A 1,153,433-nucleotide genomic window follows, 5' to 3' on the forward strand; every position below is an offset into this window, starting at 1 on the left:
GTCTGTTTAAGAAGCCCATTAAGTAAGGTAGGCATGACCAAGAGTGTAATGTGTTTGCATCCCAAAATATAAATAAATGCAGTGGGGCAGAAAGTAGGGTACAAACAAGAGCCAATAGACATTCCCCAAGCCACTGGAAAGCGTGCCTTCCTGTGAGAAGTACTGGCAACAAAGTATCACCAACTAAAACAACAGTGTTGAAAATAAAGCAGAAAGTCAAAATAACAGGTTATCCAACCTCTTCAAGATGGAGCCTGCGTACCTAAAGAAGAGCCAGGCAGCTCAGCCAGAGCTTAAGCTTGTCGTACAAGAAACACACCAGGGTCACAGCCGTGCAAGAGTAAATCTTTGCAACAATAGTCAGTAGCCTTAGTCCTCAGCAAGTTTTATAGCATATTGTACCTAAAAAATCGGTCAGCAGTTTGAATCATGTGTTATCATTGGACTGTTCTATTCTTCACAAATGAGCATGTCCACTTATAGATATGACCACCCTGCTCCTTATGACCAATATATAAACAGCAAACTATGTTCAGTGTGTCTGCTCAATGCATTTCATTCCTACTAAAACCAAACTATGACCTTTGCTTAGTCTGCAATGATGACATTGTTTATCCCTCCTTGTTGTACTTAGACTGGTCAGAATAAAGTTCTTATGTTCCCCTGTATGGTCCTGCCGTTTAACTTCTTCTGGTTTTGAAGCCTACGTTCTCTCCTCAGCTTTGGCGTATCATCTTTTCCACACATATTGCAGACATCTAGGGCCAGATGTACGACCATTTTATTTTGCGCTTCGCAATTTGCGACTAATTGCGAGTCACAAACCTTTCAGTTTCATGTTTTTTAGGGCAGGCAGTGGTCTCTGAGTCCGCTGCCTGCTCTAAAAAAACATTTTCCAACATACAAAGGGGAAGAGGTCCCCTGGGACCCCTTTCCTTTTGCAATTAGTTTACCACCTACTTGAAGTAATGTGACACACATAATTCCACACCACATACATTCACTACATAAACATAAATGAAATACATTGTCATTTACAATGCCAAAGAGTTTTTTGTCCTTAAAAATCGAGCAAGCAGGGAAAAGCAGTAAGGAACTTTTCAAAACTGTTAAAGATGTTTCCTCCCCCTGCGCCATTAATAGCCTTTTTACCCCTACGAATGAATGGACAATTCTTATTGCACAATATTTTTATAAATAAATTACAACCATTCAAACTTTGCTTGGGGAATCCCCCCCCCCCCCGCTATGGAGGGCAATATAGGCTGGCCCCCCCCTGTCTTATACAACGCCGGAGGTACCCTCCTGCAATTCCCTCCCATCAAGTTGGCCAATTGTCTGAAGATAATGAAAGCACTGAAATCAGGCTCCCCCTCAGACCCCTGCCAGCAAACATACTGGCATCTATTGCAGAGGTGATCAACCCAGCAGTTAACCAGGTCTTAAACCTCTCTCTGTCAGACGTGTTGATGCCTGACAGCTGGAAACACAGGAAAATCCTCCCGCTTTTAAAGAAATCTTCAGCCGACTCTTGTGTAGCCAGTAATTACAGGTCAATTTCGTTGTTGCCTTTCTTCTCCAAGGTTCTGGAGAAATACGTAAACAGGATCATTTCTGATTTTGTTAAGACAAATCACGTACTGCATCCTAGCTAGTCATGGTTCAGAGCCAATTTCAGTATGGAACCAGCCATACTGGAAGTCTCAAATCTATTAAAACTGCACTTGACAGAGGAGGCAAAGCCTTATAGATATTGCAGGACCTCTCCGCGGCTTTCGATACCGCGCCACATGCTCTACTTTTGCACAGACTTCAGGGCTGTGGCATTGGTGGCACGGTCCTCCGGTGGTTTACATCTTACCTGGATAGCCACCAGCAAACAGTTTTGTCTCCCCTTTTTCGGCCCCTATCTCCCCGTTGAATGTAGGTGTTCCGCAGGGATCTATCTTAAGCCCCACTTTGTTTAATGTGTTTATGGCCCCCCTGGCACTTCTGGCAGAACAATACGGCGCTACCGTAATATCTTACGCCGATGACACGCAGTTGCTGTTCACCTGCAAAAAGGATATGGCCCTGAATGGGAGTGAGATAATTATCTGCCTGTCAAAGGTGCTCGCCTGGTTTAAACAGAACCATTTGATGTGCAACTCTGAAAAGCCAGACATTATTTTCTTTGGCCACAACCCGGTTGAAGAATGGCGCAAATGGTGGCCATAGAATATGTCTCCCCCTGCAAGTTCAGCCATTACCATTAAAAACCGTGGGGTGAAAATGTACGCGAAGTCCAAGGTCCAAGCCATGGCAGGCACATGCTTTGGCCTACTGAAAATGTTGAGGAACTTCCTCCCACTACTCCCAGTTCCCCACAGGAAGACAGCAGTCCAAGCATTGATTATATCCTGGCTCGATTATGTTAATGTTTTGTACTTAAGCCTCCCTGATTATCTTCCTGGCCGACTGCAGGTGGTGCAAAATGCTGTGGCAAGAGCCATCCTCATGGTAGGCCTCAGGACATACATGACCCCTCACTTGAAGTCCTTGCACTGGCTTCCGGTCAGCAAGAGGACACATTTTAAAGCCTTGGTACTGGCTTCTAAGGCCTTCCACAATAAAGGGGCCTCATACCTGAAGAACAGAATCCAGCGCTGTGCTCCACCTAGAATTTTGAGGTCTTCCACCCAGCAGCTTTTGACTATTCCAAGGTTATCTTGCCCCCGCCTGGGTGGTCGTTACTTTCAGGTGGTAGCCTCTCAGCTTTGGAACAGCCTGCCACCATCCTTACGTCAGGCTCAGGATCTCCTCTGCTTTAGGCGAGGTTTAAAAACCTGACTTTTCTTACAGTAGAGCAGCTGTCATGTGCGTACCTGTACTGCTCTGTCACTGGTTCTGTTTCCTAGCACCGGGACACTCCATGGAGTAGCCGTGCACTCTACAAGTGCCCAGTAACATAACATAACATTAGCTTTAACATTCACAAAAGCGAGACCCATGCTGCGATAAGTAGAAGGGAGAAATACGAGGTCTAGCAGGGTACCTGTGTTTGCATGAGGCTCAGGTACAAAGCAGAGGCATTGCAGCTCCAGAGCTCCAAGAAAGCAGCTGTGAGACCACAGTGTCCGATGCTGTTCTTCATATAACATGGTTGTACCTAGAAGGCAGCTCTGGATCCTGAAGTACAGTTTCTTTGGGAATTAAACCACTGGCCTTTTAAAAGGTTTTCAAATAATTGAACCTCACAGTCCCATCCCTTATCTTTTACTTAACTGCGGTGTGTTGGAGTTCATGGCTTTGTTTAATCTCTAGTCACTCCATTCCATATGAGGCCATTGGGTTATTTCAGCTTCCCTGCACCTTACTATCACAGCACAAGCACTCTAATGTTCCATATCATACCCCAGGCACTCCTTATTCCCAATGCTGCCGCAACCCCCTCGCTCCCCTCTTATCGAAGTGCCTCATTGGGCCACTTAGTGGATTCTAAGTGCCTTTATGCCCCATTTGGACCAGCTATTACCTCCTTCTGTGACTATTGAGTTCCAAGTTTTCTTTCTGAGTTTATTGCTGTAAATCCAATTAGACATTCAGGTTAATGTACTTTTGATTCTGCCTTTCTAGCCAACACATTTCTTTAGTTTTTCAGATATCGGGCTGGGTTGGTAGACCCCTTGTGGTTTGACAGATGATTTTCCCCTGCAGACTAAAACATTTAACCCATCTCCCTTGTCATTGTTCCGGCATTGCTTTGAATTTGTCCTTTCTTTATTTGGCTATTAAAAACAAAAAGATTAGCTATTTTAGAGCAATGTTTCCCTTCTTTGCTTTCCGGTCGAACCACTTCTGGCCGGCCAGCTGCAAAATATGTTCTGCTTGGCTAAATACGTCTAAGGCCCCATAGGCGAAACCGACTGCATTGCAAATGCTTGTTCGACTTTGTGATAGTACTTTATTTATATTTTTAACACTATTGTTTCTGTAGACAGATCTATAACATCTGGTACTACATAGAATTGTAGTGTTTTTACCACTGAAGCAAGACAACCTTAAAACTCATTATGGTGCATTTCCAGTTTTGGTACTGTGATTGAAAATGAAATGAATTAAATGTATTATTGTATTACAGAAGGAGTCTTGCCTCTGCCTGCTGCGGAAGAAGAGCCACAGAACACAGCAAAAGTGTCTGTGTGATATTTTTGAATCTTTCTTTTGTCATAGCTTCTTTGTATAAGATAAGCGTCCTTTCGGGCCATGGGAGGCCGATAGTCTTGCACAAATGATGCTTTTTGAAATAGATGATGTATTACTTTTTTAAGATTCGGATGTGGAAGATTTTGATTCTACAAGATTGTAGCTGTTTTAAGATTCAGTGATTCATGAAGGGGGACCGACCTGGAATTTGTTGCTGTTGTATAATTCATTGAGAAATGAGAACACTACCTTCAAGATCAAGTTTTTCAATGTTCCTATTTTGGCAGCACACATAGCGTGAAAATATTTAAGCATGCAGGCTTGGTCACATAGTGTGAATTCCAATATAGTTTCGACTGTAGTGTAGCAGCTATAGTTTCGGCTGCTGCAGAATAATTTGGTAGTTTAAATCATGCTCTAAGATTTATTTAAAAATGTGCCCAGTAGCGTGTATCCTCTCGACTTGTTGGCTACGCCCACCTTTTGAGTTCCTGTCTAAAGAAACATGCAATTCTGAGATTTCAGGCGAAATACAAGGCACTGAACAATCACTTGTTCAATATCAACCTAGTTTTTTTAAATCTCAGAACTCTCTCTGAAACTTTGTGCATAAATGCTTTGTTTTTGAATTGCTATACAATGTTAGTATTCTATTTTCAAACTATTCTACTCTGTTCTTCTTTAAATTTTCGTATAAAACCAACCTTCATGTTCCTGGTTTTTAATTACATATTCTTGCAAAGACTCTCTCCTTGACACTTGAACATGTCTAACCTTTTATCAATGTCTATTTCTATGATGAGACCGTGGCGTTTACTTAACTGATATACTTGTGTTTATATATTTCAGGTTCCTGAAGCTTCAAGGAAATTAAGCGGCTACAGAATTCGGAAATCTTGTCCTTTTGTGCCATGAATGAACTGGATCATCTCCCACAGGTAAGTATCTCCGTCTGCAGTAACATAGCAGGGTGAGGCAGAACTCAGACCATTCCAAAAGTGGCTACCTGTTCCATACTTAAAATTTCGGCTTTGGGAAGGAAAAACTTTACATTCTTTGGGCAGTATAAATATAATACAAAAGTGCTAATCAAAAACACGTAATATGTTTCGCCTGCACTGCGCTTGCGATGTGCTTGTGAAATCTGTTGTAGTAAATGTATCTTAAAAGGGGCTTACATCCCACCTTCCCTTCTTATGGTACTTGTGCTTTTCACTTTACTTTTCCTCGTTTCTATTGGTTGTATGCGTTCTTTTTCCTGTTCTTCTGCATGTGTTTCTGTTATCAGTTTCCCATCGGCAAAGTACTGTGTTCATCTGCTTCTGGAGAACGTATTTTTATGTTTCACAGCGCTTGTGTGCATATCAGACAGCTCTCAGCGCGGCCCCCGACTCATACGTCTCTATGATCAGCATGCATTCCAGCGCGTCAGTTTCAGTTGCCACCACCACTTGGTATTAGCAACCACAGTCCTTATATAGTGGGACTGGGTAAGCTGTGAGGTATGCACAGCGCTGGCTTCATCCACCAGTCTCCCTAGTGACTGTTCATACAACGCAATGCACTCCCCGTCATATCTGGCCGCTCCCTCAGGACTGTTCTAGGTGGGTATTTATTTCATACTCAGTAGTTACAAACACGTGTAGGTTCTCTCTTTCAGATACTTATTCCTGCAGTAACAATAACTGCACTCTTTTGTCATACTCTACCTGCTTTATTTCCCCCCATCCTGCAACCCCCTAACCAGTCGGTCTGCGCCCAACACAGGCCAGCCTTACTTTCCTTGTAGTAGCGTACGCAGCTCTACAAAAAGAAAGGAAGGGCTACCTAGCAACCATTACACACAAAGAAGGTCCCAGGGGTAAGTTTATAGACCCTACTGTTAAGCCCCCTGTATATAAGTGACACCAACCTAGAATTAACAGAGAGTCAAAAAAACAAACAGACAATGTACCCAAATAAAGTTACACAGGAAATAGTTATTAGACTATGCGAGTTCCCATCAGTCCACCAACGAGACCGCCCTTCATCATCTGGGATCTCTGGTGCATAATTTCTGTCACATTAGAGGGTAAAAAACCTGTGCTGGCAGATGACTACACCAGGCACAGGAAAAACCACAGTGATATTTACAGATGTGAAACAGAAAGGCGTATCTAGAAGGGAACTAGGTAGCAGTGCGTGAAAAAGGAAGTGTGTTGTGAAAAGAAAGAGAAGAAGCTCTAAAATTAGGTAGTGGTCGGGAAAAACAATTTAATAACCACCCTCACACTCCTAAATCAATAAAAACAGTGCAATAGTGGTTTAACAAATAGCCACTAACGATGAAAGGTCGACATGTTTCTGCCGACGTATGGAGTCTAGTGATCTCCTGCTGCTTCTTCGGGACCATTAGTGCTACTGCTAGAGAAAATAAATAACAAGAACCATATCACCTGAAAGTGTATGTATGAACATCTTCTCATCCTAAAGATAGGGGAGAAAATTATAATATAAGGGTACAAAGTCATGTATACATGTGAATTTTAACGTGCACGTTTTAGTGCCATCATTATTAAATGCTAGACATAAGCTAATATTGCCCAGCACTCAGACTAACAGGCTCAGTCACAAATCACCAGTTCAGTAAATTTGTAGATAGGGTTCACTCACCCACTTGATGAGAAGGAACCACTCCACCTCACCTGCTCGTGCCAGGTGAGGTGGAGTGGTTCCTTCTCATCAAGTGGGTGAGTGAACCCTATCTACAAATTTACTGAACTGGTGATTTGTGACTGAGCCTGTTAGTCTGAGTGCTGGGCAATATTAGCTTATGTCTAGCATTTAATAATGATGGCACTAAAACGTGCACGTTAAAATTCACATGTATACATGACTTTGTACCCTTATATTATAATTTTCTCCCCTATCTTTAGGATGAGAAGATGTTCATACATACACTTTCAGGTGATATGGTTCTTGTTATTTATTTTCTCTAGCAGTAGCACTAATGGTCCCGAAGAAGCAGCAGGAGATCACTAGACTCCATACGTCTGCAGAAACATGTCGACCTTTCATCGTTAGTGGCTATTTGTTAAACCACTATTGCACTGTTTTTATTGATTTAGGAGTGTGAGGGTGGTTATTAAATTGTTTTTCCCGACCACTACCTAATTTTAGAGCTTCTTCTCTTTCTTTTCACAACACACTTCCTTTTTCACGCACTGCTACCTAGTTCCCTTCTAGATACGCCTTTCTGTTTCACATCTGTAAATATCACTGTGGTTTTTCCTGTGCCTGGTGTAGTCATCTGCCAGCACAGGTTTTTTACCCTCTAATGTGACAGAAATTATGCACCAGAGATCCCAGATGATGAAGGGCGGTCTCGTTGGTGGACTGATGGGAACTCGCATAGTCTAATAACTATTTCCTGTGTAACTTTATTTGGGTACATTGTCTGTTTGTTTTTTTGACTCTCTGTTAATTCTAGGTTGGTGTCTACCTAGCAACCATCCTTGAGCAAGGAAAACAAGCAAATAATGGGCATAAATTGGCATTGCTGGTTTTCTGTGCATCCAATGTGGCTGCAAGATGCACATTTTATAAGCGCCCTCTAGCGTTTTTGGTCGTGGTGGCATAGGGTGTGATAATGTGGTAATCCAACATGGCAGAGTCCAGTGGTCTGTGTGTTGAACCTGAGATGGTGTTATATTATCTGTGACTGCGTTTATTTTTGCCGCTTCTTCATACCGTGTTGGCTGTGAAGCTAAAGGTGAGCCAAGGTCTTGCGAATGTCTGTTCCAAGCCGCTACCCCTTGCACTTGTATCAGAATGAATGTTTGCAGCAAGGTTTCAGGCGATCACGTATGCAATCAGACATGCAAACAGACGTGCAAGATTGATAGGGTAATCCAGTTCACATGCAGGAATGGGGAAATTCTGATTCTCCGTATGTGCAATTATGCTGCCTTCTCGTTTCCTGTCCTGCTCGCCACCACGCAAGATGGCGCGTGTACAGATGGGTGGCCAGGTTCACGTGGATGCCAGGGGTGCGGCCCTGGTTCTGGCTCCTGAGGTAGTCGGTGGCGGGTCGAGGGCGCGGCCGGGTAGCGCTGCCAACGGCTCCCTGCCGCTGCAGCCAGGAGGGTGAGGTGAGGCGGCAGGGAGGCGGGTTAGAGAGCGGGAGGAGGCCGCGGGCGGGGAGCGCTGCCGGTGGCTCCTCGCGGTGGAGCCGCAGTGATTGTGACCGCCCGGTACCTCTGGGGCGGCTGGAATGGGAGGGGTGGGGCGCGGGGCCCCGAGAAAGAATGCGCGTCCATCGGGGAGGGAGGCTGGAATCCAGGTGAGGCGCGCGGCGGGGGCGAAGGGGAGCTCCTCCGCTGCCGGCGCATTAGTTTTCTGGCCACCCCGGAAATGAAGGGGTGGCCATGATGGAGCGGGAGGGGCACAGCAAGGGGGATAGTGGCAGGAGGACCCCTGGGGGGAGGGGAGGAAAGGAGGCTGCTGGGAGGGGGCAGAGGGATTAAGGGGCAGGCTGGGTGGCAGGAGAGCCCACCCCCCCGGACCGGCTCTAAGCAGTACAGGGGGAGAGGGAGGCAGGGGGCCAGGGGAGGGAAGAGTGGAGGTGCGCGGAGAGAGGCATTTTATGGTGGCAGAGGGACCGGGGGGATGGTCGCAGGGGACCATGGTGGGCTGCAATGGGGGAGGCAAGGGGAGATGTCAGTGGGGTGTCTGGGGCAGGGGGTAGCGTGTGGAGGCAGGGGGGCGTCCCCTTTGTTGCTGGATTCAGAGAACAGTGAGAGAGAGTGGGGGGATTTGGACATTTTCGACGCTGGGGGGAGGGGGTGCGGGAGGCGCGGGGCTCCCCTGGGGGCAAGGTGCAGCTTGACTGTGAGGTGGCGGGCCCTTCGTGGAGAGGGGGGAGTTTGGGTGTTGGGGAGAGAAGGTGGGAGGGGCACAGGGGGGCGGGACTGGGAAGTTGGGGGTGCCTTGTCGGATGAAGGGTGGGCAGGGGTCAGGGGGCTGGTTTGGAGCGACGAGGAGGAGATCGGGGTGGGGCGGGGGTTCAGGTGGAATGCGAGGGGTGGGGCGGTAGGGGAACAGGGGGACAGGGGGAGGGGAGGCGTTCCGGGAGTGGAGGTGCGGCTCAGTTTGAGGGACCCAGGACACCGGACCTACCTTTTCTTTTGCAGGAGGGCGGACGTTGAGGGACTGCTGACTTGGCAGGGCTAGGGACAGCCCCGCAACGCCATGGTGAAGGGAGGACTGAGCCTCCCGGCGCGTGCTCGGCACCGGTGGGGGATCCTGTCTCAGCCGGCTCAAGAAGGCCCGTGCCTCGGGGCAACACCAAGGTGGTCAGCAGGGGCAGGCTGGGGTTGTGTGGCCGGGGAACACCCAGCAATCTGGAGGTGGTAGAGGAGGTCTGGGCCAAAGGGCTTGTACTCCGGTTAAGGTGGATCGTTTGTTAGCGGCCTTGCAGGATTACCCGAACAGGGGGGCCGCGGATCGGTTACGGACCGGGTTTTTGGAAGGATTTTATTTGGGCTATGAGGCACCTCGGCTAAGGAGATGGGCTGACAATTTGAGGTCTGCCAGGGAGCACCCGGAGGTGGTGTAGGGCAAATTGGATAAAGAAGTCAGTGAGGGCCACATGGCGGTACCCTTTGAAGACTGGGCTTTAGAGGATTTGATTGTGTCCCCCATTGGGGTGGTGCCCAAGAAGGACGCGGGGCAGTTTCGTCTCATTCAACATTTGTCATGGCCTGAAGGTGGCTCCGTAAACGATTACTAGATTAACGGGAGACCACGGTGTCTTACTCGTCGGTTGACGCTGCCATGGCCCTGGTGGTGGCTGCGGGCGCAACGGCGAAAATGGCAAAGTGCGACGTCAAGTCGTCTTTCCGGCTGCTTCCGGTCCACCCAGACGATTGGGGCATACTGGGGATCCAGTTTAACGGCCGCTGGGACATAGACAAGGCATTGCCGATGGGCTGCTCGATGTCTTGCACGCTTTTTGAGTGTTTTAGTACATTCCTGTAATGGTCTTTCAAGGAAACGAGCGGGCCACCAAGGAGTTACGCACTACCTGGATGACTTTTTCTTGGTCGGGGCCCCAGACACCATGGACTGCCAGCTGGCGCTGGACAGGTATCAGGAGATCATAGGGGACCTCGGGGTGCCATTGGCACCGGAGAAGACAGTGGGGCCAGGCACGGCTCTGTCATTCTTGGGCATAGAGCTGGACTCGGTGTCTATGGAGGCAAGGTTACCAGCGGAGAAGAAGCAGCAGATGTTGGGGCTGCTGGAGGTTATGGTGGCAAAGCAAAAAGTAACGGTTTTGGAGATACAGGTGCTGTTGGGGTACCTCAAATTTGCTTGCAGAGTGGTGCACATCGGGCGGACTTTCTGTAGGAGGTTGGGCAGGGCCTTGGCTGGGCAGAGGCCCCTGCATCACCATGTGCGGTTGTCCGCGGGCATTCGCATGGATTTGCAGATGTTGCAGTTTTTCCTGCAGCACTTTAACAAGGTCCCCATGCAGAGATGGGAGGACATGGTCTGGGATGTCCAGATTTTTTCGGACGCGGCGGGTGAGTGATGGTTTTGGTCTCTACTGGCAGGGGAAGTGGTGTGCAGAGAAGTGGCCCCCGGAGTGGGCGGGGGTGGAAGGAGCATCGCGTTCCTGGAGCTTTTCCCTCTGGTGGTGGCGGTCTCACTTTGGGGGGAGGTTTTGGCCCACAGACGTGTGACCTTTCATGTGGACAACATGGCGTGGTGCAGGTGGTGAATCACCAGTCCGCCAGGGATGAGCAGGTGCTGAAATTGCTGCGAGTGTTTGTGTTGGGTTGCCTGCGCCATGACATTGCTTTTCGCGCGGTGCATGTTCCTGGGATCAATATTGACATAGCGGATGCTTTGTCGCGTTCGCAGTGGGGGAGATTTACTGGGTTAGCCAAGGACACGGATCGGGACCCGACATGCATGCCTCCGCAGCTGTGGTACGTAGGCAACACAGGATGTTGCAGTTGGTTCTAGGATCATTGGCGGAGTCGACGAGGACAACGTATGTGTCTGCTTGGGGGGAGTTTGTGGTGTCCGGGGCGCGTTGGTGGGTTCCGGGGCAGGAGAGACAAGAAGATGTGGTACAGTTTATTTTGTCACTGATCGCCAAAGGTCTATCGCGGGTTACGATAGCGGGCAAGCTGGCAAGGATTGCCTTCATGGGCAAACTCTTGTGGGGTTAGGCACCGTCCGCGGGTGAGCTCGGGTCGAGGATGCTGTAAGGTTGGGCCCGGGAGTGTGGGCGGTCGGATTAGGTTTGGCTACCCTTGTCGTGGGCACTGTTGGGGAGGGTAGTAGGGGCCTTGCCTTTGGTTTGCAGGGATGGGAAGGAGACTTGCATGTTCGCTACCTTAATGGCGTGGATGTTTGCGGGGGCTTTTCGGGTGTCTGAGGTTGCTGGGTGCGAGAGCCGGTACGGGGCTAGGGTGGTCGGAGGTGCAGTTTCGGAGGGAAGAGGTGTGCCTTTGGTTGCGTAAGTCTAGACAGACCAGAGGAGTGTTGGCAGGTGGGTAGCATTGGGGAAGGAGGCAATGGGGACGTGTGCCCGGTACGGTGGGGAATGCAATGGCAGGCGAGTGAATTGGCAGAGGGTTTGGTATTTCGGCACGCAGATGGGCGGGGGGCGATGGGATCCCAGATATTGGCCGTGTTGCAGAAAGTGTTGGATCTGCTGGGGATGGAGAGGAGAAATTATGGCACGCACTCATTTAGCATTGGCGCAGTGTCAGAAGCGCAGAGGCGGGTGTGGGTGCGAGGGGACATTATGCGCTTGGGGTGGTGGTCATCAAATTGTTACCAGCGGAACGTGCGCAGTGAGGAAGCTCATTGAAAGCGCGGTTGTTGTTTGTGACCTATGTATTTACCCTTGTTTCTCGTTTCAGGTTCTGTGGCTGGTCCCCTCGCCCATGACATGTTGGTGTGGATAGTGGGCCACTCCTTTGTGAAGCGGGCCCAGGTGCAGGCGCAGGATAGGTATTTTGGGGAAAATTTGGGGTTTAACCCTGTCCTGTTTAAGGTTAATTGGTTTGGGAGAGGGGGTATGCGGTGGAAGGAACTGGTAGATAGGCTAAATAGTCTGTTGGTGGCGGGTCAGTGTCCTGACGTGTTGGTTTTCCACTTGGGGGAGAATGACATGGTGCAAGAAATGGGTTTGGTCTTGATGAGGGTCATGGAACGGGACTTGGAGGAACTTTGAAGGAGGTGGTCCGGGTGTACTGGAGGTTGGTAGTTTATCGTTAAGTTTGGGGAGTTGGTGAACAGGAGTGGGGAAAGGTTAAGCAGTTTGGAAGTTTACATTAGAGGGAAGTTAGTTACAGTTGCAGGAAGGCAAATAGGATTGTAGGTCTTGGGAGGGTTAGAGTTATAATGTATGTGATAAGATTGTTTATTATGTAATGTATTGGAAGTTATATATTGTATGTTGCAGGGTGGGTTTTTTTATCATGTGGGGATCGTAGGGGTGGGGGGAGGAAATGTACAGGGGATCAGGTAATTCGATGTTTAGATAGGTTTTAGTTTTGTAAGGCAAATTGCCAGTTTTAATAAAGTGTGATGTGCACCTGTTTCAATAAAGCGGCCTTTTACACACACAAATGGTTGTCGGTGCTGATTGCCCCCCTTTCCTCCCTCCCAAGGGGGGTTTGTGGGGCGGCCGAGCCTGGCGAGGTCTGCCCCCCGGGTAGATTTGGGAGGGGAAAGGGGGGCGAGCAGAGAGCGGCCATTTTGCTGCTTTGGGATGCCTGGGGAATAGCCCAAATGCAGCCCAATTTCAAACATGTAGCCCAAGGGGTACTTATTGGGCTTCAGCGTTTCCCAGCCACCATTTTAGGTACTGGTGACCTGGTGGCTGGGAGCGCTGTAGTTAGGTGTTTTCAGGCCCCGCCCACCCTCCCTGGGCTCAGGGTTTTTCGGGGGAGGTGTTTTTGCAGGAGGGTTTTTGGTCAGGGGGCTTTGTTGGAACAGGTGCATAGGGGTGAGGTTATGTAATGTTGTCGCTTGGAACAGGTACTGGCGGAGTTGTTTTTGAAGTTGGCCAAGTTTGGCTGGAGTTTGGTAGTTTATCGTTAAGTTTGGGGAGTTGGTGAACAGGAGCGGGGAAAGGTTAAGCAGTTTGGAAGTTTATATTAGAGTGTAGTTAGTTACAGTTGCAGGAAGGCAAATAGGATTGTAGGTCTTGGGAGGGTTGGAGTTATAATGTATGTGATAAGATTGTGTATTATGTAATGTATTGAAAGTTATATATTGTATGTTGCAGGGTGGGGATTTTTTATCATGTGGGGATCGTAGAGTTGGGGTGAGGAAATTTAAAGGGGGTCAGGTATTTCAATGTTTAGAGAGGTTTTAGTTTTGTAAGGCAAATTGCCAGTTTTAATGAAGTGTGATGTGAACCTGTTTCAATAAAGCAGCCTGTTACACACACAAATGGTTGTCGGTAATGCTTGCCCCCCTTTCCTCCCTCCCAAACTCTGATTCTTACTAATCACAATGTTTGGGTCAATCTCTGTAACCTTTCTGCAAAGTACTGTTCTTTAGGACCGGATTAACATATGAAACAGCTTATCTCGCAAGCATATAAAATCGTTGATGTTTTGCCCCATAGATGCAGATTACTGACACAACATTCATATTGCAAAAGGTATTTTGTGTAATGTACTATGCTTAAAGAAATCCCCACTTTTATCTGTTCACCTACATTCCCTTGTGACCCATATCAGATACTACACGTGTCTCAATATTGTTGTTTCTTCCGACTAGTCTCTTTTGTACAGTTTGTCCATATTTCAGATGCCTCTCTCTGTGCTTGTTTGGATTTCCTCCGCCCTTTACCGAATATCCCCATAGCTGCTCCCATTTCAAGCATACTTGTTTTGGGAAATGTTTTTTTTCTCTGTCCCCTGCCCTCTACCTATTCTCTCCGGTTTATAGTACCTCTGGTAACAGCACAACATATTGCCTTTCTCAATAAACAAGTGATAGCACTTTCATGTAGTTTCAGTAACTTATATTGCACAAGCTACAATTTACAACAAAAACATCTTATTATTAATCACATAGGCGAAACATTGGAGACAACCTTTACATCGCGGTCATTAGACCGTGATGCCATTACAACGCGTCATTACAACAACTGCGTTGTTACACCGCAATGCCATTACTATGCAAGTCATTACATCAACTTGCAGTAGATGGCGCTCTAACATAAGGAATAGTATAATTTACTATTCCAGCACCTTCCCTACTGTTGCGTAGCCTGGAGTTGGAATCGTAAACTATACACTCCTAATGTCTTATGGCGCCATCTTCTGCAAGTCGATGTAATGGCATGCGTAGTAATGGCATCTCGTTGTAACAACACGGTTGTTGTAATGACCTCGTTGTTACAGACCGCGAAGTAAAAGTACGCATTGTAACATGCAATATTCGCGAAACAAAATGCATTTACCAATGCTTTTTTAAAGAAGTTGTACTAGAAGTTGTAACCTAAAGGTTTAGCAAAGAGCGGTACTGTGAGCATCACTTCCATTTCTTTGTGCATTATGTCAATGGTTGAGCAAGAGAGAATAATTACGTAATTGTGGATGTGGACCTGACAACATATTTCTGGGCTTATAAATGTTACCATCTCGGTGGAGCTGGAACACTTTTCAGACTGGGGGTGTCCTGTGTTCAGTGTTACATCACTGACCTCATAGAGATTCTGAAAAAAGAATCCAAGCATCGCAGAAAGAACAAGTGTTGCACATGCAGCAAGAGAGTGGTATGGGTGTAGTTTATAGCTGGTGTTCTATTTAGGAGCACACGGTCACAAAAAGATTACTATAGCATGGTGTGGTAGCACACTGCCATTCACAGACCACACATTTTCCATTGAAATGATCACTAAATATGCACACAGTTTTACTGATAAACCCGTAAAGCAAAGCGAACAAACGATAATGTGTGAAAATAGCAGTGGCATAGCTAGCCCTATGGCAACCCGTGGCGGACCATGATTTTGCCACCACACACAGCCAGAGTGAAGAGGGGGGGTGTTCTGGCAAGATCTCTGGTTCGTATGCTGCCTGTGGTGGCTAATTGAAGTTCGGGGGTACCCGCTCCAAGAGCAGTGGGAGGCCGCCGCCCTTAAAACAGGTGCCGCCCGGGGCAGACCGCCCCCTCCCCTTTGCTATGCCACTGGGAAATAGGATTTTAGCAAATATTTGTAATTTGAGCATCACCATGTAAAGTGTCTTGAATTGTTTTGATCCTATTAAAATCTACGTGCCATCTGCAAAGAGCATAAAGCCTTATTTTATCTGCTCATATAAAAGATAACTGAATTGTTTTTTTAGAAACATTCCATACAAGTAATTGAACAAATAAGGTCTGTACCTATGAAACATAATCTGAGTCTTTCAACATTTTTCAAAAATAGAAACAGATGAAGGGCAGCAATTCCAATCATAGACATAGGGTATTATGAAGAGAAATTATAATTTAACTTAAAAGATAGAATGACAAATATTGGATTAAACAGTAATACTACCATAAAATGTGGCCTAATGATTGCAGCTGTGGTTGAAAACATGGTTGGATTAATTTGAAAGTTAAGGCATTTTTGATAAAAGAACATCCTTCTATTCAAACATTATACATATTATGCAAAATTCATAAAGATGGCAAAGATCCACTCTCCAGGCTCATAACGTCTGGAATGAACTATATTTTCTAACCATTTTTGCTTTTTTTCTCCCTCAGTAGGTTGTATATAGCTCCCCTCATTCCTGACATCAACAAAGACAAAAGCATAAGCAAAAACAAAGATGAGAGACTAATACATATCATGAAGTATTCAACTTTGTTCTTTTTTGAGCTAACCACTTAAATCTTGAAAATTGCATACCGCTAGTCCTAGTGATTGGATGTTTGCTGTTTTCCTAAATTGGTGCTGGATTTTTCTTATGTTGTGTTTTCATTTTATTACTGTTTGTAGTGCTGCATAAATGATTTACATATTGTATTGTATTGTATTGTAATTGCATTTATATAGCGCTTACTACCCCTGACGAGGCGTCAAACCGCTTTTCCGGCGAGTAGCACGCTACTCCGGGACCCATAGAGGATTAGTGTTGAATTAGTATAGTGAGACATGCAAGTACATTTTAAGTGGTGGATAGTTTAGTCAGTTACTTGGATTTGGAATGATAGCAGACGGATAGAGGAGGACAAAGGTTTGTATTTATATAGCACTAGTTGACGCACGCTATTCAGGAAGCCTACAATGGATTAGTGGTGAATTAATATGGTGAAATATGAAGTAATTTCAGTGGTGGATATTAGTCAGTTACTTGGAGTGAGGATAGTGGAGGGATAAGGGGGGAAGAAAGATTTGCATTCATATAGCACTTGTTACTCCTAATGGGTGTTGAATCGCTTTTCTGTCGAGTAGCATGCCACTCCGGAACCCATAAAGGGTTACTGTTGAAAATTAGTATAGTAAAAAAAAATATTAAGTAATTTGATCAGTGGATATGTTATTCAGGTATTTGGGTAGTATATTAGTATAGTTTAAAATGGAATTTGAGAAGTGAACATGCCAGTCTGTTAATTTCGATTGAAAAGGATAGTGGAGGGATAAAAGAGTGAACTATATATATTTTTTTTAAACATTTTTAGGTCTTAGCAATAGGAGGAGGCTTTTGGATGAGTAAAAAGGAGTTTTGGGTATTGCTAAATGAGAAAAAGGGCAGCATTTCTGGTCCTAGTCCCCACCAGTCTCGATCAGGCTCAAACAGGCAACTACCCTTGTCCTCTCCGCCCTTAACAGGCTCAAACAGCTAACTACCCTTGACCTCTCAGCCCTTAGCCTCGACGCCCAGGCTGAGACGCCCTAAGCTTGGCCTTTTTTATAGCCCTAGTAATCAGGTGACCCCTTCAGCCAATGGGAACCCGAGCCCTAACACTATTCAATCACAACACTAGCCGTAAAATCTAGAACCAATAGGAGACCAGGACCTTACTGCCAATCTTAGCCCTAGTCCAAGCAACCAATCAGTTCAAAAACCCTACATTTAATAAAGGCCGTAGTCCCAACCCAAGTCCAAGCAGCCAATGGTACAGGTAGCCCTAGTCCCTACTTCCAATAGAAAGCCTAACCCTATTCTTAGCCCCACAACTAGTCCAACAACCAATCACACCAGAAGCCCTAAATAGCTACTTCCAATTAAAAGTCTAACCCTGGCCCTAGTCCCACCCTACTCCCAACAACCAATAACATAAGTAGCTCTGGTCCCTACTTCCAATAGAAATCCTAACCCTAGCCCTAGTCCCAACCCTACAATGATTGAATCACAGACCCAGAAACCTATCAGAGCCCTCAAATACCCAACCAATGAGGACAGTAACCCTAACCCAATATAAACACCAGATACAACCACCAATCAGTGTAGACATGTACCAACCTCTAGCAGACCATATAAGGTTCCAGGGACTGCAGACAAGGTTTGCTGGCCAGGGAGTTGGAAGCTGCTTCTCCTGTTCAGAATCTCCTAGGAGACAGACAGGCTCAATCCACACTTTGGACTTCTGCAGGTAAAGGCTCCACTAACTCGAAATCTAACAATACTGTTTGAATAAAACTTTACTCCCCCTGCTGGCCAAAAAACGAAGTGCACATGCCCCAGTAAATACAGTTTAAACAGCTCACAGAAGCACCCTCCGATGTAGAATACCCCTGTTGCTGGGAGGCAGGGGAGCTGGCCTCACTGGCTTGTGAACACAAAATGGTGGCTGGGGGTGCACTGTTTTAACACACAGGTCTTAGCACAGAGCAAAGGAAAAATTTGGAGGGTAAACAGATTTGTCACTAGGGAATGAGAGGGACAACTTACAGAGGTTGGACTGCAAATCCCACAATTCAACATGTTAAATGCAAGCAATCATGGGCAGGGAAAACCACAAGTTTAAAACACAAAACAGGTGATTATGCAATCACAGGCAGGTCAAAACTGCAATTTTAAACTGTAACAACCACATGCAAAGACAGTAATCACAGAAAGGGAAAATCGTTTTTTAAACAACTTTTGTTTTGGGAAGAGAGAGCACTAGTCTGTCTCCCTACCACTTCCAGGACTCTGCTCACTGCAATCTGGGGCACAGGTAGGCTGCAATTCACAAGATGGAGGAGAATGATTTAGGGTGCAACCAGCAAGGCCTTAATGGGCCTGGGCAGCTGTGAGAGGAGGGCTCAGACTTGCCTGGTAGCTGAATAGCCAATGGTCTGCTGGCCTGGGGGTGGGGGCTGGGGAGCAGCTTCTCCTGTTCAGAATCTCCTAGGAGACAGACAGGCTCAATCCACACTTTGGACTTCTGCAGGTAAGGTTTCACTAACTCGAAATCTAACAATGCTGTTTGAATAAAACTTTACTCCCCCTGCTGGCCAAAAAAAGAAGTGCACAGGCCCTAGTAAATACAGTTTAAACAGCTCACAGAGGCACCCTCTGATGTAGAATATCCCTGTTGCTGGGGGGAGGCAGGGGGGCTGGCCTCACTGGCTTGTGAACACAAAATGGTAGCTGGGGGTGCACTGTTTTAACACACATTTGCCTTTAATATAAGCCTGCCTGCTCTGTGCCAAGCTACCAGAGGGTTAAGCACAGGCTAATTTGGGGTTTGCATGTAGCGTCACCTTGACAAAGATTGTGGTTCGTGCTTGAGTGTGGTTTCACTCCCCCAACTAGTAACCCAATTTCTTTCTCACTTTGAATTTTCTTTTTGAAAATAACAAAAGAAATTGTGAAAGTATGCCATTTTGACTGGTGCCACAGGGCTCACTTTCAATGCATTGACAAGAACCACCCTAACAGCAGTTCCTTCCAATGTAAGAGGTGTCCTCTGGGGTAGGGGGACATCTCTAAATTTGTAGCAACGGAGTCAAATACTCGAAATCAGACCCTGGGATTCCCTACCTGTAGTACTTCATTAAACATCAGAAGATTATTTAGGGTACAAGAATACGCAGCCTGCAACTGGCCCGATGTTGGATGTATGGTCCTAGACTTAGAAAAGGCTTTTGACTCTATAGAATGACCCTACCTATCTGCAATTCTAAGACACTTTGGTTTCGGGGACACCTTCATCAGAGTTGTAAGTGTACTCTATGCACAACCACTTATTAGGGTGTACACGGATAACACCACATCAGAGAGCATAGTAAACAGGGGTACCAGGCAAGGGTGCCCATTGTCCCCTTTGTTGTTTTTGCTAGCAATGGAACCGCTAGCCATACACATGCACACAAGAGGAGACCTTTGTGGCGTATTACTGGGAGAGGGTATACAAAAATCTATTGATATCTGTATCCCGCTTTCCAACAAGAGGGTGAACAATTGCCGCCCCCCTGCCCTTTGGTTTACTGAAAGTCTAAAAATTGAAAACTTGAAATGCGAAGCTTTAGAAAGATGTTGGAGGAAGAACTACGCACCTGACACTAAACTCGCATATAAAAAGGCTAAAAGTGATTACCCCTCCCTTTGTAGAGCCACTCAAGCTGAGTATGTCTCTTCTACCATCTCCAATGCTCGGAATTGTTCGAAGACTTTGTTTAAGATGATCAAAGAATTATTTGGGTCAGAAAGTCAGTCCACTCCCCTGATCCTTAATGCATCACAATGCGAGGACCTTGCCAATTTCTTCCTTAGTAAAGTTGAAAAAATATATTCTGCACTAAATGGTGATAAGCCAGTTAATACCACACAGCAAGCTCATACCCCTCCCCTTGCAGCCGGAATCACTGGCCCTGTGAACCGTAAGACTATTGAATCAATCAATAAATTAGAAACTTGGTCTCTTTTGGATATTAATTCTTTTAAACGACTCTTAGGTAGTGTTAAACCGGGCTCTCCCTGGAATCTCCTCCCCACCTCCGTGTTGGAGCAGCTTGAGCTGCCTTCACTTACTTTAATTATGGAGCTCCTGAATGCCTCTCTTCAGGAAGCATTAGTCCCGTCAGAGTGAAAGCATGCTAGGGTCCTTCCACTTTTAAAGAAGGCTAATGCTGACCCCACTCAGCTCTCCAATGTTCGGCCAATTTCATTACTTCCGGCTTTTTTCAAAACTTTGGAAAACACATCAACTTACAGTTGTCCTACTTTGTTGAAACTCAAAACTATGTTGCACTCCTCACAATCTGGCTTTGAAGCTGGTTTCTCCACCGAAACTACCCTTCTTGGAGTCACTGAAATTCTATGGTATCGTTTGGATATTGGGGACACAGTTGCCCTTATATTACTTGGCCTAAGTGCCGCTTTCGACACGGTGTCTCACACCTTGTTATTGAATGCTTTGCAATATCTGGGCATTGATGGCCCGGCACTCAAGTGGCTCATATCCTTTCGAGCTGAACGCATGCTCCAGGTTTTTTCTTCCATGGCCAGTTCTAAAACCCACTCATCTCCATATGGAGTTCCCCAGGGCTCTGTCCTTAGCCCTTTACTGTTTAATATCTATGTTAGACCTCTGGCAGCCATTGCGGAACAGGCAGGGTTGTCTCTATATTCCTACGAGGACGATACCCAAATAATGTTTTCCCTCTCTGCTGAGAGGGTGTCTGAGACTCGTCCCTCCAGACCGGTTTGAGGAAAATTGCATCTCGGATGTAAGTTTATTAACTTAAACTGAACTGAGAGAAAACTGAAGTTTTGATTTTGGGAAGATATAAACATCTTTGGAGTTTCCAACACTGGCCCTCCCAAATGGGTCTTACCACAGCCCACCCACCAAGTCCGCAATCTTGGTTTCATCATTGATGATCAGTTATCAATGAAACATTAGGTAGTGAAGGTTGCCTCTACTTGCTTCACCATTCTCAAATGGAAAAAAATCCTTTGGATGCTGCCTTGTTCCACCCAGAAAACCTTAGTCCAGGCTCTTATCACGTCTAGGTTAGACCATGGCAACATCCTGTATCTGGGTGTAAATAAAGACACAACACATAAATTACAGGTGGCACAGAATGCAGCCGTTAGTTTGCTCTGCCGGGTCTCCCGGACTGCCCCATCTCAGGCTTTCTTCAGGATCTTCATTGGCTAAGGGTAAAAAAACGCATTAAATTCAAAGCCTTGAGCTATATATATGTTTAAGATCAAAACTGGCAGTGCCCCCCAATACCTGCAATCCCTAGTTTTCCCTTACTCACCAGCACGTCCTCTTCGTTCCACCAATCAGGAGAAATGTTTTGTTTCTGTGGCCGGTCTTTTGCTTACCTTGGCCCCTCTCAGCGAAATTCTCTCCCTATGTCTCTCCTTAACGAGACAGTCTATGGGAACTTTCGCAAATGTCCGAAAACCTGGTTATTCTACCATTAATTCTCTGCTTCATCTTGTGTTCCTCTCAGGTTGGCGCAGGAAACCCTTTGGGGTAGCTGTGCGCCTTAATATAAAATTAAATAACATAACATAGCATACACGCTATTTCCCTATATGAAGAAGATCTCCTCATATATCTTAAAGAAAGACACAATATTCCAGAAACTATAGCGGGAACCTTACGACAATATGCAGAATTGTTGGGGCTGAAGGTGAATTAGAGCAAGACATGTCTGTACCCCTTTAGTGCTGAGACTCAAAACACGAACCTCTGAGTTAGCAATAAACTTGTCAGCTGGCAACCTACCATCTTCATATACTTAGGTATCCGTGTATACCACAGTCCTGCTGACATATTAGAAGGTAACCTGTTCAGAACTATTTCCCAGCCCAGTGCACAAATCAAATTTTGTAAAACACTGCAGCTCAACGTAATAGGTAGAATAATACTAATTAAAATGGTAATGTTACCTAGACTGCTGTACTATTTTGTCAATCTCCCCGTCTAGGTGCCAGCCAAAATGTCCCAAGAGTTAGAGCAAATAATTTTTTACTTTATTTGGAATACAGGCCGGTATAGAATAGCACTGTGGAAACTGTATGCCCTTACGAACAAAGGGGGACTGGCAGTTCCGAACATGGAACTTTATTCCTTAGCTTCGCAGTTGCAATGGGCAACAAAGAGGCTTTCTGGATTAAACCTAGCTGAGACAGCCACAACGCAGCCAGAATAGACATAACTCTTTCCATCCGGCATAATGAGAAGTAATGTTGGGTCTGTCGGGTACAACATTGCTTTATCGCTTATTCAAAAATTAGCATCAAGGAGAGAGAAACAATTGCTTCAATACTTGATCAATAATTGAACTCAAGAAAAAAGGGAAGAACACACCAATTTTGAATTAATCAGAAGACAATATATTGACAGCTTAATCACACTTTTTCTTTTTACATTTTTTTGTAGTATAGTAATAACACAGTAAGGCTGCCACAAGTGATGGCACTTAGATTTCACCTACAGATTTAGGCATTACTAAATGAAAAAAACTGCTTTGAGCTTCAGACACAAACTGTATCTTAAAAATGGTGCGCAGTAATTCGGTGATGAAAAGTGAAAACAATGAACGAGACCCTGTCAGATGCTTTCAGTCTAATGAATCATGTAAAACTATGCTCAATTAGTTAATTCATGGTTGTTTAATTGTGTTTAGTTTACATTTAACCTCAATATAGAATGTACATTTAATTTGGAAAATGTGTTTTGAAATTTCAAAGTAGAATATTTTGTGCTAAAGTAACACGCATTTTAAAATGTAGAAGAAAAGCTGAAAAACACAGCTCGTGATTTAGTTTGCTTTGTAAGGCTCCCTTTCTGACCTAGAGATAAGAATGGTATGTTCTTTCCTCCCATTTCTGTATGTGGCTTACTTTTTAAATCAGTAGGCAGTTGTTTAGACAAAGCTTTATTCACTTCATAATGCATTCTGAAACTGCAAAGCACACATTTTTTTTCTTCTTGATTATAATAATATGTATTTTCTGTTTTAGCATAATTAATACTTTTCTGTTGGAGAAAATGTAATTGTTTTCAGGATGTTAGGAAATGAAGTCATTTTAGCACAAGACTCAAATGTATTACAAGAACTCGCCTGATTGACGTGTCCAGTCAGCCCATGGGGTGTAGATGTGTTCTGAAGCTCCAATTGGACAAACTACAAAGAGCAAGTCACATGTGTTTTTGTTAGAAATACTGGTTGCTTGCTGAGAGGTGGGGGCTTTTCCTTATTTTTTAGCTGGACGCTTGCAGAATGACACTTTTTTTGAGTTCTGCAGAAGGGAGAAGGGGCTCATTGGGCAGCTTTTGTGGGAGAAGCAGAGAGGCAGAAAGAGATGTACAGAGTCAAGACGGAGAATCAGCTGTGAAAACAAGGGCAGATTTAGATACTAAAACCCTAAGTTTTATGTTTTGACTAACTGGCTTTTTAAAGACTTATTTGTCCTACGCATTTATTTCTCTTTATGGGAGATTATTGCCAATTATTATTTATTTATTTAGCTTTGCAAAACTCACTCTTACATTATATTTTCTTGGAACTCTTTAAGAGTTCTGACTGACATTTATGTCTCAGTATCCATTAGAAATAGGGATTTCTTCCTTTGTGGGATGCTCTGTATGCAATCTATAATATATTCTGTATTAATTCTATTTTTTCCTATTTTTCACTTCTGTGACCTGATTGATATTTGACTAATGATTAAATAGTCAGAGAACCTTACATTTGATTAGAAAATAAATTATTTTAAAACTTATCACAACTCTCATTATTGCCTTAAATATGTATTTGCATATGATTTTTTCATATTTATGCAAAGTCTCCATTGTGATAACACTGTAGCAAAGGCCCATCCCCTTAAGCGGAAAACAAGAGGTAATGATGTTTTGCATTGAGTAATTACCGCGAAGTTTCCGCTCAATCAGTTTGGTAGCAGAGGATGGTTAAACACCAATGCCAAAAGGATCAGAGTTTAGATTAATGCCTAAATAGCACTACAAAATAATTGCCCAAGTTAGATAAATGTCCATATCCTCGAAAAGTCCTGATTCCAATTCCCAGAACTTGAAGACTGGCAAAGCAATACTGGAAGGTAATGCAAAAAGGTGATTGCTGGAGTGGTGTGAGTAACAATAGGGTTGTGAATCGGTGTTAATGTGCTAGACGGTATTATTAGCAGTGTTGAAAAAATAGGAAGGTTTTGACTGATGATGAAATTTTGCTCATTTTGACTTGATTGTTTATTGATTAAATTGGTAATTTATAGGACATAATTATTGATTTTGGTTACTAATATGAAAAGTTATCGTCTTTGTTTCATGTTGTTTGGAATTACTGGTACGGAGTTACCTAAGATCCCGGGATGTTAATTTAGCCGGAATGTGGAAAAGTATTACACTGCAGAAGTAATTTGTTTGTTGTTGTACTATCTAACGCTGAAATGCTGTAGATGTTATTCTAAGGGACCTATTCTGTTGAAAGAAGATTATATGAAACAGTGAAAGCCAGCTTTCGAACCTTTGGCCAAACATCCCTGAAGGTGTACCAAGACCTCGTTTATAAAAGTCCTCTTCTGAAATTATGGCTAGTATCCCCAAAGGAGTACCAAGACCTCTTTCGCTTGATTGAAAGTAGAGTGGCGCTGGTCGGTATTTTACTGGAAGTAAAAGGAATCTCTTTGAGCAATTGAACTATCTCTTTACTAAGTGGAGCAAACAAAATAGCAGTGTTTTGTGTCATTTCTAATAAGAATTTATTTAGAAAGACTTTCTAGTACATTGCCGTATTATTTTGTGACGGGAGGGTCAGTAGTAGGAGTTAAACTGACTGAAATTGAAACCAACAGCATTGAAGAAAAGAAATTGCATTAAAATTAGGCATGGGCGCAAAATCCGTTTCGCTCGCGGATTTTGCGGATTTTCGGCAAATTTGCGATCCGCGAACTCCTGCGAATTTGCCAAAAATCCGCGAATCCGCAAGCGGAATGGATCCGGGGGGCAAAAGTTCAAGCTTGTAACTATTTTAGAACAGCGCCAGCAAGCTGCCAGCACCATTCTAAAATAGTTACTAAGTTAGCTTCAACAGGAAGCACTAATAGATAAAATGCAGGTGCTTGAGCACCTGCTTTATTTGATCTATTAGTGCTTCCTGATGAAGCTAACTTAGTAACTATTTTAGAATGGCGCTGGCAGCTTACTGGTGCCATTCTAAAATAAAACAGGAGAGGGGCAGAGGGCAGAAGGTCACAGAGTGGGGCAGAGGGCAGAAGGGCACAGCAACGAGTGGGGCAGAGGGCAGAAGGACACAACAATGAGTGGGGCAGAGGGCAGAAGGGCACAACAACGAGTGGGGCAGGGGACAGAATGGCCCAAAAACGAGTGGGGCAGAGGGCAGAAGGGCACAAAAAACGAGAGGGTGGCAGTGATGAACCAGAGGGCGCATCGCAGTCTCGCACAAAAAAAAACCCTGCGAACACGCAAAGCGCCCCGCGAACATGCAAAAATGAAAAAAACCCGCAAATTTGCACAAGTTCGCGAATTTTGTGGATCGCGAATTAGCAAATCAGCAAATTCGCGGATCGCAAATTCGCAAAATTCGCCCATGCTTAATTAAAATATTGCAGGAATGACATTGTTTAAAGGGTTTAGGAAACTGTTGGGAGGTAAAGTGAAAAATTTGATTTTAATTTGTGATGCCCCTTAAGGAACAACTGTGCATTTTATGTCTACCAATTTGGGACAAACTTCATGTATGTGGGTTCACCAATGGTGCAAGATTACTAAAAAATGAGGATGTTTTGAGATTTCCGAAATATGGTACGTTTGAATGGCAAATTATGGACAAATTAAGGGAAGTGTTGTGTGAAATAAAGACACCATCTAGAGCTACACAATTTGAAGCTTTAAGCATGTGGGGAAAAACAGCAAAAGACAAAGCAAGAGAGGATAAAAAGGAAAAAGATCAGATACAGAAGAAGGGAATTAATAATGACAAAAAGCTTCAATTAAATAGTGATGTAGGGGGATGAAATATTGGATGCATTATTAACTGAGTGACCACCACCTTATGTAGTCCCGACTAAAAATACTGATAATATTGTACCAGTAAGGACTGCAGTGGCTCCTGCTTCTGTTGAACCAAGAGGAATACAGATCGAGAGAGCTGGGTAGACATTTCAGATTGGCCCACTACCTGCTGATTCAGCACTGGCAGTGATATCTCCAGGTGTTACTGCTTCAATTGTGACTGATTCAGTAGAAATACTTCAAACTGCAGATGCACACATAGTGCCTAGACAAATTGTGACTTTCCTTAACAATATGGTGCCTACTTAAAAAGTTCAAAGAGTTGCAGAACCAGTAATAATGTCAGGGTTTATTTCAGAAACTCAGAATTCACAGTTTATTGAACAAAAACTACCCCAGACAGTCCAAGCATTGAAAGATGGGAGAAAATGGTCTTTAAAACACCAACAGAACAGGATCAAATGAATATACTTGGAGATAAGATTTTTGAAACATGCTTAGAGGAAGCAGCAGTGATTAAAAAGTTTGAGAGCATGGGGGAACAAATTAATGCAGACCCTGTAAAAGAGAGACAACTTAATGTTTCAAATTAAAAAATTGAACATGAAGAAAAAAAGGACTCTTTTAATCATGAAAGTGTGAACAAGTGTCAGGAAGATGAAGCAAATGAGACAATGGGTTCTTCTGGAATGCAATTACACATTGCAGAAATGGTGAAATATATTTTCAAATACAATGGGTTTGAGAAATTAGAGAGTGGGCAAGGGGACATGAGAAGAAAAGGAAACCACTAGACCTAGCAAGGAAACTGGATAAAAAAAGGAACCACTAGACCTTGTTGTGGAAAATAATAAAAAGGATAAGGGAGAAGTTTTTGCTTACTCATTGAAAGAAATAGAGGGAGAAGTGCATATTTATGTGTCACAGATCAAAAGTGAACTTGCCGCATTTCTGAACACATTCCCACAAGTTAATGGATTTGTTGAAATTTCAAAGGAGTTGTGTATTAATTTGAAAATTTTCTTTGACACTGCCATGCAAAGTTAATTGTGGTTTGAATCTAACGTTGTTGTGCAAGGGCCAGGTGAGGAGAAAAGGTATAAATAAAATAAATAAATAAAAATGTTTGCATGAATGCACCACCGTTTTCTGTTGTTAAGGAGAAAAATGAAGCAGTGAATACTTTGCTAAAGGACAGAGTGCCAGCAAAAGATGGTGCGGGTAGAGAAAAACATCGCCGCCATCGCGCGCCAAACCCCCGGGCCACGCCCACTTCTTGAGGCCACGCCCTCTTCACCCAAGCCTTCTTAAGTCGCGCTGAATCACAAACACGCCACAGATACCTAATCACTCCTGAGGCGGAAGCCGGGAGAGTTTGCTCGCATTTACTTTTAAAATAATCATTGCATTGTACTGCTTTTTAATCCAGTGGACACTCACCCTTGAGCACTTTCCCCCTGAAAGCTGCTGTAATTTCCTTCGCACAGCGGATCTTAGCGCTGTTGCGGGTAGGGAAAAACATCGGCGCCATCGCGCGCCAAACCCCCGGGCCACGTCCACTTCCTGAGGCCACGCCCACTTCACCCAAGCCTCCTTAAGTCGCGCTGAATCACAAGCGCGCCACAGATACATAATAACTCCTGAGGCGGAAGCCGGGAGAGCTTGCTCGCATTTACTTTTAAAATAATTATTGCATTGTACTGCTTTTTAATCCACTGGACACTCATCCTTGAGCACTTTCCCCCTGAAAGCTGCTGTAATTTCCTTCGCACAGCGGATCTTAGCGCTGTTGCGGGCAGGGAAAAACATCGCCGCCATCGCGCGCCAAATCCTCGGGCCACGCCCACTTCCTGAGGCCACGCCCACTTCACCCAAGCCTTCTTAAGTCGTGCTGAATCACAAGCACGCCACAGATTCCTAATCACTCCTGAGGCGGAAGCCGGGAGAGCTTGCTCGCATTTACTTTTAAAATAATCATTGCATTGTACTGCTTTTTAATCCACTGGACACTCACCCTTGAGCACTTTCCCCCTGAAAGCTGCTGTATTTTCCTTCCCACAGCGGATCTTAGCGCTTTTGCGGGTAGGGAAAAACATCGCCGCCATCACGCGCCAAACCCCCGGGCCACGCCCACTTCCTGAGGCCACGCCTCCCAACTCCCTATATCAATGTGCATTCCCTGGACGCGCAGCGGGCGAGCGCAGCGGGCACGCCGTCAGCGCGCCGAAGGTGCGCCAAAGGGAAGCCAGTCTGCGCCAAGCCGGGCCCAGGGCCCAAAACCCCTGGAGGGTACGCTCCAGCATTAAGGGTCTACGTGCCTGATTTGCTACTCTCCTTGCGACTCCATTTCAAGCAAAACTGTAAGATCATACCAAACGACAGGAACAATTCAATCTCGTGTCCTTCCTGCAACTTCCAACTTGATGTCTCCCAGCTCTGTCGGCCCATTTCCTCAGGCCGTAAGCCGGTACACACGTGGCTTCTTGGCAGCCTGAACTGCAGATCCCTCAGCAAACACAAAAGAAACATATATGGCCTTCTGTCCGACAACTCACTGGATGCCCTATTCCTCACAGAGACGTGGCTACACGCCAGTTCAGGCCCAGACATCGCGGAAGCCCTACCGTCAAACTATGCCATTGCCAGAAAAGACCAAACCACTGGAGTAAGGGGTGGCATAGCAGTCGTCTTTAAAAAATCGTTGCAATGTACTTTGGAACCGGTTTCCTTAAACGCCTGTGAGATGGCCCTTTTTAAACTTCAACTCCACCCGAACTTCACCTTCACGGGTCTCCTGATCTATCGACCACCTGGCCCTATTCAACCCTGGGCCACTCAACTTTTGGATTGGATCGCTTCGGTCCGGGTAAACTACAGCAATTTGTCCATTATAGGAGACCTAAATATACACTTTGACGACCCACTGAACAAACCTGGCAGAAACTTAATTCACGACCTTGCTGCCATGAATCTCAGTTTGTGGAACTCGGGAGCTACACACAAAGGAGGTCACCTTTTGGATCCAATTTTTTCCAGCATTCCCCTGTCACACTGACATTCAGCCTTGCCCCTACACTGGTCAGACCACTTCCTTATTAATTTCAGCGTGTCTGACCATATGGCTTCTAGTCCTTCCAGCAGGACAGGACAGTCCGGTAAAAGGAATTGAAAGAAACTGGACATAAATCACTTCATGTCCATCCTAGACTCTGCACCTCTGGATGAAATATTTGATACTGAGGACACAGAGATTGTAGCCACTAAGATTAACAAATGGCTTCTAGGAGCCTTAGACACCTGCCTTCTCTTGGCTCGCAAAAAATTCACAACCCACAACCCTCCAGCGTTATGGTACAACGAGGAACTGAAGGCAGCAAAATCCAAGTGTAAACGCTTGGAACGCCTTTGGAGTAAAGACTACGCCCCTGTAGCCAGCTCGACCTACAGAAACAAACTCAAGCTTTACCACAAAGCCTGCACCACGACTAGAGCCAACTACGTGGCGAAATCTATTTCTGAAGCCACAAACAAATCTAAAACTCTGTTCAATCTCGTGAAAGAGTTAGCGGGCTCAAACACATCAGCCAAACCCCTTCCATTGAATAATGTTCAAAGTGAAGAATTGGCGCAGTTCTTCACAAAGAAGATTGAGACCATCTACCAGGACATTCTAAAACAGCACCAGACACAAGCAGCGACGGATCCGGATCTCGATCCGAAGGTGGAGGCCATCTCCCCTTCGCTAAACCTGTCCTACGAGCCACTAACATCCTGGCCCGAGATAAATGTTCAGGGTCTTCAAGACATCTTAGGGAAAGTAAAATCTGGCTCTCCCATCGACCCCCTCCCGATTTCCATACTCAGACTCTTGGACACCCCACAACTCTCCGTCATCTGCCAAACTCTGAATCTATCCCTCTCCACAGCAAAGGTCCCAGCCATGTGGAAACATGCCATGGTGTCACCCCTACTCAAGAAACCATCGGCAGATCCGAAAATCTTGGCCAATTTCCGCCCAATATCCCTCCTACCCGCCTTCTCCAAAGTTTTGGAGAAACATGTCCATGAACACCTCGCCAGTTTTACGGAGGTAAATGACATACTTCACCCCTCCCAATCGGGTTTCCGCCCTGGCTTTTCGACTGAGACGACACTGCTTGGAGTGATGGAAAATCTTCGCCTTCTAGTCAACAGAGGTGATTCCGCTGCGCTGATTTTACTTGACCTCAGCGCAGCGTTCGACACCATCTCCCATAACATTCTGTTAAATTCCCTCTCCACCATGGGCATCAGGGGCAAAGCATTGGACTGGATATCATCTTTAGTGACTCTTAGGACATTTCAAATCACCTCCAGTACCGCGGCCTCAAATGTCCATCTATCCCGCTATGGTGTCCCTCAGGGCTCGGTGTTGAGCCCCCTGCTTTTTAACCTATACGTAACCCCGCTCGCCCAGATTGCCGAAGCAGCAGGTCTAAACATGTTTACCTACGCCGATGATTCACAGATCATATTTTCACTCTCCAATGGAGACCACGACTCCTCCTCCCTCCTGCAGTCAGGCCTTAGGAACATCGCCACCTGGATGAGTGAAAATATGCTCAAACTAAACGGTAACAAAACGGAGGTTTTAATACTGGGTCCAAACCAAAATCTCTGGAACCCAAGACACTGGCCATCTGAAATGGGTATCCTACCCATCCCGTCACAACAAGTACGCAACTTAGGCATTATCATTGACAACGGCCTAACTATGGAGCCCCAAGTCACTAACCTTACATCCACCTGTTTCACCATCTTGAGGTGGCTCAGGAAAATCATTTGATGGTACCTGACGACACTCAAAAGTCTGTGGTCAACGCATTAATCACCTCCCGTTTAGACTACGGAAATGTCCTCTACTTAGAGTCTTCACAGGCAGTCATGCGACGCCTTCAACTGGTGCAGAACGCCGCAGCAAGACTACTCTGCAAGTGCCACAGAAGGGAACGCATGTCCGGTCACCTTAAGGCACTCCACTGGCTACGAATTGAAAACAGGGTCAAATTCAAAACACTTAGCCTTATGCACAAAATCAAATGGGGCAATGCCCCCAGATACCTACAAGCCCTCATGCGAACCTACACGCCGGCTCACTACCTGAAATCCTCATCCCAAGGCCTTTTCTGTGTGCCCAAAGTGCGCCGAGTGAGGATGGGGGGGGGTAGATCTTTCTCCCTACTGGGCCCCAAGCTCTGGAATTCCCTCCCTCAGCACCTACGCATAGAAACCCGCTACATCCACTTCCGCAAAGCCATTAAGACCTGGCTTTTTAACCAGTAACTTGCTCCCGCCTCTCCCCAGAGTCTTTCGTTCTGCTCATGTGGTTAAATATCTCTTAGTGCCGCAAAACCCTTTTTGGGTAGCTGTCGCGCTTTAAAAGCCCAATAAATAAATAAATAAATTGGGTACAGATTAAAAGAACCACACAAAAAGCTAAAAGAATTGGTTCCTGAGTTTCGCGAAAGTGTGTGCCTAGAGTTTCAACAACACAGTGGGAGAGAATGTCCTGATGCCAGTGACATGCGATTCTTTGCGACTCAGTTTGTTATTGGATTAATGTTCTCTCATCAGATCAGTGTGCACGTACAGCAAATAAAGGTTTGTTTGAAAAGAAAGCTGATAGATGGGATTCTGAAGGGTGAAGAGAACTTTAGTGTTGGACAAGAAATTAAGCAGAAAGGGTTTGAGGAAAAACCTATGATGGTACAGACTGAATTTTCCCAGAAAAGTTTTCAGAATCAGTTGTGTGTGCAGAGAATGAAAGTGAGTTATAGTGGGTTGTTTCACAACCAGAAATAAAAGGTGCTCAAGAAAAAAATGGTGTTACACAGGCTAAAATTGAGGTGATTTGGTTTGTGCAAATTCAGGTATAGATGACACAATGCTGGAAAAGTGTCCTTTCCCATCTTTGTAACAGATTTGAGCATTGGAATCAGAAATGTAAACTTAAACCTGACGTAGTAAATGGAAATTGCAAAGTTCAAAATGTGTCAGTTCAGCCAATGCACATGTCAGTTCAGAAACAGGTACCGATGACAGATTTTTGCCAATTATCATTATTGATTTCTCTTTGTAAAACTCACTCTTACATTATATTTTCTTGGAACTCTTTAAGAGTTCTGACTGACATTTATGTCTCATTATCCACTAGAAATAGGTATTTCTTCCTTAATGGAGTGATTTGTATGCAATCTATAATATGTTCTGTATTAATTCTATTTTTCCTATTTTTCAATTCTGTAACCTGATTGATATTTGACAGAGAGGAGACAGCCAATACTGAGATGTAATTAGAATAGCGATACAACACTCGGGGCATACATCGGAGGACAACACTTCACAGGGTGGGGAGAGGGGCCAGAGATGACATGAGTACATAAGCAATCTGCACATTGGGCACCAGAGACGAGTGTTGAGTACTTATTGAACAAGGGACATTGAAGCACACGACCCAAGATATTAACGAGGATGATAAAAAAAAGAACGCCTCAACCTGTACACAGGAATGGGAGAAGTATAGAGGGATGGGGGTAACACATGCAATATACATGTTAAAGCTGAAATGTAACAGGCTTATATCGGATGTGCGGCGTTACTGAATTATATGTAAATAGTTGTTAGCAATGCATCGTTCAAGCCTTAAGTCAGGAGCTGAGCAAATTGAATGAAAATTACCAACACTGGTTGTCAAATAAGTCAGAATAATGACGTAAGTGCTGGAGATAGTGTGACATGTTCATATATGAATATTGCTGTAACCAGTGCAACATTCATTCAATGTATAATTTCACTTGCAAAATGTATGGAGCTGGATAAGCTCAGTCACATGTAATCCGGAAAGCGCAAGTCAGATAAGGACATACGTGATGTAATATATATATTATATGTAATGTAATGTACTTGTCTATATCAAAAATGCAAATAAAGAAAAGTAAGTAAAAATAAATTACAAAATTTGAAAAAAAAATTGTGATTGAAGGGGATAACACAAGATGATTATACTTTCTAGAGAAGGTATGGTAATTTTTTCATTCATGCAGAACACATATACCCTTATAGAATATAAGTTGGACTGAGTCTGTCTATGGAGGGAAGACAGAGGCCAAAACATGGCAAAGTCCACCAGCGGAGGAAATTTCCTGGGTGCTACTTTGCAGCTTACATAGTAATGGAAAGTGGGTTATAAGTAGTGATAAATGAATATCTACCACTGGTAATAAGGCCACTAACACAATATAGGGCTGGGTACAGGTCTTAGAAAATTATTCCCATGCTTATTCCTTGGTAGCGTGGCTTTGAGCAAACAGGTTAAACTTCAAAAAGAGGTATGTAAAGCATTTAAAACACCAATTCAGTAAATAATTAAGACACAACTCACAATGAAAATCCAAAACCAATTTATAACAAACTAGCAGCCCGCCCCAGCGTTGCCTGGGGCAGAAAGGGGCTGGGGGCAGTACACCCGCTCCCGTCCTACCCCCTCCCGCAACGACTCACTCGTGCCCCCCTCCCGCCCTGACTCACTCGCGCCCTCCTCCCGCCCCGACTCACTCGCGCCCCTCTCCCGCCCGACTCACTCGCGCTCCGACATTTTCATTTACTGCTGCCTCCTTCTTGCCTCCCCCTGCATCACACAGTCTCACTTTCCCTTTCCTTACCTGTGCCGCCGCTCCTCACTGCACAGCCGCTCGTCACTGTACCGCCCTCCTCCTTCATCATCACGCACGTCGGGTAGCGGCCCGCTCTAGGTCCCGGCTGGCGCTACTTTCAGGGGACTACTTTGTTTACAAACTTAATTTTTTTAATTTACTTTTTTTTTAAAAATTATATAGCCTATGTCCATCTACACAACCTGACATTTTCATAGATGTATCGGGTGTGTAGATTGGCACTGTGGTTCCCGAGTTTACCTGGCCAAAAGGTGCAAGTTCTCTCTTTATAATAGTAGTATAGATAGGCAATTTATTATCTTTAAAATGACACCAAAACAAAAATAATCCAATGTAGGAAACCGGAGATATGAATTATTAAAGCACTATATAGCACATAGAAGACTATAGCGCCTATTGGGACATCTAGTCTCACTAGACCAGGTCAAAGTCAAAGTTTCTGGCCGACTGCGATGGAGCCCTGCACGGCTACCCCTCGTGGCAGGTCCCAATCAAAGTTTTTACCTTCTGACTTAGAAACTTTTCGGGAGCTTTTCTTCCCAGGCTCCCTCCAAACTCTCAACCAGTCCGAATTCGGTGAGGGTTCACCAGCTTGCCTTGCGACGAGGAACCGAACAATCTTATTGAAGTCCTTTCTCTGGAGCTTTCCAGTGGGATGAACCAGCAATCCAGGCCAGCTCGCAGTTGAAGGTGGGGGGCTTTGATCTTGCAGTTGATTCCAGTCACCTTTTCCTCATTTAAGACTTAAGAAACTTTTACAGAACTTTTCCGTGCGGGTCCCTCGATGCTCTTCACCATACCGAATTCGAAGTTGACCTCCAGAGCTTTTCAGCGGGACAAAACTGGACGGCAGGCCGGGTCGCGGTCAAGGGTCACTGGCTTTGCTGGCCAGGTTGAGTCGGGCCAATTGTGGAGCTTTTTTCCAAAGTTGCTCAAAACTTCTCCTACCGTCTGGAACTTCTTCCTGAAGTTTCCTAAAGGGTTTCAAAGTGAAAAAAAACTTACTCCAAGGGTCTGGAATCTTTAAGCTGGTCCTTGAAAGTTTGGCACTTCAGTTCCCACAATCCACTTGGGCAAAACCCTTACGAATCCACTGGTGGTACTCCAGGCTGAGGATTCTTTGTGGTGATGTTCCAGGTGAGCTCTGTTAAATTGTAGATTGCAGGGAGTCCACTCGTTTTGTACTTTTGAAGGAAGTAAGGTCCAGTGGGCTGTAGTTCAGGTTGTGCAGCAGGCGCAATCTTCAGAGTGCAGGGCCTGGTTGGTGCCAATCAAATTCCTCAGCATGGACACTTCTTCTCTTCTAACTATCAAGCACCAGATCTGAGAGGCTCTGCCCCTCTCAGATACTTATTCCATGGTTTCTGGGTTAAGCAGGAGGGCACTCAATTTTTAAGTGCCCCAAACATCAGGGTTGAGTGTGGGTACAATTTGCATTTTAAAAGCAGTTCTGCAAGAGAAGGCTGCTTTTAAACTGATCTCCGGCTTCAGCAGTGCACACATGCAAGTGCAGAAAGGGCTCATGGCTTCTAAACTACCATGCCCTATTGTATACTGGGGACTGTCAATCCCCCTGCCCTACTATGTATCAGGGTCTTATAGGGGAGGTCATGCAACCATAGGGGTACCCTAACCCATAGTGTACCCTAGTGTATGTAGGTGTTTTCACTGTATTCTAAGTGCATAGCACTGGTCCTGGGCCTGGTTAGGCAGAGCCCAGGGTCAGTCAGAGTCAGTTACCACCAGTACCAGTAAGAAAAAAGTTGGGGTGCCCAGGGCACAGGATGACTTTGCAACTCAGTGGTTATAGGAATGTTTGCTGTTAGCTTTGGTTGTTTCGTTTGTTGTGTGTACAGAAGGCTTGGCCTTCTCGGAGGGCAGATAGGCAAGTATTAGACTGTAAAGCTAGTGAAATAATATACTCTAAAGAACCAGTGGCTACAGAATGGCATAGGATGAACAGTAAGACCACGATGAATAGTAAGATATTGAAGGATGGGCTGATTGGATCAGGTAGTGAATAGACTGAGGATGGCAGAGAAGGGTCAGCAATCTAGGAAGATCAGAGGAGAGTAGGCGGAGGGTAGAATGCCTGTTATTCACCGTAGGAGGACGACAAGGTGGTGGGGAGTTGGAATGTCCATAAGGCATATGATTTAGGTGGGAAGGAGGATGTATAAGTGTGCTCCTTAGGAAAGTTTAGTACAACAAAGTTGTCATGTGCAGTTTTGTATTTATATGTGCACAGAAAAAATCGCCCGAGCTCAACCAACCTATTGTTCCAAATGCAGTACCTTTTATCACTTCATAATGGATTTATTTAATGCGTCTTTTACAAACAACGCACCAAATCTGTTTAGCATTTACATGCTCTCAACATACATGCCGCAGTCTATCAGTTTCATTGAGTGTGAAAGATACCTTCCAGTCACAACATTTTATTCATTTGCATAGAACAGCTATATTAATTCAACTCTTTTACTTTCAGAATTGCTCAAACTATGAGAAAGAATGGATCATTGAAAAAAGTCAGCCATTTCCCCAAAATGCATTGAGATTTTTATTTTTATAAAGAAACATTTCAGCAGATTGATAAACTGAAATAGACCGTATTGAGGATAGATATTTAATTTTGATAAATTCACTATAGAAAACTACACAATTTATTTCAAATAGCATGTAAAAGGTAGCAAACATTACTATTTAACATTAAACCTTTGGTAAAGGGCACATCAAATCAGCCTGTTACGCACTATGCATGGTACTAAATTTGGAACCATTCATAAATTTGGTACAACAGGCTGGCGGGGGTGGGGGATGTTTACACTAAAGGGTTCAGGGCAGGTGGGAGAAGCTTAATAAAGACCAATGCCCTAATTTCAAGTACGACAGTACATAGGACCACCATCCATACCCACGACCGCCGCACAGCAGTGCCGCCTGCATTACTACGATTGCGGAGGTTGGATTGACATGAGAATGCCAGCACCTCCGGGATCAAGGATCGAGCCTGGCCGGCGGTCTTTGCCTGGCAGGAATATGCTGGTGGTGCCACAGACAGCACCATCGAGCCATTTTCCTGCCCTTTTCAAGGCAGTGAACCTGCCATGAAAATGGTGGCGGAGTGGCAACAAAGCGGGCCCTTACAGGAACCCCGGTTGGATTTAGACCTGGGGACTACATGCGGGGAGGCACACGCAAAGTCCTCCTGGATTTGGCCCCCTCTTCCCCCCTTCCATCCCGGTGTGGCTTGTAGGCCACACCGTGCAGGAAAGTGCAGTCAGCACTCTGAAAGCTGCGGTCATGCCCGTTAGGCTCTTTTATGAGCCTGAGAGACCGCCATTCTCAGACCGCTGCAGGACCACCTGACAGACCAGGAAAAACTCCCTGATCTGATGAGCGCTCACCCCACTGGTTCGGCAGTCCCACAGCGGATACTGCGTTACACCGTCACTGCAAGACAGCCTAACTTGCAACCAGACATTATGCCAGTAAGTCTTACTCTGGAGCACTCCTGAAAACATTCACGATTTTTTTAATGGTTTCTAACCATGATTGCATTGTACAGGGCTGTGAGAGGTCTATGATCGCAGCATAATTTTGCTTCACTGAATAAACTGAGCAAAAAAATTAGTTTAGAAGCATTTGGTGCTCAAAGCTAGTGCTGTGGATTCACAGCCCTAGAAATAAGAGCCATATGTATCATCAAACTATTTTGCATTTCCTAAATAGCGAATTTTAAGGAATCGCTATTTAGGAAATGCAACATGGTATGTATGAACATAATCGCTTTTTTTCCTTAAGCTTCCTTATTTGCGAATTCCCATTTTGCGAAATCGCAATTAAGGAATAATTTCCAATGCATTCCTATGGGCCAGGAGGCCCATAGGAATGAATGCAAATTAATTCTCAAATTGCGAATTCGCAATTTGCTAATCGCAATTTGAGAATTATTGCAAGGGTGCAGGGCTGTCTCAATGACACCCCGCTGCACCCCTGAAAAGAACATGTGTGTGCATATGGCGCACATACATGCCCTATGGGCATGTGTGTGCATCATATGCCACCTTTAAAAATGCCAATTTGGGGGGGGGCGTGGCTAGCAGCCGATCATGGCGGCAGCATAGGGGACGAGCTCCGCGGCTGAAGCGGCCTCTTCGTCGATCCGACACGAAAATCCGTCACAAATGCAAGCCCCAAAGGCAGGTACCGGATCCCAGGACCGGGCGGAGTGAGCAGCGGCAAGCAGCGAGAAAATCCGACGTTCATAGCCAGAGATACGTCGAAGCCTCCGACCGGCCTGCTAACACCTCCAGAGCCGGGACCTTCCCTGGATATTCACCCCGCCGGAAGTGCGTCCTGACCGGAGAACTTGGACCGGAAGTGCCCGTGTGGCGGTGGACTCAATAGATCGACTGCACCTTGGGGAGTCGGAGAAGGCGGCTCAAACGACTCGAGGAAGCGGTGCTTAAAGGAGGGGCCACTGGAGTCCTGAAAGTCTCAAAGGTCGTCACCCAAAGTGCCGAGAGCCTGGGCATCGACAACGGAGTGGGCACCCGCCATCTTGTGACCTGAACAGTCGCTACACACTCGGCGACCAACGGAGCACCTCGCGCCCTGCAGAAGCACGCCCGACCTGATCGTTGCTGAACCGGCCTGGCTAGGAGGACCACACCGATCCTCACATCCTGGCGCGTAGGGGCACGAGGAGCACGACACTCGGCGGCATGGCGGGGAAAGGCCCTAAGGGTGGCGTCACACAGACTCGTATAGATCGATTCACCTCCGACAAGCCCACCGGGTCCCCGGCAGGGAAGGAACAGAATGGCAAGACGGCCGACTCCCCAGGGGGGAAAAAGGCCACACTGGACGACGTCATGGTCGCATTGGCACAGCTGCAAACAACCGTTGGCGGAATCTCCACAGACGTCACCCTACTTAGAGCGGACCTCCACAAAATGTCGGAAAAGGTCAAGAGTATGGAAGTGATCACGAAATCGCTGGTGGAAGACGTCGCAGAACTCCAGCGTGAAATGGGGAAGATGGCGCAGGACAATAGAATGCTCCGGGAGAAGCTGGATGAGCAGGAGGGGCGTTCTAGGCGCAATAACATCCGTATTATAGGGGTACCGGAGACGGAAGGCGTGAAGGCGATGGATCTCTTCGTAGAGAACCTGATAACTAACGAACTAAAGCCGAAGGGACTGTCCAACTTCTTTTCGGTGGAGAGGGCCCATCGAGTCCCGGGTGGCCAACCGAAACCGGGGGCTACCCCGCGACCCATAGTGGCACGTTTGTTTAACTTCCGTGACCGGGACGCAATCCTGCAGGCAGCCAGGTCCTCTCCTCCCCTCAAGATCCAGAACGCCACAGTTGCCATCTTCCCCGACTACACCGCGGAAGTCGCCCGCCGGCGACGCACATTTTTCGATGTGAAAAAGGAACTGAGGTCCAGAGAACTGCCGTACTCAATGCTATTCCCCGCGAGACTACGGGTGGTAGCGGAGAACAAAACCTGGTTCTTCGACAGCCCGGAAAACGTGCAGGAATGGCTCGAGGGATGGAGACAGGGTCAAAACCACAGACGGACGAATCGCTCCAGGAAAGATCGAACTGAAGGCCATCGCCGGGACTCACAGGCCTCCGGAGGGGGACCGGACAACAGTGACTCGTTGGGAGCTGAAGGCGGCGGGGAAGAGGCTGAGGAACAATGACCACTTGGGACCACTTCATTTTTGCTACTGTACTGAGACTATTAAGCTGTAAAGCGCTTCCCGCCATTGGACACTGGGTGAAGGGCCTCCGGGGGTGTGAGTGAGAGACTGCCGGCTGCGGAGAGTCCCTCACCCCAACGCGCAAGTACACTGTTTTGGGGATGGGGTATGCACTCTGCTAAGTTGGGGGGGCGGGCAGTTTTGAGTCCGTACAGCAGGGGGGCAGGGAGGGGGGTGAGTTGAGTAAGTTTCTTCCACGGGACTTTTCGGTCCTGCAAGTTTATGTTCTATGCACACTTATGTATCTAGGCATGTCTTATGTAACTGAAAACTTCTGGTCCACTCGGGGCGCAGGGAGGTCTGATGGGGAGTCTCGCTATGGCTGCAACGGATAGTCCAACCACGAAAAACTCACTAATTGTAATGTCCTGGAACGTGAGGGGCCTGGGGGATAAGATTAAGCGAGGGCTGGTGTTGCAGGGGATAAGGAGACGGGGGCCGGCTCTCATTCTCCTACAGGAGACACACTTGTCGGGAGCGGCCACGAAGGCCCTAGATAGAAGAGGCTATCAAATGATAGTACATGCAGAGTTCACTTCAGGGTCCCGTGGCACCGGCATTTTCCAGAAAAAATCTTCCAAATTTATTGTCAAGTCTACTGCAACGGATGACCACGGCAGGTTCGCGGCGGTTCATGGCCAGTGGGAGGGGAGGCTTTTTAACGTAGTCTCTGTCTACATTCCACCAGCACTACACTCTGAGGCCTTGCCGGACTTGGGCAAATTCCTGCTGACACTCCCTGATGGGGAACTGCTCATAGGTGGGGACTTCAACATGACACTTTCAAACACTGAGGACCGCTTTCCCCCACGTACGCACGCAGAAGGGCCCAACAGGCTCCAGACATTCCTGACCGCGCAGGGGTTGGTGGACATATGGCGCGCTCTACACCCTACTCAGCAACATTACACATACTACTCGGCCACTCACAATAGTCTGTCCAGGATAGATTACTTTTTTACTTTGATTAATGGTCACCTTACTGTAGCGGGAGCGGACATACAACCACGGGGGGTCTCCGACCACTCACCACTCACATTGACACTCACCACTACGACCATGGCACGGCGCAGATTATTCCCGATTTTCCCTGGCTACCTCAAAGTACCTCGGATTAATAAGGACTTGAAGAGAGCAACACGGCTATATTTCGAAGAAAACCAATCTTCGGTGGACTCCCCCTCTACACTGTGGGAGGCGTATAAGACAGTGTTCAGGGGTCAGGCCATAGCTGTGATCGCAAATCACAAAAAGGAGCACAGGCAGGAGGCCCTTGGGATAGAGTTAGGCCTCGAGAGAGCCAACGCAGCCCATATGGCAAACCCCACAGACGACACGCTCCATGAACTCCAGTTTCACCAGCACCGCCTTACAGATCACATGCGCAAGGTCACGATGTCGGACATTGCGGCCACACAGCACAGGGTATATGATATTGGGGACAAGGCCAGTAAATTGCTGGCGTGGTTGGACAAGAGACAGGGGGGGGGGAAGAATATCCTACAACTTACGGACCCACAGGGCAACAACCACACCCGCCCCGACGAGATAGTAGAAGTCCTCGCCGATTATTTCGCCTCAGTTTACAACACAGAAATAGTGGTGGGGGAGGGGGAGGTCCAGACCGCTCTTGCGCACGTTCCCTTGCCAGAACTGACACCAGAGATGTCCGAGGATCTAGACGCGCCTCTTACGGTGGAGGAGATCCAGCTGGCTATAGGCGCCCTTCATCCAGGCAAGGCGATGGGCCCTAACGGGATTCCCATTGAATGGTTGAAAGTCATGGCCGAATCCTTAAGCACGCCCCTACTCAATATGTACGAGGAATCTAGAACACAGGGTACACTGCCACCAGATCAGCGGATGGCTACTATTGTGGCGATACCGAAACCAGGTAAGCCCCCCAACGAATGCTCATCGTATAGACCGATCTCCCTTTTGAACCCGGAGGCCAAAATTATTGCCAAGGTGTTGGCGAACAGAATCTTGCCGATTCTGACCCACCTGATCCACCCGGACCAATCCGGATTCATGCCACACCGCAGCACTGCCTTAAATCTCCGCAGGGTACATGGAGTGTTGGCGCGAGTTCCACTACTGCAAGAACCGGCTGCCATCCTCTCCTTGGACGCCAAGATGGCGTTCGACATGGTGGAATGGAGCTATCTTTTTGCAGTGCTCGCACGTATGGGTTTTGGCCCGGTGTTCCTTTCCTGGATACGAATGCTGTACAGGGACCCAGTGGCGCAGGTGACGGCCAATGGCCACATTTCAAGAACCTTTTCCCTAGGCAGAGGTACACGACAGGGCTGCCCGCTTTCGCCCCTACTCTTCGCATTAGTTTTAGAACCCCTGGCGGTTACGATACGCACCACCCAACTCCTGAAAGGAATACAATGGACCCCGTTATGGGAGGACAGGGTATCCCTCTATGCTGACGACATGCTGATCTATCTCACGGACCTGGAAGAGAGTCTCCCTAACCTCCTGGCTCTCTGTACAGCTCATGGGCGAATCTCGGGTTACACCATTAACTGGGCCAAATCCATCATTTTTGAACTGCGGGGACCGCTCCCGCCTCTCCCGGATTCCTGCCCACTGGAACTGGCGCATACGTCATTTAAATACCTGGGGATTCATATCACCCGGAATGAGGCGGATTTCGCACGGCTCAACCTGCAACCTCCCTTGGCCCGGCTCCGAGGGGACGTGCGCCATTGGAAGGATCTCCCCCTAACGCTCCTTGGCCGTGCAGCGCTATTTAAAATGATGGCTCTGCCACGTTTCCTATATGTGCTGGAGAACGCCCCGTACTGGGTACCGGATAGCTTCCTCCAGAAAATAACGGCGCAGATTTCGGGCCTGTTATGGGGCAACCAGCCAGCCCGCGTTTCTCACGCCAAACTAAACCGGGGATGGTACGACGGGGGTATCGCCCTCCCAAACGTGCAGCTATACTACTGGGCGGCCCAGCTCAAAATCCTTAACCAATGGATACATGCCCCGCAGGACGACCCAGCATTCAAGGCTGACAGGGCGCAACTGGGTGCGAACAGTTTACTGGCCCCACTGTACCACCGTGGAGTGGCGGCAAAACTTACTGGGCCTACGAAACATACAGTCCGCATATGGTACAAGGCGCAGGCAAAGTTGAAGTGGGATGGCATCATTACGAAACTTACGCCCCTGTGGGACGCGAAGGCGTTGGGCCATTTGCGGCGCTCTAAGGGCTTCACACAATGGGACAGCATCGGCATCTCCACGGTGGGGGACATGTGGACGAGGGAAGGAGTGATCTCCTTTGCCACTCTGCAGGAACAATACGAATTGGGGAACACAGAGCTCTACAGATACATCCAGGTCCGACACGCACTGCAGGCAGCGATCCCACCCGACACATCCCTGCCCGAATCCTCCCCTCTGGAGGATCGTCTACTTACTGATTTCATGCAAGAGGGGGCGACATCGCTGACATACCGCAAACTGATTAACAATATGCCTGATCCACTGGGGACACTGAAGGACAAATGGATGGTGGAAGTGGGTGATCTGGATGAAACTGACTGGAACACAGCCTTGGCGTCCCCACGTGAAGCAGGCATATCGTCTAAATTTCGCCTGGTGCAGCTGAAAATCCTACACAGAATCTACTACACCCGTACACTACTTCATAAACTGCACAGGGCGGATCATCCATATTGCCTTAGGGGCTGCGGGGCAGAGGGGACCTTCATTTACACTGTGTGGGAATGTCCACTGATTGTCGGTTACTGGCAACGGGTAGTGCGCACTATGGCTCAGACACTTCACACCACTCTCACTCTGGACTCACGGCTCTGCCTGCTAAACATATGGGAGCCGACTGACCTCACCTATTATGCAAGGACCTGGGTCACAGTGGGGATGGTAACAGCGAAACGGGACATAGCACAGAAGTGGGGATCGGCTGATCTCCCCACGCTGCCCCAATGGCTCCGCAACATGGACATGCTTATGTTGACTGAAAGGGCGGTGTACAAATTGAGGGGTAACCCACGTAAATGGAATGGGGTGTGGAAACCCTGGAACTCCTATAGAGGGGATATCTGCGAACCACTGGAAGAGGATGACATCGAAGGATCTGAGAGTGACGAGGAGCATTGATGGGGTGTATAACTGTATATAGGGCGTGTGCAATGGACTTGGGTGGGACCTGCCTTGGGCGGTAGTAAGGGTGGGTGTGGGAATTAGGGGGCTTTGACACAATGCACTGCTCTCTTTGCAGATGGACTGTGCCACGAGTGCCGAAAGCTACTACTTCAAGTACGTGCCGGACTAAGTGTGCTGTTTTTTCTGTTTTATGTTTGTTGTAAGAAAAAAAAGGCAAGACTCAGACGAATAGTAGCCAACAAAACACAAAATCGCAAACTGTATTTCTACGACACATATAGATCCCTATTCATCACATCGCCGATAAGGCCTGAAATGTTTTGCACTGACGTGGATGATATACGTTTGGTCACTACTGTATACTGTATTACTGCATTCACCCAGGACTTAATGTGTGATTACGCGATTGATGAAGCTGTATATACTATCTTTGTTTTGCACCAAAAATAAAAATTTAAAAAAAAAAAAAAATGCCAATTTGTGCATTTCTAGAAGAAACTGGAACTGAAAGTGGGTGGTAATTTGCGAATTCTTAAACAAAATTCTCAAGCTAAAATTGCTACATACATAGCATTTAAGGAATCGCAAATTTGCGATTCCCTAAATGCTATGGAAAAATAAGGAATCGCACAAGTTTGCAATTCCTTATTTTGGGAATGTTTAATACATTCTAAATCGTGCAAAACGGCCGTACTGCGAATTTCGGCCTTTGCGATTCAAAAACGGCTTGATACATATGGCCTTAAGGCATTGGTGATGTTGTTGCAGAGATCGAACTTTTTCACATTCACGTAACCAGGAAGTGAAACAGAAGTAGAAATGCTCCCTTCCAAGCTGCCTGAAACCAATCCAGGTTATTATTATGAATCAGTATTAGCACTGACGCCTAACAAAAGAGGAACATTTACTTATGCCCTTGCTTATTCAGAATAGAAAATATAAAGGTTTAGTGTATACAACCTCCAGATGACGCACAGCACGGACAAATGAATTACAGCGTGAAATCTCCTTAGCCTCCCCTTTTCATATGTTTGCACACTGAAAAACACAAAAGGATTTGTGGACTATACCCATCACAGAATAAACACGTTTTCATAAGTGCTGATTAAAACAAGCAGGACTTGACTGTCACAACTGAGTCCCACATTCCAGTTCTGGAGAAGAGCAGCCAGCGAGAATTCACGGAAAATAAAACATTGATAAGTAATGCGTCATCATATTCAGCGGATAACTACGGCATATTCCACAGGTAGGTGTGCTGTGTACAATTTTCTATTACTATTTCCAGTAAATGAATCAGTTCTATGGCATTTTGACATACAGAAATGATACCATGTTTAAATAATCTCCTCCGTTAGATAAAATAGGTAATGAAAGTAAATAAAAATTAATTCTACTCCAGGAGCCGTATCAATTACTGTCAGGTGTAACTCCTAATTTACAAAAGCTGAATTGTGTTTAATTACATGAGGAGGCCCTCACTCAACTCTGGCTGGATGGAAGTGGGAAGGGGAGTTCTCCTTTTCCAGATCACAAGTGGTCCAGTATTCCAGCATCCCTAATTACTACACAGTGGGAATCTGCCTCCTTTGAAACCAAAGGGACCTCCAAGCAGGAGCTGATGGCAGAGGCTCTGCCAGGCCACCAGACGACTTCTGCCATCATCAAGGGTGCAGCATGCCCATAGCTACAGAGTCATTGTTCACAGCCTCACGCAGGACTGGCATATGCCAGGCCAGCCCACTCCGCTTACGCCTACAGGGAGGAACAAAACGTTACATGTCCCAGATCTTCCCTGTAGTGATCTGCTGATCACAGGTCTCGTTGTCAGCATGCCACAGACACTCCCTCACAGCTGGTTTACACCCACAACACACCAATGCAGCACAGGTGTCACAGGATACGTGACCCTGCCAATAAAAAGGACATGGTGCACGTGCTCGACACCATTTCCGACCTCTCTCAGGGTGTATCTGTGTGGTGTGCAAGTGGGCATGGGGGCCCAGGGGCCTACAACATCACATTCCACCGGCCCGGAGGTGACATGATGGCGTCCGCACCACGTTACCCAATCATAGAGGGTCTATGACTTTTGGGGCACAGACTTTGTGGCATCAGATGCACTGCGGATGGTGACTTTCGGTGCACTGAGGCAGGGGCACCGTAACTGCTGAGCGGGTGTGCAGCCTGCGATGATTCCCGGTCCCGGTGGTCCGGTCATCTCAGGTTTTGTCTGCCCAGCTGGACCGCAGTGTAGGCTTGAGCCATCGGACGGAGGCAGCCTACCGCCACATGGCGTGGCCTCACTGGTCACATAGTTAGTGGCACCACAAGGGCTTAGCGGGTGTGCAGCCAGCCATGAAGCCCGGGTCACTGGTATGTCCTCTGCCATGGTGAAATCAAGATCCAGCACCAAATGTGAGACCTGGTGGCCAGCGGAGCGGGGATGCATGATATGGAGGGTGCCCTGTCCATGGGCCCAAGGCTTGGGGCTTGCAGCTGCACGTGGTAGGCCCTCTTTTCTATACGCAGGTTGCGGAAGATGAGCAGTGAGGCCTGGGTGCACAGGGGCGGGACAGCGATGAAGGCGTGTGCAGTTGTATGTACTCTGCCATTACTGATTCTATACTATGTTTAAGATGCGTGAGCTTGAGGGCTACAGTATATTCTGGCACGTGGTTGGAGACACACCGGTGGCGGAATAGTGACCAGTGAGGCCTGGATGCGCAAAGGCGGACAGTCACCTCTGTGCGCTGGGAGTGGATGGTGTGCAGCGGCCTGGTTACACAGGGGCAGGCAGACACCTCTGGGTGGCGGGAGTGGATGGGGGACATCAGCCAGGGTGCACAGGGGTGGGCAGACACCTCTGGCCGGTGGGAGTGGATGGGGTGCAGCAGCCTGGGTGCGCATGAATGGGACAGGGATGAAGACATGTGTAGTTGATGTACTCTGCCATTACTGATTCTATACTATGTTTCAGTTGAGTGAGTTTGAGGGTTGCAGAATGTCCTGGCACGTGGTTGGAGACACACAGGTGACGGAAAGGTGAGCTGTGAGGGTTTTGCCTGCAGTGTCGACACTCCCTCTCCCTCTTCATCTCTCTCACACTGTTCCTCTCTTTCTCTCTCTCTCTCTTCCTCTCTCTCTCACTGTTTCTCTCTCTCTTCCTCTCTCTCTCACTCTTTTGCTCTTTCGCTCTGTCTTCCTCTCTCACTCTTTCTTTCTTTCCTTCTCTCTTTCTCTCTCTCACTCTTTCTCTCTATCTCTCTCTTTCTCCTTTGATGGGCACATGACGCGCAATCTTATTTTGCTTTTTGTCTTGCAGGCTGTGATTCACAGATTGCCAACCCCCCTACACGAGCCTCCCGCCACGTGGCGATGACTTGAGTTCCACTGAGTTAGTGCCATCAGAGCTGAGCGGGTGTGCAGCCTTCGATGATGTGTGGCCTTGATACACCATCCTGGCAATCGAGACCAGATTTGAATTGTGAACTTGGCTGGACCGCGTGTACGCCACAGCAGAGGTAGTTGCTTCGGCACGTGGTGGGCCCTCTTGGACACACGCCAGTGGCAGAAGGTGAGCAGAGAGGCTTGTAGGCACAGCGACAGGCAGTCACCTCTGGGCGGTGGGAGTGGATGGTATGTAGCAGCCTGGGTGCCCAGGGGCATGCAGACACCTCTGGGCGGCGGGAGTGGATCCGGTGCAGCAGCCTGGGTGCGCAGGGGTAGGACAGCGATTTAGTTGCATGTACTCTGCCATTACTGATTCTATACTATGTTTAGGCTATCTGGTTTTAGATTTAAACTTATATTAACTGATATAACTGATATATTAACTGATATAACCCCATTGAAAGGAAATTACCCATCCTATAAAACTAAGTGTCATTCAAAGAAAGGAAAAGATGAGAGAAAGAAACATTTTTATTTCTTCCTGAAGGGGCCAATACAATATTACTTTGTTATACAGGTTAGCATCAAGAAAGACTGGGCTAACATTATTCTGCTTGAGTTTTGTTGTTTAGGGGTGTTACCAAAACATTGTCTCTTCCTCCTTCTGCTTTTTTTATTTTTGTGGTCTTTGGTCTAAAGATGCAGTGTTTAGAAGCAAGTTTTAGGTCTAATTTAGTTATTTTATAAATTGTAGAGAATCGGGAAATATCAAAATCACCAGACGTTTGGTAAAAATGGAACGCATTGTCACTTGCTACTTATAAAAAACACAGTTGTATATGGTCTTTCAAAATCAATACCTGAGCTGAACTTCTTCCCTGTAAGAGATCCTTGTCACTTGCTAGATGGTATGCTGAAAGCATCTTTACAATCTTTAGAGTTAATGCAGAATGCTATTGACTTTGTAGTCCATTGTGGTGCAGTAAAAATGTATTTGGACCTCATATACAGCAGTTCGGGTTGGCTAAAGTTTCCTATGGAAATTAACATGGAGGAAACACTTTTTTGGGACTCCCTTTTTTTCTCAGCCCCCGCTTGACGATTCACCCCCAAACTTTCAGGATAGGAGCTGATCTGGATAGACCTTTTTTTGGAGAATTTCGCAAAGATTTGTCAAACAACGCCAAAGTTATTAGCAAATCAAAAAAAAAAAATCCTATGGAAAGTAGGTTACAACTATCTAACTATAACTACCTACTGGCGACCGAAAGTAAGATATATATATATATATATATATATATATATATATATATATATATCACAAACACAGTCAGCAATACTGTGTCAGCCGACACAAGCAGGAGCACACCGCAAGTTTATGCAAAATGTATTTATTTCATAAATTGAAAACACCCCTCCAGCGTTGACAGACACGTTTCGCCGCTCTGGCTTTGTCAATGTCAATGACCTTGATAAATTTACACCATTTTAAAGTGAAAAAGTGCACGTGCACATTTGAAAAACAATGGTAAACATGAAGGAAGGCTCAGTCAATGCCAATAGCAATACTTTGAAGTCGTCCATCTTTACATGTTTCATTGAAAACACCATGTTAAAAGCACTATACACCTGGATCATGGCACATTATTGTATTTCCAAAACGAAAACATTAAAATGATAGGATTATATCAATGATGCATTCGAGAATTGAAAAAATATAAATAAAAAAACAAGTTAATAATATACATATCTTCCTCTTCGTGCCTATTAGCCTAATCCTGCCGTGATAAATAACAAGAGAAGAAATAATGAAGTCACTAATACCAGTAATATTAATAAAAAGTGGCTTATAATCTCAATGTATGTAAAGCGATATGAAACAGGTGTGAGTGCTTAGAATTATTACGCCCTAAATGGACTAAATCTGACCATGGAGCAAAATGAGGCATGAAAATTCATAAAACCACAAATGGCAAAATGTGGCAAAAACAAAAGTAAAATCAAAAGACGGGACCTGCAGTGAGCAGCGCTCATAATTTCCTACAGAAGGCAGCTAAAGCTAAACCTAAACGTTGCAGCTGCCCACTAATTGCTGGGCAGCTGAGAACAATCCCAAGGGCCTAAACGCTGCAGCTGACACTAAGTGCTGCGCAGCTGTGGAAGGCCAAGGTAGGGTCGGTGGAAGTGCGAATCACTCCTGAGTTCACCAAGAACAGGTCCCCCTAAAAGAAAAGCCTAAACGGTGCAGCTGCCCACTAATTGCTGGGCAGCTGGAACTCAGCCAAAACTGCGACATGGCTCTTGCTAGCCCTCAGGACAAAGGCTGAACAAATGTGCCCCCTGAGCCCTCGTGGGCTCTTCACACAAAATGGCCCAGCCGTTGGAGTCCTCTAGGCTCTGAAGTAATGGGGTAAGTTGGGGGCTGGAGCCCTCTAGGCTCAGAACACAACATGTGCACTCATAGAGTGCACTAGAGCTTTAAAAAAAGGAAATATGTCCCCAAAGTAAATATGTCCTAAGCCTCTCAGGGGAACTTTTAGAATAAATTAGGGCCTCGTTGGAGCCATCTGGGCTCTGCCAAATACATCAACTGGGGGAGCCCCACGAGGGCTCTAGAATGCTGTAGGCAACGTGGGGTTGGCCCGCTGCCATCCGGGGCCGCCATACACTGGGAAATGGCACAGCAATGTCCCCCGGGGTCGGAGCGGCCCTCTGCCATCGGGGCCACTCTGGGGAACTTAATAAGGGACACCGGGATCAAGACGGGTCCCTCGGGGCAAGGTACTGGGCTTTGAAGGCACTAGAAACACGGAGCCCCACTTACCGGGCTCTTGATGCTGCCGGTCTCCTCTGTGCACGGCAGCCGGCTTGTCCTTGAGGCGGCAGCCCCGCTCTTTACATGCGTTGGGGCATGCACCGGCAATGTGCCTCGGGCCCCCTCCGCCTTCCATTGCCACTCGTGGGCGCCTGTGGGGCTCTCCCTCAATCATGGGAGCCCTGCGCTGGCCGGCGTGTCACCACTACTCCGGGCGACTTCTCTTACTGCTGGTATCGCAGGCCCCGCCCACGTCTTGGCTTCTGCGGCGTGGGCCGCGGCGCTGATTTTAGCTGCAACGAGGGGTAGGCTCCTTCGAGTCAATTATAAAATGAGCTTACTGCTAAATTAAATTAGAGGAGGACATAATGCTGGGGGGGCACCTGCTTAAGGAATGCAAAAATAAGTGGGCATAATGCAGATAAAGCGCCCCAGGCGCTAAAGGTCCAGACACTCAGCCTACGAGGGAAAGACAGCGCAAAAACAGTCCTGGGGCATAGCTAGGCCAGGAAGAAGGCTCAAAGGGTTCTAGGGCAAAGCAAAGTCCCCCAATCAGCCCAGGCAAGGCAGAGGGGTCCCCCAGAAGTCCTCCAGCCATCCAGGGGCTGGGCAGAGCCCAGGGAGGATTGAAAAAAACAAGGGCCCCTTGAACAGTGGTGTAAAACAAACTTCTAGGACAGGGATAACAATGTGTGAATAGAAATTCCTAGACAGTTCACATATTGAAAACAAGTGACTTAAAATGACAGCAAAGAAAGGTAAGACCAAAATCATATTAAAACAATCACAGTTTTAATGAACATAGTTAAAAATCATATAGAATACTAGACAACAGAAACTATATCATGACAGTACAAAAATACAAAATCTTAAAATTCATTCACAGTGTTAATCCTAACACATGGACACCCTCAAAAAGAAATTTTGTACAATTATCGTAGATGTCCTGGAGCAGTGGCAAATAAACTTGACGCGCGTTTCGGCGTAGAAAAAACGCCTTCTTCAGGAGCCACATATTCAAATCTGAAACCTATGATTTAAAAAAAAAAAATTGTTACAATACATAATTAGAAAACAGTTACATAATAAGGAATTGTTACATAATAAGGAATTTATACATCTAGTTACATAATCTAAAAATACACACACTTCTTGCTGTCAAATTAATGTTATCTACATCATGTTTCCAAAGCTTATAAAGTCAAGCATTATTGGTAGACCGTGGGAGTACTCATGTGGGTGGACACAAAGGAAAAAGAACACTAGATAAACATGTCCATGCAAGAAAAAATGCATTTTTAACATTGTTAACATTTCTAGATGGTCGTTCTCTAATAGAATCGTTAGCTAAAGATAGTCTTTCAGGAGAATAATAATCACAACAATGTTGAACGCCATATGTACAATCAATGATCATCAATTGAGGATATTATTTCAATGATATACATGTCATCCATAAATTATCAACATTGCAACTCACTGTTTGTGGATGATCAATCGATTTATGTCAATGTGCGCTGATTCAGCAAATTGATAATAGTAACAACACAACGATTAAGAAGAAATGAGTCTGAAATTATATACATAACATAATGATTAATTATATGGTCTAAACACAGCCTTCAATAACACTAAAGAAGCTACTACAGTCATTTGAACATGAGGATGATTCATGAATGATAGACGGGGCGTGACAAGCACTCTGCGAAACTTATATTTGTAAGCTGTCAAACCCTGCTTTAAACTTAGCAAGACCGATCATCAACATGTATCTTAAGCCAAGCTCAAAATGTTTAAATATTACTTTTACTAAATCAACGAGCTCCATGTAGGTCTATTAATCACCATTCGCATTGATACATTCAACATGGCATTGATGAAGATATATTTAAGGCTTAAAACGGGGAGAAAAGAAATGGTACAAAGTTTCACTGAAAATCCCCATATCCTATCTCAGAAATAGTGGCAGGGAAACTGTATCTTTCTCTCTGTATAGTGACTTGCAACAAAATGTAGCAAAGAAATAGGGCCCATGCTAGATCTCTACCTGAGATAAAATGCGTTCACCATGTAGTCCGTCTTTTATAGTTGGTCGTGGAATGGAAACAAATTCATTTAGGGGTTAGACAGAGACAAAAAAAACAGAATATTTGTGTCCAAGATCGACAAATCATACTCACAATATTGACTGTGGGCCAGCTAGTGGGCCTTATTGACCCACAGATTATGCCAGAATCGAAAATATATCTACCTTAGGAATCCTAGGGATCCTAGAAAGATAGTTTCGTCTTCAAGTAGATAGCGTGTTGGCGATTAAATATTCATGGTCACAGTGGTGTTTGGTTGTCTTTATCTGAGCAGGTACGCTCTTCCTGTCGTTAAAATGCAAACCTATACAGGGCACATAAAAAACCGAGTGAATAGAGCTACTTCTCGTATGTTAACAAAAACGAGGGCACAATACATAAATGACTTACCTTCAAGTTTGGCAGGATTATTTCATTAATAGGAAATCAGGCTACAGATCACAGTGGATATTCTGAATAGTAGCGATGAATAAAAGGTCGGCCGTATGTGGACCGTCAAGCCTGAACATACACAAGCACTTGATAAAGAGCTAGGGCAAATGAATGTGTACTATACCCTTACAAAACCAACTCTATGGGTCTCAGGGTTTAGTATAACGGATGGATAAGCCTGCGCCCCAAAGACCAAAATAGTAGGGAATACGCAAAAGAGGCCGTTTACCTTAACACGTGTATCAGCAGGATAATGCGGAGCGACACGGCGTCTGTTTGATGGTACAAGGAGTAATAAATATTTTCGTAGTACTTCAGGGGTTTAAATATCCCGCCAAATGACACGGAGGACGCCAACCAGGGCGGTCGCATCAAAATAAAAGATGGACTAGTCTATTCATGGTAGTAGACATAGAAAGGTGGAGGGGGGCGGGGCGCCGGGGCTCGCAAATCTGGTGTGCGAAAAAATGTCCTCCATTATGAAGAGGGAACGATAGAGGAAAAATTCATTAAGGTGCCAAGGTTAGCTCTAAATGGGTAGAGCGTTGCTTTAAGGGAATGAGACGACCGGATCAAATATCAAAATTGAAGAAAATCTCAGCATTCTACAACTGCATTAATAAAAATGGAAAAGTGGGGGAAGGGCGCCGATGCTCGCAAAGCTGGTATGCGAGAAAATTGTCCTCCATTTTGAATAGGGAACAGATGAGGCACAAGTCATTGAGGTGCCAAAGATGGCTCGGTGAAAGTAGAGCGTCGCTTCAAGAAAAAGAAACAACTGAATCAAAATCAAGATTAAAACACATCTAAAAGTTTTTTAACGGCATCGAAAAAAGAGAAAAATATCTCTTAGAGATAGCCGGGTGGAGGGACAGAAAAGACACCAACCTCAAAGGCCGAATATGCAAATACATATTTTAGTAAATAAGGTGTAAGGTACATGAAACCAAATTAATGATCTAAATATTAAACGAAAAGTACTGTCATGACTGAAGGCAACTTCGTGACAACTAATTTATATCCAATAACAAGAAAAGTTCATATATGGCCACCACAGGAAAAAATAGCATTGGTCTAAAAAGAGGGCCAAAAAAATATATACATATTAGTAACTCAGAAAAATTCACAATAAAAGCAATTTCTCATCCATAAGGTACAGACGAGAAGGAGATGCAAGGGCACTTATATGATTGCGTTTTCCCACGGGATGTCGCTATTCAGCCCGTGTTTAAGAGTACCCAAACTAAAAATCCAAAAAAACTTCTCTTTTCTTACGCACTTTACAGCCACCTTTACCTTCAGGTAATCTAATCTTTTCTATGATGCGCCATTTAAAATCCTCTGGTTTATGCTGTATTTCCTGAAATGTTTAACAAGAGGAGCTACCATTTTGTTGGTACGTATGGCTGAACGATGTTCGGTTAGTCTAGTTTGAATGGGTCTAGATGTTTCGCCAACGTAACCCAACTGGCAAGGACATAGGATAAAGTAGATACAATTGGCAGTTTTGCAGTTCCACATATCAGTGGCATTCATGACACATCCATTATGTTCAAAGGATTTACCTCCCAAAATCGTGTCACAGAACTTACAGGAGGAACATTTGACTGTGCCCCTAACTGGGAAGTTGTCTGACAAGGATCTTTGGACAAATTCAGACTGAACTTTATTGTTAGTAAAACGGGAATGTACAATTAAGTCTTTGAGATTCTTGTTTCTCTTATGGGCATATAAAGGTTTGGCTAACTGTCCACCTGAGGTGGGGTTGGAATTCAAGATATGCCAGTTAGCATTGATAATTTGTCTTACGGTATTGTCCAGAGTAGAATGTTTGGTAATACATACTAATTGGGTATTCTCTTTTGGTGGTTTGGTCCTCAGTAAATGGTTGCGATCATAAAACCAAGCTCTTTTGTATGAGTCCCTTACTAATCTATGGGGATATCCTCTGTTGAGAAATTTTTGTCTCATTGCAACTGCCTGCAGATCATAGTCTGCTAGGTTAGTGCAATTCCTCCTTACTCGCAAGAACTGGGAGAAAGGAAAACTTTGCCGTTGGCTGCGGGGATGATAGCTGTTAAAATGGAGCAAGGTATTACGTGCAGAGGGTTTCACAAAACGGTCAACTATCAGTTTGTTATCCTGATGCTTAATCAAAAGGTCCAAAAATTCAACCTCACTGTCATCATAATGAGCAGTAAAGTTAAGATTGATGTCTGTCAAGTTAATCCATTCCAGGAATTCCAAAAGGAGATCCTTCCCACTGGTCCAGATAAAGAAAATGTCATCCATATATCAGGACCAGTGGGAAATGGATTAAAAAAACGGTGCCATCTCGTTATGGATAAAGTTGGTCTCAAAAGCTGCCATGTAAATATTGGCTATGGTCGGTGCCACTGACGCGCCCATACTAACCCCCTTGATCTGGTGATAGAGGGTATTGCCAAATTCAAATACATTTTCAGAGAGAACAATTGTCAAAAGGTCCAAGATAAAATCCTTGGGACATATAATCCCGAACTCATCAATGAACCAACTAGTAGCTAGGACAGCTTCCTTCTGAGGGATATTGCTGTAGAACGCCTCGATGTCCATAGTTACTAGGATATCATTCCTTGGGTCAAAAGGTAGAATTTCCACTTTATTGATCATAGCGCCCGTATCCTTAATGTAGGATGTGATTCTTGATATGTGTGGGCGTAAATAAAAATCAATAAACTTAGACAAATGCTCTGTATTTGGGCCAATTGTAGACACAATTGGTCTGTAGGAGGGATTTGTAAGATTTTTATGGATTTTAAGCAAGCCATAAATACATGCTGTCTTGCCTTGGTTGAAATTCAAATAATCGAAATCCTTTTGGTCTGTTTCACCTGAGGTGAGAGCCCGCTTAGTTAACTGCTGTATTCTTTTAGATACCAAGATACCCAGGACATCTACGATAATTGTAAAAAATTTCTTTTTGAGGGTGTCCACGTGTTAGGATTAACACTGTGAATGAATTTTAAGATTTTTTATTATTGTACTGTCATCATATAGTTTCTGTTGTCAATTATTCTATATGATTTTTAACTAAGATCATTAAAACTGTGATTGTTTTTATATGATTTTGTTCTTACCTTTCTTTGCTGTCATTTTAAGTCACTTGTTTTTCAATATTTGAACTGTCTAGGAATTTTTATTCACACAGCGCCCAGGGAGGCAAGCCTTACCCTGAGCTCCTGCAGCAGCACGCCCCTGGCAGAATCCAGTACAAGACAAGAACATCTTCAGAGTGTCACAGCACCCTTTTTATACCCAAAATCCTTTGTCTAGCAGGGTGCAGGCAATGTGAGAACCAGCTACAACTGGTTATGGGGATCTCCTTTCACTGGCCAGGCTAGGGACATCAGACACACCACAGGGGGTGGAGCCAGCATTGTGGAGGGAAAACCCAACCCTACATCAGCATGCTAATCTCTCCATTCACCACTGGCCAGACCCATCCTGACTCCTGGAGCCAGGCTCACCAGCCAGCTTCAGCCAATCACACGCCAGACACAAATTACACAAACATGCCCACTTCTAGAAGTGGAACTTCCACACTAGACACAATCATGCTGCATACATCATTGCGCAGCATTCAATCTCACAAGTTCGCACATACCAAACTCGACCCTGCACTCCCCACACATCAGGAACTACCATGGTCACACATATTCCCCATGCATTCCTATGGGAGGGCAGGTCACTCACCACACATACACAGAGAGCTCCCGCACTTTACACTGTACCACAGTGAAAAAGTGCACAGAGGCCTAAAATCACCAACACCAGGTTACAGAAATAGGCTAGGAAAAAGCGAAAAGTTTCGGGGTGAACCTGCCAAAAAGGGCCGGGTCCAACACATGTGCTATGAAAAAACAACACACAAAGAATACTCGAATGCAAAAGAGACTCTACACAAATTACTAGCCTTGCGCCGGAGGGAAGGTTTGATTTCGAAAGATGAATTCTACTTTATGAATAATGAGTTTCCAGTTATTCCCGTTTTATATCTGATACCAACAATTCATAAACAAGTATCGCCTGTACCAGGGAGACCTATAATATCAGCTATAAAAAGTGTCGGAGTACAAGTTAGTCAATATATTGACTTTTTTTACAGGACTTGGTTAAACAATTGCCTAGTTTTGTAAAAGATACAGGTGACTTTTTGGAGAAAATCAGTAATTTGGAGTGGAGTGATGACATGTGGCTCTTCATACTTGATGTAGAGTCTCTTTATACGAGCATTAATCATGATTAGGGTGTAGCTGCTGTCAAACATTTCTTGTCCAATCGACCATGCGAATACCATGAACATAATAAGGCAATTATTAAACGAATTGAGTGGTGCTTGAATAACAACTTTTTTTCTGTTTGGCAAGGATTTGTATAAACAGTTAAGAGGCGTGGCAATGGGTTCCTGTTTCTCCCCCAGCTACGCGTGTTTACACGTGGGCTGGTGGGAGGAACAGGTACTTAAACAACAACACAGGACATGGGTTAATGAAAAGATAATTTGTTGCCTTCTCTATATAGACAATATATTTATCTTGTGGCAAGGGGATAAATCTGAAGCTCTCAATTTTGTAGATGAATTAAATCAAAACCATCTGAATCTCCACTTTACATCTCATATTAATAAAAGGAGTGTGGAATTCTTAGATGTAATGGTCTACATAAAAGAGGCACGTATTGAAACCACTTTGTTTAGAAAGCCCACGTCTGGAAAGGCCACTCTTCCCGCGACTAGCCACCATCCAAAACACTTGATAGCCAGTATTCCCTAAGGGGCGATTTGAGGCTAAAACATATATGCAGTACCAACAGTGATTTTGAGTGTTGCCTCAAAGAAATGATTGCCCGATTGAAAGCAAGTGGCTACTCAGACAATTTACTACAGCAGGCTGTGGAAAAGGTTAAATTAAGAACACGAGAAAGCTTTTCAAGCCCATTGACATTTTCAATATGGATGTAGGAATGCCCATAGAAATAAGGGAACAATCTGAAAATAACACTCCCAGGCTAATAACTACATTTTGCAAAGAGGACAAAAAGATTAGAGCCATAATCAAGAAAAATTGGCCAATCCTGTTAACCGACAATGTCCTTAGTCTCAGGTTACCTAGCAACCCCGTCATCACATTTAGAAGAGCTAAAAATATGGGTGAGGTGCTAGATAAAACTAGTCCTGAGTCAATCATTAATTCAATATGGCTCAAACCAGTGCCTGGTTTTCGCAAATGTAGTAGCTGTCGAGCATGCAAATTAGGGGTGAACATGACTCATTATCAGACCCCCTTCAATACTCAGGAGGTAGCTATATCTGGAAGTTACAATTGTAAGACAGAATACGGCATATACGTCCTTACATGCACATGCAGTCTGAAATACATCGGCAGCACCAAGCTGCAGGTGCATGTAAGGATCTTGCAACATTTGCGTGCTATTATACATAGTGACCCCGCATATCCCGTGGCACGTTATTTCAAGAGAAGTCATAATAACGATGTGGCTTGTTTACAATACTACGTAATAAGTGCAATACCCAAACCACGTAGAGGAGGCAACCGTGAGGGCCAGTTGCGTCGACTAGAAACAAAAATTATATTAGCGTTTGACAGCAAATGGCCAAATGGCCTTAATAACAGTGAAGAATTGCATAGCTTTTTATAGTCCTCTGCACATATCTCCCCTGAAGAAACAAGTTACTTACCTGTAACTTTAGTTCTCCAGTATTGGTAACTTTCATAGATTCCCATTGCTTGTATCATTCCCCGTCGTCGGAATGGGAGCCTCGGTAATAATATATATATATATATACCTAGGTAAATACACCCTAATAGGTGTAAAAAAGGTAAAAAATTAGGCCTAGGCCTCATTATCTTTTGCAGCCTATTGCTGTCATTATGTAAAAGGACCCAAAGTCCCCTTAGCAACCAATCAGATCAGCCTCACCCTGTAGAACCTTCCTGAGAAAGCTCAGAGCCTCAGATTTTCGTAGCCGTTGCTTTGCCACATAATCACCTAGCCCTAAAGTGAGCTTTCCCAGGGGAGGCGGGTGGGCGCATGGGAATCTATGAAAGTTACCAATACTGGAGAACTAAAGTTACAGGTAAGTAACTTGTTTCTTACTCCAGTATTGGAACTTTCATAGATTCCCATTGCTTGTATCAGAGTAGATAGCAGTTAGCATACCTCAAACATTTCGTGCACAGTTACAGAATCATTATAAACTAATGACATCACAGATTATAACAACCATAAAGCAGTAACAAAGCATAATAAGTTTGAAAAAACAGGAGGAGGGAAGAGAGGAAAGCTCACCTCTTATTGGAAGAGATTTCTCAGGACTGCCTGTCCTACAGCCGAATCCTCCTTTGCAGCCGCCTCCAGGCAGTAATGTCTCGTAAAGGAGTGCGTACTGCTCCAGGTGGCAGCTCTGCAAATGTCCTTTATGGATACTCCAGCAAACAGCGCCGCTGATGCTGAGACTGACCTTGTGGAATGTGCCTTCACCTGTCCTTGTAAAGGTTTGCCTGCCGCCTGGTGGCAGAACCGGATCGCACTAGTTATCCATCTAGATATCCCTTGTTTTGACAAAGGAAATCCTTTCCTTGGGGCTCCGAAAGCCACAAACAGTTGGGGTGTCTTTCGAAATCCAGCTGTGCGTTGTAGATAGAATTTCAAACATCTCTGAACGTCCAGAGAATGAAGTGTCCTCTCAGCCTGGGTTGAAGGCCGAGGAAAAAAAGATTTCAAAATCACTGGCTCGTTAAGATGAAAGTCCGTCGGTACCTTCGGAATGAACTTGGGGTTCATCCGTAGGATAACTGTATCATTCTTGAACTGTAAGAAGGGTTCTTTGATGGTTAAAGCCTGAAGCTCTCCTACTCTCCTTGCAGAGGTGAGTGCCAAAAGAAGCGCCACTTTCCATGATAGGAACTTCAGGTCCGCTTTATGTACTGGCTCAAATGGCGGTCTCATTAGCTGGGCCAGGACCACATTCAAGTGCCACACCGGAGGTGGGGGCCTAACTGGCGGGAAAACTCTAAACAGTCCTTTCAAGAATTGTTTGATTACTCTCGCTGATAATAGAGAGGGACCCGATCTTGTTCTCCTATACCTGGAAATAGCTGCCAAGTGGACCTTGATAGAAGCATGAGCCAGACCTGCTTGTGCCAATGAAAGAATATAAGGTAAAAGTTGATGCGGAGCTGACGAGAAAGGATGTACTTTCTCCCTCTGACACCACAAATGGAACCTCTTCCATTTCGCTCTATATGTCTTATTAGTGCTAGGGGCTCGTGCCTGTGCCAAGATGGTCCTGCATTCTTCTGGGATGTTTAAATCCTTAAACTCTCTGTATTCAGGAGCCAAGCCGCCAACTGAAGCGAGCTCGGGTTCGGGTGAAGAACTTGGCCGTTGTACATAGAGAGCAGTGTCAGTTTGGGTTGCAGATGAATGGGCGGTGGAGGGAAAGACGGTGGAGGGATAGCTATAATTTACAACAGACAGTACTCCTGTAAATGGGAGGACTTTATACTACCTAACAGCGAGGCAGGTCTTTTTAAGCTCGCGCTGTCTCCCAACTTCACCCTTTCCGGATTGCTCATTTATCGCCCCCCCGGGCCAGCGAGTTCATGGGCTGCCTCCTTTCCTGAGTACTTAGCACCACTAATTCAGAATTCTAATAACTTTTCGATTATCGGTGATCTCAATTTACACCTGAATGATCCCTGCTGCTCTACCAGCAGCAATCTTCTACAAGACCTGGCTGCTCTTAACATCACTCTACATAATTCTGGCCCTACGCATAAAGCAGGAAACCTTCTGGACCCTATTCTCTCTAATTTAGAATTCATCGAATGTGAGGCCTCCTTACCTATTGTGTGGTCTGACCACTTTTTGGTGACGTTCACTATTACCATTGGTCGTCAATCTAACACCCCCTCTAACCCTATTGAATCTAGACCATCCAGAAACTGGAATAAACTCGACATTAATGAACTCACCTCCCACCTTGAGAATACTAGACCTCTCATAGAAGTCACCAGTACCGAAGCAACTGAGGCTATACATTTTTGGCTAACACAGGCTGCCGATACATGTATACCCCAACGCATGCAAAGGCACAATCCCCACCACCCGCCTGCACCGTGGTTCACAGATGCCTTAAAAACAGAAAAAACGACCTGCAAAAACATTGAACGCAAATGGCGCATCAAATACGACCTATGCTCCAAGCAAATTTACAAAGCGGCTTTAATTAAATACCATTCCTTATGTAAAATTGCCAAAGCCGAACATGTCAACACAACTATTCTGGAAGCTCAAAACCGCCCCAAAGCACTTTTTAAGGTTGTACAGAAGCTGTCAGGTGCACTGTGTCAGCCCAAACCACCATGTCTCGATTCTGCTCAATGTAATTCATTGGGTATATTTTTTATCGCCAAAATCGACACCATTTACTCTAATTTTGAGAAATCTTCTTCCCCTCCACCACATCCTCCTGCCCTAATCCCCCCTTCAGACTGCATGATTCCAGTGGATAAGTCCCTTACTTCTGCCCTGCCGACCCCCCCTACCTCTTCCAAATTTACGATCTCATGTGAGTCCTCGTTCCCACAGGAAACCTATTCTACTTCTTCACAGTTGATCGACACATGGGTTCCGTTTAACATCACAACTCTTTCTGATATATTATCAGCAAAATTAAATCCGGTTCCCCGTTGGACCCTCTCCCCCCCCAAATACTAAAAAGGCTTGACAACTCTTCCCTTGCACTCATTATGGATCTTCTCAATGCCTCCTTAAGAGATGCTACAGTACCCTCTGCATGGAAACATGCTATGATAGTGCCTCTGCTAAAAAAGGCTAACGCCGACCCTAATATCCCATCTAATTTTCGCCCTATTTCTCTTCTCCCTGTTTTCTCTAAAATCTTGGAAAGGCACATCAATTCTCAACTGTCTACCCATATTGAAGTGGAATTCTTCACCCTTCTCAATCCGGTTTTAGATCTGGTTTCTCTACAGAAACCACTCTATTAGGGGTCTCTGAAAACATCCGATCCCGAGTAGACAGGGGGGAAACCTTGGCACTCATTTTGCTTGATTTGAGTGCCGCATTTGATACGGTTTCCCACCCTATTCTCATCAACGCCCTTAGATCCTCTGGCATTACCGGCACAGCTCTCAACTGGTTTATTAGTTTTCTTTCAAATCGCACCTTTCAGGTCTTCTCTTCCTCTTCTACCTCTCAAACCTTCACATCGGCGTACGGTGTTCCGCAGGGTTCCATCCTGAGCCCCTTGCTCTTCAATTTGTATGTCAGACCTTTGGCGTCTATTGCGGAGCAAGCTGGGCTCACTATTTACTCGTACGCCGATGACACCCAGATCATCTATTCTCTTTCCTCTGACTCTCATTCTTCTTCCTCTTCCCTCTGTACTGGACTGAGCAACATCGCAGCTTGGATGTTGGACAATAAATTGCAACTCAACGGGGGCAAAACAGAACTTCTTCTGTTCGGTCATAACACCACCCTTTGGGGACCCCAACATTGGCCCTCTCAAATGGGCATTTTACCCACCCCGTCAAAAACAGCACGCAATCTAGGCGTCACTTTTGACGACCAACTATCCATGAAGAACCATGTGATCAAAACTTCCTCCACTTGTATCACTATCATCAAGTGGTTACGTAAAATCATATGGATGCTTCCCCTTGACACTCAGAAAACCGTGGTCCAGGCCTTAATCACATCTAGACTGGACTACGGGAACATTCTTCTCCTGGGAGCCTCTAAAGAGGTGATACGTAAGCTTCAGACTGTCCAGAATATGGCAGCGCGACTACTGTGTAAATCACCTGCTTCATCCTCTACTTCCAACTCCCTACGTACTTTGCGCTGGCTTCGCATTGAAAACCGGTCAAAATTCAAGGCCCTATGCATTATGTACAGAATAAATTCCGGCCTAGCTCCACCCTATCTTAACTCCTTGATTCAACAATACTGTCCCCCTCGCAATCTGCGATCTTCTAGCCAACACCTACTCTCAGTCCCTAGTATTAAAAAAGCCAGAATGGGTGGCCGCTCTTTCATCCGGCTTGGCCCTGCTCTCTGGAATTCACTTCCCCTTCAGTTGCGAACCGAACCCAACTATCTTAGGTTTCGCAGACAGGTGAAAACTTGGTTATTTAATATCTAAACAGTCTCCTCCCCTCATCCTTTTGGTTTTAGCGCCGGGAAACCTACGGGTAGCTGAGCGCTCTACAAATTTAATTATAATAATAATAATAATAATGGGCGGTGTCTCTGATAGAAGAAGCAGCTCCGTGTACCAAAATTGGCGAGCCCAGGCAGGCGCTATTAGTATCATCCTGCACCTGTCCATCTTGAGTTTCTTGAGGACTCGAGGAATTAGGGGAAATGGCGGAAAGGCGTAAACAAACGCGCCTGACCAGGACATCGAAAGGGCATTCCCCAGTGACCCTCGATGGTGTTCCCTGCTTGCGTAACACCGGCATTTCTTGTTCCCCGGTGTTGCAAACAGGTCGATCGCTGGGGTCCCCCAACGGGAGAAGATGTCCTTGATCACTGCGTCCTCCAATTCCCACTCGTGCGAGACTGCTCTCAGGCGGCTTAGCGTATCTGCCTTCGTGTTGCATACTCCTGGAAGGTGTTCTGCTACGAGTGTGATGTTCTGCGCTATCGCCCATTCCCACAGTATTTGGGCTTCCTGTGAAAGCAGTGGCGATCTTGTGCCTCCCTGCTTGTTGACGTAATGCATTGCGGTGGTGTTGTCCGTCCGCACCAGGATTGCTGAATCTGTAATCCTTGGGAGGAAAGCCAACATTGCCAGTCGAATAGCTCTTAGCTCCAGAACGTTGATATGTAGACGACGTTCTTCCGGAGTCCAGTGACCACTGACCTGGAGGTCTTGCATGACCGCTCCCCAACCTTGAAGAGAAGCGTCCGTGGTAATGACCTGAGGAGCCCTTGCAGCCTTGAAACTGAGTCCCACAGTGAGGTGAGATCTTTTCATCCACCATGAAACCGACCGTTTCATCCGCTGGGTTATCGTCACCCTGTCGTCGAACGAACCTTCCACTTGTCTCCACTGAAGGTCCAGCTCCTCCTGCAGGGGGCGCATTCGCAGCCTGCAATGCGGAATCAATTGAATACAGGATGAAATCGACCCTAGAAGAGATTTGTACATCCTGACCGTCATCCAACTTCTCTTTTGGCAACGGGTGGCTGACGATATGAGTTTCATCTGTCTCTCTTCCGATGGGAAGGCTTTGCACTCCTGAGTATTGAGTATCGCTCCCAAGAACTTCACCGTACTTGCAGGTTGAAGAACTGACTTTTCCTTGTTGAGTTGTAAACCCAGGTGAATAAAGAGGTTCAAGCACGTGTCCACTGCCTTTGATGCCTCTTGCAAGCTTGGGGCCTTCAGCAGCCAGTCGTCTAAGTACGGGAATACTTCCAGCGACTGTCTCCTCAGAAATGCTGCTACCGGTGCCAGCACCTTTGTGAATATCCGAGGAGCGGACTTTAATCCAAATGGGAGCACCATGAACTGGAAGTGACTCTTGCCTACTGTAAAGCGAAGGAAACGTCTGTGAGCTGGATGGATCGGGACATGAAAATAGGCATCTTCCAGGTCTAATGTTGCCATGTAGTCGCCTGGGTTCAAGAGGCGCAATATGTCCTGGAGTGAAATCATCCGAAACGATAGTTTCGTGAGATAGGTGTTGAGCTCCCTCAAGTCCAGGATAGGACACCACTTTTGTTTTGTTTTACGGATCAGAAAAAATCTGGAATAGAAACCTTCTCCCCTTTGTGATAGGGGAACACGCTGGATCGCCCCTTTTTGAAGCATTTGTTGAGCTTCCTCTTGAAGGAGGTTCAGATGGTTGGAAGTAGTGGCGTGGGGAGCTCTTGTAGGTGGAAAGTCCTGGAATTCTAGAGTATGCCCATTCCGGATGATATTTAATACCCACTGATCCGATGTAATCTCTTCCCAGCTGCTCAGATGTTGTGATATCCTGCCGCCCACTGGAGATCTCAGAAGCGGAGGAACAGTTGGCAGAGTCGGGAGGCCGCTATTGACGCTTGCCAGCGTCCTTGCCTTGACGCCCCTGTCGTCCACGAGCGTTCTGGCGAGAGAAAGACTGGGATTGCGACTGCCGCTGATAGTATTGATTGCCGTACTGTGGCCTGTAAGACTGCGACTGCTGTGAATATCGCTGTTGCTGATAACCTCCTCTAGGTGAAGAGAAACCTCTTCCTCGTGCTCCACGGAAGGGTGTCTTTCTATATTGCAGGTTCCCCAGAGCCCTTGCTGTCTCCGTGTCCTTCTTTATACCCTGTAGGGTCTCGTCGACATGTTTCCCAAACAACATGTCCCCGTCGAAGGGCAAATCCAAAATCCTATTCTGGACCTCTGGCCGGAAGTATGTAGCTCTCAGCCATCCTTGTCGCCGAAGAACCGCTGCACTGCCTAGGGCACGGAAAGAGATGGTGGCGATGTCCATCGCGCAATCAATCATCTCTGAAGAGGAACGTTGTCCCTCTTCCAGAAGTTTCTGTGCTTCCGCCTTCTGGTCATCCGGTAGCAGATTCATATAGTGTGCCACATCACTCCACATCTGGCGGTCGTACCTTGCTAGGATCGCCAAGGCATTCGCCGCTCTGACCAGCAAGCTAGCCATTGACGAAAAACGCTTCCCAGCGTTGTCCAACCTTGTACCCTCCTTATCCGGCGGAGTCGTGAGGGTAGCCGAAGGATTCCGCGATTTCTTCTGTGCCGCCTGCGATATGACCGAGTCAGGTCTAGGTTGACCAATCAAACAGGCAAGACTGTCATCCGGAGCTTTGTACTTTTTCTCCAAGCGCGGAAGAGTTGGAATGACCGTCGCTGGGGTCTGCATCACTTTCTTCCCTTCCTCCCATATGTGCTCCACAATGGGAATCGAGCGCACGGCCTTACGGTATGCCTCCTTGAAATCGTATAAAAAACAATCCGTAGATGTTGTAGGCATCGCTAACTTAAAACGCGCTGTGGCTCTTTCCATCAGGCTGAAGAAACCTCCTACATCAGCCGGAGGCGAGTCGACCGGGTCTGGCACTGGTGAAGCCGGATCCGGAGCTATATACTGGTTCCATTCACTCTCCTGGTCTTGATCTTGGTTTTGCCCCGTTTCATCCTCATCCGAGGTATCCACTTGGACTTGCGGAGGATATGCCCTCTCATGTTCTTCCTGTGCAGGCCGTACTGACTGTGCTGCCACCACCTGCGGTTGAACCTGTGCTTGACCTTCCACAGGTTGCGACCCTTTCTTGCTCCTATACTCCTCCAGCATCGCCCTTAAGTCTGTTAAAAGACTCATAGGCATCGTCACCATGCCCTGCTGTGGTTGGGTATCTTGGTATGCAACCTGTCTTTCTGGCCGCTGTTCCTTCTGATAATAATATTCCTCATCCAAATCCGAATCATGGTATTTCAGATTCAATTGAGATGGACTGTAAGCATCCCCATACATCTCATTTTCCTCTTCTGAGTAGTCATCTTCATCCAACAAAAGGGGTGGAGGTAATGATGCTACTTTCCTTGGAGAAGTCATATCTGGGGTTATCCTCCTCCTTCTGCTGTTTTCTGGCGCTCCTGTCGTCAACGGCGTTGAAAACAAATCCACCGTTTCCTTGTTCTGAATCGTCGTCGACGGGACCGTCGACGAGAGTCCCTTCACCGTCGACGGCATCGTAGACGGAACCATCATCGTCGTCGGGTCCACCGTCGACGGCATCGTCGACGGCACCGTCGACGGGTTCATCGTCGACGGGCTCGTCGACGGAGCTGTCGTCGTCGACGGGCTCGTCGTCCTCGTCGACGGGATCGTCGTCATCGAGATTGCCACCGTCGACGGAATAGTCATCGTCGACGGGATGGTCTTCGTCGACGTGGTGGTAACCGTCGACGTGGTCATCGTCGACGACGCCGTAGTCGATCCGGTCTTCGTCGACGGAATCGACATCGAGGTCCTCGTCGACGCTCTCGTCGTCGTCCTCGTCGGCGCTGGGTGGCTCGTCGACGACTGAGGAGACAAAATCACCTCAGATGTTTTAGAGTCCTTTTTGACCCCTGTAGAGGCCTCTACAGTCGGTTTTTTGACGGACTTGGCTACTTTAACCTGGTGGGAAGGCCCAGCCGAGCTCTCATCCAGTTTAGCCTTTTGCACCTGCAGTGCCTGCCTTTCCCTCTCCTTTACACTCACGTGAGGAGATTCGATAGGCCCTGGCTTGCCAGACCTATCAGAGGTCACACGCACAGCCTTTAAGGGGGGTTCAGTTGAAGTGTCCACAGACGATCCGCCCCTCTTCAATGAAGTTTTCGAAGATGTTGATCTGGCATCTTCCTCATCACCAGAAATTACTTCATCCCTCCTTTCCAACTTCCTGAGCCACAGAAGCAGCCGTCCTTCACGATCACGGAGGGTTTTAACAGACATTCTCCTGCATATACTACACTTATCAACCTTATGGTCTGGGTATAGACAGTAAATACAGTCTTGATGTTGATCCTCTGTATAAAGTCGTTTTTTGCCACAAGTGGCACAAGACCTGAAAAGGCTCTTCTTTTCCTTATCAGCCATGACAAAGCTGAAAGAAATCCTCAAAGAAAAACTGTTTAAACAGTACCTCAAGTTGAAGTTAGAGCAGAGCTCTAAGGAGACTCCCTGTCACCAACGAAGCGGTAGAAAATCTGAGGCTCTGAGCTTTCTCAGGAAGGTTCTACAGGGTGAGGCTGATCTGATTGGTTGCTAAGGGGACTTTGGGTCCTTTTACATAATGACAGCAATAGGCTGCAAAAGATAATGAGGCCTAGGCCTAATTTTTTACCTTTTTTACACCTATTAGGGTGTATTTACCTAGGTATATATATATATATATATTATTACCGAGGCTCCCATTCCGACGACGGGGAATGATACAAGCAATGGGAATCTATGAAAGTTCCAATACTGGAGTAACATAATCTGCTGTGACTAGATAGAAAGAGCTTCTTTTCAAAAATGAATTAAATGATTTCTTGTAGGAGGGATAATGGCTTTGGTGCCAATGTTCTGATATATAGGTTCCCTAATATCAAGAACTTCTGCTAATAACAAAATATAAAGGAAAACATGTATATATTTAAGGCACCTTTGTAAATAACTCTGTCATTACATTTTAATGTAAAGATATATATATATAAATATGTATAGTTTTTAGCACCTCCTTTTTTATACTGGTTTTACCGATAGTTTTTTAAAAGACATATTTAATGATCCTACTATTTATATGCTTTTAATAATTATATCCAGAATGATGGTTTATTCTTGTTAACAATATCAATACATTAATTTATTATTGTCGGTTTTGCACTTATTCTGCACAGCTTTGCACAGTGGAGTTGTTACCTCCGTATATTTTGCACAGTGTCTCGATAGACTTCTTGCATTAGCCATGGGCAGCATTTGGGTAGGAATATCTATGTGATAGTTGAATTTCTGTATTTAAACAGTAAGAGTTCCAAGTTGAATTAAGAATCTCCTAGAATATGAATAATGATATGAGATTCAGTATTTATAGAGTTATAGGCTTTTTCCTTTAAAATTTACCCATTTGTGCTTATGTTAGAAAGCAAATCCTGATTCTAATATGTATTTAACTGTGATAAAATGGCGATTCATTATAATGCAAATAATCAATGTATATAGTGCCACAAGTATTTCTTTTATTTTTATGGTCATGTGACCTAAACCACATGGTGGTAGTAGGTGTGCACTAAGCAAACATTTAAAAAGGTACATTTCCCCTGTAACTGATGTGTAACTGATGTGTGATCAAGGGCTGCCTAGCCCGAAACGCGTCACTGTTGGAAAACTTGGTTAATAAATAGGAACTTGCCTCATTTGGAGTGGTCCGTTCTCCTTCTTCGCCGGCGAGTGTGCTGGAAGTGGTTTGGAGTGTTGCTTTGGATATATATATATATATATATATATATATATATATATATATATATATATATATATATATATATATATATATATATATATATATATATATATATATATATATATTACGCTCCAGTTTGCACCCAGCGGGTCACTCACGGACGGGTGCTTTTTCGTGGTGAGGCGCCATGCTTCTATGCTGCTCCTTACTTCCAATCCTTTTCTTTCAAAAGAAAGAGTACCAGCACTCGAGGGGGATTTTTCGATATTTATTCAGGAAACAAACGCGTTTCGGATAACCTTCGTCAGTGTTCACAAAGCGACACTGCGAGCGGCCATTTTAACTTCTTAATTCATCATCATAGAAAGAGGACTTCACCCTTACAAAACATTCGTAAATCGTAAATCGAGTGGTCAATTTATCATGACTTTTTTATATATACACATCTTATGTACATATTTACAAATAAATAGTTCTTTACCACATGTTATCTAACATTTTACGTAGCGTTTTAGTACCTTTTGTTATCTCAATCAATCAATCAAGAACATTTATAGAACGCGCTACTCACCCGTGAGGGTCTCAAGGCGATAGGGGGGGAGGAGGGGGTGTTGCTACTGCTCGAATAGCCAGGTCTTGAGTTGCTTCCTGAAGGAGAGATGGTCCTGGGTCAGACGTAGGTGGGTGGGGAAGGAGTTCCACATCTTGGCAGCCAGGTAGGAGAAGGATCTTCCTCCAGTGGTGGTTTTGCGGATCCTTGGGATGGTGGCGAGGGCGAGGCTGGTGGAGCGGAGCTGGCGGGTAGATGTGTAGAACCTGAGGCGAATGTTGAGGTATTCGGGGCCCATGTCGTGGAGAGCTTTGTGTGCGTGGGTAAGGAGCCTGAACGTGATCCTCTTGTTTACGGGGAGCCAGTGCAGGTCTCTCAGGTGGGAAGAGATGTGGCTGTGTCGGGGAATGTACAGGATGAGTCGTTCCAATGCGTTCTGTATGCTCGGAAGTCTTTTCTGTAGTTTGACTGTGGTTCCAGCGTAGAGGGTGTTCCCGTAGTCCAGTCGGCTGGTAACCAGGGCCTGGGTGACAGCCTTCCTGGTTCTGGTGGGGATCCAACTGAAGATCTTACGGAGCATGCGAAGGGTGTTGAAGCAGGAAGAAGTAACGGCGTTGACTTGCTTGGTCATCGTGAGGGAGGAGTCAAGGATGACTCCCAGGTTGCATGCGTGGTCTGTGGGTTTGGGGGCGGTGCCCAGAGCCGGGGGCCACCAGGAGTCGTCCCAGGCGGAGGGGGATGGTCCGAAGATGAGGACCTCCGTCTTGTCTGAGTTCAGTTTCAGACGGCTGAGCTTCATCCATTCCACGACGTCCTTCATTCCTTCCTGGAGGCTTGCTTTGGTGGTGGCGGGGTCGTTGGTGAGGGAGAGGATCAGCTGGGTGTCGTCTGCGTAGGAGATGATGTTGAGGCCGTGTTTGCGTGCGATGGCTGCGAGGGGGCTCATGTAGACATTGAAGAGGGTAGGGCTGAGCGAGGAGCCTTGGGGTACGCTGCAGATGATCTTGGTGGCCGCGGCACGGAAGGGCGGGAGACGGACTCTTTGAGTTCTGTCAGAGAGGAAGGAGGTGATCCAGTCCAGGGCCTCTTCTTGGATCCCAGCGTGGTAGAGGCGGGTCGTTAAGGTGCGGTGGCAGACTGTATCTTTCCGTGGATCGGCATGTCTTCCGTTTTTCGTTTTGCAAGCCTACATAGCTATATTTTAAACAAACGGCTAATATGAGCGATTGTCATCCCTTATATACATATTTACAATTTGTTACATGTGTATATCTGGTAAGGGTATATGTACACATCGAGCCGTGGATCGGCAAGGCCACCGTTATTGTAGACCAGTAAGCTGGTCATGTCTTCAAAACGGTGGAAAAATACAATGGCTTATATATACAATTTTTCTCAGGTGGATTAAGGTTCTAAGTTAACAGACTATTATTGCAGCTTAAGAGATCAGTAGCAGAATGATGTTCTATTTGCCCACATGTATTGTCAGTTCTTCCCCTCTGTTAAGCCCATACGGCACTTTACACTGGAGATCTATGATATAACGCGATTCCAGACTTCGCAACTTTAATATCCTGTCCCCTCCTCTAGGATCTACTGGGACATGATCAATGGTGAAATATTGCAGCTGCTCCCTGTTGCTATCATGTATGATGGAGAAGTGTCTGGCCACTGGGTAATTAAAATCTTTATTGGCAATAGCCCGTTGGTTCTCTAAAATTCTCATCTTTACATTATAGTACTGCCAATATATCGCAACCCACATGGACATGTGAGGCAATATACGGCATGTGTGGTGTGACATGTCAGAAATTTACTGATGGTTTTTTCTTTTTCTAAGCCTGGTATCTTGATTGATAGTACTTTCTTACTTTTAGCACAAGCTTACACTTTATATCCTTTATTCTACCGGTTTTCTCTGGGGTTTTCTGGAGATGGCTATGGACCAGCCGGTCCCTTAGCGATCTGTTTCAGGGAATTCATCCCCTTCCTCATGGGCTGCTGGAAGAAAACTCGAAATGCATCGTTGCCAATTTCAGAACCTTTTTATTCAAACAAGCCCCCAAGTAGGCGTGTGCTCAGTGCACAGTCCAGCAAGGATTGTTGGGACTTGTAGTTTTTAACAATGCGAGTCAATTATTATTCCCTTCAAAGAAGGTCGAGTCTGCTGCCATAGTTGATGTACTGTCATTATTAAGCCTTTAGTAGGCTGTGTTGCAGATCAGCACGTTCATTTTTCCAACAAGGAGTCCTGTGCTCTGCGGGTCCCAACCAGTCGGAACTCAAAATCTCAAAGCGCTGACAAAACCTTCATAATGTCAGCCGCCGATGTTGCGCTCTCCACGGCTGGGCCGCCGTGCAGGATGTAAATCAACAAAATGCCCTAAGCATCTGAGAGGCACACAACAGTCCTCTGCCCCCCGGGTTTCCACAGTAACGTGCCTTTCCGTTCCACAGATCAATCATTTGCCCGACGAGTTTCAGGGAATTCATCCCCTATGGTGCACTCTCCACTTCCGGGCCGCCTTGCAGCATTTAAATCAACAAAATGCCCTAAGCATCTGAGCGGCACACGACAGTCCTCCGCCCTCCGGGCTTCCACAGTAACGTGCTTTTCCGCTCCACGGATCAATCATTTGCCCGACGAATTTCAGGGATTCATCCCCTTCCTCATGGGCTGCTGGAAGAAAACTCGAAATGCATTGTTGCCAATTTCATAACCTTTTGATTCAAACAAGCCCCCAAGTAGGCATGCGTTAAGTGCATAGTCCAGCAAGGATTGTTGGGACTTGTAGTTTTTAAAGATGCAAGTCAATTATTATTCCCTTTTAGTAAGGCCCAGTCTGCTGTTATAGTTCATGCACTGCCATTATAAAGCCTTTAGTAGGCTTTGCTGCGGATCAGCACGTTCATTTTTCAAACAAGGAGTCCTGTGCTCTGTGGGTCCCAACCAGTTTGGAACACGGAGCCTCAAAGCGCTGACAAAACCTTCATAATGTCAGCCGCCGATGTTGCGCTCTCCACGGCCGGGCCGCAGTGCAGCATGTAAATCAACAAAATGCCCTAAGCATCTGAAAGGCACACAACAGTCCTCCGCCCTCTGGGCTTCCACAGTAACGTGTTTCCGATCCACAGATCAATCATTTGTCCAACATGTTTCAGGGAATTCATCTCCTTCCTCAAGGGGCTGCTGGAAGAAAACTCAAAATGCATAGTTGCCAATTTCATAACCTTTTTATTCAAACAAGCCCCCAAGTAGGCGTGTGAAACGCGTTGGGCAAATGATTGATATGTGGAGCGGAAAGGCACGTTACTGGGGAAGCCCGGAGGATGGAGGAATGTCGTGTGCCTCTCAGACGTATATATAAGGAGGTATTCACAAAAAATCTTGCATGATGCAATAAATAAGGCCAAAACTAAATCTAGAATGAGCCTATTTCTTCCTGAAACAGATATTCCACTGGTCCCCAACACTGCTGTAATCTCCAGGAGTAGCAATACTCCAAGATTGATTACTACATACAACAGGGATGAACGGCAGATAAGGACAATACTAAAGAAACATTGGCCAGTAGTGCTAACAGATAATACCCTTCGTAACAGAATAGCAGACAAACCTATTGTTACGTTTAGAAAAAGTAGAACTATGGGCTCAGTATTGGACCGAGCATCACCAGAGGTCAAACAAGTCACTACGTGGCTAGCACCTAAGAAGGGTTTTATAAAGTGCACTACATGTCGTGCTTGTAAATTTGGATGCAACATGTCGAAATACTCTACACCTTTTAGTCCAACAGCCACATTGATTTCGGGGACCTGCAATTGTAAAACCGAATATGCTGTATATGTCCTGACGTGCACTTGTGGGCTTAGCTACGTTGGTAGCACGAAGCTGCAGGTGCACGTCAGGATTTTGCAGCATATTAGGGCCATCCTCCACAGTGACGCAACATACCCTGTTGCGAGACATTTTAAGAAAGTGCATGCAAATAACATCAATTGCATGTCCTATTTTGTAATAGATGCTGTGGCAAAGAAAAGAAGGGGTGGTAATAGAGAGCGCCAACTCCGCCAGCTCGAAACTAAATACATTCTCGAGCTTGATTGTAAATGGCCCAACGGTTTGAATACAACAGAAGACATGCGCAACTTTCTGTAAAAATATACTTAGCTGCAACATTGTGGTTTTCACTTATCAATGAGGTTTCATCTATGTAAATAGCAAATTAACGAACGTCCGGTACGAAAGTACATCAACTCTCTGATTTTATAAACTATTTAATTATATTCTCTCTTTCCCTTTGGATTGATTTTTTCAATGTATTTATTATATATAAGAGCAAATGTTTTAGGATAAAGGTGGCTTTTATTAATTGTCTATTAATTTTAGAAATTAGATTCATCTATATTCTAGGAACAGATGGTTAAGCCCTATATCAGCATTTGATCGATTGAGAAATCAACACTGTCTACACTAGCACTTTATATTTATATTCATATATGTACTTTTTGCACAAATTTTCTCTCACTCGTGTCTGCACTGAAAAAAGGAAAGATAAAAAAGAAAACAGGATTGACCAAAAAATCATTATAAAAATATGTATGTGTTGTTATGCACGAATGACTCATAGGCCATAATGTTTGAGATGGTAATAAGCTGATTTATCCGGTTATAATTCAGTATGGCTACTTCAACAATATAGGCAGTCTTGGATTTATCCAATGATTATTTTAAATATTAATGTGTATTTATTATTTTATGAATACTATGACATTTAAGCACTTTACATGTTTTTAAAAGCTTTTAAACATGTGTACAAATATTTAGTGTGTCATATTGTGCTAACCTGCCTATGTAGTTCAGAACTACAAAACAATCTTTGTAGCAACTACAGTCTGTTGTTTATGTCCACCACCATGTGACCTATGATGTCAGAAAATGGGAGTGGTATTATTCACTTTAAATGGTAGATGGCGTTTTTTCCACTTTTAACACGTGAACAAGGACTTACGGGCTTGAAACGCGTTGTGTTGGGTCTCTCTAAATAAATAACATCTTTGCCCAGAAGAAACTACGGAGGTCTGTGTGTCTTTCCTCGCCTAATCCGCCGTGTGTGGAATCAGGAAGTGGTTTGAGTTTCCAGGATATATATATATATATATCTATATATATTACCTACTGGCGACCTGGAATAACTTTGGCGTCGGTTGACGAATCTGCCTGAAAATTTCCTCAAAATGGCCTCGCGGCGCCCCGGTCCTTCCCTGAAAGTTTGGGGGGAATTTGTCAAGCGGGGGCTGAGATAAAAGGGGGGTCCCAAAACGTGTTTTCCCCATGTTAATTTCCATAGGGCGGTCAACCTCACTTTTAGCCCGAATGGCTGAATGGATTTCCACCAAACTTGGCAAAATTGTAGGGACTGGGAGCCCGATGTGCCTTTGCTATGTCTCAAGATATGTGCTTCAGTGGATTTTGAGTAATTTAGGTTCAAAAAAATATTTATATCTATAGCAGCGTCCCGGTACGCGCACCGGCTCTCGGGTGTCTGTAAACATTCTAAACAGTCCGGAGCGGCCACCATCTTGTGTCTCAGTAGGATCGAGACACAAGAGGTGGTCAAAACAAAGGGGTAAATGACCATAAGGGGGCAGTGTAGACCCCCCTGACCCCCTAGGTTTGATGTGGGGGCTATAAAAGGGTCCCGCTGGGCAAAAAAAAAAAAATACAATTTGATTTGCGCGGGGGGAGCGCCCGGTACACGCACCGGGGAGCGGACCGGGGAGCGAAGCATGGGGAAAATCCTGGGCCTTATTTATGAAGGCCTTGCGACAGTTTTGCGCCGCCGGTGCGTCACTTTTTGTGACGCACCAGCGGTGTAAAAAATGCGCCTCGTTGCGCCATATTTAAAAAGTGACGCATCTAGGTAGATGCGTCACTTTTTAAACCCCTGCGCCACATTATACCTGCGTCAGGTATAATGTATGCAGAGGGGGCGTTCCCCCGCAAATGAGATTTCTATGAGATTTCACTGCGTCACTTTTAGGACGCTGTTGCGTCAAAATCTTGCGCCTGCCTCACAGCAGGCGTAAGACTGACGCAAGCCCTTTCACATGGGGCTTGCCCCATGTGAAAGGACACATTACTGGAGTTGTGTCACTTTTGTGACACACTCCAGCAATGCGTCACTTTAGCGCTTACAGATACGTCAGAAATATTGACGTATCTGTAACTCCTTGCGACATGATGCGTCATACATTAAATATGATGCATCAGGAATGTTGTAAGGAGTGCGCAGTGAAAAGTGATGCATCGCTGTTTTCACGCAGCGATGCGTCACTTTTCATAAATGAGGCCCCCAGTTTATTCACTGTGTCACCTCTATGACCCTTTCTTGCGTCAATACGTCCCTTTTGCATACATTACACCTGACGTAGGAATAATGTAGCGCAGGGGCTTACAAAGTGACGCAACTACCTAGATGCGTCACTTTGTAAACATGACTGAATAAGGTGCATTTTTTACAGCACTGGTGCGTCACAAAAAGTGATGCTCTGGTGGCGTTAAAGTGACGCATGGCCTCATAAATGAGGCCTTCAGTCTTCTACTCATGCGTCATATTAAATTTATGACGTATTATGTTGGAAGTTCTTACAGATATGTCAGTATTTCAGACGTATCTGTAAGCGCAAAAGTGATGCATTGCTGGAGTGTGTCACAAAAATGAAGCAACTCCAGCAATCCATCCTTTCACATGGGGCCAAGCCCCATGTGAAAGGGCCTGCACGCCTGCTGTGAAACAGGCGTAATATTTGGAAGCAACAGCGTCATAAAAATGACGCAGTGATATCTCATAGATTTCACTGTGTCACCTCTACGACCCTTCCTTGCGTCAATACTTCCCTTTTGCATACATTACACCTGACGTAGGTATAATGTAGCGCAGGGGCTAACAAAGTGACACATCTACCTAGATGCGTCACTTTGTAAATATGACTGAATAAGGTGCATTATTTACAGCACTGGTGCGTCACAAAAAGTGACGCACCGGTGGCGTTAAAGTGACGCATGGCCTCATAAATGAGGCCTTTAGTCTTCTACTCATGCGTCATATTAAATTTATGACGTATTATGTTGGAAGTTCTTACAGATACGTCAGTATTTCAGACGTATCTGTAAGCGCAAAAGTGATGCATTGCTGGAGTGTCACAAAAATGATGCAACTCTAGCAATGCATCCTTTCACATGGGGCCAGGCCCCATGTGAAAGGGCCTGCACATCTGCTGTGAAACAGGCGTAATATTTGGACGCAACAGCGTCATAAAAGTGATGCAGTGATATCTCATAGATTTCACTGCGTCACCTCTACGACCCTTTCTTGTGTCAATACGTCCCTTTTGCATACATTACACCTGACGTAGGAATAATGTGGCGCAGGGGCTTACAAAGTGACGCATCTACGCAGATGCGTCACTTTGTAAATATGACTGAATAAGGGGCATTTTTTACAGCACTGGTGTGTCACAAAAAGTGACGCTCCGGTGGCGTAAAAGTGACGCATGGCCTCATAAATGAGGCCTTCAGTCTTCAACTCCAGCAATGCATCTTTTCTTACCCTTCCACACCCCCGTTTCTTTTCAACATTTTCTTTGAATATCCACATTCCCCATATTCACTCTCCTTCTCCTTACTTTCCTTCCCAACACTCACCTTCTTTCAGTCCCCCTACTTCACTTCCTTTCTCCTCTCATACCTTTCTGCTATTTCTTACTCATTTTCCTTTCCATTATCAATGCACTCCACTTCACTTACTCTTTTTCATTTTTTTAAGAATATAGCTCTTTGATGAGAATTGGAGGTAGTTCTGAAAAGAACTTTTTTTTAAGAACAGAAACAAAAACAGGTAATGGAAACTGCTCAACAGGAGCAAAAAACCAAAAAAAATTAGGGCTGGGAACGGCAGTGATGGTTCTCCAATGCTCGAACCATGAGCAGGACACTTTGCTCCCCATAGGTAAGGAGTTGGTCACAGTATCTGCATTTAACGACACCTTTGTTGAATGCAGGTTGACCTATGGTTTTTTCAGTGAATTTAATAGGTTTTTTAAATGCTAATTCCTAACTATAATTGGTGTGAAACCTATGGTTTTTTCAGTGAATATATATATATATATTCACTGAAAAAACCATAGGTTATAGACCATATATAGTTAGGAATTAGCATTTACAAAACCTTATTTTACTCACACAAAACCATTGAAATTCGCATATATAGTTAGTTGCACTAACTATATATCGCGCACCCGCAATCCACTGCTGATCATGTCACATATTACATCATTCATGACATGGTCAGTGACATCACTGATGACATCACTGATGACATCTCAAATGACATCACTGATGACTTCACTGATGACAACATCCAGTGACTGTATGTTTCTGTAAAGTTAAAATATGTCTTACATATTGAAGAATGAGTGGATGTATAAGTGTCTGGATGAAGGATTTAGTAGGTGCATGACTGACTGTATGAGTGAGTGATTAAATGTGTCTCACTGAGTGCATGGGTTAGTGACTAAACTGTCTTAATTTGTGCATCATTATGTCTGTTGTTCTGTAAACTGCTGCATGTGCTGATCAGTAGCTATATGAGTAACTATATGGATTATTGATTGGTTGCCCAAGTATTTGTATGGGAGACTGAGTGTGTGTGTGGGTGGCTGGGAGGTGTATGACTATGTGCATAGATGTGTGAGCAGTTGATTCACTAGATGTATGGGTTCACAAGTGCATGTGGAAACAGCTGTATGGGCGGTTGACTGTGTGCATGAGTGTATTGGTGAGTGAATGGATATCTCAGTGCTACATGTCAAAGTAAGTACATATGTAAAACACAGTACATGTGAGAGTTGACATATATAAATAACTGTGCATAAGAGCCAGTGAATGTGTGAGTGGCTGTATGGTTCATTGTGAACTTGTATCAGGGATTGTATAAGAGAGTAAATATGTGTTAATATATGTTTGAATAAGTAAGGTGTGTATAACTGTATAGTTGAGGAAATGGAGGTGTGATTGATTCTTTGCATGACTGACTAGGTGTGTGAGTAACTCCATGGATGAGTGACAGTCTGTGAGTGTCTGTTTACACTGAGTGTATCTAAGGTTATATTAGAGTCTGAAGAGGTTCATCGTATTATCACATGAATGATGTCATCAGTGATGTGATCAGTAATGTCAAATGAGATGTCATCAGTGATGTCATCAGTGATGTCATTTGAGATGTCATCAGTGATGTCATCAGTGATGTCATTTGAGATGTCATCAGTGATGTCATCAGTGATGTCTTTTGAGATGTCATCAGTGATGTCATCAGTGATGTCACTGACCATGTCATGAATGATGTAATATGTGACATGATCAGCAGTGGATTGCGGGTGCGCGATATATAGTTAGTGCAACTAACTATATATGCGAATTTCAATGGTTTTGTGTGAGTAAAATAAGGTTTTGTAAATGCTAATTCCTAACTATATATGGTCTATAACCTATGGTTTTTTCAGTGAATTTTCAAGGTTTTGTAAATGCTAATTCCTAACTATATATGGTCTATAACCTATGGTTTTTTCAGTGAATATATATATATATATATATATATATATATCGAAGAACAGCAAGTTCCGGTTAATGCTCAATCTCGTTCGCGGGTGGGTCGGCGTAGGGCTACCGGTCACCCAATCCATTCACTGGTACATTTCCCCATTTGGAAAAAACGTCGCCAACACACAAGAAGTTGCTGTGCACGGTAAATTTAATGGCAGGAAAACAACGCGTTTCGCTTTGCAGCTTGATCACGTTTACAGTGAAACACCAAACAAAATGTCCTTTTACAGTTTCTTTTCCTCTAGAGAAAGGACAAACCACCAAGTGTATAAAAGCATATAGGTATTCTCAAGGCTGCCATGTTTGAGAGGTCAAAATGTATCTCTTTTGTGTTGATAAAGGCTTCAGTTAATTTAACATTTATATACGTTTCAAAATTTATCAAAACATATATCACAGGTAATTTAACAGTTTAACCAGGGGATGCGGAGATGTTGAATGCTTTGTGTCATAGATGCGCGCTTGTAGCCAGACATTTGCCAAACAAAGATGTTGCTCCTAAAACCGGGACATCATTAATTATTGCACACGCAGCCTTTGCATACACATAGACCACATCAGAGGAATCTAGCCCCAGTGGGCAATGATCAACAGTTTTTACTGACATGTATGCATCTAGCCCCAGTGGGTAGTAAGCATGATTCAAGTTTATCATGTATAACATCAGTTTTAAATAGAGTCCAAGCCCCAGTGGGCAAACAGTAGACGATAGGCGCTGCAATAGTTATTATATTACCGCACATTCAAATTATGTCCCTTGTAACTTCTGTATAAAGTCCAAGCCCCAGTGGGCAAACAGTAGGGGTTTTAGGCGCTGCATCAATTTTTGTGTTTCCGCACACTCTGGTTTGTGTCACCTGTCACAGAGTTAATCATGGCAAATCATGGGGTACCTAAACAATAAAAAGGGGAGATTTAAAACCATGGAAAGACTATACAGATAAATTCTTCTAGTTACATTATTTCGTTTATTCAGTAAGATGTACTGCCAGTTCTTCATGCAGATTTAATCCATTAGGGGTCATACTTTCGAAGTCGATGATATACCTCGATTCCATTTGTCGCAAAGCCAATTTTCTATTGCCCCCTCTTGTGCCTAAGGCAACCTTATCTACCACCACCATCTTTAGTAGGTTCTCGTTCTGAAAATGATGGCTAGAGAAATGGCGGGCCACTGGATATTGTATGTTGAGGTTCTTGATCGCCCTCATGTGCTGTAGCACTCGTTCTTTGGCTTTTAAGATCGTGCTGCCTACATACCAAAGGTTGCAGGGACAGATGAGAACATACACACAATATGTGGTATTGCACGAGAGGTTCTTTTTGATCGTGAACCTGCTGCCTGTCGTCGGAACCATAAGTTCTTTATAATTACAGCTGTTCCGACAGGTCTTGCACGATCTGCAGCATTTGAAACCTGGGCTTTCCTTGATACCTATTTTATCCACAACAACATTTTTACTTAGGTCATCTTTTAGAGATCTACCTTTTCTGAAGGTGATTTGTGGGTTTTTCCCTAAGTAGGGTTTTAGATGTTGGTCTGTCATGAGGATACTCCAGTGTTTATTCAAGATTCTGCGTAGATCTTGTGATTGTGCAGAGTATGTCGTAATGAATCTTACTTTCTCATCATTTTCCCTGATCTTATTGGGATTAAGTAGTTCATTTCTAGATTTCCCATCTACTTTAGCACATGCCTCTTCAATTGTTTTGTTTTTGTATCCTCGTTCTCGAAATCTGTTGCACATAATCTCTTTTTCTTTGTCATAATTAGCCAACGTGCTACAGTTCCTTTTGGCCCTCAATAGCTCACCATATGGGATGCTATCCACTAGGTTGCGTGGATGAGCACTTCTGGCATTAAGGAGGCTGTTGCCACCAGTGGGTTTGCGATAGAGGCTAGTAGTGATCATGTTACCCTGTATCTCAACCTTAATGTCCAAAAATTCAATGGAGTTTTTCTGGATGTTCTCTGTAAAAATCAAGTTGAATGTGTTTCTGTTCAGGGCCTTCACAAAATTCCTAGCTCCCTCCAGACTCCCATTCCAAATCATAAAAATATCATCGATGTACCTAAGCCACAGGGCCACTTCGTTGTTAAACTCGGCCAGTTCCTTGGACACCTGCTCCTCCCACCAGCCCATGAATAGGTTGGCATAGCTGGGGGCAAAGCAGGTGCCCATGGCCGTGCCCTGTGACTGTCGGTACATCTTGTCATCAAACATAAAAAAATTGTTAGTTAAACAAAATTCTATGAGAGTGATTAGCATCTGGGAGTGACCAGTGTAAGAGATCGATCTGGACTTCAGAAAGTGTTGCACAGCCTTAAGCCCCAAGTCATGCTTGATACAGGTGTATAGGCTGCTTACGTCCAGAGTAACTAACACAAATGTGGGTTCCCAGTGTATGCCTTCAATGATTTTGAGAAAATGGGTCGTGTCTTTTAGATAAGCTGGAAGTGCAACGACAAATGGTCTCAAGTAATGGTCAATGTATTGGGATGTATTTTCCAACAATGACCCTATGGCCGACACAATAGGTCGTCCGGGGGGATCAGTGGGACATTTGTGGAGCTTAGGGAGCAGGTATAGGATGGGAGTCTTGGGATGGTCACATTTCAGGTATTTATATTCCTCCCACTCCAGTAATCCTCTGTCTCTAAAATCTTGCAAAAGATCATCAAAGCAATTTTTAGATGTTCTGAGATCAGAATGATTAACTCTCTCATAACATGTGGTGTCATTTAATTGTCTATATCCTTCTGCGAGATATTTCCCTTTGTCTAGGACCACAACGTTCCCTCCCTTGTCCGCATTGCGTATCACTATGGTTTCATCAGCTTTCAGATTATCAACAGCCAATTTTTGTTCCCAAGTTAAGTTTTTCATGTTATTGGGAATGCGTTTGGACCTTAATTTTTTGATGTCATTCAACACACATTTCTCAAACACTTCTACTGACTCACAAGAGATTTGAGGGAGAAATCTAGATTTTGTTTTAAAGCTGCTCCCAGGATTTACATTAATATCAATGTCACCATCGCTTAAATAATGCTCAGGTACAACGGAACCCGATGAAATTACTTCCATTAGTTCCACATCATTCAAGTTTAAGTCATTCACAGTGTTCAAACTAGTGTCAGATGGAGGTCTAGTAGGATGCGTTTCAAACCATTTCTTTAATTTCAACTTTCTTGAAAAGTAAAATAAGTCTATTCTGGTTTGCGCATAGTTCAGGTTAGCTGAAGGGCAGAAGGAAAGTCCTAAAGACAGTACCTCCTTCTCACAAACAGTTAGTGGTCTTAAGGAAAGGTTAATTACCGTCATACTCGAGCCTTGCTGCCCCTTGTCATCACTCCCACGGGCATTTTTTCTGCGTTTTTGTCGAGCTTTGGCTTGTTTGTTCCTCTGGGCCTTCCTCGACTTCCTCTGCCTCTTCCTCGTTGACTCCCCTGATCTTGTTGGGCCTCCGTTCGTCCTTGATTCATGACTTTGAATTGCAATAAAAAATTCTTCCTGGTTTGTTGAGCATCTTCAGCAATTCTTTGATCCAATCCCGCTGGAGAGATGTCAGGTAAGCTACCCTCCGATGCATCACTCTCCACTACTTCCTCCGGACTTGCCGGAACGAAGTTGCTTGTCTTGGATGGGTTGGATTTATCAAATAGATGGTCGTATTTGCGATGGAAAGTTAATGTGCGACCTGATTGATAGTCTTTGAAATCGCGTAAAAATTTCCGCTGTTTTTTCATCGTGATTTCTTCCTCCAGTTTTGTCATTTTTATTTCCAATTGCTTCAGGTGCGCATCTAAGGCTTCTTTTGTCATTAGTGCACTTATTTCCGCTAGCAGGCTATCAATTTGCTCTAGTAGTCTGCTTCTTTGATCAGTAATGTTTGTAATTGTACTTCGTTGCTTATGTTGCTTGTAATCTGAGCTGTTGAAGTAGATAGATTTCCGCTCTGCATAAAGAACAATTTATCCGCTGTAGCTTTCCGTTTGGCCTCCCACCACTTAGACAACTCTTTTTTCTGAAGTCTCTCCAATTTGATCAGTAATGTTTGGCAGGTTTTGGATGCCAAACGGAAAGCTACAGCGGATAAATTGTTCTTTATGCAGAGCGGAAATCTATCTACTTCAACAGCTCAGATTACAAGCAACATAAGCAACGAAGTACAATTACAAACATTACTGATCAAAGAAGCAGACTACTAGAGCAAATTGATAGCCTGCTAGCGGAAATAAGTGCACTAATGACAAAAGAAGCCTTAGATGCGCACCTGAAGCAATTGGAAATAAAAATGACAAAACTGGAGGAAGAAATCACGATGAAAAAACAGCGGAAATTTTTACGCGATTTCAAAGACTATCAATCAGGTCGCACATTAACTTTCCATCGCAAATACGACCATCTATTTGATAAATCCAACCCATCCAAGACAAGCAACTTCGTTCCGGCAAGTCCGGAGGAAGTAGTGGAGAGTGATGCATCGGAGGGTAGCTTACCTGACATCTCTCCAGCGGGATTGGATCAAAGAATTGCTGAAGATGCTCAACAAACCAGGAAGAATTTTTTATTGCAATTCAAAGTCATGAATCAAGGACGAACGGAGGCCCAACAAGATCAGGGGAGTCAACGAGGAAGAGGCAGAGGAAGTCGAGGAAGGCCCAGAGGAACAAACAAGCCAAAGCTCGACAAAAACGCAGAAAAAATGCCCGTGGGAGTGATGACAAGGGGCAGCAAGGCTCGAGTATGACGGTAATTAACCTTTCCTTAAGACCACTAACTGTTTGTGAGAAGGAGGTACTGTCTTTAGGACTTTCCTTCTGCCCTTCAGCTAACCTGAACTATGCGCAAACCAGAATAGACTTATTTTACTTTTCAAGAAAGTTGAAATTAAAGAAATGGTTTGAAACGCATCCTACTAGACCTCCATCTGACACTAGTTTGAACACTGTGAATGACTTAAACTTGAATGATGTGGAACTAATGGAAGTAATTTCATCGGGTTCCGTTGTACCTGAGCATTATTTAAGCGATGGTGACATTGATATTAATGTAAATCCTGGGAGCAGCTTTAAAACAAAATCTAGATTTCTCCCTCAAATCTCTTGTGAGTCAGTAGAAGTGTTTGAGAAATGTGTGTTGAATGACATCAAAAAATTAAGGTCCAAACGCATTCCCAATAACATGAAAAACTTAACTTGGGAACAAAAATTGGCTGTTGATAATCTGAAAGCTGATGAAACCATAGTGATACGCAATGCGGACAAGGGAGGGAACGTTGTGGTCCTAGACAAAGGGAAATATCTCGCAGAAGGATATAGACAATTAAATGACACCACATGTTATGAGAGAGTTAATCATTCTGATCTCAGAACATCTAAAAATTGCTTTGATGATCTTTTGCAAGATTTTAGAGACAGAGGATTACTGGAGTGGGAGGAATATAAATACCTGAAATGTGACCATCCCAAGACTCCCATCCTATACCTGCTCCCTAAGCTCCACAAATGTCCCACTGATCCCCCCGGACGACCTATTGTGTCGGCCATAGGGTCATTGTTGGAAAATACATCCCAATACATTGACCATTACTTGAGACCATTTGTCGTTGCACTTCCAGCTTATCTAAAAGACACGACCCATTTTCTCAAAATCATTGAAGGCATACACTGGGAACCCACATTTGTGTTAGTTACTCTGGACGTAAGCAGCCTATACACCTGTATCAAGCATGACTTGGGGCTTAAGGCTGTGCAACACTTTCTGAAGTCCAGATCGATCTCTTACACTGGTCACTCCCAGATGCTAATCACTCTCATAGAATTTTGTTTAACTAACAATTTTTTTATGTTTGATGACAAGATGTACCGACAGTCACAGGGCACGGCCATGGGCACCTGCTTTGCCCCCAGCTATGCCAACCTATTCATGGGCTGGTGGGAGGAGCAGGTGTCCAAGGAACTGGCCGAGTTTAACAACGAAGTGGCCCTGTGGCTTAGGTACATCGATGATATTTTTATGATTTGGAATGGGAGTCTGGAGGGAGCTAGGAATTTTGTGAAGGCCCTGAACAGAAACACATTCAACTTGATTTTTACAGAGAACATCCAGAAAAACTCCATTGAATTTTTGGACATTAAGGTTGAGATACAGGGTAACATGATCACTACTAGCCTCTATCGCAAACCCACTGGTGGCAACAGCCTCCTTAATGCCAGAAGTGCTCATCCACGCAACCTAGTGGATAGCATCCCATATGGTGAGCTATTGAGGGCCAAAAGGAACTGTAGCACGTTGGCTAATTATGACAAAGAAAAAGAGATTATGTGCAACAGATTTCGAGAACGAGGATACAAAAACAAAACAATTGAAGAGGCATGTGCTAAAGTAGATGGGAAATCTAGAAATGAACTACTTAATCCCAATAAGATCAGGGAAAATGATGAGAAAGTAAGATTCATTACGACATACTCTGCACAATCACAAGATCTACGCAGAATCTTGAATAAACACTGGAGTATCCTCATGACAGACCAACATCTAAAACCCTACTTAGGGAAAAACCCACAAATCACCTTCAGAAAAGGTAGATCTCTAAAAGATGACCTAAGTAAAAATGTTGTTGTGGATAAAATAGGTATCAAGGAAAGCCCAGGTTTCAAATGCTGCAGATCGTGCAAGGCCTGTCGGAACAGCTGTAATTATAAAGAACTTATGGTTCCGACGACAGGCAGCAGGTTCACGATCAAAAAGAACCTCTCGTGCAATACCACATATTGTGTGTATGTTCTCATCTGTCCCTGCAACCTTTGGTATGTAGGCAGCACGATCTTAAAAGCCAAAGAACGAGTGCTACAGCACATGAGGGCGATCAAGAACCTCAACATACAATATCCAGTGGCCCGCCATTTCTCTAGCCATCATTTTCAGAACGAGAACCTACTAAAGATGGTGGTGGTAGATAAGGTTGCCTTAGGCACAAGAGGGGGCAATAGAAAATTGGCTTTGCGACAAATGGAATCGAGGTATATCATCGACTTCGAAAGTATGACCCCTAATGGATTAAATCTGCATGAAGAACTGGCAGTACATCTTACTGAATAAACGAAATAATGTAACTAGAAGAATTTATCTGTATAGTCTTTCCATGGTTTTAAATCTCCCCTTTTTATTGTTTAGGTACCCCATGATTTGCCATGATTAACTCTGTGACAGGTGACACAAACCAGAGTGTGCGGAAACACAAAAATTGATGCAGCGCCTAAAACCCCTACTGTTTGCCCACTGGGGCTTGGACTTTATACAGAAGTTACAAGGGACATAATTTGAATGTGCGGTGATATAATAACTATTGCAGCGCCTATCGTCTACTGTTTGCCCACTGGGGCTTGGACTCTATTTAAAACTGATGTTATACATGATAAACTTGAATCATGCTTACTACCCACTGGGGCTAGATGCATACATGTCAGTAAAAACTGTTGATCATTGCCCACTGGGGCTAGATTCCTCTGATGTGGTCTATGTGTATGCAAAGGCTGCGTGTGCAATAATTAATGATGTCCCGGTTTTAGGAGCAACATCTTTGTTTGGCAAATGTCTGGCTACAAGCGCGCATCTATGACACAAAGCATTCAACATCTCCGCATCCCCTGGTTAAACTGTTAAATTACCTGTGATATATGTTTTGATAAATTTTGAAACGTATATAAATGTTAAATTAACTGAAGCCTTTATCAACACAAAAGAGATACATTTTGACCTCTCAAACATGGCAGCCTTGAGAATACCTATATGCTTTTATACACTTGCTGGTTTGTCCTTTCTCTAGAGGAAAAGAAACTGTAAAAGGACATTTTGTTTGGTGTTTCACTGTAAACGTGATCAAGCTGCAAAGCGAAACGCGTTGTTTTCCTGCCATTAAATTTACCGTGCACAGCAACTTCTTGTGTGTTGGCGACGTTTTTTCCAAATGGGGAAATGTACCAGTGAATATATATATATATATATATATATATATATATATATATATATATATATATATATATATAACATTTCTATGGCAAAATGAAACCCCTCATTTTGTTCCTTTGCAAATTAAATGTTTTAAGTGTTAACACTTTATTCCAATCAAGATGACTTCAGGTGTGCCATACTTTTGTCATAAGTAAGACTGTTAGCGCTCTAGTTGTTCTTTAGAACACTCTGGGACATTCTGTCACTGGGCTATAGTTGGGCTACATCTGGCTGATATTTGGGCTACATTTGTTTTTTTTTGTCTCTGGTGGCCATCTTTGGGCTACATTGGGCTACATTGGGCTACATTTTGGCTCTAACATATATATAGCCCAATGTACCCCAATATATATTTTTCAAAGTTAATTTTCGTAAAAACCACTGGAGCATATATCTTGAGACATAGCAAAGGCACATCGGGCTACCAGTCCCTACAATTTTGCCAAGTTTTGTGGAAATCCATTCAGCCGTTCGAGCTAAAAGTGAGTCCAACCGCCCTATGGAAAACTCAATGTTAAAAACACGTTTTGGGACCCCCCTTTCTTCTCGCCCCCCGCTTGACGAAACCCCCCCAAACTTTCAGGGGACGCTCAGAAACAAAATGTGCCATTTTCCTGAACATTTCAGCCAATTCCGTCCATCAACGCCAAAGTTATTCAATATAGAATTTTCAGAAATCCCTATTCAAAAAAATCCTAACTATATATACCTACTGGCGACCGCCAGTAGGTAATATATATATATACATATATATATATATATATATATATATATATATATATATATTCCAACGTTATAGTTAGTTGGACTCACTATAACAAGCGCGCCTGCAATGCACTGCTGATGATGTCACATATTACATCACTCATGACATCGTCAGTGACATCACTCATGACATCACTGATGACACCAGCCAGTGAATGTGTGTCTTTCTGAAAAATCAATATGTTTTATATATGTATTTGTAAAGGTTGATGGAAGAATACATGGTTAAATAAGTGTGTAAATGGATGTTTTTTAAAAAAAAAAGGATTGGTTAACTGCCTTTTTAAGTGTATCTTATTGAATACATATATTAGCGAGTAACTTTTAAATATTGAAATATATGCATCAGTGTTTCACTTTGTGTATAAGTGGCTGCATGGGTTGGTGACTGACTCACTGTTTGTATGTGTTTTTAAGACAGCATATTTGCAGGACTGTATGGGTGGATGAGTATGTATATGTGTGTGTTAGTGAGTGAATGACTGTCTCACTATTGTCTTTTTTAGTAACGGCATATATTTTAATCTAGTGTATGGGAGTTTTGATGTACATAAGTGAGTATATGTGAGAGTAAGAGATTGTAAGAGTTCCTGTTTAAATAAGTATGTGTTTCTATAAGTGATTGTTTAAGAGAGTAAGTATGTGTAAGTTTCCTTAGAAGTAAGGAGGTAGTGTGTGTATAGTTGTATATGCAAATAAATGGATGTTCAATAGTTTATTTGCATGTGTGAGTATGTGTGTGAGTAACTTTTGGATGACTGTCGGTGTATAACAGGATGTATAGATGTATCACTACATATGATGAGTGAGTATATGTATGAGTGACTATATAGAACTGTTGGTGAATGAGTGAATGTGTATGTAGATGGTGGAATTACTGAATTGGTTGTTGTAACTGGTATGGGTATCTCCATATTTTTGAAAATGTTAGTTTCTATTTTTGAATATGTGTTTCAAGGGTTACTTTACACTAAAAGGAGGTCTGTCACTCTGTCACAAGGATGGTGTCATAAGTGATGTCATGAGTGATGTCACTGACGATGTCATGAGTGATGTAATATGTGACATCATCAGCAGTGCATTGCAGGCGCGCTTGTTATAGTGAGTCCAACTAACTATAACGTTGGAATTTCTATCGTTTTATGTCAGTAAAATTTCCAGCTAACTATAACTGGTGTGAAACCTATGTTTTTTTTAGTGAATTTAATAGTTTTTTTAAATGCTGATTCCTAACTATAACTGGTGTGAAACCTATGGTTTTTTCAGTGAATTTTATAGGTTTTTTAAATGCTAATTCCTAACTATATATAGGGCCTCAAACCCATGAAATGTAATATTTTTTATAATGAATCCAATATTGTATATTTATATAATACTATTTTTTATTTATTTATTTTTTTTATGAATTTTTTTTTTGTGCCCTGGTGCGCTCCCGGTGTGCGCCCCGGTGTGCGCACCAGAAAGCTCAGTTTTCCGGCGCGCCCGGGGCGTGCACCGGTGAACGTCCCGTTAGCACTATTGCCGCGAACGAAAACATCATCGTGACGTATCGCGTAGCCGCATCCGCGTGATACGCACGGCGTAAGCGCACTCGGAAGCACTCGAGCGAATACGATCATGCAACGTAAGCATCAGACGCGCTTACGTGACGCGCTCCGGGGCGCGCCCGGGGGCGCGTCGCGTAAGGATGTCGGGTCACTTCACCTGAAAATAACACTTTTTATTGGTGCAGAACAGTTTTGGTTTCCAAATGATGAAAGCCCGGGTCATGTGACCTGAAAATAGCACTTTTCATTGGTTCAGGACAGTTTTTTTCCCAAATGATGAAAGCCCCCACCTTTTTTCCTTATTCTGACTTTGTCCTTTGACTGACCTGTTTGGAGATCTTGACTCGCCTTGCTAAAGGGGACTCACCTTGCTACTGCCTCGCCTGATGGGATTTGGACCTTTGCTGCTGGCGTAGCGCTCTTGTGCCGTGAAACCCTGTGTGCCTCCAAAAACGCTGCTCCTCGCCGGACAAGCTCCGCGGGTCCCGCTTCGTGGGCTTTGACTCTTGGGTGCAGGTGACTGAAAGGATTGCTGTGGGCGTAAGTGCTGCAGGGCTGCGAGCGTGTTTGGCAACTGGACTCCAGTTCCCAGGAGTCCCTGCTGTTGCTGACCTGCCCGAGTCACCTGGGCAGCTCTCCCTGTTTGGACACGCCCCCATCAGCCTGCTCAAATTCACCGGACCTGCTAACCTCGTGGGACTCGCCTTGCTACTGCCTCGCCTGATGGGATTTGGACCTTTGCTGCTGGCGTAGAGCTCTTGAGCTGTGAAACCCTGTGTGCCTCCAAAAACGCTGCTCCTCGCCGGACCCGCTCCGCGGGTCCCGCTTCGTGGGCTTTGACTCTTGGGTGCAGGTGACTGAAAGGATTGCTGTGGGCGTAAGAGCTGCAGGGCTGCGAGGGTGTTTGGCAACTGGAATCCAGTTCCCAGGAGTCCCTGCTGTTGCTGACCTGCCCGAGTCACCTGGGCAGCTCTCCCTGTTTGGACACGCCCCCTTTCACTCCTCCCCCTATAAATTGTGTTAGTCATCCCCGCTGTGCGGGAGCGTCCCGGGAGAAGACCGGGACAAGGGCGGGACCGTCTTAGGCCGTCATAGGCCGGAGTAGGCTGGGTTGGGCCCACTCTCTTGCTTTGGATCTCTGAGTCCCGGTTCAAATAGTAGTTATAGCTCCCCATATACTACCATCCAATTCCTGCTGACATGCCGTCCCCAGCAAGGGAGGGTACCCCCATGAAGCAGGGAGGAGCTAAAAATAGGACCTTAGAGAACTACTTTCCCCGGGCTGTGGGGGATGGGGACAAGGAGAGTACCTTAATCCGGCTCAGGGCAGAGCGGAGACGCTCTATAGATAACTTGAAACATAGACCCCTTGCAGAATATTCTACCACGCTTAGTGCAGAGTCGACCTCAATAGATGATGTCCCCCTCCTGTTGAGGGACTGTACGAACACCCCACCAGTCCCATCTACGAGTCTAACCCCAGCCACCAGTCCAAGCCCAAGCAGGGTAACTATCAACTTAATTTCTCAACCCCCCCCAGCCCCAAAAGCTAGGAAAGCCAAACCTAAACCAGCCGCTGTACAAGGTGCACATGGGCCCCCCCCAAACAAACGTAGGAGGAAGTCGAGGGGTGCCCAGGGCAAAAACAAACCCAACATTCCTCACTCTGAGTTTGGGAGGTCATCAAAACCCTCCACACCGACTGTGAGATCAGCAGAAGATTTACATCCCAAACCCGCTGCACAGGATGCCTTGGCCCCTGCTCTGACAAAAGATACAGGAAATAATATTGCTAATGTCCCCCTTTCTGTTGCCCCGCTAGGTAACCTGGAATTCCTGCTCAGGTCACTACTACTACCAATCAGCGAGAGCATTAAGAAGGTCGAGATAAGACTTACCATCCTGGAGGCTACATTAAGTAGCATGAAAACCCCGGCTGGCCTCCAGGGAAGGTCCCCGGAGTTCATTTCCACTCCCACGGCCCCCCGGCAGCCCTTAAATAGCGTAATGAGCTTAGCCCCCCCACAGGCCGCGAATGCTGCGGCCCCTCCACAACCCCTGAGGACTAATCCAGTACCAACCAAGTCACTTAACCCCAATAGGCCTACTCCCCCCGTAGACCCTGTCCCTCTGGCACAGCCTGTAGTTAGTGCTGCACCGACACCTTTAATGAAGCTTCCCCCAAGGCCACGTAGACCCAATCTACCTCCAGAGGCAAACGATTTCACGGTTGTCATGGCGGGCGTCCCCCCACTTGAAGAGGGTGAAGCTGAGGATTTTTGTTCCTTAAAAAGCAGGGTAATCAAGTGGCTAAACCCGAACAGACCCCTCCCGGCACATCTAAATAACGAAATTATAATGGTTAGAAGGGTGCCATGGGTGGGGAGAACACATAAATCTATATTAGGGGACTGCATACTGGTGAGCTTCAGGGATGCTGGAACTGTTTCTCACATATGTCAAGGAAAGAACAGATCTCGGGAATCAACAATTCAAACCCTTCAGGTGTCCTTCTTCTTCCCCCCCATCCCTGCCCCTGTGCATCCGTTTCAAACCTATGATAACTGGGAGAGGGTTGGTCGGAGGGGAAGACATCATGAATTTAACCCCAGGCCACTATTTAGCCGCCCAGAGCCACCCTTTCACACTTTCAACCGGTTCAACTGTTTGAACGGCCTTGAGGGGGTTGATTGACAAACGGATACTGTCCCTCTTGGAGATAGGGAAAAAGAGGCCTTGGTAGAGGAGATGGAGGAGCAAAGTTTCCTGGCACAGCAAACTCCATTGAGTTGGGTCGGGAAGGCTGGGTTAGAGGGGCCCAGGGTTACAGATATTGAATGCATAGGAGGGGGACATGGGCTGGACATACAAGAGTCAGAGTGTGAGACACAAACGGGGCTCCAAGGGGGATTAGAGCGGAGTGGTGAGGTACTGAGAATGATTTCTTGGAACATAGCAAGTTTGGCAGGTAAATTTAACAATAAAGAATGGCTTGATTACATTAGAAAATTCCATGTAATCAGCCTGCAGGAGACATGGGCCCCGGAGAACAATTTTCACTTGCAAGGGTATAAGTGTTTCTTTGTTCCCGCACAAAAATGAAGATCAGGGAGAGCCATGGGAGGACTATCCATTTACATAGATTTAGACCTTCCGGGCAGTTGGTCTTCCCCAGATTGGAACTCCCATGGGATTCAGGCAGTTCGGTTCTCCGGGAAGGGGCTAAGATTCACAGTCTTTAATATCTATAACAACGAGATAGCGGGAAATCATACCTCACTTGTAGCTGAACTGGATTATAGGCTGGGTCAGGAAACAACAGTCCAGAAAAGGGGGCAGTCATACGCGCTGCTGGTTATGGGAGACTTTAATTGCCACCTTTGTCCGGCATTGGTCCCAACAAACACTGACTGGTCCCAATGCCCCACGGAGAAGGGGCCACATTTTTCCCATACGCCGACAGGGTCAGCATTTAGTATGCTCCGGCTCAAGTATGATCTTGAGCATACTATTAATATGATAGGCACACAGAAGGATGGTACACTCCCACCCACATTCAAGGGCAGAGGATGCTCATCCGTTATAGACTACATTCTGGTCTCAAGATCCCTGCTAAATAAGATAATTAATGTAGGGATTGAATGGAGCAGTTTCAGTGACCACAACCCACTTGTTTTGGAGCTGATGTATAGGGCGGGTTCAAAAAGTAGAGACCATCGCACAATCACGGAGAGGGTAACAGACCAAGGTAGGAGATTAAAGTGGTCCAAAATAGATGGGGAAAAGTTTTATAAGACCTTGGTGGACGCTGGCAAATCTGCCATTAACGACTGTTTAGATACAGAAGTCCACGGATCAAGGCTACTGGAAGCATTCTATCAGATTGCTAATCTGATTGATGGCCTATTAAAAACTAGTGCGCCCACAAGGAACCACGGTAACCCTCGATGGTTCGATAATGTATGCTCCAAGGGAGCTTAAAAGCAGCCTTAAATTTAAACCAAGGGACCCCCAAAAAATCAAGGCGTGTAGGGAGATATATAAAAAAGAGACCAAGAGGAGGAAACTCGCTCTCCAGGCAGAAGCGTGGGCAGACCTAAGAGAAGCAGGGGAAAGAAAGGATTTCGCGGGTTTCTGGAGACTCATTAATAAACGAACCTTCCAGGAAAACGACACCCCGGAGATAGGGTCAAATATTCTCCCAGAACAGTGGGTCACCCACTATAGGGGTCTGTATAATCATGAGCCCGGTACTCCCGTAGAGCTACCTGAAATTCAAACCCAGGCTTCAACGGTTGTATTTACTATTAAGGAGATCACTGCTGGGATAGAGGGTCTGACCAAAAACAAAGCCCCGGGCCCTGACGGAATTCCCCCCGACCTGTTTCCGAGCAGCATAGAACTCTGGGCCCCTTTAATGACCAGGGTCATAAATACTGCCATTACTTGTGGTTTGCCACCGTCCTGGTCCAAAGCGATAATCGTGCCGATTTTCAAGAAGGGCAATAGGGACGATCCCAAGTGCTATCGTCCTATTTCTTTGATTGACGTTTCGGCCAAACTCCTGGGAAGGGCGATCCTCAACAGACTGTCCGAGTGGACCGAAAAAAATAACATCTTCTCGGACACTCAATATGGATTTAGGACAGGGAGGTCCACTAGTGATCAATGCCTGAACCTTTACATGCTAACAGCCAAATATACCATGGCCAGTGACGAATCGATCTATATGGGATTCATGGATTTGGCAGCGGCATTTGATCACGTCAACAGGGAGAAATTGTGGGACATGATGTCCAGCATGGGGATAGAGAGTGGCCTAATCAACATACTTAGGGACCTGCATAGCGATACCACGGCCAAGGTCCGATATAACAGGGAGGGGGGACTGACCGACTCTTTTCCCTGCATGAGTGGAGTCCGGCAGGGCTGCATTCTCGCCCCGTTTTTGTTCTCCCTTTATATTAACAACTTGGATCAGCACCTGTTAGGTTTAAAGGCAGATTGCCCAAGGGTGGGGTCACGTCAGATTCCTGTTCTGCTTTGCGCAGATGACCCGGTCCTGATTGCACGCACACCCAGGAGCTTACAAATCTTGATCAACGGATTTGTTAAGTTCATGGGTGCCCTAGATCTCTCTGTCAACCTGGGCAAATCCTACGTGCTCCTGGCTGGCAAAAAAACTTCCTCTAAATTCACCTACACAATAGGAAGCCATGTAGTAGAAGAGGTCAAAACGTTTCCTTATCTTGGTGTAACTTTTGATGGCGCCTTACAGTTTAATTCCCTGGTAGAGGAGCGTTGTAGTAAAATGATCGCTTCTAACGGGGCAATAGCAAGTTACGGTAGGAGGCTAGGCAGATGGAGCCCGGAACAGGTGATGAACCTGTACAGCTCCGTATCATGCTCTAAAGCAATCTATGGGGCAGAAGTATGGGGCTTTGTTAATACCATAAGAATTCAACGGGAAGAAAACAAATATCTAAAATCCATCCTGAGGGTACCCCCAAGTACTGCTGGCTTCGTAACACACAGGGAATTAGGGAGGCCACACCTAGAAGATTTGGTAAAACTCAGGCCAATTGTGGCCTGGCTAAAAATCTGGGTTAATCCTGATTCGTCTCTAAGCAGAGAAATTTTAACGGACTGTCTAGAGAGGGACAAATGTATGCGTATTCCCTGGCTCAATTATGTAAAGAACACCCTAGAGGATTTAGGCTTTGGGAATCTCTTCACTAACCCTGCAACAATTGTAGCCCAGCATAAGATGCAAGTAGGGAAAATTTTCCTAGAGCTGAAAAGTCAACGCAGAGCTGAGGCTGAAGGGCTTAAAAAGACAGTGAGGGCCCACAACCTGGTGAAGAGCGTGGAGGGTATGGAGCCATATTTGTACTTTATGCATAACGCACAGGATAGATTCTTGATGTGTCGTTTTAGACTGAACCTACTCCCATTTATATTGGCATCACCAGCAGGCTTCACAACATCAATTGAACAGAAGGGATCCTGCGGCTGCGACAATAGGTCTCCGCAGGATTCCCTTCACTTTGTTTTACTCTGTCCTTTTTTTACAATGCCCAGGCGTAGATTTCTTGTAAATGTCTTAAAAAAAGCCACACTAGAACATGCCAGGGAGGCATTAGTCTTTTTACAAAAAGCATCGGACCCCTTAACACTGTGTTGTATAATGAATTTTATTAAGGTAGCGGTCCGTTTAAGGCTAACTAGGGGAGATGAATGAAATGTTTCTGATTTTACCTTTTTAAAGCGTTATATTCTTTCCTGCTTGTGTTCTACATTAATACTATTACTTTGTATAAGGATCTTGAAAATGTTTAATGTTTTTTTTTATTCATGTAAATATGTGTGTGCTTTTATGGTGTTTTTTAATCACCGAATAAAGATTCTTTGAATTGAATTGAATTGAGTAATATTTTGTATTTTAAAATGGCTACAGTAGCAGCAGCAGCTGGAGCATCTGCACCACCACCACCACCAAGAGGACCACCACAACATCACATTGGTGGTCAAGAAGAAGAGGAGGAGGAGGAGGAGGAGGGGAGGAGGTGGCTGCCAGAAGACAATACCCCATATAGGCCAAAGCAGCACATTGTATGGGACTTTATTTCTATCCCAGAGGGCAAGAAGAAAGTGAATGCGCCAAAGGTGACTTGCCAAATCTGTGGCATTGAACTTTCAAGGGAGAACCCTAATAATAAATATTCATTTGGTAATAACACCATGATTCGGCACATGCAGCGCAAGCATCCCAACAACTATGCTGCCGCAGAGGTGAGCGAACTGGCCAGTAACCCTCCCCAATCTTCACCCAGCACCTCCAAAAGAAAGCAACCCACTCCATCGGGACCAGAGACAAGGAAGATGGTCCTAAACATTCAATCAAAGTTTGGGCAATACAAGATCTCTTGTATTTTTTGTGGTAAGACCATCGCCTATGGTGAGCAAAGCATAACGCTCATCAACCGTGCTGGTGACAACCACAAATGCCCCAAAAATCCATAATTTTTTCCTGATTTTTTTTTTGCTCCAGTTGAGCTGTTTTCAATTCCCTAGTTTTTGTTTCTCCCCATAAAAATAACAAAAACAATATAAAATAGTTCATAAAAGCCATAAAAAGTACAAAATGTTCAAAAAAACATTAAAAAATATAAAACAACAAAAAGAAGAAAAAAACAGTTCTTTTTAGAACTACCTCCAAATTAAAAAAAAGGCTAAATTTTTTAAAAACTCTATCATTCTTTTTTCCCCATGGTACGCTCCCCGGTACGCTCCGCGATGCGCGTACCGGATGCTCCCCCCGCGCAAATCGAAAAAAAAATGTTTTGCCCCGCAGGGATCCTTTTATAGCCCCCACATCAAATCTAAGGGGGCAGGGGGGTCTACTCTGCCCCCTTATGGTCATTTCCCCCCTTTGTTTTGCCACCTCTTGTGTCTCGATCCTACCGAGACACAAGATGGCGGCCGCTCCGGACTGTTTGGAATGTTGACAGACACCCGAGAGCCAATCAGCTTTCTGCGCGCGAACTCGCGTAGCGCGCTGGTTAGCGCCCCGGAGCGCGTACCGGGGCGCGCTTATAGATATTTTTTTTTTTTTTAACCTAAATTACTCAAAATCCACTGGAGCACATATCTTGAGACATAGCAAAGGAACATCGGGCTACCAGTCCCTACAATTTTGCCAAGTTTGGTGGAAATCCATTCAGCCGTTCGGGCTAAAAGTGAGGTCGACCGCCCTATGGAAATTAACATGGGGAAACCACATTTTGGGACCCCTCTTTTATCTCGGCCCCCGCTTGACCAATCCCCCCCAAACTTTCAGGTAAGGACCGGAGCGCCGCGAGGCAAATGTGAGGAAATTTTCAGTCAGATTCCTCAACCGGTGCCAAAGTTATTCACAATAGAATGTTGAGATTTTCTTTTGAAAATAATCCTAACTATAACTACCTACTGGCGACCGCCATTAGGTAATGTGTGTATGTATATATATATACAGCTCGAGTACGTCCCTTCTTCTTTGTTGGAGCAGGATTGCATTATATATATATATATATATATATATATATATATATATATATATATATATATATATATATATATATATATATATATAATGCAATCCTGCTCCAACAAAGAAGAAGGGACGTACTCGAGCTGTATGTATAGGGCTTCTTTATTTTCTCGGGTCTCCCACGACCCTGTGGCTAAAAGGACACGTTTCGGCTGCAGAGCAGCCTTTATCAATCTGATTAGCGCCATTTGCCAGCAGGTATGTATAGCCTTTCCCACTCTTTTAGGCATGGATAGACACAAATATATATGTATATTACCTACTGGAGGTCGCCAGTAAGTAGTTATAGTTAGAACCAAGTAGGAAGGAAGAGAGTTTTTGTTTTGCCAGTAACTTTGGCATCGGTTGAAGAATCCTTGCAAAATTTTCAAAACTAATACTCGCCCACGTCAGCTGCTACCTTGAAAGTTTTGTGGTGATCCATCAAAAGGGTTTCCTAGAAAAAGGGGGGGTCCCAGAAGGAGTTTTCCCCATGTTAATTCCCATAGTCACTTTACACAGGAGTGTGGCTCACTGATTAGAGCGGCAGACCCTGATGCAGAGGTCTGGCCCGGGACCAGGGTTCAATTCCCGACGCGGCAGGGTCCTGAGCCCAAAAATGTCCACGGACTCGATAATTCTCGCCTCGGTGCCTACTCTAATCATGGGGTCCCACTCTGCAACTCTGGGCAATAGCTTGCTTAATCTCCACTATGGCGGCCCACCCGCTGCGGGATGCCTGGCTTTCACCTTGGGGATGCCCAGTAGAGGTTATCTCACAGGGAAAAAGCCAGGACGGGTTCCCAAGGCAAGCGTCTTAATGCCTTCGGGTGATACGTGCGCTATATAAGTCGCAATACATTTACATTTACAAACAGCTACAGCCCGAACTGCTAATCAGAATTACACCAAATTTGACAGAAAGGTACATATTGGTCCATGAAAGTGCCTTTTTCTATTCAGTAGTTATTAAAAGAAATGTGTATATATAGGTAGGTGAAGGCTCTGCAAAGCCTCCCAATTTCATGCTGAGATCTGATTACTGCCAACACTTCAAACCAGGAGGGGTTAGCAGTCATCTCCAACAAAAAATATTTAAAAAAGAGAAAGGTATAGGGTAGGAATACCCTGACCCCCTAGGCCTCTTGGGGGTGTTGCAGAAAGAACCCCGCCAGGGCAAATTATTATTTTTTTAAAACATTTCAGTGGGAGTCGCTCCAGAGCCGTGTGAAATGAAGTTACAGGCGGGGCTGTAGTTGAGGTTGAAGGGATTTATTCAAGTAGATGATGAGCACTCCGGCCACACATGACTAATCACCTCGAGGCTCACTGTTGGAACCTCCACCCTCCCCATGGAAACCCCACATAAGCATTCCATGTCTATCCAACAAGAGAATTTAACATCAACATTCTAGTTCACCAGTCAGTGACTTAAAACGCATGCCACTGAAGATGCAGTGCTAGATACTACACAGTGGCTACTGCCCAAAAATAAAAAGAAGTGGGGGTTTCCGCGCTTCTTTACTAATAGGCCAGCGCACAGGCCTGGTCCTGAGGCATCAGCCCTTATATAAAGGAGGGCTTCCTAGGGCTTATTATTAGCTCCGGGGACCGCCACCTTCCCAAGGCACTTTCAAATAGAGGGGCCAGTAGACCCACTGGGCCTGCCCACCCTTAAACCGTCTCCTCCCCATGGTAAGTGTAGTTATGTTAATGGGGGTGCCAAGTGGCTCATGCAGCCCTGGGGCTCGCCACCTTCAAAGGGCAAAAAATATACTCAAAGTGGGGGGCTCGCACCGACCCCCTTCAGCCATGAGGACCACTACTTCCCCAGGGTAATTTATTGAATTTAAGGAGGAGCTGTGCCACCCCACAGCTCCGGGACCCACCACCTCCTCGGGGCAAAAAATACATTCAAATTGGGGGCCTGCATCGACTCCCAACAGCCCCGAGGACCGCCACTTCCCCAGTGCAATTTATTGAATTTAAGGTGGGGGATGCACGTCCCACTCCCCGCAGCTCAGGAGACTGCCACCTCCCTGGGGCTGAAACAAATGAATGTAGGGAGTCAGTTGTGGACCCCTGGCCCCAGGGACCTCCGCTTACCTCTGGCAAAGATTTAGAATGGCACACTTCATGGAGCCATTTATGGCCCTGGGGACCCCATCCTTCTAGGGCTTGCTCCTGCTACCTCTTGAGGTAGCCACTCTCAGAAGGTTGCTGTTTACTTTTGCTTGGTGGGAGCTGACAGCTAACAGCTTCAGCTTGCAGAATGCAAAGTTTTCATCTGTTTCTCTGCATGCAAATCTGCGTGCAGAGAAACAGATGAAAACATTGTTTTGACAGACAGGTTGCTACCTTTCAGCAGCCCGCTATCTGTCACAGCAATGCTGGCCATTGCAGGAGGTGGGTAGCCAGCACGGACTGCAGGGGCCTTGAGGCCCCCACCCGGTCCCCAAAACAGGTCACTGGTTGCCCAAGGGGCACCCAGAATTAAGAGGCCAGGCCTTTTGGGCCCAAATCAGCCCGGGGATGGAGGTCACACAACCCTCCTTCCCCAGAGAGTAACGTCTGGTCCCTGGGTGATGGTGTCCCCTGTGCCAAGATCGGCCATGGAGGGGGGACAAAGGTTACAGGGACATTATAGGTGGGAAAAAGAATTATGAAAATCCATAGAAATCCATAGAAATTCACTGAAAAAAACAAAGGTTACAGGGACTTTATAGTTAGGCTCAGATTCCACTTGAACAAAACCATTGAACCATTGAAATTACACAGTTATAGTTACCTGGGCTAACTATAACTTATACCACCTCAATGCACTGCTTATGACCTCACACATCACTCATGACACGGTCAGTGATATCATTGACGACAGCACAGATGACATCTCAAATTACATTACTGATGACATCATCCACATAACCACTCACACCCCATACAACCTCTTGTATGCCTTCACAAACCCACACAACCAATTGCATACCCATTCACATACCCATTTAAGTACTCACACACCCACTCACTCCTCCATAGAGCCACTCACACAACCACTCACTCACATATCTGCTCTCTCACCCACACAGTCATTCACACAGACACTCACTTTCCAATGCAACCACTAACACACTAACTCACGCAATCACTCACTCAAACAGCCACTCACTCACCAAGACAGCCACATACACACATAGTCACTCATTAATACAGCCATTCAGACACCCAATCATTCACCCACACAGTCACTCACATAGCTACTCACTCACCCATACACCACTGACACACCTACTCCATCACCAACATAGTTACTTACACACCCACTCACTCACCAACACAGCTACTCACATACCTACTTATGTTTAACCACCAAAAGTACCATCCCAAAAAAAGCAACTATGTGTCTATGGGAGTGACCTGGTTACGCAGGTTACCATCAATTCATCCAGAACAAAACCAAATTCCTTCAGTGTGAGACAGAGCAAGACAGAGTACAGGAAGTCTCTATCCACCAATTCACATTTTCTTGCCTACTCTGGGAACATCCTCCTTTGAAAATGGTAAATCTGGTGCAAAAATGTAAATTGTATCACTTGAGCCAGGAGTGTAAGACACATATTTAGCATGCCTACATGAGTATGCCTACTGTTGATTACACTGGAACAGAAGTCACATGGTACCATCTCTACTGACTTCAATATCCTGCCATCCAGCTTGCTTATACAGGGTGAATACAATTTGTCCTCCAGTTTCCTTATCAAGCCATGTCAGTGATTTTTATTGCACTAGAAACCCAGAAAATATTTTTGGGGAATATAAAAACAGATGGGGAATTTACAACTATACTTTATTTAGCACCTCTTTTGCAGGAAATCTGTTCCGTTTCTCCATGGTCTTGATATTTAGTTTGTCTGTTGCCATTCTTTTTTAAAGGAAATGTGTACCAAAGGAATGCATAAAGAGAGTGTATTACATCTAGGCCCAATATACTCTGCATCCACCAAGCCCAGTCATCACCCATATATTAAGCTCATATATATAAATTGGGTAGGAAATAACACATTATGTTTGTTACCTAGAATTCCTGAAATTATGCCATAAGGCCACGTCATTCGCAGATCTTCTGTTTTTGGTGCTAGTGTTTACTAGATCGAAATGCGAGAACAGATTTTAAGGTAATATAGAGTGCTAAGTATCATATTTGAAATTTGCATAACTACACAAAATTCACAATCTAGTACAAAATCATGATAGAGGGGAAAAAAGTTGGTCCCTTTCATAAGCCAATCAAATTTATGAAAAGATTCAAACGTGATTGACAGAATTTGCACTTTTTAGGTCTCGCTATGCAGCGCGCATGCGCTGTCTCGCCGAGACATCTTGTAGTCTATATGCATAGGAAAACTCCGCCTACTGCCGAATTATTTCTCCCCGCTTGCCATTAGTTAACTTTTTCTTTTTTTTTGTTAGTGTGCTTACTATTGGGTCTTAATGTGAAAGGTAACTTCCGTTTGAAACGGAAACAGCACCACCTAACTACATTCTCGTTGCGCAAATTTCTTTTTATAAAATAAATTGTGTGCATTAACATGCGCGCACTAACTTGTGGTATATGCATGCTATAAAAGTATCCCACTATCAAAAACAGGAAGTGTTGTGCACACACCACTCTTCCGTGTGTCTCTGTGCTTCTAGTGCGCACTACCGCCATGGGGATCCTGTCATCCTGGCCGCGGCGGCGTGTTAGTTTTTCATGGATACGCTGCATTCTTTCATAACCACGGGACAATCATTAAACGGGTCTGAGCTCAAGGGTCTGTGGTTCTGCTGTGGTGTCTGTCATGTGTCAGCCTCAAAGTAATCCCTACCAAAATGACGTCCACCAGGGGTATTTAAACTCAAAGCTGCTGGGCGAAAAGACTTTATTTTTTCTCTCCCGTCACACTAGCTTGCAGGGACCATGACACGTGTATTTACCAGTTTACTGCTGCCTCCTCGAGCGCAGTGTCATTCAGCCCTCGAGCCGCCTTGTCCCTTACCACTCGGGGAACACAGACGCCTCAGTCCACAGTGCTGGTCACCCCTCGTGTCTATCTGTTCCCGAGTGTCATTCAGCAGACAGCTCTATAGTTCCTCGCCTCACCCCTTGGGCTCTGGTTTTTACTCATCTCTGGGGACCGGGTGTCGCTCACACCTTTAGGGCCCATTGTCACTGAGGATCGGTGGTGCATTTTTCGCGTCTCATCTCGTTACGGTTCACATGGCTATTCACACCCCCTGCACCAGAATATGTCCTCACCTCTTGCTTCCTGCGTCTCTCTTCGACCAGAGTGTAACATACCCCGCACCCTTAAAGCTCAGCTGATACTCCCTTTCGGGCCCTTGTGCCACTCACTCTCACACAGGTTATCACTTGTTTCCAATCACCAGGGATGTCGCATTTCATGTCAGTCTTTTTTCCACAAAGCATTATTTCCTAGTGCGTTAGTTAGCTTGGTTCCATTGTGAAGAAGTGAAACTACAACTTTCAGGATGCAGTCGACTGTAAAATGAAAGACCCTTACTATGAGATGCATGGGTTACACAACCCAGAGCCTGGGGCTCCGGTGTCATCCCTCAGGCTTCAGCATTATTCCACTTGCGTCCATCGGGTGTCACTCCTCCTCGAGGTTCCAGTGTCACTTGCCTTTCGGTCACCTTTCTTGGTGGTTTCGCTTCAGGCACCTCGCACTCGTCGCTAAGGTGCAAATGTCTCTCCTGCACACCCGAGCCTCACCGCCTCCTGCATGTTAAGGTGTGCGGCGGTTCCAGCAACTCACTCTGCCCAGGAGGCTCTTGCTGGCTCTAGTAGCCCGTGTGCGGCTCCAGGCACAGTCTCTGCCCCGCTAGAGCTATCACAGTCTGTACGCAGCTTCGGCAGTCTCTCCACGCCAGCTCAGGCACTCTGTACACTGCCCCGGCAGTCTCCCCCCGGATTCCACAGTCTATCCCACACTATGCGTCCTTCCTCTTCGGGATAGAGGCACTCAGACTGAAAGTGGCATCTCTGCACGGCTTTCCCTTCCTCCAAATTGCGTCTGTCTCATCTGACAGTCCTGCTTCCTCCTCTACCGGTGCCTGCCTCTAACTTATTCCTACTCCGACTCTTCCACGCTGCCTCTGGGCTTCTCTCTTCTTTCTCTGACCTTTCTTAGTATTTCACACTTCTCCATTCCCATTCTCTGCTTCCACTCTTACTCTTTCTCTGGCTCCCCTGCTCTTTCTCTGACTTCTCTCACTCTTCTTCGCTCCTTCACTCACCCTCGCTGACTTATCTCTCTCCTCTCACTATCTCTAGATCCTCTTCCCCCATTTTAGCTCCCTTCCACTCTCTACACTTTCCATATCTGCAAAGTGTTGAGACTGTTTATGTGTCACATTTCCATGTTTCGTGGGTGTTTGTGTGTGATATTCACATACTTTAGCAGTGACAGTTTAGCACAAGTAGAGGCAACTAGTAGAAATGGTCAATTAATAAGATAAATTGCAGAAACAATTGGGTGACACCTTCAGGAATTACTCAGGTTTTCAGCCAACATCAAAATTGCATTATGGGACACGTAGTTCCGTTCTTAAAGATTACTGTAGACTAAACAACCAGCACAGGATTAAAGTGGTGCATATGCCACCCTGGCTACAGAGTTCCTTACTTTAAATCCATGCAGAAGCAAGTGTGTGTGGTAGACAAGAAGGGGTCGGGATCCAGGAATTTTAATGACTGCCACCTCCTCGGAGCCCACACCTCTGTCATGCACTCCTCGTCTCAGAGGACGTCCTCAAGGTGATGGCACAAGTACACAAAGGCTCATTGTGGTTGAGAAAAGTGTTGCTGTCCGCAGTGTCCAGTACCCACGGTCATGGTTTTTCTAGTTTATTTACGTTTCTGTACGGTTTTCCCAATATTTATGAAGGATAAACAATTGGGGCTTCCTCACCCCCTTGTTACTCCGTGATACCTTCGCTGCTTAACGTTGCTACCCGGTTACTTCTTTCAGAACAGCATGATTCTCAAAACTATCCGTAGCTGTGTTGTGGTACCCAATTCGGTGCTGAATTTTCGTGATCTTCAAGCGACATCTTAAATGGGTGCGTGGAGGATGGATTGGACTCTGAAATATGCTTAACAATGTTCCAGAACGGAGGGGAGGAGCCAAGATGGCGGCGGGGACGGACGTGTAGTCGCCCGGCTCCCCGATCCTTTGTTCCCTGCAGCACCATCCTGATCCAGATCCTGACACAGAATGTACGCGGGAGGTAGCTGACGTCGCGCTGGTACCGGAGGTTTTCCCCCGGTGTCTCTAGCCGTCTGCAATCCGGAGAAGGGGCACGCTTCTCTGCGAACCGTGACTGCGCCCTGGACCTAGGACCCCGTGTCCCTGAGCAACGCCGGAGGGAGATGCGGCTCGGAGGGCTGATGGAGCGGTGCACTGCGGAGAGCTCCCAGGCGGACTCTGGGCTGTGAGAGTGCTGGTCTCTGCCCTCGCTGGGGAGTGCGTGTCGCCTGCCTGTGGATCTACTCTGCCTCACAGCTCCCATGCGACACAGAGGTGAGACGCGCTGCTCCTTTCTGCCGTCCATACAGCGGGCGGCCAGGATTAGCCGCTTCACTCGCTCCTGCCAGTATTTACATGAAGGGGTTTCTTGTTAACTCTTGCACAGGCGGAGACGGACCCGGCTGTCCGGTGTTGCCGTCCAGTCTGCTCATTGCTTGCTTGCCTCCTCGATCGGAGAAACCCCTAGCAGCACAATATGGCGGACTTTTCCTCTGTGATCGTTATGGGCTCCACCTCGGCTTTGGCATCGGCTGCATTGCCGGCATTTTGGCGGAGTGGTGTACGTGGTGCTACACTCCATACTGTGGACGCGAATGGCTCCCCGCCTGAATATACCTGCGCCTCTATTATGAGCGCTCTCACTGCCCTGACGGTGGATATGTCTGAGTGCTCCCGAGTACTGGGACAGAAACTGGATGAAGCTGCACTCGTACTTCAGGATATAATGTCTGGCTGCTTGCATCTTCCCTCTGGCCGGCCCCCGCACGATGGTATGCTGGCTACATTGTCACAGCGCGCCTGTGAACTCGTGCACACCTCTTACTCTGCTGTCTCAGAAATCATGCCGCCTGCCGGTCCCGGCGTCGCTACAAGGTTGCCTATCCTGCCTAAGAACTCTATTCGGGCTACTGTATCACCATCCTCCCGTGTGACCCGGCAGGCACGGCTCCTAGCTTTATGTAATATCTGCACGCCTCGCTACGCTACTTTAAACCCCAGCGCTCCACCACTACAGATGGGAATTGGACTGTTGCCCTTCTGGTCTGTTAAAACTTTGTATGTTTGGAAGTGGCCATTTTGTCCTGGGGGATCGTCTCTTCGCCGAATGCGGCCATCTTCTCTCTTTGTTCCACCTGAGGCGGGGCTTTCATCGGAGCTCCGTTTGCGACAGCGTCTGCGATCTGGCCAGGGTTAAACGTGCCCTTGTCGAACGAACTGTGTTTATGGCTGGTTGAGACTCGGACTGGAATGCTTCCTCAGCGCGACGATGTGTTATTTGATATTCTTCCCTTTTCAATTGTTGTTTGATTCTCCTTGCTTGCTTAAGTTGATTACGGGGAAGTGAGGGTTGCGATCGGGGTTCTCCGGGTGACTTGTGAATTGATCCTCCTCTTATAATTTTTGGGAGTTCAAGGATAGACTCTGTTCTTACTCCCTATATCACTGGATTATACTTCTTTAACCTTCCTTCTTCTCCTTCCTCAATTTTTCTTTCCTTCCTCTTTCTCTTCCCTTCTTTACTTCTTCTTCTTTCTAAATTTCGGGTTTATTGGGGCGACAGACACTCTACTAGGGGGGGGGGGCAGGCCGTAGCCTCTGCATGTGTGTAGGGTGGGGGGTTATATTTAGTTTTAGTTAGTTTCTATGGTACCTATGTATGATCTTCTCTTATGATTTTTTCTTTTTTCTGTTTTGGGTCTGTGTTAAGGATTAGTGGGGAGTGGGTAGCGATGTGGGTGGTATATAAATGCGAACTGACTCTCCTGCTGCTCTACACTGTACCGCCGATTAGAAGGGGAGTCCTCATTATTGATGCTACTTTTTGATGCTGCCTGCCCATGTGCTGTAGTTAACATACAGACTCGATTCTCCTTGGTTTATTCTTCATTGTTTTATCTTTAGACTAAAACTCTAAAAAATCTAAACCTTTAATGCTCCTCCTCCCTAGCGCCACTATTCCGTTCAGTGTAACTGCTGTTAATTATTGCTATATTGCCTGATGTCGCTGGGGGAACGTATTGCTTACTTATGTGCTAAACAGTATTGTGGCCGGCCCGATGGTTGTAGGCCCGTATTTGTACCACTCTTCATGCACAATAAAGGTTTTCAAAAATTTAAAAAAAAAAAAAAAAAACAATGTTCCAGAACGCACTCTCCAAATTTGTGCGTGTATGCGTTAATAGTTTAGTGCCATGTGTGCATCTGTACTAAGGCACGGACGCCTGGCTGAGGAAACATGAAATATCCGAATACCGCGTCCATCTTGTATTTTGCCTTCATTTTTGTATTCCCATTACCCAGGCCCAACTTCGAGGTACACGCTTGGCGCTCCCTGTCCCTGAACGAACACAAACGCTCGCTAAAAAGCAAACTACTCCCTGTTAGCTGTGCGCAAGAGAGTCAACCTAGTACACAAAGATGATTGTGCGAGATCCCAGCCCGGCATTGTGGCTCATGTTTATAGTTAGGCTCATCTGTCCTTGTAGCGGGTGGTATAACTCATGAAATGTATTGATGATTAACTATGTTATAAAAGATATTGCACTAGTGAAAAACAAGACCATGCGATGATCACGCCATAGTCTGACAAACAATAGAAGTCACTGCTGATTGGTTGAAGTTTTGGTGCGTCTACCACTATAAAAGAATGTACGCTGCGGATTGAAGCAGCGGTCTCCTGAGAACTTACTTTGTTGTACTTCTGGGACTACTGTTCATGGCTGCAGTCAAATAAATGTTTACTCTTTCTCACGAAGAGAGTGTTCCGTGTCTCTGTGTACCTGGACAGGAGAATTCGAAGATTTCAGGCGTCCCTTGCGCCGCCGGAGTGTAATTAAAATCTGGTTCTTCAATTTGGCGACCAACGTGGGGCGTCTTCAGCAGTTGCGGTCAAGCCGGAGGGTCGTGAGGAGTCTCGTGAAAAAACTGTGAATGAAGCGCACCACCTGATTGACCCCTGCTTGTATTTTGTGGACCCGAGGTGTTTGCAGCGTGACTTCCCCTTCCCGAAGGCTGTCTGGCCGCCGCCCTGACAGATGCCCTGTTTTGGTCCCACTAGTTGAGAGAGCGAGACATTAGACGGACCTCTATTGGTGAGAAGAGAATTTGGTCAGGTAAGAGTGGGTAGCTCCCACTTGTCTGGTTATTTGTGGTTTGTTTGTTCGACTTTTGCAAAAGCCGAAACCAAGGGGTAAGTACTTGAAATGAGAAAGTACATGATTATAGTTTTACCTCTTGATGTTTGTCTTATGAACCAGAGATTCTAAAGATGCCTGGTTTCAGCAAGTTTCGTCAATGGTGTTGTTCTGGTTGTTCAAGGGACTCCTGACTTGAGGATACCTGTCCGGTGCCTCCAGTGGGGACTCCGCAATATGAATTTTACTCAAAACACGGGACTGGCCCCATCATTTTCACTGGCCTTTGGGAAAAGTACACGAAGAATGATGGTACTTTATAATAGCCACGGGATGGTAGTTTCGAGCCCCGTGTGTTGGACAATTTGGAAAAAAATTGTTTAAGAAGAAAGCCCTGCAGGCAATGTTTGATTCATTTCGCATTTGGCGAAAGGAATCAAAGCAGAAAGAAATTAAACAGCAAAAATCTCAGAATGAACAAGGTTGATATGTCTATTATACAAAAAGCTCAGAAACATGAAGACGATCAAGTTAAAAAGGTCAAGCACCCGTCCAGACACCGACTACTGTTCGTACAAAAATTAGGGAGGGCCTCTCTGACTTATTTTCCCCCTTGACACCCCTTTTGGGCATCATTCAAAATTCTCCTCTCTCTCGTCACAGACAATTGCGTAGTCAGACTCACATGGATATGCATGAAAGATCTGTCTTAGAACAGCAAGCTAGGAGATGGATGGAGAATGGGAATAATTAAGGGTTTGAAAACATTCTGACGGTATTCGAACAGTGGACGCCAGCCACTCAGCGACTTGTTTTTGACCATATGTGTGATATTTTAATACAACTGTGGAGTGACGTGGCTGAGGAAGGTCCCCCTTTGGACCTCATCACCATTAGGAGAGAAGTTAAGGTCTGGACCTTGCGGATGCTGTTGCGAAATTAGTAACATTCCGAGATCTCCCTACATGCAGGAACGAGGGCAAAGGTGGTATACTGACATCATCCAAAGGCTACCCTATGCGAGAAGTTCAGCTGGTCTGGCGCGACCCTATAGCAGGAGGACCTCCTGAGGCACATCCGGGAGCGCTTTTTAAAAACTTGAAACTTTGTTGATTTTAAAAACTTTGTGTGTTGTATACTGTGTCACTGCCACTCCCCTTCCTCACCTGATCGATCCTTTGTTAGGCTGATCGCTTCTCTTTTCCCCACGCAGCAGAGCTAATCGCTGCAGCGGGAACGCCCAGATTCGCCGCCAGCAGCGAGTGAGCCGGTCCTGTGGCCACGCCCACTCGCTCAAGGCCACGCCCCCTTCGCCTTCTTAAGCAGAGCTGAGCACGAGCTCTGGTCAGATCACTACTCCTGAGGCACAGCCGGGAGCGCTTTTTAAAAACTTGAAACTTTGTTGATTTTAAAAACTTTGTGTGTTGTATACTGTGTCACTGCCACTCCCCTTCCTCACCTGATCGATCCTTTGTTAGGCTGATCGCTTCTCTTTTCCCCACGCAGCAGAGCTAATCGCTGCAGCGGGAATGCCCAGATTCACCGCCAGCAGCGAGTGAGCCGGTCCTGTGGCCATGCCCACTCGCTCGAGGCCACGCCCTCTTCGCCTTCTTAAGTAGAGCTGAGCACGAGCTCTGGTCAGATCACTACTCCTGAGGCACAGCCGGGAGCACTTTTTAAAAACTTGAAACTTTGTTGATTTTAAAAACTTTGTGTGTTGTATACTGTGTCACTGCCACTCCCTTTCCTCACCTGATCGATCCTTTGTTCGGCTGATCGCTTCTCTTTTCCCCACGCAGCAGAGCTAATCGCTGCAGCGGGAACGCCCAGATTCGCCGCCAGCAGCGAGTGAGCCGGTCCTGTGGCCACGCCCACTCGCTCGAGGCCACGCCCCCTTCGCCTTCTTAAGCAGAGCTGAGCACGAGCTCTGGTCAGATCACTACTCCTGAGGCACAGCCGGGAGCGCTTTTTAAAAACTTGAAACTATGTTGATTTTAAAAACTTTGTGTGTTGTATACTGTGTCACCGCCACTCCCCTTCCTCACCTGATCGATCCTTTGTTAGGCTGATCGCTTCTCTTTTTCCCCACGCAGCAGAGCTAATCGCTGCAGCGGGAATGCCCAGATTCGCCGCCAGCAGCGAGTGAGCCGGTCCTGTGGCTACGCCCACTCGCTCGAGGCCACGCCCCCTTCGCCTTCTTAAACATGTGTATCTCACGTACGCGCAGCTGACGGGCGCAGCGGGCGCGCCGTCAGCGCGCTGAAGGCGCGCCTAAGGCAAGCCCGTCTGGGCCCGTCCGCGCCCGGACGGACCCAGGCCCAGGGACTCTGCCAGATCCACCCCCCATTCGTCTGATGTACCCAGCAGACACGCTCCTGGATCTCCGACCTGAAAAAAACCAAGGATGTTGTTACATTCACGACGAAGGTAAACCCTTCACAAACTGCACGCGCTGCAACCCAGTCACTCAGACCCCAGCCAATTCTAGATTACAGCTGGGTCTCCTCAACTGTCGCTCCCTCCCCAAGCATGCACTTGAAATCAATGGGATGATCCAAGATCAAGGCATAGACGCATTGTTTCTTACAGAAACCTGGCTTTCCGACAGTACTGATTCGGACATTGTCACCGCCCTTCCCCCAGGTTACCTCATCCAAACCCTTCACAGACCCAGAGGAAGAGGAGGCGGGTTGGCTATAATCTACCGAGAACACCTCATCTGTAGAACCAATGACGCCAACATTGAAGACTCTGAAAGCTGCCATTTCTCCCTCCAAACCTCCCCGGCGCACTCCCTTTTGGGACTACTAATCTACCACCCTCCGGGTACTCTTGGGAAATTCCTCAACGCGGTCACCGAAACGGTTTCTCAACTAGCCACCTCCGTCTCCAACTTTCTTATCGTAGGCGATCTTAACCTCCACTTCACAGATCCCACTGACCGAACCGCTTTCGACCTGCTTGTGGACCTTCTGTCACTTAACATTCGATTGGTTAATAACGAACCCACCCACGACAAGGGACACCTCTTAGATCCCGTCCTCACCAATGTCGCCAATATTACCACCAGTCCTCCTCTGCCACTGCCATGGACCGATCACTTTCTAATCCCCATCTCCTGGGAGTCTCCTACTGTTACCCCCAGTCCGCGAAAATCAAAGTCACCGACAGACGTTGGCACAAACTCCTACCATCCGAATGGTCCACCATTCTCTCTAATTCTATTCCAACGCTTTCCTCTGACCCAATTACAGCCGATAAACAGTTTAGCTCCTGGATCACATCCTCTTTGGACACACTCCTCCCCAAAACCGCCACTCTCAGACATACCAAACGAATACCTTCGGCCCCGTGGTATACTCCAGAGCTCAAGTCGCTACGGCAGGACTGTAAAAGAGCTGAACGTTCCTAGAGGAAGGAGAAATCCAATGCTAACAAGGATGCCTATTTCACCTCCCTATCAATATACAAATCTTCTATTGGCAAGACAAAAAGTCTATTCTTTCAAGAAAGAATTGAAAAAGCCGCCTGCTCTAGCAAAGAAACTTTTACCATCCTGAAAGAACTCCTCAAGGTCCCCGACCCCGGCCCGAGTAATCCCCCAGACACCAAAGCAGACCAGGAAAAATGCCATCAGCTAGCCAGCTTTTTCCAAGAAAAGATTCAAAAAATCCTCGACTCCATCCCTTCTACTAATCCGAGCGAGATTGACGATCCGGCCGACATTCCGATCTCCCCCCGCCTATCCTCCTGGGGGCAAATAACCACCGAAGAAGTCAAGAATACGCTAAAAACCATCAAAAGCAGATCTCCCAGGGACCCCGCCCCGCTACGGACCCTCAAGGAAGTAGCTCCCATCATCATCCCCCCCTCACCCATCTGATCAACACGTCTTTACAACAAGGAGTCGCCCCCCCTAGTTGGAAAGCGGCAGTTGTTAAAGCGCTTCTAAAGAAACCCTCCTTGGATCCTGCGGAATTGGCCAACTACAGACCAATATCCCTCCTCCCCGGGACCAGCAAGATTGCTGAGAAACTGGTGAACAAGAAACTATCCCAGTTTCTTGAATACAATAACCTGTTAAAAAACTTGCAGACAGGTTTTCGTCCAGGGCAGGGCACTGACATCGCCCTCCTGGCGGCGGTGGAGGAGGCCAGAGCACTCTTAGACGAAGGAGGATCAGTGGCAGTGATCCTCCTCGACCTGAGCGCGGCCTTCGACACCGTCAACCACCAACTCCTGATCAAACGGCTCATGAGGGTAGGAGTGCAAGGCACTGCTCTATCCTGGCTTTCCTCCTTTCTGGCCCAACGTTCCTTCCAGATCTGGGAGAATAACACCCGCTCCTCCGAAACACCCCTCCAATGTGGGGTGCCTCAGGGCTCCTCCCTGAGCCCCACATTGTTTAACATCTACATGTCCCCATTGGAGGAGGTCGTCACCCCGTTCGGAGTGAGCATCGTCAGTTATGCGGATGACACACAACTAGTTGTCTCCCTATCCCACCCTAGTCAACAACCTGCAGACTTATTCAACTGCTTGACGCAGATACAAGGGTGGATGAACAGCTCAGCCTTAAAACTGAATGGTTCAAAGACGGACATTCTCCTTCTGGGTCAGAAAGGACTCACCTTCCCCCAGAACATCTGGCCACCCTGTCTGGGCCCCCCCCCCATACCCAAAACAGGAAGTAAAAAGCCTGGGTGTATGGATCGAAACCGACCTTTCATTCACCACTGAAGCAAAAAAAGTAGCCGGTACTTGTTTCGGGCTACTGAAATCAATGAGAAAGATCCTGCCCCTACTGCCACTCACTTCGCAAAGACTTCTCATCCAAGGCCTTATACTTTCCAGGCTCGACTATAGCAACTCAATCTATCTGGGCGTACCCGAAGCAACTCTGAACAAACTACAGAGAATCCAAAATGCGGCTGCCCGGATCCTCACTAACACCCCTGCCAGAGCCTCAGCCAAACCTGCACTGAAGCTCCTTCACTGACTCCCAGTGAGGGAACGAGTGATATTCAAAGCCTTATGCCTGGCGCATAAACTACTGCAGAATCAAGGCCCCCCTATTCTTAGGAAATTCATAAAACCATACAAAGCCCCAAGATCCCTCCGATCGGACAAGGAGTCCCTTATCATACTGCCCAGATTCAAGAAAGCTCGCACGGGTGGAAGACGCTTCTCGGTCCACACCGCACGCCTCTGGAATGATCTCCCCCGAGACCTTAGAAAAGAACCTAACTACTTACGTTTCAGGAAACGGCTGAAAACTCACCTGTTCCCTTAAACTTAACTATCTCCCCATCTGAACCTGTCGTCCCCCCCCCTTTTGCCCCCGGACCCACAGATGTAGGGATCTTAAGCGCTGGGATACCTCAGGGTGACTACGCGCTCTATAAAAATTTTTAATAATAATAATACCTGCTCATTTCCAACAGTGTTGGGTACATGTCCCTTGCAAAAGATCTGAAGTTCTCGCCCTTAAGCAAGCTTTGCCTGACCCGTGGAAAAATCCAGCAAATGACTATAAGGAATTGACACAGACATTGAGCTCTAGCAGTCTGACATTGGCTGATATAGATATGCTTATGGGTCAAGTTGTTCCACCTGAGGTATGGAATATATTACGTAAGGAAGACCACGTTGCCGAATTAGGTGGTGACTGGGCTGCCATACTGTTGGCAGAACGAGGACAGGTAGGCGGAGCCAAACCAGAACAGATAATACAGGACTTGCCCAGAAATATAATTATACTTATGAAGAAACTTCTGCCCCCTCAGGCAGTTAATTGGGATAAGCTATCCGCATGTAAACAAAAGAAAGATGAGTCGGTTTCTGACTTCTTCTCCAGGTTTGAAGAGTCCTTCGTAGATCACAGTGGACAAGATATGGCAGCACCAGGAGGCCAGAGATTATTTGTAGATAAATTTGTCTCTAACCTATTGCCGGAATTAGCTATCAGACTCAAAGCGTCGGAAAGTACGTGGCCAGTCGCCACACCGTCTGACATCTTGACCATGGTCCAATACTATGAGAACAGGGATTTAGAAGAAAAGGAACGACTGGAAAAGAAAACAAAGGATCTCAAGACAAAGATCCTTTTACAACAGGCTTATGCCCCTCGAGACCAGCAAAGGATACCTCAGAATGCGCCCCCATCTCAGAAGTTATACCAGCGTCAAGGATACACTGTTCCGCGACCTCCCCTTGGTCCTAATCAATGTGCATACTGTAAAGAGGATGTTCATTTTCAAAGTAGATACCCGCTCTTAGTACAGAGAGATCAAGTAGGATTTATTCCAAGAGGTCGAGGCGGATACCAGTCGGCACCCCGGGGTAGAGGACGAGGATCCCAACCACCGCAGAGCACACAGCCCAGTGTTGCCAACTATTTTGATCATCCGACCCCCACAGGCTGGAAACTATTACAATGATGACTACTTTGAAGAAGAAGGTCAAGGGTTTCTTCCCCAATAGGACAGCCTAGGACAGAGTGAGGGAGCCGTGTCTGTTCCTGTGGATCAACGTGGCCCCTATTTTAATGTCACTACGTTAGGGGTACAGGGACAATTTCTATTAGACACCGGCGCATCTAAGAGTTCCGTTATTCACTCCAAGCTCCCTGGGGCACCTTTGTATGGCATTACAAACGTTTCAGTAGGATTTTCTGGGACACCTGTTCAGAATCCTGTTTCTAGCCCCTTGCCCATATCGATAGGACCATATCATTTAGAGGCGTCTCTCATCCTTACCACTGGCTGTGCCGAAAACTTGTTGGGTCTCGACCATTTGAAGAGATTATATGCCACACTATATTGTTCCCCTCAAGTAGTACATTTGACCTTAGGCCAACGAGTAGTGTCCCCAGTATATTTATCCATTGATGCCCTACCACACGAGTTCCGACAGTTACCTGTCTCCCTTTGGGCGCAAGGTCCTAATGATGTCGATTGTTGCAGATTCCACCCTATTCTGTAACATTGAAGAATAACGTCAGGTTGCCATGCATTCCTCAATATAAGATATCCAGTGAAGGTGAACTGGCTCTGCTTTTCATAATATCTGATTTGATACAGAAAGGTGTCGTCGAAGAAACAAGAGGTAATATGTGTAACAGCCCCGTTCTTCCTGTGATTAAACGCACAGATTCAACACAGCCCCCTGTCTATCGCTTTGTCATTGATCTACGCAAAGTCAATAAGTTGGTTTTGCCCCAATTCCCCGTTGTCCCAGACATTACTGCATTGCTCACCATGGTACCTTCTACTGCTTCATAGTTTTCTGTCATCGACCTCAAGAATGCTTTTTTCAGCATTCCAATAGCTGAAGACAGGAGAGATATTTTCGGATTCACCTTAGGAGGTCGCAGTTTTAGATTTTGTAGAGCTCCTCAAGGTTATTGTGAGAGCCCCTCTATCTACAGTCAAGCACTTAAAGTTCAGCTTGACACATTATCCTTACCACAAGGTACTGCCCTAATACAATATGTGGATGACTTATTGGTAGCAGCAGACTCAGAGTCATTGTGTAAAGAGGCTACTCTTTTCCTTTTATAACACTTGTCTCAATGTAGACATAAGGTCTCATTGTCCAAATTACAGTACTGTTAACAAGAGGTTACTTACCTAGGTCATCTTTTGTCAAAAGAAGGACGTAGATTAACTCATGAAAGAATACAAGCTATTTCACAGATGACAATCCCACGCACACAAAATGGAGGTACGTGCTTTCATAGGTATCACCTCTTATTGTCTCCAGTGGATACCAACATTTTCTTTAATGGCCAAACCTTTATTAGCTTTGACATTGGAGGATACACCTCACCCTCTCCCTTGGACACCAGAGTGCCAGAAAAGTTTTTCAGATCTACGATCTTCTTTGTGTTCTGCACCAGTCTTAGGTACTCCTGTTTATACAAAACCATTCACACTGTATGTCCATGAGAGAGACGGTTGTGCATTATCAGTGTTAACACAGACTTTTGGTGGTACACAACGTCCTTGCGCATATTTCTCAGCTGCCTTGGACCCTGTCGCCAGGGCATTACCGAGCTGTCTAAGAGCAGCAGCAGCAGCAGTATTAATCCGCCAATTAGCAGCATTGGTATTGGATACTCCGCTTACTGTTATGGTTCCACATGCTGTAGACACTTTATTGAATAGAACAAAGACACAACACCTTACCAGTGCCCGTCTCTCCGGGTACGAATTAACACTTAGCGAGACACTTCACCATAAAGAGATGTATTACACTGAATTCTGCCACCTTACTCCCACTTCTATCAGATTCAGATACTATTGAACATCATGACTGCATTTCTCGAACAGAAGAGGAGACAAAAGGTACAATAGATCTTAAAGACACTCCAATTCCGAACCCTGACGGAAAACTGTATGTTGATGGTTCATGCTTTAAATTACCTAACGGTAATACTACAGCAGCTTACGCAATCACAACACTGCACACGATAGTAGAGACAGCCAAAATACCGTACCATTCAGCTCAAGCAGCAGAATTAATAGCATTAACTAGAGCTTGTGAGTTGGCGAAAGATAAAAGGGTTATCATATGCACGGGTAGCCAACACGCATTCGGAGTGGCGCACAATTTTGGACGCCTCTGGGAAGAAAGAGGTTTTCTTACCTCTCATGGGACAAAAATACAACACGGACAGTTAGTTAGTCATTTGCTTGAATCGCTCACTTTGCCCACACAAATAGCGATCATCAAGTGTAGTGTTCACAAAAAGATAACAGAGGCCATTGGAAAGGGAAATGCTTTTGCTGACCAAATAGCAAAAGACACAGCTAGAGATTTGTCTAACCGAATGTATATGGCTGGTCCAGCACGATGGATTGTGGAAAGAGGGATGTGTGAGGATACTCTAGAAAGTGTGAGACATACAAGCAGATGCCACACAAGGAGAGAAAGACAAATGGAGAGAAATGACTGGCCGGCTAGATGACAATGATTGTTGGACAGATTTGTCCGATCAGCAGAGACGGTTGTTGGCTGACGCCTATGTTCTCCCTGTTGTGACAATGGCACATTGTCCAGCTCACATTAGTGGCAAAGGGATATGTAAGCTTCTAGCACCAGTTTGGCAAAACTCTAACATTCCCAAATACGCTGAGAATTTAGTAAAGAACTGTATGGTGTGCCTGATGTATAATCCAGTAAAGGGAATGCCAACTCCAGCAGGACATTTTGCACCACTGACATACCCTTTTGAAGTACTCCAGATAGATTACATTCACATGGAGAGATGTAACAATTTAAAGTACGTACTTGTAGTGGTATGTGCCTTTTCCAAATGGATAGAGGCCTACCCCCTCAAAGACAACACAGCCTTGACAACTGCCAAAGCCCTTTTGAAAGAATTTTTCCCCAGATTTGGCTTGCCCCGAATCATCTGGAGTGACAATGGAAGTGAATTTGTGGGCCAAATTATGCAGAAAGTCTCTACTGGTCTAGGTATTTGACAGAAATTTCATGCAGCAAACCACCCACAATCAGCAGGTTTGGTGGAACGCTATGATGGGACTTTGAAACTCAAACTTGCGAAAATACAAGCCACCACGGGCCTAGCATGGCCTGAATAATTGCCTCTTGCCCTTCTATCCACAAGGACTACAGCACACTCACGCATGGGGCTCAGCCCTTACTAGATTGTGTTTGGACGTCCAGCAAATGTCTGGGGGTGTCCCTAGACCAAAGAAATACTCTGATATTGAATATCCTGTACTGATTGATTACTTGCATGAATTGACTAATAAGATGCGTGTCCTTCACCAACAGGCGCATGACGCTTTGCCTCCAGCATCCACTGACCATGGCCATTCCATTCAACCTGGAGACTGAGTCTGCGTGCCCAACTTCCAGAGGACCAAGAATCTCGAGCCTAGATGGAAAGCCCCGCAACAGGTTTTACTCTCAACAAGAACAGCGGTCAAGATTGTTGGTAGAAAGAATTGGAGTCAAGGGGTACACTGTAAAAAAGTGTCCCTGCCCCTGCCTTATGATCAATGGGTAAAGAATGGACTAGGAGACGTTGAGTGTGAAAAAGTTCCAAGATTTGCACCTTTCAGTGACGCACACTTAAAGTATACCATGACTGGGAAAGAGGACGACGAGATCCTCCAAGCAGCGGTGCCATCCTCATTGAAATTAGACACTACTGAGCCTCACCTCCTTTTCCAAGATCAAACTACACCTGGTTCAATGAAATACAATTTGAGGCCAAGACTAAACAAAAACACTTCAATAATGTCTCAGTGACTCTGTCAATGATTTTTTGTTTGTCGACCATGTTCTGATTGAACAAAGTTGCAGGTAGACCCAAGTAGTGGCATTAGGCCTGCGGGACCTGTAGGATCATAGGACTGCAAATAATCACGGCTGAGTGAAGCAACCACCAGTCACGGGCAACGCCTAGATGGAATCAACTGTTCCTAAAACAATGGACAACGTACAAATGAAGAGAAAAAAGTATTGTAAATTATTGCATAGTCGTTGTGTCATAACTTTAATAATAGTGGTCCTAATATGCATTATGATTTCTTGTATAGGATGGGTGTTTCATGTGGTTCTTGCACAACCTACCACTAAGATTATTGATGAAATGCATTTTCATGTTACTCTATCCCCACATCTTGAGTCAAGAAGGAGCGAGTTCCACAACAATACGTTTGTTTCTATGTTACATCAACACCAGCTAGCCATCAACACCACAAATTGTTGGGTTTGTGGCCTTCTGCCAAGTTCTACAAGCACAGGGACACCATATATCCCTCTTCCTTTTTCCTTCAATGGTTCCTGTAGTGTGTGGTGGGAGTTGAGCGCCAGTTGGGCATCTAGAACTAACAGAGACAATACGGATGTCTGTACCATTTGTGTTGGCCAGATGGGAAACGAGTATATGGAGCGATTAGCGAAAAGTCGGAATATGATGACCGCCAAAACAAGTCTACAGACCTGTATTTCCTGCCCTCTAATAAGACCTCTCGCAAAGGACAAACGCTTTTAGTAGCGTCCGGACAGGCACCATTTTGTATTAAGAAAAGGGGGTCAGAGAACAAATGTACTAGTAAGTGTCTGTTATGTTGTGACTCTGAATGGAACAGCCTGGCCTCGCATGATACCCTCACGTAACACATATTTTGTGTGCGGGAGTAAAGCCTACACTTCTTTACCAGGTAGTTGGAGAGGCACTTGTTATATTGCTTGGTTACTGCCCCCTACATATACGGCAGATGCCAAACACCACCTACAGAAAAGAGGAGTGGTATCTGCCGAAGATACAGCAGGACAAGGAACAGCAGATTTCTTAAAAGGGCTCCTTCCAATCTGGGGTCCAATGGCCAACAGCAGAGACATAAGGCAACTTATTCGAGTTGTAGAGGCAACTGTCAATGAAACAGCTGGAACTCTAAATAATCTTACAGCAGAGCTTGCTGCCGACCGCCTTGTCACGCTCCAAAATAGGATGGTGCTAGACATTATCCTTGCTGACCATGGAGGCGTATTTAAATTGATCAGATCTAGATGCTGTATTTATGTGCCTGATAATGCCCCTACAGTATACCAGGCCAACTCAAAACTGCATAAGATAGCTGAGTCTATCCACCAAGACGAAGGGAGTTGGTCATTAACAGGATGGTTCTGGGGAATGTTGTCCACTTGAGGTTGGAGGATTATGACATTTATTGGAGCTATGTTAGCTGTGATTATCACCTATTGCCTCTGCCTACAATGCGGCCCGGCCATTTGCCGCTTTTGCGCCACATCATGCATACCACGACCAATGAATAGGAAAAATAAAAATGCCCAAATAATGCTGCAAAAACAAGTCTCCCAATTCATGGCTATTGAGGTGAATTCGGACTAGAATTTGCCTGTGTATGGCAAAAGGGGTGGTCTGAGGAAATACAAAATATCCGAATACCGCTTCCATCTTGTATTTTGCCTCCATTTTTGTATTGCCATTACCCAGGCCCGACTTCGAGGTACGCGCTCGGCGCTCCCTGTCCCTGAACGAACACAAACGCTCGCTAAAAAGCAAACTACTCCCTGTTAGCTTTGCGCAAGAGAGTCAACCTAGTACACAAAGATGATTGTGCGAGATCCCCTGCATTGTGGCTTATGTTTATAGTTAGGCTCATCTGTCCGTGTAGCGGGTGGTATAAGTCATGAAATGTATTGATGATTAACTATGTTATAAAAGATATTGCACGAGTGAAAAACAAGAGCATGCGATGATCACGCCATAGTCTGACAAACAATAGAAGTCACTGCTGATTGGTTGAAGTTTTGGTGTGTCTACCACTATAAAAGAATGTACGCTGCGGATTGAAGCAGCGGTCTCCCGAGAACTTACTTTGTTGTACTTCTGGGACTATTGTTCATGGCTGCAGTCAAATAAATGTTTACTCTTTCTCACGAAGAGAGCGTTCCGTGTCTCTGTGTACCTGGACAGGAGAACTCTAAGATTTCAGGCATCCCCTGCGCTGCCGGAGCATACTTAAAATCTGGTTCTTCATGGCGGCGATGCGCAATCTCCGACAAAGGGTTCTCCATTTGCAGAATCGCACCAGTTAAACTACTTTTGTGGCAGAACTGCCTGCTAAGCTAGCTTGCGGAAAATAGAGCACACAGTTAAACCCAGCATCATTAGTACAGGAATTAAGAGCTGTTTGGGGCACATGCTTGTGAGCATTACATTCGGACGTTTTATGTGGAACAACAGAGCACTATAGCATTTGGGGAGGCCACTTTTGTGAAGTCTCAACATCATGATACATGGTTTACATGACAGAGGCTGCGACCGGCAATGAGAAGCCACCACATTAATATTGAGCTCTGTTCACCAGGCTCTTGCCATTCAGCATGTTTTATTGCACTTTATTTCTTTACTATGCACTTTATGCACATAGGTAACTAAAGCGGTGCTGAAGTACGCTTATATTGTTTACTTGTTTTGATTGCCATCTGTATAACAATACCAGGTGGCCATCCTATATTGCTTTTCTGTGCGGCTTCTATTGCCAGTGTCTTGCCCGTTCCATACATGGCCTTACTGGTGTACTGCGAGATTCACACAATGTTCTTTTAGAGCACATTTTACAAGGGCTCCTGTTTTGACTCTCACCGTTCAGTGGCAATAGTCAGGCGAACCTGTATGGTTTGTTTTCCCTTTCTAAAGTATTGCCTAAGTGTTAGCTGTGCCCGACCTGGCCTTTCTGGTTAGTAAACTGCGGGCGAACACATGGCTGAGGGAATTATTCACTCCATCAGAGCACAGTAGAGCAGTTTGCAGCATAAACTTCTAGGCGCTGTGGATGTTACATTTGTGATCCCAGGTAGCAAGCGCTATAGGAAAGTATGTTCCATCTACAGCTTGTTGATTCTCGTGCATGCGCGTGAGACTGGCAGAACATGGCACCCTTGAAAGGCAAGGCTCAATTTTGAGAATGCCCTGCTCGCACTATCCAGCTGCCACTGGTGGCGTGTTTATGGAACGCTAAAGTTTGTTTAGTTTGTGATCTTCATTTTTATGGTGTGAGCCTGTGTGATGGTGAACCACGGCTTGTGTTTAACGAATTCCCTGAATGTTGAGATTGTTGTATAGGCCAGTCACACATCATTATTCTCAATTATGTCTTACATCGTCCGCACTAAGAGGCATTACTGTTTTTAGAAAAAGGAGAGTATGTTTTCCAGTTTTATATACGTATTGTTTTAAGGTTGAATCCTGTAATCATTGATTCAGATTTCCACTCAAAAAATAGGGTCCTTTTTCTACAAACTGTTCAATTTCAAAACTCTAAAAGCTCCAGAGTTTTTGAGTATGTTTCCTCCGTCTTCATAAAAAACTTCTGTGAAAACAGATATAGTTCTGGAATCCTTTTACCTTCCATCCTCAGCTGTTAAGAGACATTACTGTTTCTGCTCTTAAGCCGGCTGCTTTTAATGGGCGATACTTAAATAGATACACTAAATTGGTATTCAGGATGAATGATATAAACTGTCAATTTTCAAGGTTTTCCCCATTTTGTGTACTTTATCAAAATTAAGACTTTTGTTTATGCTAATAGGCCGACTATGGAATTTCCATAAGGCACTGGGTTTTTAGGTGTGCAGTGGTATTTTACTTGCTTAGCAGATGCAGTATGTCAGTGTATTGAGTACGGCAATTGTTCTCACAGACATGCACTCATAACATACAGACACCCCATCAAATGTAATAATATAACACACATTTGAACACTGGCACACATGACACATTCACAACCTCACCAACATACAGCTAAAAAAAATTCACATTGACCATGCCAATAGCTTGGCCATTTCCAAGAAATAATGGTTTTGCCAATGCTTTTTAATATTACACCAGAAAGCACGTTGCCGAAACTTCCCAGCACCTACTGCCAGGGATTTCTGTGCACTTGTGCCAGGGAACCATCTTTGTAACCCAGATTGTTCAATTTAAACGTCCAGGTTTTGGGGTGCAACAAAGAGGGTGTTTGGGGAGGCAGTGCTTGGACACTATCGATAGTGATGGTCAGTGCTTGCCTGCCACACTGACATACACTTGTCACATGCACGCTTTTACTAAACAAGCAACCCTGGACAATGGCGCCCAAGGTCTCACATTTGTGAGAGTTTGAGCTAATGGTATTGTAAATGACAATGCATTTTATTTATGTGTTAATTATAAAAACAGATAAGTAAAAAGCATTGTCATTTACAGCGCCAATAACTTAAACTCTTGCAAATGCTTGTTAATACTGTGATTTTAAATGGCCAGCTCTTCGAAATTATTAGTCCTTTCAATACCACCTGGCACGTTTTTCAAAAAGTAATGTGTGCTAACTGGATTTACACAAACAAAAACACAATAAACATCCTTTCCGAGTGAAGTTCAACTTTCATGCCGAGTCATTCCACCATTTTTGCTGTGGCTCCTGGCAACATTTCTTAAATGGGGAAAATACATATTGTTTGGAGCCCACCCCGCTTTCACCTTATTCCCTATCACAGAACTGCACATCAATTGGCCTGCTCAACCTTATGTGCATGTGCTAAACGAGTATCAAATTTAGTGAGATCCATCGATGGATAGCAAACCTATAAGCAAAAACGCCTTTCAATGCAAAGTGCACCAGAACCACAACTACAGCATGGCGACTGCGGACTGCCACAGTGTTACACATACATAAAGATATTAGCAGCTGTGTGCGCAATGAAATCAAAGCGATATCAGAGACCTGCAGAAACCATGACAGTCAGCAGTGTTTGTTTTTTCCCATACGTAGGTAAGAACTTTATACAGCCTCTCTTGGTAAACGATCTCCACCGGGGAGTTAATTTTGCCTTTTACAGTGCGCCCCCATGTTTAAAAGGCAATATAAAAGGGGATGATGAATGGAGCGCTTGAGCAAATCAAACACTCACCCCCAGTCAACTGATCTGGGTTTAATCCATCACTATTCCTTAGCTCACTCCGCCACCCCAGTTCAGACATGGTCATATTCAAATCAGTCTGACCCTGTGCCTCATGGAAACAGTCCAGCCCGAACTGACAAGCCATGTCTTCCCTGGACCAGAAACAAGCATCCTAGGACCGGTTTCGGATTCATAATCCTCATCAGCCAGGCTATCTTGAATCCAGTGGCAAAGTGAGCAAGGGACTCACGTTTGAGCATACCCGGCCAACTTAGGGCGAACAAAGCGACACAAAAGGGGATGATGGACGGAGTGTTTGAGCAAATAAAACACTCTCCCCAGTCAACTGATCTGGGTTTAATCCATCACCATTCTTTAGCTCACTCCGCCACCCCAGCTCAGACATGGCCATATGCAAATCAGTCTGACCCTGTGCCTCATGGGAACAGTCCAGCCCGAACTGCCAAGCCATGTCTTCCCTGGACCGGCAACAAGCATCCTAGGACCGGTTTTGGATTCATAATCCTCATGAGCCAGGCTATCTTGAATCCGACGCAGCTCCATCGATGATCAGTGGGGCCCTATGTGCACAATGCTGCGTCAATCCTTATGCCTGCTTGAAGCAGGAGCAGGGTTTTGATGCAGCATGGGTCCCAAAGTGGCTGAGTGAAATCTTGCATATTTCACTCAGCCACTTTGGGAGGCGTTCCTACGCCGGATCGCCTCCCCCTGCGATGGTACGCCTCTTCTGGCGCAGAGCTTTACAACGTGATGCATCTGGGAGATGCGTCACGTTGAAGAGTGACACAGCGGTGGCGTAAAAGCGGTGCAAGGGGCTTGTAAATCTGCTCCATAGTGCTTGCAGACTACATAAAACAGACAATGTGATAACAGAAGTAAAAGGGGAAGTCCTCATGGAAGCTTACAAATGAAGACAAGGAAGTACTAAGGAGGGACTATCAAGCCTATAACTGAATCAGAAGCCAGCATTTACAAAGGACAAAGACACAAGCCAATGAAAAATATGGGCAAAAAGGTTGGCGGAGCTTCAACTTCATACCCTAATACAGCATGCCTCGCAGAGCAGCGCTTGCACTGCCCAGGCTCAACCTAATAAGCAGAGGCAGTGCCAATAGGTCTGTTTTTTAATGCATTGATCATGGCTCTTTATATAAAGCTGTGGCGAGGCAGGTTTACTGTTGTGGGGAGTACTGGTGCTGGCCAGTGAGGCAAAGGGCCTGGTGGTATGAGGCGGTAGTTTAGTGGTTGTGGGTTGTAGCACCATATTTTGTGAGGTAATGTGGTGAAAGAGTGGTATTAGGAAGTGGGAAGGAGGTGTCCCTACGGTGGTTGGGAACACACTAGTTGTTTTTGGGTACCCCTCACACACCAACAGGCCCCTTGGTGTCATGCTTCATCATTGGGGTACTCGCACCCCTCTATGGGATGCGGCGTGCTGCGACCTACGGTTGCGTGGGAGCACTTACATTGGCTATGTGTGGTGTAGGTGAGGGAATTTATAAGTGAGTGCTGTGGTGGGGTTTGATAGTGAGTGGAGTTTTAAAAAGTGCCTGGCTCGTGGGGTAACAAAAAAACTTTAATTGGCCCCCGGGCTGGTACTAATAAAAAGGTGAGAGAGGAGGTTTTGGCGTAACCTATGTGTGCCACCTGTGGAGTGGTGTGGCTCACTGGTTAGAGGCAGCAGACCCGAGAGCAGAGAACGGCCTGGGACCAGGGTTCGATTCCCGACGCGGCAGGGTTCTTGGACCAGGATCAGCGGACTTGATAATTCTCGCCTCGGTGCCTACTCTAATCAGGGATCACACTCGGTAACTCTGGGCATTAAGCTTGCCTCATCTCCACAACGGCCCCTCACAAACGCCGGGTATGCCTGGTTTCACCTTGGAGACTCTCAGGAGGGACTATCTCACAGGGAAAGCCAGGACGGGTTCCCCAGCGGTCTATAGCGCTACGAGGCCTGCGGTGCGGGTAGCAGTGCGCTTTACAAGACACACAATTTACAATTTACAATTTACCTCCTATGTGTGTGTCAACATGTTTCGGTGTAAAAACACTACCTATCGCGGAACAAGATCAGTGCAAGCACAAGCCAGTCCGGGCATGCGCAGTGAACATCAGGACCCCGTAGCCCAATACGCGTGCGCCTCCCGCGGTAAACTAACAATCGCGCATGCGCGGTCAGAATAGGAGCAGATAGCAAGATTCAATTACCGGCAAACCAAATACGGGCACACCCGGTTCTCCAGCTTGCCAATAATTTAATTAGGGTCGAGTCAACGATAGTATAAAAGGGCCTTTTGCAAACACCACGGCACAACCAATGGAGCCGGCGTAAGGGGCTGCGAAGAGGGATTCTCCTCATAGACTCGTGAGTAATACCAACCCAAAAGAAATGATCTTACCACCCCTACAAAATATTATTATTATTATTATTATTATGAAAATTTTTTATAAAGCGCGTAGTCACCCGTGAGTATCCCAGCGCTAAGATCCATACAACTGCGGGTCAGTGGGGGCAGGGGGGGAGGTCAGAATTTAAGGGAAGAGGTGGGTTTTCAACCGCTTTCTGAATCGTAGATAGTTTGGTTCTGTTCTCAGGTCGCGGGGTAACGCGTTCCAGAGGCGTGCGGTGTGGACCGAGAAGCGCCTTCCACCTGTGCGTGCCTTCTTGACTCTGGGGATAATGATGACATATTACCGATCGGATCGGAGGGATCTTGGGGCTTTATATGGTCTGATGAATTTTCTTAAGATCGGGGGGCCTTTGTTTTGAAGCAGTCTGTGGGCCAAGCAGAGGGCTTTGAACTTCACTCACTCTCTCACTGGGAGCCAATGGAGAAGCTTCAAGGCTGGTTTGGCCGAAGCTCTGGCAGGAGTATTGGTGAGGATCCGGGCAGCTAAGTTTTGGATCCTTTGTAGCTTGTTCAAGGTTGCCTCAGGAGCGCCTAGGTATATGGAGTTACTGTAATCGAGCCTAGATAGTATCAGGCCTTGGATTAACAGTTTTTGAGAGGTGGGAGGAAGTAGGGGCAAGATCTTTCTAATCGACTTGAGGAGCCCAAAGCACGTCCCGGCTACTTTTTTAGCTTGTGTTGTAAACGACAGATCTTTTTCGAGCCACACACCCAGGCTTTTAACCTCGGGTTTCGGTCTGGAGGCAAGCCCAGACAGGGTGGCCAGATGTTCTGTGAAAGGGAGAGCCCCTTCTGACCAAGGAAGAGAATGTCAGTCTTTGAACCGTTAAGTTTTAAAGATGAACTGTTCATCCATCCTTGTATATGCGTCAGACAGTTGTATAGGTCCACAGGTTGTTGACTTGGGTGAGATAGGGACACCACTAATTGTGTGTCATCAGCATAGCTGACGATACTCACTCCGAACGGGTTGACAACCTCCTCCAATGGGGACATGTAGATATTGAATAATGTGGGGCTCATGGAAGAGCCCTATTTCGGAGGAGCGGGTGTCATTCTCCCAGATCTGAAAGGAGCGTTGGCCCAGAAAGGACGATAGCCAAGACAGTGCGGTTCCTTCCACACCGACACGCCTGAGTCGGTGGATAAGGAGCTGGTGGTTAAAGGTGTTGAAGGCCGCACCTGGTCGAGGAGGATCACTGCCACTGATCCTCCCGCGTCTAGAAGTGCTCTGGCCTCCTCCACCGCCGCAAGGAGGGCAATGTCGGTGCCCTGCCCTGGGCGGAATCCCGTCTGCGAGCTTTTAAGCCGATTATTGATTTCCAAAAATTGTGAGAGTTTTCTATTCACAAGCTTTTCGGCAATCTTACTAGTTCCCGGGAGAAGAGAAATTGGCCTGTAGTTGGCCAAGTCCACAGGGTCCAGGGATGGTTTTTTTAGTAGCGCTTTGACGACTGCTGCCTTCCAGCTGGAGGGGACGACTCCCTGTTGCAATGAGGCGTTGATCAGATGGGTGAGGGGGGGAACGATGGTGGGTGCTACTCTCTTGAGGATACGTAGCGGGGCAGGGTCCCTGGGAGATCCGCTTTTGATGATATTAAGCGTGCTTTCGACCTCTTCGGCAGTCACTTGTCCCCAAGAGGTAAGACAGGGGGAGGTAGGCATATTATTGATCTCTTTTTCCTCGCTCGAGTTTGTGGTTGGGATAGAGTCGAGGATTTTCTGTATCTTCTCCTTGAAGAAGTTAGCTAGTTTATGGCATTTTTCCTCATCTGCCTTGGGGTCTGGTGGGTTTCTAGGTCCGGGGTCTGGGACCTTAAGGAGTTCTTTTAAGATAGTAAAAGACTCCTTGCTGGAGCAAGCAGAATTTTCTATTCTTTCTTGAAAGAATATACTTTTTGTCTTGTGAAGGGCGGTTTTATAAATTTGTAATGAGGTGTGGTAAGCGTCCTTCTTTACATTAGACTTATCCTTCCTCCAGGAACGTTCCGTTCTCCTGCATTCCTGTCGCAGAGACTTAAGCTCCGGAGTGTACCAGGGAGCGGGGCTCACTCGTTTGGTATGTTTGAGAGTGGTAGTTTTGGGGAGGAGTTTGTCCAATGAGGATGTGACCCAGGAATTGAACTGGTCATCGGCAATGACAGGATCGGTGGAGAGGGCAGGTATAGAGTCTGAGAGAATGATGGCCCATTCAGTTGGTACAAGCTTGTGCCAACGTCGGTCGGTAACCTGGATTTTGGAGGGTTGGGGGGGTACTATGAATAGATGCCAGGAGATAGGGATTAAAAAGTGATCTGTCCATGGAAGGGGAAGGGGGGGCCAGTGGTGATGTCCGCGATGTTGGTAAGGACGGGATCCAAGAGGTGTCCCTTGTCGTGGGTGGGTCCGTTATTGACCAGCCGGATGTTAAATGACATAAGGTCCAGAAGGAGATCGGATGCTGTTAAATCTTTGGTGTCTGTAAGGTGGAGGTTGAGGTCGCCCACGAGGAGGAAGTTAGAGGCGGAAGACGCTAATTGTGACACCGTGTCAGTGAGAGCGTTGAGGAATTTCCCTGGTGTACCCGGAGGATGGTAAATCAACAGTCCTGAGAGGGAGTGTACCGGGGAAGTTTGAAGGGCAAAATGACAGCTTTCGCAATCTTCAATGTTGGCATTGCTGGTTCTACAGACAAGGTGTTCTCTATGGATTATTGCCAGCCCCCCTCCTCTCCCTTTAGGTCTATGCAGAGTTTGAATAAGATAGCCTGGGGGTAGGGCGTTGACAATGTCAGAATCTGAGCTAGCAGAGAGCCAGGTTTCTGTGAGAAATAGTACGTCCAGACCTTGGTCCTGTATCAGCAGGTTGGTTTCATGTGCATGCTTGGGGAGGGAACGGCAGTTAAGGAGGCCCATCTGTAGTCCAGGCTTTCCCGAGATCTGAGCGACTGGGTTACAGCGTGCACAGTTGATATATGGTTTACCTTCAACGTGGATATAACGACACTACTGATTTTTTTCCGGGTGAAGAGCCCGGAGCATGTCACTTGTGTACACCAAACGGTTGTGAGGCAAATCCGGCAGAGTTCCTGGGCCTGGGTCCGGCTGGGCCCGGACGGGCCCAGAGGGGCTTGCCTTAGGCACGCCCGCTGCGCCCATCCGCTGCGCGTACGTGAAGTGCACATGTTTTTGTAGGTGGAGTGGGCGTGGCCTCGAGCGAGTGGGCGTGGCCACAGGACCGGCTCACTCGCTGATGGCGGCAAAGATTTGGGCATTTCCCGCTGCAGCGTTTAGCTCTGCTGCTTGGCGGTGAAGGTAGGAATTAAGCCCCCAGTATTGGTGCAGTCGGGGTGAAAAGGTAGGATTTACAGTGGCAGTTTATCACACACAAACATTAAAAATCAGCGCACCTTTCGTTAAAAGAATGCTCCCGGCTGTGCCTCAGGAGTAGAATCTCTACCAAATATGTAAGTACCGAGCAAAGCAGTATTTGTGTTTCTCCCTCACAGGTAGCAAGGAAGCACGAGTAACCCCTACGTTAATATGGTCTCATGGAGTAGTAAACTCCTAACAAAACAGTATGTTATGCCCACTGTGAGCTTCACAGAATTTTCTTATTTCCACAATAAGTTTATGACTCAGCAAGTATCACATGGGCTGACTACAACCCAAGATTCGCCTAAACATTAGAGTGTGTGTTTTATGTTACATGTGTGTCTGTCTAGTATTTGTCCTTTTTTATGTATATTTTCACTACAGGCACGTTCTTCATGTGTAGAATAACACTAATGTGTTTTGAAATTCGAACTGCACCTTTTTATGACTGTATCCACGGGTAAACACGCCTATGGTTTTTTAAGGAAAGGACCACCTGAAAAAAAATGTTTGTCCTTCTCCTTACAGGTCAGCTAAATAGCGGTTGTTCAGTAGGTACATTACATTACCTGCACTTGTAAATTCCACTTTTTTAGCATATAAAAATTCTGAAAAAGTAGAAAAATGTGAGTAAGGTGGGGATTTGTGTACCCCAGTCTTGAAGAAGGTGTTTTTACACCGAAACATGTTGACACACACATAGGAGGTGGCGAACATAGGTTACGCCAAAACCTCCTCTCTCACCTTTTTATTAGTACCAGCCCGGGGGCCAATTAAAGTTTTTTTGTTACCCCACGAGCCAGGCACTTTTTAAAACTCCACTCACTATCAAACCCCACCACAGCACTCACTTATAAATTCCCTCACCTACACCACACATAGCCAATGTAAGTGCTCCCACGCAACCGTAGGTCGCAGCACGCTGCATACCGTAGAGTGGTGCGAGGACCCCAATGATGAAGCATGACACCAAGGGGCCTGTTGGTGTGTGAGGGGTACCCAAAAACAACTAGTGTATTCCCAACCACCGTAGGGACACCTCCTTCCCACTTCCTAATGGATTCTTTTTGTTTATAAAACTAACTCAGGGAGAACGAATCCATTCAAGATAATTCTCTCTCTCCCCCCTTTTGTTAACATTTGAAAGAGTGGTATTGCCATACTTTGGCTAGTATCATAGTGCTAGGAGTGGTGGTACAGTTCGGGGTGCCTAAGTACTGGGGAGGGGTTTCTCACTCATTGAGATGGCGTTGCAGTGATGTGGTTGTCTCAGCAATGAGTGTCTCACCATATAAATAGAGTCCACAGAGCGGGAAGGGTGGTATTGTAATGCTGGAAGGAGTCACACTGTTGGAGGTGATGTTGCAGGGATGGGGCAGTGGCGTAGTACTGGCGGAGAGAGTAGCACTGCTAGTGGATATTATAGTGCTCTGACCATTGGTACTGGAACCATTTTCAGAGTGGGCGTATTACCATCAAGGTTACATTTCTGAAGGCATAGGGATTGTGGAAAATCCAACTAGCACGCAAAAAAAAATAATGTAGCAAATTAGCCAAGCCCCATCAACAGGACGGTAGAAGGACGTAGTATGTAGCCGGTGATTTATATTGGGGCATATTTTCACATCTATATGACTAAAGCATGGCGTGGTAGTGCCCTGTTCTTTACAGATAGCATATTTTCCTGTTAAATATACTCCTGAAATGGCCACTAAATTTGCATCAGACATGCAGTTTTAGTGATAAACCTATATGGTGCACAAACAATTTGCGGAAATCATATTTCAGCAAATATTTATAATTTTTGTAACCACTAAGTAAAGGGTCTTAATTTGGTTGATCCTATTACAATCTTTGTTTCTCCCACCCTTCTGAATATTTGAAAAAAACAACATGAATCATTTGAACTCTGTTGCTGATATATTTTGAAACATTTAGCTATTCAGTTACAAGTATTTCAATTGTGTTGTGCAAGAATAAATGTGAAATCCGCCAACCTTTCCTTTCCTTTTACTGTCCCTGTACCCCACCTTCAAAAATGCTCTCACTTTGCAGTCAGAGAAAGTAGAGTAATAAGCAGCAATTTGCCAGAAGACAATGTAAGTCATTTGACCTCTGTCTTTGAATGTACAGCAAATGTAACAAAATTAAAACAACATGTAAAGGTCTCTTATTGCTCATTCACCTTCTGAACCCCAGCATGATACATTTCGGGTGTGCTCCAGCACCTCTGGCACCGCTACGTTTATCACCTATAACTATAATACAACGCTGCTGTGCTAGACGTCAGTGCTGTGAGGGCAAAGTGCTGAAGGATGTGCAGGGACATGGGGTTACATTTCTGGGCAGCAAGTGAGGCAGTGTGGCGAAGTGTGTCCGGGGTGATTATAGTGTCTTTCTATAGAGAGGAGAGACACAGGGGCATATGAACAAGGGGATTTTACACCAGAACGTCACTTTTTAAAATATTTCGGTGATGCAATGCCCTGCACCATATTTACAGAGTGGAATTAAACCACTTTTTGTGACTTAACGCCACTTTGTAAATATAGTACCCTTTCACACGAATAGCACTCGTTACAACGCATGCCATTACAACGCAAGTCATTACAACAACGTGTTGTTACATCACATGCCATTACCACGCAAGTCTTTGCAATGACACGCTGTAAGGGGGGGCGCTGATCTTTGGAATAGTATAATTTACTATTCCAACTCTAGTGAGTGCAACAGTAGGGAAGGTGTTGGATTGAAAATCCAACAAATCCAACACCTTCTGCCCCCTACAGCAAGTCGTTGTAACGACTTGCGTTGTAATGGCATGCGATGTAACAATGCATTGTTGTTGCGACTTGCTTTGTAAAGGCATTACGATGTAATGCCTGCGTTGTAATGGATGTTTTCCCTTTCACTGAGATATCTGCATGAAAGGGGCATGCTTTGGGTGTTGCTGTGGGTGTTCCACTGCAACATCCATTGCTTTTTGAAGATGCCCCAGATTTACAGGGCGTTGGAAATCCGAGCCAGCCACAAAAACTAACCCCATGCAATAGCAGGCATTAGAATGAAACAATGAGAAATACTTTTATTTCTCCTCATTTTTGCTTTTTATATGTGTGCTGTGGTGGAGGTCTGGCCGTATTGATGTGAAGGTGCTAGGAGCTGCAATTATAGTGTGGTGGTAGTGTGGCAATGCTGATGTGTTGTGCTACATTGACGGTTGGGATGATGCATTAGTGCAGTGGGGTGTTGCAACCCTGATGATTTGTTACATTCTTTGGGCTGTGGTGCTGGGAGTGGTGTCTAAGGGCTAGATGTCTAAACAATTAGCAAGTCACAAATCTACTTGCGACTGAAAAAGTGGGCCTTCGGTATGTACGAACGCAATTGGTTATTCACAAATAGAGGTGTGACCAGTTTGCGAAACAGCATTGTTAGTGACTGGCTTTTGTAACTCACAAATATAGAATCAGTATTCGTGAATCGCAAATCACATGTTTGGGGGAGTCTCGATTTGTGACTGGTCGCAAATATGCTCATTTGCATATTACATTTTGCACTGATTCCATTCAGAAGGTAACTGTCTGCAAAGTATGAAAGCTTGCCCAGAATGCATCAGGGGGTTCTACAAAGGCTGCACTTTATATGATTGCGATGAGGAGGCGATTTGTGACTGCCCAGCAAAAGAGGAGGAGGGGGAGACTTGAGAGGATCTTCAGACCAGGCTTGCCATATTCCAGCAGACAGAAGAGGAAATGTATGAGAAATGCAGCTGAGTTGCACAGTGATTTTAGATTTGATTGTTATGCTTAAACCACATCTAGAATGCAGTAACAAGCTCAGCTGTTCTGTCCCAAAGCATGTGCAAGTGATGTGCTCACTGCACCTTTTGGCCGCAGGTAGCTCTAAGGGGGTAATTGTTGTAGCTGGTGGGGTGTCCCAAGTGCTTTGTCACACTTCTTTAGGTGGTCCATAGATGCCAGGCTCTTCCTCCTGAACAATTACATATACCTTCCAAGGAATGCAGAGGAAAAACACAATACCAAATTAGACCTTTACAGGATTCCCAAATCCCCGCATGTATTCCTAGATGTCCTCCTGCACATATTGAAAATCTGTTCAGAAATAGGAAAAATACCTATTCACTCGACAGCTAGGTGAAATGCGATGCCCATAATATCATCACAGATATAGGGGCAAAATACCCAGGGCCTTGCTGCAGTAAAACAGTGGTGCAACACTTTTCACTGGGCTCTACTTGCGACACCATGGATCTGCCATATTTACTGTATAGCGCTCCATCTTGCAAGTAATGACAGATGCGTCAGGAATTCTGGCGTATCTGTCTTTCCAAAACTCATGCATTGTGTAGTGTTGTAAGCTTTACGCAACTCCAGCAATGCATGGGGGAGGCCTATACACATTGCACTGTGCCAGCCTCACGCCTGCTATGAGGCAGGCATAACGTTTTGACGCAGTGGCGTCCTGTAAGTGACGCAGTGAAATCTGATAGATTTCACTGCACCACTTCTATGAGGCTTTCTTGCGAGGAAACGCCCACCCTGCATACATTATACAAGATGCAGGTATAATGTGGCGCAGAGGTTTACAAAGTGAAGAAGCACCCTGGATGCATCAGTTTGTAAATATGGCGCAGTGTGGCAAATTGTTTACGCCACCACTGCATCACGAAAAGTGATGCAAGGGCGGCACAAAAGTGTTGCAAGGGGCTCATAAATAGGCCCCCCCAGGGAGCAACCGTGCTGCATACATATTCAGGCACCGTAGAGTACATCAATGCCTGGAACATGGGAAGTTTGATGATGGCTATTTACTAGGTGATGTGATGCTAAAATATCAAGAACATATATGTGTCTGTCTGTTATCAGGTTATGATATACTTACACTGATATATTTTGTCATGTGATAGTGCTTATACGTTACAAGAGCTGTTATCGGAAGGACCCATGGCATGCTCAAATGAAGATTCCAGTGCCTTTACAAAAGTGGAGGTGCACTCCAGTATCCTTCGGAGATGGCCTCCAAAATAGTGGCAGCCTGTGCCTTTTTACACAAGATAGTGACGAGGCATGGGCTACACCTCAATGTGGAGGACACAGATTGGAGCCAGAAGCCCCTCTACCACAGCCTGGAGACCGGAGCATAGCAGTGGAGGTGAGATGCTGGTGTGATCACATAGCAAACATTATTTTGAAAGGTAAGTTATGAGTATCACTGCCCTCAATTAAACAGTGTACGATTAGCCAATATTGTAAACTGAAAAATCCTTTATTGTCAGGCTACACTTTGTTTGTTTCATTTTAAAGTGTCTGATTTCCAGGTGGCAAGTACAATAAAACAGAATGTTGTTTACATCACCTAACAAATAATAGCCATGTGAAAATGCCAACTTGAGATCATCTGTCCATCAATATTTTTTGCGGGTACATCCAACATGCCCTGTCCCTGCTTGGTCTCCAACAGGTTTACGGCTGATGCTGCAGCTCAGGGCACAGGCATAAGTGGCCAATACGTTGCTCACACTCAATTTCGCCTCACTATCCTGAGTGGTATCTCCAGCACTTCTTGCTACTTGTGTGGTCTGCAGCAGCTCAGCAGCTGATAGGATCCACCCTAGGCCTGTGTCAATATCACAACTGAAGTGCCCCATCTCCACCTGCAGTGTTGCAGTCCATCTGGTAAGGCTTGTAGTTGAATTGCCAAACAACCAGCGGACTAACTTAGCCATTCCATTCTTGCAGCAGCAGAGCGATCACCAGGCTTGATGGCCACGGTCGGCCACCATTTGTTGGCATCAGTCCTGTATAGCAGTGGTCAGGCTCACTAGATTGTTGTTCACTGTGGCCAGATGCGTCCCAACCATTTCAAAGCCAACAGTAATGCTTTGCTACTCCCTTCCTCATCCCTAATCTGCTGAATATATTCCTTTTCCTGTTTCACTCTCAATTGTTTTGTCATATAGATATACTTTGCCTATATGCTGTGTTAAATTAGCATGAGCTTATTAGGAGATTAAACGCCATTTTACCTTTCTGCTGCTTCTGCACACGACACATATCTGTTGCTTTAGCTTTTAGCCTAGTAGGGTGTTTTGATTTACGCAAGAATAATATGTTGTTACTCTGATATCAGCCTTGCTTGGTGAGCTGTGTCTGTACAGTGAGTGTTGAAACCTTCAAGGATATCTCAACACAGTGGTTGTTGTGAGGTCTGATCTTCACACGTTCCTAGACATAACATACATGCAGCTGCGGCCAAATTCTGGCTTTAGGCGCGTTTTATATTGCTTTGCACAAGAGCATACAAACACACTTGATGGTGCTTTGCATGCAGAGAGCTGGTGGAAGATGATGTGATCTCATACCACTAGGAACTTGAGGTATGGGGCCACCCTGCTAAAAACCCAAAGAGACCTTCTTAGATATAATATAATATGCTAGGTAGGGATGGTGAGAATTATGTGGTACTGAACCCTATTCGTTTTAGCATTTTACCATGCTTTCACCTTTTATATTCTATGGACTAGTTGCTATGCTGATTACTTTGTTTCTTATAATATGGTCTCTTGTATTTGCTAATATACTGCATTTGAGAACACTGCATTAGTGAATAAACATTTCAAATATGCACGCGTCCTCATTTACTCCTTGTTCTGGATTGAAATGATTGTATAATGAAAGAGTGTTCATGTGTTCCACGTTACCTGAGGTGTACTAAGTCCATATTCTGGTTTGTCTAAGCATTGGGAATTTGTGATAACCAATGACACACTGCAGCTAGTCTGGTAGGGGATTTTGGGTACTAAGGTGAGTTTTGGCACACACTAATTCACTGAGGTTCCAAGTCTCTATGCACAGTTCTGTATGAGAACGGAATCCCTGCGACAGTTTCATGAGGAGGGTTACAAATTTGTTACTGTGTTCATAACCAATTGTTTTCAGATGTAAGAGAGTATGCTCGGCTCTATTAGTATATATCTTGTGAAGCTTCCCTTTCAGAGAGACATCTTTTCCTCTGTTATCTGAAAGAGGGGTAAGCCTTATGGGCTTTCTCAGCCAGAAGAAGCACGTTTTTCAGTACTAGCCTCTCTTTAGTTTTTTGTTGCTGGAGTGTGGAGATCATGGGATGCATTTTCTCCATATAACTGCTTTGAACACATTCAATGTAGTAGAGTAGGAGGTCTCTTTGGGGTTGTTCAGTTGAAAAACCTCTCTTCTCGTTTTCCAGAGCTCAAACCAGAGAATCCTGCTTCGTGTGACCACGTTAGTGAAATACCACCTGCAAAATCCAGGACGCATCTCTGAGACTAATTAAGGACGATGTCCAATGGAGCATGATCGGATAAAGTGATAGGGTGAGTCTTCTCTGTCTGAGCCATGTGATGCAGCTGTTGACTTAGAAATATATGGTCTATTCTAGAAAACGTCCTGTGCAAATGAGAAAAGAAGGTATAATCCCTCATGGTAGGATTAAGAGCCCTCCGAGCCATCTAGATGTCTATCAGCCCGATAGCTAGCAGATTTTACTGTTTTAGAGAAAACTCCAGTGTATGATACACGAGAGTGAGAAGTTTCTAAGGTGGAGTTCCAAATCAAGTTAAAATTCCTCATTAATGTTATATCTCCCCCTGCAAAGCTGCCCAACAAAGAAAGGAATGTAAGAAGAAACTCTAATTGACCAGTATTAGGTGCATAAATCATAGAAATAGTACAAGTATATGGAAACGCAAAGTTTCATTTTGGTATGGGGCCCTTCTGGAAGCTGGTGATTGTCCAGAATTGGAGGTTGGGAAACTCTGGGGTAGTGTTTTTGGAGGCGATGTGGAAATAATGTTTAAACTCTGGTGTGACTCTTTTATCATGTTGCAAGCAGTGGTGAAACCGGCTACACTCAAGAGGAATCACCTCTATACTGCTTACCGAGTGTATTGGACCCCTAAGAAACTATCTAAAGTAATTGAGGAGATTTACAGCTGCCCCAGATGTAAGTACCCAGCAGCAGACGATTTCCACATGTTTTTGTATTGCCCAAGAATCAAGATCTTCTGGACTGAGGTATATGGTTTTCTTGAGGATGTACTGCTCCAGCGGTTTGAGGTCAGCCCAAGGTTAATCTTCTTTGGTCTTATGTCGGATTATGGTATGAATGCTCCAGCTTCGAAATTTGTGTTTTATGTCATAATCATCGCCAGAAGGGAAATTTGTAGAGCTTGGAAATCCGAAATTTCTCCTTCCTTTGCGGATTGTCTGAAGTATACCATTCTGATTAGTCAATCTGACATGGCCTGTGATGAAACGAGCATACGCAAAATCTGGGCGGCCTTAGTGGCCAGGAGGGAGAAGTAAAATCAGTCCTATGATTATGCCAGGGTGCTGTTGGTCCGGTCCTCCTTAGCAACACACGATCTTCCAGGTACGTTAATCAGGAGTAGGACTAAGAAACAGCATTAGCTCGAGGGATAACTTTGTTCCCCTCCCACAGGCATTATATAAGGGTCGACATCAGATTTGCCTGTTGGGAAGGTGTGGAGGAATCCCATCTAGAGCGTCCCTGAAGGCATGTATGGGGACGAAAAAAAAAAGAAAAAAAAGGGATGTGTCCTCACTTAGACATTCTTTTCTTTATACATAAATCGATTGATTGATGGCTTTATTTCGATATAAAAAATATCATAAAGTCTTGTACAACAAGTATAAAATACAACATTTATAACAATCACTTCCCGATAACACAAAAAGGGAAAACAAGGAAGTAATGTTAAAACAGTTAAAACAGGATTAAATTGACAAAGAAAGGCTTCTTGCACGAATCAACCATGACCACTTTAAAAATTTTGACACAGCACAAACAATCAGAGTGGATGTGTCAGACATTAAAATACGTAGCGCCATTATGTGTTAGCGGGTACATAAGAGTCTGCATAAGGGTTTAAGCTAGCACCTCCTAGGTGCACTGTAGTCCGGGCATTCAAATAGAATATGGGCTACCGACTCTACTCGAGTGGGACAACGCGCACAAAAGGGGGAAAACTGGTAAGAGGATTTCCAACGGGCAACTAATTCGCCTGCTGGTAGAGTCCCCACTCTGAACTTAAAATACAAGGCGCGGTCGAAAGGGATGGAAATCATATCTAACACATTATACATAAATCATACATTCAACCATCTAAATGATTGTATGCATGATGCCCCTAAACTTAGCAGTAGCTTCATCTCCGGCTGCTGTTTGCTGACAACACCTTGCTTATCTCAAGAACCCATGTTGGAATCCAGAAATTAATAAACAAATTTGATGACTTCTGCAATTTAAGGGGGATAGAGATTGATGGCAAGAAACATACATATATGACCTTAATATTGCATAGATTGTTTCACAAAAAGGTAACACTCAGGGCCATGGTACTTGAGGAAGTTAATCATCTTGGCTACCTGGGAATTATAATCAGTAGCTCCCTGTCGTGGTCTGTACATATCGAAAGGAGCAAGACTATCATTCTGCATAAAACAGCTGCTATAGAGAGAATGCATAGTGCCACCTCCCAGAGGGCAGTTTCTTCAGCTGTAGAAGTGTACAAGGCTGCTGCCCAGTTGGCTTCATTGAATGGAGCAGAGGTCTGGGTCATGGCTGTTTTAGATTCTCTTTCAGTTAGAGAAACCATTTTATAAGATGATGAGTTAGTTTACCTCAGTCTACCCCACTTGTCCCTGTATACTTTGATCAAGCTTTAAAATGGATAAGTGATTTGGCAGTTTTGAGATCAACAGTTTTTTGGCCAAGTAATTTGTCTATCCCTAAACTGGAATCCTATAGACATGGCCTCCAGGAACATGTTTAGCTGGATAGGAACTTGACTATTCCACCTATAATAAATGGCTCTACATCCTGGTCTTGGAAGCTACGGGAACGAATCCTTCTTCTGTTAATTCATCATTGAAAGCCCTAATGAAGAAATCATTCTGGGGTTTATAAAAGCTGAACATGTGGGGTACTCTGATAGTATCAGTCTCACTGGCAGGTTTCTGATTAAGAAACCCACTTCATAGTCCTAGCTAAGCGCTGCATCGTAATACATTGGGAACACGCACTCCTGCCCCGATTCTGAGATGGAAGGCAGATGTGAGGGAATGGGGAGTAGCTGAGGAGTGCCGTCCCAGAGCTGTACGCATGGATGAAAATGCAGAACGGGACTTGGAAGAGTGGGGACATATTCGAGAAAAAATGCAAACACGAGAGAGTCGGGCGGAAGTGAGGGGAACCCATCTCAGACACCTAGCCTTGCAAACACCACACAAACCCAGGAGACTGATGGGAACCCCTGACTCTACATACAGACATAGAGCACATAGGGGAATGGTATAGCAGACCCTCCTTCCATCCCTGCACAATTCTTATAGATCAAATGAGAGTCCCACGCCAGACGATTCACCACTGCCCCCGGAGGGATGAGTTGCCGCCACCATTGCTGCCATGGTTCGTCTTGTTTGTTTTTGATTTTATTAAAGAAAAGAATCACTGCACATGACTGACAAGGAGGGGTAAGTGCTGTGTATCACATGTATGTTAATGGCCAAAAAAACTGACTGCTATCACAGGGTCATGAATCATGCGATAGACATGTAACGTTATATTTGTGCATTGTAGTAATAAAAACAAGTTTATAAAAAAAAAACACTCCAAAGCTTGAAGTATACCTCGCTGAGGTTACCCCACATTGTGCTAAAACACTTTGAGGTCAATATTGATGCAGGTCGGACGTGCATCTGACCAGCATCATAGCAGAAGTGGGACCGCCCAACAAGGGGTCAGAGGTCCCGCTTCCCAGATTACGATTTTACCACCGTGTTGGTGGTGGGATCCTGTATTTTTTCCATTGTGGCTTGTGCAGCCTCTCGCAGCACAAGCCACAAAGGAAAAAATGCAGAGTTTAAATATGTTTAGGGGTCACCGTAGGTGCGCCCCATTGCAGAGGGTCAGGGGTGCAAGGAGGCCCTGCTAGGGACCACCAAAGTCAATTTCCGCCTGCTTTTTCATGGCGGGCGGAACGCCATGAAAGGATAGGCGGAAAGCAAAATTGTAATGCTGGCGGAGCTGATCTGCTGCAATTTGTGATATACATTTCCAATCGATACCCCAACAGGCTCCATGAGCCCATCAAACCAGAGCAGTATTCCCACATTTGCTTCCCTCCGACCGCCAGGTGCGGGATAAGATGGTTGGACAGAAACCTCTGAAGTCGGGCGTAAAGCCTCTGATGTGCTGTTGGATGGCTTTCCACCTGACATCATAATGAGGCCCTGTATATTAAGTTCAGGGTTGGCACCCTCATACTGAATAGTCACTCCTGCAAATGGAAGCAGGCGTGCTTTGATAAAAATGTTGTACCCTATCTCTGGATCAGGTGGAAACCATTTAGCATTTGTATTTTTAGGTTCCTACTGTATCTACGTGCCAGAACAAAATGGCTGAAACTCTATTGTCGGTATATGGGTTTCCGATATTATTCCTCTGCTCTCAGAATTCTTAGTTCGAACACGAGCAGGGCAACAGTCTTTTGCTTCAGAAGATTTCTGCTTGCAGTAGAAGTGATTAGGAAACTTCTGGGCCTTCCAATTTTGTTGGTGCCTGCTCCTGCATTGTGTGGCTTCTAAATAATTTGTAGCTACCTATTCGATGTTGGATGATTTGGAAATAGCCTGTATCATTGCGCTCCTTTCACACCCTGCACAGGCCTATGTATTTCTGTAAAATCTTGTGATTCTATTATAGGTCCCATGTCCACCTTTATGAGGTGTCACTTGTAGCACTTGCACTTCAACCTGTCTGGCTCATTTATGGAATCATAGTGGGCATGTATTTGATATATTATACTGGAGTTTAGTGATGACTTTTGTAATGATGTATTCTTCTGTTTTTATTACTTTATGGTCTTTGTGAATCAACAGAGGGTACACATACATACATGAGTCATCAATTAACACACATTTGGAATTCATATATCTTGACTTTACTGGTGGGTGCCCCAGTACTCTTAGAAGTAGTGTACCAGTATGTTGTTACCTGTTGCATGTTGCACAACATTGCAATGTGATGGAGTTTACATGTAGACCTTAGCCCTTAACTACAGCCCCATTCAGGGCCCAGGGTGAGAGATAGGAAACAAGTCAGGGTCTGGAGGTGTTTTAATTGTTATCAGCCCCTTATTTCACTTGTTTGGTTCCTACATCATTGTGGTTGACAGTTCGGAATCATGGCGAGTGGTGAATTTTGTCACTGTGCACATATACTACACTGAGACACTACTGGTGTGCTTCCATGCTGGTACCTCCAAGCTTCATATTCTCAATGTAATATGCAGCCACAATCAAATGGCTTACTTATTTATCCATAGAGTTCCATTTATAGCTACATACATCATTCCAACGCACTTACCCGTTCAAATCACATCTTACCGCCCTAAGTGAAGTCTGTGAAAAGTAACACATAAAAAATAATCATTACATACAAGAATCTTCATATTTACATGCATCTAGCTATATATACATTATGTTTTTATTTTTACTAGCAGCCCGCCCCAGCGTTGCCCGGGGCAGAAGGGGGCTGGGGGCAGCATTTGAGGCTTGCGTGCACTAAGGGTTCCCGGCCGGCCCTCTGTGCGCACCCGCTCCCGCCCGACCCCCTCCCGCCCCGACTCCAATGTGTGCCTTTACCTTACCGTAGCCGCCGTTGGGGCCTGGGGGCAGCATTTGAGGCTTGCGTGCATTAAGGGCTTCCGCCAGTCCCTGTGTGCGCACCCACTCCCGCCCGACCCCTTCCCGCCCGACTCCAATGTGTGCCTTTACCTTACCTGAGCCGCCGCTCCTCCCCGCGCTCCTCATTTTACCGCCGCTCCTCCTCATCATGACGCACCTGAGCCGCCGCTTCTCCCCGCACTCCTCACCTCACCGCCGCTCCATGTCTGCCGCTCCTCCTCATCATGACGCACCTGAGCCGCCGCTTCTCCCCGCACTCCTCACTGCACCGCTGCTCCATGTCCCCCGCTCCTCCTCGTCATCACGCACGTTGCAGCCAGCGCAACATCGCGTCCAGCGCAGCGTCGTGGCCGGCGCTACTTTCAGGGCACTACTTTTTTTTAAAACTTATATTTTTTAATTTACGTTTATTTAAATTTTTTTATAGCCTATGTCCATCTGCACACCCTGACAATTTCTACGATGTATCGAGTGTGTGGATTGGCGCTGTGGTTCCCGAGTTTACCTGGCTCAAAGGTTTGTGTTCTCTTTTCATAATAGTAGTATAGATTACTTTCATTGATATTCTTTTATCTCTAGGGAGACTTTCATAACAACACACAATTGTTCCTCTTTGTTTTCCAAGTATACCTATGTATTTAACTGAGTGAGTGGATTTCTTTGTGCTGAAATGCAGGTGGAGGACTCCATAGCAGAGGCAGAGAATTCTGAAGTTACAACTATGTTGTCCATGAACCAAAAAAACAGGATGTAGCACAGAGGATGTGGGCCATTCCTGATCAAATTCGGGGACGACCACAGAATCCCCCTCCATTCTGCTGCTCCTTTGACTATTGGAATCTCCCAAATCATGAGTGTTGGGAAAAGAGAAACCCCCAGTTTTCAACTGGAGATTATCGAGTAGGCAATAGGGGTCCTGCAGTAGTATTCTCAGCATTTCGGGGGACTTCAAGCTCAGATAGGCAATGTTGTGCAGACTGAGATCTAGCAGGATATCATCACATGCCTTAGTAAAATAGGTGTTCACACTCGAAGAGCCTGGGACTGCCACAGGTCCTGGGAGGCTCTCTGGCACTGGGTAAAGTTGAAGGTTGAGGATGTGCTGGGTGTATCCTAACAGCTCCCCACAAAATACCCTAGGATCTCCCAAACGCAATGGAGGATCCTGAGAACAGCATGGCCAACTCTCTACACTCAGCTAGAAGCCCACAAGCTGCAGTAAGGTGATAATGTATATATATGTATGTATATTAAAATGTCATGTGTGTGTGTATTGTGTGTGTGTGTGTGTGTGTGTGTGTGTGTATATATATATATATATATATATATATATATATATATATATATATATACACATACATATTCACTGAAAAAAAACAAAGGTTACTGGGACGTTATAGTTAGGCTGTCACTGTTATCACCTTTCAAGTAAAACAACTTCTTAAATTTAGTGAGGTATCTGAACACCAGGGGCTTAACCTAAGATCCAATGGCCAATCTGGTAATACCTAACATGCTCTGTAAGAAAATGCCTTATCTCAGGTTCACCCCCACTTTTGACACTTATGTACTAGTGTTATGACTCTTTAGTGGACTGGGCCTGATGATCTTGTCTTAAAACTTATATTTCTAATTTTCTCACCCACAATTAGCATAAGTTACAATACTTATAAGTCCTTAGTATATGGTACCAGGGTTATCCAGGCCCTGCAAGTTAACCCCTTGCCTGCGGGGCTAATTCCCCCGCTGTTCTGGGGGGGGCGGGGGGCACGCTCAGCGCCCCGGTGCTCATGACGAGCTGAGCTCGTCATGAGTCACAGTGCTTGTGTGCTCATGACGAGCTCAGCCCGTCACGGCCACACCCGTTTTTATGAACGTTCAGCACAGTGGGGGAATTAGCCCCGGGTGCGAGCGTTCAGACCGTTATGACGAGCTCAGCTTGTCATGAGCACACGAGCACCGTGGCTCATGACGAGCTGAGCTTGTCATGAGCGTGGGAGGGGGTTAAGGTGTTCCTCGTGGACTGCAGCACTTATTGAGTGTGACAAGCCAACTGCTTTCTCGACTTTGCCATTTAAAGTAATGGCAAAGCCCAAACCTTCCTTTTTTATATTCATAAGTCACCCCAAGGCAGACTTACTGAGCCGTAAAGGCAGGGTGCATTATATTGAAAAGATGCACATGTGTTTAACTTTTTCATGTCGGAGAGTAAAAAGCCTGCATTTGTCATTTTTACTGTGGGAAGGCTGATAGCCCATTGGCGAGTACAGAGTTACATGCTGACAACTCAGAAGTTCTAACTTCTGAATGAGATTACTAAATATAATATGATACTGTATAGTATCAAAACAATTTTTGAATTAAACCCAACTTGCAGTTCAAGTCGAATTTAATGTACTTTTGCACTACTGGCAACTTTAGAACATTGCCACTTTGTTGCCCAAAGTTTAATTGACAGTTTACAGTTGCACACAAGTTGCTGTCCTCAAGACAGCCTTCTGCCCTCCTTGGAGGGGGTAGAGGTGTGATTGACCATCAGGAAGGAACAGAAGGGGCCTGCTGCTGCAAGAGGTGTCACTTCATTTTGGCAGAATGGGAAAGCAGGGTGTGAGCCCACAGGAAAGCTTCAAAGTTGAAGCTGTCTTTGAAGGGCAAATGGTAGTAACAAAAAAGAAGGTCTGCTCTTTGTTTTAGCATACTGGCTGGCATCTCGGACAGAGAGAGAGAGAAGCAGTTGCCAAACAGGTTTCTCTGTCGGTGTGTAGTCACAGGGAGCCACCCCGCTAGGAAGCTCCATACACGAAGAGAAGGGTTCTGCCATGTTGGAAGCGCCTTGAGACCCTCCGGGTAAGTAGTGCGCTATATAAATGCCTGTGATTGATTGATTGATTGAGTGGGCAGAATGGAATGGTGCATTATAGGGTACCTAGATGCCACAATTCACAGTAAGTCATGACTAATCAGGAGAGGCCCTGGTAGTCCATTGGCTAGTAGTCACCATATCCCCAAATCCAAGAAACAGGCATAACAGTGGCAACCGGACCTCAAATCACTTCTGAACTGGAGAGAGGACTGAAGAAGGCTTGCCCTGCTGTTCCCTAGGCCGAGCAAAGAAAGACTACACCAAAGACTGGACTGCACCGGCTGCTCCTTGTGCTAGCAAAGAGAGGTACATGCCTGTGTTCCTCTGCTTGAGATAATGTCACCCCTGAGCCTCAGCCAGAGAAGGAATCTCCAAGAGTCAGTTGGCTGGCTCCCTGTTACAGCTACAGGACCATGAAAGATGAAAACATCTGTCCTGGACAGTTGATAGCCAGGAACGCATGATTGTCACTGACCACCAAAGTGCAGGCAGAGTCTCAACTCTCAAAACTTGCACCTGAGTCTGCTGGAGGGGAGTTTGGTTGCCAGGTACGGAAATTATTACAAGTTATAGGAAACACTGATGTGGCTGCAACCGGAGACCAGTGGCAACTTTTATTTGGCTAGACATCACCAGGACTACAAGGAACATCGATCCCTGAGGCAAAATCCCCTCAACGTGTTCATGGACTAAGGCTGGGTGGCAGGAAGACTCCTGACGGATGCATGACGTTACAACGCATACTTTTACTCCGCATACCATTACAACGCGGTATTTACAACGCATACCGTTACAACGCATAGCGCTTTGAGGTGCTGGATAGTGGTAAGTATAATTTACTATTCTAACTCCAGTCCCCGTGGACCCTAGGGAAGGTGTTGGATAGTAAATTATACTTATTCCCTATCCTAGAGCGCCCCCCAGCGCAATGCGTTGTAATGGTATGCGTTGTAATACCTGCGTTGTAGTGGTAGTGCGTTGTAAAAAATGCGTTGTAACAGGTGTATACCCTCCTGACACCAGTTCAGCATCCTTAGCATCCTTGAGCATCCTGTATCACTTGATTCAGGTCCACTCTACTGATTCCTATGGTGGTTTGCCCATAAACCCAGGAACTGGACTGCAGACTGCTTTTGTAGCGAGGTAACTGTTCTGTTGCACCGAATTGGTCCTTGTGACTGGCTCTCTGCTGGAACTGGTCACCACAAGAGTCCCTTTATAGCTGTTTTTGAGTGCTATGTTGTGCTACCCAGGACTGTGCTAACCTATTACAAATGAACCTGACTGCACCTGATATGGAATTGTGACTTTAATATACAGTGGGGATGCACAACCACACCCTATACTACATCATTTTCCTGACACTTTGTTTCTGGAAGGCCATACATTGCTTTAAGTTTATCAAAAGATCTAATGCCATCTTTATGAGACAGTTCTCCCAGCCAGCTGCACCCTTTGTATTGCACACCGCAAAGTGTCAAATATCTTCAGTATGTATGAAGTTGGGATTACCTATTATCAGTGAAATGAGGGATGGGAATGTGGATAATCCAGCTTAACCCACACCCATCCCAGATAGAAACTGTTGCCCAGGTAATGGAGGGGCATTTCACTTGGCCCCTCTGTGCTGTCTGTCCAACCACAAGGCTTTCCAGACTATCAGACCAGTTATTGATTGATCAAGGAAGCACCACAATTGTTTCAACTCCTGTCTAATCCACTCCACTGCACAATGAGTATGATATTATTTAAGCGCCCCCAGGGAGAAGCAGGCCCCATACTTGGATGGGGTAACCGGCAGCCACCTTGAGATTTGTGGCAACTTCATGGATCAAACAAAGTTGTGAAATCACTGCCGGAAATGTTTACAGGAAGAAACAGGCAGTGGAAGAGGCAAAGCCCAGAAAAGGAACAATAGGTTGGACACAATGGACACATAACTGTGGTCATTCGCCTAAACCACACAAGGCCCCTCATATGCCACACAAGGAGATGTTTCTGCATTTCTCTATGGAGCTTATGATAATTTCCTCCAACATTTTCTACATAAGGGGTAATATTTACACCCAGTCTGGTGTCAATTTGAATGGGAAGACAGTCTTCCGTGTAGCCGTTGGTCTCAGGGTAGTGACACATTAAGGCTGGCTAGTTGTCTAGATTGATCCTGAGACCACCCCAAACCATTAACTCTTCGAGGAATGATAGGAGGGTGTGCTGTGGCTTAGTAGGCATACATTACCAGCTTAACGGTGTTCCTACCGACTTAAACTCCCATTTTAATGTTATTCCTGGGAATCTGCTCTGTGAAGAATTCCATCACAATGGCAAACAAAGTGGTGTGAATGGCAGTCCTTTCTTATTTCTCTCGGGAGTTGAAAGGAAGGAAGCAAGCCCCCATTTCCCCTGATTTGTGCTGTTGGTGTGTGATATCCAGCCAAGACTCCCCAAGTATACCTGAGTTCCAGACCGAAAGCTCTCAGCGTTTCACCCATACAGTCCCAATTAATCCAGTTGAACACTTTTTCTGCATCTTACAATAACAATATAGCCTGCTCAATGGCACTCAATCAACCCCCAGAAAGAAAACAAAAGCAGCAGGTGGGAGTTGAGGCACTGTGGTCTACATACAGAGAATCCAGAAAGGGGGCAGAGTGCATAAAGACTATTTCATGCCCACAGGGAAAAACGCACATCAGAAAGAAGGTGGACACCCCAGGAGAAAAAACAACTTGGGGGATCCCTTAGCGACAGTGAAATCACCCGGTGACCAGTCTAGGAAAGACTGCCAACACAGAAACTAGCTCTAGAGTGAATGTCAGACCTAATGCAGCAAGCCAGACCTGCCACCAAAAAACAAACAAATATATTGCAGTGGAACTCAAACTCGCCCAAAGGGGGCAACCCACTGTCATCAATAGTCATCAAAAAGGGTAGCGAGTTATCCAGCGATCAGGGATCGATAATTGTTCATAAACATAGGCCCATTTACACTACCCAACTAATCCCTTCACACTGGGGTTCAGTGTGATGCAAGTTTATACCTAACTTACCACAAACAATATTGACCCTGCATTTTTCTTCATACAATTGTGGTGATAGATCTAATGTTGAAGAGTTGTGGTAATAACTATGCTCCTATTCTGTTCTACTAAATAATAACAGACTCAGTATTTATATTTATAATGTTTTATCGAAAATAATGTGAAATGAATGTTCAATAAGTACAGTCAGACAATGCAAGACATGAATTATCACGGAGAGCATATATTTGTAATGAGAAAGAACAAACTCATATCAAATAAATAATACATTGAAGGAGTGGATAGGCAAAGAGAGAAAAGTTTCAGAGACAAAATAAATTTGCAAATGATAATGCAAATTTTAGAAAACCATCTATACTAACCCAAATATGATTCAGGGAAAATCTACCCTCTGGCCAAAAAGGGCAGCAAGGCCCTCGAGAAGAGTCGAGTGACAAAGATTAAGTCAGGAAACCAGGAATCAGGTAGGCCTCTATCTGTAAACACCAACCAACAGCAACAATCTCCCTCCAGTTTACCATCGCCTACTACAACCACACCCACCTCAATGATACCCTAAAACCTAAATGTCCAACCCACATTCGTTTCAATATTGGAATAAACTCTGTCTCTCATTGGCTAGGGACTGGGGTGTTCTGTCACATCACTCTCAGCGTGATCATTTATTAAATGTCCCATTGTCTTGAACATTCAGCATTACGACAGTTCCTACCCAGGAAACAGGAATTTTCAGTATTTTTCTTAAGAAAAATACTGAAAATAAGTGAAGTAACACTGAGTCTCATAATTCAATAAAGAGCTCACATTTGCTGAAAATTAAAAACAGCATTGAACCCGAGACCAGGCATTTGTGGTTTATCATTATGAATTTGTCCCGCCTGGTCCTGTAGGACAAAACCCCTCCAGTAAATACTGCTTTGGTTATAATCACTTCACTGGGGTCACAAAGTCACGTCCCAATGTGGAAATTTAAATAATGTAAATACACTAGATTTTTATATTTCTCCTCAAATTGAAATACTTTTTTTTTTTTTAAAAACCCACGACCAAACATCCTACTGCAATAACTGTTCAAAGATAATTCGGAATACTGGGACTGTTTACTAACTCCATTATTTAACTACTGTACCACTGCAAAACTAATTTCTTAGTCTTGGAGAGGGGCTATAATTCACTCTATTTACAAAGGAGGGAAGCCCTCCGAACCAGTAACTATTGCCAAATTTCCTTGTTGGGCATTGAAGCCAAATACTCTGCTGGTCTCCTACTAGGGGGTCTAAACACATGGGCGAATGAAAACAACATAGTACCCTCACCACCCAGGATTCAGAAAGGGGCTGGGCACCACCGTAAATCTCCTTGCATTATAAACATTAGTGGATAAAACAACCAAAAGCAAATCCTGGTTTCACACCTGTTTCATGGACTTTAAAGCAGCTTTTGATTCAGTTCCACCAAACCTATTATGGCAAAAGCTTGCTGCAAGTAAAATCCCGCCGCACCTTTTAAAAGGCATCCTAAACCTGTATTAAAACACCTGGCTCCACATCAAAGTGAGGGACGGCAGATCCTTGTCACAAAAAATATATCCAATAGCAGGGCTTAAGCAAGACTGTGTCCCTCCCCCACAACCCCGGGCATACCCGTCCCACTTAGGGTGAACCACTAAAGCAGAGATCCTCAAACTGTGGGGCGTGCCCCCCTGGGGGGCGTGAATGGGTTCCCAGGGGGGCGTAAATGCCTCTGCAAGTACAAGTAAATGAGGATGGCCTAAAAGTACAGCTGCATTGAGACCGAGAGGAACATGGCGGCGGCAGGCTAACGGCTGCTGCGAGGCTCTGCACTCGAAAACACCCTGAATAATGAATTCGACTGGTCTTTTCTCTCTACAACTTAAGGATGACGGCGTCTAAATAAGCGGTGAGGACAGATGGTTACTTTTTAACAATAGTATCTTATACGCTATTGAACTTTCTCCCGTTTTGTTGTTTGGAGGTTGGAAGCCGCAGGAGGTGAACACAAGAGCGCTAGGACCCTGCGGGAATGCACGAGCGCGATACGCGAGGGAGGCAGAGACAGGGCGGCTGTGCCGAATCTCGAGCGGTGAGATCAGCGAGTTGCAGAAGCAGGTCAACGGCGGTAGTCAGTCTGTGGAGGAGAAAAACGGCCAAAGAGGGCTCCGAGTAAGCCGTAGAAGTCTGTGGCTACGTTCAAGGGAGGCGCTCCTTGTTCGAGCGAGAGCTTCGATATGCCGGGGGACTTATACAGCGCTGAATAGCGGTAAGGTGGTTTTTGGAGGGGAGGACTGCATGGAGGCAGACAAACATAAAACAATCTGACAAAGCGATTGTGACAATACAATCAGAGATATTGAGGCTGGCGGTGGCATAGAGGAGGTAGCTTCTGCTGATTACTCCATAAAGCAGGACGTTTCAGTAAAAGAAAAGTCGGGAGAAGTAAGGAGTAGATATCAGCTAAGGTCAAAACAAGACCTGAGGAAACAAGGGGTTTGGAATTCCACTGATACTGTTGAAAAAGGGGGTCCGACACCCATCTCTCCGTATAAACAAAACAGGAAGGGTGGGGGGGCCAGAAGGGGGAGGTCAGCTAAGGTGATAAAGCAAATACAAGCGCCTAGAGGAACTCCTTCACTTAAAAGTTATTTTAAAATCATGGAACAGGCAGTGAACTCCAAGGAGGGCGCTACAAATAAGGCAGAGGTTATTACAGGCTCTAAAGTAGCCATAGTAGCCGAAGCAGATGAAGTTACCTGGTCTAATAAAGTACCCACTCCCACACTTCATTCTATACTACCCTTGGGTAACAAGTATGCTGTATTAGATTTAACTCCCAACGAGGAGGGACCAGAGGTAGTAGCACAGATCAGCCCAAGGCAGAATTTGGACTCAGGTGCAGAAGCTTCATTGAATGTGGTACAAACCCCCCCTCCTCCACCAGTAAAACCTGCAACTTCAAACTCCGTTGTAATTTCCCCCCCTTCGACCACACTAAACGGTTATACTAAAATTCAATCTCTCACTCCTCCAGTACATGATACACATGGTTCGTCCCTCAACTTGATGGTGCAGATAGACCAACTGGGATGGAAAATGAGAGAGACAGACTTGGCTCTTTATTCCACGCACTGAGAGATGATCTTCTGGGCAAGTTTGAGATTTCTGAGAGAAATCAAAGGGGTCTACATGATAGATTTGATGTCCTAGAGGCTAAATTAGAGGGTATCAATGCTAGGACTAGTGTCCTGGAAAGTAAAGTCACAGCACTGTCAGAAACTTCCAAAGGAAACTCTAAAGATATAGAAGCCATCAAAGCACAGAATCGGACCCTAACAATGGATCTGGAAAGGTTGGAAACGCAGAGTTGGCGTAATAATCTCAGGATTCTCAAAATTCCCGAAGGAGTAGAAGTGGAGGACATAAAAGGGTTTGTGTGTAGACTACTTCGTGAAGACATATTAAAGGATCGACCGGACATTGACTTGGAAGCTGAGATTCAGCGAGCGCACAGAGACCCGTTTAGGTTGCACCCGGATCGCAAAGCACCTAGGAAGATTTTGGTGTACTTCCAAACATATAGCGTTAAAGAGTTGATCCTTAGCAGACGTTTGGCACGTACCTCTTTGCATTTTCGTGCCAACCCCAACCAAATTAGATCGGATATAGGGGGCAAAACCGCTCAAAGGCAATGGGAGCTGGGCTCAAGGATGCCAGATTTACGTTCAATGGGGGCTCAGGTACAAATGAAGTTCCCAGCTCTGCTCAAAATAATGTGGAACAATAAGATGTATACTTGTCATTTCCCAGAAGAAGTTGATGATCTACTAGCTAAAATGAGAGAGTAGTTAACTCTTCCCGAAATTGTGTCTCTAGAGATTGAATAAATAAAAAAAAGAGACATAGGAGAAAAAAAGAATAAAAAAATAAAATAAAAAAAAGGGAGTTCCACCTTATCAAGAAATGCTTACTAGATAAAGGGAAAAAAAAAGAAAAGAGGGAATTATATAAGGAATAGTAACTAATAACTAATAAAGAGGGAATCTTTAGGGGAAAAAAAGATATAGGAGAAAAGTCTAACGTTTAGTTTCACTTAAGTGGGTGTGTTGAGGGTGTAGGACCTCCTAAAGGCGTATCTACGCCAAACAGGAGGGTTGGGTTCCTCGGGGGGTGGGCTGGGAGGGTTCACAGGGAGAAAGGGAAGAAACAGATACAAATTTCCTCATTTGCCATAAATTATTATTTTTTTAAGCTTGAATGTAACCACAGGCCACCATTGGTTATAGGTGTAGGGGTAGTTACATCACATAATGGCTTCAAACTTGACACCTAGTAGTAAAATCCTTTCCTGGAACTTGAATGGCTTGGGGAGCCGGAAGAAGCAACAAAATGTTTGTGAATTCTTGAAAAACTCTGAAGCTTGTATATATCTTTTGCAGGAAACTCATCTGGAAGCAGAAGAGTGTAGGAAAATATTTGTAAGATGTAACTGGGTTCAGGAAATGTTTTGTTCTAAACAAACTGGTGTTACTAGAGGGGTAGCTATGGTGGTGCGTGCTAATAAAGGGATTAGGATTCATGACTGGGGTACAGATCAGTCAGGAAGATGGCTGGCTGCAGTTGTTTCAATTGGCGGCACTAAACTTTTGTGCGGGGTATATTATGGTCCTAATGAAGATAATGCTTGTTTCCTTCAAAAGCTTGAAAAATACGTGTTACAACATACAGTTCCAATCTAGGCGTCTCTGTGTGAGGCGTTGAGAGAGGTGGACAGTCCTGATCGTCTGGCGTCCACGTACAGTGTGGCGTGCGAGTCGCACCTTCAGAGCGAGGATGCCAGTTAGTTCCCAGCAGCGCGGTACAATGTGGCCGGTACGCTGCGAGCTCTTGTGAAGGCATTGGGAGTCCAATAGTCCTGGGACTCCGTTCAGGGGGCAAGCTCACCCACAAGCCCTTGGAGATATATTTTTTTTTTTGAAAACCTTTATTGTACCTTCTTACAATTACACAGCAAGTCGCCTACAACCGGGGCCGGCCGCTAAAATAGAAGAAATAGCAGTGACAGCCATGCGGAAATGAAGTTCATACGTTAAATAAGCTACTGTAGTGAATGGGCACATCACTAAAAAAATTGAAGGTCATTAGTCAAAATCACATTACAAATTAAATGAGGTTTTCATTTTTTGTTTTTTGAAAAGAACCAAAAGAACAAACAGGAAATCACATTGCGATCATTGAGAAATAATATTGCAGGTTAGCTGTATGAAATATCCTTAGGACAGTATAAGTTGCCATGTATTATCCAGGGATCTCATCTGGAACGGGGAAGGACTTTCCCCCCCCCTACACCTCTACCCAAATGGTGTCCCTATCTCGTCCTCCACCCTTCACTCCATCCCTCCCTCATCATCTGATTCCAACGGATCATCTTCTGGCAGCGGATCGCAGATTTCGCCACGGTACACATTCCATGGGGACCACACCTTATTCCACTTGCCTGGACACGCACGGCTCAAGTACACCGCCCTTTCAGTTATCATTGTTTTGTCCATATTCATGCATCACTGTGACTTCGTTGGAAGTTCTGCCGCCCCCCAACGCTGAGCAATATCCCGCTTCGCTACAATCATTCCCAACGTTACCCAAAGTCGACTATGTCTGGGCAAATCTGTTCCCACACGTTTAGGAGACATCGCCTTGGGTCTGGGAGGATCGAGATCTCTAGGGCCTGAGACACAGTACGCAGGACCTGTCGCCAGTAATTTTGTATGCGTGAGCAGTCCCAAAACGTATGGAAAAAGGTACCCTCTTCCCCACAGCCACGCAGACAAAAAGGGTGTGGTGTTCTGTGGATGCGGTGTAGCAGTGTTCTTGTGTAGTATACCCTATGGAGAACCTTGAGCTGGACAAGTCTCATCCTAGCCGAGATGCCCACCTCTTTCGGTGACGCCAGAGCCTCATTCCACTCGTGTTCATCTAGGGCGCCCACCTCCTGTTCCCACCTTTCCTTCAGGGGAGCCAGCGGATCTGGCGAGTTGTTCAGGAGCTTACGATACGTCAGTGAAGTTGCTCTTTCCACCATAAAGTCAGTCAGGAGGTGATCCTCCAGCGGGGAGGACTCAGGGAGAGTCGACCCAGAGGGGATGGCCGTGAGCAGGGCATGACGAATTTGTACGTATCGGTATGATTCGTGTGGCCCCAGGTCATTTATTTCCCTCAGGCGGGTGAACGAAATAACGTCACCCCGTTCCCACATGTCGCCCACCGTGGATATGCCGATGGAATCCCAGAGGGAGAAACCCTTGCTATTTCTCAAGTTGCCCAAGGCGCGTGCATCCCAGAGCGGGGTGAGTTTGGTGACTTTCCCCTTCCAGCCTAACGCAGCTGTCGCCACGTGCCAGGTTTCCACAGTGAGTTTAGTGGGCCCTGAGAGGAGTCTCAGTTTTCTCCGGTCATAGAGTGGGGCGAGTATGTTGTTAATGCCCAGCTGCGCCCTGTCTGCTTGAAATGCCGGATCAGATTGCGGGGCGTGTAGCCATTGGTTAATGGGCTTAAGTTGCGCTGCCCAGTAGTACAAGTGCAGATTCGGCAGTGCAATGCCCCCATCATACCAGCCTCTACAGAGTTTAGTCTGAGCTATGCGTGCCGGCCGATTGCCCCACAATAGCCCCGAAACAACCGCTGCTACCTTTTTGAAGTATCCTGCGGCCACCGAAAAGGGCGTATTGTCTAGGATATACAGAAAACGGGGCAGCGATTTCATTTTGTACAGTGCTGCTTTCCCCAACATGGTCAGTGGCAGCCCCGCCCAGAAGTTGGCGTCTTGCTTGAGACGCTCCAGCGGTGGCATTAAATTCAGTCTCTTATACTCAAGTGGGTCCCTCGTAACATAGATCCCTAAATATTTAAAGGAGGAACCGGCCAGTCTCAGAGGGCAGTCTGGTCCGAGCGTCGGAATCTGACCTTTCAGTACGTACATCTCTGATTTGCTCCAATTTATGGTGTAACCAGAAACCTTGCCATGCTCGTCGCACAAGTTCAAAAGAGCTGGCACTCCATGCTCGGGATCCGTTAAATACACCAGCATATCGTCCGCATATAGGGACAGGCGGTCTTCCCATCCCTCCCTCCATTGTATCCCCTTGAGCAAGGGAGTTTGTCTTATGCGATTAGCCAGCGGTTCCAGGGTTAGCGCAAAGAGCAAGGGAGACAGAGGGCAGCCTTGCCGGGTGCCCCTCCCAAGCGGAAACGTGCGCGAAATGTGGCCATTTGCTACCACGTGTGCCACAGGCGCCGCGTAGAGTAGCTTAATCCATGATATAAAGTTCGGGCCAAAGCCCATGTGGGACAACACCTCAAAAAGGTAGACCCATTCCACCAGGTCGAAAGCCATCTTCGCGTCCAGGGCCAATATAACTGCACTGTCACTAATCTGGTCTGCCCTCGCCAGCACCCCATGAACCCTACGAAGATTTAGTGCAGTGTTCCTATGAGGCATAAACCCCGATTGATCTGGGTGGATAAGATCAGGCAGATGAGCCAACAGCCGGTTGGCCAGGAGTTTAGCCAAGATTTTGCTTTCTGCATTCAGTAGGGAGATGGGGCGGTAAGAGGAGCATTCCTCCTGAGGCTTACCGGGCTTTGGTATTGCCACGATCGTGGCCGTTCTCTGGTCAAGTGGGAGCAGCCCCTTCTCACGGCATTCCTCATACATGTTGAGTAAGTGAGGACTAAGGTCCTCAGATCGTGCTTGATACCATTCCACCGGAATGCCGTTCGGACCAAGGGCCTTTCCAGGCTTGAGCGCCCCTATGGCAAGCTGTATTTCGTCTGTGGTTAATGCCGCATCCAGGTCGGCCATTGCCTCCGGTTGCAGTATCGGGATATCTATTCCGCTCAGTGCACTCTGGGCCATGATCGCGGTCACCTCCCTTACAGGAGTATACACCTGTTCGAAGTGGGCCGCCAGTGCCTCCACTACCTGTTCAGGGTTAGTCTGCATCGCACCATTCCCATCCTTCACCTGTTGAATCCCTCTGGAACTACCCCCTCTCTTGTCAAGCCAGGCCAACATCTTTCCCGCCTTGTCGCCTACGTCGTACACCCGATTCTGTGTATCAGTAATGTGTCCCTGTTCTGTGAGGCGTGCATGGTCTGTGTACAGTCGCTGCTGGAGTGCAAGGTTATGCGCCGTGTCCTCTGTAGGGTCAGCCTCGTGTAAGGTTGTGACTGTGCGCAGTTGGAGCTCAAATGTAGACTGTTCAGCTGCCTGTTCCTTCTTATGAGCCGCGATGGAGCTTATAGCCTGCCCCCTTAGCACTGTTTTGTAGGCCTCCCAGAGGACCTCGGCGGACGCCACAGTTGACACATTCTCAACAAAGTAATGCTCCGTGGCCCTCTGAAGAGCCTTCTTGATTTTCGGGACTTTAAGGTAAGATGCCTGAATAGGGTATATGCGGTGACGCGACTTTGTCTGGGTGGAAATGGTGAGAGTTATCGGAGAGTGATCTGAAATGCCTCGGGGGTGTATGTCAACAGTGTCGACTCGCTGTATCCCTTCCCCCAACGCCAAAAAACAATCAATGCGGGAAAGACTGTTATGGACTGTGGAGTGGAACGTGTATTGTCTGACCTGAGGATGAACATGACGCCAGATATCTACCAATCCCAGTGCCTCTAGGAACCGCTGAAACCAGGAGGGTCCCCCCGGCGAAGCGGTCACCGGAAACCTATCGAGCTGTAGATCCACCGTTGCGTTAAAATCCCCACCCAAAATTGCATCACTGTCGGGGAGAGATAACAAAAAATCACCAAGGGCTGGAAGCATTACTGAATAGAGGGACGGCGGAACATATACAGAAACCACTGTCAAGGGACGACCGTCCCACTGCCCCACCACCGCCGCAAAGCATCCCTGACTATCGGTTTTCGTGCTCAGTGGAATAAAGTGTGAGGATTTTTTGATCAGGACACCCGTACCCCGAGAACCCGATGAGAATTCCGAATGCACAATCATCCTGTATCCCCTCCTGTCTAGGGCCTTAGTAGCCCCACCCACCAAGTGAGTTTCCTGCAAGAGTGCTAGTTGGGGTTTATGCCGCTTCAACTCGGTTAGTACTAGGCCACGTTTCACCTTGTCCCCTAGGCCCCTTACGTTCCAGGAAAGTATTCTAAGGGCGGAGCCATCAGACCGCGCCCCATCCTGCCCCGTGGCATTGAGTTGTTCATCCGCCATTTTCAATCACGCTACCACACACGAATCGTCCAGAAAGAATCAATCGTACCTGCAAAAACACCATTTTAGTAGCAACACACATTTCAGTTCTTGACCGACTAAGTGAATTTCCAATGAAAAAGAAACAAACCCCCCCATCCCTTCCCACCCTGCCTCCCTGCTTAACGGACCTACAACTGCCCGCCACCCCAACTTAGCAGAGCGCTTAACCCATCCCACAAACAGAGTACTTGCACGTCGGGGGAGAGTGTCCCCCAAAGCAGGCGGCTCCCTTGCTGCCCTCGGGATGCCCAGGCCGGCGTCCACTAACGACATATATGAGTAACCAAAGTGGGAAGAAGTCCAAGTCCAAACTTTTCATGGCCTGCTGACCTTATTTGCCCCCGGCAGCCCCGGACAGGTCCTGCGTCGGCGATGCATTCGCACTCCTTCCAACTGAAGTCTGTGAGCCGGGCCGGCTGTCGTTTTGGTGTCCGTTGCGCTGTCGGCCAGACGTGCGATCCACTGTGCGCCATCCTTCCAGCCAGTCTCTTGCTGCCTCGGTGGAGTCAAAAAACCAAACCTTCTTGTCGGCCACCACCCTTAGCCGGGCCGGGTATAGCATAGAGTACGGCAATTCCTGTTCGCGTAGTGTCTTCTTTACTTCCAGAAAAGTTCTCCTCCGTCTCGTAACCTCCGCTGTATAGTCCGGAAAAAAGGATATCCGCGAGTTTTGGATCTGGATGGCTGGTGCCACTCTGGCCGCCTGTAGGATCGTGTCACGATCTCTGAAATTAAAAAGTCTCGCTAGGATCGGTCGCGGGAGGGCCCCTGGCTTAGGTGTTCCTCCGGGTACCCTATGAGCTCGTTCAACCGTGAAGAAGTTAGAGAGCCCCTTGGGGGCCAGCTGATTTTTTATCAAATCCTCCACATACAAGTCCATGGCCCCTTTGGTTTCAGATTCCGGGACCCCCAAAATGCGGACGTTGTTCCGCCGGGAGCGCCCTTCATGATCGTCCAGTTTGTCTTTGAGCAGTTTATTATCGGCCTGCAGCTTCTCCATTGCGACCTGTAGATCTGAGACATCCTCCACCAACGATTTAGCTACCACCTCCACCTGCTTCCCTCTTTCACTCATCTTCTGGAGGTCCGCTCGTATCAGGGTCACCTCGGTAGCAGTCGCGCCCACCGTTGCTTGTACCTGCGCCAGGGCGTGCAAGACATCGTCCAGGGTAGCCTTCTTCGCCCCTTCACCTTCCGTGCCTTTGCCCACAGATTTGCACTGCTCTGGTTGGGAGAGTGTCTGTTCATCGTAGGCGAATTTATCGAGCTTAGCCTGAGTGGTGCTTTGTCGGAGTCCCTTCCCCGCCATTGTGGCACGCCGTCGGAGCACTCCCGGTGGATGGGTAGTCGGGCCGCCCTTGTTCAGCGGTGCCTAGTCTTTTTGGCAGGCTGGCACGCCAGTTGTAGTTTGCGAGTCACTAATGGCGTCTAGTTCCGTCAGCAGTGAGTCCGTACCAGCACTGGTAGACGAGATGCAAGATGGCGGCGACTACGCAGTTACTTTCGAACTTCAGTTACAATTATCGCCGCTATTGTTCACTGACCGAGAGGGATCCGCCAGTTTCAAGCTCCGCTGGCGTTGGTCTGTGGCCGCTGCGGGCACTTCCGCTTGGCCACGCCGGCGATGGTCCACTTCCGCCAGGATAGAACTCAACTCAGCCACCGCGGCTGCACTCGTGCCGCCAGGCCGCACTCTGAGGTCAGTTGAGGTAGCTCCTTCCTCCTGTTCCCGGGGCGTAAACACACCCAAACTTCTCCTGCAGCTGTCGTTCGGTCACCGGACCCGGGGCACCCCTTCTGGGTTCGTTGTTGAGCGGATAGGCATGCCGATTGATGCGGGAAGCCGCCACGCTACGGGAGCCTCTCTAGTTTGCTGCCGCCATCATCGGCTGCTAGCCACGCCCCCCTTGGAGATATTTTTAAAAGCACAAGTTGAACAAAGTCTTTTCCAGTCTTTTGCTCTCCTCTCGCAGCAAGGCAACCACTGCAGGCCAATCCCCCAGGTCAGGGACAGTACTCCTCCTTGCAGCCTTCCCAGTTCCTTCTCGTCGGGCAGATGTTATTCTTGCTTCAGCTGGATCTAATTTCTTGGGATCAGGGTCCCAATATTTATACCACAATTCTTTTGTTCTTTGAGGCCAGTGGGCCTTTGGCTAGTTCAGTCCAGTTCTTGAGCACTTTGTTGATATGACTCTGGCTTGTCTTTTAGTGTGCAGGGCAGAGACATCAGACGCTCCCCAGGAGGTGGAGCCAGAATTGTGGTGGCAAGACTACAAGATGTATTTTATTATTGTGTGTTCAGGCATACTAAACTCGAATTTCAACCATGTTCCCTGAGTCTGTTAGGATCATAGAATGTAACAATACTAATAGCCCATTCTGGCCAATGAGAACAGGTAGCCTTGCAATAGTGAAAACAAAAATGGCTGTAATTCACTGTTAGGACATGCCATACACATCAGGGCTTGTCCTACCTTATGCTTACAATGCACCTTGCCCTTGGGCCTACCATAGGGGTGACTCACATGAAGTGAAGGGAAGGTTTCGGGACTGGCAAATGGGTGCACTTGCCCAGTCAGCATGGTAGTACCAGACTGCACGCAGGTTCTGCAATGGCAGACCTTAGACACATTTTTCAAGTCTGCTTCTGTGGGTGGCACAACCAGTGCTGCAAGCCCACTAGCAGCATTTGGATTTACAAGCCCTGGGCACCCCTGGTGCACTTTACTGGGGTCTGACAGTAAACCAAATAAGCCAATCATGGAATCCAATCAACATATACACTTTATACAGGGAGCACTTGCACTGTAGCACTGAATATCAGTGGCACAGTGCTCTGAGCAGCTAACACCAGCAAAAACACATGTGGCAAAAGCAACAAAATGGAAGGGAGACCCACGCCAATGGTGCCAGGTCTAACACGTGTCCCCTCCAGCTGAAATGTGGGGAGAACTACCCTACCCCAGGGAGTTCTCATCACTAAGGCGGAAAAATCTGGACAGACCGTCATCATTGGCGTGGTCTGAACCAGGGCGATGTTCCACCATGAAATCCTTACCCTGTAGGGAAATGGACCACCTCAACAGGTTTGGATTCTCACCCCTCATTTGCATTAACCATCTGAGGGGCCTTTGGTCTGTTTGAACCCGGAAGTGTGTCGCAAACAAGTAGGGTCTTAGCTTCTTCAGTGCCCAGACCACAGCAAAAGCCTCACGCTCAATTGCGCTCCACCTCTGTTCCCGTGAAAGTAACCTCCAACTGATGAAGGCTACAGATTGGTCAAAGCCCTCCTCAGTCATCTGTGAGAGAACAGCCCCTACATCATGCTCTGAACCGCATGTCTGCACAAGGAACTCTTTGGAGAAATTGGGTACCAGGAGCACCGGCGCCGTGCACATGGCAGTTTTCAGAGTCTTAAAAGCTTTCTGACAGGTGTCAGTCCAAATCACTTTCTTTGGCTACTTCTTGGAAGTCAGCTCTGTCAGGGGTGCAACAATGTTGCCATACCCCTTGACAAACCTCCTGTAGTACCCGGTGAGTCCTAAGAAGGCCCTCACCTCTGTCTGGGTCTTGGGGGGTTCCCAAGCCAGGATGGTTTCAATCTTGGGTTGTAGGGGCGCCACCTGGCCGCTCCCAAATTGGTGTCCCAAGTACACCACGGATCCCTGCCCGATCTGGCACTTGCTTGCCTTGATCGTGAGGCCTGCCTTGCGCAGTGCCATCAACACTTCCCAGAGGTGGCGCAGATGTTCTTCCCATGTGACACTGAACACTGCCATGTCATCCAGGTAGGCGGCACTGAACTCATCCAGCCCAACCAACACCTGGTTGACCAGCCTCTGAAAGGTGGCAGGGGCATTCTTCATCCCAAATGGCATAACCCCGAACTGGAAATGCCCATCTGGTGTGGAGAATGCTGACCTCTCTTTTGCAGAAGAAACAACAGGGGTTTGGCTAAAGTGCAGCAAGGCCACGCCACAATAATAATCAACAGAACAGAATGCCAGTGCTGCACAATTATTTCTTAAATTCGACAAGACAATGAATAAACATTTGTCCTTCAGAAACCACTATTTCAGTTCTGAATAAATCTTCAAGAAATGTTTCTTTTATTTCACATCACAATTTTCAATTACCACAATTTTTTAAAGGATCAACGCGTGGAAAAAATCACCTAATTTTAGATTTTTTGGAAGCCCCTATTTTTGAATAGAAAAAAGATCCCATTCATACTCTAAAAGACACTATATGTACAACGCAATCATTCCATGTTACAGTCATACTCCTACCAAGCTATTCCACTCATCCATCCAAGCACATCTCATACACATGTAAAGAAACTAAAACGATTACCCCACCCGGAGAATTTGTTTATCCTATTTATGGTGCGGTACTATTATTCGATATTAAGTTAAGCAATCGCTAAAGGACTGGTTTATTCAATAACACAGGCCATCTTCCATCATAAGCAATTTCAAATACTTTTCAACTCCATGAAAACACAGATTGGCCTAACAGAAATAGAAGGTCGACGCATTTCGAATCACCCTCACAGCGGGGATTCTCCTCAGGACCAAAAAAGAGTATTCTGAAAGACAAAAAATGACACACCTTTCTTACTTACTGCAAACCGAGCATACCTCAACATTTTAACAGAACCATAGCACTCACTCTTTACCTCTCAAAACTCGACAGAATCACCAAGTTGAAAGTCTGTAAAAGTCAACAAAAACGGATATTAATGTTGCAACTTCTTATGGGTGGGACCTTTAAGTGTTACTTGCTCAAATAGAAAGTAAGATTGCTTACTTCAAGCAGGGTCTTAAGTCTCGCTTCATTACTCTGGTTTATCTTTCTTAGTCACTCGATTCTATTGCTGTAGCTGTAAAATTAACAGAAGACAAGGACTCCACATTATTATGTATACTAAGGAATCTTAGATACTACAACAATAGTGTAGCCAGGGCTTTACCTTGTTCGTATGGTGTGGTTGTTGCTGTCTATTTCGAGATTCCACCGCCCGTATGGGCTTGTTCGCCTCCAAGCCTGTAAAAAATCTGAAAATCAGGACGCGTGTTAAGTTTGTGCGATTAAAAATATTGGGTACATTGTATAATCCACAGCTCGCTTGGGCTTGTTATCTATATCTTAACCAAACAGTTCCCCTGCGCAGGTATTGTCGGACTGCCGACTTAGATGTGTGCTTTATGACACAATTAGACCTGAAAGAACTGCCCCGGTCGGATGCCCATACACGTGGCGAATACTCATTTTACACTTTCTCGAGACGCCTTTGAAAACGCAACATTTTACCTTACTAACACTGCGGGGCTCTCCAAACATGCAACTCCGGATTGCTCATTTGCTTCGTTTGTAATCCGGCCTTTTCCGGCACCGCTATTTAAACGTTGCTACCCAGTCAGGGATGATGGGAAGCGTAGTTTTTGTGGCTCTGATTACGTCCCTTTTCTTTCGAAAATGTTTTTTTCTTTAATCAATAATTGAATATCACACGTATGCCCTCTTCTTAATTTGTTGGATTTCTACTATCTTACTTCCAGGTCGGTTCCTCGAACAGGAAGGAATGTTCTAAGAAAAGTCATGTGGACGGCTACGTCTTAATAGAGTGGCCCGCTATGGACAATTAAATCCACAAGAATGGACTTCAGTACCGGTTGATTACGCATTTTCGCGCCTTGATTAAGAAATAATAATAATAATATTATTTAACAAATAGGAATTCGTAGTCGGACCTTCGTCTTTTACATGTTGATAAGCCACTAGACATAGAAGAAAGATACATATCACTGGTCTCTAAATCCAGGAGGAATCTATAACAGTGGAAAACAGTTTAAAAAAAAGCGTTATAGTGTGCGAAATCGCTATACTGTCCATCTGTGGTTATAAATGATAAATTTCTGACATCTCATTTAACCCGTTCACTGCTGAATTATACTTTAGGATCAATGTTGATTCTCTTTTAGATAATTTTGCCTCCTGGTCACCTCCTCTTGTGTCTAGCTCGATTTTTTATATGACCGTCCATTTTAAATCATTCTCAGTGTGGGCAAACTCATTCCTATGTTGGACTAGTGGTGCTGTTTGGACGTTTTTTCAGACCCTAGATTTGTGCTGAGTGATCCGATGTCTGATTTCTTGGTTCGTTTTCCCAATATACAGTTTGTGGCAAGGGCATAGTATGCCATATACCACATATTTCGACTTACAATTTATAAAGTTCTCGTGTTTCCAAAAGATTCCATTATGTTGGAACACGTCTCCTTCAATGGTGAGTGAACAACAAATGCAAGTACCACATTTATGATGACCAGAAATTGGCGGTAAATTGACATAGTCTCTCAACGTTAGATTTTTTGATTTTGGGAGTGCTGCCCTAACAATTTGGTTTGCGATGCTTTTATCTTTTCTGAACGCGAAAAGAGGGGCTTCAGTTAGTTTAGTGTCCAAGTTCTTCACTAAATGCCAATTTTGATTGATGAGCTTTTTCAGCCAATTAGATGTTGGGCAAAATGTTGAGACACACACTATACGGTTCACTGTGTTTTTCTCTTTTTTAGAAAGTAAAGTTTCTCGAGGTGTCCACAACGCTTGCTTCATTGCACGTTTCAGAAGTTTAGAAGGGTATCCACGTGATAGAAGTTTTTCTCTAAGATTGTTTGCATGGCCCATATATTCATCCTTAAACTAACAATTCTTTCGAATTCTTAGGAATTGTCCTAATGGTAAGTTCTCTTTTTAACTTCGCGGATGATTACTCGTATAATGTAGGGCTTTGTTTCTATCTGACTTCTTCATGAAGAGCGTAGTAACCGACTTCCCTTCTGAGCAATAGACTTCCACATCTAAAAAAATCATCTTATGTCTTGAGTGAGGAAGACTAAATTTGATGTATTCTGTACGATTGTTGAGCCACTGGTGAAATGTAAAGTTGTTCTTCCTCGTCTGTCCAAGTTAAAAAAAAAACATCAATATAGCTGACCTATCCGCCGATCCACTGTTTGTACGGATTGTTCTCATACACAAATTTTTCTTCAAACATACTCATGAAAAGGACCGCTAATTCGGGGGCAAAAGGACAGCCCATTGCGACTCCCTTAATTTGATAATAGAAGTCGTCTTTGAATTTGAAATAGTTCTTTTTCAGAGCCATACTCGCCAAATCCAAAATAAACTCTGTTGGAACTTTCACTGGTCTCTGTCTGTTATCTAGGAAGAGTTGTAATACTGCAAGGCCTTCATCTTGTGGAATCTGTGTGTTTAACGACACCACGTCCATACTCACCAAAAGATCTTTGTTCTCATTGAATGGCATATGGTCCAATTTGTTTATCAAATCCATTGTGTCCTGTATAAATGATTTGACTTCGGTCATAAATGGTTTCAAGAAAAAGTCAACAAATTTTGAGACCGGTACGAATAGAGATTCGCTGCCCGAAACTATGGGTCTCCCGGGGGGCTGTTTCTCGTCCTTATGTACTTTGGGAAGTACATAAAACAAAGGTGTTCTTGGATGTCTATTCTGTAAATATTCGAACTCCTTTTACCTAGGAATCCTTGCTTGAAACCTTTATTAAGCATTGCGAACATTTCTTTTTGTAAGTCTGAAGTGGGATCTTTATTTATCTTCCTATAGCACTCACTGTTGGATAGTTGTTTATTCACTTCCACTGTATATTGTGAAATGCCCCATATTACAAATTGAACCACCTTTGTCCGCTTGTTTGATTATTACATTATCATCGTTTTTTAAAGATTGTAAGGCGTCTTTTTGGGCTTTAGTCAAATTTGCTTTTATGAAACTGGGTTTTCTTTTTTCTTGATCAGCAATTGCTGAAAGGACTGATTTTTCCAAAGTAATGACCTCTTTCGGGACTTTGCTTGATGGTGGGCAAAAATTTGATTTTTTCTTTAATCCTGTTGTTTCTAGATATTTTTGTGGGGTCTGATCCGTGAAGAAAGTCGTGAGTCAAATTTTCCTACAGAACTCTATAAACTCTGACTTAATTATGACAAAATCTGTAGGTTTTGTTGGTACAAATGTTGGGCCCTTTTCTAGAACACTGATCTCTATTTCTGTCAATATTTTGTCTGATAGATTGTATATTGGAGACTCATTTAATTTTTGTAATTGTGTCTCCTGGTTGACATCTCCCATGGTTGTTCGTTGTAACGGGTTTTCACTCGTGTTCTTGGCTGGCCTCGTCCTAAAAAAGGCTGCTGCTGTTGTTGGGGGGCACTTTGCTGATAGTTTTGTTGGTAATTTTGTTGAAAGTTTCCCCTTCTAATAAAGCCTGGTCGGTTATTTAGGTTATCAGCTTCACTTCCACTTGTTGATGATGTATCAGAAAAACTAATGAAATTATTTCTTGACCGACTCTGATATTCTGGAAGAAATCTGCGTGCCTCTGGTCTTTAATTAAAAGTCTTGTTGAAGATAAGGGTATGCCTTTTCTAGGGAAAAATTCTGCTTGTCCTTTTCAAATTTAGTTTCTTTATGATTAATTGTATAGTCCTTAAATTCAAGGATATCCTTTTCCACTTTATCTAAAAGTGCTTTTGAATCTGTAATAAGTTGATTTAATTTGATTTCTGCCTCTAGAGCTTCAATCTCTTCCAGTTGTACTTTTGACAGTCTCTGTGCTGTTTCTACAGTTAGCACCATAAGGTCTATACTGCATTTTGTTTCTATGTAACTGTATCCTTTTTTGTACACTGGGTTTTCAGTGAAAATGACTGGTATGTTCCTTATAATCAGGCCGCCAGGAATCGTGCCAGCTCTCAGATGTTGAATGAGGAAATGGCCATGGAGATCCGTTCTAATTTGCTTCTTTTTCAAGCTAATTAATTTCTCTGATTCATTGTTGATTTTTGAAGTGCTGCTCAGTGCTGCAGAGCTGAACAATGGAGGATTGCTCAATAGTTTTTGTATATGATCTTCACTATACGCAAACGTCTCTTTTTCTGTCATATTCTGTTGTGTCAAAGTCAGTCTGATCAGCCTGTCACACACACTCTAATTCAAAACTCGCAAATACCATGTACTTACACTTCAGCAGAACCAAAGAATGCCTGCTACCTTTTACTCACCCAAATGCATACTAGAAATAATAAACCCAATCTACCACGAAGTGACACACAGCAGAGCTGTATTTAAAAAACCAAAACTATTTGCACGATCTATGACACTTTTCGGTGTCTATTGAAGGTACCTCGCGAGCGTGTGCCCGCTAATAAGTAGAAGAAACAACGAGGGTTGGCTAAAGCGCAGCAAGGCCACGGCACTAAAATAATCAACAGAACAGAATGCCAGTGCTGCACAATTATTTCTTAAATTCGACAAGACAATGAATAAAACATTTGTCCTTCAGAAACCACTAGTTCAGTTCCGAATAAATCTTCAAGAAATTTTTCTTTTATTTCACATCACAATTTTCAATTATCACAATTTTTTAAAGAATTAAATCATGGAAAACAAATCACCTAATTTTAGATTTTGTGGGAAGCCCCTATTTTTGAATTCTAGAAAAAACTTTATAATAAAAAGATCCCATTCATACTCTAAAAGACACTATATGTACAACGCAATCAATCCGTGTAACAGTCATACTCCTACTAAGCTATTCCACTCATCCATCCAAGCACATCTCATACACATGTAAAGAAACTAAAACGAGTACCCTACCCGGAGAATTTATTTATCCTATTCATGGTGCGGTACTATTACTCTATATTAAGTGAAGCAATCGCTAAAGGACTGGTTTATTCAATAACACAGGCCATCTTCCATCATAAGCAATTTCAAATACTTTTCAACTCCATGAAAAAACACAGATTGGCCTAACAGAAACAGAAGGTCGGCGCGTTTCGAATCATCCTCACTGCGGGGTTTCTCCTCAGGACCAAAAAAGAGTATTCTGAAAGACAAAAAATGACACACCTTTCTTACTTACTGCAAACTGAGCATACCTCAACATTTTACTAGAACCACAGCACTCACTCTTTAACTCTCAAAACTTGACAGAATCACAAAGTTGAAAGTCTGTAAAAGTCAACAAAAACGGGTTTTAATGTTGCAACTTCTTATGGGCGGGACCTTTAAGTGTTACTTGCTCAAATGGAACGTAAGATTGCTTACTTCAAGCAGAGTCTTAAGTCTCGCTTCATGACTCGGGTTTATCTTTCTTAGTCACTCAATTCTATTTCTGTAGCTGTAAAATTAACAGAAGACGAGGAATCCACATATTACGTATACTAAGGACTCTCAGATACTGCAACGATAGTCTAGCCAGGGCTTTACCTTCTTCGTATGGTGTGGTTCTTGCTGTCTATTTCACGATTCCACCGTCCGTATGGGATTGCGTGCCTCCAAGCCTGTAAAAAATCCGAAAATCAGAACGTGTGTTAAGTTTGTGTGACAAGAAATATTGGATGCATTGTATAATCCACTGCTCGCTTGGGCTTGTTATGTATATCTTAACCAAACAGTTCCCCTGCGCAGGTATTGTCGGGCTGCCGACTTAGATGCGTGCTTTATGACACAATTACACCTGAAAGTACCTCTCTTTTGCCCTATCAGTCAAGGCGATCTGCCAGTACCCAGAGGTCAAGTCAAACCTGCTGAGGTACCGGGCAGCCCCTAACCGATTGATGAGCTCATCAGTTCTGGGGCTGGGTGCACTTCAGTCTTCGTGACTGAATTGAGTCCTTTGTAGTCCACACAGAACCGGAGTTCGGGTGTGGCACCTGGCGCTGCAGCCTTCGGGACCAAGACCACTGGGCTGGCCCAAGGACTGCTGGAGGACTCAATCACCCCAAGGACCTCCTCTTTGATGCAAGCTCTTACACTGTCAGTTACCCTGTAAGCCTTGTGCTTCATGGGTAAGCTGTCTCCTGTATCCACATCATGGACGCACCAATCTGTGATACTAGGAACCAGGGAGAACAGATCAGAGAACTGCCCCATTAACTAGCAGCAGTCATTCTGTTGCTCAGGGATCAGGGTGGGAGAGAGGTTAACTCCATCCACTGACCCGTCTTGCTCTCTGGCGGCCAGGAGGTCAGGAAGAGGCTCGGACTCCTCCTCCATTCCAGCATCTGTTGCCAAGAGCATGCTCACTTCAGACCTCTCCAAGTGGAGCTTAAGGTGGTTGACATGGAGGACCCTCAAGGGGTTCCTGGGAGACCGCATGTCCACCAAATAGGTAACAGGACTCTTGCGCTCCACCACCTCAAAGGGACCGGTCCATTTATCCTGGAGCGCACAAGAAACTACGGGGGCCAAGACCCACAACTTCATTCCAGGCTGAAGGTCTACCAGAGTGGCATTCTGGTCGCACCACCGCTTCATCTCCTCTTGGCTAGCTTCCAGATTTGCCTCAGCAAGTTGCCTGAAACGCCTAGTCTGGTTCCTGAAGGCCAGCATGTAGCTATATACATTTTGGGGAGGTTTCCTGGGAGATTGCTCCCAGCCCTCTTTGACCAGACTTAGAGGTCCTCTCACTCGGTGGCCATACAGGAGCTCAAAGGGGTTGAACTCTAGAGACTTCTGTGGCACCTCACGGTAAGCAAAGAGAAGACACTGTAAGAGGACGTCCCACTTATGCCTCATGGGCTCTTCCAGACCCATTATCATGCCTTTGAGGGTAAATGTAAATGTATTTGAGCTTATATAGCGCACAGCTACCCACAAAGGGTTTCCCGGCGCTTGCTTAGGGAACCCGTCCTGGTATTCCCCTGTGAGATAACCCCGGCAGGGAATCCACAAGGTGAAAGCCAGGCATCCCACCGCGAGGGGCCGTTGTGGAGATTAAGCAAGCTATTGCCCAGAGTCGCAGAGTGTGAACCCGTGAGTCCGGAAGGCACCGGAGTGAAAATTATCGAGTCCGTGGAATTTTTGAGCCCAAGACCCGCCGAGGCGGGGAATCGAACCCTGGTCCAGGGCCGATCTACAGCTTCCGGGTCTGCCGCCTCTAACCCCTGAGCCACACTTCTCCACTATGGTTGAATCTCTCAACCAACCCATTTCCTTGGGGGTGGTAAGGTGTGGTAAACTTGTAGGTTACACCACACTCTTGCCAAAGGGATTTCATAAACTTGGATATGAAATTGGTACCCCGGTCAGACACCACCTCTAGAGGGAATCCCACTCTGGAGAAAATTCCCATCAGTGCACGTCCCACCACGGGGGCCGTCACTGTCCTTAGATGGATGGCTTCCAGGTACCGGGTGGCATGGTCCACCAGGATAAACCTGTTGCCCATGGCTGTCCTGGGATCCAGTGGCCCCACAATGTCAATCCCCACTCGCTGGAATGGGGTAATGTCTAAAGGGAATGGCTGGAGAGGAGCCTTCTACTTCCTCCTACTCTTTCCACTTGCCTGGCAAGTCTGACAAGTCATGCAATGAACATCTGAGCTCTTGCGCATTAGGGGCAAATAAAAGAGGGTGACAAGCCTTTCAAAGGTCTTGTCCTGTCCCAAATGTCCTGCCAATGGCACATCGTGAGCCAGTCCCAGTAGGAAGGTCCTGAAGCTCTGGGGTACCACCAGCACACGGGCTGACCCAGGCTCAGCAACCATAGGTTCTGAATACAGGAGGTCATTCTCCCAATAAATGAAATGTGTTCCAGACTGATCACCGTTGGCCTGGGCTGCAGCCTGCCAAAGACCATCGAGAGAAGGACATTCTTTCTGCGCCCTGCAGAATTCCTCCCTGGAGGGGCCTCCTTCCTGCTGCCAATGGGTCAGCTCAGGCAGGTCCCCCAGTTCGGCTATCTGTTCCCCTGCAGGTTCCAGAGCATCCCCCTTAAGGTCTGCTTCCTCCTGGACCATGGGAACAACAGGAGCCGGTTTCCTGCGCCTCCTGTACCTTCTCTCTAAGGCCGGTTCCTGGGCCTCTCCTTCAGGCTCCAGGACCTCTTGAGCACCCCTACTGGCTGCCATTGACCAGGTGGTCATGCACACCCAGTCAGGCAGACCCTCCATCCTCAGGTGAGTACTCTTCGCCACCTTCTCCCAAGGTAAACTCTCCAAGTCGTTCCCCAACAAACAGTCTACAGGCATGGCAGTTCTCACAGCTACTTGAAGAGTACCAGAGACCCCCCCAGTCAAAGGGAACCTGAGCCATTGGACACTGACTCTCAGTGTTGTGGGCGTTCACGACTCGGCAGAATGCGTGAGGGACAACCTGCTCTTGAGACACCAGGTGATGCTTGACAGTTGTCACACTGGCTCCTGTATCTCTAAGAGCCCCCACCTTCTTGCCATTGATGGTCACCCACTGCCCATATTTCTAAGTGTTGTTGGGCAGTTGGTTTTCTTGGACCATATCACAGTCTCCTAATGAGACCAGGGACATCTCTGCGGGACCTCCCCCTCCTTGGACAACCCATTCCTCACCCAGGGCTACACTAGCCATCTAGCGGGGGGCTGCACCAGGGGGTGCAGATCTGACAAACTGTCGACACTTGGGATAATTGGAAAAATGACCCAGTTCACCACACTTGTAACATTTTGGGGGCCCTCTTTGAACAGGTGTACCTGTCGGGCCCCGGTCGGTCTTGGGGGTGGGGGAGGCTGAGAATCTTTCCCTTGGCTCCCTTGGGGATTACTTTGGGGCCTCTTTTGAAACTCCCTCTGTTTGCCCTTGTCCCCCCACTCTTCTGCTGAGGACCCTGCCCACCCTTGGCGGAGTCTCCCACTTGACCCTTGTGGACCCTGGTACTGACCCAGCGGTCCGCCTCCTCAGCAAGCTTCCTAGGGCTAGTCAGCTTGCTATCAATCAGGTGCTGGCATAGCTCGGGAAAACAATTACTAGACAAGTGCTCCCATGCAATTAAATTAAAGATACCTTGAAAATCATTAACTTTGCTACCCTTCACCCAACCATCCAGTGCTCTGCAGAAAGAAAGTTACATACTCAACATACGTACTGTTAGGAATCTTTGCACAACCCCTGAACCTCTGTCTATACAATTCAGGAGTTAACCCATACCTGGTCATCAAAGCATCCTTCATTATGAACCAGTGAGGGCAAATCTAGCAGTATGTCCCGCCTCTCACTCAGGAACCATCCCCACAACCCCGCTCCCCAATCTCTCTCAGGGACCCGGTGGGAAGATATGGCTACCTCATAGGCCTTGAACCACTGCCCTATGTCATCATTCTTAAAAAACTCTTCACCACTTCTTTTGGTATGTATACCCTTGATTCTACCTGCACTGGCGATGCTCTGCCACCAGAGGGAGTATGCTCCAAACATTTAGCTTTCAGATCCATCTCCCTCAACTTCATTTCATGCTCCATGTGGATTCTTCTTTCTTCCAGAGCCAGCCTTTTGCTTTCCAGCTCCAGTTGCCCATTCAATTTAAGTTTTGCCAACTCCATTTCATGTGCTCGGGTTTCCTTCCTGTCTGTCAACTCCTCTGGCAACAGGACTCTGCCAAAATCATTGACACTTCCTGCTAGTTCAACTTCCACCACATTCTCAGGTGCCCATGCCTTAATCTAGGCCTTCAGCGCCCTGTGGTAGTCTGACTTGTTTCTACAGCCCCTCAGCTGGGCCTTGGTGTAGTTGTCTAGCCTCTCCTCTTCCCAATCTTCTTCTTCAATTCCATCGGAGACTATAGATGCTGCCTTTTCTATGCTGTTTGGGCCAGGCATGATTTTTCATAAAAACTGGAGATCTCTTGGCAAACAAAAATCAAAAAGTACGTGGCTGTGTTATGGTCTGAACTCACTAAGTAGTGTTCACCAATCACTGTACATGAATCACAAATGCAAATTCGAAATCCTCACCACTGACCACCAATGTTAGATTTGGGGGTCTTTGGTTGGCACATGTAATTACTTGTGACAAGCAGGGACCCTCTCCTCTAGTCAGGACAAGGGGATTACCCTCTAAAATAACCCCTGCTCACCCTCTAGGTTACGTGGCGCGAGCAGACAAGGCTGATCTCAGAGCGTTATAGGTTAAGCATTTGTGAACACATACAGTAACTCAGTGACAACACCACACTTGGACACCGCACCAGGGTTTGTATAAAAATCTGTATCTTTTATATAAAGGCTTAGCACAAGATCAAATAATGTAAAATTAGGCCACAATACTGTTAGGAATGTAGTTCTTGTTTAAAAATGCGTGGTTTTCAGTTCTGTGTGCTTCGCGCTGTCTGTGCGGCTCTGCCGGGGATGAAACGTACTTAGGCAGAGTCAAATAGGCGCCGCGGACTCTCGAGTCCGGTGCGCACACAACCGCCGTACGAGGCTTACAGTTACCTTGGATCGATGCGGACGATGCACTGCAGAAGTGGAGGCGAACCAGGAGCATTGTCGGCCCGGCTGCGGGGCGAACCCGGCTCTCTGTAGGTGTCTCTGTGCGAGGCGTTGAGCGGGGCCACGGGGAGTGAGGCGGACGGTCCTGATCTTCCGGCGTCCACGTATACAGTGCGGCGTACGACTCGCACCTTCAGGGCGAGCATGCCAGTTAGTTCCCAGCAGTGCGGTACAAGACGTCCGGTACGCTGCGAGTGTATGGGCCGTACTCAGCCTTGCTTGGATTCAAAGGCCAGCGGTAGGGGTGCGGTGAGCAATGCGGCTCGAAGAGGGAGGGTGAAGCGGTGTGCGGGCGGCCCTTCTTTTTACGGTGCGAGCTACGGCTCGTAGGGAGAGCGGAGTCACACGGTGCGGGGCGGACTCGAGCACTGGTTTCACGGCGGTCAGGTCTTCGAGGCGTACTTCAATCGCGGCTCCAGCGGCACAGGGAATTTGGCAATTTCCAGCAGCTCTTGTGAAGGCGTTGGGAGTCCAATAGTCCTGGGACTCCGTTCAGGGGGCAAGCTCACCCACAGGCCCTTGGAGATCTTTTTAAAAGCACAAGTTGAACAAGGTCTTTTCCATCTTTTCCTCTCCGCTCGCACCAAAGCAACCACTGCAGGCAAATCCCCCAGATCAGGGACATTACTCCTCCTTGCAGCTTTCCCAGTTCCTTCTCGTCGGGCTGAGGTTCTTCTTGCTTCAGCAGGATCTCATTTCTTGGGAGCAGGGCCCCAATATTTGGAGCACAATTCTTTTGTTCTTTAAAGCCAGGGGGCCTTTGCCTAGTTCAGTCCATTACTTAAGCACTTTGTTGATATGACCCTGGCTTGTCTTTTCAGCGTGCAGAGCAGAGACATCGGACGCTCCCCAGGAGGTGGAGCCAGCATTGTGGTGGCAGAGCACAGCCCTATTCAGAGTCTAGGTGCACTCCTCCCACCCATCTGGATGTAATCTTCCTATTCACCACCTGGCTACCCAAGTGTGTCTCCTGGAATTCCCCAGCCCTGTCACTCACAGAAACCAGACAGCAGATACACATCCTAGCAGAGGCGGGCTGAAAAGGTTAGGCAAGCAAATACCAACTTTCTAAAAGTGGTATTTTCAAACACAGAATATTAAAATAATCTTTACTAAAAGATGCATTTTATTATTCTGAGTTCAGGCATACTAAACTCGAATTTCTACCATGTTCCCTGAGTCTGTTAGGATCATAGAATGTAACAATACTAACAGCCCATTCTGGCCTATGAGAACAGGTAGCCTTGCAATAGTGAAAATGGAAATGGCTGTAGTTCACTATTAGGACATGCCACACACATTAGGGCTTGTCCTACCTTATGCTTACAATGCACCCTGCCCTTGGGCCTACCATAGGGGTTACTCACATGAAGTGAAGGGAAGGTTTAGGGACAGGCAAGTGGGTGCACTTGCCCAGTCAGCATGACAGTACCAGACTGCACGCAGGTTCTGCAATGACAGACCTTAGACACATTTTACACAGCTGCTTCTGTGGGTGGCACAATCAGTGTGGCAAGCCCACTAGCAGCATTTGGATTTACAAGCCCTGGGCACCCCTGGTGCACTTTCCTGGGGTCTGACAGTAAACTAAATAAGCCAATCATGGAATCTAATCAACATATACGCTTTATACAGGGAGCACTTGCACTGTGGCACTGATTGGCAGTGGCACAGTGCTCTGAGACCCACGCCAATGGTGCCAGGTCTAACAACCCTGCTGCATAATTTCGCCTTCTCCTGCCGCATTACTCTAGTGGCCCTCTTTATAGTGCTGTGAGATCCCAGCCAGGGGCATACAGCACTGTAAATATGTAAGTCATTATTTAAAAATAGTATTTTAGTCTGACTAGGCTGCTGCAAAATGATGCAGTGATTGAGATAAAACAAGTTCTTACAGAATTTGTTTTTTTAGTAATAAGTAATCAAACTGTATCTCATGCAGACACTTTTGTAAGTGTCTCTATTATTCCAGATATCAAATAACACCCCTACATTACATCTAAAAAAGAATAGATCTTTGCCACCATGAAGCTGTAAGCAGAGCCACTGGAATTATTCAGCAGGAGAGAACCACATTATGCGGCACAATGCAGCACACTTTATGGTTGGCATTATTTCCTTATTTTTTCATTTTAACTCATAGTAACGCTGTCAGGGGAAATATTTCACCTCATTAGTACCAATTTAACACCAAAATACAGCAGTAAGCAACTATTACCAGTAAATATTTGCAAAGGGCCTTCCAATGCTTCGAAACACTTTACCACATTTTAAGTAACTTTTGTTCCACTCCAGCTAGAATTACGTTTTTTTTGTTGAAATCTGGAGATTATGCAGCAGATTATGGATTATGTAGCAAATGCAGTAAAGTCATAATTATGTGGAAAACGCTGCTGCTGCAGAAACCTATCATTCCAGTGGCCCTGGCTTTAAGTGCCTCAATCAATTAACAACTGGTAAGAAGGCTGGTTTCTTTTTTAACTTTCTGCTCTACCGCAACACCCTTAGCTTTCAGGCAGAGGCACCTCAAAGTCAGCATTACCCATTCGGGGGCAGTTTTTTTGTGAAAGCTGAGTCCATGTGGTGGCAGCTAGAAGGCCAGCAGGGTTGCATTCAGATGCAGAGCCCTAATCCTCTCGACCCCTGGGGCCTCACGTAATGGTCCGGGGGATGGAGGAAAGGAGTGAGATCATACATATTGTCAAAGAGATGACCCAGAGCAGGGAGCACTTCAAGGAGACTCATTTTTATGTTTAAAATGGCCATGGACAGCTTTTTGAAAGAGATACTCCAAAGAAGGGGCCAATATAAGTGGCCTTTTTTTTAAAGGTTCAGTCGTCAGTGCAGCAGGTACTGCTGCCAGGTGGGCAAGTGACCACTGCTGGTTAACATTAAGGAAGCAGATGCAGCAGGACTGGGGCCAAGGGGATTTATGGGCCCACTGCATTACAATTATGACTGTCTACCTTTTAAAAAGGGGCATGGGAGATTATTTTCCTTTAAAGCATAAGACCGAGGTGATGGTCCGTTATGGTGGGGAAGAGGTAAAAGATGCAGAGGAGATAGCTTGCTACTCAGGACTGCAATTATCATTAGTGCAGCAGGTGTAGTTGCATTGGGGTCCAAGATTGTGAGGGGCTCACATCACCCCAATTATGGGAAGCAGAATGTTTGGGATAATACTTGTTTTTAGGTTTCGACCTGGCCGTAGGCCTGCGAAGCAGGGCTACGCCCAGGCGAAAACTTTTGTTTACAGTATGGGGGACTTGAATCCGCCCCTTCTACCATTGGCTAGCTCCATAAATGGAGGCTAGCCATTGGAAGACATCAGTGTCAATCACTTTCTCCCGGTCAGAACGCGAATCGTGGGCGTTTCTGACTCTTTTTTTAAGTCCCGCCCCTTGATGACGTATGTCCCGGGCCGCGCTGTGATTGGCTGCCAGCCTGGGACACCCCCGTGACGTCATTCCCCGGGCCGCGCTGTGATTGGCTGCCGGCCCGGACACCCCCGGGACGTCATTCCCCGGGCCGCGCTGCGAGTGGCTGCAGGCCCGGGACCTGACTTGTCTATCCGTGGCTGCCAGCTGGTAATTGCAGGATTTTGACAGGTTAGTATTGGTTTTCTGGGGGTGTAGAAAGCACCGGGTATAGAGGTGTAGAGGGTACCGTAGCGAAGCAGAGCATCCCCGAGAGGGAAGCAAGTGGCGGGAGGTGGAAGGCTTGGTGCAAGATATTGCTGGCAAAAGAGTAAGGGCTCAGACTCGGGCTGGAGTTAGGGGCGAAGAGCGAAGAAGCCGTACTCACAGTTGCTCCCGGCCGCCCCCAGCCTCTCCAGTCTCAGGTCCGGTTTCCTAAATCGCTGTTGAAGGCACCCAGAGATCTTATTTACTAGCCGTCGTGTTCCGCTTGTTACGGCACTCCTGTGACTGCGACTATGAATCGATGAGGCTGTCCGTGGCCCTTTTTCACCCTCCCACCAGCCAGAGCACCTTCACATCCGAACGCTCCTCTCGCCCGTTGTCCATGGCCCTCTCCCTCCCGCCTGCCCACTGTCCGTGGCCCTCTCCCGCCCGCCCACTGTCCGTGGCCCTCTCCCTCCCACCCGCCCACTGTCCGTGGCCCTCTCCCTCCCACCCGCCCACTGTCCGTGGCCCTTTCACTCCCGCCCGCCCACTGTCCGTGGCCCTTTCCCTCCCGCCCGCCTACTGTCCGTGGCCCTTTTTCACCCTCCCACCCGCCCTATCCCAACCCCAGCCAGAGCACCTTCACATCAAACGCTCCTCTCGCCCGTTGTCCGTGGCACTTTCCCTCCCGCCCGCCCACTGTCCGTGGTCCTTTCCCTCCCGCCCACCCACTGTCCGTGGTTCTTTTTCACCCTCCCACCCCCCCTATCCCAACCCCAGCCAGAGCACCTTCACATCAAACGCTCCTCTCGCCCGTTGTCCGTGGCCCTCTCCCTGCCGCCCGCACACTGTCCGTGGCCCTCTCCCTACCGCCCGCACACTGTCCATGGCCCTTCTTCACCCGCCCTATGCCAACCCCAACCAGAGCACCTTCACATCAAACGCTCCTCTCGCCCGCACACTGTCCGTGGCCCTCTCCCTCCCGCCCGCACACTGTCCGTGGCCCCCTCCCGCCCGCACACTTCCGTGGCCCTCTCCCTCCCGCCCGCACACTGTCCGTGGCCCCCTCCGGCCCGCACACTGTCCGTGGCCCTCTCCCTCCCGCCCGCACACTGTCCGTGGCCCTCTCCCTCCCGCCCGCACACTGTCCGTGGCCCTTTTTTACCCGCCCTATCCCAACCCCAACCAGAGCACCTTCACATCAAACGCTGCCTTATCTGGGTTTAAAATGCGGCAGGACAGCGGCCGGCGGCCTTTGTCACAGAAATCAATGTTTATATTGGGATAATTCATTTAAATAAAATTGGACTGCATGTAGGATCATTATTTCAAGAGTGGCATTAATAAAGCATTGTTTTTTATAAACTGTTATGTCGTCTAGCATATTTTTGCATAGAAATAAAAAATGAGTGTGGTGGTCAAAAGGCTCACTGTGCAGCGGAGTCAGAACTCTCCTGTGCCATTTGTGTATGCAATTCTTTGACCAGATGTATTTTAATTTATTATGAAAAGGACTCTATATATTTTGAAAATCATAATTTCGTAGTGAATGTGCCACTGATAGCGTGTATAGACACGGAGTGCCAGGGAGTCCTCAGCCCCACTTTTCAAGAAATTGTTTCTAACCTTAATAGCCTAATGTTCTCTTCCAAAAGTAGTTTTCTAATCCCCAAAGCTACCTGAAAGCAGAACGCTGCAAAGACAACAGTAAGAGATGATAGCGGAGCTTATCACATGCCTTACGGCCTCCTTGGAAGGTATTACATGAAGAGAATCCACGCACTTGTGTGGTCCTGGGTCAGTTGCCTTTTTTCTCCTCATGCCACGTGGTACCAATGCTTGCATTATATCCCTGGGAGATTCCGAAGAGAATTTCCTGGAAACTGCCTACTGTCAGAGCATGTCTTCCTGAGGTTTGGGTTTCTTATGTTTAGATTTTGCAGAAAGTTCAGAAAAATTGTTACTAAAGCTCCTTGAAGCGCTTTCTTCCCAGTGGGCGAATACCACGCAGCTCCTTCAAGCCAGTGCTGCAGAAATAGCCCAGGCCACTGAGGCTCCTCGAAGATCGTGCACAGGCCGTTCAGCTCGTTCACGCTATGCTGACCCGGGGCACAGACAGTACAGCGCCTTGAAGCCAGACAGAGAACACAGGCAGCTGCTACTCATTGAATCCATTACTGCTTAGAAATCAAATCACCTGCCGCCGCCGGGCAGCACAGGTCGCTGAAGCCCCCTGAAGCCCTTGCGACCAGGAGAGCACAAACCACTACAGCTCATTAAAGCCCTTGCTGTCTAAAGTGCTTTACCGTCTAGAAATCGTCCGCCCCGGCCGGACAGCGCAGGCCATGCAGCTCCTTTAAGTCTACCAGGAGGGCACACACGATAACAGCTCCTTGTAGCCCTGCCTGCCTAGATAATTTTTGGTCTGAACCCCCTTCTAGCCCTTATGCCAGAAACAGCACAGGCCTCTGTGACACTTTAAAGCAGCGCTGCAAAGGAAGCAAAGGCGGCCCAAAGCGTACATGATGCTGCAGCTCCTTGAAGCCAGAATGCCTAGAGAACATAGCGCTGCTGGACAACGAATAGCTTAGAGCACACATGCCATCTGCTGTCTTTGAAGGCCCAGCGGCCTAGTGAGCACCGGCTGCAGCAGCTCCTTGAACCCTGTACTGCTCATTGACACCCGTTGCCGCCTTCTAAACTCAGGCCCCGTAGCTCATTGAACCCCCTGCTGCCTAGAGTGCTGCAGGACGCCGCATCTCATTGAAGCTGCTGCCACACAATGAAGGTAGGCCGCTCCAGCTCTTCCACTCCTCACAAGGCCCTGTGAATAAATGCAGGCCGCTGCAGCACTTTGTAGCAGACACTGCCTGCCTACAGAACACAAGGCGCTTGCTGCAGCGCCTTGAAGTCCCCGCTGGCCAAATAGAACTTCTGTAGCTCTTCTGCTCTCGGATGGCTCAACAGCACAGACGGCTAAGACCGGTCCATCCCGCGGTGAACCGGAGAAAAAGCGCTATGCTTTAGCACCTTGAAGCCTGTTGCTCGTGGTGCTCCTCCCACTGTGTATCTGGATTCTGGGACCAGCCTTCAGTTTTTGGCTCGGGAACAGCCCGAACCTGCACCGCCTGCCGCCCCGCAGCCTCGCAGGGCTATAATTATGCCAGTAATTACAGGGGCGAATTAAACCTTCACTTCTGTTCTTTCATATGATAGGTCTGAGAGCGGACATTTACTTGGGAGAGGGGGGGTGGGGGCTCGCAGTGTGTGGGAGGGCTCTGTGTGGGGGGGCTCGCAGTGTATGGGTGGGCTCTGTCTGGGTTTGTGTGGGGGAGGGGCTCTGTGTGGGTGTGTGGGGGGGCTCTGTGTGGGTGTGTGGGGGGGCTCTGTGTGGGTGTGTGGGAGGGGCTCGCAGTGTGTGGGGGGGTTCTGTGTGGGTGTGTGGGGAGGGGCTCACAGTGTGTGGGCGGCTCTGTATGGGTGTGTGGGGTGGATCTGTGGGGGGCTCTGTGTGGGTGTGTGTGTGGGGGGGCTCTGTGTGTGTGGGGGGGCTCTCTGTGGGTGTGTGTGTGTGGCATTTGCGAGAGATTAAGCTATTGGCATTGTAAATAACAATGCCATTTATTTATCTGTTTTCAAAACCAACACATAAATAAAAATGTTGTCATTTACAATGCCAATAGCTCTAACTTTTGCAAAGGCGAAACCGTTGCATTGTAAATGCTTGTTGTTTGATGCATTTGCTGTTTTATAAGTCTCTTATTTAGTGTGGTTTATGAGCTATAGAAAAAGTACTCCTAAAATCATCTTATAACTCCTGCATGTAGCCATGTCCCTCCCGCTCCCCCAATCCTTGCCATTAAGTTTTGGAGGGGGAGCCAAACTCAAAACATTTTACTTAGGGGGGCTAAGAGCAAAAACGATTGAAGACCTCTGCACTAAAGTATACAAAAAAGTGATGGATGGAATGCTTAAATTATTCTCAGCCACTGGTAATTACTTGGGGCCGAATCCCAATCCATCATTATTTGGCACACCATGTTCCCTCAGTGTATACCCAGCTACATGCAAGTCAGTCTTGACTATGCTCCAGTCGTAAAAGTCTAGCCTGAACTACCAAGCCAGGTCCTCCCTGAACTGGGACACAAGCACCCAAGGACCAGTTTAGCCCTAGTTATGGGCTCATCAACCGGGTACAGTTTGGTTCCATTAACACAGTGTGCACAGGACCCAAGTCTGGGCATACTGTCCTACATAGGGTGACTCACTAAAATATACAACAAGCATTTGCAATGCAGTAGATCTTGCATTTGTGAAAGATAGAGCTATTGGTATTTCAAACGATAATGTTTTTGGCATATGTTCATTTGTTTGTAGTGGAGTGGATGTATATTCTTTGTAGTGGTAATATGTTGTTTGTATTGGAATTGGTAATTGTTGAATTGTGTGAGGTGGAATTGTGTGGTGTTTAGTGCATTTAGTTTTGGAATTAAGTGGTATGGTGAATAGATGTTGGTGACCATTGTATAGAATATATTGAAAGTAATATGGATAGAGTGTGTTAGAAGTGATTAGTAAACACTGGAGAATGTAGTAGAAAAACTGTATGTGAAAGAATGAAAGAAGGGTAGAGAATGTTGAAGACTTATAAAGAGGCCATGTATGTGTAGGTAAAAGACACAAAAATCCGGGCATGGTTAGTGTGTATTAGAGGTGCTAATTTGTATAAAATGAGTGGTTATGAGACTGTGCCGAATTACATGAACTGAACAAATATGAGAAATGATGTATTAGCGTATGAGAGAGCTAGATAGTGTTGTGAGAGAGAGAAGGAGTAATGTAAGCGTTAACTAGAGGGTGGTGGAGGTGAGAGATGGATTTTAACTTCGTTTTACTATTCATAGGACGGTAGCATGATGTGAGGGGGTAGTGAAATTGTGAGATGTTAGGGGTAGTTGGCATGTGATGTATAGAGGATAAAGGTATTATTTTGGTTTAATTGCACTTGCTAGTTGTGTGGTTGAATTTTGCGGTGCTGAAGGTATTTGTGTTTTGGAATTATGTGGTATACAGATTAGATGGTACTGAGAGCTGTACTGAATATGTTCCATGACTTATCGCGCCCCCATAAGGGATACTGATGAAGTTGTCTGATGGTCACAGTGTGCTAAAGAAGATATGTTAATTTCCTGTAAAAGTAAACTCAAGCATTGGTTTAGTGTCCTGAAAATAAATCGGACACAACCAGGATAAAACCTGCTGTTATACCCAGAGTAGCACTGGTTACCCGCGTAGGAGAATTTTAAGCAGATCTCTGTAAATAAAACTGCAAACTGGTGATGGTAAAACATTAGACGTAGCTTTTTTCCCCAAAACAGTTGCATTGCTCGACTGTAAAGGCCCGTTTGTCTAACTAATTGGCTAAGTTATCTGCATCCAACCATCCAACCATCCATCTACAGAAAGAGGCCTTAGACTTATTATCAATTTTTTTTTAAGTTGCGGATTTAGACAGACATTTAAAAGTCTGCTGCCCTAGGAAAAAAACAGAAAAGGGATTGCTTCCTGCCTGTGAAGCAGGCTCCGGCTGCATAGTAATAAACAAGCATTTTAAATGCAATCACAGCATCGCAGCATTGCAACGATGAGGCTCGTGATTCAAGGATGGAGGGAGGGTGGAAGGAGGGACCGAGGGAGGAATGCAAGGAGGGGTGGTGGTTGGATGCACACAAGGCACATGTCCTAAACAAGCACCATGCACTGCCCACCCTCGCACACACTGGTTCCTGCCACAGCCGTTCACATGCGCCGCTGCCATGTTTACGACAGGCAAAGATGCACGACAAAAAAAAGTGCAATCTAGCATACAAAAACTGTAGTTAGTGACCGCTGCTACCGGACTGCACGGAAGTCAGTTTAATATCAACAGGTAGTAAAAAGCCAGCTAACAGGACCTGTCTCAACATTCATCAAATGGCAAGCGGCAAGAGAAACTACCAGCCGCTTGCCAACACATACAGATTACTTGATGTCTCGTAGAGGCAGCGCATGCGCTGCCTATGCGAGACCTAAAAAGTGATGGATGGAATGCTTGTATTAATCTCAACCACTGGTAATTACTCGGGCTGTATCCCCATCCCAATGGGTTCCATTTAAGGAAGGACCTAGCTTGACTGGAGCAGGGTCAAGACTGATTTGCTTATAAGCTGACTCCAAATTAAGGTGGCATGATGTGCAAAATAACTATGGATTGGGATCAGGGTTTGACTGGCCACAGAGGGCACCAGGTGTTTCTCCGATGGACCACCAGGGTCGGGACTGTTTTTCTTACCGGGGCCGGTAACAAAACATAGGCCTCCAGCAACAAAAGCAGCACTAAGCATTCCAGTAGCAAACCCCAACACCCCCGGGTAGGCCGAGCTATTTGCCAGGGCCGGTACCGGTTTCCAGTCCAGCCCTGATTGGGATGCGGCCCGCGTAATTACCAGAGACTGAGATTTATTCAAGATTCCATTCAACACTTTTTTGTATACGTTTGGAAAGTCGGCATTTTCTTGTCCCAGGCATTTAGTGCCTGCTACCTGCATCCTGGATAACATAACTGTAGTAGCGGGCAGTGGTCTTTGTGTATTGTGTTCTATTGCCAAAGCAGGGAAGCCCATCAAGGTATTGATCAGTCTACCCTGACTATGGTTTGGATGGGGGTGTGTTGGACTTGGCCCTCTTTGCAAGGTCATTCCCAAACTTTTGGCCTTTACCCTGCTGCCACCCCACCCTTTTTACTGAACACATTTTTCTTGGCTTTTAGGGCTCTGCACACTTTACCACTGCTAACCAGTACGAATGTGCTCTTTCCTTTAAATATCATAAAATTGGCTCACACCCAATTGGCACATTAAATGTACTTGTAAGCCCCTAGTAAAGTGGTACTACATGTGCCCAGGGCCTGTAAATTAAAGGCTACTAGCAGTGTAGGCTGCTCAACTTTGAAAGTGGTAAGGCGTACGTTCCTTCCTTGAATCGGACAGAATGAGGAAGCAACGATGGCTTCATTGGAGTGAAGGCCGGGGCTCTCTAGGGCCAAGCGGGTAACATACTGCTATGCCTTCCGGTCAAGTCAGCCAGTAGAGAATATAAATTTGCGCTTATTCATCATATACTCTGCAGAGGAGACCTATCAGACCATTACCCTAAGATGTCTGCCCAGGGGACTGACTCCCCAACGTTTGCTAATACATGGGAAACCCCATTTGTAGACTTTGGCCACGTCTCTAGTAGAAAACTACCAGCCTGAGCCGGGCATAGACAAAGGAGGCATAGAGGAGCTAGCACCTGCCAGATGGGTACATTCTATCAGTAGTCCAAGGTCACTGTGCCAAGTCTCAGCGTCACACATTGAGAATGGTATGCAGAAGCAGAATAATTGCTTGTTAGCAAGTCAGGTAGCAGCCTTGAACAGAGGGAGAATAATAATGAAGTACAGTGTTCTTCTGAGGCAAGCAATTCTGAATACTAAGGCCTAGTATGAGCATAGTCCAAGCAGTCTGATACGGATTACGAAATACAAAATGAGTCACACGGGCTAATGAAAGCTTACATATTACAGGGATAACTCAGTGGGTTGCATAACGTGAACACCAATGGCATCTATTTAGCCAAATATTGCTAATCTAATATAGCATTAACAAGTGCATTGTGTCGAGACAGGGCCACCCTGGAGAAGGATTACGAAGAGGTGGGAACAGACAGTGTGGAAGGAGAAGGAGAGGAAGAAGAGGGTGAAGAGTATTAAGCTAACATGATGTTCTCACAGATAAATTTGCACTTACCCTAACAGACCCTCCTTTTCGCATATGTCGCTAAAAGCTTTATTGCTATCTGGCAGGGTCTTTATGATTCTAAGTGGGAAGGGAGGAATGGCATAGTCATTCATATTTCAAAGCAAAACAGAATAAAATGCGAGCATCAAAACAAATTCATCTAATATTCAAAGATACCCTCATCAATGAAAATAATGGACTGAATTTCTTGCATCATTATAGGGGGAATCGTATTATCCTGTTTGGGCAGTGTAATATTAGGGTTGAGTTTACTCGCACAATAAGTGCAACACGCTGGGAGGTATTGATGCACAAATAACCTGTAAATATGACTCCTGCAATGGCTATTAGGACAAGAAATATCTTCCAACCCCACAAAGTCAGTAGACCCCAGATCCACCCTGTGAGAGACCACAAACCATTATCCTAATGAATATGTGAAGCAAGTTTGCGTAATTTCTATTTGCAGAATACACAGTTGGCGCACTATCTGGTATGTAAACACAGTAACTGCAGCCGATGACACGGCAAGCTCCACCCCTATCAGCTAGAATGATGTCTAAAACCATCCGATTTTGAAGCAAAATGAGCCTCGTAGCTTGGAGCTTGACTGTACTATTAGTTAGTATACCAGCAGTAGTATTGATGACTCCCTCAACTACTCTTGCAAGGCCAAGAATGTTGCTGCTTTTGAACATGGGGCCCCAGAACAGTGCAATACCCTTCATTATATCAGTGAATTGCTGTAGGGAGGTATCTGTTTGATCAATATAATCTGAATTAACAACACTCTTAACTTGATGCACATGAAGATCCCTACGGTCCAACTTATGATCTTTGTGATAATTGGACAGTGCAATATAAATGGTAGGCAGGAGGAAGGAGAGATAACACAGGCCAGACCACCCTCTAGGAAGCCATGTGTAAGCTTGTTCCCCACAGATGAAATAGACATTCTGGGGTTTCAGCAAGGGTGGACTACTGGTAGTATTCAATTGATATGTGCAGTTACAATGACTCTGTCCTACTGAAACATTCCCTAACCCATGAAGACAAAAACTAGCTGTTGCGTTTATCATGGGGATGGGCATAACTTTATCTTCAGTAATATTAAGCTCCTGGAAACATTTACACTATTCAGTGACATTGAATCCTCAGAAGTCTAGTACTTCATTCTGTAACCAAGTGACATTTTCATAAGTTGTAAATACATTCATACATGCGTCAGGATGCAGGGTACCCTCCTTTCAATCTGTCCCAGGTGTGTATCCATGATGTATCACTACATCATGGATACACACCTGGGACAGATATTGCACGTGCCGAACAGTTGGGGAGGTTTCTTGTCCCAATCCCTGAACTGTATAGGAATTCAAGAAATTTGGGACACGAGGCCAGATAGACATACTTTTGAAATACATGATATTTATTTTTCATATGGCTAACAGTCTCTAATAGTTAACACTACACATGTGTTTTATGTTCTATGATGATCAAAATGTACTTTGTAATAATTTTTAATACTTTTATACAATAAAATTGACTTGACTTGACATGATGTATCACTATATAATCTATAACCGCCTCATAATCAGGCAGTGTCATTTTCATCGCATCCGCATAGTAATGCATGTATACTATAGAAAGCAGTTGAAACCAGGCTTCATAGCTACCTAAATATGATAAGGGCAACAACACTAGTAAGACAGTTTTATGCATATCTGAGGGGAGTAGCCCACACACCCAACACTTCGTAGGATTAGTGGTGCTGTGTACCTAGTGGAGCATCTGGATAAATGTATTCTGGGTGTAGGTCTATCTATGTCTTTCTTTATGCTGGCCAATCTAACAAACAAATGCTCAACTGGAGCTGGGGTAGTCCCTAACAGGGTATGCACAGGGTGCCGGTCCTCTAAGTGTCAGACTACCCCAAACAGTGTCATTGTCACCAAGAGAATGAACACCACTACGACTTCCCTACTCCTGGCAGACCAACTGGACCACCCAGTACCACTGTGCTGCATTGGAGAAGCCAGTAAAGGCTGCTCCTCCCTCATTATTGCACACCCAAACTGGTACATTAGGAATTTGGAGCCACAAAAATACAACCAACCAGAGGGGTACTCTTCGCCCAGTGTCCATCAGAGCCTCACTGACAGGCTTCTATTGTTCATCAATGACACTCCCACGGAGGAGCTGCACGATCGCAACTCATGCTGGAAAACAATTGTGGCCCTTGCTGAGAAACAAATCCTCATCTCTCAGGATAGGGCACCCTCCCTCCTGGGCAAATACCCTCAATAATCCTTTCCAGTGTTCAGGGCAGTGCACTGGTGTAGTTCACTCTAATCTAAAGGCGTTGCCTGTGACACAGCACTCACACCCTAAGCTCAACTCTGTCACTAATGCCTGGACTGTACTACTGGCGCACTGCCCTTCCATCAGGCCGCAGATTGTACCTAACACGCCCAGGCACTTCTTCATAAACAAAAACAGGCAGGAATTCAGGCTCAGTTGGGCATTGAGACTCAGATTGTTGTACACCAGAAGCGGGAGCATCCGGGGCAGCCCTTATCTCAGGGAGAATCGCCTCGAATAGGGCCTTGTTGCTCTCCATGTCCGTCTGTGCCCCCCTTAATTGCTCGTCAGAGAAAGGAATGAAATGGGGCACTAGCTCCCCTTCCTGATCGGCCATGCCTTCACGCACCCAGGTGTCATACGGAAGTGGTAGACGGACCTTTTTCACGTGGGAAGCGTGCACCCAGTTCTTCCGGCCTTCTAGCTTGACGGCCGTACAGGTGGCATGCAACACCTGGGCAGGTGCCTTCCACCTCGTCTCCAAGATGTTTTGTCACTAAAAATTCTTATCATCCATCAACATCCGGGCTGCAGCTGGTGCCTGGGCCCCTCTGGTACTGGTTGCAGCATGGCTTGAATCTGTTGGTGAACAGAACGGAGATCTTTAGACAACTTATACAAGTAATCAATCAACAGGGAGTACTCTATCTCGGAGAAGCGCTTGGGTCTTGGGACACCCCAGACATTAGTAAGGCGCCCAAAGACTAGCTCGGAGGGGGACAATCCTGTTCTAAAATGCGCCCTCACTCTCGTAGACAATAACGCCAACGGTAACGCATCTGGCCATCGCAACCCAGTGCTCTCTTGGATTTTCGCTAATTTCAGTTTGAGAGTACTATTGTACTTCTCAACCAGGCCTTCTGACTGGGGGTGGTTCGCAGCATGAAACCTTTGCTTAATTTGTAAGCCCTTGCACACAAGATCAATGACTTTTGCGTTAAAGTGACTTCCATTGGCACTCCAGAAAACGCTTGGCAATCCATAGGGTGGAAAGTACTCCTTTAAGAGTACCTTCGACGTTACCATGGCGTTGCCATGGCTGTATTCTCTTTGGTAGGGTAAGCCTCAATCCATTTACTGAATGCACAAACTACTACTAGTACATATTTCAGGTTATTTACTCGTTCCATTTCGATGAAATCCATTTGGAGAACCTTGAAAGGGAAATAAGGCGAAGGCGGTACAAAGTTACCTGCAGGTGTAGGGGTGCCCTTCCCAGGATTATGTTTCAGGCAGATAATAAAATGCTTTACCAGATGTGTGGCTACCTTAGAGATATTGTCATTCTGCCATACTGAATCCAGTAGCTTACATATTCCCTTGGCACAAATGTGAGCCGGGCCATAAGCCATAGTAACAACAGGGAGAACATAGGCATTAGGCAGCAGCCATCTCTGTTTCCCTGACAAGTCAGTCCAACACCCATCCTCGTCCAGACGTCCCGTCCTTTACTCCCACATTGGCAGTTTATCTACAGTCGCCTCTCTCTGAATCTCCCTAACATTTTCCAATGTGTCCTCAAACATTCCATTGTCTGGAACTCATCTAGTGGGACCTGCCACAAACATCTTTTTCATCTTCGATCGAGCTGCCTCCTTAGCTGTCTGGTCTACGAAAGCATTTCCCCTCCCAACATCATCTGTAATGGCTTTATGAGCACTGCATTTCACTTTTGCTAACCAAGTGGAAAGTGTCAATGCGCCGTTCAGTATTCGCTGTTTTTTCGAGGTTAGGAACCTTCTCTCTGCCCAGAGGAACCCAAAATTATGGGCCACCCAAAGGCGTACTGGGGGTCGGTGTAGACATTAACAACCAGTCCCTCACTCAACTCACAGGCCCTAAGGAGGGCAACTAACTCTGCAGCTTGGGCCGACTTATATGGAATATGAGTTGTCTCAACTACAGTGTGGAACGTGGTGATTGCATAGGCTGCAGTAGTAGTGCCATCTGGCAGTGTGGAACAATAGCCATTGACCTGAAGTTCTCCTTACAGGTCAGATAAGGGAACATCAGTCCGATCTACTCGTCCCTTCATTTCGTCCTCAGTCCGAAATAAACAATCATGGACATCATTTTCCTTTTCTTCCGAAGGGAGGGGTAGTAACGTGGCTGGGTTTAAAGTAGCACATCATTTAATGGTAATGTGAAGAGCAAATAAGGTCAGCTCATATCCAGTGAGACGCGCATTGGTGAGGTGCTGCATCTTCATCTTGTTCAAAAGCGTGTCCACAGCATGGGGTACCTTGACTGTGAGGCCAGTATCAAGGACGATCCCTGCCAATTGTCTGATAGAAACCGCCGCCGCTGCAGCTCTCAGACAGCTTGGAAGCGCTTTGTCGACATTATCCAGAATAGCAGAGAAGTAAGCACAGGGTCTCTGCTTACCACCAAAACCCTATGTTTAAACAGAAAGCGCGCAACCATCCACCTCAGGTGCATAAAGCACAAAAGGCTTCTGGTAGTCAGGAGTACCAAGCACAGGAGCAGAGCAAAGCGCAATCTTTAATTGTTCAAAAGTTTGCTGGCATGCAGTTGTCCAAGACAAAGGCTCATGCACGTCTTTGGTAGTTAGGTAAAGAAGAGGTTTTGTCAGTAGGGAGTAATTAAGTATCCAATGCCGACAATAGGAAGTTATCCCAATAAACGTACGTACCTCGCGTTGGGTCTTAGTAACAGGCATATTAGTAATAGCAGCTATGCGTTCACGTGTTAGTCTGCGACCCTCCTTTGACAGTAGGTGACCTAAATAGGTGACCTTCTGTCGACAATATTGAAGTTTTGAAAGTGACACCTTGTGTCCATGGTGTGTGAATTTTCAGTGTCTGAGGCCACAAGGAGAGCATCAATGTATTGCAGCAACACATTACCAGGGGGAAGTTCCAAAGAGTCCAATTGTGTTTTCAAAGCCTGACTATAACTACTGGGACTTTCTGTATAGCCTTGTGGACCATGACAGGATGTAAAGCTCCAACCGGCTACTACAAATCCAAACAGATATTTGCTTTCTAGATGGATTGGAATGCTGAAGAAAGCATTCCTCTAATCTATCACTGAAAAGAATTTGCCAGACGGGGAATTATTGTCAGGTCGTTTACATCCAGCAAGCTATCCCACATCACGCCAGACCAGCCGTGATGCAGCACTAACACCGAGAGGCTCCTGTCCGTTTCCCACGCTGTGAATCGTCCAAGAATCGGACCTCAATATGATAGAACTGGGCCTCCTGTCTGCCTGAAATCCTGAATGTCTAGGAACCAACCCCTAAGTGGAAACTACATGAAAGCTACCCTATCCAGTAAATTCCTTATAAAGAGAAGCCAACAACGATCAAAGATTATCTCTGAAGCAAGCTAATGATACAATCAGTCTTTTACCTGGACACTCACTGCTGGGACGACTACTCCCATATTTTCTGGCAGCATCATGATACTATAGGTACCTTATTTTAACCAGAAATAGAAAACGCATCAATCAATATAGTGTGGCTATTCCAAGACCTGTTAAAATAGCCCCCAAAGCAATACACGGCCACCTGAAGAAGGCTACTTGGCCGAAACGCGCGTCGTGATCCACCTTGCCGTATTGCTAACATCTTTTGTCTTTTTCTATTGTCACTGTGTATTCAAAAGCATTTGCAGAATGAATGTATATGTATTATCAATGATTTAACAAATTGTATAAAAAAACAAGAAAAATCAATTTTTTAAAAAGTCTACAAAAATATTACTAAAAAAGATTTATATATTTTTGGAACTAATTTCTATAATAAATAAAATAATTTGTTTCTAAATTGGCTCTGTTGGAGACCTTTTCACTTACAACACTGGAAACTTACTATTAGAATTATCACACTGTTTTTATAAGACTTGAGTACTTGGCTATAGACCTTTTTCAACCTAAGTTTCTTCCCTATGTATAGCAAGTAAAATTTGTCCAATATATAGGGGTCCCCTACTTTCAAAAATACAGGATCATGGTAATGTCAGGGACCACAGGATACTGAGGAACCACAATTTTATTGACCTCTCTAATGTCAATGACAAAGCGATAAACATCAGGATGGGTGTCAGAATAGTCCAAAGGTGCATTTTTAAGAATAAGAAGAATAGGGCTGTTACACACAATTGCCACTGTCTCTTCAACCATACCAGACTTAATCAACTATTGTATTATTTGCAATAAAGCCCTTTCTCCTGCCTCTCATAACTTGAACTGGGGAATTCGAGGCAATTTTGCGTTATTCTTGATCTGTATAGAGACTGGTGGGATCTGGCCCAGCCCCACATTAGTGAAAATGGGAGTCACCCGTAAAGAGGCCAATAGTCAAAGCAAGAGACTTGGAAATGGGGCTAACAACCGGCACACCTGAGAAGCCCACCGTAACATTATCCTGGCCAGACAGAGCTGCCTCCGGGACCAGTGAACAGGAAACAAAGCTATTCATAGCCCCTGTGTCAACTAAAAATTTCTCGGTGGTACCTTGTAGATCTGCAGTTATGTAGGGTCCACGTTGATCTGCAGGCACTAGAACTGGTCCCTTACCCTGCCGTTAGCTATCCTAGCTGTGAGACAACCCTGTCACTTCATCCATATCATAATCGTCATGGTAGTACTGTCTTCCTTGAGGGTCCTCAAAATAGTTCCAGCTCCACCTATTGTACGATGAGTCCTCTGATTGCATCCCACCTCGGCCTCCTCCTCCTCCGCAGCCACATCCTCCAAAGCCCGGACCTCTCGGGACCCCACCTTTCTGCAACAATTCCAGACACTCATTTCACCAATGTCCCTCTTTCTTACAGTACGCACATTGATTGGGTCCCACAGGTACACTTGAAGCATTACCCCTGTTAGATTGAGGTGGCCGTGGGCCTGAACCCGAACCTTGTCCTTTTCCACCTCTCCTCACAACTTGCTGCATCAAGACCCTCATCTTCAAATGTTTCGACTTCTTGTAAAAAAACGTGCCTGACAGTGGAACCCTCTACCCGACAGCACCTGAGCTGGTATCCCTCTGTATTCTAACCCCTTCTATACTTACTGGGGTATGTGTGCATACTGGATCGCACCCATTGTCACAATGCAAGTCCCAATAGGGACCTAACAATTTAAAACATAAGCAGAGGTGCACCACATATCAATGTCAGGGAAGAACAATTATAAAGTCTATTTCCAACACAAATGTTCTTCCACACTTCCTTTTTTTCCAAAATCAATAACTTTTTAAAACAAGGTCATGAGCATCACTGTTCACAACGGCATATGCTGACGCGTTTCATCCTTGAAGCGGACTTCTTCAGGCCGCTCAATATTTGGGGAAAGTCAATCTCAGTAGGAAAGGAGCCAATAGATAGCCAAGTCGGTAGTCTATACATTGTTCCCAATCTACAGTGAGGTTACTCCATATGAAAAGTATGAACCTACTTCCTCTAGGTAGTGAGGAAGCAAGAAGATATGGGTTTGTGGAATATCGAAAAAGTCCCAAAAATAATAGTTGATTGCAAAGATGTATACAGAGACTCTTGTCAAGAGTTTGCCATATTGTAATTAGATATTGTCTGAAATCTACATGTTCCTCATCATCAAGGGAACATGCCAAAGAATATGCAATGGATCCCAAAGGCTTGAAGTAGGTCACAATGTATGGCACTTGTAAGTCAGATTATTGTCCCCATATAGAATAACATAAAGGGTAATATCATGGGTCACTGCAGTTTTAGTAGTCAACCCAAAACGTATCCCTTCACACGTTTCTTTAAGTTATGTGGCGAAGTTCAATACCTATAGCCGATATTAGACTGCAACGATATCCTCAGTGTACCAAAAGTCGCAGCCAGAGGACGGAAAAGACGGGCAACTTCTCTACCTTTTGCTTGTCCTCATTCTCTCTATGCTCATAGTACTGTGCCATATATAATATGAATGATGAAGAGGAGGTCATCTAGGTACTTTCTGAGGCCTGCAACATTGTTGCAACCTCCATGAGCAAATTAGTGACAAATCTGTTCACAAATAAACGCACACCACCGTTCTGTGACAAATCATGACCACTAAAATCTAGAAACACCCCTTCAAATCTGGTAAAGAAGTCCGACACACTCTCATCCTTCTTCTGACGACACTCAGTCAACTTGTCCAAGTCCACTCACTTCGGCAGGATAAGGGGGGCATGTAGGCAATAATATGCCCCAGTAAAGCCAATAGCTCTGCTTTTGGCTTCTCCCCGGGCTTGCGCTCCTTTTCCCATGCTCTGATCTTGTCCCATGTGCCGCCCAACTCCAATGCATGGTCCTGTGTTTGGACCTGTCTCCATCTATCTACCGGCACGAGCAAACCGAAAAAAACCTCTATGTCAGCTAATGTCATCACCATGGAGGGGGCCGATTTTGTCAATTTCTTATAATATACAGTGTTTTTTTTTCAGGGGTCCAGCAACTGGCTCTTTAGGTAAAGGACCTCACTCCTTTTCCAAAGGGTGTAGATCCATTGTTCTTGAAGCCGAGCGTTGAATCGAGGTCTGATTACAGTGTTTGTGGAGTTGTGCAATTCCGGTATTTCAAGGATGGTAGATCGGGTGGACTTTCCTCAAGGGGTGCTGTGTCCTAGCGTCGGAACCTTCTGGAGTAACCTACCTCGGTAACCCACCAATGCTGAAAACCTAATTCGGGCCATATCTGCAGCATATACACTGCCTCGTATGTCATAGGTAATCTGTGGCGCAACACCCTGGAAGCACTGCTCCCACAAGTCTATTAGCGTGGCTGACATATGCTTAAGTGCATACTGCTGTATAAAGTGTTCATAATCTTTCATCACACTCCACACATCTTACACGCTATACATCCAGCGCCGGGCCCATTTAGCTGCCTGATTCACCACCATCTGTTTCTCCTCAGTACCCACAGCAAAGCGCACTAACACTTTCTCCATGCGGTCTTGTGCTGCTGCCCAGTTCACTCCATGTGTCCCACGTGCAGGCGTTTCAACACTCAACAGCATTTGGGGTGTCACACTCACAGGGGAAAGAACAGATGCAGAAACAGGTACCATCATGTAGGGAGACAGAGTTGTAGGGGTGAAAGTGGGCATAGCAGTGGAGACGGAACCAAGAAACAGGGCAGGGGAGGTAACAGCACCCGCCCCTGTTACTGGTGTGAGTAAAAGGAGAAGCAAGTGGGTCTCAGGCTGAGGCTGTAGTACTAGAAACAGTAGTCACAGAGAGCGCAACACTAGAAGCCGAAGACTGGGACGTCGGAACTGTAGGGTATATTTGTTCAGGGGCATAGGGTGGTGGGGGAAGAGAATCTAATGGCTCTTCACCAAACTCTTCATCACTCTCATGCCTAGCAACATAAAATTTGTAAGTCTGCAGTCGAAACTTCCTATGTGTGCACTCTACGCCTTTCTCTGTCTTTTCTCTTTCATAGGCTACTGCTTTCTGCGTAATAGTTTGTGTCTGTCTCCTTCAAGCCTCTTTCTCTGCTCTCATACGCTGCTGCTTTGCTTCCTTCAGCCACACTCTTAAAGAATCTACCTGATCCTTTTGGCGAACAATTTGTCCTGCAGGAAATTCAATATCTGTTCATCAAATGAGCCAGTAAGTGACCATTGCAGTTCTGTATTGTCCCTCGTATATTTATTCCACAATGCGCTAAACATAATTGGGCCAATACCATGCTTGATATATATGTCGAAATTTGGGGTACCCTCCAGAGGTGCAGGTTGGCTCTCTTCCAACCGAGCATCACTAGAACAACATCGACATCCAAAACATCCTAACTTACTTAAACAAGGCATCTTAATATAAGACAACTATGACACCAACAACTGCAATAAAAGGAAAGATAGAATATCAAAAATTACTCAAAAATCGAAATCCACAGTCTGGAAAGCACAGTTGCTACTCACTCAAACAAGCATTTCACCAACACCGTCATCAGCGTTGGTCCACAGATCTCCCAGTACCCAGGCGCAACAAGCAAACCACCAGTCAGCCCAGAGGCTGCATCGCATCCAAGACGACAATCCGGAGACCGTACCAAGTTCACGAAGACAGGCTCTAGCCCCAGACCTTTTCGAGTGTATACCAATTTCAAGCTGGCCTGGCAAATGGTTTGCGACCAGTCTCAGATCTTTTATAAAACACAGGCCAGATTACCAGTTGGTCTGGCCGACTGCTCGCAAACACTATGGCCCCCATTAGGATAGCGGGTGGAAAATCACCCCGACCGCCATGGAGGCGGGAAACAACTGCCCGCCAGGACCGCGGATAACCCGGCGGCCAAATTAGGATCATCCTCCACAAAAGACCGACCGCGGCGGTAGCGAGCCTACCAAAACTGCCCGACGCGGGCGGTGACGGCAAAAAAACGACTGAGGCGGTCGGAAAAGCAGCGGAAAAGCAACAACCCGCCGCAAGGAAAACGGAGACATCGCACAGGAAATTAGGATATCCCCAAGGGTCCCTCGGTCGGAACCGCTGTTTCTGACCGCTGCGGTCGCACACAGGAGTGAATGGGAGAGATAGCGAAAGAGCTACAGCATAGCCACCGCAGTGGAAGGTACATGAAAAAAATGGCGGACTATGCAAAAACACCTCAGTGATGCCAAACATTGCACAAATCAAAGTAGCCATTCCCCCCAAATACATAAAAAACATACAAATGAAATAAATAAATGCAAAACCAAAAATAAATGCACAGGACAACTCCCACAACACACCTGACAGCCAAATTCCACTTGGACACACCCACATAGCTGAGTATAAAACCAGCCCCTTCACTGACCACAAGCCTTTGCAAAACTCCAGAAGAGAAGGCCATACACCACATCTGACAGGAGAGGCGAAAGAGCACAGCACACACACACACAACCACCACCACCATCACTACCACCATCACACCAGCACAACAATCCCCCAGCACACAACATACCTCACACACCAACACCACACCCGCCACCCACACACCTGCACCCACAAACACTTCAACCACCACACCCAATGACCTCACAGAAGATGCCCAAATTCACAGAGGGTGAGTTGACAGTCATGGTCAATGAGATTGTCAGAGTAGAGCTACAAATGTTTGGTAGCCTGGTCCAACAGACCCCATTAGCCACAAGGACACAAATGTGGGAAAGGATAGTACAAAGGGTCAATGCAGTAGGGACCACCCCAAGATCCAAGAAGGAGATCATGAAGCGGTGGCATGATCTCAAGAGGGTTGTCAAGGAGAAGAGGAACAAGTACTGGGAGCTGGCGAACGTGACTGGCAGTGGCCCTCCCATCCCACCGAAAACATTCACACCATGGGAGGAGAAGGTGCTTGCCACTCTGCATCCGGAGAGTCTCACAGGAGTACCCAGGGGAACGGAGGCTGGTAAGTACAAACAAATGCCAAACAACACACTGATAAGTACTTCCTTTCACAACCCAAACACCATTGCACTGTTCATCCTCACCTAACAGGTAGCCAGCCATCTTCACTGTGAGGCCTGTTTGGGGGAGGGAGGCCTGCACTACCACTCCCAGCATGCCCCTAATTAATACTCCAGCAGCATGAAGGCCTCACCCGCCCTGGAGCATGTGTCAGCCATTGCAATGTTCTCCCTCACCTAACAGGTAGGGAGCCATCTTGTATTGGAGGACTGTTTTGGGGTGGGAGGCCTGTATCACTACTCCCAGCATGCCCCCTGTCCCACACTCCAGCAGCATGGCGGCCTCACCCACCCAGGAGCATTTGTCAGCCATTGCACTGTCCACCCTCACCTAACAGGTAGGTAGCCATCTTGCTTGTGATGTTTGTCCAACTTGCTTGGGAGGCCTGTTTGGGGGTGGGAGGCCTGTATCACTACTCCCAGCTTGCCCCCTGGCCCACACCCCAGCTGCATGGAACACTCCGTCCCACCCAGGAGCATGTGTCAGCCATTGCAATGTTCTCCCTCACCTTACAGGTAGGTAGCCATCTTCACTGGGAGGTCTGTTTGGGGAGGGAGGTTTGTTCCACAACTCCCACCATGCCCCCGGGCCCACACCCCAGCCGCATGGAGCACTCCCTCCCACCCAGGAGCATGAGTCAGCCATTGCACTGTTCACCCTCACCTAACAGGTAGGTAGCCATATTCACTCTTCTTGATGTGTGTGTGTGTGAGACCTGCATCCCTACACACAGCAACAATTGCACGCAATGCATTGACACCTGACATGTATGAGTAAATGATGTTCCTCTGCACTGCAATGAATAATACTAGTGGTGATTTCACAATTGTGTAGTGTACAGACAGTTGATGACACGCAGATGCCACAATACTTGCACAGTGCCCAACACTGACCATTACCCATCTAATCCACAGGTGATGAAGAACTCACTGCTGAGGACCACAACAACGAACAGCAGAGCCAGTCTCTACCCCCGGTACATGGACTCTCGAATGTTGACTCCCAGGACAGTTTGGACGATTAGCTCCAGGTCGGCCCATCTGGTGTGCCACAGACCCAGAGGTCCCAAGACCCCATCCTCCCCACCACCACGTCTGCTGCAACAACAACAGCACAGCAGACCCCTGCAGTCATGGCCTCTGCCTCCACCGCTACCACCGCTGCCACTACCACCACCAGTACCACCAGTACCACCTGCAGCACCCTCCCTGTCCCAGGGGATGACCAGGCCACACCAACAACTGTGGAGGGCAGGGAGGGTGTGCGTGGACCCAGAGTGGTGAGGCAACAGGTCTGTGGCAGCAGGGCAGGTGGGAGGGCCAGGGTCACCACCAGACCTCAGAAGGAGTGGACACCATCCCTGGATCACTTCACCCGAGTTTTGGAGGACTACCAACAGGTCCAGGGACAAAGTGGCCGGTCTGATGAACTATTACGAGAGCTCATCCTGCAGATGAGGTCCATCGACAACCGCCTTGGACAGATGGTGGACCTCATGGGCCAGCAAGTGGCGTTACTGAGAGACAGGCCAGCATCCCAAACAACATCTCCGCCCCCCTCTGTTGTGCCACAGGATGACAGTGCACCATCCTCCCCTGCGGCCACAGAGAGGGGTGAGTCCTCAGATGTGGCTGGCCAAGCAGCAGCCCCACCCCCCAAGAGATCAAGGTGGCGTCGAAAGAAGAGCCTGGGAGTCTCAGGAGGCAAAGCCCCAGTCACACGTCAGTCACGGAGCCAGCCCTGATGGCAACCCTCTTCCCCACTGCATTGACTCTTTGAACTGTCCTTCCCCGCAGTGCCTTGTGAATGGGACATGTTTGTTGGACTGGGTCACCACATCCATGTGGTCTCCACTCTTGTATCTCATCTCCCATGACTGTCAACTCACTGCTCCATCACCACCTAAATGTGAAAATGCATGCACCCCTCACATGTCAACTTTGTAAATAAAACACCTTACACACTACAATTTGTGCAATCTTGTCTTTAGTGCTATTTTGACTGTCTCCAAAATGTCCATAATGTATACAAAAGATGTACATTATGTAGGCCAGGATGACTCCGTAGCACCTAGGGAGACACAACAGAACAACAGTCACTGGCATCAGTGTGCTATCACAGACATAACACAACACCAAACATCAACATAACTGTACAGGCAGACAATACAATGTGCAGCAAGTGTCAACAGAGTCCTGCATATGGTCACATGTGAAATGTCACTGACACATTTTCGCATACAGGTCACTCCACATGTGCCTGTCTGTTACATCTGCGCATAGCCCTTCACAACAACAGCAACCTCACCAGACAATGTACAAGTCATACCTCGTCACCCACCTTCAAGTGAAGTAGCAGTCGTTGAGCTGTTGGCGCAGGTCAACTCCTTCCTCCTCTCCATTGTCCTCATCACTGGACTCAGGTCCTTGAGCAGACGGTGGCCTTGGTTCCTCACCATCGTCCATGAGCAGGGGGATCCCCTTGTGGATGGCCAGATTGTGCAGCATACAGCATGCCACAACGATCTTGCAGACCTTCCCAGGCGAGTATGCCAGTGCACCTCCTGTCCCGTCAAGGCAGCGGAATCTTGACTTCAGCACGCCAAAAGTCCGCTCGATTACACGTCGGGTCCTGCCATGGGCCTCATTGTACCGGACGTCACCCGGGGTCCAGGGATTCCTTAGTGGGCTCAACAGCCATGGCCGACTGGGATATGCCAAGTCACCTGTGAATGACAAACACCCTTTGCAATGTTGCACTGCCAAAGTGCAGCAGGTAACACACAACATGCCATATCAGCCAAAGAAAGGAGCAGCAGTAGATAAGGGCGCAGAGGTGGAGGTTGAGGCTGCTATTACTAGGGAAGGTATAGGAAAGGTATAACCAGGGGGCTAGGAGTAAGGAGGTTGGCAAAGGTACCAAAGTAAGTAACAGCTCTCAGAGGGGGTCTAACTGTGTTCTTTTTTTTAAGTGTTACCCCAGGTATTAGACATCTTACCAGCTATAGCCACACCTACACCTATACCTATACCTTCCGAGCCTATCTATATTATAGAGTCAGGCATGGCTGAGCCATCTCTCATCCCAGAAGCAGCAGCTGAGGCTGCTTGTGTTGGCAAGAATGTACCAATAGTGCTGGGAGAGGCGGTAATTGTAGATAAAGTTGGGGACGATGTGGGTGGTGCGGGAGGGAGGGAAATGGGGTTGGAAACACGCTTGAGGCCATCGTAGCATCGATCACATCAATGTGGGAGGAGATAAGATGCGACTTTTTGGTAAAGATGACTATCCTCCCCAAATTCACATTTATTTTTAACACCATCCCCCTGGCTTTTGAAGCTAAAATCTTGGATAAGTGGCAGCGAGAGATCAATTCCTTCATCTGGAATTACAAATCCAACAGATTGGCATGGAAGAAGTTGAGGAGGAGGAGGGAAAAGTGGGGGCTGGCACTACCTGATCTACAGTATTACGCATGGGCTTTTCATTTGTCCCACTCTAGAATGCTTTTAAAAACACCATCTAGTTTATCGATAGGAACAATGTTTAAAGTCATGCTAGTTGGAGCGGACCTGCCAATTGACGGATTCCTGTTGAAATTCGGGGACCAGAAATTTTTCAAAAAAGTCAAGTTAAAAATTCTTCAGTCCTTGGTTAAAGCCTGGGTACAGATCAGAAAGAGACTAGGGTTGCCCTATTTTTGAAACTTTGCACCAGTGTGGACTTCCTCAGGCTTACCGTTATGTTTCAAGGATAGCTTGTCGATTCCAGTGAAGGATGCTGGGACTGTAAGAGGGGGAGAGCTGCTGGCAGGAGGGTCCATGAGGGCATGGGAGGAGTTACGGGTGCAGGTTGGCCCCGGACTTTCTAGATTTAAGTATATGCAGCTTGATAGCTGGGTCAGGGCCCTGTGTTGGAAAGGGGTATCATTGGGGAAAGTCAGCAACCTGGAACAGCAGCTGGTAGAGCGACTAGGGGGAGGCAAAGAGGTAGCTTTGTGGTATTGGAGTTTGTTGGAAGAGGTTGATTGGAGTTTCCTCACAGTTTCCTGCCAGGAAAGAAATGTAATAAATGCAATTTCGTCGAAGCATCAGATGTACATATGTTTAAGGACTACCCTTACAACGGCTGGTTCTGGGAAGAAGTGAAGTCAACTTTGGACTCTATCTTAAATACATCATTGTCCATCACTCTGCCACTAATAATTTTTGGCTTGGATGCTGGCATCACCGGCCAGGCAAGGTCCTTTTTGTTTTATGCAATCCTTCTGGCCAGGAGGCAAATTTGTAAAGTTTGGGTAGAAACAAAGGCTCCATCACACTCAGGTTGGCTGATGTCCCTATGTGAAACATCCAAGGCGGACTTGGCCAGATCTTGTGGTAAACGTAACTTGGCTTTTTGGGATGTGTTGGTCCAGTGGAGACAGCGCTCCGGGGTTTTTTTTTTTTCCCGGGTCCTATGATTATGCCTACAACACTCCATGGACCTAGGGTCTTGGTTTCCCCGGTTCGTTTTTGGTCCTAGAGGTTGGAAAATACCTTGATGGAGTAATTGCAAGTCTACTCACCCCCTCCCCCTCCTGTTTTCTTTCAGGACTCTTCTTCCACCAATACTGCTAAATCGTTTCTTGGTACGGGAGATAATTAAAATCCTAAGTCTCTCGGTGTTAGACACGCAAGGTGGTTGGCGTTTCTTGAAAAGAGGGTAAGGCAAATGAGGACAAAAAAAAAAACATACCATATCAGTAGGCATACTCGCCCGCAATCCAAGCACGCTCGGGATGCAGATTTTCCATCATCCGTGGCACCGTGCTGTTCCTCATGATGTACGAATCATGTGCAGAGCCAGGAAATCTTGCACACACATGGGAAATGGTCATGTCCGCAAGGCACACCACCTGCACATTGATAGAATGATAATGTTTACGATTTCTAAAAATTTGCTCAGTTGCCTTTGGTGGCACCAGACCTACATGGGTGCAATCGATGGCACCAACAACATGGGGAATGCGCCTAAGGGGATAGAAGTCACCCTTCACACCGGCCAATTCTGCTCCCCTGGGGAAATGAATGTAACGATTCTTATATCGCATCATGGCTGCAAGAACATCCCTCAGCACCTGGCTGAACATGGGCTGCGGCATCCCTCCAGCGCTGGCCATGGTCTCCTGGAAGGAACCAGTTGCAAAAAAGTGGAGGGCTGCCATCACCTTGTATGTGGGTGGAAATGCTGTTGGATAGTGGCGGCAAAGCTGCAGGTGGGGCTCCAAAGGATCACACAGGGTCTTCAGTGTTGGTCTGTTGAGGCGGAATTTCCGAATGATTGCAACATTCTCCATGTCCTCCAGCACTGTCGGGTGACGTAGGAGATTTGGCCTCCTCCTAGTTGATATGTAAATGTGCAAATGTCAGTGACAACCATCATGAGATGGCCACAGCACTCACCATCAACGATGTCATGGCAAAACAAAGACTGCCCTGAGAGATGCATGGCACACCAGGTTACATGGGTGGCCAGTTGAGACACACAGAGGGCACACCTCTCCACTAATAATACACAAGTGCCGCAAACAACACATAGGTCAATGTGAATGCACACATTTCACATGTGCACGCCTGGTGCTGTACCATCCGCCAATGTGTCTAAAATGACCATGACTGTATCATACCCATCTGCTGTACCTGTCACACCTCAATGCATCATGTAAACTCTGCACACATCCACAACACAATGATCACAGTAGACGGAAAAATGTCAGTTGTGTGCATGAGCTGATGTGAAAGCACCAGTCTGGTACAATACCATACAGTGAGACAAGCCTTGACAAGCTCAGCACTGACCCACAACACATTGATTTCTTCAACATCATTGACACCAGCTTAAGGGTGTCAAGCATCATCAACCATCAAATGCATAAGTGACATGACAGGGATCACAGACCAAAGTGCGTCACACAGAACTTGTGTCCACCTGTGGATGATATGGAAGAATGGCACTGTGTGTACAATGATGTGCCCTTCACCATGTTGCTGCTGTATACTAATGCAGTGTTCACGATGGACATAGCCAGTAAATGTTACTAAAATGGCGGTAGCTACCGCCTGGCCCCAGCGTTGTGACACCAGCACCAACCCCTTCACAAGTGCGGTAGCCATTGGCATGGAGACATGTGTAGATGGCTGTGGGCATGATCCGCCAACCAAATGGCGGTACCTACCGCCTGGCCCGGGCGGTGCATCACCGCCATGGAGCAGTGCCTACAGCCAATGGCAGCGATGATCGCGGTGGCATGATGCAGATTTGAAAATTGCGGAAGGTGTGCACTGGCACCGCGGAGGCGGTCATTGGATGCTTTTGAAAGATGCACTATCGCGGTAGGGCACTCCGGGCCCCCGCGGTGCATCACCGCCATGGAGCATTGCCTACAGCCAATGGCAGCGATGATCGCGGTGGCATGATGCAGATTTGAAAATTGCGGAAGGTGTGCACTGCCACCGCGGAGATGGTCATTGGATGCTTTTGAAAGATGCACCATCGCAGTAGCGCACCCCGGGCCCCGCGGTGCATCACCGCCATGGAGCATTGCCTACAGCCAATGGCAGCGATGATCCTGGTGGCATGATGCAGATTTGAAAATCGCGGAAGGTGTGCACCGCCACCGTGGAGGCGGTCATTAGATGCTTTTAAAAGATGCACCATCGCGGTAGCGTACCCCGGGCCCCAGCGGTGTATTACCACCATGGAGCTTTGCCTACAGCCAATGGCAGCGATGATCGCGGTGGCATGATGCAGATTTGTAAATCACGGAAGGTGTGCACAGCCACCGCGTAGGCGATCATTGGATGCTTTTGAAAGAGGCAGACCTGGACAACCAATTGTTGCAGCCTTTCCACTTACAAACGAGCCCAGGGGGCTATAAATCTGTGGGAGTGAGCCTCACATTTCCACTGCTCACAGAGCCTGCTGCCTGGGACCCTCTCCTGCTGCTGCCTCAAGAGCCTGCTGCCTGGGACCCTCTCCTGCTGCTGCCTCAAGAGCCTGCTGCCTAGGACCACTCACCACTCACTTCCACCACAGGTGTTCCATACCCACAGGGATGGCAAGGACAGAGAAGATCCGTGCCAGTCCATTCACAAGTGAGGAGCTGGAGGTCCTTGTGGACAAGGTGCTGGCACAGTACCCAAGGCTGTTTGGTGGTCCCAATGTAGTGGTAAGTCACCATGAAGGTAGCTGTAGGGCAGTGGGGTGTCAGAGGTGTAGTTGTGCTGCTGCAGTATATGCCTGGGGGTGTGGGGTTGTGTCAAACACTGACAGACAAGCTGTCTCCACGGCGAGGGAGTGTGTGTGTCCCAAAGTCACTCTTTTCCATGCCTGTACTTGTATGTGTGAGTGGGGTGTGTTACATTGTCAGCCATACAGTGCCACAGGATGTTAGCCATGTAGGTGCCAGGACAGTAATTGATTGTTTGAATATTTCAGTGTGCCCCTGTTGTCTGACTCAGTGTGACCCAGAGAGTAGGTCCAGTGCCTACCCACCCAAACGAGAAAACATCACCAGACTTACATGCTCCGTGCTCCAGTTCCTTCACAGTGAATAGTAGGTATGGCCCATCTGTGTCCTGGATAATTGCACACTTACACACTTCTGTTGATGCATATTATGTTGATGCATCCTGCATTTGTGAGATTGTCATGGACCCTCAACGCCCCAATGTGTGCATGCAATCACATCTGTTTGGGCCATGCAGAGTGCCCTTGTGAGGGGTGCCCCAGTTTTGGAGGGAGGGATGTTACAATTGGTCCTGAGTCTGTGTCTTGCTACTGTACTGATAGATGTTGGTACCCGACACTGTGTAACTGGTCATTTACCCTTCTTTTCTCTCATACCTGCAGCTCAAGATACACCAGAGTAAGGCCGTGTGGAGGATCATTGCATCAAAGGTGCGAGCGTTGGGGGTATCGAACAGACGACGCACCCACTGTCACAAGAGGTGGAACGACCTCAGCCGGATGGCAAAGCAAGTGGCAGAGATGACCTTGGGGATGCTACCACGCACAGGGCATTTGGCAGGGCGCAGCATGACTCCACTGATGGGCCGCATCCTGGCAGTGACTCATCCAGACCTGGATGCACGTCTGAAGGAGCATCGCCAGCAAGGCAGGGGTGGTGAGTATCTGGGAAGGGTGCCTTTTGCTGGGAGTGGATGCATGTGTACAGGGCCTGTGGCAGCGGGGAGCCATGTGATGTGCGTGTGTTGCTGTGCTGTGTAATGTGAGTGGCTGCTGGGATGTGTGCTTGTATGAGGCATTGGGCCACCCTGGCCTTAATAAGCTGATCCTCCCTGCTGTTCTTTCGCATTGCCAGATGTGTTAGGCTCCACATGGTCATTCATCATTGGGATAGTGTGGGGAATCTATTATGGGGTGAACAGCAGTGTTCACTTTCTGAGTGTGACTACATTAATGCCTACTTTGCATGCACCATCATCGTTGAGGCCCACACATCTGAAAACAATGTGCCCAAGATTACCACATAGTGCTTGCCATGGCCTACTTGGCATTGTGGACTGTAATGTCATAATAGGTGTGTGTGTTGTCCCCTCCTGTTCCCTGAAGGTCTGTCAGTGGTAATAAGTGTTGTACCCACATCAAGTCCCTAGGTGAGGGCAGGGCAAGTTGTGTGTGTGGTGCACTCCATCTACGGGCATGGTGTAGTGCTGTGTGGCATCAACATGGCTCACTCATGGCAGATATTCTGCGTTACAGGCACTGTTGTGGTCTATGTTGTGTGTTGCTTCACAGTGATTGAAGGGTGTGGTGGTTACCATGTAGATTTAGGCCTCTCCTGTACTGCATTGATATGAATTCTTGTGACCAGATGATGACACTTACACAACCCTGTATCTCTCTCTCATGCAGATTCGCAAGAGCCCACGGAGGAACATGAGCCAGAAACCAGTGGTGGCGAGAGTAGCACAACAGCTGCAGCGGAGGTCAGTGACACAGAGCCCACCAGCGCATCTGAGGGGGACCGAAGTATGCAGGAGGAATCCGTGGCTGAGACACAGAGTAGCACATCATCTGATGCCAGCGGGGATGCATCCATGTTGGCAGGCACAGGGAATGGGGAGTCTGCATCATCATCTACTACCCAGCGGCCAGTGCCCAGCCTCCCATCCACTTCCTCTGGTGCTACCCGTATCCGTGTCACTAAGAGGGGACGAGTCACATTCACACCTGGCACCGCTGCCCCTGCATCTGTCCCCCCTGCTGCCCTCAGTGCAGAGTGTGTAGAGCTCCTGCGCCAGCTTTGTGTGGGCCAGACCGCCCTGCTGAATGCCTTCTGTGACCATGATAAGAAATTAGGCCAGGTGGTTGCATGCATGGAGGGCATACACTCTAACGTGGGTGCGCTACACTGTACAGTCCAGGCGGTGTCATCCACAGTGACGTCTGCCCTTCAACAGGCACATGCTCCCATTCCAGCTCAGGTGCCTTTGTCTACCCCCCAGTCAGTGGCCACATCAGATGACAGTGACCACAGTTCACCTGCGTCACCAAAACGATACAGCACAAGGGGCACACAACAGACACAAGATTCTCCTGTCACTGAAAAAACACACAGACCTACCCATGCAGTGTCTGTGCCCACTGAGGAGGTGTGGCATATCAGGGGTACACCTAGAAATAGCACAGGGACACATCCACCCACCACATCAACCCCAATTCCAAGACCATTGAAGCAGGTGGAGAAGGCACTGTAGAGACACCCCCTGGCAAAAAGGGAAAGGAGGGCACTGTAGGGGGTACACCTGGGAAAAAGGCAAAGGAGGGCTCTGTAGGGGGTCTCATTGGCAAAGAGGGGAAGGTGGTCCAGAGGCGTAGCCAGACCAAGCGTTTCGCAGGATCCAGCACATCACCAGAGGTAGTGCCAGTGTCTTCACCTGATGTGGGGCAGTTGGTGTGTGTGCCTGTTGTGTCATCACCACCTCCCATCAACCTCAGGACAGGGAAGCCATTTCATATTCCCAAAAAGTAGAAGGGCACCCCTCAACCCTCTCCCACCCACACAGTGTCAGAGGTCTGCATGACTCCACCTCCACGTGCCACTAAGTGACCTGGTCCACACAGCCCTCCAACTTGCCAAGCCACTGTTAGCCCCACATCACCTGGGGCTCTGTCACCTAGTCAAGTGGGCCTGCTGTCCCTGACACACAGCCAGGTCCAAGTCCGCATGACAGCCAGGAGTGAGTTGACATCCCCCTCATACGCCTGTGCCTCATACAGGTGTGCTAGTCCTGACCATTGTTTACAACCTGGGTGTGTTGCTGGCCCTGTTGCTCTGCTGTGCTGTACTCTCCCCTGTGCAGCCTATCATGTACTTGCTGTCTCCCTTGTGCCATGGACACTGGCCCTGTTGCTCTGCTGTGTTGGGCTCTCCCCTGTGCCATGGACACTGGCCCTGTTGCTCTGCGGTGTTGGGCTCTCCCCAGTGCCCTGGACACTGGCTTTCCTGTTTGTATTTAACCTGTGCATAGTATCTTGCATATGATCATCATTTTGTGCCTTGCTGTTGTCTACTATTATTCTACTGCTACATATGTGCAATATGTGAATAAATACAGTTACTCCTGTTGTGTGTTTTGTCAGTGTCCTTGCTGATTAAAGTTCTTTTGGTGTTTTTATTTGATTGGCTGTGCCCCATGCTCTATGTATCACTTCAACATTGCAAAGCTCTTTGCACGCATCAGATTTTTAGACAGTGGTGACAGGGTCTTCTGTCCATTCTGAACCTGATAATAGTGTATTCTGTGATGGCTATTGTACCTGCCATGCAGCTTTCTCTTGGTGATTTGCTATTGTTGGCTACACTGTTCACATGGAAGGTTGGGGGACACTGCCAGCACAGGGTGTGATGCTGTGCAAAGGTTTGGAAGCAGGCTGGGATATGTAATGATGTATGTGTGTGGATTCCCTTATGTGTGCCCAGCCGTGGATGTGTATGGTCATCTTGTGTTGGCTCTTAGTCCTGGTACCATGGCCTACATGAGATGCGTGGTCTTGGGTGTAGCAGAGGTGTGCAGTGTGAAGGGTGTAAGTTTGTAGTGGATGTGTGTGTGCCCCTGGATTGTGAGAAATGATGATGTACCTGGCGCACTCAGATTCAATTTACTCTAATGTTTTGATAAGTGTGCAATGTAGTGTAAATGCCTACTGGGCATAAATGACAATGAGCAATAGAGGCCCAGCCCCACAAGGGTGACTGGGACTACAACATGCATCAACACATGAGTTATTTCTGGCAATAAACCGTTCAATTCATTTTCTCATTTGTTCATTCAAATAAACTTTTATGTTTCCACAAAATTATTGAAGGCATTTTACACCCAAAATACTTTTCAATTACTTTACGAGACCTTATATACAATAACCTCTGAGCACAACACTTGTTTCGTCGTGTATAATATAATACCTCGACTTCTTCAGGGCTGTAATCAAATAAACATTACCCACAGTCACTACACGTACTACGTATGGCTAGTAATAAAAGGTGGGAAAGTACCAACCACCTCCCAGTAAAATAGTAGCCTGCTGAGTGAGTAGATTTAAGGGAAGAAAGAAAATAGAAATGCCACTCCAATCGGGTTATTCATCCTTAATATGTGAATAAGATCAAAGTCTCACAACCAAGAAAATAATCATAGTTTCTAGTTAGGTTGTTAATTCACCTCTAGATTTTACGGTTCCCTCAAGCTTCAAATAAGTAGTCCAAACGTAAGTTAAATTATCAATCTGTAAAGAAGAAGCCTGAGATTTAGTTGTATGTTCCATAAGAAATCTGACCAAATAGATAAGAGAACACAACTCACCCTCCTTACACACAATGAGTTGTCGGATACCAGGGAATAGCGTTCCACATTAGGTACAAATATTGTTAATACTTATTTATTATAGCATTTGCTGATTGCCATCTAGAATTAAAATTTGAATTACAAAACATGTATGGAATACGAACATGTTACATGATGGCGCCCGCATTACAGTCGAGGAAGTACGGGTTCCGTTTTGGAAATAAGATGGTAAACGAACATGTTACAAGATGGCGCCCGCAAATATTGATGTAAAAAGACACTCTAAGATGGCGCTAATGCGAGACGCCAGTACCGAGAGACGTCGAAGGGGAGAGAGACGTCGAAGGGGACAGCACATACTGCTGCTGCACCATGTATAGGTAAAAAGTAGATTCCGTGGAGGGCTATTATCTTGGGATAATTATTCGATTATGTGTATTGTAAAATGATTTTCCTATACTTTAATAGGAGGTCATGAAACAGAACTCGATAAGAAATTTGGTGAGCACTATCAAGATATAAGTATGATATTTGTGTGACCATAGATGATTGATAATGACTTATGACGCTATTTTTGTCAACTATAGCCGCAACTAGATACTTTAAGATATTAACGACCCCGAGCCGTGATTATCATTTAAAGACCATGGGTGAGTGTATATATCCCCCAAGATACGAATATTTGAAAATAAGAAACCGACAATGTTTGATGTAATCCTATCTTATTTTAGAACTAGAATTATTGGAAATGATGTTTGAAGAATGGATTTCGAGAATAAATAGAGATTCAGCGCGTAGGTGAGACACTTATATTTTGGATATAAAATGGGATGGATATAATTTTCTATTGAGTTTACTGACTCATGCTCTATCCCTAACCAGGAACTTTTGCCCATAATTGGGAGATCTTGTGATACACCTACAGACGTAGTGTGTGAGGAGGGTGAGTTGTGTTCTCTTATCTCACGGCAGTAAGCTCAAATAACCTATATATATTTTTAGTAGGAGAGTAACATGTACTACTTACTTTTGTAGTTTGTGACAAGAATAAGAGAAGCTACAAATACGATGTTTCTATTAGCCCAGATAAAAGAAACTGGGTAAGTGATATGAAGTGCATTACATAAATCCAGCACTCTAATTAACAGCAGATCTATTTAGTGCCATATATTAAATTTGATTTTAGGGAACGCTGATTGATGATTGAAGAACCGAACTGGATATGCTAGTGTCAAATTGGAATTGGAAGATAGTGAAGGTAAATCTACCGGTTGTTTAATAATAAACATAGGTGGTGAAGTTGCAACATTAAGATGGCAACACATTTTGTTTGGAACCAAAGGAGGATTATTTGGTCAGATTTGTTATGGAACATACAACTAAATCTCAGGCTTCTTCTTTACAGATTGATAATTTAACTTACGTTTTGACTACTTATTTGAAGCTTGAGGGAACCGTAAAATCTAGAGGTGAATTAACAACCTAACTAGAAACTATGATTATTTTCTTGGTTGTGTAACTTTGATCGCATTCAACTCACAGGAGTTGAATGAGCATATCACGGTGGAAACACCGGATACAAAGGTAAGTATCCCACATAGGTTACATGAAATAACACACCAAATGGAGGGGGAGAAACTCAGAAGAGTTAAAGGTGATTTTTGGAAGAACTTAAGTTATGACTATGAGATCTTTTTAGCTGAACAAGGTTGGCCGCCTGAAAATGTTATGGATTGCCAAAAGGGAGAAACAGTAATTTTACCAGCTTTTTTCCGACCTTGTTCCAATATACTTAAAACACACATACGGGCGGGAGTGGGCGGTAACCCTTGCTCCGGCCCTATATAGCAACCATGTTGGGTGGGATGCTGAGTCACCACACCATATAATCCAAATAAAATTTACTCCAATTCCAGAGAGACAATACCCAATAAAATAAGAAGCAAACAAACAGGTCAGGGAGACCTTAGATCAACTTGAATTCCAGGGTGTAATTGGAACTTGCACCTCCACCATGAATAATCCTTTGTTTCCCATAATAAAACCTGATAATTCATACTGTCAAGTTTTAGACTACAGACATCTGAACACATGCACTAAAACATTTGCAGTACAGAATGCACACAGTGCCGCATTGATGAATAACATTGTGTGGAAAAATACAAAACAACACTAGATATCTCAAATGGATTCTTCTGCCAAAATACAGCGCCTGAAAGCATGTATCTAACAGTATTTTCCACGCTAGGTTCCCAGCGTCAATTTTCCAGACTCCCCCAAGGGTATAGGAATAGCCCTGGGTTGGTTGCCACTAGGGTAATGGAATTACTTCAGGATTTGGATGAAGAGGCATTGTCCTAAGTAGATGATATATATCTGACGGATGATGATTTATCGGATCACTTGTCCAGATTGAGCAACATAATTATAGGGTTTCCCTCTGAGGGCTAAAATTCAACTATAAAACATCATCAATAGCCCACATCACTGTCATATTTCTAGGATACGAGTTATCAAGTGAAGGAAAAACCCTTGGAGCTAACTTTTTTTATAAAAGTGTGCGCTGCTCCAACCTCCTAAATATTTCAAAAACTTACAATCCATATTGGGATTTTTTAATTTTGGCAGAATATACATTTTGGATTATGAATAAAGAGTAAAACCTTTCTATGACTTAAGTAGACCTGATTTCTCAGTTAGGCATTAGACACAGGAACACACAGATATCCTTTGTTCCCTTCAAGCTGACACGATAGCTTCAAAACACTTGCAGACATGCGGAAATGTACACAATCTAGTGATCCGTGTTATAGCGGGTCAATCTGGGTACACTTACCTAACCTTCAATGATGGATACAATGGGCAAATTCTCTCACTGCAATGGATGTAGAATACATATATGACCCAAGGCTAAAAACACAAGCATTCCTGCAATATGAACAAGAATATCCTCTACCAAACAAAAAAATGCCTCTATATATATATATATATATAATTTACAGTGACGGATCTGCTCAGCCGGCCATAGCAAGTAAACAGCAACACAGCGCTGCATGTGTGATTGTAAAAGGTCGTATGCAGGATGGCAATTCCCATCCCAGCAGTATGAAGACATGGGGGATATTCTCAATAATGTGATCGCAAATTTAGCTTAATGCAACTCTTCACATCCAGTCTATCGCGGGAAAATTACTCTGTGTTAACGTGGTATTCCCAAGTCGGCAGTACCATGCGATAGGCCCACGAGAACTAGTCAAATGTCCACAATGCCGCAAAAGTGCGAAACACGAATGCAAAAAAAGCTGCAATGACGCCGATCGCGATACAAAAACCAGCCACAGGCCTGCAATCCCCATGTGTCATGCAGGAAAATGCACTATAAAAGTTGGAAAAAAATACATACAAAAGCCAAATAACAGCCAAGCACAATGTAGTCAGCCGGAGCAAGTGCAGAGGACAGCCAGAACACCACAAGCCCTAGAATGACCAGCCTGGAACCTCGTGGTCAGGGAAGGGCAAGGACAAGAAGAGTATAAAGAAAAGGTCAGCCCACAGGAAAACAGGATCCTGATAACGAAGGTGATAGAACACCATCAACTATTGTTCGTCACCTGCACTGTGTCACTGGCAACTATAAATGGAATATGGCAGACCATCGTGGACATGGTGAATGCAGTCAGAGTGCTGAAGAAGAAAATGGAAGAAATCAAGAGGTGCTGGAATGATTTCAAGCACCACAGGAGGAGCTGGACGAGGTGGAGGAAATGGTGTCCACAGTCATCATTGGGCAGACGGTGGCAGGAGTTGTGGGATCAGACACTGCTCAACATGACTGGACACAACAGCAACAGGGTGAGTAACGACCAGGAACTGGGGGATAGGGGAGATGGGCACAATGGCACACATGCACAATTAAGCATGGCACAGCTGCGGACAAACCATGCTCCAGGCCCCCAAATCCCACCAAGGGCCCAATGCACCCAATAATGCAACATTCCAGCACTGCAGAAGCACACACACATTACATGCAGAGCACATCAACATTGACAACAATGTGTTACAAACCGTAAAACGTTCACAACAGAACAGAGGACACAACTGGGAACTGAGTTGACAATGTACAAGTACAAACACACATCCATGCTGTAGAATGTCCACTGTCCAGCATCAAAAAGGCAGCTCCCCCTAAAAAAGTCAGAATAAACACTGTCATGCAGTCTGAATGTAAACATGTGCAATTTGTCAACATACATGTGAACACAATGTTAAACTGCATCTCCCCTTCACATTGCAGTGGGGAATCCAACAAATCCTGTAGAGCAGTCCAAACCTCTCTTCTCTGATGACAAAGTGGACCACCACACCTTCGACTCCAATGCCCTCCAACAGCTCGTGGAGAGCCTCCGCAGCCCACTTCCAGGAGTAGGGCAGCCCAGCTGCTGCAAGGAGAACCCACCCCCTGCACAAACCATACAGCAGGCAGCACCCACCACCATGGCTGCCTCCCAGGACCCCCACGACGAACACATGGCCTGTCAATGCCATGTGATGGGGTGCCACTAGAAGCTGTCTGAACTGGTGCAGGTGGGGTTCAACCGCATGGCAGACAAGCTAGATGCCATACGTGGGTGTCTAAGTCCCATCAGAGACCACTCACAGTCCCTAACCAACACCCAGAGTCCGCTCCATGCTCTCCAACGAACCATGGCTGACATCCTGACTCTGCGACAAGAATGACTGTTTAGTCAGAGTGCCTCCAGCGATCTCTCCCGGGAGTTGGGACTCATGCAGAGGCTCATGGAGTGGACACGGGCGGAAAGTGTGGCTGCCATGGCTGCACACCAGCGAGAGGTAGACTCTCTTCATGGCATTGCTGCCACAAGGCCTGGTGCTGATGCATGCTGCTGCTACCTCTCCATCCACATCTCCGGCCCCTGATGTGTTAGTGCCCCGCAGTGCAGCAGACATCTACCTCCGGCCCCTGAGGTGTCACTGCCACAGAGTGCTGGAGACAGAAAGCCACCACCCACATGTGAGGCACATGAAACAGCAGTGGACGAAGATGCGGATGAATCTGCCCTCATTGTCAGAAAGAAGCAGTAGCATTCATCTCCACCATATGGACTGTTTGGTTCTGCCCTCTGCATCATCACCTTCCACTGTCCCCCGATTCACTGTGAGACACTCTCCTTGGACCTCGACATGGACTGCCATATTCTGTTTGGTCACCAATGATACAGTAATCAGACTGCGGACTGAACTCCACTACTGCTGTACTTGTAATTCCCTTAACGACTCTGGCTGGGCCTCTACGGGCCAACAATGTAAAGTGGGGATTGCATGGCCCTATGCTGCTCCAACTGCAACACTCCCCTGAATGTGCATTAAACATTAATTTTTACACCGATGTGTCATGTCTATGATCTTGCAAGCTTGGAGGTATGGAGGTCAATAATTTCCCCTTACGTGTTGCTCATGTTGTGGGACTTGGGTCATAAGGTGATACATTGCTGATTGTGTTCCGGGTGGCTGTCCGGTCTCACAGGAGGTTTCCTCCCTGTAACGCAGTTCTGGCCACCATCTCCTCTTCACAAGATTCCAAAAAAACTGATAATTCCTTAAATTGAAGTGCATTTTGGCATCGTAGAAACTCCAAGATGGATGCCAACATGCACATACTGCGACAGCATTCTGCTGTCAGCGGTCTAGTCTTTTAAGCCTCTTAATAGCTGGTGAAGTCTGCTTCAACATTCTACTGCACACTTCACTGAAGAGATTAGAAGAAGAGCATCAGAAATTCCTGCATCGAGTTAACTATCTAGGGTAGGTTGCGGAAAATACGGGTTTAGCTTCGTCGGTACCCTTATATTCCCTTCTGAATAAAGGTTAGTGCATTTAAACAATTTATTGTAGAAGAAATTCTCTGTGAACTAATATAGAAGTCACAGCATAAAGTTATTGTCTTGTCTCATGTTAAACTTTAAATTGGCAGTTCCATTTCCAAGGAAAAACCTCAAGGAAAGAAGTGAGATTCTTGTTGAGCTTATTTCTTTTGACTTCAGTCAAGAGTTACAGTTCAGTCAGATGCAGACGCTTTAATCCAAACATTGCATCTGACAGGAAACAATTAAAATAACTCTTCAAGTTTAGGAAAGCTGAAAGGCCTGAAAAATAACACGGAGATATTCTATTTCCTCAGTTTTCAAAAGCCACCAGTTAATTAGTGTTACAAGCTGTGAAATTCATTAGACACAGACATGACCTCTTTTCACATGTGTGTCTGGTGAATTCATTTAAGCTAAAAAATGAAGAATGATTTCAGATGTGATTAGCACTTTGTGTCCTCTGCATTTAAACTGAATAAAGACCCTGAATTTAGAAGCAAATATTCACTTCTAAAACTTCCCCAATAAATAAATAGCTCTAAGATAAAATAATTAAGGCATAGTAATATTTTTCAAGGACAACTATTACCAAGGGTCAAAAAGAAGGAGCGTTTAAAAGGCAATAATTGCAGTGAATTATATATGAGCTGAAGAACTCCATAATTCGAAACATTTCTTTTCTGCAAGTAAGAAGATTAAAGAAACAACAAGGCAGAACAGAACCCCCAGTACAATTCCTCACTTATCTCTCTTCATAGTAAGTGACGTGGAATAAGGGAAGGCTGAGAAAGCTGTTGAATAATAATAAATGCACTCAATAACACTTACCTTATTTCCTCTCTGGTAGAAGGGGCTCAGTAAGAATCCAGTGTTGAGCAATACTAGAAATACAAGAAGAGAGTAAAGTGAAGACTTCTCATTTATGCAAAGTTAATTAAAAAGTGAGAAGTAGAAGAGAAGTGAGCTTCCCAAGATATTCTGGTAAGATAAGAATTTATATATTAAAAGTAAAGAAAGAACAACAGTTATAAATTGCAGTGAGTATAAAAGTAATTGTGAAATGTTGACAGACCTGTAAGAAGCAGAAGAAGCTGAAGAAGAGAACATCACAGAGCAGGCAGATCCTGGGAGCAGTCTCTTCTCTGTCCATTCCCATTTCCCTCCTTAGAACTTACCTGTGATGGAACTAGAAAACCTAGCAGGGAGAGTTCTGAGTAGGGCATTGGGCTCCTGCGTCATTCTGCTCCTGTGAAGATTTACAAGTACCTTGTCCTGACAGAGTGAAGTGCCCATGTTGGTGCCAGCACCTGAGCAGAATGGCAGAAGGCCTAGACTTAAAAAATGTAGGCGAGATTTTGGGTAATATACAGAGGTATCTGGAGGCAGTTAGGGAGGAAAATAAAATCCTACGGCAAGAAATAATTACCTTTAAAACTGGAAGATCAAATCCCGGGCCCAGTCAACGATCAGTGTCCTTTGATGCGCAGAGTCCAAACTCGAGCTCCTCATCTTTTGCTCCAAATACAGTAATCCATTATCTTTCCCCAGTAATACCCTTCGCCCCTTCCGAGTGAATTCAATGGAGACCCACAGAAGGCCCAATTTTTTTTAACTCAATGCTCACTACACTTTATGTGCCGCCCAACGATCTTCCCCGATGCAAAATCTCGGGTGGCATTCATCCTGTCATACCTCAGTGGCTATGCCGCCTCCTGGTCCATGCCATTGGTAACCAAAGATGACCCAATCTTATACAGTCTAGATGATTTCAAGAAGGAATTCTTCCGAATTTTCGACAGAAGAACAGCATCTCAAGCTTCCAACAACGAATAGCTGGAATTAAAACAAGGTAACAGAGAACTTGTGGCTCATTTAGATCAATTTAACAAGCTGGTGGTCGAGACCAATTGGCCTGAAGACAAAAGAGCGGCAGTATTTTACAGAGGTTTGCGAGAGGAATTAAAGGATGCAATTTCTCAAATCCCCAATCGTCCCTCTGATATCTCTTCTTTAGTCGATTTGACATTAGAGATAGATTATCAACAAAGCGAGCGGAAAGGAGAACGCAGAAAGGAGTTCAAGCCAAGTGTTCCTTGTTTTGACCGTGTCAAGTCTTAATCCACAAGATCAGTAGAAAATTCCTCAGGAGTTGAACCCATGCAAATTGGAGTGGTTAGAGGCCCTCTTTCTAAAGAAGAAAAAGAGAAGAGAAGACTGAACAAATTGTGCCTATACTGTGGTGGAAGTGGACATTTCATTAAAAACTGTTTAAAGAGACCTAAGTTACCTGTTAGAGAGAAGGAAAACTAGAGGCACCACAGGTTAGGGGAGTTGAACCTGTGGATGCAAATAGAAAAATGACTCCAACAAATCATCATTTGGCAAACACGTTACAAGTCTCCTCTCCTCATATGGTCATGACAGTGACCTTAAGGTTTAGAGGCATAATTTTGACAGGAATAACAGTCATGGTGGATTCAGGGGCAACCGGTAATTTCTGTGACCTCAAATTCGCTCACCAAATCGGCCTCACGCTATTAAGAAGGATAAAAGTGAAATGGTCAGAGCTGTGGATGGCACAGATTTAACTTCAGGACCCATCACTAATCACACAGAATTGGTCCACATGACTACTGTTGAAGGCCACCAAGAAACCTTGCACTTTAATTTAATAGACGCTCCCCAATTTCAACTGATTTTAGGTTTACCTTGGCTCACGGAACACAATCCTTTAATTGATTGGGGAGCTCGAACTATTCAATTGAATTCTGAGTATTACACGCAACATTGCTTCAACGATTCCACACAATCTTCAATCACCTGTGCAGCCACTCAGCTGTGTGATAGTGGAGTTTCGGTATGTTTGATTCAAACTATCTCAATACCAGAGGAATACCATGACTTTGCAGATGTCTTTGATGAAGTCAAGGTGAAACCTTACCCCCCCACAGGTCGTACGACTGCAAAATCGATCTAGAACCAGGGGCTAATTTACCTTGCATCAGAGTTTATGCTTTGACCGAGAAGGAAAATACCCATTTGAAGGAATACCTGGCAAAAAATTTAGAGAATGGCTTTATCCGACCGCCACAGTCCCCAGTTTCTTCGTCACTTTTTTTCGTGCCAAAAAAGGATGGAAATCTCCGAACTTGTATCGACTTTAGAGCAATTAATAGGATAACTGTTAAGAATCGTTACCCATTGCCTCTCATTTCGGTACTAATTGATCAGGTGAAAGAAGCCAAGATATACACTCGCCTGGATTTACGAGGAGCGTATCACTTGATTCGACTTCGGGAAGGCGACGAGTGGAAGACTGCGTTCAGGACTAAATTTGTCCTTTATGAGTATCTTGTGATGCCTTACGGTCTTTGTAATGCACCTGCAGCCTTCCAGTACTTTATCAACGATGTCTTAAGTGAATTCATTGATCGATGTGCTATAGTCTATATAGACGATATCCTGATGTATTCCAAAACGGTTGAAGAACATCAAGACCAGATCAGAGCAGTTTTACAACGATTGAGAGAGAACTCGTTATATGGAAAATTGGAGAAATGCCTCTTCAACACAGATACTGTGGAATTCCTGGGTTTCGTGTTATCCCCTGATGGAGTTCGCATGGATGACCATAAAGTTAAGGCAATTACGGATTGGAAGTCTCCTACCAGTATTAAAGAAGTTCAAAGTTTTGTTGGCTTCTCCAATTTCTACATACGTTTCATTCATGGATTCTCCCGCAAGATACTTCCGCTGACTCGTCTTCTGAAGAAAGGAGTTTCGTTCAAATGGTCCGAAGCAGCTGAAGAGGCTTTTTAATCATTAAAAAACAGCTTCACCTCAGCACCAGTGTTACTACATGCAGATCCCTCTGAACCTCTCTATCTGGAGAAAGACGCATCTGATCTAGCTATAGGAGGTATACTCTCTCAATGGCACAAGGATACGGGACAACTACACCCGGTGTCCTTTCGGTCCCGCAAACTTAACCCGGTGGAATGCAATTACACTATTACTGAAAAGGAACTTCTCACCATTAAAGATGCATTCAAAGATTGGAGGCATTGCTTAATGGGGGCGAAACACACGGTGACAGTGTTTACGGACCACCGCAACTTGAAGTTTCTGAGATCCGCTCGAACTCTAACACCGCATCAACTTTGTTGGTCCCTCTATTTCGTGGATTTTGATTTTGTCATCACCTTTCGTCCCGGCACAAAAAATAGAAAGGCTGACGTCCTCTCTCGACTCAACACGGAAAATCAAACTTCGTTTGTGGAAATTCAGCAACTCATTCCGGAAGAAAAATTCATTGGTACTATTTCTTTAGAACCAACATGTTCGACAATCCTTAACCGACATTGAATTGGAAAACTGGGCTGCAGAAGATCCGCAACGTCTCATTCGCAATGGCCTTCCTTATTTAGGCTCCACCTTGTATTTACCTACTGAAGATCTTCAACTCAAGGCTATGCAGGAGTGTCATGACAACCCTCTGGCTGGCCACAAGGGTATTTTGAAAACTGAAGAATTACTCAAATGACGTTTCTGGTGGTCACACATGGGTTGTGATGTCCATCAATATGTTTTAAGTTGTGAAAATTGTGCACGGGGAAAATAGGACAGGCAGGCACCGAAAGGTCTTTTACAGCCTATGCCAACTCCTCCTTATCCTTGGCATACGGTCTCTTTAGACTTGATTGTTGATCTTCCCTCTGCCCATGGGTATGATACCATTCTTGGGGTGGTTGACACTTTCAGCAAAATGGCTCATTATATACCCTTTAAAGGCACACCTACTGCTAAACAGTTGTCCCAACTTTTCAATCCGCATATTATTCGTCTTCATGGGATTCCTAGGGTCCTCATTTCAGATAGGGGCTCCCAGTTCCTCTCACGATTTTGGAAAGCTTACACCAAGGGTCTTAATATTGAACATCGGTATTGCACCAGTTTTCACCCTGAAACCGATGGTCAAACGGAACGCACTAACCTAGATTTAGAACAACACCTTCGACATTATTTGCTGGACGATGAGGGTGACTGGCCTGATCACCTTTGGACTGCAGAATTTGCCCACAATAATGCTATAAATGTGTCCACTGGCCACTCCCCTTTCTTTATAAACTCAGGCAGGCATACTAATTCTCATACCGATGTTGATGATGTTAATGTTCCTGCTGTTCAAGATATCCCCCAACAATTAACTAAGATCCATCACTAAGTAACTCAGAATTTGTCAATCGCGAAAGATCGTTACAAACACTTCGCTGATCGAAAACGCAAAAAAGAACCTGAGCTTCATGAAGGAGATTTAGTCTGGTTGAGTACAAAAAATCTTAGACTTAAGGGTCCCCGTAAATTTCAGACCCGTTTTATGGGTCCTTATCCAATTGAGAAAGTCATAAATCCAGTCACTTACCAACTCTCTCTTCCTAACACGACCAAGATTCACCCAGTCTTCCATGTTTCTCTCCTAAAACCTATTCAACCGGGGTTACGCAGGATCTCCCCTCCTGACACCCTGATTGTAAATGGTGAGACAGAGTACGAAGTTAAACTAATTTTGGACTCAAAACTCATTCGTAATGAACTTTTCTACCTTATTGATTGGCGGGGTTTTGGACCTGATGAATGTTCTTGGGAAAAGAGTACTCATGTTCATGCCCCTCGATTAATTAAAGCCTTTCATGCAAAATTCCCTGCTCAACCATGTTTGGAGGAAACCCCGTTGGGAGGGGGTACTGTCAGGACTCACGGGAGGTTTCCTCCCTGTAACGCAGTTCTGGCCACCATCTCCTCTTCACAAGATTCCAAAAAGCCTGTTAATTCCTTAAGTTGGAGTGCATGTTGGCATCGTAGAAATTCCAAGATGGCTGCCAACATGCACATACTGCGACAGCGGTCTAGTCTTTTAAGCCTCTGAATAGCTGGTGAAGTGTGCTCCAACATTCTACTGCGCACTTCACTGAAGAGATTAGAAGAAGAGCATCAGAAATTCCTACATCGAGTTAACTAGCTAGGGTAGGTTGCGGTAAATACAGGTTTAGCTTCGTTGGTACCCTTATATTCCCTTCTGATTAAAGGTTAGTGCATTTAAACAATTTATTGTAGAAGAAATTCTCTGTGAACTAATATAGAAGTCACAGTATAAAGTTATTGTCTTGTCTCATCTTAAACGTTAAATTGGCAGTTCCATTTCCAAGGAAAGAAGTAAGCTTCTTGTCAAGCTTATTTCTTTCGTGTCTGGTGAATTCATTTAAGCTAAAAAATTAAGAATGATTTCAGATGTGATTAGCGCTTCATAGCTGGAAGATAAAATAATTAAGGCATACTAATATTTCTCAAGGACAACTATTACCAAGGGTCAAAAAGAAGGAGCGTTTAAAAGGCAATAATTGCAGTGAATTATATATGAGCTAAAGAACTCCATGAATGGAAACATTTATTTTCTGCAAGTAAGAAGATTAAAGAAACAACAAGGCAGAACAGAACCCCCAGTACAATTCCTCACTTATCTCTCTTCATTGTAAGTGACGTGGAATAAGGGAAGGCTGAGAAATCTGTTGAATAATAATAAATGCACACATTAACACTTACCTTATTTCCTCTCTGGTAGAAGGGGCTCAGTAAGAATCCAGTGTTGAGCAATACTAGAAATACAAGAAGAGAGTAAAGTGAAGACTTCTCATTTATGCAAAGTTAATTAAAAAGTGAGAAGTAGAAGAGAAGTGAGCATCCCAAGATATTCTGGTAAGATAGGAATTTATATATTAAAAGTAAAGAAAGTACAACAGTTATAAATTGCAGTGAGTATAAAAGTAATTGTGAAATGTTGACAGACCTGTAAGAAGCAGAAGAAGCTGAAGAAGAGATCAACACAGAGCAGGCAGATCCTGGGAGCAGTCTCTTCTCTGTCCATTCCCATTTCCCCCCTTAGACCTTACCTGTGACGGAACTAGAAAACCTAGCAGGGAGAGTTCTGAGTAGGGCATTCGGCTCTTGCGTCATTCTGCTCCTGTGAAGATTTACAAGTATCTTGTCCTGACAGTGGCCCCGACAATAGAACGGAGACACACGCATTAGTTACTTCCTTGTCCAGCCCAGAACCGAACCACGCCCAGAGCCCGGGGGCCATTGTTCACACCCTTACGCTGGACTGGCAAACACCAGGCCAGCCCACTCCGCTTACACTCACAGCGGGGACAACAACCCTACATGTCCCAGGTCTACCCTGTAGCGATCTGCTGCTCACAGGTCTAGTTGTCAGCATGCTACCGCCACTCCCTCATGGCTGGTTTACACCCACACCACACCCATCCAGCACAGCCATCACAGGACATGTGACCCTGCCAATAAAAAGGGCCTGGCACACGTGCTGGACTCCATTTCCACTCTGTAACTGGGTGTCTACGTGTGGCTATATAGGCATTTATGCCTGAGGGCCTAAGGCCCGGGCACAGCACATTGCCCAGTGCCGGTAGTGACATGATGGAATCCGCACTACGAGACTCAATCATAAAGGGTCCATGGCTTGCGGTGCACAGACTTGGTGGCACCGGATACACTGCGGCAGGCAGAGGCAAAACTCCACGGGACGGTGTCTTTCGGTGTACTGAGGTAGGGGCATCTTAAGTGCTGAGCTGGTGTGCAGCCTGCGATGCCTTCCTGGCGGTCCGGACTGGTAGGATTAGTGTGTGCCCTGCAGGCAGTGCGGGCGTACTGCCACGGGGTGTCGCCTCGTGGTTCACCGAGTTAGTGCCACCTCAAGTGCTGAGCGGGTGTGCAGCCTGCGATGATGCAGTGTGCACTGATATGTTCTGTGCCATAGCGAAATCAAGACCCTGAATCAAGTGTGTGACCTGGTGGCCCGCGGTGTGGGGCTGCATGATGTGGAGGGTGCCATGGTCGCTGGCACCGGGCATGGAGCTCCCACCAGCACTTGGTGGCCCTCTTGGAGACACGCCGGTGGCGGAAGGTGAGCAGTGAGGCCTGGTTGCGCAGGGGCTGGCAATCACTGCTGTGCGGCGGAGGGGATGGGGTTCATCAGCCTGTGTGCGCAGGGGCGGGTGAGCGTTGATGTCTTGTGCTACTGTATGGATTCTACCAATGGTAGCAGGTGAGCAGTTAGGCCTGGGTCCCCAGTGTCGGCACTCTCTGTCTCCCCCTCTTTCCCTCGCTCCCTCGCTCTCTCCCTCTCTTTCTCTCTCACTCTTTCTCTCTCTCTCTCACTCTCTCTCACTCTCTTTCTCCCTCTCTCTCTCACTCTCTTTCTTTCTTCCTCTCTCCCTCTCTCTCTCACTCTGTTTCTCTCTCCCTCTCTCTCTTTCTCTCTCACTCTCTTCCTCTCTCCCTCTCTATCTCTCTCTCTCTCTCTCACTCTCTTTCTCGCTTTATCTCTCTCTCTTTCGCTCTCTCTCTCTGTACTTTGATGAGAGCATGACACACCTTCTTATCTAGGTTTTTGTCTTGCCGGCTGTGACTTACAGAATGTCCTGACTCTTCCGAATTGTTGTTTTGGGTTTATTCTATAATAAACTGATTATTTGGATATTCTAAGATTTATGTATGATTCTCCTTTTTCCGACCACACATGTATGTTAGGTGTTCTGATTGTGTGACTACAGGGGAATTGTGTGGATCATGATTTCATGGAGTTGATGCGCAATATCTTTGTCCAAGGGGTGGGGGGTGCCCAGGGTAGGGCCCCGGGGGAGGGTAGGAGTCCTGAGGGTGGTGGCGGTGGGTGTTGTTGCCCTATTGGGGCTCCGGACTCCATTTTCAGTTGCTCCATGGCATCTGTAGTTCTTCTGGTGTGGCTCTGGGCTGTGCTCCCTTGTCTGGTGCCGGTCGTTGTCCGACTTTGCACCTGGTCAGAGCAGGTGTTAATTTCCTGCTGCTAACAAGCCTTATTGCATGTTTTGTGATCTTATCGCCGATCTGGCTGGTCATGGAGAATGTTGAGGTGTGGTGTTGTTGCAGCTTTTTGCTCGGGAATGCCTACTCTGCATCTCATTAGCGATAATTGCCGGGGTCATCTGTGGCGATGTTTTTTGTGGCTGCTATCGCCGGAAAACTGGTGATATCGGCAGTTTGCACCAGCTTGTGAATGGGGCGATACATTTATCTCTACTTTGGCTGTGATAAAGTGCTGATAACTCGGCGTTAGATCCTTGAGAATATGCCCCACAGTCTCTAGGAGAATAGGTGGACAGATAATGGTAGCTGTCCTCGCTTCACGTAAAAATAGCCCGGCCTTACCGAAAGGTTTTGAGCTCAAATACTCCTACAAGTTAGATGCCAATAGCATTCGGTATGCTTAAATTCCGGGAGTGGGGGATAGAGTAATACCAAACATGGATTGCACATTAGGTTTAATACTAGCTGCACACGAGGATCAAGGTACCGCACACGCACGAGTTACCGCAACAGTTTCTTTACTGAAACAACGCTATTGGTGGCCTGGTTTAACAAAACAGATGAAGAATTATGTCTTAAAATGTGACATCTGTCAGCAGATGAAAGGTTCCACCATGGCGCGTCCAGAGCAGACATCTTTACCGGTATCAGACAGACCACTCGCATTTGTCTATTTGGACCACTGCGACCTCTTACACTCAGATGGGGCTTACAAGTTTATCTTGGTGGCAGTGGATTCATGCTCAAGATGCCTGTGGGTATGGCCTCAGCGCTCGGCTGACGCTTGAAATGTTATAAAAGATTTGCAAATATTTATAGGGACATACACAGTTGGCGCATTACACTCTGAACGTGGCCCAGTGTTTAGCTCTAGGGCTTACAAGGAAACCATGGAAGGTTTGGGTGTAGCACTGGGTACTCCACCCTGTACCCCCAGAGGGAAATTCGGTTGTGTAGAGGAAAAACAGAGACTTAAAGCAATCTTTAACAGCAAGAGTATTAGGTTCAGGTGGTAGTTGAATCAATCACTTATATAGGGGTAGAAGGAGCCCTCAACAATATGCCAAGAAGTTCTCTAGGGGGTGTCACTCCTTACAAGGTCCTATTTGGGGCAAGAATGAGGGTACCTGATCTCGATTATGAAAGAACAGTGGTGGATGATAAACCATGTGATGTCAATAAACATTTGGCTGTTTTACAGGATCTGAATGAATCCCGGCACTACTATGCAAAGTGCAAGTAAAACACACCCCCACTGGGGAAGTCAAATCAGTCACTGCAATACCTGTCTAGATCCCTAAAGTCAGGGATCTGGTCAGACAAAAGATCGAGGACAAGAAAGAATTTGGGCCATCATACAGAAAGCCTGACCTGTCCTGTCTGTCAAATGAACAAGAGCAGTACTTCTTCTGCCTATTGCCGGAAAAGAAAGAAAAGAGATTTGTCTCCATTGATCTAATCAAACAACACTATGTGGCCTATACTGAGTAGTAGGCCTCGTGGACTCCTGGGTAGCCGATGCTCTCCTCTCGCTACCAAAAAGGAAGTTCAGACAGAAAGACTCATAACATTCGAAGTCACCAATACAAAATGATGGAATTTCCAACAATGAAAAGGAACCCGTTCCTCTTGAAACAGAAAAGCACAAATGAAAGACAAATTTCAATTCAGCCTAATACCGAAGTCTACATCAATATGTCTCGACAAGAGACATCTGCCGGTTGTACACAACCTTCTGAACTACAATAGATAGATCGAACTACATCTGGCTACTTCATCGATTTGGATACCTTATCTCTTAATTCCAGTAAACCTGGGACAACACCAGCTTCAGTTTCCCCAAGCAACAAATGTGTGATGGCTACACTTTTCTGAAAAAGAATTACTTAGTATCACCTTGGCTCCAGCTCTGGATCATGTTTTTTCTGTTCTGGATTGGCTTGGTGACTGTCTTTTGCTTACTCATAAATGGAAAATATCTCCGAGAACGCTCTGCCGTATCAAATGTGAACTTAGTCCTGAAACCTCATACATCATCTCATTGTGAACAAAGAGACTTGTTTTCAGTGAACATTACAGCTGTTACAATTACTTGATGGTATAGTTTGGGATAAAGTTGATTATGATGTATTTGGCCCCACTGAACTTTTTAAGATTTCACATTTATTGAAAATTTCTCTATATGATATCATTACCTCCAGTACATTTTGTGATAATTTGAATTTTGGAACTGTAAATAATATGTTGTTTGAAGTAGAAAATTCTGCTGCGTTTTCAAGCAATGAAATGCTAGAGGACACATCTGATTTCGGTAATATGTACAGTTATCATCATTATGGTCATCACTTTTTACACAAATCCAGTATCACACAAAATGTTTTCACATACCACCAATGGGAACATTGCCCAACACCACCAAAAAGTAGTTAAAAGACATTCGCACAAAAATGTTCATATTTTTTAGGGTTTAACACTTCTGACTCGACCTCCTATTACTATAAGGTTGCACCTATACCTGCACAGAAAATTATGCTGACTAGCACCACACAGATATATTCTGCATCCTTTATTTCCCAACCATCTGCACAGGGTTTCGACTTATGGAAGGATACTATAGACACAAAATCAGTCTGGGGTTCTTTTTATTTCTTTTCTTTTAAATTGTTTTATTTTTTATTTACCAATTGTGACAGTGAGTACAGAAATATAACAATTCAATTTTGAGCGCCCCACCCACTATGAAGTAAAACTACGTATTGATTGAATGAATAAACTGCGCAAACCAGATAAGAAGGAGCAATATAATAAGAGAAGTGAGTCGGCGAAGGTAAGAAGTACTTGAGTGGCACAATACTATAGAGTTCGGACAGAAAGTCAATAAAAGAAGAACAAGGTTTGAGCAGGCAAGAACAGCGAGAGGAAGCAGTACATACCAGGAAGAATCAAAAAAACATAAAAAATTATCCTGACTGTTCCAACCAAGTTGTTAATTTTGCCCACACCTCAAGACCCTTCTTCCGACCCTTATGCCCCTTTTTAGCATAGATGGCTTTTTCTAGATGATAGGTAGCCACAAGCCTAGCCAACCACTGAGAGAATGAAGGGGGCTCAGAATCAAGCCAGATGGAGGCAACACAAATCCACCAAACTGCCATTGTTAGTCCCTCGCTTTTAACCCTTAGAGTTTCAGACTAGGTCCCCAGCAAGATAACTGTGGGATTTAGTGACATAGGCTGAGTAGTAACTTCCCCTAGGAATCCCTGTATATGGATTAGTGTTGGGGCAAGATTCGGACAGGTTGCAAATAAGTGAATTGAGTCGGCAGCAAATTCCGAGGAACCGGGGGCATGTAGTCCCTGTGCCAGCCCCCCACTTTGCAATCTTACTAGGGGTAATATACAGGAAAAAGATAGCTTTAAAATGTTGTGCCTGCAATTTTGCTGACAGTAAGATGCTTTGAGAAAGGGCTAATGAGTTGAAAAAAATACTGCATGGGGAATCGAGTTTTAAGTTCCATTTGTCTGCTATGGTTTGTAGATCATCTGGAGTTTGTCTGTTTAGAATATTATACAACAGACCGATTCAGGGGGCCACGGGGTTGCACAGTGTGTTGAGAAGATCTACTTCCATGAACCCTGTAGCACCCCCAACCTTCCTGGAGAGAAAATCAAATATGGAAAGATACTTAAAGGCGTCTTGGTTCTTCAGGCTGAACTTAGATTGCAAATTTGCAAAGGGTATAACTCCCTCACTGGTGATAAGGTCTCCCAATTTCATAATTCCAGCCTTGTGCCAGTCTGAGAAATAGGACCTTCCAAAAATAGCGGGGAGATTGCCATTGTTGTAAGTGGTAGAGTAGTAGTTGTATCTGACCAACCCAAAGATTCTACGGACACTACGAAAGACTTTGTAAGAGTTCATTAAAGTCTTAAATCTCACACGTTTGTAGTATCCGTAGTAGGTCTCTCAGAGCAGACAGCCCCAGCTCTGTTCACCCAGCAGAAGTTGAAAAGGCGAGGCAAACCCAGGTCTGTGGATAAGGGGTGGCTCCCTTACCAATTCAGAGCTATACTGCATGACAGAGGCCCAGTAATATAGCGTGATGTTGGGGAAGGACCACCCTCCTTGTTGTTTTGGAAGAGATAGCTGATTTAATGCCCGCCTGGGTTGGGAGTATGCCCAGATAAACTGTGTGAAAATTTGTTGGAATTTCAGCAGATTTGCTTTGTCTAAATTCCAGGGGTATAGTGCGAAAAAAATAAATTAGTTTAGCGAAGTATGTCATTTTTATGACATTGCATCTGCCAACAAGGGTTAGGTGCAGATTATCAATTTGTTTTAGGGCCTTCCTAGTATGAACGGCAAGAGGAGCTAAATTATCTGTTACAATTTCGTCCAAGTTGGATGAGATGGAAACCCCCAGATATTTAGCCTTGGGAACCACCCTACCATCAGTCCAGGCAATATGACTGTTTATTATTATTTGTGTTTTGGTTTTATTCAGGGCGTAGCCTGATAGTCTCCCAAATTTTTGAGCCTCAGTTTCTACAGCCAGAATGGTGTTTAGGGGATCTGTTGAAGTGATGGCCAAATCGTCAGCATATGCCATAATTTTGGTGTTAATGCCCTGGAAGCTGACTGCTAGAATGTCATGATTTCTTTCAATTTGTTTGATGAATGGGTCTAAATAAAGGGCGAACAACAGAGGGGAGCAAGGGCAGCCCTGCCTGGTACTCCGGGAGATGTTAAATTGTTCTGTAGGTTGCCCGTTAATGGATACACAGGCAGTAGGTTTAAGATAGAGGGCTTGCACCGCCTGCGTAAGTTTGGGCCCAAAGTCCATCCTGCTCATGATGGCCCACAAGAAGAGGAGACCGGGACGAATGCTTTTTCAGTGTCGAGCAATGTTAGTGACATCGGGTCTCTGGCTGCTTGTGCGACGTCGAACAGAGTGATGGCCCGCCTGACGTGTTCCATTGTATCTTTTTTTGGGATGAAGCCATGTTGCCATTGTGAAACTAGGGACTGAGGTTCTTCGATTTCTGATTTCGTCCCGTATCTAGCCGCCAATTTTTGATTTGTCGCCATTTTGTGTTGCCCTCACTCAGGCAGCACGGCGAACGGTGTGTTTTTGCGTTTCCAGCTGCTATGTGTTCTTCTAGTTAAAAAGTAACTCTATTGCCCTTGTCCACGAAACCCGATGTCAGGATCTGGCTGAGTTTGTTAATCCATGTCTGGCTTGATTGATCCCTGTCCCAACCAACTATTTGCCTTCTCCTATTCTTTCTTTATACTATCTTATCCGACTGGCCTTCGCTATTCTCTCCTTGTATTCTCCTATTACACAACTATCCTTTGAGACACACAAATACGTCCTGCCACCTGCAAGAGGAGATTGTGGACTCCATCACTGATTAATTTGTTGGGAGGAGTAGCACACGGGTCTGAGAGAGGGGTGTATTTGAGACACCTGATAGCTTGTTTTTCAACTTTTCTCATTGGTTCGTTTTGTATGTGTAAAGAGGGAGATGCTGTAAATATGTTCCTATAAAAGACTGTGCGCCACGGATTGAAGTGGCAGTCTCCTTAGAATCCACCTCATGTGTAACTTCTGGGACAACTGTGCTTAGCTGCAGCTAATAAACCTGGCTTCCACGCTCAACGCAGTGTCTCGTGTCTCTGTTTTTACAAGACTGGTGAACTCGGGGATTAAGGCATGCCCTGCGCCGCCCGGCCCATAAGGCCCGGTTCTCCAACTGGCGCTCAACATGGGGCGGTTTCAGTGGTAGCGGTTCAGCCCGAGGGTCGTGAGAAGCCCGGCAAGAAAATTCCGGAGGATTCGCGAGCCACGTTAAGCGATTCCTGTATGTCGAACTGGGCCGAAGGTCTTTTGCAGCGTGGCTACTCCTTTCCGACAGATGCTGATGACTGCTGCCCTGACTACCGCCCTGCCTTGGACCCTTTGGTGATGAGTGGTATTGCGAGACATTAGACGGACCTCTGTTGGCGCGAGAAGACCATTTAGTTAAGTATTCGTGGGTAGCGCCCACTTCTTTGTTTTGTTTTTAACTTTTGTTATTCGACTGTTGCAATAGCCGAAGCCGAGGGGTGAGTACATTTGTACCGTGTTCTTTGCTTTCACTACTTGAAGTTAGTAAACAGATCGGTGTACTTAAAATGCCTGGTCTGAGCCGATTTAGGAAATTCTGTTGCTTTTGCTGTACTAGGGATTCCCGGCTCGAGGATTCATGTCTGATTCCTCCGGTTGGAACTCCCACTTATGAGCTCTATTCCAAACATGGTGTTGGTCCCATTGCCTTTAATGAGGCATGGATCCGATACACAAAGAAAGATGGTGTTTTGCGGTGGCCGCAAAATGGTAGTTTTGAGCCAGATATATTAGATAAGGAATCAATTCTGTTCAAAAGAAAAGCCCGGCCGGCAATGTTTGACTCTTTCCGCCTTTGGCGTAAGGAAGCCAAACAGAGAGAAATTAAACAAGCAAAAAGAGATAGGAAAATGAAAGATATGACAGTTATACAGGCTGCCCAGCAGTTTAAAGACAATGAGACTGATCGTGCGATTGAGGTCTCAGATAGACAGCATCGGATGGCAATTGATAGGTGCTATCCTGTGTTACCTCCACAGCGCAAAGATCTTGTTGAAGATCCCTTAATGTCCCATTTGTTGAAATGACCTCCGCCTTATGCGCCAGGTGCTGATGCACCTGTATTATTGCCACCTGTGCAGCAACCTGTTGTTCAGCCAGGAGCTCCGGCTCCTACGCAATTGCCTCTTCCCGTATTACCGCCTGCACCTCCTTTGCCACCAACTTCTGTACCGCAGTCTCCTTCGCTTTCTGTTTCTCTTGTAACGGCTAGTTCTTCTCTTCCTTTGCTTAATATTGCGTCTCCGGTTTTACTACCTACTTCTTCTCCGATTCTTAATCGGTTAGTTGATACTGTCTCTGGTCTTTTCTCCCCCCTCTTTGGGCTGTTTAATAGGACTCCTGCTTTTTCCCGAAGGCAATCCCGTAGCCAAATTCCAGATTCTGAGGAACGAGTTGTATTTGACTCTCTCGCTCATAAATGGATGATGAATGGTCCACTGTATAGTGTACCCGATATATTGAGTACCTTTCTTCAGTGGAATGCGTCTACTCAGAGATACGTTTTTAATGTCATGTGTGACGCACTTGTTAAAGGATGGGAGGATATGGAGTTGGATTTAACTCCACAGGGTCTATTAGATATACAGGACAGTTTTGATAAAGGACTTATTGTGGGTCCTGACGTTGAGGGTGCTATAAAGACACTTGTTACTTTTAGGTCCTTATATTCTTCCCAGGCTATTTCTGAACCTGATCCTGCAGTTAGACAGAGAACGAAGAATTATCCTATGAGAGAAGTTCCTCCAGTATGGAGAGAAGCGGTTCCACAGGCAAACAATGTTCCAGGTGTCCCTGCTCATTTCCAGTGTATATGGGTACATGTCCCTTGGAAATGAGCTGAAGTTTTAGCACTTAAGCAGTCTTTGCCAGACCCTGGTAAAAATCCTGCTGGTTACTATAAAGAGCTGTCTCAGACTGTTGATGCATGTATTATGAATTTGGCTGATATTGATATGCTGATGGGGAATGTAGTTCCACAAGCATTGTGGGCTCGGATTCGTAGAGAGGATCATGACCAACCTTTAGGTGGTAATTGGGCTGATATATCTGTCGCAGATGCAGCACAAGTGGGTGGTGCTAAGCCAGATGATTTGATTACACAGTTGCCTGGGAGGATCATTACCTTAATGAAGACAATGATGCCTGCTTTACGCATTAACTGGGATAAGTTAGCTGCGTGTAAGCGTAAAGAGTGAGTTGCTGTAAATATGTTCCTATAAAAGACTATGTGCCACGGATTGAAGTGGCAGTCTCCTTAGAATCCACCTCGTGTGTAACTTCTGGGACAACTGTGCTTAGCTGCAGCTAATAAACCTGGCTTCCACGCTCAACGGAGTGTCTCTGTTTTTACAAGGCAGTGAACTCGGGGATTAAGGCGTGCCCTGCGCCACCCGGACCATAAGGCCCGGTTCTCCAGGACTCGGCCACGGAGGAGATTCTAGCTGCTAATATTTTAGAAAAGATTTTAGAGTCACAGTTGATAAGTGTAATAGGCCTATAGGAGCTCATCTCTATTGGAGATTTGTCCTTGTTTGGGAAAATAGAAATTCTGGCATTAGACCAAGAGGCAGGGGGTGGAACCCCGCTGAAGATAGAAACTACTACCTCTGTGAAGATAGTTTTGATTTGGGGGGGCAAAGATCTTATAAAACTTTACAGGAATGCCGTCCATACTTGCGGCTTTCCCATCAGGGAGGCTAGATAGGGATTCCATAATTTCATCCCAGGTTGGAGTAAGATCTAGTTGATCAATGTCATCAGGGCTGAGCCGTTTAAGTTCAATCTCACTGAGATAATGAGCGATCTCGCTTTCTAGTGTATCCTTCGCTCAGTGTACAGCTTAGTGTAAAATTCCTGGAATCCCTTCCGTATAAGGTTAGAGTCGTTGGTCTCACTCCCTGAGGGGATTTTTATTGCATGTATCTCACTGCTGGAAGCCTGTTGCCTAGTCCTGATGGCCAAGTGGTGCCAAATGCTATCACTGCACTCGTAGTTTTTCTCACGTGCACTTGCCCATTTGGCTGCAGCTTTTTCCACGAAAACCCCCCCTATCTCAGCCTTGGGCAAAACTACTTCCTTTCGAACATTTTCAATATTTGCTCTGTTTGAACTAATTGGGCCAGTTTGGTTTCGGCTATCTTTAGTTTCCCCTATAGGTTGCTGATTAGAAGCTTCTTTTTTTGTTTTTACAAACTGAAAACCCAACGGTTTCGCCCCTTACCCCTGCCTTTAAGGTGTCCCAGACAGTCATTAAGGAGGCAGAGCCAATGTTTATTTCCAAAAATTGCTGGATACATCCCTGCATATGGGTTTGGTAGTTAGAATCATGCAGAATAGCTTTCTCGCAGTTCCATGCGGGTGCCTCCTTTTACCTCCCAAACCCCTTGATATTGAGGATAAGAGGATTGTGGTCAGACATAAAGCGGGGAGCTATTTCAATGGTGCAGTTGTGAATAAGTGAGGATGAGAGAAAGAAGTAGTCTAATCTGACTAAGGAATGGTGCGGGCAGAAAAGAAGGTGTAGCCCGGCTGAGTGGGATTTAGGCTGGCCCATGTGTCTCTCAATCCGTGGATCTGGGCAAGATTAGCTAGGGCCTGAAAGACCAGGGACTTCGTGCCCTTATATCTCCAATTGCTATCCGTCTCCCAATTGCAAGACAGATGTATGTTAAGGTCGCCACACAAAATAATGGGGGTGGGCCAGTGCGCTAGTTCACCTGAGACTAGGTTAATGACCCCTGGATCATCAGTGTTGCTTCCGTAAACTGAGCAAAGAGTAAAGGGGGGGTTATTGGAAAGATGGCACTCTGCTATAGCCCATCTGCCCAATGGGTCGGTTTTAACCCCGGGAATGTTAAGTGATAATCTTCTGTCTGCCAAGATTCCGACCCCTTTGGTTTTGGCACCCTGTGTGGTGGCCCCCAAGACTTTGAGCCCTAAGGTATCTAGTAGGTGCTTCTGTGAGCCTTTTATGTGAGTTTCTTGTAGACAAGTGATATTCCCCCCCAGGGATCATCATAGACCTAAAGCCACATTTTGCCTTTTAGAGGGATCATTAAGCCTGTAGATATTAGCAGAAACAATCCTGAGTGAATCTATCTTAGCCATCTGCAAGGGGGAATTAAAGTTGTCACATTCTTTCGATCCTGCCCTAAGCCGTAGTGGGTAAACTTAAGAATGTGTGTTTGCCAAATTGTGCCATTAATGCTTCTGCGCCAATTCATTCTACTAACGTGCCCCAACTGACCCCCACCCACCCCACCCGCCCCTTCTTTGAGCAATCAGGTATAACCTGAGTGATGATAGTCAAACATGAGCCCTGTCTGCCTGGCACGCCGGAGGAAAAAAAATAAAACAAGTTATACTTTCAGATGGCTAGTAGCCCTTTGAGTAACCCTATAAGAGAGAGAGGCAAAGTCAAACGGATGAGCATCAGTCTTTGTACGGTGCCGGCAGAGAGATTAGTGCTGGGTTGTGCCAAAAGTTATAACCCATCGAAGAAAAAAAAAAAACGAGTAAGACTTCATTATGGCAGGAACAATGTCTGAGAGAAAGACCCGACCCATGGTGATGTGGGAATAGTTGCAAGAGAGCGGGGAATAAACTTTTCATCTGTTGCTTTTCTTAGAATTTAGCTCTTCCAGATATTCCCCCGCTTTTATTTCGGATAGAAAGACCTTGGTAATCCCGTTGGTGATAACCTTCAGCCTGGCGGGATTCATTAGATAAACTTCAGCCCCCTGCTGCTGAAAGGGGGAGATCAATTGTCTTAGGCGCCATCTCCGTTCTACTGTCTGGTAGCAAAAGTCTGGCTTGGCGAAAAATATAATCCCATTGGGCCATTTCTTGGAGTTAGGGCGAGCCTGATCGTATATTAGCTGTGTAAGGAGGATGTTTCCGAAGTAGACGAGGAATACCCTTGGCTGCCCTCCAGTCGCGTTGCCACTGTTGTATTGCTGTTTCTGGTGGAAAGGAAAACAATATGCCCTCTGCACTTCCCGATCCCAATCCCAGCCCTGGTGGTCTGGGAAAGAGTCTTGTAATAGTTTGACAATGAAACGTCTTGGATCATCCCCCTCTTTCCCCTCCAGAATGCCAAGCTGGCGGAGATTATTCCTGCGCTGGTGGTTTTCCTGGTCCTCCAGCTTGGACATTAGATCTATCAAGCAGGCAGTGTTGGACTCACCCTGCTGTTTAGTAGCCAAGGATTCAGATTCCAAGTGCTCGGTTCGTGCTTCCACCATGGTGACACGGTCGTTGATATCAGTTCAGGTTTTATTCAGCCGTCTTAAGCCTCCCTGCAGCTTCTGGCAGCGTTTTTGGCAGCACAGCTGTCAGCCCGCATTTATTCTTGAAATTCTTTAATGGAGGCTAATATAGAGGCTAGGGAGGGTTCATTGGTGTCTGCCTGCAGGCTGTTTGAGCTCTCCCACTGTGTTGCATTGTGATCATCTTGGTCAAAGGGATAGGACATTTGGGAGTCAGAGTAGTCCCATTTCAGCTGGCTACGGCGCTTACTCTTACTTCTGGGTTTTTTGGGGCACACGACTGTACCTATGTCCTTGACACCACACTGTCTCCTTCACTAGCATTGTCAGACCCACTCTCTCCAGATGAGGTAGGTGTGCTATCTGAGACAGAGTAGAAATGCTCGAGCCCTGCCTCAGGATGCAGGGATTTTGCATGCCGGGGGGGACCACTAGACATTGGATGACGTTGTTAGTGCCTGCCATCTGTGCATCAAGAATAGTAGACTGAGTACCAAGGCAGTCATTACTGGATCCCTTATCCTGCACCTGTGCAGCAGAGGAAGACTTGAAGGGGGCAGATAGTTGTGCTATAGTCCCAGTTGATAGATCACTGACAAGTGCCTGGGAGGAAATGTCTTGGTTCGGGGCGGGCTCAGTGATTTCAACAGAGGGTTCGTGTATATTTATGTCAGTATCGGTAACCCTCTTGCTGAGCGCCTGGATTGGGTCTCACTGAAGGTACATTCTCAGTAGGGGGCACAAGGATCTTAGGGTTGACAACAGAGGACTGACTTTTAGCATCCAGGAATATTTTAGCAAGAGGGGGTGCGTGGGCCCAGGGTTCTTAAAGTCTCTAAGCAGAGTCCCCCCCCTGTCTTGCCCCACAATTTATTATCACCACTGACCTCTTGCTCGGGTTTGGAGGCTCCTTCGGTCATTGCAGCATTTCTGGAGTCCACCGGTGTTTTTAATTTGCCACCTTTCCGTGTCCCCCGGGCACTCATTTCGGGTCTGTTTTCTTGGATAGAGGGTACCAGCAGGATCCGGCTGCGGGAAAGTCCGTAGTTGGCAGTGGGAGTAACTGAAGGCAGAGCAAGGATTACTACCGCAATTAGATAAAGGAAGGTCCGGGCATGTGGATCCAAAGGAACTGCCGATAAATGCCAGATAACCTTGCGGGTCGCCTCGCTGCAGTTTAGCAGTCCAAAAGTAGATTGGAGAGAGTCCCCACCACGGGGAAGCAGCAGCAGCACTCTCTGCAGCCTCTGGGATTGGCGCGCTCGGCAGACCGGCATTTCCTCGAGCGGCACAGGGCGGCTAGCCGATCATCACGCGTCCGGTGTGAGCGGCCGAGCAGCGAGAACTCACGCTGACTCCATTTTTGCTCAGCCTCAATCCAGTCTGAAGTTCTAAGGAATGGCAAGTTCAGGGAAATGAAGCACTATTTAGAGTGTGCCTCATTCCACAGCAGATAATATTTCTGAATGAAATTGTGCAATAGACTTCCTGTCTTGGACTAGCCAAGAACAAGGATTTGAACACACCTCGGATTCCCACACCTTCATACATCAATTTTACATCACATGGAGGGGATACAGTAGATTACATCATGCAGTACAATACTTCAGACCCCAATTGGAAGGGATGATTAGTTTGGCCCACAGACACAAACAGATGTCAATCAAGATTCAGGGGTACGACCATAGGGTTTTGTATCCATAGACCAAACCAATGCTACGTACAAATAGAACATCCAGGGGTAGTGACACCATACAGTGTTGGGAAGTTGTGCCTCGATTAGCAAAAAACCTCAACACTGTCCCAGGTGAAACAGCACTTATCCTTACTCTCAGATGAGGGTCGCATCGTAAGAGTAAGCATTCTACTCTCATGTATTTTATATACTTGCCTGTATTCATTGTTTTAGCACGATGGTACAAATCTACCATCGTTTCACTCTGTTAGTGCTTTGAATCATTTATTTCTGCCACTGTTATGGTTGTTTCAGCACACCTATTTTACACTAGAATGACGCTTGTCCAATGAATGCTTATTGAAAAACGTCCCAACCGCTTATTCTGTGTATCTCTCTGGCACAAGGTGAGCATGAGTGACTGAGCAAAAAGCATTGCACTGTTTTCATGATCCTGAGGGGTCAGGGTTGTCATGTTCGATAGTTGCCAAGAACTATTCTCTCCTTGGTAAGAGGGGTTTCTAGTGGCACTGTGAGCTAGCTGGTATACAGGCTAACATACCCGGTAGGGGTGTCTAGAATCAGTCTGGACACTAATACTACAGTTTATGTTGTCTAAACTCCCTTCCAACGACCATCAGATTCGCTGAATCTGAAACCACTTTTAGGAAACTTTTAAAAACCCATTTGTTTACCCTTTAGCTCTTCACTCCATCTTGCTGCTCTCTCCACAGCGCGGGGACACGCCGGGATGGCGTCACCATGCGCTCTACAAGCTCCTTTATTATTAAACGTGTGGATCCTATTTAAGTTTATAGGAACTACACCACACTACCACCAACCCTCCAGACACCTGCGCTCTGCCTCGCTCATCTTCGCTCACAGAACCACATCTGTTGATGCAACAGAGGAGGACACTCCTTCTCCAACCTTGCCACCAAGTCCTGGAACGACCTTCCCCTCCACCCCCAAATATCATCCTCTCACATTATTCAGAAATGGACTCAAGATCTGGCTCTTTGACTTATCGCAGGAAGAACTTAGCCCCTTGATACCCTCGCAGGTGATTAACCGGGCTGTAAAAATCCTGATTGATTTATTGTTTTTTTTCATTATTTATTCAAAACAAAGTACCCAGCAGCCAGACCCGCCCCTGTACAAAACACCATATGCGAGATACGTTAGCTATAACAGACTAGGACAATTACAACTCAATAACCTGCAATGAAACTGTCCTTGACTCTGCACAATGAAATAGCTACATTTCTCATATATATATCTTTTTAGGTCTCGCTAGCATGGGCTGCGCACACCCACAGTCTTGCTGGAGAGATTTTATGTTTTTAGGTAGCTTTCAGTGACGGGCTTTAAGCCCACTCCCTCTTTTCCATTGGATGGTGTCACCGTTTATGCTAAACGGTGGCCAGCCATTGGAAAAGAGCTTTCCCTGACTTTGACTTTTCTCTTTTTGAGCCGTCCCACTAGGACGGACTCACCTGATTTACGTTCGTCGTAAAAGCTTTATTATCTTTTTGGGGCCATGTGTTTCAAACACATGGCCCCATACAGACAAGAAAGCTTTCAGATGGGTCCCATACTATGCACTCCTGCAATTGTTGTCAGAAAGTGAAGGCACTTGGCCCCGCCATTGTTAATGATGCCGTAGGCCAGCTCCTCCTCTCCTAGCCCTGGACCCTGCCCGGAATTCTCTCAACTTTCCTGAATCAGAGAGGGCAAAGGCTAGTGCCAGCGTCTGCTCTGTGATGCGTGCTTTTGCAAAATGCAAAATGGCAGGTATGTTGTGTTTTTTCGCGAGTCGCCAGTGAATCTGTGAAGGAGAAATGCACAGTCATAGACCACCTCCCCCCAGAGCTCTGTGCATTGCCCTGAAATGGTTGTTTCAAACAGGTCGGGGTCACAAGACGACTGCAGACCTTGGTCTTGTGACTAATGCTAAATGCATCAATAATGTTCACCCTTGGAGTTCAACCTTGAAGCAGAAAGGGCATTCTTGAGAGTCTTCTGCTACCTTCCCAGTTAGACTTCCAGCACCTCCCTCTGAGGGGCAATGAGGACTCGAGAGCCCAAAATACCATAGCATGTGTGCAGCTCACGGTGGGGAGGTCTGCCCTCCCTCCCAGACTAATGCCAGCAGCCAGACTGCAGTTGAGATGCCATCCTTCCCTGGGCCCGTGCCAGGCTGCAGGTCAATAAGGAGTCTTGAGCGTGCTGACCCGCACTCCCTCTCCTCCTGAAATAGCTGGCAGTCTCCTCCGTGCCAGCTGCTCACCCCACACTCAACAGGACAGGGCGCTGTCATCTTTTGTCGATGTTCACCTGGACAGGAGATGGGAGGGGGGGGTCGCGCTGGGTGGAGTGAGGAGTCTCGGGCAGCCAGATCATGAGTGCCGCCTTTGCAGTGTGCTTGTTTAGGTGCTTTTACCAGGACTTGTTTTGTATGCTGGCCACATATAGGGCCCCAGGTGAAGGTTATTAGACGTTAAGTTTATTAGATGTTCAGCATCCCCAGCTGACTCATGCAGATTGTATTTGAGTCTTTGAAAGAGGTTTATTGATTAAGGGCCCGATGTAGGTAAACGCGATTTTCCGAATTCAAAATACCGAGGCGGGCCGAATCGGTATTCTGAAATCGGAAAACGAGATGTAGGGAAAAAAATGCGAATGAATACCGAATCGGTAGGCATCGGTAATGAGAATCGGTACGTTCCGATTCGGCACGGTCCGAATCGGAAAGTACCGAATCGGCTAACAACAAATCGGAAATTACCGATTCGGCTACCACCGAATCGGATAGTCCCGAATCGGCGAACACCGAATCGGTAAAATCCGAATCGGTAAAATCCGATTCGGCAATCATAGATTCGTAGCCATGAAAACACACCCATGGCGAAAAAGCCCATAGGAATGCATTGAAGGAACCGAATCGGCTTTTACCGAATCGGATAATACCGAATCGGATTTTACCGAATCGGTAATATCCGATTCGGTAAAAGCCGATTCGGCAAAAGCCGATTCAGCCAATGAGGTGGCTCCCCCTCCCCCACCCAAACAGGGAGTGGCAACCCTGGCAGGTGCAGCTAATTAAGAAGTTTCTGGAGAGCCAGCCTGAGCTCAACACTCACAGTTAGCAGCAGTGGGAATAGGAGGTTGCCAACTGAACTGAAGAACATGGCAGAGCAGTCAGAAAGCCAGAAGTCCTCCCAGAAGAGGAAGCCGAAGTTCACCACCACCGAACTTCAGGTGCTGGTCGAGGAGGTGGTGAGGGTGCACCGCCAGCTGTTTGGCAAGCTGTCCCTCAACGTGCCGGACAGCACCAAGAGGAGGATCTGGGCCGAAATCGCCCAGAAGGTGAATGCTGCGGGTGTCACCCCCAGGTCCATAGAAGAACTCAAAAAGAGATTCTATGACATCTGCAGCCTCACAAAAAGGAAGATGGCTGAGATACAGAGGCAGGCTGGAGGCACTGGAGGAGGCAGGAACCCGGCGCCACCCCTCACCGAGCTGGAGGAACTGGTCTCCAGCACCATTGAGAGGGAGAGTGTCAGTGGAATCGGGACCCTGGACAGCTCTGCGAGAGCTACAGCTACAGGTAAGAAGCATGCGCATCATGACACACCCTACCAGACACCTCCCCATTAGACACAATGCATAGGCAAACCCCAGCACAGTACTGTCACCAACATACAAGAGACAAGCATCATGGTACATGTAGTCAGCAGAAGTTAGCTAAATATGGCAGTGCAGAATCACAAGACAGGAAACAGTGTGACACAGTGTAAGGAGATGCAAGGACATGTGGAATGCTATAATTGTACTGACTGTAATACATCGGCACTCAGTTTACAAATGCTTCTTTGTACCTAGGGGCCCCATCAGGCGGAACAACATTGACATCAGAGGGAGCAGCACCGTCTGACACTGCGGTCGCAGGGCCGAGCACAAGCCAGGCTGGCCAGGAGGAGGAGGAGGAAGGAGACACCCTAGGGCTAGGTATGGAGGGAGACCTGGTCATAGACTTCGATGCACTGCACTCCCCACAAATGGCCAGCACACCCCCCTTGCAGTTCTCCCCAGAGAACTCCCCTACAAGGGACACCATTCTGCCTACACCAGCTCCTGCCACAACCATGGCCTTGCCACCTGTACGACCTGTCCTGGGAGCAGGGGCTCAGGGACCGGCCAGCTCCACACCCCCACCAGTGGCACCCCAGCCCACTCAGCAGGCCGGAAGCAGCAGTGCCCGGCGCCGTACCATCACCACCACTGCTGCACCAGCACGGGAGGGCAGTGTATTCCTGGGCCTCGAGGGACAGATGGTGAAGATTCAGAGGCAACAGGCAAGATCCACTATGGCCTGCCAACGCCAGCTCCTGCAGCACAACCTGCAGATGGGAGAGTTGGTCAAGGGATTCCAGGCCGTCGTGGAATCGAACAAGGAGGTGGCAGCAGGGTTAGGCAGGCTAACCACTGCCATCACCCACTCATCTAGCAGACAGGAGGAGCATGAGCTGGTGCGCAGGCGGGATGCCCGGGTGCTGAACCGCGCCATGGGCCGCCTTGCTGCGGCGACAGCACAACTGTGCCATCGCAGCGCCAACCAGGAATCTGTCCTTAGTCAGCATACGGCTGAGCTCACAAGGGGGATGGCCCGGATCACCACTGCTATGGAGGCCATGATTATTTCGAACACCGCCTCCAATCCTGCCCTGGACCTGGGTGATGCTGGGGACAGCAGCAGCCGCAGCAGCCCGGCCAGCGCTGCGTCTGAGCCACGGAGGAGCACCAGGCGCTCCGCTGATGCTGCTGGGCATTCAGAGGGGGCTGAGGGACACCCCAGTGGGTCTGGCAAGCGGGCAAAGAAATAGCCATGCAAGGGCGGGTGAGGCAACCTGAACCTTGGACTTTATTTTATTTCCCATACACCATTTTTTGTTGCACATCAATGCTGTAACTGTGTTGCAACACTATTAAAATTTGTTTTTTCCAATCAACATTTTGCTGTCTTTGCATCTGTACTCAGTCAGAAATAGTTCTCAGTAATCTCCTCACGTCTGTATCTGCCATCACTTGGCGTACACACCCCAGCTGGCTGTGTCAGTGGCACAGCTTCGTCGTCGTCATGGTCCTCGTAGTCAGACAACTCCACCTCAGTGCCCTTCTTCACCGCAAGGTTGTGTAACATTGCACATACAGCTATGATCTTGCAGCAGGTGATGGGGGTATACTGCCTTGCACCTCCACTCTTGTGCAGGCATCTGAATCTACTTTTCCAGATGCCAAAGGTCCGTTCGACAACATTCCTTGTGCGTATGTGGGCCCGGTTATACCTCCTTTGGCTGGGTGTGGAGGGGTTGAGGTAGGGGGTGAGTATGAATGAGCGGAGGGCATATGCACTGTCGCCTGGAAGAGAAAGGGGTCACATTAGACACATGCATACATGTATTCCACCTACCTACTATGTGTAATGGGGGTCTGATGATGTGTCTCACCTAGGAGGTATCCTTCTCCAAATTCGCCAGCCATCAGCCGTGCATATATGCCGCTCTGTTGGAAAATATAGGAGTCATGGGTACTCCCTGGAAATTTTGCTACCAGGTCTGTGATGGTGCACTTTGCATTGCAGATCACCTGCACGTTGATGGTGTGTGTAGACTTGCGATTGCGGTATATGTATTCGGTGTCCGCTGGTGGGCAAATCGGAATGTGCGTGCCATCTATGCAACCGATGATTTGGGGAAATTGTGCCATCTGGTAGAAGTCAGCTTTGGTTTGTAGCAGTTCTGCGTGGGTTGCAGGGAAAGAGATGTATTGGTCCATCCTGTGTATCATGGCGTCAAGGAATGTGTGGAAGAACCTTGACAGGCTGCTCTGGCTCACCCCTCCTGCTGCTGCTACACCACTTTGATAGCTGCCAGACGCTAGCAGGTGTAGGCTGCATAGCACCTGGATGTGCGCAGGGATGGCGTGTGCCCTTGGGGTGTGGTGGTCCAAGAATGGCTTGAGATCCCTGATGAGCTCAAGTATGGTGTCAGAGTCCAGCCTGTATCTCTGTAGTATCTCTGCCTCTGTGAGCATGAACAGGGTTATCCTCTGTCTGTAGACCTGTTCATTTCTTAGCCATTCCCTCTGTCCTTCCTGCTGTAGCCGTAGCCGCCTCGCAATGACATAGAAAGCTGCCATCCTGCAAGTTGCAATGCATTTTGGGACTGTTTATATGGGTTGGAGTTGGTTACCACCTGATTGCAATCCATGGTAAATACCGAGTGAATTCTACCGATTTTGAGCCGATTTCGGTGTTTCTGTGCCTCCCTACATCTCCCCAACTGTCGGAATCGGGGAATTTCCCGATCGGCGATTCATACGAATCGGCATGTTTTCCGATTCGGCTCATGTCCGAATCGGTCTTTCTACCGATTCGGTACATGGACCGAATCGGTGAATTTCCGAATCGGTGTCACTAACGAATCGGTACATGGACCGATTCGGTGATTTTCCGATTCGGTGTCACTACCGATTCGGTACATGGACCGATTCGGTGATTTTCCGATTCGGTGTCACTAGCGATTCGGTACATGGACCGAATCGGTGATTTTCCGAATCGGTGTCACTAACGAATCGGCACATGGACCGAATCGGTCTTTGCATCCGATTCGGTGTTTTTCCGATTCGTTACATATCCGATTTTCGGTATGTACGTATCGGGTTCTTTCCCATTCGGTACTCATTCCGATTCGGTTTTCACTCCGATTCTTTATGTTTTTTGTTCCCTACATCTCGATGGCTGTTTACCGATCGGTAAGGGCCAAAAATCGGTATTTTCGGCCGTTACCGATCGGTAACGCCCTACCTACATCGGGCCCTATATGATTAAGCTTTTATAACATGAGCTTTGCACTCCGATGCATTTGTCTTTGATTCTTTTCTAGAGTTTTGCTGTTTTAAATGTGCGGTGCTGCCCAGATCACTTTCTGCTCTGATACTTCAAGAAGCAGCTCCACGGATGCCGAGAAGCGCTCTGGAGGCTGTGCTTCTAAAAGACAGCTTTGAGAACTATCCCTCTGATTCAACTCATGCCTTCACAGCTAAATTTGGTTACATTTGTGAATACCCTGGGTGCAGTCGTGGCTTTGAACTGCTAATGCCTCCTTGCTGCTGTTGAACTTAGAAGAGGCCGGGGTGCTTTGTGTAAAGAGAGAATATATATTGGCGACCCCATGGTCCCTACGTGGTCTTTAGCTTTGTCTGTGCGTATCTTTTTGCTACTGCTCCCGGGTGACTTTACAGTGACTTACTCAAGTTCCCCCTTTCTGCTAGTATCTTCTTTTATGCACCCCAATAACTGGCCTTCACCCCAACGGCTATGTCGCCTTTTTGTCACCCGATATTTAATGGTCTTCATTACGTTTTTAAATTCCACTGTGTTATTGTACATGTTTATTAATGTGTGTGTTGGTGGTGTGCAGTTTTATGGTTTGTACACTTCTGTACAGCACTTTTCAGAGGTAACACCTCCCCCCCGTCCCTGCTGCGCAGTGGGCACGAGCCCTTCAGAGGGCCGAGTCCAAGACCACTGAATATCTGTGAGATACCTTAGTCTTGTGGCCCCTCATTAAATTCTGCGGGGGTGTTAAGTGGGCAACATTTTGCTTTGTGCCACTGAGTTTTTTGTGAAGCGCCTCTTCAAAATGATCAGATATATGGGTGCACAGAAGTAATCAGGCATGTGTCCGGCTAGCACCTGAAAATCAGTTTTACCTCATTCGAATATGGTTGAAAACCTGGTGGGTCTGGGTGTGGATCAGTCACATTGCAGTTCTGTGCACATCAACACAGGAACTGCACAGTGCATTCCTTGTGCAGGCCTGTTCACCAAATCTCCACCCCTGTGCTCCTGTTCTCTGATCATCAAACTCCGTGTTAAAGATATTACCCACGGGGGCGGGGCTTACGCGCCGTCATGGAATCGCGGACCTCCCGTAAGCTCCGGAGAGTTGCGGGCTCCGGATGCAATTATAGCCTCATTCGACTCCCTCTTGAGGCCGGAATTTGGCATCCTCCTACAGCGGAACATGGTCCGCTTCGATTGTTTGCCACAACGGAGTTTATAATGCCGAGTTAAAGGCGCTACGAGCTTTCTCTTCCAGCGGCTGCATTTGGACGCGGGCGGCCGCCATTTTGTGCCACCGAGCCAGCATCCCCTCACAGCATTTCGCTTCACCTCCAGCTGCTCTCCTGGTGACACAGTCAGAAATACGCTGCCCTTATTTTGCAGGCCACTAACAAGGTATGGCGTAGTGTGCTGCTGTCTGCCTTCTGCCTTTTATTTGGCTTCTTCATACACTTTCCTCAGCTAGTATGCTTCTGTGGTGAACTCGGCCGCTATTTTAAAATTTTGGTGTGAGGATGGCTTTTCTTTTTCTGTTTCCTGGTACTGTGTCATGGTGCTTCATTACTGGCTTGTTCCTCCAATATCTTCATTAAACGCTTTGCGGCTTTGCTATTTTTCTTCCTGCTATATGTGGATTTCTTCATCATAAAATACTGTGGAGCTTGAGTGACCTGCGTACTTATGTTATTTTTGACAGGGCTGTGCCTCTTGTTGGTTCCTTATCCCTGAGCAAATATTTTGGGGTATTCCTATTTCACTTTTTGCTCACTATTTTTGTGGCTGGTGGCGTTTTGTTCCATTCCTTTGACGCCTGCATCCTTCTTGCACCTCTGGTGTGCCCCTCTGCTGTAAGAATGGCTCATGACACAGGCAGCATAAAGTCATCTACCACCGTTACCAAACCTAAACGCCCTAAAAATGACCCACCTTCTCCAATTTGCACTTCCTCGGTTCGTGGTCTTCAACCCTTCATGTCTGCCACTAATGAGAAATTCAAGCAGATTGAGGAGAGATGGGTAGTTATGGAGGGCAAGGTTTTGAATCTAGAGCAGCGCGTCAGCGATATTCAGGATGTCTCTACTAAGATACCCCTACTGGAAAAGGAAATCCAACAGTTAAAGTTACACACAGAGGACCTTGAAAATCGTAATCGTAGGAACAATCTACGTATTTATGGTGTTCCAGAGAATCTTGAGGGGTCTGACATGGTGTCCTTTATTCGTAAATTCCTGCATGAACTTTTAGATCTTCAACCAGCCTCCCTTCCCCTTAACATCCAGAGGGCTCATCGTCTTGGTCGTTTGTCTTCCAATTCATCTAGACCTCGTGGCATTATTCTTCTATTCCTCGAGTTTGCTGAGTTAATGAATGTCCTCAAAGCTGCCAGACTTAAACGTCGCCTCGTATGGTCGGGCCACACTATTTTTATCTCTCAGGACCTGTCAAACGCAACGAACGCCTGACGCAAGGAATTTTTGAATCTTCGACCTCAAATGAGGCAACTGAACATTCAATATGGAATCCTTCACCCGTGTTTTTGCAATATCACTCATAATGGCCGTACCCGTTCATTTGATGATCCTCGGAAGCTCCACAAATATCTTCAAAGTGTTTCCTCATCTAGCATGGAGGTTAATACTTGATAACTTTCTAACTTTTTTGGGGGGGACTTGCTCTAACTTTAATTATGTTTCTCTTTTCCTATTGTCTTAATTTGTTGTGTTAATGTAACTGTTCTGGCCTCACTTTGTTTTCACCTTCTACGTCAGCCTTTTCTTGAGCCTTTACTCTCTTTCTCTTCTGTTCCTAGCCTCTTCTCGCTCTCCCGTTGCTCCGTGGGGTCTGTATTTCCCTCGGCGTCTCCTCGTTCCCAATGTCTTGGTGTTCTCTTTCTTCTCAGATCTGGCTTTTTTGCCTTGATCTGTCTACATTTCTCTTTTCCTTTGTCTGTCTCTTTCATTCCTTCCTCTTAGTCTACTCTTTCTTGTTCTATCTAAATTTTTCTCCTTCCTTATCTTGTAACCCTTCTCATTTTCTTTCTAAAGCTTCCTTTCCTATTCTTCAACATCTGTTATTCGCTTTGTTGCTCTTGATATCCATGGGCACACTTAGTCGTGTTATTGTGCATTTGTTTGGTATCATTTGCATCTGGAATGTATTTGTTTATTGTGTCTTTTTTGTAGCTGTTTTCCTGCAGAAATTGTAATTGTAATTGTAAAAATTATTTATAGAGCGCTCGGACACCACTGGTTTCATGGCGCTGTAGGGCAGATAAACTCAGGGAGAAGAGACAGGGAGAAGGAGCATGAAATCAGTCCTCATATGCTTGTCGGAACAGATGGGTTTTTAATAGTTTCCTGAAGGGCATGTAACCGGTGGTTGATCGAATTTCATGGGGGAAAGAGTTACAGGTTTTAGGGGCCAGAAAAGAGAGCCCGAGTCCGCCGTGTTTTTTCCGCTTAAAGGAGGGGACTGACAAAAGGTTGTGGTGCAAGGAACGCAAGTTATGGGAGGGAACGTAACGATGAATCATGGAAGTTATAAAGGCAGGGCCATGGCCAGTCAAGGATTTAAAAACGGTGCAACCGAGTTTAAAAAGACCACGTTTCGCCACTGGTAACCAATGAAGCTTTTTCAGTATGGGAGAGACATGTTGATGTCTAGGTTGACGAAATACGAGTCTTGCAGCTTGATTCTGTACCAGTTGTAATTGGCGGAGTTGGTAGGCCAGGATGCCAACGTAGAGAATGTTGACATAATCAAGACTGGAGATGAAAAGAGCCATAGTAACCAGTATAAGGGCCTCAGTGGTCAAAAATCTGGAGATTTTTCGGATTCGTCGTTGCTGGAAAAAACATGATGAAGTAACTGCCTTGATCTGGGGTACCAATGATAGATCCTTGCTGATGATAACCCCCAAGCTCTTTACAGATTCAGAGGGGGAGGGAGCGGTGCCCCAAGATGGGGGCCAGAAGTTGGGGTTCCAAGGATTAAGGGGGCCTCCTGTTAAAACCAGCTCCGTTTTGTTGGGATTTAATTTCAATTGGCTTTGGGACATCCATTCTCCAATAAAGGACATGGTAGACTGAAAGTTAGCGATGGATGTGGGTGTAGAGTTAAGATTGAAAACCATTTGAATATCATCAGCATAGTTGAAAATGGTGACAGGATAATTATGTAATGATTGGATCAGGGGTTGCATATACAGATTAAATAGCAGCGGTGAAAGGGCCGACCCTTGAGGGACCCCACAAGTTAGTTTCACAGGGGTGGCCGAGAAGGAGGATAGGCGAACAGCCTGGGAGCGATGGAACAGGAAGGATCTAATCCACCTTAGCGCTGCACCCCAGATGCCGGCTCTCTCGACACGGTCGATCAAAAGAGTGTGATCGACCGTGTCGAAGGCAGCCGACAGATCCAGGAGGACGAGCGCTTGGGGGGTGTTGCTGTCGGCTCCCTTCCTGAGTTCGTCCATCACAGCCACAATAGCCGCCTCTGTCGAGTGTTCCGGCCGGAAGCCCGCCTGCTGGGGATCCAGAAATTTGGAGGACTCGATGAAGGCACTGAGACAATTAGTCACATGAGCCTCTAGGATTTTGCTAAGAAAAGGGAGTAAGGAAATGGGGCGGAAGTTACTCAGGACTAGAGGATCCGCATTAGGTTTTTTAAGAATCAGCGTTACTGTGGCGCATTTAAAAAAATCAGGAACAATACCAGAGGTCAAAGAACTGTTAAGTAGGGAAAGTGGGGGATCAGGGCAGGCTAGAAAGGCTTTTTTTAAGACCTTTGGGCATCCAGAGTTTACTCTATTTAGGAGGGCCAGGAATTCTGATTTAGAAATAGGGGGGATATGGTCTAACACCAATGGATTTGCAGAAATGGAAGCAGGGGTCGAACCTACGGTTGGGGGTGAAATATTGTTTTTAATGAGGGCAATTTTTTCGATGAAGAAGGTGTTTAATGAATTACACAGTTCCTGAGAGGGAGTCGGTTTGGCTAGAACCCGATCGGGTAGGGAAAGCTCATTAACAATGGAGAAAACATCTTTTGATTTAGACGAGGAATTAATGATTTTTTGAGAAAAGTATGTGGATTTAGTTTGTAAGATAGAGTTTTTATATTGTTTTAGTAGGAAGATGTAGGTATTTTTCTCCTCAAGACTGTACTGGCGCCGCCAGCGGCGCTCAGCCTGCTGTAGGGCCAATTTCTCCTTCTTTATGTCCTCGGAAAAACCAGCGCTGAGCGTCGTGAGGGCGCTTAGTTTTTATTTTTTTCATTGGGCCAACTTTATCACATGCTGATTCCAGCCAGTTAACAATATTAGAGGCTTGGGCGGAGGTGGACGACACTTCCGTAGGAGCTGAGGAGATCAAGAGACTATGAAATTCAGTCTCATTCACTCGTGTCCAATTGCGAGCTAGAAAATTGTTGACAGGAAAGGGGGAAACATAGGGGATCTGGGTAATAACAAAGGAGATAAAAAAGTGATCGTACCAGGGACAAGGAGAAATGGTCGGGGGAGTGATTGTGATATTGGAGGTCCAGGCTTGATCGAGGATGTGCCCCTTGATGTGAGTAGCCTTGTTAATATTTTGGGTAAAATTTAGGCCAGTCAGTAGGTTGGAGAATTCAACCGATAGGTTGCTTTCACCAGGGTCTAGAGGCCAGTAGTTGAAATCGCCAATTACAATGATTTTGGCATGATTAAGGACACAATGAGATATCTGTTCTCCAAAAAGCTGGGGGAAAGAGGGCATATAGTCAGGGGGTCGTTAGAGGAGAGCACAGACAAAGGCAAATTTAGGAGAGGTGAATTGTAGTACAAGAATATCGACGCCAGGAAGACTGATCCTTTCTAAAGCGGTGAATTTATGCTTATGATTTATTATTGCCGCGACTCCGCCACCTGGTTTGTCTTGGAGGCGATTGGAATGGAGTAGATAAAAGCCGTTGGGGATTGCAGCAAGAATATCCGGTGCGGAATCGTCCGTCAGCCAAGTTTCAGTCAAGAGGAGGATATCAGTAATCCATGTGTCGAGTAGTTGGAATATCTCCAATTGGTGTTTCACCATTGAGCGTGTGTTGAGATAGGTAACAGTTTGGGGGGCAAGGACCGGGGCGCAAGGTACACTAGGACATTGAGGGAGCCCAGGAGGGTTAGCCAAAGGAGATCTTACCTGGCGATTGAGCACAGTAGGTTTGACGTCATAAATATCAGACATAAGTGCAACCTGCTTGTCCAGGGGATTCATAGGACCATCGTGTTGCAGGTTATAAAGCTCAGGCAAGGTATAGGTAATGTGAGGGGCATAATGCCTGGCCCCTGGACCCGGACTGGCGCGGATGGGCGCAGACAGACTCGCCTTTGGCACGCCTTTGGCGCGCGGCCGGGAAAGACACATGATTTAAGTAAGGAGAAGTGGAGGGAGAGGTGTGGCCTATCAAAGAGGGGGCGTGGCCTGACTAGGCTTCCCCTGGATGTCGTCAATGAGTGTAGCGACCCTCGACAGCGTTCAGATCGGCTGTGCGGTAGGGTATGCTAGCGAAAATGATGCCAAGTACAAGGTCAGTAAAGTTAAAAACACAGAAAATAGAATTTTTAAAATAAACACTCGTTGCTCCCGGCTTTCCGCCTCAGGAGTTAGTCTCTATCTGTCTGCGCGAGGATGTTGGCGCGCTATGAAGTCGGGGCGTGGCCTATTGTAGAGGGGGCGTGGCCTGACCAGGCTTCCCCTGGATGTCGTCAATGAGTGTAGCGACCCGTGACAGCGTTCAGATCGGCTGTGCGGGAGGGTATGCTAGCGAAAATGATGCCAAGTACAAGGTCAGTAAAGTTAAAAACATAGAAAATACAATTTTTCAAATAAACGCTCGTTGCTCCCGGCTTTCCGCCTCAGGAGTTAGTCTCTGCAGTGTGTTGGCTCCGGATGTTTTCCCCCCTTCCTCACCTTCCATCATGTGTAATTTTGTGACGTGGAATGTTCGTGGTCTTGGACACCCCGTCAAACGTTATGTTATGTTAAGTCTGCTTGTATAGCGCATGGCTACCCCAGCAATGGGGCGTCCCAGCGCTGCGGACATACCTAAAAGCAGTGCAACACAACAGAGAAGGTGAAGTTAGATGGAAGAGAACAGCCAAGTTTTAATCTGTTTACGGAACAGCAGGTGGTTAGAAGTGGCCCGAGCCCCAAGGGGGATTGAATTCCACAGCTTCGGCGCCAGATGCCTAAAAGAGCGACCACCAGCTCGGCACCTACGGATCTTAGTCGTGCGTGCCAGTGACAGGTCGGCTGAACGAAGGGCACGCGAGGGGACATAGAAGGAACAGAGTCCCTGCAAGGTTTGAGGGGCGGTATTATACAGGATTTTATGAATTAGACATGGACTTTTGAACTGGATACGTTGTTTAACCGGTAGCCAATGTAACCGATGGAGGATAGGGGAGGTGTGGCATTTTTTTGGCAGTGCAAATAAAATGCGAGCCGCGGCATTCTGGGCTCTCTGTAGTCTGTTTATCACCGTCAAGTTAGAACCTAGCATCAGGACATTGCAGTAGTCTAGATGGGATAAGACTAAGGCCTGAATTATAGTCTGGCGGATGCAAGGCTCAAAGAATCCGAGGATAGGTTTGAGAGAGCGCAGGCGACCATAGCAGGTGCCTGCCACTCTCTTGGCATGAATTTCCATGGAGAGTGAGTTGTCCAACATCACACCCAGGTTTTTAACAGCCTCTTTGGGGGCGGGAGAGGGTCCCAGAGTGGGAGGCCACCAATGTGCATCCCATTTCTGGGTGTCCCTACCTACAAGGAGTATCTCCGTCTTGGAAGAATTTAGCTGGAGATAGTTCTGTGACAGCCAATTCGATATAGCCAGGATATCTTCCTGGAACTTAATTTGGTCAGCCCCACTGTTCTTAGAAAAGGAAAAAATGAGTTGTGTATCGTCCGCGTATGATATTAGTTTGATGTTACGGTCCCTGGCCAACATGGCCAGGGGGCGGACGTACACATTGAACAATGTGGGGCTGAGCGCAGAGCCCTGCGGGACTCCACAGTCCAGGGGGTGTATGCTGGATGAGTACGGCGGGGCGTGCACTTGGAAGGAGCGGTCGGATAAGAACGACGTGAACCATCCCAAGGCTCTCTCCCTGACTCCGATATCCCACAGTCTCGCAAGCAGGATCCTGTGGGAGACCGTGTCAAAGGCCGCGCTCAAGTCTAGCAGAACCAGGGCAGATGTCTCACCCTGGTCCAGCCCCTCCCTCAGATGTTCCGTAACGGCTAGCAAAGCAGATTCCGTGCTATGTTTAGCACGGAAGCCGTTCTGAGATTCGTCCAATATTCCATTCGACTCCAAATAGGTAGTTAGAATGGAATTTACATGGGCCTCCATCACCTTGGCAAGATAGGGGAGCAAGGAGATGGGTCTAAAGCTGTCTGATCTGGTGGGATCTAATGATGGCTTTTTTAAAAGGGGGACAACTTTAGCATGTTTCCAGGATGGGGGAATGGTCGCCGACTGAAGTGAGTTGTTAATTAACATCCGCCCTTCCCGCAAGATGGAGTCCTGGAATAATCTGAATAATTCTGGCTTAACAGGGTCTTCCGGGGAACCTGATTTGACTCTTTTAATCAGAGAGTCCATCTCAGTTTGCTCAATAGGTGGTAAATATTGTAGTGAGAATGGCGAGTCGATGGACCCCATAAGGTTGGAATTAGCACTGGGTCTATCTGAGATTAGAGAGTTATAAATCCCTTTGACTTTGTCAACAAAGAAACAGGCCAGCTCTTCACATTGGACATCGGACACAATTAAATTACCTGGGCCTTCCGGTATCTTGGTCAGATCCTTTACTAAGGTAAAAATGGTTTTGGAGCGATTGGTGCTGGAGTTGATCAGATCTGTGTAGTATTTGGCTTTAGATAGTTTTATAAGTTTATGGTAGGCTTTAGTAGCTACTCTGAAGTTGATTTTAGCCAGATGATCATACAACCTCCTCCAGAGGCGCTCCAACTGCTTACATTGTTTTTTCTGTATTGTAAGGGCCTCAGAGTACCACGGATGAGTTTGGCCCCGCTTGGGCCTAGAGCATTTCATAGGAATGAAATGGTCGAGTGATTCTTTTATCCACTCCCTATAGGCTGTATCGGCCTCGTCCAGGTTGCTCGGCCAAGTGGGGCAGGAGGAATGGAGTCTAGCTTCGAACGCTGCATTGTCAAGCTTGTTCCAGGGGCGTCTCTGCAACGAAGGTGGTGGCTTATCCCTGCATCTAGCTGGAATCTGGATAGTAGTAAAAACCGGAAAGTGATCTGTCCAGCTAAGAGGACCGGGAATGGAGACAGACGCTTCCTGGATATTCGTAAACACCGGATCTAATAAATGGCCTGCCTGATGCGAAGGCCCTTCGACCAACTGGATAACCTGGCAGGCCTCCATATCACCCAGAAACTTCAGTATGGTGGGCGAGTCCCGACATTCAAGATAGAGGTTTAGGTCCCCCAGTACACTGAAATTAGCTGGCTGTAAGGCCAGTGCAGTGATAGTTGCCACCAGCGATTCTTGAAAGGCAGTGGCTAAGCCGGGGGGGCGATAAATCAGGAGCCCCGTAAGGGTGAAGGTGTCAGAAGCCCGTGCCTTAAATACCACGCTTTCACAGTTTGTTATAGTTGTGGGGTTGAGGGTACAGGAGTAGATATCTTTAAATATCACTGCTATACCACCACCTCTACCTTTTGGTCTATTCTGGAGACATATGAGGTAACCGGGGGAAGCGCCAAGGTGGAAATGGCCATGGTGTCATCAGTTAACCATGTTTCCGTCAGGAATAGGAAGTCAGGGGAGTGGTCTATGAGGAACTCATGGATGTCCTCATGATGTTTCACTAATGACCTACAATTGAGACTCACTAAGCTTAACTTTGTAGGGGGCTTAGCTGCTAAGGTTGCAGACGCTAATAGTTGGCTAGTCCCTGAGGCCTTGAAGCCACACTGGTCACATTGAGCGCAGAGAAAGCCAGGGGACCACAAATGAGGTTTACATCCTGCCTGTCTTCCGATAGTAATCAGCTCCTCCCGGGCGTAGGGGGCCATTGGCTAGCTAGACGGCCAGGGGTCAGGGCAACTGGCGACGGACTAGCGCGGACGGGCGCAGACGGGCTCGCCTTTGGCGAGCCTTCGGCGACAAAAAGTATTGTCCCATCTATCCAAGCTGAATTCACAGGTCGTTTTTCTCCAAGGGACCCATTGTTCGGATGAAGAATCTTCTACGCTCAAAAGGTAATAGGTGGGTCAAGTTGTGTTTTCTCCTGCTGTCAACAAAAAAGGGGGTGTTGCGATTTTATTTCATAAAGGTTTGTCTGTCCAAATTATATCTTCACAGTCAGATGTGGAGGGTCGCTGGGTTCTGGCGAAGGTCGTGATCCAAGGTAAAACAATGGTTTTATTAAATATATATCGTCCTGTTCACCCTAACCCCAAATTTTGGAATGATGTTATAATTCTTATCTCCTCCATTGATTGCCCTAATATCGTGATTGCTGGAGATGTTAACCAATGGTTAGACCCTTTTTCCAATAGACTCTCTTCAAGCAAATTCCATCCTGATAAAACTCACAAATGTTTCCAATCGGCTATTTCCTCCCGCCCCCTGTATGATGTTTGGAAAACCTGTAACCCTGATATTCAGGAGTATACTTTCTTTTCGAATGTCCACCATACCCGGTCCAGGATAGACTATATTTTAGTCAGTAAGTCTTTGCTCCCTACACTTCAGCAATCTGACATTGGCTCTATTTTTATCTCGGATCACGCACCAGTGCATGCAGCTCTTGACCTCTCCCTTACCTCTTCCAAGTTTAGTCGCTGGAAATTCAACACATTTCTTTTGTCTGATGCTGTGTTTGTAAAAGAGGTTAGGAACTTTATAACGGAGTTCTTCACCTTTAATGACCCGGCTGACACCTCTATTCCCAATAACTGGGATGCTTTTAAAGCCTCTTTTCGAGCATTTACAATCTCTTATGTATCTAAAAAGAAAAAACTTAACAGGACTAAATATTCTGATCAACTTAAGAACATTAAACAGCTGGAATACTTATATTTCTCCTCTAAAGCTGCTGATGCCCTTCATAATCTAATTAAAGCAAAGTCTAAATTGAATAAAATTGCCACAGTTGAAGCCCGTAACACTCTCCTGAAAATAAAATCCAATTCCATGGGGGTCAAAATAAAGCTGGTAAAATGTAAGCGAACTACCTAAAAATCAAGGCTGAACGTAAATCTGTGGGTCCCATCCTAAATAACTCTACAAACAAACTTGTCACGTCCGATGAAGACATTGCGGAAGTTTTTCATAACTATTATCGTTCTCTTTATACCGATGATACCCACCCTACTACTCAAAATGTATCTTCTTTTTTTGATGATTTTTCCCTCCTCAGAATCTTCCTGATGAATTTGGTCAATTGGAGAAGGATATTTCTTCTCAGGAGATCCTTAAAGCTATCAATTCCTTGAAAAAGTCCAAAGCACCTGGTCCTGACGGATTGCCAATTGAGTTTTACTCCTCATTTCATGACATTTTTGTACATCGGCTCCTACACCTTTTTAATTCCTTTATTGCCGATGCTAAGGCCTCAGGGTCCTTCTTAGATGCTCTAATAAATATTATTCCCAAGCCAGACAAGGATCATTCCCAATGTAAAAATTACCGTCCTATTTCCTTGATCAACTATGATTGTAAAATTTTTGCCAAAATTCTCACCTCCCGTCTTGAATCCATTATCCCCATTTTGATTAAAATCGATCAAGTTGGTTTTGTAAAAGGCAGACTTGCAGCTGATAATGCCTGTATGTTTGCTAATGTCATCTCCCATAGTAAACAATTCAAAGCTCCTCTTGCAGCCCTGTCCCTAGATGCGGAGAAAGCCTTTGATCGTATTAATTGGCAATTTATGTTCCGTTCCTTGCAATGGTTTGGGTTTGGCCCCTCTTTTATTTCCCTGGTTAAACTCCTCTACTCAGCCCCCCGTGCTAGTATTTTTGTTAATAACCAATTTTCTAGATTCTTTCCCTTAGCCAGAGGTACGAGACAAGGATGCCCCCTTTCCCCGTTATTGTTTATCCTTTGCCTTGAACCCTTCCTGGAACGAATCAGATCTAACCCTCACATGAATGGATTTAAAATCTCCTCCGCTGAAACAAAGATTTCGGGCTATGCTGATGATATCCTAATTTATATGGCTAATCCTATTACGTCTCTTCCCCCCTTTTTGAATGAAGTCCTTTTATACTCCTCTGTTTCGGGTTATAAACGTAACTTATCTAAAACAGAGGTTTTACCGTTAAATTCTAATTGCTATCAATACATGTTTGACTCAACTGGTTTTGCTTGGTGTCCTTCCACAATTAAATATCTTGGCATTTGGTTTTCCTCCTCCCTTAATGAGACTCTTAAACGTACTTTTGCTTCCCTCACTCAGAAGATTCAATCCCTCCTCCAAATTTGGTCCCCCTTATTCTTATCCTGGTGGTGTAGACTTGATACCATTAAAATGATGATTACGCCCCATGTCCTCTACACTGTTTCGATGCTCCCCTGAAAATCCCCAATTCATATTTTACACGATTAAATTCCATTTGCTCTAAATTTTTGTGGAATAACAAACACCCCGCATTGCATTACACAAGCTCACACGCCCTAAAAATGAAGGTGGGGTCAGTTTCCCTAATTTTAAAATGTACCACTCTGCCTTCTTAATTAAGCAGTCCTTTTCTTTAGCATTTGACTTTATGGATGCTCCATTACCCAAATGGATTGTTTTTGAATGTTCATTGTTAAAGGATTTTTCATTTCAACATACTGTTTTTATGTCCAATTGTTCATTTTCGGCTAAACACCCAGTGTTAAAATATTCACAACCTCTGCTACATGACGTACTCTCTAAGGATTTATCTCCTCTCCAGTGTTTTCTGTCCTCCTGTGTCTGGTACAATTAATTCCTCAAGTATAAAGGCAGGTCTTCCTACTACAAGTATTGGAAAGAGAAGAATATTGCATTTGTTCATCAATTTTTCTCTACTACTTCTATTCTCTCTTTTTCTGAACTGCAAACTTTATACGACTTACCTGTGAATATACAATTATCACTAATGCTATAACATCTCACTTATTAACCTTTCCATCCTTTGATGTCCTGCCATCTTTTTCCCCCTCCTCTCCCCTATACCCACTGCTCTCCCTTTCTCAACCTAAGGCTGCCCTTGTTTATAAAATGTTGCTATCAAATATTGTTGATCGGCCTAAATCTGTTACCGAGCTTGCTTGGGAAATTGATTTGTCCGTTTCTTTATCTGTTGATGTGTGGAATCGTATCTGGTCTAAATTATTTAAAGTTTCAGTTGCTGCCGGTATTACACAATCCCTATTTTTTATCTATCATAGAGTTGTTATCACTCCTGTAAGTATTGCTAAGTTTTCGCCTTCCTCTACTACTCTTTGTTGGTCGTGTTCTTCTCACACAGGTACACTTAAGCATCAACTATATGATTGCCATTTTGATTTAACATCTGGATCTCTGTTTGGAAACTTTGCATGTGCATATTTCATTGTTCAGTTCCTTTATCATTTTTAGGTGTATTTTTAGGTTCCGACTCAGAAGATGTAGATATTGTTCCTTCTAGTGCTAGATTATTTGATCTTTTCATTGCTAATTGCGTTCAAAGTGATCCTTTCATGTTGGAAGGATACCTCCAAATTATCTGTCCTTACATGGTGGAACTTCATTTTTGATGAACATAGGATTGCTATTGCTTCCTCCTCTTCAGGCTCCTTAAAAATTAAATCTGACCTTCTCTGGCTCCCCTTTTCTACTTATCTTTTGTCCACTTCTCCTGACTGAGGTTGGGCCATTTTACCCTATTGTTTCTACTCCTTTTTTCTATGACGACGATTTTCTCCTCCTCTTCTTTCTCTTCCTGTTTTTCCCCTCTTCCTTTCTTCCTTCTTTTTCTTTTCCATTCTTTCCTTTTTTCCCTCTTCCTCTACTCTCCTGATGAACCGTTATTTTATTGCCTGTTTTATACCTCAAGTTTTATTTCATGCGGTTCCTAGGTAATGTTTTATCACTTTGTATTATATCTTGTTTTTCAAACAAAATAAAAAACTTTCTTAAACTGATAAAAGATATTACCCACAGACAATGGCAGCAAGCAGGCTATTCCCTGTCACTATAAATATGTTAACACGTTTGAAAATGCTCGTTATAAAGGATTCTGGTATAATAACAAATCAAAATAGAAAACAATGCTTGAATGTAAGTATCAAGCCAAATATTTGGCATGAATTTGAAGTGGAGTCAACTATTTAAGCAAAATAATTGATGTATCAAAAGGGATTCCCCCATTGTGTACACAGTTTGAGTCTTCTAAAGGCTGTATGCTAGAAGATTAGAGGCCAGATGAAATACCTTTTACCAGCAGTAGGAAGGTGGATATCTGACTATGGTTACCCCCAAACTTTTTGCCTGGTGTTTAGCTGGTTTTTGACATAGTTGGCCTGGGATCCTGCTATTCAGGGCCCCAGGCTAATTGCTCTCTCCTTAAAATTGACTCATGTACCTTAGGTGCATACACAATTGGAACTGGTTCACCTTATAGGCCCCTGTAACAGTGTACCATAGGTACCCAGGGCATAGGTGTAGCCAAGGCCTACCAGGGGCTTCAGCATGTATTGTGCCACCCATGGCCTGGCCTCCATATTTTTACAACTGGCTGATCACTCAGCTGGGGTAAGTTGGTGTAATCACCTCTTACTTAGATATAGTATCCCTATATCTAACCTTAACTGGACACATGTTAACCTATAAGCCATTCCTATGGAAGGCCCCTGCAATCCTGGGGGCAGAGTGCGTGGTTTCATGTGAGATGGTGCTCTAGCATGAGTTGAGCCTGTCTGCAGCTGTCGGGAACAACTCCCTTAACTGTTCCGGGATATTGCCATACCATATACTCTTAAGTGCATTATAATCCTTGCGGTTATATGCTAACTTTGGTTTTACTTTATCAAAACATGTCGAGTAAGGTGTCATACGATTTGGAATACTATCCCCTCGACAGTTCTGTCGACGGGGATAGCATTCCACCCTTCTAGAGGGACACGGCATATACACAGCCTTAACCCCGGTTAAAGTTAACCAGAGCCTCAGCATCACAAAATGGATGCTGCCACCACAGACACAAGTCTGGCCTCCTGCTGCTGGGAGTCCTTCCAGCGAGGGAGGCTTGTACAAAGGGTTTCCTGCCTTGGGAGGTGCGAGCACCACCCCAGACAGGATTTTGTGTATTGGGTAGGACAGGGCTGAATAGAATTAGACATGCCCGGGGCACACAAGGTGTACCCGTGCATAAGCCAGTCCAAACCGGTCCTGGGACTTTCCAGACCCAGGCCTCGCGAGGAGCTGGACAAAGGAAAGGGGGTCTAACCGCCCCCCTTCCTGGTCCCACCCAGAGGAGGGACCTAGCAGGTGATCCACCCCTCAGATTGGGAATAAGAGTGGGAGCAGTGCCATAGCACCTCAGATCATCCTGAAATCAACTTAAAAACTAAGAAGACGCCGGACTTCGACATTCTGCTGCACAGAAGACTGAAGAGCATCTCCCTTGTGGCCTAGGAGTGGCCACCCTGTGAACACAGGCACCATCCAGCAACTCGACGTCTGCTTTGCCGCCGCCTCCTGCCGGAGCCCAAGCCCCTCGAGACCCAGACTCCCAGACTTCTCACCGCCCGATCCACAGTCCTTGCAAAGAAGGGTCCGTGGAGGCACCGAGAGACGTGGGACCGGACATCTTGGAAGACCCCCGAAAAGCTGACTGCGCAGCACCCGAGGCGCCCTCGATGCTGTGCTTTGGGGATTGAGAACCCCTACAACCGAGCAGCCCTTGCACCGAAGATCAGCCCCCCAGCATCTCCACGATCTGCGTGGGGCCCTTTTGCATTGTGCCACTCGATGCACCATCCCGGCAACTTGCCACGTGGTCAGCGGCCATCTTGGCAACAAAACCTACAATCTACACTGTGGGTCTGGTTGCTCCAGACTTGCCCTCGCTCCTGTGAAAAGGAGCACCCGCTCTGACCTTGCTGGTCCGAGTGATAAGCCTTTTTTGATTCCTGCGTGGCTTGCATTAGCCAAGGCCTGTTTGCTCCGATCAAGTTGCCAACACCGCCATCTGCTAGAGCCTTTGTGGGACAGCTCATGATCAAGTCCTGGATGTCCTCGACCTCTTTGTGTCCACGTGGCTGCAGAGAGAACCTACACCTCATCGCCTGTTTGCACCCGACATCGCCTGGTTCCATCCAGGTTCCACGGTAGTCACTGGCTAGTGACTTTGAACATTGTCCCCTCTGCTTTCAGGTCTTCACCACTTCAGATCCACCAGAACTCTTCACATCGAGCCACCTGCAGCATCTTCAGCTCCAAGCACCATCGACCTGCGTGACGAAACCCGACACTACTTCCCACCTGTGCACCCGCTTCCTGTGGGTGACGTAACGCAGCAACTCTGGTGTTCCCACACTGGCACACACCTCTAATTTCTGTGTCTAAAGTTTCACTCCTCTAGGTCACTCGGAAGGTTCCTTAATAACTAACTTTGTAACTTTTACGCACCATTGACTTAACATTGGTCTATACGTGCACTTTCCGCACTGCACCCGAGTCCCGCGGGCCTTTCCCGACTTCATCACTGTTAGTCCCGAACAGCTCCAGCGATTCCCAAGGCCCTAGGATGACTTCCTTTCAGCTAGGTGGTTCTTATACCACTATTTTAGTATATGGTTTAGGTGGCCCCTAGGGCTCATCCATATTGTGCAACTTTTGTATATTTAAACTGTGTTTTGTTTTAACGCATTTGCTTCTGTGCTCATAAAGAGTATAGGGGATTTTGTAGTAAATAAATATATATATATTTTCAATATATATCTGTGTGGTGTCCTTTCATTTGGTATTTAAGGCGATTGTGTATGGTAAAACAGCTCGCTTCACATGCCATTACAGAGTTTAGCCTAAGACTGCTTTGTCCACGCTACTAGGATAGCTGGTCTATAAGGTTGACTTACAACCAATCATCATAAGGGTTGCTTGGCATGGTACAAGGTGATCACTAGAATTAGTGAGCATCGCATACCAGGCCAACTTCTCACACCAGTGACAAATAATTTTGCTTTAATAGGCAATGTTGCCTGATGCTGGGCAATTTTCCTGGTGCTAGGTAGTTTTACTGGCCAGTTTGTCCCTGTGCAGGATCATTTTGATTGGTGCTGTGCAATTTTGCTGGCCAAGTGGGCATTATGCCATGCACTTTTCCATCAGCCTGGAAGCAACATAAACAGGCATCTGTAATGCAATAGGTCTCGCATTTGCGAGAGTTCAAGCTATTGGCACTGTAAATGACAATGCCTTTTATATATGTTTTTAAGTGCGTGTTTACGCACTGCTTGCAGGTTTTCAAAAGACATAAATAAAAGGCATTGTCATTTACAATATCATCAAAAAGGATACACTGTTCCCCAGGGGAAGAAGAGTAAATGAACCAATACTACGTGAAGTGGAGAGGGGGTTGAGGGGAATCCCCCTTTCGGAACTAAGACCCTCACACACCCAGCAAGCTAGGTGTCATGCTTGTGCTGCAATGTCTGACGGGCTCCCATAAAGGGGCTCTTTACCGGAGATCTTTTGTTCCTGCCAGTTGTATAGAAGCCTTCTCTAGTCCTCCCGACTCCGTGTGGGTAGGTCTCCGGTTGGCGTCCGCATTGCGGACAGGGTACCGAACAACTAGGTGCCCGTTCACGGGAGAAGACTCCTGACACAACTGATAGCTCCTAATAGGATCCCATTAAGAATAAGCAGGACCCTTGGGCCTGCACTTTAGTATCCTGTGGAAGGTGGAAGGTACCACAGCGTGTAGCACTGTAATATTTTGATTTGGTCCTGACGAATTGCTAATAGACCATGAAACATGTCGACCATTAGGTAGAACCTACACTGCTGGATCATTGTACCAGAGTGTATTTTCACCTCACTGTTTTTATAAAAGTAGTTAACCACCCCATTAAAAAGATTTAGGGCCAGATGTAGGTAATCCCCGATTACCGATTCTTAAATACCGAATCATACCGATTCAGTATTTAAGAACTGGCAATCGAGATGTAGGTATATTTACCGAATCAATTACCGAATCGGTAAGATTCGGTAATTACCGAATCGGTATTTACCGATTCGGTAATTGACATTGATTCCTATGGGCCTTGAGGCCCATAGGAATCAATGTCAATTACCGAATCGGTAAATACCGATTCGGTAAAATTACCGAATTTACAAGAGGGACAGGGTGTCACTTTGACACCCTATTGCACCCCTGATTCTGGCTTGTGTAAAATGTGACACACATACATGCCCTTAGGGCATGTATGTGTGCCACATGGCACAGGTGTACAAGCACAGATGTACATGTACACAGGAATTCGTTATTTACCATGAGATAGTATTTCATGGTAAATAACGAATTCTTAAGGGCCTGTGGTACTATTTTAAGTTCCACCAACATCTTGAATTACCGATTCGGTAAATATACTGAGTCGGTATTTTACCGAATCTGTAAATTTACCAAATTGGTAAATTTACAGATTCGGTAAAATTCGGGCACCCTACATCTCAAAAAACAATTACTGGTCGGTAACGGCCGAAATCGGCCGTTACCGACCAGTAATTGGCGACCTACATCTGGCCCCTAGTGGATTAATTAACCTTTTTTAAGTTCACCCACTTATCACGTCTACACTCCCACTAGAGCCCTCACACCCACATGCACCAACTGGCAGGAATAAAAGATCTGCGGTAAAGAGCTCCTTTATGGGAGCCCGTCAGACATTGCAGCGCCAGTCTGACGAGGAGTTAAACCCAGATGATGAAGCATGACACCTAGTTTGCTGGGAGTGTGAGGGTTTTAATTCCGAAAGGGGGATTCCCCTCCACCCCCTCTTCACTTCACGTAGTATTGGTTTATTTACTCTTCTTCCCCTGGGGAACAGTGCATCCTTTTTGATGATATAGCTCCAGGGTCTATACACTGGACCCCGTTAAAAATAGCCCTCTTGGTTCCTCCCTTTTGTTGAATTGTCATTTACAATGCCAATAGCTCAAACTCTTGCAAATGCGAGACCTCATGCATTGCAAATGCTTGTTTTAATCTTTGTTTCCATGACACACTAAAATAGAGACACTAATGTCTATGGTGATGCAGTTCACTTGGATACTTATTGCATCATTAATCCACAAAAAAACAGATTATTTGCTATTTATACCAAGTACTCACGCTGATTTCTTATCTCTGTGAACAGCATGATTAGCCCCGCCATTCCCCACACCATACATACATCCAGAAATATAGGCACAGTTGTTAAAAGAAACAAGACTTTAAATGAAGACGAAAACTCACCTCAAGTTTGTTTACAGAGGTGTTTTCGTCAGTCATTTAAAAAAAGCATTCTCAAAAACACTCTGAGATGAGTTATAACTAACAGGCCTCCGTGCCTCGCTATCAAAGATGAATTGTTGTTAGAAAAGTAACACACACCATGATACAAGGACTCTGCTCTTCCGTGGCTGCCACTGTGAGATACCTTCAGGCACGTATGTCTATTTCACTTGCCCTTTGCACCCCAGAAGCTTTGAACTCATACTGTTAATGTTAAAAGTGAAACTTCAATTCCCGCGTTTATGTGACAAGCTGCTGTAAAGGTCAGAACTGGCTTAAATTGTCTCAAATAATCTTGGGCTACCTGGCAGCTGTGGAACATGACCACAAAGGCGTCAGAAAATACTAAGCATAGCACTAAGAAACTGAGGGTTGACAAGTACTAGGATATGGATTTTTTTCATAAACACATTTGAACCCTGAGCTCGTATTTTGAAATGACTGCAAATGGAAATGAGGCATGCATACAGCATGAGAGATGAGCGTGCCACACACCTGTTCTCCTGACTCGGGGGCATTGCAAACGGTATGAAATATAAGACTAGGTGTAGTAAATGGTAATTTTTAAAGAACGCAGACTTGATGAGCAAACGGCTGGGTCATGAGATTTGAAGCAGCTGAAGGGACTGGTTGCGAGTGATGGAGGTGATAGTAGTCTTACAAAGAACCCTCGAGTTTCCCAGCATTAGTGTGAGCAGATCATCCATTCCAGGATTTTAAGCTGCATGCTGGGATTTGTAGTCATGATTAGAAAGCTGAGCTAAAATGTACAGCATGCAAAGAAAACACCTGGATTGGGTGAGTTACCCAAGCATGGTGGAGCTGGAAAACTTGAGCGCACTGTAGGTGAAACATGACCCATGTAGTACCGTGAAGCGACTGCTTTGAGAAGTGATGGAGAAAATCCCCTGCCCACTGATGTTGGATCTGATGTGCTCTTTGTTCCGGCCACCCTGTTTCCACTGGACACAGGAGCATGTAACACACTGCCCGCACGGGTCAGACATAGGGGAAGGAAGTGCACCATTGTCTAATATCACAACATGCACCTGCTTGGCACTTACCTTTCTTGTATGTTTGACACCAAAAGGCAAGCACTGCTCAGGCACCGGGTATAACCTGGTGCTGTATTTGTGCTGCTGGCACTTTTCCAAACTCTGGCTGCCATGTCTCCGAGCAGTGATGAGAGGCCAGAGATTGTCCCCGAAACACCTACTGGTCCACTAGCAATGCGTCTAAGGCAGGCTCATAACTCCCGCCAATCACGGGTAATGCTAACAGGGCCACCAACATGGCCCTACTGGAAACTCAGAGTAGCCCTGGCAGTTTTGTCTGACTAGCCCCCGGCGGAGGGGTGGGCACATGTGTGAAGCACTGCTGCTTTTGTTACTGGGGGCGCTATCTCAGCACAACGAGAAAAAAATCCCCCTAGTAACAAAACCATCCCCCACTGCTGCAAAACCGGCCCGCACCCTTCCTGCCTCCAGGTCAAACGCACAATGCCCGCTACAGCCAGTCCGGCCCTTGCCATCAAGCTAAATGCAATGGCTGATGACCGGAATCTCTGCAAGAAAAGCCATTTGAACTGAGATCCGAAGCAGGCCTTCTGTTACAGGCACATACAGGCACTTGGCACAAACAAATTGGAAACATGATTTTCCTCACCCTTTTTCCAACTCGTGAAATGGTTGGCTGGGATCAGTGTGGTTTGTTGGCTCTCGCCCCCACCCTGTGACGAATTGGTAAAGGGTGGAGTAACAGGCCTTGACTGACATGCAAGCAGCCTTAAACAGAGCTGTAGCTTGTGAAGTAGTGTGGCTCACTGGTTAGAGGCGGCAGACCCGAGAACAGAGGACGGCCCGGGACCAGGGTTCGATTCCCGGCGCGGCAGGTCTCTCGCCTCGGTGCCCACTCTGATCAGCGATCACACTCGGCAACTCTGGGCATTAGCTTGCCTCATCTTCACTAACGGCCCCACCAGACCGCCGGGGATGCCTGGTCTCACCCTGGAGATGCCCATTAAGGGACCATCTCTCAGGGAAACCAGGAAGGGTTTCGCAGCGGTCGAAGCGCCTTGGGACCCTACGGGTAAGTAGTGCGCTATATAAATGCCTATACATTTACATACATTTACATTTACATTAGCTTGAAGGAAATTCTATAAAGGATTAGATCAAAAGGAAAACCCACTGATCAGGAAACTTGCAGACATCTCTACAAACCCATTTGACCGCTACCCGCCACCCATTGAAGCACTAACCTTGCGAAACTGAAACAGCAACGCAGCATCCAAAAACTCATCACTGCTTGAAGGCAAACGCCGGCAGGTACCCAAAACTCTCCACTGCCAGAAGGCATAATCGCCTCGGCAAGCAACCAAAACCCTTTAGCTGCCAGATGGCATAATCTCCTCGGCAAGCAACCAAAACCCTTTCGCTGCCAGATGGCATAATCGCCTTGGCAAGCAACCAAAATCCTTTCGCTGTCTGATGGCATAATCGCCGCGGCAGGCACAAAAAACTCAACACTATCGGAAGGAACTAGATGGACAAAGACGAGACTCTCTGAGGAAACATGCTGACAATTCTGCAAACTCAATTGACCGCTACCCGCGGCCCATCACTGAGCGGACCATGTGATACAACCTCAACTGTGACAAAGAGTCACACATCAATAAGATAACCTAAACAGAAACTAAAAAATTCGAAATGAATGTGGAGTAATGAGGCTACTGCCTCGGTATCCAAAAACTCATCACTGTCAGAAGGAATCTGACAGACGAAAAGAAGACAGACGTCGAGCACCCAGGCTGCCTTGCGAATCTGCAGGTACTACAAAAGGGCTCCCCTGTGCTTCTATGATTGCAGGGCTGAGGCCAGTGTGAATGAGTCATGCGTACACATGCACACTGTGTATCTCGAAAGATCCTGGCTGCCTGACTCTCATTCCCTGCGAGGGCCAGAAAGGCAGCTTCCACTGTGTTATTATTGTTGTATGACTTTATTCGATAAAAATTATCATAAAAGTGTACACAGTCAATTAATCCTATTAAAACATCCAGTATTATGAAAGGAAATAGTATCACCTTGTCATACAAACAATAAAAGAGAACAAGATTCGATTTGGTTAAAACAGATTATACAAAATGTAAAAAGAAATCCATAAAAAACTGTACAAAGATAAAACGATTCATATGCAATAAAAACCATATAATTGGAAGGGGACCTCACTGATGTTCCTATGTCTAAGCTTTGTTAACCCGCAGGAGCTTAGTTCTAGTCATCCAGGCACATCCCAAGTATTTGGCTAGACCACAAATTGCACTAAGAGAGGATGTGTCCGTTTTTAAGATGCGTAACACCTTTCCATAGTTCTTAGCTCCCAAATTAGTACAGACGGGTTTTAGCCATTTTCTTCTCCCTGTTTATATGCCGGACAGGCAAAGAGAAAATGGGGGATGGATTCTGTAAGGGAAGCACATCCAGGGCACCTACTATCTTTCTCCTTCTTCGGGTTTCACCCCACTGTAAAGTCGTTCAGTGGGAGTGTACCGAACCTCAACTTCAGATTGAGTAACCTATCTCTCGGAGATTCAATAAAGTCAAGAAAGGGCTCTGGTTTAAAGGCGGGCTTGTGATCTAGAAATTGCTCCGTCAAGGTGCCCTGCTTCAAATTTCGTGTGGCTTCTATGGTGACCCACTCCCAGTAAGACTTCTTTACTGCCTGTTTAGGCGGCGGAGTCTGGCTTTCCCATGCCTCTGCCCCCCACCAGCTGTTTCAATTTAGATACCCATTTTATCTTGTGGCCTGTCTCAGGTCTGACTAGTTTAGTCAAGGCAGAAGCATAATTGCTCAGCTCTGGGGTCCTTCTCAGGCGTACCCAGAATAGTAAAGGACGTAGCCTTGCTATTTCGTTGGTTGGATGTTTTCCATAATCATAGCGGAGCGGAACTAGTGGGGTCGATGGAGGAAGCGAGACCAGATCTCTAAAAAACGTATTCTCCGATCTCACTAGATCCATGATGTTCTCAAATCCCCACAGTTCCGCCCCGTATAAAGATGACGGCAAGGCTTTTCCCTCATAGACCTTGATGGCAGGAGCTACAGGTCTGCTATGGGAGAGTTGCTGATGTCTTGCGATTGCCCCTGTCACACGTTTATGGGTAAGCAGCATTTTTGTCAGATGGGAATCCTACTTCATCGAGTTGTTGATCCGTACACCTAGGTAGTCGAAAGCTTCGACTAATTCTAATGGGGAGTCATTCAACTTGATGGTGTTTCTAAATCGTTTAGATGGTGCCAGTGCCATAAGCTTGATTTTGGATGTATTTATACACAAGCCCCTGGAATCACAAAACTGGCTAAATCGATCTAGTAGTTTTTGTAGTCCCATCGGGCTTTTAGAGATCAAGAGGGTGTCATCTGCAAAAAGAAGCGTGGGTGATTTTTCCCCTGCCAGGGTTGGGGCGTCGGCTGGGTCCTCCCTCAAATGGTCCACCACCCCATTAACGAAGAGGGAGAACAGAGTCGGGGCCAAAACACAACCCTGGCGTACCCCTCTCTCTACCGCTACCTTCACAGTCAGGTGGCCCTGGCGGCCCCACCTAACTCTGGCATGATTTCCCTCATGGAGGCGTTCAATGAAATCTAAAATCAGAGGGGGAATGCCTAAGTCTGACAGTACCTGCCAAAGCTTGGCACGAGGAACCAGGTCAAAGGCTGTTCTTAAATCTCTATATGCCAAGTATAGGCTACCTTTTTCAATTATCACAGATTTCCAATAGATCGAAAAGAATCTGAAGACCTGGTCCATCGTGCCAACCCCCTGTCTAAACCCTGCCTGGAAATGTGACAGGACATTGTCCTCATCTATCCACGACCTTAGCCTTGTAAAGAGGACCCTGCCAACCACTTTCTGAACTACATCGATTAAACTAATCGTTCTGTAGTTGGTAGGATCCTCCCTGTCCCCCTTCTTGTAGATGGTCACTACCTCAGCACCTTTCCAGGATTCTGGCACAGGATGTCTACTCGCGATGAGATTCAGTACCTGAAGGATGAAGAGGGCCCAAAGGCTCTGATCATGTAATAGTAAATCACCTGGAAGGCCGCCGGGACCCGCCGCCTTGCCTGGTGCGATGCTTGCAATGGCCGATAATAACTCTTTAAGCCCAAATGCTTCCCCCAGATCCGGAATCTTAAAAGTGGACAGCCAAGACCCCTGATCGGAGGGTGAACTCTCAACCCCTCCCGAGTACAAACCATGGAAATGTTCAAACCATTGGCGACCTGTAATATGGTTAGGAATTGGCTCTGCTCCCCTTCTCGTACTGACGTTAATGAGCTCCCAAAATGTGGTAGAATCCTTCAGCTGGACAGCGGATTTGAGCTCCTGCCAGTGTGCTTCTTCCCAGAAGCGCTTTGCTTGGTCTATTGTCCTGGAGTAAATCTTTCTCGCTAGACTTACTTTGGTCTGGTCTTTAGCTCTGGGGGCTGGTGATAGGTCCCGTCTCTTCTCCTGACATAAAGTGGAGTACCACATATTCGTTGCTTGTGGGGGGTGCGCTTTCCGGTCCCTATTGTCTTTTGTACGGAAGAACTCCCCTATCCTACCTATGGTCTCCTGGTATAGCCCGGAGAACATGGAATCCTGTGTAACCATGGGAGTAGTATTAAGTAATTCCAACTCCAAGGTCTTCTGCTCCCTCTGCTTAGCATCCATGTGCCACCTAAGGCGAAGGTTGCAATTGGATGGCTTTACCTCCCTTGTCGACAACATCGGGGTTCTATCCAACACTATAGATGTAGTGTCCTCCCCTCATCTAAGTTGCATTGAGAGGGGGTTATGATCGCTGTCTAGGTTTGGAATGACCTCCATGTCGATGAGGTCGGCCCATAGACCCACAACTAGCAATATATAATCGATGCGGGAGGGGGAGCTGATCCTGTTAAAAGTGTATGCTCCACAGGGGTCAGTGCGGGTCCTGCCATTAGCTGCTCTTAGGTTATGCTCCAAAGTCAGCGCGTTAATTTGTATGGCTCTTTGGGACCATTTCTTTATAGGCGCTAAATTAAGTGTGAGGGATGGCCCATTTAATGTCCTCATCTCTAGTGCCCAGGATGTCTTCTCCGCTCAGGGGTTCAAAAGTGCATTGAAATCGCCTGCAACAATAATCCCTGTATTAGTAGAGATAGCCAACAGCTCTGTGCCTAGGACTGTTAGAATAGATGCTGTTTGGGCACCTGGAGACCCTCTAGCATAAATATTAAAATCTCCAAGTGTGCAACGTTTTTATCCCCTCTGACGGTCAGATGCAAGATATCCTGGGAAGGGGTATTCAGTTTGGAGACCGACCAATTCAACCTGATGTTTAACCATATAAGGAGCCCCCCCCGAAGGGGTCCTCTACCTGAGCTAATCGCGGGGATGTAGTATGTAGTAAACCCCGGCATGTAAAGGGGGACCAGGCTCCATGTCTCCTGGAACAGGCAGATGTCATATTTGCCAATAAATTAATTCCATTCAAGAAGAGCTAATTTTTTTTGTAGCCCTGCTATATTCTAGGAGAGCAGCTGGATTACCCCCACAGTTTTGTTCCTAAGATTGGCATATCTCGCCTCTCCTCGCCCAGGTAGTTCAGGATTGTCGATTGTGATCTCCCTTATGATCTCACATGCTGCTCCTCCTAGCTCTAACGGGCCAGAACCCACAGCTTCACCTCTTGATGGATAGACCTCAGGGACCTGGGGGAGATCATCAGGCCGAGCCTCCACTAGTCAATCGACTAGGCACAGCCCGGAGCCCCCATCCTCCCACTCCACTAACCAACGTGGGAAGCGGCAGATCTGGATAGCTGAGTGCTCAGGGGGGGATGATCTAAATTCAAGGGCCAATAGATTCTCTGCAATCATGGGGTCGGAGAACTGTATCTCAATGCAGTCGGTCTTAGAATCGGCCATTGTGACCCACCTCACTTTGGCTATATCCTCCCGTGAAATGGATCTGCATCCCCTTGTGTAACTCAACCAGTGCATAGCTTTGTTGTGAATAGACTCGCTGCTTTCATAGCCCCCCTCTGTGGCCAATCTTGGGACCTGTGTCATGTATATTGTTGACCTGTTATTGTTGGGCCACGAGTTAGATCGCCTTGCAGTCCTGTACAAGTACCTGGGGTATTAGGAATCGAGTTGGAAGGGGCCGGGCAGTGGATGTCAACCATAGGAGAAGCCTTTCCCAGAGTTCGCCCCTTGGGTACCCTGGGTCTCACGGAGTCAGCATATGTTCTAGTGGTGGGAGATTTTGTTTTTGTCCCCACGGGACCCCGTGCTCGATGGGCTGGTGGAGGGGGGAAACTGGGAGAAGAACCCCTAGGAAGGTCTATTTTTGCCCTTTCGGATGTTGTATTAGGCCCACGGGGAAGAGATGGAGCAGGAGCAGCGAGGGTGGCCTCTCGACCATCCATTAAACCCTCAACCTTTTAACCTAGGGATGACACAATTATTTCCAGGTCTCTAATCCTCTCTAATAGCTCTAACTTGTTGAGCCCACACAGATTGCAACTAGCCATGTTCTCTGTAGTTGCGTTGTCAAGGTGTCCCCCCGGTGGTATTGGGATGGTATCATCAGGTTCCAGGTCGAGAGGGGCAAACCTATTCGAGCAGGGTACCGAGGGGGCCAGGGCATGACCTCGGTCAGACCCCCCGGAGAATCGGCAGCTGGAACTAGGTTTGTAATGCAAGTTGAGTCGAGTCCTTCTTTCATCTGGGCTGTTGTACTATACTCAACGCTTACAAGATGCTTAACAGAATTTTGTTTGGAAAACATGGAGAGAATTATTTTTCCTTGTGCCGGGGACACGATTTTGATGCTATTTTGCCCCAGGACATCTTCGCATTCGTTGACTAATTCTTCTATTCTTGTTAACACGCAGTTCATCGCTGCATGGGGCACCTTTTTTTCTTTTTTCCCATTTTTGGTTGTAGGCACCCCCCCACCCTCCATCACCTTCCTTTTCCCCATATCAATAGTGTATCAGAAGGAAAGAAAAAAGGGATGGGCATAGACAAAGCTTCCCCGCCAGGACAAGCAAACACTCCCTTACAATGGGGTAAACTTAGTCAGGCAATTAAAGTTCATAAAGTCCCTCTGCTGACAGCTATAATTACACAGTACCTTTGGCGGCTAGGTGTGGCAAATAGCAAATGCAAGAGGCGGGACCCGGCCCAGCCTCCTCCAGCCCCCGACGGCCACAGACGGCCCGCCCTTTGCCCGGGCTTAGGCCGGCGGCGCCCGCTCCTGTCCCGCGGGGCGGAAGTGAGCCGGTGTCCTGGGGGTGGGGCTGCTGGTCCGCTGCATGCAGCCTCCTGGGATAGGTAGTCCTGCTGCGTCCCCCGCTCTCCCCAAACAAACTGGAGACGCAAGGAGTATTTCAAGATCCTGTAGTTCCGTAGTTTGTGGATTTGAGGTTCGGTGGTTCTGAACCCGTTCAATAAAGGTCATCGGAAATAGACGATTTTGGTGTCAGTGGACCGCAAATCACGAGTGCGGTATGTACGAGTGTTTTCGCATTAATCGATTAATGAGAACACTATGTATTTAGGGATTTCGTTTGAACCCTCGGGTTCCATTTTGTGAACGGCAGCCATTTTGTGTGGTTGCCCTCACATAGGCCTATGACTGCGGCCAAGCGAGTCCTTGGGACACGTACACCTTAGCTGACTTCTGAATGACCTGGCCGAACTGACTCCCTTGCCCGAGGCTGACCTCGCTGAACCAGTTCCTTGTTAAGCAGCTGGTCAGATAAAGATCAAAGAGCAGGACATGCCGAAGTTTACAGCACACTGCACCCACCTTTCTATCTTGCTTCCAATCTTTTTCTGCTCCTTCCTTTATGACATAATCACTGATTTGGGTTGAGGTTTTATGATGGGTTTGTCCGGCCTGATCGAACAAGAAATTGGAATGTGCTTGGTCATTTCTGGTGGGCTGGACAACGAAAAGTGGGATTGTCATCATGCGATATGTATGAAATGTCACCATGTGATTGGCTAGTTTGTGTGTAACTGATGCCACCTTTGGAATGTGATTTTTGCCATAAAAGACCATGCTCCGCTCATTGAATTTGTGCAGTCTCTAGCGAACCACCCGTGTTGTGCTTCGTAGATCTCTGTTCCTGGTTGCAGCCAATAAACTTTGGTCTTTGACGTCATCAAGAAGCGTCCAGTGTCTCTGTTTGCCAAGGCAGGGGAACTCGAAGGCATCGGGCGTTTTCCCTGGCGCCGCTAGGTTCTAAAAACCTGGTCCTTCAGTTGGCGCCCAACGTTGGGCGACTTAAGCGGTACCGGTCCAAGCCCGAAGATCGTGGAGAGCTTCGTGTGGAAATTCTGAAGGAAGGCCTGCCACTTCATCGACCCCTGTATGTCGTCGTGGTCCGAAAGTCTTTGCTGCGAGGTTCTCCGCTTTCCGACGGCTACGAAGGACTGCTGCCCTGACTGTCGCCCTGTCTTGGAGCCCTAGACGATTTGTAGAGCGAGACGTTTGACGGGTCTTCTGGTGACGCCATCGACATTTCAGTTAAGTATGAGTGGAGCGTCTCCCAGTCCTTAGTTTGTTTGGTATCCCTTTGTGGATCGCTTTGATTTGGTACCTGCAGGCCCCAAAGCCAAGGGACTCGTGTATTCACGAGACTATCGTTTTCAGATTTTCCCTTGAAGTTTGAAGCTAGACTAGTGAGCGAAGATGCCTGGTCTTAGCAGACTTGGAAAGGTATTTGGATGTGGTTGTTCTAAGGATTCCCGGTTAGAGAATTTGTGTCCGGTTCCTCCGATTGGAACTCCTACATATGAACTCTATGTGAAGCATGGTGTAGCTCCTATTGGTTATAAGGACGTCTGGGTAAAATATACGAAAAAAGACGGTGTCCTACAGTGGCCCCGTTACGGTAGCTTTGAAACTGAGATTTTAGATAATCTCGAAGTTAAACTGTTCAAAAAGAAAGCCCGGCCGGCAATGTTTGACTCTTTCCGCATATGGCGCAAAGGAGCCAAACAGAAAGAAATTAAATTAGCGAAGAAGAATAAAAGAGAACGAGGTTTGTCAATGGTACAAGCTGCTATAGCAAATAGGGATAATGAGGAAGAGCAAGAGAGCGAACAGATGCTTAGGGTTAGGAAGTTAGCGGTAGATAAATGCTACCCAGTTTTGCTGCGTAAAGAGCAGGAATAAAAGAAAGATCTTGCGAAAGATCCTTTAATGTCACATATGTTGAGTTCGCCACCCCCTTATGCACAAACTGCTACGGCGCCGCCACTACCAGTTGTAGTTCCACAACCTCCGGTTGTTGTGCCACCTGCAATTCCTCCACAGCCAGCTCCTCTTCCGTTGGCTACTATTCCTTTGGCGCAGCCTCCTCAGGGGCCGCCAACTTTGCTTCCTTCTTCGTCCGCTACTCCTACGCCTATCTATAATGCTCCTTTTGTTCCGACTTTGGATTTTTCTACTATTGTTCCGTCTTCTCTTATTCTTTCACCTTCTCCTTCTGCTAGACAGAGAATGACTGCTGCAGTTTCTGGTTTCCTTTCTCCTTTGTTGGGACCATTGGGTATGTCTCCTGTTAGTGAGCGTAGACAATCACGTAGTCAGTTGCCTGATACAGATGAACGTACAGTTTAGGATCATTTGGCGCATAAATGGATTACGTACGCTTCTCAGTATGATCTTGAGGGTGTTATGGATGTCTTCCTTCAATTGGAAGCACCAAAGCAACGGTACGTCTTTGACATGATGTGTGTGTTCCTCCATGAACAATGGGTTGAAGAAGTAGGTAAAGCTCCTAATGAGTTGTACCGTATACATTCTGAATTTGCGAAAGGGACCGTTGTGGGTCCTCATGATGTTGGGAGAGCAGTTGCGACTATCTTGTTATTTCGTAGTGACACTGCTTCTGAGCGATGGTTTGAGCCTGATTCGTCAGTTAGGAGAGCTGCGCGTCAATATCCGATGCGTGAGGTTCCTCCAGTTTGGAGACCTCAGGATGGAAATGTTGCTGCACATTTTCAACGAGTTTGGGTAGATGTTTTTTGGAAGCATGTTGAAGTTTTAGCAATTAAGCAGTCTTTGCCTGATCCGCGCAAAAATCCAGCAGGACATTATAAAGAGCTCACTCAGACTGTGAGTTTGTGCATCATGAACTTAGCAGACATAGATATATTGTTTGGAAATGTTGTTCCACAGCCTATTTGGGGTAGGATTCGTCATACGGATCATGATCAAGAATTGGGCGATACATGGGTTAATATTAGTGCTGCGAATGATAGACAAGTAGGAGGTGCTAAACCTGAAGATATCATTACTCAACTCCCTGGTAGGATTATTAATTATATGAAGACTTTAATGCCTAAAGTGCGTGTTAATTGGGACAAGTTGTCTGCTTGTAAGCAGAAGAAAGATGAGACGGTGTCTGACTTTTTTACACGGTTTGAAGAGACCTTTGTAGATCATAGTGGTCAGGATATGGCTACTGAAGGTGGCCAGAGATTGTTTGTCGACAAATTTGTACATAATTTGCTTCCTGACTTATGCAATAAGCTGAAAGAGTCTGAGTGCTTGGGCTGTTTCCACGTAGGCGCAGATTTTAGCTACGGCCCAGTACTATGAAAATAGGCACACAGATGAGATAGAGAAAGCGGATAAGAAGACTAAGGAATTGAAGACTAAAGTTCTTCTACAACAAGCTTATCCACCCTGTACTAATAATCAATGCGATTATCAGCAGAATCAGCAATATTCGAGAATCTCGCAAAGGAACGAGTCTTCTCGACAGCGTTTTCCATTTGGGCCTAATCAGTGTGCGTATTGTAAAGAAGAGGGCCATTTCAAGAATAGTTATCCGGTTGTGTTACAGCGCACGAACAGTGTTTCTGGTGTAAGAGGTTGAGGTGCTCAACAAGCACTTAGAGGTAGAGGTCGCGGACAGAATGGGCGTTCTTTGCCTCCACAGAACTCAATGAACAGTTTTGATCAGCAGCAGGGTTCGTCTGGTAGGACAGCTCAGTTCTATACGGACGATTATTACGTTGAAGGTGAGGAAGTGGATGGTAACGATTGCTAGGACAGCCATGGACAAAGAGAGGGAGTTGTTTCAGTTCCAGTAGATCAGAGTGGACCTTATGTTGAAGTGATTGCATCAGGTGTGTCAGAGCCTTTTCTGTTAGACACACCTGATGCAATCTGCTACAAAGAGTTCTATAATACACTCTAAACTCCCTGGCGCACCTTTGTCTGGCTTTGAGAATGTTTCTGTAGGTTTTTCTGGCGCCCCGGTTACGAATCCAATTTCTGCTCCGTTGTCTCTTTCTGTTGGACCTCGTAAATTTGAAGCACCCCTCATTTTGACTACAGGTTGTGGTGAGAACTTGTTGGGATTGGATGTATTGAAGAGATTGTATGCAACGTTGTATTGTTCTCCATCAGGAGAACATCTTACGTTGGGTGAGAGAGTGATCTCTCCGATGTACATATCGAAAGACAGACTTCCACCTGAATTGTCTTCTTTACCAGATTCATTGTGGGCTACTGGTCCGAACGATGTCGGTCTTTTAGAGATTCATCCATATGTTGTGACACTGAAGTCGAATGCTAAGTTACCGCGCATTCCACAGTACCGTATCTCGAGTGATGGTGAGCGTGCACTTTTAGCGATTATTTATGATCTGATTGAAAAAGGTGTGATTGAGGAAACGAGAGGTAATGTGTACAATAGTCCCGTTTTGCCTGTTCTGAAGAGAACTGATTCTTCACAGCCTCCTGCATTTAGGTTTGTGATCGATCTTCGCGAAGTGAACAAGATTGTTGTTCCACAGTTTCCTGTTGTGCCTGATATTACCGCTTTGTTGACTCTGATTCCGGCTACGGCCACATGGTTTTCGGTGATTGACTTGAAGAATGCTTTCTTCAGCATCCCGATTGCCATGGAGAGTAGAGACATCTTTGGATTCTCTTTAGGAGGACAAAGTTTCCGCTTTAAGCGCGCTCCTCAAGGCTATTGTGAGAGTCCATCGATCTATAGCCAAGCTTTGAAAACACAACTTGATCTGTTGGTTTTACCAGATGGTGCTGCCCTTATTCAATATGTTGACGACTTGTTAGTTGCTACTGACAATGAAGAGATTTGTAGAGAAGCCACATTGTCGTCGTTACGCCACTTGTCTGATTTTCATCACAAAGTTTCTCTCTCCAAGTTGCAATATTGTCGACAAGAAGTAACCTACTTAGGTCACCTCTTATCGAAGGAGGGAAGGAAACTGACCCCAGAGAGAATTCAAGCTATTGCGAAAATTAGTGTTCCTACAACACAGAGAGAAGTACGTGCGTTTTTGGGTATTACGTCGTACTGTAGACAGTGGATCCCGAATTTTTCTTTGTTAGCGAAGCCTTTGAAAGCTCTTACTGTTAAGGATACTCCAAATCCTATTTCTTGGACTGACGAATGTCAGAAGAGCTTTTCCGAATTACGCAATGCGTTGTGTTCGGCTCCTGTGTTGGGTACCCCCGACTACAGTAAGCCTTTCACATTGTATGTCCATGAGAGAGAGGGATGTGCATTGTCAGTTTTGACTCAACAGTTTGGCGATGAGCAACGTCCATGTGCGTATTTTTTGTCGACTTTAGATCCGGTAGCTAGAGCGTTGCTGATTTGCTTGAGAGCTACGGCGGCAGCGGCTGTTTCGATTCGACAGTCTGCTGGTTTGGTTATGGACAACACGTTGATCGTAATGGTTCCACATGCAGTGGATACCTTGTTGAACAGTACCAAGACACAGCACTTAACTAGTGCTCGGTTGTTGGGTTACGAGTTGACCTTGTTAGCGAGTCATGCGCACATTAAACGATGCAACACGTTGAATCCAGCCACGTTGTTGCCGATTTCAGTTGAGACAGATAATGTTGAAGAACAGCATGATTGTTTTCTGAGAACTGAGGAAGAAACGAAAGGGAGGATAGGCCTTAGGGATACTCCTCTTCCAGAGTGTGATGGTACTTTGTGGGTTGATGGTTCGTGCTTTAAGTTGCCGAATGGTGATACGACTGCGGCATATGGTGTTACGACTTTGCATAGGATTGTTGAAGCTGCACGTATCCCACATAATCCAGCTCAAGCAGCAGAGTTGATTGCATTAACGAGAGCATGTGTGTTGGCGAAAGGAAAACGAGTGAATGTGTACACTGACAGGCAGTATGCGTTTGGTGTGGCTCATAGCTTTGGACGTTTGTGGCGTGAACGTGGGTTTTTGACTTCGCAAAGATCCAACATGGGCAGGTGGTGAATGAGCTTCTTGAATCACTTACTTTGCCGTTACAAGTAGCGATTGTGAAATGTAGTGCCCATAAGAAAGTTACGGATGATGTTGGTCGCGGAAATGCGTTTGCGGATGAAGTTGCGAAAGAAACTGCGAGTAATGTGATGAGCCGAATGTATGTTGCAGGTCCGCCGAGATGGGTTCCAGAGAAAAGTATGTGTGAAGATACGATTGAGAGTGTGAAATCCATCCAAGCTGAGGCTACAGAGAAAGAGTTGAATGAATGGAGAGAAAGTAAGAGTAGATTGGATTCGAATGGTTGTTGGACTGATTTGTCTGAGCATCAAAGATGGTTGTTGCCTGACGCGTATGTGCTTCCAGTTGTTACAATGGCTCATGGGATGGCACATATCAGTGTGAAAGGGATTTGCAAGTTGTTGGCTCCGGTTTGGCAGAAAGTGGGAATTCCCAAATGTGCAGAGAATTTGGTTAAGAACTGTATGGTGTGTTTGATGTACAATCCTGGTAAGGGAACTCCAACACCAGCTGGTCATTTTACTCCTCCTACGTATCCGTTTGAGGCTTTGCAGCTAGATTTCTTCCACATGGAGAGGTGCAACAACCTGAAATATGTTTTGGTGGTTGTTTGCTCCTTTTCTAGATGGGTGGAAGCTTACCCTTTGAAGGACAATACTGCCTTGTCCACAGTGAAAGCCCTAATAAAGGACTTTTTCCAGAGATTTGGTTTGCCGAGAATTATCTGGAGTGACAATGGGAGTGAATTTGTGGGTCAAGTGATGAAGAGAGTTTGTGAGGGATTAGGAATCCGGCAGAAGTTTCATGCTGCAAATCACCCCCAATCAGCTGGTTTAGTCGAGTGCTATAATGGCACTCTGAAGTTAAAGTTGGCCAAAATCCAAGCGAGCACTGGTTTACAATGGCCAGATGCTTTGCCTTTAGCACTCCTGTCCACAAGAATGACTGTGCATTCGCAAATGGGTTTGAGTCCGTATGAGGTTGTGTTTGGTCGCCCGACGAATATTTGGGGCGTACCAAGACCAACAAAGTTTAGTGACCTCGAGTACCCTGTGTTGCTTGATTACTTGCACGAACTGATGGCTAAACTGCGTGTTTTACACCAACAGGTTTTTGAGAGTTTACCACAAGCTTCTGAAGATCCAGGCCATGCCATTGAACCTGGCAATTGGGTCTTCATCAAAAACTTCCAGCGGAATAAAAACGATCAGCCCCGTTGGACAGGACCACATCTAGTTCTCCTGTCTACACGTTCTGCAGTTCGAGTGCAAGGCAAGAAACACTGGATCCACGGCGTACACTGGAAACGGGCTCCATTGCCCTTACCGTACGACCGTTGGGTCCAGGAAGGACTCCCAGACTCTGAAACCGAAACTGTGCCACGATTTTTGCCATTCAGCGATGCTCGTCTGATTGGAACAAACTCTGAGAAAGAAAGTGACGATCTTCTGCAAGAAGCTGTGCCTCCTTTGAATCAATTGAACACTACTGAGTCTGAGCTTCTGTTCAAAGAACAAACATTTCCTGGAAAAGATCGTTATAATTTGCGACCAAGAGTCGTGGGACTAATAACATAAATGAAGTTTTTATGATTTTTCTGTTTACAGGTTAACTCTCCACCGAGGATCTACTTATTTTTGTTTTTCGTTCCGCCATGCGGGTTCAGCTGTAGGGTCGCGGTTGATAAGTCTTTGGAGTGCAAGCCTGAGACACTAGGTCGAAGGTTCTGGTTGGCCTAAGAGAGTTGCCCTGGGTTGACAGAGGCATTCCTTAGCATAGAACACCCTACCATCGCGAGCAGCATATTTAGTTAGGATGGATTTCTTCGAGTTGGAGAGACCTGTAAGGACAATGAATTTCAAGAATAAGATACACAAACTAATCACACAGAAAAGATTTTTAATACCATGCTTGTTTTTGCTATTGAGTTTAATGATATTTTTAATTGGTTATGTGACATTCTCTTTTAAAGTGACGTTTATTCCCACTGTGCAACCTACACCTACACCTACTATTTCTTCTCATTCTTTTCACCCTTTGCCTGAACATGAGGTAGTTAGACGACTAGAATTTGCCAATAATTCCTTTATTCAACTTTTGCACCAACACCAGTTAGTGATGAATACAACAAATTGTTGGATTTGTGGTCTAATGCCCCATACGACCGATAAAGGTATTCCGTACTTGGTTTTGCCTTTTAGCTTAAATGGTTCTATTTGGGCTTGCAGAACGATGTTTATCTATGCCCATAGTGTCTATCCCCAACGTTCAGTGAAAGATAACCCGAAGAATAGTGCTCTGGTCAAGGGTATAGTCGATATGATTAGAGGGATTAGTTCGTATGAGACTATTCCGAGAGATGAGACACAAGCATACATTGGTTGGAACGTTACTGGATATGGAGTAAGTCTGAGTGTTAACCAGCGAGCGAAAAGTTCTCCACCGATTTGGATAGTGCCCCATCAGGGGTCGCTATTGTCTGCAGGGTAATGGCAAGAATCTGAGAGCTCAGCTATGGAAGAGCGTTTGTACTGACACCTATGTATTTACGTCTCAGACTTCCCCAGCATTTCTAGCCACTAAGGGTACTTATTTTGTCTGCTACGACAAAGCATATACATGGTTGCCCCCTGACTTTTCGGGCACATGTTTTGTTTCCTTCCTGTTGCCTCCCACTTTTACAGCTGCGGCAGATTACCATAAGACGAGAGTTGCTAGAGGTGTCTTCAGTCAGGAAGACACTGCAGGGCAAGAGTTGGGAGATTTCTTTAAGGGTTTTCTGCCGTTCTGGGGACCAATGGCTAACAGCAGGAATATTCGCCAGTTGACGAGAGTGGTTGAGTCCACCATAGTCAAAACTGCCGGTGCCCTTAGTAACTTGACTGCTGAGCTCCAGTCGGATAGACTTATGACACTTCAGAATAGGGTTGCTCTTGATGTCATACTAGCAGACAGAGGTGGAGTATGTAAACTGATTCAATCGAGCTGCTGCGTTTTCATTCCAGACAACGCTCCGACAGTCTTCCAGGCCATTTCCAAGTTACATAAGATCTCCGATTCTGTCCATTTAGATAAAGGAGATTGGTCGTTAATGGGATGGTTATGGGGATTGATATCCACTTGGGGATGGAAGATTCTGATGGTCATTGGGATGGTCTTAGCTATCATTTCCTGTTCTGTCTCTGTGTACAGTGTGCTCCTGCTATTTGTGACCTTTGTGCTACTTCGTGTGCAAGGAGACCTGTCCAGAGAGAGGTACTAAGTACTAGGATGATGCTACAGCAACATATCGATGATCTGATGATGATAGACCTAGATTCAGATTGACATGAGTTTGGGTTTGTTGCCTATGTAAGGGCAAAAGGAGGGTCTGTATTTCCGTAGTTTGTGGATCTGAGGTTCGGTGGTTCCGAACCCGTTCAATAAAGGTCGTCGGAAATAGACGATTTTGGTGTCAGCGGACCGCAAATCACGAGTGCGGTATGTACGAGTGTTTTCGCATTAATTGATCAATGAGAACACTATGTATTTAGGGATTTCATTTGAACCCTCGGCTTCCATTTTGTGAACAGCAGCCATTTTGTGTGGTTGCCCTCACATAGGCCGATGACTACGGCCAAGCGTGTCCTTGGGACACGTACACCTTAGCTGACTTCTGAATGACCTGGCCGAACTGACTCCCTTGCCCGAGGCTGACATCGCTGAACCAGTTCCTTGTTAAGCAGCTGGTCAGATAAAGATCAAAGAGCAGGACGTGCCGAAGTTTACAGCACACTGCACCCACCTTTCTATATTGCTTCCAATCTGTTTCTGCTCCTTCCTTTACGACATAATCACTGATTTGGGTTGAAGTTTTATGTTGGGTTTGTCCGGCCTGATCGAACAAGAAATTGGAATGTGCTTGGCCATTTCTGGTGGGCTGGACAATGGAAAGTGGGATTGTCGTCATGCGATATGTTTGAAATGTCACCATGTGATTGGCTAGTTTGTGTGTAACTGATGCCACCTTTGGAATTTGATTTTTGGCATAAAAGACCATGCTCCGCTCATTGAATTTGTGCAGTCTCTAGCGAACCACCCGTGTTGTGCTTCGTAGATCTCTGTTCCTGGTTGCAGCCAATAAACTTTGGTCTTTGACGTCATCAAGAAGCGTCCCGTGTCTCTGTTTGCCAAGGCAGGGGAACTCGAAGGCATCAGGCGTTTTCCCTGGCGCCGCTAGGTTCTAAAAACCTGGTCCTTCAATCCCCGGTGTCGTGGGGTGGGGCTGCTGGTCCGCTGCTCGCAGCCTCCTGGGACAGGAGGTCCTGCTGTGTCCCCCGCTCTCCCCAAACAAACTGGTGCCTTAGGATCGATGCGTCTCCCACGAAGCGGGAGGCTCGAGGAGTATTTCAAGATCCCCGGTGTCCTGGGGTGGGGCTGCTGGTCCGCTGCTCACAGCCTTCTGGGACAGGTAGTCCTGCTGCGTCCCCCGCTCTCCACAAACAAACTGGTGCCTTAGGATCGATGCGTCTTATTATGTATTATGATATATTTTTATTCCGTGACAAAAGAGAAGAAAACAAAGAGGGCGGAGGCCCAACGGTCTTGGATAGGAACTGCCCCTGCCTACTAGTCGGCGGCAGCTCGGATTATAACATCCACATGAGCAGCCTTTTTAACATGCTTCAGGCCTGCCACTGCAGCCTTTGGTTGCACCTTTAAACTGCCATTTCAACCTGGCAAAATAGACCTTTAATCACAAGAGTTGTTGGAATGCACACCCACTTATCGAGTTCTTCAAAATGCTCAAGGCAATGTAAAGCGTGCTAAACTGGAATGTGCTTTGTCCTTGCACTAGAATATCCAACGTAACTGCTGGAGCCTCGTTAGGTTCCCCAACACAAGTATGACCAGCTTTTATATGTACCATACAATAAAGTACCAACCATATTTTTCAATGTTTCTAATGTTTTTAGTCCAACAGTAATGCAAGTTTGTACAACGTACTCCAAAAAGTAAACGATTTTTAATCTCATCAGTTTCACGAGTGCCAATCAGGCTTTATTCCACAACATTTAGAAATGCATCCCTTCTCATAATTTAAAGTGAAGATGGCTTTCCCATTGCATTTTGGACTAATGCTTTGCAGTACTTTGCATCAAGTGGTATCCAATAGGTAGTACATGGATGTTCGCATGCTACCACCCACTTTTTTTTCACACAAAGCCCTAGCCACTAACAATGGTGGAAATGGCTTTGAGCTAAAACAAATCCCATCTCTTCGAGGCAGGTGCTAACAAGGACACATGTTTCAATTTTTCTTAACTTTTCGAACATTACGGGTATGCTGCACTGTGCAGCACCCACACAATGTCAGAAACATTTTAAAGTAAGTCTAAGCATAGTATGTTGCAGTGAACGGTAGCCTTCCAGTACACAACGTATGCTAGACCTCACACACTTGCCTTTGCACTAAATAGCTCGTTTGATTGGTGTGCAGGGAGTGACAAAAGCAGCACTGCATCTTGACAGCTATGGCTCTACACTGCAACTTTGGTTGCTGCTCACTGCATAACCTTTTACTAAATCTGCCCCTTGATCTCCCTAAGTTCTTTGAAGCATGTCTTAAAATCCACCCTCAGTGTGCCAGCCTCACCCCTTATTCCTACTAGAAACTGGTGCATGAATTCTTTCGTGTTGAAGAGGCAACTTCTGACAGCACCAATTTACAAAGGGGAGTCCCGTGTGGCTGTTGTCCGGACATTTTTGTTCTTCTTGGTCTGCTTCAACCTCAGCATATCCTTCATTGAAGGTTCCTTTTTGACCCTACTGCTCGTCATTACTGAAGGTCTGTTCTGGGGCCCTGCCTGATACTGCATTAACTGTGCACAGTAGCAATATGGTAGGTGATGATGGTCTGGTGCTGATGCCAATATGTTTGCCTGCAAGGAAATATGAGGGTCCAAGCATCTCTTACTGTTCCTTGAGGAAGACAACCCCATGTGCACTAACATCCTCGAGAGGGTTGCACAAGCAAGCTCTTTGTTACACAATGTGCAAGCAGGGATCTCTGATACTGGATCACGCCCCAGCCGCTGCAAACTCCAGCCCTCCAGGATTAGTGTGCGTGGTTGTGCCATTCCTTATGCCATGCCCTAACTCCATGTAAAAACCACAGTTGATGGACAGAATGCAGAACAATGTCATACATTCACCCCAGTACAGAGATCTTGGCCTAAATCCATCGTTTTTTTGCAGTCCACACCACCCCAGTTCAGACATGGCCATGTGCAAATCAGCCTTGACCCTGTGCCTCATGGGAACAGTCCAGCCCGAACTGCCAAGCCATGTCTTTCCTGGACCGGAATCAAGCATCCTAGGACCGGTTTCTGGCTATCAGCTGTCTTCAGCCAGGATAGCTTGACTCCAGTGGTGTGGAGAGCATGGGACTCACGCCTGAGCACACCCATCCCACTCGGTGTGACAAATGCAAAAACCAGTTGATGGACAGAATGCAGAACAATGTCATACATTCAGCCCAGTACAGAGATCTGGGCCTAAATCCATAATTTTTTTGCACTCCACACCACCCCAGTTCAGACATGGCCATATGCAAATCAGCCTTGACCCTGTGCCTCATGGGAACAGTCCAGCCCGAACTGCCAAGCCATGTCTTTCCTGGACCGGAATCAAGCATCCTAGGACTGGTTTCTGGCTATCAGCTGTCTTTAGCCAGGATAGCTTGACTCCAATGGTTTGGAGAGCATGGGACTCACGTCTGAGCATACCCATCCCACTTGGGTTGACAAATGCAAAAACCACAGTTGATGGACAGAATACAGAACAAAGTCATACATTCACCCAAGTACAGAGCTCTGGGACTAAATCCATCGTTTTTTTTGCACTCACACCACCCCAGTTCAGACATGGCCATATGCAAATCAGCCTTGACCCTGTACCCTATGGGTATGCTCAGAAGTGAGTCCCATGCTCTCCACACCACTGAAGTCAAGCTATCCTGGCTGAAGATGGCTGATAGCCAGAAACCGGTCCTAGGATGCTTGATTCCGGTCCAGGAAAGACATGGCTTGGCAGTTCGGGCTGAACTGTTCCCATGAGGCACAGGGTCAAGACTGATTTGCATATGGCCATGTCTGAACTGGGGTGGTGTGGAGTGCAAAAAAACGATGGATTTAGGCCCAGATCTCTGTACTGGGGTGAATGTATGAAATTGTTCTGCATTCTGTCCATCAACTGTGGTTTTTGCATATGCCCTAACTCCAGTTACTTGCCAGCTGGAGTCAACCATAGCAAGAGTCTGTGTCAGATGAGAGTCAGCTTGTTAAGTGCAAGGAGGTGCATCTGCCCCAAATGTTACAGGTAGCCACGGATGCTACAGAGATACTGTGTATCTTGAAGAGTCAAATACTAGATTGAATAATATGTCTTCCTTTATAAATGAGAATTGAAGTATCCCTATTGATAGAATGATTATAGAAACTTTTCAATGCTGAATTTACTTGCATCATCAGGTTTAGGGGAACCTTGGGCCCAAACAGATGAAGAGCCAGTGGGCCTTCGCTTTGTACAAGATTCTTCATAACTACATCTCATGGGAATATTTGTAAATCCAGGTTGCTCCCATCAATCACGATTTTGTACTGATGAAGACCTGCCCAAAAAGTTTTAATTGGCCTTTTCCTATCTAGGGTCGAAACGTCGACAACCCCCTTCTCTACAGCTTGGACTGACTAAATGCTCCACGGAGGAACACCATTGATTCATACACTGTACCCCTCTACTGTGGATGGGCATTCATTATTTCAAAAGAAAGGGCGCCAGGCAGGCTCAGTGCTATATATATGTTATTGTAAATTGTTGAGTTTAAATTGACCTTCACTTTCATTCTTTTTTGTCACTTATGTGCGAACACTTTTTTCCAAGCACTTGTATTCTACACAATGGAGCAACCATGAAATGTAAATCATGTATACATACGTATCTGATCCAATTTGAATACAGTTTTGAATTCAGTTCGATTTATTCTGTTGTGTGTTGTGATGTTAGTGTACTCTTCCCTTTAATGAAGAATGGTACGCTCCTTCTTTTTTGGATTAAGGATATGTGACTACTGTTATAGACTCATGATAGCCCAATTTATTTTACATATCCTTGGAATATCCGCAGGGCCAATTGTTGTTTGTATCACTCAGTACCCAGGTCCTAAGCCCTATTGGGTTACCCCATTGTTATGTAATTGCCAAATGGTCCATGGGCCTGGTGATTTTATAAATGGTCGATTGATCTTGCACCCACTCCTCTTCGTCTGTTCCTCTGCACCAAAGCCAAAGGATGCTTCCTTTCCTTCGCCCCTTGGGAGGTGTCTTCTGTGCTGGCGCTCTGTGGTTGGCTTGATGGAGTGGCAGTGCTCAGGCTGGTGGCAACTGCTTGCGCACTTGCTTCATGCAGTAGGACTCAGTCGGCAGGCTCCCAACCACTGTTGCCCTGTATTATTGGCCTTCTTCCCACAGGGTTCTAATGGACATCATTTAGGGACGCCAGGGGTCACATTTGCGACCTCTAGCTTGCCCTTTAAGACCCCCCCGCACTACCCTTGCGACCCTTGTCTTAGGAGACAGCTAAAGTAGTGTCAAGAATGCTAAACTGGGCTTTTCTGAGCTTTTTTAGGTCTCGCTGCGTCAGCGCGCATGCCCTGCTCAGAGAGACATTTAGAAGCTGCTTTGGGAAGTGCTTCCAAAGCAGCGACAAGCTTGCTAGAACAGGAACAAGCATGCGCGCTTGCGCACGCATCCCTTCTGTGTTTTACCTCACAATGACTTTCGCTTTCACAGCGATCGTGATCGCGATGACTTTTGTGGCCAATGCTTGTTATACATTAATCAGAGGCACTTTTAGTTTTATCTTAGCATAACACACTTCCTATATAATTTCTAAACTACAGCTCAACATTCTGTCTACCGTGAGCTCTCCCTAGAGCTCTGTGCAAAGACTCTGTTTGGAATAGATTGGCATTCATTACCAGAGTATTTTCATTCCTTCATCAAGCACTCCTCCCACGTTTGTATGCTTTAGTCACAATCTCGAGCAGACATAACCGTGTTTGGCAAGTGCAGACGAGTTTTGCTAATTATAAATCAGAAATGCCTCACTTTTACATCCCCGTCACTGTACATGCTGCCGTTCCCACGCGATGTTATTTCACCTGGCTTTGAAAGATTCCCAATAATTCTTTGAAAATTCGGTTTTGATCGTTGAGTGCTCTCTGTGCCTCTAACCCACCCTCAGCCCTCCTCCCAAGCCTCCGCTCTCTTAGAACACCTGCAGCAAGATAACACTGTCAGGGCCGGGCTGACCATAGAGGGCACCGGGCAATCTCCCATTGCGCCGCACGGGTGGGGGCCGGCAAAGAGCTCGGCGGCACCTTCAACCACCCCAGGTGGCGGGAAAGGTGGGGGGGCGGCCAAGCACTTAGCCAGGGCCGGTTGTGGTTCCCAGTCCGGCACTGAACACTGTCACAAAGGGTTTTAAAATAATCCGACATCTGAGCCTACAACTTCACCTAGCATTGGCTCGAGGGATATGCGGATGTGACACCTTGCTGTTAACGCTGAACGCATTTCTCAGACAGGACAAAGCTTTGAAACCGGGTCAAAGGTCATCACATTTGCGCTGTCAAAGCTAAGCCTCTGTTGGGTTTATATACAATCTTTGGCACACCGAGCCACCACTGAATTCCACTAGGAAAGGAATATATTTACAGGAACACGGAAAAGGCAGCTGTAATCAGAGTGGAAAATTTACATGAGTGCGCACTCACATCGACAGCTAACATGCTTGTGTATAATCATATGTGCACACACAAAGATACACACATTCGTTTACAGCCACCTCCGCCCTCCAAGATTGAGGGGTACATTTATCAAAGATTTACGTTGCCTGTGCACCACGCAAGGGAGTGCAAGTCGACACATCTCAAGTTCGATTTATCAAGCCAAGCAAGGCCACTTTGCATGGGCCTCAGTGGCTTGATAAATCTAGAGTAAATGTAACGCAGCACAAATCTCTATGTTACATTACTCTACCCATGGATGTGTTATATGGGTAAAGCGTGGGTGTTCCCACCCATCCATCCACCCATAGATTTTGGCACATTCCCAGATTTACCATTACTGGTAGACCTGGGAATGTGTCAAAATTCTAAGCATCCCCACTGGAGGCGTAGTTCCCACTTGTTTGTTTTTGTTTGGGTTTCACCATGAATTTACATTCAATAAGAGCGTATCTGTTTTTAACTCAGTTTCGACTTCGAGCATGCTTCGCTTTCCTTTTGTGATGCATGTGTGGCCCGTCACAAACATTCCCTTCAGAGGCGGTAAACCACATGTTTTTTGGGTAATCTCGGCGCGCTTTTTATGTCAAGCTATTTATAGTTCTGAACTATTGCAGGGGAAACAACCACTCTTGAACAAGCGGATTCCTCCCCGGATTCCATGCAGTTCATGTGAGAAATGCGCGTGTACAGAAATCCGCTCCCCCACCAAGCAAGACAAGCCAAGAACATCAAAGCGACCGGCCGCTTTGAGTCCATTTGCCACCAGCCACTTCATGCGCTCCGCATGTCATAAACAGGACCATCTGCTCGTGAATGCTGGCATGCTTGCCCAGCCTCCTCACAGCGCTCGTGGCACATGCATTCCTTTATTGAGGACTCGTAATGCACCCTCGTACTTCCTCTTAGCCCTGAATTTCCTACTCCCGCACTTGAGTGAGTAGCACTAATCTTTTAAGTGAAGTGACTGACTCTGAGCAGTATAAGAATTGGCTTGGTAGTTTGGTCTGCCCTGTTCCCATGATGCACTGGGCCAGGGACAGACTCATTTGCATGTAGCCAGGTTCTGAGCTGGGATGGTGCAGTGAGCTAAAAAACGGTGATGGATCAAGCCCTGATCTGTTGACTGGGCATGAGTGTTCTGTTTAATTCAGATACTCTGTCCATCACCACTGCCTTTTCTGAATCGTTTTGTCCACCGTAAGCGTAGAAGGGTATACTCAGATGTGAGTCCCTTGCTCATTGCACCATCAGGATTCAAGCAAGCCGGGCCGAAGACGGCTCTAATGCCAGAAACCGGTCCCCGGAAGCTTGTTTCCTTCCCAGTATAAGAATTGGCTTGGTAGTTTCACTCCCAGGTCCCGGACATGTATTTTTTGTGTTTATTGCGTCTTACTTGGTGCTGGGCTCTTGATAACTGGGCTCTGGAACTGCGAAGCAAGCATGACTCCAGGGCCAGAATTCCATCACTTGCTAACAAGGTCCATTTTTAACCAACGTAGGAGTGTCATAGCTCGATCATCGATAGCTAGCCCTTTACATCTGGCGTCATGATGCCACCACATTGTAAAATAATCTTGAGCATATTATATTTTTTACCAATATCGGGTTTTTGCACTCGATTGGTTTTGTCAAAGTAAAATACGCTACAGCCGGGAAATTCTAGATGTCATTTTCTCTCACACACACTCTCTCACACACACTCTCTCACACACTCTCTCACACACTCTCTCACACACACACTCTCACCCACACACTCTCTCACACTCTCTCTCTCACACACACACACATGCACACACTCTCTCTCACACACACACACTCTCTCTCCCACACACACACTCTCTCTCACAATCTTTCTCTCTCACACTCTCTCACTCACACACTCTCTCACTCACACACACTCTCTCACTCACACACACTCTCACACACTCTCTCTTGCACACTCTCTCTCACACACTCACACACACTCTCTCTCTCACACACACACACACTCTCTCACACACACACACTCTCTCTCTCACACACACACACTCTCTCACACACACACACACACTCTTTCTCTCTCACACACATACACACTTTCTCTCTCACACTCTCTCACTCTCACACACTCTCTCACTCACACACTCTCTCTCACTCACACACACTCTCACATGCACTCTCTCACTCACACACACTCTCTCACACACTCTCTACATCACACTCTCTCTCTCACGCTCTCGCACACTCTCTCTCACACACACACACTCTCTCTCACTCACACTCTCTCACACACACTCTCTCTCACAAACTCTCTCTCACACACTCTCTCTCTCTCACACACACACTCTCTCTCTCACACACACTCTCTCTCTCTCTCTTTTGTAAAGCCCTTTCCTCCATGAAAAGTGGCTCCCCGGCCGATCCTGCGCCCATGTATGTACTCAAGAAGATCGCAGACACGATTGCCCCTGTGGCAACAGAACTCCTTAATGCCTCCTTTTCTTGTGGAGTCGTGCCACCCAGCTGGAAACAGGCAAGGGTTAAAACCCTTTTAAAAAAACCGGGCCTCGATCCCACGGACCTGGCCAACTCCCGCCCGATCTCACTGCTACCCGGTCTTAGTAAGATCGCGGAAAGAATGGTAAATCAGCAGCTTTCCGGATTTCTGGAGAATAATCAACTGCTGAACAACTCTCAAACCGGCTTTCGACCGGGGCAAGGGACAGACACAGCCCTTTTAGTAGTAGCAGAAGAGGCAAGGTGCATCTTAGATTCAGGAGGATCCGCTGTTATGATCCTCCTGGATCTGAGCGCTGCATTTGATACGGTGGATCATAAAATTCTAACGCACCGTCTCGCCAAGGTGGGCGTTGCAGGAATGGCCCTTAAGTGGCTCACATCCTTTCTGAATAATCGATCTTTCAGAGTTTGGGAAGGTGGTCTGCTGTCCAAATCCACCCCCCTCCAGTGTGGTGTCCCTCAGGGCTCGTCATTGAGCCCTACTCTGTTCAACGTTTATATGGCCCCACTGGAGGAAGTAGTCGCCCCCTTTGGGATTAAAACAGTCACCTATGCGGACGACACCCAATTAGTCGTCTCGCTTACCCAACAAGAAGGATGTTTGGAAAATCTCTCCGCCTGCCTTGTCGAGATATTCTCATGGATGTCCAGTTCGCGGCTCAAACTCAATGGAGCGAAAACTGAGATTATGCTCCTTGGGCATCATCTCACATCTCTCCCTAAAGCCGCATGGCCTGCCTGCCTAGGTGAGCTGCCTAATCCAAAAGAAAAAATCAAAAGCTTAGGGGTGTGGCTTGAGCCCGATCTGACTTTTAAGGCCCATGCCCAGAAAGTTGCAGGGACCTGTTTCGGACTGCTCCGCTCAGTGCGGAAAGTGCTCCCTCTTCTGCCCCCCCAGTCCAGGACACTGCTAATTCAAGGGTTAATACTATCGAGACTCGACTATAGTAACGCCCTGTTTCTGGCTGCCCCGGAAGCCACCCTTAACATTCTTCAACGGGTGCAGAATGCAGCAGCCAGGATCCTTGCAGGTACATCTAGAAGATCTTCAGCCAGACCAGCCCTGAGCGCACTCCATTGGCTCCCAATACGCGAAAGAGTCATCTTTAAAGCGCTATGCGTCACCCACAAGGCTCTGCAGGGCAAAGGACCCCCGATTCTCAGGAGTCTGATATGCCCTTATAAACCATCCCGGGCTCTCCGGTCGGAGCATGGCAATCTTGCAAGGGTCCCCAGAGTGAGGAAGGCACGTACAGGGGGTCGCCGGTTTTCTTTAAATGCAGCAAAAAATTGGAATTCTCTCCCCAACTGGATCCGTGCAGAACCTTGTCATCTGAAGTTTCGAAAGGCACTTAAAACTTTTCTTTTTCCCAAGGACCCTTAATTACTGGTTTCCTCCTCAGTCTGCTGTTCGTTCTATTTTTTGTTAGCGCTGGGACGCTTTCGGGCAGCCATGCGCTTTATAAATATAATTTCATTTCATTTCATTTCATTTCATTTCATTTCACACACTCACTCTCTCTCTCACACATACTGTCTCTCACACACACACTCTCTCTCACACACACTCTCTCTCACACACACTCTCTCTCACACACACACACACACACACACTCACACACACTCTCTCTCTCTCACACACACACACACTCTCACACACACACTCTCTCCCTCACACACACACACACTCTCTCTCACACACACACTCTCTCTCTCACACACAAACACTCTCACACACACACTCTCTCACACACACTCTCTCTCACACACACTCTCTCTCACACACTCTCTCTCACACTCTCTATCACACTCTCTATCACACACACACTCTCTCTCTTTCACACACACTCTCTCTCACACACACACTCTCTCACACACACTCTCTCTCTCACACTCTCTCTCTCACACTCTCTCTCTCACACTCTCTCTCCCACACTCTCTCTCACACACTCTGTCTCACACTCTCTCTCTCCCACACTCTCTCACATACACACACACTCTCTCTCTCACACATACACACACACTCACTCTCACACACACACTCACTCTCTCACACATACACACTCTCTCACACACACTCTTTCTCTCTCACACACACACACTCTTTCTCTCTCACACACTCTCACTCACACGCACTGCGCACAACATTTAGACAGTTAATGTAGCTCGTAATAATTGGGAGCTGCAGACGTAGACACACTTTGAGTTATACTTCAATGTGCTTGTTTGCTCACATAGTCATGCTTGATCTCACTCATGACATGAATATGTGATTTGGCAACACTTTTTAATCACTCTGAGCATGCACTATAGTTTACCTTGACTTGATGTAATTTCACGTTCTTCATGGGCAGTTACCCAGTGCTAAACAATGCTGACAGTGCATGGCAAAGTCGTGCTGTCTGAACAAACATATTTTTGGCTTTGTGAACCTGTGACCTTGGCAGTATCCTAGCACCCAAATATTCAAAATAACTTATGTATAGTGAATGGCATGCTGGTCTACCTAATAACTTATAATAGGTGATTTTAATGAGCGCCCCTCTCTTGGGTCAAGTGCCCACATGCTAAGCCATCCTAGTAAAGCAATCGGCACAACGTTTTAGAGCAATGTATATGTACATCAGATGGAATGTGTGCTGTCCAACACCCCTTTAGTTATCTTTTACCCCTTCATTCTGCATCTCCACGCCAACCCTTCTTTCACCCCTCTTCTCTCCTTTCTCTTTCCTACCCTCTATCTATCCTCCTTATTACCTTCCCACAGCATCACTCAACACCACAGCATCACTCAGCATCACTCAACGCCACAGCACCACTCAATGCCACAGAATCACTCAACGCCACAGAACCACTCAATGCCACAGCATCACTCAACACCACAGCACCACACAACCCCACAGCATCACTCAATGCAACAGCATCACTCAGCGCCACAGCACCACTCGGCACACTGAATGCCACAACACCCCTCAAAGCCACAGCGCCACTCAATGCCACAACACCACTCAATGCCACAGCACCATTTAGCGCACAGCATCCCGCAACGCCACAGCATTATTCAATGCCACAGCATCACTCAATGCCACAGCATCACTCCACACCACCCAACGCCACAGCAACACTCAACGCCACAGCACCACTCAACACCACAGCACCACTCAACACCACAGCACCACTCAATACCACAGCACCACTCAACACCACTGCATCACTCAATGCCACAGCAACACTCAATGCCACAGCATCACTCAACGACACAGCATCACTCAATGCCACAGCATCACTCAACGCCACTGCATCACTCAATGCCACAGCATCACTCAGCACCACTGAATGCACACAGCATCACTCAGCACCACTGAATGCCACAGCATCACTCAGCACCACTGAACGCCACAGCATCACTCAGCACCACTGAACGCCAGAGCATCACTCAGCACCACTGAAGGGAACAGCATCACTCAGCACCAATGAACGCCACAACGTTTTAACAACAACTGGTTCTAATATGCTCTCTCAATGTTTCACGCTTTATTACAAATGTCACAAAAAGATGTTAATATTTTACTGCTGTTCTTGGATTTTCATCACAATAAAATATACTGCACATAATCTTCCCAAAAGTTATTTACAAAAGTTTAAGCTATTGCCATTATAAATTACAATACCTTTTAATTAAGTATTAATTATCAAAAAAATAAAAGCCATTGTTATTTGTAATAATAATACATGTAAGTCATGTAAATACAACACATATTGCATTACAAATGCTATAGGTGTCACGTTTTCAGAAGTTAAAACTATTGGCATTGTAAAAGACAAAGCTATTAATTTTGCTATTTTCAAAACCAACACATAAATAAAATATTTGTCATTTACTATACCAATAGCTCAAAATTTCCTAAAGCGAGACCTATTGCATTGCAAACGCTTGTTTTACTGCTTAGTTCTTCAGCGTGCGCTCAAACGAGGGGCCGAGGGACTCGGGCCAGCCGGCTGCACGCCGTGAAGAATCCAGCCGCACGCTAGACGCCATGTCTTTGTCTCCAGCCCTTTCAACAAGCACTGGCGTTGCCAATAGGTCTCGCAGTAGGAAAGTTGGAGCTATTGGTTTTGTAAATGACAAAGCACTTTAGGTTTTTAAAATAAAAACAAAAATAAAAGGCAATATTTGCAATTGTAATAGCTCCAACTTTCCAAATGCGAAACCTATTGGCAAGTGCTTGTTTCCACGTTAGTAGGAGCTGTAAACACTGGTGGTCCCGTGTGGGGTGGGGGGCAGGTCCTTACTAGCTCAGCTCATTAAAACCCAGGTGAGAGGAGGGAGCGTATAGCACGGGTGAGAGGAGGGAGCGTACAGCACGGGTGAGAGGAGGGAGCGTACAGCACGGGTGAGAGGAGGGAGCGTACAGCACGGGTGAGAGGAGAGAGCGTACAGCACGGGTGAGAGGCTCGTGAGGGGGTGCTGGCCCAATCTACCAAAGGTGGCTAACAATGAGCGGGTCTGCTGCCCGGGGTGTTGTCGGGTGCTTTGGGCGAGTAGAGTGGCTTTGAAAAAAGTATTCTGTAGACAGAAGTACACAGGTCCCGAGGATTCACACGTCTCACGCTCATAGGTAAAAATGTCTCACCAGCGGGTAAATCACTCGAGCAATGAAAGTCACACAGATTCATCGGACGGATAATCGTTTAGGGAGAAGTGTCTGCGTGTGCTTTTGAATCTGTCTTTGTGTATTGTGATAATGTGTTGTGGATTGTGTCTGTAGTCTTAACTTCAGAAGTGGTGCTCGCCCAAACCACCAAAACACAGCTCAACTATCAGGCATATGCATAATCCACACCAAGTTACGCAATTTACTTACATGAGCACATGAACAGAGCCGGTCCTAGGCCTTCTGAGGCCCCGGGCGAAAGGGAAGATGTGAGGCCCCTCTAAGTGCCTTACTGCCGGCGCGAGTGCGCTTTTCCCTGCTCTGCGGGGCCGGCAGGGGGCCCCCTGAGCGCGAGGCCCTGGGCAGCTGCCCATACCGCCCATGCCTAGGACCGGCCCTGCACATGAACATGCATTTCTCTTTACAATACACATTTACAAATCAAGTTTTCACGTAATGTCCTTGAATTGCCTGTTTGTGTATTCCTTTGTGTGTCTATGTGTGCGCCAATGTGTCTGCGTACATAAGTTTGAATGTCAGGGTGTATTTGTGCGTGATTGTGTGTGTGGGCAAATCTATTTTTCTGTATGCATGTTTGTATTGCATCTTTCTGTTTGTGCGTCTGTGTGTCTCTGCGTACTTACGTTTGCATGTATTGTGGGTGTGGCAGTGTGTATTTGTGCGCGACTGTCTGTGCCGGCGAGTCTATTTTTCTTTACCTCTATACGTGCCTGTATGTGTGTCTTTCTGGATGTGCGTCAGTGTGTGTCAGAGAACTTAAGTCTGAATGTTTGTGTGTGTGTGTTTGCCAGTGTGTATTTGTGCGTGTGGGCAAGTTTATTTTTCTGTGTGTGTTTTATTCGTGGTTGTATTCCAACATTTCCATGTGCATCGTAAACTGTTGACTCTATAAAACCCGAAGTGCCGGTTTTCCTGCGTGTTTGTTTCACGCACTAGAGTGAGTTGATATCAGTGTGGAAGTTCCCGTATTTTTTAAACGGCTCCATCGTCGTGCAAGTGAGGCGCAAATTTATAAAGCACAGAGAGAACGCGCGCTCCTTACCACACAAAATACTACTTAAATTCACCGACCAGTCCAAGCAGGGCAACATTTGCAGTGGTAGCTGGTAGGGAACGGTGGAGGCAGGGCGGGGGAATGTGACGTCAGGGAAACTGATACAGGAGGGAAGCCGGATGGGGGCGGGAGAGCCTGGTGGGGGGGCGTGAATGCGCGAGGGGAGGCGTGTGAGAGTACTTTTAAATTTGACTGTATATGTATGCCTGTCTGTCTGTGCGCGTGCGCTTGTATGTAAATGAATGGAACTAAGTGTATCCCAGTTTTTTGGGATGGGATTCCCTAAGGTCGCCATTTTGTAACGTTAAACAGCGCACACAACAAACCAACATTTCCATGTGCATTGTAAACTGTTGCCTCTATAAATCCCGAAGTGCTGGTTTTCCAGCGTGTTTGTTTTACGCACTAGAGTGAGTTGATGTCAGTGTGGAAGTTCCCGTATTTTTTAAACGGCTCCATCGTCGTGCAAGTGAGGCGCAAATTTATAAAGCACACGGAGAACGCGCGCTCCTTACTACACAAAATACTACTTAAATTCACCGACCAGTCCAAGCAGGGCAACATTTGCAGTGGTAGCTGGTAGGGAACGGTGGAGGCAGGGCGGGGGAATGTGACGTCAGGGAAACTGATACAGGAGGGAACTGAAAGTAAGGCCGGCCTGCGGCCGGCCATGAATAATTAGGGGAGGAGAAGCCGGGAAACTGAAAGTACGGCCGGCCTGCCATGAATAATTAGGGGAGGAGAAGCCCTTTGATGTGCTGTGCTGGGCGTGAATGCACGTGCTTGTTGCTCACGTGATTCACGTGAACTTCAAGAAAACCGCGGCTGAAATCCCTTGGTTTGACGAGGATTTTGCCGACATGAATTCTCGCTCCGCTCAATGCGCTTGTGCGCATTGATAGGTCGCGAGACCTAAAAACTGAGCAAAGGTCTGAGTCAGAGAGGACCTTCCAGGCAAGATGGATAAAGACACCCTGGTGTGCAGTGTCGCAGCAGCGGTAGGTCCATTAACCTGAATAATTTTCTGGACGAGATCAGAATCTATGAGCCGCAGGCAACAACATATGCATCTCTGCAGCCCGCACATAAACCCACTGAGTCACCTCACAGGCAATAAAACTGATAACCTGAAGATTACACATGGGGGCAGATTGCAATTAAACGTGCAATATATTGCACCTGATCAATAATGATACCAAGGAATTCGTTGTTAATGGGGGCGATAAATGGTACCTAATTTTCCAGATATTATGGAATAACATGCCGATTTTGGTGTTTGCCACACCAAAAGCCGCATGGTACGGTAAAAACCGTACATATGTCCTCTGTTATTTTAAGATGGTTTATTTACCGTATCGCATGCGTTAAATAAAACTAGTAATCAGGGCCATGGAAGTCTGCAACAGGTATGTGGTATCCCTCGTGCTTCACTTACACAATACAGAGCTAATTATTTTTCTTCTGGTGTCTTCTTTTCTTTTATTGTCATTCTCAATTTTCTGTCCCTTTTGTCATATTCAGTTTACTTTCTTTTCTTTGTGTCTACGGTGTTTCCCTTTATCTTTCCTCTTAAGTTTGTCGTTTTATTTTTTTCTGATTTCTCTTTCTTCTTATTCTCCTACTTTTCGTTTGTGGTGCACTGGTCTAGCTCCGTCCCCTAGTGGAGTAAAACAAAATGATGCCCCCTGCAGAATATGATGGTGGGCCTGAGTCACCATATCTCAAAAATATTCATTGGGTTTGAACTGAATTGTGGGCCTGAGAATAGTTGGATGGGGCATGCCCCACAAGGGCTTCAGTGGCCTGCATTACGCCACTGTGTTCTACTTTTGTCAATGGGCTTTCATCTGCCAAAGGCTGTGTTTATGGTGTCTTTTGAGTTCATTTTGTGCCTGTTATTTCTTTGATCTAACATATTAGATGACTCGCCAGGAACACAGCACTGCAATCTTGAATCTTTCATTTCAGAAATCCTTGATTTCAGTGGTGTGAGTGCAAGTGGTTCAGTTGAAATGGACTACAAATCCCAGAATACATCACCAGGTTGTTAACCGCAATCCCAGGGCTGGAAAGTATGTCTCTGATGCAGGCATGTGAAGCAGGGGAAGCTTCTTCCCTCTTCTGTGCTGCAGGGAATGTATTGAAAAAACACAGTGGCTGTTGCTATGCAACCAAGGGAACCAGCACAGAACGGATCCAAGGTTCAACAGCTTCCTGACTGACAAGAGTAACAAGCATTGGCATCGTCAATAGGTCTCGCTTTTGGGTCCTTATAAGTATTTAGTTATGCAGCACAATATCCTTGGTGCAACAACATTAACTGTTGCATGGTTAAACACATAAGGCCCCAAAGGTGAGACCTATTGGCTATACCAATGCTTGTTCTTTTAATTATGTTTAACTCGCAGTGAACATTAACATGTTGCCTGCCATAAAATACATTCAACAGTGAAACTAAAGTGCAGTGAAACGAAATGTTATTACCTGTGACATGTGGGACCTGGGCTGGGCTGTTTTTGCAGCGCGCATCTCCAGCAAGAACTTAGCACAGTGGCAAACTGAATATAACAAAACGTGTTACGTAATTCCAGAGAGTAGAGAGAAAAGTAGTGTTAAGAGAGAAACGAGGGAGCAGCAGAGGGAGCTGCAGAGAGAATGAAAAATAAAGAAGCAACCGAGAGAGATGGAAAGATAAAGAGCTATATGTTGTATAGATAGAGACAGATAGGTGTGAAAGAGAGAAAGAGCTCAGTTCAAGACAGACAGCAAAAAAGAGACAGCTGAAAAAAGGAAAGACCCGAGATGTCACAAACAGGTGAGAAAGGTACGATAGAGACAAAGAGATATATGTTGGACAGAGACTGTTGTGAGAGGAGAAGAGAGAAGTTTAAGATAGAGTTTTGAGACAGCTGACAGACATTGGGCAAGAGAGCGATGTGACAAGCATTTAAACGAGAAAGGCGCAAAAGAGAGGGGAGACAGGAATGAGAAAAGGGCTAAAAAAGAGACAGGCCAGAAAATCACTGCAGATAGAGGATCGGGTAAGAAAGAGGCATCTAAGAGATAGGTGTGAGGAAGGGAAAGAGATGGGTGAGGAAGTAAGAGGTTGAGAGAGGTGAAAGAAGTAATAAGGAAACTGGTGAGAGACGGGTGAAAAGGCAATTCATAGAGGGGTGAAAAGGGAGACAGGTGGGACAGACTTTGAGAGAGATAGTATGAAATAGGTGAAGGGGTAAAGAGAAAGTGACACAATACCTAAGATGGAGGGAGACAGGTAAGAGAGCGAGGGCTGATAAAGAGATAGCACCTTAGATACAAAGAGCTGAGAGAGACAGGGAGGATTGACAGGTGAGGTGTAGATGGCAAAGAGCTGCAGGAAAGGAGACAGCAGAAACAGAAACGGAACATGTTGATAGACATACGAGGGGAAGACATGGGTGCCTTGATGAGGAGACATATGATGAGAGGAGAGCAGGTGAGAGTAAGATCATAAAGACAGCACCTAAGCTCTTTATAAGCCTTGCACTTATGTCATCAGAGTAAAGTGTCATGTGGTATCACTTCCTAGGATGAAATTAGGTGAAAGTTTGTATGATGTCACTTCCTGTGATGTAACTGGGGGTAGTCATGTCACATCCGCTACCCCTGGGATTATGGGGAATTGACGACCATGAAGGTGCTTGGTCAGTTTGGTGAAATTGGAGCCCTGAGGCACGATAAAAGTGTAGAAACAGGGAAAAAGAAGAAGGACCAATGATACACAGGTGGCTGATTTCCCTGCAGGCCACTCCACTCCCGATCCCCCTCCCCCACGCGCCCAACCACCCACCCCCACCCCCAATCATGCTCATTATTGACATAAGGACACCACAAATACAATTTTCTGAATCTATTCCATGCACAATATTTGAAGAGAGCTTACAGCTGGCTGAGGCAACTACTTTCAACTTTTTAATTGTGTTTGTCAGGGAAAGAACATGTGTGCTCTTCTACAACCTTCCCCTGGTAAGCAAATAATCATTTTGTGAGAACAGAAAGAGGTATCAGGGCAGGAACTATAAAACGAGAATGGCTGCCCAGCTGCAGTGACTCATCACAATGTTTCCATAACAGAAGACTGGATCAGGGGGGCGTGGCCGAGCCAGCCAAGATGGCGGGCTCTTCTTTCTGAGGCTCCGGCTGGCAGCCCGCGTTCACAACATTAACCTAAACCCCTTGCACATGTCAGTCAACTAATGGGCAGCACCGGAGTCCGGATGGTGTAGGGACGACTCCTGTGCCACCAAATACCTGGTACTGGCTGTGACTGCCGGGCCCCGGGGGAAGCAAAGTCGCAGACTAGTCTTCCCCCGGGGTCATTCGCGCGAGATAGGACAGGCAGGGAAAGGGGTGGAGTTAGGGGGTGGGTATATAGGCGCAGGGGAGGAAGGGAACTTCCTCTTACTGCGCCTGGCACCATCGGGAGGGAAGGAAAGAAAGGGAGTTGAGTGTGGAGCAAATTTATCGATTAGTTCAGGCAGTCAGTGTTCGGTTAGTTTTTCAGCGTCGGGGGCTGTTACACGGCAGCTGTTCTTTTCACTTCTCACGCCGGAAGCGTGAGATTCGTCTCGATGTCGGGAGTGTCGTCCGAGGAGGTCAGGGCGGCCCTGCTGCTGCTCGCGGGGGCTGGTCGCGAGGATCTACTTCAGCCAGGTGTGTTGGGGCAGGCATGGGTGGGGCCACCAGGGGCACGCGCGCCGCCTCGGCCGGTGTCAAGGCCGCAGTGGTTGCCTGTCTTGAAGACGAGCCAGACGCTCGTGGTAACGGGAGCGATCGGAGGGGGGGCGGAGCGCCCAGGGACCCGGCGAGGGAAGCGAAAGAGCCTCCGATCGAGTTTCTGCCTGGGGCCACAGGGGCTGTAGTGAGGGGCGCGGCCCCCACGGCTGAGCTTTTAGGGCCTGCCCACATGCCGGCCGGTGCTGTGGAGGGGGAGGGGCAGGGGGATAGCCTTGAGCGGACTACTTTGGTCACGGAGGGAGCGGTGGGGGGGGCGCATGACCCCTGTGCTGGTAGAGCAGCCTGCCCCCCCACCCCCGGATTAGTAATGGGCGGGGACACTGTGAGGGAGGATGATGGTCAGAAGGAGGAGGCCCCCATCGACCTGTCCACTGGCTCCAGGGCTGGCACACCTGCCCCGGCGAGGCAGGGGGCGGTGGGGGACCCTGGGGACCGGGGCGGGCTGCCTACCCTGGTTTCCATGGGAGGGGGGCCTGGCTGGGTGACTGGGATGCCCCAGGTGGGTTTCTTCCCCCCGGGGGCTGAATTCTATGGCTACTGCCCGCACCCGCCCCCACAGATTTGGGGCGCCACTTCCTGGGAGGATAGGGCCAGGGGGGGAGAGGACCCTGGAACAGATCCAGGAGGTCAGGTGGGCCGAACAGACTACGGTCAGAGTGGGGGCTGTGTGGGGCCATGAGGTTGAGGGCCCGCCCACCCCGACCTCTGAGGAGGAGAGGGAAGCGGAGCTGGAGGAAGAGCTTAGGAGAGTCAGGGCCAGAAAGTCATCGCAGGACCCCCCTCCCCAGAGGGTTATGGCAGGAGTAGGGACGGCCAGGACGGCTTTGAGGCCCGATGGTGCTGGGGCCGGCTCAGGTTGGAGCGATGTTAGACGGACCTGGAGGGTCGTCCGAGGACAAGGGGAGAGGTCTCCGGGGAGAGCCGTCTCCAGCGATCGTACAGACGAGTAACTTCCCCCCCCCACAGATGTACACCACACAAAGATAAGGTTTAACGTTCTTTATAAGCAATCTTGAAGTACGATAGAATGGTACAAGGAGGTCAGGACTCAGGGGTCCCCTCGATTCTAGTCTCTTGGATGGGAAAGGGGGTAGCGGGACAGTCTTGTTACCAATCTGGTAGATGCGATGATAAGATGGATAGCTCACAATCCTCGAGCTCGGCGTTCTAGGTGGACGGGCCGCGGCAGCGCCGGCAGGTCCCGAGATGATCGTAGGTAGCGACGGTCCGCGGCAGCGCCAGCAGGTCCCGGTGAAGGTGGTAGTTACAACGGTCCGCGGCAGCGCCAGCAGGTCCCGACGAGGATGAAGGATGCAGAAGGTTGCGGCAGCGCCAGCAGGCAGGACGATAGTTCACAAGGCAGGGCTACGGCAGCGCCAGTAGTCCGTCAAGGATGAGTTCTTCACGGGGTCTCTCGACTCCAGGATACAACTGCCTTCCTGCTCAGGAGCTGCCCCAGTTATAGTTCTGGCGCCCTTTGATGTCCGGACCCTCGCACTTGGAGGTCGGAAGGTCCGGGATGAGGGAGTCCAGACACCCAGCAGGGGGGTGGAGCCAGCGCCCGGGGAGGCTGGGGCGATCGGCACCTGGCGGGGGAGAGCCATCGACACTTCTTTCTCCCATTGACCTGCCAAGTGGTCCGTTCACCTCCTGGGTGGATGGTGGTGCCGGGATGTCGGGGCCTGGCCAGGCCCAGGGTTAGGGTCGAGCTGAGGCCATGCGGCCTCGTGGTGCAGTGTCCAAGATGGCGGCTGGGCCCAGGCAATGGTGCTGACGGTGGCCCGGGCCGATGTTCGGGGGCAGGCGTCCCGTAGGGGACGGGTTGCGGGTTGCTTCTGGGGGTAGCACCTGGAGAGCCGATGTCCGGGCTCTGTCATGCGGGGGGGGAGCGAGCCCTTCATGTGGCCTGTCCAACATGCGTCCCCCCAGCTGAAGGCGGGGAGAGTCACCCATCCTCTTGGGGACTCTCCTCGTCGAGGCGGAAAAAGCGTGACAGGCCATCCGCGTTGGCGTGGTTTTGGCCAGGTCGGTGTTCCACAGTGAAGTCCATCCCCTGCAGGGAGATGGACCAACGCAATAGTTTGGGATTTTCCCCCCGCATCTGCATTAGCCACTGCAGGGGCCGATGATCTGTTTGCACCCGGAAGTGGGTACCGAAGAGAAAGGGCCGGAGCTTCTTGAGGGCCCACACTACTGCGAAGGCCTCCCCCTCGATGGTGCTCCAGCGCTGTTCTCGGGCCAGTAGGCGTCTGCTGATAAATGCCACCGGTTGGTCAAGTCCTTCGGGGTTCAACTGGGAGAGGACCGCCCCGATGCCATGGTCGGAGGCATCTGTTTGTACGATGAATTCCCGGCTGTAGTCGGGGGCCTGGAGCACAGGGGCAGTGCACATGGCGGCCTTCAGCTTCTCGAAGGCCGCTTGACAGTCTGGAGTCCAGTTGACCTCCTTCGGGTAGTTTTTGGATGTGAGTTCTGTGAGGGGCCCCACAATGCTGCCATAGTCCCTCACAAACCGCCGGTAGTAGCCGGTGAGCCCCAAGAAGGCTCGGACCTCGGTTTGCGTGACTGGAGGCTGCCAGGACTGGATGGCAGTGATCTTGAGTTGAAGAGGGGCCACCAGACCACTTCCCACTTGGTGTCCGAGATAGGTCACGGACCCCTGACCAATTTGGCACTTGCTGGCCTTGATTGTGAGGCCGGCCTGTTGGAGGGCCTGCAGGACCTCTCGGAGGTGGCGGAGGTGGTCTGACCAGTGGTGGCTGTACACAGCGATATCGTCCAGGTAGGCGGCGCTGAACTCCTCGAGTCCCGCCAATACCTGGTTCACCAGTCGCTGAAAAGTAGCTGGAGCGTTCTGCATGCCGAATGGCATGACTTTAAAGTGGTAGTGGCCATCGGGGGTGGAAAAGGCGGATCGTTCTTGGGCCCGGGGTGTGAGACCGATCTGCCAGTAGCCCGCTGTCAGGTCGAAGATGCTGAGGTAGCGGGCAGCCCCCATGCGGTCGATCAGTTCATCTGCTCGGGGATGGGATGAGCGCCGGTTCTGGTGACAGCGTTCAGGCCCGTAAGTCGACGCAGAATCGGAGCTCAGGAGTGGTGCCGGGGGCAGCAGCTTTGGGGACCAGCACGACCGGGCTGGCCCAGGGGCTGTCCGAGGGCTCGATGACCCCGAGCGTGAGCATCTTTGACACTTCTTCTTGGATGCAGGCACGTACCCGATCTGGTACGCGGTACGCCCGATGTCTGATAGGGGGACTGTCCCCAGTGTCCACGTCGTGCAAGCACCAGGGGGTGACCCCGGGGGTGAGGGAAAACAGGGTCGCAAATTGCAGCAGGAGGTCTCGGCAGTCTTGGCGCTGTTCCGGGGTGAGGACATCTGAGAGGCGGACCCCGTCTACGGATCCATCTTTCTCACGGGTCTTTAGGAGATCAGGGAGAGGCTCGGAGTCTTCTTCCGCTCCACTGTCCGTAGCCATCAGGAGGCTGAGCTCCGAGCGCACAAAGTGGGGTTTGAGTCTGTTGGCGTGGAGGACCCCGAGGGGGTTCCGGGGAGATTCCATATCGATGAGATAGGTGACGGGGCTCTTGCGCTCGACCACTTTGAAGGGCCCCGTCCACTTGTCCTGCAAGGCACATGGTTCGGTGGGGGACATCACCCACACTTGTTGGCCAGGTTCGAATTCGATGGAGGAGGCATTTTGATCGTACCATCGCTTCATGTCCTCCTGACTGGCCTCAAGATTCGCTTTTGCCATTTCTCTGAATCGTCTGGTCTGATTGCGTAGGGTCAGGAGGTACTTGAAGACGTCTGGAGGGGTCTTCAGGGGGGCCATCTCCCAACCTTCTTTGACTAGGCTGAGGGGCCCTCGAACAGGGTGTCCGTACAAGAGTTCGAAAGGACTGAAGCCGAGGGACTTCTGGGGGACTTCTCGATAGGCGAAGAGGAGGCACGGGAGTAGCACATCCCACTGGCGACGGAGGGGCTCTTCCAACCCCCCGATCATTCCCTTGAGCGTGCGGTTGAACCGCTCGACTAGTCCGTTTCCTTGAGGGTGATAGGGGGTCGTGAATCGGTAGGTGACCCCGCACTGTTGCCAGAGGGATTTCATATATTTTGAAATAAAGTTTGTGCCTCTGTCGCTGACGACTTCTCGGGGGAAGCCCACCCGGGAGAAGATCCCCATTAAGGCCCGGCCGACCACCGGGGCTGTTACAGTTCGCAGGGGAACAGCCTCGGGGTAGCGGGTGGCGTGGTCCACCAGTACCAGGATGAACCGATGTCCTTGTGCTGTTCGGGGGTCCAGGGGCCCCACAATGTCTATTTCCACCCTCTCGAACGGGGTGGTGACAACTGGGAACGGTTGCAGAGGTGCTTTGAGTTTGCGGCCGCTCTTCCCGCTGGCCTGGCACGTGGGGCAGGACCGGCAGTGGTTGAGGACGTCGTTTCTCATCTTTGGCCAGAAAAAGTGGGTCACCAGGCGACTGTAGGTTTTGTCCTGTCCCAGGTGTCCCGCCAGAGGGACATCGTGAGCCAAATTCAACAAGAAGTCTCTAAAACGGAGGGGCACCACCAACACTCGACTGGCCCCTAACTCCGCGATTCTTTGTTCACTATACAACAGGTCGTTGTCCCAATAGATCCAATGGGCTCCGGCGGTGTCTCCCGCGCTCTGGGCGAGGGCTTGCTGTCGTAGTCCCTCGAGGGAGAGACAGGTCTTCTGCTCCTGACGGAACTGTTCCTGGGTGGGTCGGGAAGGTCCTGGAGCTGAGCGAGCCCTTCGGGGGTTTGCTCAGGGGGGTTGGTGAGGTCGGTGTCCTCCACTGGAGCGACCGGGGGAGGAGGTGCTGGCCATTCTGGTTCTTCAGGTCGGGAGATGGCCCGGGCGGCCATGGACCGAGTGGTTACGCATGCCCAGTCCGGGAGGCCCAGCATCCCCAGGTGCTCTCTTCTTTCCACGGCGGCCCACGGGGAACTCTCAAGATCATTCCCCAGGAGACAGTCCATGGGGGCATCATCTCGGACCGTCACCTTCAACATGCCGGAGACTCCTCCCCATTCGAAGGGGACGCAGGCCATCCGACACAGACTCTCGGAATTGTCGGCTGAACGGACGGGGCAGAGGATGTTCGGCAGGATCTGTTCCGGGGTCACCAGGTGACAGCGGACGGCCGTCACACTGGCCCCCGTGTCACGTAGTGCTTCGGCCCTGCGCCCATTAATGTTCACCCACTGACTGTATTTTCTGGTGTTGGCGGGTAGGGGAGCCCGCGGGACCATGTCTCTTCCCCCTAGGCACGCTAGCACCATGGCGGCCGGTTCCCACTCGTGTTGTTCTTGTTCGCATTCTTCCTGTTCTTCGGAGATTTGCTCTCCCCCCAGGGCGGCGGCAGCTACCTGGCGGGGCCTCGGAGTCTGGTTCTGTGGACAGTTCGGGTCATTGGCGTAGTGGCCGACTCGCTGGCATCGGTGACACGTGACATTGGCTCGGAACCCCGGGCGCATTGGGGGGTTGCCCCGGCCGGCCGGGGGCGGGGTGCTGGTAGCGGGAGCAGCCGGGGCGGTGTCTCTTCCCCGTCCCTGGCCTCCTCCTCCTCCTCGGGGACGGTGCTGACCTTGGTTGTTCCTGTTCTGTTCGTGCGGCCCACTCCGGCCTACTCGGGTGCTCTCCCATCGGTCAGCCTCGGCGGCGAGCTGCCGTGGATCAGTCAATTTACTGTCGAGGAGGTGCTGCCTGAGCTCGACGAAGCAGTTGTTGGAGAGGTGCTCCCACACCATGAGATTAAAAAGTTGCTCGTAGGTCGTTACGTGGCTCCCCTTGATCCAACCCTCGAAGGCTCGGCTGAAATAGTTTACATATTCCACCCAAGTTGTACCCGGGATCCGGGTGCAGTCTCGGAACCTCTGGCGGTACATTTCGGGTGTGAGCCCATATCGAGTGAGGAGGGCAGCCTTCATGTGGTCATAGGATGTCATCAGATGGTCGGGGAGCTGTAACAGGGCATCGCGGCCTTCATTGACGAACGTCCCCCATAGACCGGCTCCCCAGTCACTTCGGTCGATCCGGTGGGAGGTCATGGCGATCTCGTAGGCCTTGAACCACTGTTGGATGTCGTCGTCTCGGAAATATTCTCGTACGACATCCTTGGGGATGTGGACCTTTTTTTCTGTCGCTCCTGGGGTGTGTGGTTGCTCGGGCACCCCCAGATCTTTGTTTTGCTTCCGTAGGTCTAATTCTGCCAGTTTGCGCTCGTGTTCGTACGCTAGTCTCTTTTCTTCGAGTTCTCTTTGCCTCTGTTTTTCTTCCCTTTCTTCTCGGAGCCCCAGATGTTCTAGGTTCAGTTTTTGTTCGGCTAATTTTAGTTCACCGTCCATTTTGAGCCGTGCCATTTCTAACTCATGTAGTCTGCTTCTTTCTCTCTCTTGGATCTCTTCCTGCGAGAGACCCGGGCTTCGCTCCTCGGGAGCCGTGGTGTTCCTTTCTGATGCTGCAATGTTTTGGTCCGGGGGTCTGACGGCCCCGGTTTCTGTCCAAGACTCAATGGCGTGCTTGAAATCGTCTTTAGTGCTCAGACCGGTGGTAGCAATGCCTAGTTCAATGCAAAATTGTTTCAACTCACGATGGCTGTACTCTTCCAATTTCTCTATCTGGAATTTCTCGGTGGATCCGCTCTCTTTGGTTGTCATTGTGGTTTAGTCGTGGGGTGAGCTACTCTCTGTACGATTACGCGTTGATTCGGATCGCGCCGCTGGCCACCAATGTTAGACGGACCTGGAGGGTCGGCCGAGGACAAGGGGAGAGGTCTCCAGGGAGAGCCGTCTCCAGCGATCGTACAGACGAGTAACTCCCCCCCCCCACAGATGTACACCACACAAAGATAAGGTTTAACGTTCTTTATAAGCAATCTTGAAGTACGATAGACTGGTACAAGGAGGTCAGGACTCAGGGGTACCCTCGATTCTAGTCTTTTGGATGGGAAAGGGGGTAGCGGGACAGTCTTGTTACCAATCTGGTAGATGCGATGATAAGATGGATAGCTCACAATCCTCGAGCTCGGCGTTCTAGGTGGACGGGCCGCGGCAGCGCCGGCAGGTCCCGAGATGATCGTAGGTAGCGACGGTCCGCGGCAGCGCCAGCAGGTCCCGGTGAAGGTGGTAGTTACAACGGTCCGCGGCAGCGCCAGCAGGTCCCAACGAGGATGAAGGATGCAGAAGGTTGCGGCAGCGCCAGCAGGCAGGACGATAGTTCACAAGGCAGGGCTACGGCAGCGCCAGTAGTCCGTCAAGGATGAGTTCTTCACGGGGTCTCTTGACTCCAGGATACAACTGCCTTCCTGCTCTGGAGCTGCCCCAGTTATAGGTCTGGCGCCCTTTGATGTCCGGACCCTCGCACTTGGAGGTCGGGAGGTCCGGGCTGAGGGAGTCCAGACACCCAGCAGGGGGGTGGAGCCAGCGCCCGGGGAGGCTGGGGCGATCGGCACCTGGCGGGGGAGAGCCATCGACACTTCTTTCTCCCATTGACCTGCCAAGTGGTCCGTTCACCTCCTGGGTGGATGGTGGTGCCGGGATGTCGGGGCCTGGCCAGGCCCAGGGTTAGGGTCGAGCTGAGGCCATGTGGCCTCGTGGTGCAGTGTCCAAGATGGCGGCTGGGCCCGGGCAATGGTGCTGACGGTGGCCCGGGCCAGGGATACAGAGATGTTCGGGGGCAGGCGTCCCGTAGGGGACGGGTTGCGGGTTGCTTCTGGGCGTAGCACCTGGAGAGCCGATGTCCGGGCTCTGTCATGCGGGGGGGAGCGAGCCCTTCATGTGGCCTGTCCAACAAGCGACCTAAGGGGTGGGAGGGGATCCAAGCCGGCGGCTGACGGCAGAGCCCGGGGGTGCCTGGCGGGGCGCAAGATGGCTCCGAGACGCAGGACAGAAGCAGTAGGGCAGTCTGCGGCGGCTGTCCCTCCACCGAGGGCTCGGGCTCCTGCGGCGCGTGTGGAGACTGGCATGCGTGTGCGGGGTGGTGTGCAGAAAGGTGTGAAGAGAGCTGTGAAGGAGGTGGAGAATGTGTGTGTGGATCTGGAACCGGTGCTTGAGTTGGACTATGGCGCGGAGAGTGATGAGCTGGAGGGCGGGGAGGTGCAGGATGACTTGGAAGGCTTAGGGGGCGCTGCGGACAACAGCGACCTTGGTGTTTTGCAGGCCCCGGCGTCAACGAAGACCAAGGCCAGGACGGCGGCGGTCCAGGTGACGGTGCCCAGAGGACGGCCCAGGGAGCGGAACGAGACACTCACAGGTGAGGGAGTCTGGTGGGCGGCCTGGGATGACGGTCCCCGGGGTGGGGAGGGGCGTAAGAGGACTTGCAGGTCGGTGGGAGTTGGCGATGGTTCAGTGCGGGAGAGGGAGAAGCCATCGGGCGGTCCACCTGAGGATGGTGAGAAGGTGGACGGTAAGTCAGTGACTTTGGGGGTGCAGACGGACAAAGGTGAGGGTAAAGAGGAGAAGGGAGTGAAGGTGCCGAATAAACTGTCATATATGGGGCTGGCTATGCCATTGGGTTCGCATCTCTCAGAGAAACTAAAGGATCGGATTTGGAGGCATGAGTTTGTGGATGTCTTTAAGTTACTACATAGGGAGGTGCAGGCAAAGGAAGGGTCCAAAGAGGAGGAGTTGAAGCTGACGAGGCGCCCTAGGGTGCCGGTGATGATGGAGAACTGGACGTCAGCGTTCTTGATTTATGCCAGTGTCTACTGCCAGAGGTATTTGGACAGGGCGATTGCGCTCTTCAAATACATGGACATCATTCGCAAGGCCCAGATGCAGTTTGGGGGTTTTGCCTGGCTGAGCTATGACGAGGAGTTTAGAGCCAGGGTCAGTGCGAATCCGGAAGAGTTGGGGGAAGTTGATCAGGAACTCTCGGTTCAGTGGATGGCATCTACGCACTCCACTGCATCTACACACACGGCCAGCGGCCTGCCGGTTGTGTATCGGTCCTTTCCGCCGCGTCCCGCCCAAAGCGGGGCGGGTGGAGGCACGGTACCCAACACCATCGTCTCGGGGCAACAGTCCAAGCCGGGGGGTTATTCCACGGGGGCCTGTTGGAGCTACAATAAAGGGTATTGTTCCCGGTACCCCTGTAAGTTCAAACACGAGTGCTCCAAATGCGGCGGGAAACATGCCCTTACTCAGTGCCTCACCCTCACCACACCCTCGGAGCAGTGTAGGAACACCAGAGGGCGGGGCCACCCTGGACAGAAGGGCGCCTACACCGGTTAGGGTGGAGGCGATGGCCCTGTGGCTCTCGTGCTACCCGGATCAGGAGGCGGCGGCGCGGCTCTTCTGGGGTTTCACGGAGGGTTTTAGAGTGGGCTATCAGGGTCCCAGGGAGCGACGTTGGGCCGACAATTTGAGATCTGCGAAGGAATTGCCGAGTGTAGTGGCTGCTAAGTTGAAGAAGGAGGCTGAGGAAGGAAGGGTGGCTGGCCCGTTTACTGACTGGCCTTTGGAGGATTTGATCGTCTCTCCATTGGGGGTGGTGCCGAAGAAAGAAGAAGGGGAGTTCAGGATGATACACCATCTATCATGGCCGGAGGGCCAGTCAGTGAACGACTTTATTGCAGAAGAAGATTCTAGAGTGCTCTATGCGTCGGTGGACGACGCGATCCGTCTGGTGAGGGTGTGTGGGGCAGGGGCTGAATTGGCGGATTTTTCGCTCTTAGGCATGCAGTTTGAGGGGGCCATCTACGTGGACAAGGTTCTGCCCATGGGGTGCGCCGTCTCCTGTGCTCTTTTTGAGCTGTTCAGCACTTTCCTGCAGTGGGTCATGGTGCGAGTCAGTGGGTGCCGTGAGGTCACTCACTACTTGGATGATTTCCTCTTCCTGGGGAGGGCAGAGTCCGGGAATTGCGGCAGGGCCCTGTCACGTCTTCAGGATTTGGCCCTTCAGTTTGGGGTGCCTTTGGCGCCGGAGAAGACGGCTGGTCCCAGCTGTTGCCTCACGTTCCTAGGGATCGAACTGGACTCGATGCAGTGGCTGGCGCGCCTCCCTGCAGCCAAGGTGGCGGAGATACTGGCATGTCTGGACTGGGCGGTGGGGGAAAAGCGGATTGCTTTGCGAGCGGTTCAGAAACTTCTGGGTTTCCTTAACTTTGCGTGTAGGGTAGTGCGTGCAGGGCGGACGTTCTGCAGGCGGCTCGGCATGGCCATGTCGGGGGCAGTGCTTCCACATCACAGAGTCAGGATTTCCATGGGAGTGAGGGCAGATTTGAGGACCTGGATTACATTCTTGCAAGACTTTAACGGTGTGTCCCTGGACTTTGATGAGGAGAGGGCGGTCTGGCAATGCCAAATTTACTCTGATGCGGCTGGGTCAGCGGGGTTTGGTGTTTTCTGGGACGGAAGGTGGTGTGCGGAGAGCTGGCCGGCTCAATGGCTCAAACAAGGGAGGAGCATTGCTTTCTTGGAATTCTTCCCTTTGCTGGTGGCACTGGAGGTCTGGGTGGAGGAATTTCGAAACAGGTCTGTGCTCTTCCATGTGGACAATATGACGGTTGTGGAGCTGGTGAATCATCAGAGGGCAAGGGACCTGAGAGTGCTGCGACTGTTGCGGAGGTTCATGTTGGCTTGTCTGCGGTTGAATGTGGTGTTTCGGGCTAAGCATGTCCCTGGAGCGAATAATGACATTGCGGATGCTTTGTCTCGTTCGCAGTGGCAGCGGTTCCGGCACCTGGCACCGGGAGCAGATACATGCAAGACCGAGCTGCCGGCCGGCATCTGGGCCTTGGGGGAGTGAGGATGATTGGACTGGTGGAAGGTTCACTTGCAGGGACCACGAGGAGCCTGTACCGTCTGGCATGGTCTGAATTTAGTGCTTTCATGGGCTGGACACTGGATGGCGTCGAGGGTGTTGACTTGAAGTGGGACAAGGGCTGAGGCGTTTTGTGTTGGATTGTATTGACAGGGGTTTGACTGTGGCTACGATCTCTGGTAAATTGGCAGGGATATCCTTTTACTGTGTTCTGTTTCTGGGTTTTGATCCAACCAAAGATGTGATCGTGAGTAGGATGTTGCGGGGTTGGGGCAGGGACCGCAGGAGTGGGGGGGGGGGGGGCAGGCTGCGGGAAGCAGTCACTTTTGAGTTATTGGTCCGGCTGGTTGGGGTGTTGCCGGAATGTTGTTACGACCTGGTTGAGGTTGGCCTTTTCCGTTTGTGTATGGTGTGGATGTTTTTTGGGGTGTTCAGGGTGTCTGAGTTGTTGGGTGCGAGGGGAATGGCTGGCAGGTTGTTTGAGGAGATTCGGGTAGATGGAGGTCGCTTGGGTATTTGGTTGCGGTGCTCGAAGACTGATCAGTTGGGCAGGGGTAAGTGGGTATGGCTGAACGAGACTGAGGGCGGGGCGGTATGCCCAGTGTTTGAATGGGGGTCTTTCCTGGGGACGGTGAGTGTGGCGCGTGGGGAGATTTTTTGTCACGCATCTGGCGCGAGAGTGACGGCAGGCCAGTTATTGGCAGTGTTGCGCAAGGCTTTGCGACGATTGGGCCTGGATGTGTCTGGTTTCGGGACACACTCTTTCAGAATCGGGGCTGCGACAGCTGCGGCCAGGTTGGGGTGGTCCTGGGACAGGATTAGGAGGATTGGACGATGGAAGTCCTGCTGTTGCGAGAGGTATGTGAGGAAGTGAGGTGTTCCCGGGCAGGTCGTTGGTTGAGTCATGCTGTTGTTTCCGGTTTCTAACATCTTTTTCTTCGTTGGTTGCGTGGGTGGACCGGGCAGTAAGACGGTGACATGGATTGTTGGGCACTCCTTCGTGCATTGGGCGTCCAAATATGCAGAGCAACAGGTTTACGGTCGTAACCTGGGACTGAAAGGACACTTGCACGAGGTACAATGGTGGGGCAAAGGTGGCATGCGATGGGGGGCACTACTACCCTGGCTCGCGAAGATGATCCCACAGAGGGGATGCCCTGATTTGTTGATAATACACCTGGGGGAAAATGACCTGGTGCAGCTGTCCGAATTGGCGCTTTTACAACTCATGCAACGGGACCTGGATGTGTTGAAAGCCAGGCTTGCAGGGACCTGCATTGCCTGGACAGAGTTGGTCCCCAGGAAAGTGTGGAGAGGGGCTATGAAACATGGGGCGATCGAAAAGGCACGAAGGAAGCTTAACAGGGCAATGAGACTTTACTGTGGTGACAAGGACATCAAAGTGATTGCACATGGGGGGATTCAACTCGAGGAACCTTTAGTTTTTAGGGACGACGGAGTACACTTGTCCCAGCTGGGCAATGCTTATTACATGATGGAGATGAGAGATGTGGTGAGCAAGTTATGGAATGAGGCTATCTGGTGCCGCAGGGAGTGAGTGCGAGTGTGTCTGGTGCAGGGAGCTGTCCTGAGAGGGGGGGTGGGGCAGGGAACCGCCCTACAGGGGGTTCCCTGGTTGGCGGTACTTGGAAGGGACAGGTGGGTCAAAAGCGGGCACACCCATCCCTTGGGGGGGGAGTTCGAATGGCGGATAGAGGCATGACTGGAAGGACGCAAGGAGCGAGCTGGATGACAAGTGATTGAGGGGCAGGAATAAAGTATGGTATGGAGCTTCTAGGGGTTTGTGATGAGGTGAAACGAGTGAAACGAATGAGAGGGGAGTGTGAGTGGGGGTTTGAGGTTATTTACGGTTTATGTTTACTGTTATGTACAGATTACGCAGTTCTGGTCTAATAAAATGGCCTTTTACGCTGACACTGCGTGGTCTGTTTATTGCGCGAAGCGTGCCTGAAGCACCCATCGGAGGATCCCCGCTACCGTTGAGCAAAATGGTGGACCAGCTGCTCAACGGCGCGACCAGACAGGGACCGGCGCGGGAACCAAGACCCTGGTGTTGATTCAGCGCAGACGGAGGGTGACAGCGGTAACGCCATGACTGAAGACACCAGGTACTTGAGCGACGACCCCTCGTCTGACCGCTGCAGAGGAGCCTCCATAATTGGAGGTGGAGTGAGGAGCGAGGCCCGCGACGCTGCGATGTCAGAGCGCCTCTGCCGGAGGTCCCCCCTTCCCCCCCTCTAAGGAGCGTTCGTGCATGCGGGGGGAACGGTGAGGGAGACGACCCGGGGACCTCCGCACTGGGGCCGCCTCTGCATCGACCCCAGACAGGGCTGATCCGAGCCCGTGACAGGAGCCCCTGAGCCCCTCCTGCGGATAAATTCTAGTGGCGAGAGTGCGGGGGAGGCGCCCAAGACTTGCTGCGGCCGAGGACAGATGGAATAGCGGGAGCGTCCGTATTAACGGGCGGGAGTGCAGCGCCCCGCACATAAACACTAAATGGGCAGGTAATACACGGTGCCAGCCCTGAAGCTCCTGGGCCCCGTACTAGGGAGCAAGACGCTCACACACCCCAGGCTCTTTGTGACCTGCGCTGAAGAGGGTGAGAGTGGAGTGAGGGAGCAGCAGACACCACGCTACACATACACCCACTAAGCTGGTGTTTTCTTGCCAGGAATACCCCAAAGTGGGAGCAGATAGAGCTCCTGGACTGCAGGCAGTGAGTGGGGCCCGGGCCCTGAAACATGGGGGGGCCCATATCTCCCCTGCCCCAGATTGCATCCAGAGGCACGCAAGGGGACAGAAGAGAAAGATGCGACAGACGCCGATAAAAGACCACTCCGGTGCTCCTAGTCCGGTACCCAAAAGGACAGCGCGACAGCCCCCTCACTGCGGGGCGGTGGGACTTGGGACAGGCAACCATCTAACAACATTGTGGGGAGCACTCCCTTGCATATGCACTCCTAGTACCGCAAAGCGCCTGACGACAGAGTGCCCCATAGGGGCATCTTCACAAGACTGAGCCACAATTGCATCACTGCGGCCTTGGCGGGGCACTGGACCACCTCTGGGACACGGACATTGCACACCAGCGTAGAGACAACTCACCAGGGTGCTCCTGACAGTTGGATCACAGGGAGGGGAACTGCGCACATTGCGGTGCTCTGTAGATGACGACGTCCAGGGGGGAATAGCCGTGCCGACCCGGAGTGCGTTGAAGGCCTCTGGTTGGGCATACTTGCATTGCAGCCATCCACGGAAACAAGGCCTGAATCGCGAGACATCAAACACCAACCGTCACAGGAGGAGCATAGAGTCCCCCATCATGGGTCGCCAGCGAGCGGTGGGGATGCCACATGCCTCGGAGCAACAGAGAGCAGCCCCTCCGATACCGGTAGTGACTAGATCACGAGAGGAACCTGCTAGCAAAGACTTTATGTCCAGAAAATTAGACCAGGTCCTTGCAGCCATAGAACACTCTAGAGTGGTGATGGAAAACAAATTCGACGTCCTGGCCACGGATCTCGACATCCTCCGGGACGATCACAGGAAACTGACGGACAAGGTGCTTCAGAGTAAAAAGACGGTGAAAGTAATGGAACTGCAAGTACAACAGCACCACAACGCTATAAAAGAATTGCAATCACGCATTAAGGTCCTGGAAAGCAAAACAGACAAATACATCACAGCCTGGATTGCAACATTCACGCCCGCAGATGAGCTGACCCCATATTTCTCCATAGAAAGGGTGCACAAGGGTCCCAGCACGCAAACCTAAATGGGGCCTGCCGCCTCAACCATTCCTCTTAAAACTCCTACATTACCAGGACAGGGACACCATTCTCCGTGCAGCTAGGCAACACGGAAGATTGCAAGTAGAAGATAAACAGGGGATGATGTTCCCGGACTATTCTCGAGCCGTACAACAACAAAGGGCCACCTTCATAGCAGTTAAGTGTACCCTGCATCAAAAGAACATACAGTACGCTCTCCTATTCCCTGCCAGATTCAAAACTATTCACAAGGGTGCCACACATTTCTTCACAGATCCAAAGGATGTGGACACCTGAGTGGAAAAACACATATCGCATCCTATGAATGCCACGGACACACAAAGTGGACAACCATCCAGACGGTCAGGACGGCGATTCCGAAGAGTCACCCTCACACAACTCAGTGTGCAGCCCAGCCTGGCGATGACCGGTTCTCTGGATCTCACGCAAATTATCACAGAACGTAGGAAAGCATTACAAGCAGTGGCAGCCCTGAACCCTCCGGAAAGAGGAACGGACTTGGAGAGAGGCCCACACCTGTTCAGCTCAGAGGACGAAGGCAGTGATGCACCCACGTCTCGGGAGGGCTCACTGACACCTCCATTTGTGACCCCCCCAAACAGCTGACATACTGATATAAAGGACAGATGGGGATCCGAGGCATATTGTAAGAGCGACATCGAACCGAATCACATGCAGCCAGGGTGACCTCCAATCCCAAAAGTGTGGCGTTGCAAACATCAAAACTGCCCCCTCGGAGGGTAACAACGAACGATAATCCAGCCCAACACCAGTAACTAAGAACAGAGGAGGTGCAAGGGTCACATTCCCAGTGTCTCTTATGAACGGGCGGCCACACTGATGAAGGTCGGGAGATGAAAAGCCACCACCCCACAGCAACAAACTAAAGTCTACATATGTTAACCAGTTTGTACGTATTTCCACGAGCAATAGGTCCCCCACATTGGGGATGTTCCCCAAAGTTATTGTTTGCCCTCCCTGTTATCCTTAATTCCCAGACATTCAACAGGCACAGAGACGAGAACAGATAATGCAGGCTTCTTGGGGGGTGGGCGGTGGGTGGGGCTTGACGGGTAGGGCAGATGGTATACATAGAGGGAGCATTCATTTATTCACATGATCCATGCCACATACAATCCCTAACACAGATATAAAATTCATCACACTAAACGTCAGGGGGATGCATACGGCTAATACAATACTCTGTCTACGCCTACATTAAGAGACAACGGGCCCAAGTGGCCCTCCTACAGGAGACACATTTGACAGACAAGGAAGTAGACCGCCTACACAAAAAATGGCGGGGCATTATCTGTGCCAGGACGTACTCTGCCTTTGTCTGAGGTACGCTTATATGGATTAGACCGGGGGTGCCATTCAAGGAACAAACACGTCTAATAGAAAAAGACGGGCGATATGTATTGACGGGGCTGTTGGAGGGGCAACCAATACTCATAGGGTGCATATACGCCCCCAATGTGGAACAAGATCCATATTGGGCCAAACTCACAAATGTATTGGCTCACCACACAACGATCCTGTGGCTCTTGGGAGGAGATTACAATTGCGTATTAGATGTACACTTAGATAGGTTGCACCCCCCTCCAGTCCACTCACCTGCACACAAATAGACCGAGTGCTTTCGGAGATTGATAGACCGCTGGGCATTGGTAGACGCCTGGAGAGCACAGAACCCGACTGCCAGGCTCTACTCCTTTCACTCCATCCCCGACAATTTGCGAGTTAGACTCAACAGGTTCTTGTGCTCTGCGTTGCTTCTGTCCAGGGTGCAGCAGGCAGATTATCTGGGCAGAATAGTGTCGGACCACGACGCGCACACAGTAACCCTTAGATGGAGACCACCCCACCTCCCCAGTACCAACATGAAAACTGCCCCAAGAATGCCTCAATGATCAGGCATTTTGCCACGCTCATGGGGAATATATCCAGGAACACTTTCTGCAGAATGCTGGTACGGCCTCCTCCAGATTAATAGAGTGGGGCGCATTCAAGGTCGGCGGCAAAGGCCACTGTATCCAACAGGCGGTGGGGGAGGACACTAGACGAGGCATTAAACAGGGCAAAGACAAAATTGGTGGAACAGTCCAAATATGTAGATCAGTGGACAACCAAGCTAAAGCAACTTTCAGCAGCTAAACTCTCACACGCGACGATGCGAGACCTACGCAAATACAATTTCCGCTGGTATGCAGGTAGGGCACACCGGGAGGGCGACAGAACGGGAGCAGTATTAGCTTGGTTAACCAACCAGGACAGAGCGACACACCCCATTACAAAACTCACAGACAGGAATGGGCATCTCAAACACTCCCAAATCGACATTTTACACATATTCCATGACTATTACACGGAAATATATAGAGCCCCAACGACGGAGGCAACACGGGAGCTGGCGCAGCTTATGGGCCCATCGACCATGCCTGAAGTCTCCTCCGCGGACAGGAAAGACTTAGACGGGAAGATCACACCCTTCGACATAAAGCATGCGATTGGCTCGTTGGCACAGACGAAGGCGCCGGGAATGGACGGCCTCCCACTCGAGTATTATAGCACGTTTGCGGCCCAAGTGGTGCCTCGGCTAGCAACTATGTATGAGGATGCAATGACCAGGGGTGTGCTGCCGGAATCACTTCACAAACCAATACTGGTGACATTCCCGAAACCCCACAGGGACACCACACTCCCAGCCTCTTACAGGCCGATAACACTCCTAAACGCAGACTGCAAGATCTTGGGGAAATTACTGGCCGACCACTACAGTCAAATCCTCCCATCCCGATACATCCTGATCAGTGTCGCTTTGTACCGCGACGTAACACCTCCCATAATTTGTGTAGGCTGTTCCATATTCAGGACAGAGCAAACAACCGATTCCCACGAGCGGCGTGCTTGATCTTAGATCTACAGAAAGCAGTCAAAACCCTAACGTGGACCCATCTGTTCGCAGTTCTCTGGACAATAAACATCGGCCCCACACTATTGGCGTAATTAACACAAGGAACAGGTTTTAAGTATACAAGAATTAATGGCACTCAAGCTGTATTGACGTAATATTTAGTGCTTAATGAATAAATCAGTTAGTGGTGCTGGCAGGCGAGGGGAGACCCTTGAGCCCCTCGAATTTCGTGTGAAACCAAGTCACACAAACAAAGAAAACACAAATTCCTGCGCACTCAGGACAGTATACACACACAATGTGTTAAGTAAATGCAAGAGAACAAACAAAGGAATAGGTCCCACGAAGGTTCTGGATTAAGTTTCCTCCTTTTAATAGGTCATCAAGGTTAGAGAAAATACACAGCCAGCCAACACGTGTTTCGTTGTAGACATACAAAAGTTTTTCTACAACTCTTCAGGGCTCAATGGCTGTATCCCAGGTGGGTAAGGCCCAATTCCGGTGATAATTCCAACCCGGAAGGATAACCAAGTTCAAAATCAGTATTAGATATTGGAATGTGGATGAGAGACCCTTGGTAAGGCCGATAGTATTAAAGCTCTTTAATGGTGAGGGAACGCCAGAGTAACCAAATTATTTGGGCAGGCAAAGGTATCCTGCACTTGCCTTTCGTTTATGTCGTAAGGAATAGAAATGTGATTCCAGGAGTATCCGGTAAAGACACGGGTGCGTGTCTAATAAGAATCAAGCGGCTGAATCGCCCTCGCTGTTCTGGCGTTCATGTTACGGAACACTATTGGCGTACACACAACTCCTGTACAGGGGCCTTGCCTCCATGGTAAGAGTCGGCAAGCTTATAGCAGCCCCATTCCCAGTGGAGCGGGGAACTAGACAGGGGTGCCCCCTTTTCGCTCTGGCATTGGAGCCCTTGGCTATAAGATTGCGAAGGGAGGGGGAGAAGTGGGGAATACCAATAGCGGATGTGATGCACTGTGTGTCATTATATGCACATGATCTTTTGATCTACGTCCGGGATGTTACGGGAAATCTAACCCCGTTGCAGGAATTTGGAGAGATCTCTGGACTCAGAATCAACTGGGTCGGCTGGCATGCTCGCAACTCTGCACGTCGGAAACGATTACTTTTATCGGCGAATATACAAACGACTCTAAGGAGTGGATGCTAAGACGTGAAATCTGGCCCTTGCTGCGCAATCGGAACAGGCGTTTTTGCACTGCTTCTGTTCTAGACTCGATAAACCCGGACCTGAGTCTCCGATCCTCCTGACCGGACCAGTACATCTACATTTTATCGAGCGGCGGCGCCTTCGCTGTCTAGAAAAACAACCTCTGAGCTGGCCTTATTGAAGATTGTGATTTTCTATCTTTTAATACCCCGGATTCTTGGCTGCTAGATAATTGTATGCCGTTTCCTCCGTCTCCCAATTCTCCTCTGTGTGCCCTGATGAAGGTGTGGCCTTAGACCGGGCATTGCACCGAAACGCGCGCTGGCGTTTTAGTTAGTCCTGTGATTTTTCCATCTTGTCTCCGATCCTGTGTCGGGAGATGACCCAGGACACAATAGCTGTACACCATCTGGCTACTGAACTATGATATGTATGTGATGATTCTTGAATGGATGAGTATGTATGAACCTATGGGGTTTTGGATGTTTTAGTCTGTGTGTTTGTGGATAAATCTGATTGAATGAACACAGGGGTTTGTAGGATGAGTTTAAGTTTTCTTGATGTATACCATTATCATGTATGTGTTGTGGATTTGGATTGATGATTTGTAAAGAAATGATATATTTATACGAGAAAAAATGAAATAAAATATGAATATTTTTCTATAACGGCTTGTGTGACTCTGACTCATTTTGGTTGGATTCACTTGAGCCATAATATTAATCTATAGGGGCAGACGTTGTTCTTTTTCAATTTAGCTGTTGTTTCTCCTGCTGGTCTGCACGAAATCTGTTCTTTCAGGGGGCCCCTCTTTGTATTGGTCAACTGGGGGAAGTCGTCAGTTTTCCCACTCGGCCCCCATTTGGCGCCTCAGAACATCGTGATAAGCACTCAGACATTGCAATGGAGCACAGCAGCCCAAAGATACTTGGGGGTGCGACTATATCATTCCCCAGAAGACCTCTATGAGGGTAACCATCGCAAGGCATTGGCGGCCTACAATCGGCGGTGGGTTTCTGGAAGACGCAACCTCTGCCGCCTATCGGACGCAGAGCCATAGCAAAAATGATAATGGTCTCCAGAATGCTATATTATTTCACAAACCTCCCAGTGATCCCACCGCGATCCTTATTCCGGGATTTAGACACGCTGCTCGCAACACTGATTTGGGTCGACGACCGGCATAGAGTAGCACTACGCATGCTATATTTGCCTACGACTAATGGAGGTTTGGGGGCTCCGTCCTCCGAGTCATATTTCCTCGCGGCACAGCTCCAGTGGTTATCTCATTGGACAGCAGAGAGGCACATAGGGGAAACATAGGGGAAACAATCACCGATGCTGGCAGGATACCCCTCTCCGCTATTAGAAGAATGTTGCTACCGGGCACCAAGCCGGCATGTACACATCCGCTGCAGGTTTCCATAGCCCACAAATGCATGATGCAAATACACTGAATGTCGAGGGGACAACTTCTGTACTCTCCATTGCTTCCCCTGGTGGGACTCCCCCGAAAGGAAGAATAATATACCGCGGGGCACTGCAAGTATGGACCGATCATGAAGTGACAGAGGTGGAAGCTCTATTTCATGAGGGGCAACTGAAAACATATGCCCAGATGGTCGAATGGTATGACCTACCACAAGGACAATTTCTGACGCATAGACAACTTTTAGACAGCGGTCGCCAATGCTGGGACCTACGGGACGGGGAGCCCCCGATACACCCAGTACTACCTACGATACTACGAATGGGGGTGGGCAGACACTTAGTCACATGGCACTACAAAGCGATATGGGAACTGACTAATGTCTCCCTAGACAGACTGCGGCAGTCTTGGGAAACCAATGTGGGCCGGCCATTCCATGACAAGGAGTGGAACCAAGCCCTGGAATATCCTAAAAATGTCTCCAGAAATGCACGTTTCAAAAACATACAGTTTAGATAAACGACACCATTACTATCCAGATACACGATTTACATGCCCCGTTTTCAGGCACTGGAGGCGAACTTTAGGCGCATGTTTTGGGATTGTCCATCCCTACAGCAATATTGGGACACAGTGATCATACACTTCAAACAACAGTCAACATCCTGAATATATCCACATGGAAGACATGCGCTTTAGGAGTCTTCTGGAAAAAGAAGTCCGAAAAATTACAATGGCGATTTGCGTCATTAGCCATCTTTATAGCGAAGAGAAAAATAGCCATGCATTGGAGAGCCCCTATAGGACCACCAGATGCAGCTTGGGTGGGGGCGGTGAACAAATGGGGGGCAGAAGAGGAGGAGATCTTGAGAGGAGGAGGTGAAAGGTACCCGCAAACACCCAATATCTATGGAGTGGGCGCAGTTACTAATTCAATTCAAACAGGATATAGCTGCAGAGGAGGCACCTCAGACAACACAGCCCCCATCCTGCCCCCCCTCCCAGCCTTCCAGGCCGCAGACCCCACTGCCGGGCGAGTGATACCCAGGCGGGAGGGCAGACTAGAGTAGATGGACGACACCACTGGGACTGTTGTTTACCCCAGAGGCCGCCCCCTCCCCACCCCGATGAACCCACGGCGCACCCCTCGGACCAGTAGCCAGCTCACGTACCACTCGTCACAACCACACGCCCTCGCCCGACCCTTGTATTTCTCCTCTCCTCTCAGTTTGGAAGATGCTTCATTCCACAGTTTATAGTTGAGTTTCTTCTCGGCGATGTGGAAGCCGACTTACCTGTAAAGTACCAATGGCCAGACGCATTACAAGGGATAACATACACAGATAGCGGTGAGGGGGCTGTACCAATCCTCACAACCATGTAACTCAAGGGACCAGACACAGCAGGATGCATCATCACATAACGAAGCGAATCAATAGTAGACCTAAGGGTGATGATATGTTACCGCACATGGAAGATTAGAACCTCAATAGAAGTGTTATTCTGTGAGTAATGTTGATGCTCCACAATTGCAAACACAATGGTTAACGGTGATCTATCTGCTGTCTAAAATGAGAATCCATAATATAAACCCCTAATCAAAAAAGATTTAAACAAAAAAAAAACAGAAGACTGGATTGGGCAAATGAATTAAAAGAAAACATGAAACTAGTCAGGCTTCCCATATCAACATATTTGTCAGTAAATAGCAATGCTACAAATGAAAACTCTGCCACATGGCTTAAAGAAAGGGGCGCAAGATTTTAAAAGTGTAGACATTGAAAAGTTCGTATGAAGTGCAGACCGATCCAAAACAAGGCTGCCAGGTATGCCACTGCCAAGCATAATGACGAGAAACACCCTTATCATTCCCGCCCCGTTTGCGACAGACCAGATCGAAAAGAACAAGAGAGAAGGGGACAGAACATGCAACCAGAGCAATTTGGGCTTCATGCCTCATCTAGCTGAGCACAGTACACCCTCGTGGATTGAATGACGAAAGAGCAAAGCTGACAATAAAAGAAATAACTTCAAGAAACCATTTTGCTATCCACGGTTAATGTAACAGGCTTTCATCATCAAAAACCAAAGAGCTTGTTTGTTCTTAAACGTATTTAATTAAAAAATAAGTACCGATCTGCAAAACTTCTAGTGCAACAATGCATTGTGAGTATATTCCATAAAAATACCCCCTAATGAAGTAAACAAAAACTATCTATTTACAATGATGAGTGAGAAAAAGTTTTTGGTAATACTATAAACCACCATTTCCACAGCTGTTATTCAAAATGTGTCGGATCTTCTCTCAAAATGTGCCGGATGATGAAATCTCACTTTTGTATATAAACGGAATACACATATCTCCTTGACTGCTGGTTTCGTTAAGTTTAGGAGAGATATTATAGCTGGTAACCATGACAGCACCTGCTCAGCGTATTATATATATATATATAAATATATCAGCGGGGTCTCAATCACAAGGGTGTACCCGTGTCCATGTATCTCGGTTCCAATCTCAGGATAATGGTCCTGAAGAAAGATAAATTAGTTTCAAAGTTTTATTCCTGCAACTTGGGCAAACAAATGTGTTTTGGCTGGTTGAATTCCTCGATTACAAGGCAACTCACATGAGATATATTGAGGGCACTACTGATACCAGGAGGCCATGCGAGTGGACACGCCCACTGTGGCAGGTATCATGAAGAATCCAGGTGCTCATAAACTGCAATTACTCTTCGCAGAATATCCGAGCCTATGACAAAGGGCTGGGGCCCGAAACGCGTCAGGTATTTGAACTCTGTTCGCTGTATCCAGCCTAACCACACTGCAGTTTTCATTAAATCTGTTGACTGAACTTACCTGTGGGTGCTCTACTATTTTGAGGCAACTCTGTTGATGGATGTTGTGTTGAACGGCTAGCCTAGCCGTGGAAGAAGCCCTGCTGTGTGTCTAGCGGACCTGGGAGGATGCCATACGGCGCACTCCACTTCAGGACAGGTGATGTAATGAAAACACGAGGATGACAGCGGTGTTGTGCAGGACAGCCCGACAGCCCACTTGGGACTTATTGTAAAATTCTTTTTGAGCGGAATGCAAGGCAACTCACATGAGATATATTGAGGGCACTACTGATACCAGGAGGCTATGCGAGTATCACAGCCTATGACAAAAGGCAGTGACCCGAAACGCATCGGCTATTTGAACTCTGTTCGCTGTATCCAGCCTACCCACGCTGCAGTTTTCATTAAATCTATTGGCAGAACTTACCTGTGTAGGCTCTTCTATTTTGAGGCAACTCTGTTGATGGATATATATATGTACTATTTACAGTGTAAAAGGGCCGACAGCAACACGCTTACCTGGCAGCCAAGATGGTGCATGCTGGGAGATGAAGTCTTCAAACAGAGGTGGAGGCGGAGCGTGCAGGAGACCAATCGGCGCTGCTGGGCTGCCACCAATGGCAGTAAGATGGATGACTGAAAGGCTTCAGGAGGCAGTTTGCAGTGTGTTTGGCATCAGAAGAAGGGACTTAACCCGAAACGCGTCATGCCGCCTGTACTGCCATTAAAGGTTCTTTCTCTGGCTCCCCGTTTGTGACCCTCTGATTCTTCCCCTGGAGGAGTGAGTCATTTGTTGGATGTTTTCACGCCATGCCCTGAGCGTGATTGAGGGTCCCGTCTCGATCTGTGGCCTGAGCAGCTGGGCTTCTGCTTTGCAGCATTCTCGTCGTTCCGAGGTATCGGATAGCTCAGACCCCCCGCAAGACAGGACACACAGCAGGAGTTCTGCAGGTGCAGCCCGTGATTACACGGAGGGACATCACTCACTGCAGTGAAGTCTCGACACCGCTTTGTGACTTTGAATTGCGGTGAGACGGCAAGGGGACCCGGGAGAGACCTTGATGCAGCAGGGACACTGTCAGAGGGAAACTGCCCCTATACCAGCCTTTTGACAATCGCCAGCACACTATTTACAGTGTAAAAGGGCCGACAGCAACACGCTTACCTGGCAGCCAAGATGGTGCATGCTGGGAGATGAAGTCTTCAAACAGAGGTTGAGGCGGAGCGTGCAGGAGACCAATCGGCGCTGCTGGGCTGCCACCAATGGCAGTAAGATGGATGACTGAAAGGCTTCAGGAGGCAGTTTGCAGTGTGTTTGGCATCAGAAGAAGGGACTTAACCCGAAACGCGTCATGCCGCCTGTACTGCCATTAAAGGTTCTTTCTTTGGCTCCCCGTTTGTGACCCTCTGATTCTTCCCCTGGAGGAGTGAGTCGTTTGTTGGATATATATATATATATATATATATATATATATATATATATATATATATATATATATCGGTCGAAAAAGGCGCAAGCTGAAACGCGTCCCACTTCTTGCTTTTGAAATGATAAATTAATATTCAATCACCTGAGAGTGTGGCACCTTCTTTTTCAATAAGGAAATACGAGCTGTGATTAATTCGTGGACCCGCCGCCACGGCAACGCCGCACCCGCTCTAGAGTGCTGAAGCGTATTTAGCTATTTGTATGATGATATTAACACTGGTCTTCACATTACCATTTTATCTTTTATACATTATATTGTATTGGTGGTTTTATTGTGATTGATTTTCTTTGTATATACAAAGGATTTAGCCGAATATCTTGATTTGTAATTTTATGTCACTCACATCTATAGTATTTCTTCTATGTTTATGATTGAGTAGGTGGGCGTTATAGGAGAACTAAACAGTATTTAAACTTGTGGTTTTTTGAGCATGTCATGTGATCAAGACCGGGTTTACCCGGTCGATACGCAGTATGCTGCTGTCTCTCTCGGAATAAAGCACTTCATTGCACTGTCAATGATTGTGGTCCGTACCTGATCACTCATGACAAGGTCAGTGACATCACTCATGACATCACTGATCACATCTCAAATGACATCACCGATGACATCATCCAGTGAATATGTGATTTTCTGAAATTTAAATATGTTTTATATATGTATATCTCAAGGTCGATGGAAGAATAAATGGGTATATAAGTGTCTAAATGGATGATTTTTTTGTCAAATTAATTGTATAACTGACTGATTCATTTTATTTTAGTGAATACATGGGTTAGTGAGTAATGTTTAAATATGTAAATATCTGTATCAGTCGCACACATTTCTTGAATAAGGGGCTGCATGGGTTGGTGAGTAGCTACATGAGTATCTATATAGGTTATTAGTTGTTTTTTTGAGTATCAGTATGAGTGTCTGAGTGTCTATATGGTTCGGTGGAGGATATTACTTAGCTCATAGATGCATGAATGAGTGACTCGCTGTTTGTATGTGTTTTGAAGACCACATATGTGCAGGACTGTATGGGTGGATGAGTGTGTGTATAGGTGTGTTAGTGAGTGAATGACTGTCTCAATACTGTCTTTATGAATAAGTACATATGGTTTAAACTACTATACATGAGTATTGGTGTATATAAGTGAGAATATATGAGAGTGAGAGATTGGAAGAGTTCCTGTATAACTAAGTATGTGTTTCTATAAGTGACTGTTTAAGAGAGTAAGTATGTGTCCATTTCTGTACAAATACGTGTAGTGGTGTGTGTTTATAGCCATATATGCAAGCAAATGGATGTTTGAAAGTTTATTTGCATGTGTAAGTATGTGTGTGAGTAACTCTATGTATGAGTTTAGGTGTGTAACAGGATGTATAGGTGTATGAGTACATATGATGAGTGAGTACATGTATGAGTGACTATATAGAACTGTTGGTGAATGAGTGGATGTGAATGTAGATTTTGGAATTGCTGAATAGGTTGTTCTAACTAGTATTGATATCTCCATTGTTTTGAAAATTTTAGTTTCTATTTTTCAATGTGTGTATCAAAGGTTTTATTAGGGTAAGAGGAATCGTGCCACTCTTTCACAAGGATGATGTCATCAGTGATGTCATGAGTGATGTCACTGACCATGTCATGAGTGATGTAGTATGTGACATCATCAGCAGTGCATTGCGGGCGGGCGAGTTATATTTAGCTGAACTAACTATAACGGGGGAATTTCAATGGTTTTGTATAAGTGAAATGTTCATCTAACTATAACATGTGTGAAACCTATGTTTTTTTCAGTGAATTTCTAAGGTTTTTTAAATGCTAATTCCTAACTATAACGTGGCTGAAACCTATGTTTTTTTCAGTGAATTTGAAAGGTTTTGTAAATGATAATTTTAAAATGTATTAATTATTATATGTCTTTCTTTTTATAGTAATTTCCTACATTTTTATTATAAATCCTTATATTTATTTTATTTTTGAAGTTACATTTCATATTTTTATTGTAAAATAATAACAAAAGTAAATTCAAAAAGATTGCACTGCTAGTGAAACTGCCTGGGTGAATTTGTAAGTGTTTATTAGGGGCAGATTTACAACCCCCTTGTGCCTCTTTTACACCACTGTTGCATCACTTTTCTGATGCAGTGGTGGTGCAAAAGATGCGCCATAGTGTGTGGTATTTAGAATGTGACATATCTGGGAGGTGCATCACATTGTAAATCCCTGTACCAGAAGGAGACATTCCTACATGGGGGGGTGGGGGGGGGGGGGTGAAGGGGGGCGTTCCGGCGCAGGAACACCTCCTAAAAGTTGCTGAGTCAAATCTACAGGATTTCACTTTGTCACTTTTGAGCTCATGCTGTGTCAAAACTCTGCACTAGATTGAAGCGGGTGTAAGGATTGACATAGCAATCTGAGCATAGGGACCCCAGAGCATTGCTGGACATGCGTTGCACTTGCAACATAACTCAAACAAAGCACCACCTTTACAGCACAGATACATCACATATCTGTGCCATTTTTGTCCCATGGTTCACCGCATTGTAAATACAGCGCATCCATGGTGGTGGTGTCACGGTGCACAATAACTGGCATATTCCTGGGGATATGCCAGTTATTGTAAATGTGCCCATCAGTGTTTTAATGTAGTGAATGGATTACTACATACCGATGAATGAGTCACTATAAAACTAAAACAGCAGTGACAGAGTGTTTGAAGGAAGTGTAAGGATACAAACTCGGGAATTGAAGGTATAAAAGACAAATCTGCAAGTACTTAGAAGACTGTATGCATAGTCTATAGGGGTTTGAAGCAGTCTATGACCTAAGGCCTATTTTAATGCATGAGTACTTAGGTAGTGAGTGGATGATTACAGTTCTGCAAGAAAAGAGCTTGATTGAATTTATAACAGCCTCAGTTTTACCACAGTATAAGATAAACTCCGACTGCTGAATTGCTCACTACAATATTGAAACAGTAGTGTGAGAGTGTTTGGTGAAAGTGTAAAGATACAGACTGAGGAATTGAAGGTATAAAAGACAAGTTTGCCGGTGCATAGAACTCTGCATGCATTGTCTATAGGTGTTTGAAGCAGTCCATGCCCTAAGGCACACTTTCCACCATGAGTATTTGGGTACTGGCTGAATGATTACAATTCTGCAAGGAGAGTGTGTGGCTGAATGTATAGCAGCTTTACTTTTACAGCAGTGTATAGATAAGCATATACTGCTGTATGGTTCACTAAAATACTGAAACAGTAGTGTAAGAGTGGTAAAAGTGTAATGATAAACACTGGGTAATTAAAGATATAAAAGGCAAGTTTGCTGCTGTATACAACAGTGAATGCATAGTCTATAATAATTTAAAGCAGGGGGATGGAGGGGCGTTCCGCTGCAGGAACACCTCCTAAAAGTGGCTGAGTGAAATATACAAGATTTCTCTTTGTCACTTTTGAACTCATGCTGCGTCAAAACCCTGCACTTGCTCGAAGCAGGTGAAAGAATTGACTCAGCATTGTGAGCATAGAGCCCCCGAGCATTACTAGAAATGCGTTGCACTTGCAACGCAACTTAAGCAATGCGCCACCTTCATGGCACAGATACATCACATATCTGTATCGTTTTTGCCCCATAGTGCACCACATTCTAAATACGGCACATCTATAGTGATGATGTCACAGTGCACAATAACTGGCATACCCCTGGGGATATGGCAGTTATTGTACATCTACCCATTAGTGTTTTAATATAGTGAATGGATTAGTACACACTGATCAATGAGTCACTACAAAACTATAATAGGAGTGACAGAGTGTTTGCTGGAAGTGTAAGGATAGAGACTGGGGAATTGAACATATAAAAGGCAAGTTTTCAGGTGCATAGAAGACTGCAAGTATAGTCTATAAGAGTTTAAAACAGTCCATGGCCTAAGGCCTACTTTGATCCATGACTACTTAGATACTGACTGGATGATTACAGTTGTCCAAAGAGAGAGTCGAGCTGAATGTATAACTGCTTCACTTTTAAAACAGTGTATAGATAAACACATACTGCTGTATGGCTCACTACAATACTGAAATAGAATGTTTGGAGGAAGTGTAAAGATAGAGACTGGGCAATTGAAAGTTTAAAAGTCAAGTTTGCAGGTGCATAGAAAAAGTAACTTATTATTTATTAATCTTCCCAACGCCCGAAGCGCCAGCACACCTTTCCGAGGGTAGGTTTACGATTTACAAATGCTAGCATTTTTTAAATTAAGAAGCATAATAATAACACATATTAATCCTTTTTTTTTTCTTCTAATGATAACGATATTTTTTTATGTCTTCTGTTTACACGTTTTTAATCATGAAAATGCAAAGAACATATTTTACTGAGTAACACTTTTTAAACTCTCCGACGTATGTAGATAATAAATACCTTATACGTGTTACGATCGAAATCGAAACCTTTACAGCTTCACAGTTTGTAACTTTTCCGAACACGTGCAGAAGAAAAACAGTTAAAACGTGAGCACGTGTAAACTGCAAAACGTGCCATCTAAATAGGCGGACCCACAGTTTCCTTCCGTAGACTACTACATAACCAAAAACAATATAACCCACACATACTGTGCAATTAGTTTCGTTTTCGCGAGTTATTTCTGAGTCGCCAATCTGTGTTGCAGGTTCCGTTTTCTAACATCGGATTCTCTTTTTGCGTCAACAAACATATTCCGGAGTTGTAAGTTGTTTCAATATGGCTTGTCATAGTACTTAGTTATGATTTGTGGCTATATATCAATATTTAAACATTTATATGTAAAATGTTATTGCATGTCTTTCGCTTTTTCTCTGTAACATCAGCAGCTTGTTTTTAGAAACAGAAAGATTATAACAAACATTGCTTCTTTTCTGACTCCTTTCACCTTATATATAGTGAGTTTGTATATTATAATATTGACACTGTACTTAGCTTGAGAGGTGTTGGTGACCCGTCGACGCCAACCCTAAACAATTACAATCAATGTCACCATCTCCCACTTGGTATTGTGTTTTCCCATAGAGATCACATACTGTTAATATGTATATTATAACATTAATAGTCTTGGTGATCTTAGTGGACTTCACGATCCGTCGTCACAAAGAGTAACGATAAGTAAGCAACGATACCGGCTTGCGGTTTTCAGTCTATTTTCCCCTTGTGATCATGTGCTGTGAGAATATATACATATGATCTCAAAAGAGTTTATGACCCGTCACCACAAAGATCAAACTTTTCATCTCCCGGAGAAAAGAAGTTCAGTAAATAATTACAGCTCGAAAGTATTTCATTATGGATGTTCTGTTAAATACATAACTTTATTTTCCTTTTCTTTTTACTGTAACAACATTATTAATCGTTATATTATAATAGATTGCCCTATTGCTACAGAAGAGGAATGGGAGATTTTTCAGCGCCATCTATAATATAACTTTCAAATATTAAAAAGTACTTGATCAGATATTTTTTTCAAGAAACATATTTTACGAAACTGCTTTTTAAAAAAATATAGCTATCATGCATACTTTACTTTAAATATTTAATTAACCCTACATTTCTGAATGTTATTTTCTAATTTCTATTCTTATTTGCGATTCCTATTCACCTTCTCCCTAAAGAATATATAGGACCTGTACTTTATATTATAACAGTGCCATCCTATATATTCTTTAGTGAGTATGTGATTTATTAGCAGAACAGTCTGCAACCTCTAAGCACTACGACAGCACATTCCTGAATTGTACAGAATACAAATTTGAAAAATAATAATGCATGCATTTCTATGTAATATGAAGTCATTTGTATTTAATTGTTTTTTACTTGTTCCCTTGATCTGACATAATGTAGTGCGAGAGTGTTTGTTGTAGCACTTCTATTCTACTTTATCTAAAAGTAACAGATGTCCTCTTACATCAAGAATGTGGGGCAAAAATGTTACAAACTGTAGCACAAAAAAGAAGTATATATCCACGCTTACCTTAACGCGGCCGTACGTCGTAAGAGGAAAGATGGTTTGAAGAGTTATACATTTTATAAAACAATATAGTACTGCACGCTAAAGGATAAAAGTCAGCACAATTATTGACCCTCTCCCAACCCTTAAAAGCCCCTGGGGCAGGTGGTAAATTAATCGAGACTGAATACGTTAGTACTGCCTAATGTGCTTACGCTACCAGGAAAACACAACAACAGTACAAGGCCCAGATTTCCATTGTCTTGATTTCTTAGTTGCAGGTCTAGTTGTCAGATCGACACACACACTCCCTCATGGCTGGTATACAACCACACAACACCCATCGAGCGCATTTGTCACTACACACGTGACCCTATGTATAAAAAAGATGGAGCGCACGTGTTGTACGCCATTTTAGAGTTGTTCCCAAAGTACTGAACAAGGGGCCTACTACTACATGCGTGGCCTCTTTGGTCACTGAGTTAGTGGTGCCCGAAGCACTGAGCGGGTGAAGAACCTGCAATGATGATGATGGGAGCAGGAGTATGTCGTTAGCCATAGCTATATCAAGACTCAGTACCATATATGAGACTTCTTTGTTTGAGATCAGGACTACATCATGCAAAAGGTGTCTTTTCCACGAAAAGGTGAGCAGTGAGGCTTGACTACGCATCGGAAGGAGTCAAAGGGTTGTAGCAGACTAGATACAAAAACGACTTAGTATTTCAGAAGAACGCACTTCTATATAGTGTATTAATTTACATGTATACATTTTTTCCCAATAGCAGGAACGTTTTTATAATCGCTGAAATGTCCGGAATATTACCAATACAAACAGTTCATAGAAATGTGAGAAGGAACGTGTATAAAAGCGTGATGTTATCTAACTCCAAATTAATATAGTAACAATTACCAATCATAACATCTTTCTTTTGATATCTTTCTCGCTCCAACAACACCAGGCCTACTTGGCAACTCATTTTAGTCACCATCTAAAAAAATATCTTATCAACCTCCGTATGGGCCTTCATGAATCTAAGGACCTACTACCTTCCTGGAAACCCCAATACGATTGCACAAAATGTTGACTCTGCGGATATCATACTGAATCTCTAGTTCATCTGTTTTGTGTATGTCCCTCCCTTATGGTATCTAGAAAATACTTTTTACGGGACATATTGAACAATTTGAAAATGAGAACTTGTCGCCAGGCTGTTATTTTCTGGCTGAGAGGTTCCTCCCCAATCCTGACTTGTCGGGGCCTCAAATTTATGATGGAAATTAGAAAGCAGTTACAGGCCTCCTCATGATCATTTTATATCGTCTAGTCCCCATCCTCTTTACTAGTGTCCCTTAGCCCACTTTATAAATCCCTACGATGTATATATATTTTGCCTTATTTTTGTTGAAGTGTTCGCCCACTTGGGCTATATTAATGTAAACAGCATATCACAGACTGCGTAAGGAATCACGTATAGCATATGACCAGTGATTTGGTTATATATTAAGATTATGTGAGGAGTGCTCCTTATATTTTGGAGCCTAGCACTTAAAATGTCTTTATTTATTGAGAGATGTATATATATATATTTTTCTATTGAGATTTATATGTATATTTTTTTTAATCAATATGTAGGTGTACATTTATGAAATAACTTGCAAATATGCATGATTTTAATTGTACATTCTATCGGATTTTTCTATATATTCTATTAGCAGTCTGGTCTATATATATTGTGTTCGTTGCATAGTCTGTTTTTCAGTTTCATTCTGCAATGTAACAGCTGTTTACAATCAAATGTTACCTGTCACTTTAAATTTGGCATGGGTCCGTAAGTAACGCGTCATGTGATCAAGGTCCAGGTCGGACCGAAACGCGTCATGGCGGCATACTGATGCGTGGCGAAATAACTTTAAATAAATAATGAAAAGCACGAAAAAATGGGTCCGCGTTTGTCTATCTGAGTCCTGGCTGGTGATTGGATTCTGAAGGATAGAGTACTGGAATATATATATATATATATATATATATATATATATATATATATATATAGATAATCTACTGGCTATCGCCAGTAGGTAGTTATTGTTAGGACCTAGTTTCTATAGGAAAGAGTTTTTTGTTTTTCCAATAACTTTGGCGTTGTTTGACGAATCATCTCCAAATTTTCAAAACTAGTGGGGCTCCGGTCAGCTCCGGTCTTGAAAGTTTCAGGGTGATTCCTCAAGCGGGGGCTGAGGAGTTTGGTGGTGTGGATGAAGGTGATGGAGTTTCCTGTTGTGAAGAGGGCGTGTCCTGCTGTGTGTGTGGGTTGGTCACGATCTGGCAGAGTCCAATATTGTGGAGGTTGTCCAGGAGGGATGTGGTGGTTAGTCTCCAGTGGGTTGTCGAGGTGGAAGTTGAGGTCTCCTAGCAGGGTGTAGTTGATGGATGCGATGGCATGCGGGGAGATGATGTCCTTGATGGAGTTGGCGAAAGGTTTACGGGGTCCAGGGGATCAGTAGATGATGGTTCCTCGGAGGGTGGCGGTAGGGCTGGTTAGTATCTTGAAGTGAAGATGTTCCATCAGGTCCAAAGCATTTCATGTCATAACTAAATATCTGTAGAATTTAAGATAAAGCAATAACAATCCATCCTTAAATGCCTATTAATGTAAACATATGTTTTTCACAATCAATATTTCAGGCCTAATGTGTTTGTCATACATTTTCCTAATAAAAACATGAGACATATAGCAACAGAAATATGTTTTTCTAGTGAACCAATCAGGCCTGTAGATGTTATAGTTGGCTTATCACCATAGCAATCTGAGGCCTCCTGCACTGACCGTAAGCTTTCCCACAAGGCAACAATCAGGCATACAGTCATAAAATTGCATAGTATACAAAATAATAGTTAGCAAAACAACATTTTATCTCTCATAAGAGGGGCTAGCGTTCCATGTAAGAAAATACATGTCTGTAGGCTTTAATACAGAGTTGTACTCCTATTCGATTTTAACATAAATTATTCACAATCAATATCTCAGACCTACTGCTTTGTCATAACTTTTCCATATAAACCATCAAGCTTATAACCTTTATCATTGGATTGCCACCATAACCAATGCATATCTCCTGTGTTGGTTTGCAAGCATTCCCACAGGATAACTAGTAGGTATACTGTAATACCATTGAAAATATATGTAAAATTTGGCTGTCAAAATATAAAGTCACTATTAATAGAGCCTAATAATGATTACCATGGTACAAATCTTCTATGCAGAAGATGTGTTTAGATGGGCCAGCAACGTGAAAGCCCTTGTAGTCTGTGATATTCCATGTAGCAAAATACCTGCTTACTGGCTTTAGCAGAGTGTAATAACATTCCTCCCTTAAAAGGCTTTTGTCTTTAATGCAGATTTTTCACAGCAACTAGGTCAGATCTTCTGGCTTTGTCATAATGTTTCAGAATAAACTGATCAAGCCTATGAAATCTAGCATTGCTTTTCCCTTTACCATTGGCTTAACACTTTACCCAAAATCAGCCTATTGAATTGGCATGAAGGGCAAGAACGTTTTTTTCAAGAAGCACACAACCTCTGCCCAATCAAAACCTGTACTCCCAGCTACCAGCATGTGGGCAGAGCCAAAGCCCCTCCTTTGGTAGTTCTTCTTAAAGCTCTTTTTTTTAGGAAATCACATAATGTCCGACTACAGATGTTTTGTTAAGCCAGACCCAAAAAGGTAACTGAGTGCACTGCCAGCAAATGTCAGACCAATCTCGGGCCAACCCACGACATTAGGCCCATGCAGGTTGCATAGAATCAATTATGACAGTCAAGAACAGCACACCAGATTTTATCTGCCTCTCATTTTGAAGGGCAGCCGTTCCAGAGCAGCCACCCTTGACATTTCTTGCAACCACCCCTAGGTTTTCAGCTTTTACTTGGAATTCCAGTCCCTTTAAATTATCCTCTTTCTAGCGTCACTTGCTTCTCTTGCTCAGAGCATCAGATGCTTTGGTAAAGCATGTTTAACTGGGGAGACCATGAATAAAAGAAGCAAGGTGAGGACTTGAAATCTCTACCAATAGATACACTGATGCACTGGAGGCCCTAGCGGGACAAAACATGCAACAAGTGCTGCCCCATCTCAAGGCAGGATCACAGGCAGTTGTTCGGGAGAAGGGGTACCAGCACATTGTTTTTCCTTTCATAGTGGGCCCGCTCCTTGATTTGTTCTGGGAAACCGAAGCGTTAGTGTTAGCCCATTAGTAGTGAGATGATCCTATGTGCAATTGAAAGGCAATCTCTGCCCTCTCACCCACTTAACCCGTATCGTAACAAAGGCTTCAGCAGCCTCCCAATCCCCCACAGTGCGGGGGCGGGGGGGCAACTACAGCGGGCCCCCTCAGTTCAGTACCCTGGCCTAAGAGCTCCTGAGTGAGTCAGGAGGAGGCCCCTCCATGTACTTTGCAGGGGGGGGGGGGGGCTCAAGTTTTGCTATGCCACTGCACTGGACCCTTGTGGAATTCAGGAACAAAACTTTATATTGCATGTCACTAGTCTGTCAAGTGACAAATGAGCCATTCCTTGCTTTTCAGCCAACAGCATGTTACATTGTGTGCTTGTGTTTTTGCCTTAATACCTTCTAGATGGGTTCAAATTCCAAGATAACGTTGGCTAAAATGCCAGAACTGGTCGAAGGAGTGATGTATGACATGGAGCCACTTGTCAAGTACGTTTTAAAATGTTACAAAGTCATCTAATCCATTTCAAAATCTACTTGTTTCACGTATAAAACCGAAAGTAAACTCTGCTTGGATATTGTGTGCAGGTTCACTCTTTCAGTCACATCATATATTAAGCTAAGCACTGACATTACAAATTGTTTTGTCTTTCGTGTAGAGGAACGTTTTCTTTTGAGCTTCACAACACAATAACGATACAACATGCATAACTGCAGTGCAGTTTTCTCCAACACAAATTATAAGCAAAGACCAGGTGGCAGTAGCAGGAGGAACAAATGCACTCATATAAGACAATTGCAACACAGGAAGCGAACACAGTTAGGAGGGAGTGAGAGAATTTAAAGCATTAATTCATTCTCTCCGTGAACATACAAGTAGCAGAGCACACCTGGAAGAAAGAGTTAAACCCCTAACAGAATTACAATACATTCATGTACTCACATAGGATGATAAAACCCACCTTCCTAGCATTTTATGGCGCATCCCTGGCTTCCACATCTACCACTGCAAACATCCAGGAGTACTATTATTCACTGGTTGTACAGCCTCCTAGTTATGGGTTCCCTAGTTTTGATAAGGCTATGTCCTTTATATCAACATTTATGTTCTCCCTTCGTTAGACCTATATTAAACGTGTGTGTGGGTGAGCAAAAAAAGAAGTGTACTGGTTTACAGGGCATCCTATGCAACTATGAAACCGCGAGGGAAAGTGGATTCCAGCAACAGGAGTTGTATATGTATATATATTTTTTTTCGCTCGGTTTTCTCCTACTTTGGTAAAAGAATGGACCACACTCGGTGATTCAGTATACTCCACAAATTTATTTTATGTTAAATAGAAAAAAGGACGCGTTTCGGCCTCGCACCTTTTTCAACTGTGGGTTGCACCATATGTAAACCTTTCATTTAAATAAAGTTACACGGTCAGTTCAAAATGATGTCACATCCTCTGGTAAGTAAACAGATACGACTGACCAAAATTCATACATTATTTACAGCGGCCATCTTGGAGTGCGTTTTCATTCCTTTATCTACAACTCCTTTTTACGACCTGTTGAAAAAACCAAAAGGTATTAAGCCCTGGATGGGCATGATTGATACACCAGTTTGTGACCAAATATAATTTCATAGACCACAATCATCAGTCAATGATTCAAAATATCATTAGACTGTCCATGATTACATACAATTCAGATAGATTATACTCATTACATAGTGACACAGTGAAGAGCTCTATATACATAATTGCATCTAGTGAGAATGAGGCCCAGTGAAAAAACAACATGTTGTCAATCTATTGACCTAGATGTATGGCCAATTCTTCTTCAGTATTCAACCCTCGTGGAGCCTTGGTTTGAAGATCTATAATAAACCTCGATTCCAATCTACGCAGTTGCAACTCTCTGTTACCACCCTGATCTTTTATAGGTGCTTGGTCAAGGCAAAAGAACTTCAAGAGGTTGCGGTCACTTTTGTGCTTTTGGGCAAAGTGTGTCGCAACGGGGTAGTTCGGGTCGTTGTGTTGATTGGCTCTAGCATGTTGTAGAACTCTTTTCTTTACCGGGTGAATTGTGCTCCCGATGTAAAACAATTTTCACAGGCATTCTATGCAATAGACACAGAATGGACTGGTGCATGTTAGAAATGTACTGGTAGGTCTGACTTTAGATGTCCCTGGTATCTACCTTAGGACTGGCTTTACAGGCTTTACATTGTTGACATGGGAAAAACCCTGTCAGGTTCCCCAATCTCCGTGTCCTAGGTACTGAGTCGAAATGACTCTGCACCAGAATATCTTTCAGTGATCTGTTTCTGCTATAGGTGATTTTAGGGTGGCTAGATAGATCCTTTCCAATCACACCATCTGTTTTTAAAATATTCCAATTACGAACGATAGTTCGATGAATCAATTGTGAATCTTTGGAGAAGGTTGTGATAAAGCGGGGAGTATACCCTCTTCTTTGCTGGCCCTACTCTGTTCTTTAAATAAGCTTTGTCTTGGAGTTTGCTTGACTATGTCATAAGCTTTTTGTAAAGTCTCATCCGAATACCCTCTTGATCTAAATCTCAACATCGACTCTCGTGATACACTTTCAAAGTCTGTTTCTAGTGTGCAATTCCTCTTTAAATGCAGCAGTTCCCCATATGGGATGCTGTTTTTCAAGGGTTTCGGGTGACAACTACTTGCTTCTAGAGTAGAATTCCCCGCAGAATTTTAGGAAAATTTATTCCTATATGTGGTGTTTACATTTCCTATTTCTTACACAGAAACTATGGACAAGTTCTAATAAGGTCTCATAAACAGTATAGGGTCAAAGTTTATTCTATCAGTGCTTAGCCCACATGGACCCACATCTCTTCCTCGTTATTCAGCCCAATTGGTACCTTAGTTTGCAATTTGATGATATATGTGGATTCTAATGTCCGTAGTTTTTTTTTACATTATCCCCCCCTCTCTTGGATTTGGATTTGGTAATCTGATCCAAACAGAAAAAGGTTAGGAGGCCTGCTGTTACTGTCATGTTCTTTCTCAAAATGACGTGCGACAGGGTAATTATGATCTTTATTGTTAATGGCCTTGAGATGTTCAAGAATTCTTTTTTTTGGTGGGATGGATCATGCTTCCCACATATTTATTGCTGCACGGACAGATCAAACAGTAGACTGTGTAGTCTGAATTACAATTGAGGAGTTTGGTGATTGCCACTTTTGCTATTCTCCCTGGTACTGTGTACTCTTTAACGTTGTGGCTGTTTCTACAAGCTTTACACTTCATACAGGGGAAGAATCCTGTCACTGGTATCAATTTCTTCTTTTTGGGCTCATATTGGCTATTTACCAAATGGTCCCTTAAAGAATTTCCTCTCCTGTATGTGACTAAGGGATATTCAGGTAGTATCTTTCCCACTACACTATCTGATTTCATTATCTTCCAGTTTATTCTCAAAATCTGGTAGACTGCTGAGGATTTTTCAGTGAAGTTAGTAATTAGTCTCACATTTTGGTCTTCAGTCTTGATTTTATCCCTCAGTAGTAAAGTTCTTTCTGTTGCATTGCATCTCCGTTCTGCTTTCTCAAGAAAGCCAATGCAATACCCTCTCTTTCGGAATCTCTCTTTAGCTTGAGCTAGCGCCTTGTCACACTCATTTGTTGTTGAACAATTCCGTTTCATTCTCAGAAAGTCACCCGTCGGAATGTTACTCACCACTCTTTTGGGGTGATAACTCCCTGCGTGCAGAATAGTATTTCCTGCCGTGGCCTTTCGATAAAGTGCAGTTTCTAAGTTTTTGTTTTCAATATATACTCTAAGATTCAAATAAACCACTTCCTTAGCACGAATGCAACTAGTGAATTTCAAGTTCATATCGTTCTTATTCAGGGCATTTATGAAGATTACAGCCTCACTCTTTGGACCACGCCACAAGATGAAGAGATCATCTATGTATCGCGTCCAAAGAGCGATGTTTTCCATCCATTTCTCGTTGGAACCCGCCCGGCCACTTGCTTCTCCCAACAGCCAATTAAGAGGTTTACATAACTGGGGGCGAAGCACGTGCCCATTGCAGTTCCCTGCTTCTGCAGATACAGCTGCCCTGAAAATACAAAGATGTTATTGTAGAGACAACATCTGGCAAGTTCCATCAACATTTGATTATGTTTCTGAAATTTCAAGGGTCTTTTGTTTAAAAAGAAATTCATGGCAGATAGGCCTTTCTCATGATCAATAGATGTATAGAGACTTGTGATGTCTAGGGTTATTAACAGCATGTCCGGTTCCCAGCTTGTCCCATCGATGATACGTAAAAAGTCTTTAGTGTCTTTTAGATACGAGTTCAAGTCTTTGACCATAGGTGAAATTAAATTATCAATGTACATCGATGTATTCTCTAAGAGACTCTTTTTGGATGATACAATTGGCCTACCTGGTGGCCATGTCTTGCTTTTATGAACTTTAGCAAGTGATAGAACGTGGCTAATTCTGGGTGGTCACATTTAAGAAAATTCCAATCCTCCTGATCCAGTGTTCCTTCATCATCTTCTTTGAGTTTCTTTATTGCATCCCATTGATCTTTCGTTACATTTCTTCTTTTCCCATTGAATTTCTCGGTTTGCAGTCTTTTCAGGTCCTCTATGACGATTTCTTGAAATGTGTCGATGGGGTCATATGGTGTTCTGGGTATTGTTTTGGACTTTCTTTTCAAAGTACTTTTGCAGCTTCTTTTGCTGATGTCTGTCTCTTCTAGCATTTGTGTGGCATTATTTTCCATGTATCCTTCCTCCTCATTCATCTCATTGAGGAGCTGAACAGTTTCTGATCCTACTAATTGGTCAAATAATTCTTTGTATTCTGTGGTTTGTGTTTTGCCTCTTCCAGGATGTAAGACATGCAGTTTCATCAATTTGACTTTGAGAATGAACTGGTATAAGTCTATGCGCATTTGTGTGTAATCATAGGCAGGAGTAGGGCAAAATGTTAGGCCCAATTTTAAAACAGTTAATTCCATTTCCCGTAGAACTCTGTCTGACAGATTAATCACTGTGTATTTTCGTTGTCGTTTACCTCCACTGTCCCCCCCGTTTGCTGCTTGTCATAACTGGGGTGGACCGTCCTGTTTCAGTTTTTTTTTGCACCTCCTCGTTTTTCTCCTCTTCCTTCCGGTGGATGTGTGCGTGGGACTGGTCGTTCTCTCAAGCCCCTCATCAGTTCATATTCTTGAAAAAAAGTTGTTGCACATTGTGCAGTGCCTCTGTCTTCACTGTCACGAGTTACTTGTTCTCCCTCAGATGCCTCTACTTCAGATTCTGAAGTGCTTGGAGGAGTACGTTTATTCAATTGGGTCTTTTTTAGTTCCTTCCTTGGAGCATCATATTTCTTTGCGAATGTCAGAATGCGTCCACTCACATAATCTCTTTCGTCTCTTAGGAACTGTGTTTGCTTTCTTGTTTTTATAGTTGTTTCATATTCTCACAAACGCTTTCTCATCAATTCACGTAATTCCTCACTTTTTTTCACATCCTTTTCATTCGTAATTTTCTTTTCAATTTTCTTTATTTCTTCCTGAAAATTCGCTCTGTCAACCCACGCATATTTAGGAAGAATCTTGAGCATAACACATGTCACTTCTGTTGTGTATTCCATCCATTCTTTCAATAATGCAAGATTCGGGGTTTCATATGAGGGTACAGTATAAATGCGGAGACCTCGAGGTACTCTACCTAAATCCACATATTTTTGCAAACTGGTGGCTTCCCAACAATTACGAATTGCAACACAGGAAGCTAACACAGTAAAGAGAGAGTGAGAGAAGTTAAAGCATTAATGCATTCTCTCCTTGAACATACAAGTAGCAGAGCACACCTGAAGGAAAGAGTTAAACCCCTAACAGAATTATAATACATTCATGTACTCACATAGGATGATGAAACCCGCCTTCCTAGCATTGTATGGCTCATCCCTGGCTTCCACATCTACCACTGTAAACATCCAGGAGTACTATTATTCACTAGTTGTACAGCCTCCTAGTTATGGGTTCCCTAGTTTTGATAAGGCTATGTCCTTTATATCAACAGTTATGTTCTCCCTTCGTTAAACCTATATTAAACTTGTGTGTGGGTGAGAGAAAAAAAAGTGTACTGGTTTACAGAGCATGCTATGCAACTATGAAACCGTGAAGGAAAGTGGATTCCGGCAACAGGAGTTGTTTTCATATATATATATGTGTATATATACATATATATATATATATATATTTTTTATTATATACACATATATATATATATATATATATATATATATATATATATATCAACAGTCCTGACACCTCGGAACCTCCAGGTCCAAAATCAGGTACAGACCTCCAAACAACGTGCTCCAAACAATAAAGTTTTTAGTGCATAATCTTTATTTGCAGTTTATCCAGCTTGACGCGTTTCGGCTGCGAGGCAGCAGCCTTGATCACATGACACCCCGGACGTGTGCTCATCTTAAATAGTAACGCTTCCTGGTTAGGCTAGGTTGCTTAGCAAGTAAAAACAGAAGACATACTACATATAGTCACATGAATATCCTGGATCCAAGCAAACAAAACACATGGAAAATCATTAATACTAGCAAATAAAACATAAATATGTTTTAAAACCAGATAATAATTTTACGATAAAAAATCCAATACAAAAGGTCAGTATTATTAAAAACCTGTAAAAAATCAGAGTCAATCAATATTGTTATTTGTCCTTGTTGCAAATGGAGGCCAAGTGGCAGAAGAATGAAACCATTGTTGTTTTTTTAGATCCATTATAGATAAATTCAGATTCAGTATCACTTGCAGATACAACCAACTCCTTAAAATAAAGTGCTAGTGCAAAATCACAAATTTCCCAATGTGCAAAATAGTGCATAACATCAAGGAAGACCATGATACTAAAATTCATATCAAAATAGATTCCAGGATAATAAGTTAAAAAATTATACAAAGAGATACCAAGGTCATACAATGCTCTAATCTATAAAAAAACTATAGTTGGTAAAGTGCCTGTGCAAACTAGTAATGGAAAAGTTTCCTCACAGTAATTCATTCATTATAAAACAAGTCCTGTTAGTACGATCAATTGGTTTTGCAGTGACGATGAGAAAAACAACAATACTATAACAGAAGATAGAGTAAGGGAGGCATGTGCTAAAGGAAAGTTCGCAAGTCCTCCCCCATGTTGAGCCCATTAGGGATTCTTGTGTCTAACATTAGAATGTATTTAGATTCCAGTTGTCTAAGCTGTTTTTCTCTGTTTCCTCCCCTGATGTTTTTAGGTACAGAGTCTATGATGTAATAGCTTAAATCTTTCAAATCTTTAGCATGTATGAGCTTAAAGTGACGAGCAACTGGGTAGTTATTATCAGAGTTTACTATAGCTCTCAAATGCTGCAAAATACGGACATATGCTTGCAATTTTGTACTCTCAACATGCTTTAAATTACAGGTACATTCGAGTACATATATGACATAGTCGGTACGACATGTGTTTAGACCCTGAATTTTAATGGGAGTTGATTGAACTATAGATTGATATTCAGTGGTATTAACCCAGAATTTACAAGCTCTGCACGAGATGCATTTATAAAATCCTGATCTGTTTGATAACCAGTTGTTATTGATTACTACTTCTGGGCTAGATTTAACTAACGCATCCCTCATTGAGGGTCCCCTTCTGAACGTGATACAGGGTTGTGCAGGAAGCAGTTGTGACAATGTGATATCCATTTTTAGGATGGGCCAATATTTTTAAATTATTGCCTTCACCTTCCTTTCTTCTATATTTAAGGTGGTTATTAGTCTGATGGGTTCGGGGGTCAGTGGGTCACCTCCAACATCCATGCCTCTTTTTAAACTACTGGGGTTCATAGCTTTAAGAAATTCCTCTCTGGATTGGCAGTTAGCTTTTTCTTCCGCTTCTTTAAGCGGCAGCACATGCAGTATCACATTTGTCACAGTAACAGTTCCCTGCCAGAAGGCTCCTAGCCTCTCCCTCGCCTGCCACACCTTCCAGGGTAGAGCAAGAGACCTCAGCACTTCCCCTAAACCCAGCCTGGCAGCAGGCAGAGTCCATTGGTGCTTCCTTCCTCTCCCCTGAAAGAGCCACAGGGACCAGACCTTGTCCCCTGAAGGAGAGAGTCTGCGCCCTGCACTGGGGTGACCCTAAGCCCTTCCTCCGCCCGCCCCTCTGTGCACAGGGCAGCGGTGGGGACTACAGGCAGCGTGGGAGGGGAGGGACTGACGGCAGAGGGGACAGGTCCGCAGGAACAGGCAGGGAAAGGAAACAAAGCTCGGGCAGATACGGCGGGGTGCTACTGACCGGCACTGGGGGAGGGACAGCAAGGGGTGCAGAGGGAGCCGGGTGAAAAGTGCAGACACCGGTTGGGGTGCTGTGACAAGATGCCCGTAAAGACACTAAAAGTGCAGAGGGATTCAGTGACACTGGAAGTGCCGGGCGTGGGGGCGCAATGACAGTGGGGTTGCAAAGAAGGCGTGGGTGCAGAGACAGTGGGGTGTAGAGGCAGAGAGGTGTAGCAAAGCTAACGGTGCATAGAAAGTGGGTACAGAGACATTAAGAGCGGGGACACCAGGGGTGTAAAGACACCTTTGCTTCAGAGACACTAGTGCACACGCAGCACAGTGGAGAGAGAGGCGCTGTAGAGGCGTAGACAGCAGGAGAGCTGCCACTAGAACATTGGTGCAGCAGCAGCAGCTGGTATGCACCAGCGATGCAAGAACACCAAGGGGTGAAGAGGCACCACAGATAAGCGTGCGCATGTCACAGCTTGGTTGTGCACCAGTTATTCCAACACCTACAATAACAAGCCTAGAAGTGGTGCACGAGCACACTTGTGCCTGCCACGGCAAAAGTGAAAGCGCCATGTTTGCCTATCTGTTTCTACTTAACACGACCGCGAGACGCAGAGCGATAATTAGAAACATTTGGCACTCATGCTCGCTCCCGCGGACCCTAGGTCATAGAACAGAGACGGCGGGACATGCAGCCCCTTTGGGCCAATTGCCTTCTGTCTTTCCTAGAAAGATAGCACGCTAACCCCAATCTTAAGTGATAAATTCCAAGCACACACACGTGTTTGGATATTTAAAAGCCCTTACAAAATGCCTCACAGAGCAGCGCATGTGCGATGACTCAGGCGAGACCTAACAACACTCCTCTACCGACCACACACCCTACACAGTGTAGGTGCTACCCATGTACGCAAGACCTTCAGTGCTCCACATGGGTGTAATAAGTGCTATATAAAGCTACAACACAAGCAGTACATCAGTTCAAACACAGCTTCCTGTTCCTGGATTGTAGATTACATAAACACTCACTGGAATGTATGCGTACACTGTGAGACTGTGAATATTCTTCTTCCCACTGCTCACACCTTGCATGTCTTGTGGCCATAAATATTAACAATAAACACACAGAATAGTGATTAAGAAGCCTGAGCCATAGTTTCTTTGACTTTTCTGCTTTTCCCTATTTTAAGTGTGCTATTCCTCATAATAACTTAAGGGCAGGGTCTTAACTCCAGTTGCATAACACAACATCTTGTGACCCCTTGCAGTGTGATGAAGTGCCCCGCAGACCCCTATGTCTCACAAATATTCATAGTCCAGTACCAAAAAGAATGGGTATGATGGGCACAGCTGAATCGACAGACGAAGGGCCCAGCGCGGCACTGCCTAATTGCGGGAGAGCGTGGCAGAGGGTCGAGTGGCAAGAGCAGGGCCCCACCAGATAGCCTGTGCAACCGCGAGTTCCAGCCCCCGCGCATGAGATAGCGCAGGGCTGACTGAGCCACAAGGAAATTCCTGAGTGCAGCAGGGCAGAGTACAGCTGCCAAGAGCCTACGGACCTCTACCTCATGCAACCACCTTTGCTCTGCAGGGCAGAGCACAACTGCCAGAAGCCTACAGACCTCTACAAAGTGGAAACACCTTTGACCAGCAGGGCAGAGAACAACTGCTAGAAGCCCACAGACCTCTATCGTGTGGAATCGCCTTTGAATGTGGAGCAGAGCACAGCTGACAGAGCCCTGCAGTCCCGCACCAAGTGCTCCTGACCAGTGGCACGTTCCAAGTAAGTGCTGGGAGTACCTGCTTGCCTGCCCATATGAGAAGCCCTCCCACAGAGACTTCCCTGCACCTCTCCACCTTGTTGCCATGGGCAGTCCTTGCAGACGTGCCTATTACAAGTCTGACAGGAACATAGCTCACAGGGTACCTCAGGACTGTCCTCTGAGGGAGTAGAAGAGTGGTGTGTGTATACACACCAGCCATTGCACACGAGGGTCCAGACCATACAACCAAAAGCCACGTATACCTGGCAGTCTCTGCACACCCATCCTGATCGCTTCTGCCCCAGTGTCTCTAGCCTACACCGGGAGGAACACGGACCTACAGCCCAGTCAGGATGTGTGTACAAACATTTTCCCTTACAAATTAAGCCCCCTTTCTGCCAAAACCGGGTGAACCTGCCATGAAATGGGAGGACTGGAAAGGGTACTTTCTAAATTACTTGTCAGCCCTGGAGGACGAAGGGGAGGAGGCATTTTCAAGCAAACACAGGAAGAAAATTCTTTTGCGCAACCTGGGGCCGGAAGGTCTTAGAGTGTACAAGCATATGGTAAAGAAGACTATGTCTTTCAACATGCGTTGGATGACTTGGATAGTCAATACCAACCGGTGGTGTGTAAGGGCATAGACTACTATAATTTCTTTCAACGGAAACAAACAGGCACGGAGTCCGTGGAAGATCACATGGCGGTGCTTAAAAGGTTAGCGATCATGTGCAAGTTCGGACACCTCCACGATGAACTGGTGCATGACCAGATAATAATGCATACGGTCATTACCATCATTCAGGAAAAGCTATGGGTCAGAGGAGATGCCCCCCTAAATGAGATCATTGCTATGGTCAAGAAAGGTGAACTATCTAAACGGTGCGCCGAGGCAGCGAAAAAGGACTGTGCCAGTAAGACCACTGTGTGCAAAGTGACTGACATCAAAACACAGCACAGCAAACCTCCACCCAGTGACCACAAGAATACATGTTACAGGTGCTGCAGCCCATCGCACACGGCCAATTACAGACGGTGTCCAGCTTTTCGTGTCAAATGCTCTTATTGTGGTGTGATGAGTCACTTTGGGAAAGTGTGTAGACCCAAGCCCCGCAACACCTCTGTAAAATGTGTCCTACAGGATTCTGACACGGAAGGGATGGAGGGTGAAGCTGAGGAAGACTGTGTTCTCTGCATTAATGACCAGGTTCTTGGTATTGATTGCAACAGCACCAAGAAACCCTCTTGCTTATTGTCCATAGGGGGTGTACAAGATCCCAAGGTATCAGTCTCAGTAGGTCACCATACACCATCATCCAACGCAGTATTTGGGAGAGGGACTTCGTACCCGCCTTAGGCACTCACCTACACCCCACAGATGGCCACCCCGGCACCTTCACGGGAGAGAGAATTCCCATGGTAGGTTTCCGGCCACACCGTTTTGAGTTCAAGGGGAGGACCTCCGAAGTTAAACTGTATGTGGCGGGAAATGGGCCGGCTGTACTAGGCTGGGCAGACCAAGGGGCACTAGGGATCCAATTAAACCCAGGTGGTGCCACACAGGTACTCATGACAGACAATCCACAGACAAGTGAAGACAAAGCATGGAAAAATGACTTCCCAGCAGTTTTTGGAGGCATCATTGTCAAGCTCACCAAATTCACACATAGGATTTGCCTTAAGGAAGGGGCAACACCTGTATTCCATAAAGTAAGGAACATCCCATTCAACTGCAGGGAGGCAGTTCAAATGGAACTACAGCGCCTCGAAGACAACTGGGTGATTGAGCCAATCGAGAGTGCAGAATGGTTGGCGCCCTTGGTGGTCGCACGCAAACCCAATGGTTAGTGCGCCTCTGCCTCGACCTGCGGGAACTCAACAAAAACATCCTAGTAGACAAATTCCCCCTGCCCAAAATCAACGAAATGTTGGCTCAGACCAAGGGGATCAAATGGGTCTCGACCATCGACTACACAACGGCCTACCATCAAATCTCGCTCCACTCCGCCTGTCGGAAACTAACATCATTCATCACACCATTCGGATGCTACAGGTTCCGGCGGATGCCCTTCGGTCTAGCGTCTGCTTCATTGGTGTTTCAGAAACTGATGCACAAGCTGTTCAAAGACATCAGCAGAGTGCAGTACTTCCAGGATGACATCCTGATCATGGGCAAGACCAAATTAGATCACGATGCAAAACTCTCAACAGTATTATGCATCCTGTCACGGAACAGCCTCACAGCAGAGTGGGACGAGTGCAAATTTTGCCTGCACGCCGTCACCTACTTAGGACATGAAATAAGCGACAAAGGCATCTCTCCCAAGAGGGCAACGTGGTAGCAATCAAGTCAGCACCTACGCCTCAAAACAAGGAAGAAGTGTGTTCCTTCCTCGGATTGGCCAAATTTTATAGTAAGTTTGTACAACACTTCGCCACCAAGATACACCATACACGCCAAATCCTCAAAGAGTAGAATGCCTTCGTCTGGTTCAGTAAAGCCAATGAAGATTTTTTGCTAATCAAGAACGACATTTGTGACGCCGTGCCCCTACATGGCTTTGACCAAGCCCCCCTCTCCATCCTCACCACCAAAGCCAGCGACAAAGGACTGGGAGCAGTCCGGTCACAAAGGTCCACAGATGACGCCATGACTACCATCAGCTTTGCATCTTGTAATCTGGCCCCCAACGAGGAGAAGTTCAGCGTCATCAAGAAAGAGATGCTGGCAGCCATCTGGGCGATGGAAAAATTCCGATAGTTTCTCTGGGGTTCCAAGTTCCTCCTCAGGATGGACCACAAGCCGCTGGTTAAACTCCTCACGTCCAGCGGACATGCCAGCGCCACTCCGCGCATCGAGAAAATGACACTCAGGTTATTGGACTTCGTGTATGTCGTAGAATACATACCCGGCAATAAAAACAAAGTGGCGGATTACCTCAGCAGATCGGCGGCGATGGAGAGTGCGCCCACGCATACTGATAGGGACGAGTACACAATTGCCTTCACCAATGACCACGAAGAGGTCATAAGCGCACAGGATTGGAAGGAAGCGTATGACAAAGATCCCTGTCTCCAGAGTGTGAAAAGATTCGCAGGGGTGGCCAGAGAAGAAGCACTTGGACGCCGACCTCAGGAAATTCTGGGAAGTGCGGGAGGAGCTGTCAATTAGCGAAAACGCCATGTTCCTTTTGCGAGGAGACAAAGTGATACCTCCACAACAATTAGTGGAACGCCTTCTCACAATCTTGCATGAGAGCCACTTAGGAATCGTGAAGACGAAAAATCGAGTTAAACAATCTTATTGGTGGCCTGCTGGCGACAGCCAAGTAGAGAAGCATGTACGAGCCTGCAAGCAATGCAATAACGAGGACAAGGCACAAACTATGTTACGACCACCATTGGGGAAGTTCGCCACTCCCACCAGCCCATGGGAAGAACTGTCGGTCGACATTCTGGGACCTATACTCGACACGTGGGGTGTCCCCAAGTACCATTGTGTTGATGGACCGATACTCCAAGTGGGCGGAATTAGAACTGTGTCAAAATGTGGACACTGACAAGATTGTAGCCTTCCACACAGCTATATTCTTGAGAGAGGGTATTCCAAAAGTCATTACAAGCGACAATGGCCCCCACTTCCCCTCTGAGAAATGGACTGCAGTCATGAAAAGGAATGAAATTGTGACCAAACACACCCCAGTATACCATCCTGCCAGAAATGGCCTCGCAGAGAGGTTTAACAGGGTGATCATGGGGTCCGTGCAAGCGGCAATCAGCGCAGGAAATAATTGGGAGACAGAAATTAGACACACTGTATGGGCATATCACATAACTCCCACAGCTACAGGATATAGCCCTTTTAAGATTCTACGGGGTCGAGACCCGTTCACACAAGACAACACAGTGTGGATGAGCCTGAGGCTGCAAAGTAAGTGGTCCCCAGCGGTAGTCCGCAGCAATTTGGACAAAGCCCAGAAAATGTACACTGACCACTACAATAAGAAGCACAGGCTGAGCAACGTCTCGCTAGAAAAGGGGGAGTGGGTTCGAGTGAAGCTAGTACAACTGTGAAGAAAAGGCAACAGCAAGTTCAGCGAACCTCTGCAAGTCAAAGAAGCCTACACACGGTCAGCCCTTTTAAGCGGAAAATTATGGTCCAACAGCAGGATGGATAAGTGCAAGAAAGTGATGGGATTGAGCAAGAGATTTGCTCCACCAAGCACCAGTAACATTGGTTGGGAGTCAGATAATGAGGAGTACGGCTTAGAGACGGACACACAGAACAAAGATACAACAAGTGATAATGAAAATAGAAGCAGGAATACACAATAACCCCATTACAGGGCCCACTCCGGAAACAGACATGTTACCAAAATCACAGCCAACACAAGTTGTAGTTTGTTGTGATCGTTTGTTAGCCGCAGTTATATTACCATTATATACCAACTAATTTGTCTATCCCCTGGGCATCACTCTTATTGCCAGGGTCATAAATCATTATCATGGCATATCATAAATCATGTGTCATACATCATCTATATGTCATAAATCATTGGTGTCATGATAAATCGGACGTCATAACTGATTAGCGTCAACTGTCATAAATCATTTGTCATAAATCATGTTGTTGGGCACAAATCATTTTGTCGGTCATAAATCATTTGTCTGTCATCACTTATTTGCATATCAGTGGATCATACATCATGTGTCGTAAATCATTTGTGTACCATAAATCATGTGTGTCATGGACCGCCATAATGTGGACATTATAAATCATTTGTATTACATTGTTGTCACTCATTTGTCATCCATCATTCTTGGTCATAAATCATATGCTTGTCATGCCTCCTCTACATATCCTAGAATCGTGAATCACCATGACAGTTCATTATTCCGCTCTCCTATAGGCGTATCTCCTTTCTTGGCACATTTGTGGTCCAATTTGTTCTGTTGGTTTCCCCGCCCCTTTGCGTGTGGGGGTAGCCTCTCTCCAGAGTTAGGCCCAAACTCATTACCTTGCTAGTCTCTTTTTGTGCCCTGCCAACCGCTGGGTCTGGGCTGCGAGCGCTGTCTCTGTCTGCTACCCCCTTTTGTCCAGCCTACTCACCCTGCCATTTGACATCCCAGTGTGAGTGGCCCTCCATAACCATACGATGTACCTCTCTTATCCGCCACGCCGCCAGGGAGGCTTACGTCTTCCTGCGGATCTCCCCTTTCCTGTGACGCTCATAGCTCCACTTTTGCTGCTCTCTTCATGCAGCCTGCTGTCGGTGGCATGCTCTGCTCCCTTCTTGGTGTTATAGAGTGGATCACCATTCGGCTTCATCAGCATCGTCTCAGCTCGCCTTGGGCCATACACTCGCCATGGGCCATACATGAAAAATAAAATTGGGAGACAGTCAGCTGCAGCTTATGGAGGCCTGATACAGCCCCTTACGCCAGATAAACTCACCCCCTTCACCACTGCCCCTTACTGGTTCCCCGTACTAACTCACTGGGTATCAACTGGCAGCAGGCAGCTGGCCCGCCCCTTGTGCAATTGATACCAGCAAGAAAACTTGGTCTGCAGCCATGGACTTTGGCGAATGGCTTGTGATCTACGGTATCTCACCAGCTGCTTGTCCCTGAGTGGTCCCCCAGCACCACAGCTGGCTACCCATCCACGTGGTGATATGGACCACTGTTTCCTGTTGCTCCACCAAATTGGTGTCCCTAAAATGTTGCCATAGAAAGCGTGCCTACCCCCTGAGACCGGGCACACTCAGCACCCCAATGGAAAGAACACCGTAACCTGCCAGGTAATGCAAGCAATGGCAATGCTTGTGATCTCTAAGCCCCCACCTGGTGCAAATACTGTCACCTCCGCTCAAACGAATTTTGCCATGTGTAAGATTCTTGCAAGAACATTAATGCTCGATTGACGTAGTGGTCCCTCCTCGGGGGATACATACATGTTTGTATGTCAGCCATTTCCCATGGTAGAGTTGGCCAACCACTCAGATCCACTACTCGAGACTCGATAGTGGTCCGTGTCAGAAAATAAACAGGGTTGATTTGCTTATATGCTTTCATAGTATCCTTGGCCTGTCTTAGCAGCTCAAGCGAGACGGACTACCTGACTGCGTTTCTCGGTAGGAATTAGAAAGGAGCTTACTGACTGTATTCCAAACTGTTGGCCTCGAGCGGTGCACTTGAAGGAGCCCGGCCTCGTTCTGCGTTACGGGAGACTTCCTGTTACCTTTCCACTCAGGCCCCATGAACACCAGCATGGCTGTGGCATCGTTTACCATATATTATTCTCCTGGCTACAGGGGGCGTATGTTATTTGCTTGTTTTCTAGGCCAGACCCCTGCTTGCGTGATGACGCAAATACAATCTCTAGGCAGATTTTTTCTGCCATTGTGTAATCTATTGAGCCGAACCCTGGTCTCGGTCGGGCAGTGACTCTAACCTTGACCCCTGACTCACGCCGGTAGCTTTAAAGCTGTCACAGACTGTAGTGGAGGCAGTCCCCGCTGGGGTAAGTAAGGCTGTTCCGATGAGATACATTTGTATTGTAAACCTACTCCTATTGCTAGTGCTAGTTCGATCTATTGAATTCCTGGCACTAGGTGAACAGCAGTTGTGTTGAAGCTAAGCAACTTTTTATTTATTTATCTATTTATTTTTGTGCGGGGGGCTGGGCTTCCCGAGTCACTGGCTGCTTGATCCGACGCGAGCCCTGATGCCATATATCCCACAATTCGCCCCTGTGGCGCGAGCTTCTTAAGCCACCTAGATTGGCCTTTCCCCCAGGTGGGCGGTCATAGCCATTTCGCCGATTGACTAAATGCTTTGTTTGACTCGGAATCCCGAGCGGGTGATTTGTGAAGGATAAATGGCATGCATGAGAATTAGGTCTGTTGCTGGTCAGTGTACGCTAGAGGGCGCTGTTATCTTACGATACAGTTTTTTTTTTAAACCCCCACTATTGCAGTGCGCCCGCCTGCATCTTCCAGGACTGTTGGGAGCTCGCATCAAATTAGTATTATTATCTTTTCTGCGAAATTGCTACCACCAAGCTCCTCCTTTCGTCTCAGTGCGTATTAAGTATCGCTGACCCCAATAGTACTATACCTCTACTTGTACTTTGTACACTTTTGTAACCTGCACATTTGTCACTTTGTCGTGTTTATATGTAGGACCCTAATTCAATATTCCTGATTTATGCCCTTGTGAGGTTATAATCAATAATACCCTGATAAAGGCATAAGAATCAGATCCATATTCAGTAATAGCCCATGCAGTCCAAAGCACAGCACGGCTACTCCCATCGACTCCTAGAAAGCACAACGCGTTCTTTAAACAAACCAAGCCTCCAGCAGCCCGGGATATCCCCCCTGCTTTTGTTTTGATTTGAACAAGAACTCCAGAAAGAACTGTTAGTTCTTAGTGACGTCTTATGTCCAACCTTACGTCAATCCCGGCACCTTCCAGGTATAAAATACCAACAGTTGCCTTAAGCAAACACACGGTGGTGGTTTGGAGCAGAGCGGCCATCTACTTGCCCGAGAGCCCAGCTGATGCAAGAGCCCACGGAAGCCGCCCCTCCTGTTTGACGCACTGAGAGAGACGCTGTCTTTTTCTCCAGCCGAGAAAATCCAGCTCCGGTGTTTCCAGCCCACTCTTGTGGGTGGCTGGGATATCGAGTCCTGAGGAATGAGACACCAGACCTCCCACATTCTATTACCAAGGTACGGAGCTGACTAAACCCTTACGAGAATTCTTGAATGCAGATTCTTGGCAAAACTATTTTAACCAACTTAACTTAAACTGCTGCTCACTCATCCCTTCCCATGTATTAGGCTTAGGTCAGGTACACCGGGGTAGGCTTAGTTAGAAGCACCAGTTGAGTACGTTAGTCAATGTATTTGTGTATGTATATATTTTATCCATTTTAAAGTATCATATGGCTAAGAAACCATATCAATGCTTTTACAGTATTATTTCATAATACTACTTTTACTGTACGCACTTTACTTTACTTTAAGTATTGCAATTGTGGCAATTAATTTCTCTTGCATGAGAAAGAAGACTGCTCAATAAATAACACCTTTTATTGAAAACGCCCGTCTCTCTATTTCTCTGCCCTCTGGTGAAACTAAGTATGCACAGTTGACTTAGCAAAATAGCTGTCTATTGTTTTCACACAACTCTAGAAATACACTCTTATTCTGAGGGAGCAAAGTTGTCATGTTTATGCGGTTGTCGGAAACTGAATCCCTTCTTGTCTGAGCCAGGGAAGTTTATTCCTCCCTATTCATTCAAGAAAGTTTTCAGTGACCTCTGAGCTAGCTGGCGCAAACCTAAATTAAGTTTAACATAGTCAGTAGAGACCTAGATGACCTCAGTCCTACGTGTACACTGCTGTTTATGTTATTCCAATGCGCAGAGCCTATTGGGAAAATAGGAACTACACTACAACTTTTTCTTCCTGTAATGTACTTTTGCTACCTCTTGTATTTTGTTTGCTCACAATTGTCACTTTTGCCTCATGTAACTTAATGTTTGCTCTTGTAATTTGTTCACTTGTAATTTTCTCCTCATGTATCATTACTGTTCCTATTGTGAATCGCTTTGACACCTTCGGGTAAAGTCCGCGATATATAAAAACGCATAAATAAATGCATAAAATCGTGTCCTTTGGGCAGACATATCGCCAACGCGAAGGGCACCTGAGCGCGGTGTTCCCTCGTGTTTTTTTTTTGCGTGCAAATTCCCTGTTTATCTTTGACGGAGACTCACCACTGCACTCGTCTCTCAGCAGCCACTTTTGACCCTTGAAATACTTCTGATTCCTGGATACCTTAACTTTCTCAACGCCGATACCCTACTTTCCTCCACACCAGAGCCCCTCCGTTCCCTTCAATTCTAGTAAGCACATCTTACCTGTACTACATGTGCCCATCTTTTCTGGTGAGTCCCGACTGTACACGACTGTGCTATGCCTCGGCAAAGCGTAACAGCCAGGGCAAGCCCTGTTCCCCAGTCCCCCTGCAATTCTCCAATTTAGAGCGGGTTTGTTAAACCAAATAGATTGATATCTCCTCCTATTAAATAAATACTTGCTTTTTCCATCTCACTGGTGATTTGGGGGGGATAATTGACCTGCTGCACAATTAGGTTTGGTGCAGGGCAGTGAACGCTAGAGGGCGCTGTTATCTTATAATCAATGTTCCCTCTAATTTTTTCGGGAACACCTTGCTGGTCCTTACCGCTGCCATCACCTGCCGCCACAAGCTCCTGCTGCTGGCCTTGGTCTCCCCCCGCTGCCGCAGCCGCCACTGGACATCGTAGAGAAACTGCCGGGAGGAGTGGCCACATCCCCAAAGAGCCTTTGCGGCTGACGTCGCCGTCAATCAGCATGCGCCCGGAGGCACTTCAAAAAGACCTGAGAGCCCCAGGGGAGCGGGAGCTCTTTTCAGGAACCCCTTGCTGGTCCTTACCGCTGGCATCACCTGCCGCCACAAGCCCCTGCTGCTGGCCCTGGTCTCCCCCCGCTGCCGCAGCCGCCACTGGACATCGTAGCGCGGCTACCGGGAGGAGGGGACCACATCCCCCAAGAGCCTTTGCGGCTGATGCCACCGTCAATCAGCATGCGCCCAGAGGTGCTTCAAAAGACCTGAGAGCCCCGGGGGAGCGGGAGCTCTTTTCGGGAACACCTTGCTGGTCCTTACCGCTGCCATCACCTGCCATCACAAGCCCCTGCTGCTGGCCCTGGTCTCCCCCTGCTGCGGCAGCCGCCACTGGACATCGTAGCACGGCTGTCGGGAGGAGGGGACCACATCCCCCAAGAGCCTTTGTGGCTGACGCCGCCGTCAATCAGAGTGCGCCCAGAGGTGCTACAAAAAGACCTGAGAGCCCCCGCATCGCGGGACGCGCGAGGGATCGCGCCGGTAGATGCCCGGGACAAGGGCGGGACCGTCTACAGCCGTCCGAGGCCGGAGGAGGCTGGGCTGGGCCACCCCCCTTGATATTACCCCTCAAAGGTACTGTGCTTTCTTTATCCTTTATCCGTGAATTCCCCTGGTCCAATCCACTCACACAATGGGGAAAAGGAAATCCACAGAGGATGTGAATGAGGGTCCGGGCGTAAAACCTAGAAAGGGAAAAAAACCTAGGAATATGAAATCCAAGTCCCGCAGGAAACCAACATCTCATGCAGGGGTAAATTGTGTGATGGATCGCATTAACGATCAGATTGAGGAATGTGAGGAATTATTAACTGCTAATCCTCCATTATGTGGTAGGAGACAAGGGGGTGGATGCCCCGGACATTGTTACAATCTCTTTAAGGGGCTAGGAAAATTAAATCCATTCAAGGTGAAACTACATATTGATGAGCGAGTGACTCCGGTGGCGGAACATCACAGGAAGGTACCGTTCCATTTACAGCAGGCTGTCGATCAGAACTCCAGGACCTGCTACAGACTGACATCATTGAGCGCGCCTCGGGACCAACTCCATGGGTGTCACCTGTAGTGGCTGTACCGAAGAAGGGGCAGGATAACAAAGTGCGCCTGTGCGTAGACATGCGGGCACCTAACGTGGCCATTGAGAGAGAACGCCACCCTGGGCCACACATCAGTGATATGATCGCTCGTCTCAACGGAGCCACAATATTCTCGAAACTCGACCTCAATAAGGGGTACCATCAGCTAGAGCTGCACGACAAGTCACGCTACATTACCACCTTTACAACATATCAAGGGCTCTTCCTCTACAAGCGTTTGAACTTTGGTATCTCGTCAGTGGCTGAAATATTTCGAGAGGCTATCAGGCATGTGATCCAAGGGATCCCCAATGCATTCAATTACAGTGACGATCTGCTGGTGTTCGGAAAAGATCAGACCGAACACGACACGGCTCTAGACAGAGTATGCCACGCACTACTGAAGGCAAATGAAAAATTTCCTAGCTATCGTAACGGAAAGTTTCAATTCTATTAAGGACAAGGAGGCGAGGATTATGCAGTCCTTTCTTCTCTTTATTCAAATAGCAAATTTAAAGTGGACCAATAAGAAAACTTTTACATAAACTTCAACTCCCATGAGCACATGGGCCACAGTGTCCATAACAACTGCCATCCAATCACGGGGCTGTCCACTGTACAATCGGTCCTGACGTCCCTTCCTCTTCCTCTTCTTGTCTGCGAGGAAAGATTCCCAGGGCGTACATCATTCCTTCTGGTCTAGTCCTAAACCAATACAAGACAACCGTTATCCTGATTCTTTTCCGTATACGGAAGCAGAGAAAACAATATACAGAGTTGCGTAGCCAGGTAAATTTGAAAAATGTCTTAAGTGAGCTCAGAATAATCACACATGCTCCTAAAAACCTGATAATGAAATACTTCAGTCTCACAATCAACATGAAACAAATACAGTTGCATTAACATTATCAAACCCATTCAAAAGACTTACTTACTGAAACTACGGAGATTCCGGGTGGGTGAGACCAACGAGTCTCGGGAGGGATAATCCTCGCCTCCTTGTCCTTAATAGAATTGAAACTTTCCGTTACGATAGCTAGGAAATTTTTCATTCTATGTCAGGACGGAGGCGAGGATTATGCAGGTTTAAAGCCTGTCCACCACCAATTCCGCTGCACCACAGATGGGTTTGAAGTAAAATTTCTTGAATATGGACTCAGAGGACCAGTCCGCTGCGGCCATAATATCCTCTAAGCGGCTGCCCACTTGAATAGCCTTAGAAGCCATTGCTCCTCTCGTGGAGTGAGCTCCAAATCTGGTCACGTCCACCCCCGCCTCGATCATGATCCAACGGACCCACCTGGCGATGGTTGGAGAGGAAACTGCTTTGAACGGTTTCTGCAAAGCAATGAGGAGTTGACGTTCTCCCGGGAGGCGGTATTCTGACGTCAAGTCCTCATACGCCTTGAGGCACCGTACCACACAGAGTTTGGGTTGGTCTGGAAAAGAAGGGTAAGATACCGACCTGATACTAGTCTTCGTTCTTCTAGCCACCGTAAAGGTGACTCCGTCCGGGGTGAACGCCCGTGCAGTAATATCCAAAGCCTTAACGTCGGAGACACGTTTGCACGAAACCAAACAGAGCAAGATTGCCAACTTGGCAGATAACTCCTTTCTGGAGAGATATTGATTGTCTCTCCAAGAACAGAGGAAACGGAGAACGATATTGACGTCCCAAAGGGAGTCATATCTGGGCTCCGGGGGCTTAGACAGCCGGGTACCCTTCATCAACCTACAAACCCAAGGGTGTTCACCTGCCGGTCTCCCATCGATAGGGGCGTGCCCAGCCGAGATGGCTGATCTGAAAGAATTGATAGTCCGATAGGCTAGTCCTGAATGAACTAATTCAGCTAGAAAGTTCAAGATGTAGCTAACATCTGCCCCCACGGGATCGGTGTGTCTTCCCAAACACCAACAACGCCACCGTTGCCAAGCCGAGCGGTACCTCTTGATCGTCCCAGGAGCCCAGGCTCTGCGGATGAGGTCCTCAGCCTCTGCCGAAAGTCGGCCGTCCTGCCAGTGTCCCCGGAAATCTTCCATGCCATGAGCCGCAAGACTCCCTGGATCACCAGAGGATGAGGTTCCCCCTGAGGGTTCGAGAGCAACGAAGGGAACAAGGGCAGTAGAATGGGACAATCCCATGACAGATCCAACAGAGAGGGGAACCACGCCTGAGCTCTCCAGAAGGGCGTCACCAAGATCATGGCAGCTCGTTGACGGCGAACCTGAGCCGCTACTCGCGGAATCATGAGAAAGGGGGGAAACGCATACGTTTGTTCCTGAGCCCAATTCTGCAAGAACGCGTCGACCGCTGACACTTCCGGATCCGGTCTCCAACTCACGAATCTCGGGAGTTGACGATTGAGACGGGATGCAAACAGGTCCAATGAACATGGACCCCACCTGGTCATCAAAGCCTGGAAGACTGATCGTTCCAGTCGCCAGTCGCTGAAATCCTGGAAGTGCCTGGATTGCCAGTCCGCAATGGAGTTCTGCCTGCCCGGCAAGTATTCCGCCGTCACCGAAATCTGTTTCTCCAGACAATAATGCCAAAAGTCCTTCGCCAGGTTCGCCAAGGCTTGAGAACGTGGACCGCCCAGGCGATTGATATACTGTACTGCTGACACATTGTCCATGCGTAGCAGAATGCAGCATGATACTTTGTTCCGTGTTAGGGATCGCAAAGCGAAGGAACCCGCCAGAAGTTCCAGACAATTGATATGGAGGTGAAGCTCCTCCTCCGACCACAGACCTCCCATCGTGATGTTGCCGCATCGAGCACCCCAGCCCGCTCTGCTGGCATCAGACTCGATGACCAGGTCTGGGCTGGAACCGAAAATCGCTCTCCCGTTCCACGCACTCATGTGGTCTATCCACCAACGCAATTCCGTCCTCGTTTCCTCCGTGAGGGAGATAAGTTCGGAGTACGTGAGCCCCCTCCTGAGGTGCAGTGCCTTTAATCGCTGCAGGGCCCTGTAGTGAAGAGGGCCCGGGAAGATCGCTTGGATCGAGGAGGAGAGGAGACCCATGATGCGAGCCAATTGGCGTAGAGAAATCCTGTCCTTCTGAAGGACATGGGAGAGTTCTTTGCGGATTTTGGTTACTTTCTGAGAGGGGAGGCTGAGAGAAGCCGAGACAGAGTCTATCTGGAATCCCAGAAACGTAATCTGAGTCGACGGTCGGAGAACGGACTTCTGGGCGTTGATCACAAAGCCCAGATCCTGGAGTAATGCAATAGTCATGTTCAAATCCAACTGGAGACGCTCTGACGATTGATTCATAATCAATATATCGTCCAGATAAATGATTAGTCGAATGCCCCTCTCGCGAAGGGTCTCCACCACCGGACGAAGGAGTTTCGTAAAGCACCATGGGGCCGATGATAGGCCGAAGGGTAGGGCTTGAAACTCGAAGATTGTGTCCTTCCAAAGAAACTGGAGGAACCTCCGGTGTGGAGGGAAGATCGGAACCGTTAGGTAGGCGTCCTTTAAGTCCAGACGCACCATCCAGTCCCCCTGGAGGAGGAGATCGCGTAGTAGGTGGATCCCCTCCATCTTGAAGTGGCGATATACCAACCACTCGTTGAATTCCCGTAAGTTTATTACCGGGCGAAATCCTACGTCCCTCTTTTGGACTAGGAAGATGTTGCTCAAGAAGCCCGCCGGGTGTAACCGTGACAGTCGGATCGCCCCTTTCCTGAGTAGGTCTGTTACCTCTTTGTCGATCAGGAGTCTGTCTTCCGAAGAGAAAACGAGGGGACGAGGGTGCACCCTCTGATGGGGAGTTCCGTAGAATTCTATCTGGAAACCCCACACCGTTTGGAGAACCCAAGGGTCTGAGGTGATCCTGCACCAGTTGTGAAAGTGGTGTTGTAACCTCCCCCCTAAAACGGACGGGGAAAAAAGGATAACACTCACCGGATGGACCTCCAGGTGCATTGGCTCCGCCACGGTAGCCCCTGCCGCGCCCTCTGCCGGCGCCTCTACTGGGGTAGAAATTACCCTGTCGGCCGTCGTTCCATCCATTGTTACGACGTTGCTGGTTTCTATTGTTGGGACCTTGCTGCTGCTGGCGGCCGGAGGAGCGGCCCCTACCTCTTCTGGCCCCTCCAAAAACCTGTCCGGGAAAAATCTTTTTAATTGACGTTTGTGCCCTGTCCAAGGCAGAAAAGGTAGTGACGAACTTATTCAATTCCTTGATAAATGGTTCGCCAAACAGTTTGCCCTGTGCAATGGGTCCCGCTTCTGAGGTGGCCAAGTCACCTAACTTGGGGTCGATTTTAATGAGGAGAGACCTCCTCCGCTCTGCCACTAATGCACAATTTGCGTTGCCCAAAAAGCATAAGCTCTCTGGGCCCAACCTGCCACGATCTCCGTGGACATCGCGGTCCCCGACTCTTTGGCCCTCTCGGCCAGCTGGATAATCTGAGTTATAGGTCCCACTGCGTCCAGGAGCTTATCCTGACAGTTGCGCCAGGAGCGGTCTATACCCTTCTTGGGGTCCCTCATGAATTTGGCAAAAAACGCGCAGAGCTTCTCATCAATATCCGGGGTGATTGCCACCCTGCCTTCCAATTTCGGGCGAGGGCACTCGCCCCGCATGCGGGTCCTAACCTCCCTCTCAAGGGGTTGGCGAACTTTGCTCGCGACATACTTCGCCACCTTAGGATCAGGGATCCATTCCGATGATCTGGGATGGTAAATTCTGGTCGGATCAAACATGTCAGACTTATCGTCACCCTCCTGGGATTCTGAGGAGTGAGAGGCCGGGCGCCAAGGGTGACCCGAGTAATCATCCTCATCCCCTGAGGAGGCGTCGTCATCAGTAACACCCTCTCCCTCCATGGGGAAACCATACTCCTGGTCCGTGTCCGGGGCGACCTCGTCGCCAGTCTCTCCGGGGTAAAACTCCTCCCGGCAGGGTATATTCTTCAACGTCCGCGCACTCTTACGGAAGGATTCTCGAAGGCGATCGAATTCCTCCAGGTGCCCCGCGTGACGTTTCCCTGAAACTTTGCCACCACCCTGCCCTCCTTTGGGGTCACGGTCGCCAGGCGCTGAGCCCCCAAACACCCCGGGGATGCTCTGGGCGAGTGCGTCCACTCTCTCCCTCAACGGCGCTAGGACAGAGTCCAACGCCTGCGAGAGCGCGCGACCAACCGCAGGTGGTAAGGGTTGGGAGACACAAAGCTCCTCAGCCTCCTGAGCGGAGGTGTGTAATTGTTCACAAGTTTGCATTGTGGAGGGTGTGAACACCTATCACCTCTTAAGATACTGAGGTAGCCCCCTCGCCGGTGTTCAGGACGTTATAAGCGTGACAAAATCAACAGACTTGTCAAGATAGATGCGGTACCACTAGGCGGCCACCAGGTGGCGCAGCGCCGAAGCCCGCGTCAATGACAGTCAAGCCGAAGCCGCGTCAATTACAGCCAAGCCGAAGCCGGTGTCTGGCGAGGGTTGGTGAGGCTAAGGGAACTCCAGCCTCAACGCGCCTACAGCCCGAGCGAAGACCGCTAACGCAGCCCTTCACACGAGGCGGGCGCCCCACAGAGTTAGGGAAACGCCGAAGCGCGTCTCCACACGCTCCGCGATCCAGCGGCAGAGACGGCGCAGGCAGCGCCTGTCGCTCGTTAAAACTGCTGAATAAAGCGCTGACACACAGCGCGAACAATGTTAACACAAGGCAAGCCACAGAAGCAGAAAAACTGCACAGGATAAACTCTTAACAATGAATAACACCAAACGTCAGAAAAACGTGAAATGACTTATCTGACGAGCAGAGAAGAAAGAGGAAGAGGAAGGGACGTCAGGACCGATTATACAGTGGACAGCCCCGTGATTGGATGGCAGTTGTTATGGACACTGTGGCCCATGTGCTCATGGGAGTTGAAGTTTATGTAAAAGTTTTCTTATTGGTCCACTTTAAATTTGCTATTTGAATAAAGAGAAGAAAGGACTGCATAATCCTCGCCTCCGTCCTGACATAGAATTTGACTTTGAATGCAGCAAAATGCGAGTTCCACAGGTCAACTTTGAAATTCTACGGACATATCTTTTCTAAAGATGGCATGAAGCCGGATCCAGAAGGGTGTCTGCTCTCGAGGATACACCAACACCGCGTGATGTCAGTGACCTCCGTTCCTTCCTTGGGATGGCAAGCTACTGTGCACGATATATCCAGGACTTCGCCACCATCAGCCACCCTCTTAGAGAGTTCACTCGTCATGGTCAACCCTTTACATGGACAGCTGCTTGTGACCACTCCTTACACAAAATCAAGCTGGCTTACTTCGATGCAAAGAAACGAAATGAAGTCACGGTTGACGCCAGCCCGGTGGGCCTTGGCGCCATCCTAGCGCAGTATCAGGAGGACTCAGAACAGCGCCACATCATTGCCTATGCCAGTCGCAGTCTCACCAACACTGAGAAACGATACTCTCAACCGTAGAAAGAGAGTCTGGCGGTGGTATGGGCCTGCGAACACTTCCACCTCTTCGTCTACGGCAAACACTTTACCATCATTACAGACCACCAAGCTCTCGTCACCATCTTTGGTAACCAAAAAGCCAAGATGCCTCCGCGCATTGAACGATGGGGACTGGGACTCCAAGACTACATATACACCATTGTCCACAAGCCAGGGAAGTCGGAAAATCCAGCGGACTACATGTCCTGACACCCTAGGACAACCACCAGTGGGGAGCACTCACTGGCTGAGGGCTATATTCACTTTGTCATTGACACGGCATGCCCGCCCACAGTTACTCTAGCAGCAATCCAAGAAGCATCCGCCCAGGATCCCATCCTTCAAGATGTCACGGATCGCATACGTAACAACTCATGGCGACACCTGAAAGACATGTCTCAGGACTCTGGCCAGAAAGCCCAGGAACTGTCTGCGTTCAAACACATTCATGAGGAACTTTCTATCAGTGAAGACGGTTTGATCTTGAGAGGTGGGAGGATTGTCATTCCCCAAAGACTAAGGCAAGGAGTAATCAATCTCGTTCATGAGGGCCACAGAGGGATAAGTGCCACGAAAAAGGCTCTACGAGAACGGGTCTGGTTTCATGGTAGAAACCACACTCAAAGACTGTGTTTCGTGCCAGCTAGTAAGCCGTGAGGAACCTCCCGCTCCTTTACAAATGTCAGAACTACCAGAAGGAGTATGGCAGCAAGTCGCAGTCGACTTCTTGGGCCCTCTAAAATCCAGCCAATACATCATTGCCAGCATGGACGAGTACTCCCGGTTTCCCTTTGCACACCTGATATCATCCACCAAAGCAACCGCAGTAATTCCAGTTCTCAATGAAACATTCGCAGCATGGGGCATCCCATTGCGAGTCAAATCGGACAGCGGACCACCGTTCAATAGACACGAATTCGCAGAATTCGCAAAACACCTTAACTTCAAACATCAAAAGATCACACCCCTATGGCCCCAAGCCAACGGCATGGTAGAACGCTTTATGGGGACATTGAAGAAAGCAGGCAACAAGCGGAACTGAATCACCGGGACATCCAACAAGCCCTGAATGAAGTGCTAAGAGCATACCGCACCACGCCTCATAACACAACCAACCGATGCCCAGCCACTTTGATGCTGGGAAGAGTCCCACGCACTGGACTGCCCACCCTGGACAGTGCACTACGACCAAAAGTTACGAATGTTGATCACGAGACACTGGTCAAAATAGATCACGACAAGAAACTACAAATGAAGACATATGCTGATCAACGCAGACATGCAAGACACACCGACATCCAAGTAGGAGACTGGGTGATGGTCCGACGTGACCGAAAAACAAAAGCAGACAGCCGCTACCTCGCCCATCCTCTGAAGGGTAGCCGCCGGAAAGGAACCATGATTACAGCAGAAGGTGATCACAAACGGATCACTCGGAATATTTCACAGTTCAAGAAATGCAACCCTCATGGACGACATGAAAGTCAATACTGGGAGTCCACCACTGACTCAGAAAGCAGAAGCAGTGATCAAAGTCATCCCAGTCAGGCAAGACAGGATAACAGCGTGCAACGCCGAACCAGGTCACCAGAACAGGCTGACCGCCCCAGGCGACAGACCAGACGGCCAGTGCGCCTCATTGAAGTGATCTAAGAAGCAGTAAGACTTTGTACAAAAGGGGGAGATGTCATATCGTGACTGCCTGACCCCTGTTTGCGACAGGACAGGCAGGCAGGAAGGGGCGTGGGGAGGAAGAGGAAGTGAAGAGAAGGGGAAGTTGGTTAGGAGCAGAACACGGTAGAACAAAGACGTGTCAGATAATACTCCCGGCTCCTGTGGATATGTACGCTTACTTGGCGCCCACAGACCTGAACAGACCGGCGGACCCCCACAAAGTTTGCGCGTCAGGGGCCCTACTCCGATATGTAGGATGGGGCCCTGAGATGTTCTACCTGGCCCACAACCTCCTGATTGTGGTTGGAGGCCTCCGCCGAATCATGCCCCATAGTCCATTCAGTGGGCTCTAGCCAGCCATTCCCATACTGCCACCGGACAGAGGGCTGCTGTATCACAATTATTTTCTTTTTTTTTTGCTTCAGCCACGAGCAGCATTTCGAAGGCTCCTGCTGCAAAGTTATTGCCCGAGCTGTGAGCCGGCGCACCTCCATCCTTTTGTCGTCCACTCGAAAATCCTTCTGCGCCGCTCCCCAGCTCCACGATTTAGTGACGAGCTGCACCAGGGGAGCGGCGTCTTATACTCCCCCACAATCTTCCCGCCATGAACAGTCAGTTCTGCCATTTTGGGGAGGATCAAACCTCACCTGGCTCCCCCATTTGCCAGGTGCCTAGGCGAGTTTTTTGCTGCAACGAAAGCGCCCCCCTTTTGGTTCTGGGTGCTTCTCGGTGGCTAGGACCGGATCCTTCCCGGGCTCTGGCGTCCGTTATGGTGCTGGCCCTCAAGGCCCCCTTCGGGGGCGGCCTCTGCAAGAACAGAGGAACACAGAAACCACACGACAAGGCAGGCCACAAGTGGACCAAGGTACCAGAGAAACCAGACACATTGCAACAAGCCTCCACAGCTCCCAAAGGAAAACAGCTAGAGAGTCCAAGGGAAACCAGAGCCTACTCGAGTGAGATGCACACTAGCACCCACTACACGCCCCTGCAGAGGCAGGACAGTAGTGTTAACCAAACGATACAGATAATAGGATATGTAAAATTGTGGTATGCTGTGTTTGCCTTTCCCCGCCCCTGCTCACGTAATACCTAAACTTCTTATAGCACAAGTGCCCGGAACCCTTGGCACCACGCTTTGTTACAGTTCTTGTTATGGCGTTGTTACAGGGGGGAGATATGTGATGTAGCGCTCTAGTCGCCAGCACCACATGATGCCTTCGCGCATGCTGGGAGCAGATGCCTGCACCAGGAGGCGCGCAGAGTGTAGTATTAACCCTGGCGCTCTCCCGCAAATAATAAACGTCTTGTTTCAGCGCACTCTAGTGTCCGTCATTATTGCAGTGCGTCAAACAACTTCCTCACCAATGCATTCTGTGCCCAGCCCCACTGCAGGGGGACAACCCGGGTTCATGACGTAAGCAGCCAGGCTGCCTTTCTTTACCTGGTATTAAAAATGATGGAATAAAAATGCTGTAGTGATTGTTTACATTATTTTACAGTTCGGACTGTCACAGTGCTAATTATTCACATTATTTTACAATTCTCTGGACTGGGTTGCAGGTGCGGAGCCTCGGTCCGTTGATCCTGGGCGACCAAAAGCCCAGCATTTTTATTCCGCCATTTTAATATTAACTTTTAAGGGCGTCATTGATTGAAGTGGCGGAAAAGTTCCTCATCAGTTGCTTTCTCTGTCCTCCCCTCTGCCCACTTCAGGGCTGTTTACCCTGTAAGTTATGTCGATCTTCCCCTATATCAGTATTTGGTTCAATAGGTTTGCTCATGCTGCTTATAGTATGTGCACACAGCGTGCCGTTCCGTACGCAAGAGGTCTGTGATCTGCCCTCCAACCGAAGTTGCATCACACAGACAATAGAACAATGTTAAATAAGGGAACTGCATTTTTAATGGTGTATTTCATTTCTTGTGCCACCAGAATGACATGGCGCTAGACCAAAAGTAAAAAAAATCTTACATTTCAGCTTCAAATTATTTTGCCTTCAGTCATTCTGTGAAGTCGGGGTGCAAATAAATGTATCGACACCTGAGGCCAAAGCTTTACTAGGCCGATGTGAGTGACCTTTGTGGAAAGAGTCCGTTTCCCGCGCGCAGTTCCCAGTGGGCAGACGGTTCACAGCTCAATTAGCTCTAATTGCACGCTGACTGGAAGCCTCATTGGAGAGCCACGGGGCTGGGTTGGCATGGAGAACCAACTGTCCTCGCATCCCCCAGGGGTGTCCAGGTTAGGGTTACACAGTGGTGTCAGCAGCCGCCCACTATGCATTGTAAACAAAAGCATGTGTCCTTGGCAGAGAAGGGCTTCCTCATTGACCCTTGCCTTCTGGAGCTGAGGTGTTTTAATACCACTAAGGTGTGCATGTAACAAAGCCGTGCACTTATTGACTTTTGTCGAAGCTGCTGGCGTGCTGAATTTGTACTTCAGCCGTGGCTCTGTGCCAGTCCGTGGCAGAAGCAGGAGAGCTGGCAGATGCACTAGGTATTACCAGTGGCCGGAGGCTGAATGTAGTAGCCCAGGACCCCAAAGGACCGTTCCTCCACTGAAAACATTACAGGGGCGATGCTACGGTAGCCCTAACAATCGACTTTGTTTGTCCTAAAGTGTACCAACGTGTATTATGTTGAAAAACAACACACTTTTGCACACAATGCAAGCATGAGATAAAGAATTTAATGTGAGAAAAAGTGTGATAACAACACACTTTTGCACACAATGCAAGCATGAGATAAAGAATTTAATGTGAGAAAAAGTGTGATAACAACACACTTTTGCACACAATGCAAGCATGAGATAAAGAATTTAATGTGAGGAAAAGTGTGATTATTGATTGTATTGTTTAGACATAAGATAGTCCCTCATACATTGTATTGGAATCATTTCACAGGAGGTGAACGGATACATCTAAACAGCCAAAGGTATGATAATGTCACTACAATCCTCCTCTAGCTGATCCAAAACTTGACTGACAATGCCTCAAGCCAATGGGACGAAGGGGGTTCACTCAACGTCTATTCTGTGTAGTTTACACAAGGGTTTGGTTTCGCCAGAACTAAGCATAAATTCCAGGCGGGCAAGGGGTTTTATATGGGAGACCTCCTGAAATGGAAGTATGCGCATTATGCAGATTAAGGTACTCCTGTCTTGTGCTTATTGCTCTGAATACAGGTCCACGGGGTTTCAAGCATAGATGCATAACGTATTATTTGCGCAGGGCAAGGATATAAGAAATTGATTTGGCACACATTTGCTGAATATATAATAAGGGGCATTGAAAATAAACGTTAGCTGAAACTACTTCAAAATGTGTTACAGGTGATCAGGAGCAGAATTAGTTTCTTTAATTTCTTATTACATAAGCACATCAGTTTGTTTGACTTTTGTCTAGAGAAAATCAATAAGTGCTGTACCAGTGTCTAAAAACATCTTATTTATGGGTTTGAGAAAATGTAAAATCCTCTTTCATGAGGAAGTATGGAATTCAGGGGAGAACCTAAATGAAGACATTCTTTCAGTATATTGAATTCCTCCAATGGATTCTCTTCTGAACTAAGCATGATCTCTTAGTAGCAGAGGCTTGTATTTTACCTCCCAACTTGAAATCAAGGCAAAAATCTTTCCCACAAGCATTTTTCCCATGTCTTAAGGCTCACTAGGCTGAAATGGTGGAAATAAATTTGCTTCATTTGTTGAACCAGGGCTAATCAACATGTGCTATTGCCTGCGGAATCTAGATTATAAACCTCAGTACATCATTTGATCCATGGCTCCACATGTTACTCTGCCAATGGTAAGCAAGCATCAATCTGTAGTAGATATTTATTGAAGTCTTTTTTCCAGTTCTTTTGCCACATGGAGTCATTACTGTGCCTGATGAATAATGTAGGCCGCACTGCTTCTGTAATTCTTTCTCCTACCAATATGGGTCAATAATTTTCCATCAGATCATGTTTTGAACAGGCCAATAACATTAAAGCCTTGAATAAAACACCTGCTCCCCCACTTTATGAAGAATCAGTTGGACGGGCACTTATTAAAACTAAATATGAGGAAAAGTGACCAGTAAAAATTTAATATTTTCCCTGACATTCCCTTGATAGCTATTTTAGCTGGGACCACCCGCCAGTGGTGCAGCAGTCCCGCATTGGCAATTAGGATGCCACCGCCACGGTGGCGGTGGCATCCCCCATCCACAACATTGTGGTGGGCGGTGCACACAGCAGCGGCCACCACAATGCTGTGGCTGAACCTTGTGCATTTGCATGAACAATGTGGCAGGCACAGCGCGGTGCCTGCCATGTTGTGCATGCAAATGCAGGGGGGTACCATAGGTACCCCCCATGTGCACCCCCACAGCCCCAACACCCTGGGGGCCCAAAACGGGCCCCCACATGCAGACACCGCATGCCTGTCCATAGCGGCAACACTGCCATGGAAAGGCACATCATCGCCTGCAACTTAATATGGATGGCGGTGTCTTGCAGACACCGCCACCATATCAAGCTCCTTTTCCGCACGGTCGACTCGTCGACGGATGGAAAACTAGCAGACTTTCTTTCCGTCCGCTGGGGTCCACCCCGCCATCGTAATATGGCGGGGGAAAATGGGATGCGGGCGGTGGTAAATGACGGGCAGATCGCCACCGCCATGAGGGCGGTGGCGATCCGCCCGACATACTAATAGACCCCATAGTGTGGTTGGGAATTGAATGTATTTGCATTAGATTAACTGAGAGACTGGTTCTCTGAGCTTAAAATGGGCTTTATCAGTGCACCTCTAAGACTGGTGTATCTGTATAGAAGAAGAAAAAGTAAAGAAATGTCTGTGCCGTAAAAAGGCTATAAGGGTCTGGATTGGTGGGGATCAACTGGATCTCTATTTTTTCTGCTTTTTTTTCTCCTTTTGGTTATTTCTGTACTTCATTTATTTTGCAGTCTTTTCTTCTGCATTCAGTAGGGATTCATAATTTTATCTTTCCTATTGAACCTACAAACATAAACTTGAGTACAGTCAGTCAGTCAAACACCTTTATTTCGCCAACTAAAATGATGGCATAAACAGTATTCTACCAGGAAAACATTTTCAGTATTACAATATGCAAAAATTACTGGTATTGAGCATAGAATCACATTTAAAGACAATATTCCCATTCTACTAATTAAATATAAAATAAACACACAGTTATTTACACAATTCATATCTTAGTTAGATAACAGATTGGCAAATTGATCTTCTCTTCACTAAAGCAGACAGGAAAAATGACGCCAATGAAGAACATATAAAAGGATCAGGTAATAACTAGGTAAAAAAGCGCCACACGATACTGTCTAAAATTCAGTTTACACATAACAGGGACAACGTACCTTTACCTTTGTTCATGATAGAATTTACAAAAAAATAAAAAATGTAAGTCATTCTAAATAGATTGATCATCACATGTGCAAAAAGGCAGTTCAGAGATTGCGCAGGTTTTAGGAGGAAGGCCCAACATCAGTGGGATATAATTTAACCGAAATTCACCAGAATATATTTATGTTGCAAGTTAGTGACACATTATAAATAGGTTGTATTCACATCCATTGACATTATACTTGGGACGGCGAGAAATGCTATAACTGATGATAACCTAAGGTTATCAGATATATTGCTTACAAGTTATAGCAGTCTTTTAATGATGCTTAATAGTAAACCTTGGAAATAAAAAAAAGCAAGTTACATAACTTACAAAGGACTGTCGATAAAGGATATTATTTGGACTGTAGCTAGTATGCAACATCTCATTATTAGCCTCATTATGATGTCGGTTGAATCGCAACTGACAGGCCGTTCATTGAGGTCTGACCGACAATTGCTGCTGCAGTCCGACCGCCACAATAAAATGCACAGCGGTCAGAAGGACCAACTGACGCTTCCGACGGGTCAGTCGGAATGTAATTCCCTACAATAAGGGCAGTGCCTGCTCAGGTACTGCCGTAGGGATTACAATGTCTCTTTCAGACAGCCCTGTAGTCGGCTGTTGAAAGGCTATCAGAAACAGAAATTGGGAGCCACTAGTAGGGCCTCCATCCCTCTGTGGCCCCCCAAAACATCCATAGCCCGCATGCCAAGCACCACAGGGGTGACTGGCACACGGTGCATGGCTGTTTGAAAACATCCATTTTGCCAATGCGGCTTGTGCTGTGGCCCTTTTCTGACTGCAGGGAAAGCCACAATGGAAACATTTAAGTTCATGACTACCTCATGGGCAGTCCCATCCTTATTTGTTAGATGGAACCCCAGACTACTAGTTGGACGGTTCCCATTCAGACACAATGCCGGTCATATGCATGTCTGTCTGGCATCGCAATAAGCCTCTATATGTTCACAAAAGGTAAAAAGTAAATATAGAAGCCAAATAAGAGATGAGATTGACTAGATTTCTGCAAATTAGATGATAACCTCAAAAATATCAACATCCTATACTTATAAAGTAAATGACAAAAATGTCAAACCAAAAATATCGATGTCACTAAGATTGTTGCCAAAATATTGTTTTTTATGTGTGTAAACATAAATAGTAAACATTAAATATATGTAACAGTCAGAGGAGGAGCTTCGCGCGCGCCCAAGATGGCCGAGTGAATTTAGGGCTCCCGAGACCCCCGTTGCCCCCCGGATATATCCTGTCATTTATCCTTTTCACTATATTGTGATTCTTGTTGCGGAATCGAAGAAGTATCAGACGCTGCAAACCGCATCCCGATCAAGCCCCGGGATCCGAAGTTTGCGGCCTGCATGAGCTGGAAGCTCGGAACTTGGGTTGGCATTGTGCCCGTGCAGTAGTGCAACAACAACGGCACTGAAGACCAGAAGTGGCGGGTCCTGCCCCAAGCCGGGACTTGGTTTCATTCCTGTGGTGGCTGGGACGCTCTTGGCAACCCTACCGGGTTATGCAACGGACGAAGGTGGAGATCCTGTGAGAAGACTGTGGCTTACTTTATGTAGACATGTTAAGACATGTTAACAGTCGAAAAACCTGAATCATCGAAATCAAAGACTTTGTCTATACATCGTGCCAGTGATGGTGCTGGGGTCTGCGTACTTGCCGATTATCAGGCATAGCGCTACTGTGGACAGTAAGCAGAATAATCAACAGGATCGAAAGCGAAGATCTTTATGTCCGCCTAACTATATCAATCGTACAGTGACGCCACCCCACAACGGGAAACTGGTAGCTGTCTCTTTGGACTCTCCTAAAATAGCGGACAAACGGCAATCGAAGAACGCTAGATGGACAAGATATACCCAGTCCAACAACATGGATCGATATGCGCAATCCAAAGGGTCGCCAAGTGGAATGGGGAAACCGCAAGAAGGGGCAAGAGAGACCTCAGTCTTGACAGTAGAGCCTACGTTACAGGAAGTTATGGCCGCCATTGATGGGGTGAAATCCTCCCTCGGTCAGAAGATGGAGACTCTGGCTCATAAACTGGACACAGTATCTATCGAAGTTAACTTGATCTGGGCTGATCTCACGAAAACGAGTGAGAAGGTGAAATCCCCGGACATCAAGACGGCCAGTCATATTCAATTTTAGGGACAGAGACACTATCCTGCAGGCCTCCAGATCTGAGGGCCCCCTGAAGTATGAAAACTCGTCCATCGGCTTTTTCCCAGACTTCACACAGAAAGTCCAGAAGCAGAGAATGAACTTTATGGGTGTCAAATGGAAGCTTCGTGACAAGGGACTTAAGTATGCTATACCCAGCCAAGCTGAGAGTCGAACTTGATGAACGGGTCTACTTCTTCGATAAGCCGGAAATTGCCTCGGATTCGTTGGACACCTTAGCCGCTCAGGAAGAATCCCAGAGTCAAAGTAGAGAAGGTGAAGAGGGTTCGCAAGAACAAGAATAAGTACTGTTATCATGTGATCCAGGGCCGGTTGGGGAACGGACTATTGATATAATGTTTCCGATGCTGTGTTTATTATAATAATGTAAGGGGGTTAACGGGACATCGGCTGGTCTTTCGCCTCCTCAGATTTACTTTTTGGTCGTTTAGTTTAGATGATGGGGCGACAGGCACACTGCAAGTTGGGGAGGTGCAATAGTCGTAAGCAGGGGTGCAGGGTGGGGGTTGAAGACAAGGGAAGTTTGGGGGAGGGAGTTTCTTTGTTGTTTTTTGTGTTCGCTCAAGGCATGGCGTATCAAGGTTTGGTGTCGAATAGTTGCTTCTCTATGGTGCAGGGATCGGAGAAGTGTTGGATCCACTTCATGTTTCAGGATGGGGGATAGGGGGTTGAGGGTGTTGAGTTGGAATGTGAATGGGTTAGGGGATAAAATTAAAAAGTGTGGTTCTGCAGTTCCTCAAACGTCACAACCCTGATGTGGTCCTACTCCAGGAAACGCACCTTGTAGGAAATGCATGTAGGCGATGCATAGAAAGGGATATCGCCTGATAGCTCATGCGGGATTAACTTCAGGTTCCAGGGGAGTAGGGATCTTGCTTTAAAAATCACTCCTGATTGTAGTAGACTCGATTACGGAAGATGATAGGGGACGATGCATAGCAGTATCAGGGCGATGGGAGGGAAACACTCTTTCCTTGGTCTCGATATATGTCCCCCCAGGTCTGCAAACGACTACTTTTTCTGCATTAGGGAAGGTTCTTCTGGACCTCCAGAGGGGATTGATGATTCTGGGATGAGATTTCAATACCGTTGTCTCGGGCGCCATGGACAGACATCTGTCCCGAGACGTAGGGCGGACGCAAAGATGTTGCCACTTGAAACCAAGAAGGTGTTGAGTCTCAGGGTGTACGGGCAGGAGTCTGAACGCTGACTCAATGTCTGCTTTCGTCAACAAAGCTCCCCTCCCTGCCCTCCGAACCATATCTACAGCCATGTCAAAGGAGCAGTACGAGACAGCGCAAGAGCCCTCTTCTAGCCAGAAGTTCACTGAATCACCCTCCGGGTACGAGAGGTGCTGAATCAACCTGAAAGCCCCTGGTTCCTTCTTAGGGACCACCCCCAAGGGAGAGACCAGAAAGTTCAAGAGGGGTGGTGCAGGAGGAAGCCCGCCACCCTCCCCTAGGTCTAATTCCTTCCTAACTTTTGCTCCCACCACCTCAGTGTGGTCCCTGGTTGACCTGAGATTCTCAGCATCCCTGTTGACCAGCGGCCCTTGATAAGGAATTCTGAAACCTTCCAAGAACCCTTCCGCTAGCAGGCTCTTTGGCATTGGGGTATTCCTGAAGTTGGGGTAGCAGGTTCGGAATGTCAATGGGTGAGGGCCCTTTGGCCAGGCAAGTTCCTGATAGCGTACCGAGTGGAGGCAAACAAACTATGGCCCCATCAGGAGTGGGTAAATCGGCTGGGGAGGGGGGAAGGGGGTTTGGTTGGGTCCTTCGTAACTCGGCCGGCCAATAGTCTTACTTATCCTGTCTAGCGGGCCCCGATGAAGGTTCCCGCTTATCGCATGCTGTTGCAGGATGGGTACCACCGCACTTGCTGCATGTGTGGGAGAATCTGCAAGCTTTCCCCCAGGTCCATGTCCCCCCATTGTAAAGCCTGCATGATCCAGTGAATGGTCTTCTAGCTCCCTGCTTCTGTCCCCAGCCGCGGCATCCCCGAAAGGACTGCCTAAACTGACCCTTTTTGTCCTGCTTTTGTGCCTTACTCCACTCCACCTTCTTGTAGCTGCTGGTCGCCTTCTCACTGGACTCGGCCTCCCTTTGCTCATGTGCTGCATCCATAGCTTCACCTCCATCTGGTTCCATCCCAGATCTGGGCAAATGGCTATCTTTTCCCTGAATTCAGAATTGTATCTGTACCACCTCATGCCCCCATTCCTCTCTGCCTCATTGGTAATAATGCTAGCATATTGGAACAGCCCTGGTCCCTGCTCTGGGAAAAACTCCATTACTACCGCTGCCAAGATAGCAAATGCCTGTGCCCATGTTTTAATCGACATCTCCGGCCATGCCTGAAAACGCACTTTCTTGTTGTCGTCCTTCCGCCCATTCTCCTCGTGTCCACCCCTTCTGCGCCATGCATTAGCAGTGTGAAAATGTCAATGAACACTCTACGCCGTATGCCTTCCTTAGCTGCTAATGGTACCTGCCATGCTAGGGAGCACTGACCAGACAACAGAGGGGCCACCGTCACTAATGGCCCCGGCACCGCTGGCGTCATCTGTATTGCTGCCCTTGGGGTGGTGCTGGTCGCTGCAAGGGGTGGGGGTGGGGGTGGGATGAGCGCCACCACCATGGCATTCGCCAGTGGTGGAGCAGGCGCTGTTGTGGGATGCATAAACAGCTCTGTCCCTTGCTGACACTAAGTCTCTTGTGGTGCCCCCTGTCCAGTCTGACCCTACGTTGTTACCGCGTGAACTCGGGGCCGCCTGTGCTCCCAAAGTAATTTCCCCCCCAACCCACACCTGTGAGATGGTTGTGCCCACCTGTGCCTGACTTGGTGGAGCTGCGGCCACCGGTCCAACGCCGCTGTTTGTGCTAACCACCCCACCGATGTTTCTGGCAGCCCGAAGGCCAGATCTTACTTCGGTCATAAAGTCTGCTAGCGTGTTTGTGAGCTTACCAAGGTCCTCACATGTAGCAAAATTCGACGGGGGGTACCATTGGTCCAGCTGCTGGGGGTGGCGAGGGAGGCGCTGGCATGACTATTGGCCTCGACTGTTCAGTGTTCCGACTCCTTGCTGGCAAAGGTTCTGCTGGAAAGTCTCTGACTTTGTGCCTGTGGACCCTTTTTGACCTGGTGGGCCCTGTCTTTGCTGTGGGTTCGTGCCCCGTAGGGGTAACAGACATGACGATCACAGAATCACCCGGGCTGTTTGCTCTCAATAGCTCACTGGCCCAAGCAACGCCTTTCGCCCTGACCATTTCCATCACGGCTGCCAGCTGCGCATCTTGGGAGGTTCCAGGCAGTGAATCCTCCACCTAAGACGGTTGCGAAAAAAGCGGGGGTATCTCTGGCTATTCATTCAGGCGCTTCGGGCTAATTTCTCCTGAAAAAGAAATGGAGCAGTAAACCAGCGGCCTCACCGAATGTGGCAGTCTGGCCTATGTGTCCCTTCTAGTGTTTCTCCCCCGATCCCCAAGCTCTACTTACTTTGCTACTTTGTTGAAAGATCGGCCTGACCCCACAGACCCTCATGTCGGGATGGGGGGGGGGGGCGCCTGGGGGCGAGGGCAGGTGGAGGGGCAATTCTGGATGAAATCCTGCGGGCAAAGAATGGCGATATTTACAAAAACACACCTCTAGCTGCCCTCGAGCATACTCCTTGCCATCCCTTTCTATCGCATCCCTGCTGCTAGCCCCCTGGATATCCCCCCCAGTTTCGTTAGCAGCCTCAACGAGCCCCTTGTGCATACCACGCACCCCTTTAGTATTACCTCCACCAAATGCCTTCCGTGGACTGAACTTCACCCAAAATGTGACGGATATCGAAGAGTACCGGCGAGGCTGAAAAAGAAAGACAGAACTCTTGAGTACGCCTACCTGACAACAGTGCCTAGGGTACCTGGTGCACAGCATGGTCCCGGGGCAGCTTTCCTGCTGGGACCTTCCAAACTTCCCTTCAAGGCTTTAGCTGCCGCCAACCTTCAGCATGTGAACCATGTGCCCATCCTATCAATTCTGCTGAAACGAACTGCCAGCTGAGGGACCCTAACATGCATCACCTCTCCCAAATTACCTGCTCCTATAGTGCTTGAGTGGCGCTTAGGTTGATCAGAATTGCCTCATATCCTTCTGACCTGCACAGAAATTAACAGGTGATTAGGCGCACACAATCGTAATTGGAGCTTAAGACCCCACGTGCCCTTAATTCCTAATTATACATTGGTCCTAAAGCTAAGCTGCAAAATGTGTTTACAGAGCTGGAAGCATGAACGCTAGGGCAAGTCTACTGTTGACCTGCCACACTATAATGGGGGACTCGTTCTGCGGAACTGCTGCCCCCGACCCCTGCGTCAAAAGATCCCTCCGATTTTAACCTAAATGTCCGCCATAGATTCCTCCTCCCATGCGATGCGCAGAGTGCTCGGTATCAGCACTCAGCCCCATTTCGCCCGAATCAACCCCCTCCAAGGTTGTTACCGGCACTCAGGGCATTCCTGTACGCCATGCAGGGCCGGTCCTAGGCCTTCTGAGGCCCCGGGCGAAAGGGAAGATGTGAGGCCCCCCTAGTTGAATATTGCGTCACAAGAAGTGACATCACAGAAAGTAACATCACAGTACTATTGATCTTATTTGGCATCACTGAAGTCACGCTAGGTGTACGTTGCGCTCTATAAATAATTTTAAACTCAAACACACCCACACACAACCACACACAACCACACAACCACACACACAATCACAACCACAACATCACAACACCACACAACCACACACAACCACACACAAACACACACACACAACCACAACACCACAACCACAACACCACACACAACCACACACACACAACCACACCACACACACCACACACACACAACCACACACACACACACACCCAACCACACACACACACGCACAACCACACACGCACAACCACACACGCACAACCACACACGCACAACCACACACACACCACACACACAACTACACAAACAACCACACACACACACAACCACACACACACAACCACACCAAGCATTGGCATAGCCAATAGGTCTCGCCTTTGGGAACTTATAAGTGTTTAGCCATGCAACAGTTAATGTGGTTGCACCAAAGATATTGTGCTGCATAACTAAATACTTAGAAGGTCCCAAAAGCGAGACCTATTGGCTATGCCAATGCTTGTTTTTATAACCCATAATACGCAAACCCAGTCACAGTAGTGTGTTTTTACATGACAACATGTGGAGTCAAGAAGACAGTACTACCCTGGTCAGTTCCAGGGATTCAAAGATCATTAAATGTAACTGAGACACTTCATTGTATATTTGGCCTGTGTCAACGAAATTCCAGCTCTAAAACAACACAATCATGGGAGAGCATCCAGATGCATACTTATCTCCAAGGTATCAGACCTGGGACGTAAGGTGCTCGAACTATCTAGTAAAAATAAAATATTTACATTCTAAAACTATATGGTTGATGTTGAAGCACTAAAGATCAATTTGGATATTACTGAACACGTATTTGAATCACGGGGATGTTTGTCACCAAAAGATACATATAATAATGCTAAAACGTTAGGTATTAACCTCTGGCACAGCTGAAAACTGTTGTGGGCGGAGAATGAGCACGGTAGCCAAGGATGTTAAAGCGAGCCCCAGGTCAAAATTTAAAGCGTAGAGCACTTTTTTAAAAGGTCCACTATACTTAAACGGCAAGGTGCTGTTGCGTTCTACTAGTAACTTATGAACGTGGTGTCCACGGCAACTGATTTTGCTTCACTTACTTTTTAACGTCTCTGCTTCCTGCCCAATAGCCACCGATGGCTAAGGTGCCCACTGCCATGACAAAGATGATAACCATATTGTAGTCCAGGACAGGCTCAATAGAGGCATACATTGCCACCTTCACTGACTTGCCAAATGTAACACCAATATATGAATGAGTCCTACTTAAAACGTACACTCCAGCTGCGCTTTCTGAAACAGACACCAAAGGCTACAAGGCCCAGGGAAGGGGGCCCCCACATTATGACCTTGCTGCTCCATCCAGTGCTTGAAGGCCTTGGGAGGGGGGCCCCCTACCATGGGCCTTCAAGCAGTAACAAGGCACTTCCCAAGACACTGCTGAGAGCTCATCAGAGTACAAAAATAACAACAACAAAAACCTCAGTTGAAGGGGTGTTCTTTAATAGTGGACAGAAAATAAAGTGGTAGCTGTACCTAGCTTAGATGGCAACGAGAACAGTAAATATTTTTATGTTTTGTATGTAATACTGCCCCCCTGTGTCAGATCAGTATGAGTCAGATAGTGTTTCTGCACAAATGAATTAATTGCTTTTAAGTTATCGAGCTAGGAAGAATGTATTGACCACTGTATGTCACAGGCATTATTATTACCTAACTTTAGCTGTATTCAATGAAGATGAGAGACACTGCCCTATCAAGATTCCTCCCCTCACCCACCTACTTTTACCTGTGTCCGGCTTGTGCTGGAACCAAAGGGGCCTTCTGTTGCCAAGATATAAAATGCACAATCAGCGCCGATAATGGCCGGTACTTAACCGAGGCGCTGCCCTGCCCCTGACATTGTGAGGCCAACATAATTGCTGGCCCAGCCATTGTGCCGTCCCCCATTCAGGTTGTCGCTTCCCCCACCCGTAATGTAATCAGGTGAGGCAGGGGGCCCTGTGGTGGGCTGAGGAGGTGTGAACTTTCACAGGGGCGCGAGGCCCCCTGAGCGCGAGGCCCTGTGCAGCTGCCCACACTGCCCATGCCTAGCGCCGGCCCTGACGCCATGTACCTGCCCTCTGCAATCCCCCTGGATCCTCGGGGGTGGAAGCCCGATTGAGCCGCTACTACAGAAGGTGGCCCATGCGAAGCCCCCCTTCGGGCTATGTACTACTATGGTCAAAATAATCCTGCTCCCCAATGAGACTTGCGTATTACGCTAGTTGAACTGCGCCTTGCATCTGCGAGCGCGCCCGGATAGCCGCGTGCTACTACACTGCTTCTAGTGCATTCCTCTTCCTAGTAGAGAGACTGATTTGCGAACTTCATCACTTCTTTTAAATGCGGTAAGTTTCAGCGCCATTCATTTGTGGCCTGTAACAATCCTATCGTACTGTAGTGCCACTCTAGAGAATTCCGTATGCCGCGTTCTACGCCCGACGGTGCGGGAAGCGAATCTATTCCTGAACGCGCAGGCCCCTTTGTAATACCTGTGCCCTTGGCCCGTCGTGTGTGGGAGCCACAGCCATGGCATGAAACCCCGGCATATATATGTGACCGAGCATAGTTTGAGTCATGCCCTGTCAGTGCGCGTATTCGCCTCCTGAAAGTTATTTATTTGTGCCACCGACATGTGTTTTCAATGAGGCATTTCCCACCCGTTACAAGTTGCACCGAAAGCGCCCTGTGATTGTATAATTAATGAAACTTGAGGCGAGGAGGAATTCACCTTGGGGGACGGGCGAAATGTACTGTTCAGACCCCTCACGAGCTGGCGTGGCCGGGCCCTCATGGTGCGGGTGGTGGCAGGGGATGATGCTTAAATGCCTCTCGCGACCATCATGCTTCATGTTTCCACTTACTTCACAACCCTGCCTGAAATCCAACTTGTGACCATCGGGCACTGCGGACGTCAGTGGCAGCATTAAACTAGCTTAGCCGTCGGTATGTCGGCGAGGGGGCGGAGAGATGTAAAGTATGAATGTAATGTATGTGTCTTGTAAAGCGCACTGCTGCCCTGAGGAGTCGTGGCGCTGTAGACCGCTGGGGAACCCGTCCTGGCCATCCCTGTGAGATGGTCCCTACTGGGTATCTCCAAGGTGAAACCAGGCATCCCGGCGAATGTGGGGAGCCGTTGTGGAGATGAGGCAAGCTAATGCCCAGAGTTGCCGAGTGTGATCCCTGGTTATAGTAGGCACCGAGGCGAGAATTATCGAGTCTGCTGACCCTGGTCCATGACCCTGCCGCGTCGGGAATTGAACCCTGGTCCTGGGCCGTTTTCTGCTTCCGGGTCTGCCGCCTCTAACCAGTGAGCCACACCACTCCACGTAGTGGCCGGTGAACCCGGATCACCGGACAGCGGCCATGCCTTGACAGACACCGGGTCCATCCCCGCATGTCTGGAGGAGCCTGCTGATGGAAGCCTTGGCACCCCATCTTCCCCGCCCTAGCCGGTGACGCTCACTGCGCCGGTGCCCAGGGGGACCCAGATGCACCTCCGGATTTACTCTATCAGTCATCTATTCCGCAACCCGAGCCGAGCCTGCAGGAAAACCCCCGCACTGGGGGCCACAGCTCCGAAACCGACCCTGACCCCGAAGGAGGGGACTCTCCCCCTGCGGATCACCCCTCTCCAGCCGAAGCGCCTCACCCTCTAACTCCCCTCCACGCCCTGAGCCCGCAGCTCTCTGAGGGCCCTAGGTGGACAACGGCGACCCCCGGGCCCCACAGCAACTGCCCCAGATCACACCGCCAACAGCGGCCCGCAACTAAGCAGGCCGCCTAGCCCAGCTACGACCCCTAAAGGGGGGGAGCGAGCAGAAGGGGGGTGAGAAGGTAGTCCGTGGTAGTCCGTGTCTCTTTGGGAAGCCGAGCACAACAGGGACGGGACCACGAAAAGATTGCGTGTCCCCTAGCGAGGCGACCACGGCGCGTCCGGTGCATCAAAGAGGCTAGTAAGAGGGCGATGGGGACTTAAGTACCCCTTGCCCTGCCTACCTGGTGCACCGGACTTGACGTCTCGCCCATGTCCCCTCACCGGTTTCCTCCTCTCCACCACCCTCCCCGTTGGGGACAGAGAGGGGGTAGGGGAAATGGGCGGGGGAAGCCCAATGTTACTAGAGGGCCGCCCTCTTGAGTGGCCACCTACGGTGGCCTCGGGGGGCCTCATTTCCAAGGGGGGTCTCTCTCTCTCAGCATGTGGAAATATTCAGGCAGACAGGCAGGGCGCTGACAGGTACCTATTGAACGGGTGGGTGTTTTGGGGCGGGGCCAAGAGGTTAATTTTAAGGCGAGATAGTTGTGAGGTGCGTCTTTTTTGGTCCGATTTATTATGGAGCAAAACATGGGGGTACATTAAATACAATTAATCAAGGTGTTTGGTACTACTGGGGTTTTGGCCTGGCAGGGGGAGAGTGCTCTTGTGGGCATAGGCGAGGAAGAAACAGTTTTGGATGCTGGAGTGTGTCTGACTGAGCTCAAGCAGTTTGGGCGGCGAAGCAGCGATTTCCAGGTTTTCTAAAGTCTCTGTGGACAAATAGACTGCGAGTGAATATCTATTTGTCTCTTCTTATGTTGCCGCTTTGGGTCTGCTGCGGCGTTGCAGTTGTGACTAGCGCCAAGTTAGAGTGCCACCTGTTCGCATCAGACATTATAGGATCACCTGTTGTAGGCAAAGGGGAGCTGGACAGGGGGGCGGGTTCGAATTTGTAGGAGGCGGGCAGAGGGACAGAAATGTGCGCATGCGGCAGATAATGCCAATGCAGGGTACAGGGGGGATGAGGTGGACACTGTGGGACCTCCAGGGATTCCTTGATAATGGTTCTTTAAATGGTCCCATACTCAACGGTACAGAGTACTGCCACTTTTTCATTTGCTCCCATCGAGTACCGGCACTTTTTCTCACGAGGGCCTGGTTGTGACGCAGGTGGCTTCTCAATCACGGTGGAGGCCTGGGCTGGGCCAGGAGAGCAGCTGCGCCGGCCACCAATGCACAGTGATCTGCCTGTCCTGCTCTGGAAGCCATCCGAGCAAGGTGTGGCTGCAGGGAGGTTCCTTCATCCTTTGCGCTTACACAGCGCGCGCAGACAGGTGGCTGCAAAACCTAATGGTCGAGGGTCTGAGAGGTAACACAGCGCTGCTGCAATAACGCTTCTGTGGCACAAACCGCCAGATGTAAACTGCTGCCATTAGACCTTTTAACACACATTCATTCGCAGTACATCTATCACAAGACAAGATGCGGAGCACCTTGTAAAAGTAAAATACTTGATACTGTGAGTCTACAAAACACATACAAACATTTTTTCCAGTTAAAAAAAGACTGTTGCCTGCGGTGGGTTGTCATGGACAGAACAAAAGGTTTGTGAGTGCTTCACTATCTCTAACCATCGCTCCAGAACTGAATTTCCTTCTTTGGATGTGCGAATAATATGAAGATGAAGATGAATGAAGATACCTCCCCAATCTTAAAAAAACTTCTCCTTCTCCATAGGCCATGCCGCAGGAGAAGTTTTTTTAAGATTGGGGAGGTATCTTCATTGGTTTTATCTATACCGGACAGCTAGGTGGGAGGTTGAATGCTTAAAATCCTCCATAAAAAGAGTATATTTATCTTTGGACCTGCGTTAGTCGTATCTTGAAAATCAGTATGATAGGACTAATCGGTATAAGGGGTACACATATATATATATTTCATAATTACCAGCGCTATGCGGTAATGTTCTTTAAATACTGTTTTCCCTTGGCACAGTATGCAAGGTGAATATTTTACACGGACTCTAGAAGCAAGGCGGGGTAGTCAAATTAGTTGGCTTCGTTTTCCATTGACGATTTTTTATCATTCTTACTTTATAGAACTGAGGATTAATGCATTGCACTGAACTTGTCTGGAGCCTGAAACGGCCAATTCAAGCAAAGTTACAAATTTTGGATACCTCCGAGAATCCCAATTGGATAAGGTACACGATTTCTCATATGTGGTTTCTTCAGTTTAATGCTTTCGGTTTAGGGTGATGAATAGCCAAGTTATAATACAAACGATCAAGCTGGACAAGGAAGTATGGTGTCTTGACAGGGATCAATCTTTTTCTGCTCTAGGGTAACTGTATAAGAAAGCGAATATTGGAGGATCTCTCATCGACTTGCTAGGACGTGGAATAGAATTTTCCACGCTAGGTAATTGAAAATTATTTGAATATATAAAATATGTTTTCTCAAACTTTGTTGAGTCACTGGTGTGGTGGTTTAATAAAAATGTAGGTGCAATGTGTGTTTTGTTGAGTGTCTTTATGAGCCAAACTAGCCTTCTTCCCTGGCTGTGGTCTAGATATTGATCTTTGCTTACCGAGTGTCTGTTAAAACCAAGTAGGTTGACATGTGCATTAAATGGCTGTTATCCCATGCAGTTTTTTAGCTTCACAAAGATTGGTGAGATGTGGTGTTTTGTAGATATGGGTCATTTGGGTCTTTATATTCTCTGTTGTTGTTCATCACTTCACGAAATTGTGGTTTTTAATGTGGGTGTTCTCATGGCAGATTTTATCAATATCTGAATACCATACTGGGGTTGATTTTCTTTTCCGGCTTGAGAACGTTTCCACCACTACCCATATGGTGAAGGGTACATGATTGTATTTGTGATTTTTATGCATTATCAATGATCTGTTGTTTTTAACAGCCATGATGAAGCCCGCTGGGGTGAAACGCGTTGGCTGTGTGGATCAAGAATAAAAAAGATTTATCTATGAAGACAAGTTTCCTTAATAATCTGTTTGATTTGTGCATATACTGTATGCTATTTATTATGTGCCTCTTTGAGCGATTCTATTCCTACTATAATAAAGCCCTGGTCAGGAGATGGGGCTGATTACAAATTATGGGGCTTATTTACAAGCCCCTTGCGCCGCCTGTACGTCCCTTTTTCCCATATTAAAAGTTAAGCACATGCGGCACAAGGGGCTTGGAGATAAGCCCCTTGATATCTTTTCGGTGCCTGCACCAAAACAATGTGTACAAATGACCACTTGGGGGTGAAAAATAGATGAACATTTTCGGTTTTCCTGCTTTTGGCGCCTGATCACGTTTGTGAGTTACACGCAGATACCTAGTCATGAATTAGATGCATTAGCGTTTGATAAAAATTGAGCCATTTACTTCCTTGTGGCATGTAAGCCCAGACGGTTTAGCACTGGCTGCAAACATGTCTGTTCAAAGAGCTTATAACGCTTACCACTGGGCTTCCCTCCTCTTCCGTTCAAGGTGGATAAAACAGGGATCAGTGAGTTTGGTAACAAGACTCCATATTATTCGCACATCCAAAGAAGGAAATTCAGTTCTGGAGCGATGGTTAGAGATAGTGAAGCACGCACAAACCTTTTGTTCTGTCCATGACAACCCACCGCAGGCAACAGTATTTTTTTAACTGGAAAAAATGTTTGTATGTGTTTTGTAGACTCACAGTATCACGTATTTTACTTTTACAAGGTGCTACGCATCTTGTCTTGTGATAGATGTACTGGCGAATGAATGTGTGTTAAAAGGTCTAATGGCAGCAATTTACATATGGCGGTTTCTGCCACAGAAGCGTCATTGCAGCAGCGCTGTGTTACCTCTCAGACCCTCGACCATTAGGTTTTGCAGCCACCTGTCTGCACGCGCTGTGTAAGCACAAAGGATGAAGGAACCTCCCTGCAGCCACACCTTGCTCGGATGGCTTCCAGAGCAGGACAGGCAGATCACTGTGCATTGGTGGCCGGCGCAGCTGCTCTCCTGGCCCAGCCCAGGCCTCCACCGTGATTGAGAAGCCGCCTGCGTCACAACCAGGCCCTCGGGAGCAAAAGTGCCGGTACTCAATAGGAGCAAATGAAAAAGTGCCAGTACTCTGTACCGTTGAGTATGGGCCCATTTAAAGAACCAATATCAAGGAATCCCTGGAGGTCCCACCGTGTCCTCCTCATCCCCTCTGTACCCTGCATTGCCATTATCTGCCGCATGCGCACATTTCTGTCCCTCTGCCCGCCTCCTACAAATTCGAACCCGCCCCCCTGTCCAGCTCCCCGTTGCCTACAACAGGTAATCCTATAATGTCTGATGCGAACAGGTGGCACTCTAACTTGGCGCTAGACACAACTGCAACGCCGCAGCAGACCCAAAGCGGTAACATAAGCATGGCTTTAAGTGGGATGAAAAAACTGGGGGGTCTCTCAAAGGGGCGTGGCTTTAAATCACTTACGCAAAAAATCTGTGCTTAGCATAGTGTGCGCCGAACTTGAATTTTGCTGTTTCCGTCATTGCATCCAGATATTTGATACAAGTAACATCATAACGACAATAAGTAAGTAATATTGGCTTTGTCAATGGTTATTACTTGCAGAAGATAAATAAGCTGCAACTATGACTTGTATATAATATTGACAAAGCTCCTACTTAAATCCTTGGTGACCCTACCACAATGTTGCTGCTCCTGAGTTTCAGAAAGAGAAGGGAAATCCAGAAAGAAAATGACTCTTAAAGGATTTCCCCTCCCCCACTACGCTCCCCTGGCATGACGCCATGCTGTAACTTCGCTACTACTGAGAAGTGAGCAGTGTGAGCAGCGCACATCCATGTGCCTGGTGCTGTCTCGAAACGGGTCTCAATCAGGCTTTGTTTTGAGCCATGGCACTTTTTTCCGGAATGCAGTGACAGCAAACAGCGGTCATTGCAGTCCGGGAAAAAAAACGGGCGGCCTGTGTCAGGGCTCAAAACAGAGCCCGATAGAGACCCGTTTCGAGGCCCTCTGAAAAAAACTGCCGGTGCTCAGACCCCTTGAGACCCGGCCCACTTAGGAGAGACAAATAGATATTCACTCGGAGTCTATTTGTCCACAGAGACTTTAGACAACCTGGAAATCGCTGCTTCGCCGCCCAAACTGCTTGAGCTCAGTCAGACACGGTCCAGCTTCCAAAACTGTTTCTTCCTCACCTATGCCCACGAGAGCACTCTCCCCCTGCCAGGCCAAAACCCTAGCAGTACCAAACACCTTGCTTAATTGTATTTAATGTACCCCCATGTTTTGCTCCATAATAAATCGGACCAAAAAAGACGCACCTCACAACTATCTCGCCTTAAAATGAACCTCTTGGCCCTGCCCAAAAACACCCACCCGTTCAATAGGTACCTGTCAGCGCCCTGCCTGTCTGCCTGAATATTTCCACATGCTGAAAGAGAGAGAGCCCCCTCTTGGAAATGCGGCCCCCAGAGGCCACCGTAGGTGGCCACTCCAGAAGGCGGCCCTCTAGTAACATTGGGCACCAGGTAGGCAGGGCAAAGGGTACTTAAGTCCCCATCGCCATCTTACTAGCCTCTTTGTTGCACCGGACGCGCCATGGTCGCCTCGCTAGGGGACACGCAATCTTTTCGTGGTCCCTTCCCTGTTGTGCTTGGCTTCCCAAAGAGACACGGACTACCTGTTCGGTGAGTGCGGCTCTTGTCACCCCCCTTCTGCTCGCCTCCCCCTTTAGGGGTCGTAGCTGGGCTAGGCGGCCTGCTTAGTTGCGGGCCGCTGTTGGCGGGGTGATCTGGGGCAGTTGCTGTGGGGCCTGGGGGTCGCCGTTGTCCACCTAGGGCCCTCAGAGAGCTGCAGGCTCAGGGCATGGAGGGACGTTAAAGGGCGAGGCGCTCTGGCTGGAGAGGGGTGATCCGCAGGGGGAGAGTCCCCTCCTTCGGGGTCGGCGTCGGTGCCGGAGCAGTGGCTCCCAGTGAGGGGGTTTTCCTGCAGGCTCAGCTCGGGTTGTGGAATAGATGCCTGATAGAGTAAATCCGGAGATGCATCTGAGTCCCCCTGGGCCCCGGCACGGTGAGCGTCACGGGCTAGGGCGGGGAGCAGGGGCGCCAAGGCTTCCATCAGCAGGCTGCTCCAGACATGCGGGGATAGACCCGGTGTCTGTCCAGGCATGACCGCCGTCCGGTGATCCGGGTTTGCCGGCCATCTCTCCACCCCCTCTGTTGCCGACATACCGACGGCTAAGCTAGTTCAATGCTGCCACCGACGTCCGCAGTGCCCGATGGTCACAAGTTAGATTTCAGGCAGGGTTGTGAATTAAGTGGAAACATGAAGCATGATGGTCGCAAGAGGCATTTAAGCACCATCCACTGCCACTTCCTGCACCATGAGGGCCCGGCCACGCCAGCTCGTGAGGGGTCTGAACAGTACATTTCACCCGTCCCCTAAGGCGAATTCCTCCTTGCCTCAAGTTTTGTTAATTACGCAGTCACAGGGCGCTTTCGGTGCAACTTGTAACGGGTGGGAAATGCCTCATTGAAAAAACATGTCGGTGGCACAAATAAATAACTTTCAGGAGGCGAATACGGGCACTGACAGGGCATGACTCAAACTATGCTCAGTCACATATATATGCTGGGGGTTTCATGCCATTGGGCTGTGGCTCCCACACACAACGGGCCAAGGGCACAGGTATTACAAAGGGGCCTGCGCATTCAGGAATAGTTACGCTTCCCGCACCGTCGGGCGTAGAACGCAGCATACAGAATTCTCTAGACTGGTACTACAGTACGATAGGATTGTTACAGGCCACAAATGAATGGCGCTGAAACTTTAATACAGCATTTAAAAGAAGTGATGAAGTTCGCGAATCAATCTCTCTACTAGGAAGAGGAATGCACCAGAAGCAGTGTAGCACGCGGCTATCCGGGCGCGCTCGCAGATGCAAGGCGCAGTTTAACTAGCGTATTACGCAAGTCTCATTGGGGAGCAGGATTATTTTGACCATAGTAGTACATAGCCCGAATGGGGGGCTTCGCATGGGCCACCTTCTGTAGTAGCGGCTCAATCGGGCTTCCACCCCGGAGGATCCAGGGGGATTGCAGAGGGCAGGTACATGGCGTACAGGAATGCCCTGAGTGCCGGTAACAACCTTGGAGGGGGTTGATTCGGGAGAAATGGGGCTGAGTGCTGATACCGAGCACTCTGCGCATCGCATGTGAGGAGGAATCTATGGCGGACATTTAGGTTAAAATCGGAGGGATCTTTTGACGCAGGGGTCGGGGGCAGCAGTTCCGCGGAACGCGCTCCCCATTATAGTGTAGCAGGCCAACAGTCAGACCCCCCAGGATATAGCGGCATGGATTGGCAAATTTAGCGGCACAAAAATGAAAATTTAGCGGCATTTAGTGACGTTTTATTTTGGGTTTTTTGCAACACCAAACACAGATATCTTACTGTTTGAGTTATTTGACAACATGGAGCTATGTACATTTTGTTTATTTACAATTCAGCCCATTTGTTTTAGTTAAAAGGCATGTTAATCTTGGCCATGTACGTTCAGTTCTTCTGAGCACTCCACAATGCGCAACATTAAAAAAATCTGCCTTTCTGCCTGTAATTTTGCTTCCCCGGTCTCTCTGCCTTTGGGATTCGCTCTTTCCTTTTCATCAGCTGCCATTTTCAGCAGCATGGAGTAATTTCATGGCTCGTTGCAAGCGCTGAAAACCTTTGAAACCACAAATGCTAACCTACCTGGCCTGCAGCCATTTAGGAAACAGAGGCCAAGCACTTTCTACTTCCAGCCTGTGCATAATTTCACTTCTATCTATATTTATTTGACATTGAGCTGGGTAATGCCAATTTTTTTTTATAAATCATGGGCAAGCTGCTTTTATTTCTCTCTACCCCCCCAACACTCCAGAACTGCTTCTTGAACCACCATCCCCTTATGCCAACCTCCCCCCTTTCCCCTAACCTAGCAGATCTTTACACTTTCTATAACCACCAACTGGGGCTACCATCCTTTTTGTGCAGATTTCCAGCCCCATACACTCATCACACTCAGTCTGCACACCTTCTCCACCTCTCCCTCTGCTCTACCCCCCCGACTTTCTGCCTTCCTATGTCCCACTTCCATCCCCTCCCCTCCCACTCCAGACCTCACCTTTCTCTCCCTCAGCCAGAAGTCATAACTTCTATTTTATTTAATGTATGCACAGATAATTCTCTCTCCGCCTCAGCTGCATCGACAAGTACTTCCAATCAACATCTCTTGACTAATCTCCCTCCATTCTTTATTCCTACATCCACCCTCGCTCCATGCTCTCCCTCTCAAGTTGAAACCCCCCCCCCCTGAACCCATCGAACAGCCTAACTTTCCGTTTCCAGCTCTTCACTCGGTAGAAAATAAACAGCCATTTAGGAAACAGAGGCAAAACACTTTCTACTTCCAGCCTGTGCATAATTTCACTTCTATCTATATTTATTTTACATTGAGCTGGCTAATGCCAATTTCAGTAATTGCAACTCTATAAAAACTTGCCTATCTCCCTATGTGTGCAGCGGGCCCCCACCAGCGTGAAGGACGGACGTACCTCCTGTCTGTGTTCTGTTCGCCGGCCGGCTTTCCTCCTGCTCCGAGTCCGCTTCCCTGGTCTCTGAGGAAGAGTCTTCGTGTGTGTCGCTGCCGCTTCGTGCTCTCTCCCCCTCTTGCTGGTGTGGTGCTGGTCTTCTCCCTCTCTCGGCCGCCGTCTTCGACCTCCTCGCTCCTTCTCTTCTCGCCGCAAAATCAATCCTGGGGGGAATTGGAAAATGGGTGCCTCGCTCCTTCTCTTTTAAGGCGGAAACGGGTGGAGGAAAGATGGCGAACGGTGGAAACGGCAAATTTCGCGGCCTTTTTGCCAAATATCGGGGCATTTCCAGAGATCGGCCGATTTTGCTATTTTTTTGCAAATAGCAAAATCGCGATAAGCTGGAGGGTCTGAACAGTAGACTTGCCTTAGCGTTCATGCTTCCAGCTCTGTAAACGCATTTTGCAGCTTAGCTTAGGACCAATGTATAATTAGGAATTAAGGGCACGTGGTGTCTCAAGCTCCAATTACGATTGTGTGTGCCTAATCACCTGTTAATTTCTGTGCAGGTCAGAAGGATATGAGGCAATTCTGATCAACCTAAGCGCCACTCAAGCACTATAGGAGCTGGTAATTTGGGAGAGGTGATGCATGTTGGGGTCCCACAGCTGGCAGTTCGTTTCAGCAGAATTGATAGGATGGGCACATGGTTCACATGTTGAAGGTTGGCGGCAGCTATGGCCTTGAAGGGAAGTTTGGAAGGTCCCAGCAGGAAAGCTGCCCGGGACCATGCCGTGCACCAGGTACCCTAGGCACTGTTGTCAGGTAGGCGTACTCAAGTGTTCTGTCTTTCTTTTTCAGCCTCGCCGGTACTCTTTGATATTCGTCACATTTTGGGTGAAGTTCAGTTCAAGGAAGGCATTTGGTGGAGGTAATACTAAAGGGGTGCGTGGTATGCACAAGGGGCTCGTTGAGGCTGCTAACGAAACTGGGGGGATATCCAGGGGGCTAGCGGCAGGGATGCGATAGGAAGGGATGGCAAGGAGTATGCTCGAGGGCAGCTAGAGGTGTGTTTTTGTAAATATCACCATTCTTTCCCCGCAGGATTTCATCCAGAATTGCCCCTTCACCTGCCCTCGCCCGCGGCGCCCCCCCCCCCCATCCCGACGTGAGGGTCTGTGGGGTCAGGCCGATCTTTCAACAAAGTAGCAAAGTAAGTAGAGCTTGGGGATCGGGGGAGAAACACTAGAAGGGACACACAGGCCAGACTGCCACATTCGGTGAGGCCGCTGGTTTTGCTATATTTCTTTTTCAGGAGAAATTAGCCCGAAGCGCCGGAATGAATAGCCAGGGATCCCCCCGCTTTTTTCGCAAACATCTCAGGTGGAGGATTCACTGCCTGGAACCTCCCAAGATGCGCAGCTGGCAGCCGTGATGGAAATGGTCAGGGCGAAAGGCGTGGCTTGGGCCAGTGAGCTATTGAGAGCAAACAGCCCGGGTGATTCTGAAATCGTCATGTCTGTTACCCCTACGGGGCACGAACCCGCAGAAGAGACCGGACCCACCAGGTCAAAAAGGGTCCACAGGCACACAGTCAGAGACTTTCCAGCAGAACCTTTGCCAGCAAGGAGTCGGAACACTGAACAGTCGAGGCCAATAGTCATGCCAGCGCCTCCCTCGCCACCCCCCGCAGCTGGACCAATGGTACACCCGTCAAATTTTGCTACATGTGAGGACCTTGGTAAGCTCACAAACACGTTAGCAAACTTTATGACCGAAGTAAGAGCTGGCCTTCGGGCTGCCAGAAACATTGGTGGAGTGGTTAGCACAAACAGTGCGTTGGGCCGGTGGCCGCAGCTCCACCAAGTCAGGCACAGGTGGGCACAACCATCTCACAGGTGTGGGTTGGGGGGGAAATTTCTTTGGGAGCACAGGCGGCCCAGAGTTGACGCGGCAACAACGTAGGGTCAGACGGGACAGGGGGCACCACAAGAGACTTACACTGTCAGCAAAGAACGGCGAAATACCTATGGCCATGCCCGTAGCGGGGTAGCGGGCACAGCCATAGGTATTTCACCGTCCTTTTAACAGCGGAACTAATACGTTCTAGTTGAGGACAATTCCTCCTCTGCCCCCCGATGCCTTAAAGACATCTAATACGAGTCTCTCTTTTCTTGAGCCCACCGATTTTTGGTAGAGGCTCACACTTTGAAGCAGAATATTATTTTTGCATTTCCTCACAGGAATCTAGGATTGGGTACGCCTTTTAGGGGGTGTAGACCGTTCATTTGCTTGTTTTTTTGGTCTTGAAGAAAACCTGGCACTTCCCACTATAAGGTTGAAACATGTAGACCAGACCACTTGCAGAGATACTCTTGGTCATAACTACCCTCAAAGTATCTCCACATTGTTTTTAATATTGTCCAGTTGCTCACTAATAAAATATAGTTCTTGAGTTTATACCAGGACAATTTTTAACATCCTTTTTTTGCACTCAAACACAAACCAGCTCCACTGTAATTCAGGTGTTGTAGCACACCCTGGTGACATTCGGTCATCAGAGTGGACCCCAATGATGAAGCATGTCACCACTAGGTTGGTGAGTGAGGGGTTTTTATAAAAGGAAGAATTTTTCCTTTTTTCCAACATACATCCCATTAAGATTTTTTTGAATCTTTATGGTGATACTCCTTTTTTGTTTGCTACATTCACTGCAACATGCAGGCTTTACAATGGGGGGACATGTACCTGTGGAAAGCTTGCAGATTCTCCCACACATGCAGCGAGTGCGGTGGTACCCATCCCGCAACAGCATGCGATAAGCGGGAACCTTCATCGGGGCCCGCTAGACAGGATAAGTAAGACTATTGGCCGGCCGAGTATCGAAGGACCCAACCAAACCCCCTTCCTCCCCTCCGCAGCCGGTTTACCCACTCCTGATGGGGCCATAGTTTGTTTGCCTCCACTCGGTGCGCTATCAGGAACTTGCCTGGCCAAAGGGCGCTCACCCATTGACATTCCGAACCTGCTACCCCTACTTCGGGAATACCCCAATGCCAAAGACAAGAGCGTGCTAGCGGAAGGGTTCTTGGAAGGTTTCAGAATTCCTTATCAAGGGCCTCTGGTCAACAGGGATGCTGAGTATCTCAAGTCAACCAGGGACCACCCGAGGTGGTGGGAGCAAAAGTTAGGAAGGAATTAGACCTAGGGGAGGGTGGCGGGCTTCCTCTGGCACCCCCCTCTCGAACTTTGTGGTCTCTCCCTTGGGGTGGTCCCTAAGAAGGAACCAGGAGCTTTCAGGTAGGTTGATCCAGCACCTCTCGTACCCGGTGGTGATTCAGTGAACTTCTGGCTAGAAGAGGGCTCTTGCACTGTCTCGTACTGCTCCTTTGACATGGCTGTAGATATGGTTCGGAGGGCAGGGAGGGGAGCTTTGTTTGCGAAAGCAGACATTGAGTCAGCGTTCAGACTCCTGCCCGTACACCCTGAGAGTCAACACCTTCTTGGTTTCAAGTGGCAAGGTGAATTATTTTTCAATAGATGCATGCCAATGGGCTGTGCGGTGTCTTGTGCCTTTTTCGAAGCCTTTAGCTCGTTCCTACAGTGGGCTCTCTCGCTGAGATATAATGTGGAGAGAGTGACCCACTACCTGGACGACTTTCTGTTCGTTGGGGGAGTGGGTACGCAAGAATGCAGCCAGGGACTCCAAGCTTTCCAGGATTTGGCCCGACACTTAGGGGTGCCACTAGCACCCGGCAAGACAGAAGGCCCTGCGCAGGGCCTCACTTTTTTGGGCATTGAGTTGGACACGGTCAAAAATGTGTCAAGACTCCCTGCTGAGAAGGTGCAGGAACTTCAACTGGACATTCGGTCTTTGCTGGGGAAAGACAAGGCGCCTCTGGGTGTTATCCAGAGCCTACTGGGCAAACTTAACTTTGCAGCCAGTGTGATTCCGGTGGGGAGGGTTTTTGCTAGGAGGTTGGCCAGAGCCACGGCTAAAGTTGCAAAGAAACACCACTTTGTCAAGCTCTCTCTAGGTCTGAAGAAGGACTTGGCAATGTGGGGCGAGTTCCTGTCCCAGTTCAATGGTACGGTTATCTGGAAGGCCCCATGGGTGGACAGTCCGGAACTGAGCATGTTCACTGACGCTTCAGGGAGAGAGGGCTTTGGGGCAATCCTGGGTGAACAATGGTGTGCACAGGAATGGCCCAACGCCTGGCGCAAGCGCGGAATAACCTCCAAAATCACTGTCCTTGAGCTCTTACCCATTGTCATCGCACTTCACCTTTGGTCAGAGATCCTGTCAGACAGAAAGGTCCTATTCTGGTCTGACAACATGGCTGTAGTAGAGGCAATCAATGGGCAGACAGCCAAGTGCCCGTTGGTACTCTGCTTGCTGAGAGAGTTGGCTAGAGGGAGCCTGCGCTGCAACATCGAGTGTAGGGCCAGACATATAGAGGGGGTCAAGAATGTGGCAGCTGATGCGCTCTCTCGTTTCCAGTGGCACCAGTTCCGGGAGGCTTGGCCGCAGGCAAGAGCAGAGATGACCCCCTTCCCGGCAACCCTCTGGCAAATCTTGGAGTGGAGCAAGCATTGAGAGCCCTGGGGGAGAGGTCCTTGGCTCCAGGCACCAGGAAACATTATGGGAACCAGCTGAATTATTTCAACAAAGTGGTGAACGCATTGGGCTTAGCTGAGATACCATTGGAGGGCAGAGTACAGGCATTTGTGGTATGGGCAAAGAAACCGGGTAAATCACATTCCTGGGCTTGTGGGCATCTGGCGGCCATCAGTCATGATGCTAGGTTGAAAGGAGGTCAAGACCCAGCCAAGTCCTTTGTCATCAGGGCGGCCTTGAAAGGTTGGGCCAGGGAGGAGCCTAGGGTCCCAGACAGCAGGTCCCCCATAGATTTCCCCATATTACAGGCTATGGTGGGTGTACTAGGCGTGGTCACACACTCGCCCTTCGAGGCTTCCCTATTTGCGGCAGCATTCTGCTTAACCTTCTTCGGGGCCTTCCGCATCAGCGAGCTGGTGGCACGCTCGAGAGCTGATTCATCTGGGGATGCCTTGGGTGTAGCCGACATCAGCCTAGATTACAAGTTGACTGTTCATCTCAGGAAATCTAAGACAGGTCAGGTAGGCAAGGGAGTAGATGTGGTACTAAGTCCGTTGGGTGACCCCAGATATTGCCCGGTGGCAAAGGTCAGAGAGTACTTGGCGCTGCGCCCAGGGGCACCCGGTTATTTATTGATCCACGAGGACAGGGGTCCATTAACAAAGTATCAGATGGAGCCCATCATGGGGGCATGCTTGTCCAGGGCGGGCATCCTTCGATCGGGCAAAATATACTCATGTCACTCATTTAGGATTGGCGCTGCCACGTCGGCATTCACATCAGGCATGGGACCGGCAGAGGTTAGGAAGGTGGGACGCTGGGAGTCCCAATGCTATAAATGTTATATCCGCCCTTGAACGCGTCTATGTGGTTGAAATGGCTTGCAGAGTCGTGTAATATTTTTGTTTGCAGTGATTGCAGTGTTTTACTATTGCGTGATGTAGATGTCAACAAAAACACCAAGTTGAAACGTGTCCTTTGTTTTGTCAGGGTCCAAAGTTTGGGTCATTGGGCACTCGGCTATTTCAAGGTTAGCCCGTTAGGCAGCGATCAGGAACTGGACGCATGGATTTCCACAGACTAAGTTTGAGTAGTTGGGGCACCCGGGGATGCGTTGGAACAGCCTCATGAACAGACTCGAGCACTCGCTAGCAACGTTAGGAGCCCACCCAAACTGTTTGGTGATGGGGGGCAATGACCTTACTACCTCTGGAAGGACTTTATTGCTACACAGGATGAAGTGTGATTTGGGTGAGGTTAGCAAGCGCATGGGGCAGTCTGAGGTCTTGTGGTCAGAGATAGTGCCATGTAGGGTGTGGCGCGGTGCGAAATCATTACAGGCGGTTGAGCGATCCAGGAGACGAGTCAACTGCTCCATGCGTAGGTTCACGGAGCAGAGGGTACTGGGGTTCAGCAGACACGAAATGATCCAGGAGAGGGTCAAAGAGTACTATGAAGAGGATGGGGTCCACCTATCACCAGTGGGATGGAATTATTCCTGTTAGACCTGCAGGAAGCGTTACAGTTGAGAGGTTGTAGGTAAGGACAAAGGAGAGGGTAGTGTGGGGGGCCCTGTCAGCGACGGTGGCCGCCGCCAGGGCAGTGGCGGAGTTACAGGGCGATCTGGAAGCAGATGAGTACAGAAGGGTACCTCAACGTGGCACATAGGGGTGCCAGAGCCTAACACCAGGGGCCTCATGTGCCACACTTCTCTTCTTCTACATAACGTTGTATGTAATAAACCTGCAGCAGCTTTTCCCAAGTTAACACTTGTGTGGTGTGTGTTACTTGCGGGATGCATGCTATGATGTTACTATGCGGCCGCCCGAGGCCACCGTAGGTGCCACTCAAGAGGGCGGCCCTCTAGTAACATTGGGCTTCCCCCGCTCATTTCCTCCCACCCCCTCTCTGTCCCCAACGGGGAGGGTGGTGGAGAGGAGGAGACCGGTGAGGGGACGCGGGCGAGACGTCACGCCCGGGGCACCAGGTAGGCAGGGCAAGGGGTACTTAAGTCCCTATCGCCATCTTACTAGCCTCTTTGTTGAACCGTACGCGCCATTGTCGCCTCGCTAGGGGACACGAAATCTCCCCCCCCTACCGCTTACCCGGCGTGTGGGCAAGGGGGATATGGCCAGAACCTTTTATTATTTTCTTTATCGTTGCAGGCGTAGTTACAGGGTGATCTGGAAGCAGATGGGTACAGAAGGGTACCTCAGCGTGGCACATAGGGGTACCAGAACCTAACACCAGGGGCCTCATGGGAGGTTCCTGGAACCTATGTCGGCACTCCAGTAGTCCTTCAGGCGGTTGTGGGCCTGAGCAAGCGGGGGCTTGCCTAGCTACGCTCCGCCCCGAGAGGGGTGTGAGGCATAAGGACCAATAGTCAGGTGATCCTCGAAGGATTACCAGTAGGGGCAGCACAGAGGTGGGCCGCCACAGTGCTGCCTGGCTCCTCAGGCGGGTAGGTGGCTAGAATGCTGCCTGCCCTTGGATCACCCGTAAGCAAACACACAATGATTACATAACGTTGTATGTAATAAACCTGCAGCAGCTTTTCCCAAGTTAACACTCGTGTGGTGTGTCTTATTTGTGGGATCCATGTTATGAGGGGTGGTGGCCTGTTGCCATGATGTTACTATCCACAGCCCGTCCTTGCGTGCCAAAACCCGTGCGATCCTGAGCAGATCTCATCATTATGGGCCGTTCTATAGTGTAATGTATAATTCTCAGGGCTTCCCACATGTTAAAATACTGTTTTGCATGCATATTGCATTCCGTGCAGCGCATACCAGGCAGCCTTTCAAGGCGCCTCCTAAAGCTGTCTTTGGGTACAATCTCCTGATGTGCGATGCCAAGGTAGTCTTGTAAATTAGACATTTAAAAGACGCCAAGCTTGTTTCCAGGGAGCCCCTTTAGCGAGAGAGCCGTTTTCATGTTTACTTGATGTATTAAACACCTATATTGAATGGCAGAAGCGGTAAAACACCAGCCAGGCGGCAGTTATGCTAACACGCATTTAGTTTACCTGTGTTTCCAGCCATACCCTTAATTATATCGAGCACGCCCCTCTGTCAGCCCCCAACCCCCTCCCCCCCACGTTTTTATTGTACAGTCCATGCTCCCTTCACATCTCTAGCATTGTACAATGTTAGTTTCCCTATTTGCACGAGGAATACCCTTCGTTGGGCATTTTCTTTCTAGTTAAAGTAACCATGTTGCGTTTTATGAAACGTCATTTTATATGTCCTTGCATTGTGTATAATTATGCAATCGCGCTCTATAGGTTCATTTCGTCCCCAGTTATGCCACCATGACTCCGATTGGTGCCTAGTTGCTGCACTGAATCAACCCTTGATAGGGGGCCCTCCTAAGAGGGCGGCCACCGTTAGTGCCACAAGATGGCACATTCACCAGCATTGCAGTGTTTGGGGCACCCGAGTGTGTCCCCCCTGTGACGTCACTTCCGGGAGAACAGGGGGAGGGGGAGAGGTACTTATACCTCTCCTGCCCTCCGAGAGCCCTCTTTTTTTTGTTTCTCGTCGGCGGTGGCCCTACTGCCTGGCTGCCCAGACGCTGTTTTGTAAGTGAATGTTGCAGCGAGGTCGGAATGTTGCCCGGGAAATGCGGATCTGCTTGCACGGTGAGTGCATATCCCCCCCCCCCGCCCAGTCCCCCCCTCTTGGGGATTGTATCAGGGCTGGGTGGACTGCATGGGTGCAGGCCGCTGTTTGGGGGGGGGGGGGGGGGGGGGGGGGGTTCCGGCAGCTCCCGCTTGGCCACGGGTGTCGATACTGGGCTCCCCGGCCCTGAGTGGGCACTGTTAGTGGAAGTCACGGGGGCAGCTGTGTCTGCGCCCCCCGTTTTTTCATTTTCCGTCAGGGGAGGACTTGGGGCAGCTCCCGCCTTCGAGCCTGAATTGGCCTGCGGGGTCTCTTCCTTGTGGGGTCTGTGGCCAATGCCTGATTGGGACGGCTACGGGGGAGGGATGTAGCAGGCATTTTAGATGGGCCCTCAGGTGCACGGGGCTCCAGGTGCCAGAGACCGGGACCCGGTTACACTCCAGAGCTCCTCTAGTGTGTGGTCAGAGCGGGAAAGGCTCCTGTTAGTCTCTGAGAGGCTGTAATGAGAGGTTTCTATAAAAAGTCGAGCAGCAGCCGCCCTCATTCCCCATACCCTTGCCGGGCACGCCTCTGATGAATGCACAAGTGAAGCGCCTGGAGGCAGGCCTACCAGAGAGGGAGCTACAAACAGAGCCTGCCTCTTGCACCGAGCTGCCTCCCCGCGGGGCAGGCGCAGTCATTCGCGAGAGCTAAGGATGCGATGCTGCTGCATACCTCCGGTTCCTCTCTCTGAAATGCATTTTCTCCCACAGGTAGAAAGCAGCCCCCTCCAGCGCCAGAGACTGCAGCGTGCAGAGTGTTCCTAAAACCCCAGAAGGCCCTGGTTTTAGGTTTCTTAACCTGTGAGTAATAATACGGATATACTGAGATACAACCTACATGCTTTGAAGCTCCACAGACTCCTGTGTGGGGACTAGTTCGGGGTCCCAAAGTTATCTGGCGCCCCTGCTAACCATCTGTGGGTGTGTGACTCACTGTGGCGAAGGCAAGTCTGTGGCTCATAGCTGCGGTTTATCATGGCAGGCTACAGCGTTTGTGACCCGTTATATGCTGTTGACAGTCAGCACCAGTGGCGCAATAGGTTAGCGCGCTGTACTTATATGACAGTACTTGCTGAGGTTCGGAGTTCAGGCCCCGGAGCAGTCTCTATAAGACAGGATTGGAAACCATCGTTTGCCGGGGTAATATTTTGTGTGCAATTTTGCGTATATGGCTCCCTTGTGCCCCAGCCCCCAACCCTCGGGGCCACGAGCGGTTTTAAAAATGGCGGCCAATTTTAAAGAATGCCTGTACTAGACCCCGGCGTGTTGAGGCAGCGTGTTAATAATGCTACTATAGATAGTATACCCTAGATTGTAGTAGTTTGTCTTGTGTCCCGAGGAGCGCCAATTTTTTCGGTAATGATCCATTTCGACTAATCGGCATTCGGCAGCCAATGGCACTGCCGGTAGCGCGCTTGACGAGGCTCTCAGTACCTCTAGGCCCGCAAGTTCGCGGCTGCGGGCCACCGCGATTGATTTATGCCGGTGCCCATAGTTTAAGGTTGCACCCTTCTGTATTTACACGGCCAAGATGCATTCGACTAAGGGTGTATCTGGTTCCTGGTATCAGCCCCGAAACTGTGGAACACCTTGCCTCAGTCAATTCGAACCTGTACTTCCCTCCGGGCTTTTCGTAAACAGTTAAAAACATGGCTGTTTAATCAGTAATTCCATAGCTCATGCACAACCAGTGGAGAATATGATGTATATGTTCATAGCGCCGAGACGCCTTCGGGCCATTGTTCGCGCTTTATCAAATTTCATAAATAAATATCTCTTCTGCTGGTCAGATCATTTAATTATAATATTGAAAAGTTTTACATGTGTTTGGCTAACCTGTGTTTACTTCTAGGAAGTGTCTTACAATATCATTCACGCTTTGAGGAATGGGTGACGTACACTCTGGAACAGGACTGGGGGCAAACGTCGACAACGCACAGGGGGCAATGGGACTGAAACACAGGGTTCGGCATCTACTTTTACTTTGTACACTTTTGTCGCTTGCGCGCATGCCGCTTTTTCCTCCTGTAATTTACCATCTGCTACCTCTTGTATTTTGTTTGCTCGTGGTGGTTGCTTTTGCCTCATGTGACTTGGTTTCTTGTTTGTCATTTGTTCACTTGTGGTTTTCTCCCCATGTGTCAATGCTGTTCCTGTGTGGGGCGCTCTGACGGAGACAGCGCATGCATCTTGGTGCTCTCTTCCCTGCTGGCCGGTGCATGGGGGGGATGTAGGGGGAGGCACGCGAATGTTCCGTTCTCATGGCGCCTTGCCTGGTGGGGGATGTGCAGGTTCCACCCCATGGGCGTATTCCAATTGTAGCCAACTGGTGAGTATTTGCAGCAGGTATCTCCAGTGCAATATTTGGATGTTTTCTCTTGTAAAACAACTGTTGAATCTGGCCTAATTATGCACGATAGACAACCGGCTGATGCCTGCATGAGCGCATATCTCGGTGTTTCCACGTTATTCACCCTGAAGTAAGTGTACGCGCACACGCGGATTCGCGTCTCCTCCGCTTAGAGAAACACGCAACCGGCTTTTTCCGGAGCACTCCCTTACCGGCTTAAACACATTTCAAGCACGCGAACGCTACCTAGCTACCCAAGTCCCATCACCCGGCTTTACACGCTAACCTTTTTTGTATAGTTTTTCTTTATAAATGAATCTCGCCACAACCCCTCCACTCCATTAGTTGGTGTTCGTTTTTTAACTTGTGTTTTGCACCAAGAGCACTTGTAGAGTAACCCTATGTTACACTATCACATCACCCCTGCTACCACTTTACGTATTCTTCCTCCTCAGCCTGTCCGTGATCAAGGGCTGGACAGCCCGAAATGCATTGGATATAACTGTTCAGGTGTCCAACGATGTTGTCCTATGATATGCACTGAATATCAGAAAAATAACTAACATGGAATAAATAAAACGATATTGAAGAAAATAAACGTCATGTTTCACATGAATCCTTGAAGCACCTTTGATGATCATTATTGGTGTGCCTCGTTGGGGATGTACCTGCGGTTTCCGCAAGCACAACTCTACAGCATTATCCAGTGGTGTGCAGACGGAGAACACCACCCTTTGAGAGCACCCTAAACTTTAACAACCTTGTATCAACATCTATTTCAATCCAGTTGTGCACCCCCCACACTCTCTTCTAATTATGTATTTCTCATGCAATAAGTGGTGTGTTCTCTTTTAAAACAACTGGTGAGTCGGGGCAAATCATTCATCCCCTGTGCCATAATTGAATGTGTTCTCTTGTTAAACCACTGGTGATCCTGGGGAAATCATGCATCTCCTGGTGCTCAAGTAAGGGGCTCTGATCGAATTAGCAATATGCTTACCAATCAATGCGGATTATGGGCTTTTTCATGTATTTGTTCTCTGTTCCGAAACGCACGGGTTTCTTTCTCTGATGGTCAAACCACGCCTAGCAGGCTGGCCTGCCAGGGCTCGGAGCAGGTACAGGGGAAGAGCACACTGGGGCCTGTGTGTGGGGCTCTGGGTCAGCACGTCCAGGAATGGAGTGTAACCTTTTTCTATTCTCAGGACCATCGGATCAAGAACGCAGGCACCACTCAGAGAAGGGCAGCTGGGAACAGAAGCAGGAATGGCCAGGGCGTGCTCCTGGCTCGGAGCCTGAAAGCTGTTCCTTGTTAAGTGCTCATGGGGGTGCCAGACACCCCAGGGAGGAGTGTCAGGACGCGCCTGGGGCATTGTTAACATTCTACTTTTTCTCCTCGCACGCAGAATTACTTACTGTCACTCGAATGCACCGAAGCTAAAAAGTCCAACACCGTGCCTGTGTAAGTGAGTACTGTGTTTTGGGGTACCTCTTATACACAGTGCCCCTTGCCTTCCAGAACGTGTGCACCGCGGTGTGATGGTTTCAAGTAATGGCTCAGGGTCCTTCCCACGTTTCTTGTCAATAATTGGACGTGACATGCAGTCCTGTTTTTCATACCTCTACCGTGTGATCCGCTGATTGATTTTGGCTTTTGTGGCTGCCATGGGGGGCGGCTCGTATCATCAGACATGTCACGGGCACACTGGGCGCCCATTCAAATCTCCAACAGCAAGGAGGTCTGTGCGCCCCCCGAGCTTGGGAGAGGTGTCCAGATTTCCACTGTTGCGGCTCCACCACATCTGAGGCTTTGGGAGACACGGGCTGTGGAGGAAAGGGGGCGGGCCAGGCTTCAGCTCTATGGGCGATTCACCTGTGGAAATGCTTGGAACTGTTGTCTATGCCTGGCATTTTCGGTGCCATGTAATGCTTACTATGCATATTGGTAATTCGATTTTAGTGCAGCTACGTCTTGTCGTGCTTGCATTATACCAACAGGGTCATGAGACCTGGTTGTGTAGATGAATGCATGTTTGGAAAAGGACAAGGGCGTCCCCACACAAAAGACACACACAGTAAGAGTGTGTCACTTCTATTGAGTGCACCCTATAGTGAGTATTTTACTCTAAGAACAGCACTGTGTCCAGTGGGGAGACTTTCCCCAGCTGATTTAAGGTATGCGTGAAAATGAGAATCCTATCATTCTATCCATAAACAGAGGTTCCAAATTGGGCCTCATGAGCATTGGACTTCTTAGTCCAAGGGAAAGGTAAACACCATTAGTTTTGTTCAAGCGTAGGAACGCATAGTAATAAGGATCGATGTGTTCCCTGAATGGGAGGAGAAAATTAAATCATATGTGTGAAAAGAATTTGAAATAGTGAAATACCAAGACTTTGTGTTAAAGTTTGATGCCCTTTGAATAAGAGATGTTTTAAAAAACAATGCTATAGCTGCTAGAGGTGTGACCACTTAGAGCTTTTTATCTATTGGATATCTGCACCAATGTAAGAAAAGTAACTCTGTGTTTTTTTAAATCTTTTTAAATCTATCTAGAATCAGTCCTGAAGAAGGTAGACAAACAATACCGAAACGCCGCGTCGACTTGTGATTCTTTGTTTTTTAATTCGTTTTTTACAAAATGTATAATCATGTTTTTAAAATTTGTATACTGTATAAATGATCAACTTTGTTTTGAAATGCAATAAATGTATGGCAGAGGTTTACGAAACTTATGGTGTGGAAAACATCTCTTTTTAATTGTATTTGTGTTATTCATTAAATATTGCAGATTTTAATGCTTATGTTTGAATTGAATATATAGTTAAAAATAGGCCTTTTTACTAAAGACTTGGCAGCTGTAGATACATAGGAATATTAATACACAGAATTCGCCTCCCCAGTTGAAATACGCTTTTAGAAATTGGATTTCAAGGCTTGTAACTTTACCTTTCCCGCCGTATTGACGGCATGCTGTTCTTAGAGTAAAATACTCACTATAGGGTGCACTCAATAGAAGTGAGACACACTCTTACTGTGTGTGTCTTTTGTGTGGGGACGCCCTTGTCCTTTTCCAGATCTACTATCCCCCCAGTCCCCTATTAGCCTGTGCGGGGTCCTCCTTTAATTTCACAACTATACACTCGGCTTGTAAGCTGAGGAGGTCTTTTTAGTCCTATTGCAAATTGGCAAAGAGGTAAAAAAATTTAAAAAATACCTCCATACTTAATATAACAAGTATACCTAAAAATCCTCAACATGGAAGGTATAAAAACATACAGTTTTTCGGAAGATCAATTCGATAGATTGATAAATAAGAGATCACGTAACACCACCACAATAAGATTGGATAAAAGTGATGAGGAACAATGGGAAAAATTGTGGAACCTAAGAAAGAAAGTAATAAGAGCGGAATTACATGCAGAATTCCTAGTGGAATACTGTAAGAATGGGATTATTCCTAAGGGTCTACAAGTGACCAATGAACCAGGGATCTTCATTACAGACAAAAAATTCATAGATAAATGGACACTTGTGGCAAACAGGTGCAGTAGAGATTGGATCTTGCTTATTGTAGAAACAGCGGAGGAATTTAGAATTATTGAAAAGAAAGAGATAGAAGATATGGAGATTCAATTGAGGGAAAGTACAGCATTAGACAACGCAAAAGCTAAATTAAAAGAAATTCAAAATGATGTTGATAGTTATAGTGAATATTTGATTAAAAAGAAGAGTAATAAATTAAAAAAAGATATAGAAAACTATAACCCAGAAATTGTTTACCCATATCTCCAGAAAGACTTCTATGACCGTCCCAAGGAGAATTTCCAACCCCGTAGACAGTGGCAAAACCAACCCAGAAACCAATCTAAAAAACGTGTGAGATTCTTTGACTCCTCATATAGTAGCACAGATTCAGAGGGGGAATTAGGAAATGAAAAACATCAACAAGAGGGAGAGACAAACAGACAACAGCAAACAACTACAAAAGAGGGTCTAGCTTTTTTAGACAGGCGCAACCAAATGTTTGGACAACAGAGAGGGAGAGGGAGGGGCAAAAACAATTACAATCAGACACAATACACTCAAGCCCAAAACCCTCAACGTCCTCGAACCAGGAGCCAGAAACAGTGGGACTAGTAGAAAATAAAAAAGCAGCTGTCATCAATCTGTCTGATCATGAATTAACCTCAATAGAAACCAAATTATTTGAGAAGGGACTAGGATATGCAATATGCTCACCTGTAGATAGATATGCCCTGGAAAGAGACCTGCAAAACTTTTTCAGAAAAGTAAGACTCCAAATTTTCTTTGAAGGTAAAGAGAAACTTGTGAGACAAAATAAATCTGGGTTAAAAAATAAGTCCACATGGGTCCCCCCACTTAATGCCGTACACAAAGATGTAGAGGCTTTTGAAAGATCTGTCGATAAAAGCATAGATAATCTTTTGAAACAAAAAAACTGGACATCATACAATCTGACTATGGAAGAGAAAAAGGCACTAAAATCTTTGGAACAGGACAATACCCTAACAGTGAAGCCGGCTGACAAGGGTGGAAGTGTTGTACTCATGAACAGTCATGATTACGACAACAGAATGCTTAAACTACTAAATAATAATGACCACTATAAAAAATCCAATAGGGAGGAATGGCAAACTCTGAAGGGCGAAATCGAAAGAATGCTGAGACTGGCAAAGGAGGATGAAATTATATGCGAAGAAGAATTCGCATTTATGTTGAATAAGGACCCACTGATTCCGGCACTGTACGGCCTTCCGAAGGTGCACAAAGATATCTGTGACCCCCCCATGAGACCAATAGTATCATGTATAGGGTCATTAACCGAGCCTCTGAGCAAGTATGTGGAGGTATTCTTACAACCCCTCGTGCAACAACAAAAATCCTATGTGAAGGACACCACCTCCATGATTAAGAGAATTGAAAACTTAAGCTTCAATCCAGAGTCACAAGTATTGGTGACTCTGGATATTGAAGCTTTATATACTAACATCCCTCAGGACAACACCATTGAAATCATGGAAGAGATCCTTAGAGACAGTCAACAGGACTTAACGGACCATCAGACATTTATAATTGACTGTATCACCATAATCCTCAAAAATAATATTTTTCTATATAAGGACAACCTCTTTAGGCAGATCAAGGGGACCAGCATGGGGGCCACTTGTGCCCCCAGTCTGGCATGTTTGTATGTATCTAAATTCGAGGAGAAACATGTCTACAATATAGCTGCCCCATTTTACGAAAACATTTCGGAATGGGGTCGCTATATTGATGATATTTTCTTTATATGGACAGGAGAAATGGATGCCCTCAACGAGTTCCTTGTCTGGTTAAACCTGGGAGATGTGAATTTGAGATTCACATCACATATCAGCAGGAGCCAGGTAGAATTCTTAGATATCATTATCAGACACCAAGATGGACAACTGGTGGTAGAACTGTACACGAAACAAACCGACAGAAATAGTATGTTACACTACGAAAGTAACCATCCAGCGTCACAGAAAAACAATATCCCTTTCGGTCAGTTCCTTCGCCTAAGAAGAAATTGTACCTCAATGGCAGATTATGAAACTCATGCCATGAACCTAAAAGAAAAATTCCTAAAAAGAGGGTACCCGAAGAGAATGATTAGACATGCTTTTAAACGAGCCAAATATTTTAACAGAGAAAATCTTTTTAGTCCAAAAAGCAAGAGCCAGAATACAATACAGCCAATCATGTTTGTGACTAACTTCTCACAAGTAAGCTATAAGGTTAAAAACATAATAAACAGAAACTGGCATCTTATTTCAGATAAAGCACATGTTCCTATCCCTAAGCCTGTGTTCTCGTACCGAAGAAACAGAACAATCAGGAACTCTTTAGTACATACATACAAAGAGAACCCCAAAAATCTTCAAACCACGATTGATGGCAATCCTCTACCAACGTGGACCCACCCTTGCATGGGTTGCGTAAACTGCACCAATATCATCAAAGGTAGCAAGGTGACTGTGAATGGAAAAACGATATACATCAAAAGTTTTATTAATTGTAGAACTAAAAACGCTATCTATCTTATCCAATGTCCCTGCAATAAGCCCTACATAGGGGAAACATCTAGGTAACTCAGACTGCGCTTAAATGAGCATCGATCAGCGCTCAGAACGAACAAAACAGGAGCGCCCCTCACTGAGCACTGGAGGGAGGCTGACCACAAGATTGAAGATTTAAAATGGTGCGGTCTAGAAAAGATATCTGAGAATATCAGAGGTGGAAACCAAAACAACAAGAGGAAAAGAAGGGAGCAATTCTACATGTCGACCCTCAATAGTGTGAGGTGCGGTTTAAACTCAAGGGAAGATTGGGAAAAAAGAATCCAATAAAAAGCAAAAATTGTCCTCGGATAATAGAGTAGTATAAAGATAGTAAAGTGAATACACCCACGATCTGAATAAAACTTGGGGCCCTGGGATTTATCATCTGTGACCAGAGGACTAATAAGAATAAATTTTCTCACATACAACATTTTTTTTTTCATATGAGAGGGGCAAAAGTAGGCGGGCCAATATTTAAATAATCAAGCACCAAATTAACTCATATTTAGTGCTGCTGGTATAGAGTTAAATAATGAAAATTAGCGTAAATAACGAGAGGAAACAATTGCACTCTCGTACATGTATGCCTTTAGCTAACGGTAAATAGAGCCCTGGTAAAAGCTAAAATAATGATGTGGGTTACATTAAAACATTATTAATACAAATTAGTGGATGTGATCATATGAGCCTATAAGAAATGTATATATGACATAAACAACTATACGTCATTATAATGTGAAACCGACCCACGAATTAGAAGGGAGATATAACATCACAGGAGCCCATGTGAAACTAGTACTGAACTTGGCCTTTTTATATAAGTGGTCAAAGTAAAATACCATGCAATAAATAGACAAACGCATTCGGTAAGTGCAGGTAAACGCGTTAGGTTACCAGGCAACTGACACTCCAATCACAACGAAGGAAATATACTGGATGCGCAAATAATAGAGCGGGTACGTAATGAGAGAAAAAGCGTTCGGTTACTATAGCAACCTTACGGTGATTGGCCCAATATGATCCAATAAGGACCTAGGGGAAGAACGCCCAATCACAGCGCGGGTAACATAAAGCTCCGCTGTAGGAGCAAACATTCAGTGCTCTTTGCGGCCCGGACCACACCGGCTGAAGGACATATTGACAGACTGCCAGGATACAGGAGCAGGGAGGCCGATTGCATAACTAAAGGTAAAGGCAACTAAAAACTAGGGTTCATTGAAGTCCTGATCAGATTTAGAAGCCCTCTTGTAATTCGAGCGTTAATAACCAAATAATTACCTTAAAATCCAATGTATTCATCTTAAATTATGTTAAATTCTGACACATAATAATTTAACCCATTTCTCTCTTGTGGCATACAGCATGAGAGAGTTTATAAGTAAAAAAAATGTGGAAGCAGGAATAGTAATTAAACCGACAATATAGCACGCTTGATGTATAAATTCTATATTTTGTATTGTCCAATATAGAACGGACTTTCTATCCATAACGGATTGACTTGGAAGCAACATATCCTTGAAATTGCGCCAGTCATCTAATCTTTAATGGTGAGTGATCCCCCCCATGTTTAACGTGTACTATCATCAAGTTGGTTTCCAAAAACGTAGACCTAAATGTGCTAATATGAAACAATTACAATTCCCCAGGGTCATTGATCAAACCCATAACTGAAAATACGGTGGCTCCTCCTGGTAGTCCAAGACCAAGTAAACTTACCTTGAAAATCAGGTATTGAAAATTTATAAGCACATATAGAGAAAATATTTTGTCTTTTTTCTGAGGTATGAAACATAATCTACCTTGATCATACATTGTAATAAGATTTTTTGCGATCAACCCATAGTGCAGAGATGTATTGAAAACATCGCACTTATGTATCTATCTTATCTAGTGACATCACAACTGAGAAATAGAATCCGGAAATAGGCCCAGTAATTTGAAGACAACAGGGTTCTGAACTGAAGCAAACTGTGTCCAGTGGGGAGACTTTCCCCAGCTGATTTAAGGTATGCGTGAAAATGAGAATCCTATCATTCTATACATAAACAGAGGTTCCAAATTGGGCCTCATGAGCATTGGACTTCTTAGTCCAAGGGAAAGGTAAACACCATTAGTTTTATTCAAGCGTAGGAACGCATAGTAATAAGGATCGATGTGTTCCCTGAATGGGAGGAGAAAATTAAATCATATGTGTGAAAAGAATTTGAAATAGTGAAATACCAAGACTTTGTGTTAAAGTTTGATGCCCTTTGAATAAGAGATGTTTTAAAAAACAATGCTATAGCTGCTAGAGGTGTGACCACTTAGAGCTTTTTATCTATTGGATATCTGCACCAATGTAAGAAAAGTAACTCTGTGTTTTTTAAAATCTTTTTAAATCTATCTAGAATCAGTCCTGAAGAAGGTAGACAAACAGAATACCAAAACGCCGCGTCGACTTGTGATTCTTTGTTTTTTAATTAGTTTTTTACAAAATGTATAATCATGTTTTTAAAATTTGTATACTGTATAAATGATCAACTTTGTTTTGAAATGCAATAAATGTATTACAGAGGTTTACGAAACTTATGGTGTGGAAAACATCTCTTTTTAATTGTATTTGTGTTATTCATTAAATATTGCAGATTTTAATGCTTATGTTTGAATTGAATATATAGTTAAAAATAGGCCTTTTTACTAAAGACTTGGCAGCTGTAGATACATAGGAATATTAATACACAGAATTCGCCTCCCCAGTTGAAATACGCTTTTAGAAATTGGATTTCAAGGCTTGTAACTTTACCTTTCCCGCCGTATTGACGGCATGCTGTTCTTAGAGTAAAATACTCACTATAGGGTGCACTCAATAGAAGTGAGACACACTCTTACTGTGTGTGTCTTTTGTGTGGGGACGCCCTTGTCCTTTTCCAGATCTACTATCCCCCCAGTCCCCTATTAGCCTGTGCGGGGTCCTCCTTTAATTTCACAACCATGAATGCATGTTGTCTTTACTCGCTAACATCGTTCAGGGGTATGGCTCTATGGTTTCCAGCAGATAGATCAAGTTGTTCGACATGGCCTTGGAGTTAATCGCATGTCCATCACTATATCATTTTCGACTGGTGATACAAGTCAGGGATAGGACGCGTGGGGGCATTGTCATCGCTGGATTGGTTAAGTCATGCGAATCATTGGCTTGCGTCTCGGATGCCTGCATGCGCAGCCCAGGTGCTAGGGAACTGTTGTCCCATTGTTGTGACGTTAACGGTTGCCTGTGGAGGGTCTGCTGTTCCGGTCATTCCACAGTGGTGTTTCTATATGCATTGACAAGGTGACAACCCGGTTCAGACCTCTTGTAGGGGAGAGTAGATGCATTGTTAAGTATAGAGGTTTTGCAATTACCATAACATCTTTACACATCAGCCCACAGTTGTGCTTAATTACCGTATGCGACTACAGGCCTCAGCTCATAGGTGACAGGAGGAGTAACCACATGTGTAGATGGGCAGAAGACTTGTATGGTACTCATTGGGGGGTGCCTAGGGGACTTGTCCAGATTTCTCTGAAGATCTCTCCTAGCGCTGCGTGACTCCCCGTGAGTGAGCCCAGGCTTCCCCCTACTGCCGCATTCTTGCCGCTGCCCTGCAGCTAAGTATTCCGCTCTCCTTTGGTGGCTCCTCTGTGCCTGCTTATCCTCGCTGTTTGCATCATATTTCTGACTTGCCCCCTCGTGTTTAGGTTTCTTCTCTGCCTGTATTTTGTCGCTGTTATTATACTTGTGTCTTGCCCCCTCGTATTTAGACTGTTGTGCCTGTATTTGCCTCTGTTTCCACTGTACTCGTGACCTGCCCCCTCGCCTCTATCTTCCCGCTGTTCCCCGCCGCTGCTCCCCTGCGGCCCGCCCCTTTCCTTCTGTACCCCTTCCCACTCGCCGCCCCGCTCCTGCCTCCCAGCTGCTCCTCCCTCCCACTTCGCCATTTATGGCGGAGCCCACGCGTACGCCCAGCGTTCACGCGCCGCTGGTGCACTGAAGGCAAGCCTGTCTACGCCCGTCTGTGCCTGGACTGCGCCCAGCGCCAGAAACCCTAGTCCTCGACGATGCCAGCGCACCCAACGGACTTACGACACCGCCACCCTCCACGCACTCAACGCCGGCCGGAACCCCGCCTGCTACCGAGCCACCCCGAAACGCACCCACGGACCCTTCACCTGCCACGCCTGCAAACTCACCTGCCTCCGAACCTGCACCGCACCCCCCAAGCCGAGCACCAGCAACAACCACCTCAAGTGCATCCTGCTCAATACCCGCTCCGACCACAGGCTCGCCATCCAACTCTGGAACCTCCTCAACACAACATCACCAGATGTCGCCTTCCTCACAAAAACCTGGATGAACGCCTCATCAGCCCCCGACATCACCATAGCCATCCCGGATGGCTACAAAATCACCCGGAGGGACCGCGTCAACCAAACCGGAGGAGGCCTCACCATCATCCACAGAAACACCATCCGCATCACGACCAACTCCGAGGACACCCTCACCGCCGCCGAGCACCTTCACTTCCAGATACACACCGACCCCAAGACCACCCTCAGAGGCACTCTCATCTACAGACCCCCCGGGACCACGCACACAATTCAGCGAAGCCATCGAAGACTTCGTCCGTCCGCACGCCCTCACCTCCTCAGACTACATTCTCCTAGGGGACCTCAACTTCCACCTAGAGAACAACAAGGACCGCAACACCGCCGCCCTGCTGGGCAACCTCACCAACCTCGGACTCAAGCAACTGGTGAACACCCCCACCCACTATGCCGGCCACACGCTTGACCCAGTCTTCTCTTCCAGCAAGCACATCTCCTTCAGCCACTCCACCGGACTACACTGGACAGATCACAGCTGCGTCCACTTCAACTTCCGGAGAACAACGACCCACCACCACACGCAACAGGTTCACCGTAGAAGCTGGAGCAAGATCACCGCCGACCAGCTCACCGCCGACCAGCTCACCACCGCCCTCGGCCAGAACCCACCCACCAGCACAACGGACCCCAACGAAGCAGCCCGCAACCTCACACAGTGGCTCACCAACTGCCCCAACGACCACGCACCACTGAAGAACCCTCCCAGCAGACCCGGCAGCAGGAAAGCCCCGTGGTTCACCAACGACCTCAAAAACTCCAAGAAAACCTGCCGCTCCCTAGAGAAAGCCTGGCGCCACGACCAGACAACAGAAAACAAGACAGCCCTCAGGAACGCCACACGCAAACACCACTAGTTGATCCGCACCACCAAATGGACTACATTCAAAGAACGACTGGACAACAACACCCACAACAGCAAGGAACTCTTCAGCATCGTGAAAGCTCTCCAACCCCAGTGCCTGCAACAACGATATCACACCCACGCAAGACCTCTGCGACTCACTCGCCTCGTTCTTCCACCGCAAGATCGTCAACATACACAACAGCTTCGGCACACAGACCACGCACCCAACCACCGAACTAACGCCCCTCCACCACCACCCTCTGCACCTGGACCCCTGTCTCCACCGAAGACACCACCTGCCTGATGAACACCATCCACTCCGGCTCCCCTACTGACCCCTGCCGACACCACATCTTCAACAAAGCAAACTCAATCATCGCACCCCAACTCCGGAACATCATCAACAGCTCCTTCGCATCCGCCACCTTCCCCGAGAGCTGGAAACATGCTGAGCGCCCTCCTGAAGATACCCACCGCGGACCCCACGGACCTCAAGAACTTCCGACCCATCTCGTTCCTCCCTTTCCCGGCCAAAGTCATCGAGAAGACCGTCAACAGATAACTCTCCGCCTTCCTCGAGACCAACGGATCCCTCGACCCCTCACAGTCCGGTTTCGGAGCAAACCACAGCACCGAGACCGCCCTCATCGCAGCTACAGACGACATCAGGTCCCTGCTCGACAACGGGGAAATGGCTGCCCTCATCCTCCTAGAACTCTCAGCAGCCTTCGACACTGTATGCCACCGCACCCTGACACAGCGCCTCAGCAACACCAGAATCCAAGGAGCGGCCCTGGAGTGGATCATCTTGTTCCTCGCCGGAAGAACCCAGAGAGTCTGCCTCTCCCCGTTCCGATCCGCGGCCACCGAAGTCATCTGCGGCGTTCCGCAAGGATCCTCACTCAGCCCCACCCTCTTCAACGTCAACATGAGCCCTCTCGCAGCCATCGCACGCCAACACAACCTTAACATCATCTTCTACGCCGACGATACCCAACTGATCCTCTCCCTCAGCAACGACCCCGCCACCACAAGAGCCTGCCTCCAGGAAGGAATGAAAGACGTCGCGGAACGGATGAAGCTCAGCCGTCTGAAACTGAACTCAGACAAGAGGGGGAGTTGGGGACGCACCCTGTTCTCTAGTCTCATGATGGCAGCGGGCAGCCCTTCAGACGGGCACGGTCATCTTTTAGTTGCAAGAACCCTGAACTTCAGGTGTTCCCCAATCAAAACACTTTATAGCGCAGCACGTGCCCTTGCACTGAACCCCACCCCCTCCCAGAGGAACGGAAAAGGGGGGGCACCCCTGATGGTGAACAACCCTCGGCCCGGCCATGGACGCAGCGCCGACTAGTGCCAGGCAGCGCCCTCCCATCCTCCCTAATGTGTAGGAATGCCAAGGGATCCCCTGGCAGGCCCACCCTCCCTAACAGAGCCACTTTTTGTTGGGGGGGTGGGGCTGATTCTCCCAGCAATATGCAGAGTGGAGATGCAGGGTCTCTACGAAGGGATGAAAACACAACATAGCCTTGTTAGCAAGTATATGGTGTTTTAAAGACCTGTGAAGTACTCTGGTGCGGCTGTGTGTGTGCCCGGGAAGCGGTCTCAGCCCTGGCTGACACACACGAGGTCGGGGAGGGGGTTGCTGAGAGCCCAATGGGCGTTGCGTGCCTGGGTTCCACTCACTGGGGGTGGCGTCTCTAAAGCTCATAGTCCAGAAATATCCCCCACCCTTCGGGAAGGAGGGGGTGGGAAAATGGGGGTTGAAGCAGGGGCATTTCTTCACTGCTCCCCGGCTATACAACTTCCTGCGTTTCAACCACTCTCACCCTCTCTCCTGCTCCCACCCCATCCCTTCATTATATTTAATCCTGGAGTATGTGGTTTAAAGCGGAAGACACCCAAAGTGCCAGCCGAGTATCACAGGGAGTAAATGACAGAGCATCTGAACCGGTTTGTCCTCACAGTGTACCCTTTACACACTAGCTTTCCTTGCTCTCCCCTCCCATCCACAGCCCACACTGGGTGCCCATGCCACACACCAATGCTGTTATTCACAAGAGGCCAATGCTGGCACTCTATAGCAGAAGTATGCCAAGGTACCACTAGTTAACCATCAGCAAGAGGCGCTGCTGCTCCTGCAGGTCCCTAAAGGTGGCCAATGACTGGAAGAGAGAGGCGGCAACAGTCTGGTTCTCACAGTGAGGCCACGATGCTGGCACAGGCCTTGGCACAGACCTGGGCGGCCCTCGGCAGGACCTATGAAGAGCAGCCCTACAAATGGGTTTCGGGAGCCAGTAACCTGCAAGGATTTGTAGGATTATGTAGGTGTTTCCTACAAATAAAATACTGATTGCGGTCATGTGCTAACTTTGTATCATGCATACGGGTTGCTAGAGTTCAGCAGGCCGCGTGAAGACCACGGTCTTTGAGGCCAACTCGTGTCCCAGCATTCTTAAGTCTCACTTACTGGGTCGTTGTGACTCTGCCCTCTATTGGTTCCAATCTGGTTGTGTTCCACTCTAAACCATATTTCTCAGCACAACTTTTTCTGAATTCAAGAACGGTTCTTCTTCTTGATTGCTTATTTTTGGTAGATCTCTTAGTTTGCCTCACTTAATAGCATATGCATTTAATTATGTTACATAGGGCTCTGATATTAATAACCCAGATCAATCTCTATACATGATCTTTCAGGTTTTCTATCATCATGGCTTCCTGACAAAGGCTGCATAGCCGAAATGTGCGCAGGTCACATCGGTTACACTATAAACCATGTTGTACTTTCATATGTTCCATCTTAACAAGCCGAACTGCTCCTGAAAAATCAGTCTTCATCTACTGGAATGTTCAGTCCTTAAACAAATTGTAATCAATGACGATATAATTGTTACTTGATGCACATGATTAACCCCTTCGATGCTGATGGCTGCCCCCAGCCGTCATGCATCACGGTGGGCGTGTGCTGATGACGCCTGGGGGCCGTCATGAATCCGCCCACTTCAAAAAACGCCGCACAGGCGCAGAATCGCGGCCGCGCCCAAGTGGTTAAAATACAATCTATTGAAATTTGTATCCACGTTTATAGACATAGAAAAACCTATATGAATATACATACTGAATAGACTGATTCCCTATACTAATTAGTATTTAAACATGCATTCATAATAAAAGGATGAATGTTGAAGTGTGACTGAATACATAGGCTGGTTCCACCATAAATTAGATGGAAGAATGTAATGTTTTTTTAAATTATTCAAAAATATTAAAATATTTATTTGAATCGTGTATTTATTGAATGTAGACTGAAAGTTTGATATTAACAAATTGTTTTCTAATACATATTTTGATATGGGTTTTTGTATTTATATGTATATATGTTTGCCCATCCTTTCATTAGTTACCTAAGTAGTTGTACTTCCAATTGTTGTTTATGCCCGGACTTAGGAACGTATCCATTGACAGGGATACCCCCGTTGTCTGTACAATTGTGAAGACCACCGACTGCATCATTGGACTGCCATAGGCCGAGGAGCGGATTTAAACAGACTATTGCGTTCCCAAAAAACGTCCTAAACCTGAATCGTAGGTACTTTCGTTCAGATTAGGGAGTTAGGAAGCCAGGATATACCAGTTTGGAAACAATTGTCAGTACTGAAGGACAAGGAATCTTTCACAACGGCACGACGAATGGATGATTTTGAGGGAATATAAAACAGCTAATTCCCAAATTTATTTAGAAACACAATGGACTTTAAAACTAAAAATAGTTTTCACTAAAGCTCATTATGGCCTTCTTCCATGGTTATCTCATGCAATGCTATGGCAACCTACAACAAAACCTATGCATTGTAGACTATGCAAAAAGGGAGAGTAAAGAACAAGTTACTTACCTTCGGTAACGCTTTTTCTGGTAGATTCAATATCTGCCTATGGATTCCTCACCTTGTGAATATCCCCCTGGGTCAGCAACATTCGGAAATTCTTTTTGTAGCTTTGCGCCGACGTGGACCCGGACGTCAGAGGCACGGCATCGCTCGCGACTCCACTGACGCCACTGACGCCTATATTAGGCCCAAGCCGGTTGTGATGACATCAGTTCCGCCCTTTTTTCCGTGCCTTCGAGGCACACGGACGGACCAATGACAGTAGACATATACACCGTATACGCAGTACCAATATCAAGGTAACACACACAGTGTGAAGTAAATGCAATAAAACATTTGACAATAAAAATAAATACATAATAGAAACACTGGCATAGAAGAGTGGACAACGGGGAGGCGGGTGGTTCAGTGAGGAATCCATAGGCAGATATTGTATCTACCAGAAAAAGCGTTACCGAAGGTAAGTAACTTGTTCTTCTGATAGATACATCTGCCGTGTGGATTCCTCACCTTGTGAATAGAGTCCCACAGCAGTCCCCACTCCCGGAGGGTGTCCACTCTTCTAAACCAGGAAATCCTGAAGGGCAGAGCGCGCAAAGTGGCCGTCCCTCCTCACCTCGGAATCCAAGCAGTAATGCTTCGCGAAAGTGTGGAGGGAAGACCAAGTTGCCGCCCTACAAATATCCTCTACAGGAACACCTCTAGCCAATGCAGAGGTTGACGACTTAGCTCTTGTAGAATGAGCCCTTATACCCTCTGGAGGTTCCTTACCGGCCAAAGAGTAGCAGATCTTTATACAGAGGACAATCCATCTCAAAGTTATTTTATGGACCACTCTTCCTTTCTTGCAGCCAGCAAAGCCAATGAAGAGCTGGTCATCCAACCGACAGTCTTTAGATCTGTCCAAGTAAAAGGACACCGCCCTCTTGGGGTCCAGACGGTGCAACCTCTCCTCCTTGGAAGGGTGTGGGGGAGGATAAAAGGAAGGGAGGGTAACAGATTGACCAAGGTGGAAAGGAGTTACCACCTTAGGCAGAAAAGCAGCCCTGGTCCTAAGAACCATTCGATCAGCATGAATGGACAAGAAAGGGGGCTTGGAACTAAGAGCTTGAAGCTCACTTACCCTCCTTGCCGAGGTTATTGCAACGAGGAAAACTGTCTTAAGAGTCAAAAGCCTCATAGGACATTTGTGAAGAGGCTCAAAGGGAGCACCCATCAGAAAGGCCAAAACAAGATTTAAGTCCCACTGAGGCACAACAAAAGGAGTAGGAGGGAACTTATTCGTAAGGCCCTTCAAAAACCTTAAAACCACAGGAGATTTAAAAAGAGAAGGGTGGTCAGGCAAGCAGAGAAAAGCTGACAGCGCTGAAAGATAGCCCTTCACTGTGGCAACAGCAAGTCCCTAATGCGCCAGAGAAAGGGCAAACTGAAGAACATCAGACAAATGGGCTCTCAAAGGGTCTATAGACTTCTCTCCACACCAAGAGACAAATTTAGACCACCTATAAGAATAAATGGACTTAGTGGAGTCACGCCTGGCTGACAAGAGGACATCCACCACGTCAGGCGGGAGAGAAAAAGAACTCAAGTTGCCCCGTTCAATCTCCAGGCATGAAGGTGTAAGGTCTGGAGGTGGGGGTGTGGAACCTGCCCCTCCATCTGGGAGAGGAGATCTGCCCTGTGAGGGAGACGGAGCGGCGGGTGAGAGGAGAGGTGGAGAAGGTCGGAGTACCACACCCTTCTTGGCCAATCCGGGGCGATCAATATGACTTGGGCCCGGTCTTGGCGAATTTTCCTCAGAACCCGAGGAATCAAGGGTATGGGAGGAAACGCGTAAAGGATCTTCGAGTCCCAAATCAACTGAAACGCATCCCCCAAAGCTCCTTGCATCGGATACTGGAGACTGCAGAATAACAGGCAGTGAGCATTCTCGCGAGTGGCGAACAGGTCCACCGGAGGAGTCCCCCACATCTGAAAGATGCCATGAACAATCTGCGGGTGAAGCCTCCACTCGTGGTCGGCAGAGAACTGCTGACTGAGACTGTCTGCACGAACGTTCTGAACTCCGGCTTGATGATTTGCCATCAGACAAATCTGATGGTCCTGAACCCAGGACCAAAGACGCAGAGCCTCTCTGAAAAGACACTGCGACCCCACTTCTCCCTGCTTGTTGATGTACCACATCGCGGTCGTGTTGTCCGTCAGGACCTGAACTGACCACCCGCGAAGGGAAGGGAGGAAGGCCTTGAACGCCAGACGTATCGCCCGTAATTCCAGCAGGTTGATGTGAAGCAACCTTTCCTCTGGAGACTAAAGACCCTTGACCTCCAGGTCCCCCAGATGAGCACCCCACCCTAGAGTGGATGCATCCGTTACCACTGTGGTCACCGATGGAGGTAGATGAAAAGGCTTTCCTTGCGAAAGATTGCCTTCCTTGCTCCACCAAGATAGATCCGCTGCAGTTTCTCTGGAGATCCTCACTGACTCCCTGAGATCCCCGTTGTGCTGATACCACTGCCTGCGGAGGCACCACTGGAGTGCCCTCATGTGCCAGCGTGCATGATTGACCAACAGAATGCAAGAAGCCATCAGACCGAGCAGACATAAGACCTTCAGGACAGGAACAACCACTCCATTGAAGAATAAAGGAATCATTTCCTGTATGTCGCGAATCCTTTGAGGAGGAGGGAATGCACGACATACAGTACTGTCCAGTACCGCACCTATGAACAGGTTGCGCTGGAAGGGCACCAGGTGAGACTTGGGTACATTTATCGAAAAACCCAACCTGTGCAACAACTGAGTTGTCTCTTGCAGATGATGGAGCACTATCTCCGGAGATTCCGCTTTGATCAGCCAATCGTCCAGATACGGGAATACAGGTATGTGCTGCCACCACAGCTATCACCTTGGTGAAGACTCGAGGCGCAGTAGCAAGACCAAACGGAAGGACCGCAAACTGGTAGTGTTGCGACCCAACCGTGAAACGGAGATACTTTCTGTGCGACTTCAGGATTGGGATATGAAAATACACATCCTGCAAGTCGAGCGATACCATCCAGTCTTCTTCCAGCAGCGCTTGAAGAACCTGAGCAAGCGTGAGCATCTTGAACTTCTCCTGTTTCAGGTAAAGGTTCAAGATCCTGAGATCCAGAATTGGCCAAAGCCTGCCATCCTTTTTGGGGATCAGGAAATATCGGGAGTAGCATCCCTGACCCCTCTCCTGCTCCGGAACCACCTCTATCGCACCTTTTCGAAACAGTGCCAGGACTTCTTCCTGCAGGAGAAGCAGGTGGTCCTCCAAACAATAACCCTGGCAAGGAGGATAATTTGGGGGAAACTCCCGAAAGAGAAGAGCATACCCATTCTCTACAAGATTGAGAACCCAAAGATCCGATGTTATCAATTCCCAATCTTGAAGAAAATGGGTAAGCCAGCTCCCCACTGGGCCCACATGATCCGGAATGGCGGATCTAGGGCTGCTTTGCTGCGGAGGCTGGGGGCTGGGGAAGAAGGGGAAGAAGAGGAAGCGTTACGGCCCCGGGCCCAAGCCCTCTGCTTGCCTCTATAAGATCTATACAACATTTTTTGCTGCTGCTGCTGGGTTGACTTATAGGTTCGAAAAGAAGATCTGCTAAATCCTCTTGAACGTCTACCAAAAGTGCCCCTGGTCTGAAGGCCCAACGACTTTGCTGTCGCCCTGCTGTCTTTAAAGCGTTCCAAAGCAGTGTCCGCTTTTTTCCAAACAATCCAGACCCGTCAAATGGAAGATCCATTAATGCCGCCTGGACATCTGTGGAAAACTCACTTGACTTCAGCCATGCAGCCCTTCTTGTCGCTACGGAAGAACCCATGACCCTAGCCACAGAGTCTGCCGTGTCCAATCCACTTTGAATAACCTGCCTTGCTGCAGCTTGAGTATCAGAAATTACCTCTTGGAAGTCTTTTCTATTCTCTTCAGCCACCTTGGGCACCAACAGTTTCACAGTGTCCATAAGAGCGTGGATATAACGCCCCATCAAGCAGGTAGCATTCGTGGATTTCAAAGCCATACTGGCAGAGGAGAAAACCTTCTTAGCAGCCTGATCCAGCTTCCTCGACTCCTTTTCCGCTGGGACCTGCGGAAATGCACCCGTAGATCTTTTGGAACAGGCAGCCTGCACCACCAAACTCTCTGGTAGAGGATGAGAGGTTAAAAACTCCGGGTCTTCAGGAGCTGCCCTATACCTCCGAGCTACAGCCCTAGATACAGCAGGAGCGGATACAGGTTTTTTCCAAATCTCCAAAATTGGATCCTTTAAGGCATCATTAAAAGGCAGCAACGGTTCAGTCACTGATGAAGGAGAGTGAAGGACCTCCGTGAGCAGATTAGATTTAAATTCCGCAGTTGGTAGAGCAATGTTCAACAAACCTGCAGCCTTCTTTATCACAACATGATAAGGCGTCACATCCCTTGAGGGCTCATCAGAAACCGAAACAAGGTCCCATTCAGGAGACAGTTCTAGGCCACTAGCCACAGTAAGGTCCTCAAAAGGGTCCTCAGACTCCTGTAGTTCGCCTTCCTCCAGATTTTCCTCTCGATATCTTTCCTCCCCCATCAACCTCTGGGCCTCACGCCTTGATCTTTGCTTCACATTCGAAGCCGACGGATCCGCAATCGACTCCGACGGAGCCGGAGCCGGCGTCGAACCCGACGTCGGACGAGGAAGAGATCCACGATGTCGTTCAGGGTTCGGCTTCAAAGTTGATGGGACTGGCGTCGACGGAATCGGAGACATCGACCTCAAAGGTTTCGGAGTCGAAGGCCTCGCCGGATTCGGATAATGCCAATGCGGAGTCGGACCCGGCATAAAGGGCACAGGTGCATAGGATTGAGGAACACCCAGACCATATGCCATCGGACCCATGGGACCAGCAGGAGCCCCAGAGGGATACATAGCCCTTGAATAAATTCCGAACATCGCATTCAGGAAATGCGAAGGATCCTGATCTGGAAAGGCTGGATACGAACCCCCAGGTGGATCTCGAGGGCGCAGAGTCGATGCGACGTCGACCTCCTCTTCAGGCTGGTGCACCGGAGTCGACAGACCTTCGGGCAACGGGGCCTCTCCCTCTCCAACCACTTCCTCCTCACCTTCATCCTCCCGACCGAAAGGATGGGATGGGTCCGGAGAAGGAACAGCTTTCTGCTTCGGCGAACTCTGAATTCGCATGCGATGCCTCAACCTCGACATCCTGTTCCTCCGAAGCCGAAGATACCACCACTTTCTCGACCAGCTTCACCTGCGACTTCGGCTTGGAACCCGACTCCTTCCTCGATCGATGTCGGGATTCATGGGTTCTCTTTTTATGCTTCTTCTTCGAAGACCTTGAAGCATGGGCTGAGGACGAATCCGATCGCGACCTCGAGCGAGACCTTGACTTCGAGCGGCGAGTCCGCGATCTTGATTTCTTCTTTTGCTTTCCTTCTTTAAACTTGGCAACCAGAAGTTTTGCTTCTCTTTCCCGGAGGGCCTTTAGTGTCATCTTCCTGCAGGATTGGCAGTCCTCGACGTCGTGGTTGGAGCTCAGACACCACAAACAGCATTCATGTGGGTCTGTGATGGACATTATCTTATTACATTCTCCGCAGGTCTTAAACCCGGTCTTCTTCGAGGACATGTTGAAAGAAAGTGAAGACAAAGACTAGAAACAAATAGCAAGTAACAAAGTTACAGTCAAGGCTACAGACGATCCCAGAAAACGTTAGCGTCGACGACGCGGAAAAAATGGAACTGATGTCATCACGCCGGCGTGGGCCTATTATAGGCGTCGGTGATGTCAGCGGAGTCGCGAGCGATGCCGTGCCTCTATGACTTCCGGGTCCACGTCGGCGCGAAGCTACAAACATAATTTCCGAATGTTGCTGACGCAGGGGGATATTCACAAGGTGAGGAATCCACACTGCAGATGTATCTATCAGAAACATCATTCACTTAACTTGCGAATGTCTAGACGTGATGGAAGAAAGGAGGCTACTACGAAATAAATGTAATATCCGATATCTGTGGAATTCGAACTTGAGGGAAAGCGCTCATAATATGTTTCAATTCAACAGATATAGAGTTGTACGCTGCTTTTGTTAAATTCATGCTACTAGCAAAAAAGGAAATAAGTCTCTGGTGAATAGTCTGAAGTAAACTTGGAAGATGGAACAAAAATCTTGTGTGTATAATAGAAGAAACAAAAAATAAGGGCCATGTTTGGTTGTTTTTACATGTGTGAGAATAGTAGGAAACCCCGACAAAGCTATTTGTTCAAAGTGCATTCATTTTTTACAATTGCTGATATTTTAAAATGTGTATATTGTATGATTTTAAATAATTAAACAATAAAATTATTCATTAATGTTTGCAGTTTGGAAATCAATAGTCCTGAGAAGCAGCCATCTTGTGTTTACCAATTGTATAAGCGGTGGAATCAAGAGCAGTGATGTAGTGTGGAACCAGTGTTCAATATTTTGAGCCTTTGCTCCAACAGGCCTTATAGATAATGCAGTGTCTTAAATGTGACCTTTGAATCAACTGGGGGACAGTGGAGGTATTTCACATGCCTCTTGGCATGGACTTAACTTCATGTTCAGACACCTCTTGGTGGCTTGGTTCTGGCGTCTTTAAAAGCTATTAATCAGCTTCCTTGTGATTTCTATTTACATCACCTTCCAGTAGTCTAGGAGCCCACACAAACCATCTTGTTGCATCAATCGGATGGGACAGTTGAAAGAGGGAGAATTTCTCGGAGTATGAAGAGGTGTTGATTTGGGGTTGAAAAAAGGTCTCTACTCGGAAATGAACAGGTTTTCGTCTTTCACAGTGGTGAAGTTTACAAGCCTACTATGAAAGTTAGAAAATTGGGGCATGCTCCAATGTCTCAATTTTCCCCTTGTAAAACAGGGTTCATATATGTCCAGACGTGGGTCCTTTGCTCACGTTGCCACTGGATTCAAGCTAGCCTGGCTGATGAGGGATGTTACCCTGAAACCGGTCCCAGGATGCTTGTTTCCAGTTCAGGGAAGCCCTGGTTTGGCAGTTCGGGCTGGACTGTAACCAAGGGGCAAAGGGTCAAGGCTGATTTGCATATAGCTGGGTCTTAACGGAGGTGGCAAAGTGAGCTTAAGAACCATGATGGGTTCAACCCAGATCTGTGACTGGGGGGTGAGTGTCTGAAAAGTTTCAGCGCTCCATCCATCATCTCCTTGTATTTGCCATATATTCCTTCACCATGAATTCAAAAAGACTTAGAACACAAAAAACACAAATATTATGCTATGTATATTTGTAGTGGGGCTCATTCATGAAGGGTATCCTGGGGCAGAGAACTGAAAAAAAGGAATTACTACGAATAGTCTGGAGGCAACGGGTGATTAGAAAAGTCAGGTTTAAAGTTTTTCTATACCGCCATGGATACATAAATTCTCTCATCTTTAGTCTTGTACCCTAGGACTTGTAAACAGTGAAGGAGATGGATAAGACAAGTTCATTCCAGGCGTTCACGGATAGATAGGAAAAAGAGCGACTTCTAGACCTGATGGGATGGATAAGAGGAGCAAGAGCAAGCAGGAGAGAGGAGAACTGCAGGAGTCTAGTCAGGGTGCAGGAATGGATTCTGTCGCCGAGGAAGTGAATGCCTTGGTTGCAAAGCACCCTGTAGGTATAGCAGAGGTGTTCATAAACGGCTTTCCTGTGATGGGTAGCCAATGGAGTGTATGCAGGTGCATAGAAATGGAAGTAAGATGAAGAAGATTCAGCACAAGTCTTGCAGCTACATTGTTTACCATCTAACAAAGTGGCCTGCATCTTTTGGCCTTGCCGATTAGAAACTTAGGACTGGTTTATAGCCTTGCATGATGGCCAAGGCCCTGACCTCTGCCACACTGGCTGAGAACGACCTCCTCCTAGAGCTCATGTATGGCACTGTCTGCTAAAACTCAATTGGCACCTATTGTCAAAAAGAAAGATTTTCAAAGGAGTCTGACATCTAGCCTTACACAAGATGTTTTTTCTTCTTTTTCAGGCTTTTTGCGATATTAGTCAAATCAATAGGTTCGCTCTGCATCAGCTGGCCTCCTCAAGCTCGCCTTAATCAAGAGATAACAAGCAGGAGGCCGTGCCTTCCCTTATACTGCAGCAACATTTTGGATTACCCTCCCCCACCCACCACTATTCATGCTCAAGTCTATCTTAATGCCTTTTTGTACACAATTGAAACTTCGGGCCGGATTACGAGTTTAGCGCAGGTGCGCCCAGCTCTCTGCGGGCACAGCTGCGCCAAACCCAAACAAGGACCGCCCGCCATATTAAGAGTTGAACTTGTGTTCGGCGGACAGTCCTTCCCCTTTAATGGCCGCGCCTGGAAAACAGGCACTGCAATGGGAACGGCTAAAAAGTTCCAGCACTGCATGGACGGTAACGCCCACGCCATGCTGGATCTTTGGGGATATACAGACGGGGGGCACATCTTGTGCCCCCCTGAGTGTATCCATTTGGCGGGGAGGGCATGGGGTCCTTTAGAGTCTTCTTTGTTCCTCCACAGCCAGCCTTTTGATGGTGGGGTAGTGGCGGAACTTCGAATATGCTCCTGAAAATACTACATTTTGGAGCACCTCCTCCACTGCCAGGGAACTACTGTTCCCTGGTGCAGCCAGCAGTCCTCTGCTGCAATGATTTTGCAAGTCGTAATGTGGCAGACTGATCACCGCCACCTGAAGTCTGGCAGTCGCAAGACCGCCAGACTCGCAATCAGGCCCATAGTTCTTTATTAACTCTCTCATAGCGTAAAGCCTCCAATTTGCTCGAGCTGTATCTTGACGCTACTGTGTTTTTAAGGGTTGTTGTTCGACTCTACACATGCAACTTAAATTCCATTCTTTAGCCTGCCCAAGAGAAATAAATAGGAAGTGGCACACATCCATCTATTAACGCAGTCATTTTTACACTCAAAGGCTAGAAAATCATACACAGAATGATTTGATGAAGTTAGAATGTAAGTGATAAAGACGAGTATCAAAGAGTGAAACATTTACAACATTTTAACCATAAAAGAAAATGTATTTATAAGTATCTTTTAAACATTTATGACCTGAATGAATGAATGTAACCCTTTCCATGCGGCCGCGATTCCCCTGGTGTGCTGTAAACAACACGAACAGGGGCGGGCCGTGACGAACCCCAGCAGTCATCAGCACACGAGTGCATGACGGCTGGGGTTCGTCATCAGCATGGAAGGGGTTAATGAGTACTAAGACATAGCGACTCGTTGCTCTACTTAAAAAATATTATCCTTAGCAATGAACAAAGATAACTAACAGACCAACCTCCCAGAGACTTACATTTCCAAATACTTTAAAGTACACTTTGAGACAACTCATTTGTAAGGCTGAAATTAGTGTTTTAAATAGATTTTACTTTTCTCTCACTTTACTGGCAACTAAACAGTGAAATTAGTTTCTTGTTTATGTATATGTCCCTTATAGATACCTCTTTAAAAACACCTAAAAGGACATCTATTTAAATGGCCTCGTTTACCCGTGTACCATATAATTTTGCGCTGTCACACTATTTTGTAATGTTTGATCTGCAAAATGCTTTGGAAATTGACTTAAACAGAAATATGCAGAAGTAAAATGATACAAAAACTACATTTAACTATGAAATACTACACGTGCACTATAAACTAAACATAGCACATTCACATTTGAGCCTATAAACAATACTTCTGATTTATTAAAATCCTTTTGGTTAGGATAATGAACATTTCTGCATTTTAACAAAAACGCTGCATCTTCTAGAACTGTATTTCCTGTGTTAGCAAACTATGCACACAACTAGGCCCTAATGCCATCTTTCTTTTCAAATCAGCCGTGTTTTCATTTCTTATTCTTACACCACACACACACTGCAAAATGTGAACCAATGCTTTGTGATGACCTTTTCTTGGTGAGATTCAAAAGAAGTTGACTAACTCGTAACTTTCAAAGGTCTCCTACTACTCAACTTAGAATCCATTCATACGAGTTTGTTATTGTTTTATGGAGCATGATTCGCACATTCACAACCGATGACATTAGGTCAGAACAGGGCAAATTAAAATTAATTTAAGGAATAATGCTTGGATGGAGGCACTAGATGAAGTTGTGTTATCCTGTACCAAGATTGGCTACATTTGATCACATTATGCTGACTCTGCAGTTTGCATGGACTTCTATTATGCATGTCTCTATAAAAGATAATACATTTAGGGTAAGCCAGACTTTGGCTCCCTTTGTCAGTTTCTCATACTTGGAACTTCGAGAATTTTGCATATTTGCACATTTGCACATGCTGCATCTACTGCTTTAAACTTTGCTGGCCTTCATGGCAATTGAATTCTGTATTTAATGCTAATTTCCATAGGAGTGCTTATGATGAATTTTGACAGATTTTCAGATTTCTATATGTTTGCCTTCTCTATTGTGTCTAAAAATATCTAAACACGCCCTTCTCTTTTACATTTTGGTACGGACTCCAGAGAGCCCATTTTATGAAATGCTAATTATTTCACTTGTGTTTGGGTGCTGCTAGTGACACACTGCCTCATATGTTCTTTAGGTTTAACACCATCCCTGATCCTGTGTAGGCACTTTTATCTTAAACTCTCGAACAAAGATAGCGTCAACATAGTCCACAGGAACGCCGTAGTTGATTGACCTTTTTTAATAAGAAACAAAGAAATACAACTGTTGAAAAGTTTTGTTTATTAGGGGATTGCACTGTCACAACTCTTGAAAAAAGTTTCTAGTATGTTTTACAGTGTACAAATCTGTAGTACATTTTATGATCTGGAAACTGTTGAGCGATTCACAAAATTCAGAACAAGTACATTTTGCTCTGCCAACACACGTTTTGCTGTCTAAAACACAGCCACATAGACTTGTTTATCATCCATACCAAAACTGGTAATTTTCCCAAAAGAAAGATTAAGGTACAAATAAAATCTAAGCACATATATACTATACTAAGTAGAAATCAATTTCATCCCGTTACTGATTTGGTCCTCTAGTGATAAATACTTGCTATGTATACAGATCATTCTACGACAGTGAATCCTGTCTTCAAAGCACTTAAGGAATATTGCAGCTGAGTTTCGAAGTCTTAAAAATGATCAAAAATAAATAGAACTTAAACCCATATCCAAACAAAGGGTTTGTACAAGTAATTTTTATTATTCCCGTTTGAGGATCTCGGTATTACGTATTCCAACTAACATCATATGATTGTCTAACCGGGAATCATAGAAAGAAGGTACAATCTAGGTTTGTTTCGATGTAAAAATATTATACTAGTGCGTTTACTTTTTATCTCACTCCAATTGTCCTCATTCAAACTTAAAAACGCATAAGAAGCCAAATAATTCCAAGATTGTTGATAGAACATAGCTTGTAATGACGTAAAAGGAGCAAAAACAGAAGACAATAAATGTCTGATCCAAGGGGGGAGGCCTGGGATGACGAGCTATTTTGTTTCCATTGACTAAACTTCACCCTCTGGGCCTATTGTTTCATCTCCTTTTCATAGTAACAGCCTTGGGAGCTGAGATCTCGGAGTTGATTTAGAAAGATAAAAGTCTGTTTATGGTGGAGGTCCTCAAGCATTTTACCACCATGTCTAGTAGGTCAAACACCAAGAGCACATTTCACTCCAGTAGCAATTGAATGTTTTATATGAACCGACCTCAGGGTAAAGCTAGAAGGAAGAAAAGCTTTATATAGGTTTAAGATTTGGAGACTTAAAAGTATTACTACTGGAAAAAAAGGTTACACATTTCTCTAAAAAAAATAGAAACAGAAAAACACGTATAACGAACAGAAGAAAGGTCAATTCTACAAAATATTCAATAGTTTTGAACCATTCTCCATACAATTCCGGATGGTAACAATTGCTCGCTCTCTCTCTCTTGAGACATCCAATCAAATTGTGCACAATATTTCTTTCCAAGCTTCTTAGGAGCCGTACCGATCCTAAAAAATAATACAAGTAAACAGATTTGTAATCATTGTATAATAAATTCAAAAGTAAACATCAAGTTTCACATCAACACTGTAGATACATAGACGGGTCCGCATGCATCAGAGGCTTGGATCCCAGGGTCTACTCAACCATTCATTCTCCCAAACGGCAAAAATTAGTACCACTGAGTTGGGTTACAATACACAAAGGTTATTAGCATGAAGATACCTATCAGTCTGAACTTGAGGCTTTATGTTAAGGTAAACATAAAAGTATAAAATGCTATTATTTCGATTTTAAGATGTCCAATTACAGCCACCTTTTTGAAAGCATAAAACGAAACTTCAAGAAAAAAACCATACGAACACTTGCAAAATATAGCGTGGATTGACAGGGTTGCCCGCGATACAATTAACTTCTGATATTTAACCTTTGGAGTAACTGACAGGTCAGCGTCCAATCCACCTCCCTGAAACATGGAAATCTATACTTGTATGAATGGTTGAGGTTTTCAGAAGCGGTCTTTAAGAGCCTTCAATCAATGGGCCTCGGTGCTATAAACCGACTGATGGATTATCAGAGGCGAAAGGAGGTGTCAATAAGCCTTGCACAATCTGATAACCAAGACAGACACATTTGAGTAAACAGCAAACAGGAAGCCCCGTGGGCCCAAGAGTGACCTACAAGTGTCCACATCCTCCTGGCGCGTGAGCGTGGCCCTATAACCCTTTTAGTGGATTTAGGCTACTACTCAGTGAATACGGCTAATAGTGTGGACTTCTGAAAGGCTTACGTAAAAAATCTATATTTAATTCTTTATAATATTGCAACAGTTACGTATTATTTTCTATTTATACGTCCAAACCCCTTCACACCCGCCTGCATCAATGGCTAACACGGTTAGCCTAACAGGCTTTCCCTAAGTCCTACAACAAGGGGTAATAACTGAACTACAGGGCTGGTATTTACCGCTCCCTCAGTAACATAAAACCGCACAGATAGGATCTTTTCAAATATTACACTTATTTTCTGGTCTAAATCGAAATAATATTTTATAACAAATCTGCACAGGATGGATGAAGCGGTTTCTCCTTGCAAGAGACAGGAACCCTCTTCTGTCCAGATGTGGGGGTTTCATTCTCAACTCAGACCTGACCTATAACAATCATCGCCTTGGTCGCTATTCTTCAATGAACGAGGCCTTAACACCATCGATGCTCATGACGATCTCAGCTCGTCATGAGGTACACCTCTCGTACACTCATGACGAGCTGAGCTCGTCATGAACAATGGGATTTTAAAAAATTCAGCATTGACGATGAATTTCCTAAGCACTGATGTGGTTAAGACTGAAACACACAGGGTTTGGGGACCGGGCTGGTGGGAAGAGATTGAAATTTCGTGTAGGTTTAGAGTGAGCAGAAGCTTTCAGTATGGCCGAGGCCCAGTTGCTTAAAATCACGTAGTGGCCCTTTATGTGAGACTGGCCACTACAGGACTCAACAGCAGACTGCAGGTTGGGCAGATGCTTTCAAGGGTAGAGGGACTACCGACCACCCTTGCAAGTGGACCATGGGGGCAGCACTCCACCAGCATCAACGCTCAGCTCATCACCGCCTGCTTTGACAGATTGTAAGATATGAAAGGCACTCATACTTGAGAAGAGATGCGATAATGCCATGTAGAGTTGAAGCGAGTGCTGTGGTACTCACTAAAAGGATCTCCTAAAAACACATAATGAAAGTCAATAACTGGAAAGAATGCAGCAAGCGGTGGTCACAGCTGCTACAGGACACTAGCCATCTATTACCATGGTTATTGCACCCCAAACCTTAACGGGCCACTTCTTGCCACTACATACAAAGGAAACCTCTCAGACATAAGATATAGGGAGGATCTGAAGATATGCAGACTCCGTAGCCCGTAGAACTGCAGATACCGCTAGCCTCGTTACCTCACTTGGACATAGAAGTCCTTCCTATTATGCAATTTTGGGGACTATCATAGGCAGAAACAGTGTGTCTGTGTCCATTACCACGTTTCCTCACCCCTGGAGTTTCACCTAGAGATTTCACCTGTTTTTAGCTTTTAACTTTGACCCCTTATTCGGGCACTACAAATATGACACATGTAAAGAGTGCAAACTATGCATTGAGCCAAAATCTTTTGAGTACAAATGTGTAATTTGAATGACTTGACCAATTATAACAGTATGCATGTGGAATATTGGACTGTCAGTGAACATTGTTAGGTAAGGCAAACAAAGGAGAGAATCAAACCAAGAATACTGCAACTTTGCAGCTGGATTAAATGCAGAACAACTGGGGCATTTCAAATCAAAGAAGCATGCCCCTGATGCTTTGAGGTGGCTTATCACAGAGAGAGTGGACAATAGTCCACAAGATGGGGAGATATCGACAATTCAATATGTGTGAATGCAAAGAGATACATTGGATTCAATGAACTATGGGCTCAATTAAAAGGAGGAGTGGGGTAAGGGAACTATCTTCCATCATTTTTCTTACTTGCACTGAATGCTGTGGCTAATAGTTGACCAAAACTCAATATACTTAACCACCAACAAAGACTAATATTGAGCTGCTTTCTCTCTTTCTCCGACTTGCACACAATCAAATTTATTGTAGATTAATTTGTCTTTCTTCTATGGTTATGCCACAATGGTGTTTCGAACTAATGGCCTCAATTGATACAGGATGGAGGTTAATTTGCATTCCCTTTTTTAGAGTGAGATTTCTTCTGTCTATTCTCTGGACTGTAACATTTATAAAGTTTTGCAAAAACTTTCTACAAAACTTACCCTTCATTTCCCATTTGAACATTTTACATACTCACATTTATAGTGTGACCAACTAACTTGCAATTTTATTTATTTTTCTTTTACACTAATGTGGTGCTGACTGAAATTTGCACCCTCACACGTTTGCGTATTTCTTTCTATATAAAGATGTAACATGCATGCACGTGTTCGATGCAGCTGCATGCACGTGTTCGATGCAGCTAAATACAGAATTCTTTCTAATGGGCACTGAGGAATTCTCTTTTTAGGCCACTGGATGGTATTTTTCGATCATTTGCTGATGTCGGACAATTTTTTTTAGTCATCTAATTTCTAACCTTTTGTGAGGGATGTTTTGGCCTATGACTAACACAAAGGGGTTTGTGAGTATTTGTACGCATGCAGTACTGATATATATATATCCAATTACCACTCCGGTGCTAGTTCCACCCAAAGGAGAAAAACACGAACTCCAGAAAAATCTATCTATCTATCTATCTATCTATCTATCTATCTATCTATCTATCTATCTATCTATCTATATATATATATATATATATATATATATATATATATATATATATATATATATATATAAGAAATGCCCACTACAACGAGACCTTTTCCACGAATAACAACAACGCATGCATTACAACGCAGGTGTGGTTACCACGAATAGCCTTTACCACGCATACTTTTACTACGAGATAAGTAGTAAAGGCATGTGTGTTAAAGGCTAAAATTAAAAAAGTGGTGGGGGGGGGGTGCCCCCCCAAAAAAATGTGTGATAAAAAAGGGGGGACCTGGTGGGGGGAGGGAGATTCCCCCTCCTGAAAAAAGCCCGCACCTGTTTAAGTAGCGATGTGGGGGCAATCGGGAGGCAATCTGCGTCGTTAGAGGAAACGGAACGACACTTCAGTTTCCTCTTTACGTCGTGCAACGTCAGCTCGGAAGATCATGGTGAAAAGACAACATGGAGAGGTAAGGGGAATTTTACAATAAAAAAAATAACGCAGGGGTCCGATTTTGGGTTCAGGGGAGGGGTATTTGTAAGAAGGGTTTAGAAGTGAGGGAATAACCTTTATTAAGAGTATGTCCTCACCATGCATGAATTTACAACGAAAATCGTTGTAAAAGAATATTCATGGTAAAGGTTATGCGTGGGAATGGCATTCGCGTTGTCATGCATGCGTGGTAAAGGCATGCGTTGCAATGGAATGTTTTAGAATGTCTCACTCTCACACACACACTCACAAAACAAAGGTTAAAGGGACGTTATAGTTAGGCTCAGGTTTCACTCGTACAAAACCAGTGATATTCAGTAGTTCTTGTTAGCTGAGCCAACTATAACTCGCTCCCACGCAATGCACTGCTTACAAACTCAAATATTACATCACTCATGACATGGTCATTGACATCATTGGTGAGTAAGTAAGTGGCTGTTTAAGGTTAGTGAGTGTGTGTGTGTGTATGATGGGCTATATGGGTGAATGAGCGTGTATGGCTGAGTCAGTGAGTGAGTGCATGTGTCAGTGGTATATAGGTGAGTAGCTGGGTATGTGAAAGGCAGTATAGCTAAGTGATGGGGGATGTGAGTGACTGTATGGGTAAGTGAGTGAATGTGACAGTGGCTGTATTGGTGAGGTGGAGCTTGCGTCAGTGACTGTATAGGGTGAGTAAGGATGTGTTAGCATCTTAGTGAGTGTGTGTGTGTGAGAGAAAGACTGTATGGGTGAGGAAGTGGCTGGGTAACTGACTGGATGGGTGAGTGAGTAGGTGTGTGGGTAGCTCTATGGGTGACTGACTCAGAGTGTGAGTGGCTGTATGTGTGTTGTATCAGTGAGTGAGTAGATGTGTGTGTAGATTTTATGAGTCAGTGAGTGGGTGTGTAAGCACTGGTATGGGTCTGTGATTGTTTTTTTTTTTATAAATGGTTGATTGGGTGCATGAAAGGTTCTATGGGGGTGTGAGTGGGTGCGGTAGTAATTTTGTTGATGATGTCAACAGTGAGGTCATTTGAGATGTCTTCATTGATGTCACTGACCAGGTTATAAGTGATGTAATAGGTGAGGTCATAAGTAGTGCATTGCGGGGGCACGAGTTATAGTTAGCTCAGCTAACTAGAACTGCTGAATTTCACTGGTTTTATAAGAGCAAAACCTCAGCCTAACTAGAACGTCCGTGCAACCTTGGTTTTTTCAGTGAATTTCTAAGGTTTAAACATAAAATTAATTACCTAACTATAAAGTCCCTGTAATCTTGTTTTTTTCCGGTGATTTGTTTTGTTTTTTAAAGTAGTAATGGCGTTTGGAGAGTGGTGGAGAAAGGGGGCAGGGACTCTGACCAGCTTTCAGGAATCCCACTGTGTAGAACTTACAGAAAGTGCCAGGAGGGCATCTTTGCCCCCAAGTTTCCTCCGAATCCAAAAGGACTTCATTCCCCAACGAGTCATGCACCAGGAGACACGTTTGTAGAGTGGTGGAGAAAGGGGACGTGGCCTCTGCAGACCTCTTAGCAATCCCGCTGTGTGTGACTTACTGGAGGTAACAGGAGGGATTGTTCGCCCCAAGGACCATCAGCAGCCAAGCAGACTTCAACCCCCAACCTGTAGAGCCCCCCCGCCCGAGGCTAGGTATTTTTAAAATTGGGAGGGGGCCGCACGGCCCCCTCCCTAGCCAGATAATGGCCATAGGGACACCACCCCCTGGGGCCCGCCTTTTTCTTGTGTTTTTTTTAAATAAAGGAATGGTGTGTGCCCCTTCCCTAAGCTGATTTTTGCCCCAATGACCGAATCACCCGGGCCGACCCTTTTTAAAAAATTAAATCATTTTTTTGTTTTAAACGGGAAGATGGCAGCGTGGACCCCTCCTGGGCCAATTTTTGATTCACGGCCCCCCTCCCCTGGGGTCTGGCCACACTACTGGCTGCCCTAGTCCCACCCAGCCCACCCAGTTTTTAGGTAGAGCTTAGAGTCAGCGCGCATACACTGCTCTGTGAGACTTGTTGTGGTGGAGTAGGAAATAGAAGCCCTGCACACTCTCCACCAATATTTGCCATTGGCTTGTGTTTCCTAAATGCTGGCTTTTGATTCGTAAATAGGCTTGTTAGTCCGTCCATAGTACCGCCTCGTCTTCATTTGTCACCTCCCATGGCGACTGGCCCTTTTACTTTGGTTGTTGCATTGTACCTGTTATTTTGTCTTTAACCACTATTTTCTTTATCAAGATTTTCTTACTGCAGGCACAACGTGCTTTGGTGCCTTCTTTACAACCCCACCCACTGACCCTCCCTCCCGTTGTCTGTGCCTTCTTTACCCCCGTGCCTTCTTTACCCCCTCCCTCCCATTGTCCGTTACTTCTTTACCCCCCTCCCCACCCTCACTTCAAGAGTCCAATCCGCCTTTTGCAGCACTGCAGGACACAGACTCTGTAGAGCCAGGTGGCCTGACCATCAAGGGGGGCTGGGAGCCCAAGGGCTTTCTGGCTGCGGGGGGGGGGGGGGCAGGCAGGTCCTGGTTGCACTGCTGGAGTCTTAAAGGGGAGATTTTGATTTCTGATGTAAGTGGCAGCAGTTCTTAATAAAGTGCTTACTATTCATTTCAACGTTTTAGTATGACGTATGCTTTGATAGTAAGAAGGTGAAAGCTGTGCTTCCAGCTGGATCGATTACGTTGTGAATTACATTTGTGTTTTTCACCCTCCTCCTGGAAAGCGTAATAAAACCTACAGTAAGATTAGTTTTTTGTAAAAATAAATTGGGAAGGAGGGTTAACTCGCTCTCTTGGTCCTGGTTATGAGGCAGCATATATTCAGGGCTGGGCCAGCTGTCCACTGTGCCTCGCTGCCTCCTCCCGATGGGCTGCATGCCATGAGGTGTTCAGACAAAAATAAGATGCCAGGATGACCCCAGGGGCTAACGGACAGCTCAGAAGCTCCATGTGTGAGCCCCCCCCCTTCAGTGTTCTACATATAAAGGGGGCACCCTCAGCTTGTCAGCTCGAGGGTAGTGAGGAAATAGAAATTTTTAGGTAAACCTATGTGTCCCCCACTCGCACCCCATCCATACACACGTGTCCCATGTATGTCATGTAATTCCTTTTCTGTGCCTGCTAGAAAGACGCATATGCATTTGCGTCCAACGTTAACATGTCAGTTATACAGTTCTCCAAGAAAATCACGTTAATTAGGCTTCTAGGCCTATGGTGCCAACGTCTTTACATGGTGCACTTTTGAATAAAGCACACGTTTTCTCCATGTTTTCTGGCCCAGTCGAGCCAGACCCTTAATCGAGGCTCCGAGTTCTTTTCTGCCTCTGAAAGCTGCAGTTTAGGTATGCATCCCTGACCTCTGCCTTACTTCCTGCTCAGACGAGCGGTGCCCGGCTCGGCCTGGTCTGCTTGCCAAGACGATGTTTTACCTACAAGTTATCTGCTCAGCCTCCTCGAAAACACATTCCAGCCTAGTGAAATAGGTAAACATATTCCCGGCTGCAGAGCAAAGGGCCCTGCCTTCCTGTCTCCATGCAAGTAATTTACTGCTCTCGTTACCATGGTAGGCCCATGGCCCCCGCACTCTACATGAAGATCCATATGCACGCACTAGCATTCAGTGATGAACGGCCTCTGCCCGAGAGACCTTTTACTCCAGACACTACATCCTCAAAACAGAAGATATCAGATATGCTGTATGTGCAGGTCGTTCTGACATCCCAGACATTAGTCTCCTCTACTAGTGCTAAAGTCAAAGCCCCCAGCTCTCCCCAGTTACACGTCATGCTCAGTTGCGCGCGCATCTGTAACAAAAGTTTCTGCTGATTCTGCAAACTTTCTCTAAGCATCCACCCACATGTGACGTTTCTTGTGACGATTCTCTGACATGTCAAGTGTACGCCTTCTTACACGCCTCCTGTTACGCACATGTGTTCTTATCTCTCTTTTCACCTGTTACGCCTACTGTATTCATTTCAATTATACTGTTTTACTATATATAATGTGTGATGTTAATAAAATGTTGAATGTCCCTTCCTGAACCTTAGTGGTGACGGAACCCGATGTCCCATGCCTCGAGGCATTTCATTAAAGCCCGTATGACTCAGATACCACGGACTCTGCCTCTCATTTGATTGAGCTATCCTTATTGACATTTAATGTAATAAAAAATTGTACGGTAAAATTATTTACCACATAATTCTGGCGCCCGAATAGGGACCCCCCTTCCCCACTCGCCGGCGATGTACCGCAGGCCTTGACCCCTACGGACCCCTGACGGAACCAGTGCACTCCTGCGGGTTTTCCTGCCATCTCCCTCAGGCCCACGGAGGAGACGGAGACTGCGACCCGGCATCCAGACGAGGCGGTGAGGAATGCGGAGGATCCCGACCAGAGCCCCTAGTCGAGAGAGCAAGGTCCGAGGTATCCGGAGGCCCACCTGTTCCGAGGCGCATGCGTAGTAGCAGCCAGACGTCGTAGCAGTCCAGTCCAGTCCAGTTTCTGAGGCCTTCAGTTTTTGCTTCCCGGTGAGTACCGTTGTTGGGAACGCATCTAGACGGGTCCATTAATTTGTGCCCGGTCAAGACAGGTCTGGGTACACAGACCTGGTCCAGACGTGTTCATTTAGGTGGACACGGTATGACGTGTCTCTTCATGGGACCGGTATTGTCTGTACTGTTTTAGCAGTGCATCTAGTAATCCAGTGATTCAGTATTCTAGTATTGTATCTCGAGATTTCAGTATTCATGTGTCTTCTATGTACCAGGTAATATCCGTCTGAAATGTTTTAATGTGGTTTAATGTCGTGGTATGAATGACTGTTTGCTATTCATTACTGTGTTTATTGTGTTCACGTTTAAATCAATCCGAAAATGCCGATGTTCTCGAAATTACGTCAGATAGGAACTAGGAAAGGGATACTCGAAGAAGCAGTTCCCGTCCCGCCTAGGGACACTTCAGGACATTTTATGTACCATAAGCATGGCTTAGATGCCATACTGTACCTAGATTTGTGGGTGGATTATACTAAAGATCTGGAAGAGAAGTATAGATGGCCTGTCTCAGGGACATGGGATGCTGATTGCATCATGAGAGTAGAAGAAGCATTATGGAAAAAGAAAGCCAGACAATCCCAGAAAGATGCCATAGAATTATGGCGTAAAGAAGCGCATAGAAGAACAGAGAAAGAAATCAGGAAAGCAGAGAGAAGTAGAGAAGAATCCAAAAAAGCTAGAGAAAAAGAGTTACTAGAGGAAGGAGAACGAGTCACAATAGAACAACAAGATAGACAAAGAAATGCCCTTATTACAGGTCTGTATCCTGTTCTTGCCGAGGGCCTGCCCAAGGCGACCCCGGAAGTACCACGTAACTTGCCACCACCATTGGTCCCGACTAAACTCCGTCATAAACAGACCGCAGCAGACATTTTCCTTTCTTCCTATTTAGATGATGTTGCTCCAGCATATACTAATGTACACGTACCACCTGCTAATAATGTACAGCAGCCTATTCAGTCTGCTCAAGACAGGACCCCTCCTCGTCTCCAAGACTCGACTACCGCACCTATTGTCACTTCCCCTACTGCTACTGCTACTGTTCCTCCTGCTATTGGGCCTACCAATCCTTTTGCGACAGATGCAACCCAGAGTCCGCCTCCATTACATATACCTCCTTTACCCGCTATGACACCAGTAGGTACAACACAGCCAGTTCATGTTTTCGCTTCAGCTTCAGGAGGCGCAACAGGAGGTCTCCCCCATCACACCCCGCCTCAAGTAAAACGAGTGACGCTTAGAGAACTAGCATTACAACGTACACCCAGAGCAGCGACATTCGCCGCCCTTAAAGAGTACATCACAGATTGCAGATATGACCCAGTACCAGGCGAAGATGAGATGATACTATACTCACTACGTTTACGGCGAGTCACAAACTATTTAGTTCTTCTACCACATATGGAAGAACATCTAGATAACATCTATAATTTCATTAGAACAGGGGAGAGACCAGAATGAATTCACGAAGCCATGGCACACAATAAGGTCGAGACACAAAAAATGATCTTACAGTTTTTGATAAATTGTTTGATAAGGGAACGGGATCGGCCAGGTACAAGTAAAGAAGAAATGGGTATCCTGATTAAGTGGAGTAACAATATAGCTGACGGTTAACATAATACGCAAGGTTGTATTGAAGCCATGTACAGAAAAATCCGTAAAGAAATTGTACTAATACACGAAAGGGAAAACGAAGCTAGGGAAGCCGAGAAGGAGAATGAAACCACAGAGGAAGAGGACGAGTTAGATGATACAGAAGAAAACCGAGAAACGATAGCGTATGTAGGTAGAGCAAGACCTTTTGACAGACCCATACGCCTAGAAAGCAAGAAACGTTTTCTTTCTCCCATACCAGAACAATGTTCTCTAGAGCATTTATTCCAAGACACTGATAAAGTACTGAAACAACGAATAGGTTACAGTGAACTTAGTACTATGCGTGAACAAGAATTAGCCCGATCAGCAGTACAATGGGCTGGAAATAACAGTGTATATAAAGATGATTCAGTAGCGCAAACATTTTTGACTCTTTCCCCAGACGAACAGCGACTAGCTGGTATGTACATGATCCAGCATCTCATTACACTATATGAGAGTCAGCATTCTGATCCAGGTCCCCTATATAATATATTGGAAGAATTACTCCTAAAAAGATGGAGAGGCCTAGGTGCCGATTTAATTAATACCATTCTAGAACAACGACACAAATACAGAACTTTCCTGACTCCACATTTTGTTCCTGTTCCACCTCCAGTAAGACAACCATTTTACATAGACAGACAGAATCCCTTACGAGAAGTTCATCCCGTCCAGACCCAAGGGGGTGCGCTTCAACGAGTATTCGTATACACACCCTTAAGCAAAATGGAATTATTGGAAATGAAGAAAATAGTGCCTTGTCATGATAAAGATCCAGCAGGGTTTCACCGTGAACTAAAAGACATGTTACTTATGGGGGATTATACATACGCCCGATATTCTTAAAATGTTAAAAGTATTGTTGCCCGCCGCCATTTACGAAAAACTTAAAGAAAAAGAATGGGAGGTGGGAGATAAAAAGATTATTTGGACTGAATTAGAAAACGAAGAAAATACACGAATCCCAGGTACTGGTCTCGGGGACAAAACTAAAGCATTACCAGGATTATTAGTACAGGTTTTACTGAGGTTATTGGCAATTAAAAAGGAAGACTGGGATGCAATCTCAGCCTGCAAACAGAAGCAAGATGAAGACACTAGTGATTTTTATTCCAGATTCGAGAAATGTTTCATTATTAATAGCGGTTTGAAAACAAGTAGTGAATCATATCCACATCTTTTTGTGACCAAATTAGTCGAGAATTCCTTACCACAAGTTAAAAATAGAGTTCTGAAAGTCGAGAGTACATGGCAAGCAAATACCCCTTCTCAAATGTTACAAATGCTACAGTACCACCAGAACCGAATTAGAGAGGAACATGATCATGAACAGAGACGTATGAAAGACACGAAAATGAAAGTACTAGTTGCCCAGTCTGTTCCAGCTGACGGTCAGAAAAAGGGTACAGCACCGCCAGGTCATTCTGCAGCTCCCGTTAAAGGGAATTACAACTATTGTAAACAGCCAGGTCACTATATAAACGAATGTACTGTTCTGAAATATAATATTGCTACAGGCAGGACGAAAGAAAGACCGCGTCCTCCCAGACCAGAACATGTTCCACAGAATATTCCACAGAATACACAACCCCCACAGCATGCACAGCAAATAGTAGCTGTACCCCAACCTCAACCTATTGCTGCCACGCAACATGTCACACAGCAAATGTACCAGTATGCACAGTCAGATTACCCCGATTATCAGCAGTACTCATGAAATAGCCTAGAGAGGGAGGTTGGCTTGCCTCTTATTGAGGTTCCTGTAGATCAAGAGGGTCCCTATGTACATAGTCCGGTATTAGGGAAAGACAGAAAATTTTTGATTGACACAGGGGCGAGCAGAACTACCATCAGTCATGACGAGGTTCCAGGGGCACCCCTCTCAGGCTCACAGAATGTTTCCCTGGGTTTTTCAGGAAAGCCTATTGTTAACGAAGTGTCAAAGCCAGTTTCCCTAGAAGTTGGTCCATTGTCCCGTACTACAGACTTGTTACTTACAAAAGCATGTCCTGAAAATCTGCTTGGTATTAAAACGTTGAAAGCACTAGGAGCAGTAATATGTTGTTCTCCGGAAGGAGTGAGATTATTTTTACGTGATTTCAAAGGCCATTATGTGTTGAGAGATTTTGATCCAAGATTGCAAAATGTACCACAGCATTTATGGGCACAAGGTCCAACTGATGTAGGTTGTATGCACATTACACCTTATCGTGTTACACTCAAGCAAGGAGTTGTACTACCCCGAATCCGACAATACAAATTGCCCCCTGAGGCTGTAGCAGCCTTACTGAAAATTATTGACGAACTGATTGCCCAAGGAGTAGTTATAGAAACTGATTCCAATGTATGTAATTCTCCAATCATTCCGATTCTCAAACGAACTGACCCTAATGCACCACCAGTCTACCGATTGGTGATTGACCTTCGAGAATTGAATAAATGCATCATTCCTCAGTACCCAGTAGTGCCAGACATCTCTTCCTTATTGACTGCCATTGATTCCGAAGCAGCGTTCTTTACTGTAATTGACCTCAAGAACGCTTTCTTTAGTGTCCCCATTCATCCGGAAAGCCAGTATCTTTTCGGATTCTCTTTAAATGGCCGAAGCTTCAAATTTGCACGTGCACCTCAAGGGTTCACGGAAAGTCCTAGTATTTACAGTCAAGCCCTGAAACGACAACTAGACAGTATCCACATGCCTACTGACACTGCTCTGCTGCAATACGTTGATGACTTGTTAATAACAGCACGGACCGAACGTGACTGCGAGCGCGCATCACTGACTGTCTTGTATTTCTTGGCCAAAAAGGGGCATAAAGTGTCCCCTTCGAAACTACAATTCTGTGCCCAGCAAGTGGTATACCTTGGGCACTTGCTGTCCAAGTGGGGGAGACAGCTGACACCAGACCGCATCCAGTTAATTGCACATCTACCACAACCCAAGACACAAAAGGAGGTACGGGCCTTCATTGGCCTCACTTCTTACTGCAGACAATGGATCCCTCAGTATGCATATCTAGCCAAGCCACTCATACAGTTGACAACACAGGAGGCAGCGACTTCGACTGTCCTCCCTTGGACTCAGGAACACACACAAGCTTTTGACGAATTAAAGAAAGCCTTATGTCAAGCACCTGTTTTAGCGACACCATGTTACAGCAAACCTTTTACACTTTTTGTCACAGAACGCGATGGCACAGCATTATATGTGCTTACACAAGATCAAGCAGGAAAACACAAGCCTTGGGCTTATTTTTCTAGTACATTGGATCCAGTGGCCCAGGCTCTGCCTGCGTGCCTCAAATCAGTTGCAGCGACAGCTTTAGCAATCAGACAAAACGATTCAATAGTGTTAGGACATCCCCTGACAGTACAAGTTCCACACTCTGTGGAAGTTCTTCTGAACCGAACCCAGACACAGCACTTGACTATAGCAAGACTGACAGGATATGAATTGACATTGTTTCAGCCACACATAGAGATCAGACGTTGCAATACATTAAACCCTGCCACATTGTTACCCTCGAGCACTATTGACCCGACACCACATGACTGCGTGGAAGTCATCAATACTGTAACGAAACCCAGACAAGACTTGACAGACATTGCATTACCTGACCCAGACCTGACACTTTACGTGGATGGTTCATGTATGAGAACATGCACAGGATTGTTAGTGGCCGCCTATGCAGTGACCACTGAAACGGAAGTCATAGAAACACATCGTATTGACACATTGTCTGCTCAAGCAGCAGAATTCATTGCTCTGACCCAAGCCTGCATCCGAGCCAAGAACCTGAAAGTAAACATATATACAGATTCACAGTATGCATTCGGAGTTGTTCACGACTTCGGTATCCTCTGGCAAGAAAGAGGTTTTTTAACTTCTCATGGCGCCAAGATACAGCATGGTCCCCTCATCCAAGCTCTGTTAGAAGCAATACACTTACCTGCATCCATTGCTATCATGAAGTGCAAGGCACATACGAAAGTCACTGACACCATTTCCCAGGGTAACGACCTGGCAGATCGAACAGCTAAACTCACAGCTCAGACTCAAACAGACACTCCGACGGACACGACAAAGACTGACACATCACAGACACATTGTATGACAGTGAAGGATCCCACTCTAGATGTACTCGATATACAGACACATGCCACTCCAGACGAAATCAAGAAACGGACTGAACAAGGAGGGATCCAGACAGATCAGGGATGGATGACGAAGGGGAGAGCCACATGGTTCCTCCCCGACTCTATGGTTCAAATTATCATTAATACAGCACATAGTCCAGCACATTTAGGAGAGAAAGCCATGTTAGACAGCATTCAAAACCTCTGGTTCAACAAGCATTTACGTGCAGCAGCAAAACAGAAAGTGCGTACCTGTATGATCTGTTGTCAGTTCAATCCAGGCAAAGGCATTCCCGTGGAACAAGGTGGATTCCATCCTCCTGACCATCCTTTTGAAGTCCTCCAGATGGATTATATCCAGATGGACCGATGTAGAGGATTCAAATATGTCCTCGTAGTTGTATGTGCCCTTTCCAGATGTACAGAAGCATATCCAGTCCCAGATTACACTGCCAAGCAGTTGGTTCGTGAATTCTTCCCGCGATACGGCTTGCCCCGTGTAGTGTACTCAGATAATGGACAGCCATTCTCGTCCGAACTTATGAAACAGGTATCACTCCTGTTAGGTTACCAGTGGAAATTTCACTGTGTACGACATCCCGAAGCAGCGGGTCTAGTCGAGCGTCACAACCAAACTCTGAAAACACTATTAGCAAAGGTCTGTGCAGAAAAAGGTGTAGATTGGATAGTAGCCTTGCCAGTTGCCCTCTTCTATATGCGCATGGTAGCTCAATCTAGAACCGGACTATCTCCTTATGAGGTAGTCTTCGGCCGACCTCCCAATATGTGGGGAACGCCTATGCCTCGTAGAATAACCGATGTCGACAGTAATATGCTGACAGATTACCTAGCTTCCTTGATGTCTGCACTACTATCTTGTCGTTCACAGGTCACGGCTGCCTTCCCGGACAACACCCAAGTAAAACCGCATGAAATCATTCCTGGGAATTTTGTTTACGTCCGCAACTTCGACCGCACAAGCCCTCTGGAGCCGAGGTGGAAGCAGCCAAAGCTGGTGTTGATGACGACGAGGACCGCAGTAAAGCTGGAAGGTCGCAAGGGGTGGCTACACTCTAGCCACGTGAAACGGTTTCACGGACTGTGTCCAGAAACTGACGTAAAGGACTGCCCCCTTTCAGACACTGACTCTAAACTCCCCCTGCTAGAAAAAACTCCCCAACAGGAGTACCGAGCAAAGTTGAGGTCTAGTAAGTCAAACAGCGTTTAATTGTTTAAGTCCCCCTCGGGTGAAGCGGTTAGACAGGTTTCTGACATGAATAAGATAGACCCAAGTAGTCAGAGAGATAGGCGAATCGAAAAGAGAGAACAATATTGCAAAAACTTGCATAGTAGATGTATCATAACGTTAATTTTCATGTTTATTCTGAGCATTTCGATTATATGTATAAGTTTCATGTTACATGATTTCTTTCCTTCTTTTGGTTCAAGTGCACATAATTCCTCTAATGATTCTGTAGAGCACACTTTCAGCGACCTGCCCCCTCATGAATTATCGACTAGCAATGCGCAACAATACATTCATTCGTATGTTACACCACACTCACCAGACCAGCAATGCCACCAATTGCTGGGTATGTGGCCGACTCCCACCTTATCAGAAATACAAGGGAGCTCTGCCCCTCTTTCCCTACCCGTTTACACATAATGGTTCATGTGGAGCATGGTTTGCTTTAATGTCTTCCTTAGACAGTAAGTCCCAAGTTTCCCAAGGCAATTGGATATGGGGGAACCTGAATACAGTCATGAATAAAGCGTGTTTCCCAGACGCAGACGGTCTTCCCCAAAGGAGAGGGACCGACCTAGAAAATGAAGTGTATGAATTAGGTAACTTTTCCCTCAATCTCATGATCCTGAACGTCCAGTCCGAAACTAATTCGAACTTGCCGTTTATAACAGTTTTGCCAGTGAAAGGCGAAATATGCGTTAGAAAGAATGGTTCAGTACATCTAGGACACAGTGATTGTAATACTGTGGTCGAATTCAGTGATAAAGGAAAGTCTACTTTCAAAGCCTCTCGCCATTCTTATTTCATTTGTGGTCACACGCTTATGTACATCTGCCCCCTGATTGGGATGGGACGTGTTACATTGCGTTCCTATTACCACCTGTTTTTCTAGCCCCACCTGATTATCATCGAAATACACGCCTTATGCATGTCAGACACAGAAGAGACCTTCCCCCTGTTATTGATGATTCCGAATCAGCATGGGACAAGTATAAGGATTATGTTAAAGGATACTTCTGGTTCATAGGTCCTGTCCAGAACAGTAAAATAATATGCAGGTTAACAAGAACTCTTGAAGTAGTAGTGAACGAAACTACTTTTGCTTTAGGTAACCTGACCGAAGAGCAATCTGCTATGAGAATTGTTGTTCTTCAAAATCGCCTTGTCCTTGACGTCATCCTGGCCGATAGGGGCGGGGCTTGTAGAGTGATCGGATCCAGTTGTTGCGTGTTTATTCCTAATAACACACCTTCCGTGTATAAGGCCATAACACGGCTTCACGAAATTGCTCACCTGATACACCAGAATCCAAGCACCTGGACTTGGTCCGGTTGGCTCTGGAGTGTAATGGCTGCCTGGGGATGGAAATTGCTATCATTCCTAGGAATAATACTACTTATCCTATTCAGTTGTTGTCTCTGTCTGCAATGTGGGCCAGCGATTTGCAGCTTGTATTCCCCGTCCAAGTTCACGTTCCCGTTCCCGAATAAAGAAAGAAGAGCAAATGATGTTATATGAACAGATAGATGGTCTCATGAAAATAGATGTATCCTAAAGGGTGTAGTAGGGGCCAAGGAGGGAATGAGGAAATAGAACTTTTTAGGTAAACCTATGTGTCCCCCACTCGCACCCCATCCATACACACGTGTCCCATGTATGTCATGTAATTCCTTTTCCGTGCCTGCTAGAAAGACGCATATGCATTTGCGTCCAACGTTAACATGTCAGTTATACAGTTCTCCAAGAAAATCACGTTAATTAGGCTTCTAGGCCTATGGTGCCAACGTCTTTACATGGTGCACTTTTGAATAAAGCACACGCTTTCTCCATGTTTTCTGGCCCAGTCGAGCCAGACCCTTAATCGAGGCTCCGAGTTCTTTTCTGCCTCTGAAAGCTGCAGTTTTGGTATGCATCCCTGACCTCTGCCTTACTTCCTGCTCAGACGAGCGGTGCCCGGCTCGGCCTGGTCTGCTTGCCAAGACGATGTTTTACCTACAAGTTATCTGCTCAGCCTCCTCGAAAACACATTCCAGTCTAGTGAAATAGGTAAACATATTCCCGGCTGCAGAGCAAAGGGCCCTGCCTTCCTGTCTCCATGCAAGTAATTTACTGCTCTCGTTACCATGGTAGGCCCATGGCCCCCGCACTCTACATGAAGATCCATATGCACGCACTAGCATTCAGTGATGAACGGCCTCTGCCCGAGAGACCTTTTACTCCAGACACTACATCCTCAAAACACAAGATATCAGATATGCTGTATGTGCAGGTCGTTCTGACATCCCAGACATTAGTCTCCTCTACTAGTGCTAAAGTCAAAGCCCCCAGCTCTCCCCAGTTACACGTCATGCTCAGTTGCGCGCGCGCATGTAGACCAAAAGTTTCTGCTGATTCTGCAAACTTTCTCTAAGCATCCACCCACGTGACGTTTCTTGTGACGATTCTCTGACATGTCAAGTGCACGCCCATGTGTACGCCTTCTTACACGCCTCCTGTTACGCACATGTGTTCTTATCTCTCTCTTTTCACCTGTTACGCCTACTGTATTCATTTCAATTATACTGTTTTACGATATATAATGTGTGATGTTAATAAAATGTTGAATGTCCCTTCCTGAACCTTAGTGGTGACGGAACCCGATGTCCCATGCCTCGAGGCATTTCATTAAAGCCCGTATGACTCAGATACCACAGACTCTGCCTCTCATTTGATTGAGCTATCCTTATTGACATTTAATGTAATCAAAAATTGTACGGTAAAAGGGTCACTATCCCTTGCCCCATAAGGATTCCTTACTCCATGACCCACCCATGAAAGGCTGCGCATGTCATATTCACGGCCTGCTGCTGTGAGCACTGGGTTCAACATGTTAGCCAGAGCTTACTTCGTTTTCCAGTTCAACGATTTTACAGGGAGGCGAGTGCGTGCAAGGACGTGCGCATAGCACGTGACAAGGAAACAAACTAGCCTACAGAGGCAGCGCATGAGCGGGTGCCCCTCAGTGGTTGGTGTCCTTGCTTTCTATGTTGGCCTGCACTGGTCAGCAGTTTTGGGGCACTATCGGGGGACAACAGATGGTGTATTGATTGATTGGATCTACATGGTCATTGTTCATTGGGACCCTGTTAGACTCTATGTTGACTCCACTGATGGCCCAGTCCCCTTGAAGTGGGCAGTTGCATGCCCAGCGGAGGGGATGTGCACTGCATTTGAGCAGATCATGTGCAAATTATACAGAAACAGTCGCTCGGTACAGTGGATCGAATTTCAAACCACCTGTATTATATTTAAAGGGAGAGTAAGGTATCTTAATATGGGTGTGCTGGGGAAGGGGATTCAGAAGCCACATCATGTAGTAAATTTACGTTGCTATTCTATGTTGGGGGGGGGGGGGGGAGGAGGGAGCATTGGCCTAGAGAATAAGCCGGGCTTGAGGCAGTCGTCATCAGTCTTTTCGGAAGATAAAGGTCAGAACTGGCTGAGACCAGCTGGTGTGTAATCACAGCCTTGAACACATACTGCTTATCACATTAAAACCCGTCCTGTTAGCTTTACCAGAGACGGGGAGCAAAAGTGGCAAAAAGCTATGCCTTTCCCTATACCGTTCACAGAGAAGATTTAATGTGAGAAAGCACAATGATCAAGGGCAGATGTAAAATAGTCCCTTGAGCAGGCCAAAGATCAGTCAATTTATAACTAGTAACAATAACAAGGAAGGTTATCAAGCCAGATCTAAACATCGGGTAAAAGTATTAGGGGGCGCTTCTGGTAATGAAAAGTTAAAGTCAGAGCCTCCGGGAGGGGGGGGGGGGGCTCTCTGGCTTACCAGGAGAGAGAATAGCCTTACGGCTAGAGCTGCCGACTTTGGAGCTGGGTTTGAGCCTCCGCGTTGGCTCAGCATCCTGTGATTCTGGGCAAATCACTTAATCCCAGCGCCTACCAAAAAATGAATGTGTCGTTGTGTAACACAAATGGTGCTCATGTAAAGCACTGTAATACCTTTGGGTCGAGTTTGGGCTATATAAATCTGCAAAAAAAACATTTGCAATGCATTAGGTATCACATTTACATGAGTTTGAGCTATTGGCATTGTAAACAACAATACCCTTTATTTAGGTTTAAATAGCTCAAAACTGCGTAAATGCGAGACCTAGTGCATTGCAAATACTTGTCAAGTTGTGGACCGTGGGGGAGCCTGAAGGCCCCCACAGTCCTTGCCAGCTCCCCACGTCTTGCGGGAGCCGGCATTGCTTTTGGACAGAGGGAGCTCCTAACATGCAACTCCCTCTGGCCAACAGCAATTCTGCTCCGCTTTCAGCAAGCAAGAGCATTTTCTGCTCTTGCTTGCTGAGAGCAGAGAAGAGTTTGCTATGGCTTAGCCGAAGCTGTGCTTCAGCCAAGCCACAGTAAACTGCAATGTACTGGGGTAGGAACCCAGGACATTGCTGGAGCCAGCCCTGGGGAGTGGCGGTCTCCAAAACCATCTAGGTTCATTGTTCTAATTTGCCACGAGGATGTGGTGGTCCCTGGGGCTCAGGGGTCCCCAGCATTTCTTTTGAATAAAGCAGCAGTGAGGTGGTGGTACCGAGCTGCATGGGGGGGGGGGGGGTCTGTGTGTCCCCCACAGTATTCAAACGTAAAGCCCCAAGGGGGTCTGCGTAGCCCCCGCTTTTTTTTATAGATGAAACCCCAGGAAGGTGGCGATCCCAGAGGCTGGGGGCCCAAGAGGACCCACCATTCATTAAAAAAATAAGCCGCAGGGAGATGGTGGTCCTGGTGTATATTCGGCCAATACCTGTATACCAACAATTTTATTTTTTTCTAATTTCTTTTTTCTGGCCGGGGGGGGGGTCTATTTGGGACTACCCCTCCCCAAGAGGTCTAGGGGGGAGGGGTCAGGGTGTTTCTACCCTGCCTCCTTATCTTTTCTTTTAATTTTTTGTAGGACTTGTTCAACAGAGTCCCAAGAAAAAATCGCTGGCAACAATTCCTAGTTCAAGTGTTGGCAGCCAATCACATTTCAATAGACTGTTGGGCTCCCAGATAGATATTTTTTTTTATTTAAATATCTCTGAAACTACTGAACGGATTTACACCAAATCACAAAAAGCACCCTTTCTGGAACAACATCTAGCTTTCTGTCAATTTGGTGGAACTCCGTTCAGCGGTTTGGGCTGTAGTTTTCAAAAAATGAAAAAGAAATTGCCGTAGACATAACATGGGGAAAACGAGTTTTAGGACCCCCTTTGTTTTTGGGTCCCCGCGTGACAGATCACCCCGAAACTTTCAACACAACAACCAAACCAAAAAGGGGAAGTTTTGTGAAATATGTTGTGAACATTTGCCAAGCTGCACCAAATTTATTGGCAAAACAAAAATGCTTTTCCAATGGAAACTTTGGTCCTAATTACCTACTGGCAACTGCCAGTCGAATGAAAATATGAATATATATATATATATATATATATATATATATATATATATATATATATATATATATATATGCGACTTTTACGAATAATCAACAATATATTTTGGGAAGAGAACCTGTTGATGGTTTTGGATGTAAATAGACTGTATACATGCATACCACACGATTTAGGCATGAATGAGTGTCGCCATTTCTTAAGAACACGGTCTTTGTCATACTGAATGCATACTAAGAGGTTGTTAGCCATGATTAGGGCTCTCTGTTTTCTGTTTTTACTAATCTTTACAGATAAATACAGACAGAAAACCATTTAATTTCAAGTCTGTATTTATTTTTAAATGTGGATAAAAACGGAAATTGGGTTGTTTTTTTAGCGATTCTAAATGTATCAGTCATGACTGTCAGGCCAATAGCTGTGCGGATTGACAGGCAAGGGGATTACAAAAATAAAGGAAATTTAATAAAGAGCCTTAAGCAGCAGTAGATCTGCACAACCTTGATACTAAAATGTGCATGATTTCGTTTAAGTGCATATTTTATCAGCTGAATGTGTATATATCACTGAAACCTGTCAAGCGGTCAGGCACGAGTGTACTTTAACGGGTTAAATAAATGCAGAAATATACAAATTTCAACTTCATGTTTTCAAAAACCCTAAAATAAATATGGATAAATACTGGCAAAATTTGCAAAAATAAATATGGATAAATACAGACGGAAATGACAAAAATATAAATACCATAAAACCAGGAGCCATAGACCTGATGTACACGTTTGACAAATAATTTCTTCATTTTCAATCATGTAATATACAGGCAAACCCAGGAGACAGTAATGGGGACCTGCTTCGCTCCTAGCTATGCAAGGTTATACCTAGGCTGGTGGGAGGAGCAGGTGGCCAAGAACATCAAGGCCTTTGACCAACAGGTCGTCCTCTGGGCAAGGTATATGGATGATTTATTTTGTATTTGGGAAGGAACAGAAATGGATGCTAAGGATTTTGTTGAAACCGTGAATAGGAATTAATATAATCTTAGATTTTCTAGTGAAGCACATGCAAATTAAATTGAATTCCTAGATGTAAAAATAAGGGTTGTTAACAAATTGGAAAGCACATTATTTTGCAAAAAAAAACAGCTGGTAACAGTTTACTGCATGCAGATAGCTGTCCCCCCAAGAATTTAATTAACTTCATATCATACGGAGAACTTCTTAGGCCAAGAAGGAACTTTAGCTCAGAGGAAGCCTACTAATGACGAAATGAGATTCAGCGAATGAGGTTACTCTAAGAAAGCGATAGAATAGGCCAGTAATAAAGTGAGAACTGTGAAAAGGGATGACTCACTGAACGTAATAACTAAAGATGACACTGAGGAGGAACCAATTAGATTTAGAACATCCTTAAGCAATCAGGCATGGGAGGTGAAAAGAAGCCTTAACAAATTCTGGCATGTCTTAGGGACTGATGATACACTGAACAAACATGTAGGTGTTAATCCAAAGATCACGTTCAGAAAATGTACATCAGTGAAGGAAATAGGGAGTACAAGTACTGTACAGTAATGAATCCACATCAAATACAGGGTTTTTTTGTATGTGGGGCGTGCAAGGCGCTCATATACAGTACCAACTGTAAACAAATAACTATCCAAACGTATGAGACCATTCACTGCCATGAAGCATCTTACATGTAATTCTGATTTTTGAGTTTATGTCCATGCCCATGATCATTGACCTACATAGAGAGCACAATCCACAAAGTTAAGAAAAGAATTTGAGCACATGAGGGCTATTACAAAGGGGGATAAGAAGTATCCCATTGCTAGGCATTTTAAAGAATGTCATAACAAGGATGCAAGGCTATTAAAATACTATGCTATTGATAGAATCCCAGTCTCAGAGGAGTTCACGAACCGTTTAAATAAGGATAAAGAATTATCTGTCCACTTAGGTTAAATGTTTGACCCCATGTACACGTATCTTTAATGTAAAATTTGACAAATAAGTAATCTCATTGCATCTCTAGGTTTACAAGTTTGTTGGTTTTAACGCTAATAGATGGATCTTAAGTGATCATGCACTTTGTTTTGAATTTTGTAGGAGACATGGCCATCATATGAGGAAGACAAACGCAAAAGAGCTACAGTATCTGGGTCACTTTCAACTACGGAAGGTTGATGAGATAAGATGAGGTTTGATAACATTACATGATAAGAGCACACTAGGGCAGAATTGAACATTGACATGAATATCAATTCGGTTAGAATTATTGATGTTAAGATTAACCCACTTGGGTGTGACTGATGAAACCATGTCCGTGAATTACAAACAGGCTGAACAAGCTATATATTTGAAACATGGATATAATTAATGGTGTAATGCTGATAATTCATTAGCCCACTAGGGCGGAATTGGAATATATGCACCGATTATTAATTCGGCTGAATAAATGATATTGAGATTAGCCCATGTGGGCGTGATCATGATGAAATGGGGTCCACAAATTTGCATCAGACTGAGAGCTGCACATTTGAATTATGTATATAAATAATGATGTTCTGTTTTTAATTAGGAGGCATGTCATGTCCATAGAATAAAGTTGTTACAAGGAGGGCATTCCATCCTATTTTAAGTCACACTTTTTTGTTTTGTTGCACCTGCCTTTTTTCCATCAAAGATCAATCATTATGGAGGTTTCATTTATGTGGGTGGACCAAACCCCAAAACATCGACAATGTGCGGTCTTGTCCCTATGATCAGGGGACTAGCCTTCCACACTAGGGTTTGGCCAGATGATATGATATGACTGATCATTAAGTCTCTTTTGATGGACACCCTATATGAATGTTTTTGGACTGGTTAGCCATTTATGAATATTCTGTAATGCATCGGTCTTTTTTGCATGTTAAGTCCATCCATCCATCTCAATTTTTCACACAACATACTGTCTTTATGATGTATACACTCTGAGATCTAGTCGACTCAGTATTTGACAGTGTAGCTTTAATAGTTAGCTGGCAGACCCCCTGTTTTTCTGATGTTGCACATTGAGTAGGAGCTGGGGATAAAACCAGGTGTGGGTCTTTAAATCTTATATCCCTTGGACCCTTTTGAAATCGTTGTATTTACCAGAATTGAACATTGACATGAATATCAATTCGGTTAGAATTATTGATGTTAAGATCAACCCACTTGGGTGTGACTGATGAAACCATGTCCGTGAATTACAAACAGGCTGAACAAGCTATATATTTGAAACATGGATATGATTAATGGTGTAATGCTGATAATTCATTAGCCCACTAGGGCGGAATTGGAATATATGCACCGATTAGCCCATGTGGGCGTGATCATGATGAAATGGGGTCTACAAATTTGCATCAGACTGAGAGCTGCATAATTGAATTATGTATATAAATAATGATGTAATTTTGATAAATCTACTCAATAATAAGTATCAATATGACATTGCCTGACATTTTAAAGGTAGAATGACCCTTTCAAAATGGATGCCAATCTGCACTATGATGTGGATGATTTTGTAGTGCGCCATGTGGATGATTTTGTAGTTCAATGTTGGTATCTATGTGCAAACAAATGGTGTTAACAAATGTTTGACCCGTCGGGTGTTTTTCACTGTATGAAATAAAATACATCCACGCTTAGAGGAATTGGGCTTGGCACAAAGAAACTACAATGTAGGACAGACTACGCCGCATATGTGTTGGAGTGCTCTTGTGGGCTATTCTATGTAGGTAGCACAAAGCTACAGGTCCACAAGAGGATTCTCCAATACATCAGAGCCATCACAAACCCTGGTCCCACATACCCAGTGGCGCGTCATTTCAAGAAAGTCTATGGGAATAAGTTAGAGCATCTTAAATAATATGTATTGGATCAGTGCTGAATTCAAGACGTGGAGGAAATAGGGAATCTTAACTAAGAAAACTGGAAACACGCTATATCATAGACCTTGATACTAAAAGCCCAAATGGACTTAATGCGAGCGAAGATTTCCTTACATGCTTGTAACAACGACATGTATGGGTATCCAATTTAAATAAATCTGCGTGCTCCCTCCTTGCACATTCAATTTCAATTTTTTTATATTTCGTTTTTAATATGTGGGTGAAACATAGGGTTATTAGCATTAGCAGTATGCACTTTCTCATGCACTTTATTTACGCAGCAGACATTGGGCAGTATCATGCCAACTAAGTCAAAATGAATTATGGCAAAAGTTTAATCATGTTTCCTACAGTGCAGATAATTTTAGGTATCTTTAGACATTTCGATGTTTTAAATACTTTCATATCAGCCTGACATGATCTGAATGGTTTTAATACAAATGTATTAATGAACAAGTTACTTACCTTCGGTAACGATATATCTGTAAGAAACATTAGTTAGTATTAGATTCCTTACCTTAGAATATCCCCAGGCGTCAGTCTGGATCCGGAAACTTTTGCCTAGCAGTACCCCTGCGCGTCGGTAGGCGTCGTCTGCAGGCGTCCCCTGCGGCTCCGCGTCCGTCGTTGGCGTCGTGCGCCGTGATGACGTCTCTGGAGTATATAGACGCCGCCTCCGCGCGCGGACGTCAGTTCTTTGCACACAGCTGTTCCGCGCCAGAACACGCAGAGCCATGTGAGAACCAACACTGGTGCCATTTGAAACTAGGGCCCTGAAAGGGATTGTCCTTAACCCTAGGTATCAGTTCGCAGAACGGGGAGGATGGGTGGGTCGGTAAGGAATCTAATACTAACTAATGTTTCTTACAGATATATCGTTACCGAAGGTAAGTAACTTGTTCATCTGAAAGAAACACGTTAGTATTAGATTCCTTACCTTAGAATAGATACCCCAGCAATACCAACCCCGGTGGTGGGTCTGCGAACCAATACATTCCTACACCAGAAAGTCCTGGAGGACAGAACGGCCAAAGAAGCCATCCCTCCGGACTTGACTGTCCAGGCAGTAGTGCCTCGCGAAGGTGTGCAGCGAGGCCCACGTAGCCGCCTGGCAAATGTCCTGCAAGGGGACTCCCCGGCCCAGGGCAGTAGTAGCCGCCGTGGCCAGAGTGGAATGGGCCCTCAGCCCAAGAGAAGGCTCCTTCCGAGCCAAAGAGTAGCACGCTTTGATGCACAGAACGACCCACCGAGAGATGGTCCGTTTATGTACCGCCCGTCCCTTCTTCGCACCCACGTAGCCAACAAACAGTTGGTCATCCACCCGGAACTGGCGTGTGCGATCCATGTAAAATGAAAGCGCAGGTTTTGGGTCCAGACGATGGAGCCGCTCTTCATCCTTTGAAGGATGCGGAGGCGGGAAGAAGGAGGGGAGGGTGATGGACTGCCCGATGTGAAAAGCAGAAACTACTTTGGGCAGGAAAGAAGGTCTAGTCCTTAGAACCACCTTGTCTGGATGAATGGACAAGAAAGGAGGTTTGACAGAAAGAGCCTGGAGCTCACTCACTCTCCTGGCAGAGGTGATGGCAACCAGGAAGGCCGTTTTCAAAGTCAAGAGACGGAGAGGACAGGAATGAAGTGGCTCAAAGGGAGCACACATCAAAAAGGTTAGAACCAGGTTCAAGTCCCACTGAGGCATCACAAACTGAACAGGAGGATACATGTGTGTGATGCCCTTCAAGAATCTCGTTACAACTGGGGACTTGAACAAAGAAGGCTGATCAGGAAGCCTCAGAAAGGCTGAAAGGGCCGAAAGGTAGCCCTTGATAGTGCCAGAGCAGAGCCCTGCTGGGCAAGAGAGAAGAAAAAGAAGAACCTCGGAAAGAGGGGCAGAAAGAGGGTCCACAGCCTTTGCTGTGCACCATGCCACAAATCTGTTCCACCGACAGGCGTATACCGACTTTGTGGAGGGACGCCTGGCTGCCAGAATCACATCACAGACTTCAGGAGGCAAGTCAAATGACCTCAACTGCCGCCGCTCAATCTCCACGCATGGAGGTGGAGGCTGGACAGGTTCGGGTGGAAGACCGTCCCCTGCTGCTGCGACAGAAGGTCCTCCTGAAGGGGCAGGCGGATCGGGGGACCGACTGACATGCTGAGTAGCTCGGGATACCAGTACCTTCGAGCCCAGTCCGGAGCCACAAGGATGACTTGGGCCCGGTCGCGCCTGATCTTCTTCAGCACTCTGGGCAGAAGTGGTATAAGCGGAAAGGCGTATAACAGACCGCAACTCCACTCGCGCCGAAAGGCGTCGCCGTGAGAGTGCCGTCTTGGAAACTTCAACGCGCAGAACTGATGACATTGCGCGTTCTCTTCTGTGGCGAATAGATCTAACCAAGGCTCTCCCCAGTGCAGAAAGAGGCCTTGCGCCACGTCCGAGTTCAGACGCCATTCGTGATCCATTGAGCACCGACGGCTGAGTTCGTCCGCCCTGGCGTTCAGAGAACCTGCCAGGTGTTGAACCGTCAGAGTCACGCCCTGACGTTCCAGCCATTGCCAGAGACGCAGAGCCTCCTGGCAAAGGGTCCACGACCCCCACCCCGCCCTGCTTGTTGCATTACCACATGGCGGTGGTGTTGTCCGTGAACACCTGCACCACACTCCCGTTGACAAAGGGGAGGAATGCCTTCAGTGCTAGACGAATCGCCCGTAGCTCCAACAGGTTGATATGGAGCCGGGACTCCGCCGGAGACCAGATGCCTCTGATCTCCGCCTCTCCCAAGTGGCCTCCCCAGCCCTGGAGGGACGCGTCCATCACGACAACGTGCTCCGGTTGGGGAAGGGAGAGGGATCTGCCTCTGACCCAATCGCGGTCCGTAAGCCACCACTGCAGTTGTCTCGCAGTGCCCTCCAAGATCAAGACGTGGTCGGACAAGTTGCCCTGATGCTGGGCCCACTGAAACTTCAGGTCCCACTGCAGAGCCCGCATCCGCCACCGGGCGTGATGCACCAGAAGGATGCAGGAAGCCATCAGCCCCAGCAGCCGCAGCGTCAACCTGACCGAAACCCGGGATAGCGGCTGAAAGATGGGAATCAAAGCCTGTATATCCCAGACCCGCCGTTCCGGAGGATAAACCCGAAACTGCGCCGAGTCCAGAACCGCTCCGATGAAAAGGAGCTTTTGAGAGGGACACAGGTGTGATTTCGGCACATTGATGGAGAACCCCAGCTCGTGCAAGAGGTCTGCCGTCATCTGAAGGTGGTGGACGACTGTCTGGGGCGAGCCCGCCTTCAACAACCAGTCGTCTAGGTAGGGGAAGACTGAAACCCCTAACCTGCGCAGATGGGCTGCGACCACCGCCATCACCTTTGTGAACACCCGTGGGGCGCTGGTAAGGCCGAAGGGGAGCACGATAAACTGAAAGTGCTCCTGGCCTAACGTGAACCGCAGGTAACGCCGGTGGGCCGGCAGGACGGGGATGTGAAAATACGCATCCTGCAAGTCCAACGCTACCATCCAGTCTTGTGGGTCTAGAGCAGCCAAGACCTGAGCTAATGTCAACATCTTGAACTTCTCCTTCCGGAGGAAGCCGTTGACGTTCCGTAGATCCAAGATAGGACGTAGGCCCCCTTTGTCCTTCTTGGGCACCAGAAAGTAGTGGGAATAGCAACCACGCCCTACTTCTGGCCCAGGAACGCGCTCGATGGCCCCCTTGGCCAAGAGGGCCGTAACTTCCTCCTGCAGAAGTGTCAAGTGGTCCCCCGACACACGGTGGTTCTGCGGTGGCATGGCTGGAGGATTGGTCTGGAAGGGGAGGGAGTAGCCCCTTCGGACGAGTTGCAGCACCCACCTGTCCGATGTGATTGCGCGCCAGCGGGCGTGGTGATGGCGAACCCTGCCACCCACTGCCGTCGCATGGGCCTGAAAGCACGGACTAGGAGGATTTGGAGGCTGATGCTGCGGGGGGAGGTGTGGCCTGACCTCGCCTTTGACCCCGACCGCCTCCACGGCGGTTTCCACGGCCGCCACCGCGTTGATAAGATTGTTGCGGCGCGTGGCTGGCAGCACGTGTGGGGACGCCCCTTCCTTGGCCACGAAAGGAGCAAAACGAACCCGTTTGCTGGCGCTGGGTCGAGAGATCCAAGGACTTGGCCGTGACCCTGGAGTCCTTGAAGCGCTCCAGCACGTGGTCCGCCTTGTCACCAAACAGGCAACAGCCACCAAACGGCATGTCCATCAAGGCATTCTGGACATCTGCCGAAAAGTTGGCTGATCTCAGCCAGGCGTGGCGACGAATCGCCACCTTCGTGGATATCGCTCTGCCCAGCGAGTCGGTCGTATCAAGACCACACCGTATGGAATATTTTGCTGCGTCTCGGCCCTCAGCAACAGCCTTGCCGAGCTTCGCCCGCACCTCCATGGGGCATTCTGGCAGCCGTTCCGTGACCGTATCCCACACAGAGTGGGTGTAGCGGCCCAAGAGGCAAGCGGTGTTGCAAGACCGCAGTCCCAAACTCAGGGACGAGAAGACCTTCTTGCCATACTGGTCATACCTCTTAGATTCCCGGGCGGGGCCGACGGGAATGCGGTCTGGGAAGTCGAGGCCTGGATCACCAGACTCTCAGGGGTGGGATGGGTGGACAGGAACTTGGGGTCGTCCGGACACGGACGGTGGCGTCTGGCCACGTTCCTATCAACAGGCGAACCTGAAGAGGGCCTGGACCACGTGCCCAAAAGAACGTCCGACAAGGCTTCGTTAAACGGCAGCAGTGGCTCCTGTGGGCATGACTGCGGTTTGAAGACCTCAGTGAGGATGTTAGGCCTCACGGCCGCGACGGGGAGCTCAAGGTGTAAGGCCTTGGCAGCCCTCATCAACACCACTGAATAAGCAGCCCCCTCCTCCGATGCCACGGTAGGAGGCGAGACAAAGCCAGGGTTAGGGGAGTCGTCCAGACCACTGGCATCACCCAAGTCACCTGACCAGTCCACGTCGTACTGACACTCACGGGACAGAGGGTCCTCAGACCCCTCCCAAGCCTCTCCGTACTCTATATCATCTCCATATTCGGAGTCAACAATGTAGACCGGCTCCTCGGGGTTCACAGGCCCCATCGGCGTCGAGCCCGGCGTCGAGCGACGCCGGTCCGACTCCGCGTCCGGATTCGGGGAGGGTATGGGGACGACGCCGCCCGGAGCCGGCACAGGAGAACCGGCGCCGCGCGGGGACGACGTCGGGGGTAACCCCGATGGAATCGGCGCCGGAGAGTCGGGGGTACGATGACGACGCCCCGACTTCTTGTGTTTCTTACCTGAGGAACCCGACGAATGGTGACGACTTCCGGAGCGCTCGGCACGGCTCCGCGAACGCTCCCTGGACCTCCGGCCGGACCGGGACCGCTCTCGACGCGGGCCGACACCCGGAGCTCGAGTAGCTTGCGGGACCGCTCCCGTCTAGCCTTATTAGTCAGAGCCCGGCAATCGACGCAGGCGTCCACGTCGTGGTCGGGGCCCAGGCACCGGAGGCAGAGTCGGTGATGGCCCGTGACCGACATCGTGCGGTCACAACCGTCACAATTCTTGAAACCGGGCATCCTACCGGCACCAAAAAGATATAAGGAGTTAACAAAACTTGGTCAAAAGACCGGAGTACTGCTCTTCGGATCTGCGCTTACTGACGTCAGCGCGCGGAGGCGGCGTCTATATACTCCAGCGACGTCATCACGGCGCACGAGCACGACGCCAACGACGGACGCGGAGCCGCAGGGGACGCCTGCAGACGACGCCTACCGACGCGCAGGGGTACTGCTACGCAAAAGTTTCCGGATCCAGACTGACGCCTGGGGATTTTCTAAGGTAAGGAATCTAATACTAACGTGTTTCTTTCAGATTTACCATTGTATTTATACATGGGAATGGAATGTATATTTATAATTTGCAAATAGACTATTTATGCTAGTAATGCCAAACTGACGTTCAAATAACGTGTCTGTCTTCTGCCGAGACAATGTTAAGTACAACATGAGTCTGTTGTTCCTATCTATATAGTACTTGTCACTTTAAATATCGGGCACTGAAATGTAGTCGCGTCATGTGATCAAGGCCTGCATAGGCCGCAACGGGTCATGTCGGAGCACTGAGCAATAAATATATTGCACAAGCGAAAGTGGAGTCGTGTGTGTCCTGTTGTCTCTGCGCGTACGGATGTAAAGTAAGCAAGCAATTGAAGAGATTTATATATTCATTCCAAACCAGTTCCAGTACTGGTTGGGTCTGCTGGTTGGTGCAGTGTGGAGGAGCAAGACTGCAATTCCTATGGAATCAGTTTTTTTTAACAAAGAAAGATGACACTGCACTCCAGGGAGTTAAATCCAAGTATTCCTTTTATTATCCGATTCAGTAATCGAACAGCACTCCACTGACGCGTATCGACACAATGTTAGCGAGTCCTATTTCCATACTTTTTATGCTACCCAGTTAACATTCAGTTTATAGTGCATTGTGGGATACATGGTTCAATATTCTGTAGCTCAAGGAGAAGTGCCTATATTTATACAGAGAAAAAACAAAGGGGATGGTGGACGGAGCGTTGAACATTGCAAGCACTCACCCCCAGTCAAGTGATCTGGGTTTAATCCATCATCATTCTTTAGCTCACTCTGCCACCCCAGTTCAGACATGTCCATATGCAAATAACTCTGACCCTGTGTCTCATGGGAACAGTACAGCACGAACTGCCGAGCCATGTTTTCCCTGGACAGGAAACAAGCATCCTGAGACCAGATTCTGGCTAATCAGCCGTCATCAGCTAGGCTAGCTTGAATCCAGTGGCAAAGTGAGCAAGGGACCCACGTCTGGGCATACCCTGCCAACTTAGGGCGAACAAAGCAAAACCAAAGGGGATGATGGATGGAGTGTTGAACATTGCAATCACTCACCCCCAGTCAACTGATCTGGGTTTAATCCATGGAGTAATGTGTGTTTGTGAGTGGGTGTGTGAGTGGTTGTATCGGTGTGTGAGTGGTTGTATCGGTGAGTGAGTGGCTGTGTTGAGAGGCTGTATTGGTGAGTGGGTGGGTGAGAGGCTGTATGGGTGAATACGTGATTGTGCAAGTAGCTATATGGGTGAGTGTATGGATGTGTGAGTGGTTATGTGAGTGTGTGAATGGCTCTACAGATAAGTGAGTATGTGTATGAGTAGTTGCATGTGTCTGTGAATGGGTATGTGAGTGGCTGGATGGGTTTGATAGTGGGTGTATGATAGGCTGTAAGGGTGTGAGTGGGTGAGTGATTCTGTGGAGGATGTCATGAGTGAGGTCATTTGAGATATCATCAATATCACTGACCATATCATGAGTGATGTAATATGTGAGATCATAAGCAGTGCATTGCGGAGAGGAAGTTATAGTTCGCTCAGGTAACTAACTGCTGAATTTTTAAGATTTTGTACGAGTGAAATCTGAGCCCAACTATAAAGTCCCTGCAACCTTTGGGTTTTTCAGGGCAGTTTTTTAAAATGTTGTTTCCCAACTGTAATCTTTTTGAGTGGGTGTAATTGACTGAACGGGTGCGGGGGTGGCTGTACGGGTGCAGGGGTGGCTGTACGGGTGCGGGGGTGGCTGTACGGGTGCGGCTGTACGGGCGGGGGAGTGGCTGTACGGGCGCGGGAGTGGCTGTACGGGCGCGGGAGTGGCTGTACGGGCGCTGTACGGGCGTGGGAGTGGCTGTGTGGGAGTGGGAGTGGCTGTACGGGCGTGGGAGGGGCTGTACGGGCATGGGAGTGGCTGTACGGGCGTGGGAGTGGCTGTACGGGCGTGGGAGTGGCTGTACGGGCGTGGGAGTGGCTGTACGGGCGTGGGAGTGGCTGTACGGGCGTGTGAGTGGCTGTACGGGCGTGTGAGTGGCTTATTGATCTATATAAGTGGATGTGAGAGTAGTTTTCTGGGTCTGTGAGGGGCTGTGTGGGTCTGAGTGTACATGAGAGGGGCTGAATGGGTGCATCAGTGGGCGAGTGAGTGTCGGTGTGGGTGGGATAGTAGCCCAGTGATTGATGGGGCCAGAACGAAACCTCACCTGCACCTTTACTGAACAAGAGTCCACAATTTTGCAGAAAAAGTCTACCCAACAGGAGCACTTTCTACTGGTTTAGTAGTTGCTTCCTCGTTGAGCAATAACTAGGGCTTATTCTACACCACAGCTCCGTAATAGCCCAGGAGGAAATGTCTACATCGACCTTGTGTGTGTTTTGGCAACCATACTACAAACAGGAGAATCTCCAACAAATAAGGGTACTTTCTTTTTATTTTATAAAGCAAGTACTTATTAGTTTGGTGCAGATGTCCTCATACTTCGGCACCAAGAAGATGGCCTCTGCTCTCACCAGGAGAACAAAAGATAGAACCCACTCGTCAAAGTCACTACAGATTGCGCTCGGATAGATCAATGATGAATTTAACTTCACCAAGTATTTCAGACCGCTTTTCACTGTGGAACTGCAGCAAATACACACATTTGCCAAGCCCAGGAAGTTAAGATCATTTGTTCTTTACAGAAGTGGAGCTTCAACTGGGGCACCGACTTTGTTTATATGTGTAAGTAACACCTTTTTTGGGTTTAATTTCTGTGTAATGAGCTTCAGGGAAAGAACGGCCTGCCCAGGTTCATGGGAGAGGGAGTCCATGCAGCCACCCCTCCCTAGGCCAAATTCGGCCCAGGGGTCCCATTCCCTGGGGCCTGGCCTCTTTTTGCTGGGTGCTCTAGAGCAGTGATACTCAGAGTACGGCCAGGAGGCCACATGCAGCCCTCCAGACCTTTACCTGTACCCCCCTGGGCAGCAGCAGCTCTGGGCTGTGGTTTACTCGACTCGGGAATAACATTTAAAAACAAATACATAGCAATAACTCATTTGAAGGTTAATTGCAGCTAGGGAAACGAAGGAACTCCGCTCTTAACTTTAGGAAACCCTTCATTTTTAAAGACAGCAAACGGTGCAAAAAATAGGATGTCTTCTCAAAATCCAAAAAGCGTATTACATTGACCTGTTGAACGATTTAACCTTAGTAAATCAAATTATAATACTGCATTCAAAAGTATATTTTTTTAAGTTATGATTATTAAACATGAGTTTAGAAACCTTCACGCTGCCCCCCTCCATTATTTACATAAAGCCCCAGGGAGGTGGTGGTCCCCGGGGTCAAAACAGTCAAATGCACAGTCTGTGTGCACCCACTCCCTATTTTTAAGCATGCCCCTGGGACCTAGCCCTCCTGGGGGCTAAAGGGTAAACAAGCGCTGGAGAACACACTTTTTTTTTTAATTTAAAGTTTTCTGCATATTAGAATGCTGCCATCTTTGTGATAGCAAACCTAGGAACTCTGGGACAAGGTTATGCCCACTTCCTACAGGAAATTGTCATATACAGTGGATAGGGTACATGGGGTCAGTAGCCCATTGGCTACTACCCTACACTCCCCTAATCCCCCTTAAATGTAGTATTTGGGGGAGGGCCTGGCACCATGAAATCAGATCCTACCGACCTAAAAGGAGATTGAAGAGCCGTGAAAAGAAAGAACTGTGGAAGAAGCAACTGAATTGGCGATAACTTTGCACGCATGTTTGCTGTTCCTGACTATTGTGTCAAAGTCAACTCATCCTGTAAGCTGCTGTGCCTCCAAAAGCCTGGAAGGACTACCAGTGCTTCTGCCTAGACTGAGGAACTCCTGTAGAGCAGCGGAGCTGCTTCCCTGCCCCCTGCAGGTACCAAAGAAAGAACTGTGAGGTCTTCGGACCATGTAAATCGGACAGCGTTCAGCACCACTCTACCCGTCGGTCGGAGCCGGAGTTGAAGTGGGTCAACAGCGCCAGCGTGATCCTGCAGAGAAGAAGCCCAACTTGCGTTTGACAGAAGGGACTCCTCGATGCCATCTGCAGCCTCTGTGTGCCGCCCCGTGAATAAGCGTGAATCCGCTATTAAAAACCTGACTCCCTAAGACACCTCTGTACCTGCCGCCTCTGGCCCGATTGGAAGTGGACCGAATGGGTCTCCACGTCCCCAAGGATTTTGAGACCTGAGCCCCCTTGTTGGTTCAGCCTGACAGGTTTCCCAACACAAACCTGCAGCCTCTTCCTGACCGATCCCCATTGATTAACACTGGGCACCCGATGCCGTAACACACCTCTACAGCTGGATGCCCCAGAGCCTGTTGGTGTGTCCCATACTCGCCTTCAGTCCAGGAGATTGGTTCAAAATTGGCCATGAAATGCCTAAATGCAGAATGTCTTTCCCCCATACGATAACATTGGGAGTGTCCATGTACTAGGAAATAAATGGACCCCAGCAACCATCCCACGCTGCCCACCAACGAATGCGGACATCCACACAAGATGGCACCTTACTACTTCAGCCCTCCCGGGGGGTGACGGAAGAGTCAGGTTTTCAATTTCTTGTGGAACAGAGACTCCGACACAGATGTCCTCAGATCCACCAGGAGCTCAACAAATGCCTTAGCTGCCAAGAAACTAATCCGCCGATCCGCGCCTCCCACACACTGGGCACAGTCAATCTTGCACTGCCCAATGATCTCAGATTACGAACAGGCTGGTGGACTGTCAGAAGAGGCCGTAGAAAACGAGGCCCCCTTTCTCCAAGGATCCTGTGACTAAAGCATAAGGCCTTAAAGATAACTCTTGCCCAGATAGGGAGCAAATGCAGTTCCTTCAAGCTTCTCCCACCAAGCCCTCCTTGGGACATTCAGGATAAGCCGGGCTGCGGCATTTTGGAACTTCTGCAAGATTTTAAGATTTTTTGCAGTTACCGCTGGATACAAGACATTACAATAGTCAAGGCGAGATGTGACCAACGCCTGTACAATGGTTCTTTTAGCATCCAGGGAAGAAAGTCCAAGATCTTACGTAGCATCTTCAGAATGCCAAAACAAGTCCCAGCCACAGCCAATATTTGCGAGAAGGAAAGATTTTCCTCGAACCACACTCCCAAATTTTTTACCTTGACTCTCGGCACTGGACTAGTTTCTAGTGCTTCTGGCCCCCAATGCTGCGACCTGAGAGAGGGCTGTTTTCCAAACACCATCACCTCGTTCTTCCCTGCATTTAACTGGAGACAACTCAGTCTCAGCCAGTCCATAAGCTCCCCCAGACAAGTTGTTTCCTATTATATTTAGAACAAAACAAAGTAAGTAGTGGAGATGTAAGTGCAAAGGTGTGGGCAAACACTTCAGGAAAAAACAGTCTGAAGTACTGTTAAACATCTGCTGCTGCTGAATAAGCCCATTTAACAGATGGAAAACAAGTTTGTTTAATCAGCAAAAGTTAATAGAAGTAACATATCAACAACACCTAAGTGAGAAAACACTGAGCCCTACCGCCTTAATGGGAAGGCAGTGTGATTCATGGATCTTCATACAGTCAGCAGAAAATGCAACTAAAGGCTCTATGGCAGTAGGAAACTGAGTGGAAACAAGCACTTTAGGAGACAGCATAATTTTTTTGCTTATGAATATTGTTTTTATACATTGTTCTAGTTTTCAGCCTGCTGCAGAGTATTTATTCAAGTAGTTCTAAATGGTGAGGAAGATCCCAGGATAAAAAATATGTCTTCATAATTTTACATAATGTTTAACACAGCTGGGTCTGTCCAATGATTTTCAGGGTCTGCTTGTCGGTGTTCGTAAGATATCTGTGGATATTTTCTACACGTTTCGCTCTAGATTCAAGGGCAGTGTAGTATCCCGTAGACTTGCAATCCACTCCTTGTCACCCCACTGTCTGCTTTGTGAAGTTTTGTCTGCATGATAACAATCGCTTCATGAATCTAGCAGAATGAAAACTACAAGGCGGAGTAGTGGAAATACCAGGACCATTCTGGTTCAGTAAAGATTCATGAGAGGCAAATTGTTGAGTGGGCCATGATGTCCCCTCTTCTCTCCCAAGAATGGTAATTACCATACCACACTCTGCACACTTCCATGTATCGTTGGTTTATGCCATGCTGTTCCACATGCAATAGCTTTATATAATTATGTTTAACGCTAATCAGAGTGCAGCAAGATATATATATATATATATATATATATCTATATCTATATATATAGATATAGATATATATATATATAGCTTCAAAACACCAACCAGTAGCACGCACGAGCGGGTGCACACGAAAACGAGGGTGTGCCCGAGTCTTACATACGCTCCAAATATCCCAGGAAAATCAATCCTTTAGGAAAGTAGCACACACAGGGGAGGTTCCACAAAGGTTTTAATGAGAGAACCAACAGCAACAACGCGTTTCGCCTTGGGGCTTCGTCAAGTTGTGCAGAGAGCCGAGGCGTGCGTCGATTCAAAAAGACAACATTCCACTCATTGAAAGCAAGGTAGGACTGTGCAATGCTTACTTGGCCGCCATTACGGAACGGTGTTCAATACATGTCATTTACAGGCAGTTGAATCACATTTCAACATAAATTAATGCACATGTAAACGATTATGCAAAATACATAAATCAAGCAATGCCTTTGACAATATCCATTATCTTCCGTGAATCGGAAATGCACAGTCACATACATATAATGCAAAATAAGAATAATAAAGCCCAGGATGGGCGTGCGGTTAGAACTGAATATACCTCATGAAGCTAAATAGTAGTCTGCCAAGAAGGGGGCTAACGCGGCAAAATGCCACCCGAAGTACATGCCCCACACCAGTCTATAAAATGCATATAGCCTAAAATGCTACACCAGTCGGTATAGTTTCACACCACAATACTATCACGCCCTGGATGGGCATATGTATGAAGGTTCAATGAGTTACAAAATTGATCAAAATACCGTTAGTATAAAAACAATTTAAAGAATATGTAAGATACACAATATCATCAGAATTCATACTAACATATCCTGGTAAAACACGGATGGGGAAAAAGGGAAGGTACAGTCAAGGAAAACCGAGGGTAGAATACAATATGCAGAATGTACTGAAAGTCAATACCCAGCCAGCCAGTCAGCCTAAATGAACTGACAATTCTTCATGCATGTTAAGGCCATTAGGGTGCTTACTCTGTAGATCTATTATATATCTAGATTCCAGTTGTCTGAGTTTGAGCAGACGATCTCCCCCTCTGATACTTAATGGTACGCTATCAATGCATGTATATGCTAACAGGTCCCTGTTACTTTTGTGCATTTTAGCAAAATGCCTAGCCACTGGATAGGCATCATCCTTTTTGGCAATCGCACGCATGTGCTCCAATACCCTAAGTTTCACTGCATTGGTGGTGCTGCCAATATAATTCAGGCCGCACGGGCATGTGAGGCAGTAAATGGCATATGGCGTGGAGCATGTCAAGAATTTACCAATTCTTTTGGGAATAGTGACACCTGGTATCTTATATGTAAGCGTCCGCTTACTATATTTACAGGCCTTGCATCGGCCGCAAGGATAAAAACCATTAAGTACAGGCAGATTAGGGGTCTTTTCGGGCGCAGAGTAGTGACTGGAAACTAAGTGGTCCCTAAAGATCTAGCCTTTCTAAATGTTATAAGGGGATTCGATGGTAAGTCTGATTTGATAGTATTGTCAGACAATAAGATGTTCCAGTTTTTTCTTAGTATTTGTTTTATTTGGCCTGCATTATGCGAGAAAGTGGTAATGAGACGAAAGCTACCATTAGTAGATTTAACCTTTCTTTTGGACTTGAGTAGCTCTTTACGTTTCGTTTGCTTAACTCTCTCATAGGCCTTAGATAAAACACTGTCACTGTAGCCCCTGATTCTGAACCTGATTGGAGCGTATGTAAGACTCGGGCACACCCCCGTTTTCGTGTGCACCCGCTCGTGCGTGCTACTGGTTGGTGTTTTGAAGCTTTCTGGATTTGTTATCAGCTGCACCGAGTTTGCCCTGAGAGCCACGTATTGCCAAAGATCCGGAACTTCTGCCATTTGCTCATACGAACTTTCTCAACAGGCAGCTTATCGGTTTCGGGTAAGGCGCAGTGTGCGCATCAAAAGACTTTCTTTTTTCACACTGTGGGCATTTAACTCAGAGCAAAGGGGATTACACAGCACAATTTTGGAGGTAGTTGCGGCTGCACTACCGTTATCATGTTTTGCGAGGCAGAGAGAAGAGAGGCGGAACAAGGAATGTTTAAAAACAAGAAAAAGTCGGATGGTACACAAAAGGCAGGTGGAAGTCAAGCCAATGGAGCCAACATGTCTTTACAATCTAAACTGGTCTCACTGGAGCGTTTATATGAACGCGAGATCAGAAAATGGTGGGAGGCGACCTCATTACAAAACTATATTGAAGTGGACCGTGTCCCCAGAGGCTTGCGGATATACACCATCCCAGCGTACGAAAATCCGGACCCTAAGCTGTTAGATGCATGGGCAGAGCATACTGCCGCATCGTGTAAAGGGAGTCTGCAAATATTAGTACGCTTTGCCTGGAGTGATAGAGAAAAGGCTTTGGTACAGATCAAGGAAATCGAGGATGAATTACTAAAAGAGGAAGACCAGGTGACCCTGGGGGAAAAACGAGAACTAATGAAAAAGCGTTTGAAAAAATATGAACACAAAATCAAACAAAGAAAAGAAGAAAAGTTTGAAAGGGACGAAAATGATTATCGGATGGGAAGAGTGTTGACCTTCGCGAAGAAGTATGACAATACCAGAAGGCAACTCAAGAAAAAGATGGGCGGTCCAACAACTGTTGAACCGGCAACTTCGGAGTCTGATGCCAATCCTGACGATATAATCAGTGAAGATGGCAGTGAAGACGCTTCTTCTTTTCACGTGGAATATCAAGTCATGCGCAACAATCAACTGGAGGGAGGCAGAGGAAAGCCCCCGGACAATCAAGTGGCAAGAGGAAGACGCGGCGGGGGGGCCGTTGGAAGAAATCCATTAGGCTCTCCTCCAGTGACACGCAGTATGAAAAAGTTCTACAAGAAAAAGAACTTAAACTAAATCAAGATTCCACTGATCCCAACGATAATCTCACCATTATCAACTTGACAGAGAAAGTGTTAACGAATGAAGAAAATTCGACACTTAAACTGGGCCTATCTTTCTGTCCGCGCAGGAACTTTGAATTTGCGCAAACGCGTATTGACATTTTTAAATTTGTGAGAAAGTTGAAACTGCACACATTTTTCAAACTTAAACCACCTGGTGAGCACACTGCGGCCAGCAAGGATACGGATTGCACTGAACGTAGATGCAGTGAGCTGGGAGGCCTGAGAGCAATAGAAGGTCTCCGTTTGGAAATGAACACTGAAGGTGAGGTGAGGTAACCAATACCCAAATGCTTGAGAATTGGGAGGTGCAACAAAAAGGTGGGGCCAGTGATTTCAAACCGGTCTCCACATTTATGCCAATAATGGGTACTGATGCAATTGACACTTTTTCTGATGCCGTGATGAGGGATCTTACTAGATTGCGGATCACTAGTAAACATGTGCCCAAAAAAGACAACTTCACCAAAACCCAACAGCTCGCTCTGACCACTCTTTGTGAAGATTCGGGACTGGTATGCAAGCCCTCTGACAAAGGGGGGAATATTGTTCTACTCACAGCCACCCAATATGAAACGGAGGCTCTCCGCCTATTGGGAGACATAAACACCTACGTAACTGTGAATGAAAGAATATATAATCAAAGTGTGGTTGATTATCATAAGATGATATCCAAATGGTATAACATCAATATGTTAAACACAGATGAATATTTGTTCTTACGTTGTTTGAGCCCTGTGATCCCCACTTTTTACTACCTACCAAAGGTTCACAAAGATTTGTTAAATCCTCCAGGCAGGCCCATTGTTGCTTCCAATGGGAGTTTGACAGAAAATCTCTCGATTTATGTGGACTCGTTTTTATCCCCTTTGGTGATGTCCCTGAAATCCTATCTAAGAGATACCAAACATTTTCTGAACTGCATTGATGAAGTGGTCTGGAAAAACACGTATTGTATGCTGGTGCTTGACATCACCAGTCTATACACGTGTATAGCTCATGGCGATGGACTAAAAGCTATGGCCAGTTTTCTGGATAAACGTCCCATAAGATTTTATGAGCATAACAAAATGTTGATGGAATTTATGATGTTCAGCCTGCATAACAACATATTTTTATTTGGCAAGCAATTGTATAAACAAATGTCCGGAGTCGCGATGGGTGCCTGCTCCGCCCCCAGCTTTGCGAATCTTTTCGTGGGGTGGTGGGAGGAGCAGGTAGCCTGGAGCGAGAAATATCTTGAGTGGGACAGCCGAATAATAAGGTGGTATCGTTATATAGACGATCTTTTCATCATTTTAGAATGTCCTGTGGATACAGCCAACAGTTTTGTAGATGCCCTAAACGACAATGACATCAATCTAAAGTTTTCAGGAGAAATCAGCCAAACTTCTGTTAATTATCTTGACCTTACTGTATACATTGACAGTTGTGGTTTTATGCAGACGAAATTGTTTAGGAAAGAGACGGCGGGTAATTCCAAGCTCTTTGCAACCAGCAGTCACCCTCATCAATTAATTGATAGCATCCCTTATGGGGAGTTATTAAGAATACGCAGAAATAATTCCAATGATGGTGATTTTGAGAAAGCAGCCCATGCCAGCATGCTCAGGTTCAGAATCAGGGGCTACAGTGACAGTGTTTTATCTAAGGCCTATGAGAGAGTTAAGCAAACGAAACGTAAAGAGCTACTCAAGTCCAAAAGAAAGGTTCAATCTACTAATAGTAGCTTTCGTCTCATTACCACTTTCTCGCATAATGCAGGCCAAATAAAACAAATACTAAGAAAAAACTGGAACATCTTATTGTCTGACAATACTATCAAATCAGACTTACCATCGAATCCCCTTATAACATTTAGAAAGGCTAGATCTTTAGGGACCACTTAGTTTCCAGTCACTACTCTGCGCCCGAAAAGACCCCTAATCTGCCTGTACTTAATGGTTTTTATCCTTGCGGCCGATGCAAGGCCTGTAAATATAGTAAGCGGACGCTTACATATAAGATACCAGGTGTCACTATTCCCAAAAGAATTGGTAAATTCTTGACATGCTCCACGCCATATGCCATTTACTGCCTCACATGCCCGTGCGGCCTGAATTATATTGGCAGCACCACCAATGCAGTGAAACTTAGGGTATTGGAGCACATGCGTGCGATTGCCAAAAAGGATGATGCCTATCCAGTGGCTAGGCATTTTGCTAAAATGCACAAAAGTAACAGGGACCTGTTAGCATATACATGCATTGATAGCGTACCATTAAGTATCAGAGGGGGAGATCGTCTGCTCAAACTCAGACAACTGGAATCTAGATATATAATAGATCTACAGAGTAAGCACCCTAATGGCCTTAACATGCATGAAGAATTGTCAGTTCATTTAGGCTGACTGGCTGGCTGGGTATTGACTTTCAGTACATTCTGCATATTGTATTCTACCCTCGGTTTTCCTTGACTGTACCTTCCCTTTTTCCCCATCCGTGTTTTACCAGGATATGTTAGTATGAATTCTGATGATATTGTGTATCTTACATATTCTTTAAATTGTTTTTATACTAACGGTATTTTGATCAATTTTGTAACTCATGTTCAACTCATTGAACCTTCATACATATGCCCATCCAGGGCGTGATAGTATTGTGGTGTGAAACTATACCGACTGGTGTAGCATTTTAGGCTATATGCATTTTATAGACTGGTGTGGGGCATGTACTTCGGGTGGCATTTTGCCGCGTTAGCCCCCTTCTTGGCAGACTACTATTTAGCTTCATGAGGTATATTCAGTTCTAACCGCACGCCCATCCTGGGCTTTATTATTCTTATTTTGCATTATATGTATGTGACTGTGCATTTCCGATTCACGGAAGATAATGGATATTGTCAAAGGCATTGCTTGATTTATGTATTTTGCATAATCGTTTACATGTGCATTAATTTATGTTGAAATGTGATTCAACTGCCTGTAAATGACATGTATTGAACACTGTTCCGTAATGGCGGCCAAGTAAGCATTGCACAGTCCTACCTTGCTTTCAATGAGTGGCATGTTGTCTTTTTAAATCGACGCACGCCTCGGCTCTCTGCACAACTTGACGAAGCCCCAAGGCGAAACGCGTCGTTGCTGTTGGTTCTCTCATTAAAACCTTTGTGGAATCTCCCCTGTGTGTGCTACTTTCCTAAAGGATTGATTTTCCTGGGATATTTGGAGCGTATATATATATATATATATATATATATATATATATATATATATATACACACACACATATATATATATATATATACACACACACATATATATATACATATACACACACACATATAAAAAACATATATGTACATACATATACAGGTGTATGCTCAGAAATTAAAGTTTGTAAACTTTTAAAACTATACACCTAAATATGTATGAATGTACATATATGCAACTATGCAGCCCAAAGTGTCAACTCCAACCAAAATAGGGACAGCCAGAAAAGAACTCAGCAATACTTGTAGTAATAAAGAACATTAAAGACTACTTGCTATAGAGACCATACACCCAAATAGCTTCATACAAGGATCTTTTATTTTCCAGAACAATGAAAAAAATCAAGTAATTTCAGGCAGTTTGGCCCATAGGCTGCATAGGAATAACTGTCCTGAGACAGCAAAGATAACTGGCACCTTGCCTTTAAGAATCACCAGAAACTAGGCACTTCGCCTTTAAGAACCTCAGAGAGACCTCTGCTCCCAGCATGCACCACAGGTGACAGTTAGGTCAGTTCTTTTTGTAAAGGCGTATATTCCAACATGAAAAAACCTTGTACCCACTTTGCTCATCCGGGGAGGAGGGCCGGGTGCTTAGGACTTTGATGAGTATACCCCTGGAAGAGAACTAGGATTAAAGGTAAGTAACGTATCCTTCTATTACAGGGGATACTCATCAATAGTCATAAGCAGTGAATAGAATAGCAAGCCCATACCCCACACTTCGCGGATGAGCAATGTAGCACAAGGAATACAAACAATTCAAAACAGATGCTACCATTCACTAACCAAACAGATTTCTCAGAGATGCTTGACCTACTTGAGCATCTGCCTGAGTGTCTGAATCTAAGCAGTAATGACAAAAAAAAGTATGAACAGATCGCCCTGTAGCTGCTTTGCAAATCTCTGCTATGGGATATTTCTAAGTAAGGCCGTGGTAGAGGCCTTTCCCCTTGTCGAATGCGCTTTAGGCCTCCCCTGAAGAGATTTATTCGCTAACTGATAAGCCAAAGAAATACAAGAGACTATCCATTTTGAGATGGATTGCTTAGAGGCTGCTAAACCAGTATTGATAGGACCATAATTAACAAGTAATTGGTCCGTCTTTCTGATATCCTTGGTTTTGTCCAAATAAAACTTCAACACTCTCTTAAGGTCTAAGGAATGTAAGGCTCATTAAGGTGGAGTTGAAGGATTAGGGAAGAAAGTGGGTAAAGTGATTCCTTGGTTGATGTGGAAATCAGATACCACTTTCGGCAGAAAAGTAGGATGAGTTCGAAGAACGACCCTTTTTGCATGAACAACCGTGTAAGGTTCCTTACAGCATAAAGCTTGTAGCTCGCTAGCTGAAGTAATTGCCACCAAGACAGACACTTTCCAAGACAGATGCTGTAAGGAAGATTTGTGTATGGGTTCAAATGGTGCTCCCATTAACTTGGTATGGACTACAGTGAGCTCCCAAGGGGGAGAAGGAGCTCGCACTGGTGGAAACGCACAAGTTACTTACCTTCGGTAACTATATATCTGTAAGAAACAGTAGTTAGTATTAGATTCCTTACCGTAGAATATCCCCAGGCGTCAGACTGGATCCGGAAACTTTTGCGTAGCAGTACCCTTGCGCGTCGGTAGGCACCGTCTGCGGCTCCGCGTCAGTCGTCGGCGTCGTTGGAGCCGGGATGACGCGCCGGAGTACTTAGACGCTGCCCTCGCGCGCTGACTGCTGTTCTTATACTCAGCTTTTCCGCGCCAGAAACGCAGAGCCATGATAAAAACCAACACTGGTGCCATTAAACTAGGGCCCTGAAAGGGGATGACCTTAACCCTAGATATCGGTTCACAGAACGGGGAGGATGGGTGGTGCGGTAAGGAATCTAATACTAAATACTGTTTCTTACAGATATATCGTTACCGAAGTTAAGTAACTTGTGGATCTGAAAGAAACCGGTTAGTATTAGATTCCTTACCTTAGAATAGATACCCCAGCAATACCAACCCCGGTGGTGGGTCTGCGAACCAATAATCACACCAGAAAGTCCTGGAGGACTGAACGGCCAAAGAAGCCATCCCTCTGGACTTGGCTGTCCAGGTAGTAGTGTCTTGCGAACGTGTGCAGCGAGGCCCACGTAGCTGCCTGACAGATGTCCTGCAAGGGGACTCCACAGCCCAGGGCAGTAATAGCCGCCGTGGCCCGAGTGGAATGGGCCCTCAGCCCAACAGGAGGCTCCTTCTAAGCCAAAGAGTAGCATGCCTTGATGCACAACACGACCCACCGAGAGATGGTCCATTTGTGCACCGCCTGTTCCTTCTTAGCGCCCGCGTAACCAACAAAGAATTGGTCATCCACCCGGAACTGGCGTGTGCGATCCAGATAGTATGAGAGCGCACGTTTTGGGTCCAGACGGTGGAGTCGCTCTTCCTCTTTAGAGGGATGAGGAGGCGGAAAGAAGGTGGGCAAGGTGATGGACTGCCCGATGTGGAAGGCTGTGACTACCTTGGGCAGGAAAGAGGGTCTTGTCCGCAACACAACCTTGTCCGGATGGACAGAAAGGAAAGGAGGGTTGGAGGAAAGAGCCTGGAGCTCACTCACTCTCCTGGCAGAGGTGATGGCAAACAGGAAAGCAGTCTTAAGCGTAAGAAGATGGAGGACAGTTATGAAGCGGCTCAAAAAGTGCGCACATCAGGTAAGTCAGAACCAGGTTCAAGTCCCACTGGGGCATCACGAAAGGAACAGCGGGGAAAATATGAGTGATGCCCTTCAAGAACCTATTTACAATCGGGGACTTGAACAAAGAAGGCTGATCAGGTAGCCTTAAGTAGGCGGAAAGGGCAGAAAGGTAGCCCTTGATAGTGCCCAGAGCAGAGCCCTGCTGGGCAAGAGAAAGAAGGAAGAGGAGAACCTCAGAAAGGGGGGCAGAGTGTGGATCCACAGCCTTTGCTTTGCACCATGCCACAAATCTGTTCCACCTGCAGGCGTATACCGACTTTGTGGAGGGATGCCTGGCTACCAGAATTACATCACAAACTTCAGGAGGCAAGTCAAATGGCCTCAACTGTCGCCGCTCAATCTCCGCTCAATCTCCGCTCAATCTCCAAGCATGGAGGGGGAGACTGGACAGGTTCGGGTCCCCTGCTGCTGTGACAGAAGGTCCTCCTGAAGAGGCAGACTAATCTGGGGATCGACAGACATGCTCAGTAGCTCGGGATACCAGTATCTTCGTGCCCAGTCCGGAGCAACAAGGATAACTTGGGCCCGGTCCCGGCTGATCTTCTTCAGCACTCTGGGCAGAAGTGGTATAGGCGGAAAGGCGTACAACAGACCGCAGCTCCACTCGCGACGAAAAGCGTCTCCAAGCGTCTCCGAGCGAGTGCCGCCTTGGAAATGCTAACGCGCAGAACTGATGACATTGCGCGTTCCCTTCTGTGGCGAATAGATCTAACCAAGGCTCTCCCCACTGCTGAAAGTGGCCTTGCGCCACGTCAGAGTTCAGATGCCATTCGTGATCCATCATGCACCGACGGCTGAGTTTGTCCGCCCTGGCGTTCAGGGAACCTGCCAGGTGTTGAACCACCAGCGTCACGCCCTGATGTTCCAGCCACTGCCAGAGGAGCAGAGCCTCCTGGCATAGGGTCCACGACCACACCCCGCCCTATTTGTTGGAGTACCACATGGCGGTGGTGTTGTCTGTGAACACCTGCACTACACTCCCCCGGACAGAGGGGAGGAGTGCCTTCAGTGCAAGCCGGATCGCCTGCAGCTCCAGAAGGTTGATGTGGAGCCGGGACTCCGCCGTAGACCAGAGGCCTCTGATCTCCGCCTCTCTCATGTGTCCCCCCCCAGCCCCGGAGGGACGTGTCCGTCACAACTACGTGCTCCGGTTAGGGTAGAGAGAGGGATCTGCTGCTGACCCAATCGCGGTTCCGTGAGCCACCACTGCAACTGTCTTGCAGCGACCTCCGAGATCAAGACATGGTCGGACAAGTTGCCCTGATGCTGGGCACCACTGAAACTTCAGGTGTCACTGCAGAGCCCGCATCCGCCACCAGGCGTGATACACCAGAAGGATGCAGGAGGCCATCTGCCCCAGAAGCCGCAGCGTCAACCTGACCGAGACTCGGGATAACGGCTGAAAGATCAGAATCAGAGCCTGAATATCCCGAACCCGCTGTTCGGGAGGATAAACCCGACCGAGTCTAGAACCGCTCTGATGAAGAGGAGCTTCTGAGAGGGACACAGGTGCGACTTCCGCACATTGATGGAGAACCCCAGCAGGTGCAGGAGGTCAGCCGTAGTCTGGAGGTGGCTGACGACTGTCTGGGGCGAGCCCGCCTTCAACAACCAGTCGTCGAGGTAGGGGAAGACTGAAACCCCTAACCTGCACAGATGAGCGGCGACCACCGCCATAACTTTCATGAACACCCGTGGGGCGCTGGTAAGGCCGAAGGGGAGCACGGTAAACTGAAAGTGCTTGTGGCCTACCGTGAACCGCAGGTAACACCTGTGGGCCGGCAGGACGGGGATATGAAAATAAGCGTCCTGCAAGTCCAACGCTACCATCCAGTCCCCAGGGTCCAGGGCAGCTAAGACCCGAGCCAGTGTCAGCATCTTGAACTTCTCCTTCCGGAGGAAGCCGTTGACGTTCCGCAGGTCCAAGATAGGGCAAAGGCCCCCTTTGCCCATCTTGGGAACCAGAAAGTAGTGGGAGTAACAACCACAACCTACTTCTGGCCCAGGAACGCGCTCGATGGCCCCCTTGGCCAAGAGGGCCATAACTTCCTCTCGCAGAAAATGCAAGTGATCCCCTGACACGCGGTGGTACTGCGGTGGCATGGCTGGAGGGGTCGCCTCAAGGGGGAGGGTGTAGCCCCTTCGGACGATTTGCAGCACCCACCTGTCCGATATGACAGTGCGCCAGTGGAGGAGGTGATGGCGAACCCTGCCCCCACTGGCGTCACATGGGCCTGAAGGCTCGGACTAGGAGGGTTGTGAGGCGGATGCTGCAGGGGTAGTTGTGGACTACCAGGTACGCCACCGGGCTGGATATTAGTCTGCGTGCCGTGGCTGGCAGGACGTGTGGGGGCGCCCCTTCCTTGGCCGCGAAAGGCAACAGTCTGCTGGCGCGGGGCCGGGAGGCCAAGGACTTTGCCGTAGCCCTGGAGAGGCGATGGCCATCAAACGGCATGTCCATAAGGGTGTTTTGGACATTAGCTGAAAAGTTGGTGGACCTCAGCCAGGCGTGGCGAAGAATGGCCACCGTCGTTGCCATCGCTCTGCCCAGCGAGTCCGTGGTATCCAGCCCACACCGGATGGAATACCGTGCCGCATCTCGACCCTCCACAAGGGCTTGGGTGAGTTTAGTCCGGACCCCCTCCGGACATTATGGCAGCCGGTCCGCGACCGTGTCCCACAGAGAGTGGGTGTAACGACCCAAGAGGCACGCGGTGTTGACTGGCCCCAACCCCAAACTAATTGAGGAGAACATCTTTTTACCATACTGTTCGTACCTCTTCCGATCAGGGGGAGCCGTCGGGAATGCGGTCTGGGAGTTAGAGGCCTGGATGACCAGGCTCTCGGGGGTAGGGTGGGTGGACAGGAAGCAAGGGTCGCCCAGAGCCGGGCGATGGTGCCTGGCCACGTTCCTATCTACAGGCGAACCTGTAGCGTGCTTGGACCAAGTGCCCAGAAGAAGTCTGATAAGGCCTAATTAAACAGCAGTAGAGGCTCAGCCGAGCTTGCCTGCGGTTTAAGGACCTCAGTGAGGAGATTAGTCCTCACGGCCGCGACAGGGAGCACAAGGCCCAAGGCCTTGGCAGCCCGCGTCAGCACCACACTATAGGCACCCCCCTCCTCCTCCGTAGCCATGGTAGGAGGGGAGACAAAACCAGTGTCTGGGGGGGGGGGGGGTGTCCAGACCACTGGCCTCCCCTAGCTCACCTGCCCAGTCCTGAGAAGACTGGCATTCACGTGCCAGAGGGCCCTCGGAGCCCTCCCAATCCTCCTCGCCACCCATCTCCTGATATCCAGGGTCAAAGGATGGGGCTGGGTCGTAGAAGTAAAAATCTCTTAGCGGCGCCGCTCCGACGCCGGACCCGAATCGAGGGTAGGACCGGGTTCGACATCGTCCTGGGACGACGCCGGAGGCGACACCCTGGAGGCCGGCGACGACCCGGATCCAGAACCGGATCCAACAGGACCCTGCGGCGTCGGGACCGAAGTTGCAGACGGCGCCGGGGCAGAAGCACCCAGCCCGCGTGGGGACTCAGTCGGGGCCGCTGGGCCCGAAGGCGCCGCGGAACCAGACGGAGGAGTGAGCGACCTAATGGCCATGAGTAAGGCCATTAGGCCTTACTGCTCCGGCGTCGCGTTCTGCCCAGGGACCAGCGGGTATGGAGGAAGCCGCGACGCCTGCGGCTCCGGCTCAGCGATGTCGCCTCTTCGACTTCTTGGACTTCATACCGGAGGACTTGTGACTACTCCCAGAACTGTGACTCTGGCCCCGTGACCGGTCCCTCGACCTCCTTCCGGACCGAGACCTCGAGCGGCGTGGGGCTGACTGCCAGAGCTTGAGTCGCTTGTGGGACCACTCCCATCTAGCTTTGGACGTCAGGGCCTGGCAGTCGGAGCAGGATTTGTCGTTGTGGTCGGGGCCCAGACAGTGAAGGCACCGGCGATGGGGGTCGGTAACCGACATCAGTCGGCAACAATCGACGAAGGGTTTGAACCTGGGCATCCCTACTGGCACCGTCGGTGTCGATAGACTTCGAAAGATGATCAAAAAGGATCGAAAAAGTTAGTCAAAAATTGACTATGGGTACTACTTTTTCCGGATCGGCGCTTGCTGGCGTGGAAAAAAGAAGAACTGACGTCCGCACGCTAGGGCGGCGTCTAAGTACTCCGGCGACGTCATCCCGGCACCAACGACACCGGCGACGGACGCGGAGCCGCAGACGACGCCTACCGACACGCAAGGGTACTGCTACGCAAAAGTTTCCGGATCCAGTCTGACGCCTGGGGATATTCTAAGGTAGGGAATCTAATACTAACCTCATTTCCATTATTCAAGTACCATATATAGAAACACTTCCATTTAAAAGAGTAGGAAGCTCTGGTAGGTCTTTTGGCTTCCTTCAGGATAGACATGCAATCCGCTGTCAAGTCTAAAGGCCCATATTGCAAGAGTTTAGGAGCCATGCTGTTAACCTCAGCAAGGGGAGGCAGGGATGAAACACGCTCCCCTGACTCCTGGACAGTAGGTCTGGTCGACAAGGCAACCTCCGGTGTGGAACCTCTGAAAGTTGAAGAAGATCCGGGTACCACCACTGTTGTGGCCACTCCGGGGCGATCAGTATCATCCTGGAGTTGGTCCTGTAAAATTTGGTGATCACTGCTGGAATGAGAGGCAGTGGGGAAAAAGCATGAAGCAGGCTCTGGGTCCAGCTTATCAGTATTGCATTCCCGACTGACCCTGGTTGGCAAAACCTGGAAGCGTAGACTTGGCATTTGTCTCGTCTGCGAACAAGTCTATATCTGGAAAACCCAATCTTTGAAAGATATCCAGAGTAACTTCGTTGTTGAGCACCCAGTCGTGAGCGTCTATGAAGTCTATGCTTAAAAAGAGCGCTTGGACGTTTAAGACACCTGGAACATGGACTGCCTTGATGGTCAGATTTCTGGCCAGTAACCATTTCCAAATAGTTTGTGCCTCCTGGGCCAGAACTCTGGAGCCTCCCTGCTTGTTTAGATAAAACATCGTGGTGTTGTTGTCTGTGTGAATCAAGAGGGAGTTGGACCTCAGAGATGGGAAGAAGGATTTGGGAGCCAAGTGAACAGCTTTTAGTTCCAGAAAATGTATATGGTAACCTTTTCTGTGTCCGTCCACAGGCCTTGCACTTGAAGATGATCCATATGCGCACCCCAGCCCTGCAGGGAGGAGTCTGTGATGATGGTTTGAGTCGGAGTCTCTTGGAGAAAAGGAACACCTGTCATTTGATGTAACCTCTTCATCCACCATCTGATGGAGTCTTTGGCAGACTGGGGAAGAGTTATGCGATCCTCCCAGCTTCCTGAAGCCTGTGTCCACTGTTCCTCCAGAGTTTGTTGAAGGGGACGCATGTGTAACTGAGTGTTATGTACTATGAAGATACAAGAGGCCATGGACCCTAGGAGAGAAGACACCTGTCTGACCTAAGGATGGAGAGATTGAAGCAGATCTCGAGACTTCATCTTGAGAGATGCAAACCTCTCCTCCAAAGGACACACGCTTCCTTCCACGGTGTTCAGAGATGAACCGAGGTAGTGAATTTTTTGAGTGGGATTGAGAATCGATTTCTTGTAATTGACTCTTAGCCCCAGAGTGCTCAAAATCTTGAGGCTGTACGACAGATGTGACTGAAGCAGAGATGGAGTGGAACTCTTCAGAAGCCAGTCGTCAATGTAAGGGTAAATGAAGATTCCCTTTTTGTGTAGAAAAGCCACCACTACCGCCATGCACTTCAAAAAAGTTCTTGGTGCAGACTTGAGTCCGAATGGCAGAACTTGAAACTGGTAATGGCGTCGAGCCACCTGAAACCGGAGAAGCTTTCGATGTTTCCTGGACACTGGAATGTGGATATAGGCGTCTTGTAAATCTATGGCGCACATCCAGTCCCCTTGGTGTAAATGAGCAAAGTTCTGATGTAGAGCCAGCATCCTGAACTTTTCTTTTCAGATGAATTTGTTTAAGAGTCGAAGATCCAGTATAGGCTTGTACTCCATAGAAGGGCCTCTTTTGTGAACCAGAAAATATCGAGAGTACACTCCCTGGCGCTTCTGATGAATTGGGACATGTTCTATGGCTCTTTTCATTAGAAGATTGCTCACCTCCTCTTTTAGTATGGGATGACACAAAGTGGTAACGCCCTTCGGAGGGATCGAAGGAGGAGGAGGAGACTTGAATCGTAGAAGATAACCATCTCTTACAACATTGAATACCCACTTGTGGTTTGTAATATTGTTCCACTCCTCCGCAAAGCCAGCAATACTTCCTCCTACCGGAGTGGACAACACGTTGAGAGGAAGTGTCCATTCATGGTTTTGATTGTTGTTTTGAGGTAAAGTCTGCTGTCTGTTGTTGCCTCTTCCTCTCCCTGGTCGTCTTTGATGAAAATGGGATCTTTGTTGTTGCTGATTACCCTGCGACGACCATTGGGATGGCTGACCCTTTTATTGGAACTGGCGTTTATCACTGGAACGAAAAAGCAGACGAAAATCTTTTTTTTCTAAAGCCACGGCTTTAACTGTATCTAAATCAGTCTTCATTTTCATTATCTCTTCGTCAGCATGAGGACCGAAGAGGGAAGAGCCATTGAACGGAAGTGTTGTGATCTTGCACTGCACTTCCAGTTTGAGACCAGTTAATCTGAGCTATGCGGAACGCCTCGAACAGATACCATGCGCATATCCGTGGGCAGCTAGATCAGCAGAATCCGCGGATGCGCTGATCATTTGATTTGCAACAAGACCCCCTTCTTGCAAGATTTCTTTTAAATCCTGTTGGTCTTCTCTAGAGAGTTTATCAGCAAAGCGAGTCAGAGAGTCCCATAAGGATCTGTCGTACCTCTCTAATAGAGCGGAGGCAACTGGCGACCTTCATGAACGAAGCTGATGTGCTGCACATCTTCCTGCCCATGGAATCCATTAATTTACTGTCTCTGTCAGGAGGAGCTGAAGAGGAAGACATGGTTGACGAATCTTCCTAGCCGCTGCCACTATGATGGAATCTGAAGGTGGGTCAGAGCATAGGAATAATGGATCCTGATCTGGGGCCTTATATTTTTTGGCTATCCTTGATGGTACGGAACCCACAGCTGCAGGTGTTAAAATGGTCTGTTTGCTAAGATCAAAATACCAGGGACCAAAAGGTAGCAGCGGTCTAGATGAGGTACGGTGATGCAGGGTTTAGAATATTACTGAGGCCGAAACCGTAGGCACTGACATAGTTATATTCAGCTGATTTGCACCTCGACACAATACCTCATTGAAGGTAGTTAAATCGTCAATAGGTGAAACTCTTGAGGGAGGAGTAGATGTACATCTTGGAGAGTAATCCCTCATTGACGTTCTAGTAGAAGAAGTCGGCCAGGTAGGAGATCCTCATCTCCTCTTTGGTGAAGAGTGGAAAGAACAAGATCTATCCAGTGTATGCCTCTTATGGGGACGCGGAGAGCGTGACCTGTGAGGGGTTCTTCCTCTAGAAGACAGAGCTGTAGGAGATCTTGATCTTCTAGGAGACACCTAATGAGACCTCCGAGGAGTCTGAACCGGAGATCTAGATAGGTGGGAAGGCGAGTAGAATCTGGAATATTCCGATCCAGGGCTGCTAAGGGGCAAAGCTGTCTTCCGTCGAGGTTCTTCATCAACCACCGGAGAGCCCTCCTGTGAAACATGGACAATGTGGAGACCTGGAGAGGAAGAGCCAGCGGGAGGATGAGGCACCACAGCAACTTCTTAGGATGCCGACAAATGTTTCTCCCTCGACGTCGCTATGCGCTCAGTCCTCAGCGGCGAAATCACTCTCTGCAAAGAAGATCTCGACGTCGATTTGTCATGACGTCGAGATGACATCGACCACCTTCGATGGTGTGGTGATCTCGACGTCGAGCGATGAGCAGCCCTTGACGTTGAATGTTCTTTATGCCTCCTTGACGTCGGTCGATCTACGACAAGGTGACGGAGAGTGCCTTGACTTCGACAGGTGTCTAGACGTTGATGTATGCTTCGAAATCAACAGAACCTTATCATGACCATACCTTGATCCTAAAGTATGACACTTCGACGTTGAGGCCTTTCTCGATGACGGAGACTCTCGCCGTCTCGACATCGGAGACTGCGCAGGCCTTCTCTTAGACAGTGGTAACGACGTCGAAGGTGAACAGTCCGGAATCTGCCTTTTTCTTGGTGATGAAGAGGCAGTCTGGTGTCTGTGTCGATAGGTTGGAGGAGAGGAGGGCTCTTGATGTCCAAGGCCACTTTCCAGATGGGCTGTTCCTCTCTCTGCCACTGCTTGCTGGCGAATCCTCTCTCTATCCCTGAGAGTCCTCAAGAAAAACTTCTTGCAGTGGTAACAGGAGTCTACTTGATGGGAGGCAGGAAGACAGGCGATACACACAGAGTGTGGGTCCAAAACAGCCATCTTTTTCCCACAGGATGGACATTTTCTGAAGAGAGCTGGCATTCTGACAGAAAAAGATAGATAATTTCTGTCAGAAAAAGAAGATTAAACCTTCACCAGCAGAGGAAAATTGCTAAACAGCAAGGAAAATAACAATTTCTGACTAAAAGGTCAAAAAACTGTCAAGCTCAAGCTCCAGGATCCTCTCAGAAGGAGCCGGAAAAAAGAACTGACCTAACTGTCACCTGTGGTGCATGCCGGGAGCAGAGGGCTCTCTGAGGTTCTTAAAGGCGAAGTGCCTAGTTTCTGGTGATTCTTAAAGGCAAGGTGGCAGTTGTATTTTCTGTCTCACAACAGTTATTCCTATGCAGCCTATGGGCCAAACTGCCTGCAATTACTTGATTTCTTTCCTTGTTCGGAAAAATAAAAGATCCTTGTATGAAGCTATTTGGGTGTATGGTCGCTATTAAAAGTAGTCTTAAATGTTCTTTATTACTACAAGTATTGCTAAATTCTTTTCTGGCTGTTTGTCCCTATTTTGGTTGGAGTTCTCACTTTGGGCTGCATAGTTACATATATGTAAGTTCATACATATTTAGGTGTATAGTTTTAAAAGTTTACAAACTTTAATTTCTGAGCATACACCTATATATGTGTATATATATATATGTGTATATATATATATATATATATATATATATATATATATATATATATATATATATATATATATATATATATCCAAATGAGTTCTCCCACACCTCTCAGATGCACTCCAGCCGGTAGCGCTCCAAAGGACGGGAAACAGACACCAGGTAACGTGGTTAAGCAGGTCTTTATTCGCTCACAGCTATGTCAGGTCAGACGCGTTTTAAATAGCAAGTATTCTTTTTCAATTATATATTGTATATTATATATTGGTATAAGCTCCGGGGTCCCCGAACGTAGTCAGGGATTATTCACTGCTTATTACTATTGATGAGTATCCCCTGGAAGAGAAGTACATTTATCATAGCAACCCACTGAACTGCACACACATTATACCAAGCGGACCCTGAGGAGACGCAAGTTTGGATTTCAACCATCATATCGCTTGAGGAACTCTGAACTTGCTGGAAAGAATCACTTTATTTATGCTGCTGTCTAATCATTGTACTCACCTGAATAGTGGTCATCACTCCATTTGCAAGCACAGATAGTCTTCCGGCCACTGACTTCACACCTTGTTTAAAATGAGCCATATCAGGAGCTGAAGGTAAGACATTTGAAATCGCATAGTTGCCTAGAAAGAAACATGGAACAGCAAAAGTATTTTAATTCAGAAAGCTACAAAATTTTTGATGCACAAGATTACGAAGTCATTGTATTTAAAATGTGAACCCACAACAAAATAAAGTGTGCAGAAACAGATACAGTCAAAATATCTAAAATACTTGAGCGTCCCCTTATAAAAATTGCGAAACAAACTTCTAGCCAAAGCGCGGGTCCCTAAGCGAACTTGGAGAGGAGCTGGAAGAGTACTAAATAAACACAATGCTACAGCAGGTATGCCCGGAGCGTGGGCTTGGCTAGTGTTAGGACTACACAGGTCGACATTTGTGTATGGAGATATTTAAGTATGGTTGAAATGTTAACCAACGAATGCCTGTTGCATAATTCCAAAGGAAAAGTACAGAAATTCCGTGCCTTGATGGACACTTCAAAGATCCAATCGCCGCTGTCAGAGAGAACACCAATGTTTTTAAAGTTCCAATTCTTCTTTTAATAAATCTTGCTAGCCAGCCGACACGTGTTTCGTCGCATAGGAATGTAATGATTCCGCGACTCCTCAGGACTGAATGATAGAGGTAGCGGACCACAGGTCGCTTGACCGGTGATAATTCCAACCCGGCCCCGCTCGAGACCAGGTAATCAGATGTGGGTCCAGATCGCAGTCTGCGCGATTCTTACAATGAGTATTGCTGGTCGGTGATTCGTGTTTAAAATAGATCTAAAACTATGCGAACTGTGTACGTTTTCTCCAAGAAGGAAATTCTTGTTTGTATGTGAGGTAATCTGTGTCCAATGAATTAGGCGGAAAAGTAAAGGGAGTGTGTAGGCTCCCAGTTGTTCCGTCGCCCCGATGCGGGAAAACGTCAAAAAGCGTATAGTCCAACGACGAATCGGTGTGCCTTGTTCCGGAACAATACGGTACAAAAGGGGGTGGTGATGGACGGAGCATCTGAATCAATCAAGCACTCACACCCAGTCAAAAGATCTGGGTTTAATCCATCACCGTTCTTTAGCCCACTCTGCCACCCCAGTTCAGACATGGCTATATGCAAATCAGTCTGACCCTGTGCCTCATGGGAACAGTCCAGCCCGAACTGCCAAGCCATGTCTTCTCTGGACCAGAAACAAGCTTCCGAGGACCGGTTTCTGGCATTCCAGCCGTCTTCAGCCCGGCTTGCTTGAATCCAGTGGCAAAGTGAGCAAGGGACTCACGTCTGAGCATAACCTGCCACAATTATAGCGGCCAAAAGCGGTACAAAAGGGGGTGGTGATGGACGGAGCATCTGTATCAATCAAACACTCACACCCAGTCAAAAGATCTGGGTTTAATCCATCACCGTTCTTTAGCCCACTCTGCCACCCCAGTTCAGACATGGTTATATGCAAATCAGTCTGACCCTGTGCCTCCTGGGAACAGTCCAGCCAGAACTGCCAAGCCATGTCTTCCCTGGACCGGAAACAAGCTTCGAGGACCGGTTTCTGGCATTCCAGCCGTCTTCAGCCCGGCTTGCTTGAATCCAGTGGCAAAGTGATGGATGGAGCATCTGAATCAATCAACCACTCACGGTGATGGATTAAACCCAGATCTTTTGACTGGGTGTGAGTGTTTGATTGATTCAGATGCTCCGTCCATCACCACCCCCTTTTGTACCGCTTTTGGCCGTCATAAGTGTGGCAGGGTATGCTCAGACGTGAGTACCTTGCTCACTTTGCCACTGGATTCAAGCAAGCCGGGCTGAAGACGGCTGGAATGCCAGAAACCGGTCCTCGGAAGCTTGATTCCGGTCCAGGGAAGACATAGCTTGGCAGTTCGGGCTGGACTGTTCCCATGAGGCACAGGGTCAGACTGATTTGCATATAGCCATGTCTGAACTGGGGTGGCAGAGTGGGCTAAAGAACGGTGATGGATTAAACCCAGATCTTTTGACTGGGTGTGAGTGTTTGATTGTTTCAGATGCTCCGTCCATCACCACCCCCTTTTGTATTGTTCTGGAACAAGGCACACCGCTTAGTCTTAAAAACATTGGTGTTCATTCTGACAGCAGCGATTGGATCTTTGAAGTGTCCATCAGGTATGGAATTTCTGTACTTTTCCTTTGGAGTTGTGCAACAGGCATTCGTTGGTTTCTGTTTAGCGTGTGATGTTCACCACACACTTATTGAGGGGTTATAGGGCTCTTCCCCTTACTTGTCTGCACCTCCGTCCTTACTATTACCACATAACACTTTTGCGTTTAAATAAGGGCTGTGCGCCCAGTATTTTCCCCCATCCTAAAAACCCTGTTCTCATTAGATTTCTCATGGGTGATATGTTACAATCTATATTATCACACAGAAGCCAGTAAATGTCATGTTAAATGCAAATCGTAAATATTAATACTTTTACCACCCGACAAGTTCATTAAAATTGGATGTCTCTTGAAACTGGTGGTGTGAGTGTTCATTTGCACACAGTAATGAAGGTTTCAAATGGATTCAAATTTATATCAAACTCCGCTCTAAAAACGGACACGTAAGAACAATAGGTTATAATTAACAATATTGCTTCCATGAACAGTTCCTCCATTTTCACCAGTGCTGCAATTATATCATCACAGCTCCAAATTATAGTAATGACCCTCCCTGAAAACGGATCATACGTCATGAGGACTCTGCTTTCATGGTGATGCCATAGAAGGAGGCTAAAAAGAGAGAATATCTGGGGTAATTCAAAATGTGGAGTGTGCTTTGAAGCTTTTCTTCATTAGATTGTGAGAGGAGTAGGTACAGACGTATCAAAAAGTACACTTTACAAAATGTCTAGGTCTGCATGAATGTGACAGTCAAAGCTTTAAGATGGAGGGGTACAAAGAGCAAACAAGCCAAGCTACTAGATTTCAGAAACTGAGGAACCATGTTCAAATCTTGCACTTACTACTGGATACACTATGAGAAAGCATGATAGGTAAATGCTTAAGTTCAAATCATTCTATAATTTGTTAAAAACAGCATACAAAAATGTCCTCCCACCTCCCGAGTCCTCCGATATGGTGGTGATAAGATTTCAAACATGTGTGGGTGTTTTCAAGATGCTCTTCTGAAACAAACGTATTGGGAAAGGAACATATTTGGATATGAAAGCTATGCAACGTCAGGGGCATGGAATAGAGTGCGATGGAAAGAGACTCGCCACCGCATCGCTCTGGTGCACCAGATGAAATGGATTAAACCCTGCGGTGAGCCCCAGATGCAGCCAGTGACCACAAGAACTAGGGGTGCCGAGACCTTCTACATGCAGTGTTGTGAACTGCTGGTGTGCAAACTCTCCTGAGCCCGGGTGCATTGTTAAGATAGCTGCAGGGATAGGAGGCGAGTGGTGGGCTGCGGAGCCTTACAAAACGCTGCTAGCTTGAATAGAGGCATCTTGGACAATCGTATCCAAGTTCCCTGTGGCAGCCGATACAATAATTGGAGGCCTCACTCACACCCGTGCCCACGAGACTGAGGAGCGTGATGCTGTTATGGCCCCACAGAGGCAGGCAGAACTTGTTTCCGCCCTCTATAGAACTGTAGCGAGTGGAGATTATAACTGCCCGTTGGTGCCAGGGACGCCCCTACTCCCAAATTGGAACAGAAAGATCCACACAGCAAATAAAAACGAACCATTAGAACTGGGGGCACATCCCTGGAAGGCTCTCGTAATATTCTATTGAGAGCCCCCTGCAAATTACTTCAAACAGAAGCAGCACCGACCAGAACAGTGTACTGCAAAGGAATGGACAACTAGGGCAGCATGGAGGAGGCAAACTGTATGGCCCTGCCAGTGAGCTGCCTGAACTGAAAATAGGGGAAGTTCGGGTGGAAAGTAGCCCCCCTTCATGATGGTGAAACCCAGACCAGACAAGATACCAACAGGAGATAAAGGACGGGAGGCTCCAGCACAAATGGCTGTAACCACTGATGTTGCCCGTTGGACGGTTAGAAGGGCACGTTTGAGGCCATCCGACAGACCATCAAGGACACTTAAAACAATGCTGCAGGATACGAGACTGCTACATTGTGTGAGCAGCCCATGAAAAAATTATCAGAAACAGCTACCATCAACTAATCTACTTTATCCTCCTTGCGGCCCACAGTGGGGGACCTACAGGCCCAGCTAAAGGAACTCTCTGCATTAATGGAAACACAGAAGGTCGCTCCTGTCGGAGCAAAGTGCTCCTACTAAGAATCCCAGAGAACTCCAAAGGCCAGGCTCCTGAGTAGTTATTGAGCAGTTGATACAGAATGTCTACAACGGCATTCACCACAACATTTTGAGACTGAACGGGCGCACAGGGTGCTGGAGCAGTGCCGCCCGACCTCTGATAGCAAAGATCATGAATTACTGAGACTATATCTTGAATATCTCTGGGATTTTGAAAGTTCCCAAATCCACATTTTCCAGATTACACTACTCTGGTACCAAGACGTCAAACTTTTCTTGAGGTTATGCGTTTGTGCCATCTTATCTAATCTGCACTGATGTTCCTTGCCAAACTTAGGGGATGGTGGAAGGCAAGGTCCAAATGTCCCCCAAAAACACTTGGTCTTGGATATTAAGTATAGGGATCAAACAGCCCACCCTCAACAGAGAAGGAAGACCAATGAGCAGAACTGGACATCGCAGGAGAGGGGATGTGGCTAGGGGTAAGGGTCAACCCTCCAGTAAGTATGCTGCTGCGGAGGGCCCAAATAGTTGAAAAGTTTTTACACGGCAGGACACAAAATCAATCGCCCTCAGAATCGGAAGAGGGAGAGTTGGAGGACAATGCAGATACTGATGAAGCCACAATCTCGGGTGTGTTAGTCTGAGGCCCTAAACTGACTCAGATGACTGCAAACTGCATGTCATGAGAAGGGTTGAGTAGCCACAGGTGTGCTGGGTGGGTGGACACTGAATGTACAGGTTAAGGGTGGTATCCCTGGGGTGCGGAGGGGAAAGGGTCAGCAAATTCTGTTCGGGGGCACAATGGCAGGCAGCAAAAGATCAATGATTAATAGTGACAAGCTTTGTCATAGCACTTTGTTTACAATTACTAGTCCTCCTGACACACGCACACTTGCACGATTTACACTGCATGGGAAGTAATTCACCCTATGTTCTTAGTAACTATGCTGGTTCCAAGGTAGATCAACAACCCTCAGCTGGAGGGTGGGTTGAAAAATACACTGGTCATGTCAGTAGCAGAACTTTTGTTTTTATAGCAGAGATACACTTCCAAGTCCGATTAGTGACAAATAGCTACAAAGTAACTTGAAGCGCTCCTTCCCACACTAAGGAATGGGAAAGGAGAGATTGATTTATTTCTGATACATTTGAACATGGGGTGCCTTGGTGCTACTGCGGAGTGTCATAGAATTCTAACGAGCTTCAGGAAGATACAGATTGCATGTTTACAGGAGATCCACTTGACATCTGCGGAGTCGGACTGAAATGGTGGCAAAATATCTGACACCGCCAACTCCACATATTAAAGGGGGCATTAATCCGGAGACCACCGGAGGTCCCATATGTAGTGGGTACAACATATTTCGCCACTAAAGGCAGGCCCTCCATAGTCTACCAATAGTAGATGACTATTGTATATAGTTAATAAAAACTGTTACAATCTGGCAGTTCAGAACACTAAAATCTGTCAAATTATAACAGCAACGGTGTTGAATACATTATTATCGATTGCCCAACAGCCAGCTGTGTGCTGTAAAACTTCTTCAGATTACAATGATTTAGCAATAAAAAGGAAAATTCTTAACAGTGCAAACACGTCTATCTTTTAGAGTCCAAAACATTAGCGACAATTCATGAAGCAACAGTGGGGCAGCAGTAACTTAAGATACATTTCATCAAACAATGACTAAAAACCAATAAAACTGATCATTTAGGGAAATTAACGATAGTTAATGCAGCAACAGAGGGACAACAGTAACTTGGTAAAACATCACAAGACATGCGATTTATTTTCTTCATATTTCATGCAGATGGCTATATCAGCCGAATTGAATGAACTCTTGACTGGCTTTCACGGATGTGTTTTTCACCAGCATCATAAACTTCATAAAAGCAATACATAGTTGCAAATTGATCCTGTTGAGGTAAGCAACAATTGCCTGTCTGCAGGAGCTAATACCCCTTTTGCCTAGCAGTATTCTCTACAGGCATCTCTGTTGGACTAGTAAGCTAGGACTCCACAGTGATGGGTGCACTGGAAGGTAAACATTTGACATTGATGAGTCGCTAAGCGCCAAACTTAAATCAAACACAATACCCTTAGGACCACAAGTGCTATGTGTTTGATGCGTGATATATATTGTCCGCTATCTATGCCAGACCCATATACAGTGGACATTACATATATTGACACTGAAGGCAGGTACACCATAGCGGTGGAGGCACTGGAATGTAAACATCTGACATTGATGAGTCTTAATGCACCCAAAACAAATCATACACAGGACCTTCAGGACCTGAACCGCTATATGTTTTAGACGTGTGATCTGTCACAGACATGTTGAAAGACAGGTCAATAGCCCCCTTGCAGTGATCCCACTGCACAACATAAATACACTACTTGGCTGAATGGAGGAGGCAGAGGGAGCGGACAGTGGCCTGGTTGGAAATGCTCCCAGGGGCCACAGACTCCCCCATGCACTAGATTCACACATGGCTTGATATGTATTTGGTCAAGTTGGGGGAAACGTGGGAAGTTCAACATTCGCAATATCAAGCCGCATATTGTCAGACTGGAGTTTGTTTGCAAAGGTACGTCATCATGTTTTCACTTGGAGGTAGGGAACCACATCAAACACTATTTCAGGGAGAATGAGGGCACAGTGACCGTGGAGCCATCAACTAGGACACCTTTAAGGCTTTATGGCTTTAGTAAGAGGGGTGAGCTGGAAGACCGCTTACAGGGTCAAAATGACAATTAACTCAAAAATGCAAAGAAGAGGACTTGGAAATGCTATAATACTGGACACCAGTGGCTGAACACAAAGTGGAAGCAATGAGGGCGCATGGAGACCTTGTGGATGGGTAAGAGGCATTGACTATATAAAAATATGTAGGCGACAACATTCGGTGGGAGATTGAGCAGTTTAGTTGTTAGCATAGTTAGTGGATAGGGAAGCAAAAGGAAAACCAATAAGCATTATCAGAACTTGAGAAACAGAAAACCCACTAACTGCTTTCAGAACTTGAGCTGGAGATTTGGTACACACTCAATTAGAAATAAACAAAGTATTCTCGAAGTACTATAAGTCAATGTACTCAGCAGACGTGAATCAGCTAGAACCGAGCTTTTTTCTCCAGGGTACAAGGTTCCCCAAACTAAACAATGAGCAAAGATGAGCACTGGAAGAATCATCAGCCATTCAGGATAACAACGCGGCTATTGACTTGCTTGCCAAGGAAAAAGCATCTGGCACAAATGGATTATGGATACAGTTGTATGCCACATACAGGGCCCAACTGACTGCTACATTGCTAAAAATGTACAATGATTTGGTAGAGAGAGGGGTTCTCCTGGAAACCACAAAGGCTGTGCCGATAGCAGAACTACAAAAACAGTCAGAAATCCATTAGATGTACACTCCTACGTACCACTCTCACTTTTGAACTCAGAGTACAAGATAACGGGGAAGCAACTGGCCAATAGGTTGGCCCTTTGACTCGTGCCCTTGTTCACCCTGACCAAAAAGGTTTATTCAGGGAAGGCACACTCAAATGAACCTAAAGGGGCTCTTATGTAATAGCTATGGTGGGCTCTCTGGATATTGAGTAGGCCTTTTACACACTAGTACGGCCATACCTGTTCTGGGTCTTACGCAGGATGGGGTTAGGTGATAAATACATTTGCTGGGTGAGATTACTCTATGTAGACCCTCCTACAAGATTTAAGATGGGGAGAGGGTTTTCTAGGACATGGGGTATCCACAGGGGTCTGTGGTATGGATGCCGGCTTTCGCCACTATTCTTTTCCTTAGCTAGTGAGCCTTTGGAGAGCATGTTCCATACCAGGGCACAGGAGTGGAACATCACTCTGGCACAGGACCTCCACATTATTTTCCTATAAACAGATGATGCATTACTTTATCTATGGGATCAACACAGAGGACTGCTTCTGATAGAGCGGGAGCAATGGTCCAAGGATGGAGAGTTGGATGATGAAGGTTGTTGGAGAAGTAAACAAATGGAAAAGTGGAAGTTACCCACAGCCTTTGTACAACCTATGGTTTAGATGGCACATGGGCTAGCACATGTTGGAGCTTCGGCAATTGTGAAATTACTTACGCAAGTTTGGGAGCATCCAGAGATTGCTAGCACGGCTAAGAGAGTAGTACAGACTTGCATGATTGGTCTTAAGTACAATCCAGGAAAAGGGACACGAACTCCAGCAGGAGGATTTGCAACACCTACTGCACCTTTTGAAGTATTGCAAATGGATTATATTCAGCTGGAACGATGCAATAATCTAAAATACGTCTTAGTTGTGGTTTGTGCGTTCAGTAAATGGATTGAAGCATACCTACGAAGGACAATACTGCAATCACTATGGCAAAGGTGTTATTGAAGGAATTCTTTCCTCAGTATGGTGTTTGTAGATTGTTGTGGAGTGACAACGGGCCTAATTTTATAGCAGACGTTGTTAAGTATGTCCTGAAAGGATTGGGAATCAAACAGAAATTTCATGCAGTGTTCCACCCGCAATCAGCAGGATTGGTGGAAAAGTACAATGGTACTCTAAAGCTTAAAATAGCAAAGATACAAGCTTCTACTTCTTTGACTTGGCCAGATGCCTTGCCTTTGGCATTATTGTCTATCAGATCAGTACCACACTCTCGGACGGGCCTTACGCCCTATGAGATCGTATTCGGGCGTCCCATGAATATATGGGGAGTGCCCAAGCCAAGCTCAGTGTATGATGTACCTTGTGTTTTAATGAATGACTATTTGGCACAATTAACTGAGTTTGGTTTCCATTCATCAACAGGTTCGAGAAGCACTCCCTGACCGGTCCACAGGTGCAGGCCATAATCTCCGGCCTGGTGATTTCGTCCTCAAAGTCATTCGAGAGGTCGAGCAGTCTGGAGCAGAGGTGGTGTGGTCCCGAGCAGGTTCTTCTTGCCACGAGAACAGCTGTCCGAGACACCAACCGGAAGAACTGGATCCATTCCGTACATTGCCGGAAGGTGCAACCTGGCCTGGTGGAGCCTGCTGTATTGACTGACCATCGAGAAATCCTGACTGCGGAGAGGCCGTGCTGTGGTACCCGACGAATCTGAGGAGTACTTCCCGGACCCGACTGTTCCTGGAGCAAAGAGATACAATCTACGCCCAAGGAAAGAGCCTGCAGCTGTGTGATAAGTTGTCAGAACGGTTCCTAGGTCAGTGAAACGGAGAGCCAATGAGGCAAGGGGGGGGGGGATCAGCCCTGCATTAGAGTAGTGACACCCGTCTTGGCCCGCTGGTGAAGAAAACAACGGCTGCCTAGGGGGAAGAGTTCTAACAACATTATTAGTTTCAGGAAGATACTGTTTGTACATTTGTTCGGATGGATAAGCACCTGCTCATATTATAAAGATTTGAAATTATTGAATAATGTAACTGTAAACAGATACAAACAGACTTTGTCTATTGATGATGTAGACCACACTGACACTAGTCTGCAACAATATATAGATTTCAATTTAGGATTATTTTTCTTTGTTGGAGCTGCTCTGAATGGTAGAAAGATACGGCGATTACCGAGAGTAGTGGAAGCCGTAACAAATTAAACTGCCGCAGCTCTCGGTAATCTCACCGAAGAGTTGCAAATTACTTGAATTGTTGCGTTACAACACCGAATGGTTTTGGACGTGATGTTAGCAGATAGAGGTGGTGCTTGTAGAATTATTGGAAGTAGTTGTTGTGTATTCATCCCTGATCACACTCCTTCTGAGTACAAGGCAATTAATAAATTACACAAGATTGCTGCTGATATACATGTTGAAAATGGAACTTGGACGTTTTCCAGTTGGTTCTGGACTCTGATCTCCACATGGGGTTGGAAAGTTCTTACTGGCCTCTGTATAATTATTGCTATTATTTTTACATGTTGTATATGTATTCAATGTAGTCCAATGATATGTTCCCTATGTGTTTCATTTTGTGTACCTAATAAAAGAGCAGTTACTGAGGCTACCCACCAGAAAAGCATAACTAGAGAGGTAGCTGAAATGATGAGCATTGACATTAACGATGAGTATTTGGATTATCCTAGAAAACCGAATGTCTTCAGCTAATGCTGAAAGGGTCGTCTGTTGTAAATAAAACAGCGATAATGTTAAGCATTAGCTAAAGACATGATATCGTGCTTCGCTTTTTGCGTTTTCCCGCTCCATTTCTGATACGGTCAGACTCCATTTTTGTTTTCTGTCCTCCATTTTGTTTGCTACATATTGCCATGTGCTCGCCATGTGATGAGTCCTACCTCTTCGCTAGTCGCCCCTAGGATCTGCCTAGCAACAGTCTATAAATAGCCCTTTGTGCGTCTAGCGCATGCTCAGTAGAAGTCACATCTGTCTTTGATTAGCGTAGATAGGAATGTGCATTTTCGCGGGCCTTAAGGACTGTTAACTCCACCCATGTATTGATCATGTTCAGAAATGCCCATATATGGTCGTAAATCATGTCTTGAGTTGTACCCGCCTACTTATGAGCCCCTTCTTTGTGTCTAAAAGGGGACTGTGTACTCGAGTTCTTTGTGCTACCCTGTACAATACTGTAGAGTGGTGTGTGGGCTGTAGGACCACCTTTAAAAGTTTATTTAACTATGTTTTTGTATTTCCAGTTTCCGTGCCGAATGCTTTGTGTAGTCGGAGGACTTCGTGCACAGAAGGGCAATCCTTTGCACTCGCAGGCCTTACTGAGGCCTGTACTCATCACCCTTCAACCTTAGAGGCAGCTCGAGCTGTCAGGGCACCACACGACAGAGAGCAAAGTACCGCACACCACTGAAGACCGGCCATCGGGGTCAACCGAGCCTGAGAGCCGTGAACATGGCTGGACAGCTGAGCCATTAACGCCGAGGGAAGGGGGGGGGCTGAGGCCGGTGGGTTCCCCTGGAGACGGGGGGGCGCTGAGGCCGGTGGGTTCCCCTGGAGACGGACATTAGTAATATTAATAACTTGTTTTTTTGTACAGAGCTTCATACCTCTCGCCCTCAGCTTCTAAGCACTGCGAATAACGTTACTATTGCCCAATTTATATTACTCACTTTACCAACCTCGGAAGGGAGGCTGTATCAGGCATTCTGGGATTTGAACGCTTTACTTTCCAGCACCGTATGTGTAAACAGAAAACTTTAAGTTCGCAATTCAGTTCAGGTTGATGATCTATGTGTTTATTAAGCGCTTGATCACAAAAGGCTAATAGCACTAGGATAATACGGATTACTCGTTACCACTCATTCATACGCCCTTGGAAAGCTGAAAGACTGCAATAGACAGGATAGGAACCGGTGACATTCGGCTTATTTACACATATCTGCAATGGGTGTTTTTGCCCACTGAGCTTCCCAGTGGCATAAAGCAAAATTATGGGGCCTGCGTCCTTTGCAGAATGTGATGAGGGGCATCGAAATTGCTCATATCAGTCATATACACCCGCTAGTAGAAGGGGAAAAGAATAAAAAACACACCCCACCAACAACCATTCAACTATGGACACAAATACGAACCTAAGGGGTGGTACATGTATACCCTAAAATTCAGTTATTTACTGCCGGTGAAAACGGCAAATTCATATACCGCTGGAACACATTCTTTCCATTGAATTATCATCCTAGGGGGAAACGGGAAGCCATTGTTCACCTGCCATTGGCAAAGCAAGGGCTGCCACTTTGGTGTCAATACAAAAACCGCCATTATGCAAGCCCAATACCCCCCCACGCACACACACACACACACACACACCTAAGCCGGAGAGGTCGTCGCTCACATGCCAAGTTAACACCAGCAAAGTTTCCACAGACGTGAGTAGACAGGGACTCCTTATCACTTGTACAAGAAAACTGCAACTTAAACAAGTGGTGTCCATACCACACTGCCTCCGATGCGGCGAACAGCAGGGACAGGAACCGGCCGGATCTGCCTGGCACCCTCTCCCAGTGACCGCGTGGAGCCCGCGAGGCGGGGGTCCGGGCTGTTTACCACATTCACCGAGGTAGACATCTGGTGGGGATGGGGCGCTACTCGCCGTCAGCACGGAGAACCCGGGGAGCACAGACCCCGAGCCCAGGGAGCAGAAACACTGCGTCCAGGGAGCGCAGACACCACCGAGGACCGGCAGCATATCCATAATAACTGCCATTCGGTAAACGGCCCCCACACTCCAACCAAGGCTGAGTATGCTTAAGCTGACCACAGGTAAGTCCAAAATGCTGCACTTTACTATAGCCCGCATTTATGGGTCCTCCGTCCGTACTCTCCCTCCAAACAATAAACAAAACAAATACTCCAGTCGGTGCCTCATACTCACCCGGTTACTCCCGACAGCTCCGGTGGTTGAGTAAGTTGAAAGTAGTGAGTGCGGCTTCAGTGGAGCTTATAACGGACAAACTCCTCCCCCTTGCCCGGTGGAGCTCTGCAGCGCCCAGGAAGTGCAAGACGCGGCGAGGGAGGCGGGCGGATGCTGCAAGCCGTCAGGAGGGCAGACAAACACCACCATGTTTCTCCGAGGTGAGGCAGGAATGCCTTGGAGAAACGCAGCAGAATTTTGGGATTCGGGGGCGTGTTTTTCGTTCTCTCCTCTTCCCATTGGCTGGAAGGTAAAATTCCAGCCAATGGGAAGAGGAGAGAAAAACTAAAAAACAACCCCCCGAATCCGGCTTCAACGGAGTGACGCCCCTCTCCTCCAATGGCTGGCCTCTGTTTAGGAAGCCAGCCAATGGAGAAGAGGGGCAGGTTCAAGCCCCCACACTCTAACATAAGATCTCTTCCTGCGAGACTGCGCAAGCGCAGCCTACGCAGGTCTCGACCACCCATACAAGTGTGGTGAATCTTGGGAACTTCATGAAGTTGACGAGAAGATGCTTGTAAAAGGTGAGATACTGTGAGGAATTAACTTTAATTGAAAGTATGTGGGACCCAAGCAATTGACTAGACAAAGGTTTTTGCATTTTATATGAAAAGTAATTAGAGGTCCATGCACCGATACACAATAAGGACGGATGAGCAGACTGTGGGAGTTGGAAGAAGACCACAGCTTTTGGTTACAAGAAAGTCTAGTTCAGTTAGTCAGACAAAGATAAAGAGTTACAGCAATTCTGGATTGAAATAATGACCTCCTGAGCTACTGTCGGTCAGGCTAACAGGCAAACACTGAGTAATTACACAAAGTAACCAGATTGATAGAAGCACTGAGAACATGGCAGGAGAAGGAGAGACAGAGACAGTTTTCTAATCAAACTTACTGGAGAAAGTGCAGGGGCAAAGTCTGCAGGCCACCACTTTTATTATTAAATACAAGGAATTGCCTACAGTCAAAATCTTTAATATTTCAGTACTAATTGTGACAGAATTCATCCTCATCCACCGGTGAGGAAAGCACCAAGAATTGCACAAGAAAGCATTACTGCCAAGTCAAGACGAACCAGACCTTGCACGTCGTAAGCGTATCTAAAACATAAGACGAAATGAACAAATAAGCTGCGCCAGGGGTGGAATACATATTGAACAGTGTGGGACTGAAAGCAGAACTTTGTGGAACTTCATGCATGGGCGCAGATCTAAAACGGAGTCTGACAGTGAGACGTGTCAGTCACATAAGAAGGAACCCAAACAAGTGCCTGGTCACGTACACCAATAGAAAAGATGAGTAAGCACGGTTTCAAGTACCACTGTGTCAAATGCAGCAGGTTGATGAAAGAAGGATCAGAGCAGCAGTGCCTCCCTGATCCACTATCTGCCTCATCTCATCCAGATTAGAGCCTAGCACATGATTCAGTAGTGATCGGAAGGCTGATTAGGATCTAAGAGGTTAGAAGCTTCCAAAAACCTTGATGTAAGAAACTGGGTTGTGGGGAGGAGGGGGTTGAAAACCCTACTCAAGCAACAACCACAATCCTTGTCAGGGTGAACCTCATAAGTCATTAAATGAACCTGTGCTTAACCCTCTGATAGCTGGGAACAAAAGCAGTCCAGTTTAACTTAGAGGCAATGAGTAAAGTATTTATGCAACACATACAAGTAATAAAGTGAAAACATCACAAGCAAAATTCCAAACCAATTTAGACCTTTTTAATAAATAAACTGATAACAGAATGACAAAAATCCAAACAGTAGAAACGGAGGTATTGAATTTTAAGACTTTAGGCAGTTATAGTGCCTAAAAAGCATAAAGCACCACTCGCAGTCATCTGTTCATGCTAGAATGGGGTAACGTCACATATTCAGGCTGACCATGATGGAGCCCAGGCAGGATATAGGGACCAAGTTAGTTCTGCTGAAAAAGTTACCTTTTGAAAGTGTGGCGTGACTAGTTCCTTGGCGGTGGAGGAGACAGCGAGGAGCATGGAGAGAGTCGCATATGGTAGTTTATGTACCGCAAAGAACCAGTCAGTCGTTGGTGGAGCTTCACATTTACGGCAGCCGTAGGCTGTCATTGCTGTAGCATGAAATTCAGATCTGGCGTAGCTGGAATTCGCAGTAGTGCAGAGTCGGGTTCACCCGAGCTCCGAGTTGGTGGTCATCGCAGGTGACAGTCTCAGCCCAAACGGACCAAAAACTTCAGGATTTCACCTTCTATCACAGAAGAAGTTAAACTGATGGCAGTCAAGGGTTCGGGACCTAAGGAGGCCCCACCTAAAGTTCAGGAACTTACTCCAGCAGAGGCCATGAGGGCAGGTCCAGTGCAGCAGGTCAGCTGTGCAGTTGCAAGAGGTCTCTGGAGTTTCCTGTGTCCCTGTAGCTCAGACAAAAGGTTAGACAGCTGGCCACTGGGGTCACTCAGGTAGCCTTGGATGAAGAGAGCAGTTCCAGTTTTCCTTCGCAGAGAGCAAGACAGTTCTCAAGCAGCAGGGAAGCCCTCTTGGGATCAAGGCAGTGTTCAAGCAGCAGGGTTGTCTTCTGGGGAATAAGGCAGGCCTCAAGCAGCAGGGCAGTCCGATGGAGAGCAGGGCTGTCATATAGAGAGCAAGGCAGTCCTCCTCCTGCTGAGGGTTCAAACCTGGTGCTTGCCTTTGAAGTGAGGGGAGGGGGTTCCTTATGCTTTCCAACACCAGGTTCTGGAAATTTCGTCCCGTTCCCTGTCAAGGCTCCAAGAAGTCTTAAGTGACAAAAGGCTGGTGTCTGGTTCCTTTGTGTGTGCTGGAGACAAGTCCCTTTGAAGTGCAAATGGGGAAGGACAAAGTCCCACCCCCAGCGATCATGCCCACATCTAGTGCCCTACGGTTTACTGTCTGGGCCCAAATTTATTCTTAACGAGGGAGTCATTAACATGCCCAAGCAGCTGGAAACTCCTAGAAGGTCTTAGAAACTTTGGGCAGAAAATATAAACTTTCTAAAAGTGGAATTAACAAAATTGTAGTCTAAAATCCAACTTTAGCAATAAAGAGGATTTTAAATTAGAATTCATTAGAGTCCAGACATAAGGTCTACCTGCTCTGAAATCAAATGTTAGCACAGTAAATGTAATAAAGTAACAAGATGTTGTCCAATAGGAAAGATGGGCCTTAAAGTAGTAAAAAAAAAAACAAAAAAAAAACGTTGGAGTTTTTCACAACAAGGACATAAAAAACTTGAACTCGTATGTCATACTTTTTAAATACAATGCACCATGCCCTATTTTTGGGGCCTCCCTTTGGGGTGACATATGGATTAATTAGTAAGGTTTATGCTTGGCAAAAGATTTATTTTGTCGGATCGAAATAGCAGTTTAAAACTCCATTACAAGCCTGGAACATGTTTTACAGGGCTACTTTAGTGGGTGACACCAGGTCAAATAGTAGCATTTAATTTACAGTCCATCTGTAAAAGTAGTATCATAAACGTGGGACTTACAAGCAAATTAAATGTGCCAATCGGTTGTAGGCCAATTTTATCATATTTGAGGGTGATGGCACAAACACTTTAGCAATGGTTAGCAGCGGTAAAGTGCACAAAGGGCTAAAAGCCAACAAAAACAGGTTCACAAAGGAAGGGAATAAAGCAAAAAGTTTGGGGTGATGGTGCAGAGGACCAAGTCCAACACTTGAAATCCGAATTTTGAGTTTTTTTTAAATATCTCAATAGGGAAGAGAAGTAGAAATATAGAGTGATATTAACGGACTAGCAGGGTCATCTGTGGGTTTCTTCGGCAAAGGAACACGCTCAGTTTGTTTCTGTAGATTCGGAAGAGCAGAACTGGAGATAGAATGATTGCACAGACCTTGAAAAATCAGAACTATCACGTTCAGAATCCTTTAGATAAGAGGACCCTGATGTAACTTAAGAAATGTTACTTAATCTAGTGTTGCAAGATAAAGGGGAAAAGAGAATAGAGTAAGCCAAAAGACTATCTGAAAAATGATATCAATTAAAGATGGGAAGAAAAGATTTCTTGAGAGGATAAAGAAATGAAAATGTTCAGAATTTTAATATGAAAATACGGAGATAAATTGTCACAAAAGGACAGAAAAGGTTTGTCTATATTATTGCAACAAGCAGGATAATTTATAATTTTGTATATGTCCATACTATTTGTTAAAGGTGGACATAATGCATGTAGCATAAACATACCACCAATGTGTTTAGAACCGTGAAGGATATAGTGTTATAGTGAATATAAGTAGTGCCTATGTCATGCTGTCTCTGCCTGCTTACAGCAATGTTTATAATCAAGTATACCCAGTTAAACAAAGAGGCAGAAGACAGGCCAATATGACCTGTTACCGGCTTAAAAGGAATTTATGAATAAAAAGAGTGATATCCAAGAGATGGATAAGCAAAGGGAGGACCAAGAACAAGGTCTTTTAAAGACTGAATCAGAAGAGAACTTTCTGGGGAGAGGAGATTGATAGAAGCATCTAATTAAAAAAAATAAAATGATAATTGATCAGCGGAGCGGAAGAGCAGTAACCTGGTAGGGCAGAGCAAATTTTCAAACTATTGTGTTTCCTGCATTGGTGGTAGGACTCACAACATATTAGAGACTAAGCAGCGTCAACAGTCTACTAATAATGAAATCTGGAAAACCAGAAATAAATCAGGACATGTGCCCAGTCAGACAACAGACCAGACTGCTTACCAAGGTGCATGAAGGAGAAAAAATGAATTTAAGTTTTGCAAATGAAAAGGATTCGAGTGTGGAAGGTGACAGTGAGAATTATTTTAAATGAGGCTGTCTCTTTTTTTACCTAAAATTGGGAGATATAATTTCTACTTATAGAGAGTGGCTAAGTCTAGGTGCAGAGGCTTCCTGGGTCCAGAGTTAGTTACAAAAAGAATTCGAATTTCTCGCTCTCGAAAGAAATCAGTGGCACTTAAGATGTTTAGTATTAATCAAGGAACATTTTAATTGCAGGTATTAGGGAACCCCACTATATCGAGAGAGGGAGGGGCCTGGCCAGCTGATGGTGGGGGGCCACCTCATACCGAAAGTTGGGTTTTAATAATCAGCAAGAAGAGGGCTCTTCATGAATAAAGAATGTAGTATCTACCTGAAATGTGGTGAAAGGTACATTAGAATAAGACTGTTTGTGTTAGGAGGGCACCTCATATGCAGAAAAGCAACACCAAGCCTGCACTTGATTTGAGTGGATCATTTACCACCCATCATAGAAAAGAGGAGTAACTAGAATTTGTAGAATGAAGTGAAAGACGTTGTAATGTTATGTTAACTGTTCTTATAAAGCGCATGGCTGCCCCAGCAACGGGGCGTCCCAGCTCTAGGGCTATCAGGCGCACACAGTGAAGAGAATTAAACTATATATTGGAGAAAAGCCACATCGCAGGGCTCGAGCCAGAACATACATCAAGCACAATTCATTCAGGATTTGGGGGCCTATGCCATGCAGGATCTTATGAGTAAGACATAGCGTCTTGAAGTAGACCTTCTGTTCTATCGGCAACCAGTGGAGTCGGCGGAGAAGGTCTGAGGTATGGCAGCGCAAAGAGCATCCCCGGGTCACCACATTCTGGGCCCATTGCAGTCTTTTGGTCACAGATTTATTACGCAGAGTAGTAGCCCATTACAGTAATCTAGGCGAGAATGCACGGTGGATTGGATGATCATATGCCGGGAGGGTGCGTCAAATAATCCCAGAATGGGTTTCAGGCCATGTAAAAGGCCAAAACAGTTGCCAGCCACTGACTTGGCATGGCCTTCAAATGAGAGGGTGCTGTCCACCAGAACTCCTAGATTTGGTTGGCGGACCCCAGAGCATACGGCCACCATCAATTGCCCCATGAGTGGTTGTCTCTGCCCACCAACAGCACCTCGGAATTGCAGGAAGTTGTCCGCTATCCAATCCGAGATGGACAAAAAATAGTCTTGAAATTTTGCCTGTTCCTGCTTGAAGTTGTTGGAGAATGGGAACACCACTTGGGTATCATCGGCACAGGATACCATGGCAATGTTCCGAGCTTTTGCCAAAAGGGCCAGAGATCGAGCATAAATATTGAATAAAGTGGGGCTAAGAGCAGATCCCAAGAGGAGTTCTCCTAGAGTTCGGGGACAACCTTCCCTTGACAGAATGTATTATGAATACGCTCCACTTTACTGATAAATAAAATATAGCCAGTGTCTCGTATTGAAGGTTAGAAGATATGGTGCTGTAGGCAGCAGACAGGGGTTTTACCATTTGTAGGTGTACTTATAAAGCGTGGTCCTGTCACCCAAAGGGCATCCTGGCGCTTGAACTTCGGACGGTTACACTTCACTGCTCAAACATTTCTAGGGAAGAGATACGTTTTTAACGCTTTCCTGAACGGGAAGTAGTCCCTGTGGCTTCTCAAGGAAAGTGGCAGGGAGTTCCAAAAGTTTGGCCGCTGCTTCTTCTTTCATAAGACCAATAATGGTTTTAGTCGGGTTTTAGTCGGGTTGCTACTCGTGGTAATTATCGTAGCGTAGAACATTACCCTGATCTTCCGGACAAATTTATGGTATACTTTGACTGCGTTCCTGTATATAGTTTTACTGTGGGATCATATGAGCTTCTCCAAGGTTTTTAAATTTTTTCTTTTCTGCAGTCAAAGACTCATCATACCATGCGTGGGTTAAAGTGTGTTTGGAAGTGGTCATTTTTGCTCAAATGCAACAAGCTAATGCTTTATTAACCTATCCCCTGAAGCCGCCAGCTGCTTCTAAATCTGTATCCATTCTGGGCAGTGTGAACTTAGGATGTCTATGAAGGTGGTTGGGTCTAGCTTGTGCAAAAGGCGCTTCATTATGTGTGGACGGGGGGGGGGATTGCGAAGGAGGACGATCTATGCACAGCCGCAGGGATATGAGAGAATGACCCATCCAGAACATAGGAAGGGGGGGGGGTGAGGGGGGTTGGTCTCCATCGCCTGTAGATTAGAAAATACTGGGTCAAGAAGGTGGCCTGCTGCACGTGTCAGTCCCGCCACCAGCTGAGTTATCATCCAGAAAGACGTTAATCTCCTGGGACTCTTGGCATTACAGGTGTAGATTAAGTTCCCCAACGAAACTAAAATTAGCTGTTTCTAGTATCAGTGTGGATGTAGCATTAGCTAGGGCCTCTTGAAAGGCTTTCGAAACACCTGCTGGGCGGTAAATAAGCAACCCAGAGAAAGTAAAATTGCAAGCCAGTGTAATTTTAAAAAGAACACTTTCGCAGTCAGGGATATTCTGCGGAGTGAGGTTGCATGAATATGGTGATTTAAATATGATAGCTAGCCCCCCCCCCCCACTGTTCTATTCTGGGTGCACATCGTGTAGCCTACTGGTAGGGCCAAAGGCGGAATGGCCACCAGATCAGTGGTAAGCCACGTTTCTGTGAGAAATAGAATATCTGGTGTGGTATCTTGCAAGAGGTCTAATATCACTGTGTGGTGTTTGACAAGGGACCTACAATTGAGGCTACATATGGTATAATTTGCCCGCGCCGAGATCAGATATGGCAGCCTGGAGCATGTACCCACCCCAAATCCACATGTGTTACACTGCATGGAAAGGGAATCAGGGCGCCAGTTATGTTGTCCGCAAGGGTCTGGCAACGTCCAGGCGCGGACGGTTGCAGACAGGTTTGCCTTTGGCACGCCCGCGGCGTGCCCGATGTGCGCATCTACTGAGCGTCGGCACCATCTCGGTTTTAAATACCGGCATGGTGGTGCACAAGGCGGAGACCAGACTGTCTCCTTCCTCAGATGGCGACCCGGAAGTGGGGGAACAAAGATCGTAGTCCTCCCTCCGGCAAATCAGCAAAAAAATGCTGTGGTGGACCAGGGAGAGCAGCATGAAGCTGAAAACTACGAGGTAATATTCTCCACGCAACTACTCAAGTAATGTTTTCAAACAGATAAATCAAATAAAAACGAAAGTTAAAACCCCTATAGAGAAGCAGTGCAGCTAGCAATTTCCCAAATATATGAGCAGCATAAGTAGTGATTTAAAAACGATAGGGACAGGATCTAAAGTAATACCTGTCTGAGCCTGATAAACGTTGTGCCCTTATAATTTGCAACTTAGAAGCACTAACCATAGGATGGTGGACCACTGGGTCAAGCCGATAGTGGGGCATCTACTGCTGCTGTTAGAATTTGCCAAAATCAAATTCAAGAATGGGCTTTTATTCATAACATGACTTGATGTCAAAGATTACATGTGGAACTTGTCTATTTGAAGAAATTACTAGAATAAAATACACAATTTTCAAAAGAAGACATTTAAATTACAACTGTGTGAGGTCTGTGTGACAATACTCGTCTTCTGATGCACTTGGAGTGGAAAACTAGATGCATAAATAATCGGACTTGGAAGTTTGCCTAATGAAAATGCAGAAATTAGAGTCAAAATCTGAAAATTTTCACACAGATAAAATAAACAAGATACATCTTAGCACTGGAAGCTACAGAGTCCCCAAACATGATGCTCTAGCACATGCATCTTCTTTTCTATCACACTTTCCAAATGCCATGTGATGATGGAAATGTTAAATACGGATGCAGCTAGGCCTACACAAGCAAATTAGAAATGTTCCTATATCACAAGTTTGCCTGAACCTGCACATTATTGACACATAAGATCTCTGCCGGACATAAAATTAAAAAAAATCTTCTGCATTTGTGTTATTCGGTGGTTCTGAAGAGTTTCCTATATAACTTGTTTTTATTTTGATATGATAGTGTTCCCAGACTACCATTTAGTGCTCCAGAGTTTTCATGAGACAGGAGAGGGGATAGCAGGAGACTCTGAAGCTACGAATGATGCTTCCCGATGGCATTCATTCCATGTGCTTGGTCAATGATGATCCACAATTGGTATAAGTTGAATAATTGGGTCTTCTTCTGGTATGGAATCAATGCTAATACTTATGACAACTGTTAGCTCCAAACTGAGTGGCAAGTCACCCCTCCTAATCCTTTCCAGTTTGTAACAGTTCAACCTTATTAATGTATTGCATGGCTTATTGCCCCCCTCCTACCGCTGTGCCTAACATCCCTCTTGTAGACATTGTTCATCAAAATACTTCTGTGCTCCAACTATCTGAAATGAAGCTTGTGGATCTGTATGCAGCCGGAACACTGCGTCATTTTATCAGCTGCATCCTGGGCAGGGACAATAGGAAATAGCTGAAACCAACTTTATTCCCCTTGATCTTGTCAATTGTAATTAAATGATGCCCTTTTTCACTGTCTGCTTGCTAGCATGCATACACGGGTCACAACTAGCGACCCACAGGGTGCCCTTCATAAATGTTACTTGGTTGCTCATGTATGCATGCTGGAACAAACACTGGTCTGGAGTGGTGAGGTTTGAGACAAAATATCTTTTCTTAGAGATTGGCTTGATGTTGACACGAGGCAGGCTGGATAATAAATGCAAAGCACTGTTTTGGCATTTATCTTCCACTAGTTCATAATCTGAAACTGTTATTAAACAGGGCTACTGTCATACAGGTGTCACTTAAGACAACTGTCTTGCCTGTTCCAAATGGAGATGGATGCCTGCAGACATGGCAACATCATGTCTCTACTGCCAACAGCCCCACACATCAACTTTAGATTTTTAATAAACACGGACTTCTCTTAAATTCAAAATTTCTAATTCGATTTTGGCTGTCCATGGATACAATCCTTGAACATTGTACTCTTCTCACGGAGATTCAAGACTAACTTGGATAGTGCTGTTGTGGATGAAGTACAGGTTCACTTTTCCAATTAATAGGATCTCCAGAAATGAGTGTTAGATGCTTTGCCCAGGTGGTCCCTAGGCAAGGAAGCAAACACATTCCAACCTCCCCTGGGCAGAGTAATGCATCACTCACTGCTGCGATAAATCAATGTTGAAGCAGACTCTACCATCCTGTGTGCCTCTGAATTTTGCATTAATGATCTTCAACACAACTGGGACTGAAGAGTTTTGGTGAAAGTTTTTGACAAACAAATAATGCTCTGGTACTGCAAGTCTGTTGTGGAGCCTGTTTCCTTGCGAAAAAGGTTGTCCTTACACAGCTATTTTTCTGGTCTTGTGGGGCGATGGTTTTAAACACTTTGAAAACAACTTGAAAGTAGTTTAAGTGGAAATACTTTTACTTCAGATTTCTTGACTCCCAGAGTAAGGTCCTTTACCCCAAAATGTTAATGGAGAGAAGGAAGAGGGTTTATGGTCTGGCATCAGTCCCACTGAAGAATTCTCTTGTGCAAACTGAGGGGGCTGAGGCTAACAGGCGATAAACCCTGGTAAATCAATATAATCCTTTCCATCGCTCCGCTACCCTGCTGATCTCACAGGAAAGGTCTAGTCGCTGAATATAACATGTAGCAACAAGACATTTAAAGAAACATTGTGGGAATCGCAGTTTATCTCCTCCAGTGCTGGTCGTGTTTTCAATGAGTACATTTGTGAGACTTTATCATTAAAGAAGTCACTGATATCTTCACAATTCGCTTCAGTAGGAGTCCGTGATTGAGAAATGCCTACTGGATTGGAGAGGTCATTCACTATTCTAAACAGCTCCTTGGATGAGCTACCATTTTCTTTGATTCTTTTTTACAAAGTATGCTTTCTTTGTTGGTTTGAAGGCTTTGTAATACTTATTTAGCTATTTTTCACTACTGGGATGAAAAAAGAGAACACAATTAATAAATGATCTGTCCATGTTAAAGGGTCGATCCCCAAGATGTTAATGGAATCTAGATTAGAAAATAGAAGATCAAGTTTATGCCCAGCAATACGAGTGGGTCCTCTGACCCACTGTTTAAGTTGCAAGATCTGCATATCATTTTGTAGTAGTCTACACAAAATATCTTCAGAATTTTCAAAATAAACATTAAATTCACCAATTACCAAAAAGTGATTTCATTTCAAACATAAGGCAAAAAGCTGTGAGGCACTAAACGGGTTGATATCTCGGGGTTTCTAAATTACTGCTCCGTCAAACATTTTAAGTTCTCCCCTAGTGACCTGAAACACTAAAATCTCATGGTCATCTAGTGGTGCATTATATTCTATAGAGCATGTATAAAATTCTTTAAAAAGAATAGCTATTCCTCCTCCCCTCTGATCACACTTTTATCATCTTGTAGCCCGCAGGTAGGGATGCTCAGATATCCGGGTGATAAGTGTTGTTTAACCAGTTCTCTGTTATAAAGATCAAATCAGGCTTGGTTTCTGCTATAATGTCCCAGACTTCCAAACAATGTTAGGGTAGGGATCTTGAATTCAAATAATTACATTTCAGTGGAGATCCTGCCAAACAGCCCTCTTACACTTCATGCAGTCTCTTTGCTGCCCAGCTTCCCCATGATAATGGACCGGTCATAAAATCTGGTAACCCAGTGCAACAAAACGCCTGATTATGCATCAGGATCTTATTTATACCCTGCAGTGCTATCCTAGTGTAATGCAGATTTCCGTTATTTTCCGATTTAAAATTGACAGGGGTCCTGGCCCTGGTCCTGTTCGGCGTGGACAGGCTCAGACGGCCTTGCCTTAAGTGCGCTTTTGGTGCACCCACTACGTGCATAAGGGGTGCGGCCATGCCGCGCCCACATTTTTAAAAGGGGTATTCAAGAAACCAACATTCCTTCATAAGGTATTCTTGGACTAGTCTTGGTACCACCTTTCCTGGTCCATGTGAGAATAAGATAGAACTTCACAACATGAATGACAGAAAAACAATTAGGGGATTTGTCTGATCAAACTGGGAATTTTAAGCAGTTTTCTTTTCTGACACAGGTTTATGGGATACCCAAACACAGTTTAAGTTTTTGCATATTAGAGATTTAGCTAAAAGGCATTTAAAGCTTATATCGAGTACTTAAATGGAGGCTCTAAAGGCTCATAGTAGAATCAGTGGATTATATAAAATCCTAAATTAAAGAAAGAAGGACGATCTGGAAAAACATGCTATATTGGGTGGAAACTCCTGGGGAGAACGAAATAGATATAGCAATAGAGGAAGCAATTGGAAGAGCAAGGGAAGCTCTTATGTCAGCAAATTTGCAAGTGAAATTCTTTAAAACAGTTTTTAGGTTATATTATACACCTGCAAGGATGAGAAAATGGGGTACTCAGTACGACTGTAAATGTTTTCGATGTGCTTCACCTGATGCAGATATAGATCATATTTTTTATACTTGTGACAAATTGCTTCCCTTTATACAAGCTATGGAAAGTTTCTTATCAAATGTACACGAGACACCTGTTCGGAGTACCCTTGCATTGATGTTGATAGGGATGGGTCAGGAGGTTTCTAAGGGGGGCAGGTTTTAGAAGTACAGATATTATTTGTTTGTTGCAATGACTGTAGCCCGTTTATGTGTAGCAGGGGACTGGCTCTGCCCGGAACCTCCAAGATTCGAGGTGTGGAGGGCTAAGTTATACAGAATTGCAAGTTTGGAATTTAGCTTATATTCGTTGAAGAGGGCAAAAAAACGCAAATTGGGTCCTATGATTTGGGAGCAATTTTTGACTTATCTGAATAATTGATGAGATTATGTTGCAAATATGAAGATTGGTGTATAAAGACTAATAATTGCATTAATGTACTATGCCATCTATAGCTGTGTGTTTACGGGGCTATTCTTCGTTGAGGGGCTTCGCGAAAGGACCCAGTTGGATAGTTGGATTAAATAATGTATGATAATTACATAACAATTACATATGGAAAGTATGTTTTGCCAAATGTCTACCATGTCTTGGAAGTGTGGAACTAAAATAAATACAAATAAAAAAAATGAACCTCAAAAATATTATATAGACTATTCAAAGATAACCATGGTCACTGGATACTCTCCAGCATCTCCATAAGCTTCTCCATGCTGCAAACCTCAGTTTGATGAGGAATCTCTAAACACCGTCTAAGATATTAAAACATTTCAAACATTTTCATTAGACATGCACACAATGACCATCTACTGAGTTGACCAATCTGCAGTACATGTTTTTTACTCCGCTGGCATAAGCTCTAAGAAGGATAGACAAACAACCCAATATGGCACCACACTCAACATATATTGACTATGGAATCAGTGCTATCAGGTTGTCCCTCCATAGGAGAATGAGAATGACCCGTAGAGATTCTTTACAGACATCTTAGCCAGTCGCAATGTCCATTATACATTTTTAATTGGAATTTAGTGTTTTATTCCATTTGTGTGGTATTGCATACAGCATTGAGTGAAACCTATACTACAGCTGCTCGTGTAATACGCAGGACTTGGAAGGCGTGGAGAGAATTTCAGTTTTTAAGAATTCCTTGACATCTCTTCTTCTGCCCGTCCATTTATTTTGTCCATAGTAGGGAGAAAGCTTTTACTATATGACTTCAATTAAAGTCATGATGGCCACTAAAGACAAAGCATCCACAAGATCTCCCCTTCCACATACTTTTTCCTTTGTGGATGTTGCCTTGGGTAGACCTCCGCGAGTATTCACTAGGAAATCAGTTTACTCTTTCTACTCCCCCAACTTAGATGTCATGGATCAGGAAACATCTGCGTATTAGTTCGACTGGCAACAAGAGCAGAAGTTTGCTTCTGGCCTTCAATTTACTTTTTACTTTGGTCTGTTTGCAATTCAATTTCAAACAACTCAACTCGAAAAATAACAGGTTAAAACATTTACACAGTAAGAGAATTGAATTATACTACTAGAGAAAATTATCTGCACACACAATCATCAACGAACAGATTAAAAAAGTAGTATTCAATGGCATTTTTCTGTTAAGAACAATCCTTTGAGTGAAACGTGGCTCAAATAAAACCCAATCACTTCAATTAAACAAATTCCAATTAAATAATTTAGGCCACTGGTTATTGACCTATGATCCCCTGACCAATGGGGACCTGTGAGTTTTAAGTGACATTAGCAATTTAATAAAGAATGAACACATTAAAAGATACCATTTAAATTTTGAAACACTCTGTAAATGTTAAGATATTAGAAATTGAGGGCTAGAAATTAAATCCTTAGCTTGATTTGTAGGAGTAGTGCACGTACAGAAAACAACAGTATGTGTGCTTGCTGGCCTCAACTGAAGTGCTGATATGTACCAACAAAAAGACAGCATGCATAAGAAGCAAAATAGGCAAAGTGACGTGCTGGAGTCTAGCAGGTTAAATTGTTAATTAGAAATTAAACCACATTTTGAAATGCTCCAACCTTACACTGTTCAAATTAAAATTCAGATTTTCTAATATTTTTTGTTTTGGAATGAAAGAAAGGAAAATGCTACTTACCAGTATGCATCTGTTCTTGGCTTGTAGAGCTGCAGAGCCACACACTATGCATAGATCGCCATCTGGTGTTGGGCCCAGATGTTTGCACTTGTTTTTGTCTAGGAAAAGTCTTTGGAAGTCAAGAGATAGGCGACTCCTCCTTTGGATGATCGTGCACATGGGCATCGGCTCCATCTTCAGATTGTTTTTTGCCAGCAGGAAATTATGGAGTTTTGTAAGAAACAGAAAAGATGCCCATGCATGTTGTATCTAAATAGGATAATACTGGAACAGATAAAGGTAGCTGGGGAGGTGGGTGGGCGTGTGTGGATCTGCAGCTCTACATGCGAAGAACAGATGCATACTGATAAGTAGCATTTTCCGTTCGAGGCATACGAGCTGCAGATCACACACTATTCATAAATTGTATAGCAGTACCCTTCCTTAGCGGCGACCACCAGTATCTGTTGCAGTAGTTTGAAATAGTGTTTTGAGTATAGCTTGGCCTACAGTAGCTTGTTGTCTGGTTTGCACATCTACACAATAGTGCTTTGTGAATGTGTGCGGTGGAGACCCTGTAGATGCTTTGCAGGTGTCATCTAAGGGAATGTTCCCTAGAAATGCCATTGAAGCCCATATCTTGCGGGTAGAGTGCGCTTTAGGCGGATTAGATAATGTACGTCTGGCCATGTGATGGCAAATTTGTATGCATTTGACAATCCATCTTGCAATTCCAGATTTTGATATGGGGTTGACTTTATGTGGTGGTGAGAAGGACACGAAAAGTTGTTTTGTTTTACGAAAAGGTCTTGTTCTTTCAATGTAATAAAGGAGTGCTCTTTTTACGTCTAGAGTATGTAGAGCTCTTTCTGCGACTGTTTGTGGTTGGGAGAAGAACACTGGCAACTCCACAGACTGATTGAGGTGAAAGGGAGAAATAACCTTAGGGAGGAATTTTGGATTGGTTCTGAGAACCACTTTGTTATGATGGAGATGTAAAAATGGTTCTTGAATAGTGAGTGCTTGTAGCTCACTAACTCTAAGGGAAATAACGGCCACAAGGAAAGCGACTTTCCATGTCAGAAATTGTAATTCACATTTATGCAGAGGTTCGAATGGAGGGCCCATTAGTCTTGTGAGAATAATGTTTAAATTCCACACTGGTGAGGGTGGTACCCTGGGAGGAATTATTCTTTTGAGACCTTTCATAAATACTTTGATGGCAGGTACTCTGAATAGTGAGAATAGCTGCCTATTCTGTAAGTAGGCTGCTATGGCAGGTAGGTGTAACCTAATAGATGTGTATGCTAGATTAGACCTTTGAAGATGTAATAGATAACATATGATGTGTTGAATAGACACATCTTGTGGATTGATATTTTTGTTGTTACAGTATATTACGAATGTTTTCCACTTGGCTGCATAGCAGGTTCTAGTGGTGGGGCGTCCAGCCTCTCTGACAACGTTAATACAGTCAGGTGGAAGGTTAAGGTAACCAAATTTTAAGACTTCAGGAGCCAGATCGCTAGGTTGAGCTGTGCTGGGTACGGGTGTCTGATCTCTCCATGGTTCTGTGTTAAGAGGCGTGGGAAGAGCTGGAGTTTTTGGTGCAGAACTACTGATAGTTCCAACAATGTTGTGTACCACAGTTGTCTGGCCCATGTTGGAGCAACTAGGATAGGTGTCAGAATGTTGCTGCAGTTTGCGCACCACCAGTGGAATGAGTGAGACAGGCGGAAAAGCGTACGCAACTATATAGAGAAAAAGAAAAAGAAAGAAGGTACCCTGCCTTGATATTTATAGAGGTCCCAGCTAGAGGATCCAATCGTGATAGAAGTGGGGGGGTGAATAGCCCAGAGGCTGAGGCTGCACAGGGCAAAACCAGGTCAATCCAAACAGACTCAAAATTATGTTGAAAAAATATATATTTTTTATTTTTCTCTTTTTAAATATATTATTCGAGATTTTCAACAGACAAACATATATACATTAAATAATCAATGATAATTTTGCAAGGCATATAGCTAAGATTCTTATCGGGGTTAAGCTCAGCCCATACTAACCTACACTTCAAACACACTACCACACTCATTCATACCAGGGTTTTCTAACTATGGTAAAAACATTCAACTTTCAAGCGTACGCAAATCTGCCAGACCAATTCATCCATATCGACTTGCCTTTGGACAGTGGGTGTGGATATCTGGCGGCGAAGCTTGGGCATTTGGCGTTTGTGTGTGGGGAAGAGATCTATCTCTGGTTGTCCCCACATATGGAAAAATGGTTGAATAACTTGCGGATGAAGTTCCCACTCGTGAATCTGTTGCGTTTGACGACTTAACAGATCTGCTATATTGTTCTGAACTCCTGGAACGTGTTGGGCTAAGAGAAAAATATTCTGGGGAATAGCCATCTCCATATGCTTTGTGCTAGTTGGGAGAGCTGTAGGGAGTGTGTCCCGCCTTGTTTCTGTATGTAGTACATTGCTGTCATGTTGTCAGTGCGGACTAGGACATTTTTGCCTGATATTGGTTTCTGGGATGACTTTAATGCTAGAAATATAGCTAGTAACTCCAGGTGATTGATGTAGAGTAACCTTTGATGAGGCGTCCACTTGCCCTTACGGTGTGATGTAATAGATGAGCTCCCCAGCCGGAGAGCGATGCGTCCACTGTTAGTACAATCTGTGAACGGGCTCGGTGAACGGTTGCCCCTTGGAAAGGTTTTGGGTTTTCCACCATTGCAGAGAACGATGTGTGCGGCCGTCCACCAACACCAGATCTATAAGCTGACCGTGAGCCTGGTTCCATTGACGTGCTAATCATTCCTGTAGAGGACCCATCTTGAGTCTTGCGAGAGGTACTATAAATATGCAAGAGGCCATCATCCCTATTAACTGCATGAATACTCGAGCTGGAAGAGTGTTGCACTTGAAATTTGCTTATGAGGCTTTGCATGCTTGCTCTCCTGGGAGGACTTGGATAGGCAAGTGCTTTTGAAGTGTTGATTGTAGCACCCAGATACTGTCGTATGTGGGATGGTTGTAGGTGAGACTTTGCAAGGTTTATGTTAAACCCTAAGCTTTGTAGTAGTTGGATTGTAGCGAGAGTGTGGTGTACACACTGGCTGTATGAGTTTGCTTTTATGAGCCAGTCGTCTAGCTATGGGAAGACGAGAATTTGCTGTCTTCTTAGGTGAGCTGCCAGCACTGCCAAACACTTGGTGAACACTCTGGGCGCTATGGTGACTCCGAATGGGAGTACCTTAAATTAGTAATGCTGACCATCCACTACAAACAGTAGATATTTCCTGTGAGAGATGTGCATGGGAATATGGAAGTAGGCGTCAGAGATGTGTGGCAAGGAAGTCGCCTTGTGAGAGAAGAGGAAGGACCTGTTGAAGTGTGACCATGTGAAAATGGTCTGATTGTATGTATAGGTTTAGGGGTCTAAGGTCCAAAATGGGTCTCAAAGAGCCGTCCTTTTTGGGAATGAGGAAGTACAGGGAGTAAACCCCTGTGTTTTGTTGATGCAGGGGAACTGGTTCTATTGCATGTTTTTGTAGGAGGGAGATTACCTCCTGTTTTAGTAGTGATAAATGTTCCAGTGACATTGGGCGCTGCCTGGGTGGTATGTCTGGTGGGGTAGAGGTGTGTTCTAGACAGTAGCCTGTTTGAACAATTTGTCTCACCCACCTGTCTGTAGCGATGTTGTTCCAGACAGGAAGGAGCTGTTGCAATTTTGCCCTGACCGGAGTGAAATGGTTCGAGGGGAGGGAAGTCATTGGGTAGGGGTTGAGGCAGAGCGGGTATTATTGGTCTTGCCTCTACCTTTGTTATTATTGCCTCTGTAACCTCCTCTTTGATAACCTCTGGTAAATGTTGTCTGGGTGGGAGCCTTGTAAGAGGTGGAGGGGTTGTCAGAGGAGTAGCCTCTGGAGGTGCCTTTGTAAAAGGAGCGACAAAAAGAACGTCTGGGAGCTTGCGATTGCAAGGCTCCCATTGATTTAGCCGTATCAGTGTCTTTTTTCATCTTCTCCAGAGATGAAAAACACTTGTTGGACCTGCAGTGGATTCGTCAAATGGTTGGTTAAGGATGGAAGTTTGTACTTCAGGTTTAAAGCCTGAAATGCGTAGTCCAGCATGTCTACGAAGAAGGACACTTGTATTGATATCTCTAGAGGCGGTGTCTTATACGTCTAGAGCGCAACGGATGGAGGTGTTAGTAATAAGCTTACCCTCCAGAATGAGGTAGTTGGCCTTGGTTTTATGTTTGTCCGGAAGGTGTTGCAATAGAGTCTCCAGCTCATCGTAGTGTGCTCCAACATACCCGGCTAACAGAGCTTGAGTGCTGTGTGTTTGCCAGAAGCATCCAAGAGTTTGGACTCTTTGTCAGGAGGTGGAGCGTCCCCTGTGTCATTGACACCCATTGACGTCAACGCTTTTTTAGCTCATTCTTCCAGAGGAGTGATTGCTCCAAAAGCATATGCTTCAGGAACCAGAATTAAGGATAATTTCAGAGCAGCTGTTTGGGTCTTCAATGTCCACTTTCCAAACCATTTATCACAAACGAATTGCTTATGCTTCGTCAGCATTCGTTTAAGTACTTTGAACTAGCATAATAGGAGCCTCTGGGTTTTTAATAAAACAGATTTTCAAGTTATATTAATGACAGAAAGTCAAATTTTATTAAGGACACATGGACTAGTATTATCATGCCATAGTTGTAAATAAGTGCTTAATATTTTCTGTTCTCTCCTTTTAAAATTTTTCAATGCATTTAAAAACGTGTTCTACTATCAAACGTATTTATATTTATTTTGTTTCACTCACAACACCTTCAATGCGGACTGATTCACACATGACACAGAGGGAACTTGGTCAGTATGCGATCTACTTACGTAACTTTAGCCAGACAATAAAACTCTGGAAGCTCGGTTACAATAACTGGAGCCTTCCTAAAAATAAGTTAACCTCAGGGGGTCCGTGCATTCAGTCAAAGAGGCAGCAGCAAGCATGAGATATTGTGTCTTAGCACCCGAGCTCCAAACGTCAGCACCACTCAAGAAGCCAAGACACGTAGGAGAGGGCCCTGCACAAAATGACAACCCTTGGTACCTACTCAGACTTCCATCTTGTGGCCAGGAAGCACAACTATGGAACCCAGCCATCACACAGCCATATTAAGTTTTGAATAGTTTGACCCCAAGGGGCCAAGGAGCTCATTCTTGCCCAATGGCCTCTTTGTGAGCCCAGGGGCCAGGGGATACCGACCACAAAGCAAGAGATGGTCTCACAAGGGAATAGGGTACAAAGTACAGGCGAACAACTCAATGAGGTTTAAAACGTTGCTGCGACTTGAGTACAATTTAAACTACAGATAACATCTCGTACACGTAACTGGAGGGGGAATGCTAGGAATGTATTTTAGGTAGATCTTCCACTTAGACATCCACAGGGGTTTCTTTGATGGAATAGTTCTTTCATACTCTATTGGGTAAAATATCTAGCTCAGAGAGCTGGCGGAAAGCCGTCGAGGCCGTGGGAACCGCAGCGGTTGGCGGTTAGCGGCCACGCCTGTCTGCTAAGGGAGCTGCGAGCACCTCCGGCGGGGGGTGCACAAACCGCTCCAAACTGCTCTATGCATCCCGCGTCTCCCGCTGCAACCCTCCCCCTGTCCCCAGCTCCAGGGGGGAGGAGAGATTAGCAGCCGCCCCAGTGTGTTCTGCTGACTTGCAGCAGGGGGTTGAGAGCAGAGCTGTGAGGAGCGAGGGTGAAAGAAAGACTAAGGCCGTCCTGGGGAACTGTTCAGCCAGCACCGGAGTCAGGATTGCCAGGAGGACCATCACGGGTGTGTCGCGGGACCACAGCAGGCAGAGCAGGTTGGTGTGCCTCCTTCCCACTTCCTCCCGTGGCCCTTGGTGCTCTGGTCCCAGGCTCCCCAGTAAAGACAGCAGGAGAGCACAGCATTGGTGAGAGGCAGTCCGTGTTGCCCGATAAGGGGCCCTGGAGTATAACCCCTGGAGCATAACCAACGCACCAAGCACTTAGAACAAGCACTCAGAGCATATAGCCCTGCCTGCACAGTCATAAACAGCTAGAATCATTTGAGCAGCGGCAGTAAGTGGCAGCAAGTGTGCACAGAGAGGAGGAGTTCCTTTGGACTCTACCTGGACCAGTACACAGTCCAAAAACACCAACACTAAGCCCGGATCAAGTAAACCCCGTCGCAGGAACCAGAGTGGCCACCGTGAGCGTAACAAGTTCGGATTACCCCTGGCCCTTCAAAGCTCAGTCGATCGTCTACTGAAATTGGATCATCATCAACACAGCTCGCGCTAACCGGTCACTACATGATAAAGGATTGCACGTCCATTTAGCGCCGCAAATTTGTGACTCCACCGCTACACGTCGTCACACTCACGTAATAGGGTGTTTGAGAGTTAATGAGGAGCAGGAGGCAAGCTCTTTAAACTCTAATACTGTACCATCATCATGAGATCAGGGAAAATCAGAACAGAACCCATAGTGAAATTAAGCAAAAACAAACAACCCCTACGCCAGAAAATGAGCGAAGATCTCACCCTCTCATCAGACGAGGACCTAACAGAGAATACGTTAGAGGCGAAAAGAGGCAAAAGACAACACTGCCAGTGTCTTTACCGTTAAAACACCAATGAAGACCTCAGCCCTCAAGAACGCCAAGATCACAGATTTTTTAATCTCAACCACCCCTTTAGCGCCGTCAGTGCCGCATGTTCCAAATTTAACGACTACAACCAACATCAAAAGAAGATCCCAATCGGTGACCTCATTAACAAAAGCCTTGGAGCCCCAAAATAATACCCTGAGCAACAACTCCCACGCAAACGAACATCACCCCCAACCAACAAAAAGGATGAACCAATTCAAGGTAAATGTCCAAATAAACACAAGGGAGGAAGGTGGCGACCCCTACCCCAATGTTGCGTTAAGGGACGTGCACACCGAGGGCACACAGGTTACATCAACGGTACCCACCGGCCCAGGAAGGCGGCGTTCCCTCAGCCTAGGCTCACACTTTGGCTCGAGGGACTACGATGACCACGGGGCGGACCTGCGATCAGCTCTGATAAAGGTCAATAAGTGCCCATCAGACACACCGGACAAGGCCATCACTGAAACTGCCATCAAGGACCAATCCTCTTCCAACAGGAAGACTCCAAACGATCGAACAGACCCAATAAATGGCTCGCTAGGCATAGAGGCACAAGAAAACCAAAATAACACACTTAACCTCAGCGACTGTGTAGAATTGCAGGAGGCACACAACTCGATCAGTGCTAATTCCACAATCGCCGGCCAACTGACCAGCAAGAAAACATCAAACCGCCCATCGGGGCTATTCCCGCTCCACTTTAACCTTTCTACAACAAGCACAGCAACTCCTAACGGCTCAGAGCTAAGGATCAGAACGGCAAATCATACACCAACCCCCGACATGGGTCAGGGTGGAGACCAAAGAGACCTACCTGACTTTCGAGAAACTCGAGCCTTGGGTTCAGCAAGGCACGAACCAAGGGACAAATCTCGGAGTAGCCCCAAAGTCCCAAATCAGTCAGTTGACAACAGCTCATCAGCGTACGCACCATTGTGGCCGCCGTTCATTAATATGATGGAAACCATCTCAACAGCCCTACTTCAACATTCTGAAAAGTTGGAAGTGCAGATAGATATCTTGCAAATCTTATCCACGCACGTAGCGGGCATAGATAAAAAGATTCTCGAGCTGAATTCTTTCATTGAAAGGGCACAGAAAGACCCACACACAACGTACCATGAATGTCAGTGCTCTGAAACAATGAACCATCCTAAAGTTTTACCAGCAATCCTAACTGACATTCTGGAAGAGGTTCAGAACAAACCAAATAACGTTCACCATTCCCCTGAAACTTTTGGGACCGGAACCTTTTTAGAAAGTATGCTAACCTCAACCTCCAGCGCCACATCAGATAGTGAGGATACAAGGGCGGACAAAATGGAAGGCCGTTCATCACTTTGACATACGTTCACCGAGGAATTACCCCTTGAAGCAACAAGAGAGCATCTAAAAGGTACTCTGAACCCAGCCAGCATAGGGAAAGATGTTTCCGGGCAACCCCAAAAAAATGGAATCCAACCCCACAGTATTACGGCAGAGCCTGAAAATCTGAGGAGAGAAGACCCGGAAACATCCAACAGGCAAACAAACCAAATCATCCCACTGACAAAGCACGAGCGCAAGAGACTGAGGAAAGCAAGACAAAATAAGCATCAGGGGAAAAAAGATGCCAGAAGGTTTCCAAAACGAAATACAATCACAGGCCCGACATCGCAAAGCCCACACCATAAAGATCGGGTGGAGCAGGAAGAGCATGCGGACCGGGGGTCAACACGTTCCCTAGCGACTCAACCCCCTGAAGCTCTATCAACAGACGCTATTAAGAACCAAAGCACTCTAATTGCAAATCATAAAGAGTCACCTAAGCAAGACCAGGAAGAACAAGCGGACCGTGGACTGTCATGTCCTATAGTGACTCAGCTCCCGGAGGCAACACCAACAGTTGCCACCAAGAATCAAAACATTCCAATTGCAAAACAACCTCAACCAACAATGCAATTGGCGGTTGGCTCTCCCGCGCCAAAAAAATACGTAGAACAGAAAACCATCTCACAATATTTCTCGAAAAAGGTGTCGGGACCCAAAGAGAAACAACCTGTAACAGAGCATCACCAACCGAGACCCCATACTCAAGTCCCTGCGGACCCAAAATTACAGCAGGCGGCCTTTGACATCGAGCTGGTAATGCAGCCGTTTGCCCTAAATCAGAGCAGCAGAGACAGTCTACTCACGCGAAACAACCAATTCTGTTCCTCAAATCGGAATGAGAAGCCAGATACTACCTATTCATTGGGCTCAACAAAGCACAAATTAATACCGCACTACAGTTCAAGGTGGAACCACGACATCTTAAATCGGAGTGCTATTCTAAAACTCACCAGCTCGTTCGAGGCGTTAAAAAATGTGGATACAACTCACAAAGACAGTATTGAATTCAAAACAATTCCCAACACAAATGGGAGAGAAATGACAGTGGTAACATGGCAGGACCCCGAAATTGCCAAAGAAGTGTGGCGATACAGAGAAGAGTTCGCCAACTGGGGAATTGAATTAAAATCAGTGCCGCCAGAAAGATCTCCAGGCCCACTAGCCGCCATTGTGGAAAAAAGATCTAAACCAGGAGACGGAATTCTTCGGGGGGCCGTCGGCAGTATGGCCACCAATAAGGGGGAATGGGCCAATCTACGAATCATCCACCAAGGCCAGACAGGGGGATCCAAAGAACGTCGGAAAATTCTACCCCAACACAAAACTCATCGGTGACGGGGATGATAGACGCATGAAAACCGACCTTAAAAGCCTGCTCTTGGAACATCATCGGCCTGGGGGGCAAAACCAACGAAGTAGAATTAACGTCATTCCTAAAAAACTTTGACATTCTGTTACAAGAAACCTGGCTAATGGCTTCGCAGCAAATAGATGGTTTCAATGAAATTCAACTACTAGCAACCAAAAGTGGCCTTTCGGGAAGGGCCGCCGGAGGCCTATCAATCTATCTGACTACCAGCATCGCTTGGACTTATGTTAACATCGACACAGGCCAACAATGGATACAGTGTATCAAAATTGAGCTGACGCAAGACCCCGGCAAAGGCATACAGAGGGCTCTAGACTTTGCCAATGATAATTTGTAACATCTACATACATCCAGATTCGAAAAACAAAGTGGCTGGGATGGTCGTGTCAGGAGATTTGAACATGTCCCTGCTTCAAAAGGACCACACTCTAACCATGTCCAAAAACAAATGGAACGGCGGAACAATTCCAAATATTGTTACTAACCATTGAAAAAAAGATAAATTCGGTCAACAGTGCGCCTTAATGTTCGCAGAGGTGGGAATGATTGCTTTGAATGGCCGCTTCCCACAAGACCAACCAGCAGCTTCAACCAGAATAGCAAAACAGGCTCATTCAATGCTGGACTATACCATTGTGGATTTAGCAGTCCTGCAAACCATCGTCAGTTACAAAATTATCCACAAATTGGAGAGCGACCATAGTTTGCAAGCATTTGAATTTAGCCTCCAACATAAAAGGGCCACAGCACATGAGGTCTTGACCGAACCCCCAAGCCTTTACAACCTAAAGAGACTTGTGTGGAATGGCACCAACACCAAAGAGATAATGACGCATATTCATAACACCCAAACTGATGCGACCGGATATGAACCATCAGCTCACCTGGACAACTGGGAATGCCTGATCAGTATACTAATAGAGAGATTTGGCAACCAACCTCGCTGTCATCAATCAACCTCGGGTAAAACACCCCAAGTGACCCAGGGACGCATAGTACGCAATAAAAGGACCCGTAACCAAGAACACAGAAAATTACAAGTGATAGGCAAGATAAAGGGTGAACAAACAGCAAATCAAATATACAAACTAAGGCAAAATTACAAAAAAAGAAGTGTGGCTAGAAAAATCAAAATACCAAACTGGAATCTGGCAATCACTACTAGCATCCAGTAAATCCAACAATAATGGTAAAGTTTGGGCAGAAATAAACAAAGTCGCAAATGGAGCTGCTCAGGTCTCCAATGCCAACATACTTGAGGGTGATTGGATACAGTATTTAGAACACACACAAAGTAACAATATGCTTGCATGGAGTCCAGTCCAGCACAACCCACATCAACTAAAATACCGGGATGTAGACCCACAGTTTGATGTAAACTGGATAACGCCATTGCAGGTAGAAAAGGTACTTAAAAACTTGAGATCTAAGGGCGCCCCTGGACCCAACGGCTTACCGAACGCCCTGTTCAAACAAGATCAACAGTTCTGGGCGGCATATCTTACCCCTCTATATAACATCGCTTTTCAGTCCGGAAGTACTCCCCAATCATGGAGAGGTAGCATTCTACATCCCATCTTCAAGGCAGGGTCAAGATCTGATCCAGCCAATTACCGCCTCATAGCGCTCATAGATGTCAAGGCCAAAATCTATGCCTCAAACCTGTTGACGGCCTTAGAAGATTGGGTCTGCGCGAAAAAAATTCTCCCGATCACGCAGACAGGTTTCAGGCCTGGAACCAACATCCTAGGCAACCTGCTGGCATTAAACCTCCTGGTCGACAAAGCAAGGGAGAAGACAACCAAGCTTTATACGTTTTTCGTTAACTTAAAAGCAGCGTTTGACACAGTCCCGAGGGAGGCCCTATGGCAAATAAATGGCCACTTGGGAAATACCATCAAAGCTGTTGCGGGCCATTATCAACCTATACTCATCCACTTAGGTAAGAATAAAACTAGGTAATGGCGAAAGAATAACTAGAAAAATACCTACCCACATCAGCCTTAAGCAGGGTTGCGTTTTGGCACCAACGCTTTTCAACATCTTCACTGCGGATCTGGACAAGAGCATCGCGGAGATAGAAAGCGACCCACCAAAGCTAGCCCAGCACAAAATCAGGAGCATACAATACGCAGACGACATTGTACGACATTGTACTGTGCAGCCAGACCCCGATGGGCCTCCATCACGAAGCTCCATGATTACACTAGTGCACAGGGCTTGCAAATCAATTACAAAAAAAAAAAAAGATCGTCCGTTTTGGCTCGCAGCCAGGGAAGAAATCTTTTAAATGGCACATTGCAGGCAACACAATAGAGCAGTCTGCCTCGTACAAATATCTGGGCATAATGATCGATGCCAGATGGACTCAAAGCCCATCAACTGTTCAGAAAGGCTCAGGCAAACAAACTACGTTTTGCCTTAAATCTACTAAAACAAAATTTAACTGCTCATCCAACTCGCACCTGCTGAAGGTAATAGCTGCCAAATTTTTACCATCTCTAACATACGGGTTGGAATTGTACAGGGGCAAGGACGCAAATTACTTGAACACGCAACAGTCAGAGCTGTTCAAACATTTTCCACATCCCGAGGTGCGTATCCCAATCGCAGATCCATCTGGAATTTGGCCTATTAAATCAGCACCAAGTCAGACAAGCGGCCATTCTAAAAACATGCTGGAAACTAAGAGCAGCTCAAGAGGACACGCTTATGGGACTCTGTTGGATGGAGATGAATAACCAGACAAAATCAAAAAATGACTGGCAAACAGTATGTGATAATGCCCTGTTGGACCTCAAGCTGGAAAAGGCATGGAATACAAACAAAACTTTTGCAGCTTTCAAAAAAGTGACCAACGGGGCTGCAAAGCAAAGATCATGGCTATTAGATAAAGCCGCAACAGCAAAGAAAAAACACGGTTGGACAGTGTTGGCCACGTACGGGAAAATGGAGCCGCAACCCTACTTAGTCAACCACATATCCACGGCCGCACAAAAAACTTTTAAATCTACGGCTGGGCACTTCCATCTTAAAAGACCATACACCAGCATGGAAGCAAACATGGTCGACCCCTGACTGCAGACTATGTGGACAAAAGGAAGAATCAATGATGCACATATTGTGCATCTGTCCGTCTCTGAAAAACTTGAGATGTTACTTTCTCCTTCACGCATTCAGTCTTTTCCAAATTAGAACATGTCGCCAGGCTGTCATGCTAGCACTGAACAGTCAACAATTGCAGACAGCTTGTAGAGCCGCAAAATTCTGTCAAAAGGCATTGCACCTAATACAAAACATTGAGAAACAGGAAACCAAAGGCCTGAAACCGGATGAGTGAAGCGTAACGAACAGATCTACTCAAATACCTCACAATCCCCATAATCATACCAAATACATGGACGTTTAGAAAGCTTCCATTTTAACCACTTGAGAATTTGTACTTTTTAAAAATATGTGTTTTATGTTACAATATTGTAAAGGTTTTAATTAACTATATACAATAAAAAATTTCAGTCAGGCAGTAATCAACTGAATCCCCCAAATCACGTCAGATGCCCTCTGAAGGTCGCCGTGGTCCAGGTAGGCAGGGTGTTTAAGGGATTGAGGGAGCTGTGTACAGACCGCTCCACAGCCCTTATATGCTTTGCACTAAACTCTCCGTATACAAGCCAGTTATCAGACTGCCAGCTTTAACTTGTAAGTGAACGCCTGTTCACCGCCAGTACCCCTCCCCAACTCCGCGCCCAACACCACGCTGGACATGATTATGTCCACCCTCTGAGGTTCCGTGATGATCGTAAGTGGTGTTTTAGGACTCACACGAATATGGTTGAGTCTGGTATCTATGAACCGCAAATGACGAGTTCAGTGGGTGTACGCGTTTTCGCTGTACTAGCCTAAACCGTTCGTTTGTTTCGTGGGTTTCTACATCCGAGCCCACGGGTTCCATCTTAGATGCGGCATCCATTTTGTCTCTTGCCCTCAAGTAGCCAGCGAACGGACGCTGTCCGCTTCGCGACCCTGGGATTCCCAAGACTCTTGCGGAAGACACGTTTCCTTTGAAAGTATCTTTATGATGAGGGGGATGACACTGTAAGGCAGATGGCCCCGCTCGAGGCACATCTTGCCGTGTCGCTCTATTGTCTTAGCCATGCATCTCATTAGGCACGTCCCTTTGATGCCTGTAGCTCGTGTTTCCCGATACCACCCCTTTTTACACCCTTTCCGATCTCCCCACTGTTTCTGTCTTCCTTTGCACCTGTCTCTGTTCTCTCTTCGATCTGTTTACTACCGATTGGAATGTACTAATGGTGGGAAGATGGGTTTTTACAGTTGGGAACCACCAAACGTTTCCGTACTTATGTTCCGGGTTTTGAATACATGAAAGCAACCCCTTATGGTGTTATGATGGGAACCGAGTTGTAAACCTTTGTGTACCATGTTAACCTATGAGCTAAAACTGTATAAAAGGAGCGGCCCACAGTAGCAATTCGAAGCAGGCTCCGTGAACTTACATGATTTGTACTTCTCGTGACTTCTGTGTTCCCTGCAGTAATAAACCTCGAATCTTTGACGCCAAAGGAAGTGTCCTGTGTCTGTCATTTGTACGCCGGAACAGGTTACCCACGAAGGTTTTAGGTGTTATCCCTGGCACCGCTGGGTCTTAGCAGAACCCAGTCCTTCACCTCCTCCAAATGAAAGAAGAACTACACTCCATCAAAGAGTTGCTCATCACACACCCCAGACACCCCCTTCCCACCACCACCTTTACACCTAATAACACTTCACCCTCACCTCCTACTCGCCTTACCACACAACACTCCCCACACTGGACCTCTATCCCCTCTCGCAATACCACCAATCGCAATACCAATCGCATTACCACCAATCGTAATACTCCCTTTACACCTAACAACACCTCCTCCTCCTCACCTTCTACTCGCCTTATCACACAACACTCCCCACACTGGACCTCTATCCCCTCTCGCAATACCACCAATCGCCCCAGACGCACTACCAATACGATCTCAGACCATGACATACACACCCTTCTCCACTCTTACGTCCCGGCTCCCCAAACTCGCCTAGCCATCAACCATCTGTCCATCCCAACGATTATCTCTAACCCCTTCAGGCACCAAAAGGATAACAACAGAGGCGCCGTCCCCAACAACCTCACAAATGTACCCCTCACTATAGAACCTTCCTCCACCCTCTGCACCCCTAGCCTCAAATGCATACTTCTCAATTGCAGATCGGCCCAAAGACATTCCGCAGAGGTCGCCGATCTCATCATTTCTCTGGAACCGGATCTAGCCATTCTGACTGAAACATGGTTGTCTCATTCGTCTACACCTATCATGATTATCCTAGTCCCCCCCAACTACTGTATCATTAGACTTGACAGGACCAAAAAGAAAGGCGGTGGAATTGCCTGTATCTACAGAAGCAACCTCTCAGTTATTAAAGCGTCCGCCCCCTCTCTTACTTCCTGTGAATACCTCTGCCTGGATGTCATCAGCGAAAGCAAACCGGTATGCTCACTACACATCATATACCACCCACCTGGGGACAATCTCTCCTTCTTCCAACAACTCATGGACACAATCTCAACCAACTCAGGACGGCAAAACACCCAAATTTTCCTTGGCGACTACAATCTCCATTGGAATGACAGCAGTGACAGTGGTAAATAGCCTCAAAAGCTTCCTCAACGCCCTTGATCTCACCCAAATATGCAATAGCCCGACCCATGAGAAAGGTTCTATCCTCGACCTTATCATCTCCAAAGAGGACGCTATTCAACTTGAGTCAATCCAACCTTGTGACTGGTCAGATCATCATATTGTCTCATTCCTTATCCATGAAAAAATTTAACTTAACCCAGTTCAACCTTCTAAGCCCAAAGTCTGGAAAAGAGACAAGAAGAAACTCAACCCTAACTCCTTACCGCCTAACAGCTGCAATCTCCTACTTCCCCCTTCCGGCGCTACGGACGTTCAACTCCTGACTGACCAGTATCTCAATGCTATGTCCACAATAATCAATGAGGCTGCACCCATGCAACTGAAAAGAGTTTCGTCCAAGATCTCCAACCCATGGTATGACGGGAGCCTCAATGATGATAGACGGGCCATGCGAATGGCAGAGCGCACCTGGAGGTCAGCCCCCTCTGCACTGAACCTAAAAACCCTGAAGAAACAGAGAAACGCCTACTTCAGGAAAATAAAACGCTCTAAAAGATTTCTTCAGCCTCCAGCTCGCACTAGCAAAAAACCGCCCAAGAAAATTGTTTGAGCTAATCAGAACGCAATCCAAAGAACAACCCCAGATACTCAGCACCCTGGGCGTTACACCTTCTTGTGAAGACTTCTCTGCTTTCTTTAACCAAAAAACCGACAACATAAAAAGCGATCTCCTCAATGACTCAATCCTTTACTCCAACCCCCAACACACAGCAGCATATGAACCAAAGAACAATGCTACATGGTCATCCTTTGGCACCTACTCCGAAGAAGAAATTGGCAGATTGCTCAGCACCCTGAAACCATCCAATCACCTCACTGACCCCCTTCCTGCTAACGCTGTAAAAGACTTTACCCCTTTGCTCCTCCCACTCTGTACTAAGATTATCAATAGCTCTCTTCAACAAGGATCCATCCCTAATGCCCTCTAAGTCGGACTAGTCACACGGCTACTAAAAAAACCAACAGCAGACCCCTCTGATCTAAACAATTACCACCCTATTACAAATATTCCCACTCTCGCTAAACTGCTGGAAAAATGCGTACAGCTACAACTAACTAAACACATAGTTAAGTTTGATCTCCTCAACGCTCATCAATCAGGCTTCCGAGCAGGGCACAGTACCGAAACTGCCATGACTCACATAGTTGACAACGCCCTCCAAATCCTAGACCAAAACGATACCTGCCTCCTCATCCTTCTTGATCTCTCCTCAGCATTCGACACAGTTAAACATGAGAACCTACTCGAACTATTAAACACAAGAATGGGCATATCTGGGACTGTTCTCAAGTGGTTCACCTCCTTTCTACACAACCGGTCACAAAGATTCAAAAGCAACAACCTGATGTCCTCTCCGGTACCTGTATCGCTAGGCGTCCCTCAAGGATCCTCCCTCTCCCCAACAATGTTCAACCTAGTTATGGAACCTCTCACTACTTTGCTACAAACATCCAATGTTCACTTTCACATGTATGCCGACGACACCCAACTTTATCTCAAAATACAATCTCCCAAGGACATCATGCTTCTGAACACCACGATCAGAAACGCCCAATCCTGGCTTGCCGAGAATCACCTCAAACTCAATGCGCTGAAGACTGAGTTCCTCCTGATCTCACCTCCCGCAAAAATCTCTACGGCTCAAACATGGCTTAAGCACTTAACGGCTCTAAATGTACAACCTACCATTGTAGACTCAGCAAAATCTTTAGGCATAACACTTGACGCCAATCTCAACATGCAGGAGCACATCAGCAAGGAAACCAAAGGAGCTAACTTCCAAATCAATACCTTGAGAAAACTTAAACCCTTCCTTCCAGCCAAAGACTTCCAAGCTGCAGTACAATCTATAGTCATCCCGCACATAGAATACGGTAGCACCGCCCTCTGCGGGCTCCCCCTAACTACAACGGCACCCCTAAGAGCGTCCCTTAACGCTGCAGCGAGACTCATCACTGGCTCAAAAAAACACTCGCATATTTCCCCTGACTTTAAATCCCTGGACTGGCTACCTTTTGAAGCCAGGATACATCTGAAAATCACCTGCATGACGCACAAGGCTGTACACATGAACTCACCCGCCTACCTCACTCAAAAGCTGTCAATTTCGGGTGGCTCTAGAACTACTAGAAGCACAAACAATCTTCTGCTGAAGCCTCGAAGATTTCGGAAGGAAAAAACCTATAAACGCTCCTTTTCAGGAATGGCACCCAGGATCTGGAACTCACTCCCTCCTGAAACCAGGCTCATCTTCTCCAACAAACTTTTTAAGAAAGTAGTAAAAGCGATTACTTGTATTATCGACTTATCTGATTGTATACGTTCCCTCTTTGTATATCTCTATATTGTTGACGCACCCGTCTGACTTTGCACACTGTACCTACACCACCTCAACTATCCCTACTCTTGTACTACTGATGCTCCTGTGTGACTATACACCCTGCACTCACCTACCTCAACTATGCCTACCTTTCTGCTATCTCCAAAAGCATTTTAAGCACGCTTAAACAAGTATATGCTCCTTATTTTTGTACTTTTATATTATTGGCAGAACTGTTTGACTATGCACCTTGTACCGACACTACCTCACCTGTGACCTACCTCATGTACTTTTGACCTACCTATGTAACTATGCACCTTGTACCTAACTACCTCAACTATTACATTCTATTACTCTATCACCCCCTTGTCCTGTAAAGCGCTCTGATATCTGCAAAGATCTTGTTCGTGCTATATAAAACTTTCAAAATAAAATAAATAAATAAATAAACCAAACATGATAAAGCACATAGGGATGAAATATCCTCCATCAGGTAAATAAAAAAAAGATAAAACAAGGATGTTGTATACGAAGATGGGAGACCGTGAAAACAAGCATTGGCAAAGCCAACATGTGTGTCATTGGTCGCCAACCTTTTGGGTTAATCAATACTGGTTTTGCTTTGTCACAGTTTTTGTAAAAACTTATTGTTGGCAAGTTGGCTATACCCTAATTGCTTTAAAAATAAATATCTAAACAGATGAACACAATTTGCTAAAAGCAAACATGGTTGTGCTCTCAAAAAGATAACATTCACATAGTAGTCTCCAGCATTAAGGGAACAACTTTGCGTGCTGATCTGATCCTTGTGAAAGAGCAGCATGCCATCACTCAGACACTGAAGAGGACTGAGCCACTGCCACATGCTCTGTGCTACCGTGGGCAGTAGTAAAATGTGAATGGCCCAAGAACAGATCAATGAATAAAAATCTTTGCTGAAAGCCCCTATAACCAAGTACATATGAATATAATGCCAGACCTTAAAAAAAGTGCCTTTCGTTCCTGAACCAAACACGCCTGGTACGCTAGCATCAATAAAGCCCTTGTTGACTTAATACAGAGGGGCTGCCTGCTGCTTATTGTAACTTTTGACTATCGCAGATACATGAATGGGTGGGGGAAAGTGTTGCTTAAAGGTGAGCATAGTGGGGTGCAGCAACAGAGATGCTGGGTGGGAGGGGGTAGGTACAAAGTTTTTACAAATCCACAAAAATCACACGCACACACATAAAAGCCAAGTGCAAGAGAGGGAGTGAGACGAGCTAGTGTGACAACATGGAGAGTAAGATTTATGATACAAAGTCTAGTAGCCCAATAACAAATAAATACACCACAGAAGGGCGAAGTGATGTAATCACTGGAGAAAAAAGTGAAATTAGTATGTGGTAGTATCTACACTATGATATTGGCACTTGTGCAGTAAAGGCATGGATACGAAAGGTACTAACGTTTTGATATTACTGATATAAAGAGCTTTAGGGCCCAGTCATTGGTAGAGCAGCATTTTCAGTGTGGCCCCTGTATGAGAAACGCACAGAATTTCACATGTAGGGCAGGCAATAAGAATCGAAAACAATAACTGATGTTTTAAATTACCTGTTGGTTGCTTTTTCTGATCTTCAAACAGATCTGCTGAACTTATGGATGAACTTGCAGAAAATCTCTCCAGTCGCGATCTAGCTTCATACTAGGGAAAAGAGGAAATGAAACGCTGAGATATCAACTCGTTTTATATCGCAGAGTACAATTACGACGCATTAGCTTTTTGGGACCAAGACAATCCTATTTACAGGTAACTGTAGTAGAGGAAATGTTTCAGTGGAACCAATGCTCTGTCAATAACTTATAACAAGAAACAATGTCCCACTAGGTATCAATAACAAAGACAATTCACATTTTTTGCATACAGTACGTATTGCAAGAAAGGAACACCAGGGAGTCTCAATACATTTTGTGAGAAGGTTGTTAATCACCAATTGCATTAACCACGGGAAGCACAGTTAAAGGCAGCACTGTACATGAAAAACATCATGAAGCAACCCAAATAGCACTTGGTGAAAATGTGATGACGCAGTGATAGTGACGACGCAAGTGAAAGTGAAAAACAGCGTGGTCGGCGCAAAGTGGTTCCGGAACCATTACCTTGTGAAGGACTGACCCCTGGATCCAGTTAATGTACCGAATTTCCAGCACCCCAATTCAACGCCAACCCTGTCCTGAAGAGGATCCCGAATCATAGAGGATCGAAACGCCGTCGACAACAACAGCGCAATTTCACGGCGCACTACCAATAGGCTTATCACCATCTCAAATTGAACTTGTCCACTTGTATATAATTAATGTGAAAGCCTTTAATTGATTGTTTTTATCACTTTGCGCCGACCACGCTGTTTTTTTTCATTGTTTCTTGTTATAATTTACGCACCCAGTCCCATTTTGGTCTATGGGTTATACTCCTGTCTTTTTCACTCTGTCAATAACTTGAACACCAGGTATATGCTCTAAGGCATCTCCCTTAGAAAGGTAATTCTCAAAGTGTTTTACTTTATCAGTTTTCTGAAACACTGACATGACAGCAAATTTGGATTCAGTGTCTGGGAAAAAGATTAAATGTGTATGTGAGGGATGTTTGCAGAATGCCATGCATTAATGTAATCTATACCACTATGCCATGGTAAAATACCCTTTTTGTAGTATGAAATTAAAAACTAGCCTTTGTAATTCATAGAACCACATCACAATCTAATTGTCAAGCTAAGATTGCATACATTTAAGTTGATTTTACAGTTAGACCTTGCATAGAGATTTAAACATCATGCATAATACAGCCCCTCATCTAGTAATTAACATGGCAATTACTTTCAAAAAGCGACCTCAAACTGTTTTCCCGTGCCATTTATTGTTCGTAATTAAAAAGATATGGCAACCAAGACAAAAAGAACAACGTAGATAGGAAACCTAACCAAAAGTAAACTTTGTTATTGTGCATTTGAACCTAGATGTTTGTTTCACACCCATTGTTAAGTCTCGCCTAAGCAGCGCTTACGCTGTCTCTTCAAGACATGCTGTATTCGGGATATTGGCATGAAGTTCCACCCACTTTCCGCCCATCTTTTTAATTGAATAGTCACTGTCCTTCATAAATGGTGGCTTTTCACTGGTCAAGAGGCTTAGTAGTCACTCCTTATGCCAGCTTTTCTCTTCTTGTAACCTCCCTTGAGGACACCCGCTGCTACATTTGTGTTGTTACTCTAGATGTTTTAATTACAGCCTCAAGCACTATTTTCTTATATGGCTTTCTCCTGCCTGTGCTCGAGGATGCAAAGCATCTTTTATTTTTCATTTAGTGCCCATCTGGACAAGCTAGGATAGGGGATGGGAAAAGAAAATAGAGTATTCTTACAAAATACGATGTAGTGAATTAAAAGTTTATCTGCACATGCATTTGCCGCAAGTTTCAAATATATGTTTTTGATTACGTAATGAGTTCAATGTTTTTGTGTGAAATTGCAAAAACTCATCTTTTTTAAAATATACCACAACACGATGCAGTAGTTTCATTAGAAAAAAATTATTCCAATCTAAAATGGCAGCTGCACTTGTGTAGAATCGGTACGGTTCCTCAGCAGCTTATAAGGGGGTCTCTCTTCTCTCTCAATGTAGACCAATTCCATCTTCTCCCGGCCACAGAAGAGGACATAAGGAGGGGGAAAAAGTGGCATTAACCCGTCTACATATCCTACTTTTGAAGCTAGGCGCTAAGGCATGACCAACCCTTTTAACCACCCCGTTGGGCGAATCCAATCTCACCCCCTACTTATCCAGCCTTGTTCAACCCTACTGATAACCGATTGGGTACAGGTGACGCCAATCCGTTTAAGATTGGGCCTCGCTTTGCACTGCCCATTTACGTACTTTGGTTGCGTGCTCTGGTGTATTTTTCTGTTTGGAATAAAAATCTTGAAACTGTTCTACCGAAATTAAACTCTTTGCTGCGGTCAGTTTCATTGCAGCAATTCTCCCTCCAGACTTCGAAAGAGATTACAGCTGCCTGCAAACATGCCCAAGAGAAATGCGAGTGGCGTGGCGTCTCCGTCCCTCAAGGAAAAGGCAGCACACGGTCTGCTAGGGGACATGCGCTGCATAAGAGAAAACATCAAAAATATTTTGTTGGCAAATAGGTTAGGAGATACACGTTTGCTTGTTCAAGAACAATTGAAGGGCTCCTTGTGCATCTTTGGCTATAAAAAGTGCCGTCCAAAAATATAAATCAAGCACCAAAATCTAAATATTGGGCAACTACAGAAAGTGTCTGATTGATTTTACTCGATGCTCTATTTGAAATTGCAGCTTTCATTAAACATAGCACTTTGCCACTGTTTAAAGGTAATCTAGTATAGGTCTTCCTGTCTGTCTTTCCTCAGCTAGCCTACCCGTTTATTCTTGCCATATTTCGCAATTACGAGTCGGGCCGTTAGAGGGAGCAAGATAAGGAGCAAAAATCAGCAGCTTACGAGCCCCAGGGCATCTGCTGTCGTCTCCCGCCCTTCTCATTAAAGCCACACCACTTCCCTATGGGTTAACAACTCTCACATTACTGAAAGTTTGAGCTATTGGCATTGCATTAATATTATCAACGCCAATAGCACAAACTTTCAGTAATGCAAGATCTATTACATTGCAAATGGTTGTTTGAATGTGCGAGAGAAAGTCAGCTTAATACTTGTAGGAAGGTAAGAGTCATATTTAATCTTTACATAGTTTAGTATTTTCTGAAGTTTATGGAGGGTGAGATCATAGCTGCTGTGGAGTGGGTTGGAGGGGGGAAACACAGTCTGAACTGTCAACGAAGAAAGATTGAAACAAGGTCTGAACTAGTCCAATTATTGCCGTAGAGCATTCAAGCTTTTGCAACACAAGGTTTGTCTACTGTGTCAAATTTAGCATTAATATTCAGGGGACTGCTTGGAAATTCTCACTAGCACTTTAATAATCTCCTCTCTGACCCCCAAGGAGGGTGCATTTTTTTCCTTATAGAAAACGAGATGTCCGCAAACAATTTACATAGCTTGTGCATTACTGAGACAAAGATAACACATGAGTAAGCACAATCTGGAGCGACATGTGCATACTGTTTAATTAACCTGAAAAATAACTTACTTCTGCATTATCTTGCTTCCCAAAGTACATGTCAGATGAAATCGATTTAGCATTTCCAAACTTCTTCTGAGCATCATCATTACTTGGAGGAGTTTCATATTCCTGCTTACGACGACTAGTTGGCCTAAAAATATCAAACAAGTACTATTGATATCAAGGAACACAAAAGTACAAGCTTATCAGCAGTTCATTTATCAAGGATTATCAAAAAGATGACAACAAGTTAATTCGCTGTAATGTGATCTTTCCACCATTTCACATCTCCAGAAGCATTGCACCTAGCTGATGGACCACGAATCTGTGTTAGAAGCAACCGAGATATTAATGATGCTGCAGATGTGCAGTTCCCTATAAAGAAATCAATCCACATGGATTTAAGGGAATCTTTAAAAATAATTTGGCTGTCTGTTCACCACCACAATTTACAGGCACAACAGGTTTGCCCCCCCCTTCATATTAGAACACAAGGAAATCATCTGTGGATTCCCCTAAGGATCCTCACTCAAGCCCACCCTTCAACAATTATATGACACCCCTGGCCAGCATTGCCAAAACCCACTGGCTCAACATCATATCCTACGAGGATGTTACAAAACTCATCCTCTCCGAAGACACCACTAAAACCAAGAACAACTTCCATCACTGTCAACTGGATGAAGGACAACTGAATGAAGTTCAACCCGGACAAGACAAAGGTGCCGATTTTCAGATACAAAAGCTCTGCATGAATTCATCCTTGTGGAACTCAGAACATAGGCCTACTCCTACTCTCACTGGCTACGCTTGGAACCTAGGCATCATTCTGGACAAAAAGCTAACCATGAAAACTCCGGTCAACTCACTCTCCTCCTCCTGCTCCTTCATCCTCTGCATTCTTCATAAGATATTTAAATGGGTACTCTAAAGCTAGAGGTGCACCATCACCCAGGCCCTCATCTTCAGCAGACTGGATTACAATAACGCTCTCTATACAGCTCACCTTCTCCTCAGGCTACAGACCTCCTCCGACTTACTCCAAAAGCCGCAGCCAGACTCGTCCTGGATCTCCCTAGATGAACCCACATCACCCCTTACCTAGGGGAACTCCACTGGTTCCCTGTATAGAAAATATGCCAGTTCAAGCTCCTAGCCCATGCATACAGGAAGAAGTGTGGCGCAGCGGCCAGGGCGACTGACTCCAGAACCCAGGGGCTCATGGTTCGATCCATGGCACAGGCGGCAGGACAGCCCAGCGCCATGTGACTCAGGGAAATAGCTTGCTTAATCTTCCCGATGGCCCCCAGCGCCTTGACACCTTCGGGTAATTGTTTGCGCATTACAAATACTGGACATTTACAAGGCCCTAGACAACAGCGGACTCACCTACTTGAATCACCGCTTGAACTTCCATCAGCCCACGAGACACCCCTGCTCTGCGTCTTTCTCTAACCCTCCCTCCCGCATCCGATGTACCAGAGATGGAGGATGTTCCTTCTTCCTAGCAGCAAAGAGCGAGAACGAGCTACCCTTTCATCTGCGGACCTCCCAGTCTCTTCCAGAGTTCAGAAAGTCCCTGAAGACCTGGCTATTCGGCTAATCAACTGGTCCTTGCTAGACCCTGGATACCATCACGGATGACAAGTAGTGCTCTAAAAATCTGAGCGATAGAAGCGCTCTGCAGTTTCCGAATTTCAGAGTACGATGCTTATATTTGGGCACACTTTTATTTGGCACCATTTTGCTTAGGCGAAATTATATTAGGTTCACGTTTACTAAAGGAGAGGATAACTAAGCAGATTTGTAAGAGTCAATTAAGGCAGCATGGTGTTCACAGAATGCGTTGCAACTAATCATTTATACCTCTACTCGTATTCTCCCAGAATATGTATCCAGATGCCACTGTAGTCTTGATATTAAGCAATGCTTATTCAGAGAGCGGAATCTCTGTCAACCCATACAACAAACACTGCACTAATGCAGTGGCAAGGACTTTAGATCCAGATGACAGCCAAGTCTTTTTCAATGCCTCAATACAAGTGAGCATCAGTGACCACTGTGAGTCCTAAGAAATCTTACGTGCAGCTCAAGAGGTTGTCTGAATATCTAAAGTTTGATATAACCTTGACTGCATATACTACCTTTAGTGTTGGGACCAAATTATCAGCGACTGTGTAGTGAAGTCGTTCATGCTCTGCCACTGTTGGGACTGGCTCTCTTCTCAGAGTTCTAACTTTGACCGCTGTATTCTGGGCCTTGTTAACACATTGGCACTGAATACCAGATGCTTATTGTTTACTAACTAAAGCGTATTCATTTTGTAGACCTCTAAGGAGGTCATGCTGAGTGATGCGCTGAGGAGGCCCCTGTGACAATGAGGTCTAACAGATTCCTAAATTTAATGCATTAGTCCATTCAGCCACTAGACCTCACAGAAGGAGAAAAACGTGGATGAAGTCAGATGGTTATTATTGGCCCGCCTTAGGATATGCCAATCTAAACATCAGTATGTGGTCTTCAAAATACTAGGGCTATGTTATGACCCTGCAAAGAACAGTTCTGTAAAGCTATTTAGCATCGATAGTCAGGTTCACAAAGAACATTCTTTTTGGTAGAGACTATCTAACAGTAGATTCCTCATCTTTTGAATTGTCCCTAGGTGTCAGATTGAACCCAGAAAAGTCTGAGTGGTACCACTGCACAGCTCCACACAGACGCCGTTCTAGTCAGAAAATGAAATGCAGGGCCCATATCCTGCATTCAGTTGCTTTGGAGGTTGCCCATACCTCCAGACACAGAGCCCCCAACAGCAAATTGGCTTTAGCCAGTGTAAGGATTCCTAGACTTTGGATCTTATTGATGGATAAAACCTAGTTCACAAAATGGGGACGATGGGAGAGTCGGTAAGGAATCTGCAGTTAGATAGAGTCTCTACCAGAAAGAGCATAAGCGAATGTAAGCAAATGGTTCTTCTCAGAGACTTCTAAACAAAGAATTCTCACCTTTTGAATAGATACCAAAGCAGTACATATTAGGGGGTGGGTCTGTGAATTGTCTCAAACTAAAAATTACTGCAGGACTGGGTGACAAACATCTTTATTAGCAAGCCTTACTGTCCAGAGAGTCAGCCACGGCCCGTACAAGTAAGAGCGGTGGGGCGGGGTGGGGGATTCAACAAGCGACCACGAAGGAAAATTAAATAAATAATTAATTTTCCCTCAACTTCCGTCGAAATACCCCCCACCCCGCCCCAGCGCCCAAACGCTCTTACATGCATGGGCCGCGGCTGCTGACATTAGTGCTTCGTGATTGTATGGAGCGACACCTACGTAGCCGCCTGGCAGATGTCCAGAACAGGAACTTCAGGTGCCAAGGCAGTGGTAGCAACTTTGGACCAGGTGGAATGAGCTTTCAGCTCTTCTAGACACTGCTTTTTGGCCAACATATAGGAAGTCCTGATGCAGAGTACAATCCAGCAGGAGATGGTCCTTTCATGTACTTCCTTGCTTTTTTTCACTTAAGTGAGCCCTACAAATAGCTGATCATACAACTAGTATTCTTCTGTCCGATCGATAAACAATCTCATGCTCTATTGGGGTCAAACCAATGAAGCCTCTCGTCCTCAGAGGGGTGAAGGTGAGCATAGAAGGCCGGCAGGGTGATGGTTTGACCTAAGTGAACGACATCACAACTTTTGGCAAGAAGGATGCTAGTGTCCGTAGAACCAGTTTGTTTGACAAGACAGTGTTGTACAGTGGATTGACACAAAAAGTCTGCAGCTCACTCATCGCACCAATGTTATGGTGACAAGGAACACTGTCTTGAGGGTGACAAGACGCAAAGGCAGCTGTGAAGCGGCTCAAAGAGAATGCACATCATATATGTGAGGACCAAGTTAGGGTACAACTGTGGCATGGCAAAAGGAGTGGGAGGAAACCAGCGTTGTAGGACTTTAAAAAAACGTATCACAACCAGTGATTTAAAGAAAGAAGACTGGTCTGGAAACCTAAAAAGGCTGAAAGAGCTGAAACTTACCATAAACTGTGCTGAAAAAATTCCTTGCAGAATGCCAGATAACTTTGCCTGGAGAGTAGTCAATCAGGCGTGAGCCAAACCACACCACAAATTTGTTCGAACAGGCATGTGCAGCTATTGTCAAGGGATGCCTGGGTGCCAAGATTACCTCAAATAACTCTGGTGGAAGATAAAAAGGTGTTCAGCTGTTACCGCTTAATCTCCCATACTCAAAGGTGGACATTGCGAAGGACCAGGTGCAGAACCCTGCCCTGCCCTGCCCTGTTGCTGTGACAGTAGGTCCTCCTGGAGTGGCAGCCTGATAGGATAACAGATGCTCAAGCCCAGGAGCTCTGGATACACTACTCTCGGTGCCCAATCCGGAGCCAGAGGGATGACTTGGGCCTGGTCAGTCCTACTCTACTTCAGAACTTGGGACCGGAAGGCATAGAGGTGAGACGCTTTAGAAACCCAACCGTGCAGAACTGCTGAAATTGCTGGTTCTCTGCATTGGCGAATTGATAGAGGCAAGTGTCACCCCATTGCCAGAAGAGACTGTGTGCCATCTTTGGATTCATGGATCCCGTCAGGTGGTCAACCACCAGCAAAACTGCTTGGTAGTCCAGCCACTTCGAGGCGTAGCGTCTCCTGGCACAGGAACTGGGACACAACTCTACCCTGCTTGTTGCAATTCCACGTAGCAGTGGTGTTGTCCGCAAGCACGTAGTAACCTACCCTAGAATGATGCTTTCAATGAAAAGTGGCTGGTCCACATCTCAAGGATATTGCTATAGAGCTGGGCCTCCATAGGAGACCAGAGACCTCTGATCTCCACATCTCCCAGGTGGCTGCCCCAATACAAAAGGGACACATAGGTCACCATGGCCAGCTTTTGGTGAGGTAAGGAGAGGGGTCTGCTGCCGACTTAATCCCTGTCCAGTAACCACCTCTGCAGATCTTTCGCAGTCTCTTCTGAAATCTGGGCAAGGTATGAAAGGTCCCTGCATGTCTAACACCACTATCCAGGATCAAGGGCAGACAAGGCCAGAGAGAGCATCTTCTGGAGGAAGAGATTGAGAGGGCATAGGTGTAAAATAGGACAATGGCCTACGGCCTTCTTTGGCACCAGGAAGTAGTGGGAGTAGCAACCACGACTCACTTCGGAAGCAGGCACCATCTCAATAGCCCCTTTTGGATAAGGGCTTTTGTTCCTTACCGAAAAATGGCCAGATGGTCTTCGGTTAGTCATTCTGGGATGCTGGAAGGTCCGGCAAAATGGAAAGGAACAATAGGGTTGATGCAGCTGGAAAGGGAGGGCAGATAAGCCCAATGAGCATGCTGCAGCCCTGCTCTCTTTGACCTGCTCAAGAGCGAAATCTGCCATATTCCAAAAAGGCGAGCTCTGCAAAGGGGTATGTCTGTTCGGTACAACTGGACATCGTCTGAAAGCCCGTCGACCGAAACCAGGCATAGCAGCACTGCTGCCAATTTTGGATGAGGACAAGTCTGGGGTCTTCCAGTGCACCTCAAAGGACTTGATCCACTGAGTTCCCAAGAGCATGGGAACAGCAGTACAGCAGGCAGCTGCCATTGAGAGACTTGAGGGTAAGACTGGTTGAAGAAAATACCCTCTTCCCAAACATTTCTACCCATTTGGATTACCTATTGGGGGAGTAGTCGGAAAAGTGTTTGGATTAGTTTGGCTAGTCGATGCATGGACTTCTAAGCTCTCAGGAGAGGGGTGCGAAAACAAAAATGCAGTGTCACCCAGGGCAGGGCGGTAGCATTGTGCAATTCGGTGGTTCACAAGGGCCAGGACAAGGTTTGGCCAAGGGTAACAGTGAGAGCTTGGTAGTGGTTTACCCTGGTTGGAGAACTTCGGTCAAGTCATTGGTTTGGACTGCTAAGGTGGGGAGCTGGAGGTCAAGAACTTCAGTTGTAGTCACATTACCACGGTAACAAAGCACTATCTTCAGTGATAGGAACTGGGGGTGTGAGGAGGCAAGAGTCAGGAGAAGTGACTAAGCAACTGGTGTCTTGTGGGCCATCATTCCAGTTTTTTTTCATGGTAAGGTTGGCCAATTGCATCACCTGTATCATACTTGTGGTCAGAATCTGTGCCAAACAAGGAATGTAATGTGTGGGATCTTCCTGGTAGAGGTGGGATGTCAAGCATTGCAGGTTGTGGGTCAACGGAAACCGAGCACCATCAAATAATAATAATAATAATAAAGAGCTTATAGAGCGCTCAGTAACGCCATCACGGCGTGTCCCCGCGCTAAGCTACCAGTGAAGCAGCATAGAAAACCCAGACTCTATGCAGTATATAGATGTGTTTTGAGCAGAGCCCTAAACCGCAATTCATTGCTCTCCAGTCTCAGCATAGGAGGGAGTTTGTTCCAATTTTGAGCTGCTTGGAGCGCGAAGGACCGTCCACCCATTCTAGCCTTCCTAATCCTGGGGACTGTCAACAGTCCGGTACCCTCTGAACGGAGGGTCCTAGTAGGTACATAGCGGCTGACTAGATCCTTCAGATATGTCGGTGACTTGTCCCAGACAATACGGTGGCAGAAGAGGAGGCACTTAAATAGCACACGCTTCTTCACAGGCAGCCAGTGAAGCGCATCCAGCGCCAATTTCGAGCTGGCTCTCCTGGGTCTTCTTAACACCAGTCTGGCTGCGGAGTTCTGTATGACTTGTAGGCGACCTATGCTGCCCTCGGTTGCCCCAAGGAACAGAATGTTGCTGTAATCTAACCGCGAGGTCACCAGTGCCTGCGTTAGTGTCCTTCTGGCCGATAAAGGGAGGAGGTCTAAGGTTTTGTTTAGGGTCTTTAGGACTCCAAAACATTTGCCCACAAGGCGCCTTATGTGGCCTTCATATGAGAGAGAAGGATTCATCCAAATTCCTAAATTTTTGGCCTCTTGACATGGTATGGGGGTAGGGCCCAAACATGAAGGCCACCACTCATCCGACCATTTTTCGCTTTTTCCCCCTACCACCAGCACCTCTGTTTTAGAGCCATTGAGTTTTAGGCAGTGGGCATCCATCCACTCTGCTAATGCCTGCATACAGGATTTAAAATTTTTAGGGGTGTTGGAGGTGCTCTGCGATAGGGAAATCAGCAGCTGAGTGTCGTCAGCGTACGACACTAATTCTACCCCAAAAGAGTGTACAACCTTCGCCAGAGAGGCCATGTATAGGTTAAAAAGAGTGGGGCTCAGAGCTGAGCCCTGAGGCACTCCCTGGTCTAGTGACATCTCCACTGAGCGGCAGGTCCCCTGCTGTACCTGGAAGCATCTCTCCGTAAGGAATGATTGCAGCCAGCCCAGCGCAGGACCAACGACCCCAGCTTCGTTCAGACACCGTAGCAGGATGGAGTGCGCTACGGTGTCAAAAGCTGCGCTTATGTCGAGCATGATCAGGGCCATTGTATGACCAGCATCTGCCCCCGCTCTTAAAGTCTCAGTGGCTCTTAGGAGGGCCGTCTCCGTAGAGTAGCCCGCCCTAAATCCTGATTGAGAGGGATGGAGTAAATTCCATTTTTCCAGGTGCTCCGTGAGCTGGGCATTAACCACCTTCTCGGCGACCTTCGCCACGTACGGCAATAAGGAAATGGGTCTAAGGTTTTCTAGTAACTCCAAGCTGACATTGGGTTTTTTCCTTATTGGCAGTACTATGGCCTTCTTCCACTCCCTCGGGACTTGTTGAGTGGAAAAGGAGGTTTGTAGAACGTGTCTAATGTGAGGTTCCAAGGCTGTCAGGCCCTCTGATATGACCCAGGCCGGGGCCGGATCATTAGGGGAGCCGGACTTCACACTTCGACAGATCTTTATTAGCTTGTCAGCTGCGGGAACCTGGAAAGTTAGTAGTGAGGAATCCGGGGCTGCCAATGAGGTGACTGCTCTGAAATCTGTACCCTTATCTGGTAATTGAGAAAAGGAAGCATAGATCTTTTTAACTTTGCAAGAGAAAAAGTCAGCGACTTTATTGCATCCCTCCTTGGAGGTCTCTGTGGGGGTATTGGAGCTAGAGACCAGAGATATCTCTTTATATATTTTATATATATATATATTCATATTGTAACGGCACCAACTTGGAATCAGAGAGCACAATGGGCACATCCTCCTCAGTCGTCGATGGAGTCTGCTTCGATGTTCTTGAAACCAGTGCAGTTGTGGAGCCGGAAGCAGTGGGTGCCAGGTATGGGTTTGGAGGATCTAACTGGTATTGAGGGCAAGCACAATAACAAATGTAGGGCCTTGAGCCACAATGGGGCTCAAAAATGTGCCACAGGACATCAGAAGGGATCTGAAGGGTTGGAGCATGGCCTTGTGGTACTCTTGGATCTGCGTCAGAGCTGCAGGTGGCACGACTTGGGTTGCACCGGTACAATCAAAGGAAGGGCTCGGAAATTGGCTGACTTTCAGCTAGAGACCAAGAGGCATCGGACTGTCTGCACACCCTCTTATGAGTTTGAGTGGTGGAAAGGGGCTAAGTCCTGTTTGGATTTTTTGTGCTTCTACTAGTCCACAGTTTAGAGCATGAAGACTCATCTCCTGTGTCCCCTAAACTGGAAATGGGACAGAGACAAACCCTTGGACTGGTCACTATGCGAGGTCTTCCGACGTTTGGTGGCGCAGAGCTTCACCTCACGGTCCTGTATGGCCTTTGAGGTCATCTACGCATGGTCAGTAATGTCATGTATGTAATGTATAAAGCGCAAACTCATGCCAATTAGGGCAGCAGCAATGTCAGCAGCGGGCCAAGTAAGAGAGCAAAGTGACTTCTAATCCTATGGTATGAGCTAGGTTTTTAAGGCCTTTCTGAAGGTGAGTAAGGAGGGGCAGTTTTTAGGGTCAATGGCAGCCTGTTCCAAAGCATTGTAGTGGTCATGAAAATACTCTTTCCCCCCCGAGGTGGCTATCCTAAATGGTGGGACCATCAAATACCTAGCAGAGCCTGAGCGAAGTGTCTTTGCTGGTACACAGCATTTGAGTTTCTTATTAAAATGGTCTGGCCCAAGTCCGTGCAAGGATTTAAATGCCATACAGAGGACCTTGAATTTAAAGCGTTGCCTAACTGGCAACCAGTGTAACCTCCAGATGGCACCTCTGGCCGATTCATATTGGGGAATTTTAAAAAGAAAACGAAAAGCAACATTTTGCAGTGTCTGGAGCCTCTTCAAGAGACCTGATTTGAGAGTAAGGTTGAGACTATTGCAATAATACATGCTTGTGAGAACCAATGCCATATCTACGGTTTTCAGAAGTTTGGATGGTAAGAATGTTTCGATCTTTTTTTATAAGCCTTAAAGAACAGAAAGAGGCAGATGTGATTTTGTTAACTTGGTCCTTGAACTTCAGTTTGTTGTCTACCAAGAAGCCTAGGTTTTTTACTTTGTTTGACGGTGTAGGCAATGAGTCCAACTCTAGAGGTCACAAGTCCAGTGTCCAAAGAGAGGGGCTATTCCTGAAGATATGACCTCAGTTTTGTGGCATTCAATTTCAGGCAGTTGCAATCCATTCAGTAGCTCACCTTACTCATGCATGAGCTAAATGCCGCACCCGAATTGTTTTCAGGATTTGCTAATGACTCAACATTTTGGGTGTCGTCAGCGTAAGACGTAAAGGTAAAGCCAGAGGTTTTTTTAATAATGGACGCAAGTGGCGCAACATAGAGGTTAAATAAGGTTGGGCTCAGTGCCGACCCCTGGGGAACTCCGCAGGGCAGGGAAAAAGGCCTAGAGACAAACTTTCCCATTGTCACATTATGTTGTCTATTTGCCATGAATGATTGCAGGAGATCCAACGTGGTGCCCTCTATCCCCAGGCCACTTATACGTTCAGCCAGGATCTCATGGCTTACCGTATCAAAGGCTGCAGAGAGATCCAGCAAGATCAGCGCTGCCGTTCTAACCCCTCCCATCAAGCACTTCTCGTATATCCTCTGTCGCTTCCACCAGGGCAGACTCTGTGATATTATTTTTTCTGAACCCATGTTGTGTATTGTCCAGCAGAGAATTTCTCTAAATATTCTGAGAGCTGTTGATTCATAACTTTCTCTACCAGCTTGGTGGCGAAAGGGAATCTTAAAAAAGGTCGATAGTTACTAGAGTCTAGGGTGGTCAAATTGTCTTTTTTTAATAGGGGGAGGATCGAGGAAGGTTTCCAATGGGAGGGGAAGATCCCTTCTGCAAACTTATTATTGAGGATTTGCCCCAGGTATTTAGTGCCCAGGCTTTAGTGTTGTGGCTTGACCCCAGTCACCACAGACAACCCTGATGAGGATCTCTCAGACATTTGCTTGAGACAGACCTTACAGGGTTTGAATCCTGTTATCTTGGGGAAGGGGTGACATTTCTCTTGCACACTAAAATAATTTGGGTCAGAAACTGATTTCAAGGGGTGCATGGCCAGGGCAAGCATGGAGTCAGCTGCTTGTTGAGCGGCTTTGACGTCCATTGCTTGTGATCATACCATCCTGATCCTCCCCGACTTGGTCTTTGTTGGATTATTGAAGACTGAGGCTCCAAAAGCAAGCGACCTAGGAGTACAGCTGAGTTGTAGCTCTGGCAATAGTGACAGAGAAGAGATGCGACTGCTGAGGAAGTGAACCCCTCCAGGGAAGCAAGGAAAGGTGGGGATGGAGTGCCCCCTTCCCGCATGTAGTGCCGCTAATAGAGACTTGCTGAGGAGTACAGCGGCAAACAAGTGGGTGGAGCAGGAGGCCTGGTACAGTGAGTGTTTACCGCCTAGGCCCTCCTTTGGATGAGGGGACTGCTGGGGGCAGCCTCAGACAGCAAGGGTGAGCCGCTGGCCCAGAGGGAGCAGCAGAGAACAGGAGGAAGCAACCCAGCTCAATCGTGGTGTGCGGCCCCCAGACGGGTCCACACGACTGCTACTTGAGGAAAAGAGGATAGGGGAGGAAGAGAGGAATCATTAAAACATCTGGAGGCGAGGGGGTGGAGATACGCACACCTGAGCTATGGGGGAGCTCTGGGGGACCTCGGACGTGCCCAAGTTATTTGGTGCCTGCTTAGCACCTGAAAGTTCACACAACTTGAATTACGGCTATGGCATACCTTTGCGCACCTTGAGGCCACAGAGAACAGACTGGCGGAGTACTTGTGGGGGGGCTGTAAGGGGGGTTCTCGTGCCCGGAGTGCCACATTGAAACCGGGGAGATTTAGAGAGACTTATGGAGTTGGGTCATTCGAAAACACACTCCTCTGTGGACTCTGCTCCCGCACCCCCTCCTTTCCCTTTATCGGAAGGACACTTATTGGACTGGTGGCCCCCTGCTTTACTTTTTCTCCTTTGACCTGGCGGAGGCGGACCTGCTGGAGATCAGAGGGGGCAACAGCCCTGTGGTGGAGGCTGGAACGGAGTGGTCACATCGGGAGGGTTTCTTTTGGACCATGGCCAGACTGGGAACTAAAAGCAGCCCTGGCAAATTTTTGCAGACCAGCCCCCATCTGGTGCATAGCGAGCGAGCGTAGCGAGGAAGCCCGCCGGTTACTAGGGGGGTTTGGAAAACGACAGACCAAAATGGTGAATTTTGCAGCACATTTTTCATTACATATTTAATTGTATCAACTTTCAAAGCACAATAAATAGTAGATGATTACCTTAAAGAGCAGCAGGTTACCCACCAAGTCATATGTACCCATAGACGTTCTTTCAGAGAGCACCAAAAATAGACACCAGTAGTGTATCAGAGAGAACAAAGTAAAAGTGAGACCAGACCCCCACATGGTTTGTAGCGAGGAAGCGCAGTGAGCAAGCACTACTAGGGGGATTTTGGGGGTTGAATTGTCCCCCCCCAAGAAAATTTGGGAGACAGAAAGGCCAAAATTAACCATTTTTCATTACATGTTAGATTGTATTAACTTTTAAAGCATAGTAAATTGTCACTCATGTTGTCACATATGAGCACCCAGGCCACCGACTTAGGCCAGAATACTGTGGAAATGTCACACATAAGCACCAAGGCACTGACTCAGGCCTGGTCACACCACTAGGCCAGTAAACAAGCAAACATCACACAAGCACCCAGGCCAGTAAGCATGGCATTGTCACACATGAGCCTCCAGCTCCAGGTCACTGAGGCCATAAACTATGCAAATAGCACACATAATTAAGCAACCAGGCAAGAAAACATGGAAACGTCACACATAAGCACCCAGGCTGACAGAAGGCATGGAAATGTCTCAAATGGCACCATGGCCAGAAAGCATGAAAAATTAACACAAAGGCCCTGGCCTTGACATGACACATCTTTAAATATCCTACTTAAGTGGGTGGCACAATAAGTGTTGCAGGCCCACTAGCAGCATTTGATGTACAGTCCCTGGGTACATATAGAACCACATTTCTAGGGACTTACAAGGAAATTAAAATTGCCAATTCAGTGTAAGCCAATTTTACCATGTTTGAAAGGAAAGAGCGCAAGCACTTTAGCACTGGTTAGTGGTGGTAAAGTGCACTGAGACCTAAGAGCCAACAACAATTGCTTTTTTTATGTAAAATAAAGCAGATGAAACCGGATTTTAATTTGGAGCAATCTGAGGCCAACAGGGACTTATCTAACCTTGTCTCAGCAGTCAGTATGAACAATATGCATCTAAAAAACATTTTACACATGCTAATGTCATAGACAATTCCTGTGGGGTAAGGGGATGTTAACACACATCACTAATCCGGTCTTTTGTTAAAGTAAAGTGAATCCTTCATCTTTTGCAGCCCACCTAAGTGTTTCGGCAAAAAAGTCTGCTAAAAATAGAATGTCTGAGTCCTTGATGTACCACAAGCAGCGGCCCCAGCCAGCAGTTGCCACCAAGTGGTTAGAAAAATACAGCCATCTTTGGAGTGCAGAGAAAACATGATTCTACAACACCACCTACAGCCCCAGCCCTGCACAATGCAACCTCCCACACTGACCCACTCCAATTCCACACACCACCTACAGACCCAGCCCTGCATAATAGCACCTCCCGCTGACCCACCCCAATTCCACACACCACCTATTGTCCCAGCCCTGCACAATACCACTTCCCGCTGACCCACCCCAATTCCACACATCACTTACTGTCCCAGCCCTGCACAATACCACTTCCCGCTGACCCACCCCAATGCCACACATCCCTTCTGTCCCAGCCCTGCACAATAACACCTTTGAAACATGTGCAGCAGTTACCGTTAATTACCTAAACTGCCCATTTTCATAACTGGCATGGCTTCAGTAGCTTTGCTCCTACCACCATCTCACTTCCTGTTTCACATCTAGCCTTTTTATGGCTTTCTCACACTCCTTCCAACACGTCCAGGATCCTTTCCAGGCCCTCCACCCTGATGCTACTCCTCTTGCCCTCCCTTTCCCCTGCTCGGTCTAATCCTACCTCCTTTTTCACTGTCTCCTCCTTTTTCTCTTCCTCGTTTTCTTGGAGGCCCCTTCGTGCTCCAGCTCTGATTCCACTACTACCTCTGTCTGCAGTCCTCCGCCTCCTGCTACATGTGCCATCTACTGCTTTCCTTCCACACCAACTCCCTCACTCACTCTACAAAATCCCCATATCCCCTCTTCCTCAGAGCTACTCTCTGACATGTTCAGTGTCTCCACTTCATTCCACCCTTCACAGTCTGCCTTGGCTCTTTCTGTCTTTTTCATGACTTCATCACCCTGGCCAGTACACCAGACAAGACTTCCTCTCCTCCCAAATGCTCCACTGATGTATATCTCCATTCCCCCACTGACTGTTATGCCTTTACCGTGCCTTGCCTCTGCCTTCTTTCATCTACCTACGCACCCCATCCTCCTCTTGCTCCAAAATCTGTCATATTGTCACTGCCTTCTCCCCCTCTAAATTTTCTAATGCCGTCCCGACTCCTGTTTCTTCCTTCCCCCACATCCTTCCTTCTGACACAGGCCAAGTCCTCTTCCTTTAGCCCCTGCCACTCCTACTCTTGCTTTTTATCCATCTAATCCCTCCAACCACCTTTATACCTGCATGTCATTAGCCCTCATCGGTGCCATGACCTTCTGATCAGCCTTCATTTCTGCTAACGTAGCCATGTGCAGTAACATCAACTGCTCAACACCCTTCACTTAGCCAGCTTCACTTGTACCCTCACATCCCTCCTTTTTCTAGACTCCATTATTCTAGCCTTGAGTGCAGTACACCTGTTTACACACCAGCAGCACTGCCCCCTTTTTCTCTTGCAATGCCCGCTGACACTTCCCCTATGGCCCCAACTCACCAGAGACACTTGATCAAGTCTCTTCATCCGGTGGCCTTGGGACCGAGAGACTTGCAAATATTGCCTTAGTGGTGTAGTGACCTCTGCCCCCCAATTTTCCTGTCAATTCCTATGTGGTAGACCCACCCCCACGCCCTTTTCTCCCCTCACCACCAATTATCTGTGTTTGCCCTGTCGTTTTATCCTTGGAGGCTGAGGGGCATCCCCTTCTCGTCAGTACCCCTCTGGTACCCAAGCAACCTTGAACTCTCCACCCTCCTCCCTATTGTCCCCTCCCAATGTCATGCACTAACCTCACGCTGCTCCCGACTCACCTAAGGGAGAGGAAAGCAGTCTCATGTTCTTGATTACTCATGTGCCAGTGCTGTCTCCTTTCTTGGCAGCATGCCACAGGAATCAAAATCCCCGTTTCTGCCTCAGGCCTTTCTAATGATGTGACAGGAATGTGCTCATCTGGTCTAATCGGTGTCTGCACAAAATCAGACTAGGGCTACAAGCCCTTCCCCGAGAAAGCATGCCTCTTTCCGCATGTCTGCTGCTTCCTACTGTATATGTGTGGCTACAAACACAGAAAAGTTAATAACTTCTGTTTGATTCAGAATTCAGGTAAGTGTAAGCTGACAACTGTTTAGCTCTGCTAAAGCAGTCACTTCAATAATGGGGTCTGGGTCCCAGTTTTTATATTGATGTAGCCCAAGAGGATGTTTCATTATGGTATTTTCTATATCACAGAGTTATCATCAGCAAATGTGTACGTAGTGTGCATTTTATTCACTCTAGAAAAATTAAAGGAACGCGTTGCAATTTGGACACTTTACCGGACTGAAGTGCCTGTGTGGGCCTCTGAAAAGGGGTGTTCGTGCCCGGGGTGCCGTATCTAGGGGCAGTGAATTCGGAGGGCGGTGCCTGCTGGTGGCAGCCCCGGACTGCATCGATTTACGAGACTTTGGGTGCTGCGCAAGTCACTGGCGCAAAAATATACCCTAGGGATAGATCATGGTGCAGTCAAAAGTAATTAAAGCATCTCAGCCACCCCTACTGCACCCATTGTGGGATAGATATGCACAGATAACGGATCCGCCAGATCGTGGCCTAGAGACACTTACGGCCACCATCTTGGCAGCCATATGAGATATGAAAGCAACTGTGGAACTCAAAATACAGTGACCCAGGAGGTGAATCTCCTCCAGACTGACCACAGGAAGCTAGTGGACTGTCCGACAGACGGAATATATGTTGGCCCTGCCTAGACCAATGGTGACCAAATACTCTAACCATGTACAGCAGTTGGAACAGGAGGTGGCCAAGCTGCAGTAGACGCTGGAAGAAGTCGAGGGTCGCTCCTGACGTAACATCACACTGACTGATATTCCGGAGGGTTCCGAGCATGGATGCCTTCCTTGAGGACTGGCTGCCATCAGTGGTGTTGGCAGGCAAAACCTCCAAATGGTGCAATGTGAATCAGACCCACAGGGTTCCTGACTGAACACCACTTCCACTCACCGGGGACCCCGCCCAGGGCTATTGTGGCCCATGGAGTGAGAGGGGCAAACTCAACATTTATCCTGACTACATGGTGCAGGTCCAACGTCAAAGCTTTTCTACGGGGTCAAACAACATTTGAGGATGTCGGAAACATCTTGTTGTTCCCAGGGAAACTGAGGATTATTGACAAAGACTGCTCATACTTTTTCACAGCTGCAACGGAAGTATGGGATTGGCTTGAACAGCGGTGACACCGGCAGCCGACAGACCGGGGCGGAGGTACCCAAACCCGGCCCTGGCAGGAGCAGAGCAGGCGTCGATGCCAGAGGGCTCCCCTACAGGCAACGCCAACGAGGGTGCAGGCGGAATTAGAGAGACCAAAAGGTAGAAGTGGACTTGCAGTGTTTCTGCAGTCTGAAAACGAAAGTAGCGTTAGTTGTAGGGCTGGACTATACACAGGATGATAATGCGTCCCGCGGGGGACCCCTGAGGAGGGAAAGCTGCCATGTGACAGCTGATGAGATTATCAGAGCTGTGGCCCCGACTCAGGGGAGGCCAAGGAGGAATGCGGGGTGACAGGCCCACCAAGTGACAGCTTAGGAGATCATCATATTGCCACGTTTACACCCTGCCAAGTAGGGTCTCTGTGATTTCAGTTTCAATGTGTTTGTGTTGCTATTAGTAAATATATCAGGGCGACGGATATACCGTGAATTGGGGTGGAGGCCAGTTTGACAGCCGCAGCATGGTAAGGTAGGGTGGGGGGGCTTTTTGGGATTATGTTAAAATGGTTTGCAGTGGTGCATGGATTGTCCACCATCACAGAATTAGCACTGTAGGCTGCAGCCTTCAGTGAGGTGCTAGCCTCCGACACCAACAATAAGATCAGCTAGATCAAGTATGTAGATAGCTTTCAGACAAGCATTAGCTTGCCAAAACATGCTATAGGCCATACATTGACCTACACCAGGGACCAGGTGAAGCAACTCCATTGGGCATGGGTTCATCAGAACAAATTTGCACAATCCAAACTGGGCTCCTTAGCTGAAACCTTTATGGATTTGAAACCCAATTGTTCCTTAGAAAGCTTTTTTGATGTCATGAAGGTCCTAGCTGATAGGAAATTGTACAGCCAGTTTAGGCATGGTCGCCTACCTATTATTGCCTTTACAAACTCTTGGATGACCAATAAAACCCGATCCAAGGGCTGTCCTTCTTGTGCTTGTCCATACAAATCAACTGGCCACGTTCTTTCTGCCTGCCCAGCCTATGTAAAACCAAGGAGTAAATACCTAGCTCCCGTGTGCAGACAATTAGGGACTCGAAACTTGGAGGAGGCCATGCGCATTTTAAAGTCAGATGCCAGACCTCGGTTTGCCTGGGCTACAGTGAAATTCTTAGGCCACTGTTGGGCGATTAAAAGGAAGGCACTGTTGAAATCCCCCCTGGCCCGGATATATAAAAAGGCAATTGTGATGACCCGGCAACGAGGACTTATTTGTAATTTGAAATGCAAGTTTTTAAAATCGTATATATTTGTATTTATCGAATTTCACGATGTGCAGCAATATGTTGCTACAGGATTTTGTATTAGGGTGTTGCTAAATGGCAAAAGGGGCATTAATGCATCCTTTGAGCAAACTATCTGAAGAGACGTTTAAGGCAATTGCTGCTAATGCACTAGCACTTTATTTATGTGGCCCCATTTCCCTGTCCTATCTTGTCGGCAACAGCATAAATATGATATGCCATTTTATCATGCATATTCGAGTACTTACTATTAATCATTTGTGTATTTTTATTGAATGTTATAATTAAGAATGTTTTAACTTGATCTGTGTGGCTGTACCCTTTTATGGTTTCACAAACCGAAATAAAGTTAATTTGATGACTTGGAATGTGAACTGTCTAAGGAACAGGATCAAGAGCGGGCTGGTGGTGAAGGCCCTGGCTAGACATGCAGCAGATATGGTCTTTCTACAGGAAAATGCATGAAGGGAACCAATGAGGCAATACTGACACAGGGGAAAAATACCGTGCTTAGACGTGAACTAAGCATTTGACTCTGCGGAGTGGCCGTTCCTTTTCAAAATTATGAGGAAGAGGGGCTTTGAGTCCAAATTTTTGTAATAGGGTGGGCTCCTCGACCTGAATCAGAGGGCTCAGGTGAACGGCATTCTGTCCCAGGAGTTCCCATAGTGTGGGGCACTATAGAAAGCAGTCCCCTGGCACCAATGTTGTTTGTCCTGGCGATTGAGGCATTGGCGGAGTGGATTAGGTTGGACGCACAAATATGGTAGTGGCAGTGGGTGGGTTGAGGACGACGCATGGGAGGACAGGATATCCCTCTACGCTGAGTATGTACTCTTGCACCCTGTGGGGAAATCTTTATGATTTATGGACAGTTCTCTGCACTGGGTATTTACTGGTAGAAATCCCTCATTATCCAGATAGGGGCTTGGGAGATCCAGAGTGAGCTCCCTATGTTGCTTAAGGTGATACGGAAACACATCACTTGCCTCTCAGGATCTTGATGGATTAAACTACTCACTACAAAGTTAACCTGTGGAATGGTGTTTATGCGGAGATGCACGTGCCACCTATAGGCATGCACAGGTACTGCTCAAAAGTATCCAGAGCCAGTCTGGTGCCTGGGATATATTCAAAAGGTGAGGAGTCTGTAGTTAGAAATCTCTATCAGATATGCTGGAATCCGGTTCTACGCTATGCTGATGAATGTCAGGTATGCAACGTTCCGGACTATATTTTTACTGACAGGTCGGACTTCTTGAAGCCCCCCAAAGAAATGCATTTTTCTTCGAAAATATAATGCAATCATTACACATGTAATTTTCTAATTAAGGGGTTGGCTCCTTGCTCTCCCCTACTTTTATTTCAGATTTGCCATCGGGATTAATATCTCCGCCTAAAACACTAATGTGTCTCGCCCGGTTGAATTCCATTCAGCAGTTCAGGCTGTGGTGATGTTTAAAATCTCCATGGGAATTAACATGGGAAACCCTGCTTGAGGGATCACCCTGAAGCTTCCCATGCTCTAGAATTAAGAAAGCACTTTTTAGGGAAAATGTCATGGAGATGCGTCAAAAGGCGCTAAAGTAATAAGCAAGTCAAAAGCGCATTTCCTATGGAAACTAGGTCCTTAATGTAACTACCTACCGGTGACCGCCAGTAGGATTGGGGGGTGGCGGGGGACACACACAGACACACACACAGACACACACCTCCAAAATGCCTAAATTGTTGTTGTAAAGGCACACATGGTGAAGGCATATGTGTGGAAATATTCAAGTGGCAGAGGCATACATGTTGTAATGGATGCGTTGTAATGGATGCATGGTAACGGTACTGTGTGGTGACGACTGAGTTGTTAATGCGGTTTCCCTCTCAAATCGATAGACAAGATCACAAAATTAAAATTCTAACAATAACTATTACGCAACTCTATGCCTTTAGATTAACGGTATTTTGAACAAAATGTACTAGAAGCTGTGCAAACGGTGAAGGTGGAGGTATTACCTCTTTAGGCTTAAGAGGCCTCCGTATTTCATGCTCCCTCAATCATTTGCTGCAATGAAGTATCTCTCAGACTCAAATGAAAGCCAATGCATGGGGCTATATTGGAATCAATGATTCCCAAAAAAACGGTAATGAAATCCAAGTATGTAAGAAAGGCCTGAGAAGAGTTTTTAGTGATCCCACAATAATCTTGATATTCTGTACACGTTTAAACTATTGACTAATGCTCAGAAACGATGCATCAGTACCAAGAATTGTGGAAATCAACTGGTATCACGATGGACTGAAAACAATGTCTGAACATATTTTGGACCCAGTTATCCTGCTACGAGTTAACAAATTTAGGTTCACTTAACTGCACTTTGGAAAACTATGAATAGCAGGACATGAGATATTTTGTTCACCAGTGGAAAACCATTTACAATTGTAGAACAGAATACAAGCTCTCCAATTTCATATTTATAAATAACAATTCATGGGCATATTCTTCTATATCTATCTATATATAAAGCTATTAAATTTTAAAGCTGGAAAACAGGTGCCAGATTAAATTAGCCACAAAATAATCAGCGGATAGGGAAGCGCAATGGTCAGGTTGCACAGAACAAAGCAACCAATCTAAATATGGCTACAGAAGAAATCTAAACTGAGAAATGACAGCTTGGAAAAACTCGTGACTATAAATAACCTCCATATTGATTACTGGTAATCAGAGTAACTTGAATACGCTCTCTTCCTCAGTATTCACATTCCAGGGGGTGAGTTCATATCCGGAAGACAGACTGCATGGTCAGTTCTCAATCTAAACCAGCACTGGCAAAGTCAATAAGTGTGGCTTTAGTGTGTCAAGAGATGTAAACACATGCATTAACAAATGCTGTTTAACATGCATAGATGATGTGTATCCCACTAAATCTTGACCTATTGGCTTTGACAGTGCTGGGAAAACGCATCAGAAATGGATTGCAGTCTGCACAGAATGCACCAAAAAGAAAAAAATACATGAACGTGACAAACCACTTTATGACTTAGCTTTCTTTTTCAAATAGTCCCTTTGTTCTTCTGTTGTGCGGCGAACCTTCCTGCTGGGCTGCTCTGTGTCCCTTGGAGCTGCATCCCTGAACTCTGCAACTCGCGGGACCCGCTTCGCGGGTCCCGCATCGAGGAGGAAGACTCGGCGGAACTGCTAAACTTTACCGGGGTGTCCAGGGGCAGTGCAGGGCTGCCAGCAAGCGCGGGGACTCCATCTCCCAGGAGTCCCTGCTGGCCAATTTGGAACACCTGGCCCGCTCTCCCTGCTAGCCCCGCACCCCGAGAATTGGACGGCAGATAAGCCCACCCCAAACAATAACCCGCGGGACCCTTTGTTCTTCTGTTGTGCGGCGAACCTTCCTGCTGGGCTGCTCTGTGTCCCTTGGAGCTACATCCCTGAACTCTGCAACTCGCGGGTCCCGCATCGAGGAGGAAGACTCGGCGGAACTGCTAAACTTTACCAGGGTGTCCAGGGGCAGTGCAGGGCTGCGAGCAAGCGCGGGGACTCCATCTCCCAGGAGTCCCTGCTGGCCAATTTGGAACACCTAGCCCGCTCTCCCTGCTAGCCCCCCCCCCTGAGTGGTCCATACCCAATAAGACAACACACTACCGCTGCGCGGGAGCGCCCAGGGCGAAGCCCGGGCAAAGGGCGGGCCCTCTGTGGCCCTCCGAGGCCTGCAGAGTCTGGTCTGGGCCACAGCTCTTGGTTCTGTATACTGTTGTGAAACTTGCTCTCATTTTATTTGCCTTGGGTTCATTTAGTGTGAGTAATTTTGCCTACTGTTATATATTGCTGTTGGTTGCTTTGATTTGGCTATTGCTGTTGTATAGTGTATATCGTACCAGCTAGTCTTTGACCCTTGGTATAGGGATGTGTACTCGGGAAACCCGAAGTAAGGCTGCGGCTAATGCTTCTAAGCTGACGGGCACATTGGATAATTTTGTCGTGCGCACAAACACTCTAATCGATGAGGGGATTATCCTAATGGAAAGAAGAGTGTCGCAGGATCTCGCATTAGCGAGGAGATCATCTTTGGGCCTCATAGCCTTTGCGCACACACCAAGTAGAGCTCAATATACTCCCCAATTAGATCCTATTCAATCTACACCCGTAAGTCTCTCTATCTCTACCAGTCAATCTGTACCCATGGATTCTACTTATTTGATGCCCCCTGAAGTAGCCCCTCCAACCTCTTTAACGGCTCTTTCGATTGTTACAAACGATCTTGACTCAACACTTGCACAAAGAGGTTTGAGGGAGGGCGCTATCCCTAAATGCCCCCAAACATCAAGCATGGATAGTGCTGATCCAATAGTTATAGTTGACGGGGCGGGAATTCTTAGTGATCCAATTAGTACGTCCTGTGGGTTAGAGGTGGAGAGGGATATTGTGGCTACTTCTGAAAATAGTGAAAGTGAAGGTGAAGCTGAGGGGCGTCGTGCCTCACACCCCCTACCATTGGGTATCCCTGATGACACAGCCTCAACTCCAAGTTTGGCAAATTTTCTTGAAGAGAGTAGCCTGGACGAATCCTTTGATGGGGCTGAAGACAGGAAGGGTATCTTCATGAGCTCCATAGCTGAGCTGATCAAATCCTTACTGTCTCCCTTGGAATCTAGACTACAAGGCATTGAAGATCAATTGCAGGCTTTAAATCTAGAATTAAAAGCCAGACCAAAAATCCCTGCCAAAAAGGCAATTGGTGGATCGGTACCGGCTGGTGCCAAACCACCATTGTCTAATACACAAATAGTAGGGAAAAACCTTACCCCAAAAGTGTGTCCGTCCAAAATACCTCCAACCAAGGTTAATACAAACAGCAGTAATAAATTGCCCTCTACTGTGCCTAGTATACCCCAGAAAGTAAATGGCCCCATTACTGCTTCCCCCAAACCTCCCATTATTCTTGATCCCAAACCTCCTTTATCCCATTCAGCGAATATTAAAACACAACGGAATATTAATTTCCCCCCTGATGCACATCCCTATGTAGTTGTCCTAACAGGAGTCCCTGAGCTTCCCCCCTCATCAATTGAATCGTACTGGGCTCTTAAAAACAAAGTCTGCCACTGGTTAGATAGAAACTACCCACTCCCGCCCAACATTCGTAGTAACCTACTTATGTTGGAGAGAGCACCTTGGGTGGGTGAGAATCCCAAAAATCTCCAGGGTGACTGCATTGTGGTTACATTTGAGGACCCGCGTACGGTGGAGTATATCTGTGCTAAACCCCCATGTGATAACTCCTCCATTCTAGCTAAACCCCTCTCCTATTTCTATATGCTTGCAGACCATCGCAGTAATAGGTGGAGTTGGTTAAGGGCTCCTAACCATATAAGAAGGGGGATGAGAGAAGACCCTTTTCAGGATTACAATGTAAACCATTGGGATGGGGGCGAAGACAGAGGGTGGAGTACAGTACAAAGGAGAGTAGGTAGGCCCCCTTTTGGGTTTAACCAGTTTCAGGGGGAATGATTGGCCATCAGCATAACCCCCCTCCATTGCCTTGTTTTAATCGTTTCAGTGCCCTGGAAGCAGTCGATTGACATTCGATTCATGTTTCCGGGCAAAAGGTTCTGAAGGAGGAGGCAGGGTCACCGCAGGCTATATCCACACTTGGAGAAAAGATTGAAGTGTCTGTGGATAATATGGCCACTAGAAGGATTGAATTGGACTGAACCCCATTGCCTACAACCACTGTAACAACTGCAGCTCTTTCTTCAATTAACATCATTTCTTGGAGCATAGCAGGATTAAGGAAAAATCTAGAAAACCCGGACTGGAATGATTTTATTGATCCCTTTCATATTTGTTTGTTTCAGGAAACTTGGTGCTTGTCCCCACAATATAAAAATGGTTACTCTACATACTTTGTCCCAGCAGTTTCTATAGGAAAAGGCCGCCCTTCAGGTGGTCTGCTTATCTGGGTAAAGGTGAACCTGAATTGTACTGTTACCACACATAACACACAGTCCAATGATATTTTGCATATTTCTTTGAAAAGCCCATATGGGGGCATTGTCCATTTGTTCTGTGTTTATGCAAGAGGGGTACAGGGTGGTTTAATATCACAAACGATTGAGCTGTTAGATGTAAAATTGTCTGAGCTCCCACCTAGGTCTAAAATCCTGCTGGGGGGCGATTTTAATTGTAGATTCGAACCCCTAGATGATGAGGACGTTTTGGGTTTGATTTCTGAAGACTGGAGACAGGCCATACCCCCTTTAGTGTTGGCCCCTATTAAGAAGTGGACTGCCAGAGCAATACAGTTGAATGCATTAGCTTTGGAGCATAATTTACGGGCATTAAACGGCCGGACTGCTTCTGATCGTGAAGGGGCAATGACCTATAATAGGATAAGCTGCCCATCGCGAATTGATTACATCTTTTTAGATGTTCATTCTTGGGCTAGTTTACAACCCGTGTAATTCTGACCCTGCGTGTTACTTCCAAACAGGCTCGCCCGACCGCGCCTTACTTGGCGTCGGAAACAATACCAAACACCCCATTGCGGGCTACACCATACCTCACCGGGGATCTTCATTGCTAATCCTCCGGTAAGTGTAGCGCTAACTAACCCTCCTTGTGGTGCAGACACTCCTTGCCTTCTCTTACCGCCCCCTTTTCTCACCAGACCCACCGAGAGGCGAGGCGCTTCCGATCCCAGGAGGTGACCGCAGGTCTACAAACTCTCCCGCAAGCCTCTACCATAAGGACCCTGGTGAGTCCCCGATCATGGCTTACCGGCCAGTTTCCCTTAGACGAACCAGACATTGACCAAAACTCTTGTCTCCCCAGCCCCGACCCAGCATATTACTGGCGCCATCCCTGCACCAAGACGTCAGGCCATCCCCCCTGCGCCTCACAGGTATAATTCAGTCCCCTATGTTCCTTGAAGTAACTGCGCGAAATTCACTCCCGGGCACGTCACAAGCACTCGGTTTTTCATCTCTATATGTGATCACTTCGGTCATCAGGTTTTTTTACACTTAAGTAGCTGTCACTCACATGTAGACACTCGACTATAATTTAAAAGGTCTTTCACCTTCGAGATCACGCGTGTTGTATTCTGTTCCCTTACGGACCATTTAGCCACTTAGACTCACCAAAAGTCACCAGATATGTTCTGTTCTGTGTTCCTTAAACTGAATCTTTCAAATTTCTTTTCCCCTAGGCTATTGTGTAGAGCAGTTTTTAGGCATAATATTTTGTGTCCTGATGATGATTCCTTGCATTTTGGTTATGGAATCGAAACGTCGTCGACCTCTTGTCACATCATATATGAATATGTATATTTATTGAGATATGCTATGAATGGTGTTTATGAATTTCTATCATTGTTATAATTAACAGAAATCGCTCACTTTCTGCCTAAATATCTTTTTCTTTCCCTGTCCTCTCGCTTTGCCAATCTGTAAGCGTGAAGGCACAGGCTTGTGTCTCACTCTTTGTCGAATGTAAGAGAATTTTTCGATGTTCATTTTATATATAGTAAAGATTTCTGTGATCACTGTCCGGCTGGACAAATCACTTCAAACCAATATAGCTCCACTGTGTCTATATTATATTCTTCATTCCTAATCTTGCATGGGACCACTGTTCGATATAAAATAAAGTAGAAAGGAAACAAAAATCAAAACTAAATCTGACAGATGTAGGTTTGCAAAAAGAAAAAAAATGCTAATTTGAAAGAAAAGTGGATATAACCGAAAATCCAGATCACCAAAATAAAAGGGAGAGGCTTTGAATTAATGAAACATCGAGATACATTTTAAAAAAATAACATTGATTAGACAAACAAAAAGGATAGTAATAAAGGGGAAAAGTGAAGTAGTGGCCACCAGACATTTCAATAAAATGCATGGCACTATCTCTGGTATGGCTAGGCTGTTCGAGCCTGTGGTAGGTCAGGAAAAGAGTACCTGTGAGGGTAAAACAATGCAAGGGCAGAAGGTGCACGGCTGTAATTACCCATCTCCTCAATGCTTCACATTTAAATTGTGAATATATCAGCTGGCAGAATGCAGATCTCCAGCTCAGCCGAAGCTGGTCAGCAGGAGAGAAAGGGAGTTACCAACCGTTAACATGGTCACGTGACCCTTCCATCGGCTGCTTTTCTATTTGTATTTGGGGATGGATAACCCAGCAGAGAAACATTCAGCAGCAAGATGCCAAATACTGCCGGGCCAGACTGAAATGCTGCCTTTGAAGAAAGAACTGGTTATAGACCGATCCATTTCACCACCATATCACAGTAAAGAGTTTGTAGAGGGTCATACAATCTGACCTCACTTTGGCAAAATGCATATAGATCTCTCCAAAGAGTGATGTCCCTCATCTGTTGTACTATTACCATGGCACTCCTTCCGAGACTGAGAAATCCCGCTTCAACTGGTGAATACTGTTAGCAGCCAGACCAGTATCACCAGCATCTGCTGGGTTGAGCACAGCCTTCATTACTCCCACCAGACACATTCACCAGGAAAAGCCTGGGTGGAGTGAACTGGAATCAATGCAGGTAAGCATGGGTGGTCTGTAAACCCAGACACTAAAGGATAGTGACTACTAAGTGCCGAAGATCGTATTGATGAGTGGAGGATTTGAGCAGCCAACTGTCTACATACGGGGGGGGGGGGGGGGGGCGCTAGCTATTATATATAAAAAAGATCACACAGCCTCCAATACAGCCTCGAAAACCACGACAAAACCGCTGCAATAGTAGTAATCTGGCTATCCTGTTAGCTTGTATAACAAGTTGAGGAGGCAGTTTTCTCATCACCTGGGAGAACCTGCGAGCATGCAGTGAGACAGTGAGACAGAGGAGTGGGTGAGAGCTGCGAGCTGCATCTCTGGAAAAATTTCCTCAGGATCAGGGACAAGACACAGAGGTCGGGCTCATCCCACAGCCCCGCCCCTCTCCTCTCCTTACAGAAGTAGCAGCAGGCAGCAGCAGTGCTGCGGGGAGAGCAGCGAGCGAGAAGCGCGTGGCGAGCCTGGCGACCCGGCACATAGCAGCCTGGCTGTCTGCTGCATTACCACCATTACAGCCAGAGCAAGGGAGCCGCCTTGCTGTGGCTCGGGCAGCCGCCGTGAAACTGCGGCTGACCGAGGCCATCCGGTGGCCATCAGGAGGGCGGGCCCGTAGTCTGAGGGCCTCCCCCGCCCCCTACTTTGGTCATCCACTCCTCCCCGGGCAGGGGGTGCCGGTGCCCGGCCGGAGGGTGGGCGGGCGGGCCAGTGACGCACGTCCGGGGCGGCAGGCAAGGAGAGCCGCCGTGAAACTGTGGCTGCCCGAGGCCACCCGGTGGCCATCAGGAGGGCGGGCCCGTAGTCTCAGAGGGCCTCCCCCGCCCCCTACTTTGGTCATCCACTCCTCCCCGGGCAGGGGGTGCCGGTGCCCGGCCAGAGGGTGGACGGGCCAGTGACGCACGTCCGGGGCGGCAGGCAAGGAGAGGGGTATACAGCTTCCCCTTGCCATTTTAGTAGCCTCTTTGCCACTCCGGATGTCGCGCGTCGACTTAAGGGACACTCTTATCCGCGGTCGGTCTGCCTTTCCGGCTGCTGCTGTCCGGCCTCGGTGCCCGTCGTTCTGTGCCTGCCTGCCTCGCTGCACCCATCCTCGCTCGCGGTGAGTCCTAATTTAGAGCCCCCCTTGTGCCCGCTCCCCCCCTTTATGGGGGTTGCAGCTGGGCCGGGCGGCCCGCTTAGCGCGGGCCGCTGAGGCTGGTGGCAGGCAGGTCAAAATGTAAATGTAAATGTACAGGAATTTATATAGCGCAAATCACCGTGCGGTTTCTGAGCGCTTGCTTAGGGAACCCGTCCTGGTATTGCCCTGTGAGATAACTCTGGCATGGTATCCGCAAGGTGAAAGCCAGGCATCCCGCCGCGAGGGGCCGTTGTGGAGATTAAGCAAGCTATTGCACAGAGTCGCAGAGTGTGAACCCATGAATCGAGTAGGCACCGGAGCGAGAATTGTCGAGTCCATGGACATTTTAGGACTCAAGACCCCGCCGAGCCGGGAATTGAACCCTGGTCCCGGGCTAACCTCTGCTTCCAGGTCTGCCTCCTCTAACCAATGAGCCACACTTCTCAGAGGTTCCCAAACCTGCAGCAGTTCTCTCCCCCTTGTGCCCGCTCCCCGTTTTGCTGGGGGTCACATGCGGAGCCGGGCGCGGACGATGAGGATAGCAGGCTCGAGGCGCACAAATGCACACCGCTAGAAACCTTGTGTGCGCTATCCCACCATATATCGGGTTCGAAGTACATGCTTGCTGCAGTGCTTCGTTTATGTCCGTGCTCATATCAGGACTAAATCTGGTGTCGTCAGTCCACTCATGCGGGACATACCGCCTCTGGGGGGCACCGGGGCCATAGTAGGCCAGGAGTCTGGCAGTCCTGTTGACCAGGGGTCTGGGACGCCGTTGTGCGGTCGGGGCGCAGTGCAGCGCCATGGCTGGCGATATCCTCTCCCCCACCCCCCGGTTCCACCACACCAGCCATTGCTCGGGTGGAATCGGTCCCGAGGGTTAATTTGTCATGCCTCCCGGGGTGGGCAGATGTTGGGCCCGCACGGTGGAGGCCAGTGGGGACAAGACACAGAGGTCGGGCTCATCCCACAGCCCCGCCCCTCTCCTGTCCTTACAGACGCAGCAGTAGCAGACAGCAGCAGTACTGCGGGGGAGAGCAGCGAGCGAGAAGCGCGTGGCGAGCCAGGCGACCGGGCACACAGCAGCCTGGCTGTCTGCTGTCTTACCACCATTACAGCCACAGCAAGGGAGCCGCCTGGGAAAGCAAGTGGCGGGCAGCCCACAACCAATCAATCAACCAACCAACCAACCTACTACAGCACCGTCACCGTGAAACTGTCAGTGGAGATTGTGAGCCAGGTACAAGTGCTGATCGAGTAGATAGGGGTGACTGGGGCAGTACTGAAATAACAGAGGTCAAGCAGGGCTTAGGGGCAGCTCCCCTCGTTTGCCCCCTCACCTCCCTTGGCTCCATATTTTTACACACAATAGAGTGGTGTCTGGCTGCAGTCAACATACGCTAAGAAGAGAGTTAAAAGCCAAGAGTAGCCACTTCCACTCCACTCCACTCCACTCCACTCCACTCCACTCCCCCTCTTCTTGGTTAAATCACAATGCGGTCTGGAAGGCTTAAAAAACAAACTGCAAAAAAACCACAAGAAGTTGAATAAGGAATCCATAGAACCACTCGAGGGACAGGAGACAGAGCAACCGCACCCCCTGACCCCATCACTATCACCAATTCACCTGCAGAATCATTAACACGGACCCGGACTCAGACTGTATTATTAAGTCTGAAACAACCCAAACACTCAATTCAACAGCATAATATGCAGGACGAAACAATTAACAATGTAAAAAAAGAGGACTCTTAGAGACTTCTTTAAGAAACAAGGAACTAAAGTTCAAGCTTCAATCAACCCCATTGAAATATCGCCCCAACCAGTCTAGCTGCCCCAAACTTTCTCCAATATTGATTAAGTTCAAATTAAAGTGCAGGCCTTGATTCATGAACAGCTTCAAAACCAGGCCACCATCATATCCCCAGACTGTCATTCAACAAGGGATGTACTCTCTACTCCTGAAAAAAATATGTTAAGACAAGTTATCCGGCCAGCAAATATATCTCCCCCCCTCACAACAAGTCCAACAGTTTAATAAGGAACAGAGTCCATCACCATTAACTATCTCAAGCAACGATTCTTCCTTCCACCTTAGATCACCCATACAGCAGGAAACCAACCATTACATAGATAACCTGGCCTCCCCTGGAAGAAAAATAAAATCTACCCCCCAAGCAGCGCAATGGACCAGAACCATTCAAGGTAACATCAAGCTGTTAACACCAACAACATCACCTGTCTTTGCCCATTACGAATCTTCTGAAACAAAGTCAGGTGAGCTAAATGACAATTCCCTTTTGGATTTATACTTTTTAAGGCAGAACTTAATAAAACAAAAGACGCAACCGAAGGCCATGACCCAGCAGCGTTCAAATCCACCATCATTTGGCCCCAGGTCCTACAAACCTTACAATCCAGTGTCCGAATTAAATTATCATTCGGACAAACTTGACTTACAAGTCGACTTTCTAAATACACTAGCAGTATACACGGCAGGGATCGACAAAAGACTAGAAGGTTTGAATACCCTAATAACAAAAGCACAATCTAAAGTCAACCTGGCCCAAGCAATATGCTGCTGCTTGCCAATAATCGATAGTCTGTCTACGCTTTCCCAGTTCCTCTCTTTGGTCCTGACAGAAATAAAGAAACTACAATCAGGTTTGCAAGTTCAACCACATCCTCCAGGCTCACACTCTATTAATGCAACCCCTCCGAAAGTCAAAGACCAAAGCCTAAATCACAATAAACTCAGCAAAAACCATAAGCCTTCTTCAGCAAAAATCGACACACGATCAACCAATGCCTTGGTAGTAGCTTTGCCCCCAGACAATCGAGACAAACGAGTGGCACCCAAGGAGTATGGTATCTTCCAATCAACCAAATCAAATACCAAAAATAGCATTACGTTGAAAATAGATAAACCGCTCACATCAGAGACAGTGCTAATTGCCGATACTGGAGATGCTGGCCACCTCAACTGGATCAATGAATAAATCCCCTAAAAAACAACATCTGAGCAAAAGAGAAAGGAAGAGATTACAGAAAAAATGCAATAAACGTAGCACAGTGATTCAAAATACAACCATTGAGCCACCACACATTAAAAAGGGTAACAACCGACTCAGCCCAACTAGTACCGTAAGTTCCGATAGCACTCTTATATCACCACAAAAATCACCAACACAATTATTTACAGACTTACCCAGCAAGGCGCTAATAGCACCCGCCAACAGCAAAAAAAAACAGGATCTACCTGGGGCCAGGGGAGAGGTTCCAGCAAAGCCTCTACAGCCCTCGACATCAGACGAGCCGGGAAAGGTCACAAAGTCAGAAATATTATCTAACATCGTTAAGACCGGACTAGATGACCTGATAGTTTCCACAAATAAGGAAAACCAAAATAAGGAAACCAAAGAACAGCAGGACGATGAGCATAGGTCAAGAGGCAAGGAGAAACTCCAGATACCATTATTCAAGAATCTGGACAGATCACAAATGGGTAAGCTTTTACCCATTAAAGTAGATCATTAAAGTAGATCATGAATCCCGAGGCGAACATGTGGGACATAAGCAACAATCGCCCTATATACTGGTTAGAGGCGGCAGACCCGAGAGCAGAGGACGGCCCGGGACCAGGGTTCGAGTCCCGGCGCGGCAGGTTTCTGGACCAGGGTCAGCGGACTCGATAATTCTCTCGCCTCGGTGCCCACTCTGATCAGCGATCACACTCGGCAACTCTGGGCATTAGCTTGCCTCATCTTCACTAACGGCCCCACCAGACCGCCGGGGATGCCTGGTCTCACCCTGGAGATACCCATTAAGGGACCATCTCTCAGGGAAGCCAGGAAGGGTTTCGCAGCGGTCGAAGCGCCTTGGGACCCTCCGGGTAAGTAGTGCGCTATATAAATGCCTATACATTTACATTTATCTCAAATTACAGACGAAGAAAAATCATAAGACCTCCGGCCAGGACAACCTAACAAACAATTTAAAAACTAAATTGTTATTTCTTCCTGAATATCACATTCAAAGACCGCATGACATCCTGAATAGAGGGAACATCCTGAAACTTTTTTAATGTACTCCTGAACTGTGTCATATTGAATCTAATGAGAATCTCAATTGAGTTTAAATCTATCGGAGGTAATCAATTCACAGAATCAACGTTAATCACTTTTTCAACGGCAACAATTAAGGAGCAGGTAATATCGAGGTCCGACTTATTTAACAAATGGGGCATCAAAATAGTTCCCCAAACCGTACCATGGTACCCTTCAATCCTTGCTAAACCCCCGGCCATACTAGATAAACAGGGACCACTATCCTTCTCAATATCAAGATCAGCTAAAGGCCGATCCCCAGCAAGGGTGATCCACCCAAAAATAGAGGAGGCCAAAACCATGGCGATTGACTGGGCCTGGCTGCCAGCGGCCTTGGACGGAAGAAATTACAACTGAACTCAACCCTGTTTCTCAGTGTGCTCATGGAATATCAACGGTATCCCCCAAAACTCCAATCCCCAGATGTGACAACGTTTTTAAAAAATCACGAGGTTATACTATTGCAGGAAACGTGGTCCTTTGTCAGCCTCCCAATAGAAGGATACTTGGAATACAGAACACCTGCTCAGAGGCTGCATAAATCCGGCCAACCTAGCGGCGGTCTCTCAATTTACATTTCAGTCAAGTTAAAGGTTAATATAACGCAATTGACATTTGAAGAAGATTGGATTTCAGGCGTAATGATCAACAATTTCAAACAAACATCTGATTAATAGCTCCATCTCACCATGCATCAGAGAGAATAAAACGAAGTTTAACCCCCTAATCCAGGTTTTGTGCAATATACAAAGTCACAATAAAAGACCAGCCAACCTAGTATCCGGCGACTACAACACAAATCTTTTTCAAGAACTTCCGGAAGAGTATGACGCACCATGGCCAGACATTCTGGAACAAACAAAACCCACTGGCAATAAATACAGAAAACTAGGCGAATACATGGTGCTACAACTCAGTGCTCTGGGTTACACAATACTAAATGGTCGCTTCCCCAAGGATAATCCTCCCAACTGGACAAGATCAAACTGTCATATTCAAAAAAATCAATCAATCATACCCATTCTTTTCTAGACTATACCATCTGTAATAAGGAAATCCTTCCTTTTATTGAGAATTACACCATAGCTGTTCGAGGAGACAGTGACCATCGCCCTCAAGTGATCACCTTGTCATTCCACTCAGTACACCATGACATGCCTGACTTCAGAAGGTAGCTATACTGAAAATCTTAATAGGCTGAAATGGTCTGATTCAATTGTACCAGCAATAATGAGCCAATGTAGAGCCCAGCGAGATTTAATGAGTATTGCTACATCCCTGCCCACTACATCATGGGAACTCTTCTACCGGGACTGCTTAAAGAATTCCCAAGTACTACACGAAAATCAAAAAAAGGAAATCAGGCAATAATAACAGCCGAAATCAGGAAATTAAAATCAGCACGTAATAGTGCTCTAAGACAAGCACGCAGGTTCACAGGGGAAGACCATAATACTAAAAAAACAAGCAAGCCCAAAAAGCACTTCGACATGCAATATTCATCGAGAAAAAGAAACGCTCCGAGCAGATCTTGCTAAAATTGATATACGCAAGTAAAAATCATAACCCAAAATCCTTTTGGTCACTTGTTAATTCCAAAACACACAAACAAGGAGGACAAAGTAGCGCTAACATCTCTGAAGCTGAATGCGTATCCTATCTAACATCTCATTTTGATGACCCTGTAAAAGATGTCCCATTTGCCAGACCACTAGCCACGGCTCTACAATCCAACTCATGCCAATCATTTGGCACAATGGATGCAATGACACTAGGAAACACCGTTGAATTAAACACAAGGACTCCATCAAAAACTGATACGAAATATTTGCCTCAGCCCACAAAATTGTCACAAAGTGCACCGACAACTCTGGGTATCATTGTTGAAAAAACCATCCGAATTATAACTGAGGGCCGCTTGGATGGAGCTCTAGGGCCAAATGGCCTACCCCAGTCTCTGTTTAAACAGGACACAGAATTTTGGGCCAATCAATTGGCACCTCTCTTTTCCTATTGCCGGATCAACTCAGTATTACCGGAATCGTGGCAAGGTGCCATTATTCATCCAATCTATAAAGGTGGTAAGAGATCAGACCCGAAAAACTACAGGATGATCATCCTACTGGTCGTGGAATCAAAATACTATGCTAAGCTGCTCCTTCAAAACCTGGCGTCCTGGGCCGCAAAAATGTATCTCCTACCTTTCAACCAGACAGTATTTGTGCAAAAATCAGGCACCATAACAAACTTGCTTGCAATTTCTGTCCTGTTGGATAAAGTGGCAGCCTCAGGAACGTTAATGCATGGCTATTTTGTTGACTTTAAGGCTAATTTCGACCGCGTACCTCGAAGCTGATTATGGCTCAAATTGCGGAAATGGGGGATTCCACCAGTGCTACTACAAGCCATAATCGCGCTACACACTAACACATGGATCTGTATAAAACTTGGGGATGGATCATACATCTCAAGGAAAATACAAACAACCCGCGGAGTGAAACAAGGGTGTGTGTTGGCGCCCCTCCTCTTCAACCTCTTCATTTCTGACTTGTCAGAATTACTTGACGAAGGTAATTCTCATCCTCTAATACTCGCCGGGACAAGAGTTCGTAATCTACTGTACGCGGACGACCTGGTCCTGCTAAGTCACACCCGGGTTGGCCTGCAGAGACTAGTTGATCAGCTGTCTCTATATACCACTGAAAACGATCTGGAACAAAGACAAGGGCAATCACCTTTGGGCAAAGGAAATATCAAGGTAGCGGTTGGCAATACAATGGTAAAAACGTCAACAGAGCCCTTTCCTACAAGTACTTGGGGGTTCACTTGGACAGAAGGGGAACATTCTCTAAACAGAGATGAGGTAGAAGCTAAAGGCCTGACAATTCAGGTGGCTTTTAAGACTCTTGCAAGGCAACTGTCCGGCCCTAGTCTTACTCCACTCATAACTGTCATGAAGGCAAAAATCATAAATTTCCTCACCAACAGTCAGGAGATCATGCAAGGAAAAGACAACAGCCACATGAACAAAATAATAACATGAACATTCAAACAAGTGCTGAGCTTACCAAACTATTCATACCCCGCTCAAATAAGTCTTGAGTTTGGTCTTCAGGATCATCAAGCAGTATGGCGTGGAGCATACATCAGGCTGTGCAATAAGTTGCGTACCTCCAGAGAAGGAAGGCTGGAGACCCTTTTGTGGGTAGAAGTCTCAGCTAGTCAACTTGGCAGTTCATACCAGCGCTATCTGCAAGATTCTTTAAAACTCCATGACACAGAAGAAATCTGGACCCCTAATCCATCGAGGCAGGCACCTAAAATTCATATCAAAAGAAAGGTCCGCCTCTGGTCCTTTCATTCGGATAGAGCCCTACTGGTGCAACATAAGCACGCCTGGACCATTGTATCAGGATTTAAGGCAGGGATTATGGCACCTCATCTGTCATGTACGTACTCAGGGCTGTGGAAAAAAAGATTTTTGGCCCTCAGAATGGGTGAATGGCCATTCCTGTATCATTTGCCAAGATGGCGCTGTGCAAATTCCAGCGTAACGTGCAGGGGCTGTGGGAGTAGCACAGAAACAATTGAGCACGTGGTAGGTCTATGTCCTGCAGTCCATGACGATCGAAAGATCTTGTTAAAGAGCGAATGGAACAAACTTGGTATTCGCACATGCCGGCAAGCTATCCTTGCATCAAAATATCCTGACAATCCACAGCTTAATATCCGGTTCACCAAGTTTGTCACATGAACAGCAAGAAAATGTACAAAATGTGAGAACAAGCAAGTCATCAACGGTTAATTATTAAAGGACAGATTAAGCCCTACATCGTTCTACTGATTCGCACACTCCTCCGCACCACTCCAGAGTAGCAGACTACGATTCTGGCGTACCGACTATCTTGCTTCCCTGTGTATCCCTGGAACTTTCAAATTATTGTATGCAGGGATTCTATTATATAAATGGATTTGCATTAGAAGGAACTTGACCACAAATATGGAATTACATTATTAGCGTTATTAATTATTGCCTTTTAATACCTAATGTCCGCTCGTGGCCCTAGCAGACGATGAAATCAGAATGGATAATTACGGTTTTTAACTGTCTTTTAATTACTTTAAAAAAACAAAAAAACCTGAGGGTTGTTCTGCCCAGACGAGTTAATATTTTTATTATGACAAAAAATAGGTTTCTAGGATTTTAAAATCATTTTCCGATTAACTTTATCTTTTTACTCGTTGTGATGGTACAAATGTAAATATCTTAATAACCATTCTTGATGTAAGTTTTGGATGCATGTTCACCATTGTAATGTTTTTTTATTAATCAAACAATAAAGTATTTCCACTAGTTTCAGACTCTACTTACGAATACCTTGGTGCTGAACTTAATGTTCCAGGTTCGCTTCCAATCCGTTTACACCATATTTACCACCCCCCAGGTGACCCTCTTCCGTTTGTAGCGGAACTGTCCGATCTCATTATTTATTCCTCGCTTTCTAACTCTAAAAACCTCTTCCTAGGAGACTTTAACCTCCACTGAAACAAAAAGGATGACCTCTCTGATCTACTCGACCTTAATGACCTGATTCAACTTTGCCATTCTCCGACCCACACCAAAGGGGCCACCCTAGACTATCATTACTTGCAATGACCTGGCCTCCCTTTCCAATATCGCACCTATTGACTGGTCAGACCATCACCTCATCCTCTTCTCGATCACTAACACGATAAACCCACCCCCACCCAAAACCATTAAACAAAAGAAACTGACTAGAAAACTTCACCTTATTCCCCCGGCTGAATTGGAGTCCAAAGTCAAAGAGCAACTACCGCTCATCCGCTTCTACCAAAATCCTAATGAAACCTCACTGAGCATTTTTACTAATCTATAATTGAGGTCCTTGATCAAATTGCCCGAGAAAAACGAAAAACACAAAAAAACACCCCCTCCAAATCTTGGTTCAATGCGGACCTCAACAGAGACAGATGTTCTCTCAGAATGATTGAATGCACTTGGAGACAACAACCGTCCTCCGCAAATCTGACCCTCCTAAGAACCACTAGGTCCAAATATAAACACATTCTTGACAAAAAGGTCTCCTTCTTCCGTTCACAACTGGATCGGGTCAAAAATAGACCCATAGAACTGTTCAGCATTGTCAAAAACCAAACAGCTTTTGCTCCCCCCCAAGTTACTGGCCTCAATTGAGAAATGCGAGGAAATTGCCAACTTCAATGAAAAAGTCAACAAAATTGACCAATCCTTCACTTTAACCCCTCTCCCCCTCAATACCTTACCCTCCTTTGACATTTCCCCCAAAGATTTCCCTGTTTCTTCTATTCCTCCTAACGCCTCTCTTCGCCCCATCGTCATACCCACGCCTGATCACGACCCCACCTTCCCCCTTCTAAAAAATAATGCCTCTTGGCATAATTTCCACCGAGTTACTGAACATGATGTCCTTAACATCATTACTGGACTCAAATTTTCCTCCCTCATCAAAGACCCGCTCCCTGCTAAATTTCTTCAAGATTTAAAACACATGATTGGTCCCTTTTGGACAACCATCATTAATTCTTCATTAGTCACGGCTTGTGTCCCGATCTCTCTCCAACTTAGACAAATCACCCCATCCTCAAAAATCCTCTAGCATATCCTAACAACCTTAACAATCTCCGTCCTATCTCTAACCTTCCACTTCTCTCTAACGCCCTCGAAAAATGCATCCTATTTCAGTTGGACAAACCTATCTCCTCTTTTAACCTGTTGGACCCACTTCAATCAGGCTTTAGAAAGGGCTACAGTACTGCAACAGCCATGATTAAGGTAACTGATGACATTCACCAATCCCTTGACAAGGGCGAGTCCTCCCTTCTCATCCTCCTTGACCTCTCTGCTGCGTTCGATACTGTCAATCACTCTGCCCTTCTTAGCACTCTCAAAGACCATTTTGGCCTTAATGGTTCAGTCCTCAAGTGGTTTTCAGAACCCAACACATTAAAATGTTCGATTGCTTCTCTAAACCTAGACCTATCTCCCTTGGTGTCCCCCAGGGATCTATACTCTCTCCCTCTCAGTTCAACCTCTTCATGGAACCCCTAACCCTCATTCTTAAACAATCGGGAATCAACTACCACCGTTACGCTGATGACACCCAAATCTACTGCAAGATTAAATCATGTTCTAATATCTTACATCTCAATGACACCCTGATTAAGTTGCAATCCTGGTTCCATTGCAACGACCTCAAACTTAACCCTAAAAAAAGGAAATCATCCTCTTCTCGCCAAAAATCAACCCGCTTCCCATCAAGTCCTGTATCTCAGACCTTAATGCTCTCAATTGTTCTCTCACCTTTTCCAGCTCAGTTAAACCCCTCGGGATCAACATTGACCAGAACCTTAGTCTAATTTCCCACAAAAAATACAGATAAGGGTGCTCTCTTCACACTACATCACCTCAAGAAAAAAAAAACCTTCATCACCGGTGTGGACTTTAAATCTGTTGTCCAATCACTTGCCCTGTCAAAAATAGACTATGGTAACGCCATCCTCACGGGTACACCTGAAATCCACTTAGCCCCAATCAAATCGGTCCTCAAACTTGCTGCTAGGCTTATCACAGATTGCAAACGATTTGATCACATCTCTCCTGCCCTTAAATCCCTCAAATGGCTCCCCATTGAAGGCAGATTCACCTACAAAACCGCATGCATCATGCATAAAGCCCTTCATCAAAACACCCCTCAGTACCTATAGGAAAACTCCACAAAGCTGGCAGCTCCAGAGATTTGAGGAGCACCGACACTCTCGCACTCATTCCTCCTCTGTTAAATAAGAAACCCGCACAATCACGCTCCTTCTCTGGAAATGTGCCAACCATCTGGAATTCACTCCCCATAGAATTACGCTGCAACCCCTCCTACTACAGTTTCAAACAAGCCCTAAAATTGCACCTTCTCAACTACTACTGGGGTCCTTTATCCCTGCACTGAACACTTGGCCCTGTTCAGTGTCTCACTGTTTTGTTGCACACTCATCGATCCTTTAATTCCCCCCCCCCCCCCTCACAATCTCCCCTATCCTACTTCCTTACCCTCCTATTTCACCAAGTCTTTTTACTGTATTTGCCCTAGTCTCTCGGACCTGGCCTCTCCTTACTAATCTTGTGACTGCCTCGTCCCCCCTCATCCTACAACCCCACCATTGAAACTTCCCTTCCCCTCTCATTCAACCTTAATCCCTTCTTTTTTTTTTTACTCTAGTCCTCACTGACCTAGTGCTTCTTCACTCTTCCCCCATTTAATGTCACCCCCGTCTAAGTCCCCCCTCCCTTCTTCAGCCTGCCCAACCAAACTTACTGTCTTTCACTCTATACTCGCTATATTATATTGTAATTCCGGATGTCATTAGTCTTCGGTACTCATGTTTATCAGTGTTTCTATTGACCTTATTGGTCTATATTGTCTTCCTTTGCACTAATGTTTCCTCACCTCTCTTATATTACTAATCTTGACACACTGTAGCCTAATGCTTATCTTGATGTAACCATGTAAAGCGCTCGGATACCTTAGAGTCCAGCCAGCGCTATATAAAACCTTTTAAATAAATAAAATAGGAGTAAACAACAAGTACTGCCAAAGCTACTAGGTCTGACCTTTGACAAGCCTGAGAAACAATGAAAAACAAAAGTATAAAAGTAATTTAAACAAGCATTGGAAATGCAATAGATCGCGGATTTATTTGAGTTAGAGCTAATGGCATTGTAAATGGCAATGTCTTTTAGCCATGTGTTATGGAGTGTATGCATGTGGTGTGTAGTGGAATTATGTGTGTTGGATTGGAATTGTAGCAATGGTGGCATGCTGCGCTCTAGATGAATATGTGTAAGAGTAAAGTGCATCATATTGCGAATGCTACAATAGTTAATTATGTATACATTAACAATTGATGTGTGCACTGATGGCTGATGGTGTGTGTGCCTGTAGAAATTGTGCACTGATGGCTGGTGGTGTGTGTGCCTGGTGGAAGCGTGCACTGGCAGCTGGTGGTGTGTGTCCCTGGTGGAAGCATGCACTGACGGCTGGTATTGTGTGTGCATGGTGAAAGCGTTCACTGATGGCTGGTGGTGTGTGTGTGTGTGTTTGGTGAAAGCGTGCACTGATGTCTGGTGGTGTGTGCCTGGTGGAAGCCTGCACTGACGGCTGGTGGTGTTTGTGCCCGGTGAAAGCCTGCACTGACGGCTGGTGGTGTTTGTGCCCGGTGAAAGCGTGCACGGACGGCTGGTGGTGTTTGTGCCCGGTGAAAGCGTGCACTGACGGCTGGTGGTATTTGTGCCCGGTGAAAGCGTGCACTGACGGCTGGTGGTATTTGTGCCCGGTGGAAGCGCGCACTGACGGCTGGTGGTATTTGTGCCCGGTGAAAGCGTGCACTGACGGCTGGTGGTGTTTGTACCTGGTGAAAGCGTGCACTGATGGCTGGTGGTGTGTGTGTGTGTGTGGTTGCGTGTGTGTGTGGTTGCGTGTGTGGTGGTGCGTGTGTGGTGGTGCGTGTGTGGTGGTGCGTGTGTGTGTGGGTGAGAGCCTGGTGGAGAGAGCCTGGTGGAGAGAGCCTGGTGGAGAGAGCCTGGTGGAGAGAGCCTGGTGGAGAGAGCCTGGTGGAGAGAGCCTGGTGGAGAGAGCCTGGTGGAGAGAGCCTGGTGGAGAGAGCCTGGTGGAGAGAGCCTGGTGGAGAGAGCCTGGTGGAGAGAGCGTGGTGGTGAGAGTGTGGTGGTGAGTGTGTGTGTGGTCTTATGTGTGTGGTCTTATGTGTGTGTGTGTGTGTGTGTGTGTGTGTGTGGTGGACATAGGGGCCTATTAGGATGGCGGACGGACCTGCGTCCATCCGCCACCCCAGAGGAGGGACCGTCCGCAGGGGCAGCAGCGGTCCCTCCGTGCTCAATGGGATGTGACCGCCACCCTGGCGGTCACAACCTGTATTTTTTTGTATTGCGGCGGGTGCTGCTTGAAGCAGCACCCGCCGCAATGTTAAAAAAACATGTTTTCCTTTGCGTGCACGAAGCTGCAGGCACTGCGTTGTGCCTGCGGCTTCATGCACGCAAAGGCAGGGGGGTACCATAGGTACCCCCCATATGCACCCCCCACCTCCCTTCACTCCTGGGGACCCGCAACGGGCCCCCAAAGAAAAGTCCGTATGCCTTTCCACGGCGGAAATGCCGCCGTGGAAAGACTTTGGGCCGCCGACATCCTAATATGGCTGGCGGTGTCCGATAGACACCGCCAGCCATGTTAGAGCTTTTCCGTCGCGGTCGGAAGGCGACCGCGGCGGAAAAGCGGCAGACGGAAAAAAGATCCCCCAGCCATCCTAATATGGCGCGGGGTCTTTTTTCAGTCCTCAGCGGTTAATCCGCATCCTCCGGGCCGGCGGAATTGCCCACATTCACAGTTTTATTAGAACGGCATAACATCCACGTGATTTTGTTTAAAGGTTACATCGCTTTACTTAGCGCATAGAGGGAAAATGTCTATTGGAAAATGTTTACCGGCACATGTAATAAGGCTATGTTTAAAATATAGTTGGGACATGATTATACTTAACAGTGATGTTTGTTTAAATTTGTAGTGATCCCCCTGCAGAAGGGCTACATTATAAGCCTGAAATGCATTGGGAACCAGCAGATTCACCAAAGATTTGTTTGAAAGTACAAGCATGCGACAGCAAGAAGTTTCTTAGCACAGCTGCCGTGTAGAAGCAATGTTACTTTTCACGGTCCACTTTGTAACAAGCACAACTGAGGAAACAATTTGAACACAAATAAAAGGATTAAAACTTGAAATTATTGATGAACTTTTGATATACGCCGTTCCGGCAAATGCGGCGCGCTCGAATTTGAAGTTACTCGCTTCAATTTCGGTCGCTCCTCCTATCTGCCTCACACCTCCTGCCGTCACAACGCAACGAACCCCCACCCGCCCCCACAACAAAGACCAGACCACATGTTTTTTCCGCCCAGGGCAATGTTCTGGCCAATACGATGTGGGGCTTGCCCGATTCGACCTGTGCCGTGCAGGCTCCACACACCACTGCAGTAGGTACTTAACCACTCGGGCTACCTTCCTGGTACTCCTTACACACAGACCTCTGCAGGACACACTGAACACCAGTCACCCTCTCCCTTTGAACCCATGAACGGCAGGTTACCCACAGTGTATGCCTTAAGAAACAACGTTTACTGTGTTCTCCACCACGCACAGCCACTGGTATGGATGCAGCTTAAACTCCACTCTCAAAAAGAGGCGCTTGATGAAACGCGGCACTATGGGTTGAACCAGCCAAGCCGGCACCTGGTGCGCGTGGCCCAACATTAAGAGCATTTATGCCATACTCCATGGAGGGGAGCTGGCCCGCAGTAGTATGGCTCGGTGGGTCGTGAGTCTGCAGCGGTGACACAGTGTGGCTTGGTGGGTCGTGCGCCTGCGGCGCTGACACAGTGTGGCTCGGTGGGTCGTGCGACTGTGGCACAGCCCCACACCTCTGAAAACTGCCTGACCCCTTACCAAAGCCGCTCTCACACCAGCAGGACGGGCCTTACATGGGCTGTGGGTACACAGGGAAAAAGAAACATTATAACATGAAGGATCCCGCACTGCAAACAGCACAAGTGGGTGGGGTCGGGCAGAGGAAGGCCTTCTCCCTTCGATGGTGCAGCCCTGGCCTCCGGGGCCGTCCCAGCCCCTCCTGTCGGCCAGGGCTGCCTGGGAGCGGCGCATTCCTACAGGGCCACACCAACAGATGTTGACATCAGGACAGGTGTCCCACCCCCTTTCGCCCTAAGCCTCGGAGCGTGTGGAAAGGGCCCGGGGTGCCGCAAACCGCAGGGTGAAGCCGGCGTGAAGAATGTGTCACCGGCACTGTGCGCACCCAAAGGGCACACGATTCCCAGACGCCTCCCTGGCCGAGGGTTGGCGCTAGACTCGGGGGAGCAGATGGTACAAGGGGATGCATGGGCAACCAGAACCGATGGGGGGGGGTAGGGGGGGGGGGGGGCACCAGCACCCCTTGGCAAAGGTTCCAGGCTGGCTCAGTGAGAGCCAAGGACACAAGGGGGGCTGGAGAAGGTTCATGCTGGACTCAGGGGGTGCAGAAGGCACAACGGGCTTCCGATCAAGTTTTGCAGATCCACTCGGGGTCGGGGTTTTTTTTCCCTGTGCGATGCTTCTAGTAAGGTTCAGTGGGGGCAGAGGGGATAAGAGCAGTGGTCGAAGTGGGGGAAAAAAGTAGGGGAACTGTGGGTGGAGAATCGGGGGGGGGGGATAACCTTAGATTGGATCAGTGGGCGGAGTCAGGGGCGTGGCTAGAAATAGCAAAACATCCCAATTTTTAGTATGTTTGGCATTTCACTGACCAGTTACAGCTTATAACGTTATTTAATTCAAACAATGGATAAACATGTTTATTTGAGGTTTAATTCAGACAAAAACAAACACTCCTATGGAATACAAGTTTAATTAAAGAGTGCCCAATATAAGCAGGAACAACATGTTACCTTAATACTTTTACTCTCATTGTTCAGAAATCCATGAGTATTTTTTGTCTCCTGTACACATGTGTTAAGCAGGGCTCAGAAGAGAAAGGGGCGCTTCAGGAGAATCTAGAATCACAGAAAGCCACAAAGGCTCCTTCGTATTCATGTCAGCCAGCTAGCTGCTCAACCATAATATATCAAAAAGAATAACTGGTGGGCAGAATGCAGAACAATGTCATACATGCACCCCAGTACAGAGATCTGGCCCTAAATCAATCGTTTTTTGTTCACCATGTCATTCTGGTTTGTACCCAGCCATATGCAAATCAGTCTTGATCCTGCGCCCAATGGGAACATTCCAGCCCGAACTGCCTAGCCAGGTCCTCCCGGTCTGGAAACAAGCATCCTAGGAACAGTTATGGGGTATCACCCTTCAGCCAGTATAGCTTGATTTCAGTGGCATGGAGAGCACGGTACCCACGTCTGGGCATATCCGTCCCATTCGGGGTGACAAAAGCAAAAAGAAAAACTGATGGACAGAATGCAAAACAATGTCATACATTCACCCCAGTACAGAGATCTGGCCCTAAATCCATTGTTTTTTTGTTCACCGCTCCTGTCCGTTCACCGCTCCTGACCCCGTTCACCGCTCCTGACCCCGTTCACCGCTCCTGACCCCGTTCACCGCTCCTGACCCCGTTCACCGCTCCTGCCCCAGTTCACCGCTCCTGCCCCAGTTCACCGCTCCTGCCCCAGTTCACCGCTCCTGCCCCAGTTCACCGCTCCTGCCCCAGTTCACCGCTCCTGCCCCAGTTCACCGCTCCTGCCCCAGTTCACCGCTCCTGCCCCAGTTCACCGCTCCTGCCCCAGTTCACCGCTCCTGCCCCAGTTCACCGCTCCTGCCCCAGTTCACCGCTCCTGCCCCAGTTCACCGCTCCTGCCCCAGTCACCTCTCTTGCCCCAGTCACCTCCCCTTTCCTTTTGCCTCTCCTGCCCCGTCACTGCTCCTGCCCCATCACTTTTCCTACCCGTTCACAGCTCCTGCCCGTTCACAGCTCCTGCCTGGTCAGCACTCCTGCACAATCACCCCTCCTGCCCCATCACTTCTTCTGTTCCATCAGTTCTCCTGCCCCATTCACTGCCCCTATCCGTTCACTGCCCCTATCCGTTCACTGCACCTGCCCGGTTACCGCTCCTGCTCATGCCTAATCACTGCTCCTGCCCCATCACCGCTCCTGCCCAGTCACTCAGCCTGCATCGTCAACTCAACTTTCCTGTCGCCTCTCCTGTCCAGTCATTTCTCCTGCCCGTTACTTCCTATTACTTCTCCTGCCTCGTCATCTCTCCTGCCCCATGACCTCTCCTTTCCTGTCGCCTCTCCTGTCCCTTCACTGCTCCTGCCCAGTCGCCTCTCCTGTCCCTTCACTGCTCCTGCCCAGTCGCCTCTCCTGTCCCTTCACTGCTCCTGCCCAGTCGCCTCTCCTGTCCCTTCACTGCTCCTGCCCAGTCGCCTCTCCTGTCCCTTCACTGCTCCTGCCCAGTCGCCTCTTCTGTCCCTTCACTGCTCCTGCCCAGTCACCTCTCCTGCCCAGTCATCTCTCCGACCCTCTCACTTTTCCTGCGCATCACATCTCCTGCCTGTTCCTTCTCTTGCCCGGTCACCTCTCCAGCCCCATCATCTCTCCTTTCCTTTCAACTCTTCTGCCCAGTCACTGCTCCTGTCCCGTCATTGCTCCTGCCCGTCACTGCTCCTGTCCCGTCATTGCTCCTGCCCGTCACTTCTCCTGCCCCATCACTGCTCCTTTCCTGTCGCCTCTCCTGCCCCATCACTGCTCCTTTCCTGTCGCCTCTCCTGCCCTATCACTGCTCCTGCCCAGTCACCGCTCCTGCCCAGTCACCGCTCCTGCCCAGTCACCGCTCCTGCCCAGTCGCCTCTCCTGCCCAGTCGCCTCTCCTGCCCAGTCGCCTCTCCTGCCCAGTCGCCTCTCCTGTCCCTTCACTGCTCCTGCCCAGTCGCCTCTTCTGTCCCTTCACTGCTCCTGCCCAGTCACCTCTCCTGCCCAGTCATCTCTCCGACCCTCTCACTTTTCCTGCGCATCACATCTCCTGCCTGTTCCTTCTCTTGCCCGGTCACCTCTCCAGCCCCATCATCTCTCCTTTCCATTCAACTCTTCTGCCCAGTCACTGCTCCTGTCCCGTCATTGCTCCTGCCCGTCACTTCTCCTGCCCCATCACTGCTCCTTTCCTGTCGCCTCTCCTGCCCTATCACTGCTCCTGCCCTGTCACCGCTCCTGCCCAGTCACCGCTCCTTTCCTGTCGCCTCTCCTGCCCTATCACTGCTCCTGCCCTATCACTGCTCCTGCCCTATCACTGCTCCTGCCCAGTCACCGCTCCTGCCCAGTCACCGCTCCTGCCCAGTCACCGCTCCTGCCCAGTCACCGCTCCTGCCCAGTCACCGCTCCTGCCCAGTCACCGCTCCTGCCCAGTCACCTCTCCTGCCCAGTCACCTCTCTTGTCCCATCACTGCTCCTGCCCAGTTTACTCTGTGTACAACATTGACAAATTAAACAAGGGGGCAAGGTCCCCACAATACTCTGGTTAGGGCATGGGTACTCACAATCTTTCTCTCGGGGGCCAAATTTACAGTGTGGTTTGTGTCCGAGGGCCGCACCGGTGGGGGCGGGGCTAGAGCAACAAAAAACTGTCACCATGAGGTTGATCGCAGGTCCCTGCAGCAGACGCCTTCGTCCACTGAGCCACCAGACACACATCTCTCTCTCTCTTTCTCTATCTTTTTCTCTCTCTCGGGCTCCCTTCCTCTCTCTAGTTCGCTCTCTCTCTCCCCCCTGTCTCCCTTTGTCTCACTCCCTCTCACTCCCTCTCTCTCCCTCTACGTCTCCCTTTGTCTCACTCCCTCTCACTCCGTCTACGTCTCCCTTTGTCTCACTCCCTCACTCCCTCTACGTCTCCCTTTATCTCACTCACATGGACTGTCTCCCCCCCTCTCCATCCCCCGCTCTCCGTCTCCCCCTCTCCGTCTCCCCCTCTCCGTCTCCCTTCCTCTGCCTTCCCCTCCCTTCCTCCGTCTCCCCCTCCCTTCCTCTCTCTCCCCCTCCCTTCCTCTGTCTCTCTCTCCCTTCCTCTGTCTCCCCCCGTCTCCCTCTTAGTCTCCCTCTGTCTTCCTCCTCCCTCTCTCTGTCTCCCTCCATCCCTCCGTCTCCCTCTCCCTCCCTTCATCTGTCTGTCTCGCTCCCTCCCTCCCTCTGTCACCCTCTGTCTCCCTCTGTCTGTCACCCTCTGCCCACTCGTCTAACATTACGTGTTATTATTTACACTTTTCCATTCGAGAAATGTGAGGGCCACGAGAGGGACCATGAACCTGTCAACTCACCCGCTTTTTAATTATGTTTATCCACTTGGCAAGCAAAGGGGCCTCTGTAAACATTAATGCAGTCCCCAACTTTTCACACCCATATCACCCTCCAAAAAAGTGTTGAAATCCCTGTGAAACGTAATTGGATCACCTCTTGAACCTCATTTTGAGGCAAGCGGCTGGCAGGCACAGAGATATTTTTTAAGTAATATATTGAACAAGAGTTAATATAAGCAAAGTCAAGCGCACACAACCTGAGTTAGTTCATAGATAAGGTCTTGTATCATTCAATGAAAGGATAAGATCAAACTCCAATGTTGTTATCTTATTTGTTTTTTATTTATCTGGTGAGAGTATTTGTTTCACAAGAAACCAGCCGACCCGTGTTTCGTCAATAACGGGGTAGACCCGTGACTCTTCAGGGCTGGGGAGATAAAGTAGAATATGAAACAAATTTTTGGGGGGGGTGGTGGGGAGTAAGGGTAAGTTTGTGATGGGGAAGGTGTAAGAAGGCCAGTGTGGAAGGGTGTGATGGAACGAAATAATTGGCTCAAGGGCCCATTATAGAGACGTGGAAACCAAAAAGGGTGGAAGGGGGTAGACAGGGTGTGAGCCTAAAGGTGAAAGAGCACCCGAGTGAGACATCAATCAAAAGTGAGTGTTTTCAGTGTGGTGGTGAGCTGCTATTTACACTAATACCAATCCAAAAAATGCAGCGACGCAGGAGAGAACCACATGGTGTGTGTCATGTGGGGAGAAAGTGACAAGCTGATAATCACAAACAATTCAATATGCGAAATGAGGTAGAAATTGTCCTGGGGAAAAAAAAGGGGGGGGGGAGGAAGGAAAAGGCAAACGAGTCATCAATTAGTTACTCAACTCTAGTATGGTGGTACGTGGTGTGCAGTGCCCTTACATAGATTAATATGCAACATTCTTAAGTATCACTCATATGTTCATTTGAATTGGAAGTCAATAAAAAAAGAGAGCAAGTATTGTCGATCCCAGGAAAATGGCAATAGAAGATGTACCTTGGGGGACAAAAAGACACTGAAAGGTAACCCTAAGTGCACTCACAACGACCAGCATCTCCGTTGTTGCTTCATTTTTTCTGAGTTAATGTTTGTATGATTTATACCAATTCAAATACATAGCGTACGTGTATGTGTCACTGTTACAATAAAGATTGTAATGTCCTAGAACATGCGAAGAAGGAGGGTATCTAGGGATTGAATACAATGTTTTATCAGTTTTCATTGAGGGCAGGCCTGTCATAATACGGATGCTATGATTTCTGATGATTACACTCTCCGCCATTTTTCCAGGTAGATAGTGATCTAATTTAATACAAGCATCAAATATTGTCGTTTGGGTATGGGTCTTTATATTCCAAAACACCGAAATGTCATGCAATATGTGGGGAGGGAGGGTACCTAGGGATGCAAAACCATGTCCTAGTCGTTTGGAGGCAGAAGTTCACATTACAAAGTGTGCTCCGAAAGCAAGGTCGGCTTATATACGATGTGCGGTATGGCAGCAACAAAGATAAAGTACCCCATGTGGTGGGTGTACAACAGGAGGGACACCAGGTAATCAAATAGTAATGTGATTCTCCAAATAGGTGGTAAGTGTTATAACACGAGCGTGTGTAAATCACAGTTCTGGATCATGCAGTAACGCAATAATGAGAAAAGCTGCGAGGTGCAGGCATACCTGTCGAAGTTAGGCTGAAGGCAGTATCTAAGGAGGGGGGAAAAGGTAAGGGGATAATTGATAATATGTACAATGCGTATTATGAAAAAGGGCAAAAGTAATTATGAGCCAATGGAGAGGTACTCATTGTAGAAGGCTGGACTCACCGTGGGACCAGTGATAATTCCAACCCGGTCCTAATCGGGTGTAAACAATAACAGACGCGAGAAGGGAGTGCTTTAAAAGCGTCAAGGAAACGTGTTAGGGGTAGAATGGTCCGCCGCCGGGTACGCGGTTGGTCAAAACCTGGCAAGCCAATCCGCTTGCCCTTACTTGAAGGCTGTAGTGAAAATAAATAAATACAATTGGGCAGTGAAATGGCGTCCGACCCGGCAAGGGGTCTGAATGAAGAGTTATGCATTATATGTCCCGGGGACGCTGTGGCTATCTGTCTTACCTTGTTGCCGTGTTGAGGAGATGAAATTTAGTCCGTAGGTTCTCCGGGTTTGTGAGACACCGAATGCGGTGCAGACTCACCTAAAGAGGCGATTACCCGATGACGTAACTACCCGGTGCATGCGGCCCGCCCATAACGACTAGAACGTACCTCTGATACCCGAAAATGGGTGGGAAAAATAGAAAAAGGACTGGAAATGTGTGCGGATCATGACCAGTCTAAGATAATGAGATAGCACTAGTATAAGAGTGGAGAAATATCGGAGATTGCTGATGCATTATTACGTGTGGGGGACATGATGCTATTGCGCACTACGGTCTGTGAGGCAGTAAAGAGCGTCCTATCGAAAGCGTAATTTGCGTTTTTGGAAAAGTGTCGACCTGATTCGGGGGAGGTTAAGAAAGAGTTTGAATCAGTTCGTTGCCCGGTCTGTAAGATAGTGAAAAAAACGTCAGATCAAGAGCATTATTAGTGCTTTGGTAGACTCTCATTATAATTAGAGGAAAGTACTGATCAAGAAGCTCTTACGAACTGCGGTTTGTGAGAAAGTAAAAAGCGTCAGATCGAGAGTATTATTTGCACGTAAGAGAAGTGTCGTCATGATTAGAGGGAAATTCAGAATGAGGTTAGGTCCGTTTGTTGCCCTTACAGCCCAAGGAGTGGGGAGTGGTGTGAGCGGAGTAGTCCGCCGGATCTGGAGCTAACAGAGGATTGGTTAGGGCTAGGTATAATTGGCAGGGAGCTCAGTATAATAAGCATATACAGGTTATGGGCGATGTTTACAAACTCGGTAGAGGACAACTAAAAACAGGAAAGTGGATGTGAAGGTGGGGTTGAATGGTATGCGGTCGTGTTAGGCATAATTTGACATTATCGGCATTTATACAGTACTGACTGGATTCACAAATTTGCAGACATTTCTCAATTAAAGGCAGTTCAAATTCACAAGAAATAATGCAGTTCATCATCCGTGTTCTGGCCGTGCTTAAGACTTTGTGCTCGCATGATCCAGATTGCTTCCTGACGTCTTAGTCTTAATTCACGATTTCCACCTCTTGCATGAGCTTCAATCACATCTATGCCATAGAAGATGAACTTTTTGTTGGGGCCTTGTGAAGGGCATGTGGCCATGTGGATGGCCATAGGGTAGCGTGCATCTTGTGTGAGAACGGCACGTGCATGTTCTCTGATTCATTCTCTCAGAGGTCTGATGGAGCTGCCTATATATTGGCTTTGGCAGAGGCATTCAATAATGTACACTGTGTATCTAGTGTCACAGGTTATGTTTGCGTCAATTTTAAACTCATGTTTGTGGTGTCCTTTAAAGGACTTGGTGCCATGTTTTGCCCAACGGCACATTCTACAACACCCACATTTGTAGAAACCTTTTGATTTCCTTGTTAGCCATGAAGTGGGTTTCGCTGTGCATGGTAGGACATAGCCTAGTTCTGAGGTTTTTCCCTTTACGATAGGTAATTTGAGGTCTGTTAGTGATTGTATCTTTCAAGGCTCTGTCGGCCAGAAGAATCCCCCAATGTTTGTTGAGGCTTTTCCTTATTGTCAGGCTGATCTCATTGTAGTCCATGATCAGTCTCACTGGTTGTTTATTCTCCTTAAGCTTGGTCTTGTTTAGCAGTGTTGTTGTTCTTTCAATATGTTGTATTTTTCTCTTTGCTCCTTCCAAAATGTTTTGTTTGTAACCTCTTCTTGAGAAGCGTTGGATCATATCTTCAATGCATCGTTCAAATTCGGTGCTTTCGCTACAGTTTCTTCTTGCGCGTACAAACTCCCCATATGGGATGGTGTTTATTTGGTGAAAAGGATGTGAGCTCTCTGCATGTAGTATCGCATTGCAGGCTGTTTCCTTCCGGAACAAGCGACTATGTAGGGCGTTGTCCTTGATGAATAGCTCTACATCTAAAAAGGTCACATTCGTCGTACTGATGTTGCTGGTGAACTTCATATCGATTTGGTTGTTGTTGAGGTGCTCACAAAATTCCAGAAGAGAGACATGAGATCCTGACCAGATTAGTAGGCAATCATCTATATATCGTCCCCAATATATTATGTTAACAATCCATGGTTTTCCCTTGTTGCCCCAGATGTATTCAGCTTCAAGTGCGCCCATGTACAAGTTTGCAAAAGAAGGGGAGAATCTAGACCCCATGGCCACGCCTCTTGTTTGTTTGTACCAAGTTTGGTCATATAGAAAGAAATTATTCATCAGAATAATGTGCATCATCGTGGAAAGCATTTTGGTATGTTCATAAAAAGTGATGGATCTATTGCTAAGGCAGTTGTTGACTGCTGATAGACCCATTTCTGGATTGATGGACGTGTAAAGTGAGACAACGTCTAATGTGGACATGATTAGATCTGGTTGCCATTCAATGTCCGTCAAGATGCTCAGGATGTGCTTTGTGTCTTGAATGAATGAAGGGAGGTTTCTTACCATTGGATTTAGGAAGACGTCAACATAATGGGCTAGTTTTTCTGTTGGTCCACCTATCAAGGACACAATGGGTCTTCCTGGGGAAAAAGCCCCTGTTATGTGGATTTTAGGTAGAGTATAGAGGTAAGGGTATGTTGGTCTGGTTACTCTCAAATACAGCGACTCTTCTTCACTGATCAGGCCCTGTTCCCTCCAGTCATTCAGATGTCTGTTAATTAGTATGGTCAACGGTCCTGTAGGATTGTACTCAAGTGGAACATAGCAGGAGGTATCCGAAAGTTGAGTGGTAATTTCATTGTGGTAGTCTGTTTTGTTTATGATAACCACGTTACCACCCTTGTCTGATTCTTTGATTATTAGTTCTTGATCTTCACTAAGTGCTTTCAAGGCTAGTCTCTCATTTCTGGTGAGATTATCATAATGTCTTCTTCTATTGTTAAGAAGTTTTTTCTCCTCTTTTTCGATATCCACCAGTACTAAATTGTAAAAAGTGTCCACTGGGTTGCCACCCGGGAGGGTTGGAGTCCATTTGGACTTATTCTTTAGACCACTGTCTAGACTTTGATTAGTGTCCAATTCGAAGTCATTTAGAAGGTTCTCGAAGGAGTTAGGAGGGTCGTCAAAGTCGGTGAGGGACAGGAGAAGGTGCGTGGCTTGCACATCTTTGATGGTCAGGCTGTTAGGCAGTAACTCTCCTTGACCTTTTGGTCGAATGTCATGAGGGTCATCTCTGCATGCAAAGTGTCGTTTAAGTTTCAGATTGCGGACAAATTAAAAAAGATCTATTCTTGCTCTGCAGGGATCACCTCTTTCATGAGGATTGAAACTGAGGCTTTTGCTCAAAAGTGAGATGGTGTTGGTGTCCAGTTGTATGTTGGAGAGATTTACTACTTGGACCTCCTTGTTATCGGGTCCTTCTACTTCTTGTTCCCTGATCGTAATTTCTCTTTGTAGCCGTCTCTGGCTGGCTCTGTTGCCTCTCCTTGTTTTCTTTCTGTTGTATTTGGTCGGGAGCGATTCTCTCGCCTGATGGTTTGTATTTCCCGTAAAAAAATTGTTAGAAGAGGAATTGGTTGTTGTTGTTCTGGTCTCTGGTGTGTTTGTCGCTGAAGCCTGTTCTTCTGGTTCACGGTCACTGGGTGGAATACTATTTAGTGAGGTTGAACTGGTGGAAATGGAAGAGGTATTGATTCTAGAGGTTTGGCTGTTGCGTGTAGTTTTGTTCACCAGCATCCGTATTATGACAGGCCTGCCCTCAATGAAAACTGATAAAACATTGTATTTAATCCCTAGATACCCTCCTTCTTCGCATGTTCTAGGACATTACAATGTTTATTGTAACAGTGACACATACACGTACGCTATGTATTTGAATTGGTATAAACCATACAAACATTAACTCAGAAAAAATGAAGCAACAACGGAGATGCTGGTCTTTGTGAGTGCACTTAGGGTTACCTTGCTGTTTTCCTGGGATCGACAATACTTGCTCTCTTTTTTTATTGACTTACCATTTCAAATGAACATATTAGTGATACTTAAGAACGTTGCATGTTAATCTATGTAAGGGCACTGCACACCACGCACCACCATACTAGAGTTGAGTAACTAATTGATGACTCGTTTGCCTTTTCCTTCCTTCCCCCTTTTCTTTTTTCCCCAGGACAATTTCTACTTCATTTCGCATATTGAATGGTTTGTGATTATCAGCTTGTCACTTTCTCTCCACATGACACACACCATGTGGTTCTCAACTGCGTCGCTGCATTTTTTGGATTGGTATTAGTGTAAATAGCAGCTCACTACCACACTGAAAACACTCACTTTTGATTGATGTCTCACTCGGGTGCTCTTTCACCTTTAGGCTCACACCCCGCCTACCCCCTTCCACCCTTTTTGGTTTCCACGTCTCTATAATGGGCCCTTGAGCCAATTATTTCGTTCCATCCCACCCTTCCACACTGGCCTTCTTACACCTTCCCCTTCACAAACTTACCCTTACTCACCACCACCCCCCCCAAAAAAATTGTTTCATATTCTACTTCATCTCCCCAGCCCTGAAGAGTCACGGGTCCACCCAGTTATTGACTAAACAAGCGTCGGCTGGTTTCTTGTGAAACAAATACTCTCACCGGATAAATAAAAAACAAATAAGATAACAACATTGGAGTTTGATCTTATCCTTTCATTGAATGATACAAGACCTAACCTATGAACTAACTCAGGTTGTGCGAGCTTGACTTTGCTTACATGTATACGACAGAGCTCCTCTCTCCCTTCTTTTCTCAGAGACCAGGGTTATCTCTGACCAAGAAGCACCAACCATCTAAACCTCACAATCACCCTCTAACCACTACCTGTAGAGCGCCATCATATTTCTGAACACTCCCATAACCCTTCGCTGAACTTCGTATTGAACAAGAGTTATTTGTGCTGTGTAAAGTAGTATTGTTAATGCAGGAAGAGGCAGCAATTCAACTTGTCGAAAAGGCTTATAAAGTTGTTCATCTGCCCACGCAGCAGACGGTCGAGCCAGGAGATTAGACTCGAAGCCCTTGTCCCCAAATTCAGATCCTGGAAACTCACTCCTTTCCACCTGCCGCTGTCACTGCTCCTTTATTTAAACCGGGTTTTGTTTTCCCAATGTTTTATTGGGGGAAAAAAATTTAATTTCGTTTTTTACTAAAACTGGATTTGTTGCAGAGTGTAGCGATAAACTACATACAAATTTACAAGCAAGTCTGGCTCCTCAGTTACCAGTAGTAAAAGTTTGCAAGATAGTCACCTCCTCCCAAAAAAATTGAATATAGGGAAAGCTTCTCTGAAATCCCTAACTACGATCTCACTGGCACATGATATGCTAAAGCATTGTCATTCGAAAGGGGGTAATCAGCCTCAATCAGAATGACAACGGGCCTGCCCTCGGTATGTGCAAGCTGAGGGAGGGGCTGTTGCAGCCTCTGGAGTTCAACAGAGAAGTGCGAGCAGCCCCTGGAAGCTGAATGAAAAAGTTATCAATTTGTAAGTAGGACTATTCTTGCCATCCTGGGACGCTTTTTTGAAAGTAAGAAGTAGGGGAATGGACTGAAAGAATTTTTTAAAGTAGGGGCACGCCGTGCCCTTCCGATCCCCCCACTTCTACCACTGGATAAGAGGTGCACTGGAAAAAGGTTCACGCCGGACATAGTGGGAGCACAAGAAACAAAAGGACGAGGTGTGGGGGGTAGTGGAGGTAGCGGGGGGGATGATTGGCCATGAAGGTTCAAACCGTCCATTGCCCCGTGTCTTGTGCACGCCAGGTCGTCCACCAGCCCCTACAGTGAATATGTTGACGTGCATACATCTTTGAGCCTATATGGTTTGCTTAAAGGGACCACTGGGCCGGACGGTGCCGTCTCCTCGGCACGCCCAGTGGTGATGCTCAATCGTTGGCCTTTCCTGTTCAGTAAACAGGCTCCATGGGAGGGGGCCGGGAGGTGGGTGGCTTGCTGCCGGTGTGTGCCTGCAACACCCCCGGGTGGCGCCTCGCCCTAAGCTTTGAGCCACTTTCCAGCCACGCTGCAAGAGTCTCAATGAAAAGATTGGCTTTGGCAAAGGCAGCCGCTTGTTTATAATTGAATCACCCTTTCACTTTAAGTGAAAGCACAATGCAAAATAAACATGCGGCTGCCTTTGCCAAAGCCGAATGAGAACAAAAAAGTGTGTAGCGGCTAATTAGAAGACAGTGTCTCCAGCCACCAGTAAAAGATGCAATCCGGGTAGGCGGAGCCAAAAGAAGACCGGGTGGTAACCAGGAGGGACTAAAATCCCATCCTGAACAATCAGAACACCCGGTTTTGCATAATTGGTGACGCAAAATGAAGCGCACCAATGCAAAACAAGGGCGGAGCAGAAAGCGAGCTTCTGGAATCGTATCGATTCAAAGAAGCCCTGGTATGACGAGAGCAGAGAATGCGCGGCTTTCATCAGGCTGAGACCTAAAAAGTGCTCAGAGACAATGTATGGGCTACCCTGTTCCTGAGCCTTTACACCTAGAACAAAAAGTTAGACATCAGGTAGGATCAAGATGGTTACCCTGACTGCATCTTTCAATCTCAAATGTGAAGGGCTTCGAAATGAGCTGCATACAAAAGTGCCATGATGAACATCAAGGAAAACATGAATTATTTAAATAAAGATCACCTATTGAAAAGGCAGGAGACAAGATGGCCTACTGAGCGGATGTCTCCTTGTGTAGCTTTATATAAATGCCAAATAAAAAGCCCCCTAAACAGTGGGACAGAATGATTATACTGAAGCTTATATCCCAGGGGCGAGCCCGTCTTCAGCAGTCAGTCATCAAGGCAAGGGGATGGTTGGGAACTCCAACCCCTGCATTTGAGCTGCAATCTCCGCCATCATGTTCGTTTACACCAGAAGGGTGCTGGTGAGGCCAAAAAAAGTACAGTGAACTGGAAATGCTCTCACCCACGGTGAACTGCAGGATATGCCTGTGGGCCTGCAGTATTAGAATATGAAAATAAGCATCCTGCAGCTTCTACAATACCATTCAGTCTCCAGGATCGAGGGCAGACAAAACCTGAGCCAAGGTGAGCATCTGAAAAAGAGGCAGATGGTCCTCAGTCACCGTACTGGAGATGGTGGGGTTTCCAGGAACGGGAGGGCATAACCCTGACAAACGATCTGCAACACTCACTCATCTGAGATGATGGCCTACTACCCTGGCAAGAAGTGGTAGATTCTGACATTGGCAGAGTGGCTGTGTGTCAAGAAGGACGCATCAAAGAGGCATTGGGGTGCACGAGCTGGTGGAGCAGTGATCGGCTTCGTTCCGCGACTTTGACTGACAGGGGGTCTTTTATTGTCAGGCATCGATCAGCTTGAACTCACACTCCCAAATACCTTTTGGGTGTATACGGGTGGATTCACCAGATGCCTTGGAGTCGTGAGACAACTCCAACACAACAGACAGACCAAGTGAGGATCAGTGACTTACATCTGCCCGAGGCATTCCAAACAGTGGCTTAAACCATGTCAACCTTTTGAGTATATATCCCTTGCAGACTGGTATATATTTTGGTACAAAAAACATCGAGGAAAAACAGTCTCAGTAGGACCACTGGAGCTCCAGCTCAGAGAGGAAAGTAAGGAATTGATGTCAGTGCGCATGGGTGGTGCCTATATAGGTCGGTCCAAGTTACATTCGGCATGGAAGTCTACAATGCGAGCTGCAGGCTCCACAGCCAGAATGCAGGGGTACTCCTCAAAGTTTTTAGGATCCAGTCTGACATCTGCAGAATATTCCAAGGTGAAGAATCTGTGGTTAGAAGTCTATCAGAACAAGTGTGCAGTGCAAATAACTAAACAGATGGTTACATATAAATTAACTAGTCTTCATGCAAAGCGTATGGCAAGTATAATTTTATCTAATTATTTATACATTTGACTGATTATTGAGTTCCGTGGGGTTGTGGAGCGTGCTGGGAAGGTGAAACTTTGGTGGGAGAATCTTGAGTGAAGGTTCCAATGTCGGCAGTTGCTGTCTACTGGGAGAGACCAGTGGTTGTGTGGGAATAAAGGTCTTCAAATCTTACCTAACTCAGACCTTTTAGTGGCGACGAGTGGCCATTGGTTCCCCCAGCGTGTTACGGCTCCACCATGGTTGGCACGAGTACAAGGATTCTGGCAGCGTCTCTGCCGCTGTGGACACTGAGTCGCATTTACTTATCTGTGCCTTGCTGCATTTTCATGCCGGCATGGATCCTGGGGCGAGTCGCCTTGCCCATCGCTCTTCTGGGTCATCTTGCTGATCGCATTCATTTAGGGGATAGGCAAGCCCTCTTTGACGTAAACGTTGTGCAACGTCACATGCATCTCTGCCGCCATCTTTGGTGTTTGGGCTGGATTGTTAACAAGCCCCACTGCTTCTAGAAAGCACGTTGCACGATGTTTTGTCGTCAGCCATTTTAGCAGATTGGGGAAATCCTCATCACAGTCTAATGGGAACACGGGGATTGTTGGAGTTTTTCCCGTTTTAAACCTGTTGCAGGATTCACTGTGGTGACAGGCACAACCATATTTTGGCTTATCATCTGTGTTTAGATGTACATTCTACATGACAGCATATTTACTGGTTGTACTACACAAAGTGGCAGTATTCACGGTAAACGGCACACCATACATATAAGTGTGAGAACAGAATAGTCTGTGCAGACCATTCCTGCATAAGGAGGCAGCAACGACCCACGCTTAGTAGTAAATTATGGATAAAATTGCGGCACCACTTCCATTTCCACTTCTGTCTCCTGATACTCCTCTCAGTTCAGAAATATGGCATGAAGCTTTTGAATCATACCTTACAGTCACTGATGGCGACACATTTAAGGCTAAGAAAAAAAGGCTCTTTGGTTTATAATTTGGGTTCGGGAGGCAGAAGTGTCTTGAAGACACTGCCATTGGAGGTTGTCAATGTGCATGCAAGTGCTGATGAACATGGTGACGTAGCCATACAACAAGATGAATATGAGCCATTAATAAAACATTGGACAAGAGATTAGATTCACATAAAAAATGGTTTTAGAGCTTCATTAGTTTCTTCAGTGAGAACAGTTCCCTGGTAAATCAATTTACTATTTTGTGGCTGCATTGAGAACATTGGCAGCCATTTGTAACTGTCGTGAATTTAAGGATGAAATAATTTGCAATCAGCTCATAGAAAGAACCAACAATAGGACAATTCAAGAGAAGTTATTGTCCACAGAAGATCCAACCTTGAATTAGCCTTACGTATTACCAGCATTGAGCACATTGAGATGTGCAAGAAGGAAATGAATACTAGTGCAAAATAGTTCAGTTGGTCACTAAACAGAGTGAAATCCAACATGTGACAGCTAACACTGAAATGTAAAAATACGAATTCAAGAAATGGCAATAAGAGTGAAAGAAGTAATCTTATGTGTTTTCGATGTGGTTTTAAGTCTCACTTGGGAAATGCGAAATGTTGTAGTGCCCTCAATTCGGTTTGTTTTAAATGTGGCAAGAAGGACCATTTTGCAAGAATATGCAGAACCCCTCCGGGCCAAAGAGTGTGACCTTGCCCAAGTATCAAACCACTAGATGAAGGCATTTTAGAGGACGATGATTACGATATATTAATATTATCCACCCTGTATTGTGGGGAGGAAGGTGTATTTGGGTTAGTCAGCGTTGGTAAGCTTAGGAAAAGGAATCCGCCTTTTTACATTGTATCCATTAATGGAAAGATGTCCGGGTTATGGCAGATTCGGTGTTACCATTCATGCTAATTAATTAGAGTTACAAAATATCCCAGAAATACAATTACGTGATCACAGGCACAAATATGGTAACAATCACATAGAGATGCTGCAACATGCACCTCCAGACAACAAATGGCATCAGATTTCACGCGAAACATACAGACCAGGTCAGCCTTGGAGTGGAATAGCCACAACCATCAAAATCTTTCCATATGGTGGTATGAGTATAGAGGTGGTTGGGAAAATGGATGCTGTGCTATGATTTGACAATCGCACAGTTACTACTCTGGTTTATGTAATAAAAAAAATGGGTCAAATTTGCTGGTTTGGAACGACCAAGGGGAACTTGAAATCATTTTAGATCCAATCACTCTGAGATGGTAGTGTCTAGGCACAAGTTTCTGGAGCCGGCTATGGGAAAGGTCTGCCAACTGAATGATCAAGGTTGGGGGGATGAATTCCAACATGTTTTCAGTGATAAATTGGGTAAGCTGTAAAAACAACTGTTAAAACAAAATGCTAAGCCTAAGGAGCATAACGTTCGTAAGGTTCTGATCAGTTTGAAGAAGGAAGTGAAAGAACAAATTGAACAAAATGTCTAATTTGGGGATCATGGAACCCTTCGAAGGTTCAGAATGGCTTGCCCCGGTCGTTCTTGCACCCAAGTCAGACAAAACCTTAAGATTGTGTGTCGACTTGCACAACTTGAACTCTAATATTTGGGTTAATCACCAGACTCTCCAGAACATCAATGAGATGTTGGAAACAGTAAAGGGAGTAAAATTTATTTACCTAGATATGTCTGCTTACCACAAAGTGGAACTATGTGAAGATTCTAGACGTCTGACATCATTCTTGTCGCCAGAGGGAGCTTTTCGCCATGTCCTCATGCCATTCGGCTTAGCGTGAACTACCTCTATGTTCCAGAAGTTGGTGAAAAATGTGTTTAAGGACATGGAAGAGGTTATATATTTTCAGGACGATATTTTGATTTATGGAAAGGATGATCAATTACATAACGAATGGGGGTGTGGCCAGCAACATGGTCGACTAGCTGCATCTGCCAGAGCTCCAGTAACCCGAACCTGATCCTGACTAACACCCTGTCCTTCTAACCACCACCTGCCGGTGCATCCCGGTCTATAAAACTTATAGACACCCTTTAAAGTGATTTGCACGGATGCCGGGAAAACAAAGGAATGAGGAAATGCGGGGACGAGGTGCAGCTTCCAAAAATGGTGGCTATGAAAATGTAGCTGAGGGGAAACGCTATACGTCGAACGAAAAGGATGTAAGCTAGATGTGGAAGTCCTGCAGGGCGATACTCCAGACCCAACAAAGTGAGCAGAACGGGGCCAAGATGGTGTGAACATCCCTGCCGTGCACAGGTGAGAGGGGCCGCACATGGTCAAGAGCGAGTAGAGCGAGTGGAGCTCTCCTGGGGGGAGCGAGAAGTGGATTTGGGGCAGGCAGGCCTCAATGAATCACTAGAGAGTTTGGAAAGTGGTCTGCGGTGGACCGGCGACCCCTCTACCCATCGGACGGAGGTGACAGATGGACTGAGTCCGTCCTCTGTGACAAGCAGGTAACCAGCCCCTGTGTACAGGTGAAAGAGCTGCACACGGACAAAACCAAGGCAGCAGACCTGACGGAGGAGAACAGAGACGAAGTGAACAGGACCCACTGGTGGACCTCCAAGAAATAAAGTAGGCCCAGGGTCAAGGAGCCAGGGACGAGACCCCAGGCTTACCGAACTAGGGTGCAATCAAATGCGGGCGAGCTGTAGGAGGGTCCCAGACACTGGCCTATCAAAACGCACAGGAAGATAACATACAGGCGCACCACAATATAATAGAATAGGATGCAGACTGGAAAGATACAGAGACCCCCACAGAATCCACAGCGGCTGCAGTGAAAAACCCCAAATGAGAACCCGGTGGAACAGAGTAAAGATCCAGAGGCTGCCTGCAGGGGCGAGAGATACCAGATGCATTGATACTGGTGGCATGGGTAAGCCCCCACAAAGCTCCCCGTTAGTCTGAAATGAAGAGGGGATCCCGTGCCTGGCACAGGTGCAGAGGAAATGTAAGTAGGAGGACTGCTCCCACTATTATAATAATGGCAAGAGATAAAGAGCCCAAAAGCCAAAAACAAGGCATAATGGACAAGTTCACTAAAGTACTTACCCATCCTCCAGCCCCCTACCTCCTGGCGGAGGCAGAAGGAGATCCCTCAGGACCCCAGACAATGCGACCATCCTCCAAGCAATACAACCTTCCAGGGAAGCCATTGAAGGGAAAATATCCGAAATAAGGACAGAAGTGTTCCTCCTCCGTCAAGACATGCAGAATATTTCTGAAAGGGTAACACAAACTGAAAAACGCATTTCGGAAGTGGAAGACACGCCACACAACCTAACAACGGACGTTAGAAGCCTGCAAGTAACCATAGGAGAGATGGCATGTAAAGTGGACGATGCAGGAGACCGGGCCCACAGAAATAATCTGCGCTTTATTGGAATTTCTGGAAGGAGCAGAGGGCCCGGGCCCGGAATCTGGGACTTTTCTAATGCATGGTTGCGCGAATCCCTTCCAGCGGCAAAATTCTCAGCCGGTTTTATAATTGAACAAGCCCACAGAATGCCCAGTATAAAACCACCAACTGGTACCCCGCCCGGCCCGTGTGGTTCCTAAACTTCCAAGATAGAGACACAATCCTAAGAGAGTCAAGTCGGGTAGGGGAACTTAGATTTGCTAAAGCATAGATAAAGATTTTCCCTGATTACTCGAGAGAATTCCAGAAGATAAGAAGAACATTGGACTCTATAAAAACGAAACTAAGAGCCCTGCAGGTCCAGTATATGCTTCTTTTCCCTGCCAAGCTAAAAGTCATTTTCCAGGGCAAGTCTCATTACTTCCAATCACCAGAAGAAGCATGGGCTTGGATAGAGGAGCACCCTCCTCTGAGATGCGAGACCGAGACTAGTGAGACAACGCCTGGAGATACAATTAAACTACCAGAACCCCAACAGCAGAGGGTGAAAAAGAGGAGCTTATACATGGGAGGACGCAAGAGTCGAACGGGGAGCCCCTGGTGGGGAACCCTGCGAATATTGGAAAAACAGGTACGCTCGGTATCGTACGAGGACACTATACAGGCCAAAGCCAGGAAGAATTACTCCAGCCAATGAGACAACACCCACACGGAGCCTTCAGATAAGGAGTATCTCGCAGACACAGATAGTGACCATCCACTCCTTAAGAACATTAACCAGATAAAAGGCCGGGATGCATCAACAAGTAACAGAGTACATGCCAGCGGCAGGACAAGAGCGGTGATGAAGACTGAAATACGGGCTCGGCCGACGACAGACTGACTGTAGCACTGCCAAGGAGACCCCCTTCAGACACAATCGAGCTCAGTGTCCCCGAGCATAAAGACTTACTTGAAGCTTATATCCCTTATTACTTTGATTAATATTTAGCGGGGAGTGGGGGACTACAGACCTCTCAAGCTATACCTGCACCAGGTTGTCACGTTGACAGTTTAGGGGATGGGCGTAGGAAGTGGGAGAGAGTGGGTTGGGAGAGATAGGATGAGGGACCAAAAGTTATATTGTAATGTTTGTGTGCATGCCATTTTGCAGCCAGCAGTAGGAGTGTCGGGGGTTACTGGCAGGGACAGAGGGAAAGGAGCTAACAGGTAGGCCTCGCCGAAATATAACTGGGTAAATACAAGACACACACTCAATGGATGAGGAAACATACACAGCACTGACTTGGAATGTCAATGGGTTGGCTAGCAAAATCAAGAGGGAACTGGTGTCAATGTATATTACAGGTCTCAAGCCCGACATTGTTTTCCTACAGGAACCCACTTGATGGGGACACACTGTGCCTTTATAGGGAGGGGTTTATATACAAAGAACAATATCCCAACCGGTATTGTTTGGAGACAATTATTAAGGATATCTATACAGTATTGTCCAGACAAGAGAAGGAGACTCCGTATGATTTTCATATGTGCTCAAAGCATCATTTTTATAAGCATTATGAAAAGTATAGGACAATTATAATTAACAGTTAATATCAGCAGTGCAATTATTGAATAAAAAGTGACAGCCCAAGGTTGTACAAGGTGCACAAGTGCAAGGGTGGGCGACACAAGTGACAGTGAAAACAGCGTGGACGGCGCAAAGTGTATGGGGAACAATTATATACAGTGAATAAAATCAACAAAGTGGTTTCAAAATTTTTCAGAAAGATGGTTATTCATTTAACATTTTTTTACACAAAAACCACTATGTGAAAGGCTCCTAGAATCTCGCTGGAGAGTCGACGGCGTTTCGATCCGTAAAACTTGGGATCATCATCAGGACAAGGGGGGGCTGGAAGCAGTGCGTTTGGCAGCAGAAGGGTAGCATGAGTTGACGGGAAATATGAAGAATCTGTCAGGGTGCCTCTTCGGACGTCCCTTGGCAGAGGACGGGGTCAAAATCACAAGGTAGCAGATAGCTACTGAAAATAATTGCATATAATACGTTTGCTTTTCCAATGAAGAGTGAAATTAAATAGATTTAATAACAAGCATTAAAAAGGCAATAGGTCTCGCCTTTGATTAAGTTAAAGCCATTTGCTTTGCTAATGGCATTGTATAGCAAAGCAAATGGTTTTAACTTAATCAAAGGCGACACCTATTGCATTTTCAATGCTTGTTCTTGTCGATGTGCACGTGCTCACTTCTCATTATTGGAGAAGAGAAGAGAAATCCTTTAAAGAGTCATTTTCTCTCTGGATTTCCCTTCTCTTTTTGAAACTCAGGAGCAGCAACATTGTCGTGGTGTCACCAGGGCTTTAAGTGGAAGTTTTTTCAAATGCATATATCTTATGCAACTAACAACCATTGCCAAAGCCAATATTCCCGACTTGTTGAAGGTGTGATGTTTCTTATTGTATCATATCTGGAAGCCATAACAGAAACAGCAAAATGCAAGTCGGCCGGCACACTATGCTAAGCAAAGATTTCGAGCTTATGTGTTTTAAGCCACGCCCTTTATTACGTTGGCCACACCCCTTTGAGAGACCCCCGTTTTTTTATCCCACTTAAAACCCTACCTTAATGTACCTCAGTATAATTATCAGCATCCTGTCCTCCCCAAATCTGCCTCACACCTCAACGACCCCCATCAACCCTTGCCCTCCTCCTATCTGCCTCACACCTCCTGCCGTCACACCGCAACAAGCCCCCACAACAAAGACCAGACCACATGTTATTTCCGCCCAGGGCGATGTTCTGGCCAATACGATGTGGGGCTTGCCCGATTCGACCTGTGCCGTGCAGGCTCCACACACCTCTGCAGCAGGTACTTAACCACTCGGGCTACCTTCCTGGAACTCCTTACACACAGACCTCTGCAGGACACACGGAACACCAGTCACACTCTCCCTTTGAACCCATGAACGGCAGGTTACCCACAGTGTCTGCCTTAAAAGACAACGTTTACTGTGTTCACCACGCACAGCCACTGGTATGGATGCAGCTAAAACTCCACTCTCAAAACAAGCATTTACAATGCAACGGTCTCGCCTTCGCAAAAGTTAGAGCTATTGGCATTGTAAATGACAAACTTTTTATTTATGTGTTGGTTTTGAAAACAGATAAATAAATGGCATTGTCATTTACAATGCCAATAGCTTTAGCTCCCGCAAATGCGAGACCTATTGCATTTGCACACACACAGAGCCACACACACAGAGCCACACAAACATATACACAACTGCCTCACCCACCAAGCTTGGGAGACCGGTTCCGTGGCCCTGCCCAAGCTCTCGGCCACACAGCGGCAGGGGCAGGCTCCCAGGACTCCCCGCTGAAAAGTGGTTAGAGGGCTTGTGGGGGCAGCACACTAGGGGTAGTGGAGGAGGGCACCGGGAGTGGTCGAGGGCCCCGGGAGTGGTCGAGGGCACCGGGGGTGGCCACACATGCACAGAGCCACACACAGAGCCACACACACAACTGCCTCACAAACCAAGCTTGGGAGACGGGTTCCGTGGCTCTGCCCCAGCTCTCTGGCACACAGCGGCGGGGGCAGGCTCCCGGGACTCCCCGCTTAAAAGAGGTTAGAGGGCTCGTGCGGGGCGGGGGGAGCAGCGCACCAGGGGGAGTGGAGGAGGGCACCGGGTGTGGTTGAGCCATGTTTAGCTTAGCCAGAGAAATGTTCATACTTCTTTCTGTCCCAGCATTTCATCATCACTTTCTTAACTCCATTACAGCACCAAGCATCATATTAATCACATCTGTCACCAGCATGTACCCTGTATTTTTTTACTTTTTGCAGAAAAAAACCTTTCCGGTCTGACTTTTGCTGCTTTTATCTTTTAAGCCTTATTTGCAAAATGTACATTCTTTAAGTCAACGCAATAGAGTACTAAATCCTGACGTTTCATTCTAGACAAGAAATTAGATCTTCACTCCTACAAGACATACTTTGCTAAAAATGCCAGGTGCCTGCTAATATTTCTGAAAGGTATGAAACTTCATGCCTGAAGAGAACCCCAAAACAGTCAAAATCATTTTTCTTGCCAATGCTTGGTTATGACAACTCCAGTCTTACAAGGATTCCTAAGTTTAGCTTACATGACTTATTGATATTAAATAAATCTTGGAAATGGTACGCAAGATACACAAGAACTTCCAGTCTGGATCCTGTGGTCATTACATACATCCCCAAATATATATATACATATGTCATATTTTTGCGACAGCACTAAGAACGAGCACACTCCCAGGAAGTTGGTTTTACAAATTGTATTTGCAGCACAAACACCCAACGCATTTCGGTCTCTCCTCAGACCTAGATCGCGGGTTGGTTTCAAAGAACAACTGTCCCTCATTTATTTCCATTCATAATACCGTAATTACTTGGAACCTCACTGGCTGATGGGACCTGTAGTTGGGTACATAATCCGGTAATATTTAAAGTGACATAATGCACAAAGTGCAAATTTCATTGAAAAATGCCATTGTGTTAGTTGAATGTGCATTGCGCAAGGACAGGCATTTGTGATAAAAAAACATGTAATTAAAATGTGGAAGCAAATGCCATGCGATTTTCTTATGCTTATAATGTTCTAAATTGTTTATTAAAAAATGACATGCAACTTTATTGTCCAATTGTACAGTCACACCCTCAAGTGGGTAACTCCCTTTGATCGATTTTCTAAAAATGCCATTTGTTGTTTCTCAGTACCAATTCTGAAATTTCAAACCGGGTCTGCTTATTATCTTATTTATTTTATACTTTCATAATTCGTTTTCAAAAAGGTCATACCCTTTAGTGGGTTAATGCATCCCTGATATCCAGGATTAGTATTTCTTCAAATTTTGGAAATGTATCTTTGTATATATATATATCTTCAGAGACGAGCACTTACACACGTTGACCTTCCAGGCACCCGGATCTCATATTTTACCAATGGCCACCACTGTGTACCTAATATATGTGATCCCATAGTTGGAAAAACATGTGGTTGTGATAACGTTTGCACCTTTGAGTAAAAAACCACTGCGCTACATTACCAACTTAGAGAGCCAGGAGGCAAAGTTCTACTTGAGAGGCTCAGAGGCTGCGTGAACTCTGCTTGCAGAACGACCCTTCCTATTATTTCGGCTCACGGAAAGGGAAGCCCTGAAATAATTATTAGGAGTTATTGTTTTTTTACCCCCTATAATAGAGGTCTTCATTGGCCATACAAAACAACTGAGTATTTCCCAAATCACGCATTAAAGTACTAGACATCGCAAATGGGATCAATGTGAGGGAGGAGTTAATGGGAGGGTACTGGCACTCTTTTAGGAGCAAACAGATATTACGGTAGTGCTTACCAGCATGTCTGTATTTCCATTTAAAAGCAAAGGATGTTGATTACAAGCAGTGCCATTGGGCGAATCTCCTCTTTTATTGGACCAACCCTGTTATTTGAGGACTTGAGCTGTTTTCCACATGCTGCTGTGAAGTGTCTATCCATTTCCAGACAGAGGGACCAAGGCCTGGTGCGCTGCACCCCCACAAGCAGGAGGCTGGTGTTTGTGTGCACCCGCTCGTACACGAGACTTCCTGATTTCCGATGCGACCCTGATCTGGCGCAGCGCCGAGAAGCTTCAGGCCGGCGGGAGACAGGGCAAGTCGCCACCCGAGCACAACCTCAGACCACTAGCATCCCCAGTGAGATTCAGCATCCCCCGTGAGATTCAGCATCCCTCCTTTCGACCCCGTATCTTGCTGAACACCTCCAGGTCATCGTCCTAGTCAAAGTCCAACGCATCAGTGCACAGGGGCAATGTGGCAGGTAGGGCTCCAGGGGGCTGAGCTGGGACGTGGCGGCGCGAGGGAGACGGGGGCGCTCCCCCAGTCGGTTCAACTCGCTGGACCTCGGGCCGGCTGACATGGCCCCGGGCAGCGACTTTGTCGTCCAGAGAGCGATTCTGGCCGCTGCCTTCCAGCACGATATAAGGCGTTGTGTGCGCAGGACCGGATGAGAGGTCCTGGCGCTGCAGCGGCAACAAACAGCTGATCCGGGGGAGAAGGCAGGGCGCTGTACCGGCAGGAAGATACGGGCAATGTCAGTCCAGCAGTGCTTTATGCTGCACAGAGAAGCATAAACCTTGGATTTTAACAGCGCAAATAGTGGGGCTGCATTTCCCAATAGATCTAGACCCATTCTGAAAGCGAAAGTAAACTGCTTCGGTCACAGTACATACACAAGGCAGACGCCTCGCCATCACAAAACCACTGGGCGTGCTTAAAGGGTTTTAGAGTAGCACTTAAATTCAAAACCAGGGGAGTAACACAGCCCCTGCAGTCCCTTCAGAGTGTTAAGATTTATTTACGGAGAAAAGGAAAGCAAAGGAGAAACGAGTCGACAGCGTGTCTTGCTCATGCTCCCTGTACACGCCAGTCGGCTCTCTGATTGGCTGACAAGGGCCACCAATCACAAAGCATATTTGGTAGTTGCCAACCAATCAGAGAGCCGACTGGCCCGTGCAGACCGCGTGAGCAAGACACTCCGTAGAGATCAAAGACGCGCCATCTGTTTTCATTAACAAAAGGGGCGGGACTTAAAAAAAAGACACGGAAACTCCCCCGAATCGCATTGCGACGGGGAAAGAGTGATTGACAGCCAATCTCTTCCAATGGCTAGCCTCCATTTATGGAGCTGGCCAAGGGAAGAGAAGGCGGGACAAAGCCCCACACTGTAGGATCATAAGATTTCGCCCTGCGCGTGCACTGCTGTGCAGTGCTACGGCCAGGCGAAACCTAAAAAGGCGCTTGATGAAACGCGGCTCTATGGGTTGAACCAGCCAAGCCGGCACCTGGTGCGCGTGGCCCAACATTAAGAGCATTTATGCCATACTCCATGGGGGGGGGGGGGGCTGGCCTGCGGTAGTATGGCTCGGTGGGTCGTGCGTCTGCAGCGGTGACAGTGTGGCTTGGTGAGTCGTGCGCCTGCGGCGCTGACACAGTGTGGCTCGGTGAGTTGTGCGCCTGTGGCACAGCCCCACACCTGTGAAAACTGCCAGACCCCTTACCAAAGGCCGTAGGCCCGCTGCATTATTTCAGAGTAGAGAGGGCGGCAGGAGCCGCTCTCACACCAGCAGGACGAGCCTTACATGCGGTTTATTGTGCCCCCGGGCTGTGGGTACACAGGGACAAACAAACATTATAACATGAAGGATCCCGCACTGCAAACAGCACGAGTGGGTGGGGTCGGGGCAGAGGAAGGCCTTCGCCCTTCGATGGTGCAGCCCTGGCCTCCGGTGCTCTCCCAGGCCCTCCTGTCGGCCAGGGCTGCCTGGGAGCGGCGCATTCCTACAGGGCCACACCTACAGATGTTGACATCAGGACAGGTGTCCCACCCCCCTTCGCCCTAAGCCTCGGAGCGTGTGGAAAGGACCCGAGGTGCCGCAAACCGCAGTGTGAAGCCGGCGTGAAGAATGTGTCACCGGCACTCTGCGCATCCAAAGGGCACACAATCCCCAGACGCCTCCCTGGCCGAGGGTTGGCGCTAGACTTGGGGGGAGCAGATGGTACAAGGGGATGCATGGGCAACCAGAACCGATGGGGGTGGCGCACCAGCACCCCTGGGCAAAGGTTCCAGGCTGGCTCAGTGAGAGCAAAGGACACAATGGGGGCTGGAGAAGGTTCATGCTGGACTCTGGGGGTGCAGAAGGCACAACAGGGCTCTGATCAAGTTTTGCAGATCCACTCGGGGGGTGCATAAGGAACTGGGTCAGGTTTTTTTTCCCTGTGCGATGCTTCTAGTAAGGTTCAGTGGGAGCAGAGGGGATAAAAGCAGTGGTCGAAGTGGGGGAAAAAAAGTAGGGGAACTGTGGGTGGAGAATCGGGGGGGGTGGGAATAAGCGAAGATTGGATCAGTGGGCGGAGTCAGGGGCGTGACTAGAAATAGCAAAACATACCAATTTTTAGTATGTTTAGCATTTCACTGACCAGTTACAGCTTATAACGTTATTTAATTCAAACAATGGATAAACATGTTTAATTGAGGTTTAATTCAGAAAAAAGCAAACACTCATAGGGAATACAGGTTTATGTAAAGAGTGCCCAATATAAGCAGGAACAACATGTTACCTTAATACTTTTACTCTCATTGTTCAGAAATCCATGAGTATTTTTTGTCTCCTGTACACATGTGTTAAGCAGGGCTCAGAAGAGAAAGAGACGCTTCAGGAGAATCTAGAATCACAGAAAGCCACAAAGGCTCCTTCGTATTCATGTCAACCAGCTAGCTGCTCAATCATAATATATCAAAAAGAATAACTGGTGGGCAGAATGCAGAACAATGTCATACATTCACCCCAGTACAGAGATCTGGCCCTAAATCAATCGTTTTTTTGCTCACCATGTCATTCCAGTTTGTACCCAGCCACATGCAAATCAGTCTTGACCCTGCGCCCAATGGGAACATTCCAGCCCGAACTGCCTAGCCAGGTCCTCCCGGTCTGGAAATAAGCATCCTAGGAACAGTTATGGGGTTTCACCCTTCAGCCAGAATAGCTTTATTTCAGTGGCATGGAGAGCACGATACCCAGGTCTGGGCATACCCGTCCCACTCGGGGTGACAAAAGCAAAAATAAAAACTGATTAACAGAATGCAAAACAATGTCATACATCCACCCCGTACAGAGATCTGGCCCTAAATCCATCGTTTTTCTGTTCACCGCTCCTGTCCGCTCACCGCTCCTGACCCCGTTTACCGCTCCTGCCCCAGTCACCGCTCCTGCCCCAGTCACCGCTCCTGCCCCAGTCACCGCTCCTGCCCCAGTCACCGCTCCTTTCCTTTTGCCTCTCCTGCCCAGTCACTGCTCCTGCCCCATCACTTTTCCTGCCCGTTCACAGCTCCTGCCCGTTCACAGCTCCTGCCCGTTCACAGCTCCTGCCCGTTCACAGCTCCTGTCTGGTCAGCACTCCTGCACGATCACCCCTCCTGCCCCATCACTTCTTCTGTCCCATCAGTTCTCCTGCCCCATTCACTGCTCCTATCCGTTCATTGCCCCTATCCGTTCACTGCACCTGCCCGGTTACCGCTCCTGCTCATGCCTAATCACTGCTCCTGCCCAGTCACGGCTCCTGCCCCGTCACTCAGCCTGCACCGCCACTGTAGTTACAGACACTGAACAAAAATACTTTGTTTGCCGATATTCTCCTTGTGAAACAGCAGAATGCGGTCACTCACAGTGAAGCCAGCCGATACATAGGAAGAGACAACATTTTAATAAACATAAAAGGTCATGTTTAATGCCAGGCCAAATTAGGGACCCAATTATTAAAGAAAGTCTCAAAATTGCACCCATGGTATACATAGTTGCATTAAGTGCTGCTATACGGCTTTCATGAATTCACAAGAATTTACAGAAGTAGGGCAGGTAATAGTACTCCTAAAAAATATTTGTGAACTGCATTTTAGCATGAGCAAATCTGCAGGTGTGGATTTGCTCATGCGAAAATCTGAGTGTCTGCAAGTTCACTTTCCCTCCAAGCACTCCCCCCCACTACATGCACCCGCCCCCCCCCCCGCCCCACCCTCCCGCCGCTTTGGAAGAAGGTTTACGCCATTGTCAAGACTAAATTTCCAACATTTCCCAGTATGGGAAAAGATTCGAGAAGAGTTGTTGAAAACCCTTCAAATATGCAAATTAGTAGGTTTGCACAGACTCAAAAGGGCATTCCAATCTTGGAACTACTGCTTACCACTGCGTTCAGCCCCAGTTTGCAGATCTGCTGATATATGGCAATATAAGGGGATTGCTAATAGTCAATCACTACTATGGTATGAGCCCTGGCATAATCAGAGAGTCTCTATCAGAGCTCTTTTATGAGATTGCTGCCATAATTTGTGGCACTACATGGCACCAAAGGAACAAGTGATTTTGCTACAGAACATGAAGTTTTATGACACAACCTGCCCCATGGACAAGTAGATATTTTATTAAATTCTACACCCCTGACTAGGCATGGTTTAGGGAGTCTTTTTAAATGAAAATATCTTTTTTGTGTTACGATTGTAAAAGCTGCTTTTCAGCGTCGGACAGGTGAATCCGTGTAAAGTGACAATCACATGCCTGGCCACCAAAGCACAATCCACCTTCCAAGGCCTCATAGCCAAACTACAGCACAGGGTTGCACCTTCCATTTCTCTCATCGAAGAGCAGCTCTGCACATGACAGATAAAAGTGCCTCACAACCTAGGACAGTGTTATAGGATCAGTGCAACCCTATATATAGAAAATATATAAGCCAAAGCCTCTAGAACATCCTGCCACCTGTATTGCGAATTCAAGAGAACCATCGCAATTTCAAGGAAGGCTTGAAAACCAGTCTGTTCGCAGAAGCATTCAGGCCGCCTCCTGATTGCAAGGCCCGTAAGTAAAGACTTTCATGGTCTTCTGGTTACAATATTTTCATACGGTTTTAAACCACATGTACTTTCCTTCAGTATGTTGTGCACCGGCCTTCTCCTACTTTCGTTTCTTCCTCCTATTGTCATAGAGCTCTAAAGTGACCAGTCTGTAAGCTCTCTATAAACTCCCATAAAGTAATCGATGTTGTCATTTGTGATATCTGTGATGTGTGAGGTCATGAGCAGTGCAGAGGAGATGTTATGATTACATAGATCGTAATAACTGAAGAATTCCCATTTGTTTTTATAGTTTTCAGATGGCAACAATAACATTTCATTTTTTTTTTACAATAATAGCAAGTATTTTAGTATTTGTGAAGGTGACAAAAAAAACTCTCCCTCCAATGTAGCACTCAGTCTCTCTTTACAACAGCAACTTTACCAAGGAGAAGAACAATTAAAATCCATCTAACTGAGCACATGAAGTGCAGGCTAAATAAATCGCCAGTACTTACAGGTAATAAAAATAAAATGCAAACTTTGATCCAGCTTTGCCAATGAAGAGTAAGAGCTATTTTTAGACGGATGTGAACAGCAGGCACAGGTTTTGTGCTGTCGCTGAAAGTGAAGGGCATTGAGTAAAGTGGACTGTCCCAATGTCCCATGCAGTGTACATTGGTGGGCGGAGCCAAAATATAAATGACAATTAAACAAAACAATGGATGAAGCCTGGTAAACAAAACCTCCTCTGTGTAAACATACTATGTACGAATGTTTTGTTAAAATAATAGTCTGTTTAGACAGCCAAAGAAGTTTCAAAGATCAGAACTAATAATACATTTCAGCCAGAAGACCAGAATCAAACTACTCACCACTAAGAAAGCATAGTCAACAAGTGGTCACGATTTCATAGAAATGACTTCATGTCTTGTAGAACTCCTTTTTGAGAAGCACGGTTTAAATAAAATGTATAGCACCAAAGTAGGTCATAGCTTACAAAGTTTCCTATTTTGTCATGGCTCTTTTTAATTAAGTCAAACACAATTGTTTGTGTAATTACAACACTACCAAATGTCGTTGACATCATAAATGACAACCTGCAAATTTCAGTGTTAAATCCAACCTAACTGCAAGTTACTTCAGTCTATTTTGAGCTGAAGGTATATTTGACTTTCACATGCTGCAGCCTTCAGGAGAAACTCCACTCTCAATTTTTCTTCTTTTTGTTCGGAGGACATAACTGTCTCATTTAGCAGAACAATCGGCTAACAAAAATGTCTCCCTGTCCAGAACTACATAGTAATATTTAACACAGCTAGGCAGTTATTACTGGACCAAAAGACAAAATATCAAATCTCCATACCTTTCATCATAGCTGCTTAATTTCGAAGAAAGGATTATGTCTGAATCTTTGCTGTTACTCTCCTTCTTCCAGAAAAGATCTGAACTATCATCCCATTTGCTGAAAGAACGACTTCCGAATTCTTCAGAATCATCCCCATATCTGAACGAACAAGAAAATAAACACACTATGGTTCTGCATTTTGTAGACAGCAAGTTGAAACATGGAGTTCGATATCTACAACCCAACTCATGCAATAGGGTGTTCCTAGACCTTGGAGACAAATGCTTAGTCAGTGTTCAGTACACGAGTTGACACCCCCTCATCAAGCGTCCTATTCCTCAATTATAAGCATGGTATGCTACAACAGACATAAAGGAGATATTAGGTCCATAAACAACAATTTCCCAAGGAAAGCGGAGATTTAGTTTCAAAACTGAACTTCAAAAACATGCCCAGGTCACCACCCCCTTTTCTGTATCGTTTTTGGCCACTATAGGTGTGGCAGGGTATACTCAGACATGAGTCCCTTTCTCACTGCACCATCAGGATTCAAGCAAGCCGGGCCGAAGACGGCTGAAATGCCAGAAACCGGTCCCCGGTAGCTTATCTCCTTTCTGGTGAAGAATTGGCTTGGTAGTTTAGTCTGCCCTGTTGCCATGATGCACTGGGCCAGGGACAGACTGATTTGCATATAGCCAGGTTCTGAGCTTGGATGGTGCAGTGAGATAAATAACGGTGATGGATCAAGCCCTGATCTTTGGACTGGGTAAGAGTGGTCTGCTTAATTCAGACACTCTGTTCATCACCACCCCCTTTTCTGTATCAGGTCATTTTAAGAGCAACTAGTTTAAACATTCCTGTTTATAACAAGCATTTGCAATGCAATAGGTCTCGCATTCACACTATTTTGAGCTATTGGCATTGTAAATGACAATGCCTTCTATTTATGTTTTGGGTTTTAAAACATAAATACAAGGCATTGATATTTAAAATACTAATAGCTTTAAAAATGGAATGAAACTCACCATCTATATCAACAGAAAGGGCGCTTTAACCACATCGCTGCTGCAGCTATTCCGCCGCAGCGCTAAGGGTGCGGGGCGGGCGCATGCTGGTGACTGAACCACTCCGTCACCAGCCGCGGTTGGGCTGTGCTCATGACGGAGCAGTTCCGTCATGGCCCCGCCCGCTCAATGGAACGCCCAGCGCAGGCGCGGAATCTGCGCCGCGCAGGCGCGGCGAGCGGGCCATGACAGAACCGCTCCGTCATCAGCACAGCGCCACCGCAGCTGATAACAGAGGGGCTCCGTCATCAGCATCGAAAGAGTTAAATATATTAGGTGAAAGAGTAAACACCCTAAGTGGCGCAGATGAAGGCACCTCAGAATACTGAACCGACTGCAATTTCACCTGAAAACAGACATCGTTTGTCACAAAATGAAGGGACCCATGCACCGGCTGTATTTTTATCTCAGTGGAAGAAACAGGAGTTGTCAATAAAACACACAAACAGCAGCTGTTCACACAGATGTGCTGGTGCTTTTATTGGCAACGCTGGCAGGAGCAATTGGTGGTGCAATTTGCAGAGGCCTCCTCACGAGGGCCCTGACACTTATTGTTTTACAAATTAAGCACTGTGCACACTGTGTGCACCCCGCCTACTCTATGCAGAGTATGTGTTCGACCTACCTTCATCTTTACATAGTGTGTGCACCCACCTCATGCCTCATGTTTACCACTATACACATAATGTTTAGCATACACACATCTTTGTGCAGAACAGGTACACAACACCTGCCTCTGTCTGTACACAATGTGCAACCTGCCTCTGTACAATTGTCTGCATCATTCTTGATCCTGTACATGCCAAGTGCACCCTGTTTACATCTGTAGGCGCCTAGTGCATCATGCATACCAGCCACACCTACCGCTGTATATATTGTGTGCGTCCTGCCCACCTCTGTACACACCACCTGCCACACCCCTGAATCTGTACACGCTGAGGGCAGTCTACTGGCGTCTGTACACACGGTGCACATCTTATATTTACCTTTGTAGACACCGGGTGCACTGTCAGGTACTGCTATACGCATGTTGGCACCGTACCTACAGACTTGGTGCATACTGGACACCTGCTGGGCATATGTATTAAAAGTAAACTTTCAACTTTGCATGTAATTCAGGCAGTAGGAAGATTGGTTTCTGAACAGTAGGGACAAACAGTGCGTCTGCGCCTGAGCCCGTGGTATGCCCACCCTGGAGTGTTAAATGTGGCAGGGTTTCAAACTGATTTTCTACAAGCAATTCATTGGCTGCTGCATTCAGACCCAAGTGTGAAAATTTCAAATAAAACCTAAAACACTACCTTTTATTGCAACACATGGTTCGAACCGTGGAGTCTAGGGGTGGTGGGGGGGGGGGGGGGGGGGGGGGGAGGAGGAATTAATCTTTGTTCCTATTTATATATTGGAAATTTTGTATCTCTTTCCAGTCGCCTCGAATGCAGTTATAAAGTGTGCGTCTCCCAGATTTGTATTTTTTTTAAGTTTCCAAAAGTGCATACAATTTCAGTGTAGTTTAATCTGCTTAACTAAACATTTGCAAAGTGGCCTATCACTTTAAATGGGGAAAATCCAGGACGGATATCGATACTTAACTTCAACCTACATGATTTTCAGAACTAGACTTTGGGATCGTGCCGTAAAAGTAAGTTGACTTGCAGCAGTGCGTATATAAACAAGACGGCTGATGGACGATGCCCACGCGGCATGTACACCAATGTCCTAACATCCTACTCGAAACCATGGCATAGCAAGACTGTCATGCACCCTAATGCATACAAAGAAACTGCGCCCGCCTCGTACTGGTTCGGTAGTAATAGGCAACCATAATTTGGAATACAGTGGGCTGCTCTAGTACCAGGACCCTGGTGCCACTGCCCGTACTGCTCTAAACATAGTTACACCGCTAGTCAGCCGGAAGGAAACAGATGTAATAGGAGAAGACAGAGGGACAGTTTCCAAAGCCGAAAGAAAACAAGCGTGGTGAAAGCAAATCGTGCGGCTAAATAAATAAACAAGCGCGGAAACAGGCTAGAAAACGTCTTCCTCTGTACATGCAGCGAGCACTGCAGCTGGCTAGAAAAACAAGCAAGCAATCATGTTAGAGGGTGGTGGCCAAGCAATTATGCGGGCGGGCAAGAAAAGCACTGGGAAAGGGGTGAGAGTATGGGCGAGCAGTGATGACTGGGCAGGGGAATGGGGAGGGGGGCAGCAACATGGAGAAGAGGCAGAGAGAAGTAAAACAGGACGAGACTTACCCCAGTCTGCGGCGCGAGGAGTACCGCGCACGAGGCAGGCACATAGTGCCCGAGCTGCGCACGAGAGAGACCCAGAGAGCACAAACTGCAGCGTGGAGCGCGCCGAGCAAGAGCGGACAGGGCACCATCATGGCAGCGTCGGATTCCAACACGCGCCTTGGGATTGGGTCGGGCGCGTGAGCGGTCTACATTACAAGCTCACGCGCGCGACCCAATCTGAAGGCGCGCATCGGAATCCGACGCTGCCATAGACAATGCTGCGCGCGTGACCAGCTCTTGTCTCCCCTCGTTGTCGGCTGAGCAGACAGCTATAGCTCTCGCAGCGAGAGCGCACTTTTCGCCAGGGTGAGACCTAAAAATTGTTATCTTAAGCCATACTTCGTCTCTTTCACTCTTATATTGTTAAAATATACTGCTACCCTATTATCAGCTATCACACATTAGTGGTGCTACTACGCCTTTCTTTTCTCTTTCAACTCTACACATGTACCACTTAGGCCCTTTAGTTCTATTCTGGGAGCTAGATGCCCCCTAAAGGGGCTGGGAAGACCCCGGTGTCAAGACCTATCCCAATTAATGAAAGTTATAGCATGGGGTTGAGGTGGCCTTAGGTTCTTTGAAACCTAATGAGGTCAGGAGTTCGTCGTCCAGGGGTGGTCTATGACTGACTGGGGCAAGCCTGCCTTTCACATCCAGTAATCAAGGTATGGTTATATAGGTACTCTTGACCTCTGAAGATGGGTAGTGACCATCACCATCAATTTTGTGAACATCCAAGGAGGAAGGTCGTAGGGGAGCACTGTAAATTGAAAATACTCCTGCCTAACTTGAAAAGTAGGTAATGCCTGTGGGACTGCAGCACAGGAATATGAAAATGTGTCTCCGGCAAGTTGAAGGATGCCATTGAGTCTCCTTGGTCTAAAGTTGCTAGGTTCTGAGCAAGAGTGAGCATTCACAACCAGTCTTCCCTCAAAAGGTGTTCAACAGGCAAAGGTCTAAAATAGGACTCAGACCTTCTGTGAATTGAGGAAGTAACACCGGTGGCACCCTCCTCCACTTTGAGACGGCTATCCATTCGATGGCACCTTTGAGAAAATAAAAGGTTGACTTACTGCATTAGAATTACAGAGTTCTCCCCCAGACAGTCACTCTGGTGAGGGGGAGAAAGCTGGGGAGGAAATTAAAGCGGGGGGGGGGGGGGAATGAAGGGCGGGGCATAGCCACTTTGAACAATCTGTAAGACCAATCTATCTGACATGATGGATCTCCAGACAGAGAGGAAAGGACATATACTGCCACCAACTGGCTGAGTACGAGTGTGACAGTGCACACTAAAGCAGTTTGATAGCCGCTGCAGCAGGGGAGGAAGAATTGGAAGGCTGCTATTCGGTTAGATTCTTGGCCTCAAAAGGACTATGTTGGTTGCTGCAATACAGACTGGAAAGGCTTGCATTGTCTGTTATCTAGCCTCCTGGAGTAGCCCCCAAATGTTCTGTATTGGTGGGGAAATTTCTTTGCTGGAATACACAGTCCCAAGGATCGCACTATGACGTAATCAGTCTTGAAATGTGCAAGCACTGAATCAGCCTTTTATCCAAATAGCCTAAGCCCAAGGGCATATTCATTGAGGACACTTGCACATCTCCAGAAAACCAGGTTGACCACATCTACGTGTGCTACCTGAGCACAACACTGGTGCCAACAGTTCTGCCCATGCAGTCTATAATCTCCAGACCAGCTCAGAGTACAAACTTGGCTTCGTCATGACCACCCTTTATAGTTTGCGTTAGTGACGCTAAAGTTCACCGGGACAGCCAGAAAGATCTTACACTCATGCACTCTAGTACTTGGCCAGAAAATCTAAAAAGGCCAACTGCATTAATAGATCTGGGTGCCAGACTTGTCGTAAAAAACATTCTCTTACCGTCTTTCTAAAAACATCAATCCTTTTTGATTACCTATCCAGCGGATTGGCCAGAAAGGAATTTGGCTTAACTTTATTAATTGAGGCTCGGCCAATCAAGCTGCCCGATGTAGGTCACCAATGGCTGGTCTGTCGCGTAGGAACAGGTCGGTTGACTGGCAGCCATGAGCAAGGTATAAAGCATGTAGCCATGAAGGTATCACTAAAGGCTTCATTAAAAGGCAATAACTGCTTTGATGAAGCTGAACCTGGTTGAGGAATCTCAGTAAATGCATTTGTTTTTGCCTCTACACCGAGCAACTGCGATTCTAGTTCTTCATATGCCATCCCAACCATTACTGCAAACAAGGTGCTTTCTACATGGACATCAATTCGCCAAAATGCCAGGGGTAGTGGAAGTGACTTCACATGCCCCTTGACCTTCACTTTCACTCACACATACATATGCTTATACACATGCATTCACACACACACACTCCTACATAAACACACTTAAAACAAACAAAAGAGGTGAGTGATGCCCCCACCAATATGCATAAGGATGAACTGTATCTGTTCCTTCCACAGATTTTACCAGTGCTGACGTTTGGGGTCACAATGGCAGTGCCAGGGATCAGAAGGGGCATGCATGGGTCACAGCAGAGACCCCTGGCAATCCCTAAATGAAGTCCATGACTTTATTCCTTTGATGCGGTACAAAAGGGGGTGGTGATGGACGGAGCATCTGAATCAATCAAACACTCACACCCAGTCAAAAGATCTGGGTTTAATCCATCACCGTTCTTTAGCCCACTCTGCATCCCCAGTTCAGACATGTCTATATGCAAATCAGTCTGACCCTGTACCTCATGGGAACAGTCCAGCCCGAACTGCCAAGCCATGTCTTCCCTGGACTGGAAACAAGCTTCCGAGGACCGGTTTCTGGCATTCCAGCCGTCTTCAGCCCGGCTTGCTTGAATCCGGTCCAGGGAAGACATGGCTTGGCAGTTCGGGCTGGACTGTTCCCATGAGGCACAGGGTCAGACAGATTTGCATATAGCCATGTCTGAACTGGGGTGGCAGAGTGGGCTAAAGAACTGTGATGGATTAAACCCAGATCTTTTGACTGGGTGTAAGTGTTTGATTGATTCAGATGCTCCGTCCATCACCACCCCCTTTTGTACCGCTTTTGGCTGCCATACGTGTGGCAGGGTATGCTCAGACGTGAGTCCCTTGCTCACTTTGCCACTGGATTCAAGCAAGCCGGGCTGAAGACGGCTGGAATGCCAGAAACCGGTCCTCGGAAGCTTGTTTCCGGTCCAGGGAAGACCTGGCTTGGCAGTTCGGGCTGGACTGTTCCCATGAGGCACAGGGTCAGACTGATTTGCATATAGCCATGTCAGAACTGGGGTGGCAGAGTGGGCTAAAGAACGGTGATGGATTAAACCCAGATCTTTTGACTGGGTGTGAGTGTTTGATTGATTCAGATGCTCCGTCCATCACCACCCCCTTTTGTACCGCTTTTGGCCGCCATAAGTGTGGCTTTCAAGCAAGCCGGGCTAAAGACGGCTGGAATGCCAGAAACCGGTCCTCTGAAGCTTGTTTCCGGTCCAGGGAAGACCTGGCTTGGCAGTTCGGGCTGGACTGTTCCCATGAGGCACAGGGTCAGACTGATTTGCATATAGCCATGTCTGAACTGGGGTGGCAGAGTGGGCTAAAGAACGGTGATTGATTAAACCCAGATCTTTCGACTGGGTGTGAGTGTTTGATTGATTCAGATGCTCCGTCCATCACCACCCCCTTTTGTACCGCTTTTGGCCGCCATAAGTGTGGCAGGGTATGCTCAGACGTGAGTCCCTTGCTCACTTTGCCACTGGATTCAAGCAAGCCAGGCTAAAGACGGCTGGAATGCCAGAAACCGGTCCTCAGAAGCTTGTTTCCGGTCCAGGGAAGACATGGCTTGGCAGTTCGGGCTGGACTGTTCCCATGAGGCACAGGGTCTGATTGATTTGCATATAGCCATGTCTGAACTGGGGTGGCAGAGTGGGCTAAAGAACGGTGATGGATTAAACCCAGATCTTTTGACTGGGTGCGAGTGTTTGATTGATTCAGATGCTCCGTCCATCACCACCCCCTTTTGTACCGTTTATTCCTTTGATGGCACAGGTATTGAGTCTAGGCCCATTACTGGAGATGCATCTAGCCCACTGTCATATTGTAACATAACATACAATAAATCCTTCGTTTAAGGAGGGGGAAGAAACTAGATCCCCTTCCTCATCATCATCCCGGTCTTGAGGGTCACTGGGTGTCTCAAGGAATTAGTCAGAATCAGAACCAAAAATTAAATAAATCCTGTGCTGGTACCAGTATCGGAGCAGAGGTGTTGGATTTCACTCTGTTTGCACTTTCATAATTTCACAGCATGGCATAATCCCTGAATCAGACAGACATTGAGTTTGGGGTTAGAGGTTGGTATCGGATCATTGACCGGCGCCAGAGAATGCAAGTCAGCACTAATACAGAAGGAACTGGGGGTGGACCTCTGCACCTTACTTCAAGTCATTGCTAAAGTCAGCAGCAGCTCAGTAGGGTGCCTCGTGGTGGCAGACTATGTTAGGGGGAGGAAGCAGTTCCCCATGGAACTCCTATGTTGTTCCATGGGGATCGCAGGTGCGAAAGAGGGAGCCGAGGAGGGTGGATGAGTGGACGAAGTGGGGGAGAAGTAGGATCTTTACAAAGAGTCCCTAACACCTTCTCGTCAGACTTCGAGATGGGGTTGAGCCTCTCTTGGCCTTGTGTCTAGACTTCAATTTGAACTTCGTGAAGGACTCTGATCTAGAAGTGGATTACCTGCGGGAACAGCCTCAAGACCAGTACTGCAAATTGGAGAGGGTACTGGACCTATGCCTCAACCTCTGCTTGTGCATAGTGATGTAGAGTTTTGCCTCTTAGTCCACAACCAACTGGAGGTGCATGAGGCATGTGCCCGTATCCAGAGCATCAAGGGCGCAGGTCTTGCGAGTACGCTATCTAAATCAGCTTCCTGCAGTCTCAGCACTGTTTGAATCCGGACTTTTTTGGTGAAAGCATCATTACCTAGCATACTGCTAAATGTTTAAGAGCGGTAAACCAGCAATTTTGGGGGCAGACCTCTGGATCCCCGTTGAAGGGCACGGATAGAAAGGAACCGACGTCAGCATGTAGGGCAGGCACATAAACGACTCGGCCCTTTACTTTCAGGGAGGTATGGAGCCACCACAAAGCTACATTGCTCCACCTACTGGCAGCACTGCTGAAAAATACTTCAGATCCAGTCTGGCACCTGGGGATATTCAGAACTGTGAATCTGCTATTTGAGATAGCCATCAGAAAGCTAAGCTTTCACAAATTGGAAAATTAAAAATCCGACTCCCTCCCTGCACAGTAAGGACAAGTCCGATCCAGTTATGGAGTTATATGAAAAGAATCTGCTGCAGGGGAAGAACACCTGCTTCAGTGCCAATGAATGATACCAAAAGCAGAGGATGCAGTGTTGGTGTCTGTTCAAGAATGGCATCTGTGGATTTAGTAATTTTACACAAAGTTTCCACAAAATCATCCAATGTGCCATCTTCAGCACCTAGTTTCTAATCAGGTCATGAGATTGTTACTGCAACGGCAAGTGTTATAAAAAGGTCTTCACATTTTGGGGACCAAAGTGCTATGTGATGACTTTGCTGAAAGCACCACTATACTGAGGAAGGTGGTTAGATTGTTATCACTATACAGGACTTGTAAGATACAACTGGAATGAATCCCTCAACAAATGTTGTGGAAAATGTAGTTGGGCTTCCCAAACGCCAGATGCAATTCATAAACTACCCTTTTGAGATAAGCTTCCTCCACATTGACACAATCATACATCTATAAAACTGAAAGATTACAGAACTGTCCCATGTACTTTGGCAGACATTGTTTCGGTCATGTTTTGCATAGCTACTCTCTTAATGAGTGGTATACAGGCATCATTTTTTTTTACAGTTTAATAGTTCTTTATATGTAGTTTACCTGTAAAGCTTCACTAAAACTTTGAAGTATCATATTGAAAACCTGTGGATATAATATCAGCATCGGTGCCTGCTATTTTGAGAAAAAGGCTTCAACAATATGGGTCAATGCTGGGTGACTTCTTTTCATCTAAATAAACCAGTGAAACACTATGATGGTGCATGTAGCTAGTGTCAGGGAGGTTCTAACAATTTTACACAGTGCACATGTGAAAGAATCCAAGGCAATGAATGAATGTTGTGCTAAAGAAAGTTTTTGGCCCTATTGTTTATGATTACCAACAGTAATTTAGCCACTGAGCAAAGCCAATGGACCATTTGCCTGCTGATGAAGCACAGGCTTTTAGGCAAGTAACAGTAGATTGCAACACATCATGAAATCAGTTTATGGCTCTTTTGATTCAACTGCAAGAGGGATCAGATCTGCTTTTTCACTGGAGGTCAATCTGAAGATTTTGGGTATGCCTCTTGACCAAGCAAATGTGTTTAGGGACATGGTGGATAATATTTTGAAAATGTTCAAGGAATTTTAGGAGTCGCTGGAGCACACACAACAGAAAGGCAGGACAAGGGTTACGGTTACAGTTAACTCTGCGGTTACAGGGAAGAAGCAAGTGTTGCAGATGTTCCGCAGGCTGGGATGGAAAAATATTGCTGCCGATGTCAAAGTCCAGCAGATAGTTAATCTCTACATTTCTTAGTAGAAGGAATGCGCAACTACATTCATATTCTACTCTGGCTCCTGCTAAACAAAGTAGAAGAGCAGATGAGAAGAATGTGAAATGGAATTAAAATCATCATAAGTGTTTGAGAAGAGTTAACTTGTTTAGTAAACACCTCAGCCACTGTCCTCGATCCTCCTCTCCTCTTCCCACATATCCTTTCTAGAACCTTTGTGTTGAATGGTTCTCAGCATATCAAATGCAGGCGTGGTGGATGGGCGATATCACTTTTGATAAAAGAATACTATAAATCTTTCTTTTTTAATGAACAAACAAGAACTAAGACTACATCAATATACATTTCATTAAGAATAAGGGTACAATAACAATTGTATGTTGAAGTGTTATGCATCATTTAAAGATTTATACTATAACAATTCAAGATGTACATATGACAAGGAGGAATACTAATGAAGTGCGGGGATATAAAACTGTTGCAAGGATGGGCAAGAACATGTTAGATAATCTAGAAGAATAATTTACTGGGAGACCACTAACACAATATGCACCGAACAGAACTAGAATACATTTCCACAACTGTATTTTTACAGTCCAGTTGAATGTAGTCCTTCAAATATGTCAGAGGGTTAAGCGGGACAGATGCTCTCCCTACTAAATGTTTGATCCAATATTGCTTTATGTGTTCTTTCGTCTGATTGTCTTATGTTATCTATATTTTGATGATTGTCTGGTTCAAAATCATCCTTCATATTGTCTTGAGTTTTGCGACTTTTTATGCAATCAGGGTGCTGGACTACCCTACTCAAATTCCAAAATCTCCCATCCCGGGTCTTTACTGCATTCCTGAATAGCTTTATTACTTTCATTGGTTTTGGAAATCTGGATAATTTTTCACAACTTGTCGGTGCTTTGACCTTCACCAAATCACTTATTTTCACTGTTCTCTGTGTAGTGTGATGATAAATGTAATTATTTTATTTTTTTGCATGCTTCTTGTTCTTTTATTTATTTCTGTCACCGGGATTATCTGTTTTTTACGTTGATCCACCCTTTCTGCATTTCATCCAACCTGGAACTAATTTGGTGCTGATTTGTTCCCTCTAAGCAACTCAAAGGGAGTGCATTCAGTTATTTGGTGTTGTGTGAGTTGAAACACTATCAATCTGATTAGCTCCTCTTTCCACTGAACACCATTACATTTGGCTAGTTGTATGCCGTCCTTTAGTGTTTGGTTAAATACTACTACTACCCCCATCTGTCTCTGGGTGATATTAGGAGCAAAAGTGGTGTTTGGTGTCATTTTTCTCTTAGCATTCTTTGCTTTTTTTAAAAACAAAATTGTACTCCGTTGTCTATTAGAATAGAGATTGGTAAAACTTCTCTTTCAAATACCACTTCCAAAAATTTTATAATGGTCTTTAAGCTGACATTCAAGACAAATGTTATTTCTGGCCATCTGAAGTACAAATCACTTATGACTCTTACGAAAGGCGACAGTAATTCACGTCTCAAAGGTCCAATTATGTCAATGGTCCTTCAGGAAATTTGCGAGAGTACGTTGGGAGGCTTTCTAGTGACTAGGATTTTGTCACTGTTGCAGCATGAGAAACATTCTATTTCAATTCTTTCTACTTGTAAATCCATTCCTGGCCATCAAAAGTCCAATCTTAGTCTTTCTTTCATTTCATAGACACCTAAATGCCCTTCTTGTGCAATCTCAATTAATTTATTTAGCTAAGTTACAGGTGGAATCAATTTTCTTCCACAAGATAAACAATCATCCATTAAAGTTGGTTCATGCTTAATCTTCCAATAGGGTTTAATGCTTTCCCAATCTTCTCCACCCTGTTTTCATTTTATTTCTAGCAATCTTTTACTTTATTTAGTACTTCATCATCCTTCATTTCTCTAACCTAATCAACTTCTGACTTTATGCCACCAGTTATAACACAGATTCTCACTGGGTAAATAATTTTCTTTGTCTTAACCTTTCATTTTTTATTAGTTATTGAATATCTATTAATCTAGACAGACAATCTGCTGCACTATTTTTAATACATGGTACATCGAATGTAGACTCCTGGAGGTTGATAGTCCATCTTCCGATTTGGCCAATCCTTTTTTTTTTAATAAAAACTTTTTTAAAGTGGTGTGTGATCAGTGCATACTTTGAATGTATGTCCCTATAGAAAGTTTTTGAACTTTTGTAATGTACAAAAGACTGCCAGTGCCTCTTTCTATATGACTGAATAGTGAAATTCTGCTCCCACTTAGCGGTCTTTAAGCAAAAGCAATAGTTGTTTCTCTACTATGAGTTTCATGAGGTGGAGAAGTGTGGCTCAGGGGTTAGAGGCGGCAGACCCGGAAGCTGAGATCGGTCCTGGACCAGGGTTCAATTCCCCGCCTCGGCGGGTCTTGAGCTAAAAATTCCACGGACTCGATAATTCTCGCTCCGGTGCCTTCTCGACTCACGGGTTCACACTCTGCGACTCTGGGCAATAGCTTGCTTAATCTCCACAAAGGCCCCTCGCGGCGGGATGCCTGACTTTCACCTTGTGGATACCCGCTGGGGCTATCACACAGGGGAATATCAGGATGGGTTCCCTAAGCAAGCGCCGGGACACCCACTGCGGGTAGCTGTGCGCTATATAAGCTCAACTACATTTACATGAGTTAACACAGCTCCTACTCCCCCTTGAGCTAGCATCTGTGGTGACAGTACATTCTTTCGAGATATATATGGTCCTAACTTGTGAGTATTCATTAAACTTTTTTTATGTCATTAACCTCATCTTCACATGCCTTACTCCACTCAAAAGCCATTTTATTTTTCATACACATCCTTATATTAATTGTTCTGCTGGCCAGAAGAAACAGCAGTTGCACTTACCACCTTCGGTTTGACCTGGCTCTCTGGGCCGTATTAAGGCTCACAGAAGCTGGGGCTACATAATGGAGGTCAATGAACGTAGGGTATGCTGAATCTTTGAAATAACTCTGCTTTCTAGTACAAGCTTACGAAAGCTAGAACAACCTATTCTGTACACAGCACATCACAATAACACCAATCTCAGCTTGGTCGCTCACCAAAGAACTGCATGCTGTATCTTATTAGGGTCTTAGTTCAGGACTTAAAATCTCCTGAGAACACCGATCAAGGATTAACCAATAGTATGTACCTGAGGCAATGGCTGCGTCTTCAGTATGAACTAAACATAGCATGTTTTAACTCACACTAGGTCGTTATAACAAAGACATTCAAAATTATGAAACAGTAGGTTTTAGTATTTACTATACCTAGAACGAGAAGATGTAAAAAAGGAGTCCTCCGTGTCTTCGCTGTACTTTTTCTTTGGCTTCGCAGCTGTAGGCGTTTCCTGTTCAATTGTTTGCATCTCCGACAACACTGAATGTGAAATGCCGCTGTGTAATAAAAATATATATAGATCAGATATATATGCATATAAATATGTGCTTGTGTGTATATGTGTATATATATATGTATATATATATATATATATATATATATATATATATATATATATATATATATATATATATATATATATATATTAATTAAAAAAGACATGTTAGATAGAAAAACAACCGTAAAACCCTAAAGTTTTAACATTTTCATTAACTTATAACAAACTACCAAAAACAGAAATACATTTGTAATCCTTTGGAGGTAGGGTCACAATTTGAGTGCATGGTAGTTCAAAAACACCTTACATATAATCCAGTTGATTAGTTTGTATATTATCTCTCCAGACACTAGAGATGGTTGATAAAAATAAAGATTTCGCATTATAGAAATATTATTACTGCATCCAATTATAACAATTAAGATCACACAATTTTTGTGTAGCTGGTAAAATTACAGAATATTTCAGCAAGTTTCCATACCCTAGATATACTTTAAAAATAATTACATTTTGTGTTACCTTTACAATCATTAGCATCTCGGAAGTGAACAATGGATTAAGTGAACTTTATAGGAACATCTCGGTACTCGGTCCATAGGCTCTATCCCATCATGAACACATCTTGAAAAACAAGCCAATGCGTGTGTGTTTTGGTAATGGCAAAACAGATGGCAGGTGGGCATTGATAATGGTAAAGAGCTGATGGACTAAGAATAAAAAAGCTACTCCAAAGATATCTTTATCCTACTCTTCTGTTTTTGCTCTTTACCGAACTCAGCGTTGAGTACTTAAAGGTGACGTTAAATCACTGCAAAAGGCCTGAAAACAGCTTTTTCAGTAAATCGATTGCCCTGAAATATGCAAAATGTTACTTTGGACTGTTCAAAATTCTTAGACTAGCCCAGCCTAATCTATCCAGTAAGGGTGGTTTCCACAACTGCTCGACAGGCATCATTGCCTCCTAAAGTCAAAATAACTTAAGCCCTGATTAGAAGTGGCATTCCACGCTGAGATTTAAGGCTGCCGTAATAACAGATACAAATCCGACCAGACCTCTGCACTGAATTCGTGCAATTACAAGTTAAACTGTGCAGAATATTTTTTTCAAGCCAGTATTCCATATGGAATATCAGTTGTTGTCAGATTTAACACATGCATTAACACCTGCTTCCTGATATCCTGGGCAAAAGAATACAACATGCAGTTCTGTTTCCTTTTGGCTATTACATGCAGGGCACCCATGTTCAGATTGACCAACCCATTTTTCAGTAAAAGCACGTAGGGGTAAAGTACTGTGTCTGAACTGCACGTAAAGTTTATTTGCTGCTTGTGGTAAAATGTCTTCCAGGAAGGTTTCAGATTTATAGTTATCCTTCACAGTAAGAAACTGGATTGTAAGAGGACCTAGTTTTGGATTTGACTGAATGGCTTCAAGCTTTTGGGTTCGATAAAACCTCGGTAACATAGCTCGGGGAACCAAGGGGCTGATCTTCCTTTGTCTGCTCCACAAAGTTGGTTTGCCTAGCTTTTCACATTCGTGCTTTACATGTGCAAACCAAGAAACGTTTTTCATTAGCCTTGGGTAGGATAGTAGCTCATTAGTTTCTGCCTGAAAGGCTGCTAATTCAGGAGTCGCACACAATCTTCGCCAAAAGGTTAAGGGTCTTAAAACAACCTCATCTTGATTCGGGGAGATGCCAAGATCTAGCCTCAAGGGGATTAGCGGGGTGCTAGCTGGGAGACCCACAATTTGTCTGAGGAAACTGTTTTCTACCGCTATCAACGGAGCATGAGAGCAGTGTCCCCAGAGTTCTGCCCCATACAATGTAGCTCCCCTCGCCTGCGCCCTGTACGTCTCAATCGCGGGGGCATTGGGTTTAGTTGAGGATTCCCTTGCCATTTTGGCTATGCCCCCAGCGATCTGGGCAAGCTTGATCTTGGCTTTAGCTATCTGGGCCACCCACTCCATATCTTCTGTAAGCGTGACACCCAGATACTCAAACACCGACACCCTTTCCAATGCCATCCCATTTAATTGTGGATTGGGCCTTGTTTTCTTGGGCGGGTTAACAATCATGAACTTAGTTTTGGTGGTATTAATCACCACACCCCTATTTTTACAGAATGCTGCAAACCTGTCCAGTAGCCTCTGGATGCCCATCGGCGTTTTGGACAACAAAAGTTGGACATTAATGTTTGCTAGCTTGGGGGCATCATTGTCTACGACCTCTACAAGTAGTGGGATGAGTGCGTTGACAAAGAGGCAGAACAGGGTCGGTGTGAGCCCACAGCCCTGCCTCACACCTCTGTCAACTGGGAGCCTGTTCGTTAGTTCTCCCCCCCCTTCCACATCTAACTTGTGCATAGGTGGCATAGGTGGCATCATGCAGCTTAATAAGCAGGTCAAGTAGGTAAGTTGGAATCCTCACATCTCTTAGGACCCCCCAAAGTATGGATCTGGGCACCAAATCAAAAGCAGTTTTCAGGACAACGAATATCAAATAGAGGCTGCCACTGATGATGTCAAAAGTATGAAAAATGTATTTGAGAAAAGGGCTTCAGGTCATATAAAACCATTATCCATCATCCTAGACTGGCCCAGGCTGAGATGTCAACAGATTGGTGGATGTTGAAGGCGAATGGAGAAGGACTGCCCAAGCCAGTTCTGACAAACAGCTAATCAAGTCCTGTGTATGTGTCCACTGTTACCAGTTTCAACTTGATGAAGGGAAAAGAAACTGCCCAGTGAGTAGACGGATGTCCTTCAACAGTGCCCAAAGGCATATTCAAAGCTACTACTTCTTATGCAGACTCTGATGGAATTCCCAACAGACCACCTGAATGTCAAAAGCAGGTCCCTCAGGAATAATACAGTCAAGTTAAAAGACTATAGCAAACAATGTAGCCAAGAGAATGAGGTCTCTGCTTCAGTGGTGGATGTGATCCTTCTGAAGCGGATGCAGCAAGTCTAAGAAGAAAATTTGGCTTAGGCAAGAACAAGCCACCAACTAATCTTCTGTAGTGCCCTCACTTTAGATAGGGCTATGAAAATACATGTATGTATGACCCAATCCCAAAGAAATCCAGCCATCCCCAGGGATCAGTGTCCACTACCCATCCACAAGGTTAACTGGATGGTGGACTTCATTAAAGATTTCCAACTCATGAGGAGATTAGAAATGACTACTCAGGCTATCCGCTCTGGCACGGTTAATCCTTGCAATGTGAAACACCATCAGTACTATGCCACTGTTATTGTATTGTACTTGCATTTATATAGCGCTTACTACCCCAGGCAAGGCGTCAGTGCTTTTTTGGCGAATAGTTACAAATAATTTAATGCAAATAAATTTGATATTAGCAAATAAAGAAAAAAGTGAATACATAGACAAAAAGAAAGGGAGAGAACCATTAATCAAATATATCAGAAACATTCTGTAGAAAAATATTACAAATTTATTATAAATACACACGCTCTAAAAAAATAATAGCTGGTTTACAAAATACATCACATAAAAGAGACCAGACAAGTGGCAAGCAACAATTATGTTACAAAAACAGGGGTACGACATATTCAGGGATTATGTGTCCTCTGAAACTTATTGGCCACATATGCGTCGACGGCGTTTCAACCGCTAATCAATTGCGCGGTCATCATCAGGACAAAGTGATTCACTGAGCGTCAGATAGTTTCTTTCTAAAAATTCTTGTTGGAGCAATCCAATAAGCTGGTGCGTTCGTCATAAGTTGCAAGTTCAAATTGTGTTAAAAGCGGTATCCATTCCACTCAACAAGCAGACAGCTGAAACACTTCTTGTGAGGGAAAAGGGAAGGATGATGCAGGGGCGTAACACAGGCCCCCGTGGGTGGGGGGCCTGAGCTGCAGGGGGCGCCCTCAGCACAGTACTGAGGCCCGAGAGCTCTGGATGAAATCCGGAGCGGGGGCCTTGCTGTAGTTGATGTAACCAAACCGAAGAGAAAACTACAGCGAGCACAATATACATGTGTCCAAGTTTAAGAAAATACTTCCATTTATTGAGAAAGAAAAACGCAAATGCCACCATGCCCATGCAACTAGCATTTCCTTCTGCCGTTCTGCCTAGCAAACCCCAGTCACCGAAACTATGGTAAATGAGTGTTAAAATATTCACACTTGGAAGCTAGCTCTCAGGATCAAACTAAATAAATAGAATGGTATTTGCCACAGCAAAACAAAACACATCTGTGTTCAGCAAAATATTTAAGCATTGGTATTGGCATAAGTCTGGCTATAGGCTTCACTGGCATTGCCTCTTTATTGCAGAGTTTGTGCTGTGTTTTAGTGGCTTCATTGGTGAATCTGAGAATGTACAAAACGTTGAATGGGTGTGTACATGAATGGATAAATGAGTGTTTCAATGAATGGATAATTGATAGGTAAGTGAATGAATGCATGTATGGGTATTTGAATGGGTAATTGCTTGAACGAATAGTAAAATAAAATGTATAATGGATGAATGTGTGATGGCAAGGATAGGTGCAGAGAGGTTAAAGCAATCAATGGCATTAATAATGCTATTAAAATGCTAGGGATTGCCAATATTATGCCAGTGCAAGCATTACACCATGCATAGGCACTAGTATACCAACAATGTCCACAATATATAAAGAATAACCTCAAATATGCCATTTCAGTCATCTCATAGGAGTGAACAGTATCATGCCGTGGGGGTCAAAGCTGATCCAAAGAATTGCAGCCCTAAGGCTATAGCCAGCATTGGGCAAAGGTAAAGTTAGGCTTTTGGTCTCAATTTTGAACAAAAGGCTAACTTTACTACTTTTTGGTATTCACAAATATAAGGTACGAGTAGTCCCTTTATGATTGAGGAGTTTCCGCACTCAGGTGGACCTCTGCCCCAAGTGCGGAGATTCCACTCCAAGTGCAGCGACCCTGCTATGAGTGCAGAAACTCTTCAGTCGTAAAGATTTTACTCGCAACTTATGTTGTGCCCACTGAAAAGTAGCAAAGTTAGACTTTTGGTCTAAACTTAGAGCAAAAATCTAACTTTGCCTTTGTGAATTGGGCCCATTGTGTTTGAGGTGAGTATGAACATATCAGTAGACAGAGCAGGCAGGGGCTGTCAGGAGAAGGCAGGGGAAGACCGGAGAAGGCAGGGGAAGACCGGAGCAGGCAGGGGCAGACAGGAGCAGGCAGGGGCAGGCAGGGGCAGGCAGGAGCAGGCAGGGGCAGGCAGGGGCAGACAGGAGCAGGCAAGTGCAGACAGTAGGAAGCAGCACAGGCAGGGTCTGACAGGAGCAGGCGAGCACAAAGGAGCAGGCGGGGTAGACAGGGTCTGACAGGAGCAGGCAGGAGCAAACAGGAGCAGTCAGGATTTGACAGGAGGCAGGGGCAGGCGTAAGGAGGCAGGGGCAGGCAGGTGCAATCAGGATCTGATAGGAGCAGGCAGGGCAGACAGGCCCAGCTTGTTCCACACAGGAGACAGTTATCCAGCCAAGGGCTTCACACTGTCCGCAGGGCTGAGATTTAGGTGCCGCCGTCTGCCTCCAGTGATAGATCTAACTTCTGGGCCATGCTTTGCAGGGGGCTGTGGAGCTTTCCAGGAACTCAAGTATTTCCAGCAAACCGCAAATCCAGTCGAGAAAGGTATACATATTGCTTTCTCCCACGAATGTTGAAGGTCTTGGAAAAGTAGTGTTTCAATTAACTGACCCAGAATGGTGAGGGAGAGATTGGAGTGAAGTTAATAATATCCAGAGGGTGCAGCAAACCTTTTTCAGGAGGGGTTTCACAGCGGCATTTTTCCAGGCAGTGAGGAAGGTGTCTTGTCCTAAAGGAGGACTCAACAATTCCAACAAGTGGATCTTGAGAAGCAGAAACAGAGCTCCTTTAGCTTCTCCGGGCAGAATTTGAAGGGGGTCTTGTGGGCGCAGACTGCAAGGGTGGCAGCAAGGTTGGTTACATCAACAAGTGCACAGGAGGTGCAGTATCAAGGTTGGTTGCATCAACACGTGCAAAGGGGGTACACGTGGTACGATCTTAAAGAAAGATTGTTGGGTGTAGGCATTATTTCAGTCAGAATGTTTTCACATATTTGTTTAATCTTTAAAAGAAAGTGCCAGACCGTTGCAAAGTTGTTGAGACTTTTAGAGAGTACCTGAACAAAGATTGGGAGAATGCAATCTCTCTGATAAATGAATTGACTCTTTCGAGAGGTTCAGAGCTGGAGAGATGCAATCTAAAAAGCACTTGGGAGAGTGTCTCTGCCACAAATAAGTGACGAGAAACAAAGATGATGGCCTAGTAAGGGAGCAGAATGTATGGTGTGTTCAATAAATGCAAAGTTCACATCATGTGAACATGTGAGAGCTGCACCATCAGGAGACTCCAGCCATAAACTGAGGTCTCCCAGGACCACCAGGAGACTCCAGCCATAACCTGAGGTCTCCCAGGACCACCAGGAGACTACAGACAGAGCCTGAGGTCTCCTAGGACCATCAGAAGACCCCAGCCATAAGCTGAGATTCCCCAGTACCATCAGGAGACTCCAGCCATACGCTGAGGTCTCCCAGGACCATCAGAAGACTCCAAATATATACCAGGACACCATTAGGAGACTCATGCCATAAGATGGGGTCTGAGGTCTCCCAGGATCAGGAGATGTCCTTTCTGGTGGCCAGAATAGAACGTTCCTCCACCAAGGAGGAAAGGGTGGAGGTTAAGAGGAACATTCAGACCCAGACATTGCCATATCAGATCTGGTTTGGAAAGACCGGGGGCATATTTGTGAGAGCCTTGTGGCAGTGGCATAAGAATGCCCCCGCTGCCTCCGCAATGCAGAGAGCCCCAGAGCTCCAAGGGTCCCCTTCAGGTCAGTGGCCCGGCCTGAAAGCTCCTGAGTGAGTCCGTAGGGGGCCCCCTCCATGTACTTTGCAGGGGGGGCCCATCATGTTTCGTTACGCCACTGGGATGATGGTGGAGCGGTGAGAAATAGAAATAATGCAGATTGCAGAAGGTGGGGGCAAAAAAATAGTAGAAGGTGGAATCTGTATTGAGACTGGTGGAGCTAGAGGGGGAGGGAGTGGGAGAGGCGAAGGTAAGAGAAAGGTGGGAGATGATGGAGAGACCCTGTAGGACGTGGACATGGGCGGGTGACCGAAGGAGAACAAGGAGGAAGAGAGGACAATGGAACTGTGAGACAGAGAAACAGTTAAGAAATATGTAGAAGTAGAAGGTAGAGACCCAGGTGCGAGAATGAGGGAATGTGGAAATGTGGAAAATATGCAGGTGATGGTAGAAGAGTGGAGGTGGGAGAGAACCAGGGAATAAAAGTGGAGCAGAGGAAAACTGGGAAATAGGGGCAATGGCCAGAGTGAAAGTGAGAGCATGCAGTGGAGGTTAACTGTTTATATTTGTTTATGGGTGGTTTGTTGTCCCCGTTGTCCGTGCGTGGAGTAAGTCACTGAGGAATGTGCATGAGCATGGACGATAGGGGAGAGCGAGGTAAGGAAGAGAGGGGCAAAGTTAGTGGTGAGAAAGTGAACTGGTGAAGTTGGAGAGGGTGGAAGAATAACTGGTGCAGGTGGAGAACCAGAGAAATGAGGGTGAACAAATGAGTGGCGGAAGTCAGAGCAAAACTGAAGGTGGGGGGAAGTACGAGAGAAGATTGTAAAAGGAACAGGGACGGAAGCAGCGCTTAAATGTAGGGTGGCGCCGTGTGCATGTGCATCTCTAAATATATGTTCTCCGTGGTAAGTAAAGAGCTGGGCAACCTTGTGCACCACGGCATGAAGTGGAGACCTAGTGTAGGCTGCCTGCCCAGCACCGAGTTCAGAGTTCGCACCAAATTGTTACCTAACCCACAGTATCTGCAGGGCAGCAAGCAGAAAGTAGCACATTATTTATGTGCAGCACTGGGCACATGTATAAGCCTGGAATGGCATATGGGCTCAATATGCCCAGATGGAAAGCATGCAGGGCAGAGTATATGCACAACCTGCAGGGTGACGTTCTCGGGGTAATCGAAGCGCTATCACATCAGGGGCTGGCAGTGTGTAGAGAGGAGCAGGCGACTCAACCACAACAAAAAATATCTCCCACGCACCCTCGTTCATCTTTCTTTTTTTTAAAAATATCTTTATTCAGATTTTAACACACCATAATTTTTCCCCCAGCCTCCGCCCCCGGTCAGATAGAACGTGAAATATATACAATACGATAACATTTATATAGAATATCTCAGATCACATATGATTGATTACTCTTTGAAATACAGTTCACACAATATTTTTTATTACTATCTTCAGTTTTGATTCAGAGTTTAATCATTCAATTCCCGTTTTGCAGCTGGCACCATTCTAACAGGGGAGACCACATTTTTGAACGTCTTTTGCGTCGTCTCCTACCCTTTCGCCTATATATAGAAGTTTCCATATTTGAAATGGGCAGGAATCTAGATAACCATTGATGAAAAGAGGGGGCATCAGCATCTAGCCAAGCAGAGGCAATACATAATCTAAATACCGCCATAGGTATAAATAGAAGTTCATGTCCCACTAAGTCCTTATTAGGATCTGCTGCCCCAAGTAAGATCACATCGCTAGATAAAACTACCGGGTTTTTTAGGACTGTTAGAAACTTCTCAATTCTTGCTTAATAGATCTTAACCCAATACAAGTTGAAAAGAACCTGCACCTAGGACAGCGTGTGCTTTTTCGACTCCCCCATTTAGCTATTTTATCCTGAGTTTAATATAGAAAAAAACAAGTTTTAAAAAATTGTGCCTGTTGGTTGATCGGAGAATTGTTTGGGACATAGAAAAAGCATAATTAAAATTCAACTTCTGTTATCCCCACTCTCTTGCCATTTCTGAGCAGTTTTTACCATATCATCCGGAAAATATGCATTGATAAGTGTGTAGATCCCCCCAATCGTATTTTTTTTATCATGAATTAAGACCTCCACTAGTTTGTTACTTTTAAGCCCCCATCCCCCAACCTTATGTAACAGAAAGTCCCTTATTTGCAGGTATTTGAAAAAATCTCGCCAAACCAGACCAAATTTGTTTTTCAGCTCTTCAAAGGACTGTATCCCTTCTGGAGAGACTAAGCAGCCAATTTGTACAACCCCCACTTCCAACCATTTATTCATGTAGCTGTCCTTAAAGATTCATAGGAGACTTGAATTATTTTCTAAGGGAGTGTAAAAAGACCATCTCCCTAAGCCCATCATTTTCTTTACGGTCTTCCATACCTTAAAACTACTGAGTAGCATTTTAATTTTTTCTTTCTTATGATAGCCATCATGTAAATGTCACCAAAAATACCCTCTGTTCTCTCGTCCTAAAAGTAATTGAAATATATAAGGTGTCTGCACCTCCCTCCCCTCGGGTCCTCGGGTGTTCTGTAGCAACTCACTGCTATACAATAACGCAGTCGCCCAATAGCATTCTTTTAAATTAGGGAGGGCTAGTCCTCCTCTATCTTTGTGTAGTGTGAGAAGATTAAATGCCCGTCGAGGCTGTGAGTATGCCCAGACAAAATTTGAAAGCATGTGTTCTAGTGATTTAAACCAAGAGGGTGAGAATTCCAGGCAAATTGCCCTAAAATGATATAGCCTCTTAGGAAAGAAGATCATTTTGATCACATTCACTCTTCCGATGATAGAAAGGTGCAACTTGTCTAGGCGTTGAAGATATTTTTCCATGGCTGGCAACATGGGTTTCAAGTTATCAACCAGCGTATCCAGATCAGATGTAATACTGACTCCCAGATAGGTAGCTTGTTCCACAACTCGAGAATCCCCCATATCGCTATTTTTGTTCAACACAATTTGAGTTTTACCCTGATTAAGTGCATATCTGGATACCAAGCCAAACTGGTTCGCCTCACCTTCAATGGCACTCATGGCGGCATTGGGTTCAGCTGTCACGATTGCAATGTCATCCGCATATGCAAGTGTTTTGGTGACATAGTTTTGTGAAATTATGGGCTTGATTGCGCCATTCCCTTCTAACTTACGGATGAAAGGGCCTATGGATATGGCGAAAAGCAGTGGTGAGCAAGGGCAGCCCTCGGTGTTCCCCGTGAAATCATCAGTTCGTTAGGCTGCCATTCACCATAACTACCGCCCTTGGGTTCACATATAATTTTTTTTATTGCCTGTATGTATCCTTCCCTTATGCCCAATCTAGCCATGGTAGCCCAAAGGAAGGGTCAGGAGACCCTATCGAATGCTTTCTATGCGTCAATCAGTACCAGTACTATAGGGTCTCCTATAACCTCCATGGAGTCAAACAAGGCAATCACCCGTTGAATGTGATTGATAGATAATCTGCCAGGAATAAAGCCAACCTACATGGCTGTCTCTCCAAAATACACCAATGGATGAACGACTCCGCACTCAAGCTTAATGGGTCAAAAACCGAAATTCTGCTCCTGGGACAAAAAGGGCTCTATCTACCTCCCAACATCTGGCCCGCCTGTCTGGGTGCCGCCCTTATCCCCAAGACGGAGGTCAAGAGCCTGGGAATATGGTTAGAAAAAGAGCTCACCTTTAGAACGCAGGCAAAGAAAACGGCTGGCATATGTTTCGGCCTTCTCAGGTCATGCAGGAAAGTGCTCCCCCTGCTTCCTTTTAGCTCCCGGAAACTGTTGATCCAAGGCCTAATCATGTCCAGGTTGGACTACAGTAACGCTATATACCTGGGAGCCCCTGAAGCCACCCTGCACACTCTACAGAAAATCCAGAATGCCGCTGCCCGGTTGCTCACGGACAACCCGGCCAGAACATCAGCAAAACCTGCTTTGAAGAAACTGCACTGGCTTCCTGTCAGAGAAAGGGTGGTATTTAAGGCCCTCTGCCTGGCACATAAACTCCTCCATAATGAAGGCCCTCCAATCCTTAAAAGTTGCATCACCCCCTATAGGCCTACCAGAGCACTCCGATCAGACCATGAGAACCTCATCGTAGTCCCCAGAGTGAAAAAAGCCCGCGCAGGAGGTCGTTGCTTTTCTGTGCATACAGCGAAGCGCTGGAACGCGCTTCCTCTGAAACTGAGAACAGAATCTAACCTCCTTCATTTCAGAAAATCGCTAAAAACTCTTCTTTTCCCCTGATTTTTATGTATTTCCCCGTTTTCTGTCTCCTCTTGACTTACTAGGCACAGCGCTGGGATACTCACGGGTGACTACGCGCTCTACAAAAACCTTAAATAAATAAATAAAGCCATGTTGGCCCGAGCTACCACTTTGTGCAGAATAGGCGCTAGTTTGTTTGCCAACATTTTAGAATATATTTTAGAGTCCGAATTAATAAGAGTGATGGGGCGATATGAGCCAAGTTGGTCTGGGGGTTTCCCTTTTTTAGGGAAGATAATTTTTGCACGGGACCATGATTTTGGTGGCGATCCCCCTTCAAAAATGTGAAGAATAAGGTGTCTTTAATTTGATAATAATAAACGGCATAAAACTCTGATGGGATACAATCCAAACCCGGTGCTTTTCCCTTTAGATGATCTCTCGATCAAAATTAGAGAATTACCAGTGTTGGGGCTTCCTCTAGGGAGTCTACATCATCATCATCCAATTTTTCAAAGGTAACACTCTCTAAATATTCCTCACAATTTGCCTGGTTCCCCCCCCCCCCCGCCCCCTGACCCCTCCGGTTTCTGTGTATAAGACCTGATAAAACTGCCAGAAAGCCTGTCTTATCTGTTCTGGGTCAGATACGCGATATTTCCCTGGGGGTCAAGAATTTCCCGAATCAGATTAGAGTTTGTCTGTTGCCTTGTACAGACAGCCAGTTGGTGTCCAATCTGCTCATTCACCTCGTATATTGTTTCTTTTTGTGAATGCATTTTTTTAACACCCTTATCGGTAAAGACACTCGTAATTTTAGCTTTGTCAGTTGCCACTTGACTATGCAACTTCTCTTTCATCTCCTTTCCTCCCGGTGTATCTCCCATTGTCACTCTCACCAACCCCCTCCTCCGCCTTCCTTAGATTTTCCTGCATCTGCTGCATAACTAGCTTAGCCTGTTTATTAGCCTTAAAAGAGTATGGCAGGGTCTCCACGCGTATCAATTCAATTCAAATGATTTATATAGCGCGCTACATACCCAGAGGGTCTCAAGGCGCTTGGAGAAGGGTGGGGAATTACTTGTCGAATATCCAGGTTTTAAGTTGCTTTCTGAATGCTAGGTGGTTCTGAGTGAGGCGAAGGTGAGTGGGAAGTGAGTTCCAGGTTTTGGCTGCCAGGTAGGAGAAGGATCTTCCTCCCATGGTGGTTTTGTTGATGCGAGGTACAGCAGCAAGGGCTTGGTGGGAGGAGCGTAGCTGGCGGGAGGGGGTGTAGAAGGAAAGTCGTGTATTGAGGCATTCGGGTCCAAGTTCGTAAAGTGCTTTGTGTGCGTGGGTTAGGAGGCGGAATGTTATCCTCTTATTGACGGGGAGCCAGTGGAGGTTTTTCAGGTGATCAGAAATGTGGTCTTTACGCGGAATGTCTAGTATGAGTCTGGCTGATGCGTTCTGGAAGCGTTGGAGTTTTTTCTGAAGTTTTGCGGTGGTGCCGGCATATAGGGTGTTTCCGTAGTCCAAGCGGCTTGTAACCAATGCGTGGGTGACCGTTTTTCTAGCTTCGGTGGGGATCCAGCGAAATGTTTTTTGAGCATGCGAAGGATGTTGAAGCAAGATGATGAAACGGCGTTGACCTGTTTGGTCATCGAGAGTGAGGAGTCCAGAATGACGCCCAGGTTCCGTGCGTGGTCCGTCGGGATGGGTGCTTTTCCAAGGGACTCTGGCCACCACGAGTCATCCCAGGCGGAGGGGGAGGTACCTAGGATAAGGACTTCTGTTTTGTCGGAATTCAGTTTCAGGCGGCTGAGCTTCATCCACTCGGCTACTTCTCTCATTCCTTTATGTAAGTTTGTTTTGGCGGTGTTAGGGTCTTTGGTGAGTGAGAGGATCAGTTGAGTGTCATCAGCGTAGGAGATGATGTTGAGGTTGTGTTGGCGTGCGATGGCCGCGAGGGGCTCATGTATACGTTAAAGAGGGTGGGGCTGAGTGAAGATCCTTGTGGCACGCCGCAGACGACTTCAGTGGCCTCTGACTTGAATGGTGGGAGGCGGACTCTCTGGGTTCTTCCGGCAAGGAACAAGGTGATCCATTCCAGTGCTTTTCCTTGGATTCCTATGTTTCTGAGGTGTTGTAACAGGGTGCTATGACAGACTAAGTCGAAGGCTGCGGAGAGGTCGAGGAGGATGAGGGCGACTGTGTCTTCATTGTCCAGTAGAGTTCGAATGTCGTCTGTTGCTGCGATGAGTGCGGTCTCAGTGCCGTGTTTGGCTCGGAAGCCAGACTGTGAGGAGTCTAGGGATTTGTTGGTTTCGAGGAAGGCGGCGAGCTGGTTGTTGACAGCTTTCTCGATGACTTTGGCCGGGAATGGAAGGAGCGAGATGGGGCGGTAGTTTTTGAGTTCGGTGGGGTCAGCTGTGGGTTTTTTCAGAAGGGCGCTGAGTTTGGCGTGTTTCCAGCTTTCCGGGAAGGTGGCGGAGTTAAGGGAGCAGTTGATGACATCTCGGAGGTGGGGTGCGATGACGGAGTCAGCTTTGTTGAAGATGTGGTGAGGGCATGGGTCTGTGGGGGATCCTGAGTGGATGGAGTTCATCAGGCGGATGGTGTCCTCAGTGGAGATTAGGTTCCAGTCATTAAGGATGTTCAAGGGGGGTGGGGGTACGGCAGAAGGTAGGGTGGGTTGGTCTCCAGGATGGTTGTCAAAGCTGTTGTGGATGTCTGCTATTTTGTCGTGGAAGAACGAAGCTAGGGAGTCGCAAAGGGCTTGAGAGGGAGTGATGTCGTTGGAGTTGGCAGTGGGGTTGGTAAACTCTTTGACGATGTTGAATAATTCCTTGCTGTTGTGGGCGTTGTTATCAAGTCGGTCTTTGAAAGTGGCTTTCTTGGCGGTTCGGATCAGTTGGTGGTGTATGCGGATGGCGTTTTTGAAGGCTTCCCTGGTGCTGGTGTTTGGGTCTTTTTTCCATGTCTTCTCAAGGGAGCGACAGCGTTTCTTGGATTTCTTAAGATCATCGTTGAACCAGGGGGCGTTTTTGCTGCCTAGTTTGATTTGACGATTTTCAGTTGCTTTCAGTGCATCCCACAAAATTTCGTCTAATGTACTTCCCATATTGACTGTTGAAAAATTCGTAATCCATTCCCTCATGTGACTACAGTAATTGACTAAAAGTAGAGTTTTCTCAAAAGACCATGAAGTTGGAGTGTTTTTATCATTTTCTATTTCTATAGAGCAAATTAATGGATTATGATCCGAAAGAATTCGCAGGAGTTTTTCCATCTTACATTTAGTTTTAATTGCATTTTGACATAAATACGTAATCCAGTCTAGCGTGGGTAAGATGCGGATTCAAAAAAAATGTAAAACCAGGGTCGCTAGGATTTCTTGTCTGCCAACCATCTACTAATCCGTGCGCGCTACAAAAATCTGAGCTCTAAATACTTTGGGCTTGCGACCCGTATAATGCCAGTTATCGTTTAAGGACCAATTAACCGGAAGATTAATATTAAAATCCCCACAGACCATAAGGGGTAAAGGCCAATGCATAAGTTCATTTGAGACTACCTCCAGTACCGACGGGTCATTACTGTTACAACCATAAATAGTGCAGAGCGTCAATTTTTGTCCTTTCCCATACTGGCATTCTGTGATCGCCCACCGACCATATTTGTCTGCCTTAGAGCGATTGAAAACAAGCCCACTTCCCCTAGCGAGAATAGCAACTCCTCGAACTCTTGCACCTTGCGTAGAAGCACAGATCAGCCTATACCCAAATGATTTTAAAATGTGCATTTGGGACCCCTCCACATGTGTCTCTTGTAAGCATACCACATTTGTTCCCTAGGCCTGTAGTCCAGCAGCAACCATTTGTCTTTTCTTGCTATCATTCAAACCGCATATATTCATTGATAATAGCCTTAGCAAACCCATTTAATCTTTTTCCTTGAGCTACACTCATACTCCAAGTCTGGCACCTGTTGAGCATTAGTGTTATCGCTATACCGGATTTGTCTACACCCAAATGTGAGATTCTGAAACACCCAGTCTGACCCAGCCCCCCAACCCCTTCCCACCCCCCAACTCCCACCACCCTCTGAGTTAACCTGGCCGAGCCAGGAATTTGGCATCCGATGTACAGAGCCCCGCGAGCCCGCTGAGCTCCCCACCTCCCCAAGAAAAAATCGAATCTGTTATAAACCACAGCTTTTTTTTGTCTCTGGTAGCCGGCCGTAAGCGCATATCCCACATAACCCTTAATCAATTGATCCCTCCTACTGACAGATTTTAGTTGAACCACCCTCCTATTGACAGACTTAATTCAAGTTTCCCCTGGTCGCTTCAACCCCATCCCTCAATCTCCAGAGGAGCAATGTTGACAATCTCACTTATGACTATGACTTATTCCTCCAGGTATTTTTGTGCTTGAATTTCAGAAATAAAACTACGCATAACCCCTTTGAAAACCACTTTGAGCCTAGCTGGATTCTGTAAATAAACCTCAGCTCCCAGTTTTTGAAATGGCTCAAACGGTTGCCGGAGTCGCCATCTACGCTCCACAGTGGCGTGTGCGAAATCAGGCCTGGTGAAAAAAAGATACCCCCTCAAATGTCTTGCCAGGTCAAAAAGATTTTGGCGGAGTAAGTAGTTCCCAAAGAATAACAGCATAGCCCGGGGGTGCTGTGATATTGTCGTGCGTTTCCCTGGAAACAGAGGAAATCTGTGGGCTCGCTGGATTTCCCAGTCTAGGTCCCAAGTCTGCAATTCTGGTAGAGCCCCCTTGAGTAAGGTTATCATAAATTTCCTGGGATCGTCTTCTCCACCCCTTCTGGAATCCCAAGAAAGCGGAGGTTATTGCATCTCTGCCAATTTCCTTGCTCCTCCATCTTTCACATTAAGTCTTTTACCACTCCCTCGTGTTGTTCGTGCTGTGCCTGGAGTGTAACAACATATTTTTCTAGTTGCTCTGTCCTCCCCTCCACCGTAGCTTTTTTGCGGCTAGTCGAGATCTGCGGCTATCCGCTTTTACTTCCTCTTGAAACCCTTTAATAGTTTGTAGGATATCCACCACCGCTGGTCCATTTGCTGAGGTGTCACCCCCTTTCACCTGGCCAGCGGCTGAGGAGGTAATCTCGAGTAAGGTAAGGGGGGGTGTTATCATAATCCCGCTTCAGTTCCGTTGTACACTCTCAGACATGTCACTTTCCTTTTGGAGTCGGCCTCTGCTGGTTTTCTTTTTGAGGCGTCTTTTAGTACTTGGCTTACTCCTATGTGCTTCAGAGTCTGGGCTACTATACCACTTCTGCCCTTCCTCTGCGCTTGACAGTGATATACTGATGTCTGACATATCTGATTCTTCAGTTAAAGAGAAGAACGTATCTTGATTGTCCGGCGTCTTGGGATTATCAGCAGGTTGTGCACCATCACCTTCTGTGGGTGGTTGGGAAAAACAGGTAGCAATGACTGGCAAAGGATTCGTACCACTCACTGTGGTGGCTGTGGAGATTTTTTGGACATAGTATGCCTTTCAAGTGCGCCATCCGTCACGGTCAATACTTGAGGAGCCGAGTCTAGCATATTGCTGTTCATCACGGAGGGCAAGGGTGGATTGGTGAGGTCTGCCAGGTTTATTGCCCCTTGATTAAGGGCTCCCAAAGTAGAGTCATTGTTCCCCCCCCCCTTTTGCAGCCATGAAACGGTTCGTTATTAGAGGTTGTGAGGAGTCTGATTCCCTTGCGCCTCGAGTGATGGGTTTTTTTCCCCATATTTGTTAAATGTGTGGAGTTTGATAAGTCGCTCTCCTGCGTGTTTTTGTCTTATCCACTTCATTCCCACTACTGCTTCTGCCCTTAGAGCTCAGGACCTACGTTTTCTTTTGGCGAGTGACAGAGAACGCGCTTTGTTGCAGAGAGCCAGAAGGTGCAGTTTTCCCGTTAAGAGCCCTCGCTCCCCTGCCGGTCATCCTTACTTGTTTGATGCTACCGGCGCTGCCAGAGATGCTGCAATAGTGTGTCCGTCCTGTTGCTCCGGCCTCCACTCCTCCACCAAGGCGCCGTTGATGCAAATGCTTTTCTTCTGTAAAGTTGCAGAGAAGTTGATGCAGGCACTCGAGAATTCCTGTGCCGGTCTGTCTTGACGGAAGAAGGTAGCGAAGGACAGATCCCATCAACGAACGCAGAGCGGTCTGTGCGTCCTCGCGGGTGAAGCAGAGCTGTAGTGCCCACTAACAAATACAGCCTGTCCGTTTCGACTCATGCACTCCACCCGCATTGCTCATGTCCTTTTGCGGCTTCCCATGGCTCCTTTCGGGGAGGAGGGGGGTTTACACCGCGATCAGGAATTCCGCATTTTTCTGCTACCAGACGTGGTTACTGTTACGAGAGATCGATGAATGTGGGGTGACCCAGCATCCTCGCGACGTTGTTAATTGGTCGCCATCTTGCCTCTCTGTAGCTCCTCGTTCATCTTTCTATAAAACTTTCAAAAAATAAAATCATCTGCAAATCTACTGTTCTTCCGCAGGGACCCACGTGCAGCTCTGCCAAACCACATCAGTCCTGGTCTGCAGCACACTGCTGTTCCAGCACTGGAGTCCGAACAGGGCTCTTCCAATGCACCTCATTCTTCACCAACACAACGCTGTAACTCCAGCAGTTTGAGCCGCGCGCAGGCCTCAGCTGGGTCACCGCAATCTGTTCGTGGACTGCCCCCGGCTGCATGCTATGAGCCACAAGAAACATCCCTTGCGCACCCCCCCACCAAAAAAAAACCTAAACCAGTGGGGAAGCATGTCTTACAGGGGGTTGGTGGAGGCATTACTCACAAACCAGATGTCACACAGCAGGCTGCAGAATATGACGCCACTGTGCCTCACTCCAGTTCACAAGCAGGTTAGCACTTCACGTCAGAGCTCTGGCGTCATGTGAAGGTGACAGAGCCCTTCACCATCCTGGGTACAATTAGTTGGTAAAATACAACACAGATCTCTGGAGATACATTGTTTGTTTTCAAAGGGTTGTGAATAATCTAGGTTACCACCGTTTTATTCATTTCAGGAGGATGCAAGGCAGAGCCGCCACTACTGCGATTTGAACCTGCCTGAGATTGATGTATCTACATGCACACAGAAGGCTTTGTCCGTTGCTCAGTGATGACAGATATATATGGCTTTTCCCCTTGACTTAACTAACGAACAGCACTCGCAACATTGGTACACCTATCCAATTAGCCCTCTTCTCCCTGACCCCTACTAACAAACCCCCCCCACACAGACACACACACAACTGTACTGACACACTCGCGAAATAAAATACCAGTCTCGTTTCGTATTACACTACACTCCCCTTATAGCTTTAATACACCACAGAACAATGCTGCAGACCACTTCAAATTGAGTAGCGCTACATAACTTAGTACTGCACTTATTTACTGAATACTGGATTCACCCACAGAACTGCACCACCCGGTACTCTCTGGAGGAAAATCATGTCACGACGCATCACTAGACCGCACGTGCATACAGGCACGCACTGCACAGCCAGGGCCTACCACAAGTCTCTCCAGCAGCGGAAGGGTGGGAACCCTTCAGGGGAGGGGCAGGGGGCTTTCAGCCCAAGATCAAGGATTATCTGTCAGTTCTGGGAGACTTGGTGGACCCTCGCCACATTCTGCAGGGGGTGAGGGCCTCATTTCACCTTACACGGCTGTGCAGAGCACTGCGCCGTTGACAGTAGGAACCACCACGTGCCACAGAAACCTCAACTATTTGAAACGTCACCCTCGAAGGCGCTGCCACACAAATGGCCGGCAGCCCCGCGCTATATGTGCCAAATAACAATAAGAATTGGGCCTTCTGCACTCCTCTGACTGCGCTAAAAGGCCTCCGTGGAACAACTCCATAAACAAGGCGCGTGGCCGCTAATGTTAAAGCACGACGTGCTGCCTTTGTTAAAGTAAAAGAGGAAACGCAAGAGGAAGAGACAGCAAGCCTCTCAGAGAAGGGTGGCTTGCGCGTGAGGCAAGAACACAACATGACGAGACGCAGCGCGCATGTGCTACTATGTTAGGCGAGTGGGCGGAGCCTAAGGAAGACAGGGCGTTCACCAACCACACTTCCAAAGAAACCGAACAGAAAAACAACGACAATAGATCTCGCCAAGGCGAGCAGCGCATGCGCTGCAACGCAGGCAAGAACTAAAAAGGGTGCTAAAGCCGTTGGGGCCCGGCGCCTTCAGGGGCTTGAGTCGGCGATAGCAGAGATTACCTCCTCTATGCGTATGGGGGCCTAAAGCTCCTCTGCCTCGCTGGGCGGAAAAGGAGTGACAGCCGCGCCCTGGAGGTAATCACTGAGGTCAGCCAAATTGGAGAAATCAGCGGAGTTTAGGGACTCGTAAAAAGATCGAAAGGCCGCCACTATCCCTGTATCATCTGTGACGGCAGACCCGCTCTTACCCTGTATCGCCTTAATAGCCTGAGCCGCACACTGACTGCGGAGACAGTGAGCCAACATGCGACCACCTTTACCAGAGCCCACGTAGTATTTGTGCTTCAGCCAGACCACAGCGTGCTCAGCCCGATCGAGATCTTAATGCTTTAACTGAAGTCGCTCCTTCTCCAACTGGTGCCAAATTTTGGGGGCACCGGTACGCTTATGAATGGCTTCTAGCTCCTGTACTTTAGCTTCTATTTCCGCACGCTTGGTCTGCCGAGTCTTGTTCTCATAAGCAGCTTTGGCGATGATGGCTCCTTTTGCGACCAGTGTAAGTGCCTCCCACACTGAGGACAGTGGCGTAGTGCCAACATCGTGAAGCGCAAGGTAGTCAATCAGACAATGCCTGACCTCGTCCACCACCGGTGGGGACCGAAACAGTGAATCTCGTAGGCGCCACTGTGATGCGGGTTACTGTGCTGATGGGAAGCGCAGGGTCAAGGTAATGTACGCATGGTCTGAAAGGGAGCGGGCCTCAATGGTGGAATCTGTGGTACAAGCCCATGCAGCCTGAGTGACAAGGAAGTGATCCAGTCGGGTATAGGTTTTATGAGCCGCTGAGTAGTAAGAGTAATCTCGTACATCTGGGTGTAAGCCACGCCAAGAGTCTTTGATCCCCCCCATCGCTCAACCATTCCCCACCACTCACTGACAAGGCTCCTGCATCCCCGGACCTCGAGCCTGAGCAGTCCTGCCCAGCATCCATAACTAGGTTGAGATCACCGCCGACTACTACCATGGAATCGGGTGTGTGAAGGACTTCAGCAAGTGCCTCTAGCAGGAATTTCTCTTGGTGCTCATTTGAGGAGTAGTTGGAAGCAATAATTATGTGAGAGGACCCTAAACTGAACCGCCGAGCTAAGAGGCGCTCCTTGATCTCGGAGACAGGACCCACCAACGAACCCCTAAAGCACTTCAAGAGTAGGATAGCCACCCAGCCATGCGTACTTTTCCTGGAGGACTAAAATTTTCTATGATGCATACAGTGAGTATCTCTATGAAGAAGGTGGGTTTCCTGAAGGAGGCACACATCACCATCCGAATGTTCAAGCAGCGATAGGACTGCCCTCCGCTTAATAGGATTGTTAAGCCCTCGGGCGTTGAAGCTAACTACCTTGACCTCCATCTGTGAATGATGGCCCATCTAAAGCTGTTGCTAAGGCTGCTGGGAGCGAGCAGAGTGGCAAAGCTTGTGAGAATCCCTAGGGCAAAAGCACTTGAACATAGCTTGATAAAAAAGTATTAAAGAAAAAGCTCACCGGAGAGAGTATCCCCCACCCCACCCCAGAAGAAGAAAAACAAACACAGAAACAGCAGAACATTAACCTGAGAAAGTTCATAAAGTCCATCCTGAGGTTGGTCAGTAAAGGTTGGGGTCCACCAAGGGAGCGAGCAAGAGAGGAGAGGATTCTCCCACTCCCACCGGGCCAGGGGTGAGTAAGACCATCCCTGAGACTTTTCACTGTCAGTCATTAGAGTCTAGGCTGTCCCCTTCCATGCCGGCCAGGGCCCGCAGGACAGCAGGCCACTCTTTGATAATTGTGGCGGGTTGGGTGGAGGCGACACACACCCCAGCCCCCCTGGTGCCCACGCCCCCGAGATCTCTGTGAGCCGGGCCCCAGGGTATCCGGCTGAGAGGGCAGGTCATCGATGTTGAGGCTCAGCACTTTGCAAGAGTCAGTCAGGGAGGAGACCTGGTGCAGGCTCCCGCCGGTGCGGAAGATGAGGCAAAATGAGTGGCCCCATGCATGAGAAATGTTTTTAGAGTGCAGGCGATTAATGATGGGGCAGAATTACCTTCTCTTTTGCAAGGTACTGGCAGCCAGATCATGATACAATTGGGGAGAGTGGTCTCGGAAGAGTAGAGGCTGGCTCGAAGGGGCCGCCCTGAGAATCTCCTCCTTCACCGTGAAGTTTTGTACACACACTAAAATGTCTGCGGGAAGGCAGTTCAACCGCCGTAGCGGGCCCACGCGGTGACAACAGTCAATCTTGACGGCGGAGTCAGGTGACGCATTTCGGACCTTGCGAAAGAGGTCTTGGACATATCCCACAAAGTCTTCCCCCTCTGCCCGGTTGGGACTGCTCAGATGCGGACGTTGTTCCTCCTGGACCTATTCTCAAGGGCTTCAGTGTGCGCCTGGAGGTCCAGATGTTGGCCACGCAGCTGAAAGCCTCATGCTGGAGTGCTGCAATCTCTTTGTCTCTGGAAGTTGCTGAGTCCTCCAGGGAGCCCACCCGCTCTTCCACAGCATCGGCGTCCCTCTGCACCTCCCGCAAGTCAGCCTGCAGATCCGTTTTGATGGCCAGGATATCCTCCCTCTGAGAGGCAAGCAACACCTCCAAGAACTCCCTAGTGACTGCAGCATCCAGGCAGTCACCGCCTGATATCGAGTAGAGGAGCTGCTCGCATCGGGGGGCTGGCTGAGGATGAAGGAGGCACGTAAGCCTCTAGGAGAAGCGTCGCCTACCCTCAGGAACTCCGCTGAAGGTATCCGCATTCCGCTGATGCCTGGCAAGACTCTGGTGCAAGTTCAGTCTCAAAGGCGGGCCAGGATGCTGGCTATGCGTTGGGAGACACCGGAAACAAACGGGCTTCCAGATTTTGCGTGGGACCAAGACCCAAACGGGGTTCAGAATCACTGGGGAAGCCCTGCACCCAGAATCTGCTGGGCGTGTAAAAGAGGCAAAGCAGTCGCCTATAGTCCCCAAAGGCGACACCGTCTCCCCCCAAGGCCCTCACAGCTCGCCCCCAGATAGCTGGATAGCAGGTCCCCCAGACACAATGCGGAGACCACTGCAAAAAGGACTCCCTGGGTGAACCCTGTACCTGTGCTCTGTTTCCGCCGTCTTCTGTGCACCACTGTCCCCACAAGGGACCCCTTGGGGGGCAGGAGGACATCAAGCCTGCACCAGTCCACTCTGGGCAGACCCCGATGGGTGCCACGTGTTGGACCAAGCCCTCAAGCAGCGGGAAGCGAATGACAGGAGTGGCCAAGAGGATGTTGCGGGGGAGGTTCCAGTACTCTCCCCTTGTGGCAGGCCTCTCTCGCAGGAGGATCCATCGTGATCACCTGGCCCCAGAGCACGCAAACAACCTCCTCTGCTGCTCAGACTCACCGCCGGGAATCCACCAGCTCAACCTCTGCCGCCCAGTGTGGCGTCGTCTCCACAGCGCAGGACAACTTCGCCGCTGAGGTCGCGCTCAGGGCCAACTCCACAGGCCCAACGCAGGCTGCCGCAGGCAATCAAGCACTTCAGGAGCCTAGTCCAGCTCCAGGTCAGGCACCACGTATTGTTGCTGCGTTGCCGGGGAACCCCCGCACACCTCTGTGGGCCCAGTCAGGCACCGCCAATGGGCTCGCGTGATGGTCCCGGCCGGGAGAGGATGCGCAGCTAGCAACCAGGGCGGACTCAGACCGTGCGATGATCGGGAATCAATCCAGGCTCACAGGGGCATTAAATGGAGACCCCCCTCCAAGGTTTCGTCGGGGCCTGCCGCAGCCAGAGGCCCACCGACGGGTCATGCACCAGGCCCAGTGAAACCTCGACCACCATGCCATAACCCCGGGGCCTCCGACATCTGCTTAATCCAGCCTCTCGGGGGACGAAGTGTTCCTTTGCTCACGACCCCCAGGCGCAGTCCCGCTGGGAAGTCATCGACTTGGGGAGTCAGGTGCTGGGGGATGCAGTAGATGGTGCTTGTAGGCCCGGCGGGAGCGTGGCTCAGGAACAACGCATCGGCTCGCTCCGCCATCTTGGCCACGCCTCCCGATGTTTGTTTTTAGAGAGTGATCGAGCATTTATTAGCAGATAGTTTAGAGAATGTACTTTGGCGATAGTGTGACTTTGTTCTGTAGAAGAGTGAGCAATATTTTGTGGGCTTGCAGCGGGTGTGTCCTTAGTTTTGGTATTAGCTGTATGACGATAGCAATCGTGTAGCTGTTCTGTGTCGTGTTCCTCGTCTTGCAGGCTAAGTACGCATTTTGATGGGTCTGCGTGTGTAAGCGGTTGAGACGGTGGTTGAGAGTGAGTTGGAGCACTGTGTTGCTTTTGTAGTGTAACCTTGTTTTCCAGTAGTCATGGAGAAGCGAAGTTGTGGCATGTTGCTTATTTTGTTTGAGTGTTTACCACAGAAGGTGTGTAAGTTAGGGGTAGTGGGGAAGCTTTTGGGTCATATCGTAAGGTTCTAAATTGTCCAATGGATGAGGCGGTTAAAAGGGGGTTGCTGTATATGTGTTAGGTGGGGTGGAAGAGAGAAAGCTTGGAATGGGAGTTTGTTCATTTGTATAGTCTGAAAAGTGGGTGTATGTATGTAGTTTGAGATGGAAAATATTATGAGGTGTTGCGCTTAAGAGATTTTGTTGTACTGGTGTTTGTTTCGGAGGACTGGTGAAGAGAGGTGCTTAAGTATTTGTTTTATTAAATGGATTTATTAGCATAGTATTGTTTGTGAGTGGAAATTGTAAAGTAAAGGGGGTGGTGATGTGTTTGTGCATAGAGTGTATGTTGTGTGTAAGAGGGGATGAACTAGATTTAAGAGTAATTGTCTTAGACTTGATTGCTGTAAGAGGTAATACATAGGTCTACATGGTACCCTTCGCCCACGTCGCCCGACAGCACGACCTCCACATCATCTCCTACGCCGATGACACCCAGCTCCCTCACTAAAGACCCTCACACCGCAAAAACCAACCTCCACGAAGGAATGAAGGACGTCGGAGAATGGATTAAGAACAGCTGACTGAAGCTGAACTCAGACAAGACAGAGGTCCTCATCCTCGGCCCCACCCCCTCAGCCTGGAAGACTCCTGGTGGCCGACAACACTGGGAACAGCACCGACACCCACTGACCACGCACGCAACCTAGGGGTCATCCTCGACACCACCCTCTCCATGACTAAACAGTTCAATGCCATCTCCTCATCCTGCTTCAACACCATCCGAATTGCTCCATAGGATCTTCAAGTGGGTCCCCACCGAAACGAGAAAAACAGTCACCCAGGCCCTTGTCACCTGCAGGCTGGACTACGGAAACACCCTCTATGCAGGAACGTTTGCTAAACTCCTGAGACGGATGCAACGCATCCAGAACGCCTCGGCACGCCTGATCCTCCACATCCCCCGCCGCAACCACATCACACCCCACGAGAGACCTGCACTGGCTCCCCGTCAACAAGAGGATAACCTTCAAGCTCCACCTCCACGCGCACAAAGCTCCCTACAACACCGGCCCAACATACCTCAACAGATTCCTCAGCTTCTACACCCCACTCGCCAGCTCCTTTCCGCCGGCCTCGCCCTTGCCACAGTCCCCTGTATTCGAAGAACGACCACTGGTGGCAGATCCTTCTCCCACCTCACCGCCAAGACCTGGAACACCCTCCCCACCAACCTACGGCAGACCCTATAAGTGGCTTGATTGATTGATTAGTTGATGCAGTGGAGTGAGTGTTGTGTGGCTGTGTTACTGTGGTAGAAAGAAGAGAAGGGTTTTCGTTGGAGAAATGATGGAAGGCCGAGTATAGGTTTGTTAGTGACAAAAAGGGGTCTGTTAGGTGTAATTAGAGTGGGAAGTGTGTGTCCGGATGAGAGGTACCAGTTAAGCATGGTGTGGATATGGGTTGTGTTAGTGATGAGTGGATTGGTTAGTGGTATAGGACAGAGTTGTATACTGTTAGTAGGTGATAATGGAAATGTGTGGTAGCTTGCATAGAAGGGTATATAGGTTTGATTTCTGGAGTTTTGTAGTGGGTGCTGAGACACTGAACTTTGTCTTGGGTTAGTTTGTAGTGAATGAGTAGTGTACATGTGCTGCGAGTGTGTTAATCTGGTTGTGGCTGGGTTAGGGCGAGTGCTGATGAATAAGAAAATTGGGCAGCATTTCTGGCCCTAGTCAAGACCAGGGTCAAACAGGAAATTGTCCTTGTCCTCTCCACCCTTAGCCTCGATGCCTGGGCTGAGACGCCCTGTACCCAGGCCTTAAATAGCCCTAGTAATCCGGTGATCCCTCAGATCAATGGAAACCCCAGCCTTAACCTTAACCAATCACAACACTAAGCCCTAGGACCAATAGGAGACACGCCTCTTACAGCCAATCCCAGTCCTACTGCCAGCATCCAATCAGCCACGAAACCCTAAGCCCTACGTCCAATAGAAAGCAGAACCCCCAGTTCTAGTCCCAACCTTATTCCCAACAGCCAATCATACAGGAAACCCTAAACACTACATTCAATAGAAAGCCCAACCCCAGATCTAGTCCAAGCCCTAGTCCCAGCAGCCAATCACACAGGAAACCCTAAACCCTACGTCCAATAGAAAGCCCAGCCCTAGGAACCAATCCAAAACCATAAACCTGTCAACCAATCAGATCACTAGCCCTAAGCCCTACATCAATAGAATCACTGACCCGGGAACCATTCAGTCCCCTCAAATACCCAACCAATGAGAACACTAACCCTAAACCTAAACACCAGATGCAACCACCCATCAGTGCACGCATGAAGCATCCAATAGCAGTCTATATAAGTTCCCTGCGACCGCAGGCAATATTTGCTGGTCAGGGAGTTGTAAGCACCTCCTCAATTCAGTCTCCTAGGAGACAAACAGGCTCATTCCATACTTTGGAGTTCTGCAGTTAAGGGCCTAACAAACTTTGCGCTCTAACAATACTGTTGGTACCAAACTTAACTCACTCTCCAATCCTAAATAAACGAGTGTACAATCCCTAAAAAACACCGTTTAAACTATTAACAGCAGATTACTGCTGTCTCAGAGCACCCTCTGTTATGTCTCTGATGTATAATATCTCTGTTGCTAAAGGGGAATCTGGTTTCAATCACTTGCTAACACAAAATGAAAGCTGTGGGTGGATTGCTTAACACAGGTCTGAACACAGTGCAAAGGAGAAATTAGGAGGGACAATCAAATAGTCACAGGAAAGAAAACAGATTATGGACTCCAAACCCCACAATCAATTCAACAGGTAAAATGAAACAGTCACAGGCAAGTAAAAACCACAATTTCTAAAAAGAACAAGTGAAAAATGACACAATCACTGGCAGGTTAAAACCTTACATTTTTTAAACTGTAACCACCACAAGCAAAACAGGTGAAAATGATACAATCATGCACAGAGGAAAATCACTTTCTAAATTCCAGGAAAAAGACAGCAATAGTCTGCCTTCTTATCACCTCCTGCTCCTTGGTTCACTGCAATCTTGGGCACAGGGAAACTGCAGCTCAAACAAGCATTTGCAATGCAATAGGTCTCGCAGCATTCAAGTTTGAGTTATTGGCATTGTATATGACAATGTGTTGCATGAATTTTTTTGCAAACTCTGTATTGGCTGGTGGGCTCCGATTCCGGCAGGCTGCGTGCGCGTGCCAGTCTCTTGTCCCAAGTCTTGTTAGTCCTTGAAAGCTAAACTGATTACAATAGGGCTCCACAGCGACAATCGCTTCGCGATTGCGTCGCAGTGCGAGCCCTAAAAAGGGCAAACCCAAAAGTACTGGGACCTGGGTAGTCAGTATTATCAGGAAAGGGGTCCCAGTAGATACCATTCAAATTTAACACAAATTATTTTACTGAATTTACAAATAACAATAAAGAGTAAGGTTGCAGTAAGGTGGCAACTTAACCTACATCTATAAGGGGTCGAAACGTCGACTTTCTACATCTATACCTACCATGAACACAATATGATTTTTGTGTTTCTATATATGGCATAGGTTTTTTAGTGTTTCATCATTTTGCTCAATAATAATAGCGTATGTGATGTCGGAAGATGTACTCTGCGACCTCACTGGATCTTAAAAAATCTCTTTCACCTAACCCTAAATCCTCACAACACCACTTTCCCCCACCCCTTATTTTTCACTCTGGGCACGTTGTATATATTGTCAACGATTTTTTGTCATACAGTACAATGATGAGGTTGTAATTAAACAACAATCCTCACACACTGTGTTTTCTTTATTATTGTTATTTGTAAATTCAGTAAAATAATTTGTGTTAAATTTGAATGGTATCTACTGGGACCCCTATCCTTGTAATACCCTCTGGGTAACCTGCTATCAGCTGTCCTGGATCAAGCAAGGCAGTGCAAAATGTATGGAAGATAATGGGTGATCGAGGGCGTTCAGGAAATTGCTGCCAGCCATGCTTCAGCTGATTACATACATAAAGATAATTTGATAAAAATATTCAACATTCTACCAGATCATTCTCAAATTCATGAACTAAATATTAATGAATGGAAAGCAGAACTCATTAATGTGTAGATCTCTCATGACAATACCAGAAAAGAACATACTCAGAAGATTTTCATAAATGAGCTTGAAAAAAATATACCTCCTTGAGCCAGACAAATATTTTCATGACTGGCGATTTTAATGCTATTTTTTAACCTTTAATTTTAACAAATGTAACAGATTTTGTAGACCATATGAGAGATACTAGAAATGTTGGCATGATTCAAAAATAGGAACAAAGGCACTGATCTCCTGTGGGGGCTGATCAGGACGGCTAAGTACATTTTCGCTCAGAACCTTTAACAGCAGAATAGATCTGATATTGCTGCACATCCCATACATCTGTCAGGGAAGGCAATTGTCTGGATTATCCATTAGTGAGCCGTAGATTCTTTCAACTTCTTAGAGTTGCAAGTGTTCTTCCAGCCCATAAGATCTGTTTTAATGTGAGACAGATAAAACAGCCGTGAAACATACATTCATCTTCTTGGTAGGGTCGTTTTTATGAGATTAATCTTGTCACAGAACAGCAATAAATGCTATAGCAGTAAAACAAATAATAGGATGTGGGACTATTGATACATCAGTCGTAAATTCCAGTTAAGGCACAGTGTTAGTTCTAAGGAGCACAGGTCTGGCAACTTTGATTGAAAATATATCAACGCATAGGAGAGTTCATATTCTCACTAATGGAAGATGCAAACTTTTAAGACACAGACTGCGCTTAGTTATCATCCTGGTTCCAACCTCCATTTGGAAGGGGAAAGGACCTGAAAAAAGCTTTTAAAAAGTCACCTGATCGGCATATCTTAGGAGGAGCTCTACAATTGCTTAAAGAGAAAAAGACATGTGAAGGAGAGCTAAACTTTTACTGTAGGAGACTATGGTATTTTGGCCTGATGGTAGTTATGTCTTATTGCTGATTCCAGGCGTAATCCAGTACTACACCCACTGTTTAAAAAAAGGCAACATAAATAATCCTTGTGACTAGTGTATTATCACTCTTTTAGACTGAAAAGCATAAAGTTATGCGAAGATTTCACTGAAAAAAATAGAAATTTGGGTGCAAAAACATTAGCTTTCCATCTAGTCGGATGCACAAAGTACTTTGTTATTCCCCTTTATAAGCGAGTCTCCTAGGGATGTAAAAGCTTCATCAGATGTACAGCTCAACATTGGAACGTTCTACCCCGTTCTGTAAAGTCTGCCTCAACCTTCTTGGCTTTAGAAAGTCCTTCAAAACCTAGCTGTACGGTAACTAACTAGGCCTCCTTTCTTCAATCACAGGCAGCGTATACGAGCGCTCTATAAAACTTTTCATCATCATCAAAAGACTATGGAACATTAGGCAATATTACCTCTACTCCCAAGCGGACGATATTCGATCAGCGCTCCTAAATGTCATAACTGGGAGACATTGGTTCAGATCCAGCATGTCCCACTGTCATAATCTGTCCCTCTTCTGGGGTCTAAAGCCCCTGCCTGCCTTTGTACCCCCCCTATTTTACCGCACTAGCACTTTTCTGACTGACTTTGTGCGCACGCAAAACGTAACCTATCGTGGGGCGGGACTTCCGTTTTGTGAAGCCCACGGAGTGCCTGGAGGAGCAGTGGTGCCCGAGGAAGAGCCCCGCGGTCGGAGGCTGCACAAGTCCGGAGTGCCGCTGAGCGGGGAAGGGGGGGATGCCTGTATGTGTGCGTGATTCAGAAAAGGGGGTGGTGATGAACAGAGTGTCTGAATTAAGCAGACCACTCTTACCCAGTCCAAAGATCAGGGCTTGATCCATCACCGTTATTTATCTCACTGCACCATCCCAGCTCAGAACCTGGCTATATGCATGTATGTGTGTGTGTGTGTGTGTCTGTGTGTGCGACGGCGGAGGGGTGGGGGGGGGGGATGTCTCTCCGTGCGTGTATGTGTGCTTGTGTATGTGTGTGCGCATGCGTGGAGGGGGAGGTGTGCATGTGTATGTTTGTTGCGCTTCCCTGCGCCGATCGCCCTTTGCGAGATGCACGCGCCAGGTGCTGTCTCCTGGGAAGCAGAGTCAGCAACAAAAGATCTCTGGCGAGACACAGCGCTTACGCGCTGTGTTTTCGCTACGAATCTTTTGGGATTCACCCAACAAACCCTAAAGGGGCCTGGGTAGATTTAATGCTAATCCTGACAGTGGACAACGTTGTGGAGAGTAGGTGCTCCCTTCCATCCATACATGTTACCAATTAAATAAAAGGCTTTCAGTGACATCAACACTCAAAGAAAGCCTTTGGCCTGTTCATGTTTATGGACAAATCCGATTGGTTAAGCAAGGCATAGTAGAAAAGTTCACCACAATGATTCTACCATCACACTTCTACTTTGATGAGTTTGTTGAGATCCAGATTGGTCCACTGTCCACCTGATGAAAGTTACCATTTATGGAGGGGGTAGAAGAGAAGGCTTTTGACAGGCTGGAATTCAGAACCGACTCAATGAACTGAATCCTCCTTGAGGGTACAAAGCAGGACTGGGGTAGTTCACATTAACTCAAAATTGTAGTCTCTTTAAACAAAGGGTAACACTGGGCTCTGCATTTTACTTTATGCTGCTCTGGTGGTATAATAATCGGGGCCTGTATCTTGGTAAAAACTCATGGGCAGCACTGAAACTAAATGACTGTACCCAGGACTGGTACTGATGTTTTTTCTGGAAAACTGGAAGTCCTTACAACTAAGCACCCTGCAGATTTCAACAGTAATTCACTGTTCTGCACAGATGTCAGAAACAAAGTTGTTGTTACGCAGAAGAAACAATCAGATCATATAGATCAAAAATGGATTGGAATTTCCCTTTAAGGTAATACTATTCTAGACCTCATTCTGGGGGAAAAGGCACTCTATATTGCCCACAAACAGACGTCAACCTCAAGAAGCAGCTGTAGGAGCTCTTAAACATATACATTCATCATCACTGATAAGACCAAAGAGACTGTGGTTATCTAGGCCCAGTGATAACAGTGGACAGAAATTCTGAAAACCAAAGCCGAGTTGAGTGACCCTCCCAAGATAATTCGGAGGAGTGTGCTGGTCCCAAGATCGTCATTAGGACTTCTTGGTGTCTGGTGAGCCTGGAAGAAGGGGGCAGTTCTAGCTGAAACACCTCATTTTCTACAACTGGCTGGTAGCTGAAAGAATGAGGCTTCTGCTGGTGGTTTGAAGTGAAAGATCAATGGAGACTTGAAACACTGGCAGGTCTTCACTTGCTGGTAGAGAGGTGGTGTTCAGAGTACGTTTTGGCTAACAAGAATTTGAACATGATAGTTCTCAATTTGTAGTGCAGCAGAAACTCAGTGGTTGAGAGGTTGAACAAGTTCATTCTATTGAAAGGGAGGGCAATGACATTCTTGGGCCTCTGGCTTACAGTCTGAACATTTAAACCATGAAGGTTGACGCAACCACAGATCAGAGTTCATGGCAACAGCATCAATGAAGATCTCGAACATTCGTGTTTCGCTGGTCAGCAGAGTCTTTGACCAGTTTATGCATATTCTCCTCCTTCACAGAGTCTTGGAGCAAGAGAGCCCACCTGTCAAACTAATGGCACAGGTGCAGTCCTTAACTGGCCATGATGGCATTTGCCTTTCTGAGAGAAAGCCATCATAACTAGGGAATTGTATTCCTTACATCTTACAGAGGAGGATGCCTTGACCTACACTGATTTAACAACCCCTGAAAGACCCTGCTGAGCGTTGCACAACCAGACTAAGCTGCCTTGGTGAGCTCCATAGTCATTGTGGAGACTTCTAGCTTGAAATCTTGGAGAATCCCTTCCAAAAGATTGAGAGTGATGTTCAGGAGGGGCTTCAAAAGGGAAGATGTCCTTACTGTTCGACAAGATTTTGGGCCGCCCTGGACTGACATTCTAAAGTCTTACCAGCATTGCATGGAAGCACCTGGTCGGTTACACTGGTGATGGTAATAACTGGTACTGGGCATGTATGCATGAGGGGGTGTATCTTTTCGTGCACCTATTGCCATTGCTTCTTATTGTATTCTAGACTGCTTATGGTGCTTCAAGTTCAAATGCCAATAAAGGAAACAAGCATTTGCAATGCAATCGGTCTTGCATTGGTTAAGTTAGAGATGTTAATATACAAACAGAATTGGTAACATGGACAGAGGGCGCACAGCTACGAGTATGGCAAATGTTCAAGTTCAAGAATATTCAAAGCGACTGCTACTAGGCAGGAAAGGAAGGTTACCAGACTTCCTTAATTGTCCTGGACTAGTCCAAGATGTAAACTAATTCTAGATTCCTGCCGAGCAATCTAATTCAAAATTATTATATTCAAAAAACATACAGTGTGGTATTCATCAAAGTTTAAATCACAAGTATAAGAGCAAAAGTTCCAATTCTCATCCAATGAACATTCAGACACCCGAATCTTGAGGTGCGTTTGATCCGTGTTTAATTTCCAAGTTTCAAAGTTTCAAAGTTCAATCCAAATTGTCCTTAATTCAATCAAAAAGTGTATTGGATTTCAAAGTTCATTCCAAATGTTTCACAAGTTTCAAAGAACATCCACTGCAGCCAACACGTGTTTCGTTGGGCATTTATCACATGCCAACCAACTTCCTCAGGGCTGCAAGCCAAAATTAATATAAGATATAAACTTATATAAAGTCATATATCAACAATAGTAGTAATCCACTTGTTTATAAAAGTGTTAAGTTATACTAGATAAAAATCACCACCTAGGTGAATTGAAAAACATAGTACCCTCATTTTAGTGAAAATTTATATCCAAAATAAATTCATGTGGATCCCGGTGTCAATTCAAAAACATCAGCCAAACAATCAGGTTTTTCGCCAAATTCATAGTAAAAAAAGGGAGGTTTTTTACCTAAGTCATGAATCAATATTCTTCAATCTCAAATTCCTTTCAGCGGGAGTTTATCTAGAATAACACAGGAGGGCTCTTAGCTCTGTCACCACTAAATGTCCATTATTTGATTTTAGCACTTTCACATTAAACCAATTTTTCAAAAATGTATCAAAGCATTTAGCTTATAATGATAAATTTATAGTTAGAAACTGGTACCTCTGCACTTCTTCACTCCCACGTAAAACGTTATACCATTAAACTGTGTGTATTCCTCAACGGATCTGTCATAAAGGAATTACAAAATCAGACTCTTATTTGCTTCAATATAATCGAGTAAGTACCGATTGATTCGCGCAAAACTCCCCTTACCAGTATCTTGGTACATGGGCGTCAGACACTCTGCTCCCGTAATATCACTTTCTCTTCAGTCATTGCATACAGGGACTATAAACGAAGAACCACAATATTAGTGGTCTTCTAAAGATGTATCTATATTATAGGCTCAGGGACACGTAACTAACGAAAGCTCCTCTTACCTATATCCCAATTGAAAGTTACGATGTATATCTCCGCCAGTTATCGAGTATCGGCGTGCACCATGAGCGCCATCTTGCTTAAGTACGTAAATTTCTATGAAAATCACGAGTTAATTCACCGCCATCTTAACGTGGCTAGTGAGTCCGTGCGAGAAGGTCCAGATCTATCTTCATATATTGATAGATCGTAATTATTCTAATATAAACGTTTAATTCACATACTAAATATTCACACCAGTGCGTTCTTTAAATAAAATATCCTAAATAAGCGATGTTTTATTCATATTTAAAACTGGTCATAATATCGTATTGTCAGTGGCGTGTAATGAGTTCAAATTTCTGGGTAACAACGGAACTAGATTCGTTCATAATTGTAGATACGAGCCGCAATAAGTTCAAACTATTTTTTGCGTGTTTTCTAGTGGAAAGTGCGCCGCCATCTTGGAGTTGATTCAATACTACATGTAATCGTACCACAATGTGTGAAAAATAAGTGACTTCTCAGTTTGAAACAGTCATTCCAGTAGTAATGGTAAAGTCACATATTGACCGTTTCATATTGAAACATGCGCATGTAATACCACTATTCCCAAATATTTCTCCACCATTATGGAGGTAAATAGATAGTGCACATTACATTAATAATTGAAGGTGAGTGATTTCAGTTTGAAGCTACTCTCATGAACACTATTTTCTTTACGTACCTTCCTCTAGAAGGCGAGTGATTTCAGTTTGAAGCTACTTTCATGAACACTATTTTCTTAACGTACCTTTCTCATTTCAGTTAGAAGTTAGTTATACTGCTATATTAACTTCTATATTAAGTGGTGACAAAACATCAAGCGTCCCGTGCCATTCCAAACGCTAATCAATAAATTATAAGTAATATCTGGAATTATAAAGAAAATTATAACAAGAAAGGGAAAGACAAAGAAAAAAGAGTAGTGGCATATGCATTTGAAATACCCAAGTATCATCATATCAGTTATTGATCACTTTTTCACAAGTTAGTAATAAGAAGCCAAATCATATACAGTAGAATTCATTCAATTCTGAGAGGTAACTAATCTCCCAGAAAGTACTGTAGCTCAGTATCCATATTAAGCCCATCTTCCACAGCCCGAAGTACCATAATCCAGCGCGCCTCTCTGCGTCTGAGTTTCAGTACTCGGTCTCCTCCACGTTTGTCAAGAGTCACTTGTTCAATACCATGATAAAAGAATGTATGGTTCTCAGTATCATTTATGTTCTGAATAGAATGCGAAGCTATAGGGTACCTAGTATCTCCATTCTTTAGTGCCCGATAGTGTTCCACCATACGGTCTTTAAGTCTTCTTACTGTGCTCCCAACATAAATCTTACCACAAAGGCAGGCAATAACATAAATAACAAAAGTAGATTCACAATTAATAAAGGAATCTATATGGTAGGTACCTGTGTCATTATAATCAAATTTAAAAACTTTTCTCTTTGCCCACCAACATGAACTACAATTGCCACAGTAATAAAAGCCTTTGGGGCGAACACGTAACCAGTCACTATGATCCAAGTGTGTAATCGGTTTTGGGTAGCTCGGGCTTACAATATTAGCAATAGACATTCCCTTTCTAAAGGTAATACTTGGTCTCTCCGTCAGATAAGGTTTCAAATCTTTATCAGAGTACAGCATGTGCCAATATTTCTTCATAATACTAAAGATTTTTTTACTTCCAACACCAAAGTTTGTAATCATTCTGATAATCTGGTTATTTTCTTTAGTATCACTCTTGTCCTTAGGTCTCAGTGTCACATCTCGCTTAAGCTTCTGTACTCTGTTAGCAGCCTTGTTAACAATAATACTTGCATAGCCTCTATTTTTAAACCTTATCTTCATGTCCTTAACATTTTCATCAAAATATATGTCCTTAGAGCAATTTCTTCTAGCTCTAATCATTTCCCCATAGGGGATTGAATTGATTTGGCTCCTTGGGTGGCAACTGTCCGCTCGTAAGAGTGCATTGCAGCTAGTTTCTTTGCGAAACATACGGCTAGATAGTTTGTTTTCCTCCACAAATAATTCAATGTCTAGAAAAGTCAGTTTCACTTTATCATAATATGTAGTAAATGACATATTAAGGTCATTAGTATTGAGATAAGTAAAAAATGACTAATTCCTCAGTAGTACCTCTCCAAATTAACAAACAGTCATCAATGAATCTTCCCCAATAGTATATATGATCTATCCATCGGCTGCCCCTAGGGCCCCAAATCCACTCCGCCTCCAGTCTCCCCATAAAGAGGTTCGCGAAGGACCGAGCAAATTTGGAACCCATCGCAGTCCCAGTCTTTTGTTTATACCAGGTAGATTCAAAGAGAAAGTAATTGTTTTCCAAGACCAATCTTGTCATTTGTAACAACATAGAAGTGTGGTCCAAATACTCTGCCGGTCTATTATTCAAGAAGCTCTCAATTGCTGAAATACCTTTATCATGTTCAATATTTGAATATAAAGATACAACATCTAAAGTAGCAAGAATCATACCATCATTCCACACTATATCGTTCATTATATTGAGGACATGTTTAGTGTCCTCAATATGGGATGGTAACTTACGTACAAAAGGTCTTAAATATGAGTCCACAAATTGGGATAATTTCTCTGTAGGCCCTCCTATTCCCGATATTATCGGTCTGCCTGGTGGTTTATATCTATCCTTATGTATTTTTGGTAAACAATACATACATGGGGCCTTCGGTGATTGTATTTTGAGAAACAGAAATTCATCATGGTCCAAAAGACACTTATCATACCATTCTTTAAGTCTGGTGTTGATTGTACATTTAACCATCTCTAATGGATTAGCAATTACTTTCTCATAGTATTTACTATTTCCCAGTTGAGACAAAACCTCATTGTAATCAATACGATTGATCACAACAATGTTGCCACCCTTATCAGCGCTACGTATTATTAGGTCTGGGTGATCAGTCAGTTGACGGAGTGCCTCCCTCTCATCTATTTTTAAATTGTCCGGAAATATTTTCTTACGTTGTCGTTCTTTCTTAATCAAGTTATCAAATCTCTAAAGTGACAGATTTATAAAATGCATCAATAACATTACCGGTGGACAGCTGAGGAGTCCACTTTGATTTGTCTTTAAACCCACTTCCAGATGCTAAACCAGGATTAATCTCTAAATCTCTTAAAAGAGAATTCATAGTTACAGGGTCACCTTCTGACTCAGTGAGAGATAACAAAAGTTTCGTATCATAAAGGTCTTGGATAGTAATCTCAGTCAATATTGGTTTATTAGTAGTTTTTACCCTAGCATTGTCTTTCAAAGAAAAAAACTTTTTAAGTTTCAACAAACGTACAAACTTGTACAAGTCAATTTTTGTAACATACCAATCAATATTCTTGGTAGGACAATATCCAAGACCCTTCTTCAGTACATTATTCATGCTCACAGACAATTCAATAGAAGAGAGGTTGATCACTTCAATTTCTTTAGTTCCAGTGTTTATTTCCTCCACGACCTTAGTCTCTCCCTCATCCCTGGGACCACTTCTCCTGCGTCTGCCACCGCTCCCTCTCCTTGTCTTTCTGTTTGTGTGTTGCCAAATCTCCCTCCCGTATCTCGGTTTCCTCTTTTGAACCTCTGTACTTCCATTAAAAAAGTATTTGTGGTGTCTCCACTCTGGGCAATGGGAGCTCCTGAGGTACCTCCATCTGTGGATATACTGCTTGACGAAGTATTTACAGCTGAACTCAAAGGTGTAACATTCCTCCTATTACTTTGACCTTTTTGAAAGAGATAATCAAATTTACGCGCAAAAGTAAATACCCTACCAGCTGTATAATCCTGTTCATCCCTTTTCAATTTACGCGCTTTTCTCCTTTTAATATCTGCCTGAAGGTTAGCCAAGATCTCATCTAACATATCATAATTCTTCATGGTGGCTTCTGGTAATTTTAATTGCTTAATTTCATCTTCACACGTTTTGATTTCAATCAGAAGTTTCTCTATCTTCCGTTCTGCATTATCAATAAGTATCCTTATCAGATTACATGAACTAGTTGTTAACTCATGCTCCCATTTGTCCAGTAAATCCGGCTCTAAGTCTTCATAAGTTGGTATAATGGTTGATCTCAAACCTCTGGGGATTCGGTTCAGGGTAAGATATTGTTTAAGTGTCACCGCATCCCACCATTTATTCAATTCTGCTCTCTTCAGTTTCTCTAATCTCACGAATTTGGCTCTAAGCCCTTCCTGTCACGCTGGTGTAGTAGAGGCTACTGCTACATTTACAGATGAGCCTGTGTTTAAGTTGTTAAATAAATCTTGTGCTTCTTGTTCCCGATTCATTATTATTTTTCAAGCCACTGGCGGCAGCCAAACCCAAAATTTACTAATATACAAACAGAATTGGTAACATGGACAGAGGGCGCACAGCTACAAGTATGGCAAATGTTCAAGTTCAAGAATATTCAAAGCGACTGCTACTAGTAACCTTCCTTTCCTGCCTATGGGAGCATGAGTTAACAACTAGTTCATGTAATCTGATAAGGATACTTATTGATAATGCAGAACGGAAGATAGAGAAACTTCTGATTGAAATCAAAACGTGTGAAGATGAAATTAAGCAATTAAAATTACCAGAAGCCACCATGAAGAATTATGATATGTTAGATGAGATCTTGGCTAACCTTCAGGCAGATATTAAAAGGAGAAAAGCGCGTAAATTGAAAAGGGATGAACAGGATTATACAGCTGGTAGGGTATTTACTTTTGCGCGTAAATTTGATTATCTCTTTCAAAAAGGTCAAAGTAATAGGAGGAATGTTACACCTTTGAGTTCAGCTGTAAATACTTCGTCAAGCAGTATATCCACAGATGGAGGTACCTCAGGAGCTCCCATTGCCCAGAGTGGAGACACCACAAATAATTTTTTAGTGGAAGTACAGAGGTTCAAAAGAGGAAACCGAGATACGGGAGGGAGATTTGGCAACACACAAACAGAAAGACAAGGAGAGGGAGCCGTGGCAGACGCAGGAGAAGTGGTCCCAGGGATGAGGGAGAGACTAAGGTCGTGGAGGAAATAAACACTGGAACTAAAGAAATTGAAGTGATCAACCTCTCTTCTATTGAATTGTCTGTGAGTATGAATAATGTACTGAAGAAGGGTCTTGGATATTGTCCTACCAAGAATATTGATTGGTATGTTACAAAAATTGACTTGTACAAGTTTGTACGTTTGTTGAAACTTAAAAAGTTTTTTTCTTTGAAAGACAATGCTAGGGTAAAAACTACTAATAAACCAATATTGACTGAGATTACTATCCAAGACCTTTATGATACGAAACTTTTGTTATCTCTCACTGAGTCAGAAGGTGACCCTGTAACTATGAATTCTCTTTTAAGAGATTTAGAGATTAATCCTGGTTTAGCATCTGGAAGTGGGTTTAAAGACAAATCAAAGTGGACTCCTCAGCTGTTCACCGGTAATGTTATTGATGCATTTTATAAATCTGTCACTTTAGAGATTGATAAATAGATTAAGAAAGAACGACAACGTAAGAAAATATTTCCGGACAATTTAAAAATAGATGAGAGGGAGGCACTCCGTCAACTGACTGATCACCCAGACCTAATAATACGTAGCGCTGATAAGGGTGGCAACATTGTTGTGATCAATCGTATTGATTACAATAATGAGGTTTTGTCTCAACTGGGAAATAGTAAATACTATGAGAAGGTAATTGCTAATCCATTAGAGATGGTTAAATGTACAATCAACACCAGACTTAAAGAATGGCAAGGGGCGACCAATCGGTCCCCCCGAACGTATGGCAGAGTACCACGATCCCCCCGGGAAGCCATCTTGGGCGGGAGGCGAGTCTCGGCTGGTATGCCCGAAGCGGCGTAGCCGGGGCGCGCCTTGTTCCCGCCCTCGAGTGGGTTGGCCTAGACACTAACGCGGCTGGCCACGCCCTTGGGGCAGGCAGGGGCGGGTTTCCGCGCTCTGAAGACGGATATAAGGAGTAACAAGACCAGAAGGCATCCTCTTGTTCCTGTGCTCTGAAGCTGCACCTCCTCGCTGCACGTGAGCTCGAGACGGAACGAAGAGCCAATTTTGAGCGTTGTAATCCTCTTGTTTGTTTTCTAGATAATCTGCTGGAGAATGCCGAAGAAGGCAGGAAAGCGAATGACTACCGACCAGATGCTGCGTGTTCTCATGAAAGAGGTGACCGACCTGAAGAGGCGAATGGATAAAAATGAGGAAGGGGGTCCGAAACGTCCTTTGGAGGGAACGGCCCCGGGAGGAAAAGGCAAGAGGCCCAGGAGGGGAGCAGCTGGGGGAGATATCCCGGGTCTCAGTGTCCCGCTCGAAGCACCCATTCCTGTGCCGGAGGAAGGGAATCCGATTCCCGTGGTGGTCACCCCCGTGTCCGGGGAAGATATGCCGCCCGAGCTGGCAGCACAATTAGCAGCGTGGTTGGGTAAAGGTAGCGAGGGCGCCACGGCTGTCGACGCGCAGGTGTTGATGAAGCAACTGCGGGAAACTCGAGAAGCAGCGAGGGTGTCCACGCCGGCCGCGGCCGTAGAGAAGCCACAGGGGACGGTTTTAGTCGCAGAGTCAGCATCCGGTCCAGGTAAGCGGCCATTGCCGATTGTGAGGGAAGAGTCGGCACCCTCTCGAAGGGAGAGGTTGGGTCAGCATGTCCCGTTAGCCATTAAAGAAAAGATATGGGCGGGGGAATATGTTAACATCTTCTCGTTGCTTACTGATCATTATGAGATGGAGCATGTTAAAAGTCAGAAGGACCTCATGCATCCGAGTGTTTGGCGCGCAAAGATGGCCGCCTTTAAGGTTAATGAAAACATTGGCAATTGGGGCAAGGCGTGGGGGATTTTCACATCGATCTTGGGAGAACGGAGGCCCGAATTGCTACCCGAATTGCCGAGTTATCAGTCACGGATCATGGGGTACTCGGTATCACACGAGGGTAATCATTGGTTTTGCTATGATAATCTTTTCAGAAAAGCGAAAGAACATGATAAAAGCTTAACTTGGGATTGTTATGATTCTGTGTCCTGGTCCAAAATGAAGGATACTGGTATGTTGAAAGTGCCATTAGTAGGAAGTACCGTGGGCGAATCCTCCCGTCAGTATGCGGGGACGCCCTTTCGTTCAGGTACGGGTACCGACAATCACTCGAAGCCTACCGGTAATGCAGGTAAAAAGGGGGTTTGTTGGAACTTTAACAGGGGTAAATGTACTAGGCCCCAGGGATCGTGCAAATTTAGACACGAATGCAGTGGGTGTGGGCAATCATCCCATCCTGAGTCCACGTGCAGAGCCAAAACGGGTGATAACGGGGGTAGAGGAGGTGCCAAACAGGTCTAACATAGTCCGAGGGGCGCCTTTACCTACCCCGATTGATACCTTGGCAATGATTCCCTGGCTCAGTGAATACCCGGATCGCGCTTCTGCTGGGGTGTTGCGGAATGGGTTTTCGTATGGTTTCCGCATTCCAGTGGGGGGCTTTCAGGGTGTGGAAAAATGCAAAAATCAGATGTCGGTCTTACAGAATACGGCCGTGGTACAGGTAAAGATCCGGAAGGAGGTTACTCGAGGTCGAGTCGCCGGTCCGTTTAGTGTACCCCCGGTGGCTAACTTTGTTTGTTCGCCTTTAGGAGTGGTCCCCAAGAAGGACCCGGGTGAGTATCAGCTGATACATAATTTGTCAGCCCCACGTGGTCTTTCCGTTAACGAAGCGATAGACCCGGAAATGTGTTCGGTACGGTACGCATCTTTCGATGAGGCCGTAGCCATTTTGAATCGCCTGGGGCCCGGTGCGCTGATGGCAAAATCTGATATCGAGTCAGCGTTCCGGTTGCTCCCGGTACATCCAGACGATCAGCGTCTACTGGGTTTCATGTTTCAGGGTCAGTATTACATGGATAGGTGTATGCCGATGGGATGCTCTATTTCTTGTGCCTATTTCGAGAAATTCAGTAGTTTCCTACAATGGGTCTTCACAAAGAAGACGGGTTTTCAACATGTGATGCATTATCTCGATGATTTTTTGTTCCTGGGGGCAGCCGGGGATCCGGAATGTGGGCAAGCTTTGGCTGCATTTTGTGTTTTAATGAATCAGTTTGGCGTGCCATTGGCACCAGGTAAGACGGTGGGTCCTTCGACTTGCCTCGAGTTTCTGGGGATCGAGTTAGATTCCGGAGAAGGTTGTTTTCGTTTACCAGGTGATAAAGTGTTAAAGTTCAGGGCATCCCTGCAAATGTGTATGAGTGAAGCTAAGGTTAAGCTGCATCAGTTACAGCAGTTAGTGGGGCAGCTGAATTTTGCCCTGAGAGTTATACCAATGGCCCGCCCCTTTTCCCGTTCGATCGCGCAAGCCATGGTCGGACTGAAGGAGGGCCATCATCGCACAAGGCTCTCGGCCGAGGTCCGCCAGGACATGCGCATTTGGTTGGCATTTCTGGCAGATTTCAATGGTCGAGTCGTCTGGAATAAACCAGCCGTGTCCTCTGAGGAGCTGGGGCTGTGGACAGATTCGGCAGGGAGTATAGGTTTTGGTGCCATTTTCGGTACTCGATGGTCTGCACAAAAATGGCCGGCATGGTGGCGCGACAGTGGACTGACAAGTAACATTGCCTTCCTGGAACTCTTCCCCATTTTGGTGGCCCTGAGAACGTGGCCTGAAGGGTTCAGAGATCACTCTGTGGTATTCTGGTCTGACAATATGACCGTGGTTGAGTGTATCAATAGCCAGGCAGCACGATGCAAATGGATTCTGAGACTGCTCAAGGAAATCGTATTATTGTGTATGCAATTGAATGTGCTATTCAAAGCAAGACATGTCCCGGGGATAATGAACCAGGCGGCTGATGCCCTTTCTCGTTTTCGTATGCAGGCCTTCTGGGGTTTTCTTCCCACAGCGGACCCGGAGCCGGCACCCTTTCCCGAAGCTCTCTGGTCTCTCGGTGCCCCGAACTTCGTAACCTCGTGGGAGAGAGTTTAGCACCCAGGACGAGGAAGGCATATGAAGGGGCGTTCCGGTCCTATTTAGCCTTTTTGGGGACTGCTAGTGAGGAGCTTTGGGGCCAGGAGGAATGGGTAGTGAACTTTCTGATGTCTTTACATCTGGCAGGGAAATCGGTGGCCACGGCCCAGAGGCATCGGGCTGCCATTTCCTTTGTTGCTAGGGCTCATGGGATCCAGGACCCGACAGCGTCTTTCGCTGTGCAAAAAGCGCTACGTGGGTGGCAACACCTTGAGGGTCGCAGAGTAGACGAGAGGCGCCCGATAGGTTTGGATAGGTTGGCCCAGTTATTATCCAGACTCCCTACAACATGTTCATCTCACTTTGAGACGGTGTTATTCCGAGCCGCTTTTACGCTGGCATTTCATGGGGCTATGCGGGTAAGCGAATTAGTGGCGAGGAACAAGCAGGATGTTACGGGAGGGCTGTGCGCAGAGCACGTTCAAATCAGAGGGGAGACGATGACTGTCTCGTTTGTAAGGTCCAAGACTGATCAGAGCGGGATGGGCGACTGCATAATTATACGCAGGATTCCCGGGTCGTCCATGTGCCCAGTGAAGTGTTTAGAGGATTATTTGACACGAAGGGTGGCATCATGGGGGGGGACCTTGTTGAGACACGCGGACGCCACCCCACTGACAAGGTTTCAGTTTCAGCGGGTGCTTGCGATGTCAATTACAGCTGCGGGCTTGAACCCGGGCGAGTTTGGGACCCATTCCTTTCGGATAGGGGCTGCTACAGAGGCTACAGCCAGGGGTCTGAATGTAGAACAAGTTAAACGTGTGGGGCGTTGGTCCTCCAATTGTTATAAAAGGTATGTGCGTTTGCACATGTTGTGAAGCTGTAATGATGTACTCACGCTTCTTGTTTTGTTTGGTTTTCAGTTACGCAAGCCTACGAGGCGGGGCGGACTATGCAGTCGACCCAACACCGGGACAGCGGTCAGACATCACCGGCTGTGAAAACGGAGGTGTGGGTCGTGGGCCACTCATACGTGAGGCGTGCCGCGGACGTATTCAAGGCAGGTGACATGGTGCACATGGCTGGGGAATACGGGTACAGTGTGTCCTTCTACGGAAAGGGTGGTCTCTGTATTGACCAGTTTCAATCATTTTTCGAGGGTTTGCTAGGGCGGACGAGGTCACCGCCGTCTGTAGTCATAGTACATCTTGGGGGCAATGATTTGGTCACCACTGGTAGACGACTTCTCCTGGAGGCGATGCTTTCCACTGTAAGTTGGTTAGCGAGGAGAGTTCCAGGGTGCACAATTGCGTGGTCCCATATGATCCCACGAAAAGTGTGGCGGGGGGCTATCACTCGGTGAGAAAAATTATTAAAGTGAGTAGGTTGTTCCGGTCCAATGCACTGCATTCTATTTCGCATGGGTGTATTAATGATGACAGTATGTATTTGGGGGACGGTGTTCATTTGTCTCGGGTGGGGAATGAGTTACTCATAGGAGACTTCATAGCGTGGCTAAAGAGGTTGAAACATGACCTTTAGATAGGAGTTTGGTGGGGGGTCCGGATAGCCGGTCAACTATCCGGACCTGTGGCGGTAAGGTCATGATCGGTGAGCACTAATTGGAAGATCCCTATGAGTGGGCGTTACCCATTACGGATGGGGGCGCTCGGGGGAGGTGGCCATTGGCCCCTCAACGGGGAGGCGGTCCCTTCTAAGGATGGGTCGCCGAAAGGAAAGGGAAGGCGGTCAAGGCCCCTTCATGGGTAGGAGGGGTTACAGCCCCCTCCTGGGGAATTTCCCGGGGCCAGGACGTCTGCGACGGCAGATGTGGTAAGTTGTGTGGGGTGTGGGAGGGGGTCTACGCTACCTTCTAGATACCTCACACGAGCCTCGTACGACCTTTAAGTGGCGTCGAGTTTTACTGGGGCCCCCGTCAAGTCAAGGGAAATTGGTTTTGCACTTGAGGTATGCCTCCGTGCCGCCCCTCACAAGGGAGGGGGATATGTCTGGGTTAGGGATCTTGACACCGGTTACGACCTTGCCGTTGGCCCTTAAACGTTAGGATGTACAATTTCAAAAGTTAAGTAAATGTTTTGTAGGATGTTAGTTCGGCTAGGAGAACCTTTGTATTAGAGGATATGTTAAGGTTAGCCAAACATCGCAATGTGGTAATGAAATTGTACATATTATGAAACTGTTATTTTAATGTTTTAATTTTGTTTCATATTTTAATAAATACGGCCGGGAAGGGTAACTCCCTTCCCGACTTCCAAAAGTTCAAGAACGGTTTCCAGTTTCCCATCCTTGGGGAGTGTGTTGAGAGGGGGTGGCGGGTATCTCAGCCATATGGCAAGGGGCGACCAATCGGTCCCCCCGAACGTATGGCAGAGTACCACGATCCCCCCGGGAAGCCATCTTGGGCGGGAGGCGAGTCTCGGCTGGTATGCCCGAAGCGGCGTAGCCGGGGCGCGCCTTGTTCCCGCCCTCGAGTGGGTTGGCCTAGACACTAACGCGGCTGGCCACGCCCTTGGGGCAGGCAGGGGCGGGTTTACGCCCGCCCTGAAGACGGATATAAGGAGTAACAAGACCAGAAGGCATCCTCTTGTTCCTGTGCTCTGAAGCTGCACCTCCTCGCTGCACGTGAGCTCGAGACGGAACGAAGAGCCAATTTTGACCCACCCACCAGCCCCTGAAGACAGCGAGTGGTTTTAATATAGTTTGAGGGATAACGGTGATTTTCCTTTACAGGTTGTGGTATTATCGTGAAGATTTTGAGTATGCAATAAAGAATGGTCGATTTGTGTTATGTTTTGCAAAATAAAGTAATTCTGCTTTAGTGTTCATCAGTACGCATGTGTTTGAATAAAGTTGTTGTTGCTACTGTTGGTTAGATATAGTCATTTAGTATTTAGTTAGCATTGTCGTATTTATTTTGGTCGGGCGGTAAGGTCATGATCGGTGAGCACTAATTGGAAGATCCCTATGAGTGGGCGTTACCCATTACGGATGGGGGCGCTCGGGCGAGGTGGCCATTGGCCCCTCAACGGGGAGGCGGTCCCTTCTAAGGATGGGTCGCCGAAAGGAAAGGGAAGGCGGTCAAGGCCCCTTCATGGGTAGGAGGGGTTACAGCCCCCTCCTGGGGAATTTCCCGGGGCCAGGACGTCTGCGACGGCAGATGTGGTAAGTTGTGTGGGGTGTGGGGGGGGGGGGTCTACGCTACCTCACACGAGCCTCGTACGACCTTTAAGTGGCGTCGAGTTTTACTGGGGCCCCCGTCAAGTCAAGGGAAATTGGTTTTGCACTTGAGGTATGCCTCCGTGCCGCCCCTCACAAGGGAGGGGGATATGTCTGGGTTAGGGATCTTGACACCGGTTACGACCTTGCCGTTGGCCCTTAAACGTTAGGATGTACAATTTCAAATTTCAAGTAAATGTTTTGTAGGATGTTAGTTCGGCTAGGAGAACCTTTGTATTAGAGGATATGTTAAGGTTAGCCAAACATCGCAATGTGGTAATGAAATTGTACATATTATGAAACTGTTATTTTAATGTTTTAATTTTGTTTCATATTTTAATAAATACGGCCGGGAAGGGTAACTCCCTTCCCGACTTCCAAAAGTTCAAGAACGGTTTCCAGTTTCCCATCCTTGGGGAGTGTGTTGAGAGGGGGTGGCGGGTATCTCAGCCATATGGTATGATAAGTGTCTTTTGGACCATGATGAATTTCTGTTTCTCTAAATACAATCACCGAAGGCCCCATGTATGTATTGTTTACCAAAAATACATAAGCATAGATATAAACCACCAGGCAGACCGATAATATCGGGAATAGGAGGGCCTACAGAGAAATTATCCCAATTTGTGGACTCATATTTAAGACCTTTTGTACGCAATTTACCATCCCATATTGAGGACACTAAACATGTCCTCAATATAATGAACGATATAGTGTGGGATGATGGTATGATTCTTGCTACTTTAGATGTTGTATCTTTATACTCAAATATTGAACATCATAAAGGTATTTCAGCAATTGAGAGCTTCTTGAATAATAGACCGGCAGAGTATTTGGACCACACTTCTATGTTGTTACAAATGACAAGATTGGTCTTGGAAAACAATTACTTTCTCTTTGAATCTACCTGGTATAAACAAAAGACTGGGACTGCGATGGGTTCCAAATTTGCTCCGTCCTTCGCGAACCTCTTTATGGGGAGACTGGAGGCGGAGTGGATTTGGGGCCCTAGGGGCAGCCGATGGATAGATCATATATACTATTGGGGAAGATTCATTGATGACTGTTTGTTAATTTGGAGAGGTACTACTGAGGAATTAGAGTCATTTTTTACTTATCTCAATACTAATGACCTTAATATGTAATTTACTACATATTATGATAAAGAGAAACTGACTTTTCTAGACATTGAATTATTTGTGGAGGAAAACAAACTATCTAGCCGTATGTTTCGCAAAGAAACTAGCTGCAATGCACTCTTACGAGCGGACAGTGACCACCCAAGGAGCCAAATCAATTCAATCCCCTATGGGGAAATGATTAGAGCTAGAAGAAATTGCTCTAAGGACATAGATTTTGATGAAAATGTTAAGGACATGAAGATAAGGTTTAAAAATAGAGGCTATGCAAGTATTATTGTTAACAAGGCTGCTAACAGAGTACAGAAGCTTAAGCGAGATGTGACACTGAGACCTAAGGACAAGAGTGATACTAAAGAAAATAACCAGATTATCAGAATGATTACAAACTTTGGTGTTGGAAGTAATAAAATCTTTAGTTTTATGAAGAAATATTGGCACATGCTGTACTCTGATAAAGATTTGAAACCTTATCTGACGGAGAGACCAAGTATTACCTTTAGAAAGGAAATGTCTATTGCTAATATTGTAAGCCCGAGCTACCCAAAACCGATTACACACTTGGATCATAGTGACTGGTTACGTGTTCGCCCCAAAGGCTTTTATTACTGTGGCAATTGTAGTTCATGTTGGTGGGCAAAGAGAAAAGTTTTTAAATTTGATTATAATGACACAGGTACCTACCATATAGATTCCTTTATTAATTGTGAATCTACTTTTGTTATTTATGTTATTGCCTGCCTTTGTGGTAAGATTTATGTTGGGAGCACAGTAAGAAGACTTAAAGACCGTATGGTGGAACACTATCGGGCACTAAAGAATGGAGATACTAGGTACCCTATAGCTTCGCATTCTATTCAGAACAGAAATGATACTGAGAACCATACATTCTTTTATCATGGTATTGAACAAGTGACTCTTGACAAACGTGGAGGAGACCGAGTACTGAAACTCAGACGCAGAGAGGCGCGCTGGATTATGGTACTTCGGGCTGTGGAAGATGGGCTTAATATGGATACTGAGCTACAGTACTTTCTGGGAGATTAGTTACCTCTCAGAATTGAATGAATTCTACTGTATATGATTTGGCTTCTTATTACTAACTTGTGAAAAAGTGATCAATAACTGATATGATGATACTTGGGTATTTCAAATGCATATGCCACTACTCTTTTTTCTTTGTCTTTCCCTTTCTTGTTATAATTTTCTTTATAATTCCAGATATTACTTATAATTTATTGATTAGCGTTTGGAATGGCACGGGACGCTTGATGTTTTGTCACCACTTAATATAGAAGTTAATATAGCAGTATAACTAACTTCTAACTGAAATGAGAAAGGTACGTTAAGAAAATAGTGTTCATGAGAGTAGCTTCAAACTGAAATCACTCGCCTTCAATTATTAATGTAATGTGCACTATCTATTTACCTCCATGATGGTGGAGAAATATTTGGGAATAGTGGTATTACATGCGCATGTTTCAATATGAAACGGTCAATATGTGACTTTACCATTACTACTGGAATGACTGTTTCAAACTGAGAAGTCACTTATTTTTCACACATTGTGGTACGATTACATGTAGTATTGAATCAACTCCAAGATGGCGGCGCACTTTCCACTAGAAAACACGCAAAAAATAGTTTGAACTTATTGCGGCTCGTATCTACAATTATGAACTAATCTAGTTCCGTTGTTACCCAGCAATTTGAACTCATTACACGCCACTGACAATACGATATTACGACCAGTTTTAAATATGAATAAAACATCGCTTATTTAGGATATTTTATTTAAAGAACGCACTGGTGTGAATATTTAGTATGTGAATTAAACGTTTATATTAGAATGATTACGATCTATCAATATATGAAGATAGATCTGGACCTTCTCGCACGGACTCACTAGCCACGTTAAGATGGCGGTGAATTAACTCGTGATTTTCATAGAAATTTACGTACTTAAGCAAGATGGCGCTCATGGTGCACGCCGATACTCGATAACTGGCGGTGGATATACATCGTAACTTTCAATTGGAATATAGGTAAGAGGAGCTTTCGTTAGTTACGTGTCCCTGAGCCTTTAATATAGATACATCTTTAGAAGACCACTAATATTGTGGTTCTTCGTTTATAGACCCTGTATGCAATGACTGAAGAGAAAGTGATATTACGGGAGCAGAGTGTCTGACGCCCATGTACCAAGATACTGGTAAGGGGAGTTTTGCGCGAATCAATCGGTACTTACTCGATTATATTGAAGCAAATAAGAGTCTGATTTTGTAATTCCTTTATGACAGATCCGTTGAGGAATACACACAGTTTAATGGTATAACGTTTTACGTGGGAGTGAAGAAGTGCAGAGGTACCAGTTTCTAACTATAAATTTATCATTATAAGCTAAATGCTTTGATACATTTTTGAAAAATTGGTTTAATGTGAAAGTGCTAAAATCAAATAATGGACATTTAGTGGTGACAGAGCTAAGAGCCCTCCTGTGTTATTCTAGATACTGTAGAGTCTTTGGATAAACTCCCGCTGAAAGGAATTTGAGATTGAAGAATATTGATTCATGACTTAGGTAAAAAACCTCCCTTTTTTTACTATGAATTTGGCGAAAAACCTGATTGTTTGGCTGATGTTTTTGAATTGACACCGGGATCCACATGAATTTATTTTGGATATAAATTTTCACTAAAATGAGGGTACTATGTTTTTCAATTCACCTAGGTGGTGATTTTTATCTAGTATAACTTAACACTTTTATAAAGAAGTGGATTACTACTATTGTTGATATATGACTTTATATAAGTTTATATCTTATATTAATTTTGGCTTGCAGCCCTGAGGAAGTTGGTTGGCATGTGATAAATGCCCAACGAAACACGTGTTGGCTGCAGTGGATGTTCTTTGAAACTTGTGAAACATTTGGAATGAACTTTGAAATCCAATACACTTTTTGATTGAATTAAGGACAATTTGGATTGAACTTTGAAACTTGGAAACTTGGAAATTAAACACGGATCAAACGCACCTCAAGATTCGGGTGTCTGAATGTTCATTGGATGAGAATTGGAACTTTTGCTCTTATACTTGTGATTTAAACTTTGATGAATACCACACTGTATGTTTTTTGAATATAATAATTTTGAATTAGATTGCTCGGCAGGAATCTAGAATAAGTTAGAGATGTTGGCTTTGAAAATGGCAATGTTTTTTACTTAAGTTTCTTTTTTTTCGAATGGAGTAATACTTGCATAATGCTATTGCTAGGAGTATAAAAAGAAAAAGTTAAAAACACTGTCGTTTTGAACTATAAGAGCTTTAACTTTAACAAATGCACAATGGATGGCTGTTCGATGACCCCCCAGTGCAGGCTGATTCTATTGAAGTGTTCATGGTGCTGGCGGTGGGGTTTTCCTGCAGTGCAGCCCCCAGCTTTGAAGGCAGCAAGAGGGCAGGAGATCCTAACCCCTACTGCATAGCAGGGGCCCAGATGGAAGCACCATATACCTCTTTTTATAATCTGCAGCAGGCCTGATGTTCACTGCAAACAAAGAGCTTAGTAATAATCCAAAAGTGCAGAGAGCATAAAAGTAAGGCGCATGCCGCCTTTATCAACCTAAAAGCTAGGCATGTTGTGGGGGCAGAACTGCAGTGTGCATAAAAGGCATTGTTTGCCTTTATCAAAGTGAAAGTGTGAATCAATATTTCCTATGTGTTTCACCAAGTAGATGCAAGATGTAAACAATAAATTATAACAGAAATCGCTTCTGCGTGCATAAAAGAGAAGCGATATAAGAAATATTGTGATGTATATGAAAGTCAGATAATGATTTAAAAGCTACATCCCAACAAATAAAAATATTGTGACAGTTAAAAGCGGTTTATGTTGAGAACTGCTGTCATGTGTACTGTGCTTGCGACATTTGTAGTCCTATACCAGACAGAAATTAAATAGAAACATATCGACGTATAAAGCGCAGCACACCCTGGCCACGCAAAAAGGATTTCAACCTGACAACAGAGAATGTTTGTCCGGCTTGTCAGGGGGAACTTACTCACTCTACTGGCGGATTTGAGGTCTGCCTGCTCCCTTTATCAACCAAAAAGCTAGGCATGTTGCGGGAGCAGAAATGCAGTGTGCATAAGTCATCTGTTGCCTTTATCAAAGTGAAAGCACTTCATGTTGCGGGGGCAAAAATGCAGTTTTATCAAACTGCTGTCAGGACAGCAGGAGGGCACAATTCATAAAAACAACTTATTTGGTCCACATTATCAAGACAAGCATTGGCATAACCAATAGATCTCGCATTTGGAACCTTATAAGTGTTTAGCCATGCAACAGTTGGTGTTGTTGCACCAAGGATATTCTGCTACATAACTAAATATCTATGCGGTCCAAAAGCGAGACCTATTGGCTATGCCAATGCTTCTTTGTTTTTTGTTGCTGTTTTGTTTAAGTTGCCAGATCTACAATAGCTGGACATGGTTTTTGTTAACAGTTCTTTGCATCAAATGAACTTGTTTTCATAGCTCTGAATGTTGTTTCCATTCTGGTTGTAAGAAACAGTCATTCCCGGGACTGTGGAGGCTGCCTAGATGTGCGCATTAGCCAAACTTTGCAAATGAGAAAATGCCTGGTGTAGGTGCAATTTGTGTGGAGTGAGTGAACCCCAGGCAGCGTGACTCACTCACACAGGAGTTCATACACTGCACCTGCACACTCAGCATGGTTTAAGGCAACTCGACCGACTCCCTCCCAGGCATCGAACACATATTTACCAAGAAACTGAGTAGAGCCTGCCTGCTGCACTGACGGCTGGTGGTGTGTGTGCCTAGTGAAAGCGTGCACTGACGGCTGGTGGTGTGTGTGCCTGGCGAAAGTGTGCACTGGCGGCTGGTGGTGTGTGCCCGGTGAAAGCGTGCACCGACGGCTGGTGGTGTGTGTGCCCGGTGAAAGCGTGCACTGACGGCTGGTGGTGTGTGTGCCTGGTGGAAGCGTGCACTGATGGCTGGTGGTGTGTGTGCAAGGTGGAAGCGTGCACAGGCGGCTGGTGGCGTGTGTGTCCAGTGAAAGCTTGCACTGACGGCTGGTGGTGTGTGTGCCTGGTGGAAGCGTGTACAGATGGCTGGGGTGTGTCTGCCTGGTGGAAGCGTGCACTGATGGCTGGTGGTGTGTGTGCCTGGTGGAAGCGCTCACTGACGGCTGGTAGTGTGTGTGCCTGGTAAAATCCTGCACGGATGGCTGGTGGTGTGTGTGCCTGGTGAAAGCGTGCACTGATGGCTGGTGGTGTGTGTGCCTGGCAAAATCGTGCACTGACGGCCGGTGGTGTGTGTGCCTGGTGGAAGCGTGCACTGATGGCTGGTGGTGTGTGTGCCTGTTGGAATCATGCACTGACAGCTGGTGGTGGGTATGCCTGGTGGAGGCGTACACTGATGGCTGGTGGTGTGTGTGCCTGTTGGAATCATGCACTGACGGCTGGTGGTGTGTATGCCTGGTGTAAACGTGCACCTACGACTGATGGTGTGTGTGCCTGGTGGAATCGTGCACTGACGGCTGCTGGTGTGTATGCCTTGTGGATGATGTGTCAACCTGTAGGCGAGCATTGGAGTAGTGGCCTTTATTTGATGTGCCCCCTCTCTTACAAGTGAAGGCAATAATCTACTCCTGCAGTGACAGGTGGCACTAGTTGTGTCCTCTGGATGATGCCAAGCTTAATTGCTGCATTCGGTGGGTGGGGGGCAAGGACGAGGGGTGGACCATCAGTAGTTTTGATTTTCCGCGATGTGTTTCTCTACTGAAAAGTCAAGGTTATGGTAGTTCCAACCTCTTGGTGGCATTTAGCCTTCCTGCCTTCAAGGACTGAAGTCTAGTGTCCTATCGCAGTGGGAGGATTGGTTTTCTCACCTGAAGCTACCAGTGCTGGAGTTGCAGCAACCACTCTAGATAACCTTGAAAAAGTTTAAACAAACAATAAGCTATACCAGTGGTTCCCAACCCTTTTACGACCTTAACCCTATTTTTAGAACGGCAAGCATTTGCAACCACTAACTTTACTGGACATGAGGCAGTGTGATTTCATAATAATAACAGCAATTGTTTGTAAACCTCACGCCCTTGACCACACCCTTCAATAATGAACTGTGTCCATGATATTGATCGGCCCAGAAAAGCATCAGATCATGACCTGCATTGGAGTGTGGAACTGTAACACTTTTCAGAGTGGAGTGCTGGCCTGTGGCATCTGTTTAAAACCACAAGGTTTCTGAAAAATCTTGATGTTGATGCCAGTGATTTTAGAAAATTTGAGAAACCCCCTTCTGCAGCAGAGTATGAGGTATGGCCTTGTATCCACTTTTGTGTTAAAACAAAGTCCAGTGGTGCATTTTGGACTCCATATATATATTTTGCAGTTTTATAGATCACAAACCAGGCAAAAGACAATGGAGTGCATTACATGTGCACCATATTATATTATACAAGCTAGATAGAAGCCTTTGATCTGTTTTCGTTCCACAGGTACTTGAAGTGTTTTGTGATTTGAAAGGCTGACTATCAAACAACACTTTTGAAAAGCTGCTGAGAATTACTTAATTAGGAGGAGGATGTAACAGAGGTAACTTTATCAGGGTGACACTTTTACTGGGTAGGCGAGTGTATGAAAAGAGAAGGCTACATCAAGGCAACGATTTTCTAGTACACATGGAATTAAAACGGGTTTCCTTTGCAAATTAACCTTTACAAGTATTTCTGAATATTCCGGTATCCTTCTAAGCATTGCCATTTAATTTTGAAGTTTGACGGCACCAAATATGTGAGTTGAATCAAAACAAATCAATCCACAATAAGGTGACTTTAAAATATGGCAGGATGTCCGTCAATCCTCTTATGCAGGTGAGATCTTGCTTTGTTCATCCCATTGCCAAACCACCCACCAAATCCCCCTTTTATTTGCCAAAGAACTTGAAGCAAAAATGCATTCTGGGCAAGCTGCTCTGCGGGGTTTGTTCTATTTAAATAGGCATCCCTAAGAAATTTCTTTGATGTGCTGGGAATGTTCTCCTGGCACTTTTGGCATATTTTCTTATTTTCCCTCTAAGGCCACCATGCCTTGAAAGGCAGAGTCACGCATGGGGGCTTGACTTTCAAATATACAATTGTGTTGGCGATTTTTGGTGGTAGCCCACATAAAAGGGGCTCAATCTTCAAAATGTGCACTTGAGAGTGATTTTCTTACACCCCACAACTCTACAGAGCTGCTGCTTCAGTGCACGATTTTACCATGGATGTTAGGAAGCTGCCGAATGCCTACAGCATTCACAAAGAGAAAACAAAGCTGCAGGTGGTCTCCTGACCTGGGGCATTTCAATCAAAAAGCAGCACTTCACAAGTGCTCGCCAGCAAATCGCTCAGTGACAGCATTCAATTCGGTGGAAGAAACAGAGGGCAGGGAATGAGTGAATTCTTATCAAACAAGCACGCAAAAGACACAAAAAAACGCAAGTGGAGGGCGAGGGGGCAATGCAGGGGGCAGGATTACAAACGCCATGGGAGAGGGGAGCAAAAGCAGAGCGGCGGAAGCAACAGAGGGTAGGGAATGCATGAATACTTCTCAAACAAGCACGCGAAAAGACAAAAACTTCTGCACAAAAAGCAAGCTATATTGTATTATCTGCAACTGCTTAGATGTGGGCTGCAGCGGGAGAGAGTAGCGGAGGGAGTTGTGTGCGAAGCACTTGAGCCATGAAGTCTCGTAAATGTAAATTAATGAGATAAGAAAGGCATATGGCGGCTGCACGCGTTCACATGCACGCAAGCTTTATGCTAGGAAAAACTTGTGGGGTAGCATGCGCTACTCTAGGCTCGACATAATAAAAACGAGAAACTAAGACTTTAGACAGACAACAGGTGGGACCGGAAAACAGGCAATCAAGAAGCGGTGACACAGGGAACCAGAAAACAGGTAATACAGAAGATAGGCGTCGCGTGGGACAGGAAGACTGCCACCAGGTAGGTCTGGAAGACAGACTACATGTGGGACCAGAAGACAGACAACTTGTAGGACCGGAAGCCAAGCAACTCTTAGAAAGACAGACAACTCGTAGACCGGTAAACCGGCAAGTCTAAGGACTGAAAAACAGGCAAAGGATATTAAACGCTTCCTCAGAAACCTACCTTTCGGTGTATCTGACTGTACTCGGCTAATGTGACGCTGTGTGTGTGTAGCGAATCCTGTAGTTAATAAACTTTTACATAATTTTTACGGCAGTTAGCTTTTTGTGGCGCCTTTATTGAACCCGAAGTACAGCATGGTGCAAATATGCAGTGTTTTACCAAACTGAAAGAGAGTGAAAAATGTGGTGTGCATAAGAGGCGCGTGCCGCTTTTATCAAAGTGAAAGAAAGTGAAAGCAAACTGAAAGCGCAGCAGAGCAGGGGGGTGAAAAATGCGGTGTGCATCAAAGTGAATATAAAAAAACAAGTGGTTCTCTATGGCGATACAATTCCTGTGTTAGCTTTATTAAATACAAGAAAAAAGGTGTTTCAAACTTCCCTTTTCACAGTGAATAAAAAAAATAATTGCAGTTTAAGAACACCCCAAAAACAAGTACAGTTGATTTCCTCTTATATTTTTCATAAAGTATTGAATATTAAATGGCTGTCACAAAACACAAGTAAATTGCAAAAAGACAAGGATGACTATTGTGAGAAGGTGACATGTGGTGACTGGTGAAGTCAGCAGTACACTATATACAAAACATACATATGTGACATAAATAAAAGAATTTAGAATTATTGTCTGGTCTCCTTATTCAATACAAATAAAGCAAGACAAAATACTGATTGATTATTGGTCAAGAAAACGGTGTAGACATGTGTGATGATAAAGTGTCAAAGTTTCGACCCTGGACACGGCACCGAGTGGTAAGCGTCACTGCGGGTCTTCCTCGGGACTATGAAAGCAGGGGTGGACAGCCACAAAGGCAGGAGCTTCAATCAATAAAAATGCGAGAAACCGCGATTTATTGAAAAATCAAAAGGTCAGGACGTGTTGGGGATCCAAAAATGGTCTCCAAAATGTGAAAAAGGTGATTTTTTAAGCCAAATTTGAGGTTTGCAGGGGATTCTGGGTAAGCAAACATTGGGGGTGGGGCGGTTCCACACAAGCCATACCTACTGGACAACCCGGGTGTCTAGTTTTCAGAAATGTATGGGTTTGGTACTTTCCCAAGATGGCCGCCGAGCCCAGGGCCAAAAATCCAGGTGACCCCCTTGCAAAACCAGTTTGTTTTGTGATAGCTCATTTTGATGTCTGCTCAATATGTTTTGAGTCCTTCCTTGCCGTGGGCACTTGGCCCACCCACACAAGTGAGGTACCATTTTTATTGTGAGACTTTGGGAATGTGGGGTGGGTTGAATTTTGTGGATCCACACAGATTCCAGTACTTTCCATCACAGAAATGTGAGGAAAATGTGTTTTTTTGGACAAAGTTTGAGGTTTGCAAGGGATTCTAAGTAACAGAACCTGGTGAGAGGCAGAAAAGTCACCCCATCCTGGATCCCCCTGGGTGTCTAGTTTTAAAAATGTATAGGTTTACTAGGTTTCCCTAAGTACCAGCAGAGCTAGGGTTCAAAATCTACAGCTAGACACTTTGCAAAAAAAGGATCAGCTTTCACTGTAAAAATGTGGTGTGTCCGCGCTGGGTTTTGGGCAGTTTCCTGATGCGGGCACTAGGCCTACCCACACAAGTGAGGTACCATTTGTCTTGGAAGACTTTGGGGAATACAAGGAGGGTGGAATTTTTAGGATCCACGCAGATTCCAGAACTTCCCATCAAAGACATTAGAAGAAATGTGTATTTTTGTTTTTACAAAGTTTGAGGTTTGCAAGGGATTCTGGGTAACTGAACTTGGCGAGAGCCCGACAAGTCACCCCATCCTGGATTACCCTTGGTGTCTAGTTTTCAAAAATGTTTAGGTTTGCTAGGTTTCCCTAGGTGCCAGCAAAGCTAGGGTTCAAAATCCACAGCTAGGCACTTTGCAAAAAAAAAGATCTGTTTTCACTGTAAAAATGTGGAGTTTCCTGTCGCGGCCACTAGGCCTACCCACACAATTGAAGTACCAAATTTTATCGGGATGCTTAGGGGAACACAGAATTGTAGAGCAACTGTTATTGCCTATTGACTTTTAATGCATTTCTGCCTTCCAAATGTAAGACAATGTGTAAAAAAGAAGTCATTTTGAAAAAAATTCCTAAATTTCACATGCTAGTATGGGTTCCCACAATTTTGGAGATGTGCAAATAGCTACTGTATCTAAACTTTATATTTTGTTCCCATTTCAGAAATACATAGGTGTCTTTCGTACCGATTTCTCACTGTTTATATTTTCCCTAATGAATTGCAAGACGCTGCTCAGTTATTGGCTCTGGGTTCTTTGGGTTCTTGGTGAACTTACAACTCCTATATATCCCACAACCACCAATGGATGCAACAGTTTATTGCTTTAAAAAATCTGTCACACTTAGAAGAAGTTACAGGTGAAAATGTTCTCCCAACTATTACCTGTACGGCACAGAAGTTGGGATTGAATCTGTGAGCAAAGAGTCAAGTTAGGAGACTGGCATGCCAGGAGAAGCAGGGACTTCAATAAAGGAGCTGGGACCTATTTATCAGTGCATTTTAAAGCAGCAAATTAATACCCATTCCTCTGAACTATAACGAGAAGGATGTTTTGCTCAACCTACTGGTGCAAATGGGTATGTGGTACAAAGCCCAGAAGGAGGGAATAGCTTGATCATGCAGTGTAATGGTGGCCTGGGCCATGACACCCAGGCGAAGGGTTGGCTCGACTCCGGTGCATCTGGAGCAAGAAGAGAGTTGAAATGTAGTGCCATGGCAGTAAATAAATGTGAACCAATAGCTCACCTATTTACAACAACTATACTAATCAAATGCACATTCACAACTACAATGAAAAGTCCACATTCCAGTTTACTTCGACAGTAGCTTGATATTTATTTACATGAGACAATGCCGATGCATTGTCTCACATACTTGATTTTTACAATTACTTTACAAGTGGAAACAACATCCCAATAGGCACAAAGCCTCTTCCATGTGATTTTACCATACTGCACACAATTGAACCCTTTGCTACCTTTTTTTAAACACATATCCATGCAAAACACTACGGCGCAAACCGTATATGCAGTTGCAGTGACTGCAATACAATATTTATTGCTGCATTTTGAAGAAAACCGCGTTTTTAAGCTAACTACCCTGAAAAAACACTTCATATAAAAAGTACAGAACAGGTAATGTCAAATATGGTCATCTTTGAATCTTTGTGACATTTAAAAATTACTAGGCCTTCAGCAATGTGGTCTAAAATGCCCCCATAATCCCACACGTTCAATACTGGACCATATTAGATGGTTACCCATTATGCACATTATGTATCCTCTATATAATTAAATTATATATGTAAAGTTGGTGAAATAAAGAAATGTGATTTCGTGGTTGTTGTGTCGCTTCATTCCTGCTTTGAAGAGGAGATATTTCAGCAGTTTGTGTGAGACACACACACACACACACACACACACACACACAAAAAACACACAAAAACACTCTTACATAAAGTTTAAGCGTAAAATAACTGGGACAACAAGAGGGCTCAGTGAAAATTACCATCTCTGTCTTCTGGAATAAATTACCCTGCTCTACAATGAAACTCAGTCCTCACTCCTTCCGAGTGTTGTACAGCCAGACAAAGGGAGAAAACAAGCATCTGCAATGCATTGCAGGGAGAAAACAAGCATCTGCAATGCATTGCAGGTTTAGTAAACATAAAAATAAAAGGCATTGTTAATTACAATGGCAATAGCTTAAACTCTTGCACATGCGAGACCTTTGCGGCATACACAATTTAGCTTTACACATCTAAAGGTATAGAGTGGGTGCCATGATAGCTTCGTAAGTAAAGCAATAGAAAACAAGCATTTACAATGCAACGGTCTCGCCTTTGCAAAAGTTAGAGCTATTGGCAGTGTAAATGACAACATTTTTATTTATGTGTTGGTTTTGAAAACAGATACATAAATGGCATTGTCATTTACAATGCCAATAGCTTAATCTCTTTCAAATGCGAGACCTATTGCATTGTATTTACGCGAGTTTGAGCTATTAACATTGCAATTAACACGTTTTATTTAGGTTTCAAAAACCAAAACATAAATAAACTGTCTCTCACACTGCTGACTGCTGACTCTCTCACACTGCTGACTCTCTCACACTGCTGACTCTCTCACACTGCTGACTCTCCCTAGAACACACATATGCTGTCTCTCACACTGCTGTCTCTCTCACACTGCTGACTCTCTCTCACACTGCTGACTCTCTCTCACACTGCTGACTCTCTCTCACACTGCTGACTCTCTCTCACACTGCTGACTCTCTCTCACACTGCAGGTGTGGGTTGTGGGATGAGTGTTTCCAGCTCATATCTGGAGGGTGGGCGCTGCTGCGTTTCATGGGTATTTTTTTTTTTACATACTTCCCAGGGCATTAGTGGAAGCTTCAGAAGCTTTTGTTTGGGGGGGGGGGGGGGGGGATGTTAGGGGACAGATCTCAGCCCAAAACCCCAACCCCTCTTCATGACCTTGTGCCCTCATGCCTCAAACGCAATATGCTTATGATTTTGTCCCTTTATAGACACATCTCCTATAAGATCCAAACCCCCTCCCCCCATTGTGAAATGTATCTGCAAGTTGGCATGCCTGGGCAGTAATTTTGTGGCAGTCAATGGATCACTGGAAAAATGCAGCATACAATTCATTCATTTTCTAGTCCGCTGCAGGCAGAAAGCTGATAATGCAAAAACTGAGATTTTGCACCTGATTCACATTTGCATACTACGGCTAAGAAAAATAAAATAATTGCCCACGCAAACTGAGCCACCACACACACACACACACACACACACACACACACACACACACACACACACACACCAGCAAAGACATCGACTTCAGCCACGCCACTGGATTACACTGGACGGACCACAGCTGCGTCCACTTCACCTTCAGAAGAACGACTATCCACCACCAACAGCAACAGGTTGCTCGAAGAAGCTGGAACAAGATCACAGCCGACCAGCTCGCCGCTTCCCTGAGCCAGCACCCTCCCGCCAGCTCAGCGAACCCCAGCCAGGACGCCGACAACCTCACGAAGTGGATCAGCAACTGCGCGGACGAACTCGCCCCACTGAGGACCCCGCCCAGCAGACCCGGCAGCAAGAAGGCCCCATGGTTCACCGACGAACTCAAGAGCTCCAAGAAGAACTGCCGAGCCCTCGAGAAAGCCTGGAGAAGGGAGCCAACACCGGACAACATGACCACCCTCAAGCTTGCCACCCGGAAGCACCACCAACTGATCCGCGCCACCAAGAAAACTGCATTCAAAGACCGGCTGGACAACAACGCACACAACTGCAAGGAACTCTTCAACATCGTGAAAGAGCTCTCCAACCCCAACGCCGAAAACAACGACATCACCCCATCGCAAGACCTCTGCAACTCCCTCGCCTCCTACTTCCACAACAAGATCGCGGACATACACAACAGCTTCAGCCCTCAACCGACGCACGCCACGACTGAACCACCGCCCTCCACCACCACCCTCCGCGCCTGGACTCCGATCAGCACCGAAGACACCGTCCGCATGATGAACTCCATCCACTCCGGATCTCCGACCGACCCGTGCCCTCACCACGTCTTCAACAAGGCCGACGCTGTCATCGCACCCCACCTGCGGGACATCATCAACACCTCCTTAGTCACCACCACCTGCCCGGAGAGCTGGAAGCACGCCGAACTCAGCGCCCTACTAAAGAAACCAACAGCGGACCCCACCGAACTCAAGAATTACCGCCCCATCTCGCTACTCCCGTTTCCAGCCAAAGTCATCGAGAAGACCGTCAACAAACAGCTGGCCGCCTTCCTCGAGACGAATGGATCCCTCGACCCTTCACAGTCTGGCTTCCGAGCCATCCACAGCACCGAGACCGCCCTCATCGCTGCCACCGATGACATCCGAGCCCTGATGGACAACGGAGAAACAGCGGCCCTCATCCTTCTAGACCTCTCCGAGGCATTCGACACTGTCTGCCACCGCACCCTAGTGCAGCGCCTCAGCAACGTCGGAATCCAGGAGAAGGCACTGGAATGGATCATCTCCTTCCTCGACGGAAGAACACAGAGAGTCCGTCTACCACCGTACAAGTCAGAGGCCACCGAAGTCATCTGCGGCGTCCCTCAAGGATCCTCGCTGAGCCCCACCCTCTTCAACATCTACATGAGCCCCCTCGCGGCCATCGCACGCCAACACAACCTCAACATCATCTCCTACGCTGACGACACCCAGCTGATCCTTTCCCTGACCAACGACCCCGCCGCCGCCAGAGCCAACCTTCACGAAGGGATGAAAGACGTAGCCGAGTGGATGACGACCAGCCGCCTGAAACTGAACTCAGACAAGACGGAAGTCCTCATCCTGGGCGCCTCGCCCTCCGCCTGGGACGACTCCTGGTGGCCCCCCGCCCTGGGCACCGCACCCAAACCGACAGACCACGCACGCAACCTGGGCTTCATCCTGGACTCCTCCCTCTCCATGACCAGACAAGTCAACGCCGTCTCCTCGTCATGCTTCAACATCCTGCGCATGCTACGGAAGATCTTTCGGTGGATCCCCACCGAGACCAGGAAGACGGTCACCCAGGCCCTCGTCACCAGCCGACTGGACTACGGCAACGCCCTCTACGCTGGAACCACCGCCAAGCTCCAGAAGAGACTCCAGCGGATCCAGAACACCTCAGCCAGACTCATCCTCGACATCCCACGACACAGCCACATCTCCGGACATCTGAGAGACTTGCATTGGCTCCCCGTCAACAAAAGAATCACCTTCCGCCTCCTCACCCACGCACACAAAGCCCTACACGATCAAGGCCAGAGCTACCTCAACAACCGCATCAACTTCTACGCTCCCAAACGCCATCTACGATCAGCCAGTCACGCCCTCGCCGCCGTCCCCCGCATCCGAAGAACGACAACAGGAGGAAGGTCCTTCTCCTACCTGGCCGCCAAGACCTGGAACTCCCTCCCGTCCGACCTGCGCCTGACCCAAGACCACCTCTCATTCAGGAAGAAGCTCAAGACCTGGCTGTTCGAGCAGTAGCAGCACCCCCCCCAAGCGCCTTGAGACCCTCCGGGTAAGTAGTGCGCTCTATAAATGCCTTTGATTGATTGATTGACCCAGACACACACACACACAGAGCGACACACACACAAACAAAGTCACACACACACACACACAGAGCCACACACACAAATGCAGCCACACACACAAACACAGAGCCACAAACACACACAAACACAGAGCCCCCCACACACACACAAACACAGAGCCCCCCACACACAAACACAGAGCCCCCCACACACACAAACGCAGAGCCCCCCACACACACAAACGCAGAGCCCCCCACACACACAAACGCAGAGCCCCCCACACACACAAACGCAGAGCCCCCCACACACACAAACGCAGAGCCCCACACACACACAAACGCAGAGCCCCACACACACACAAACGCAGAGCCCCACACACACACACAAACACAGAACCCCCCACACACACAAACACAGAGCCCCACACACACAAACAAACACAGAGCCACACACACACAAAAAAACACAGAGCCCCACACACACAAGAAAACACAGAGCCCCACACACACAAGAAAACACAGAGCCCCACACACACACAAGAAAACACAGAGCCCCACACACACACAAGAAAACACAGAGCCCCACATGAGCCTAGCCAACGAGGTTTCACGTTCTGCACCTCTAGCCACAAGGCCACATCTCCACCCATTTGCAGCATTGTCAGTTACACTTTGGGGGTCAGTGTAATTATCCCAGGCACTTCATTTATTAATGCATTCACCCATTAGCTCACTTCAGGGAGCAGGGTGAATGGCAGACAGTCTAAAGACTCCTAGAAGTCCAGAGAGTCCGGTGCTGCTAGAGTGACTGGTCCCTTTGCAGTGAGACATGGCGGCGGTACGTTCTGAGAGAGTTCCCTTCCAGAGAGACCCACCTGCCCTTGGGCACCAGTGAAGCACGAGTGTACAAACTTCCTTAGAACAAGCCATACCAGCACGAGACAACACAGCATGGCACGCATAGAGCCAGCATGAAGTACTTCTATTCAGGGCCTATCGAATTATGCGGCAGAGGAGGACCACATTATATAATGAGTTGACTAAATTATGCGTCAAGAAAGGACAAATTATGTGGTGTAGTGCGGTACATACATTTTGAAGCAATATGCTTCACTAATTTGACTTTTTCTTTACCCTTGTTAACACCATATAGGCTTTGTTTCCCTTTACTAATATCAGTTTAACCCCTAAATACAGGAATCAGTACCCTCTGAAGTAGAACGTTATTAACTTTGATAAGTCTTAACTAGGAATATTTTTTTGTTAAAATCTGCAAATTATTCAGAATATGAAGGAGTTTGTGGTAAATGCGGCAAATCCACAATTATGCGGAAAACTCCACGGCTGCAGAATCGCACAATTCCAGCGGCGTTGCTTTTATTTGCAGGACATAATGAGCGTGTGCAGAGCCCTCTTGAATTCTGTACTCTACCCAGCACAGAGCCTATATTATACCACAACACCCCATCACCTTGTGTGCATCACACAGTGGAGCATAGTGTGGCATAAGAGGACAGAAAACTGCGTGACTTAGCGGGATTATACTGCTCAGTCTCACCCAAGATAGAAGAGCATAACACACACAGCTTAACATAAAACATAGCAACGCATATAAAATAGCACAGCACACGCATCTGCGATATAGAAAATAATCATATATAACATAGCACAGCATAGAACATAACAGAGCACAACAGCACATTAGACATAGCTAAACATACACAGCATAATACAGGACACAGAGCAGCATATCAACACATCGCACTATAATAACACAAGACATAGCAAATCATGGCATAGATACCAGAGGACAGCCAGCCGGATATATAACATGTAGCATAGCACAGAACACAGGGCACAATGTATTATATAACACAACATTCAAGAACACAGTGTAACATTGCAGATCATGGCATAGTCTATACCAGAGGACAGCCAGCAGGATATACACCTTAGCATATAGCATAACACAGGGCACAGTATACTATATACCAAAACATTTCATAACATATAGATTAATATAGCAAATCATGGCATAGACTATACCAGATGACAGCATGATATACACCATAACATACAGCGGAGCACAGAACACCACATAACACAGGGCAGCAGAGCATAGCACACACTAATATATAACAAACATATGATCGCATATAGCATCCAATATTAAAGCAATACATAGAACATACCAGAGCACAGCACGATGTGCACTATGGCATACAGCGCAGCGCGTGACAACACAACATACACATGGCAGACTATAATAAATAAAGTGTATCACGTAGCAAAGTATAACTCACCACACACACACACACTGCTGGACCATAAGTACTGGGTGCAAAACACAGACCCACAACTTAACTGAACTGTGAAGTGTGAGGCAAACCGTCCCATGTGCATGTCACCATCTGGGCACAAGGCTGCATGTGCCTCGACTCCCCATCCGCCAAGCGCTATACGTGCCAGAATCCGTGATAGCTCAAAGTGTGTACACAAGAAGACACATTCATCCATTAACTGTACCTTGGCAGAGTGCAACAACCCCACATGGACTGTGCAAGCAGCAGGGCGGAGCCCCATGCTTTCTTGGGGGCTCTATGCGACATGCCTATGCATAACCGAGCACACTCCCACTTCACCACTCACTTGGGCTCTATGTACACCGATTGTTGACTGCGCTTAGAGACGGTGATAGCGCTATGTCAAGCAAGTATTATTATCACATGTATTAACAGTCATTGTCATCATCCTAGTGCATAAGATGTATGTGGGAGCCCCAGTCCGGCCCCCCGGTTCTGCACTCACCACCTCAGGCAGAGCAGCAGGCCACAGAGCAGTAGCAGACCCCTCAAAGGCAGGCACCCCCCCATCCTCCTCCCAGCCACAAGTCCGCCAGCTGGCCCTGTTCAGCCCATGCACTTCCAAGCTCCTCACGGTGCGGGGTCTGTGCACGGGGGTCCCTCATTCGACGATGACAGCCCCAGAGCCACCAAGTAACAACAACAAGAAGTGATGAAGGGCGTTCTTTCCCAAAGCCCTCATTCCTAGAAACGACCTCACACACAGCACAAAAAGTACATGTCCAGCTGCTGGACTTTCAGGAAATCTCTACTGTGTCATTGTGAGATTCATGCGAGCCGGATGGGGGCCTTTGGAAACCCCCAGATTGCAGAAGAAATGCGTTACTTACCTGTAACTGCAGTTATCCAGTATTGGTGTCTTTCATAGATTCACATGCCTGAATCATTCCCCGTCGTCGGGATGGGAGTCCCCGGTACATAAAAAAGTAATGTCCTATAGACAGATGTAGAAAAGTAGGCCTAGAGGCCTCACCTTAGTAACATATCTATGTCCTTTTGTAAAAAGGACCAAATTGTAGAGAACAGCCAATCAGCTGCCACCTCCCTCTAGAATCTTTCTGTCAGGAGCCTCAGTCCCTCAGTTTTTCGTACGCACTAAGCTAAGTAGGCGTGTCACAGAGAATTAGGTGAGTCCTTCCAGGGAAGGCGGGAGGGTTGCATGTGAATCTATGAAAGACACCAATACTGGATAACTGCTGTTACAGGTAAGTAACGCATTTCTTATCCAGTATTATGAGTGTCTTTCATAGATTCCCATGCCTGAATCAGAGTAGCAAGCAATGCCAAAAGCACATTTCTGATGGAATAGCAAATACCAGTCATTAGATAATACATATCAGGCGACTATGAACCATCAAGCAACATCTGTAATAGCATTAGTAAAGAAATGTGCATACCAGAGTAGGATGGAGGGACGGAGGAAGGCTCACCTTACTGGAATAGATGACGTAACACTGCTTGTCCCACTGCTGCATACCTAATAAGCTCTGTATCCAGGCAGTAGTGCCTAGTGAAGGTATGCGGCGACTTCCACGTTGCCGCCCTGCAAATGTCAATGATCGGCACACCTGCAAATAGTGCCATAGAAGTAGAGATAGCTCTAGTGGAGTGCACTCTCACTTTGGAAAGTAAGGGCTGTCCAGCTTGGTCATGACAGAAAGCAATGGCTGTCAAAATCCATCGGGAAATGCTCTGCTTGGTAAGCAGTAGACCCTTTCTAGGTCTGCTGTAAGCTACAAAGAGCTGGTTAGATTTTCTGAGCGCTTTCGTTTTGTCAATGTAAAATTTCAAGCATCGTTTGAGATCTAAAGAAAGCAGCGATCTCTCAGCTGCTGTGCTTGGGTTTGGTAAGAAAGAACGCAGAATTACAGGTTCATTTAGGTGGAAGCCCGATGGAACTTTTGGGATGAACCTTAGGTAGGTTCTCAGGTTTACTCTGTCGTTTTTGAACTGTAGAAAAGGATCTTGGATTGAAAATGCTTGTAGTTCACTGACCCTCCTTGCAGATGTGAGCGCCAGGAGGAGTGCTGTTTTCCAGGAAACATATTTAAGGTCCGCTCTGTGTACTGGTTCAAACGGATGCTTCGTGAGCTGGTTAAGAACCACATTGAAATGCCAGGTAGGTGGCAACATCCTCACTGGCGGGAAAGATCTGTATAATGCCTTTAAAAACTGCTTAATCAGCCTGCTTGACCAGAGAGATGGACCCGTGAAGGTTCTTTTATAGCGAGAAATTGCTGCCAAGTGTACCTTAATGGAGGAGTGGGCTAGGCCCGACTGTGCCAGATGTAAAAGGTACGGTAAGATCTGCTCCAGTGCAGAGGAGAACGGCCGAATTCCTCGATCTGCACACCAAACACAAAAGCGCTTCCATTTGAGGGAATACGTCTTGGTTGTGCTATCTGCCCTTGATTTTGCCAGAATATCTCTACAGTCTTGTGGAATATTCAAATTGTGGAACTCTCGGAACTCAGGAGCCAGGCGGCTAACCTGAGAGACTTCAGATCCAGATGTTGAACCTGCTTGTTCATTGTGAGCAGAGTTGGAATCTGCCGTAGGTGGATTGGCAGCTCTAGGGCTAGGCAGAGGAGCTCTGTGAACCAATGTTGCCTCGGCCAAGTTGGGGCTATCAGAATCAAAGTACAAGGCTTCACCTTCATCTTCCTGAGGACTATGGGAAGCATCGGGAATGGCGGAAAGCCGTACACAAAGAGTTGCGCCATGCGATGGAAAATGCATTCCCTAGAGATCCTGACTGGGGATGCCAACTTCAGAAGTGTGGGCATTTGGCGTTCAATCTCGTCGCTAAGAGGTCGATTTGCAGCGTGCCCCACCTGGAGAAGATCTGGTCGATAACTTGTTGATCTAGCTCCCACTCGTGTGACGAGGTCTTTTGCCTGCTCAATGCGTCGGCAAGGACATTGTCCGTGCCTGGAACATATTCCGCCCTTCGGGTTACATTGTGGAGTATGAGCTAATTCCAGATTTTTTGCGACTCGCGAGAGAGTGAGTTTGTTCAGGTAGTGTATCGTCGTAGTGTTGTCTGTCCTGACGAGCACTAGGGAGTTTTTGATCCTTGGTGGGAATGACTGTAGGGCCAGGAAGACTGCTCTCAGTTCGAGAAGGTTGACAGGGAGCTTTTTCTCTGAAACTGACCATTTGCTGCTTATTTGCAATTCCTGCAGGAAGGCTCCCCAACCGTCCAAGGAGGCGTCCGTTGTTATGACATGAGGAGCTGCAGGAAGGAGGAACGTCAACCCTTGAGATAGATTCCGTGGCGACATCCACCAGCGTAAGGCCTTGACAATTTGCACTGTTACCCTTATACGGTCATCGAACGATCCCGTGCATTGTGTCCACTGTTTTGATAGTGCTTCTTGCAGAGGACGCAATGTGGTATCAGCAGGATGCACGATGACATCATCCCTAAAAGGGACTTGAAGAGACGAACTGTAAGCACTGTTTGAGGCCACTGTCGAGGCTAGAGAAAGGAGCTTGTGCTTTCTCTCCTGAGATGGGAACACTTTTGCGGAACTGGTGTCCAGGGTTGCCCCTAGAAAGTTGATGGTTTGGGAAGGCTGCAGAGTTGACTTCTCTTGGTTCAGCGTAAGGCCTAGATGGTCGAAGAGACTGAGATAGGAGTAGGAGGATCTGGAAGCGCCTGTGAAGGATGGTGCCTTTACTAGCCAGTCGTCTAGATATGGGAAGACTTGGTGACCGTTTTGCCTGAGGTATGCTGCCACTGGGGAAAGACATTTGGTGAATATGCGTGGCGCCGATTTGAGACCAAAAGGCAGAACACGAAACTGGAAGTGTCTGCACGCCACGGCAAACCTCAGGTATTTTTTGTGAGTTTTGTGAATTGGAATATGAAAGTACGTGTCCTGTAAATCCAGTGACGCCATGAAATCCCCCTCCTCCAGAAGATGCAAGACTTCTTGGATCGTGACCATGCGAAACGACTGCTTCCTCAAGAATTTGTTTAATGCCCAGAGGTCTAGTATGGGCCTCAATTTATTTTTATTTTTCTGTATGAGAAAGAAGCGGGAATAAAATCCCTGTCCCTTCTGTGCTGATGGTACCCTCTATTGTGCTGATGGTACCCTCACCCTTATACAACGCCTCAGCAACGTCGGAATACAGGGAAAAGCATTGGACTGGATCATCTCGTTCCTCGCCGGAAGAACCCAGAGAGTCCGCCTCCCCCCTTTTAGATCAGGGGCCACCGAAGTCATCTGCGGCGTACCACAAGGATCATCACTCAGTCCCACCCTCTTCATTGTATACATGAGTGCCCTCGCATCCATCGCGCGCCAACACAACCTCAACATCATCTCCTACGCTGACGACACCCAGCTGATCCTTTCCCTGACCAACGACCCAAACACCGCCAAAACCAACCTACACGAAGGGATGAAAGAAGTAGCCGAGTGGATGAAGAACAGCCGGTTAAAACTGAACTCGGACAAAACGGAAGTCCTCATCTTAGGATCATCCCCCTCCGCCTGGGACGACTCATGGTGGCCACCGGCCCTGGGAAACGCACCCATACCAACGGACCACGCACGCAACCTGGGCTTCATCCTGGACTCCTCCCTCTCGATGACCAGACAAATCAACGCCGTCTAATCATCATGCTTCAACATCCTACATATGCTAAAAAAAATCTTCAGTTGGATCCCCACTGAAACAAGAAAGATGGTCACCCATGCACTGGTCACAAGCCGACTGGACTAAGGAAACACCCTTTACGCCGGAACCACAGCCAAACTACAGAAAAAACTCCAACGCATCCAAAACGCCTCAGCCAGACTCATCCTAGACATCCCCCGCCAAGCTCACATTTCCGGTCACCTGAAAGACCTCCACTGGCTCCCCGTCAACAAGAGAATAAAGTTCAGTCTCCTCACCCACGCACACAAAGCCCTCTACGAACTAGGACCCGAATACCTCAACACGCGCCTGTCCTTTTACACCCCCACCCGCCAACTACGATCGTCCAATCAAGCCCTCGCCGCAATTCCACGCATCCAAAGATCCACCATGGAGGGAAGATCCTTCTCCTACTTAGCGGCCAAGACCTGGAATTCCCTACCCACCTACCTCTGCCTTACACAGAACCACCTCTCCTTCAGAAAACAACAAAAAACGTGGATATTCGATAAGTAAAGTACCCTCCCTCCCTCAAGCGCCTTGAGACCCTCTGGGTGAGCAGTGCGCTATACAAATTTTAAACTTGAAACTTTCCTGAGCATAACAGATTTCTCGCAGAAGCGGTCGCAGGTTCTTGTGGTGCATTGGGCGAGTCCTTGGAGGAGTACTCTCGAATGCCATGGAATGGCCAAATTGTATCAATTGAAAGACCCAACGGTCCGTAGTAATATTCTTCCAATTTTGTAGAAAGTGGGTTAATTTTCCTCCAATTTTTAATGATTGAGATGAGGTTTGGACTGGCTGGGTAAACAAGTCATTGTCGTCCCCTGTTGTTCCTCTTTTGACCCCTTCCTCTAAAGGAGGACTTTCCATAGGAGGACTGACTGCCCTGTTGTCGCTGCTGGTATTGAGGTCTACTCTGATTGGAAGAGTAGGATGACTTATTGTGGTAACTACCTCTGTACGAGGGTTGTCCTCATCCTCTGTTTCCTCGAAAGGACTGATTCCTATACTAGAGCGTGCACAGCGCTCTTGCAGTGTCAGTGTCTTTCTTAATATTTTGGAGTGCCTCAATTTTTGATCCAAACAAAAGCTCGCCGTCACATGGCATATCCAAAACCTTAGACTGCACTTCTGGGCTGAATGAGGTCGCTTTGAGCCATCCTTGCCGCCTTAAAACCGCTGCCTCGGCTAGTTGGCGGAATCCTGTCATTGCCACATCCATTGCGCAATCTATGATCTCTGAAGCTGAAGTCTGACCCTCCAGAAGGATACCTTTTACTTCCTCCTTGGAGGCATCCGGTAGTTCAAACCGGTATGGGGCTATATCCGCCCATAGTTGTCGGTCATAGCGCTCAAGAAGCACTAGGGCATTTGCCGCTTTTACAGTCGTCGCTGACATAGTGGAAAACCGTTTACCTATGTTGTCCAATTTCCTTCCCTCCTTATCCGGTGGTGCCGATAAGGATGACGAGGGATTTCTGGAGTTCTTTTGTGCTGCCTGCGTTACCACTGAATCAGGCTTAGGATGCCCTGTCAGACAGGCTGGTGCAGAATTTGGGGCTTTGTATTTTTTATCCAAATGCAGGACCACTGGTGAAACTGATGCTGAATTGTGCATCACTTGAACTCCCTGCGTCCACAGATAATCATTAATTGGAATAGATCTTGACGATTTCTTCATAGGTTCTTTAAAATCATACAGGAAGCATTCCTGCTCCGGGGATTCCATGGTAATCTGAAAGCGTTTAGCGGCCCTTTCCAACACATTGTGGAACCCACCGATGTCCACCGGCGGAGAATCTGAGGTGGCGGGTATTGGCGAAGGTATAACATAATTGTCCGTGTCTTCATGTACAGATTGATCATCCTGTACCTCACCTTCCTCTTGTTGTTCTTCCTCTTCTTCGTCCGAAGATTGATGTATCGGCAACTGTACTCTCTCCTGCTGGATAACTAAAGGCGGCGGTCGTGGTCTTGGCAACAGTGCTGCCGTGGTTGACGTAGGAGCTGGATATTCTGGGAATCTCTGCTTGTAGTCTTGGATAAGAAATCTTCGATCCGACACCAAGGATGCTGGTAGGCTGACCATAGGTGTAATATGTGGTTGAACTATGTGTTCTTGAACTTCCTCCTCATCTGAACTTTGACATTTCACAATTAGTTCTGAGGGGCTATTTGTCTGAAACATATCCCCTTCATCAGACTCCTCATCTTGAAGGAGACATGTTGGTGGTAAACTCTGCACATGGCTAGGAGAAGTTAACTCCGGCGTCAGTGTCCTCTTGGAGATTTTAAGATGCACAGAAGCCAGAATCACCCAATGTCGACGGGCCCGTTGACGATGTAGTGTCGACAGTTGTTATAATATGGGCGTCTGTCGTCGACGGGATTGGCGTCGTCGACTGTATAAAAGGATTCGTCAACGATGTTGTCGCCCGCCCGCCCGCCCACCTACAAAAGCGACAGTGTAATGCGAGCGCACTGATAACTAGCGCGTGTTCGACCCCTGAGGCTTGAGCCGGGGGCTGTTACTGTTAAAACTGTGTGCATTTTTAAAAATTGTTTTGCGCCTGACTTTGACTATTATTTGCTTTTAAAATCACTAAAACATGCTTTTCCAAGTACTCGTCCCCACTCCCAGCGCAGCCGAGTCAGCGTTGACGCTGTGGGAAGCTGAGCTTAGGAGGCCATATTGGGGGGAATTAGGGTTGGCGTTCGAGTTGTTGCTCGCCTCCCACCCGCCTCTAAACTCGCATAAAATGATGTCATCATCTTGTCCGCGCAGCAAGCGGGCGCAGCGGGCGCGCCGAAGGCGCGCCAAAGGCAAGCCCGTCTGCGCCCGTCCGCGACTGGACAGGACCAGGGGCCATTACCCCTATCTATTCACTGGGCCCCCACATAAGATATAATTTTAATGAGCTGTTAAGACTAAGACCCCCCGTAAAAAAAGAGTGCAACCACTCATATTACCCTCTAAACTTGCCCGTTCAGTGCCGACACTGTCACCTTCACCCAAAAGGAAGTTTGACTACGGAACATCAGAAATCCTTTAAAATGTTTCTCCTAAATTGCAGATCGATGCCTAAACACCAAACTGAAATATCCATACTGCTTGAGGAGCACAACCCGGATGCGGTCTTTTTTACAGAGACCTGGTTAACCGATTCTTCGGTACCCGATCTTGTTCAAGCACTACCACACGGCTATCAAATAGCCAGAACAGACCGTGTCTCAGGAAAAGGAGGAGGCTTAGCAATAGTGTTTAGAGATAGTTACACTTGTCGATGTAATTCCACCGCTGTTCTTGACTGTGAAAGCGCGTCGTTCAATTTGGAATTTTCATCAAACCAACATTTTTCTGGCGTCTTGGCCTATCGCCCTCCTGGCTCGGCCAGACAGTTTCTAGATTCTGCGCCCTCAGTAATCGCAGACTTGGCTATTACATCTGCCAATTTTACGCTGTTAGGAGATCTAAACTTGCACTTCGAAGACACAGCGGATCACGCTGCTCAAGAGTTAATTACCGACCTATCTGCACTACAGCTGGTCCAACTTGTCTCCTCACCTACACATATAAAAGGACACTTATTAGATCCAGTATTTAGTAACTGCCCAGGTCTAGTGACAGAGCCCCCTATTGCTCTCCCGTGGACAGATCATCAACTTATCCAGCTTACCTGGAATATTCCTAAACCGCCTGTGCTCTTGACAGGGTTACGGGAGGCTCGAGATTGGCCGAAATTGTCAATTGATGAGTGGGCTCGCGAACTGCAAGCCACGACTCCCTTAATCACTACAGACCCTATAGAAGCAAATGACACCTTTAATAGCTGGATTACTCAGTCATTGGATACGATTCTCCCAATAGTAAAATCCCGAACCAAAAGATCTAGGACGTCAGCCCCCTGGTACACCACGGAGCTCAGGGAGATCAAATGTAGGTGTAGAAGGCCGGAAAGAAAATGGCGTTTGGGATACTTAGAACCCGACAAAACAGCGTACAGAAATGCTATTAGAAATTACAAGTTGGAGATCAAAAAAGCTCAATCCCAGCACTACACACAAAAGATCAATGATGCTAAGTCCAACTCGAGGGAAATATATAGAATAGTAAAAAGTCTTACTGTACTTCCCCAGCCTCCGTTAAACAGTAAGGATTTACAGGTTCGTTGCAACGAGCTGGCAGACTATTTTTTTAATAAAATTGATTGCATTTACTCTGCTTTCCCCACTATCCACACACAGAATCAGTTAGCTATTGCCGGCCCTTCCAATTACGAGGCAGTAGACAATAAATCTCCAGCATTGGAGAATTTCCCATTGCTGCAATCAGACCTATTAGCTTTGACTAATGGCCCAGGTAAAATCGGGTTCTCCAAGCGACTCGGCTCCTCCTAAATTTCTAAGGACCGTCAGTCAGACCATTCTACCGGTCATGTTAAAGATACTCAACGCTTCGATCTCCACTAATATAGTCCCCCCTAAGTGGAAAGAAGCGAGGGTGAAAGCACTTGCTAAAAAACCCAATATGAGCATTACCAATCTGAGTAACTATCGTCCAATCTCTTTGCTCCCCTGGGCCAGTAAGCTTTTAGAAAAATACATCAATGGCCTCCTGACCAAGTTCCTAGAGGAAAATAATCTCCTTGATCCCTCTCAGACCGGCTTCCGCCCCAAGCATGGGACGGAGTCGGCTCTGTTGGCGGTCCTGGAGGAAACAAGGGGTATCTTGGATCGAGGAGGATCGGTGGCAGTCATCCTCCTCGACCTCAGTGCCGCTTTTGACACTGTAAATCACACCATCTTGTTGCAGCGCCTCTGGGAAATTGGGATTCAGGGAGGAGCATTAGAGTGGATCCGCTCTTTCCTATCTGGTAGACAATTTCAGGTCTTTGAGGGAGCAACCATCTCTACAAACAAGCCCTTGGACTGTGGAGTTTCACAGGGCTCCTCATTAAGCCCGACGTTATTCAACGTCTACATGAGACCGATAGCTGGGATCGTCCGTACGTATGGTATTAAGATCATAACCTACGCGGACGATACCCAGCTGGTGGTCTCTCTCACGCGGGCTGGAGACCCTGTAGGGGCGGTGGACCTAGCGGGATGTCTGAGCGAGGTCAGCAGATGGATGACCCTGTCTTGTCTCAAACTCAATGGAGACAAGACAGAGGTCATGATGCTGGGACATCCGGCACCATCCACGATCAATCAGATCTGGCCTGCATGTTTGGGTACTCCTCCAGCCCCCAGGGATGCCATCAAGAGCCTGGGAGTCTGGTTGGATAAGTCCCTGACGTTTAACCATCAGGCCACTGTACTATCTGCCACCTGCTTCGGCCTCAGAGTATAGAAGAAGATTCTTCCGGTATTACCGTTTGAGGCTAGACAAACTGTGTTCCAAGGACTAATACTTGCGAGGCTAGACTTCGGAAATGCGCTCTACCTTGGGGCTCCTGACTCCACGCTAAAAAAGTTGCAGGTAATTCAGAACTGCGCAGCTCGAACCCTGCTCCAGCTTCCCCGCAGGACCTCTGTGAAGGCTGGATTGAAAAGACTACACTGGCTTTCGGTGAAAGACAATCAGCTTCAAATCCCTCTGTGTTGCTCACCAATCCTTTTGGGAAACTGGGCCACGGATCAGTCGCCCTTTAGTTGTTCCTTATCTTCCCAGCAGACAGCTTCGGTCTACCAACGCCTTATAAGCTGTTGTGCCAAAAATTAAAAGGGCTAGATCAGGAGGTCGCTCCTTTTCTTTAAACGTGGCAAAATTGTGGAACAGTTTACCCTTTCATCTCAGGTCCAACTCTGACCTCACTTCTTTCAGAAAAAACCTAAAAACTTTCCTGTTTAATAAATAGTCTGCCTCCTGTATCAAGCCTCTCAGGCAACACTTGTTAGTTACTAGCGCTGGGACGCCTCCGGGCAGCTATTTTTTGCGCTTTACAAATTTAATTTCATTTAATTTCATATGGTATTGATGTAGCCGTCGACTGTACTTTTGTCGACGGTGTCGTCAGTGTCCTCGTCGACTGTCGTCGTCGACGATTCTTTCGTCGACGGTGTCTTCGTCGACTGTGTCTTAGTCGACGAGGCCTTCGTGGATGGGTCCTTCGTCCACGGTACCGATGTCGACGGTGATGATCTAGTCATCGACTTGTCGTCGGGGAGGTAATCGTCGACGGGATCTTGGGTGTCGACGTTGACTTCTTAATGGCAATCGTCGACGATAAAGCCTTACCCGCTGTCGACGATGGAGTAGTCGTCGTCGATGATGAGAATGACGACGAAGCTGTCGTCGTCGAGACTGTAGTTGTTGACATGGAGACATACACAGGAGACACAGCTTTCCTAGACGTTGATGAAATAGTCGAGGTCGACGGCGCAGGCTTTTTGAAGGTGTGAACCTCCTTGTCAGAAGCTGATTTTGACAGAGCCTCTGAAAACTTTCTTGATGTCTTCTTTGGAGGAGTGTCCAGAGGGCTAGGTGAAGCTACCCTTGGCCTTTTAAGAGACATTCTTGAGGAGACTGAAGAGCCCTCATCAGATGATTCCAAATTACTCTGACCTTAAGCCTTTGGAGCCAGATCAAAAGGCATCCTTCACGGTCTTTAAGGGTTTTTGTTGAAAATGTTCGACATACCTTGCAGTCCTTAGCTGAATGATCAGGGTACAGTCCTTGTGCTGGTCATCTATGTGTAGCCTTTTCTTTCCACAGGAGCTGCAAGCTCTAAAAAGACCCTTCTTAGGAGTATCAGCCATAGTATACAGCTTTCACTTGACTGGAAAAAATCCAAAAGGTTGAAGAAAAGCTTTGAATAAACAATCTTGAGCAGAACTCAGGTGGACTCCCTTAGCACAACGTGCGGTAGAAAATCTGAGGGACTGAGACTCCTGACAGGAAGGTTCTAGCGGGAGGTGGTAGCTGATTGGATGTTCTCTACAATTTGGTCCTTTTCAAAAGGACATAGATATGTTACTAAGGTGAGGCCTCTAGGCCTACTTCTCTACATATATGTCTATAGGCCATTACTTTTTTATGTACCAGGGATTTTAAAAGTAAAGCGCGGGTGCCGCGATTATACTAACATTTAAGAAATTTCTCTTTTAGCCCCATCCTTTTCAGAATGGGCTCCCGGACTTCTTGCGCACTTAAAAGGTTTCTTATCTTCTTTATGGGGCCACCTGGACCCATAAAGATGATAAGAAACCTTTTACTTCAGCAGTAAATCAAGGAACCCAGTCTGAAAAGGCCGGGCTTAGCGAGAAAGAAGAACGTCACTAGGACCTCTTCTCCAATGGCTGGCCACCGTTTAGGACGCCAGCCAATGGAGAAGAGGGGCAGGGCTTAACCTCGCTAGTAGAAAATACCCTACCTCATTAAATCTCGCCAGCTCGACTGCGCATGTGTGCAGTCTTTTGCAGGCCGAGACCTAAAAACGTTTTCTATTGCTTTACTTTTGAAACAATCACAGCACCTGCGCTTTAGCTTAAAATTTTTAAAGTGAAAGCGCAGGTGCCGACATTGTAACTAACGTAAGCAAATAGAATTATTATGCTTGTGGAGGCATGCAGTGCTGGAAAAACAAAAAAAATTAAGCATAAAGAAAGAGTGTATACTGCCTGCAACAGCAGTTAGGCCAAAGCAACTTCAGAAAATAGTGCTCGGAAGCTGTAATTAAAGCCTACCAAGCAGCAACACACGTAACATGGGGTGTCGCAATGGGAGGTTACCAAATGAGACAAGTAGGTACTGAGGAGGTAATGACCAATGAAAAGCCACAGTGTCCAAAGACAATGACACAAGCCAATAAAAATATAGGTGGAGCTTAAAGTCCATACCTGAATACAGCATGCCTCGCCAGCGCTTGCGCTGCCCAGGCTGGAACAAATGAGACAAAGATAGCTCAAATCCACAAGTGGTGTGGCCACAGCTGAACTAGAAAGAAACCCAAGTCACTCTGGAAAAAAAGTTCAAATCAGCCCCTCCCTTCCTTTGCTTTCATTTATCTCCCTTTCTCTCTCCTCCCTCTAATTAGCCTAAAGAACCTGAAATGCCTGTTGTAATTACCTAGGGAAGGTGGCAAAAGTGGTAGAGTGTCCAGCAGCGGCCCTCTGCCTTTTAATCTGGCCTCCAACGGCTCCAGCTCACAGACTAAGTCTGGCCTGTTGCCCAATTCTAACTAAGATGGCCAACAATATCTACCAGCCAAAGTTCAGAAAGGATAAGAAACAGAAGCCAAATGCACTTCCTTCTGACTGGAGGAAGATATAAAATGTAAAAGCTAAGACCAATGTGTATGCATGTACAGACAGCGACACAGCACCCCTACAGAGCATTCCACACTACTCGAACTGCATTCAGAATGATGCAACTATTCCACCTTGAGTATCAACTCTCTTGAAAAAGCTAAAATGGGCATCCATTCCTTCGGGCGCCTGTACCAGACAATCTCAGAGAATCAGTGCAGAATCACATACTGACATCAAAGCAGTGAATTCATTTGCCAAATTTTATTTATTTATTTTATGCAACTTATTAAGCGTGCGAATACCCATGGGTGTCTTGGCGCTTGGAGGTAGGAGATAGAAAGCAAAATTTAAATCCACTACACATGTATGTGGTTCTCACATCTCTTGTTATTAAAAGAGCAAAAATGTGGTCTTCTTACCTTCTGTTGGCAAATCCCATTCCGAGTCTCTCTGCCTCTACTTTCTTTTTACCAGTCAAATTTTTCAATTTCTCATCACTTTTTAGTTGCATTTCAAGATCTTTGTATGCAAATCGCAAAGACGTTACACTATTGGAAAAGGAAAAACAGTAAGCATAAAATTCAAAGCGAACATTTGAAAAATCTTCACGAGTCAATCCTTCGGCTATTGACAGATCTAAAGAAATTCATTCCTCCATCCAATCATTGCACTGTGAATCAATCAAGATTTCTATTCAACCAAATGTAGACTATTTCCTTTTAAAGGAGTAACATATCCCTGTGGAAGTATGCAAAGCTTCAAAGAGGAAGCGGAAAGAGCATATATACTCATACACCATGAACCGCTGCTCTCAGGCTCGGTGCTGAATCTGGGACTGGCAAGTAGATTCGGGAGGCCACCTTCTACTGAAGTATCTGGGTTAAACAAAGTTACTGCGAATGCTATGAAAACCAGACTGATCTTTCAATAAAATGTCACTTTCTACCAGTTTCTAAAATATTTGAAAGTGATATACAAAGGATCCTGGAGCAAAGCACTGTACTAAAGTATGGTCTTCAGTTCTTCCATTATAATGAGGAAGATAGGTGAATGTTTGACGGTTTTTAGAGTGAGAGATCAACTGGGTTGAGACAGAGATGGCTTGTCTCAAAGCCTAGTGTTGTGTATCTTCTAAATGAGATGGGGAGTGTATCCACAAGGTAGTTTAAAGGGGTTTGTAAATGATGCAATCTTGAAGTGTAAGTCAGTGTTGGGAAATTAAAATTGGGTGTGAAGACAAACTCTGTCTTATACAAGGTGGGATGAGACACAGAAAATTGATGAGGGAAGGCTCCAGAGGACTTAAAAGGAGAATGTTGTAGTGGTGCGAGAGCATGAGTGCAGGGTTCCAGGGGCCGAAATGAGCCCGGGGAGGAGGGCGAACGAGCCTACATTCCCTTTCTTCTAAGCGGCCGGGTCGTAGGGGATGTGATCCCCAGGGCCAAAAGTGGCCCAGGGAGTGGGCCACATGGGTTTCCCACTGTATATATTAAATAATGAATCTACCCCCGGCTGGATTTGGCCCACATGGAGGCAAAAAAAAAAAATAAAAAAGCACACGCGAGTAACAGCGCTTGCTGTCCCCACCCACCCCCCCATGGATCCTCGGCCGTTTTGTGAAAAATTAACAACAAAAACTTCCTACCCTGCCCCCCTTGTCTTTTCTTTTAATGTTTTTTTTTCTTGGGACTTCGCTGAGTGCAAGTCCCAAAACGGCTGGCAACACTTCCTAGTTGAAGTGCTGGAAGCCAATCAGATCTCATTTTGTGATCTGTTGGATCCGCGGAGGATGCGTGGCCCTAGATATACATAAATCGTTTTTCTTTAGTAACTCCAAAACTACTGAACGGATTTACACCAAATTACAAAAAGCAATCTTTCTGGACGAAGATTCCGTTTTCTGATAAATTTGGTGTACTTCCGATAAACGTTTCAGGCTATAGTCGTGTTCAAAATCCCTATCGGAAATTGCATTAGGAAAACATGTTTTGGGACATTCCCCCCCCCCCCCCCCCCTTTTCTCGACCACCTCCCCCCCCCCTTGAAGAATCACTCTGGAACATTCCAGATAGCAGCTGAACTGAGCGGTGCTAATTTAGCAAAGTTTGTGAAGTGTGGTTGAGTGCAATGGCTTAGAGAAGAGTGCAGAGTAGGGGGTGGGAGTAAATAGAAGCTACATGGGCAGGGATATATACTTGGTTCATGCTCCAGAGGAGGGACAAGCACATGTAGAGGACATGATGCCCGCATGCTGTGACCAACAGGAGTGAAGCAAATGGGAGCTACGCTGAAGCTAACAAATGGTAAGTTGTGGGCGGGCTGTAAGTCCACTTTATGCTGGAAAAAAAAAAGTCTCTTCAATGTGCGATCTAGGCAAAACCTATGAATGCTGCGACAACGCTTTTCTTCTGAGGGTGGGAACTGTACATAGATTTCACTGCAGGTGGTGCCGCAAGAGACAAGTCCGGGGCAGAGGAGTCATGGATCCAAGTTCTGAAATTAAAACAAATGTCTGGATTGGAGTTTAACACATTAATTTAATTCTATCTTGTGCTTGATGAGAAATCGTATATTGATATGGCCTACCTTGGACTATGTCCGACCTAAAGATGGGGGGCGAGTTGGGGAAGTAGAGGGCGTAGATGGGGATAATTGGGCACCACCATACAAGGGTGGCTCAGCGGTCTGAATGAGCTCCTGGGGGATGGGGAGTAGGGGCGTACCTATGTAAGTGGGTGGCCAAGGCTGGAATATGAATGGGCCAGTCCAATGGAGACTTTGGTGCTGATAGAAAGCAAAAGATAAAATCACGAGGATAGGTAATGGGAGGATTTCCCAAAGTGTCTGACACAGTTAAGGTGTAACGGGCTCAACAGTTTGACAGGAAAATGAGCGTCTGTGTTTATAGGCCCATGTTCAGCACTCCCTTATTTTCAAGCTAGATTCTCGCTGTAGTGTACAAAACAACATCCATACACTTGCATAAAAATACGAAAACAATGAGTTGAAATACTAACTATAAAAGAATACATTAATGGAAACCTATTTAGATTTGTAGTAATACACGCAGCTTTGTAAAGCTTAGTTCTCTCAGCTTGATGCATACTGCCATCTAGTGGTTTGCAAGAGATTACAGCACGATGTAAAGTCTAATCAACAAGTCATTCTCCCCGTTACCCAAATCGGTCTGACAAAAACAGGCGCACGGAAGCATTCTGGCCGGTTAGCGAGGGTTCTGAAAATACAACACCATTTTTTATAGCAGTAAATTAACGATACTTACACAGGCTCTTCGCTTTCAGCTTTTTGGTTGGCGTGCTTCTCTTCCTGCTCCTTTCTTTTATCCACCGCTTGCGCGTGTTTTTCAATTTCATTGAAACTTTTGCTGCTCACTTTCTGAGCTCCGAGACCACCTTTTTTGGCACCAAGCTTCAGACAAAGCAGAATTGGGTTACACTGGTAAATCAAAGGTTACACTAGTAGATCAACAAGTGCCCGACTTTCATGGTTACTAAAAATTAAGCAGCAATTCTTAAATTAGCCAAGCGAGGGCAAATGCTCCAAGTAGTTGGTCGCATAGGTTCACAATGCTTACAAGTTTGTTTTAGTAGAACTGACTTACTCCTTACAAGCTTCCAGAACCTGTCTACCAAGGATCACACATGCAAGGACTCCGTGACACTAGTGCTCCTTTCCTGCAGCGGGCAATGAACTCACCCTGAAGATAGCAGCAGCCAGGTAATCACGTGAGGGGGAAGTAGATGTGGGAACTCTGGTGTGAGCGCCAAGGGAAGGAAGGCCTGGTATGAAATTCAGAGCTTGTCGCTAGTACACCCCATTGAAGCAATGGGATTTAGAAACGTAGGTCCGAACTGGGAGGGGTGCAGCTAGGCAAGGACCTACCTGCACTACCTATGGGCTTGTCAAAAACAAACACTACTGTAAGGTGGTACTCAGTTGCAGGGACAGGCAAGATATGGGACACACATGCCCAACACCCTAGAGGAGACTGTCAACGACAGTTGGTGCATTTCTAAGGGCGCTGCGCCAGGCCGCAGCAGTACGCAGAGGCACGGATCTGAATACACTGACACCGACAGGTTATTTAAGGTCTGGCAACTCCTAGTAAGTAGGAAACTGACGGCCTAAAGCGGTGGCATTGATGCTGTACTTGGAGCCTGTTTTAAGATCCGAGCCATAGATTTTAGAGAATTCTTTGGCCAAAGATATTTATGAGCAGTACAGCTTATTCCACACAACTGGTCCCAACTACTAGTGAGTTTTCCTCGTGACAGCAGCAATCCTCTCACCAGCGCGGAGGGGGTGGCGCAGGGAACTCCTCGCTACACAGCTTTTAGTTCACTACTGTGCATGACTGGTCAACAGTGATGCTGCCATGAAACTAGCAAACAGTAAATCTCGGTCAGGGGAAGGTGGGTTGGGGTAGTGAGGGTTTTTTAGGTGTTTGGGTGTTGATATTTGAGATGAACACGCGGTTTACCTTCTCCAACACCTTTTCTGGAAGAGACCATCTAACCACAAATTGCTCACCTTGCGCCAGAATGGATCTGGAAACTTTCATAGCAATTTCCTCATGCATCAACAGGTGGAGTTATGCAGCTGTACTTCGGGTCCGTCCTGCCCCAGACATGATGTCTGGCTCACTGTTTGTGCGCCACCTCTGCGTGTGCAAGTCAGTTTCCTTCTTTATCTCCATTCTTGCGGATGAATGTGGAGCCATTAATATCAGTTTATGACAGCGTGCCGACTTCAGATTCGAATCTTATTAATGGATTAGAAGGGTCCATCCCACAGAACAGATTGGGTTGGTGAGGAATCAACAGTAAGATGGTCTCTACCTCAAAAGCCACTACCAAAGGAAAGTAACGCATTCTTCGGATAGAGACTTCTACCCGCAGATTTTTCACCTTCTGAACAGATACCAACCAGGACCTCCTAGATGGTGAGTCTATGGAATGGCTCAGACCAGGAAACCCTGGAGGACAGATCAAGCACAGTGCCCATCTTGTGACCTGGCTATCCAAGCAGTAAAGCTTTGTGAACATGTGGCTGGCCCATAGCAGATCTTGATGCATATTACAATCCATCCTGGATGATCATCTTTTGCAGGTCTTTCTTTCCTTAGCCGCAAAAAGCCAAACAAAAAGTTGATTGTCCTGTCAGTAATCTCTGGTTCGGTCAATATTGGCACCAAGTGCCTATATCCACACAATGAATTCGTTATTCCTCCTGGGAGGGATTAGGCAGTGCATAAAAAGCTGGTAAGGGGAGGGATGACGCAGCACATAAAAAACTGGCAAGGGGATGGATTGCCCTATATGGAAGGGTGTGACTACCTTGGGCAGAAATGACAACTTTGACATAAGGACTAATTTGCCTGGGAATCAAAATTTACATCTGAATTTAGATGATGGACACCTGGCTGCCAAGATGACATTAACTACTTCAGGAGGAAGAAAGTCATCAACTGGTGCCGCTCAAACTCCATGCATGGAGGTGTAAACTGTGCAGGCTCGGGTTTAGGACTCAGCCCTGTTGCAGCGAAAGGAGGTTGTCCTGAAGGAGCAGTAAGGTTGGAGGACAAATGCTCATGGGCAGAAATTCTGATTACCACACTCTCCTTGCACAGTTCAGACCCATTAGGTCTTTCCTGATCTTTTGATGCCTGCACAACCAAGCTATCTGTGTGCAGCAGTGTAAGGTCTCTGTGCGCTGCAGCCAAGGCTATGTGCACCAAGAACCCGACTGCGAGTGTGGATGCCGCAACAAATATATATGAGCCTTGGGCAGGGGGCAGATAGGGGGCATGTAATTTAGGGTGGGGGAGAGGGGTCAGAGTAGTGGCAACCTTGGCCATGCATACCCATTTGCCATTCTTGTCTTTACCACGGAAATGTGTGGTAAACGAATGCATGATTAAGACGCATTCGAGGTTCAGGCTGCGTGGTAGGGGCACGTGTGATTTAGCCATGCATGCCTCTATCATACAACCAGTCGAAGTGCTTTTAAGAAAGTATGGGAACTGGGATGCTGCTGTGTGCAAGGGGGCAGGGTGAGTGAGGGTGTGGGTGTGGCTAAAAAATAAAATATTACGTAACGTTTTAGTCTTTCACCTTCTGGTAACTACATATAAAATAACAGCTTAAATGAAAAATAATATGTTAATCAGTGGGAAATACACTATTGTACACTGTGAGAGATGCCTTTACTTAGCAGTTTTTTTTATTACACATGCCATTACTTTGCAAAATCATTTACAACCATTAAATTGCCATTACTTAGCAGTACATTACTTTGCAGGATTTTACTACGCATGAAGATTCTTTTTTTCATTTTTTTCCCTACACACCAACACTCCCCTCCACTACCCTAAACCCTAAAACACTACCCCCTACACTACACATACACTACAACACTACCCTAAACCCTAAAACACTACCCCTACACTACACATACACTACAGCACTACCCTAAACCCTAAAACACTACCCTACACTACAACACTACCCTAACTACACTGCCCCACTTACCTCTCTCTGCCCGAGGTGCCTCTCTTCACCTTCAACCATGGATCCACTCTTCTCCTGCGAAGTAACGGCATATGCCAAGTAACGGCATATGCCAAGTAAAAGCATGCTAATTAAATGAAATGAAATTTGATTTGTAGAGCGCATGGCTGCCCGAAAGCGTCCCAGCGCTTGCTTAGGGAACCCGCCCTGGTATTCCCCTGCGAGATAACCCATTACTGGGCATCCCCAAGGTGAAAGTCAGGCATCCCGCTGCGAGGGGCCGTTGTGGAGATTAAGCAAGCTATTGCCCAGAGTTACAGAGTGGGACTCCATGATTGGAATAGGCACTGAGGCGAGAATTGTCAGGTCCGGGGAAATTTGAGCCCAAGACCCGCCGAGGCGGGGAATTGAACCCTGGTCCGGGCCAGACCTCTGCATCAGGGTCTGCCGCTCCAACCACTTGAGCCAGACTTCTCCATTAAAAACATGCGTAGTAAAGGACTATGCGAAGTAAAATATGCTAAGTAAAGGAATAGTGAAGCAAAAGATGCTAAGTAATGGTTGTTTCCCTTTTAAAAGTCCAAGACATTTTCAACCCTCGTCAGTATGAGCATAACTGTACATGAGGCAGTTACAAAAAATGTTTTACAAAAAATAAAGCATTTTACAAAACAATTTGTATACAGCCATACTAATTGTGAAGATGCTACTGTGTATTCTATATAGATTTGAGCTAAATACGTGGTAAAGCACATGTTTATTGTCATTCTAGCAAAGAAAAGTTTCACTTCCTTCCTTTGCCAGACACATTTTATGACAGAACTATAAAAAGAGTTTGACTTATATTTACCCCCTTCTTCACTTGATTTGGCTTCTTTTTTATAATGGAGGTTGTATCTATGAATACAAATCAGAATTTTAGCAATATAACAAAGGAATCTGCAAACAGGTTTTAAAAGCTTTAAAGCATAATAATTAAGCGTGTGACCTCTTGCAAAGAGCATCTTAAGATAATGTTGCATTTTATATACAAAATGCAAGTTTCTTATGAAAGCACAGAAAACGAAAACTAATTTAACAAGGGAGACCTAGGCAAAGCCCCTTATTTACTTCAGAAATCAGATAGATAAAAAACTTACTCAAAATCGCAAAGCCAAAAAATCTTTTTGAGATCAACCACTTCACAACTCAGTGTAGGAGGGAAAGCCTGGCATATGTTTAATAGCTACCACAAGATGAAAGGATAGGACAGCCAGCAAACGCATTCCGCATAGTTCAATAGATAAATAATAATGGAGCCAAACATGATGCTGGAGTGCCCTAGTAAGCTTGGGACATTCATCTATTCTTAAAAGAACAAACACCATTTGTGGTGCTCTGCATCGGTCACAAAAGTGACAATCACAGCAGCCTTTCCCTTTAGCATATTGTGTCACCGCAGAAGAGGAAAACCGTTCTACATACATTCACCGCCCAAATCAGGTATTTGGTTTACTGCTACGTAAACCGTTGTGTAATGGGGGGCGGGGGGGCATGATGGAGAGGGGGCGGAGGGTTTCCCAGCTTAAGAACTGTTATTTGCGACATTAAGCATTGCAGATTTTTCCATCCAGCACACCTATGAGAGCCTTTTAATTTCTGGAACGTAGCTAGAAATTATCCACGTTCATTTACATTCTCATATTCACAGATTTTGCTTATAACAAAGTAGACCCCACTCCTCCTCTCACCCTCTCAGAAAGGCTCCTTAAATGTAATGTATTTTTCTCCAGCTGCAGTACCCAGAATAAAAATAGCAGTGAGCCTCTCCGCTACTGATAAAATGCACTTCTAATGCAGCAGCTTGGCAGGATTGCACATACTATCACACGCATGTACACAAGTCTAGCCCGTTACACACTTTTTAATTCCAAAACATGTAACATTTAAAAACCTGACAATTAAGCAGATTAAATTGGCCAATATATGATACACCTATGATTATGATAGAATGAGAAAACCTGAGAGATAGAGGAAATCTTTACACAGAAGAATTGGGTGCAGAGTAAATCGCATGCAGTGAATTACAGTGCGCCTCTGCACCGGTATGTGGCAGAGCATTACAGAAGCAGCCCAACAGCAGATCACTTATACTAATTGTCACCTTTGTTAGGTGTCGTTCCTGCAGAATTAAAATTCACTGTGTCAGCTACAAGAAAAATAGACAAATAGTTCAAATAGTTGTAATCACAATTTTGTCAATAAAACTGCTGCATTGATATTATGCTTTGGATAATAGTTTTAAACAAAATCACTAAGTTTTCACACAGTCTTTTTAAAACTCAACTGCAATATCGATCACAATGTTCCGCCGGTCATACTCCATAATTACAGTTGTTTAAGGCTTTATGGATGCCATGATCGACTCAATTAGATGAAAGACCAGCACTTCATTGGACAGCACTGTGATAAACAGTCTTCTGAAGCATGCAATCTACACATGCAGACGATTACATTCAAATATTTAAATCATCAAGAACGTTATACTGGGTTTACCTAATGCAGCTTTTGGCGACATACTGAGGCAATCGACACTTGGTCCAATGTCAGACTCTCCTGAAATAGCAATATTCAAACAAAGAGAAGTACATGAAAGAAATGATTGTTTTTCAGCCTTTCCACCCACATGCTACCCACAATTCCGTTAACAGTTTACTTTAAAATAAGCAACCTCACTAAACAGTAAGTAATTAAATCATCTAAGACAATATTAAAATATGGACTCCGCATCATGAAAGGTACCCTTTCATGAGAAGGAATCAACCCATGGTTTTCTGTTCTGCTATTATTTGGATCGTATATGATGTCTTAGCTGGACTTGGCTATTCTATCTGAAACTATAGTTGTGAGTTTCATATAGTCTTACGGCTAACAGCATTTCAGGGGAATCTGAAATAATCATCATGAAGATTACATTAAAGGAGATTTACGGTCAACAACAAAAGATGAAATAAGAAATGAGTTACTTATCTGCAACTCTAGTTCTCCAACATTGGCTTCTTTTATATATTCACATGCTTGAATCATTCCCCGTCGTCAGACTGGGTATGCCCCATACATTAAAATAGCTGTATACAATGTAAAATATATACCAAACAGTATATGATGTAAACTGGCTATAGGCCTGAAACAACACCGTAGTTTATTATTGCATCCACCTCATTTCGAATAACCCAAACTCCAGCCAATGAGGTGGAAGCTTAACCACTCCTACTCTCCTAGAGGCCACCATACCTCAAAGCACAACTGTGAGAATAAAATACAATGAGTCTCTGACCTGGGAGGAGGAAGCGTCACATGAGAATATATAAAAGATACCAATGTCGGAGAACTGGAGTTACTGGTAAGTAATTCATTTATTCTACAACATTGGATTTTTTTATATATTCACATGCTTGAATCAGAATAGCAAGCAGTACACATTATGAAATGCAACAAAGCAGGACGCCCCTCACTTTTGGTGAAAGAGGTTTCTCAGGACTGCCTGTCCCACTTCTGCATCAGCTACTGCATCCACATCTAGGCAGTAATGCTTCGTGAAGGTATGCCTGCTCCTCTAGGTGGCTGAAAGGCAGCGGTCTCTCGAAGGCACCCCAGCATAGAGTGCTACAGTTGATGCAATGCCCCTGGTGGAATTCACCCTCACTCTTACCTGGAGAGGATGATTGGGTTCTGAATGACAGAAAGCAATACAGGCTGAAAGCCAACTTGCTATTACCCGTTTAGCCAGGGCTTGGCCTTTTCGTGGATGTGCGAATGATACAAATAGCTGGTCTGATGTGTGTATGTCCTATGTTTTGTCTAAGCTGAATTTGAGACATCTAAGCAGGTCTAGAGACTTTAATGATCTTTCTGCTGTTGAAGATGGCTTAGGAAAGAAGGATGGAAGACTAACGGTCATTCAAATGGTAGTCAGTTGGCACATTAGGAATGCATTTAGGATTAGTTCTGAGTATCATTTTGTCCTTAGTGAATCGGAGAAAAGGTTCTTTGATGGTGAATGCCTGAATCTCTCATACTCTCCTAGCGGATGTCAGAGCCAGCTGTCTTCCATGAAACAAATGTTAAATCTGCTCTATGTATAGGCTTAAAAGGAGGTAACATCAGCTGACTGAGGACTGTATAAAGTTCCCAAGGAACCTGTAGGATGTCAGAGGTGGAAATGCTCTAAAAAACCCTGTTTAATGATTCTTTGGGAAAACAAAGTAGATGTCAAACTGTCAGTCCTTCAAAATCTCAATACTGCAGCCAGATGGACCCGGACTGAACAATATTTAAGACAACTTCTGGCCACAGTTAATAAGTAAGGCAGGATCTGAGAAGGCTTTATTTGAAGCGGATGATGACCAGCATTCCTGCACCAGACACAGAATTGTTTCCCTTTAGCGTTGAAAGTCTCATTGGTAGCTGGAGCACGAGCCTGCACTAGAATAGGTTTACACTCGAGCGATAGATCCAAATGGCCAAATTCTAGGTGGTCAGGTACCAAGCTGTCAAGGACAGTGACTTGGGATCGTGGTGGAGAATCTCTCCATGAAGTCTAAAAATCATCCTTGGATGCATCTTCAAAGGAATGGCTGGACGTACTGCCACCTGCAGCAGCTCGCTTTACCAGTACTGGTGAACCAAGCCGGAGCAATGAGGATAAGAGTGCAATGTTCTACCTATGCCTTCTTAGACACCCTTGGGATCATGGGAAAAGGAGGCAAGGTGTAGGCAACTATCTTGAATCAACTGATCGAAAGAGCAATTCCCATCATCCCAGGATGCCAGAACCTGCTTGCAAAGCACAGGCATTTCCTGTTATTTGGAGTCGCTAACAGATCAATTGTAGGGTGATCCCAGTGATTGAAAATATAAGCCACCTTCTTCTGTTCTAGTTCCCACTTGAGACAATGTGTCTTTTGCCAGCTAAGCGTATCGGTCTGATCGTTCTGGCAGCCTGGAAGATACCCTCAAGCATTGTCTATCCTATGAGAAATGGGTCAGTTCCACAGCAGACAAGCTTCTTATGAAAGGAGTTTGGAATGCATTCCTCCTTGCTTGGCACTGTATTATATGGCGGTTGTGTTGTCTGTTCTTACTAGGAATGGGTGACCTGTCAACCTAGGAAGGAAAGTCCTATGGCGCAGAGTTCCAACATATTGATGTCAAGCTTCTTCTCTGCATCTGCCAAAGACCTCTTGTTGAAAACTCTTGCATGCGGGCTCCCCATGGACGCATCCGTGGTGAGTAATAACCTTTCTGTTATTGGTAGGAAACGGAGACTGGCAGTTGGGTTTTCTAGAATTCTCTACACCCATGGACCCTTCACATGCTACTCCTGCAAGTTCGACGACAGCAAGATAAACTCCTCATCCACGATCGCACAACAGATATCTGACTCCAACCACCTAAAATGCATCCTGCTCAACACCTGCTCAGTCCACAGACACGCCATCGACCTCTGGAACCTACTAGACACCATTTCTCCCGACGTCGCCTTCCTTACAGAAACATGGATGAACGCCTCATCAGCCCCAGACATCACCATTGCCATCCCGGAAGGCTACAAGATCATCCGTAAGGACCGCACCGACCAAACAGGAGGAGGCATCGCTATCGTCCATAAGAACTCCATCCGCATCTCAACCAGCTCAGACGTCAACCTTGCCAGCGCCGAACACCTTCATTTCCAGATCCACACCGACCCCAAGACCACACTCAGAGGCACACTCCTCTACCGACCTCCAGGACCCCGCGCACAATTCAGCGACGTTATCACTGACTTTATCACCCCACACGCCCTCCCCTCCGAGGAATACATTCTACTGGGAGACCTCAACTTTCACCTGGAAAAGAGCAATGACAGCAACGCCACCTCCCTTCTGGACAATCTCGCCAACCTCGGACTCAAACAACTTGTCACTACGCCCACCCACATCGCAGGTCACACACTCGACCCTATCTTCACCTCCAGCAAACATGTCTCCTTCAGTCACACCACTATTCTCCATTGGACGGACCACAGCTGCGTACACTTTACCTACAATAAGTCCACAACTCACAACCATCCTCAACCTACTCTGCGAAGAAACTGGAACAAAGTCACCATCGACCAGATCTCCTCATCGCTTCTTCAAAACCCCCCTGCCCACTCCTCAAACCCCGACCAAGCAGCAATTAACCTCACCCAATGGCTATCCAACAGCGCCGACATCCTAGCACCGCTGAAAAAACGTCAAATCAAACTAGGCAGCAAAAACGCCTCCTGGTTCAACGATGATCTTAAGAAATCCAAGAAACTCTGTCGCTCCCTCGAGAAGGCCTGGAAAAAAGACCCAAACACCAGCACCAGGGACGCCTTCAAAAACGCCACCCGCATACACCACCAACTTATCCGATCTGCCAAGAAAGCCGCATTCAAAGACCGACTAGACAACGCCCACAACAGCAAGGAATTATTCAACATCGTCAAAGAATTTACCAACCCCTCAGCCAACTCCAACGACATCACCCCCTCTCAAGCCCTCTGCGACTCCCTAGCTTCGTTCTTCCACAACAAAATCGCAGACATCCACAACAGCTTCAGCAACAGACCCGGAGACCAACCCACCCAACCTTCTGCAGGACCCTCACCCCCCTCGAACATCCTTAATGACTGGAACCCAATCTCAACTGAGGACACCATCCGCCTGATGAACTCCATCCATTCAGGATCCCCCACAGACCCTTGCCCTCACCACATCTTCAACAAAGCAGACTCCATCATAGTACCACACCTCCGAGACGTCATCAACTGCTCCCTCAAATCCGGCACCTTCCCAGAAAGCTGGAAACACGCCGAACTCAGCGCCCTTCTGAAAAAACCCACAGCTGACCCCACCAAACTCAAAAACTACCGCCCCATCTCGCTCCTCCCATTCCCGGCCAAAGTCATCGAGAAAGCTGTCAACAACCAGCTCGCCGCCTTCCTCGAAACCAACAAATCCCTCGACTCCTCACAGTCCGGCTTCCGAGCCAAACACAGCACTGAGACCGCACTCATCGCAGCAACAGATGGCATTCGAACTCTACTGGACAATGGAGACACAGTCGCCCTCATCCTCCTCGACCTCTCCGCAGCCTTCGACACAGTCTGTCACAACACCCTGTTACAACGACTTAGAAACATCGGAATCCAAGGAATAGCACTGGAATGGATCACCTCATTCCTTGCCGGAAGAACTCAGAGAGTACGCCTCCCTCCATTCAAGTCAGAGGCCACTAAAGTCATCTGCGGCGTACCACAAGGGTCCTCACTCAGTCCCACCCTCTTCAACGTATACATGAGCCCCCTCGCGGCCATCGCACGCCAACACAACCTCAACATCATCTCCTACGCTGATGACACTCAACTGATCCTATCGCTCACCAAAGACCCTAACACCGCCAAAACCAACCTACATGAAGGAATGAAAGATGTAGCCGAGTGGATGAAGCACAGCCGTCTGAAACTGAACTCAGACAAAACAGAAGTCCTTATCTTAGGTACCTCCCCCTCCGCCTGGGATGACTCTTGGTGGCCAGAGGCCCTTGGAAAAGCACCCATCCCGACAGACCACACACGGAACCTGGCCGTCATCCTGGACTCCTCACTCTCTATGAACAGACAAGTCAACGCCGTTTCATCATCTTGCTTCAACATTCTTCGCATGCTCAAAAAAACATTTCGCTGGATCCCCACCGAAACCAGAAAAACGGTCACCCATGCACTGGTCACCAGCCGCCTGGACTACGGAAACACCCTATACGCAGGTATCACTGCAAAACTCCAGAAAAAACTCCAACGCATCCAGAACGCATCAGCCAGACTCATACTAGACATCCCACGTAATGACCACATCTCTAATCACCTGAAAAACCTCCACTGGCTCCCCGTCAATAAGAGGATTACTTTCCGCCTCCTAACCCACGCACACAAAGCACTTTACGAACTTGGACCCGAATGCCTCAACACACGACTTTCCTTCTACACCCCCTCCCGCCAACTACGTTCTTCCAACCAAGCGCTTGCTACCGTACCTCGCATCAATAAAACCACCATGGGAGGTAGATCCTTCTCCTACCTCGCAGCTAAAACCTGGAACTTACTCCCCACTCACCTTCGTCTCACTCAGAACCACCTAGCATTCAGAAAGCAACTTAAAACTTGGATATTCGACAAGTAACTCCCCACCCTTCTTCAAGCGCCTTGAGACCCTCCGGGTATGTAGCGCGCTATATAAATCTTTGACTTGACTTGACTACTAGATCACAACTTGTTTCAAGTACCTTGTAACTCAGACCATATCTGCCCGTGAGCCTTCCACCTGTGTCCGATGCAATCCAGCCTCTCCTGAACAGGTCTCATTCGAAGTCTGCAAAACAGAATGAGACCTATACATGATGCCATCATACCTATCAAGGAGTCAGGCTCTCTTCGGATTATCACTAGTTGGTAACGGTGAGGAATTATGAGGAACCTCTGTTCCTTCCTGTAGTTAGTCTTTGGTTTCAATTAAAGGAGTAACCTTGATCGTATCCTTCATACTGGCTGAATTCTGCTCTGAAATTCTGTGATCTCTGTCAGCCATGAAAAGTAGATGTCCCAAATTTGCGATACTGAAACAGTCCGAACACCCTTGCTGTATCAGTGTCAGATTTAAGGCTTGGCAGAGCTTCATCAACATGTTTACGAAAAAGAGTGAGCTTATAAAAAGGAAGGTCTGTGGATTTTAATCAGCCTTCCCTCCTTAGTGAAGTCCCTCCTGCCTACTGGCAAAAACCTGTATTTGAAGTACCTGTTGCCACATCCCTAATGAAAGAAGAGGTTAGTTCTACTTCCTTTAGGATAGCTCTCGCCATCTTACTCTTATCCTCAGGGATAGGATCCAGCAATGGAGCTATGTCATGCCACATCTGGAGTTGTAATGACCTAGAATCACCAGGGCATTGGCTGTCTTAATTGAGGTTGCTGCCATAGGAGAAATTCACTAACCCAGATTGTCAATACTTCTTGTCTGGCTTCTTCTCTGAGCTGCTGAAGTAATTACGGAATTTGGTCTAGTATGACCAGTGAGACAAGCCAGAGCTGAATCTGTGGCTCTGTATTTCTGGTCCAGGCACTGTATCACAGCTGGAATGGTAGCAAGTGTCTTCCTTAATTTCAGACCTTCAGACCAGACATAATCAATAGGTATGGATTTAACATCTTTCAGAGGTTGCTCTTTAAAGTCATATAGAAAACATGGTTGAAATACAAAGGCCAATGCTAGGTTGAATTTCTTGGCAGCTCTTTCAATCAATCAATTAAATTGAGTGATATCTGTAGCATCTTGTGGAATTGGCCCATCGTTTCAACTTGGGGCAATAGTACCTCAGCAATCATCATCATCCTTTCCATCACCATCTGAAGATAGCTCGCCTTCCTCTCTTTCTAAATTAAAATAGGTAGAACCATTAGAGTAAACATCATCCATGTCTTCGCCATGAACTAGTTTAGTAAAGGGGGCGTGGCTTGAATGGCCGAGATGGCAGACGCGCTCTGCTGAGGCTCCAAACGCAGGCCTCACACAGTGGCAACTATCTGTGGTGACGGGGAACACAGGGACGCCAGGACGGCTGTTGCAGAGTCCCTCAACGTCGGTGATATCTGTGGTACACCGTTGAAACGGAGGGGAGAGTCAGCAGAGAACACTCCGGGACTGGGGCGAGGCAGAGCGCCTGACCCCAACATGGCGCCTACCATGTGATGCCTTGAGTTTTAGTCAGCATCTCCGAGGGATGCCAGAAGGCAGGTGCCTGCAGTGAGCGGCAAGAGCAGACGGACACTGAGTCCACAGCGCTAACGGCGAAACGCTGGGGGGGGGGGGGGGCTTTTACAACGGAGCCCAGTGCTGCTGCGGTTCAACTGAAGAATCAATTATCCACTTACTTCCAGTACAAAATAAGTTAGATCAGATAGGGCATTCGTTATGGCTCCTCTCCAAATTGGTAAAAAATAGGAGAGGTACCCCTTAACTGAAGTCAAGGGAAATGGGGTTCACCAACCAATATAAAAGAGCAATTCCCTTGAACAAGGTCATTTACATAAACACCATTTACATAAACACCATGAATAAGAAAAAAGCAATAACTATAACAACTAAATTAGGAGTAAAAAACTGGCAGAATTTATTGTATACAGTAAAATTAAAAAAGCAGAGAACATAGTTGGCTACTTGGCACAGATTAAAAGAGGTTGTAAAAAACAGTAAGATAACAATCCACATTCAATATTGACCAGCAATATTGCTGAAAACAGACAGAAACAACAGTAAGACATACAATTTGTGCAATACAGGGTGTGTGTTCTGTTATTCTTTTAAAACACCGGTGTTATGCACATTGGAATATTATTATGTCAACAACGGTGTTTGAGCCGCGAATCACACTGTACTAGGGCGTTGACGCGTTTCGGTGGTTTGTTGAACTTCTATCCACCTTTATCAAGTCAAAGAGTAAATTTCTGTCGTAGTGTACATAGGTTCCTTGTCCTTAATATGTTGGGAATTTATAGCAGAGCGGGTCGCATATACCATATAGGGTAATTCAATGTCCCCTATGATCTTGTAAAAAAAGAGATATTGATTCCTCCTTGCCAGTTTCTCCTGCATATCATGTAGTTTCTTACCCAGGTCTAGGAGGGTGATATGGGTAAACCCTGTTTTTGGTATGCGGCCAACCCGGAGACAAGGAGCGAGGTGCTCAGAAGTTCAGCAGATAATTTGTTAAATGGGACCTCCTGACTTGTTTCCAGATTAGTAATGCCATTCGGATTAAATATTTTGGTATAATGGGATTCCCACACATCACCTGGTATTAAAATATCCATAGCCCTCGAGTCCTCAGAGAATAGGGGCTGATTTATTATCTCCCCAAAAGCTTTTACGGTCCCTTAGTGCACCTGCTCTCTCTAGGTCCTCCCAAGCCTTTTTTCTTGGGTTCGGTTTCCTCTGTGTGACTAAAAACTTATAGGACTGCCTTGGATTCCCAATAAGAGTTCCATCTAGTGGGCTGGTATGCAGAGCCCCTCTTTAGGTCCTTTTGGGCCCTTGTACACTTATCATCAAACCATTTGGTGCCCTTTGGTTCCCTTGAAACGAGCTCGTCAAATTATTTGCTACATCTCTACAAATTTCCTGGAATCCATGCACAACCATATCGGGGGGAGGGGAGTTGATGATCAAGGCATTTCAAGATCGTATCTAAATTTGCCTTAACCATGTTCTCCTCAAATTGGAGTTTATCTTATTCCATTTTATTCTTAAATCTTGATTTGAACTATAGTGAAGGGGGTGACCATCTCCTTCCTTTTCTTGAGCAACTGCATGTAAAGAGGCAATGAGCGGATTGTGGTCGCTAGCGTTGTTTGGCTCTACCTCAAAACCAATTAACAAAAAGGCCGAGTTTTTAGATATCAACATAAAATAAATAACACTTCCCTTTCCTCTACCCATATAGGTGGGATAGGGAGTTTCAGAATTACTAACCAGTGCATCCACAAAACACAAATCATTTGTGACGATAATATCATTTAAGGCCTCTCCCTGTGTGGTATGTAAGAAGTGGGTTAAGGGTTGGCCCTCAGTATCTGTTAGCCTCCATACTTTTTTTTTGCACTGTGCCTGCACAGAGTGCAGTTAAAATCCCCGACCCAACAAATGCACCAGGTTTGCGACATCCACACTGTTTTCTCAATTTCCTCTTTGAGATTTACAATGATGTCACATCTATTTGAATCAAAGACATAGTACTAGTTCATTAAAATAATTTTTACCTGTAGCAAATTTGAAATCAAGATTAATTGGTAAAGGGAAGGGTAACCATCCAGTTCAATATTTTCCCTCGCCCAGGTTTCCTGGAGACTAATAATATCGAAGGACTTTACATACTTTAGCCAACTCTCATCCTCAAACTTTGAGAAGAAGCCCGCGATATTCCAGGAAATAATTTTCAAAGGTCTAATAATGCGCTGCCTTCTTCCTTGTTCCTTCCTGTTACTAGGTGTAACAGGATCTAAACCAATCCCTCCCCTGCCAAGGTCTAATAAAATAGAGGGGCATGTTTGATCAACCACAGTCTACCGCCTATCATCACTAATAGGTGTGTACGGAAAAATACTTATATTGGCGACCGAGTGGTATAGCCCCATACTAATTCCTTCTATTCTACTTACTGGGCAGTGTGTTTCCCTAGGTAGCACATGCATCCCCATCAACTCACTTGGGTTATGTAATTCTGGTGATAGTCAATCAACGTCTGTTAGACCTGACAGTACCGCAAAGCGGTTGGGGTGAAGCCATGAGGCAGGCTGAGGAGGAGGGGGGAAAATTCTATAAAAAGAGCGCTGGCAGGGCGTGAAGCCCCCAGCTGGGGGGGGGGGGTTGGGGGGGGGGGAGGATAAAAGTAACCCAAGGGGCGGGCTTTTATGTGCTGTGAGGGAAAGTCTCTAGTATGAGGTAAAACAAATTCCACCCATCTCTTATCGTTAAAATTCACAACTACACAGTCACCTTCTATATCCTTTTGTTTTTTCCCTAACCAGCTCACATGTCTTGCCATTATGATGTGCTTACCCCAGTTTACATGGGCCTGTGTGCTATGGTACACCAGTGATTAGATTTGTTTATAAGGCTCTGATAGGTTTCCTGCCGACCTGAATAAAGGCTTGGGACCCCCGTCAGAATCAACGTGTAAGTAGTACATTCTGGAGGCAGGTCTAAGACCGTATTTCCCTCCTGGCGGGTTAGATCTGGGGCCCTACTGGGCACCTGTTTGGACCCTTTGCCCCCACTAGAGTCCTTTTCACTGCTCGGGGCATTAGGGACTCCTTGGGCATTACTGGACCTCCACCCTATGCTACCCAGCCCACCTGCCCGAACTTGCCAACCAGCTTGAGGGTCTATGTGGCTAGTATTATTGTGATAATTACGTGATGTGTTAGATTCTACTCTTGGGGGTTTGAGTCCATCTTTAACTAATCTCTCACTCACATTACCATTTGAAGTAGCATTTGGAATAACATTTTTCACCTTTATCTGTCGGGCAATTGCCCATTGGGCATCCTAGCTCCCGTCCAACTTGCTTAGCCAAACACCCTGTTGCCCCCAGACACCCTGACGGTGGCAGCAATTGGATCAGTTGATCCTCGATACAGACTAAACGAAGTAAAATAGGTTCTAGAAAATCCGCCACTATACTCCCAAGTTGGGCTACCACCATATCTACATCAAGCGAGGGTTTGTCTTTTCAGGCCCTACCCCTCCCCTCGGCTCTTTCCCACAGGGCCCGGGGGTTTGCTTTGTCCTCTCATTCCTGGGCAACAGTCAGGTCCAGTAGGGTCAATCCGCTTCCTTTTACCCCCAACTGAGGTTTGGTCTCCCTTTATTGAAGGTATTACAGTATCCAAGGCCTTGGGCTCATCACCCAGGGGGCCCTGGCTCAAGATGATGACGGTGGGTGAAGGAGCAATTGGAGCTTCGTTACTCTCAGTAGGAGAGTCAACATTTACTGTTCATTTGGGGTCATCTGTAGTTGCTCGGGTGATAACCTGGGCAGGGTGCATATTAACATCATCGACGATGGATGGTGGGGCCAGCGATAATCTCCGCTCCGCTAATTCTATTTCTTTGTTTAGCGCTCCCACAGCTTTTTGCAAGAGGCCATCTAATGTAGAGTCAGTGTTTTTCGGCGCCTGGGTAGGTTTTTTCCTTCCCATTTCACCTCACTAGTGTCAGACGATGTTATGATCGATATTACAACTTATGGTTTTTACCCAGCTTTCGCTCCCCCCCGCTCCTTACTTTTATGACCGTTATGCGTCCGTTGTCAGGAACCAAGGGATATTACCCAGCCCAGCCTCTCCCTGCCACGGACGGGCACACCAGTAAGCGTCCCATGCTGCGGGAGACTGGTGCAAGCTTTGAATAGGGCTGCTGGGGGCTGTGGTCCGGTGGGACTGCAGAGTTCTATTGAGCCGTTCCCCTCACGGCGCTGCTGCCTCGCGTCCCGATGTTAATTCTGAGCCTTTAGGGCGCCTCGGGACGCCCGGCAGCAAACTTCCAGGCCGCACAGTCTTACCGGCCGGCAAAAGTCAGGCTCAACCAGGGGCAGGGGTAGGCGCAGGACCTCAGTGCCGGCTGCCAAAGAGAGCAGGCAGCCTCGTCCGCGAGTTTGGGAGGGCAGAACCGCCAGGAAAGGTCGCAGGCTTGCTCCAACAGGCTCACCAATGGGAGCGGAGGCCCTGCACCCGGCCGTCGTCACTGGTATTCCCTCGGCAATCGGCGCGCTGCACTGCCCGCCGTGACAACCACATCCGGAAAACGTCAGAGCTCCAACAAACAAATGTCCGGTTGAGGAAGCTATTCAGCAGTAACACATACCTGGAGGTTCAGTTAGCAGGTTTCGGACGTCACTGGAGCTGTGCTTGGGTCCGTGGCCGTCTGCAAGGGTAATCATTACAGAGCCCTCGAGGGTTAAAAAACCAAATCAACTTTTGGCAAACGCTGCCCCTGGCCCCAATAGGAATGGTAGGCTTTATCTAAAATGATAATGGTGCCCTATACTATTTCGTAAATGTACCGGTGATCCCCCCCACAACCCTTCTTTCGAGAACTAGGCTCTTTATCGATCTTGCTGAATTGGGGGAGGGGTCGGCGCAGAGTGACTTTGACGACACTGCAGCTGCCGAGGGGCAGGGGAGGGCTGGGTGCCCCGTCCTTTGAGGCCTACTTCCTCGTAAAGCAGCTGCAGTGGCTCTTGCGCTGGACAGCTGGACGACACCTAGAGGAGACCGAGGCACAGGTGGGGGCTCGGACAATCCCAGAGATAACACGAATGCTCCTTCCAGGGACCAAAACCAACCCAGCACACCCCCTACTGGTGAAGGTGGTCAGATCCTGCGTGATGCGGGTCCATCGCCTCTCTGGGGCGACATCTATGTACTCCCCCTTATTACCGCTAATGGGTCTTCCTAAAGGGGGTGGGTACTACACGACTGGAGTATTGCAAGTATGGACAGAACACACGCTCACTGCGGTAGATGCCCTGTTCGCTGAAGGCCAGGTGACATTGTTTGAGGGCCTGATGGAAGAGAGTGGACTTCCTGCTGCAGTTTCTATTGCACAGACAATTGATAGCAGACTGTAGGAAGATGTGGGATCTCACGAATGGGGAACCCAAGACACACCAGGTACTACACACAATCTTAAACATGGGAGTAGGGAAACACCTTATCACCTGGATATATAAATCGGTCATGGAACTCACACTTAAACCGCTAACGCTGCTTCGAATTAAGTGGGAGGAGGACTTCTGTAGAAGCACTAGACGAAAAAGAAAGGCTCACAGTACTGGAACACCACAAAAAAGTATCGCGCAATCAGTGATTCAAAAATATCCATTTTAACATACTGCACCGCGCATTTCTCATGCCGGGGCGGCTCGAGCGCTTTTTACCAGCGACGCAGTTTGACTGCCCCCATTGCCACACACTTGAAGCCACATTCATCCACATGTTATGGACCTGCCCCACACTACAAGCCTTTTGGGCAAAGCTTATGCCAGACTACTGACAGTCAGGGGCCTGACCAGGCTTACCACTTGGGAGGCTAGTGCCCTTGGGATATTTAAGTGACACAAAGGGAAAAAGATGGAGACACATTTTGCGATGCTAGCCATACTCCTGGCGAAACGGAGCATCACACTACACTGGCGGTCATCGGACAGTCCCCAGATACCAACGTGATGTGAAGCAGTCAATAAATGGGGGGCTGCTGAGGAGGATGCCATCAGACAAGAGGAAGCATGCAGCACACGAGGATGCCCCATAACCATGGAGTGATCGATGCTCCGCCATAGTTTCACACAAGCACAAGTCACCTCCACAGATACCCCAATGGCCACCCAGGCATCGCCAAACCCAGACCCAGATGGGTCCTGAACCCCACAAGAATTCTCTGTGCGAGGCCATCCCTCTTAGCCCCAAGTGGAATATTGCCCTTGTTCTGATGAGAGATCACCTCTTGGTGTTATCAAACCAGCAATGATCAATGCCTGTATCTCCTGCCCCCCATTCCCGGAGTTATGTCTCCCCAGTTGGGTTGCATACATGGATTTCTCCTTTTCAACTTCACACATGGACTGTAAGGGTACACCAGTCCCACCCAAGAACTAGACACTCTAATTTGATACCCATTATCCCAGAACAGGTACACCTTTCTGCACACTACACGCGCTAAAACGAGGGATTTCTATGTGGACTTGAATTTTCTGCAACGATAATATGCATAATGAATTTTAAGTAACGATGAAAGCTAATGATTGATGTACACCATGTATGAAAGATGTAAAATCCAATAAAAAGGTTTATTGAAAAAAAAATGAACTAGTTTAGTAGATGTATCCACTTGGACCACATCTAGCTAACTGTAATATCAAGGTGGTTTCTGCGTTAAATCCATTCAAGTACTTCCAGACTTGTGCTCCTGCTGACACATTCACTGTAGGACTCCTCATCTTCCATTGCATCCTCTTCAAAGTCTGGGACGTAACTCACATCCTACTGCTTTGGACAGTAAGCGGTCAGTGAGGCATAATCACTAACCTTTTCTTCTTGATCAGACTTGAATAATTGTACTGGAGGTGCATCTGCACCATTAAAGGTGAAAAACATTCTTATATTTTTTATGGGCTGCGTGGTTCCCAAGGTAGGCGCAGTAGACTGTATGATAGTCAACAGCATGCTCGACTGTATCGTCATCGATGGAATGGTAGACGTCAAGAACTGTGTCATCGTTGATTAAGGTGTTAAGGTCTTGGACGTGGACGGTCTAGTCGTCGACTATATTCCCTTTGACGATTTCTTTATTTGTCACAGGCGAGTCTCTGTAGCGCTTAGACTTTGGTTTGTCAGCGTAGGAGGTGGCTGTACCAAATTGATTATCCTCAGGTAACTGTAAAATTGTCTTAATTTAATAACAAATAATGCCACCCTCCTTTCTCTATACTAAAGAGTCTTAGTGGAGAAAGACTTCTAGATCTTGTATTCTCCTCTGACTTGTGCTTAGATAAAGGCAGTAAATACAGGTAGAGTGTAGGTCATCAGTATAAATTTTCTTTCTGCGACAAGATAAACAGGTGTTAAAAGGGGATCTCTTCTCTTTGTGAGCCACGTTGACAGTTGTGATAGTTACTTGTCAGACCAAAAAGATATCCCTGGTTCAGAAATTGCAACAGTCTTCCCTAAAAACTACCCACAGTGTAGTCATGCTGAAGATATGGTTGTTTGAAATCTAGGGTAGACCAAAAATGGAAACAATTTAAGGTTCACTGAAAAGTAAGAGTAGAGCTCCAACACGGGACTCCCTTACACACAATGTGCGGTAGCAATCTGAGCTATGGTGGCCTCGGGTGGGAGGGGTAGGGGGGGTTGTGACAGAATAACCCATGCCTTTACCAAGCATGGCTTGGAGTATAAATAAATCTCATATATATTTCACACAAAGAAAGTTACACAGAAGTTGAAGTTAGGTTCACCTTTTACACACACAAAACCATAGAAATTCTGCAGTTATAGTTATCTTAAGTAACTAACTCGTGACTCAGCCATGAACAGATTTTTCCTTAATAAATTTATAGCAAATGCTGCAGTGATTATCAATGATATCATAAGTGATATTAATATGTGGGGAACTAGCAGTGCAGACTCGGTCCTAAATGGGTATGGTGTGTGTGGTTTTTGAAGGGGGAAACCCCGCTGTATTTTATTTTACCAACCTACTTCCTTATCAACCCACAAACTCAGCCACCTCTACCCCTAAAAACACCCTTACCACCCATACCCTTCCTATCCCTACAAACACGATTACTCATCCCGAATTCACTGGAAAAAAACAAAGGTTACAGGGACGTTATAGTTAGGCTCAGGTTTCACTTGTACAAAACTAGTGAAATTCAGCAGTCATATTTAGGTGAGCTAACCATAACTCACGCCCCTGCAATGCACTGTTTATGACTTCATAAATGACATCTCTCATGATATGGTCAGTGACATCACTGATGACATCATCCACAGAATAACGGACATACCCACTCACACCACCATAGTACTGCTCATACACCCACTCCCACACAACCATTCACAAACCCATTTACAGACACCTACCAGTTCTTACGCACCCAGTCACGGATTCACAGATCCACATACACTACCACACAAATCCATTCACTCACCCATACAGCCCATCATGCACCTACTCACTCACTAATACAGCAACAGACATCCACTCATACACCCCGGCCACTCACACACAGTCAACCACTCCGAGCTACTCACACAGCTATTCACTCACCCATACGGTCACGCAACTATTTACCCATAGAGATTCACACACATTTACTCATACAGATACTAACACACTCACTCACCTATACAGTCACTGAGTCTAGCACACACTCACCCATAATCACTCATATACCCCATCACTCACCTATGCTGCCTTTCGCATACCCAGTTGCTCACCCATATACCACCTACATCCACTCACTTACCCACAAAGCCATACTGCACACTCACTCACCCATACAGCCCCTCACACACACACTAACTAACTAACCAATACAGCCACTGATTCACCCACTCACTCATCCATACAGGCAGTAACACACACCCCCAACATAGACACTCAGACAACCATTCATGTACTCAGACAACCAATCACTCCGTATACAGCCACTTAAATACCCACTCACACACCAATACAGCCACTTAGACACCAACTGACAGACTGGCTGTGTGAATGTCTGTATCAGTCACTCAACCATACATTCACAGAGACAACAATTTACTCACTTATACAGTCACTGACCCACCCACCCACTGAATCATCCATTCAGGCACTCATTCGCCCACTGGTTCATCAATACACCTTGGTATATACATTAACACTCAATCTTTTTAAAAACAATCGCAGTCACTGGATGATGTCATTTCACTGGATGAAGTCATTTGAGATGTCACTGACCAGGTCATGAGTGTTGCAATATGTGAGGTTATAAGCAGAGCATTGCAAGGGTTCGAGTTACAGTTAGCTCAGCTAACTACAAATGCTGAATTTCACAGTTTTTTTACGAGTGAGACCTGAGCCTAACTATAACATCCCTGAAACCTTTGTTTTTTTCAATTAATTTCTAAAGTGTTTAAAATGTGAATTCCTAAGTATAATGTGCCTGTAACCTGTCCTTTTTCAGTTAATTTTTATGGTTTTGTGGTGGAGAAAGGGGGTGGGGCATCCAACCAGCTCTCAGCAATCTCACTGTCTAGGACATACTGGAGGAAACAGAAGAGGTAGTTCTAACCTTCCCCCGCACCCCCCCCCCTCCCCCTCGGAGCCTCAGGAGGCACGGAGTCTTCTTACCGCAACATGTATTGCACCAGGAGGCACGTTTGCAGAGTGGTGGTGAAAGGGGGGTCTTTTTTTTAATTATTTATTTTGGGTCAATTTTTGCCTCTGGACTGAATCGCCCAGGCCCGGCCTTTTTAAAAAACAAACTAAAAGGGAGGGGGGCAGAGCAGCAGACACTGCCAGTCTGATTTCTGCCCTGGGGATTCCATCCCCTGGGGCCCGGCCTCTTTTGTAAAATGTTTTTATAAACTAAAAAGGGAGAGGTACAGAGAGTCCCCCGCTTCTGGCCAGATTTTGGCCCCAGGGACCCCATTCCCTGGAGTCGGGCCTCACTTGTGGGTGCTCTGTACAACAGCACTCTGTTGGGGACAAGCGGCTTGCCAGCTCCCCGCCTCTTGCAGGTGCCAGCATTGCTTTGACAGAGAACATGCAGCTCCGTCTCAGTCAAAGCAATTGTGCTCAGTTTTGAGCAAGCAAGAGCCATCTATGGCTCCAGGAGGGGGGCTGTGCGCCCCCCCCCCCTCCAATGTTTACTTTAGCCCAGGGGAGGTGGTCCCTGGGAATGGGGGTCCACAAAGGACCTCCTCCATTATATCATTTGAGCATAGGGAAGGTGGTGGTCCCAGGGCCTGCGGGAGGGCGCCCACATTTCTATGCTAAGTGGTCCAAGAAGGTAGCTGTCTCCTGGGTTGAAGCAGAAGAGTATAACAAGAACCGGTCAGAAGGAGGGTCCCAGGGGAAATAATTTAAAGACCAAACACAGATAGTCCCCCAAAGAAAGACAATCGGATCAACAATGAGTAACTGTGGGTCTAAACCTAACTATCCAAAAGAAATTATTTGTGGTGTAGCTCTAAAGTAAAAGTTGACTTAAATGTGAATTACATTCAAACGGATACTTCCATGTTTTGAAAAGTACCCATCAGTTACCGTCCTGTACCGCCCTTTTCATAATCTGGGACTCCTCACACCAAGGAGAGTATTTTTGCAGCCACTTGTAAAGTGAAAAAGTGGGTATCCCAGTGTATGGATTCTTTTCAGGAGGGTGACCATGGACTGATAACTAAGAAGCAGTGCATTAAGTGGAAATAATATCAGTGTGTGACTAATGTTAACTTTAAAATTGGAGAACCGGGAGGGAAAAATATATTTATTAGTCCATGGCCACCCTCCTGAAAAGAGTCCATACACTGGGATACCCACTTTTTCACTTTACAAGTGGCTGTAAAAATACTCTCCTTGGTGTGAGGAGTCCCAGATGATGAAAAGGGCGGTACAGGACGATAACTGATGGGTACTTTTCAAAACATGGAAGTATCCGTTTGGATGTAATTCACATTTGAGTCAACTTTATTTACTATAGAGCTACACCACAAATAATTTTTTGGGATAGTTTGGTTTAGACCCACAGTTACTCTTTGTTGAAGCAGAAGAGTCCCAAAATGGCGGCAGACACTTCCTGGTTTAAGTGTTTACAGTCAAACAGAGCTCTGCAGATTTCTGCATGCGGTCATTATTCGTTAACTGGCTGCAAATAAGGAAATACTAATTTGGATTTCCTTAAATTTCTCAACTACTACATGGATTTACACTGGATAACTGGAAGCATGATCTGTGAACCAAAACCTACCTTCCAGTCAAATGTGGTGTAATTCCGTCCAGCAGTGCAGGCTGCAGTTATGTCTAAAGCTCCTATAGAAATTAACACATGAAAAGGCACTTTTTTTACCCCCCCTCCCCTTTTTTTTCGCCCCGCTTGATGGATCAACTCAAAACTATATGAGCGCAACGTGAATCACTGCACACTTTTTTGGGAAAATTTTGTGGCGATTCGGCAAACAGCGCAAAAGATATATGCAAGTCAAAAATGCTTTTGCTATGAAAACATGGTCCTAACTATAACATCTTACTGGGGACTGCCAGTGAGTAATATATATATATATATTTTAACACATATACATACGCTTACCGGATATATAATTACCATTTCGTTGTAAAGGCACGGGTGGTAAAGGTATATGTGTGGTAAAGGCAATGGGTGGCAATGTCTTCATTGTAAAGACTGTTTCCCCTAGGGGGAGTAAAAGTGCTTAAGATTCCACCTCACTGGCTGAAGTTTGAGTTCTTTCAAAGGAGGTGGATGTGTTACTAAACATACTATGTTGTTTCAGGCATGCAGCCACTTTACATTTTCTACAGTTTGTTATATATTTTACACTGTATACTTCTATTTTAATGTACTGGGGGTTCCCAGCCTGACGAAGGTTAGTGATTCAAGCATGTGAATACATTAAAAAAAATCCAATGTTAGAGAACACAGGGCTACAGCTGGAAGAAAAAGTTACTTACTTATGGCAACAATACTTCAGGTGGATACTATCTACCTACAGGTTCTTCACCTCATGAATGAACAGCAGCTCGAAGTCAAGGACTCACAATAGATGACCCGTCCCAAGGTTGAGAGCAACATTAAAATGGAAAACCTCTTAGCTAGATCCATGGGTTAGGGTAGGCTCTCCAACAAAGAAGATGAATCCTCAAAATTACCTAGAGAACTGTATCCATAACCAGATCTGGACCAACAGCAAGCTCCCTGGCCTTTGCTGGCCACTGGAGGGTACACTTTCTGGCCACTGGAGATGAACACCCGAACCAAACAACTAGAAACAGGATCTAGATGTAGAAACCCTTAAAACAGAAGCAAACCTCAGAACAAAGCATGTCGGATCCATGTCAAAGGGAGCGGACAAAAAGGAATGGACATCAGAGTGCTGGGGGTGGCCACATATTGCTCTGTGACAAATGTGGTGCTTTGAGGAGATTCCAGAGATGAGGAATCTGCAGGTACATGTATCTATCAGAGTACAGTTCATGCACTCAATCATCAGTTCTCAGACTTCTTTTTAAGTTGTGAACCTACATATCATAATAGAGGCAGGACCTATCTAAGTCAATGTGACTGGAAAGGGAAGCTAACAAATAATATTAACATTTTGATCAATTCAAGGCTGTTAAGTGTTGGTACAATATTTTCCACATATTCCAAAAGTGCCACAAATTTCCAGATGCAGCTAATGCACAAATGTCTTTACATCATAGAGAGGTAAAGCCTCATTAAACACTACAAAAACCAGAAGTTAGATTTTTCTACGTTTCACTGAAATTCAAGCATCTAGCCAAAGAACCTGCTTAATGAAGAAGCTCTCATTATTGAACTTGCTACAACCTGCACTGAAGAATGACAACTGAAGTACCATGCAGAAAACTGAACAAGGCAATTTATGACTTAACATTTTCCCTGCTGATGACGAGCTGAGCTCGTCATGGCACCCAGTGCTCGTGTGCTGATGACGAGCTCAGCTAGCCATCACACCCACCCCCAGAAATCACTCTGGTGCGTGCACCAGAGGGATTCCCTTTTCTCCCCCAAAGCCTCGGGAGCTGGGGAAGAGCTTCCCCAGCTCCCCTGGGGAGCAGATGGGGCATTGGCCCCTAATCTGCCCCTTCGGGGGGGCAGAAAGCCCACTAAACACCAGGGATTTATTTTTTTAAATTTATTTAGGGTGGGGGCTGGCTGCCCTAAACGGGCACGCCAATGCCCCCAGCCACCCCCATTACTGCCTTTCTGCCCCCCTGGGGGGCATATGGCGGCAGTAGCCACCAATCTCCCCCCCCCCCGGGGGGGGCAGAAAGCCCACTTGACGCCATGGATTTTTTAGGGCGCAATTTTTTTTAGGGTAGGGGGCTGCCCGAAACTGGCACGGCAATGCCCCCACCCCCGCCACCATTACAGCCTTTCTGCCCACCACCCTAGTTAAAATTTGGCCCCAAAAATCCCTGGTGTCTAGTAGGCTTTCTGCACCCCCTGATGGGCAGATTGGGGCATTAGCCCCCAATCTGCACCCCCGGGGGTAAAAAAGATCAGTAGTCGCCAGGGATTTTTTGGGGGCAAATTTTAATTAGGGTGGGGGCTGGCCAAAAACGGTATGCCGATGCCCCCACCCCCTCCCCCGCAAAGATTACAGCCTTCCTACCCCCCTGGGAGGGCAGATGGGGCAGTAGCCCCCAATCTGCCCCCCTGGGGTGGGGCAAAAAGCCCACTAGATGCCAAGGGATTTTTTGGGGGCAAATTTTAATTAGGGTGGGGGCATTGGCATGCTGTTTTGGCCAGCTCCCACCCTAATTAAGACTAGTGGTCAACGATTACCCTGGCTTTTTTTGCGCATGGGGGTGGTGGCTGCCCCCCCCAAAAAAAATAGCCACAATCTTTCTGCCGCCCTTGGAGGCATAATGGGGCAAACCGACCCCCCCCCCCCACCCGATATCCCCCCCTACAGGCAGCAGAAAGCCGACTAGGCATGGAGTTGTTTATAGCAATATGCCTACCTGTGAATTTTGGGCCCTAGCGGCATATAGGGAAACCTAGCAAACCTGTACATTTTTTAAAAGTAGACACCCAGGGGAATACAGGATAGGGTGACTTGACTGGCTCTCACCAGGTTCTGTTACCCTGAATCCCTTGCAAAACTTAAACATTTGTCCCAAAAAAAACATTTTCCTCACATTTCTGTGGTGGAAAGATCTGGAATCTGCGTGGGTCCACAAAATTCCACCCACCCCGCGTTCCCCAAAGTCTTCAGAGAAAAATGGTACCTCACTTGCGTGGGTAGGCTAGTGCCCGCAACAGGCAAGGGTCCAGAACCTATTGAGGCGACATCAAAATTACCCATCACAAACCAACCTGGTTTTGCAAGGGGGGTCCCATGAATTTTAGGTCCGGGGCTCGGTGGCCATCAAGGGAAACCTACCTAACTCACACATTTGTTTGAACTACCCGGGTGAGTCCAGCGAGGTATGGCTTGCATGGGTCCCCCATCAGTCTCCTACCCAGAATCCCCTGCAAACCGCATACTGAACTGGGGTGGCAGAGTGGGCTAAAGAACGGTGATGGATTAAACCCAGATCTGTTGACTGGGTGTGAGTGTTTGATTGGTTCAGATGCTCCGTCCATCACCACCCCCTTTTGTACCGTTTTGTTCGCCATAAGTTGGCAGGGTATGCTCAGACGTGAATCCCTTGCTCACTTTGCCACTGGATTCAAGCAAGCCTGGCTGAAGACGGCTGTAATGCCAGAAATCCCATGAGGCACAGGGTCAGACTGATTTGCATATGGCCATGTCTGAACTGGGGTGGCAGAGTGGGCTAAAGAATGGTGATGGATTAAACCCAGATCTGTTGACTGAGTGTGAGTGTTTGATTGGTTCCGAAGCTCTGTCCATCACCACCATCTTTTGTACCGCTTTGTTCGCCATAAGTTGGCAGGGTATGCTCTGACGTGAGTCCCTTGCTCACTTTGCCACTGGATTCAAGCAAGCCTGGCTGAAGACGGCTGTAATGCCAGAAACCGGTCATAGGAAGCTTGTTTCCGGTCCAGGGAAATCATGGCTTGGGAGTTTGGGCTGGACAGTTCCCATGAGGCACAGGGTCAGACTGATTTGCATATGGCCATGTCTGAACTGGGGTGGCAGAGTGGGCTAAAGAACGGTGATGGATTAAACCCAGATCTGTTGACTGGGTGTGAGTCTTTAATTGGATCAGATGCTCCGTCCATCACCAACCTCTTTTGTACCGCTTCCCACACAAATGAGGCACCATTTTTATCGGGAGACCTGGGGGAACGCTGGGTGGTAGGAAATTTGTGTGAGCCCGGTGATGCCACACTTTCCCACACAAAAATGTGTGGAAACACTGATTTTTTCAGCTAAAATTGAGGTTTGCAAGGGATTCTGGGTAAGAAAACGTTGGGGGATCCATGCAAGCCATACCTCATTTGAAGCCCCCGGGTGTCTACTTTCCAGCAATGTGTAGGTTTGGTAGGTTTCCCTAGGTGCCGGCAGAGCTAGGGGTAAAAAACTACAGCTAGGATCTTTGCAAAAAAGGTGTCATTTTTCACTGCAAAATTGAGGTATGACCACGTTGCCTTTTAGGCCTTTTCCGGTCGCAGGCACTAGGCCGACCCACACAAGTGAGATACCATTTTTCTCGGAAGACTTTGGGAAACACGGGGTGGAAGGACATTTGTGGATACACACAGATTCCAGACCTTTTCACCACAGAAATGTGGGGAAAATGTGTTTTTTGGATAATTTTGTAGGTTTGCAAGGGTTTCTGAGTAACAGAACCTAGTGGGAGGCAGTCAAGTCACCCCATCCTGGGTTCCCCTGGGTGTAGAGTTTTAAAAAATGTATAGGTTTGCTAGGTTTCCCTAGGTGCCGGCAGAGCTAGGGTTCAAAAACGACAGCTACACACATCGCAAAAAAAGTGAATATTTTCATTGTAAAAATGTGGTGTGTTCACGTTGGGTTTTGAGCCCTTTCCGGTCGTGCACACTATGCCTACCCACACAAGTGAGGTACCATTTTTATCGGGAGACTTCGGGTAATTCAGATTTGTAAAGCAACTGTTATTACCTATTGAGTTTAGACGCATTTCTGCCTTCCAAATGAAAGACATTGTGTAAAAAATAAGTCATTTTGAAAAATGACCAATAATTCTCATGCTAGTATGAGTATTCCCAATTTTGAAAATGTGAAAATATGTACTGATTCTAAACTCTATAATTTGTACCCATTAAAGAAATACATAGGTGTCTTTCATACCGATTTTTCCATGTATACATTTTCACACAATAATTGCTATATACCTGTTACATAATAAAAAGCCATTGCAAATTGCTACTCAGTTTTTGACTCTGGGTTCGTCTGGTTCTTGGTGAACCTACAAGTCCTATAGATCCCCACAACCAGGGAGGTCCAGCGGATGTAACGGTATATTGCTTTCAAAGAGCAGTCACAATAACAAGAAGTTACAGGTGAAAACCTTTGCAAAAAAGGCTTGATGGATCAACACAAATGACCCCTTTCTGAATTCAGAAATGTGTCTACTTTTCTAAAATCTATAGCTTTCCAGGATCCATTATTGCTTTCATACTGATTTTTACCATTAACTGGAATGAGGTTGAAAGCACTAAAAATAGCAAAGATAGGCTATGTCCCAGAAAAATGCCAAAACTGTGTACAAAATGTTTTTCTGACAAAAGTCTGTCATTCCCTAAAAGCTGGGAAAATGGTGATTTCAGCCCCACAAACCCTTTTTTGATGACATTTGCAGGGAAAAACCCAGACGCTTTCATTTGGAGCCCGCTTTTCCCATTTTTCCCGAAAAAAAAAAAATGTTGCTGTATTTTGCCTAATTTCTGTGACCCCTCCAGGGGAATCCACAAACCCTGGGTACCTTTAGAATGTAAATGTAAATGTAGTAGTATTTGTATAGCGCGCCGAATCGACCCCCGAAGGGGTATCTCAGGCGCTTCTACGCATACCGCTGTGGAACCCTTCCTGGCTTTTCCCTGTGAAGTGCCCACTCCTGGGCACCCCCAAGGTGAAGCCAGGCATCCTAGCGTTGTTGGGGCCGTTGATCCCCGTGATATTGGAAGAAAAGGACGCAAATTTGGCGTGGATACTTAATGTGGTCAAAAAGTTACAGGGGCCTAAGCGCGCACCACCCCAAATAGCCCAAAAAAGGCTTAGCACGGGGGGGGGCCTAGCAGCGAAGGGGTTAATAGTACAAGAGTGTTTTATGTTATCTGTCATCATGAAGAGTATTATCAGCGATGTATGAATTTTCAAAAACATAACTTTAGCCACATGTAAATCACAAAATACACAAGATAGTAAGTGGTCCACAAGCAGGAAGCAGGAAGGCCACAATTGCAAGAGAAAAAATGCAATCACCTGTATCCAGAAGTGTACCTTCATTATTATCAGTGATTCTTTCTGTGGAGTCCTCCATTAGGACATAGTTTTCCAACTGCGATGAATCCCAACCAGTACTACGAACCTAAACAAATGCATCATACAAAAAATGCCATTCAGTAATAAACTAATATTATACAGAGCAGTTAAAGAGTGAAACAAAAAAGCACCTATAAAAACAAATTTGAAGGTGGTAAGTGTAGTGAACGTTCTTCTTCAAGTGTCTCATTACCACTAACACATCTAAATTTAATACCTATATTCAGAGAGAAAAAAAGTGAAAGAAAGAGTAACCCAAGAGTAAAGCAATGCAACTAAAGGTGGATAAGTATGAACACGTGAGATTATGTTTCTTTTGTGGAAGTCCCTATTTAGTAAATGCTGAGCACTCACTTGAGGTGAAGGCACTAATTATGAACTCTGAGTTTTAGAGATTTTTTTAAAGTTCTGAAATGACAAAGGAGGATGAGAGATTAGGAGAGCACACAAGTAACCAATGTAGTAAAATTGGCACTGCAGTCATGGATGAAAGTTATGCTGGATAGGATGGATCTGTAAGTAATGAAAACTGTGGAGGGTCTAAAATTGCCAAAATTTCAGATACAGTTTAAAGGATAAATATCAAGGAAAGATTTCCCTCAATAAAACTGGGAGAGCTAGGGGGATACGTGTTGATAGTGGTCTGTGTAGCAAGCACAAAATACGGTGAGAGATTACAGTGAGTTTGGGTTATGTTTTGTTGAAGGGTGATGGCATTTCTTAGTTGGGCACACCAACAGGATCTCAAGATGGTTGGATACTGGTGTAGTTGTTCAATATTGAGCTGCCATAGAGGAGGATATGGGGATATAGGGTAGTATTCTGAAGTTTTTCAATGCACTATAGTTTGTTTGAATTGTTATAGTCATGGGGCCAAACTGAAGGATGAGCATAATAGTCATATTTTAGGCAATAAAAGAGATGCAATATTGTTTTAGTTGATTTGTAGCTACTGCAGATAGGCTGGTGCTCACAGTAGTGTACAGTACAGGTCGATAGGCTACAATTTCCTGGGACACTTTGAGGTAACTAAAAGAAAGCAATGACTTATTGCTGATTATTGCTGGCATGGCGTGGACAAAAAAATGGAAAAGGTCATTGAAAACTACTCTGAATGTGACTATCGATAGCACTGTATGTGTGAAAATGCTGTATTTGCCATCGTATTAGGTAAGATTAGACAGTTAATAGTTAGGTAAATGTGCCCCAATACATTCTTGTGTTGTCTGATGACTTTTCAAAGAGGCCGTAAACCAGATGCATTTAATAAAATAATGGAGGTGTCACAATAAGTCTGAAAGAAACAATCAGCAGAGAAGGCTTGCTCAGTGTACCCCTACAGATTTCGAAGAGCATCTGAGATCTGCATTAATAAATTATGAACTGTGCAATAACACTATTGAAAATAAGAAAGGTAGTAGGAAGATAAGAAGTTGGTAGAATGTTCAACAAATTGAAGGATGTTTATGATATCTGGAAGAGACCCGAATGACCAGGCAGTGTGTAGGCTTTCAGGCTGAGAAGACTTTGCTACAGAGAACACTCAATGAGCAAGACAGGAAACCAAACACTAATGTTTATTTTGAGTAGTTGGAGAAACTGGAAGGGTGAACAATCCTGACAACTGATGAAAACAAAGATGCAAGGAAGGAAAAGAAGAGTGAAAAGTTGAGATATGAGAATTTGTGGTTGGTTTGATAAAGAATAGTGATGTGACCAACTTCCAAAGACATCAGGCAAGAACATCAAGAGACAAAGCAATCCATTGTTATGCAGCTCTTATATGCATTTGTTTGTGTATCTGAAATGAGAAAAAATAGCATACTTGAAGTGAAAGTGTATATAAATTAGCTTGACCCTCAAGGATGTTATTTTCCATTTCTCTGTGAATTTATAGTATTTGATGACAGGGTGTAGGGTGATCTAAGATATGACTGTTAAAGAATGTATAGTGGTGATACTCTGCTTTCAAAAGAATTGGAAGTTGATAGACTGTGGAGAAAGTGATGGATTTTAACCTACTTAACAAAAAGAATTCCTAGTTCATATGGCCCACAATTCTGAGCATACGCTAATTTGTTTCCAAATTATGCAGAAGGTGTGGTTTACCTGCCCAGTGTGGGTAAATTTACTAGGACTTTGTCCGATCACTGCCTCACATTCTCATACCCTGCTGTGTAATTTATTCTTCACTTTATATGCACGTTCCCACTGACAAGAGTCCTGGAAAGGTGCACAAGGTATGTACAAAAAAAAGGCTGCTTCTACATTGCAAAATGCCTGACATTGCACTGTTTGTGGGTCTGGTACCAAGAATTTGCAAGAGGCACATCACTTAGAGGTTCCTACAAATAGCCAATTTACTACCCAAGCACAGAGTTTCTCAAATGTGGAAGACGATGGACACACTGATGATTTTCCTGTGGGAGACATACTTATTAAAACGGTCAGTCAGTGAGGCACAGATGCATGCAAATGTGATTCTATGTCAGGACCAGAGGTGAGGATTATGCAGTCCTTTCTTCGCTTTATTCAAACAGAAGCCATGTTAGACAAAATAAAAAATTAAAAAATTTCATTTTCCATGGACCACTGGGAAAGAGAAGAACACCAGTCCAACCAATCCCCAGGCAGGGTCACTCCTCATATCCCCAGTTTCGACTCTCAGCCTCCTCTTTCTTCGCTGCTAAGCATCCGACATTTAAGTGGTTGACTTTTCCTATGAACAAGTTACTTAAACGTGCCTACTGTGGTTATTGTGCAATATTTATCTGTTCTATCCAAGGTTTTTACCTTGCGTCTTCCCGGTTACTCTGCTTCTGCTGTTCAGCCAGTGAGAGTAGAATGTTGGTGTGGGTGGTGATGTCACTGGAATGTTAGGATTGCTGTGAGGTGGAGTGTCAGATAGATCCTGGGCTGAGCAGCACAGTGGCTGCTCCTGGTGGGTCCATATTACATCTTTACTGGAAAAATTATCTAACATCTAAGATCAATAAACGTACTCATCTGTAACCTAACCAAGTCTACTGGAACTCCTTACTATGATACAACATAAATTGGCGAGGAGTTGGATCAAAACTACAGGCGAGGACTTTATTCAAGCTTCATAAGGTACTTTTATACTAGATCTTCTTAAAAAAAGAACCTACCTAAGGATTTTACGCCCTCCTGCCCCACCAGTGTCCAGATTCACCGGACAGCCCATTGGCAGGACGCATGTTTCCTGCTACATGTTCGTCCTTCCCGATTCCTGCTGCCATGCTTCCTTCTATTTTGTTTTTTTACCATAGTGTGGACCCGGCATCTACAAAGATTGGCACTACATCTATGAACCCACTGACTGGGCAATGAATTGAACTGAAGTAGAGTGAGACAACTGTCTCATCATGCAAGTAAAATATTGAGGTGTACAGTTACTGTAAGGATTTACTGCACGGGTTAGGTGTCATGTCCAGCTACTTTAATCAACTTTGTTTCGTGGCAAGTGGCAAACTACGGCATACAGCTGTGTAAAAGTAAGCATGATATATACGTTGTGTACTGATTGCAGCTGTGGCGCATGTCATTTGAAGCGATGTTCAGTGAGAATGTATTTGCTACCACAACGCTTGGATTTTCCACGCACACAGGCTCCTCAGTATCTAAGTGAAACTAATATTTAGTCCGCCGTTTTATTTTAAATTGAGACCGGATGGGAGTCTGGGCCATTTGGAGGTCGCGCAGTCTTTCCAAATGGAGTCACCAGACAAGATTTCATACACGAGCTTACCTTCTTCCTCAAGTAGTGTGGAGCCCTTTTCCGTCGTCATCATTGGTATGCAGCGTTTGGACTGTTGCAGAACGCTTTTCAGCTGCAACGCGACTTGAGCCATCAGCCGCAATGTCATTGGCGTGCCGCCATCTTGCGGTTGGAGTCTTCATGCATAGCTCTGGGGTTTTGAGTTCCAGTAGACTTGGTTAGGTTAAATAGGAGTACGTTTATTGATCTTAGTTGTTGAGATACGTTTTCCAGTGAAGATGTAATAAGGCCCCACCAGGAACAGCCTCTCTGCTGCTCAGCACAGGATCTAACTGACACTCCACCTCACAGCAACCCTAACATTCCAGTGATATCACCATCCACACCAAATCAGAATGTGTCGGAGTAAAGGTAATTCACAATCTCATAAGAACTATGAAGCAGTATAAAAGGGGAAGAGAAGCAGTTAAAAAAAAAAACACGTTGAGGCTCTAGTATGCCCTTAAGAGGAAGTCATTTATTTTGATTCAGCACAGAATAAGAACACTGGATAAAATAGTGGTCATCTAGGAAAGGAAGTCAAAAGAAGAGCATTGTGCATAGCAGTAACTTTTGCAAAAAGTTCGGTGGAGAATGGAAGCATACTTCCAGTCCGGAGCCTTCCTTTAATGAAGAAAGTTACTCCCAAGAGAACACAGTGTAAGCATTTGAAACAAATTGATGATGTTATAAGAGGAAGGATGGTACTCCCATTGCAAAAGAGGAGATGGTAGCTAGGAATGTTGAAGTGATAGCTGACGAGGTACAGGGAAGGAGTAGACAGACCCCTGTGTACAAATGGAACTGTACTAGTATTTGCAGTGTTCGGCAAGAATCAATTGACATTGGGAACTTTCCTTCATGTTTCCCTGCAAAAAATCTGGAAAAGAAAATAAGCAGGTCGCAAGGATTATAGCTCCATGCAAAGTGAGGAAGTATACAAATTTACAGGGACATTCACTAGCATGTCGGTCGAAGAAAGTGTGCCAAACCACCTTTCATCATTTCAGAATGTTAGCTGTTCAACACTCTACAATGTGAAAATTAGTTAGGAGAATTTACTTAATCAAAACTCCTGCCTTATGTTTAGGAGAAATGAATAGAGCACTTTTCCATGGTACAGTAGCAGAAGTAGAACACGTTTGTGAAGATATTCAGGTGTATTCTTTAGTCCTGAAAAGAAGTGTAGAGAAAATGAGGAGTTGGTATGTGCATGTGTAGAGGAACAGGACACAGGTATTAGTGTTGATAACTTTACGGAAGAGGTTAGGAAGTTTAACACAGTTTCTTCAGGGAAACCAAACTGTGTTTGTATACGTTGTTGACGACCTCACTACAAAAGTCAAACAGGTAATATTGTTAAGTATTTAGAAACTTTAGAAGAGATCAGAGATAAGTGGCAAGAATTTGCTGCTTACTTATTTGTATAAGAACGGTTTGATTTGTCCACACAGCAAATTATATTTAAGTACTGCTACTATAAGTTAGAGGTTAATAACATTCCAGCTAGAGCAGTACATAACAAGTAAGAATTAGTTTAAATTCCACAAGAACTTTGAGATTCTCATACAATGTATACATTTTTTTCAAGCCTATAGTTTGTATGGAACCAAAAACTGGGAAATTACCTCCAGCAGAGCTACAGAAAGGTCTTAAAGGTAGAGTTGTGTACTTGCCATTAGATTTTAAAAGGAATATTGATGCTGTAGGAGTGCAGAGAGATTTTCATAATCCACTTATTAGTCTAGTAATGGTGTTCCTACTAAAAACAAAACGGCAAGAGTTAGTGGATGCTAAAAAAGTGTTGTTTTTTTTTTAATGAAAAAAGCAAAATGATACCTGGTACAAAATAATATTTATTATAAGAAAAGCTCATGTTATTCACGATATAACACATATAGAGGATGAAACATTACCATCAAGTGGTTAGATTGAAAAGGTGGTTTGATTGATATCAGAAGAAATTTATGAACACTATAGAATCCATCCTCTGCATTCTAAAGAAGTTATTGGTGATGCTATTAACCAGTTTCAAATGAAGCAAACAAAAGGAGCTCCCATAAATGTGTGGGGAAAAAGCTGCGAGGCTCGTAGTTTTCCACAATTGTTTTTACTGGAGAAGTGGATGCAATGATGACCGCCATGTACAGATGCCAGATAACCAGATTATATTCAAGGATTCTAGATTTCACCAGTATATTCCATAAATATTCCATCTTCTGTTTGACAGTGAATTGTCTGGACTTTCAAATGCTGTAAAACATTCTACAGACGGGAGTAAATCTTCAAAACCTTTATGTAAATGAGTTAGTTGACAAAGTTTATTGAAATGATGAAAAGTTGGAATACAGCTTGATTAATTTGATGGCGGGCCAATGTGGCACCAATAAGTAGTGGTATCGTTGTCATGGTAAGCTGAAAAGTAGGTTGAGAAACCCCGATGCAACTATATGGTTTCTGACATTCAGTTGTGCTGAGCACGCTGGGAAGACCTGCTTGAATGTCTGACAGAAGCGAACTCGCACATTAAGGACATCAAAGTGAAGACAGCCGGAGAAATTTGCTCCATGAATCCAGCTGTTTGCAGATATTTTAACCACAGGTTTCAAGCTATGATGCCTTTCATCTGCAACAAAACCAATCCTCTTCTTGGTGAAGTAACTGATTTCTTTAGCCGCAAAGAGTACCGAGCAAGAGGTGCTGCTCATATTACCATGCTTTTATGGATAAAAGAAGACCCAACATTTGGAACAGACAATGATGAGTCTGTCCTGTCCTTCTTAGAACTGTATGTGACATGAGCCATCCCAAAATATGGTGGTGAAAAAGATTTGAGACAAGAAGTTCTGTGCTTTCAAACTCAGATGTGGCGAATACTGAAGTCACAAATACAGATGCAAAGGTAAATTGGACATACGCTGTTTAGGATTCCCACGACCCATCGTTTCACAAGGAAGAGTAAACAGCTTTTTTATCTGTAGTCAGACATAAACTGACACTTAAATCACCAAAAACACATACAACCTTCGAAGAACAGAGACCTTGAAGTATTCTAATGACTATCAACAAACTATCTTCCTTTTTTGACGAGAAAATAAAGGCTATATACCGATCCTTCCCGCAGGAAGACGGGACCAATCTGCAGACAACTAATAGTAATGACCCACAAATTTCCCTGTTGACTAAATTCCAACCAGTAACCAAGGAGTAGGTCTCAGAGGCTATTGTTAAAATCGAATCTGGATCTCCCCTAGATCTTTTCCCTCCACGAATGATAACAAAATTGGCACTCTCTCTGATACCAAGGCTTACGGAGATTATCAATCTTTCTCTGGACCAAGCCACTGTCCTGGGCAGATGGAAGAAGGCCGTAGTTAGGCCCATCCAGAAGAAGCCAACTTTAGATGCTAGAGAACTAGCCAATTATCGTCCTATTTCATTGCTGCCCTATTTTGGGAAAGTTCTTGAAGCCTTGGTAAATAGACAAATAACCAGCCACTTAGGAGGGCATTGTATTCTCGATTCCTCTCAATCGGGGCTCCGTGCGGCGCACAGCACCGAAATAGCGGTAGTCGAAATGACCGTTAATATCAGACTTGCCCTAGATAAGAAGGAATCGGCTATTCTGGTGCTGCTGGATTTATCAGCCGCTTTTGACACCATCTCCCATGACATTTTGTTACAATTGCTCTGGGAGATGGGAGTCCAGGGAAAGGCCTTAGATTGTTTTAACAACTATTTAAAAGATCGTTCTACCACAGTGCATCTTGGTCCCATGGCTGCATGCAGTAGATCAGTATGCTTCGGAGTACCACAGGGATCCATTTTGAGTCCCATGCTTTTTAATCTATACGTTATTCCTCTGGCCAAGATAATTAGATCCTATGGCTTTGAAATGGTATCATATGCCGATGATACCCAATTGCTGATAACCTTCGGCCCGACCCTTCGGACACTATCATTAGTTTAAAAAAATGTATGACCCACATTGACATCTGGATGGGTCAAAATCAACTGCAATTGAACAACAGCAAAACAGAGATAATTCTGTTTGGAAGGGCCGAAGATCACTGGTCGAGTAACTGGTGGCACCAGTCCCTTGGCCCCTGTTCATCTCCTAAACCAACCATATGCAATTTGGATATCATCATCGATAATAAACTCTCGATGAAAGCGCATGTTAACTGTGTAGTGGGCACCGGTTACGGCATCCTGCTCAAACTGCGGAAGATCTTTAAGTGGCTACCAATCGATTCCCGTAAGCCAATTATCCAGGGCCTAATTATGAGCAGAGTGGACTATGGCAATGGCCTATTAGCTTCAATCAATAACAACCTCTCTGCCAAACTACAAACCCTCCAAAACACTGCTGCGAGACTTATTTTAGATCTACCTAGGAGATCTTCTTCCTGTGCCAACTTAATATCTCACCATTGGCTACCAATCAGGTTAAGAGGCAAATTTAAGACTCTTTGCCTAATACATAAGAGTCTCTATCAGGGTATTTTGGCAAAAAGCTACGAAAATATCAGCCTACTAGAACTTTGAGATCTAGTTCTAGATTTCTTCTAACTCTGCAAAGGATATATACCGTGAGGTATGGCGTTCGATCATTCTCTTATCTCGCCCCCATCTCTGGAATGATCTTCCCCCACATATCCAGTCCATCTCAGACCATCTGTCCTTCCGCAAGGAATTAAAGACCTGGCTGTTCCCCAACTAAAGCCATCTGCGAGTCTGACTGTGTCCACAAGCGCCTTGAGACCTGACGGTGATATGTTTGCACTATTCAAGATCTTCTGACTTCATAATCTAGTCATTCTGCAAATGTGTAATGCAACTATGTATATAAATGTTGTTACAGACAACTCCATCACTGTTGCTCATCAGGTCACATCATACGTTACTAAATCAGAGATGTGGGAGGTGATTTCTGCAGAAATTGTATAGTTTCTGCTTGAAAATGCATTCCCAGGCAGAGATAGGGTCCTATGAGTGGTCAAATCAGTTGAGCTTAGCTAGTCTGTTCTCAAAGTCAAGGGGGATTGTTTGGGTAAGTCTAGGCCCAGGCGCGTAAAAAAAAAACTTGAGAGGGGGCCTCCAAAGTGCATGGAGGAGGCACTCCTCACTCCGGACCCAGTCACGAGCTCTCAGGCCCGCCCATAAACAGTGCCTGAGGGGTGGGGGGGGATGGAGAGCTCAGGCCCCCCGCACAATTGTCTGACCACTGTCTAGGCCTCGCAAGCAAGCGAACTAGAGTGCTGAAGGCTTTTCTGGGAATTCAGTATCTAGCAGAGTTCAATCCGGAGAGCATAGATATTGTGAAATCACATATGTTGGACAATTACTATACAAGGAGTCTACACCTAGATGTGCCTTTATGAAGTACTTTAACACTACAGATATAGAAGAAATCTAATGGAGTTAAGGAGCTAAGGAGTGTTCACAAAGCAGTCAACGTTCTGGACCACTGAGTCAAGATCCTCTTGGACAACCAGTTATTCAAACTGAAGAATCCATAGCCATGAATAAGGTGGAGACTACAATGCAACTAGCAAGAGAGGAAAGTATGGATTTCAACCACTTAGTAGCACAACTGAATGACGAACAGAAATAAATGTATAGCAAAGTAAAAGATAAAACGGAGCATGAATTTCTGCATGAGAATCAAGAATATAAATGCTCTTCATTTAAGCCAATAGTACTATACATCAGTGGTCAAAGTAGCACCAGGAAAAGCTTTCTAAATAAAAGTTCTCACTGCTTAACTACAGAACAACACAGAATCACATTTATCATGTATAGTAACAGCACCAACTGGATTAGCTGCAGACAACATTAAATTACTTTTTATCAACTACTTATGCTACCTGTTGAACATGATAATAAACGGGAATACCAAAGGTTATCTGGTTAAGATTGTCATGAGGTGACAAAGAATTGAATAAACTGAAGATTTTCATCATCGATGAGAGGAGCATAGATTTGAACGTAATACTTGCTTTCGTACCCTTAAGAATGCAGCAGATTTTAAAAGCAGAGTATGAGGTGCTGTTTGGAGGAAAGCATTTAATTGCCTTTAGGGACCTACTGCAGCTTACCCCCCATTAAAGGACAGCCTGTTTTCAAGACACTTCTCCGTAATGAAACAGGAAATTCTTTGGGAAGCATTGGCAATGTAAATATTCTGTTAAACATCAAATACAAGGAACTAGTGAAGAATATGTGTCAAGCATCTGATGTGGAATACGGACAAATATCCATAAGGCCATTAGAGTAGTAGTTCTGAAAAAAGAGGAGAAACGTGCTTTGGAAAGTCGACTTATCAAGAAACTATTTACATCTAACACAGCAGCACAACTAATTTATTGAAGACAAATCCATAGTCTGTTTAATGCCTACACTTCAAGAGTGTTCCAACTTTAACAAACAATTATTGAAGCTGGTGCAAGAAGATACTTTGGAAATTACAGCTATCGATTACATGGAAGCCCAGAGAGTAACAACACTATAAACTGAAAAACTAAGAGCCAAATTGAATTCTTTGTAGAAGTCTGTATTGAGGACTGCAGGATTAGAAATGTGTAAAGTAAATGGTGCTACGGGTAAAGTTACTGAAATCATACATTTTAAAAACAGGGATGAGGTAGAACATTTGGCTATAAAATGTGATCAGAATGATGGTGTGAAGCAGATTGGCCTATGTATTGTATGTTCTTTGCTTATAATGGATTTCTATATGCAGCAACAATAGCTTCCAATGTCTCTAGCATATGCTGTAACTATTCATAAATCTCAAGGTTTAAGTGTGGAACAGCTTTTCTTACTATTGGAAGTACAGTATTAAAAGAAGATATGTCGTATGAAGCATTAACCAGAGTTAGAACATTGCCAAGTTTGTTTTAGTTGAATTTGATGATGGGAAAGTTAGTGCTGATACAAGCCGTGTAAGACAGTGCAATCTGTTAAGACATTTAGGTCAGTATCCTACTTATAAGAAACTGATATTCTGTCCGAAGAAGAGGCTTAAAAAAGAGTTGACGGATGTTTGAGAAAAGAAAGGAAACAAGGACAAGCTAGAAGGTATTAAGAAAAAAAGAGGAAAATGAGGGAGATATTGTAAGTTACCAGTTGGAAAACAGTTCAGGTGTCAACTTCTATAGAAATGTTATTCTCAATGTACTCTTATTTACCACATCTTGTAAATCAATTTCAACAAAAAACAGATAACCGACTGCCTTCTGCATTTGCTCTAATATTTACTCCGCAATAGAACTGTCCTTTCTGGTGAAGAATTGGCTTGGTAGTTTGGTCTGCCCTGTTCCCATGATGCACTGGGCCAGGGTCAGACTAATTTGCATATAGCCAAGTTCTGAGCTGGGATGGTGCAGTGAGCTAAAAAACGGTGATGGATCAAGCCCTGATCTTTGGACTGGGTAAGAGTGGTCTGCTTAATTCAGACACTCTGTTCATCACCACCCCCTTTTCTGAATCATGCTTGATTTGTTGGCGGCTTTTGACACCGTCCCCCATGAGGATCTCCTCGCCAGACTTTATGAGATCGGTCTGAGGGGGGACGGTGTTCAGCTGGTTTAGATCTTTCTTGACTGACCGTCGACAAACGGTCTGGGCCTTTTCTAGCTCTGCCGAGATGCCGCCATTGGGAGTCAGAGTCCCTCAGGGCTCCGTGCTGAGCCCGACTCTCTAACATCTTCATGACCCCTTTGGCGACATTGGTGGAGTCTTTTGGGGCCCAGATCGTATCCTATGCCGACGATACCCAGCTCCTCTTCACATGCCGGAAAGGAGAAGATTTCGACGGAGAGAGTATCCGTGAGTGCCTTGGGGCTGATTTCAAATGGTTCCAGCTAAACAGCCTCAAGTGCAACTCAGATAAATCTGAGATACTCTTCTTCGGCTGCTCACTTGACCCAGATTGGCATGAATGGTGGCCTGCCGACATGTTCCCTCCAGCGCACTCGTCCCAGTTAGCTAAGAACCTGGGAATTAAGATTGACAACCAGCTGACGTTAAGATCCCAGATTCTGGCTCTCACGGGAACCTGTTTTGGCCTTCTCAGGATGCTCCGGATGTTCTTCCCTCTGCTCTCTGAAGAGCATAGGAGGACTACGGTTCAGGCCTCAATCGGCTCAAGATTAGATTACTCCAACATACTATATCTTGGCCTGCCGGAGTATCTCCTGCAACGCCTGCAGGTGGTCCAGTACACGACCGCGTGGGCCATCTTTGGCCTCCACAGGTGGGCCAGAGTCTCTAGCCTACTGCAGTCGCTCCATTGGCTGCCTATCCGGAAGCAGATAGTGTTTAAGGCCTAGACACTGGCCCACAAGTCTTTGTATGCCTCGGGAGCTCAATATCTCCAAAGGAGGCTCGACTTCTACCATCCGGCCCGATCTCTGAGATCGGAGTCTCTGTTCCTGGCTGTGGTTCCCCGAGTAAAAAAGGCCCGCATTGGAGGCCGCTCTTTCAGGCTGCGAGCTCCGCAACTCTGGAACTCTCTTCCCTTGATATTACGCAGTACATCTAATCTACTGGCTTTTAGGAAGGGCCTTAAGACATGGCTCTTTGCCCGTTAGTGCGCTCTCTCTCTAGTGCTGGATCCCCCCTAATCCTCTGTAGTGGACCTGTTTTTGTTGTGTGTCGTCTGTCTTTTCTGGTCACTAATAAAAAAAAAAGCGCCGGGACACTATCTGAGTAGCCGTGCGCTATAGAAGACCAACCTAACATAACATAACATAACATAACAATACAACACTTATTTGTAGCGATATACTGTGCAATTCTGGGGGTTGTTCTACAATCTATGTGATTGTTTTTTCCTCACTGAGGATGAATATTTATGCAGTACATCTCACTCACATATAGAATCACTCAGCCACCCTCTTGGTCACCTGTACAGCGACTCACTCACCCATTCATGCACTCTTATACGCACTCACACACCCAGTCACTCACCCATACAGCCATTTATGCATCCTTTCACTCTCCTATGCAGCCACCCACACACACATTCAGAGACTCATACAGACACTTACACACCGATTCATACACCAATACACCCATTTACACACACCCAGTCACGGATAAAGTCCAGCATCCAAACAGGCACTCATTCACAAACTCACTCCTATAACCTTGCACACAACCACTCACTAGCCCATACAGCCACTAACACACACACTCACTCACCCAATGTCAATCATGCACCAACTCACTCGACTATATAGTCATTCAAAGACACTCGCTCCCCAATACAGCCAACTACACACCAACTCTTTAAACAAAACATCCACTCACACACCCAGTCACTCACCTATACAACCACTCATGCACCCTCTCACTCACCTAAACAGCCACTAACACACCCCCATCCACTTCCAAACCCATTTACGTACTCCTATTTGCACTCACATACCCATTCACTCACCCACACACTCAGATTCTTTCACTCCCCTATACAGTTACCCACACATATTCAAAGACCCATACAAACACTTACACACCTATTCATGCACCCACTCAAACACCCTAAATTAGCAAAAATAGCAGCTCAAATATAGCTTTATGTAAAAAAGATACAGCACATATCCTTTACAGTGTGAAAGAGACTTAAATCTGAATTTGTATGAGATAAATAAGCATGTTATTTCTGGCTTCACTTTCATTCCGCTTTGATCAGACTAGCCCAATCTACTTCACCACATATTCAACATCTGCTTTCTGCTAAATTGACTGTGGGCCCAAGTAGCCCAGATTCTTTCACCGTTTACCGCAATGTCTATCTAAAATGGTTCCACACACTGTGTATGAAGACTCTGGTACTAAAACTCGTGTATATCAACATGGGAGAGAAACTAGAAAATAGGGACCAAGGAGAAGAACAGAAATATATTGTAGGGCAAACATGCATTGCATTTAATACTGAATGGAACAACATGGGTAAACTTAATGAACGCTGATGTGAAAAGATGCAAGCAACAAAGTTACTCAATGGAAGCACCAGAGTAAAGTATCTCTTTTCACAATGTTCACACAATTTGAAGAGATCGTATTTCTGTGGTTAGTTAAAACAAAATGGTTGATTTTAACTTTGCAATTCTTTTATTCGCCACATATTACCTGCACATGTGAAGCAAAGAAGTCTTCCTCTTTCTGCTGGGGAGACAGAGGTGGTTGTGCACTGCCATCTAGCCACAACTGCAACAGAGAAATATTTTCAAATTTTAATAAGAGGATTCCCAATATCTTACTAAATACAGGCTGCAATCAGAAAAACAGCTTTATATTAATAGCTTATTTAGTAAGTTAATAGCTTATTCATTAAGTGTATAGTGCATGTCCTTTCTTGATTAGGGCTTCATTTAGAGTTGAGAAAACTGATGCTCTCATAATTTCTGGCAGTAGCTTCTAATACGGAGTAAAATTCACAGTATGGGGGCGTGACCATGAGGTTCGACATGGCAGACTCATTGTAGAAGAGCTCCGTGGGCTCGTACATTATCCACTATTAACCCTTGTTATCCACTCATTGAATTGCCATCTCCAGCCCTCCCATTGCTTACCGGATCCTCTGAGCTGCGGCAGGGGGTCAGTGTCGTGGCGATTGGGACTGGAGAACCGGGGATCGACATCCTCGCATCGCCTGCTGCTGGGCCGCTACGGCTCCAAGACAGAAGTACGCCGGAACCCGCCCACCGCCTCTGGGGATCGCGCCGAGTGGCGTGGGGATCCTAGGCGCCCAAAGCGGCCTATAGGAGTGTCTGCTGCGCTGGCTGGCCGAAGCGTCGCTGGTGGTGTGCCGTGATTGTGATATCCTATGGCGCCGGGATCGGGCCTTTCGCAATCCCTCGGCCTGGTGGCCATTTTTGAGGCGCTGGGAGTGCGCTGCGGCCATGGAGCTGTACCACTGGGACCAACGCTGGGTTCCCCTTTTGTGTTGATGCTCTTGTGATCGGAAGGCTGCATCAGTGGGCACCAACTGCTTTACAGACCACATATGATGGGAGCAGAGACCCTGCTGCAGAGGCAGATTGGTGGCCGATGTAAGCGCGGACCTTTGACCATGAGGTGGCGAGTGCGCCAGGCTCTCCGGAGAGATTAGTGGAGAGTTTGGGTGCAGTTGGGGCCCACACGGAACAGCGACCGGGGCGTGAGCTCACTCTTCCTCCCGTGAATACTTACCATTAGTCCCTTTGTGCAGACATTGTGCAGCGAGGGGCTGTAGCCGCCTTGCTGTGTGTGACTGAGGTAGAGTTCCTAGGAGATCCGGGGCTGTGCTGGGGAGGGTGTCCACCTGCTGGGCTGAAGATCTCCAGTGACACAGCAGAAAGGCTCTTGTGCGAGAGGGTCAGCGTAGCATTCCCTAGGATGTGGTGGCGAACACTCTACGTGAAGACTGGGTGGATGGGTGACAACCATCAGGGGGGGCGCAGAGGCACCTGTGTGTGGAAGCGGCCGGGCTAGGTCCAGTGCGGCTTGGGTGCAGATTGCCTCTGGGCCGGTCTTCCCGCCTAAAAGATACGGACCGAGAGATCGGACGGCCTGTAGCATATCTGCCGGGATTGAGGACGTGTGGCCTAAACATACTCAGTGACGCCATACTCTACATCGTCTGGCCAACACCCATTGAATAGGACATGCTGCATGCTCAATTCTACAAATACCTGCAACTGAGATATGCCTTATCCCCATATATTGCACACCTGGACCCCCTTCCCGAATTAAACCCTATTGAGGCTAAGTTTTTTATGGGGGATTTGGAGGATCATAAAACTGCAAAGATCTACCAAACGCTAGTGACAAATCTCCCCACGACACTAGACCCCCTCCGTGAGAAATGGCAGACTGACTTGGGGCCCCCTGGACAGTGACGACTGGAGAGAAGCTCTGGAGTCCACAAGATACGCAGCAATTGCATCCCGTCTTAGGCTTATTCAATTCAAATATTTACACCGCACTTATTTCACTAGATACCGGCTATGGAGGGTGGGGCTGATCTACTCCCCCAGGTGCCTAAGGTGCGATGGCGAGGAGGGTACCCTACTACATACTGTCTGGAGCTGTGGTTCACTGGGTTGGTTTGGGGGGGAGGGGGGGGGGGGGGGGGGGGGGGGGGCTATTCGTTGTTTATACCTCACTGGCCCAGGCTATGCTAGCCCTACTGCATATTACAGATGAAATTGGAGGCAACATCTATAAAAGACACCTATTGTTCTTGCGTCTTACCCTAGCTAAGAGGGATATTGAAAAAAAATGGAAGGATCCGTCTCCACCTAAATTGAGGGCCTGGAGGGCGGGGCTGGACTGGTGTATGGGGCTGGGACAACCTATTTTTAAAGCATGAAGGTGCCCCCAGAAGCACCTTAAAATATGGAAACGATGGGCGGACTATAGGGGCCTTTTACTGGAGCCACCTCCACCACACCCTGCAGATATCGACAATGTATAGAGACGTAGCACAGGGCAGTAACGATGCACAGTTAGATATGATGCGGGGCGACAGGCTTGGGGGCATGACCGGGTTGTTTTGCAGTATATGACACAGTTTTGAAATGTTTAGGGCTGTCGTTTACAGGCCCGATTGGTGTGATTTATTTGTTTTTCACAGATATTATAATAGTCACCTGCTCAGTTATCAACATTTGGGTATTTGTATTCTATGACATTTTGTAATTCCTGCAATTACTATATCTGTTGACTCAAACAAAAGAGTTATGAGAAAAAAACAATTCACAGTATGAATGTCCTCCTTTCCACACATAAAATCCTTATAGTGGCTCAAATTCAGTTGATAAGGACTGTGAAAGCTTCTCCTGTCCATTTAATTTTATCTTGCAGCCATTGCACAAGCTTTAGACTTCACACAGAGAAAAGGTATTATATTTACCAGCACTAAAACAACATTGCAGTTAAAAATGTCAGATACAATACCCAAACCTGTTTTGCAAAAAATGAAGCTCAAATTTTAATGAGTAAAATGATACCAAAATATTTGAGGGAAAAGCAAAAAACGACTCTAGAAAACAATGAGAAAACAAAGTCAATATTATCTTAAAGGGTAAAAAAAAATTCGACCTAAGCTCTTGTTCAGCTGACCATGAAAAAAGAGGGTAGGTTAAAACCTAGCAATTCTCCCAGTCAACAGTTTTACCTCCACCCTTTAAAATCATATAATCCTGCACGGTTGGATGCTGTAGTGTAATAGGACATCATAGAGTCTACAACGGTCGTGTGCTAGGCTTGCACCTACAGCTGAAACAAATGAAGAGGGACATAAATAGAGAAAGTAGCAAACAAGGCAGCATCTTCTGGCAAGTGCCAAACCTACCCAAAGACTGGCATATTACCTTGTGCTATGCCTATCTGAAGCTCAGCATAGAAGCCAAACATTTTCCAATTTTACCAGAAGTTAAATATCTTCTGCCTGGGTAATCAATTGGGGTACCAGGCCATGATTTTCAATGGGACATAGGCTTGTCAACCACTCTTTTCAGGACGCCAGGCAACAGAGTGTACTTTATTCCTGGTATCCCCTGCCGCTTTCGGAAGAGTTAGGGCACAGCGGTGGCTCTCCTTGATCAGTCTTAGGTTCTTATTATACATGTAGAAGTACTAAGAGATTAGCTGTGCTGGTCCTGAAAAGAGCCTAGGATGCCAGGGCTACAAGGAAGCAGGATTCCCTCAGTCTTTTCCATACAACATGAACACTCCATCAGGAATTGTCTTGATCATATCTTCCAAGATTCCAACAGCATTTTAAGTTTCAAGGAGACACTGATTTATAGGGGATAACTAAGTAGATATTGGTGGTGACCACTACATATATCACAATCAGTTTTCACTGAGATTTTACAACACTTCCTACGATTTCTAGCAGAAGCTATCCCAGGAATCACTATTCCGGACTATGCAATGTAGCAAAAGGTTCCGGCTATCTCATTTGCCAGTGCCCCAATAAGCCTGCCTTAGAGTTCGCTTATTTTAACGAGGCCTTCTCTACAACAAAAAAACCCTCTCAGTTATTCCTCTCCCTTGAAGTAAGATCCCAGTATGACCCTGAGAAGACCGGCTTTAAAAGTCATTCCATGCCAATGGTTCCTTTCACCTGAGTGGGAACAGAAGGCCATTCTTGCCTTTGTCTGGTACATGTGCCAAGCTTTCCCTTCTCCTCCTCCTTCAAAGCTACTTGGAAGGTTAGTGCAGTTCCTGTCAGTTACAGCTACTGTAAGGATTATGTAACTTACACTTCAAGTATCTTTTCTTGGCATGTAGTGCTGTAGATTCACAAGCTTTGCATAAGTCCACCATCTAGTGTTGGGCTCAGATGATTGCAAGTTGTTTTTGCTTGAATACTTTTTGAGTCACAAGGTAGAGCCACTCCTTTTGGTGATACTGCACATGGGCATCGACCCCACTGTTATGACTGTTTTACCGCAGGTGGGGGAGAATGGAGTTAGAGTAAGTATTAGTAATGTTATGTCCATGCAAGTAATGGGAATTAAGGTAAATACAAAAGTGAACTGAGACCTAAACAGGAGTCTGGGGAAGAGGGTTGGTGCATGTGAATCTACAGCACTACATGCCAAGAACAGATGCTTACACGGTAAGTAACAATCTGTTCAAAGCATGTGCGGCTGTTGATATACATGCTTTGTATAAGTTTTAAGGCAGTGCCTGTCTCAAAGCAGTCTCTGGCCTGTGGATGTTACAGTTGTTTGAAAGAGAGTAGGCAGTACTGCTTTGTCCAACACTGGATCGTTGGTGTACTATTACATTCACACAGTAAGGTTTTGAGAAGGTGTGTGGTGTGGCTCATACTGCTGTTTTGCAAATGTCAGCAATGGGAATGTTCTCAAAGAATGCCATAGAGGCCCCTATTTTACGAGTTGAGTGAGCCATGGGGGCGGGGGTGGGGCGGTGGCTGGGGGGGGACAGGTAAAAGTCTTTTTGGTTTGGTAGCTCAAGTTTGGATACATATTACTATGCATCGTGAAATTCCACTTTTTGAAATCCCCTTCTCAGTGTGAGATGGTGAGAAAGCAAGGTATAATTGCTTAATTTTCCTGGACGTTTTTGTTTCGATCAATCAAATGTATTAAGGCTCTTTTGACATCCAAAGTATGCAGAACTCTTTCCGCAACAGAATCAGGTTGTGAAAGAAGACAGGAAATTATGAAAAGGTGAGACCACTTTAGGTTGGAACTTTGGGTTTGTTCTGAGCACTACTTTGTCTCGAAGTTGGAAGAATGGTTCTTCTAAGGTTATTGCCTGGAGCTCACCGACACATCTGAGTAAAGTGATAGCTATTAAAAAAGCTACCTTCCAAAATAAATATTGGTGTTGACAAGAATGTAGTGGCTCACATGAAGGGCCCCTGGGCCTTGCTAGTACAATGTTTAGATTCCATGCTGGAGAAGGTGGAAGTGTAGGGGGAGTTACTCTTGTAAGTCCCCCCAAACATGCTTTAATGGCAGGTATTTTAAATAAAGATAAATGTTAGTGTTGCAGGTAGGCTGCAATGGCAGCAAGGAGTAAGCAAATTGAAGTGTAGGCAAAGATGCAACAGATAAAAAAGAATTGTTTGCATTTGTGCATCTAACAGGTTTACTTATTTATGCTGACAGTATATAACAAATAGTTTCCCTTCGGCAGTGTAGCATTTTCTAGTTTCTGGCCTACAAGCTCGTTTAAGAATATCCATGCATTGTTGTGGTAAGTTTAGGTACCCAAATTCTATCACTTCAGGGGCCATAATGAATGGTTCATTTCCTTGGGATTGGGATGTCTTATTCTGCCATGGTTCGGTGTGAGAAGGTCTGGGTTGAGGGGAAGCTTCTGGTGTGGAACTAGTGAGAGTTAAACCATGGCTGACAAGCCTAAGTAGGAGCTGTTAAAAATAGGGTTAGGGAGGTCTGACTGAGCTTTCTGACTACTAGTGGAAGTAGTAAGAGGTGGAAAAGTGTAAGCAAATATCCCTGACCAGTTCATTCATCGAGCATTGCCCTTAGATAGTAGGTGTGGGAATGTGGACGCAAAGTTTGGGCATTTTGCGTGTTCTTGGGTTGCAAAGAGTTTTTTGTGGAAACCCTCATTTGTGAAAGTATGGTAGAAGAACTTTGGGGTAAAGTTCCCATTTGTGGACTTGATGTTGCATCCTGCTGAGAAGGTATGCAACTTGATTGCTTGTTCCCGGTACGTGCTCCTATAGGAGTTGAATGTTCTGATGTACTGCTAAGTGCTACATAGTCTGGGCTAGGCACGATAATTGAAGAGAGTGAGGGTCTCCTAGTTACTGCAGGTAGTACATAATTGTCATATTGTTCGTCCAAATTAGGACAACTTTGTGTAGCATGTGAGGTAGGAACGCTTTCAATGCTTTTGAACAGCTTCAAGCTCTAAGTAATTAATATAGAGACCCTGGTGTTTGAAGCTCCATACATCCTGAATTGTAAGACCTTGAAGGTGAGCGCGCCAACCAGTCAGGGAAGCATCTACTGTGAGATTGGCTTGGGGAACTGGCTGTAAAAAATGGCCACCCCTTGGACAGGTTTTGTGGCTTCTACCACTGCAGAGAGTGAGGTGTGTGGCTGCCTGTACCAACACTAGATTGTCCAGTTCACCCTGGGACTGTGTCCATTGACGTGCGAGAAATTCTTGCGGCGGTCTCATATGTAAATGAGCATGTGGGACTATTGCGATACAGGATGCCATCATACCTAAAAGGCGCACGAGTGCTCTGTCTGTGACCTGGGTACTAGTTTGAAACTGTTGAGCTAGTGTCAGAATGTTTTGTATTCTGACTGTATTTGGGTATGCCAACCCCAAGTGAGCTTTGAGTATGGTCCCTAAAGACGTTGTATTGAAGATAATTGCAAGTGCGATTTTTGCAGACTGATGGTAAACCCTAGCTGATATAGTAGGGTCAGAGTTTGCTGTGTATGTTGGCTGCAAAGGCGGGAGCCGTTTGCTTTTATTAGTCAATCGTCCAAATAAGGACATTTGTGGATGTTTTGCCTGCGAAGATGTGCCACTACTACGGCTATGCATTTTATGAATACCCATGTTGTGGTGGCGATTCTGAAGGGAAGAACCTTGAATTGATTGTGCTTTCTTTGGAAGACAAACCATAGGTATTTGCGGTGTGAGGGATGGACGGGTATATGAAAGTAGGCGTCGTTTAAGTCCCAGGCAGACATGAAGTTGCCTTTTTTGCAGTTACAGTATGATTTGCCGATGGGTGACGATGTTGAAGTGTTCTGATAGGATATAGTGAATATGGGGTCTGAGGTAGAGAATGTGCCAAAGTTGCCCTTTTTTGGGGGGCAAGAAGAAGTAGAATGAATACACCCCTGTGCCTGGATGTTGAATTTGGAATGGTTCTTTAGCTCCCTTGAGTAAGAAAACGGATATGTCCAGTTTGACTAGAGTCTGGTGCTGTATGGATAGTTTGTGTTTGCGGGTGGAATATTTGGAAGAATTGGGATGAGCTCCAGACAGTAACAATGTTGGATAATGTCCTACACTCTATAGTCTGTTGTGATAGATTTCCATGCTGGTAACATTTTTGGAAGACGTCCCAGACAGGTATTAGATGGTCAGGGGGAACGGTGAGAAAGTCATTGTTTGGCGCTTGTATTTGCAGCACGGGTTGTATTTCTGCGACAGCAGCCTCTGAAATGGTTTCCTCTATATGTGCCCCTGTAGTAGCTTTTAGAGGTGGACGACTGCCCTTGAATTTTATAGGAGGGTCCTATTGTGTCTGTGGAGGCAGATATAGGACCCTGTTTGAAATTGGCCCGATGAAAGGACCCACAGTAGGTGGCAGTTAGTAGAGCCCCCATTGATTTTGCGACATCAGCTTCTTTTTTCATTTTTTCAAAGATTGTGTCTACTGGAGGGCCAAAGAGGTGCTCTTTGTCAAAGAGAAGATTAAGAGTGGTCTGCTGCACTTCAGTTTTAAATCCCGACAGACAGAGCATATCTACGTATGAGAAGGCTGGTATTCATGCCTCCAGCTGCAGTTGCTATAGCCTCTTCGAAAGTCAGTTGTCTTTGAGGGTTAAGGCCTTGCCTGCTGAAGAATAATCTGCTTTGTTCCAGGTTAAATCTGTAAAGTTTTTTGCCCCTGATTGAGCCGTTCAAGCATAACATCAAGAATTGGTTCAGGTGGAGTTTTCAGTTTAAAGGGGGAACATTTCAGTGCCGGGGAAAGTTTTTATTTCGGTGCGTGTGTGGGTTTCAGAGTTTGTATGTCGGTGTGCGCCATGGCTTTTATGCAGTGAGGGACCATGAGCAGTTTTTTCGGATGGAGAAAATTTTTTGGGCATTGGATCAGAGCCGTTGTACTCGCAGTCCGACGTTTGTGGGCCGACTCCAGGGATGGCTGGATTTTGTTGGTTCCCTAACTCGGAAATGGAATCTTGGATGGAGATAGATTCTTCCTGGACTGCTGAAACTTCCTCGTCTTCCTCACCAAAGATGTCGGCTGTCCCATGTGCTCGTCTGCTCTGCATTTCTTGGTGAAGTGCACGTCGGTCCCAAAGGGTATTTTTAGATCAGAACAACATTCAGGCATCAGAAGTGTTTTCCCGATGGACGGCAAGAGGCATAGATTGCAGACCGAATGTTGGTTGGTGTGAGGGTATTTGGAATGGCAATATAGACAGAAACGGAACAGAGTGCGTTCCATTAGCAGTTCAATTTCAGATAAGATCAGTCATAATTTAATGAGCCCAGCCGGACGTGGCCTATAGGCCATAGAGGAGAGTCAAAGAACCCGAGGGGCGAAATTTAATTTTGCTCGGAATGTTAGAGTAACTGCAATTGAGATAACTGTCCAGTAAGGGGTCTACTGGCGAACCAAAAGGATCTCAAACTGGAGCGCAAGAGAGTACCTCAGAACCAGTTGGCAGAAAGAAACAAATCGAACAATGTAGTTGATACCCATGCGTAGTATCACCAAAAGGAGGAGCCACACAGCCTTGTGACTATAAAAAACTTCTAACAAAAACAACTTGCAATCATCAGGTCCAACACTAGATGGTGGACTTATGCCAAGCATGTGTGTCTAGAGCCACACATGCCTCGAACATATGTTTTCTTTTCTTGCTGATAGTGTGCCCATTTTTAACTTCAGTCCAGGAAACAGCATTTCTAGAAATCATTTTTGTGACTACTGCACAAAATTCAAGTAGACTTGTGAAATTATGAAATGCTTATGTTTATCTGGTGCTACTGAAGCATATAATTAAACCTTACTTAAATGCTTTACGTCTCACCAGAGCGTTTTGTGCCTCAAGGGATATGTTACAGTTACCTTAGTTAATGTTGTATGTATGCCTACGAATGTAAAACTAGCATGGTCTGACGGATTACCATTGCAACTTTGCCTGCAGTGTCACAGATGTTTATGCAGCACATTTCCATGTAATTTCATTACTATATGGGTGACGTTCGGCAATGCTGCATTCTATCCTAGTTAGTTTACATTTATTCGCTTGTGCGGTCTTTGTACAATTTTACTGTGGACGTCTCTAAAAAATAAAATTTGCCAATTTGTGCTTTGTCAACTAATCTCTATGTTTGGTTAACAACCTCTTACTGCCAGCAATCCAGGCCCAAAGCAAACAAAAAAAAATATGAACAGGATAGATTTTCCATCAGAATAGGATTATGGCGTAGGTATATTTCTGGATTTTTTCAAAAGAAAGTAAGGTCCTTGGGCTGGATATACTTTATTATAATAGTGCCTCAGCTATAAAAAAAAAAGTTCATGTTAGGTTATATTACACACACTTCCCAAGTATGCATTCTGCAATTAGTTATTAAATATACTCCATATAATTCCAACCAAATATTTTAAATAGAGAGAAGTTATCCTCTGTAGGAAAAACTGCAATATACAAAATGAATCAACAACTCATAACTTTTTATTTACAATTAACCACTGGTTTAATTTCGGAAGAAATAAAGTCTAAATATATCCATACATTAACACTCTAAGACAGTGTTCAAAACATTATCAATTCTGAAGTATTGATAGTGGGTTGATTTTTTTTTTTTATTAAACACGAATGTCAAAAAAGGGCATAATTACTAACTTACATCAGTTCCATGTTTCCTTGTTGCTTGTGTACCCAGAGATCGGATCTTTTCCCTGTAAAGCTGAGCAGCACGGCTGTTGTACTTTGCGTTGGTGTCAGTTGTCGCGCAACCATGTTGATGGAAAAAAGCAGTCTAGGGAACACAAAGAATACCTGAGAATACAAATGCACTTAACAAAATCAATGTGTCTGCATACTTTCACTTTTCCTATGATTCATGGGTTTTAGCTCCTCTACACCAGGAGCACCTCATGATGTTCCTCTGACAGTATCTTACATATCACTTAAATAACTACAGAATAAGGCTTCGTTATCATGGGTTGCATCATAGTTTTTGCATTATCTGACTCTTCCTAGATTGACTTTTCCCGGATTGATAATATAATTTTATCAGAAAAGTATAAGGGCTAATATTTCAGTGTTTGTATGGTTTAAACTCACAGTTTATCCCTGGAAAGAGAACTGAAGGCTAGTTAAATACAAAACATTAACAAAGCTACAAGTTGTGTCTTTGTCTAACTTACCCGTGTGTGCACTTGCCTGCGAGCGCGCACACCTACAAGTACGAGAGAAAAAGGGTGGAGAGGGCTAAAAGGGGGGAAGAGGGCTAAAAGGGGGGAAGAGGGCTAAAAGGGGGGAAGAGGGCTAAAAGGGGGGAAGAGGGCTAAAAGGGGGGAAGAGGGCTAAAAGGGGGGAAGAGGGCTAAAAGGGGGGAGAGGGGGGAGAGGGGTAAAAGGGGGAAGAGGGGTTAAAGGGGGAAGAGGGGTTAAAGGGGGAAGAGGGGTTAAAGGGGGAAGAGGGGTTAAAGGGGGAAGAGGGGTTAAAGGGGGAAGAGGGGTTAAAGGGGGAAGAGGGGTTAAAGGGGGAAGAGGGGTTAAAGGGGGAAGAGTGGTTAAAGGGGGGTTAAAGGGGGAAGAGGGGTTAAAGGGGGAAGAGGGGTTAAAGGGGGAAGAGGGGTTAAAGGGGGGAGAGGGGTTAAAGGGGGGAGAGGGGTAAAGGGGAGAGGGGTTGAAGGGGGGAGAGGGGTAAAGGGGAGAGGGGTAAGGGGGAGAGGGGTAAGGGGGAGAGGGGTAAGGGGGAGAGGGGTAAGGGGGAGAGGGGTAAGGGGGAGAGGGGTAAAGGGGAGAGGGGTAAAGGGGAGAGGGGTAAAGGGGAGAGGGGGAGAGGGGTAACGGGGAGAGGGGTAACGGGGAGAGGGGTAACGGGGAGAGGGGTAACAGGGAGAGGGGTAACGGGGAGAGGGGTAAAGGGGAGAGGGGGAGAGGGGTAAAGGGGAGAGGGAGATGGAGCGGGGGAGTGGAAGGGGCAGGGAGAGAGAGGAGGAGGAGGAGAGGGAGGGGGAGCGCATGTGCATTTCTTAAAACTGGTTGCAGGTTTCTGGGGATAATAGGATTAGGTTCTGAACATTAACAGAAAAGGTGTTACCATGATCACAGTTCACAAAGGACAAATTCTTGTATTATCAAAGACCGACATATATATGCATTTGTTATGTGTGATCTACAATATGCACCGGGAACATGTTTATTCATCAGTTACTGGCCACAAATCATACATAGCTATGCGTTACTTTGCACAGAATACCTGGACACTGGTGACTGTCAGCGACCACCCAAAAAAAAAGACAAAGGATAGGGCATAGAATAAGACGAGGGATTTACTGGAAAATACAAGAGGGGTCCAAACCTGACTCACACCATTTTAAGTACAGGCGGTGGAAAGGAAATACACAGGGACATTGGCAGGAGGAATCCCAGGGAAGACAACGAGACAAGGAAGGAAACAAACACAGAAGACACATTGGTGTGGCAGAGTAAAGGTTGGGATAGGAATTGATGAGGAGAAGGCAACAAAAGAGGCCGGATGTCTAAATGCCAGTGAAATGCGATTAAAGCCTCTACACCATAAAGTGGCTAGGCCTTCATTGTCCTCCTTTTGTTGCTCTAACAGCCATGCTACAGAGGAGATGTATTGTAAGACAAGTATTGACAAACTGGCCATTTCACAACATTCACATTAAAACCCACAAAATTAAAAATGACATTCATATGTCAAAACAAAATTTTTGTGTTGAGGCAAAAAAACATAAGAACACTATTTCAAGTAATGCCTGCGAGAAGCTTTATATTGTACAGTGGTGTTCCAGTTTGTTGTGCCCCTATTTTCTTTGATAATATACTTCAGCACAGCATGGGAAAGCAATTTGTATTTTTGTGTACACTATGAATACAACTATCAGTTTTCTTTTTAAAAACACTATACCTATGAACATGTATTTGTAATTGACAAGAATATGCCCGAACCACAAGTCAAATGGCCACCTAAAGCGTAGCTCTTCCTTGCGGCTCACAATCCTATAAAATCCTTACCCATTTGCGGTCATCAGAGGGGGGTATTGGTCCACAATTGACACCCGTGAACTTGACAACCTCCTTTGGGCGGATGTGCAACCTGCTGCGGTGTGTAAAATTCAGTGGATGAAGAAAGCCAAATAAACAGCATTGCTGCAGTGGCGTATGGGCAGCTCGATCAGATCAGGGACACCGTGCCTACAAGCAGTGCTGATCTCCATAGAGGCTGCTCTAGCACCACATGCTTCTTCAGATGAGGGGCACTGAATGAGCCCAGTCGCTGGAGCCACAGGGACCACCTAAGAGAACCCGACTTGAAGCCCAGGGTACATTTTGAGATACCTCTGATAAATACATGCTGCAAACGGGAACATTTTTGCCTTGCAGAATGAAGACCTAGAGCCTCGCTCTAGATACAACATCGTGATTCTTAGACAGTAGAAAACCTTACACATGAGAAAACCGAACACATACTGAAAAATCTTGAGGTAGAAAAATTTGGCTCAGTTGTTAAAAACGCACGTTAGTAAACATGAATGCTGCTCACTGGCACCCAGTGCCCTCCTGGAGCTCACAACATTTGTGGGACAACAAGAAAGTCCTGAATTACAGGGACTATAATGCAGTCCTTCAAATGTCTAGAGAAGGGAAAATTGGAATTTCAAACCACTGCTCCTTCCATGTTTCCATACTTCACAGGTGTTATACAAGCAGCAAAGTGAGCTTTTCTAGGTGTCGAGAAACAACTCGGAACACTGGAGAGTACATCTGCAATCCTCCAACCAGCAAGGTTAAGACTTCACCATGAAGAAAAACAGCAAAAATTGTTAAAACTAGCCCCTCTTGCACCTGAAGTCAAATATCTACTTAATCCTCTCCATGAGCCTCTCCCCGCTTGAGTGACAACTACGGTTGCACACATGACACTGAATGAAAAGTATGTTTTTTATTTTTTTTATTTCCTTCTATAAACTCGTTTATTCCTCAACTATAAAATCTCCTGCTGACCAATCTATTTGTGAGTATTCAATCTGTAATTGTTTGATCCAACACACAGAGCAGATGCACGGATGGACAGCGGACATGCCGCTGGTGCTCCAAATGCACACCAAAGGCAAGCACATTTGCGCCTGGACGGCACCATGGGCCACGGACTATTGCCGTTCTCGGAGGCATAGCATCAAATACCTCTGACCAGTTATTAGCACGCTTCTCCAAGCAACTAACTATATTTAGGCACTCTAACAACCTCCCTGAGCAAGTTGCAGGCTGCAAACACTGTTACTCCATGTTCAGGCCCTGTGATGGGGACAGCACCAAGTCTGGGGAAAGGGAATTGATAAATATCTGTACAGACCTCATTGTCACTCCCTACATAGGTATGAAGCAGAAATGTTTGACAGTATTGAGGACCGTAAACCAGACATCCTATTTCTTACTGAAACAGGAATGTATATGCTAAACCTGATGTGGGCTATCTTTTTATAAAACACAATCATACTAAGAGATAATTTTAAAATCTATTTTTACATGCATACGATGGTGAAAATGCTCAGTTTTCTGTCTGCTTCACTAAACATTTTGTGTTGAGGAGCACCTATATATCGTCCCCCAGAGCCTACAATCGACCAACGGGAAGATGCAGATGGATCGTACTGCTAACTTCAATTGCAGGCAGATTAGCGATTATAAAAATGTAAGCATTGCCTAAATGTCTATACCCGATCATTAATATCCCTACTCCCCCAATCAGGGATAATTTCTAAAGGTATACACACTGCTGTCTGAATTGATATAGGCCTTTAGAAGAAACATACGGCAAAATTGGCAACAAAACAAGAGAACACCTCCTTATAGAGAGACTTGAAAGAGCATACAAATTAAACACACTTGCGTGTATTCCGGATTATTATAAGGAGACATAACTATAACAAGCATTTACAATGCAATGGTCTCGGCATTATTAAAGGTAGAGCTATTGGCATCGCTCATGACTTTTTTTTTGTGTTTTTTTTAAAATCATAAATAAATGGCATTGTCATTTACAATGCCAATAGTGACCCATGCTCTGTGGCTGCACGCGGAGTGTCCCATGCTCTGTGGCTGCACTGCAGTTGTGAGCAGAGTGACCCATGCTCTGAGACTGCACTGCCGTTGTGAGCGGAGTGACCCATGCTCTGTGACTACACTACAGTTGTGAGCGGAGTGACCTGTGCTCTGTGACTGCACTGCAGTTGTGAACGGAGTGACCCATGCTCAGCGGCTGCACTGCATTTGTGAACCGAGTGACCTATGCTCTGCGGCTGCACTGCATTTGTGAGTGGAGTGACCCATACTGTGTGGCTGCACTGACTGCAGTTGTCAGCAGAGTGACCCATGCTCTGTGGCTGCACTGCAGTTGTGAGCAGAGTGAACCATACTCTGCGGCTGCACTGAAAGTGTGACCCATGCTCTGTGGCTGCACTAAAGTTGTAAGTGGAGTGACCCATGCTCTGTGGCTGCATTGCAGTTGTGAGCGGAGTAACCCGTGCTCTGCTGCTTCACTGCAGTTGTTAGTGGAGTGACTCATGGTCTGAGACTGCACTGAAGTTGTGAGCGGAATCACCCATGGTCTGTGGCTGCACTACAGTTATGAACGGAGTGACCCATGCCTGGCAGCTGCACTGCATTTGTGAGCGGATTGAACTATGCTCTGCGGCTGCACTGCATATGTGAGTGGAGTGACCCATACTGTGTGGCTGCACTGCAGTTGTGAGCAGAGTGAACCATGCTCTGCGGCTGCACTGCAAGTGTGACCCATGCTCTGCGGCTGCACTACAGTGTAAGTGGAGTGACCCATGCTCTGTGGCTGCATTGCAGTTGTGAGCAGAGTAACCCGTGCTCTGCGGCTTCACTGCAGTTGTGAGTGGAGTGGCCCGTGCTCTGCGGCTGCACTGCAGTTGTGAGCGGAGGGACCCATGCTCCATGGCCTGAATTTTGACCTCCTGTCCTGCATTTGTGTCCTGAATTTTGACCCTTTGTCCTGAATTTTTATACTCCCCGTCCTGAATTTGCACCAATGCCAGTTGGTCACCCTAGTGACAACGGCCCCTTTCCCGGCTATTGGAAGAAAAGCGGACACCCCTGCTCCCCCCAGGAAAACCCTCGATTCATAATGTTTTCCAGCCCTGTGCTGGAGGGCCACCCCACAAGGCCTGCTGCAGCCATTCACTCCGCTGCTACAGCTCAACGGGACATGCGCCCCCGTCTCTCCAGGGGCACAGATTTCAAAAGCGAAAACAGAGCCCTACCTGAAATTTACAAAATCTGTATGAAATGAGAGGACTTTTGAAATGCATACAAGACAACTTGAACCCTCTAAGTGGATTCTCCCAAAAACATCTGGCACCTTATGTCAAAAGTTTCTGAATGTACAGCTGAGAAAGTGAGGGGGGATATATGCGGGAGATAAAGCGAGGATAGATATACAGCATTAATGTTCCAAAGTGCGATGAACTCGTTTCTCGTGGGTCTCAATATTTGACATATTAGGGTGCTGAGGTCCTCGGGTACTTCCACAAGATCAAACCTCGCGTAACGTTTCCTTCGTCGAAGGTGGGCAATTAAGGCAGTATGTCATATCGTCCTATTAAATATAAACATCACTGCGTTTTTCAAAATGGCTCAAGTCGTGCGAGCTCCAGGGCCCACTCTGCGAGGGCACATAAGCGCAGCCTACGGTCCTCGACCTAAAAAGCATCATAAGACACCATGGCACTTACTGCATTCGCATGAATGCTCTCCAGAGGAGGCAATTCTGCAACCCTACAACAAGGCGGTATAAAAGAGCCGCATGTCTGAGATATGTTATTAGGCTCCGGTAGTGAGCGAACCGTGAGCCGATGTCAAATGCATGTTTAAGGCTCTGGGCGCTTCGCCTTGTGGTGGCACTTGCTGTCACAGCTCAAAGTCTGACCTGGAACCTCTATCACACTCCTTGAGGTTAGGCTATCATTTTGTTTCAATCTTAATTCCTATTACCTCTTTTGTCCAATTTAGGTTTAATCTCAGTCAGAACCCTAGCATCAGTCGTTAGAAGCAAGGGCTTGTAAATATCTTAGACCAAGCATCCATGAACTATGTCCTGCTTAACACTTGAGCTCAATATATTTAGGATTCAGAAGTATCCTGGAACCTTTCTTTTGGATATGTGAGCCAAAGGTCTGTAAAGAATCTCAGAACTAGAAAGCCCAGACGAGTTGATAAAGGATAACCTGTCCACTGAAACAACTATTTATCCTCTGCAGGCACCCCAGAGCAACCTCTTATGTTAAGAATGTAAGGTCTTCTAGTACTGACCAGCTCATTGCCTAAGGAGATCTTTCAGGTTGCGGAGACAAACTGTCAAGAAAGATGGATAATTTTGTCAGGGTGGCCTTTGAAAATGAGGATCTACTTAGCTGAGGCCACTCTGGTGAATACTGCTTCCCAGATGCAAACTATGGAGGAGGTCACCAGAAAGCAATACAAATCAAAAAATAGAGGGGCCCATAAATCGCGTTTGCCAGAGACCAAAATACTGAGTCGCAAAGACGTGCTGTTTGCCAAGAAACGCTTAGGCCCAACCAACTGTAGGAGCAGATGGTGTGCATCTCACTTGTAATAAGTATGCTAAAGAGAGTATAGTCTCATAATGTCAATTGTCAAACATATTTGGAGACGGGAGAAGATAGACCATTTCAAGGAATGCTGTATGATGACTGGTTCAAACAAGCATTGGCATAGCCAATAGGTCTCGCCTTTGGGACATTATAAGTGTTTAACCATGCAACACTTGTTGTTGCACCAAGGATATTGTGCTGGATAACTAAACACTTATAAGGTCCCAAAGGCGAGACCTATTGGCTATGCCAATGCTTGCTTGAATTTGTAACTTGTAAGTTGAAGAAACATTTTTTATTATTAAAGATGTAATTCAAAATTAGCTTAACAGTTTTATTTTTGTCATACTTTTAAAATTAATACATAAACCTAATGTACATTCATATTTAAAATAAAAATATTGGTACTTTTTTCTTTTTTTAGTTAAATAAACATTTTTTGTTCTTTTCTCTGTACTTGACATTAGGGAGACTCCACAGTCAGGTTGTTGATTTCCCTGTGGTAAAGTACAGGGAACATTCCTGCTTTTTTCGGTTGACCCTTTCTTTACCTCTTCATTTTGTCGATTCTCGCTGTGTTGTTCCTTATAATCGGCAGCATACTATAAAAAGATGATAAAATAGCAAATCGATATAAAAAAGGGGTTTATTGGAATGGTGGTTGGGTACAGTATGGGATGTTGTAGTTACTCAGTATTTCAAAGAGGTCCTTTAATTATATGTTTACAGCATCAGTGACAGGATGTTGGCTCTGTGATTAATCGTCGTCTGTATTTCACTGCACGCTACCCTGGCTGGTTTCAACGTTTTAGTTACCCACCACGCCGCTGAACAGGTTAGATAGCTGGATTTCAGTAAAGTTAGGAATCTGTTTCTGGACTGGACAGTGGTGGACCCTGCCATCTTGTGGTACATATGTGTATTGCATTTTAATTCGTAGACATTTATTTCGGAGAAGATAAAGACAGAGAAATAGCTTTGTAGATTGCCACCCTGCCCATGTGATGGTAAAACGTAACAGTCCAATTTGCATTTTGTCCTTCTTATATGGGTATCCGGAAACACGTTTTAAAACCACTCTTTTTAACAAATATGCTTTTTAATTACAAGGATGCGTTTAATTTTATATGTAGTCTGGACACTATGAAAATTATCGTTTCTGTTATTCGTTTCATACAACAATCAATTAAAAAAAAGACATTTTTGGACGCCCTGTTGTGTGAGAAACAAGACTATTAACATTATTTATCTAAATGTTATCTTCTCGCACTTCTTGCACTCGCACTTTACTGCACAAATTGTGGTAGCTTGTTTTTTATATATCTAGGTAATTATACACATATTACTTTATTATAATATTCTCCCTATGAAGCCCAAATTTTTAAATACTATTATCAGCATTATTGTCCATGATAAACTATAAGAATATATTTTTAGATATATGTGTATTAGTATGTGTTTATGGTATTTGTCTTATTGTCACCGAATAAAGCTGTTTTGAATTGATAATGGGAGCATAAAGCTATTCCACAATGGTGAAGGCATAGATTCATAATCTGATTAGTGACTTATTGAATATGGTTTTATGTATCGCATAATGTCTTTTAAAATGAAGATGCAAGAAATCCCAGAGGAGTTCAGTGCTGCATGAATTATGACATGCACACAGACAGACAGACAGAGCTAGATAGAGCAGCAGATGCAGTGGCACAGGAGCCCAGAAGATTAAGGAGCCCTCTGCACCCCAAATATAGTTATTTTCTTTCTACAAAAAACAGGTAAAATATGGGCCAATTTTCCCTGCTCTCATTGGGACCCATGCCAAAATTGCTATGCCACTGATGCATAAAACTCCCAGCTGACTTCTAATCGCCTCAAAAATACTAGATTTGAAACCTTGTTCTGTGAATCCTCAAATCAAAATGAAAAAGATGCAGTAGCTCTGTAAGGATCAATAGTTTTTATAGCACCATGTTTATGAAGACCGTCCATTGTTTTTTGGAAAGAGCGACAATGGATGAGTTAAAGTGCACCCTGACGTTTTTCTTCCTAATTAGCCGGTCTGAAGTTTTGGTGGGGACAGGGCAAAAAAATACTCCCGCAGGACAAATCCTTTTCCGATGGCACGAGCGCCTAAGGCAAAATAAAAAAATACAGTGGACCAACCCTGAGACTGAATGGTGTATGGTTTGCGCTTCAGTCTATTTTTTATAGCGCCTTGTGGAGCCAAGGAGACATTGAGGAGGATGTCAGGGAGTCGATACAATGTAGTGGGAAGTCCTGCATCTGGTTGGCGGTTACACGTCAGGACCGACAGCTTCGTTAGAGATGTGCTTCATTGATGTACACAATAAACTATCAGTCCTTCGGCCTGGGCATCAGTCGCCATGAAACAAACCCTGATAACAACACAAGGTCTGTTTGTTTGTGGACAGCAGCACGTAGCAGGCCTTTCTTCCAATGGTCCTATCCCTCCCTCCCTCGAGACAGAAACTGAACATGCGTGTCTTATCGGCACAGAGTAAGCTGCCTGTTTTCTTCCCCTGGGCAGAAACAAAGAAGGGCCTAGCGCACAGAGACACTGCCTGTTTAGGAATAATGGCCTCTCTGCTCCATGGCAGCCCAGGGCCTCTCCCTGCCAAGTGGTGCCTGCACTAGCATCCTAGAGACCATGAAAGGGCAAAGATGCAAATGCAAATTCGTGGCTTGTAGCTGCATAAAGGCATAAAATTAGATTCATAAAGCAGGAAAGCTACTATATGGAGCAGATCAAAGTGCTGCTACATGTACCACATGAAACCAGTCATGGGAGCGAGCAGCACTAGCGCAACCGGCAGAGGAAATCCTCGTTAAACCCATTGCACTGTGACCAACAGCTCTCCTGCAGCCACAAGGGCAGATAGGAGTTAGTGTTACATTGGCGTTGTCAACTACATGCTTGGTCAGCTGGAGCAGGGATGGTGTTAACTGTACCCACTGGATCGAGAAAAATGGGCAGGCAGGGGGCTGAAGTGACGAGGTGGGATGGAAGGGACTTGCATGGGGACCAGACACACAGTGTTTCCCTTGCGGGAGTGAGCAGGGGCACCATCTATTTTCAAGATAATTACTAACAGATGGCGCTGATGTTCGCTCCCGCAAGGGAAATGCCAAACGTGCAGACGCTGCAATAGAAAGCAATGCAAAACGTGCACGCTTTTAGGCAAAGTGCTGATCGATTGCAAGAAGCCCCCTCCTATGCAGCGCTTGCGCGCTGCTAGGCGAGCCCTAAAAAGGATGAAGCATGGTAACCAAAGCAAACTATCCACAATAAGTTTTTCATCTATAACAGAAAACCAAAGTTTGAGGAAAAAGAAGCCAGTGTGTGAAGTGGTGGGACGTGAAGGAGGCTTAGTGCATGAATCCAACATTTCTTTTATCCCCTGATGTGGAAGAGATGTCCAATACAAAAGCCCGCAGCAATGGCATCTCGTGGCTCTAAAAGAGGCAGAGATGACACACTATGAACTTCAATGTCTCTAAGGTAAAGCAGATTAGTTAAGTATTGTGCATAAAACCTGCTTTCAACATTAAGTAAAATTGAAATTAATGATTTTAAAAGCAAATACAAAAACAAGTTTTAACGTACTTACAGCATTAGCATTTCCTCCAATCTGCATGCATCTCAACTGAAACCAAGACCAGTTGGAATCCAATTCTGTAGATCTGTTAATAAAAAGCATAAAACTGATTTCGAGAAACTGCTTTCCTCACTTATACTTGAAACAGTCAACAGCTTGGAAAATGAGAAAAAATCATTAGCTTTTTCTTATAAATACTCGATTTCATAAATAATCTCAGGGCTTCAATACAACCATCCCACAGACCCTGATTTGGGTTTGTGTCACATGAGGGTCAGATTTTTCTGCAATTACTGCAGCCACCATGTTTTACCACAAATGTTTTGCATGGAAAACCTATCAAACTTTTCTTTTGGCAAGCACCACATATTCCAAGTTCTCAGAATGAATGAAACTGAGAATTGTGTGGTAGCTGCAAGTCTTGTATACAGAGCACCTACCAATGTCTGCATTTACCATCTTCTGTGGGTCTTAAAATGGGAGGCTTATATATGGTGAGCTGATTGCACTAGCCTCTTGTATACACCCAATGTACTAAACTACTACAAGATCAAAAATGATGATATAATATGATATTAAGCTGCAGACGTCATGTTCTTTATAATCCAACACTATAAAAGTTTAATCGTTTTAGGAATTCCTGATCAAGGAGCATGTTCTCTTCAACTTAAAGGTTTTACAGTCTCAAACAAGAGTTTTTTTTTTTTAAACTTGATCACATTAACCCCCTAAACCTATGCAAAGCAAGAGAAAGACAATAGTGTGTGTACATGTGCACACAGTCTACTAAGCTATTTCAATACTATAACTGAATGATGCTAGGGATGGATCATTACACCCTCGTTTCCCTAACAATGGTAATAAATAGCTTATTACACCCTGCACATCTGCATTAATGGGTTATACTATACTGCACTTTCATTAGTTATGAAACACTGGTATCTACGTAGTACCACAGTGTAAAGAAATTATATACACAGATATAGTAGGAGCAGTGAAGATCCAGATTATGATGGTTCAGCAGAAACAAAGGACTTAACTTTTGCACTATAGTAACAAATGTCAGTCTGCACTTATTAGTACACTGCCTCTATAAAATGTTTTATCAGGCCATATTTTTTCTGCTGTAGTAATTCCTTTGTGGTCAGTTGCATGTACATATCATGGTCACATGACTTACGGATGATACTACACTAGGACTTAACACAACAACCTGAAAGAAAATACATTACTTACCACTAGCTGTGGTTCTCCAGTATTGGCATCTTTCAATTAATCAAATGCTTGAATCATTCAACTTCGAACTAGGATTCCTATAGTAAAACTATAAAAGCAGTACAATGCTAAACATTGCCTATAACAGCTATAGAACTCTCACTTGAATTACATTTCCATTATCCTTTAAAAGAAAACAACCTCCAACTAATCAGGTCTCAGCATCCCCTTGAATACTCCACAGAGAGGCTTCCATCTTTCAGATTATTTTGCACAAGTGTGAATCTGGAACAGTATCAATAGAAATGTGAGCCTGTCAGGGGAAAAGGGTGGGTTGCATGTGAATATATGAAAGATGCCCATACTGGAGAACCACAGTTACAGATAAGTAACTTATTTCCTTCTCCAGCATTGATCCTACATAGATTCACATGCTTGAATCAGAATAAATAGTCTTAGAGTGTGGGATACACAAATAGATGTATACATAGATCAACATATGTAATTGTCAACATGCACAAGATAACAGCAGATAGAGGGGTAGAAATACAATGAGAGCACACCTTTACTTGAACAGATGTTGCATCACAGCCTTTCCCACTGCCACATCATGTAGCACTGTGGAACCCAAGCAGTAGTGCGGAGTACATGTATGTCTTCTCTTACATGTTGCTACTCTGAAAATGGCTTGGATAAACACACCGGCTAATAAGGTTGTGGAAGTGTATACACTTCGTGTAGAATGTGCTCTCACTTTAGTCTGTAAAGGTCTGTCAGCTTTTTGAGAAAATAAATGTATAGCAGCCGCTATCCAACGTGCTATACCTTATTTGGAAAGCGGCAAACTTTCCTAGGCGTACTGTATGCCACCACCAGCTGATCTGATTTACGTAGTTTTTTTGTCCTGTGAAGCTAAAACTTCAACATCTTTTGACATCAAAATAAAGCAATGTTCTTTCGGCTACAGCTTTTGGATGTGGAAAGAATGTCTTCATCACTATTGGTTCATTTAAATGAAATTCTGAGAGTACCTTAGGAATACATCTTGGGTTCATTCGTAGGATCACTATCATTCCTCAACTGCATAAAATGCTACTGAACGGTGAAAGCTTTTATTTCACAAACTCTCCTTGCAAACGTTAACCCCTTCCATCGGTCGGACGGCCCCCGGCCATCCGAACCCCGCCCACTCATTTCTCCAGCACAGAGGTAGAATTTGCCCAGTGGTCAAGGGGTTAATGCTAGTAACAGCACACCTTTCCAAGAAATAAATTTTGTGTGTGCCTTATGAATGGGCTCTTCATTAACTGCAAGAGTACTATATTCAATTGCCAGAGTGGAGGAGGATGCTTAACTGGCAGATAGACCCTAAAAAGTCCTGTGAGAAACTCTGTGAAGAGACTGCTAGACCATAACATTTGTGACTTCGAAAACCTTCTGAAGCAAGATACGCCGTCAAGTGTACCTTTACTGAGGAATGAGCAAGCCCTGACTGTCAGATGTAATAAGTAAGACAGAGGAGGTGTGGCTTGGCAAGCCAACATGGTGTGTACCTTTACTAAGGAATGAGCAAGCCCTGACTGTCAGATGTAATAATTAAGACAGAGGAAGCGTGGCTTGGCAAGCCAACATGGCGGTCGCACTCTAAGAGTGCGACAGACCCCTCTTGGATCAGTGGTCCTCTTTTAGTGGCGGACTCAGTGTGCCTGGTGGGAAGCGCCTCAGTACAAAGGGGTGCTCCAGAGGCCCTGCTGCTCAACTGGTCCAGAGGCTTGTGCCGTCCTCTACGCTCCGGACCACCATGTCTCCGGAGACCTGCCTGCACCACTGCATTCATGATGGCGGCCCTTGCCCGAGCGGGGCTCCTGAGACCGGCGCGGACACCTGAAGTGGAGGCAGGCCCCAGCAGTGGGTGACGGAGCTGCCGCACCGCCCCAGCAAAGGTGATGACCCTTGGCTGGCTGGACGCCGTGGGTGCAATAGGTGAGGAATTCGGCCCGCTGGACACCCTGGGAGAACCATGTACTGCCACTTGGCCTGGGACTGGTGGCGGCAGAGCGTCTGGGGGCCTGTAACCTTGTGGTGACCTCTGCAGGCGGTAGCCTACGACTCATCCGGTCCCGCGGAAGCTGCTGGACAGGCAACTGGCGGGGATCGGATCACCCTGCACACAGCCTCTAGGGCTCTTTCGCAGCTGTAACACCAAAAGGGCAACCTGCTGTCTAGAAGGGCTAGCAAGGCCCGCAGCATTCTTGAGGTGAGGCGGAGGCACCTGGGGAGGAGTAGACCTGGGCTCACCAGAGGCAGTCGATCAGAAGGGCACCTCGAGGGACCGGACATCTGGCGTGTTCCAGAGCATTTAACTGGGGAAGGCACTAGAGATCCGAGACCTTGCGGAGGGCTCCCGCACTCCCCCCCACCCCCCCCCCCAAGTATCAAACCCTGTTTCGTCTGGCCCCACTAACACTGTTTGAGTGAGGCCCGAGGTCGGCGAGTTTAAGCACCAAACTGCGAACGTTAACGGCAATCCCGGACACTGAGAGACAGACTGAAGCTCCAGGGCGGATCTGCTGGGCCCGAGGGAACCCTCCAAATCCAGCTGGACTGTGGGGAACCACTCCTCAAATCACAGCAACAGAATCCAGCATCTCAGAAGTCATGGATGAGGTCTCCACCCTAAAGGTGCAAGTTTAGCAGCTCCTGTCTAGCACAACGGAGCTTCCTAGGCCGCCTGAAGAGGCTGAAAACCAATCGCGGTGAAACAACCTTCGCCTGGTGGGGCTGCCTGAGGGGTGTGAAACCTCACAAATGAATACCTTCATCAAAGACTGGATTAAATACTGGATGCCCCTGAATACCCTGTCATCGTGGAGAGGGGCCCACCGGGCACTCGCACCTAAGCCACCACTAGGAGCCCCACACCGGCCAATTATTGCATGGATACTAAATTTCAGAGATCACAAAGCCATTCTGCAAGAAGTCCGCTCCTGATAAGAGTTGTTCCACAAAGACACCAAAGTTATGATCTTCCCTGATTACACAAAAGAAGTGCAAGGCCAACAAGATCATACAATTCATTTCGTGCCAGGATACTCTGGTAGTAATAGAGCGCGCTATAAAACAGCTAAATAAATAAATAAATATACACATGTGAAACAGAAACTTCGTGCCCTCAACTTTCAATACAGACTCCTCTTCCCAGCCCGTCTCAAAGTGATATTCCAAAATAAGGCACACTTTCTTGATTCACCGGAAGCGGCATGGACTTGGGCGTCGGAGGAATGTCCAATAAGCCCATCGAAGGGCGCCCCTCAGTCAGAGCCCCAGAAGGGACCGTGAGCAGGTGTGAATGCGAACCCTCGTGAGCGGCGCACCAAATCCCGAAGAAGACACAATGCTAGTGGTGCGGCTTTTGTCCCACCCGCAGATTCCCACTATGAGAGCAGATCATCAGCACCCCAGAAACTGGTGGAAATCCAGAGAGGTGCACTCCATTGAATCTACAGGGCCCAGCTCTGAGGACCCGGACCACTCGCGCAGTCCCCATATCAGACTACGCATACTAATATTATCAATATCTTAAAATGGAGGAAACAACAATCCTTAATTGTAGAGCAACCATACACATTGCCATACACAACACTTCCCTAGCTAGTTTTTCCCACACTCTAAATCATCGTTTAACGGGTGGCAGATGCTTCATTTGGGAATTATGGGGGAGGGGGTTGGTTGGGAGGGACTGTTTTCTCGGCTGTACTTTGTGTTAATCTGTTCTTCTGCAACACTGTGTTCAAAGTTTAGGATTTATCCCCACATGATCTGTGCAGTGTAGCTGAGCACCCTTAGCTGCTTCTTGAGCCTGGCCTTCGAAGATATCTGGGCACCCCAGACATCTGGCCCAGCACACTGCTACCCTACCATGAGGTCACAAACTTATAGTGGGGGGGCCGAACCACTTGGAGTCCTTTCAAGGAACGTCAATGGGCACTTAGACATAAATTAAGTGGACGGCAATCTTAAATTACGCACAAAGGGTTCGCCCAGACGTCCTTTTGCTGCATGAGACTCACCTGATGGCAAATCGATGCCCCTTCTTAGTATGCCAGGGCTTCGATAGTGTTTGGCACTCAGGGTTCTCTAGAGGGGCTCGAGGAACGGCGATCCTTCTGCGGTGCTACATCCCATTCACACCGACCCACACAGTTGTTGATCCTTTTGGCCATTTCATCACCCTTACAAGTACCCTTGGGGTACAACTATTAATCCAATGGCAATGTACGTTCCACCTGCAAACTTAGACTCCACACTCCAGGCAGCCGTACAGACACTATCCTCCCTCCCTCAAGGTCTGATAGTGATTGGAGGAGACTTCAGTGTTGTTCCTGACCCAACCAAAGATGCCACTGGCTCACCATCCGCCCAAAGAAGGCTAGGGGCTTAGCGTCTCAGAGACTGGTCCACTAAGCTGGGCCTCTGCGACATCTGGCATACCTGGCACCATAGAACATTACACTATACGCATACATCTGCTGCGCATCATATCCATTACCGCATTGACCACATCATGATGCCCACCCCGGAATGCAGACTAATCACAGAGGTCCAAATCCTGGTGCAAGGCGTATCAGATCACCCCGCTCCTGCTGCAAGTGGTGGGCTCCTCTGCAGTGCTACGTCCCATCTGGAGGCTGAATGCATGGTTCCTCCAGGACCAAAAACATAAGCAGGGGATTGAGGGAGTACTGAAACACGACTTTCGTACCGAGGGCACTGTCCAACTTCACTGTACATAGCAGGAGGCGTGGTAAGGCCACAATCCGAGGGTACGCTAAGGGGTTCCTTAACCATAGACAGCAAGTCCAAGATTGCAATCTCTCCCAACTCTAGGTCAGAGCCCTCCACTTGGAAGGGGCAGCGGCCACAGTGAACGGAGAGGCGGACCGCCGGCAGCTCCACTTAGTGCAGGAGGAGATCAGAACCATCTCTTGAATCCACCAAAATGATCTGGAGGTCATAAGTGGCCCAGGTGCATGGCTAGGGAGGCAAAAATGGCAAACTGCTCCACTGGCTCGCTACTCATCCCCTAGTCAACCAGATAATCCCCGAAATTCAAGACCCCAGTGGGCAAGCCTTTCACACCCCGCTGAAATCACCCACACCTTTGCGAATTACTATGCAGAGCTATATTCAGCAGATCATTCGCACACGCCAGCTGCCACCTCCCTATTTCTACGGTGTCCCACTCCAACAGCTCCATGACAGGGAAGTTGAGGCCTTAGACGAACCCATCACCACTGAGGAAATCAGTGAAGAGATAACAGCTCTGGCTACTCGCAAGACTCTCGGTCCGCATGGCTTCCCGGCGGAAAACTATGCAACATTCTGAGAATTCTTGACCCCACAATTATTCACCCGGTTTGATGATATTCTGGAAAGAGACACCTTTCCCCCTGATATGGGCACCACCACCATCTGGTCATAGCCAAAGCGGGCCTCCCCAATCTCATGTTCTAACTACCGCCCAATCTCATTAATTAATACTGAGATTATAATTTACGGCATGATTCTCGCCACCCACCTGAAACAGGTGATTCATACTCTCATACACCCTGACCAGTGTAGCTTTATGCCACTTTGGAGCACATAGCACTGCAATCTCCTCACTCTTTATTTAGCCTCAGTGCTACTGGACTTCAAAAAGGCTTTTGATACGGTTGACTGGCGCCATTTGGGGAGTGTACTGGAGAGTGCGGGTTTTGGTTCTCGCGTTCGGAAACTGGTAGAAGTCCTCTACTCCAGCCCGTTCACCAGGGTCCTTGTAAACGGGGAACTATTAGATGCCTTCCCCAACAGGAGGGGTACCCTGCAGGGGTGCCCACTCTTCCACCTCCTCTTCACTTTCGCAATAGAGCCTTTGGCTTGTCTCATGATCAGCAGATTCAAGGATGGCATTGGCATGGCTCCCATGAGGACCGGCTCGCCCTATATGCGGGCAATGTCCAGCTCTTTCTGGCTGACCCGGCCCATTCTGAACTGAGATGCCTCCAAATCCTCCAGTCCTTTGAGAGAGCATTGCGCCTGCGTCTAAACCCGACTAAATATAATATAGTGCCCCTGCATCCCTTGTGGGAGTGTGTGGAATGGCAAACCACCACCCCCCTATGGAGACTCTCTTTCAAATACCTCAGTATTTGGCTAGCCCTTCCTCCGGAGCGGACCTGGTCCCTCAACGTGGGCCCGCTGCTCCAACGTACAAAAGATGACCTAAGGCTTTTGCAATTCCTTCCGCTCAACTCGCTCAGTAGGATTGCCCTGTTCAAAATTATGGTTCTCCCAGTCTCCTTTATGTACTTCAGAATTTCTTGCTCCATCTCCCCCGCAGTTGGCTCCGTGGGTTAGATAGATTTACAACAGCTTCCCTCTGGGGTGCCTCGAGATCGCGCCTGGCTCTCGCACACTGCCAGCGGCCCCCATATGATGGAGGTTTGGGGAGGACGAACCCCTTTCTGTACTACCTGGCCACTCGCCTATTGGCGATCCACAACTGTTTCAATGGCGGATGGGTGGATCCAGCCTACCGGCTAGAGCTAAAATTCTCCTGGATCCAGGCCATATTATAAGGGGTCCCAATTCCTCACGCTCTACCAGCAGTCACCAGAACGGCCCTCCTCGCGTGGCGGTCTGCGTTGCGACACCCAATGGGATGCCGAAATTACACTACACACCTACCTCTCTGGCACAGCACTTGGCTGGGGTCATTGGAGGGCTTTCAGAAATGGGAACTGATTGGTATCACCCGTTTGGGAGATGAGTGGAAGGGGGACCATTTGTCCTCCTTCAAACAGTTGCAGCAAACATTTTCCCTACAGTCTACTCAATTCTACAAAATACCTCCAATTGCTGCACGTTCTTGCCATCCACATTCCTGGTCACACAATAGTCTTAGAGTTCAGTCCAATGGAAGCTAAGCTCCTCGTGGGAAATCTGAGCAAGGGGGGAATATCCAAAATCTACCAGTCATTAATAAACACCCCGTTCATGCTAGACTCTAAGACCCGCTGGGAGAAATGGCTTGGGTCCGAGAGATTCACTAATGGCTCCCGGGTACTAACTATATCGGCCAGGCTCCGCCTCATTCAAATTTACTAACTTCACTGTGCATATCTTACTCCTGTGAGGCTGTACAGAGTGGGGTTCCTTCAGTCCCCAAAATGCTCTCGGTGTGAAGCGGAGCCATCTGACTTTTACCGTATGGTCTGGTCTTGCGTCGCCCTTTCCAAATACTGGGAATCTATTGTAACGGAGCTGAGTGCCATACTGGAGAGGGCAGTTTCCCTTAGTCCTCTTGCTCTGCTCCTGGGGGTGATGGATAGGCTGGATGGTTCTCAAACTGACAAGTGGCTCCTGGGGACGGCTTTGCTGGTGGGCATAAGATATTGCAGCGGCATGGAAAGACTTGATAGCTCCCTCTATTGCAAAATGGAGCAGGGGAGTGGACTGGTGTGCCATCTAAGAAAAGACTGTCTATGAGGCACGAGGTTGCCTGGCAAAACACAGGCGTATATGGGGCAAATGGCTGGGCTTGCTGAACTGCCACTGGGGTGGTTGGGCGGTCTGGGGAGGGGCCTAGATCTTCTCCATTGCTGGGCCCGGTGGGGAAATCCTCCGTGAAAGTACTGAAATATCTGATATGTCACAGTGACATTCTGTTCCTTTATGTTGAACATAAAAACCAATAAAATAGTTTATCAAAAACATAAGTAAGGCAGATTCGAATCAAGTGTAGATGCTATAGGGTGCATTTTTTATCTTTTACACCAGATACAAATTGCTTCCATTTAAGCCTACAAGTCTTGTTTGTACTATCTGCTCTTGCTCTGGCTAAAATTTCTTTGCATTCTTTTGAGATGTTCAAGTGTGCAAATTCACTGTGGTCAGGAGCCAAGGTGACAAGTATAAAGAATTCGGGTCAGATTAAGTACTTGGTCCTGGTTCGTTAGTAGATAAGAAAGTGGTTGTTATTTGGAGTGCGGTTTCTCCGATTGGAAAAGTAGCTCAGTGAACCAAATGTTGCCTTGGCCATTTCGGAGCGTTAAGAATGATCTTGCAAGATTTCAACTTCATCTTTCTGGGAAGCCTCGGTATCAGAGGAATCGGAGGAAAAATCGTAGGCAAAGATTCCGGACTATGCTATTGAAAACACATTCCCCCAGAACCCTGATTTTGGATGCCAGCTTGCATAGGATAGGCATTTCTGATTTTGGGGAGTTGCAACCAAGACTAGATTTGGTCTGCCCCATTGAAGAAAAACGTCTGTCATAACTTCTTGGCTGATTTCCCAGTCATGGCAGTTGCTCTTCATCGTGCTTAGTCTATTTTCTATTACATTGTGTTATCAAGGCACATGTTCTGCTTTCAGCATTATCTCATGTCTGATTGACCTCTCCCTTATTTTCTGTGCCTATGGAGACAGTACTTGCTATCTTGTGCCACCTTGTTTGTTGATATAATGCACAGTTTTGGTGATGTCTGTGCGGATGAGCACTGCTGAGCCTTTCATCCTTGGAAGGAACGCTTGAAAAGCTAGGTTTACTGCTTCGAGTTCCAGACAATTGATAAGCAGACTTGACAGAGAGGATTCCCATTTGCTGTTGATTTGCAAATCTTGAAGATGAGCTCCCCAACCTTTTAATGAATTAGAATACGGAAATAAGCATCTTGGAGGTCTAATGTGTCTTATAGACTCTGTGGTTCAGAAGCTGAAGGATGTCTTGAATCTGGACCATGAAATGTTTGCTTAGATATTGGTTTGTTTCACAAATCCGGAAAGGTTCTCTATTCCCCGGACTTCTTCCTTATTTAGGAGAAATGGAGTTAAAATCCCTTCCTTTCTGGTTCCCAAGGACTCGTTCAATGCCTCATTTGCTGAACACTGTATGGACTTCTAGCTTCAAAAGATATAGGTGCTTTTGCGGATCCTTTAGAGGTGGAGTTGGAGGTGGTTTTTGAATGAATTCCTGTGTATGCGCAATTGGGTCCAAAACCCAGTAGTAATGTAATATATGTAAATAGGACTTATAAAACGCAAACTCATCCCCTGAGGCATCTTGGCACTGTCGAAGTCTGCTTTAGGCCGCAGCAATATCCTTGTCGAGCGAAGCGGGTTCGTCAATGTCTTCTATTCCAGAGTGAAAAGCCAGGTTTTTATTTCAAAATGTTTTCATTGGTTTTAGTTTTTAAAACACATACAAAAAACAAACAGTGGTGGGAGGTACCAGCATAACTTACAGATCAAGATATATAAGAAGCTCAAATGACATTTTCATCTTGTGTACTAGGTCTCGACCTGTAATGACAGCCACTTTCATGTATCACATCTGGTTGTAACTGGAGTTGACAAAGAAAACATCATATTTTACTCCCAGTGTGGGTCTTGTTTTTCTTTTTGTTTTGGACACAAGCGATTCCCACCATTATCCACTCTTCTCACATAACTTAAAAACAAAACAATACAAACTATAGTATCACGGAAGCATAGAATCACGGTTGGTCATGGGTGAGGACAGGCCCATGTGGACAGGTCCTGGAGCAATCCCCTCATGCCTCTCAGCTCGGAGTCCCAGTCATCCAGATAGTTCGATATGAAGAGCTGGATAGTCCTCAACCTGGGGCCACAAGTAAACAGGGGCAAACCTTTTGACAAAAATTCTACCAAGTGGGCCAGGTATAGTCCAACCCTGTTCCCGTGCCTTCTACTATGTCCGCCAATCTTTCCATTGCCATTGGCGCCATAGCCTGGCATGCCATTGTGTAAGGCAGGGGGCTTCCACCTTCTGCCACGCTGCTGCTATTGCCATTTTGGCGGCCCCTAAGCACAACCACATTACAGAGTCCCGGATCCCCAAGAGAGTGTGTTCTATTGTAGCAGGAATTGGATAACCCAGGATCGTTTTAATTTGGGATAGGATTTCCTTCTAAAAGGGTTGGTTTGAGGGACAATCCCACCAAATATGCTTGAAACCCCCCAGGTGTCCGCAACCTCTCCAAGATCTGCAGGGGTGTTCGGGAATATTTTGCTCAGCTACTGGGGGTGCAAATACCACTCGTAAATGATTTGCTAGTGAGCCGGTCTTAAAAACATTGAGCAATTATATTTGGAAATTTCCCTATACAGGGAACCCCATTGTTTTTCCCCAGCAGATCAGCAAGCAGAGAATCCCAAGATCTTTGTTGTCTCTGGGTGGAGCGAGGACTCTGAGGTCGTTTGAGTGAGTAAAGGAAAGAGATGGCCCCCCTTGAAGATGCCCCTGATTGAGCAAATTTTTTAATTGGGAGTAAGTCTCTGGTTGCAGCTGACCGGATTGCAGGTTGTTGTAACCAGTGTTTGAGTTGAATGTAATGGAATTTTTCAGAAGATTAAAGAATGCACCAAAGCATTTAAGCTTCAAAGGTCATTAACTTCCCATTTTTAAAAAGATCTGAGATCATAAGGCATCCCCCTCCCTCCAAGCCTCGAACAGCCTTTCCTGATGAGCCGGTGGGGACTCTAGATTAAAATGAATGGGGGTGTCAGGCAAAGAGAAGGTGGTCAGGGGTATCGATCTGTTAAGGTCATCCCAAACCTGTAGAATGGTAGCCGCAGGGGTGCTAATGTAAGCATTTAAAGGCCAATTTTGTTTTGGCTTCCAGAGGAGATCCCATATCGCCCTACCCACTATTGTCTGTCCATATGTAGCCAGAGGTTTTCAGATTCACAAAGGGAATAACCTGTAATCATCCAAAGTTGCGCTGCCCTAAAGTAGCCCAAGAAGTCCAAGAGTGCTAATCCCCCCCCTCCCCTCTTGCCTTCGTTAGCAGAGGGCAGGATAATTGTGCCCTTTGACCCAGCCAAATGAATTTAGTGAACATCTTTTTGAGGTCCACAAAGAGCTCTTTCCACCGGTATTGGTAGACCCTGAAAAAGCCAGGTTTTTAAGGCTTCTCTGAAGGAGAGTAGTGAGGGGCAGCTTTAGTGTCAGTCCAGACCATAGCAGTGGCCCTAAAGAAGCTCTTTCCACCCCAGGTAGTTTTACTGAATCGGGGGACAGTCAGGTTCCTAGCAGAGCCTGAACGAAGTGTACTTGCTGGGATATACCATTTAAATGTTTTCTTTAAATGGTCTGGCCCGAGTCCGAGCAGTGATTTATACGCCAGACAAAGGGCCTTGAAGCTACAGGGTAACTTAACTGGAAGCCAGTGTAATTTCCTGATGGCACCTCTAGCTGATTGGTATTTCCGAATTTTAAAAAGAAATCTGGCCACAGTGTTTGAAGTCTCTTAATTAGACCTATTGCAAGAGTAAGATACAGACTACTGCAGTAATCAATCCTTGTGAGAATCAATACCAAAACCAAAGAGGCAGACGTTATTTTGTTTACTTGGTCCTTGAATTTAAATTCTTTGTCTACCAAGAAACCTAGGTCTCTTACTTTGTTTGAGGATTCAGGTAGTGAGACTAGCTCCAGTGTCCAGAAAGAAGGATTACTGCCGAAGAGAACTACTACAGTTTATTTGGCATTTAATTTAAGGCAATTGCGATCCATCCAGTTACTCACATTGCTCATACATAAACTGAAATCCGCACCCAGATTACTTTCAGGATTTGCCAATTAAACCACAATGTGGTTGCCATCAGCATATGACGCCAGGAAGAAACCAGCATTTTTAATAATTGGCACAAGTGGTGTAACGTAAAGGTTAAAAAGGTTTGGGCTTAGTGCCAAACCCTGGGGGACTCCGCAGGGCAGGGAAAAAGACCTGTGACAAACTTGCCCATTGCCACATGGTTTTGTCTTTTTGCCAGGAAAGATTGCAGGAGGTCAAAGGATGTTCCCCCTAACCCCAGCCTGTGCATAAGGTCAGCCAAGATCTCATGGCTGATGGTATGAAAAGGCAACTGAAAGGTTTAGCAGAATCGGGGCTGCTGTCCTCCCACCCCCTCCCCCTAACGAATATTTCTCGTATCTCCTATGTTGCTACAACCAGCGCAGACTGTGCTGTGGTTTTTTCTAAAACCATGTTGTGTGTCGCCCTGGAGAGTGTTTACCTCCAAGTATTCAGAGAGTTATTGATTAATTACTTTTTCGACCTGATTGGCAGCAAAAGGAAGTATTGATATTGTATGATAGTTATTCGGGTCCTGGGTGTTCAGATTTTCTTTTTTTAGTAGGGTGAGAATTGATGCTAGTTTCCAGAGGGAAATAACCCTTCTGCAAACATATCAAATATCTGCCCTAAATGTTGTGCTATTTGAGCAGGGACTATGTGCATTATATTAGGGGGGCAGGGGTCTTGTGGTGCATCTGATTTGATAAGTATGATTAACTCGGAGTTGTTCTTCTGGCAGGACCTTAAAGGAGGAGAAGCAGATTTGTTTTGGCAGGCCAGTTGGTGTATGTACCTCCTGATAGTTAAAAAAAAAAAAAGAAAAAAGCTAGTAAGTCGCAGAACTCTTGATTTACTCTTGCATGATTTGGGCTAGCTGGTGCTGCCAATTTTTTTATTACTCAAAAAAGGGTCTTATTTGCATCACAGTCAGATTTTATCTGCCCGAGTAGTATGCAGTCTTAGCTTCTATGATGCTTTTTTTTGTGTATGGCTAATTTCGTTTTATAGATATTTTCCTCCTCCATCTCATAGTTTTTTTCTCCAATTTTGCTCTTGTCTACGACAGTCCTGCCTTGATAATCTAAGGGTTTCATTGGTCTGTTATAACTCTCATTCAGACGAGGCCTCCGAAACTGCTGTAAATTAGGTTGGTATGTTCGATAACCTCACCTATAAGAAAACTGTCCTCTTCTTCTACGAAAAGGTAGTCTGCTATTCTGCACAGTACCCAAGGATTTCTCAGTATCGGTATCCGCTTTGATTCTCAACATGCTTTCTGAGAGGAGCTTTACCCTCATATGGTAGATCCAAAACTTTACTCTGCACCTCAGGTTTGAAAGAAGTGGTCTTCAACCACCCTTTCTTCAAAGGGCCGCTGCTCTTGCTAATTGTCTGAAGCCAGTGGACGCAATGTCCATAGCACAGTCAATGATTTCTGTGGAAGCTCGCTCTTCTTGAAGGATTTTCCTGGTTTCTGAATTAATATCATCTGGCAAACAGTCAATGTATGGTGCTATATATGAATACATCTGCTGGTCTTAACAGCAAAGTATTACCAATGAGTTAGCAGCTATCAGTGTTAAAGCGGACTAACTGTCTTCCTTCCCTATCAGGTGGTGCAGATGCAGGCACTAATGGGTTTTTTAAACAGCGCTGAGCTGCCTGTGTTACTACCGAGTCAGGATTCAGATGTCCAATTAGACAAGCTGGGGAATACTTAGGAGCTTTCTATTTCTTGTTGAAAAATGGGAAGGCGTCGGCTATTATAGCCTGGCTTTTCATTGTTTTAAGGTCTTTCTCCCATATATATTCCAAGACTGGAATAGCTCTCCTTGTTTTGCAAGATGCCTCTTTAAAATCACACAATAAACAGTCCGACTGTTTCAGAGTCATCAGTAGTTCAAATCTTTTTGCCACACTTTCTAGGAAATTATGAAATCCACCTATATTATCCAGCAGAAAATAAACAGGCTGTGGCACTGGAGACAAAGGAACCGACATCTCATCCACTGAAATATTTTTTAATTGCGGTGTATGTCTTTGAGAACAGGCCGTTGATAAATTACGAGGCATTGTGGAGTTGGGGGCTCTATATGCAGAGACGGAGCAGATACTGTAATTTGTCGAGGCGAGGCCAATGTAGTTGGGAATCTTTTGTGGTAGTCTGATCGCATCAGTTGTAGGTCTATGACTAGTACTCTTGGTACACATATAATGTCCTCCGAAACTGGTGTTACGGATATGATTTAAATTAGTCGGTGTGATATAGCCCCACCTGTTGGGAGGGATAATAATCCTGGCCATAGTAATCATCTCCTTCTTCATCCTGCTTGTATCTAACGTGTAGTTCTGATGGACTATGAGCCACAACAAACGGGCCATTATTGTCAGACTGGTCCTTATCTAGAACATGAATAGGTTTTAATGGGCATACTTTACTTGGAGATACATGTTCCAGCATCAGAGAAATATAAACCTTCTCCATCTCTGCTCATTTTACCCTCGCCAACGATGTTGCCGATATTTTCCTTAGATTAGTGGATGGTTTAGATATAATTGTCGACGGTTTTACCAGCAACGACATAATTACCTTAACCGTCAACTGTATTGTCCAAGTTAAGTGTGTGGTCATCGACGTGGTTGCTTTAGTCTGTGACCTCAACGATCATAGTCATCACTGGCATCATGGTAGATGCTGCCGCCGACTATGTCAAAGACAAATTTTTCATAGACTGTGTGCTCGCCAACAATTTCTCAGTCTACGGTGCTTACAACATTTCTTTATTTTATTTTAAGAAAACCAGAGGAGATGATGGGGTAGGGTCAGATTTTAATATCTCCAATTTTACTGAGGAGAACTCATGTTTTCTATGTTTATAGGAGTCTTTTTTCGATGGACTTCACTCCCTAGAAGACCCATGGTGAGTCTTTAAGCCTTTTTGTGAGGTTCCTGAGGTAGCTGAACTTCTGACCTCTCTCTCGCTTATGAACCCCCTTAGCAGATTAAGAAGAGTCCTCATTATCCCCCTCAGAAACTGGGTAGTACTTGGCTTTTAGCTTTTGAATTAATTTCAAAAGGAGCCAAGAGGGAAAAAGAGAACCAGGGTTGCCCTCCACTCATAAATCATCAATACAACCATAACCCTGTCTCTTGGGCGAATAGTATATCTTTCTTTTTTGCAGAAAGAACGTCTCCTCATCAATTTTTTCTGCTACAACACCCTTCTAGTTACCATTCTTTCTCAAGAGGTGTTCATAGAATTTCGCGGTCCTTTGGCAGGAGGAGACGAGGAGCTCCGTGAGGCTCCAGACGATTGATAAAACAATTGCTGGATCAATCGATAAGGGGACTCACATGAGGAGTTCGAGACAAAGTTTTTCCCTCTGCAGCGGGTATGAGAGATGTCAGATGACAGAGGTCTAAAAAGAACAAGGTGTCCAACATTGGTGCTGTGACAAGGTGTCTAGCCCTGAAGAACTTGCCGAAAAATTCTTAGTCGCAGAGAAACATGTTGGCAATAGGTATTGGTATGCAAGGATAGCTACCATCCTTTTTAATTCAACAGACCACACCTAAGAATTTAGAATAAAGTTGTGAGATTGGTGTGCCTGTTGATTTTAATCACTACTTGTCACTAGGGGAGTGAGATTGTTTATTGCTCCGCTGCACTTCACATTTTTTCTTTTGTTTGGACACTATTTCTTTTTTTTTCTGGGACAACAAAATGACTGCCTATGATGAGAAAAGGGGCCCAATCTGGTGAGTACCGGCCAGTTACCCCGAAGGTGGTGCGCCCGTGAGGGGTCATTTTGTCCTTCACACATTTTTTCACTTGTTGATGTACTGTATAATTTGCATTACAGACATAGGTTCTTTTTTTGACTGTCTTATGGAAACCAGAAAAGGTTTTTTCTCTTTTAAATTCAAATAGAGGGCGAAATACTATCAACACCTCTTGAGAAAGGAGGGGGCGGTGCTTGCCGGCGTCGATGGCGGACGCGTGAGCTCTCGGCTCCTCACCTAGCCCCGAAATAATCCTGATAATCTATCCTAAATCGTGTCCTATATGCCATAGCGAGCTCTCATATGCCCGCTGGCACCCCTAGATTCTATTGGGGATCTTTTTGGGCGTTTGCTGGCGAGCCACTCCGCTTTTTCTGAAGAGCGACTCCTTGCGACTCTGCCGCAGAGGACTGGGCCCGAAGCCGCACACTATCCTGGAGAGGTGGCCGGGTGACGTCGCCTGACGTGCAGTCTCAGAGTTGGGAGTGGCCGGGCTGGCCTCCGACTGGAATAACATCTGGATATATCCTTTGCCGAGGCGACCTCCCGCACATCGTATGTGACTGCCACACGCCTGAACAGCTTACTCTCCCCAGTGGAGGGCCATCGGCAGAGAGGACACTGAGCACCCGAAACACGAGGTGGAATGATCGTCACATTGAAGCGATCGCTGATCTGGTTCCCCACCGAGGTGACCTGCTATCCCTGCGCCCTCCCGCCGCGGTGGAGAGGAGAAAACTGGGGCTGGCGTTGAAGACCTGGCTAAACCCTGTGTCTGGAGAGTACGGACCTTGCTGAAGTGATCGGAAGCAATGCGACTGCCATAACGGGCGCCATCTTGGCTGCATCGAACCCTCGGCCCAGACTTAGTATCTAGCGGCAGTGTGCCGCTGGCTGGAGCGCCTCCTGTACTTCCCTCGCGGCCTGCTGTTAGAGAAGTTGCCCCCTTGCCCTGAACCCCTCCGCAGCAGGGACGGAGAATGGGGAAAAACGACGCTGCCCAGGCGAAGCTCTCCTTTGAACGGCGCCGACCGAAAGGGTCTGAAGCAGCAGCTCCGGAGACATCCCCGAAAGGGGCCACGGCGTCCACCCCAGCATCCACGGAGATCCGGGACATGTTGGCCGCAATGGAAAAGGGCATCCAAGACAGTATTGCGTCTGTGGGCACTAAGATAGACGCTTTGTCCTACCGAATGGACCGCATGGTGGAGCGAGTGGACAAGCATGCGGAGCGCCTGGACATGGCGGAGCGCCAGCTCACCGAGGCAGAAGAAGCCCAGACAGAGTGCGACAAAGATAGGAAGCAGTTTGACAGACTTTTGCAAGTTATTCGTGATAAAACAGAGGACTTGGAGGCGCGCTCACGCAGATCCAACATCCGTATCACAGGCGTGGCGGAAACAACGCAGACGGGGAAGATGGAACTCTTCGTAGAAAAACTGCTGAAATTACTGCTCGGAGAGGAGGCCTTTTCCCCCATGTTCATAGTTGAATGGGCCCACCGCACGTTGGGCCCACAACCGCAACCTGGCGCGCCACCTCGCCCCATTATAGCAAAGCTGCTTAACTACCGCGACAAAGACACTGCCTTGAGATTGGCGAGGGAAAAGGGCAAACTTCAACATGAGGGTATGGACATCTCCCTCTACCCGGACTTTACAGCTAAGGTACAGGAGGAGAGACAGTTTGCGCCGTATAAAAAACAACTTCGTACTCTGGGACTCGACTACGCGATGCTGTACCCCGCCAAGCTACGCATCAACACAGGAGGGCGTTCGTATTTCTTTACGGACCCTAGAGAACTCCAGAAATCCCTGAAGACTTGGACTCGGGAGCGAAAGGAGGCCAGGCAAAGCCAGGAAGACGACGCTGGCTCGACATCGAATCTGGATGAACAGGACTAGAGGGCCATGCTGGGCGGTCTGGAACTTTTTCATCGTGAAGGGGACACTGCAGCCCGGTACCGCAGAGCTACCTCGCAGGGCGAGAAAAGTTTGAACTACACGGGTGATAACGGTACCAGATGGTGGGACATATGCCTCATGTACTGCTGGTGAGGAGGTTGTTATCGCGGGCGGGGGGAGGACCGGATTACAGCTGAATCGTTGGGGGAGCCGGTGGGGTGGGAGGTGGTTTTCATACTTGCTACTCGATGGGCACTAACGCACAAGTGGGGCAGGAATGAGGCGCTGATCAGGCCACTTTATTGAGACTGTTTGCGGTATTGTACTTTTTTGGCACGCTCTGCCCCGGTGCCTTTGGTTGTGCGACTCTCCAGGGAGTTGGTATCGAACTGACAAATTCTCTGCTACTGGAGGGTTGATGGGGGGGATCTTTGGGACCTGTCTGGCCCGGTTGGGGGTGGTCGGCTGTGGGTGGGCGAGGGTACAGGGGGTGGGATCATGGAACTGGACAGTTGGGGGGGGTTGTTGCTCTGGGTTGTTTGGGGGGTTTGTTCGTACTGAGTGTGGACTGTTATGTGGAACTGAACCTGTTTGGAAACGCCGGCTGGCGAAGGTGGGATTCACTGTCTCGCTGTGTCCTGTTTTGTTCATCCCCGCTGCTTCTACGATCACTGAGCTCATGCAATGTCTAATGCAGCGTTGAACGCACCCATTAGTACCCCGTATAGGCTGACATTGTTGACATGGAATGTTTGGGGTTTGAACGACTTTCGTAAACTACGGAAGGTCCTCGGCTATCTCCATAGACACCAAGTAGATCTGGCCTTGCTGCAGGAAACGCACTTGCCGATGGCCAGCAGGATGTTACAGACTAGGGGATTGGTGGGGAACATAGTGGCTGCTGGCTTCACAACACAGGCTAGGGGGGTGCTAATCTGGGCCAATCCTGCATCAAAACTGAAATTGATCCCGGTACTAGCCGACACGGAGGGCAGGTATGTACTGGCTAGGTGTGTGGGTGTGGGTCTTGATCTGCTGGTGGTGAACGTTTAGGGCCCCAATTATGACCACCCTGAATTCTATGCAACTCTATCTGCCCTTTGCAGGACACACGCTCAGCCTGGGATGCTGTGGGGGGGGGGGGATTTCAATTTTGTGTTCGACCCATCCAAGGACCGCTCAGCAGGCCCCACTCGGCGCCCAGTAGCTTCGGCCTCACATATGAAGGCCGAGATGACTAAATTAGACTTGGTGGATGTCTGGAGAGACAAACACCCCACGAAGGGTGGTTTCACGCACTATTCGGCCTTTCACAATGTACACACTAGGATAGATTACTGGTTGGCGTCTCCCCCGGTCCTTAGTAATATCAGCGCATGCAAGGTCCTCCCGCGCACACTCTCGGACCACTCCCCCATCCTCCTACACCTTTCAACTGCTAGGAAGGGGATTCCGGCCTTTACTTGGAGATTCCCCCCTTTTGCGTTGCTAGATGATGCCTTCCGGGGAGAGCTAGCAGAAGATATAGAACAGTACTTCGCTACTAATATAGGATCGGTAGAGAACTTCTTTACAATCTGGGAGGCGTTTAAGGTGTACATCAGGGGCGAAGCTATGTCAAAGCACTCCAGTGTGCTGCGTTCCATCAGGCGGGAGCTTACTACTTTGGAGAATAGAATAGCGGAACTCGAGGCTAAGCGATTATCGACTCTTGACACTACAGACGGCTCGGCGCTCAACCAACTTCTATCAGAGTTTCAAGTCCTGGCGGACAGAGAAATCCTTTACATGGGCAAGTACGCCACAGCCCGGGTGTATGGCGAAGGGGATAGACCAGGCACATTGTTGGCGCGCATGGTGCGGGGCTCTCGACGCCCCCTGGTTGTTGAGGAGCTGCGGACTCCGGAGGGTGACACGGTCTCTGAAGAAGAGCAGATACTAGGAACCTTTAGAAGATATTATGCAGAGTTATATCAAGCTAAGACGCAGGGAGTGGAGGGCGAAATGGAAGATTATCTGGACCACATTGCCATGCCGTTTCTCAAGAACTCGGATAGGGAATTTTTGATGGCCCCCTTTCACCAGGATGAAATACTAGAAGCTCTTGCAAGCATGAGATCGGGAAGTGCGCCGGGTTCGGACGGACTTACGGTCGGCTTTTATAAAGCCTTCAAAGACATTCTACTCCCACACTTGATTGTCCTCTTTGATTCTATCTGCGAGGACGGCGAAATGCCTCCCACCATGCGCGAAGCGTTGCTCATCACAATACCCAAGCCAGGGAAACCGCCGGAACTTTGCGGCTCGTACAGGCCGCTCAGCCTGTTGAACGTAGATGCAAAGATCTATGCCAAGGTCCTGGCCAACCGCCTGGCTTTACTGGTCCCAGGGCTTGTCGTCCCGGAGCAGTCCGGGTTTGTCCCATGCAGAAATTTAACTTACAATATACGCACGGTGCTGGGCACAATGCAACATGTCAAGCAGGAGAACAGCGCACTGGCAGTCTTCCTCGACATGGAAAAGGCGTTCGACTCGGTTGAGTGGCCTTTCATGGTAAGGGTGCTGCGTAAATTAGGCCTAGGCGAACCGTTCCTGCAGAGGATTGGGGCACTATACCATCGGCCTTCTGCCAGACTACGTCTGGGAGATAGAGTGTCGGAGCCGATATACATAGGCAGGGGAACCCGACAGGGCTGCCCACTGTCGCCGTTGCTCTACGCTCTGGTGGCGGAACCTCTTGCATGTGCGATACGAGAGTACCATAGTCTGGAGGGAATAAGTTTTCCCACATACAAAATAGGGATCTCCACGTATGCGGACGATACGTTGTTGTATGTCCGGGACCCGGAATCTAACTTGGCCGCGGTTCTCCGGGAGGTGGTCCGCTTCGGCTCGCTCTCGGGGTTAAGGGTGAACTGGGATAAGTCCATTGCTTTTCCACTCACCCCGGTGACACTGCCCTTTGCTATGGAGTATCCGCTACAGTGGTCCTCTGATTCAGTCCGCTATTTGGGCGTCCGCCTGCATACAGATCCCGAGATCCTCATCCGGGACAATTATGGAGTGGCTTACAACAAATTGGTTGATGATGTTGATGCCTGGGTCAAACTACCGCTCTCTCTTTTGGGCAGGATCGCCATAATGAAAATGATAATACTTCCCCGATTCCTGTTCCTTTTCCTCAACTTGCCTGTGGTTCTGTCGAGAGCCTTTTTTAAACAACTTACCCAAGTCATGATCCGGCTGGCCTGGGGTGACAAGCAACCAAGAGTACGATGGACGATCCTGACTCTCCCCTGCGAGATGGGGGGCCTGGGAGCTCCGGATCTAGAACGTTACTACCGAGTTGCGCAGGCTTCGCACTTGCACTCGTGGATCCACGGGGATGCACGCACCCCGCACCTCATTCTGGAGCGGTTGTTTGCCGACCCGCTTCCACTGCCTGCCACTGTCTGCCTGCCCACTGATCGGACGATTGGCCGGATGGACTCCCTTAAAGGGACCAACCACGCATGGAACTCCCTGATGCGTTCCCGCGGCTGCGACCTTTTGTACTCCCCATTGATGCCTGTAGAATGGGCCCTCTGGCTGGATCCGTTGGGCGAGAGATGTGTGGTTAAGGCCCTGCAGACTCTCGGCATAGTGAGGATGGAGGACTTGTTCACTGATGGCACGTTGAAAACCTGGGACCAACTCGCTGCCACGGAGTCGGGCACTACCTTGCTACAGAAATTTCAATATCACAGACTTCGTTCAGCGTTTCGGGAGGTCCTGGGCCCAACCATGGAGGAGCCCGAGGAGATCCCGGAACTGACCTATATTGTTAAAACCACATCATCTGCAAAGCTAATTTCACAGGTCAATAAGCTGGGAGTGGTGCATCAGCGCCTACAACCATCTTAGGCTAGGGCGGCCTGGCAGGACGCTTTGCAAATCCCCATAGATGACGTTATGTGGCGATACTGCTGCTCCAGCACGCGCAAGATTTCCCTTAAAGGCAGGCACAGGCTGGTGCATTTCAAATTCCTGCAGCGGGTGTACTATACCCCCGAACGACTGCATCGCTATGGCCTTCGCCCCACTGCGGAGTGCGAGCGATGCCGTACGCTGGTGGCGGGGTTCTTCCATTTGGCGTGGCTCTGCCCCGGGGTACAGGCATTCTGGGGGGAGGTATTTGCCGAACTTGACCTGATTCTGGGGGAAACTCTGCCCCGCACCCCGGCGCTTGCGCTCCTTGGTTACTCTAAGCCATTGTCCCCTGGCCTGCGCCGGCTGGTGGACATGGCACTATTGTTGGCTAGGAGGGTGGTTGCAACCTGCTGGATGCGTGGGCCCCTGCCTACCAAATCGAGGTGGCTGCGGGACCTACAGTACTGCTGCACCCAAACAGAACTGTATAGCGACCTATTACCGCCCAGGAGCAGGCCCAAGAATTTCTGGGATCTTTACAAAGAACACCTGCAGAAGGGGGTAGACGCTGAATCTGATACTTCCGAAATGGCTGAGCTCCAGGACTGTGTGGAGGAATAGAGGATGGAACACATGTATTTCTTCCCCGAGGGGAGGGTATTGGGGTGAGTTTAGGGACGGGCGGGGACCACACCGGGGTTCCGACTCCAGGGCGCGCCCGGGGGCTACATGGGGGGGACATTCCTTAGAGATGGAATAACACGGGACATGGGGCAGGTACACCTTTAGGCACATACGACTGGATGGGGTTTGCGGTTCCACAGACACACTCAGGGGGAGGGGTGGGAGTTTAGTTGGGGTAGTTCTATCGTCCTTAATTCGATACTAGACCTTTTGGCCGTGATTGCAGTAGGGGATTGCCAGTTGACACTCTGCTCCAATACGCTGCTTGTGGAACGACATTGCACTTGGTGGTAAAAGATAGACGACACAAGACCACGCCGCCGGGCCTCCGGGATGCTGGCAAAAAGGCTGTGTAAGAATCTTCTCGTTCAAGGCTAGCATGTTTGTGGCAAAGTATGACATAGTGCACTATGTAAACGTGAAAACCAGATGATGTCGATGGCTGTGCTTTCAATAAAGGTCTTTTTAAAAAGAAAACACCTCTTGAGAAAGAATGGTAACTAGAAGGGTGTTGTAGCAGAAGAATTTGATGGAGACATTTGGCAAAAAAAAAAAAAGATATAATATTCGCCTAAGAGACAGGGTTCTAGTTTTAGCTTTTGAAGCCATAGTAATAATCTACCCTCTCTTAGTTATAAGGTTTTTGAAGCATAAGTATCTCAGATTTAGCAATCTTTACTTTGCAAGATGGTTAGAGCCTGTATATGCAATCCTTGGTTTGATCTTCAGAATGAAGTCTCTTCTGCCAACAGGTTCCACATGGCCTGAAAAGGCCTTTTTGTTTGTCAGGTCTGACACTGTAGGCAGTCATATTTGTCCAGCAGGTGGTAGCTGTTAAAATAAACTGCAGTAATAATGATGGCTCTGAATTCAGTAAGAAGTTCATTTCAACAGAGCAGAGCTCAGGGGCAGCTCCCTTCACCCACCGTGCAGTAGAAAATCTAAAAGAGGGAAGCCTCTGTGGGAAGTGTTCTAGAGGTTGATGTGACCCGACTGGCTGGAGTTTGGTTTCTTTTAAAGGATATGGATATGTTACTAAAGTGATTTCTATAGCCTTTATAGGCTATGCTTACTGCTTTTAGAGTTTTACTATGGTACTCCCAGTTCAAGAACTGGGAATCATTCAGGCATGTGAATTTATGAAAGATCCAATGCTGGAGAATTATAATTTCCCCACATGAGTATCTTTACTGCATTCACAACTGTACGAGGATACCAAGGGATCTGCGGAAATAGCCTAACACTTTAAACCAGGTGTCTACAACCAGTCGAACAGAGCTGCAATTAGCTCGCAGAAACCTTCAGAGTAGCTAATTTTTAACTAAGAACTGCACAAATAAGTGTTGCGTTTTCCTTTTAAAGTCAAGGTAAGGCTATGTTTATTTTACATCATCATCAGGCTGCAAGTAGTACAACCTGATAAGGAACAGTGTTCCACTCAGATTTATGACCCAAGTGGGTCACAGAGGTTCAGAACTGAAGCACGGAGGTATTTAACTCCTAAATAAAAGTCGTTCTCAACTCAATATTGGAGTATGAGAACAAAATGATATTTCTGAATGCTTTTGAATGAAAGTAAATTAAAATGACGAGTTAACTTAATGAATAAGGTAACTTCATTTTAATTTTCCCACTTTTCAAAGTGTCACATTTACAAATAGACACAAAATATTTCTGTGAAACATTGTCTTCTCTACTTTAAATTAGGCCAATTAAGTCCTAATGCTTTATGAAGCATGTTTCTTCACAATAAATTCCTCACATTTAAACAAATGACTGTATTTTCCAGTTGTAAATATGGCACGATGTCCCCAGGCCACTGGAAGCAATATGCCTTCTGTTTGTAAAGACACTTTAACATAGGAGAAAATTTATATGATGACTTTTATGTAATGTTAACTCTTCAGTTGAATTTTCTCCCATTTCAAAGTGTCACATTTACACACGGCAGGCATCTTGCTCCTAGTGGCTAGGAGACATTGCCATATTTAAAATTCAAAAATACAGACTTTTTTTATGATAGATTTTTAAAGTGCAGACAAATGTTCCTTAGGATGATCATTTTTTGCAGATAATTTTTCTGCTTTTTAAATTCCTCCCATTAAAAAAAAAAAAAAGGTTGTATATTCGTGGTGTACATGTAACGGTGCCACATTTGGCTAAAGGTATGTCCTGTGCCACAAGTACATACGACACATGCTCTCATTCACCCATACTCATAGATCCCATTCATTCACAGACACGTTCATACATTCCTACAGACCATGCACTCACTAACGGACATGGCAGCCCTATCACCGTAAACCTAGTCACAGTATTGTGTTCAAAGCGTAGTATCAGGCTCCATGGACATTAGGTTTAAAGTCATTGCAGCTGAGCGAGGGGGTGTCTGGTAACAATGCGCTAGTTACTTGGCCGTCAGCAGCTCATGAGGATTTTCACTGATCAGAAGTAGCTCTAGTTACAGAAAAGGTTGGAAACCCCTGCTTTAAACCAAAAAAAAAACAGAAAAGTCATTCTGCTTACTAGAGGATGCCCAAAGAATTAGATGTGGGCTGTTGAGGCCCACCAGATTTCTAGCACCCAAACTGCCCTGCAGCCTAAGAGTAAAAATAAAAAGACGACAAGAAACTAGCATTGACAAAGCCAATTGGTCGTACTTTACAAATGCTTCGGTGAAGCTATTGGCATTGTTAATGCTAGTACCTTTTCAAAACTGTTGGCATAGGCAAAGCCAATAGCGTCAACTAGCCATCGAACACACTATATTCTTTATTTTAATAATGAGTATTCTAGGCTAATGCCCAGCACTATGCCCCTCCTCAGTGACCCTAGTTACCATGTAGGGTCGTTATATATACACAATACAAATAAAAAACAACAGTCAAAGAGGGTAATCAAATATGCACTCATCATCTACTTTTATGCGACCACATTTGTGATCCACTTCTTAGACCAAATCTTGAAGATGATATTTAAGTTGATAACAGCACACAAACCGCTGATAATGATTGTTACAGCATTGCTATATCCAGTCTCCACAAAACAAGAGTGTTCTTCGCAGCCTAACCAGTCACAGAGGTGGTGATGGAAATGTGGTGTTCAAGCCTCAGTGAACCTCGTGGTTTGGTATTCTTCTTTAGGCCCATTAACAAAAACGCACTGGTCTACTGGGAAGACCGCAAGTCGAAGTTCAGTTTCTCTTAATGTCTTTTAGCTTCATAGCACTGAGCTGATGTACGAGGACTCGGACAGGATCGAGTTCATAACTAACCTCTGATCGCAGAGGCACACAGATTAGTCACGCTAGGACTGCACTTTAGGGGCGTCCGGGCCTCGCCCTTGTCTAACTGTGCAGATTAACTTCCTGATGCATAGCAGACGCATTTATCTCAATGCACCATGACTCACTCATGGCCCTTCCCCTTAGCAGTGTCTCCCTCACGCAAGAACACCTCCTCCTGAGCAGTAAGTCATCTCTCCCCTGAGGTTCCGTGACGATCGTAAGTGGTGTTTTTGACTCGCACGAATATGGTCGAGTCTGGTATCTATGAACCGCAAACGACGAGTTTAGTGGGTGTATGCAGTTTCGCTGTGCTAACCTAAACCGTTCGGTTGTTTAGTGGGTTTCTACATCCGAGCCCACGTGTTCCATCTTAGCTACGGCATCCATTTTGTCTCTTGCCCTCAAGTAGCCAGCGAACGGACGCTGTCCGCTTCGCGACCCTGGGACTTCCAAAACTCTTGCGGAAGACACGTTTCCTTTGAAAGTGTCTTTATGATGAGGGGGATGATACTGTAAGGCAGATGGCCCCGCTCGAGGCTCATCTTGCCGTGTCGCTCTATTGTTTCAGCCGTGCATCTCATTAGGCACGTCCCTTTGATGCCTGTAGCTCGTGTTTCCCGATACCACCCCTTTTACACCCTTTCCAATCTCCCCAATGTTTCTGTCTTCCTCTGCACCTGTTTCTGTTCCTTCTTCGATCTGTTTACTGCCAATTGGAATGTACTAATGGTGGGAAGATGGGTTTTTACAGTTGGGAACCACCAAATGTTTCCGTACTTATGTTCCGGGCCCTGAATACATGAAGGAAACCCCTTCTGGCGTTTATTATGGGAACCAAGTTGTAAACCTTTGTGTATCATGTTAATCTATGAGAGAAATGTGTATAAAAGGAGCGACCCACAGTAGCAATTTGAAGCAGTCTCCCAGAATTACACGTGTTGTACTTCTTGTGACTTCTGTGTTCCCTGCAGTAATAAACCTCGAATCTTTGACGCCGAAGGAAGTGTCCCGTGTCTCTGTCATTTGTACGCCGGAACAGGTTACCCACGAAGGTTTCAGGTGTTGTCCCCTGGCACCGCTGGGTCTTAGAATAACCCAGTCCTTCAGTTGGCGCCCAACGTGGGGCTGCATCAGTGGTACCGGTCCAAGCCCGACGATCGTGAGGAACTTCGTGTGAAATCTCCGAGGGAAGGTGCACCCCGCTTCATCGATCCTGTTGTCGAAATAAGTGGCCCGACGACTTTTCCCGCGAAGATTCCCGCCTCCTGACGGCTGCGACGGACTGCTGCCCTGACTGTAGACCTGTTTTGGCGCCTGGCGTAGACCTTGGTACAGCGAGACGATTGACGGGCCTTCCTGGTGACGCCATCGATCTTTGAGTTAAGTATTTGTGGGTCGCTCCCAGAGTCCTTAGTTGTGGTTGCTTAGTTGTTGCATGGTTCCATTGCATTTGTGGTTCTTAGTACTTGGTTCTTTGTTGTGATATTTGACGCCTGCAGTCGCCAAAAACCGAGGGTTTTTGCTCTTTGCTGGGACTTGGTAAATCCCGTAACCCTTGAAGTTTGTGAAACTCAGCTAGTGTGCAAGATGCCTGGCCGTAGTACTTTGTTCAGTTGTTTTAGTCGTTGTGGTACGGATTCCCGATTGGAGGACTCGTGTCCGATACCTCCGGTTGGAACTCCAACATATGAGCTCTACAGCAAGCACGGACTAGGTCTGATTACCTTTAATGAATATTGGATTTGTTACACTAGAAAGGACGGTGTCCTTAGTTGGCCACCTCATGGTAGTTTCGAGACCCCGATTTTAGATAACCTCGAGGATAAATTGTTTAAGAAAAAATCAAGGCCGGCCATGTTTGATGCCTTTCGGTTGTGGCGCAAAGAAGCCAAACAGAAAGAAATCAGACAGACAAAACGTAATCAGAGAGATGGAGTTGCTGCCATAGTAAAGAAAGCAGAACAGTTTCAGCGAGATAAGGAGGAAAAGGAAAAGGAAGTTTTTGATAGGCTTCAGCGTATGTCTATAGATAAATGTTACCCCGCTTTGCCAATGGAGTCGGATAAGAAAGAGGAATCAGTTGAGGACCCTTTACTGTCCTACCTTCTGAAATCACCACCTCCGTATGCCCAGGGTACCGCAGTTCCTGTGGTCCCCCTGTACCTGTTCCTGTACCTGTCCCTCAACCTGTACCCGTTCTTCCGACTGTTCCTGCTCCTCTGCCTACTTCTATTCCTACTGCTCCACCGCTTGTACTTCCTCATACTCCTGCTCCCGCTGCTGCTCCTGTTCTACTTACTCCTGCTGTTTCGTCTGTTTCCGATTCTTATCTTGTTAATACCCTCTGTTATACTTCTCCATCTACCCGACGTCGCACCCCCTCTGTTGCTGCTAATTTTTTCAATTCTCTTGGACCTATTCTTGAGTCCGCTGGTTCGGACGGTCCCCAAAGACGTAGTCAGCTTCCCGGTAATAGGGAACGTGCTGCCTTATATAATATGGCGATGGCTTGGATGAGATACCCTCTTAGAAATCCTCCACGTGCGGTGCTTGATACGTTCTGTCAATTCAATGTACCGACACAAAGATACGTTTTCGAAGAAATGTGCAAAGTTTTGCGTGATCAAATATCGGCCGATGCATCGGACGATGTGTTGACCGCTTTGACTAATCTGCAGCTCCAGTTTTCGAGCGGAATGATAGTCGATTCAAATGTTCGACGCGCTGTTGAGCAGTTGTTATCTTTTCGTCCTTCTATAATGCCTCGAGCATTGTTTGTAGAAGACATTGAGGGACGACCAGCAGCGCCTGGTCAGTATCCCATGCGTGAAGTTCCACCAGTGTGGATGCAGGGTAACGCTGCAGCTCAACCTCCGATCTTGCCACATTTCCAGAGAGTGTGGATACATCTCCCGTGGAAACGATCGGAAGTTCTCCAGGTGAAGCAATCTTTGCCTGACCCTCGCAAAAATCCTGCAGGGTATTATAAAGAATTATCGCAGCTTGTAGACGCTACGATAATGAATCTTGCCGATATCGATATGCTGTTTGGCAATGTCGTACCGCAACCGGTATGGGCAAAGATTCGTCAAGAAAACCATGTGGCGGAATTAGGTGGTGATTGGGCTGCTCTTATCGCGGCAGACACACGACAAATTGGTGGGGCTAAACCTGAACAGCTCATTACCGATCTCCCTCAGAGGATCATTACCCTAATGAAAACGCTTATGCCAGCTATGAAAGTAAATTGGGATAAGTTGTCTGCTTGTAAACAAAAGAAGGATGAGAGCGTCTCTGATTTCTTTACGAGATTTGAGGAGGCTTTCATTGACCACAGTGGTCAGGACATGGGTACCGAGGGTGGTCAGAGGTTGTTCGTGGACAAATTTGTCTCTAACTTGCTGCCTGACCTAAGCAACAAATTGCGTAATTCAGAAAGTGCATGGGCTGTTTCCACTTCTGCTCAAATATTGGCTACGGCGCAGTATTATGAGAATAGGGAGAAAGAAGAGAATGATCGCGCTGACAAGAAAACGAAAGAGCTCAAAACTAAAGTGTTGTTGCAGCAGGCGTACCCTCCGCGTTCGAATCAGAATGACTCGCAACAACGTAATCGATCGCAGTCTCAGTCAAATAGGTCACAATCACGAAATGATTCCTCTTCACAGAGATCGTCGTTAGGATACAATCAGTGTGCCTATTGTAGACAGGAGGGTCATTTGAAATTCGATTGTCCAGTCCTCAATGAGCGTAATAGTGGTAATTCATCTAGAGGAGGTCGTGGTGGTTCTCAGACATCACGTGGTAGAGGTCGCGGTGCTCAGAACGATCGTTCTACTAACACTTCTGACTCCAATAATTGTTTTGATCAGCGTGGATCGTCGCAAGGGCGATCTGCTCAGTACAATGTAGATGATGATTATTACGTCGATCAGGATACTGACAACGGTAATTACTAGGACAGCCATAGACAAGGAGAGGGAGAGGTATCAGTTCCGGTTGATCAGAGAGGGCCTTACGTCGCAGTTGCCACCTCGGGCGTCGTTGAGCCTTTTCTGTTGGACACTGGTGTAGCGAAAAGTTCCATAATGCATTCGAAACTCCCTGGCGCACCTTTGTCTGGCTTAACAAATGTTTCCGTTGGATTCTCTGGCGCCCCTGTTAGCAATCCGGTTTCGCGCCCTTTGCCTCTTACAATTGGGCCGCGTGAGCTCAAAGCTCTGCTGATTTTGACCACTGGGTGTGGTGAAAATCTCTTGGGTCTGGATTTGCTAAAACGTTTGTATGCGACTTTGTATTGTTCTCCTGCGGGAGTGAAGCTTACTTTGGGTGAGATAGTTCTCTCCAATGTACTTGTCTCTCGATAAGCTTCCACCGGAATTGAGTTCTCTTCCTGCATCCTTGTGGGCAACAGGTCCCAATGACGTGGGCCTGCTTGATATCTCCCCTTATGTTGTTCATTTGAAATTTAATGTGCGGTTGCCACGTATTCCCCAGTATCGTATCTCCCTTGATGGTGAACGAGCATTGCTAGCTATTATCTATGACCTGATTGAGAAAGATGTTATCGAGGAGACTCGGGGAAACGTGTGCAACAGTCCTGTGTTGCCCATTCTGAAACGTACTGATCCTTCGAAACCACCTGTTTATCGTTTTGTTATCGATTTACGGGAGGTAACTAAAATTGTGATTCCTCAGTTCCCTGTGGTGCCTGACATCACGGCGCTACTGACTCTGATTCCAGCCTCGGCATCTTGGTTTTCAGTGATCGATCTGAAGAATGCGTTCTTCAGCATCCCGATTGCTGAAGAAAGCAGAGACCTTTTCGGTTTCTCTCTTGGTGGTCGCAGCTTCCGGTTTAAGCGTGCTCCTCAGGGCTACTGTGAAAGTCCATCGATATACAGTCAAGCCTTGAAGGGCCAACTAGATGCGTTTGTGTTGCCGGCTGGTGCAGCCTTGATCCAATATGTTGACGACTTATTGGTGGCTGCAGATACTCAGGACATTTGCAAAATTGCCACGGTATCGTTGTTGCAACATCTCTGTGACTTACATCACAAGGTGTCTCCTTCTAAACTTCAATATTGTTGTCAAGAAGTAACCTATCTAGGTCACTTATTGTCAAAGGAGGGAAGAAGGTTGACCCCAGAGAGAATTGCAGCGATTGCCCGAATGACTGTGCCAACAACTCAGAGAGATGTGCGTGCCTTTTTGGGCATCACGTCATACTGCCGACAGTGGATCCCAAATTTTTAATTGTTAGCGAAACCATTGGTGGCTCTTACGCGTAAGGATGTTCCAACTCCTTTACCATGGACGGAAGAATGTCAGAAAAGTTTTTCTGAATTGCGTGACGCGTTGTGTTCGGCTCCTGTGTTAGGCACCCCTGACTACAGTAAGCCGTTTACACTATACGTGCACGAGAGAGAAGGTTGTGCGTTGAGTGTGCTGACGCAACCTTTTGGTGGTAAGCAGCGTCCATGTGCATATTTTTCCTCGACCTTGGACCCAGTAGCTAGAGCATTGCCGAGTTGTTTGAGAGCAACAGCGGCAGCTGCAGTGTCCATCCGACAATCAGCAGGATTGGTCATGGATAATATGCTTACGGTGATGGTTCCGCACGCAGTTGACACTCTCTTAAATCGCACGAAAACTCAGCACTTGACGAGTGCAAGGTTGTCTGGGTACGAGTTGACACTCTTGGCAAGTCATATTCAGATAAAACGTTGTAATGTCCTGAACCCTGCGACTTTGTTACCCATTAGCATGGAATCAGACGAAGTAACCCCTCATGACTGCTACTTGCGGACTGAGGAGGAAACAAAAGGTCGTGTGGACCTTAAAAACACTCCTTTGGAAGATCCCGATGGGACTTTGTATGTGGATGGTTCATGTTTTAAATTGCCAAATGGTGATGTCACGACTGCGTATGCTGTGGTAACTTTGAATACTGTCGTGGAAGCTGCGAGATTGAATCAGAACTCTGCTCAAGCTGCAGAACTGATTGCTTTGATTAGAGCGTGTGTGTTGTCGAAAGGGAAACGGGTGAATGTGTTTACCGACAGCCAATACGCTTTGGCGTCGCTCATAGTTTTGGACGATTGTGGCGAGAGAGAGATTTCATGACGTCGCATGGTACTAAGATACAGCATGGACAGCTTGTGAATGATCTTTTGGATGCACTCACGTTACCTAAGCAGGTGGCGATTGTTAAATGTAGTGCGCATCGTAAGGTGACAGATGTTGGTCGTGGTAATGCGTTTGCGGATGAGACTGCTAAGGAGACTGCCCGGAACCTTAGCACTAGAATGTATGTGACGAGTTCGGTTAGGTGGCCTACAGAGACTAGTATGTGTGAGGATACCATCGAGAGTGTGAAAACGATACAGAATGAGGCCACCGAGACCGAAAAGACGAAATGGAAAGAGAATACGGGAAAGTTGGATGCGAATGGTTGTTGGATTGATTTGTCAGAGCACAAGAGGTGGATGTTGCCAGATGCGTATGTATTAGCTGTTGTGACGATGGCACATGGGTTAGCACATATTAGCGCGAAAGGTATTTGTAAGTTGTTGTCCCCTGTGTGGAAGAATGATGGTATCACGAAGTGTGCTGAGAGATTGGTGAAGAATTGCATGATATGTATGATGTACAATCCTGTTAAGGGAACCCCTACACCTCCTGGCCATTTTGCTCCCCCTTCATGTCCGTTTGAAGTGATCCAGCTATACTTCATCCATATGGAGCGATGCAATAACCTGAAATACGTTTTAGTTGTGGTTTGCGCATTCTCCCGATGGATTGAAGCCTACCCTCTTAAAGACAACACTGCTATGTCCACTGCGAAAATCCTACAGAAGGAATACTTTCCTCGGTATGGAATGCCACGAATTGTATGGTCTGATAACGGAAGTGAGTTTGTAGGGAGTCTGATGAAGAGTATGTGTAAGGGCCTTGGAATTACTCAAAAATTCCATAGCGCCAATCATCCCCAGTCAGCAGGTTTGGTTGAAGGGTATAATGGCACCCTTAAACTCAAACTAGCGAAGATTCAGGCTACGACTGGTCTTTCGTGGCCTGACGCTTTGCCTCTGGCTCTGTTGTCAACAAGGGCGACTGTACACTCCCGAGTAGGGCTCAGTCCCTATGAAATAGTGTTCGGCCGTCCTGTGAATGTTTGGGGGGTCCCTAGACCTAGTGTGTTTTCTGATCTTGAGTACCCAATGTTGATCGATTATCTTCATGATCTGACTGCTAAACTGAGGTTAATTCACCAACAGGTTTTTGAAGCACTGCCGACGCAGACGGAGGGTCCAGGCCACCAGCTCCAGCCCGGAGACTGGGTGGTGACGAGGAACTTTGGAAGAAAAAGAAACCTCGAGCCTCGTTTTACTGGACCCTTCCAGGTCCTCCTTGCCACGAGAACTGCTGTCCGTTTGGAAGGCCGGAAGAACTGGGTGCATGCCACCCACACCAAAAAGGTACCTATACCTTTACCGGCGGACTCGTGGGTGAGGAAAGGCATTGCTTCATCTGAAACGGAAAGATTGCAGACCTTCGTACCCTTTAGCGACGCCGAACCTGTCGGAGAATCCTCAGTGCAGCAGAACGACATTGTTGAACATTTGTCATCACAAAGCTCAAGATCTGAACAATTGACTGATCATCAGAACTCTGTTCCTTCATCGGACCCATTGTTCGACGAACAGACACGTCCTGGAAAGAGCCGATACTTTTTGCGATCTAACACCAAGGACAAATAAAATTTGCTTTTGTTCCTCGACATTTACGTTACCCCATTGCCACGATCAGTCTAAACACTCGTATTTTGTAAATATTGAGTTTCCACATCTGCGTTTTTGCTTCCACAGCTGAAAGACTTTGTGCATATTTGTGAAATTAAGATACCTTCCATCCAGGTGTACCGTAGGGCCGCGCGTGTACTTCCTTCTGGTTAGTAGGTCTTGACACTAGGTCAAAGACCGTCGGTTCCTGGGAACTCCTAGGGATTGACTACTGCTACACAGAACGAAGTGCGTCAAGAAACGTTGCGGACGGTTTTAGGGGATGGCGTTTTCAAAACTTGTGGACTTGGAAAAAGCTCAGGCGCAAAGATTCAAACTGCAGCAAATTACCCGTACCAAATGCTTTATGTTTCAGGTGTTCCTTCTGCTCTTAATTGTTTCCTCGTTATTGGCGGGTGGGGTGTATTATATGATACAGTACTTCCTACCTTTTGCCATACCTACTCCTACTTCTGAACCTCAAACTACCTCCACTGTGTCCCCTCATTCCTTTCATATCTTACCCCAACACGAGCAGGCTAGACGTGCAGAATTCAGAAATAATTCCTTTATTCAGCTCCTTCATCAACATCAGTTGGTGGTTAATACTACTAATTGCTGGGTGTGTGGGTTAATGCCACATACCACGGATAAGGGAATTCCATATCTGGTCCTTCCTTATAGTTCCCAGGGTTCAGCTCGAGCATTCCAAACAATGTTTCGAAGCGCACTAGATTCCTACCCCAATCGAGAGCCACGTCCTTCCCACTTTGGTCCTGGTCCGTATCACAAACCTTTGGCTATAGCGATCGCTGATTTAGATAGGGATATCTATGAGCCGTCGCTCATCCCGGAGGAAGAGGTGCGAGCCTATAGGGACCTGAGTGAGGCTGAGTATAGTGCGCTCGTGGGTGAAAGACAGCTTAGAAGCTCGTCTCCGATATGGATCGTACACCACCTTGGTAATTTTTGTCTAAAAGGTCGTGGCCGAAGACCGAGAGCTCATCTTGGAGAGAGTGCTTGCTCCGAGACGTATGTCTTGCCGATGCTCTCGTCCCCTGTGTTTCTGACTGCCAAGGGTACGTACTTTGTCTGTCATGATCGTGCGTATACGTGGTTGCCCTCCGACTTTGCGGGCACATGTTATATCACAAATTTGTTGCCTCCGACATTCACCGTAGATGCAGACTATCACAAGACTAGAGTTGTGAGAGGCATGATTAGCGAAGAGGACACTGCCGGTCAAGAGGCAGGAGACTTTTTCAAGGGTTTCTTTCCGTTTTGGGGGCCTATGGTCAATAGTAGGAACCTGAGACAGTTGACTCGAGTAGTGGAATCGACAGCTAATATCACTGCCAGTGCCCTTGGTAATATCACCGCAGAACTTCAAGCGGATAGGCTTATGACGCTACAAAACCGTATGGTTTTAGACGTTGTTTTAGCAGATCGAGGTGGAGTATGTAAGGTGATCCATTCGAGCTGCTGTATTTTCATTCCAGATAACGCTCCGACTGTCTATCAAGCCATCTCAAAGTTGCATAAAATCTCTGAGTCCATACACGTGGACGTAGGGGATTGGACGCTACTTGGGTGGTTTTGGGGCCTAATGTCGACTTGGGGTTGGAAGATTCTGATGATCATCGGAGTTGTTGCGGTGTTTCTGTTCACGTGTTGCCTTTGTGTGCAGTGTGGTCCTGCCTTATGTGGCCTCTGTGCTACGACGTGTATAAGACAGCCGCCTGTTACCAAAGGAGCTCAGATGGATAGAATTATGCTGCAGCAACATCTAGATGGTCTGATGAATATCGAATATGATTCAGACTAGTGCTTGCCGACATGAGGGCAAAAGGAGCGTCTGAGGTTCCGTGACGATCGTAAGTGGTGTTTTTGACTCGCACGAATACGGTCGAGTCTGGTATCTATGAACCGCAAACGACGAGTTTAGTGGGTGTACGCAGTTTCGCTGTGCTAACCTAAACCGTTCGGTTGTTTCGTGGGTTTCTACATCCGAGCCCACGGGTTCCATCTTAGATACGGCATCCATTTTGTCTCTTGCCCTCAAGTAGCCAGCGAACGGACGCTGTCCGCTTCGCGACCCTGGGACTTCCAAAACTCTTGCGGAAGACACGTTTCCTTTGAAAGTGTCTTTATGATGAGGGGGATGATACTGTAAGGCAGATGGCCCCGCTCGAGGCTCATCTTGCCGTGTCGCTCTATTGTTTCAGCCGTGCATCTCATTAGGCACGTCCCTTTGATGCCTGTAGCTCGTATTTCCCGATACCACCCCTTTTACACCCTTTCCAATCTCCCCAATGTTTCCGTCTTCCTCTGCACCTGTTTCTGTTCGTTCTTCGATCTGTTTACTGCCAATTGGAATGTACTAATGGTGGGAAGATGGGTTTTTACAGTTGGGAACCACCAAATGTTTCCGTACTTATGTTCCGGGCCCTGAATACATGAAGGCAACCCCTTCTGGCGTTTATTATGGGAACCAAGTTGTAAACCTTTGTGTATCATGTTAATCTATGAGAGAAATGTGTATAAAAGGAGCGACCCACAGTAGCAATTTGAAGCAGTCTCCCAGAACTTACACGTGTTGTACTTCTTGTGACTTCTGTGTTCCCTGCAGTAATAAACTGAATTTGAATTTAAAAACATTTATATAGTGCTCTTCTACCATGCGGTTTCTTGGCGCTTTTGGACTGCGAGGGGGTAGCAGGAGCGGAGGGGGATCAGACCTTATAGGCTTGGGAGAAGAGCAGAGTTTTAAGACCCTTCCGAAACTCTATGTAGGAAGATGTCATTCGGAGTTCCGTCGGAAGGGAGTTCCAGAACGCAGGAGCGAGAACTGCAAATTTTGTTCCTCCGGCCTTTTTCTTACGGAAACGGGGGGTGGTTAGCAGGGCCTGATGGGTGGAGCGGAGCTCTCTGCCAGGTACGTAGGGTTTGATGGCGGAGCAGATAAACTCCGGGGCGGTGCCCATTTTGGCCTGGAAGGTGGTACAGCCAAGTTTGAACAGGGCTCGCTCTTTTACCAGCAGCCAGTGCAGTGCCTGCATTAAGGGGGTAACCCGATGGAATTTGGGCAGACCGTGGATCAGGCGGGCAGCCTGGTTCTGCACTAGCTGCAAGCGGTGAATGGCGTAGGCTGGGGCGCCGTTGTAAATGATGTTGCCGTAATCAAGGCGCGAGAGCACCACGGCCATCACTATAATTTTTAACGCAGGCAGAGAGAAGAAGCGAGATATCTTCCTAATGGTTCTAAGGGGAAAAAAACAAGAAGAAACAACCGAGGTGACCGGTGAGTGAACGGAGAGTGAAGAGTTGAGGAAAATACCAAGGGTTTTGACCTTGGGGACAGGGAGCGGGGGGGCACCAAGTGAGGAGGGCCAGTGGGAGGGGGACCAGGGACTGCAACCACCTCCAGTCAAGACTAACTCCGTCTTATCTGGATTGAGTTTGAGGTGGTTGCAGTTCATCCAGTCCTGGATGAACAACATGACGGACTGGGCGTTCTGGGAGGAGGAAGGGGAGTGGGAAAGATTAAAAATTAGCTGGAGGTCATCGGCGTAATTAAACACCGTGACCTCGAGCTGCTGTAACATAAAAATGAGAGGGTAGATGTATAAATTAAACAAAAGAGGGGAAAGTGAGGAACCTTGGGGGACTCCACATACAACCCTGCGAGGAGCAGCGGTAAAACCAGCTAGGTGAACCGCCTGAGCCCTGTCGCTCAGGAAGGACTCAAGCCAGGCGAGGGCCAGGCCCTCGATGCCCGCCGCCTTGACACGGGTGAGAAGGGTGGAATGGTCCACCGTGTCAAAAGCGGCGGACAGATCTAGAAGGATGAGGGCCTGCTGACAATTGGTGTCAATGCCCTCGCGTAGGCTGTCCATCACTGAGGTCACCACCCTCTCGGTGGAGTGGAGCGGGCGAATCTTTGACGCCGAAGGAAGTGTCCCGTGTCTCTGTCATTTGTACGCCGGAACAGGTTACCCACGAAGGTTTCAGGTGTTGTCCCCTGGCACCGCTGGGTCTTAGAATAACCCAGTCCTTCACCCCCTTGAGGCAGAGTCTGGGAAGACCTCCGGCCAGTAGTAATTGATGTTCCCAGGCTTCTGCTCCTGAAATTAGCAAAGAGAGTGGGCTCTGAATACCCTAACCCCACTCTTATGTAACCTGTATATTGCGGTTGTTCTAACCAAGCTGGATAACGTGCATGGTCATTCCGCAATGGTGAGAGGAGAGGCTTTATCGATATTTTACTTCTTAGTAATGTTCTGGACTCCTAAAGGTAGAAAGTGACACGAAGTTCTTTGCATTGTTAGAAATTAGCCTTTTTATAGTGAAGTCATTTTAATGTGAAGATTTTTATAGCGCACACCTGGCTGTTGGGCAATTGATAGAAAGGTACTCAACTGTGTTTTTTTTTTACACAGTTTTATATAGCGCAAACTTGACCCGAAGGTACACCAGTTGCGTTGCATGAGGACACAAACATTTTTTTGTTAAGCGCCGGGAGATTACGTGATTTGCCCAGAATTACAGGATGTTGCGCGCCCTTTCCGAGACTCGAACCCGGTTCCCAAGATTTTTACTTTGACAGATTAATGTTTTGTAATGCTGTATCAGAATGATTTTTATTAACCATATGCAATAAAGTGACTTTCACTGCACCAACTTTGGAGCACAGAATGTTATAGCTGGCAGAGATATTGACTGGAAGTCTCTGCTTCATCTTTATACAGAAGTGGCAGACTGGTGTGGTCTATTCCAGCAGTTCAGTATGGAGACCTATTTTGAGTTCTGCGCTTTTCCTTCTTCCACCAAGACTGGGGAAGTCAAAGTCACTTGGTGTGAGCAGGAAGGAGGGTTGGAACTGGGTGATTCCAGGTTTAACAATCGGATAGCAGAGCAAAAAAGCAAGAGAGGCTGTGCCGCTTATCTACCTTTAAAACTGTGGGGTGAAGCCCTCATGCAGAACAATGGGCCATATAAAGTGTGAGGGGCTGGCCTGGTATTTGATGTCCACTAATGCAAGAGAGCACCTTGCACCAGTCCAGACAACCCTTATGGTGATTTAAGAGGTCTCAGACAACCTTAGAAAAGCTATCCAAGTGGTAGCTGTGGAGAGCAGCCTTCAGGTTTAGTCTTGAAGGTGTGTAAAGCATTTTGTTTTACCATAATGCAATCTTATAGTATTGATTAAATGAAAAGAACACCACACACTAGTTATAAAAAATATGTATTTATTATATAACACTATCTAGTACTTTACAGTATCTCCTACAAGGAGATAGACACAGAGTGCACAATACCTTAGCAAAGAAATCTAAATAAATAGCACTAATACACAGCAGGTCAAAGGAGGGGACCAAACCATATACTAAGAAAGTAGAATAAGAACCACGACTAGAGTTAGGACGATGTCAAGAAGACGTAGAATTGCTGGGACCCCAAAGAACCACCCAAGGTGAGCAGATAGGGACCCCAGGAGTGCACGTGCAGTGTGTGAACACGACTACGTGCCCCGTACAAGTGTATGTGCAGGTCTTGGTTGAAATTTTAAAGATTAAGGACACTGAAGAAATCCTGTGGAAGACAGAAGGTTGGAGAGCCACCCCACCCGTGGATACTGTGATACTTAAGTTACCTATCCCATGGAAGCGGGGTGGATAGGTGTGAAGTGTTGTCTGAAACCGCCGTACCCAATGGAGGACTTCACGAAAGTGCCACTGCTGGAAGAGGAGAAAGGCTCAGTTTGAAGCCAAACGTGGATTCTTGTGGAAGAGTACCTGAAAGCAGAGGGGACAGAGTCTGTGTCACTTGAGAGTGATCAGGGGCTCAGGAAACGAATTCCCACTGATGTCGGGTGCTTCAGAATAGTTGATGGTGACCTTGACTCTGCAGCTGCGGGGACCAGCTGACGTTTAGGATGACCAGTAGCCGGGTGGGTGCTTTCCCACAAAGAAAGTAGAGTGCTGAGGGGTCGGTGTCCGGCGGGAGCACCAACAAGCCTTAGCAGAGGCAACCCACGCAGGAAGTTGGGGAAGTGTACGGTTCAGTTGAGTCCAGCAAGGTCCAGGAGACTCACCATAAGCAGGAGAGCCAGGGCAAGCCCAGAGCAATCAAGGGAGCCCAAGAAAAACAATGATGACCCTCAATTGGACCCACAGGCAGGAGACACAGGAGTCGAGAGAGAACCTCGAGCAGCTTCACAAAACAGGCCACGGAGCACTAGGTGCAAGGCAGTTTAAGATCTTGGAAAGTTGCTAGAGGCTGGGGCTACTTGGAGCCCACTGCACTGGTCACAGGATTGCCAACAAGCGCATGCACTTCCAAAAGTACGCAGTGCACAGGGGTTCAGGTATTGCAGCCCCCATGAGGGATACTAGCCTCAAACTTGGTGAGAGGGCAGCTCAGGCCTCGAGGGACGTAGAAACCCACCTCCTGTGTTGGTGAGCCTTTCGGAGTCGGTAGGAAATCAGGATCAGCAGTCCGGTGATCAGTGTTGCTGTGCCTGCGAATGCAGGGAAGTGACTCCTTCACTCCAAGGGAGATTATCTTCAGGTGTCTTGGATGCTCCACAGGTCCAATATGGATCCTGTACGGTGCACAGGAACAGACGATGCAGCAGACAAAGGGAGAAGAAGTCAGGCCAAAACGAAGTCCAGCAAAGTCCAGAGTGCCCAGACGGTCGAGGTGCAGTGGTTTCAGTTCTGAATCTTGGCCATGACGAATCTAAGGTCCTACAACCGGGTAAGCCCTAAAGCACCCACGTGAAAGGGTTGGAAAGATTCAGAGGACCCTCCTAAGGCAGGGTCCCTTCCCATGTCCTTTGTCCAGTTTCACGCCAGAGCGGGGCCAATGCTCCCAGAACTGGTTTGAACTGGACTATGCAGACGGACTCCAAATGTGCCCCTTCTGCAGGTTTTTAGACGCTGGCAAGCGCACCCACCCAGTCCTAATACACTAAGTCCTGTCTGGGAGGTGGTCACTCCTCCCTGTGACAGGATGCCTACTGTTCTGCCTTCCCCTGCTTGAGCTTGGCTCAGCAGCAGGAGGGAATGTGTGTTCAGCAGCAACCATTTTGTGCTGTCCGGAGCTAGAAGGCTGGTACCGGGAACACAGAGGGCCCCACAAAGAGCCTTCCTGGGTAGCCCCACACCGGTAACCGGTGTGGGGGTATGATTCCAACATGTTTGACACCAAACACCATAGGGTTGGTTGCAGACGTTTTCGAGATGATCACGCGGTCGCGTAATGCCCCTCCAGATTAGTATATGGCTGCTTCACTGACATCATGGGAGAATGGACTCCGTAAGCTGCAGGGGTGTCCTGCTCATGCAGGGGCGCCCTCTCACTTAGAACTAAGCACCCTGTCCTCTGGATTGAAGGCCTGCTACAGGGGTGAATTAAAGGTTTTAAGCGCAGTGACCCTTAGATGTAGTAAACCTATATCTTAAGTAGTGCATGCCGACTTACAAAGCCTGCAATTCCTGGCCTGTAGTTCCATTTTGAATGGTCTCTCATGGGTTGCATAATACATGCTGCAGCCCATGGGAGACCTCTGGGGTACTTAAGCCCTGGGTACATGTGTACCATATACTAAGGACTGACAAGGGTACACAAGTATACAATCTGGGGTATACCCAAGTCCATGCATAACAGTTTAGGGAGAAAGCAGAAATAAAAGGGTCCTGATTAGCAGGATCCCACTCAGACTAGTCAGAAACAGCATTACATCCAGCAAAAAGTGGGCGTAAGCATAAGAAGCAGATCCTACTTTCCTTCAGAAAGGCAGTGATAAACTTCCTGGCTTCACTATCTCCTCCCCTTCACACTACTCAGTCTGACCCAGTACAATGGATCCCAGAAATGTCCTGCTGTAGCCCTGCATTTCACAACTGCTGTCTGGGCTCTCGCTCCAACCTCAACTCAGCTACCACTTGAATGTAGAAAAAATAAAAAAAAATGGATCTCAGTGTGCACATTGCCATCTGTATGATACACACCCCTTACACATGCCCTCTATACATGCTAAACGGTACACAGATGTCTCACATGGATGATCCAAGGATCCTGTTACAAGAGACTTGCAGACCACTTTAAAAAACATGAAAAACTTGAGAGGCCAGTAGGCAACTCTTTGTGGCATGGACTGGTTAAACGCTTTTAGATCAAAAACACCCTTATTTAGAAAGCTGTAATTTCGGAAATTACAGAGAAATAGCAGCACAATGTCCAAGGGTTCCACTTAGCTCGCCAGTCAGTCAGTCAATAAAACTTTATTAGTTTTTTTACAACCATAAAAGTATACACTTAGCCGCATATCAATCAATAAAATAAGCAATTCAGAATCAAGGAATATATAATACATTATTTAGGCCTATAGTTCACATATCCTTAGAATAAATTATCTTAAAAATGTCCTTTTAAAAAACAAGCTAACCTTTCTTGAAGCACATCGACCATCCAGTATGTCTTACACCATACTTCCATCTATAGATTCCTCAATCTCCCTATCGCTTAGAAAATATATATTTCAGCAATACTCTTTACATTGAAGGAACTCTTTAACTTTATTTTTTAGGTATTTACCTATGGCACAGGCTGTATCTAAATCAGTCATTCCCATTAGAAGGTTTACTGCTTGCATTCTGTTTTTAATATTTTTTTTTAATCTGGCCTAAAATCTCTCTACGAATATCCTCCAGCAATCTAATAAAATATGTAGAATATCACAAGCAGTTGCTAAAGTGCAGGTGCATTTTACATTATTATGTATCATAAAGTTTTTTACCCCTTTATTCATGTAACAAGGGTTTATCCCAATTCTCAATCGTAACACTTCACGCCTAAGCTGGCAGCTTGGTAGCCTATCGATATAGGGATAGTGTACATCATTTTTCCATGCTGAAGAGCCATGTAGGAGACTGAGCTTTTCTGTGATAGGAACTCTTGGTCAAGGGTTCGAGACACTTCTAATCCCAGGATCCTATGATCTTTCTTATCTATCTTAGGTTCAAGGGATTGAGGGCCCAACTTTATATTTAACACACCTTACGCTTCATTAATTGAGGCTCTCGTCTCTTTTGCTCAGGTCCACTCACTGATGGCAATTTCATTTTTGCACCACTGAGAGATTTTTTGGTCCTCCCCTGAACCTAGCCACTGCCAGAAACGTACCAAAGCCATACAGGCTACGATACCCCATGCAGTGGTTCCCAATTCTAATGTTGCCGCCTGTACCATAGACGATCTAGGCAGCAAGAACAAACATTTAAGGATATTTCCCTCCTCTTTATCCCGTCTATTGTACCTCTGCGCCATACAAAAATTGTGGAGGGACCATTGCTTGATAAGCCTTTAAAACCGGTCTATCAGACATTTCTCCATATACAATATTAAATTATTTTAATCCCTTCACTGAATCAGATGCCCTCATTTTTAATGCATCAAGATGGGTATACCATTGAAGGCTACTCGCGAACTACATCCCCAGGTATCTGTAATCAGTTACTTTTTCCAGCATCTTTGTGCCCAGATACCAGGAGAACTTTGTTTTACTTCTTCCAAAACACAGGATTTTGGAATTTTCCATGTTCACAACTAATCTTTTAGTTTGGCCGTATTCTTTAAACATGTTTAATTTACTTTGCAGACCAATCTCAGTCTGATCCATTATTACCAGATCATCTGCGTATAATAGACAGGAGATATGATTTCCGCCTAGTTTTCGGCTGGCCCCTATAACCTTTCTTAATATTAAGGGCAGGTCTGCTATAAACAGGGAAAAAAGCAAGGGGGCAAGTACGCACCACTGTCTTAGCCCATTACACATCTGGATCCTCTTTAACAACCCACCGTTCTCATCCAGGATTATCTGGGCCCAATTTTTAGTATGCAGGGCTTCGATCAGGGCCAATAAATCATTTTGAATTTTATACCCTATCAGGGTTGACCACAACTTCTTCCTGTTCACTAGATCGAAAGCTGTGCGGAAGTCCACAAAGCAGCAGAACAAATTACCCCTCTGCTCAATCAACTTCCGCGCAATGGACCAGAGGGCAAAACAGCGATCAATCGTCGAATATCCCTCTTTAAACCCTCCCTGTTCTGGGGGCACTATCTGTTTTTCCTCTGTCCAGTCCTTGAGTAGTCCCAAGATTCCTTTAGCAAATACTTTTTCACCTATGTCCAGGAGATTTATGAAACTGTAGTTTTTAGGGGAATTTACATCACCTTTTTTATGTATAGGTCTTACAATTGCCCCTTAACAAATATCTGGCATGAACCCTGTATTAAGAATCCCCTGGAACATATTCGAAAAGAATTCTGACCACCACTCTGGGTTAGTTTTTATAATCACAGCCGGCAGGTTATCTGGACCAGTGGCTCGAGTTAGGTTTAACCTGGATATTATACTTCTAATGTGGCTGGGAGAGAAGCGCGCTTTTACTTCTTCCCTTACACCTGGCCATGCAATGGTATTTATTTCCTCTGTCCTTGGTCACTTCCCATAAATTTCCTCCAGGTGATCCACCCACTTATCTGCCGGCACCGGGCACTGTAAAGACCCTAGTACTCTACCAGTGCTCTCTTGTACTAGTTTCCAGAAGCCTTTCACATTTCTTTCCTCAATTACCTCAAATAACTTCACCCAGAATCTGTCCTTATAAGTTCTTTTTTTTATCTTTAATAATTGTTTTATATGTTGTCCTTAATTCCTGAAGGCTCAGTAACAGATCGTCATTGTGTCTTCCCCTTAGGCTTCTTTCCTTTTGCCTAATGCTGGCTTTTACTTTGCGACAATCCTCGTCAAACCAAGGCTTATTATTAGTAAGTAGTTTTTCCTTACTTACAGACCCAGGTTTACCACATTTAATTTTTATCCTGAGACATTCTACCAATTGTCTTATTATATCTTCAAACCAGGTAATATCCTCCTCTGGTGTCAATTTTTCAAATATGAATGTCAGCTGGACTTCACTTCGTTTTTTAATATGTTCTTCTGTGATACGAGTTGTAAGTCGCTTAGGGTATTCTACCTGTACTTGTATGGCTCTTTGTCTCCGGGGGGCCCTTTTTGCATATAATTTCATAAGTAATGTGTAATGATCACTACCTTCCACCCCTGCTACTTCAAATAGTTTAACTAATTCAAAGATCCAAGCCTGTAAGAACATATAATCTATAGGACACATTTGCTGCCCTGTTGTAAATGTACGCTTAGCAGGTCTATCCACATCCTTTCTTCCATTTACACACACCTGTCCTAGAGAACCCAACAATTGTACAGGTGCCACATCTTGGGGTGAAATATCACTACTGGGGAACATAGCGGTCACTATATTGTAGGCACTTAACAAATCTCTTGACCATGAATCTGTTTTTAAGAGGTTTAGTCTGATTAAAATCACCCAAAATCAAAAGCACATCGCTCGAGTAGGTATCACAAAGGCCCTCCAAATCCTTTTTTAAACTTTCCAGGTATACATTATAATCATTTCCTTTTCCCTTCTGGATATGCACGCGGACGATAGATATACTTTCATAGCATGGGTTGTTATTCAATGTCAGCACTCTACTACCTAGCACCCACTTACATTTAAGTTCAAGGGATTCTATTTTCCTAGCAATCTTTGTATAAACTAGCGTCAGTTGACCCCCCCGATGGTCTGCCAGATGTGTTATTTCTTGCTGCCTTTACTTGATAGGTGAATCCTTCTGTTATTAGGGTTTCATCGCACAGCCAAGTCCCCTGTAAACACGTGCTGTCCGTATTCTTTAGAATCTTTTTAAAGCTTTCCTGGAGCACTATTCTTTTATAACCATTAACATTCCAGGACAATATAGACAGGCTGTGCGACGACCCCAACTCCTAGTCAATATCACTCAGGTGCCCCTTTTCTTCACATTCCATATATGCAAGCTCTCTATATCTATTCCAGACCAGCACATAGTCATCCCACCCTAGATCCTTAGGGGCTATTGAGATTTCAAGATTATCCTTTTTACCCCATCCAGAGTGGATCACTCTTATTTGCCGAGCACCCAACCCAGCATGGTTCCTGAGAATTGATTTCCCCTGTTTATCTGTCGGCATTTCCTCTCTTTTTATTATTCTAATGCCTTCTTTTAACATCTCATGTCCAGCTTTTTCTAATGTTATTTTTACTTAAGCAGAGTGAAGTAGATCCTTTGTTACCTCTTCCCCTTTGGTGTTTATTAAAAACCTACTTCTTTAAGGTCTTCAGAGCTGACGTATAGTAGGCTAGGGCATGTAGAAAATGAAGAGAGGAGTTGGGAGCGATCTAGGGGGGTTTAATTTCCGAACTCTTTCCCCCCCCCCTTTACCCTGTCCTATAGGCTCCAAAAAGAGCCAATGGTTCTCGTCACTTTGAAAGAGAAAGTATGACAGATGCGCAGGGGCTTTAGACCTGCATCCTGGTAGTTCAGAATGGTGTAGTGTTGTGCCGGTCTTAAGGGGGAATGGGAAAGGAGAGTAGGACTGCTTTCCCAAGGCTGATCCACACCACTTAGAAAAGAAAGCAAAGATACCAATTTTTCTGTCAACTTGTGAAAAGATTTTAATTCACATTTCAGGGGAGTCTGTGTGTGGTTCATCAAAGAAATTTGGGCGACACTCTAGCAAAATGGAGAGTGATATATCAATGCACATTGATTAGTTGCATTGGCAAGTTGGGAAAGGGAGAGAGACTGGTAGAGCACACTGGTGTTCTGGTCTGGAAAGCCAAGTCTCTATTTAACCAAAATGGCACTAAACTGTCCTTCACAAGGACAGAGATTCAGCATTTTAACATAAATCCCAATCAGAACAAATGCTTCAAGGCCCAGGTACGGTACAGGAATCCCAGATACTGAGCAAACCTTTAGTCTAGTCGCTTATTTTGCACAAAACTTGATCTGCTGCATTAAAGTACAATACAAATTCTACAAGTAGCAGCATAACCTCCTCGCTTGTTGGGATATGTCTCAATCGAGACCAATGGGTGAATGATTGCTCAATTAGATGAGAGGGTTAATGACAGCAAATTAGCAAGAATCAGTAAAATATCAAGAGGTAAAACATTATTGCCCGACATCAAGGGTAACAGGATACTCCTCTCTCAAAAGTACAAATTAAATTAGTATGTGGTTGGTCTGGGAGAAGTATCACTCCTTAACCTGCTAGAAATTCACATTAAACCGTTTCTTTCCCACCAGCCCTTCTTTTTCCTCGTCTGCTGATCTCCTTTTTGAGGTCTAGTAGCCAACTTGACTATATATTCCTTTGTACCTCCTAACTGATATATTATGTTCACTCTCCTTCTGCACATACCTTCACAATGACTTGTTTTAAATGAGAAGCATTTACAAATAATGGTGCTTGGTAATTTCAGTAAATGTAATGCCCAAGATGTCCAGCATTCGAACAATTTGCAGTACGTTGTATTGCATCCCCTGCACCCTCCATACAAAGCAAATATCTATTCATTCTCAATTTTTAAAATGGGACAAAATGGAACCCTAAAAGTGAGGAGTCATCTTGAAGACAGTAGTGCGTGTTAAAACACATTAAATTGCTTGAGATTTACAAATTCCTTGTGAAATTATTTCATCAATATTTGTGGAAGTGAAGTTCTGAGCACAGACCCGCAGTAAGCCAGAGCGAATATTCACTGTAGAATGCCCTAGAAATCAAAATGTAGTTAAGTCTACTTATTTCGGTCATGCCACATAAGGTGAACCACAGCAGCTTCTAACCTTTCATTAGTTGCAAATTATTGATAATATTCAAGTGCAGTAGACTACGTACCTGATAAATGTTAAATGAACACCAAGCGATCGATGCGTCCCTGAACAATCGATGCACAAGAATACACCATAGGTGATACTAGCCCAACTAGGATTCTTGGCTCCGCAGTCGAAGCATGCCTAGAAAACAAAAATGCCATCAGCATTTTCAGCTGGAGTCTGCACCGACTTTCTGAAATGAAATTAATCTCTACATATATAGCGCATACATTGTCCAAGCTTTCAGCACCCTAAAAAATCGTACCCCACGGCATCATGCTAAATGTCTGTTAGTGGACAGAAGTGTAGGTAGTGATACAAGTGGATTCAGCACTTTTCTGTAAACCATACCGAGCCCATTAGAATCCATTTTCAATCCTCGTTGAAAAGGATTTGTGGGGCGCATCGAGGATCCAGTGTGGCACACATCTCAATATCTATATGTACGTCACAGCAATGTTGATGATCAGGCAGTGGAGGCTGGAATTACAGGTGTGCACAGATAATTCCCATATCAACCTTAAACTAGAAGAGACCTGTAAGCCCATCCAACCTAACCGAATTCCAGGATCGCATATACTACTGTATTAAGGAACATTACACCTGCCTGAATTTCCTTAAACCAGAGCTTAGTAAATACATTAAACTATAGTGCTCACATAAGCCCTCACGGCCCAGTACGTTGCAAAGGGACTGCTCCACTGGAAGGCACCAAGATCAGGCATAATGCACTGGACCAAAGCGGTCTCTCAACCCCATATTGTGCTGCTATATTACTCAGCTGTATCACCTTAATCTCGAAAATGAGTCTGTACATATTTTGTGTGTTACAAAAGCACTAATTGCAGCAGATCAGAGATGGACTAAAACTTGGCAACATCTATACCAAATTAAGGTTTGATAAATAAAATGTCATATATGCATTCTGTCGCCTAATGTAAGTACTGCAAACTTTATCCCCGAGTTTCACAAATTAATTTTGTAATACTATTTCAGCAATCTTAATTCACATGATACTGTAAAATTAGGGCGCAGCGAGAGGTCAACACAAGTATCCTTGTTCTGTAAACTACATAAAATTCACAGGAACAAGCAAGATATTCAGAAGGATTGTCTAGGAAACATGAAATTATTTTGTAAATTAAAACTGAGATTTAGCCTTTCCCCACATTCAGGTTATGAAGTTACCTTTGGACTTTGATGCGGAGTGTGAAGAAAATAAAAGTGCGTCTTGACGAAATGAACAACAATTTCCTTGAATACTAATCAGCTTGTGACGAAGCAAAATCAAATTGTCCTGCTGGCCCAAGGGGAGGAGCTAATGTGCCTGTTTCCAAAGGAGAGGAAGGAAGCTTATCCACGGTGTCCCAGGGAGGGGGCTGACCTCCTGCGTGAAGAAGCTGGGTTTAAGACTGCCGATACAAGTTCTTACATCTAGCGAGCCACTAGAAAATAACATTCCGGTTGCAGACAAAACAGCAGCCAAACCCTCCCCTTAGCAAACCAGTTCAGCCGAAGGCTTTTTAGAGTACACATTTCATCACAAAGTGCCACTAGGTGGCACTATTGGGTAATTTATGTAGCCTACATTTTCACTGAAAAAAGCAAACAGAAGCACTTACTTTAATGGTCACAACATAGAATTAATTATTGGTCAATTAATTGGCTTTCGGAAAACAAAGATGGCTTGATAACGGCTCGCAAAGCTGATGAAGGAAGTGCCAAAAGGACACTGAATTATGATGATGATTACAGAGTGGAAGGGAACAGCCCGCTCTTGTGCAGTTTGAGGTTAAGTGCACGATCTCTGGGGAAGTTCAGGATTGAAACCACTTGAGTGGCATGAGTGCTTCTAACAAATGGGCAGCCAAGTCCTCGTAAGGAAATGTTCTGTTGCCCAACCCGTCTTAGCGAGACGAAGAGCCTGGTTCTTCGCCTTGCATGTGTTAACATTGAGAAAGTCGATATCAATATGAAGAACGATACTTTCATGTATAAAAAGCATTTGCAATGCAATAGGTCTCGCATTGGTTGGAGTTTATGTTATTGGCATTGTAAATGACAATGCCTCTTATTTATGTTTTAAAAAACCAAATCATAAAAGGCATTGTCATTTACAATGTCAGTAGCTCAAACTTGCGTAAATCCGAGACCTATTGCATTGCAGATGCTTTTTTAAATATATGTTTGGGAGGGCTTGCTGCTGAGTGTTGAAGGAAGGGTGTAAGGGGGAGAGAGCCTTAGAGAGGTCAAGATTGAGAATGGTATTATGTGTGACACTCCCTTGGTTTCTCTCCTCTTACACAACTGCTCCATAGGATCATCTTACTGGGAAGTACAAATGTTGGTGGGGAATGCACAAAATAAAATTATCATATCATCAGAGACAACTCGAGTTTAGCCACCATTAAAAATACCAGGCTTAAAATTAAAACCTGTATCCATTATATGTGCTAATCCTACTTTTTTTTACAGAGTAAAATCTTCAATCGCTTGTTTTGTGTTACTCCGTTACGAGGTTCCCTGTGTTTGACAGGCTAAATGGTACTTACTTTTATATACCCTGATGTGCAAGTGGCCATAATGGTACTGCAACCAGACGAATGTGTCTTACCAGTGGTAAATTCCTGCTTCTTTTGAAAATCACAGTCACATCCACACTTGTGAGGTTATCTCGAATATCTGTATGGGTCTGGCCCTCCTGAACCTACGCTGAGCACCTTCACCACGGCTACAATGTTTGCTCTTACAGTTAGTACCTTGGCTTCAAAGCCCCACACAAACGACGAGTTACTTCTCCCACTTCCTTACAATCATAGGTATTGTACATGGCAGCGACTGGCTCACTGAAATTAAAGCGCCCTCTGACCATAGGAAATATTCAGGATCTGTGTGCAGGGATATCCATTTCAGCTTGGAGTAGACCAAGCTAATGGGTGGGAAATAAGAGAAATCTGTCAGGAGGGAGGGAAACTTTATAGAAAAGAAAAAGAAAACACACAACACCCCCTCTCTACGCCCCAGCCCTGTAGTAAAGACTGGGCACAATGAAGCGATTCTTCTTTTCATGCAGTTTTCTCCTCCACTAATCTCGCCATTCAGCAGTTTAGCTAGCTTGCAAATTCAAGTTGAATGCTGCCTTCCACCCTGCCCCCCCCACCAACCTACACCCCCTTACACTCGGTCAAAAAACAAACAAAAAAAATCGCTATTCACCGATGGACACCTTCTTCAGTGACGAGCAGTTCGGCTTTTTAGAAGAAAATGTTTCTCACAGCGGTACGGATAGCTCAGGGAGCTAAAGCGCATGCTGCTGCAATCTGGTTGTGACGCCGTATCTACGCAAAGAAGGACAGAAGGACTCGCTTATTTGCTGTTCCTTCTGAGTATGACACAACGGTCAACATTTTTTAGGGAAACCCAGTTCATATTTGTTGGCCAGCAGGTCTGAGGCAGCAGTTCGCAGTCACTTTCCGACAGACACTTCTGTTCATTGGTGCTGTGTTGTAGTTTCGGAAGGGGTGAAGGACACTGTGCCAACACCTCATGCCTTTCTGTCGACCCTAGGCCACATCCTTGCACCCTAAAGTCTGTTCTAAACTTTCATGAGGGGACAGCTGGCAAACCTGTCTTTTCTAATTTTGTAAAAAAAAAAAGCGAAACTATAAAAACTTTTTTACAAAAGGCTCTGGGTAGGTATGGCAACTTTTTCATGGGGGCTAGCGTCGCAAATATACAAACTGTTTTTGTGTTTGTTTACGCATATACAACGATAATCTGAAATACTGCACTTGGAGGCTGTTTTTCACTCCATGTACTGTTTGTTGCGTCAGCAGGTGAAGATCAACCGGTATTGGACCTGGGGCCCTGGGCACACTAGAGAAGTACTAGCAATGCAATTAGTAGTAACGGACCCCTCACGTTGCAAAGAAACCACTGCAGTGAGAGCACAAACCCACTGAGCTATCTTTTCATCACTGATGCAGTTACAAAATGGAATGAAACTATCTTTAATGTTGGGAAAGTTTCCCCTTCTTTGCCCAAAGTAAAGCAACAATTGAGGGTGTACAGGCAGACCGAGGAGAACAGTGGATTGCCCCCTACTCCAGATTTTAGTTTGCCTCTTTCTTGGTTAATTTGAAGAGAACAGGGTTATCAAGAGCCAGTGTAAGTGGGCACTATAATACAGGCTTGGTGTTTTACTAGACCTCCCTTTTTCGAAGCACTGCGATCCTTAAATGATATAGCGCCACATACCCTGGAATAGCGCCAAGAAGTGTGTGTTATTCCTCCCTCTGCCCCAATTATACAACTTACCAACATCGAAGTATGCAATGTACGTAAAAAGAAAAAAACTGCTTTCAACTTATCCACGATCACAGGCCGTATACACCACCACGCGCCATAAATAAACTCCCACTGTGCTCTACATACATTCCTCAGTCCCTGGCACACACAGTCCTTCCCACATCCCTGCATGCTCAGTCGCTGACCCTCAGAGAAAGTGTTGCTTGCTCATTCGCTGGGTTTGAGAGAGTGAGTACCACTACCTTCCACAGCCCTGCTTGCTCAGTCGCCATTCTACAGCGCGCCCGGACAGCCAATGTGCACTCTTAGGGCTTGTCTTCTCTGGCCATCTCAGCGCGTCCGACACTGCTCTTTAGGCCGCTCCATCTGCAGTGCGCGAGGGAGGGCAGTGAACGTGGGCCATGCGCGCGCTGGGTTGAAACGTCACAAGCCGTACGCGCTCAAAAACTACACACAAGGGAGAGGCAGATGCGGTTGTAGAGATTGTGGAGCTGCTGGCTGCCAACAGAGCAACAACTAAGGTAAGGGCCCAACCAGGAGCCTGCGGGGATGAGATAAGGGAAGGGTTTTTAAAAGCGGTAGACGTGCAAGGTGGGGTAGGTTTGATTGCAATTGACATGCAAACTTTTATTAAAAAAACACACAAGTCTGTTTGTTTTTTAGCCTGCAAGTTAATCTAACGCAGTGAGGATGGACAGGAGATGTGCACACCGCATGGCTGTACGTGCGTGTGCACCTGCTCCAATCGCCACTGCGCGTGCCCATCTCCTGTTGCCCTTCAGAGGCAAGTCGGCAACAATAAGTCTCGCTGGCGATAGCGCTTCGCGCTGCATCGCCAGGTGCGAGACCTAAAAACGAAAATCGCATCTTTATTAAGGAATTTACCCCTTATGAGCTCCATGTCAACCCCTACATTGTCAGGCAGGCTCCGAGACCTAGGCCTGAGGTCACTGATTGACAAGTCACAGGTGAGGCGGCACGTAGCCGGCCGACAAACACACAAATAGGAAATCCCCGATCAATCCCACAGATTAGTGCAGCGATACCACAATGGTCCAGAAAGATTGACCCCAATAAAGCACACATGGCCAGAGGGGGTATGCACGCTCCAAAAACACCATAAAAATCAGATGCCACATAAGTTAGGAACATACACCCAATCAGGACCCAGCACACATAGTACACGCAGTCCTCATGCGTGCCCCATGAGGGACATCTGGACAAGTTAACCACTGGCCACATTGTGTTCACGCAAGATTGAGGCCCATGTAGATTCCCCATCAAAGAAGTTGATTTATGACTCCAAAGGCTTCTTTACCATACAAGGATGCCCGGGACATTTATGGTATTCAATAAATTGTATATAAACGCATCTCAGATTGATTGCAAATTGAGATAGTCTTGAGACCATATTCCTGGAACTGTTCTCTCGGCTGCATTGTTTAATAAAACCAACTGTCCTTGTTTTGCCAAACGTTTCTTTTTTCTTGCTTTTTTAAGGCACTTCATGTTCAAGCAACACATGCACTGTGTTGGTCAATGCCAGCCGGAATTTGTATACGGGTGTTTTGCGTCCATTAACACCTTGGCTGCTATGGGGTTTTCCCGCTGTGCGCTGGAAAGTGACATTTTCCATTGTTCATGACAAGGTAAGCTCGTCAAACGCACAGCGCAGGTAACACCCATGACGAGCTGACCTTATCATGAGCATGGAAGGGGTTAAAGGCAAAACAAATTGAGTGTGGCTTTAGTCTTGAAACAAGGCTAATTTTTAACTAAAATTGCTTCAAACATTGCAATCCGACATAATTCGCAGTGCAAACATGGTAAACATACTACACTCCCTCTAAAAGTAGGATCACATTTTAATTATTTTGTTAGACCTCTATGGAAGACTCCCACGCTCCCTGGCTCCAGTGGTATCGTTACTCCCTCCATTAACCTCTGACCATCTATGTGCTTGTAATTGAATTGCGCATTTGCATTAGCGCTTGTGATTGTGCATTTACTTTAGCGGTTGTGATTTCCTCTTCAGTCTGCTTACTCTGTGCCACGCATAACGCTACAGCGTTTCAGGTATTTAGCAGCATAGTATCGTTTTTTGCCATATAATCAGAGCGACGGAACGGAGCTGCGCTCTATCTATTAACATAGAAGCTACCTGTTTAAATGCGCTTGTGAACTTTTTCAGTGCCCCAGCCTCACTCGACTTTTTACCTCCTCCATCTTGTTTGTTGTTGTCTCCCTGAGTCCTTCCTCCTCGCAACGCTCCCGCCTCCCTGCTGCCCCTCCCACGCCCCTCCCCCCATCAAGGCGCTTAAATGAAAGATGTGCCCACGCGCAGCGTCCACGCGCTACGGCCACGCCGAAGGTGCGCCAAAGGTAAGCGCGTCTATGCCCGTCCGCGCCTGGACCGCGCCCAGCGCCAGAGCCCCTGGTCCTCGTAAAGTCCACCCCTCCCGCATTACTTACGCTGCCACCACCCTCCTAGCCCTCAACCCCGGCCGCTCCCTCAACTGCGTCCAAGCTGCTCCTGGACACACCCATGGACCCTTTTCCTGCTACTCCTGCAAGTTCGACGGCACCAAGAACAACTCCTCATCTACGAACTCACAACAGATATCCGATCCCAACCACCTACAATGCATCCTGCTCAACACCCGCTCGGTCCACAGACACGCCATTGACCTCTGGAATCTACTCGACACCATCTCTCCGGACGTCGCCTTCCTAACAGAAACATGGATGAATGCCTCTTCAGCCCCAGACATCACCATCGCCATCCCGGAAGCCTATAAGATCATTCGCAAGGACCGTACCGGCCACATAGGAGGAGGCATCGCTATCGTCCATAAGAAATCCATCCGCATCTCAACCAGCTCAGACGTCAATCTCGCCAACTCTGAACACCTTCACTTCCAGATCCACATCGACCCCAAGACCACACTTAGAGGCACCCTCCTTTACAGGCCACCTGGACCCCGCGCACAATTTAGTGAAGACATCACGGACTTCATCACTCCACACGCGCTCCCCTCCGAGGACTACATCCTTTTGGGAGACCTCAACTTTCACCTTGAAAAGAACAACGACCGCAACACCACCACCCTTTTGGACAACCTCGCAAACCTCAGACTTAAACAACTTGTCACTACCCCCACCCACATCGCAGGTCACACACTCGACCCTATCTTCACCTCCAGCAAGCATGTTTCCTTCAACCACACCACAGCTCTCCTTTGGACTGACCACAGCTGCGTTCACTTCACCTACAACAAGCCCACATCCAACAACCACCCTCAACCCACCCTGCAAAGAAACTGGAACAAAATCACCATCAACCAGATCTCCTCATCGCTTCTTCAAAAGCCCCCCGCCCATTCCTCAAACCCAGACCAAGCAGCCACCAACCTCACCCAATGGTTATCCAACAGCGCCGACATCCTAGCACCACTGAAAAAACGACAAATCAAACTAGGCAGCAAAAAGGCCTCCTGGTTCAACGAGGACCTTAAGAAATCGAAGAAACTCTGTCGCTCCCTCGAGAAGGCCTGGAAAAAAAACCCAACCACCAGCACCAAGGACGCCTTCAAAAACGCCACCCGCATACACCACCAACTAATCCGAAATGCCAAGAAAGCAGCCTTCAAAGACCGTCTAGATAACAACGCCCATAACAGCAAGGAATTATTCAACATCGTCAAGGAATTTACCAACCCCTCAGCCAACTCCAACGACATCACCCCCTCTCAAGCCCTCTGCGACTCCCTAGCCTCATTCTTCCACAACAAAATTGCAGACATCCACAACAGCTTCGACAACCAACCCTGAGACCAACCCACCCAATCCCCTGCAGGACCCCCACCCCCCCTGATCATCCTCAATGACTGGAAGCCAATCTCCACTGAGGACACCGTCCGTCTGATGAACTCTATCCACTCAGGATCCCCCACTGACCCTTGCCCTCACCACATCTTTAACAAAGCAGACTCCATTATTGCACCGCACCTCCGAGACGTCATCAACTGCTCCCTCAACTCCGCAACCTTCCCGGAAAGCTGGAAACATGCCGAACTCAGCGCCCTCCTGAAGAAACCCACAGCGGACCCCACCGAACTCAAAAACTATCGCCCTATCTCACTCCTTCCATTCCCGGCCAAAGTCATCGAGAAAGCTGTCAACAACCAGCTCGCCGCATTCCCCGAAACCAACAAATCCCTCGACCCCTCACAGTCCGGCTTCCGAGCCAAGCACAGCACCGAAACCGCCCTCATCGCAGCAACAGACGACATCCGAACTCTACTGGACAATGGAGACACAGTCGCCCTCATCCTCCTTGACCTCTCCGCAGCCTTCGACACGGTCTGTCATAGCACCCTTTTACAACACCTCAGAAACATCGGAATCCAAGGAAGAGCACTGGAATGGATCACCTCGTTCCTCTCCGGAAGAACCCAGAGAGTCCGCCTTCCACCATTCAAGTCAGAGGCCACTGAAGTCATCTGCGGCGAACCTCAAGGGTCCTCACTCAGTCCTACCCTCTTCAACGTTTACATGAGCCCCCTCGCGGCCATCGCGCGCCAACATAACCTCAACATCATCTCCTACACCGACGACACTCAACTGATCCTATCACTCACCAGAGACCCTAACACGGCCAAAACCAACCTACACGAAGGAATGAAAGAAGTAGCCGAATGGATGAAGCACAGCCGTCTGAAACTGAACTCTGACAAAACAGAAGTCCTCATCTTAGGTACCTCCCCCTCCGCCTGGGACGACTCTTGGTGGCCAGAGGCCCTTGGAAAAGCACCCACCCCGACGGACCACGCAAGGAACCTGGGCGTCATCCTGGATTCCTCACTCTCGATGAACAGACAAGTCAACGCCGTTTCTTCATCCTGCTTCAACATTCTTCGCATGCTCAAAAAAACATTTCGCTGGATCCCTACCGAAACTAGAAAAACAGTCACCCACGCTCTGGTCACGAGCCGTCTGGACTACGGAAACACCCTCTACGCCGGCACCACCGCGAAACTCCAGAAAAAACTACAACGCATCCAGAACGCCTCAGCCAGGCTCATATTAGACATCCCGCGTAAAGAACACATCTCTGATCACCTGAAAAACCTCCACTGGCTCCCCGTCAATAAAAGGATCACTTTCCGGCTCCTAACCCACGCACACAAAGCACTCTACGAAATCGGACCCGAATGCCTCAACACAAGACTATCCTTCTACACCCCCTCCCGCCAGCTACGATCCTCCAACCAAGCCCTTGCCACTGTACCTCGCATCAACAAAACCACCATGGGAGGTAGATCCTTCTCCTACCTAGCAGCTAAAACTTGGAACTTACTTCCCACTCACCTTCGCCTCACTCAGAACCACCTAGCATTCAGAAAGCAACTCAAAACGTGGATATTCGACAAGTAACTCCCTACCCTTCTTCAAGCGCCTTGAGACCCTCTGGGTATGTAGCGCGCTATACAAATCTTTTTGACTTGACTTGACTTGACCAGCGTGTATCCAGCAGACAAAATCAAATAAAACTTTTTTGGGTTTATAAAATAATAAACCATTACAGTATCACATCAAACAACATCACATCATTCGATAAAACGTGGTCAAGATACTTATGCTCATATTACACCACATAGAAATAAAATGTCCTATTGTTATTGATATAATAACGAAGTATCTACTAATAAATATGAAGCAACATGCACAGTGTAAAAACGTATATAAAATATTTGTAAAATAATTAAGAGATTCCCGTGATCTCTTTAACACAATAATTTTCAATGTCCTCGGCTAAAGACCGATTTAAAATTGCAGCACCAACGCAACTCTGTTTTCTACATGGGTCAAAGATTTCCTCAGACGTAGCACATTAATAAAAATTTTTGCTACACAAGGACATACTGTGGTATCATTTAAATCTAGAAGATTCTGAAATGCCTCCAGATAGCTATATAGGCTTTCATTTAAAAACTGATTTTAAATATTGCCTCCTAAGCACAATATAAAATCCGCAAAAAAGTGCTACCTGTTGGGTTGATTGTTCAGACATGTTATTAATAGGACATTTACAAGTTAACAGGTCACAGCCACCATTCTTCGGGAATGCAACAGGATGATGAATTATGAGGAAACGAAAAAGAGTTAAAAGATGTTCGAAATGGGGTCTCTGTTTGGCAGTGGTTTGCACACTGTGAAAGCAGGGACCCGCACTATAGTCAGGGTTAATTAGACCCTCAGAATAACTTGTGCTCACCCCCTTGGTAGCTTGGCAAGAGCAGTCAGCAGTCAGGCTTATTCTCAGAGGAAATTAGTAAAGTACTGGTACACAGTAGCACACTAAAAATACCACAAAGGTACTCCACACCAGTTTAGAATAGCCAATATTTATCTGAATAAAAATAGACCAGAATGACAAAACTCAAACATACACATGTCAAGTTACGAAATTTCAAAGATTAAATGCAGTTATAGTGCTTAGAAACACACTAGCTCTAACGGGGTTCTATAACGACATGCTTGACAAAGTTGAACCTCAAAGTTCGAGGCCGACAGCGAAGGAGAGAGGGCCAGTTATAGAGTCATACAGACCCCAGTTACAGTACTTTGGAAACAATGAAAAAGCAAAGATTTTGCGAAGTGCCAGGGAGGTGAGGCATCGCTGAAGCCAGTTTGGAGTTTGTTACTTACTGTTGGCACGACGGTGCTTGGGACGGCGCGATGCACAATGAAGGTGAGTCACTGAAACAAGTGAGGTGTCAGTTCCTGGAGGCAGCGTGCAGTCGTTAAGGCTGTGACACCCGGGAAGTTTCAAGGCACAGGGGAGGTGATGTGGGGTTCGTGATGTGCGGTTGGCGGCGAGGCGTAAGTTACGCTAGATGTGTGGGGGTCAATCAAGTGCCAAGGGTCACGCCATGAGATGTCAATTACGCAGTGTCAATGTCACGACACAGGGCCACCAGGGCAGCAACTAAGTGAGGCACCACAGATATCAGTGAGGCAGTATGCAGGACCCTCTGTTTGGAGGTTCTTCGGAGGCACTGCAGAGGAGTGGGGGCCTACATTGCAAGTCACTGCCATTGCATGGAGGTGTGACTACTGCTCCGGTGCAGGCAGCGGTGCTGTATCGTATAGCAGCGCCGGCTCCGAAGTCACACTCAAAGTAAATGTGTTGATCTTCTCAGCACATAAAACTCACTTGTAAGGGTCCAAAACTGGAACTGGCACCACTTGGCACATAGGGCTCTCAGCAGAGGAGGCCAGATACTGCAGGTGAAGCCTTTGATGGCCCGGTGACGTCCAACAGGAGGAAAGCTCAACTTAAGTCTTTGGAGAAACTTGTATGTAGAGAGCTAACTCCAGTCCTCTCACTTCCAGAACAGAAGCAGTAAGCAGCAGGCCAGCACAATAAAGCAAGCAGCAACGTAGCAGCTCCTCCTGTCAGCAACACAGCTCTTCTTCCTGGCAAAATGTCCTCAATCCAGAAGTGTTCAAAGTATATGATGTCAGAGGTCCAGTACTTACACTTAATTTGGCCACTGACGTATGGAGACTTAAAAGAAAACGTCTTTGTAGTGCAAAAGATCTGTCCTTCATTGCCCTGTCTCCAGACACATTACATGGGGATTGGCAATTCTTTGTGAGGGGACAAGCACAGTCTTATTTCGGTGCATGTGACATCTCCTCCCACATCTGTAGCTTGGGAATGACCATCAGCCTGGTGTGTGTGCGAGAGTTTTCAGCCAGTTTTAGATTTGCAATTCACAAAATGTATTTTTTTTTTTGCAAACCTACTTCTTTTTTAACAAATAGGTTCAATGTGCATTTTTCAAGAATTGCATTTCTTAGAGGATCAACTGCATTCTTACAAAATCATCTTTTAAAATTATACTTGGAAGTTATCAATTCACAGGTTATTTTTTTCCAAGGTGAACTGTTTTTGAGAGAAATGGTTGTTAATCACAGTTTGCAGTGAAGCAATCAATTTGGGACCCAAATTCACGGCATTCAATTTTGAGAAAATTACAATGTTCAGCTCTCTGTGACAGTAATAGGAGCTTGCACATATAAAAACTTTCCATTCAAAATGAAAATTAAATTTTCACCTCTAGGAGGAGGCAAGCTGGCGACCAAGATGGCCGCTTAGGCTCCCGGCTCCGTAGACCTTATCCTGCCACAAGATCCTGCTATTTATCCTGCACCTATGCAACGCCCCCGATGAGTCGAAACGATGCCTGATCGTCTGATCCCGAGTGATCCACCAGCTCCGAGGACGGAAAAACGTCACCATTAAGATTACGGCCTACATCAGCTTTGGAGCCGGGCCTAGAGTAAGGGAGCAGCCGGCTACTAGTTGAACAACATCGGCCATGGGAGTCCGGGAGGGACCGGTCAACCGGTATGGAAGTGGAGTTTTGCCCGATTCTAGCGGTGAACATCCAAACTGATTAGCGGCAAAAGTGGAACAATATAATAACACGGCGGCTGCAATTGGAGTGCCCTAAATGACGGAGCCCGGAGTGTGAATGGCTCGGACATCGTCTGAATCTCGGTCCAATGGATGCGGGCGTAACCCGGAAGGCTACCCTGAAGTATCCCAGCAAATCAATGGGTTAATATGTGGGTCGTAACTTTACAACAGAGCGGGGTCTACATCTACAGACACGGGGTAAAGATCGCGAACAAGGTGAATGAAATGGCGCCCAATACCGACCTATGTACAATTCAGACCCGCTCCTCCGAAGTGACCGGAAAAGACCAAACGGACGAATTGGGATGATGTATCCGGTCTAAGAGGTCTCCGAAAAAGGAAACGACTGTCACTATCGAGGGAGAAGAATTGGTGCTGGTCAGGGTTGAACCGACGCTTGGAGCTGTCATGGCGGCTATTGGTGGTCTACATTCTTCCCTGGGCTGGAGAGCCCAAGCCCTGGAAAATAAACTGGTCGCTGTTACGTTTGAACTGGGGCTAATGAGAAAGGCCTTCGTTCGATTGAATGACAAAATGAGAGCCATGACACCCACAACGGCCAAACTAACCAATGACGTAAACCCCATGAAACGGGAGGTGCGGGAGTTTCTGGACTACAAGCTAGCTAATGTCCGAGCACTGGGAGTCCCGGACGAGTCAGTGTGTCCAATATCAGCTCTGATTGTGGACAAACTGCTCCGTGCTATTCTTCTGACGGCTCATGCGGGGACTCAAATGTGGTTCGACAATGCGGCCCTTTCTTCTTCCCGGATTCTATACAACTGGACCGGAAACAATGCCAGGGGTTCTTGTCGGTGCGGATGGAACTCAGAGACAATGGGATTGAATATGCTCAGTGGTTCCCGGCTCGCTTCCATGTGCAACTAGACGAAAACTTTTGGTCCTTTGAATCTCTTGAGATGGCGGCAGTTCGGCTAGGAAGCATCCATGCACCTGATCAGACAAGCCAATGCTGCCCGCCTGTACTGTGGTCTCCGGTGGCGCTGGGGAGTGTAAAGTTTGATTGGATTTGAGAACGCGGGCACAGTTACAGTCAAGCCAGTCAGACGCTTAGGTGTGAAAGCACTGGTCTGGAGGAGTTGTACATGCGAGGTCTGCAAGTCGTGAGGTTGCAGTCGCTCCCTAAGGCCTTAGGCGGTTGACAACGGAAGTGACGGTGAGAAAGGGGTACTGGATACACTACAGCATCATTGGCCGCATAGTGTGATATCTGGTGTTGACCGGAGCTGGGTCGGATTAGCCCGTAATCAATACTTGAGTCAAGGTAATCACGCCAGCCCAAGATAAACTTTGACAAGAAATCTAGTAAAAATGCGAACAGTGAAGCTAGCAAGCAGGAATAGCAGGGAGACAGCGCCACGGACCAACCTCCCGCCGATGATATCAGGGAAATGTTCAAAGATCTAAAGACTAGTCTGCAAGGGATAGACTCTAAGATGGACTCCCTGGCAGAAAGGATGGACAGAATTACGCAACGTGTCGAGAAACAAGAAGGCCACAGTGGCGGCTGGTGACATTTCAAAGTGGTGGGGCGTAAATGTTTAGGATGAGTCCCCTGTGCCGCGCAAGTGTAGAAAATGTGCCCAATTGTCATAAGGGCGAGTTGCCCCCACCCCGGGCATTATTTTTTTTAAAAGAGTGGGCAAATGTGCCTTTTCAAGCAAGTTTGATAAAGCAAGAAGGTTAATAAAGGAATTATAGTTAGGCCATCATTAGGACACAAGAGAAAATAAGCCTGTAACACGGTTGTCCACGGTCGTATCATAAGGTAGAATACAAAAAAACATTTAACTAAGTATTACAGAAATATATCAGGACAGCTATTACTTTATGACTGTTAAAACCATGATCCTGATGTCCAACCATCAGCTCACTGAGCCATCATTTCAGTCACCACACTAACTGTATATTGTTTTGTCTATACTTTAGGCAAGAATGTAATTGGATGCAGCACAAGTCAAAATTCTGAAGCAAAATAGTACAACATTAACAAAAGTAAAAATGATGAATGGTGTGTTGATAAGGCATGCAGATGCAGAAGGAAAGTTTTGCTTCATGAGCAATCTTTCAGCTTCTCTTATGCGCTCTTTAAAACATTGGCTTTCTAAATGTTCATTCATTTAATTTAATAAAAGTAGAAATGCTTAACACTAGGAAATCCACAAAGGGAAGGGGGGCTGATGGGTCTGCTCCTATACCAGGTATGAGCAGGGATAAAGGAGACATTCAACCACGAATATGAGTATGAGCAAGAGAAACGCAGTAGATACTAATTCTGTGTTTCAACCTTACAAATGATTGATGCTGCAATCTTTCTATTTCAGGGCTGTCAGCATATTTAGAGCAAAGTTTCATCGCACATTAATTAATACAATCACATCCTGGAAAGATTAAGCTACTTTTTGTAAATAAATTTAGTAACACTGTTAAACTCAGAAATCAACATGAAATGATGTGTGTTTTTTTCTTGACCGGTCCCCTTTTCTTACCAATAATGACACTGGTGACCACAAAACAAAGCACAAAACGAACGTTTCTCGAACATATAAGCTTGCTGCTTCTTGCTTGGCTGCTGATTGTTCACTCCCACGTAGGAAGCTTTTGATTCGAAAGATTCAAAGACTCTTTCACCCTGCCTGGCCTCCTAAACGTGATCAGTGACAGTGTGCACTAGTAAAGGATTGTGGCCACTAATTACAAGGAACTGAGGAGAAATGGACTTGTTTCATGTTGCATCTGCAACGCGCGTCAGGCTCTGAATAATTGCCAGAATCACCTTTGTTAGTTAAAGCACTGCAGTCCCCATCATTAATCAAAGAGACCAGGCCATTATAGCATTAAATTATCAGTCAGTCAGTGATCATCACATGTGTGTACAATAATACGAGGGCCGGTCAGAGGGCACGGGTCACAGCTGGGGCCCCCACCCGACTCTTACTTGTTTTGATGTTTTCCAAGCCAACGATTACGAACAACAACAGATTATTAGCCACGACCACGAGCAGTAGACTGAAGCAGCAGGCACAAAGAAAGTGAAACGCGAGCACTGCAGTGCACCAGGGCACATTACCTGACTGCAAACCTTCCCTGTCCAGAGAACATTACTAGGAATTGTGGTGGCCGAAATGTGCAACCCAAGACCTGTTTACAGCAATACCTTTAATGGCCTGGTGTCTGACAAGAACTGATCGCCGGCTGCACAGCACAATGGATGGTCTTTCTGTAGGGTCCACTGTGAGGCCGCATGTCCATTTCTGGCAGCTAACAAAGGCCATTTGTGCATTCTTAGCTGTGTGTTCCAGGCAGGTTGAAAGTGCTCTGCAGGAGAACAGGTAAGTGTGTGGGGGTGTTTGTCGATTGAGCAGCAGGCATTGTAATGTAGGGATCGGGAGCAGGAAAGGACAATGTGACAGATCGTTTGTGGCCGGGCAGTTTAGGGGAGCAGATGAGGTGAAGTGCATGTGGGGGAGGTCGGAGATGCAGTGAGTGGGGAACAGGAAAAGCAATATGCGTATGCTGGAACGGCAGAAGCCTGATTTCGGATGGCCGGAATGCGGGTGATGACCAGGGAAGAGGACCTTTATGGGAACTCGCGCAGCCCAGACTGTAACTTCAGCCAGAGCCGCTGCTCTCAACCTAGCCCGTGGTGGGAAGCAGGAGCAGCCAAGGCGGCCCTGGGAATCTACCGCCTGCAGCAACGCTGAGAGTGTGGCATCCATCCTGCCAGCTCGGGACACTACCATCAGTGCAGGGACTCTAATGCCAGCAGCCTGCACTGATTTTCTGTTTAGCCAGAGTTTTCCGTTTTTCAGCAGTCAATCATGCAATATTATCGAAGTCTCAGCAGTCATCATAGGTTCCTAATAAAACTAGGCCTGATCTTGTCTCTCTGTGTCCGATCCATAATCGGAGTTTAATAACATCATGAGCCGAGCGATGCGTGAAGCGCAGCAGGAGTGCGCTGCGCAGCGCACCGGCTTGAGTGTAAAATGTAAAGGCCGCTGATCGGCAGCCGGGCAGCAGAAATAAAAGATTTGATATCAGTGACTGTTGCAGAAATTAATTTAACCAATTTTCTTTAAGTCTGAGACGGCTGCTTTCACCACTGTTCACGAGCAAGCACACACAGCGGCAGTCACAAAAAACAACACAACATACATGCATGTGAGTTCAGTTACAGTCGCACTCGCACACATAGGCACACGCACATGGGTTCAAGCAGTCACCAACATTACTACATACACATACTAGGTCAGTCATGCAATCATTATCACACACCGCATATGCAAAGACTAGTAGAGACACACACGACACACCACGCACACTGACGCACTTCTGTACTGGATTGTTGTACTGTAAAAAAACGTACTTTTTATGAGGTGACGTGACACTCGACAGACTCGACTCGCTGACTGTATGGAGACTGCAGCTGGCACGCACGAGGGTACATGACAGAGTAGTATACTACACACTCTCCTCGTGACTCTCTTACTCCTCGTCATGTGCTGTTGAGGCACGCCAGGCGCGGTGACGTGCTTACAGCAGCATGGGAAAATGGCCAATCACCACTTCATGGCTTGACATAAGCCACATGTGATTGGCCATTACAGTGCAGCACTTAGGAAACATCCACCACCCACGCGCGGCACCACAGTGTTGAAGTCTCCACGGTGTCTCAGCCAATCCTGGCGCAGCATTACCAGTGCCACTGCGCCAGGATTGGCTAAAGAGCACGGTCAATACTGCCCATTTTGAGACCCGGGGGAGCCGGGTCCCTGCCTGTTTGCGTGCTGTGGGGGAGGAGGAGGAGGGAAGGTACTACTGGGTGTGCACATGCGTGGGCCAGTCAAAAAAATGGCTAGCCCAAAATGCGCACACACTCACAGACAGTGCCTGCTGCGTTGCCTATGGCTGCGCTGTCACTCATTGCCGAAGCCCCGCCCCCACTGCCTTCCGCGATTCCGATTCTGTCAGGCTTGTCCCGCTGGCTCTCTCTGTCGCAAACTGCCGAGTGCGCTTAGTGAAGCGGATAATTTATTTTTGAAGCCTAGTAGTAATTAGTATTTACTTCCTGCAGCGTGCGGTCGTCCATGGCTAGTGGGGCAACGCCCCAACGCCCCTAATGGACGCACCGCCACTGGAAGGCCGTATGAGTGTTCTAGAGACAAGGGTCACGGAAACAGAAGAAGGTCAAACCGACATGGACAAGAAATTGAGAGGTATGAATGGAGTACTGCAGCTAATAAGGCCAAAGAACGAGGATTTGAAAGAACGCTCGAAGAGGAACAACGTACGCATAACGGGGATTGCAGAATCGACGGACATCCAAAATATGGAAAAGTACGTTGAGGAGATGAGACTTTTTGGGACTAACCTCTCCGCTATGTTTCTGATTGAACTGGCACATCGCTCATTGGGTCCCAGGCCGAGACCAGGCGCGCCTGCGAGACCGGTCATTGCAAGAGTCCTCAATTACAGGGACACGGACACGATCCTTACTCGCAAGGGAGAAAGGTGATATACAATACAAGGGCAATCATATATCTTTGTACCCGGATTTCATACTACAAGTACAAGCTGACCGCAGAGAATTCATCCCTGCGAAAAAAATATTCCAACAGATCGGGACAAGTACGCCTTAATCTATCCTGCCAAGCTGAGGGTTCAAGGTCACGGAAAGCCCACCTTTTTTACAGATGCTAAAGCTGCTCTTGCGTATGCAAAACAAATGGCGAAAGAGCACAAACAGCTGGGTGCGGTAAACGACTCACAGACCTATAAAAACATGAGCGACAATGACTGAGGATCCGGGTCCTATACGATGGACTCACAGATAAGTGCACCCCAAGTGTAAACTGTACAGTTAATGGCCCTCTCTTCGCTGTCAGGGGCGGTCTATGGGTAGCGAGGCAGAAGTGCCTGTGTCTTTAGAGTTGAATGTTTGACAAGTTCTGAGGGGTTGTAACTAGGTAAAATATTTGTAAGGTATCCTGGACGGTGGTCATGAGTAGTAGTCTCGGCCACCCTACCTAAAGAGTGGGGGTGATTTGCCAGCAACCTCGTGCTACCCTATGGGATGATTCCCTTCTGTTTGAAACTAGGGTCTGAATGTTACTGGTTAATGGGGGAGAGGGAGGTAGGCTCACAGCCTGATTGGGGGGTTGGTGGGAGAGAGGGGAGAGGGATTCGTTTTGCTTGTTGTATTGTAATGTAATGTAATGTAAAATATATTTATAAAGCGCACGGACACCAAACGGTTTCATGGCGCTAAACGAAACGAGTATGCAAGAGTGAGAGACAAAGTGCAAGTGTTAATCATAGGCTTGACGGAACAAATGAGTTTTTAACGTTTTCCTGAAGATGAGTAGCAGGAAATAGATCTGAGTTTGTGTGGAAAAGAATTCCATAGTTTAGGTGCCAAAAATGAAAACCTAAGGCCACCATGTTTTTTCCGTTTAAAGGAGGGAACAGAAAGAAGGTTGTGATGTAAAGAACGGAGGTTACGAGATGGAACATAACGGTAAATCTTAGATGCAATAAACGCAGGGCCCTGGCCCATTAATGACTTAAAGGTGGTGCAGCCAAGTTTGAAAGTACAGCGTTGTGCCACCGGAAGCCGATTGAGCCTTTTCAACAAGGGGGAGACATGTTGGTGTTTAGGTTGATGGAAAATGAGTCTCGCCGCTTGATTCTGAACCAGTTGTAGTTGGCGAAGCTGGTAGGCTGGAATACCAGCGTAAAGAGCATTGGCATAGTCGAGGCGGGAGGCGACTAATGCCATGATGACTAATATTAGGGCCTCATTGGTCAGGAACCTGCAGATTTTCCGGATTCTCCGAAGGTGAAAAAAACATGATGAGGTGACTGCATTGATCTGAGATTTTAAAGAGAGATCCTTACTGATGATAACCCCTAGACCAGGGGTCTCCAAACCGGTCCTGGAGGGCCGGATCCATGCCAGATTTTTAAAATAACTACATGTATCTCAATGGGGATATCCAAAAAATCTGGCATGGATCCGGCCCTCCAAACCGGTCCTGGAGACCCCTGCCCTAGACTCTTCACGGAGTCGGCAGGGGAGGGAGCGGAACCCCAGGAGGGTGGCCAGAAATTGGGGTTCCATGGATTAAGAGACCCTCCGGTTAGAACAAGCTCCGTTTTGTCTGGGTTAAGTTTCAATTGGCTTTGGCGCACCTAATCGGCAATAAGAGTCATAGTATACTGAAAGTCAGCGATGGATGTGGGAGAGGAATCAAGATTAAAAACCATTTGAATATCATCAGCATAATTGAGGATAGTGGCTGGGCTATTACGTAGGGATCGAATCAGGGGTTGCATGTACAAGTTAAAAAGGAGTGGTGATAAGGCAGACCCCTGTGGGACCCCACAGGTTAATTTCCTTGGGGTGGCTGAGAAGTTGGATAGATGAACGGCCTGGGAGCGATGAGATAAGAAGATTCTAATCCACTCCAGAGCCATACCCCGGATGCCGGCGCCGTTGACACGGTCGATCAGAAGATCATGATCGACCGTGTCAAAAGCAGCCAATAAATCCAGAAGCACAAGCGCCTGGGTGATGTTATTATCGGCTCCCCTCCTAAGCTCGTCTATCACAGCCACAATAACAGCCTCAGTGGAGTGCACCGGCCCGAAACCCGCCTGCTGGGGGTCCAAAAATTCGGAAGACTCAATAAATGAACTGAGAAAGTTAGTTACATGCACCTCCAAGATTTTGCTGAGGAATGGGAGCAAGGAAATAGGGCAAAAATTACTCAACACCAGGGGATCGGCGTTGGTTTTTTTTAGGATGGTACCACTGGCGCATTTAAAGGTAACAGGGACAATACCGGTAATCAGGGAGTTGTTAAGAAATGAAAGTGGGGGATCGGGACAGGCCCGGAAGGCTTCTTTTAAAATCTGGGGAGGACAGCAGTCATATGGAGAGCCTGAACCTACTCTGTTCAAAAGGGTCAAGAATTCTGCCCTAGAGATCAGGGGAATATGATCTAGCACCAATGGATTTTTACAGATGTTATGGGGACCGGGGATGGAATAGAGGAGAGAATATTGTTTTTAATAGTAATGATTTTGTCAATGAAGAAAGCGTTCAACGAGTCGCACAAAGTCTGGGAGGGGACCGGTTTGACCAGCACCCTGTCTGGTTGAGTGAGCTCGTTAACGATAGAAAATATATCTTTGGATTTAGACGAAGAATTAATGATTTTTTGAGAGAAGTATGTAGTTTTTGTTTGTAAAATGGAGTTTATAGTGCTTTAACAGAGTGATATAAATAGTTTTCTCCTTGGAGGAATATTGACGCCGCCAGCGGCGCTCAGCCTGCCGAAGGGCCAATTTTTCCTTCTTCAGTTCATCCGAAAAACTACGCTGAGCATCATGAGGTCGCTTGGTTTTAATTTTTTTCAAGGGAGCGACTTTATCACTTGCTGATTCCAACTAGCTCGCTATGCTTAGTGCCTGGTCGGGGATGGAAGCCAGTTCCTTAGGAGCAGTAGAAATCACAAGACTATGAAATTCATTCTGATCAGCCCGATTCCACTTTCGGGCTAAAAGATTATTAATAGGGATCAAAGGAAAATAAGGGGTCTGAGTAATAATGAAAGTAATAAAGGAATGGTCAGACCAAGGACAGGGGGAGATGGTGGGGGGGTAATTGCAATGTTGGTAGTCCAGAGTTGGTCCAGGATGTGCCCCTTGATATGGGTAGATTTATTAATGTGTTGGGAGAGGTACAAGCCGGTCAAAAGATCCGAGAATTCAACCAACAGGTTGCTTTCACAAGGGTCTAAAGGCCAGTAGTTGAAGTCACCGATGACGATGATTCTGGCATGATTGATAACACGTTGAGAAATCAATTCTCCAAAAAGCTGAGGAAATAGCGGCATATGATCAGGGGGTCGGTAGAAAAGAGTAAGAATATAAGAAAACTTAGGAGAGGTAAATTTCAAAAAAAGGCTATCAACACGGTGAAGGCTAATCCTTTCTAAGATGGTAAAATTATGCTTTTGATGGATGATAGCTGCCACACCTCTGCCAGTTTTACTCTGGGTTCGATTGGATTGAAGTATGTAGTACCCGGTAGGAATAGCGGCTAAGATATCAGGTGCGGAGTCATCCATTAACCATGTTTCTGACAGAAGGATGTCAAAAGGTATTGGCGTCAAGTAATTGGAAAATATCCAATTGATGTTTCACCATCGATCGTGTGTTTAGATAGGTGACGGTCAATGGGGCTAAGACCAAAGATGTCGGTCTAGGGAGGCGATGGGGGATCTCAGGGAGCGTAACAGATGGTAGTCATGTGTGTTGGCCCGGGAAAGTAGGTCCAGATATATGGATACCAGAGTTAAGTGCTGCCCGCCTAGCCTGAGAATTCATGGATCCCTCAAATTGCAATTTGTAAAGATCTGACGAGTGACGTAGGATACATCACAGTGCAGAAGCGAATAGAAGGGGTTAGAAGTAACACATCGACGCAGGACAGAGGCGCACAGTATTGTAACATTTACATAGCGCTTACGACCCCTGTGAGGCGCCGAAGTGCTCGCTCGCATTAGTGCAGGCTGCCCTTGTAGAGCATGTGGTTAGAAGTATGTTAATTTTGTTTTAAACCTATGTAGAAAGTGGTTCCATGTCGATCTTGATGACCACTGAGAGGTTTGGTTATCATGTTATGGGACACTCCAGGAAGTGTGAGATATATGTGTGCAGTGTATGGTTGGCAGTAAGGTGGGTGTGCAGTGTATGGTTGGCAGTAAGGTGAGTGTGCAGTGTATGGTTGGCAGTAAGGTGAGTGTGCAGTGTATGGTTGGCAGTAAGGTGAGTGTGCAGTGTATGACTGGCAGTAAGGCGAGTGCGCAGTGTATGGTTGTCAGTAAGGTGAGTGCGCAGTGTATGGTTGTCAGTAAGGTGGGTGTGCGGTATATGGCTGGCAGTAAGGTGGGTGTGCAGTGTATGACTGCCAGTAGGGTGTGTGTGCGGTATATGGTTGGCAGTAAGGTGGGTGTGCAGTGTATTGGTGGCAGTATGACCAGCAATATTTGCGGTTACACTGTATGAATCGCAAGTAGCAGTTCTTTGCTTTGAGCTTCAGAAGGCATGTCTTCACCTTCGAAGCAGTGTAATTAAGAGAGGCAAGCAGACAACCTTTACCCAATATCTGGCGCTCCATGTAGCGACCTCAGAAAGATGGAAGCCCGAGTCTGCCTTTCCAGAATTCGATCTTGGTGCCCAGCAACATGCGTTCAACTCGCTGAGCTGCCCTGCTAGGAATCGAAACATCGTCCACTCATAAACCAAATGTGATAGGAATGCAGTTTCCATAATCTTAAAATGCCACCCCCTTCATCCGCAGCCATATTTATAACCCCTTCAGCGGCCCGCGCGAATTTTCGCGCTGTGCTGAAGGTTCTAATGAGCCCATCGGCTCATGACGGAACGGTTCCGTCATGAGCACAGCTCAACCGACGCTCATGAGGGAACCGATCCGTCATGAGCATGGAAGGGGTTAATATGCAATTTCGATGCAGGTAAATATTTTCCTTTTTCAGTCCCAAGTTGTAGGTTTGTGTTTAGGGTTTGGATTGTCATTAATGGTTTTGTGCATCTGTTTGTCATGGCGTGGCGGTCATGCACTCATCAGTGGGGTTGTTTGTGAAAAGGTTGCTACAGTAGAACGTGATGCAATCCTTTTTTTGTAGTTTGGGGTCACCCGTACAAAATGTCCGCTTATTGTCTTCATTCCTCAAATGCTGAGGTGGCAAAAGCAAGAAACCTAATATGAACATTCGGACTATCCCAAAACAATTTATAGCACACTAAACTTAACCTGAAAATTGCAAGATGCGATATTTATTATTATGACATCGTTCACTAAATTCCAAGAAATGGAAGAAGGGATGTACAGAGGCTTCAATTGAAAGGTTTAACAAAAAAATGCTTTAGTGAGTATTGGAGTATTTCATAAAGAGAAAAAAAAGCTTTTTAAATGAGAAGATATGCAACTCATTATTGAATAACCTTCAAAGGATGTTAAAAGCTCAGAACGCACCAACTCATCCATCTGGGCCCTGGATATCCCCAAAGGAAAATAACCTTTTTATATTATAATAAAATGGAAGAAAATTGTGGTGTCTTTGGAATGCCATTTGTTGCTTGCTCTTTGAAGCTCTCTGGTATTTTTGATCCAGTGTCGCCCCTCTCTGCTTTTGACAGCATGTTAAAAGTCGAGTCGAGTGGTTGTTTTGGTGAACTGTGATCCGGATTTCAGCACTTCAAATCCCAGTCCGGGCCTCTGTTTCCCCTTAAAGCCCCATTAACTAGCTTGGGCCTTGCCTGTTCGCTGTGGTGCCCTGGTCCTTCCTCACCTCCTGTTTGCGGTTTTGGGAATGTGTTTGGAGGAGATCACTTTACAAAAGGCGCTGCAGCCTCTGAGGGATCCCTCTAACCCAAGGCCTGCTCCCAAGTGACAGCAGGCTGTCGATAGAGACAGGCTAAAGCGGGCCCTCCAACTCCCAGGAGTGCTCCCCTCCCGCTGTCCGTGTCTTTTTCTCGCCCCCTCCCGCTGATGAGGTCGCCGCTCTCGTTTCTCTTGTGCCTGGAGAGTTTGGCGGTGTATCAGGAAACTGTTGCCTTTTATGCCAGGTCCATGATGGGCAGTGGAACGAGCGCTAATGAGCCTGGGATAGATTGTTCTTGTTTCTCCTGACAGCTTATGTGTGCTGATCAGCGGCATGAGAGGTAAGTGCCGGTCTTGGGGTGGGAGGTATTTGTAGCATGTTTGTTTGTTGCTTATTGTTAGCATGCATTCCACATCACTCTCAAACACACTACCTCACAACTTTACTCTCTCTCCAGCTCACTACCTCACTCTATTTATTTCTATCTCACCACCTCACTAGATCACGACTCACTCCCTCAAAAGTTCACTACATCACTCTCTCACTACCTCACTCTCTCTCTCTCTCTCTATCTATCTCACTACCTCACAAACTCACTCACTGTTTCTATCTCACTACCTCAGAACATCCCTCTTCCTCACTACCTCACTCTTTCACTACCTCACTCTCTGTCTCTCACTACCTCACTCTCTATGTACCTCTCTCTCACTACCTCACTACTCCACTCTATCTATCTCACTACCTCACAACTTCTCTCTCTCAAAACATCACTGCCTCACTCTCTCACTAACTCACTCTCTAGCTCACAACTTCACTCTCTCTCTCTAACTCACTACCTCAATCACTCTCTCTCACTACCTCACTCTTTCTATCTCACTAACTCACTTTCACTCTTTCACTACCTCTCTCGCTCTCTCTATCTCACTACCTCACAACATCACTCTATGCTTATATCTCACTACCTCACAACATCCCTCTCCCTCACTACCTCACAACATCCCTCTCCCTCACAACCTCACTCTCTCTCTATTTCAATACCTCACTCTCTCTCTCTCTCTCACTACCTCACTCTCTCTCTCTCTACTAATGCAATAGATATCACATTTGCAAAGAAAAGCTAATGCCAATGGAAATGGCAATGCCATTTATTTAGGGATACAAAAAAGATAAAAAAATAATGAGCAATACCAATAGCTCTACCTATAATATTGCCGAGACCATTGCATTGTAAATGCTTGTTGCTTTTATTTTTAAGAGATACTTTCTGAATGCCCAACTAAAGGGTGTTACAGTAATCTAATCTTAAAGCCAAGCAGAAACCTGTTGTCCGTAACTCTAGTGGAATGAACGGCAGGATTTTCCTCAACGTATTTATTTGGTAGAAGCAGGTGTACATAAGCTTATTAGTCTGTTCCTTAAATAGGGATTTTGGAGTCCAATATTAACCCGAGGTTTCTCACTTTAGGAACTGGACAGAACCCAAGGTCTGAAGCCAATAGGAATCACTCCAGAAAGAAGTGTTCCTGCCACAAAGGAGTGAGCAGCAGCTGCTCGTCAAGCTGACCACCACTCGCATACAGCTGTTAAACCGATGCGCCATCTCTTTGATGTTACTGGTGACTTGGGTATCATCAGCATAGGAGATGGTTGAGAAACCAAAATATCGTATATGTTTTGCAAGGGGGGTCACATAAATATTAATAGAGATGACAATTGCAGTACACCACTTGGCAATAAGAGAGAATTAGACAGCAAAACAGATTGCTCTCTTTCTGAGAGGAAGGAGCACAGTAGATCAGGGGGCGTGGCTACAGAGTGTAGCAGAATGGCTGCCTCGTGAAGGAACTCCGCAGGCCAGGCTCCGCAATCCGGCTAATACCATCGGAAAATCAATATGCTAGCTGACATTCATCGTACCCAAAGCTGATTCTGTCTGGAGCACCCGGCTGAACTTTGGCTACCCGATAATGGCGGGAACGTGCCGTATCAGAAGGGGACGAAGTGCGGTGATGCTCGAGAAAATGGCCACCAGGCTGTGAGACACGTCCGACTAATGCTCGCTCGTGGGGGAGGTGACAAATCGGCTGCTTGATATGCGTGCGGATCCACATCGAGCGGAGGAAGGCTGCGAAGGCCGGTGATGTGCCCATAACTACCAGAGAAGAGAAAGGCGGAGGGGGCTGCTGATCGCCCAGCCGGGCACTGGCAGACAGAGAGCGGATACTACTGCACGTCATCGGAGCAACAAGGTGCAATGAGACTCCGCAGATTGCAGTGCCCAGGTGGATTAAGGCAGCAAAGGAGAGACGGACAGTGTTAACGAGGTGGCTGCCATCGGAGCCTGCGGATACTAGGCGAGTGCAGCGGGGACTGCTTGCTGGGTCGGGGCTGAGCGGACCTGCGTAGAGCTGCCTTGGCCTCATCAGGCAGTAATGCTTGTGGGCTTGGGTTTGTTGGCGAGGGCCGGTTGGCTGTAGCTGAGTTCCAGGGCCACGTCTGCTCTCCTCTCACAGGGGTGATCCCGTCGGTACTGTCCGGTGTGGGAGGGGGTGACTACAAGGGGGCATCGGGCGACGTCTGGCTCCCACAGTGAAATATCATGGGGGATAGCTAGGCATCGTGCGGGCATGCTGGGTCTCCCGTCCCTGGCTGGAGGGTCTGACTGGCCCCCTAATGTTACAGCTCTGAGAGACGTGTGGCTGGGGTGAAACCGGACTGTGCCTCTATCTGTTAGCTCAGTAAAAGCACAAATATAAGCTGCATGGTCTGACAAGGTCTATGAAACCAGATTGGGCACTGAAGGTCCCCCCTCATAAAGGTGATTAACAGTCAAGAGAGACTAGAGGAGCGAGTTGGCGCCACTGCCGCTTCTGGTTGTGGTGTCACAATCTTGTCGACCAGACGCCGCAGCAGGCTACAGGAGAGATCGCTGGGGTCAAATATAAAGATCGAATTACTGCTGCTGAACTAAAATCTACTGGTACAGGAGAAGAAGAGTCAAACTGTTTGGGGCAAAACTGCATAGCCCTGCCTGTGAAAGTTTGCAGACAGGGGTCCGATTTGGGATTGTGCATGGTGACACGGTCTGGCGCAGCGTGAGCACAGTATACGAACTAATGCGGCTGTCTGCGCCAGTACTACCATTGTATCATGGGAAAGACTGATCCCAAGCAACCCAAGATTCCATTCGAAAGTAAACAAAACACGTGCACAATGGATTCCACCGCGGAGCACGGTGCTGCGCAGGGGTCACTTAAAAATGCAGACAATCAAGAGGAAGACATGCGATCTATATTGTTAGAGGTGCGGTCCGGACTCAAAACTATTGATAATAAGATTGATGCGCATACATCCCGACTAGACGCAGTAAAGAAATAGGTAGATGCCCATGAGACCCGACTGGATATACTGGAGAATAGGTTGTCTGACACCAAGGACTCTCAAGCTAAATCCAGGTCACAAATCCTAAACATGGAAAAAGTGCTGGAGGTAATAAGAGCGAAAAATGAAGATTTAGAAGCGCGTTCGAGGCGGAACAACTTTAACATAATCGGCCTTCCGGAATCGACAGCCATATCGAAGATGGAGCCCTTCCGCAACAACCTGTTGCGTGAATGGTTTGGCTCAGTACTCTCACAGGTCACGATAGTTGAAAGAGCTCATCGATCGCTTGGCCCCCGTTAAAAACCGGGTGCGGCGCCGCACCCGATCATTGCACGCCTCCTAAATTATGCGGACAGGGATGCTATTCTTCGAGAAGCAAGAGCCAAGAGTCCCATTACTTATAAGAGTAACAATCTGTCCTTCTTCCCGGATTACACCCCAGCGGTACAGACCGCCCGTAGGGACTTTGTGCCAGTAAAAAGGCGTTTACAATCTGCCTCAATTTCTTATGCAATGTTATATCCTGCAAAAATTGAGAACAACACACAATGCCAAACACACTTATTTACAGACTCCAAGTCGGCTCTGAAGTTCATGAAAAACATTTGCCCTAGTAAGACTCCTCAGGTCATTTCAAAGAGTTCCATGATCTCGACGGATCCTAGTGACACGGATTAGTAGCTGATTGTATTCTTCAGGCATGGGGCTGATTACTAATGAGTCTGAATCATTGGACACATTCGAAACTGCTCAGTTCGGTGCTGGAATAACAGAAGGGTGTACAGAAAATATCATATCTATGCTAGAACTAGGCTTTTTGGAAATGTTATTCTTTCATAAAGGCAGAGCGCAGTTGGGTTCTCCGTTACAGCAGCCTGGCCACCCCGCCATCTGGTGGGTGTTTGCTGTCGTTTCCTCCCCCCCAGAGGGTGAGCCCCTAGTTGTTGGACCTCTTTAAATGAGGACAGGGACAATGTTTGAGAGGGTGGAGGGTTTGTATTCTCGACCAAATTGGGAGGTTGTAGTGGGAAGGGGGGGGGGGGGGGGGGCTTAATTGTGATGTGTTGAATCATTATTTAGTTGTTGTATTTCAGATGATTGTTCATTGGGATTGTATGGACACCGGGAATGGGGCATGCATCATTGCTGAAGTGTGGGATGATTGCCAGTTATAAGATCCAAATGTGATCAACAGTGCTATAAAGGGACTTGGGTGAAACCTACAAACTTCTAATGTGTAACATTAGACAGCTGAACTCCCCATTAAAAAAAAATCCGCCAAGTATTTGTTTATCTGAATCGGCATGGCACTCAAATTGCCTTAATGCAAGAAATAAACCTGACCAGGGTAACGGAACGGAACATTGAATCCGTTGTGTAATGACATATCTAATTGAGAGTAGGTTAGAAAATGCTGAGAGAAGAACGGGTAGTAGTAGCCTAAAATTGTGGGTTGCAGAGTATGCGAAGGGGTGGTATATAGAGCACTTGTTTGATATGTTGTTAAAAAAAAATGTAAAGCTATAGGCAGTGACTCTTATTTCCTGTTCTGTAGCACCACCAGCAGGTATGACTGTGAGGATACTTTATTATAGGGACAGCAATCGCATATCATTGTGATAAAATCCATGTCGGTTTCTTTTTGATAACGTAAAAATGTCTATCACATAGACATTAAAAAAGTATAAATTGCTAACTATTTTATACTGTGTATGTTCGCAAACACTTTGACACTCCCAATAAAAGAGATTAAAAGGATGTAATAATTAAATATGTTAAATATTCATGTTTGCACCAAAGAAATACATGGTTTCTGTTTATTTTTGTTTTCCCATAGTGACGCAGACAGGGATGCAGACAACCAGGAGAAATCCGGCAAGGACTCTGATGCGGGGGAGGGCGGGGGGATAAAGAGAGGGACAGTGGCCCAGTAGACCCCACAAGTCACATGGGGCTTAGCGTTGCCCCAGGGAGGTATAGGTCAATATGCAGCCCGGCAGGTGATAGAGAGTGAATCGCTGCAAGGCAGTGCATCATTGTCCCAGTGGCGAGTAGACCAGGCACTAACAGGACAGTCACGCCGTAGTGTAAGGGTGTCCCAGAGGTCAGGTAAGCACAGTCTTAACGGGGCTCAGCTTCCAGGGCCTCCCTCGCCTCTATGCTCTAGTGTTGGATAGTGCTCTGCAGAGCTAGAAGAGGAGGCAGACAATAATGGGGGAGGTGGGGGAGCCGCACAAACTGTCCAGAGCCAACAGGAGTCAGCCGCTCTCGCTACCAGGTACAGGGCGGGGGTCTAACATGCACTCACTCGCCCCAAGTGCAAATCTCAGGCCAGCAACAATCCAGGTTTAGGATAAAGAGGAGCCCCTTAAAACCCAAAAAAGCAACAATCCAGGCCCAGGGCAGGTCGACCGTCACTCACCAGGTCGGGCGGCAGCCAAACATGAGGAGGCCACTGAGTCGCATCACAAGCATCATTCTCCCGCAGGCTTCAGTCAGTCTCAGCAGCGGGCACCAGTACGCCCTCCGAGGGGGCACCAGTTAGTGAGCGACAGGGACTCACACCATGCACAGTCCCCTCGCAGCCGACTCACCAGGACAGTCCCAGGCTGCTCACTGCATCACCGGACCGACGACAGCCCTCAGCTCGCCGTGGCAAGATCCCCTTACACGGGTCTTCAGGGCAGCAAGGGGCACAGTCAGGGGGCCCCACCGGCAGGAACACAACCCAGGGCAGGCCCACGTGGATAGGGGCCGCTGATCGCCACTGCGAGCAGTGCGATGCCTTAGCGCTCCGCAGCATGCTCAACAGCCTCCAAGATGGTGGCTCTCGCGGGTGGGCTCCTCCCGGTGCAGGAAAAAGGAGGTGCTGCAGCTCTTAGAGCAGGGGGGAACTAGAGCGATGCCTCAGTCTCACTGCCGCCTCCAGGGATCTGGGGCTCCGTCACCGCCCAGGCACAGCTGGTCCGCCCAGCTAGGGCCACCATGCGGGAGTCAAGATGGCAGAGTCAGCCCTGCTGCTTCCCCCAACGCGAAGCAGCAGCTCCTGCACAGCGGCTCCGGGGCAGTCAGCACACCCCGGCAGCAGAAGTGGGGCACAGCGGGCTTCACAGAGTCCAGGCTGCATTGGGCTGGTTCCGGTGCTTGGAAAGTCTTACAGGAGGCCGCAACATTCCAGAGCTGCAACGGAGCATGTCTTACTCTGTGAGCTCCCAGGCCACACCTCTTCAGATGCTTTTTAAAACTCTTCATCTATTATAAAATGTTACCTTAATATCTGTTCGTAGATTAGGTGAATTATGAGCCTTCTGAAAAAGTAGCATTTGCTTGAATATCTTTATTTTCCTTTGTAGTAATGATTTATTCAGTGTTCGGGCGTATTTAAATTGAAATATATTCTGTTATTTGTTAAGTTGTGTATAATTTTCAGCATCTGGGCACTTGTGTTAAACAAGCCATGTTAGCAGTGGCATTTTATGGAACATGATAGCGGACATGAGCGAATACCCTTGGTATATAGTGCTTCTATGTTCTTGGCATGGGCAAAATTGTCTTTTAGAAGCACACAGTGTGAGGAGCTTTATCATATTGGTTATGCTTCTAAAGAACAAGACGCATCAACTTTGTAGAGATGCCCATACGTTCAAGCACATTTTTTTCCATATCTTTTTAAATTCAAAGATAAATCTGTAAAAAGAAACCAGTGGTGCGCGCACACCACAGAGGAGCGGGGAGGGGGGGGCAAGGGAGCTTGTCGTCTATGCCGCGCACTAATGCGCATCCTAGACACGGACAGGAATGGGCGGAGCAAAGGTGGGACATGCACCCGCTTTTGCCCAATTGGGTGCCTTTTTTTATGTTTTAAAAAGCACGCTACAGCCAATGCCAGCACGGGAAAGCAAAACCACACGCACAAGCGTGTGGTTAGCTTTTTGAAGCCCAATCAAGAGGCTGCGCACTGAAACGCTAGGCGCGAGACCTAGAAAGGGAGTGGCGTCTACACCTCTAACGACACACATTGATGAGGGGTGCCGTGCAATGGTTCAGAGTAAATTGGGGAACTCAGTAATCATTATAATAAAAATGTATGGCCCCATAGCAAATGAAAAATAACAACAAAAGAGTGTTACTTGGTTGAAGAGTACACAAGTAATGGAGCACAAGAGAGAAACAACACCAATTAGGTTTGTTTAGAAAGCCCTCACTCACCGACCTGGTCGGTGTCATGCTTCATCATCGGGCCCCACTGGGTGTGACCGAATGTCACCCCAGTGTGCTTCAACGCCAGATTTACTGCGGTGCGGGTAAAGTGAAGGCTAAGAGATAGATTACGTGAAAAGAGTGACGTGGTGAATTTAAAAATGCCTTGATTGTATCAAAAATTGATTTAATGACTGATCAACAAGGACATATAAAAAAAATGTGTTGGTAAACACGGCCAACTAAATTGAATGGTCTGGGGGGCGTGGCCAAGATGGCGGGCTGAGCGGTCGCACTTGCCGAGAGCTCCCGGACCCCTGAATTCCTGCACCGCTTGGAACCGCTGATTCCCCCCCGGATCAAGCGGTCACTGAGCCTGGTGCTTGCGGTGGGGGTGTGGGGAGCCTGCTGAGCCTGGTTTGCGCCGTCGGGGATGAGATTTTGGCCGGTGAAGCCCAGGTCGGACCCCGCTGAACGGCCTGAGTGAGAGCTGTAAGCCGCGGATCTCCTAACCCTCGGAGCGCGACGAGGCGACCGGCCTCCGAGGTGTGAAGCCCGCAGCGGTGCATGGGCTGTGGGAGCGGGAGTCCGCGACGGCTCCGCAGGCGGGTCGGAGCTGTCCAACAGCGGCTGCACGGAGCGGAACGGAGCGGAGGTACAGAGCGGAGACGGAGTCGGCATCGCCTCACTACGCCAGGCCGTGGCTTGACGAGGCCTGCCGGAGGAAGTCGCCTCGGCTCGTTATCTGTGCGGGACTGTGGAACGAGTCTCTCGGAGCAGATCTTTCCCTGAAGCAGCGGACCCCGGCGAACGTTGCATTGTGACTTAGCCCACTGGCCAGATTTCTAGATCTCGGACCGGAGAAGGAGGGAGGGTCTCCATCTTGGGCGTTGTCCCCTCGACGCTACTGAGCGGCCATTTTGCGGAGTCCGGCCGGGCAGCTCGGCCCTCCTGGTGCTCTTTGTGTGGGCTGCTCCCGGCTGACAGATAGCTGCCTTCTTTGCTGTTCCTTGAGCCTCAGTGTCCGTTATTGATCTACAATGTCGAATGCCAGGGGGCAGCGACGGGGCGACCGGACCTTGCCGGAAATGCTGGGACGGGGCGCCCTACGCAGCGGAGGTGCCCAGCCGGCCGCGACCTCCCCGGCTCCGGCTCCGACCAGGGGGGCAGAAGGTGGAGAGCCCCCGGTGACGAGGTCGTTCCTCGAGTCCCTGTTTAGCTCCCTTCGGGAGGACTTCCAAACACTCAAGCGTGAGGTGGCCGGGGAGGTCCGCGAAGTGAGGAGAGAGATGGACTCCCTGGGGGATCGTGTGAACACCGTGGAGGAGGCGGGCCACTCCAGGGACGAGGAGATCACCCATCTGCAGCAGGAGGTTCTGCGGCTACGGGAGCAACAGATTGAGTTACAAGCCCACGCCGAGGACCTTGAAAATCGGTCCAGGCGAAACAACATACGGGTCCGCGGTGTGCCGTCCGGTGAGGAGGGTGAGGACGTGACTGCATATCTGGTGGCCCTCTTCCGTGCGATCCTGGGAGAGCCGGAGGACTTTCGGATTCGCATTGACCGGGCACATCGGGTTGGTCGCCCCCGCAGAGCCACGGCGCCCGCTCCGGACATTTTGGCCTTCCTCCCGAACTTTCCTTTGAAGGAGCGGATCCTCCGCGAGGCACGAGGGCAGCAGCCTTTCCGATTCCGGGACCACCCGGTGACCCTGTTTCAGGACTTATCCACAGTCACGCTACAGAAGAGGAAATCCTTCAAGATCGCAACGGACTTCCTCCGAGAGCATGAGACGCAGTACTCCTGGGGGCACCCCTTCCGTCTGATCTTCAGGTGGAACGGTGTCTTGCATCAGCTTCGGTCCCTTCAAGATGTTTGCGCGGTGCTGGGCCTCACTGCATCGGACACGGATACCCCGGCCCCACGGCGGAGGCGCAGCACTCGTAATGGATGGCAACAAGCTGGGGGGGGGACCTCTCCTCCGGCGGAGCGCCCGGGCTCGCCTGCAATCCGGGCAGAAATGGCGGCTGCCATCCAGGAGGCCTCCAGAGTGGCGGCGAATGGCGAAGTGGCCTTGACGGCCTGAACTCACTCCGGGGGGAGTCTACTTTAGCTCATTCTTATAGCAGGTGCGGGGATCCGGGGGGTGGGCTGGGAGGAAGGGCGAGTGCTGGAGGTGGTGGCTGGACGTCCACTAGTTTGACTTACCACGGCCTTGCCCGTTCCGGGCCGGACTGGGACAATGTCTTTTTTGAAAAGTTTGAGAAGCGGGGAGAGGGGTTGGGGCGGGCGGGTAGATGTTTCGATTTTGGGACCTAGAGGGGGGACCAGTAGCGGGGGGGGGTGTGGATTTGGGGGTGTAGGGGCAGAGGGGGGTTTTCTGGTTGAGGGGTGTTGGGGTTCGGGGACTGTACTGTGCCAGTGGCTGATTCAAAGTTGCTCTGTTCTGAGGCCTCGAAGAGTGCCTTCTGTGTTTGCTGATGGGGCTCTGCTTCTGTATATGTGCTCATTGAACTCTCTCTTTGATGGCTCTTAAGGTGCTTACTCTCAATGTGAAAGGGCTGAATAATCCGGTTAAGCGGCGGGCAGTGTTATCCCTGTTGGAAAACTCACAAGCAGATATCTGCCTGTTGCAAGAGACCCATTTGCTGGCTAAGGATTGCTCGCGGATGCGTACCCCCAAGTTCCCCACACAGCTATTCTCCTCTAGCACCTCCAAGACGGCAGGGGTGGCCATTTTGTTTTCTAGAGGGTTCAGGGGTGAGGTCGTGTGCAAGGTGGCAGAACAGAAAGGGAGACTTCTAGTATATAGGATTAAGGTGGGGGGCTTAGCACTGACTGTAGGCTCCGTTTATTGCCCCAATGATCATCAGGACCAATTCTTACACAGGGCCTTGGACGACGTAGCATTCACCTCTGATAGGCACATAGTGTTGGGGGGTGACTTGAACCTGGTTTTCGACGCGGCGCTGGATAGGTCTGTGCAGCGGCGCCATCAGTTGGGTGAGCTTTCGGGCTCGATTCGAACTCGACTTGAGGAGCTGGACCTGCATGACATGTGGCGCTGCCTCCACCCCACCACCCGCGCATACTCCTACTTCTCACACGCCCATAGATCTTATGCGCGTTTAGACCACCTCCTGGTGTCGGGCCCACTGCTCCTTTTGGCTTCGAATGCGGACATGGGGGTCCTCTCTCTTTCTGACCACGCTCCGGTGGAGGGCGCTTTCACTCTTCCGCCGGTGGCTCGGCCGAGGGGGGTCTGGAGGCTCCGAGACACGCTTTTGCATAGGCGGTCAGTGGTGGATCAGATCAGGGCGGCCATTTTGGCTTTTCAGACCGTGAACGATAATGGGGATACGTCCCGCGCGACACAGTGGGCAGCCCTTAAAGCCGTGCTCCGAGGCGAATTCATCGCGATTTCTGCTGCCGAGAATAGGGACCGCCAACTCAAGAGAGATGAGCTTACCCGGCAGGTGAGGGAGCTGGAGCAGGTTCATCTCAGGACAGGGGCACCCAGGGTGTGGAGGCAGCTGAAGGCGGCGCGGAAGCTCCTGGCGGCCCTTGACACGGATCGGGCGGAATACGCGGTGCTCCGCCTGAAGCACAAATATTACACAGGGGGCGATCGGTGTGGGCGGCTCCTGGCTAACAAACTCAGGGTGCAGCACCAGCAGCACCGAGTGAAGGAACTACTGGACCCGGCTGGAGGCAGAGTCACGACCGATGAGCACATCGCGGACGTCTTCCGCGGCTTTTATGCGGACCTCTACTCCGGGGAGCCCCCTTCGGCCCAGGCTGAGGGGGACTATCTGGACTCGGTCCCGCTCCCGTCGCTGACACAGGATCAGGCACAGTATCTGGAGCGTGACATACGTATCGAGGAGGTGGTCACGGCGATATCCCGGCTCAAACTGGGCAAGGCCCCGGGACCGGATGGCTTCATCCCGCTGTTTTACAAAACCTTCTGTCAGGAACTGGCGCCTCTGCTGACTCGCCTCTTTAACTCCTTCGCGGAACCGGGAGCCATCCCCTCCGAATTTCTCCAGGCCACGGTCTCAGTGATCCCTAAGCCGGGCAAGGACAGGACCGCCTGCGGGTCCTATCGTCCCATTTCGCTGCTGAACACTGATTTGAAGGTGTTCACCAGTATCTTAGCTGCACGCCTGGCGTTGCACCTCCCCGGCATGGTTGACTCGGACCAGGCGGGCTTCGTGCCCGGTAGGCAAACGGTGGATAATACGAAAAGGGTGACGCACATTCTCGAGAAGGCTTCCAGGATCCCTGGAGAGAGGATGCTCCTGTCCATAGACGCGGAGAAGGCTTTTGACAGGGTGCACTGGCCCTACCTTGAGAAAGTCCTGAGCAAATGTGGGATAGGGGAGAAGTTCCGTCATCTGATCTTCAATTGCTACCGGTTCCCATCAGCGGTGGTCCGGGTGAACGGCGGCAGCTCTCGACCCTTCCCCATTGAGCGGGGCACGAGACAGGGATGCCCGCTCTCCCCTTTGCTCTTTGCCTTGTACATGGAGCCATTTGCCCAGAGGGTTAGGCAGAACCCTGACATTATCGGCGTCCAGATGGGTGGGTTTCGTCATGCGATTAGCCTGTACGCGGACGATGTCATTCTGACGCTGGATGACCCGCGGAGATCGCTACCGGCCTGTGTAGAGGAACTGAACTTATTCGCTGATGTGGCGGGCTTCAAGGTGAACCTGGGTAAGTCAGCCGCCCTAGACATCTCGCTTACTGCTGCCACTAGAGTGGAACTGCAGAGGCTTTACCCTCTGAGCTGGTCCAAGGACCGGATCCCGTATTTGGGGATCCTGTTGGCGCCCTCCCTCCCGGAGATGGTTACGGCCAATTACGCAGCTCTAGGCACGAAAATCAGGGAGGAACTGGGCCGGTGGGATAAAGGCACGCTGTCGCTACTGGGTAGGGTGGCCGCGGTGAAGATGACCCTCCTGCCTCAGGTGCTTTACCTCTTCAGAGCGTTACCGCTCCATCCTCCTGCGGGGTGGCTCGCGGAGACTCAGACTGCCATTGCGCGGTTCGTATGGCAGGGCCGCAGGCCGAGGATCAAGAGGGGCATCGCTATGCTCTCACCGGAATCCGGAGGGCTGGGGATACCGGACTTGCGGAAATATTTTCAGGCCGCTCAGCTCCGATACCTAGTGGAATGGAGCCGGTGGGAGTCTGATAAACACTGGTTGTTCCAAGATCAGGCGGTGGCGGGTAGGACGCTGCAGGAAGTGCCATTCTTGAGGCGCGTCCATCGACCTCCCAATCTTTACGCGTCTTTGGTAACGCGGGTCCCGCTCCAGACGTGGGACTCGGTGGCGGCCAGATGCGAGCTAACTACCTTCCCCTCTCCCTTCACGCCGCTCATTGGCAACCCGGACTTCGGCCCGGGGATGGAACAGGGTGCCTATGAGCGCTGGCGGGTGGCCCGCTGCTGCACTCTGTACCACTTGTACTCCCCTGAGGGAGTTGTCTCCTTCCAGGACTTGCAGAGGGACTATGGCCTCCCCGAAACGGAGCGCATGCGATACATGCAGGCGAGCCACTGGGCATTACAACCCCAAGTGCGCGACGCGGCACACAGGGAAATCACGGAGTATGAGCGTTGGTTAATTACTCGCACGTCAGACGCCAAACTGATCTCAGATCTGTATAGAATGCTGCAGCCCCCCTCATTTCACATTCACAACCCTGGTCGGGAACGTTGGGAGCGAGAGCTTGGGCGAGAGCTGAGTCATAAAGAATGGGACCACATCTCCTACCGCGCGCGCCACTCGGCCTACCACACGGGTCTTACAGAGACCTTTACTAAAATCTCGACCTACTGGTACCGCACCCCGGAGAAACTGCACGAGATGGATAGGGCGCTACCAGGGACATGCTGGCGCAACTGTGGCAACACTGGTACACTAACACACATACTATGGGATTGCCCCCTGCTGGCTCCTTACTGGGAAGAGGTCCTGAGCGAGGTGGACAAGTGCTTTGGGATAGAACTGCCTAGATTCCCGGCCTATGTCCTGTTGGGGTTGCCGAATGGGTTGATGTATCCCCTTAGGTCTAAGAGGGGTAGACAGATCGCAATCGCGCTGGGATCAGCGGTGCAGAATATTCTCATACACTGGCGCACTACAACACTTCCCTCTGTAGTTGGTTGGCTGCACAGATTATGGCATGTTCTTGGAATGGAAAAGATGTCCTTAGTAGCTTTGGGGGATACTGATACCTTTGAGGAATTGTGGGAGCCCTTTCACAGCCTGTTATGTTCCGAGTTTCGAGAGATCACCTGTCCTAGATACCTTAGGTTGTTGCGGCTGACGCCGCCGCCGGACCCGCCTGCTTGATTGGGAGGGGTCGGTACTGCATAGCAGAGATTCATAGAGAGTTCACAGTAGGGGAGACTGTAGAAGCTGGCACAGTACAGGGGGTGGGTTGGGGTATGGTAGTTGGGGGTTTAGTTTGGTTAGGTAGGTTTTTGGAGCGGGGTTGCTTCTCCTCCCTTCACCCCCCTCCCCCCCCCTTTTTGTTCCTTCCCTCCTGATTTTTCTCCTCTCCTCATCCCGCCCCTCCCCTCCCTTTCTCCCCCCCCCCTCCCCTCCCCTCGTGGTTTGTCAGTGCCCACAGGTGCGAAAGCTATGCTCCCGAGTCGGATGGAGCCTCTTGCCAAATTGTAATTGCATTATTGTATTGGCTGTATGATGCGCATTGGTGCGCGGATCTTGTGGTTCACCTGTTTCCTACCCCTTTGTGTCCTATCCCACCCTGCTTCAATAAAATACTTTAAACCTAAATTGAATGGTCTGTTTCCAATATCATTACGTGATGGTCAACATGTTTCTGCCAATGTCGGTGTAATTAACCTGGCATTCGGCTTTCAGAGGGATCGTACAGGTTTACACACGGGTGCCTGGCGTCGTGGGCGATGTGCCAAATACGCCATCACCCCCTCCCGCGGTCTATGTGGTGACATTTTCTCACCTTTCAAGTGCATTTAATTTTTGAAGTCTCTAATCCAGAGACAAGTAGAGTGTGTGCCTCCCGGTTTTTAGGGCGAGCAGACCTAAAAGCAGGCGGAGCCTGCTTTGTCTGCGAAGACAACTGTTGTTGGCGTGTTAGAAGGAATCTGAGACGGAGCTCACGCACGAGCGTCGCTGTCTCAGATTCCTCCTCGGGGCCGCGCACAGCACCACACACGCATGCGCATACACAGAGACACACAAGCGCCCATGCACGCACCCATACATACAGAGAACCCACCCCCGCCGTCGCATACACACACGCGCGCAGACACACACACACTGCATACACACACTGTATACACACACGCTCCCCCCCTCCCCCTCCCCCTCCCTTCACGGCGCTGTGCCCATCTCCTGCCTCGCAAGCACCACACACGCATGCGCATTCACAGAGACACACAAGCGCCCATGCACGCACCCATACATACAGAGAACACATCCCCGCCGTCGCACACAAACACACTGCATACACAGAGACACACACACAAGCACGCACGCACCCATACATACAGAGAACACACCCCCGCCGTCGCATACACGCATGTGCACCAAGACCCCCGCCGCCCCACTCACCAGGTTCTTTGTTCGTGTCCCTCGGCAGCCATCCGGTCATTCTGGGCAACAGGCGGGTGCCGCGCTGAGACGCAGTCACGCAAATCTTCCGGTGGGCACTGGAGCGCGGGGTAGACTCCCATCTGCTTCCTGTATTTCTCTGGCCCCGCCCCCGTCCCAACACAGATTGCCTGGCTTCCTGTTGAAGCCGGGCTGCGGCGTTTCATTATTTTTTGAGGATGTTTGCGACGCGTCACGTTTTGGAATCCGTCAGTGCAGACGGCTTGTTCTACCTGCTACATAGTCAGCGATGCATCATTTTATTGTGCGCGTACAGTTTTGCAGCGCTATACAACGGGTGCTACTGTTCTCCATGCAGCGGTGGGGTGATAAGTCACTTACCCGATGACGGGCCAGATATTTGCCCCTCACTCCGCCTGGGCCACTCCCAAGGACGATGTCAGACCCAGCTTCGACTGTAGAACTGCCCACTGTGAGGTGAGGCTAGTCCTGTAGGGGGAGGGCAGCTCCACTCACACAAGGCAGCAGCAGACACCTTTTCTTACCAGGGGGAATTGCGTTGGAATGTGCTAATTACTGCAAGCTAAGGGGACCAGGACTATGAACTGATACTACTGTCCTTCATATTGATAGGCTCTTTTTGATCAAACAGCTGTCGTGGACTGCCTCCCAGCTACCTTGCTAAACACCTCGATATATGAATAGGTAGGTGATTAGTAGAACATGGTGTACCACCTGGAGCGTACTTATGAATGAATGGGTAGGAGCTTATAATAGTAGTCCTTTCTGAATAAATAAAAGTAATGAGAGAAAGATCTGCGCCTAAAGTCCACATAATGCAAAAATTAGAATAATACAGATTTAGATAAATACTTAAACTATGACCTAGTTTAGAAATAAAACAGATTCTCTATCTGCATCTTATAGGAACTTAATGATAAATGTCCAGTAAACATTCGGTTCTACGAAATTGGTACAGAGCGGACGCCGATCTACCCGACGGGGTCCTTTGAAGCTTGCCTCTCCTAAACAGCAGAATTGAATAAAGAACCAGGTAAAAAATTGGAACCACCAACGTTATGTAGTAGAAGAATGATCTAATAATTGTACCTCTGATCATTAATATTTAGACGACTAGGACTAGCATCTCTTACCTACCTGGACGAGTTAACGATAGGAGTTTTCTAGTCATGCGTGTACCCGAGATAAGAACGGAAATAAACCTAAATATAAGTGAATGTGTGTGAACAGATGTATGGAAGTGAAGATGTGATGTTCTGTACTAAAATGTGCTCCTTGGTCCATACAGTTAAGGTCATCTTGATGCCTTTCAGATTTCACTTACTAGGGAATCTGGTTTAGGGAGTGTCTTAAGAGGGTTGACATAGCGTGGCAATCACTGGCCGAATGCAGGAGTCTTTACTGTAAAATTAGCTAAAATACAAAATGTAATTGATAAAAGTATGAAATTTATGTCTGCCTAAATAGTTGCAAAGTATTACAATCATGTGTGATGAATTCATCAGTGATGTGTTTTCTCCAAAAATATCAGCTCTTTTAGTAAAAATGTATTTTGTTTTGCTCTCTATTTACAGAGTTTTATACCCCTGTGCCCGCCCCAGTATACTGCCCCTTGCCCTGACGAAGGTGCGGCCTCACTGGCCGGTCACCGAAACGCGCGTCGGCGTATGTCCCCTGGAAAACAGCTATTGCCCGCATAACACCAGGACCCGTAGCTAAAAACCAACTACCCGGATGAACATCCCGACATGATCACCTATGTGTTATAAATGCAAGGGAAAGTAGAATGAATGAGAGAGTGATTGATGTATGCAAATAAGAGAGAGAGTGTAATTAGGGTTGAAATGAATGAGTATGTGTGTGTGAATTGAGGCTGTTACTGGGTAGGATGAACTGTTGTGAAAGTTTTGCCTTCAAATCTATCTGTTTTTATATGCACTTGTGATATATCATAATCATCATCTATTTTGCCCCACAATAAGAGTAATTTTTGTACCATAAAAAAATAATAAAAATAAAAAATATATATTTTTCATATAATGAAGTTGTTCAGTCCCCTTGATTCGACCATGTGATTTTGCTATGTGCCGTCAACCCCTTGGTTAATCACCCCTCCATATATATCAGTGTGGACCCCATAGCTAGGGCCTATATATCCTGAGGCAGGGTTTTCACCTTTTCTATAATTGGTTTCTTCCCCCCTTTTTTCCTGCCCTCATCATTAAGATACCCACGGGGAACCCCCTTCTCTGTTCAGTTTATTCCCAGCCTTGAGCTGTGGGGGTTTGTTTGGGTTCTTTGAACTGAATGGACCGGGAGAATTTATGAATGACAATTGAGTGACTGTGTTTGAATGTTGGGATAACTTGGCTGTGACTTTAAAAGTGTTACACGCATGATTTGTGCCCAATACCAGCCTAGGCCAGATAAATTGGAAAGATCATTAAATCAACATCATATCTAGAGGAGTGATGTCTCCTTGACTGATCCCTAGTAACTATTTAAGCTCCTGTGAGCCTTGTCCAAACCCCTCCTCATTAAAAACCAGAATGGACACCATAAAAACATTCGGCTTCACGGATGATGACTTTGCTAAAATGTTGGGCCTCCCAGTTGATGGCAACCAAGATTTTACTGTACCCAAGGGACTAAATGGAGATTGGACCAAACTATTAAACCTCCGAAAAAAATCGAAGAGAACGGAACTACATGCGAAGTTCATGCTAGACTACTTAAGAGCAGGCACTATCCCGATTGGGCTTAGAGTCCGGAACATCCCTGGAATGTTCATCGAAATCAGACAGTTCCTGGAGCGATGGGCCCTCATTTCGAACCGTTGCTCCAGGGACTGGATGATGCTGATTGTGGAAACAGCACGAACTGTGATGGAGATTCTTGAGAAAGAAATCAAGGATTTGGAAGATAAGCTAAAGGAGGGAGACCCAGTAGATGAGGGAAAAAGGAAACTTGAAGAAATCCAGTTTGAACTGGAATCCTTCTCGGATTACCTTTTAAAAAGGAAAACAGAAAAGTTAAGGAAGGATGTCCGAATGTTCTCACAAGAACGGGCCTATCCCTATTTGGGGACTAATTTCTACACCAGTCAAGAAGAAGGTGCTCCCCGAGGACAGGCCCCAAGGTGGGGACAGGGAAGAAAAGTCACTACCTTCTCTGAAACAACTGACTCTGAGGGGGACACCCCAGAGGAATATGACCCAGGCTATGAACAAGGACACAACCCTAATCAGGGACACAATTCCAACAGAGGGAACAGAAATGCGGGATATGACCGTAACTACCAACCCAACCGTTTTTTAGGGAACCGCCGGGGCAACACCCGTCCCCCACCGAGAACCCCCCAAACGAGGAGTTACCATCAGGGTCGCGGGCAGCCGCAGATGTACGTACAGACTCGCCAACAGCAGTATTGGAGAACATAAGGGGGCTCCCTATATTCAATCTCTCCAATGAAACCATAGATTCCGAGGCTACTCGACTTCTATCTAGAGGCCTCTCTTTTGTGCCATCTTCCAATTTCAACAAATTTGAACTCAATAAAGATCTACAACTATTCTTTAGGAAAATACGCCTCCAGAAGTTTTTCCTGGAAGCACCGCCCACTGGAAACGAAAACAACAAATCTGGGTGCAAACCTCCATCGTCATTCACACCCTCCTTGGAGATGGTGGGACCCGAGGTCAACATATTCGAAAAAACTGTTATGCAGAAGATTGATAAGGTGACCAAATATGTGCCCCTTCCTAAATCCAACTTATCCATCAAAGAAAAGAAAGCTCTAAAGGATCTGGAGACAAATGAAAATATCACAATCAAACCTTGTGACAAAGGTGGTGGGATAACAGTCTTGGACACTACTGACTACAAAAGGAAGATGAACGATCTACTATCTTCCTCTGGCCACTACATACGTGTCACCAGAAACCCCGAGAATGCCCTCAAAAAACGGATATTGAATATGGTCCAAAAAGCAGTAAATGAGGATCATCTTTGTGAAGCAGAGGCAGAATTTTTGACTCCATCTAACACCAGAATACCCATTATATATGGTTTACCTAAAACGCATAAAAACAGTGTAGATCCCCCCATGCGACCAATAGTCTCTACCATTGGCTCTGCCACCGAGCCCCTATCGAAATATATCGATAAGTTCTTAAATCCTATGGTGACAGAGCTCAAATCATATGTAAGAGACACTGGGCACTTTATCCAACAAGTGGAAGGGATACCATTTCTCGAAGACTCAGAAATAATGGTCACGCTGGATGTGGAGTCTTTGTACTCAAATATACCGCAACAAGGAGCATATGATGTGATTGAGACCATATTATCCAGAAACAATGGTATAACCAATTCTGAATTCATACTGCAATGCTTGAAAATGGTATTATTCGAAAACTACTTTGCATTCGGGAACACCATATACAGACAGGCATCTGGTGTCAGCATGGGAGCCAGCTGTGCCCCCAGCATTGCCTGTCTGTATATGGGGGAATTTGAAAGAATGAATATCTTCAACGAAATAGCCCCCTTCTTCGAGAACGTCATGAACTGGAAACGGTTCATTGACGACATCTTTTTTATCTGGAAGGGGGCAGAAGAACAACTGACGGAATTCATTGATTGGCTCAATTTGGCAGACTCCCACTTAAAATTCACCAGCCATACTAGTAGGTCTAGAATTGAATTTCTAGACATCTGGATTGAACACCGAAATAATGCCATCACAGTATCGCTGTATACGAAACCCACAGCACGAAACACCTTGCTCCAATATGGAAGCTTCCATCCGCGCAGCCAGAGGGACAGCATTCCCTACAGTCAGTTCCTTCGGATTAGAAGGAACTGTACGGACCTACAAGATTTTTTGTCTCAAGCGGACATACTCCAAGAAAAACTAAGATTCCGAGGATATCCCCCAAGGCTGATTAGAGAGTCATTCAAAAGAGCCAGATATACAAATAGGGAAGCCATGTTTGTGGAAAATAAATCGGAGAAAGTGAACCAACTGGTGTGCGTCACCCGTCACTCGGAATTAAATCATAAGATCAGACAGGCAGTAAACTCCAGCTGGCACATTCTAAACTTGGAGAATAATAAAACGCACCTCCAACGACCCATCTTTGCCTTTAAAAAGAATCGGAATCTAAGAAGCCATCTAGTAAAAGGTAAAATACAGGAACCTTCCACAAACAAACAAACTTCACTAACAGGAATGGAGCCCATATATGGCAACCACAAATGTGGAACTTGCCACATCTGCCCACAGGCAATAGTGGGTGACACTGTCATCACTAACACACGGACCATCTCTGTCAGCAGGAATGCCACGCTAACCAATTGTCGCACTAACAACATCATCTACCTTATTTTGTGCCCTTGCAATCTCCCATACGTTGGAGAAACCGGTCGAGAATGCCGGGTACGTATAGGTGAGCATAAGTCAAATATAAGGAACAAAAAGGTAGCAGCTCCCATTGTGACCCATTGGCTAGAGAAAAACCATACAGATACGGAAATTCGCTGGTTTATCCTGGAGAAGATAAAGGCCAACCCTGGAATAGACCCCACAGGCCTCCGAAAGAAACGTGAGGTCTTTTGGATCTTTTATCTGGACGCTGTCAAAAAAGGCCTGAATGAAGAGTGCCCCTGGCACCAGGCATTCCTTTAATAAATTACATGCAGATGAGTGGTTATACATAGTGCAGTCCCACCCTTAGGACTAAACAACTGACCATCTTAGGTACCGCCATCTAATTACTGGATATACCTTCGATTGGGTTTAGGTGGAACTATATAACTGGGTTAAAAACTAACCCGAGTATACCACAATTCGTAGAAATGCTACATTAATTGACTGCCTAATAAGAACTTCCAATCCTCATGCTACTATAGTTGAACCCATTATTAGTTGAACCCTTATGAATTCTAACTGCGGGTGTGCCGTCAGCATTAAATATCACAACAAAACAAGGTATAGCGCCGGGGATTACTCTAGCCTGCTTATTATAACAGGCACCACAGGGAATACTTTTACCCCTCTATAACAATAGGCATTGCGGCCAATAAGAATATCGGTTCTCACTGTGAGATCTGCAGCTTTCACTCCAATTTACATAATATTCATTGATATATTCTATATGCCGACTATGATACTAAGGCAGCAAGAATAAATAAAGTGTAAGCATGTTATTAATAATAAACTCACCGTGAATACTACGTGAGCTATCTCGGCGATTACTACTCTGATCTATAACATCAGGGATTTCTTTGACAAGAGAGGATTGGTTTTACTGTGATGGCCGCCACTACCCCTCAGACTACCGTTAATAGGATCATCCGTCAGGATACACAACATGGCGACTGAGGATGCGATGAGATCGGGAGTCCGTCCTCTGTTTCCAGTGTGTGCAATTAGAACCAGCTGAGAAGGGACGCCCATAAGGCGAAGATACTCAAATAGGACACCGAAAATGCGGGAGAATCGGCTTCACTCGAATTGGTCGACGAACTAAGTCGGCGGAACCCCTCCTAGAGGAGACAGATGTCCGGAAACGAGGTAAGTGTCCTGCGGAAGCTCTGCTTATCTCGAAAGGTCCCCAGGGAGAGTCCCCCCTTCTAAAAACTTTCCCTTCCATCCCCATGTAGGTATGTTAGCAGCCGGCGCTTGTTGAGAACGGCCGTGTAACCAGCAGGGATATTTAACGAAAACGAGACCAGTATCAAGAGGCCCTCTCGCCGGTATAGAGGTAAAAACGATAACTATAATTACAAATGAATGAAGATAGGGAACGCAGGATATCAGCTACCTCTAATTATTGTTCCCACTCGCAGGCATATAGACACCTACTGGATTCGTGTATCCCTACGCCCTACGCTTGAACCTACTGAAAGATTAATTACCCATACCTGAATATCTGTGATATTTAAGAGTTTTACTCTACCAACAAGTCTGAAAGGTAAATGCAATTACTCAAGGAGGAAAGCGATAATAACGCAGAGAATATAAGGGAGGGTTGGATTAGGTCCTTGAACTCCTCAGACCTAGAATTGATAGGCATAGAATGTGTATTCCAGCTAGATAATTGATTAGACCTTCTTACCAGGGGGAATTGCGTTGGAATGTGCTAATTACTGCAAGCTAAGGGGACCAGGACTATGAACTGATACTACTGTCCTTCATATTGATAGGCTCTTTTTGATCAAACAGCTGTCGTGGACTGCCTCCCAGCTACCTTGCTAAACACCTCGATATATGAATAGGTAGGTGATTAGTAGAACATGGTGTACCACCTGGAGCGTACTTATGAATGAATGGGTAGGAGCTTATAATAGTAGTCCTTTCTGAATAAATAAAAGTAATGAGAGAAAGATCTGCGCCTAAAGTCCACATAATGCAAAAATTAGAATAATACAGATTTAGATAAATACTTAAACTATGACCTAGTTTAGAAATAAAACAGATTCTCTATCTGCATCTTATAGGAACTTAATGATAAATGTCCAGTAAACATTCGGTTCTACGAAATTGGTACAGAGCGGACGCCGATCTACCCGACGGGGTCCTTTGAAGCTTGCCTCTCCTAAACAGCAGAATTGAATAAAGAACCAGGTAAAAAATTGGAACCACCAACGTTATGTAGTAGAAGAATGATCTAATAATTGTACCTCTGATCATTAATATTTAGACGACTAGGACTAGCATCTCTTACCTACCTGGACGAGTTAACGATAGGAGTTTTCTAGTCATGCGTGTACCCGAGATAAGAACGGAAATAAACCTAAATATAAGTGAATGTGTGTGAACAGATGTATGGAAGTGAAGATGTGATGTTCTGTACTAAAATGTGCTCCTTGGTCCATACAGTTAAGGTCATCTTGATGCCTTTCAGATTTCACTTACTAGGGAATCTGGTTTAGGGAGTGTCTTAAGAGGGTTGACATAGCGTGGCAATCACTGGCCGAATGCAGGAGTCTTTACTGTAAAATTAGCTAAAATACAAAATGTAATTGATAAAAGTATGAAATTTATGTCTGCCTAAATAGTTGCAAAGTATTACAATCATGTGTGATGAATTCATCAGTGATGTGTTTTCTCCAAAAATATCAGCTCTTTTAGTAAAAATGTATTTTGTTTTGCTCTCTATTTACAGAGTTTTATACCCCTGTGCCCGCCCCAGTATACTGCCCCTTGCCCTGACGAAGGTGCGGCCTCACTGGCCGGTCACCGAAACGCGCGTCGGCGTATGTCCCCTGGAAAACAGCTATTGCCCGCATAACACCAGGACCCGTAGCTAAAAACCAACTACCCGGATGAACATCCCGACATGATCACCTATGTGTTATAAATGCAAGGGAAAGTAGAATGAATGAGAGAGTGATTGATGTATGCAAATAAGAGAGAGAGTGTAATTAGGGTTGAAATGAATGAGTATGTGTGTGTGAATTGAGGCTGTTACTGGGTAGGATGAACTGTTGTGAAAGTTTTGCCTTCAAATCTATCTGTTTTTATATGCACTTGTGATATATCATAATCATCATCTATTTTGCCCCACAATAAGAGTAATTTTTGTACCATAAAAAAATAATAAAAATAAAAAATATATATTTTTCATATAATGAAGTTGTTCAGTCCCCTTGATTCGACCATGTGATTTTGCTATGTGCCGTCAACCCCTTGGTTAATCACCCCTCCATATATATCAGTGTGGACCCCATAGCTAGGGCCTATATATCCTGAGGCAGGGTTTTCACCTTTTCTATAATTGGTTTCTTCCCCCCTTTTTTCCTGCCCTCATCATTAAGATACCCACGGGGAACCCCCTTCTCTGTTCAGTTTATTCCCAGCCTTGAGCTGTGGGGGTTTGTTTGGGTTCTTTGAACTGAATGGACCGGGAGAATTTATGAATGACAATTGAGTGACTGTGTTTGAATGTTGGGATAACTTGGCTGTGACTTTAAAAGTGTTACACGCATGATTTGTGCCCAATACCAGCCTAGGCCAGATAAATTGGAAAGATCATTAAATCAACATCATATCTAGAGGAGTGATCTCTCCTTGACTGATCCCTAGTAACTATTTAAGCTCCTGTGAGCCTTGTCCAAACCCCTCCTCATTAAAAACCAGAATGGACACCATAAAAACATTCGGCTTCACGGATGATGACTTTGCTAAAATGTTGGGCCTCCCAGTTGATGGCAACCAAGATTTTACTGTACCCAAGGGACTAAATGGAGATTGGACCAAACTATTAAACCTCCGAAAAAAATCGAAGAGAACGGAACTACATGCGAAGTTCATGCTAGACTACTTAAGAGCAGGCACTATCCCGATTGGGCTTAGAGTCCGGAACATCCCTGGAATGTTCATCGAAATCAGACAGTTCCTGGAGCGATGGGCCCTCATTTCGAACCGTTGCTCCAGGGACTGGATGATGCTGATTGTGGAAACAGCACGAACTGTGATGGAGATTCTTGAGAAAGAAATCAAGGATTTGGAAGATAAGCTAAAGGAGGGAGACCCAGTAGATGAGGGAAAAAGGAAACTTGAAGAAATCCAGTTTGAACTGGAATCCTTCTCGGATTACCTTTTAAAAAGGAAAACAGAAAAGTTAAGGAAGGATGTCCGAATGTTCTCACAAGAACGGGCCTATCCCTATTTGGGGACTAATTTCTACACCAGTCAAGAAGAAGGTGCTCCCCGAGGACAGGCCCCAAGGTGGGGACAGGGAAGAAAAGTCACTACCTTCTCTGAAACAACTGACTCTGAGGGGGACACCCCAGAGGAATATGACCCAGGCTATGAACAAGGACACAACCCTAATCAGGGACACAATTCCAACAGAGGGAACAGAAATGCGGGATATGACCGTAACTACCAACCCAACCGTTTTTTAGGGAACCGCCGGGGCAACACCCGTCCCCCACCGAGAACCCCCCAAACGAGGAGTTACCATCAGGGTCGCGGGCAGCCGCAGATGTACGTACAGACTCGCCAACAGCAGTATTGGAGAACATAAGGGGGCTCCCTATATTCAATCTCTCCAATGAAACCATAGATTCCGAGGCTACTCGACTTCTATCTAGAGGCCTCTCTTTTGTGCCATCTTCCAATTTCAACAAATTTGAACTCAATAAAGATCTACAACTATTCTTTAGGAAAATACGCCTCCAGAAGTTTTTCCTGGAAGCACCGCCCACTGGAAACGAAAACAACAAATCTGGGTGCAAACCTCCATCGTCATTCACACCCTCCTTGGAGATGGTGGGACCCGAGGTCAACATATTCGAAAAAACTGTTATGCAGAAGATTGATAAGGTGACCAAATATGTGCCCCTTCCTAAATCCAACTTATCCATCAAAGAAAAGAAAGCTCTAAAGGATCTGGAGACAAATGAAAATATCACAATCAAACCTTGTGACAAAGGTGGTGGGATAACAGTCTTGGACACTACTGACTACAAAAGGAAGATGAACGATCTACTATCTTCCTCTGGCCACTACATACGTGTCACCAGAAACCCCGAGAATGCCCTCAAAAAACGGATATTGAATATGGTCCAAAAAGCAGTAAATGAGGATCATCTTTGTGAAGCAGAGGCAGAATTTTTGACTCCATCTAACACCAGAATACCCATTATATATGGTTTACCTAAAACGCATAAAAACAGTGTAGATCCCCCCATGCGACCAATAGTCTCTACCATTGGCTCTGCCACCGAGCCCCTATCGAAATATATCGATAAGTTCTTAAATCCTATGGTGACAGAGCTCAAATCATATGTAAGAGACACTGGGCACTTTATCCAACAAGTGGAAGGGATACCATTTCTCGAAGACTCAGAAATAATGGTCACGCTGGATGTGGAGTCTTTGTACTCAAATATACCGCAACAAGGAGCATATGATGTGATTGAGACCATATTATCCAGAAACAATGGTATAACCAATTCTGAATTCATACTGCAATGCTTGAAAATGGTATTATTCGAAAACTACTTTGCATTCGGGAACACCATATACAGACAGGCATCTGGTGTCAGCATGGGAGCCAGCTGTGCCCCCAGCATTGCCTGTCTGTATATGGGGGAATTTGAAAGAATGAATATCTTCAACGAAATAGCCCCCTTCTTCGAGAACGTCATGAACTGGAAACGGTTCATTGACGACATCTTTTTTATCTGGAAGGGGGCAGAAGAACAACTGACGGAATTCATTGATTGGCTCAATTTGGCAGACTCCCACTTAAAATTCACCAGCCATACTAGTAGGTCTAGAATTGAATTTCTAGACATCTGGATTGAACACCGAAATAATGCCATCACAGTATCGCTGTATACGAAACCCACAGCACGAAACACCTTGCTCCAATATGGAAGCTTCCATCCGCGCAGCCAGAGGGACAGCATTCCCTACAGTCAGTTCCTTCGGATTAGAAGGAACTGTACGGACCTACAAGATTTTTTGTCTCAAGCGGACATACTCCAAGAAAAACTAAGATTCCGAGGATATCCCCCAAGGCTGATTAGAGAGTCATTCAAAAGAGCCAGATATACAAATAGGGAAGCCATGTTTGTGGAAAATAAATCGGAGAAAGTGAACCAACTGGTGTGCGTCACCCGTCACTCGGAATTAAATCATAAGATCAGACAGGCAGTAAACTCCAGCTGGCACATTCTAAACTTGGAGAATAATAAAACGCACCTCCAACGACCCATCTTTGCCTTTAAAAAGAATCGGAATCTAAGAAGCCATCTAGTAAAAGGTAAAATACAGGAACCTTCCACAAACAAACAAACTTCACTAACAGGAATGGAGCCCATATATGGCAACCACAAATGTGGAACTTGCCACATCTGCCCACAGGCAATAGTGGGTGACACTGTCATCACTAACACACGGACCATCTCTGTCAGCAGGAATGCCACGCTAACCAATTGTCGCACTAACAACATCATCTACCTTATTTTGTGCCCTTGCAATCTCCCATACGTTGGAGAAACCGGTCGAGAATGCCGGGTACGTATAGGTGAGCATAAGTCAAATATAAGGAACAAAAAGGTAGCAGCTCCCATTGTGACCCATTGGCTAGAGAAAAACCATACAGATACGGAAATTCGCTGGTTTATCCTGGAGAAGATAAAGGCCAACCCTGGAATAGACCCCACAGGCCTCCGAAAGAAACGTGAGGTCTTTTGGATCTTTTATCTGGACGCTGTCAAAAAAGGCCTGAATGAAGAGTGCCCCTGGCACCAGGCATTCCTTTAATAAATTACATGCAGATGAGTGGTTATACATAGTGCAGTCCCACCCTTAGGACTAAACAACTGACCATCTTAGGTACCGCCATCTAATTACTGGATATACCTTCGATTGGGTTTAGGTGGAACTATATAACTGGGTTAAAAACTAACCCGAGTATACCACAATTCGTAGAAATGCTACATTAATGGACTGCCTAATAAGAACTTCCAATCCTCATGCTACTATAGTTGAACCCATTATTAGTTGAACCCTTATGAATTCTAACTGCGGGTGTGCCGTCAGCATTAAATATCACAACAAAACAAGGTATAGCGCCGGGGATTACTCTAGCCTGCTTATTATAACAGGCACCACAGGGAATACTTTTACCCCTCTATAACAATAGGCATTGCGGCCAATAAGAATATCGGTTCTCACTGTGAGATCTGCAGCTTTCACTCCAATTTACATAATATTCATTGATATATTCTATATGCCGACTATGATACTAAGGCAGCAAGAATAAATAAAGTGTAAGCATGTTATTAATAATAAACTCACCGTGAATACTACGTGAGCTATCTCGGCGATTACTACTCTGATCTATAACATCAGGGATTTCTTTGACAAGAGAGGATTGGTTTTACTGTGATGGCCGCCACTACCCCTCAGACTACCGTTAATAGGATCATCCGTCAGGATACACAACATGGCGACTGAGGATGCGATGAGATCGGGAGTCCGTCCTCTGTTTCCAGTGTGTGCAATTAGAACCAGCTGAGAAGGGACGCCCATAAGGCGAAGATACTCAAATAGGACACCGAAAATGCGGGAGAATCGGCTTCACTCGAATTGGTCGACGAACTAAGTCGGCGGAACCCCTCCTAGAGGAGACAGATGTCCGGAAACGAGGTAAGTGTCCTGCGGAAGCTCTGCTTATCTCGAAAGGTCCCCAGGGAGAGTCCCCCCTTCTAAAAACTTTCCCTTCCATCCCCATGTAGGTATGTTAGCAGCCGGCGCTTGTTGAGAACGGCCGTGTAACCAGCAGGGATATTTAACGAAAACGAGACCAGTATCAAGAGGCCCTCTCGCCGGTATAGAGGTAAAAACGATAACTATAATTACAAATGAATGAAGATAGGGAACGCAGGATATCAGCTACCTCTAATTATTGTTCCCACTCGCAGGCATATAGACACCTACTGGATTCGTGTATCCCTACGCCCTACGCTTGAACCTACTGAAAGATTAATTACCCATACCTGAATATCTGTGATATTTAAGAGTTTTACTCTACCAACAAGTCTGAAAGGTAAATGCAATTACTCAAGGAGGAAAGCGATAATAACGCAGAGAATATAAGGGAGGGTTGGATTAGGTCCTTGAACTCCTCAGACCTAGAATTGATAGGCATAGAATGTGTATTCCAGCTAGATAATTGATTAGACCTTCTTACCAGGGGGAATTGCGTTGGAATGTGCTAATTACTGCAAGCTAAGGGGACCAGGACTATGAACTGATACTACTGTCCTTCATATTGATAGGCTCTTTTTGATCAAACAGCTGTCGTGGACTGCCTCCCAGCTACCTTGCTAAACACCTCGATATATGAATAGGTAGGTGATTAGTAGAACATGGTGTACCACCTGGAGCGTACTTATGAATGAATGGGTAGGAGCTTATAATAGTAGTCCTTTCTGAATAAATAAAAGTAATGAGAGAAAGATCTGCGCCTAAAGTCCACATAATGCAAAAATTAGAATAATACAGATTTAGATAAATACTTAAACTATGACCTAGTTTAGAAATAAAACAGATTCTCTATCTGCATCTTATAGGAACTTAATGATAAATGTCCAGTAAACATTCGGTTCTACGAAATTGGTACAGAGCGGACGCCGATCTACCCGACGGGGTCCTTTGAAGCTTGCCTCTCCTAAACAGCAGAATTGAATAAAGAACCAGGTAAAAAATTGGAACCACCAACGTTATGTAGTAGAAGAATGATCTAATAATTGTACCTCTGATCATTAATATTTAGACGACTAGGACTAGCATCTCTTACCTACCTGGACGAGTTAACGATAGGAGTTTTCTAGTCATGCGTGTACCCGAGATAAGAACGGAAATAAACCTAAATATAAGTGAATGTGTGTGAACAGATGTATGGAAGTGAAGATGTGATGTTCTGTACTAAAATGTGCTCCTTGGTCCATACAGTTAAGGTCATCTTGATGCCTTTCAGATTTCACTTACTAGGGAATCTGGTTTAGGGAGTGTCTTAAGAGGGTTGACATAGCGTGGCAATCACTGGCCGAATGCAGGAGTCTTTACTGTAAAATTAGCTAAAATACAAAATGTAATTGATAAAAGTATGACATTTATGTCTGCCTAAATAGTTGCAAAGTATTACAATCATGTGTGATGAATTCATCAGTGATGTGTTTTCTCCAAAAATATCAGCTCTTTTAGTAAAAATGTATTTTGTTTTGCTCTCTATTTACAGAGTTTTATACCCCTGTGCCCGCCCCAGTATACTGCCCCTTGCCCTGACGAAGGTGCGGCCTCACTGGCCGGTCACCGAAACGCGCGTCGGCGTATGTCCCCTGGAAAACAGCTATTGCCCGCATAACACCAGGACCCGTAGCTAAAAACCAACTACCCGGATGAACATCCCGACATGATCACCTATGTGTTATAAATGCAAGGGAAAGTAGAATGAATGAGAGAGTGATTGATGTCTGCAAATAAGAGAGAGAGTGTAATTAGGGTTGAAATGAATGAGTATGTGTGTGTGAATTGAGGCTGTTACTGGGTAGGATGAACTGTTGTGAAAGTTTTGCCTTCAAATCTATCTGTTTTTATATGCACTTGTGATATATCATAATCATCATCTATTTTGCCCCACAATAAGAGTAATTTTTGTACCATAAAAAAATAATAAAAATAAAAAATATATATTTTTCATATAATGAAGTTGTTCAGTCCCCTTGATTCGACCATGTGATTTTGCTATGTGCCGTCAACCCCTTGGTTAATCACCCCTCCATATATATCAGTGTGGACCCCATAGCTAGGGCCTATATATCCTGAGGCAGGGTTTTCACCTTTTCTATAATTGGTTTCTTCCCCCCTTTTTTCCTGCCCTCATCATTAAGATACCCACGGGGAACCCCCTTCTCTGTTCAGTTTATTCCCAGCCTTGAGCTGTGGGGGTTTGTTTGGGTTCTTTGAACTGAATGGACCGGGAGAATTTATGAATGACAATTGAGTGACTGTGTTTGAATGTTGGGATAACTTGGCTGTGACTTTAAAAGTGTTACACGCATGATTTGTGCCCAATACCAGCCTAGGCCAGATAAATTGGAAAGATCATTAAATCAACATCATATCTAGAGGAGTGATCTCTCCTTGACTGATCCCTAGTAACTATTTAAGCTCCTGTGAGCCTTGTCCAAACCCCTCCTCATTAAAAACCAGAATGGACACCATAAAAACATTCGGCTTCACGGATGATGACTTTGCTAAAATGTTGGGCCTCCCAGTTGATGGCAACCAAGATTTTACTGTACCCAAGGGACTAAATGGAGATTGGACCAAACTATTAAACCTCCGAAAAAAATCGAAGAGAACGGAACTACATGCGAAGTTCATGCTAGACTACTTAAGAGCAGGCACTATCCCGATTGGGCTTAGAGTCCGGAACATCCCTGGAATGTTCATCGAAATCAGACAGTTCCTGGAGCGATGGGCCCTCATTTCGAACCGTTGCTCCAGGGACTGGATGATGCTGATTGTGGAAACAGCACGAACTGTGATGGAGATTCTTGAGAAAGAAATCAAGGATTTGGAAGATAAGCTAAAGGAGGGAGACCCAGTAGATGAGGGAAAAAGGAAACTTGAAGAAATCCAGTTTGAACTGGAATCCTTCTCGGATTACCTTTTAAAAAGGAAAACAGAAAAGTTAAGGAAGGATGTCCGAATGTTCTCACAAGAACGGGCCTATCCCTATTTGGGGACTAATTTCTACACCAGTCAAGAAGAAGGTGCTCCCCGAGGACAGGCCCCAAGGTGGGGACAGGGAAGAAAAGTCACTACCTTCTCTGAAACAACTGACTCTGAGGGGGACACCCCAGAGGAATATGACCCAGGCTATGAACAAGGACACAACCCTAATCAGGGACACAATTCCAACAGAGGGAACAGAAATGCGGGATATGACCGTAACTACCAACCCAACCGTTTTTTAGGGAACCGCCGGGGCAACACCCGTCCCCCACCGAGAACCCCCCAAACGAGGAGTTACCATCAGGGTCGCGGGCAGCCGCAGATGTACGTACAGACTCGCCAACAGCAGTATTGGAGAACATAAGGGGGCTCCCTATATTCAATCTCTCCAATGAAACCATAGATTCCGAGGCTACTCGACTTCTATCTAGAGGCCTCTCTTTTGTGCCATCTTCCAATTTCAACAAATTTGAACTCAATAAAGATCTACAACTATTCTTTAGGAAAATACGCCTCCAGAAGTTTTTCCTGGAAGCACCGCCCACTGGAAACGAAAACAACAAATCTGGGTGCAAACCTCCATCGTCATTCACACCCTCCTTGGAGATGGTGGGACCCGAGGTCAACATATTCGAAAAAACTGTTATGCAGAAGATTGATAAGGTGACCAAATATGTGCCCCTTCCTAAATCCAACTTATCCATCAAAGAAAAGAAAGCTCTAAAGGATCTGGAGACAAATGAAAATATCACAATCAAACCTTGTGACAAAGGTGGTGGGATAACAGTCTTGGACACTACTGACTACAAAAGGAAGATGAACGATCTACTATCTTCCTCTGGCCACTACATACGTGTCACCAGAAACCCCGAGAATGCCCTCAAAAAACGGATATTGAATATGGTCCAAAAAGCAGTAAATGAGGATCATCTTTGTGAAGCAGAGGCAGAATTTTTGACTCCATCTAACACCAGAATACCCATTATATATGGTTTACCTAAAACGCATAAAAACAGTGTAGATCCCCCCATGCGACCAATAGTCTCTACCATTGGCTCTGCCACCGAGCCCCTATCGAAATATATCGATAAGTTCTTAAATCCTATGGTGACAGAGCTCAAATCATATGTAAGAGACACTGGGCACTTTATCCAACAAGTGGAAGGGATACCATTTCTCGAAGACTCAGAAATAATGGTCACGCTGGATGTGGAGTCTTTGTACTCAAATATACCGCAACAAGGAGCATATGATGTGATTGAGACCATATTATCCAGAAACAATGGTATAACCAATTCTGAATTCATACTGCAATGCTTGAAAATGGTATTATTCGAAAACTACTTTGCATTCGGGAACACCATATACAGACAGGCATCTGGTGTCAGCATGGGAGCCAGCTGTGCCCCCAGCATTGCCTGTCTGTATATGGGGGAATTTGAAAGAATGAATATCTTCAACGAAATAGCCCCCTTCTTCGAGAACGTCATGAACTGGAAACGGTTCATTGACGACATCTTTTTTATCTGGAAGGGGGCAGAAGAACAACTGACGGAATTCATTGATTGGCTCAATTTGGCAGACTCCCACTTAAAATTCACCAGCCATACTAGTAGGTCTAGAATTGAATTTCTAGACATCTGGATTGAACACCGAAATAATGCCATCACAGTATCGCTGTATACGAAACCCACAGCACGAAACACCTTGCTCCAATATGGAAGCTTCCATCCGCGCAGCCAGAGGGACAGCATTCCCTACAGTCAGTTCCTTCGGATTAGAAGGAACTGTACGGACCTACAAGATTTTTTGTCTCAAGCGGACATACTCCAAGAAAAACTAAGATTCCGAGGATATCCCCCAAGGCTGATTAGAGAGTCATTCAAAAGAGCCAGATATACAAATAGGGAAGCCATGTTTGTGGAAAATAAATCGGAGAAAGTGAACCAACTGGTGTGCGTCACCCGTCACTCGGAATTAAATCATAAGATCAGACAGGCAGTAAACTCCAGCTGGCACATTCTAAACTTGGAGAATAATAAAACGCACCTCCAACGACCCATCTTTGCCTTTAAAAAGAATCGGAATCTAAGAAGCCATCTAGTAAAAGGTAAAATACAGGAACCTTCCACAAACAAACAAACTTCACTAACAGGAATGGAGCCCATATATGGCAACCACAAATGTGGAACTTGCCACATCTGCCCACAGGCAATAGTGGGTGACACTGTCATCACTAACACACGGACCATCTCTGTCAGCAGGAATGCCACGCTAACCAATTGTCGCACTAACAACATCATCTACCTTATTTTGTGCCCTTGCAATCTCCCATACGTTGGAGAAACCGGTCGAGAATGCCGGGTACGTATAGGTGAGCATAAGTCAAATATAAGGAACAAAAAGGTAGCAGCTCCCATTGTGACCCATTGGCTAGAGAAAAACCATACAGATACGGAAATTCGCTGGTTTATCCTGGAGAAGATAAAGGCCAACCCTGGAATAGACCCCACAGGCCTCCGAAAGAAACGGGAGGTCTTTTGGATCTTTTATCTGGACGCTGTCAAAAAAGGCCTGAATGAAGAGTGCCCCTGGCACCAGGCATTCCTTTAATAAATTACATGCAGATGAGTGGTTATACATAGTGCAGTCCCACCCTTAGGACTAAACAACTGACCATCTTAGGTACCGCCATCTAATTACTGGATATACCTTCGATTGGGTTTAGGTGGAACTATATAACTGGGTTAAAAACTAACCCGAGTATACCACAATTCGTAGAAATGCTACATTAATTGACTGCCTAATAAGAACTTCCAATCCTCATGCTACTATAGTTGAACCCATTATTAGTTGAACCCTTATGAATTCTAACTGCGGGTGTGCCGTCAGCATTAAATATCACAACAAAACAAGGTATAGCGCCGGGGATTACTCTAGCCTGCTTATTATAACAGGCACCACAGGGAATACTTTTACCCCTCTATAACAATAGGCATTGCGGCCAATAAGAATATCGGTTCTCACTGTGAGATCTGCAGCTTTCACTCCAATTTACATAATATTCATTGATATATTCTATATGCCGACTATGATACTAAGGCAGCAAGAATAAATAAAGTGTAAGCATGTTATTAATAATAAACTCACCGTGAATACTACGTGAGCTATCTCGGCGATTACTACTCTGATCTATAACATCAGGGATTTCTTTGACAAGAGAGGATTGGTTTTACTGTGATGGCCGCCACTACCCCTCAGACTACCGTTAATAGGATCATCCGTCAGGATACACAACATGGCGACTGAGGATGCGATGAGATCGGGAGTCCGTCCTCTGTTTCCAGTGTGTGCAATTAGAACCAGCTGAGAAGGGACGCCCATAAGGCGAAGATACTCAAATAGGACACCGAAAATGCGGGAGAATCGGCTTCACTCGAATTGGTCGACGAACTAAGTCGGCGGAACCCCTCCTAGAGGAGACAGATGTCCGGAAACGAGGTAAGTGTCCTGCGGAAGCTCTGCTTATCTCGAAAGGTCCCCAGGGAGAGTCCCCCCTTCTAAAAACTTTCCCTTCCATCCCCATGTAGGTATGTTAGCAGCCGGCGCTTGTTGAGAACGGCCGTGTAACCAGCAGGGATATTTAACGAAAACGAGACCAGTATCAAGAGGCCCTCTCGCCGGTATAGAGGTAAAAACGATAACTATAATTACAAATGAATGAAGATAGGGAACGCAGGATATCAGCTACCTCTAATTATTGTTCCCACTCGCAGGCATATAGACACCTACTGGATTCGTGTATCCCTACGCCCTACGCTTGAACCTACTGAAAGATTAATTACCCATACCTGAATATCTGTGATATTTAAGAGTTTTACTCTACCAACAAGTCTGAAAGGTAAATGCAATTACTCAAGGAGGAAAGCGATAATAACGCAGAGAATATAAGGGAGGGTTGGATTAGGTCCTTGAACTCCTCAGACCTAGAATTGATAGGCATAGAATGTGTATTCCAGCTAGATAATTGATTAGACCTTCTTACCAGGGGGAATTGCGTTGGAATGTGCTAATTACTGCAAGCTAAGGGGACCAGGACTATGAACTGATACTACTGTCCTTCATATTGATAGGCTCTTTTTGATCAAACAGCTGTCGTGGACTGCCTCCCAGCTACCTTGCTAAACACCTCGATATATGAATAGGTAGGTGATTAGTAGAACATGGTGTACCACCTGGAGCGTACTTATGAATGAATGGGTAGGAGCTTATAATAGTAGTCCTTTCTGAATAAATAAAAGTAATGAGAGAAAGATCTGCGCCTAAAGTCCACATAATGCAAAAATTAGAATAATACAGATTTAGATAAATACTTAAACTATGACCTAGTTTAGAAATAAAACAGATTCTCTATCTGCATCTTATAGGAACTTAATGATAAATGTCCAGTAAACATTCGGTTCTACGAAATTGGTACAGAGCGGACGCCGATCTACCCGACGGGGTCCTTTGAAGCTTGCCTCTCCTAAACAGCAGAATTGAATAAAGAACCAGGTAAAAAATTGGAACCACCAACGTTATGTAGTAGAAGAATGATCTAATAATTGTACCTCTGATCATTAATATTTAGACGACTAGGACTAGCATCTCTTACCTACCTGGACGAGTTAACGATAGGAGTTTTCTAGTCATGCGTGTACCCGAGATAAGAACGGAAATAAACCTAAATATAAGTGAATGTGTGTGAACAGATGTATGGAAGTGAAGATGTGATGTTCTGTACTAAAATGTGCTCCTTGGTCCATACAGTTAAGGTCATCTTGATGCCTTTCAGATTTCACTTACTAGGGAATCTGGTTTAGGGAGTGTCTTAAGAGGGTTGACATAGCGTGGCAATCACTGGCCGAATGCAGGAGTCTTTACTGTAAAATTAGCTAAAATACAAAATGTAATTGATAAAAGTATGAAATTTATGTCTGCCTAAATAGTTGCAAAGTATTACAATCATGTGTGATGAATTCATCAGTGATGTGTTTTCTCCAAAAATATCAGCTCTTTTAGTAAAAATGTATTTTGTTTTGCTCTCTATTTACAGAGTTTTATACCCCTGTGCCCGCCCCAGTATACTGCCCCTTGCCCTGACGAAGGTGCGGCCTCACTGGCCGGTCACCGAAACGCGCGTCGGCGTATGTCCCCTGGAAAACAGCTATTGCCCGCATAACACCAGGACCCGTAGCTAAAAACCAACTACCCGGATGAACATCCCGACATGATCACCTATGTGTTATAAATGCAAGGGAAAGTAGAATGAATGAGAGAGTGATTGATGTATGCAAATAAGAGAGAGAGTGTAATTAGGGTTGAAATGAATGAGTATGTGTGTGTGAATTGAGGCTGTTACTGGGTAGGATGAACTGTTGTGAAAGTTTTGCCTTCAAATCTATCTGTTTTTATATGCACTTGTGATATATCATAATCATCATCTATTTTGCCCCACAATAAGAGTAATTTTTGTACCATAAAAAAATAATAAAAATAAAAAATATATATTTTTCATATAATGAAGTTGTTCAGTCCCCTTGATTCGACCATGTGATTTTGCTATGTGCCGTCAACCCCTTGGTTAATCACCCCTCCATATATATCAGTGTGGACCCCATAGCTAGGGCCTATATATCCTGAGGCAGGGTTTTCACCTTTTCTATAATTGGTTTCTTCCCCCCTTTTTTCCTGCCCTCATCATTAAGATACCCACGGGGAACCCCCTTCTCTGTTCAGTTTATTCCCAGCCTTGAGCTGTGGGGGTTTGTTTGGGTTCTTTGAACTGAATGGACCGGGAGAATTTATGAATGACAATTGAGTGACTGTGTTTGAATGTTGGGATAACTTGGCTGTGACTTTAAAAGTGTTACACGCATGATTTGTGCCCAATACCAGCCTAGGCCAGATAAATTGGAAAGATCATTAAATCAACATCATATCTAGAGGAGTGATGTCTCCTTGACTGATCCCTAGTAACTATTTAAGCTCCTGTGAGCCTTGTCCAAACCCCTCCTCATTAAAAACCAGAATGGACACCATAAAAACATTCGGCTTCACGGATGATGACTTTGCTAAAATGTTGGGCCTCCCAGTTGATGGCAACCAAGATTTTACTGTACCCAAGGGACTAAATGGAGATTGGACCAAACTATTAAACCTCCGAAAAAAATCGAAGAGAACGGAACTACATGCGAAGTTCATGCTAGACTACTTAAGAGCAGGCACTATCCCGATTGGGCTTAGAGTCCGGAACATCCCTGGAATGTTCATCGAAATCAGACAGTTCCTGGAGCGATGGGCCCTCATTTCGAACCGTTGCTCCAGGGACTGGATGATGCTGATTGTGGAAACAGCACGAACTGTGATGGAGATTCTTGAGAAAGAAATCAAGGATTTGGAAGATAAGCTAAAGGAGGGAGACCCAGTAGATGAGGGAAAAAGGAAACTTGAAGAAATCCAGTTTGAACTGGAATCCTTCTCGGATTACCTTTTAAAAAGGAAAACAGAAAAGTTAAGGAAGGATGTCCGAATGTTCTCACAAGAACGGGCCTATCCCTATTTGGGGACTAATTTCTACACCAGTCAAGAAGAAGGTGCTCCCCGAGGACAGGCCCCAAGGTGGGGACAGGGAAGAAAAGTCACTACCTTCTCTGAAACAACTGACTCTGAGGGGGACACCCCAGAGGAATATGACCCAGGCTATGAACAAGGACACAACCCTAATCAGGGACACAATTCCAACAGAGGGAACAGAAATGCGGGATATGACCGTAACTACCAACCCAACCGTTTTTTAGGGAACCGCCGGGGCAACACCCGTCCCCCACCGAGAACCCCCCAAACGAGGAGTTACCATCAGGGTCGCGGGCAGCCGCAGATGTACGTACAGACTCGCCAACAGCAGTATTGGAGAACATAAGGGGGCTCCCTATATTCAATCTCTCCAATGAAACCATAGATTCCGAGGCTACTCGACTTCTATCTAGAGGCCTCTCTTTTGTGCCATCTTCCAATTTCAACAAATTTGAACTCAATAAAGATCTACAACTATTCTTTAGGAAAATACGCCTCCAGAAGTTTTTCCTGGAAGCACCGCCCACTGGAAACGAAAACAACAAATCTGGGTGCAAACCTCCATCGTCATTCACACCCTCCTTGGAGATGGTGGGACCCGAGGTCAACATATTCGAAAAAACTGTTATGCAGAAGATTGATAAGGTGACCAAATATGTGCCCCTTCCTAAATCCAACTTATCCATCAAAGAAAAGAAAGCTCTAAAGGATCTGGAGACAAATGAAAATATCACAATCAAACCTTGTGACAAAGGTGGTGGGATAACAGTCTTGGACACTACTGACTACAAAAGGAAGATGAACGATCTACTATCTTCCTCTGGCCACTACATACGTGTCACCAGAAACCCCGAGAATGCCCTCAAAAAACGGATATTGAATATGGTCCAAAAAGCAGTAAATGAGGATCATCTTTGTGAAGCAGAGGCAGAATTTTTGACTCCATCTAACACCAGAATACCCATTATATATGGTTTACCTAAAACGCATAAAAACAGTGTAGATCCCCCCATGCGACCAATAGTCTCTACCATTGGCTCTGCCACCGAGCCCCTATCGAAATATATCGATAAGTTCTTAAATCCTATGGTGACAGAGCTCAAATCATATGTAAGAGACACTGGGCACTTTATCCAACAAGTGGAAGGGATACCATTTCTCGAAGACTCAGAAATAATGGTCACGCTGGATGTGGAGTCTTTGTACTCAAATATACCGCAACAAGGAGCATATGATGTGATTGAGACCATATTATCCAGAAACAATGGTATAACCAATTCTGAATTCATACTGCAATGCTTGAAAATGGTATTATTCGAAAACTACTTTGCATTCGGGAACACCATATACAGACAGGCATCTGGTGTCAGCATGGGAGCCAGCTGTGCCCCCAGCATTGCCTGTCTGTATATGGGGGAATTTGAAAGAATGAATATCTTCAACGAAATAGCCCCCTTCTTCGAGAACGTCATGAACTGGAAACGGTTCATTGACGACATCTTTTTTATCTGGAAGGGGGCAGAAGAACAACTGACGGAATTCATTGATTGGCTCAATTTGGCAGACTCCCACTTAAAATTCACCAGCCATACTAGTAGGTCTAGAATTGAATTTCTAGACATCTGGATTGAACACCGAAATAATGCCATCACAGTATCGCTGTATACGAAACCCACAGCACGAAACACCTTGCTCCAATATGGAAGCTTCCATCCGCGCAGCCAGAGGGACAGCATTCCCTACAGTCAGTTCCTTCGGATTAGAAGGAACTGTACGGACCTACAAGATTTTTTGTCTCAAGCGGACATACTCCAAGAAAAACTAAGATTCCGAGGATATCCCCCAAGGCTGATTAGAGAGTCATTCAAAAGAGCCAGATATACAAATAGGGAAGCCATGTTTGTGGAAAATAAATCGGAGAAAGTGAACCAACTGGTGTGCGTCACCCGTCACTCGGAATTAAATCATAAGATCAGACAGGCAGTAAACTCCAGCTGGCACATTCTAAACTTGGAGAATAATAAAACGCACCTCCAACGACCCATCTTTGCCTTTAAAAAGAATCGGAATCTAAGAAGCCATCTAGTAAAAGGTAAAATACAGGAACCTTCCACAAACAAACAAACTTCACTAACAGGAATGGAGCCCATATATGGCAACCACAAATGTGGAACTTGCCACATCTGCCCACAGGCAATAGTGGGTGACACTGTCATCACTAACACACGGACCATCTCTGTCAGCAGGAATGCCACGCTAACCAATTGTCGCACTAACAACATCATCTACCTTATTTTGTGCCCTTGCAATCTCCCATACGTTGGAGAAACCGGTCGAGAATGCCGGGTACGTATAGGTGAGCATAAGTCAAATATAAGGAACAAAAAGGTAGCAGCTCCCATTGTGACCCATTGGCTAGAGAAAAACCATACAGATACGGAAATTCGCTGGTTTATCCTGGAGAAGATAAAGGCCAACCCTGGAATAGACCCCACAGGCCTCCGAAAGAAACGTGAGGTCTTTTGGATCTTTTATCTGGACGCTGTCAAAAAAGGCCTGAATGAAGAGTGCCCCTGGCACCAGGCATTCCTTTAATAAATTACATGCAGATGAGTGGTTATACATAGTGCAGTCCCACCCTTAGGACTAAACAACTGACCATCTTAGGTACCGCCATCTAATTACTGGATATACCTTCGATTGGGTTTAGGTGGAACTATATAACTGGGTTAAAAACTAACCCGAGTATACCACAATTCGTAGAAATGCTACATTAATTGACTGCCTAATAAGAACTTCCAATCCTCATGCTACTATAGTTGAACCCATTATTAGTTGAACCCTTATGAATTCTAACTGCGGGTGTGCCGTCAGCATTAAATATCACAACAAAACAAGGTATAGCGCCGGGGATTACTCTAGCCTGCTTATTATAACAGGCACCACAGGGAATACTTTTACCCCTCTATAACAATAGGCATTGCGGCCAATAAGAATATCGGTTCTCACTGTGAGATCTGCAGCTTTCACTCCAATTTACATAATATTCATTGATATATTCTATATGCCGACTATGATACTAAGGCAGCAAGAATAAATAAAGTGTAAGCATGTTATTAATAATAAACTCACCGTGAATACTACGTGAGCTATCTCGGCGATTACTACTCTGATCTATAACATCAGGGATTTCTTTGACAAGAGAGGATTGGTTTTACTGTGATGGCCGCCACTACCCCTCAGACTACCGTTAATAGGATCATCCGTCAGGATACACAACATGGCGACTGAGGATGCGATGAGATCGGGAGTCCGTCCTCTGTTTCCAGTGTGTGCAATTAGAACCAGCTGAGAAGGGACGCCCATAAGGCGAAGATACTCAAATAGGACACCGAAAATGCGGGAGAATCGGCTTCACTCGAATTGGTCGACGAACTAAGTCGGCGGAACCCCTCCTAGAGGAGACAGATGTCCGGAAACGAGGTAAGTGTCCTGCGGAAGCTCTGCTTATCTCGAAAGGTCCCCAGGGAGAGTCCCCCCTTCTAAAAACTTTCCCTTCCATCCCCATGTAGGTATGTTAGCAGCCGGCGCTTGTTGAGAACGGCCGTGTAACCAGCAGGGATATTTAACGAAAACGAGACCAGTATCAAGAGGCCCTCTCGCCGGTATAGAGGTAAAAACGATAACTATAATTACAAATGAATGAAGATAGGGAACGCAGGATATCAGCTACCTCTAATTATTGTTCCCACTCGCAGGCATATAGACACCTACTGGATTCGTGTATCCCTACGCCCTACGCTTGAACCTACTGAAAGATTAATTACCCATACCTGAATATCTGTGATATTTAAGAGTTTTACTCTACCAACAAGTCTGAAAGGTAAATGCAATTACTCAAGGAGGAAAGCGATAATAACGCAGAGAATATAAGGGAGGGTTGGATTAGGTCCTTGAACTCCTCAGACCTAGAATTGATAGGCATAGAATGTGTATTCCAGCTAGATAATTGATTAGACCTTCTTACCAGGGGGAATTGCGTTGGAATGTGCTAATTACTGCAAGCTAAGGGGACCAGGACTATGAACTGATACTACTGTCCTTCATATTGATAGGCTCTTTTTGATCAAACAGCTGTCGTGGACTGCCTCCCAGCTACCTTGCTAAACACCTCGATATATGAATAGGTAGGTGATTAGTAGAACATGGTGTACCACCTGGAGCGTACTTATGAATGAATGGGTAGGAGCTTATAATAGTAGTCCTTTCTGAATAAATAAAAGTAATGAGAGAAAGATCTGCGCCTAAAGTCCACATAATGCAAAAATTAGAATAATACAGATTTAGATAAATACTTAAACTATGACCTAGTTTAGAAATAAAACAGATTCTCTATCTGCATCTTATAGGAACTTAATGATAAATGTCCAGTAAACATTCGGTTCTACGAAATTGGTACAGAGCGGACGCCGATCTACCCGACGGGGTCCTTTGAAGCTTGCCTCTCCTAAACAGCAGAATTGAATAAAGAACCAGGTAAAAAATTGGAACCACCAACGTTATGTAGTAGAAGAATGATCTAATAATTGTACCTCTGATCATTAATATTTAGACGACTAGGACTAGCATCTCTTACCTACCTGGACGAGTTAACGATAGGAGTTTTCTAGTCATGCGTGTACCCGAGATAAGAACGGAAATAAACCTAAATATAAGTGAATGTGTGTGAACAGATGTATGGAAGTGAAGATGTGATGTTCTGTACTAAAATGTGCTCCTTGGTCCATACAGTTAAGGTCATCTTGATGCCTTTCAGATTTCACTTACTAGGGAATCTGGTTTAGGGAGTGTCTTAAGAGGGTTGACATAGCGTGGCAATCACTGGCCGAATGCAGGAGTCTTTACTGTAAAATTAGCTAAAATACAAAATGTAATTGATAAAAGTATGAAATTTATGTCTGCCTAAATAGTTGCAAAGTATTACAATCATGTGTGATGAATTCATCAGTGATGTGTTTTCTCCAAAAATATCAGCTCTTTTAGTAAAAATGTATTTTGTTTTGCTCTCTATTTACAGAGTTTTATACCCCTGTGCCCGCCCCAGTATACTGCCCCTTGCCCTGACGAAGGTGCGGCCTCACTGGCCGGTCACCGAAACGCGCGTCGGCGTATGTCCCCTGGAAAACAGCTATTGCCCGCATAACACCAGGACCCGTAGCTAAAAACCAACTACCCGGATGAACATCCCGACATGATCACCTATGTGTTATAAATGCAAGGGAAAGTAGAATGAATGAGAGAGTGATTGATGTATGCAAATAAGAGAGAGAGTGTAATTAGGGTTGAAATGAATGAGTATGTGTGTGTGAATTGAGGCTGTTACTGGGTAGGATGAACTGTTGTGAAAGTTTTGCCTTCAAATCTATCTGTTTTTATATGCACTTGTGATATATCATAATCATCATCTATTTTTCCCCACAATAAGAGTAATTTTTGTACCATAAAAAAATAATAAAAATAAAAAATATATATTTTTCATATAATGAAGTTGTTCAGTCCCCTTGATTCGACCATGTGATTTTGCTATGTGCCGTCAACCCCTTGGTTAATCACCCCTCCATATATATCAGTGTGGACCCCATAGCTAGGGCCTATATATCCTGAGGCAGGGTTTTCACCTTTTCTATAATTGGTTTCTTCCCCCCTTTTTTCCTGCCCTCATCATTAAGATACCCACGGGGAACCCCCTTCTCTGTTCAGTTCACCTTTTCCAGCAATGCATCGTTTTATCGTGCACGTACAGTTTTGCAGCGTCATGCCTTTTGATTGTGCGCATACTGTCCCTGCAGCGCTATACAATGGGTGCTACTGTTCTCCACGCAGCGGTGGGGTAATAAGTCACTTACCCGATGACGGGCCAGATATTTGCCCCTAACTCCACCTGGGCCACACCCAAGGACATTGTCAGACCCGGCTTCAACTGTAGATCTGCCCACTGGGATGTGAGGCCAGTCCTGTAGGGGGAGGGCAGCTCCACTCACGCAGGGCAGCAGCTCTACTCACACATGCCAGCAGCAGTCACCTTTTTCCAGTGATGCATCGTTTTATTGTGTGCGAACAGTTTTGCAGTGCTATGCCTTTTTATTGTGCGCATACTGTCCTTGCAGCGCTATACAACGGGTGCTACTGTTCCCCAGCCAGCCAGGTATTCTACCCTCACTCCGCCTGGGCGACACCCAAAGACACTGGTGTAGTGAAGACCATAGTCAGAGCCTGCACAGTCCTCTTTGCTTTGGTGTATAATAATGCAGGACAAACAAATGTTAGGAAGTAGCTTAATGAACAGAGCCACTGACTTTTGAGTTAGGAAATCAGGTTTGAGTCTCGGTGTCGGCTCAACAGACTTTTAATCTGGGCAAACCTTTTAATCTCTCCCTGGACCAACCAAACATGAATGTGTCCCTGTGTAATGTAACTGGTGCTCATGCAAAGCGCTCCAGTATCTTCAAGTCGAGTTCTATAAAACTGCAAAAACAGAAAAAGTGTACTCACGATTTCTGAGAGTACAGACAAGAGTACTTTGGAAGCAAACCCAAAGTCATTTGATGATCATACTGCTAACTTACTAAGAGGGCGTTTAGAATTTTGCAGCACCTGGTTGCAAATGGGGTCTATTTATCAATATTTGGAAACAAGCATTTGCAATGCAACAGGTCTCGCATTTACACTAGTTTGAGCTATTAACATTGTAAATGACAACACCTTTTATTTTTGTTTTCATTTTAAAAACATAAATAAAAGGCATTGCCATTTACAATGCCAATAGCTTAAACTAGCGTAAATGCGAGACCTATTGCATTGCAAATGCTTGTTTGTTCGGTGTGGCCCCCTCCTCATTGCACTTTCACAGACGACTTTTAACTTTCACGTCCCTTGGCAGGGTAGGCCTTAGCGTGTCCATACCGCTGGGGTTTATTCACCATAGGTCCTGACGAATGCCAGGTTAATTACACAGACATTGGCAGAAACATGTTGACCATCACGTAATGATATTTGAAACAGACCATTCAATTTAGTTGGCCGTGTTAACCAACACATTTTTTAATATGTCCTTGTTGATCAGTCATTAAATCAATTTTTGATACAATCAAGGCATTTTTAAATTCACCACGTCACTCTTTTCATGTAATCTAGCAGTTGCTGCACCAAAATCACCAGGAACTCATAATCTGGCACTTAGTCTATTTGATTAGTTCTAACAATCCCTCATTAGTGAGAAAGAGTTAGTAGAGGTATCAAAATCCATATATACAGTCTCAACGTTATTTTTGTTGAAGTTGTTACAAAGCTTTTGACTGGGAGTGAAGGTGCTGCTACAAGACGCCCGGAGAGATCCTGAACTGTCTTAAAAAGGTCTTTAGACACATTTTTTGCCCTATTAACTTTTTTTGATTAACATTATGTCTTGAGTCTTTAATCATGATTTTATATTTCTGAATCAACTGTTTAGATTTTTTTTTCTCGTCTGTGGAGTTTACTCCTCCAGACTCTCCGGTTTCCTACGGTTCTTTTTCATTTCCCTGAGCATAGCAGAAAAACATGGTGCTGTCTGGCGCGTTCTGAAGCGTTTGGCGGATTTAATAGGAGCTAGTTTGTTAGCTGCCAGATTGATCCAGTCCTCATAGCAGGCTGCGGCTATGTTAGGATCAACAATATAGGAGGATTGGGAGTATTCCAGGATCTCAATGAGCTCTACCCTTTAAATTGGTTTCCCAGCCCATAGTAGCTTAGCCTAGCCTGGACTTTTGCATCATGGCATGGATTTTCGTGGCCAGTAGCTGCTTTGACATATTTCAATTTGTTATACACAATGCTATGCTTGAAGAGTACTGAAATATTCAATAAAGACCTTCTCTTTTTATTGCCCTACTTAAATCGACATTTTGGTTCCAGAGTGGCAATTTAATTGGGATTATGGTAAAGGTTACCAGAAAACATCTTTAGAAGGCAATGAACATATAGGAGGCCGTTGTACGATTTCGCCCACTGTGAGGCTGCAAATGTAGCATATTAACCTCTTGTGCATGCTATAATGCTAGGCCTTTTCTATAGTATTTTACTTAACACAAATCACAAGTAGTGAACTGTGTTTCCAACAACCCCAGTGTCTTTCTTATGACTGACTTTCTGCAAGCTGTCTTAGGCAACCACTGTGGAACAAGCAGCAATAGACTTGTGTAAAAGTAAGGGGCACTCATGGCTCTGCTCATGGCAGTGCAGCGCACAAAAGGGAGCCACCATTTAGATCAACCACAGCCTATTCTCAAATGCACTGCAGGTAAGCTTCATGCCTACTCCCCACTCCCAGGTATGTCTCACTCACAACACAAGTCACCACACTCCTTTGTCCCTCACCATCACCCTCCTACTCCCTAAACCGGTCAACCTGCAAGAGCATGCACTGCACTGCACTGGGGCAGAAGTGAGGAATAACGGGTTTTGGGGGTTAAAAGTTCAGCTGTGCTCTATTATTTCCCACACTTAGCGAGGAACAACATTGCGGGTATCACTACTGTTCAAGCAAAATGGCTCACTTGGGGATACTGACAGAAGAGCCTGCCCATCTGCCACAATGGGAACTTGGTGAGCTTTCGGTACTGCAGATTCTGCAGCGCTGTAAAAGCAAATGCGGTTTGGAAGAACCTATAAGTCACAAAACCACTTAAAATCTTCAAGAAGTGTTACACAGCACTTGCAAAGGTGCGCTAGGTAACCCACGCAAAATGTGCATAAATGGCCGCCCCAAATGTAAATAAACACAAAACAATGCGCTAAAGACTGCATTTAAGAAGCAAGCAGATCGAATATCTCCAAATCTAAAAGAACACTCATCTTTACACCACAGATTAGCATTAGGATGTCAGTTAAGGTGTATATTTCTGGTGGTCTTGATTTATAGGTCTATGTCTTTGTCTGTATATGTGTGGATGGGCAAAGTTAATAGGTCTAGTTTTAATTTTGGAATGCATGCAGGCACAGACGAACAATTCTGTTTACTTACATGGTAACATGAAGCCCAGACCTACTAACCTCGATAATTACTTTGGATTTTGATGCTGCTGTTTAGCATCAGCAACAAAAATTGGCAAAGCGAAAAAGGACAGCTAACAAAGGACACCTATTGACTTAAGCAATGCTTGTTTTAATTACCAATCCTTCTCGGATTGGAAAAAACAAGAACATTGCGCACACATCGCCTGCATATGGCAAATGATGTAACCTCATTAAAGCCCCTCTTCCAACACTCCCCTATTTGATCATAATGTAAAGCTGCAGCACTTTTTACCACTGCCATACAGAATGAACACAAGGCATTGACAGAAGCAATAGGTCTCAAAGACACGACCTACTGATTTTGCCAATGCTCATTTCTATTCCCACAGAATGGGTTTTTCCAGCTCTCTCACTTAGTGTGCTTCTCTCCAACCTATCCCCCGGCCAGATATCCACCACCCCCTGTTTTAAATAAGCTAGGTTTTGCCGGTGCTCAGTAGCGGCAGTTCTAACAAGCAGTGGCATAGCCAATAGGTCTCGCATTTGGGACCTTCTAAGTGTTTAGCCATGCACCAGTTGGCGTTGTTGCACCAAGGATATTCTGCTACATAACTAAATAAATACTTATAGGGTCCAAAAAGCGAGATCTATTGGCTATGCCAATCCTTGTTAAGGGGGCCACAGAGGTCTCCCTTCAGCAGGTTAGCGAGTGGCCTGGCTCTAAGCTGTTTGACCTCCTGGAGCGCAGTGCCGGTCAGAGGGAGCCGGGCGTGTGGTTCGGCTGCCTCGGGGCTGCCCGAGCTGTTTCAAAGTGGAGCCCTTTCATTCAAGATAAACAGTGCTGGGAGGAAAACCAGATGAGTCCGAAGCATCTCCTTGAGACTGTGGGTCGGGGAAAGGTGCATACTCAGCATGTGGGTGGGTGCCATGTGCTAGTCTGTGAGGGGGGGAGCCCAGTCGAATGCAGCGAGGGCCCCCAGTCCCCCATACCTCACAAATATTCATTGGCCTAGGGCTGACTCGCCCTCCGCATCGAGGCGCTTGAGGCTGTGGGTCGCCCCTGCGCCTGTGCATATGGTATACATTTATGTGATGCCCTACGAATTTTATAGGCCAGGTCATAAATACATTAGGCAACACCTGAATAACTCGCCATGCCAGTAACATCCCTTTGACGGTAAACACTTGAATTCTCTGTCTCTTATGCAGTTTGAAAGTTGCTCAACAGGTTCATTAGTCATTTAAACAAGCTGATCCACGTGTGGGGAATTTAGTTGCTTCCGTGTTGTTTTGTTCTGCATAAACAAGTGTGCGTGTATACTTTGAAAATACACGCCTTTTATTATATGTATTGCGGTTAATAAAAAAAATGATTTATATTTTTCTGCGGACTTCCGGAAAGTGCAGTGCGGGGTTCCCCAAGGTTCCTCCCTTTCACCTCTTTTGTTTAACCTTTATATTGCCCCCCTTATTTTTTCACTGCAGCAAATGGAGGTCAGCGTATACAATTATGCGGAGGACCTCCAACTTGTTTTCAATCGGTCTTCTTCCTCTGCTTCCATCTCAAACTTCCAGTCTATTATGATTTTTATCCAGGACTGGATGAACTACAACCACTTGAAACTTAACCCGGATAAGACCGAGCTGGTGTTGACGGGTGGTTGCTCCAGTCCCTGGTCTTCACTTTTTTGGCCCCCTTCCCTAGGTTCTCCCCCGGTCCCTTCTACCTCAGTTAAAACTTTAGGTATCAAATTTAATTCTCAGCTCACTCTTCACTCCCAGGTTAGTTCTGTGGTGTCCTCTTCTTTCCTGTCACTACGCACCATCCGCAAGGTATCCAGCTTTTTTCCCTTCGATGCCTTGAAATTGATTATCTTGGCGATGGTTATTTCCCGCCTGGATTATGGCAACGCCCTATATGCAGGTATACCTGCATATAGTTTAAGGCGTTTGCAGCTGATCCAGAACCAGGCGGCACGGTTGGTGTTCAATCTTCCAAAATCCCACCACGTAACTCCCCTTCTCAAATCTTTACACTGGCTCCCTGTCCGTGAACGCGTCCAGTTTAAGCTTGCTTCTATCATCTTTCAAGCACGACTGGGCGCGGCTCCGGCCTTTATAACATCTGAGATCGTTCCCTATGTTCCAACTAGGGAACTACGCTCATCCACGCAATCCCTGTTGTCAGTCTCCCGTTTCCGGAGGAAGAAATGGGAAGGATCAAAGTTTGCGACCCTTGCCCCAGTCCTGTGGAATTCCCTGCCTTTGGAGCTTAGATCTCTAACTCTTTACCCTCAATTCCGGAAAAAACTTAAAGCCCATCTATTTGCTAAATCTTTTAATTAGATCACTTGTTGTTTTTGTCTCTTTCCTATTATGTTTTGTTACTCCTACTCTGGGGATCTGTCTGTTGCAGCGCCATGAAACCGCTGGTGAAAGTGCGCTATATAAATATTTTTAAACTCAAACTCAAACTATATGTGTAGCATGTTTACATAATATATTAATGCTGTGTTTGTGTGTTCTGGTTTGTAATGCGCCTAGCGTGTTTTAGAAGGTGTGGTTTTTTTTAAACACTGATATACTCTCAAAATGTTGGTATATTTTGAAGGGCTGTTGAACCCTTCTACATTTTGCAGGGTGTTAGCCGGGCTCATAGATTTTTGGGATGCACCACAGCCTTCGCGTTCATGTTGCTTTTTAATAATTCTGCTGGTAGCCCATGGCATAGGTTGGGACAGGTGCCGACCGCGTCTGCATGTCTAGTTCACTTCGAGAGGACTGGGCTATGTTTTTTCTAGGTGGCTTCAATTTAATAGGCATATTAGGAAGGGCTTGCAATGCAAGGGCAAGCACTACACAAGGAACAGGTCACCATATAGGAAAGGTATGCCTAAGGTACAGCACATGTTCAAATAGGCGCGCGCACACAATCTAAACCCACGCACAGCACCAACACCTGCTAACATATACATGGACGAAAGAACCAGTACAGTACCGTCTCCATCACACTGGAATTCACGGATAATACATATGCCTTGTAAACGTACGCAGTTCTCAACGCAAGCCCTCCGGATGTACAAGAGCCCCTCTGACGTAATCGTCATAGCACAAGCCAAGATTAGTGACCGCCGCTGAACCAGACTTTGAGCACTTTTAAACAGGTGATCCTCGGAGCACGTAAAGGTTAAATGGGTAAAATAAATTCTGCATCAAATTTCTCAGATGTTGAATTCCTTGCCTAAGGCAAAGCTGAAAATGCACTTTTAAACGATAAAAACTGAAAGGTGTCTTCGAGGATAAAAAGGAAGAGTTAAAGGAGGTTGGAATTCTACTACTTCTACTAAAGCTCGGCATTACAAAGTAAGTTATATCCGGCGAGTACCCAGATAAAACATATGCAGTACTCTCATAGCTTTAAGGACCCTCTGGGGGTGGGAGGAGGGGGGGAGGGGTGGAGAGTGGCGAGGGGGGGGGGGGGAAAGAGTGGAGAGGCCTGCGCGATTCCCTTGCGGGATCGTGTGACCATATGGCACCACATGCTCCCGCAAGGCAATCGCTAAACGTGCACGCGTTGCCACTGCAAGCAATTGGCCGTTTTTGGCCCCAAAGCTGTGGCGTTGGCATTAGGTCTCTCTCCTATGCAGCACATGGGCGCTGGGTAGGCGAGACCTAAAAAGCAGGTGATGAATGGGGTCCCTATCAGGCTCTCTATTTTTGCCCTCAGGGTGAAAAATAAAATCTTCACTAACAATTATGTAACTTCAAGGAGAGGCACCATTTCAGAACCGAAGCATTTTCAATATGCTATACTACGAAGCCATGGTTGTTGCTTATTTATGTCATGCATCTAACAACCATTGACAAAGCCAATTATACTGGCTTGCTGCAAGTGTAATGTACTTGCTGTATTATATATCTGGATGTAATGACAATCGGGCGGCACACTAAGCTAAGCATAGATTTTCAGTTTACGTGCTTTAAAGCCACTCCCTTAATTACACCGGCCATGCCTCTTTGGGAGACCCCCCAAGTTTTTTCATCCCACTTATAGCCCTGCCACCACCCCAAGCTCCACGTTGCACACACTCCTCTGTCCTTTACCCCCACACCAAACAACCATCCTCTCCCCTGCGCTGCTTTCTCTGGCTTGGTCGTTCCCTCCCTCTACTAGGTACAATTTGTTGTTAGCTCCTTTTACGTAGTCAGGCCCAATTCCAATTTGGGAGCTTTGCAGACTGGGTAGTGCCGTTTTTCACAGGGACAGAACCCATAGATAATCTGAGCTGACCAAAGAAAGATAACAATGACAAACGAATCGGAGACAATGTCATTCTCTAAGGTTTGAGAAGAACAGCTCAGGCCGCAAATACCAATGACAAACTAGTTTGAAACTAGATCCTTCTCTGAGGTTTGAGAATAACATCTCAGGCCGCAAATACCAATGACAAACTAGTTTGAAACTAGATCCTTCTCTGAGGTTTGAGAATAACATCTCAGGCCGCAAATACCAATGACAAACTAGTTTGAGACAAGATCATTCTCTGAGGTTTCAGAACACCACCTCGGCAGCAAATACCAATGACAAACCAGTCTGAGACGAGATCATTCGGAGATTTGAGAAAAACATCTCAAGCCGCACATACCAATGACAAACCAGTCTGAGGCATGATCATTCTTTGAGAAAAACATCTCCAGCCTTATTCTCCCTCCCCCCGTGTTACTCTCCCTCTTGTGCTCCTTTACCTCTTCCCAATCCTAGTTGCTTCCCTCACCTGCTCCTCAATTGCCCCCTACCCCGCAGTTTTTTTTGTATTTTATTCTTTAGGCAGTAAATTGCTGCCAGTCAACCTTACCGTTAACCCCTTCCATGCTCATGACGAGCTCAGCTGACGAGCACACACAAAAAAAATACAGTTTAGAGCAGCACCCACAATGAAATAACTTTTTTTTTTTAAAAATACCACTAATCTACCTGGAGAACGTCCACTACGCAGGAGTTAAGTCAAGAAACAATCACCGTTCATAAATAGTCCATTAAAAATATATGGCTACCTATAAAGAATTATACTTTTTTGTTTTTTTAATCCGTCGATTAGTATTTTGACTGGGAGATGAACAACTGATGTTCGCGTGCGTATTTTTAGCCTCTGTGAGGATGATTATCCTGCACAGGCTGCACACCTCCTCCTTCACCAGGGACAGCTAAGATATCCCTCGAGTGCCAGCTTAAAATCACCAGGTGTTCCTAGAGCAGCAGGAAGAGCCCTCCAAAGCTGTGGTTACACGTATAACAGCCGCTGCAGGGACAGGCTGGAAGCAGCGGTATAAACACCTTCAGAAATACACGCAGCTCTCTTCTTTGTTGTAGTCGTCTCCACTTTTACCTATAAACTAGATGCCTTTTTTAAATGCATACTGCAGTTATATAAAACAATATCCAACACATGAATCGTGTAACAGAGAAATACACCGCCATATTTTTTTTTTAATTTGGTGTCATGAATTACAGTCGCAAAATTATTAGAGGCAAGATGGTTAACGGCTGAGTGTGACTGCCCAAAGTAACAAGAATGTGAGTAGGAATTCTTTTTATACGGACTAAGATTTGACATTAGCATTGAAAAGAAGCAGGCGGCTTGTCAGTGGCAGCCAGTAGGTTATCTAAATTACGGTGTTAGGATCTGAACAGGACACACTATACAAAAGTAAGAATGATGCGGTCACACAAAAACAAGCCACAGTTTGAATAATGGGCTGCAAGAAGGGACAGAAAAAATAACTCTGGTAGACTTTTAATCGTTTTCTTTCAAAACCTCGAATTTTGTAATACCATGAATGCTTTGCTTTTCAAAAAGGAGGTTAGAATGGCATTTATATTTTTCAAGAGAACGTCTCCAGCTAACCTTCGTTTTAAAAAGCATGATAGCTCGGCTTGCAAGATCGTTTCTCCAGGGCTCGGGACAAGAAATCGCCCTTGCATTAGCCAGTGTGATGAGGTGGTCTGACTATATACAGAGACAGACAAACACACACATCCCCGCCCCATCCAACCACACTAGAGGCTGTTATGGCCATTGGTATACTGCACCCCACACCACATCACATCATGTCAACACAAACAAGTGTCAAGACTGTAGAAGAGTACCAGTGGTCGAAGTAGGGGGGGGGCGGGGGGGGGGGGGGGATTTGAGTAGGGGAACTCTGGGCGGATAATCCAAGGACGGGAATAACCCGAGGATTGACTGAGTCAGTGGGCAGAGTCAGAGGTGTGGCCAGAAAGAGCAAAACATCCCTATTTTTAGTATTGGTTTGGCATATCACTGGCCAGTTACAACTTATTACATCATTTAATTAAACCAATGTATACACATGCACCACTCTACTCTGCGCCACTCTTAACTTTGCACCTCTGTACTCTATACCACTGCACTCTACACCACTACATCACTCGTCTAAGCCCCTCTACGCCACTCCTCTGCCCTGCAACACTCCACACCACTTCTCTCCACAACTGAATTCTATGCCAGTCTTCTCTGCATCACTGTAATCTGTGCCACTACACTCGACACCACTAGGCCAATCCACTATAATCTACTCTGCACTGAACTCTCAAACAATCTTCTTTACAACACTCTACTCCACTCTGCGCCATTCCACTCTGCGCCATTCCACTCTACACCACCCACCCTACCCTGAGCCCATCCACTGTTTTATGCTGCTGCACTCTACACCACTTTACTTGAAACCAATGCAGTCTACGCTACTGCACTCTACACCAATCTACTCTGCACTACCGCACTGTACAAGACTGTACTCTACTTTGCAACACTATGCCACTCTACATAATTGCACTTGTCACTTTACTCTGCACCACTATGCCATTGAACTCTACACCAGTGCATTGTACGCCACTGTAACCTACACCACTCTACTCTGGACCACTTTACTCTGCACCACTGCTCTCTATGGCAATGCACTCTGGTCAACTTTGCATCACTCTACTCCAATCTACTCTGCACCCCTATAATTTACACCACTACACTCTAGGTCACTCTACGACACTCCATTAAACTCAACTCCACTCTACAACAAAATTCTACTCTATGACTCTACATAACTCCCTCTGCGTCACTCCAAGCCACTTTACTCACCTCAATTCTAAGCTATTCCACTCTATGAAACTCCACTCAATGCCACTCAACCCTCCTACACTACTACACTCTACCAAGCTCCCTGGAAGGCGGAGCCTGCTATCTGACCGGTATTTAAATGCACAACAAATGTGACAAGATAAGAAGTAGACTCCGTTCTGCACCACTCCACTCTACACTAATCCACGCCCCTATGCCCTCCACAACACTGTACTCCCTCCTCAACACCCTCCTTTAAACCACTAACGTTTAGCCATGCTGAACAGCAGCCACACTGGTGTACAACATGGCTAAAGCACATTGGCAAAGCCAATAGCTCTTGCATAGGTGAAACCTATTGGCTTTGCTATTGGCTTTGCCGGTGTTTGTTTAGTCTTTACATGTTACCATATGAATTCCTCTACATCTAGTACACAATGAAAAACCATATGGTGTACTTCATTTGTGGACTCTGGGAACCTCCAGTTCTGGGAAAACCTACAAACTCAATATATCCGTGCACCAGAAGGGTCTAGCGGACATAACGGTATATTGCTTTATCGGCCATTGTGACAAGAAGTTACAAATTAAAACATTGTCCCAAATGGCTGTTTTTTTCCTACTCGTTTCTAATATTTTTTTTATTTCAGCAGTTCAATTCTTTGGGGAAAAACCTTGATTGATCTACACAAATGACCCCTTGCTGAACTGGGTCATTTGAAATGGGCAACCCAAACTGTATGGGATAAAATCGTTTTTTTAAATTCAGCTCTGCATGTTTCTGAAAGCCAGAACATGGTAACTTTAGCAGAGCAAACCTTTTGTTGATGTAATTTTTAGGGCGAGCCTAGAGCAGCGCATGCACTGCTTGCTCAACTTTTAGTAGGGGGTAAAAAAAAGTGCTACCCACAAGCTTTTCCTGGCCTAAAGTTTGCGTGCATGTGTGCATGAACGCGCGCAGCCACCATCTGCCTTTCTTATCTCATTAAGCCTTGTTTTACAGCTAGGAGCCGTCATGGCTCATTAAGTGCTTTCGCACGCACACAACTTCCTCAGCCTCTCTCGCCCGCATTGTTGTAATTTGCGGCTGCGCTTTAAAAAAAAATTGTTTCCTGCCTCCAGTCCTGGTCGTGCAGTTCAGTATTTCTTTCTCACCACTCAGTAACAAAGATCTGCACATTTCCGCTGTCGGTGTTTTTCTAGCTGTTCACTTCCGGGCAGTCAGTGGGTGAAGGGCTTTGTGACTGCCACGGCCCTGGTGTCCAGCAAGCTACAGACTGTCAAGTAGCCGGGACTATTTCCACACCGGGGAGAAGGAGAAGAACAGACTCAGGAGGACTGCACTGTCCAGCCTGCCTTGCCCCGCAGCGTCACCTGCAAGCGCCCCGAGGGGCTACAAAGCCTGCCGCGGGCCCCCTAGTCCCGCTCCGAGCCCTTACCAGTAGCTGGGACGGTTTCCACACCAGGGAGAAGGAGGAGGACGGAGAACAGGCTCAGGGAGACTGCATTGCCCAGCCTGCCTTGCCCCGCAGCGTCACCAGCAAGCACCCCGAGGCGCTGCAAAGCCTTCCGCGGGCTCCCGCAGCAAGGGTCCCGCTCCAAGCTCTTACCAGTAGCCGGGACTGTTTCCACACCAGGGAGAAGGAGAAGGACGGAGAACAGGCTCAGGGGGACTGCATTGCCCAGCCTGCCTTGACCCGCAGCATCACCAGCAAGCGCCCGAGGCGCTACAAAGCCTGCCGCGGGCTCCCGCTGCGCGGGTCCCGCTCCGAGCACTTACCAGTAGCCAGGACTGTTTCCACACTGTGGAGAAGGAGAAGGACGAAGAACGGGCTCCTGCAGCGCGGGACGTCTGCGCCCATCCGCGCCAGACCGAGGCAGGGCACGGCCACCCCCCCTTTTTTTATCAGACCCTGGAAGCAGTGGTAGTGGTGGTAAAAGACCTTAAAAGGTACTTTCTTTTGTGATCACCGGATCCACGTTTTGTCCATCAACCTTGCAATCCGTTTCCCTCAATTTGTGGGCAGCAAGAAGCTTTAAATATTCAAACTTAATAGTGCGGCTAAGTCCATGTTTCGTTTATTGCTGTTTTTTTTTTTTTTTACTGTGATTATTCAACATATAACTTTCTTTGTTTTTCATTGTTCACTGCGCCTTTTCTAATATTAGTGTGATTTCTGCCCAGTAGAATGGGGAAAAGAAAATCTGTAAACAGTGGGGAGGGAGGTACTTTAAAGAAAGGTCAAAAAGTTAAAAACCAACCAAAATGCAGAGTAAAACCCATGCAGTTATGGATCGCATTGCTAATCTTGTAGGAGAATGAGAGGAGATTGTACTTGATCCCACAGGCATGAGTAGGTCTTCTACTGCTGTGGTCAGTGATGATCCATCTATTTTAAGTCAAAGTAATATCCAAACTGTCCTAGTTATCCCCGAAATGTTCAAAAAGCATCCCTCAAAAGGTCACCAATTGGTCAATTTTGACCATAGTCAATATGAAGAGAGTATCAACTCTTCTCACCCAAGCCCATGTCCTGCGAAACCCTGTGTAATTTATTCCGCTATTGTTTGTACAAACCGTTTTCTGCCCCGATCACAAATCTCCCAGGAAGAAAAATCTGAGCAGACCTCTATAGGGACCGATGATGAAATTAATAGATGTAACGACATAACGAGCAGGGTCCAATGTACATGTTCAGCTCAGATTGGAAATCAGATAAATGATTTAAAAGAGCAGACTAGGTACCTTATGGATGAAGTTAAGGAACTAAAGGGAATGGTAAGCAGTCTGAACTTAGCATTGAAAGTTAGTTCTAGCAAAGAGTGCCTAGTTACACAAGATCCGCCCTCCATCCAACTTGCAGAGCGCCTGCATCCAATAAAACTAATATAAGATGTCCAACTGCAAAGAAATTAGTTCATGTAGAAAAAGTCCCCATAAAACTATCCAGCGTTACAAACACCACGTGGAAATTTGCCATTACTAAGTAGCGGATAGAACCGATAATCTGTTTAATACATTCAGTAGTAGGGATCCCCAAACCCAGTATGTTCCTTCTAACCAGCGAGGATAAGCCCACTAACAAGAGCAAGGCTTCCAGATAATCCCAGTCCTCGGCCACCAAAGTCCGAAATTTTCTTAACTAACATTCCAAGGATTTTGCCTAGCCTGATCAGAGAGGACGAACAGTCCTTGATCAATAAAAGTATTCAGTGGTTGAGACATGTCTGTAAGTGCAGATCAATAATTAGGGAGGATATATCTTCTGCTGTAAGATATCAAACGACTGATATAAGTTCTGATTGTTTTCGCCTTACCTTTACATCGCCACAGTTGGTAGAAAACTTGTTGCCATTCGAGCTAAGAACTTCCCAACTTATTCAAACAAACAGATTAAAGCTGAACCCTCCAGATGCTGCTTGTTACTTACCCATCAATGCTCAGGTATCTAAGCGAATTGGGGACTCGTCCCTCCAAAATATTGATTGATCATTAATTGATCTATGTCCGGAAGGAGAACCATGCTGGCTTGTTTAGCAGGAGGAGATGAAAGTGTTTGGAACAGACTGTCCCCTTGGTACTGGTTTGGAATTTTTAGAAAACAGCATTAAGACGCTTGATCTGGGTGACCTTTGGAACTCTAATATCTTGCCGAAAATCTTTAAGAAGCTCGTAAATAAATCTACAAAATTGCAAAGTTGGATGGCAGACAAAGATACCCTGTCAAAACGTTGCCACGGGTGGCTGGTGTTGAAATCATATTCCACTTTAACAGAATCATCCTTGCTAGCTGCGCCTTACCACCGGAAGATCAAACAGTCGTTTCTGGCTCTAAGATTTGGATAAATACCGACACTAGACCTCATGCCAAAATGGAGGATGTCCGGTCGAAGTGAAGACCAGTCTTGCCGTCTATGCCACCAGGGGCCTGAATCTCTGCTTCACATCGTCTGTGTTTGTGCCTCTTTGATGGTTCAACGAAGAGTTCTATTAAGACGGGAGTTCCTTGAATGGGGAATTAGGTCCTGCAGGCATGCACTGATGGAGTCCATGGACCCAATCAACACCATGCTGAACATTAGACTGACTCAGTTATTGATCCTTTTTAAGAAAATGATCAGCTAACAGGATATGTGATATGTAATCTGGAGGTGGTTCCTGAATGTGATCCTAAATTGTGATAACTCGGAAACCCTCAATGTGAACTGATCACGCACAGTAACTGTGATGGACGGGCTGCTAGGGATTAAAACTTGTAGTTTCCTATCCCTTTAGACTCAGATAATTACTTTATCTATTTTATTATTAATTATGTGAATATTTGTATCATTGATTTTTATAGTGGGTTTCATAGTCCATCTGGCACCGTATTCATACCTTTCTTACTACTGCGTATAGGCATTTTAATTTTTATATATTATTGTACTTGAGACATTTTAGTTATCTGTGCCAAAAGCTTAGCTTTTTAAACATTAGGGTAACAAAGGATTTCTATTTAGTCACTTTTTTCTAACAGATTAGTATTGGTATCCTGACTAAAATTTATAGGAAGGAAAGTTGAAGAAAGCAAATGGTATGTAGCGTGAAGAGTAGATGTATGACATACCGGTTTTATATTCATTTTACTTTTTATTCGTTATGTACTTCTTAACCGTGTGATTTTGTTTATGGTTTTAATTGACTAATAAACTAAACTAAACTTTTAACTGTGATGAAATGAATTGGGGAAGGGCTAACATGGGCAGCGCAGCAGGGTTACAGGGATGACCTGTCCTTTATAATACCGGTGCTTTTTGTTAAATATGTCCCATGTATTTGTTCAGCTGCTGAGGTGCTTCATGCTGACATCCCGTCCTCTGTATCTGCATTTCCCCACGGCCCCAGTTCATTCTCCACCCACAGACATCTTGGCAAAGGCGGCTTCCGATGGCCAGCGTTTTTATAACTCACAAATGCCAGTAGTGTGGAGTGATTAGAACCAGTTTGTTTGAATGGAAGTCTCTCTGGTTTGTTCTATGTGCTTTTTTGGAAAGGGATAGTGCCACAAAATCGCTATCGAAAGTTTGACCTACAGAAATGTCAAATCTTGACTGTCACTGTACGTTAAAGATACTCACCTTGACAATATAGTGGTATTTGATATTGTTGATGTGATTGTTTGCAAGTCTGTTGTGTTATTCTGACCCCGGCCCACCTCCCGCTGTGGAAAGACATCAACATTTAAAAAATGCTGTGGCAGGATCGTAACATACGAATTAATCAATGCATTACAATAAAGCAGTGTCCATAAATCTGATGCCTAGTTTTGCAGATTTGCTCCTTATAGCGGTCCGTAAGTCAAAGAAGGAGTTGATGTTCCTCTATTAAAACCTTTTTTAGTCAACAAATAGGACAGTCTTCCTGCTCACGTCGGAGGGGCCAAGGAGGCAGGGCTGATACCCTCGGGATATTAATGGCAGCCGTCATCCATGGGAATAAGGCATCACTTGAGGCCTGGTCCTCTCTGTGCCAATCATCAGGGAGCCCCCCTGTGACCCACAAGATGCAGCAGCTAGAAGTGCCTGCAGGATCACAACAATCTCACCACTACCCCATCCCCATCTCCACTCCGAAACCGTCCTCTTAGCTCCTTGCCGCGCACCTTCATTTTCCGACCCGCTCTCCTCTGCCTTCTCTTGCCCTCCCCCATTCTCCCCCTCCTCCATACCAATACAATTCCCTTCCTCTGTCCACCGTCTTCCCCCGCTCCTTCTTCTGCCCTCTCCGCTCCTTCTGCCCTCCCCGCTCCTTCTCCTGCCCTCCCACTCAAACCCCTGCCACACCTTCTCATTCCCCACACCCTTCTCAGGACTGCTCACGCCTAGCAATACACAGAATAATTTAAAGCGGTTTGTGTCCTGTAATGCGCTCTCTGTCCTTTAATGCGCTCTCTCTTATTATGAACTGCTTTTGCCTCCATGTCACCATTTAACATTAATCTCTGCACTAATCTCCCTTCATCTCGCCGCCCTGCTCTCTCCACCCTCACTTGTATTGCTCCATATTTCTACATATCACTTCATCATGTCTCTTTGCTTCCCTTTCTCCACCTATTCCTCATTTACCTCCACTTCTTCGTCTCTCTCTGCGTTTTTCCATCATCCTCTTCTTTTTAGGTCAAGCCAATTTATAAGTGCAAAACTTCAAGCACACATGGTTAAAAAATTGTCCAGCGCAACTACCACTGTTAAACAAAATGTGACTGGTTGATCTCTGTGTTCTTTGTAATATTTGTAAACCAGCAGCTTCTATGCTGCATGGCTAACCACTTATATGTTCCTAAAGGCGAGATCTATTGGCTATGTCAATGCTTGCTAGGAAAAGAGACTAGCACTTTTTTCGTATTTTTCCTTAAAAACCAAAATGCAGCTATACTTTGACTATCTTTTGACTCCCCTTAAGGGACTCCTTAAACCCGGGGTACCTTTAGAATTGATCATTATATGTGCTGCTGCATCTTTTTAGAGGTTTCTTATTAGCTGCATGAAGCTAGATAGAAAATTAAATCTAGTAAGAATAGCGAATAGGACTTTACACTAGACCAGATCGAAAGCCCTTTCCACATCTAACATTACTGCCTCCTTCATTTTATGAACAGAATAGACGTAAATTGCCTGCACTAAATAGTTGGTATTGATAGAGATTAACCAGTCATGGAGAAAGCCATTTTGATCGTTATGAATTATAGTTTGAGCTAACAGGGCAAGTCCTTTCACCAAGATCTTAGTGAAGAGCTTGTAATCGGCATTTAATTAACTTATTGGACGATATTAATGCAGTAGCTTGCTTATCCTTTTTCAGAAAATGTACTAGAACGGATTCCGTGAATGAATTCCATGCCAGTGGCAATAAATGCGCCGCTCAAAGGTATTTTTCTGCCAGGCTTGGCCAGAAAAAAAGTCGAAATCGTGATTCACTCCTCTCCGAATGCAAAAGCCAGCGGTAAGGATGGGACACCAGCAGACGTGTATAAAATCTTTTCGCATCAAGTAAGCAAGTTGTTGGTCAGTATGTTTCATAAAACCCTTTCTGGCATTTTAATTCCTAATTCACCGGGTCAAAGTATAATTTGTCACGAGGTTTCCTAACAACCTCGGAACCAGATCAGGCGGAGTAACTACTTTACCAGTTATCAGAATCAAAAATCGGTTTTATGGAGTTAATATTTTTTTTCATTTTATTGACTGTTAGAAATGGGGGTCTCTAGTTGGCATTAGTAGGTACCTTTGTCTAAATAGGGACCCTTGCTTCTAGTCAGGGTAAGGGGGATACACACTCTAGATAACTCCTGCTCACCCCAATGGTAGCTTGGCACGAGCTGACAGGCTTATCCCAAAAGCAATGTGTAGAGTACTTGTACCAACACTCACAGTAACAGTGATAACACCACAAGTGGACACCACACCGGTTTAGAAAAGTAAAGTATCTTTATCTAAAGTTAACAAGACCAAAACGACACAAATCCAACATACAAATATTAAGAACAAGCATTGACATAGCCAATAGGTCTCGCTTTTGGGACCTTATAAGTGTTGTAATTTGTTTCTAGCTCAAACAGATCAAATGTTACTAAAAATGGGGCAAAGTGTTCGCGCAGTGGGAGGCCCATTGCAAAAGTTAACTGGTCACATTTCAGTTGCCTATTTCTTAATTTATTAGGTAAACTGGTACTAATGAGGTGAAATCTTTACCCAGAGAGTATTACCATGTTGAAAAATTACAAAATAATGAATACTAAAAAAAAAGTGCTGCATTATGCTGCATAATTTGGCTTTTCTTGCCACATAATTTAGTCAACTCTGCCGCATAAGTTGTTGCCCTCCTGACACATAATTCCAGTGGCCCTGGCTTTGGTGACCAGTCAAGCGAGCCCTGGCCTTCCAGTTGTTCGTTATGCCTTCTTGGGGCACAGTCGCAATGGAAGGCACCTGAAAGACCGGGGAAGGGGTCACAAAAGAGGCAGTAATCAGCCAGGCACAGCAGGGAGAGGGACTGTTTATGGTTTAAAATGAGGAGTCCACCTTTGTGCTGCCACCTTTATCAAGGAGGCGTCACAGTGGTTAGACTGTACGCAGGACAGTTTTGAGCCATTTGGCGAGATAGGCCAGCGTAGTGGGGAAAATGCAGGGAGACAAGGGCTCGTTTGGAGAAAGCCTTGCAACGTATCGTGGAGGGGGGCAGAGAAGAGATCTTGGTTCCAGATTGTCAAAGACTGCAGGTCTGGGTTTAATGGGCTAAACACATGCAGCATTAGCACATTACAGTGAGTCACACAGTAGTGTGCTGGCAGGAGCAGCCAGAAGAGGCTTTAGTTACAGTTGAACTGTAGCACTTGAGTTGGTTTGAAAGAATACAAGCAAATAGCCAATAGCATTAGGTGAGAGATGCATGCTCTGCTGGGCTGAGCAAAGCCAGTGGCCACGTCTCAAGCCATTGGCTGAAGAAGGAAAGCCAATGGTTGAAAGAGGCAGACCCAAAACCCACTCTGTTTATGTTACTTATAGGTCTGTTCAACAGCTGTCGAGACCAATACCTAAAAAGACACCATATTTAAAGACTAAAAGGCAGGCCTGGAGGACCACTAAGGTCAATGCAGTGCAACAACCAATGTTGATTCCGATAAAGATGTGAAGTCTAATGTCATAAGGCAATCATGCACTCTGCTTCTGGTCCAAATCTGTTTAAGTGTTCCACAACAGTTGCACAGTGCTACTGGACAACAGGCAGCAAGCAAGAGCACCAGGATCATATCAGCCATCTCAGCCAGAGGAGCTGCCCCCGCTTTCCCACCAGGAGCCAATCCCTCTTTCAAGGGGCCCTCAACTACCACTAGCCAAGCTGTTACTCAGGTATGCATCTTATCACCACCCTGGTGTTCAGAGTTCCGTGTAAAGATGTAGAGCCAGGGCACAATCCCTTTTTGACCCATTCAACGGTCAGCCATCTTAATAACTTCCCAGTGAGGCCCAAGATTGTGCCTGAGACATCTTCAAAACTCCCACACAAGGTGACCTCAAGTCTGAGCACGGAGACCAAGCATCTTCCTGACTCCGGGTTAGCACCCACATGTTCCTGCCATTGGACCAGAAGAGACCGTGCAGAAAATGGATGGATGCTACAAAGCCAAGCTTGTGTCAAGCCCCCAAACACAGACAGAGGCTGTGAGGATTTCATGACCAGATGATGCGGGCATCTCAAGCTGTATGGCAGGCTTAACAGAATTGGCAATGTGTCAAGCCTTCATTGTTGGTACAGAGGAAAGGTAGCAGCACACCAATGGAAAGGTCTTAAACATCAATAGGGCAAAGGCAGTGTAATGCTCAAAGGCGAGGGCAACTGTCCAAAAGTCTGCAGCCAACTATTGAGGTTGCTAGTGCAAGACCATCACACCAAAGACACTATGACCACTAACAACAAAAATTCCGTCAATATCGGCCCTCAATAATCCACACTATTACGGTTAGTGCGTTTTTTTTTTAATCAGGTCATCAATTCCTCATCTTTGTTGGGTATCAAATTGACCCGTGTCATGGTCTTCTGCAGTCGTATTTGGTCAGTGGCGTTCAGCTTGGACCATTAAATGGATTGTTTGGTGGTGATGCACCATGTCCTGTGGTGGAGGCCCTTGTTCTGAATTTGGCATAATTTGACAGTAAGACTTTTGCAAGGTCTGCCACCGCACAGCATCTTCACTGGCCTTCCATTGCCAAGTGTCTGAAATGTAGGAGTTTATGCATCTGTTATTAAGCCATTTACGGTCAAGGGCATGCAATTATATTAAATGTAATCGTTCCACACCACCTTGCTTGTACTCTTCATCCTGCATCTTCCTGTTTGTTGGCTCCTACTTAAGGCTCGAGGGCGTCCTTTTGCACCTTGATAGATACCTAATTTCGGGTAATAGGTTTTATAGGAATTTCCTGAAAACATTCCTTTTTTCAAATGAATGATTTTTTTGTCTTCTGCCCTTTGTGGTTTTGTATTCTGCAGGGTCAGGATGCCAGTTAGAGCAGTAACACGCTTTACAGACTAATGATGGTGTTCTAACAATGTCAGTACGGTGAAACTCGACCCAATAATTGCATTCTATAATTTTAACATTCTCGATTTAATACTGCAAAGACTGTGCTTGTAAATGTGGGAAACTAGAGTAAAACTTCCGATGGCGCAGAAGGCGGCTCAGATGTGCAGCTTGTGATTGACATCAATCCATGTCTGCTAACCACACATACCATACTGCAGGAGGGAGAAATCTGCCACAAGCAGCGCGACAGCCAACCCGGTGCACAAAAACTAAGAGGAACTTTAAAAAAAAACCTATCCTAATTTGGGCCTAATTTGGGCCTTAACAAGGGCTTCAGAGTTGGGTAAAGCTGGAAACAACAGCCACCTGTTAAGACACTATCCATCAATGTGCATTTGTTTGTTTGTTTTAGTTTCTGTTTTTCAGCTGTATGGTTATTTTAATTACCTTGGACGGCTCTTATGGCTAGTTATATAACCCTGGAAGTGTTGCACCTCAACATACTGCATTCTCATAGAAGACTAAAGGTCGGATATAGAATTTGATATCAGTCAGGTGTACCCAGCAGCAGACTCTAAATAAGGCAGAGCAGGAATTTCTCTAATATGATTCAAACAGGCTCTGTCTTATGTGATTTTTAACCAATCACTAATCTTTCATTCTATCTGAAAGGTTTGCTTTTCTGTAAGGCGAGGATTCAATGGCCTCCAAACATCACTCACCTTAAAGGGGCCATTCAGCACGCAGGAAAAAAGTTCTTTGCACAATCCTGCGTCTCTAACAATCACCAAAAACAAACATCATAGAATGGTCTCTTTTTGATGACCTCAGCCTGGCTTTGAGATCTATTGTGAGTTCGTTCGGTGACATCGTTCACCGGATGGCCCCTTTAAGTGACTATAAAGTCAAAGAAGGTGCCACATGGCATTGCCTAGAAGGCCGCACTCCTGCCAGGTGCTGAAAGGGCAGGCTCAGTTTTTCAGATATGCGAAGGAAATTATAACCGTACTGGGGAGCACAGGGGTTCAGAAAGTCACATTGTTCAGAAAAAATGTGAACCCCCTGAATAATTTTCCACGACGAGAGCGTGGACACCAATGATGAAACCTAAAATATCAAAGTCAGCCTACATGGACTATATATCGTACACCCCTATTTTTGGAAGGAACAGTCCACTCGGCCGCAACACGTTCTTAGTGACCCCAAAACTCTCTAAAGTCGAGTAAATCAGTGCTTTGGCACCAGAAGAAACAAATGATACTCCCTCCTGTGCGCACGCTCCCACGGTCGCCCCTCCACGTTCAAACGTGGCACTGGCAGTTACACGAGGAATATTCAGTGCCGCCGGGGGTGGTGTCGAGAGGGGCTCGCGCTGAATCTGGGCTGAGACTTCAGTCGGTTGGGAGGCTGACAGCAGAACTACTGCAGAGAAGCCTCAACCCACAAAAAAGCAGGTCCTGCTTACAAGTGAAACATGTTTCAAGGAAGTACACGGCTGCCGACAGCAGCTGCTGTCTGAATTCTGTCAGGACACGTTGCTTATTGCAGCCTTCTAGCGGGAAATGCAACCGGCTTTACCATGGACTGGTGGGAGCAGGGACAAGTGTGTGCGGGGTGTAATGAAACTAAAAGGTAGAGCGGGTGGTGCAAGGAGTAAGAAAGGGGAAACAAGCAGTGGCCGCACACGCGCTTCAAGTTAAAAAAAAAAAAAAAAAAACAAGCCCTGGAGTTGTGAGTGCGCGCGCTAGAAGCAGGGAGGAGGAGGGGGACCTGCGCGATTTACTTGCGGGAGCGATAATTGCTACCATATGGCGGTGCTCACTCCCGCAAGTAAAATCGCCTCACGTGCACGTGTTGCCTTTGAAGGCAATGGAATGCGTGCACGTGTGTGGCTGAAAAGCGGTGGCGATCAGAAACTTTCAAAATGTTTTAGCAATTGAGTCCACAGAAAACTATGGATGCGGGATTTCTTGCAGTTAACTGTTGTTGCCACAAAATTCACCAAGCCAAACAGCTGCAGCAATGAGAAGTGTCGAGAAAACAAAGATGCGTCATTCCGGAGACCTTTGTGGATGCGATGCAGCAGTTCCTCTGTACAAAGGGGAGCAATGCATCAAGTCAGGTCTGTAGGGGAAATCGATACGTCTATTCTGATAAGACTCAGATCCGCGAGTGATGCGCCAGGGAAAACTTGCCGCACAGGGACGATGCGTGGAAATCCGGGATGCAGCGGCGAATGATGAAGCGGCATCGAGCGGCGCTGCGTTGATTTCTTTGTTGTGGAGTTGCTTCCAGCTTCCAGCAACAGAAACAACCTCCAGAGGCCCCATAGGCACTCCTGACAAGTCAGAACTTGCACCAAGAAAGTTCAGGGGACCTGGGGGTAAAGTCTTTGTGTTCCTGAGACTTTAAAGCAGGAGGCAAGCTGTACTCAAGCCCTTGGAGACTTTCCTCAAGCAGGGGACACAACACACAGCAAAGTCCTTCTCCTTTCTTTGGCAGAAATAGCAACTGCAGGTCAACCCCAGACACACAGCAAGGGCAGTACTTCTCAGTTTCTCCAGCTCTTCTCCTCAGCAAAGGTTCCTCCTGATTCCAGAAGTAGTCTAAAGTTCAGAGGTTTTAGGTCAAAGACTTATACCCCAAAATGTTTTTGTTCTCTTTGTGCAAGGGTCTCTGAGCCCAGTCCAAAACAGTTCTGTCCTCTCTTGTGCAGCTGCCCAGCAGGACAGCATCATGTAAGGCAGACAGGCCCTATTCAGGTGCCAGGGAAATCTTCTCCCACCACTCTAAATACAGACCGGGCCTATTCAGGTGTCAGTGAGAACTCGTCCCCCCTACTCTGAATGCAGACCAGGTCTATTCAGCCCGCCGTGACTCATTCAGGAAAGGCAGGACATACATCAAACAACCCCCCAAACCCCCTGTGGCTGTCTGAGAGAATGCACCTCCCCAACCACCGTCTCTCCAAAACCAGACCGTCAATACACAAACAGGCAGAGGTACACAGAATGGTTAAACAAGAAAATGCCTACTTTCTAAAAGTGCCATTTTCAAACTCACAATTTAAAAACCATCTTTAGTAAAATATGTGTTATTAAATTCTGAGTTCAGAGAGCCTAAACTTTATTTTTCCATCTTATCCCTATGGGAAGCTATGCTTGTAAAATGATACAAAGCATTTCCCGGCCTGTCCTATGGGGCAAGATAGTCTTTTAAAAGTGAAAAACTAAATTGGCAGTATTTCATGATCAGGAAATGTTACACACAGGATGAGTACATGTCCTACCTTTCACTTACACTGCATCCTGCCCAGGGGGTACCATGGGCCCACCATAGTGGTGTCCTCTATGTAAGAAAAGTGAAGGTTAGGGCCTGGCAAGTGGGTGCACTTGCCAAGTCGACATGGCAGTTAGCAAACTGCACACAGGCACTGCAGTAGCATCTTTTCAGGGGTACTCATGTGGGTGGCACAATCAGCGCTGCAGGCCCACTATTAGTATTTGATTTACTAGCCCCAGCACACCCAGTGCACTTTACTAGGGACTGACCAGTAAATCAAACATGCCAATCAGGGAGAACCAATCATTTTAACAATTTAGAGCATATGCACTTTTGCACTAATCAGCAGTGTTAAAGTGTCCAGAGTCTTAAAACCAACAACAACAGTTCAGGAAAAAAATAGGAGGAAGAAGCAACAAGTTTGGGGATAAGCCTGCAAAAAGGGCCAAGTCCAACACTGGCCAAGCTAAATATTTACCCATTAGCTCGCTTTCCTTATACCTTTTTTGTGAACATGCATTTTGATTTGATATTTTAACTAATGAATTGCTCTTTCAAGATCTATCTCACTCGAACTAGCTCTGAATGTGTTGCCAGTGTTTTCCCTATAGTGAAGGCTGCGGTTGCCTGATTCGGTACAGACTGCAGTTGGTGTAGCTTCACTTTCTCTTGAAGCGTTTGCTTTGCCTGGAAAGTGGTCATCTCGCCTCTATGAAAAAAAAGCCTTTAATGCAACCCACACTGAGAACTCAAAGGCCGTACCAATGTTGTGTACGGACAGCTTCTATAGCTCGTCGCATGCTATTGACACAGATTTCATTCGCTAAAGAAGATTTCTTTAACATCCATCTGGACCTTATGGGATGCCATTCTCGAATAGAGAGCTCAGTTGAAATTGCCAAATGGTTCAAACAAAGTTCACCAAAAGTTCTGCCTGCCCCCGGCTAAATTAATGTGAAATTAAAAAGAAATTGATGCGCGAAGCGGAGTTAAATAGTTTAAGCGTACGTGTACTATCTATCTTAAGGGTGCGCTCTACACCAAAGTTCCATCAATGATGATGGTTTTGGGTTAATTCAGGTGCTTGTTGGAAGAAAAATAATCAATGGAAACATTTTGAAGGAGATTGAAGTCACATTCTATTATAACTAACCCTGAAGACCCTTTTGGGATCATACACATTTTCTCTTGGGCTGATGGGGGGAGTCTTTGATAGGGCCTTAGTGGATTAGAAAGTTAATTATCTGACTTTGTAGTACGGTTTTTACCCAAATTCACCTAGCCTCTGGATTCATAACTACCCCTTGTATTTTGCTACCCAGTTCTTTAGCTGTAAAAATCACCACACCTCTGAGTGCTGCACCCGATGATGTGTAAAAGGCGTGCTCTGTATACCCTTGAAACTGTTTGGGATGGAGGGGGGCGGGAAGGCAGTTTTGAAGGGAGTTTCTCAGAAAATATACAACATTAGCACGTAATGCCCTAAACCTATCTAATATTGCTCGGAGTTAGGTCCTATTGTTTAAGCTGTTGGCATTGCATGAAATCATAAGGAATCTAGGGGCCATTGCAAATTTTGAACTAACTTAATCTCATCTGATTCAAAGCTGCACCACTTTCGAAAAGCCTTACAAAGCTTGCTACATTTTATCTTACACATATGTGTCCCACTGCCCAAACCCTCCACATCCCTCTTTCCCAGCGAATACCCCCTCCGTACACCACCCATCCCGGGTCCTCATGGAAGCATTGCCCAACCCACCCTGTGCAGCCCTCTTCCTTCTCTCCTCTCCGATCTGAGTGCCTTGGAAATGCACTAAAACCTGCATCATTGGGTGCCCAGGGCGGGCTGAGCAGCCTCCCAATTTGCGAGTCTAAAAAAAATGATCAGCTCAAAATAGCTAAGAGCAGTGGAAAGAGAAAAAAGTAGAACAAGATAAAAGAAAAAGCACACAACGAACTCGAGACAAGCCACAATAAGAAGGGGAGAATGGGCACCAGCTTCCTCAAGCTAAGATCATTCTCAAATACCCTCACCGTACCAACCCCCAACTGAGATTTATTGATAAATTGCAAAAAGTCATTGGCTTGCTCAGCTGAGACTAAGATATGAGACTGCCCCTTAAAGATAGCTTACAGCTTGGATTGTTGTACAATCCCCACTTGGGTGCTTTATCTCTTAAAAGAATCAATCATTGTCTTAAATTCTCTACAATGGCGTGCTGCACTCAATGTCATATAGGAGAAGATCAGATACAAGAAACTATCCAGGGTTTAAAATACTTTGTCTTATAGCTTTGGTCAAGAGTAGCCCCTTTATACAAAACTTTCTGAAGTTGACCAGAAAGGTGCAAAGATACTTTGTGTTGGGGGGCTAAAACGTGGGAACTCAACGGGCACACATATTTGTGAGATCCAGGTCTTTTTCCAGTTGATCTGGAATCATTTGCTTTTTGATCAAATATCTGATCAGTTGGATAGCATTCTGGCTATTCTTACACCCCTCAAGGATCCCAACGAACCACAGATCCGAGAGACGGAATCTATTTTTCAACTCTTCCAGTTTTACCTGTACATCCGTCGAATCTGATTTAAGTTTTATTGTTGTATCCGGCTTGTTTTTGTAATCCTCCAGGTCGGAGATTCTTAGTTCCACTTGGAGATTAAACTGCTGAAGCCTTGTGTTTATTTTAACAAACTGCTAATTTAGCTCCTTACATGCAGGGCACTAGAATTATGCAATTCGGCAGCTGTCTTTTTTCGCTTAATTATGGATTTGCCACATAATCCATCATCTGCTGCATTGTCTGCAGATTTTAGTAAACAAAATAATAATAATAATAGTCTCTAGCTCAAATGTAACTAAAAAAGTTAGTCGAAAGCCATTAGGAAAGGTTAACTGGTCATCTTTCAGTTGCTAATTTCTTTTTTAGTTCATTACACTGGTACTAACAAAGTCAAATAGTTGCCCAAACAGGATTGCCAGGTGTAAAAATGATAAAATAATGAAGTAACACAATTAAAAAAAAAAGTGCCACACTATACCACATAGCTTGCCTTTTCTTGCTGCATAATTTAGTCAACCCTGCCACATAATTTGGTGCTCCCCTACTGCATAATTTTAGCGCCCCTCCTTATTTTGCAACTTTTTAATCTCCACGACTTCTCCCAAGATCTGCTGTAAAACCTCAGCCATTTGGGAGGGCTGAAATTAGGATGAAACTATTGTTAAATCGGAGTGTGCCGGATCAGCTTAGGCAGTACTTGCTAGACGCTGGGTTGGTAAAAATAATATCCCACTGTCTCTAGATAAAGGTCCTGGCTCTTTTAGAGTGATTGCCCTCTGATGGGGTTTGCTGCAGACTGTTCAAATTGAAAGAAATGACATGAGATAACTTTGAGCTGTCTAGACTGGCAGAGACGGACGGCTGACCTTCAGTCCCTTTCTGATCGAGTGGCAGATTCCTCTCTTCTGCTAACATAGCTTTCAAAATAAAGGTGGAAAACATTGATTAAGCTGGAGCTGTTTTGAGTGGTAGGGCAGTTGCCGGTTTGGGACAAGCGCTCTATGAGCCAAAGACTAGGTCGGAGTCTGGGAAGCGGAATGGTTGCCTTGCAATAACGCCAATGCTGCCAAAAGGAGACAAACCTACACTGCCTTGATAGTCAGTAAGAGCACCTGAAACATCACCCACTTTCACAACATCTCTCACAACTTCTGCCTTTAAGATCGTAGTGTTGAGCGCAGTCTGACAGTACTAAACTAGTACTTTATCCGTTTAAACCACTTTTCAGACACGTAGTACAAAAGCTCTTGCAGGTGCATTCTGCTCTGTGTCTCATTAATGTAATCACCATTGCCCCCCTGAGCTGTTGTCGAATCAGGAATGTGTGCCTTCTATTAAAAAAGCTTAGCAGGACTTCGGTCTACAGTCTGTTGTCGGCACGTTTTCACGAGAAATACGTTTTTGTGCCCCCATCCAGTAATTGCAGGGATTACCTTGCCGTGCTGTGTCTGAATGCACGGTCCCGGGGGGCTTGAATAGCCTAAGACTTACAGTCTTCGCGGGCGCCATAGGCATTTGTGTCCAATGCGAACAGAATCTAGTCGGCATTCCATCCTCCGTTCTCTATTTGCCGTTTACTGGTGCCGCTGTGGTGGGATGTGGCTCGCATGAGTTTCAACTAAGCATCTGTGCCAACCCAGATGCAGTTCGAGCCACGGAGCATGACAGGAGCTCTCATTACCAACATAAAAACATAGGCAGGGGCATTCAACAAGGATGCAACATGTCACCTATATTCTTCTCTTTGCTGATCAAACCTTTAGCTTACGCCATTAGTCAAGACCTTAGTATCCTCCCACCTGTAAAAGGAGGAGCCAAACAAACTATTTGTAGATGATAAAGTATTACATAAGGCAACATAGGAAAATATTACAAAAACACTTTCCAAATTAAAGAATTTAAGCACCGAAGAGAGCTATGAAATTAATCATTCGAAGGTCTTATTGTTCAACTGTAGTTCAGAAATCTTACCGGCATCTATAACGGCACATTACTCTCCTACTACCACAATTAGATATCTCAGGATATTTGTTACAACCGACTTTGGGATTTGTTTACATTAAACTATGCACCTACACTAACAAAGGTGCGTGAGCGACTTGATCAACGGCCAGGTTGCATTGATAAAAATGAATATTCATCCTTTTTTTTTATTCCTTTTCTCAAACGTTATGATTAAGGTACAGCAATTGTGTTTTTTCATGCAATTAATCAGAGCACCAACATTTTTTGTGGCAGGGTAGGAAATCTCATATTAAGCTCCAGGTAATGCAATTCGATCAGGAACAAGCATTTACAATGCAATGGTCTTGGCTTTGTTAAAGTTAGAGCTATTGGCATTGCAAATGGCATTTTTTTCAATTTGTCTTTTTTTAAAACATAAATAAATGGTATTGTCATTTACAATGGCAATAGGTGAGCATTACCGTTATTTTTTAACCTGTATCTCCGCCCTCTCGCCGATTTAGCAGAGCGAGTAGGCCTAGAACTCATGACATATGCGGATGATTCGCAGATTATTTTCTCTCTTACCAATTCAAAGCCTTCATCCCCCTCTGCGCTGAAATTAGGTCTTCACAAAGTCTTCAGCTGGATGTCAACAAATCAGCTGAAGCTCAACGGGGAGAAGACGGAGATTCTTCTCCTAGGTAAAAAGAGAGATCTGTGGCAGGATACCCATTGGCCGCCATCCCTGGGTGCTTTTCCCAGCCCGGCTACCCAAGTCAGAAACTTAGGGGTATGCATCGATGACTCTTTATCGATGAAACAGCAGGTCAATAAAGTAGCTGGTACGTGCTTCACTATCCTTAAATGGCTGCGGAAGATCATCTGGATGCTGCCTGTGGATACCCAGAAGACCGTAGTCAATGCACTGATTACATCTAGGCTTGACTACGGTAACATCTTATATCTGGGCTCCAATTTAGCTGTGATTAGGCGGCTCCAACTGGTCCAGAACTCCGCAGCCAGGCTGCTATGTAAGATCCCTAGGACAGCTAGGATCTCGAAGCATCTAAAGGACCTGCACTGGCTTAGAGTTGAGAACCGGGTTCGGTTCAAAGCATTGACCTATATGTTTAAGATCAAGGCAGGGACCGCACCAAAGTACCTGCAAAAACTGGTTAGGCCCTACGTTCCTGAACGCAACCTCCGCTCTTTAAATGGAGCAAACTTTGTGGTTCCTAGATTTAAACTGGCCCGTATGGGGGGAAAGTCTTTTTGCTTATCGGAGGCCTAGTGTAAACTAGGTCTGAACCGGGAGCTCTCGCTGCGTGTCCCTAAGGTTTCAAAGTGTGTAAGTTATGTTAGTGATGTTCAAATCAACTGTTTTACAATAACTCATTCAACATATTTTTCAAAGTTTGAAAGCTTATTTAGTAAGCATTGTTACAGTGCATTACTTCAGTAATATTCACAAAAAATCATATTGTGGGTTCAATTGTCCATAAGGAATTCAAATTAATTTTAAATTATTATCCACAAAATATACAGTAAACAAAATTACACTTTTCCCAATGCATTTCGGGTCTACTCGACCCTTCTTCAGGGGAATTTCAAATTTAGCAACAAATTCTGTAAACAGTGTCAAGCACTTCAGTCCGTTTTCAAGCACTGCAAAGTTAATGAAAAATAGTTGTATTCCTTTAACAATGAGAACAATTATGTACATAATGAAAAATAGAATTAACACTACTTCACTCTCCATTGTAGTGCAATGTGACATGCATATGTGCTATTATGCTGGTGGTATATAAGTCTGTTAACCAAGCCAAGACAATACCGGTGAATATTTTGAACTATAGTTGCTGCCCATTGGAATCGTGTGAAATTGAAAACTAAAATTAAAAAGCATGTGAGGTAGGGACACCCTCGTGGCCCGAAGAAGTGATATTTTCAAAACAAATAAGAAAACGCTCTCTAGAACTCCCTAAGTGCCAAAGGTTACCTGCTTAATACTCCAACCGGTCTTTAAATTAGGTCAACCGTTCCTACTGTATCCTGTACCAGATCTGTAAGTGTAATGTGCCGTCTGTTAAGCATAAAAGTCAAGCTGTTTAGGTGTTAGTTAGTACTGAATAAAAGATCGCTATCTTACCTAGGTTCTGGGGTGCTATGTTAAGAGTCCAATGTTCAGGCAGTGTCCCGCTATGGGTTCCCAAATCTAAGAAAAATATGGTAATGCCCGTTATTGCTGCCCCATATTGGTTGGTAGTGACTAAAGAATCGGTGGTACACATTGCTTACCGTTCCTTCGTATGCGTCTGCGTGGACGTCTCTCAAAATTATCGCCCCCAATGGTGGAACCCTGCTCACTCTTCAACCTAAAGTAAATGAGTAAAGGATGGAATGATTCCTTCTACTCATTCCCACTGCACTGCTGCTCACTTAGCACGCGCCATGGCGGTGCGATATGCTCACCTACTCGCTGTAAGCGTCCGATGACCTCTAACTCCTGAATCACTTCCGGCATCAACATCCGGTAAAGTGATGTGGATTTAAATACCCATTCCTGACGTACGGTGAAAGTCATAGAAAGTGGCCCGTCTCGGGGATTTTTCCTAGTTGTGAAACCCCAATCTAATCTAAACACTCCCACTTAATATAAATGGTGAAAAATGCATGCAAACGGTGTGGTTAATTTTACATCTTAGCGCAATTTATGAAATATTCAGCGCCTCTCGTTTTTTCAATAATGTGTTTCTACAATATAAGAAAAAATGTAAGAAAAAATGTGCCCTGGCCGAAAAATAAAATTTAGGCATGCTAGAAATTTTTAAAAAACAGTGTCCATATGTGCACCATGTAACGTGAAAGGGACGTTAGAGGAGTTAATCACGAATGGTTGTAGTGTCAATCCTGTACAAAATGTAAAACAATCACAATTTTCAATACATATCATAATATCTAGAAATTATGTTAAAGGGTATATATTACATTCATGTAGTTTATAGAAAGCAAACCATTTCACACTGGTCGTTGAGCCCCCCTGGTGTGAGTGTACCGAGCTTTTTGATCCAAAATGTCTCTCTACGTGCCAAGGCTATGTTGTGGTCTGCACCCTTATGTTTATCTACCACTTCTAGAATGGTATATCGAAGTTGAGGTATGGAGTGACTGGATTTCGTCCAATGTGTTGCAAGGCAAGATGTTGTTGACTTGTTCCGTATGGTGCTCTTGTGCTCGATAATTCGAGTTTTGACTTTTCGGGAAGTTCTTCCTACATAGGTTAGTCCACATGGGCATGTGATAGCGTAGATTACCCCCACTGTATTACAGTCACCGCTGTATTTAAGTTGTATAGTTTTACCACTGTGGGGATGCTTGAATTCTTTGCCCGTAGATACATTGTTACATTGTCCGCAATTGTAACACTTTCTCATGCCTTTGTGATTGTCTATGGGATGTTTCGAAGGAGATTTCAGTATTTCCCTGATATTTTTTGCCCTTGTGTGTGCTATAATAGGAAATGTTTTAAACAAGTTGGCAAAGTCGGGTTCATTGGCTATAATTTCCCATCGTTTCCTTAGAATTTGTTTGATGCGTTGAGACTGTGTCGAGTGTTTCATGACAAACACTATGCGATCATTGATAGATTTCTCTCTCTTTTTCAATAAGTCTTTTCTTTCCATCTTGGAAACCTTCTGTCTTGAAGTCTCAAGTACTTCTGTTGGATAACCCCTAGCGATGTATCTTTCCACCTGCTCTTCAATCATGTGGTTACTGTGAGTGGAATCTGAAGATATTCTTTTGATCCTTATGAATTGAGAGGTGGGTAGATGATCTTTTAGGTTTTTGGGATGAGCACTTGTGTAGTGTAATGCGTTGTTTACATCAGTGGGTTTTCGGTAGATGTTGGTTATGATGCAAATCTCAATGTCCAGAAACTGTATTTTTTGTTCTTGAATGTTGTGGGTGAACTGTATTCTGGGGTTACGCCCGTTTAATTCTCTGATGAGTTCTTCCAACTCCGTCCTGGTGCCTCGCCAAATTATCAGAATGTCGTCTATGAAACGTAGAACCAAAATTAGATTCGCCATCCATCTGGTATTTGATAAAATGAATTGTTGCTCAAAGTGGGCCATAAACGTGTTAGCGTATCTGGTACAGGATACAATAGGAACGGTTGACCTAATTTAAAGACCGGTTGGAGTATTAAGCAGGTAACCTTTGGCACTTAGGGAGTTCTAGAGAGCGTTTTCTTATTTGTTTTGAAAATATCACTTCTTCGGGCCACGAGGGTGTCCCTACCTCACATGCTTTTTAATTTTAGTTTTCAATTTCACACGATTCCAATGGGCAGCAACTATAGTTCAAAATATTCACCGGTATTGTCTTGGCTTGGTTAACAGACTTATATACCACCAGCATAATAGCACATATGCATGTCACATTGCACTACAATGGAGAGTGAAGTAGTGTTAATTCTATTTTTCATTATGTACATAATTGTTCTCATTGTTAAAGGAATACAACTATTTTTCATTAACTTTGCAGTGCTTGAAAACGGACTGAAGTGCTTGACACTGTTTACAGAATTTGTTGCTACATTTGAAATTCCCCTGAAGAAGGGTCGAGTAGACCCGAAATGCATTGGGAAAAGTGTAATTTTGTTTACTGTATATTTTGTGGATAATAATTTAAAATTAATTTGAATTCCTTATGGACAATTGAACCCACAATATGATTTTTTGTGAATATTACTGAAGTAATGCACTGTAACAATGCTTACTAAATAAGCTTTCAAACTTTGAAAAATATGTTGAATGAGTTATTGTAAAACAGTTGATTTGAACATCACTAACATAACTTACACACTTTGAAACCTTAGGGACACGCAGCGAGAGCTCCCGGTTCAGACCTAGTTTACACTAGGCCTCCGATAAGCAGTTTAACTACAGTTGTGGGCACAACTGACCCACTGGGAAGCTCCCACAAACACAACGTGAATTCTTCAAAAAAGATTAACATTTGGCTAAAAACAAGGAGTGCAGGCTAGACTCTTACATTGCGGGAAAGTCTTTTTCCCCATCTGGGACCAGTCCTTTGAAACTCCCTTCCCTTAGCCCTGCGTAAGGAGGAAAATCTCGCCAGCTTTAAGAAAGGCGTTAAAACCTGGCTCTTTGATAAATAATCGCGGTCTTTGAACGGGTTGTTTTCTGCGCTTTCTGTGTTTTCAGCCTTCCAATCTTTGCGCCGGGAAACCCTTTGTGGGTATCTGCGCGCATTATAAGTGCAAAAAATAAATTAGCGGACGCAGAGCCACACACACACACACACACACACACACACACACACACACAGAGAGAGAGCCACACACACACAGAGAGAGAGAGCCACACACACACACACACACACACACACACAGAGAGAACCACACACACACACACACACAGAAAGAGCCACACACACACACACACACACACAGAGAGAGCCACACACACACACAGAGCCACACACACACACAGAGAGAGCCACACACACACACACAGAGAGAGCCACACACACACACACACAGAGAGAGCCACACACACACACACAGAGAGAGCCACACACACACACACACACACACAGAGAGAGAGACACACACACACAGAGAGAGAGAGCCACACACACAGAGAGAGAGAGAGCCACACACACAGAGAGAGAGAGAGAGAGCCACACACACACACACAGAGAGAGAGAGCCACACACACACACACACACACACACACACACAGAGAGAGCCACACACACACACAGAGCCACACACACACACACAGAGCCACACACACACACACACACACAGAGAGCCACACACACACACACACAGAGCCACACACACACACAGAGCCACACACACACACAGAGCCACACACACACACAGAGCCACACACACACACAGAGCCACACACACACACACAGAGCCACACACACACACACAGAGCCACACACACACACACACAGAGCCACACACACACACACACACACAGAGCCACACACACACACACACACAGAGAGAGCCACACACACACACACACACACACAGAGAGAGCCACACACACACACAGAGCCACACACACACACAGAGCCACACACACACACACACACACAGAGAGCCACACACACAGAGAGCCACACACACACACACACAGAGCCACACACACACAGAGCCACACACACACACACAGAGAGAGCCACACACACAGAGAGAGAGAGCCACACACACACACACACACACAGAGAGAGAGCCACACACACACACACACACAGAGAGAGCCACACACAGAGAGAGAGAGCCACACACACACACACACACACACACACACACAGAGAGCCACACACACACACAGAGCCACACACACACACACACACACACACAGAGAGCCACACACACACACACACACACACACACACAGAGAGAGCCACACACACACACAGAGAGAGAGAGAGAGAGAGAGAGAGACACACACACACACACACACAGAACTAGTACTCGTAGAAAATATGGGAACTGCATTTTAACATGAGCAAATATGCATGTGTAGATTTGGTCATGCAAAAATCTGAGTGCTTGCAAGTTCACTTTCCCTCCAACCACGGTTTTCCCAACTCTGGAAGAAGGTTTACGTCTGCCATTGTCAGGAGTAAACTTTCAACATTTCTCAGTATGGGAAACTATTAGAGAAGAGTTGATTAAAACCCTTAAAACATGCAAGTTAGTAGGTTTGCACAGACTCGAAAGGGCATTCTAACCCTGGAACTATTGCTTATCACTATATTCAGTCCCAGTTTGTAGATCTGCAGAAACCTGGCAACATAAGGGGATTGCAAGTATTCAAACACTACTGTGGTATGAGCCCTGGCATAATCAGAGAGGCTAGATCAGATCTCTTATCTAATGAGACTGCTACCATAATGTGTCACTGCATCACATGGCACCAAATGGGCAAGGGGATTTTGTTCCAGGACAAGTAGATTTATGAAGCAACCTGCCCCATGGACAAGTAGATATTTTATTAAATTCCACACCCCTGAAAGTTTGATGTACCCTGATTTCATCCATGTTTAAAGTTAGTTGACTGTATCCATTTAGGGCTTCCGTTATGTGTTCATTTAACCAATCAGTGGGCTAGTCTAGGGTTTCATATGTTGTAAGATTGTTTTCAAAATAATGCATTCGGACAACAGCAAAAGTTGGTCAGTACTCACCCCCATATATGCTCTAACTTGCAATTCAACTTTATTCTAATAAGACACTTCTGTGGAGGTTATAAAGGGCTGGGGGGGGAGAAGCCAGTAACGAAAAGCATTAGCAAAGCATTTTACGTATACTGTCTAAAGCGCACCGGCAACTGGTATTGGGTATTGCATAAAAAGATCGGAGGAAGTGTCACCTGTCAACCGAGTTCCAAGGCCATTCGAGCAGCTAACTAAAAAGAAAATGTAATTTCTTCAGTAGATGGATGTTGTATTACACTTCGGCATTAGTTCACAAAATGTGTCGAGTTATGCCTGCCAGTTTTGGGTGCAAGAATGTTAAAGGGGACTGGTTCAAAATGGGGTTCACTTTTTCTTTACTGGCTAAGTTATGGAAGGAGATCTTCCCAGTGAAAAGACTTAAATTAAGTCTGAAGTTGGTTCCCAATGTCTATGGTGCTCTTTTTGGTGTTGTGACAGCACCCAGAGATCTGGACAGGGCAGCGGAAATTATTTTTCATCTTCTCCCCGATAGCAAGATCATTGATTTTAACCAATTGGAAATCCAGGGAAGTCCTGACTTTTAGCCAATGGCTTGCAAAAAAATGCGCAGGGTAAAACAATCAGAAAACATTCTATGCATTGAGAGTTGAATCCTTATGGAGATTTTCGAACATTTGGAATTGATAGGATGAATGGTTCGGCTAATTTATTTTCTCAGGGTTTCTTTCCAGTCTTTCTTCTGCTTGTCTTTTTTTTCATTTTGGGGATTTATTTAATGTTTGGCTTGGTGTGCAATGCTGTATGGACGTTTAACCTATATTCAGGTCTGCAAAACTTATGAAATTATGTACCTCTTTCTACACCACAAATATGTAAACAAAAAAAATAATTAAAACTCTGGTTACCTTTGGAATCCCCCGAATATTGGAAAAAAGACGCATATTTGGCATGGATACCTTATGTGGGGTAAAAAAACTATGAAGGCCTAAGCGCGACCTACCCGAAATAGCCAAAAAAGGGCTTCGCATTCTAAGGGTAAAAAGGCTCAGCGGCCAAGGAATTAATAAGGACTCTAACTCTGCGTTTGTTTGCAGAAAATCTAATATTTGGTTTGGCACTATAGCTGGAGTTTGAGGTCATGTATTGAGGGGGCACTCACTAGTTCTTACTTAGCTTATCCCTGCAGCACCCCTGGCAGTCTCTCTCCCGATCATATCCCATCCCAGGAGCAAAAGAATGTTTGCAAGCGTTCAGTTCCGGGTCTAAATGTTAGCTGATGACACACAAGCGGAAGGACTTTAGCACAAAAAGTTCAGATTTCATCAGACCGACTGCAAATAAATTGTGAAAGCTGCACAGTGTGCTAAATGCAAACTTTACAGGAATCACACTTTAGTTACTCTAGTTATAATGCCTAAAGGGTATTTCACTGCGAACAAGTAGTCTCTTTAAAACACTGTAGTGTAACAGACTAGTCAGGTGCTGCTACCTCGAATCCAGCCGATAGGTAGGAGGACCAGCTTTGATTTATGAAGCACACAGAGACCTCTCGGGTATGTAACAATAACGCGTTCATTTCATTTTGCCTCCCGTCATATTTGCACCATGCTGCATTTGAAAACTCTGTAGACGCTAAAAATGTGGATATCATTTACTGCAGTGGATTACAGAAGTGATTTCAAATAAGTATCAAACCAACATCATTATTCCTTCATCTTCTCATTTTAAGACCTTATTCGGAATCAGCCCTGCATGCATTCAATTAGCGTATAGTTTACATAGTGCTACAAGGCTCAGGCAGCATTATATATGTATACACATATACATATACAATGTGTTTGTATAGACGGGGCACAAATATATATATATTTTTTACTGTGGGGGGGGTTGTTTTTTTAACGGTCAAACTTCCAAATACTATGTATAAGGTTGCTTAAGAAACATGTGGAAGAATAGGGTTTATGAGCGTTGATGAAGTCAGAGGCATCATAACACCAGTATGGTGAAATGCATACTAGCTAGAGGGTAGAAGACTAATATGGCAATTAAAGGATAAAAAGACATTAATTTTTTGGTTGTGGATAATTTTGGTGGGACTGTTCTCGAAGGTATTTTCTGTACTAGAATCTTTGTGCAGAAGACTTCAATTTGTAGGATGTCTTTTTCCGCCCATTTCCCCCAAAGAATGACAATTCCATTAATTTTAATATGTGGATTTCCCCGAATTGAAGATATTCCGGTGCCTCTCATATTATTTGGATGTTTTCATAGCTAAAATTGAATCTTTAATGATATTGAATGAGTGGGGGGGCCTTTATTTTATTCATTGTTCAGATGGAGATAAACATGCATGGTTTTATAACGTCCCTTTTAAATGTTAAGCCTGGCAGAAGACCAGCTCCATTAGTTTGTGTCCACCATGCAGCCTGTCTATTCAAGAACGCAGTTTGGTAATTAAAGATTTTGGGTAGTTGAACACCTCCATGTGTTTTGCTTAGTTTAGGCTTTGTGGGTAATATGTTTTTTTTGCCCAAATGAAGTCTTAAGTGAGATTTGAAGATAATTGCCCAGAGAACATAGTGGTAATTAAGTTTTTTTTAATAGCAAGATATTTAATCTACTTCGGTTGCCATTTTACTCCAGATTTTCTAGTATTAATGGGAGGCATGATATATTTAAAGGGAAAACATCCGATATCTCTGCATACACGTTAATTGTATTTAAGATTTCTGGAACAGTAACTACAGGATCATCAGGAAAATATTAGAACCTTACCTGCTTAGGCTGCTACCTTGTGTGCCTCAGATGAGAACAGGGTCACCTTGATATTCACATTAGATCAGAAGGTAGCCAATAAGGGTTCTATGGCTAGCAGAAATTGTAGGGGTTATATTGGAAAACCTTATCTGGTGTGCGAGTTCCTGCTAAGTATCCATTAACAAACACGAGCTGAGGATTTATAATCAAGGGCAAAGACCATGCATTAAAAATAGTTGCAGTTTACTTTTGATATTCCCAGAGTCCAGTTTAGGAAAAGTTCATCTTTAGAGTTAAATGCATATGGGAAGAACCCTTCATATCTTCGGGAGCTCATACTACTATTGAAAGGAAACAATATGCACCGCCTATCGCTAATAATGTATGGCATTCTTTGGATAACTATCTGGATTTGTCTGCTCGGGTTTGGCAGCTCAACATCCTTTTGGGTCCCTCTCTTGATTTTGCCATGATACGTGTGGCAGATGTCCCATTGTACCTTCCTCCCCACCCCACCCCTGATAGCCTTTCCTCCTCCATCTCTTTCCTTTCTCATTTCTTCTTCTTTGTTGATATACTACATTTACCAAGCGATACACATTCCTTCATACATTACCTTACTGCACTATATGATGGTCTTTTATCTTACCCATCTTCTTTGGGATCATATTTACTACCCAATGAACTTCAAATACCTGATTATATATCTATATATACACACATATATATATATATATATATATATATATATATATATATATATATATATATATAGATATAGATATAGTCATGATAACTTTCTACCTTTTCATCCCAGTTCAGGTACTGTTTGTCATGTATTTCTAGCTTTTTGATTCTTACTTGTATGCGTCAATTTCTGATATTTATATAATCACTGCTGTCTTTCTAACCGTGCTTATTTTTATCCAAATACAATAAATTATTTGAACACAAAAAATTTGAATTTGCAGTTTTTTTTTGATTCGGATCGTATGCGAATTTGGACCAAGTACAACTGAGCAAATAATGAAAAAACATACACCACCAAATTAACCATAAAATAAATTTAAAAAACATTACCCACACAATTTCAAGACTACATAAATCAAAAAAATACTAGACCTGGTGCATGTGTTATGATGACCTCGAGAAATGCTTCGCTGTATTTGCAATTTACTAATAAAAGGTTTCTTAACTGCCCATATTCATAAATGCCTTACACCTAGGACTCTTGTTTGCAGCCTCATAATGAAGTAGTACAGAAAATGTTTGAAGGGAGAATGGATTTGGGGATTTTCCTTATGGAGTCAGTTTGATTGATGCATGGCATAGGCTGTAAAATGAAAAATGTAACATAAGGGATGCTCTTTTCGTTTCTATGGCTTGGTTTTTGATATTTTTGTATTTTTTTTCCGGCACACACATGGGCTGAGCATTAAGGAGAGAAGTTGATGACTCCAGCACACACAGAGCCCGAGGACACTTTCAATTCAGACTTATCACCAATATGATACGGGAACACTTTGGTGGGGCAGTGGTTCAGATTTTGGGATGCAAGGGTTCAAAAGTCAAACTATAACTCCCCTGAAATACACACACATGATGGCTCTTAAAAATGAAAAGTGACGTGACGTAGGTAGGCAGATGGAGCTCAGGGAGATGTTGTGCCACTACAGTTCATTGTTTAAACCCACATTTTCTGAAGGAGGTTTATAATAACCTATTTTTATCTACAGCTCAGACTGCACTCCCGCTTTTTTTTTTTTTAAAGTTGTGGAAATATAAATTACTATTACCAAATGTAACATTGCCGGTAATTTATGGAATAAAATGCAGTATACCCACCTGTACTGCGTGCCAATATGGCGTTCAGCCCAGTACTTTATGAATAGTACACTACGATCAACACGCTGCTGCCACATGAGCTTAAGATCCACTGGCTAAACTGCTTTCACAGAAACACGGACCGGAGTGAGTTTTGGCTTGTTCTTTCAACAAACGACAGCCTTTGACATGCACAACCATTAGGACGAAAGACCCTTGGCAGCCACTACAAAACCATATAAACTGTTTCACCACTCCCAACTTTTCTACAGGATCGTGTATCCAGTGCACTGTTAGTTGTACTGAAAGTATTTGACTTTCAGAATTCACAACCGTTATGGTGTGCAACATCACTCATGCTGTAGCGATTTATGCACGTATCAAATTAACAACATTTCAAGCCGATTTATTGTGCGGTTCTGTGTAAATCAGAAATTAATTTTTTGCCACCATCAATCCATCCATGAAAAAACAAACAACAATATACGGTTTCTAAAGCCAACCTTTAACTGTGCCCGCTCAGCATATGCAGCTGATCACCCTGGAGAGTGAGCAGGTTTTAAATTGACCTGAGCTGCCATGCTGTTCTGTCCACCCTACCTATGTAGGGGTGGTAAAGGGAGTTAAAGGAGAGGACCATGAAGAGAGCGATCAGAGGGCCTCCTTTTGTTTCATATGCCTTATCACGTCTATCGTGTTTGCTTCTCATCTAAAGTTGCTCTGTATGGAAAGCTTCATGATCCACTTGTGGCATCTTCACACAATGACCTTCAGTTCACCAATGTAACATAAGCAGCAGCACCCTTTTAACAACAATACATAGCCTAATGGCTGTACGCTTACAGGACCTCACTAGTGATTATTTCAGGCGTTCATGAGAATAATACATGAAATGTAAAGCTAAACTCACAGCGCTATAACCACAGCTCTCCCCTCTCGACAAAAAAAAAAAAAAAAAAAGAGACACTGACCCCATCCTTCTTATCTGATCGAGAGAACTTATTTGTGCAGTGCCCCGAGCACTTGAACTTCAGGATCACCCAGTTTTCAGTGCAGAGTTCAGCAGGAGACTTGGTTGATCCAACCGGTCTTCATGTTTCTTGATACCAGGTTTCTACTGCAGCTTACCAGAGAGTGAAGTAACACTATATTTTAATAGCCCACCCAGACTCCCTGATCACAGTAAACTTACATTTACTGAATACATGCGTTGTCCCTCATACCATCTAACATACTCTTGGCATCTCCTTTAATGCAATCAAAAGTCAGATATTTTCACACCCCTTGTGCTATTCGACAGATCACTTTCCTGTGAACTACACCATCAATGTAGCCAGCTCAGTTGTCTCTCAAGACCAACCTAAAGCCCTTTCTAAAAACAGGCGTTTTCCTAGCTCAAATTCACCAACTTTGACTCGACACGATCAAAAAAAAAAAAACTCTTAACTAAACTTACAAATCCATTCTTCAAACTATACTCCGCAGACTCTTACAATTTCAAATAAACAAATCTGTCTTAAAAGAGCAAACACAGTGTACCTCCGCCCAAGTTACCGTAAAAAGACAGGGCGGGTAGCTCAAACGACAATGGCAAAGAAGAGAACAAAATATGTAAACAAGACTGCCCAATTTGCATGAAGGAATAGAAAGCAAAGCCATGAAGGAAACAAGCATTGCAATGCAACGGTCTCGGCTTCAGTTAAGCTTAAGCAATTCTGTTTGTAATTAGGTCGCTTTTAGCTTTGCTTTTCTTAGTGTTTTTTAAACGTTTATGTACATACCATGCATATGTATGTATAGGTATGCATGCATTAATATTGGTATTTATTTAGATATGCAGTTGCTTATATAAGTATGTAGATATATATATATATATATATATATATATATATATATATACATATACACACACACACACACACACACATACACATGATACATATGCATGTTATGTACATGAAAGTTTGACATACACTAATAAAAGTAAAGCTAAAAAGCCACCTGATTACAAACAGAATTGCTTTAAGTGTAATAAAGATGAGACCTATTGCAATTTTAATGTTTTTTCACTAGTGCCTTTAGGCAAAGAGTACAGGGTTGGAGTAAGCTCAGGCTGTTTTTTCAGTGTAAGTAGTAGAGAGTGATTAGAGAGTGAGTAGTATTGAGTAGTAGAGAGTGAGTAGAGAGTAGTAGAGAGTGAGTAGAGAGTACTAGAGAGTAGTAGAGAGTGAGAAGACTGATGAATAGGGGGGGGGTGGATGAATGATGGGTGGATGGATGGATGAACAGGCGGCCATGGCACGGGCATGGCATTAACTAGGATGACATATGGTGACGTTTTTTGGTAATCCCGTGGTTTACGGGGCATGTTTTTTTTAGCCAATAATTTAGTAAATCCTTAACCATTCTTTAAAGTTGCTCTTAAACTTTCTCGGACCGCTGGTGGCAATTTATGTATTTTGTGCCCTGAGTTCTTTTGTAATGGGCATTTTACATGATTCGTGAACTGATGTTTTTGGACCGCTTTGCTGAGCGCTCTCACCCAGGCAGTGCTAATCCCAGTGTAATAAAAGCATAAACTGACAGCCATCACAATGCTAATTACTGCCAGTCTGAATTATTTTCTGCAAGCTCTGAAGGATCGTGATGGCGAGTTATCATTATAAATGCAAGTTATTATTTGTCATTCTTTCAAAAATCTCAGGTAATGAACTTGCATTTGGCTGATGTTCAAGCAAGCGTGTCGTAGAATACAATCAACAACAACCACACACACAGGAAGACCTTACACACACACACACAGATATACATGCACATACACAAACAAATATTGTGTCTCTCACACACACACGCACCCAGGAATACCTTACACACACACAGATATACATGCACATACATAAACAAATATTCGGTCTCTCTCACACACACACACGCACCCACACACAAGCATTCAAACACACAGATTCATCCACACCCATGTACACGGGCAGCACTGCTGTGAAATTATGGGTCTCTCGTTCAGAGTACACAAGCCCTTCCGAGAAGATGTCTGGATGTCGGACGGGCACGTTTTGGGAGGGGGTAGCGGCGAGAGGTTTCGGGCGCTCCATCCCACATTTACCGAGATAGCTGATGAGAGCGTATACCCCGCATAGCAGTGCATCGGAGTATTACTTATCTGGGTCCTGGTGGGGAAACACGCTTTTCTTCTATAGTGCTATTGGTTCTGTCACAGCTGCGATAATGTACAGTACAGCTTTATGCATTTTAAAATGGCTTTCCCAATATGTCCCTTGTGTCTTAAGGTCATGCAACAGCAGAGACAAGAAAAAGGCGGGTGCACCCTCGCTCCCAAGTGCTTGTGGAAAGATGGCTGCCCTGTACCACCGCGGGCGATGCTTCCTGTGGGTGTTTGCGCGGCCTTGTACTCGGCACCTGAAGAGAAGTAACCCACAGTGCCAGTAAGTGTTTGCTGCTGAGAAGTGCCTGTACTCCCTGCTAGTCCTGCAACCTTTCTGGCCTTCTCCCTTTGAATGGTAGAAGTGCAGGTAGCCAGGGCCTGGCAGCGTTGTGCTTGGTTTATGCTCCTGTGCTTTGCAGCAGTAGTCTTAGGAAAGGCGTAGCTCCTTGCAGTGCAGGCCAGGCGCTAGGCGCTGGCGCAGAGCGGGGAACGGATCTTCTGTTAAGAGAGTGCATGCTCTTGCCCAGTCAGACCCTCGCACCCTGTAAACATCACAAAGAATAGTAAATGTCCCACGGCTGAATATTCCTAATCTTGCTGTGAGAGGCATACAGCCGCCATGTTTTGCATACATCAAGTGTGTTCAAACCACCTTTCCATTTAACAGAGGGCGCCGGCTCGGAAAATGCAGATCTTGGTAGCACTGCGCGATGCCTGCATTCGAGCAAGTAGACATTGTATGTGATAAACCTATGCTAACTCCAAAAGGCGTGTCTTCCTGGTGTGGAAACGCACTTTTCTTCTATAGTGCTATCGGTTCTGTCACAGCTACGATAATGTAAAACAACGCCATCATATTGAAGTAAAGTTACTGAAACAGTTTGTTATCTTTTGAATTTAAATACACAAATCCCCGCTGATGACGTATCAATAACCACAAGTTGTAAATGCGGGCAACTGAATATTTGCCATCACTACTTGACCCATATTGCTGAGAACTGCCCCCTCGTTACACTGTGCACATGCAGGAGTGGTCGGGGTGCACCACAGAACAACACTGTACTACAGACCAATTATGGCCCGGCAAATAAGGCCCGTTAAATACACCGCATAACCCCGGACATATGTGCGCGGTGCGGGCTTTGAAGTCGGGCTGCTCCTTTCCTGCAGCTGCGTTTCCCGCCTCAACCGAGGCTGTTGCATTAATGTTCAGACGTATCTTCTACGGGGGCCTGAAGTCACCCTTTCTGTGAGGTCCGGTGCTGTACAGGACATGAAGTACAGAAAGTGGGCGAGAAGCGTCTACGATTGTTGAAGGCGCCTGAAAGCGCTGCCAAGAGCAGAGATGGTTCCGCTTTGTGCCTACATTGGGTTCTTTTTCACTGTGAGCTTTTCCGTGGTATTACTTCCACTTCCAATGAGTGTGCCCACCGCGAGGCTTTACGCGCGCAGCTTCGGTTTGAGCCGTGATTAGTGGGTTGGGACTGCTTGATACATGTTTGCAGTCAGAGAACATCAGTGCTTTACAGATTTAGATGTAGACCGAAAACAAACTTTTCGCTGTTTTTTCCTCCTTTTGCATATTCCATGCAATACAACTATTTATGAAAAATGTTATGCTATAAACACAGCGATATGGAGCACCGGAAAATGCAAACTGAAGAACCCAGCGTTTATTACAATGTTGCAATTTTGCGTCATGTAAAAATTTTAAATATTTAACATCGAGTGCATCATGTGTTCGGAGTTTCCGAAAATGGCCATAAACATGTTCCCATTCTAACATGCAACCAGTTAGCACTGCGAACTGTCCCAGTGTCCTTGACTTTAAAAGAAGTAAAACAAGGGCAGAAATGGCTACGAGGAGGGGGTGGAAAGGGAGGGAACAGACGCCCACCACTAGAAAAGGGGTGGGACTTAAAAAAAGAGACAAACGCCCACGGATCGCATCAAGCCGGGGAAAAGAGTAATTGGCACACATCTCTTCCAATGGCTAGCCTCCATTTACGAAGCTAGCCAATGGAAGAGAGAGGCGGGTTAAAGCCCCACACTGTTGAAGTCATGAAATCTTCGGCTCCGCCCCCCACTGCTTCGCAGTGGGACGGTAGCCTCGACCTAAAAAGTTGCCCTTTCTACCCTTTCTACCTACTATTGGCACATCATTCATCAAGCTTTATTTTTAATGGGGTCTTTTTTTTACTTTTAGTTGAGAGAACTAACATTCTTTATGGCAAAAAAAGGGCTCGGCCAAAATTGAGTGCGCATGGGAGACTTCCAAAACAACAATGCACGGCAAGGTTACTTCCTTTCAGAATATTCTTTCAAAAAATTAGAGTATTAGCTATAAAGAACTAACAAAGTCTCTTGATTCGGCAGACTACATTACATCAGCCAGACACAGCTACATAGATCGAGAAAAAGAGCTACAGAATTTCTTACTACAGTTATCAATGCACAAACCTTTGGTTAACAACTCTACAACGAGGGAGAATTTAGCAGTAAATTGCTAGCTTGGGGAAGGAGAACGCACACAATTAGGGACTGCGTCACCGAAATTAAGGGCCCAAGAACCAGAAAAGCGGTCATGGATAGTCAGGGAATTGATATGGAAAACATTCACAAAATATATAATGAAGATCTAAAACCCACAGGAAAAAAATACCTTAAGCTTCCTCGAACAAGTCCAAATCCCAACCTTGCAAGCGGCAGCCCTTAATCGTATTCACCCAAAAGAAACTGAAGCATTAGTAAATGTTGTGCAATTGTTTCCAAAACGTAAGGACCCAGGAGAGGATGGCTATCCATCTGAGTGGTAAAGTTAAATGCTTAGTTACCTAAAGAATCCGCTTATACAATTATTTAACTATATTATTGGAAAAAAAGAGCTATTAACAAGTTTTCCAAAGAAAAAGAAAAATCCGCAGGATGTAAATTCTTTCTTCCCTATAACTCTGCTAAACACTGAATATAAAACGTTTATGAAGATCCTAACTCTTAGAAAATCATGTTATCTCCAAATGAATAGGAAAATATCAGAATTGGTTCATTCAAACCTAGCAGCTATACTCAAACATGCATTTTTAGCGAAGGCAACAGATTGCCCTACAGCAAATAAGGTACCACCAGTGGCACCAGCGGCACTGTTCATGGATGCTGAAAAGGCATTTGACCTGAGGAGATGGAAATTTCTGTTCAAAGTTCTGGAAACAATGGACTTTCCTGGATAGCTCATCAGGACAATTACTCACATATGAGGGACTGGTGGGTAGCCTGCTTTGCAATGAAAGACATCTAACCCACCTCACACCCCCAATCAGGATTTCTTGAAGAAAGAAGGGGTCTGTCATCTCTCACCTTCACTATGGGCACCGAGAAGATCAGATTATGTGAAGCCCGTAGTTTCAGAGCCTCTCAGGCTTAAATTATATGCAGACGATTTGCTATTATAATTCCTACCCGATTCGAGGGTCATTGCCAAACTCTGATCTTTTTACATCTTTTTCAGCACTTGCAGGGCATAAGGTCAATGCCTGAAAAACTGGAATGCTTCTGTTTAACAGATTTCAAGGCATTGACCCAATTTCTGCAAATGTCATATCATAGGAATAAAATTACGTTCTTGGTAATTAGTAACAACAACAAAATAGAAGAGCTTTATAAGCTAAATGACACACCTCTCCAAGAGGAGACTGGGTCTCTGTTAGATAGATGGCATAACCTACCTATTTCGATTATAGGTAGAGTGGCAGTGATGAAAATGCATGTCCTAACATTAATGAACTTTCCTTTTACATCAATCACAATACATTTAACAAATCAGTTATTTTCAAAAACTAACACTTAGATCATTATCTTTATCTGGAATAAACGCCACCCGCAGAGAAGCCTACAAAATCTTATCCTATTACGAGAAAAGCAAGGATTTGCTTTACCAGATATGAGAGCTGAATACCTGGATTCTTTTGTGATTACACATACTAGATTTCACAATATAACTTGCACTAACATCTTCGATAATTTAATCTTTGGAAAAGTTATAAAAGGGATTTCTCTCTACCAAGACCACCCAAAGACAGCATATAAAAAATCCGAAGTTGGTGAGATATCAAACCACAATCTTCTTTAAACAAATGCAGTAGTGATCATACTTGAATATCAATATAGCAAACAGTCCTAAACTTTTATGCCCCACGGATCTTCAACATGTAGTTAGAGGATGAGAAAGAGCTGATTTATGGAAGGTAGTGCCCTGTATCTACAAACTGATTAGCTGTGAATCCTTTAAAAATAGACTGAAGTCAACAACATGTATTGCATTATTTACAAAACGTGAAGACTACTAAAAACAAATGTCATCCCTTCCAGACAAACTCCTAGCGAAATGTCTAGGAACTGGTCAAGCCCAAAAATGTTACAAGGAAAATTGGCCAGTGGGTTGGGTGGCCTCAAGGCTGTCAGAATGTTTTTTATAATATAATTCTGATTGGCCCAAAATAGGTAGCAAAAAGAAGCAGGGTTCGAGGCATCTAGGGCTAAGAACAAGGAATAATTCCTGCATTTGGTGGTTTATAGGTGTGCTAATAGCCCACTCACTAATCACAAATTACCTTCCTCCTCAGTCTTCGTCACAGTCAAAATTGAGCACTGTTTTGGGGCACATGGTGCTCAATTTTGACTGACGAGGAAAACAATGACAGAGTAATGCTAATTACAGTAAATAACCGAGTCATTATTGAAAAGCTGGGGAAACCCCCGATTTCCGAATGTGGCTTAGCAAAATTCATCTACTTTACAGGAAGGGAAAAATATATACAAATTGGTGGGCGGGAGCTTAATAAAATTTCCTAATATTTCATACACACTACAAAGATGAGGAACTGATTTGGTGCTTTGATTATACAGGGTCAATTCAATGAACTTTATCTATTTCTGATTTTATATTGATTATTTAAATTAGTCTGAAATCGAGATTCGTACGTAAATATTTCTCAGGAAGTCTATGTTAATAGGCTGAACTGTTTTTACTATAAAAGTAACTATATGCTTTTACACAGAATATTTAATGCGGTTTGTAATTAAAAATGAATTTCGTGGGGGGAAAAAAACACTAACATTTACAAAAAGTAATGCATTTGAACACTCAAAAGCCAGTAATACCCACTGGTTTAAATAAAACGACCAAATAAAATAATAATACACCCTCAAGGGGCATGGCCAGCAGCATGGCAGACTAGACGTGCCTGCACGGAGCTCCGGCCGAGCCGCATAAATATCCGACTACACATATCCCCCACGTTCCAGAAAAGACACCAAAGGAGAGAACTGACGCCCGGGTACCTGGCACGAACTGCTGCAGTGGCGATCCGGCGTTGATCTCGCCTGTGAGCCGCGAAATACGGCAGCTCCAGTAACTCTTGGCGACCATGATGGCGGCCACGGCGCTCGGCGGATGGATGCGCGCCTCAAGATCCGGCTGTGCACTATATCGCTGACTCCAGCGGACGGAGGCTCCGCGACCTGCCTGGCCGCCAAGAAGAACCACACCGTCTCCGCCGGAGAGAAGGAGGTAGACCGCGGTGCTCGCCGGCCGCCTTTCCCAAGATGGCGGCCAGCGTGATCGGCGGAGGTCAGTGACGGCGGAGTGCCCCCTGCTGCCCCCCACCCAGGACGGGGTGTGACCAGGAGCTAACTCAGAGGCAGCGCGGCGGGTAAGGCCGGGGCGGAGGAGGCGGGAGCCGAACCTGTGCGGCACCGGGACCGGGGCCCAGCTCACAGCGCCCGCCTTTACCAACATGGCGACCGCGCTGTAGAGACGCCCAGGGAGACGGCGACCGGCGGGAGAAGCGTAGCGGAGCGCCGAGACCTGCTGGGGGCGAGAGGACCCGGCCCTGCTGTGCTGGAAGCCCCGGTGCCCGCAGTGGGACAGAGACGGCTGAGTGGCACTTCAGAGCCCTGCACACAAAACGCTGCACCGCCCATGGCTACACCCTGGGGCTCGGGGCTGAGGCGGTAGAAACTTCGGAAGAGGCCGCAAAAGAGGCACAGGTGGAAGGAGGTACCCAGAAGTGCTACCACTGTTCCCGGCACACGGCCAAGCTCCGCAGCCACGCAGAGGAAGAAAACTTATACAAGGAGCTCCAGGCCTACAGACTGAGCAACCATGGGAAAGAGAGACACGGCACCCAAGACCACGAGACAGGGCCCAATGGACAACTTTGCGGCTCCACGTCCTGTAGTGGAACAACAGTCCATGCAGCCTGGCGCACGCAATGATGCGGCCATGTTACTGGAGGCCATCCAGGCGTCCAGGACGGACATCCAAGCATCACGAGCAGCCTTGGAAACGAAAATTGGGGAGGTAGGGTCCGAGGTGACGCTACTGCAGCAGGACTTCCGAAACTTGACCGAAAGGGTTACGGCGGCCGAATCGAGATTGACCGACAATGAGGAATCGATTACCACACTCAAGAAGGACATGGAGGAGCTGCAGGCCTCTCACCGTCAACTGCTGTGGAAGGTAGAGGACGCCGAAAATAGGTCAAGGCGCAACAACCTACGCTTTGTAGGCTTTAGAGAAGGGATTGAGGAAAGGAATATGTCCGCCTTCCTCCTCGACTGGTTGAAAACTACCTTCCCGACGGCGCGGTTCTCCCCGTGCTTCATCATCGAGAGGGCGCATAGGGCACTCCTGGCCAAACCACCGGAGGGAGCAAGACTGAGACCAGTTATAGCACGCTTCCTGAACTTTGCCGATAGAGATCTGATCCTACGAGAAGCCGGAAAAATGGGGGAGATCCGCTTTGAAAATGCTACCATAATGATCTTTCCGGACTACAGTCAGGAAGTCTCATAACAGCGCCGCTCCTTTGACGCTGTAAAGGCAAAGCTGAGGTCCCTGAACATTAAGTATATGCTCCTCTTCCCGGCCAAACTCAAGGTCATCTATAAGGACAAATCCATCTTTTTTGCACACCCAGAAGACGCGTGGCAGTGGCTCGAGAAGCGCCCCATCCTGAATAGTAGAGAAGCAGCGGGCCGAGATGCACTGGACAGGTCGCTGCGGGAACGGCCGAGGTGGGAGATGCCGAAACCACAGCGACGGAGAACGCAGAGGACACAGCAGAAGACACCGGCGACTCCCTACAGAACACGAGGTATGGAGGACAGGAGAGGAGGTAGATCGGCGTCCCCGGGTAACGACTCCGTGGCGGACTCGAGGTTCAGTTGCCTGAGGAATGGTATCCGTTCTGAAGAAGAAGATATGGAGGAATCGGAGGGCCGCACGTCCGGAGGAGAGGATGAAGACAAAAGGAGTGATTCGTTGCACCCGCTGGTCAAAGAAATCCAGCAGCTGGAGCAAGACTCTACAGGTCAAGGGCTCCACGTGGACACACAAGACTCACTTTGGTGAACATTGGTGCGCAGGGATCGGGAAAAGATGGCGGCTCGACGATGCGGAGCAAGCAAGTTGACACCCCCCCCCTACTGTTATTTGAGTTCTTAGCGCTGGTTATTGCTTAGTGAGGGTGGGATGTGTGGGAGGGCGACAGGCCTTCTCCCGTGGATAGTTTGGTCCCAGGTTGGGATGCGACTGGAAGTGGAGGGAGGTGGTGAGGGGGGTGCGGGGGTGAGTTGGTTCCTGTATTACCTCATGTTGGGGTTGTTGAGGGTAACGGGGGGGAAGGGAGGAGTTCGTCAGAAAACAGCAGAGCCATGCCAGCCCATACCTAGGGTCTATCCTACTCCAAGGTCCCACATGGGGGAGACGCTGTGATACAAGATGGCAAGTACACTAGATACTCCACACAGGAATGACACGGGGTCACGGTGCTAACGTGGAATGTAAACGGCCTGGGGTCAAAAATCAAGAGAGGTCTAGTTAATGCCTACCTCAAAAGACTGGCACCTGATATTATCCTCCTCCAGGAAACTCACCTTAGAGGGAATCACTGCGCATTCATAGCGAGAGGGCGATACGCTGTCCTGGCACATGCAGGCTACACAACGGACTCCAGGGGAGTTGCGATTCTCATAAATAAAGCAGCGCCATTCACGGTTACACACACCTGGCTAGACCCACAGGGCACTTATGCGGGAGTTCAGGGGATGTGGAAAAGACGTAGATACACAATATTGTCAGTATATGCCCCACCCAAGCTACAACCACGCACACTGAAGGCAGTCACTACCATCCTGCTGGACACGGCCGACACGACACAAGTAGTGGGAGGGGACTTTAACGATGTGATGTGCACCATGCAAGATAGATCGGGGTCACCGCATGCAGGGGGACACACCACAGCTTTAGCACGGCTCATGACTACCATCGGCCTCACTGATATATGGAGATGGCTTCATCCTACGCAAGAAACGTATTCATTTTACTCGGGGGCACACAAGGTCTTCTCCAGGTTAGATTATGTCTTCGTATCCAGGCAGGAGGTCTCGGCGGAAGATCTAGCGGAATACAAGGCGAGAGGGATATCTGATCACTCCCCGCTATATGTACACTTGGGGCGTGCGAGGGGAGACAGGCGGGCTCAATGGAGATTAGCGGCGTGCGACATCCAAACGCCGGAAATACTCTGGGGCATGCGAGCGGACATACGGGTCTACATGGCTGAAAATGAGGGATCAGTAGACTCCGGAGTCACCCTCTGGGAGGCGATGAAACCAGTACTCCGAGACCGCATCCAGAGTAGGCTGGGAGAGGCCAGGCGGGCACAACAGGGCAAGATAGCGAGTGAGGAGGCGAATATCCTGACATTAGAAGCAGACTACCTCCAGCAGAAAGGGGAGGCGCGCCTCAGAAAACTGCTCGACACGCAGAGACACTATAGGGAACTGGCCACAGACGAGGCACGCACCCAGGCACTGGCAACACTACACAGGCTATATGATGTAGGCGATAAGTCAGGTAAACTTTTAGCTTGGCTGAGCAGGAAGGAACGCGCGACACGATGGGTGGATCAGATCACGTTAGCAGGGAACAGAAGGGTGAACACGGATACATAGCGGAAGCCTTTGCGACCTACTATGAGGACTTCTATAGGGCCAGGGAGCTGGGCGACAGAGAGGACGCCCAAAACTACATGGGCGATATGGAGGTGCCTACTCTATCCACAGAAGCTAGTGTAGCCCTGGAGGCGGACTTAACGCTGGAGGAGCTATCGGAAGCCATAGCGGCGCTGAAACCAGGGAAAACACCGGGACCTAATGGCTTCCCGGCGGAATTCTTTAAACGAACTGCGGACTTGTTGCAGCGGCACATGAAGGCCCTATTTACCGAATCATACTGGACAGGGAGTCTCCCTCCTGACCTAGACTTAGCCATCATTGTACCAATTTACAAAGAGGGAAAACCTAGAGATGACTGTTCCTCCTACCGCCCAATCTCCCTGCTAAATATAGAGACGAAAATTCTGGCCACTGTCCTAGCTAGGCGCCTGCGACAGGTCATCACAGAGCTAGTACATATGGACCAATCCGGCATCTTCCTGACAGGGCGACCAAACTAAATCTCCGTCGCACCCACAATTGGCTGCAAGAGGTCCGTGAGAGAAGTGAACCCCACTGGTTCCTCTCCCTGGATGCGGAGAAGGCATTCGACGCAGTCCACTGGCCTTTCCTGATGGAGACCCTCCGACGGTTTGGGTTTGGACCTAAGTACTTGAAATGGGTTCAACTCCTTTACTCAGACCCGAGAGTGCGGGTTAATGGGAGGCTGTCCCGCGAGTTCCCCATCGGGCGGGGCTGATAAGGATCAGGCAGAATCAGGTAATCAGAGGCTTTACATGGGGAGACTCAGATGCCACACAGGAAAAAATATCCCTCTATGCCGACGACATACTACTGTTCGTGACAGACCCAGATAAGACTATCCCAGCACTGTTCAGAGAGCTCGGCGAGTTAGGGGCGCGAGCAGGACACACAATAAATTGGCACAAATCGGTCCTCTATGATCCACAAGGCAAGGAGCGGGGAGAATGCCTGCCAGAGTTACTTATACACACTAAGGACGGCTTTCAATACCTAGGAATCTTTATAACACTAGACAGGGCACGTTCTTTCACTAACAACTTATCCCGAATAATGCTGGAAGCTACGACTGAGATGGACAGGTGGAGACAGCTCCCGCTCACCATATTGGGTCGCGCCGCACTATATAAAATGGTCCTCCTGCCTAAGTTTCTTTATGCACTCCAGAACTAATACTATCCTCTGCGAATAAGACCCTGAATAAAATCCATGCTGACCTGCGCACTTTTCTGTGGCTGGGGAAACAGCCGAGAGTGGCGCTCTCCACCCTACAGCGACACCAGTACAGTGGGGGGATTTCGTCCCCAACCTAGAGGCGTACTACTGGGCGGAACACCTCGCCCCAATTAACGAATGGCTGCACGTGGCAGCCGACCACCCCACCTATGCCTTGGAAAGATCTAAATGGTCAAGTAAGACTATACTACACTATCTCTATGGGGAAACGATGGGACAGCAGTTCCTTCCTGCCACCAGGATTACGTTAATGGCTTGGCATAGAGCGTCGAAAAGAATGGGTTGGGACAAAAGGCCCACTCGACAGACACCACTATGGTGCTGCAAATGGCTGGGAGAGTTTCATAAGCTGGAAGGCTTTAGAAGGTGGAACGATATTGGCATCTCCACAGTGGGGGACGTGATAGCAAGAGGGGACCTAAAAACCTTCCAGGCACTCCAAGATGAATTTGGCCTACTCAACACCCAGTACTACAAATACGTTCAACTGAAACATGCATGGAGGGCACAAAACATTACACTCTCGGATCTTCCAGAATACACTCCATTAGAAGGTAGACTGCTGCAGGAACAGATAGGGAGGGGGGGCAGTATCCCTCGCATATAAAACCCTGACCAACAACATGCTAGGGTACCTACAGGGCCTACGAGACAAATGGGAGGCAGACGTGGGTAACATGGAGGATCTGGACTGGGAGCTCGCCCTCATGCACCCTCGGGAGGTGGCGATTAAGTCAAGGATGGGTCTTACCCAATTTAAGATACTACACAGATCATACTTTGACAGGGTGAGACTATTTAGAATGGGCAGGGTACCTGACACTGCATGCCTTAGATGCAGTCAGCAGAATGCAGGTTTTTTTCACATAATCTGGGGATGTGACGTCATTCAAGAATACTGGGAAGAGGTGTTCCTGGAACTAGAGGAGGTACTGGGGTTGGACCTACCGCGAGACTCTAGATTAGCGCTGCTGGGCACGACCACAGAAGTAGACCTATCCCGCCCCTTGATTATCTTTCTGGTATTAGCGTTAGTAGTGGCGAAAAGGGATATCGCACGACGCTGGGGGCGCCGCCTGAAAAACCAGATGTGGAGGAATGGAGGCGAGGACTGGATCTGTACATGGCGGCGGAGAGAGTGACTTACAAAGCCAGGGGTTGCCCCAAAAAGTTTCGGAGGGTGTGGGCTAAGTGGAGGCAATACCACGGACTAGAATGAGACATTGCGAACTGGTAACATGAGGTCAAGGAGACCCTGGACGGGATAGACTGCACGCCGGGATTCCATGCTTGATAAATGTGTACCTTACTGCCCAGTTCCCATGCATGGGACTGACGGGAGCTCCTGCGCGGGAGTGAGAGGAGACCAGAAGGGGGGAGGTGGGAGGGAGGGGGTAGAGGCATGCTGTCTAAGGGACTATTATGGTTTATTGTTTCCTCTTTATGTTGCTTGTTCAAAAGCAGAGTTCCACTGAGGGGTACTACGTTTAGTAACATAAGAAAAGGTGCGTGATTGACGGCCAGAGCGGAATGTTGACGCTCTACCGTGTGCTGATCCTTTGCATTTGAGATACTTCTGATGCAACAATAAAAAGAATTTACAAAAAAATAATAATACACCCTCAAAGTCACCTATCTTCGCCAACTATAACAGACTTTCGTAACGTCCATATTATTAGACAAATTTGTAGGAAGGAAGAAAAAAAAAAAAAAAAAAAAAAAAAAAAAGGAGCCATGCATCAGCTTTGCACCTGCCTTGAGTCCAAAGATTTGACCACAACATCTACACCGAAGCTTCTTCCCTGGATGTACCCAATCTACTCGAACATACATTAAGGAAACATGTACCAAATTAGGTGGTCAATAAAATGCCCATTAAGTTAGTTGTATTTAATGTGTGGTATTTATATAGCGCAAACCTGTTGCCAGCTAAGTTGGCAGTAGAGTGCTTCAATAACAACAAGAGTAAAATATGTTCTCGTAGTAAATAATGACATAGAAATGTCTTTAAGATATGTACTTTTAAATCAGAAGGGCAAAAAGAGAACGAGATGGAAAAAGGAGTGAATAGATCAGTCAGAAGTTAAAAGTATGAAGTCAAGATAATTCCAAAGTCCTACATTAGACAAGCAGGTCCACAGCACTCTAATCTAGGAAGAGTTATCCATAATGGCAAAGCAGAAAAAGTTTGTTTCCTTCCTTCTAATTAGGGTAATCTTGCAGACCAGTATTGATCTAATTCTGTTAGCAGGAGCCAAACAAAATGATGATGTTAGCGAGGAGACAGAAGGGCTTATCAAGCCTACGGTAATACACCCAACCCTAAAAACAAGCCAAGCTGTTAGAGAAAAGCACTGAAGTGCTGTGGTTTTATTTCTCTGTCTGGCAATGATGAATTCCATTCTTCTTGCCGCAACCAATCTTGGGTTGCAGCATGAAGGATGGGTTTCATCATTGCCAGAGCAAGAAGGTGTGCTACAATAACATAACTCAGGACGATTTGATATACTATAGACAGCACAAAAGTCCTAAAGTCTTCTATTTAATTCAATGGTTTGATGTTGTGAAGGAAGCATACTTGCTAGACGTTGAAGTTGCATTGGTACACAAGAATCCAGCACAAGATCCCAGGATGAGGCAACAATGGCAAGACTGTATGAAATGCCAAGCAAATTAAGGGAGTTAAGCCTGTCTCCAACAGACGAATAAGGAGCACAAATAAGACTTCATGAGAAAGACCTAATTCTAAAGAAGATATGGTCCACGACACCTTAATACAAAATTCAGTTTACATCAATTGTAGAGAATCAGGGTTATTTGTTGCTCTCAACTGTGTAGAGAATTTGCAATGGCTGCATGCCCATCATCATCAGCCTTTACAGCGTTACAATCCAAGTACGTCAAACAACATACAGAGCTGCACAGGTTTGCTGCAATATCACTTGTATAGTAAAGAATATTTAACAGGATACAATTAAATACCACCTAGCACCAAATTTTTTAATTAATCATCTGCAGAATTAGCCTTCCAATTCTTCAGTGGTAGGTACTTGGTCGAAATAGTATAGCTGTAACAATGGGCCACTTTTATATAACAAAAGGGATCATAGCTGGGCCTCAATATTACCATATGAAAGGCATAAAAAAGACAATAGTTTACATTTCTACTTTCTGAGTTTTGAGTCACAGCATAGGAGGACACTCTAGTGAAATATACACAAACTCTTGTTGATGAAGAGCCTTAATACATAGAATGAAAATCATTTGAGTGTGTATATATATAAATGGTTAGCTGACTTTTTGACATTCGAATATGCCTAAGCCCAGGCCGACCAATTATATCAATTAGAACCTTATTTATTTATTGAGGAGTTTTATATAGCGCTAGCCTGACCCGAGGGTATCGGATCGCTTCACAACAGTTTGAGCAAGATTCTTCTTCCTTTATACTTTGCATAAGCCCACACTAATTTATTGAACTCTAACTCGAATGTTCTCAACTCAGTGGACCAGTGTGCACACACTACAAAATATCTTTAATAAAAATGTACAGAATCTTGCTTCACTGAAAGCATTTTCTTGCCATAGAAGTATTTACTTCCCCAGTTAGATAGCAACGTTATATGCCAGTAAAATACTTAGCTCGTCCAGCATGCCTGTAACCAGCGAGTTAAATCCACAAGGTAGAAGCTATATAGGCTGAGCTAATTGCTAAGCAGATTTCAAGCACTAGCTTTCTAAGGAATCAATAAAGTGGGCAACATCAGTTGCCCATCTCAGCGCTTTCCTAATATAGGACTTAAGTGGTAAAAGCCAGACGATGTAGTGGATGAGGACTTGCATCGTTTAACCAAAAATCAGGTGCTAGCTAAAGTGAGATCTTTGAAGCTTCTGCAGGATATCTCAGAAAGTGTCACTGCACATTTTTTAAACCGTATTAAATCGTCGTTTCTGTTGTGAGAGATTATGTGGGTTACTCCCAATTGCTATTTCATGGACTCAGCTTGTTTACCACAGCTGACTCTAGTGAGTATAGTGCATGGGTGCGAGTCACTAACCTGATATCCCGAGAGTAATTTAGGGAATATTGATATTACTAACCAGCGCATGCAGGGGCTCCTTCTCAGTCACCCCTGGGTGGAATCTATCGAATCACTATATTAGGTGCAACAATTAATTAAGGTATGCATTCCATATTTCATTCATTTTATCGCCATTACAGAGACTAGGTGCAGAAACCCAAGACAGGATAAAAGCCCTACACTCGTCGCTCCAATAACACACAATAAGCACCAGGTAATTCAACAGTCCCCCAATTAAGCTTTCTCCCACAGTATAGCATACAACCTGTACAAAACATGTGCTTCAACTCCTCGTATGGGGCACTACATAAATTCAATTACATCTACTCTTTTTTTTTTTACATTTGCATTGACGCGAGGTTGCAGCTTGCTAAAGAGAGATCACATACATTAAAAAAAACGAGCTGCTACAGTTAGCAAAGCCCAAAAACATGCTTTCCTTTAAAACATCAGTAGATTGGCTATATAAAACAAAAGGAGAGGAAGACAGTAAGCTTGAATACAGGTAGTTACCCCTAAAGTACACCCACGTGGCTTTCGAAATCAATTGACTTAGGACAAAATAGGTTTTATGTCTCTTGTAGTTGTTATGCCTTTTAGGGGTTCATATTTAAAAAAAGATACACACCCTCGTTCCCGAGCAGAAAATATTAAAGGACTCATGAATATTGGACCACTGGCAGGGAAATCGGAGGAAGCCTGAACCGTCAGTCCTGGGTTTCTAGAGACTGCTGTTCTAATGTACTCTAAAAATGTCTATCTATCCGGCTGTGGAAAGGATGTGTGTGAGCGGCTCTATGTCACGGAATCACAATGCAATTGTATCACACTATTCGAATCATTGTAGTTTCTGAGACGCACTACAAGGACTGTAGCAAAACATGTGGCATGTAAAATGATACATTCAGTTGTTACTATGTAAATTCAGTGTGTGAAGCCATCCGATAAAGAAAGAGAATAAACTCGAATTGTTATTCTCTTTAAAAAAAAAAATTAAATGGGGCATGTGCAGAAATAAGTTTGCAATCCTTGACTCCAAACCTCACAAATGAGAGAATAAATGTTACTCATGACATAAGATCCGCAACGTCACTGCAGAGTCCATTCACCCCTGATTGACATACAGAACAAATCAACGGACCCCTTCGTGAAGCAGCCAACGTCCAAATACACACAACTCTCCAACTCCAACCACAAGGCAAGGGCATTCCCACCGACCTATGAAATGTGTAATTAATCGGTAAAGCTGTCTGGGCATCCGACTCAGAATTTGTATACCTACAGCTGTGTGATTAAGGCAGACTTCTAAACTAAAAATTGGCCAAAGCAATGAGGCCAAAGCAGACTCTAGTATGCAATGTAAACTTCAGAACCACGTTAGATTGTACAAAGGACGTATGAAAGTGCTTCAAGGTCCAGCCAATGGTTAAAGTGCACGATTCAAATATAAGCAACATAAAACAACATTCTAAAGTCCTTTCACGAAACATTTGTCTCATATTCATCTCATTGTCTAGTATGACAAATAGGTGGATTAAAAAAATATACATACGTTTGATATAGGAACGCACCATCATTGCCCCCATATTGGCGTCCAATATAGACACACTTGGAGAGGGTCCTTGGGTACAACTTTTCGCAAGACCATTGATACTAATACGCCCAGGGGGCCTTTACATCCGGCCCCTGGTCAAACAGCAGCACTGGGCTGCTGTTTACTAAGCTCAGCACTAACAATAAAAATATGGTAAATAAACAGTCAAACATTTATTTAAAGGTTAATTGATGTTAAAGAAAGGATGTAATTAAGGAGTCCTGCACATCTTAACTTTACCAACACCTTCATTTTTTTAAGGACATCATCCAACAAAAGTATAAACACATGACAAAGTCTCTTCAAAATTAAAAAAATATATTTAATTAAAATGCGGAACCACCTTTTCACCTTAGTACATCAGATCATACAAGTGCACTGAAAAGTATTAATTTGAAGGTGACAGTTTTCCAAGATTTAGAAACATTAATCCCTCCACCCCCACACCACCCACCCCCTCCTACCCCACACACCCCAACAATAATTCCAATAGTGAACTAGAGGCAAGTTAGAAATTTTAAAGTATAAAATAGTAAAGAGACTTATGAAATTCCCAGATCCCCCCCAACGGCTACTGATTCTACGGGATGCCGATGCGAGGAGCTAGTGGATTTCTTCTCTACCAAAATTCAGGGTATACTCGATCTCTTCACACCAGTTAAGAATGATCACTTCCATATACAGCACAAAACAGAATCCCAGAAGAATCCCCCCACACTTAAATCTTACATCTCACCCACGGAGGAACTCATTCACCCTATCCTTAACAAGATTAAGATGGCTCTCCGTTGGACCCGGCTCCTTTTAACATTCCTAAATCTGCCTTGCCCGTCATAATCGCTCCCATAGTCAACCTAGTCAGCTCCTCTTTAGAACAGGGTTTAGTGCCCCAGGATTGGAAGATTGCTATGGTAAAAGCATTCCTAAAAAAACATCTGGACCCGGGAGATTGGTCAAATTATTGTCCTATATCCCTTCTCCCGGTGCTTAATTTGAGCAGGTGCTTTCAGGTGCTCAGCACCTGCACTTCTTTCACAGGGCCGGGGCTACAATTTCGGAACCTGCAGGTGGTGGTCTCAATATTAATTGTTCAATTCAAAATAAAAAGAACAACATACATTGAATGGTGACAGGCTGGGAAATGTTCATAGGCAGGCCGGCATACGCCTATCCAGGCAGGCATGATTGAGTTTCACCACGTTAGTGAAGATGTCATCATGCTGATCAAAAATCCATGAAGTCATCGACAAACTATGGCTTGTATTCTATTCTCCTAGTCTGCTGCACCCTGACACTACCTGAGCCTAAACCTCCCATTGGATCATTTTAGCTGGGGGCTGGCTCATGATGGAGTTGAGGCAAGGAAGCTGCTAGAGCGCATTTGGAACTTGGGAGTGAGGGCTCTTAAGGAAGAATAAATGAAAGTAAGTGTGGTCTTTCCACTTGTTGCGTAGCCAGAGTAGCATATCCGGCAGCATTTCATTGCCGCTATCCTCATTGTGCTCGATGCGGCTGTGGCCCAACACAACTTTTGTGCGCCATGGTGACACCAGTAGAATCTGTGCGCTGCACCCCAGCATGGTAATTGCTGAGCATGAGTGAGTCCAGTAGGCACTACAGCCATACTTACAGGCATTGGCAGCATTTCTGCTGGGGAAGATGCCTGTGCTGTAGCAGGTAGGGTCACATCAAGCTGAGCAGTGGATGCCGATGCCCTCGCCATACCTGGATCTACTAATTACAGGTAGCACTAGCAGTGGCATGGCCTGCTGTGCTCAAGCAGTCGCCTGTTCCGCAATAGACCCAGTCATACCACACTGATTAAAATATGCACAAAAGCATTTTCATTTGGTGTACATTTTGTTTTTGCACTCCGTGTAGGTAAGAAAGTAAAACACGTAATCTTCGGCTTCTTTAGGAATGACAACAGGAAAACGCAGAGTTCAAAATAGCAGGGACATGTACAGGCTTACGACAGGGGGTACAGGCAGCAGCAGGGTTAGAGATGAGAGACAGCAAGAGTAAAGAGGAGAAGAAGCAACAAGAGAGGAGAGAGATAAAATGGAGCAAAGGAGAAGAAAGGGAGGAGAGCAAATCAGATACAAAGAGAAAGCAGCCATGATGTGAAGAAGACAGCATTGAGAAGAGAGAAGATAGAATGAAAGGATGTGGAGGACAGGACTGAGGAAAAAAAGCAGACAAATGATAAAATGGAGACATAGCTAATCACTGCTAGAGAGTGATAGTTAAGAGCCAAGATCGAGGGGAGAGAGAGAGCAGAGCATGGATGAAAGTGAAGAGAAAAAAGGGAGGGCAGGGCTAAAATGAATAGAGGGCAAATCAGAAATACAGGGTGTGACAAAGATGATAGAAAACAATTAGAGAGGTGAGAGGATAGACTCTTAGAGCAAAGACTTTGGGGACCTCCTTGGCAAAATTTTCAGCACCTGCACTTCTTTTTTTACAAATTAAGCACTGCTCCAGGGTATTGGTAAGGTAGCAGAGAGACATGTGAACCGTCAACTCTCTGCATATCTTGAAACCTTTAAATTACTCCATCACTCCCAGACGGGCTTTCGTCCAGGACAGGGCACGGAGACTGCACTAGTGGCAGTGGTGGAGGAATCCAGAAAGATCCTGGATTCCAGAGGGTCTGTAGCCATTATCCTTTTAGACCTCAGCGCAGCCTTTGATATGGTAAATCACTGTATCCTTCTATTACGGCTCAAAAAACTAGGAGTGACAGACACAGTCCTCTCTTGGCTGGAATCATTCCTCCAAGAAAGATACTTTCAGGTATTTGAAGGCAATACCTATTCACGACCACGCACATTGCAGGTGGGGTTCCTCAGGGCTCCTCCCTGTGCCCCACTCTCTTCAATGTGTATATGTCCCCGCTGGCTGAAATAGTGGCACCTTTTGGAATACAACTCGTTAGCTATGCAGACGATACTCAGCTCATCGTGGCATTGAACCAGCAGTGCCAGCCCCCACAAACCTGAGCTCATGTCTTTAAAAAGTCACGAGTTGGATGAGTCAGTCCCATTTTAAACTCAATGGCGACAAGACAGAGCTCATGCTGCTGGGTCATCATGCAACCTTCGCCCCACTTACTCTGTGGCCGCCATGTATGGGATCGGCCCCAATTCCGAAAAAGGAAATAAAGAGTCTGGGCTTCTGGCTTGACCATGAGCTCACTTTTAGAGCCCAACCCAGGAAAACAGCGGCCACCTGCTTTGGCCTGCTGAGGTCAATCCGGAAAATACTGCCCCTATTACCGGAGAATTCTAAAAAGATCTTAATCCAAACCCTCATTCTAACAAGGCAGGACTATGGCAATGCCCTTTATTTAGGAGCACCTACCTCAGTTATTCACAAACTACAGATAGTACAGAACTCAGCAGCATGACTCTTCAGAGGCACTAACAACCACTCCTCAGCCACTACACTGGCTCCCCATACAAGAGCCAATTCATTTTAAAGCTCTATTGTTCATAGAAATTTGCAGGGCAAAGGTCCACCTATTTTTACGAACCTTGTTAAACACTACAAAGCCACCAGGACCCTTCGTCCTAACACCCTTCTTCTAGCAGAGGTCCCCAGAATTAAGAAGGCTCGTACAGGAGGTCTTCTCTTTTCATATAATTCATCAAAGCTTTGGAACTTCTTGCCTCTTTCCATCTGCCACGAAACCAACCATTTGGCGTTTCGCAGGCAATTGGAGACATGGCTTTTCCCATAACTCCATCTGCTTCCTACGTTAAGTCCGCAGCGCTGGGATGCTTTCGGGTAGCCATGCGCTATATAAGTCAATTCAATTCAATATGCACTCTTTGGGTGGCCTAGGCACCTACTATACATAAACAACATTATAGTTTACTAAATCAAACATAGGAAAATGTTTTGTGAAGAGCACATCCAGACGTCATGTAGTTTGAGATCCTCTTATATGTGATATGGAAGAAAAAGAAAGGAAATTAAATTAAACAAATGTAAATGTAGGATACTTGTAAAGCGCACAGCTGCCCATCACCGGGGCGTCCTGGCGCTGTATAACGCTGTGGAACCCTTCCTAGCTCTCCCTGTGAGATGCCCCTCCTGGGCACCCCCAAGGTGAAGCCCGGCATCCCAGTGTTGTAGGGGCCGTTGTGGAGATTAAGCAAGCTATTGCCCAGAGTTGCAGTGTGGGACCCCATGATTAGAGTAGGCGCCGAGGCTAGTATTATCGAGTCCGCAGACAATGAGCCCAAGACCCTGCCGCTTCGGGAATTGAACGCTGTTCCCGGGCCAGACCTCTGCATCAGGGTCTGCCACTCTAACCATTGAGCCACACTTCTCCACAAATTCTAAACAATTGCCTAGGATCACACAATTTGGTAAAGCGGTGAAGCAGAGATTACTCCCATGTGTTCTGGTTTCACATTGCTCAATTCAGCAGCTGGATGTATAGGCTTCACTTACCCTACACCCACCTTACTGCCAACCCCCTTTGAACTCCTCTCGCACACCCGCCACCATCAATGCGGCCATCGGACATATCACAGCCCAAACGTTTTGGACCCTGGGAAAATGTTTGCTAGTACCCATGTGCTAGACCTTATGGGGGCATTGCTGGGGAATGGATCATTGATGGCTGGGAGGGGGGGCTGGTGTGCACGCTTACAGGTAGAACTAGGATACTTAACTGCCAAACAGTAAATAGCAAAGAATTGGCTGAATGCTGTTCCTCCGAAATTCGGCGAGTGGAAAGGTGGCTTGGACAGATGTGCATTACAGTAGAGAAGGCAGTCTACAGGGTCAGAGACTGCCCAATTAAATAACAGAGCATTTGGTCTACAGGGATACAGCACAAAGAGGCCTGGTGTCACTGTAGAAGAAACAGAGGGGATGGGCAAGATGTTAGAAGATTGCTTTGCAGAGATACATTTGGGCTCTGTGATGGGGGAAGGGGTATTTAGTGGCTCAGACTACAATGAACTCATATTAGAAGTGTTGTTATGGAAGCGTACATGGACCATCTATGTCAATATAATTTAGCAATATACTCTCTAATAAGGATTGAAATGCTCATAAAATGTTTATATAAAAATCATGAAAAATCAGGGGTGTGGAATTTAAATACTTGTCCATGGTCTGGCGTGGACTGTGACCTTTTCTGTTTATTAAAATTCTGTATCTCGCTCTGTATCGGCAGGCTTCACTGTGAGTGACAGCATTTGGCTCTTTCGCAAGGAGCATATCGGCATACAAGGTCGTTTTTTTCTGTGCCAGTAACTACTGTGGCAGTGTGTGGTTTTTGTGACCAAAAACCTATTTTTGCTTTTGCCAATGTTTGTTATAACAGAGAGGGCCTGGCAGCTCCCACGCCAATAAGGTTTTGAAAAAAAACATGCCAAAACTAGTCACACATTGACAAAACTAAAAAGCTGACCACAAATTTCAGACATACTAGCTTTGCCAGTGCTTGTTTATTTTTGTGAGCAACAAGATGAGGGCAGAGGCTGATAAGAACCGCACTCAACACTTGAATAGAGTCCTAAAGTAACTAATGGTGCATGAAACCAGGGAGTACTTCCCTCTCTACTCCCCACAATGTAGGCACTAGGCCTACCAAACTTTGAACACAAAAATGGTTCCAGCACTCTATACAATGATGTCAGAGTTTCTTGTTATAATCAATCAAAAAATTCAAGTAATTCAGCACATACGGAATAAAAAAGTATCCAAGTCCAGAGTATATTTTTCTTTATCCCAATGTTCTTTATTTTTCACAAACAGATTCTTTAATTTATAAAGTTTTGATTGCCACACACATTTTGCTCTTGTGAGGGGGTGTCACCTAGTTTTAGAAATATTGTCTCATGTTCACAACAATATGCTTTGACATGTATTTGGATACTGTAAATGTTTTTCATATTGAATCATTTATGCATTTGAGCCAATGCTTTTGCGTACTTTGTGTCTACAATGGTGAGCAGGTTCCAATCATGTAAATGCATTTGAATTATATGAATGTAATGTTGTGAATAGAGTTAGGCTACATCATTTTTAAACACATATTTGTATGTTTTCTTAATAGCCCTGAAGAGGTCTCAAGAGACGAAACGCATTGGCTATGATGAATGAATTTGTGAAGGAAGAATCTGTTTGTGAAAAATAAAGAACATTGGGATAAAGAAAAATATACACTGGACTTTGATACCTTGTTTATTTTAGTTTCGCATAATCTTAATGAAACTGGTTTGACAGATTTTCCATTATGAATATTTCTGGGAAATACTAGCATGCATCAACACATTACTAAATGATGATGCAAAGAAATGGTATCTGAAATTTTACAGTAGTTTAGCAAAATGTTTTATTCTTGCTTTCAGTTTTTTATGAACATTTTATCAGAAAGCAAAGAATCACCAATCTTGCTTTCAAGCTTCTGCAAATATTTGCATCAAATATGAGAGCATTATACATAGCCTCATATGGCTAAACTTTGAAAATGTGTGTACGCATTTTTATACTGGAAACACTGTCAGTAGAGCAGTTGGAGCTTACAACATTTAGTTAGAGCGCTCACCCTAATAATAAAGGCTATCAATTAACGAACCATAAGTACAAGTTTAAAACAGCAGCATACATGGTGGTATTCAGAAGAATACACAACAGGCAAGAAAACCGCGTCGATGGCTGCATGAGTCATGCATGCTTTGCTACAGAGTGCCAAACCCAGAGCCCAAAGCAGCGCGGCAGAAAGGTAAACTTCCGTCTTCCAGCTCCGAATCTTCTTCTGTGAGCTGTGAAGTTGTACAAACACGGATGTACATGACTTCCTTCTGCTGGTACCTGACAGCACACCAGGCCCGGTGCCCCCCGCGCAGTGACAGCTGCTGGTTCCCAGTGTCAGAAACACGCGCACAGACCTCTGCGAGGACTGAGGAGACGTGTCACTAGCAAAGTTCAGCTTCCTGGAAGAGGAAGCCGGGAAAGGTTGGCATAGTGTGGGCACTCGGCGGCAGAGCGTCCACCGAAGCCACGAGGTACCGGTCAGGTCTGGAAACGTGGACAGCACTGTCAAAGTCCACCGTCAGGACGCAGAAAACAAACTCTGCAAGGGGGTGTCGGAGGGGAGGGGCAGAGTCTAAAACACAGACCAGTGAGAGGAGTGTGTGTGGAACCTTAGACATAAACAAAGGCTGCAGAGGGAGCCCTGCACGGAGCCGAGGGAAGGGGGTCAGTACGAATGGACCCCTCCAGGTAAAGACAGGGCTGATGCAGAAAGACCACCCAGGAAAGTAGATGACGGACGCTGATAGATATATAAAAGAAATGGAGGACACTGCTTGAAGCTCCTAACCACCGCGTCTTCGGTAAGAAGGGATGTAAATGGGAGGATTGTCTCTTTTTGGAAACAATATGAACTCATGTAAGGACACAACAGCATTCCAGGTAAATAAGAAATTGTTTAGGACGTTCTGGGTAACAGACGTGAGCTTTCTCGCAGACCCCATAGTAGGATCAGAGAGTTCTTACAGACTCTACAGGTAAGAAAGGGACTGCTTTGGGGGCATCGAGGTAAGTACTGGGATTCCTTATGCCCCACACGGGGCATTATCAGGAGGTTAGTGCTTCCCTAAGGAACTATAACGTGAGAGCTGTTCTGAAATCCCCTGGTAAAGGATGTGATGGGGATCCCAGGAGTAAGATCGGGATGCTGCCGAGCCACAGGTGTAGCAGCTGTTGCTGAATGGCGCTCAAGTAACATTAGTGAGCCCCCACCGCCGCCAGCGCAGCCGCTCACCTTGTTGGTGGGCTGGGAGCGGAGCCGCTTGAAGATGGTCAGGATGTCCTGCTTGCTGGGGTCGCTCATAGCTCCTGCGCGGTGTAACTTGCTCTGGCTCTGGCAGCTCAGCTGAGACCCGATTACTGGAAGCTCGGCAACTTCCAATGGGGCGCAGGCAACGCCACATCAACCATCCCGTGACGTCAGCGGGCGACTCCCCCGGACACGCTTCAACCTCGGAGGAGGCGGAGTCAGGCTGTAACTCTAAACATAGAAAGAAGACTCAGCAGGGAAAGTTCAGTGGTGAGTGCCAATAAAAACAAAACGGCCATCTTGTAATGGCAGCCTTACTCCAGTGACTTCGAGACGGGAGTGAGAAATGAGTTCCCGATAGTGTATGAATATTAATGATAGTACACAAAATGTTTTTTTTTAACAAGGAAACTATATAATTGTTTTAAAGGACCAATAGATGCATTGATCAAAACCACAATAACGTATTACGTTGCTAGTTATGAACAGTTTATTATTAGTTACAACTGTAGCTACTGGCTTGCGTGTAAAACATGTACCAAACTGTCGCTGTACTGCCGCGTTTATGTGCAATATTTATCCAGATGGCGTGGTCGTACCTGCCAAGTTTTCAGTTTGCATATGTGTCACATTTCCAGTTCTGTGGTTTGCTTATGAGTGATATATTAAGGCCATATGAGTGGCCCCATTATAGTGAATTGAATAAAGCAGTTATAACCATGCCATAACATAACATCAGAAAAGACTAACTTTTCGCAAAAATGGTTTAGAAATTGACTTATAACACAAGAAAACAAAGTGATGTATAAAATGCAAGGACTAACAAGGTATCAGTTTGTAATTGCACTTATACAGTGCTTACTACCCCTGATAAGGCGCCATAGCGCTTTTTGGAAAGTAGCACGTGTGGTATCTCCCCTTTCATTCCCCCCCGGCGTCTCAGCGTGTGATGGAGCTGCTCGCGATGACATCACTTAGAATGTCATCGCGACCAGCATTCCAAGGCGAGAGCCGGCGACAGTATGTGAAGAGGCTGTTCAAACGTTGGGCTGTGGCTGAGGTCGCAGTAGATTCATCTTGAAAATAAAGACTCCTGTTTAACTAGCCGTGACGTCTTTGTCATCATTGATCGTCACTACACTGGCGACGAGGGAAAACACTTGAGCGACCTCAACACGCCCGGAAGAATGTGAAAATTACAGCTGACTGGTAGCAGAAAGAAGAATCCCCACGGAGTGAAGAACAGCTGACTAGGAAGCACCCGGTGACAGAAGAGGCTGACCGCGTCGTTTTGGAATCTCCTGTAGGAGAATAAGCAGCGGGGTCGTGAGGTGAAACGAACAAAGAATAAAGAGAGGGGCGACGACGAGACTGTGAGTAATGCCAAATTGGAGTGAGAGAGAGCCCACGGCTAACAAGCGGGAGAGCGAAAACGGCTGTTGTGGTGATGTGATGAGAAAGGGAAACCACTTTGAAGTACGTAAAAGCCTCTGAAAGTGACTGTGATATAAAAACTCGGGAGAGCGTGAGTCTTTTTGAGGAAGTTGTAGGAAGGCACGGAAGGAAGTGGGGAAGGAGATTTTCTCGTGTGTCAGGTCGGGCACAGGCGGCATCTATCAGTTTGTGCAGCGTCGTGGGGAAAAGATTACAAAGGACAGAGGCGGCGCACAGGCGTTTGTAGAGCAGCGAGGTAAAGGGCCGGCAGGCAGAGCTGGACGGACACTCACCAGCATTGGCGTGGCGCCATCGTCACCTCACAGCTTTTGGGTTCCCGGCGTCTGTGTTGGTCAGGAGGCCCGCCATTCTTGATAACAGCCACGGGGGCCAGCACGAACTGTAGCGGGTTCCCTCCGGCGGCACAGTGTTTCCCCGATGTATTTCCTCAAATCTCTGGCTCCAGCGTTAGAGGTAGCAAACGAGCGCTGCAGGCTGTAGGCGGAACTTCACTGGGGCTGACGATAATAGAGAGGTTGCAGAACGATCCCCACCTCTGCAGCTATCCTAGTGACGATTTCTCCATTGGTAACACCGCCCTGACAGGAACTTTCTCCTCGACGACTTCTCTACAGGAAGTTCCCGCCAAGAAAGGGGAGGGAGGCTGTATACCTATTGGTTCCCCTAACCAAGATCTGTGGCAATAGAAAGGGGACTATTAAACAGCCTAGTGAACTGAGTGTAGCTCACGCACCACCACAAAGCAAAGTGAGCAGAGTCAGTAGGTGAAAATCGTCCCACCACAATCCTTCATAGACTGTGTGCTGTTTTCCTAACGCGTTGTGGGGCAATTGAAGGAGGATTTTTGTTGTTTTCCTTGTCTTCACGGGCGTGGTTCATTTTGGACTGTGCTAGCAGTAAGAAGAAAGGGACTTGGTGTGTTGCTTTAGGAACTGGTAGAATAAGAGTGTATATTCCTTCTGGCATATGTTTATAGACCTTTGTTCCCAGTGTTACTGTGGTCCAGTGGGATTGTGTATTCTCCTGGGTGCAAGTACAGAGATATAGCATCCAACCATGCAAAGTATGACCCCTTCACCCTTTTTCTTAACCACCCCAGGGGGTCCCACTATCCAGTGGAAAAAATGGAAAAGGGTGTTTTTAAATTACGCTACTGTGTGTGGGCCAAACCTGGGTTTAGAAAGAAAAGTTGCGTTGTTGGCCTATTCCAGTTTAGAAAGTGCTTTATTCGAGTATTACTCATAAAAGCAGACATACAAACATATAATAAAAAGCGATTAAATTTACAGAGTCATTTAGACGCAGCACATTACACAATTTAAAAAAAGAAAACTATAACGCATCATAGATACAGGTGCAAAGTTCATTACTATTAAGAATACCAAAGAAATGATAATCACAATGACAGTTAAAAATCCTCAAAAATTCATACCATTAAAATTTCATACCGATGATACATTAAATGAGCGTTTACAGAGAATAGACACAAGTCTAGCAGTCTCTGATCAGCTAAAATGAGATTTACAGCGAATAAACATTAGTCTAGCAGTCTCTGAACTATTAGTAAGCAGTTACAGAGAATAGACAATTGTCTAGCAATCTCTGATCAACTTGGCAGTGAGTAATTAGCTTACCAGCAATCTCTGCCTTATGACCCACGCCCACCCCAAGTACTTTGCGGTGGCAATTATGATCCAATCTACAGTAGTGGATTTTACAATACGCAGCGCTACCATGCTACTTTTTGTGCCTAAGTTCCTGCACATAGGAGCCAACCAAGCTCGCCTTGGGGCAGAATATACTGGGCAAGAAAACAAAAAATGACCAAGAGTTTCTTTTCCTACCCCACAGACTGGACAAATTGCTGCACCCCCTGATTTCCACTTAGATGTTAAGTTACGGAGGGGGAGCGAACCTACCCTCAATTGGAAGAGCAGTTTTTTGTCCATGGGGTTTGTTATGTAATCCCAATACATTTCATAAATAGGGTACATCTTAACTTCTAGGAAACTGGTGGTCATGGACCCACTGGTAGTACTGAGCATACTCCTATTAACAACATATTCCCAGAAAATGTTTTTTAAAGTGGACTTAGTGGGAAATGAAGCCCCAGCTGGATCGGTCCATAAAACATTTAGTCCTAAATCGAACAATGCAATCTTTAATGTTTTAAACCATCTGATTTTATTATAACGGTCAGCTTTAATAACATCTATGAACCCGTCCGCGTAGTGGGAGAGCTCTGGCGTAGTCCAGAGCCTACGCCAGTATAAAATCGGGCGTAATTTTGCCATTTCCGAAATTTCTCTCCTGCCTAGCTCATAACGTAGGGGCAATAGCGGACTGCTCTGTGGGGTACCTGTCAATGACCTTAAGAATTTATTTTCTGATGTTTGGAGTTCCTGGAGATTTTCATGCCCCCATAGCTCCGCACCGTACAAAGCAGACCCAATTGCTTTTGCCTCATATATTATCAAGGGCGGTTTGATAGGTTTAGTCAGTGATTTCCTATGTTCCTTGATAATAGTGCCAGCTAGTTGCTTGTGCCTTAATGTAGCAATATTAAGATGTTGCTGCCACTTGTTGTCATTAGAGATAAGGATCCCCAAATAAGTGAAGGATTTTACAACTTCCAGAATGCCTATTATCTAGGTGCAGAAGGAGAGGAAGTTCTAGATCACCTCCCAGATTTAGGGGCGCAAGAAGCAAGGGGCCTCAACGAGTTTGAAGTAAGTCTAAAGAAACTAGATGTACACTACCTCCCCAAGACTAGCACGATCATGGAGAGGTACCATTTTGGGAGAAGAACACAGAAAGAGGGAGAGTCTATAGAAGATTTTGTGTCTGACTTGAGGAAATTAGCTGCCACTTGCAAGTTTGGTGGTGCAAGTGAGGAGAGAATTAGAGATCAGTTTGTTTTGGCTTGTAGGATGGAGCGAGTGCGTGAAGAGTTATGGCTCAAGGATGACCCGCCGTTGAGAGAAGTTCTCATAATAGCCAAGCAGGTGGAGCATATGCTGCAGTGTGTCAAGGAGATAAAGCAAGACGCAGGGGAGAAGAAAAACGATGAAAAGACTAATATCAGTGAAGTGGTGACCGAAAGTGAAGCAGTGTCTGTGGTCAAAGGCCAGAAGCTAGTGGGAAGAGAACAGAAAGAGGGCAGATTGGGGGGATCGTTCAAGGGTACCTGCTATAGGTGTGGCAAGCAGGGACATCTAGCCAATGACAAAGAGTGCCCTGCTCTCAGATTCACGTGTAACAAGTGCGGTAAGAAAGGACATTTCAAGCAATACTGCAAGAGTGGGCAGGGAGTCAGTAGACAGAGTAGAGACAGGACGAATGTAGTGTGCGACGAGATTGTGGTGCAAGTACAAGAGGTGCAGGTCCAAAGTCCCAGCGTCTCTATGTGTGAAGAAATAGTGGTGCAGGTTGAGGGAGGTCAGGTCAGCAGCCCCAAGGATACCATAAAAGTAGGGGAGGTTGATTTGGAAGCATTGTTCGACTCCTGTTCTAGAATTACCATTATCAATGCCAAGGAGTTCCCACAAGTGTCAAAGGGTATGATAACTTTGAGGAAAATGGATTTAAGGCCTGGGGGGTATGCTGGTCGTCCCATCTCCATGAAAGGGTATTTTCTAGGGAAAATTGAATACAGCAACAGAGCAACGTTCTCCAAAGTGAATGTGTCCACTGTAGGAGACAATATTTTGGGTTGGCAGGCACAGAAAGAGCTAGGGGTCTATTTAAATCCTAACAGTAATCCCCAGATATTAATACAAGAAATACAAGAACACAAGGCTGACGTTGTGACAGAGTTCAGAGAGGTGTTTAGAGAAGAACTAGGATGCCTAAAAAACTACTGTCACAGAAGAAGATTGAAGGAGAACGCCAGGCCAGTCGTGGCGAAAGTTAGGAAACTCCCCATTGCCATCCAGGAGGAGGTGAAGTCCGAATTGGAGAAACTGTGCAAGGCCGGAGTCATTGAACCGGTGGAAGCAACGGAATGGTTGACACCCATCGTGGCAGCAAAGAAGAAGGATAGGACGGTCCGGCTCTGCATCGACTTAAGGGCGTTGGACAAGGAGGTTGTGGTCGACCGATACCCCTTACCAAACATCACCCAAATGATGAGCATGCTAGAGGGTGCTAAGGTATTTTCCACTCTCAATCTCACCTCGGCCTATTTTCAAATAAAACTACACGAGGAGTCCCAGGAACTCACAGCATTTGTGACACCCATGGGCGCATACAAGTTTAAAAGAATGCCTTTCGGGCTAGTCTCGGCGGCCGCCGTGTTTCAGAGAATCATGGGCAACATCTTAAAGGGCATCCCAGGGGTTATGTGTTACCAGGATGACGTACTCGTATTCGCCAAGAACTATGAAGAGCACGATGAAAGACTGAGATGCGTGCTTGGGAGGTTTCAGTCACAAGGCCTTACTGTGAAAAAAGACAAGTGTGTGTTTGGTTGTGCAGAGTTAGACTTCCTGGGACACAAGGTGACGACAGAAGGTATTTGTCCCAAGGCCGAACTACAAAACACCATTGTGAATCTGACACCCCCCAAGGGCAAGGACGAGATCAAGTCATTCATGGGGATGTTGGAGTTCTACGGGAAGTTCATAAGAAACCTGGCGGGAAGGACTTACGCCATCAGGTTACTGTTGAAGAAGGAGAATGAATTCAAATGGAGTCAGGAGTGTCAGAGGGAGTTCGAGGATGTAAGGAGGGCACTTGCAGAGGCCCCCAGTTTGAAGTCATATATACCCAACCGAGCAACGGTAGTCACCACCGATGCGAGCGCAAAAGGGCTGGGAGCTGTCCTCACCCAAATAGGCGAAGAAGGAGAAGAAACCATAGCTTTTGCCTCAAGGTCACTCCAGAAGTCCGAGAACAACTACTCGGTGGTCGAAAAAGAGGCTCTAGCAGTATCTTGGGCAGTAGGGAAATTCAGAGACTTACTGTGGGGGACTCAGTTCACCCTCCGTACTGACCACAAGCCGTTGGTGGAAGTATTCAGCAAAAAGGGTCTGGATGCCATATCCAGCAGGATAAGGCGGTGGGTGGTCAGCCTTCAAGAATACACTTTCGACGTCGAGTATGTCCCAGAAACGCAAAACCTTGCAGCTGACTGTCTATCCAGACTCGTCAGTGATGAAGAAACGAGAGAGAGGCAAGAGAAGACAGATGAAGAAGAGGAGGGCCTTCAGATGGAGGATGTCTGCACCATCCAGAGGGCGTTGGGAGAAGAAACATGGAGAAAGGCGTTGGAAGAGGACAAGATACTGGAGGAGATTTGCATAAGAGTAAAAGGCGGATGGAAGCACGGAGACAAACGGGATGGAAACCTGCGGCCATACCTGGCCATCAAGGATGAGTTGTCCATAGTGGACGGATGCCTATTCAGGGGAACGAGGCTTGTACCACCTGCAACAGTGAGAGACAACCTGGTCGAGATAGCCCACGAAGGGCATTTGGGTATCACCAAAACCAAACAAAGACTCAGAGAGAGCTATTGGTGGCCGAACATGGACCTGGTCACCGAAAGGAGAATCAGAGAGTGCATTCCGTGCTGCAACAGCGACAAGGTCCTGAGACAACAGACGCCCCCCATGGTGTGTAGGCCACCCCCGTCAGGACCGTAGGATGAGTTGGCATTAGACATTGTGGGCCCTATGTTTCGAGAACTGCGGACACCTTACATCTTAGTGCTCGTGGATTTGTATTCCCGGTGGCCGGAGATAAAGTTCGTCAGTGAAGTCACGACCAAGACAGTCATCGGATTTCTAGAGGAGGTATTCATCCGGGAAGGGCTGCCCAGCAACATCCTCATGGATAATGGAGTACAACTATGTTCGAAAGAAATGGAAGACTTCCTGGAAGAAAGAGGCATCAGACACAAGCGTTGCGCTTTATACCACCCCGAAACCAATGGCATGGTCGAGCGATTTAACAAAACCCTCAAAGAGAGCATCCAATTGGCCAAAGCCAGTGGCATAAGCTGGAAAGAAGAGGCGTGGAGGCGGTTAGAAGCATACAGGTTCACGCCGCATCAAACTATGGGCGTCACCCCGTTCGTATTGCTCCGTGCTAGGATACCCAACACCAAGCTAACCCCAGGGTGGATGGAGTGGCACAAGGGGTGGTCAGACCGAACCAAAAGAGCAGAAAGCTTGAAGAAGCAAGAGGAAGCCATGGAAAAGAGGAAAGAAGGATATGACCGGCACAAGGCCACACGGGAGGTCGAATTCAAAGTAGGGGATAGCATCAAAATCAGATCTCCCACAGGGAGGGCAAGTTGGTCAGGGTACAGCAGTCCCACAAAAATTACCAAACTATTCAAGAATGCAGTCAAGACACAAGAGGGGAAAATATGGAACCTAGGGAGAGTTGTAAAATACCACCCGCCAGAGAAAGACCCTGAGAGTACAAAGGGGGGAAAAGAGGACTCAGGGCAGGACCTTAGTTTCACCACCAAGAGGCCGTCGGCAGCCCCTCACCCAGGCAATAGGCCCAACAGGAGAGTGACCAGACTCCCTAGACATTTCGATCAATATGTAATGATGTAACCCATGCCTGTCTGCCTACCGTGAGTCGCTACCTCCACCAGGTCTGGGTCCTATTTTGTTTTACATCCCTGATCTGGTTTCCTTTGGTCACCCTGTACTTTTCGCTGTCATGTTGTATTTAATACTTTCTTTCTGCAGGGAAGGGGGATGTGTGGTATCTCCCCTTTCATTCCCCCCCGGCGTCTCAGCGTGTGATGGAGCTGCTCGCGATGACATCACTTAGAATGTCATCGCGACCAGCATTCCAATGCGAGCGCCGGCGACAGTATGTGAAGAGGCTTTTCAAACGTTGGGCTGTGGCTGAGGTTGCAGTAGGTTCATCTTGAAAATAAAGACTCCTGTTTAACTAGCCGTGACGTCTTTGTCATCATTGATCGTCACTACAGCACGCTACTCTGGAAACCAAACAGGATTAGTGGTGAATTAATATAGGGAAATATGAAATTTATTAGAGCAGTGGACATGGGAGTCTGTTAGCTGGATTGAAAAGAATAGTGGAGGGACAGAAGAGCGAAGGGTCTATTTGGAGATCATAGCAGCAGCAGGTTTTGATGAGTAGAGGGAGGAGAGTCAATGGGAAGGGTTTAGAAAGGCGTGTTTGGGAGCTCTGAATAGTAAAAGAGGTTTGAGATGATGCAAGGGGGGTGTGGAGGAGGGAAGAGTCTAGAGAAGATTATTTTGGGGATTATAGTAAATCTCTATGTAGGAGAAAGCAAACACACATGCACAGACAAATACACAAACACACACACAAAAGTTCAAACATTGCACACTGTTCTGTTTAGTTTACATTTGCCAAAATGCAGGTTTTGTAAAGATAATTTATTAGCAAAACCACTATAATCTGATACATTAATAATGCAATACAAGCAAACCAATACTACTATTCTCCAAGTTATTTCTGTTGTCAAATCATTGCTCTAGACAGGGCCAAAAATTTCACAATAACAAGATAAGGTATCTCATTTTTAGTAGTACTAATTTCCTTTAGCTTAGAAGGTTGAACGTTGGAAGCAGTCAGGGACATGCGATCTTCTGATTATTAACAGCTTTTAAATTACCTAGCCACCTTACCATAAATGGATATTGTTGTATAGCACGAGATAGCACGAGATTGTGACTCGTGTCTATCTCGTGTTGGTTGGTGCACCTGCTGCATCATTTGAAATGTGGGTTTGTTGGGAGGTTGGAATGATGCGGGCATTACTATCTATACCGGACTTGTGACCGGATGCTTGTCCCATTAAATCCCTGAACCAACATCATCCTGCTTCCTGGTATCTTTCTACACTGGCGACGAGGGGAAAAGAACTTATAAATTGGACTTGAGAGAAGGATTCTTCATTTATTTCAAATTTATTTAACTTTATTAATTTTTTTATTTATAAAAAAAAAAATTTGGAGTTTAACTCATCGAGCAAATTACTTCTACACTTCTTGCCGGCGAAATCGCTATGGTTATGTTAAGGTAAAGGTTTAATAATTATATTTACCAAGTGGTTTTGTCAGCGATAGGTTTACTCCACTGTTGAGCACGAGCAAGGACATCTATTTCCTTTAGAAACAGACGCTCAAACAAGAATAAACGTCTGACGTCAAACGCTTGCAAAACAACCTCTATTTTCCTTAAAAAGAAGCGTCATAACCACGGCGGCCATTTTGGATAAGTTAACTCCGATTTAAAGTAATTTCACAGTTTTTTCGACATCTTCAACCTCATGACTGATGGAATCCTCGAAATAAAACTTAAAATACGATTAAGTTTTGGATTAAGGTACCAATTTAATTCTGGATGTTTTGGTTCTACTTTGTGCTACTTTTAAAACATTTTATTTGAATACATTCATAAAATAGTAGTACAATTTTTAATATATTTTATATTAAACAATGAGTGGTATTATTCCTCCTCCCTCATTTTTGGCAAACAAAGGTGATCCACCTATGGACTGGGAAATTTGGGAACTGTTTTTTTTAGCCTATGTAGAGGTTTTGGAAGGGACAGAATGTGAACCCGAGAGAAAACTTTCTCTCTTAAAACATTGTCTTGGAGGAATTGGATTAAAAGAGTTCCTTACTTTACCTGCGTTAATCAATCCTGGTGATAAGAATGTTTATGACCGCGCTGCAGAACAATTGAAAATAAGATTTGGCAAGAAAAAGAACGTTGTTATGGAGAGATTTACTTTTTATTCTCGTAAACAGCTTGCCGATGAATCAATTGAAGATTTTGTATCTGCTCTCAGATCTCTTGCTGTTACTTGTGACTTTGAGCATATCACTTATGAACAAGTATTGAGAGACCAAATACTAATGAGAACAAATAATAAAAAGGTTCAGGAAAGACTTTGGACAACATCAGATATGTCTTTAAATGCCGCTATTGATATTGCGAGGTCAATTGAACATTCTGAGAAGTTTGTGAAGGAAATAAGAGGAAACGAAAAAGGAGATGTTTTCAGTGTTTCAAAAGAAGGAGAAAAATTTAAGAAACCTTTCATTCAAAAAAACTACTATTCTAATAATAAGAACGATTGGAAACCTAAATATGCTAAAAATGAAAGGAAGAACACTCAATGGATTTGTTTCAGATGTGGAAGTCCCAACCATTTAGCAAATTCTAAATCCTGTCCTGCTCTTGATAAAATGTGTTTAAAGTGTAATAAGAATGGGCATTTAACTAAATTTTGCAAATCTACTACTAAGAGAGTTAACATTGTTCAAGATGTTGATGATTATGAATTGCTAAATGAAAATTATATCAACACTGTCATTAATATTTGTGGAAGTGAGGGCGTAAGTAAGTTTCCATCTTGTGATGTGGTTATTGATGGAATGATTATAAATGTTTTTGTTGATACATGTGCATGGTATACCCTAGTTGGTTTAGATGTAGTAGAAAAAAATTGGCCAAACAAAGTTTTACTCAAATCTGACATCTCTCCAGGAGGTTACACAGGACACAAAATTGATTTGGTAGGTTGTTTTGGGGGGGAAATTACTTTTGCAGATGAATCTACATATGGGAAGATTTATGTTGCAAGGTCAGGCCAATCTTTATTAGGATGGCCTCACCAAGATCAACTGGGTATTAAGATTGACCCTAGAGCCAACCCTCCTGTGTATTCCATCGTAGGCACTAGTAATTCTGATGGGAATGTTATGCTCAGTAAATTGAAATCGGAATTTTCAAATGTTTTCAGTGGGAAACTTGGTAAGTATCAAGGTTTCAAACACACTATAAAGCTTAATGATGGTGTTGTTCCTGTTCGGCACAGAGTCAGAAATGTCCCTCTTACATATAGAGATAAACTTAAAATTTTACTCAAGGATTTGTGCGACAAAGATATTATTGAGCCTATTGAGTCGTCACCTTGGGTTTCTCCGATTGTGATTTCGGTTAAATCCAACGGCGAATTGAGACTATGTGTAGATCTTCGCAGTCTAAATAATTCCATCTGGGTTGATGCACATCCTTTGCCAAATCTTCATGAGATGGTCTCAACATTAGGGGGTGCTGAAGTGTTCTCATGCATTGATTTGGCAAGTGTTTATCATCAAGTGGTCTTGGATGATGAATCTAAAAACTTGACGGCTTTTATTACGCCCGAAGGTCTTTTCAGATATAAACGTATGCCTTTTGGATTGGCTAGTGCCGCTTCAGTCTTTCAAAGACTTATGAAAGAGACACTTGTCGGTTTGACAGGGGCGATCGCTTTTCAAGACGATATACTTGTGTTTGGGAAAAATGTTGAGGAGCATGATGACAATTTAAGAAAAGTGATATCTGCGCTGTCTGTTAAAGGTCTTACTCTTCGTCTTGATAAATGCAAAATCAGAGAAAAAGAAGTAGAATATTTAGGGTACTCCATTAGTGGTGCTGGGATTAAACCGAAGCAGAAGCATGTTGAAAGCATTATCAAAGCCCCTATACCCATTTCAAAAGAACAACTAGTCACTTTTTTAGGACTAATGGAATTCTATGCAAAATTCATTCCAAATTTCTCATCAAAAGTAGATCCTTTCAGACTCCTTTTAAAGAAAAATGCAAGATTTTTATGGTCTGGTGTGATGACTGAAGCATTTCAAAGTCTCAAAACCTTTATTGTGAATGCACCGTGTTTGAAACCTTTTGTTGTTGGGAAAAGGTGTACTATCATGGTTGATGCAAGTACCGCTGGGTTAGGTGCTGTTCTCATGCAAAATGATTGTGGAAAGGAATGGATAATTGCATATGCCTCAAGGGCATTAAGGGATGCTGAGAAACATTATTCAGTTATTGAAAGAGAATTGTTGGCATCAGTTTGGGGGGCTGAACATTTCAAAACTTTCCTATGGGGCACAAAGTTCACAATAAAAACTGACCATAAGCCTCTTATTTATATGATGGCTCCAGGTGGAGGTCGTACTATGTCAGCTTGTCTTGCTAGACTAGCTTCTAGGCTACAATCATTCCATTATGAAATGGTTTATGTAAAGGGGAAAACTAACGTCCATGCAGATTGCATGTCCAGACTGCATACTTCTTGTGAAGTTCCCATTGACGATGATGAATGTGAGGTTGCATTTACTTCCCAAGATGTCATGTTGGTATATGGGGAGAAACTCGATTTAAGTAAGGAATCTTGGACAAGGGAAATGGAAAAAAGTATTGACTTGACGGAAGTTAAGAACTACATTTTGCGAGGGTGGCCGGAACAAAGGAAATTTTCAGGCGATATGATGAGTTATGCTAAAGTGCAAGATGAATTGGCAATTGAAAATGGTTTGCTCATGAGAGGTGACAAATTTATTCCTCCTCTTTCTTTGAGGAATACTATTATTAGCATTGCTCATGAAGGGCATCTAGGAATTTTGTTTACTAGGAGACGAAAAAAAGATTTCTTTTGGTGGCCAGGTGTAGATAGTTGCGTGGAACACTATGTCCAGAAATGTTCAGATTGTGCCAATAGTGACAAATCTGCTGTTCCTTTGCGATCTGAACCTTGTCCTGTGGAGTATCCTTTTGGTCCTTGGCGCAAATTAGGTCTTGATTTTATTGGTCCATTTGCTGTTTTACCTGAACAAGGAAGGTTTGGTATTGTTTTGATAGACTATTTTTCGAAATGGCCAGAAGTTAAAATGGTAAGGGACATAACAACAAGGAATGTGATAGAATTTTTGGATGAAACCTTTTGCAGGGAAGGGATCCCGGAAGAGATAGTAACGGATAATGGACCACAATTTACCAGTAAGTATTTTGAGTGTTTTATTACTAAATGTGGCATAACACACAAAAGGATTGCTGTTTTCCATCCAGAGGCCAATGGCCAGGTTGAAAGATTCAATAGAGTAGTTAAGGAAGCTATCCAACTTTCTGTTAAAGGCAATTTGAATTGGCGCAATGCTCTTTAATCCATGTTGTTGTCTTATAGAACATCACCAAATTCGGTCACATTGGTCAGCCCATTTGAACTCTTAAGGGGTCGGAAACCCAGTACTCGACTAACTCCATGGTGATTAAAAAAAAACTGAGTGATCATTGTGGATTTCCAAAGGTTGACTATGATTTGGTTTGTAATAGAGTGAGTGCATATAAGGATGAGATGAAGAAAAGAATGGAAAAGCAGCAAGGATCAGTGAGTAAACATGTGATTTCTGTTGGTGATTTAGTGCGCATTAAGAAAAAGGAAGGTGTTCTGAAAGGTGGTCAGATTTGGTCACATCCTAAGAAAGTTATTGAGGTTTTTAAGCATGCTGTTAGAATTGATGATGGTAGCGTTTGGAATTTGAACAGGGTTTCTATATTTAAGGGTAAGGAAGTTGTTAGATCGGATGGTGACAGTAATGTATTTTTGGATTTTGAATCTAGCAATGAAGGAAATCTTGCACATGGAGATGTTACACCTACGCTTCCCATCATTTCTTCAAAAAAGTGTACCAGAATTCATCGTCTTCCTGAAAAGTACAAGGATGTTGAAATGAATTAGTATTACTGTGAATGATACCTATTGTATGGACCAAAGATTGTTGTAAATAGAATGTTCAAGATCATCTCTTTGTATATATGTTATATCATTATATTATGTGTATCTTATTTTTTTGTTGTTGTCGTTTTTTTTTGTTTACAGAAAGGGAGGTGTGTTGTATAGCACGAGATAGCACGAGATTGTGACTCGTGTCTATCTCGTGTTGGTTGGTGCACATGCTGCATCATTTGAAATGTGGGTTTGTTGGGAGGTTGGAATGATGCGGGCATTACTATCTATACCGGACTTGTGACCGGATGCTTGTCCCATTAAATCCCTGAACGAACATCATCCTGCTTCCTGGTATCTTTCTACAGATATTGTGCCATTAAATATCAAACAGAATACTATTGCCCATGATCTCACTCAGGTGACAGCAATTAATGACAATCACTCTGAAGTATGGGATATTAAGATGAAGTTGTACAGACACTCAGGGATGACCACTTTGCTTTCTGAGAAAAAACATATACACTGCAACCTTGACTTTTTAAGAAAACTTAACATTTTTAGCATTGTCGTGTCCAAAAGCAAACATTGAATGCATATATATTGTTTTCAGCTTTGTGTCACACTTCAATCACAAAACACCACCTAAATGCGTCAAATAACAATAAAGACTTTTTCAAACTTCTAAATAAATGACAGCGTCAATGAATTATATTTTACCTGTTTGTGAAAAATGCATTTCTTTATTGGTCCAGAATCTGTACACTGTTTAGCTGAACACACACACTGGCAGAATGCTTTGGAGTCTCACAGAAGAAGGTTGTCGTACTTCTGCGCTGCTGCCCCTCTCAAAGAACGAAGTTTGAAACCAGCAACTGCTTAGCAGGTAGTTTCATTAGGGAAATAATGCTGTCCTGATTGTTTTACACTCAGCAAATCAACTCTGCTCACTCTGCGACTTCCACTCAGTGTGATCTTGAGCTTCAGCCTCAGGCACAGAGTTGACAGAACTGTGGGTACTGCGGGCACTCAGTTTCCCATAATACTCCTCCTCTGAGGGAGTGCTTCTTTTAAAGTGTTACACCACAAGAGATTCTGTTTTCAATCTGAAGTGGAGGATAGTAATCTTATTGCAAGACAGGATGCTAGCATTATGGATAACCTTTTATTCACCCACTTCTGAGCTTCAAAAGAACATGAAGTCACAATCAAACAGAACTTCCAACATAACATAAGTCTCCAACATTCCAGGCTCATCCTCATTTGTTTGCTGCTTCTGAGCAGATAAGTATACTTTTTACTTGTGCGCTTTTAAAGAGTGTTATGTTATATGAAAAAGTAATAATTAGGTACAGATTTATAGATATATGTTAGTTTGATTATGTGTGTGTGTGTGTGTGTATAATTTTAGTTTTAACCCAATTTACCAGTATTAGGAAGAGCATATGGTTTTGCTGATAGGCTTGTTGTTTTATTTTAGTTTTAATGCTTGAAAGGTTAGGACTCTCGTTTTGTTCTTAAAGAGAAATTATCACAATTTTATTTGTAGATAATACATGTTTTTAATAAACATACCGTTGTGGGAACGAGCGCGAGGCGAGCAGTGAATCTTTTAAAATCTGCTCACAAACGCGTCCAGAATTATTCTGAGCCTGAGTACGCATTGCATTAGGACAATTTTTTGAGGGAAATAGAGCCTGTTTCATAAACGTCTGAGTTGACACCTATGTTTTTTAAGGTGATTGGGCTTTTAAGCCTTACATGTGACGTCGGATGAAATTGCCAGGCAACGTACATCAGATCAGCAACGGGCGATAGTTTCAGCTGACAGTTGCAGATCGGGAGATAAAGGACTTTGTGATAGATACTGTAAAAGAAGAGAGTTTCAAATATAGTGAAAGAAAGTAAAGAAGAGAAAGATATTAATTAATTATGAGAAGTTGGTCTGATATATGATGTTTCCAATTCTGGAACCACCTTGTATCAGTCCAAACAATCCCTTATGGTGTCTGGTTGTAAGTCAACCTTATTAGACAAGCTATCTTAAGGGTAGCATAGACTAAGCAGCCTTAAAGGCTTAACTCAAGAGGTCGTGTTAAGTGAGCTGTTTTACCAATCACAGTCCTGAAATATCAAATGAAAGGACACCACACAAGTATATATTATAAAAATATATGTATTTATTTCTAAAATAATCCCCAGTACTCTTTATGAGCAAAGGGGCACAAGCATTAAATCAAAAGCACAGTATAACATACAAAGTTGCACAATTATGGATGAGGGCGGGTGGCCACTCAAACCATATATTACAAAAGTAGTATAAGAGATACCAATCGAACAGTGGTTAGGCCTAGGGCCTAGGGCAGTGGTTCCCAAACTTTTTTGACCTGTGGCCCCCTTGAACTAATTGGCAGCTGACCGTGGCTCCCCACCATTTCTTTTTACCAGTGAAAGGTTGGGAGGGGGGGGGGGAGGGGGGAGGGAGTGAGCCCGACCTCCGGAATACTTCCTGTCGTCTTCCGAAAGTCAAGTAAGAGTAAAGTGAGTTGGGGTGTTTTAGAATCTTAAAGATGTCAGCAAGGTTGTTATTGTTTTCACTGTAGTAAGAGAAATGAAAGATTCACATTTCAGCAATAAAAGAAGGGATTTAGAATAGCATGCATCTCTTTAATTAAGGCATGGTCTTCAAAGGTACGTCCACGGACTTAGAAAGGGACGGCTCTTCTGGAAAGGAGTACAATGGAAAGATTAAAAGAGGCTACACGAGAGGTAATAGTGGGGAGTGGGGATACCCAGAGAGGGCCGGGATCATGCTGTGCCTATAATTTTCTTAATTAACAAAGCCCTAAAAAGAACAACTGGCAAACCTAAATGAAAAACATTTAGCTATATATTTGTCAGGCTCCACTGACACTGCTCTTACACAACAGAAAGTTTCACACCAACACAATAAGCTGGTCCATGTTTACATTTTATTACTTGCACTTTTGAGGTTTAAAATACTATTTTTAAAGTTATACTGATGGACAGGGAAACTTGTATTAGTTTTATAATCAGTGAAGGAAGTTTATATGTTTGCTATGCATATATGTTATTATACATAAGTATAAATAAACAGGTTAAAAAAACAAAGGCATGATCTTCTATCCACAGAGCTGCAGAGAATTTCCCTTAACCTGCCAAAGGAGTTTACTTCATATTTTACTCCCCAAAAGAAGTGGGATTGATTAATGTTTAGTTTTCACACCAGCTCGAAACAACACTGATCATTATACCCCATCTGATTTCCTGATATTTGTTCTGCACTAGCGCCAGGACGCCCCTTTGCTGGGGCAGCTGTGCGCTCAATAAATCAGGATAACATAACAGGATAACATAACATATCACCTCAAGCATCTGCCCAAACTTAGCAAGTTGGAATGCGATGTTCAAATCAGCTCACTCTGCCCAATAGGTGACAGGTCTGCAGCATCTCAACGTACATTGTGCAAATGCGTTTTTCAGAAACCTACCATTAATGTGCACATTAGATTTCTTACCATTAACAGTGTCTGAAGGCTTGCAGGTCAAAAGCAGGGCCGGCATAGGTAGTGTTTTACCGCCCCCAATGGCCCTGAAAACAGTGGAAGTGTGCAGTATTTTTTTGCCCCCCTTCCTCCCTGTGTCCCTTCCACTGTAAAATCTTCCTACGCTCATGCCTGTGTGACCCCCCCCCCCCACCCGGTCCAGCGAGAAACATAACACCTCCGCCTGAGTAGTAAAAGGAAGATAAGAACAGAGGACCTACTACCTCTTGAAAAGCTGCTCAGGCGATTAGGCAGACCTGATAGGGGCTGGGGAAGGGCAGGATGCAGGCAACAATCAACAAACCTCTCTCTCTTTGTCCTGGAAGCGCAGGCTGTCGTGGCAGCGAGAACGAGGTGTGAAATCATTCCTGGAGCTTCTCAAGACTACAAAAGGGAAGGCCACAGGTCAATAGCAGGGCCATTGGCACATCAAAGCATTAATGCAATGAGCTTCAGTTTCCCACATCGTGTCCGCGGCGCCCCTGGCTTCTCATGACGGCGCACCAGGGCGCCGCAGCGCACAGTTTGGGAACCACTGGCCCAGGGAATCGCTGGGAGCAGTCGGGACAAGCAATGCTGAAGTCGGGAAAAGCCCGCTGGATTCAGGTGCAGCGCTTAAAGCGCGGCTTGCACCAATGCAATGTCAATGGTGCGTAAAAGTTACACAAATAGAGTTTAAGGACACTTCCGCTGAACCTAGAAGAACCAAACTTTAGACACAGACCCTAGAGGTGTGTACCAGTGTGGGAATGCCGGCGTTGCAATGTTACCTCACCCACAGGAAGCGGGTGCATAGGGTCGAAGTGGCGTCGGGTTTTGACACGCAGGCTCTTGGTGCTTGGAGCAGAAGATGCTGCAGGCGATGGGAAGGAGGAGTGTCCGGTGTGATCCAAGGGTGGATCAGAAGTGGTGAAGACCTGAAAGCAGAGGGGACAATGTTCAAAGTCACTGACCAGTGACCACCGTGGAACCAGATTGGAACCAGGCAAAGTCGGGTGCAAACAGGTGATCAGGGGTTGCTTCTCTCTGCAGCCACGTAGACACGAAGAGGTCAAGGACATCCAGGAGTCGATCACAAGCTGTGCCACAAAGGCTCTAGCGGATGGCGGTGCCGGCGACTTGATTGAAGCAAACAGGCCTTGGCTAATGCAAGCCACGCAGAAAGTAAAAAAGGCTTATTACTCAGACCAGCAAGGTCAGAGCGGGTGCTCCTTTCTACAGGAGCACGGGTAAGTCTGGCGCAACCAGACCCGCAGTGTAAATCGTAGGTTTTGTTGCCAAGATGGCCGCTGACCACGTGGCAAGTTGCCAGGATGGCACGTCGAGTGGCACAAAGCAAAAGGGTCACACGCAGATCGTGGTAATGCTGGAGGGCTGATCTTTGGTGCAAATGCTGCTCGGTTGTGGGGCTTCTCAAACCCCAAAGCACAAAGTCGAGGGTGCCTCGGGTGCTGCGCAGTCAGCGTCTCGGGGGTCTTCCAAGTTGTCCGGTCCCACATCTCTCGGTGCCTCCACGGTCCCTTCTTTGCAGGGACTGTGGATCGGGCTGTGAAAAGTCTGGGAGTCTGGGTCTTGTCAGGCTCTGCACTCGGGCTCCGGCGGGAGGCGGCAGCAAAGCAGACGTCGAATTGCTGGATGGTGCCTGTGTTCACAGGGTGACCCCTCCTAGGCCACAAGGGAGATGCTCTTCAGTCTTCTGTTCATCAGAATGTCAAAGTCCAGTCGTCTTCTTAGTTTAAAGGTGATTTCAGGATGATCTGAGTGCTTTGGCACTGCTCCCATTCTTATACCAATCTTGGGGGCTGGATATCCTGCTAGGTCCCCTCCTATGGGTGGGACCCAGGAAGGGGGTGGTTACACCCCTTTCCCTTTGTCCAGGTCGCACTGGAGCTGGGGCTGGTGTGCCCCAGAACCGGTTTGACCGGATTATGCAAGGGGAAGCCTTGTGCTCCCCAGGCAGTGTCTGGTTTCTTTCAAACCTCCCTGCTACAATCCACTATCTCCTGTCTGGGGTGGTGTGACACCTCCCTGTGACAGGAAAGCCTTTGTCCAGGCCTCCTCTGCTGAGTTTCTGTCAGCAGCAGGAGGTCAGACTTGTGTCTGTGGCAGAAGCATCCATTTTGTGGATCTGAGGCTCTTTTAAAATCAACCACGTTTTAGCAAAGTAGCATGTTGTCTCCCTCTAGAGGGGTGGAATGCTATCCCCGTCGACAGGACTGTCGAGGGGATAGTATTCCAATTCGTATGACACCTTACACGACATGTTTTGATAAAGCCAAACCAAAGTTACAACATAATCGCGAGGATTATAATGCACTTAATAGTATATGGTTTGGCATTATCCCGGAACAGCTAAGGGAGTTGGTCCCGACAGCTGCAGACAGGCTCAGCTCATGCTAGAGCACCATCTCACATTAAACCACACACTCTGCCTCCAGGATTGTTAAGGCCTGCCATAGGAGTGACTCACAGGTTTATATGTGTCCAGATATAGGTTTAGATATAGGTATACTATATCTAAGCAAGAGGTGATTACACCAACTTGCCCCAGCTGAGTGATCAGCCAGTTGTGCCAATTTAAGAACCAGCCAGGGGTGGCAAAAGCTATGCTGCAGCCCCTGGTAGGCCTTGGATGCACCTATGCCCATGGCACCTCTAGTGCACTATATAGGGGCTGACAAGGTGTCCTGTACCAATTGGGTTATGCACCTAGGGTGCATGGAGTCCATTTTAAGAAGTGAGCAGAAAGCCTGGGGCCCTGATTAGCAGGTGGCCAGGCCAACTACGTCGAAAACCAGCTAAACACAAGGCAAAAAATCTGGGGTAACCATAGTCAGGTAGCCACCTTCCTACACAACCCCGCCCCCCCAAACGAAAGGAGATAAGGTTATCCTTGGCCAGGTAAGCCTATATTGCCTGAGTGGCCATATAAGGAAGTACCTGCACTAGCATGGGTACCCCCTGCCTCATGGTCCACTAAGCAGTCCCTCGCCCTAGGGGTATTAGAGGGTCTCCACCACAGGGAATCACTACCTTGGGTGTGTTTTTGCAAGTTAGAAGGCTGGTTTGGATATGGAGTATTGAAGTGAGGCTCCACTAATTTAGGGTTCGGCTTCCTCCAATTATCTTCCACCATGTATGCCTTTCTCTCTTCAACTGAGTTGCACTGTGCTCTCAGGGTCAACCTCTGGCTACCTAAAGCTGGAGGCTGGGTCCCTTTTGTTGGCTTACTGGAGGGACAGTTCAGGTTTGGGCCCTTTGGGTCCCAGGTTTGGCTGTGCCCAACAGAATCCATCTGTGGGAGGTCCCTAACTACTTTTAAGGGGGCTCCCTCAGGAGTTTTTAAAGTTTTCACCTTACTAGGGCTACTAGTCTTGGTGCCCCTAATCTGTTGATGGGGGTGCTTTATTTGACAGGGGGCCCTTTGGGGCTCACTGTCCTTCTTGTCCTCTGCAGCCCTGGGCTGAGTAAGACAAGGCAGAGAAGGGCAGGTTACCTGCTCCAGACTGGGTCCCACCTGAGAAGGGTCCACTGCCATCAGAGGCTCTGTCAGGCCAGGCCCAACAACCTCTGGGACAGCTCCTTCATCAGGGGTAAGACCAGTTCCCTGAGGAGGCTGATCCTTTCCTAATGTCTGGTGAGGGGGAGATTTCTCTTCCTCCTCCATGTTCTCTGTTTGTGTGGAGTGATCCATCATTTCAGGCTTAACAACACAGGTATCTGTTTGAGTTTGGGCTGTGGCCATCACAGCCCCACCAACCTTTTCAGGAGGAGACTCAGTTTGGGTTTCTGCTGTTATCATACCAGCTTTGCTATTCTGTTTAGGAGGAGCTTTTGCTAAAGATGGGGCAGAGAGTTGCTCAGCCCTACCAACCTTTTCAGGAAGGACATCTTGGGTCGGGGCTGTAGCCATTACAGCCCCACTAACCTTTCCATTGGCATTTACCATTCTAGAATGGGTTTCCTGTTCAACCTCAGCCCAGGCTGAGATTTCTAAATCATTACCCAGTAGGCAGTCTACAGGCAAGTTTGATGACACTGCCACTCTCTTTGGGCCAGTGACACCTCCCCAGCTGAGACTTACTACTGCCAAGGGATGACTTGTTTGGATTCCATAAATGTTTGTTACCTGGTATGTGGCACCAGGTAAAAGTTGCTTAGAGGAGACTATACAGTCAGCCACCATGGTGATGCTAGCCCCTGTGTCTCTAAAGGCTTCAACTTTCAAACCATTGATGATGGGTTCTTGTCTATATTTGCTCAATGTATTTGGGCAATCAGAGAAGTTGGCAAACCCCATGCCAGTCTCATAAACAAGAATTTTGGGTGATGGGGACCTGGATAGGCCAGGGTCCACCTGGGCTCCAAAAGTAAACCCACCCAGATTCCTGGGTGTGCTCCCACTTCCTGGGGGATTACTGCTGACAGTAACAGGAGGTGTTGGAGCTGGCTTTGGAGGTATATTCTCTTTATTGCCATTCTTGGGACAACAGTTGTCTGTTTTGTAATGCCCAACCTGTTTACAGGCATGACAATAATGCTTTTTCTCTGTTGAAGAAGTGTCGTGGGGCCCACCCTTTTCCTTGGAATTTTGGGGCCCTGGGGAAGTCTTTTCTTTACTTTTATCCCCACCCTTATCTTGAGGCTTGGTAGACTCCTTCTTCTGGTTATTGTCCTGATTCTTAGGCCTAATCCTGGTTCTGACCCATTTATCTGCCCTCTTTCCCAATTCTTGGGGAGAGGTCAAATCTGAGTCCACCAGGTGCTGGTGTAAGAGCTGGTTCTGACAATTACTTAGGATCTGCTCCCTCATAATCAAATTATACAATCCTGTGAAGTCATGTACTTTGCTGCCATGTAGCCAACCCTCCAGAGCCTTAGTAGCACAATCTACAAAATCAGTCCAGTCCTGTGTCTGTGCCTTCTGGGTGTCTCTGAACTTTAACCTGTATTGTTCAGTGGTTAGGCCAAGCCCATATATTAGAGCACTCTTCAGGACATTGTAATTTTTAGCATCCTCCTGCCTAACAGTGAGGAGCTTATCTCTCCCTTTTTCGGAAAAGGAGTACCATAAGATTGCTGCCCACTGTTCTTCAGGAACCTGCTGTACCATGCAGGCTCTCTCAAGAGCAGTTATCCACTTGTGGATGTCATCCCCTTCTGTGTAGGGGGGCACAATCTTTGTCAGGTTTCTAGTATTATAGGACCTGTCTTTCTCTCTAGGATTATTGTTGCTGCCACCAGGGGCATCTAAACACATTTTCTGTTCCCTTGCTAAAGCAAGTTTAGCTTGGGCCAGGGCTAACTCTTTCCTCTCTATCTGGAGTTCTACAGCTCTCATCCTGGCCTTATGCTCTCTTCTCTGGAGGGAAGTCATTACCCTTTGAGAGTGTCTGGAGACACTAGAAATGTGAGAATCCACTGAGGGAGATCTCACCCTTCTATTGCCTGTGGGAACTAGGTTATAGGATCTGGGGAGGTGCTGGCCCTCTCCATTCCTATGTAGGTCCAAGTTGGTCTGGTTAAGCTGGCCAACATGTACCTGGTTACCCTGCTGATCCTGAATCTCAGGTTCATCTACCTCTGAGCCCCCCTCCTCTTCTTCCTCTTCTGGAGTGGTCTCATTCTCAGGGTGGGTCACTCCATCTCCTAAAGCTAGGGGAGCTACACTCTCCTTGTTTAAATCATCCATTTCCAGGATGGCTATCAGGATAGGAATGGTGGGGTGTCTGCCCCTTTTTAGCCCCCTTGCAATGCACAAGGCACTCAAGTCTTTGTGGCTAAGTTTGTCATAGCTGGACGTTGCCTTGGTCGGGTCAACTGTCACAGGGACAGAGCCTGAAGCTCCACCTGCGTCAGACATGACTGCTAGTGAGGTGCAAGTGGTGCACTTCCCTACACTAAGTGTTTTCCTACTGTACCTTGCTAGTGAGTTGTAGTCAGGGTGTGCTAATACCTTTAATATACAACTACTAAGTTCAGTAGAACTTAATATGCTAAGCTTTTGATTTATATGTACCTAAGGTACTTGATGTGATCTTTCAATTTGATAAAAAGATTGCACTGGTAAAACAACAGCAAGCTCAAATCCGCACCGCTGCACACCAATGTGAGAAGTTGGCCTGATATATGATGTTTCCAATTCTGGAACCACCTTGTATCAGTCCAAACAATCCCTTATGGTGTCTGGTTGTAAGTCAACCTTATTAGACAAGCTATCTTAAGGGTAGCATAGACTAAGCAGCCTTAAAGGCTTAACTCAAGAGGTCGTGTTAAGCGAGCTGTTTTACCAATTACAGTCCTGTAATATCAAATGAAAGGACACCACACAAGTATATATTATAAAAATATATGTATTTATTTCCAAAATAATCCCCAGTACTCTTTATGAGCAAAGGGGCACAAGCGTTAAATCAAAAGCACAGTATAACATACAAAGTTGCACAATTATGGATGAGGGCGGGTGGCCACTCAAACCATATATTAAAAAAGTAGTATAAGAGATACCAATCGAACAGTGGTTAGGCCTAGGGCCTAGGGAATCGCTGGGAGCAGTCGGGACAAGCAATGCTGAAGTCGGGAAAAGCCCGCGGGATTCGGGTGCAGCGCTTAAAGCGCGGCTTGCACCAATGCAATGGCAATGTTGCGTAAAAGTTACACAAATAGAGTTTAAGGACACTTCCGCTGAACCTAGAAGAACCACACTTTAGACACAGACTCTAAAGGTGTTTACCAGTGTGGGAACACCGGCGTTGCAATGTTACCTCACCCACAGGAAGCGGGTGCATAGGGTCGAAGTGGCGTCGGGTTTTGACACGCAGGCTCTTGGTGCTTGGAGCTGAAGATGCTGCAGGCGATGGGAAGGAGGAGTGTCCGGTGTGATCCAAGGGTGGATCAGAAGTGGTGAAGACCTGAAAGCAGAGGGGACAATGTTCAAAGTCACTGACCAGTGACCACCGTGGAACCAGATTGGAACCAGGCAAAGTCGGGTGCAAACAGGTGATCAGGGGTTATTTCTCTGTGCAGCCACGTGGACACGAAGAAGTCAAGGACGTCCAGGAGTCGATCATCAGCTGTCCTACAAAGGCTCTAGCGGATGGCGGTGTTGTCGACTTGATTGAAGCAAACAGGCCTTGGCTAATGCAAGCCACGCAGAAAGTAAAAAAGGCTTATTACTCAGACCAGCAAGGTCAGAGCGCGTGCTCCTTTGTACAGGAGCGAGGGCAAGTCTAGAGCAACCAGACTCGCAGTGTAAATCATAGGTTTCGTCACCAAGATGGCCGCTGACCACGTGGCAAATGGCCAGGATGGCGCGTCGCAAAGCAAAAGGGCCCCACGCAGATCGTGGTGATGCTGGAGGGCTGATCTTTGGTGCAAATGCTGCTCGGTTGTGGGGCTTCTCAAACCCCAAAGCACAGAGTCGAGGGTGCCTCGGGTGCTGCGCAGTCAGCGTCTCGGGGGTCTTCCAAGATGTCCGGTCCCACGTCTCTCGGTGCCTCCACGGGTCCATTCTTTGCAGGGACTGTGGATCGAGCTGTGAGAAGTCTGGGAGTCTGGGTCTTGTCAGGCTTTGCACTCGGGCTCCGGCGGGAGGCGGCGGCAAATCAGATGTCGAATTGCTGGATGGTGCCTGTGTTCACAGGGTGGCCCCTCCTAGGCCACAAGGGAGATGCTCTTCAGTCTTCTGTTCATCAGAATGTCAAAGTCCAGTCGTCTTCTTAGTTTAAAGGTGATTTCAGGATGATCTGAGTGCTTTGGCACTGCTCCCATTCTTATACCAATCTTGGGGGCTGGATATCCTGCTAGGTCCCCTCCTATGGGTGGCGCCCAGGAAGGGGGTGGTTACACCCCTTTCCCTTTGTCCAGGTCGCACTGGAGCTGGGGCTGGTGTGCCCCAGAACCGGTTTGACCGGATTATGCAAGGGGAAGCCTTGTGCTCCCCAGGCAGTGTCTGGTTTCTTTCAAACCTCCCTGCTACAATCCACTATCTCCTGTCTGGGGTGGTGTGACACCTCCCTGTGACAGGAAAGCCTTTGTCCAGGCCTCATCTGCTGAGTTTCGGTCAGCAGTAGGAGGTCAGACTTGTGTCTGTGGCAGAAGCATCCATTTCGTGGATCGGAGGCTCTTTTAAAATCAACCGCGTTTTAGCAAAGTAGCATGTCGTCTCCCTCTAGAGGGGTGGAATGCTATCCCCGTCGACAGGACTGTCGAGGGGATAGTATTCCAATTCGTATGACACCTTACACGACATGTTTTGATAAAGCCAAACCAAAGTTACAACATAATCGCGAGGATTATAATGCACTTAATAGTATATGGTTTGGCATTATCCCGGAACAGCTAAGGGAGTTGGTCCCGACAGCTGCAGACAGGCTCAGCTCATGCTAGAGCACCATCTCACATTAAACCATGCACTCTGCCTCCAGGATTGTTAAGGCCTGCCATAGGAGTGACTCACAGGTTTATATGTGTCCAGATATAGGTTTAGATATAGGTAGACTATATCTAAGCAAGAGGTGATTACACCAACTTGCCCCAGCTGAGTGATCAGCCAGTTGTGTCAATTTAAGAACCAGCCAGGGGTGGCAAAAGCTATGCTGCAGCCCCTGGTAGGCCTTGGATGCACCTATGCCCATGGCACCTATAGTGCACTATATAGGGGCTGACAAGGTGTCCTGCACCAATTGGGTTATGCACCTAGGGTGCATGGAGTCCATTGTAAGGAGTGAGCAGAAAGCCTGGGGCCCTGATTAGCAGGTGGCCAGGCCAACTAAGTCGAAAACCAGCTAAACACAAGGCAAAAAATCTGGGGTAACCATAGTCAGGTAGCCACCTTCCTACATTAATAAAGAAAGGAAAATGGGGATGTGGGTCCTAAAGGAATTCAGTAAGATATTAATAAAAGGTTGATAGAGAAAGAGGGACTAAAGTACAGGAAACTGTAGAAAGGTTAGTTAAAGAAGGTAAGAGAAGGTTAGAAGATGTAGAGGAAGATGAGTTTTGGACTGTGTCTGAGGAGGAAGAAGGTCAGATTAGGGAACCTGGAGGAAAATGTTTTAAAAAACACCAAACACAATGATGAGACAAAGAAAAAGACTGAGATGGTGCAAAATAAAGTAGGAACTTCTTCTATATCTGGTGTCTAAAGTGGCACAAAAGAGAGGCAGTTTAACCCGCAATGGAGAAGGGCAGACAACTCACCTGGTCAGAAAAGCGTCAGAATGATGTTGATGAATATATATTAGATTTTGGTTATAATGAGGATGAGTTTTCTGACTTAAAAAATTCGAATACGTCTGGAGTGAGAGAATTAAAGGATCGGCTTGGCCAGATTTTGTTTAATCCAGCTCAAATAAGACATCCTAGAAGTTCAGAGTGGTGCCCTTTAGGGCATGTGGCAGAATACATTAAGCACTGAATAAGGCGTCCTTTGGAAAGAAATTAGAGAAATCTCATGCAGGCAGAATGTTCATGACTAGTGATTGAGGTCAAGGAAACTATGACAATGAATTTGGATCCTGATATTTTTACTTACTTATTTAAGTTGAGTGGTGATCCAAGGAAAGGATTGTAATGATCTAACGAACGGGCTCTTATTTGGGGACTCTGACCAATCACTGAAGGGGAACTAATAGATTTGCAACATTTAGGGGTGGTACATTGCCCACAAAATGGTATAAAAAGGTAGGTTTAGATGGAGAAATTGTCCAATTTGTCCGAGTAGCTGACCTGTCACTGACCCAACGCATGCTATAGGAGATCAAGAGCAGAGGTGCTGGCGGAGCACTCTGTCAGAAGAATCGAGGTGTTGTTGGGAAACTATCGATTAACCAGTCGGGGTATTAATTGGCTCGCTGAGAGAGAGGAGTGTGACGCTGGCGTTGTACTTAGCTGAGGTCACTTGTCCTGATCTGCACCTGTCTTGTCCCGTGGGCACCTGATTAGTCGGGAGCCTGGTCTTTTGTCCCAACCTGTGACCAGGATTGGTCATTGCACCATTCTAGGTAAATATAATCCATGTGGTATGTCCTTGTACTATTTCCCTTTCTCACCCTTCCCAGGTACCGATGTTTAAAGGTGTTGCTGTGATTTCTTTATGTCCTACTGATTATGTTTCGTGCTTGTAAAATGTATGGTCATGGTATTGTGGCCCTTTTTGACTCAGAAAATCTTGCATAGATAAAGCTTTTAAAACTTTCCCTGAGTCTGTGGTTATTACAGGAAAAGTACATGTGTTTAAATACTGCCTGTTTATTCTAACTCCTTGTTCGATCCCTAGGACTTATAGCAAAGGTGACAAGGATTGGAAAGTCATGGTTTACAGGTATAAGTCCTAAAAGGACTCAAAGTACTGATAGGGGATTAGTTAGTAATCCAAGGCAGGACTGCTTGTTTAAGGTGTGAATCTTATATGGGCGCAGGTGAGTATGGTAAAATTGAGCTAGTGGTCCTATGCGCTCTATTAGGTGTTTGGAAACTGGAATTTATATGGCAGTGCTAGAAGACAGGGCCAATCTTTGGACCAATCTTTCGGCCATCCATGTCAGGGGCCAATATTATCAAGGAAGAAATCCCCAAGGAAGGGGAGTTTTTAGAGGTACAGGATCATCTATTCGGGGAGCTTCTATCTGAAACGAGGTAGAGGAGGAAGGAACAGAGGAGGCCGAGCCGAGGAAGGTCAGGGTTCCAAATAAGAACACAAGCAGGACAAAAAGGTGAGTACAAAGAGAGTAATTGGTTTTATCCAGAGAAATACTGGAGGAAGACTAAGGTTTTTCATAAATAAATGGGAGGAAGTAACACGAGATGTGTGGGTTCCGGAAACTGTGAAAGGGTATTTGATAGAGTTCAAATTGAACCTTTTCAAGACAAAGAACCTAGTGAGATTGTGTTTCACAAAAAAGTAAAGGTGATTGTGGAACAAGAAATAGGGTAAATGTTACAAAACGAAGCAATAATAGAGGTATTAGAGGAACAAAAATGGTTTGTAGTGGAGAAGAGAGAAAAGGGTTGAAGACCAGTAATGCATTTGAGAGAATTACATTTGTACATGATATACAGACATTTCAAGATGGAGGGAATTCCACTGTTACGAGATATTTTAATGGGAATAATTGGATGGTCAAAATAGATTTGAAGGATGCCTATTTTTCAATTCCTAAGGCAAAGGAAAGCCAACATTATCTTCAGTTCATAGGGAAAGGTCAGTTGTACCAGTTCACATGTCTTCCCTTTGGTCTCTCCTCGGGCCCTAGGTGCTTCTCAAAGGTGTTGAGGCCAGTTGTTGGTTATTTAAGAGAAAGAGGGATATGGTTATTAGTTTCCCTTGATGACATTGTGTTGATGGATCAGAATGTTGTGAGGTTAAAAGAGCACATTGTGATGGTGTAGGGTTTATTAAGACATCTAGGAATGTGATAAACATGGAGAAGTAGATACTGGAAGCCACTCAGAGATTGGAATTTTTGGGGTTTGTAGTGGCCACTGTGACAAGGAAATTAGAATGACCAGAGAGGAAGATCATTTTAATAAAGCGAGAAGTGAGGTTTATATTAAAAAAAGAAGAGGTCAGCTTGAGACAGTTGGCGAGAGTAATTGGCCAGGGTACTTCAGTGTTTTTGAAGAGGGACAGTATATTCAATATATCAGCAGTGACATATATAAACAAGCTAGGAGGGAGCAGGTCGAAAAGACTGTCAGAGTGAGCCAAGGATTATCGCATCAAAAGGACTATGGACATTTCCAATGTTACTAAACATTATTTACTGTACCATCATCTCGGATGGAATGTGATATTATGCACTTACTTATTGTAATAAGAAATGGCTGTATAAGATGTGTAACACGACGTTGAGAGATATAAAAGATAAAAATCAATAAAAATATGATAAAAAAAAAGAATTAGCCAAGAATTTCTGGAAGTTTTGCATGGAGTTGAAAGTAAATGTGACTGTGCAATATTTGCAGGGGAAGGAAAATTTGGTTCCAGATTGGAATTCAGATATTTGAGGGATTTCAGCAATTGGGACCAGGATTCGAGGATATTCCAATTAGTTGAGGAGAAGTTGGGTCCTTTGGAAGTAGATTTGTTAGCGTCAAGACCAACCAGTTGAAGAAGTATGTGAGTTGGAGACCAGATCCAGGTTCAATGTAGGTGGATGCTTTCATTCTGAATTGGTGAGATAAGAAGGAATTATGCATTCCCTCCTTTTTCAATGATACAGAGAGTCCTAATGCAGGTAAGGAAACAGAAATGCAAGCTGTTTCTTGTGACTCTGTTTTGGATAACACAGGCTTGGTACCCGTCAGTAATGGAATTAGCAATAGAGGATCCATTTCTGATAATAGTGGTGAAAGGTCTTTTAGGAAATGTAGATGGGGCAGAACATCCTCTTGCAGAGTCAGAGGTGCTCAAACTTCTAGTTTGGAGCATTTCAGGAAATCTAGAAGATTCTCAAGATTATCAGGTGTCCTGGGCGCCAGGAAATAGGAAGAGATATTCAAGCGCATGGAAGGTTTGGTTACGCTGGTGTATGGAAAGGGATTTGGATCCCATTAAGGCAGATTAAATTATGATTGGGATTTTTTTTAGCAGGCCTATACAAAGAAGGTTTGAGTTACAGGACTGTTAATTATTATAGGTCAGCAATAGCATCTGGTCATTCTCTGGTTGAGGGTCTATTAACAGGCAAAGGACAGTTGTGAAAGGTATTCATTAGAAGAAACCTCCTGGGGCAACGAATAATACTCTGTGGGATGTAAGTTTGATTTGAAAATTATTTGAAGGTTGGCAAGGCAATAAATATTTGACATTAAAACATTTATCTTGGGATATCGCTCAGCAGTGAAAGGGAGCACCCCCCCCCCCCCCCCAACAATTGGGCGATGGAAGAAGGCTCTAGACTGCTGCATGGGCATTGAAATCACGGTCTTCCAGGGAGGTCCCCAGAAACACAGGAAAATATGGTTCCAGATGGGCAACATACCGTGGGATAGAGTTACCACCCTTACCCCAACAAGACCCCATATATCTGGGCCCCACAAATGGATCCGATCCCTAAACATTCCAGATATCATTACACACTCACTAGTAGTTGTATACATTATGCCTTTATGTACCTGGTGGGGTCAAATACGCTCTGTGTCATGTTTCTGATGTTTTGCTCTGCATGTTGGCAGGGGTTACAGTTTTATATATATTAGGGTATGTTGGAGTTATTGGACAATCAGCATGTATACAGTAGGCAATGGCCCTTTATGTACCCTTAAAAAATCAAATAAAATACGTTTAAAAAAACATTTATCATGGAAGTTGGCTACATTATTGTGTTTGATCTCATTTAGAAGGGTTTCAGATGCAAAGGCTTTGGATGTTTCAGGGAGATTATACCACCCAGAAGGCGTGTTTTTTTAGATTCAAAGAGGAACGAAAACTATGACTGAAATAATTGTTTACCCTAGATTTGATAGTCACCCAAATTTGTGTGTAAAAAAGTGTATTAGAGAATATGAGGAAAGTGAGTTAAGATGTGCGGGGACAGATCAATTGTTAATATCTTACATAAAACCTTACAGAGCTGTGTCAACGGCTACAATAACTAGATGGCTTAAGGAGATTATGCATGAATCAGGTGTGAATTTGGAAAAATTAAAGCACATTCGATTTGTGGGGCAATGGCATCAAAGGTGTATGGTACTGGTGGTAGTTTGAGTGAGATTTTGAAAGCGGCTGCTTGTCAAATGATAGAGTGTTTTGGGACTTCTATTTCAAAACTGTGGAGCATGTTTCTGTAGGTTTTTTTAAAGGACTTTAAACATGCATAATGCTAACCTCCTGTCTTGCTATAAAATGTTGATTCTCAGAGGTTTACTGTATAGAGAATCGTGATTTTATTAAAGACAAGGAGGCTAGTATTATAAGTTGGTTGGGAGGAAAGTTAACATAATTACAAGTGTTTCTTTTTGTTGTATTGGAGCATAAATAATTTTGTAAAATAATTTGGATTTATGTTGTTTTGTGGAATATTTTGTTCAGATGGGCATTGAACAAAGAGAAAGAAAATCAAGAGAAGAGCGAAAAGAAGATGTTGGGAAGAAGAAGAGAAACAAAAGAGGATAAGCCTGGAATATTGGAGACTTATGTTATGTTGGAAGTTATGTTTGATTGTGACTTCATGTTGTTCTTTTGAAGCTTTTAAAGTGCTGTTCAGAAGTGGGTAAATTAAAGGTTATGCATAATGCTAGCCTCCTTGTCTTTAATAAAATCCCAATTCTCTATACAGTAAACCTCTGAGAATCGACATTCTCTTAACTAAATTAGAAGCTGGATTTCATTAAAGACACAGTGGTTAAAATTATGCATTATTCCTTTAATGCAACTCCACACGGCCACTTTGAAGTATCAAATCACAGAGAAAACTATTACAAAACAGAATACTCCTGGCACATAATAGGCATGCACACAGTACAACCCGCCTCATTGAAATGCACTCCAAAATCCTTATTCATAAATCACAAATAATCCCGAAATGGCATGATAACAACAGACTAGGGAAAAACTTCATAACTCGACTTGCCAAACTTCCAGGTGATGGAAAATCCATGAAGACCCAATCTAGTGGATATTATGTGAAATTAAACTGGAACATTAATACATCCTCAATAGACAATTGTGCAAAAGGGCAAAATACTATAGAGGAACTTATTCAATAAACATAACATAAATTGTTTAATTAAAAAAACATTAAAACATTTTTTTTTTATTAAAGCCCTCCAGTCCTACTCCTAGGATGGGAGGGTATGATAATGTTAGCCTCCGAGTCTTTAATGAGTTTCAGATTCTCTTGGCATTTAATTAGGAGAATCGCTATGCTCAGCACGCTCCTCCCTATTTAGAAAGGGTGATGCAAGCGTGCAGATTCCAGGACATCTCAGACTACCGGCAGTGCGCATAATGCTACCCGTAGAGGAGATTGTAGCACGTGTTAGCAAAACGCTCGATTTCTTTTAAGGCACATTAATTTTAGGATCTTTTTAAAAAAATACTGCTGCTGATTAGGGAATATGGGAATTGTGTAATTTTTTTTTTAAACTCTTTTTATTTTAATCAGCCACAGCAAGGCAAGGTTCTTCCATTTGGTACTTATACATATTAAAAACCAGCACTACACAGTTTCGGTAAACTATTATGGCAATACACAATACATTAGGATCAAGCCCTTTACCCCATCTGGCACCTACGGAATTGTGTAATTTAAAAAAATTATTTTTACCTTGCACTAGCACTCGCACTCTTGCTGGCCAAGGTGTGCTGTGTACTTCCGCCTGTTAGAGCGAGTCACTGTGACAACGCCATCTTGGTCAGCGCTCTAGCTTTTTCCCTGCTCAGCGCACTCCTCCCTATTTAGGAAGGGTGTTGCAAGCGCGCAGATTCCAGGACATCTCAGACTACCGGCAGTGCTCATAACTCTACCTGCGGAGGAGATTATAGTGCGTGTTAGCAAAACGCTCGATTTCTTTTAAGGCACATCAATTTTAGGATCTTCTAAAAAAATACTGCTGCTGATTTGGGGATTTGTGAATTGTGGGAATTGTGTAATGTTTAAAAATAATTTTTACCTTGCACTTCCGCCAGTTAGAGCGGGTCACTGTGACGACGCCATCTTGGTCAGCGCTCTAGCTTTTTCCCTGCTCAGCACACTACTCCCCATTTAGGAAGGGTAATGCAAGTGTGCAGCGAGCGCGCAGATGGCAAGCCCATCTGCATACCTGCCGCGCTCAGCACCAGCCATACTGCCAGTTTTCTCCCCGGGAATGCCAGACTCTGTTATTCAAGGGAACAACTCATACACATAGGTGTGAGGGATATTACGGGGATACAAGAGGATATGGCGAGCAGGGGTAACACCATCACAGTTGACCACACCTTTGATAGACTGAAATGTGGTCTGATCAATACTAGATCTTTAGTTAAGCATTTTCAAGAGGTGTATACTATGCTGGAGTGCCTTGACTTGGATGTGTTGGTCATGACTGAAACTTGGACACAAGTCAACTCTGTAGTCGAATTAGGGTTAGCATGCCTGGTAGGGTATGAAATCTTTCATAAACCTAGGCCGTTAGGGAGAGGCGGGGAGGTTGGAGTGATATTTAAAGAAAAGTGGGACTTCACTCCCTTACATATTGATGATGTATAGGGCACAGAATTATTAGGCTTCACACTGAATGAGGCGAGAGGACAATAGAAATAGTGTGTTATAGGCCTCCCGGAGGACAAAACCCCCAGTTTCAGGCTCTGATTGATATCTTTTTTAACATGTCACTATCCCACTCAAGGATGATTATAGTGGGCAACTCCAATCTCTGGGATAATGGGACTCTTGGCCCATCATTCAGAGATCTAGTGCAAGCATGTGAGAGCCTACATCTGCACCAATTGGTACACCAACCGACTCATCAAGGAGGCCACATCCTAGACTTAATATGTGCCAACCATATGGAGGCAAAGGTGGTCGAAGTATTGCCTCAATGCTGGACCGATCATTTTCTAATCCACTTTGTGATAGCCTTGCACAGTATAAATAACAATATGACTCAGTCTGCAATCTTCTGTCAAGGAAGGGAATGGGCCAAGCTACTGAAAAATAGTTAGGCGCAGCTACTCTCAGAACAGAATATATTTGTATCTAGTAAGTCAGTGGAGTATTGTTAGATTTCAAATTAGTGGGGCCCTTACCTGCTGAAGTCCAAAGTGTGGATTGAGCCTGTCTGTCTCCTAGGAGATTCTGAACAGGAGAAGCAGCTTCCAACTCCCTGGCCAGCAAACCTTGTCTGAGGTCGCTGGGACCTTATATGGTCTGCTAGTGGTTGGTACATGTCTACACTGAATGGTGGTTGTATCTGGTGTTTCTATTGGATTAGGGTTAATGTCCTCATTGGTTGGGCATTTGAGGGTTCTGATTGGTTTCTGGGTCTGTGATTCAATCATTGTAGGGTTGGGACTAGGGCTAGGGTTAGGATTTCTATTGGAAGTAGGGACTAGGGCTTCCTATGTAATTGGTTGTCGGGAGTAGGGTGGGACTAGGGCTAGGGTTAGACCTTTAATTGGAAGTAGTGATTAGGGCTTATGGTGTGATTGGTTGCTGGACTAAGTGTGGGACTTAGAGTAGGGTTAGGCTTTCTATTGGAAGTAGGGAGTAGGGCTACCTGTGCCATTGGTTGCATGGACTTGTTTTTGGGACTACTGGTAGTGCTAGAGCCTTTATTGGACGTAGAGGTCAAGGTTTTTGAACTGATTGGGTGCTTGGACTAGGGCTAAGATTGGATGTGAGGTCCTGGTCTCCTATTGGTTCTAGATTTTAGGGCTAGTGTTGTGATTGGATAGTGTTAGGGCTAGTGTTCCCATTGGCTGAGGGGGTCACCTGATTACTAGGGCTATAAAAAAGGGCAGGCTTACGGCGTCTCAGCTAAAGGCAGAGAGGACAAGGGCAGAGAGGACAAGGGCAGTTTTCTGTTAAGGGCAGAGAGGACAAGGGCAGTTTCCTGTTTGAGCCTGTTAAGGGCAGAGAGGACAAGGGCAGTTTCCTGTTAAGGGCAGAGAGGACAAGGGCAGTTTCCTGTTTCAGCCTGTTCGAGACTGGTCGGGACTAGGGCCAGAAATACTGCCCAATATACATAACTCCTTTATGTATCTATATACTTTCAATGTACTCATGGATCAACATAGTTATCACTTTCTTCTAATTTAGCATTTTCAATGCACTTTCCTATTTCTCAGCCTATACTTCTCTCAATATATCTTCTAGCCCAACAATCTGACTCATCTCAAACTTCTTTCTAGTACTCTTTCCAGTGCACTACCCTATCTCTCATCCTATACATCTATCAATATATCCTCTACATGCACTCTCATTTATCCCAAACCCATACCACTACTATGATCCCCAAAATAACCCTTTCTAGACCCTCCCCTACACTACCCCTCATTGCATCATCGGACACCTCTTTTACTATACCGATCCCCCAAAACAAACCTTTCTAAACTCTTCCCTCTTTTCTACCCCTCCCGAACCCTTCTCAATCCAAATAACTGACTAACATATCCACCACTAAAATTACTTTTTATGTTTCATCATACTAATTCAACACTAATCCTGATGGGTTCCAGAGTAGCGTGCTACTTGCGCTTCAAAACCCCATCAGGGGTAGCAAGCGCTATATAAATACAAACCTCTTTCCCTTCACTATCCCGCCACCTACCCTTCGCTACCCAAATAACTGAATAACATATCTACTACTCAAATTACTTCATATTTTACTATACTAATTTTCAACACAAATCCTTTATGGGTTCCGGAGTGGCGTGTTACTCGCCAGAAAAGCGCTTCAACATCCATCAGGGGTAACTAGTGCTATATGAATGCAAACCTTTCTTCCCTTTTATCCCTCCGCTGTCCTTCTCACTCCAAATAACTGACTAATATCGACCACTGAAATTACTTTCATATTTCACCATACTAATTCACCAGTAATCCTTTATGAGTTCCGGAGTGGCGTGCTACTCGCCAGGAAAGCTCTTCAACATCCATCAGGGGTAACTAGTGCTATATGAATGCAAACCTTTCTTTCCTTATATCCCTTCGCTATCCTTCTCACTCCAAATAACTGACTAATATCCACCACTGAAATGACTTTCATATTTCACCACACTAATTCACCACTAATCCTTTATGGGCTTCTGGAGTATCGTGCTTCAACACCCCATCAGGGGTAACAAGCGCTATATAAATACAAACCTTTTTTCCTCCTCTATCCTTCTGCTATCTTTCCAAATCCAAATAACTGACTAACCTATACACCACTTAAAATGTACTTGCATGTTTCACTATACTAATTCAACACTAATCCTCTATGGGTCCCGGAGTAGCGTGCTACTCGACGAAAAAGCGCTTTGACGCCTCGTCAGAGGTAGTAAGCGCTATATAAATGCAATTACAATACAATACAATACAATTATTACTAGTTTAGAAATGTAATTTTTAGAAGTGGGCATTTCTGTGTGCTATGTGTCTTTGTGCCCTGCCTGATGTGTATTGACCGTCTGGTTCTGAATGACAGTAGAGAGGGGATGTGCATTCACTCCAGCCAGTCCCTGGGGGTAGGGTTGAGGTGTGCCCTGCCCGGCCAGCGTGACTCAGCACTAGGCTGAATAGACCTTGGCTGAATTTAGAGTAGCGGGAGGAATTTTACCTTGCACCTAGATATGCTTGGTCTGCATTTGGAGTGGTGGGTGGAGTAGCGCCTGCACCTGAATAGGGCTGTGCCTGCCTTCCACAATGCTGGCTCCGCCCTTCTGTGGTGTGTCTGGGGCCAAGGCTTACACTGTGAATGGAAGGTTTTGTGCACTTATGATTATATTTTAAGTACCCCAGAACAAAGACATGTGGACTATAAGTGAAGGGACAGTGACCCATGTAGAGGAGAAGACACTGCGTGATTTGCACCTTGCAGGCTGCTGGACTGCCAGGAGGAACTGGTGGGGGACTACAACTCTACATGAAGGGGCCCATGTGCTGGCCTGCCGGCCTGCACCTAGCTGGGGTGCCACAGCACTCTGCAAATAGTGCATAATGAGCGCTCTTGCCTGTAGGAAATAGCGCATGGGGAGCGTGATCGCTTTGGTGACCTGAGCCAGAGGAGGTGGGCTAACTCTGCCTGCATACTGGACAGGAGCACCGCCATTGCTGTGATGCGGGTGTAGCGCTGCTCACTCCTCAGGTGATTACAGCAGTGAGAGAGGAGTTATCAGAGAAGCAGCGCTCCCCCCTCTACCGGCCCTTCATCTTGTGCGGGGGACTTATCGGTGGCCGGGACTCTGCTACATGGCCCCAGCTACAATAGGGTACTCAAGTAGGGAGGAATCCCAACCGGGAATTCCTCTGAAACACCAGGGCAACGTTGATATCAGGAAAAGGGGCCTGGCCCAGCTGGGGGAGAGACCGGAGGAAAAGGAGCCGAGTCGATGGAGACTTCGCTCTGTATGCTGACGGACCTCCAGAAGCCAGAGTCCAACATTCCCAGTGTCCGAGCGGTCCAACCACGGGAGCAGCACTGTGGTGGCACTTCACCTGAAGTGCAAAGGTGAGGCCTTTCCCGCAGCCGTCCGCGCGGCCCAAGAGGGCTCTGGGCAGGCTGCCACACCAGTCTTTGGGCCTGTGTCTGTGGTGAGATGTCCCGCTGCAGTTCTTCGGGGAGTGTTGTTCTCTGGGTTCAGGCTCCAGACCATCGCGGTCCGGGTTTCCACACTCATTGGGTTTTGTGCACCCCAGACTGCGTTGGTGCGAAGTTGCAGGCCTCGTGCCGCGGGAGCACCTCAGATTGCCAACTGGATGGGAAGGAAGCCTCCACGGAGGTCCCGATCTGGCTGAACTTCTAGTGAAACACAGGGCCCTGTGGATTGGTGTTTAAGCCAGTGCACAGTGGTAGCAGAATGAACTACTGCCTCGTATACACTAATATTATGTGAGTGGTGGGACATTGTCGGGCGGCACTACTTGGACCATAATGCAAGGGTTATTTCTAATATGGGCACGCTACAGGTGGTTACTGTGGTGCACTGTGGATAAAGTGTTTGCATAATGTTTTATGCCGAGTGTAATCCTGCCAGTAGTTACTGGTCAGCCTAATGCTCACATGTATGTTGGGTTACAATGCCATGATTGGCACCCTACATACCACTATGGTGATCTGCATATGCCTAAGGTGGACATGATGTACTTATGATATGTGCCCTGCTACAAGGGTTTACTTTAGTGCACTGCTGATTATCTTTATGTATAATGTGTTATGCTCAGTAGCTATGCGGTTGTGCTAACTGATGTTTATGGCAGTGGCCCGATTGGCCAAAGTGATTATGTAAATCCCTGTGAAGTCATGGCAAGTGCCTGTTGGCACAGTGATATATATGTGATTGTGTTCTAATGTGTTTTTATGAATAATACAAAGGATATTGGTATATAACCTTGTGTGGCGTTTCTTTTGTGGTGTGCCTGGTGTGTCACTGCTGCATGAGCGTGTTGTGCAAATGCTTTACACATTTCCTCTGGGATAAGCCTGACTGCTTTGCCAAGCTACCAAGGGGGCGAGCTATTAACTTCAGTGTGTAACTCCCTTGCCCAAACTAGAGTGATGGGTTCTGCCTGGTTTAGGTGCATACTGTAGCCAATCAGAAACCCCATTTCTAACATTAGGTTACTGGATTTATAACTTTTTCAATCGAATATGGACCATAAATTGAGGTTGGAACTTGCGATTCCCTCTTAACCTCAAATTCTTAGCATTTAGCCAAATCATGTCTCCTACTTACAAAAAAGGAGATTCCCTTTTCTTTTTATCTGCAAAAGCCTTATAATTTTCTTTAGCCAATGTCAAATTTTTTGTTGCTGATTGATGAATTTGTGTTAAGTTTTGTCCTATCTCCTTTGTGTTAAGTGTTGTACTATCTCCTTAACTGTTGGAACTGAGATCTCTCTGTAATTCACTAAAGAATTTGGATGTCTTCCATAGTTCAAATAGAAGGGGTAATAACCAGTTAAAACATTCTTTGCATTGTTATGTGCAAATTCAGCTGCCCACAAATAATCTGGTCAATCTCCTTCCTGGACTAGCAGAAATAATCCCAGGTACTGCTCAAGTTCTTGGTTTGTTGTTTCTGTTTGTCCATCAGTTTCTGGGTGATAGCTAGTGGAGTATCTATCTTCCATTCCCAAACCTCCCATAAAAGACTTCCAAAATTGTGACAAAAACTGGGACCCTCGTCAGAAATTTCCACCTTGGGAATACCATGGGCTCGCACTATCTGAGTACTAAAAAGGATAGCTAGTTGTTTGGCAGTGGAGACCCCTTTTAAAGCTATAAAATGGGCCATCTTTGTGAAGGTATCTAAAAAAACAGGATCGTATTATAACCCTGACTGGAGGGTAGGTCCACTATCAGGTTTAGGGTTACAGTGTGCCAAGGGTAAGGTGGTTTGGCAATGGTTGGAAAAAGCCCTTAGGAGCCCGTCTCTCCGATTATCCTCGTGCACAAATCTTACAAGTCCTGACATAAGAATGTATGTCTCTGGTCATGTGCGGCCACCAAAATCTTCTTTTGACTAGGTCTTCAGGACTCCTTTGTGACCTGCGACTGGACTATTGTGGCATTCTTAGAGGGCCTGATGTTGTAGCTCTTGGTTAGGGAGAGATAACTGATGTCGGATTTCCCTTTCTGGATCTTGTTCCGCCCATGACAGAATTTCCTGCGGACTCATGGCTCGAATAACTTGCTTTCTGATGATCTTTGACTCTGGTATCATTTTCTCAAATTTCCTTGATTCCTTTTGGGCTTCTATAGAAATTTGAGATAGAACACCTGCCTTTCCATTCTTTGATCCAGGCCTATATGTAATAACAAAATCGTAGTCCGCAAAATATAAAGATCAACAGAGCTGTCTTGGGGTAAAGGTTTTGGAGATTTTAAAAACTTCAAGTTTCAGTGGTCAGCAAACACTGTGACTGTGTGTTTCTTTCCCATTAAGTAAGGCCTCCAATCTTTAAACGCATCCTTAATGGCTAACAGTTCTTTCTCAGTGATTGTAAAATGAACTTCTGCTGAAGTTAACTTCCTTGATCGATATGCCACTGGATGAAGTTGTTCTTATGTCTTTGAGAGAGCACTCCCCCTATGGATTGGTCTGATGCATCAGTTTCTAGATAAATTGTTTCAGAGGGATCTACATGCTGCAAAACTAGTGCTGTGGTAAAGGCCTTCTTCAAAGATTCAAATGCCTTCTCTGAATCCTCAGTCCACAAGAACGGAACTCCTTTCTTGAGGAGACTAGTTAGCGGGACAATCCGATGTCTATAAAGGTTAGCAAAGCTGATAAAACTTTGCACCTCGTTAACACTGGTTGGGGATTTCCATTCTTGAATGGCTTTTATCTTCTGCTGATCCATAGTGATTCCTGTTTGCGAAAGCACAAATCCTAAAAATTCCACCGACTTCACGTTAAAGACACATTTCTCCAATTTTACGTAACGTTTATTTTCTCTTAGTTTTTGTAAGACCTTTCAAACTTGTTCTGGGTGCTGTTCTTCTGAAACTGAGTAGATCAAAATATCATTTATATATACTATGGCACATTGATCGCCAAACTCACTCAAGACACTATTGATAAATGTTGAAACGCCGCTGGTACATTGCACAAACCATAGGGCATTACTTGATATTCAAAAAGACCTAATCTTTTCCTGAAGGTGGTCTTCCATTCATCGCCCTCTCAAACACTTATCAAGTGGTAGGCTCCTCTTAAATCAAGTTCGGTGTAAATTTGTCCTCCCTTCACCTGCTCCAGCAAGACCGAAGATGTAAGGGATAGCGGTTCTTGATTGTTATTCTATTTAATGCTTGATAATCAATGCAAGATCTCAATGTTCCTTCTTTCTTGGGTACAAAGAACAATGGCAATGACACAGGAGACTGAGAAGGTTGGATGAATCCATTTACCAAATATTTCTCTATACATTCCTTCAGATGTTGATTCTCTTTCCCAGTCAGAGCATAGACTCGGCTACAAGGCAAACTCAAACCAGGTTAAAAATTGATTTTGCAATCATAAACTTGGTGAGGCAGGAGATTCTCTGCCTCTACATCATTAAATACATCTTCAAAATCCTGGTACTCCTGGGGTATGTAATTAGTATGGATGATATATATAGAAGCTCCTTCACAACACAATCATGTAGTTGGGCTTGGTTCTTTTGATTGTTCACTTGTTCCAAAACAGTTCTCTTTGCAAAAATCTAAATTCATAACTATCACTCTTGTACTCTACTCTATTGTTGCGGTATGATCGGTTAGCCAAGGCAACCCCAATATTATTTGAAATTGGGGAGCATATATTAGATTACACTGCATTACTTCCTTATGGTTGTCCTGAAAAATTAACTCCACTTGTTCAGTGTGACTCACAATTGGCCCTAAAGTCAGACTAGTCCCATCTACTGCTCGCACAGGTTCACGTTTTAATTTTTGAATTGCTTTTAGACCAATCTTTGCTGTGAATTTTAGTTCAAAAACATTTCCAGTGGCCCCTGAATCGATCACAGAAATTCCTGACTACGAGTTTTCTGTAAAAAAAAAATCTCTAAATTTCAGTTTCACATTGTCAAGATTAGCTGGGGGCGGGAGGGGGAAGAAGATTGTAAAGTGTTGGCCAGTTGGTGTCCTTCTAGAGTTGTTGTCTTATCAGCACTCATCAGTCCGACTCCCCATACTGATGATGCCACAAGTTTTCCTTCTTCTTCAAAGGAGTCCTGGGTTTTCTCTGGCATAATCTTACAAAATGCCACTGGCTCCACAATACAAACATAGAACATTCTGTCTTCTTTTTTTCCTTCTCTTCTTTTCTTAAAGGACCTCGAATAGCTCCTATTTACATAGGTTCTACTCCTTGCTGACCATCTCCATTTTATGAGGGTTCCAATTTTATTCTGTCAAACCTCGGTACACTTGGTCAAAATTCCTTTCTTTTCTCTCCTCTTCTTTCAATTTGACAAAATCAATTTCTAACACTAGATCCACAAGCACTGAAATCTCGGTGCGTCTATTCGGGATTTGTGCCAAGGTATCTTTTAATTCATCTTTTAACCCACAATAAAAAAACTGCAGCTCTTTTGCTCTCTGGCCAATTGGTTTCAACCACTAACTTATTGAATTGGGCTAAATATGCGACAAAGTCTCTATTTCCTTGTTTTAATCCTAAAAGCTCATCCCCAGTTACTTGCAAAATCTTTCGCCTATTGAATATGCAGAGAAATTCCTTTATCTTAAGTCCTCAAAATTGTAAATTATTGGATCATCTCGAGCTACTATTGGCATGGACCAGGAAGCTGCATCCCCACTAAGGTAAGATACAATAAATGCCACACGAGATTGTGCATCGGGGAAAATTGTAGGACGGCACATGAAATGTAAAGAAAACACTGTCAAGAAAATCTGTGCTTTCTGGGGATCCCCACTAAATCATTCTGGATGGCCCAAAGGTATGACAGGGGTTAAGGAATGCAGTACGTAGGTGGTTATTCTGGGTGTGGGACCGGTTGTAGAACTAGTTGTTTCATCATCTGGAAATGGCACTCAACTTAAAGGCTAGATCTGAAGTCTCACTTCTAGATGTCAGAATGTCTAGTCCTACATTTTTATTCTCCTCTCTAATTGCTACTAGCTCTTTTTGGATTGCCTCTAACACCCCTCCAAGTATCTGTAGATTCATTTCTTCAGTCATTCTGCCCAGGCTCAAGCTTAATTTTGTGGGCACTTCACTCTGTCAGAAGAGTCTTACCTCTTGGCTTGCGCAGGAGCAGAAAGACGATAAGCCCCAATGCCCCTCACAGAACCACTACAGTTATCTCTATTTGCTTACAACTGATAGATCCCAATGGGGGGGGGGGGGAGTGGATAAAATAACAAACTAAGAGAAGAGTCAGTCTCAGGTTTTCTGGATCTGCTTCCACTCTCTTTGTAATCCTCTTATCTAGCTATTCTGGGCGGTGCATCTGTAGTATGGTAGCCTAAGAACTTAAGAACCCAACCATAGGGTTCTCACTAAATATGAAGCATGAACTTTTTAAAGTTAATTCTCTTTTAAATACATCATTTACCCAAAAAACCCAAATTACTGTGCTTCTCTTCCTTTTGAGCATAAATATTCTTTCTCCCAAAAGTCCTAGAGATGGCCAAATTAATTTCTTAGGAGGTAAAACTAAATTTCTATTTACATCATGTTTTCCTCTGTTTTCTTTTAGCAGTGTATTACACATTCTCTAATTAATATCTGTAGTTTTATATTCTTTGTCATTCTATTTCCCAATGTTATAGGTTGGCTTTTTTATCAGTAAGAATTGTTCATTTCATAACAAAAATAATAACTACTACTTAGCTGCCAGAATCCGGAGTCTTCTCTGGTGCGGGAGAAACTGAAGGTGCAGGTTCAACAGTGCCGGGGAGACGCCTACTGTACACCTGGATCAGTGACGCTCAGTTTTGGCAAGTCTGTGGCGTTTTCTTCTTCGGTGCGCAAACTCTGAATTTGAACACCGCTCACTCAGCAGAACTTCTTGCGACATGCGCTAAGCGCAGACTAAGCTCCTCACAAAGCGCAAACTCAAAACGGACACCCTAAAGGATGAAATTAAAACTTCTTCCTGCAAGCCGTGTTGAGGATGAAATATTTCCAAACCGAAGCTAGGGAACCGTGGCACGAAACGATCCTACCCTAAGCTACCTAAAACCTGACGAGCTTCAGGAAATAGGTGAGATCGCCAAAATTACTTCAGTGAAGTGTGAAGGTTCTACAAGGAGCTTCTTTCAAATAGAATCTTGGACTAAAGTAATGAAGTAAACAATTAGAACGGCAACCTGCAAAGTGCTTAGGTGGCCATTTCAGAGCTTCTTCTGCACCATGCTTGTTTCGAGTGATTACCAGTTTCTTTCCTTTAGCCTCTGGTCTCGTCCTGCAACACACAGTCTGACACATACCATGATCTTAAGCCGCCCTGCAGTTCACCCTAGAGTTATATGGGGTCCCCATCAGCAGTATTTGACTCACAAGAAACATGCAGCTGATGTTTAGGGGGATGCTGGCTGAGAGCTTTGGTATGTTGAATGCATTAAAAAAACATCCAGAGTGGGCACCCATGAGTATGTCTCTGCTGCCTTCTTCTTTCACTTCTTCCTCCCCCATCATCCCAACCACCTCAAACTGAGCGATATTCTTTCTATTTACCTTGTCCGCCTATTTTTCCTTTTAATTTCATTATACATTTTCCTTTCCCCACCCACTATAGGGACTATGCAGCTCTTCCCCAGTTTACCATCTAGCACCACACACTGCTGTTATAGCTGGAACCCGTAGTGGGCCTTACCGTATTGATGTGGAGCATCATAGGACCTACGCCTCCATTTCTCTTTCTTGGTCCTATATAGACAGGAATGCTGTGCGATTTGTTACCTTGTCTGTTACTCGACGGGTCCGTTTGGGACTAGAGGGAGGCCCTTTGTTCCGTGCATGATCTGTTCAAGTCCTTTTGTACTGGCAAGATACCAGTTATGATGTATTCTGTGCACTTCTGTATTACTAGTATTTGTACACAACAAAACAGTATTAAACACACACACAAAAAAAAGAACCCGTCCGAGAACCTGGCAACCATGGTCTGAGATGTTGTTAGAGTCTGATGCTACTACAGGCTTTATATCAACTGGGCCAAGTCTCAGCTCTTCCCCCACTCATGGCATGCACTGACCAAATCGAATTAGACTACCCAGTACGGTGGACCCTGGATGAAGTCCACTAACTGTATACAGTACTTCACAGGGATAAGGACGCAATCCCTTAGTTGTGTTATGGTACTTTGGTCCAATGACTGTCCACACAGATGAAGAGCTGGGGGGCAGGGGAAGCGCAAGGTTTAACAATGTAAAAGAAAAAAATATATTACACACTTACCATGCCACTGGGTACCAGGTCTCTGCTCCTTGCTTCTGCTCTCCTCGTGGGACAAGAATCCAGGAACAGCCAGGGTCCTCTGACCAATCACAACGCTGCAATGCAGTGTTGTGATTGGTAAGCAACCAGGCTCCCCTGACCAATCCAATCACAACGCTGTTTTGCAGCGTTGTGATTGGTTTTGAGCATCCTGGTTCGATGCTCAACCAGAGAATGGGGGCCTGGGCTTGACCACCACGCAGGCTGTAATGCAGCCTGCATAGAGAACAGGGAAAGTGCGCATGACTGGTTTGGGCGGCTCGAGATGGCCGATCAAACATTCATTGCACACTTAGGAGTGGGCAAACCACTCCTCCCCGGCCCTGCTCCATGAGCAGAGCAACCCCGCCCACAAAGGAAACATAAAATGATAATAAGTTATTATAATTTTATATTTCCTTTCCACTGCTCGAAAGCAGTAGGGCGACGCTCCTGCCCCATAGCGGAGGAGCCACCACTGCTGCTACCATGATTGGAGGCACTATTGATTTCGCAACCCTCGATTCTCCTGCTGGGCTTAGTTGCAATGGCGTTCTTGATAGCCAAACGTCGGAGTACCATGCACTGGGTGGGCCGACTACGCCCTGTAAAAGCGACGGGCTTGCGGAATTAGCAACCTGCAATGACTGGAGCGGGAAGTTTGCTGAACTTCAGCTGCCCCCCTCCCCCACACACACAGCATTGCATAAAGACACCTGGAGCTTGCTCTGGCTTTATTTACTCTGTTCTTCTAGATACAAAACACCCCAATCTCTCGTATTACAACGCAGGAGACTAATAGTGGAACAAAGCACTGAGATGACTATGTGTCCTATTCTATGGGTCATATCAGATATCTTCAACAGATACTTGGAAGGGGTGCCCACCTACTGTAATTTGAGTATGCCATGCCAGACACTCTGTTGGATGATCTCCCACCACAGTCATGGCGCACACAATTAACAAGTTGAACTACTCTGAACTACACCTATGCTTAAACTGCTATAAGGGGTATTTCTGAACTTATGTAGATATTTAAAATCAGGCGGCATCCAGTCTATGCTATGTTATCGTGACAACATATGTACTGTTAACTCTAAGGGATATATGCACCATGATTTCTAATGTGTCGACACTTGCTAAATGTCAATGGTCTATTTGAGAAATATCAAATTAATTTTAATAAAAACCAAAAGAAGGTGTTTCAGGATTTACATCAATCTCACAGTTGCACAAAAATCAACAACACACATTGTCACATATGACAGCAGATATGTTGTTACAGGATTACTTGTATGATCAAACTAAATTTCCAGTAGATCATGAGCCTTTGATGTATTGGCATCAGAAAATGGAAATGAAGGCTGGCAAAATATATATCATGTCCTGCAGTCAATTTATCCTCTAAATGAGTTTTATGAGGCTGAGATAAATGCCACTGTCAGAAGTACCTGTCTGTCTAAGCAAAATGTGGAGAGAATTTCCATCTTAAAGATTATGGGTCTCCACAGGAAGCTTCAAAGGGAGAGGAGGAGAATTCTTCAGGCATCAATCTGACCCAGACCTACAGAAGTAGTCTCTGATGAAGACAAAACATTAATAATTCAACTTTCAGGCCAACCTCAGACTTGTCAGGAATACTCCCATTCCCACAAAGGAGTGCAGGGCACGAAATTCATATGTTAATCCACCTTTCTTCCTGTATGGATGTCTTACAGAGGCAAGACAACAGAACTATGTCAGTTCTTAATCTGCTCCAGTAACACAGAGATCAAGGAGAATGGATATTAGTTGTAAATTGTGATGTTATCAAGTTGACAGTAGTCAATGCATGATCTGTAGGTCCCATCCAATTTTGCTGTAAAGAATATGAGGTCCCAAGCAGGAGATGTTGAATGCCTGATAAACCATTTCTTCAAGTTCTCCTCCAGGTACTACTTCAGCATGTGACCTTCCTCAACAGAAAAGGGATACATTTTCCTATGAGGAAGAATGGCTCAGGGGCCCAGACCAACAAGACAATTATGTACCCTAAGTGGTGGAAGTGTCTCGGCTTGAGTTTTACTAAGTACATGAGCAAATTCCTAATAAAAGTCTGAGATGGCAGGTGATGGTGGGGGGTCTCCTTGCTGGAGAGATAAACCTGAGATTCTGTTGTTTCTGTAGTCCAGTGCAGAGGTTGAGGAAATCATAATTCCATGGAAAAATGAATAACATGAATCTACTGTCAATTATGGTATGGTACAAAATCCCAAGCACAATACTGAATCGAAAAGAGCATTGATTAAATCAAATGTAAGAGAATTCACATATCATCCTGAAGTGACCATTAGAATGGGTACTATAGCTTGTGCAATGTTGTTGGATGGTAATTGTTTTCCATCAGTCTCTTGAATGATTTCTGCCTTTTTTTATCCTGTATGGGGAATTTCAATTGTCTGAAAGGTATAATCCATAACACATGCTGAGGCTCCACAATCGATCGTCAAAAGTGCACATTGTCCAGTGGGCACGGTGACATCCACTGATAAGTAGTAATGAGCTTGAAAGGGTGCAAAGAATTTTCAAACAGACAGGCCTGCCTATGGTTTGCTGGTGAAGGATAGGCCTATTCGTTTTCCTGCAGCTAAAAGGTTATTTATTTTAAAACGTCCCACAGGTGGGAGAGCCCCTCTTTGCGTTCTTGAGCATTCTGTTCTTTCGATGAAGGTCTCCTCAAGTTCCCAATATGCTTGGGCTCTTCTAACTGATTTTCCATAGACGGGGGTCCCTTGCGCCACCTTGAGCGGCTGAGGTAATACCCAACCTGGCAGTTTGCTCTGATGATTTTGTTTTGAGCCTCTATTTGAAGGGTAAGATCAGTTGTGGTGTGTGAATTTAGAACAAGGGTCAAAGAGGCTTTCCCTTCTTCCTGCAGCTTATTATATAAAGCAGCAGCAGCAGCTTCATTTGTCTTCCTAGGGTCAGCTATAAATTGATAACATTTGCTCACACACTGTAAGATGTCTTTAAGTTCAAGAAAATGTTTTATTTGATATAAAAAGGAAAACAAGGTGTCAATACAAAGTACAATAAAAGTATAAAATATTGAAAACTGTGGCAAGCAATGCGAACAATAAAGTTATAAAGACTAACAAGAGGAAAATCCGGGCAATAGAGCTAAAAAATAAAAATAAAATTAAAAAAAAGGAAAGAAAATCATTAGTTATATAAACATGGAAATACGCAGGAGGAGTATAAAAATAGTACAATAAAGAAAAGATGGAATGTAATGAGCAATTAAGGAGGTTTAAGGACTTCTTGCTGCGAAGGCAGTGAGCGAAACAAACGATTAGCACAAACATCTAAGTAAAGCGTGATAGGGAACCATAAGTCCATATGTTTTGCAGCCATGTGAGCCGGGAAAACAAAAGCAGTATCTAGTCTGTGATTATGGCAAACGTTAAACCACCACGCCTTAAAGGAGATGTTGGAAAAGTTCTTCCAATTGGCCGTTATCTGTTGAAATGCAGCAGCTAACAATAAATCAATAATCTGAGGCTTTAGTTCAACATCGTCCCAACAAGGGGAAAGACTGCCTAAAAAAATGTTAGCATGAGAGAAAGGAATACACATATGAAAAATCACATTGATTTGAGCCCAAACCTGTAACCAAAAATCATGGACAGACGTACATAAGAACAGCATGTGAAACAAAGTCGCCTGTGGGGAGGAGCAAGACCAGCATGTATGAGGAGTGTTTGGAAAGCGTTTATGAAGGTCAAAGGGTGTGTAGAGAAGTCTGTTATAAATAAAGAACAGGGACTGTGTTAAAGTTGCCGCTCTCGAGGATTTGCGGTTCTTATTCCATATCTTGTCCCATAACGCAATAGGCCAGGACGTGGTGAGATCATGTTCCCAGCATTCTTCCACTTTAGATTTAGGTCTAACAGAGTCATTAGTATGAAGGTATTTGTAAATGGAGGAAGCCTTGGAAGTAGTGCGTAAAAAGGGAGGAGGTGGGAGTGGGAGAGATAGGAGAGGAATGCAACTGAGAGAGACGAGCATAAGTTGTCAGTGCGGCCTCTCTAAGTAAGTGGTAGTTACGGGTAAAGGAGGTAGGTAGACCATAGAGGGAACGAAGAGTAGTGAAAGGTAAGAAGGAAGATTGAGAGAAAAGTTGAGAAATCCATATCAGCCCTCTGCGACGCCAAGCCTTCCAAAAGAAGGGTTCGTTACGAATAAGTAGGGCGGTATTATGCAAAATGGTAGAAGAAAGAAAATCAGCAATATTCGTAGGGCGGGAGGGAGAGGAAGATAGGAGCAATTTAGTAGTGAATTTGTGAATGGGAGTAGGAATGGAAGAGGGTTTACGGAAGAAGGAGAGATATTCAGCAAAAGGAAAAGGAGAGAGAAGAAGGCGCTCAAATTATCCCATAAAGGACAAGGAGTGCTAGTGTCTTGCAACCAAAAGGAAGCTTGTCGTAATAAAAACGCTTTATGGTAGGCAGGGAAATCTGGGAAATTGACTCCGCCCTCCAATTTAGGGCGAATTAATCGAGCAAGGGACATTCTAGGTTTTTTGTTATTCCAAAGAAAGGACATCAAAATGGAGTTAATCTTTTTAAAGCATTTAGAAGGAATGGATACTGGAATATTAGAAATAGTGTAGAGGACTATGGGGGATAGCATCATTTTAATAGTGTTGAGACGGCCCCACCAGGATAAGTAAAGAGGATGCCATCTGGACGTTAAGTCCACCAATTTTTGAGTACATTTGGATAGACAAAGGGAAACAATATCTGAGATAGAAAGAGTAACATGTAGACCAAGATATTTAATATGAGAGGAATTCCATGTGAAATTAGAGGCAGTGAAATCAGGTTTAAATGTAAACTTCGTCAAGGGTAGGATCTCACACTTATCATTGTTAAGTTTGTAGCCAGATATTCGGGAATAATCATTCACTTCAGCAAGGAAGGCGGGAATAGAATCAGTGGGATTAGAAATAAAAAGAAGGATATCGTCCGCATAAGCGGCCAGCTTGACTTGGGATTCTGATATTTGGAAACCCTGAATATTAGGATTCTGACGAAGTTTGGATAAAAAGGGTTCTAAAGCTAAATTACAAAGAAAAGGAGATAAGGGACAACCTTGACGGACACCTCTTCCCAAATTAAAAAAGGAAGACATTTGGCCATTGGCTCAAACCGCTGCACGGGGATTAGAATAAAGTAAAGAAATCAGAGAAATAAATTTAGAACCAAAACCAAACCAATGAAGGTTATGAAAAAGATAGGTCCATTCAACCCTATCAAATGCTTTCTCAGCATCTAGGGCAATCGCCGCAAGGGAATGGGGCAGGTGACGGGACTTGGATAAAACATTAAATAAAAGTCTAGTATTATCAGTGATGAAACGACCCTTAACGAAACCTGATTGTTCCTCAGTTAGAAGGTCTGGGAGAAGAAGGTCAAGACGTGCTGCGAGAGATTTTGCAAATATTTTATAATCAATATTAACCAAAGAGATTGGTCTATAATTTTTGCAATATTGAGCGTCTTTCCCTTCCTTAGGTATCAGACAGATGTGTGCGTCAGAAAAAGAACCTGAGGAGGCACCTAGAGTGAGGAAAGTATCTATGAAGGAGTGTAATTTTGGGATGAGAAGTTTCGAAAAATGGAGGAAGAATTCAACTGTAAAGCCATCCGGCCCAGGGGCTTTATCTTTTTTGAGATTCTGGAGTGCTGTGTATAGTTCTTGTTGAGAAATATCAAGCTCTAAGTGAGAGAGATCAAGAGGGGAGTGGGCTGGCTTCTGTATGTTGGAGAAAAAGCGGTCTAAGGACTGAGAGGAGGGTTGGGTTTCGGAAGAGTACAAGGTGTTGTAGAAAGCAGAGAATTCAGCAAGAATGTCCGTATCCTTATGTTTAAGAACAGAGTGTGTATCATAGATAGATTCAATATTTAATTTGTTATACTTAACTTTCAAATAATTAGCTAAGACCTTCCCATCCTTGTTTTTGCCCCCATAAAACTTTGCACTCGATTTCAATAAATATAAAGAAGCATCTTCCGTAGATTTCTTGTTAAATTTCATTTTGGCATTAATCAGGGCTGTTAAACTGTCTTGCGAATGAGAGGTGAAATAAGAGTGCTCCAATTTATTAATAGCAAGGAGGAGAGCAGCTGTGAATTTGCGGGCAGTTTTCTGTTTCTTTGCCACATAGCCAATTATAAAATCTCTCACCGCAGCTTTGAAAGCATCCCAAATGGTATGCTTAGGAATAGAAGGGGTATCATTGAACAAAAAATACTCATCCGAAAATTCAGTAAAGGAGGTAGTGAACTTGAGATCCAAGAGAAGGGTATTATTGAAGCGCCAACGCTTGGGTCCAGCTGATTTAGGAAGGATATCAAGCTGAACTAAAGTGAGGGCGTGATCCGAGAGTAGAATTGGGCCAATCTCGGCATGAGTAAGAGTTTGGGCAATCTTATGAGTGAAAAAAATGTAATCAATCCGGGACTGGGAATGATGACCCCCTGCCCCTCGCTCTGCCCAGCCCTCCCGCATTACCTACGATGCCGCCACCCTCCTAGCCCTTAACCCCGGTCGCGCCCCCAACTGCGTCCAAGCCGCACCTGGACACACCCATGGACCTTTCTCCTGCTACTCCTGCAAATTCAGCGGCACCGACAACATCTCCGCTACGACCACACCACAGATTCCCGACCCCAACCACCTACAATGCATCCTTCTCAACACCCGCTCGGTCCACAGGCACGCCATTGACCTATGGAATCTACTAGACACCATCTCTCCGGACGTCACCTTCCTAACAGAAACATGGATGAACGCTTCCTCAGCCCCAGACATCACCATTGCCATCCCGGAAGGCTATAAGATCACTCGCAAGGACCGTACCGGCCACACAGGAGGAGGCATCGCCATCGTCCATAAGAATTCCATCCGAATCTCAACCAGCTCTGACGCCAACCTCGCCAACTCCGAACACCTTCACTTCCAGATCCACATCGACCCCAAGACCACACTCAGAGGCACCCTCCTCTACAGACCACCAGGACCCCGCGCAAAATTCAGTGAAGACATCACGGACTTCATCACTCCTCACGCGCTCCCCTCCAAAGACTACATCCTCCTGGGAGACCTCAACTTTCACCTTGAAAAGATCAACGACCACCACCCTCTTGGACAACCTCGCCAACCTCGGACTTAAACAACTGGTCACTTCCCCCACCCACATCGCTGGTCACACACTCGACCCCATCTTCACCTCCAGCAATCATGTCTCCTTCAGCCACTACGGATCTCCTCTGGACTGACCACAGCTGCGTTCACTTCACCTACAACAAGCCAAAACCCATCAACCATCTCCAACCAACTCTGCAAAGAAACTGGAACAAAATCACCATCGACCAGATCTCCTCATCGCTCCTTCTAAACACCCCAGCCCACTCTTCTAACCCAGACCAAGCCGCCTCCAACTTCACCCAATGGTTATCCAACACCGCCGACACCTTAGCACCACTGAAAAAACGTCAAAGCAAACCTGGCACCAAGAAGGCCTCATGGTTCAACGATGATCTTAAGAAGTCCAAGAAACTCTGCCGCTCCCTTGAAAAGGCCTAGAAAAAAGACCCAACCACTAGCACCAAGGACGCCTTCAAAAACGCCACCCGCACTCACCACCAACTAATCCGAAAGGCCAAGAAAACAGCATTCAAGGATCGACTTGACAACAACGCCCACAACAGCAAGGAACTTTTCAACATCGTCAAGGAATTTACCAATCCCTCGGCCAACTCCAACGACATCACCCCCTCTCAAGCCCTCTGCGACTCCCTAGCCTCATTCTTCCACAACAAGATTGCAGACATCCACAACAGCTTCGACAACCAACCCGGAGACCTACCCACCCAACCATATGCTGAACACTCTCCCCCCGTGAACACCCTTAACGACTGGAACCCAATCTCCACTGAGGACACCATCCGCCTGATGAACTCCATCCACTCAGGATCCCCCACAGACCCATGTCCTCACCACATCTTCAACAAAGCAGACTCCGTCATAGCACCGCACCTCCGAGACGTCATCAACTGCTCCTTCAACTCCGCCACCTTCCCGGAAAACTGGAAACACGCTGAACTCACCGCCCTTCTGAAAAAACCCACAGCGGACCCCACCGAACTCAAAAATTACCGCCCCATTTCGCTCCTTCCATTCCCGGCCAAAGTCATCGAGAAAGCTGTCAACAACCAGCTCGCCACTTTCCTTGAAGCCAACAAATCCCTCGACTCCACACAATCTGGCTTCCGAGCAAAACACAGCACTGAGACCGCCCTCATCGCAGCAACAGACGACATTCGAACTCTACTGGACAATGGAGACACAGTCGCCCTCATCCTCCTCGACCTCTCTGCAGCATTCGACACAGTCTGCCACAGCACCCTTTTACAACGCCTCAGTAACATCGGAATACAAGGAAAAGCACTTGAATGGATCACCTCGTTCCTTACCGGAAGAACCCAGAGAGTCCGCCTTCCACCATTCAAGTCCGAGGCCACTGAAGTCATCTGTGGCGTACCACAAGGATCCTCACTCAGCCCCACCCTCTTCAACGTATACATGAGCCCCCTCGCGGCCATCGCCCGCCAACACAACCTCAACATCATCTCTTACGCGGATGACACTCAACTGATCCTTTCTCTCACCAATGACCCCAGCACCGCCAAAACTAACCTACACGAAGGAATGATAGAAGTTGCCGAATGGATGAAACACAGCCGCCTGAAACTGAACTCAGATAAAACAGAAGTCCTCATCTTAGGTACATCCCCCTCTGCATGGGACGACTCATGGTGGCCGGAAGCCCTTGGAAAAGCACCCATCCCGACAGACCACGCACGGAACCTAGGCGTCATCCTGGATTCTTCACTCTCAATGAACAGACAAGTCAGCGCCGTATCCTCATCCTGCTTCAACATTCTTCGCATGCTCAAAAAAACATTTCGCTGGATCCCCACCGAAACTAGGAAAACTGTCACCCATGCTCTGGTCACGAGCCGACTGGACTACGGAAACACCCTCTACGCACGTACCACCGCTAAACTCCAGAAGAAACTCCAACGAATCCAAAACGCCTCAGCCAGGATCATATTAGACATCCCACGCAACGAACACATCTCTGGTCACCTGAAAGACCTCCACTGGCTACCCGTCAATAAGAGAATCACTTTCCGACTGCTAACCCACGCACACAAATCACTCTACGACATCGGACCAGAATGCCTTAACTCACGACTGTCCTTCTACACCCCCTCCCGCCAACTACGTTCTTCCAGCCAAGCCCTCGCCACTGTACCTCGCATCAACAAGACCACCATGGGAGGCAGATCCTTCTCATACCTGGCTGCTAGAACATGGAACTCACTCCCCACTTACCTTCGCCTTACCCAGAACCACCTAGCATTCAGAAAACAACTTAAAACATGGATATTTGACAAGTAATCCTCCTCCCCTCCCTAAGCGCCTTGAGACCCTCTGGGTATGTAGTGCGCTATATAAATTCTTTGACTTGACTTGACTTGACTCCCATGGTTCTCATAAACAGAAATTGTCCCTGCAGGTGCCTAAATTCGTTTTTCTGGTACTAGAAATGTGACGCACACCTCCCATTGGCAATTCCAGTGCTAATGATTACTAGCCAGAACTTAGTGGAAAGGGAATTGCGATTCTCATATTAACATGACTAGAGAATCTGGATTTCATTAAAGACATTATGCATTATTCCTTTAACGCAGTCCAAGCAGCCGCATACATCATAATAGTGAAATTCCAAAGAAGAATAAAGACAACACATAAAAGGCATGAGACAGCAACAATCTGCCTCTTTTAAATGTGGAATAGATAAGTTCATAAGACTTGAGACGTCAGAAGAAAACGTCAGGACAATCTTCAGAAGATCCAGTAGAAAAAACAAAGGAAGTACGAAGAAAGGACTCCATCTGTGATAAGGTGACAAAACCAGCAATTAAGGATTACCTGTAAAGGGAAGGCAGTAAGTACAAAACTGACCATGGCATAAGGCGAGAAGTCAAGCAAAAGAATAATGTGCATAATTAATACTAGGCAATACAATAAAATTTAATAAAGAACAATACAAATTGAAATACCAATAAGGGGTGGGTAGGGAGGGATATTGTCAGCCTCCGTGTCTTTAATGAAATCCAGATTCTCTAGCCATGTTAATATGAGAATCCCAATTTCATTATAAGACCGGAGGCTATATTATGCATGTTGGTAGCTCTGTAAAACAACATCGGACATATGTTCAATAGGTTTACAATAATGACGTGCAAAGGTACTGGCATTAGACCTGTCAGCTGCTTTAAGGATGTCATCCAACTTACCTCCAGATCAGAGAGATTTACTAGCCATGGCACCTCTCAGAGAATGAGCTTGAAATTTCTTTGAATCAATACCTGCTAAGCTCATAGCAGATTTAACCCATCTAGCAACAGAGGAGCTTATACCTTTGTGAGGTTTCACAAAGGAAATAAATAAGTGTAAGGGGGGTCCCAGTAGCTGCTGTAAGTCGATTGCAGGGGGGGTACCCCTATTTTTTCTTATTTTTCTGGCATTTAGGTATTTTATGAAAACAATCGTCTCTATTTTCTTTAGTCATGGCTATGAGGGGGTGAGGGAGTTCAGGTGAGAACAGGCCACCGGCTCATCCCATCACAAGGACCTAGTGGACTGTAAGGGGTGGGTGGGCGAGGAAGGGGTGTGTGGGCGAGGAGGGGGGTGGTGTTGGGGCAAGCGTTGGGTTTTGGGGAAAGAGGGGGTGGGTTTATGTCTATTTTGTTTTTGGATATTTGTGGTTGTCAAGGCCTGAAATTTGATCAATGCGGTTATAAATGAATCTATAGGTCTAAAAAATTTGAAAATTCACGGTCAGGCTTAAATGTGTTTTTGGGTGCTGATGGGGCAGGGTAAGCTTACTTTAAGCTCATAGAACATTTGTGGACTTAATGATCCTAAAAAACGAGCATTATTCCCTAAAATGGTTCACGCTATGCAATTAGATATATTGTACATACAGGAGACTCACATACCTTGGGGGAGACGCGAGTGTCTGAAGTTGCCGGTATATGACCTAATTGCCTGTTCAAAACAGACCTCTATGATTAGGGGTGTTGCTATTTTATTAAAGCATGGAGTTGGTTTTTGTACTAAGGTACAAGCGGACAGGATGGGTAGATGGGTCATTGCTGAAATATTAGTAGACCATAGACCGCTAACAATATGTACGATCTTCGGGCCAAACCTAGATGACCCTGAAGTATTAAAGCACTTAAATGTAGAGCTAGCCACCAGGTCCTCTCCTCTGTTTATCTGTGGTGATATGAATATCAACTTGCCCAGCAATTTAAATTTGGCAGGCGATTCTAGGTACACTGGTAGAAAACCTAGAGTGTTTAAGGCGTCACAGAACTTAGTGCAAGAACACGGTGTAACTGACCTATGGCATCGGCATAATAAAGCTGATGACGGGTGCACATATTACTCTGCCCCTCACAATAAAATGGTCCGGTTGGATTATTTTTTTTAACTCTGACCAGGTCGCCGAAACAGCTTTTATTTCTGCTCCTCCTAGAAGTTTGCCGGATCATAATCCGTTGGTTGTTAAATGTCCCTGGATTCGTACATTTACGAATCCAGGGCCTGTACGTTTGAAAGAAAACTCTTGCTGGATGAGGTTTATCTAGCCCATATGAGAAAGTGGTTAGTTGAATTTTTAGATGTTAATAGGGGTACTGCATCCGACTATATGGTTTGGACGCATTAAAGGCCGCAGTTCGCGGCGAGACCAAGAGCTTTGCTTCCTTTCATCGGAAGGCAGGACAGGAGTTGGTAAAAAGTCGAATTGAGGAGCTTAGGCTCGCAGAGTTAGAATTAACATCTAAAATCGAGAATGGGTCTAATATAGAAGAGTGCTATATTAAAGTCTAAACTCTTGGAGTCTTTAGGACAGGACTTGGCTATCAAGTATCTCCAATACCGCACAACGATGTTCGAGCATGCAGAGAATTCTGGTAGGGTATTGGCCAAGAGGCTCCAACAGAGAAATGTGCAGGGCCGTATTTTCAAAATTCAGGACGAAGCTGGAAGGATTCAGGACACTCAGGAGGGAGTGGCCGATGTCTTTCAGAAGTTTTACTTAGCACTTTATACTGAGGACAGCAGGAGCACTCAGTGGGAACCTGAGATTGAGGTTTTTCTATCAGGGCTGGATACCTCTAAGATTCCTATCTCATGGGAGGAGGTTGAACTAGCAGTAAAGGCCTTAGCTAATGGGAAGGCCTCTGGACCTGATGCCCTGCCCTTGGAATTCTATAAGACCTTCCTTGGGGAGGTTTGTCTAGATCTTTTAACTGTCCTTAGGGCAGCACAGAAAGGCATTGTCCCTGATTCATGGTGCCAGACTACAATTGTCCTGTTTAAAAAGAAAGGAAAGCCCGAGCTGAGACCATCATCCTTTCGACCAATCTCCCTCATAAATAGCGATAGTAAAATATATTCCAAAATACTAGCAACTAGATTGGTAATGGTGATTGTTCCCTGCGTCAACATGGGTTTATCCCAGGTAGGGACAATGCGGACCATGTCCGGCGTGTCATCGCCCTTTTGGACTGAGCCCAGGTCACGACCTCGCCCCTCGGGTTGATCCTGTCGGACGCCGAGAAGGCGTTTGACAGGGTCACCTGGGGGTTCTTGTGGGCCGTGCTCTGGTGGAAGGGTTTCAGCAATGAGTTTATCCAGGCAATCCGGGCATTATACACCTCCCCAGTAGCGGTGCTGCGTATTTCTGGTCAGGAGCTAGGCTATTTTAAAATTAGCAGAGGCACAAGGCAAGGGTGTCCCTGCTCACCCTTGCTTTTTGCCCTTTATATCAATCCACTTCTGAGCAAAATAGAAGGGCATGCAGGCATTTTGCCTATAAGGGTCAAAGGCACAGTTTACCACGCGTTGGCTTATGCGGACACCATTGTGGTTTTAACATCAGATGTTTCTTCTGCGTTTTCGGTTCTTAAGGTGTCTGCGGAACAGTTCAGATCAGTATCGGGGTATAAGCTAAACGTGAAAAAAAACCAGGTAGTACAAACACCTAATATGCTGCATTCTGATGCCCCAGTGGTTAGTGAAGCAACTTACTTGGGAGTAAAAATTGTGGATGCAGGAGAATCCATTCCGGATTTGAATATCCTTCCGGTGGTGGAGGCCGTAAACACTAAGCTAGAACGGCTGGATCATTTACATCTTTCTCCTTATGGCCGCGGCGGTGTTCTCAAAATGTTGGTGCTCCCAAAGTTTTTGTACCTTTTCCGTACAATTCCTTTAGAGCTGTCGCAAAAAAGCTTGGCAAAGGCTGATAGGATTTGCTATAGGTTCCTTTGGGGGTACCGTCCGGCTCGTAGAGCGGCTAAGTGGATGTGTCTCCCACGGGATCGGGGTGGATGGCTGTACCCAATTTGGTACTATATTACTGGTCTGTGATGATTCAGTATCTGGGATTACCACTGTTTGGGGAAAGCATGGAGGTTCAGCCATGTAACAGACCTACTATCTTTGAGATTGGCCTTGGCACAGCTGCTAAGGGTATTTTGACGCAAGTCTTGGAGCTGAGCTACTTTAAGAAGACCAGGTTCAAGGTAGCTATGGCTATGTTTTCAATATGGCAGAAGATTTGGCGTATTGTTCCCTAATGTCAACATTTATTTATTTATTTATTTTTAACACTTATAGAGCGCACTGATACCAGTCGGCGTCCTGGCGCTGAAGTGATAATTCCAGAGAAGCGGAAAATATGGGTACTTAATGGGAGAAGAGCCATGTTTTTAGATCTTTCCTGAATGTCATGAGATTCTTATTAAGTTTGAGGGAGAGAGGGAGGGAATTCCACGCCGTCGCAGCTCCCCTAACAAAACTCCTTCCACCCCAGCGTGCCTTCTTGATCCGAGCGGTTTTAACCAGCCCAAGACTGGCCGACCTCAGTTGTCTGCCTGGTCTATACCATTGAAAAAGATCCTGAAGGAACGCTGGACCAAGACCATGTAGTGCCTTAAAGACAATACAGAGGGCCTTGAACATAATCCGCTTCCGCACCGGAAGCCAGTGCAGTTTATCCAACTCCTTGGAGACTGAGGAGAACTTGGGCAATCCCCCAATCAGGCGGGCGGCCGCATTTTGTAAAACTTGAAGCTTATTGAGCACCCCCTGTTGTGCCTCAAGAAAAAGGCTATTGCAGTAGTCGATGCGTGAGAGAACAAGGGCTGTCACCACCGTCTTTCTACAGCCCTCAGGAAGGAAGGGCATAACCTTTCTGATAATTCTCAGGGTGCAGTGTACAGAGGAACTCAGCGCATTGACTTGGGGTTTAAAGGTGAGTAGGTTGTCAATAATGACCCCAAGATTCTTCACCTTTGAAACAGGGAGAGGAGGAGACCCCATATCAGTGGGCCACCAGTTAGGGCTCCAAAGATTAGTATTTGGGCCAAAGATGATCACCTCAGTCTTTGATGAGTTCAATTTTAAACAGCTTTTTGCCATCCAGGAGCTTACTGCAGACATGCAATCCTGAAACCTGCCTGCCACCTCCCCCTCAGTCCCCGGGAGCACCGAGACCACAATCTGGGTGTCATCGGCGTATGATGTTAGCTCGAACCCGAAGGATCTGATTACTGGGGCGAGAGCGGCTACGTAGATGTTGAATAAAGTGGGGCTTAGGGAGGACCCCTGCGGGACCCCCCCCCCCCGGGAGCTCGAAAGGTCTTGATTCGAACTCCCCCATGGCCACCACTTGTACCCGATCAGTTAAAAAGGCCTTCAAGATATTAAGTGCTTGACCGCGGACCCCGCAGCCCTCCAGCCGATCCAGCAACAGTGCATGGTGGACAGTATCGAAGGCCGCTGACAGGTCCAAAAGGATCAGCACTGCCTGGCCCCCTTCATCAAGCACCTTCCGGATCTCCTCTGTGGATTTAATCAGAGCTGTCTCGAGGCTATGACCCTCTCTAAATCCGTGTTGGGCTGAGTCAAGGCCTTTTGAATTGCGCAAGAAGGAACAGAGTTGGGAATTCATAATTTTCTCAACCAGTTTCGCCGGCAATGGCAACCTAGATATTGGTCTATAGCTGTTAGGGTCCGCAATGTCAAGGGAAGGTTTTTTAAGAAGCGGGCAGATTGAGGCCCGTTTCCAAATTTTAGGGAAGTTCCCTTTCTCGAACATTAAATTAAAGATGCCGGCCAGCTGGTTCGCGATAGGAGCAGCCGCCAGTTTTGCAATAGAGGTGGGGCAAGGATCATGAGGTGAGCCTGATTTAGTGGCCAGCAACAGTTTTACTACCTCCTCTGCCTCAACTGGGTTGAAGGTTGAGAGAGTAGCCCCCGGGGGTCCCGCATGAGTGTTCCTGTGGGGCATTTCAAAGAGGCTCTGGGCCACCAGGGGTTCAAGAGAGGTGAAGATCACCTGAACTTTATTCTGAAAAAACTTTGCTAAGGACTCACAGAGTTCTGGATTAGGTGGGACCATCACCGCCTTGGGAGAGGCCAAACTGGCCACTGTATCGAAAAGTTCTTTTGCTGAATTCTTAGCCTTCTCAATACGGTCCGTAAAGTAGACCATCCATACTCCATTTTAAGCTGCTAGACTCCTACCCTGTATCTTCCAGGACCAGACTACTTTTAGATGCCAGGCACTTGGTATTCATGTTATTGGGGATTTAGTGGGGACAAGTATAAGCTGAATATGCATGACTTCTTAAAATATTTACAGCTTAGGAGTTTTATTTTTAAACGCCTTAGCGTATCCCCTTCAATGTTAGATAAACTAGTGATCTATGAGTTTATAAAAAAAAAAAGGCTAGAATAGGGACAGTGTATCAACATCTATTGACTAGCTTCCCGATGACCGTGAGGCGCAAAACCTTAAGTGGGACGTCAAATTCTGCAAATCTGGGGTTGATCTGAGATCTGCATTGGAGCTAGCCAGAGAGGTCCTGGTTTCTGGTAGTCTCCAAACCCAAAGCTACATGGCTGCGTTTGACTATTATACGCCTGCAAAAATAGCGAAATGGGGTTGTAGAAAGGGGGATCATTGTGCAAGATGCAAGATAGCTGATTCTATCTACTTGTTCTATTCTTGCCCAAATCTGCCTGACTTCCTGTCCGGTGTTGAGTGATTTATCAACCTCACGCTCAATATTCCGTGTTCACTGTCCTCAGAAATGGTGATAATGGGCGTTGAAGGTTCAGCCGCGCCTAGAAATCCTTGGCATCTCTCTGCTTCATATCCATGTCTATGATACAGCTCTGCATCACCTCACAATGGCTTAGCCCTGAAGCATCTACATTTATTAACTGGAGAGCTAGGTTGCTAGCCATCTACAATTTAGAGTTCTCAGTATATTCACTAAAGAGTACGCGTAGGCGGAAGTTAGCCCTTAAGATTTGGGCCCCAGTGGAACAATGGTTAAAGTAGCCTTTGTGTCTATTATATGTAAGGTGTGTACTCTTAATATGTTATTGGTCCATGAACTATTTGCTTGTTATTTTGATGCCTTTTTTTTATTTTTCGTTCTTTTATTGCTGTTTTACTGCCTGCCACACTGCTAAGGTCGTTGCATAGTTTCTTTTGAAGTCTATTGCTTATGAAATCTGATGTGTATATATATATACACTTTTATTGCCACAACTGCACTTTTTGATCTTTGCAAAAAATCAATAAAAAATGTATTTAAAAAAAAAAAGGAAATAAGTAAGTGTTTGACACCTTGAGGACGAAGGAAAGGGAAATCATTCTTCAATCGTATTCTTTCATGCAGTCTACTACACAGAGATTAGGACATAAGTCAAACGAGGATAAAAAATAAAGTCAGGCATCGTTTAGTTCTTTTATAAATGTCAAATTTGACACCACACATATTATAAGATCGGTTAGTAATCTCCAGGGCTTTAACATCTGAAACCCTTCTACAGGAAATTAGGCATAAGAGAGTAGCTAACTTAATGGAAATATGTTTTCTGTTTAGAAGAGAATTGGGAGGTCAATGGTTGAAATTAAGAATTAATTTAACATCCCAAAGGGTATCATATTTAGCTTTAGGAGGTCTCCTTAAGTGAATGCTTTTCATGACTCTGCAGACAATCACAGTTTTACCTACAGTCTTACAGTTAACAAGGGCATGATCAGCGGAAATAACCGATCTATAACTATTGATAGATCTATAGCTGAGGCCCCTTTCAAATTGTTCGACAAGGAAGATAACTATGTCAATAGGGGCCTCCAAGGAATCCAGGTTCCCTTTCCAAGCACCAACGAACCCAGAATTTTCAGATGTTGTTATATCTGTAGTGTGTGCCTGCCTGCCCAAGTTTCTCCGAGCTGTGTTGCAGCTGTCGTCGAAAGGCCTGAGATTTCATTGGATCTCCTGACACTTTCCAGGCAAGAAGGGTTAAAGTCCCGTTCTGAATTAGGGGGTAAATTCCTCCGTCTACGTCTGTAAGAAGATTCTCTAGGGAAGGAATTAAGAAGGGGAGGTTGCAAGTCAGTTCTAGAATGGTGGGGAACCATGCTTGAGATGGCCAAAAGGGAGTTATTAGGACAAGGAAGCACTGGTCTTGTCTCACTTTCTGCAGAACCATCTGAATCAACGCAAAGGGAGGGAAAACATAGACTTTGGTTTCCTTCCAAGATTGAAGAAAGGCATTGACTGCCAGAGCACCCGGGTCGGGCATCCAGCTGAAGTAGTTCTCCAGCTGAAAGGTCAGTCCGCTTGCGAAAAAGTCTATCTCTAAAGGGCCCCAGATCTTGTTTAGAGTATTGAATACGGAAACATTCAGTTTCCAATCACTGTAGTCTAGAAGCAACCTTGAGTTTCAGTCTGCAGAGATGTTCGACTTCCCCTGATGATATTGAGGGAGATTTTGTGTTCCAAACAGAACATCCGAAGTTTCTTGGCTAGATTGGACAGATCTGCAGATTTGGTGCCCCCCAAGCGGTTTATATAGGCTACTGCTGATATGTTGTCCATCTTTAGAATGACTGACCTCCCTTGAAGAGTGTGTTTGAAACTCATGAGGGCATAGAGACCAGCTGTTAGTTCCAGATAATATATGTGGTGTAGAGTTTCCTCTCGTGACCACACACCACCAGTGTTTTGATTGAGAAGGCAAGCTCCCCAGCCATGAAGGCTTGCATCCGATTCCAAAATAAATTCTGGTTTTGAACCAAAGATTGCCTTCCCGTTCTAAGCATCTAGGTTGTTCAGCCACCAGGTTTATTCTGATTGTGCTTCGTGATCTAAAAAAATCCGATCTCCGTACCAGAGGCCAGACGTTGAGGCTCTTGCCTTGACCCTTTGAAAAGCCCAATATTTGAGAGGGCCAGGAAAGATGGCTTGGATGGAAGAGGAGAGTAGGCCTAATAGTTTGGCTAGTTCTCTCAGAGATAGATCTTGAGGTTTTAGAACATACCTTATTTTTTTCTGATTTTTGAATTTTTTTTTAGAGAAGCAGAAGAAGGCAGCATACTGTATCTACTGTGAATCCTAGACATTCCAGGGTCCTGGAAGGAGTTCAAAATGACTTTTCCTTTTTTATGATGAATCCTAGAACCTCTTGAAGATCCATCACAAAATTCAGTTCCTGAACTAGTTGAGGGCGTCTTGTGACATATTGAGAATGTTGTCCAAGTAAATGATTAAACGGACGCCTCTTAGCTTTAGGTTTGAGACGACAGAAGAGAAGTGCCTGAAATCGATATAGGTGATTTTTCCAGAGAAATTGGAGGAAGGGTTGATGAATCTCTGCCATAGGAATAGTGAAGTAGGCGTCCTTCAGATCTAGTTTGACTAGCCAGTCTCCCTCTATAAGTAAATCCCTCAGAAGATGGATGCCCACCATCTTGAAATGTCTAAGTCAAAAACGTGTTCAGATCTCTTAAGTTTATGACAGGTCTCCAACCTTTGTCCTTTTTTCCACCAGAAAAAGGTTGCTTATGAATCTTTGTTCCTCTAAGGGAACTTCTTTTATCGCACCTTTCTGAATCTGGAGGAAATCTCTTCCTCTATAATCTTTTATTGGTCTAGAGTTAAGGGAAGCTCCCTCTGGAGTGATGTCTGAAAGGGTGTTTGTGAAAACTCTATCATAAAACCTTTTACAGTGTTTAAAACCCAACTGTCTTGAGTAATTAACTTCCAGTTGTGTAAAATATGTTTGAGTCTGCCGCCCACCTTTAAGGGGGAAGAAGGAGTAGGGAGAGTACTCATCTGATGGGGTATTAGAGTTGGTTGTTCCTCGCGATCGAAGTTCTCTGCCAAGCTGACCTCTACCTCGTTGAGGGTAGAACTGAGGGACATTGAATTGTTGGTATCCTCTACCGAAGCCACAGCCTCTAAAATAGGGCCATTGATTAAAGCAGCCGGAAGAGAGGCCCCGTCTTCCGGCCCGTCTAAAAAGGTTGGTATTGAACACCTTTTGCATATTTTGTTGTGCTTTATAAAGGGCGGTAAAGGTGGAAACGTATTTGCCGAGAGATTTGATGAGGTCTTCGCCAAAGAGCAGCCCTTTAGGGTTCAGAGAGGGGGTTTATTGGCTAAATCACTCAGTTTCATGTTTATCTTGTTAAGGACGATTCTACGTCTCTCTGCATTCATACTTGCATTAGCGTTACCCAGAAGGATGATAGCCCTCTGGCTCCAGCCCCTAATCATTTCGGTATCAAGATGAGTACCGTTAATGTGGCTTCCTTCTGCAGAATCCAGAATTCTGGCTAGGGGACCCAGGACATCCAGGAGAAGATCCTGACAACCTTTGAGGGATTTTTACATCCCTTTTCTTGGGCCAGGCCCAAGTTTGAAGAGGAGCTTGAATAGTTCTGGGTCCAGGTTAGGGGTATAGCACGTCTTATCTTCAACAGAAGGTCTTGAGCATTCAGCTCTAAGAATGTTGTGTGCTTCTTTTTCCAAGAGATTTCTAATCCATTTTTTAATAAACTTAGCAACGTGGTCTTGTGGAGACCCTTCAGAACTCCCTGGGTGTTTTAAATTTAATGGAGAGAACATTTCTTCTCCTAGTGGGTTAAGAATAGTATTCTTAGAGGATGATGGGAGATCCTTTGCCAGCTCGTCAAATTCCTGATCATTAGGATCGAGGACATATTCGTCCCGAAATTCAGAGGAATCATTAGAGTCATCGTCCCCCATATTACAAAGAGCTTTGTGATACTTTGTGCCGCCATGGGCACCTATATTTTTTGTGCTGCCAAGGACACCTTGGGGATTTGAGGTGTGAAGACCTCCATTATTCGATGACCTCCCTGAGTAGATGAGGTGCCAAGACCTCCCATGCTCTTTTCAACATTTCTATTTTCTCTTAATCTCTTGCCTCTTAATTCTTAGTCATTTTGAGAATGTAGTATTGTAGGTTCAGTAATTTCCTCCTCTGGGAATAAACATTTAGATGCCATTATCTGAGATAGGCTTTCCATCATACAGGATGTCATTTCCATGTGCAGCATCTTTTTAAAAGCCTCATTGTCTAAGTTGGGGGCGGGTGGAAGCCTCATCAGAATCTGAATCAGACATTATGTGTCAGAGATAAAAAACTCAACAGTGAGAAAGACTCAGAAATAAAATTAAATTAAGGGGAGGCAAGGTTAATAAGTATGACAATAAAGGATATAAAGTCCTTCAATAAAGCATATAACGTTTTTCAGTAAAGGATATAGAATCCTAAATGAAATATTGTAGTGAGAGCATTAAACCCCCTTTTTTTGCAGAGAATAAAAGGTAAGAAAGAGGAGACTTGTGGTTGATGCCGGCAGAAGAAACAAGCATTTACAATGCAACGGTTTCGCCTTTGCAAAAGTTAGAGCTATTGGCATTGTAAATGACAATATTTTTATTTATGTGTTGGTTTTGAAAACAGATAAATAAATGACATTGTCATTTACATTGCCAATAGCTCAATCTCTCGCAAATGTGAGACCTATTGTACCCTACTGGACGAGCTCAGCAGACAGCAATTACTTGCAGACGAGTTCTATAACACAACAGTGACACTGCTCAATCCAGCGCTTCACAATAGAAACAGAAATGATACATGAGAAGATTACGAGTGAACAAATTACAAAAGCAGACGTTAAATTACATGAGGCAAAAGTGACAATTGTGAGCAAACAAAATACACGAGGTAGCAAAAGGTACATTACAGGAGGAATATACGAACTCGAAAGTTTCAAACTGGCATCCCGGAGCGGCCACGTCGGGTGGTTCAAGATGGCGGAAGGGAGACATTAAAAAACCAGTATTTACAAGAACATGCAGTGTTTGGTGCAGTAAGAAACTAAATCTGAAAGTTATTCTCCAAAAACATCAAAAAAACATCAAATCAGGAAGATGTTCTTGCAGTAGATCAAAGACGTGGGATTCCTGTTTTTGTAGGGAACGGGTGTTACGTAGCAGCGCCTTCAAATAACCACTGGAGCAGACCTTAGAACAGCCCCCAATTATATTGTCAGGTTTCATGGTCGGTATCTTATCACCTTTGGTTAGACCCCAATTACAACATGCACATTTAAGAGCAATGTCCCCCCTTAGATCAGCAACATTACTAGTGCAATTCCTTGTCGCTCCGAGGCTGCGCAATGTGGGGCTGTCATACTGGATACTCTGTCACCCCCGGTAAATTTGGCAGCATGGCCTGTGCCAACCGCCTCCGGGACATTGACGGGAGCAGACGGGCTTACCTTAGGCACGCCAGCGGGGTGTCTGTGCAACGCCCCTGCTTATCACCATGACGACTAGAGCGCATCATGCCGGAAGTGGCATCGCTCAATGTCCTATTGGGTGGGAGATCCCGGAAATGTCAATCCCCACCTCCCAATACAGTTCAAATTTAATTTTAGACAGTAGGCACATACATTCACAAGTTATAAAGATTGAGTGCACAGCGTAAGCTAAAATCAGCAAATGTGTTGCTATAAAAAGAGGAGAAGTGTGGGAGGACTTGGTTGTGTTTTCAGGTAGAACCTTTGATAATGGGCATTCTATACTAGAGAAGAGAATGTAGGGGGATTCTAAAGTGATTCGTTACAGGACCTGCCTATGGCTGAAGGTTGAGGTGTCTTTCCCAACCGGAAATACTGGTGCATGTCTCATATGATTGCCTTTTAGACACTTAGTTGGGTCCGCTCTCCTTAAACAAATGAAGGAGAATTAATAAATTTTCTTTGTCTGGTATTCTCAACTTATGCCATTTCTTCACGCTTCTCTACGAGTTTCTACAACCGTCCTCTCCTTCCTTTCTTCTTTGCTTTTGAGGCTTTCAAAGGTTTACTTGTTTTTTTCTTGGATATCTCGGTCTGTCTGGTGGTATATTAAAATATAATGACATTCCTGTGGGTGGGGGGGGCAGTAACCCTAAATAACAAATAAAATACGAACAACAAAGGTATGTTGACGTGGCTCATTCATAAGATAATCCAATTTAAATGGTTTTATTATTTTATGCATTACTCTTTTTTTTACTGTTAATTATCAGGATTTGGCAGGTTTCAGTGTCTCTCTGTTCTTATTGAGTTATTGACTTCATTTGCGTCTAATTAATACAAATCTTTACGTAAAAGACCGAACAAAGTACCATTTGCCAATTTACATCCTCAACAAAAGGCAATTCTGCAGCTGTTGCTTAAGTATAAAGAAAGCAAATTAACGTTTGTAGAAAGAATCGAGGAGAGAACGAAGGTTGGGTTGCGTTAACATAGTGCAAGGGAAATAAATTCCGAGCCTTAATTATGTAAAGGCATGAAACAGACTATGCGGTTGAGTTAATATGTTTTTTAAAGTTCAAGTCCGTCTTTTGAAACAACACATTTATACAACCAGTAAGGTTTGTTTTAATGCCATACAAGTGTTTGGGCAAATTCAAAATTAATGGAGCATAAAAGTGCTTTTTGCTTGAAAGTGAGATTGTTTTAAAAAATTCAAGGCATGATCACGCGCTCATTCGTTCTTCTTTCGCAGGAACACACTGATGCAAGCAGAAAAGCTGAAATAAACGAAAAACGTCTCAAATGATCCATAAAGGATTAATCGGCACCGCGGGAAGTCCTATAGCCTCGGGCGTGTATATTTTCCATCTTCCTCTCCCCGTAATGGCATGCAACGAAAAGCAGAAGCTAGACTCAAGTTTCAAAGGCATTGAATGTTATGGGCTGGCATGAGTTTGTGGCAGGGAAGGGATACAAAACATCATGCAATTCACAGCTTCGATCACATTAAAGAGACAAAGCTCCGTAGTCCCACACCTACATACTGCCCCCTACACACACACACAACCACACGCGCGCACACACACACACACACACACGCGTTCCTCCCCCCAACCCAAATGGACACAATAAAAAAAAAAATACATGTTGCTGGCCAATAACGCAAAAAACACAAATGGCCGCCATTATTTTGACGGCGATAATGTATGCTTAAACACAAAACAAATATACACCATTTCTTGCAAAACCGTTTTCTTGTCTTCCCACGGACTCCGGTGATTACCGCAGAATGCTGGGTTCGAACCCCATTTCCCAATTGAGTCTTCCATCAATACCGGTTTAAAGCATACTAATTATTATAATAATACAAACTCAGACAAGAGATGCAGCCAAACACACAGAGCATTAGCAAGTGCTTGGAAAACAGACAATTTTTCAATTTTTTTTTCAGCAACCCTGAGGTAAACTCGAATGCATATAAGGGAAATTAGATAAAGGTGCTTTCTAGTATTTGGGCCATTTAGAAAATTAATTAAAAGGCAAATGAGTACGTAGGAGGACACTGAATTGAAAAAAAAAACCTGTTACCTCTCTCTCCACATACCGTAACAAGTGGTGCCGGAGACACGGACAGCGGGAGGTGGGGGGGGCAGGAACTGGCACACGGACAGCGGGAGGGAGGGCGGGAACGGGCACACGGACAGCGGGAGGGGGAGGGGGAGGGGGGCGGGAACGGGCACACAGACAGCGGAAGGGGGAGGGGAGCACTCACCAGGACTTCTTCCGATGGCGGTCGGCCTGGAGAAATGACCTGAAAAAAACAAAATAATTAAACCACCACCCACCGCCGCATTGACGATCGCAAGGGGGCGGAGAGGGAAAAAAATCGCCGGAACGCCCACCAATCGCCTCGGACAATGACGGACGCCTCTCTCTTCCAATGGCTAGCCTCCATTTATGGAGCTAGCCAATGGAAGAGAGAGGCGGGACAAAGCCACATACACTGTTCTCAAAAGATTTCGCCTGCGCGAACGCTGCTGCGCAGCGGATGGCCAGGCGAAACCTAAAAACGGCTTTGAAGCGCTTTCAAAGCGCTTGAGCAATCAGCTGTAAGGGTTCGCTATGGAAACCCTCCGGCCTCGAGCCCGATCGGCTTTGCGATCAGCTGGAGGCCGGAAGGGAAAGAAGAATGGCACTAGGCAAATGGAGGACGCCGTGGTCCCGTTGCAGAGATACTTTCCTCTGTTTCTCCGCTCTTCAGCGGAGAAATAGAAAAATGAAGCCGCAAAGGTATTATGGTGAAGGGAATGAGCCGTGCTGGGGCTACATCATTGAAAGGGTCGCAGAGGGGGAATAAGAAAGATGGTGGACCAGAAATTTACCTGAAAAAACAATAGAACGCTATAAAGGCAAACGGTGTAATCGGACAAATAAGGCATACGTCCATAAGTCACAAATTCAGACAGTAGAAACATGATTCCCTCAATGACGAGGAGGCAAATATACACACACGCTCGGGAAGGGAATAAAAAGGAGAAAATCTCCATAAATTGGAGATTGGTAGGGATTGGGGTGTGGGAGGGGTGGGGGGATAACTCACCAGAAACACACCCTGAAAGGCAAAAGGTTAAAACAAGATAAATACGATAAAGTAGGAGAAGTAAGGTCAATTATCTGCTTGGAGCCGCATTTAAAAGAGGCAGATTGTTGCTGTCTCATGTCTTTTATGTGTTGCCTTTATTCTTCTTTGGAATTTTACTATTGTGATGTATGCGGCTGCTTGGACTGCATTAAAGGAATAAAGCATAATGTAGCCTCCGGTCTTGTAATGAAATTTATATATATGCTAATTGCTTTTAGATTATTTACCTTTTGTTCATTTATAATCACCAAATGTAATTTAATATCTGCTATACTTTTTTTATAAACTCTGCACTGCTGCAGTTTCTAAAAAAAAACACATAAAATGTCAGTTCAGATAATTAGATTTTTTTGTTTACACTGTTTTCGCGAAAGACAGAAAGAACCTACTTAAATACCTGCCTCTCTGACAGGTAATGTTTTATTCCTAAAGTGAACTCCCTCTGGATAAATTAAAACGAGTTTCATGGGACTCGACCTATCGGTTTTCCCCTCTCTCAGTGTTAAGTTGGTATGGTTCCCAATAGGATCTCTAAACAATGAGTCACCAAACCCCAGGCAACTCGATGTACCTTGCAATAAGAGTGCAATACGATAGTGACTCAGACGGGAGCAAATGTCATACATCACATCTTTGATCACTCATCAACCCCCAATCCGGAGGACAAGAATACACTCAGATCAAAGGACAAAAGAACTATCATATCAAGTGAAATACACAACATAAAAGCCATGCACAAATATCCTGGTGGAGCCAGTGATTCCTTATTTTACTTATTTATTGAAGCTATAGTGCTGGCCTAGCAACATGAGAAGTGATAACAGGTAAGGCGAGAACAAAAAGTAGTAACATATGAAGAACAATGCCTGGCTAGGATTGGCACCTCCATCTTGATTTGAGGCACTCCAAGATCCCTTTTGTTACTACTGCAGCTCTGGATGAACCCTCCACCACAGTCCTCGTGCTGTATTTGAAGTCTGCAGGAATATTCAAAGGAACAGCTGCCTTCTCTTTGGTCGAGAAATAATGAGGTTTATTGTCCACTTCATATGCATTCACAGACACGGAAGTCAATTTATAGTGTTTATTATCTTGACACAGTTTGTTTGTGATGGACTCGAAACCGAGTTGACTCTCGGTATGTATAGGCATTTATATAGCGCACTACTTACCCGTAGGGTCCCAAGGCGCTTCGACCGCTGCGAAACCCTTCCTGGCTTCCCTGAGAGATGGTCCCTTAATGGGTATCTCCAGGGTGAGACCAGGCATCCCCGGCGGTCTGGTGGGGCCGTTAGTGAAGATGAGGCAAGCTAATGCCCAGAGTTGCCGAGTGTGATCGCTGATCAGAGTGGGCACAGAGGCGAGAGAATTATCGAGTCCGCTGACCCTGGTCCAGAAACCTGCCGCGCCGGGAATTGAACCCTGGTCCCGGGCCGTGCTCTGCTCTCGGGTCCTTATTTGGAGTTTGATGGGTGCAGGACTCCCGCCGACAATTGGTGGATGTCTCCTTTGCCCTACTAAGAGTGTAGGATACACATTTAAAATGTCTTGTAACAGCAGACGTACGCAGCAGTGGACGGACACCTCTCTCGACCGTCCTCCAGCTGCCAAGACTTCTTCCTCTTCTCCTAAATAGTAGAATTTGGCTAGGACATCCAGTGGGCGTTGTAAGGCTGTGGTGGATTTCAAGCTGATCTATGAAGCCTGGCCTTTTCCTTTCTAAGGTAGGGAGAGAACACTGCACATCACAACGAGTTGCCCCAGGCAGACACCCCTCGACTAACCCTCCAAGGGCATTGACGTCCTTGCCCGATGCTTCAATCTTCAATGACCGGTGAGCATGAAGCTTCTTAAGCAGGAGCCCTATAAGTGAACAAACAGCGAATAAACAGGTAAACTATTGTTGAGGTTAAGGACGAGGGATCAGGAAGACATTGGGCCGTCAGTCTAAGTACCCCAGACTGTCCACCCTGTTTAGGGCAAAAGTTCTGATACGTTTTCTCCTGTTCAGGGTCGTCAAGAAAAGCTTGGCGGCCAGAAAATAAAACAAATAAAAAATGAGACCCACACCTTGGGAGAAAACTCCATGGGTGTCAGGGTCATTAGGTGGGTTGCTGAAAGGAAAAAGAAAGTGGGAAATACAAACACAAACATAGGGAATACAAAAATGGTTAATGCTTGTGCCACGTTTTGTGACTTTTTAGGATTCTAGATATACTAAGAATGACCCGGAATTACAGAACCTTGTAAATAAACTATCTAGTCTCAAACAGTCTTCGTAAAATGGGAAAAAAAGATAGCACAAATTGGCCCTAAAGGGATGCCAGTGGAGTTGTTTAAAAGATTAGCTTCTGGCATCCTATCTCACTTTTTGCAAGCCTTTAAAAATATGATCTGCCAGATACCCAGAGACAGTCGGCAATCATTCTTATATGCAAGGCTGGAAAACCTACATACACGTGTGATTCAAAGTGTCCCATTTCAATGCTTGATGTGAAATGATAAACATTGGCAACAATGACTGCTAACCATATGTTGTGTGCAAATCTTGGACTGAATAGAGACAAGAAAGTAATCTTAGACGTCTGCCTAATAATATAGTAGCCACTAAAGGGACATATGAACTTCTGCCATTATTGCTCTGGATGCTGAAATGACGTTTGACTCAATAGAATGGCTCCTTTTCTTGTTGTAGTGGATAATATGGGCGCTGGACCTAATCAAGAGACTTGGATATTGAACTAATGTAGCACTTGCAAGCCTCTATGGAGCATGGAAAACTTTTATCAAGATCAATCTTATTCTAAATTTAGTGTGGACTTAAATATGCCACAAGAACATTACTTTATGCCCAGGTGAGGTTTTACCATCTTATAATGTGCAGGGAATAAGTATCGGCTTCCCTCTGATGATTTCTAGTTAAGAGATTTTGCAAGACTCTTTAGGTCTCTAATACTTAAGGTATTCAGTGATCACATTAATATTTCCCATGTGAAGAGAAAGTACATTAGGATCCTGTCTTCCAGTTCCACTGCACCTTCGAAGATCTGCTTTCTGTCAACTCTTCCTCCTCCCCAGAGTACTCTCACCTAGCTGTGAGGAAAAAGGAGTTCATTGGTAGCTTCGCTGTCGGTTAGCCTTCATCTCTGAAACTGCCAGTGAGGTGCAGTGTATAGAGACGTTTTAATCTGGTGGTCCCACCCAGGGACGTTTTTAAGGATTTTGGGGATAGCTTTGATTTTATTATCCAGTTTCAGCTCTTTCATGCACTCTTTGGTCAAATTCTAAATGTGTGTATATCTGGTATTCGGGAATAGTGATGTTTGTTTACAGTATTGAAACACTATTGATCTAAAAGAAAGTTTTGATTTGAATGTTACATGAAACAAACACATATTGTCTACAAAATGTCTGTAATTGACTCCACATTAAACATAAATGATAGAAAAAAGGCTATTTGCAGCAATCTGTTTAAAAATAATTCAAGGAGCAAGATTGTGCAGAAAATATCTGTCTATCATGGGGCCCCCTGAAAGGCTGTGGCGCTGGACCAGAGCCCACTTTGCCCATGCCTTAAAACGTCTCTGGTCCACCTCCCATTTCTCCCACTGGGCCCAGCTGGTGTGCACCTCTCACCCTCTACTATCCCTTCTTATTTCATAGGGTACAGGATGTCCCTGATTCTGTCTGACCAAACTCCAACCCCTTCCCCTATAACTGGGACCCTCCTTTCTTCTTTGAAAGGAGTTATTGTTACTTTTACATTGCAGGACGGGAGGCCATACGGTATTGTTTTTCGGCATAGCATAGGGTAGACTCATTCCCTACCCTCTATAAACCCCTGCCTGACCTGCCACGGGAAGGAGCCCAAATAAGGATGTCTACAAGCATGTTTCCCTTCTGCCTCTGGGCAGGGGGACTATAAGGAGTTTGGCTGTCTTCTCAAAGATCTTGCACCACGAGAAAAGTAGGGACTTACACGCCTTCCGTGTCCTGCTACGGCTTCTACCGTGGGACTCGACCCTGCAGGTTGTCACGGCTTCTCTGCCTATATGACCTTTCCTCTGTTGTCGAGCGGTTACTGTTGTGGTGTTTTTGAGTTCAGAGAACACCTCTGTCAGGCTTCCCTAACGAGTAGCTCTCCATCTACCTGTAAGGAGCTCTCCTGTGTGCAGCCCAGGCTACTAAAGTACATGTTTTTGTTTAGTTGAACTAATGTATGTGTACCAAAGTTGAAAAGCGTGTATAAGAGACAAAAATGTATTTATTTTCAGAATTCATATGTTGATCAACGGGCAATACCAGCCTAGTTTGCAAAATAAATGTGAAGCCTATATTAGTTATAAATTCTGAGGCACCGTTATACTCATGCTTACCTTGGTGCAAGGGACATTGCAGCAGTGGCTGTTCGGTATTACTTGCACAGAGTAATTCATTAGCTCAAGATTATTTTCATTGAGCAAAAGAAGCTCTTATTACTAAAAAAAAGGTTGGAGACCCCTGACCTATGTCCAATCCTCAGGGGAACTGCTGATGGCTCCGTTGTCAAGGATCAGGTTAAATGGCGTGCTGTCTCGCTTCTTCTCTCTTGGTAGAGGTATCTTATACAGTTGCCTCATCTCCGATTTTCTTGGCTTCATCAGTAGAACCTCTGGCCTGGAGACGTAGCAGAAATATCTTGTTAAATGGCAGGAGATGGTCCCAGATTTAGGAGGATGGAGTATCTTTATGATACATTGTAGTACATAGCCGATCAAAAGCATTTTTGGAAAGAATACTAGATCTCTTTAAAATAGAAATTCTCTAGTTTAAATTAGAATAAAACAATATTTTATCAATTGAGGTCTGGAGACCACGTGGTAGAGTAGGGATCCCCTTTAAAAGTAAAGCACACACAACGGCCTATTCATTTGGAGGACGGTAACCTCGTTCATTGCTGCTGAGCAGATTGGCACTTTCTAAAATGATCAAATTACCCAGTGTATCACATGTTCTTCAAAATGGACTAGTTGAGAGCGAAATGTGCTAAGTAATACCCCCACCAAACCATACAGGCACTCATACTGATACTAAAAAAAATCTAATAACCCATATACACACACGTGTAGCTACTCGCCAACCCATGCAGCCACTTATACACAAAGTGAAACACTGATACATATATTTAAACATTACTTGCTAATATATGTATTCACTAAGATACACTTAATAAGCCAGTTAACCAATCAATTAAAAAAAAACCCATCCATTTAGACACTTATTTAAACATTTATTCTTCCATCGACCTTTACATATACATATATAAAACATATTTATTTTTCAGAAAGACACACATTCACTGGATGGTGTCATGAGTGATGTCATGAGTGATGTCACTGACCATGTCATGAGTGATGTAATATGTTACGTCATCAGCAGTGCCTTGCAGGCGCGCAAGTTATAGTGAGTCCAACTAACTATAACGTGGGAATTTCAATGGTTTTATGTCAGTAAAATGTCCAGCTAACTATAACTGGTGTGAAACCTGGCGAAGGACTCACGTCCGAAACGCGTCTGTCTGCAACTAATGGTGAAATAAAGAAACATCTGCCTGTACCCCCGGGAGTGCTGCACTTTGTTTTCGTAACAAGGAAATGGAGTGTGAGCCATTCATTTTGAACGCGCGTACCTTCACGTTTTGAGCACCCGCTCGGGAGTGACCCGTGATTCATGGTACAACACGAGCGCCGAGATATATATATCTCGGCGCTTGTGTCTCGGTATGATCGAGACATAAGAGGTGGCCAAAACAAAGGGGGAAAAGACTATTAGGGGGCAGAGTAGACCCCCCTGACCCCCTAGTTTTCATGTGGGGGCTATAAAAGGGCCCCGCGGGGCAAAAAAAATAATAATAGAGAATGGCAGAGTTTAAAAATTTTAGTCATTTTATATAAATGGGAGGTAGTTCTGAAAAGAACGTTTTTTTTTTATTTTTGTTGTTTTTTTGTTTGTTTGTTTTTTGAACATTTTTTACTTTTTATGGCTTTTCTGAACAGTTTTATATTTTTTTGTATTTTCTTGGGGGAGCAACAAAAAACAGGGCATTGTAAATGGCTCAACTGGAGCAAAAAAAATTGTGCAAAAAATTTGGGTTTTTTCGGGCACTTATGGATCTCCCCAGCACAGATGATAAGTTTAACACTTTGCTCACCATAGCAAATTAACTTACCACAATATCTGCACATGATTTTATAATCATTAAATTTGGGTTGAATGATACATTGTCTCTGTTGCCTCTGAACCCAATGGAGTTGGTTCTTTTGATGTTGAGGGTCTAGATGATGATGGGGGTAGCTTACTGCAGAGGTCCCTTACCTCTGCAGCAGAATAGTTGATTTGGTGCCAACGGATCATGTGCCGAATCAAGGTATGATTCCCGAAGGAATATGTTTGTTGCAGCGTTGACTTTTTTTAAACCCCTTGGGATTTTGTAGAACTGCCATACGATGTGCTCTTTAGGTTTGTAGGGCTGATGAACTTCTTGCAGGAACTGCCTTGAGCGTTCCTCCTCTTCCTCCTCCTCCTCTTCTTCTTGACCACCAATGTGATCTTCTGGTGGTCTTTTTGGTGGTGGTGGTGGTGGTGGTGCAGATGCTCCAGCTGCTGCTGCTACTGTCGCCATTTTTAAGAAGAAATTTTAGAGACAGATCTCCAAACAGCTCTTCCTCAGTCAAAGGACAAAGTCAGAATAAAGAAAAAAGGAGGGGGCTTTCATCATTTGGAAAAAAATAATGTTCTGGACCAATGAGAAGTGTTATTTTCAAGTCACATGACCAGGGCTTTCATCATTTGGAAACCAAAAGTGTTTTGAACCAATGAAAAGTGTTATTTTCAAGTCACATGAGCAGGGCTTTCATCATTTAGAAACCAAAAGTGTTGTGAACCAATGAAAAGTGTTATTTTCAGGTCACATGACCCGACACGCTTCCGCTACGCGACCCGGGGCGCGCCCCGCGGCCGCGTAGCGTAAGCGCATCAGAACGTTTTACGATCGTATGCGCATGCGTGCTTCTGGGTGCGCTTACGCTGTGCGTCATATGACGCATCACGCGGTTACGCGATACGTCACGATCATGTTTTCGTTCGCAATATTGGCGCTTACGGGACGCTCCCCGGGGCGCGCCCCGGGACGCATCAAACGAGTACACTCTCCGGGGCGCTCACCAGGGCGCGCTCCGGGAGCGCTCCTAGGAAGAAAAAAAAAAATATATATATATATATATATTTTTTTTTTAAATGGGAAAAATTGTAGGGACTGGTAACCCGATGTGCCTTTCCTATACTCAAGTGGATTTTACGAAAAATAACTTTAAAAAAATATATATTGTGCTACATTGGGAGATATATATGTTGTAGCCCAAATGTAGCCCAAATGTAACCCAAAGATGGCCACCAGAGACAAAAAAATACTAATGTAGCCCAAACATCAGCCAAATGTAGCCCAACTATAGCCCAATGATAGAATGTACGAGAGTGTTCTCAAGAACATCTAGAGCGTTAACAGTCTTACTTATAAAGTGAGACTTATAGTTAGGAATTTTGCATTTAAAAAACCTATGAAATTCACTGAAAAAACCATAGGTTTCACACCAGTTATAGTTAGCTGGAAATTTTACTGACATAAAACCATTGAAATTCCCACGTTATAGTTAGTTGGACTCACTATAACTTGCGCGTGTAATGCATTGCTGATGACATCACATATTACATCACTCATGACATGGTCAGTGACATCACTCATGACATCACTGATGACACCATCCTTGTGACAGAGAGACTGACCTTTCACTGTAAAGTAACCCTTGAAACACATATTGAAAAATAAAAACTAACATTTTCCAAAAAAGTGGTGATACCCATACCAGTTACAACAACCAATATATATATATACACACACACATATTTATATATATATATATATATATATACACACACACACATATATATATATATATATATATATATATATATATATATATATATATTATATATATATATTCACTAAAAAAACATAGGTTTCACAATTGTTATAGTTAGAAATTAGCATTTAAAAAACCTTTGAAATTCACTGAAAAAACCATAGGTTTCACACCAGTTATAGTTAGCTGAACATTTTACTCATACAAAACCATTGAAATTTCCACGTTATAGTTAGTTGGACTCACTATAACTTGCGCGCCCGCAATCCACTGCTGATGATGTCACATATTACATCATTCATGACATGGTCAGTGACATCACTGATAACATCACTGATGAACTCAAATGACGTCACTGATGACATCTCAAAATGACGTCACTGATGACATCATTCATGTGATAATACGATGCACCTCCTCACACTCTAATCTAACTTTTGATATATCCAGTGTTAAATACAGACAACCATTCCAGAAACCATTGACACACCAATACCAGTTGTCACATACGCACTCATTGACTTTTTTTGTCCTAGGTGGAGCCTTTATAGGATCCCCTTTAAGAGGCCTAGGGGGGTCAGGGTATTCCTACAGTGCCCCCTATTCTTTTTATTTTATTGTAGGACTCAGCTGAAGTTGAGTCCCAAGATAGCTGCCAACACTTCCTGGATGAAGTGGTGGCACTCAATCACATTTCAGCACAATGACTGTTGGATCCAAGGAGGATCCACATCCCTATATATAAAAATGTGTTTTTGTTTTTTTAATTTCTCAAAAACTACTGAATGGAGTTACACTGCTCAACAATACAGCCAAGCATTTGTGATGCTATCGGTCTAGCCTTTGGGACCTTGTAAGTATTAACAAAGCTGACATTTTCTGTGCAACGTGATTTACTTCCAGTGACAGCACATGAGAAGCTGCTCCCCCCTAAAAGTTAGTGCAAGTAGAACAGAGCCCCATGGATTAGTTATGCTGCATACGTGTGCCAACTAAAAAACACAAAAATTAACATTAAGCTTTATTAACAAACCTGCTATAAAATATAGAAATGTGTTTCACAAAGTTCAGGTGTGAAACATTTCCAAACCCTTAGGAAAAGTCAAATTTGCATGGCAATCTGCAAAGGAATTTTGGCAATATGGACGGCTGGCAATCCTTGATCGTCCAGTTGCTGCTCTAAACAGCACTTTCAAAATTAGTCCAGGAAAGCAATCATGAGGAAAACAAACATGACTCCAGGCGTTCAAGTATTGGACCCAAACATAAACAGTTGGGGGTGGGTCAAATTTTGAAAGAGGGGCAGGGCAGATAGTGGACTCTCTCCATGTTGCTCTTCAAAAACTATAAGCATATACATATACATACATATATATATTACCTACTGGTGGTCGCCAGTAGGTAGTTATAGTTAGGACCTAGTTTCCATAGGAAATCCTCAACATTCTATTTGGATTAACTTTGGCCCTGGTGGATGAATCTTTGCGAATTTCTCAAAGAAGATGGCTCGGTCCGCTGCGCTCCTTCCCTGAAAGTTTGGGGGGGATTCGTCAAGTGGGGGCTAAGATAAAAGGGGGCTACAGCTCGAACGGCTGAATGGATTTATAAGAAATTTGGCAAAACGGTAGAGTACGGCTCGCAGATTACGCTTTTTTTGGAATGGTGTAAATCCGTTCAGTAGTTGCTGAGAAAATTAAAGTTGAAGTCAATTATATATCTATACGAGCACACGGGTGCGCGCACTCGTGCGGCTGCGCGTGAGCGGAATTTGTTTTTTGATGTGTGAAGTCTGTTAACGTTCGATTCGAAGGAAATCAGGAAGTGTTGACCGCCATTTTGTTACTGCGCGTGAATATATTGTTCATTTCAAAGCGTTGGAACATGGAAAGGGGAGAAGGTAGAGATTGTCTGGCCGCGTAGGTTTTCTCAGGGTGTGCAGTAAGGCCCTTAAACACGAATATATATATATATATATATATATATTTTTTTTTTAAGTTGCAGGGTGCGCGCACCGGGTCGCGCACACCTATTTACAAGAGTGTGAAAATGGAGATAAATCAGAAGTTTGAGTGCTTAGATATAAGGTGGCTCTGAAAAGAGCCCTTGTGTTAATTGAGTTTTTTCTGCATTTATAAGTAAGTACCGATGCAGAGTCTCATGTTACAGAGGAAGATTCTGTTTCCCTCATCCGTGAAATGAACACCATCTCTCCTATAGATGCCTTGCATGTTGTAACGCAAGTTGTTGTGGTAAATAGAACCCATGCTATAATCTCTGAGGAAAGCAGAAACAGATTTATTTACATGTTTCCTTGCTTTCTCAATTTGTGCACAATGTTGATTGGACCAATTCCATTTCTGTCTTTGGCATATATTGGAATATACCAAGGCAGTTCGAGGAAAAGTGTCATCAATTGTCGAAAGGTGTCTTTTAGAAGCATTTCCAGACCTACCCCAGTCAATGTGCCTAGATCGTTCCCACCAAAGTGCACAATTATAAGGTCTGGTTCTGGGAGATGCATAAAAGTTTTCACCAATGGTATCAATTGGTGACATCTCAATCCTCTTTGACCAATCCACGTTATCTGCACATTTGGTTAATCAAGGTTGGAAATTCGTCTGTTTGCTGCATATTTTCCACTCCAGTGAATATAACTGTGTCCTAAAAGCCAAACCTTCATTTTCAAGGCAGATGCACTCGTACTCCGATGGGTTCTGGAAGTGGGATGGTAGTTAGAAGCTGAAAGTCAGGTTAAAAAAATGGATGAGGCTTGGTGTGGTTGAAAAAATAAAAATGATTGGTTGATTGTAATACCTCAAGATTGAAGACTACGTTGCATGTTAATGTTTATGTAAAACGAAAAGTACTATTGGGTGTGAAAAAAATGACATGTAACAGAGCTGTGGATAGGCAGGTGTTTCTGGAGGGAAAACAGTCTTCTTAGTATGCTGTAGAACGTTGAGATATGAACTTTTGACCTGTGCCTTCAGCCAGGTGCAGAATGAGGTGTTACCATGGAAACAGCCAGAGATGGCAGTGGGTGATGGGTGACTTTTATGTGACATTAAAAATATTGTGAGGGACAACCAACTGAAATGTAAATTTGATTTCAAAATTTTGCGGGAAGAAATATGATTGGTTGAAGAGACATATATTAGTCTGTATTGACAGGATATCTGTGCCATTGAATTTTGGTTGCAGTGATAGAAGCATTATTGAGAGTTCCGTCAAACGAATATCTGTTTTGTGACTGTCACTGTTCTACATCATACAAAGCATTGGTAAAGGTAAGTCTGTAACTGTTTGTTTTGTCATGTACCGTAAAATGTGGTTTAGTCACAAAAATTGGTTGATTTTCCTCACAGTCTGAAAGTAAACTCATTTTTGGCTGTCATAATGTCTTGTATTTTTAAAACTATTTTTCCATTTCGTTTCATCACTCTTTATCGACATTATTTGTTTGCAATTATTAGTTTTACATTTTGCATAATAAATTTCAATAAGCTAAATGGTGTTCAGTCATGTTCTTATGTAATCTTTTACTGTTAGTTTTTTAAAATCACTGTGAGTCAGAGAGAAAACTGGAACGAAATTTTGGGGGGGGGGTCAAATTAAAAAAAATTTGTTAGGCGAACTTGAAGGTTTAATTAGTTGGCAGAGTAAAGGTGCAGGGGCTTTTAGGAGGGGTAAAATAACTGCAAGGCCTACTAAACATTCAAATGGATGTTTATAGAGATGTGAAACGTTCAGGTGCGGCGGTGTGTGTAGCTAGAATATATATGTTACCTTAGGCTGCTACACCAGACGGGAGGGGGGTGGGGGCCTGAAGTCCTAGTGAATTTAATGGGGGTTGCGCGCCTTTTCTTCACATTCTTTCAAGTGTAAATTATAGTTTTGTATATAATTTTGGTGAACAGCAAAAAATAGAGTATAAAATATGTTTAATATAGAGAGTAATTATTTGTGTGATTTTGAAGCGTTTACATATAATGAGAGAAGTTGATTTTGAAGTGAAAAAATGGTATTAGCAGAGATACAGATAATGCAGATAGAGAGAGAAATGGTACATTACATGTGATAACATCGTCAAAAAGTGCTAATGCTTAATGAATTCCTAAACTTTTTGTCTGACGATAAAATTACAGTGCGGTTTGTGGCCGCGGGCTGCACTGGTGGGGGTGGGGTGAGAGGGGAGGTGGTCGAGTAAAATAAAATGAAAAGTTCTGGCCATGAGGTTGCACACAGGTTTGTGCAGTACATGTCTTCATACATTGAGGTAGCAAACCGAGTATACAAATATCTCTCTCCCTCCTGCCGTTTGACTCCATCTTAATCTCCCTTCTGCTTTCCGTCTCCGTTGCCCTGTGTTATCTTACTGTGTGTGTGTCTGTCTGTGTCTGCCTTCAGTCCGAGCTGAGGAAGTTTGCTGTGGAGGCAAACACAGATAGTCGCATCAAAGTACTTGGAACGTTTTCAAAAAAATATTTAAATAATTGAGATGCTTTTTTGAAGCGCTAGTGAATGCCTACTTTCACAATTACTACTCGGTTGGCTCCACAGAGCAGAGGGTATGTTGTATTTCACTACTTAGTGCCTCTGCATCTGCACTCTGTTCTCTGGTGGCTGGCGGAGAAGTGTTTGTTATTGTGGAGATGAAAACGTGATAAGTAGTGAAATACGACATAGCGTCTGGTCTGTAGAAGCGGGGGAGTAGTGATTAACACTGAGTCAAGCGGAACTGCGGCGGTGATTGGTAACAGTAATAAATTATTTTTTTACAGAGGTACAACTGTTTGCATGGTGCGCGACCCACTAAGAAAGGGTTGACGGGCCGTCATAGGCCTGCGGGTTCTAGTATGAGTAAATCAGGTCGACAAAAGAAAACATGAAGTTAGTACAGCTGAGGTTACATGGAACACATGAATATTCTTTTAGTATACAATTATTTCAGTTGAGATTATGGATTAAAAGAGAGAACGTGTATATTTGAAATGTTTATTCAGAAATGCACTGTTTTCAAGGCAAGACTCTTATCTAATACGAGTACAGACATTGCAAGAAACAAAGTAATCGGTATAGTCACTAGTAAATAGAATACAAACGGTATAGTTGATGTAAAATGAATATGGTTTAGCAAAATTAATTGTACACTGTTATGAGGAAGTACATTATATTTTATTAAATCTAAGAAGGTGTCTTGCCTTTCAGTTTAGGAACGATACATGAAAATGCAAGTGGTTAGACATCAGCTCATTAACAATCAGCTCTCTGCATGCGAAGCACTATCAAGTTTGTGTTATGCTGTTGTGTAAGGAAAAAAAAAGGCGCCAAAAGCGACAAGTTGGCTGGAGGTGCATGTATATAATCTGTTGGAACGTTCGAAAATCAGTGTTGAGAACAACTACTGTATTGACATATCTATTGAAGGTTTCAGTATTGCATTTGAAATACAGCACAAAAAGCAATGGAAATATTAGTGAAAGAACACATTTTTCTCTTATGCATTAAAAATATTTCAGTTCATGGAAAACTAAAGGAGGAGAGGTGTGTGAGGCGGAAATAAGCTGTTCAAAGGAGAAATGGCGTTTACAGTTATAAAAAAATCATGCTATCTTTACACATTAATCAGGGCACATGTAGCATATATAAGCCAGTTTTGCTCCAAGTACGTTTGAAATAACATAAGATAAGATATGCAACAGAATTGTTGAGATTAGAGTTTAATAAAAACTTAAGTTCTAAATCGAGTAGCTGAGGAAAAAAAATTCGTCCACATAAAACACAAAAATCTGACCAGCAGGAAATTATAATGTCCACTGTTAGTAAAGCCAATAGGTCTGTTGATGTAAAAAAATATCCAAGAAAATGTGAAAAAGATAGGGAGGCAAAACGAAATGTGGACGTCAATGGCTTGCATAAGAGTCATCCTACAATTGTGTAGGCGAAGTAGGCAGCTACCGCTTCTAAAAGGAAGTCACTGTTATGATCCGAAAACATGTCAGCCATCCAATTGAAAAGAGGAAAACAGCATTCATGGTCTTCTATTACCGGAGCCTCTAGTACCATCAGAGGGCAACTCGGTGTTTTTTCTATGTAGCTGTGTGCCAGGAAATCTTGCGCCGCTGCGAATATATTCCAATGACCCAGAACTCCTTGTATCGCTGCAAAGGCCATAATCCTTCCGTTGGAACAAAGCTGTTCATGATCAATTAACGGATTCATGAGATGATTGTAATTCACTTCAGGAGGTACCAAGTTGCAGAGACATAAGTCCAGGGCCCACATGAAATCACAGCTCAGGCAATGAAATACAGGCTGCACACAGGTGAAATAGGAATATCGAAATGATAATCGATATGATGCATTCAAAGTCGAGAGTGGTAAGATGCCGTAGTAGTCATGCATCCTCTGGCGAAATAGTTCTAAGTGTTCCGGCTCGTTTGCGAAGACAGGAGGGACATCCATTTTGAAATAAACAAGATAGGAACACAAAAGTCGCAGCACTGGTAGTTCAAAAGGAAGTCCAGAAAAATAGGTCGCCGACCATGGAGTAAAGAGTAGCAGAATGACTTGATATAATTTCTGGCAGATTAGTCAGTAAACCATTGCTTAGTAGTTATAAAAAAAATAGCCTGTCTTGAAGTGGAGGATGCGTTAAAAATTAAGGGAGTCACCTCAGCAAATTGTAAAGGAAGGTCACTATTTTATAAGGAATGCACTTCTCTGTGAATATTAGCTAAGTGAAAGATATGTGTGCGAACAGATGGTAGGGTAACTTGTTTTTGTGACAATAAGACTGTTGTTCATGTCTTGTGATTCAAGGCCGGAATTCGCTGCCAGATGGAAACATCAAGGTTCACATGCGAGGGTAGATAAACTAAATTCTTAAAGGGAAGCATATGCAGAGTGATTATTACCGCGTAAGCTTTGCCGTTTGAAAAGTCATAGTAATTTTCATTACAAAGAAAAAACAATTACCACTGTTGAAGAATAAAGAAAAAGTCGGCATTATAGCAGACACTGGTGTATCTTTGAAAAGACATGGAACATTACAGCGATTCTAGTTAAATAAGTTATGTGATTGAAAGTGCCTGCATGTGGACGACTAATTACATGTTTGAGTACAGTCATTTCTATAAAGATTTAGGGGCAGATTAACATGCTCCGTGCGGCAGTTTTGCTTCACTTGTCACATGTTAAAAGTGATCCTAAAGTGGCGTAAGGGGATTGTAAATCTGCCCGACATTTATTTGCCGTCTCAAAGGCATTTGTAAGTGAAAGGGAGCGACTTAGTTTTATGACTGTAGGAGGTACTGAGCCGCTGGTATCTATTCATGTGAAGCCATTTATAGAATTTAAAGAGTGAAAAAATGGGAAAGGTAGACTAATTAATTCGTGCATTAGCCATGTTGCAGTTGTGGCTTTGGATACTAACAAGGGAAAAGTGTTTAGGCGTTCAATGTGGAGCATTGAAAATAAACGTGTGTAATGGAAAGCAAACGTGGTTTGGAAATGAAATGTAAAGGTTTAAAGCAGGGGTTTCCAAAGCGGTCCTGGAGGGCCAGATGCATGCCAGATTTTAAAAATTACTACATGTTTTTCAATGGGGTTATCCAAAAAATATGGCATGGATCCGGCCCTTCAGAACCGGTTTGGAGACTCCTAGTTTAAAGAGAGAGGAGAAAATTAAGATAGTTTCAGGGCTTTAAGCTGGCTGGATCTGTTCGAGTTTCAGCACAGGCAGTTTCTTAAAGGTAGGCTTGTTGTGTATTGGGCTGTACTTTTGAGGCCTGGCATAGGCAGACTTTTTAGTTATGTTGCGCAGCTATTAATCTGTGTCAAAGGTATTAGTACTTAGTTTCTGTAGGTATGATGTTACGTGTTATACCATACCTATATGTAAAAAATTAGAGGGCAAAATTTACAGTGTGGTTTGTGGTTGAGAGCTGCAATGGTGGGTGAGAGTTTAGAGGGGAAAGTGGTGGGGGTAAAGCGAAAAAAAGAGTTGTGATTTAAAATTTTGCAGAAGTTCTTGTAACAGATACATTCTGCACTAAGTTAGTGGAGTTAGTATACATATATCTGTGTTGCTATTTTCGTTTTTTCAACATACTGTTTTGTGCTGTTTACTTTATATATTTTAGTGTGTCTGGCTCGCCCTCTGTTTCTTTGTCTACTGTGCAGTTTTTCTGCATGTTGCCTATTCTTTGATTTTTACCGTTGCTGTCTCTTATACATTTTCTCTCTATGCAGTTGTTGTTCTCCCTCACATGGGCTTTTAATTATGAAAGCCTTGTGCCGCTGGTGCATCACTTTTAACATGGGAAAAAGTGACGTATCTGTGGTGCAAGGCTTTCATAAATGAGACGTTTTGTATCTTATTCTTTTTGTTTCTCTTGGTCTCTTTGTGTTGGTTGTGGTTTTCACTATATTTATTCATTTCTGAGATTGTTTTATTTTTGGCCTGAAAGCACTCTTAACTTCACTGTCCCTTGTGATATCTCTGTTCTTCTCGTGCTCTTTTTGTATGCTTCTCTGTCTCCTGTTCTCAGTCTTCCTCCTAGATTGTCTGTATGGTGGTGTATATCTCTTTTCCTCTTATGCACTCTTCTTCTCTCCATCTTTCTCTCTCTTCTGCTTTGTTTGTCCATCTCTGTGTTCCTTCTGCTCTCTCATCCTATTGTAGTGTTTGCTTGTTGTCGTCTCTGTGTCTGTACCTCCTGTCTTTTGTCTTCTTTGTTCTTTGTCTGTTATTTCTACTTTGCGACTCCGTCTGTATGGTCATCTTTTTCTTTATTATACCTTCCCTTTGTTTCTTGACTTTTTAGTGGTGGTGTTATTTTTCTGCCTATCTGTTTGTGCTTTGAATGCTAGTTTGTCTCTTTATGTTCCTCTTCCTGCTACTGTCTCTCTCTTTCCTGTAGTCTGTATGTCTCCTGTCCTGTATCTATTTTGTACTCTATATTTGATATTTTATTTTATATTTAGTTATGTTATGTGTTAAATAAACAATTATTGACCTTAGTTAGGCATTAGGATATCTAATGGTAGAGAATCTTGGGGAATTTATCTGTTATGCTTGTTCTTTGCTACAATGGCTCTATGTTGTGTAATAAATATGTCTGTAATATGTAAATTAAATTTTATTATTTTCTTTTTTATAGTGTTTGGTGCTGAAAAGCAACAACCTGCCTTCCATATCATAGAGTTCCAGGAATTATATTTTTTTTTCATGTGAGTTGGTATTTTTGCAAAGGCAATTTTTTTGGGTGCACATTAAAATAATAAAGAAGATTTTTTAAAATATTTGTAAATTTTCGGTTTGGACCATGATTTTATCTTCTATTTTTCCCATGTCTGTATCTGCTTGTACTAGATATGTATTTTGAGATATTTTTCCACTGACAGTTGAAATTATCTTTTTATGGGCCTGGTGCATGTGTTCTTTTTGATGGAGTTGAGGTTTACGTATCATTTGAGTATAATTCTTTCCGGTTTCCATGAAATAATTCTTGCGAAGTGTTCATTATTTTTTAAATCATGCTGTATTATGTTTGGCAGTCTTTTTTCTTCATTTACAGAGGGGTATTATGATATGGTTCTTGGTGTGATGGGCATCTTTCCTGCATATCTGTGACTGTACTATCTATAGGCACTGTTTTACATATATTTGCAGAGTTTTATTATGATGTCGTTCTTCATGGTTAGCATGACATTTTGTATATGCTATAAAATTCACATGCTGAGTATGCTGTTCAAACATAAAAGCAACTGTCTCTGTGGTAAGTAGTAATCTGTTAAGTGAATGTTATGGTTTGTACAATGTGAGCTTTCTCTTTAGAGTGTATATAGTTTGAATAGCACTTTGTAGTGGTGAACTCAGAAAATGGATCTCTAAAAATTAATTCTAAAGTTTATCAATATTTCTGATATCTAGAAAATCTAAAAACAAATTTTACAGTAAAATGTCTTTTAACAGCAGTAATTATTTAATGCAAAAAAAAGGATCAGTGTTAATGTTTAGGGTTATACTGCCAATTTGTTTTCAAAACAAGAGGAAGGTGCTATCTTAATATATGTAGTTAATAAGTTAGAAATTATAAAAATATATGGAGTTTAAAAATTAGTAAAGGTACTTTTAAGTTATTTAATTATGAAAAAAGATATAATTTAGTCTCTATATTTTTTTTAAAAGGATACAGAAGATCAAACAGAATATAGAGATGGAGAATTGTTCTCAAGAGAAAGAAATTCATTTCGAAATTATATATGAAGTTGTAGTGTAGTTCCTAGTTTCCCACTAGGCCCTGCGCATTGGAATAACATAAACAGTAGTATCGACGTGGAACTGCTTATATTCCAGGCCTCCACTGACTATGCTAAACTTAATTGGGTTGTGTTACCAACTAGCTCAGAGGTCACTGGAAACTTTCTTCTCTGCATAGGAAGTGATCAGCTTCCTTGGCACAGACAAGAAGGGATTCAGTTTTCCAACAACCGTGCAACATGACAACTTTGCTCCTCAGATCAAGAGTCGATCTCTAGGGTCGTGTGAAACAATAGACACAGATTTCACTCAGTCAGTCTAGTGCAGTTTACTTTCACAGTATGTAGAGAATAGAGAGACGGGCGTGTATCAATAAAGGTTAACATTTATTGAACAGTCTTTCTTCTCATACAAGAGAAATGTATTGCCACAATTGCAATAACTGTTATTATAAAAAGTACGTACAGTAAGATAAGTATTGCGAAATAGAACTGTAAAAGCATTGATATGGTTTCTTAGCCATACAATGGTTTAAAAGTAATAAAACATATATACAGTCATATATACATTAGGCGAACATACTCAACTGGTGCTTCTGACTAAGCCTACCCCAGTGTGCCTGACCTAAGCCTAACACGTGAGAAGGGGAGCAAGTAAGTAGCTTAAGTTAAGTTGGTTTTGCCAAGGTTTGTTTCAAGAATTCTCGTCTAAGGGTTTAGTCAACACCATACCTCTGAATAGAATGATGGAGGATTGGTATCTCCTTCAGGGGTCTCTCCCGATATCCCAGTCACCCGTGAGGGTAAACCGGAAGCGCCGGGACTGGATTTCTCTGCACGAGAAATGCAGCGGCTTCTCTCAGCGCGTCGAGGAAGGAGGGGTGACAGCGTCCGCGGGCAGCTGGGCTGGATGTCTTCGCAGAGGACGGCTGCACGGCTCCTCAAGCGTACTGAACCACAGTTCGCGCTGTAGCGGCGATAATGGTAATCAGTAGCTTCACCACCACAGGATAGCAGGCTGCAGCGACAGAGTGCTAGTTGTTACCAACACGGGGTCATGCAGGCAGCTGGCATCAGCAACAGGTTCGCTCCATTGCTTAAGGCAACATTGGTAATATTTATACCTGACAGGTGCCGGGTTTGACGCAAGTTTGCTGGACATAAGACGTCAATTAAAGATGTCACTAGGAAGTGACAGTTATCAGTTGCTCATTAGAGTTCCATTACTAATCAAAACATAGCAAGCGGGGATTTCCAGGTTTGCTAAGTTTTTATCTTGTTGAAGAACTCGGAGTGTTATCTAGGAATATCAGATAGTGACTGCTGCTCTGTCATTGCACTAATTGGTCGCAAAGGAAGTAGCAGAGAGTCATGCTGGAATGTGGCTCTGTTCGTGTGAGGCCAGAGATGACTTTCCAGAAAATCGTACTTGAACGGTTATGCCAGTATAGGGGATAAATGGGTTTATAGCCGAATAGGGGCATAAGGTCACAGTATCGATCAGGAACCTAGATAAGCACGCAACACCCACTCCACGTATACATGTCCATCAAAATTACCAAAACTAAGCAATAAGATGCATGTGTAACATTGCCCACCCCAAAATACATAAATGCATTTGAAATAGGCGTACTCGTAATATATGGAATTTAGGTACTGTACGTTTTTTTTTTTTTTAAAGCATAGTAACCATTCAAAAGGTATTGCATATGAAATAAATGAACGATTATGCAAAAAGAATTACACATGAAGTATCTCTGACAGAAGAAATGCGAGATAAATCATCACATAAAAATGCATTGTAATAACATGTGTGCTAGAGGCTGGTGTTATGTTGTTATGTCTCTAGATGTGTTTAGAAATAGAAGTGTGAAGCTTCTGTTCTCTAAGAATAGTTTTTACGTTAAGCAAAGAATTGTTTGTGCCAAAAGGTCAATATTAAAAAATTGTCCAATTCAAAGAAAATAGATTTCCAAAGCTCCTGGCAGTTTTTTGTTGATCAAAACTGAAGGCCGAATTCAGAGTTCATGGGAACGCTGTGTGTCGGAAAGCTTTTCAAAAGTTATTGTTTCTCTATGGGTGAGAACATCGTATCAGACAGGCTCGCAAAGAATTGGTCTACAAAATCAGGTGATAGTTCAACCAAATTAGATAGCGCTGTAACTTGGCAGGTGTGAGAATGATTGCTGTCATCGAAGGCAGGACCAGCAATTCTCACAGATGGCTGTACCTGGGTGATGCTGCTTTTGTCACTCGCTCCACTGTTACCACTTGGCTGTAGTACAGGAGTCTCCACGAATGCCGTCATCAGGATTGGTAGCCGCTGGGGACAACACAATGCGTGAGCCGTTATTGGACTGAGCAAAGTATCGACGTCCATTGGTACTGCTGATGGAAGTGAAAGACAGATGTCCAACACGCATTCCTCGCCGCAAAGCATACACCGTAGCACAGGTAAAATGCAATTTTGCCATATCGGTCTGAATGAAAGGAACCAGGTCATGTTTAGATCTCTCAGCCTGGCCAATCCGAGGACGTTAGTTATCCTGTCCCTGTAGCGCATTGCTAGAATTGTCTCTTCCATTCCCATGGGAGCTATGTCTGAGCCGAGGCTTGCCATAACGAAGCAGGAGGGTCAAAAATAGAATCCCTGCAATGAGTCCCAAAAATAGTGGAATACCACCAAAGATGGAGTGCACAAAATTAGGAAAGATTCCCAAAATTGCCTGGAAGGGTGTTAGCAGTCCCGTAAAGACTGTCTTAAATATGCCTGGGATGCTTGTAGCACTAGACATGTTAAGGAGTTGGCTAAACATTTCTACGAAATGCACGGGGCAATTTGTTGATAAAAGGTCATGGACCTCAGTAGCCGTCCTTGCGACTAGAAGATCATACGTCTCTTTAGATGACGTTATAGGCACTGTTGTCTGTAAAAGCACAGATTTCATTTTGCTTAATGTATCAATTCGTATAGAATAGAGATTCAGACGAGGCCAGAGGGGAGTCACTATGTCTGGAGGCCCGCTCGGGAACAATGCTTGCATGCAACATTTGACCATGGACGTTACTTGTACTAGATAACTTTTCCCTGGCGCGAGGCCACAGCACCTGTGATCCGTTCTAAGAATGTAACTCCCGTTTGCGAGTTGCATAAAGAAGGGCTCTATCTGAGTTGCAGGTGTGACTAGCTGGTGGCATGAGAGGTTGTTTGAATTTCCATCACACGCTCCGTGTAAATTAATACCCTGACACAAAAGTATACCGCTTAGTGAGTGTTTACAGTTGTCACCACTAAGAAATACATTTTTGTCGCTGTCACTATAGCAAGAATGAGTGTATGGTAATTTCCATTCGGATTTAACATATCCCTTACCCAATTGTTCATATTGGCCAGCAGGTATGTACTCAAGGCATTTATGAAATCGGAAAGTTGTAATCGGAATTGTGATAATTCCGTGTATTATCCATTCAATGACAGGGCTCTCTGACGTTGTCAATGGTAATCTCTCGAGTTTCTCGATGCTCAAGATTGTATAGTCTGCTCCTTTCTGTGCCAAACTGATCTGTTTATCAGTAAGGTTAAAAATGGAAAATAATGACGTCGTGTTGATTAAACGCCAAGGCACATAGCCTGAACGAAGATTTTGCAGCGTCCAGCCTAGTTCTATAATAGAGCGCAATTGAGACTGGCCATGTTGTAACATTAGCAAATCTCTGTCTATCACATCAAAGGCAGAGGATACAATATTGTCCAAAGAATATATTCTGGAAGACAGAGTCATTAACCCATTGTCTACCACAGAAAGTGATTTCTCCAAATTAATACGATCAATTTCTCGTATCTTTTCAGCAGTTTCAATTTGCTTTACTTTCCAAGCCTCGTTGTAAGCAGCATAGATGCTGGTCGCTATGAAACGCTTTTGACGCTGTTTGCGTGGTCCAAGAGTGAAATCGCGCAAATCAGCACCATCTTTTAATAAAGACAAGTGTTGCTTAATTTCAGCCAGTGTGGATGAAGTTAGCCATTCTAGGCAGAGTTTCCCTACACTGTATGTTGTTATAATCCCTGGATGTTGTCTCTGGGAATATCTTGAGTCTAATCTGGTCATTTTTAACCCCTGTGTTTTATTCAGGAACCTATCTTGACAGCTATTTGTGTCTGTAGGCCAGATTAACCACTTTTTCCAATCAGGATGTGTTCTGTTGAAATGTAAAATTTGTGACACGTCTAATTCAATATCTGTGGTTGCATTTTCAGGTATTGGCTTCGGAATAGACGGTGTTTTCATTTCTTTGTTCTTGGCTAGGCCAAGACAAGATGTTTGGTGTACAGTGTCATTTAAAAATAACATTTGTTCTGGTATCATGCAGGTTCTAAACAGTGCTTCTATGCCTTGCACCTGCCAATCTTTTGTACCCCAAATTGTTTTCGTTTCAATATTATTTTTCCAATAATCAAAACCAAATGTCATCATTTTGTCATAAAATGCTTCTGAATATATCAATTTAGAATTTGTCAGCATTGTTCTCATTCCTGTTTTATCTAACAGTTTATAATAAAACGTTTCTGCATCACTGGTGTTAAACCCTGAAAAATATTTGAATTTCTCAAAAAATGCTTTAGAACTGCTTTTAGGTGGTGTAGAACAATGTTCCCATTGATTATACATAAAAACATTTCTAGGCTGTGCAGATTTATGCAAGTAATGATCCCCATAGTGGGTGTAACAGAATAACTGCTCATAACTAGATGAACCTTGTAAATAATCATGATCTGTGAATCTAGCTGACATTACTAAATCAGACATCATGTCATTAATACTGTTAAAGTCCCAATCATCAGAGAATGTACTAGGAGTCACAAAGTCACTTAAGGAAACCTTTAGTTGATGAGGATACTTCAGGATTTCGACCGGACCATAGATCTCATAGTCTGTTTTCTCCCATACTACCCCACCAGGTATTGGAATTGCTGTGACATTTACTGTTGACAGTTCTCTTTTCTTCACGTGGGATGATCTGTGTGGTTTCAGGACTAGGTTGATGTTCTGACTTGCTGTGTCCATTGTAATATATTTTCCTTCAATGAATTTTCCCAAACACAGTACCATGATGAGCCAAAGCAGGAGGAAAATTACACCTAGACCGAACCAGAACTCTAGCCAAGGGGAAATTAGGTAGATTTCCTTCAGTTGATGAAAGAGTTCCGTTGCTTTTTCTTTAAAAGACTTTTTTATTTCTGGCATCACTTCGGGGTCATTTAAATCTTCAGAGAAGTTGTCGAAGTTGATGAAATAACCAGAGGCAGTTCTGTCAATTGATGGGATTGTTCTTTCAATCTGTCTCTCGGTAGCACTTTCTGATGCCACATCATTGTAGACTGGTGTTGTTTCTTGACGAACTGTTTCAATCTGTGTTTCAAGAGGCACGAGTTCCATGGCTGTATTGCATAGTCCTTCATTGTGCACTGCAGGCTGATCGAATTTGATGAGTCTTTCAGTTTGAACCTCTTGGATTGTTGCAAGTTTGGGTATTCTGTTGTTTCTTGGGAGTCCACTGGGCCTACTGTTGATTATAGGCCACATGCTTGTGGTTTTACCAGATCGATAGACACGACTCTGTTCTCCTTTTTACCAGCAAGGGGCGGTAGCACAACTGATCTTGTTCCGGTGACTGCTAAGACAGGTACTGCTTTTCTGTAAGAAGGCCCAAATTCCTTCTTCACCGCGATCTTTTCTCTGACTAGATCCCCAATCTTTGGAATCCAGACAGGCCTTGCTGGGGCTGTTGCGGGTGGTGCCTCGTCAGTGGTATTTGGCTGTTGCTTTAACTTTATGTTGCTTAATGATTTTCTTGTTTCATTCAGTTCCTGTAAAACAGCCAAACGGTCTTTTACTTCAAACTGCTTTGTTTCTGCTTGTACCACTGACATCTGACTATCGAGGTCCTGAACGTTCATTCTAATTCCGAACAATAGTTCGTATGGGCTGAAACCTTTTAGAGAATTTCTTGGCATGTTGTTAAGACTAGTCTGGACACTTATTAAATGTTTGACCCACCCAGCGCCTGAACCTATTACCTTCGCTGTTATAGATTGCTTTATGTCCCGGTTTTTTCTTTCTACCACACTTGTGCGATGGACAAGAATATCGCAACCCAATTCCCACGCTAGCCATGGCCTCCTTATAGGCTCGAGAGCTGAAAGCAGGACCCTGGTCAGAATGGAACGTGGTAATTGCGCATGTGCCGATAAGGACTCGCAAATCTTTTATAACCGTTCTAGCGTCAGCCGAGCGCTGGGGGCCTCATTTTTTTTTAAGTGCTTTTCGTCTTAACGGTGTACACTGGGACGCGCTTCTCTTCTTTGATTGCGCAGATAGACCGCCTTATGCTGTCTAGAAGGGATCCTGAAACTACACTGGCCTGTTCATTTCTGCGATCTTGGTTGCAGTTTTCACATTTTTGAGCAAAACATTGAATATCTATACTCATTCCTGGCCACCAGTACTCTGATTGCAATTCTTTCAGAGAGGCTTTGATTGTTTGGTGTCTCAGACCCAACCCCATGTGTGCTTCCAGTAAGAGGAAGCCCCTCCTGCTCCTGTTTGGAATTACTCTGTCCCCCACTCCAGGGATTCGAGCAAAAGGAACGGAGTTTGCATCGATTATGTATGCATAATTGAGTGGATAGTTTACGGGTAGTGCTGCACAGTCGCCTTTTACGGTCGTTTTTACTGCCAGCATGGTTTCCCCGTCTATGTACTTATCTGTACGCTTTTTTGTGGCTACGGAAGCCGGGTTAGTTGCTTCCGCGGTGGCTGTATTAGCCAATGAATTCCCTGCAACGTGAACGCCATCACGTTGAAGACTCTGTGCGTGAATCACGTGAGTCTTTTGTAGTTCTTTACTTAAAAGAGCTACCTCGTTCCAGAGCAATTTATGCTTTATTGTGGCACCTGTGTCATCTTTGTAGTCGTTTTTGATCCAACTCTGCAGTTTATTGTTGTAAGAGTTGACGCAAAAATGAGAATCGCACACTATAAGTGTGGGGAATTCGCGTTCTGCATTTTCGAGCGCCATCTTTAAACATCTGATTTCAGTTCTCTGAACCGAACAGTACTTGACTGATTCAGTTTTTGTTATTTTCGGTTTGATTTTACCGCACAGCCAACGACATTTAATGATCGCACATGCTGCATTGTAGGATTTACTCTCTACATTAAAATGCTGTACAAAGCTATCTGTGTAGATTATACAGGCGTATTGTGGGAGAGGCAGAATTTCGATTGGCAGAGGATATTCTTCTTCATACTCTAAATCATTCAGTTCTTCGTATTGCGGGGCGAAATAGTATTTCACGTCTTCCGCTCCTAGAGAATCTATGCACTGTATCCATTTCGGATCCAGTGACACTGTAGGCAGGTTTACTGGGCTGAATAGCGCCTCGAAGGCGGATTCCGCTGTAAGGATATTAATCCGTTTGCCGTGTGCTAGTTCTCGTTCATTTGCTAATGCGATTTGCACTGCGTTCACAGTTCTTTCTGTGCGACTGAATGCTTTTTCTGCTTGTGTGTACAAGTGAGATTTAATTGAAATTGGTACCTTTTCTCCCTCATTAGAGGTTAGGTACGTGAATCCGCATCTTCCTGGGATGACTCGGATTACAAGATCGATCGTGTTGTCACGTGTATCTAATTTTGTTTTTGCTAACATGTCTGTTTGCAGTGATCTCAAAATTTCTGTGTGTTTTTGAGTCCAATTGATTTGTTTTAAATCAGGTTTTATTAGTTCGTAGAGAGGTTTAACCCTCTCTGCGTAATTTAGAATGTAAGTTCTTCCGAAATTCAGAAAACCTAGTATTGATTGTAAATTCTTCAGCGTTTTTGGAGCTTGGAGTACAGCGCACTTCTCTAAGAAGTTGTCCGCTAGGCTTTTCCCTTCACTTGATAATTCGTACCCTAAAAACAGTACTGTCAGATGGGCAATTCGGGACTTTTTAAAGTTGAATTTGTAACCCTCTGCTGCGAACCCAAGTATAATGGTGTTCACTCTTTTCAAGTGAGTATCCAAGTCGTCGTCTGTGAGATAAATATCATCTACGTAAGATAATGCTTCATCATCATAGATTTGTAGTAACTCTGTTACCCTAGCTGAGAATAGTCCTGGGCTGTTCTTGAACCCCTGTGGGAGTCGACAAAATTTTTTCTGCGACCCAAATGCGGAGAAAGCGGTCAAGTATCTGCTTTCTGGTGCAATGTTTTGACAAAAGAAACCATTAGAAATGTCTAATGTCGTTTTATATTTTTTCCTAACTATATTATATATTAGGGCTGCACTGTGCGAGTTTTGTACTGCAAAAGTTTTGCAACATGTATTAAGATGTCTGTAGTCCAAAACTAGACGATATGAATTGTCTGGCTTGGAGACAGGAAACAAAGGATTGTTCATTTGAGAGGTGCATGTTTCAATCACCCCCTGATACTCAAGTTGATCTAAGATCTCCCTGACCTGTTTTTTAGCTTCTTGCTTTATGGGATACTGCCGTTGGGCAGTTGGTTCACTTTTTAGTTGGATTTTGTGAGGCGGAGAATCCTCATCCCATCCTACATGATTTTTATACAATGCAGGTGCCTGGGCTACTGCCCATTTCCTTGCATATGTGTATTTTTTATGAATCGGAATGTGATTCGAGAAGGCAGGCATAATCACTTCTTCGCCACGAGGGCACTCCCTGACAAACTCTGGGGGCCAATCTTTTTCAGCTAACAGAATATCATAGCCTTTTGAGAGCTTATCCCAAAATAGACCTCTTATTTTCCTAGTCTTATCACCCTCTATACGCAATGTTATTTCGTATATTTTATGGGGCTCGCTAAGTCTGGCGTCGGCAGTTTCAACCTGAATGAATTCATTCGTGTCCACTGTCTCCAGATGACTCATCAAGATCTTGCGCGCTATACTGATTTCTGCTGCACTGTCCAACATCGTCAATGCCCACTCCCCGTTTTTCAACTGTGTCCTCAGTATTCTCGGCATGGTTGATTACTCTAATACTGGCTACCTTCTTTTTCTGAAATTGAGATTTCTTATTTTGAGCAGGTTCCTTGTCTTTGGACTTGGTGTGCTCTCCTGGGTCTGACCGTCCTCTTCTTTCCGAATTCTGTGGAAGAGATCGAGAGGGACGTGTATCAATACTTTGATATCTATCAGGTTTTTTTATATTATCCCTATTTCTAAGGTTATATCTTTTCTCAGAGGGCTCCCTCTGGGGAGACTGGCGTTCTCGAGTCGGAGTTCTTTCCCTCCGTCGAGGAGACCTTCCTCTGGACTGGAAAACTTTTTCCTTGGGAGTGGATTGTTTATTTCCATCCCAGCTCTTTTTAGGAGTGTTTAAATTATTTTTAATAAATAATTTTTCAGGATTTTCGAGCAGTTGGGGCTTAACTGGTTTTCCACCCAAGCTGTCTCTACCTAATTCTTCATAGCATTTTTCTATGATTTTTGCAAGCTCAACAGGATCTTTTATATCTGTTTCCCTCAACTTCTGGCGAATCGCCACAGATGCTGCTTCTCCCTTTACGTTGGCTAATAATATAGCCGTGACCTGCTTGAAGTCCTTCAGTAATTTCATACCTAGATTTAAAGCGGGCTCTGGACCGAATTCATTTTGAATCTGTTTTAGCACGTCTGGTATTACCGCCATAGACGGAACACCGTGTGTTTTTGTGTAAATGGAAGCAAAGACTGTACCCCAAGTGTCACAGTCCTCCACGTGTGGTGCGATTCCCATAGGAAGGCAGATGGTCAAGATTCTGTGTTTCTCAATAGGGGTAGTATCAGGAAATACTGCCTCTATTTGAGTGATTTTCTGGGCTAACCAGAAAGGAATTTGTTCCCGTTTTACGGGTGTTTTACCAAGACATGACTGTATGTTCTGTGGTGTAATTTTATTTGTGTTCCCCTGATGAGGGATCAGCTGTGGTGTATTAACAGCTGGCTGGACTGTTGCAGTCCGTATTACATATTGGACTAATTGCCTATGTATTTTTATTAATGTGTTTAGCTGTGCTAACAGCTCTTCTCTAGACATTTTTACAATGTCAGGATGTGGTGTGTAGCTGGCTAGAACCGGCCACGTGGCTCCTGGTCTACCTAGTGGACCGAGCCTGGTAATGTGATTATTGTGTTTTAGGGCGCCATTAAACCAGAGCAGGTGCTCTTGAAATTTAAGTGGAATTTCAACCTCCTCGAAAGGGGCGTACTCATCCGGAGGTTCCTCTATTTTGTAATAGTGAAACTCTTGTGTTATAGCGTTTACCGCTGGAAAGTTTATCCATGAATAGAATACCTCTGTCTGCCGATACTCGTGAGCCTCTATCACGAAAATTACTGTACCACCTTGAGGTGTCAGTCCGTTTTCTATAAGTTTTAAAGTTATAGATCTTCTTAACTGGACCGGGATGATAATAGCATCCGGGTCTGCTTGTTCGGGACCTTGCTGAGTCGCATCTACTGCGGCCCCAGAGGTTCCGTTTTCTACTGACATTTCAAAAAATGCAGGTTTTTGCAGAGTAGGTCTCCAAGGAGACAAAGATTAGGTGCACAATATTTTGGAACACTGTATCCTTCAACGTTGAATAAACCAGAGCTTTACATAGGAATCTCTTCCTACTAAGGTCGGGCGGATTTTAACCTTTCACCCACTCCAGACGTCTATTGGAGTTTTTACGGGCGAAAGGGGTGTGAAATATGCACGACTGAGTTACTCTACAAGTCTTACGTTAGTTTATCGCCTTACCAAACGTTGGGCGCCATGTAGTGTAGTTCCTAGTTTCCCACTAGGCCCTGCGCATTGGAATAACATAAACAGTAGTATCGACGTGGAACTGCTTATATTCCAGGCCTCCACTGACTATGCTAAACTTAATTGGGTTGTGTTACCAACTAGCTCAGAGGTCACTGGAAACTTTCTTCTCTGCATAGGAAGTGATCAGCTTCCTTGGCACAGACAAGAAGGGATTCAGTTTTCCAACAACCGTGCAACATGACAACTTTGCTCCTCAGATCAAGAGTCGATCTCTAGGGTCGTGTGAAACAATAGACACAGATTTCACTCAGTCAGTCTAGTGCAGTTTACTTTCACAGTATGTAGAGAATAGAGAGACGGGCGTGTATCAATAAAGGTTAACATTTATTGAACAGTCTTTCTTCTCATACAAGAGAAATGTATTGCCACAATTGCAATAACTGTTATTATAAAAAGTACGTACAGTAAGATAAGTATTGCGAAATAGAACTGTAAAAGCATTGATATGGTTTCTTAGCCATACAATGGTTTAAAAGTAATAAAACATATATACAGTCATATATACATTAGGCGAACATACTCAACTGGTGCTTCTGACTAAGCCTACCCCAGTGTGCCTGACCTAAGCCTAACACGTGAGAAGGGGAGCAAGTGAGTAGCTTAAGTTAAGTTGGTTTTGCCAAGGTTTGTTTCAAGAATTCTCGTCTAAGGGTTTAGTCAACACCATACCTCTGAATAGAATGATGGAGGATTGGTATCTCCTTCAGGGGTCTCTCCCGATATCCCAGTCACCCGCGAGGGTAAACCGGAAGCGCCGGGACTGGATTTCTCTGCACGAGAAATGCAGCGGCTTCTCTCAGCGCGTCGAGGAAGGAGGGGTGACAGCGTCCGCGGGCAGCTGGGCTGGATGTCTTCGCAGAGGACGGCTGCACGGCTCCTCAAGCGTACTGAACCACAGTTCGCGCTGTAGCGGCGATAATGGTAATCAGTAGCTTCACCACCACAGGATAGCAGGCTGCAGCGACAGAGTGCTAGTTGTTACCAACACGGGGTCATGCAGGCAGCTGGCATCAGCAACAGGTTCGCTCCATTGCTTAAGGCAACGTTGGTAATATTTATACCTGACAGGTGCCGGGTTTGACGCAAGTTTGCTGGACATAAGACGTCAATTAAAGATGTCACTAGGAAGTGACAGTTATCAGTTGCTCATTAGAGTTCCATTACTAATCAAAACATAGCAAGCGGGGATTTCCAGGTTTGCTAAGTTTTTATCTTGTTGAAGAACTCGGAGTGTTATCTAGGAATATCAGATAGTGACTGCTGCTCTGTCATTGCACTAATTGGTCGCAAAGGAAGTAGCAGAGAGTCATGCTGGAATGTGGCTCTGTTCGTGTGAGGCCAGAGATGACTTTCCAGAAAATCGTACTTGAACGGTTATGCCAGTATAGGGGATAAATGGGTTTATAGCCGAATAGGGGCATAAGGTCACAGTATCGATCAGGAACCTAGATAAGCACGCAACAAAGTGATGGACGAAATATTAGAAGCTGTGTTTCAGGAGGAAATACAAAATGAGAATGATGATTTCATGGACATTTCCTTGGACTCTGCCTATTTAGAGATGGTGGAAGGGGATGAGGAATTAGAAGAAGTCCCTGATGACGTTATGCTGGAAGTTCTATTAAATTATGAACTTTTAAATGAATAAAATTATTTTTACTAGTAAAGCATTCTTGAAGACAGTTTTCTTGTCCTATTCGTCGTTCATCTGCTTTATGAGAGTGATAAGACATGTTCTCATGAAGTGTAAAAGAGATTGCAGTTAAAAAGATTAAAGCACTAGGATGACCGATAGTTCTTGAAAAAAGTGTACTGTTTGTATGCTTTAAAAATTTAGAATTAGAAAATACGTCTATAATGTTAACACAGCTATGGACTGTCATAAATTTAGAACCAACATTCACTACAGGATTTCCTACTCTGTTCAGATACTTTTTCTTTGTCTTTATTCTACTTAGAAAATGAATCTGTGGTTTTAATTTGTACGTTATATGCTAGTAGCCAACTATAATATTTGTTATGTTTGTGTTTTACAGATTGTCATTTTCATCAAAATCGTAAATTAACATGCCGACCAGAAGTGAAAAAAGAAAGCTCTATAAACGGACTTACAATTTGAAGAAGAAAGAAATTCAAGAATTATCAAAAGAACAAAGGACGGATAAAAAGAAGAGTGCTCCTGGTAAGAAAACCAAAAGTTTTTTGAGAAGATTATGTGAAAGGAAAACTGTTAGCGCTAACGTTCAAAAGGAAAAAGAGTTATCAGTATCGAGAAGGAGAAATGGAACCAAACATAAAAATGTTTCTGGAATCAGTAGAGAGGAAAATCTTTATAGTAAAACTCGGACGAATCAGTTTACACAAATCAGGAAGCGTATGTTTTATAACAGAGTAGTTTCGAATATATTAAAAAAGGAGAAAGTTTGTAAAAGAAGATCTGCTTTTTTTAAGAAGAAACAACATATAGAGGGTATTGTTCAGCGCGCGTTTGAGACAAAAAGAAAATTATTTATTTTAGTACTTAAAGGAATAAATACACTAAATAAGGCAATCCGAGTTTTAAAAGCTAAAAGTAAATGGAAGAGACACATAAATAGAAGTAATTTTTGTAAAGTGTTTTCTGGGAAGTGGATGCATACTTCAACTTCTGAACCATTTTTTAATGAAGAGAGTTACTTTCACAGTAACGATTTATTGCATGCAGTTGACACCAGTGGTCGAGCATATGAGGTGAAGGATGGTTGTGAAATTGAGAAAGAGAAAATTGTGGTTAGAAATGCAGAAGAGGTGATTGCTGGAGAAGCTTTAGAGGGACGTCCTAATATTCCTGTTTACAGTTGGAATTGTAGTAGCATTTGTAGTGTACGACAGGATTCAATTGATTTCTTTCGCAATTTCTTACGTAAGTACACTAAAGAAAGTCTTTAAAAAAAATTGTAATATTGCAAGAATTAGATCATTGCAGAGTGCGAGAAAAAATAGGTCTGCAAGGTCATTCTCTGGCTTGTCTTTCTAAAAAAATATGCCAGAGTGTGTTTCATCACTTCAGGATGTTAGCAGTGCATCATACCAAAATGAGAAAATTAGTGAGAAAGTTGTATTATGCGAAAAGTCCAGCACCTAAACAGTTAAATAGTGCTCTTTTGCATGGATGTGAATTAGATGTTAAGAAGATTTGTGCAGAAATTGAGGTAAGTTATTTTGGTCCAGAGGAAGATAATGCAGAAACTGATATAATTATAGAAGGAAATGTGTTAGAAAATGTTGTAAATGTTAATATTGAAAATTTTGAGCAGGAAATAACAAAGTTTAAGGTTATTGCAGGTGAGAAACCAAATTTTTCTTGTGTCTGTTGTCGACGCATTCATTACAAAAGTCAAACTAGGTTAGTTGATTTATATTTAAAAAGTGAAGATGAAAGTAATAGTCAATGGAAAGATTTTGCAACTTATTTGTTGGTGGAAAACTATTTTGATTTCGGTTTTGAGCAACGTATTTGTAAATATTGTTATAATAAATTAAATGAAAATAGAATGCCTGCTAGAGCTGTCCATAATAATCTTGAGTTGATAAATATTCCATCGGAACTGATGGATTTAAATACTTATGAGACTATTCTGATTCAATGTGTGCATCCTTTTCAGGCTATTGTTCGTATGGAGCCTAAGACTGGCAAATTAAATCCTTCAGATTTACAAAGAGGATTAAAGGGTAGAGTTGTATATTTGCCACTTGATTAAAAAAAAAATATGGAAACAATTGGTGTTGAAAATGTAGAAGAGGAACCTCTAGTTATTCTAGTTAATGGTGTACCTACAAAGAGTAAGAAAATCTGGCAAGATTTAGTGGATGTTAGAAAAGTCAAAAAGGCAACGTTGTATTTAGTCCAAAACAATAAGTACTATAAAGATGTATACGTAGAAGAAGAAGAAGTAAGTGAAGAAGAGGACACTGATTTGTCTATTGGACAAATTGAAAAAGTTGACTTATCTAGAAGTGAAGAAATTTATGAGCATTACAGTGTTCATCCACTGCATTCCAAAGAAGCAATAGGGAATGCTATTGAATTATTTCAGATGAAAAAAGCAAAAGGAAATCCTATTAGTGTATGGGAAGAAAGTTTGGAAGGTCTTTGTTTTCCACAGTTATTCCCTACAGGTGAAGGTACACGATATGATGATCGACCTATGCAGATTCCTGCATCTGAGTACCGGACAACAAGATTATATGCAGAAGATCCAAGGTTTCGCCAATGCATTCCATATTTGTTTCATCTTCTGTTTGAGAGTGGCTTATCTGGTCTGTCTTATGCAGTAAACCATATCTTAAAAAGTGGAGTTCATCTGCAAAATATTTCAGCAAAGGAATTTATGGATAAAGTGCAACAGAAAGATAGTGTTTTGGATTCACACCTAATTAATTTAATGGCTTGTCAGCGTGGTACTAATGAGTATTGGTACCGTCGTCATGGAGATTTGAAGTGCATGCTTAGAAACTTAGGAGCACCACATGGTTTTTAACTCTAAGCTGTGCAGAGTATGCTTGGGAAGATTTACTTGAATTTCTTCGGGAGGCGAATGCAAACATAGAAAATATAAACTACAAGACACCTGGAGAACTGTGTTCATTAGATCCGGTTAATGTTTGCAGATATTTTAATCATAGATTTGAAGCTATGATGTCTTTTATTGCAAACAAGAAAAATCCGCCTCTTGGTGAAGTACTGGACTTCTTTTGGAGAAAAGAATATCAAGCAAGAGGTGCTCCTCATATTCATATGCTGTTATGGATCAAGGATGCTCCTAAATTTGGAACAGACTCGGATGAGACTGTACTGTCTTTTATTGAACAGTATGCCACTTGTGACATACCTAATAGTACAACTGATAAGGACTTAAGAGGAAAAGTGTTACGTTTTCAAAGTCATCGTTGTGGAAAATATTGTCGGTGAAAATTCAAATCAAAGAGTAAATTCTACACCAAATGTCGTTTTGGATTTGCACGACCGGTACTTTCAAAAGGAAGAGTCAACAATTTGATGTCATCTTTGCGACATAACATCAGAAGAAGGTCACCTAAAAATACGTACAATTTAAGAAGAGGTGAAGAATCCAAATATATAAATGACTATAACCCAGTCATTTTGTCCATGTGGAATGCTAACATGGACATACAATATGTTGCAGACAACTCTATTGCTGTGGCTCGATATGTAATGTCTTACATCACGAAATCTGAAAAGACGGAACTGAAGGAGATGTGGGAAGACATTTCTCATGAAAAGAGCCTAAGCAAGAAATTGTATGCGTACAGTTTGAAGATGTTGTCTCATCGAGAAATTGGAGCATATGAATGTTGTGATCTGTTATCAGCAGCAAGTCTTTATGCAAAATCAAGGACTATTCTCTGGGTGAGTTTGGGTCTTGCAGAAACACGAAACCGTGTTCTGAAACCTGTGCAAGAAATTGAATATTTAGCCCAGAAAGAACCAAACAGTACAGACATTCTGAAAACAAATATGCTGGATACATACTATCCAAATAGAAGTACTCTGCTTGAAAACATTTGTCTGTATGAAATACTTCAAAACTACACTTTTAAAAGGAATATTACAGAGAATATTGATAAAGGTGTACACGCTGTAATTGGACATGAAGGATGTCTGGTGAAACAAAGAAAAGGACACTTGATTAATCATCGAAAACTGAGTTGCGATACACCTGACAAAAGAGAATTTTACTATTTTGCTCTTTTGCAACTCTTTAAACCATGGCGTACAGAAGAGGAACTACTTGGTGACTTTGATAGTTATGAAGATTCATTCAATGCATCTAAAAGTAGTATCGAATGTCCTGTTTTTAGTAATTATCTCCAAATGTTGAATGATGAAATAGAGCAAGAAGCAACAATTGCAGCGGAGATTGCTAGAGATAGTTCACAAGGTAGTCAAAGTTCAGCTTCATTAAGTCAAGATCCACTGGGACAACCAATTATCCAAAATGAAGCAGCCACTGCCATGGATGAGGTGGAAAGAGCAATATATGATGAAGTGACAGAGCACATTGAGCATGGCTTTCATCATGAGAAAAAAAGATTGCTCATGTATGTCATTTGAACCTATTCGACTATATGTAAGTGGAGAAGCTGGAACTGGTAAAAGTTTCCTAATTAAAGGAATTACTACATATCTACAGCAAAGAACTCAGTCAACACTGTCGTGTGTTGTTACTGCTCCAACTGGATTGGCAGCACATAATATTAAAGGTATTACTGTACATCGTTTACTGATGCTGCCAGTTGAACATGAAAATAAATTACAATATCACAAGCTTGTTTTGAAGTTTCTAGAGTCCTTAAAAAATGAAACTTCTTAATATCGATGAGGTAAGCATGGTATCCAATTTAATGCTTGCTTTTGTGCATTTAAGAATGCAACAGATACTTAAGACAGAGTATGATGTGTTATTTGGCGGTAAACATGTCATAGTTTTTGGAGATCTACTGCAGCTAACTCCTGTGAAAGGACAACCTGTATTTGAAACTGTTATGCATGAGGAGACCAGAAAGTGGCTGGGCAGTATTGGAAATGTTAATATATTGTCACATTTCAAATATACTGAAAAATAACTGATTCAAAATATGCGACAGGCAAAGGATACAAAATATGGAAATATTCTTCAAGATATAAGGATTGGAAAACTAACTGAAGATGCGAAAGGCACTCTACGAACATGATTACTTTCCAAGCTGTTTCCTAATGAAGATAATGTACCTGAGAAAATATATAGTAAAGAGGTAGCAGATAAGTCAGTGATATGCTTGATGCCAACTCCCAAAGAATGTACAGTTTTTAATGAGAAAATGTTGAATTTAGAAAATCAAGAAATTAAGAAACTGGAAGCTAAAGATAGAATAGAGCATGAAGGTAGTACTATTGTTTTGTCTGAAAAGTTGAAGTTAAAATTGGATTCTCTTCAGAAAACTATATCTAAAACTGCTGGCTTAGAGAAAAATCTGTATGTATGTTTAAATTGTCGGATAATTTTACGGAGAAATTTACATGTAGAAAGAGGATTGGTAAATGGAGCAATGGCTAATGTTGTTGGTTTTGTCAATTACACAAATAGAGATGAGATTGAATTTTTAAGAATAAAATTTGATGGAATTGAGGAAGTTCAACAAATTAGTCGCTGTTCAACTCGTTTTTTGCTTGTGAAAGACTTATATGTCCGTCGGAAGCAATTTCCAATTTGTTTGGCATATGCAGTGACTATTCACAAATCTCAAGGTTTAAGTGTAGATTGTGCTTTGGTAAATATTGGAAGCACTGTATTCAAAGAGGGTATGGCGTATGTTGCTTTATCGTGAGTTAGAACTTTATGTGGACTTTATCTAATTGATTATGATGAAACAAAGATTAGTGCAGATTTAAATTGTGTCAAGGAGTATAATAGGTTAAGAAGAGAATATGCTCCAAGTTTACCTCAATATCCTTTAATTGAAAGGCGTATGGTTGGTCAAAAAAGGAGAAATGAGGAAAAATGTGCTGAAGTAGTCGAGAAACGAAGAAGAAAAGATGTAGCTGTCGTTGGTAGGCGTCAGACAAAGCTTAGTATTGAAGAGATTGTTGGATTTAAGTTTGAAAACAGGTCTGGTGTCAACTGCTATGCAAATGTAGTAGTTAATGTTGTTTTTTTTCTAAAAAATGTTAAGCAACAGATTGTACAAAATCGGGAGAAAACATTTTGTTGTTCAATAAATTCTTTATTTGAAAAATGTAGCAGTGGTGATAGTGAAGTAGCAAGTGTTTCAGAACTAAGGAATGTTTTAGACATATGTGCAGGACTAAATCAATTTTCTCAGAATATTCAGCAAGATTGTCAGGAATTTATTATGTATATGTTTACAGTTTTGGAAGATGAAGGTGTAGATATTGATAGTCTTTTTGGCCTTTCTTATAAATGGGAACATAAGTGTGATAATTGCTCATTTTCAAGTATTACTGATATACACAGTGAAAGATTTATATATTTAACATTACCAGACTGTAAAGAAGTGTCTTTTAATAAACTAGTCTGTTCTCAATGTAAGTATGAAATGTTATCAACTTTATTTATCCACAGATATGGACAATATGTAATTTTAATGTTTCAACAATGCAGAGCTGATGGGAGTAAATTGTCAACCTTAATTAAAAAATGTTGTGGCTTCTCAAGTATCTATTTCCAGAAGAACATTTGTAACTTTAGCCATTATTTTTCATGAAGGGCCTTCAACATCATCAGGACATTACACAGCTTATTTGAAGTGTCCAAGAGGCTGGACGCTTTGCAATGATAGTCAATTGACTTTTAAGAAACGTTTGCCTTTTGCCTTAACTAACTCCTATCTGCTATTTTTGCAATCCAAATTTCAGTAAAATGACTTGGTGTAGGAAGATTAATACTGTAAATGTATGAAACTCTGTTTAGAAATATCATCTGACTGAAGGTGTGCAAATCTAGAAATGAAATTTGTATTTGGCATAGTGATAGCATCAGGTACAAGTTTACTTAATGTTTGATGGTATAGAACACGTTACAAATTTTAACTGGAAAGATTCAGAAAAGAATAGATAAGACTAAGATTAAGAAATTTCAGAAAAAAACTACTTAACTCATAGTATTTGGCCACACGGAAAAATATGAGACAACAAAATGAGTACTTCAGATAATTATTTTAGAACATATATGGACGCAAGTTTTTGGAGAGGTATTTAAAATATAACGAGTTAACTTATACAATTTGGCCACGCGTAAAGGTATGAGAGAAGAAAATGTGTACTTAAGATAGATTTTTATAGAAGATACTTGCACGGGGCTTTGTTGAGATATATTTAAAAATAGGTCATATAGTTTAATTAGTTTGTAACTGTGGAAGATGTAGTGTGCTTACTCAAGAAATTGCGAATTTGAGAAAAACATTTAAGACATGTTTTTTTGAGGTATTTATATTATGTATGGAAATTTTGTATGGGTTTTTTAAACACAATCATTTTGATTGTGGTTTTTTTCCCCGCTGTTATATGATGATTAATATTGAAATCACTGTTTATAGTGAAAATCAATGTATTCGGAGGACAGCAAAAATAAACCATGTAATATGTTGTTTAATTTATTTTGTTACATTGAATTTAGAAATATGTATTATAACAGATTTTTTTACTGTCTTCCACAGATATTACATTTATAAGGTAAGTACAACTAATAACATCCAAGAGTTTTGTCTGCCTCTCTCTTATTCTTATTGTTTTGATCTCCTTCCTTTCTCAGTACTGTTTAGTCACACTTATTCCGTTTAACTCATTCACATTTTGTGTTGTTTAATTTTTTCTCTATTTCTGTAACATCTTTTCTGTCACTATCTTATTCAGTCTATCTATCTCTTCAGTTTTTTTCTACTGTTGTCTCATGGTGACTCACCTTTATTGACTTAAATGTAAAGGGCCTCACTTATGAAAGCCTTGCGCCACCGATGCACCAATTTTCCCATGTTAAAAGTGAAGCATGGGCGGCGCAAGGCCTTCATAAATAAGGCCCATAATTTACTTCTCTTACCCTACTTTATTTCAATTTATATGTGTCTTGCAGTGCTTGTCTATTTGTACCCCGTTTACTTTCTGTTACTCACCCTTTTTCACTCTGTTTCTCTTACTGTTTTTCCTTTATTTTATTTATCTCCTTAAGATATTCCTGTACTCTTACTGTGTTTCTGTAAGAGACTGTTTAGTTCGTGTACTATCACTGAGCATACTTTTATTTTCTCTCTTACTTTACTTTCGTTTAGACACTCATTCTTTCAGTGCTATTATGTCTTTCAATTAATTAAGTTATTTATTGATTTATATACTAGACATTCTGTCTCTGTCTCTTTCTCTCTCCCTTGGTCTTTTTTTCTTTTACTTTCTGTTTCATTGACTCCTATTTTTTTTTGTTTTATGAAATGTACATTATAATCTTATTTTTACTTTTCTTCCACAGATACTATGTTTTTAAAAGAAATTTACTTTTACTTTTTTACTATTTCTTAGGTAAGTATAAAAAACAAAGAAACTTTTCCATCACTGTGTCATTTCTTTGTCTATCCTGGTTATAGCAGTGTCATGTTTAATATAAGCACTTTCACATAGGATTGGGTGCATTGTCATAAGGAGTGCTTTAAAAGTGATTTAATGAAATCAGCGACATTTCACTGAGTGAGTTCAGCAACACTGATATATGAAAACATTGGTGGTAAATGATATTACATGTTAAATGGTGTTCTTTCCAGGACTTTAAGTCCTTTGCTGCAGTGGCAATTCCGCCTCAGCGTTAGGGGGGCAGGGGGCTGAGTGGCGCTCGCATGCTCATGATGGAGCCACTCCTTCATGAGCCATGGTTGAGCTGTGCTCATGACAGAGCGGTTCCGTCATGGCCCCGCTCAGTCAATAGAACGCGCCGCGGAGGCGCAAAATCAGTGCTGCGCAAGCGCAGCGGCAAGGCCATGACAAAACCGCTCCGTCATGAGGACAGCTCAGGCGATGCTCGTGACGGAGCGGCTCTGTCATGAGCATGGGAGGAGTTAAGAGGTGTTAAAAAAAACTTAATTAATTTAAGTAATTTAGAGGGCACTTTAAAACACATAGGGGCAGATTTATGATGACCTTGCGTCTCTTTGCGCCACAATTTCATCACTTTATTTGATACAATGACGGTGCAAATAATGCGCCATATTTACAACGTTATGCATGTAGGAGATATGTCACATTCTAAAGCCCTGCACCATAAGGAAGTGTTCCTCTGAAGGGGGGGCGTTCCTGTGCAGGAATGCGTCTTGAAAGTGGCTGAGTGAAATCCATGAGATTTCACTCAGTCACTTTCAGGCCCATGCTGTTTCAAAACTCTGCATGTGCTTGAAGCAGGCGTAGGTCTTGACGCAGCATTGTGAATATTGGGGACTGCTGAGCCTTGCTGGAGCTGCATCACACTTGCAACGCAACTCTAGCAATGTATTACCTTTCCGGCACAGATGCGTTACGCATCTGTGCTGTTTATGCACCATGGTGCGCCACATTATAAATGTGGCGCACCATGGGTGACGGAGCAGTGGCATACTGTGGCGCACATTAACTGGTGCATCTCTGGGGATGAACCAAATAACATAAATCTGCCCCATAGGTTGAAAATCTGCGTTTAGTAGAGTGTTGGGCCTTTGTAGTGTTATGTTTTTTCTGTTATTCTATGTAGATATGTAATATTGCAAGTTTTTTGTCACGAAAAAGAAGCCATGACTATTGGCTTTGCGAATGATTGCAAGATTCTTAAAATTAAAAAGCAGCAACCATGGCATTGTTCAATATAGTATTAAAAATACTTATGTTTAAGAATGATGAGAGAGTAAAAGAAGGTTAACCTGATCTTTTAAACTTATTCACAGGCTTCTTTAAAGGAAGTGTTCTATATGATTGTAGCGTGGGTGTTTCACTTTTTTATACCTAACACAATGCATTCTGTATGCTGTAGCAGGAGGAGTACTACATACTTTAATATTCTTCAGTGCTTATTTTCATTTACTAAGTGGTAATGAGACCGACACAGAACTTCAATGGGCGGGAGGGGCTGTTCCTGTGCTCCTGGAGGACTGCGAGGCCGCTGCAGCAGTGGGAGTGAGGCCTCTCAGAGGGGAGCATGCGCAGTTCCTTTTGATGGCCACATTTACAGATAACAGGGTATGGATGTCCGTGGAATTTACGGATGGTTAGTCACTCTAGAGTGTGCGCGGCGCCCCTGGCACCTCATTACGGCACACAGGGGAGCCGCGTTGCACAGTTTGAGAATCAGAGACTTAGGAGATAAACCTTCATAATAGCAAGGTCCCTAAAAATCGCCGCTGCTTGGCGTTGTAAATATCGACGGTATGGGCGGAATTTTCTACGGTGTTAGTGCTTTAATATCAATGAGAACACATATGTGATAGTAAATGCTGTAACAGCCGCGGTACTTGAAACATGAACAATGGGACCCCCTCAAATATTTAAATTATGGCCCTGGAACGGAGGGGAGCAAGAATACACAGAGAGAGAAGGGTGTTCCTACAGTGGCCGTATCATTCAATTATGTGTGTACATCTCTAAGTAATCAAAAACAGTGACAGAAAGAGGTAAAGTATAAACAGAGTTCATTCAAAAAATATTTATTTTTCTTTTTTATAGATATAAATTCATATAAATACTGTTGTCAATCAGAAAAGTACATGTATTAGTTGAGAAAATTCATAAAGGACACAAAAAAGTCATAAAAACAGCAGCAAACTAACAGAACCCCTGAAAAGCAATCATACACAGCAGCTCGCTCACGTGCTATCAATCATTCTACATTCACACCACATACACTGATGGAAAAAGGAACTGGATTCCAAATAGCCAGGTGACAAAGCTAATGTAATCCAAGGGCACCAAGATGTAATTGTTGGCCCTTGTGGCGGGTCTACGCGCGTTTCGGTGGATCAAGCCACCTTCATCAGGACCTTGTTCATCAAATTGTGCAGGTATCAGGGGATCAGACAAAAAGGGAGAGTAGCAATGTGATAGGACACCTATCACTAAAACGTGTTCTGTTTGAAGATTTAGAGGTAAAGTCACATCAAGTGCACCGCATCCATCACGCCAAGTCGAATGTAGTATGTGACCCTCAGAGCTTCATGGTTTAGATACTGTATTCCATGTAGATAGCGAGACGTACGAGTTGTTTCCGTTTCGGTAGAAATTCCGAAGAGATGCCTTTGTTTCATGTAATCAAGGGGAGGGTCTCAGGTTACGGCAGTCCACGTAGAAGTTTGACTCCCGTTGCTTCCCAGTCTATTTATCAGTGGTGATAGGATATACTTTGAGTAGATAGACTGAGGGTCTCAGGAATGCGGAGGGACTTCGTCGCATTACACCGGACACTAAGGGTCACGGTTGCTGGATAGTGTCAATTCATCTACAGAATATCTACTCAAAGTATATCCTATCACCACTGATAAATAGACTGGGAAGCAACGGGAGTCAAACTTCTACGTGGACTGCCGTAACCTGAGACCCTCCCCTTGATTACATGAAACAAAGGCATCTCTTCGGAATTTCTACCGAAACGGAAACAACTCGTACGTCTCGCTATCTACATGGAATACAGTATCTAAACCATGAAGCTCTGAGGGTCACATACTACATTCGACTTGGCGTGATGGATGCGGTGCACTTGATGTGACTTTACCTCTAAATCTTCAAACAGAACACGTTTTAGTGATAGGTGTCCTATCACATTGCTACTCTCCCTTTTTGTCTGATCCCCTGATACCTGCACAATTTGATGAACAAGGTCCTGATGAAGGTGGCTTGATCCACCGAAACGCGCGTAGACCCGCCACAAGGGCCAACAATTACATCTTGGTGCCCTTGGATTACATTAGCTTTGTCACCTGGCTATTTGGAATCCAGTTCCTTTTTCCATCAGTGTATGTGGTGTGAATGTAGAATGATTGATAGCACGTGAGCGAGCTGCTGTGTATGATTGCTTTTTAGGGGTTCTGTTAGTTTGCTGCTGTTTTTATGACTTTTTTGTGTCCTTTATGAATTTTCTCAACTAATACATGTACTTTTCTGATTGACAACAGTATTTATATGAATTTATATCTATAAAAAAGAAAAATAAATATTTTTTGAATGAACTCTGTTTATACTTTACCTCTTTCTGTCACTGTTTTTGATTACTTAGAGATGTACACACATAATTGAATGATACGGCCACTGTAGGAACACCCTTCTCTCTCTGTGTACAGCCGCGGTACTTAACATTATCGCGTGAAAACAAACGTTGTTTTTACACAGTAATGTGTGCCTTGTAATTAGGGGACGGGGTGGATTTAGTTTTATTTTGTACACTCTTTTATAACGATGTTGAATGTTTCATTAGAGCAGGCTTTAACAGTTCTGCGATAAACTAGTTTATTGTACCTCTTTTTCTCGCAACGCCTCTTTTTGTGATAGGGTGTTTTGCCGTCCAACCACATTTTGCATGTGCTTTGACGTACGCCTAGTTTTGCATGTCAGTAACTTACTGTACGCAATATATGCAAAGTGGTCTTACGGCAGGCGATGTAATGCCGTTTTCAAGAAGAAGGATAGGTAAAACATTAACGCCGCTTTTATCGGCAGAAAACTGCAGATATAGCGGCGATAACGGCGTTGATAATATGCTCTATGAATTGCAATCGAATCTAATATTAGATGTAAAGACAAGTAACGTAGGTTTCGGTTGCAATTCATAGATCATATTATGAAGGCTATTATCGTCGTTTTATCGGCAGTGTCCTGTGGATGAAATCGACGATAATGTATTACGTCTCCTTCATAATATTCCGAAGTATCGTCGCTTTTTTGCATAATTGTCCTGAAAAAAAGCGTCGATACTTCAGCTTGTGAATAGAGCTCTTTTTGGTACAATGAGTTAGTTCTGAAAAGAACTTTTTTTTTTTTTTTTAAAAACAAGTGTTATGTTGTTTTTGATTTTTTAAACTTGCACCGACATTTTCAACTGTGACAGAGGATCAAAATGAAATGAAAAAATGTATCTTTTGTCGGAGCATTGATGACTCTCAATTTTTATTTTAATAAGATTGAGGCTCTGCTCTCCGTACAGAAGAATTTCTCCACAGTCGTTGCATTTCATGTGCACCTTCGCAAAATATGGTCTCAAGTCCATCTCTGCACTCGATGGAGATACAGGTCGTCGACCAGAAGATGTGCTGGCCACCTCTGATGGTAGTTGCGTGGCCAGGGCTCTTGTCGATGCCTTTGCAAATTGCACAGGGGGCACTTGTTTCACATGCCTGATCATGGTATGTATGGAAAAGGAATACTTTTTGGACGGATTTCCTCTTGAGAGAACTGAGTCACATATCGTGCAAGTTACTTTTGGCGCATTCACTTTCTTTTGATCCTGAGGATAAGTGAAAAATTGCCAGATGAAAGATTCTTTCTTTCTTCTTAAAGGTAGTCGATCTTTTGTTCAGATTCGGAAGATGAATTCGAAGCGGCAGCCATTTCAGCAAAGTCTTCCGAAAGATGTAAGACGTTGTTCTCCCTTGAGAGTACAAAAGATAGTGAGGGAAGTGGGTGGAGTGCTCCGTGAAAATTCCAGAATAGAAACTACTAAGAACCAATTGGAAGTGTTGTTTTCAAGTCACATGACTTCACATGCGCGTCTCAGGACGTGTACGCGGTGACAGTATCTGGTCATATGGCCGGGATGCCTGTCACCCCCTCCCAACACAATCCCCAAGGATGGGAAGACGGACGCAGTTCTGAACTTTTGGAAGGCGGGAGGGAGTTACCCTCCCGGCCGTATTTATTAAAATATGAAACAAAATTAAAACATTAAAATAACAGTTTCATATCATGTACAATTTTCATTTATTACATTTCGATGAAGACATGTTCATTGGCTAACCTTAACAAATCTCTAGTACAAAGGTTTTCCTAGCCGAGTCTAACATCCTGCAAATGCATACTTTCTAAATTAAAATTGTACATCCTAGCATTACGGGCCAACGGCAAGGTCGCAACCGGTGTCAGATCCCTACTACCAAAACTCTCGCCCTCACGGTGTGAGTGGCGGCCGCGCAGAGGACTGTACCCTCTGTGCCAACTCCCATTTGTCTATCACATCCGCCGTCGCGGATATCCGGGCCCCGGGAAATTCGTAGGAGGGGCATCTTAGCCGCCTCCTCCCCTGGAAGGGGCCCATGGCCGTCTTCCCCTAGGCGACCCATACTTAGTGGGTGCCGCCTCCCCATGGGAGGGGCCAATGGCCGCCTCCCCCCGGGCGCTCCCATCCATAGTGGGTGGCGCCCCCCTCTAGGGACCTTGAAATTACTGCTCACCGATCATGACCTTACCGCCCGACCAAAAAATAAATACGACATTTGATTACCTACTAAGAGAGAAAAGATCATTCCGTTTATTTGCAATATTTGTCCATACTACAAGAAAACAGTACCTTCAGACATTAATCATATCATTAAACTAGACCTTCGTATACCGCTAAACAAGAGGAAGAAGATGTTATCACAGAAAAAATACTTTATTGCAGAACTAACATTGCCATAAGGGGCTGGTGGGTGGGTCAAAATTGCTCCTTGTTCCGTCGAAGGCTCACGTGCAGCGAGTGGGTGCAGCTTCCAAGCACAGGAACAAGAGGATGCTTCTTCGGATTCCCGCTCTCTTTATTCCTCTTCGGGAGGGCGTGAACCCTCCGTTGGTACACCTACTGGGCGTGGCCATCGGTGTAGGTGTCTAGGACAACCCTTCTTGGGCGGGAAAAGGCGTGCCCCGGCTACGCCGCTTCGGGCATACCAGCCGTGACACGCCCCCCGCCCAAAATGGTTTCCCGGGAGGATCCGGACCCCCGACCATACGTTCGGGGGGACCGAGTGGTCGCCCCTTTCCATATGGCCGGGATGCCTGTCACCCCCTCCCAACACAATCCCCAAGGATGGGAAGACGGACGCAGTTCTGAACTTTTGGAAGGCGGGAGGGAGTTACCCTCCCGGCCGTATTTATTAAAATATGAAACAAAATGAAAACATTAAAATAACAGTTTCATATCATGTACAATTTTCATTTATTACATTTCGATGAAGACATGTTCATTGGCTAACCTTAACAAATCTCTAGTACAAAGGTTTTCCTAGCCGAGTCTAACATCCTGCAAATGCATACTTTCTAAATTAAAATTGTACATCCTAGCATTACGGGCCAACAACAAGGTCGCAACCGGTGTCAGATCCCTACTACCAAAACTCTCGCCCTCACGGTGTGAGTGGCGGCCTCGCAGATGACTGTACCCTCTGTGCCAACTCCCATTTCCCTTGTCTTGTGGGGCCCCCCATTTTAACTCGACGCCATCTTAAAGGTCGTCCGAGGACCCGTGTGAGGTGTCTGTAAGAAGGCAGCGTGAACTCCCACCCCACACTGTCTATCACATCCGCCGTCGCGGATATCCGGGCCCCGGGAAATTCGTAGGAGGGGCATATAGCCCCCTCCTCCCCTGGAAGGGGCCTTTGGCCGTCTTCCCCTAGGCGACTCATACTTAGTGGGTGCCGCCTTCCCGTGGGAGGGGCCAATGGCCGCCTCCCCCCGGGCGCTCCCATCCATAGTGGGTGGCGCCCCCCTCTAGGGACCTTGAAATTACTGCTCACCGATCATGACCTTACTGCCACAGGCCGGATAGTTGACCGGCTATCCGGCCCCCCTACAAACTCCTCCTAAAGGTCATGCTTGCACAAACCCCTTAGCCATGCTATGAAGTCTCCTATGAGTAAGACATTCCCCTCCCTGGACAAATGGACCCCATCATCGAGATACATGCGATCCCCCCGAATACATCCATGCGGGATACTGTGCAACTGCGCCGAGTGAAACAACCTACCAAGTTTGTTGTTGACCTTCTTTACTGAATGATTTAGAGCTGACACCGAGAGGCCCCCCCACCACACCCTCCTGGGAATCATGTGGGACCATGCTATTGTGCACCCCGGGATCCTTCTTGCCAGCCAGCTAACAGTAGACAAAATTCGCTCGAGTGGTACTCGCCTACCGAGCGTTACCATGTCATTGCCCCCCAGGTGTACTATGATTACAGATGGCGGTGACCTCTGCCGCCCTAAGAGCCCCTCGACAAAAGATTCGAACTTGTCAATACAGAGCCCGCCCCTTCCGTGGAAGGTCACTCTGTACCCGTATTCCCCAGCCGCGTGAGTCACGTCACCTGCTTTGAATACGTCCCCGGCTCGCCTCACGTATGAGTGGCCCACGAACCACACCACTCTCTCCTCAGCCGGTGATCTCTGACCGCTGGTCCCCTGGTGCCGGGTCGACTGCAAATTCCGCCCCGCATAACATGCTTGCGAAACTGTAAATCAAACAGAAGACAAGAAGCGTGAGTGCATGTCACTTGACTTCACAACATGTGCAATCGCACATACCTTTTAAAACAATTCGAGGACCATCGTCCCAGTTGTTTCACCTCTTCGACACTCTGACCCCTGGCTGTAGCTTCAGTAGCAGCCCCTATCCTAAAGGAGTGGGTCCCAAAATCGCCCGGGTCCAAGCCCGCCGCTGCGATTGCCATTGTTAGCACCCTCTGAAACTGGAACCTCGTCAGTGGGGTGGCATCAATGTGTCTCAGCAGGCTCCCCCCCCATGTATCCGCCCTTCGCGCCAAATATTCCTCAACGCACTTTACCGGGCACATGGGGGACCCTCGCATGCGCTGGACAACTACACTGTCTCCCATAGCCCTCTGGTCAGTCTTGGACTTGGCTATCGTGACTACCATTGAATCACCCCTAATCAGGATGTGATCTCGACACAGACCTCCCTCCACATCTTTCCAATTCTTTGCAACCAGTTCACTCACCCGCATAGCCCCATGGAACGCTAATGCGAAAGCGGCCTGGAACAGAACTGCTTCGAAATGGGAGGAACATGTCGTGGGAAGTATTGACATAATCAGGGACAACCTGTCTGACCCAATCGGGCGCCTCTCGTCTCCTGTTCGACCTTCCAGGCGTTGCCAACCACGAAGGGCTTTCTTTACCAAAAAGGACGATGTCGGGTCCTTGACGCCATGCGCCTGCGCCATGAATGAAATGGCGGCCCGGTGCCTATTGGCCGTCGCTACTGATCGGCCTTCCCTGTGTAAAGCTACCAGAAACTTTAGGAAGCAATCCTCCTGACCCCATTTGTCCTCCCCTGCCGGACCCAAAAATGCACAATAGGAACGAAACGCTCCTTCGTATGCCTTCCTCGTCCTGGGGGCTAAGCTTGCTGCCACGAGGTCTTGTAATCCGGGGCACCGAGTAGCCAGAGCGCTTCGGGAAATGGTGCGCCGCTAGGTCCGCAGAAGGTAGATAACCCCTGAAAGCCTGCATATGTGAACGAGACAGTGCATCAGCAGCCTGATTCAGTAAACCCGGCACATGTTTCGCCTGGAATTGCACATTCAGTCTCATGCAAAGTAGTACAATTTCCTTCAACAATCTCAATATCCACTTGCAGCGTGCTGCCTGATTATTTATACATTCAACAACAGTCATATTGTCGGACCAAAACACCACAGAGCGATCTCTGAACTCGTCCGGCCATGCCATCAGAGCCACAAAAATGGGGAATAACTTGAGGAACCCAATGTTACCTGTGAGACCGCTGGTGTGCCACCACGTCGGCCATGTTTGCGCCGACCATCGATTACCAAAGATTGCGCCAAATCCCACGCTCCCCGCCGAGTCGGTCCACAAACCAAGCTGGTCCGAAGACGCTGGCGGCTTGTTCCACACCACTCGACCGTTGAAATCCGCCAGAAATGCCAACCATATGCGCATGTCCTGGCGAACCTCTGCAGACAGTCTCGTGCGGTGGTGTCCTTCCTTGAGACCAACCATAGCTTGGGCGATGGAGCGGGAAAAGGGGCGGGCCATTGGTATCACTCTAAGGGCAAAGTTAAGCTGGCCCACTGCTTGTTGTAGCTGATGGAGGGTAACTTTCTCCTTGCTAAGGCACAGTTCCAAGGAAGCCCTGAACTTCGCTACTTTCCCTACCGGCAGACGGAAACATCCCTCCACAGAATCGAGCTCAATTCCCAGAAACTCGAGTGAAGTGGATGGTCCGACCGTCTTACCTGGTGCCAATGGCACTCCGAATCCCTTCATGAGGGTACAAAATTCCTGCAGTGCCTGCGCACATTTTGTGTCGCCGGCTGCCCCCAAGAACAAAAAATCGTCTAAGTAATGCATGACATGGCTATGGCCAGTGGCCTTGGTGAATGCCCATTCCAAAAAACAGCTGAATTTCTCAAAATAAGCACAAGAGATGGAGCAACCCATTGGCATACATCTATCCATGTAGTAACGTCCCTGGAACACAAAGCCTAACAGATGCTGATCCCGTGGGTGTACCGGGAGCAACCGGAACGCCGACTCGATATCTGACTTCGCCATCAGCGCTCCGGGCCCCAGGCGATTCAACATGGTGACGGCATCATCGAAAGATGCGTACCGTACCGAACAGACTCCCGAGTCAATCGCATCGTTCACCGAGAGACCCCTTGGAGCTGACAAGTTATGGATCAGCCTAAATTCCCCCGGGTCCTTCTTGGGAACTACTCCTAACGGAGAACAGATGAAATCGGTTACTGGCGGGTGCCCATATGGGCCGGCAACCCGGCCAAGGGCAACCTCTTTTGCGATCTTCCTCTCAACCACCGCTGCATTATGCTGAGCCGACAGTTGGTTCCTACAAAGCGGCTCCCCACGAAAATCCCCCGCCGGGATGCGGAAACCCTCCAAGAAGCCATTCCTCAACACCCCGGCGGAGACATGATCAGGGTATTGGTTCAGCCAGGGGATCATTGCGATAACATCAACAGGGGTAGGTAACGGTACACAGTGGTCCACCTCAGTCTTGTTTGGACCCTCCTCTACCTCCCGACCCGCCATTCTTGGATCTGCATGAACTCTCCGGGTGCGAGGAATTCCCACAACCCGCACACGCATGTCTGAACTTACATGTCCCTTGTGGCCTGCTGCAGTTGCCCCTGTTAAAGCTCCAACAGACCCCTCTCTTTCCCACATTCCCACCAGTCTTTGTTTGGTGGTCGCCACCGGCGCCCGCTCGAAAGGGCACCATGGGCTGTTGGCGGGAAAACCCCGACCCATTCCCGCCTGGCAAGGACGTCTTCGTTGCGCCCGGTAAGAGCTGCTTCTGCCATGAAATCGAGTCGAGACAATCCCACGTCAGAGATGAATCGTACTCTTTGGCCTTACGGAATGTCATATCATAACCCATCCATTCATTCCCCTCATATGTTTCATAGAAGTCCATAATTCGTGCTTGGTAGCAAGATAATTCAGGCAAAACCTCGGGCTTACGTTCCCCAATAATTGCAGTAAACATTGCAAAGGCCTTGGCCCAGTTTGTAATTGTCTCATCCACCCTGAATCCCGCCATCTTGGCTCGCCAGACACTCGGGTGCCACAAATCTTTCTGCGCCTTAGCATACTCCATCTCGCGATGGTCAGTCAACAGAGAAAACATATTTACATACTTGTCAGCCCAGATCATTTCTTTCGTGGCCAACGGGATATGTTGAACCACTTTCTCCCGTCTTGAGGGCAAAGAACCCCCCCTGCCATTGGCAAAGCCTGCTTACCCGGCTCGATTGTTTCTCCCGCTGTTTTGTCGACGCCAGCTGCCGGTCCTTCCGGGGTCACCTGTGGGGGGACAAGAGGGAGATTCGCCTTTGCGGCATCACGCGACTGCCGCAACTGCTGCATTAGTAACCTGGCCTCTTCGGCCGTGTCTCCAGGTGCCGTAGCACCCCCTGTTTTTCTGCCGAGCCATGCAGCCAACTGGGCGGCCAATTCAGGAGGCATGTCCTCCTCGTTGGCGGGCGTAACAACAACCGGAATCGGCTGACCCGCATCTGGGATCGGTACCGGGGCCTCGAGTGGAACGGTAGGGCTCACCGGGGGTACCTCGGGGATCGGAACCACCCCCCCTGCCGCCCTACTCCTGACCCATCTCCCCCTACCCTCGGGGACAACTCCCGGCAATGCCGGGCCTATTACCTTCTTCGGTCTACCCGGATTGTTCATTTCAGCCATCTGCTTCTTCATGTTCGCCATATCTCTTACCAGCATGCGAAGCATCTGGTCAGTACCGGACTTCTTTCCTGCCTTCTTGCCAGGCATAGTTATCAAATATCCGATCCAAGTTGATCAACACGGTCCTGGATCCTTAGCCTCGAAGTCGCTGAAAGAGAAACACAAGAATTACAAGTTCTCAAAATTGCTCCTCGTTCCGTCGAGGGCTCACGTGCAACGAGTGGGTGCAGCTTCCAAGCACAGGAACAAGAGGATGCTTCTTCGGATTCCCGCTCTCTTTATTCCTCTTCGGGAGGGCGTGAACCCTCCGTTGGTACGCCTACTGGGCGTGGCCATCGGTGTAGGTGTCTAGGACAACCCTTCTTGGGCGGGAAAAGGCGCGCCCCGGCTACGCCGCTTCGGGCATACCAGCCGTGACACGCCCCCCGCCCAAAATGGTTTCCCGGGAGGATCCGGACCCCCGACCATACGTTCGGGGGGACCGAGTGGTCGCCCCTTTCCACGTACGTCATTTGGAAGTAGCGGTCTAATTCAGTGAAGTTTCAAAACGTGAAAAGGAGTAAACCTAAACACATTCTGTATATCTTCTGAGGGGGATTCAAGCATACAATTGTTAAAGTATAAAACCTTTTATGTTTTTGAAAAAATACCGGGGTGTGTGCATCCGGTCACGCACGAAAGTTTAAAAAGACATTCGGCTCCATTTACTGAAAAGTTTCATAACAATAAAAAAGAAGCCTAGGTACAGTCTCTTTGACGTACTATAAGTTCTTTGAGGGGTCTATGAAGAAACTCAATGAGTTGGAATTGCAATGTTTTCTCGAAATATATAGGAGGGTGCGCGCAAAAGGTCGCACACGAAAGTTTAGAAAGGCGATCTCCATTTATTGACAACTTTCAATACGTTCAAAATAAGGCAAGGTGCAGAGGGTGCGCGCACCGGGTCGCGCACAAAAGTTTACAAAGGCGATCTCCATTTACTGACAAATTTCAATACGTTCAAAATAAAGCAAGGTAGAGACTTTCTAATCCAGTACCGCTTTACAAGGAGTCTCTATACAACTCTGACAGTCAAGAAAACGGTTTCTTTCCGAAAATAATATTGGAAGAAATTAATTGACAAAACTATAGGTTGCATTCACGATATAGTTCTGAATTAGCATTTTAAAAACCTATGAAATTCACTGAAAAAAACCATAGGTTTTACACACGTTATAGTTAGGAAGTAGCATTTAAAAAACCTATGAAATTCACTGAAAAAACCATAGGTTTTACATACGTTATAGTTAGGAAGTAGCATTTACAAAACCTATGAAATTCACTGAAAAAAAACATAGTTTTGACACATGTTATAGTTAGCTGGACATTTCACTCATATAAAACCAATGAAATTCCCCCGTTATAGTTACTTCAGCTAACTATAACGCGCGCGCCCGCAATGCACTGCTGATGATGTTACATATTACATCACTCATCACATGGTCAGTGACATCACTCTTGACATCACTGATAACATCTAATATCTCACATATGCTGCCTCCAACATATAGGAATAGTATGTCACTGATTCAGGCATGTATGTAATATGTAAAAACTCTTAATGTAGCATATTAACACTTAGACACTGAGACACCCTTGGTAATAATAAAAAAATAATAACCTATATAGATATAATGTATCAGTGATATAGCTACTCATCAACACATTCAGCCACTAAAATAGAAACTGATAGACTAACACAGATATGTATATATTTAAATATTACTCAGTAAACCATGTAGTCATTAAGATATATTTAATCAGTCAGTTGTAGAATGTATTTTTCACCAAGAAAACAACCGTTTATACACTTAAATACTAAATTTTTATTGAACCAATTTTCAGATCTACATATATAAAATATATGTAATTTTCAAAACTAACCCATTTAATAGATGATGTTATGAGTGATGTGATATGTAACATCATCAGCAGTGCATTGCAAGCGCGCGAGTTATAGTTAGCTGAAGTAACTATAACGGGGGAATTTCATTGGTTTTATATGAGTGAAATGTCCAGCTAACTATAACATGTGTCAAACCTATGGTTTTTTCAGTGAATTTCATAGGTTTTGTAAATGCTACTTCCTAACTATAACGTGTGTAAAACCTATGGTTTTTTCAGTGAATATATATATATATATATATAAACACAATCCATTTATTTATACCCCAAACTCGACTCTCCTGCACCTGTCCAAACATAACATGATGTCAAAAAAAGGAAGAACACTTTTGCGTAATCAAATGTTTAAATGGCATATCATTTAAGTAAACCGAGTCACCTGCACAAACCAAACTTGTGCTAAAGTTGGTACATAGCGTACAAAAGGAGTTAGTTAAGTGTCTCGATTCCACAGCCGGCGACAACCGAAGTTAGTCCAAGTTTTGCACTTTCCCACTGGAGTCCCTCAGTAGATAATTACTTGTGAGTGCAGGTAAATGTGGCACTGAACAGCAAATTCTACACGGGCACTGGAATGAATTACTTGAAAGAACACAGCTCTTACAGCCTTGAAAACAAATATTTCCTTCCATCTCTGGCACCTTAGTAAAAGGTTTTTGTCAGTGCTGTTCACTTGTACTAGCAAAGCATGAGCATTTCGATGTGTGTTGAAAGTCTTTCTTACGGATCATAGCCAATACGGGAGGAGGGTAAAGAGGTCATCATATGCTATAACAGCGTGATGGCCAAACAAACATTCTCTTAGTGAAATCGCCAGCGAGGGAGCTAAGCACACAAAGGAGAGGCATTTAAACAAATGCACCAATAACAAGATGGCATTTTTAAAAGACAGATAAGAACAAATAGCAGTCGATCGGTGTGCCAAAGCCCATTGAAGAGATGCACCATTTTCTGCAGACAGCGCAAGTGCTGCCGAGGCTCGACCTAAAAAGGGTTCTTTCTGGACTGCGAGCTACCTTTCTGCCAAATTTTGTTGAATTCCGTCCAGCGACTCAGGGTGTAGTCATGACTAAAATGTTTAAAGGAATTAACATGGGAAACACACTTTTTTAACCCCCCCTTTTTTGCTCTGCTATTGCTTGATAGATCACCCGAAACGTTACAATCGCAACAAGAGTCATTGGGGTACTTTTTTGGAAAATTTCGTGAAGAATCGTCGCTAAAGTTATAGGCATATCAAAAAACGCTTTTCCTATAAAAAATATGGTCCTAACTAGAACTACCTACTAATAGGTGATATATATATATACTGAAAAAACCCATAGGTTTCACACATGTTATAGTTAGGAATTAGCATTTAAAAAAACGTTTCAAAATTCACTGAAAAAAACATAGGTTTTAGGAGTGTTATAGTTAGCTGGTCATTTCACTCGTACAAAACCATTGAAATTCCTTTACAGTTAGTTGTACTAACTAACTCGCGCGCCCACAATTCACTGCTGATGATGTCACATACTACATCACTCATGACGTGGTCAGTGACATCATCAGCAGTGGATTGCGGGCGCCCGAGTTACAGTTAGTACAACTAACTATAATGGAGGAATTTCAATGCTTTTGTACGAGTGAAATGACCAGCTACGTATAACACTCCTAAAACCTATGCTTTTTTCAGTGAATTTCAAAGGTTTTTTAAATGCTAATTCCTAACTATAACACTCCAAAAACCTATGGTTTTTTCAGTGAATTTCAAAGTTTTTTAAAATGCTAATTCCTAACTATAACATGTGTGAAACCTATGGTTTTTTCAGTGAATTTCTAAAGTTTTTATAATGAGAATTTATTATTTTTTTTTCATATTGGTTTTACAAATTTTTTTAATCTTGTTTTTAGATATCTTATTTTTTAAATTTTATTAAACGTATTTAATAAAAAAATAATTAAAAAAGTATTTTTTTTATAATTTTTGGTTCATTTAAATATATTTATATTATTTTCTATGTTTTTTTCTATTCTTTTTGGAGTCGCGCACCCTTTCCGTTCACTGTGTGGAACGTGTCCGCCATTTTAGGATCACTGTGTAGGATATGCGATGAGTACGACTTTCCCAACGCGGACGCTATGCGATTGGTACGCGACTTATAGCGCATACGCAACATGTGCGTATTACGCGACACGACGGATGCGCGTGACGTCATACGCGCATCAGACACGGTGGTTGCGCGACCCCCGCAATTTTTTTGGGGAACGTTCAAAAACGTATATATATATATATATATTTAATATAAATATTAAGACAAGACATTATTTGAACTAAAAGTTAAATTACTTTTGAATGTAATTTCGCAAAGTCGGGCTAGGTGTGATCTGGGTGCAAGCTGCGTGCGTGCACCCTACGCGGACCCCTTTGTGACCAGAAAAAAAGAGATTTGATTTGTTCATTCCAATTCTTATTGTAAGTATTGAAGGACCCCACCCATTTCAATCACTTGTGTTAGACTTTCCTTGGGAGCAGACCTCAGTTACCAAAAAGTGTTGTTTTTGTTGATTAGAGGCCTGTTTCATCTTAAGATTGCAAAAGTGACTTCAAATCAGCCTTCTTCTGATTCAGAGGAGTCCAATGAAGAGGGGTTTGTTACTGAACCACCACACCCCAAAAGATTTGTATCAATTATCTGGAGATTTTTTACATTCCCAGAAGGATTGAAGAAAGCAAATGTCACAAAGGTAACCTGCAAAATTTGCAAGGCAGTTTTATCAAGAGGAGACCCCAACAGCAAATATTCTTGTGGAACTACCAGCATGTTTAAACATCTACACAGTTTGCATCCTGTCAATCTGGCAAGAGAGGAGTACAAGAGACTGCAACAGACTGGACCACCACCACCTCAAGTTGCAAGCACTTCTGGGGCGTCCACTTCGACATCTACTTTGGACATCCGGCCCCAACTGGAAAATGCAAAAAGTCATTGCATAAAATGCAATAGGTTGCTTTGCTATGGGGAGCAATCAGTTGATTTGGTTTGCAGGGCTCTGGAGAACCATCATTGTTAGATTGTTTTTTGCCCTAAAGTTTTTTTTTTTTAAAACCTTTATTTTCAGTTTTATACAATCATTAACAAAATTGCATGAATAGAGCAAGGCACAATCCCGGCACAGTTATAAGCAAATGCAAAATGATACAGAATATAGGCAGCAGTTATGGCATCTGTATACAATGTAAGTCAGGGGGGGTGCACAGGAATATGATCAAGCAGTTCACATTGCATTTTCATTGTCAGGTTGAGGCAAGTACCTCAACACACTACCATATTCACAGTGATAAAGCTTTACCATGCACATAGAATGAAATAGAATTTAAAAAACCTAAAAAAAACCCGCAGGGACGGAAATGCGTGTGGAACAGGTAGGCTTTGTGGCGTTCCAGGCTCCTAGCCGACACCCTCAGTAACAATACCATTAGCTATCGAAGTGTCTAATCCAGCACTCTTGCTGGTGATGTATGCTTTGTATGGTCCCCAAATGTCCACAGGTCCCGAAGAGCTGGGCATGAGTGCAGCATATTCCTCACAATTTATGTGACAAAGCTGCAGAGCCACGCTTGTAGGGAAGGAACCCTATTGCCACCCCATAGCAATGCCACCTCGCGGTTACCCAGGAGAAAACAAAGCGCAGCAAGTTTCCTGACTGTCTTGGGAAAATTCACCACATATCCCATCAGTGCAATCTCAGGGGTGGGGATTAATGTCATGGAAAGGATGTCCCCAAGTGTAGTGTGTACTTGGACCCAGTATTGCAGTATTTTGGGATGGGTCCAGGAGAGATGAGCAAAATCAGCAAAAGGTGCCGAACATTTCTGGCAGTGGAGAGGTCGTGCAGGATCTATCTTGTGGGACCATGCAGGGGTGTGGTACATCCTGTGTAAAAACTTAAAATGAAGTAACTTGTGTCGGGTATTAAGGGACACCTCCCTCGTAGCCCTGCAGCACTGTTCCCACTGGTCGTCTGCAATAGGCCTGCCTAACTCTATCTACCAAGCTGAACAAGCTTTAGTATCAGAGAACGGCCGGGACAGCATGCACTGTTTGTAAAGTTTGGAAACCAAATGTATGCCCGATGGGCTCTCTATAAGTAGGGTCAATGGCGGAGCCGGCTCGGGAGCAGCCGGAACAGTAGGGAAAGTCGCGCGTAATAAGGAACACAAGCGTGTCAGTACAAAATTATCCATAAAGGAGCGTTCTCTAAACCGGGCTTCCTCTGACACATAGAAAGCGTGGTCATCAAGAAACAGGTCACCAATTGTGCGAATCTGAAATTTCTCTAGTGTGCGCTGAACCAAGACCTCGCCTGTTATGGGCAACAATGATGGGTTAGGCAGGGTTTTCACCCTAAAGTTCATTGTTCTGTTCGTCCTGTTCAGTTTTTTTCATTTTAAAAATACTAAAAAAATCAAAAAAATTGTTCAAAACAAAACAAATACAAAACTAAAAAAAAAAGTTATTTTTAGAACTACCTACTCTGGTTAAAAAAAAGAGCTAAACTTTTATGCTAGTGTATGAAAGTTTAGATGAATGTGTGTGTACTGCATAATTGACTAAAATAATGCATTTGTGATGTGTGGTGAATGCATAAGTGTAGAATTATAAGGAAGTGCTGCAGCATCACACTGTAAACTGTTTAACTACAGCATGCTGTGGTACTTCCGAAGCACAGTGATATACATATGTTGCAGGTCTGTGCTTCCCTCTGCACAGCTGCTTAAACTGCAGGCAAGTGGTGATACAGGTATGGTGCAGATTTAGGGTTTTGGGTGGTGCAGTGGTGTTTATGTAGTGTAGGGGGTCGTGCTGGGGGTAGTGTTTTAGGGTAGTACAGTGGTGTTTGTGTAGTGTAGGGGGTCGTGCTGGGGGTAGTGTTTTAGGGTTTAGGATAGTCCAGCGGTGTTCATCTACTGTAGGGGGTAGTGTTTTAGGGTTTAGGGTAGTGCAGTGGTGTTTATGTAGTGTAGAGGTTCATGCTGGGGGTAGTGTTTTAGGGTTTAGGGTAGTGTAGTGGTGTTTGTGAAGTGTAGGGGTTGTGCTGGGGGTATGTATTAACATTACACTATGCCCACCCTAAGCACAATTATCTGTAGTAACCACCAACAAATTCCAGGTGAAGGTATCAGCAGAATGCTAGGAAAACGTTTATCAATATTAAATGCTTCTAATCAAGTAAAATTCAAATCATCACATGCAGTGTGCCACAAATGGTATTACCAAAGCAGTAAGTTTTCCCAACTTAGATTTAAAGTGGATAAACATGTTTTATGTGACAGACCCATAGGACAACGCTGCAGCTTGCACATGCTTCAACACCCTCTACATACTCAGCAAGACCTTCAAATAGACCCACCCCCGAATCAAGGAAGACCATCACCCAAGCACTCATCACCAGCAGGCTGGACAACAGGAAAGCCCTGTATGCCGGAATCAACAAATCTCTACTCCACAAACTTCAGACTGTCCAGAACACCGCAGCCAGACTCATCCTCAGCATCCCACGACAAGACCACATTACCCAGCATAAACGAGCACTCACTTGCTCCCCATCGAAAAAAAGAGTGATCTTCAAGCTGCTCATACACCTATAAAGCCCTCCACAACACCGGACTCCAATACCTCAATCTCCTTCTACACCCCCAAAAGAAACCTCCACTCCACTGACCAGGCCTTGGCCGAAATCCTCTGTATCCACAGAACCAGACAGGGGGCACACCCTTCTCCTACATCATGGCCAGACCTGGAATGAACTCCCCCTCAGCATCAGCTGAAGTCCCACACTGAAAGCATTCAGGAAGAGCCATAAGACATGGCTTTTCAAATGACCAATGCTGCACAAATCCCCGCCACATACTCCCCCAGCGCCTGGAAACCCTCACAGGTGAGTAGTGCACTCCATACATCAGGGCCGGCCCTAGGCATGTGCAAAGTGTGCACCTGCACAGGGCCGCCAACCCCCAGGGGGCCACCACGACGAGGATCGGATCGGAAGGATCGTGGCACTGGCGGCCCCCTGGCAGAATTTGGCGGCCTCCGGCTCCGACCCCGGCTAGCAATGGCACTTGCTAACCACCCGCGAAGCTATGGGGGTGGGGGCGGTCCGCCACAGGCGGCAATATTTTTGAGGCGGCCGCGGCACTGGAGGCCCGTTGCGGCCGCGGCCGCCTTTATGATTTATTTGGGATTGGGAACTAACACTGACTGTTCCCAAATAAATAATGAAGGCGGCCGCTGCCGTAACGGGCCTCCAGTGCCGCGGCCGCCCGCGGCCCAGTCAGTAAAGCGTCCCGACATTCAAAGTGAATATGCATATATTAAAAAGGAGGGCCGCACAGTATGGCCAATCAAATATGGCTATATCCAGCCATGTCGAGGTGATTGGCCAACTGACTACGCTGTCCGGATGTTACCGCGCGTGGCGCACCAGTGCTGCCACAACAACAAGTGAAAGTAGAAGTATTAGTAGATCATATGACGGCACGAAGGAGAGTGGACCTCGTTACTTGTCGTCGTGACTGCCTGATCGTTGTGCCTACTACCGACGAGCCGGACCGCCTGGTGCTTTGTGTGCACAGTGCATGGAGTGCACTGAGTCTCCAGCGCCGGTCGGAAGGGAAGACATCGAGTAGACAGAGAGGTAGTCGACGTCACGGTCACCACCACCGCGACCGCGTCCATGTAAGTTTTTTTTACTGTGCCCGGCCTCCTCTGACCTCTGCCATGCCATCCCTAACCAGTGGCAGTGCCAGGCTAGCTTTGCTCGCATCCTCTAGCGGTGTACCGTTATAGTCAGGCCTCCTCCGTCGTTCCTCGTTAGCAGTTGCCAGGCCTCATCTGCAAATGCCAATCCCGGCGGCCTCATCCCTACATTGGCTGAGTGAATCACTCATTAAATGAAGCCAGACACATTACAGAAACGGTAAATGCTTAACCTGCCATGCCATCGAATCTCCCTCAGTGTTATGGCACGCTGTATCGCCCGCTAGAATTTACTACTTACTCACCAAAAATAGAGCTGATGCACACACCTCTCCCTCGGAACGGAAGAGATGCACACAAGATGGAAATGGAGCAAGCTCCTTTGGAGTGTGCGACCCTCCCTCAAAAAGTGTACTAATGACCGAGGCGAGGACAGATGTGCATGAAAATGTCCTGGGCGAATTTCCACTTTTCAAAGTGACAAAAGCGTTTCCACTGCATCTCTGTGCGGTTTCCTTTTCCAGCGAAGCAACCCGTTTCCGCCTCAGCCTGTTTTATTTTAGCGTGCACTGCAAGCACTGGCAAATTACTTATTCATTTTACACAAAGGCAAACATTTAGGGCTGATTTCGGTTAGGCTTCTGATGTTTGGCTTTGACTTGCATTACATGGTACATTGTGTAGAGGCAGAGCTCATCACTGTTTTGTGATGTAAATAAACTACATAGAAACACTACTATTCCTGCATTGAGATGTTTGCCCCATTGCTAAGCTCTAATTCTAAAATATTCACAATGCTCTCTAAATCTCAAATGTCCTGGGAACAGAGAACAAGACCTGAAACATTTTAGTATGGACAAAAGCTATGTTGATAAGCGAGTGGCTGAATGGATGACTTCATTATTCAGGAAGATGGATGATGGAGAGAATAGGAATGAATTAAGACGGTGCAGATGGGTGGATTATGTAGTCGATAAATTGGATGGACGTATAGATGAGTATATTTTACTAGACACATGTATGGATGGACAGCTGCGTGCTTGTATGAATGAATGGCTCTTGTGTGATGGGTGATTCAGTAGATGGATGGATGGGTGGGTGTTAAGCTGGAAGAACATGAGCAATCTCTTGTACACTGTCCACATTCTGAATAATGAAATGTTAACATGTCTGCTGAGCATCAGTATTGCATGAGCTGTAGCTTGCTGCATTTGCCAGAGGTAAAGGGGCAATATACAGAAGTTGCTGCCTGTCACCCAAATAAATACCAGGAAAGTCTTGGAGAAACTCTGGAGATAGTTTGAACGAGTTGGAGGTCTTCAGATACAAACAATCTCTAGTCTTCATTTGATACAATCCATTTGAGCATCTGTCAAGCTTTAGCTCATGTCAGTGGTAAGGTAATAGTATTCTCCCACATCATTATAGGAGCTGTTTGTCTGGTGCTACACAAGCCATGTAGACCACTCTCCTTCCAAACTCATCAGCCTTCTCTGATATACATTAGATAAAATGCGCCTCAGCTCCTCGTCCTTTCACTTTTACCATAAACCAATCCTGTGGCAATACCATCCATTGGTATATACTGCACCAGGCACTAGCTGTATGCATTCAGGCAGTATTACTGCAAATACCAGGACACTTATAAAGAGACACTACACCACTATATTCCCACTTCACTGGAAAGGAGGTGACTGCCCCCTCCACCTGAGACTCATTGTCCAAATTTACCCCCAGTATGCAGGTACCAAACTTAGCGTTCTACCCAACCACTGAAAGCACTTTGGCGCCTTGTCAGATGTACGATATTCTGTATAAATTAAAATTCAAAATAATGCTTAATCCACTACGCAAGGGCTTTTAAAGATTAACTGAATGTCATATTATGCTATGGGTATTTATATAACACATCTTCTGTCATTGGAATAACTTTACAGTGCTATCAGAAGCTCACAGGCTTTCTAATTGTGTTGCTGAGGTTTTCAACACACTTGAGTGTGATTCAGCTTGTGATGATAATGCCAATAAGGTGACCGTGTCATGCTCATTGACTTTTGGGGATATAATCTTGATGTCTGAAATAGTGGAGATGAACACCATGGCGATGTAAGTTATGTATCCTTTTGGTTGGTAGGCATGTCCCTTGCCTGATAGATCAGATCAGTAATGTGATATAATAATCTTTATTTTGTATGGTTAGTTAACACTTTTACAATATACAATATAATAAACATGAATCCAGGTTATAAAAGTAGACAGATTTTAAGATACTATGACGTCCAGTTAAGAATGAATAAATACATAAAATACAGAATTGATTACCATGTGCCTTTAAGTGCATGCAGCTATCTAATTACATAGAACAGTTGTAAGAAAGAGCAGGAGCAGCTAATTGCAGCTAATTGTTTATTGGTAATGCAAATTATACCTTCCCTGTAGGAGAGAACTGTGGGGGATTAACAGAGGCATTCAATGTGAGCCAGGTGACAGCCCACTGCTCTAGAGCTTTTAAGACTGACTTACAGAGCCACTCTGAGAACCACCTAAGGGCATAAACCTTTTATATGCAAGATGGGCAAATTTCATCAATCAGATGTTTATTTAAGACTGTGTTTTCTGGATTAAGTGCTGCTTTGAGGCTTTGCCGATAGGATCGCACTTCCAGCCTGTTCCAATCAGCCCAGAGACTTATTTTTCGCTTGTCCAACATGACTGGGCAGATGCACAGAACCTGCTCAAGGAATTTGTCTGACTTGCCACAGCTCCTGCATCTGGTTTCTTCTTCCCAGTGGAATAGATGCTTTAAAAAAAGCCTTAGAGCCATGGATCTTAGCTTCAAGTGATTGGAATATGATCATTAATGTGAATAAGGGTTCTTCATATTCAGTCCATACTTTCCCAAAACTGTGATTTGTCAAAGGCTTCCTGCTTTCTGGAATTTGCATGAAAATGCACCATTTCTCCACTACCTTTTCAAAATGTTCACAAAAGTGACGTTCCGATGGCACAAGGGGCCTCATAAATGAGTCCCTATATTTTTTATGGAGGAGGGCAGGAGAGAAGTTCTTTACAAATGGGAAAGAATAATTTAAGGACACCAGATGAAAACCTCATTAGTCCGAGGTCCTTGTCTAACACTGCATAAGAAACCTTGCTATTCGGCCCGACTGGTGTTTTGCGGTGCAGGATCAATTGGCCAAGTAGGCTTAACAATGTTAGGAAGGAAGAGGAGGAAGGAGAAATGTCTTGGATTTTCAGCGCGGCGGCCTCAAAAATATTGCCGCCTGGGGCGGACCGCCCCCTCCTAGCTACACCAGTTAGGGTTAACAAAGTTCGAACTGAACCACCCCTGCCTGCCTGCCGTAGAGACTCTGCATGGGGCGAGTGAGGTAAGAGGTCAGAGGAGAGCAGCAGCAGGTTCAGAGGGGTGGGTGGCTGAGTCTGTGGCTCCAGTGGTATCAAAAAGACTTGGAATGACACTGCGTAGAGAGAGAGAATGAGGGATCAGTAAAGATAGGCAGAGAGAGGAAAGTTGGTTGAGATAAATAGCCAGATGTGAGATGAGGAGAGAAAAAGATCATGTTCCCGGTGGAGTGGGACCTTCCAAGGTAGGGGCCTTGGGCAAATGCACACTTTGCCTGAGGGTGAGTTCGCCCTGTTGGAATTTAATCTTCTGATCTGCATGTCACACCAAGAGCAAATGTTTAACTTCACAAACCAAGCACCAATGTGGATAGTTTTTTGGCGTGGTGCTGCTGGGAAAAGCAGAAAAACATCAGTGTACAAGGGTGCTTCAGGGACTGTGGCTCAGAGAGTTACCTTCTCTTTTGTACTGCCAGTCACCGGTGTATTCAGCAGTGTACCCTTTGACCGTGTCATGTATGTGCATGTAACTTGCATGAGCGAGGTAACTATTAGCGGCAATACTACGTGTCTCTCTGACATCTTTCAAGTGCTCGCCGTCCTTTTTCCCCAGCACCCCCATGCCCCCCAAGGGGCGGCAATCTGAGGGATAGCCCCGGGCGCCACAAGCTCTAGCTACGCCCCTGTTGCTAACTTAAATCACTGCATCCTAGGTAGTCTAGTGGGAGCCGAAATAAAAGCCAAAATAAATGGTTGCCCTTCTTCTGACTCCTAGTCCGACATGCAAAAAATACCTTCAGAGAGAAGATGGTACTAGTGCGGGGTGTGACACAGGCAGCTGAAGCAGATGCTTGGTGCTGGTTTTCCTGCCCGAGTGAAAGCATGCTGTGCTGGGGATAACGCTGAGTGAGAAATAACAGTGACGGCGGAGCCGGTGACTCACTCCTTTTCAAATAATGGCAGCGTTGTTGTTTTCAGTTTCACTTGCTTGCCCAGCCAGCCAGTAGTTTGGATCCCAGGGCCGTCAATCTTAGCCCTACTACGGTCCAGACCCCCTCTTCCGGGGCCCCCACCTACGCTCTCTGCACAGGGCCACCATGAGCCTAGAGCCGGCCCTGCATACATCCACAATTGATATGCCACCACAGTATGTGTTTGAGTGTTATCAACAGGCCCTGCCATTCGTTTGGCTGTCTGTAACTCTTAAGGGTAGTGAAAAGAGCATTGCTACCTTCTTTAATATACACAGAATCTCTGAGATTGGCTTGGTTTGGCTTCACCTCTGAGAGCTACTTTCACGGTGCTGGTGACCTACCCGTAGCTCCCTAGATACTGGTTGGAGACCCCTGGTATGTATAGTGAGTGGGGAATTGTAGTCCTGAAGCACAAATGTGGAGGTTATTACACCACTACATGCATAATACATAGCACTTTGAATCACTCCATTCCCTAAAACCTGGCTCACTGCATGACTATATGCTTCCTGACTGAATGATTACATTAATGTAAGTAAAGACACTGGGTGAATTCTTAATTGTTTGACTTTTACTTTAGTGAATGAATTACTACATGGTACTGAAAGAGTCATTATGAAATTGCAACAGCAGTCACACTGTGTTTGCTGTAGTATATGGATAGTGACTGGGGAATTGTAAGCCTGAAGCACAAATGTGAAGGTGGTTACACCACTACATGCATAATGCATAGGAGTTTGAAGCACTGCATACCCTAAATCCTGGCTTACTGCAAGAGTGTACGTACTTATGTAACTGCAAACACATCAACCAACCAAATCATTCTCTCTCAATTTTGCCAAATGGACACAGATTTATAGTGTGATTCTCGACAAATAACAGTATCCCTTACAGTGTATAAAGAAAGATTAAACATATTAGATAAATAAATGTATTAAAACTCTGTAGAATGGAATTAAATAAATTAATACTCTAATATAAATTAGAATACTGAAAGTGTAATGGAGAGAATCTCTGGCACAGAATGCAGGGAAAATAGGGGTTTAGAGTAATGAATAATAATAAAAAAAGTTTTAAAAAAAAGGAAAGTTACTAGAATAATAAGTCGAAAAAAAAGGGGATTGAATGTTAATATTCGTATTAAAAAAAGTAACCTATAGAAATGCTTTTATAGGAAAACGAGTTTAAATAAAGCATTTTAGAAATTATACGAAAGTTAAAGTATGGAAAGAGGCACGTTTACATAAACACGTGACGCACTAAAACAGTGGAAATAAGAACACCTGTCAACTGAAAAACATGAGTTAAAAGTGGGAGGAGCAATACATTAATCCCATAGAGTGTTAAATAACCAAAAAGTATATAAACCACACCCGTGGGATGATTAGTTTTGTTTCAGAGAATCAATACGGGCGAAGAAACTACGAGCAAGGTAATGATTCGGGGATGCGGGCGCATCTTGAGAATATCTTTCATTTCCTCAGAGGGAACATATTGTTAAAGTATATTTAAAAATACATAAAACATTATGTCCCCTCTAGAGGAGTTAGATGAATTTCGACGGAGGATGGAACAAATATCGAAGAGAGGAAAATTATCTGAATGAGTATATGTTTGATATTTTTAAAAAAGAAAGCAAAAATATTTAAATGATTATAGAATGTGGTATGATTAAGTTTAAATGGAATATAATAACAAGTTGACGAAAGAACCATTATAAAAAATATTGGTTAATTAAGGAATTACTACGTGCACATTAATGATTAAGAGCGATGCCATCATCTTGAGTTCATTTTTCATTTCCACAGAAAGATCATATTGTTAATGTATATTTTAATTTACATTCAACAGTGATTCTTCAACTGGAGTTGAATGACTTTCAACAGAGGATTTCAAACAATAATACATAATATTTTGTTTAGTATGCAAGTATTTCTTAATGATTGAAAAATATAGTATAAATAAACTATTGACAAAAAACGAAATACTTTGGAATAAAGAAGAATACTCTATCTTCTTGAGGGAAAATGGGCTAAAAGTATTTATATTGAGTAGTGCTTTTACCAATTTTCACTCGTGAAGAACATGAGGATTATCTTCACAAGCACTTTTTTGGAAAATATAATATAATTGTGGCTTCAAATGTTAATAATTCTTTCCATTTTTAAAAATGATTGTTAAATGTAATAATAAAATGAAATGTACATAAAAAAAAGAAAGATGAAGTAGTGAGGGATAGTGTGTCGTAGCCAAAACAAATACATTAATTTTATGGGGAAACACTTATATAATGTAAACATAAGGAATGCATGCTTATGATGAAATAAAATAAATGTGGTCCAACGCGTGATACCAATGAATGAAAAAAATGTGCATTTGACCCATATGATGAATAAAAAAGACTCAAAAATATTTTGAAAACATGAGCATTTTTCTTTCAAGGAGGGTTTGAAGAAATATACATTTAATAAAAGGACAATGTACTCCATGCTAAAGGAGAAAAGTCAGCACAATTATGATAGAATAGAAAATAGAATATTATTTTTTAAATAACTTTTGCAGTCAACAAATTCGTAAGCAGAGTACAAAGTTCAAGTTAAAAACACACTACCACAACTAGTTTTTGAAATGCATTGTAAAATAAAGTGCGTCACAAAATGGGCTTCGTACATGGTGAGGGTATTGTAACGTCACATAGAAAATACAAGCCAATCAACATTAGGATCAGGAAGGTAGAGTTAACCACACAACAGCCAATCAAATGTTTTTCAAAATCTGCGCAAGGAAAGGGATTGATCGGTAATACGTCTTCTTACAATGCTTCACAACCAATGAAAAAGAGGTGTAGAAAGTTTCTGTTTTTAACGTACGAGCAAATCAGATGACCTTGCAAGTACACGCAGCGAAAGGCTATTATTAAAGATGTCTTGCTTTCGCAAGACCCCAAAAGGCTTCTTGCAGAATAAGTACGCTCTTATATGCCAGACCCCATTTAATAATTAACCATGCTCTCAAGCCTAAACACGTCGGAAATCATCTCTCGTCACTTTCTCTTCTTCCAGGTTCACCGTGAAAGTGCGTATCTACTCCTCCTTTAACTCCTTTCTTTTTCATAGTAATTGGTACTCATACACTATCCAGCACATACCCTACAGATGCACCACCTTGGGGTTGGAATATTTTTTTTTACTGATACACTATGCAGCACATACTGTACAGATACACCCCCCCTGGAGTTAGACTAGTAATTGTTACCCCTACACTAACATGCACTTACCATACAGATGCACCCCCCTGGAGTTAGAATAGTAATTGTTACCCCTACACTAACCTGCACTTACCCTACAGATGCACCATGCTCTCACTTTCAAAATTCAAACCAGATTACTTTTCCATAGGCAACTTAGCATCTCCCCATGCAGAAAAGCAATGCCGGCTCCCAAAGGGCGCGGGGAGCCGGGGAGCCGGCCAAACCGTGGGGGCATTGTGGCTCCTCCCACGATCCCCAACATTTTTTATAAGACCCGATAGCGGCAATTTTTTTTACGGTAAAACGAAGTTGCGCACCCAGCACAGCGCTCAGTGCGGCCCTCTGGTGTGCATGTGCTGGATGCACGACTCATAATCTGTAGGGTGCGCAACTCCAGCGCCTTTGGTGCACAACTTCAACGCGTTTGAGAGCCGGCATTGCTTTTCCACATGGGATGCTACGAACATGCAGCTTCCCATGTGGAAAAGCAATCTGATTTTGATTTTGAAAGAGAGAACAGATTTCCTTGTGAGGGGCGGGATTCCCTTCCTACAGAAGGGCGGGATGGGCACCCCGGGACACTGCAGGAGCCGGCTCTCCCACGGTACTTAAAACCCGAGGGAGTAGTGGTCCCAGGAGCTTTGGAGACCTTGCAGCCCCCCAACCATTTTTTTTGTAGCTCCAGGGGTAACGGGGCCCTTGAGTGCTTCAGGAGGGGGGCCACGCAGTCCCCCTCCCACAATACATAATGCCCCGGGGGGTGGTGGTCCCCGCGGCATTGGGGACCTTGGACCCCTCCCCCCACCATTTTTTTTTTTGCCCTGAGGGGTGATGATCCCCAGAGCTGAAGGGCCCCTCTGGGCCCCACATAAAATGTAATAATTTTGCCCCCGGTATTTAGCCCCCCCCCCCGGGGGCTAATTACAAAAAAAGCTCATTTTTATTTTATTTATTTTATGGCAGAGTCCGCGTACCCTACACGCACCTGCCGGGTATTTTAAAAAGAAATTGTGGGCCCTGGGGGTCCTTCTGGGACCCCCTGTAGGTCTAGAGGGTACAATGATTTCTACCCTTCCCCCTTTCTACGTTTTGCACACATATTCCACTGACTTCCTCAGCCTCGTTCTACCGAGGCACAAAATGGCTACAAACAGTTTCGGGTTTGGAATGTTGACAACCACTTTACAGCCAATTCGCATTCAGCGCGTGATCGGAAGGGTGGGCTTATGGTGTGATGACAATACGCGCAGACTCCGCGGATCCACCGCACCCATAGATATATAAATGACGTTAAGTGTCATTTTCTCAGGAACTACTGAACAGATTGACACCATTTAAGTAAAAGGCACAAGTCTGAACTGAGGACTACCTCTTTGCCAAATTTGGCGTAATTCCGTTCAGCCATTCAAGCTTTAGCTGTGGCTAAAGGTCCTATCGGAAATTGCATAGGGAAAACACGTTTTGAGACCCCCCTTTTTTCTCAGCCCTAACTTGACAAATCACTCCGAAACTTTCAGGATAGGAGCGGACCAGAGCTGGCCAAACTTTTGGAAAATTTCGCAAAGATTCATCAATCGGCGCCAAAGTTATTGGGAATAGAATGTTGCGGATTTCCTATGCATAATAAGTCCTAACTATAACTACCTACTCGCGACCGCCAGTAGGTAATATATGGAAAGGGGCGACCACTCGGTCCCCCCGAACGTATGGTAGGGGGCCCGGATCCCCCCGGGAAAGCATTTTGGGCGGGGGGCGTGTCACGGCTGGTATGCCCGAAGTGGCGTAGCCGGGGCGCGCCTTTTCCCGCCCAGGAGGGGTTGTCCTAGACACCTACACCGTTGGCCACGCCCAGTAGGCGTACCGGAGGAGGGTACACGCCCTCCCGAAGAGGAATAAAGAGAGCAGGAATCCGAAGAAGCATCCTCTTGTTCCTGTGCTTGGAAGCTGCACCCACTCATTGCACGTGAGCCCTCGATGGAACAAGGAGCAATTTTGAGAACTTGTAATTTTTGTGTTTCTCTTTCAGCGACTTCGAGCCTAAGGGTCCAGGACCGTGTTGAGCAACGGGGATCGAATATCCGTAACAATGCCTGGCAAGAAGGCGGGAAAGAAGTCCGGGACTGATCAGATGCTTTGCATGCTGATAAAAGATATGGCGAGTATGAAAAAGCAGATGGCAGCGATGAACAATACGGGTAAACCGAAAAAGGTTATAGGCCCGGCATTGCCGGGAGTTGTCCCCGCGGGGAGGGGTAAAAGGGTCAGGAATAGGACGGCAGGGGAGGAGGTCCCGGTTCCCGAGTTACCCCCGGCAAGCCCGGTCATTCCAGTCGAGGCCCCGGTACCGATCCCAGACGCGGGTCAACCGAATGCGGTTGTTGTTACGCCCGCCAGCGAGGAGGACATGCCTCCGGAATTAGCCGCCCAGTTAGCCGCATGGCTTGGCAGAAAAACAGGGGGTGCTACGGCACCGGGAGACACGGCCGAAGAGGCCAAGTTACTAATGCAGCAGTTGCGACAGTCGCAAGATGCCGCAAAGGCGAATCTCCCTCTTGTCCCCCAACAGGTGACCTCGGAAGGACCGGCAGCTGGTGTCGACAAAACAGCGGGAACAGCAATGGAGCCGGGTAAGCAGGCATTGCCAATGGCAAGGGAGGGGTCTTTGCCCTCAAGACGGGAGAAGGTGGTCCAACATATACCGTTGGCCACGAAAGAATTGATATGGGCTGATAAGTATGTGAATATGTTTTCTCTGCTGACTGACCATCGCGAGATGGAGTATGTTAAGACACAGAAGGATTTGTGGTACCCGGGTGTATGGCGAGCCAAAATGGCGGGATTCAGGGTTGATGAGACAATCTCAAATTGGGCCAAGGCCTTTGCGATGTTTTCTGCAATTATTGGGGAACGTAAGCCCGAGGTTTTGCCCGAATTGTCTTGCTATCAGGCACGAATAATGGATTTTTATGAAACGTATGAGGGCGATGAGTGGATGGGTTACGATATGAAGTTTCATAAGGCCAAGGAGTACGATTCATCTCTGACGTGGGATTGTCTCGACTCGATCTCTTGGCAGAAGCAGCTCCTGCCGGGCGCGACGAAGTCGTCCTCGCTTGGCGGGAATGGGTCGGGGCCTTCCCGCCATCAGCCTGCGGCGCCCTTTCGAGCGGGCCCCGCTGGCGACCACCAACCAAGGAATGGTGGGAATGGGGGTAAGAAAGGGGTCTGTTGGAATTTTAACAGGGGCAATTGCACAAGGCCACAAGGGACATGTAAGTTCAGACATGTGTGTGCAGGTTGCGGAAATTCTTCACACCCTGAGAGTTCGTGCAGAGCCAAGAATGGTGATACGGGGGGTAGAGGAGGGGCCAAACAGGTCTGAGGGGGACCATTGTGTACCGCTACCTACCCCCGTAGATATCATGGCAATGATCCCCTGGCTAAACGAATACCCTGATCATGTCTCTGCTGGGGTGTTGAGGAACGGCTTCTTATATGGTTTCCACATCCAGGCGGGGGATTTTCGTGGGGAACCACTTTGTAGAAACCAACTGTCTGCTCAGCATAATCCAGCGGTGGTTGAGAGGAAGATTGCAGAGGAGGTTGCCCTTGGCCGGGTTGCTGGCCCATATAAGCACCCGCCAGTAACTAATTTCATCTGTTCCCCGCTGGGAGTGGTTCCCAAGAAGGACCCGGGGGAATTTAGGCTGATCCATAACTTGTCAGCTCCGAGGGGTCTTTCGGTGAACGATGCGATTGACCCGGGAGTTTGTTCGGTGCGGTACGCATCCTTCGATGATGCCGTCGCCATGTTGAACCGCCTGGGGCCCGGAGCGCTGATGGCGAAGTCAGATATCGAGTCAGCGTTCCGGTTGCTCCCGGTACACCCACGGGATCAGCGTCTGTTAGGCTTTGTGTTCCAGGGCCATTACTACATGGATAGATGTATGCCAATGGGTTGCTCCATCTCTTGTGCTTATTTTTAGAAATTCAGCTGTTTTCTGGAATGGGCATTTACCAAAGCCACTGGCCATAGCCATGTTATGCATTACCTGGATGATTTTTTGTTCTTGGGGGCAGCCAGCGACACAAAATGTGCGCAGGCCTTACATGAATTTTGCACTCTCATGAAGGGGTTCGGGGTGCCATTGGCACCAGGTAAGACGTTGGACCATCTACTTCACTCGAGTTTCTTGGAATTGAGCTTGATTCTGTGGAGGGATGTTTCCGTTTGCCAGTAGGGAAAGTAGCGAAATTCAGGGCTTCCCTGGAACTGTGCATTAGCAAAGAGAAAGTTACTCTCCATCAGTTACAACAAGCAGTGGGCCAGCTTAACTTTGCCCTAAGAGTGATACCAATGGCCCACCCCTTTTTCCCGCTCTATTGCACAAGCCATGGTTGGTCTCAAGGAAGGACACCACCGCACGAGACTGTCGGCAGAGGTTCGCCAGGATATGCGCATCTGGTTGGCGTTCCTGGCGGACTTCAACGGTCGAGTGGTGTGGAACAAGCCGCCAGCGTCTTCGGACGAGCTGGGTTTGTGGACCGACTCGGCGGGGAGCGTGGGATTTGGCGCCATCTTTGGTAATCAATGGTCGGCGCAGACATGGCCGACGTGGTGGCACACCAGCGGTCTCACAGGTAACATTGGGTTTCTCGAGTTGTTCCCCATTTTTGTGGCTCTGAAGGCATGGCCGGATGAGTTCAGAGATCGCTCTGTGGTGTTTTGGTCCGATAATATGACTGCAGTTGAATGTATAAATAATCAGGCAGCACGCTGCAAGTGGATATTAAGATTACTGAAGGTAATTGTACTACTTTGCATGAGACTGGACGTACAATTCAGGGCGAAGCATGTGCCAGGTGTACTGAACCAGGCGGCTGATGCACTCTCTCGTTCACACATGCAGGCTTCAGGGGTTATCTACCTTCCGCGGACCTAGCGGCGGCACCATTTCCCGAAGCACTCTGGCTACTCGGTGCCCCGGATTACAAGACCTCGTGGCAGCAAGCTTAGCCCCCAGGACAAGGAAGGCATACGAAGGAGCGTTTCGTTCCTATTGTGCATTTTTGGGTCCGGCAGTGGGGGACAATTGGGGTCAGGAGGATTATGTCCTGAAGTTTCTAGTAGCACTGCACAGTGAAGGCCGATCAGCGGCAACTGCCAATAGGCACCGGGCCGCCATTTCATTTATATTTACAACAAGGGGTGGTGAGGGACAGAGTCTCTGAATTAAGCAGAATACTCTCACCCAGTCAAGAGATCAGGGCTAGATCCAACACCGTTTTTTAGCTCACTGCACCATCCCAGTTTCAGAACCTGGCTGTATGCAAATTAGTCTGTTCCTGTCCCAGTGCATGATGGGAACAGGGCAAACCAAACTACAAAAGCCAATTCTTACACTGGGAAGGAAACAAGCTACCGGGGACCGGTTTCTGGCATTTCAGCCGTCTTCGGCCCGGCTTGCTTGAATCCTGATGGTGCAATGAGCAAGGGACTCACATCTGAGTATACCCTTCCACGCTTAGGGTGGACAAAAATATTTACAACAAGGGGTGGTGAGGGACAGAGTCTCTGAATTAAGCAGAATACTCTCACCCAGTCAAGAGATCAGGGCTAGATCCAACACCGTTTTTTAGCTCACTGCACCATCCCAGTTTCAGAACCTGGCTGTATGCAAATTAGTCTGTTCCTGTCCCAGTGCATGATGGGAACAGGGCAAACCAAACTACAAAAGCCAATTCTTACACTGGGAAGGAAACAAGCTACCGGGGACCGGTTTCTGGCATTTCAGCCGTCTTCGGCCCGGCTTGCTTGAATCCTGATGGTGCAATGAGCAAGGGACTCACATCTGAGTATACCCTTCCACGCTTAGGGTGGACAAAAATATTTACAACAAGGGGTGGTGAGGGACAGAGTCTCTGAATTAAGCAGAATACTCTCACCCAGTCAAGAGATCAGGGCTAGATCCAACACCGTTTTTTAGCTCACTGCACCATCCCAGTTTCAGAACCTGGCTGTATGCAAATTAGTCTGTTCCTGTCCCAGTGCATGATGGGACCAGGGCAAACCAAACTACAAAAGCCAATTCTTACACTGGGAAGGAAACAAGCTACCGGGGACCGGTTTCTGGCATTTCAGCCGTCTTCGGCCCGGCTTGCTTGAATCCTGATGGTGCAATGAGCAAGGGACTCACATCTGAGTATACCCTTCCACGCTTAGGGTGGACAAAAATATTTACAACAAGGGGTGGTGAGGGACAGAGTCTCTGAATTAAGCAGAATACTCTCACCCAGTCAAGAGATCAGGGCTAGATCCAACACGGCTGAAATGCCAGAAACCGGTCCCCGGTAGCTCGTTTCCTTTCTGGTGAAGAATTGGCTTGGTAGTTTAGTCTGCCCTGTTCCCATGATGCACTGGGCCAGGGACAGACTGATTTGCATATAGCCAGGTTCTGAGCTGGGATGGGGCAGTGAGATAAATAACGGTGATGGATCAAGCCCTGATCTTTGGACTGGGTAAGAGTGGTCTGCTCAATTCAGACACTCTGTTCATCACCACCCCCTTTTCTGAATCGATTTTGGCCACTATAGGTGTGGCAGGGTATACTCAGACATGAGTCCCTTTCTCACTGCTCCATCAGGATTCAAGCAAGCCGGGCCGAAGACGGCTGAAATGCCAGAAACCGGTCCCCGGTAGCTTGTTTCCTTTCTGGTGAAGAATTGGCTTGGTAGTTTAGTCTGCCCTGTTCCCATGATGCACTGGGCCAGGGACAGACTGATTTGCATATAGCCAGGTTCTGAGCTGGGATGGGGCAGTGAGATAAATAACGGTGATGGATCAAGCCCTGATCTTTGGACTGGGTAAGAGTGGTCTGCTCAATTCAGACACTCTGTTCATCACCACCCCCTTTTCTGAATCGATTTTGGCCACTATAGGTGTGGCAGGGTATACTCAGACATGAGTCCCTTTCTCACTGCTCCATCAGGATTCAAGCAAGCCGGGCCGAAGACGGCTGAAATGCCAGAAACCGGTCCCCGGTAGCTTGTTTCCTTTCTGGTGAAGAATTGGCTTGGTAGTTTAGTCTGCCCTGTTCCCATGATGCACTGGGCCAGGGACAGACTGATTTGCATATAGCCAGGTTCTGAGCTGGGATGGGGCAGTGAGATAAATAACGGTGATGGATCAAGCCCTGATCTTTGGACTGGGTAAGAGTGGTCTGCTCAATTCAGACACTCTGTTCATCACCACCCCCTTTTCTGAATCGATTTTGGCCACTATAGGTGTGGCAGGGTATACTCAGACATGAGTCCCTTTCTCACTGCTCCATCAGGATTCAAGCAAGCCGGGCCGAAGACGGCTGAAATGCCAGAAACCGGTCCCCGGTAGCTTGTTTCCTTTCTGGTGAAGAATTGGCTTGGTAGTTTAGTCTGCCCTGTTCCCATGATGCACTGGGCCAGGGACAGACTGATTTGCATATAGCCAGGTTCTGAGCTGGGATGGGGCAGTGAGATAAATAACGGTGATGGATCAAGCCCTGATCTTTGGACTGGGTAAGAGTGGTCTGCTCAATTCAGACACTCTGTTCATCACCACCCCCCCTTTTCTGAAGCCATTTCATTCATGGCGCAGGCGCATGGCATCAAGGACCCGACATCGTCCTTTTTGGTAAAGAAAGCCCTTCGTGGTTGGCAACGCCTTGAGGGTCGTAGAGTAGACGAGAGGCGCCCGATTGGGTTAGAAAGGTTGTCCCTGCTAATGTCGATACTCCCCACGACATGTTCCTCCCAGTTCGAGGCAGTGCTGTTCCGGGCCGCTTTCGCATTAGCGTTCCAGGGGCTATGCGGGTGAGCGAGCTGGTTGCAAGAAATAAGAAAGATGTGGAGGGAGGTCTGTGTCGGGATCACATTTTGATTAAGGGTGATTCAATGGTGGTCACAATAACCAGGTCCAAGACCGACCAGAGTGCTATGGGAGACAGTATTATTGTCCAGCGCATGCGAGGGTCCCCCATGTGCCCGGTGAAGTGCGTTGAGGAATATTTGGCGCGAAGGGCGGCTACATGGGGGGGGAAGCCTGCTGAGACATCGACGCCACCCCACTGACGAGGTTTCAGTTTCAGAGGGTGCTAACAATGGCAATCGCAGCAGCGGGCTTGGGCCCGGGCGATTTCGGGACCCATTCCTTTAGGATAGGGGCTGCTACAGAGGCTACAGCCAGGGGTCAGAGTGTTGAGAAGGTGAAACAACTGGGACGATGGTCCTCGAACTGTTATAAAAGGTATGTGCGGTTGCACATGTTGTGAAGTCAATTTCATGCACTCACGCTTCTTGTCTTCTGTTTGGTTTACAGTTTCGCGAGCATGCTATGCAGGGTGGACTGTGCAGTCGACCCGACACCTGGGGACCAGCGGTCAGAGATCACCGGCTGATGAAAGAGTGGTGTGGGTCGTGGGCCACTCATACGTGAGGCGGGCCGGGGACGTATTCAAAGCAGGTGACGTGACTCACGCAGCTGGGGAATACGGGTACAGAGTGACCTTCCTCGGAAGGGGCGGGCTCTGTATTGACCAGTTTCAATGTTTTGTCGAGGAACTGTTAGGGCGGCAGAGGTCACCTCCATCTGTAATCATAGTACACCTGGGGGGCAATGACTTGGTGACACTCGGTCGGCAAGTACTACTCGAGCGAGTTCTATCTACTGTTAGCTGGCTGGCGAGAAGGATCCCGGGGTGCACGATAGCATGGTCCCACATGATTCCCAGGAAAGTGTGGCGGGGGGGCCTCTCTGTGTCAGCACTGAACCATTCAGTGAAAAAGGTCAATAACAAACTTGGTAGGTTGTTTCGCTCGGCGCAGTTGCACTGTATTCCGCATGGATGTATTCGGGGGGATCACATGTATCTCGATGATGGGGTCCATTTGTCCCGGGAGGGGAATGTCTTACTCATAGGAGACTTCATAGCATGGTTAAGGGGTTTGTAAAAGCATGACCTTTAGTAGGAGTTTGTGGGGGGGCCGGATAGCCGGTCAACTATCCGGCCTGTGGCGGTAAGGTCATGATCGGTGAGCAGTAATTTCAAGGTCCCTAGAGGGGGGGCGCCACCCACTATGGATGGGAGCGCCCGGGGGGAGGCGGCCATTGGCCCCTCACACGGGGCGGCGGCACCCACTAAGTATGGGTCGCCTAAGGGAAGACGGCCATAGGCCCCTTCCAGGGGAGGAGGCGGCTAAGATGCCCCTCCTACGAATTTCCCGGGGCCCGGATATCCGCGACGGCGGATGTGATAGACAGTGTGGGGTGGGAGGGGGGTCCACGCTACCTTCTTACAGACACCTCACACGAGTCCTCGGACGACCCTTAAGATGGCGTCGAGTTAAAATAGGGGGCCCCCGCAAGACAAGGGAAATTGGAGTTGGCACAGAGGTACAGTCCTCTGCGCGCCCGCCCTCACATCGTGAGGGGGAGAGTTCTGGTAGTAGGGATCTAACACCGGTTGCGACCTTGCCGTTGGCCCGTAATGCTAGGATGTACAATTTTAATTCAGAAAGTATGCATTTGCAGGATGTTAGACTCGGCTAGGAAAACCTTTGTACTAGAGATTTGTTAAGGTTAGCCAAAGAACATGTCTTCATCGAAATGTAATAAATGAAAATTGTACATGATATGAAACTTTTATTTTAATGTTTTAATTTTGTTTCATATTTTAATAAATACGGCCGGGAGGGTAACTCCCTCCCACCTTCCAAAAGTTCAGAACTGCGTCCGTCTTCCCATCCTTGGGGATTGTGTTGGGAGGGGGTGACAGGCATCCCGATCATATGGAAAGGGGCGACCACTCGGTCCCCCCGAACGTATGGTAGGGGGCCCGGATCCCCCCGGGAAACCATTTTGGGCGGGGGGCGTGTCACGGCTGGTATGCCCGAAGTGGCGTAGCCGGGGCCCGCCTTTTCCCGCCCAGGAGGGGTTGTCCTAGACACCTACACCGTTGGCCACGCCCAGTAGGCGTACCGGAGGAGGGTACACGCCCTCCCAAAGAGGAATAAAGAGAGCAGGAATCCGAAGAAGCATCCTCTTGTTCCTGTGCTTGGAAGCTGCACCCACTCGTTACACGTGAGCCCTCGACGGAACAAGGAGCAATTTTGACCCACCCACCAGCCCCTTATGGCAACGTTAGTACTGCAATAAAGTGATTTGCTTTGATAACATCTTTTTCCCTTGTGTAGCGGTTAATAACATGGCAACGTTAGTACTGCAATAAAGTGATTTGCTTGATAACATCTTCTTACCTGGTTTAGCGGATGATAACGGTCTAAGTGTAATGATGTGATAAAATGTCTAGTAGTAGAGACAAATATTGCAATGTACAATATAATTTTCTCCCTTAGTAGGTAAACAAATGTCGTATTTATTTTTTGGTCGGGCGGTAAGGTCATGATCGGTGAGCAGTAATTTCAAGGTCCCTAGAGGGGGGGCGCCACCCACTATGGATGGGAGCGCCCGGGGGGAGGCGGCCATTGGCCCCTCACACGGGGAGGCGGCACCCACTAAGTATGGGTCGCCTAAGGGAAGACGGCCATAGGCCCCTTCCAGGGGAGGAGGCGGCTAAGATGCCCCTCCTACGAATTTCCCGGGGCCCGGATATCCGCGACGGCGGATGTGATAGACAGTGTGGGGTGGGAGGGGGGTCCACGCTACCTTCTTACAGACACCTCACACGAGTCCTCGGACGACCCTTAAGATGGTGTAAAGTTAAAATAGGGGGCCCCCGCAAGACAAGGGAAATTGGAGTTGGCACAGAGGTACAGTCCTCTGCGCGCGCGCCCTCACATCGTGAGGGGGAGAGTTCTGGTAGTAGGGATCTGACACCGGTTGCGACCTTGCCGTTGGCCCGTAATGCTAGGATGTACAATTTTAATTTAGAAAGTATGCATTTGCAGGATGTTAGACTCGGCTAGGAAAACCTTTGTACTAGAGATTTGTTAAGGTTAGCCAAAGAACATGTCTTCATCGAAATGTAATAAATGAAAATTGTACATGATATGAAACTGTTATTTTAATGTTTTAATTTTGTTTCATATTTTAATAAATACGGCCGGGAGGGTAACTCCCTCCCGCCTTCCAAAAGTTCAGAACTGCGTCCGTCTTCCCATCCTTGGGGATTGTGTTGGGAGGGGGTGACAGGCATCCCGGCCATATATATATATATATATATATATATATATATATATATATATATATATATATATATATATTAACTGAAGAAAACCATAGGTTTTAGGGACGTTAGTTAGCTGGACATTTCACTCTTACAAAACCATAGAAATTCCACCATTATAGTTAGTTCAGTTAACTATAACTCGCACACCCGCAATGCACTGCTCAGGATGTCACATATTTCATCATTCATGACATGATCAGTGACATCACTGATGACATCTCAAATGACATCATCCAGTGATAGCGTGTTTCTGTAAAGTTAAAATATGTTTAATATTTATTCCAAGGTGTATTGAAGAATGAGCGGGTATATAAGTGTCTGGGTGGAGGATTTAGTAGGTACGTGACTGACTATAAGTGAGTCATTAAATGCGTCTTAATCAATGCATGGGTTAGTGACTAAAATGTGTGAATGTCTGTCTCAGTCGGTCTGTTGTTGTGCAAGCTGCTACATTGGTTGGTCAGTAGTTACATGAGTGTCTTTATAGGTTATTGATTGGTTGTCTGAGTATTTTTTGGAAGATTGAGTGTGTGTTATGTTATGATATAAGGGTTTTGTAGAGCGCTCATTCAAGTTTCTTGGCGCTGATGAGGCAGAGGGATCGCCAGTCCGAACAGATTAATTATAGGTGCATGAGAAAAGCCATTCTGAATTTGATGAGGTTTGTGCTTAATCTGATTTCCACTGGGATGGAGTTCCATACTCGAGAGGCAAGGGTCGCAAACCTGCAGCCCCCTTGCCGCTTCAGTTTCAAGGTGGGTACTGTGAGGAGGTGGAGATGGGATGGGCTGAGCGGAGGTTACGCGAGGGTGTATAACGGGAAATGCGGTCAGTGATACATTTGGGGCTGTGATTGTTTAGGGATTTGTACACCATGCAGGCGATTTTAAAGGTACAGCGTTGGGGGATAGGTAACCAATGCAGTTTTTTTAGGAGAGGGGAGGCGTGTTGCCGTCTGGGTTGTTGGTAGATTAGTCTAGCTGCTTGAATTGTTAACTAGTTGTAGTCATTTGGTTAGTCAGATTGGGAGTCCCAGGAAGGTGGCATTTGCATAGTCAAGCTGGGATAAAACCAGGGCTATCACAACCTGAATCAGTGCAGCTTGGGATAAAAGCCTGCTTATTTTCCTGATTTTGCGAAGTTGCAGGAAGCAGGTGGAACTCAGGTTCCTCTGTGCGCTTTGAGGGACAGGTCGTTGCTTATGGTAACCTCAAGGCTTTTTACTGAGGTGGCGGAGAGGGTCGGGGCCTAGCTTGTTTGGCCAGTAGTGTGGACCCCAATGAGTTTGTGCCGTACCTATCAGTATAAGTTCAGTTTTGCTGGGGTTCAGTTTTAAATGGTTGTGATCCATCCATTGGCGGATGAAAGTCATTGTGTCTTTGAAGTCAGATATCGACTGAGAGGAGTTGTCGATCTGGAAGAGGAGTTGGAGATCATCGGCGTAATTGAAACTGGTGATTCTTCTCTCCTTAAGGGCGCTTATTAGTGGGTGAAGGTAGATATTGAACAGGTGGGGTGAGAGGGACGAGCCCTGTGGGACCCCACAAGTTGTTGTTAGCTTGGGGGCAGTGAATGGGCCGGTGCGGACAGCCTGACAGTGGTTGTTTAAAAAGGAGTTGATCCAGCAAAGAGCTGGGCCCCTAATGCCAGCCTCTTCGACCCTATCGGCCAAGATACTGTGGTCGACCGTATCAAAGGCAGCAGAGAGGTCAAGCAGTACCAGGGCCTGTGGCGTGCCTGTATCTGCTTTTTCACGTAGGGAGTCCAAGTACAGCTAGGATCACAGTTTCGATGGAGTGTGCTGGTCGAAAGCCGGCTTGACAGGGGTCGAGGAATCCTATCTGTTCCAGGAAGTTAGAGAGGCATCTTGCCACATGAGCTTCCAGTAGCTTGGCCATGTAGGGGAGCAGAGAAATGAGGCGGTAGTTATGGGTCCTAAAAATGGCACCCTTAAAGACATTGAGTACACAGCCTTGACCCAGGGAATGGTTGAGGGGGCAAGAGCTGGGAAGGCTGTTCTCAGGACATGAGGAGGGCAGTGGTTGTCGCTGGGATTCTGCTCCTACACAGAACTGTGCACAGAGACGCAGGACCTCAGTGAATTGTGGTGTACCAAATAAACTCACCTTAGTGCCTAGAACCCCTAACCAGCTAGCATCAGTGTCACATTAGCTCTTCGTCCTATAGCAAAGGAACCAATGATTAGACAACCCAGAACATGCGACTTAAGTTATACTCGGGAATGGTGGGAAGCAAGAACACTCTTTCGTTATACTCTCATACCAGTCCACAACAGGAGTAAAAAGAGACACAGGAAAGGTTAAAATATTTATTTTAACAACGTGCTCTAAGATTCAGCATCTTTGCTAACATAACCAGACAGATGATTAGTAATAATATGGAGAAATCATATTACAATGATGGTGAAAACAGGTACTCTAGTGCCTAGTAAGTCACCCTCCCTAGGTAGGAACTATGTTTTATAAAATATAGAAGGTCTCTTAGGCTTGTGCGGGGAACCCATACCTCTAGAATCAGCAGGAATGGATCACATCATAATCTGCAAAAACTCTCTGTCTTGCTGGAAAAACAGGATTCTTCCAAGTGTGTGCAATCATGCTTACAGTGCATTATTAAAGGCACCAGAATCACGGTGGATGCAGCTGCATATATGTTATGGCTAAAATGTGAGCCGATCAGCCCGAACAACAGCTACCTTGTTATGATAACCTTGGAGGCTTTAGAACTCAGTGTGCAGACTAGAGTCACAATGTAAGTCTAGGGATGCTGAAAACAAGCCATTCTCATGTGAAGCATTTCACGCAGCCTAACTTACAACAACAGTTATATGAAGTGTCTTGTGCAAAAGCGGCAAAAAGGTAAAATAGCGTTTAAACTTCTAATAAGCCGGGGGCGTGGTTAGCAGCCAAACATGGCGGCAGCATAGCGTGAGAGCTCCTGAGGGCACTGCGGCCTAATTATTAATCCGACGCACTAATCCGCTGCATCACCCACCCGAAGCGGCAGCGATCGGGTCCGGGCTCGGAGCGGCATCACCAGGCCAACTTCTGGCGAAAACCGAGGACCGGAACCCGCCAAACCACGCTCTGGCGCACTGGGGCCTGTAATCAGGAAGGAAGCATCGACCTCGAGTGAGCCTCCGGCCCTGGCGGAAGTGGGACCGGGCCGGCCTGAATGAGGAGACACTTCCCGGCGCCCTACTTGGAGCACGAGACCGCCCACAACAGAAACCGGAGCAGTGGAGACACCCTCTGAGACGCTGCCGAAGACTGTATTACACAAATACACCTGCCGGCATCTGCATACGGCGGCAAAAAGAGAGAAAGCAGACACGGAGACGGAAGAAAGGCGGAACGGCCGGCGGCGCGCTGCAAGACGGTGAGCTCCCCCAGGGGGTAAACGATCAGCCCAGAGCATTCGTGTCTAACGACCGGCGGCCACAACAGGAGAGGCAAACCCCATTCACCCTCCGGGACAGTGCGGCTGAGCACACCGAAAGAAGGCCGATTGCAGTGAAGGTGGGTGCCCCCGGGGGACGGAGGGATACGGCATTAACGCGCATGAGAACACGGGGAAAACCGGCAGCGCCCGTCCACACGAGACGATGGTGGCAGTCCTGACCCACTAAAGATAGAACGGTCTTAAAAGTCGAAGTAAGAGACACCCTGGCGGGACCTCGACCAGACCAGTAGTGACAACACCATAAGTGGCACATCGGTGGTATTGTGAGTACCCGACAAGATATTCTGCCTGGCAACGTGACGGCCGACCTGACCCTGCCTGAGAGACCCAACATAAGGGTCACTGAAACCATCCCTGCCTAGGACGCAACCGATGGCAAACAGCGACACAGTGCACTAGACACTGAATGTAGAGGAACGGGGCACCGCAGTCATCAGGGCCGTTGCAGCGGCCTTCCAGACGGCGACAGCGCAAGGGTCCGCAATCACTGGCCTGAAGCACGTCCCAAACAGGGGTCAGTGCGGTGACAGTGAGTGGATGAGAGGGGCGCCCATCCAGACGAACAAAATATTGAAGTGCACGCCAACCCGCCGCCCCCTGACCTACACGCCGGAGACAAAGACAATCACCCAACGCTGACCACGGCACAGAGAGGGACGGCCCCAGACTCCGCAAGCCTCGACGCCATGGCGGGCAAAGGAACTAGGAGTGGATCCACACAGGCCAAGCTGGATAAGTTTGCGTACAGCCATCACGGACAATCGCAAAGCAATGGGCGCAACTCCACGGGTGCTACCCCAGAAACGGAAGGGACCAAAAGGATAACGCTGGAGGACATTATGAAAACCCTTACAGAAGTAAAAACAACGGTAGGCTCCATCTCCTCTGAAGTCACGCTGTTACGTGCGGACTTTCAAAAAATGACTGAAAGAGTATCCCAAGTAGAGGTGGTTACGAAATCTCTTGTAGAAGACACGTCGGAACTACAAATAGCCATGGAACGCATGGAGAAAGTCACCAAACTCCTACAGGATAAGCTGGACGACCAAGAAGGGCGTTCTCGAAGGAATAATGTACGCATCCTTGGGCTTCCGGAAACGGAAGGGAAGGGGGCTATGGACCTCTACATCGAAGATCTCATAAAAACCAAACTGCAACCCAAAGGACTATCCCACTTCTTTTCAGTGGAAAGAGCACACAGGGTTCCTGGCGGAACACCTAAGCCAGGAGTGACGCCGCGGCCTGTGCTGGCCAGGCTCTTCAACTTTAGAGACAGGGATGCAATCTTACAAGCAGCGAGGGTCTCCCCACCTGTTAAGATTCAGAACGCAACCTTATCCTTCTTCCCGGATTACACGGCGGAGGTGGCCAGACGCCGCAAATCATTCAGGGAGGTGAAAAAAGCACTACGGGACAGAGAATTGCCATACTCCATGCTATTTCCTGCCAAGTTACGGATAGTAGCCGATGGAAAGGCGTGGTTCTTCGACACACCAGAAACGGCCCAAGACTGGCTGGAGGGTTGGAGACAAGTGAGACAACGTCACCGTCCACACAGGGATCGGACTAATCACCGTAACGGCATGCAAATGGGCAGCCAGACCAGCCACTCGACTCATCAGGATGGCACGGCGGCAACGGAGTCCGACACTGCACAAGATCCGCTAGACTCTGGGCGACCGGCGCCGATCTGAAGATTGGCTATATATGGGAAGACCTGAGTGTGCCGCAATGGACCTTGGACCTGGTACAGCTGAGTAAGGTGGGCTCAGTTAGTGCCTGAATGGGACTCACCAACCCCACGAGCAAGAAAGATAGTTGGGGAAGGACTAAAACACTCTGCGATGTTGGGGAAACGGGCGGGGTTTTGTCCGTGGAGCAGGGGAGCAGAGAGGGGGGATGGGGGTACAGTTTTATTGTTCACGTTTCTATTCATGATCATCACTCAGTTCACACGTAATACTGCCACTCTAAATATCGGCATACTCCTATGCCTCATCACGGAAGGCAACAGCTGCACGGCACCTACCGACACATTGCTCACGACATTATCCCAACGACTACATGGCCAACCCACTTCAGGCTGCACCCACTGAGGATGCCCCGGTGACGGTAGGGGTGCCCCCTTTACGCATGCTAACTTGGAACGTCAGAGGCCTAGGGGACAAAATAAAAAGGGGCCTGGTCCTGCAGGCCATTAAACGCCAGAGCCCGGATGTTGTTCTGCTCCAAGAAACACACCTTGCAGGGACGACATGCAAAGCGCTTGACAGGCGCGGATATACAATGGCGATACATGCAGACTTCACTTCTGGGTCCAGGGGGACAGGGATCTTACTAAAAAAGACGTCGCCCTTTATAATTACACATCGCGCGACGGATGACCAGGGACGCTTCGCAGCTATACATGGCCAGTGGGAGGGCAAGCCGCTTAATGTGGTATCAGTATACATCCCCCCGGCACTTCACTTCATAGCATTGCCTGCCCTGGGCAAATTCCTTCTAGACCTCCCTGAAGGAGACACAATAATAGGGGGTGACCTGAATGCAATAATAGACCCTGCGGTGGACGCCTTTCCCATCAGGACCCGCTCAAGAGGGACTACATCACTCCCTGACTTTTTAGAAGCACTGGGCATTGTGGATGTATGGCGACATCTACACCCCGCAGCGACCCAATACACTTTTTACTCCGCAGTACATAACAGACTATCTCGCATAGATTACTTTTTGTTCCTGGGGGTGGGACTGGGATCTGTGGACAAAGTTGACATCCTACCCAGAGGCATATCTGACCATTCACCAATCGTTATAACTCTTACTACCAGAGAAAAGAAATGTGCTAGGATCTACACAGTTTACCCCAATTATTTAAAAGTCCCTAAAATACGGAGGAAACTTAAACTAGCGACGACACACTACTTTGCTGAAAACACTGGGACGGTGGCTTCACCATCAACCCTATGGGAGGCTTACAAAACCGTCGTTCGAGGGACTGCAATAGCAGCCATTACGGGACACAAACGGGATTCCCGGAGAGAACTCACAGAAATAGAACTGGCACTCCACGATGCAAACACTGCTCATATGGCGGACCCCTCCCCAGCTACGACACACACACTGCTGCTACGGCAACAGCAGTACCAGGCCCACCTCAAAACGACAGTGCAGGGCTACATCACAAATACTATACATAGAATTTTTGATGTGGGCGACAAAGCAGGGAAAATGCTGGCATGGTTGGATAAGAGAGGGGGAGGCACAAGAGGTATTCAGAGACTGTGTACTACTGACGGCCGAGAAATGACACATCCGGAAGACATTGTGCGCACTTTGGCAAATCATTTTCAGAACATATACACCCCAGATCACATCGTCACTGCACAAATGGCGGCAATCTCACTAGCGGACATTGTCATCCCCAGCACAACACCAGAGAATGTGCAAGACTTAGAGGCAGACCCAACAGAGGATGAAATTCAACTGGCGATTCAATCACTACAATCAGGCAAAGCACTGGGTCCCAATGGACTGCCTGTGGAATGGTATAAGTCAATGGCCTCGGAGCTCAGTAGACCCCTACTAGACATGTATATGGAGAGTAGGGAGAAGGCGGAATTGCCGCTGGATCAACGCACGGCCACGATAGTAGCTATACCAAAGCCGGGTAAACCCCCAGCCGAATGCACCTCATATCGCCCAATATCATTACTAAATGTGAAAGCCAAGGTGCTGGCTAAACTTCTGGCCAACCGTCTGATGCCGCACCTGTGCACCCTGATCCACCCCGACCAATCGGGCTTTATGCCCCATAGAAGTACAGCGCTGAATCTCCGGAGGGTTCATGGAGTACTGGCTCGTTCACATCTCCTCTCAATTCTCTCCCTTGACGCCAAAATGGCTTTTGACCTAGTAGAATGGGAATACCTCTTTGAGGTACTTGCGCGTATGGGCTTTGGGCCGAAATATATAGCCTGGATACGACTACTCTACACAAAATCAGTGGCGCAGGTAGTGGCTAATGGCCACATCTCGCTGGTGTTCCCGTTGGGCAGAGGAACCAGACAGGGATGCCCTTTGTCACCTTACTCTTTGCGTTGGTGCTCGAACCCTTAGCAATCCTGATTAGAACAAAGCCCTTATTCAAGGGCATTAAATGGGAGGAGGGATGGGAAGATAAAATCTCCCTATATGCAGACGACATGCTCATTTATATGGTTGAACCTGACGACGGAATCCCAGCCCTGCTGGAACTTTGCAACACGCATGGGAAGTCATCAGTCTATACCCTGAACTGGTCAAAATCGGTGATATACACATTAAAGGGTCCGGCACCGAGACTACAAGAAGACTGCCCCCTGGCAGCGCCGACGACCTCCTTCAAATATCTGGGCATTGTCATCGCACATTCTGAAGCAGATTTCTTCGCTAACAACCTCAAACCACCTATGGATCGCTTACGCGCAGACGTTAAGCACTGGGCGACCTTGCCCCTCACCCTCCTGGGGAGGGCAGCCTTGTATAAGATGATGGCACTCCCCAGGTTTCTATACATATTGGAAAACACCCCGCATCCTGTCCCACCGCGATATTTCAAACAGATTGCTGCGTTAGTCTCCAACCTACTCTGGAATAATGGACCAGCGCGTATAGCCTATGACAAGTTGGTGAAAAGTTGGTATGAGGGAGGGATTGCGCTTCCCAATATTCAGCTATATTACCGGGCAGCTCAACTTAAAGTAATTAACCAATGGATCCACACCCCGAGTGACGACCCAGCATACCGGGCAGACTGGTCACAACTAGGGACGGACTGCGTGCTCTCGGTACTGTATAATAAATCGCAACTCAAACATCTGCACGGTCCGACACAGCACACGGCGGCCCTCTGGCATATAGCACAGGCACGACTGGGCTGGAAAGGAAGAATCACCAAAATGACACCATTATGGGACACGAGATCACTGGGAAACCTTATAATGTGTAAAGGATTTGCGCAGTGGGACTCTATAGGTATCTCCACGGTGGGGGACCTCTAAGACAAAGACACAGTAGTACTGTTCCCACAACTCCAGCAGCAGTATGGCCTCAGACCCACTGAAACATTTAGGTACGTGCAAATTAGACACGCACTACTCCAGGCGATCCCAACGGGCACTGATTTGCCGGAATCCTCACCACTTAAGGACAGACTATTGACAGACTTCATGCAACAGAGCGCGACTTCCCTCACATACAAAAAACTGATCAACAACTTAGAGGACACCACGCTGAAACTTAAGGAATGATGGGAAGGGGAAATAGGTGAGACGGATGAATCGGAATGGAATGAAGCTTTGGCCTCCCCGAGAGAGGTAGGCATCTCGGCAAAGTTTAGACTGGTGCAACTAAAAATTTTAAACCACATCTATTACACCAGGACACTACTCCACAAAATACATACAGCGCCCCATCCCTTTTGCTTGAGGGGTTGCGGGGAGGAGGGAACACTATTTCATACACTATGGGACTCCCCGCACATACAGGAATTCTGGAGGCAAATAATGCGCACAATCTCCCAAACACTCAAGATTTCCATTTTACCAGAACCACGTAAGTGCCTTTTGAACATCTGGGACCCCAACGACCTAGATAGGTATGGGATAATTTGGGCTACACTAGCCATGACAGTGGCTAAGCGTGATATTGCACAGAAATGGGGGGCTCCGGACTTGCCCACTGCGAACAGATGGGCTAAAAACATGGATATCCTGATGGTCACGGAGAGAACTGTGTATGTCCTTCGAGCTTCCCCCCGCAAATGGAACAAGGTGTGGACAGCATGGAATGTTTATAGGGGTGAGATCTGTGAACCCTTACCAGAGGGAGACAAACTGGACTCCGAGGGGGAGGATGAGTAGCGGATGGGGTTGGGGATGTCTGCTTGCACGTACTAAACGCAGCAACGTATTGGAATAACTTACCTATGAGAAGACAATGGGGCATGGAGACCTGCTGATGGGAGGGGAAGTGTGAAACGTACTTAAGAGTGATGACTCAAGTTTGGGGGGGGGGCTTTCTCTTGAAGTTATACGAGAGATGCTCATGTTGGGTAACATATAGCGGGAGAAAATTGATAAACTCTGATAACTAATGTAAAGATGTACGGAAGAGCATATACAAATTTTAGAGGGGTAGAATGAGACACGGATGCAGAATAGGTAATGCCGACTAAAAACTTCCAGAAATGTACCATACAATTACGAATATACCAGCTTGAATGTATCATAATAACTATATATTATGCCTTCATGTTAATAAAGATTTCCAAAAAAAAAAAAGCTTCCAATAAGCCTATGCTAACTTAACAATGTGTACAACAAGGCCCAGCCCACACTACAAGGTCCCGAGGGGAGCCAGATTTAACCTTGGCTAATAGATGGTAAAGTCTCTGTGTCAATGGGGGCGAATTAGTCCATTGTGTGGGGGTTCCTGAAGGTGGATGAGGCAGGGTTAAGTAATGATGTGGGGGGGATACTTGCTTTGATGATATTTATTTTATCAATGAAATAGGTATTCAGGGAGTCGCAGAAGGCTTGAGAGGGTTTCAGTTTATTTAATACTCTCTCTGGGTTCGATAGCTCATCTATAATAGAGAAGATTTCTTTGGCTTGATTACTGGCGTTAAGGATACGGGAAGAGAAATAGGTTGCCTTTCGCTGTGACAATGGATTTTTTGTGTGTGGGAGGTGTGCGACTCTGTGCATAGATGTGTGAGTGGTTGATTCACAGGGTGTATGGGTTCAAGAGTGCATGTGGAAACAGCTGTATGGGTGCGTGAGTGTGTGTATAGGTGTGTTGGTGAGTGAATGGATGTCTGAGTGGTACATGTCCAAGTAACTACATATGTAAAAGGCAGTGTATGTGAGAGTTGAAGTATATAAATGACTACATGATAGTCAGTGATTGTGAGACTGGCTGTATGGATGAGTGTTTACTTCTATCACTGATTATATAAGAGAGTAAGTATGTGTTACTATCTGTATGAATAAGTCAGGTGGTGTGTATAATTGTATAGGTGAGTAAATGGGAGTGTGATTGATTCTTAGCATGACTGACTAGGTGCGTGAGTAACTGCATGGATGAGTGGCGGTGTGGGAGTGTCTGTATAAGTGTATGAGTGCATACGATAGTATTCTATTGATGAGTGACTGCATGTATGAGTGATTGTATGGATGAATGAGATCGGGCGTGGAGAAGGGAAGTAAAGCTGATCAAAAGCTCAATCCTCTGGAACATCCCCTGCGTATGACTCTACTTGTGCGCTACAGAACAGACAGGGAAACCTCCTTTCAAAAGCGCGGCGGCCTTTACCAGCCGGACCAGAGACCCTTTTGAAAGGGTCACGGAGCACCGTACAGGGCAGGACCAGGAGCCCTATGGGGGGTCCTTACCCCCCTCAAAAAGCACAGCACACTTTATTGCCGCCGCCGGGGGTCCGGACTACAAGCCCCAGCAGTCCTTGCGCCTGGAGGCACCTGCACGCTCTTTGCACGCTCTTTGTGCACCAGCCGGCGCATCTAAGCGGCCCCAGGCGCAAATGGACGGAGGAGACTGGGCTGGGCCCCCCCCCCCCTTGAGATCTACATAAGAAGAATGTACCGCCTTATTCACTTTATTCTCTTTACCCCATGAACCACTGTGTTAATGACTGAGAGCCCCTGTTCAATATTACGCCTGAGTAACTATAAAATATCAAGATGAGCAAACATGAGGGGAAGGGGAAAGGCGTGCAGCCAGCTGGGAGAATCGCAGTGACTGGTGACCAATTTTTGATTAGGGCCAGTTCCGTACTTGTTAGAACACAAGAAAGTCCCTAGTTGTCGGGAAGTACCCTCTGTCAAGGCCCCTTGATCCCAAAGGACCTAGCTCGACCTAAACAACATTGTTATGTCTCACCTAGTCCTTAATTTCAACCGGACCACAATTAATATATAGACAAAAAAACCATTCAGTTGGATACTCGAGGTCCAAGAAATACACTTAGAATTAAAAATATAAGTCCTGTGGCATTCAAAAAAGATTTTCTAATCATAATCATACAAAACAATGTCATAAAAACCAAATGTTTTATGACATTGTTTTGTATGATTATGTAATATGTGATGTACTGTAATGCGATGAATTTTTAATAAATTACTGTTTTTAACACATACAAATATAGAAAATCTTTTTTGAATGCCACAGGACTTATATTTTTAATTCTAAGTGTATTTCTTGGACTTCGACTGTCCCTGGAACCTTCGGCTAATAAAAGATCTTCTCGAGGGGGCATGACCTCCCTTACCGCTCAGGATTGTGGTCCCAACATTGACTTAATGAGTGAAATTTCTTTCGATGCAGTAGCCGAAACATCCCCCGATATAGCCCACAGTCAGATACCCTGGAACCTGCAATAGACCTAGAGCCAATTCGCACTACTCAAAGATCATCTACCAGGGTACCAAGACTTACTAAAACCAAGCCCGGAAATTATTCCAGAGCCTGTCGTGAAGAGGAAGAGGGGAGAGGGCCCACAGAGACCTAAACCTGCAAAACTAGCTAAACAGCCTAAAAAAGGGGGGGATGTTACAACTAAAAGGGCATTAAACTCTACGGATACATCAAACAATGATAACCGCCAAGCAGCCTGCCTACCCCAAGATGAAGCTTCATGGCAGAGGTTGGAAACCTTGATGTTTACCATGTTTAATCCAATCATCTTGAGACTAGCCCACTTAGAAGACAAATTAAACAGCCTTGAATCGCAAACGAAATTTTTTTTTCGCATTACAAAGGCGCTTCTAATTAAAAACAGGTCTCCACCCCTGTCATATGTTAATGACAATGCCGAGCTCCCTGAAGGTTTTAACCAAGAGATGAGTGAACGGGCGCCCGTCACAAATCCAACAGTACCCAAAAGAAAGAAGTCTGCCCCCCAAAGCTTGGCACCCCTTCCTGATTCCAACATAGCTAAGAATATGGAACATCCTAGCAGACACATCCGGTGAACTTGCCCCAGGCACACCGAGCCCAACTGGTGCTAACAACCCAAATAACATGGATGATGTAAACAATACCTTAGCGACTAACACTGCTAACGCACCTATTGGGCAGGGCACAATACCGCCAAGACTAGGAAGCACAGGAGCTGGCAGAAAGATTGAAAGATCTGACCATAGTAAAAAAAGAACCGGCATCGAGACCCTGACCCTGCATTTCCACCGTCAGCTGCCCCCTAGTGGTGGTACTGGGAAACATGCCATTACTGAGGGAGGGCCAGGCAGAATCTACAGCCCAACTAATGACTAAAGTTATGCACTTGGTGGACCAAAAGCGGAGGGGGCGGAGTTTGGGACTGGGCAATACAAAGCCACCCGATTATGGCCAGGAGAGTTACCTGGATAGGGCCTACAAGAAAGGAAAAGGAGGGAGACTGTGTGGTCCTAAATTTTAACAATGATCAAATTGTAAAATTCTTATTGGATATTTTGGTCATCGACCCTGATAAAAACTCCAATAACATCATAGCGCTACCCTTGGGCTACCCACCCTAAAATTATCAGGTACTATCCAACCATGTCTGATGCCGGGAAGACAGACCTGGATGGTCCCAAGAGGTTCCCCACCGGTTTACAATCTAAGCTGTGAAAATAGATTTGCCCCTCTCTCTGATTTAGAAGCATGTGATTGACTACAGCCGGTACAACTGAATTACCTTAATAAGTGTGCTATTAAACCCCCAAAAGCCTCCCCCACCAGAGATAATGTACAGGTAGTACCAAATTCAACAGAGGGTAGAGGGACCCTATCCTTTTTGGCCTCTACTATTAGTAACAGAGCACGGCCACCCGACAGACCACAGGGGTCTCAAATGGTGGGATTTAATATAGTCCCTAGGAATACACTGGGAAATGACCCAATACAGTGAGACAAATGTCAGTTAAACGCACAGGAAAATTAGGACCGCCTAACTACCTCCTCACACCAGTTACCTTCAGGGGGGGGGGCAAAAGAGACTGTGATGAATTTGTGTAATCCCCTTATTGTGGAGTGAATTGATTACCAGGGTACTACACGTATTAATATGAGAAATGGTAATCCTAATACAAATGCAGAAAAGGCTATTTTAACAGACTATTGTGATACAGAGATAGAGGTTGCACCTGAACATGATCACAGTGAAAACCCCGATAACCTGTCTATAGCTGATTTTGGAACTCCACTGAGTAAAATCTTAAAAATTATGACATGGAACATTGCTGGCATCAAAAACCAGATTAATGATGTCAACTGGCTAAACATATTGGAAGGCTATGGGGTTGTATGAGTACAAGAAACTTGTTGCCCTAAATCCTTCTGTTTAAACGGGTACCAAAGCATCTGTACAGGTGCAACAACATTGAGAAAGGGAAAGGCGAGGGGAGGTCTGGCTACACTATTTCCCGTTGCCTCCCACCTGACTATTAGGAAAACCTTTACGGGATCTCCACGTTACCAGTTTTTACAACTATATTTCAAGGAAAATCAGATTTTAGTTATAATAAAAAAATTAATAATAATGTTTTTGATAACTCAAGGAGCACTGTAATCAACTTATTAGAAAAAGGATCTGGACCATTTTATGAAGGGAATTGTAGGGTCCCATGTTTTAATCTGGGCAGGGGATTTTAATTGTGTTACATGTGATTTGGAAGCTGGCGAGCCATGTGGGTACTGTGACATTTTTGATGACAAGATCCCACATTTCAACCATGATAGATATGGGGAAGCCATCAATAATGTAATACAGAAATACAATTTAATAATTTTAGAACCAATAACCCCAGACAGTGAAGATAATACGCATACCTATGTGGGGACAAGGTCATCATCAAATATTGACCATGTAATATTATTAACAAACGGTAATGACTTGGTCAAGGAAGTCGTGGTAAACATTAGTATTTTTAGCGACCACCACTCCCTAAGTCTGACACTGAAGAGGACTTACCAATAAAACAAAGGGGCAAGAACGCAGATGCTGATATTGCCACCCAAGTTAATAACAGTGTCTCAATACAATGGGCAGGCGTCAATCCATCCCAATTCATGGAAACCCTTAAAGGTAAAACACAAAAAGATTTAGATGTCTGTATGGATGGGTTCTCTACCCAAACAGCTGTTATAACAGCCTTTGCTGAAATTACCAAAATAATTTCATGCGATTTAAAATCTGAAAGAAGGAAAAAATTGAGCAGCCCAAAAGAAAGATGGTTCAGCCAAGAATGTACAAGGTTAAATTGGGAACTGAAACTTGTGCTCAAACAGATACCTAGAAACCCTCACAAAATTAGTGCAGCCAGGAAAGACTATATAAAAAGATACTGGAAGCAAGAAAAAGGGAGATCCATGAAGAGGCCTGGGAGAGGCTGAAAGAAAAAGCCCTCTTCTGGATGATAAATAACCACCCTTATTTTAAAGATAGAAACGCAGTAAGGATTGATACCGTAGTACCACCAGAAGATTGGGGGACACATTTTAAAAGCATTTTTAACCCAGAGGACATAAACTCCATAGATTGGAAAAATTAAAAATGTATAATAACAAAGGCAGTAAAAACCACATCAATTACCCCAGAAGAAGTTAAACTTGCACTTCTAAAAAGTGCAAGCGGGAAAGCTGCAGGCCCAGACGGGTTGCCGATAGATGTTTTTAAGCACGATTTGGGGTTTTGGACACCAATATTAGTGACAGTTTTTAATGCTGCTCTGGGAGGAGCCTTACCAGCCCGAAAGTATTATTGTACCCATCTTTAAGAAAGGGAACAGAGAAAAGGCAAACTGCAACCGCCCAATATCCCTTCTCTACTCCTCGTCCAAGATTATGAGCCGAATTATGCTTAAAAGGCTTGAAGCCTTGGCCAAAAAAAAACAACAAACTAACAGAGGGACAGTATGGTTTCAGAAGGGGTATTGGGACGGTAGAGCAATGTCTAAATTTAGGCCTGTTAATTGGGAAGTATACACAAGCTAAGGAGGGCACACTCAACTTATATTTCGTAGATCTGACCAGTGCCTTCGATTTAGTTAATCACCAAAAATTATGTGAAACTCAGAGAGGGCTTGGTGCTCCCATAGAAATAATTTTATTTTTATCACTAATCTACGCCTATCTAACTTCAAGGGTACGATACGGAAAATTAGGAGAATGTACGTCTGACTTTGCGGTAAAGCAAGGGATCAGACAGGGATACGTACTGGCTCCCTTATTATTTTCCCTGTACATAAATAATGTGGACTCGTTTTTACAAAAAATGGTAGTAGATGCCCCAAAAGTTGGAATACGTCCCACCCCTGTTTTATTATATGCGGACGATGCAGTTCTAATGGCCAGAACTGCAAATGGCCTACAATGTCTAATAGAAAATTTTGCCCAATATATGACTAACATAGACTTACAGCTGAACTTAAAAAAAACATTTGTAATGTCATGTGGAGGCAAAAGCGTAGACCGCATCACGTGGGAGGGGTTTTTATAAACAGAGCTCCGACTTTTTCATATTTGGGGTTGCTATTCTGTAACAACAGCTCTTGGAACTCACACATAGAACTATGTCAAATGAAATTTTTAAAGACATCTGAGGACATTTTTAGATTTGCAGCAAAACTTGGGAACAAACCACTACGTGAAAGTTTAAATTTATATAGGAGTAAGTGTGTCCCATCTGTCAACTATGGAGCCGCAATATGGGGGAAAGCAAATACGATAACCATCCAAACTATTGACAATAAGTACTTAAAAAGATTATTGGCAGTCCCTAGTGCAACTGCAAATATGACTGTACATAAAGAACTGTGCGTGCCATATTTAAGTGATTTCTTGAATATAGCTACTCTTACCCTTTGGCACAGTATATGGACAAAAGAAGAAACACAATTCTCTAATCACAAACTCCCTAGCCTTAGATCATGGTATAAAAATACCATGGCTGTGTCACATTTTTAAACTTCTGACATAATGTGAAGTAAAACAGATAACCCCCTAAGCATATGGGAACACAGCAAAAGCGACTTGAAACCAAGATATATCAGTGCCATAGAATATGATAGGGATAAGATGGCTATGAATAAACAGACAGTGGCAGCCTACTGTGAACACCCATACACAAGAGGTACCCAGTTATATCTCATCTTGGTGCAGAATGTTCCGCATAGATTTTATCTGACAAGATTAAGGATGAGCACCTTACACTATTTACTTGCCTTCCCAAGCACATAGAAATGGCCAAGAATTTTGCCACCCTGCCCGTGTGATGGTAAAACTTTACAGTCCACCTTGCACTTTATTCTCTTTTTATAAGGATATTCGAAAAACTGTATTGAAACCGCTCTTTTAAAAAAATATGCTTTTTTACTATAAGGACACATTTAATTTTATATGCAGCTTGGATACAATGAAAATGATTAGCTCTGCAATCCGCTTCATACAACAATCAATTAGAAAAAGAAAAGACTATGTACTTTTGGATGCTTTGCTGTATGAAAAAGAAGATGATTAACTTCTTTCCCCAACCGTAGATTCTTGCACTGTTTGCACTTGCACTTTACTGTATGAATTTATTTTTGATTGTCTTTTTATAAAATTTTGGAAAATTGGATGTTATTTTATCGTACATTCTCCTTACGAAGCCCAAATCTGTATATATATATTTTTTTGATTATTGCATACGAATATTAATCCGATTATTTATGATTTCTGAAGATGTGTTACGGAAATTTAATGTTGATCTACGACGATTTATGTTGAGGTGGGTAGTGTGAGAAGTTGGCCTGATATGCAGTGCTCACTATTCTAGTGATCACTATGCATCAGTCCAAACGACCCTTATGGTGATTGGTTGTAAGTCAACCTTAGACCAGCTATCCTAGTAGCGTGGATACGAGCAGTCTTCGGGCTAAACTCTAGAGGGCGTGTTAAGCCAGCTGTTATACCATCACATACCCCTTGAACACCAAGTGAAAGGACACCACACAAGTGTTATGAAAATAAACAGTGTATTTATTTTAAGTCACAACAGTCCTGTACTCTTTATGAGGACAGGGTACTAAGCACACAACAAAACTCTTAGGAAAATACTTCAAGTGCACAATCAATACAAATGCCCGAGGGCACGGAAAGTCTAGTGGTCTCGGGCGAACCCGTCGGAAGCGATAGAGACTCGGGACCCTTCAATAAGGAGGCTATGCGGGCACCGAAATGCCGAAGTTACCTAGCCCAAGGGCTGCGGCTGCACAAGTCTTTACAGACGTCGGGAGTCTTCGCTGACGAACCAGAAGCCGGAAGGAAGGAGTTGCTGGCCGGCGACCAGTGGAGATAGTTCGTAGAGATCCAAGCCTGGATCAGAAATGGATGAGACCTGAAAGCAGAGGGGACCAAGTTCGTAACTACTAGCCAGTAGTCAGAGGGTACCAGGAGGGCACCGGATGATCGTCACCTCGACTAGGTGAGTGGGCGACGCTAGGCTCTGCAGTCTCACGGACCAGGAGGCGTTGTCGGCGACCAGGATGGAGATGCGAGCTGTCCCACGAAGGTTGATGCTGTCGGCGTCGCTGGGCCCAGGATTGGGGCAACAAGCCTTGGCAAATTCAGGGCCACGTGGTGGACCTAAAATGGCGTCTTGAGTGGACCAGGAGGGTCCGGGGTGCTCCTCTCTCAAAAGGGAGCAAAAGGCCAGTCTGGAGCAACCAGACCAGCAACGTTGGTTGTCGGGCGTCGTCGAGAAGGCCACAAGCCAGCGGCTAGTAGCCAGACAACGTGCTGAGCAGCAAAGAGCAGTAGGGCCCCACGCAGATCGTGAGATGCAGGGAGGCTGAAACTTCGGTGCTGGAGCTGCTCAGGGTCGGGGCTTCTCGGACCCCAGAGCACTCACCAGAGGATCCCTCAGCGGTCGTGCTGGTTAAGAAATCTTGCAGGTTTTGAAGATGGCCGGTCCCTCGAGGTCTCGTCGCACCCACGGATCTCAGCTGAGCTGACGATGTGGGTAGAGGTCAGAGGTGCCAGGGAAGCCGGTTCTCGTCGAGCTGGGCAGTCGGATTCCTGAGGAAGGACTTGCAGCAAACCGCAGAGTTCTTAGATGGTGCCTGCGGATGTAGGGTGACTACTCCTTAGCCACAAGGGAGAAATCTTGAGAAGAGTCGAGAGTTCCTTTCGTAGAAAGTATTCTTGATTCAAAGATGATCTAATTTGGAAGGGTCCCCGCTCCTGTCTTTATCCTAAAGAAAGGGGTGGGTACGCGACTAGGTCCTGCCCGAGGGGTGGGACCAGGAAGGGGGTGGTTACACCCCTCTCCCCTGCCGGACTTTCCCCAGGTCAGGGGCTGGTGTGCCCCTGGAACTGGTTCTAGCCGGCAGATGCGTAGTGAGCACCAGGGTGCCACTCCGCAGTCACCTTCCTGTAAAGCCCTGCCTACCCAGGATACACAAAACCCTGTCTGGTATGGTGCGAGCACCGCCCCGGACAGGAAACCCTTTGTCCAAGCTCTCCTCGCTGGAAGGACTCCCAGCAGCAGGAGGTCAGACTCATGTCTGTGGTGGCAGCATCCATTTTGTGGAGCTGAGGCTTCAGTTGACTTTAACCGGGGTTCACAGTTACGTACATGTCGTGTCCCTCTAGAAGGGTGGAATGCTAACCCCGTCACCAGCATTGGTGAGGGGTCAGTATCCTGATTCGTATGACACCTTACTCGACATGTCTTGATAACGCGATACCGAAGTTACCAATATGGTACGCGTTATCATGGAACAGCCATTGGGTCTTGGTTCCGCAAGATGCAACCGGGCTCGGCTCGTGCCAGAGCCCAATTCACACGATTCCACGCACTCTGCCTTCAGGATTGTCAAGGCCTGCCATAGGAGTGGCTGATAGGAATTCGGGTGTTTTTAGATATAGGTATACTATATCTAAAGCAAAGGGCGAGCACGCCACGTTGCCTCAGCTGTCGTGCAGCCAGTTGTGTCAGATTTAGATGGCCATCCAGGGGTGGCATAATACATGCTGCAGCCCCTGGTAGGCCCTGGGTACACCGATGCCCTGAGTTACAGGGTCTGACAGGGTGGCCCAGTTCCAATTGGGTAATGCACCTGAGGTACATATGTCAATTTAGCGAGAGAACAGCTAGGCTGTGGGTCTGATTGGCAGGCCCACAGCCCGAGAAAGTCGTAAACCAGTGAAACAAAAGCAAAAAATCTGGGTGATCATAGGATTGCAGACCCTACTCTCCTACAGGTAGGTCATGGGTGGAGTCGGCGGGGGGGGGGGATGGGGGGTATTGCAGTTCACAACTTCGCCATCACTGAGGACATGGTCCTTACGCCTGCTTTTGGGGTCAGGGAGAAGGGGGGGAGGAGTATAGGCTGGGGGGTGGTAGGAGGGTGGGGGGTAGGTTAAGGGTAGGAGAAAAAAAGAAAATAATCCATGAAGACACTATTTTTCTGTGCTTGATGCAATGGGGCAAGTTAAAACATAGGGGTTTAAATGAGGGATAGTGGCATTCGGCTTGGCTCTCTAAATGTTAGAGGCTTGAATCACCTTAAAAGACAGCGGATCGCAAGTGAGTTGCAGGTGCTGCAGGGTGATTTGATATGCTTGCAGGAAACTCACATAACGTGGGCTAAAAGGAAGCTACTCTTGGAGTTGGGTTATATGGTACTGGTTAATACTGAACAATCTATCACATCTCGGGGAGTTGCAATTTTAGCCAAAAAACATATACAGAGTACGGGTAGAACACTGGCTGACGAACAAGGGAGGTGGGTGATAGCTGAATGTATTAGTGGGAAGCAGAAGTTTACGATATGTTCCATTTATGACTCAAATTTTGATGAGGCGCTGATTTTAGAGTGGCTAAATGTAGAATTGGCCCTATGGCCCACTCCACTGATTGTTTGTGGTGATTTAAATACTCACCTTGGCCCTAAATCCTTACAGGATGTAAATTATAGGTCCAGTGGGAGGAAGCCCTGGGTATTTAAAGCCCTTCAATCTTTCTTGGATGCTCATTGTTTGGTGGATGCTTGGGCTACTCTGAGGGGGGCGGGGGGGGGGGGGGGGGGAGAGCCTGGGTATACATTGTACTCTAGTCCCCATCAGAAGTTGGTAAGGCTGGATTATTTTTTTACTTCGAAACATTTATTGGTGGATGCTGGAATACAGGTATATCCGCGGGTCACTTCAGATCATGGCCCTCTGGTGTTAACTTTAGCATTTACACGGATGGCATCTATCCCACGAAGTTTTTCTTTTGATAGGAAACTATTGTTAGATGTTAAGTTTGTTACCTATATGAAAGATTGGATTGAGTGCTTTTTTCTGATTAATCGGGGTAGCACAAGTATAGGGTGGGTGTGGGACACTTTTAAAGCCGCATTCAGGGGGGAAGTTCTTAGCTTTGGTTTACATAAGCAAAAGCAATCCCGGACTTTATTACAGGAATTATATTTAGCTTTGATAGAGGCAGAAGAAAAGCTTATGTTGGGGATACAAAGTGGCTCTGACATTAGTGATCTATTATCTGAGGTGGCTAAGTTTAAGGCCAAAGTCAATCTTCATTGGAGCCAAGAGTCAGCAAAGAAATATTTAGCAAAGAAACAACTGAATTATGAATATGGGGAGGCTAGTAAAAGAGGCCTCCCAGAGAATTAGTTCTAAGGTTGATTTTAGAGGGAATCGTGTGGAATCTGAGGCTGGGATTCTCGAGGTGTTCCATGATTTCTACGCGGCCAAGTATACTGGGGAAGAGTATGATTCGCAAAAGGCGGAACCTCTGATACATCGGTTCTGCAACAGTAATTTGGGGGATTCGGAAGCAGAGTTATTGGAGGCCCCTATCAATTTAGAAGAATTAGAAAGAGCCGTAAATGAATTAGCATTAGGTAAAGCTGTAGGGCTGGACAAACTCCCACTCGAAATTTATAAAACCTTTTTTGGGGTTTTGAATTATGATATGTTGGCTACATTCAGACTTGCTCAGACAGGTGTGTCCCCGATAACTTGGGATGAAGCCGGTATATTAGCATTTAAAAAGAAAGGTAAGCCCCCTGATGACCCGGCTTCATATCGCCCAATCTCCCTTTTAAATACAGATGGAAAGATCTACACAATAATCCTTGCGACTCAGCTGGCGGAAGTTATAACACCCTTATTCTCGATCCAACAACAAGGATTTATCCCCAAACAGGGGATGAAGAATCATATTAATAGAGTCAGAACATTGTTGGACAGTGCTAACTGTAGAGGGGATCCGTTTAGTTTGATATTATTAGATGCCGAGAAGGCTTTTGATCGTGTCGCATGGGGATTTTTGTGGGCAGTTATGATTCATCAGGGGTTTAGACAACGGTTTGTTTCCACTTTACAAATATTATATTGCCAACCTGTCGCCCGAATCTGTGTAATGAGTCTGGAATCCAAACCTGTACAGATTACACGTGGGACGCGGCAGGGATGCCCCTGCTCCCCCTTTTATTTGCATTATACATTGACCCGTTTAAAAAAATGCTAGAATATAGTTTTAGGATCAAATCAGTCATATTGAGACAAGACCAATACCGCGTTTTTGCATACGCGGATGATATCGCGGTAGTAACTCCTAATCCAGCAACTGCTATGCCTGAGATAGAATCACTTGCTGCACAATACGGGGAAGTGTCTGGATATAAATTAAATACATCTAAAACACAAATACTTTGTGATAATATAGAGGCATTTGATGATCAAAGGGCTCTCAACGAGGTATCCTATTTGGGGATTACGATTTGGGTATGTTTAAGGGCATTGGTCGAGGTTAACTGGGCAAGATTATTGTTGGCTTCAAGTAAACAATTGGATCAATGTGAGTGCTTACATCTGTCCATGGTTGGCAGATGTAATGTTCTCAAAATGGTAATCTTACCAAAAATATTATATTTTTTTCGTTCTGTACCCTTGGAGATTTCCCGTGTAAATCTCGCTTTATTACAATTATTATGTGCAAGGTTCTTCTGGGCTCAGGGTAAAGCGCGAAGAGCTATATGGTATATGACCCTACCGTGGCTGCAAGGAGGCTGGGCGGTCCAAGACTTTACGCTGTATTATTATTTTTGTATGCTACAGCACATGAATATACTATTAACGGGGGTAGAACTAACTAGTATGGCCGAATCACCATCCATCTATCAAATGTTGTTGGGTAGCGAGGCAAAAAATCGGCTCTTTAAAAAACTTGATAGGAGCTACTATAAGCGTACTAGATTTAAAGTTTTGAATGCTGCCTACCAGGTTTGGTTAGCTATTAGGAAGAAGTATAAGATGGAAAAGGTATCTTGGTATACTCCGGTAAATGCAACAACTCTTTTACCATCAGTATTTTGGGATCGGGTGGTGGACAATTGGCATGACAAAGCAATCTGTACTATTGGTGATTTATTTGATAATGAGGGACTAATGTCCTTTGATACATTAAGGAAGCAATTTCATTTGTCTCGGTCTGATTTTTTAAAATATTTACAAGTTCGGGACTATGTGCTCAAAGCTCGATGGGAAATCCAAGCTAATCCCCTTATTGAGGCAGTAAGGAAGCGGGCCCGGATTGGTACAATATATACTATGTTGTTGGATATTTTGAGAATGATCTTAAGGCCCAAAATCGCAAATGGGATATCAGGTTGGGATGTTCTGGCACGAGGTTGGAAACTTCGATCGAATTAGCTGGGAAATTGTTTCTGTCAGCAAACCTATCTGCTCAGCACTATAAGGCATTTTTTGATCTATAATACACCCCAGCTAAAATATCTAAATAGGGAGACCTAATGAGGGTAAGTGCTTCGCTGTGGGTCTGATGTCGCTGATGTGGTACATGTCTTTTATATGTGCGAGCACCTGAACACTTTTTTTAGTCATATTGAAAAGTTTCTAACTGAGATTTTGGGGGACCCGGTACAATTATCTGCAGCGCAGGTATTGCTGGGGGTGGAGGAGAGTAGGGTAATTAATCAACTAGCTCGCAAATCTCGCTATTTGATTTTTCTAGCCACAGCAGTGTTCAGACTTTGTATTGCTTATATGTGGTTGCAAAAGGAGGTTCCGTCCTTTGGATTTTTGTCAATATTTAACTTGGAATGTAGTCTCTATGCTATTAAAGGGAGATGCAAAATGAAATTAGGCCGCGACATCTGGGGCCCAGTTGTGGCCTATATGGATTTATAATTATGTTAATCTTACTTTGTTTGAACGACATGCTTTGTTTAGTGTTTTGTTTAGCTGTGTCTCGCTTATATGTGTATGTAATTCCTCAATTTGGTTTGTTTTGAATTTATGGTTTAAGTAGCTCAAAGTATTACAATAAAAATGTTTGACGTGATCCTCATTGTTTCTTTATCACTGTATTGTTAGGCGCTTTGCAGTGTCTTCATGGATTCTCAATTAAAAAATAAAAAATAAACTTGTTCACTTCTCTAATTCCATATTCCAATATACTAATTCACCCCTAATGCTATATGGGTTCCAGAGTAGATACTCGAGAGAACCTGGCGCAGAGACCCAACACCGGACAACATGACTGCCCTCAAGCTCACCACCCGAAAACACTACCAACTCATCCACGCCACCAAGAAAACTGCATTCAAGGAACGACTGGACAACAACGCACACAACAGCAAAGAACTCTTCAACATCGTCAAAGAGCTCTCCAACCCCAACGCTGGAAACAACGACATCACCCCTTCGCAAGACCTCTGCGACTCCCTCGCCTCCTACTTCCACAACAAGATCGCGGACATACACAACAGCTTCAGGACTCAACCGACTAACACCACGACCGAACCACCGCCCCCCACCACCCTCCGCGCCTGGGCTCCGATTAGCACTGAAGACACCGTCCGCACGATGAACTCCATCCACTCCGGATCTCCGACCGACCCCTGCCCTCACCACGTCTTCAACAAGGCCGACGCTGTCATCGCACCCCACCTGCGGGACATCATCAACACCTCCTTCGACACCGCTACCTTCCCGGAGAGCTGGCAGCACGCTGAACTCAGCGCTCTACTCAAGAAGCCATCGGCTGACCGCACCGACTTCAAAAACTACCGCCCCATCTCGCTGCTCCCGTTTCCTGCAAAAGTCATCGAGAAGACCGTCAACAAGCAGCTGGCCGCCTTCCTCGAGACGAACGGATCCCTCGACCCCTCGCAGTCTGGCTTCCGGGCCAACCACAGCACAGAGACCGCCCTGATCGCAGTCACCGATGACATCCGAGCACTGCTCGACAACGGAGAAACAGCGGCCCTCATCCTACTCGACCTCTCCGCGGCCTTCGACACTGTCTGCCATCGTACCCTAGTACAACGCCTCAGCAATGTCGGAGTCCAGGAGAAGGCACTGGAGTGGATCATCTCCTTCCTCGCCGGAAGGACACAGAGAGTCTGCCTCCCTCCGTTCAGATCTGAAGCCACCGAAGTCATCTGCGGCGTCCCTCAAGGCTCCTCGCTCAGTCCAACCCTCTTCAACATCTACATGAGCCCCCTCGCAGACATCGCACGCCAGCACAACCTCAACATCATCTCCTACGCCGACGACACCCAGCTGATCCTCTCCCTTACCGACGACCCCGCCACCGCCAGAGCCAACCTTCACGAAGGGATGAAAGAGGTAGCCGAATGGATGAAGAACAGCCGCCTGAAACTGAACTCAGATAAGACGGAAGTCCTCATCCTGGGATCCTCACCCGCCGCTTGGGACGACTCCTGGTGGCCCCCCGCCCTAGGCAGCGCACCCAAACCAACAGACCACGCACGCAACCTGGGCTTCATCCTGGACTCCTCCCTCTCCATGACCAGACAAGTCAACGCCGTCTCCTCGTCGTGCTTCAACATCCTGCGAATGCTACGTAAGATCTTCCGGTGGATCCCCACCGAGACCAGGAAGACGGTCACCCAGGCCCTCGTCACCAGCCGTCTGGACTACGGCAACACCCTCTACGCCGGAACCACCGCCAAACTCCAGAAGAGACTCCAGCGGATCCAGAACGCCTCAGCACGACTCATCCTGGACATCCCCCGTCGCAGCCACATCTCCGGACACCTGAGAGACCTGCACTGGCTCCCGGTCAACAAGAGAATCACCTTCCGTCTCCTCACCCATGCACACAAAGCCCTACACAGCCAAGGCCCAGGATACCTCAACAGCCGCCTCAACTTCTACGTTCCCAAACGCCAGCTTCGATTGACCAGCCACGCCCTTGCCGCCGTCCCCCGCATCCATAGAGCCACCACAGGGGGACGGTCCTTCTCCTAACTCGCCGCCAAGACATGGAACTCCCTCCCCACCCACCTCCGCCTGACCCAGGACCACCTCCCCTTCAGGAAGCAACTCAAGACCTGGTTGTTCGAGCAGTAGCAGATCCCCCTCCCCCAGCGCCTTGAGACCCTCTGGGTAAGTAGTGCGCTATATAAATGCGATGATTGATTGATTGATTGATTGCTACTCGCCAACTACGCGTTTTAACACCTCATCAGGGTTACAAACTCAATATAAATGCAAACCGTTTTCCCTTTTTTACCCCCCCAAGCCTTCTCAATCCAAATAACTAACATATCCATCACTCAAACTACTTCATTTTTCACTATACTAATGTTCAACATTAATCCTTTATGGGTTCTGAAGTAGCCTGTTACTCACCAGAAAAGTGCTTTAACACCCCATCAGGGGTAACAGGCGCTATATGAATGCAAACCTTTCTTTCCCTTCGATCCCTCCGCTATCCTTCTCACTCCAAATAACTGACTAATATCTACCACTCAAATTACTCTCATATTTCACCATACTAATTCACCACTAATCCTTTATGGGTTTCCGGAGAAGCGTGCTACTCACCAAAAAAACTGCTTCAACACCCCCATCAGGGGTAAGAAGCGCTATATAAATACAAACCTTTTTTCCTCCTCTATCCTTCTGCTATCCTTCCGAATCCAAATAACTGACTAACATATCCACCACTTAAAATTGACTTGCATGTTTCACTATACTAATTCAACACTAATCCTGTATGGGTTCCCGGAGTAGGGTGCTACTCCCCGAAAAGCGCTTCAACGCCTCGTCAGGGGTAGTAAGCGCTATACAAATGCAATTACAATACAATACAATACTATAACAGTGGACTTTCTACGGTTTTTGTACGAGTGAAATGTCCAGCTAACTAGAACGTCCCTGAAACCTATGCTTTTTTTCAGTGAATTTCTAAGGTTTTTTAAATGCTAATTTCTAACTATAATGTCCCTGAAACCTATGGTTTTTCCAGTGCATTTTAAAGGTTTTTAAAATGCTAATTTATAACTATGCCTACAGAGGTTGTACATGTGAAGAAAGAGGAAGAAAGGCATGAGCCGAAAGTGACAACATAATTACGGTCCCGTCTACCCTAAACAAGTTTATTGCTCATTAAGTAACTTGATTTGCAGGCCCGTTACCAAATGAATTTTATCACCATAAAAGAGGAGAAAGCAACATTAATTTGGGGGTCTGATTTGGACCCTCGAGCCCCGGGGACCACCACCTCACCGGGGCTGTGCACTAGTTGGGAGGGGGGCCGCGCGGCCCCCTCCTGGAACCCTTGATGACCCTAGGGACCGCCACCCCCACAGGGCCGGCTCCTGCAGTGCCCGGTGTAAAATGGTGTAAATCCGTTCAGTAGTTACTGAGAAATTTGAAAAAGAAAAAGTTTTGATATCTAGGGACGCAGTGGAGTCTCAACCCCTCCCGAGCACAAGCTTCACTGTGATTGGCTGCCAACACTCCAAACCAGGAAGTGTTGGCAGCCATCTTGTGACTTTAAAAAATAAAAAAATCTGCAAAATTCAAGCTGGGGTCACGAATGCCGCCTTAATTTGTTTTTAAAATGAATTAGCGGGGGCCCGCGTGAGACCCCACAACCCCTGGGACCGCCACCTCCCTGAGGCTATGTGTGTAATATGCGGTGAGTGAGAAGCAAGTAGAAGAAAGATACGATGTTCATTTCCAGTCACAGATTGTCCCCATACTGTAACATTACATTCCAGAATCAAAGCAGAATTGACGGGCGGAGAATTGTCAGAATGTGTCTCCATTTTTTTTTTACACCAGAGAAGTTTTTACAAAGTTACCTTTTTCGGAATAGGTTAGGTTTAGGGGTTCACGTTTTCCTTCCTCTGTGAGAAGTTTTTCTGTGCATTGCGTGATACTTTTCATAGCAAGTTGGCCTTGTGTTGAGGTTTTATCTCCAAGTTTACCCCTTACAAGATAAAGTGTTGAAAAGAATGGTCGTAAGTGTCACGACTTGTAAACAAATTTGGGAAAAATGTCAAACTGTACAAATCTGTGGAGTTACAAAACACCAACTTAACCACGGTTGAAAGGAAATGACTTGTGCGACTTTTACACCCCTGTTGGGAATAGCGCCACTGTCTAAAGGCAGCGCCACTTTAAAGTGACTTTACCTATCACACACCGTCATCTGTGAAAGATCAAACAATCACATCATGCTTGTGAGGCTGAATAAGCGGGTTGATGGCCACGAAGGCTGATGTATCAGCGTTTCAGGGGGCAGAGGGAACATTGTTTGGGTACTTCTTGCCCTAGGGCTTGGGGCTGGTCATGCTTTCTGCCCCAGGGTAGGAGACTGCATCTGTGGATTGTCTCAGTCACAGGCCCTCCCACCCCGTGATGCAGGTGCTTATGTGACGTCTGCCGAACAGCACAAGCAATGAATTCCAGCCACTGAAGTCAGTGTTTACGGTGCAGCAATCAGCACCTTGATTCACTATCCAGGGGTAGGTGCAGTTGGTTTACGTAGTCGCTTAGTGGCTTAGTCAGTGTAATAGGCCCTCTATTAAATGCAGCAATAGTCATGGTTCAGTGGGCCTCTCAGCCCTCTGGGCCACAGTCACTGCACCTGCTGCACCAATGGAAGCTACGCCCCTTTTATATCTTTACTTTTTAACTAAATGACAATTGGGGAGACAGTTATGCTAGGTAGTCACATGAGTATAGCGCCAAACCGCCCTAGGAATGGAAGCTTAGCACATTATGAAGCTGGTCGCCCTTCCATGCGCATCTGAGAGTCTTCTCTAAATTGTAAATCTGTGTTAATTTGCTTTCGAGTCTGCTCTTCGCCTGCCTGCATGCTCCCTACTTCTGGTTACTGTTTTGTCTGACAGGACCTCCTTAGTGCCGTCATGTGTTGGGCCGAGTCACGGCACAATGCCTCAGTGAGGGATCCTCCTGTGTAAATGTTTGATCTTCCACTGAAGGATGTGTGCCAGGCCTTGCTAGGAATCCGAGCTAGAACCGTTAAAGGTCTTGCATTGAATATTCCATTAATCTGTCTTTGGGGTCGCAGGATTGGGGTGTTCTGGTGTGTGAACGGATCATGTGTGGGGGTGGCGCATAGATGCCAACTGCCCCATCATGCGTAACACCTGCAGGAGCACTTGGCATGCCAGTATTCTTGAGCTTAGCGTTTGGGTCTTCAAACTGTGGGGCGCGACCCCAAGGGGGGCCGTGGAGTGATGCCAAGGGGGTCGCGCCTTCACAGTCACCCTTCTGCTGAGGCCCAAGGGCTTCAGCTCTCCTCCTCCCTCATTGTGTGTCTCAGTCTGGCTGCTGCTGCAGTGAAACTCGAGCTGCTGGGGGCTCGGCTGGGCAGTGTGTGGAGTCATCTCCTGCACGCTGAGTTTTTCACAGGTCTTTAAAGACCATTTGCATATTTACATGTCTTTGTAAACTTGTTACAGAGGCTTAGTGTTTTTTCCTGGTTCCAGTACCTCCTGGGCCCCCACTCTGCCTGTTCCTTACATTTGTATTTTACAATTTATTGTTGTACTGTGAGAATGCATTTAATGAAAAGGAATATAAAGTAGGGTTGCCAAAAGAAAAATTCCTGCCTATTTTGTTTAAAGAGCCTGGAAAGACCTTATCTTGACGCTAAATAGACTTTTAAATACAAAAGTATGTATGCATTTCTTATGTGACTTTTCTGTCTTTTTTCTCTTCATCAGTCATGGATCATTGAGGCAGCCCTAGTACACAATTAAAAGTGCTTTCTATTTATATTTGCTGTTCGAAGTATGCACAGCTAAATGCTGAAAATACAGCTTTAGGTGACTGCGTTTTTTTAGTACCGACTGGGCCATCAAAATAATCTGCTGGCAACCCTAACCATAGGACTGTAAGTTTGTTGCAGGATAAGCACATTATTTCCTCCACCCTCGATCCCCGATTAATGCCGCAATAGTTTAACTTAGATCTTAAACCCTACGCCACAGTCAATAACATGATGAGTTACTTCAAGTGTCTGGAATGCGCCCTGCATTCAGACAACTCGCTCCTCATTCTCGCCCTTCACTTTCACGCTCATCCTGCACTCACACCATTCACCCACTCACCCTGCACTCACAGTGATCACTCTGCACTCACAATGCACTTGCACTGTTCACACTATACCTCACCCTGCAGTCACACAAGTACACTACTCATCCTGCACTCATGTGACACTTCACTCACCTGTCCCCCTCACTGCTCAATATGCAACTTTATCAAACAAGCCCATCAGTAATCATACATTAATTCGTCCCATTCTGAACTTGCATTCGCACCCAAATTCATAAATTAATACGCCACCTCACTCACCCTGCACACTCCTCTTATCCTACTCTCGCACTGTTGCATCGCTCACTGTGCACTCACATGGGCACTCTTGTCACACACACACACACACAGTGTGCTGAGGGTTAATCTGCCTGCTACAGAGAACGTGTACTATTCAGATCACAGAACTGAGTGTGAGTAAACTATGAGTAGCGCTATCAAAAAATGAAATGTTTGTCAGAAAGGTGCTATAGAGGGATGAGGTGCATAGTTGGTGAGTGGCAGTGAAGGAATTCATGGAGAAGCAGGAAACGGGGGTGGGGCACCAAAAAAGACTGTTGCACCGTGTGCAACCAGTGTTAGGACCAGACCTGGCTGGGAGTGATAGGCCTCTCTGAATTTCTGGTCTAGTGACTCCCCTGCTTCTGGCTATATTAATATTTACATTTGTAGTGCGCTACTGTTACCAAAAGATGTCCTGAGGCTAATAACCATCTGCTGCCTGTAGGAAAATGAGAAACACACAGAAGGAGAAGGAGAACCAGCCAAATGGGGTAACCTACAGAGCATAGAGAAAGGTTTTTATACCTTCCTAAAGGATAATAGATTCTTGGTGGAGCGAAGCAAAGGAGGGTGTAAGTTCCATAACTGTGCGGCCTGCACCAAAACAGCGAGACAGACAACTCATGCCTTCTTGAATTAGGGAACAATAAACAGAGAGGCACAGGCCGAGAGGAGCACACGGGTCTGACCCGTATGCTTGGTGATGAGAGGATGAGAGAGGACAGCAAGGGATTGAGAGAATTCGATTGAAGAGGTCAGGGATGAGGAGAAATGTGAATTGCCGAAGAGAAGTGTGGACATGCAAGAAGTGAGTGTGAGCCAAAGGTGAGGGCCTCTGTTAGAACAAAGGGGAGATGTGAAAGTTGAATGGGGGGACTGAAGAGGTGTAAGATACAAATAGACAAAAATTTGAATGGAGAGACGAGGTGAATGAGAAGTGCTGAGGGGCAGGGGAGGTGACAGGACCAGAGAGGCCATGAGATAAATGCGAGAGACTGTTAGAGATGAGGGCAGTGAAAAGAGAGAATGGCAAGAGGTGATTAAAGGTGAAGTGAGAGGTTGAATGGGGAGAGTTCAGAAGTTGTAAAAAGGGGTGAAAGAAAATGGCCTGCAAAGTGAGAGAGGGATTGGGGGTTAGGAGAGAGGAAGGTAGGGGGTGAGAGGAAAGCTGCATGGGTAAACTGCTTAACTCTGCACAAAACCGCCAGGTTTTTAAGGGACCCCGGCTTCTCCTGGCCAGGGCCAGGTGAGCTTCAAATGTGGCAGCACATATTCCTGCAGAGTGGAAGGCCCTTCTCAAAGGTGGACTAGAAATCTTTCTGATGTTAATTGCTGTATTTTGGTTATAAACGGGAACTGATTGGGTGAAATCTTTCCTCAGTGTTACTGTGTGTAAAAAATGTCAAAAAATTGAAGTAATGCTATCCCAAAATACACTCAAAGAAAAGGGGTGGTTGGGCCCAGTGGGAAAAAGGGTAGGTTGGGCCTCAGTATAATGTGAAATTGGGGATTTTACCTAAACCTCAAATCTTGATTCAAACAATAAATGCTAGCTGAGGGATAAACACAACTTTATTAGTTTACCCTGACATTGATTTATGTCATTTCTTTTTACTCAATTATCAGATTTTTTTTTATGCAGAACAAAGATCGTCATCAACTTCATGTATTGCCATGTGTTTTGAAAAACAAATCATAATATTTACAGTGAAAAACACAATAGTGAACATATAAATGTACATACCACAACAATGTGCTCGTGATTATACTCAAACATGGAACAATTGATCAAAAACTGGGAAACAAATCACAATGATCAATACAAAACAAGAGGCGTAAAGGACTTCTCAAAATAACACCTCAATTCCTGAAACAATTTGAATCTGTACAATTCAGGAAGAAATGCCCATTCCTGCACCAATATCACTGGCATTGAATGTCAATAAAGGGAGAAAATGCCGACGCGTTTTGAATCCCGCTGACTGAGTCACAGGATTCTCATCAGGGCAGTATGAGTCAGGTCCAAGGGAACTATTCACAAAGAGGAAAGAGAGGGAAGTGTTTTTACAAAAGTGGGTCCTCAATCCATAAGAGTATTTAAAATATTCGCATCACAAAGATGCGGCATACCTTGTGTGATTCTTGCCCAAGGTCGCGATTGCTTTGTGGTGTCGTGTATGCTGTGGGTGTCAGCTGAAACAGAGTGGACATTGGTTCAGACAGGATAAGCAGGTTGTTGCACTTGTGAATTAGTGTGCAGGCTTAAGAAAGCTTTTACCTTAATTCTTCATGCTCCGGCGGCGTCTCTGCCGTGGTCCGGATGCTTTATTACATTTACGATCGTGTCACATCCCTGAAAGATCATTGTGTACCGTGAATAAGGATTTTGTATGTCTACTGTCATAATGAGGATACTTTGTGGAAAGGAATAAGCAACTTACTCGTGTTTGGATCTGCAAGGGCGGAAAATGGTGTCACTCCGATTTAAAGGTTTTTCTTTCTGTGTGAATCAAGAAAGCGGGGAGAATCACTGAACTGGTCTGTTTTTTTGAGAATTGGGTGAAACAAGCCTTATTCTGAGTGCAAGGCTTACCGTTAAACTGCGCGTTTGTACCCACTCGTCAATTTCACTGCACCACGGCACTCACAGCTTGTAGGTGTCCGCGGCAGTGCCGGCTGGTTATTAGATATCTCATGTGATTCTCTGTGCCCAATGAGGAACTTCGTGGCCACAGATTCATTCTGGTGTCTTCTGGGATTTGTGGTGCTGGGAACAATCTGTGATCCTCACGGCCTATTGATTTCACTTAGACAGTTGAGGCCCTTATAAACGCTGTCAAATTTTAAAATAAGGTACGCCTCTTTCCGCAATAACATGGTATCCACGTTGAACTGGTGTTTGGAATCAATCCAGACCAATGTTGTCCATTTAAAATCATTTTCACTATGGTTATTGTTCACAAAATGTTCAACCATTGGTGCGGACAGTACTTTTTTCTTTATACGCGAACGGTGTTGGGTAATCCTTACATTAATGGGTTGGCTTGTCTTACCAATGTACACTCTGCTGCACGGACAGACCACCGCATAGACCACATTTTTGGTCTTGCAATTTGTGAATGCATTGTGTTTCCATTTGACTCCGTCATGGATGAAAACATTGCCTTCCAATGTTGTTGAACAAGACACGCAGTTGCCACATTTATGGTGCCCACATATAGGTTTCAAATTCCACTGTGCTATGAGGTCACTTTTTTGTTTCGGAATATAGCTGTCTGCTTTTATTAGCTGTTGCCCTATGCTAATGTTCTTCCGCATGTCGAAAATTGGTTTTTGTAAGGGGTGCTCTAGAGTTTCAAGTAAATGCCAATTTTTTAAAATAATACGTTTAAATTGGTTTGTGTGTTAACTGAAAGTTGTTACACACACCAATTTATCTAATTCGCTTTTCTCTTTTACCTGAAGGAGAGTCTCTCTTGGGGTAAATCTGGCCCTATTTTTTGAATGTTTTAATAACTTTTTCGGGTAGCCCCGTTCCGCCATTTCGCTGCAGAATGTTGTTGCATGTGACTCGAAATCTAACACATTTGTGCAATTTCTTCTTATCCTTAGTAGTTGCCCGTAAGGCAAGTTCTCTTTTAAGCATTGTGGATGTGAGCTTGTATAATGAAGAATGGTATTTCTGTCCGTTTCTTTTTTGTGTAAAGTGGTTGTGAGCTTTGCTTCACAGATGCCTACTGAGACGTCAAGAAAGGTAATTTTGTCTTTGCTGGATTCCAGCGTAAACTTGATGTCTTGATGCCTAGAGTTTAACCAAGCATGGAATTGGTCGAGTTCCGTCTGGCTCCCCTGCCACAGGAGCCAGACGTCGTCGATATATCTCAGCCATTGATTTATGTGACCTGAGAAAGGATTAATCAAACACTGGGAGGGGACCTGCCCGCAGTAGTTTTAATCAATGGCCTTGGAGAGGTCCTTTGTATTATAAAACTTGTCCTGAACCCAAGCAAATCATATAACAAGTTTGATTTTATCAAAATGTATTTTTTATTTCTATGAATTCATTGTATTTGTATATAAATATAAATGATTTGGCATCAGAATAAATAAACATCTTGACAACAATTAAATGGTGGTTCTAACTTCGTACTGACATACCCTTAACATTCATACAAAAGACATTCACACATCATACATCCTACAACACTAGGCAAAGATGGTTTTAGATGACAAGGGGACCGTTGATCAAATGTCCGGGTTGGTTCAGTGGGTTCCTAAATAGGAACAGACGCCAACGCGCGTTTCGGTGTGTAGCCCCGTCCGGGGCAACACCTTCATCAGGGCGAAGTGGGGTAGAGAAGAAGGAACCACACATGTATAGAACTTTGGTAATGGATGGGGCTGGCGTATGATTAACCCAGAGGTTGGCAATTTGGTCGTGCCAGCGTGAGATCGCGTTTCCTTAGATAAATATCAGAGATAGATGGAATCCTGTCCCCAAATATACGTAGCGGAATAGGTAAAGATGAGTATCCCTTCACATCAACAGGGGAGATACCATCTAGGACCTTCGATGGATGCTGACCTTATCTGCTACCCGTATAAGATGAGTATACCTTTTCGAGGATGGGGAAAAAAAACCAAAGTTGGATTCTGGTCGGTGCTGGGGCCGCCGGCTGGGGGTGAGAGTTGGACTAATCCATGCGGAAGTCTTTGGTGGATACGTCCGTTCTGCCGTCTAGTTGTTTTCAGGTTTAGTCGGGTCCCTTTAGACTGGAACCTGGTGTATCGGCAGGTGGCAGTCTCCAAACGGCGGTCCGGGTCGCACGCACGAGGACAGGCTTGCCATTGTGTATAAATCTTTCCTCATATTGTGCCATGTACAGCACTGCCAGCTCCGGCGCATAAGGGCAGCCCATGGCCGTCCCTTTGATTTGAATAAAGAACTCATTTTCACACTTGAAATAATTGCTCCGTAAAGTAATTTCAGCCAATGATACAATAAATGAAGTGGGTACCCTGTGGGGCCTGTCTCGCTGTTCAAGATATAATTCTATCACCTCAAGTGCCTCATCTTGAGGGATTTGGGTATAGAGAGAGGCGACATCTAGTGTCACCATCAGTTGAGTTTGTTCGTCAAATGTAAGCCCCTCAGTTTTGGTAATGAAATCAGTCGTATCCCTGAGATATGATTTCACCTGTAGTATAAAGGGTTTTAAAAAGAAATCAATGTATTTGGAAACCGGCTCCAAAACGGAGTCGCACCCAGACACGATGGGTCTGCCTGGTGGTGCCTTTTCATTTTTGTGTATTTTTGGCAAGAAATAAAGAACTGGCGTTCTTGGCAATTTCTTGTTGAGATATTCGTACTCTTTTGGACCTAAATAGCCTTCATCCAGTCCTGTCTTAGAAATTCTTGCAATTTTGTCTTGAATTGCATGCACAGGGTCCTCTTTTGAGGGTCTATACCACTCTCGATTGGTCACATGTAATTGACCTTCAGCAAGGTACATGGACCGGGGCCATAATACAACAGCCCCGCCCTTGTCAGCCTGTTTTATTAGAATTGATGTGTCTGATTTAAGATCACTAATTGCTTTATTTTGGCCTTTGCTAATGTTTTTCACAAAACTTTTGGTCTTTTCAAGTTTGGTGAGAGATGATAAGACCACTTGCTCAAAGGCAATGATTTGTTTCGGAATGTTTTGTGTGGGAGTGAACCTTGATTTTACTCTAAGTCCAGTGGTTTCCTGACTTGACATCACTTCGGCATCCGCAAAGAAAGCCCTCAACCTTATCTTACGACAAAAGTCTAGCGCCTCTAATTTGAGTTTCGTAAAATCAGTTCTTTTGTTAGGGACAAACTTGAGGCCCAGGCTCAAAAGCATTTCTTCATCTCTCGAAAGTTTTTTATTAGAAAGGTTCACTATAGTAGACATCTCTAATTCTTGTAGAATTTGTTGCGAGTTCGCATCTCCCATGGCTGCTTGAAACGGACTCTGGATTGCCCGCCCCTGGCTAAAAAAGACGAGGAAGATGCCGCTGGTGCACCTCGTCTTTTGGAATTGTTTTGCCTGGAATCTGGGGAAGAGTCGGATGAAGTTGTGTCGGAGAAATCCCTAAATACACAGCATCACTTACATTTTCTTCCCACACAATTTAGTAAAGCTTGTCGCGTAATTTGGTCCTCACCTGCCTCATAATTCTAGTAGCCCTGCCTACAGGTTTAGAAATTTTTGTCAGGAGGGGGTCCTTGCGCCTCAAAATGTTGACAGGGGGGTCTCAGCATCCAAAAGTTTGAAGACCTCTGGCTTAGCGGTAGAAGCAAAGCTACAACACCCAGAATGCAGTACGAGTTCAGTGAAAGGAAGCATTTCCTGACGGTGTCGCGTCAAATGTGGGCATTTGGAAGGCGTGTACGTGAACTTCGCCTAACCACATGCCCTGTTCTCTTGAATGCATTTCACATTATTTTCTAGAATTAATACTGGGGAGGGGGAGGGGGATGCGATTTGTCTATGCCTGCAGCTCATTATACGTACTTGGGAGCATTCCTGGCAAGTGTATATTAAACTTAAACTGTGGTATCTAAGTATCTTCGTTCCCAGCTTCAAAGAAAAATATACAATTCCTGCGGTAGGTCAGTTAATAAAATCGGTCACATGTTCATCTCTAAAAGCGGGAACGAAGATACAGCCCATCAAATTAGAGGCTAGGTGTTGGTGTGACATATCGAATATCTGGATAGACCCACTTGACGCCAAGTGGGTCTTTGCGATATCAGACATGTCCCCACCAAAGCCGAGCTTCCAATGTGATGGACAGGCCAGGACCCCAGACAGTGCTTAGGCTGCGCTGCACCCCACTGCAGCTCACTCCGTTGCATTACTGATTACTGTAACCAAATAGTCCTGCAGCACACACTAGCTCACTTTATTGCAGTGCAGCACACTTCTTTACAATACACTGCAGGCCCCTCCATCACCCTGCGGCACACTGCACCACACCACAGCACTCTGCACAAAACAACGGCCCACGGCACGCTGCTGCTCCCTTCACTTCCTCACATCACACACAGGGCTGAACATTTCACCACGCTGCAGTGCAGAGCTGCCCTCTCACCTCAGGCTTCCATCTTGGGGCCAGGCACCTCCTGCAGAGACAGGTCCTCGCAGTAGTAACCTCCAGACTCCCATCTGAGGCAGGACAGGAAGACAGCATTAGCATTAGACGCCGTGTGCGCCTCCTCAGCAGACTTTTACACTTCCGTGTGATCCTTCCCGACTATTTATATAGCGCCTCCTACCTGGCTGTTCTCTTGTTGCTTAGAAACCGTCAAGCTACTTTTTAGTTCAAGATAGTTCGAGATGGGGAGAGCAACTCGCCAGGGCATCAGTTGCTGCATCCGGCTAAATGGCCCATAAACAAGTTGAGTGCTTGAGAAACATAACTGGACTTGTTTATGTATCGCTTCACCGGACTTTCCATTACCTCCTATCCCATCTGCCCTTCCTTTTAACTAACCGCTCAAGGGTTTACTCACCACATCAGCGCCTGCATCTGAGGCACACTCACCTGATCAACCTCTCCATCTGAGGGTACAGTCAAACCACCAATCTCTGCGCCTGAGACTACACTCACCCACACAACCTCTGTGTCTGAGGGTGCACTTACCCCATCAACCTATGACCGTACAATCACCCCATTAACCTCTCCTGAGGGTACACTCACCCCATCAGAGTCTGCATCTGAGGTACACTCACCCCCATTAACCTCTCCTGAGGGTGCACTCTCCCCATCAACCTCTGTGCCTGAGGGTACTCACCCCATCAATTCTGCGCCTGAGGGGACACTCACCCCATCAATCTCTGCGCCTGAGGGGACACACCCCATCAATCTCTGCGCCTGAGGGGACACACCCCATCAACCTCTGCGCCTGAGGGGACACTCACCCCATCAACCTCTGCGCCTGAGGGGACACTCAGCCCATCAACCTCTGCGCTTGAGGGGACACTCAGCCCATCAACCTCTGCACCTGAGGGACACTCTCCCATCAACCTCTGAGCCGGAGGGTACACTCACCGCAACAATCTCTGTGCCCGAGGGTACAATCACCGAATCAACCTTGTCATCTGAGGGTACTGTCACCCCATCAACCTCTGAGGGTACAATCACCTCCCCAACCTCTGCGCCTGAGGGGATACACACCCATCAACATCTGCCCCAGAGGGGACACTCACCCTATCAACCTCTGCGCCAGAGGAGACACTCACTCAACCTCAGCGCCTGAGGGTACACTCAACCCATCAACCTCTACGCCTGAGGGTACACTCACTCAATCAACTAATATGCCTGAGGGTACACTCACCCAATCAACCTCTATGCCTGAGGGTACACTCACCCCATGAGCCTCTGCATCTGAGGGGACACTCACCCCATCAACCTCTGCGCCTGAGGGGACACTCACCCCATCACCTCTGCTCTGCGCCTGAGGGGACACTCACCCCATCAACCCTCTCCCAAGCATCTGGAGCTAAAGTAACTCAATTAACCCAAGTACCTGAGGGCACAACACGTGCTTGTTCCGTTTACGGTATTGACTTAAGCGCCCAGGGGTACAGTGCACCCGCAATCACCCAAGCTTCTGTGAAGGTAGTTACACCATCAACCTAGTATTTGGGGGTACAGTCTCTCCATTATCCTCACCATCCAAGAGTGCACACACCCCACAGCCACTTGGGCTCTCGACCCCTTAGTCTGCCTCGGTAAGGTCTCAAACTAACTCTCTTCGTGGTCTCTCCCTCTCAGAGGTCTAAATCTCTCTATGGATTCTCTGATGTCTCACTCTCTTGGAATTCACTGCCCTTCTCTGACGACTCACTCCCTAACCTATCAGGATGTTTCATACCTCCCACTCCCTGGAGTCTCAGGTTGTCTCACTCCCTGGTATTTCACTCCCCTATCTTTAGGTCTCAAACATTCCTTAGATCGTCACTTCCCGCGTTGAAGTTTCACCCCTTTTTTGCATCTCACTCCCTGAAATCGCTCCCGCCTGTCTTGAGATCTCACTCATCTTCCCGACCTCTTAACCCCACACATGACAGCTCTGGTCTAACTCCCTGTCTGAGGCTCCTCTCTGAGGTCTCACACCCCTGATTATCATTCCCAGCAATTTCACTCCCCTCTGAAGGCTCACACCCTTGGATCTTTGTGGTCTCACTGGCTCCATGGAGTCTCAATCCAATTCCAGGGCAGGTCTCACTCACTCGCTGAGGTCCTGCAACGCCTTGTCGGTTTCTCTCTGCCCTACGAGTTCACCCCGCCCAGTCTTACTCCACGGGGTTCACTCACCTCTCTCCGGGGTCACTTTCCGGAGCTCCACTCGCCTCTCGCAGATCTGAACCCCCTCCCTAGTCTTGTTAACTCTTTGATGTCCCACTCCCTCCTGTGAGGGCTCACTGACGGCTCTTGCCTCTCCCTCACCTCAGTGAAGCAGGCGTTCTGCTCAGCCTCTTGTCTTCTGCCTCAGGCTCTCTTGGCGCTCCCTTTCTGCAGGGGGAGGGGATCCCCGCTCTCCGCCTTCGCAGAGCTTCAAAGAAACTTTACTCCTTAAAGGCAGCCTCTTTGTCTCAGAATCAGTGCCTCAACGTCTCAGATACTCTATTTTAGAGCAGTCTCCTTCAAAAGAACGTCAACCTAGACACGTTCTCCTTGGAAGCTGTCTTTTCTCTGTCGTAGTTCTCACTCTCTGCTCTAGGATCGCTCCTCCCTGCGATCTGTCTCTGGTGGATACAGTAGTCTCGGAACCAGATGCATCTATCAGTTTTGTCTCTCTGACTGTCTACCCTCTCTGGGCAGTCTCTGCAATATAGTCTCTCTGGGTAAACTTCTTTTCAACACCCTCTCTGTCGTCTCTTCTGGCAGTCTCCCTCCCAGTTAGTTGCGTATTTACTCTGCAGAGCTGTCTCGACCCCTGCGCCCTCTATTGTTGATGTGTCCCTTTGGAGTGTCTTTTTATCTCTGTACAGCGCTCTCCCACATTAGCGCGTATTACACACATAGCCCCGGGGAGGTGGCGGTCTCCGGGGCCCCTGCTAATATTTTTTGACAATGCCCCCGGGACCTGGCCCACCCGGGGGCCTCAATTAAATGAAACCCTGGGAGCCCACGCTTCATTAAAAAAAAAATGTCAGCGGGATTCGTGACCCCAGCGTGAATTGCGCCAAAATAAAAAAAAATATTGCTTTTTCTGGCCCTGGGGGTCCTTGTGGGACCCCCCATAGCAGGCCTAGCGGATCAGGGTGTTTCCTCCCTGCCCCCTTTACTTTTTTTTACCTTTCTTTTACTGTTTTCTCCGTTCTACCGAGTCACAAGATGGCTGCCAACACTTTCTGGTTTGGAGTGTTGGCAGTCAATGACAGTGAAGCTCGTGCTTGGTAGGGGTTGCAACTCCACCGCATCCCAAGATATCAAAATTTTTTCTTTTTCACATTTCTCAGGAACTACTGAACGGATTTACACCATTTAACTAAACTTACCTTTTTGCCAAATTTGATGTAATTCCGTTCAGCAGTTCGGGCTGTAGCTGTATCTGGAAAATTACACGAGGAAAACACGTTTTGGGACTCCCCTTTTTTCTCAGCCCCCACTTGTCGAATCACCTCGAAACTTTCAAGACAGGAGCTGACCGGAGCGGGCCACTAGTTTTGAAAATATTGTGCCAAGATATTGAGAAAACAAAAAACGCTTTTTCTATGGAAACTAGGTCCTAACTATAACTACCTACTGGTGACCGCCAGTAGGTAATATATAACCTATTAGTAGGTAGTTCTAGTTAGGACCATGTTTTACCTCTTTGTGACTTGCCTATATCATCACCAATTGCTGAATCTTCATGAAGGAGGAGACTCTTAAAAACGTAGTTGTTTTGACAATCCTTTGTCTAAACTGGTGATCAATACATCCCTCTGTTACTAGCGCCAAGAGACCTTTTGTCAAAAGTGCGCTCTACAAGTGACTTATAACATAACAGGTTTCCCTGCTGCACATGGCCTTTGGTGTTGGACGGAGAATCCCCACTCACGTCTCTCCTATCTTGCTTTCAGTGGTGCCTTAGGAGTATCCACTTCTTTTACAGAAATCTGCAAACTCGAGGAAAAACAACATCAGTTTCTGATGACAAAATGTTAGATGTCCGATCATGAATGTTTGTGAATACACAAGTTTAGGGTACACTCATTGGATCTCCCCTTTTCTGTGATTTTCTTTTCACAGCCTAAAAACTTGTGAATTGTTACCATTTTGGAAACTTTAGGATGAGAAAATAAAGAATAATCTTAACACTTCATCAGCCTATCACACTTTTAAAATAAAATCAAATATGATTGACAGAACTCATAAGTTTAAATGACTATGGACATTATTTAAAGTTTGGTTGATTGGATACTCCCACTCAAAAGTGGCAGATGTACCTTGCACCCTATTGAAAGTTTATTACAGCCTATGCCATTTGTAATATAGTGCATGGGATATCTGTCACGTTTTGATAAGGTATCCCATGCACCAAACTATAAATAAATCCCCAAGTTATCTGTAACTTTTTTTTCTTCAATGCCCACCCTATGCATTTTTCAATTGCTAATATCTTAAAAACGACTAAAAGGACATACAACATCTCAAAAAACGCCTTTAAGTGACGTTTTACTTACATGCGGAGTTTGGTGTATATAAGTTCAGTGTTGTTTTTGCTGTTACCGAGAGCAAACTTTTGTTTTGACTCTTGAATGAGGACTGCGAGAACTTCTTTCCCATGCATAGATTTGCACGAAAATGGACAGGGTGGACTTGAACCAGTTTTGCTAACAGTGTGGAAAATGTTGTGCAGTCGTTAAATAGTTCAAAAATTATTCGAAGGAAGCTTCATGTATGGAAGATGTGTCTGATTTATATCTAACTGCAATCTTGCTATTGCCTAATCCAGGAAACGCACACACAAAAGAGAGAAACGTTAAACTTTGTAATCAAAATAAAAAATTACAATTTGCATTAAGTAATAATCACAAATTCTCCTAGTAATTCCTCAGTTGACCCTCATCGAATGAGAAATGGGCTGGATTTTCTCCTGGAATTAGAGGTACTCCTGGTGTCGGTAACTGATGGGGTGGGCTAAATATAGCCACTTACAGGCCCACTCATAATGACGGAATTAATGTAAAATATAGTGTATAACAACCAAGCTGAAACAGTATTTGTCAAATGCCGAATCGGATGAAAAAAATAGTTGACATGAAAAAATTAGCATTTTACAAATGGAAACGAAACTGTGGGTTGCTGACAATTCATCACTTTAACATTTCATTACACGGATGTTATATTAACAATAACTAAACAAACACAAGACAAAAGATGTATTAGCATTATGTTTATTGCTTTTATAAAATGAGTTTAAGTTTCAAATTGTTTGATAATAGATTAAATACTAAAAAATGCAATTTGATACACTCCTTGAGGAAACCGTATATTTGTAAATTTTTACCATTCACTTAATATCAGTAAAACTGAACAATTCATAACTTACAGGAATGCCTACACTTAATCTTACTTGCCACTAAAAATATGATCTTTATTGTGACATATTTCCATTTAACGTTGTTCTGGTGCATGCACAGTTCTTGATATTTCATCTCTTCAAAGAAAACAACTTGTCCGATGATTGGAAAACAATGTGCATTCACAAAACTGAACTTTGTGGCCTGTGCTATATTTTTTATTGGATGTTAGTCAGAACAAAAAGGTACTTCAGTACATATGGGTGATATGTGAAATACAGCAACAAACGAAACAAATGAAGCAAGAAAATAATTCGAATCAACAATGGTCCCCATCACACAGGAACTATTGGCAACCCCACAAATGTCCTTTCATCAAGTTTACGGTGCTTAAACCCCCCCCCCAAAAAACTAACATTTTGATTGGACAGCCCAACATCGCATGCAAGAGGCTCAATCATGACATGGACATGTTGCTGTTTATACCAAACCCATAGTACATAAACAGGAGTGGAAATTGCATACCAATGATCCCAAAGCTTATATTATAGTTGTTTGCGAAAGGTGATATATCCCCTCACCCCCCTGTAAGTCAAATATTATTAGACTGCAATTGTGCAGAAAGGCAACCCTAAATGAAAAAGGAAAGGCTCATTCATTTCTCAAATAAAGACCTGAAAAAATTAGTCTGTGCGCCTTAGATCATATACTACTTTACTATTCATAACATAGCAAAAGGACCATTCCTAAGTTAAAAAGGGGCGCTGCTGTGGATCATCATAAGAACAAAAATATCAGCAAAGCGGAGGAAATGTGAAACAGAGGAGCAGTTCAAATGAATACTTTTTACAAAATAATAGTTACGGTGGATTGCATAAAAGTAACAATATCAATAAAGTGGAGGAAATAAGAAACTGGAGCAACTGAAATCAATAATTTTTACAAAAAAATTGTTAATTTATTCTCATCTTAAATGTGAAGTGATTGTAAAATAAATGGTTACACAAAACAATAAATTAGCTGTGCATTTATATACGGAGCAATATAAAAATATAATTTATACAAGGCGAAAATTCGACTAAAACTGCTACCAGAAAGTGTGTACTATTACACTATCTGGTTGAGTGAGAAGTTTGTGGAGGAACAGCTTCCAGTGCACACTAGCAGACTTTGAACCGTCCATAATTTCTATCCTTCAGCTAGTTTCTAAAATATATTCAGGAAACAATAGGGCACCTTTTTAAAATCAGTAAAATACATTTGCAGTGGTGCTTTAGTGCAGACATTAGCTTTAACCTGACGTTTCTCAGCGTTACCACAGCCCTGGGGTGGTGTGACTTTGAAACATTAACAATCAACGGCACGCTTTTCATTAACATACCTTATGTTTGAACGACATGTACAAAATGGTATTTCAAGCAAGATGGCCTGGAAGAACCAAGAGGGCTGTGCTTTAAGAATCCACAAAATGACAACAAGCTTTCCATAAGTCCTCTACGACAGTTACGGAATTAGTCATACCATCATGCAATGAAAATATTTTTGGTAACCTGAATCACGCAAAATTTGTATGCATTCTTACGTAGGATTATAATGTAATAGCATTCAAAGAGGAGTCTTTGGTCCACAGTAGACAAGCTTTGTCGATTTTGCGCCTGAATATGGATGTCTTTCTCACTAGATATACATGCATTTAAACAGGCCTTTTACGGCCAGGTGATTGGTTAATTATTAGTCTTGTACTTCCTAGCAGCATAAACTTGACGTCAAATTCCCCTTGCTTAAAAATCTCCCAAGTGCAGGTACCATTCCACCATTTGCTCCAGGTCCTATTGCCACCCTCAAACTTGCCAAAGAAAAGTAAAAAATAAAAATAAAAGTTGGAGGCAGGAATCTGGGTTTAATCCCATTCGGTCTGCTAGCCACTGTGTTTCAGCTGCATTACCTTATTACAGAATACAGTCCACTGATTTAAAAATAATTTAAGAGCACAAACATATTTCATCAGCTGGCGGCCAAAAGGGCCTTCACATAGTTGACTTGTGGTGGAACGGCCTACTGGCTTGTCCTGTACTCAATCCATTAAAATAATTTGTTTGTGTCGATCCCATGTTGAGAGAAGGCTATGAATCCATTGCTGGCCTTAAAACACAGCAACAAGCAAGTTATATGGGCCTGCATTTATATTAGGAGACAAATGGGTGCAGAATGTGATGCGGAAAATGGAAATGAGGTGCTTTGGGTGAGGAGATTATACAGCAATCATTTCGCAAACACATTGCATGGGAACATATGAAAAACAGGCTTTCTATAAATCATGAAGCATGTGAAAATGAATGCGCTATGGTACTTGAAGAAAAAGAGGGGTAGCAGCAAAACATGGCCCCCTATACACAGAGGGAGAACAAATTGACAAGTAATAGGGTCATTTTCTATTGTCCCTTGATAGAGGCATGAGTAGCCTATTATCATCCATATACAGGGCTGAGGAATCTGTTTACTTGGTGTTATTTCAAACATCCCCATTTCATGTTGAAGGGTGACTGGTCTGTGTTTTCATGCTTGCACACACGCAGGTTATTGTGTGATTGCAACATTGAACTCAAAATCAACACATAAAGTTTACAGATTAACATGTGCCAATTACAACTATCTACACAACATCAGGCAATGTTTACACTGAGGTCAGATTCAACCAGTAGTTCGAACACAGTATCTTCCTTGAGGCATGGCAAAGACAAATTGTTGTATCCCTCATATGTATAGAAAGAAGGCACAGAGGTATTAACTAGATGCTAAGGATCAGTAGAGTGGTATTTAGTGTCCAGAGCAATCTGCAGAAGAATCCAAAGCAGAGGTATCTGGAACCCTGAATATTTTCACTATAGGCACTCCTTGTGTAAATGAGTTCAACTTAGATTCACTGTGCATGAGTAGATCATACATGGAGATCCTGAAAGACTGTCATAGATCCGGCCGCCCTGAGCCTATTTTGTACTCCCATCATTCTTTGGCCACTAAAATCAGAAATACGTCATGAATCTCCACGTGTTTCGCTACATACAACGCTTTCAGATAGAATGAAAGATTCATGACCTCCTAGTCTCTCTCACCCACCCTCTCATCCCAAGTTTTGTGTCAAAATAAATGTGGTAATACAACATCTGAATTGACTAATACCATGGGCCATGGTAATTAAAGTATGCAGTACTAACACACTATAATGAGTTGTTCTACAGAATAGAAAACAACAGGGATCTGTATTATGTCACCAGGTTTTGCCTGGTGAACGATTTCTGGGGAAAAAAACGGATTGTTTTATTAAACAATTTGTAATCCTAATTCAGCGGACAACTGTAGTTTACCCGTTGAATTGGGATTTACTCTAAACTCGTACTGAGGCACCCAGTAGCTTTCCACCCTCATGATTGGTCCCTGGGGCTCAAATCCAAACAATTTTCTTTAACTTACAGTCTACAGAATACACAACCTGTGCCCATTCCACATACCCGGAGGGATGTACAGTATTACTGGACTATATCAGTAAGAATGGATACCAATGGATGGAACAATACGACTTCATTTAGCAGAGTTCAAAAATCCAGAACAGAACATTAATAGATCAGAACCTATTTTATTCCAGACAAGTTGGACTATTTCATTGTCATTGATTACTGATTCTCATTACTGATGAGGAGAGGCAAGCCCATGAGAGGAGGGCTGCTTTGAAAGTTCGCACTGATAATTTCAATTTCCTTTACGGGTTTTTAAAATCAATTGCTGCCACTGCTTTTAATTAATTCGCCGCTGTGTTTGTCAACTTTTCTGCCTCTGCCCCGACAGTACCGGATACTTCCGCCCACTGCATTAGCAGCAGTCGGCGGTCTAGTTGTTGCGGCCGCTACACAGCAGGGCCATGTGGTGGGTTGGGGAGGAGTCACGGGCTTCTTAATCCCCGGATGGTGCAGCGCGCGTTTCGAGAGGCAAGCCCATGAGAGGAGGGCTGCTTAGAAAGTTTGCGCTGATAATTTAAATTTCCTTTACTGTTTTTTAAAATCAATTGCTGCTACGTTAATCTGTTTCAAAATCAATTGCAGCCACTGCTTTTAATTAATTTGCCGCTGTGTTTGTCAACTTTGCTGCCTCAGCCCCCTTAGTACCTGATACTTCCGCCCACTGCATTAGCAGCAGTCGGCGGTCTAGTTGTTGCGGCCGCTGCACAGCAGGGCCGTGTGGTGGGTTGGGGAGGAGTCACGGGCTTCTTAATCCCCTGATGGAACAAGCGTGCAGCGTGCGCGCCAAAGGCAAGCCCGTCTGCGCCAGGCCGGGACCAGGACCCCTGGACCCGTCCTCTGCTATTCTAAGCAGGACCTGTGTACAATGGATAAAGATAGCCACGTATTGCAGCCTCTTACCCTTTTGAAACTCAAACACGGGCTCATGAGACCACACCTCAGTTGCAACCAGCCGGTTAGACCTGTGATGCCCCTTATTGGGAAGCAGGAGAAGCTAACCGGTCATACGAACTGTAGGTTTGCGCTGTTAAATACTCGTTCGTTGAACAAACATAGTTTAGAGGTCTTTTCACTCCTTCAAAAGGACAGTGTGGATTTTCTGTGTGTCATAGAAACCTGGTTGGATGAGCATTCTACGCCTGACCTGGTAGCAGCGTTGCTGCCGGATTTCACTGCTATTTACTGCAACAGAATAAGTAATACTAAGGGTGGGGGGGTCGCTTTTCTGTCCAATCAAGCAATGAAAACGGAAACTCTATGCTTGGAACACATTGCGGGGGCTGAGGTTTTAGGTGTTAAGCTCTGCTCCGCGCCCCCCACACACGCCAGTTGGCTTTGTGGAACCATTCCTGGAGCTGGTCCAGGACCTGTGTGCCCGGTGTAAGGAAATGCTAGTACTCGGAGATTTTAACTTCCACTGGGAAATTATCCCAAAGGAAGGCCAGGTGCGACAATAATAGGATACCCTAACTGCATTAGGTCTGAACCAACTGGTGGCCGGCCACACTCATGAGAAAGGGCACACTTTGGACCTGATATGGGCATCGCCTACGTTGTCTAATCCCCTGACCATCTCCCCTTGCTCGTTGTCGGATCATTTCCTGTTGCAAGGCCATTTCTCTTTGAATTTGAATTTAAAATACTTATAAAGCGCTGCATTCACCGTGCGGTTTCTTGGCGCTAGAGGAGTTCATTACACAGACTACACAGGTCCCTTCTAAATGGAATAAGCGGCGTAGCTGGAACAAAGTCAATGCCAGTGATTTGATGGCTTTTTTTCTCCAACCATGCCCCACCCAAGAGTAGCATTAAGATATGGAAAGTGCCACCGTCATGCAAACACTTAAGGAGGCGGTGGAGACCGTAGCGCCCGCGCGCAAGGTTAGAGTGACCGATAAGAACAAAGCGGCCCCTTGGATTAACGAGGCGCTGCGGCAGCATAAACAATCCCTCCGCCAATATGAAAGAGCATGGCGAAAAACCTATGACTATCACATACGCAGTTACCCCCAAACATTTTCCGCTATAAAAAAGCTATTCTAAAGCTGCTTTTTATGAGACTAGGATTACTGAAGCGGCCAACCCACAGAAGGAGATTTTTAAGGTTCTAAATGAACTGAGGAAAGAGAAAGAAAAAACCCGCCTTTTAAGCAAATTGATTGCCAAAAATTCCAAACTTATTTTATGGGAAAGATCAGCGATCTGCTGGTGACTATCCAGAACACTCCAACTTTCCCATGCACAATTGAGCCAAGATTTCACTTTCCTGTGGTGGACGCCACTCTGTCCTCTTTCCCTGCTCTTACAGATGAACAACTGGCTGTGCTAGCAGGGAGGGTGAAATCAGGCTCCCCTTTTGATCCCTGCCCCCCCCTAAGATTTTTAGATTGGCGCAACCTTGTATAAAGGACAGGGTGCTCCTGCTCCTTAACCATTCTTTGGCTACCGGACAGGTCCCGAGCAATTTCAAGGAGGCTCGGGTGATCCCGCTGTTAAAAAAAAACCAGGCGCGGATGAGAAGGATCTGAATAATTTCAGACCTATCTCACAGTTGCCATTTCTAGCAAAAATATTAGAACAGCATGTGCAGCAGTCCCTTGCTTGTTACTTGGAGACCAACCATCTGCTTGAACCCAACAAGGCGGGTTTCAGGCCACACTGTAGCACGGAATTAGTTATGCTTTCCGTATTGGACGAGATGAGAATGAGAGCGGATAGGAAGGCGCCGTGTGCTCTGGTCCTGCTGGATCTATCCGCGGCTTTTGATACGGTGAATCATAGTCAACTTATGTTGCGAATTGTTGATCTGGGGATCCAGGGCACAGCCAGCGCTTGGTTAGCTTCCTTCCTTAGAGATCGCTCCCAAAGAGTCCAACTAACAGACCTGGTATCTCACCCCGGGACCTTGACATGTGGAGTACTGCAAGGATCAGCCTTTAATGTTTATTTGCAGCCTTTAATCGCCGCGCTAAATCAGCTGGACTGTAGGGTATATAATTATGCCGACGACACCCAAATTCTGATCCAAATAGACCAGTCGCCTACATCGCAGGTGAAAATTCAAGATATTCCGAAATTTACGGTGAATTGGATGTCGGCAAACTCTCTGAAACTAAGCCCGGATAAAACGGAGTGGCTGGCGGTCACAACAGTAGCAAACCCCTGGAATGAGCTGTTCTGGCCTGATGAACCGGGACAGCCTCCAGAACCAGCGTCAGTAGTAAAAATTTTAGGGATAAAAATTGATGTTACACTATCAATGTCCCAACAAGCCCCAGCAGTGGTAGGAACTTGCGTATGACTGCTGCGACAACTCCGGAAATTGTCATCGCTGCTATCCTCTACTATCCGGACGGCGGTCTCGGCTTTGATGCTGGCCCGTCTGGATTATGGTAACCCCCCTCTATATTGGGCTACCAAAAAAACCCCAGGCCAGGCTTCAAGGCGTTATGAATGACGCAGCCAGGTTGATCTTCAAAAAACCCAGGAGGACATATGTCACTCCGTTGTTGCAGGACTTACACTGGCTACCAATATCCCAGCGAATGAAGTTCAAAAGTCTCTGTATCCTTCACAAAGCCATTTATGGCTCGGCCCCGAACTTCATCAAGGACAAGTTGACCCTTTAGGTCCCCAGCAGGAATCTGCGGTCTTCAGAAGCTTGTCTCCTGGTATGTCCACGTTTCAAGCTTTCAACGCTGGGGGGAGAGCCTTTTCAACTACGATGCCACCATTATGGAACAGACTGCCGGAAAGCCTACGCAAAGAGACCAACTTGCTCATCTTCAGGAAGAGATTAAAAACTGTTCTCTTCCTGAAAGCTTGGAGCACTATGTAAAGTACTTCTGACCTTTTGCCTCTCCTCTCGGATTGCTCTTAGAGACCTCTTCGGTGTTTATTGTTACCAAGGGGCTCTAATATTTCCCCATCCTAGTTCCCCCACAAGCTGTACTGGTCCCTCTTCCCTGCACCAGCCCCATGCCTTGTTCCCAAGCAGGAGATCACCAGTTTCACACAAGAAAACAATCTGGTGCATACAGGTGCTAGTCCTACCTCCATTCAACTCGGGAAAAGGATAAACACATAGTATCTATCTTATAACCATAGGAGCCAGTGGCTAAATGGATAGAGCAGAGGAATAACATGATCACTAGGGAAATCCAAAGCCATTATGTGAATTTACAGACCATCAAGTCTAGACTTAAAATAATCTGTGCTCCTGGTCTTCTGACTGCGTTTACTTCACAGAGATGTGAATGTCCATACAGAAAGTGTTTTGATTTTAGTACAGGACTCTGCACACACAACTTCTCCACTAAACTCTTCAAACATTCACAGTACACAATTTGAAAAAAAGTCCATTCACACCCCTCCACAACAGTGTATCTATTAAAACCCATACCCAATTAGCATGTGCCATCGACTGGCTCACTATAAGAGCACTGAATGGGTGGTGATAGAGCGTGTGGTGAGATTCTTGACCCAATTATAGTTTTTATACAGATACAACATATCACCTGGTTTAGGTTGTTGTGGGCCCTTCTATAACACTGGGGCATTTACCCTTCTACCTCCATTATTCTTAATCCGGAGTCAACCTCACGGTGCCGAAGTAATCATTGGCGCTGTGAGGCTGACTTCGGCAGTCCCCTATTATCATTCTTTGTTGAGGACAGATCATCATCTCCGGTCGGCATGGTACAGCGAGGCCGACTCTGCCAGTGGCCCCAGTCTCCTACAATTACATACTCTCAATGCACGCTTTAATTAGACCATACTCCTTGTAACAGTTGCCTCCGAGGCGTGCACCGGTTTGGAATCCTACATTTGAGATATGTCTTTCCGCCACACTGGGTCTTCCCCTTCCCACCCTCACTAGGTGCCCAGCTGGGCCCTACATGAGTAACACTCCCTTAGAAATCTTCACTTTGTATGATGTACACGTCTCCAGATGTCCCTTATTTTAAGGTCCCGATGAGACCCCACCTTCATCCCTCCCAACCCTTTACGGGGCCAAAACGCCATCAACTTGTGCTATAACAAACCATTTCTGGCCTCTTTGAATCCCAAAGGTGGCCTTTTTAGGACACTGTTCATTTGTGAATGGTCTTTGATATATTTTTAAGAAACCCTATACATACTGTATTGTGTTCCATTATTTTTTCGGACACCGAGCACTTTCAATTTTTCAATTATTAATTGTATACAACAAAAATTGGATTCGTCATTGTTTTGTATAGAACATTTTCTCCTTTTGACATTCTGCTCTCTGGTTTGAATTTGCTACATGTAGTTATGTATCATTTATCTGTACATTGTCCACAAGAACCATTGTTTTTGTAATACTGAAAAACATCACTGACGCTGCCTAAGCCTTGTTATTATGTGCATTACTTCTGCCCTAGAGCTCAGGATAAGGTGGCCCTAAAACTAAATTATACTACAGAATGCAAACTCAGTGTACCAAAGGAAACTTCTGAAGCTTTTTTCCACGAGTTTATGCATCCACGCAAGAGAAACATCGGATTCGAGGTTTTGACCATCAAATTAATTTAGAACCCGTAGGCTGTTCTTATTTCAAGAGTGTGCGAGCCTTCTCCAACTCTGAAGTAAATCTGAATAGAAAGCTCAAAGAAGGCTTTCTGGTTTATGTGAAAAATCACAATAATGCTCTATAACAAAAGCATGTCTACTTTCTTGGCAACCTCCGTTGAGGAACTAGATTTTTGTCCCCATGTTCAATATATCCATCAAGCATCAGCGTAGAGAGAACTTGGACTGATCTTCCAAATAGGACAGTGATAAGAACTCCTTCAGCAGTTTAAGGCATTATGCATTATGGCATACATGGTGGTCAGTAGATAAGCAGCCCAAGCACTCCGGGATATGTCTCAATGACTAAGCCTAGAGGTGGGGAGAAGCAGCCCTAACTGTCAGTCTGACACAGATAAGAAAGGACAGGCTCAGGGTCTTTGAAGAAGAGCACCTTATGGGACAAAGGTCCTAACCTGAGAATGGAGTTAAGCAAATATACTCCCATCAATGTGACTTAGTGAATGGAATAAATGTACATTGAAGCTTGATGTGCATGGGGTGGTGAAGAAGCTTGCAGTAAAGGTCTAGGTGGAGCCTGTGGAAGTGCCTGAAGGACTGAAATACTCAACAGCACATATGAGTGAAAGGGGCATCTCATTCTCTAGGTCAGACTTCGGTTCACAGAGGTCAACATTTTAGAATGAAGAAGCTGTAGGAGAATTGATAGGCACTCGAAAGAGGGCAACTGGGAAGGCATGGGGGACTTACAACAGTGGGCTAGGGGCTGCGTCTATTGCGTATCACAGATCCGCATTCCTTGCAGGTACTTATGTGCCGATTCGTCTTTAATATCAGTTTCAATTAAGGTAATCCCTCAAGATAGTTCATCATAATTTGGCATGGGGTTCGTTCCTTCCCTGAAGTTGCCAGAGTCACTGCCCGGAAGGGACCCTAGATGCCTGTTTGTGGAATTATAAGTAGAGGATAAAAACTGCTGGTCTAGAATTGTAAAGTCTGTTGTGAAGGGGCAAATCCCAGGAAGTGATCATATACGAGCTAGGAGGATTGATATTGGTATTAGGTGGAGAGGCAAAGTATGTGCCAGTGCTTCACGTTTTCTCTTGTGGGGTGTAAAAACGTACTCTTAATCCTATTGTAGGAGGTACCATTAGTCTGAAGGATGGGAATTGTACAGCAGCATTTACATCACTGCCAAGACATCCTTTGCTGTTTAAATAATAAAGACCAGATTTAAAGCAATAAATAAAATTTGGCGGTTTGCAGTCATTCTGGGAGGAGGATTTTGCCAGTGATACATCCAGAAGAATTGTGTTTAATGTAAAACAAATTGGGCAAAAGCAGAATTGACTATAAAACCAATGCAATATATTGTAGGTGTTCTTGTTTGCTGAAATGATCTTTCGTAACAGACAATCTCAATTAAATAAAACACTATTTATGAACCCTTATATCAACCATGCCACATGAATGGAAGAACTATAACAGCAAAACATTGTAGAAATATTGCAGGGTTGATTATCAAGAAACAGCCATATTAAAACAAAAGAAATGGTACATAAAAATAATCATCCAGGGAAAAATGCATTTGGCATAAATTTTCAAGTTCCAGCTTTTAAATGACAATGACACAGAGAATATTTCAAATTAGATAAGACAAACAAAAGCAGTAATGGCACTTATAACAATTCAAAGTTCAATATTAACAAAAGTTGCTTAAAGATGACATGTAATTAAACAGAGTTCAATGCAAGGCACAATCCAAGAATGCAACAGTGTGCTAATAGAACAAATAATAAGAGACATTCTAAACGAGGTGAACATTCTATGATGGAAACAACAAGCAGAGAATTCAGAGGTCCTGTACATCATCACCAAATGGGATCTGTGCTATGAAGAAGCCACAAATTTGAATCCAAATGATCTGGTGCTACCAAGTCGTCCACTGAGTCCCGACAGAGCGTTGACAAAAGCCATAATTGTGCGATCTTAAAAGAAGTATGTACACTATACACCCTGCATCTCCAGCCCATTGAACAGTATTAGAACCACAGTATTGTAGCACAAATTGAGTCAGTTCTTTCTGGGTCACTGAATTGGCTCCACATAATTTGCTGGGTACAATCCAACTTGCCCACTAGCCAACCGTCCTTTGCACCAGCCTTGCTCATCTTCATCCTCAATTTTCAGTAGCTCCTCTCCTGTGAAAAACAAAATGCACATTGGTGGCATGCTCACAGTTTCTCTGCTTTGATTCCAACAAATATGAAGCACAAATTACAAGTCTCAGTACCATAAACAAACTAGCAATGTTTTGTTGGAAATTCAGTAGGCAGGTGTAGGCTGGAACATTTGGTAAAATTTGGTAACAATTGTGAAAATGCACAGCAGATCACATGATGAAGAATACTGCCCTAGGTTTAGTTTAGACAGAAATCGGATGAATTCAGTGAAAGCTATACAGACAGAGGCAATTACGATCAGAGTTTAGTGTCTTCAACGTAGTACTGGAGCTGATTACCATAAGTAAGTGATGGTTAGAAGCTGGACGAGAAGAGCCTTGAAAAGTCACAAAATAGCTCCACAAATGTAATAGCTGGGTCTGGTGGCTCAGTGGACTAATGCATTCACTGTAGGGGCCTGTGTTTGACGACATTGTCACAGGTTCAAATCCAAGCGCGTCCATTCAACCTTTTTTCCTTCCGAGGTCGATAAAGGGAGTACCATTGAGTTGGGTAACACACGTGCTTTACAAATACACGTTATGTTTTATTAAGTTAACAGCTGGTCTAACATATCCACTCACTGGAAACGATCTATTAGGAATAAGGTCCACCTGAGAATTGAGGTTCTTTGATGCACAAGTTACTTACCTTCGGTAACGATATATCTGTAAGAAACAGTAGTTAGTGTTATGTTCCTTTTTTTTTTTTGGTGCAAGACGTTTATTGAGTACTGCCAAGGATACACAGCGTTATGCCTACAACCCTGAGGCCGGACGCTATTGGTGCAAATCAGCAGGAGAAGAAAAGACAATCAAAAATCAGCATACGCATTTCTGTATGGATAGCACATCAACTCATTGACAAGCACAAACGTAATATAAGCATATCAGTTCGTCTCACATTTTTTAGTAACCTAAACATGTGCGATAACCCAGTCACATAGAGGGAGAGGCACGTGCGCCAGCATGATGGCATGTCTACATCCATAGTCGGCATGAAATAAGAAAGAGAAAAGAGAAGCAAAAAAAGACAGTGCAGTACATGGAATGAGGTTCACAAGTAGGTTGCACTAAGTCATCATGCCACATGAGATGACCAGAGGAACCCCTACGGCCAAGGCAAAGGGCAGTTAGCACTATATCGCTACCCACTGAGGTAGTGCAGCAAGTGGGGAATTGGAGGGGTCCACCGGTTGGGGTATGGGGAGGGGGGGGGGGTTTCTATAACATTAGTAACTGAACTCACATGCAGCTTGATACATCCCCACATCCTCCCACGTCTAGTGAACATCAAAGCAACGTCCCAGCAATCCAACCTTAATCATCGTCAGCCATCGGAGATTCCGCTATCAAATAGCAGTGCAGTGGGGCCCATATGTCAGTGGGCCTGGAGGTGGGAGGCAACAATTCAGAGTAAGTATGTAATTGTTCTTGGCAGTACACCATGTCTCGCATCCACTCCTTGAATTTGGGTGCCCTTCCCCTTCCCCACTTGCAGGCTACTCTACGCTTGGCCAATAGCATGGCCATCGCCACATATTTGCGGTGGGCTGCCTGGAGTGGTTCAACATAGCCCAGCAGTGCCAGTAACGGAGATGGCTCCACTGCCACATTTATCATCTTGGAGAGTGCCTGAAAGACCTGATCCCAATAGTGGTATACCTGATCACACCCCCATGCAAGGTGCAGGACATCAGCCCCTGGAGCCCCACACCTGTCACAAGTGTCAGTAGACCGTAGCTGGAATCTGTGCAGATGCGCAGGTGTATAATATAATCTGTGAATGAATTTATAGTGAATGATCCTATATCTACTGCTGGATGAAATGCGTTCAGTTTGCTGCAGACAAAATGCCCATTGTTTGTCAGTAAGGGCTATGGCTAGTTCCTGGTCCCACCTCTCCCTAGCAGGCAACTCAGCGTATTCCATATTGACACGGATCGACCTATACAGCGTGGACACAAGCCTGTTGGGGTTATTGAGTTGAAGTATGTGTTGTAGAGGGAGAAGTACAGGAGGTTCGTGTGGGAAATCAGGTGTAAGTGCCTGCAAACCATGTCGGAGCCTTATATAGTAAAATACCTCTAGTGGCGTCGGTTGTATCCCTTCATAGAGTTGGTCTTTGGTACGGAAAGTGCCATCTCTGTACAAATCTCCCCATGTTCGAACATGGATTTTTGTCAATAACTTTTGAAAGCCAGCTTCCTGTAGTAGCTGCAATTGCGGGTGGTACGTCAAGGGAAGTAGTGGGGCGTATATCAGCTGTAAATCAAGTTTCGAACTAATATGATTCCATGTCGTCACTGTGCTGAGGAGCGTGTTTGGGGTTTTATCTCTACCTTCTACTGGGGAGTAGAGCGCTCCTTCGATCGGTGTCGGGTGCGCTAGCCAATGTTCAGCCGCCAGGTGGGGCATGTATCTAGGTTGTCGTACCCAGAAATAGGCAAAGTGGGCCTGGGCAGCTCGGTAATAGAGTTCGAAATACGGAACCCCAAACCACCTTGCGAGTAGGGCCTGACAAGGACCTCCCATTTAAGCCTGGGCGTTTTCCCACCCCAGACCAGCTTGAGCAATTCCGAGCGCAGCAGCTTAAAAAAATATGCTCCGGGATGAAATGGTATGTTCAGAAATAAAAGTTGGGAAAATAGGTATCTAGCAAACAAGTGATAGAGTTGTCGCCCTTATTTCAACCTCATTTTCAAATATTGACTATATGAACAATAATGATTCACTTAGACTGTAGTATATCAAAAATATTTGATTGTTTTATTTTTCATTCTATTTAAATACTTATATAGTATATAAATATACTTATATAGTATATAAATAGGATGAAAAATAAAACAATCAAATATTTTTGATATACTACAGTCTAAGTGAATCATTATTGTTCATATAGTCAATATTTGAAAATGAGGTTGAAATAAGGGCGACAACTCTATCACTAGTTTGCTAGATACCTATTTTCCCAACTTGTGTCTATATATTCCCTACGATTAGCAAACTAACTAGTATGTAGGGGTCCCCATTTTTTCCAAACTTATGTTCAGAAATAAATACAGAAGCTGAGGGAGTATCACCATCTTAACTAGTGAGGGCCTCCCTGCCATGGACAAGGGAAGGGTTATCCACCTGGAGATATTATCACTGATTTTATCCATCACCGTGCCATAATTGGCACGAATAAGCGCCTCCCTATCCATTTCTATATGTATACCCAGGTATTTGAAATCCCCCTCGCACCAGGCAAGTGGATATTCCAGTGGAATTTTACGTGTCGAGGCAGTGAGTGGAAAAATGCATGACTTGTTCCAGTTAATCTGCACTCCAGAAAGAGCCCCAAACCGGATGAATTCTTTAAGTATGGGGTGCAGATTCTTACCCGGGTGGCGAACATAGAGTGTAATATCATCTGCGTACATTGAAATGAGAATCTGCCTTCGAAAGCACCGCAATGCACGATCCCGATGATGTTGACGTAGTTTAGCTGCGAGGGGTTCCGAGGCTATGGCAAACAGGAGCGGGGACAGGGGGCATCCTTGCCTAGTCCCCCTGGAGACAGGGAATTCAGGGGACAGCTGCCCGTTAATAAGTACTCTGGCTACAGGACGTGTATATAGCAATCTGATCCAGGAGATAAAAATAATAGGGAAGCCCATACGCTCAAGCACACGGAATACATAATCCCATTGGAGCGAGTCAATCGCCTTAGTGGCGTCTAAGAAGATGGCTGCCATTGGCAAGTCCTCATGGACAGAATCATAGACTGAGAAAAAGGTGCGAAGGTTGTGTGACGTCGCTCTGCCTGGGACAAACCCAGCCTGATCAGGAAGTATAAGGTCTGGTAGTAGGAGACTAATGCGCGCCGCAATTAGTTTAGCGAGGATCTTCACGTCACAAGTTAGCAATGATAGGGGTCTATAGGAATCGCAGTGTGAAGCGGGCTTCCCAGGCTTAAGCAGGGACGTGATGAGAGCAGTTCTCATGGAGGCGGGAAGGTGACCAACCTCCAACGCATCTTCATACACTTCACGCAGGACCGGCACCATGAAGTCTATATATGTCTTGTAAAATTCAATGGGGATGCCATCCAGCCCAGTGGCTTTGCCTGATTTCATGTGCATGATAGCTTCCCTGACTTCATCAAGTTCAAATGGGGCACTCAAAAATGCCCTTTGCGAGTCGCTCAGCCATCCCAATGATACATCTGCCAGGTAGTCCTCTAGCGTCAGTTCCCCTGTTCTGGTTGAGGTGTAAAGTGTACTATAATGTCGTACAAATTCATTCAGTATTTGCGTTGTGTCCCTAAGTAGCAACCCTTCAGAAGTCTCTAACTCAAGTATGACAGTGGGCGAACGCATAAGTTTAACTGTAGTAGCCAGAGCTTTCCCAGGTCTCTCGTCCTCCCCATACCGTCGTGCCACTCAGTGTTTGTTTCTGAATTTCACCTCCCGGGCAGCCTCATCTGTATACTCCGATATCTTTTCCCGTATCTCAGCCAATGTATTGCCGCCCGGGTTCGCTCGGAGGGCCTCTTCCGCTCGCCCGAGGTCTGCTTCCAGGGACCTCAATCTATTCAATATGCTCTTGAGTATCCCCGAGCCCTTCGAAATGCAGAGGCCTCTAAGCGTGACTTTAAATGCATCCCATATAGTTTCAACATCCTGAACTGAGTCCTTATTGCGTTTAAAGAAGTCTAGACATTCCTCTCGAAGCTCCTCCTGGAACTCCATGTCTAGGAGCATCGAGGGTTGCATGCGCCATGCCGTGACAGGGGGGCCCAATTCAGCACCTTTCAATGTGATAAGAACCGGAGAGTGGTCAGAATATGTTCTGGGGAGGTGCGTTGCGTGTATCAGTGATGTGTAGAGGTGGGATGTCAGGAGTATGTAGTGAAGTCTAGCCCATGATTTTGCCTGTGCGGTGAAGTGAGTACCTTCCCCCTTCGCCCCACAATGAGAACGCCATGCATCTATGAGATGGTTGTCATCAATAGTCGCACGAAGGACCTCCCTCCCATTAGTGTAATGATGTGGGGCGGGGTGTGATCTGTCCAAGGCGGGATTTAAGGTTACGTTGAAATCACCCCCCCATATGATGTGTTGTGACCCCGTCTCAACTATCGCTGCCCATAAGGCAGTGAAGTACTGCGGATCGTCTACGTTAGGTCCGTAACAGCAGGCGAGCGTCACCGTCATACGTCCTAGCCTGCCCCACATTAAGCAATACCTCCCCTGTGGGTCTGTCTTTGAGCCTGCTTGATAGAAGGGCGTATTTCTTTTGATAAGAATAGCCGTACCACGTGCATAGGAGGAATATGAGGAGAAGGCAGTATACGAGGCCCACCTGTTGCCAAAGGAGTGTGGTCTATTAGGCGCGAAGTGCGTTTCCTGTATGAAAGCAATGTGGATTTTATGGCGATCAAGGTACCCCAGTATCTGTCTCCTCTTTCTATGATCTCCCAGCCCTCTCACGTTCCACATGAGCACATTCAGGTGTGTGTCCCCATGGGTGCAATTGGATACATATATTAGGAATCAAGGCATCCATCAAGGCGAAACCACAATCAGTAAGGTGCACACCCTTCTTAAATCTCGCCAATTCTGTAATACCTGGAGGGAATGGGAGTTGCTGCCCAGGAGCACCTCCCCCGATACCAGTACTGTGTCTTAGCAACTGACATTGCACATATCGCAAAGTAGACCCATCTTTCTCCTGGCCACTAGTCAGCCGTCTCCCAACGTGGCATCGAAGCAATTCTACGAGAACTAGTGCACATGTTATGAACCGAAACCAAACAAGTGTCCCAAAGTGGACCCCTTCCCACCTCCCACAAAGACGTAGAAACGATTCTTTGATACCTAACGCACATGTTGTGAACCAAAAACAAACAGGTCTCCCAAATCGACCCCCCTCCCGCCCCTCTTCAATGAATCCCAACGAAAGGACAAGGCATGCAAAATTACCAGTAGCATCTAACAACCAACCATGGTCGCTCCATCCACCCGGCGCCGCTAAGGTGATCCGCACTGTGCCAGCTGCATTCCTACTATGCAAAGTCTCTTGCCCGCCACCCCCCTCCCACTGAAGCGTCCCCAACTCGCCAGCATCCCAAGCCCACCCCCCACCCACATAGTAACCAAAACAATTGAACAACAAAAGAGCAAAAGTCAAGGTCCTTGGGGTACACCCAATAGGGGCCATCAGAGGTGCACGTCCGACCACCCCCAGCCCTCCCGCTCCGTGCAAGTCCACCCTTAGCGTCTCTTTCCGGAAGGGAGAGGGAGTAGGGGGGGTGGGGGCCTGGCATACATTACCACCCGTCCACGGCACCCCAGGAGCCAGTCGTAACCACTGCACACAGTGATATCCTTCGCCATGCAGTGAGACAGCGATGATAATCCAGTAGACCAGAAACTTAGAACAATACAGGGCCATTGATCATTCATTCAGAACCAGAGTCATGTAGGCCTTCAGCATCCGCAGGTCGCCTACCTCGTTTAGGCAAAGTTTTAATATAGTCTTCAACTTGCTGGGGGTTGAGAAAGAAATGTTGCGTGCCTTGGTGGGTTACTCGCAATTTGGCCGGGTACAAAAGGGCATAATCAATGTTCGGGTCTCGAAGTTTTCTCTTAACAGTAAGGAACTTCCGCCGCTGTTCTTGAATCACCGGGGTAAAGTCAGGATATATAGAGAAGGGCACTCCATCATATGTGAGGTTCTGGTTTGCCCGGGCCACTCGTAGTGCTGCATCTCGATCCCGATAGTTGAGCAGGCGCGCAATAATGGGCCGCGGTTGGGCGCCAGGCTTGGGTTGGGGACCAAGCGAACAGTGAGCGCGCTCCACAATAAACTGGTTCGAGAGAGCTTCCGCCCCCACTGCCGCTGTAAGTAGCTTTTCGATGTATAGCTCCATCTTCACTGTGTTGGTCGATTCTGGAATGCCCGTGACGCGGATGTTGTTCCGTCGACTTCTCGCTTCCAACTCCTCATTTTTGGCGGCAATCACCCGCAATACATTATCCATTCTGGAAAGTCTTGAAGTATGTGCCGCCGTGGTGTCGTCATTCTCGGATATTAGGCGCTCCACCTCCGTAAGGCGCTCTTCATGGACATCCATTTTCTGGACTATGCCGTCCATTCTAGCGGATAACCTATCCACCTTGTCTACCACAGTGGCAAAGCCCTGGCGCATCTCCTGCAGCATCGTGGCAATGTCCGGGGCTGTGTGGGCCGATGTGGAAACCTCCGCTGCTGGACTCCGAGGTTGCACGCTGTCGCCCGTGTGTCTAGTCGCTTTCTTTTGCGTTGCAGGTTAAAACTGCAGTTTGGGCTGCCGGTTATCCGGTTTCCCCATGGTGGCAAGGAGAAGGGGTGCGTTCCAACGCTATGCACACCCTGGCTGGTGGAATGTGGGGTGAAGAGGGCTACTCACTGTTGACGTGGCGCTATCCAGTAGGTTCAACACTCCCCACGTGCCTCAATGGTAGAAGGGAAGACTCAGTAGGCGGCCACTGTGGAGATCCAAGGGGCAGTAAAGCGTGGATCAGGGCTGGTATTGTCCACGGGGCTCCAGGCACTCGAGTCAAGTGCGCCGCCGCAAGCTCCCTAGT

The 1,153,433-nt window shown here is 45.8% G+C and overlaps 2 protein-coding genes across 12 annotated transcripts in view; both read right to left on the reverse strand.

Moving 5' to 3' along the window:
* Positions 1-423,028: 423,028 nt before the first annotated feature.
* Positions 423,029-943,598, reverse strand: ARFGAP3 (ARF GTPase activating protein 3). 6 transcript variants are annotated; one of them, XM_086922080.1, is made up of 17 exons: positions 943,375-943,598; positions 808,271-808,389; positions 760,249-760,321; positions 749,627-749,758; positions 739,643-739,720; positions 725,665-725,770; positions 700,923-700,982; positions 700,531-700,575; positions 699,238-699,284; positions 695,141-695,286; positions 692,277-692,405; positions 614,583-614,708; positions 601,350-601,490; positions 529,233-529,356; positions 525,669-525,759; positions 479,575-479,696; positions 423,029-424,308 (listed from the first exon to the last, which is right to left on the reverse strand). In XM_086922080.1, the coding sequence occupies exons 1-17, from the start codon at positions 943,441-943,443 to the stop codon at positions 424,291-424,293; spliced, it is 1,626 nt and encodes a 541-aa protein (XP_086778206.1). In that variant the 5' UTR covers positions 943,444-943,598; the 3' UTR covers positions 423,029-424,290. The 6 variants fall into 6 exon arrangements, with proteins under 6 accessions (XP_086778206.1, XP_086778214.1, XP_086778243.1 ...); XM_086922088.1 differs by having other exon boundaries at positions 725,683-725,770; positions 943,375-943,569; XM_086922117.1 differs by lacking the exon at positions 943,375-943,598 and adding an exon at positions 942,420-942,494.
* A 199,675-nt stretch (positions 943,599-1,143,273) lies between these two features.
* PACSIN2 (protein kinase C and casein kinase substrate in neurons 2) overlaps positions 1,143,274-1,153,433 on the reverse strand; it is a 524,922-nt gene continuing 514,762 nt past the window's right edge. For 3 of the 6 annotated variants that reach the window (XM_086922160.1, XM_086922135.1, XM_086922175.1), the window contains one exon: positions 1,143,274-1,145,797. In XM_086922160.1, coding sequence (XP_086778286.1) covers positions 1,145,685-1,145,797 — 113 coding nt within the window. In that variant the 3' untranslated portion in view covers positions 1,143,274-1,145,684. The remainder of the gene's footprint in view (positions 1,145,798-1,153,433) is intronic. The other 3 variants (XM_086922153.1, XM_086922143.1, XM_086922167.1) reach the window with 2 other exon arrangements.

This window comes from Lissotriton vulgaris, chromosome 1_1 (assembly GCF_964263255.1).
Source record: "Lissotriton vulgaris chromosome 1_1, aLisVul1.2, whole genome shotgun sequence".
NCBI lineage: Eukaryota > Metazoa > Chordata > Amphibia > Caudata > Salamandridae > Lissotriton > Lissotriton vulgaris.

Excerpts from the sequence above, each read along its gene's own strand:
- ARFGAP3 (XM_086922080.1), bottom strand. The coding sequence starts at position 943,443 with ATGAGCGACCCCAGCAAGCAGGACATCCTGACCATCTTCAAGCGGCTC. Across the intron at positions 695,287-699,237 it reads CAAATCAAGTGAAGAAGGGG|CTTGGTGCCAAAAAAGGTGG; the intron begins GTAAATATAAGT and ends CTTTGTCTGAAG. Across the intron at positions 601,491-614,582 it reads TTTACATCTTCTCGTTCTAG|ATATGGGGATGATTCTGAAG; the intron begins GTATAGTAAATA and ends TTGTTCGTTCAG.